This window comes from Dendropsophus ebraccatus, chromosome 3 (assembly GCF_027789765.1).
Source record: "Dendropsophus ebraccatus isolate aDenEbr1 chromosome 3, aDenEbr1.pat, whole genome shotgun sequence".
In the NCBI taxonomy this organism is placed as follows: Eukaryota; Metazoa; Chordata; class Amphibia; order Anura; family Hylidae; genus Dendropsophus; species Dendropsophus ebraccatus.
The window spans coordinates 78,313,360-79,466,792 of record NC_091456.1 but is presented as its reverse complement, the minus strand read 5'-3'; the positions used below and the strand labels follow the sequence as shown (position 1 = coordinate 79,466,792).

At 41.3% G+C, this 1,153,433-nt stretch overlaps 2 protein-coding genes and 1 long non-coding RNA gene across 12 annotated transcripts; 2 read left to right on the top strand and 1 right to left on the bottom strand.

Annotated features, from left to right (window-relative positions):
• Nucleotides 1-283,962: 283,962 nt before the first annotated feature.
• BNC2 (basonuclin zinc finger protein 2) lies at nucleotides 283,963-780,531 on the bottom strand. Of its 5 annotated transcripts, XM_069962073.1 has the most exons (8): nucleotides 779,744-780,531; nucleotides 671,028-671,234; nucleotides 512,203-512,406; nucleotides 386,694-386,796; nucleotides 371,727-371,962; nucleotides 315,980-317,937; nucleotides 296,927-296,994; nucleotides 288,765-288,843 (listed from the first exon to the last, which is right to left on the bottom strand). In XM_069962073.1, exons 1-7 carry the CDS (start codon nucleotides 779,744-779,746, stop codon nucleotides 296,931-296,933), a joined length of 2,775 nt encoding a protein of 924 aa, XP_069818174.1. In that variant the 5' UTR covers nucleotides 779,747-780,531; the 3' UTR covers nucleotides 288,765-288,843; nucleotides 296,927-296,930. The 5 variants fall into 5 exon arrangements, with proteins under 5 accessions (XP_069818170.1, XP_069818171.1, XP_069818173.1 ...); XM_069962069.1 differs by lacking the exon at nucleotides 296,927-296,994 and having other exon boundaries at nucleotides 283,963-288,843; XM_069962070.1 differs by lacking the exons at nucleotides 296,927-296,994; nucleotides 671,028-671,234; nucleotides 779,744-780,531 and adding an exon at nucleotides 512,945-512,983 and having other exon boundaries at nucleotides 283,963-288,843.
• On the top strand, nucleotides 646,065-646,877 carry LOC138787153 (uncharacterized). Its single transcript, XR_011362311.1, has 3 exons — nucleotides 646,065-646,116; nucleotides 646,236-646,311; nucleotides 646,828-646,877. It is a non-coding gene; the product is annotated as an uncharacterized lncRNA (long non-coding RNA).
• Nucleotides 780,532-893,295: 112,764 nt separating the features above from the next.
• CNTLN (centlein) lies at nucleotides 893,296-1,147,773 on the top strand. 6 transcript variants are annotated; one of them, XM_069962065.1, is made up of 27 exons: nucleotides 893,297-893,413; nucleotides 903,597-903,724; nucleotides 910,898-910,986; nucleotides 926,683-926,767; nucleotides 929,767-929,901; nucleotides 930,469-930,648; nucleotides 931,236-931,369; nucleotides 948,453-948,615; nucleotides 953,394-953,570; nucleotides 977,587-977,760; nucleotides 984,574-984,699; nucleotides 998,513-998,634; nucleotides 998,942-999,067; nucleotides 1,016,613-1,016,713; nucleotides 1,037,359-1,037,450; nucleotides 1,049,495-1,050,030; nucleotides 1,054,017-1,054,161; nucleotides 1,056,647-1,056,731; nucleotides 1,060,104-1,060,318; nucleotides 1,100,318-1,100,521; nucleotides 1,110,479-1,110,576; nucleotides 1,117,514-1,117,640; nucleotides 1,118,895-1,119,032; nucleotides 1,121,218-1,121,403; nucleotides 1,128,298-1,128,486; nucleotides 1,130,355-1,130,432; nucleotides 1,147,294-1,147,773. In XM_069962065.1, exons 2-27 carry the CDS (start codon nucleotides 903,638-903,640, stop codon nucleotides 1,147,396-1,147,398), a joined length of 3,897 nt encoding a protein of 1,298 aa, XP_069818166.1. In that variant the 5' UTR covers nucleotides 893,297-893,413; nucleotides 903,597-903,637; the 3' UTR covers nucleotides 1,147,399-1,147,773. The 6 variants fall into 6 exon arrangements, with proteins under 6 accessions (XP_069818169.1, XP_069818166.1, XP_069818163.1 ...); XM_069962062.1 differs by having other exon boundaries at nucleotides 1,100,315-1,100,521; XM_069962064.1 differs by lacking the exon at nucleotides 893,297-893,413 and adding an exon at nucleotides 893,474-893,537 and having other exon boundaries at nucleotides 1,100,315-1,100,521.
• Nucleotides 1,147,774-1,153,433: the final 5,660 nt, after the last annotated feature.

Below are 1,153,433 nucleotides of genomic sequence, written 5' to 3'. Positions count from 1 at the left end.
TGTAGAACCGGGGACCTGCTCGCAACCAGCGAAGGCCTACCGCCTACCCCCGCCCAAGATTAACAGCGTGGGTTCTGACAACCCCTCCTCGTCCGCAGTAACAGCACCCTCATCTGCTAGCTGGAAAGGATGCAGCATTGGTGTGGGGAGACGTCAGCAGGTTGTGCTTAAGCTAATTAGAAGCCAAGCGCCCCAGAGGTGTGGCTTTCGCCGAAGACAGAGATGTGGCTGTCGCCGCTGCAGCTAGGACCAGGCGTGCTCATGTGCGATAATGGCCATAACTTGCTAGTGGCTCTGGAGCTTGCCGAACTCGCACATGTACCATGCCTGGCCCACATTTTTGATTTGTGGTACAACATTTTCTAAAAACGTATCTCAATCTTGCAGATTTACTGGTGAAAGTACGGCGCTTGTGCGCCCACTTTAGGAAGTCATCTGTAGCCGCAGCTAGCCTCCGAAAACTCCAGCAATGCCTCCATGTGCCTGAACACTAGCTGGTCTGCGACATCACCAGGAATTCAATATCGCTGGAATTCAACATATCATATGTTGTCCAGGGTATGTGAGCAGCAGAGAGCATTGATGGAGTACCAGCTTCAAAACCCATGTCTGCCTCCAACTCAGCTCCCTCAGTCCCCCAACCATGAGTGGCCATGGATGGCAGACATATGCGAAGTATTACGCATATTTGAGGAGTCCACCAAGGGGGTCCTCAAAGAATCCCTCTCACCATTAGGGAGAATGAGGTGCACACAAAGGAGGCCGGGATAGGAGGAGACATAGACATAAGACCACACTTGTGTCTGCTTCTCAGCAGCAGTTGCAGGAGGAAGAGTAGGACGAGAACATGGAGGAGGCTGGCGAGGGTAGCACTCAAGTTAGGTGCATCCCTTTGGTTCAGCGCAGATGGGGCAAAGAGGAGGTGGAGGAGGAAGAGGAGAAAATGGAGAGCGACCCTTTTGGTGGTGGCAGCGAAGTCACGTCTATTCAAAGCCTGGCACACATTGCGGACTTTATGTTGTGCTGCTTTTCCCAGGACAAATGTATTGTCCTCATAATGGAGAGCAAATGATACTGGAAGTTTGCTATGCTCGACCTCTGGTATAAAGAGAAGGTGTCCTCTTTTATTCTGGTGGAGGGGAGGAGAGGAGCCATTGATTGCAGGAATACCATAAAAAAATCTTGCAGAACATGATGGAAATATTCCCACCTACCATCGCTGGTGACAAGAGAGTTCCTCCCAAAGCCTGACAACATCCATCAGGTCCACAGCCACCAGGGGAACACTCTCCAAGGTGTGGGACACATTCATGGCACCCCCTTGCGAAACTTCCTTTACTGCATGGCCTGTAGTGAGCAGGAGGGAGACGTATCGGCAAATGTTGTGGGAGTACCTGTCCGACCGCAATCTATCTACCCACCCCCCGATCCCTAAGCACCCTACACTTACTGAGTGTCCAAGTTGGACACGTGGCTGGAACTTTCCCTGTATGCCTTGGAGGTGCTGGCCTGCCCTGCTGCCAGCGTTCTGTCAGAAAGGGTTTTCAGTGCAGCCTGGGCCATCATCACAGATAAGCGCAGCCACCTGTCAACTGACAGTGCTTACCTGCTAACGCTGATAAAAATGAACAGCCACTGGATTGACCCAGACTTTGCTTCTCCACCGTTAGAAAGCAGCCAAAAGTAAAATGCCACGTGTCTGCTCCAGCTCATTTTCTCCGACTCAACCACCGTATAAAAAAATGCATTAAGGCTCACCTGAAGGGCTATGCTCATAATTTTTTCAGGGGCTCTTTCAAGGGCCTCATATAATTTTGAAGAGGGCTATGCTGATAATTTTTTCGGGGGCTCCTTCAAGGGCCTCCATAGAATTTTTTAGAGGGCTCAATTCAAGGGCCATCCATACAATTTTTCTGAGGGCTCACCTCAAGTGTCTAAAGCTATTTTTGGAGGACTCACCTCAAGGGCCTCAACTCCGCTTTTAAAAGACTCAACTCAATGACCTTCTGAGAAGGTACAAGGTGTCATAGTATATGACAGATACGTGTCACCGAGGTGCCTGGCCTTGGTGAAGTGAACCGGTAGCTTTTGTCAGGAACCGTAGGTTACTGCACAGCTGATCCGTGCCAGTCTTTCACTGGAGCAGTCTTAGTGCTGGGTGGGATGACTGATCCCACGATTTACAGGCTGGATTTCCATTGCCTTATGAAATATTTGGTTAAATTGCATATGAAGAGAGACTTTTCTATTGCCATTTAAACTAGTCCCCACACCTCTAACTCCGCTTTTAAAAGGCTCACCTCAAGTGCCCCAAGACAATTTTTAGAGGGCTCATCTTAATGGCCATGCATAGAATAGTGGATTTCAGATTCGTTATCAGATGTTACTTGTAGCTAGAGAGGGAGACAGTGTGTAGCAGAGGGAGTTAGTTTTTAAGTGATTTTAGGCAGGAGAGACCCCCAAAAGCCATTGTTAGGGCAAAAACTTGCATGGGGCAAAAACTTGCCATTTGAACTTTCAATCTTGCTATTTTAGTAGGGTCCTTGTGTTGTCCATCTCAAACCATTTAATTTGTGGATAAAAACTTGCTGGCGGGTTTCCTCTGCCTTCCTTTAATTGTGTAGATGTTGTAAATGCAGAAGCCGGCAGTTTTTTTTTTTTTTTTTTTTTTTATTAAATCGAATTGAATGGGAATGTTGGAGGCCTCAACACAAAATCAATTTTGGAGGACTCACTTCAAGGGCCTGCTAATTTTCTCCTGTAACTCCCATGATTTTTGGAGGGCTCCCCCTCACTGACCGGCCTCAATTTCAGTTTTCACATGGTTTCTATGAGAACCACACCACTTTATATGTAGACCGTGTCTGACCACACCACACACACACAATGACAGTTAGCGGTTGGTGCTGTTTGATTTCCCCCTTGCCTATGCCATCTGTTGTTGATTTAAAGGGGTGCATGAAAATGATTCTTTTGCTTACAATTTGGCTTTCTGACCATGATAATGTAAAGGAAAGAAGGTTTCCTGGTGTTTTTTCAACTTTACATAGAGGTTATATTGTGTTTAGAGTTTATTGTTAAGAGGCTGTGATAGTGGCGTAATGATGAGACTTTGGTGTGTTAGATGCACCCAGGCATGCTTCCCCTGCTGTCCCAGTTTCATTCCAGAGGTGTTGGCATCATTTCCTCATGTGTCATTTTGGACTTTGTGACCTCCAAGTGGTCAAATTTTGATTTTCAAGTGTCGAGCATTTTTCTCCCATAGACTTTTATGGGATTCAATATTCGATCGAATCGGGGTCTACTCGACTCGATATTCAAAAACTAGAATATTTCACTACTTGTTCATCTCTAAAATTTAGGTGTATGGTCTGGTGTCTGATTTAGAAGTCTAGTCTTAAGTTTGGCATCTGGTCTAGAGTCTAACTTTTTTTTTTTTTATTTAGGGGTTTGGTCTAGCATCTATATTTAAAAAGTTTAAGAAGTTTGGTCTGTGGTCTGACTTTATTTAGGAGTCTCATCTGCAGACTGGTAAATTTTTGTTTTCTGAATTAATTCTCACATGAGTGCCAAGAGGTATAACCAAAGCAAAATTTTATAAATACATACATTTACTATTAAAATTATGTTCCTAATAAATAATGAAAAAAAGTGTATCTACTGTGCAGTTAAAATTATATTTATTTGCTATGTATTTTATTTGTTTATTTTTTTAGATTGAAATTTAGCTTAAAGTGTCACTGTCGTTATAACTAGGGATGGTCCGAACCTGCCGAGGTTCGGGTTCGTACGAACCTGAACTCTCGGCAATAATTCCCGGTGTCTGCCAGCTCCGTGGAGAGGGTGGATACAGCGGCAGGACCGCCTGAAAAACTGGGATACAGCCTAAGTAGGCTGCGTTCACACTACGTATATTTCAGTCAGTATATTTCAGTCAGTATTGCAACGAAAACCAGGAGTGGACAAAAAACACAGAAAGAATCTGTTCACACAATGTTGAAATTGAGTGGATGGCTGCCATATAACAGTAAATAACTGCCATTATTTCAATATAACAGCCGTTGTTCTAAAATAACAGCAAATATTTGCCATTAAATGGCAGCCATCCACTCAATTTCAACATTGTGTGAACAGATCCTTTCTGTGTTTTTAATCCACTTCTGGTTTTGGTTGCAATACTGACTGAAATATACTGACTGAAATATACATATACTGACTGAAATATACGTAGTGTGAACGCAGATAGGTTGTATCCCAGTTTTCCAGGCGGTCCTCCCGCTGTTTCCACCCTCTCCACGGAGCGGGCAGACAGCGGGAATCATTGCCGAGAGTTCAGGTTCGGACCATCCCTAGTTATAACTTTCAAAACCTAAACTAAATGTAGATGTGATATAAAGCAAGTTTGCAATTTACATTCTTTTTTTTTCTTTTTTTTTAATCATGGAGAACGCAGCACTTCCTGTTTTCTTGATCTTTTTTTTCTTAAAGAGTCAAAAAACAGGAAGTCCTGTGCATCACAGACCATCTGTGTGCTCACAGAGAAGGCAATGATGATTGATGGACACATTGAGCCATGATTCTCTGTACTGGCTGGAATTCGTGTGTTTTTTCAACCAGCACCAGGAAATCTGCATTGAGGAGACTGGACCTGGATTTCTGGTAAGTTCAACTTTGTTTTACAGCATGATAACAACAACAAAAAAAGTAATGAATGTTTATTGCAAACTTACTTTATATCACATCTACTGTTGATTTAGATTTTGAAAGTTATAACTACAGTGACAATTTTAAAATATTATTAATATGTGTTTAAGTTTCTTCTTTTGTCAATACATTTTAGGTTTCCAACAAATTTACCTAATGTTCTTAGGGCACCAAAATGGCCCTAGTCTCATAGAACCATGACCAATTACCTATATGCTCAGGTTACGTCCAGCCTGTCCATGGTAGGCAGTACTAAATTGGACTGCAATTATTAAAAATACCTACATCTACAAACTTGCCCTATTTTATGTACAGTTAGTATAATTTAGAAACCATTAAGATCATAAACACAAACTATACATGTTCAGATCTTTAATAATGTCAATCAAAGATAAAACCAACATGATAATCAGTGACTTGGAACAATTACACCTAGTCACAATGTCACAAATGTCTGATAATGTTATGCTTAACTGCCTGGAAAGAGGAGACAGGGATAATAGGTAACAGAACTATCATGGGCAGGTCTGACAAGTCTCTTCTCGTAAAAAGGTCAACACATAATTCATATCATTTGGAAATAGCCTTGTAAAGGTAAACCATTTTTATAACTTAAAACTTAGCTGGAAAAAAAAAAACAATTAAAGATTTCATTTAAAGTTAGCTTAAATTATTATAACTTGCAATAATTTTACCTTGACATTCGTAAAAGACAGAAAGGGATATGAAACGTGCTTGCCCCCGTTAGAAATCACAGAAAACAGTCATGTCAATTCTTTGGGCAGACGGTGGATTGCGCTTCAGAATATCATTGAAGCAATGGGACAGACAGAATTTCAAGCAAAATCCAAGAATTTCAAGTGATTTCGCTTTCAAGCGAAAGTGAAATCCACCGTGCGGACTCCGCTTGAAATTTCTGTGCAAATTCTGTAGTGAGCACATACCCTACTGGTATGTGTTCTGGCAGGAAATTATGTAGTAGGCTGCATGCTATCTATATGGATCTTCAAGTCTGCCATATAAGTGTCTGCTAGGATGAAGAATGCAGACCTAGGCCCAGGGGTGGACACAGACTGCAGAGGGCCCCTGTGCAAAAAATGTGTTTGGGCCCCCATAACTTAATCATTTCTCCACCTTTCTGCCTTAAAGGCACACACATATATACGCCTGGGTGTTCGGTACATGTGTCCTGGTTTCTCGGGTGGGCCCTACAGCACAGATGCCAGGGCCCACTAAAGGACTGTACTACAGTCTATGCAGGCCCCAGTGTGGGACTTGGGTACCTGTGGCCAACCAATAGAACTGATCATGAGGGGCATTCAAATAAAGAACCCATCAGAAGCAACCTGCTGACCTGGTCCCATCCTGTACTGATGTGACCCCCGTAATAACAATAACTACAACTCTCAAAATGCCTTACACTTTTTTTTTTTTTTCAAATATGTTTTTATTTGCCAAAGACATGTATAGGAAATACAACAATAAAGCATATCCAGCAGTCAAGAACTTGTCCACATTTTCTCCCTTAACAAACAATCTACCCCTTTCCAAGAGGGAGAGGGGCGGGTACCTGTTCGGGTCATTCCAGCTATGCCAGGTGTCTGACAGAAGCTGTGTTGTGAGCTGTGAAAAAAATTCAGAGTTATTACTATTTGGGCCATAGATATTATATACTACCACCTCCTCTGTTAACAAGAGTATATGTAGCGTACATATCCTGCTCTCGGCATCGTGAGAGGAATCTAGGATTTCCCCTGAGAAAGATCTGCTCACTAGAATCAGGACCTCTGCCTTCTGCTCTACTGCAGGAGAGCCATAGACTTCCTTGACCCAGAATTTCCTCATCCTAAAAAAATCTGTGGAGTTTAAATGGGTCTCCTGCAGCAGGGCCAGATCTGGCTTCATCTTTTTAAGGTGTCGCAGAACTGCTGTTCTCTTATTTGAGGCCCTTTACATTCCATGTTACCAACTGGAACATGGCCGATTAGGGTATGAGTTATACATCCAGAGGAACCCTAATCGGAGGACCCCACTTCGCAGGAATACCCACTCTCTGCAACCCTTTCCAACTAAACCCCCTCCCCACAACATCCCTCCCTTCCCCCTTTCTATTAACAAAATAACCCAACGACTAGTTGCCGGGAGGCCTCCGTCAGCGTCCTGGAACCCTGTGTCCAACTTCACTTTTTTCCACACAAAAAAGAGTGTATATTAACCTCGCAGTCCATCCCTGACTCCGACCTAGCTTACATGTGAAAACAGTAGGTATTTAAAATAATTACTCTAGCAATGTTAAGTTGAAACGCCCAGTGAAGATAATGACCGTAGATAACTTAGTATACAGTGGACCGTGTCCTTTAGAGTCCAGTGACGGTAGCGAGGATCTGTGTTTTCTCTGTTCCCTCGGAGCAAGGGACCATTCACGCTGAAAGCTTGGTCTAGGTGTACGATCTCCTGAGCGCTCTGGTGGTTCGGGGCATCGTCACAGGGAGGCGTTGTCATCAAAATACTCCTGCAGTCCTTCCTTAGCTTCTTCTGGCGTACGGAATGTGGACATAGAGCCATCCAGGTGAAACACTCGTAGAACAGCCAGATGCAACAGAGCAAAGAGTATTTGTTTTTTAAATAGCATAGAGCACAGTGGTGAGAACAGCTTGCGGCGTCTCGTGGTTTCTGCCGAATAGTCGCCGAACACTAGTAGCTTAGCTTCCTGTAGCATCAAATCAGAGTCTTTGTGTCTGAAAGCCCGCAGGATCTGAGTTTTGTCAACATAGTCTAAGTAACAGACGAACTCCTTGCTGTAAGGCAGGGTGGGAGACATCAGGGGCTGCTTCTCTCAAGTCGGGGCCTAAGTGGTGTGCCCGCTCCACTTTGCAGATGTGGTTCAGGCCTAGTAGATTAGGTATGGTTATCTCACATAGAGCCGCCAGGTCTCGTTGTTGCACGGACTCCAGAATCCCAATTATGCGTAAATTGTTCCTTCTGGAACCATCTTCCAGATCCCGAAGTTTGTCCCACAGCCTGCAATTTTCTCCCATAAGATCAGAAAGCTTAGTGCCCACAGAAGACGAGGATTCCTCCAGCGTAAGTATACGCGACTCAGCTTCCTCTATGCGTCGGCCATGATGGGTGACCTCTGCCTGCAGTTGTTGTAGTGAGAAAAATACTGTGGCTGCCAATGTTTCCTGAATGTCCGGTGCTATTCTCTTAGCCACTTCATAGCCTATTTTGTATAGTCCAGTTGTACCGTATAACGCTCCTCATCTGAGTAAGAAAGCGGTCGAGCGGGCAGGAGAACTGGCGCGTGAGTCCGGAGCTGAGGCTGTAGCCGCCATCTTGGTGCCATGCGTTGTCTCATTCCCTGACCTGCCTTGGCCTTTTCCTTGGACTTTCGGGCCCTTGGTTTGGACAAATCGGTCCATCCAACCTCCCAGCGGTGTACGGTGGGTATTGTGCAGCTTTAGAGATCAGTTGTGCCGGTCTGTGACTGAAAAGTCTGCTGCCTCACACAGAGCTCCGGTCTAGCACGTCTTTACTGCATGGCGCCGGAAACGGAAGTTGCCTTACACTTCTGAAGCTCTCAGAGAATGCTGGGAGTTGTAGTTTCAGAGGTACTTATTTGTACTTCAAATCCCAGCACATCCTGAGGGTTGCAATAAATGCTAGGAGCTGTAGTGTATACAGCTGGGTGCATTGTACACTGAATATATAGCTCAGTGTGTGAATGTGACCCCAGAACAGCACAGGTGGGATACATGAACTGTATGTGGCTGCTTAGGGGGCAGATGAATGAAAAAACAACCATGCCGCAGGGAGGAGGTGGGCACAGTTATTGGCAAAGAAAGACATAAACTTACTGCATCGGGGGGGGGGGGGGGGGGGGGGGGGTTCTCTTACACAGTCCACCCTTCATCTTACAACTTCCAGCAGCCTGACAGACACACTGACAATAATCACTCTGAGCCTGAGCGGCTGCTGTTGCTCCTCTTCACAGTCCTGTCCCTGGCAGCCTTAACCCTGCAGGATCCCTCCAGCCCCTGTCATCATATGCTTTCTCTCCTCTCCTCCTTACACAAGGTATGCCAGACAGTGGAGTACAGGAGGGTCTGTCAGAAGCAGCGTGCAGGAGGAGACAGGAGAACCAGCCCCAGCCCAGCACAGCATCCAGGAGCAGAGGGCCCGCACTTCCCGGGTGCTAATGCCTCCTGGGGGGGCCCACTACAGACACATGCCATGATGAGCTGACACTTTAGAGTCTGAGCCTGGCGGGCCCCTCTATTGGCCTGGGCCCCTGTGCAGCTGAACAGGCTGCACAAGTGATATGTCCACCACCTCTGGAGATGGTCACTTCACAACCTTTGTTCTGATATTCAAGGAATTGATAATGCAGAGTGATTTATAAATGGAAAATCAGAGGCTCTGTAAAAACCAAACCACAGTCAGGTAGACCAACAAAATTTAAGCCACAACTGCCAGGAAAATTGTTTGGGATGCAAAGAAAAACCCACAAATAACATCAGCTGTGGCTGTTTCAAGATACAGAATAAGGAGACACTTGAAAAAAAAATGGGCTGCATGATCGGGTCACCAGGAAAAAGCCATTACTGTGCAAATGCCACAAAGTATCTAACCTACAACAATACACCAAACAGCACAGAGACAAGCCTCAAAACTTCTGGAACAAGGTCATTTGGAGTGCTGAGACCAAATCAAACTTTATGGCCAACTTTTTGTCAACAAGGCCTATGACGAAAGCAAGGAACACCATTCTTACTGTAAAGCACAGAGGTTGATTGCTGATGTTTGGGGGGGATGAGCTAAAATGGCACAGAAAACTTGGTCAAAGTTGAAGGAAAGATGAATGCAGCACGTTATGAGCAAATACCGAAGGCAAATTTGCAGTCGTCAGTCCGGAAGCTGCGCATGGGACATACTTGGATGTTACAACAAGAAAACAATCAAAAACACAAGGCCAAGTAGACCTGTAATTGGCTACAGCAGAACAAAGTGAAGGTTCTGGAGTGGCCATCTCAATCTCCTGACCTCAATATCTTTGAGCCACTCTGGGAAAATCTCAAGCGCACAGTTCACGCAAGACAGCCCAGGAATTTACAGAAACTGGAGGCTTTTTGACAAGAAGAATGGGCAGCTTTACAATCTTAGAAAATAAAGATCCTCATCCACAACTACTGGAAAAGACTTCAAGCTGTCATTGATGTTAAAGGGGGCAATATATGGTACTAAGAACTGGGGTATGTAAACATTGTATCAGGGTCAATTGAATGTTTATGCCTTAAAAATAGAAAAAAAACTGTAGTTTGACAATAAATGGCTTCACCCCACATACCATGAGTGGAAAAAAAAGTTTTTGTTATTCATATTCTCTGAAAAAGGACAATGAAAATTTGTGGGCACAAATTTCTTGTGTTCCCTTACAAATCAGTTTCATCAGTTGTTACAATAGTCATAGGCATAAAGTAAGTTCTTACTATGACTGTAAATAAATAAATAAATATGAGTCCTTTATATTATACTGAAGTGTTCCAAGCAGTGACATAGCTACCATAGAGGCAGGGTAGGCGGTTGCTATGGGGCCCGTGCAGTAGGGGGGCCCAGGGGAGTAGGTAAGAGCGTGTGTCCTTCTGCTTAACCCCTTATGTACTGCAGTGTGTAAGTGACCCAATGTTTACTTGCAACACAAAAAGAGGGTTAAGCAGAAGACAAAGAGATCTCTTCTGATAACCTCTGACCTCTGTTTTTCAGCTGAGCAATCAAGTAGGAAAATGTGCAGAGCTCCATGCAGAGGTCCAGGGTTATCAGTGTACCAGCAGTAAATCTCCATGTCTTCTGAACTTTGGGTCACTTACACACTGTAGTACATAAGGGGTTAAGCAGAAAGTAGTCCGCTCCTGCACCTATGTATTTAACCATAAGGGTTCCTAATGGGATGAGCGAACTTTTGAAAAGTTCGGTTAGGTTCGGCGAACTTTTGCGAAGTTCGGGTTCGTACGAACCGAACCTAAAACAAACCTTGCTGTAACAGCTGAATAATTGCAGCTACAATAGTGAGAGTCTGATAGGGTATAGTTTCGTTTAGTTGCAGTTGCTATTACAATGAAAAAAGGGGAAAAAATCAAAGTGCAAAAATAGTGAAAAAAATTTGCCAAGGTGTAAGTGATTACATGTGACATAGGACACAAAGTTCCTTGGACCCAGTAGGGTGGAAGACAGATATTTGACAGTGGAATCAGCAGCAGTAATAGTACTGTATTGGACCCAGTGAGATGGAGAACAGACAATTGACGGAGGAGGAGGAGACAGCAGCACTTGATTGCACCCAGCCCAGTATGGTTGAAACGACACTATTGGAGGAGGCAGCACCACTTGATTGCACCCAGTCCAGCATGATTGAGAACAGACTATTTGAGGAGGAGGCACTACCTGATTGCACCCAGGCCAGTATGATTGAGAACAGACTATTCATGGAGGAGGAGGAGGATGTTCAGCCTTGGAGTGGTGGCCTGGGAATCCTCACTGATGATGTTGTTCACTGCACTTTCAAGAACACGAACGAGTGGGATGATGTCATTGGTGCCTGCTCACAGAATCGCATCCTCTAAAGGGATTAACAACTGGCACCCCATGTTCGAAGAAACCTGTGCACTATGAGGTTTATCACATGTGCCATACAAGGTGCATGACGCAGCCCTCCCTTCTGCACTGCAGAGAAAAGGTTCCTCCCTTTGTGGGCTACAACACTTCCAACCGTTAGTTGACCTTGGGTCAGCCATTCATATATCTCCTTCTCCTCCCTGATGGTCCAGAGGAGCTCCTGCCCACTGTGGCTCCGTTCACCCAGGCTCACAAAATGGAGGACAGCCTGAGAGCGCCGGGCCTGACATCGTTGGTAAGACACCGGGGCAGGTAGGACAGCAGTCAAAGTGGTGGATGGTTGCAAGCTGGTGGAGGCAGAACTTTTGCAGAACTGGCCCCCTTAAAGCACCGGGGAGGTGACAGTGGCAAGAATGGGCTAACTTTCTGGTGGTCTTCTGGGGGAATGTTGACCCAATGGGCAGTAACAGACATGTACTGCCCTTGCCCATAATTAAAGGAGCAGACATCAGAACTGGGGTGCACGGTCTTGGACACCAAGAATCCCAATGAGTCGCCAACATTTTTCTACACAACTGTGCAGTGATGGGACAGCCGACTTTTTTTGTTTCTCGGACAGTGATGGGACTTTTTTTTACTTTTTTTGTTTCTCCGACAGTGATGGGACTTTTTTTGGACTTTTTTTGTTTCTCGGACAGTGATGGGACTCTTTTTGGCTAAAACGGGGTTGTCCTATTTTTGGAACCTGATTGTAAAGATATGAACTGATTTTCCCTCAATAAATTTGATAAGCTTGAACACTGAAGTTGCTTTCATGTGTCTTGGTTAACACTCACAGACAGCTGTCACATTACATTTTTGATTAGGCAGCACCCAGGTATATCTGAGGAGACTAATTTATGGTCTCACCCTAACAGGGGTGACGTCACACATCTTGATATTCACAGAAAACCAGGATACAAGGGATTATAGGAGTAATAATCCCTTGTATCCTGGTCTATTCTGTGAAAAAAGTACAATTTTGTGTCGCCGTTGTTATTTTTACCAAATTCGTAACAAACTTTCTCAAAGTTCGGTTAGATGATGAACCGAAGTTTTTCCAAAGTTCGTAACGAATCTGGTTCATAACGGTTCGGTTCGCTCATCCCTAGTAAAAACAGTGGACTGTCACAGCAGCCATTGGCTCTCTGCTCTGCCAGTGATTTTTGTGGCAGCAGCCAGGAATCCTGCCACTGGCCACAAGAGATTTTACTTTTTGGCCACATCACAGAGCAATATATATATATATATACAGTGCTTTGTGTTGTGCGTAGGAGAGGGAAGGCCCTCAAACTTTATTTTTGCTATAAAGCCCCGTGAATCCTAGCTATGCCTCTGGTTCCAGGTAGGCATTCCATAATCATTTTACCCAGCTTAAATATTTTTTGCTATTTGTGGATGACAATGAACAATAAAATATGAATCTTACAGTTAAAGGACCTCTGTCTACAAGCACAAAATTAAACTGGTCTGACAAAAGCATAGCAAGTCCAACCATGACTGCATTCTAAATTATTGCACCACAAGCCCAAAGAGACAGCTTAATCAAGTTTCTTCTCACAAATCTTAATCTCTCTTAAAGGAAAACCAAATGAGGTAAGTAAGAAAAAATATATATGTGAGCCATCATTATTGCTCTACTGACCCAGCTTGTTAAGAAAAATAAGGAGTCTGGTTAATTAAGCTTGATTATAATCGACCATCAGCAAGTGAAAAAGAATTGATTGCTCAGGTCCTTCCAATTTAAGTGCATTCACTGATTCTTACCGTAATGTCTCACTTTGCTCTGATTAGAGACAATTTTTGTATCTGTAAAACTCATTTAAAGGGGTATTCTGAACTTATAAAGAGATGACATATAGCAAGATTATGTTATCATCACTATATAATTGGTAGGGGTCCAATAATGATAATGCTGGTGTAGCAACACATCCTTCTCACTTTTTAACCCCAGCACAACAGACCCTGGCTACCCAGTTCTGCAGTTTTATTCATAGCCAGATGGGAACACTGTTGTGCAAAGAAGTCAGAAAGAGACACAGTGATCACAAAGTTATGGCATAGCCAATAATTTTTGTGAAATGGTTATCCATGACATAATTTTTGTGCAGGATTACCTAGTTTGAGCTCAATACCTAATGATGTTGTCAGGAGCCAGCGGCAGCTCCAGCGCTGTCCTGAGCCATTAATCACCTTGCCAGTCAGATATGGTTCTGCAGGAGGGGCTGGAGTCCCTGCTCCAATCTCATTCTGGGGACAGGACTTCAGCCCCTATGTAACTAATACCCCCACCCAGGGCCGGCGTTAGGGGCGGGCAAGCAGGGCAAATGCCCAGGGCCCCCATCCCCCAGGGGCCCCCTACCGCAGTTCCAGTAGGAGAGCGTCCTGCAGCGTCTGTGAATGATCCCTGGCTGCTGCTATCAGGGGTCACGCAGAGGCTGCAGGACGCTGCTCGGTGTCTGCTCCATGTGTGTGTGTAGCTCCCACTCCCTCCAGCTCCTCTTACTGCACGTGACTTCCTCCTGGTGTGGAGCTGTCGGGACGATGGAGGAGAGGGCTGCCGGCTTCAGGATGACAGCCTGCTACTGCTGCTGCAAGGAACATGAGGGAGATTCACCTTTACACCCAGCATGCTAGAGGGAGTAAGTATTCTGTACATGTAGTGTGTAATGTGTATGAATGTAGGTGTATAATGGATGAATGTAGTGTGTGTTACATGTGTATCGTGTGTGGACTGGATGGTTTGAATCTGTATAATGTGTTTTCATGGATGTGTGTGTGTGTGTATATATATATATATATATATATATATATATATATATATATATATATAATGGTGTGTGTGTATAAACACTGCTGACTTCAAGTGTTGAGGTGAATAGACTGTACATAGGAGCTGCAGCCATTCTCTGGCCTCATCAGTCCTATGTAATTGCTGCAGGTAACCCCTGAGGCCGCTAATTGGCTGCAGCTCCTATGTATATAAGGCAATACGGTGTATTTTATTGAGAAAAAAAATAAGGTGGTATTCAGTCCTTAGGTGGTGGTCACTGTATGGTTGTAATATTGGACTGTATATAGTGTCATTATGCAGTGGTCACTCTTTGGCATTAATATTGCTCTGTATATAGTGTATATATAGTCATTACTGCCATAGATTGACTACCACATAATGACACTATATACAGACCAATATTACCGCCATACAGTGACCACCACATAATGACTATATACACTATATACAGACCAATAGTACAGCCATAGAGTGACAGCCACATAATATTGGTCTGTATACAGTGTATATAGAGTCATTCATTATACAGTGGAAAGTCTATAGCGGTAATATTGATCTGTATATAGTGTATATAGAGTCATGCGGTGGTCACTCTATGGCAGTAATATTGGTCTGTATATAGTGTATATAGAGTCATTATGGGGCGGTCACTTTATGACGGTAATATTGGTGTGTATATAGTGTATATAGAGTCATGCGGTGGTCACTCTATGGCGGTAATATTGGTCTGTATATAGTGTATATAGAGTCATTATGGGGCGGTCACTTTATGGTGGTAATATTGGCCTATATATAGTGTGTTTTCTTCAATAACGGTATGGAGGTAATATTTGGTCCTGATTATAGTGATTTTTTATTTTATTTTTTTAAAGCAATTCATATAAATAGTTCTTGTGTTTACACCACTAGCGGCAGTCCTGGCATGTAGTGGCAGTCCCAGAATGTAGCGGCAGTCCTGACATGTAGTGGCAGTCCCAGAATGTAGCGGCAGTCCTGGCATGTAGGGGCAGTCCTGACATGTAGTGGCAGTCCCAGAATGTAGCGGCAGTCCCGGCATGTAAGGGCAGTCCCGGCATGTAGGGGCAGTCCCGGCATGTAGCGGAAGTCCCGACATGTAGGGGCAGTCCCGGCATGTAGGGGCAGTCCCGACATGTAGCGGCAGTCCTGACATGTAGCCGCAGTCCCGGCATGTAACCTTCTGAACTGAGTAAGGGCCCTAATACATGGAGCGAAAATAGTCAGAATCAAGACGATATCGCTCTGTGAGGACACTGGGGAACATGATCAGGTAGTATATATCACAGACAAGGCCTGAGGACACCGGGGAACGTGATCAGGTAGTATACAGTATATCTTTATTGTTTACTATATACAGCAAAGATTGCACACACATCACTAATGATATACTGTATATATACACATAGGGGGAGATTTATCAAACATGGTGTAAAGTGAAACTGGCTCAGTTGCCCCTAGCAACCACTCAGATTCCACCTTTCATTACTCAGATTCTAAGTAGGTGGAATCTAATTGGTTGCTAGGGGCAACTGAGCCAATTCTTCTTTACACCAGTTTGATAAATCTCCTCCATAGCTTTTGCTGCATCATAAAAGAGCCATGTAGTAGGCTCTCTAAGCGATCTCCATTCTACCAGATTGGCGCTCACTTCTGCGGAATATCAGGCCTTGTAATACGGCCTTAAAAGTGGCGGTACACTTCCAATAACTGCTGGCTGAACAATCCTTCAGCTGACAATTATCTCTCCCATCCGGTCCCGTCCTCCCCATACACAGAAATTTGGCACATCTGAGTGTTCCTGTCTTCTCTATGAGAGGGGAAAGCCATAGCCATACAGATCTGATGGCGGCTTATCTCTCTGAGAACAAAGAGGTTGGGCGTTGATTTTCCATCAAGCTCGACCCCCTATGTCCACTGATATCATCTGTCAGAGGACTGTCCAGAGAGCCCCATACACCTTACACTGATGGCCGCACCCACCAGGAGCAACAGGTACCACCAACTAAAGAGTCAAATGTATAGGGACCTTAAATTGTTGCTAAAATATTTCAGCATTTGGGGCCCCACCTTCAACTTTGCCCAGGGCCACATCTAGTTTAAAACCGGCCCTGCCCCCACCATGTTCTAGTTGCCTGCTTGGAGTCAGTAACCTAGCTATCTTTTGCTATGTTCTTTGCCTGATACTTTGTTACTAGACCTTGGCTCTAGTTCTCCTGACTATCCCTCTAACCACTGACTTTCGCCCACTGCTGTCTATGGAGAAAACATAGGTATATGCCGCTGATCGACTAACATCCTCTGCTGACCAGGGATAAAACATAATTTTACACCGCTGATCCACCACTTCCACTGCTGTCCTGAGAGAAAGCATCATCACACAACACTCGTCCACCGAGACAGTTAATACCATCTGCTGCTGACAGCTTCAACACTGTAACACTGTGTCAGATATCGTGAAAGTTAAATACCCTGCCAGAGGATTGACATTTTTCACACTATGAAATTTTCACTTTTTTTTCACTGTAATAGCTACTGCTGCCTCACAAACCTTTTCTCTGTAATACTACCACTAATATAGCTACAATAGTACTGCTATTATAATGAGTTCCGTTTAGGTTCAGTTAGAACCTAAATGAACTTTGTTCATGTTTTCTGTTTTCTGATTACAGTCTGTTCCTGACTTTGGCTTCAGAAATCTATCAGATAAATCTGTGAGTGTAATAGAGCCCTTATGGCCCTATTACACCAAACAATTATCAGCTGTATTCATTTGGTGTAATAGCAAAAAGGCAACAATCAGCCAAGCATTGAACAAGGAGCAAGCATGCCTGCTAATGAGCCATTTAGATGCAGCTGTCATGGCTTACAGCTGCATCTAAACTGCTTTTTATCCCCCATCCCTAGTCTCTAGTGGGCAGATCCATTCATCTTGCCTGGCCGGGCCTCAGCATGGGAATGATGCTGATTCCGGCTCGGTATTCTGCTGATCTGGTCTGCTGCAGACCAGACCAACAGAGCACCGAACTAATGGATCGGTGCTCTATTGTATACACAACATTGATCTTAATGGAAGATCAATGCTGTGTATATAGAAGTCTAGCCCCATAGACCGAAGGCTAAAAGCATTATAAGCATGGTCATAAAGCAATGTTAAGGAGCATTTAGATTTTTTAAAAGTTAACATTTTTAAAAAGTTTTAATTTTTTAAGTTACATGTAGTTGTAATCGTACTGAATTGAGGAACAAATATAAATATATAATTTTTTTTTTTTTTCGATTGCTGCATATTTTATGGAAAAATTAAGTCTGTCATTGCAAAGTACAATTAGTAACGCAAAAAATAAGTGTTCGTGTGGGCCTGTAGTTGAAAAGAGGAAGCGCTACAGCCTTTTAAACGCAAGTAGAAAAAAAACGAAAATGCAAAATCGAAAATTTGCACGGTCCTGAAGGAGTTAAAGCTAGACACAATCTCATGATAGCAAAACCTTATCTCTAGACTCAAATATTTTTCTTGGAGCCGTGTCTCCATCCATGGCAGTAAAAGGGTTGCTGATGTAGAAGAATAAATCATATGATGTGTTGTGATATCACACAGAAAAAAAATATTTTCATCATCATATTTATAAAGATTTATATTGTGCCACAAACTGAATAGCACAGTGCTGTACCTTATATAAGTGCAGGACACACTATAGCACCTTTATTTTATGAATGAGGCTGGTGTCCCGGATTAAGTTTGTTACCTTAACTGTGCTGACTTTCCTTAGGTTTCCCGTTAACATGATGACATCAGTGTTCCTGCTCCTTGCATCTTAGCCCCAGGGACAGCTATTTGTTAGTGCTAAATCTAATTGCCTCAGATTGTCAGCCTGCACATTTGGACTTGGTTCAAGCTTTCATTATTTATTGAGAGGAGCTGTGGTATTGATTTTGGATGGCCAGCGGAATGCTGGGGATATTAGCAAGGAGCGCGGAGAACGCAGCACATAAACTTTTATGATATGATGTCAAACTGGATTGTACAGACATAAACGAAGGGAAAGAGGACAATGCGGTTTGCAGCATCTAACAGAACATTCCAATCACTATATATCAGTATCTAAAAAGCAGTTCTTTATGCATTGTCTTCTTCATCAGATGATTTAAATAAATAAGCATAGGCTTCCCCAAGAAAGCTTTTTTTTTTTTTTTAAATAGATTACTTCATTTTACAAGAAAATATCCAAAATGTTTTCAGAAAAACACAATATGGAGTCTCCTTCTAGGCAAGTTCTCAGGGACTTTCCTTTTTTCTTTAAAATATACAAGAAAATACAGAAAGCACCCAATGAATAGACACACATAACATGTCAAGTAAAATTACTGTAATTCGACAGTTGAACTAAAAGGGCCATCCAACTGTTCATGGATATGAACACCTAGTCAATTGGGATGCACTTAAATAGACTGGAAAACCCCACCCACATGTATTATGTGGGGGAGAATGAAAGAGAGAAAAGTCCAGATTTGACAGGGTTTTACATTGATTATATTAAATAAATGAGTGTCAAAGTTTCCAACAACATTAAGTTGGAGAAGATTTTCCCACTGTACTGGTTTTGTGATCAAAAACCTTGCTGAATCAGGCTGTTTCAAAGACATACATACATATTAACACAGGGTTTGTGATTCACAACACTGGGTTAGAGAGACACAACCCATGCATGCATCTCTTGAGGTGCTTAAGCTGTTTCCAGCTTAAATAAACAGGAAAGGGGGATACCCCTGATGGGGTATGGGAGTGACATTCCCACCCTCACTTTGGTGACTCCCCAAAAAAACTAATTCTAATGGTCCATTCACATGTTGCTCTAGGGCTGCTGTGTACCATGTGTGGATCTTTATGCCAGTCAGTACTATGTAGAGTTTGGAAAATACGTAATTTAAGTGTTGAACAAGGTTGTTTCGCACTGAACTTTGTACTATCCATTCACCCCATAGTACTATAAGCTGGCTAAAAAGCATCCACTGAGGGTTTTAGGCAGCAGAAACCAAAAAGCAACCATTTACGGATGAATGCACTGTAAATAAGGCAGGTTACCTGCCTTTCTCCAACAGATAGCTGCTGGTAGTAGCTTTAGAAGTTTCTTAAATCACGTTTAGAGGACACCATCCTCAGTCATATATACCCCCATCAAGAATGCTTCCTATAGTACTCATGATAAATACCTTAACACCTGGGCTCCTTGGATTTACTTCTATAATGGTTTTCTGGCTTCCAACTCCTTTTCTATACCATACACAATGCCATAATCTTATAAATAACTATAATATACAGTAAGCTAACTTAATGTTAGGTCTTAAAACATCCAACACTGAGACACACGGACCATTTAATCCCCATAATCAACAATGTCTTATTTTGGTTTTATTTCTTTCTTTTCATTATGTTGTTGTTGTTGTTGTTAAGTTCACATTTAACCCCTAGACGACCCAGGGCGTATAGTTACGCCATGGAAGTGTGTCCCCAGACGACCTAGGGCGTAACTGTACGCCCTGGGTGTTTCTCCCGCTATGAAGCGTGCTCCGGAGCGGAGCGCGCTTCATAGCAGGTGGGGGCCGGCTGCAATCAGCAGCCGGGACCTCACCGGTAATGACACGCTGCAGCGATTGCGCTGCCGCGTGTCATCAACTCCTTAAACGCCGCGATCGCGGCGCGACCGCGGCGTTTAAGTGTAAGTGACAGGGGGAGTCCCCTGTCACTTACCGATCGGGACCCCTGCAGTGTGACTGCGGGGGTCTCGATCGGTAAAACGGGCCGCCGGAGGTCTCTTACCTGCCTCCGTGCGGTCCGATCGTCGATCTGCTACTCTAAGCCTGCACAGGCAATGAGCAGATCGCCGATAACACTGATCAATGCTATGCCTATGGCATAGCAATCATCAGTATAGAAATCAAACTAATCTATGTAAAAGTCCCCCAAAGGGACTTCAAATGTGTAAAAAAAAAAAAGTTAAAAACACTAACACACTACCCCAAAACCCCTTCCCCAATAAAAGTTGAAATCACCCCCCTTTCCCATTATATAAATAAAACATATAAAAATAGATAAACATGTAATATACCGTAGCGTGCGTAATTGTCCGATCTATTAAAATATAACAAGCGTCATTGCGAACGGTAAACGGCGTACACGAAAAGAGGGAAAAAGTGCGCGGATTACCGATTTTATGTTACATTATATATATAAAAAAATTTATAAAAAGTGATCAAAACATCCGATCTTCACAAATATGGTATTAATAAAAACTAGAGATCATGGCGGAAAAAATGACACCCCATACAGCCCTGTGGGTGAAAAAATAAAACCGTTATAAGCGTCACAATAGGCCCATTTTATTTATAATTAATTGCCAAAAAAAAGGATTTCATTTAAAAAAAATATATAACATTAGAGAATCTGCGTAAACCTGCATATTGTTGTGTTCGTACTGACCTATAGAGTAATGGTATCATGTCGCTTTTACCATATAGTGCATTACGTAGACACAGGAACCCCCCAAACGTTACCATATTGCATTCTTTTTTGCGATTTCACCAATTTATATCTTCATAAATAATATATTTGGAATTCCATCATACATGTTATGGTAAAATGAAAGACGCCATTACACAGTACAACTATTCCTGTAACAAATAAGCCCTTACATGGCCTGTAGATAAAAAACTGAAAGTGCTGGAGCTGTTAGAAGGGGAGGAGGGAAAAACGGAAACACTAAGATCAAAATTTGCGCGGTCCACTGGGTCATTTTGGGCCTGGTCCTCAAAGGGTTACCAAAGTTCCGATCTTACTATGTGCATTAGTTCTTTCTGGCAATAATCTGCACAAAATTATAGTAAAAAATTGTATATGTTACTAAAGAGCGTATTTTATGCATATTTATCTTTACAAGGTCCTGCACGACCTATATGTCTTGATATGCTCTGTACGGTTTTACATAAATCTTTTCGAATAAAAATTTGATTGGGAAAAAAAAAGAATGCTTCCTATAGCTTTAAAACACTCAAGAAACCACAAAAGTCATTAAAACATCACACAACAAGTACCCAATCAGGAACGATTGTGCAAGCTCTAAGTACCCTTGTGATATCTTAAAAATCCCAAGAACAGTTATTGTCCACTTACGATGTGTGTCCTGAAAAATGGGACTTGAATGGTAAGACTCCTTGGCACAAGTGCCAGGGTTGAAACCCCATGGCTATGGTTAGCAAGAAGGGAAATGTCCTCTTTGTCAACGATAGTCATGGGGATGTGTGTCTGGCTAATCCTGTTCTTGGGGCATTAGTTGCAGATTGTACTTTGGCGAGACATTAAGCTGCTATGGATAATATCTGCTATGTTGGAAATGTTTTGGGCTATGTTCACACTACGTAAAACTACGGCCGTAGTTCTCGCTGCAGAACTACGGCCGTAGTTTTGCGGGGTGGGACATAGCTTTAATTTTAATGGGATCCCGGCCGGAGTGTACACACATCATATATGCTCTGGCCGGAATCCTGTGCAGAGCCGGAAAAAACTGACATGTCAGTGCACACAGTGAAGCGAGCGGCTCCGGCCACTTGCTTCACTGTGTGCTATGGGGAGCTTTGATGCGGGCGCGCATTGATGCATCAGAGCTCTGCTGCTGGACGGATCATCCAGGCGATGATCCAGGCACAGACCGGCCATTCCGTGACCTGGCCGGGGTCACGGAATGGCCGGTCTGTTACATAGTGTGAACATAGCCTTGGCCTGTAAGCTAACATGTGCATCCGTTATTGTCTATTTTGGGTATATTGACATTGGCTATCTTTCATGAGAAGATGCAATTTCCAGTTGTTCACTCTCTCTTATTCTATTTGTTCTTTCCTTTATCTCCAGTATTCTTTTCTTGTATGGAATTTGATTGCTTTTAGTTTATTCTTAGAGGAGTAATACACTGTAAGTTTTCTCCAATTTTCTCTTAAGTGTCACACTCTTTAAGATTACTTCCAGAAATCTCATGACTGAGCAATCTGAAATACAGCACATATTTTCCCTTTGCTTCACATAAAGGAACACTGAATAACAGTCAAGTAACCATTCCCTGCATTCATCAGTGCATTCACATCCTAGTAGCTACTGTATGTACAATTTGTGTTTTATGCTCTGTCACCTTGAGCTTGGTCCCCAGATAACACTCCTGCCACAGGCTCGCTTTAAGACACAGAGCCTGCAAGATGCACGTTACGATAACAAAATGTATGTTTTGACATCCTGGTCGAACTTAACAGTGTTCATAGGTGTCAACTGCAATGCAATATATTTTTTTCCTCTGGTAGATTAAATTATCGGGAGACAAGAAGCCTTTTCACATCTATGGTTTGGGTCTTTAGGTCACCTTGTAGTTCTTAACAGATGTGATTAAGTGTAGACTTGTGTGCTAGAAGAGCCTCACCCTGTCACTGAGGATTGTTCTTTGTATGAGTGTTATACAGTCTCTGGTGCATACTTCTTGCTTGTTTTTATTTGCAAGAACAAACTAAATCTACAGACTTGTTTCCCTACAGATCATTGCAGAGTATGTAATGATAGCCCTGAACTATATAAGAAATCCCTTTTATAACTGAAGACATTAAGTGACTACCAGGTAGTGACAGTCTCACTGGTGCCAGTGAAACAAACTAGAAGAATATTTAGAAAAAAAAATAAAAATAAAAAAATAATGGCCACCTATGTTACAATTTATTGGATATTTTTTTTCTGTTAAATATTTTTTTTCAAAAAACTAAAGGGAACAGTAAAACAACACAATGCAACTCCAAATCAATGACACTTTTGTGAAATCAACCTGTCCAGTTATAAAGCAACACTAATTAATAATAATGTTCTTCTGCTTTTGTGCAAATTAAACAGACAACAGGTAGATAGGCAAAAAAAAGAAACCCCTATAAAGGAGTGGTTTCTACAGGTGTTAACCACAGACAATGTTTCTGTTCTAATCCTTTTTGACATCTGTTTTGGTCCCTTATGCATTTTGTCATTGCTCTCCCCTAGAGGTGGCATGAGGGGGTGTCTACAACCCACAGAGGTTGGTCAGGTAGTGCAGCTCATCCATGAGGCTGGGATGAGGGACCGGCATCCATAAGTTTGTGGTTTTCTTACAGCCCTGAAGGGAGATTGGCATTAACAGAGAACACCAACATTGGCAGATTCAACATTAGTGCCCTGTGCTCTTCACAGATTAGAGCAGGTTCACACTGAGCACATATGACAAACGTGACTGTTGGCAGACGCTGTAGAGAACGTTCAGCTGCCTGTAACATCCTTCAGCATGACCGGTTTGGCAGTGGGTCAGTAATGGTGTGGCTGGCATTTCTTTGGAGGGCCGCACAGCCCTCCATGTGCTCACCAGAGGTAGCCTGACTGCCATTAGGTACCAGGATGAGATCCCCAGACCCATTGTGAGACCATATGCAGTTGCAATGAGCTCTGGGTTCCTTTTAATGCATGACAAAGCTAGGTCCCCTGTGACTGAAGTGTGTCAGCAGGTTTCGCATGATGCTATGGACTGGCCTGCCTATTTTTTAGACCTGAATCCAATCAAGCACATCTGGGACATCATGCCTCGTTCCATCCACCAATACCCCGTTGCACGACAGGCTGTTCAAGAGTTGACTGAGACTTTCATCCAGGTCTGGAGGGAGATCCTTAAGACGAACATCTGCATCCTCATCAGGAACAAGTCCAGGCATTGTTGGGAGGTCATACACACTATTAAGCCTCATTTCCTTGTCTTTAGGCATTTCAATGGAAGTTTGATCAGTGTATAGTTTGATCTTCCTTGATATGGAGTATCATTCCAAATCCAGACCTCCATATGTGGTGGTGGCTGCTAGTGTGGTGTTGCAGCTGCGACCGATCACTTGCTAGGTGGTACTGTGTGACTCCACTACTGTGGTGGTTGGTCGATGGAGTATAGCTCAGCCAGGTGGAAGGTTGTTGTGACGCCAGTGCTGACTCAGCACACAGGTATGGAGGCACACCTGCTTTTAGTTTTTGTGGCTGGCTATACCCTTTCCTCAATGGTCGGTGACCTGCCGGGTTGTAATGGGTCCCTTGGACACTTAGCACGGTGGTGCAGAGTGGAGTTATGACCCACCCGGACTGTCAGTACCACCACCCACAGAAAGGGGAGATGACCCAAGGACGGCGTAGCTTGTGTGTCGGTGCTGGTATAATGATCACTAAGTCCCAATAGAATAAATAAACTTTCTTTTAACTTAGAAATCTTCTGTGATACTGGTAAATAATACTTGACTTAGACAGACTTGACTTCTCTAGATCTGTATTTGAAGTCCCAATAGAATAAATAAACTTTCTTTTAACTTAGAAATCTTCTGTGATACTGGTAAATAATACTTGACTTAGACAGACTTGACTTCTCTAGATCTGTATTTGAAGTGCCGCGATCCCGGGTGCCGCGTGTAGCCCGGGACCGCCGCTATTAGCGGGCACGGTCTGTTCGCCGTGCCCGCTAATTAGCTAATCGGAGGCAGCTGTCAAAGTTGACAGCTGCCTCCGATTACCGGAGGCAACGTTTCCCTGGTGTCTAGTGGGGGAGATCGCTCCTCCGGGACCTTGTCCCGGAGGAGCGATCTCCGTTACTGATGCCGGCCGGGGACGCGTCCAAGATGGCGCCGTCCTCGGCTCGGCACTCGTTTACATCCGGCTGCAGCAGCCGAAAGCAAACGAGTGCCGATCTCATGGATCTCTGCAGCATATCTATGCTGCAGAGATCTCAATGAGAGATCACAGTGTATATACTAGAAGTCCCCCATGGGGGCTTCTAGTATATGTGTAAAAAAAAAAAAAAAAGTGTTGTTTATAGTAAAAAGCCCCCTCCCCTAATAAAAGTCTGAATCACCCCCCTTTTCCCAGGTTTTAAATAAAAGTAAACAAATAAATAAATAAATAAACATGTTTGCTATCGCCGCGTGCGTAATCGCCCGAACTATTAATTAATCACATTCCTGATCTCGTACGGTAAACGGCGTCAGCGCAAAAAAATCCCAAAGTGCAAAATTGCGCATTTTTGGTCGCATCAAATCCAGAAAAAATTTAATAAAAAGCGATCAAAAAGACGTATATGGGCAATCAAGGTACCGATAGAAAGATCACATCATGGCGCAAAAAATGACACCTCGCACAGCCCCATAGACCAAAGGATAAAAGCGCTATAAGCCTGGAAATGGAGCGATTTTAAGGAACGTATATTGGTTAACAACGGTTTGAATTTTTTACAGGCCATCAGATACAATATAAGTTATACATGTTATATATCGTTTTAATCGTAACGACTTGAGGAACATGCATAACAAGTCAGTTTTACCCCAGGGTGAATGGCGTAAAAACACATTTCCCCCAAATAAAAGAAATGCGTTTTTTTTTTCAATTTCACCACACTTCGAATTTTTTTCTGGTTTCGCAGTGTACTTTATGCAAAAATTCAGCCTGTAATTGCAAAGTACAATTAGTGACGCAAAAAATAAGGGGTCATGGGGGTTTCTAGGTGGAAAAATGCAAGTGCTATGACCTTTTAAACACAAGGAGGAAAAACCGAAAACGTAAAAACGAAAATGGGCCATGTCCTTAAAGGGTTAAAGCCACAACTTTCTTGTATATTATATAAAATATTATTGTATATTATATTATGCAAATGACAAATACTACATTAAAACCACAAAATCCACAGTTATTTCAAAACAACATGGCCGTTGTTTTAACCCCTTAAGGACCGGGCCTAAAATGGCCTTAAGGACCGAGGCAAATTTTATGAATATGACCTGTGTCACTTTAGTTATTAATAACTTCGGGATGCTTTTACCTATCCGGCTGATTCTGAGATTGTTTTCTCGTGACATATTGTACTTTACTTTTCCTGTAAATTGGAGTCTATACTTATAATGAATCTTTATGAAAAAATCCAAAATAACGTGAAAAATTGAATTTTTCCACTTTTGAAACTTTTCTGCTTATACAGAAAATGGTTATGCCAAATAAATTATATATTAAATAGCATTAGCAACATGTCTATTTTATGGTGGTGGCATTTATTAAACTATAAAAGAGAAAACAGCGTCCCACTCACTTAAAACCGCCTACAACCAGAGTCCACACTCCAAAGTGTACACCAAATGCACCTCAACAACCACAATAAGAGAAAGAAAAACGTGGAGAAGACTACAATGGTTGTAGATACTATGTGGACAGTTTATACACAATTAAAAACATAAGGTAAAAACATCAAAAGGTTTTTCAAGCATACAAAAATACAAAAATACAAAAACAGCAGCATAAATGTCCCAAGATGGATAACTGTGATTGCGAGCTGATGTTTGCAAATGCCAATATTACTCACGCTATCCGGCCGGATAAGCAGCTATAGTTCAAAGAGCCTAGTCCATACGAATGGAACAACCAGATGGTATAATCCTCGGCAGCTGATCTCCCAGGCGTCGTGCCGTGGCCACAGCACGTGATGTCCGCTCGTGGTATAATTGGTTGTTCAAGACGTAGAAGTACTCCCAACAGAGTCGTATTGGAATCACAGTTAAAGTAGATTGAATAGATGTATGATGGGGGTAGTTGTCCACCCAACTGTACTGTGCTAATGAGGACCGGCCAGTTTATTTTGCAGGATGACTCCCCTACAATACCACGCACAGGTAAAAGGGGATAAATTCCTGCATTTATTAAACTATCTTTCATTTTTTTTAGACAATGGAGGCCATGTCGCAAATACAAAGCTCCTGTGCTGCCAGGACAGTAGAAACCCCCCACAAGTGACCCCATTATGGAAACTACACCCCATAAGGAATCTAAAAAGGGGTGTAGTGAGCATATGGACCCCACTGGTGATGGTACATGTGTAGAACATGTGCTGTGAAAATAAAAAATACAATTTTTTTCATTTTCACAGCACAAATGTGCCCATCACCAGGGGGTCCTATCCCCGTTGCCCCCCCTTGTTAGATTCCTTATTGGGTGTAGTTTCCAGAATGGGTCACTTGTGGGGGGTTTCTACTGTCCTGGCAGCACAGAGGCTTTGTAACTGCATCATGGCATCCTCTAATGGGAATGGCGGCCATACATATTTAGCTGGGGAAAAGGGACAATTATTAATTTATTTGGGGGTATTAGGACAATTATTCGTTTATAAGGTTGTAAATGACAGGTGTCCATCAAATTCAACCTGTGTTGATCCAGAGGAAGGCAAAAAAAACCCTCGTGAGGCAGACGACAGTAGCCTCATCACAGGGGAAAAATTCCTTCTCGACTCCATAATGGAAATCAGAATAATCCCTGGATCAACCTGACCCTTGAAATAGGAATAAGGGACAGAATTTAGAAAATGTAGAACTCCAATGACGTGTGGTACACCTTGAAGCGATCCAGTATGCAGAGGCCGGGGTAATCAGGACAGGTGTCACACTGGAAAATGGTGTCCTTCCTGATCCCCCTGTTACGCCACACTCTGCACTTCTTCTGGGGTCTACTGTTTTCCTGTGTTCGCGACATTACCTGGAAAATGTTGTCCTGGTGCGATACGGGGTCCTTCATATCCTGAAGCGCTGGGTCCGCTCCATGGCTGCTAAATATTGGGGCTTTATTACTGCTTCTGATATTTTTGGATCGTGCTGCAAGCTACAGTAGCTCGGGCAGCGAGGGACCGGAAGAGGGGGTGCTGGTATAAAAGCTATCCCCGTACGGTGTGGTAACCTTTATCCAGCTGTGGGAAGATCAGTTCCCGAACGATCTTCCCACTAACTTCGAGGATGGGGCGGGGTTCATCTGGGGGTGGATTTGGGTGTCCCTTCCTTCATACACTGTAATGGTACATGTACACTGCGGAATGGCAAAGGATAACCCTTTGTGCATTCTGCAGCTGGCACCCACCGGCGGACTGATGCAGGCGCGTGTCTCTGTCCGTGTTACACTCCATTCTATGCACAGGCCGTGCATAGGATGGAGTCTATGACACGGGTGGAGACGCACGCATGCATCAGTCTGACGGTGGGTGCCAGCTGCGGAATGCACAAAGGGTTATCCTTCGCCATTCCGCAGTGTGCATGTACCCTGAGGCTATGTTCACACTGCGTATATGTCCGGCTGCATATTTTCGCGGCCGGACATATACGCAGTAAACTCCGGCCGGAGATTTACGCTACTTGCGGCCGGCTACGTACGGACCGCAAACTTATGCCCGAAGTCTACTTACGCTTCCCGAGCGCCCTACGTAGCGATCTGACAGCGGTCTTTTACTTGGAAATCTTCGCCTAGCCCCGGACACCCCACAGAACCTTTTGGATCAGCACAAAAAGCTGCAAAAATGAAGAAATCACCACTACCTACGGGACCGCATGTAACGCTACGGGCGTAAGTTACGGCATTTTCGTCCGCAAACAATGGTCTCGTTCATTTTTTACACCGCCGCGTACGATCCGGGCGTAAGTTCGTACGTAGTGTGAACTAAGCAGCCGTACTTCGTATACTTTCCATTATACGCAAACTACGTAAGTCTCCGTCCACTTATTCATGGAACGCTCTACGGCCGGAAACTTACGTAGTGTGAACATAGCCTACCTGTACCCTGAGGTACTCTCACAGAGTTTGTAGAATTTCACGCCATACTGTCATCTCTTATTGGGTCGGTACTGGCGGGAAAGACGTGTCTGGGGGGGAGTGTACGCTACGCTACCCCCAGACACGTCACTGGATGATGAGGATGATGAGGATGAATGGAGTAAAATGGATCCCCCCATTCATCCTCACTGGCTGTTTCAGTGTCGGAGGCAATAAAAACGTTTGCGTCCGACGCTGAAAACACCCTGGGGGCCATCTTTATATGGAGATTGGTATATGGGGTATGTAAATGTGTAGTGGTGTAGTGCAAAACTTTATTTTGTTTAATGTAGTATTTTTTTTACTTTTTTTAACATTAAGTGTAAAAAAAAAAACCTACGCCAAAAAAGGTGTTGCTGATAAATGCCACACATATGTGCGGTACTTATCAGCAGACCGTGGCGGTAGGATATAGAAAAAAACACCCTACGCCAAAAAGGAGGAGTCGCTGGTTAGCAGAGCACTTATGTGCGATGCTAATCAGCACTCAGCGGCGGTAGGGTGCGGAAAATTAAAAAAAACATTATTTGGGAAATAAAAAACAAAAAACATTTTCTACATGCTGAACATCCCTGTAGCTACTGATAAGTGTATACTATACACTTATCAGCCGCTAGGGGGCAGTATTCCGGAAAAAGCCAGAAAAAGCCAAAGTTAGACAACGAGGGACCCAAAAAAAGCCGAAGGGGACCGCCGGAAATAGCCGAAGAGGACGATGCGAGAAAAGGACGCCACGGACCCGGAAGACGCCAATCGGGACGCCGGAGCCTGTAAGTATGGCCCAAATACCTGCTCTGGACCCCTCAGCTACCTAGCTGAACGGTCCAGAGCAGGTATTTTACACTTTGGGGGCACTTATATCGCTGTGATTGGCCTGTTGGGACCATGGCACTGGGCCACTATTACTTTTATCAGTAATGGCGGTCGGTGCCGTCCTTGGACCGCAGATCGAGCTATTGGCTGATCTGAATTGCCGACAAGCTAGGATGGCCTGCTATACATTATAGCAGGCCATCTTCCCCGATCGCTGTGTGTGTACACACAGCGATCGGGGAAACCGCGGGCGTCCATTTACGTCCATTTGCGTTAAGGCACGGACTTCGGGGCGTAAATGTACGCTCGCGGTCGTTAAGGGGTTAAAATAACGGCAATGTTTTGCCATTAAATTGCAGCCATCCACTCAATTTCAACAGTGTGTGAACATAGCCTCTCTGTGTTTTCAATCCACTCCTGGTTTTGGTTACAAAATACTGCCCAAAATACTGGGCAAAAATAGTGTGTAAACGTGGCCTAAAATGCGCTCCATTGAAATCAATAGTAAATTGTCTGGCAGTGCACACAATGTATAGAATAACATCTTTAATTAATTACGACCCTCAACACAATGAACATTATTTACCACCTGCTTTTACAAAATACAGCCATTTTTTTCATTTGTTCACACATTATTTTATTTGCACTCAAAATTACAGTTGATTTTATTTTACTGTGTATGAACCTAGCCTAAGACTGCTTGATAACCCCCCTTCCATATATTTTAATTAAAGTGATAGATCTCCTAACAGTACCTGTAGTTACATTTGTTAGGAAGCCTGCCAGACACTGATAATACAATAAACTGTTATCTATGTCAGACTAAAATCGAATGTAGATTACATTATGTCTTGAAAAGTCACAGAATGACAAGGTTATAATAAAATAAATTAGATAGTATTAGATAATATTGAATCTTTACAAGGTAACCTATTATTTTAGGATCCTCACCTTATAAATAAGTAGATTTTAGTCAAATCATTAAAAAAGTGTTTTGTAGATTGCATAGCAGAATATCTTCTGCAGTGATTAACTCTTATAGGGAGCTTTGCATTTTCACATGGCTTGTTCGTCTTGAGAGGGTCATAAAATTACTTTTAAAAAGATTCTGGGGAACAGCTCCATCTCTTGTGTTTAACCAGCTTCTGCTCCCGGAAGAGAAATGTAATATTTTTCCTGGAAAGAACCCTAAGTATTTAAGCTGCAAAATAAATTACTTTGGAGAATTAGTCAGCTGCTGTGGAGGATATAAAGGGATCGCCAGGGAATGAGATACTACTATCATTTTATGAAAGGTCAACAATGGGTAATGTGCAAGCGGGGAAAAATGAATATCACTATTTAGATAAGAAAAGTAAAAGCACGTTAATTTATCATTTTTTTCCTCTTTAAATCGTATAACAGGGATTAAAAAGATAACGTGCGCTGATTGCAGGAAACTGCTACTCTCTGCTAATTATTCATGATAAGATAATAATTGGTGGTGATTATGGGATATTATTTTATTTTCCCTGCGTTTAAGTTAAAGAAATTAACACAGTAAAGATAAAGGACAAATGTGCCAGACTCTGTAACTTGCTTAGAACATAGGAAAAAAAGTGCTCATTCTGAGATCAGCATTTTAAAGAAAGTTGTACTGCTTGATATCATTAAATAGTTATGAAATATAAAAGGTGTCAGAAATGGGAAGAAAGGAGAGATGTATTTGTATTGTAATTAGGAATGAGTAAAACTAATGTTTGCATGCCTTACTTTAAAAAATTCATTAAAAAATAAAAAAGATATGTCCACCTGTCCCAGCTCCCCCAGTCTCCTCTTCTGGGTCCCCCTGCCTCCAGTCCAGGCTGGAGTGTGACAGCACACTGAACCAAGCACTGGCTGCAGCACTATCCCATCTCAGTTAGTAAATGGCCAAGTGGGCTGGAGGCACAGGGACTAGGAAAAGGATACCAGGGAAACAAGCACTGGTGAGTTGTGCACCAAAACTACACTTAAATTGCTAAACAATTGTCTAGCTGTTTTTGTGTGGTTTGTTAAGGGTCAGTTTACAAGTACTCCAAAAATTTGTAAAACTGGAAAATCAAATTTTCCAAAACTTTGCTCATCTCTCTACTGACTGGAGTTGTGGATCCACAGTACCACCGCTAGCGATGGCCACACCAGGGAGAGGAGTCTAAGGGGCTGCTGGTCTTCACCAGTGCCCTCCGCAAGGTGGGATTGACTTGCTGCGGCAGACAACCCCTAGGTCACAACCCCTGGTTAGACTTGCTAACGGCGGCAGGCAAGATGGAACTGCAAACACATGAGTAAGCAGGAACACAGCAAGACTGGCGGGTGGAGCCGCAGATGACAGGAACCACAGGAAAAATAACACTGAGGAGGAGGAGGAGCCATCAGGGAGGACAAGTGGCTGCCGGACCGCTCGGAGGGATACGTGATGGGGGATGGATGAACAGCCACAGCCGAAGATCACAGCTCGGGCGCGGCGGAAGATACAAGGTGCGGCCACAGCTGTAATAATCTCTAATTGTAACTAATATAAAAAAGTACTCAGCACTCAATAACAACTTTTTTATTAATGTCAAATACCTGTCTTAAAGAAAATTTGTAGGCACCAACCAGGCATCAACCAGTACAATCTGCAAGCAACATGTAGTTGATTGGAGGATCTGGCTAAATTTATATCTATTATTTGTAAAGAAGGATTCAATCTAAATAATTTTTATCTAACTAAACTTCTGCTCATTCTGAGCTTAGGAATCCATCGGGTGGTCCTACTCAAAGACTGAAGGCTGTCTCTGCACATTTATACAAGGTATAAGGTAAGTCACTAATAAGACCACACACTAGATATGAGAACAGAATAAACAGACGTTAGGAAGAAATAAAATACAAGTTATATGTCAGGAAAAGTATTGCACAGACTTGCTGAACTGTCCAGGTTTGGCAATATTCTCCAAACCCCAACGCTTGGCATTTGACCTCCCATGTCTGGAGAAGTTGAATGCCGCACTAGGCCTGCCAGGAACTCCCTAGGGTGGCATTCAACTTCTTCAGACCCCAGGAACCAAATGCAGAGCGTTGGGGTCTGGAGAACATTCCAAAACCAGAACATTTCAGCCAGTCCCAGCCTGGTAGATCCTTGTCTCTACCTGGGTTTATTTTATTATCTTATATCCACTTGCCGAAAAGCCAAGAAGACAGCCAGCCACATTGTTTTGTGACCCACTATCTAGACTACCTGCCAAATTAACGCATCACATACTGTACCAAAAATAATCATAATTCTAGTATATGCCAGTATGCATGTATAATGTATAAGGCATCTGCACAGTTTTAAAAAAAAATCAGTCCATTAGAAATCTTCAATTTGACAAAGGTAAGTGTTTCCCACACTGATTCTAATGGCCACCATATCACAGTGCTTAATTTGTTTTAAACTGAAATATTGGCAGTAGGTTTTCTGTACAATAGATCTGCTGCAATAACATATACATTGACCGTATGCAGTATTTATCTCACGTATAAAGGCATCTAATAAGTACATTACACATGATCCCAACATAGTGACTTTATACCAGCGTCTGTTGTGTATATATAGCAGGTAATCGTTCTTTTATGTGAATCCAGTGCCACTTAAGGACATACAGTATACTGAATTTCTTATTTGATGAAGTTATGTTTGTACAATAAAATACACACAGCATTAAGTTGCTGAACCTAATGGAAGCAAATAATTCCATCTACATTTCCTGCTTGCAGAGTAATAACTAGAAGGTCTAGTCAACAAGCTCATGTTGTAAGATATTTACAAGCATGCATTACACTATTGAATTTTCCAATTGATAGTGTGATACTTGACATAATGCACAATTATGAGAGTGGTAATGTGATTTTAATGGGACACATGAAATTAACGTTTCAGGACGCAGTCCCTTTTTCATGACATTGATTTCTTCTTTCTTCCCATTAAAATGGCACTTAACAGAAGTCATTACATTATTGCCATTCCCTCTACTTTACTTTGGTATTTTGTGCCACTGTTACTTTCTATCAACAAGTTCCAAACTAATAGTTCTTTCTTCATGACACCAGCTGACCCCAGACTGTATAGAGCACTTTTATAGCAGTTTGATGGTATTGCTGGGCCATTTCTGAATACTTTTATGATGATGATGATTTTTATTATTATTATTATTATTATTATTATTATTATTATTATTATTATTTATAGTAGTGTAAGTAGTTTTTATATTAAATGTCTTATTTTTTTGTAGAATTGCCCAATGCAGTTTATATACAGTTCAAAGGGGGCAACTGTCAGAACTGATTGCTATTATTGCTTAAAGGAGAAGTCCATAGAAATGTAAAAACTAAGTGCCTGCCGGGGGTGGGGGAAACATAGTATAGAAAGTAAACTTACCAGCCCCTATGCATCACCCCTCTGGATATCATTTTTTTACAGATTCTATGTATGTCAAGACCTGGTAGGAAAGGGTGGAATATAGCCCACTCAGTCAAAAAATTACTGCAGCAGTGTCCCACCCCAGTCACTGACTGGCCGAGCAGGGCATCCATTAGCTGATGTTGAAGGAGTGAGCGATGCAGAATGCTGGTGGAGGTTCTAGAGCAGATTGCAGCACTGGGGAACCTTATACATTATAGTTATAGATTGTAAGCCCTCGCTTATAGATTGTAAGCCTCGTGAGCAGGGTCCTCTTCCCCCATGTACCAGTCTGCCATTTGCCTTCATGTAATGTGTTTTGATCTTGTATTGTTCCTGTTCGTTAACCCTATCGCTTGTATAGCACTCTGGAATTAAGGGTGCTTTATAAATAAATAAATAAATAATAATAATAATATTAATGTACAGATGCAAACATTACATTAGCACACTGTTTTAAATTGCAATAATGCTAGCATCGACCTTGTAGTAACCTAGTGTATTCTCCAGGAAAGTCTATATCCACCATCTGGAGTATCTTGTAAAGAACGCATATACACTTAGGCAATGCCCTTAGGGATAGATGGGTATATGACACAGTGGGCTCACATCCACTAATCCTGAAACTGCTGAGATACTCATTCCCCTGCCAGACTTTTTACTCTTCACATGTCGCCATTTAAGATTAATTTCTAAAAATATGCTAGTTAGTCCTTTTGGTGCACTGGGGGCGTTTCCCGACTCCTTAATGCACCATCATGCCCACAGGCACGTATATCCACTTCTATTTATGCACATCCAGAAGAAATAAAGGTGCGGCCACTCACTATAGAAAGTGCAAATTTAGTGTCTACACTGCTGGATCCCCGGCATACAGGACAGATCAATACAGAGCAGGTGCGTTCCACTGAGACACAATTGAATGAACCTGCTTTGTTTTGATCTCTTCTATATGACGGGAATCTGGCAGTATGGACACAACTTTATTTCATCTGGATGTGTTACAATTGTATGGAAGAGCACCAGCAATAACATGCCATAGTGTCAACTTAATTCAAGCAACACTGGGCTCTACCTCATTGTCGTAAGGCTTTGAGAAGCAGTCCCGAGGTTCTTATTGCATATTCTTTGTGAATGTCCCCTTCTGTTTATGCATAATTAGGCATGACTCTCTCTTAGGAGAGAGTAGCTACGGACATACAAGCTCCTAAATGGCACCACAGAAAAGGAGGCTGGCGCTGGAACGAGCACCTCAGCTGCAACAAGTACATATCAGCAAGTTTGTGGTGAAATTAAAAAGAAAAAAGTACAATTGCACAATTTTGTGGGGCATACAGTAAAATGACATCTTGGTTTCATTCTGCAATTAAGGAATTACAACAAAAAAATTGCTATTCTGAACCCTTTTTAGCTTCATTTTAAATTTTATGCTGCATTTAAATTTCCTGTGTGTTATACTCAACTTTTCTGTAAACTCAAGTGTTTAATTTGCACCACCAGGGTCCTATTCAATTTATTATATGTTTATGTATCAGTAAGTAGATAATAGATATTATTTTTTAGAGTTTTCCAACTCTAAGTAGTAGCTGCAGTAGCTGATGGAGTGGCAGCGTGCATGCTCGAGCACCATGCCCTTCATTCTCAAATATATGAACAGCTAGTTTCTATTGTAAGTCGCTAAGATAATGCTCTCTAAATAATGGAATGTGCCATGTAAATTGTGTTTCGTCCAACCATGGAAGTCATGAGGAGGAGGGCACAATTATGATGACGTTCATGATTGGCCGAAACTGGTCGAGGGGCTATGTGGTTGTGATTTTATTTATTAGATCACCTATAGTCATATAACTTAAATTATATAGTCATTAGTCTGCAGCTACATGTGACTTCCTTTTACCCACCTGGGCATATGTGTACCTGTACAGACTATGGTGACTGAGTGATTTTAGTGAGCACCTACTACTATTTTAACTGTAGCCAGTAAAAGTTACGTTTGATTATAGAGACCACACCTGGGTGTGTTTTGGGCTTGTGGCCCTTAGTTTTTGGCTTAGTGTAGAGACTATACAAAAGTCAATCTCTAACCAGTCCTATACAACAAAAAAACCCATAGAGAAACAGCACTGAAATAACATATTGAAAGTAATTGGATTTTTTTTAACAAACCTTTTAGAAGTGGCATGGAAAAAAATGACTAATTTAATTTTCTCATGTGCTAAAATAACATTTTTATTAGCAAAATTATTTTCAATTTTTCAATCATTGTGAGATAAGAAAATATTTTTTTCTACAATGTTTTGAACAGTGCGGAAAATGTGCTTGAATAGTCCTTATATTGTTATTGTGCTGGAGAAATAGCCCAGGAACTGAGGGTGTAAATGTATGCCCTGTCATTAAGGGGTTCATTTGTATAAAAAAAAACTCTTTGAATTAGCCAAACAGCACATAGTTTATAATATTTCCTATCTATATAATACTGTCTTAAAGCTTTTAAATGAGATGTGACGGAAAGGTTTTCCATTTGACTTATTTCACTACATTTAATATGTTATTATAAAGAATGACATCAGTTTTTTTTCCTTTGGTAAACTACAGTATGTATGCTATTTAATATAGGTTCAAAGGAAGAAAACAGAATTACCTTATAATTCCTCTGGCTAGATCTGTGTTTCCTTTAGCGACCTACCATATTTCATTTTAGGGTCATTCATTTTCTTCTTCCTTTTTTTTTAAATTATAATTATTAAAGACATTTTGTACCTTCTTAGCCTTTATGTAACTGTGCTTAAATATTTGCTGGGTGATTGCATGGCTTCAGACCACCCAAGATGGCCCGGGTAAGCTCGTTGAGTTTAATCCCTTTTTTTGAAGCTAGAGGAAAAGCATGCCGAAATAGTCTTTTTTGTCAATATTTGAGAGATCACCAGTCGTGCTGGAGCAAGGCCTCAGCGTCAATGCAACACACACATATAAACATCATCATAAGAGTCCTGCAAAGCAGAAAGCTAGAATTATTAGAGAGAAATATACAAAGGTGAACTATTTTGCTGCTACCTCTTAGAGTATAGAAAACCTTAGAGCATACCCTCTACAGACAATCTTTTTAAGGGGTATGACAATAGTTCTAAGAAGCTTTATACATTTGGAAAATAACCCACATCTCTACCTCTAAATGTGAAGTGCACATTCAGCAACTCATTCAAAACTTTCATTGTCTATTTGGCAACTTAGGTGCTTGCTTTGCATCCCTTGCGACCTGGTTTTCTTAGACCAGCTGTCTCGCCTCTTGGCTGTGCCCCAGCTTATCTCAAGAGGTAGCAACCAGGTGTATCTTCCAGGAAAGTCTATCTCTACCATCAGGAGTATCTTGTGAGGAATGGAGGATACTCTTAGACAATGTCCTTAGGGATAGACAGGAAGGTGACACAACTTATGTCCGCTGATCCTGGCAAGTACACTCATCTCTAAAAGGCACATACCATGCAATATGACGTTACTATTTGATCATAGAGTCTACAAGCTAGAAATATCTCCTGGCTTAAAAGTCTTCTAGCCCAGTGTCCCAGGATAGGTAAACTAAGCAGACCAAAGGATTAAAGTTCTGACATGAAAATGAACATAACTCTCCTATCCTGATCAAATCACCCCAGGTAGTGTGGCACTGAACAGCTGATCAGCATAGGTGCTATAACTATATAGATGTTTTTTTTTTTGTACAATAATACTGTATTTACTTTAATAAAAAGTAATTTACTTTAATAAAAAGTACAAAGCAAGAATGAAACTAAACGCATTCAATATTATGCATAGCTCATATTATAAAAAATCTATATGACCTAAAGCGACTCTGTACCCACAATCTGACCCCCCCAAACCACTTGTACCTTCGGATGGCTGTTTTTAGTCCAAGATCTGTCCTTGTGTTTGGCAGGTGATGCAGTTATTGTCCTAAAAAATAACTTTTAAACTTGCAGCCCATGCCAAACGGGAGTATCTGTGCCCTAACTTTGCCCCACCCCTCCATCCCTCCTCACCACCCTCTTCATCATTATGCCACTGGAACATTTTCTCCATGCTGAACATTGCACAGGTGCTTAACCATTCAGTCCATGTGCCGTGCTACCACAGCTGAGGCATAGTAGGCAATCTGCCTGGAGCATTCCTAACGATGAAGAGGGTGGAAAAGAGGGACGGGGGGGGGGGGTGCAAAGTTAGGGCACAGGCTGCAAGTTTAAGAGTTGTTTTTTAGGACAATAACTGCATCACCTGCCGTACGGACCCCAGGACAGGTCTTGGATTAAAAGCAGCTAACCGAAGGTACAAGCTGTTTGGGGGGGGGGGGGGGGGCAGATTGTGGGTACAGAGTCGCTTTAAGCCAGGACACCAACCCTGGAGTCTATTTTATTAGCACATTAGTACAAAAAATGTTCTAACTATGTACTTCAAATGCCTACATCTGTCTCCATAAAAAAACTATTTCTTCTTTAGAGGTCAATAGAGACATCCATAAAAAAAAAAAAAAATAAAAAAAATATGGCCTCTAGGCTGGACAGCCTCATTAATCAATATTTCAATATTTTAAATATTTTTCTACACCTCTTGTTTCCCATTGAATGACAATAAGGAATTTAGCAGCTACTGTAGCTTTCCCTCAATACAATATTTGCTTTAGGCTGAAGCTCCAATTCCCACCAGCTCAGACAACTTCTGACCTAACTGACAGCATTTCATCTCTTAACAGATAGATCAATAACAGATTCCAATGCCTAGATTTATGTGTAGAACAGAAACCAATCACAGCTCAGTCTTCAGCTCTGGTAAAATGAGAGCTGAGCTGTGACTGGTTTCTATGGGGAGTTTATGCCAGAGTATATTTTATACATTGTGATAAACCTAAGCATATGTTTGCAGGACTTTAAAGTTTAGCTGGCCTTCTTGTCCACTGTATAATACTAGGCCAATGTGGAGTAAGCCTACTTGTCTTGTACTTGCTGCCTGCATCTTTCTTTGCCATATTCTTCTTTCTCCCCCTTGCATGTTTCCTCCATTTCCTTCTCCCTGCTGTGGCCTTTATAAAAATTCACTTTTTTTCTTTTGTTCTCTTTACTCCAGGCTAGAAAAAAGTTAATAAAAAAATAAACATCTCTTGGAAGCCATGGCGCAGAAGCCCCATGGTCTGCACCCACTTTTGCCAGTTAATGATTTTTTTATATACTCTTTGTATACTGATTAATCTATTGAAGGAAAGGGAAGATAAGGGACTAGCAACAAGTTGGGCTACAGTAAAGAGAGACTATATTAAATAGGACACTAAGGGTACTATTACACGGAGCGATTTTTAACGATTAACGACGACCGCAAACGAGATTGTTTATCATTAACGTGAAATCGTTCACCATATTACACAGAACGATAATCGTTAGTTACGATTGTTACTACGATCGTTATTGCGATTGTTACTATGATCATTTAATAAATTTTATCCAAGCAAAACAATAGGAAATGTGCTATTACACTGAACAATTAGTGAAAAAATGAACGAATGTGGAATTACAGGGAACGATTAGCGAACGATTAACAATAATTTTAGGTTCAGATCTAAATCAACGATCAAGGACATACTGTACTAACGATTTTTCTATCATTGCCTTCAATTATACAGAACGATACAGATCGTCCCGTGTAATAGGGCCCTAACACCTTGAATTAGCCTGCTCCAGCCCAAAACCTCTTGGCTTTTTTTACTGTTCAAGAACTGGTTGCTCTTAAGACCGGGTGATCGCTAGATCGTCTGGGCAGCCCAAAGAAGTTATTAGCGGTCTGCTGCCGCTGCTTATATTCCATGGAGGGACAGCAGCAGATTGTTGCTATCTTATGCCCCTATTCCACTGGTCGTCAGAGGAGCAAACGAGCGCTCTCAGTGCTCGTTTGCTCCTCGTTCCCTGCTCGCTGCCGCCGCTATTCAGCGCGGCTGCAGCGAGCGGGTGAGTGGGGGAGGGGCGGCGGGGAGCTGCGGGGGGGGCTGCCCAGGTGATCGCTAGATCGTCCGGCAGCCCATAGGATATAGCAGCATCTGCTGCCGACGCTCCTATTCAACGGAGCGACGGCAGCAGATCGCTGCTATATCAGTCGCTTGTTTTTCAACATGTTGAAAAACAAGCGACTGCAACGATCAGCCGACATGAACGATGTCGGCTGATCGTTGCACTCTATTCCACGGGACGATTATCGTCCGTAGCGGCCGATATCGGCCGAATACGAACGATAATCGTTCCGTGGAATAGGGCCTTTAGTCGTTTGTCTTTCAACATGTTGAAAGACGACAGACAACGATCAGCCAACATCGTTAGTATCAGCTGATTGTTATTACACAAGACGATTATTGTGGATTATTGACGATTATTGTGGTTGCATTAAGGCCCTATTACACAAAACGATTATCGGCCATATATGGCCGATATCGGCCGCTACGGCCGATAATCGTTTTGTGTAATAGGGCCTTAATGCAACCACACTTTTTCTGTACCAGTCTCAAGAGTGTAATAAGCCCTTGTGGTAGCTCTTCAGCCATAACAAGTGAGATACAGACCTAGGCTGATGTAAGGACTACAATTCTCTACCAGCCCACAGGCATCCTATCATCCTCCCTATCATTTTAGCTGGTCTTCCTCTGGGCTGCTGCCCATGGCTTCTCTCAGGCCATGTGGAACAGTTTGCCTAAAGCCAGCTCCAGTCCGTCAATCATATTACTTTTCTGTGTCTACAGAAAAAGGCATAAGTGTAAATTTAAGTGTTCTGCCTGATCACTGAAATTAACAGACTAAGTGGTATTTTCATATTCTCACAGTACCATATGTGTGGATTTATTAAATGTGGCATCATATATTTTCAGTATGAGTTCTGCAGTGATATGCTGGTGCTTCTTTACAACCTCCTCCTTGCCTCTAAATTATCATTCACGCTAAAAAAAAAGTTGTTTATTTCCATCTGGTGTTTATATGACTTAGAAGACAGACTTTCAGCTCACTCTGGGATCATATTAAAAGCTCCCAATACAAATCTATGGAGAGGGGAGAGGTGAGAGATCAGAGTTGACTTGAGGGACCATAAGTTGAATAGAGACAGTTAATAGACTACATGGGAGCTACTATAAGTAAAAAAAAAAAACTCACCCAAGGGCTTGATTTACATATTAGACTCTTTAACCCGTCCTATAGCCTAGAATTGGCATGTGGCTCAAGAATGTCTTACTATTACATAGAGCGATAAATGGCCAAAGCAGGCAGATTCGGACGATTATCACTCCATGTAATAGAGAAAACAATCAGCCGATGAAATTATTTCTTTAGGTCACAATCTAAAATCATTTAGCATCAGGTGGGCATCGCTATGAGTAATAGTGATGCATGGACGACGACTGATAATTGTAGTATAAAATACTAAAATATTAACTCACCTTACCACGTTCCCAGTTGTCCTCGGAGGCGTTCCCTGCTGTCTGCAGCTCTGCCTTCTGTTCCGGTATTTGCACTAGCAGGCCACGGCCACTCAGTCAATCACTGGTCACGGCCTGTCAGTGCAAAGACCAGAACAGAGACAGAGCCGCAGACACCGGGGAAGGCCTCTCAGGATACTTGTGAAATTGGTAAGGTGAGTTAATATCTTATTATTTTACATTAAGGGCAAGGACTGCACGGATATCGCAAAAAATGTGGGTGCAGCCCTTGCTGCCTGATTGTAAGCCTGTGTAATAGCTCAGTAAACGAGTGCTGATCTAACAGATCAGTGCTCATTTACAGTTCATTATCGGGCCATGTAATAGGGCCCTAGGAGTCTGAAACTGTGTTTTGGTATGGTATGTATCTTATATGTACTGCCATAATACTTGTCACATCGCTAAACAGCATTCACCAAGGTATATTTACAGTGCTAGGGTTTATACTGTAGTGTATTGTGTCAACTGAAGAAGTAAAGGTCTGGTCACATGAAGGGGCGGTGACCCAGGGAACACCCCGAGTGCACCAGAGTAATTTACATTTTAGCTTCGGATCAAACTACTGAAAATCAGCACAATGGAGGGAAATGGGCAGCTTTGGTGCTATAGATAAATATCAACAGTGTGCTGACCTGCTAATAGTGCCCTTTAAACATTTTTACATTTTTTTTTTACAATGTTATTGGGTACAGTTTTTAATGATTCCCCCCCCCCCACACACACACACACACAAAAATGCAGCATGCATCCCCCATAGGCTTCAATAGGAAATAAACATCTGATGACATATCACTGGGAAATATATATGTTCATTACTCTGCAATACACTGCAAACATACCATCAATTAGCAGGTATACTCCATTCACACAATGGCCATATACTGCGTGTGCCACTAAGATGCCCACTACATATTGCACACGCTACTAACTTACTCACTACATACGGCATATGTCACTAAGGTATTCACTAAATACCGCATGTGCCACTAGCATACCCACTACATACCGCATGTGCTGCTCAGATAATGTACACATACTATTCATACTGCTCACACACTCCAATAATACATTAGAAACATGGCACACAGCTTACAAGTAGAGATGAGTGAGCATGCTCGTCCGAGCTTGGTACTCGTTCGAGTATTAGGGTACTCGATGGTACTCGTTACTCGGACAAGCATCTTGCGATACTCGAGAAAATCTCATCATCCGTTTCCTGTAAGTTTGGGCGCAAATTCTCAGCCAATAAACATGCAGGAGACTCTTTGGTGCATCCTGCGATCACATGGGACCCATACATGTTAATAGCAGTGATTGGTTGGCCAGATCAGATGACCCTGGCATATAAAAAATCGCGGCCGCCAGTGCTCGCTTCAAACGTTTGCTGGAAGAGATTAGGGACAGAGCTGCTGCTGGTCAGGGAGAGCATTAGGGAGGGAATTAGCGTTCCAGTAGGCACGGAATACTAGCGAAACAACCAAACTGCCCTTGTAAGGGCTTCAAATCGTTTTTTTTTTATTTGTATTACTACAGACTGCTGGCTGGGACTTGCAGTGCAGCTACCACGATTTCAGCAGCACATTGTGGTGATCGGCTGCTGGCAGAAAGGCGGCATTTGGTGTTGCATACAGACCCCTAAGAAGTGCTCAGTACTCTTTTATGATTTTGTGGCTTGTGGTGCTGCTGTAGCACATTGTATTGCTGTGATTTGTAGTACACCTGCATAGAACTTCACTGCTCATTGTACTGTGTAACAGGTGCCATAGACCACAGCCCACCACTTACACACAGACTCTATAGACAGCCTCCAAATACTAGTGTGACACTGACCACCAGAATATTTGCTGATTTCTGTACTTACTACTCAAGGCATATCTAAGCTCAGTAGTGATTGCCCAGTGTAAGGGGGTGTCACACAGTAGTGTATAGCTGCAGCCACCACCAGATTGTATACCACAGCCTCCCATAAACTAGTGGGACCACTAGTATATTTGCTAATTTCTGTATTTACTACTGAAGGCATATCTAAGGTCAGTAGTGATTGCCCAGTGTAAGGGGGTGTCACACAGTAGTGTATAGCTGCAGCCACCACCAGATTGTATACCACAGCCTCCCATAAACTAGTGGGACCACTAGTATTATATTTGCTAATTTCTGTATTTACTACTGAAGGCATATCTAAGCTTAGTAGTGATTGCCCAGTGTATAGATGCAGCCAGCTCAGTAGTGATTGCCCAGTGTAAGGGGGTGTCACACAGTAGTGTATAGCTGCAGCCACCACCAGATTGTATACCACAGCCTCCCATAAACTAGTGGGACCACTAGTATATTTGCTGATTTCTGTATTTACTACTCAAGGCATATCTAAGCTTAGTAGTGATTGCCCAGTGTAAGGGGGTGTCACACAGTAGTGTATAGCTGCAACCAAGACCAGATTGTATACCACAGCCTCCCATAAACTACTGGGACCACTAGTATATTTGCTGATTTCTATATTTACTACTCAAGGCATATCTAAGCTCACTAGTGATTGCCCAGTGAAAGGGGTGTCACACAGTAGTGTATAGCTGCAGCCACCACCAGATTGTATACCACAGCCTCCCATAAACTAGTGGGACCACTTGTATATTTGCTGATTTCTGTCTTTCTTACTCAAGGCATATCTAAGCTCACCACTGATTGCTTTGTGTAAGGGGGTTTTACACAGTGTATAGGTGCAACCACCAACAGATTGTATACCACAAGCTCCAGCTATCTCCGTTGTGACTGTGCAGTGTCCATAAAGTAGTGAACCCCAGGGGTAAGGGTCAAGGACGAGGGCATGGGCGTGGGCTTCCAAGAGATGCAGTGGGCAGAGGCCGTGGTTCAGGGCAGGGTGACACAGCAGTACCGGTTGAGGAGGTAGCAGTGGCACACCGCAGACGTCCACTCCCTAGCATCTTTGCCCAACTTACGGGGTCTCATGGTAGACCGATATTGAAACCGCAGCAGTGTTATCAGGTGATCACGTGGATAGATAATGTGTCCAGTAACTTATCCACCACCCAGTCTTCCAGTCAGCCACGCTACCCAAGGGAGTGGAACCCTTGCTACAGCAGCTCAGCCTCCTTCCCCACAGCCTGGCCCCTCCAGGGAAAGGAGGGATTTAGATTCACCACCACCACCATGCTCCCAGGAACTATTTTCTGGACCCTTCCCTGAGTCTGAGCAACCGGAGCAGTCGATCTGTCCCGATGCCCAAACTATGCAGCTCACGCAGTCAGTGGGTGATGAGAGTGGGGACTTAGTACTTAGTAAAAAAAAAAAATCAACAGTAGCACTGGGTACAAGCAAATAAGTGAGTTGATAGAAGAAATTACTCCCTGATCTCCGACTTCCCTGTGGGTTTGGTCTAGCAACTCATGGTGGTTGAGTCTCTAGTTGGTCAAAAACAGGTCTACTCTCCTCTCTGTCTGGAACTAGACCCAGAGGACAGGTATAGCACGTCCTCCCTGGCCTAAAGCCCAGTACTAACTAAAACAAAGGAAGTGCTTACTATAGAAGGAGAGGGGAGAGCTAAACCTGTGCCTAGCTAAACCTTGACTGCAGCTGTGCTGTGAAGGAGTGTGACACCTAGTGGTTGGAGAAAGATACATCAGCTTACTGTCCTAACTGTCTTACTATAGAGATAACACTTTTACCTAGGCCTAAGAAAGAACAAGATAAACACATAGTGGAACACTACAATAACATTATGGCCTGGAGAGATATAATCTGGCCTAGGTTGTTTTATACCCCCAGCGATATGATATACTCCCTGGGGTATACTGTGGCCTTGGCCCGAGGTGAGAAAACCAGTGAAATTATAAAATTTTGGCCTGGGGGAGGGGATTAGTATGGCCTAGGCTATTTTACACCCCTGGGTTTAGAGTTTATTTCTTGAGGTATACTGTGGCCTGAGCCAGAGTTAAGAAAACCAGTGAAGTGTAACATTATGGCCTGGAGGGATGTAGTCTGGCCTAGGCTGTTTTTCACACCCAGTTATACAGTTTATCTTCTAGGGTATATTCTGATCTTGAGGGGTATAGTTTGACCTACGCTATTATACACTCTGGGGTATATTTTGTCCTAGGCTATTTTACACCCAGGGGTATATTCTGGCCTGGGCCAAACTATAAATGGGTTTAATCTGGGAGGGGTATAATTTGGCCTGCTATACCGGAGTATATAGGGCTACTTGCAATTCTCTAATTCTCTAACAAAAAAAGAAAATAAGAAAATAAAAGCATGACTTCCTGGGCACCCTTGTAACAAGTCTAGTGAAGACACAGTAACAAACAGACACTTAAGGCCCTATTACACCAACCAATTATCTGCCGTAAATTTGGGCGAGTATGCTCTGTTGCAGCCAATAATTGTTTAGCATAATAGCACCTGTTTAAAGGCAATGATCAGCCACAAAGCACGATGTCGGCTGAGCCTTGTCTTTCAAAATGTAAAAAAAAAACTAGAATTGCAACGGTCTGCTGGCTGTCGCTCCATGCAGACTGACACTATCTCCTATGGGCTTCCTAGAGCCCTTGCCACATCTGCCCGTGGCCCCTCTGCTCTTATTTTCTTTCTGTCAGCATGTGTAAAAGCGACAGCAGCGAGCGGGGAACGAGGATCAAGCGAGCGCTGACCTGACAGGTTGATGCCCGCTTGCTCCCCCAGATCAGCCTGGGTAATTGGGAAGACCCAGATGCAACTTTTTTTTAAATTCGTTTTATTGAATATGTGCAGAGATCAATAAACGAACATATTCATGCAAAGAAAATACAAGAATTTCCGTTCAGCCCTCGCAGGGGCTCTGCACACGCTTTTCACCAAAAAGAGAAAACCATACAATCTTCAGCATAAGTCATAGAAGAATCAGCATTATGCAGTAGTAGAATCAAAATATAACACAGTGAACATAACAGCACAATAAACACTTTAACCTGAGAAAGCTGCTAACATGGAGTCAATGCTTGTCCTATAGCTGCGTACCGAGTATTGTGACAATGGGTGTTCGCACCAGGGGCCCCACACCTTATCGTATTTCTTATGGCAACCACGGTTCTTATATACAATTTTGGAGAAGGGGAGGATACCATTAACGATTTTCTTCCATTGAGAGACTGTGGGAGGACGTGAGTCCATCCACCTTAGGGCGGTACCTTTGCGAGCCAAAAATAGTACCTCTTTAATAAAGGTGGGCTCATAGGGGTTCCAGGCCTCCTCATCTAATACTCCAAACAGGCAGATAAGAGGGTCCGTCTGTAAGGGCCTAGTCAGAATCTCTGAAAGTGTTGAAATGACATCTTGCCAGTATGAGGCAAGGTATGGGCAGGCCCATATGAGATGCCAAAAATCTGTGCGAGGCGTATGACATCTATGGCACTCATCTGTGTCTATGCGACCCATGCGGAAAAGCCGCGTGGGCGTGAGATAACTATGATGGATAATATATAATTGGAATGTTTTTGTGGTTGGCTGCCGGGGAAACCGAACGGTGTGAGGCCATCACCTCCTGCCAGTCCTCTGCAGACATGGAAGGAATACACGATCTCCAATAGGTCTCTGCCCTGAGGGGCACGTCAGCTGTCTTATACGTCAGAAGGTGAGTATAAAGAATAGATACAAGACCCTTCGGGCCTTGGGTCCTAAGGACTCCAATCAGGGGGTAGTCAGATACAGGCTTTCTGGGGCTAGGGAACTGACTTGCCATGGCATGGCGGATCTGTAGAAACTTAAAGAATAAGGCTCTAGGCACATTATACTCCGCTTGCAGTTGGTCGAATGATTTAAATATGTTCTGACTAAATAATTGGCCAACCGTCAGTACCCCGTGGGCTTTCCAAAACTCAGGGTCTAATGCCGAAGTCAGGTGAGGCAGTGCTGGGTTTCCCCATAGTGGCAGGTCAGACATGATGTCCTGGAATTTATGGATATGGAGGGCAGCACGCCACACCTGCCTAGCTAGTTTGTGGGCGGGGAGCAATGATGTCGTCGGGCCATAGTTGGATTCCAATAACGGCCGGAGTGCGGACCATCCCAGATAGTGAGCTAAGAAGAATTCACTGAGTGGTAACTCTTCAGTAGATAGCCAGGGCCTTAAATGCTTTAATTGTCCAGCAAGATAGTATATATGCAAATCTGGCAGTGTATAACCCGCCTCGTCTTTAGGGCGCTGAAGGGTAGTGAGTTTCAACTTAGAGCGGGAGAAGCCCCATATAAGGAAGGGAGTAAAGAGGAGACAGATCTGAAGAAAGTCATAGGAACAGGTACCGGGGAATGTTGTAAAGCATATAAACATTTGGGAAGAATAATTAATTTGACCAAATTAATACGCCCAGGTGCATTTAAGGGGAGCGTGCTCCAGATCTTAAATTTGTCTTTAATATACGGGACAAGAGGCAGTATGTTCCCTGCCAAATTCAGTGTATAGTCTCTATATATGTTAACACCCAGATACCGGAACTGGTCTACCACTCCCAAGTTGCAGAAATGCGTTGGCCAAGTGCGCTGTAACAGGGGCATGAAGACTGACTTGCCCCAGTTGATTCTGAGGCCGGAATAATGGCCATAGTTGTCAATTTGTGCTATGTATTGGGGTAATGTGGAGTGCGGATGTGTCATGTATAGTACCAGGTCGTCCGCATACATGCCGAGTCTGGCCTCACGGTCGCCCAGTCTCATTCTCTGAATAGTGGTGTCCTGAAGAAGGAGAAGCGCCAGGGGCTCCACTGCCACCGCGAAAAGTAGGGGCGACAGCGGACACCCCTGTCGCGTCCCCCTACCCAAGCCGAAGAGGTCAGAGCACATGCCATTCACAAATACCTGTGCTTTTGGTGCAGCATACAATATTTGGACCCATTTGATGAATTTTGGCCCAAACCCAAACCTACGGAGGGTCTTTAGTAGAAAGGGCCACTCTATAGAGTCGCTAGACGCGGCCAAGGCCCAATCCCCCCCAAGCACTGTCCCCACTTGCACTGCAGTCTGCACCCTCCTGATATTGTCCGTCGTGGAGCGTCCGGCCATGAAACCAGATTGGTCACCATGTATAATGAACAGTATGACTTGGTCAGGCGATTAGCTAAAAGCTTCGTGAGAACCTTATAGTCCAGATTTAACAAGGAAATAGGGCGATATGACCTTTGGGTCCTTTCCAGGCTTAAGGATGACGACCACCGTGGCCTCATACATAGAAGGAGGAAGTGTGCCTGTCTGAAAGGCCACCTTGTACATATCAGTCAGGGGGGTCGTCAGATTGTCAGAATATTTGGCATAAACCTCCAGAGGGAGGCCATCAGGCCCCGAGGCTTTACCCGTCGCTAGGTCTCCAAGTGCAGTCACCACTTCTTCCGGGGTTATGTCTGCGTCCAGTATTTGTGTCTCCTCCTCAGTCAGCATAGGGAAGACTATATTATCTAGGTAAGCGCCAAGTTGCTGGTCAGTATAGTTCACCTGAGATGCATAAAGGTCCTTATAGAAGGCAGAGAAGTGCTCAACTATCTGGGATGGATCCGTTAGGACGGTACCCTCTGCAGTTCGCATTCTGAGTATGGGGGGGCCGCTTTATTCTGATGCACCAGATGGGCCAGCAATTGACTGGACTGATTTCCGTGCTCAAAATAAAATTGTTTAGAGAAAAACATTTTCCTATTAATTTTGTCATTAAGGTGGTACATATATTCACGCCCCTTACGTAGCCAATTTTGCCTATTACTATCTGAGGGGTCCCCAATATATATGTCCTCCAAGTGTTTACAATCCTGCTCTAGTTCCCTTTCCCTAAGGGACGCGTCTCTCTTAATAAAGGAGATGGAGGACTTGAGGCAACCTCGGAGATAAGACTTCAGGGTATCCCACATTAGAATTACATTTTCACAATCTCGATGGGCTGTCAGGAACTCCCCCAACTGATCTGGAATACGATCCTCCTGGCCTATCAATTTCAGCCAGAACGGATGAATTTTCCATCTACAGGGTTGCAGTTGAACGGCGTGAGAAAGGGTGATCATAACAGGTGAGTGGTCAGATATTGCTCGCACCTGGTAGGACTTGTGTAAAGGGATAAGCAGTGTTATTGCAATAAACCAGATCAATACGGGAAAGAGTCCCCCTGCCCACCGAATAACAGGAATAAATATTTCTAGTAGGATTACGAGTCCTAAACACATCCAGCCATCCAATCTCTCCCATAAATTGTGACAAAGGTGTGTCTGTGGGTGCCTGGGGGGGTTCACTGGTCCCGGGGGGGGCTCGAGCAAGTCTGTCTAAAACCGGGCTCGGGGTCAGGTTAAAGTCTCCAAAGCACAAGCATCTGGCTCCTGGGTATCCCGCTGCAAACGTAGCAGCCAGGTGTAGAACATCTAAGGTGGCCGGTGGGGGATTGTATAAGGCCAATAGAACATAGGGGATATTATGTATATAAGCATGTACAAATATATACCTGCCCTCCGAGTCTATTTTAGTAGTAACTGGTTCCCAGGCCAGCGATCGATGCACTAATAGGGACACGCCCCTAGAGTATGAGGTGTGAGAAGTGTGTGCCTGCCACTGTACCCAGGCTTTGTGGAGCAACTTATACCTTGTAGGGATCAGATGGGTCTCTTGCAGGCACAAAATCATGGGATGATACTGGCGGAGGTGGGTAAATATCAGGGACCTTTTCTTGGGGGAGCCCATCCCTTCACGTGTCGTGTCGACGTCATCGATCCCCAGAGGGTGAGAGCCTCGAAGGACAGAGACTTGCCGGCACCGAATCAGGGTGTGAAGATTATCCGGCGGCTGTCCGAGTACACTGTGGTGACTTATTTTTGTTTTTCTGTTTTGTCGATATGTTTACTGAAGAAATCTTTTTGCATACAATATAAAAGGAATAAGTGTTTTTGCAACTAGAAGTTGTCTTGTCCCTTTATTACTTACTATTGGACTCTATACCAAGTGGGCGGCTTGGTTTGGGACTTGGTCACACAGTGTATTAAGCACCAGGAATATTTATTTTTATATATGGAGCCCATCCCTCTCACATTCCACGACACAATTAAGGGGTTTGCCATCGCAAAACTAGGGAATTATATGTGGGTATATCTGGTGCGGGCCTCACGTATATACTAAGTACCATAGGTACAGTGCTCTGTGATTGACTCCTGATGTGCCTACTCCAGTTTGTCACACTTGGAAACCGCGACACATCACTAAAACATACATCAACAACTCTATGCTCAGAAACTGCATAAACTTATGAACAGCCATAACCATGGTGGCTCTAGATCTGGGGTGGAGCCCGTGAATGCCACCTATCAGCTATATCGTCACAAAGACCTGCCAGAACGCCACGGGGGTTGTCGGGGGCTCTTCACTGGGTGTAAATCGTTGAACCCCAGCGAATATCAGCAGACCGGGGTAGCCGCCCAGCCGCAGTCCAGTCTAGTAGAAGACAGCAATCTGAAATCACAACCGGCTGGAGGCAAGAGACTATAACCTTGAATCAGAAGAATAAAGGAGGGAGAGAGGGGGGGGGGGAGGGAAAAGAGGGGGGGGAAAGAGACTAGGGGGGGGAAGGAACTAGGGGGGGGGAAGAAAACAAGGGGGGGGGGAGAAACAAGGGGGGGGGGGAAAGGGGGGGTCGAAGGAGGAGTGAGTGACAAATCGTGGCACAGCCAGGTCGCTTGCTCGTTCAGGTCTCACTAGTCCCGGGGCAGAGTACATCGTCGCTGTCGCCTCACCCATTCCTCAGCGTCAGCAGGAGTGTTAAAGAAGATCGCCCTGTCTCCATCCGCCACTCGCAGCCTAGCTGGATAGACCATGGAGTAAGCAATGTGTAAATCTCGTAGCTTGGCTTTCACAGCTGTAAATGTGGCTCTCTGCTTCTGCAAGTCAGCCGAGAAATCCGGGAACAGGGAGACTTTGGTGTTGTCAAAGATGATGTCTCCTTTCTGTCTCGCCAGTCGTAGGATCAGATCCCGGTCGTTGCAGTTGAGGATCCGTGCCAATAATGGACGTGGTTGCGCTCCCGGAGGTGGTGGGCGCGCCGGGACTCTGTGCACCCGTTCTACCGTGAACGCCACGGAGAATGCAACTCCAGGGAACAGGTCTCGGAACCACTTTTCGATAAATCTAGCAGGGGCCTGACCTTCCGCTCGCTCGGGCAGTCCGATCACACGGACGTTGTTACGCCTCAGGCGATTTTCTAGGTCATCATTCTTCTGTTTGCATAACTCCAGCTGCGACTCAAGTGCCGATACTGTGTTAGCCATCGGAGTAGTAGAGTCTTCTAAGGAGGAGATCCGGTCCTCAACATGCGCCACACGGCCGCTGAGATTTTGCATATCTGTGCGGAGCAGGCCCACACCTTTACCTCCTCCAATTTGCCCGTTAGTGTTATTTTGCATGATGCTATAGCTTGCAGTACCTGCTCCGTCACTTGTTTCAGTGTGAGTTCGGGTTCATCCTCCGTGTCAGTGTCCGGCTGCCGGCAGACAGTGCTCTGCTGTGCAGGCTCATTCTCTCTGCGCTCAGGCTCGTCGACGCCATCTTGGGAGTCATCTCTGGCAAAGTCTTTCAGGCGACCAAGCCCCTGGCGGTCTTTATTCTTGGTATAATCTTGTTTCCCAATCTTCCCCATGACCGATAGTGGCAGTCCGCGCGGCGGGTGTCAGGATAGCTCGCAGGATAATCGGTGTTTCACGGGCTCAGGTCGGGAGCTACTCCGGCATGCGTCTGGTCTCAGTGCGCGCCAAGCCACGCCCTCCCAGATGCTACTTTATGTAGTAATAATTGTAATTATTAAATTTCCCATGAAATTTGAATTGCTTTCATGTCTTGAATCACTTTCAGACGTTCTTTTTTTAATTTAGGGTATTCGACTTTTAAGCTTCTTCTGTCCAAAGAAATATACTTTACACCAGCACTAATGTTTTGAAATTGTTTTCTGACATGACTGTTGTAGCCAATGACCACTAACATGAGCTGCATTATTAATTCTAATTGACTAGTACAGCTTACTTAAATACATGTTACAGATATTAGGGGAAGCAGAACACTTCAACAGTACTTTAAAGTGACATGTAGTTTTTAAATTAATTTCATGTAATGCATCCATCAAAGGATCTACTATATTTGAATAAGTTATGGAAATTCACTTGCCACATCCTGTTGGAATCATGGTTACGGGAGAAACTAATGTTAAATATATATATATATATATATATATATATATATATATATATATATATATATATTATTTTTTTTTTTTTTTTTTTTTTTTTTTATAGCAGGCTTATAAGAGTTTGTTTTTTAGATGTTTTTTATAAATAATTTTGTAATTCACTGTTTTAAATGTGTCTACATTTGGGTGGAAAAAATACCATTTATTTATAATGATCACGATTAGAGATGAGTCAATCCGTCAACATTTTGATGAGATTAGAGATTATATTCACAAATCTAATGCGAACGAATATCAATGAAACAGCCAAGGTATTGTAGCTACAGCAGAGGGACTATTACAGAGTAATATTTTGTTTAACAGCTATTGTTGTCTCAAAAATTGGAAAATGTCAAATTTAAAAAAATGTCAATCAGAAATCATTCATTTTTTTTTGCCATGGACAGCAGTGGACATTGATGGATCAGTGGCGTAAACTTAATTTTCTCCAAGAACAGCAATGGATATTGGTAAATAAGAGGAGTAAAATGGCACTTTATCCCAGGACAGCAGTGGATATTGGTGAATCAGCGGTGTTTACTACCTTTTCTCCATGGACAGCATTTGATGCCAATGGATCAGCGGTGTAAAATGACACTTTCTCCCAGGGCAGCAGTAGATATTGTGGCAGCACTGTTGGGGCAATATCTTAGACCTAGAAGGCCCTAGAACAGACACCTGGAAATGGCAGCACCAGCAGTGGTACTTCTATAGACCCAGAGAGGCCTAGAACAGACACCTGCAGGTGGTAGCAGCAGCACTCTGTTTTCGACCCTGAGGGGCCTAGAACAGACACCAGTTTTTAGTTTTTTTACATTTTTAAAATTTTTAAGTCCTCTTAGGGGATCTATATAAGCAATCATTAAATTGCTTATACAGTTATATGCTATGCAATTGCATAGCATTGATTAGTGATGTTAACGCTCTGCCTAAGTCAGACTTTTGGACAGCGCGGAGGTAAGCGTAAGCCCTCCATTTCATGCTTACCTCCGCTGTCAGGGAAACCGACCATGTGACCCATGTAGTCACACTGTGGAAGTTCTGTTCTGTCAGTGGTCAGAGCCACAATTGCTAGAAATCACATTATAAAGAAGCTCTGCTTACTCACCTTCTTGCAGGGCTGCCTTACCACTCTCAAACCCCTGCTGGCCTCCTAGCAGGGGTCTGCTCTAGCGACAACACGACCCGGCTTATGGATTGCCCACTCAGCCAGTCAGTGACAAGAGTGGGGAACCACACCAAGTCACTGAACACCAAGTTCTTAAGCCAGGTTAGGTATTTTCTTCCAGGTTGCGACAAAACATGTGCCGGGTCAGTGAGCCTGTAACGTGGCGCTGCAGGGTCATAGCTTCTATATTATGTACTATATAGTCCAGTGTATCTGTCTGTCCTACTTACTCACTGCCACCTGTAGTCTGATTCGATGATGAATAAAAGCTCCTCTTCAGATAGATAAATGGAAAATCTCACAAGAATTACTTTAAGGAAAGATATACAAAATAATTACATTATATAACTGATTATGTTACATAGTTTGTAAAAACAATCCCACTAAAATTCTAAAAACAGATTTAAGTCTGTTTTATTATTTGTAACGTACATTTCATGATGACATATTATTTATACAATATGTTTATCAGGATTTTTTTCAAGTTAAAATGATTTATTACTGCCAATGAAAAAAAGCATTTTTGCAATGAAACATGCTACTTAATTAGCTTCCGAACTAATTAGGTGTGATTTTCATCTGACCTGCGTTGGAGAAGTATTAGTGTTAGTACAAAGCAATGTTTTAGTCTTATATCCATGTTTAAAGGAGAACTCCTGCCAAAATCTTTTTTTAATATGTTATTTCATAAGCAAAGTTAGAAAAAGTCCTAATATGCACTAATTATGGGAAATACATATATAGTCCTATTTCCCTCAATTTACTAGATCAGGCAGATGTCACGACTCCCCCATCTATACCTACAGGGTCCAGCAGGGAGCGCAGTATATGTAGACATTACATGTAAGAGCCATTCCTGTGATTTCTGCTCAAAATTCAGCTACCCCCCCCCCATCTTGCAGCCTGCCTGATCAGGAAATAGCACTATTTGTGTATTTCCCATAATTAGTGTACATTAGGAATTAGTCTAACTTTGCTTATAAAATAACATATTAAAAAAATCATTTTTGGCCGGCGTTCTCCTTTAAATATTCACACTGGGACCACGTATACTGTACTTTCATGCTACTCACATGCTCACCATCAGAGCATGCAATATGGGTGTGACGGTGGGGGGGGTTCTTCTATTTTTGATCTATTTTTAACTCAATTCTACTCATATTTCAGGTTAAGCATAATACACGGCAGCAGAGCCAACACAATGAAATACAAAACTTGCAACTAACACCTAGTGGCTTATGGGCATAGCTCCATTGATGTGAAAGAGGCTTTGCTGTAATTTACTTCAGCCAGTGACCAGAAAGTCCACTGTGCACGGAAAAACTGAGCTGTGGCACCTTCATTCTCAAAATAAGTGAATGAAAATGACTCCATTTGTTTGGATTCTTAGGGTGGGTTCACGCTGAGGAATTCTCGCAGATAAATTCAGCGGAAACCCGCCGGCTGTACGCGTGCACGGCCACGCGCCTTTCCGCTCGTGCCATAGGCACCATTCTATGCACGGGCGGATTCCGCATTCCGCCGAAAGAATTGACACGTCAAATCTTTCGTCGGAATGCGGAATCAGCCGGCCCATAGAATGGTGTCTGGGAGTCAGATGGAGAAGAAAACTGAAAGAGAAGAATAGTAAGTTCATGACCATTATGCAGAGATGTGGGGACAGGGCTGACATATCTAGAGATACATGTCTGATACATGTATATTTTTTATAGAACCTATAGCCCTGGCCACATAATCGTTAAGCAGTCACTGCTGTGACTCCAGTCTTACTGCAGTATCCCTTTCTTAAAGATACACTGCTTTATTACTTAATTAGAGAGAAGACGCATTCCTTTCCTAATTAGCCTTCTATCAATTCATGAAGTTTCCCAGTAGGTGATCAGGAGGTCCTCTTTAAGAAGAAAGTTGCGCTAAATTGAGGCAATCAAAGAAACAGTCAGAAGTTTGTAATTGGTTATGCAACCCTGACATATCTGAAGTATATTGTTCTATTCCCTGTTTTGATACATAAAGAGACAGGTTTTCTTTTCAAGCAGAGGTCACGCAGCACAGGCTGCACATATTTGTCATACATACGCAAGTCATTTATCATCACATCAGTCATTGCTGGCCATTTGTTAGTATAACAGCAGTAGTGTCTGAGAGAGAAAGTCTTTCATGTGCACTGAGGAAAATGTGAACAAAGATGAACAAACCACATCCGAGTTAGAATCTGACTTTGAATTGCAGTGACCTCACTGACATCCTGTTTGGCAAACAAAAATGTCTGTTATAATGGAATCGAAAGTCTCTCGGGGGACTGATGTCAACTTTACCTGTTTCATGCTGGATAATGTAGCCATGGCTACAATATTTGTTCTGCTCTGAGAAGTTTCCAAAATTGAACCAATGAGTTCTATTTCTTTTATTCTTCTTCTTTTAAATGTGATTTTCTTTAACTCATATCATACATGTACACTAGAAATGTGATCTTTTTTTAAACATAGCTTGATATTGCTGCATTTTTATTTTTTTTTTTGTGCAAAGTTTTGGCTTCTCAATGGTTTCATACAACTCCACGAAAAAAATAAATAATTATTCAAACAAAAAACTATGTTCTGCCGTATAAAACAGAAGAAACCACACAATGGGCCGAAAATAGGGAGCGTTGTATTTGTATTTCAGATCTGTAAATGTTGGACCTGTAACATGTATAAGGTCTCGGTAAGGTTAAGGTGAACTTAAAAACTATAACATTATTCAGCAATGAACCCCAGTAATGCTATGTTATATTAAATTTATTCATTTAGCAAATTTTTTGACTTGTCATAGAGACATTTCAAAAATTTTATTTGGTCTGGTTCTGGGTGTTCAGACTCCCACCAATCACTAGAAAGAGCTGAGAGAAGCCTTGCCAAGTTTTTCAAGCCTACTGGCTGGACTTTTTTGGCAAAAGATGATCTATCTCTTATCTACTTACAGTCATATGAAAAAGTTTAAGCACCCCTATTAATCTTAATCATTTTTAGTTATCAAAATTTGTTTTTTTTGCAACAGCCATTTAAGTTTGATATATTTAATAACTGATGGACACAGTAATATTTTAGGATTGAAATGAGGTTTTCTTTACATACAGAAAATGTGCAATATGCATTCAAACAAAATCTGACAGGTGCTAAAGTATGGACACCTCAACAGAAAAGTGACATTAATATTTAGTAGATCCCCTTTTGCAAAAATAACAGCCTCTAGACGCTTCCTGTAGGTTTGAATGAGTTCTTGGATCCTGGATGAAGGTATTTTTGACCATTCCTCTTTACAAAACAATTCCAGTTTAGTTAAATTTGATGGACGCCGAACATGGACAGCCTGTTTCAAATCATCCCACAGATGTTCAATGATATTCAGGTCTGGGGACTGGGACGGCCATTCCAGAACATTGTAATTATTCCTCTACATGACTGCCTGACTAGATTTCGAGCGGTGTTTTGGATCATTGTCTTCCTGAAATATCTATGCCCGGCATAACTTCAACTTTGTCACTGATTCTTGAACATTATTCTCAAGAATCTGTTGATACTGAGTGGAATCTATGCGGCCCTCAACTTTAACAAGATTCCCAATGCCGGCATTGGCTACACAGCCCCAAAGCATGATGGAACCTCCACCAAAATTTACAGTGGGTAACAAGTGTTTTTCTTGGAATGCTGTTTTTTTGCCAACATGCATAACGCCTTTTTGTATGACCAAACGACTCTGTTTGTGGCGTGCTTGCAGAAATGGCTTCACTCTCCCATAAAGCTTCTCCATGTGCAAAATGTGCTGTATTGTTGACCAATGCACAGTGACACAATCTGCAGCAAGATGCTGCGGCAGGTCTTTGGAGGTGGTCTGTGGATTGTCCATGACCATTCTCACCATTCTTGTTCTCTACCTTTCTGATATTTTCCTAGGCCTCTGAGACAACTAAATCTCTGAGACAACTTTTTGTATCCTTCCCCTTAACAACTATGTTGAACAATCTTTGTTTTCAGATCATTTGAGAGTTGTTATGAGGAGCCCATGATGCCACTCTTCAGAGGAGATTCAAATAGGAGAACAACTTGTGAGTGGCCACCTCAAATACCTTTTCTTATAATTGTATACACCTGGCCAGTGGCGTAGCTACCACGGTCGCAGCGGTCACCGCCGCGACCGGGCCGCTACCAAGGGGGGCCCGCGAGGCCCCCCCTTGCCACTGTACTGCTCCCCTCCCACTTCCTCTTGTGACCGCAAGCAATGTTTTGCTTGTGATCACAAGGGGCTGGCTGGGACAGGCCCCGGCTGACTTGCGGGGGTGGGAGCATCACGTAGGCAAAAAAACAGGTCCAGTGAAGCTCCGCCCCCTCCCGGGAAGCCCCACCCCCGACGTGGGAAGCCCGCCAGCGCGTGTGACTAGGAGACTAGAGAAACCATTCAGGTGAGTATAGATTTTTTTGTTTTAAAGGGCATGATGGGGGGTGTAGTGGTATGATGATGGAACAAGAGGATGATGAGGGATGTAGTGGTATGATGATGGAACAAGAGGATGATAAGAGGTGTAGTGGTATGATGAAGGAACAAGAAAATGATGAGGGGTGTAGTGGTATGATAATAAAGGAACAAAAGGATGATGGGGGTGTAGTGGTATGATGATGATGAAACAAGAGTATGATGAGGGGTATAGTGGTATGATGATGGAACAAGAGGATGATGAGAGGTGTAGTGGTATGATGATGGAACAAGAGTATGATGAGGGGTATAGTGGTATGATGAAGGAACAAGAAGATGATGAGGGGTGTTGTGGTATGATAATGAAGAAACAAGAGGATGATGGGGGTGTAATGGTATTAAGATGAAGGAACAAGAGGATGATGAGGGGTGTAGTGGTATGATGATGGAACAAGAGGATGATGGGGGTGTAATGGTATTAAGATGAAGGAACAAGAGGATGATGAGGGGTGTAGTGGTATGATGATAAAACAAGAGGATGATGAGGGGTGTAGTGGTATGATGAAGGAACAAGAGGATGGGGGTGTAGTGGTATGATGAAGGAACAAGAGGAAGATGAGGGGTGGTGTACTGGTATGATGATGAAGGAACAAGAGGAAGATGGGGGGGTGTAGTGGTATGAGGATGAAGGAACAAGAGGGTGATGAGGGGTGGTGTAGTGGTATGAAGATGATGGAACAAGAGGATGATGAGGGGTGGTGTGGTATGATGATGAAGGAACAAGAGGATGATGAGGGGTGTAGTGGTATGATGATGATGGTGATGATGAGGATGATGATGATGATGATGATGGAACAAGAGGATGATGAGGGGTGTAGTATTATGGTGATGGAACAAGAGGATGATGGGGTTATAGTGGTATGATGATGAAGGAACAAGAGGATGATGAGGGGTGTAGTGGTATGATGATGAAGGAACAAGAGGATGATGAGGGGTGGTGTAGTGGTATGATGATGATGGAACAAGAGGATGATGAGGAGTGGTGTAGTGATATGATGATGGAACTAGAGGATGATTGGGATGTAGTGGTATGATGATGAAGGAACAAGAGGATGATGAGGGTTGTAGTGGTATTATGATGAAGGAACAAGAGAATGATGAGGGGTGTAGTGGTATGATGATGGAACAAGAAGATGATGAGGGGTGTAGTGGTATGAAGGAACAAGAAGATGATGAAGGGTGTTGTGGTATGATAATGAAGAAACAAGAGGATGATGGAGTTGTAATGGTATGATGATGAAACAAGAGGATGATGAGGGGTGGTGTGGTATGATGATGAAGAAACAAGAGGATGATGAGGGGTGTAGTGGTATGATGAAGGAACAAGAAGATGATGAGGGGTGTTGTGGTATGATAATGAAGAAACAAGAGGATGATGGAGTTGTAATGGTATGATGATGAAGGAACAAGAGGATGATGAGGGGTGTAGTGGTATGATGATGAAGGAACAAGAGGATGATGAGGATGTAGTTGTATGATGATGATGGAACAAGAGGATGATGAGGGGTGTAGTGGTATGATGATGGAACAAGAGGATGATGAGGGGTGTAGTATGATGATGATGGAACAAGAGGATGATGAGGGGTGTAGTATGATGATGATGGAACAAGAGGATGATGAGGGGTGTAGTGGTATGATGAAGGAACAAGAAAATGATGAGGGGTGTTGTGGTATGATAATGAAGGGACAAGAGGATGATGGGCGTGTAGTGGTATGATGATGATGGAACAAGAGGATGATGGGGATGAAGTGGTATGATGATGGAACAAGAGGATAATGAGGGGTGTAGTGGTATGATAATAAAGAAACAAGAGGATGATGAGGGGTGTAGTGGTATGATAATGGAAAAAAGGATGATGAGGGGTGTAGTGGTATGATGATAGAACAAGAGGATAATGAGCGGTGTAGTGGTATGATAATGAAGAAACAAGAGGATGATGAGGGGTGTAGTGGTATGATGATGATGGAACAAGAGGATGATGAGGGGTGGTGTGGTATGATGATGAAGGAACAAGAGGATGATGGGGGGTGTTTTGGTATGATAATGGAACAAGAGGATGATGAGAGGTGTAGTGGTATGATAATGGAACAAGAGGATGATGAGGGGTGTAGTGGTATGATGATGGAACAAGAGGAGGATGAGGGGTGGTGTAATGGTATGATGATGAAGGAACAAGAGGATGATGAGGGGTGGTGTAATGGTATGATGATGAAGGAACAAGAGGATGATGAGGGTGTAGTGTTATGAGGATGAAGGAACAAGAGGATCATGAGGAGGGGTGTAGTGGAATGATGATGGAAGAAGAGGATGATGAGGGGTGTAGTGGTATGATGATGAAAGAACAAGAGGAGGATGAGGGGTGTAGTGTTATAATGATGAAGGAACAAGAATATGATGAGGGGTGGTGTAGTTGTATGATGATGAAGGAACAAGAGGATGATGAGGGGTGGTGTAGTGGTATGATGATAAAGGAACAAGAGGATGATGAGGGGTGTAGTGGTATGATGATGGAACAAGAGGATGATGAGGGGTGTAGTGGTATGATGATGGAACAAGAGGATGATGAGGGGTGTAGTGGTATGATGATGAGGGGTGTTGTGGTATGATAATGAAGGAACAAGAGGATGATGGGGGTGTAGTGGTATGATGATGAAGGAACAAGAGGATGACGAAGGGTGTAGTGGTAAGATGATGAAAGGGCAGGAGAATGAAGGGGTGGTAGTATTTTGATGGAGGTGTTTGTAGTATGATTATGAAAGGGCAGGAGGATGAAGGGGTAGTAGTATGATGATGGAAGGCAGGAGTATGAAAGGGGTAGTAGTATGGTGATGAAGGGCAGGAGGAGGGGACAACATGGGGGGGCATCTGTAAGGTGGATAAATTGGGGGGCAATCTATTTAGGGGATAAGATGGGGGGCATCTATAAGAGGGACAACACAGGGGGGCCATCTATAAGGGGGAAACATTGGCGGGCCATCTATAAGGTTGACTACATGGGGGGGTGTATACAATAGGGCATGCACAGAGGGGGGCATGTACTGTAAGGGGGGTCACATAGTGTCAGGGCTACCTACTAAATGAGGGTGTAAAGGGGATAATACAGATGTGCAGTGTGTAGAGAGATGAGGATGGTGTCAGTGTGAGGAGCCTAATATGTTTGGCAGATTCTGTGGATTCGTGGCTCAGAGAAGTTCTGATAATGGCCCAGGGCAGATGGAGAAGATGAAAAGGGAAGAACTCTGATCAGAGAAGACGTCCCCTGTGAGTCACTTGATATAACTGCACTGTAATGTATATGGTATATAGAGCCTGTGTACAGTGCGTCCACCTCTATATGACTGTATGAAGAGATATTGGTCTATGTACAGAGGATTATATTCAGTTGCAGCTGTGGTGTTAGTCAGTATGTGGTGGTGTTAGTCAGTATGTGGTGGTATTAGTCAGTATGTGGTGGAATTATTTGTTACTTGTTATCTGGTACTGTGTTTTATTGGATTTAGTATACTGGATTTGGTCAGTAACAATATGGTGGTGATGGTTGTGTTGTGGCTGTAATATTTCCCCTTGTGTACTGGTAATATTGGCAATATTGGTCTCAGTAAACAGGATTTGTTTAGTTACAGTATGGCGGTAATATGTATGGTGATAATATTTCCTGTATACTGGTATTATTGGTAATATCAGTCTAGATATATATATATATATATATATATATATATATATATGTATATATATATACCAATAGCATCGAGAAAGGGGGGGGGGCAAGTTGACCTCTTGCACCAGGGCCCAAGAGACATTAGCTACGCCCCTGCACCTGGCTATGAAGTTCAAAGCTCAGTGAGGTTACCAAACCAATTTAGTGCTTCAGTAAGTCAGTAAACAGTAGATATGAGTATTCAAATCAAGAAAATAATAAGGGTACCCATACTTTTGCACCTGTCAAAGTTTGTTTGAATGCATGTTGCACATTTTCTGTTAGTACAATAAACCTCATTTCAATCTTGAAATATTACTGTGTCCATCAGTTATTAGATATATCAAACTGAAGATTAATAGGGGTGCCCAAACTTTTTCATATGACTGTATCTCAACTGTGAGTAAAAGAGTCTTCTTCTTTCTACACAAAGTCACTACAAATCATCCAGGCAGTGTACTATATTATGAGTGTCTAAAGAGCCTCACCCGAAACAAAAAGTTTTGTTAAATTACGTTATGTTTTATGTTTTAAAGGGGTTGTCTAGGGACCAGAAGATGGCTGAAGCCTTCTGCTCATCTGCACTGACTTCTGAGGCATAAAGGGCATAGGCATCTATCCCAATCATCTTGTGTGAGTGATGTTATCAATGTTGCAGTGTCATCGTGCAGCTATTGGACATCATGTGTGGGTAAAAGTTCCCCCATACGGGAACATCGGTACATCCGTCCCCGCCATGAATGCTTACTTTCTAGATGGGAAATCTGCTTTTTGGTTATATGCTGATCTTTTGGTTGCAATCAGGTTTGTCCTGACCTTGTGCATTCCTTCTTTCCATAAACAATCCATATTAATTGACCTTTAAACCTTAGGGGACACAGACAGGTTTGGTGTTCATGTGAAAGAAGCCCCAAGTTTTTAAAATTTACAAGACTTAAAATAGAAAAAGCCTTTCCCCCTTCTCCCCCCAATATTTGTAAAGCTTCTCTTAAGTACAGAAATCCCAGATTTGTGGACGACCATCAACTGGAGCAAATGCTCCAAGGCATGCCTCGAGGAAGTGCTGGGAAGCGGGAAACTGCTGTTGGCTGAGGCTGTGGAGAGAGTTGTCTCCATGTTCTTGTTTGTATATTAAATATTGAATAAAGATCACGTTTTATATTGAGTGCCTTTGGACATTATATTTCTTTACTTGTGATGTGTGCTATTTGTACAGAAGACTGATACCGGCTCTGATCTCACTTCACCGAGAGATCAGAGCCAGTAACTGGCCTCTCTACCCCCTCCTTTGAGTGACACACTGTGATTAATGGATCTGTTAGATCCTCCAATCACAGTGCAGGAAGGGAGGGACCAGCTTCACATGACTGGTCACATGATGGAAAGTGAAACAGCGTCCACCGATGCCGGCAGCCGTTGTGAGGCCATAGGGTGGGGAGGTGGTGTCAAACGGTCTTCTCCCCGATCCCGGTACTTATGGAAAGTACTGGGACCAGGACTATGGATTGTTTTTCACCAGCAATAATATCCTTGTGTGGCTAAGGGTTAAGATGTTTAAGATTTTTGCTAATTTCTGTATACAATACTTACTACATATACTAAAATAATATTACAATATATACAATATATACAATACTAAAATATTTGTCAGCCACATCTTGTTTTACTAGTTCTTTGGTACAGTCATTGAGTAATCATATGACAAACATGTCTGCTCTGTCTGGCTATGATTTCTTACTTGATAACTGTCCTGTTTTTTTGTTTTTCTTTTCTATACGCCCTCCATGCAGATCCAGACTTTAGAATAAGACTGACTTCACACATATGTTTTTTCCCTTAGTAAATACATATCACCCAACCCTGCCCAAATTGCGCACTGGCACCTTGGTAGTTAATAGCATCACAAGAGCAATGAGGTAAGAAAGTACTGTTTATCCAAATAAACACATTTTGATTATATGATAAAAATTCTTTTATTATGATGTGATGCAGCACATCCAGTTTATTATGGTGTTGAGGGTGACAGATTCGCTTTAACATATTGTGTTATTATATACTAAATTTTGTACAAAATTAAATACTTTTTATTTAATTGGATTGTTATATGTAATTTCCATTCTAAGTTTAAGATATATCTGGCTGAATTTTTTCATTTTATCTTGGGCCAAATGGCAGCTCAAAACTATGCACACATTACATTGTACTTGTGCATGTCATTTTTATTTCTAAATTATGTTCTGCGTGAGTGTATATGGCCAAATACAATAAACTATGACAAGTGAAAAATGTAGGGAAAATATGGTTGTTTCAACTACCAATATATCACTTTCATCTATAGACAGCAAAAGACCAACAGACCTATTGTTTAGCTTAAAAAAACCCAAAACCAAACAATATCAGATTGGTTGGAAATCTCTGAGTACATTTTTAATACTTTTACCATGAAAAAAGTATTTATTGAAAGTTCACATTCTTGTGTGATTTGGCGCCACTATGGACACCACATGAGCAATAAACTGTCAGCGGGGAAAAGAAGGTAAGGTAAGTATTTTGTACTGTTCTATATGTACAGTACTAGGTAAAAGTTTTATATGGGTATATAAGGTGTGCAATCAAACACATTGCCATCCCCCCATCCCCCCAAACACCATACTTGCGTCTTTTGATGTCACAAGCCTGTACACCTGCATTGATCATAACAGGGGACTCAATAATGTTAAAAAAGCCCTAGCGGGATCCACATACTCACCTGAATGCAAGGAGTTCCTCCTCAATCTGCTCGAAATCCTCTTAACATATAATTATTTTCTTTTTGAGGACAGATACTATATCCAACAGAAAGGTACGGCAATGGGGTCCAATATGGCCCCCACATATGCGAACATTGTCATGGCGGACTTGGAGGAGTCTGTCGTCTATGTGTCCCACCACTTCAGCAAGGTGCTGGGGTGGTGGCGATACATAGACGACATTTTCCTCATTTGGCAGGGGACACAGTTGGAATTGGAGGACTTCTTCCACTTCCTTAACCAAGCAGACAGAGATATCAAATTCACTATGGCTAGCTCAGATGTTGGGGTGCAATTCTTGGACACCTGGGTATATATACACGGTGACAGACTGTTGACGGACATCTACCTTAAACCAACTGACAAGAACAACTTACTTAGATTTGAGAGTCTACACCCGAGAAAGATGGTTGAGTCTCTCCCACATAGCTAACTTTTGCGTGTCAGGCGCATTGTTGATGATCCTACTCTGTACGAAAAACGGTTAAATGAGATGGGTGACAAGTTTGTAAACAGAGGATACCCTAGAAAACTAGTAAAACGTAGCATTGAGAGAATCAAACATGAGGGGGATTAGGCTAGCAGCAAAAGAAAAAGGCAGGGTGACCGTTTTCCATTTGTGACCACCTTTTATGACCATAGCCCCATGGTAGCAGCCATAGTTAGGAAGCACTGGAGCATACTGACAAGGTTTTACCCTAATGTACCTCTGCTTAATCTCCCTCCTCTGTTTTCTTATAGAAGAGCCCCTAGCCTCCAAGATAAACTTGTGCATGCTGACTTTTCTCCTACAAAATTGGATCTATCCTCTACTTTAAAACCAGGGAGCTATCCCTGCATGGGCTGTGACAACTGTGGTTCCATGCTGAAGGGGGATAGCTTCATACATCCCGTTACACAAGAAAGATTCAGGATTAGATATCACCTGACATGCAAATCAGACTTTGTGATATATGTACTACAGTGTCCATGCCCTATGATTTATGTTGGCGAAACGACCACTGAATGTAAAACTAGACTCAACAATCACAAATCATCAATAAGAACTGAGAAATGTGAGCTACCAGTGCCACGACACTTTAAAGAATGTACCCACACTGTACATCAGATGAGATTCTGTATAGTGGATCACATACCGGCCCCACGTAGAGGAGGGGATAGACAAAAAATGTTGAAAAAAAGAGAAGCTCAATGGATAGCTAAACTGAATTCATTACATCCGAATGGACTAAACTTGGACTTTTCATTGAGAGCATTTATGTGAGACCATGCCCTATACCACTGTTGATTTCTGCCCCCTTTGTCTGTAGTTTAGGTTTTAGATTCCCTATATTATTTATATATGTAGATAGAGTTTATTCACTGTGGGTCACTTACACTATGGGGACTGTATCCTATGTTATATCTGTTGATTAATTTATATTTTCTCTTTTTTTCAGATTTCGGTTATGGAAGGGGGCTGAACATACTCACCTCTTAGTATATAATTTTGTGATCTTGTTTTAATTGGATGGTCCTGTGAACGTCTGAATAACTATCGCATTGGAACCGCATAGCCCCATGTCCGGACAACCCTATGGAATTGGTACTAGTGGTTGCGAAATTTGAGGCTGGCACGCTATGGTGGAGGTAAATACAGTTGTGGGAGACCCCGCGAATCAGGTGAAGGTCCTTGGACATTTTACTAGACCAGGGTTCAACCAATCCAGCTGTGCCCTGGGAGACACCGGATAGGTGCTGGGCTATACAGCAGGATACACTGTTATACTCCTTTATCCAGACCTGTGACGCTTTTGTAACAGGTGGAACATGTGTGTGACACTTGCGGTAACAGAGCGTCACTTGTGCGGCCTCTATTCTGCTTCCACATTGAGGGCAAACTGTACCCTTTCCCAAGATGGCGTCCACGGGGCTAGGATCAAGTATGCGCATGCGCGGACCTCCGTTGCTGATAGAATCTGATGACGTGATCCGGACCTCCCCAAGGGTATTGCGCTCACTCCACGCATGCGTGGTTCAGAATCTACCAAACACAGACGCCATGAACCTCCTGTGGAGTGAACAGCTGATTGTTAAGTGATGGGGTGAGTGACGGCCTTCTCCAATAACCGAATGCTGATTGGACCATACTATGGACTGATTATATTTACGTTATGGACTTGTTTATACAGATCGGGAGTATCGGTTACCCACATGACACTTTGTACACTCTGTAGATATATGAAATGATGTTCTACACTGTTTGAATACATTATTTACACTGTTATATATATTGTTTACATATGCTAATTAAGATGATGTCACTAATGATGGGATGTGCAATGGGAGGGGCTTCTATGTTAAATACTGAGCATTGCCACTCTGATATTGTTGCTTGAAAAAGATCTCAAAGAGAGATTAAAACGTTGCTTACTAATGGGTGAATAAAAACCACTTTTTTATCACTTATACTAGAGTGCCGCCTCATTCCACTACTTGGAAATTCGGAAGCCTGGGTCTGGCTACCTGAGTTTGTGCACCCACCTGAGCCTCAGAGCCTAAACAGTGCCGTCTAGCAACCTTTGTCAGTCTAAGGTGTGCAATAGGTAGCACACATTTAACTCATTACTATCATGCGTATAAGAGGCGATTTATCACAGTTGCAAAATTTATGGTTATTGGCTTTCGGTCCAAGGATGGCAGTATTTCTGAAACTGTGTGCTCTGTGTACTCTTTGCATATTGCTGCGGGGAAAGTGTATTGTGAGCGGACAAATGGCAACATTGTATATTGATGTGAGAGGATAACATTGGTTACAAAAATGCACAAGGGTACACCAACACATCACAGTGGAGAAGCTCACTGCCAAAATGAATTAGAGAACTATGAGACGCATGTCTGAGTTCGCCATTCTGACAGCCCCCCTGTAAACATATGTTTTTTTTTCTCAGTAGCAATGCACAAATGACATTAGCATTAGCTCCAATCCCACCAACTGCAGCAGGGCATAAGGCAGGTGTAAGCTGCCAGTGACATACAGTAAGTGTACAGTGTAGGGCAGGATTGGTAGGAGAGACCTTCTGCTCTGTAATTATTCTACATAATTAACCCTATGATATATATATATCTTAAAAATGAAAGTCTGTCAAACCGCCTGAACCGTTTGACCCCAAATTTGGCCCACAGATACATTGGGTGCCCAAGAAGGTTAGAGCGAAGGTCCTGTCCCTGCCAGATGTACAGGAGAGGAGGGGGAGGGGGAAGAGCGCCCCATAGAAATGAATGGGAGAATCTCCACACAGCACACACAGGTGATATAATTAGTGCTGCAGCTGCCTAGGAGAAACGGCAGTTGGAAGACTTAGCAACCAATAGGATTACTACTTTCATTTTCACAAGGACCTGAAATCTGATTGGTTGCTAGGGCCAGCTGCCTCACAAAAGATCCACAGAAATAAATACCGTAAGAGTACCTTCACACCTACCGGATCCACAGCAGATTTCCCGCTGCGAAATCCGCTGCGGATCCAGTGTCATTCAACCCTATGACACTAGATACTCGTAGCGAGATTAACAGCCTTCTGCAAGTATGTAAATTAACCCCTTCGGTGGCCGGCACGGCTCTCTCCTCATGGCTCTGGATGGTGCACAATGCACGTTCTCCCCCCAAGCAAGCTGGAACGGTGTGTGCAGCAGGATCGCAGCTGCCTCTCATTACCTCCGGCCCCAGACACACTGATGTGTGTGGGACCGCTCTCACTGCAACGGTCCCGCACACATCAGAAGCCCCTCAGTCAGGAACGTATATATTCCTTTTGTTGGGATATTCCTGTATATTCCTTTTGTTGGGAAACATACACAATTGAAGTACAAGGCTAAGTTCCCTCTACAGGAGCATGCCGTTCTATATCGGGGAAAGAAAGCAGTCTATTAATAATGAAGACCGGTAATAATGATCATTTTTGTGGCTGTCAATATTAGCAGACAGCTGCCAAAACTGCTTCCTCTGCAAGGCTCCATTCTGAAATATTCTGGTAGAAATAAGCAGAAAACAGTGGGATAAATGTATCAATGTAGCAGTATATATAAGTGTAGACTTGAGGCTATGTTCACACACTGTTAACAGCTGTTTTTATTAGATGGCCATTATTTAATGGCAAAAAATGGCCATTAAATTCCGTCTGTCCTATAAAAATGATGGTCGTCATTTTAATATTGTGTTAACATAACCTAAAGCTATGTTCCCACAGTGGAATTTTATTGGGAAAAGGCAGCCGTCTATCAATAATGACAGCTACAAATAATGATTATGTTTCTTATTTGCGCCCTCATTGTCAATAGACGGCTGCCTTTTCTAATCAATGGTGGCACATTTCCATAGTGGGAACATAGCCTCAATTTGGAAAAACATTACAAAATTTGGCATTTCCCCAGGACATCATATATGTGAAGAGCCTGCAGTTCTGTGTCCAACACATAGGCATACTTCCAGAAGAATCAGTTTGCACGTCCTGTTTTTTTTTTTTTTTTTAATATCATATGGTAAAATCACCAACAGGCCATGTGCACAACATGTACTATACAGTATCCAGGCTCTCTCCCCTGCATAGCACATGCTTAATCCTTTTTCCTCCTTCCTGCCCTGTCGTGCTGTCTCTGTTAGTAGGGAAAGATTTCACCTAACAACAGGCAGAGAACAGCAGATTGCAGATAATGTATATGAAGTGCCTGCAGTTCTGTGTCCAACACATATGCATACTTCCAGAAGAATCAAGTTGCACATCCTGGATTTTTTTAATCCATACTGTAAAATCACCAATAAGCCATGTGTGCAACTGGGAGTGGTGGTGGTGGTGGTGCTGGGGAGGAGGTGTTGAATCTGGGAAAGACAATTGCCCTGGTCATGTGACACAGATTTTTTGCAGTATGGCTGCTGCTTTAGTTTATTGAAGAGCACAGGCACACACAGAGCACCGACACAGACACACACAGACACACACACAAAGAGCACCGACACAGCCACAGAGCACAGACACAAACACACACAGAGCACAGACACACCCACAGAGCACAGACACACACAGAGCACAGACACACACACAGAGCACAGACACACTGCACACAGACACACAGAGAGCACAGACAGACACACAGAGAGCACAGACAGACACACAGAGAGCACAGACACACAGCGAGCATAGACACACACACATACACACAGCACACAGACACACACGGAGCACAGACAGACACACAGAGAGCACAGACACACACAGAGCACAGACACACACACAGAGCACAGACACACACACAGAAACACAGCACACAGAGCACAGATAGACACACAGAGCGCACAGACACACAGAGAGCACAGACAGACACACAGAGCACAGACAGACACACAGAGAGCACAGACAGACACACAGCACAGACAGACACACAGAGCACAGACAGACACACAGCACACAGACAGACACACATACAGAGTACAGACACACACACAGAGCACAGACACTCACACACACAGAGCACAGACACACAGGGCACAGACAGACACACACATCACACAGACAGACACACATCACACAGACAGACACACATCACACAGACAGACACACACAGAGCACAGACACACACCACACAGAGCACAGACAGACACACAGCACACAGACACACACAGAGCATAGACACACAGCACACACACACACACACACACACACACCACAGACACTTACTTATTATGAGGAAACTTCACTTTGTCAGCAGCTCCTGGCCTCCCTCCTCCTGGTGCCGGACCATGCTCTCCCACCCCTCCCCCTCCTCCACACGGACAGCAGAGAGGAGAAGGAAACAGGTGATGGAAAGGAATCAGGACCCCACACTGCAGTGTTAGGCTGCCTGCAGGATCACAGTGCACTTCTCCCAAATCGGCTGCCAATATCACAGCTGATTTGGGAGAACAGAGAGGCAGGAAGTGGCAAGGGAGCCCAGCGGGCCCCCTGTAGCTAGGGGCCCGGTCACCATGGAGACCGTGGCGACCCCTATAGTTATACCACTACAAGGATAGAATGTACTCTGGACTTATAAGAGGCTGTTGAGAAAGACCACAAGATGGTCAAAACTTCTCTGCGCACATGATGCAATAAATTGCTGTTTGGACACCTACCTTGCATGCTGCAAGACTCAACTTAATTGAGAATTGGTGCTTAAGTTGTCACCCTTCCTGTGACTCTCCTTTATGTTACAGAGAGTGCACAGAGCTACATTTTTATTGCTGTCCTCAGAGAAACTGCCTCACAGTTGGTTAAAAGATGGCTAGTCAAAAGATGACCACTGGCTCTTACACGTAGCTGCACCCTGTTGCCAAGTTTGCTGCTAATACCAGGCTAAATTGAACCAGGAGAGTTGGATGACTGCCTTTTAAGGCAAGGTTTTTATCCTGCCAAACACAGTTTTTATTAAGCACTAAAGATATCACCTGACTGGGGATTCTAAGGGTTAAATTGAACCCGGACAAAATTACAATATGAGCCTGAGGCTGGGTTCACACTGTGTTTTTGCAGTCTGTTTTCCCCCCCATCTGTTTTATGCAAAAGTAAAAATAAAAAATGAAAAAAAATTATGTATTTGTGTGCATCTATTTTGATCCATTCTTCCATTTACTTCAATTATAAAAAATAAATAAATAAAAAAAAGGATGACACGTGGTCAGCCACGTTTTTGAGTACGCTAAAATAAAACGAACGAGTTTTGATCCATTTTATAATCTGTTTTTTATTATTGAAGTCAATGGAAAAATAGATCAAAATGGATGCGCACAAATACATCAGTTTTTTCATCTGTTTTTGCATAAAACGGAAGAAAAAAACGGACTGCAAAACCATCCAGCCTTATTTCTTTATAAAAACAATGCAAACTATTGTAAGTTAGGGTCCATTTACACAGAAAGATTATCTGACAGATTATCTGCCAAAGATTTGAAGCTAAAGCCAGGAATGGATTTGTAAAGAGGAGAAATCTCAGGCTCTCCTTTATGACCTGATCTCTGTTTATAGTCTGTTTCTGGCTTTGGCTTCAAATCTTTGGCAGATAATTTGTCAGATAATCTTTCTGTGTAAATGGACCCTAACAAACATTAATCAGTATTCAACCAAACCATGTTCAAACAATGGTCTGATCATGACCAGTAAGTGCAAATGGATCTTATCATCTTAAATGTTAAGGCTGGGTTCACACTATGTATATTTCAGTCAGTATATGTATATTTCAGTCAGTATTGCAACCAAAACCAGGAGTGGATTAAAAACACAGAAAGGATCTGTTCACACAATGTTGAAATTGAGTGGATGGCCCCATATTTCAGTAAATAACTGCCATTATTTCAATATAACAGCCGTTGTTCTAAAATAACAGCAAATATTTGCCATTAAATGGCGGCCATCCACTCGATTTCATCATTGTGTGAACAGATCCTTTCTGTGTTTTTAATCCACTCCTGGTTTTGGTTGCAATACTGACTGAAATATACTGACTGAAATATACATATACTGACTGAAATATACGTAGTGTGAACATAGCCTTAATGTGCTTACATCTGCAACACAAATTATTCCTCAAACAAAAGCTAATTTTCAAGAAGGGCAAAAGATTAAAAGCCATTCTTTAATAATTGCAGCAGAATCCTGTCAATACAAAAACAGAATGTCCCTGTATGGGCCTGGAGGGTGAGACTCAGCTGCCCCTATAGATTCAGGTCTGTTTAAGTATTGTATTTATCCCCTAGCAATGAATCTGGCTGGGAGACTGATCTACACTTTGCTTAGTCTTGCAAACTACCCTCTAAGACTAATGTAGTGATTCTCTGTCTATTCACATTGTGCTCTTAGTGAGAAGAGGTTACGGTGAACTGTTGCAATATGACAGCCTGTTAGGATAACAGGACACAAAGGTGCACACATGACATGAATGAGCAATGATCGAAAGAAAAATACAAAGAACATTGGGCAAAACAGTAAGCTACTAAAATAAAGAAATAACTGGATACCGCAGATAATGTCAAAGAATCATGATGCCAGAGAGCAAACTCACCTCTGCTACACTTATATGTTTGATAGGCATTAATAACAAATAATAAGGTTCCTATTGTGTGTGCACCAAATGTATTGCACATGTTATATAACTTTACATTTATATGAATAAAAAACATGTATGTGGCGGGAATCTTGCATGTGAGGTGAGTGAGTAAAAAACCCTAACACACTGGACTACAGTGGACTACAAGTGTTACAGTTCACTCCCGTATTAGGCCATGTTCCCATAATGTTCATGGCTGGTATTTTCAGCCATGAAAAATCAGTCAATTTTAATAGAAAAAAATAATATTGATAAATAATAATAATAATAATAATAATCAGACTAAAAAAGAACATATCTAATAATTGTATATCTGTAAGAAGGAAGTAGTTTGATATTTGTTTTAGATAGATAGAAGATAGATAGTTGATATAAATAGATAAATAAATTAGATAGACACATATGAAAGAGATGACAGAAATGATATAGATAGATAGATAGATAGATAGATAGATAGATAGATAGATAGATAGATAGATAGATAGAAAAAAGCAAAGTCCCGCGGCACTCCTGGTAAATGAAGAAAAATTGGTGCCAGCTGTCTCACCCTGATCCTCGGGTGTACATCCAGATAAACGATAAACGACTGCAGCACTCAGAAGTGTGAATCAAATTGTGAAAAACGTGTTTATTCCAAAAAGCATCTGTGGTTACAAGCGCAACGTTTCAGTCCTTTCCAGCTTGAAAAAAGTCCAAATGGAAAGGACTGAAACGTTGCGCTTGTAACCACAGATGCTTTTTGGAATAAACACGTTTTTCACAATTTGATTCACACTTCTGAGTGCTGCAGTCGTTTATCGTTTATCTAGATAGATAGATAGATAGATAGATAGATAGGAGATAGATAGATGATAGATAGATAGATAGATAGATAGATAGATAGATAGATAGATAGATAGATAGATAGATGTGAGCTGGGTAAATAATTAATAGATACAAGATAGATAGATAAATAAATACTAAATAGATAGATAGATAGAGACAAATATGTGAGAGACAAACAGATATATTAAAGAAGAAAGAGAGACAGAGAAATAATGAACAGATGTGCAATAAATATGAGAGGGGTAGATAGATATGAGAGACACCGAGAGGTACAAATAGCCGATCATCGATATTTATGTTGTGATATGTGTTTTGGAAAATTAAGATGATTAGGACTCTTTACACACTAGCGTCATAAAAGCAATAACATCTCTGCCACATCAGTTTTGAATCAGATACTGTAGTTTGTTGAGTTTATCAGGTTTCACTTGTGATTTGTAGCAATTTTTTATTGCAATAATTGTGCTGCAGACTTTGCTGTGAGAAGATACTAAAAATTCAGGCAGATTGACAAAAATCCAAGACCGATCTAAGTCTTAGCTTCTGGATGAGTTTTGGAATTCATTTTGGGTGTCCAAAAACGGATGAACCCATTATGTGGCAGCTAAAGGATTAAACTGAAAATGGTTTTGTTTAATGCAAAATTTTGTACATCATGACAAGTATGAATGCCCTCATGTGTGCCTGATTTTCTGGTGTTAGAATTTAAATCACGTTTCTAAGCATAATGAAATAATTCTAGCTTTGCAATTTCTGAGCTTCTGATATAACAATTCTTTGTATGTTCTCCATTGTGGCATGAAGGCTACAAGCCATATAGTCAGGAACAAAGGCATTACATTATGTCACAAAAGATCTCAAGTTTTCTTTGAGCTCGTTTTTCATAATCCTTTAGTCCAAGGTAATAAAGTGTGTATTTAGACTGTGTACTTTTACATAGGTAACAAAGAATCTCACACTGTAAACTTTTGTTCATTTTTTTAGCATAACATCTGTATATCCCAGCTATTGTGTAATAAACTGCTTACATATCTCATATCAGTGTTGTGAACTAAAAGGGTTAATTGTAATAACCATAATCATTCTGTGAAATGCATCTGTATCTCTGCAAATAAAATGGTGTAAATAAAATAACTACCTCCTATTTTATGCATATTCTGCCTAAAAATGTACATTGTAATAAACAGAAAGGTCTTACAATTTGTGCCTTCTATCATAATCTCACAGTACAATGCTTCAAGACGCATAAAACAGTCTAGATAAAGCTTGAGCTCCAGCAGAGGGAGCCACAGATCATCATGTCTAACATATTACTGCACAGACCTCTTCAACTACACAACTATAGATACTATAGAAACGATAGATAGATAGATAGATAGATAGATAGATAGATAGATAGATAGATAGATAGATAGATAGATAGATACAGAATTGAAGTATCTGTCATTTTTTATTGTTGGTACACTTCAACTTTATTCAAAATTATTTTAGAAAATTGTATGATTTTTTTTATAATTTTCCATGAAATAATTGTATTTTATTGCATGATATAAGTATTAGTTCACAGACCTGTTAGTTTTTCTTAAGAAGCCCTCCTACTCTGCACCCATTACCCGCATTAATTAAACCTGTTACCTGTATAAAAATACCTGTACATACACTCAATCAATCACACTCCAACCTCTCTACCATGTCTAGGAAGAAAAAGGTGTCTAAGGACACCAGTGACAAAATTGTAGACCTGCACAAGGCTGGGATGGGCTACAGGACAATAAGCCAGCAGATTGGTGCAAAGGCAACAATTTTTGGCTCCATTTTTAGAAAATAGAGGGAACACAAGATGCACAATTTTGCCTTGAGGGGCTGGGATAATTGTGAAAAAGGTCAGGAATTAGTCCAGAACTACACAGAAGGGCCTGGTCAATGCCCTAATTAGATCTGGAATCACAGTTTAAAAAATTACTGTTAGTAACACTCTAGACCAGCACATGTCCAGGCTCACTGTAGTTCGCCAATGACCATCTGAATGATGATCCAGAGGAGGCATAGGAGAAGGCCATGTGGTCAGATGAGAACAAAATAGAAATTTTTGGTATCAACTTCATTAACTGTGTTTGTAGGAAGAAGAAGAAGAAGGAGTACAGCCCCAAGAATATAGACCTATAAAGCATGAGGGTGGAAACATCATATTTTAAGGGTGCTTTTCTGCAAAGGGGGCAGGAGTAATGCACCGTACTGAAGGGAGAATAGATGGGGCCATGTATCGCAAGAGTTTGTCCAGCAACCACTATCCCTTACCGACCCTTAGTAAGACCATTGTAGATGAGTCTTTCAACATGACAATGGCCTGAAACACACAGCCAGGGCAACTAAGCAGTGGCTCCATAAGAAGCATTTCTAGTTTAGATCTCCAGACCTGAACCCACCCATTGCAAACAAATCTTTCTGTACCAAATCACTTCTGTTTTTCTACTGTATCAAATACTTTTTAATGCAATAAATGCAAATTACTATATTTTTTGCTTTATAAGATGCACTTTTTAGTAAGAAAATATCTTGCTAAACATCAATCCGTCTTATATTCCGTAGACCAATGGGCCCTACAGTCAAAAACAGAAGAGTGCAACAGCAATCTGAAATTGGTAAGACATTCCATAGACATAAAATAAAGATTTAGAATGGTAAAACTGCTATAGAGAAGTTTGAAAAAAATTAGGTTCTTACCAAAACAATTGATCAAATAAATAGTACTCCATAAGGTGAAGCTCAGAGAGATGGTCCTACACTGACACTGGCATCTCTTGGGCTAATACTAAGCCTACTCACTGGGCATGCAGGATGCAGGGTGGCCTGCCAGCAGTGGCGTAGCTACCATAGAGGCAGGGAAGGCGCTTGCTATGAGGCCATGGAGGTAGGGGGCACAGGGAAGATAAGAGCCTCCTGTGACCTTTTGCTTAACCCCTTATGTACTGCAGTGTGTAAGAGACCCAGTGTTCTTTTACATGCTGCAACACCAAAAAGGGTTAACAATTAGCTCTCTGCCTCACTACTCTGATAACCTCTGACCTCTGTTCTCTGAGCTCCTGCAGAGGTCAGGGATTATCAGTGCAGGAGTAGTGAAGGAGAGAGCTAATTGTCTTCTGTATTAACCCTTTGTTTGTGTTGCAGCATGTAAGAGAACACTGGGTCACTTACACACTGCAATAAATAAAGGGTTAAGCAAAAGGTAGTCTGCTCCTGCACCTATGTACTGTATATAACCATGAGGCTCCTAATACAGCTGTTATAGTTACATACAGTGCATGAACAGAACAAGCAGACATTAGCTTTCTCCTCTGCCAGTCACTGTTGTGGCTGCACGCAGGATTCTGCCTCTGGCCACAAGAGATTTATTTTTTGCTATGGATGTACATCCCTGCTGCGAGTTTCTCTGCTAATGAAAGTATAGGGCTGGGATCTGCAGCGAGTCTCGCTGCAAAAACGCAGCAGGGAGACTCGCTGCAGATCCGGCAAGTGGGTTTGTACCCTTAAGAGGTTTTGTAGGTAAATTCTGTTTTAACAGTTAAGACTGGAGGCGGTTACACTAGAGGTTTTGCAAAGCCTCTGGTAGTTTTAACCCCTTAACGACATCGGGCGTAAATTTACGCCCCGATGCCGGTAAGGACGTTCAGAGTGGGGCCGCGCGGCGACCCCACTCTGAACCGCGGCGGTCCCGGGTGCCGCTTGTAGCCTGACACCGTAGGGACCGTAGGTATTAGCGGGCACGGTCCGATCGCAAACATGACAGCTGCATCCGATTACCAGATTCAGCCGTTCTCTGGTGTCTAGTGGCGAAGATCGCTCCTCCGGGATAACATCTCCGTTTCTGAAGCCAGCCGGGGACCACTCCAAGATGGCGCCGTCCCCGGCTCGGCACTCGTTTACTTCCGGCTGCAGCAGCCGGAAGTAAACGAGTGCCTATCTCATGGATCTCTGCAGCATATCTATGCTGCAGAGATCTCTATGAGAGATCAAAGCACTTATACTAGAAGTCCCCCAGGGAGGCTTCTAGAATAAGTGTTAAAGTAAAAAAAAAAAGTGTTGTTAATAGTAAAAAGCCCCCTCCCCTAATAAAAGTCTGATTCACCCCCCTTTTCCCAGGTTATAAATAAAAGTAAATAAATAAATAAACATGTTTGCTATCGCCACATGCGTAATCGCCCAAACTATTAATTAATCACATTCCTGATCTCGCACGGTAAACGGCGTCAGCGCCAAAAATCCCAAAGTGCAAAATTTAGCATTTTTGGTCGCATCAAATCCAGAAAAATTGTAATAAAAAGCGATCAAAAAGTCATATATGCGCAATCAAGGTACCGATAGAAAGAACACATCATGGCACAAAAAATGATACCTCACACAGCCCCATAGACCAAAGGATAAAAGCACTATAAGCCTGGGAATGGAGCGATTTTAAGTGACGTATATTTGTTGACAATAGTTTACATTTTTTACAGGCCATCAGATACAATATAAGTTATACATGTTACATATTGTTTTAATCGTAACGACTTGAGGAACATATATAACAAGTCAGTTTTACCCCAAGGCGAATGGCGTAAAAACACATTTCCCCCAAATAAACAAAATGCTTTTTTTTTTTCAATTTCACCACACTTTGAGTTTTTTTCTGGTTTTGCAGTGTACTTTATGCAAAAATTCAGCCTGTCATTGCAAAGTACATTTAGTGATGCAAAAAATAAGGGCTCATGTGGGTTTCTAGGTGGAAAAATGCAAGTGCTATGGCCTTTTAAGCACAAGGAGGAAAAAACTAAAACACAAAAATCGAAATTGGCTCTGTCCTTAAGGGGTTAAAGAAGACTTTTAGTTGAGGTGAGAGGTCAACTGGGAGAGGGGCCTGTCCAATTCCTCATGGCACTCTGTTGGGGGATGCTGACAACCTTGGCTAAAATTGCAATAACAGTGGATAAGAGGAAAAAAATTTACTCACAGCTGTGAAATTTGGTCTAATGCTCAAGTATATCACATAGTGCCAGATCCAGTAGTACAGGCCCCAGGTTTGCATGACCGGGCAGAGCTAACATCCTAACTTAAGCTGAGGAAAATAGGGCAAGAATCAATAGAGTACCTTGGCTAATCACACTTCTCCAATCGCTTTATAAATAGTCCTTGTTCAGATTTGCAAGACCTTGAGATACTTGTCATGTTTTTTTTTATTGCAGAAATCAGTAGTATAAGCTATTTTAAGAAACTCTGTAATAGGTTTTATCAGCCAAAAAAGCCTCCTTCTGTACTCAAGAAGCAATCTCCCAGCCTCCCCCCCTGACTTCTTGTCTGTGCATTATCAGGCAAACACGTCTTCATTACAGAGAAGCCAGTGAAGACGGGCTCTGCTCTCTCCATTGTAAGCCTATGAAGGGGGAGGGGCTGAGGGAGATGAGGGAGCAGGAAGAGGTGACATGAAGGTCAGCTGTTTGTAGACTGTCTGGGCACCTAAAACGCTAAATTCAGGTGTCAGAAAGGTCAGTGCTTATCTATGAACTTACTGAGAGAAGATTGCAGGGTGTTGTGCTTTGCAGGACAGCCCCTCCCCTCTCCATAGCCACATAATGGCCACAGAAATCCTGCTTTATCTGATGTGAGGGGGAGGCTGGGGGATTGCTTTTTCAGTCCAGAAGGAAACTCTTTTAGTACATAAAACCTATTACAGAGTGTCTTAAAATCGCTTGTACTGTTGATATTTAATGTTTTCAGAAAAATGACCCTGAAATGACAGTTACACTTTAAGAATGATTAACAGGTGTGAATCCATTCACCTGTGGCAGCTATCCCTTTAGTAGTTTGGAAGCAAGTCTGGTTTGCAGGAGACAGAAGAAAATAAATCAGCTTAGCAGCCTCTTGGTCACTCAGGCTCATGGCCATAGGGCCAGGCCCTGGAAAGGACTACATCAGGAACTTCTGCTTTATTTAGGTGTGCTCAGGAACCTAACTAGACCTAAACTAAATACATGACTCCCCCCAGCAGCTTTATAATTGAGGTCTGGGACTTGTTTCTCATTGATAGAGAGTAGCCTGAGTTACCTGGGTAGAACTAGAGGAAACTTTTAGAAGGCCTTGTAATAGACCCAGGAGTAGGGAGGCAGCTGGAAAACTTCCTCACATGAATTTACAAGACAATTAGCCTCTAAGCACACCTATGCTTGCTGTAAATAATTTGTTTTATTTCTAGGGCCTTATGGCAAAATGCTCTAATGGCAAAATGCTTTAAATGCTCTCTACAGATAAATTCTCCAATGGTGTAATTGCAAACATGGGGTTACTTTTCAGGGGCAGTGCATATGTGACCTAATACTCAGGGGGGATTCTAGATTTTCTGCTGCTTGAGGCAAAACCTGAAATGTGACACCCCACCCCAACCCCCGTGCCCACATTTTACCATCACCACCTCACCTCCAAAATGATTGAGAATCAGTAGTATCTATGGAATGTTCGCAGAAAATCTGCAGTTTATCATAGTAAGTACATACACAATCCAGCTCCACCATAAATCACTGTGTTCAAGCGCCACCATCCCAAGAAAAAAAAGTTTGTGAAGTCTCCAATTCCACGAGCGTGTCCACCTATTATTTGCGAGTCATGAGATAAATAAAGTCAGTGGTGTGTAGCAGACAGTATAAATCTGCTGCCCCTGCCCCTCATGGCAGTAATAGCCCTCATAATATTCCAGCAAAATCTGCACTAAAAATGGTGCTCCTTCTCTTCTGGGCCCTGCTGTGTGCTCCAACAGCAGTTCATGGTCACATATGTAGTACCTTCATAGACAGCAGAAATTGCAGAGCAAATTTTGGTGTGCTTATACTCCTTGTAAAAATGAATAATTCTAAGTTAAATGTACATATTATTAGAAGAAATGTACATGTGAGTTTTTATGGCCCAATGCTAATGACTTTATTTTAAGACTTATGGGGTCCACACAATCATTTCATCCCTAGATGAATTATTTATGGGGTGTTTCCAAAAGGGGGTTACCTATGGGGGGTATACCACTGTATTAGTACTAGATATGAGTGAATTTACAGTACTAGCGAAGAAAAATGCTAATTCTGTAAAATGGCTCTTCTCTAATTGGTAACACAGGGAGCACTGCAAATGTGCATGGTGTCCAAAAGCAGTTCAAGCTAAATCAGTGCCAAATGCATCATACAAATGAACTTTGCTATGTGCTCAGACAGCAATTTATGAACATATGTGTGGACTCGAAAGAAACGGTATAACGGTATTTTGGAGTGCATATACTCCTGTGTACCTTGTGAAAATGGGCCCACGCCTCCTCCCACCTTGCTAGGCCCCTCTGGCCTAGAGCATCTGTGCCCCAGGTCTGTAACGCCTCTCCTTTCTTCCTCCCCACCCTCCTGATCATTAGGAAAATGGCCAGGCAGGTTTTTACCTATTCATCACTTGTCAAACCGTTAAAGAGGAACTCCGGATAAGAAAAACTTGCTTTCTATTAAAAGTACATTAGCTGGGTTCACACTACGTATATTTCAGTCAGTATTGTGGTCCTCATATTGCAACCAAAACCAGGAGTGGATTGAAAACACAGAAAGGCTCTGTTAACACAATGTTGAAATTGAGTGGATGGCCGCCATTTAATGGCAAATATTTGCTGTTATTTTAAAACAACGGCTGTTGTATTGAAATAATGGCAGTTATTTACTGTTATATGGCGGCCATCCACTCAATTTCAACATTGTGTGATCATAGCCTTTCTGTGTTTTCAATCCACTCCTGGTTTTGGTTGCAATATGAGGACCACAATACTGACTGAAATATACGTAGTGTGAACCCAGCCCATTTAAGTTATATAGATGTGTCTATACAATGTATTACTGTATCTGTACGGTTCTGCCACACTGGTAGCTGATAGAAATCCAGGAAGTGAAAAAATATGGCCTCTGTGTGGATCCACATTTTCTCCTGCTCCCACTGCTCTCCTACCTTAGGAGACAAGTATTCCATGTCTCTGTCTCACATTGTGTGTATTTGCTAGGCACAGGCTGATGATGCAGAGAGGGGGCAGGGCGTGATTCACCATCTCAGACTGGCCAGAAGCAGGTGTTTCAGCTTTGCTGATTGTGCAAAAGTCTATAGAGAAATTAGGGCTGTGTTCACACATGCTGGAGTGTCATTGCAGTACTGCAGCATATGCACAAAATTGATGCAGTAACACAAATAGATAATGCTAACCTGCAGAGAGGATAAGAGCCGACACTGCCAATCCCACCTGCACAAAAAACAAGGCATAAACAGTATATCCCATGTAAGATAATATCGGATAAAGTCCTTTTTGTGGGAATCAACTTCAAAGATAAAAGATGCTTGATCATAATATGTGCATGGAGATGAAAAGAAAAAAAAAATTAATTTAAAAAGTTCTTCGCTTTATTCCAATATCAGCATTATAGGTAGAGAATACAGCGTGTTGTGCGGGTGGGACCACAATGAAATGATAAAGTACTGCAAATAATTCAGTAACACAATGAAACTGCAATGTGTGAACACAGCCTAGATGGTCTGCAACAGCTTTGGGTGGGGAATAAGCAGGGTGGGGGACTGTGATGAAACAGCTGAGGGAAAGCATTGCATTCTGGAACCTATAGTACTGAGTACATCTGCTTAACCAGGAAATACAGAAACACAAAACAGAACAAAACCCCCCAAAACAAATGGATTTTTGGTAGTTTCAAAACTGGGATAGATAGGTAAGTAATGCTTTATGCTTCTGCAGAAGTTTAAATTTTTTTTTACCTCTAGCCGGAGTTCCCCTTTAATTAAGGTTATACTCTCATTAAATGAATAGTACTAGCGGGTTGGTGGGTACAGAGTCACTTTAATAATTAAATTCTCCTTTGACTGAGAATTAACTGGTAAAAAGCTGTTTATTAAATTACTAGGTGAGAAGTGTGGCTGAACCTGAACAAAAAAACAAACAAGATGGAACTAAAAGAAAGGCACACCTTATATGGAACTTATATATTCAAAGTGGTATATAGATGTGCCCAATTCTTGATGACAAAATCAAGATTTATTTTGGTGTGAAGAATCTAATAAGCACAGAGTCAGTTCTGGATCATCACTGCTTAGTTTGTGCCTGTAGTTAAGCACCCTTTTTTTTTTTAACTTGTGTTTAACACAATAGTGTCATTGAGGTAACATCACATTTCTTCCATTATGCATTAAATTTCATTATGAAGAGGTGAGCACATTACCTTATTTCTTTGATGTTTAATATAAAAGGTTCACATGAAGTACAACCTTCTTTTCTTGTTCCCCTTCTGCCTTTTCTTGTATGGAGGAGGTCACCGGAGGGAACAGCAGGAGAGACTTTGTCTCTTTTCCAGAAGTTTCCTTTAGAGAATATATAATACCATAATTCTGAGGATTCACAGATTAAACCCTTAGCATTGTGAATTACAGAAGAATGGTGTTACCATTTTTCTGAGATCACTGCAATACCTGTGTGCATCCCCAGTATAACCAATATTTTTTCCAGATGTTGATGAAAATTTACAGTGCTATGAAATATTTGGCACCATTTGACCAAAATTTGCATGAAGAAGTTTGAAGTGCAACACATTAGCACCATCTGAAAAAACTTAGGCAAACAGAATGTGTCATATCCCATTGTAACATGTATATCACTTACCACCCTTATAACATCTTCTAAAATCAGTTTCCAAATTGCAAGCAGATGATCACACCTAAAAAGTGAAAAATATTTCCGTGCAGTGATCTTAAGAAAGGTATCAGCTTAATGGTTCGTTGAACTTGACCTCCTTCAACAAAAATAGCAATGGGCTGTAATGAAATATGTGACATTCTCTATATTATTATCGTTTTAACATTTATGGACATTCTTATCACAAAGAAAACTGAACCAATCTGCAAGCATAAGCTCTCCAGATAGGAAAAGAACAAAAATATTTAGATATATTTTGGTGTCTTTAAAGTTTAAATATAAGCAGCCCTGAAAATCTGGTGGCGTGGTGCTAGATTCTCCCTCCAATAACAGTCATGTCGTGCCTGGAAACATGAGATTTAGTACCTGAGGGATTGGAGTCTCAAATACCTTACACTTTTTATACACTGCCAAGAATTTAAATTGGGAAAAGCTGGGGACTGACAAAAGTGTTATCCCCAGGATGCTTTTGGCCCTGATCTATCTGACTTTTTTACTTTTTCTTAAAGGGGACACAGGAGGAAATTCAAGAATAGATCTACTCACTACAAAATAACAATGCAGAGAATTTTACTTCTTCTGTACTTCTTCAGGGTAGTAAAAGATCTATATATAGGGTAGAGGGGACTCAGCTACAATAAAGATATTATTATGTGTAAGACAGCAATCATTGTGTGATACTTGGAGCGTGGTTCTGCTTTACAGATTGCAGGCCATCATCTATGGTAGGGTGATTGGCAAGATGAAGAGTGCAATATGGAATGATTAAGACAAGACAATATGATGTTGGTTATGTTTTATTAACAGCTTCTGCATGCATATGTATGTATGTATGGTTACTTTATTAGTTGTCTGAGTATACTTTTAATTTATGGGATTTACTTAATCAGATCCGTATATGGAATCTATCTAATTTTTAATGCGTATGAATAATATATATGTGTTTTCAAGCAGTATTAGAACTATTTTTGTTGTGATCCCCCTCAATGAGGTAATGTTTTCTGTGCCCCCTTAATACACTATGGCCAGTTAAAGGTTTTACTGAAGAATTTGTAGTGTTATACAAATGAGATACGGTTATATATAGACAAATATAGCTTTGCAGATGTTTACAGATAGTGATTAACAATCTTTCCACAGCTTAGGGATCCTTTTAAAAACAATAGTCTGTTGTACCTTCTCTGATATAGCAGACACCGTTGAGACAGTGGTAGATAAGAGCAAAGCAATTTTGACACTTTGCACAGCATAGAAGCTGGAGATATACTGTACTTCTGGGTTGTGTATGCAGACTTTGAAGACAATAGGTTTTTAACCTTGAGAAGAGGAGCTGAAGTGACTTCAGTGTGGGAGTGAATGTGAGATCCTTATCCAGACTACTATGGTTCTTGTATGCATGGGAATGAACATTCACCTAAGCTACCATATGGGCACTGAGTGACACACAATCTGGGATAACGGGCTAACCTAGTCGGTAGAACTAGCTGTTCCTAGTGCTATCCCTTAGGAATCCTAGCAGATTTGCAGTAGAGACTCAGCCTTTACACTGTGCTTAATTACTAACTTGTATAGTACCTCATTTACTTGTGCTTTGCATTCAGAGGTAGAAGAAGATGACATCCCAGTGTGGATAGGATTTCGTCCTAAGGTTTCACAGACCCTCTCTCGCAGTGCTCTAGCTGTACATAAATCAGGAAATAGAAGAAAAATAATAGTCCCACACATGGGCCATAGCCACCTGGCCAGGCCCAAGAAGAAAACTCTCAGCAGGCTCTGTAGTTTCACTTCACATACGGACTACACACCAACAACAACTAACTGACTCATTCACAACCCTACTATATAACTTAGGCCGTATGATTCGGACAAGGTGCAGACAGTGCGGCAGCAGACGCCACGGAGGAGAGGTGACAGGCTGTTTCACTCCCTTACGGCGCTTCTACGGACCATCCTCCGTAGAGGATGGTCCATAGAAGCGCCGTAAGGGCGTGAAATAGCCTGTCACCTCTCCTCCGTGGTGTCTGCTGCCGCACTGTCTGCACCTTGTCCGAAAAATATGGATTTTACCATGATATATGAATAAAGACGAAGATAATTTTAATCGGTGAGTGCAATTTCACCTTCCTTCTTCGTTTACATTACCCATGATGTGTCTGCATATTCATAAACTAGCACTACCGTTTTCTGCTGCTATTCATAGACTGTGAGCTCGAGGATTGTTGAGACTAGTAGTGCCACCAATTTCTTGTTGTTTATATATCATTTAGGCCTTCTGGCTAAAAAGGAACCAGTAGATGGTGGCAAGAAATACACATAATCACAAACAATTAACCCATACATTACTTTTCCTACAGCTGTACCTGGATAGTGTACTAAAGAACAGTGACACTATGTGGGGGGAGTTACATACTGCAGCTATCCATCCCAGTGCATACACATATGGATAGGATACCCAATTATATCTGCTTGAAAAGGAGCAGTGGACACCCGCTCGGGGAAACTGCGCAATGAGGCATAATGTACTGCAACATTGTAAGCCCCATTAATACACTGTGCCACAACCAAAGAAGTATAAGGCACTGAAACCTTCATTATGATATATTGAACTGTGCCACCTGAAAGCACTGCATTCCTCTTCTTTATGGGATTTAATAACCCCACAAAAATATAAGAAAATATCCATACATCTGTATACCTCTATATAATAGTCAAGCAGTTACCAAATAATACCACTATACAAGGAACAAATATTACCATATATATTACCACTCAACCATCATACTGCTACTGAAAAAAGCCCACTATACTAAGATCAATATCATATAAACACCACATAATACTGCCACACAATGACCACATATTATCCCAACATATTAGTTAAATATTTCCCCTAATATTACCACTAAGCAAGGGATACATTCACATGCTGAACATGTTGTTATTGCCTGCGTGACCAAAAAATACCACCAGTGCTGCTACTAAATAAAAGAGATGAGTGAATTTACAGTAAAAAACAGGACTGGAGTGGCACAGACTTCAAAGGCAGCTGACCGATAAGCTGACTGCCAAGCTAACAAAGCAGTTCACAATTATTACTGGAAATTTACTCATCTTCAATAAAAAAAAAAACAGTACAAAGACCAACATTACATCCACACACTAATAAGCCACTTCTGTGCTTCTATAGTGACCAAAGCATGAAGTGTCCCATTTAGGATCCACACAGTAATTCTGTGCTTCCTCCCTGTGTTCTCTGATACTTTAATGAGATCTTTTCTGTGCCTCCACACTATTATAATGCCCCTCAATTGCCCCCAAATTATTATAATCTCCTCCTGTACTCACTAATAGCTAAAATCCTACTCCTATAACCCTAAGTAGCAATAATCTCCCTTCATGTGCTTCTAAGTAACAATAAACTCCCCCTTATTTGCCCCCAAATAGCAATAATCCCACCTCCTATACCCCAAATGAGTAAAAAAAATCCCTCTCCCTGTACCCTAAGTAGCAATACCCCCATTTCTCTGCCCCAAGTAGTAATAGTCCCCTCTTGTGCCCCTCAAGTTTTAATGAACCCCCTCCTGTGCCGCCAAGTACCAATAAGCCTCCCTCCTGTGCCCCAAGTAGTAATAATTCCCCTCCAGTGTCCCCTAGTAGTAATCATTCTCCTTTTGTGCCCTACAAGCAGTGGCAATCTCCCTCCTGTGCCCCCATCTCCTTGATAAGTTTTCTTAGTGTAGTGAAGAAAAACAAACTAGCTACTTACCTCTCCCATACTGCTGTACCCCACCAGACATTGCATGGCGCAGGTTGCATGTGTAGTGTCCCACCATGGGTGTTTTTGTCTCTCCTGTGTACCTCTCAAAAAGCTTATCGCTTTAGTTTAAGTGGTGATGAAGGGTACTTTGAAGTATTTCTTATAAGTCTATGTATTCCTATGTATTGCGCAGCTAAGGAAGGTAATGGGTACTGTTTTCTGTGTACCATGTGTTTTTATTGACCTATGGGAGGTGTTTTCGACTCCTAACCAATCACTTTCTTTCTTTTGCACACACTCATCCCCACCACTCACAGGGTAGATTACTTAGCCCCAGTCGGAAGTTAGTTACTTGGTGGAGGAAGTGCAGTTCAATTCTTATCCAGATTCTCGTGGTAGAAGGACATACAGAAAAAACGTCCCTGCTGTAGCCAAGCCAGGGCCTGGCTTATGCCAGGACCCTTGTTCGGGACCAAGAGTGCATTCTAGTCTGAGACATCACAGTGTTCAGATGCAGCTAGAGACAACCAGTTCTTCCAGTACTTATACTATATCTCCTATGCAGTGCTAAGCACCTTAAGGGAAAGAGTCTAGGAACGTCCTAACGCACGCCAAGAACCAGTCTAAAAAGTGCAGGGCAGTATCCCGAGACACTAGCCTGGATAGGGCAAAGCCACTAAGGAAGGTCTACATATCCTATTTTGCTGTGCAGGTAACTGGAACACCACCGGAAACTTAGCTTCACCCAGATAACCACAGCTGGTGCTTGTATCACCCTATTAGGATGGGTCATTCAACACTGTAGGGCAGAAGGTGGTCAGACACAGTCTAAACACGGGTACAAGTAACTTCTCACTCTACAAAGTATTCTCTACAAGTTCCAGCAGAGTACATTGCTACATTGGGTTAGGACTCCCTCTACAAATTCTTCTCCTTTCCTCTACTCTCAACTCCAAGCACCACTACAACTACCTCTCTGCTACTCAACTTCTCCAGCATCTCCTAAAGCACAAACAAGTTCAAGCACTAATGCCTGTGTGAAGAGTTATCTATTCTGCTAAAGTGTATTGTACTACTGAGAGACTTTGCAGTAAAGTAGTTCTATTTTTTATAACACCGGGACTTTGTCATCGTTCCTTTGCACCAGCACCCATACACACTAACTGCACACCTTGGGGTATTTTCCCCTGAACTGTGGGTGTCGGTATCCATAGTCCGGGTGGGTCAGTTACCACTGAGGACTACCGTGACAAGAGCCCAAATGACCCATCACAACCCGGCAGGTCACCAACCATTGGGGAACATAGCCAGCCACATAAACAAAGCAGGTACCAACATCCCACCTGTATGCTGGACAAGCACTGGCATCACGACAATACCATCTTTGGCTGAGCTGACACAACTACGCCTATACCTGTACCTCACCACACATGCTGATCTGATCAAGTAAACAGTGCCAGGCAGACATCACTAGCTGCTTCAGATCACTTTAAGACCACAGGCCTAATGCAGCCTGTGGTCTAGAAGTGAAAAACACAGTGCAGTGAGCTGATCATTCACTGCTCTGTGCCTCCTGTCATCTGTGTTTGAGTCCTTAATTACTAAAGCCACAGACATGGATGACAGCAATGGCACCCGCTACAGTACTGGAGCAGTAAGTACAGTGTTATTAGACTGGAGTCCCTGTATCCACATCCTGTTGGGCAGCACAATATAAGCATAGTGTGACATGGAATACATGACAGGAGCAGAGACACCTGTCCATTGCTAAACTTTTTGTACTGTAGTGATCAGTCATACATATAATGTATGCACGCTTGCTCACTTAAATGGGAGAAGTGGCTCTTTGGAGCATTTCTGCTTGCACTTTTGCGGCAAGAGACTTCCAAAAAATGCATCAAAACCTGCATCAGAAAGGTTTGGTGAACACAAATAGGGAGCTTTGTCACCATTCCTGTGTTTCTGTGCAGGTGCTCCCAAGCAAGCTATCTACCTAGAGTCAGACCATTCACCAATGCTTTTGGCAGGACCTGAGGAGGATACAGAGTCATAGCAAGTGGTTTACTCATACCCTGTGCCCAGCTATAGGGCGGCTACTGAGTCTGGTTGGGGCGAGGAGCCAGTTCCAGCCGATCCACCAACATTGTACTGGGAAGCAACATAGGGCATGGTTTCTGAGGTAAAAGACGCCCCACTGGAGTGGCATAAATTAATTTACTCACCCGGAGGGTTATTTGTCTGTGACCATTGCAAGGAGCAGAAGCCATCCCTACAGATGCTGAATTCACCTCGCCAGTCCCTCCTACTTCCAAGGGAGTACATAAATAATCAGACACTATACCACTTTCTCTTATAGTGGTAGTCCCCAATTCGGCAGACACCATCTCACTATTGTTGCTGCTTAGTATAAAGAGAGGTTGGCGCTGCAAATAGGAAGAGATAGGTAGGCCAAAAAAACTTTACTTACTGCCCTTTTCAGGGCACAACAGAAGGAGGGTAAAGTTTCCTCAAGTGTATTCAAAAAATAAATTCTATGATGCATGAGCATAACCACCTTTTGGCTAACTTAAAAGGGTCAGAGGCTAGTGACATAGTTTTGTCCAGTGTATATAAAAAAGGGTTCTTGTTTAACCCCTTCGGTTTTGTGTTTTCATTTATTCCTCCTTGTGCTTAGCACTTGCATTTTTACACCTACAGACCCACATAAGCCCTTATTTTTTGCCTCACTAATTGTACTTTGCAATGACAGGCTGAACTTTTGCATAAAATATGCTACGAAACCAGAAAAAAATTATATGCGCTGTAAAGTTTTTACGCCGTGTGTCCTATGGAAAACTGACTATAACTGTTATATATGTTCCTCAAGTCAATACGATTACAATGATATGTAACATGTATAACTTTTCTTGTATCTGATGGCCTAAAAAAATTCAAACTATTGTTAACAAATATATGTTCCTTAAAATCGCTCTATTCCCATGCTTATAGCGCTTTTATCCTTTGGTCTATGGGGCTGTGTCAGGTGTCATTTTTGGCGCCATGATGTGTTCGGTCTATCGGTACCTTGATTGCACATATGTGACTTTTTGATCGCTTTTTATTAAAATTTTTCTGGATTTGATGCGACCAAAAATGCGCAATTTTGCACTTTGGGATATTTTTGCGCTAACACCGTTTACCTTGCGAGATCAGGAATGTGATTAATTAATAGTTGGGGCGATTACGTACGCGGCCATACCAAACATGTTTGTTTATTTATTTATTTGTATTTATATCTGGGAAAAGGGGGGTGATTCAGACTTTTATTAGGGGAGGGGGCTTTTTATTGACAACAACACTTTATTTTTTTTACACTTATACTAGAAGCCCCCCTGGGGGACTTCTAGTATATACACTTTGATCTCTCATTGAGATCTTTGCTGTATAGTTATACGGCAAAGATCAATGAGATCGGCACTCGTTTGCTTTCGGCTGCTGCAGCCGGAAACAAACGAGTGCCAAGCCGGGGTCAGCGCCATCTTGGAGCGGACCCCGGCCGGCATCAGTTACGGAGATCGCTCCTCCGGGACAACGTCCCGGGGGAGTGATCTCCGCCACTATACACCAGGGAAACGCTGGATCCGGTAATCGGATGCAGCTGTCATCTTTGACAGCTGCATCTGATTACCTTATTAGTGGGCACGGCGATCGGACCGTGCCCGCTAATAGCCGCGGCTACATGAGGCACCCAGGACCGTGGCGGTTCAGAGCAGGGTCGCCGCACGGCCCCGCTCTGAACGCCCGCACCCGCACAGATAGCCCACATCATCAGTCCATACTGCAATACACAATGTTCATGAGCTTCTGAGGCCTCTTATGTGAACACTGGTGGGAAGGAATAATGGGGATGTTATCTTCTTCCAATAGCTAGTACCCCTCTTCTTCTCTCACCTCTCTCATAACCCTTTTCCATGATCCATCTCCTATCATGCTATGCCTACCTCAAGAATTCTGGGTCTGGCCCATAACTGGCCAAAAGTCCTCCGGAGCAACAAATTTGGGTGTAGGAGTGTGACTACCCAAGAAATGACAGCGAGCAACAGAATGGCACAGCTACAATAATATGAGCAAGTGATATGACCAGCTCCTACAAAATTCAGACCATCTACTAAAGTTAACACCCCCCCCCCCCCCCACACACACACACACACCACACACACACACACACACACACACACACACACAAACACACACACACAGAAATAGTTCTGGCTGCTGGTAGTTGTAGGCATTTACTATAGGGGTTGATCTATCTAGGACTGATATGACTTCTGTAAAGGCTGATGACACTATGTAACACAATTTTTTGTTTCCGGGTTCTAACTGTTATATTTCAACTGCTCATGTATAAACATAATTTTTTTTTTTTTTTTATTCTAATTGAACTTTGTTTTGTGACAATGGCACACGCTAGTTTTGTATTTATTAAAATGTAGTACAACTTTTTTAACTTATCTATTTTATCATAGAAATTATCAACATTTAATGCAACAGTTGATCAATGTTGCATACAACAGCTCAAAAAATGCAACAAAGCTGTTCCAAGCTGCCTACTGCTTCTTGCAGTGCTTTTTTTTCTTGCAGTGCTCACAAATGAAATGAGGTTCCCATGATATGTTTTGATCCACAAAAGTCATGCCAAAGTATGTTTGTAGGCCTCAAACATCTTCACAGATTCTTTCAGTAATTTTTTTTTTTCTCATCTTTATAAATTGGCTGCAGACGTAAAAAAAAAAAACACAACACTTTAGCTATGAACACTAGTTCACTTATATTCTGTAGAACATTAAATGAATTGGTTTGTTCAATGTAACTGTATTTACACTGCTAGGAGTCCCAGAAAGTTTTAGACACTTCTGGGCAGTCCTAGTTCTAGAAGCTTCTAGACAATTCTGGCCAGTTCTAAAAGCTTCTTCATAGGTCTCACACAGGGGCGTAGCTAGGATTCATGGGGCCCCATAGCAAAAAACTGTATGGGGCCCCATGAATCCTGTACGCCCACCATTTATGGCCAACTCCCAAACACACACAATGACGCACATATACACACAGAGGCACCATTAACATATATACAGATACACCACTGACATACACACATTCACACTAGAATGTGATTACACTAGTGCAGATGTATACACCATGAGTAGACTGTATACAGGGAAATCATCTCAGTGTAATAAGAAATACTGAACTAGAAATAATATCTGCTGTATTTTCTTTTAATGGTGGGTTCTTTTATTAGAGCCCAGCATTAATAGAAGCTGCTGCAGAACATCTTTGGGAGCAAACCTGTCAATCACTTGAGACACAACTGACATACACAAACACACACATATACACCAGTGTTACAGACATTACTTACATATACACACACATACACCAGTGTTACAGACATTACTTACATATACACACATATATACACCACTGTCACAGATACTACTGACATATACACCCCTGTCACAGATACTACTGACATATACACCCCTGTCACAGACACTACTGACATATACACACACATATACACCCCTGTCACAGACACTACTGACATATACACCAGTCACAGACACTACTGACATACTGACATACACACACAAAAATACATAGCTACAGTAGATACACTCATTAAAGGGAACCTGTCACCCCCCGTGCTGGGGTGACAGGCTCCTGACCCCTGTTAGAGCCCCCTATACTCACCTAATCCCGCCGGGTCCCGCTTCTGGAGGTGGTCAGGTGATGAAGATCTCAGCCGCTGCAGCCCGGCACGCCCACTGAGAGATGAGTCCAACACCCATAGAGAATGACGGAGCGCTGGACTCTCCTGTCATTCTCTATGGGTGTTGGACTCATCTCTCAGCGCGCGCGCCGGGCTGCAGCGGCTGAGATCTCCGTCACCCGACCACCTCCAGAAGAGGGACCCGGCGGGATCAGGTGAGTATAGGGGGCTCTAACGGGGGGTCGGGAGCCTGTCACCCCGACACGGGGGTGACAGGTTCCTTTTAACATATACATATTTAGCCACAGATACATGCATACACACACTCACTGATACACTTACATACACAGACTCAGCACTTACAGCTCCCAGGCTTTCCCCTCCTCCTCCTGTAGTCGGCTGATCTTCACACAGAAGTATTGAGGACCTTTGGGTCATGTGACCAGGTCCTTCGTCCTCTCCTTCTGTGCGGTGCACGTCCTCTCCTGATGTGTAGCCCGCTCACCCTGAACTACAGTGAGCGGGCTGAAGAGTACAATGCCGGATCCCTCTTCCTCTCCGGGCCCCTAGGGGATGCGGTAGGCGGCTGTCTTTGGCATGAAGGCAGAGCAGGCTTTCTGGGGCCCCTTTCCTGCAAGGGCCCCATAGCAGTCGCCTTCCCTGCCTTCATGGTAGCTACGCCACTGGTCTCACAGTTGCAGAAGCTTTATGGAATGCTTTACCAAAAGACCTCAAACTTATCTCCAACTTTCACAGTTTCAAGCGTGCCCTGAAGACTTATCCCTTCAGGCGCTCTCATAACATTCCCTAATCTTGTCTTACTCTCTGCTATCCCTTCTACATCCATCCATAACCTCCTTGAAGACATGTACTTTCTACCTGAAACAATGGAGTTTGACTGGCTCGCTTAATCACCTATAGGCACTTTGAGATTATGTACAATGACTGAAACATTGACAAAATAAAGCACTTACTGCCTCTTGTGTCACCTCCAGTCCTCCTAGTCTGTAAGCTCTCGTGAGCAGGTCTCTAACTGTTTGTATCATTTTTATTCTATTTTATTTATTTCTTGTATAATGTATTATAAATATCACTTGTTTTGTACTTATATATTTTTTAAAAAGTGCTGCAGTGTCTGTTGGCGCTATACAAATAAATACATTATAACATACATTTCAAAACATCACTGTGCTGACCACAAAAGTAAAGTTTCTGAGGGATAATAACACTTTTCTATTCATTTTAGGCACAGAAAAACTAGGAAAACATATGTAAAGGGGTGGGGTCATGTAGAAAACTAGGCCTATAGTGATGCACTATGTTATATGAAACATTTTCCAAATTAACATGTATCAATTTGTATTGTTTGAGAGATATAGACTCACTAATCCCCCATGTGCTGCTTAATTTTTATAACCTGTTGACCTGCCAGGCATCCACCTTCTTGGGTAACTCCCAGTCACATGATCTGTCTCATTAGTACTTACTGTTGGTTTTCACTTCACATGTAGCCAGGGGGGTTGTGGGAAAGTATCTGCACTGTTGCTTGGCAACTGCAGGGTTGGAATAAGTCAGATGCATAGAGAAGGAAAAATGGCACAGTGACATAACTTTACTAAAAAAAAAGCATATTCGTTCTCCTTTACACACACACACACACACACACACACACACACACACACACACACACACACACAGTAGCGGATTATAATAGGTCCGTTTTGGGTGGTAGCCCGGGGCCCAGAGCTCCTGGGGGCCCATGGCCACCAAAAAAGACTTATACATTCAGTTGTGTTCTGTCTCCAGGCTTCACTTCTGCCATGATTTGCAAAAAAATTTTTTACCACAATTTTGCACAAATCAAGGCATCATGACATTATCTATCCTCTACTTTGAACACCACACTAGTGCTGACATAATTACAGTGGGGTGGAGGGGGCCCAGCTATGATAAAGTTAATCCGTCTCTGTATACACACCTGGGTTAATAAAAAATTGCAAGGCCTTATATATATATATATTTATTTATTTTTATTTTTTTTAACCCTACTTATATTAGTTCCTAATGTAATCATATTAGGTTTCATTCACACATCAGCTTCTTTTTTTCCCTGTAATATTATTTCAGTAATTTCTAAAGAAAAAGAAAAAAAATTACATGAACACAATCTTGTTATTAGCTCCAGAGTGAGCAATTCCTGGTGGTGCAGCACTTATTTTTGGCCAAGTGATAGCTACAACACATGTTGAACATCCTAGCAAGTGAAGCATTGTTTAATCTATTATGTATATAGCCTAAAAGAAATATACAATAAATAAAATCTTCATATGAAGCAGTATTACTTACTGTTTACAAATAGTTTTGGCCTATAAAGGACAAAAACATTTTTAGGAATATTTACAAGGTTACCATCACTGTATTTTTTCACTCTGTGTGGCCTTTTGTCCTTGATCCATATACTGAATTCCCAGAGAAGTAGTTTACTGTATATTCTGTCAAAAGGACTTGTGATAAAAGAGGGTATGTGTAAATTGAGCAAGCACAGGAGAAAAGACATTATGTATACTGTATATGATATTCTACTTGGTATTGATCAAACCCATTTGGTAGACTGAACATGAACCTAATCATCAGATCCTGCTTAAGCTTGCGCTTCCCCCGGTAATTGACTCTTGCATATTGATTAAGATGTTGATGTGTCCCAGAACTGATCGTCAGTAATGCAGCTGAAAATGGCCCTCTTCTCCCTGTAGTTCTTAGCACTCACTCCGCTGCTGTCACCATGCTCACTCTAATGGATAAAGCTGTCATTCCGCAGCTAGAATATCTTGCAGGCATGCAGACAAAATTAGCAGTTCAATAATTTATAGGACACGGAAAAAACTTTACCCAACAACTCTCATTGATTACTGTAAGTGTTTTGACTGCATCTGCCTAGTTTGCATACAGTGAACGCTTTCAAAGTATTATTTGCCTCAATCAACTTTTCGCTAGGTAATAAAGTATTCAGTGATTTGATACTTGCATCATATGAAATCGAAATTCTATTTTAAACAAATATAAAGCAACTAAGTTAACTAACACATAAGGACAGAAAGTTTACTGATTAAGAGCGCAGGGGCATCCTTAAAAATGCTTATGGCTTCTCAAGACTAGAAAATCATTATAAGCTGTTATCCAGGTGGTATTAAACACCAGAAACACCAGAGGTTTGAGGGTGCAAAGAGTACATAGTACCATATAGTGGACTTGCCCGAGCATAGCTATCTCTTGGTAGAGCGTGACAAATAACATTAAAACTGTTTACTCGTTGCAGGTCACACTCACCCCAGAATCAGTAATACTGGGCCTCTGAACTGAAGAAATCCACCTAAAAAAATTCCTTAATTTCACACCTCATTACGGTCGCAAAACTCCTGGTACCCTAACATTGGCTAAGCCAGACATCCCCAACTGTAAAACAATGGCTTGATAAAGTCAACCAACTGCAATACCGCCCGGATAAACTTCATTTCTATTGAATTGGGATCCGTGTGTGCCCGCATCCCAATAAACCATTGCACTCAATGGAAAGTGTGGCCAGATCAAATGAATAGCGGCAGAACCAAACTAACATGTCAGTTTATATTGCGACCATTTGCAATCTCAGCCAGAGCATATACTACGTGTATACACTCTGACTAGGATTCCATTGTCTGCAGCACAATGTTAATTTTCTATTAATCATGGCCATTGTTGCAAATAGGCAAATGGGATGACATACACGCAGTGGAATTGTCATCCTGCTGCGAGTATCCCATCCCATTGAAGCGGCATAAAATGACACTTTTTTCCAGGACAGTAGCGGACATTGGTGGACCAGCGGCATCAAATCAAGTTTTTTCCTAGGACAGCAATGGACATTGGTGAATCAGCAGTGTATACTTACCTTTTCTGTATGGACATCACTGGACGCCAGTGGATCAGTGGCATAAAATGGCACTTTTTCCCAGGACAACAGTAGACATTCTTAAGCGGCAGCCCCATCAGGGGCAATGTCTTAGTCCTAGAAGACTCTAGAACAGACACCAGGACATGGCCTAGGACTTGAGGGGCCTAGAAAAGACACTGAGAGGTGGCATTGGCAAAACACTGATTCTTAAGCGGCAGCACTGACATTCTTAAGCAATAGCCATCAGGGGCAATATCTTAGTCCCAGGTACATACTTTACTGGGTCCCCGCTCCAGCTTGCTTCGGGGGCTCCCTGCGCTCAGTATGTACCTGGGCCATGGGGGTCAAGGGTGCTGACTATGACATACTCTCAGCAGGATGACAATCTAGTGCTTGAAAAATCAGCTCAGCATTACTGTGCCTGGGGGCAGTGCACCCAGCCCAGGGAATCGATTAACAGGAAGCTAGGAATAAATTAAGAATCTGTAGCTTATTTTCTTTTGCACATTTTCCATGGTGCTCTATCCTAATACTGTAGGATGCTGTCATGAATTGGGTCACCAGCACTGCTGGAGCACGCGGCCTCGCAGAGAATCTGACAATGTCCCTAGCAGTGGGCCTGGTTGCTAGAGGCGCGGCGGCGCTTTCTTTTGATGTGGCCGCATCAAGTGTGCTTGACTTATGCACTAACTGACGGCTAGTTAGAAGTCTGTATCTGGCCTTGGGCTGGAATTCCCCTGTTCCTTGCTTGAAATAGAGCCTACTTTACTTGTGTATCTTGACTTAGCGTTCCTTCCTACTTTGTGTACTTGGTATTCTGACTTATGGCTTTTGGACTTTGACTATTCTCTTGGATCAAGTTTTGTACTGGGCCACCCTCTAGTTGCTGACTTGGACCTCTGACCCTGCTGTGTTGTGTTAAATTTGTCTTGTCTTTGTTCTGTGTTCACACTTAGAAAGGTTTAGGGACCATCGACCAGTCGTCCGCTGCCATTAGGGCTGTTGAGATAGTTAGGCAGAGATAGTGGGGTGGGTGCCAGCTTGAGGGCTGCATTGGTCTTTTGTCTTCCTGGTCCCATATCCTGACAGGCACCTTAGAAACTATGTAAGGGAACACTGACATTTGACAAAGAGTGTCCTGACTCTTTGTAAAGTGCATTACATTGCAGTGGCGTAGCTAGGATTCATACTGTATGGGGCCCCCTCCCCTACACACTATTCAATATATATATGTATATATATATATATATATATATATATATATATATATATAGAGAGAGAGAGAGAGAGAGAGAGGAGAAAGCCAATGTCTGCTTGTTCTGTCTATCCACTGTATTTAACTATAACAGCCTATTAGGAGCCTCATGGTTATATATTAGGTGCAGGAGCACCTGCAGTGTGTAAGTGACCCAGTGTTCTCTTACATGCTGCAACACAAAAAAGGGTTAATAAGCTAAAGACAATTAGATCTCTCCTTCACTACTCCTGCACTGATAACCTCTCACCTCTGTAACTCTGAGCTCCTGCAGAGATCAGGGGTTATCAGAGCAGTGAGGCAGAGAGCTAATTGTCTTTAGCTTATTAACCCTTTTTGTGTTGCAGCATGTAAGAGAATACTAGGTCACTTACACACTGCAGTACATAAGGGGCTAAGCAAAAGGACACGGGAGGCCCTATAGCAACTGCCTTCCCTGCCTCTATGGTAGCTATGCCACTGTTACATTGCTTACCTGGAGAAGAGATGATAACAGGATTTACTACAAGAAGATAATTTTTATCTAATAGTGGGGTCTGTTAAAGTCCATGGAAAAGCAGCTGTTAGAGCACACATTGTACAGTATATAAAAACAGCTTTAATTGCCTTGCTGGTTACTTTAAATATATAATTTATGGCTGTATTTTGTTTAATTTTTTCAGTGTGTGAACCAAGATGTAATGTAATAAAATTAATTAATTAAAAGTGGCAAAAGTGCATGTTTTGCTAACTCAACACAATTGTCAAAGGGGTCAATTGTCTATTAATTAACAAGATAATAGTACATTTTATGGAGTCTCATATTTTTAATTAAAGATATAAAGATCAACTCAATGAGTTCAAAGTTCTGATGAACTATATTGGTCTGACTTCAACAAACTACAGTACATTCAAGGCAGAATGCACCCTCTTCTTTTGAAATGGACGCTTGCTCTTTCAAATTATGAAAAAAATCTACATTTAATACATATTATATTAACACTATATTTTATTTTCTAAATGTAAGTAGTGAGACGGAAATAAAAGTTTCCCCACTCCCAGCATGATATTGATACATCATGTCAGGTGGGTAAATGTTCAATTGCAGGGCTTCCGCATCCGTAGGGCCTGTAATTTACGGATGTGGGAATAAGCCCTAAATCTGAAGACTTAATTGAAGTTTTTATAGCTTTACTGGGTACATTGACAGGCCATCCCTAGATGTAAAATAGACATAATTTAATAGTGTTAACAACATCCCAGCACTGACTTAAAAAAAAAATGAACAAAGCTGGAAATGAATATTATTTGTTTTTCAAGTGAAGGTATAAGACTTTTTTTTTTTGCCACGAGGCCTAAAAATTAAACTTTTTAGACTGATTAATTTTCCAGCTATGTTCCCATGACAGGATTTTAGCATGAAATAATTGCCATCTATTGATAATGATGACCACAAATAATGATCATTAACATCATTTGCAGCCACCATTATTAATAAGCGGCAGTCATTTCACGCTAAAGTCCTGTCATGAAAACATAGGTGAAAGTTTATTTTATATTTTTTATCCTATAATTTTGTTTTCTTGCATAAAGCCTGCGTAGTGACATTTTCACCATAGGCATATAGGCATATACCGTAACTGTTCAGACAACCTTCTGTGACACAGGATTGTTTGCATGGATTTGGGATCATAGGTATTCTATATGTGTGGATATATTATTCTATGGATATGTCATCTCAATACAAATTGCACTAATGTTATTAAAAATGCCATGGTAGATAGGGAAGATGAGATATGGGTTTGTGTTTGATTTTTTTAATATACTAATTCAGAGCTACAGATAATCATATTACCAAGGAGCCATTGGCTCCTAAACTGAAATAATTTGGAGCCAAATTACATTTTTAGTCAATAAATTAAAAAAATTGTAAAACATGTTTAAAGGGACGAATCTAACCTGCTGATATCTCCCTATTGCGCAGGTGACGTCAAGGATGACAGTATGGCTTGTACCACTCTCCAACAGTAAATGAAATGCATTGGCAGACTCTCAACAGTAAAAAAAAAAAATACTTTGCTAACCCCATCCATCACCCTACCCAGTAAATGAAGTGCATTGCCAGATATCCCCACAGTTAAGGCCCTATGACATGACTAATAATCATTTAGTGTAAAAAGTCATGCTGAAAAACAACAATCAGCCAACATGCACAATGTCAGTTGATGATCAGCAGACGTTTTTTATTAGTTGTTCACTCGCAGTTTTTCTTTTTTCACTGTTCTTTCTCCATTTTACAATTAAATTCAAAGGACTTTTCATTTAAGCCACACCCAAAGTCCAATTAGTAACCTAAACTATAATAATGTACCAAAAACCGTCATTGCCGTCATTGGGGAGGCCAGGCTGCTAAATTACTCATAATGATGGACGTAATTTAAAACATTGTGTGAACATAGCCTATTAGTTAATCTGTTCATTTGAGTCCCAAAGTTAAAATGCTAAAAAATATCATCAATATTTTCAAATTCCCTTTAATCTTTCTATGCACCTCTTGGAGACTATGGACCGCCTAACTTTAAAATCTTTACAATGTGTAGGCTTTTTACCATTCCATTAGAAAAAAACATTTTTTTGAAATTCTTGATGTGCTGGAAATTATTTGTGCTTGACAAAGTCTAACAATGACTCCCCAGTTATAGAAATACAAGGGCATTGCTTTTCTACAAAATATTTTTTTAACTATGACTTGTTTTTCAGTAAACATACAAAAACTATTGTAATTATTCATAACTGAACACTATTCTAGCAAACTAACTTCCTTGTTGTCTGCCTTCCTTCTTCTCCTTGTCTTCATTGTCTCTGTCTTCCAGAGGGCATGTAAAGAACAGCTTTAGTCTAACTATAAGCAATAAAATGTTTTCCCAAATGAAATTTTATGGAAAAGAAATGGTACAGTTTTATTTAATATTACACCTAATGCAGTTACTGGGAGCAAATGACTTTCCATCCTCATTTTAAGATCCTAGTTTCCTCTTTATGATTCCTGCTTTCCTGTTGGGATGCCCATCATCTCTTGGTGTCTCCAGGGTATGTGTTATCATATCACACCTTTACATCAAGGCTTACCAGCCTATTAAAGTCTCTAAAGGTGTTAACAATATGTATTTAATCTATCTCATTGAAAATTAAACAGCAATTACGATTTGTGTTGTGTATTACTTCAAACACAGCCAAGCTTAATGAACCACGCACTCCTTAAAATATCTGTATCCTAAATGGTGACACTGACAATTAAGAATATTTTCCATGCTAAAGCAATTGAGTAACCAAGTAAGAAATATTTCACTACCAAAAAACTGTTTTTCTTGTGTCTAAAGCATCTATAACACAGATAAAATATCTCATGTTTTATAGATCCAGATGCTATTTAATGTAACGTCACTGTTCGATGTTCAAGTGCTCTCTATAATTTCAATTTACTTTAGGGCCCGTTGACACTGAGCAAAAGTGGTGGAATTTCAAGCTGAGCCCACGCTGCTCAGTGTGAACAGGCCTTAAGAGTGGTTGACACAGAAATAGAATTTTACATTAATTTCAACCTGATCTAGAACACCCAGATTGCTGCCAACGAACATGCACAAGACTCACAGTAGACCATAGAACCAATTAAGTGACCATATTTTACGTTGCCCCCTGCATCGCGGGGGGAGATCCGGCCACTAGTCACCAGGGAAGGGGCTGAAAAGGATAGTTAGATGCAGCTGTCATGTTTAACAGCTGCATCTAACTGTCCTAATTAGCGGGCATAGCTGATCAGCAGCCGGGATCGCGGTGGTTCAGATCGGGGCTGCGGAGAGGCCCCTCTCTGATCCTCCGCACCACCCGCAGGACATGCCGGTACGTCCTGCGGAGGGAAGGGGTTAATACTCTGTAAATTTTCCTTATGCTGTAATAAGATAAAAAGATTGAGACTGCAGGCAAATATGTGATCTCCTTAAAATGTCATTAACCTGTTTAACCATGCTGATACCCTTGTTGAGCTTGCCGCTATAGCAGATTCAGCTTATACCCTCTACTCTACAACTATCTGCACCCTTCTTACTTACCAACAAAGTCTTTGATAAGGCGCCTTATAGTGATTCAACCCAGGAAGCATTTTTCATCCAGAACAGAAAAGATCTGAATATATTGTATGTCCACAAAAACATTACAGCATTCTCCAAACCCAAACGCTAAGCATTTCACTCTTAGCACCTAGGGAGTCCTGGAAAACATTAATACAGCCATATACAGCTTATATTATCACTATAGAAAATATCAGACTATATTCACTACAGATGGGTTTTCCCTTTGATACTATGTTCCCACAATAGGAAAATAAAAATGACAACTGTCATTATAGCGCCAACAAAAAACAGCCGTCTATTGACGGCCACAAATACGGACATTATTTGTGGTTTTTATTACCAATAGTTGGGCATCTTTTGGCACTAAAATGATGGCTGTCCCAAAAGATAGAGTCACTTTCTCATTGTGAGAACATAGCCATAGGCTTTATTTCATATGCCAAACTAGGCTTCCTTTTCTCTATCACATTAACAGAGGGTAAAGAATTACTATGCCGTCTAGATCTCTGTTGTGTGGACATAGCCTCTAGCCATAAAATCCAGAATGCTTCCCTCATAAATAGACTCTTTGCCCAATCACACATACCCAAGGACGTCCTCCATTTTTTTGTTTTCTATTATACTCAGTAAGAAAATTACCTTCATTATCAACATCCCATGCACTATGGAAACATAGATTATTCTAACATCTCATTCGTTTTCCTTTAACCCCTTTACAGCTGGGTACGTTACCGTACATCCAATTTTGTGGTGAGTTCCTGCTCATGGACATACTGTTACGTTCTTGGATAAAACAGTGCAGAAGCTGATAGTCAGGCCTATAGATTATGCAGTGTGATCGCAGCATCTATAAGGAAAAACAGAGGGCAAAATCAGAGGACAGAGTCCCCATGGTAGCTATGACAACCGTAGGCCTTCCTGAGGCCTTCAGTGTCATAACTACGGAAGCTTATCAGGCTTTGCCCTAAGGCAGAGTCTGATCTGCTATGCCTATTTGATGCAGATCAGTACTGCAATGTATAATGCATTTCAACAGGCAACGAGGCAGTGAAGTGAAAAAGAAAATGTAAAAATAAATAAAGTGAAATATACACATAATTTTTATAGACCGAATGCAAATAATAAATAAAAAGATAAATTAAGTACACATATGTGGTATTACCACATGCTTGAGCACATTAGTAATAACATTATCATTTGATTAAACCCACACAGTGACTGCAGAAAATTCGACTGTAAGAAAAATTTTGCTATTTTTTCATGCAATGGGGCAATTTTTCAAAAGAAAATTGTATGGATAGCGGATAGAATTTACCACTAACCTAAATTACGATATATCATGAAAAAGCAACAATCTCAGAATCCCTAGGATAAGTTAAAGCATCACAGAACCAGAACTTAAAGGAGACCTGTCACCCCCCCGTGCTAGGGTGACAGGCTCCCGACCCCCCATTACAGCCCCCTATACTCACCTGATCCCGCCAGGTCCCGCTTCCTGATCCGGTCGGGTCACGGAGATATGAGCGCCCGAGCACCCGAAGCGCGCGCGCTCACAGGAGAGTCCGATGCCCATAGAGAATGATGGAGCATCGGACTCCCCATTCATTCTCTAAGAGCGTCGGACTCTCTTGTGAGCGCGCGCCAGGCTCCGGGCGCTCATATCTCCGTGACCCGACCGGATCAGGAAGCGGGACCCGGCGGGATCAGGTGAGTATAGGGGGCTGTAACGGGGGGTCGGGAGCCTGTCACCCCGGCACGGGGGGTGACAGGTCCTCTTTAAGACCAAAATTATCTTAGCCCTGGAAGAGTTAAAAATAGCGATGAGAGCAATTCGAACATGCTCATGTCCCAACGTTCGGGATTGGTGGCTAAAGATGGATGCTGGAAACATCCAACTCCTTCTGTGACCAGTATTCTAATGCCGACTCGAGCATGCTTGAGTTAAGCTTATCTCTATTTAAGAATTAGGAAGCTGGAGATCTTTCAATAAAGGAGTCATCCAGGCTTCTGAAAACTTTCTTCCATAAACATCAAAACTTTTGTCTTCAGTTTGGGTGTTCCATTGAAGTGAATGGAGCTAAACTGGAGACAAGAGTGTTTTTCAAAGCCTGCACAACCCTTTTGTGCAGAGTGCTGAGGCTCCATCATAGACTTATCATTTTGTTTGCTTCAACAGTGCTGTGATGCATTTCTCTCTACAAAAGTGTCTGAATTGCACATCCGGTTTCCTTCACTTCTTATAATGGGAGTACCCCTTAACACCCCAAATACTTCTTGTATTAAGAGGTTAAGGAAAAAGAAACTAGAACTGCATTTTAAAGGGACTCCTATTAAATGAAAACATTTGCAACCCTTCACATAAAAAGAGCCTGTGACTTATATGGCATGAGAATCATTACCCTGCTAATTCTTCTGTTGGCAGCAGTAGACTGACAATAATTGTAGCCGCAGCCACACCCACATCACAAGACTGATGGTTAACACATAACGCACAGCAGTGTGCCATAATTAATATGGAAGACGTTTGACTTTTTATGTTCTGGGATCAGTTCATTCATTCAAAATGCCTAGCTAGTGCCAAAAATAACTGCTGCTGCTTGCACATTGTAGTAGAGTACAAGCATATTGCCACAGTGACTAAAATTAACAATCCTGGGAAAACAGTCTGTTTACAATATACAGTGGCAGCTGCAGACAGAAAGGCACATGTTTATAATAAGAAACCAAATTTCTATTACGTTAAGCCGATCTACTATGTTACTGTAAGTATAATTAGGATTTCCCGCATCTGTTCTATAAAATGTTCCACTTCTTAATGGACCAGTTGGAAATGACCTGCCTGGAATTGTATAAGTAAGGGAGGTTTCACACAAAGCAATTTTTGAAAGAAAAACACCACTGCAGTTTTTGATGCAGTTTTATTTTTTTAACCAGAGCCAGACGTAGATTTTCTCTGAAATCCTTTGAATACCCCCAAACCTGTAATCTTGGCAAATAAGTATAAGCATCTTGCCCTCTCTTTTAGGACCTTTTCACATAGACCAACTAGAGGCTGCAAACAATGCAGATCTTTTAGAAGTTTTAAAACCCATTCAGTGGGCTGCATGATTGCTGGATCATATGTGTGGCCCATTCATTAAATCATTAGACGGATATTTCTACTTACATGGAAGATATGCGGCCAACTGGCCAATATTTTAAAGGATGTACAAAAACAACCACCTTGTGCTGTTTCTTATTCTTCATACTTCATTCTTCATCTTACTATTTGTTTCTCTACTCTTTTCTGCTGCTAGTGAACATGCTTTGGCAGAGGTGCAATGGCGTGGCAGTGTGGTACTGGGGCGCTTTGCCATGCTATGCCATGGGGTGGGGAAGCTAGGCTTTGTGACACTGTACTGTGGCAGGGGGTAGAGCTGGGGCCACTCTGACATGCTATGCCGCATGCGGAGGGGGGGGGGGGGAGAGGAGGCCCTGAGACGTTGTTCCCCCCTGGCTACCAGTGTCCCAGCATCATGTAGGAGGGCCACACTTTGCCATCGGGGGCCCGGGTCCCCCTGCCATCCAGGCCCTATAGCAGCTGCGTGGTCTGCCTCCATGGTAGCTACACCATTAAATAGCCATAAATATTATGTATAACACTGTCTAATAACCAAAAAACTTACTTTTCAGGGTTTTTTTTAGGCATAATGTTAAACATGAACGGCTATGAGTAAATTGATGGTACCCAAAGTAACCCTTTTACACAATAGAACTCAACAAATCAATAGACAACCCTGGCACATCGGTCTAGCTTTTCTTGTGTAAAGTCTACACTTAAACTGTATTTTGAAAGAATCAGATGTGTCAAAAATTATTGATCATAGCAGGTCTCACTGCTACAGATCACAGTGCAAATCACATCTACATGACACAATACAATACACATCAAATAATATACAGTACTATTATATTCATTCTTTACATATAGCAATCCTTTCCTAATAAAGTGCTTTATTATCACAAAAAATTTAAACAAAAAAGCATACATATAAAATATTGCCCATGAAAATGTTATATTTTACTAACATTCTAAAAAAAAGGTAAAAAAAAAATACTTACCGAATGATGTTTGTGGTATACTTTGGTTGATACATACCTCTTTATGTTTGTGGTATAATTTGGCTAATACATTCAGTAGTTTTTTGTTAAAAAAGAAACGCATTTGCGCAAAATGTTTCTTCATATTCAAAATTCTCATGTTCTAATAAAAATAGTCATGTCACATAAACTATATATATATATGTGTATATATATATATATATATATATATATATATATATATTTATTTATTACATTACAGCACTTAATCATGTATTATACAGTGTATGAGCCGTCAGCATTACACAACACACCCTCTAGGTGAAAAAATACAAGCGCTATGGTTTTTTAAACACAAGAAGGAAAAAACGAAAGCACAAAACTGAAAGGAAGGTGACTGAGATTGTAAACAAGGCCTGTGAAGCCAATTTGAATTTGAATTTACTCACCTCCTCTAACTGTATGTATTATTATCTGCAGATCATCTTGGATAGCTACAGTCTTAGGGTATGTTCCCACACAGTATTTTTGCTTAGTATTTTACAACCAAAACCAGGAATGGATTGAAAACACACTGTTGAAATTGAGTGGATGGACATCATTTAACAATATGTGAACATAGCCTTTCTGTGTTTGTATCCAGTCCTGGTTTTAGTTGCAAAATACTGAGCAAAAATACTGTGTGGGAACATAGCCATATGGTGGATTTTCAGGTTCCAGTTCCACCATTAATATCCTATTAATTGTGTCCAAATCTCAAAGACAGGTTTTTTATTAAACACAACCCAGAGACAGACAGACTTTTCCCTTATGTACAGAAAACAGAATCCTACCCATTTCTGAGTTGCAATAATTGTAAACGTAAAAACAAGGGCTCGATGTTGCTACAAGCCTAAGTGGAAATTTAAACTTCAAAGAACTGGACTGGGCCAATGGCCTCAGTTCTGATTTTGCAGCAAAACTTCTGGAAATTTTTAAAGCTCTGCACCCCACAGCTAGGAATTGCAGCATATAAAGTTTGTACACCGTGAGTTGGGAATTGCACTAATAGTGACTGCCTGAAAGGGAATTGTGAGCCAAGTAATTCTCCTCCAAAATCTAAGAAACCTAATTACTAAAAGTTAGAGAGAAACCGAGAAACCACATTTCTAAAACAGTCTGTTTGTAACCTTGCTTAAAGATTGTGTGCCTTCATCTTAAAGTAGAAATGCTCAACCATTTGTTCCAGGTCATCATTGTGCCAAGCCAAGAAGTGTGAGTACTGTGGTGACCACAATGATCAGACTTGAGAAACTACGCCCCCTTATCATCTGCCTGTATTCCAGTGGGCAAAAGGCATTACACAATACTGTTGGGTTGCTGCAGTTCAATTTAGCTAGTTAAGCCTTATTTAGTAAAAACTGTTGATTAAAAAAAAAAAAAAAAAAAAAAATATATATATATATATATATATATATATATATACACACACACACATATTGACCTCGCCATAATGGGTTCTCTTTAAAGGTAAAGAATTTTCTATTTCTGAAAATTTAGCAATAAAATTGTAAAAAAAAAAAAATGTCGGCAGTGTGTGCTCAAAGTTTAACAAACTGAATAGATAGAAATTTGCATTATTACTGGTTATGAGGGAGGAGAAGGTCACAGGCAGAACAATGCAGGCGTATGGAGGAGTATTTAACAGTAACTTAGCTGCTAAAAGTGTTATAGATCACAGACATAAAAATATCAGGTACTGCCATAATGCTGCAGACCAGAATTAAGAAAAAAAAATGAAGTCATGCTATTAAATGCATAAAAATCTAAGCAGTCTATTTTCATTTTATCAGCTATTAGTTCTTAAGGAAATAAATTGGATTTCAAATTGAAAAAAAAAAAAAAAAAAAAAAAAAAAAAAGTTCCCAAAACAGAAACACCCCTTTTAACATGTAAAATTATCAATAACGTATATTAACAATTTTTACAAGCGTCTATTGGTTTGTTATTACTTCATGTAGGAGAGATCCACTTAATCGGGAAAATAAAAGATTTTTGAGGAACATAACCTATTTCATGTAGATTCAAGGCAGTGTGCAAATAATGACAGCCACCTTGCTATATTAGTCAGGTTACACTGCTATTATAGGGAGGACATCAGACCTGCAGCAGCAAAATTAGTCATGTATGTAAATTATAATCACTTTAAGATAGTTGTATGTGCTCATTTAGGCATTTTAATAGCATGCAATGTTATCCTCTCAACAGGACTAATAAGCATTAGCTGTAATGAGGTCAGCTAGTCAGTTTGGCATTATCGTGGGATTTAATTGGGACACTGGTCTCTGCTGAAAAGAAAATTAATAACTTTTGTCAATGTTCTGCAGAGATGTTCTGTCTTATTAAACTATGAGGGTCAATTAGAAAGCATTATGTAATAAAGTCTCCGACAGCAGATCTCTAATTGAGTTATTCTATTGTCATTATTCTGGTGCTATTGCATTTAAAAATAGAAACCAACAAGTCCTGTCATGTTTAGAGCATATAGTATGTTTGAAAGTCACAGATAATAAGAAATTAGCCCGTTAGAAATGAATACATTTATGTTTGATTAATGGCAATGCCTGTGCATCTCCATATTATAATAGACAAACTTTTACCCTTTCTTTCAACAATATCACCACTGTTGGTGAATTTAGGTGACACCCTAAGTTTTGAAGCATTAAATATTTTTTATTATAATTTTTTTTATTTGAATTGGTGGATGCATTTTTCAAAGCCAGCATTTTGTACTTTGGTCGTAAGGGAAGGTATGTTTGAACAGATACACCAATTTTATAAGAAATCTCAGTTTTTTAAAAGAAAACTCTCAGCGGATTAGGGTGCCATAACCGACTGAGAGAGAGTAATAGATTATGCTACCTGTAATAAAGCCCTCTGGTGCTCCACTAACAGCTGTCTAACAATGTGTTTGGAATGTGAATTACATCTCACAGGTTCACTTTAAGACTATGTCCCCCCCCCCGCCCCGTATTTTAGCTCAGTTTGGTCAGTTTGGTGGATTGAAAACACAGAAAGGCTATGTTCACACACTGTTGAAATTTAGTGGATGCCCACGGTTTAATGGTAAATAATTTCCACTATTTTAAAACAAGGGTCGTTATTTGCCATTAAATGATGGCCATCCACTAAATTTCAGCAGTGTGTGATCATAGCCTTTCTATGTTTTCAATCCACTCCTGGTTTTGGTTGCAAATTACTGACCAAAACACTGAGCAAAAATACTACATAGGAACATAGCCTGAGGCTATGTCCACAAAACTTACTTTTTATGACAAGAATGGCCGTTCTTTCCATATTGAAATGTGTTGGATTGAAGTCAAAGCAAACAACAGCTGTTGTTCACACAATGTATAAACATGTCAATTATTTCCGGCTATTCTGCATTGATTTCAATGGCCGTTGCTTGACATTCAATACAACAGACGTTCAAAAGTTTGGGGTCACCCAAACAATTTTGTGTTTTCCATGAAAAGTCACACTTCTTCACCACCATACGTTGTGAAATGAATAGAAAATAGAGTCAAGACATTGACAAGGTTAGAAATTATGATTTGTATTTGAAATAACATTGTTTTTACATCAAACTTTGCTTTCGTCAAAGAATCCTCCTTTTGCAGCAATTACAGCATTGCACACCTTTGGCATTCTAGCTGTTAATCTGTTGAGGTAAGCTGGAGAACTTGCACCCCACGCTTCTAGAAGCAGCTCCCACAAGTTGGATTGATTGGATGGGCACTTCTGGCGTACCATACGGTCAAGCTGCTCCCACAACAGCTCAATGGGGTTCAGATCTGGTGAATGCGCTGGCCACTCCATTACCGATAGAATACCAGCTGCCTGCTTCTGCTGTAAATAGTTCTTGCACAATTTGGAGGTGTGTTTAGGGTCTTTGTCCTGTTGTGGGATAAAATTGGCTCCAATCAAGTGCTGTCCACTCGGTATGGCATGGCGTTGCAAAATTGAGTGATAGCCTTCCTTATTCAGAATACCTTTTACCCTGTACAAATCTCTCACCTTACCAGCACCAAAGCAACCCCAGACCATCACATTACCTCCACCATGCTTAACAGATGGCGTCAGGCATTCTTCCACCATCTTTTCATTTGTTCTGCGTCTCACAAACGTTCTTCTTTGTGATCCAAACACCTCAAACTTGGATTCATACGTCCACAACACTTTTTTCCTTTTCTTTTGCCCATCTTAATCTTTTTCTTTTATTGGCCAGTCCCAGATGTGGCTTTTTCTTTGCCACTCTGCCCTGAAGCCCAAAATCCCGCAGCCGCCTCTTCACTGTAGATGTTGACAATGGTGTTTTGCGGGTACTATTTAATGAAGATGCCAGTTGGGGACCTGTGAGGCGTCTGTTTCTCAAACTAGAGACTCTAATGTGCTTATCTTCTTGCTTAGTTGTGCAACGCGGCCTCCCACTTCTTTTTCTACTCTGGTTAGAGCCTGTTTGTGCTGTCCTCTGAAGGGAGTAGTACACACCGTTGTAGGAAATCTTCAATTTCTTAGCAATTTCTTGCATTGAATAGCCTTCATTTCTAAAAACAAGAATAGACTGTCGAGTTTCAGATGAAAGTTCTCTTTTTCTGGCAATTTTGAGCGTTTATTTGACCCCACAAATGTGATGCTCCAGAAACACAATCTGCTCAAAGGAAGGTCAGTTTTGTAGCTTCTGTAACGAGCTAGACTGTTTTCAGATGTGTAAACATGATTGCACAAGGGTTTTCTAATCATCAATTAGCCTTCTGAGCCAATGAGCAAACACATTTTACCATTAGAACACTAAAGTGATAGTTGCTGGAAATGGGCCTCTATACACCTATGTAGATATTGCACCAAAAAACAGACATTTACAGCTAGAATAGTCATTTACCACATTAGCAATGTATAGAGTGTATTTGTTTAATGTTAGGACTAGTTTAAAATTATCTTCATTGAAAACTACAGTGCTTTTCCTTCAAAAATAAGGACATTTCAATGTTACCCCAAACTTTTGAACGGTAGTGTAGCCCAACACAGTATTCTAGATTTTGCATCTCTAGAGCTGCAGTGGCATCAAAATTTTATCACAGTGCAGTGCATCACTATTAGGTTAAAAATGCATTATGCATTTCCACAACCTATTGGGGGCTATAATGGATTAGACGGGATATTCTTCCCGTCTATTCCATTATAGCAGAAAATGAAGTAACTATAGTATAGTAACTTAAAAAGTGTGTTAGATGCCCGTACAGTAGGCATGCTTCCCCTACTGTCCCATTGATGCATTCCAGAGGTGTTTGCGTCATTTTCTGAGGTGTCCTTGACGACTTGATGACCTCCAAGTGGTCGAATTTAGGTTTCCAAAAAACAAGCATGCATCTCCCATTGACTTCAATAGGATTCAATATTCAATCGAATTGTCGAGCATTACGGAGTGTTCAAATTGAATTTCGAGCCTTTGAGTATTTTACTACTCCCATATCTCTAATAACTAGTGTGACTTTGGCAATTCTTTTACAGAGACTTTCAAAGGATGGATAGATGACCCACAGTCTCAGCTTGCTTATAATACCAAGAGGACAGATGTTGGCACCTTAGCAGTTCTGTGTATTTAGGAATGGCACATGAAGGTTTCCTGAATGAGGTGTGCAAGTAAAGATTTTGTCAGTGACTTGAACACCAATAAATTATTCTTGTTCAGCGAGCGCACTATACCTGACAAGATGTATGTTCTTGTGTTAGAAAGTGAGCAAGTAAATTTTGGCATGCATACATCAGAGATTTTGACTTAAAGACTGCAAACAGATACTGCAAAATAGTTACATTTTAATTTTGTACCTTTCATTTTTCTCGTATGTACCAGGAATTGAGCATCATCATCTTGCTATATGTTGGAGAAGGAATTTTCCTAAATCCCTGAAGTAACAATAAGAAAGCTGCCAATTTTAGACCACCAACAGTTATGCTGACCAAGTTACAATGGAAATAAATCAGTAGGCATGTGTATGTGGATTGGAAAAGGGCCAAAACTGGGTTTTCTGGCCTTTTAATGTTCTGATGTCATTTCTGTTAAAGTTTCTATTTCTCGTCCAATAATGTTCATAAGTACCAAAGCTGCTGCAATAATAGAACATTCTGCCGGTGTATATAGTCCAGTTTATGCCTTGCCTCAGGGTCCTTTAACTGAAACATTGCCAGTTACCGGACTAACTTTCTATTTTTGTACTCCTATTTTGTATTCTTGTACAAAATCCTCTGCTATTTAATGTTATGCAATTTGTGGAAACTGAACTTCTTTTAAGGCTGTTTTCACACACATTTCTAACAGCTTTAGCAACCTTTTTGTGCATTTTTTTTCTCAAGTGCAACGTCCAGATGTTAAATGAAACTTCACACACACACACACACACACACACACACTTAGACACACACACACACAGAGCATTTGAGCGATTTTCTTTGTCGTTTATTAGTGGCATATTGGGGGTCAGTGGCATTTTTTAACAAGTTGTTTGGATATTTTTCTATAGCCTTCAAAAACAGTAGAAAGATAATATACAAATTGCAAACATCTAAAGGGAATATGTCAGCTCCCAGGCCCTACCTAATGGTCCTTTTACACGGAGCGATAATTCGCCCAATCGATCGTTTAACGATTTTGAAGTAACTATGTGTTTTTTATAACGATCAGCGTTTAGACAGAACGATAGATCGTTAGATCATTTTAAGATCGCTAAAGCCCATCTTATACATAGGGTAAATCGTTGAAAGACTGTTTACACGAAGCGATCTGCGAATTCTTTGCAAACGACCAACAACGATTTGAAAACTTGTTGAAAGATCAAAATGAACGATTTCTCGCTCGTCGTTTGATCGTTTGCCGTGTTTACATGAGCCAATTATCGCTCAAATGCAATCGTTATCGCGAAAATTCGAACGATAACCATTCCGTGTAAAAGCACCATAAGGTGCTGACAGTGTGCTGTAGTTGGCAGTCCCCTAGTATGCATGGTGCCTTTTGGTAGTTTGTGCAGGGAATTATGCACAATCCTCCTGTATTAAAGTGTCAAAGAGGAATTGTTTGCGCCGCACTCTGGCCGCCTCACCACTCCGTCCTCCTCCCTCTTTTTAATGAATAATCATGGCCTCCTGGTCGCTCAGCCGTCAGCTACTGTATTGTCCCTGATTGCAGATCAGGTTACTGTAGGCAGTTTATGTCAGAAAGAAACACTGTGATATACATGAATCTCTGAGCCCAAATGGGTTGGAGCTGAGGAGGAAGGAGTAGTGAGGCATGCCAGAGTGTGGCACAAACAACTCCTCTTTCACTCTTCGTCACAGTAGGAGACCTGAGATTGCGCATAATGCACTCAACGGACAAATTACAAAGAGGTACCATGCTCACTAGGGGACTGCCAGCTGCAGCCCACTGTCAGCACCTAAGGTAGGGCACTAGTGATTCCCTTTAAGAATGACAGGAAAAATTAAATAATAATAATAATAATAATAATAATAATAATAAATATATATATATATATATATATATATATATATATATATAAAATCATACTTTTTTAAAATGCAACGAAAACTGTAGGAACCGAAAAATTATTTTGTGCTAAACTTCATATAACAGAACAGCAATGGATATTGCATATATACATACCAGCCAAGCTACTGCTTTTAGAGCAGAGTGGTGGTTGTTAATCTAAATAACCAGTAGCGGATTATAACAGGTCCGTTTTGGGCGGTAGCCCGGGGCCCTGAGCTCCTGGGGGGCCCATGGCCACCCAAAAAGACATAAACTTTAGTGGTGTCTCGTCTCCTGACTACAGTTCTGCCATGATTTGCTAAAAAAAATTCTGCTTCTTTACTGCAATTTTGCACACATCATGGCATCATGAGATTTTCTATTCTGTACTATTAACACTACGCTAGTGCTGCCATAGTTACAGGGGGCTGGGGGGCATAAGCTTGGTGAACAGCCCGGGGCCTATGGTAAATTTAATCCGCCCCTGTAAACAATGAGTTGTTGCTGTCAACAAGAGGAGGTAAAAAGGCGAACGGATCAGGAGGAGGAGGAAAGTTTGTTAAATTAATATATATGAGAAAATATTCAACGTGTACTTATGTTGACTGAGATGGGAATACCCCTTTAAGTCACTTATGTAAAAAGAGAATCTGAGAACAGATTTATTTATGACTGATAAATGACGTAACATGCTTATAGCTGCAATACTGTAACTTATGGAGTGTATAATGACTTATGGCTTAGCACAGCATAGAAAACGCTGGCCTATACATAGCAATGTAAAGGCTAACACAGGAAAGGCAGATAATTTTCTCCTTGTGAAGTACTGTATAAGTGTATATACTAACACCTCATCCATTCTTTTTTTCTAAAACATATATGTTTCACTTACCACAAAATGTACATTTTAAGTTAAGACCCAAGCTTAGCACTCACAGACGTGTGATTGTGCATTGTAAAAATAATATGCCCATTTGAAACTCTCTGTAAAAGAGGGAAAACCTCTTAATCCTTTTGATGTCATTCAAAAGACCCTTTTAAAATAAATACCATGGCTTTCTACATCCTTGACACCTTTAAATCCGGCAATCTTTTTTTTCCACTAAACCTTATTAATTCCATAACTTACAAAGTCTGGAAAGTATCATAGGTCACATTTAGAACAATCAGCTTTCTACTTTCCATCATATGGTGTGAGTGAATATGAATACAACTGTCCCTAATGTCATAATTCTACAATGTTTTCTCTCTGTGGATTGTTAGTTAAGGATCCAAAACAATTACAATGGGAAAAACATATGAATCTAACATGTAGGCACAGCTAACACTTAAAGGGACACTTTCTTTCAATTTTTTTTCTGTCAATGCGATTATATATTAAATATATATATTTATTTGGACTGAAGTAGGATTGTGAAAGATGGATGTTTAGAGTCCAGTATAGTAGCCATGATTGTTACAGCATAAAATAATGACTTGATTGTTTTTCCCATAGTATTAAATGGATTTTTCAATGGAGAACATTTCTCAACTCTCTACTGTCAACAACTGTCACGCAGATGGTTACTCAAAGGGAATCACCTACATTTTTTTAATTTGTTGCTTTTTTCTGATTGTAATTTTTTTTATTTCATTTTGTACATTGTTACTGAGGCTGTCATCTTGCCTGAGCTATTTTTAACAGCATTTAGGGATGTGATTTACTGCATGCATCATGGACACACAAGACAATAGACAGGACCTGTCCTATTGAGATGAATGTGAAACATTACCGAGCATGCTCCATGACTAGTGTTGAGCAGATCTGTCAAATGTTTGGATTCTGCAATGTTATCTTAAATGCTCTGCGTTTGATTCCTTGGGGCTGCGGAAGTTGGATGCTGCCCTACAGAGTCCTGGAAAATATTAGGCTATGTTCACACACATTATTTTTGCTCCGTATTTTGGTCCCATATTGCAACCAAAAACAGGAGTGGATTGAAAACACAAATAGGCTATGTTCACACACTGTTTAAATTTAGTGGATAGCCGTAATTTAATGGCAAATAATTGGCATTATTTTAAAACATCGTCCGTTGTTATGAAATAATGGCCATTATTTGTCATAAAATGATGGCCAGCCACTAAAGTTTAACATTGTGTGAACAGAGCCTTACTGTGTTTTCAATCCACTCCTGGTTTTGGTTGCAATATGAAGACAAAAATACTGTGTGTGAACCCAGCCTTAGGGTCCTTTTCCACAGAGCGATAATTGGCCGAATCGACCCGATTCGGCCGATTATCGCTCTGTGGAATAGTGATTGGCTGAGCAGTCTGTTGAGCCAGACAGGCCGCACCAAAGCTGCTGCTGCACTCGGGAATGGAAGGAAGAAGGAGCACAGGAGAAGACCTGCAACATGCTTAGGTAAAGTATGGTGTTTATACACAAGGGCTGCAAGGACATTGGTGACAATGTACCTGCAGCCCTCGCTAAACGATTATCGGGCCGTGTAATAGGCCCAGTTTACATTATTGATGGGGACCCTATCAGCCCATGGAATAGGACCCTTAGGCTATGTTCTCACTACATAAGCTACGTAGTAATGATGGCCGTTGTTGCATACCTGCAACAACAGCCGTGATTGCTACGTTTGCTTATGTAGTGCTGCCTTCTATGGAATTCCGGACGGAGTGTATACACATAGTATACACTCCATCCGTGATCCCTGACATGTCAGTTTTCTGTGTCCGCTATTCATTGTGTGCAGCGGGTAATTCGAATGATCTTATTAGACACCGGCTGTTCCGTGACCTGGCCAGGTCACGAAAAGGCCGGTGTCTTACAGAGTGGGAACATGGCCTTAGGCTGTATCCATGTTTTCCTAGTAGCCCTAAGATAGCCTCCAACTTTTGCACCTGCGGGGAATCAAATGCTTAGGGCCCTTTTACATAGAAAGATTATCTGGCAGATTATCTGCCAAAGATTTGAAGCCAAAGCCAGAACTGGATTTGAAAAGAGGAGAAATCTCAGGCTTTCATGTATGACCTGATCTCTGTTTATAGTCTGTTCCTGGCTTTGGCTTCAAATCTTTGGCAGATAATCTGTCAGATAATCTTTTTGTGTAAAAGGGCCCTTAGTTTACGGGTTCAGATAACGTTGCCAAACCCAAACATTTTGACAGATTGGCTCAGCACTATCCGTGACCTTTATAGAAGTCATAACACTTTGAGCTGCTATCTATCTACTGCATTATATTCATTTACACAGATAAAAACACATCATTCCCAGGAATTGAAGGGTAAGTGCTGGGTTGCTGCATCTGTACACATACGAATAACTGAGAAGTTTTCTAGGGATCCCAGGTAAGATAGGATGTGATGAAATGATAATAACTTGTAACTACTGTAAGTCATTTGGTTAGTATTCACCTTAAGGTTGTGTTTTCACAACCAGATTTTAGCAAGAACAGGTGGCTGCCTATTAATAATGATGGCCACAAATAATGATCATGATCCCGTGGTGGGAACATAGCCATAATATTATACGTATACACTGAATTAAAGGCACTGCAGCAGTAATTCTTTAAGAAGGCTGGATCTGGGTGACTGTTCACTGTGGAGATGTACCTCTTATACAATGATATATGACCAGCAACCAGCAATAGTAGCACACAAAGTTAAGGGCAATCAACTAATCATTCTATATTTATTCCATATAAAAAGTTTAAAATCAGCAGGACATATTCATCTCGGATGAGAACGCCAGACACTCGTCAGTACAGGCGCTATAGTCTATAGTGTCTATAGCTTGTACTGGCGAGTGTCTGGTGTCCTCGCCCGAGATGATTATGTCCTTGAATAAGTCCATAACTTGCAAATACCCGGTGAGTGCCCTAAACTTTGTGTTTTATTATTGTTGGTTGCTGTAAGTGTCGCTAAATGCTGTTAAAAACAGCTCAGGCTACCCACTAGTTTCCTAATGCTTAAAGCATTTACATTTGTGCAAGCTCAGTGGCAGTGATATTTGTAATTTTGTTTGGGTGCCATACGTGGTGTGGAAATATTAACCGCTTAACGATGCATGACAAGTATACTCGTCATGTCACAGGGAAAGCAGAGAATGCTCACTCTCTGCAGCGCATGGTTTCCGTCTGCTATGAGCAGCAAGGGACCATGGGTATTAGCTGGCATGGTTGATCGCCGCTCCCGGCTAATTAGCCAATTAGATGCAGCTGTCAAAGCTTTCAGCTGCATTTAAGTAGCTTGTGTCCCCTAGTCCTGGTGTCTAGTGGGGGAGAAATGCCCCCCATGATGCAAATTCTGAGGGAGGATCCCTTCTTCTTACCAGGCCGGGCCTCCGCATCGTACTGAGGCTGATGCCAACTTGGAAATCTATAGATCTGGACTTCAGCAGCCTAGTGTAATACAGCACTGATCAGTAATACAGCACGGATCAGTGCTGTATAATGTACACTGTACTGATCTCTATGAGGGGACTTCAAATGACTCTATGTGTAAAATTAAAAAAAAAAGTTTTTTTACTACGCAAAATTCCCCTCCCCTAATAAAAGTTTAAATCAACCCCCCTTCCCATTTTATAAATAATAATAAAAAAAATTGGTATCACCATGTGTGTATTCACCCAAATTATTGAATGTTCATATTCCTGATCATGCACAGAAAAAAACGTAAGTGCAAACAAAATGCAAAGTTGCTGATTTTATTGGTCGCATCAAATGCAGAAAAATTATAATAAAAAGTGATCAAAAAGTTGCATATATGCAAGGCAGGTACCAAAAGAAAGTAAACATCATGGCACAAATATAAACGTTATAAGAGCTTTTTTATGTTTTAAAAGCTGTCAAATAAAATTAAAGTTATACAAGTTGCATATCATTGTATTCGTATCAACCTGAGGAACACATGTAACAAGTCACGTTTACCATAGGATAAATGGCATAAACCGCCACCCAATTAAAAAAAATGCATTTTAATTGAATTGCACAAATATTTTTTTGCCGGTTTCTCAGCATATTTCATGGAAAAATTAAGTCTGTCATTGCAATATACAATTAGTGGCGCAAAAAAAATTGTGGCTCATTTGGGTCTGTAGGTGAAAAAATACAGCCTTTTAAACACGAGAAGGAAAAAATGTAAGCCCAAAAATTGGCTCGGTTCTTAAGGGGTTAAAGGAGTTCACTATAGCCAAAGTGATGACCATTCTGGCAGGCCCATCATGCATGATAAGATTTATTTGAATAGCCATGCAATATAATAATTTATTTGAATGGCCAGTATAAAAATGCTGCTTATAAAAGTGGCACTACAGGGGGAATGCATAGACAAAACCATGCCACTGAAGTAATTCTCTGTCAGATTCACCACAAGCATTTTGTGTAAGAAAAAAAAAAGACTTCTTTAGAGGAAAGAACATAAACTCTGCTAATGTGATAAGCTGGGGTTAATACTCAGCAAACACAGTGTCATCTTCACATCTACACCAAGACTCTTGGAGAAACATTTGTGAGTAAAGCAAACATCCAATTTGGATGGAAAAAGACAACTGGTTTGCACAATGTTAAGGGAAAGAGACAAAACATCTGTAGGAAGAGATATTGTTCTTCTGACATCCACAAAAGAGTTGGCAGATGTCACAGCAAAAAGTTGGAAACAGCTAAGGATTGTTTCAGAGATAAAAATTGGGATAATCCAAGATGTCACAATGATAAAGATTTTCTTCCTAACATTACATCGAGCCATGCTGTTCTCTTTGTACTCATTCCATTAACAATGCTTCAAATGCAAACCATATAACAGCCAGCTGGGTAAGCTTTCAGAAGTTGGGTTGAAAGGAAGGCGGTGTAAGCAGACATTTTCGGAAAGATCCGGGACAAAAATCTGGGATTTTACTTTTTACATGTTGTGGATATACTGCAAGAATGTAATGCAAGACTGACCTATAAAATACAAGATATGTCCAGGAAGTATTTATTATTAATATAACAAGTATGATTTGCGTGACATCAATGTAACTTGACATCCAAGAAGAGTGGGGCACTAGATGCTATTGAATCAGCATGTGTATCGTGTTACATTCAAAATGATTAACAACAAATCTGCATCAAGTTGTGCTTCAATATTGCCTTGCAGAAACTCTTCGGATTATTCAAAAAGTTTTCAGGGATGACAATGAGTGCAATGCAAATAGAAGCAGAGCACAAACGTTTCAAAGACAACAATCTCCTGATTTGGTGTCCTGTGACCTCTGGCCTTTCCCAAAACTAAAAGATTTCTAACTATCAATGAGATTCAGAAAAATACAGTGAGATAGCTGATGGAAATTCTAACAAAGGATTTTACAAAGTGTTTTGAAGAGTAGAAAAGACTCTAGGAGAACTGTGTGGTTTCAAGGTGCCTACTTTGAAGAGGACTGAGGAATCAATGTTTCTTGTGTCTTCTTCAATAAATGTCCCTCATATTTCATTGTTTGGTACTTTCCGGGCAGACTTCATATAAAATGCTACAGCTTGTCCATTATATTTTACAGACTATAAAGGTCTAAGTATTTTACCAGCATAATGTTTGTATCACTGTCTAAATCACTGGGGCAAAACGGTTAAGGTTCTCTAAAATATGGCAATATGGAATAACTGGAACTGTAGAATTTGTTGTCTCTTTTCCTTAACCCCTTTACATCCACAATCTGTATTTATATGTTCCAACTGCACATGCCCTCTGCAGTAGGAACATATATATGTTCCTGAAGTGAAGGGGCTAAAGTGGGAGAGTGCGGTTACGGAGCTGCCTGTCATTAATCCCTTAAACGCTGCAATGCATATCTATGGTGACATTTAAGGATTTCGGTGACAGGATAAGCACCTGTCACTGACTAATCGGATACCAATTACTTTCCCTGACAAACAAAGATCTCCTTACCTCCATCTTGTCAGATCAGCCATTTTCTGATAGAGTCTCCCTTAATGTAGGCTCTATGAGAAGATCACCAATAGTACTGATAAATGTTATGCTATGTAACTGTAGAAAAAAGTGTAAAAAAAAAAAAAAAGGTTTTAAAGATATTAAAAAAAAAACTTATAAATAAACACCCAATTAAGGTTTTAAGTACTTCTTTTTTTTTTCATTATAAAAAACATGTAAAAAAAAAAAATAAACATATTATATATTGTAGCATGAGGAATTGTCTGATCTATTAAAATATAACAATATTGTTCCCACACGGTGAACAGCGTAAACGAAAAGAGGAAAAACAAAACACCAGGATTGTTGATTTTTTTAAAGATTTATATTCTGAAAAAAATATCAGAAAAACAAAAAGCAAACTAATTTTTTCTTTTACGCCACTATAATACCAATAAAAACTAGAGATCATGTTGCAAATAATTACACCCCAACCAGCCATGTATGTGGAAAAATAAAAGTGTTATGGCTCTTAGAAAACAAGGAGGAGAAAATTCATTCATTGTGCTTCGATGACTTTTGTTCATGAGGTGGCTAAAAAAGAATGGAAACAATAAATATGTTTTGTCAGGCTCCATTTTGGTTAAACTAAGAGTCCTTTACACTGGATGATTATGGGCAAGGAATGTAGTTAAAAATACTACTTTGGCCATTAATCGGCCTATGTAAAAAGGTCAGCAATCAGCCGAGGAGCGGAAAAACTTGCAGTCCTCGGCTGATCCCATCTTTTGTGCCACGCTAAAATATATTGCTATCGGCCACATATTGTATGTGTGGCCCCATGAAGAAACAGGGATGTTTGTGCGGCCTGGAAGCACGATTGATCGTGCATTGTGAAGACACTGTAAACGATCGGTGATCTTGCTTATTGGTACTCGTTTGTTTCCATAGATTGCCCCATATCGGGCCATCTAAAAGGAGCTTAAGGCATTAAAAATCATCAAATCATCAAACCAAACTATTAAATCTAGCCATAAAGTCTTTTACTAGAACATTTCAGTAATTTACATTGCGCTGCGGAGACTATACAAATAAATATTATTATTATTATTATTATTATTATTAGGGAACATATATTTTTGTAACATCTTGTCCATCTTTGAATTGACCATTCATACGATCATACATAAAAAGCATTTTTTGGTCAAATCCAGCCAAATAAATAGGCACCATACTGGGAACTGGACAGACTCCAGTACATTATTCGGAGTCCATACAACAATCCCCCTGACTTCATTTACTGTAACCTATCAATATATGTTTGGACTGTTGGACTAACCAGAGGAGACCAGATAACACAGGAGAATGCATGGAGACCATGTAAACTTTATGCATATGTACTGTATAGATGGTTCCAGCAGTCCATTCTCATCTATCTCTCCTAAGTCTTAATCATGTATTCTCAGGAATTGGATTTGTTTTTTAAGTCAACTCTCTTGAAAATAATACCCATCCACATATATAATTTAAAGCAGTTCAAAATAGATTGGAAGGTTTGATCATCTGCACTTAATCAAGAAATGATATAACACAGAGATCATGAAATGCAGAATTAAAAAGGAAGACGGAAATATTAAGACTATGAGTTGGATACACAGTTGACATACAAACAAGATTTACAGACTACATTTTTATCTACAGATGTCAAATCAGCGAAGAGCCATTGAAAACAGGCACATCTGTGAGAAATAAGCATAGTGTTTAAGATTTCTATACTTCAGTTTCCAAGTATGGATCCAGACTGTACAGCCATCATTCAGTAATACCAGTCCTCATGTGCTGAGTGGGCTGCACATAAGACATTGAGTGAAATCCTGCAGAAAAACACCTACTCAACATGTTAGTAATGTATACTCTTTACTTAAATATACGGTTTCTTCTTTGAGAAATTGTGAAAAAATAGGTTAATTTATTCTTGCCATGATTGGCACTCACTGCACATGTTTCTTAGGTGCAACAGTAAAAGGGTTAATCAGCTAGAGGACAAATAATGAATGGTTAAAATAAAGAAATAGCTTTAATTAAGACTAGATCTCTATGATCATGATTAAGCGCTAGTTCACACTGAACAAAAACTTAAGAATGCTGCCTCGGAATCCCACCTGCCTCAGTGTCAAATAGTGTCTCTATGGGAGGGCTCGTGCTTCTCTGCTCTCTGCTCAAAGAATTGATATTTCAATTCTGTGAGCAGGGAGCGGAGGAAGCAGAGGTGCGCAAGCCCTTCCATAGAGACACTGTTTGACACTAAGGCAGGTGGGATTCCATGGGGAACAGCTCCGCTGCAGGATTCTGACGGTTTTGCTCAGTGTGAACTGACCCTAATACTCTGGCGCTCCAGTTGGTCACTTGCATGTACGATGGTGTCCAGCGCTCGCTCTTCGGTTGTCTACAAGATTAAGCAGAAGTTTACTACCACTATTTCATAAGGTTTAATATTAAGTTAACAAGAAGTTAAGCTTCTGGCTCTTTTGGTGGGTGTCTATGGCTAACATGCTCTGCTAGAGGGTCCTCCTGGAAATCCAGGACACCTGTGTTGAATTTCTGGGTGAGCTCACCATTCAACTGTGTGGTCATCTTTAAGATGCACGCACTATGGAAAGAGAGAAACTGACAGGCTTCTGGGGATCTCCTGCACAGATGAGGGTAGAGGAACTGCAGGAGAGTGATCTGACAAGAGAGGTTTTATTTACATAATGGAGCCTTATACAGTACTAAGGCTGCACAAAGGGGCTTAATACTATATAGGAGTGGAACAAAGGGAGCTAATACTATATGGGGGCTGCACCTAGGGGTCTTTTGCTATATAGGACAAAAGATAAGGTGGTACACATCACTTGCAGATGCAATTATCTGTGTTAAAATCTGGTCAGATGTACAATGATGAGTGTCGCATCTTTTGTCCTCTTTTAGATTCACTTCTGATATTTGGGAATTGTGTAAGCTGGGAACCTCTGTATCTTGCACAGTCCATGGACTGTAATAGGAGCTGTATAATCACCATAAAAAACTACAATTGGAAAGCTTGTGTTGAACAGTCCATGCAACTTCATCACATAAGAAGTTCTGCTGGTTGAGATGGTGACCCCTATTGGGAGCACAAAAACACATGTAATTTTCTGGTTATCACCATGAGATCATTTTACCCAATTGAGGGAAACAATTCGAGAAATTTTCAGAAAGGAACAACTAAATAGGGTAGTACTTGCTTAAATATAAGGGTATGTGAACATTAAGTAATTTTGATGGAAATTCCGCCTCTGAATTCTCAGCTCGCGGATTGCAGTGGGCGCGGGCGGCTCTGCCCGTGTCATAGACTTCATTTTATGCAAGGGCGGATTCTTTGGACGGCTGAAAGAATCTGCCTGTGCATAGAATGGAGTCTATAACACGGGCGGAGAATCCCACGACAGAGTTTCCGTCAAAATTACTCAGTGTGCACATACCCTGAATATGGGCTCACTGGCTATATAATGAACAAAATAAAAATTAAAAAAACTGGAGTGCTTCTTTAAACCTTATTATGCTTGGGCCTCTCAATGGCCTTGGGGATCTTATTCACTACAAGAATCCCACTAAGGTCTGCCCATGCTTAGAAGCTTATCTATTACAATTTACATGCCTCCACATAACTTTAAGGGGCTATGGCTGTAGCAAGTGTATGAAAACGACTCTGTACCCACAATCTGACCCCCCCAAACCACTTGTACCTTCGGATAGATGCAGTTATTGTCCTAAAACACAACTTTTAAACTTGCAGCCCCGTGCCCAACGGCCGGGGCTTAGAATGTCTATGCATTAGGCTAGCACAACCTCTCTGTCCCTCCTCCCTGCCCTTCTCATTATTAGGAATGCTCCAGGCAGATTGTCTCCTATTCATCAGCTGTGAGCTGTGTGAATACTCAACATGGGCTGGATCGTTAAGGCATCTGTGCAATGTTCAGACAGGAGAAAATGTTCCAGTGGCATTCCTAATGATCATAAGGGTGGGGAGGAGGGACGGAGGGTTGGCGCAAATTTAGGGCACAGATATTCTAAGCACCAGCTTTTGGGCACGGGGCTGCAAGTTTAAATGTTGTTTTTTAGGGCAATAACCCCATCACCTGCCAAACTTACCCCAGGACAGATCTTAGATTAAAAGCAGCTATCCGAAGGTACAGGTGGTTTGGGGGGGTCAGATTGTAGGTACAGAGTCACTTTAAGCCCTGTACTCAGTTAACACATACAGCAGGTCCTTCTGGCAGCTGGTTGGTTACCTACTACCTGTCAACGTAAATCTGTCAGCTACAATTCACATTCCAAACTGTGGACACTGTTAGATAGCTGTTAGGTCATCTATGTTTCCACAACATAGAATTTTTTTTTTTTATTATTATTATTTTTTTTTTGTGTAGAGAAAGGTGTCAGCGAGGCTTTCCCAAGCCCTTGATCTTCTGACGGCTGTAACACCCTCTTCCCTCTTATCCCTGTCTCTGCTTGGAGCTCTGCTTGCAGTTAACTATTAATCAAGCACGTTCAGATATAGGAGGGTTAGTTATGAGGTATTCCAGTTTGCAGCAGATTAGGAGCTCAGGAAAACCTCTCAGACCCTTTTTACTAGATAATTAAAGCAATTTTCTATGTTTTGGAAGCACAGACAGATATATGAAAGTGACTGTGTGTCCTAACAGCTATGTAACAGTGTCAGCAGTTTGAAACATGAATTGCATCTGACAGATTTCCTTTAAAAGACTTTTCACTTAGCTAAACATTAGCTTGCAAACATTGAACTTATAGGGAATTTCTTAAAAACGCTAATCGTTCTTCATGACAGTTTCTGGTTCTAGACAGCAGCCCCTATTGCAATTCTAACCAGAAGGCTCTGCAACAATTTTCAACTTAAATCTCTGTAACAGTTTTTAGTAGCAGGTTCTTTAACAGTTCTAACCTTTAAACTCTAATAATATAGAAAATAATATCCATAATCATAAGGCTAATCTGCATAAAATTGTGTGTTTAAGCATATTACTGTAGCATTTTTTTTTCTTTCAGTAGAATAATCACACATTTGCAGCAGTATCGGCACATTCAGTATGGAAAAAAAGAAAAAGAAAAAAAAATACTTACTTGGTAATTTGTTCCATATTTTTTGTCACTTTTCTCAGTGGAATCAGACAGTATGTCATCCTTTTATGCCATTTTTTACCATTCTCTGCAGGGTGAGCCCTTTGCATGGGAGGAGCAACAGGATTGGCTATAAGAGTGTTGAACCGGTTTCAGAGGACGTACTTCTTGCAAGAATAGTAACTAGTAACATTGTGTTGTGCCCTGATCCTACAGTTCACAGAACACATATATGGGCCCCCAGTGCTTCAGGGTGGACCAGTGCTCCTGAAAAGACCAGTGTCATGCGCAGGAACTGGGAGAGGGTTAAAAAAAAGAACCCTGCGCAGGCGCTGATCCATTAAGGTATAGTGCCCAAAGCAATGTACCTGATGGTATATTCGCTTTAAATAAAAACAGAAGTGGTACACACTCCTAGCTGTCCAAGAATGCAGCTGGGACAAACAAAGACTATATTTACCCAGTCCTTCCCATAATAGGGATGATAGTGCACCCCTAAAATTATTGCAATTTTTCACCAGTGTTTTGAAACATTTAGTAATAATGTATGTGCTATGTTTGATTCATTTGTTAATGAGCTTTTGCACATTAACAATGGCTAGTAGACTCTATGTTACAATTAGACTAGGGCTCATAGTGTGATTTCACACTGTTAAGAGTTCATGCATTGTGTATGATACATCAGCTAATGAGAATATTCACATTGACTTGTTTTTGTGTTACTGTACATATAGGCTCATAGCTGGGAGACTGGAGCTGGGAGCTTTATTTCACATTGTTTGACTTGTTAAAGACAATATATAACCAATGAATGTCTTCTCCCTGTATTGTTGCCTATATGCATCAAGTGTAACTAACAGTCTATGGGGGGAATGTATCATCTGCACAATTTTTTTGATGAGCTGGGCAAAAATTATCATTAGATTAAGTGCCTTGATATTTCTTGCACAATTTTTGCCTAAAACAGCTTGGTGTAAATATTATGCTGGGGTAGTAGTGTGTTATGCTGCTGTGTCATTTTTTGCACCAAAAAAAAGTAATGGATTATTCAGCTCACCACACCCGCAGCAGTTCACCCGCCTGGTGCACGGCAGTACAAGCTCCACCAACAAACCATAGGATAAAAGCCGGCAATCCTGGGATACGTCCAAAAATCTGTCTTTTTTAAATCTTTACATGCAAAATAACAAACTCAGCGATAGAAGCTGAGGCATTTCAGTCTCTTGACCTTACTCATATACCAAGGTACAATCTATATTGAGAGTGAAGGAGATAGTAAGTCAGGGGAACATATGGTCACAATCCAGTGAGATGGCAGCAGGGTTATTGTAGGTTGTAGCCTAGTTTGATGAGATTTTTCTGATGATGGGTGAGAGCAGGATGTGTTGGGGTACATTACATGTAATGAGTTGCAATGTGGAGAGTAGCTTGCTCAGCTTTTCTTCAGTAAAGGTGGAGAGGTGAGTTATTGGGGAACAGTGCTAAACAGCCATGAAGATGAGTTGAGGAGACGATGTACGATGAAGCTGTCTCCGATGTTGTCAATCTTGTGTTTGACGTATGTGGCAAGGTCCTCAGCAAAGACAAAAGATGTTGGGGTGGCAGCAGAGGACAAAGAAAGGAGTAAGGTCACTAAGGTGTTGAAAAAAGTGCTCAGGGTTGTAAGACAGACAAGATGTAAGTGAAGAAATCTTGTTTGCCAAGTTAAGTCCCAACTTGAAAGTAAGGAGTGTTTGCTTGTGAGTCTAGATAGAAGTCTTTTTTGGAGTGTGTTTTCTACCAGTTCTGCTTTGCAGTTCTGGACACTTGCCTCAGCTGCTTGGTTAGATTCATGAGCCAGGACTGCCTGGTAATTTGTATAGTTCTGTTGTTGTTTGAGAGGGGTGAGTCAAGAGCTGAGGTGACTGTAGATTTATAAAAGGTAGCAACTATTTCTGGGTTGTGCAGAAAAGATATGGTGGATAGCGGCAAGAGAGAGCCTGATAGTGTTTGTATGTGGAGGTGTTTAAAGGGATTATCCAGCGCTACAAAAACATCACCACTTTCTTCCACTCTTGTCTTCAGTTCAGGTGTGGTTTGCAATTAAGCTCAGTTCACTTTCACTGGAACTGAGTTACAAAAACCCACCAAACAAAAAAAGAGTGGTGCTATCTGTGGATGAAAGTGACCATGTTTTTGTAGCGCTGAATAACCTCTTTAAGGTTTCAACGAGGGAGGGCAAGGATTTGGAGGGCAACGAGGGAGGTAAAGGATCTAAAAGGTAGAAATTCAATGATAATACTGAACATCAGGGTCTAAAAATAGATGTGGCTTTCTGGAATCCCTGCCTACTCATACTTGCAGTTTCTTAAACCTATAAGATTATAATAATTTTAAGAATGTGAGATTACATTCTTAAATTGCGTTTTTTTGTTTTTATTTAGGTCTGTTCCTGCTTCCCATATGTTAACAGATCTGTTGAGTCATGGCAGTCAAATCCTTATGCTTCAGGTGACATAATGGCTGGTGTCACTGTTTTTACATCAATTTTCAAGGTAAAGTCAGAAGTGGGTGCAAAAAAATGTAAAGTACAAAGACTTATACTTCCCTCTTTTGTATTACAAAATTTTGGCTCAAAAACCTGCATCAAAAACTGCCAAAAAACTGCATGTGTGAGTCTAGCCTTATAAAGTCTGCTGTAAGTGTGCATGGAGGTGCGTGATAACCAAGGCCAAAGCGACTCAGTCACCGTGACTCATGCACATGTCTTTTGATTACATGTCAGGGATATTCGTGCTTCTTTTTTGTAAAATTATTTTTCAATTTGCTTTTATTAGAAACACTTAGAATATATTTTTGGCTTCACGATTTATCACTTTTTGCTTTTGAATTTATGCCTAAAGGATTGCTGGCAAAACTTTGAAAACTAATCAGTCAGCAGCTTGGAGCATTCTTCCCCTCAGCTGCGTTTATGATGCAGCTCACTGCTGATTGGAATTTTTCTCCTTCTTTTGTATTTCCATTCTCTTGGTCCTTGCACTGCCATGCAGCCAGGGCTTTCTGGACAGCAGGACATCTAAGATCCAATAAATCTGAAACCTGTCTAGGTGCTGCTTCATTTATCAAGAGGCCTAATTTACCAAGGCCCTTCAGACTAATTGCAGATTTGCAGGAAAATGCTGAGAGTGTAGAACAGTGCATTGTGAATGTCCCTTGCCATATTTTTTGCTAATGTGTTTCATCTGGAGTGCATAAAGAGACAGGGAAGCTGGTTTTAGACACAGCACTTTGGGGCTAATCCAGTTAAATGATTAGTCCTAAAAATCTGAAATGATGTCATTTTCCCTGCAGTCTTCTGCCAGCTGCCTCATGTGCTTCGCTAGGAAGAGTATTCTGTTCCACAGTGTCTTCCACAGAATTGTATACAAATGGTTGATGACTTGTTTAGTCTTGTGACATAGTATTAAGCGGCTTTTATATGTAATAATGTAGCCTTTACCAAATCAAATAGCAGTGCACAGCTGCACCACATTTCTACTCTGCAGAAAAAGGATGTGTACACGAAAGAAAGTGCTGCATGGATGACTACAGTATGTGTGTATACTATCTACTACAGTGTTTCCTGGAGCTTTTATCTTTACAGTCATACAGTCATATAAGCATACGACATACAGTAACACTGTGATCATTCTGTTTTGCTATTGTTGAATTATTTGATGTTTAGCAATTGCTTGATCATTTCAATGTAATCTAAATACATTCTTAAAGAGTTCTCCCAGTCTACAGGATATGCCTATTTCTCAAATAGATGTCTGCGAATCCGTTAGACGTGGATAGGTAATGTATATCGTTAGTCGCCGCCCGTACACCGCTATTAAACGTAGCAGTGCGCGGTCGCGCCTGACAAAAAAAGGCTCTAACCTATATCAACAATCAGCCGATGATCGTTGTCATTGGCTGATCGTTGCATTTATTACACAGAGCGATAATCGGCCGAATCGGGCCAATTCGGCCAATTATCGTTCCGTGTAATAGTACCCTTAGGCTCCTTAGGTTGTGATGGTGGGTGAAAGAGGGGGTGGGGGGTATTCAACTGCATAGCACATATAGGGTTTACAAATTGAAATCTTAAGGTCAGGTTCCTGAGGTACATAGGTCACCTTTCTAAAGCCAGGTGCTCTGCTGTGTACCACATTGAGGGCTAATATTTCAGTAACAGTGTCAATACCGTAACCACTGCATTTCAGATGTACTGTAAATGCCCAATGAACTTAGAGCACCTCTAAGGTCTTCACACAAACCTGGTATCCCAGCAATTAATTACTTTATTTATATCATTTTATATCATTTATATAAAGTAAAGCTATCTGGAATAGATGAAAGAAAAACAAAAAACCTTGGTGTTTTTGACTTTTAGCTTTCTGAACTTAGATGTTTTAATTATTTCAATGAAAGGTGCATTCAGACAGTAAACAGATATGGTAATAAATTAACTTTTTTAAGTCACATAAAAAAAATTAAAAGGGCTTTGCCACCATGGACACTTGTCCCCTATCAACAGGATAACGGAAAAGTGGGATCCCTAAATTTCTCAAAAACAGGAATCTCAAACTCCCTTTGAATGTTGCAGCAGTGTTCATACTTAACTTTCTCTCTATTAGTTGTTTGTGGGATTGCCAAAGATAGCCAAATATAACTGTTTGCTGTGTCCAGAGAATAAGTTTCCATGGTGGCAAAGAAATACTGATTTGTTTCTGATGTTCCTGTGGCCCTTTGCATACAAAACATGTATTTTTCCCTTTTATTCAAAAAAATTATAGGGGGCATTTATAAAGGCTGTCATAATTGTACGCCTTCTTTTCCCAAGCTCTATTTACTAACAGGCGCACGCCTCTTAGTAAAGGCGGCCGTCCTTGCACCTAGCGCTGTCATTGCGCAACAAATCTACAAATCTACACTTGCTCGGCAGAAGGTGTAAATTTGTATCATGATTTATGACTGTGAGTGGGCAGAAATAATGATAACTCTCGTGCGGGAGGAAGCTACGCCGCCTCCCTGCCTCACCCCCCGCCCACGCATCAAGCAAGTGGGTGATACGCCTGGTGTATGGCCAGGGGAGTGCCTTGATAAATCTCCCCCATGTCCTTTTGCGTCTCAGGGTTTTAGTCACTACAATAATATTTTAGTATATATTGTCATCTTAGCATTCTTACTATTATTATAATTATTATTATGACTGTTATCTTACTGTACTATATACAGTGGTACCTTGGTTTAAGAGTAACTTGGTTTAAGAACGTTTTGGTTTAAGAGCTCACAGTTTTTCAAAATTGTGACTTGGTTTAAGAGCTCCCTGTACTGGTTGGGAGCGCAAGTGGGGTAGGGACATGGTCTGCATAGCGGGGTCTACAGCCCTGTACTCTGACCCAGGAAGTCTCCCTCACCTTCCAAATCATAGCAGATCAACTTCAGGCTGGGGCTTGCATCAGGGGACAGGACTGTGGAGGTAATCTCTTCATAGCTGTAACCCCTCTCTCCCCGGACAGTGAGTGCTGCTATACTGTGCCCACATCTGCCCTGCTCATTCCGTCATGCTCCCTGCAGTCTCTGTCAGTCCTTGTGTGCCCCATCCCCTCCATTACTGTACAATAATTTATAATATCACATATTCTGCTGTTTCTGAATGTTTGTTTCATTTGTTTTACATGTTATTCAGAATAATAAATCATTATTTTTGGGGTGTGGAACCAATTGTTTGCATTTGAATGATTTCTTATGGGAAAATTTGCTTTGGTTTAAGAGTGGATTTGGATTACAAGCACGGTCCCGGAACGAATTATGCTCGTAATCCAAGGCACCACTGTATATATATATATATATATATATATATATATATATATATATATATATATATATATTTTTTTTTTTTTTTTTTTTTTTGCTAACAGATCATTTATATCTTTGCTTTCTATTTATTTTTATCTCACTCAAGATTTTCAATTATTTTGCCAGGAAACATGAAATTGAATCTTTTGTGGTTTCTTTATTTATGCAGGGCCTAAATACCCAGAGGTCTACAATTTAACTGGAAAGTGATTGACTTCCTAAATCTCTGTGCCACTGCATAAACAATAAACATATGCAATAGGGTGTTGATATTTTGGAACACAATAAACTGAATTTTAGCAAAGTAAACAAATACTATAAACAGCGAAGACTTGAAAATGTTTAACTGAGTTGGCAACTGATGCAGAATGAAAACATTTCCATTACAACATCTAGTTAAAGAGAACAGTTGTTAGCATGAGGACAAATTAGTGTATACCCATAATGAAATGTAAGCACACTTTTATGTTACCTAACATAACAGAAATATATGGCTTTTAGTACACAGCAGAGCACTTTCATTCAAGAGCAGAGTTTCTCAAATCTAGTCCCTAAGGTCCCCAATATGTTATGAACTAAGTATATATCTCACAGAGATTGTTTGTGATGTCTGATGCACTATACAGTATTTCTGACCAATAATTATATTCCCTTTGAAATACTAAGGAAGTCCTGAAAACATGACCTGTTGGGAGGCCTTGAGGGTTGCAATTGATAAACCAATTTGTAGAGTATCTGGCTCAGTTTCGGACTGGAGTGCCTGAGGGCCCTATTTCCATGGGACGATTATCGTTCGCATAATCGTTAACGATAAACGATTTCAAACGACCGCTATTGCGAACGGCCTGAAATTGTTCACCTATTTACATGGAACGATAATCGTTACTTATGAACGTTCTTGCAGTCGTCTTGTCATCGCTATTGCGTTCGTTGCTACTGCGAACAAAGTCTTATTCAATGCGAACGATTTGCGAACGAGCAACAATAAAAATAGGTCCACGTCTTATTAAACGATCAACCATTTCTCGTTCGTCATTTAATCGTTAACGGCTATTCAATTGAATGATTATCGTTTAGATCTGGGCGATGTAATGATAATTCAAACGATAATCGTCCCGTGGAATAGGGCCCTTAGTTTTTAGGCCGTGTGTCTTATGGAAAAACTGACATGTTATATATATTCTTCAAGTCGGTACAATTAAAACGATATGCAACACGTATAACTTTTATTTTATTTGATGGCTTGTAAAAAATTCAAACCATTTGTGAACAAATATATGTTCCTTAAAATCGCTCTATTCCCAGGCTAACAGCGCTTTTATCCTTTGGTCTATGGGGCTGTGGGATGTGTACTTTCTATTGGTACCTTGATTGCGCATATGCGTCTTTTTGATCGCTTTTTATTACAATTTTTCTGGATTTGATGCAACCAAGTATGCGCAATTTTGCACTTAGGATTTTTTTGCGCTTACGCCGTTTACTGTGCGAGATCAGGAATGTGATAAAATAATAAATTTCGGCAATTACGCACAAAGCGAAAACAATCATGTTTATTTATTTATTTATTTTTATTTATAAAATGGGAAAAGAGGGGTGATTCAAACTTTAATTAGGTGAGGGGATTATTTATTAATAATACTTTTTTTTTTACACATATACTAGAAATCCCCCTAGGGGTATTCTAGTATAAGCACACTGATCTCTCATAGTTATACAGCACAGATCGATGAGATCAGTGTTCTATTGCTTTTCGCTGCTGCAGCCAAAAGCAATAAAATGTCGAGCTGGGATCAGAGCCATTACGGCGCAGACCCCGGCCGGCACCAGAAGCAGGGATCGCCCCTCCGTGACAACGTCACGGGGGGGGGGGGGGGTCAGGCCCTATTTCACGGAACAATGTCCCCAATTTCCCCTCTTATAGATGCCCCCCCGCCCCGTGTTGTCCCGTCTTATAGATGGCTCTCTTATCTTGTCCCCCTTATAGATGGCCCCTCATTTTTTCCCTTTATAGATGTGCTCCTCTATGTTATCCCCATTGTAGATGGCCCCCTTTATGTTGTCCCCTTATAGATGGCCCCTTATCTTGCAGCCCCCCCCCCCCCCCGCCCCCGGTGTTGTCCCCCTCTGAGCAAAGCAGATAAAAAGAAAAAAGACAAAACACAACTCACCTTACAACACGCTTCCCTGTCGTGGCTTTTTTCCCTGGTGAGTGCACGCACCAGTAATGCACACAAAGTCCCAGCTGCTGGCCCACACTGAGCTTACTGGTGTGTGTGCTCACCGGGGAATCCCCAGGACACCCCCAGGGAGTTGCGAAAACATCAGGATTGGGGCTAGTAGTCCAACACTGCCTCTTGTGACCACAAGCATAACACACTGCTTGCAGTCACAAGAGTGATTGACAGGTCGGGAGGCCAGTGGCTTCTCGGTCTGTCAATCAGAGCACTGCTGCATTTAACTGGAAGCTATTGTTGCGATCACTTGCAGTTAAAAAGGAAGGCACAGCCCCCGGCAGTCTCCAGCCCTATGCCCCTTGATTGGGGGACGGAGCCCTTCCAGATTGGAGCCCATCGGTGATAGTTGATTTCTGAACACAAAAACATCTTCAATGAGGTATAAAAGAATGGAAACAAACCTTTGTGTGTGCTTTTCTTCCAGGTATCAGAATTTGGTTTTAGATTGAGAGGTAAGAGTCAATGGTCAACTTAACCCCTCAAGGTCCAGCTACCTATTCCAATATACAGTATTCATTCAATATCCAATAATTTAACAACCACTCCTGTTTCCCAAAGGTATATACCATATAACAGAGACAAAGATTAAAAAGTATAATGTGCAACAGCAGAACCAACCGTACTCATATAAAGTACATTAAAATGATATAGCAGAGTGACTGCTGGACTCTAGTTCAATAATTTACAGCACACAAAAAAATCTATGTATATATATATATATATATATATATATATATATATATATATATTCAGTTTAGTTGCACATTATAATGACATCTTTTGTAATAATGCAATTGAGTATTGTGCATTTGGACATTGTCTAGTCTGTATTTTTGCAGCATTTTTTGGGATGTTTGGGAAGCTTATATAAAATGAAAATGTGTACATACATATCGGCAGATTTATGATTGCAGAATTCTGGCATTATTTGTGCATCCATGATTTGCGCCACATTTGTCTGTTTTTAGCATTTTTTTTTACACAAGTTTTAATCACTTCCAAAAGTATAAGGGTTTGGTAAAATATATGTGCTAACAATATGCCAGAATTCTAGAACAAGATCTTGGCACAATTTAAGTCAACTACTACTACTTGATCAAAGATTGAAGTGTAACTGTAATTTTTTTTTTATTGCAGAAATCAGTAGTATAAGCGATTTTAAGAAACTCTGTAATAGGTTTTATCAGCCAAAAAAGCCTCCTTCTGTACTCAAGAAGAAATCTCCCAGCCTCCCCCCCCCCTGACTTCTTATCTGTCCATTATCAGGCAAACACGTCTTCATTACAGAGAAGCCAGTGAAGACGGGTTCTGCTCTCTCCATTCTATCCTTATGGAGGGGGGAGGGGCCGAGGGAGATGAGGGAGCAGGAAGAGGTGACATGAAGGTCAGCTGTTTCTAGACTGTCTGGGCACCTAAAACTCTAAATTCAGGTGTCAGAAAGGTCAATGCTTATCTATGAACTTACTGAGAGAAGATTGCAGGGTGTTGTGCTTTGCAGAAATCCTCCGTGCTCAGTCACTCCTAACAGCCCCTCACCTCTCCATAGCCACATAATGGAGACAGAAATCCTGCTTCTTCTGAAGTGAGGGGGGAGGCTGGGAGATTGCTTTTTCAGTCCAGAAGGAAACTCTTTTAGTACATAAAACCTATTACAGAGTTTCTTAAAATCGCTTGTACTGTTGATATTTAATGTTTTAAAAAAAAATGACCCTAAAATGACAGTTACGCTTTAAAATAAAAATTTCACAACGTCAAAAATAGAGAAAAGGCATCCGATTTTGATATTTTAAAAAATGTCCGTTTTGCCGCGATTTAACTGCCTGCAATGGCAATGCATTGAAATCGATAAGAGGACGACGTCCAATGCGCACAATAATGCGCATTGAATAACGGACGTTTTTACAAAATTATCAAAATAATGAACATGATCATTATTTTCGGACGTCTTTTGCAAACAGCGGACGTTTTTTATTAGTTGTTCACACACAGTTTTTCTTTTCTCACCAGTCTTTCTCAATTTTTACTAATAAATTCAATGGACTGCTCAATTAAGCCGCATCCAAAGGCTAATTAGTAATCCAAATTAAAATAATGAGGGGAGGTAAGACAGCTAAATGACGTCCGTTATTTTAGACTCAAAATTTAAACGGAGCTGAAAAAACATTGTGTTAACATAGCCTAACTCTGGGCTTTAGTTTTTTGGGGTTTTGATCAAAATACATTATGTAATATAATATTTTAGAATATAAATATATTAAAGTTATTTTTTTTTAAATGCATTTTTAAAAAAATGATTCATAATAATAAATAAAGGGGACAAAGCCTAGTGCAAAAAATAAATAAAAAAAAGCTGTAAAAAAGGGTTAAAAAGGGACAAATATTAAATAGGAACATAGCCTTAGAGCACATTCATACATACAGGCCCAAATTTATCAATGTGCCTGAGACAAAAATCTGTCCGATAGCAATAGCAACCAATTATAGCACCACTTTTCACGGAACGCGTGTTCGCATTAGAACCTCCCACAGCACACAATGAAGCAAGCGGCCAGAGACGCCCGCTTTATTGTGTGAACTGACAGGCCTTTCACTGAATTGCGGCCGCAGAAAACTGACATGTCAGTTATTTGCGTGTCCGCATAGGATCCCGGCCGGAGCGTATATGATTTGTATACGCTTTGGCTGGGATCCCATAGAAGAACAGGCAGTGTTCACAGGCGTACAAAGTACGGCCGTTGTTGCCGATTGCATGAACATAGCCTAAATGTGATTCCCCCCCCCCCTGCATTGTAAAACATTACCAAAATACTCGAGTAAAGGAAGCCTCAAGAAAGTTAGGAAATATACCCATATTTTCGGGCGTATAAGAAGACCCCCAACTTTTCCAGTTAAAATATTGAGTTTGGGATATACTCACTGAATAAGACTACCCCTATTCCAATGCACACCAAATAAAAATTAATAAAAAAACATGAGACAGCAGTGAGATCTGAGAGGCAGAGAAGGAGGTATAGTAATACCGGTAGGATACAAGGGTGATAAGACGGGTGATAGAGGTGTGTTTTTCTGGGCACAGCGCCACTCTACCATATGTCTTTTTTAACATAGCCCGGATGCCTGCAGCTTGCGCTGCCCTTCATACAGTCGCTGCATACATCAGGGATGCGGCTGTTTTTTAGCTCCACCATATGCAGCAACCGCAGATTCTCCAGTCTGGTTGCAAGATTTCTCAGCACCCGCCTAATAAGACAATACCTGGCGTTACAAGACCACCCCTGACTTTTGTGGTAAATTCACACGGGCGTCTCGCACAAGAAATCCGCAGCTAATCCGCAATACACATATTATTCTTATTATTATTAATATGTGTATTGCGGATTAGCTACGGATTAGCTGCGGATTAGCTGCGTTTTTTTATGCGAGACGCCCGTGTGAATTTACCCTTGAGAGGATTTTCCTGGGTTAAAAAGTAGTTTTACACGCAGGAAAATAGTGTAATTTTTATTCACACTTAGATCCCTCCATAAACCAACAACAATTTAATTGAGGGTTTCGTTTCAAAAATACTACAAACATTTCTTATTAAAAGGGTTGGTGATCTAACATTAAATTGATTAAAAAAAGATCATAACACAAGACTGCGGGCTGGCTGCTCGGCTGCTCGATCCACTAATTAGTTTACACTTTAATTTTTAAAATTTGTTTCCTTATGATTTGCAAGTCTTCTATACAGAGTTTAATTAGTGCCACTTAATGTAAAGTACTGTCAAATGTGCTCATAATGTGTGAGAATGTAAAATCAAGATGTGTAGTGTAATCATCTTTATTTATACCATGGAGCACAGGGGACAGAGCCGAGGATGAGGGGAAGAAATATAGAAGCGTTGACATTTTTCATTCAGCAGTTACCACATCAGCACCCGCTGGGATTTAGGGCTACATCACTTCACTCCATTTACAACTAGCACCAACTGTACTGTGGACGTTACTAATTAGCATTCTATTCTTGTTATTTCTTGTCAACATGAAAATTCTGCTTTCTTACCAATATCATTTATTCAAATTTTCACAGTTTGGAGTTGGTCTATTTGCCAAATATGAAAAAGAAATATTCCTGATGCTATTTCTATTATTTGTCTACACAGAGATATTAAACAATCCCCTCATATTTCATCTAGCACCTTCTATAGAGACTGGTCCAAAAAAATTTATCCACTGTTTAAAGTCCATAACTTGCAAACTAATTGATGGAGCTGTCTCATATTTGGTGAAAGTGTAGCTTAAAGTCCAACTTAAAGATATCACTGTAGGTGTTCAAAATGGTCACCATTCACATCCACATACAAACGATGCCACCGAACTGCAGCATGAACTACTGACTGCAACTTGTTCAGTTCGATATTTGCACATAAATGTACGATGGATTCTCGAAGTTCATCAAATGTGTTTGGCTTTTGTCGATAAACAACGTCCTTAAGTGTTCCCCACAGGTAAAAGTCCAGAGGAGTTAAGTCTGGGAAACGTGGTGGATTCTCCACAGCACCTCTACGGCCTATCCATCTTCCTGGTAGACTTTCGTCGAGATACGCCCTAACAAGATGTTGGTAGTGGGCTGGGGCACATCTTGTTGAAAGAAAAATCTTCCGTCTCCATACAGGTCTCGGATGGCAGGTAAAATAGATGTCTGAAGCTTATGAAGGTACACCTCACCGGTAACTGTGCCGTCAAAGAAGAATGGCCCACTCAAGCCCCGGTACGACAACCCACACCATACATTTACTCCTGGCAAATTCACGGCTTTGTCGACATGGACGTTCGGATTTTCGGCGGCCCAGTAGATGCAATTGTGGCGATTTACTGTACCATTGAGTTTGAACTGTGCCTTAACAGACCACACAATCATCTTTGCAAACTCGTCATCGTTGCGCACCATGTTGTTAAACCACTCGCAGTACTCCATTCTATGATCTAGGTCGTCCTCGTTCATTGCGTGTAGCAATCGTGGGATGTAGCACTTCCACTTTGCTGTCTTCAAAATTCGCTGAACACTTGAGCGACTCACTCCAGTTTCACGGACACACTGTCTCAAAGACTTCTGTGTTGAGCAAGTAAATTGTTGCAACACACGACGGGAGTTAGCTGGACTTGTTACTGTTACAGGTCGTCAAGATCGTTGTTTGTGTACATCTTTAACACAGCCTTCGGCTTCAAATTTGTTTTGAATGCGACGAATCGTTAAACGCGTCGGTGGCTCTGTTTGATACTCATTTCGCCATTGCCGTTGAACCTCATTAATGTTTTCGTACTTAAAATACCACTTCAAAACTGACTTCCCTTCATCGAATGTAAGCCTTGCGCCAGCCATGTTTACTCGAGTAACTAGGTGCAACTAGAAACACAACGCAGACTATCCGGCGACTGTCATCTGACAAAACAATACAACGCTTGTGTGGTGACTGCCGGAACTACAAACTAGTACACTACCAAATATGAGACAATTCCGTCAATTAGTTTGCAAGTTATGGACTTTTAAACAGTGGATACATTTTTTGAACCACTCTGTATAGCTCGCTCTATAACAGGGAAAGAAGTCACTTGTGTGTCACCAAATTTTTCATCAAATTCTTTACATGATGAATATGTCCTTTTCCCTTCCAGCTAAATTTCTTTCTCTATTCACTCAAAGTGCCAAGAAACACATTTTTGACCCCTTTTTACCTTGTTCCTAACTCCCCGATTGATTTTGAATAGAGCAAACCTCGAGTATGCTCAGATTCGTCCGAACCCGAGTGTGCAGCATTTGACTGCCAGTGGCTGAAGAAGTTAGATGCAGTCATATGGAGTCCTAGAAACCATGGATATAGATCATCTTTAATTTTAAACTCCTACAGTGTCTCCAGTCAAAATACCTCCTTACAATCTGGTTGAGGCATAACAATCAGGGTCACAGGGTTGGCAGGAAAGCCTGCAACATTTTGGCATGGCACAGTTTTACCAAGCCAACACCGACGCGTTTCACGCGCATGCGCGCTTAGTCCTGGTATAATGCATGCTGTGTGTAACACATTTTTAAAAGCAAAAGCAGCCTATCACGACAAAGTCATTCAAACCTAGGATACAAGTGTGAGAGCAACTTAGCATAATTGTAACATGAAACCAAAGTGGGCGTAGGAGCAGGTACAAGCAAGGAAAACAACACAAGATGTGCGGTAAATGCCGCATGGAGGAGGAGAGAAAATATGAATAAAGATAAGACCAAATGTGGAAAAATAACAGAAACAAACCAAATAAGAAACTAAAAGAAAACAAAAATAGAGAAAAAATGTATATATATAAGGAATAAGATAAATGTAATGAATGTATGAAAAACAGAAAATGATAAACAAAAATGATAAACAAAAAATAATGATAATAATAAATGAATAACAAACCAAACAAAAAAAATAAGATATGAATAAAGAAAAATATGAAAAATGTGAAAAATTGCTACAAATGTAAAGAATTAATAAGTATAAATATAAATATATATAAATATAGATCTAATATATACAGTATACAGAGCACATATGTGTAACAAAATAATGATATCACCATCACATTTACATATAATGTAATATAATATGAATGGATCACTAGTCTGTATATACTCTAAGAAAGGGTATACTAGTATAATGATTTAATCATTTTTGAAATTTAATCCATTAGGAAAACGAGTGTTGAGTTTAAAAATATACTTAGCTTCCTTGTGTAATAGTGATCGCTGACAGTTCCCCCCTCTCACGGCCGCCTGGACTATCCTGGTGCCGTAAAATGTGAACGAGGACATATTACCCCGGTGTTGTTCAAGAAAGTGTTTGACTGCACCCGATGAGCTCGTGGTGTGGCCTTTTCTAATGTCCGTTACATGTTCACTTATTCTTCTTTTTAATTTGCGTATGGTGCAGCCCACGTATTTCAAGTGACAGGACCTACACTCAATTATGTACACAACATGGTCACTTTCACAGCTGATGTTGTCCTGAATTTTGTAAGTTTGAGTGTTGCCACTGTCAGTATATGTACTAGTAGGGGACATGTACCTACACATATTGCATCTCGGAAGGCCGCACCTATGGCAGCCCAAGATGTTATGTGGTGAGCGAGTGTGGAGTGGTAACAAAGTACTGGGGGAAAGTTGATCTCCCAATGTGCGGCCTCTACGTGCCACACTTCGTACCCCCCTATCAATGATTTCGCTAAGGACTGAATCTTGTCTAAGAATGTTTAAATTTTTATTGAGAATGTTGATGATTTGCGGGTACTCAGTAGAATAGCGGGTAGAGAAGGTAACTGGTGTTTGTTCAGGAGTTTTGAGGTGTACCGTAGCATTGGTTGTATTATTTTTTTCTTTTAACAGTGACACTCGATTTTCGAGAAGTCAATTTTAAGGCCCTGTTGATGTAGTTAAGTTTGTATCCACGGTCAGTCATCCATTGGCATGCTTCAGCACTTTGTGTTCTATATATATCAGGGGAGGAGCAAACCCGTTTGATCCGGGTTAGCTCTCCAACTGGCACTGACCTAACAGTATGTACTGGATGGTTACTAGTAGCATGTAGAAGTGTGTTGCCAGCAGATGGTTTTCTAAACAATGAAGTGTCTACTGACTGTGAGATGGGATTGGCTGACAGCATGATGTCCAAGAAGAAAATGTGCTCAGGATGAGTTTGGTGAGTAAACTGTAAATTACTGTCATTGTTATTAATGTACTGCAAAAAAATAGCAATGTCCTCCCCCCTCCCCTGCCATACGATAAGCACGTCGTCAATGTAACGTCCGTACCAGCGTATGGCAGAGGAGAAGGGATTAGAATGACAAAAAATGTACCGATCCTCCCACCATGCCACGAACAGGCCTGCCAGAGTAGGTGAGAATTTAGCTCCCATAGGAGCACCTTTAATCTGAAGAAAAAATAATTATTAAAAGTAAAATAATTATGTTTTAACAAAAAAGAAGTGCAATCCAAAATGAATTTACTCAACTCAAAGCTATAAGTACTATAGCGATATAGATGGTGTGCGAGTGCTAGGAGGGCTTGTTCGTGGGGGATGGAAGAATACAAGGCAGAAATATCGCAACTAAGCCACAAAAAATTATCTTCCCAACTGAAATTTTCAAAGGCAGGTAACACACTGCTGCTATCTTTGAGATAGCCGGGTACTCGGGTAACAAGGGGTTGAAGTAACCCATCCACCCATGCGCATAATTTTTTGCCCAAAGAACCTACTCCAGATATAATGGGGCGCAGTGGTGGAGGGGAAACCCCTTAATGACTGGTCCTTGCTTGGGCTTTTGACAGTGCAGACAAGCCCTAGAGGCAGCCAAGAGAAGTTCATAGACCTGTGTATACACTGAGCATGGTTTGCAGAACATGCAGGTTTTCATCTCATGAGGCATAGTTGAAAGTAAAGCCTAGTGTATGTCAATGAAGTAGCTGGTAGCGGATAGAAACTAACACAGGGGCATTACAGTCAAGCAGTGGGATGAACATAGCTGGGCTTGTGTATTTAGGGGAAACACCCCCTGGACTTTTGAAGCTAATTTCCATAATTATAATAAGACAGCTATCTCAGTACTGGAGAGCTCAATCTGTATAAGCATGAAATCCCACCTATACGCTTCAATCTGAGGTTAGCTCATAGAAAGATGAGGTGCAAGATGTGAAAAAATTATTTTGCTAAAAAAGCAATATATATTTGGAACAAAATTCCAGCAGATGTGGTAAGAAAATCTACAGTGACTGAATGTAAATATGCATGGTATAAACATGTATCCTAAAATAACAATAAAGAAAATAATATAAGGGCAGACTTGAAGGATCCGGTGGTCTTTTTCTGCTGTCATACTTCTGTATGTTTGTCTACTTTTATCCCCATGACTGTTGTCATAAAGTTCTTACTGTGGGATGCTGACCCTGAGACCTATATTTCCGAAAATTTTCAGATTTTTCTTTAACCCCTTGCCTCTGCAGCCTGTTTTGGCCTTAATGCCCAGGGCCTATTTTTCAAATCTGACCTGTCTCTCTTTTTGTAGTAATAACTCTGAGATTCTTTTAACTTTCGCGGTTATTCTAAGATTGTTTTTTCTGGACATTTTCCTCTTTATGTTTGTGGTATACTGTGGTTGAAAAACATAACACATTTATGCAAACATTTGAAAAAATTACATTTATTTATATTCAAAACTCTCTTTTCCTAAGAAAGATAGTCATGCTATATGAACTAATTATTAATGCAACATGTACAATATGTCTGCTTTATGGTGACGTCATTTTGTCAACGTCCTTTTACTTGTTAGGATATTAGAGGACTTCGAAATTTTGCAGCGATTCAATTCTGATTTTATTAGGGACCAGTTCAGTTCTGAAGTGGATGTGTGGGGCCTGTATGTTAGTTATTCCCATAAATCTCTCCACTGTAAAAACTTACTTAAAATTATCATTTTATTGGCAGATATTCTATTTAGTGATGAGTGAGAATGCGATACTCAAGTAAATCTCATCATCCATTTCCTGTAAGTTTGCGCGCTATTTCTCAGCCAATAAACATGCAGGAGACTCTTTGGTACATCCTGGGATCACGTGGAACCCATACATGTCGATAGCAGCGATCGGTACTGCTGTACTACATTGGATTGCTGGGATTTGTAGTACACCTGTATAGAACATCACTGCTCATTGGAAGAGGGTGTCAGAGTGTGTGTCTAGGTCCAGCCACTACCACATTGTACTGTACAGCCCCCCCCCTAAACTAGTGGGTACTGTATTACTGGGATTTGTAGTACACCTGCATAAAACTTTACTGCTAATTGTAAGGGGGTATCACAGAGTGTGTATCTAGGTCCAGCCACTACCAGATTGTATCATACAGCCCCCCCTAAACTAGTGGGTACTACACTGTATTGCTGGGATTTGTAGTACACCTGCATAAAACTTCACTGCTCATTGTAAGGGGGTATTACAGAGTGTGTATCTAGGTCCAGCTACTTCCACATTGTACCGTACAGCCCCCTTAAACAAGTGGGTACTACACTGTATTGCTGGGATTTGTAGTATACCTGCATAAAACTTCACTGCTCATTGTAAGGGGGTATCACAGAGTGTGTATCTAGGTCCAGCCACTACTACATTGTACCGTACAGCCCCCTAAACTAATGGGTACTACACTGTATTGCTGGGATAGTACACCTGCATAGAACTTCAATAGAATGTTAACCCAACTGCTACAGTCAAATTGAAAATCAAAAGGGTGCAGCGGGTAGAAGGCTACTTGTTGGCTACTGCTGGGCCTTAACTGGCATCCATGTGGGGCGTGGCTTAGCGATGGCGCGGTGAGGTCGCACTTCGGTGGAGCTCCGGGCCGCGCGACACAGACACAGCTGCATAACTCCTTCCTTCACCTCATACCTGATGCCGGTCAGGCGGGGAAAGCCTGCAGGAACCCCGAACCCACCGGTGACGAGATCCACGTCGGGCACCCCCCGCATTGAGAGGTTTCTGCAGCCGTCCTCCTCCTCACGACCCGGCCCGCGGCCCTGCAACATGGCGACGGCCCGTCTGCAGCCACTTCCGCCTAGGGACCGACGCGAGGCCACAGACTCCGCGCAGGGGACAACTTCCACCGCAGATCGGGGTGTTCCTATGTAGGAGCAGGAGCCCACGGACTGGCCCTCCGCACATGGAGCCGCCTCACCGGTGAGCCCGCAGGCGCAAGGTACTGTCCCACAATCGGAGTTCCAGCTCCTCAGGGAACTTATTCAGGCACTCCCAACTAAAAGGGACTTAGATGCTGTGGTGGCCAGGATTGAGGCCGCCCAACAACAAGCTTTGGAGGCGGTCAGGGCGGACGTAGAGGGGCTGGCGGCCCGCACGACAGCTACAGAGGATGCAGCCGCCATTTTGTCCGACAGGGTGGACACGCTAGAGCAAGAGATGGCGCGCTCTCGCGCACACACGCGGAGGCTAACCCTCCTCCTAGATGATCAGGAGAACCGGGGACGCAGGAACAATGTGCGCATTAAAGGCCTGTCCGAGAACCACCCACAGGATGATTTGCTCCGTCGGGTGACTGAAATTTTTAATAGAGCGACAAACAGACCGCTGGACTCGACCTACCACATAGATAAAGTGCACAGGGTGGCGCGGCTCTCCTCCCGTGACAATCCGGCACCGAGAGACATCCTCTGTCGCCTCCACAACTATGTGGACAAGGAAGCCCTGATGCTCGCAGTGCGCAATTCAGAGACGGTTCAGTATGAGGGAGAGACAATCCGTCTGTTCCCTGACGTCTCCATACGCACCTTACATATGAGACGTCTCCTCCGCCCACTTCTGCTTGCCATTAAAGATGCGGGAGCATCATACAGGTGGGGACACCCACTGCATGTGCTGGTCCGGCGGGGTACGGACATCTTCCCCCTGAGAAGATATGAGGACTTGCCGCAACTCTTTAGCTTCCTAGGGATCTCCCCAGTAGAGGTACCCGACTGGCTGTCGGTGGATTTGCCGGACCCGGTCGCACCACCTCGCCGTCGTGGATCGCGAGCACACATCATCTCGGATCGATCCACATCCCCCCCTCGGCCCATGGGAGAAGATCTGTCTGGGAGGTTCCCGATGGAAGCCTGATCTGAGCCCTGCGTACCCATCTCAGCACCTACTCATCTCAGCACATCATCGGAGGGGATGCGGTGGTTTACGCTTTCCCTCAGGACCGTATATTCACACAGGTTTACCTGTACTGTCGCATGTCTCTGGGGACTCTGGGGGGGGGGAGGGGTTGATGGAGCGACGCCTCCAGCTGCAAGTTATGGTTTTCTGACTGACTCCTGTGTTCTGCGGCTGTGGCTGAGGGGCGTCTTGAGGAGACACTTAGCGGTGAAAGGGGAGATCTAAGGCGCTTCATGTGGCCCCCACTACACATGTTTCCCTGATGTGTGCCTGCTGTCTCCAGTGGTGGCCGACTGTGGCACTACCTTAACAGTTGGTTTGCCTGGTGCCGCCCCCCTCTTCCCTCCCTGCTCCCTCCCCTCCTTCCTACTCCCCCTTCCTCTCCCTCCCCCCTTCCCTCTCCCTTCCCCCCTTTCCTCTCCCTTCCCCCTTTCCTCTTCCTCCCTCCCCTTTTCCTCTTCCCTCCCCCTCCCTTCCCCTCCCCCCCTCCCTTTCCCTCCCCCCCCCTTTTTCCCTCCCCCCCCCTTTTTTCCCTCCCCTCCTTTCCTCCCCCCCCCTCCCCTTCTACCCCTGCTCCCCCTCCCCCCCTCCTCCGTTTGCCCTACCCGTGTTGTGCCACATTCACGCTAATCTTACTGTTGGAATTAGGGGTTCCTGTGGCCCCCTCCGTTTTGCAGGTTCCTATTTAAAGTTCTGGAAGGAAAGTTAAAGTTTGTGCCCTGGGATCCTCACTCGCGCTGTGCCCTACTGTGGGGTATGGGGTGGTGAGCTCTCAGTGAATCCTTTAAGCTGTGTTGCCGGCCTGGGGGTCCCCCCGCCCCTGGTTTTCCACGTCTCCATCTTTCTTTGCCCCTCCTCCTGGAGCGGTGTTTCTATTCTAAGCATCTGTGTGCTTTTTCTCTTACTCTATCTGCCTACCCTTCTTCCCCTGACCCCTTCTTCTGGTTGCTAGCCGTCTAGGGTCTTCTTCTCTATTACCTACTAACCTTTCTCTGTCCCCCCCCCCTTCCCCATCTTCCCTCCTCCTCCACCTTTAGTCCCCCCCTGTCCCCTCCCTCCCCACTGTCCTTCCCTTCCCCAGATACCCAGATGGCGGCCCGCTCACAGACATCCCTAAAGGTGGGCTCCCTGAACGTCAAGGGCCTACACGATTGCGGGAAGCGCTCTATCATGTTAAATCTATTTAAGAAACAGGGCCTACATGTTGCTTTTGTACAGGAGACTCACATGCTGACTTCTCACAAATTCACACTGTCTAACTCTTGGTTTCCTCATGTCTATCACAGCTTCTCTCCCATCCCCAAGGCTAAAGGAACGAGCATCTTAATTTCCAGGTCGCTGCCGTGGGAGCTGGTTGACTCACGCTGTGATGAGGAGGGGAGAATGATGTTGGTGAAAGGTAGGATCGCATCTCAGATGTTCACCTTTGCCTCTCTCTACCTCCCCAATGCGGGTCAGGCTTGGGCCCTCGCCTCTTACCTAGACAGGGCAGACGAATTTGCAGAAGGGGTCCTGGTGGTCGGTGGGGACATCAACCTGGCCCTCGACCCCACGGTAGATACCTCCAGAGGCTCCTCCCATATTAATCGTGCAACACTACGGAGAGTAGGCTCTCTACTGCATGACCACCAACTCCTTGACACATGGAGACTGACCCACCCACGAGACAGAGACTACTCTTTCTATTCCCCGGTCCATGACATGTTCTCTAGATTGGACTATCTGTTCCTGAAGCACCGTGACATGACCCTACTGACTGATGCGACTATAGATACCATTACGTTCTCCGACCACGCCTTGATTACGTTATCCATCTCCCTTCCCGAACCATACCCCACACAATGGCAGTGGGTACTGAACTCCACGCTGATTCAGGACGTAGCGGTCCTTGCGGACCTCAAACAGTCCTTAGAGGAATACTTCCACCTGAATCCCCCCGACGAGACTTCTCCCATGACGGTATGGGAGGCGCATAAATGTGTGGCCAGAGGTGTGCTCATAAAACACGGAACACGCCTAAAAAAAGACAAAGCCGCCAAAACTAAACGCCTCCTAGACCAACTTCGGGACATAGAGCTCGTGCACAAATCCTCCCCCTCTGACGTCACCAAAACTCAATTGTTACAGACCAGAGACGCCTTGCGTTCCCATCTCATAGACAGGGCCAAAGCACAACTCACTAAATGCCGTAGGCATTTTTATGAATTCGGGAATAAATGTGGTAGGACTCTGGCAAGGGCACTCCGTTCTCAGCGGTCTAAGACATATGTCCCCCATATCATGACACCCACTCAGACCAGGGAGCACCTCCCGGCGGGCATTGCAAGGACATTCAGGGACTTCTATGCCACCCTGTATAATGCGGACATCTCCAACCCCCTCACCCAATCCCCCTCTTTCCGTACCCGGGTCCGAAACTATATTGCGGATTCGGGCCTTCCCAGTCTCACGGAGGAAATTATAGCCTCCCTAGAAGCCCCGATTTCTGAACAAGAATTCAAAGCTGCCGTCAAGGACTCTAAGACGGGCAAAGCCCCGGGCCCTGATGGCCTCACTCTGCCATACTACAAACAGTTGGAACAGATCCTCACCCCTCACTTCCTCTCGGCCTACAACTCCTTAGCACAGGGATTGTCTCCTCCTAGAGATAGTACTCGGGCCACGGTAGTTGTCATTCCCAAGGAAGGTAAAGACCACTCCCAATGCGCCAGCTACCGCCCGATCTCGCTCCTAAATGTGGATCTGAAGCTCTTTGCAAAAATTTTGGCGACCCGACTGGTGGTGCACTTAGACACTATCATTCACCCGGACCAATCAGGCTTCATGCCCGGCCGTGAGGCCCGCGATAACACCCTGCGCACAGTTGACCTGGTCCATAGAGCTCTAGTCTCCCGCACTCCGTTGATGTTGTTATCCACCGACGCGGAAAAGGCTTTTGACCGGGTCAACTGGGCGTTCATGGAGGAAACATTAAGAGCTCTGGGCCTAGGCTCAAATTTCCTATCCTGGGTCTTGTCATTGTACTCCAACCCTTCAGCCAAGGTCCGGGTGAATGGTATCCTTTCCGAGAGCTTCACGATCCACAACGGGACCAGACAGGGCTGTCCCCTATCCCCATTAATTTTTGTACTCACCCTTGAGCCCCTCATGCGTAACATCCGGGCCAATGGGGATATTGAGGGGATCCGCGTTGGGGGCACCACTCATAAGGTGGCCGCCTACGCGGATGACCTACTCTTTTTTATCTCCTCCCCGAGAATTACATTGCCAGTCTTGATGAGAGAATTGGAGGTTTACTCCTCCTTGTCTAACTTCAAGATCAACTATTCCAAATCGGAGGCACTTAACATCTCCCTCCCAACGGAGGTGGTGTCCTCCATCCAACCCTCCTTTGGCTTTCGCTGGGCCACGAGGTCCATCAAATACTTGGGTATTGTACTATCTGCCTCTCTCCAGGACCTATACACTCTCAACTACCCACCTCTCTTAGCCCAGATCCAATCCTGCTGTTCCGAATGGAGCAAGGGGACGTTCACATGGTTTGGTAGATGCGCCATATTTAAGATGACGCTCCTGCCAAAGTTGCTGTATGTTTTCCAATGCCTGCCAATCGGGGTCCCTAAATCCTTCTTTAAAGCAATGACATCCATTCAGCTGAAATTCATCTGGGGAGCAAAACCTGCCCGCATAAAAAGGACAATCTTGTGTAGACGGAAGGAGTGTGGAGGAGTGTCCTTGCCAGACATCTACATGTACTACCTGGCTTCCCACCTGACCAGAGTGATTGACTGGACTAGGCACGCCAAGACAAAACCCTGGGTCGCCATAGAACAGGCTTCGACGGACATTCCCCTAAGTTGTGTACCATGGCTCCCTAGAGAGGCATGTCAAGCTCTCTACCCGCACCCCACGATCGGCCCGACATTTAAGGCCTGTGGACACCCCACGGTCCGAGACAGGTTCATACCAAGGGGCTCCTTGATGACGCCGGTCCTTGGTAACCCGGATTTTGTGCCGAGCCTTTCAGACCCGGTCTTTCGGAGGTGGATATCCCTAAGGGTCTTTAGGGTGAAACATCTCTCCTCGGGTTCCTCTTGGCTTACTGCGGAGGCTCTGAGGTCCAACTCTGACACCCCGCCCCTGGGAATGTGGAGGACTTTACAGCTTACTCACTATCTTAGGTCCCTCCCGCCGCCGTCCCAATTCTCTACCACAATGACTTACTTCGAGACCCTCTGTGATGGCTCTGACACACTGCGACACTCTCTCTCCCTGATTTACTCCGATTTGGTGTCCCCACCTGACCAGGACCCCCCCCCTTATCTGGTGAGATGGGAGGAGGACCTGAATCTGAACTTGACCTCGACCCAAAGGACCAATATCCTGACGCTCGCACATAAGAGCTCGGTGAGCTCGCGTCTCCAAGAGGCAGGGTACAAGATCCTGACGCGCTGGTACCAGGTTCCGGTAAAATTACACGCGATCTGGCCTGAGTCTGACCCGCTCTGTTGGAGGTGCCGAGACTCTCAGGGTACGTTCCTGCACATCTTCTGGTCCTGCCCCTTACTATCCAATTTCTGGAATCGGGTGATTGAGACCTCGAGACGTGTAACGGGAGCCTCCGTGGAATTCGCCCCTGCTCTCTTCCTCCTACATCACAGCGGGATGGCAATACAGACATACAGGCGATCTCTGCTGCGCTTTCTGGTCATGGCTGCCAGGGCGTGTGTGCCTCTGTTCTGGAAACGCTCGATTCCTCCCCCTGTGTCGCTGTGGGTAACCAAAGTTAATGAATTGATGAGGATGGAGGATCTGACGTCCTCCCTGCACAACTCCAACTCCCGCTTCACGAAGACATGGTTCGCCTGGATGGAGTTTCAGACCACTCCCGAATATGCTACCCTCCTGGCTGGGGACACTGCCCCTTCACCAATGTAGAGGTAGCCGTGGGTTGCTCTGGAAGTTGCCATCTGGGTCCTGACCCCCTCCCCCCCCCCTCCCCCTCCTCTAATACCCCTCGCCCCTCTCACCTGGTCCTCTTTTCTCTCCCTCCTGCATTCTCTCCTACCTAACCCCTTTCTCTGTACTCGATGTCTCGTGGGCGCCTTACCCATGGGACCTCTTTTTCTTCTTTCTCTGGGAAAGCAGCGGAGCCGGGTGTGGGCCCACCCCTGGGATGGCCTTCCCGCTTGCCCTCTCATGTGTACCACCGACTATGATCATAGCTTTGTGCAGCATCCCGTTACACTCCCCGTTGCACCGTGAGTACACGATATACAGCGCTCCCATTGGTACGTACGCCACGTTTGTGGGGTTATCCCTATGCCATCCCTGGGGGATACGGCCCCACTTCTGGCTCTTATCTGCAAGAAAATTGTGTTTTGCTTTCTTTATTGTTGTGTATTTTATTTTATTGTCTTGGTTTGTATTTCTATGGTGTTTGTTTTCTTTTGTTTTTCTCTTCCTTTGTATTAAATAAAGAATTTATAAAAAAAACTGGCATCCATGTTGACTACTGCTGGGCCTTTACTGGCATCCATGTTGACTACTGCTGTGCCTGCCTTTGTTGTTTTTTTTATTTGTATAGCGCACACAGATTCCACAGCGCTTTACCTATATCTACCTATATAGTATGTTTTTGGGTGTGGGAGGAAACCGGAGTACCCGGAGGAAACCCACGCAAATAAGTAGAGAACATACAAGCTTTTTGAAGATGTTGTCCTTGGTCGTATTTGAACCCAGGACTCCAGCGCTGCAAGGCTACAGTTCTAACCACTGAGTCAACCATGTTGACTTCTGTTATGCCTGCCCCTGCCTCCATGTTGGCTACTGCTGGGCCTTTACTGGCATCCATGTTGACTACTGTTATGCCTGCCCTTGCCTCCAGGTTGGCTACTGCTGGGCCTTAACTGGCATCCATGTTGACTACTGGTGTGCCTGCCCTTGCCTCCTTGTTGCTGGGCCTTAACTGGCATCCATGTTGACTACAAGTGTGCCTGCCCTTGCCTCCTTGTTGCTGGGCTTTAACTGGCATCCATGTTGACTACTGGTTTTGGACAACACAGATTACTAGGTGTTCACCCTCCTGGACCCTCGGTACAAACCAAACTTTTCCACTGTCATTCCTGCCAAGGAAGGCAGTATGAGAGTGAATCAATATCAACAGGCCCTGGTTTAGAAGCTGAAAATGTACTTCCCATCTAAAACCACTAGCGCCAGAGGACGTAGTTTTGTGGGCCAAAGAGCGGGGGAGAGGAGCGGTGGAGCAGGCAGCTTGTCAAGGGGCAGGGGTACACTATCCAAGGCCTTTTGACAGTTTCATGGCACCCCAGCAAGACTATGTCAACCGTCCCCAGTCTAGACAGAGTAGGGGAAACCTTCAGGAAGATGGTAAGGGAGTACCTTGCTGACCATACCAACGTCCTTCCCACTCTAACTACAACGACTGGGTTGCAAAGCTGGATATGTGGCCCAAACTGGCGCTTTACGCCTTTGAGGTGCTGGGCTGCCCTGCCGCTAGCATGTTGTCAGAGCGGGTCTTCAGTGCAGCTGTTGCCATCATCACTGATAAGAGCACCCGCCTGTCAACTGACAGCGCTGACAGGCTGACGTTTATAAAAATGAACAAGGCCTGGATTTAACCTGAATTCAACTGTCCACCTGGGGAAAGCAACTCAACATGAAGATTATTGTTATCTCCTCTCCTCCTCCTCCTCTTCCTCCTTTTCCTTCAATTCTCAGCCAACAGCCAAGTCTTCTTCCGCCATGCAGTGTCTGGCCTAATTATTGGGAGGCTCAATTGCTTCCTCACTCACTTCTAATGCTTCTCTGTGTCCTCACTACCATGCTCTGACGTCACACTACGTCTGCGGAGGAGCGGGACGGGTTGCCAGGGGCCCGCCAATCGCGCCCCCGCCAACCAGCCAGCTGTGTTTTTTTTTTTTTGTCTAGCTGTGGTCGGGGCCTCACCACCCCCGGTAGAGAGGCATCAGGTGTACCCTTGATGGTGACTGACAGCTGGCCTAGCCAGATTGTACCGTACAGCCCCCCAAAATTCGTGGGTACTACACTGTATTGCTGGTATTTGTAGTACACCTGCATAGCACTTCACTGCTCATTGTAATGGGGTATCACAGAGTATGTATAGGTCCAGCCACTACCAGATTGTACCGTACAGCCACCCCCCAAAAAAAAACTTGTGGGAGCACAAGTATTTTTCCTGATTTATGTATTGCATACGCAAGGCCTATTTAAGTTCCATACTGTGCAGTGTCCATAAAATGGTGAACCCCAGGGGTAAGGGTCGAGGACGAGGGCATGGGGTTCCAAGTGATGCCATTGCCGGAGGCCGTGGTTCAGGGCAGGGTGACAAAGCAGCACCTGTTGAGGAGGTAACAGTGGCACACCGCAGACGTCCACTCCCTAGCTTCTTTGCCCAACTTACGGGGTCTCAAAGTAGACTGATATTGAAACTGCAGCAGTGTGAACAGGTGATCACGTGGATAGCGGATAATGTGTCCAGTAACTTATCCACCACCCAGTCTTCCACGCAGTCCACCAACGCTACCCAAGGGAGTGGAACCCTTTCTCCATTAGCTCAGCCTCCTTCCCCACAGCCTGGACCCTCCAGGGAAAGAAGAGATTCAGATCCACCACCATGCTCCCAGGAACTCTCTTCTGGACCCTTCCCTGAGTCACAGCAACTGGAGCAGTCGATCTGTCCTGATGCCCAAACTATGCAGCTCACGCAGTCAGTGGGTGATGAGAGTGGGGACTTGCAAGCGAGGTTGGAAGAGGTGTCTGATGATGACGATGAGACCCGGTTGTCAGACAGTGAGGTTGTTGTCATGGATGTAACTCAAAGTGAGGAGGAGACTGAGGAAATGGAGTTGACAAAAATGACGTTTAGGATACACACCGCCACAGTTAATAGTTTGTTAATGCTGTTTGTGCCTTAAAGGGGAGGGTAACTATCACTTCATAGAACGTTTGACGTGACTATAACTTTCATATTGACATGTCAGCCTCCTTACCACCAACAGTTGCCAAAATAGGGCAGAGGTGGTCAGGTCGTCACCTTTTTGTTTCTGTTTGTCTATCCAGGAAGTGATGATCAGGAGGGAACAGATGCTGCACTCTGCTGAGGGCCCTCTGCCCCTTCCTTTAAGCAAGTAGGGTTAGGGTCAGCACTTGGACCCTAACAAGTTTGGTGACATGTCAGAAATTCTAAAATGATGGTTACCCTTCAGTTTAATTTGTTGGGATATATACATATTGTAGGTTTGCACAGTATGAGAGAGAAATCTATCTGACTGTGCTCATGCTTGTTTGTTAGTACTTAAACCAGTTAGCACTTAGAATTGTCCCATTAGTCAACTAGGGAATGGGATGTCAATATTGTTGGGTGACTGTTTTCAGTTCATAGTTCACATTGTAAAAGTTTAAAATTCTGCACTTATCTCACTTTTCATTGGTTGTTGTTGTTGTTGTTGTTGTTTGATTGCACAGTTTGAGTTCACTTTTACCACTTTGATAGTTTAGAAGGATGTGTGTTTTCCCCCAAAACATTTGCACTATGATGTACACACAACCCCTTACTAAGACACCATGTATAGATGTATTGTACTTTTTTCTTAATTACATTTTTTATTAATTTTTCGTAATGGTTCTCTGTGTGCTCACTGCCATGCTCTGTCTGGTATAATTTTTATAAGGCTCACTTGCTTCCTCACTCACTTTTAATGGTTCTCTGTGTGCTCACTGCCATGCTAGGTCTGGTATAATTTTTGGAAGGCTAACTGGCTACCGCTTCTACCTTGTTCACTCTGTCCTCACCGCCATGCTGTGTCAGGCTGAATTTTTGGGTGTTTTATGATATGCTACCTCTGTTTTAATGGTTCACTGTGTTCTCACTGCCATGCTGTGTCAGGCTGAGTTTTTGGGTGGTCCATATGCCTACCTCTGTTTTACCAGGCTGTTGCACAGAATTAGACATAATGGTGCCATTAGGCAGCCTCAGAGGCATGCATACATGCTGCCTCTGCTGTTTCCTGTCCATTTCCGTTGTGTTTCCATCAATTTCTGAGGTGGATAGGTTTTCACACGACCTTCCCTCTACCGAACTTGAGTCTCCCATTGACTTCAAAGGGGTTTGTTACTCAAAACAAGCACTCGAGTATTGGGAGATATTCGTTTCGAGTAACGAGTACCTGAGCATTTTAGTACTCGCTCATCACTAATTCTATTTTAATTTTTTCCCTCTTACACAGCAAATACTAACTGAGAAATACCACTCAGGCCCCCTCCACACGTCCGTGTCAGTTTTTACTGTCAGGAAATCCTGATCAGGAGGCCTCAAATGTCATCAGGAAAGTATCAGGATTTCACCGCCGCACACCTGAGGTCCGGGGGGGGGGTCCGTCAGGTGCCGGGCGGGGCCGCACACCTGAGCTCCGGGGGAGGGCATGGCACTGAGTGTCGCTGGGTGAGGGGGCCGTCAACCTGAGGTCTGGGGGGGGGGGGTCCGCTGAGCGAGGGGGCCGGGCGGGGGCCTCCAACCTGTGCACACCAGGACGCGCGGCACCAGGGAGCAGGAGGACGGGGGAGCCGGGTGCAGGGTGAGTTGTGGGGGAGAGGGGTATAGGCGTTGGGGGGTGCGTAGGCAACCCGGAATCCCGACCACTTTCCTGATGTACATCAGGAAAGTGCCTGTGATTCCGGTGCTCCCATAGACTTCTATGGGGGCGTCCGGGCCGGAATTCTGGACAAAAATAGGACATGTCCTATTTTTTCCAGATCATTTTTCCGGAACGGACACCCTTCCGGAGAAATCCGGAAGGGTGTCCGTGCCTCATTAAAGTGTATGGGTCCGGAAAACTGTCCGGATTTTCTGATAGAAATCCGGGTGGTTTTTCCGGACGTGTGAAGGGGGCCTCACTATTTATTCCCCCTATTCCAATGTTTCTAGAAATCCCCCATATGTGGCCACCTTTTTTATTTCAGTTTTTTTTTTTAGCGATTATACCTTGTTACAGAGGCCTTGTGGTGCCAAAATATTTGTGTAAGATGAGTTGACATTTCCATCTGTACCATTCTGAGGGACATGTGACACCCTAATCATTTTTTATAATTTTTTTATGAGGTTGTATGAATAAAAAACACTATTTAGCAGTTGTTTTTCACAATTTTTTTGTATCCCGTATATTATACTTTACATATGACATGTTATTTTTATTCTTCAGGCTGGTACAATTACAGTGATATCAATTTTATATAGCTTTTGTTATAGTTTATGGAATTTATACTATAAAAACTGTTTGTGTCTTGCATATTGTAAGAGCAGTAATATTTTTTTAGTAATTATTTCACCAGTGGAGTTATGTGAGGGCTTTTTTTTGCGGCATGAGCTGATGTTTTTAGTGGTTCACCTTTTGGGTATATGTGACGTTTTGATTCTATATTTTTAGGGGGTGGGATTAACAAAAAGTCATTTTGGTTATTTTTTTTTTTTTTTTACAGCGGTAATAGGGTGGGATTATTAATGTAACGGATTAATAGACGGTCATTGCAAACACAATACCAAATATATGTCTCATTTATAGGGGATCATTTATAAAGGGGCATGGGGAATGTGTATATTTATTTATTTATTTATATTTATTTAATTTATTTATTTATTTGTGTATTTATGTATGTATGTATGTATGTGTGTGTGTTTTAACTTTTATAGGTGTATATATAATACATTAAAGCACATGATCAGTGTATTATACAAAGAATGAGCTCTCAGAACCTGACAGCTCATTCATACGGAAAAAAAAAAAAAAAATAGGACGCACATCTATGACTCTGTTTACACTGCAGGTTACACGCTGCTTGTGGCTAGAGTACAGACAAAAAAAAGAAGGTGCAACAGCAACCCACAGGTGCAAGGGCGTACCGTGTATACTGCTCCCAGCGTACACACGGTAAACACCTGCTCTGTAGATATTAAAAAGTGAGGATCTTAGCAAACTATTTGATCAAAGAGAGGGTACCATGTCGCCGAATTAAGGTGTCCTTGAGACATGGTCCTTACTCTAGCTCATTCATACGATCAGGTCTCTGTCTCAGTGCAGGGGCCTGATCGTTTTATACCATAGCATCCCAGATGCATTAAGTAGCATCAGGTTGCTATGGTAATCCCCCGTTGTTGGGGACAGCGGGCGGAGGCAGGGAAAGAATGACGTTCCCGAAACATCACTTTGCGGCACGGGGTTAAACATCTTTTTTTTTCCCCTCAGATTCAATGATTTCCTAGACAAGTAGTTACCCGGACTGTGCATTCACTTTACATATTCTCAGCCGATATAGAATATGGGAATAACATTCTTCTTTATTTCTCTGTGTTTAACTTTTCTACCTTTTTTCATGCAGGTACTTTTTTACCATGGTATGGTAGCATATTTTTGCAACAAATAACTCTGATGATCTCACTCTATTCCAGCCACAATAAAATAGCTTGTGTTATTGAACTTTATCTTACACTGTCTAGGCACTCTAGCAACCTGCAGTCCAGTCTGCACTGTTCCTTTATAACTGAAAGTGTCAATCATGTCATTCTTTGCTATGTCTGCCATGTTATTTTCTGAAGTTTGCAAGTTTGCATTTTATTTCTATCTAAAAAAAAGTCTATCTCTCTATCGCTTTTTGAGAAATCACCCAAGGCTGCTCTAAATCTAAAAGCCCTTTCTCAGAGATTACGAGCCAGTGTGAGCTCTGGAAAAAAGAGAGAATTTTCTGCTCAAGGCCAAATAGCTTCAAAGCAAAGAAATCTCCAGAGTCAATGTGAAAGCGCTGAAACTGTCAATGTCAACTTGCAGCTTGCATGGTGAGTGTAAAACTTCAATAATGACATCATGGAGGAGAGGACAAAGGGCAGGGAAAACACAGGGAAGTGCCAGGGATCTTCAAATCTCTGAAACCTTGGAGGATTTATCTGGACTAACACTTCTACGCACAGTCATTGGGGTCTTAGGCTATACTGATTAAGGATTTAGCGTATTCAAAGGCTTTTTGACTGATAGCAGTAAGCGTGACAAAGTTTTCAAAACATCCTTTCGATTGCAGTAGATTCTCCTTTTTTTGTACCTTTTGATCATTTTCCCCCCTTTTCTCAATCTTTCTTGCTGCACTTTTGATCTAAAATGGCCTGTTGACATTATAACCTTTTAAAAAGATTATGGGGGATATTAATCAAGGCTTATGCCTAGCACAGACCGGTGAAAGATTGCATTTTCAGTGCAAAGCTCAGGATTGGGCAAAATTCTGTGACTTTTTACCCAAGTAGGCAAGGCACATGGCTTAGTGCAAATGCAGACCCCACAGGTGTGTGAATGACAGCAAATATTTAAACCTCTTAATGACAGCTAATACGCCTTTTCATGACGTAATTAAAGTTTTACTGTTGCTATAACTTTCAAAATCAAAAACAACAGTAGATGTCATATACGACAAATTTGCAATTTACATTCATTATTTTTTGTTGTTATCATGCTGTAAAACAAAGCTATATTTACCAGAAATCCAGGTCCAGTCTCCTGAAGCCAGATTTTTAGTCTTGTGCTGGTTGAAAAACGGTTGGTGCTATCCAAAAAAAATGTGCTCCAAAGACATTCACTATTTTGTGTAACAGAAAAGTTTAATATAAAAAGCACAAAAACATGACACGTTTCAGGGGCTTGTACCCCCTTCATCAGATATAGACAAGTTGTCGCTATGCCACTGGTCACAGATCAATGCGTCCATCAATCAAATTGCATCTCTCTGTGAGCGCTCAGATGACCAGGTCTTCCTGTGTTTGGTCTCTGTTTTTTTTTTTCCCAAAGAAATTAAACACAGGAAGTCCTGTGTTTCCCATGATAACTAAAAATAATAATAATAATAATAATAATAATGTAAATTGCAAACATGCTTTACATCACATCCTTTAGATCAGGGGTGTCAAACTCAGGCCCTCCAGCTGTTGCAAAACTACAAATCCTATCATGCCTGGGCGGCCAAAGCTTTAGGGTCCTTATTCTAGGCTTCTTATGGCAAACCTAGAATACAGGTTTGCGGGTCTGGCTGCCATAGAGATGTGTTGGACCAAAGACCCCGACATCCGGAACATCTAGATAAGTAAACAGCACTGTACACTCTTTACACAATCTGACCACAACATGTTTCTCCATTCCCGATTGATACAGCCGGGCCTGACTGAGGCAGACTCTATGACCAAACTGCCAATCGGACAGGTAACTATTAGACCTCTTGTTTCCTCAAGAAAGCAATAAACAAATATTGGTGTACTATAGAAAGCGATGAGGTATTGAGGGAGGTTGCAGGACAGAAACCAATATAAAAAGAAAAGGGTACTATAGGAGACAAATTAAAAATTATCAGAGTAGAACAGAAGGACATGAAAATTGGCTGACTAAAGATATGCCAAAAGGAGATAAAAATTTTTTATCAATGTATACAGTGTAAAAAAAATGTTGCTAGCCAATATCTAAAACTAGGAGGGAAAGATTGGAGAGTGAAGCAATTAATTACTTTGTAGTTTATGCAGTTTTCTGCCCTTGCAATAAATATTATATTGGCAAAACAATTAGCTACAAGGCTTAGAAAACACTGTTACTACATTGTCACTGGAAAAGATGCCCCTAGGTCAGGGCTAGGCTGGGACTGAAGTTCAGCCCTGGTATTGGATGGCTTGCCATCTGGTTTATGTAACATATTTAAAGGGGTTTTCCAGCACTTAAAAACTTTTGATTTTGTACTGTTGTTATATAAAATATAATAAGCATGTTATGCATACGTCTCCCCCAGGGTCCTACTGCAGCGTCTCTGATTTCCCTGCTAACCGCTGTCAGCACCACTTCCGAGACAAGCTTGTCTCAGCAATAACAGCCCGCTCAGCCAATCACTGGCTGAGACAGGATAGCACCAGCTGATTGCCTAAGTGGGCTGTCACTGCTGAGACAAGCTTTTCTCAGAAGTGGCACTGGCAGCGACTAACGGGGGAACCAGAGACGCTGCAGGGGGACACTGGAGGAGTGTTAAGATGTAAGTATAAGATGTTTATTATATTTTATATAATGACAGCACAAGTTATTAAGTGCTGGGTAACCTCTTTAATAAAAAAAAAAAAAAAAAAAAAAAAAAATTGGCTGGTGTTTTTCATGCAATTTTTTTTTATTTTTTTTACATTTTACAAAATGCAGCAGGGCTTCAGGGCTCCACACATACAGTCAGTGCTTCTACTCCAACGCAGCAATAGATCTGCTATTTGCAAAACTGAAGCAAATAAAATGTTTCAAAACTCAGCTCTGTATGCAATGAACAAGTGAGACAGAACGTCTGACTTCTCACTCCTGACCTCTCACTCCTGACAAGTGAGAGATCAAATATCACTTCATTTTGTTACCTGAATACTGCAAGCTAGGGCTGCCTAGCAATTGAAGTGAAAGTGAAACTCAAACTGAATAGGGACTTGTAATACCTAACTACTGACATTTCAGAGATCAGAGATGACACATTATTTGATCAGAAGTCAGGTATAAGTAGTCAGGAGTCAAAAGTTAGTTGTCAGGTGTCAATGGTCATAAATCAGTAGTCATAAGTCAGTAGTCAAAGTCAGAAGTCAGTGGGCAAAGTCAGTTATCAGAAGTCAGTTATCAGAAGTTAGTTGTCAATACTCAGAGTATCAGAGTCAAGTGTCACACTTGTGTTAAATTCTTGACTTTGACTTCTGACTATGTCCTGATATGGACACTGTACATATGACATGAAGAGGCAGATCGCGAAAAATGCAAAATGTAAAGTAGCTAATTTGTTTAAGATTTAATTAGGTACCTTCCACAATAGAATTTTATTTCTGATTATCCTCTTGGCGTCCCATGTCGTATGTGGTATGTCATGGCGCTGCTAGGAGGGGTTTAGAGGGGGTTACGCAGGGACCCCGCTCTGAACAGCACCATTATTAAGCGCTGCGGAATCTGTTGGCGCTATACAAATAAATTTATTATATTTATTATATTATTGAAACAAACAAAAGTGTTGGACATGCACAACTCAATGTAAATGGTGGGTGCTAAATGGTAAGCATATAAACCAATATAATTATACCAAAGAAACAGCTATGCCAAATTCATAAACCATAGCACACCAAGTAATGTAATAAATAAAAGTACTTTATTATAACAGGTACAATATTAGATATCAATGATCCCCCAAACTTAAAAACAATTAAAATGTATAGCACACAAGGGGGTACCCGGTATAGTACCACCCACAATGACACCCCAGTCTAGGTGTATCAACCACCCTGTAAGTAAAGTGCACGTGCAATATATTGGTAATCAATTGTAAACCTAATTTACACCAACAATCAACAATACTATTAGAAATAAATGCTGTAAGCAATATCACCCAAGGAATAAAGAAACTGTTTTAAGACACTAAAGTGAAATTCAGATCGGATGATAATAGGTATAAGCACAAAAAGCAATATCACCTAATGAATAGAGGAGCTGCTTTACAAATAGTGAAGTGAAAATCAGATCAAATAATATAATGAGATATCACCATAAGTACAGAAAACAACAGGGTGGTGATGGGGTGTCAAGGGACATAAGATATTGCTTTTTGTGCTTATCTGATGATTGATATCTAATATTGTACCTGTTATAATAAAGTACTTTTATTTATTACATTACTTGGTGTGCTATGGTTTATGAATTGATTATATTATTGGCGCTCCCTGTTGGCTGATTTCTACTGCACCTCACCAATACCAAGGGTGTCCCTGTAATCCTCTCAGGAAACAGTATTAGGGAGTTGACCCCTGGGGAAGCTACAAGATCCATCATTATCACCAACATCTGGGTGCAGCCCTCCTTCAACCTCTGTGGCAGATCTCCTCAGCAAAGTGAGTTATAGGAACCAGCCTGTGACAAGACTTTATTATTGCTTTAATATACTTTCTCCTTATTAGCAGGGTTAGACAGGTAGCTCAGCAAAAACAATTTTCTTTCAAATTAACTAGTGCTAGAAAATGCCAGAGATTTGTAATTTACTTCTATTAAAAATCCACTACCTATCAGCTGCTGTATGTCCTGCAGGGAGTGGTATTCTTTACAGTTTGAAGACTCCAGAAAATGTTTCTGCAAGGACCCTGCAGAGGCGTGGTTCCCTCTTCCCAATGGCGCAGGTGACCAGATACCAGCCACCACAAACTCTGGTATCTGGATCGATTCACCTGCGCCATTGTAAAGAGGAAACCACGTCTCTGAAGGGTCCTTGCAGAAACATTTTTTGGAGTCTTGTTTCCTCACAACAGTTTGATCATGAGGTCCCTCTGATTGACTGCCTTCAGTAGCGTTGTGCCTATTATTTGCACAACTCTAATAGATGAGTGCGTTGAGAAGCCCTGTTGGAGGTTATATTGCTATACCTGCTGGTCTCAGATGCTATTGCACTAGGAAGCGCCCTTTTTCTTTTTCTTTTGTAGTTACAGTTTGGAGAGCGAGAGATGTTTTCTGTAGGGATTGGCTACTGATCTAGACAGTTCCTGTCATTGAAAGAGGTGTCAGAAGAGAGCAGTGTGTCAGACTGGAAAGAATACACCACTTCCTGCAGGACATACAGCAGGTTAAACGTACTGGAGGACTTGATATTTTTTTAATAGAAGTAAATTACAAATATCTGGCCCTTTCTGGCACCAAAGTCCATAACAAATTTTGGTTCGGGAAGTGCGGTTCACTCATCTCTAGTCTTGAGGTATCATACATTTATGTTTGTGCTGCACATACTGTACATACATTCCTCATTTGCTGTTTTCTGTGTCCTCCCAGTGGTGGAAAATCAAGTTTTGTTCCCAGCCTTTCACCCCACATTATTACTAGAGATGAGCGAACCTCGAGCATGCTGGAGTCGATCCGAACCCGAACATTCGGCATTTGATTAGCGGTGGCTGTTGAAGTTGGATAAAGCCCTAAGGCTATGTGGAAAACATAGATATAGTCATTGGCTGTATCCATGTATTCCAGACAACCTTAGAGCTTTATCCAACTTCAGCAGCCTCAGCTAATCCAATACCGAATGTTCGAGTTCGGATCGACTCGAACCCGAACCCGGTTCGCTCATCTCTAGTACCGATAGATAGAAAGAACCGATCATGGTGTAAAAACACCTCACACAGCCCTATAGACCAAAGGATAAAAGGATAAACGCGTTATAAGCATAGACCAATTTTAAGTTTATTTTCTGTAAAAGGTTTAAAAAATTTTTAAAAAACATTAAATAATATAAAAGTTATGGATGTTGCATATAGTTTTAATCGTACTGACTTGAGGAACATATATAACATGTAAGTTTTACCATAGGACGAAGGGCGTAAAAATGATGCCCCCCCCCCCCCCATTTAAAAAATTGCTTTTTTTTCCCCCTCAGTTTCAATTTTCCTCAATAATTTTTTGGGGATTTGCAGCGTGTTTTATGCAAAAATTAAGTCTGCCATTGCAAAGTAAAATTAGTGGCACAAAAAAATAAGGGCTCATGTAGGTCTGTAGGGGAACAAATGCAAGTGCTACGGCCTTTTAAACACAAGGAGGAAGAAACGAAAAGGCAAAAACGAAAATTCGCTCTGTCATTAAGGGGTTAATAAAAAATAGATTATACATAAAGAAAAATATGAAAACATATTTGCTATTAAACTATCACATTCCTGATCTTGCACGGTAAACGTCACAAGCGAGAAAACCCACAAAAGTGCAAAATTGCAGGGTTTTGGTTACATCCAGAAAAAATTGAATAAAAAGTAATCAAAAAGTTGCATATTTGCAAGCAATATACCAATAAAAAGTACAGATTATGGTGCAAAAAAAATCTCTTAAATAACCAGGTTCCAAGCCAGACGAAGCGCCGTAGTAGGCGTGAAACATTTGTTGCTCCTCATGTGAACGCACCCTGCTGTACACCTCCCCTCTCCCCGCTGACCTCGCTCCAATGTGTCTTCAATAAACCCCCTGCAGCTTTTAGTCGGTGAGTGCAAGACTCTGTTTCTGTTTGTATCCATTTACCACTGCCTCATTGTTGTCTTATGCACCGCGACTTTGACGGGTTGGATATTGTCTCGGATACATCTTGCTCCACAGTCCTACGTGTAACCCAGAGCACCGCAAATCAAGTGGTGCTGGTCAGCCCTTCCTTAACCCTGTCATAACTTTTCATATGTTGCTGCCCATGGTGAGACTAACAATTCATTCTATACTTTTCTATACTTGTTATTATCCATTCAGTCTCCTCCCCCTAGTTTTGAACTGCTGTTGTCTGCTGAAGACACAAAAACTGGGTGTGAGCTTTTCTATCTGTCTACTGCTCCTCACCCTCCCTTTCAAGATGTCTGATATAAACAAGTTCCTGGCTGGCATTATCTGCAAATTTGTAGCTTCTTTGTAATGCTGGGAGGGTGTCACGAATGTGTCTGTGCTGAACTCTGTGCACCCCTCGGCTTGTGCTGTGCTGTCGAAACAGTGCTGATATTCAGGGTTTTTGTATGTATTGTGCAGTGTCTCAACACTGACCTGTTTATATCTGGATGTTCAGCCCCACCCATTTGCTGTGTTAATCTGAGGACAAGTTGCTGATGGACTAACTCTGAAGGGAGGGGGAGAAGGAGGGGGAGAAGGAGGGGGAGAAGGAGAGAACAGTTTTTTTGTCTTTAGCAGAAAGCAGCAGCTCATAACTGGGTGAAGGAGACTTAAGTATAATAAGTATGGAATTGTTAGTATCACAAAGAGCAGCAACATAAGAAAAGCTATGTTTGAGCAGAATATCCCATTAAGGGGTCACAGTGTAACTGTCAATTCAGACAAATTTGCAGAAATTAATTGTGATTTTAAGAAACACTGTGATAATTAGTTAAATGAGCTTCCTTTTGTAATTACAAAGCTGTTTTCCAGCCTTCCCACCCACCCTCAATTCTTATCTGTTCATTATTAAGACAAGGTCATCTATATTACAAAGAAGCAAAATGAAGATAGGAGGGTGGGGGTGATCGATCAGAAAGAGGAGATAATCAGCCCTGTTGTTTGGAGACTGTTTGGTCACATAAAATGCTGGATTCACAGGTCAGACTGCTCTGTGCTTGTCTGGAAACTTGGAGAGGTAAGATTACTTGATGTTGTGCTGTACTGTGCTGGACTGGCTCCTATACTGGAAACTGCACTAGCTGGTTCTCTCCTCTCCATGCTCACTCATCCCCCTAGGCCACACCCCCTCTATAGGATTTACTGGACACAGCAAACCCACCTTCACTTTGCTTCTCTATGACAGATAAGAAGTAAGGAGGGGAGGTGGGAAAACAGCCTTGTAAGTACAGAAAGAGGCTATTTTGCCTAGTAAAACCTATTACAGAGTTTCTTATATTTGTTAAATTGATTTCTGCTAAATAGTTTGAAATGATAGTTACACTTTAAGCATCAGGGTACACTGATAATCATGATAAAGAATTTGCCAGGACAGGTAAGGGTACATAAAGGGAACACACATAGATAGGTGAAGCCCTGACACTGTCCCACACCCACTGTCCCTGCCTACTTGTCTCAAGACTAGTAATGAGCAAATAGTATTCGATGGAATAGCTATTCAATCGAATAGTACGCTATTCACACTATTCAACTGCGTTTGAATATTCAAGCAATAACGCAGTAAAAATTTGATTTGCCTTGCAACATGCGCTTTTTTCCAGTAAATAAATATGCAGGGGGGGAGTGGAAGGACAGGCACTAGGAATAGGCAGGACTTAAAAAAAAAAACTCTAACTGTGATTGGCTGGCTAAACTATGTCACCTCCTGAATATAAGAATAGTGGATTTCAGATTCATTTCACTTGCTGGTTGGAGCTAGAGAGGAACAGATTGTACACCAGGGAGAGAAAGCTTTCAGGTGAAGTTAGGTAGGAAGGGACCTCCAAAAGCCCTAAGGGCTAAAAGTATAAAAAACATACAGTAAGAAGCTGTTGTGAGACAGGCAGTGTGTTCAGACATCTACTGATACATGCATCATACTGATACAGCCGTGCATACGGCTGTATACTGTGATTGCAGGATAATACCTGTTATCTTGCTACTACTGATTTGTGCAGTCTGCATCCTGTAAAGGAGTTGAACGGCTCTTTCATTTTATTATTGTAAAAAACAATTATATATCCGGTAAACTGCTGTATACTGCAATTGTAGGATAATACCTGTTATCTTGCTACTACTGATTTGTACAGTCTGTGTTCTGTAAACGAATTGAACGGCTTTCATTTTATTATTGTAAAAACCAATTATATTTCCGGTATACAGCTGTATACTGTGATTGCAGGATAATACCTGTCATCTTGCTAATATTGATTTGTGCAGTCTGCGTCCTGTAAAGGAGTTGAACGGCTCTTTCATTTTATTATTGTAAAAAAAAATTATATATCTGGTATACAGCTGTATACTGTGAGTGTGGGACAATACCTGTTATCTTGCTACTACTGATTTGTAGTTATTGTTAATTTTCATTATTGCGTATTCCACACTGCACCTAACCTAATACGTATGCATGTGCGTACCGCTGCGTACCGAAACGTTTGCTTCTAATTTACGTTCGTAATTTCTTTGTGAATGTTCGGCAAACACGAACACTAACCGATCACAAACATTTTTTTTTGTTTGTTCGGGTTCGGGATCCGAACCAAAAATTGGGATGTTCGCTCATCACCAGTGTTAGATGCATGCAGAGGTGTTGGCATAATTTCCTGAGGTTTCATTGTAAACTTGGTGACCTTCTAGTGGTCGAATATTGATTTCCAGGTCCCAAGTATTTTTCTCCCATAGACTTTAATGGGATTCAATATTCGTTCGAATATACAAATATCGGGAGCTATTCGAATCAAATTTTGAATTGTCGAATATTTCACTATTCGCTCATCTCTACTTAAGAACACCCTAAAGGCCCTATTACATGGAACGACTATCAGGCGTTACGGCCGATAATCAACCATGGAATAGGATGCAACGATCAGCCAACATCGTTCATGTCGGCTGATCATTGAAGTTGTCTGTCTTTCGGCTACGCCGAAACGTGCGTTGGGGTGGGGGCCGCCGGTGGACACATTGATTTCTATCATTTACGGTATGACACTTTGGTATCCTTTTCACTAGTTTAGATCTATGAATTCTAGCACTCTTTTAGCTTGTTTACTATATAATTATTTACTCATAGCTCTTTCTGTACTATACCCAGCACTTTAGTCTACCATCCATTTATCTATTTATTTATTTACTCGTGTCCATCAGTAGCAGCCTCCTCATTGTATGTTTGTCGTTTTTAACATTCTGTCAGCCATGGATCATTGTGTATTTATTTATCATTTTGTTATTGTATTGTAATTTTAACAATAAAATTCATATGTTGTAATATATTAGAGGTTCAGTTGTTCTTTTATTGGTATTTAGTTTGCTACTAGAACCCGCAGTTCGTAATATCAATACCTATCCCCCATACATTAGAGTAGTATTGGTAGCATCTTGTATGGTGGAGTTCTACAGTCTTTATATATGTGTTATTGATCATTGAAGTTGTCTGTCTTTCAACGTGTTGAAAGACAAATAACTTATATAACAGCAATCTGCTTGCTGTGCACCGCCGACCGAGAGCGGCGGCAGCAGACCGCCGCTATATGCCATGGGCTGCCCGGACAATCAGCGATCACCCGGGCAGCCCCCCCGCACCTCCCCCTTGGCAGCAGCGAACGGGGAACACGGAGCAAACATGCGCTAATAGTGCTTGTTTGCTCCTCACTGTCGGCCCGTGGAATAGGGCCTTAAATGATAGTGAACAACTGGAATAAGCTCTGGAATAAGGGCAAACTTAAGACAAAAAGACAAGACAAAACCAACAAAACACAATGGAGGATGGTTGGCAACAAACAGGTCCGAACCAGGAGAATCAAAACACAGACCAAATCGCAGAGCAAAAGTTCAGAAACAAGCTGAGGTCAGGTATAACAGGAACTGAGATTTAGCAGGAATAAGGAGCATGAAATAGGTACAGCAAGTGAAATCCTATAGCAGGCAACAGGCAAAGGATAGAACAAAATTGTCGGTCTCCAGCTTCTTAAAAATTCCAATTCTTTATTTCAAAATCACATTTAAAATCATAGCTTTTAAAATCACGCCGACGCGTTGCAAGGTAAACACCTCTTAGTCATGGCACTGTGTGTGACGATACGCGTTGGGTCTGCACCAGGGCATCTGCTCTCATGTAATTGAATTGGTGTTGTATACATGGTTTGGCTCCCTTTCTATACTAGAGGTTTACATTGGTGTTTACAATGATTAGTGATGAGCGAGCATGCTCGTCCGAGCTTGGTATTTGATCGAGTATTAGGGTACTCGATGGTACTCGTTATTCGGACGAGCATCTCACGATAACTCGAGAAAATCTCATCAGCCATTTCCTGTAAGTTTGGGCGCTATTTCTCAGCCAATAAACATGCAGGAGACTCTTTGGTACATCCTGCAATCACGTGGGACCCATACATGTCGATAGCGGCGATTGGTTGGCCAGATCAGATGACCCTGCCATATTAAACGCGCAGCCGGCAGTACTTGCTTCAGACGCATGCTGTGAGAGATCAGGGACAGAGCTGCTGCTGGTCAGGGAGAGTGTCAGTGTAGGATTTAGCGTTCCAGTAGGCAGGGTATATACTAGCAATACAAACAAACAGCCCTTTTCAGGGCTTAAAAGCATTTTTTAATAGTATTACTACAGACTGCTGGCTGGGAGTTGCAGTGCTGCTACCACGATTTCAGCAGCACACTGGTGATCGGCTGCTAGCAGAAAGGGGACATTAGGTGTTGCAAACAGACCCCTAAGAAGTACTCCTTTTTTATTTTGGGGCTGGTGGTGCTGCTGTACTACATTGGATTGCTGGGATTTGTAGTACACCTGCATAGAACTTCACTGCTCATTATACGGGGGTGTCAGAGAGTGTGTCTAGGTCCAGCCACTACCACATTGTACCGTACAGCCCCCCCTAAACTAGTGGGTACTACACTGTATTGCTGGGATTTGCAGTACACCTTTATAAAACTTCACTGCTCATTGTAAGGGGGTATCACAGCGTGTATCTAGGTCCAGCCACTACCAGATTGTACCGTACAGCCCCCCCCCCCCCCCAAACTAGTGGGTACTACACTGTATTGCTGGGATTTATAGTACACCTTTAAAAAACGTCACTGCTCATTGTAAGGGGGTATCACAGCATGTATCTAGGTTCAGCCACTACCAGATTGTACCGTACAGCCCCCCCTAAACTAGTGGGTACTACACTGTATTGCTGGGATTTGTAGTACACCTTTATAAAACTTCACTGCTCATTAAATGGGGGTATCACAGCGTGTATCTAGGTCCAGCCACTACCAGATTGTACCGTACAACCCCCATCTAAACTAGTGGGTACTACACTGTATTGCTGAGATTTGTAGTACACCTTTATAAAACTTCACAGCTCATTGTAAGGGGGTATCACAGCGTGTGTCTAGGTCCAGCCACAACCAGATTGTACTGTACAGCCCCCCCTAAATTAGTGGGTACTACACTGTATTGCTGTGATTTGTAGTACACCTTTATAAAACTTAACTGCTCATTGGACGGAGGTATCACAGCGTGTATCTAGGTCAAGCCACTACCAGATTGTACCGTACAGTCCCCCCCAAACTAGTGGGTGCTACACTGTATTGCTGGGATTTGTAGAACACCTCTATAAAACTTCACTGCTCATTGTAAGGGGGTATCACAGCATGTATCTAGGTCCAGCCACTACCAGATTGTACCATACAGCCCCCCCTAAACTAGTGGGTACTACACTGTATTGCTGGGATTTGTAGTACACCTTTATTAAAGTTCACTGCTCATTGTAAGGGGGTATCACAGTGTGTATCTAGGTCCAGCCACTACCAGATTGTACCGTACAGCCCCCCCAAAACTTGTGGGAGCACAAGTATTTTTCCTGATTTCTGTATTTCATACGCAAGGCCTATCTAAGTTCCATACTGTGCAGTGTCCATAAAATGGTGAACCCCAGGAGGCCGTGGTTCAGGGCAGGGTGACACAGCAGCATCTGTTGAGGAGGTAGCAGTGGCACACCGCAGACGTCCAGTCCCTAGCTTCTTTGCCCAACTTACGGGGTCTCAAGGTAGACCGATATTGAAACTGCAGCAGTGTGAACAGGTGATCACGTGGATAGCGGATAATGTGTCCAGTAACTTATCCACCACCCAGTCTTCCACGCAGTCCACCCATGCTACCCAAGGGAGTGGAACCCTTGCTCCATTAGCTCAGCTTCCTTCCCCACAGCCTGGATCCTCCAGGGAAAGAAGGGATTCAGATCCACCACCATGCTCCCAGGAACTCTTTTCTGGACCCTTCCCTGAGTCTGAGCAACCGGAGCAGTCGATCTGTCCTGATGCCCAAACTATGCAGCTCACGCAGTCAGTGGGTGATGAGAGTGGGGACTTGCAAGCGGGGTTGGAAGAGGTGTCTAATGATGATGATGAGACCCGGTTGTCAGACAGTGAGGTTGTTGTCATGGATGTAACTCAAAGTGAGGAGGAGAGTGAAAAAATGGAGTTGACAAAAATGACGTTTAGGATACACACGGCCACAGTTAATAGTTTGTTAATGCTGTTTGTGCCTTAAAGGGGAGGGTAACTATCACTTTATAGAACGATTGACGTGACTATAGTGACTATAACTTTTATATTGACATGTCAGCCTCCTTACCCCCAACAGTTGCCAAAATAGAGCAGAGGCGGTCAGGTCGTCACCTTTTTGTTTCTGTTTATCTATCCGGAAAGTGATGATCAGGAAGGAACAGATGTCGCACTCTACTGAGGGCCCTCTGCCCCTTCCTTTAAGCAAGTAAGGTTAGGGTCAGCACTTGGACCCTAACAAGTTTTGAGACATGTCAGAAATTCTGAAATGATGGTTACCCTTCAGTTTATCCCAATTTGTTGGGATATATACATATTGTAAGTTTGCACAGTGTGAGAGAGAAATCTATCTGACTGTGCTAATGCTTGTTTGTTAGCGTTTAAACCAGTTAGCACTTAGAATTGTGACTTGTCACATTAGTCAACTAGGGATGTCACTATTGATGGGTTATTATTTTTCTGTTCATAGTTCACATTGTAAAAGTTTAGAGGACCCTGCCAATTTAAATTTTTGCGTTTTCGTTTTTCCCTCCTTGTGCTTAAAAGGCCATAGCAATTGTATTTTTTCACCTAGAAACCCACATGAGCCCTTATTTTTTGCGTCACAAATGGTACTTTGCAATGACAGGCTGCATTTTTTCCTAAAGTACACTGCGAAACCAGAAAAAAATTCAAAGTGTGGTGAAATTGAAAAAAAAAAAAACACATTTCTTTTATTTGGGGGTATTCGTTTTTACATTATTCGCCCTGGGGTAAAACTGACTTGTCATATATGTTCCTCAAGTCGTTACGATTACAACGATATGTAACATGTATAACTTTTATATTATCTGATGGCCTGTAAAAAATTCAAACCATTGACATATATATGTTCCTAAAAATCGCTCCATTCCCATGCGGAATAGCGCTTTTATCCTTTAGTTTATGGGGCTGTGTGAGGTGTCATTTTTTGCGCCATGATGTGTTCTTTCTATCGGTACCTAGATTGCGCATATGTGACTTTTTGATCGCTTTTTATTACAATTTTTCTGGATTTGATGCGACTAAAAATGCGCAATTATGCACTTTGGGATATTTTTGCGCTTACACCATTTACCGTGCGAGATCAGGAATGTGATTAATTAATAGTTCGGGCAATTACACACGCGGCGATAGCAAACATGTTTATTTATTTATTTGTTTATTTTTATTTATAACATGGGAAAAGGGGGGTGATTCTGACTTTTATTAGAGGAGGGGGCTTTTTACTAATAACATCACTTTTATTTTTACTTTTACACTTATACTAGAAACCCCCCCGGGGGACTTGTAGTATAAGTGCACTAATCTCTCATTTAGATCTGTGCTGCATAGATATGCAGCACAGATCAATGAGATAGGCACATCGATTGCTTCCGGCTGCTGCAGCCGGAAGCAATCGAGTGCCGAGCTGGGATCAACGCCATTATGGCGCTGACCCCGGAAGGGGTAAGATGTGTGGATAGCTCCCCAATAGACACCAGGGAACGGCTGCATTCGGTAATCAGATGCAGCTGTCAACTTTGACAGCTGCATCCGATTACTGTATTAGCGGGCACGGCGATTGGACCGTGCCCCCTTATACCCGCGGTCCCGGGCTACATGCGGCACCTGGGACCGCAGCAGTTCAGAGCGCGGCCCCGCTCTGAGCGAAGTGAGGCGGCCCTGGACGTACGGGTACGTCCAGGGTCGCCTAAGGGTTAAAGTTCTGCACTTATCTCACTTTTCATTGATTGTTGTTTGATTGCACAATTTGTGTTCACTTTTACCACTTTGATAGTTTAGAAGGATGTGTGCTTTCCCCCCCAAACATTTGCACTATTATGTACCACACCACCCCTTACTAAGACACCATGTATAGATATATTGTACTTTTTCTTTATTTAATATTTTTTTAGTTTTTTTGGGGCTTTTTATTTTTTTTTTGCATAAGGTTCGTTTCTTTGGGCACTTAGCTGCACCCCTTTTTTTTACTTGTATTCTAGGTGAGCTCCCTCATATCTTAGATTGGAATTTGTTGGTATCAGCCCACTACACTATCTCCTACAAAAAGGACACTATTGTAATCAATATAAGTAATCTTTATTATCCAATTTCATAAAACATGATTTCACATATTAATAAAAGAAGCCAAATATCCATGCACATTAGGACAAAAATAATAATCCACAGGAAATTAAGAGCAGTATTGCACAAGAATCAGTAAGCAAGATGTATAGCAGTCTATAAGTAATGATTCATTGCACAATCCCCTTGCTGAAAAGTATTACACAGAAGCCCAGTGGCCCAATATTGTAAACATAAGGAGAAACAAGTTTACATATTAATCATACTACCTGTAGTTTAGCAGTGTGTGCACGCTCCACCCCAAAGAGATCTTGCTAGATTTAGACTTTTACATTTTATTAGCTATGGGATTTATATGTTTATCCCGGGCACTAGAAATGGCTTCCTGACTGACTGCTAAGCCGTACTATTACATGGAACAATAATCAGCAGAATCAGCACTATCCGGCCGACTATGGCTCCGTGTAATAAACACACCGATCAGCCGATGACAACGATCATCGCTGGTCGCTGGTATAGGTTCGGACCTATAATTGTTGGGCACCGACCACACACCGATACGTGTAATTGCGGTGTGCGGCCGGCAGCTGATGATATGCAAACAGAATACGTTACCTATCCATGCTGCTGGGCTCCTCTTGCGCTGTGCTTTTCACCAGGTCCCGCGCGCTCCAGATTCAGAGTTGCCAGTCTGAGCTGACAGGCGGCTCAGCCAATCACAGGGCGGGACCGCCGCGGGCAGTGATTGGCTGAGCGGCCTGTCAGCTGAGACAGGCCGATCTGAAGCTGGAGTACGCAGGACACGGGGAGAAGCAGAGCGCAAGAGAAGCCCTGCAGCATGGACAGGAAATGTATACAGTTTAAGCAAGGGCTGCAAGGACATCGCCAACAATGTCCTGGCGGCCCTTGTTAAACCATTATCAGGCCGTGTAATAGGCCCTGCACACGAGTGCCGAACTAGCAGATCGGCGCTCGTTTACAGTTATTATGAGTCACTGGTCAGCCCGTGGAATAATACCCTAAGTGTAGTCATAACTTCAAAACTGCAGGCACTTGTCAGGAGTGCTTGTAGTTAAAGGGACATTTGCAGAACCTTGGAGGCCACTGGGTTCTGCAAATGATTACAGCTCAGGGGGCCCAGTGTATTGCAGGAGCGGGTCATCAGGTCCTTTGATGTGGCAGGCCGCTATGGCTGCTACAGTGGTAGTTACGCCCCTGATTATTGTAGATTTATCAACCACATCTGCTGAAAGCTTATTCCAAGCATCTACTATTCTTCCAGTAAAGTAATATTTTCTCATGTGGTTTCTGATATTTCCCCCAACTAATCTCTCACTGTGTCCTCTTGTTCTTGTTCTCAGGTTTTTTTACTAAAAACATTTCCCTCCTGAACCTTATTTAGTCCTTTAACATACTTAAAGGTTTCAATCATGTCCCCCCTTTCCCTTCTTTCCTCCAGATTATAAAGATTTAAATCCTTAAGTCTTTCCTGATATGGTTTATGCCTCACACCCTCCACCATTTTTGTAGCCCATCTTCGGACCTGTTCTAATTTATCAATGTCCTTTTTTTTAGGTGAGGTCTCCAGGACTGGACACAAAATGTGACACTAGATGTGGTCTCACTAGAGCTCTATACAGCGGGATCACAATCTCCCTCTTCCTACTGGTTATACCTCTAGCTATACAGCCCAGCATACCATTTGCTTTCCCCACTGCCTGGTTGCACTGGTCACTCATTTTAAGGCTGTCATGTGGCACATTTTTGTTAGCCTTGTAAAGGAAAACAGGCGTACATTTTAGCTATATTTTTCACTAATTTCTTCAGTAAATACCAAAAAACGGCAGGAGACTGAAAACTGAGCAAGGAGAGGAACACATGGCAGTGCGTTTGTCTTCCCACTTGTTCTCCTAAACTGTTGGGGTCTGTACACTGTCAAAACTTTTTGACTAATGACAGGTAAACTTTACATTTTCGAAATTTAAAGGATATTAAACTTATTAAGTCTTTACGATTTTTAATTTCCAGATTGTGTGATTTGCCTACAAAGTTGTCACCGTATAGTCATAGCCTAAAAATATAAAAGGAACACAAGATATTACATTTATCACACACTGGAAGCTCCCTTACTTCATTCTGGCTGTAACCTCCTTTTAGAAGCTGGTTACTCAGGTGGAACAACTCCCTACACTGTGAATCCCCAGCCATCCTTAGAGACAAGAGCCCTAGAGGACTCAAAACATACATTTTTTTTGAAAGCCTGCTGCAATTACAATTCAATGGAACACTCTACAGTATCAGAGCTTTGTTCTAAATCGTAAAACATATTTTTTTTTCACGCAAGCCTGCAAGACAAATCTTTTAAGAGCAATCGTATATTTTACCACTAAGATGAAGATACAAACTTGGTGTTTACACGTATATAGCAGACAAGTTTAGTATGTTAACACAACACATATATTAGATGGTGCTTGTATACCAACAATTAGCTACAGAAGAAGCGGAATTTAACACAGCAGATGGTACAGCATAGCTGTTTATTATTTTTCTCTTTTGCAATTGGTTTCCAAAATTAACCCCTCACCTCTTACTTGAATTGTGATAGGATTGTAGTGTTTTTGCAAGCACTTTTCTCTGTGCTTTTGTTCGGAGACATAACTTAAAAGGGGTATTCTAGTATCAGAAAACTCTATTTAAATTTAAAATTTTAAATATTTAAAATGATCATTATAAGAGATATAATTTACTAACATAGTGTTATCACAAATTGCACATGTCTTCAGCATGCTTTTGTATGATTCCTCCCTGACAGAAAGCTTAAAGAGGATGTACCACCAGGTACATCCTCTTAAATTTAACACACCGATAGAGCGACGCCGACATGGGAAAGCCGGTGCAATGGTCCATTTTTTAAACCGCGGCCTGGTTCCCGTGTACGGCACCGTTCTATCCAGCAGTACCGGGCCGAGCTGAAGCACTGGAGGTTGGCCAGCCCGCCGTCAGTGGAAGGGAATTACCTCTCCTCTATGACGCCCCTCTATTAGAATCAATGGAGCCGCGTCATAGAGGGGAGGGAATTCCCTCCTACTGGGGGCGGGCCGGCCGACCTCCAGTGCTTCAGCTCGGCCTGGTACCGCTGGATAGAATGGCTCTGTACATGGAAACCAGGCATGCGGTTCAAAAACGGACCGCTGCACTGGCTTCCCCATGATGGCACCGTTCTATCAGTGTGTTAAAATCAAGAGGATGTACCTGGTGGTACATCCTCTTTAACATAGAAGAATTAAGAAATGTGGTACTGTGTCCAACTCCCTGACTCCTACCTCGCTCCCAAAACAATGCATCATCTTGTGATGTCACAGAAGACTTAGCTGGATTCTGTGTTTGATCTCTACCCCTTTACTTGGGGTGTTGTCACCATCTGTGACCATCTCCTACTGCCTACATCACCATCTCCCTCATATACACAGATACATATACATGTTTATTGGGACACATGTGTTGCCTTGTGATAAATGATGCCACATAAAGAGAAGATAGAAACTACAACAGGTGCTGCAACCTCACTGTTTGAGCAATAATCTGCTGTAAAATGAGATGTTATGCAGCGCTTCTAGGTGGGGAACTGGCTGTGTTGTACTCTATGAGGACTGGGGTATGGGCAAGGTAGGAGAGCTGTCATAAGAGCTAAGGGAAAGCATTGCATTCTGGGAACTGTAGTATTGAGCAACTGCGTAACCCGGAAGTACAGAAGTAAGATCTCCCAAACAAATGGATTTTTGGTGATTATTATTGTTGAGTGAGCACTAAACTGCTCAAGTGCTCGTTAGTCAAGTTATATATTTCATATATTTCAGAGATTGAGTGTGCAACTCAAGTATGGAACCCCATTGAAATCATTGGAAGAATCAAGCATTTAACCAGGTGCCCGCTGCTCGGCAGAGCAGAGGGTGCCTGGTTCACCTTTAAGGGACCTGTAAATAAAATTTACAAAAATTAGAACCAAAAAATGCAATAGGTTACTGCAAGACATATTAGAACTGCAGTGGTATTTCTTATGTGTCTTGAAGTATTGTATTGGGTTTTTATTCAAATTTTTGGCATATTTTGTTTATACATTCCTTCAAGGGACGAAATATAAAAAATTAAAAGGAAGAAATGTAATACTCTATGTGACTGCGGGACACATTTGTTCTAAAGTGTCTTGCAGTAACCCAAACACCACAATGTGCTCAGTGGAGCATAGTGTGTGATGCTTAATCAAGTACTGTGCTCTATAGAGCATGTTCGATCAACGCTAGCAGACATGTAAGCAATGCTATATGCTTTTGCAGCATGTTTCTTTTTACCTGATGTCTGAGTAATCAAAGTACTGAGAGTTCATTTTTATAGGTAGGCTATGTGCCAATCACCACCTTAGGGTATTCTCCCACTACCCATCATCAGGTCTTTTCTAGTAGCCAGTCATATTTCTCAGCCCCCTCACTCCCATTATCTCTCACTGTGCACAGACCTGCGTAATTGAATTTTTTGGCTATAAAATATGAAACATTATATGATAAGTATGACTAGAGATGAGTAAATCAAGTCATCAAGTGAGCGACTCAGAGGTAAGCAATGATATTGTAAGTAGGGATGGTCCGAAACTGCCGAGGTTCGGGTTCGTATGAACCCGAACGCTCGGCATCAGATTCCGCTATCTGCCCACTCCGCGCAGCGGGTGGATATAGCGGGAGGACCGCCTGGAAAACTGGGATACAGCCTTCGGTTATGGCTGTATCCCAGTTTTCCAGGCGGTCCTCCCGCTGTATCCACCCTCTCCACGGAGAGGGCAGACAGCGGGAATCATTTCCAAGAGTTTGGGTTCGTACGAATCCAAACCGAACTCGGTCCGGACCATCCCTAATTGTAAGCACCGCAGCTTCCACTCATTTATTCACCCTGCTATTTAGTGTAATATACAGGAGGAATGTACATACTTTGCATAGGTAATTACAGGGTATTCCATGCATTTCTTAATTTTTATCCAAATCAGAAATGAATCTGACCATCAGATTCACCAAACACAACTTCAGAGGAAACTCAGGGGATTTGCTCAACCAAATGTTTGTCTATCAGTTTAACTTTTTCTTTTCACCATTTGCTTTTTTTCAATTAATCTTATTTTTTTATATGCTATATAAGAAATTTTAGGGTTCTGCCCTCCTTAATGTCTTACCTTCAGTTAAGTAATGAAAACTTGTCAACTTTAAAAGATCAGATTTCCATTTTTTTTTCTTAAGATTTATGTTCAGAATAAGTTTTCATCAAATCTTTAAAAATTAGCTTCAAAATTTAGAATAGTTCCTTTTAAATATGAAACTCCACATAGGGAATATATAGGCAAAAAAAGGTAAACATCATGTTACTTTGGTTGTATTAGTATATTAGTATTGTTCTGACATTACTTCTATATGAAATTATTTATTTTATTGACATTATTATTTATATTTATTATTTGATTAACCCTAGCATTGCTTTTCAAATAAAAATAAAAAAAAAGGTCTAGAGCAAACAGAGCTCTGTCACTAAACACTTGGCAAGTACTGTTAAAAGAATGAGTGATATGTTGGGGCTATTTTTTAACATAATTGTTTAAATGGTGTGTCAACTCTAGCAAGTAATTTGTTACATTTATCTACTATACAGCTGTTGAACACACAGCGCTTGTGATATTTACATGATTTACAAGGTGAGGTATCAGATTCAAGAGCTGATAAATCTGTCTCCAAATGCAATGCGCTGAATCCCCATGAGGGATCAAGCCTGTTTATAGGTGATATCTTTGATTCAGTAGGTGATGATCCTGATTTAGGAGGTGATATACCTGCTAAAAAATAAATGTAACAGTTTTATTCTTCAGTGTGTAGTACTGTAGATTTGTCATCTTATGCGCTCTGTACAAATTGTAAAAACACAAGCCAGTTTAATGGCTTGTCCAGAACAAGAAATGTAAAGGAATACACATAAATAATATTTTTTTTCTCAGCAGTTTTCTAACCTAATCTATAAAAAACACATCATGTTTAATTTTATAAATCATTTCATAATTATAATTTTTTTTTTTTTTTTTTATTTTGCAGTGTGCCTGGATTTTGTACTAATAAGAAGTGTCTGGTTAACTGGGTATTGATTATATGTGTACAATATGATTTATTAGGAAGTTGGCAAGTATGCAAAGTTAGCTGGCTATATTTATCTGAAGATTTTTTTTTTCTATTTTGCTTTAAAAGTTTTCCCCAAGGGCAGTTTTCTTTCCAATCTTTCTTCGGCAGGATGAAAACCTTTAAATGACATTGGAAACACAGTAGAAGTGACACATGGGCTGTCAATAACTCTTCTCCTAACACTTCATTTTAGTCATTGTTACCAGATCCAGGACAACTTGCTGACGCAAATGTAAAAATAAGCATAACATGGAGCACACTATAGCGTGTCATACTCTTCAGACATTATCTGCTGGAATGTTTACCTTACTAAAGAGATGACATTAATATAGGTCTCTGTAGTAGGAGGCTATAGTCATCAATAGAGAATGTAAGATCTAGACACTGCTAAAGGTCAGCGTTTGGGTCACTCTCTTCAGAATGTGTTATAAAATATGAAGAAAGGCATGTCTTCTATAAAGGCTATCTTTCATAGGTCTTCCTGCAGGGCAAAGTTAGGTGCTAGAGGCCAGCAGTGGAATTATGTAGCTAGGATAAAGAATGACTACTGTACTTGTGTGCTGGAAACAAGCAAATTGGATCCAAGTTTCATTTGCAGGATAAAATTATAATAATATGATTCATAATAAGGATGATAACAGGAATAGCCCTACTAAAATCATTTTCTAAAAATATTTTGAGTAATTTTTTTTACCATTTTTATTGTATTGTGGCTTTCTAGTGGCATTATATTTGAAAAAAATAAATTTTTAGGCTGGGTTCACACACAGTATATTTCAGGCAGTATTTGGTCCTCATGTCAGGTCCTCATGGCAACCAAAACCAGGAGTGGATTGAAAACACAGAAAGGCTCTGTTCACACAATGGTGAAATTGAGTGGATGGCCGCCATATAACAGTAAATAACTGCCATTATTTCAATATAACAGCCGTTGTTTTAAAATAACAGCAAATATTTGCCATTAAATGACGGCCATCCACTCAATTACAACATTGTGTGAACAGAGCCTTTCTGTGTTTTCAATCCACTCCTGGTTTTGGTTCCTATGAGGACCTGACATGAGGACCAAATACTGCATGAAATATACTGTGTGTGAACCCAGCCTAAGGCTATGTTCACACTACGTAAGAGACCGGACCTTCCCTGACCCCGGCTGGGTCACGGAACGGCCGGTCTCTGGCCGGATCATCTCAGCTGGTACTTAAGTACCGGCCGGATGATCTTTCGGCCGCGGAACTCTGATGCGGGCGCATCAGCGCGCGCCTGCATCAGAGCTTACCATAGCCCACAGTGAAGCAAGCGGCCGGAGCCGCTGGCTTCACTATGTGAACTGACAGGGCTTTATGTGGCCGGAATTCACTGAATTCTGGCCGCAGAAAACTGACATGTCAGTTGTTTGCGGCGGCGTATGGGATCCCAGCCGGAGGGCACACGATGTGTGTACGCTCCGGCCGGGATCCCATACAACAACAGGCATTGTTCCACCGCGGTAAAAAAACGACCGTTGTTGCCATCAGCAACAACGCCTGTACTTTTACGTAGTGTGAACATAGCCTAAGGCTGGGTTCACACACAGTACATTTCAGTCAGTATTGTGGTCCTAATATTGCAACCAAAACCAAGAGTGGATTAAAAACACAGAAAGGCCTTGTTCACACAATGTTGTAATTGAGTGGATGGCCGTCATTTAACAGCAAATATTTTCTGTTATTTAAAAACAACGGCTGTTGTATTGAAATAACGGAAGTTCTTTAATTTATATGGTGGCCATCCACTTAATTTCAACATTGTGTTAACATAGCCTTTTTGTGTTTTTAATCCACTCATGGTTGAGGTTGCAATATGAGGAGCACAATACTGACTGTAATATACGTAGTGTGAACCCAGCCTAAGCCTGTGTTTCAGTCCAACATATTAAGATGTTTTCATTGTATTTTTTTATTTGGAAACGTCATCATTATTAGCCCTTAGTTAAACAAAGCGACTGTCATTTCTTCTGTGTGTTTTAGTAATTACTTATTCTCCATTAACAACAATTCTGTAAATTTTTTTAGAGTGCTGCATTTGCTGTTTCTTTGTTACTCATCTGACCAATTGACTTTCATGGCAGAGGGTGCAAGGCATTCTCTATGAACTGTGCAGAAGTAATCCTGTCTGTAAAGATAAAGAGGACACTGCTGTCATCTTATTAGGCTTAGTGGTCAGGATAAAAACTGCAATATTTCTGGATGGATTTAAAATAATAGATAGATAATAAAGTATATATTTTTAAATAAAAAAAATACATATATATATATATATATATATATTTATTCCAACGGTGCAGTGTCAATCAGGTAGGGTCTAGAGCATCTGTATCCTAGACCTGCAGTGCCTCTCTTCTCGCCTTTATTCTGCTGTCATGCCCCTGGTCTGGATCTTCATCTTCAGCAGGCCTAGAGCACGGATGCCCATGGCCCCGCCTTATTGACACTGTGCCACAGTGTTGTGTTTAGCTTGACTACAAGCCCCAGGAGACAGACCCCGGGGCCAGGAATGCAGTATTAAAGACAACAGAACAGTACCGGCGGTTTGGGGGCATGCCCAGTGCTAGAAATTCACTTTAATGATTTTGTCGTTTCCACTTCTAGCCATTCCCACAATAATATAGCATTGGTCTATTAAACTGAGATTTGAATAACATCATTGTAACATTGACATACAGTATAATAAATGTGCTTTCCTTTAAATGAAATTATCCATTAAACATAGTCAAACTGAAAGATTTGAACAGTTTAAAGTGCATGTCATGACAGAGCAAAAGAAAACAATATATAAAAATAATGAATTCTTTAGAACCAGTTTAAAAAATAATATTCAACTCTAGTGAAAGATAATTCAATATTACAAACACAAATCTCCTCTTCCCCTCTAGCAGTATTCTGATTACTAGCCCTGCACTTTTGATTGTAAAATAATCTATTCTCTGTGGAAATGTCAGATGTATTTTTGCAGCTGGTTTATGATTCACAGAGAAATGTCATTTGAAGATCACTATTTGATTACAGATTAGTCTGGCACTATAACATATGTTTGTAAGTGTTATATCTCCTCTTGTCGGTGACCTCAAGTGTCTTTACCTGAATAAACTGATACGAAATTGACTCTCAGAAAACCCACCACTGCAGGTACTGTACATGAAGAACGACATGTTATATTATAAAACTAAGTAAAAAAATAAAATAAAAATGAGCGAAAAGATTTCAACATTTACTTTATGTTATTACAACTGGTCACAAGCCCAACACATATAGTATACACATATGATCATATGATAACAATAGGGGTCTAAAACGCATTTGCTGTACTGCATATATATCTACTTTAACATTACTATATATAGTAGATGATATAGCACAAGCTCTTGTATAGTATAGCCCATGTATATAATATGTTATACTCACTATTAATCTGCACATGTTTTATATATATATATATATATATATATATATATATATATATATATATTAGTCAGTCCACAATATTTATGAGCACCAGCTCCCTCAGCCCACCGACCATTGTGTACATGTGTAAAGGTAGGCAGCTGTCAATCAAAAGCTAAAGGGGGAGCGAGTGGCGCAGCAGCTGAAAAGAATGATGCAATACATTGTTTTGTTTAGTGAGGGATGAGCTGCAAAGTGGGCTGTGTAACACCATAAAGGTTGTGCACCATTTTGTAACTTCTCTCTTCCCTCGACTGAACAATACTTCTTAGAAATATATCATAGTTTCGACTGTCAGGTTTGGCCTCAGGCTCAGTAGCTGGATGGGGATTTTACAGACTTCACTTGTTAGTCACTGGATGTCAATATTTATATTGCTACTTTGTTGGATTTGTATGTGGCCTGGTTGAGGTTTGGCCTTGGTACCTTGATAAATGGCTGATCAAAAAGTAGGGATGGTCCGAACCCACCGAGGTTCGGGTTCGGATGAACCCGAACGCTCGGCAACGGATTCCAGCTGTCTACCAGCTCCGTGCAGCGGGGGATCCAGCGGGAGGACCGCCTGGAAAACTGGGATACAGCCTATGGCTATGGCTGTATCCCAGTTTTCCAGGCGGTCCTCCCACTGGATCCGCCCGCTGCACAGAGTGGGCAGACAGCGGGAATCATTACCGAGGGTTCGGGTCCGTACGAACCCGAACCAAACTCGGTTCGTACCATCTCTATCAAAAAGTTGGTCCCACCGTCCCCCAACAGCAACTGGATGAAATCTATAGGAAAACTTGACAGTAAATGTTCACTTCTCCTGTAGTGCTATCACAGGGGTAACAGGGCATTATACAGATCTGATTCAAATGCATGACTAATCTGTGTAATGCAGGACAGGACATGTCCCGCAAGCTATACATACTTTTTGGTCTGACCAGAAGATAAAGATGCTTAAAGAGTCACTGTCGTTATTTATTTATTTATTTATTTATTTATTTTGCAGAAATCAATAGTCCAGGCAATTTTAAGAAACTTTATAATTGGGTTCATTAGGCAAATATGCCATTATCTGCATTTAAAAAGCCTTTTCCCAGGTCCCCCCTTCTCTCCGTTCTGTCATCCACTGCTCAGAATCAGGAAATCACCAGTCGAATCAGTGGTCACTGTCAGAGGAGAGAGCCCATGATGTGAATGTAAATTAACTCTTTGTTGTCCTGTTTTGGTGCCTCTACTTTCTCTCTCAATAGCAGAACCATGAAGACAGGGGGGGGGGGGGGTTCAAACTGCTTTTTTATGATAAAAATTCATTTTTCGGCTTATAAACCCAATTACAAAGTTTCTTAAAATCGCCTGTACTATTGATTTCTTTAAAAAAAAAATGTTAACAACAGTGACACTTTAACAGTAGACCCTTAACAGTAAACTCAGGATTAATTTTTATAGTATAGGTATAGATGGGTTGGCTACTACTGAACACAGTAGTGTATAGTGCTGAATACATGCTTACAATGGTTACATGATCAATGACGTACAGTACTATTAAGGGACAATATCTGGCACAGCATTACTAACCACATAAGGCAATGTTCACACAACGTAAGTTCAGTCTTAATCACGGGCGTTGTTGCTGATTTCAACAACACAGTGATTAATACTGAATTTACATTGTGCTGCAGCTAGAGGGAATCCCAGCCGGAGTGTATGCATATATAGTATACACTCTGACAGCAAGAAGTAGGGGTGCACAACAGGAGACCAAATTGTTGGTGCCCAGTACGGACGGGCTTCCAACCCAACGTTATCCAGAATAAATAATCCGTAGCACTCGTTTTCATATGCAAAAAGTGTTCAAACGTTTATTTACAGCGTGCAGAAAGGTAAAGCCAGCACGCTGTAAATAAACGTTTGAACACTTTTTGCATTGCAATATACCTGACTTTACCTTTCTGCACGCTGTAAATAAACGTTTGAACACTTTTTGCATATGAAAACGAGTGCTACGGATTATTTATTCTATAGTATACACTCTGGCTGGGATCGCTAGTGGCCCCGCAAAAAAACAGACATGTCATTTTTTTGTGGCCGCTTTTCATTGAATAGCGGCCACAGAGAGCCACATAGCCTTAGGGCTTTATCCAAGTTCAGCAGCTACCGCTAATCAAATGCCGAAAGTTCGGGTTCGGATGGACTCGAGCATGCTCGAGGAATGCTCATCTCTATTGGTTAACCCATTCAACATTTAATATATGAATATGTTACATGCAGTTGATTTACAGGGATTCCGGCTATATGTGTGCTCAGTAACATCAATGAGAACGTGAAATAAAACTGTTGAACTTGAGAGGTTGAACTTGCCAAAAGTTCGGGTTTGCACAAACTGATATAATTGGCATTTGATTCCTAATGCCTGGAGAAGGTGGATACAGCCCGATGACAGTCTGGAAGACATGGATACAGGCTGTTTTTATGTCTTCCAGGCAGTCCTCAGGCTGCATCCACCTTTTAGGGTTCTTGCCATCCCGAACATTCGCCAAGTTTGCTCGTCTCTCAATAAAACCTATGTGCTGTTTTTGCATAGTCCCTGTGAACCAGTTGTTAGTTGTACTGTACATTATATAGGGGTACTTTTATACACTAGAGACTGCATATCTTTTAATCTTCCAGTAATTACATTTTTTGCGTCATGTTCTTAATCAGCCTATAACCTATTCACCTATTGTGACTTCTTATTCCAAATCTCCATGATCTGTACCTAACTTTATTATGCAATGTATCTGGATATGCTATGTTGGTCAGTTTGAAAGCTTCAGGACCTGGATTTCTTCCATCTATTAACAAAGACATGAAGACGGGATTCAGCAAGGCATCAGACATATTTCTCCCATCTCTTAGTGACATTTTAGTTTCAGGTGTCCTTCCTAAAAGATTGTGTAATGTTTATCTGGGCTTTTTTTAGGTCACTTTCCCCTAATAATGACATTTTGCACTGTCTTGCTGAATGGATTAAAAGCATATCAGATTTAAGCACTGTCTTTCCCCATGAAACAGATATGACAAATCAATAGGTCACAGTGGCACTATGCACCTCCACATAGATACAACTGCAATGGTAATAAAACATGTATGCTGTAACAAGGGGATTACACAGTAGGAAAAATATGTGTGTGAACTATAGCTTTAAGAATGACTACCCGGATAAAATGTAACAAATGGTTTAGTAGATTATGCATATTTTCTATGTACATTTTTTTTTTTTTTGCAGAAGTTCATAGCCATATACAAGTACCATATTTTCCGGCATAAAAGGCGACTGGGTGTATAAGACAACCATTGACTTTTAAGAAGATTGTCAGGGGTCAGCCTTATACGCCAGAAAATGTCAACCCCTGCCTGACCACAGCCCTGCTGCAGTCAGGCAGGGGTTACCTGCAGCTAAATAAAAAAAAAACAGGTAACTCACTTCACGGCCTCCGCGCGTTTCTGGCTCTTGGTCTCACAGATCTCTGGCAAAGTCAGTGTTCATCACACTGCCTGCAGCGGGAACGGGCCAAGAGACCCGCGGAGGCCATGAACGGGCTCCAGGTGAGTTAATTGCTTAAGTTTTTTATAGCGGTCGCTGCATGCAGTGGGGATGCAGACATTTTTTAGCTCCATCACTGTATGGGGTGACCATACCTGGTGTATAAGACAACCCCGACTTCTAAGAAGATTTTTTGTAGTTAAAAAGTCATCTTATACGCCAGAAAATACAGTATTAGGAATGGATGACTAAGTGGACAACACAGTACTGATAGTACATATGGTGACACAGCAATTCATTCATGTCATTTTCTTGAATGGACAACTTTTTTTTCTTGTTAGGTTATGTTCAAACAATGTTTTTTCCTCTTTGTTTTTGAAAAGAAGAAATGACATCAGTCATTTTGCTGTTTAGCCGCCATCAGTGCAATAACGGCTGTTGGTTCATTGTTCTAGTTTGGATGTGTCTTTAATTGAAAAGTCAATTGAATTAAATAGTAAAGACATCCATCATTTTATACACTGTGTGGATTGGACGTCCGTCATTTCACTGCATTAAATTGCAGCAATAACGGACGTCTTTTTATATAGAAAACATGGACGCCTTTTCCCTATTTTTTGACGTTGTGTGAACATAGCCTTAAAAAGGTTTATCAACAATAAGATGATGTCGGGAACTGAAGGTGAATTTTGTGCCATGATTATTCTAGATAGTATATAGCACATAAATAAATTAGTTGACGTTTAAGTATAGTAACTCACCAAAGATTTATATTTAAACCAAACTATAATCAGTGACATACTGAATTATTGTCATAATGATATTAATTCATAAATCCAGAAAATAAACCCCTCCAACCTTTCTATTGTGACCATTGTATGGGAACTAGTTGAAGAAAAATGGAAGCATGAGGTTTCTTCTTGGTGAAAAGGTTCTCATCCCTCTGCTAATAGTCCTCTTTGATACTGGTTGGCGAAAACTATAGATTATGCAGATATTGGGTAGCAACATGGACGAAGGGTCGTGGAAAGTACTATCTCTTCCAATTTCTCCATATAAACGTGTTATCTTTGGAGAGAGGAGGAGTAAGCTGCTGACAGACAGCTCTATATATAGTTTGGCAGTTGAAATCCAAATTCCCGACCATTCTCTCTCATTATTTGTCAAGGAGAGTTGGGAGGCTGCCATACATTTTAGAGAGTTGGTTGAACCTGCTGACTTCAGAAGTGGTCAGGGTAAAGCGCACAAGATTCGTATCACATGATAACTGCACTTCTCTGACAATCAAAATACACACACAGATTAGTTCTAATAGTTATGCTACTGCATGCATTGCAAATCCTTATTATGTTCATGGCACAAGTACAGTACATGCTGTAAATATCCAGATTTCTGTTCACTGTTGGAGATGATGTTACAAGGATATAACTAAGCAGCAGTTGTCTATTGTGTTGCAGAAGTAAATAAAAACCTATCTGCCATGACCAAACAAAGGAAGTAGAGCAGGATTTGAAAGAAGTCCAAGTTTGCTGGGTGAGAGATTCTTTTTAATGAGTGTAATCTTTCTATTGGGGTTTACATCACAATTTAATCCAAACCCCCAACAGTAAAAAGACATCTGCTGTTTAAGCTGTTCTGTAAATACTTTTAATGGTTAGAAGGCATCTGAAGGGAGTTCTTTAGTAAGGGATGGTAGCTTAACTGAAAATAAAATTGACTCCAGTGCAAATCTATGGATAAATCACTATATTATTCACTAAAATGTAGTCGCTTGAAACAAGTAAGTCCTTTCTTCTAAAATTTACAATGTGGTAAACTTTTTGCAGAGGCTGATTTATAAGTGGAACAATAAAAGCATCAAAAGATGTTCTCTCACACATGACAACAGGGAAGTATATAAGATGGCCCTTTCCTGCTTTTAGCTTCAAGATCTCTACTGTTCTTTAGATTTATACTACATACCGACGTTTAAGTGGTTCATTTATTCTTATTTTACAGCAAAAAAAAGTGAAAATGTTCAAAAGATAAAATGACGTTTTTTTTTTAACAGTGCAATGAATCACAGTGCAGCAAGTATTTGAAAAAGAGCATATGGAATTCAAAGAGTTTTGCCAGTCATATTTTATACATGTATATGTGCCAGTATAACCAACACAGGCATGCATTTGCTCAAGCAACAATCAGTATTAACAAAATAAATCGCTTCTTTATCTCTGCAATCCGGTCATCAGCCTGCTGCTTTTTACCTGGCTTTTGTTCTGTGTCGCTCCTCCCTGGATGCCTGGAAAAGGTAAGTAACTCAAATCAGAGAAAAAGCTCCCTGTGAGTCGCTGGATATAATGCACTATATTCACTTATATGGTGTGTAGAGCCTGTGGCCAAGTGATATCAACCTCTATATGGGTTAGTGTATACTGGGGAAATACTGGTAGAGATAAGAACAGAATTTCCCAAATTTTTAAAAAAGTTTTTAAAAAAGTCTGTCCAAAATGGCAGCCACACGTGTCACAGTACTCTACAGTAAAAGGGCGGGTGCAAGGGATTAACTATAATCCTTTGCAGCCAGCCAATCATCTGCAAGCAATCCCCCTGCAACGTCACACTTTCTCTTTTCATGTATATGCAGGAGTTTGGCAGCAGCCTGACATTAAGTTCCTGATCAGTGAAGTAAGCACACACATTAAGGAAATTTGAGATGGGAAGAGGCAAGGAGAAGCTGGGAGAGTTAAGGTCATAGAAGGTTTATTAGGTATCAGAGAACGACAGAGGAAAGTGTGAGGAAAGTAGCAGTGTAATTTGTTTAGCTAGAAAATTGTTTCATCAATTTGTGTTTCAGTACATTGTGTCCACCTTTGTCAACAGTTCTCCTGGGTGATTTTAACCATTTGAATAACTTGTCAGGTGATTTTTAGTCCTTGACTAAAAAAGTCTCTGGCAGCATAAAGACAGTGTGTCATCATCGACTGCTGATGGTTGAATTTTCATATCGCCATTCCTGATGTTAAGGGAGTACTACGACGATTTACTATTTACGCTTAATTAACACACATTACAAAGTTATATAACTCTGTAGTGTGTGTCAATAAGCTACCTGGCCTCGTTCCCAACACCTCCCCCCCCCTCGGAAGTTAAATAAAGTAACTTTTGGCCCCTATCCTCTTCTCCTGGGCGATGTCATCGATGTCATCAAAACAGGGGACAGGCCTGGTCTTCTTCCTCTTCGCTGTCTTCCACGGCAATGAATGGGAGAGAAAAAGGCTGCTGGTGCACATGCGCACCTGCAGCCTTTTCATTGGCTGGTGCGCATCACATGGCTTCAAGCTTGCTCAGCACTGTTTGGCTGAGCAAGCTGGAAGCCATGTGATGCGCTCCAGCCAATGAAAAGGCTGCCAGTGTGCATGCGCACCAGCAGCCTTTTCTCTCCTATTCACTGCTTAGCAACCCGGAAGTGAGGGAGGTTTTTTTTTTTTTTTTTGTGGGGGGGGGGGGGGGGCGCCGGAGTAGTCCTTTAGTGAGTTATTCACCAGTCACCAATCATGCCCATGAATGTGTCTATTCAAGTAAAATCCAAAGAAAAGTATACACCGTGGTAATAAAAAAAGTCTTTTTTTAAGCTATCAATGTTTCCTTTTCAGACCTCAGTTAATATGATACTCAGGTAAAGATACCTCTAGTCGATTAAGATACATTTGAATAAACTTAACGCCATCATCAAATTTAATGCCATGGTGTGTCCGAATTAAACCATTTTAAGGCCAGGTTCAGACTATGTAACTGTGCGGCTGTATTTGCGGCTGTAATTGTGCGGCGGTATTTTTGGTGGTTCATGCGTACGCTGGAAAGTATAGGATATACGGCTGCACAGTGCACACTATGTATGAATCTACGGCCCGATCGTAAAAGGACCCGTAAAAAATGAACAAGACCATTGTTTGCGGCTGGACATGCGGCCGAGGATTGACAGGCGGTCCGTACGGAGTACTTCAAAAATAGCCGGCAATGATGCCGAATGCCGATGCCTCTAATAGTTAATATATTAAATTAATAAAACACATTTTCTTTGTAATAAAGTCCCTTTCGTTGGTCAATAATTTAATTCTAACGAATCCATCATTTGGCAATTAAATATACTGTTAAAATAAATATATATATAAATAAATGTATATTTATATATATATTTATTTTTTGACAGTATATTTAATTGCACAATGATGGATTCGTTAGAATTAAATTATTGAATAACGAAACTGAATTTATTTCAACGAAAATGTGTTTTATTAATTAAATATTAATTAGTACAGGAAGCTCCATAAGCCGTTAATTCATATGCCGGCAATAGAGCTTTCTGTACTAATCATCACTTTACTTTAATGAAAACATCAAATGTTTCTTCTAATTATGTTATCACAATAGCATTATTAGAGGAAACAATTAGAATTATATGTGCGCTTAGCTGATTGGCTGATCGGCTCAGCGCACGTATAATGAGCCGGTCCGCAGCACAGTGACTTCATTGTGCTGCGGACCAGCGAAGAGGCAACATCGGGGTGAGTATAGAGCTCTCCCCACCCCCTCCCCAGCACTGCACCCCTCCCAGCAAGGAAGGGGGGTCAGTTAACCCCTTCCTTGCTGGGATGGGTGCAGTCTGACATCAGTCTGGCCCCCAAGGGGTTAAGGGGGATGCAATACATCCTCCCTTAACCCCTTGGGGGCCAGACTGTAAGCAGCGATCTGTAAAGATGCTGCATACTGTAAGGTGCACAACACCGCTCACAATGATGGGTGTTGTGCTCCTGTTTGTGTGTTTTTTGTGTTTCTCCCTTTTTGTTTTTCAGATATCGGTATCCTGTGGATTACGTCGGATTCCGTGGACTACGTCGATGACCAGTGTTTTTTTAATGTTTTTTTTTTATAAAATGGTCAATGAGGGGTGTGGGGGTGTTTTTATTTGAATAAAAAAATTTTTTAACTTGTCTCTTGTCTTTATTTCTTTACTTTATAGACTTAGTAGTGGAATCCGTCTAATAGACAGAATCCATTACTAAGTTGGGGCCTAGTGTTAGCCGGTATAAAATGGCTAACACTAACCCCCTATTATTACCCCAGTACCCAATGCCACCAGGGGTACTGGGAAGAGCCGGGTGCCAGTGGTCCCGGAGCGTCAAAATTGGCGCTCCTGGACCGGGCGGCAGCAGGCTGGTAAGATTTAGGCTGGGGAGGGCCTAAACCAATGGCTCTTCCCACCCTGGTGTTACCAGGCTGCTGTCGTTTGGTTTTTAACCCGGCTGGTTATAAAAATAGGGGGGACCCTATGCGGTTTTTTTAAATAAATAATTTAAAAAAAACGCCTAGGGTCCCCCCTATTTTTATAACCAGCCGGGTTAAAAACCAAACGACAGCTGCCTGGTAACACCACGGTGGGAAGAGCCATTGGTTTAGGCACTCCCCAGCCTAAATCTTACCAGCCTGCTGCCGCCCGGTCCAGGAGCGCCAATTTTGACGCTCCGGGACCACTGGCACCCGGCTCTTCCCAGTTCCCCTGGTGGCATTGGGTACTGGGGTAATAATAGGGGGTTAGTGTTAGCCATTTTATACCGGCTAACACTAGGCCCCAACTTAGTAATGGATTCTGTCTATTAGACGGATTCCACTACTAAGTCTATAAAGTAAAGAAATAAAGACAAGAGACAAGTTAAAAAAATTTTTTATTCAAATAAAAACACCCCCACACCCCTCATTGACCATTTTATTAAAAAAAAACATAAAAAAAACGCTGGTCATCGACGTAGTCCACGTAAGCCGACGTAATCCACAGGATACCGATATCTGAAAAACAAAAAAGGAGAAACACACAAAAAACACACAAACAGGAGCACAACACCCATCATTGTGAGCGGTGTTGTGCACCTTACAGTATGCAGCATCTTTACAGATCGCTGCTTACAGTCTGGCCCCCAAGGGGTTAAGGGAGGATGTATTGCATCCCCCTTAACCCCTTGGGGGCCAGACTGATGTCAGACTGCACCCATTTCAGCAAGGAAGGGGTTAACTGACCCCCCCCCTTCCTTGCTGGGAGGGGTGCAGTGCTGGGGAGGGGGTGGGGAGAGCTCTATACTCACCCCGATGTTGCCTCTTCGCTGGTCCGCAGCACAATGAAGTCACTGTGCTGCGGACCGGCTCATTATATGTGCGCTGAGCCGATCAGCCAATCAGCTGAGCGCACATATAATTCTAAATGTTTCTTCTAATAATGCTATTGTGATAACATAATTAGAAGAAACATTTGATGTTTTCATTAAAGTAAAGTGATGATTAGTACAGAAAGCTCTTTTGCCGGCAATATGAATTAACGGCTTATGGAGCTTCCTGTACTAATTAATGTTTAATTAAGAAAACACATTTTCGATGAAATAAATTCAGTTTCGTTGGTCAATAATTTAATTCTAATGAATCCATCATTGTGCAATTAAATATACTGTCAAAAAATAAATATATATATATAAATATACATTTATTTATATATCTATTTATTTTAACAGTATATTTATTTGCAAAATGATGGATTAGTTTAAATTTAATTATTGAACAACGAAAGGCACTTTATTACAACGAAAATGTGTTTTATTATTTTAATATATTAACCATGAGAGACATCGGCATACTGCAGAGGATCGCAAACCCCGGTAATAGCAATTCATGTAAACTGTGTTCCCTGCTTTCCCAGATGCATCCAGAGGTGTTTGCATCACTTTCTTAAGATTTTATTTGTTATTTTTAGTTGAACCAGATTTCCAAGTAAATGACCGTATGTTTTGAGCCGCATGCCTATTTTTTCCCACGGCCGGAGTTTCATCCGCACATTTACAGCCGCATAAAAAATACAGCCGCACAGTTACATAGTGTGAACCTAGCCTTAAACACATGCATATCTGTCCACACCTGCTTAATGGTTGAAAAAGTGTACTGTATGACCCATACCCCAAGAATAGTATTATCCAGAAACAAATTCAAATGACTATGGTCCACAAATGGTTCACAAATTTCCTCTATCATTAACAACAACCGGGGATTCAATCCCTAGTACGTGTGCCAAGGAATAATACTATTAGTGTACTAAATTTCAGAACAAGCACTGTGATTTAACTGGGCCATTACTGTTCTTGGGGTTATTACGATATCACAAGTGTAGTTAAATACTACAATATGCGTCCCGATAGGGTTGTTGTTTGTGAAAATCGTGGGTTAGTGAGTTGAATAAGGCTCTAGGAATGGTTCCTGATATAGGGTATATATCACTGGGGCTGCTGTCCTGTTACCCTGCCATATTTAGAGCGTGTAAGGGAAGCTTGAGTTTTCTGCTGCCAAAAATTCAGAGAGGACAAGCAGTGACAGTGAAGGATTTTTGGGAGTGACCAAAGCAAGAGTGGGAAGGTTGCTCTAATATGCCATCATGGGTTTTCTCCTTCTCGGTTCAAGCCAACTGGAGACAGGGCTAAAACATCACAACACATACATGTATGGCTTGCACACTGCACTTGGTTAGAACATTAACATTAACTTTTAAACCAAGTGCCAGTAAAGGGGCAAATTCTTCTTAAACTTTAAGGAGCAGAAAAATTAGTTCTAGGTGCTGTAGGGGTCCAAGAGAGTGCTGCAGGTGTGGCTACCTTCAACTTTATGTCCTAGGACCTGTGGGGGTAACTGCGGCCAAACCTGTTACAAAGCAAGTAAGGTCTAAATAAATATTGAACCTATCTGTCTTTGGCCCAATGAGTTCAATTGAGAATGTTGTTACTACTAATTACTGCTTCCCGCAGTAATGGTCTTTAAGGATTTGTTCACACCATGGTTTTTCATGCCTTTTCACCTCAGTTTTGCTGCAAAAACACTTAACAATGCCTAAAACAAGTGCAAACACTAATAAGAAGTGACATGTGACTTCATTTTAAGTGCGTCTTTCAAACTTGCTTTTTTGACTTGAAATCAATGGAACATCAAAACTTGTTTTAATTCGTTCCCGCAGATGGATGTACCGGCACGTCCAAATCTCCATACCGTAACGGGAGATGGATGTGCCGTCACGTCACAGGGATGACACGGGCGCAGAAGCTGCGTCCGTGCCATCCTCGCGGGGGCCCGGCCATCAGTGATAGCCCGGCACCTGCCACAACTGCCAAAAAAAGCATTTTTCACCAAAAACTTTTTGCATATCGGCCAAAATTTACCACTAACTTAAAGTACAATATGTCCCAAAAAAAAAACAATCTCTGAGTCAAAAGTTACAGCCGTGATTGGTACACAACTTACATTGTGCTGGAGGCCGCGAAAATTCTGGCCGGAATGTATAAACATGGTATACACTCCGGTCGGGATCCTTAGCGGTGACCTAGAAAACTGACATGTCAGTTTTCTGCTGCTGCTATTCATGGAATAGCGACCGCAGAAAACCCTGTCAGTGCACACAGTGGAGCGAGCGACTCTGGATGCACGCTCCATAGTGTGCTGTGGGGAGTTCTGATGCGGGCACGCACGGATGCGCCTGCATCAAAACTCTAAGGCGCTACTGATCTTTTCTGAGACCGGACGTTCTGTGACCCGGCTGGATCATGGAAAGGCCGGTGTCATACCAAATGTGAACATAGCCTAATTCTTCAAACCTGCCAAATCAAACTTCTAAAAAATTTGCTCATCTCTATACTGGTACTGGCCTCTGTATAGTGGATGTTATTTAGTAATGGTATGGTGGTATTAGTCTGGGTTCACACTGCGTTTTTGCAATCCGTTTTTTTTCATCCGTTTTTTTTTCAAAAACGGATGCATTTGTGTGCATCCGTTTTGATCTGTTTTTCCATTGACTTCCATTATAAAAAAAAAAAAATAACGGATCAAAACGAATCAGTTTTTTTTTACGGACACAAAAAACGTTGCTGACACTATTTTTTTTTTTTGTCCGTTAAAATAAAGGATCCGTTAAAAGGATTGCAAAAGCGCAGTGTGAACCCACCCTTATTCACTATGTGGTGGTGAAGCTGTAGTGATAAGATTTGTATGTTATATGCCGGTATTATTGATGTTGGGTCACTGGGTGCAGTGTCCATCTTAATACCTTACTGGGTAATAATTTACCAACGTCCACTGCTGTCCTAGTAAAAGAAAATGTATATTACGCCACTAATCCACCAACGTTCAATTCTGTCCATGGCAGAAATTAAATTGACAGGCTGATTGACATTTAAAAAAAAATAAAAAAAATCTAATTTTCCAATTTTGACACTGTCACAGCAACAGCTGTTGAAAAAATTGCTACTCTGAAATAGTCCCACTATTGTAGGTACTATAGTTTGCCTGATTTAATAAAAAATTTGTATGCGATTCACGAATTTGCATGAATATATACGATCTTCGAGAAACGAATTTCCAAGTTTTTCGCTCATCTCTAGTAATGACAAATTAGCTTCTTGGATGCAGCAGTTTATACCAACTGTGCCATCTAAGAAGCTTTACAATGGGAGGGTGCTTAGTTTGTCTACACATGTATTGTATAATATTTCTTTCATAGGTAATAATTTATAATTGCTATTCCTCTTGTTGTGCTTTATTTATCTGTTATTTGCTATGTTATATTAATGCATTGTCATTCACATTCTAGATACCTCACCAATGATGGTCTATTGGGACTAAAATGTCAAGATTCTTAGGGTAAATCCAGGAAATTACACTATACCCTTACTACTAATGTTATGGATTTATATCAATGAATCATGAATTATTTGTGCAGTCCTTGGACAATAACGCGTACTGAATAAATTCTTAGCAAAATATATACAAAAGTGTATATTCTGATTACATGTAGTATGCAGTGGTTCATTCTATTCCGTTGTGTCTACTCATGACGTGATTGAGGGGTACTGATAGGAACTGTACCATGGCAGCTGTAACTATGAAAGAAAATAAACTGGGAGACGATATTACATTAAAAAGAAATTATTATTATGACTCATGCCAAAAAATAAACTTATGTGGTTACGTTAACAGAAAAGTTTAAAAAAAAAAAATTGGCAGTAAAATATAGCAAAAATTACTTTTTAAAAAAAAAAAATATTAAAAATATACTTATTTGGTGTAGAGTAAACTTTTTTTAATTAAATGATAAATGCAGAAAACAAATGCAAAGAATATATAAATAAATTAAATCAATTAATAAATGTACCCTATAAAGTTTTTACATTTTTGTCTTTTCGTTTTTCCTCCTTCTTGGTGTTCTTTGAAATGGCGCTTTTTATTCTACCATAACATGTGTGACGGTAACCCTAAAATGTTATTTATAAAAATAAAAATGGGTGAAATTGGAAAAGAAGAATGCAATATTGTAACTTTTGAGGGGTTCCTATGTCTACGTAATTCACTATACCGTAAAAGCAACACAATACCATTATTCTATAGGTCAGTCCGAAGATAACGATATGCAGGCTTAGGCTATGTTCACACAACGTTTTTTGAGTCTAAAATAATGGACGTAATTTAGCAGCCTGGCATCCCCTAAGTGCAATGACGGCTGTTGGTACATTATTGGTAAATTCTATTTTGAGTTACTAATTGGCCTTTGGGTGTGGCTTAATTGAAAAGTCTATTAAATTTAATAGTAAAAACGCATAGCAACGGACGCTGTTAAACAGCCGACCGTCGGGCTGCACTTAGCCTGTTGTGACACTTTTAACGGTTTTAGTTTTTTTCCTACGGGGCTGTATAAGGTGTAATTTTATAAACTAGTTGTGGAGGCGGTGTTGTCCTGTTTTTAAAGCATAACTGCAGGTCTATGTAGTGAACCCTGGGTAGTCTGCAGCTTATCCAGTGATAAATCAGTCATTATATCCACGGTTATGTGGATGGTAGAATACTATCACCTTTATATCTTAGAGCTGTCAGTTTAGTGTTTTTAATTTCGTGCTTTTATATTCATCACTTGATTAAATGTTATGTTTTAATATTATGGGGTTAACCTAGGTTCTAGTGGGCTCAGTGGCCCTATGCGCTTATAAAGTGTTTGTTCTAATAACCTGGTAGCCCTGTATCAGTGAACAACTTTTTGTGTTTGCAGACCATAGTGCTGTACCCCCATAGTAATAATCTCCTCTGTCCTACTGTAATAATCTCCTCTGTCCCTATAGTAATAATGCCCCTTGTGCTCTGTCCCCATAGTAATAATGTTCCCGTGTTTCGCCACCATAGTAAATAATGCCCCCTTTGGTCTGTCCCCATAGTAATAATGCTGCCTGTGGTTTGAGGGCTCAGTGGCCCTATGTGCTTATAAAGTGTGTATTACTATAGGGGCACAGCACAGAGGACATTATTACTATGGAGGACACAGCACAGGGGAACATTATTACTACGGGGGCACAGCAGAGGGAGACATTATTACTATGGAGTACACAGCACAGGGAGCATTATTACTATATGGGGGCACTGCAGGGAGCATTATTACTATATGAAGCACAGCATGAGTCATTATTACTACATGGAGGGCACAGTGGGGGCATTATTACTATATGAAGCAGAGCAGGGCAGGGGGCATTACTACTATATGGGAGCACAGCAGGGCAGGGGGCATTACTACTATATGGGGAACAGCAGGGGGAATTATTACTATATGGGGGCATTATTACTTTATGGGGGCTCAGCAAGGCAGGAAGCATTACTACTATATCTGTGGGCACAGCAGGGCAGGCAACATTATTACTGTATGGGGGCACAGCAGGGGGAATTATTACTATATGGGGGCACAGCAGGGTAGGGGGCATTTTTACCATATGGGGCACAGCGGGGGACATAATACTAAATGGGGGCACAGCAAGGCCGGAAGCATTACTAATATATTTAAGGGCAAAGCAGAGTAGGGGACATTATTATTATATGGGGGAACAGCAGGGGATCCTACATACAGAAGGCAACCCACATACCTACTGACTTTACTGCACATGACACAAAAAAGTGGTAGGAAGTTGCTGGAAAAGTGTGGAGCCTAAGACGTTTGTCTGGCAGGTTCAAATGAGATGAATTGTAGCTGCAAGAAATCATCATGGTGGTCTGTGCCAGATGCAGAGGAAAAGGAAAGTGATGCCTCAGGTCACCTGTGAGTCACTGAATTACTTTTTTTTGCCTAAGGGTACAAACACACACAGCAGATAGGCAGCAGAAACGCAGCAGATTTGATACTGTGTTCAGTTATTTAGATCTAATCTCCTGCGTATCTGCTGCGTATCGCAGCAGTAAATACGCAGCGTATATGCCGTGTGTGTTTGTACCCTTAAGTTTAAAAAGGTTTGGTAAACTGCTCTGTGCCATGATATACACGCTGCGTCTTCCTAACAACAACCTGACCCCCCCCCCCCCCCCCGCACAAGACATCACTCAAGTATTATACAGTCGCTTTACTTCCCCAGGGTTAGTGGCTCCCCGGTATAAGCAGAGGTTGGGGACCACGAGAGCAGGTGGATTTAGAAACTTGGGAAAGCTGGATGACAATCTTTGTAATGGCCCGAGTCTGCTTAGAACCTAACAAATATTATTGTTGCATCTCATGTCCACAAAGCTGAGCTAGAAGTAGATGTTTAATGACGTTAAAACAAATCCATGTCTGAACCCTTGATCCAGCTGACAGCAATATGTGTGACCAGCTCTTCCTATTGCAGATTCTGGACACCTATGAATGTGATATGGATAGAGTGGCAAACTCTAACACAGAGGCTAGAGAACTGGACATATACATAACTAGGCAGACTTGTCATTTAGGAGTCTGGCAGCGATATTGACTGCCACCCAGCTTTCTCCAAAATAGTGATATCCCTTGTGCAAAGCAGGGATAGGAGTCACTGGACAAGCCACACCCACCATGGGTGACACTCAGACCACACCCTCCATATGCCACACCCCTTGTTGTTGAAACCGATGTGTCCCTGGAAAAAAATTCAAATGTTGGCAACTATCAAACATACACACATATGCAAACATAGAAACACACTCACACACACATACATACATACATACATACATACATAAATACATACATTCATACACACCCATACCGTAACCTCATGTATTAGACTTTATGGCCGTAGATATGCAGTGGAGGGAAATCCTAGAGCAGGCTGCAGGGGGGATGCTTTGCTTTAAAACTAATTTGTGAGTGAGTGTGTGTGTGTGTTCGTGGGGGGGCTGCATGGTGAACACTAGAACAATATGTTAGTGCTGCTATAGCTATAGTTGGGGCAGGGGGCGAGTTTTATGAACAGCATGCCAAATTTCTCAGAGTCTTCACTGTGCACTTGATGATCAGCAGTACACATATTAAAGGGGTTTTCCACCCATTGGCCTTTTTTGATATACAGCTGCTAGTGCATATAAAACAATAACAAAGATATCCCTACCTGTCCACGCTCCCTCAGGCCTTATTCACACGTCAGTATGTTTTCCTGGATGAAAATCTAGATCCTCTATTTTTCATCCGAAATCCGCAAAAATCATCCTTTTTGCATCAGTATTGTGTTCCGTATTTTTATCCGTTTTTTGCGGATCCGCAAAAAAAGGTGTAGTGAAGAAGAAAGAAGTCATGGCAAAAATGATGTCAGAAGCTGTCCCAACCCCCCCAAAAAGGTCACCTGGTCATCTGGGGGTCATTCTACAGTCATTTCTATCAGGCAGGATATTTCTGGCAGGAGGAGCTTGGTGATGTCACAAAAAAACGGATCCGTGATCCGGGTAAATGGATGGATTCATACTGACGTGTGAATTAGGCCTCAGTGTCCTCCTCTGGTGTCTCCGATGTCCCCCGCTGACTGCAGAGCCTGCACTTCTGAGGCAAACTTGTCTCAGAAACAACAGCCCGCTCAGCCAATCACAGACTTAGATGGGAAGTGTTTATAGTTTTATATGTACGAGCAGCAGTATATTAAAATAGGCTGACCCCCACCCCAGACAACCCCTTTAAAGACTGCTTTGTGCAGTTTCAAATAATTACCCTCATACTTTTAAAGTTTCACTATTAGAGATGAGCAAGTACTGCTCGATCAAGTAGGTATTCGATAGAATAGTATGCTATTCGAAATATTCGTTTTCGATTGAGTATTCAACCAAAAACGCTGAAAAAATTTGATTCCTCTCCCACCCTCCCTGGCGCTTTTTTAAACCAATTACTATTTAGAGGGGGGGGGGGGGGGACACACAGGCACTAGGAGCGCACAGGCAGTAAAAAAAAAAAAAAAAACATCTACATTCATTGGCTGGTTAAACCATGTGACATTCAAGAATAGTGGTTTTCAGATTTGGTTTTAGATGCTACTTGGAGCTAGACAGGGAGACAGTATATAGCAGGAAGATAGGTGTTAGGTGACTTTAACCAGGAGGGACTCTCAAAAACCCTTGTTAAAATAATAGATAGCAGAGATTGATTACAAATATATACAGCTATTAAACCAGCTAACAGCACATCAGTGTGTTCAGATAGGCAGGAAGCTGGAGTACATTGTAAGGAATAGTCTATGTTCACACAAAGTTTTTTCAGCTCCGTTTAAAATGATGTCCGTTATTTTGAGTCTAAAATAACGGACGTCATTTAGCTCACTGGTGTTTGTACGTTATACTAGTTTGGGGTTACTAATTACCCTTTCGTGTGCCTTAATTGAAAAGTCCATTGAATTTAATAGTTAAAACGGAGAAAGAACAGTGACAAAAGAAAAACTGTGTGAACAACTAATAAAAAATGACCGCTGTTTGCAAAAGACGTCCAAAAATGATGATCATGTTCATTATTTTGCCATCCACGGCAAAGACGTCCGATATTCAATACACTGTGTGTATTGAACGTCCGTCTTCCGATTGACTTCAATGCATTGTCATTGCTGTCAGTTAAATCACGGCAAAAACTGACGTTATTTTAAATATGAAAATCGGCCGCCTTTTTTAATATTTTTGACGTTATGTGAACATAGCCATAGGCTGCAGTGTATCTATTTGGTGAAAACTTCAGATATAAGGTATACAGCTGTATACTGAGAGTGTGCTAAAAAAAAAATAATAATTTGTTACTACTGTTTTGCGTTCTGTGCTTAACATTAATTTGTTATAAGTGATAAAATTTAGATCTGATATTTCATATAACAATAACTTTCCAACAACTGTATCTGACAATGACTATAACAGTCTAACTCTGTGGATCAGACTGATGAACCAAAGTTGCAGATCAACTGGTCGTCGTCATCTGTTATGTCTGTGCATTTCACAAAAAGGCACTAACAGCAGAAACTGGTCTACAAAGGGGGTGCATTCACACATAGGCTATGTTTACAGTAAGTAAAAGAAAAAAAAAAGGAGAGAAAAGGTGTACGCTTTTTATTTTTAAAATGACATCAGTTATTACTGCATTTTAATGGAATGCATTGAAGTCAATATGACAGCCTCCCAATGTACACATGACATGGCCCAGGGCCCTGGATACTGGTGTTGAACCAGACAGTGGGCTCTGGTGTTTTTGGGCAACTTGTCACAGTGTGGTAACACCCACCCCGAACACATGGACACTGGACCTTTGGTAGAACTAGTGTGAGGTTCAGTGTATGGCAACAGAGATGACAGAGTCCCACTTAAACAATACTTACTAAATAATACTAAACAAAACTTAACTTGAAAAATATCTTCAGTGCAATACAAAAAATAAAACCAGTGCTTTGGTACTCAATGCAAAACAACAGCAGATATCTCAGTAGTTAAACCTAAGGTGAAGGTAAAGTAGAACGCACCTGCTCTACCCCTTCCCCCTCCCTAGCCACACCCTTTGGGGTCTGCAATAAACCCGCTGGATTCTACTGATCGGTGAGTGCTGGACTTTGTCTCTCATACTCACATTTAAATATGTCTTTGTTATCTGACCACCTTCTGCCGACACAGTATCGTTAACCGCCTCTCAAGGTAGTATGAGTCCTAGGCCTCAGTCTCTGGGTGAAGCTAACTAGTGAAAGTTTTCCTATGTAGTCAAGCGTAGTCAGTAGAGAGCTTGCATCTGTGCTCTACTGCGGATCAGTCCCACTGCCTCTCTTTCCTTGGGGGTGACTGCCCTGAATTGAAGAATCCATGGCGTAGGCAAGGGTTATTCCTGTATCTCTGGTTACCCCACAGTTAAGTATAGCAGTTCATAACTGCTGTTGTTGTCTCTTCTTTAGCCAAACCACAATTAACTTACTTCCTGACTGGACTAGATTCAGACTAAACCTCCCAAGAAAGTGGCTGTAAGAGAGAGTCTGAGGTGTACAGAGTGTAGACACAAGCTAGCTTTCCCACTCGTACTGCAGCTGTGCACAGGGGGAGTGAGACACCTAGTGGCTGGAGCAGGGTACAGCAGCTAACTAACCTAGCTGTGGCACCTGAGTAAACTAGTTTTACTTGGGTGTGTAAAGACAGAAAACCACCCATAGCGGGATACTACACACAGTGTAATAAATAAAGAACATTGTTAGCGCGGATGTCAAAATGATCATGACAATTAGTCAAGGGCATGTTTTGCAAACAACGGATGTTATTTTTTTGTTGTTCACATATACTGTTACAGATTTCAACCCTGCAGAAGTGCCTCCAAAGTGGAACCATAAAAGGCAATTGTTAAATGCAACTAACCTATCCTGTCCACCGCTCCAAAAAAATTCTTCACACTTCATAACAAAATCCTCTAAAAATACATGATGTGGCAAATAAAAACACGCTGACACATTTAATTTGTCCCGCGTCTCTTGTTTTTATCTGTCAAATTGTGTATTTTTAGAGGATTTTGTAACAAAGCTCGAAGAGTTTTATCAGAGTTGTGGACATTGTCTTCTATGTCCTTGATCTCTAGCTGGAGTATGTCCTGGAAGCCTGATGCCACTCTCTCCATATTGAATTGGGAGTCAACGCTCAGTACGTAATATGCACACGGTGAGCTGAAATTCTCTTTGTGTGTTACCCATCCTGTACCTCAGTAGAACACTGTAAGGCTACACACTGCCAAGTTAGAACCCTCTACCTCAATTATACCATACTCACTGTACTGGGCAAATTGTTGTGGTTGGTAGTCATCACCTTTCAGAAACCAGTCAATAATGCTGTTGGTGAACAAAATATGCAAATGACACCATTAGTTGGAGAAGAGCTGCTGACCTAAAGAACTCTCTTTTTTAATCACTGCCTGCCTGTCTACTTCAGTCATGTAATAGGAATAATGGGCCACATCTATGAACTCCAGTACAAGGGGCTGCATAGCATAAGTCCATCATCTCCACTGTATTATCCCCTTTTACACCTTCAATATATACTAGAGACGAGCGAGTAATAAAATGCTCGGGTGCTCGATACTCGAGATGAATATTTCCTGCTGCTCAGGTGCTGGTTTCGAGTAACGAACCCCATTGAAGTCAATGGGAAACTTGAGCATTTTTGCAGGGGACCAAAGCTCTGCACAGGGAAGGTTGCCTGAAAACCTGTCAACCTCAGAAAATTATGGAAACAACACGGACATGGACAGGAAACAGCAGGGGCAGCATATATGGATGCCTCTGGGTCTGGATAATGGCAACATTACGCCAAATTATGGGCAACAGAGGGGTGGTGACCCTCAATACAATTTTGCTGACCAAGACCAAGATGGGCAAGGCACATGTGCTGGCACATGTTAGGAAAGCACCCAACTAGGTGCAACTGGGAGGACTTTTGGTGTAGTCTATGGAGTCTGTGTGTACTAGTTACCAGGTGCTGCTTGTTTTAAAGCGCCTGTTACACTGCACACTGCACAGCCAGGATATGTGTAGCTGCACTACAAATCCCAGCAAGCCAAGGTACAGCAGCAAAAATGAGTACTAAGAGGACTTTGGGCAGTTTCTTTGGGGTCTATGTGGGCCTTTCTGGCACCAGTCGCTATGCACAGGGTGCAGCCAAGATGGCGGTAGCTGCGCTACAAGTCCCAGCCAGCATCCACGAGGAGGCCCAAAAAAATGTAGTTGTAGCCCTTAGAAGGACTGTTGGGTTTTTTGTTGATGATTCCTGCCTAACAGACACTATTATTCAAACCTTAACACTCTCCCTGACAGACAGCAGCTCTCTCCTTAAGCTCATCCAGCCTGCATCTGAAGCGAGCTTCGTGGGACCTCATTCTTATATGCCCAGGTCATCTGATCTGGCCAGCCAATCACTGCTATCGACATGTAGGGTTCCCACGTGATGCTAGGAGGTCCCAAAGACTCTCCTGCATGATGATTGGCTGAGAAAAAGCTGCCAAACATGCAGAAAGAGAAAGATGCCACTGCCCCGAGTATCGCGGGATGTTCGTCCGAGTAACGAGCACCATCAAGTACCCTAATACTCGAACGAGTACCAAGCATGCTCGATTATCTCTAAAATATGCCGATACTTAAAGTGTCACTGTCTTGTGACCCTGACAGTTTTGGTAGCATGATGAGGTTTAAAACATTGCAACAAACACATCTGGGATTGGAATATGCCCCCTTTCTGCTGACATGAGATAAAGTATCTTTTCAGAGAAGTTGTTCACATTTTATAAAGCAATATTGATCAGGTTAAAGCTAAAATGTACTGTAAATTAATGCCAACTACCAGAAGTACAAGTAGGAGACACACTTAAATGTTCAATATTTATAGCTATCTTGTTTAAAACTAAAATGTACCTTTATATGCTGATCTTTCATGATGTAGTCATTTAATGCAAATGAACCTTTTATTTTCTAGATCGTGAACCTGTGTTTCTTCAATTAACTCTTCTTGGACCATAATGTCTTATTTTAGAAATTCTTCTGTGTTTGTTTAGACTTCACACATACCCAAAACCAAAGAAACACATAAGGAACAATTTAAAAATTCATTTTATTCATACAGAAATTTAAAAAAAAAAGCTAAAAAGACACATATGTATACAGAAATATGTAGAACTAGGAAAAAGGAAGCAGTCCCATTCTTTCTCTCTCTCTCTCTCTCTCTCTCTCTCTCTCTCTCTCTCTCTCTCTCTCATTGTTTACCTATTATGTATATATATATATATATATATATATATATAAAGAAAGTCCATACCTCATCCAGGGAAAGCTGGGTTAGATATGAAGGAATCCAGGAAAGTTAAAGGGGTTGGCCACTTTATAGTAAAATTGCTCAGTGTACAGTATTAGTAAGTGTACTCACTGTATATACAGCAGCTCCCTGTGTACCTCATAGAGCTAATATCAGACTCCTCTCCTCCAGGCTGGGCTGCCCTGCTCTGTGATCCATAAGATTGCTTACATGGAGGAGCATGTGACCAAGCCCCGCCCCCCAGTGTCCACCACTGAGCCTGCATATGTCTATGGAGAACACAGGGGACAGGGCACGGTCACATGCTCCTCCATGTCAGACATTTTATGGACCGAAACAAAACAGAGCAGGGCAGCCCAGCCTGGTGAAGGGGAGTCTGATTTTAGCTCTATGAGGTACACAGGGAGCTGCTGTCAGTATATACAGTGAGTACATGTACTAATATTTGTATTGACCTATTTTACTATAAAGTGGCCAACCCCTTTAAAACCCATAGCAAACTACTAGCTATGGGACTGTTTTGTAGTGGCTGTAAAAGAGGCCTGGATTTTTATGGAATGACAAGCAGGTTGGTTACTCCCTTTCTGGCCAGTCCAGGTTTTTGTATCTGGCACAAGTCAGCCAAGGAGGCCATTGATCACATAAGAGAATGCACAGAGTATACAGAGTGTGGCTGTGCATGAATGTCTCTCCTGGCAGTGGAGAGTGATGTTGCTCTATGTTGGGTGACTGGGAACAAGTCACCTGTATAGCTAGGATTTGCTGTGTTAGTTAGAGCTCAGATGATCAAGATTTATTTTATTTTGTGCCTGTATGTAAGGCTGAATTTCTTTTGGTTTCAATAAGCAAATAGGGGCATTTCTGTTTTATACAAGTTTGTGTCACTGTCTCTGTCTGCCGTTCCTGCTGTCTGCCCTGCTCTACTGAGCTAATCTCCCAATATATATATATATATATATATATATATATATACAGCCATCACACATCCCGAGAGGCAGTACCATATGTGGAATAGATATAGAGATGCAGCTTATAACAAAATGCCAAAGTAATAGAGTTGTTAGGAGGGGACACAGGGAGAGAGAGGAACCCTAGTAAAACTGATGTACATTGTGCCTGTGATGGCGTTTTCTGGGGTTACCATTAGCAGTGTGTGGTTTGTATTAAAGTAGAAGTCTATCAAAAATTTATTAAAGTATTGTATTGCCCCCCAAAAGTTATACAAATTACCAATATACACTTATTACAGGAAATGCACATAAAGGGCTTTTTTTCCTGCACTTACTACTGCTTCAAGGCTTCACTTCCTGGATAAAATGGTGATGTCACGACCCAACTCCGAGAGTTGTGAAAGCTGTGGCTGCTTGAAAGGATGATGGCAGAGGTATGCTAAGTGTCCCTCCAGTGCCCTGTGTCCCTCAGTGTCCCCCTGCCCTCATCCTCTCCAGCAGCCACAGCCCGCACAGCTCTGGGAGTCGGGTTGTGACATCACTATTTTAGAAAGGAAGTGAAGCCTTGATGCAGTAGTAAGTGCAGGGGAAAGCAATTTATAAGCATTTCCCGCAATAAGTGTATATTGGTGATTTGTATAACTTTTGGGTGGCAACACAATACTTTAACAAAAAAAATTGGCAGACTGAAGAGAAAATGCACTGAAAAAAAAACCAAAAACACATGCATTGATCTTGATAAAACACGATTTAGCAACAGTCTTTCTTTATTATAGCAATATCTTAATGATGGCCTTCTTTCTGGATGCGGTTGTTTTAGTGCCAAATAACAGCCCTTATTCCATAAGAATGGCCTTGATTGCAGAGATAATGAGCAATATTCTGAAATAATAACTGTTATTTGTAGTTGATAAACAGCCATCTAATAAAACGGCTGTCATTTTGATGGTATGTGAACATAGCCTCAAAGTTCATGTGTTGAAGCAGAAAAATGTAGCAAGAATTAAGGATCTGGATGACTTTGATAAGGGCCAAATTGTACAGGCCAGACTACTAGGTTGAAGTATCTTGTAGGGTGTTCCTGGTTGCAGTAGGTACAGTACCTACCAAGTGTATCCAAGAAGGGACAACCAATAAACCAGCAAGAGTGTCCAAGACTAAGCTGAAACTAACATATTTAATAATAATAATAATAGTAGTTCAGGGTGTGTTCACACGTACAGGATCCACAGCAGATTTGATGGCGCAAAATTCATACTGCAGATATCAATGTAAGTAAATGACTGAACACAACATCAAATCTGCTGCGGATTTGATGCCGATCCTTTATGTGTGAACACAGCCTTAAAGAGGTTTATTCATTTTGTTTCTTACTTTTAAGTGCTGAAGGGGGATTCCTCATTTGGATCTTTACAGTAGTAATCCAACACGCACAATGAATGTGCTCTTGAAATTACAATGATTTCAAACAGACTGGAGACAACCCGCCAGGTTATAATTAGTGGGAGTCCGTTGATCTCTAACCTCAGTAAATGGCTAAAGTCTATCAAAGCAGATCCTTCAGTATGATAATTTAACACACCCTAGTATAGGATATACAAAGAAGCCCCAAACAAATCAACCAATTTTATACATGACCAGAAAAAAAAAAGAAAAAAAAAAAAGAAGTCTGTCTATATATCCTTTATTGTAAATGTGCTTAGTTTACCATGAAGTCCAGCATTTCTGAATAGCCATATTAGGCTTTCCTAATGAAAATATTTCTCTGAAGTCCATACAGAATTTATCTTGATGGGATTAAAGTAAAAGGTCATATGCCTGTGCGTTTTATTGCCAGGGCAGAAAATTCTACACATTTCAACCCATCAACCCCGATCACCGCTTATGATTTATTTATAAAGCAATAAGAACACTAAAGTGGCTTCTGGTAGTATATATATATATATATATATATATATATATATATATATATCCACAAACTGCAAACCATTCACTAGGCCTAATTTAACAAAGCTATTCCCAGAATGGCCCATTTTACTGTAACCTTTGCAGACCTCAGTATTCAAATTGGCTTGTAGTGCTGCACTCTCTGTGGCTCAAGATCGTAATCTTTTGGCTCCCAATAAATGTTTTTAAATATGCGCTTGTGTTTGGTAAATGAAATTTTATTCAAAATATTTGTGGCCAAAGTAGTATGGGTCAAGACATTCAAAAAGGGTGGTGGTCATATTCTTCCTCGTGTCTATCGGTAGACCTGATGAACAGAGTGTTCAGTGCCTTAAAATGTTAAATCTCATTAAAGGACTTTTGGAATTAATCTTTGTACAAAGCCTCAGTAATTTACTTTAAACAGTTACATAGTTAGTAAATGACATATGTCTATTAAAGGAGACCTGTCACCCCCCGTGCCGGGGTTACAGGCTCCCAACCCCCCTGTTAGAGCCCGCTATACTCACATGATCCCGCCGGGTCCCGCTTCCTGAGCCGGTCGGGTCACGGAGATATCAGAGCCCGAAGCCCGGCGCGCGTGCTGACAGCAGAGTCAGATGCCCATAGAGAATGAATGGGGAGTCAGATTATCCGTCATTCTCTATGGGCATTGGACTCTCCTGTCAGCGCGCGCGCCGGGCTTCGGGCGCTGATATCTCTGTGACCCGACTGGCTCAGAAAGCGGGACCCGGCGGGATCACATGAGTATAGGGGGCTCTAACGGGGGGTCGGGAGCCTGTCACCCCGGCACGGGGGGGGGGGGGGGGGGTGACAGGTCCTCTTTAAGGTTAACCAAGCAGGGGGGGGGGATGGATGAAGGGCAGGGGAAGGATGGGTAAATTCTATACTACTACATATGCCTTTATGTTATTTTGTTCTAAGAACTTGTCTAAGCCTATTTTGAAGCCCTCCACTGTTTTTGCTGTGACCAGATCCTGGGGTAGACTGTTCCACACATTCACTGTTCTCATGGTAAAGAAGGCTTGACGCCTCCAGAGTTTAAACCTTTTTATTTTCCATGTGGAAGTAGTTGCCCCCCCCCCCCCTTTGGGTTTTGCCTGGAATATCTTTCCACCAAATTTCTTGAAGGGGCAATTAATATAGGCAAATAAGTTAATCATATTGTCATGTATTTACCTGTTTGCTCTGCAGAGCTGCAGAGACAGAGGCAAGCTGTCAATTCCATACACACCCAGCCGGCTGATGTTGCAGATAAGCAGCCTATCAGCAGTTGGGGGCATGAGTACAGCTGTGCAGGAGCACAGAGCCAATCACGAGCTGCCAGGCGATCCATGAAAACCAGGGGCGGTGAATTTAAACGAGCAGCTGATGCTCCATAGCTGCTAATGATAGTTTTGCCTTGCCTTACTTCACCAGCATTACTTTGTGTTCTGACTACCTGTGTTCCTAACCTTTGCATTTGTTTCCTGACTTGTTATCTGATTTTGTATCTCACTCCTGACCTGTTTCTGACCTTGGCCTGTTTAAACATTATCCTTTTGTATTTTGCACTATTTGCTAACTTGGGTTTGACTTCTGGCTTGTTTTTTGACTGTGATTTGTGGTTAATACGTACTTGGCTGGTTTGACTTGGACTGCTGACTGTCACCCAGTTGGGGTCTAGGGCAGTACATCCAAGTAGGCAGGGACAGTGGGCTGGGTTCCGTTAGGGATCACTGTTCCCCTACGGACATGACATTATCACTGGCGCTACATTACTGAGTTGCTCACTACCTTCCCATTGGAAGCAATGACTGCAGTACCTGAGCAAATGCAACGTCTCACTTATACAGTGGAGGATCTTGCACAAAGAGTGCAGCAGCGAGAGGATTCCCAGACAAATTATGTTGCTGTAACTCACACATCCCAGAAGAACCCCCAGTTTAGCCTCCTGGTTTAGTGGGGATAGAAAAAGTTTTTTGACCTTTTTAGGACTGTTGTAGATTGTATTTTCATGTCTCCGTCACTAGTCTTCTGGTGATGAGGCCCAGAGAATCGGTATTGTTATTTCACTCCTGCAGGGGCCACCTCAAGAGTGGGCCTTTTGGTTGTCTCCAGATGCTGCTAAATTGGTCCTGTTTGATGCCATTTTTGCAGCTTTGGGCCTACCCCTGACACTCTTGACGAAGCAATGTCTCTGGCTGTTAGTAGAAATGAGCGGACCTTTTGGTCCAATGGCATCGGCACTCTCTCATCATGCCTTTGATCCCAGTCGCATACTTGCGCTCCCGCGAATATGCGGCCAGGATATTTCAGGGAATTCAACAGTGATTGATGGGAGAGTGAACTGCTTTCAGACCAAAAGTCCGAGCAGTTTGCTCATCTCTAACTGTTAGGTTGTACCGACGTTTTAGCGAGAGACATTGTGAGAGGTCTGAGACTCCACTCCCACACACCACTGCTTCTCCGATTCCTGTTGCTCCTAGTTTTACAGCTGAGCAGTCCGGCAACTGGGGGCTTCTGCTACAGATCATGCAAGTAAACGCAGAACTTCCCATCGTATCCAAGGATCTGTTCAATATTTGGTCCATTGCCAAGGTTATGTCCAGAGAAGAGATCATGGGTTGCTGCTCGTTTCATCCATCAAGAAATTCCATAACTCCCATCTGGACAAGCCTAGACCAGGTAAGGGTCCAGTGGCCCCTCATAAAAGAGGGGGTAGTGTCATGTATTTACCTCTTCGCTCTGCAGCGCTGCAGAGACAGAGGCAGACTGACAATACCATACACGCCCAGCCGTTTGATGTTGCATATAAGCAGCCTATCAGCAGTTGGGGGCAGGAGTACAGCTGTGCAGGAGCACAAAAGCCAATCATGATTGCCAGGTGCTTCATGCAAATCAGTGACGGGGGATTTAAATGAGCAGCTGATGCTCCATAGCTGCCACTGATAGTTTTGCCTTGCCTTACTTCCATAGCATTAGGCTATGTTCACTTATTTTATGACACCGGCTGTTCTATAACCCGGGTCATGGAACAGCCGGTGTCAGATAAGATCATCCTGGCCGGTACTGCAGTACCGGCCGGATGATCTTTAGCACCGATGAGTTCTGATGCGAGCGCATCAGTGTGCGCCCACATCAGAATTCCCCACTGCACACAATGGAGTGTGCGACCAGAGCCACGCGATTCATTGTGTACACTGTCAGGTTCTCTGTGGCCGCTATTCAATGAATAACGGGCGCAGAAAACTGACATGTCAGTTTTTTTGCGGTGCCACTAGAGATCCCGTCTGGAGCGTATACTTCTTGCATGAGCTCCGGCAGGGATCCCATAGACTGCAAAGTAATGTACATTTTCGTATTAATCACAGCCGTTGTTGCAATCGGCAACAACGGCTGTACTTTTACGAAAATATACGTTGTGTGAACATAGCCTTACTGTGTTCTGACTACCTGTGTTCCTGACCTTTGCATTTTTTTTCTGATTTTGGCTTGTTATCTGATTTTGTACCTCACTCCTGACAGTGTTTCTGATCTTGGCCTGTTGAAACGGTATTCCTTTGGTATTCTGATTTTGCACTCTTTGCTATCTTGGGTTTTACTTGTTTTCTGACTGTGATTTTGGTTCTGATTTGTGGTTTATGCATACCTGGCTGGTCCGACTTGGACTGCTGACTTTTCTCCTTGTCTTGCCCTACACTTAGCAGCGTAGGGACTGTCGCCCAGTTGGGGTCTGTCACCTAGGGCAGTATGTCCAAGTAGGCAGGGACAGTGGGCTGGGTTCAGTTGGGCCTCACTGTACCCCTATGAACGTGACACATATCTTTTCTTTTATGTCTCTTCTGAAGACCAAATAAATTTTACTCCCTTAACCCCTAGACGACCTAGGACATACGTAAGTGTAAGCGACAGGGGGAGTCCCCTGTCACTTACTGCTTGGGTATCGTTAAAACGTACCGCCGGAGGTCTCTCACCTGCCTCCGTGCAGTCTGATCGGTGATCTGCTCACTGAGCCTGCACAGGCAGACTCAATGAGCAGATCACCTATCACACTGATCAATGCTATGCCTATGGCATAGCAATGATCAGTGTAAAAAAAAAAAAGTTAAAAACACCAATACACTACCCCAAAGCCCCTCCCCCAATAAAAGTTTAAATCACCCCCTTTCCCATTATATAAATAAAACATATAAAAATAAATAAACATATAATATACCGTAGCGTGCGTAATTGTCCGATCTATTAAAATATAACAAGCGTCATTGCAAACGGTGAACGGAAAAGACGAAAAGAGGGAAAAAAGTCTGACAATTACCGATTTTGTTACATTATATTTAAAAAAAATAATAATAAAAAGTGATCAAAACGTCTGATATTCACAAATATGGTATTAATAACAACAAGAGATCATGGCGGAAAAAATGACGCCCCATAGGTGAAAAAATAAAACTGTTATAAGCGTCACAATAGGCCCATTTTAATAATATTTAATTGCCAAAAAAAGCATTTAATTAAAAAATATATATAACATTAGAGAATCTGTGTAAACCTGCATATGGTTGTGTTCGGACTGACCTATAGAATAATGGTATCATGTCACTTTTACCATATAGTGCATTACGTAGACACAGAACCCACCAAAAGTTACCATATTGCATTCTTTTTTACAATTTCTCTTATTTATATCTTCATAAATAATAATTTTGGGGTTCCATCATACATGTTATGGTAGAATGAACGCCATTACAAAGTACAACTATTCCTGTAAAAAACAAGCCCTTACATGGCCCTGTAGATAGAAAACTGAAAGTGCTAGAGCTCTTAGAAGGGAAGGAGGAAAAACAAAAGCGCAAAGATCAAAATTTGTGCGGTCCACTGGGTCATTTTGTGCCTGGTCCTCAAAGGGTTAAAGGGGTGGTCCAACATTTTTTTCTTATTGGAAATTTGAATAATTTGTAATCTGTCCCTTTCCCTTAGTGGTTTTCTCTAACCTTTTTTCGCCTCTGTGCCCCTGTGCCTCCTATGTTGCTGCTTTTTGGACTTGTGTTTGTTTACATAAAGAACTTCCAGGTCACAGGGGTCAGCAGTGACATCACAGCTCTGCAATCCTACAGCTTTGCCCCCTCCTCTCTGAATCTAGCTCCGCCAATTCTACCCATAAGCAGGAAATGTCTGTATTACTACAAGTGCCTTGGGAGCAGCATGGTGGCTCAGTGTCTGCCAGTTACTTATATTATCAAATCAACTAGTTTTTTCACTCTTTTATCTGTTGTAGGACTACAAATCCCAGCACACATGTATATGTTAGGAGTTGTAGTCCTGGATTACATATACACTACAGTAGCCATCCTACAGGTGGGTGGGGTTTCAGTGAGGCAAGATTCTGCTACAAGTTTACCTCAGCAAGAAATAGATAGAATGGTGACTGACATGCGGTACTGCCCTCACACTGTACATCTTTACAGTACAATCAGGGGCGTAATTAGAAATGGCTGGGCACCATAGCAAACTTTTCATTGGGGCCCCCCTCCTTCCCAACTGACCAGTAATCCAATGGAATGCTAGTTTATTAAAATATCCTGGACAACTCTTTTATTCTTTCCTCATAAGATGTTTGCTGTAGACTGTTCATAGGAGACATAATTTAACCTCTTAATGACCACTGATACACCTTTCTAGTACAGCCCAGTGGTCATTGCATATATAGCGCAGGCTCAGGAGCAGAGCCCATACTGTAGGGAGTGGGTTTAAGCTGTAGGTTACAGCTGACACCCAACTGCAATTACTAGGAGTGGACTTCAATCCAATCCCAGAAATGTTACCCTGTGCATGCTGCAATAAATCTAATGATTGCATATTATAGTCCCCTAGGGTTGGCCTAAAAGGTGTTTAAAAAAGTTTTTAAAAGTACAAAAAACACTTCAAGTTTAAATTACCCTGTTCCCCATTTAAAAAAAAAATTACAAAAAAGTTTGATATTGCAGTGTGTGGAATTGTCTAAATTATTAACATAAAACATAGATCCCGCACGGTGATCAGCATACAGGATCTATATACAAAATGGTCAATATGCACATTAAGGCCACGTTCACACAACGCATATTTTGAATTAATCACGGCTGTTGTTGCAATTTGCTCATAGTATACACTCCGGTCGAGATCCCTAGCGGCCGCAAGAAAAACTGACATGTCAGTTTTGTGCGGCCACTATTCATTGAATAGCGGAAGCACAACACTGACAGTTCACACAGTGGAAAGTGCAGCTCCGGCTACACTTTCCATTGTCAACTATGGTGATTTATGATGTGGGGGCACATGGATGCGCCCGCATCCCAATTCAGCACAAGTAAAGTTCATCTGGCCGGTACGGCATTACCGTCCGGGATGATCTTCACTGACACCGGCCTTTCTGTGACCAGACCAGGTCACAGAACAGCCGGTGATTTACAGCATGTGAACCCGGCCTAAATAGGTAGATGTGACATGCTCAGATATGCTAGCATTTATATTATTTATGAGAGGAATTATTTGTGAGAGGATTTGCCCAGCACACACATACAGTAAATGTGGACACACCTCGGCATTGCTTCTGTAGAAAAAAAATAAATGTATATATGTGTCCATGTTTACCATTCTTTAAATGTTCATAGAATGTAGTTACTTTCTCCCCGACAATCTACTACCATCTTATTGCACTCTCAAAATTATAACTTCCGAGAATGGGGGTGGGGTATTCTATTGTGATTATTGTGTAATCGTTAGGTCGGCTGTGGTTTTGTTCACTATTATAGGCAATCTGTGTAGGATTTGGCTAACATGTCTCAATATTGTATATACAGTATATGGCTATGTTCACACAATATCTTTTTTTTGGCCGTTGTGTGGCCGTTTTTTTTTACGGCCATTATTTACATAAACCGGCTGCAAATTGGCAACAAAACGGTGTAAAAAAAACATTGTAGGAACATAGGGGGAGATTTATCAAACTTGTGTAAAGTAGAATTGTCTTAGTTGCCCCTAGCAACCAATCAGATTCCACTGCTCATTTTTCAAAGAATCTTTGAGGTATGAAGAGTGGAATCTGAATGGTTGCTAGGGACAACTGAGCCATTTCTACTTTACACCCGTTTGATAAATCTCCTTCATAGTCTATAAATAAGGATATACATATATATTTTTTTTAGCATCTCAGTGTATGTTCACACTGAGTAAAATGAGCGGAATTCCGCCTTTCTCAGTGTGTCATAGAATCTCTATGGGAGAGGATGTGCTCCTCCGCTGTCACCCCTCTCCCCTCAAAGAAGTGACATGCCACCTCATGAAGCGGAGAGCGGCGGCAGCGGAGGAGAACACACTCCCCCATAGAGATGCTATGACACACTGAGGCAGGTGGAATTCCGCTTATTTTACTCAGTGTGAACATACCCTCAGTTTTCAAACAGTTATAACCTTCTTTTTATCTGACATACAAACATGAGCATTTCTTTGTTGTGGAAATAGTTGTACTAGTTGGTGCCATTTTGGGGTTACATAAAAGAAGAATTATGTTATGCTTAGTCTCCAGGTGATAACTGCTCTATAACTTGTTTTATATAGATGTAGCTCTTATATCATTCTATTTATTTAGAAAGTCGGATGTTTCTCCGCTATTTCAGCATTTGTGACGTGCATAAAACAACGTAATAGAATATCAGAGCCTCCACACTTTACAGAAAGACTCTATTTAATTTTCCTACTGTAAGTTCTGATGTAAAACTAGTGGCTGTCATAGCCTGTAAAGTTCTACCCTATCCATCTTTATACTCTACATGTAACAATTTTTCATTGTATTCAATAATTCCCAATTCAGAAATAAGTTATTAAATGTTCCTGTAACATAATCTATCATTTTATGCCTTCAGTTTCAGAACCAACTGTGTCACACTGCTGTATCTCAGTAACTGCTTAGGATTCATGAGGACATCTGGTGAAAGGAAGGTGTAATGACGTGATTACAGCTCTGTAATGATATTCCAGTGCGGGTGTCAAACACAGCAAGTTGAACAGACGCCTCTAATATCAGATATTAATATAACAATGACCCAGATGGTACTAGAATTGCGATAACTGTCATCTCTCTGACACTTAAAAATATTGGATACACTTATGTTTGTATACATATAATGTATAGCACAAAATGAGCTACAATATGTTATGCGCTGCTGAGAGTTGCTTTTCTATCTATTATGTAAGCATTGGCATCACAATGACAGTACTTTAGCTATCATAGCGGGCTTTGTAAGGAACACAGCAGTAAATATGCTATGTAAATCATTGCCACAGATGTTTAAACATATGTTAATACATGAGCTGTTTTTACTGGATTTGGCTCGTAGTATTTCCCAGCAATTATCGCTATGCAATTTGTATTTTCTATCAAGTATATTTATAAAACGTCATGGTGTTCTTATTACTATTATAGCTATTTGTATTATTTATTCTTTATTATTATTTAATACACACAAGTTCAAAATCCTAACTTAAAATGATATTTTCCACAGGATAGGGGATAACAAGTTGATCAGTGGGGGGGGGGGTCCAAACACTGGGACCACCCAACAATCACAACGACAGTCCTATGAAGTGTTCAGAAGCCCCATAAAAATGAATGGAACACTGGCTGAGCACGCACATTCGGGGACAGTTTAGATCCCCACTTAATAGCTTGTTATCATCTATCCCATGGATAGGGGTTTCCTTTGCAGGCTTGGAATACCCCTTTTAAGCTTCTGAGCCCTAATGCAAATTCTGTAATAGAGCTCTTCACCTACCATGTGACTTAAAATGATAATGGGGGTCTACTTATATGACAGAGAGGGCATTTGAAGTCCCAAAGACACCATGGCCCAAGTGAGACTACTACATTAACAATTCTTAAATCTATGTCCACTCTCTACTAAAGTTATACATGTATCTAGTAATCTAGTAATGAATCTAGTAATAAAAAAAATAGAAAGACTCCCTAAATATTGATGGGGCTCTATTACTGTATACCCTGTTTCCCCTAAAATAAGACATCCTCCAAAAAAAAGGCATAGTGGGGGATTTACAGGATAGCTTAAAATAAGACATCCCCCTGAAAATGAGGCATCCCCGAACTTATGATCCCCACCGCCACCTTCCGCCACTATGCCATGACAACTACTATACACTATATAATACATTTTATTTTCTTTTTTTTTTTCAACAATAGCTGTGAATTCTTAAAAATAAGACATCCCCTGAAAATAAGACATAGTGCATCTTTGGGAGCAAAAAATAATATAAGACACTGTCTTATTTTTGGATAAAAACAGTAGCTGTCGCTGTGTCTTATATATTTTAGAATCCTATGTACTGGTTAATTTATATCACATGATCTATTTATTTCTATACATTTTTTTGTGAATATGTGAGAATAATAAAACACAGTATGCTATATCAAATGCAATATTGTGGTGGTATTCTCCCAAACTAACTTTGCAGAATTCAGCTAAAACTAAACAAAAATCACAAACTTTAATGAAAATATGGCAGATTTATAGTTCTAAGATTTACCTTCTTGTAATATTCTAAAAAAGGACACATACTCTAAATATTTAGGAATAATGTCTTTTATCTTCTTTGGACTGAGTAGTTGTAGGATATCTTCTGGTAAATTAAAAGGCAGTATAATGTAGATTTTACACAGATCGCTCGCCAACTCTCATTTTCAGACTAAGGCCAAAAGGAGTCTTTGTTCCATATCAGTAGATATAAAAAACTGATTGATCTGCTACTACTATTAGACATGACCTAATGTGCTCAAAGTAGCCAGCAAATTCTGATCTACTCTACTCATAAACTGTCATATGCTAATGCCCATATGGTGATGCCAAGGGCTTCTAGGAAGGTCAGCTCAAAGACACAAAGCACTAAGGAGCTCTTAAATTAATATATATATATATATATATATATATATATGATAAAAAGGTGTATTTACTGTAAAAATAGGTAAAAAGGTATGGTGTATTTACTGTAAAAATTGTCAAAAGTACTTTCATGGACACTGTCTTATTATGGGTCCATACAAGTTCTGCCCATATAAATCTAATCTGTCTGTATAACATCACTCATGAGGAGATTAGGGCTCTAGGATGATCTCCCTGAAGACTTCAGAGCACAACTGTCCCCGCACTGAGCACCCGGGCCCCAGAAACAACATGACTGTAGCCACTGCCGTTCATGCAGAATCTAGCTACCGCTCCCACTACTACCATGTCTCCTCCGAGTCCTGGTGTCTCCGGTAACGGCTTCTCACCTTTGCAAAATTTGCTGCAAATTTTGCTTTACATGATTCCCTTTGCTCATCTCTACATACTAGCCATGTGTTTCCAGCACAAGTATGGTCATTTCCCCCAACTTTTATTCCCTTTCCTGCCTCCTCGGAAGTTCTGTAGTTTAAAAATTTTCTACTTGCTTCGTTGCAATACATTTTCCTGTCCATCATTTTGTGCCAATACGTCACAAATTGCGTCATGGCACTGGGCAGTCTTTGCAGTAAGAAAATGCTTTCTTACTGGTTCCCTATCAATTCTCTTTGGTCTGGTAAACTCAATGATCACATATACCTTTCTGTCCATTCACAGGACTCTTCGGGACCTTTATCATATGGTTGCTTAAAGCCAACAGAATTTCTGCAATTGATACTGTTGCCTAATGGGAATGCTGTATACTGGGGAGGGAGAAGTAATGGACCACCTGTATGTGATTTTAGCTTGTAGACTAGTGGATTTTGGTATACAAGGATGTGTGTGCCCCACTGACCTGCAGATATCTACTGTAGCAGAGCTGAGTTCCACTATGGTCCTGCCATGTCCCTGGATGAACCTTACCTGCAGGGACACTGCAGGACCATAGTGGAACTCAATTCTGCTGCATCAGATAAACAGCCGCTCCCTGCAACACTGACCACGGCTCTACCTTTGTCTCTGTAGGCTGTAGAGAAAGTCCGCCACACGCAGAGATTGCCAGTCTAACATTATCCAAACCAGGAAGTAAAGAGAAGATGGGCGAATAGAAAAAGGGTCCACTGTGGCCCCAAAACACAATGGATTGAAAATTGACTTGGGTAAGCTACTATGCCTGTATGTTTTTAAAAACATTTTTGCTAAGAGTTGAACATCTTGAATTAACTTTTTCTTTCTGCTGCACCCACTTCTGGCTTTGGCTTAAAGCTTTACTGTTATTTGTAGTAACATATAATTAGACATCAAAAAATACTGATCACTGACACAGCTAAGTAGTAGTGCACAACATTTTACTTCCTGGCTGGCCAAAGATCTAACTCTTTCACTTCATAAATTGTGACAAAGCAAAGAGTCAGACTTGACTGACAGCTGGGAAAAGACACGTTTGGCACAGTATATTAGTAATGCTATACCTGTCCGCGGTAGGAAAACATTAAGGTTTTTTTGTTTGTTTGTTTTGGGGGGCAGGGGTGTTAAGGTTATAACTAAAAAACAGAGCAAGTTATATCAAAGCTAACAGAGACAACATCATAAACTTTGAAGCTGTACAAGGTTGCATGCATGAATGAATTGGAGCCTTTGCTCAGTGTTTTATTATTACTGCTATTTTAACAATAAAGTTTCCGTGAAATATTTGTGAGACTTTGCAAATTCCCATCTCCGGGGTCTGCTCAGTCTTGCATCCTTCCCAAGCAGACAAATCAATTATAATTTGTAATATCTTTTGTGATGTATTGATTATGTCTGTAACACAAAGTAAGTGTATTCTGATTAACCCATTAATTGCTTTCTCTTATTATTTCTTGACCACTTGTTATATAATGATGCAGTACAAATGTAAGGGCTAGAGTATATTTTTCCTTTGGGATTATATTTTATTGTTATTTCTTTTTAAGTTATTTCTCCAAGAGTATGAGGACATGTACAATGTTTACTCATATGCTGTTTATTAGAGATAAGTAAACCTAATCCAGATTCACTGTGAATCACACTGTCAATTCGCTTTGTTTTCCGTATTCCTCGCGATTCATTAACAAATTCACTAAATAAGATGGTCCTGATGGTGGATGCACATGTTTAGTTACAGGACTGTCCTTTGGCTGGAGCAAGGGATTATCTATAATGCCTAGCACCCGTCCAATCATCTACAGGCTCCACTGTGATGTCAGCACCTCACCCAGTATAAAGTGTGCTTTACTTGCTGAAGGCGGGCAGTCGGCTATGTGTGCAGAGGAAAGAAGGATTGCAGTAGGCATTTGGGGCAAGGCAGGGAGAGAAATAGAGAGAGAAAGGGAGAGAGAGAAGAGGAGAGTCCATTGTGGGTAAGTGCCTGTGGGTGCTGTGGTTGAAATTATCCCTGTGTGTGGGAGAAGTGGTCACAAGTATACAGAAAACAATAAATAAGCTATGCTTACCTCTCCATGCTTCCCCAGTGTCCTTCGACAGGTCTCCAGTGTCTATACTCATCACAGAGATAACAGCCTGCTTAGCCAATCACTGGTTGCAGCATTGAAGCCATTTTAGAAAAAAACTTTGAAGTTCATAGTTCGAAGTCGGGTCCTGGTGTCCAGTCACTGCGATGCTTTTGTATTGGTAAATACTACTTTGCAGGATATTGGGTTCTTTCTTTGGGGTTGTTTGTGCTACTTTATTATGTGATATATTTCTGTTTCACTTCCCTTATATTTGTGGCTACTTAGTGGAGACAGGTTCTGCACCACTTCTATTTGTGTCTACTTTGTTAGTTATTTGTGACTTGCCGCACATATTTATCTACTTGTATATAATTACATTTTTGTTTAAATTTATTTGTCTATATGTGACCATAATCATTGGACTCCCAGACCTCTGTTTTTATGTTTTGAATGATTTTATGTGGACAATTCATCATTAGTAAAGATTCTTGTTTTATATCTACAATTTGTTGTATATATATGTAGGGGGGGGGGGGGTGCTTAAAGAGTACCTGTCGCTAATTGAAAATAAAAAAAAGTTTTGACATTTCAGAGAGAAAGTATTAAGACCCTGATCGATCAGTAGAATAAGACTGGAGACGACTTCATTGCTGCTCTCTATGCTCTGTGTCTTAGACCTTAATGGACCTATAGACTTGCATTTGGAGTCAGTTTAGGTCATGTGACAAAGAGCTGGGAGTAAACACGCTAAGTGAGGCTCCTCCTTGTGATTTTGGTATGTCTTTCTGATGTATCAGACTTTTTTTTTTTTCAAATGAAAGTGCTCATTCAAAGTGGGCCTGTATGCAAATAAACAATGGTAAATAACAAGACCAAAGCTAGATAAGGTCCTATGTCGAAGACTTTTTGATCATTTGTAAAGTCTTATGGCACAAAGCGTATTGAAATACAACAAAGAAGAGGGAGCTCACCTATCAATTTAATATCAATGGGGGTGCAGCTTGGTGTTCAAATAAGTCAAACCAAACCAAAGAAGAAACAAGCTAAACACCATAATAGCGCACACCTCCAAAATAGAGTATATAATCAAATTTTATTTATACAAGATTCCAAAGAAAAACAAGACAAAAAAGAAGCACCATAACAAACATGATTAATAACAATTAAAAAACCATATAGGTATATAAGCAATCCACAAAATGAGAGGATATGATAGTCCTCTCACTACATCAGGACATCACCAGAAAAAACAAATCCTTCCTCATGGTCAGAACTATATATATATATATATATATATATATATATATATATATATATATATACAAAGATTCTATCTTATTGTGCAGTATAGTAAAATACACAGACTGGTGTTATAAATATATAATTAAACCCAAACGTCACAACTGATTCTCTAAATATCCTCTACTAATGTGTCAATGATTATCACAAATGCCTAAGAACAACTTGGTGTAAAAAGTGCTGAATTATAAAGTTCTCAAGTGCTACAAACTATAACATGGTGTAAATGTACAAATATAATAAAACGCCAGTAAGGTAAGCACAAATAACAAGAAAGTTCATCTGATTACCCTATGACCATGAGATCCGGTGTCCTGACTGGCACAAAGTGAGCACATAGGTGGTAAAACGGGAATGGGTTGTATATACTCAAAATTCATACCTTAAGGCTCAATATCTTTCACTAGTCACGCACCTCTCTAGCCCTTTTCTTCTCCACATAGAGGTGAGCACTGAACCAACCCTGTGACCAGATACATTGTAAAGCCAGAGCTTCCTTCTGCTATTCTGATAAATAGTAGGATGCTTATAACTCTGTGGAATAGTACTTGTTATTCTGGGAATAAGATACAATTTGTTGCTGATAATAAAGTTTAATAATTTGGGCATTGGCTTACTCCAGAGTACATTGCAGGCTTATGCCATTATAAGTATATTTTAACATTTGACAGGCTACTTGCTTCTTGATAATCCTGCACAAACCTATTAAAATAGAACTATTTTAATATAAGGGTGGTTATGAAAACCACAAGGAGCTCTGTTCTCCGAAGAATTGTAATGAATAAATGAGGGCATCGTTAATCACTGCTGGACATTGGGAGCCAGTAAAGAAAGACAGAGACGTTCAATTCATCATTATGTAAATCCATATTTTTGTGACAGGTCCTGTCCAGGGATTGTTGCTTATGAACTGAATTTGAGTTTATTACTCAAAGTTGTCATTTTCTTAAATAGGTTACATAGATAATTGCTAATGTGCTAATTTATGGAACTCATAATAATATAAGAGATTATTGCTACCACCACTAACTTTCTGAGGTTTTCTTTATGTATGATGTAGTAACTTTCTACAGATGTATTACCATTTTTTATTTATTATATGTTAACAATTATTATTTACCCCTTAAGGGTGCGTTCACACCTACAGGATCTGCAGCAGATCTGCAGCAGATTTGATGCTGTGTTCAGTTATTTAAATGAAATCTGCTGCAGAAAATCAGCTGCAGATCCTGTAGGTGTGAACGCACCATAAAGGGGTATTCCAACATCAGGCAAAAAATTAACATGCTGCAGAAGCACGTAGCATTGCTTACCTGTCTATCCTAGGTCTGAGACTATGGAAATGCATTTTGGGTATCTGTATTTGTAATTAGTTCTGTATTATCAGGGTTCTATTTCCTAGTTGGGCAGTTGCTCAGTATTACAAGGCCCAGAATGGATTGTTTTCCCTTTACTGTCTGAATCTGTGTTTCACTATTGTTCAGTAAGGTTGGAGCACCTGTAATCACATCTATCTCTCCCAAATGTCCCAATAAAGATATATACATGTATCAGTGAATATGACATGGATATGGTAATGTAGACTGGAGGGGCTGTTCAGAGAGTGATTAGAGATGAGCAAACTTTTCAAAAGTTTGGTTTGGTAAGCTTGCTGAACTTCCTGTAAAGTTCAGGTTTGTCCAAACCAGACTTTAAAAGAACCGCGCTAGAAAAGCTAAACGATGGCAGGCATTAGCTGTTTTAGTGCAGTTCATCCATACTTACCCATCCGCACTTCCCCAGTGTCCTTCTTCTCTGCTAGTCACTGACTGACTGAGATGGCACAGAGACGCAATTAGTGATTGGCTGAATAGGCTGGAGGCAGCTAAAGACACCGGAGACCCAAAAGTCTCTGGAACCAAAAGTTCGGTTTGGTATCAAACAGAATTTTGTAGCAAAGTTTTGAACAAATCTTGGTTATGGAAGTTCAGTTTGTTCATCTGAAATGGTGATACCACTCAGGGGGGTGAGGCTAATGGTCAGAGACAAGATGAAGTCAAGCCTTCTGAGAAATCAGAGGCTGATCTATTAAAGGCAGGGTAGAGCCGGAGAGCTACAGACAATACACACTTTGTAGTTCTTCTTTGGATAGGTAATAATTTGCTGAAGTGAGAATACTTCTTTACATTGAAAAAACTGACTGGTACAGTAATATAAATACCCATCTTATTAACAGCAATTTGTGTTTGTCATGCTATAGAGTTTAGAAACAATCTGCTTTATTACCGAAAATTGAGGTAACAGGTAGATCTCAGGATATGACAATAGTAGGGAGTTTATTGTTAGAAAATGGCATTCAAATGAAGGAGTTAAATAAACTTTTTATATTATACTTATCTAAGTTAACAATAAGGCTTCACATTGTTCAGTGTACAGTGCTGCCTGCAATTGTGGACCGAATGTGCATCAGTAATGCTCCGTAACTCACGAACCACTACATAGTCATCCGAGCCACAAGTGCGGATCCACACTAGGACCTGTCCTTTTTTTTGTGCACTGATCACGTACAAAGGTGTGAACGATGCCATTGAAATTTATTGGTCCTATGTTCTGTTTGCAATTGCGAGTCCAGACAAAACTATGGATGTGTGAACGGGGCCTTTAATGACACTTCATGTTTTTTAAAGATAGCTTTGTTGGTTGTGCTGTGTACTTTATATCAGGGAAGGATCAGCAATCGCTTCATTATCATCGGAGGGCACAATTCAGATTTAACATTTAGAAACTGAAGGCAGAGAACACAGGATCCCACCATCAAAATAGTTGATGGAAGCAACTAAGTACCTCCTTCCCACTTGGACAGTGACATTTTGACATGTCATAGAGAGCACTCCCAGCACTTTCCCATAGAAGTTAAAGGGGATGATGAATCTAACTTGCTAATAGCTCCCTAGTAGGCATGGGGCAAAGAGAATGAAGGTATTCTCGTGCTGTTAGTTGTGGAATCCTCTGCCCAGTGAGCCATTAGGAGCAATGGGGGCAAGGCTGCCACCCCCCTAGCACAAATCTCACCGACCCCCTCCATTGATAATGATGGTGGGGGGGCAGATCGCCATGAGGGGGCGGGGCTAAACACCCCTGGGCCAACCTTCCCCTTCTAATGATTAATAATGGAGAGTGGTGGCAAGGAGGCATGCTGGATAGGTGCTAGGGGGTAGCTCGGCCACCAGTGCTCCTAGTGGCTTACCGTGCAGAGGGTTTCACAACTAACAGCACAGGAACTGCGGCTAGGATGAAGGTAAGAGACATACCTTCGTCCTCATTGCCCCGTGCACACTAACAAGCTATTAGCAGGTAAGATTTGTCTAACCTGCTGATTTCACTTTAATAAGTATCATTCTCTTATGCCCAGGTGCCTTCTCTATGGAAAATCTCTAAAACTGCTGTTAAACTCCATCAAAATGGCTGCTACTATTATCATTATCATAAAAATAATAACAATATGTAAATATCTAATTAAAACATTAAAAACATAATTTTAATAGCAATAGTAAAATGTCAAATGTGATTTTTAATTATAAAAAAAAGGGGGGGGGGGTACATTCGCTTTATGAATGAACTGAACAGTAAGGCTTGCTCCCACAATGACTTTTGCCATCTTTTTGTTCATGCTCATTAATTGTGGCCATCATTATGAAAAGAAGGCCATCTTTAGGCCTTAAATGATTTCAACGTTGTGTGAATCCTTAATCTCACACATTATTTAAAAAACTATTTAATATACACTACCGTTAAAAAGTTTGGGGTCACATTGAAATGTCCTTATTTTTTAAGGAAAAGCACTGTACTTTTCAATGAAGATAACTTTAAACTAGGTGTATAAAGGCCCATTTCCAGTAACTATCACTCCACTGTTCTAATGGTACAATGTGTTTGCTCATTGGCTCAGAAGGCTAATTGATGATTAGAAAACCCTTGTGCAATCATGTTCACACATCTGAAAAAAGTCTAGCTCGTTACAGAAGCTACAAAACTGACCTTCCTTTGAGCAGATTGTGTTTCTGGAGCATCGCATTTGTGGGGTCAATTAAATGCTCAAAATGGCCAGAAAAAGAGAACTTTCATCTGAAACTCGTCTATTCTTGTTCTTAGAAATGAAGGCTATTCCATGCCAGAAATTGCTAAGAAATTGAAGATTTCCTACAACTGTGTGTACTACTCCCTTCAGAGGACAGCACAAACAGGCTCTAACCAGAGTAGAAAAAGAAGTGCGAGGCCGGGTTGCACAACTAAGCAAGAAGATAAGCACATTAGAGTCTCTAGTTTGAGAAACAGACGCCTCACAGGTCCCCAACTGGCATCTTCATTAAATAGTACCCGCAAAACACCAGTGTCAACATCTACAGTGAAGAGGCGGCTGCAGGATTTTGGCCTTCAGGGCAGAGTGGCACAGAAAAAGCCATATCTGAGACTGGCCAATAAAAGAAAAAGATTAAGATTGGCAAAAGAACACAGACATTGGACAGAGGAAGACTGGAAAAAAGTGTTGTGGACAGATGAATCCAAGTTTGAGGTGTTTGGATCACAAAGAAGAACGTTTGTGAGACGCAGAACAAATGAAAAGATGCTGGGAGAATGCCTGACGCCATCTGTTAAGCATGGTGGAGGTAATGTGATGGTCTGGGGTTGTTTTGGTGCTGGTAAGGTGGGAGATTTGTACTGGGTAAAAGGGATTCTGAATAAGGAAGGCTATCACTCAATTTTGCAACGCCATGCCATACCCAGTGGACAGCGCTTGATTGGAGCCAATTTCATCCTACAACAGGACAATGACCCTAAACACACCTCCAAATTGTGCAAGAACTATTTACAGCAGAAGCAGGCAGCTGGTATTCTATCGGTAATGGAGTGGCCAGCGCAGTCACCAGATCTGAACCCCATTGAGCTGTTGTGGGAGCAGCTTGATCGTATGGTACGCCAGAAGTGCCCATCCAACCAATCCAACTTGTGGGAGCTGCTTCTAGAAGCGTGAGGTGCAATTTCTCCAGCTTACCTCAACAGATTAATAGCTAGAATGCCAAAGGCGTGCAATGCTGGAATTGCTGCAAAAGGTGGATTCTTTGACAAAAGCAAAGTTTGATGTAAAAACAATGTTATTTCAAATACAAATCATTATTTCTAACCTTGCCACTGTCTTGACTCTATTTTCTATTCATTTCACAACGTATGATGGTGAATAACTGTGACTTTTCATGGAAAACACAAAATTGTTTGGGTGACCCCAAACTTTTGAACGGTAGTGTACTTATTAAGATAGGTATATTATTTAGTTTAAAAGAAACAGATCTCCTTATTTGTGGCTACCTTATCATTAATCTTTTTTTTTATTAAAAATGAATAAGAACTTTTTAGGTTGGGTTCACAGCTGCAGGAGCGGTGCCTTCTATACGCTTCTCCTACAAAGATGTCCCTTAAGAGTTTTTTTTACTCCTTGATCTCATACCATGAATAAGAGCCAGTCTGGTTCGAAACGCGTCAGTTACTTTTTAAGAATGCTACTTTAAAGTGATGAATTTTAAATTAGCTTAAGGAATCCGTTTTTTATTCTGTATGGGTTCAAACCACGATTTATTTCTCTAAAGCAATATCTCAAAATGGGGTGCCAATCTATCTCTGCTTTTGATAGGCAAGGGCAGCATTTTTCTGTAATGACCCAAATGCAGTCAACTGGTGAATATTTTCTGGTCATTTTCTGAGCGTTCTTGTGAGTTTTGGTTTAAACAGAAAAGCACAGCAACCCTAAGAAAATAACCTGTATTAACTAGCTAACTTCATTTGGGTTATTGAAATGAACTAGGTCCATTGCTATCCGAGCACAGAAACATTGTCTCCCTATTTAGAGTTTTTTCCCGACGTACCCATACCTTAGAGGCACAAACCATGATGAGAACAAGGCCTTATTTTGGTAATACTATCATAGGTGACACACTCATCTAAAACTGGTTGAAGGACTTAAAATAAGACTGACTTGTATTCCTACTTAACCCATTCTACCTCGAATAACTCTTCACTCATTTAATACAGGCTCCCAAGAAACTAAAAACCATTTCAGCTAAAGTCGCCTACAGTATATTGAAAAAATCTTGCCATCATGACACGAGACTTTCACATTTCCTGTTTTTTTTGTCACTGAACTTCTATGATGGCAATGCTCGAACATTATTGTAAAGCTAGATTTACACCTTTGTTGGAGCTCTGTTTTGGGGGACTGTTTAAACAGTGGAACCTGATCAGACAAAAACGGGGATCTAACAGGACTCAGTGTCTGGTGTGCAACAGACCGTCCAGCTTACTATTTAGTCAAATCTGTGACAAAAGCCCTGAACGGTGCCACAGATGTGAACAAAGCCTTAGCTGTTAAACTGTTGACTTTGTCACTCCTATTTCACTTTATGTATCCCCTTTCTAAACAAGAAAAACAAAGGTATGAAATTGTACAGGATAAGAATTAGAGATTTAGGAACTTTTCTGTAACTGATTGGAAAGCATGTTAGCCCTATATATGTCTTGCTGTATCACCACACAAATTGTTGATCACACATGACTTTAAGGTTTAATTTGGTGAATTTCAGACTATTGATACCCAGATAACTATCTGTAAATTGCAGATATTTGGAGTATTAATATGATATATTAATATGTAAGCAGCTTGTGTTACAAAAACGGGTATACCCTTTTTTATTATTTTATTTAGCAGTTTTGTAAATTTTCTGTACATTCTGGAACAGATGGCTTTAGATAGATTGAAATATGTGGAGGAATATCTACATCCAAACTGTCACTTTAACTTTTATCACTTGCTGCTGCAGCAGTGGTTTCCAATTCCCTAACCTGAAGCTCTGATGTGCCAGATCGTTGAAACTAAACATGTTGTAATCCATAATTGTGCAGGATTTATTTAATTTAGTGTTTTATTTATAGTTGGATAGGGAATGTAATGTCTTTCTAGTGCTGTGCACTAAGAACTGTCAATTTTTATTGTGGATTTTCATTGAGTTCTTCTAGCTCAGAAGCAAGATCATTAAGAGGAATGCTTTATATCCAGTCTCACTTGTCAAGGTACGCTGTGAATAGAGATGAACTAAAGAAAATTCTCTCCTCCACAAATTTTATTGTAATTTTACCATTTTATTATTGAGATCTAATTTTGATGTAGAAAACATCATCACAGTCGTGTACATAGTAGTATGATGCACAAAATAATATAATATTCAGATATTAAGTTATATAGTTAAATATGAAAAAAAAAAAAAAAACATTCAAGGAAGCAACCAAAGATTGAAACACTGGACTTCTAATTATAAATTAAATTCTAAAAAAAAAAAAAAAACCCTCCATTTACGCCCCCCCCCCCCCCCCCCCTTACATTTTGGCTTCCTCAGGTGTGATAAATATACTCTAACATACAATCAAAAATAATTTTTCCTAAAACATCTAGAGCCAGTTTCATCAAGGGCGGATTGGTCTTCACTATTTCAGACCATCAGTCCAATCTACCCCTTTTCTTAGTAAATAGTGTGGGTATGTTCACACCCGTTGGAGTTTCACTGCATTAATGCAATGAAGGGCGACTGGCTGGCAATTAAATGATTAATTAACAGCAATGAAGTGAGGCAGTAATTGTCCTTTTACACACACAGATTTATCTGAAAGATTATTGAAGCCAAAGATTTGAAAAGAGGAGAAACCTCACTTTTTCCTTTATGACCTAGTCTGTTCCTGGCTTTAATTCTTCATTCTCATCATTGTAAAACTAATGTGAAAAGAAAAAATTTCAAATTGCATTTAAGTAGGGTAACTTTATAATTGTCTGGGTACACACTGTACAGAAGATGTGTTTATAAAAAAAAGTGATCACTGCATACGACTCTCTTAATTTAAAACACGGTATCATCAGGGCCGTATTAACAGCTGCTGCTGCCCTAGGCACTAAACCTGCAGACGCCCCATCTTCAATCACCAATTATCATTAGGATTTTCTAGTTTCTGAACATCATATTGATAAATGATTAGTCTTAGGCCGGGTTCACACTTCGTAAAAAACACTGCCGTATTTCATAACAACGGCCGTGTTTGCACAAACAACGGCCGTTACTTGCAAAATAACAGCCATCTTTTGTGCAAATACGGCCATTGTTATGAAATATGGCCGTGTTTTTTACGTAGTGTGAACACGGCCTTAGGCCGCGTTCTCACATTTACTGTATGTCTCCACAATCAGCCGAAACCAGACCCTCATGCCGTAACCAATACCTGTATGGCCAATAATCCTGGTAACAGCACATAACTAGAAATGGGAGCATGCTTTCTGCCACATGCATTTCTCTACACATAAAAACATCATATGAGTCGGGTTTTTCGTTGTTTTTAACTGCTTAAAACACTAACAAATCTCTATATTGAATCAATGATTAGAGCAGTCTGCATATCTGCATATTGTCTGAAGGAATTCTCACCACAGGATTGGTAGATTGGTAGGTAATAGCTCCAGGCGTCACACAAGACGTTTACTGCACCACCATACCAAAGCTGACAAATACCACAATATACCACCCCCACCCCCAGTATTTTATTTATTTATTTATTTTGCAGGCGATGATAAGTACAGATTTAGTACAGTCGATTTTAAGAAACATTGTATTTGGGTTTATTAGGCAAATATGTCATTATCTGCATTCAAAAAGCCTTACCCCAGGTCCCCCCCCCCCCCCCTCTCTCTCATTCACTGCTCATTATCAGGAAATCTCAACTCTTTTACCAGTCAGGCCCTGTTTAACTTATGGAGAGGGGAGGGGGGAGAAGGGAGATTAGTCAGCAGCAGAGAACAGAGAACAAAGGATTACACAGAGGAAGATATGTAAAAGCCGGTATTCAGAGGTCAGAGAGGTCAGTGCTGACTTCAGAGGGGATAGCCCGATAATGTTGCTGTAAATTAACTCTTTGCTGTCCTGTTTGGTGCCTCATCTCCCTCAACCCCTCCCTGTGAAGACAGGGGGGAGAGCTCCACACTGTTTTTTCATGATTAAAATGCATTTTTTGGTTAATAAACCCAATTACAAAATTTCTTAAAATGTAACTATAAAATATTTTGACCATTCAGTTTTAGTTAGCTTAGGTCATGATAAGAATTTTTGAAATATACATTAATAACCTAAACTGAACAGTTTTTTAAATACATGAAGCTGAAAGTCCCCATGAAGCTGTGTTTGCCTCTGAGTTATTTCTGCATTCCTGCTGGACACGCCCCTCCCTGGAGATCCGTACAGAGTAGCAGCTAGGTACGGACTCTGACAGGAGGATCAGATAACAGCCCTGACAGAAACATAAACAAAACCTCCTCCCCTCCTCCTAGCAGCACGTTCTCCCCCCTCCCCCACCCACAGAGGTGACTTAGCAGAGCTAAGGGTGTTGTGTGTGAGGAGCAGCGCAGGGGAAGAGCTGGATGGAGGGACAAGTACCCAGTGCTTCACCCAGGAGGGACATGCCAGCCATGACTCCAATGTACTGCATGAGGGAGAGAGGGTGAGTCACTGAGGGGAGGACTACAAGTCCCAGCACAACACAGCTGTAGTCCTTTTTATTTGAGAAATTTCATTCTTTGGCTACTTAAATTATAGTAATGCTTTAAAATCGCCTGTACTATTGATTTCTGAAAAAAAACAAAAAAAAAACAAAACAGTGACACTTTAACCCCTAGACGAACCCTTGACGTACCCGTATGTCCTGGGCTGCCTAGGGGTGTTCAGAGCGGGCCCACGCGGCGCATGTTGCCCGGGACTGCGGCTAATTACGTAATCAGATGCAGCCGTCAAAGTTGACAGCTGTATCTAATTACTATATGCAGACTTATCCCTGGTGTCTAGTAGGGGGATCGCCCCCCCCCCCCCCCCCGCAATCGCGGAGGAGCAATCCCCGTGTCCGGTACCTGCCGGGGTCTGCGCTGTAATGGCAGCCGAAAGCAATCGAGTGCCGATCTCTTTGATCTATGCAGTATAACTATACTGCATTGATCTCAATGAGAGATCAGTGTGCTTATACTAGAAGTCCCCTTCCCTAATAAAAGTTTGAATCACCCCCCTTTCCCCATGTTATAAATGAAAAAAAAAAAAAACATGTTTGGTATCGCCGCGTGTGTAATCGCCCAAAATGTTAATTTATCACATTCCTGATCTCGCACGATAAATGGCGTAAGCGCAAAGAAATCCCAAAGTGCAAAATTGTGCATTTTTGGTCGCATCAAATCCAGAAAAATTGTAATAAAAAAGCGATTAAAAAGTCACATATGCGCAATCGAGGTACCGATAGAAATTACACATCATGGCGCAAAAAATGACACCTCACACAGCCCCATAGACCAAAGGATAAAAGCGCTATAAGCCTGGGAATAGAGCGATTTTAAGCAACATATATTTGTTAACAATGGTTTGAATTTTTTACAGGGCATCAGATACAATGAAAGTTATACATGTTACATAACGTTGTAATTGTAACAACTTGAGGAACATATATAACAAGACTGTTTTACCCCAGGGCGAACGGCGTAAAAACAAAAACACTCTGAATAAAAAAAATGTTTTTTTTTTTTTTTTTTTTCAATTTCACCACACATTTAATTTTTTCCTGCTTTTGCAGTGTTTTTTATGAATAAATCCAGCCTGTCATTGCAAAGTACAATTAGTGGCGCAAAAATTAAGGGCTCATGGGGGTTTCTATGTAAAAAAATGCAAGCACTATGGCCTTTTAAGCACAAGGAGGAAAAAACAAAAAAGCAAAAATTTAAATTGGCCCCGTCCTCTAAGGGTTAAGATTGCCTAATGATCTAATGATGATTTTTTTTTATTTTTTTTTTTATTTTATTTTAGAATCACCAGCTCTTCCATGTCTCCCTGCCAGTACTGTCCCTATGACTCCTGTTTCCTGGTCTGCTCTTTTTCTGACAATGTGCCAACCCTGCAAGAACTGGCCTCTCAGCCATAAGCTGAGGGTCCTGCAAGGTCAGTACCTCCTTGGAAGCAGAAAGAAGTGATGGAGACTGGAGACCAGGTGCCATTTGAATGACACCAACAGGGAATCAGGACAAGTAAGTATGGGTTATTTTCTATTTTATTTTAATTTTGGCAGCATCAATGTAAGTTGAATGTGTCCCACACTTTAAAGCGACTCTATACCCACAATCTGACCCCCCCAAACCGCTTGTACCTTCGGATAGCTGCTTTTAATCCAAGATCTGTCCTGCGGTCCGTTCGGCAGGTGATGCCGTTATTGTCCTAAAAAACAACTTTTAAACTTGCAGCCCGTGTCAAACGGGAGTATCTGTGCCCTAACTTTGCAAAACCCCTCCGTCCCTCCTCCCCACCCTCCTCATCATTAGGAATGCTCCAGGCAGATTGTCTCCTATTCCTCAGCTGTGTCAGCCCGGCACATGGGCTGGATCGTTAAGGACCCGTGCAATGTTCAGCATGGAGAAAATGTTCCAGTGGCATTCCCAATGATGAAGAGGGTGGGAGGAGGGATGGAGGGGTGGTGCAAAGTTAGGGCACAGATACTCCCGTTTTGCTCGGGGCTGCAAGTTTAAAAGTTTAGGACAATAACTGCATCACCTGCCGAACGGACCCCGGGACAGATCTTGGATTAAAAGCAGCTATCTGAAGGTACAAGTGGTTTGGGGGAGGGGGGTCAGATTGTGGGTACAGAGTCGCTTTAATAAAGTCTATGACAAATTGGTATTGGCTGGAGCCAAAGGAATTTAGCATGTACTGGCTCTTTTAGAGGCCGAGATCCAGGATGTTTGTGGGGAGGGGAGCTAGAATCAGAATGCTGGGCACCATGAAAGGTGAGCCTTTGAATTGTTAGAGTATTGCCCCTTTTACACCTCTTCTTATAAGACTTGTGAAGATAAAATATACAGTTGATGGTGAGCCATTAAAGTGACTGTACCACCAGGCCCAGGCAGAAGCACTGGAGGCGGGCTGACCCACCCTTAGTGGGAAGAAACTCCAGCCCCTCCATGACATGACTCCATTAGAATCAATGGAACACTATCATAGAGGGGTGGGGGGTTCCTCCGACTAAGGGTGGGTCGGCCCGCCTCCAGTGCTTCAGCCTGGGTCTGGGTGTACAGTCACTTTAATGTTTTTCATACGTAGGTTACCAGGATTTCTTCTCAGAATAATTAGGACAACACTGATCACATATTGAGTGTCAAGATTAAGTGCATATACTGGACAAGTGCAGCATTCCTAAAGAAACAAGTATTAGGGTTTTAAGAAGATAGACATGAAAGGTGTTAGGTATCTGTAAAGACGTGAATTACGAAATTTGATAAATGTTCTGTTTTAAAAAAAGGTATATTTGAATGGAGCAGTAACAAACATCTTGGACAGATTGGCATTCAGCCAGAGACTGAAATAATTTTTTTTATTACAAATGAACAAAAAATATCAAATATCTATAAGCCTGTCTCCTTAAATGGCATTATGGAAAAACATGATTATTCCTAATAGAATAGAAAAAGAAAGGATCAGAGAATGGGAAATATTTTCTTATAAACAATTGAAATGTGTGCACAAAACCAATTGTCTAAATGATAAAAGTAAAATTAATAGATAGGGGTGTAAAGTATAGATCAGAAAACCTGGTTAATGAGGAGAGTGAAGTGGAGTATAAACAGGAGGGGAGGGGTCTTCGGGTTGTAGCAAAAGAAGTTGAACAGCATGGAAAAGAGGTGCTACTGTTTTTATAAAGTATATGGCTATGATCACACATAGTATTTAGTCAGTGTTTTTTCAATCAAAACCATGAGTGGACTGACAACACAGAAGCTGTGCAGATGTTTCCATTATAATTTTGACATGTCAGTTCCCCTCCTAATTTTGGTTGAAAAAAGACTGACCAAAAGACCAAAATGGAAATACTGTGCGTGACCATAGCCTTTGGGGTACTTTTTACACTTGGAAATATTTAAGAGGTTTCTGTGACCATTTGCATGTCAGTCACACTCATCTTTATTTTTCCTAGGCAGAAAGGTATACAAAGAATTTTGGCATTGTGATTATTTGTTATGCAAAAGAAAAAAATAGACATCTGTTACTCATAACTGTGCAGTATATTAAAAACTTATTATATTAAAAACTATATTTTAAGCAGGAAGCCTAAGAGGGAAGTACAGTATAAGGACAATTGTGGCCAAGATATCGTCTACAGGGTACATGCAACATTTGGCAGCAAAAAAGCCTGCAAAAACAAACCACTACAAATATTTAAAATAGAAAAGAGAGGAGAGGGGGTTATTAATGACATTAATGACATTGTGACTTTAGAAGACACTGTTGCAAAGTCAACGGATTGTCATTACTCAATAAATAGGCTGATATAGCAAAATAGATAGTACTCCTCAAAATTTGGTGATGTACTTACAGGAACTGCACCCATGGAAATAATTTCAACTTTATTACTTATACAAAATGGGTAGAAAGCTCTGTGAGTGTCCCCGACCTTCTGTCTTGTATCATGTTTATGATCTTTGTCTGGCTTTCTAGCTCTTTTATTTCTCATCCTTGCAAAATGACTAGATTCTAGGTATCTTAGTATATGTTTGCTATGTTGTTTTTCTAGACAAACGATATCTGTGAAAACATGACTCTAAGCATAAATTACATTCTCTTTGTGCTTAGTATAAAAGCAAACCCATAATATGAACCAAAAATATGTCAAACACCAAAGCATACCACGATATGAAATCCTTTTAAAGTATAATAAAACAATGCAGATGATCTACAGTATACAGTATATGTGCTAGGCAATTAAATCTAAATATACTGCACAAGGATAATACAATAGATATCATTTCTGGAATTTCAATATAATGTCAAAATGAAGGGTAACAATGAAAACTGTAATATGCTAGGAAGTAGGAATATGAAGCTGAAGAGGGTATACATTAGGCTCAGGGGGTGAATTTGAGGATGTTTGAGTCAGGCTTAAACTCCACCGAGCCTAGCATTTACCACCCTTTATGAAATACTCATTTTTTTTATATTGACCACTTTACCCCTACGGGACCTACAATACGCCTTACATGGTGTTCACTAATGGGCTTTATTCCAACCCATATGCATTTTTGTGGTGAAGTCCGAATAAATTGATGCTGTAACCACCTGGAGCAAATGCTTAACACATTACATGCCACGGTCAAACAAACGACCAGCAGGTATTACCCCTGCTAAGAGATTGTAGGCTGCCAATTGGTATCTTTAGCAGTTCTCTCCAGTGAACAAAGTCAAAATCCATTCGCTATGTAATGTGAGCGCTTAACAGCTGATTGGTGTGATCACACCCCGCCAATCAGTTACTGATGAAGTAGCCTGTGGATAGCTCATCGGTCCACATTGCCCAGAGAACCCCTTTAAATTAAACATAATATATAAAAACAAATGTAGGAAAAGAAAGTAAAGAATTACTATTCTAATGTATTCACTATAAAAAGTTCAAGATCTGTAGTTTTCTAACAATTAAAATGTATTTACATTGTCTCTTTCTTTTTTTCTACTCTTACCATTTTGTCCAACCCTGCTAACAAAATAAGAGGCCATAAATCTTAGTCAAACAATCACAGCTTGGAGCAGCTAAGCGGTCCTGACGTCCCCATTCCTTCTGAGAAAAAAACAAATTCTTAATTTCTTGTAATGTGAGCTCTCTAGGGTATGGCTATGTCAACCTATTAGACTTTTTACTTGGTTGTATTGATTCTGGTCTACACCAATGTGGTCCATAATGCTGCTTAATGTTATTGATGAGACATCAGTCACGTAGGATAGCATGAGGCCCGTAGGGCTCCAGAAACCACAGAAACATTTTGGAAAACAGTAATGAAGAAACAAAAGGAAGAAGCTAACTAAAATGGCTCATTTCAAAGAGTGAAACATTAATGAAAGCTATATGCTAAACTTAAGAATGGACAGAAGCTTTTGAGGTTCTTCTTGATGAAATAATTATGAATTCTGGGCTGTGTCATGTGATGTCAGCAGTATATTCTCAATGAATGAGAACTCCATAGCCTGACCTGAAGACACCTTTGCATTAAAGGATTTACTTACAGTGATTTGTGACTGAGCACTTCACCCGGAAACACCAGCATACCTTCTGCATTATACAATATTCACCGCACTATAAAAATCATTAACTTGTTGCATTGCACTTAATGGATATTTGCCTGAATGCATCAATAAGCAACTTATTTTTCCTCTTCAGAAACTACGGCATAGGTTGCGTCTGCAGAAGAATAAGACTTCAGAAAGACTTTTTATATGAAAACTAGACTGAAGTTATTATATGGGGCATAAAAATATCTTTGTAGCAGAATTCTACTTATCAGAAAGCCTTTATTATTCCAATCTAATATTCTTATCAAAACCATGTACACAGCTAAACTATGGCTTTGTAGCTGCTAAAGTGCCCATATACAGACTCCTTTTTTGCATATTTAAATTTTTATGGGGCATTAATGGAGACTCTTGATTGAATACTTCATTGAACATTTTTCACTGATCTCCCTGAGCTCAGTGATTGCTGTAAAGTGCCCATATACCTTCAATAACTTTTAGTGTATCATTTGTTGGACTATCTATCCTGATCTCCTCTACAGATGATCGAACCTCGGGATTTTGCAGGTTCAATCGAACTCAAAAGTTCTCGAACCTGCAGCATTTGATTCCTGCTGCCTTCCCGTTCTGTGGGGAAGGAGGAGACAGCCCGAGCACCGCCTGGAATTCCGGGATACAACCTATTACCTAGAATGTATGGCCAAATGTTCATATGTTCTTGATAGATAGATGAGGAGTAAGCAGCTGTCAGACAGCTTTTGAGGAAAATTATCTCTCCCAACAAAAGGGTTAGGCAGTTGAAATTCGACATGCCCAACCCTTCTCTCTCCCAACATCATCTGCTGAGGGAGAATAAAGAGGTCAGCATTTTACTAAGTGTATGGGGACCTTTTTACAGCTTGCAAAGACTGTGGGATCCCACTTTACCTCATTATGGTTCTAGCGGTTTATAAGGCTAAATTCTCCCAGTATTCCAATATATCCAGCATTTCATTGCATAAAACGTTTCCTTTATTAAAAGTTATTCAAAAGTATTTGCAGGTCTGCCTATTCCATAAAAAACATACTTTTTGAAAAAGACGCATCTTTTTTTAGCGTCTTATTCAATATGTGAGTTTTTATGGAGTATGAAGACCTGTAAATTCTTTTAAAGGATTTTCGATAAATGAAACATTTTATGCAATGGAGTGCTAGCTGTATTGGGATACTATGGTTATAGACTAGAGGACAAGCCATGCACTTAAATTTCATGCCCAGGTGAGCTGATAAAACCTTTCTCTTTAAAAACCATGCATGTGCCTAAGGAATGCCTACAGCTCTGTAGCATGGAGGAACTTTCTGCGAAGACTCTTGCACACCGCTCTGAGCCTTCAAAAGAAAGGAATGTACCATACCATAAATAGATCTGTAGGCCCCATTAAAAAATATACTGTAAACGTTAGTCTCATTTACAATTGTAAAGTACACCATTCAAAGAGAGGTGATCCATAGATTCTTGTTAACAATCCAGTTTTGACCTTGAAGAGTTTTGGCAAGAAGTTTCTAAGCAAATCAAAGGAGTTTTATCAATTAAAATTTCACAGTGATGAGGCAACATTTTGTTTAACTATTTCATAAGCAACGCAAAATGTGCTGAGTGAGTTAATAGAATACAGATGTTTCCTAAAGAGTTGAAGTCTGGCCATCGTTGTAAGTTTGTTTTAATTAAGCATTTTCTTCTAATTTCCTTAATAACAGCTGTTTATGACTTAACATGATGGTGTTTGTATATATGTGTTAGTGTAATTTGCAACCTTTCCAGAAAAGGATTATAAAAAAGTAAAAATCACAGATATATATTTTGTGAAAAGCACTGGGCCATATCATGTACTATTATAATTTTTTTTTTTTTTACAATAAAATATGTTAAGGTTTATTCCTGTTCTCTAGTAAGTCATTTTGGGCTCTGTTTACACATTGAGACTATGATGAGGATCTAGATGCAGAAACTGTAACTAAATCCTTAGCAAATCCACTAACATCCCCCATTCCAGTAAAGTTGAATGGGGATTTTCAACCTTGTTTATATCCAGCAGAAAGAATCTTGTTGAATTTCTAGTTGAACAGTAGAAATTGGGAAATTCCCCTGTGGGTGACCAGTTACAAACCCGGCAGACCCGGACCACTAGGTGCTTCATGCAGCACATATAGTTGTAAACACATCCTATTGATGTTCTCGCAGTTACATGCAGCACTCAGCTTTGACAGAGCAGCTTTCCTCTTTGTCAATCAATGTCGTGGCAACAGGAAGCATTATGCTTTCCAACAACTGCGCCGGTTTCTGCCAGCTTGCTGCACTGAAGGTGAGCCCAAAGCCCCCCAGTGCACCGCTTCTTTCAGTGACACAGCCTACTTGATTCTGAAGGAGGCGTGTCACCCAGGGGAGAAGATATGGGGGCACTGGAGGGCTCTGGGCATTCCTCCAGTGCAACAAGCAACCCTATTTGCATATAGGGAAACTAATGCAGATGGCATGGAACCAGATGGCAGTTTGAAAAATGAATGGCGCCACTAGGATCTACTCGCCAGGGCCAACCAGGCCATATAAAAATATTTCTTTTTATTACAGGATGTGGTACATTAGCTTTAAGGGTGATGAAAAATAACCAGTGTCAAAATAAGCTATATACAGTTTCTTTTAAAATTTTAATCTGGGCACAGTCATACAAAATCAAAATACTGCAAAAAAGTAGTTTTTATCCTCATTTCCTAGCTGACAAAATTGGGATGTCTTGATGACCAAGTCAGATCTCCAAACATAGTTAGAAGAAAAACTGGTCAACTGATAAAAGGATTATATGGGGTATTCAAGCGTTTTCAAAATTTTGCTGGGGCTGTTGAAAAATAGAAAAAAATATATATTATTACCTTCCCTACAGCTTTTGATCAACTCCTGCACACCTTCCATTCTCTCTATACTCCTGTCTTCTACCTTCTTCAAAGACAAAAGCTCAGAGCAAGACCTAGGTGCTCAGCTAATAACTGACTCTAGCGCTGTCCTGTCTTTCCTGTGTTAGCTGGCGATTGGCTGAGTGGGCAGGTCTTGTTCCAAGCTCTTTTCTTGGAAGCAGGAAGAAAACAGGAGATTAGGAGATCAGAAGGAGATGGGGGGAAGCTGTGGGGAAACTCAAAGGGAAACTCAAAGGGAACAGGGCAGGAGTGTAACTAACACATTAGCAGCCATAGTGGCTGCTACAGGCCTGGTGCATTGGGGGGCCCAGCAGGGCCCCCATCAAAACAGTATCAGAGTGGAATCACAGGGGCCTGACCTGCACTGCTGTCTGTAGCTCGGGCCCCAAACTGTACTCCTGTCTGTCATCCCACTCAAAGCCTCCATACAGTAAGCTAGATAAGTACCTAGCTTACTATATGGAGCCAGGGATTCTGACAAGCAGGAGAGATGAGGTGCAGGGGAAGAGTATTCCTTTGCACAGTTTGGTCTGAGTTGGGGATAAAAAACTTTTCGCATGTGAAGGGCAATTTAGCCCCTTAATTTTACAATATTTCACTCAGTACCTCTGGTTTACAAGTTTTGATGCACATTGCACTTGTATTTATATTTGGGGTATTGGAATCCTATCTATTGGTGTATTTACTGTTTCCCCCTGTGTGAGTAATGATATGGGATCTCGTTTGTATTATAGTAAGTGTCCTTAGTGTATATGTTGTTTTTATGGGATGATTTTGGGATTTATGAACTAATAAAACAATATCAGTTTTTGTCATAATATTGTGGTTATATCCTTCTTTATTTGATTAACTAGGTTTTTTTTTGTTGTTGTTGGTTTTCAATTTGATGAGTAAAGCCCTTGTTGTCCAAAAAAGAAAAAAAGTTAGCTTTTTGTGTTTAAAAAGACGCCCATTATTGCATCATTTTAATATGCTTGACTAAAATGCATTGAAGTCTATGGAATAACGGACGTCTTTTTCACACATTGCATGCGTCCGACTCAAAAGACGTCCGTCATTCTATACAATGTGTGAAAAAGACGTCCGTTATTCCATTGACTTTAATGCATTTCAGTCAAGCCACTTAAAAGGATGCAATAACAGACATCTTTTTAAACACAAAAAGCGGCCGCCTTTTTGCATTTTTTGGACATTGTGTAAACATAGCCTATGGCTGTACTTTTGATCAGAGGTCCTAATTATAGGTTTTGTGTTTAGACCTTTAGGCCAGCCTGTTCCAATGGTTCGGCGAGGGGGTGGGGCCTATGTGCCTATGATGTCATAATAGAAAAAACAAAGGGCGACAGCGCTCCATGGCGAGGATCAGAAGGGCAAGGTGAAAAAGGGATAGGGGTGCACGGCAACCCTCACCTGATGTGGTTGTGCAAAGGGAGGCACAACACTCTGCAGCGTATATATCAAGGACCGCAGCCACTCCCGATATCCAACAGGAAACAATGATGCAAACAACCTCCAACTCCAGACTACACGGATTATGGGGCGCAGGTCCAACTTGATATCGAGGCACAGTGAGTAATAAAAATGTTTTATTGTGAGTCTCCACAATAAAACATTTTTATTACTCACTGTGCCTCGATCTCAAGTTGGACCTGCGCCCCATAATCCGTGTAGTCTGGAGTTGGAGGTTGTTTGCATTATGATGTCATAATGGGGCTGTACCAACGGTGGCACTGTGAGCGGGGCTAAGTGCAGTTGTTGCCGTGAAGCCCCGCCCACTTAGCACAATCTGCAGTTGATAAAAGATCACTTTTTACTTGAACAAGCACCATGACGTATGATATAAAATAAGATATGAAAACTGCTAAATTTACCCTTTACACCTGTGTTGAGAAGTCAGAATGCAAAAAGGGGGTGACAGTATCACTTTAAAAGTTCTTAGCATACTCCTGTTGCCTATGTTCCTGCATTGTTATTATTGGCTTTTCCTGGCTTTTGTTTCATTGACTACTCTATTTGCATCCTGTTTTGGTGCTGCATTGTCTGTTTAGTGAGAATGTATGTAATCCAGCAACGAAGGATGCAGCAAAACATTTCTTTTATTGCAAATCACCTGGACATAAAAACAGCATTAAAAAACAAAACGTTTACATGTTTCGGCTAGGTGCATTCATCACAATGTACCTTTTAACCATTGTCTGTTTAGTTTGACTCCGGCTTGTCCGCCTTTCCGTCTTGTCTCTGTTCTGTGATTTCACCCTAGCCTCTGGTAAGGGACTGTCTCTGTGGTTGTCCACAGTCTCCTAGGCTTGTTTGAGACAAGTAGGCAAGGTCAGCTGGGCGGGACCAGGCTAGGGTTCACCGTCTGTGTCTTTCGCCATCTCTTCTCTGGTGGTACACTACCTTTATTACTAGAACAAGAAAAAGATGTGTACCTGTAAAGAAGGCTGCACTTCACATATGTATAACAATGCACACTCCTGAGGAAGTCACCTAGAGTGACGGAACGTATGGAGTTCGGGGATGCGACTCTGTGGTATTCACCCTTAATGGGGTACCTATTTTTCCTTACTACATCTTATTTTGCTTTGTTTTTGGCTCATATGTATTTCTCAGCACTTTAGAGATGACACTATGCACTTTTCATGTTATTTTTTTTTGTCACTTCATTAATTTATACAGAAAGATTCGTACTATTATATTTTGGTTGTTTATCTTTGGATTAGAGTTTGTGTCCTGGGGAGTTCCTTTGTATTGTAGGTCCTCCCCATGTGGTTTTCTGTGTATAGCTTTAATTGGTTTTAATTTATATGTACCCTGGTATGTTTTTTATTTACATGATAAACTGATAATTGCTATACAGTACATATGTGGAGTGCAGCCTTCTTTATAGGTACACATCTTTTTCTTGTTCTAGTCATATACATGCATAAGTGTGCCTTATAGGGGGTTTTGTGCACCCATTGATCTTTTTCAACATACTGTTTGTTATATGTGGTTTGCCCACTCATTGCTTTTGTTTACTACCTTTATTACTGACATGCTATATAAAAAAATATGTATGTTGTAATTTAATAGATCTAAACATAATTCTATGTTCAGAACTAGCACCCCAAAACAACTCCTCCCACAGAAGAGACATCTGAGCCAAACCACAAATCTTAGAAATAATCAATAAAGTTTATTTTGAACAGTCATTTTGAAAACATAATTTACACACAAAAAGGTTTTTATTTAAAAATATTCTTTGTACAGAGGAGGACAACACAAGACAGACAACACAAAGAAAAGGAGACAACACGGATCATGCATGTGTCATAAAGGGAGTAAAGTGGTTTTAGCCAGCGAATCTCATATATCACAAAGTGCCATGTGCATCATGCAATAAACAAAAAATTAACGGAGGCAAAGCGTGCAAAAAATGTAAACATGATATTATATAAGATGATCGTCAGAGGTGAAAAATAAACAAGGTAAAAATGCAAAGTGCTTAAGTACCAACTACTTATCACCTCGAGGAAAAAAGCATACAATACATCACAGAATTAGACACTGTGCATGCGAGCCGTGCAGCTCCCTTACCCACTGAAACTATGTTCAGAACTAATTTGCGAGGCAGTTAAAGTGGTTTTCAGCATAGACCATCAATATCAGAATGGTGTCATACACTGAAAAACAGAGCCTACACTGTTCACGCAACCCCCATTGATGTCTAACAAAAGTAACCAAAACACAGGCAAGCGATATTTGTGCTGAACTGTAACAAAAAAACTGCATACACAAGATCTGACCTCTTTGACTTGTGTTTGTGCTCTGAAAAGAAACATGTTTCACCATTTCTAGGCTGCATTCACACATTCCGTGAAGTTGTCTGTGTGCACGGATCCGTGCACAGGGACAAATTTATAGCCCATTGCTTTCTATTGGGCTATTTACATGTTTAGTGTTTTCAATTGATTGATATAGTGGTTGATATACACCTTCTTATTCAGCACATAGCACTTTATATGCAATAGAAGGAGGGTCTATGGGTTGTACTGTTTACCGTGTTGCAGGCCCAGGGGATCCTTTTATTGTATGGGTCCCTCATGGTTGTGGATATTTTAAGTGTTTTTAAATAGTGTATAGGGATTCTGTTTTGTTCAGCATTTTTTGTTGGAGTGCTCCTTTATATAACATACCTTTGTTCTTTTCTGTTGAACTATAACTCGGAATGGAAGCACAGATCTGATTCTACATAGAAATCAATGAGATCCGTTTTTTTCACAGATGTACACAGATGTGACATCCGTGTTCGTCCGTGAAAAACACGGATGTGATGTAATCAATGTAATTTAACACAGATGCAAAATGGATGATAAAATGGACTGTTTTGCACGGATCGCGGAGGTAGCTAGCAGACCACAATCACGGACCAGGAAAAACACTGTACGATGCAGCCTAAGGCCATGTTCACACTACGTAAAAGTAAGGCCGTTGTTGCCATCGACATTGCCTCCCCTTCTATTGGATCCCGGCTGGAGCATATACACATTGTATGTGCTCCGCCCGGGATCCCATGCGGCGCCACAAATAACTGACATGTAGAAAGACCTGTCAGTTCACACAAAGAAGCGAGCAGCTCCGGAGGCTTTGATCTTTGCAGAAACCATCCGGGTCAAGGACTGGCCGGTCTCTTACGCTGTATGAACATAGCCTAACATTGATAAGGAGGACTGGTGAAAGACTCTTACTTGATGGTGGAAGACTCTTGTAGTTATGCAGGTATTCAGGGTGTGTGCACACATACAGGATCCGCCCTAGATTTGATGGTGCAGATTTGATGCTGTGTTCAGTTATTTAGTTACATTGATATCTGCAGCATAAAATCAATCTACTGTGGATATGCGCCATCAAATCTGCTGCGGACTAATTTACTCCTGGAGCAGCAGTATTACATCTGTTACACGAAAGAAAGCTTTTTGGTGTAAAGATGAGGTGCTAGAGATCCATTGAGGGGTTGACTGCAAGGACACCACTCATGTTTCGCCCACTTACATGCTGTAAAATAGTCATAGCATTCTAAATAAAATAGAAAAAGAAATCACTATAGATTTGTTTATTTGTTATCTGTTTCTGTAGCCTTTACAAAATGTTCTGCATAAAATAGCCTAAGCTGGGCCTGCTATATTATATATACACATGTGTTTAAAATAATAAGTTATACTATGAGAAACAACCATGAGAGAATTGTTATATTTAAGACTTTGAACTTTACTACAATGTTAACATTTTACTTTTATGTGTTTTTTTACTACTTTGCTACTTTAAGGTATTACATTTGCAAATTGCAAAATGTATCCAGGCAACTGATTTCTTAATTTGTGAGTTGAAAATATGAAGAATGAAGAAGTTCCCCTTCTCTCCCTAACTAGATTATTAGAAAGCCTTTAGTGAGCAGAAACAGTTTACGATGATATCTGTAATAGATGGCTAATATGTAATTATCACAGTTGTATAAAATTAACACAAGCATTTGAATTAATTGCACCAACCTAAGCTGAAAATAACAGATTTGAACCAAAACACAAAAGGTGACAATAGACACTGTAGTCAGCAATTAAGAATCTAAAATCTTTGTAATACATTTTTATAAATTAGTTTAGAGGTCATCTTAGATTGTAGTGTATAGAAAAAAAATTGTATTGCCTGTAAACTGCTGAGCACAAAGGTAAAGCTCCAGTATCAAGGCAATACAATTCATTTATAAGTAGAAAATTGAAAATGTGTCTGTAACAACGGCCAGCTTCCGAATCAGCAGTGGGATCCTCTGTTGATCCGGAAGTTTTGGTCTCCATGGATACAGAGACGCAATGAGACCATAATGAGACCAATGGATCAAATGAGGGTCATGCGCATTATAATCTTATTGTGCCTCCACATCCATGATGATCCATAAGGATCCAGAGAATCCTGAGATTGATCCGAGAGCGCGCTGTCGTGACTATATACTATAAATTAAAGTATACTTGGAATATAGTGTTATTAGGTCAGGAAAAGCTGAAAACCTACAGTAAGTATACTGAAAAAACAAAAGGCTGGCTACACATGTGCATTATTTTACTGTAGGCACTCTACAAAGGGGTCACAGTGTTTTATTTTTGTATTTGCCAATTATATGCCAACCCTTGGTCTTTATCACCAAGGGCATGAAAATATTGCAATGCTATAATTTAATACATGTCAGGTTTAAAGATCTGATAAATTTTTTTATATATATATATATATATATATATATATATATATATATATATATATTTTTTTTTTTTTTTTTTTTTTTTTTTTTTTTCACAAAAATAAATTAAAAAGAAAAATCTTGGCAAAGGGAGCCCATGGTAGACAATGTCAGTACACACTGCCCACATCTGTCTACAGATCTCCTAGGTGAATTTAAGCCTATGAATCACCTTACTATCAGGTTACTTTAGGTTATCTTTTGTCCTGTAGTAAAACTATATCTGTCAGCAAAATAACTGTCATTTTAAGCCATTGATCCACCACTGCTGGGTGAATTTAAGCCTGTGAATTAACTGTTAAATAATAACAATCACAGTACATCAGTGATCGGTTACCTCTTTAGTGCTTTAATAAACAGTTTCTGGACACATAATAGCTGTCATTATACACCAGTGATTCATCACTGTCCACAGCTCTCGAGGTTGAAGTTATTCATGTGAGTAACTGTCAGGTTACATCTTTAGTCCTGTTATAAAATTATGTCTACAAGCAAAATAACTGTCATTGTACATAAGTAATCCACTGCTGTCCACAGGTCTCCTGGGTGAAGTTGAACCTAGGCCCTACTGGGTCCAAGACAATGTTGCTACTGCTTTCACCTTCAACTTTCTGTCCTGTGATGTCACTTACACTGTGGCTAATGCGACCAAAACCTGTTATGAGAAAAGTGAGGTCTAAATAAATCATATACCTGTCTGTTTTTTTGCCCTGTGAGGTCCCTGAGACTGCTGATGCCACTTCTCAGCCTATTATTGGGCTCATCTACTGTGTGTTTGCCCCCTCCGGGGTCACTTAGACTGCTTCTGTCGCTGTTGACAGCTTCAATTCTGTTACATGCATCAGATGTTGTCAAAGTTTATGCCCTGGCTGAGGATTAACATTTTTCACACTGTGATTTTACACTCTTTACAGTAAAACCCACTGCTGCTTCCTGCAGCAATACTCAATTTTTCATTAGTTTTTCAGCGCATTTTGCCACAAAAACTTTTTATAGCCTCAAACAAGCAGCAACTCACCTAAATTTTTCTCATCAAAGTAAATGGGATATTAAAACGTATGTTCCACTATTGTATCTGCAATCGTTTAGCTGTTTTAGTACGGTTTGTCTAAGGTTTGGTTCAAACTAAGTCAAAATTTTGGGCAAAGTTTGGCAGACCTAGCAAACCGAAATTTTTAAAGGTTCACTCACCTTTACTTAGGCCATGTTCATACAATGTAATAGACCGGCCGTCCTGTGACCTGGCTGGGTCACGGAACAGCTGGTCTCAGAAAAGACCATCCTGGCCGGTACTGCAGTACCGGCCGGATGATCTTTAGCGCCCGTGCACGACCGCATCAGAACTCCCCACTGAACACTATGGAGAGTGCTGCCAGAGCCGCTCGCTCCACAGTGTGCACTGACAGGGTTTTCTGTGGTCGCTTTTCAATGAATAGCGGCCACAGAAAACTGAAAAATGTCAGTCGCTAGGGATCCCGGGCCGGAGTGTATAAAAAGTGTATACGATCCAGAAGGGATTTCATAGGCGGCAATGTAACGTATATTTTCGTAATAATCACAGTAACAATCACTGTAGTTTTATAAAAATATACGACGTGTGAACATAGCCTTATACTGTAAGGCCATGTTTACACTCTGTAAGAGACCGGCCTTTCCGTGACCCCGGCCGGGTCACGGAACGGACGGTCTCTGCACAGATCATCCCGGCCGTTACTGCAGTACCGGCCAGATGATCTTTATGGCCGTAGTGTTCTGATGTGGGTGCATCAGCGCAAGCTGGCATCAGAACACTCCACAGCACACAATGAAGCAAGCGGCCGGAGCCGCTCACTTCATTGTGTGAACTGGCAGGTCTTTGCAGGTCTTTGCAGATCCCGGCCGGGGCGTATACGTTATGTATACGCTCCGGACGGGATCCCATAGCAGATAGGGCAGTGTTCACAGGAGCATAAAGTACGGCTATGTGAACATAGCCTCATGGTGCAAAATACTTTCCCTATGGATGTTTTTATGTATACTTCCGAATAAAAAAAAAAAAAAAAGATTATATATTGCAAAGTTCTATGATATATTCATGACCTTGTTTTATAAAAAGGATTAAAGAATATTTATTTTCTCAATTTTAGAAAGAAGTGTCCCTAAACTATGCTTTCTCTCCTCAGAATGGGGTGTTAATCAGCTGTATCCTTAGAATCCAGAGCACTTTGATACATAGTTAACCTGAGGCTCATAATTTGTTTTCTCAGAGTTTGCATATGAACATGTTCATGAGACGAGTTTTATTAAATTCATGGCACTTAATCCAGTGTTGTATTGTCAATTCTAAAAGAAGGAATAAGCAGGCGGCAAGCTTTAGTGTCTCTGTGGGTGTTTTGTTGGCCATTGCCCAGGCAGTTTTCTCACTCTTTGCCAAAAGCTGTCTGTATTGGTGCCTGAGTATATCCCTTTACTGGTTCTGAAAACCTGCGTGTGAAAAAAAAATCTGTTTGAGGGAACTCATGCCAATTAGAGATGTGTTATGACACATGAAAAGATTATAATTATGCCTTGGCTTCCATGCAGAACTGCTTTGACACATCAATGGTACAGGAGAAAAACTGCAATGATTTTTAGAGTCACTTAAAGCTTTTCCTTTTATCTTAGATTTCAGATTCTTCCATCACAGCAATCATGTTTTCTATCATCCCACTACATTTACAAATGTAGTAATTTATAAAGTGGAACAAGGAACTACCTATTTACTGCAAAATCCGATTATGTAATAATTAAACAATGTATATTTATGTAACAGACATCCAGTACTGATATTATTTTCCTATAAACAGCAGATGGGGGTGTAAATGTTATATATACCATTAAGACCACATTTTTATTGTTATTTGTTACCTGTTATTCAACTGGGCTATAGTGAGATTGCATTAAGATTGTTTCATGTTCCTAGTGGCTGTAAGAGAGGCATGGTTTGGGAGCACAGATATCTGCCACTGAAGTGGTTAAACTGTGTCTGGTAAGCCCTGGGTGTGTCTCTGGTAACCAAGGGGTTAACCCAGACACAGGTAAAGCAGGATTGATAGCCTGTTTGTCTGTGTTGGCCATAGCTAACATAGACTGATTGTAAAAATATGTACTGGGACCTGCTTTTTCTGGAGTGAGTGAGGTTGGTAGTGGGACGCTCACTCCACCCGGGCTTCGGTCCTGGGCTTCCATAGCCCACAGCTGGGGGTAATCAGGGCCTTCAAAAGAAGCTCACTGCAGAGCTGAGGTGTGGCCATACCTGGAGAACTGTCTGCTGGAATACTGAAGGTATTGCATGGGCCACACCATACTCTGTTATTTGTACCCGTGGGCTGGATAGCTGGTCCCACGTATAGTCAGGGATTTGTTATGTACTAGTAAGTGCTCAGCCGAGCAGGGTTTTATTTGTGTTAAAGCCTTTCTTAAGGTTTTACTTTGTGCTAAGTGTGAAATAAAAACACTTAAATCGGACGTTATCCTGTCTGTGTCCCTGCTTACTGCACTGCTACCTAGGATCGACCAGAGCTATTCCCCACATATGGTGGCTCGGAGCGGGCATGGTGCAGTGAAGCATACACTTGTTGCATGTCCTGGCTTTCAACAGCGCTGAAGCAAAAAGCCACAACCATGGAGGAGCTGATTAAGCAGCTGGTTCAGTCCAACTTACAGCAGCAAGAAACTAACAGACTGCTAGCACAGCAGATGACAGCACTAGCGGCTGCACAACAAAAGCTGGGTCCAGCGATGCCGGAGCATGACGCCAGGAGGGAAGTCCGGAAAGCCATGACAAAGATGACGTCCGAGGATGACGTAGAGGCATTCCTGATGGGCTTCAAAAGATTGGCCACCCGCGAAAGGCTGCCACAGCAATACTGGGCTGAAGTGTTGGCACCCTTCCTTATCGCAGAGCCACAGCAGGCATACTTTGACCTAAGCGAGCAGGAAGCCCGGGATTATGCCACGGTGAAAGCAGAGATCTTAGCCCGCTTAGGAGTTAATCTACACCTTCGGGCTCAAAGAGTCCATAGCTGGAGGTACCAAGAGGCGTTACCACCCAGGGCCCAGATGCACCACCTCATCCACCTGGTCCGCAAGTGGCTTCAGCCGGAGACATCAACCCCGGCCCAAATGGTGGAGAAGGTTGTCTTGGACCGCTTTCTGAGGGCCTTGCCGGGGGAGATACAGCAGTGGGTGGGGCATGGGGACCCAACTGATGCTAATGCTCTGGTGGGGATGGTGGAGAGGTACTGGGCTACACAAGCTCTGACAAAGAAGGCCTCTCAGTCCCCAGCCAACCCCAAGCCCCGAAGGCCCATGGTATCTGCCAGTTCCCGGGCCAGATCAAATCCCTATGTTCGGGAGATACCCCAGGGGAGGAGGAGGAGGGAGGCTCCCATCTGTTGGTCCTGCCAGGAGCCTGACCATATTGCAACCAATTGCCCCCATGTAACTGAGCCTATGGACTGCAGCTCTGCACGGAGGGTGTCCCTTTATGCAGCCCCGGTTTATACGGCTGCCATTCCAGGCTCTGACGATGAGTGCCACCTATGCCAGGTGACGGTAGCAGGGCGCCAGGTCCTGGCCCTGCTGGACTCTGGAAGTCGGGTGACACTAATTAATGTATCCCATATCGACCCTGGGTCTGTAACGGGCCACACAGTAGGGGTCCTGTGTATTCATGGAGATGTAAAAGTCTATCCCACCGTGGCTATTGCCATCCAGACCTCCTGTGGAGAGAGACAACATGAGGTAGGGGTTGTCATGAACTTGCCCCATGACCTTATTTTGGGACGGGACTTCCCCTTGTTCTGGACTCTGTGGCGGAGAAATCAAAGGTCGGGGAGCCCACCGCCTAGAGTACCCCCCAAACAGAAAGGACAAGACCTAGACCCTGAGCCCAATGACCCAGACTCTGGGGTACCTGCTGTAGGGGTGACCTGTGAAGAAAATAATGTTAATTCTGTATTTCCCCTAGAGGTAATGGCAGGTGAGACTGAGGAGTCAGTGACCGGGCCACAGTTGTCGGATTTGGAGGTATGCCGTGACAACTTTGGCACCGCCCAGCTCCAGGACCCCACACTGGTCCGGGCCAGGGAAAATGTTGTGGTAGTGAATGGGGTGCCACAGCACGCCAATGCTGATCAAATATTTCCCCACTTTATGGTTGACCAAGACCTACTATACCGAGTTGATAAGTTGCGGGGTGAGACCTGTGAGCAATTGCTGGTACCACAGCCTTATCGCCAAACGGTTCTGATGTTGATCTTGCAGCGATTCTATTGGCCAGGGGTATACGGTGAGGTTAAACGTTACTGTGAGTCGTGCCCCGAATGTCAATTGCATGCACCCATGGGACATTTTCGAAATCCGCTGGTACCTCTACCCATCATCGAGGTCCCATTTGAAAGGATCGCCATGGACTTGGTAGGTCCATTGGTTAGGTCTGCTCGGGGGCACCAGCATATACTGGTAGTAATGGACTATGCTACCCTTTATCCTGAGGCCATCCCACTGCGGCACACATCGGCAAAGCTGATAGCCAAGGAGCTATTTGCCATGTTTTGCCGAGTGGGACTACCCAAGGAAATCCTTACGGATCAGGGTACCCCTTTCATGTCCAAAGTCACCAAGGAACTGTGTAAACTCTTCAACATAAAACAGCTACGCACGTCTGTATACCATCCTCAGACAGACGGACTAGTAGAAAGGTTTAATAAAACCTTGAAGAGCATGCTGAAAAAGGTGGTGGACAAGGATGGGAGGGACTGGGATGTAATGTTACCCTATTTAATGTTTGCATTCGGGAGGGACCACAGGCCTCTACTGGGTTTTCTCCCTTTGAGTTGATCTATGGTAGACATCCCAGAGGCCTGTTGGATATTGCAAAGGAGACTTGGGAGCAGGAACCCACCCCCCACAAAAGTATTATAGACCACATTGCTGGTATGCAGGACAGAATGGGGGCCATTATGCCCATTGTTAAGGAGCACATGGAGGCTGCTCAAAGGGCTCAAAGCCGGGTCTACAACAGGTCCGCCACAGTAAGGACCTTTAACCTGGGCGACCGGGTTTTGGTTCTAATTCCCACAGTGGAAAGCAAATTTTTTGCCAAGTGGCAGGGACCCTATGAGATAATCGAGAAGGTGGGGGAAGTTAACTATAGGGTACGTCAGCCTGGTAGGAGGAAGCCTGAGCAGGTGTACCATGTCAATTTGCTGAAAGCTTGGAAGGACAGGGAGAGTCTGCTTACAGAAAGGTCTCCAGCTAATCTCCCTTCTGTACAACCCCCTAAGGCTACAGTTAAGCCTGCAGTGGCCGGTGCAGATGTGACAATTTCTGAAACCCTCACAAAAAGACAACGCCAAGAGGCTAGGGAATTTGTAGCCAGGAATACAGACGTGTTTTCGGAATTACCTGGGCACACGTCTGTAATCAAGCATGACATTGTCACAGAGCCAGGGGTAAAAATCCGTCTAAGACCATACCGAGTCCCTGAGGCACGTCGGCAGGCCATTGCAGAGGAGGTACGGAACATGCTACAGTTAGGCGTCATAGAAGAGTCCAAAAGTGAATGGGCCAGTCCCATTGTTCTGATTCCCAAACCAGATGGGACTCTTCGTTTTTGTAACGATTTTAGAAAGTTAAACGAAGTTTCAAAATTTGACGCCTATCCCATGCCGCGTGTAGACGAGCTTATTGAAAGACTGGGAAGCGCTCGGTATTTCACTACGCTCGATCTCACCAAGGGATACTGGCAAGTACCCCTGACGGAGAGCGCTAAAGAAAAGACAGCCTTCATCACCCCTGAGGGTCTTTTCCACTATGTCGTGTTACCGTTCGGACTTCACGGGGCCCCCTCGACGTTCCAACGCCTAATGGACATAGTGCTGAAGCCTCACAGGAGATACGCATCAGCATATCTGGATGATATTATCATCTTCAGCTATGGCTGGGAGAGTCACTTGGCCAAAGTACAAGCCGTAGTGGACTCTCTAAGGGCAGCTGGCTTCACTGCAAACCCCAAGAAGTGTGCTGTTGGGATGGAGGAGACACGCTACTTGGGGTATGTGATCGGACGAGGTGTAATTAAGCCCCAGGTCAACAAGGTTGATGCTATCCAGGGATGGCCTCAACCTGTGAGCACCAAACAGGTCAGGGCATTCTTGGGCATTGTTGGGTATTACAGGCGGTTTATACCCAACTTCGCCACAGTGTCCGCTCCCCTGACCGACCTTTTGAAAGGAAAAGGGTCAGTCATGGTGCGGTGGAATGCCGAAGCAGAAAGCGCTTTTCAGGCCTTGAAGTTGGCGTTGTGTGGATCCCCCGTCCTCATTACGCCAAGCTTCAAGAAAGAATTTATTGTGCAGACGGATGCGTCAGAGGTAGGGCTGGGAGCTGTTCTGTCACAGGAGGTGAACGGAGAGGAGCATCCCGTTACCTACCTGAGCAGAAAACTCACACCAGCCGAGAAAAATTACAGCATCGTAGAAAGGGAATGTCTGGCGATAAAGTGGGCCTTAGAGGCACTAAGATATTACTTGTTGGGGCGACGGTTCCGTCTGATAACTGACCACTCACCCCTCACTTGGATGAGTAGGTCCAAAGAGAGAAATGCCAGAGTCACAAGGTGGTTCTTGTCTCTGCAAAATTTTAGTTTTTCAGTGGAGCATCGAGCCGGGAGACTGCAAGGCAACGCGGATGCCTTGTCCCGGACCCATTGTTTGATGTCAGGAGTTTGCCCCAGTGGGTCTAAACTGAGGGGGAGGGAATGTAAGAGAGGCATGGTTTGGGAGCACAGATATCTGCCACTGAAGTGGTTAAACTGTGTCTGGTAAGCCATGGGTGTGTCTCTGGTAACCAAGGGGTTAACCCAGACACAGGTAAAGCAGGATTGATAGCCTGTTTGTCTGTGTTGGCCATAGCTAACATAGACTGATTGTAAAAATATGTACTGGGACCTGCTTTTTCTGGAGTGAGTGAGGTTGGCAGTGGGACGCTCACTCCACCCGGGCTTCGGTCCTGGGCTTCCATAGCCCACAGCTGGGGGTAATCAGGGCCTTCAAAAGAAGCTCACTGCAGAGCTGAGGTGTGGCCATACCTGGAGAACTGTCTGCTGGAATACTGAAGGTATTGCATGGGCCACACCATACTCTGTTATTTGTACCCGTGGGCTGGATAGCTGGTCCCACGTATAGTCAGGGATTTGTTATGTACTAGTAAGTGCATAAATAGATATAATAAAAACAAATTTAAAAGGGTTGGCCACTTTATGGTAAAATTATTCAGTGTACAATATTAATATGTGCACTGCACTTGCTGACAGCCGCTCCTTGTGTACCTCACAGACACATGATAAAGTGGCCAACTCACTCAAAGGGGAAAAAAAATCAGCAAGATTGTGCTGATATGGTTCCCAGCTATAGATACAGTATAGATCTACTGTGCAGCTCCCAAAGGCTGTAAAACCCGTCTGTAGTGGTAGCTTCACATTGGGGGGGGGGGAGAGAGTTTAATTCCGGTGGGCGAGGCTGGAAGAGGGCGGAAGCTATTCAACTTGGCGGGGACACACCCGTGACTAGTATTAGCTCTCCACCTGTCAGCGCGCTTTGCAGGGATGATTGACAGGCAGAGAGGCCACTAATGCTGATTAGTTCCCTTCAAGTGTCTATATTACATCATCATGCCCATACCCTTCTAGTTCAACAAAACTGAACTGAGATAACCAATAAGTTCTGATCTAAGTAATCTACGTAAGTCTTGTTTCTGTAGAATTACAGTATAAGGAGTTTTGGTGTTATACACATACAGTTACAAGAAAAAGTAAGTAACCCTTTTAAAAGTTTGGTTTGACAGGCTTTGCCGAACTTTGCCATCTCTGTTTTTCTGCCCCTAGGGAGCTGGGTCTCTGCTCCTGTGTTTCCATCCCTGTATGAAAATGAAAGTAGCCTTCAGGAAAATATGACAAGCAGTGAAACCGTGCCTGGCAGTGATTGTGGTGGCACCCATAGACCATCGGACATTGAGGTCCCCACTGATTGCCCCACATAGTGATAGGCTTAGGATTGGTACTTTGTTTAAGGGAAATTATATTAGATACAATTGCAGCACTTGCACTTTAATTTGTATTCTCCCCTCTGATGCCTGTGTGCTTCCCCTACGATTGTTGTGTCCAGGTGTGATCTGTGGTATACCCATGCCATCTCTGCAGTTCTGCCAGTACATCTAATGAATCTAATCATGTTGTTTTGAAATAATTAAAATAAAGAATTTGTTATTTAATTATTGAGCATTTTTGGTGGTGCCATTTTGTAGGATTTTTATGTGTGGGACTAGAGAAATTTGTTTTGCAAAGTTTGCGAATTTGGGGTCAAACTCATTAAGATTTGCAAATCAAATTTGTTTTTTCTTGTAAAAGTGTCAAAAATTGGAAAATCACAATTTAAAAACAATGTCAATCATCCAATATTACTGATTCATTAGAGAACTAAACGTGCTCCTTACATAATCAGTGGTCACACTCAACTCCTATTGTGTTCTAAAAATTAATTTTCATTAGTAAAATATCATCAAACTGACATAAGAATGTTTAAACTATACAGAATAAAAGGGGTTATTGTCTGAAATGTATTAAAAAATACTCTTCCAAATATAAAACCAATATCTGTTTTACTTCTGGCTAAATAGTTTTTTTTTTCTCCTATCTGGCATTGAGTAGGTTAACTGTGTGATGTCACTAATGGAAATCGCATGTCTGATATTCATACAGTATTTATGTGTACAGCTATGAATGCCAAAACAGTTATATCAGTATGATGCTAAGCTTTCATTCCCCTGGCACTGATATGTTTGTATCACTGGTTTTGCAGTGTACATCACAATGCATTCATGTTTCACTTTTCAGCTACACAAGACACATTATGACATCGGGGATTATAATTCAGCATGCTTCAGTAGATACAACATTGTTCTTTCACATAAAGTGAATAGTAAAATTAGCTATAATAATTACATCAGAAGTGACAGAACTAGATGCACCAAGATGCTTTACTAATTTACTCAGAAGCTAGGATCTAGTATCAGCTTTAGCTATAGCCTTAACGATAATAATATAGCTATATCATTCTTTTCCTATTTTGCGAATGGCATTTTTGACTACTGTACACTGGTCCTACTTTTTTACTATACATAGTGCTGACATCTGCCCTCAATAGAATGGATCAGAGATTATTGCACTAGTGACCTTGGGTGGCGGTCACAAGTGTCATGATCTGAATGCAGCAAAAATCTTCCAGACTAAGGGCCAGTTCACAAGGAGTAAAATCGGCAGAATTCTGCAGTTTTTACTATGTGAACTGGCCCTAAAATCTGGCAGACCCTGTCTAGACATACTTGTAATATTTTGTTTCTGTTATGAACCCCATTGGTTAAGTGCACTTAAGGGGGCCCTCCTCCATTACACACACACACACACACACACACACACACACACCCTCTTCCTGTAGGTTTATAAGCTCTGATCCTCAGGAGTTGGCAACTATGATCTTCTCTCTGGCTCTATGCCTTCTCTATCAATCTAATTGTCCAAAACACCCAAAGTAATTGTTAGAGGAAGATATAAGTAAGCCAAATGATAAGAGGAGGAGAGCAGTATGGGCTGTATTAGATGGCCCAAAGCGCCGATTGGAGCTTGGTTACTGAGCCTATTACATGGCTTCATAATCCTGCGGGCAGGGGTGCACGGACAATGTAGTAATGTTTTGCTTGCTTTAACCCCTTAACAACCAAGGGCGTAAATGTACGAGGGGCGTAAAACATGAAAAAAGGGTAGTAGGCCATATTAAAAAGAGGAGAGGGGACGTAAGATTTATAAAAAGAGATGTAGAGGTGTAAGGCCTATGAAAAGAGGAACAAGAGAATGAGCAATATGATAAGAGGAGGGGGGAATAAAGCCCTTTCAAACAGGCTGATTAGCGGCAAGGAGTGTTACCATAGAAACGCTCCTTAGGTCAAAAGTGTCAGCGATCAGCCGAGGAGCAGGAAAACACTTGCTTCTCAACTGATTGCATCTTTTGTGTGTGTCTTCAAAATGTATTGCTATCGGCTGCACATTTCCCTGTGTAAGAAGAAGATGCACGGCCAATAGCAATATATTTAAAAGGCCACACAAATGACTCAGTGATCGTTAGTGCTGGCCGAACATGTAATAATTATGCCTTCTGTAGTCACTGCAAACGTGTGTTGATCTTGCTGATATCAGGGCCCTAATGTAATAAGAGGAGAATGGGAAGTAAATCAAATAATAAGAGAAGCAGGAAAGCAAGCCATTTGATAAGATGCTGAAATCATATGGAGAGAAGGGGAGGAGTGAAGTCATTTCTTATCAGACCCTAATTATGCTCTCCGCTAAGAGTTTGAGTATAAGGAATCCCCAATAAATGAAATCATTTCATTTTAAAAAATTCCCTAGTATGGTCCAATTGTCAAAAAATGACACAGTTGGTACTTTGCCATACATCTGACTATAGATCATGCTTGTTTAACTGCTTCTAGAAAAAATATAACCCTTATTTACTTGCTTTTCATCACTGTACAGCTATATGAAGACTTGTTTTCTGCATGGTTTTCAGTACTCATTTAGTCATTTGAATTTTCATTAAAAAACAAACAAAAAAAACAACAACCTTTTTTGTGTGTGTTTTAGGGTGCCTTCACATGTACAGGATCCTCAGCAGATCTTCAGCAGATTTTATGGTGCAGATTTGATGCTGTGTTCAGTTACTTAGATCAAATCTGCTGCTGATCCGCAGCAGAAAATCCACTGCGACGCGGTGTGTGTGAAGCTACCCTAAAAAGTGATAAGCTCATCATTCTTGTAATTCTGTAGGAATCTCCACTTAAAAATGAAAGCATGTGAATGTATACAAAAAGGATTCTATTGTAGTGTATAGAAAACACTAATTATATATTAAATGATACAATAGAAATTTGCAGATCTTTAACTTTATGCTGTAATAGGATAAACAATAATGTGGATGAAAAACATCTTACAAACCAATAAAACGGGACCTTGCGTTTTTGTAAAGTAATGTATTGTTTGATGTATGCAACATTTTCTATATTTTGACATCATTCCAGGCACTAACATATAGTTTCATTTATATGTACAATTCTTCACTGCAAGCCAATGAACTGAAATTACCCTATCCAACATATGTATGAAAAGCTAAGCTTGATTTGCTTTAAATCCATGACTATATTGAGCTCCAAGGTCAGTGAACTGTCTGGAAATCGATCATGGCATGGGAAAATTACTTTTTGCCCATATGAGAAGCCACTGCCTGCCTACAGCTGGACAAACTGTATCGTATATGACATAGCAATCTTTTTATGTTGTAGTCGCCATAACAAAAGGGTAATGATATAGCACAGCTGTCCTTTACTTGGAACTGCTCATGGTAACCTATTGACTTTTTATTGGCTCTATGCATTATATGTCTCGGATACAACAAAAGGGCATGTCTTGTGTTTTTTTCTCAAAGAAATCTCTTTTTTACTAGCTCAAACAGGCATGTGTGATGGTGTGGATGTGTTAAACTGTATTCAATTAGTTGCCTTATTTTTTATTTTTTGCTGTATAAATATAATTAAAAAAAAAAACATTCGACGGATTCATACAAAAAACACAATATCACCATCTATATACACAATATGATTGCAACCTACTGAGGAAAAAGTAAATTTGGGGTACTTTAGTTTTTTAAACCAGGGATACTTTAGTTGTTTTAGTATATGTTATTTAACGGCAATAGCTTATTTTATGTGTTGGACCCCCAATGTAGTTATGTCATTGCTATGGTTTTCATTAATGTCTCTCTTGGGTGCCTGATGGTATCCAACAGCCTGGCACCTGAGATTCAGCTTAGTAGGCCAGCTTAATTCCATACCATAAAATTACAATATCTGGACCAGGAGTCTCTATGTATGGCAGGTGTTCCTTAATTTAAGAAACTAAATTATTAAAATGTCTAAGTTAATATTAAATTCTTGTTAAGTCTAAAGTACATAAACACATATAATAAGGAAATGATAAAACTGTCTGGAATTCCCAGAAATGCATGTGCATGGACAGCCACAGTACCATATATTGCAAGAGAAGCTGTGGAAGTCATTACAGTAAATGAGTATACTAGTTATACAGTACACACTAAGCTAATGACATTCTAAGTGTTGCAGTTATATCTTTATATTGATTTCTGCAACAGCTGGATGACTACTGTAGAGCAACAATTGATCTAAGGTTTTTATCAGAATATAGTGATTGAAATCTAAGTGGTAAATCTACTGAAGTATACTTTATAGTCAAAATGAATGGTGCCCCACCTCTTAATCATTGAATTCTGGTGTTTAATTTAGGATTTTGCAGTAACCTGGTGTGAACTGGGTCTGTTTTGCTTTTGTGTGACACACCTGCTTGCTTCTCAGCTTCCTGGCAATGCAGGAGTTAAGCTGAGAAGCTGTGGGACTTGATTTACACAGCTGGGTGGTCTGTTTGATTGACGGGTTCCTCTGCCTGTCTGCAGCCTGGGAGATCAGAGCGCCGGTCCAATGAGGAACTGGACCGGGCTCCTGGTCAGCATAAAACAAAGCTGAGGCAGTATCTCAGAGCAGGCTATTAGATTAATACCCTGATCCCAGCTTCCCCGTGTCTATTCCTGCGATTCCCTTCCTAATTACCTCTGATTGCTCGACTAGTTATCCGACAGTCCACCTGACTTCAGACTATCCGATTTGGTTGCTGATTTTGTACTGCATTGCACGTTTGGTTTTGAATTGGCTTGTTTACTATTCCATATTGTGTTCGTCTGTCTTGTTCTGTGTTCCACATATAAAGCATAGGGAACGCCTTTGTGGTTGTCTGCGGCCGCCTAAGGCCGACTGAGGCAAGTAGGTAGGGACAGTGGGTGGGTTGAGACCTAAGGCCCACTGTCTTGTCTTGTCTGTACCTCCCTGTCCTGACAATAGGGTTGTTTTTCAGAGGTTGGCCTAAGCCCCAGGTTCCAGGGAAGACAAATCTTAATGTTTCTGCATACCAGAACCCTGTGGACAACTGTATATTTCCAACTTTTTAGGAACAGGGCCAAGCCCTTTTGTGTTTCAGCCTTATTGTGCTCCAGTGCGCAAAGCAAGGTCCATAAAGGCATGGCTGGGTGAGTATGGTGTGGAAGAACTTGACTGATCCATGAAAGACTTATTTCTTCAAACACCTTTGGGGTAAACCATTCCCACAGAGACACTTCAAAATCTGGTAGTAAGTCTACTCGGAAGAGTGAAAGCCATTATAACTGCAGAGTAAAAAACAAACTGAATTTTAATGCTTATGGATTTAGAATAGAATGTCCTAAAATGTCATGTAGATGTAATGTGGAGGTATTGTAATACTGTAATTATTTTGTCGTTATAATCTATAAATTGTCCTAGACAATAGTTATAGGAGATACATATACTGTGCAAATTTTAGAAAATATAAGAAAATAACTCTAAGGGCTTTAAAGACCACAAAGTACTTGTATATTGGTATATCTTGTGGTTCTGACATATAGTTTATTTTGGGGGGATAATATGGGCTCAGGAGCTTGCACCATCTGCAATGGGAGACAGCTGTAACATATAGCTGTGAACCTGCAGCAATTACCCGAATTGACGTAACTAATGGTGCGTTTACACAGGCAGATTTATCTGACAGATTTTTGAAGCCAAAGCCAGGAACAGACCATAAACAGGGAAGAGTTAAAAAGGAAAGACTGAGATTTCTCCTTTTTTCAAATCCATTCCTGGTTTCGGCTTCAAAAATCTGTCAGATAAATCTGCCTGTGTAAATGCACCATAAATCTTGGCAGTTAACTTTGTAGATGCCTTAGATGTTATAGGGTCCCTCTGTCACCTTATGGTCCAGATTTATGAAACTGTGTAAAACCAAAACCCACACAACTGTCCATAATAACCAATCACATCTCAGCTTTCAGCTCTGCTAAAATGAAAGCTGACTACTACTTTTAGAGCAGAGTGGTGGTCGGTAATCTAGAGAAGAAGCTGTCAACAATGGGAAGAAATGAGCGAGCATATTAGAGAAGGAAGTACGTCTGCTAAATAAATGTATTTGCAAAACAAAATTGTAAAAAAAAAAAAAAAAAAAAATGAGCCCTAAAAGTTTATTACAATAACCCTTTGATATGCCACAAAATGGTAATTTGTAGAGTAAAGCCAGATGGACGTCTGAAGGTTTTTTCCTTTCTGTTTATCTATGTTTTTGTTTATTTTTTGTTATTTAAAAATGTTGTTCCACATTTTGAGTTCAAAATGATATCTGACATTTCGCATTTTGGACGCCTGTCATTACAGTGACGACTGTTGCTACGTTATTCTAGTGCAGGTGGACTGATTGCTTTTTAGCTGTGTCTTTAATTAAAAAGTTTATTGAATTGAAATAGTGAAGACGGTGAAAGAGCAGTGAAAAAAAAAGAACTGTGTGTGAACAACTAAAAAATAACTTCAGTTGTTTGCAAAAGACATGCGCAAATAATTGCCATGACCATTATTTTGATGTTCGTGCAAACAACATCCATCATTTAAAGTGTACCTGTCACCAAGACAATGCTGTCTAATCTATCTGCATCATGTTATAGAGCAGATTGATATATATCTTTGTGAGGAAAGCTTAAGTGTAACTTGTAACTACTTGACTGAAATCCCTGCTCATTCTATGTTAAGAAGTCCAGTGCCCTTAATATGGAAAAAGCTAAGATTTTATATAATATTTCAATCAAAAAATTACAAGTTATTAGTGATGAGCGAATAGTGAGATATTCGAATATTCGATATTCGTACGAATATCTCACGCATATTCGAATATTCGATCCCATTAAAGTCTAAGGGAACAAGTATTCGATTAGTGAAAAACATCTATTTGACCATTTGGAGGGTGAAACCGGAAGCTGGGGGATCTGAACGCTTATCGAATATTTATCGAATATACGTGGGATATTCGTACGAATTTCGAATATTCGAATATCTATTCGATCGAACAGTATTCGCTCATCACTACAAGTTATAGTAAAAATATTCTCATGAAGATATGAGAAAAAGAGTGTAAATAGTTAAGTGGTAATGCAATAGCATCACCATTTCCCTCATCGGGATATTTAGTAAGTAGCAGCGCATAGAGCAGGCATGAAGACGGTGCATCTCATGTGCTGTTAGTACCACAGGTGGTGTTATAATATGGATGCCAGAGGTTGTTGACTTTTGACCCAATGGGACTTCCTTACTCCTAGATGAAGGTCATGAAATGCACCTTGAGATGGTTGGCGTCCTGGAGGAGTTAGAGTACATACAGTATAGTTACTTTTGCACTAACACATATCAGGATTCCTTTTTTTGATTTGGAATGGCACTTTTTTGTATGTTATAGCACTTTATTTGTATATTGTTTACTTTGGCACACCTGTCATGTATATACAAGGGATTGGGGAGGGGGGATAAGAAGTTCCTGGTTTTACGTCCTTCCAGTTGGAATTGAAAATTTTATTTGGCACCACATGAAAGCTTGATATCTTGTTATTCAACTATTATAACTATTTTTCATATCAGGTAGAACTTGAGATGGCAGAGGCACAAACAAGTGTCATGTCTGTGGAGTTACGGGTCTTCATGAAGTGCTTGTTTCTACAGGAAAAGTCTGCAGGACATTTGTCACAAACACTTGTTTCAAGACTGCACATTTCCCCTAGATGAACCCCACAGCAGGCGGCCCACAACCTTAACAGACCCGGTAACAAGCATGTGCCTCAGACATCTCAAATTCTACCTGAAATTAAAAAATATTGTAAAAATCCCTAACATCTGATATTTGCACAGTTTCATAACAAGATGTCAAGTTTTTATATGGTAGCAAAAACATTTTTTTTAAATTCCAACTGAATGGGGCAAAGCCAGAAACGTCTTGGCCACCCCCCGCCCCATCCTTTCTAACTGTGTGTGTGTGTGTGTGTGTGTTTTAACACAGTTTGATGTAATAAATTGTATTGCATAATAGAGATTATATATTTGCTACATTATGCTCAACTCTTTTGTAGGTATGAAGTTATATAGAGTACCATATAATAATATGACTTATCAGCATCCTCCTAGTAATTTGTGCAGGTTACTTGAAATTGGTATTTAAACCAGTATTACCATCTGAGAATCTAACAACTAATCGACAGAAAATGTCAAATGGCCATATAGAGAATGAACAGAGCCCTAGCCACACACAAGAGGAACACACCAATCATTCCCTAGTGCAATTTCTCCCAAGAGTTTGAGCCCTTGTCTATCACCATGTTATCTCTTATCCTGTGGATAGGGGATAATATGCTCTGATTGAAATACCCCTTTAACTCTGTCTTTACATTCATATAACTAAGATGTTGATTTTGAGTTATTTTTTTATGTATTAAAGGGGTCTCCTTCCTGAGTTCTGACTGTGCCCTCTTCTGCTCAAGACTCACTCTCAGCATTCCTCTCTGTCTGGCCGCTGAATTTCCTCTTCCGCCCTCCCTTTGGGGATGATCACTTGACCAGCGTCAATGACAGCTGTCTCTGCACTCTGTAATGCAGTTACAGTGAGGTTGCTGACAACTTGACCCTAGAGGAAGCCGGCTGACATCACAAAGTACAGAGACAGCCGGCCAAGGGCACTGTTCATGTAAGCATTGCCGAAGGGAGGGGGGAAGAGGGTGTTCAATGGGGGGATGGTAAGGACTGCTGAGACACCGTTTTATGTATCTTAAGAAGAAGGGAGCAAAGTCAGAACTCAGGGAAGGAGACTGATAAGGTAATAAGAACTATTAAAAAGATTGTTACTCTAAGGGAGGAGGAATTATTGAACATCTATTTTACTTAACAAGATAACCCCTTTAAAGTGATGAAATTCTACCACAGTATACACCTACAGATAGAAAGAGTTTTGAAAAATTGGATTACACCTTGCCCAATAGATATCAGTATTTTCTACATACTGATCAATATTTTTACAGAGATCAATAGAGAATACATTAGACTAATAGCCTGCACTTTACAATTAGTAGATGAGACTGTGTCAGACAGAAGAAAGACGAGGTCTGGCAGTGTACAAAGAAAATGTTTAGAAGGTGGATCAGGTTCTGAGATGAAGAGACCAACTCTGATGCAAGGATATACTCTACAAATAAAAATATATTTTTTTAAACTAAACATATTTCGTTTCATAGCGTGTGGAATTGTCTGGTCAATTAAAATAAAGCAATATTGTTCCAACACAGTGGCTGTTTTTTTATTATTATTATATATCAAAAAATAAATAAATAAAAAATGATAAAATTTCCATTTATACTAATATAATACCAATGAAAACTATAGATAATGGTGCAAAAAATAAGTTCCCAACTAGCCCTGTAGGTGGAAAAACTAAGGCTCTTAGAAGGTGAGGAGGAAAGATTATGTAATTTCTTCCTTATCCATTCTCTATGTTTTCTTCCAGATGCCGGGTACTTTTTCTAGTGCAATATATAAATTGTCATTGTTCAATTTCCACCAACAGAGTCTTCTACTGGAAGACTACTGGAGACTGCGGTACCTCAATGTGACCTGCAATCACCATTGCTTTTTTCTACTTATATGCCCTAATTTCAAGTACAGTTATAACTGTATTGTGAACATTTTACGTTTTCCATTAATTTCACCCACAAGACAAATATCCCTCAAATTGTGTGTGTAGTGCTTTTTACAGGTGACCTCCATTGACATAGTTTTTTTATTGCCATGTTCTCTTGTCATTTTCATGTTTAATTCACTTGAACTCCAAAGTGGGCTATTTATCTGTACAGTTAAACAGCTATAGGCTATGTTCACACAAAAAAAGAGAGAGAAAATTGTTAATTTATAATTGAAATCAATGGAATACATTGAAGTCAATGGCATGACGGACGTCCAATACACATAGTTTATTAATAACGACCATAGTTCAGAATAATGTTCATGCCATTTAATCGTGGTTGTTATTACTCAAACAACGGCTGTTATTTTAAGTAGTTCACACACAGTACATTGATTTTACTGTTTTTTTTAATTAAATTTAATGGACTTTTCAATTAAAAACACACCCAAAGGACAATTAGTCCATCTTAACTAGAATAATGTTTCAGTGGCCGTCAATGCAATGACGGCTGTTGAAACATGCTAAACCACGGCCGTTATTTGATACTCAAAACAACGGCCATTGTGTTGACTATTAAGCAAAAGCCAGAAAAAAAGTAATGTGAACATAGCCATACAGTCATGTTCATGTATATATTTTTGTATACTGTAAGAGACCTAAAAGCACTCTATAGCTATGTTGCCACAACAAAATAATGTATGGAGAGATATCACCGGCACACTACTCCTAGCATGTAGTAATGATTATTATGTAGCTGGGCGTATTGTGGACTACTGCCGGTTAGGGACGGGGGTGCTCCTCATGAACGCACTCATACGTCATAATACAGTTCCATATGGAGAAGAAAAGCCAAGGGCACTCACCCGTCAGTAGTGAAGAATCTTTATTTCATGGTGCAATAAAATCTCCAGATTGCACACTGGTCGGAACAGACGCCATCCCAAATTACAGCGTGGTCATGATGGCCATTTCGGATCCGATGAAGCGTGCATGTGCGCGAAATGGCCATCATGACCACGCTGTAACTTGGGATGGCGTCTGATCCGACCAGTGTGCAATCTGGAGATTTTATTGCACCATGAAATAAAGATTCTTCACTACTGACGGGTGAGTGCCCTTGGCTTTGCTTCTCCATATGGATATGTTGCCACAACGTTTTTTCTTGTCCTTTTATAATTTTTTAAATGACGTCCATCATTCTTAGTCTAAAATTACATCCGTTATTTTGAGGATTGGCCGTTTGTCAGTGCAATAACAGCTGCTGGTACATTATTCTAGTTTGTGTTACTAATTGGCCTCTGGGTGTGTATTTCATTGAAAAGTCCATTGAATAGTAAAAACTGAGAAAGAACGGTGGAAAAAGAAAAACTGTGCATGAACAACAACAAAAAAAAATAACGTCTGCTGTTTGCAAAAGACATCCGAAAATAATTCACATGATCATTGCTTTGACGTGTGTGCAGATAACGTCCATAATTTTATACACTTTGTGCACTGACATCAATGTATTGCATTGCAGTGAGTTAAATCGCGGCAATAGCGGGTGTCTTTTTTAAAAAGAAAAAGTGGACGCCTTTTCTCTTTTTAACGTAGTATGAACATAGCCTATAACAATGCTAGATCACTTAGCAGTTTTAACCAAGTGTTTATAAACTGTTTTTTTTTAGGCAAAGTTAATGTCAAAGTTGCAATATGTATGGCCACACACTGTACTAGCAGATTATTTTTAGTTTTTTCTTTTTTAAAACATCATCCCTTTTTGGTGGTTGGTAATTGCAAACTATAATTGCAACCATCAATTATATATATATATATATATATATATATATATATATATATATGTATATATCATAAAAATGAATGAAAGTCTGTCTGACTGTCAGTCTGTCCTCTATAGACTTCCAAACACCTGAACCGTTTGACCCCGAATTTGACACACAGATACATTGAGTTCCTGGGCAGGTTAGAGCGAAGGTCCCGTCCCCGTCAGATGTACAGGAGGGGAGGGGGATTGGGAAGAACGGCGCCCCATAAAAATGAATGGGAAAATCTCCATACTGCACACACAGATGATATAATTAGCTGCAGCTCTTCAACAGAAACGGCAGTTGGGAGCCTAAGCAACTAATAGGATTAGGGATGAGCGAACCGAACCATTATGAACCAGATTAGTTATGAACTTTCAAAAAGTTTGTTACGAAGTTCGTTAAAATTGCAACGGCGTCGCAAAACTGTACTTTAATCAGAGAATAGAACAGGATACAAGGGATTATTACTCCTATAACCCTTTGTATCCTGTTTTTATGTGAATATCAAGGTGTGTGACGTCACTCCAGGAACAGGAAGTGCTTGAGCCTGGCTGCAGTTCCTCATTGTGTTTCCAGACGGCAGAGAGAAAGGAGGTGTACGTTAGGCAGAGAGGGAAAACACATAGATTACATATCCAAACAACTGGATAAGTACAGGGAGAGATAGAGAAGGAGTGTATACTGTTTGTGAGAGAAGCAGGAGAGAGGAAGATAAAAAAAAAAAGCTGTCCATTTTTGCTCTGCTGGTTGCTGTCAAACCTGTTTAGCCACCCGCAACCAAAAAAGTTTAAAAAAAACTTCAAAATTTTTTTTTAAAAAGTTTGTTTGTTTGTGATCAGCTGTTCTAGGTGACGCTAAGTCACCGCCCCACAAAAGCTGTCCATTTGTGCTCTGCTGGTTGGCGTCAACCCCGTCTAGCTGCCCGCAACCAAGAAAGTTTAAAAAAACTTTAAAAAAAAATAAAAAAGTTTGTTTGTTTGTTTGTTTGTTTGTTTGTGATAAGCTGTTCTAGGTGACGCTAAGTCAGCGCCCCACAAAAGCTGTCCGTTTGTGCTCTGCTGGTTGCCGTCAACCCCGTCTAGCTGCCCGCAACCAAAAAAGTTTAAAAAAACTTCAAAAAATTTTTTAAAAAAAGTTTGTTTGTTTGTGATAAGCTGTTCTAGGTGACGCTAATTCAGTGCCCCACAAAAGCTGTCCATTTTTGCTCTGCTGGTTGCCGTCAAACCCGTTTAGCCACCCGCAACCAAAAAAAGTTAAAAAAAAAAATTATAAAAAAAAAAAATGTTTTTTGTGATAACCTGTACATTTCTGCTTTGCTGGGTACCTCCAACCCACAAAGCAATAGTCACTGAAACTTTGTGCCTTCTGGCCAATAGATTATTTCTTTTTCAAAATTTACACCAACCAAAGAACTAGCACTTCCCAGGCAAGGACTGCACCGGCAGGCGGTGAGGGTAGAAGTGGCAGCACCAGGCCGGTGGCAGCCGGGGCAACAGGCGTGGCAGCAGGGTGCAGCTACCCCAGATGCCCACGGGTCATGTAAGAACCACACAGCCAGCGGTTCTAGATTGGCTTACCCAATCCTCCAGTTCCACTGTCCAAAGCTCCCAAACGAGGTTGGCTGGATCATCCGACAGTCCTCTTCCCCATCCCCTGATATTAATATGCCACTCACCTTTGGGGCACCTTCTGCCAGGGAACTCTTGGCAAACCTTGATTTGCCCTTGGAGTCTCTACCACTTTTTAGTGATGATGATGATGATGATGATGAGGAGGAGGAGGTAGTAGTCCCCCAAAGGCAGCAGGTGGAACGTGCAGAGGCTGCAGAGGAGGTGTTGGCTGTAAGCAGTCAACAGAGTCAGGGAGGGGCATCCAGTGCCACACCTGAGATCCTGACCCAGCCTCTGGAGGAAAGTAGCAGTGGTGGTGATGATGATGTCGCTGATCGGACGTGGCAAGCAGCATTATCTTCTGCGTCATCAGGGGAGGAAAGTGAGGTGCTACCGAAGCAGCAACATCCCATTGGTGCAAGGAAGCGAGGCACAAGAGGGAGGGGTAGAAGACAACCTACCAGGCAGACTTCATCAATACCTTTAAGCCTTGGTCCTGAGAGGGGACCCTCAGACAGCGGTGGCAGTGAACAACCAGCAAGACCCCCGTGGCTGGCAGCAAACCACGGTCCTCTGTCGTTTGGAAGTTCTTTCGCCTGGGGATAGATAAGCACATCGCTCTGTGCCTGCTGTGCAATGAGAGGGTCAGTCGTGGCAGGGGTGATAATCTTGGGACAACATCCATGAGGAAGCACATGGAAAGGCAACACCAACAGGCCTGGAAAAACCATGACCCAAATACCACCTCCTGTCAGGATGCACCATACACTGCAGATCCCATCATGCAGCATCCTCTCACTGGAACTCAGGGCTCATCAGCCTCAGTTGCCAGCAGCAGCACAATCTCACTGCCATGTACACCCCTAATGAGGCAGCAATCCCTGACCGAGTCCATGGCCAAACTTCAGGTGTACTGCAGCAGCCATCCCATGGCACAGAAACTGGCCGGACACCTGGTTAAGCTGCTGGTGCTTCAGTCCCTGCCATTTAATCTTGTGGACTCCCAGCCTTTCAGGGATTTTGTGGCGTGTGCTCACCCCAGATGGCTAGTCCCCAGCCGCCACTACTTCTCTAGCAAAGCTGTCGTATCACTGCACAGTTATGTGAAGAGAAAGGTTGGCAACTCATTGGGACTCTCGGTGTCCAAGACAGTGCACCTGAGTGCTGATGTCTGGTCCTCTAATTATGGGCAAGGGCAGTACATGACCGTTACTGCCCATTGGGTGAACATCCTCCCAGGATACCATCAGGAAGTTGGCCCATTCTTGCCACTGTCACCTCCACAGTGCTTTAGGGGGCCAGCAGCGGGTAGCACAAGTTCTGCCTCCACCACCACTGCAGTCAATTCTGACCCAGTGTCTTACCACCGATGTCAGGTCCGCCGCTCTCAGGCTGTCCTCCATTTGGTGAGCCTGGGTCAATGAAGCCACAGTGGGCAGGAGCTCCTCCGGACCATCAGGGAGGAGATAGCTGAATGGCTGACCCCACGTCGACTAACAGTGGGAAGTGTCATAGCGGACAACGGGAGGAACATTGTCTCTGCAGTTCAGCGGGGAGGGCTGACTTATACACCTTGTATGGCACATAAGATCAACCTCATAGTGCAGAGGTTTCTCCGATCATTTCATGCACTACATGACCTTATGAGGATGTCACGTAGAGTGTGCAAACATTTCAGCCACTCCTACGCTGCAAGGAACACCCCGCTCAGAGTCCAGAGACAGCGCGGTATGCCCCAACATCGGCTAATCTGCGACTTGCCAACCCGCTGGAATTCTGCCCTCCATATGCTCTACCGCCTGTACGAGAAAAGGTCAGCCGTAACAGACTACCTCATGGAGCAATCAGGCAGCTTCACGCCACACTGCGACTTCCAAGTAACACACTGGCAGTTATTGCGGGAAGTCTGACAATTGTTGATCCCTTTTGAGGACGCGACTCTCTTTGTGAGCAGGCAGGACTATGGGATCAACAACATCATGCCACTCCTCCATGTTCTGGAAAGTGCGCTGAGCAACATCATCAGCGAGGATTCCCAGGCCACAACTCCAAGGCTGATCATCGCCTTGAGCCCAGAGCTGGATGAAGTTGCAGATGGAGGTTGAGGAGGAGGAAGATGTCTACGCCCAGCCATTCCGCACACCGCCACCTGGCTTCTCTGCCTCTCCATCACAGGAGGAGATGGAGGATGAGGTGGTAGAGGAAGAGGAGGAAGACCCCAGCAGACCCTGGAACTATACCGGGGACAGTGGAGAGGAGAGGCGCTCATTGTCCTTGGTGCAGATGGCAAGGTGTCTGCTGGAGTGTCTGCGGAATGATAGCCGGATTGTGGACATCCGCCAGAGGGACCAATACTAGCTGGCCACACGGTTGGACCCTCGCTTCCGCCGCAAAATGGCAGAATTCTTGTGGCCATCACAGAGGGAGGCTAAACTGGTGTACTACAGGGACATGCTCACCAGTCAGTTGGTCTCAACTTACTTGCAAGACCAGCCAGGTTCCCAGACAACATCCTCTGGGGGCGAACCAGCGCGCTCCACTCTCACCACCAATAGTGGAGGCGTCAGAAGTCGCTACAGCCTGCAAGCCCTCATGAGCGATTTCATGCAGCCAGCTGGTGAAGAAAGGACACAGCACCGGACTCATGGCGTGGACCAGCATGAGCTCAGCCACCAGGTCACTTCCTACCTTGATTCCACCCTGCCTTAAAGTGTCACCAACCCCCTGCAGTACTGGGCAGAAAAACTGGAGATTTGGCCTCAACTGGCAGAGTTTGCCTTGGCTGTCCTGCCCAGCCAGTAGTGTGGCGTCAGAGAGGGTATTTAGTGCGTCGGGTAACATCGTAACACCGCAAAGAACGAGGCTCTCTTGCCACAGTGTGGAGATGCTCACTTTTGTTAAGATGAATCATGCCTGGATTACATCGGATTATACCACCCCCCTGCCTGATGTGAATGACTAAGTCATCAGTCACCCGTCTTGCATGGCAATCCGTGTGTCCAAGAAATTGACCTTAATATCCTAAATATGTGCCCAACGTAAAAATCCGTAATTTAACTTATTAAGTAATGTTCCCCCCTTAGACCCCAAATTTAAAAAAAAAAAAAAATCACCTAAAAAATTCACAACTTAATTGGGATACATTTGAAAAAACAGATCCCCATTTCCAAATTTGATGCCCATGGTGTGTTGGCCATTTAACATCTCCACACCAGATTAATGCCTCACACCAGTGCACCGTCCAACCCATACCCCAAGAACAGTAGCAACCCTAAAATAATCACCACGACTATGCTTCAAAAAGTGTGGATTTCACCTTTTGTGAAATATAGCCGTAGGGTTCTATCCCTGGTACCCATACCAACAAACAGTTGCTGAAAGGCAGGTTAACTTGCCTTATTTACGGGTGCCTTTACAATGGGAGGCTTTTTTGTGGTTCCCTGCTGGCTAAAATCCACAGCGCATCGTTGGCTGATTTTATGCCACCTTCAGTACTATGGGGCTGGGCGCAAATACCCAGTTCAGCGCAGAACTGTGTATGTTCGTCCGGCACCCTAGTACTGAATGCCATTTGGTGAGCGGTATAAAAATGCCCTGTGGTATTTACTCAGCAGACCCGCACAGGGTGGAATCAAGAGCTGCGGAAGCTGCCATCTCAACTTGTCTGTTTTTAACAATACTGGCCTGAGAGCCATCAACTACTGCCTTCTTCTGCTCCTCAACTGGTCTGTTTTTAACAATACTGACATTGAATCAATCAACTGCTGCCTCCTCCATCTCCTCAAGTAGCCTCTCCTCGATAATACTGGCCTGGAATCAATCAATTGCTGCCTCCTCCTGCTCTTCAAGTAGTCTGTTTTTAATTGTACTGGCCTGGAATCAACTGCTGTCTCATCCTCCTCAATTAGCCTCTCCTCCATAATACTGGCCTGGAATCGATTAACTGCTGCCTCCTCCTCCTTAACCCCTTAAGGTCCAAGCCAATTTTCGTTTTTGCGCTTTTGCTTTTTCCATTTTATGTTTAAAAGTCCATAGCACTTGCATTTTTTCACCTAGAGACTTATATGAGTGCTTATTTTTTGCGAAACCAATTGTACTTTGCAATTACAGGCATAATTTTTCCATAAAATATGTTGTGAAACCGGAAAAAAATCATTTGCGCTGTCAAATTGAAAAAAAAACGAATTTGTTTTGATTTCGGGGAGATTTGCATTTACGCCGTTCGCCCTATGGTAAAACTGACTTGTTATGCATGTTCCTCAAGTCGTTACGATTACTATGATATATAACATGTATAACTTATATTGTATCGGATGGCCTGTAAAAAATTCAAACCATTGTTAACAAATATATGTCACTTAAAATCGCTCCATTCCCAGGCTTATAGCGCTTTTATCCTTTGGTCTATGGGGCTGTGTGAGGTGTCAGTTTTTGCGCCATGATGCGTTCTTTCTACCGGTACCTTGATTGCGCATATACGACTTTTTGATCGCTTTTTATTACATTTTTTCTGGATTTGATGCGACCAAAAATGCGCAATTTTGCACTTTGGAATTTTTTTGCGCTTACGCCGTTTACCGTGCGAGATCAGGAATGTGATTAATTAATAGTTCGGGCGATTACGCGCGCGGCGATACTAAATATGTTTATTTATTTATTTATTTATTTATATTTATAAAATGGGAAAAGGGGGGTGATTTGGACTTTTATTAGGGGAGGGGATTTTTTATTAATAAAAACACTTTTTTACTTTTTTTTTTACATGGACTAGAAGCCCCTCTGGGGGGCTTGTATATACACAGCAATGATCTCTCATAGAGATCAATGCTATGTATATACACAGCAAAGATCCATGAGATCGGTCATAGATTGCTATAGCCTGCTGCAGGCCATAGCAATCTATTGCCGCGCCGGGATCAGCGTCATTCCGACGCTGCGGCCCGGCACGGCCAGAAGAACGGATCTCCCCCCCGCGATCGCATCGTGGGGGGGAGATCCGACCCACTAGACACCAGGGATGTGATGTCTGAAGCCCTTCAATGCAGCTGTCAGGTTTGACAGCTGCATTGAAGTGCTTAATTAGCCGGCGCGGCAACGGGACCCGCGCCGGCTAACAGAGGCACTGCCCGGCTGCACGTGTCACCCGGGATCAGCGCCGTTCAGAGCGGGGTCCCGGCGGGACCCCGCTCTGAACACCCCCCGCGGCGCCATGACGTATTAGATACGTCATGGGTCGCTAAGGGGTTAAGTAGCCTCTCTCCGATAATACTGGCCTGGAATCGATCAACTGCTGCCTCCTCCTCAAGTAGCCTCTCCTCAATAATACTGGCCTGGAATCAATCAATTGCTGCCTCCTCCTCCTCCTCCTCAAGTCGAATCTCCTCAATAATACTGGCCTGGAATCGATCAACTGCTGCCTCCTCCTGCTCCTCAAGTAGGCTGTTTTTAATAATACTGGCCTACAATCAATCAACTGCTCTGCTGGCAGAGAAACTGGAGATTTGCCCTCAACTGGCAGAGTTTTCCTTGGCTCTGCTGTCCTGCCCAGCTAGTAGTGTGGCGTCAGAGAGGGTAATCAGTGCAGTGGGTAACATCGTAACACCGCAAAGAACAAGGCTCTCTTGCCACAGTGTTGAGATGCTGACTTTTGTGAAGATGAATCATGCCTGAATTAATAATACTGTCCTGGAATCAATCGACTGCTGCCTCCTCCTCCTCCCCCTCAAGTAGCCTCTCCTCAATAATACTGGCCTGGAATCGATAAACTGCTACCTCCTCCTCCTCCTCCTCCTCAAATAGCCTCTCCTCTATAATACTGGCCTGGAATCGATCAACTGCTGCCTCCTTCTCCTCAAGTAGCCTCTCCTCGATAATACTGGCCTAGAATAGATCAACTGCTGCCTCTTCCTGCTCTTCAAGAAGTCTGTTTTTAATTATACTGGCCTGGAATCGATCAACTGCTGCCTTCTCCTGCTGCTGCTCAAATAGTCTCTTTTTAATTATACTGGCCTGGAATCAATCAACTGCTGCCTCCTTCTCCTCCTCAAGTAGCCTCTCCTTAATAATACTGGCCTGGAATCGATCAACTGCTGCCTCCTCCTTCTCAAGTAGCCTCTCCTCAATAATACTGGCCTGAAATCGATCAACTGCTGCCTCCTCCTGCTTTTCAAGTAGTCTGTTTTTAATTATACTGGCCTGGAATCAATCAACTGCTGCCTCCTCAAGTAGCCTCTCCTCAATAATACTGGCCTGGAATCGATCAACTGCTGCCTCCTCCTCCTCAAGTAGCCTCTCCTCAATAATACTAGCCTGGAATCGATCAACTGCTGCCTCCTTCTCAAGTAGCCTCTCCTCAATAATACTGGACTGGAATCAATCAACTGCTTCCTCCTCCTGCTGATCAACTTGTCTCTTCTCAACAATGCTGGCCTGAGAGGCGAGCAATCTACTGCTGTCTCCTCCTGTTTCTCGACTTGTCTCTTCTGAACAATACTGGCCTAAGAGGCGAGCAATCAACTGCTGCCTCCTCCTGCTGCTCAACTTGTCTCTTCTCAGCAATACTGGCCTGAGAGGCAAGCAATCTACTGCTGCCTTCTCCTGTTCCTCGACTTGTCTCTTCTCAACAATATTGGCCTGAGAGGCGAGCAATCAACTGCTGCCTCCTCCTGCTGCTTAACTTGTCTCTTCTCAACAATATTGGCCTGAGAGGGGAGCAATCAACTGCTGCCTCCTCCAGTTCCTCGACTTGTCTCTTCCCAACAATACTGGCCTGAGAGGCGAGCAATCAACTGCTGCCTCCTCCTGCTGCTCAACTTGTCTCTTCTCAACAATACTGGCCTGAGAGGCAAGCAATCTACTGCTGCCTCCTCCTGTTCCTCGACTTGTCTCTTCTCAACAATACTGGCCTGAGAGGCGAGCAATCAACTGCTGCCTCCTCCTGCTGCTCAACTTGTCTCTTCTCAACAATACTGGCCTGAGAGGCGAGCAATCTACTGCTGCCTCCTCCTGTTCCTCGACTTGTCTCTTCTCAACAATTCTGGCTTGAGAGGCGAGCAATCAACTGCTGCCTCCTCCTGCTGCTTAACTTGTCTCTTCTCAACAATACTGGCCTGAGAGGCGAGCAATCTACTGCTGCCTCCTCCTGCTGCTCAACAATACTGGCCTGGGTGCAATCAAGTGCTGCCGCATCCTCCTTGTACACTTTTTTTTTTCAATATTTTTTGTCACTATTTTGGCACTTTTATTCACTATATTTTATTAATATTATTCCTATTATTATTTTTTTTTTTTCTCATTATTTTTGCACTTTTTCCCCCCACTTTTTTCATTGTAATATCAACTGCAACTAAACGAAACTATACCCTATCACACTCCCACTATTGTAGCTGCAATTAATTAGCTGTTAGAGCATGGCTCATTTTTGGTTCAGTTCGGACCAATCCGAACTTCACGGAACGAACCGAACCGAAAAAAAAAGTTCGCTCATCCCTAAATAGGATTACTACTTTCATTTTCACAGGGAGCTGGAATCTGATTGGTTGCTAGGGAGGCTGACTCACAACAGATCCACAGAAATAACTGGTAGACCCCCCTACTCCATCTATACAGTACATGTATACAGGGCCGCATTACCAGCTGCTGCTGCCCTAAGCACTAAGCCTGAGGACGCCCCATCCTCACTCACCAATTAGCATCTGGATAGGTAGATAATAGCTCCAGACGTCACAGTTAACACCACCACACCAGACGTGACCAATATCGCCATACTATGACTGGATAACACTGCCATATCAGACCTGACCAATACCGCCATACTGTGACTGGATAACACCGTCATTCCACACCTGACCAATACCGCCATACCGTGACTGGATAACACTGTCATACCAGACCTGACCAATATTGCCATACTGTGACTGGATAACACTGTCATACCAGACCTGACCAATACCGCCATACTGTGACTGGATAACACTGTCATACCAGACCTGACCAATACCGCCATACTGTGATTGGATAACACCACCATACCAGACCTGACCAATACCACCACACTGTGACTGGATAACACCGCCATACCAGACCTGACCAATACCGCCAAACTGTGACTGGATAACACCGCTATACCAGACCTGACAAATATCACCACATTGTGACTGGATAACACCGCCATACCAGATCTGACCAATACCGTGATACTGTGACTGGATAACACCACCATACCAGACCTGACCAATACTGACACACTGTGACTGGATAACACCGCCACACCAGACCTGACTGATACCGCCATATTGTGACTGGATAACACTGCCATACCAGACCTGACTGATACCGCCATACTGTGACTGGATAACACTGCCATACCAGACCTGACCAATACGCCATACTGTGACTAGATAACACCGCTATACCAGACCTGGCCAATACCGCCACACTGTGACTGGATAACACCGCTATACTAGACCTGACCAATACCACCACACTGAGACTGGATAACACCGCCATACCAGATCTAACCGATACCGCCATACTGTGACTGGATAACACCGCCATACCAGACCTGACCACTGTGACTGGATAACACTGTGTTTTTGTTAGAAATTAAGCTATGTCTTCTTTCTTTTCATGGGATGTTGTATACAAACAGCTGATGTGACTTTAATAAGAACCTTTAAGTTAAATGGAAAAACATTGATTGTAGAATAGGCTATTGGCCTAATTACAATAAGCAGACACAAGTTTTTAATTGAGTTTTCCATTTGCAAATGACTTTGGTTTCCTGATTTATGTGCACCATTCCTAACTTTTAATCAATATATTGTTTACTCCTTGCAGCTTCCTAGTATAAGTTTAGCCACAAATTTGTATTCGCAGAGTTGTTTATTTTTGTAGCCCTGGGTTATGGCACAATTTTGTCAATTGCAGAATAAGCAGCAATTGCATTAAGGGCAGGGCAATGAGTACAAGTTTAAATGGTAAAGTTGTTTGAACATTGAAAATACCTTTAGGGGCATTTGTGCTACTTACTAGAAATATATGCAAATAAAAAGCTCTTCTGTGTGATTTTTGTTTCTTTCAAGAATGCAATTTACATAGCAGCTGACTGCTTTATCCACTGGGAAGTATGCTAAAGTTAAGCTACAGGAACATTTTATACAGATATTTTCCTAATACTGACATATAACATCCCAGTGTCTACTAAAAACACATAGCATAAGCTCAATTCACACTAGTGTAAGCAGGATCAACTCTGGGTTGTAATCAAAATCAGGAATACATTCTAGCATAGCAAACAAGCGAAAACCTTCAAAACAAAACTTTTTCATAAAGGGAACCTGTCAATGTTTCTGTGGCGTAGTGTCTACCGAGAGCTTAATGTATAAACATATTATGCTAAAATGTATTTCATGTCACATGTCAATGTTTTCTCAACTGTGAAAAACTGAGTTTTGAAATTGTGGGTTTGCCCTATTACAGTAGAATAAAGTTGAATGTAGCCATAAGTTAAAGGGAAAGGGTTATATTAGATTAGGAAAGTGCCCAGACAACCCTCAGCGGACCAGAACATCCAGAGTGCATATACTGCTCCTGAGCTCGCTTCATATACTGGCTCCTATCAGTAGCTGGGCCCTCACCCTCACTGATAATGACAGGCTGCAGCCCACCATTAACCGCTGCAATCATGGCATTTAAGTGTGACAGGAGCAGCATCTGTCACTTACCGATTGGGACCCCAGCAGTGTGATTGCAGGAGTCTTGATCTCTTTCACGGACCGCCGGAGGAGTTCTGCTTACCTCCATGCGGTCCAGCCAGTGTTCTGCTCATAGAGTCTGCCACTGGCAGTGTATGATTAGTGTATGCAACCTAAAGATTGCATGTAAAAGTCCCCCAGGGGGACCCAAAAAGTGTAAAAAAAATAAAAAGTAAAAGTTTTTAAAAATACTCCAAAGCCCCTCCTCCAATAAAAATTTAAATCACCCCTCATCCCATTATACAAAAAGAAATAAATAAACATCTTATATACCGTGCCATGCATAATTGTCTGTTCTATTAAAATATAACAATAGTGATCCCGTACGGTGAAATGGGAAAAAAACACCAAGATTGCAGATTTTTTTGTTACATTATATTTAAAAAAAAAAATAAATAACAAAAAGTGATCAAAAAAATCCAATGTGCACAAATATGATACTAATAAAATCTATAGATCATGGTACAAAAACATCCCATCCCATACAGCCCCATAGGTGAAAAAATAAAACATTATAAGAGTCACAATAGGGCCATTTTACTAATAGTTATTTGCATAAATAAAAAACTTTCATTTAAAAAAAAAATAGAAAATCTGTATAAACGTTCACAGGCTATGTTCACACTTGGTTTAAAAGCATCCGTTGCGTAGCAACGGGTGCTGTTAAACTGCTAACCGCCAGGCTGCATTCAGGACTTTCCTGCAGCTGATACTTCTGTATCGGCTGCAGGAATGTTCTTTTCTTACAGTTGACTTGCGGGCACCATCAGGTGTGCAGGTACCATTGGGTGTGCCTGCAAATCAATTAGCCATTCACTTCAATGTAATGTGCAGCCTCTGCCGCATTTAACACTGTGTGAACAGCTGTTTGGTGGACAGTGTCCAGAAATAAGAGGCACATACATTATTTTATGCCAGTTCTAAAGAACAGTTGTTAACATAACGCTGTTTGAACACAGCAGACGTCATTGCATTGACTTTAATGCAATGCCGCCCCTGCAGTAAAGAACGGCCACTGATTCCATTGCAATCAGCATCCGTTCTTTACATAAAAATTACGTTGTGTGAACATAGCCTACTGTAAAGTGTATTACATAGACACAGGAACCCCCCAAAGGTTACAATATTGCATTTTTTTCCAATTTCACAATTTTACCAATTTGTTTTTTTTTTTTCTCCTGGCTGTCTGAAAGTGGACGTGGCCTCCTCCCTGTCATGTCCCTTGCTGAGTCCCTTCATTCACTCACTGCTGACCAGCACCTCAGCAGATGGTATCACACACATTGGGATTAGATACAGAGGCTCAGCCCACCATACGGTATCACATACAGTGGGATTAGATTCAGTGCCTCAGCACAGCATACAGTATCACATACAGTGGGAATAGATTCAGTGCCTCAGCACAGCATACAGTATCACATACAGTGGGATTAGATTCAGTGCCTCAGCACAGCATACAGTATCACATACAGTGGGATTAGATTCAGTGCCTCAGCACAGCATACAGTATCACATACAGTGGGATTAGATACAGAGGCTCAGCCCACCATACAGTATCACATTCAGTGGGAATAGATTCAGTGCCTCAGCACAGCATACGGTATCACATACAGTGGGATTAGATTCAGTGCCTCAGCACAGCATACAGTATCACATACAGTGGGATTAGATTCAGTGCCTCAGCACAGCATACAGTATCACATACAGTGGGATTAGATTCAGTGCCTCAGCACAGCATACGGTATCACATACAGTGGGATTAGATTCAGTGCCTCAGCACAGCATACGGTATCACATACAGTGGGATTAGATTCAGTGCCTCAGCACAGCATACAGTATCACATACAGTGGGATTAGATTCAGTGCCTCAGCACAGCATACAGTATCACATACAGTGGGATTAGATACAGAGGCTCAGCCCACCATACAGTATCACATACAGTGGGAATAGATTCAGTGCCTCAGCACAGCATACAGTATCACATACAGTGGGATTAGATTCAGTGCCTCAGCACAGCATACGGTATCACATACAGTGGGATTAGATTCAGTGCCTCAGCCCACCATACAGTATCACATACAGTGGGAATAGATTCAGTGCCTCAGCACAGTATACAGTATCACATACAGTGGGATTAGATTCAGTGCCTCAGCACAGCATACGGTATCACATACAGTGGGATTAGATTCAGTGCCTCAGCACAGCATACAGTATCACATACAGTGGGATTAGTTGCAGAGCTCCAGCAGATTATATCACACATATTTGAATTAGATACAGTAAATGCTATAGTCACCTGCTCTAACAGCGCTGTCAGCAATGGAGGGGGGGGGTCACCTGCTGCAGTAGTATGTGCACAGTGAGTGTGTGGTGCTGGGAGTTGTAGTCCTCCACTCAGGTGACATACATGCAGTGACAGTTACCTGCTCTCATAACACTGCAGAATGGGGGGGGGCACCTGCTGCAGACTGATGATGAGTGTTATATGTAATATGGAAGGACTACAGATGTGTTGTGCTGGAAGTTGTAGCCCTCTCTTTAGTGACACACACCCCTGACCTAGCTGCAGAACCTCCTCCTGCTTCCTCCTGGTTGAAGCACTCAGTACACTGCCTGTCAGAAGTCCTGAATCTTTTCCCCCTCCAGCCAGCAGTGACCTGTACCAGTCCAGAACCTCCCCCGCCGCTGCTGCTCACACAACAGTGTGAAGGCTGCCTGTCATCTGGATGCCTGATATGTTTTGCCTGAGAATCTGCCCAGAGCTCAGCCACAGTTCAGAGGGGGGCAGGGCAAACAAAAATTGACAAGTAACAAAGAGGCAGACACAGGGCTGAGGGGACATATTTAGCTACATGTATTAATAAAAAGTTCAATTTAGCTTATTAAAGAAGTCAGGCGAAAACTTTTATTAAAGTATTACTGAGGAGCTTGCAGGTGATTGGATGGGCACAAAGGATTGTGGATAATCCCTTGCTTCTGCTGAGTGACAGTACTGCAAGCTAAAATGTGCGTCCGCCATTTTGGCTGCCATGTGTTAACGAATCAATGTTAATTTGCTTCACAGAACGAAGCAAATTGACTGTGCAATTCACAGCTGTCTGACTTCGTCAGATTCGCTTTGGTCATCTCTAGTTGTAATACAAGATACGGCCAATAAAAAAGAGTGGTGCTGGTAATGAAATTAACATTTCTTGCAATCCCTTGTATCTCCATTATAAATATATTTTAACATGTATTAAAATAGGAAATTGTGCCTCCTTTAAGAAATGTTGTACAATAGACCTCCTACTGTACTATGGTAATAATCTGTGGACATAAAAGCATATAATGTCTCTGTGGTGCAGGTACCCTAGTACTCTCTTAGAGTTCTCCCATGGTGAAGTGCTTTCATGTAACTTTTATGAGTAGAGGGAAATTGGCCCAGTAACATTAAAGGGGTAATATGGCATTTTAAAATTATTTCTGTAGCTAACCCTGGTCCTCTGCAAGTCCCAACACAGCAACTAATTAATATGATTCCAATCATCTACTTTCCTGTCTTCTTTTTGCTTCCTAGATGACATCTCAGAGCAGGAAACTGCCCAATGAACCAGTGTCTGGCCAAGACATGACACTGCTGCAGCCAGTGATTCACTAAGCAGGCAAGTCATTCTCCAAGTTCTCATCTTGGAGGCAGGCACAAAACAGGAACAGCGGAGGACTGGAAGCAGATGAAACAGGAGCTGCAGCAGTACATCCTAAGGGACTAAGGGCAGAGAAAATGATGCTGCCTGAAAAACTAGCATTATAAAATGTCAGCTAATAAACTATGTTTTATACACAAATAGCCAGAATCCTGCTCCACATTGATGAGGGGCAGCACCCCGAAACAGCTGTGTGTAGATGGATACCTGGCCTATGTTTTTCCCTTGTCATTACATTGACTTATAGGGCCACTTAATATGGGTGCTTCCCGGAGGGATATCTGGCTAGTCCTGTGTTTTGAGACTGTTAAATGAGGCTCCACGGCTCTTCTTTTTTGCATATTCATGTTTCCCAGGGGGCAATGCACCTAGGATTTCACTGCATTGAGCGCTTCAACTAGCAGCCGGCAGTGTTATCTTTGGCTGGTCTCCCTGAGATCAGTGATCTGTTTCTCTTATACACAAATAGGGAGAAATCAATAGAGCCGAGTCTGGAAAGGAGATGCCAAGGTGTCTACCTCCCAGGCTTTTACAGAGAAACATTGGCGCTTTTCAAGATTTAGACTTCTCTAGGGGAGTAAAATGCCCAAAAAGTGTCACATCTACATGTTTATTGACTTTTTTCTGGTGTTTTTTCCCCCAAATACTCAACAGAAAACCTGGAATCACCTGGAAAAAAATCATGTAACTTGTAGTGAAAATGCAGAGGATAAAACACCAGTGATAAAACTACCTGAACTAATTTACATTAAAATTAGAAAACACCAGTAAATCTGCCAGAAAAAAAAATGCCAAAAAACAGGAAAAATGGCTGGCAGGGGTTTTTTTTGGGTGCTTTTTGTGGCATTTTTTAGACCACAAAAATCACAGTGCAAAATTTTTGTGTGAGGAAAGCCTGAAGTGTAATTTATTTTTATTTATGCAGAAATCAATAGTACAAGCATATTTAAGAAACTCTGTAATAGGTTTTATTAGGCAAAAAAGCTTCTTTCTGTACTCAAAAGCTGTTTTTCAGTCCCATCTCATCACCCACTTCGTGTCTGCTCATTATCAGGCAAAGCCGTCTCCATTACAGAGTAGAAAAGTGAAAACGGTTTTGCTAAGTCCATTATAACCTATGGAGAGGAGGGGTCAAGGGGGATTAGTGAGCAGGGAGAGCAGAGAAGCAGCTGTACAGTTTGGAGACTGTCTGGACACATAAAATGCTGGATTCAGAGATCAGAAAAGTCAGTGTGTATCTGGGAGCTTAGTGAGAGAAGATTGTAGTGTTTTTCAGGGCTACCTTTTCTCTTCTACATGTTCACTCACCCCCTTGGCCCCTCCCCTCTCCATAGAGCATAATGGACACAGTAATCCTGCTCCTCCTGAAGTGAGGAGGGAGGTAGGAAAACAGATTTTTGAGTACAGAAGGAAACATTTTTGTCTAAAAAACCTATTACAGAGTTTCTTAAAATTGCTATTTATTGATTTCTGAAAAATGACACTTAAATGAGTTATGCTTTAAGAAACACTTTCCCAAGCTTTGGTATCTGCTATAAGACTTCTTTTCAAAGAAAAAAAAACTTCTGTTCAGGTACCAATGACTATTAAAGAGACACAGCCATTTTGCCACCTACTGGGAGTTTTCTAATTTGGTATATGTCTAAGAGCCTTATACAGTATTAAGCTGGGTTCACACACTGTATACTTCAGGCAATATTTGGTCCTCAAGTCAGGTCCTCATAGCAACCAAAACCAGGAGTGGATTGAAAACACAGAAAGGCTCTGTTCACACAATGTTGAAATTGAGTGGATGGCCGCCATATAACGGTAAATAACTGCCATTATTTCAATATAACAGCCGTTGTTTTAAAATAACAGCAAAAATTTGCCATTAAATGACGGCCATCCACTCAATTACAACATTATGTGAACATAGCCTTTCTGTGTTTTCAATCCACTCCTGGTTTTGGTTGCTATACAGCCTCACAAATACAGCCTCAAATATACATAGTGTGAACCCAGCCTAAAATCTTACCAACTATCAAGACATATTTATAACTGTAAGGCGGGGGTGTAACTAAGTAGCATCACAACCTGTGTGGATAAGGTTTAGAAAAAAAAAAGTCACAAGAAAGATTCTGCTGCTAATATAATTTAAAACTTAGCTACAGGATTTGCTCCATTTTAAGCTCCTTTTGTCTTTGTCATGATTTTGTATTATCTGGCCAGATGTCCTAAAAGGATTAAAGAAATGATATATTTAAATTTGCCATTTTGCTCTTTTATTATTAAAACATGTCTGCATTGAACAGTAAAAACTATTTGGATTGAAAGGGTTCGTTATGACTTGAGATGATGATGTTCCCCAGTTTTGTGGATAAAAGGCAGTACAAGAGAATTTCAGCATGACACACATACAAAGGGAGTAAGAAGAGTACACTTTACTTAATCCGGTTGCAATTTAACAAACACATACAGTATACATGAACGGTATAAAAACTAAGCTGAATACTATTCAGTTTAACCGAGAGTAGTACTTAAAACTCAGTGACATTTCCCAAAAAAATGGTCATCAAAAATTCCTCAGCTTTTCTCAGTAAACATTAGTGTTGGACAAATGTAAGTTTAAATAAAAAAAAAAAAAAAGTCTTTTACTCTTTTCACAAGTATATTCAGTCTTTAATCACTTTTTGACCCAGGAAGAATCATAATTGGTCTTTCCTTTGGCCAGTTTCTCCAACAGTTCTTTGATAAGAAATTTTTCAGCAATCAGTGTCATTGTAAATACTGTCTGCTAGAAATGTGTATGTTTGGAATCCAAAAAGAGTGTCATGTACAATAAGACAACAAAAAAGAACGCACAGAATAAATTCCTTTGGCAAACATGAGACATTTGTTGCAAACATAAGAAAGGATAATCATAGATAGCCGATGCTGTAACTTAAACATATGATATTCAGAGCCTTGGAATTCTACATACAGAATGTACATCAATGCATCTCAGATTTCATACTGATAACAGAGGTATAAATTGGAAAACAGAGAAACAGAGGCTTCAATGCAGATAGAAATCTACAATTTTGGCAGAACGCTGAAGACAAGTAAATATCCTTCTTTTAGAAGAGTTTGCAGCAACGTAATGGTGCACTTGCTCAGGCAAGACGTGTAAACCCCGGAAACACACCAAAATTTCAAGAAAAAAGTGCCTTGCGCTTTTTTTTTCTATTATTTTAACTAACTTTCTACATGTATTTTCAGAAATTCCCCATGAAAACAAGGAGCATTTATTTTTCTCTCTTTATTGTTTATTGGAATACAAAATTGTTCCATTTAAGGTCAAGCATGTGATTCTTAGTTTTACATTTTAAGTGCTTCAACTTTTGACCCAATGTGAGGAACCTGTGATAATTGTAGAGTCACAAGGCCTTAGTGACCACCCGAAAGCTAAGAGAAGTATTTGTTGGTTTCCAATCTATATATCTCAGTTCCCAGGACACAGCCAAAAAGCGCAAAAAACCACTAATACTCATGCCTGTTTCTGGTGAAATAAATATCAAGGGATTGACTTTGGCTGAGTCTCATATCAGGCGAGGTTGGGGGAATCATCTGGAACTATTTATTACATACAGGTCCAGCCTTGTAAACTTGGGATGCATTATTAAATTCTTTTACTGGAAGATGACTTGCGACATTAGAATTACCTCTAGAGTGATAAACATCTTGTGTTTGTAAAACTATTTACTAGGGAACAGTTTCATTTACAATAAACGTATTTTACTCTGGTCAGTGAGCACATTTGTTGGTACGGTTTTTATTATACTGAATCATCCCTAAAATGTAGATTTCTATAAAGCCACAATAATTACCATTTCACTTGGACTTTCAAAGCTGCCATAATTCCCTTATTGATCTCCAGGTTCTTTCTACTACATGCAGGGCTGTATTTACCATTAGGCACCCATGGTCCGGTGCCTAGGGCAGCACCTTTCAGGGGGACAGCACCAGGGAGCAGGGGGAAGGTCAGGTCTGGTATGGGGGGTGTTAATCTGGCTGTTACCAGGATTAGTGGCTGTATGCCTATTGGTTACTGCATGAGGGTCTGGCTTCGACTGCATGTGGTGACGTACAGTAAATGTGGGAATGTGGCCTAAGGCTAGGTTCATACAACGTTTTTTCAGCTCTGTTTAAAATTACATCCATCATTTTAAGCCTAAAATAACTGACGTAATTTAGCTGTCTGTCCTCCCCTTAGTGCCATGACTGGTGGTGGTACATTATTGTAGTTTGGGGTTACTAATTGGCCTTTGGATGTGGCTTAATTGAAAAGTCCATTGAATTTAATAGTAAAAACGGAGAAAGAACGGTGACAAAAGAAAAACTGTGTGTGAACAACTAATAAAAAACGTCTGCTGTTTGCAAAAGACATCAGAAAATAATCATCATGTTCATTATTTTGACCGTGGTAAAAAACGTGGTAAAAAACGTCCGATATTCAATACAATGTGTGCATTGGACGTCTGTCTTCCCATTGACGTCAATGCATTGTATTTCAGTGAGTTAAATCGCGGCAATAACGGGCTTTATTTTAAATTTCAGAATCGGACATCATTTCTCTATTTTTGACATTGTGTGAACATAGCCTAAGACTGATCAGATATCAATATGATGTTCAAAAACTAGAAAATCATGATGCTCATTGGTGCGTGAATTGGGGCGTCTTCAGGCTTAGTGCCTAGGGCAGCAGCAGCAGCTGGTAAAACGGCCCTGACTACATGTTGCATTTTTTTTTTTTTTATTTAGGAATAAGTGCTCATTGTTCCCAATTGAGTTGACACTGTTACTAGATGTGAATCTTCAGCCCTGGAGATATTCTTGTTGGTGGGAGATGTGAGATACTTTTGTAGAAGAGAAGACTAACATAATTTAGATTTGTTATAAAATAACACCTTTCCATACTGTATTCAACCAATACCTACCTACAACATTTTTTATAGTGAACGCCACTCACTAACAATGCTTTGCAGTGTATTGTTCTGACCATCCAAGATGAGTGTAGATACAGTTTACAATAACATGAAGGCATTTCCCCATATAGCTTGAAATGGTGATAATTTTGTTATTCCCTGTAATACAGTCGCTTGTGTACAACAAAATAAAAGTGGAAACAAGCACATACATTGCAAGAATGCTACAAATTTACTACTGCGGAAAATATAAAATTAATTGTATATTATCCAATAATCTGACTGGTTTTCTCACCTCTTTGTGTAACAATTACCATATGTAGATGAACTTTGTACGCCCTGGAAAAATATTGATCTATATCACAATATACTGCTTAGACAAACAACCTTATATGCTTCTGCTGTGCTATAGGATCTGCATCTTATAAATAGGAATGGTGGGAACTGGAGTGCCAAAGTATTCTTCTTCTTAATATGATAATGTGACTTCTCTGTAAATTTACAACCTTTTGTACCCTTATTCTATGGCTTAGATTTTAGTAGAATTTTATGCAGTTTAATCATCTGTGCAAAATTGGCAGTTGTAACATTTTGCAGATCTCTATTAATACTTTTTCAGTTTGGCAACCATGCCATTTAACTGACCAGCCCTATATAATGATGTTATTTCACTCACTTCAGCACGGGAAGTGCCAAGATCATACTTCTCTCAGCACTGAAGAGTTAAATAAGAATATCATTATACACCAATGTAGTGTTTGGGTGGGGAAAGTGCATGACTGCTTTTATAAAAAAAAGTACAAAAGACAAAAAGAAAAACAAACAAACAAACAAAAACAATGTATAGATAGTGCTTTAAGCATGCAACACCAGGGTAATACTACATCTAGCAGGTAGTCATAAAATGGTCATGTTTTGGAGCCTGTGTTGCAAAAATGTGCATTAAAGCTAAAATAAAGAAACAGAGCTAGACAGCGGCTTGTTATGCTGCATATAGCTTGATGGAACTGCAACAAGATACCAGGAGTACACAACGATCAATACAACACTGTCCACTTAAAGGGACTCCATATTTACAGGTGAATCTGCCATGTGTAGTCTTCTCCAAATAAATTCATAGGTGTGATTTGTAAATTGAAAAACAAAAAAAGTAATGTTCGTTATTAATATTATTTTTTTTTGCAAGCAATAGTCTCTGGAATATTAAGACACTATCTTTGGAGATAACCATGTACTTCATTCCGTAAACCAAAATATAGAAAATAAAACCAAAGAGGAAAGGTATAAGTGACTGCGTGTTTTTAGTTTTGTCCATTTGTTAGTCCTTTTCAGGGCAGCTTCACCAATAAGTGAAAATAAAAAAGCACCTAGTGTTTTGTAGTTTTCTTTTTCTCTGTTTGATAAAAAAGAATATATATCTAGATTTATATATTTATATATATATAGATATATAACATACATATACAATTTATATATGTATGTATATATATAAATATGGAATAGTTCTTCTGTGAAATCTGAAGTTTATTTGTCCAATTGGAAGCTATTCCACAGCAGAGAATGGAATGTTTTTATGAAGATTAGGGTTTTGACTGTGCCGATTTCGGCTGCGTACAGAGGAGAACATCATGTTACATCCAAAAACTTTGCATTTATGCATCTCCCTCAAATGCACTGTCTTGTAATGAACCCGCAGGGTTCCTTTGTTACTGTACATTTTGTGGCAAATGTTGCACATTATTCCGCCATTGCTCATGGCAAAGTTATTATATAAGGAAGATTCTGTCACATCATTGCCTGGTCCCATGAACGGAGCAGAGACATTAGTCTTCTGAGAGGACTCCTCGCTGTCACTGGCACCATCAATGTCATCAAGGAGAATACCTTCATCACTGCCTATATCAGACTCTCGAGAAGAATGGATACTGCTGCTAGACTGGATGCTGGAGGTTGTACTTAAGTCTAAGACCATGTAGTCATCTGCCAAGCTTCGCCCATATCCATTCATGTGGGAATCTTCTGTTCCAACTGGCGAGGTGGTGTCTTCTCTAACATCCAGGCCCATGGAATGTTGACCGCCGTAGATTTTTGCCAAGAACTCATCTCGGAGGTTGGGCTGAGAGGAGTCCAGCCCCATCTCATCCAGTTCTTTGGTCAACAGTTTGCGGTGAAGGTTTATATTGGCACTGTGTCTGTAATGTAAAAAATGATAGCATTGAAAAGGAATTAATTAAAAAAACATATACCATCAAGAATAAGAATGCTCTAAAAATCTTAATTTTAACTTATTTTGCTATATTATATATTGAAATGTTTAAAATACATAAGACTATTATGCAAATACATGCAATAATGCACATGCAAATAAATCATACTATGAAAAATACAGGGGAAAAAAATCACAAGTAAGTGTATTGTTCTAATTCAATATTATACAATATGCACCACAACAAAGAATCATCAACACACGATCGTAGCATGTATACATAAAGTCTGCTTTGTTATGATGTAATTCATGCACTCATTTACAAATTTCAAAAAAGGTTGTGACATTTTCTGGTTGTATTTTATGAGTGACAAAATGGTATATGTAGCAGTAGTGTAGTAGGTAAAGTACCATTTATACCTATCTGCCCTCATTATATAAGCATGGGATATTAATGATGTTCTGTAAAGGATGTCCTAGTGAAAAACTCTCTTCTAACTTTATCTATTAGCTGTTAAGATGGTTCTTGCTATATCGGTATGCCTACTAATGTTCCGATTATTTGATAGATATAAAGTAGCAAATGCACAATGTTATACTTCTGCCTCCTCTGCCAAACTTGTTTAAACATAACCGCAATGGCATCATGAGCTAAAAGGCATTTATGTACTGAGTTTATAAAATATTTTATATAGGCTATGCTAAAGTCAAGGAGAAAGGGATGGGTAGGTGCAATATTAAAGGGGCATTTTCAGAAACTTATCCTCTGTGCACTGGACTGGGGATAATTAGTAGATAGGTCAAGAGCTGTCAAGAGCAATGGACAAACCTTTAAATCAATGGTGTGGCAGTGCTCAGTCCTACACTTATTAGGGTTTCCAGTGGTTAGACCCTCACCAATCTGCTAGTTATCCCTTTTTATATAAATTATCATGTTTAGAATTCCTTACTGTTAAATGTCTATCAAGGGTTTCTGATTTGGTACATGGCATCTCTTCTCAACACTCAGGACTCTTATCTATTAGCCAGAGTAAAGAAAGAGCATACAGTATGTTGCTTTGGAAAACCCGTCCAATCTATGCAGTACATGGGCAGCTAATTGATTTATCTGCGGAAGGCTTCATATTTGTTGTAATGGTAATGTCGTAATGGTACCGCCTGTGCTATCAGATAATGCATTATCCAAATGTTCATAAGGGAGGTTCCCTTGCAAAATATATTTGATGACATATCTATAACATATCTATAGCATAGGTGATCAATATTGGATCGATGGGGTCCCCACACCCAGCATTCTGCTGATGAGCTGTTTGCCAGAGCTGTGGCCCTGGCATACAGAGTGAAACAAAGTAGGAATCGATAGGTAGATAATAAATAGCTAATTGGCAGGGGTGCTGCGAGTTTGATCCCCACAGATCTGAAATTGATAACCTATTCTGAGGTTAGGTCATCAAATAAATTTTGCCTGGAAATTTCCTTTAATATGGTGTAAAGGTGCCTTTTTATCCAGAAGCAGTCAAAGAAAACAACTTAATTTACATCTTAACCTACTCCCGCCGCTCCAAAGTAAATTGCCGTTGCTGTAGCCTATGCCTGATGCTGCAGCGACGTTAATTTACGATCCAGGATGACGCAGGAGCTACGCCTGTGTCATCCACAGCGGGTCCTGGCAATCAGTGATAGCTGGGGACCCGCTGCAACTCTCAGCACCGGAGCCTCGCTCTGGTGCTGGGAGTTAACCCTATAGATACTGCGGTCAGCACAACCACAGCATCTATAGGGCTCCTGACAGAGAATTCTCACTCTACAGAGGGAGAATTTCCTGTCCGGTGTCCATCGGGGCTCTGCGAAGTGATCGCAGAGCCCCGATGGTAGCCATGGAAACCGGAAGCCTCAGGCTTCTGGTTTCCTGGCTAAGGAGGCCAGCGGTGGGAGGGAGGGAAGGCAGGGCATATGCCTGGGGCATGGCCGTGAGCTCTGCCCCCTCCCCTCTCTCCCTTGCCACTGTCACAATACTGTAACAGCGGCAGGGGACATCAGCTTATGGGATCATTATGTCATAAAAATGATCTGGGCATTGATGCATCAATGACCCCCAGGTCATGAAAGGGTTAAACATCCTACGCCATCACCTTAATCACCATTCCTGATCATCTCCTTTTGGCTGAGAGAACAAAGGAATCTCTCCTTTAGAAAAAGGTGAAAGCTACATCTGTACATGTACATAACATACCAGGATAAACTATATATGATTGGATGTGTATATATATATATATATATATATATATATATATATATATATATATATATATTCTTGATTTAATTAAAATATTAGTTAAAAAAAAGGTTTAAGGCAAGTGGAATAAATTAACACTAGCTAAAAATTTCCCAGATGGATAAGGACTTTTCCAAAGATGGCTTGTGAAAATGCACAGTCTGTAACTGCTGCATTAGGAAAGGGGTATCATCTTCATTCTGTTCTCTTGCAGTAAAATAAAAAAAAAATAAAAAATCTAATTAGAATGTGTAGACAACTTCAATTTCTGTCAGGCCAAACTGAATGCACAAATGTGCAGGAAGATCTGTAGAGCTGTGTCCCTCTCCCTCTGTCAGCACTAACACCGAGCCTGTTAATATAATTACATTGACTTTTATTCAATTAAGTGCCATCTCTTGCTTAAAGGGAAGGAGAATAAGAAAAAAAGGACGACTTTGTCAATTGATTCAGGTGTAACACAATAATAAAGATGAACTCATGGCAGTGCATTAGCTTTGCACCTCATAACTTTGTAACAAGAGTTCATTCATAGACGTCGATTTCCATTATGCCACCTCAGTTGAAAAAGAATTGATTCTTGCAGCTCTTGTCACTCTTTAATCTATTGCACTTTTGTTTAATAACCTAACACCACACTGTATGTGCAAAATAATGACCCGTGAAGCTTCCAACAAACTGACTTGTCTATCTATACTAGCTGCTTCTAGAGAAGTTGCACCCCCTTATGGTCATTTGTACCTGTTTTAGAATATGTTAAAACTTCTATTAAGCTATTGAATAAAAAACAAGGGGCGAGCAGCTAACAACATAAAAATATCTTAACATATTGTTATGTCAGGATCAATAGGAAAGATATTTGGTTTCAAGCACAATATATTACCGTGATTTCATTTTATACGAGTAAATGTTAATCTAATTCCGAGAATATCAATGTTCTATACTAAACATTCCCATAACTGGGTACAAAAATGGACTAACTATTCTTCCTATTCATATTTTTAACACATTATTTTTATCATTGTATAGAGAAAATATTGGCACTTTGGAATTGTGTATGACTGCATTCTGAGGACACCTAGAAAATCATCAGTGGAAATGACTAATAATCAATAATAAATAGTTTATTGGCACTATATGATGTCTCATATTATGCATGTCCCAAATTATGGTATCCTGCTGTCTATCTGCAACTATTTACACTGATCTAGGCGCAGTAATATTGCTCAGCAGCATTTAGTTAGGGACCAGATACCTGTAAGCCCTTTTTCTGGTGGCTATTTAAAGACAGAAAACTCTGCTGTATGTAAAGCTGAAAGCTCAAAGAATAAATTAAAATCAAAACACATCCTTACAAGCAAGGGGGGATAATGTGGGCGGTGTAAGCATCCACCTGGGGCCCAAACCTCCCAGGGGGCCCATTGCTGTCTAAACCACCCACGTCCTCTCTGCAGTGCAGCACCTTCCCGCAACATGTGTAAGCATTTAAGGGGCAGTGACAGGTGTTTAGAACTTCCAGTGCAGGCAGGATCTGTAACACATGCTGCCATGCTGTCTGTGCCGGAAGACAGAAGCAGAGAACGCCTGGAGACCAGCAGCTTTGGGGGAGCATGTGAGAGGTGAGTTTGTTTTATTATTTATTATTTAATAAGTTTGTTGATCTAGTCATGGGGGCCGGCCACAACCACTACATGGGGACTACACACAGGGGGGCATCTACTATAGGGGATGACTGACAGGGGGGAATTTGCTATAGGGGGCAGCAGCACAGGGGGCCATCTTGTATAGTAAACCGGCTGCTCTAAACACAGAGAGGGGGGCAAAAAACAGCAGTTCAGTTCTAATGCAAAAGAAAAGAGATGCCTATTAAGGGTCCATTTATATGTACAGGACCTGCAGCAGATTTAATGCAATGTTTTATCATCTAGTCACATTGGTATCTGCAGCATAAAATCTTCATCTTTAAATCAAAAACTGTACATGTCCTGTACATGGGAATGGACCTTAAAATTATTCTTTCACTGCCAAACTATTTGTCCAGATAACCTCTAGGGATACATAAGAACGTAAAGAGAAGCACATTATTTATTGCAACAAACATATACTGTACGTATCAATTAAAGCTAATTCCCAGTAAATATAAAACCCCAACATTAGTGGCAAAAATATACTGGCAAATACCAAACTATAACATGTATGGGGCAGGAGGGGACCAGGAAAGGATCTGGACCGCCAAGCTTAAAATGTCTGTTTCTCTTACAGCCTGAACACCTTTCATAGAGACCTTTCATAGAGAATTAGCTTTTTTTTGCATGCCCTGAACTTAAATAATTTTTTTCAGGCCGTTGTTACAACCGCCGTGATTACTATGGGACTTACGTAGTGTGAACATAGCCTCCATCTGTAATCTTGAATTTTCCCTGGCCTTGTAGGTAGGGTCTGGCCTCTATGATGGCTCCTATACACTGCACACACAGAGGTCCTGCCCCTCTGTATCTCTATAGCATATGGTCACAAGCAGCAGCTAAACTGATTTAATTGCAGATTCAAGAATTGTAAATGTAAATACTTCTATATATATACTTCCTTATTACCATAGTCTGATGCAATAACTAAATATTCATTGTTAAATAAAAATATAAATGTTGATTAAAGTAACAAGAGAATGTCTCATTGTTGGTAGACAGTCCTACTAAATAACTAAGCGTCTATACCATTAATAATGTCGCAGCAATAGCCTCTCCAATCGGAAGCCTCTTGTCTCTCTGTGGCCACTATCCTAATGAGTACTGCACTTGCATTGTTCTATGCTCACCTAATGGAGCATTAACCTCAGATTCATCAGATGGCTTTCATATTATTCTTGCTATTGTCACATAACCAATATCTATCTGTAAGAAACAATTTAGAAGCAGACAATGTGTCAAACAAGCAATCTGGAACCCATTATTTTACTCTCTGCCTTCAATATTACTTTAACTGTAGAGATTTTTCCCTAACTGTAACTTCCCCCATTCCCTTTATGCAGTCCTACCACTTTAGTGTTAATTTACCTGATTACTCAAGCCAAGAGGGTTTGATAAATCTATAGTAAAAATGTAACTCAAGGCCCCTCTTTATCTACGTATACATGTTACTACCCATAAAAAAGGACGTGGGAAAGCCACACCCCCCCCCCCAACCGCAGCTCCCTGCCCACCCCTGGACTCACCCGCTCGCTGCCACAGCGTGTAGTAGTGCCAGCAGCGAGCGAGGAACGAGGAGCAAACGAGCGCTGACAGAGCTTGTTTGCTCCTCCAGTCGCCCCGTGGAATACGGTCTTAAATTGCTGGCCATGCAAATCGAACATGAACAGTGTAGTTCCTTCCTGGGCACCTTGGTTTATCTAGAAGTCGCTCACATAGGGTCTCTTCACACTGAGTAAAACAGGCAGAATTCCATGCGGAGTCCCCAATGTGGATTCCGCATAGAATACCGCCTGCTTCAGTGTGTTAATGTGATGCCTCTCATGCCTCCGCTCTCCGCTTACAGAATTGACATGTGAATTGACAAGTGACTGCAGCGGTGTATGGACTCAGTCAATGATTGGCTCAGCAGGCAGTTCCTGCAGGGTGTCACAGGAGGATGCAGGAGACCAGTGGTGGACTGGAAGCAGCGGTGCTGCAGCTGTGCAGGCACCAGCCCAGGTAAATATAACTTGTTTTTTTATGGTCTCACCACTTACTGCTAGACCTGTTTTTTGTTTTGCCAAGAGTATCCTTTATTGTGACTAGACCTACAAAAATTATGCATGGGCAATTTTGTGTTTTATCAAATAATTGAAGCAGCTTTTATACATCTCATCCGCTATAAAGAAGCCCGCCAGACCCCCCGGTGGAGCCCATAGAGAATGACTGCTCCAGTCATTCTCTATTGGCGTAGGACTCATCTCTGGTGAGCGCGCGCCCGGCTTCCGACTGGGATTTCTCGGTGGCGGGACGGGGACCCAAGTGGGGGATAAGTATAAGGGGCCCCCCCGGGGGGGTCGGGCGGGCTTCACCCCGGCAGCGGGGGTGACAGGTCCCCTTTAACTGTAGGGATTGTCCCACTAGGTAAAAAATCATAATGCAAAATTAAACACGTGCCCTAATGTGCCTCATTGAGCCATTACATATATACCCAAAATCAGTGTCAAACAACTATGATGTAGCTCTTTCATGCAGTACTGTTTGTTTCTAGGGTGCATAGACCTTGAAGTTGGTTAAAAAATAAATATTTTATGTAGACATGTTATGCATGCAGCATTTTTGTTGTTGTTGTTGTGAACTTGTATTAGCCTAAAAAAAATCTCTGTTAGTCATGTAATACTTGTGTGTAGCATATGGCACATTAATACACTGAAATCTCACTACCGCACAAGCATGGATTCAGCTATAGTATAGAAGTGTCACATTCTGCATAAAAAACTGATTCCCAGAAAACAATCTGTAAATTTCTCTATCTTCTTACAAGTCACAAAGACATGTCAGCAGACAAAAAGGGTTCGGGAACTCTTACTAATCCCTTGGGTATTAGAGGTCTTATGAATAATTTGCCCATTTGTTTTGGACAATGGTGATAGTGAAGCTTGACCACCCCCCCCAACAATATTATACAAAATTCTCATTATGCAACTTGTATAAGTATAAGTTTGATTTTTCCATGAGATTTAAAGGGGTACTCAGAAGACTGTTTAAAAAAATTGCTAATAGATTGCTTTAACAAAATAATATTTCTTTGTGATATAACTTTATTTAAAAAAGTGTATTTTTTATTTCTATATGTATTTATTTCCAGTGCCTGACAGTAATAAGGGGCAACACACACCCACGCTGCCATCATTTGTGCAAGGAACTGCAGGGCTATAATTCATGCAATTTCCGATCTCCTGTTTACTGTATATTCTTATATAGAGTGCACAGGGGGAGGAGCCTGCCCAACATAATCCCGGTGTCCGGCAGCCTCTGCACAGCGAGCGGTGATGGCTATCACCGTTCACTGTGCTGGAAGCTGAGCAAGCAGTGACGGCAATCACCGCTCTCTCTGCAGAGGCAGACACCGCAGTTATGTCAGGCATGTACATAGGGGGCAGTGTTCTGCCCTTATTAGCTCTGTGTTTCAGTGCTAGAACATAGCAAGATATCGGGAATGGCATTGCTTATAGCCTTGCAGTTCCCGACACAAACATTGGTGGCAACAGAGAGGTTGCATCTTCCTTATTGCTGCTAGGCACAAAAGTACATATCAAATAAAAAATGATACATATTTTTTTATAAAGCAATATAACTTTTTTAAAGCTATCTATAGAAAATTGTTGTCTCCGAAGTTCCCCTTTGAAGACAAAAAAGCTGCACATGGTAAAACATAATTATTATTTGTTTACTATTTATCTACTGTGTCAATGGAAGCAACATTCTGGTACTAGGGTCTACAATGGTAACTAAGCTGGTTTGCTAACTATGATCTACTATATCTTAGCTTTGCTATACCTATTGGTAGTGTTTATTTTATTTGGAAACACTTTGGAAAAAAAATACTTTTTCTAATTCACTGATGGACAACCATTACCAGGATCTGTGGATGGTGACGTATGAGAAACAACTGAAAGCTTTGTGTGTATATTATCACATTTAATGGAACAAAATTGTGCTTAAAATGGGAGCACTAATATGGTATATCTAAAATATAGCAAAGCAAGCACTACAATGTAACAAAGAGGAAAAAAAAGCTTCATAAAATAAACTTAGCAATTAATCTTAGAAAAAATAATATTTACCCAGTTACATTTCTAATTTTCCCATTGCCCCAATTGCTCCTTCATCCTCTGGGTGCAATCCGGATGGTCTGCATTAAAAACAAACAGAAACAAACCACACCCATAACTCTGGAGACATATCCTAAGCGTCTTAAAAGAACTGACAAGGGGGGGCAGATTTTGAGGCATAGATGTATTGAAAATCAGTGACGTTTATGAAAAGAGGAGCGTGTTGTATGATACAGAATAAATAGCTTCTATATCAATGTCTGGCACCAACATACAGAGTGCTGCTATTAGTTCACACACTTCAATACAACTAGGCCAGGATTATACTAAGCGACATATGGTAAACCGTTATCATAGTCATGATAATGTGCAAGTCATAACAGATTAAAATCTGCCCCATTATTATACATTCAAATAAATGATTTTATCCAATATATGTCTAAAACCTCATTGGAAGAAAGAAAGAAAGAAAGAAAGAACTCATTTGGAAATGTTATTACGTTATTTACTTACTTACTAATCAGTGACTGTGTAAACCAAAACTGTGACATTGTCCATTTCAATGGGTTTTACCTTTAAGCTATGTCAATATACAGTAAAATAAAAGCAAAATATGACCATAAATTAAGGAACACAAAAGGACATTTTTTTTTTTTGCCTAATGGGCCTTGACCACACATCTTTTTTTGCCCATTTGACAGCTGTCTTTTTAGATGGCCGCCATAGTGAGCTCAAATTACCGCTGTTATTTCGGAAAAAAAAAAAACGGTTGTTATTTTGAAATAACATGTTATTGGGCTTCAAAATGACAGCCTTCCAAAAAGATGGTCGTCAAATGGCCAAAAAAGGTGTGGTGTGGTCATGGTCTCAGCTGTCTGTGCACATATTGTGAAAAAAAAATCACAATGTGTGTGCAGACCAACATTTTTCCATAGATGTTGTATATTTTAAGATAAGATTTTTTCCATATTATTTTCATATTTTGCTTAGATTTTTCTGTGCCTACATAGCCTAAGGGTCCAAGTTACAGATCATGCTACTACACATTCTAATAGGTTGTATAGATTTGTTTTTATGTGTATTATTGGGTAGAATTTTTTTTTTTTTTACATAATATACATACTATATACTGTATTATATATCAAATTAAATGCTATATAATCAAAGTATACAGAGAAAAGGGTATGTCTATACTAACATAGATCTTACAGGGACATCTCAGGGTCACTAAAAACAGAGTGAATCGAAACACCACCATTGTGCACTCAATTGTATTGTGTAACATGTCACAAGGATATATCAAATGGTAGTATCACTTAGGACCTAGATGCTAATACTCCAAATGTTCCCTAAAATAAAGGGGCATGTAATTCTTTAAATGCCCCCTTTGCTCTCCCCAGTTATACTTCATTTCACTGAGGAGAGTTAAACTATTCCATTTTAGTCTATGGACTGACAATTTTCCCCTGAACCAAATTGATGCTGACAAGAGTTAAAGAAGCTCAAAGCTCTCCAAAGCAATGTAGCTTTGTGGATCTAGCAATGATAGGGGCATTCAGCGTCCAGATCCTCATAAAGACTGTGTTCTCACTGCTTATTATGTGTACGTTATGTATAACATACTCGTTCTGCAGGAAGCACATGTGTACATCTGGGCCATTATCTATTGGGAATTGTACGTCCTGATAAAGCTGCACATTAGGATTTTAGCTAATGTGTTTTTTATTTCTTTACAGCATGGCGGTGACATGTTAGACAATAGGATTTTTTTTTCTTTGCGCAAGAGGGCTCCTGTAACACTGGAATATAAATGCTGCCTCAAAACTGCCTCAGAGCTGGGAATTCTGGTTAAGGATAACTTCCTGCTCATCATACTGTATATAGTAGGTGTAATAGGGTTATGAAGGGGGAGATTTATCACACTGGTGTAAAGTAGAATTGTCTTAGTTGCCCCTAGCAACCAATCAGATTCCACCTTTCATTTTCCAAAGAGTCTGTGAGGAATGAAAAGTGGAAACTGATTGGTTGCTAGGGGCAACTGAGCCAGTTTCACTTTACCCCCCTTCATAACCCTATTACACATGCTGTCCACCTACTTTTGGACCACCCTGTATATCCTATATATTTTTGGCTCTTCCTCCTAAACAGGTAGATTCAAGACAAATCTATGAGGGACCAGCATTTATATTACAATATCAGAGCAATAAACATACCTACTGAACGTCTCTGCTACTAAAGCACTGGTATACAGCCATAACATACCATGTCTATTAGCTCCTATATATCATACAGGAAATGCTGTTTTATTTTCAGTCTGGCACACTGCTCTCTGCTGACATCGCCAAGACAGAAACTGTCCAGAGTAGGAGAGGTTTTCTATGGGAATTCAAAGTAAAACCAGAGACAGAGTTCCTGTCTCAGCCAGAGATGTCAGCAGAGAGCAGTGTGTCAGACTGAAAATAAAACATTTCCTGCAGGACATATAGCAGCTCATAAGTATGGGAAGACTTGAGATTTTTTAATAGAAGCAAATTACAAGTCTACATAACTTTCTGATATCAGTTGATTTGAAAGAAAAACATTTTCGGTGGATAACCCCTTTAAATAACCTTGATTGTCTTGATACTATGGTACTAGTGAAAGGGTGGGAAATGATAGACAGCAAGTAAAGAGTCAGTGTAGTGTAAGGTTAGTTTCACACATCCATTTTTTCCAAAAAAAATTGATGAAAAAAGCGGATTGCAAAAACGCAGTGTAAACGCAGCCTAAGTAGCTTTGACAAGTGCAACTTTTTGATGGTCAGATGGGTTAGAGCATCTACAAAATTGCAGGTCTGGAGTATTTACAGTAGTCACCAAAAGCTCAACAACTATGACCATAACTGAACAGTGGATGAATGGAGTAACGTAGTCTGGTCTGATGAACCAGTGTCTTTACACAATGTCGGTGGCCACTGTCTATTGCTTCTTTTTTTTTTCTTTTTTTTAAAAAAAAAAAAACTAATCAGAGACAGATACTAAAACATGCTTATTTTTTGTCATCTCTTTATTATATTTTCTGGTTGTATTTTTTTTTATTTTTTGTACATTTTTAAAGAGGCTGCCATCCTGCCTGAGCTAGTTCAACAGCATTTAGAGATGTTTTCTACAGCAAACCCAATTATTCACAGAATAACACACATTACAAAGTTATACAACTTTGTAATGTATGTTATGTCTGTGAATGGCCCCCTTCCCCGTGTCCCACCACCCCCACCCGTGTACCCGGAAGTGTGGTGCGCTATACATTACCTGTCACGTGCCGACCACGGTCTCCGATCCTCAGCAGTGACGTCTTCTTCGGGAGGCCAACGGATCTTCCCGAGTGCTGGCCGCCCTCTGCAGCGTCATCCGAAGCTCAGCCGCGATTGGCTGAGCATAACTGTGCTCAGCCAATCGCGGCTGAGCAGCTGATGACGTGGCCGCGTCATCAGCCGCTCAGCCGCGATTGGCTGAGCACAGTTATGCTCAGCCAATCGCGGCTGAGCTTCGGATGACGCTGCAGAGAGTGGCCAGCACTCGGGAAGATCCGCCGGACTCACGAAGAAGACGTCACTGCTGACTATCAGAGACCGTGGACGACACGACATGCGGTGAGTATAATGCACCACACTTCCGGGTCTAGCGTGGGTGGGGGGAAACACGGGGAAGGGGGCCATTCACAGACATAACATACATTACAAAGTTGTATAACTTTGTAATGTGTGTTATTCTGTGAATAATTTTTTATCGCCGGACAACCCCTTTAAGCATTTCTGGAAAGTGCAGGACAACAAATCTGATTTATGGGGTCCACATCTTGCAAACTGATAGGACTTAAAGGATCTGCTGCTTACACCTTGGTGCCAGATACAATGCACCATCAGTAAACACCTCAGATGGGTAGGGGATGTGGCACAATGCAAGTGATTTTAATTTTATGGCTGACCGGTGTATATTTTCAGCAATATGGAGGAAAGGAATACTTAAAGCAGTTAAAGTGTACCTGCCGTCTTAACTTTCAAAATCTAAATCAACAGTAGATGTAATATAAGGCAAGTTTGCAATTTACATTCATTATTTTTTTTTTAAGTTATCATAGAAAACACAGGACTCCTGTTTTCTGACTCTTTTTTCCCCCAAAAAAACAGGAAACAGTCAGAAAACAGGCAGTCCTGTGTATCCCAGGCCATCTGAGCTCTCACAGAGAGAAGGCAGTCTTGTGACTGATGGACACATTGAGCCGTGACTCTCTGTACTGTCTGGAATGCCTGTGTTCAACCAGCACAAGTCAAAAAATCTGCCTTAAGGAGACTGGACCAGGATTTCTGGTAAGTTCAGCTTTGTTTTACAGAAGGATTACAAAAAAAAAAAAAAAAAAAAAAAAAAAAATGAATGTGTATTGCAAACTTGCTTTATTTCACATATACTGTTGATTTAGATTTTGAAAGTTATAACAACATTGCCACTTTAGGTACAGTCAGATAGGTATGTTGGTCATATCAACGCACTGGTTCCCTATTTTTAATCGCAAAGAGTTCATTGTTATATTTTCATCTTAACAGTATAGGTGGTTTAGAAGGTTTAAAAATAAACAATAATAAGTCTGTAATATGAGCACAAATATGGTTGAGAGTGCTGGGAGACAGTCACTTAAATCTCTTTTACTATGAAACAAATCACTCAGTCTGGTCACGGAGGCAGCTCCCTCATCACTCAAATTATACACTTGAAGATAAGCTCCCACCAGGCCCTATTGGGGTTTAGCTAATTTACTGCACAGATACTGCATGTCTGTTGTAATAACAGGTAGGATGCATTGGGGTTGGCCATTTATCTGAATTAGACTTCTTTGCTCAATTCACAATGAATTATGCTGCCTACTCTGCTACTCTTTTTTATGAACCTTTTTATCCCTCATGGGAACTCCTAATGTGGCAGGCAAACAAAATTGACAGCCTTGTCTAGTCGACAAGGGGGTATTCTCGGGAGAAGGCATTTAACTTTGTAGAAAAAGCAAAGTATTAATGTGCTAGACCAAGAAATGGTAATTATTGCCTTGCACCCCATGCTGTCATGTGAGCCCAACACCCCCAAAACATCTTCTCTTGCATTCATTTGTAAATTAATTGTACCAGGGAAAGCTACCTTGTAGGACTGGGAACGATTACACAAATGCATACATTAAACATGAATAATGTAATTTATGGAATTATTATCAGTGTCGCTCATTTTACAAGATAACAAGAAGCAAGGATTAAATATGCACAAGTTTACTTTTTGAAATATATACGCCATATCTACTCACTGTCTCCAGTCTTATTTGGAAGTAAGTCACATGCCTAACGTAGAGCTAGCTAAGTTTGTCTAACCTATATTGAGAATTTCATAATAATCTGAGGCGTTATATATTTTTTGTGTAGGCTCCTAAAGTTAATTCATCATAAAATATCAAATAACAGAGGTGACTTAAAGAAATATTACAGGCCAAAATAAAATATGTAGATTTTTCCAATCTTATTTTTATTTTTTGAAGATAGATAAAATATGGTTATAAGGTATAATACCATTTATGATTTTTACAGTTCTTATATTAAAGGTGTTTTCCATCTTTGACCCATTCTCCGTCCCAGCCATGTTTCTGATACTTGTAATGACATGCAGGTAGGCCACGGAAAATTGCTTAAGACTTGGCTACTAACGTATCCTGCTCTCTTCACTAAAGACGGGAGATGGGAGATAGAGAAAGAGCAGAACAAGCTTGCATCACTCCATGAAAAAATGTCAGGAACTCCAGGCGTGCTTCAGGTTTCAGTCATGCAGCTTGGTGTTGGGGGGCACCCCGAATGCAGACTTTTCTTGTTAGATGCACAGAGCTTCCTTTCTCTTAGCTCTGATTGACAGCTCTAGCAGTCTTCTGCCTGAATGCTGTCCATCATCGCTCAGGGGTAAGGCAGGGAAAGCTCTCAATACATAAAGCTCTGTGCACCAAACAAAAAGAGCCAGCAGTTTTGATGGTTCAAAGTTAAGGGCAGACTTCCTTTATCAAAAAGCTATAGGTTTATGGTGAAAAGGGAACAAAATCTACAGTATCTACCATTTGCTTAAAAAAAAAAAAAGATCTTATCAAAGATAATGGCATACTTCAAGTTTCTAGATCCTAGAGTAACCTCTTAGAGAGGTTAACTGCAGTCACACTTTGCTTTTCATGTTTTCAGTGGAAAGACTTTTCTTATACAAAGAAAAAAAGAAAAAAAAAACCACCAGAGCCAATCATTCAATAGAGCTGGTTATTTTACAAATGATCAAATACAGGTGCATATCATAGTGAGTAAAAGATCATAAATTTAGAATAGGGATGACAAAGAATCCTCTTGCCTGTTGCTATAAACCATATATGGTACTGTATGTAAAATCTTGTACTCTTCTAAAACGTGGAGATGGCTCTAAAAATCAAGAGTTGGCTACCGTGATAACGGTTACTCTTATGACATTTATTCACTCTATATAGAATATATATATTCTATATATATGCTATATAGAATACCCTAAGATGCTTTAAGTCAAAAACTGCCTTTCCTGCAAATTGTATGTCCCTCCCCATTTCCTCCAAGAATTTGTTCTGGTTGCATCAGGGCACCAGTGAGCTATAAATAAAACAATAGTTTGTTCAGCCTGTAGACCTTATTAAATCCATGGGCTCAGGTGTGCAAATGTGATGGCACACTTGAGCCTGTGGATTTAGGAAACGATAGCCTAACTGTTAGGGATTAACACGGCCAAGTGGTGTCCTCATCTTCATTTTTTTAAAGGGCCACCTCCTACAAACCATATGCAGTTCAAAAGAACTGGTAAGATCACTCTTTTTTGTATTCCTTTTTTGGATTTGTAACAGTATACGAATAACATAAGCTTTACAATGATGTGTACTGGACATCAGTAATCTGAAATCCTCAATCAAAGACTTTCAGCTAAATGCCACATTTATTCATAAAGCATTTTACATAATTTAATAGTTGGCTTTACAGTACTTTCCAGTGTTTTCCGGTGGTTTCATTTAAAATTAATATAAAAGTATGATATTGTACGCATTTTAATTAAAAATGCAGAAAATGAGAAGAGAATTGTAAGGAAATAATGTCCCAATATTTTGCTAAGATGTACCTAATCCTCAATTTCATGTGATGTCCACTCAGTATCTGTTAGGTCATTCTCCCTAGTCGATATTAAAGTCTTTTAAGCTTCTTCTTGCTAAAATAAGCGAGGGCTGACTGTTAGAGAAAAATAATGTAGGCATTAAGCAATAACAACCAATTACAAAAGTCTGAAAGAATGTTCCATGTATAAGCATATGGTACAACCCAATACTAAATGTCACTGTACCGTCAAAGAGCTAAAAGATCTAGTAAGAAATAAAGGTCTGATCATTTCAAAACAGACCTACTATGGCCTTTGTAAGAAATGAAACACTAAAATGTTAATCTAATTCAACTGTCCAATTAATAGTATTGATAAGGAAGTCACTTTCTTCTTAAAAGTGATGAGCGAACATGTTCGTAAATGTTCGTATGAACATGACGCTAATTGTTTGTGTTCGCTGATCACAAACAATTTTATGATCAGAATAGTTATAACGATAATTTTCAAACATATTCAAATATACAAATGTTTATCTCACGGCCTACGCAACTGCGTAATTTACGCTTCGCCCCTGATAATCTGTACGTATGTACGTAGACCGAGACGTACGCTGGCATGCACTTATTCACCATAAACAACAATGTAAATAGAAAAGGTTTAAAGGCCACAGTCATTGGTAATAATAGAGTATTAAACATTTTCCACTGAGGGATGGAGCTAATTGCTCAAGCTTAATTGGCATCAGGTCTCTGGCCCAATATTAATATGTGATCTGTGATTCATGGTGAGACATGGTGGCAATAGTCTACCAGGGACCTAATAATGGTCAAGAAGAAGCTGCTGAGGACACCTTGGGTCAAATAGAAGTTTTGGCGAGCCTTACATTTTGGGGATTATGATTAATGGCACTAATAATGCTGATGATTACTGATATGTGCATCTCCTGCAGTTTATCATATTGCACTACCTGCCTACATTCCCAATAAACATGCTATCATTTACCTCTTTATTGAAGGCACTGTTCCTCTGAAAGGAATGCTTTCTAATTACTTGGTAATGTTTTATGTCTTAAACATTTTGCAGCTCTGGACCTTGCCAACTGCTCAGTGTCTTTCTGTTGATTAATGGCATTGTGTTTAATCAAAATTTAGAACCAAGCTCAAACGTCTCTCGTGTGCAGACTGCAAACTGCCAAAGCACTTAGTGAAAGAAACGTGGCTGCATACAATTGCAATGGCATATCTGATTCCAAAGCCATGGGGTGCCATTAACCCTTATTTTGGCTGAAATACAGTGAATATAAAATGTGATTAATTGTGTTTTTACAGCTAGAGTAATACTTATTTTATCTACATTAACTGCATAAAAATTTACCCTTTCAGCCAGAGAAGTCTTTTTTTTTTTTAAGCATTAATATGTAACTGTATATAGATGCTCTTTTTATATTATTATTATTAGCAAAAGAGTCCAGATAAAGTGTCATGATAGACAATGTAAAAATGTAAAATGTTAATAAAAGCCTATTTTAATTGTGGGAAAAATAAAATTTGGTGGTAACTACTTAAATAAAAAAAAAAAAAAAAAAAAAAAGAATGTATTAATTTTGTATTTATTCAGACTAGGCCATGCATCAGGAAATTTAGAATTTTGTGCTTAATTGGTTATTTTATTTATAAGGTTTTCAAAATACAAATTAAAATTAAAAGTAATGGCGGCATTTGACAGGAGAAATATATACATTTTTAGAAGTGAGTTTTTATGACCTTGTCACACAACCATTCACTGTTGAAGTTAAGTGGTTTTTTAATACCATTACTGAACTACTGAAAGGGATGCAAATACAGCTTAACGTGCTAATGTTATTGCAATTAAAAAAAAGTCAGACTGCTAAATCAGATAATAATACCAAATAAAAAACAGAGCAGGCATGCCTGATCTGTCTCCGTTTTCATTCTGTGGACTAATTTGTGGACAGATTTTTGAGAACACAATCAGCAACTGTGTAAAACAACCTAAAATATCATTACCAACATAATTTATATCTAAAAATCTAAAATCCACAGAATCCAACTAAATGTAGAAGGAAATAAAGGGGTTGTCCAGTTATTACTGATAGATTACATGCTGTTAGGGCAGCAGGGAACATAACAACATGTACAATTACCCATCCCGCTCCCCCAGCTGAAGCTATGAAGAGGATGGTGGCCTAGAAATGGACAGTGATGGAAGAGCAGGACAGGTAAGTATACAAGTTAGTTACATTTCATTGCAGCCCCAGCCCCAATATAAAATTTTCAATAATGACCTGACAACCCCTTTAAGGTTTATATGGTATTACTTGTCCAAATCAGGACTAATCATAGACTGGTATTATATGTTAAAAAAGAGAAAAAGAGAACTCTGGTTTAAAACATAGTCATACATTAGGTCCAATAATACCCCATTTAGTTTTTTTTTTTTTTTTTTTAATAAGCCAACATAAATTAATATTTGCATTTGGTGCCCCTGATTTCATTTCATTACAGCATCTACTGTCAGCAGTTTTAATCTAATGGCAGGAAATCCAGTTGCCTAAAGCAAGAACATATAAGAAATATTGGAGATATCCCATGTTTATATGTGGTAAAATAGACTTGCATTCTGAAAAAAAGTTTACACAATATAGGGCACTGTGACTCAACTAAATCAGATTTAAACCAGCAGAAAAAATATATATAAAGTTATTCTTAAACAAAAAGTATTCTGCATAGTATTTTAATATAAACTATCAGCTATTGTTTGCAGGTCTAAAATGTTTAGATGAAAATCTTTGTAAAACAAGAATAGTTCAGATTTTGTAGGTCATGCACTATATATTTAGTATCTCTATAATATTAAATAAAATATTTCAAAAAGTTGTAATGATTTAAAATTTAGGGCATCATACTTTATAACAAATTTCAGAAATTGTTCCTTTAAGGCATGTTTCCATGTATTTTTAAAAGGATTGTACAACTACAATTTTTTTTTTAATTAAATAGTTGGAATAGTTGGCTGCAGTGCTGACCCTCCTCAGACAGTTTAGCAGGTTGAGATTGGGCCAGGAAGTGGAAATCAGTGACTCTCATAAGCATCAGATATTGGTACATTATTCTAGTTCTGGCCCTTGTGGGTGTGTTTCTTTTTTGAAGGCCCATTGAATTTAATAGTAAAAATGATGAAAGGACAGTGGAAAAAAAATCTGTGTGAACAACTAAAAACAATGTCTGTTGTTTGGGAAAAAAAAAGTCAGCAAATAATTTTCATGAGAAAATAATTTGCCATTTGCGCAAACAATGCCTTTTATTTAATACACTATGGGGGAGATTTATCAAACATGGTGTAAAGTGAAACTGGCTCAGTTGCCCCTAGCAACCAATCAGATTCCACCTTTCATCTGATTGGTTGCTAGGGGCAACTGAGCCAGTTTCCTTTTACACCATGTTTGATAAATCTCCCCCTATGTGCATTGGGCAGCTGTCATTCCATTGACGTCAGTTAAAATGCGGTATTATCAGACATTAATTTAAAAAAAAAAAAAAAGCAGAAGTCTTTTCTCTTTTATTTACTTAGTGTAAACATAGCCATAGGCTGTATCCATGTTTTTTAGAACTCCCTAGGGCTGTATCCAACTTCTTCAGGCATCGATAATCAAATGCCAAAACCTCAAGGTTCAGACGGACTTGAGCATGCTCGACTTATGCTCATCTCTAACCTTTTCCATTAATGAATTTGAAGCCAATGCCAAGGTTTGCAATACTATAACAAAATCTGAGACATATTTACACTAAGCTTGAATCCTATTCCTGAGGAAATAATAAAATAAGCAGTTATGGTTAATTCCAGGGGAAGTGGCTAAATTAGTGGTTATGGGCTACAAACCGTGCAATGTTTACTAGCATTTCTCCACTAACATTCCAAAACAATGGTCATTGCCAATTGGTCTTCACCACGATTTTTTGTTTTGATTTTAAAATAAAAATTCATGTTAGAGAATGATATAGCATTTTAAATAAAATTAGATTTCCTAATAGTCTTTATCCACTTACATTCATAAGTAGTGATTTTTTTTTGCAGTACAAACACTATGGGCTGTTTTAGAAAGTATTGTGATACTATGTGCAGTATTGTATTTATGAATATATTCTCTAAGCTATAAGAAACGTCAGTTAATTCTCTCCATTGACTGACAGTAAAGATGTTTTACTTTATGAATACATTGTTTTAATAATGAATGAACTAAACCTAAGAAAAGTTATTTGAATTACATCCAAAGCTGGAGAGGCCAATAAGTGCTAACAAGAAGCAGGTAATGTTCTTTTCGCATCATCACCTGTGCTGTTAATGTTATTCAGTGGCTCATCCAAACTACCATGATAATTTATTCCAGCACACCTGTTGTATACAGGAGTCAGGTAATCTGGCACCAGAAGGGTGTTGTGGATGCCACGAATGCACCCTTACGACCCCAGGAGCTATTTATAAGGTGAATACAAATCCTAGGTGCAATCGGCTTGTCTTCCTTTCCATACTTCATTTGTTGTGTTAACAATCACAAAGCAGAAGCTCATTTGGCATTTCTTGTGGACTTATAATTACTTAGGTTTCATTCCAAGACAGATACAAATCTCTTCACTAGTTGCACTATTTGTCTTAATATATAACAGTACAATTTAAAAATACAGTAGAACTAAATTTCATCATTGAGGAGTAGAAATACAAAAACAAAAAAGGATATTCAAAGTAAGCCTGCTATACTAATAAAAAGTCTGTATTATACCCTGTGTCACTAATGTACAATGATTAAACATTACATTAAATATCTTGTCCTATAATATGTACATCCCTCTTGTGTCTTCAAAAACAGCTCTGTATTGTCAAGGCGTGGATTCTAAAACACCACTAAATCTTGTCCAGCAATAACTTTATGACAACTTGTTTTACAGTAGATCCAGATGGGCTAGCCTTCCCTCACCATGTTCATTAATGAGCCATGCTTATCCCTCAAGACAGGGTATTTTAGAGATGCTCTGATACAGTTATCTTTCTTTCCAGATCTGATGCTAATTTGCCCATATATACTGTTTCCAAAATATTACCTTGAGGGTGGGTTCACACATAACGCATCCGCTGCGGATATCTTTACTGTCACTTTCAGTGAGATTACAAGATGACAATTCAGCTGCGGGTATGTAAAAGGCAACCCCCTCCACGCTCCAGCTTGCTTCGGAGGCTCCCAGCATCTGAACGTCCTGCTCAGTCTATCTGTGCATTGCCCTGTGGCAGACACTGGCTGAGCAGGGCATCCAGACGCCGGGAGCCCCCGAAGCAAGTCAGAGTGTGGACCAGCCGCGGGAGGTTTAGGGGACAGCCTTTTACATACTCGCAGCGGGTTTACAATTTTGCTGCGAGTATATAATCTCATTGAAAGTGCCAGTAAAATCTGCTGCGGAGACGTTATGCGCAGGCAGATGTGCCTGCGTTCCAATTAACCATGGCAGACAATGTAAAGTGCAGAAAAAAAATGTACAGTTTTTGATCTAGAAACAGGGATAGACTTCCAATAGCAGCCAAGGGTAAAATGAAGGCTGATCTATGGTTGGTTGCTGTGGTCACTTTAATAAGTCTGAGCCTTTGTTGATTTGCTTTGCTAACAAATATAATAAACCAACAGTAAACTGAAAATGATGTTTTTGGTTTTTATTTTTTACTGTATTTAATGTGTTTTTACATGCACAATGCTAACATGCATTTGTAGGTTCACACAATGTAAATCATTAATTAATCACAACCATTGTTGCAATTTGCAACAACAGCCTTAATTGATTAATAATTTGCATTATGCTTGCACTCCGGCCGGGACTACAAGCGGCTGCAACGAAAACTGACTTGTCAGTTTTCTGCAGCCACGATTCATTGAATAGCGGCCACACAAGCCTGAGAGGTCATAGAATGGAAAGTACAGCTCCTGCTGCACTCAGCATTGTGCTCAATAGTGAATTGGGATGCGGGCGCACACGGATGCGCCCGCATCCCAATTCAGCACAAATGAAGATCATCTGGATAATCTTCACTAACACCGGGCGTTCTGTGACCCGGCCGGGTAACAGAATGGCTGGTGTTTCACGTAGTGTGAGCCCGGCCTTGGGCTACGGCCTTCACACTACATAAAAATACGGCCATTGTTGCCATCGGCAACAACGGCCGTACTTTGTACGGTGTTGAACACTGCCTTATCTGCTATGGGATCCCGGCTGGAGCGTACACACATGGTATACGCTCCGGCCGGGATCCCATACGGCGCCACAAAGAACTGACATGTCAGTTTTCTGCGGCAGCAATTCAGTGAATTGTGGCCGCAGAAACACCTGTCAGTTGACACAATGAAGCGAGCGGCTCCGAGTCGCTGTGTGAACTTCTATTGCGGGCACGCGCTGATGTGCCCGCATAAGGATACTGAGCCGGAAAGATCATCTAGCCGGTACTGCAGTACCAGCCGGGATGATCTTTGCAGAGACCCGTACCGTGACCCAGCCGGGTCACGGAATGACCGGTCCAATACGTAGTGTGAACAAAGCCTTATACTTTATTTAATGTTAAAGGGAAACTCTGGTCTGTGTCAATACAAAGCGCAAGTATAAGCAACAAAAGCAAAGACCACGTAACGCTGTATGTAATAAAGTAATACAAACAGCAAAAAAATGAAGGAGTATATTGTGCTGTGCTTAGGTAAATTACTTATTTAAAGTCATGAGCCTCAGCATCATCGGTACTAGGTTTTCTAGTTACAAATAATACAGAAGCTCACTGAAGCTCCAGGAGGTAAAATTATTGTGATTTTATGACTGATGACTCAAATCCATCATTTCTAATGACCCCATAGGAATTCATTATTAGTTTCTAAGACCTAAAAGGGATCATGTGCAGGAAAGTATGTTTATGTTGGAGCACCAAAAGTCATGCATAGCTTTCAAAAAAAGAAAAAAAGTATCACTATTTCTTCTGGGCCACCTTTTCTGGGTATTGAACTAATGACCTTATAAAGGTAAAAATAATTTGAAAAAAGTACAATAAGCTGAAAACAATGTCAGGACTAGGCTGTGGTCTGTTTCCTTCTATTCTGTCATAATAATGTAAAACAGTTCATTCTGTACATTCACTATTTTTCTATTGTTAAACAGATGGAGGGTTCAATTTACATTTCTCTGGACAGCAGACACAGTTAGAAAGCTGTTAAGGCAAGGAAACAGGTATGATCCCTTTCATATTTTATTCATTGTGTTCATGACTTCAAAATATAATTTTATTCTCTGGCGCAAAGTGCCATTGAGGCTTTCCCAAGCCTCTGACGTGCTGAGGTCTGTAATGCCTCCTCACTCCCCCTCCTATCCCTATGCCTTCTTAAAGCACATCACAGATATTAGATTTCAAGGCAGGGCTTAGCATTGCTGACTTGGAGTTCAGCCCGTAATAGCAATCGTTATGCCAAAATCATCGATTTATGTATAGGATATTGTATATTGGAGTTAGCTTTAAGTTGAGCTCTACTCAATCACTGTAGGATTTAGTAAAAGCCACTTCTGAAGTTGGTCTAAGAAAAAAATAAATAGATATTGCCTAAGGGTGCGTTCACACGTACAGGATCTGCAGCAGATTTGATGGCCCGGAATTGATTTGCTTTGAATCTGCAGCTTCAAATCTGCGCCATCAAATCTGCTGCAGATCTGCTGCAGATCCTGTACGTGTGAACGCACCCTAAAGGTGAGCCGGGAATTTCAAACGGCTCCTCTTCAGCCAATCAGTGCTCCTCTTCAGCACTGATTGGCTGAAGAGGAGCCGTTTGAGTTTGGTTGCAATACTGACTGAAATATACTGACTGAAATATACATATACTGACTGAAATATACGTAGTGTGAACGCAGCCTAATGGTGCGTTCACACCTACAGGATCTGCAGCTGATTTTCTGCAGCAGATTTCATTTAAATAACTGAACACAGCATCAAATCTGCTGCAGATCTGCTGCAGATCTTATACGTGTGAACGCACCCTAAGGCTGGGTTCACACACAGTATATTTGAGGCTGTATTTGGTCCTCATGTCAGGTCCTCATAGCAACCAAAACCAGGAGTGGATAGAAAACACAGAAAGGATCTGTTCACACAATGTTGAAATTGAGTGGATGGCCGCCATATAACAGTAAATAACAGCCATTATTTCAATACCACAGCCGTTGTTTTAAAATAACAGCAAATATTTGCCATTAAATGATGGCCATCCACTCAATTACAACATTATGTGAACAGAGCCTTTCTGTGTTTTCAATCCACTCCTGGTTTTGGTTGCTATACAGCCTCACAAATACAGCCTCAAATATACATAGTGTGAACCCAGCCTTATAAAGGTGAGCCGGGAATTTCAAAGGGCTCCTCTTCAGCCAATCAGTGCTCCTCTTCAGCACTGATTGGCTGAAGAGGAGCCGTTTGAGTTTGGTTGCAATACTGACTGAAATATACTGACTGAAATATACATATACTGATTGAAATATACGTAGTGTGAACGCAGCCTAATGGTGCGTTCACACCTACAGGATCTGCAGCTGATTTTCTGCAGCAGATTTCATTTAAATAACTGAACACAGCATCAAATCTGCTGCAGATCTGCTGCAGATCCTGTAGGTGTGAACGCACCCTTATGCTAAGTTTACACGAGGCGATTATTGGCCCGATCGTACGATTAACGATTTCGAAGTAACAATTTTTTTTTATAACGATCAGCGTTTAGACGGTACAATATATCGTACAGAAAAATCTTTTGCGAACGCTTTGCGATCGCGCGCCCGCAGCCCGGCCCGCCCGCAGCCCGCCCCCCAGCTCAACCGCAGCCCCCTGCGCCGCCCCGATCTCCACCCCCACCGATCTGATCGCCACCCTCGCCGCCGCCGCTCCGATCGCCACCCCGGCCGCTGCCCCTCCGATCGCCACCCCCCCCGCCGCTCCGATCACCCTCGCCGCCGTGGCCAAGAACATACGTTACCTGCTCCGCGTCGCAGGTCTTCTAAATCCCCGGCTCCCCTCTTCAGTGCATTGATTGGCTGAAGAGGTGAGCCGGGAATTTCAAACGGCTCCTCTTCAGCCAATCAGTGCTCCTCTTCAGCACTTATTGGCTGAAGAGGAGCCGTTTGAGTTTCCCGGCTCCCCTCTTCAGCCAATCAATGCACGGCAGCACTGATTGACTGAAGAGGAGCCGTTTGAATTTCCCGGCTCCCCTCTTCAGCCAATCAGTGCTGCCATGCATTGATTCGTACGATAAAATCTTTTGCGATCGCTTAAGCCTATCTCGCACATAGGTTAAATCGGTGAACGACTGTTTACACGGAACAATCTGGGAATTCTTTGCGAACGACCAAAGACGATTTGAGAACATGTTCAAAGATCAAAATGAACGATTTCTCGCTCGTCGCTTGATCGTTCACTGCGTTTACACATACGATTATCGTTCGAATTCGCACAATAATTGTTCCATGTAAACGCAGCATAAGTTTGAGTTCCTTGACATCAGATTGTGATGTTTCCCACATAGTAAATGGGAACATGAATCAGACTAGGTTCAATCTAAATCTATCAACATTTATGTTATGTAACATTTTAGGGTACCTTCATACAGTAAAAAAAAAAAAACATTTGTATAAACCTCATGGAAAAAAAACTCAAAAACAGCTTGCAAATTAGTGTTTTTACACCTGATTTTTAAAGGGGTTATCAAGGAACATATAAAAACATATCTACCTTCTTGCAAAAACAGCACCGCCTCTGACACTGGGCTTTAATGAAGCTTTAGGGTGCCTTCACACATACCGACTCGCAGCAGAAAACTCACTGTGAGTTTCTGCTACGAGCCGAGGTCCTAGAAGGCCCCTATCACTACATACAAGCAGTGGTCTGCAGCCGCCCCCTTAACCCCTTCGGCTCCTGCACCGGTGTCTCCATACATTACCTGGCTCTGGCTGCACGGGGTCCCGAGGTCCTGCTCTGCCGCCCAGCCAATCAGATTAGATCAACCATTAGATCTGTGATACATTGCTTTGGCCTGCTGCAGGCCAGTGCAATGTATTGGCGAGCCGGGATCAGCGTCATTGTGACGCTGAGTCCCGGCCCGGCCAGAAGCACGGATCCATCCCACTAGACACCAGGGACACTGGGAGCTAAGCATCTAAATGCAGCTGTCAGGTTTGACAGCTGCATTTAGATGCTTAATTAGCCGACACGGCAACGGGACCCGTGACGGCTAATAGAGGCGCTCCCCGGCTGTAAATAACAGCTGGGAGCAGCGCCGTTCAGAGCGGGGTCCCGGCGGGACCCCTCTCTGAACTCCCCCCGCTTCACCATGACAGATCAGATACGTCATGGGACACTAAGGGGTTAAAGCTTATATCTAGAGCATTTATATCTAGTGCTAGAGTAACAGATTGGAAAAAAAGTTATTAGTCTTGATTGGGGGTAGGGAGTCCTATTGCACACTTTTTTTTTGTCAGAAAAAGATACTTGCATGTCCGCTTTTATTTCCATATAAATAAAAATGGTTCCAGCAGTAAAATATAATTTGCCAGACAAACCTGGCTCATTCACAAAGGGGCATGGCTATAGTAAATAAATGAGTGTTCAATAAAAGGACTCCTCATTTTTCATTATGCGTAACAGTTTTATCAGCGAGATGTGAAATCATTTAGTTTTCACAGAATATATTTCACACTTTTTTATTTATTCTTCTTATGTGTTAAAATATCTTCATATTATATGTTTTATTGTTAAAAGTATACATCATTTATAAGCCTCAAATAGTATATGTCTATAGTTTGTCTATGTTTAACTGCCTGTAATGACTAAGAAATCCACACACTGGAAGCTCAAAGAAATCTTACTAGATAAATCTACTGTTAACCATACTAAAACACTTCAAAGTGTCTTTTGGAATCAACACTGTTAACAGAAGATTTTGTGGTAGATATGGAGCATATATTAACTGTGCAATTTTTTCCCCAACTTATTCTGTAAAGTAAATTACCACCTTGTGATATCTTGTCATTTGTTGGTCCAGAATGCTGTGCTGATACATTTCAGAATAATCCCCCTCCCCCATTGCTATAAAAACTTATCAATAAGGGTAGCATTTGGATTTACTGCATTCTGTGTAAAGTGAATCTGTCAGCTGCAATTCACTTTTCAAGGAGGTCGAGAAAACACATGGCAAGTGTCATTTTTTCCTCTGTACTGTCCTAAAGAAATAAGCAAGTGATCCTCATCACTTAAGGGGTGCTGGACTATATGTTTTGTACCTCCTTACCCCCTCCTCCCATACCTGAACCTGCTTGGGACTTAGCTTCCAGGTGTCAATCAAGCAGGGGGGAGGGGCGGGGCAGAGAAAACATTCCAGCTTGCAGCTATTTAGGAGCTTAAGAAAGCCCCCTTGACTCTTTGTACTAGAGAATAAAAGCATTTTTCTACATTCTGGAAGTACAGATGGATATACGAAAGGTATTGTGTGTCTCCTTGACCTAACAGCTATTTAACAGCAGTTTTGAACATGAATTAAAGCTGACAGTTTCTCTTTATTCATTCAGTTCAATGCATTCAAAGTGAGCAGTAAGCTCCTAAGCATCTCCTAGTGGTTTTTAGATTAAATCTATGGGGGCGTGGAACTGTATGTTAAAAAAATTAGCTCTGACGACTATAATCACTATAAGAGATGAATCAGCACAGAATGTTAGACATATTAAGAAAAAAAAACTTAGTTTAAGCAACAAAAACAATATTCTTCTACACTGATGTTTGTAGGAAACATTGAAATGCAACATGGAAGAACAAACAACATAATACAATATAAAGTACTAACCTGTCTCTACTCCGACGTGAGGGGAAAGCAGCATTGCAACCAGCTACTGTGCAGACATGCATCTCTTTTAGATGAACATTTCTGTAGTGCAGCTTCACACTGTATGAGCTTTTGAAACTTTTTTTGCACACATAGCAAATTTTAGGGTCTGGGCTTGAGCAAAGGTCCCCCTCTGGAGAGAATTTTTGAGGGCTTCCATAACTCAAGGATGAAGCTAAGCTTTCATGAAGTGCAGCCATGCCAGCACTGCCCCCATTGTAAAGCCCATAGTGGCTCATGTAAAACATATCATACGTAGGGTCTGTAAACTCTTCTTTTACCTTTATGACAGCCTGCTGATGACTGTCAATATGATTTTCATAGGATTTATCATTTTCTGTCCTAATATTGCCATCTTTGTGCATTGGAAGGCTATCATCCTCCATTGGTTCATCACAAAACTTTGGCTCAGAGGTATCTGAATCATTTTCAAAATCTCTCTCGTGTTCCTGGTCTTCAGATGTTATACTGTTTGCTCTGGTGTCTGAACGCATAATACACTTGTTACTGCTCGTTTTTGAATAACTGTTTACTGACAATCCTGGGCTTAGATCACCTTGAGAATGGCTATCGTGGCACATGTCATTTGTGGAAGGTCCATGTTCAAGGCTTTCATCTTCTTCATCAAATTCATCAGCAGTATCAATGACTTCCTTTTCAATTTTAACTGGCATACTAGATTTCCTTGGCTTCTTTTTAGGAGCAAGGTCGGTAGAGTCCTGTGTTGACATGTTAATCACAGTTGATGGCAGGTCTTGAGGCAGAGGAGGAAGAGGCTGTTCTACCCCTAAAGGTGCTGGCAATATTGGACTAGTAGGTAGTGATGATGGAGGACTCACGAGGTCTCCTGAATTAAGTAAACTTCTGTAAAAAGGAGGAACAGGCTGTACAGTTTTTAAAGCTGGAAACACTAGTTGATTGGAAAGTGAATTTTGTAAAAGTGGATCCAAAGGAGGTGTTGAAAAGCCCATTGGAGGTCGGCCAGGGCTAGTTAAATTTAAGCTTGACTTTGTACTTGCTATTACAGGTGTAGCAGCTCCAGATGTTGCACGAATAAGGTCTTTATCTCTATTGTTTCGTAGCATTGGCATGTGAAGTCGAGGATTGGGATTTGCACTATGTCGATTTCTACTTCTAAGAGAGCTGAAAACCATGTTACAACCTTCAATAGTACATCTGTGTTTTATCTTTAGATGCACAGCATTGTAATGGATTTTTAGTGTTCCTTTATCATAAAAGGTTTTGCCACAAGCATTGCAAAATACCCTGCCTTTCCGCGATGAAGCTCCCATCCTCCTCATTCTGTGAATCTTGAAAGAACTTTTGACATGCTCAGACTTACTTATATCATTGACAGGAGTAGAAGCTTGAGTGGGGGAGGCATTGTTTGGCTCTGTTTTTGGCTCTACATTTGTGATGCTACTCAAGGCATTTCTATTGGATGTTTGCTCATTCCTATTATAAGGCATAGGGGAGACTTCTGACTCACTTGTTTCTTCACATTCATTCTGACTCAAATTATTAGGTTCCCGTAACCTCAGTCCAGGATGCTCTAACATGAGCCCATTAGGAGGTAATCCAAGCATAGGAGCAGAGACTGGGTTGATATACTGGAATGGAAGGAGAAATGCAAGGCTATTGGGCATGTTCTCAAAGTGGTGAATGCTAGAAGGGTTACTGTTTTCCAAGTGTGACAGTACACTTGGGCTTCTGGTACGATTGTTGCTTTCAATAAAAGTTCTTATATCTGAATCAGCTTTTGAAGAAGGGACAGCAACTGCCTGTCCTTCCTTTTCTTGAATGGCCATCAGCTCCACAATGGATTTGGTCTCTCCAAATCGTAGAAACTGTTGTAGGGTGATAATCTCTTCTTCTCGAGACATAATTGCCCAACGATCCAGGACCTTGCCAGCAGTATCCTAAAAGAGAAGTATACACATTAGTATATAAATGTATACATATGAATAAATATAAAAATATATATGAATAGGCAAAAACTGTGTATCTAAGTATGCTGATTAGTGTTGAGTGAGCATGCTGCTTGAATAACTGACGGCCCATCTATTCTTCGGCCATCAGTTATAGCTCTGTTTAAAAAAAAAATCTTTATGCTAAACACATACAAATGAGGCAGGAATGTGGGGATTGCCGTAATTGCAAGTATTCCCCGCATTCATACGTAATGTGTTTTGCATAAAGCTATTACTTTTATGTTCTAATTTTTGTATATTTTGTTTAAACATCCCCTGAAGAGACAAAATATACAAAAAAATTTAAATAATAAAATTCCCTATATTAACCATGCACACTCCACTCTCAAGTAGCAGGCAACAAGTCTCCCTATGATTTCAGAGGGGTATGTTACTTGAGGGGAGTATTCGAGCATTGAAAAATGCTTGGCTCGATTAATTAAGAATTGGGTATTTACAATTCACTCAACTCTAATGGTGATATTTTCATTTTGATAAGATTTCAATTAAAAAAAGGCTAAATATAGCCAACAAGGCTATAATAGTCCAACATTATGCTGGGTTTACACGGAACCATTATTTGCCCAATCGAACGATTAACGATTTTGAAGCAACAATTTGTTTTTTATAACGATCAGCGTTTAGACGGAGAAAAATCGTTATTGCGATTGTTTTTAAGATCATTTAAGCCCATCTTTCACATAGGGTGAATCTTTGTAAGAATGTTTACACAAAGCGATCTGCGAATTTTAAGCGAACGACCAACGACGATTTGAGAACATGTTCAAAGATCAAAATGAACGATTTTTCGCTCATCCCTTGATCGTTTGCTGTGTTTACACGGAACGATTATCGCTGAAATGCGATCGTTATAGCGAAAATTCGAACAATAATCGTTCCGTGTTAACGCAGTTTTACACTGGACTATTACACTTCACAACACTGAATTACTTTCCTTACATGTGCTAAGTGAAGGTGGTGTCCACCACCAGCCTGGGAGCTGGATTACATGCAGGTGAGTTGGATTGATTATTTCCAATAGTCAACAGGATAGAAACAAACTGAAGATTTTGCATGCACATTATACCAATCATATTCCCAAAAAGTACTTAAAAGAAAAGTCCCATAAACTAAAAAAAGGCGGGCAGGGGAGTTTGGGAACTTAGTAAACAAAGTATACTTACCAGTCCTTGTGCCTTCGTAGCATGGCTCCCAGGCCCCTCTGGCGGCCGCTGGCTGTCATTTTTGGCTGGAATCTGGGTACATCACATACTTGGCTCTTCCAGGTGCAACATCACAGCCTGGCTGATTGGTCAGCCATCCAGTTACAGGGGTGGTGTTCCGCCGTAGTCACTGATTGGCTGAACAGGCAATCGATCAGCAGGGTATGTGACTTTGCAGTTGGAAGATCTGCAGAAGGCCTGTGGCTGCCATGAGACCTAGGACAGCGCTATGGGGCACTAGGATAGGTAAGTATACTTTGTTTATAATGTTCCCGGACCCCCCTGCCTTTTTACAATTTCATGGGATTTCTCCTTTGAACTACAAAACCTTTTACAATATTTCTTTTTGGAAAAAAAAGTAAGATTGTTAAAAATGTATACTATAATTTTTTTGGTGTTGTTGTTCATAGTACTTTCTATACTTTCCTTGCATTCAAGCTCTTAAATCCCAAATAGCCAATCTATTTTAAGTTTTAAACAACAGCCTCATACCAGCCTAAAGGCCTTATTCCAAGGAACGATTATCGTCCGTATTCGGCCGATAATCGTCCCGTGGAATAAAGTGCAACGATCAGCCGACATTGTTCATGTCGGCTGATCGTTGCAGTCGCTTTTTTTTCAACATGTTGAAAAACAAGCGACTGATATAGCAGTGATCTGCTGTCGGCGCTCCGTTGAATAGGACGCTGCTATATCCTATGGGCTGCCCGGATGATCAGCGATCACCCGGGCAGCCCCCCCCCCCCCGCAGCTCCCCGCCGCCCCCTCCCGCACTCACCCGCTCGCTGCAGCCGCGTTGAATAGCCTCTTAACGACCCATGTAATAGGCCCTTAAAGCTCACTGTGCTATCGTGTTATATGGATGACTCTCACTAAGTCTCTGAGAAAGCTAAAATGAGATATTTAATATGCCATGTACAATATATAGCTTTACATAATTGCCTGTAACCCATTCTGTATGTTCCTGGTTACAATTTACACAGATGTAAATATACTACTATTGATATTCATAAGAATCTAGCCCGATGCCACTGCAATTAATTTATACTGCCAAAACCAGACATGTAAGATTTTGAAACAGGCCAGTGCCAAACAATATCAATGCACATTCACAAGCAGAAATCCAAAAGGTTACTAAGCAACAACACAGTCTGGATAAGAAATTAAAGAGAAATAAAAAATCGAGTATTTTGGAAAGTAAGCCTGTGGTTATTGTAAAAATAAAGCATGTTTCCAGACAGGAATTTTGCTTTAAACTCTTCCAACATTTTGGTAGTCTTTAAAATATTTTTACAGCTTTTAATAATGCTTCTATGAACATGGAACATAAATGCACTGCTTTAATGGGTAAAACTCTGCACTTACAGCATTAGAGCTAAAATTCTATTTGCTCCTCATATGTGCAACTACTTGTATAATTCCATCTGTTTTTGCAACATATCTTCAATATTATCTACTTTCATTGTTTAGCTACATAGTACACATGTTCTGCCCTCCATGATTCAGAACACACAAAACACCGACCAACTTTCCATCCACAAGACAAGACATGGGTTGCTCATTCAAAATTTACTTTCTCTTTGTGAAGCCCTTGAAGCCTCTTTGGATGCATCATGCAATAACTGATGAGATAACTTCCAGAAAAATTCAAAAGCCGAAAGCATTGGTCCTGTCTCAATAAAACATTAAAAAAATTGTTACAGGAGCTAAACAGCACTTGTAATTGCACCACTGTTTTCCTAAACTTTATAGCTATTTAATGTAAGGCTTGTTGATGGTATCTAGCTGTAAAGCACCCTAATATTGCAGTAATATTCAGGCTCCAGTCCCTAAAGGGCTCATAAAACATAGATGCTACATACATGCATTTACAATAGCTTTTCATGTGATTTATACAGTGCTTTACACATATAAAACAAAGTCCTCTCACTATATGAATTAATTCTAGTGGAGATGCTATACCCTTTATTGATCACATACAGCAGAGGCTGCTACCAGTTAAAAGTTTTGCACATCTGAGCAAAAAACATGGCTTGATAGACCTAAGCATCATGATTTCTAATAGTCCTATATATAGTCTCTATAGTCCTATGCAGCATCGGGATGTAAGCCTTTTTAGAATTATGTAAATGAGGTTTAATAGCCATGTGGGCATTCCCCAGCATGGCAAAAGCACAGGAGGCCCAAGCTATGTGCTTATTATCTAGTGGCTATTAAATGGGATAAGGTGGATGCAATGGGCATAGAGGCGGTACATAAGATGACTTGGCTGAAATTACCTGGGATTTTACTAAGCAAGCAATGACCCCTGGGCTTTTGAACACCATTTACACTTACATTTACAGAAAGACTTATACCTAGGTGCTTTAAGGGACTATAGATATTATTTTTTTTTTAAAAAAGGTATGCCTGGAATCATTATGAGAAATCATATTCCTCCAGAGCCAAGCTAATCCAAAAACTAATGGAGCATTGATATTGCACTTTTACTAATTTTAAAAGTGGACTCCTTTTTTACTATGTTTGTACATTTTTTCTTTCATTGAGCAGCAGTATACTTTGTACATCACATTTGTAAGGCAACTGAAAGACTAAATGTTAATATAGTTTTATGGATGTTAAAATATTGGAAAATACAAAATAAACAATTAAAAAAATTATTGGTATATTGTTTTGTGGGAAGCAATTCTGTACAATTTGTAATTATTTCATTTCAATCATTGTTTATTATGGGTTTAGGACACCAGTCATGGGCCAAACATGTGGTCACAATCATTGTTGATCAACTCTTTCAGTGCAAACATTCATTGTTTGCAGGGATCAGTATTATATTACAATCGTATTTATGATCGTATTAACAACTTTTCATAGCGATTTATCTCTTTGTCTAAACGTCTATCATTTAAAAGAATAAATCATTGCTTGTTGTTCGCTAAACGTACACTTAAGCGATTTATCTGTACATGTTAAAGGACCCTTACAGGGAAGGCTGTCATTAATAAGACCACCCACTGGATTCCTAAACCCAGAATAAGCAGATATATAAATTAATAGAATACAAGTTCTAATTAATCTTTTCTCACATAACTATGTATTTACTCCTGTCCTGTTCTATAACATGCTGTCTGTAGCTTAGACTGTTTGTTTACTATAAAAAGATCACCTAAAGTATTCTTGTAATTGATATAGCACAAACTTAAATTAAAAAAACATAATTTGTGTCTGATATAGGCAGCATATAAGTTTGTATTAACAAACACAGTCACATGTATTAACCCTTTAACTGCAGAACATAATGAGGCTTTAGGAACCAAAAGTGTCAGATTAATATTTTCCTTATTTCAAATAAAAAGAAATTAAGAATATGTTCCTCTATAAAATCATGTCATACATTACACCACTGGTTTAATTTTGCTGTATTATTCATGTACTGTACATGCATGTTTGCAATCAATTATAATGGGAGTACTTTTTGTGGCTCTTCAATCCAACTGTGTTACGGAATCGTAAAAGCATCTGCTAGATGACCTCTCCGCTGGACCTATCATCTTGCACAGTTAAAGAGAAAAACATTATGGAGACTATACAATGTACAGGGCTCCACTCCTATGAACTGATGATATGATTGCAGCTGACCTGAAGGCAAGCATAAAATGTGTGAGGATGTGACCCAGACATAAGGACATACTTTGTCCTGACATCTGAGTCACGTCTGTAGCAAGGGATGAGTGCAAGATGATTAGCTTTGAAGATGCAAGCTGTCAGCTTAATATCTTGCACAAGGAGTCAAACATTGAGTTCACTTAAAAACTAAAACAACGTTAAGGAGGGGGGATATATATATATATATATATATATATATATATATATATATATATATCTTCTTTCCCAATTTCCATCTTTTCCCCCCTATAAATGCAGGAATAGATAAAACAAGAAATGTCTTTAAAGTAAAAGCTATACGGTTGCAGTCACTCACTGTGCCTATCTATGACTACTTAGTACTCCATATAGCTTACATACATATGTCTTAGTAACCTGCATAAGGAGTATACATGATACAATAATGCCTTTTGATTCTGCTGTCTAAAGCAAAATGAATATGGGACAATAGCTTCTGACAATGTTTCTCAGTGTTCTAATGTTAATCACTAAACTAAAATGGTTTTATTTTGTAACCACTATATAGCACAGTATAGTAGATGGAATATAATAGTTAGCACCCTGTTCCTAATGCAGATTATACTTCAGTATCTCACAAACTACAAGGTAAAAGGAAATTGGAATACCAGTAGGAAATGCATACATTGTGAGGATGTCATATATGTTCCATGAAGCTGTTGTTCAAAGTGAGAGTTAAACCCCCCCACTAAAAGACAACAGTGATACCCAATTGTACATTATACAAAGGAAGATTACAGTGCTATACATGTAAACATTTGTAAGCTCCATGGAAAAGTTAAAGAGGTTGTCACTCAAATAAAAGCTATCCTCTGTCCTCAGGATAGGGGATAACTAACTAACCCCATAGGGGTCCGACCACTAAGAAAGAAAGAGTGCATACCACAGCTTCACTCATTCATTTACCCAATATACTAACAACTGTCTTGGGTCTTCTCAGTCATCTTGACTTGTGGGTGCTATTTTACCTAAAGAGGGTTATCCACCGCTACAAAAACATGCTCACTTTCTTCTAAAGACAGCCCCACTCCTGTCTCCAGTTTGGACGGGGTTTTGCTGCTCAGTTCCATTGAAGTGAATGGAGCTTAATTGCAAACTGCACCTTAACTGGAGACAAGAGTCATGTTGTCTCTAAAAGAAATTGGCCATGTTTTTTAGCACTGGGTAACCCCTTTAAACTCCTGATATTGGCAAATGCCAGGACTCTGTAAACCAGGCCCAATTCCCTGGAGGCCAGCCTAACATTTTCCAGTGGGAGGACCTTGTTTGTGCAGCACTATACCATTACATTCCAGGCTTTGTGGCTCTTTTAGGACCCCCTAACCTGTAGCAGTTACTTTGGATGTAATGGCAATGGTTGCGCCGGTGATGCAGTTCATTTCTAATTTTACCAATTTCTTTAATGAAACATTCAGACCTGAAAGTGTTAGATAATCCAGTTTTATGGACAGACATTATATAATTAGGCTATATCCTCACAGCTTTTCTATGGCCGCTTTAGAGCTGCCTTTTTGAATGTCCGCCACTTTGGCACAAAAATATGGACATATTATGGCCCCATTTTGCATAATGCAATGTTATGGGTACATAGCCTTAAACTCTAAAGGCAAAAAAATGGCTTACGCATTTCAAACTAAAGGGGCCCTTAGTCATAGCCATGCTAGATGAGGTAGAACATACAGTTTTCTGATCCTTTCCTCCCTAAAAATTATGAAGCAGTTAATTCTGGTCTGAATTAGTAATGGTAATTGGTCAAATGATATTACATAATGATATTCTTAATCTGCTACTTGTAGATTCTGTAGATTTACTCTAATGGCACTGTGTGAGAGAAATGATATCTAACATATCAGTACATGGACAAGAAATACAACAAAGTGCTACATAGACTATGTTACTGCAATCAAACAACATGCAGCTGCAGTGCTCCATACTGTATATTGGACCAAGCAGGGATTGTAAAACAGCTTATCAGATGTATTACGAGCATTCTGTTTAGGTGAAGGAATCTGACAATTTTGCAATTTGATTCCATGGAATAGTTTAACTGTGAGTAAATCCACTGCAGTGATTTGAAGCTGTGAGGTGAATGTCTGGGTCACTGCGAAACCACTTGAAGCCTCTCCAACATATCACAGCTGTGTGACCAGATGACATCTACTGTATAAATTTACTCATCATGGAGTTCAAGGCAATGCATGGACAAGCCAGGTCCACCAGAGTGTGAGTTGATCTGCTCTCTGTTCTGGCACATAAAGGGTCCCAAACAGGGATAAAGTGTTAGGATCCAACCACTTCTCCATGATTTGGTCACACTGGTTGTTAAAATCACATCTGGTTCACTTAACCAATGAGAATTGCCCTGATCCAGCGTTTGATGCTCTTCTTTTGCAGTTCACGATGCATCTGTATCAAAGCCACACGGCCTGATCTCCTGTCTATTAGACTACACCACTGTCTTGTCCCTGGTACTATTCTCATCCTCCTGTTGATGAGTCAGCCTGCTGATTATGTCTTCACTGTCAGCTTCTATAGTACTGTGCACAAGCACTGTGTGGTTCTTAGGGCCAGTCGCTACCCAAACCAGGGCACCACTTCTGGAGTATGAAGCGACCGAATATTCTCTAGCCACAGTACTGTAGCTTCTGCAACCTGGAGCAGGATAAAGGGTGAGTACCTAGAAGACACTTAGACTCCAAACCCTGGCCTGGTCCAAAGTCAAACCAGTTTGGCGGCACAGTGGGTCCACATATGTAGCCGGTAAAGGGTAAACAAGGAAAATACATGGAAATTATAACTATGTTTACTAAATAAAGAATAAAACAGACACAAAACTAATGGTTTTGACTTCACTTAGAGGGGTTGTCCCACCTGCCTGCTCTTTGCTCTGAGAAGAGAAGAACAAAGTCTTTCATCACTATATAATGTGTATTTACAACCAAATACCATCAGTCAAATACCATCAGCACCTGGTTCTCTTCTCTTTCTGGGGCTGGAAAGGTAGTTTTGAGTTGTTGTTCTTCCATATTTGAAAAGAAGATTGCAAATAATGTCTATCCCCTATAATCATACTATATCTTATACTTTTCTCTTCTTCTGACAATCTCCTCAAGCATTGTTTTAGATTTGGAGCTCAAATTTCCTTTGGAAAAGATCCTGTCCTGTAACCATGCCAACTCGGTATGATGTCAGTAGTTAGGGTCCATTACTTAAGCCATCATCAGCATCTGTTCAACCTTTAGACACCTGAAGCAAATCAAGGATGAACGCTCCTCCATTCTTTCTCAGGACACATTACAAATGCTCAATAAATATAATAAAGTTAATATTGCAGTCCTGCAGCGAACAATGTACAGTACTAATAACTATGTCTGTACATATTAATAAGCTTCTCGTCCCAGCAGTCCTGACTTTCCGAGCAGCCCACTTCTCCACATTAACAGCAGTCATTTGGAGAGAAACAAACGTGCCATTAGAAGCACTTTTACAAGTGTATATTCATCCACCAATTAGCTTAATGTGGCCGCTTTCTGCATATTTTCAATACAGGCTTGCACAAATCTCATTAATATTTCCCCCTAGCGCTTTGACAGATTACCTTGTCATTATGCATCCTGGAGCCTTTGAAACAATATGGGTAAACTACTGTTTGCGAGGTTAATGACAATTATCCCCTAATTACGGCATAAGTCACTCAGTCCACTTTATCTCCTAGGCAGGGCTCTGCTCAGTGTATCTGCCATTGTGTCACTGCAAATGAATTTACTACAACTACAGTTAGATCCGCAGCCGTGCCTTGTAAATTGCAATGACAGGAAAATGAACAAATTAATATGTCCTCACTTAAAACTGATCTTGATATCATAGAGCTTGATATCATGAAAAACTACAGAGAAAAGAAAACAGACAGGGCTGTTAACATTTTGAAGATCCTGCTCCTTTACCTTAAGAATTGATCCTATAGGCTAGCTAAACACAACGCCGAAATAACAGCCATTGTTGGATAATGACGGTCGTAAATAATGTTCATGATTCTTATTGACAGAAGTCATTGTAAAATAATGTGTTTTATTTTGCACAAAGAAATAAACTGAAAACTGATCCTGAAAACAAGTGGACTAGTTTTTTTGGGGAAAAAAATCTCAATTAAGACCCAAAACAATTGGTTGAGTCAGTATATTTTAATAAAATATATTGTAATTGGAGATGAGCAAACCTTAAGCACGCTCGGGTACATCCTAACCTGAACGCTTTGCATTTGATTACCAGTGGCTAAAGAAGTTGGATGCAGCCCAAAGGCTGCCCAGAACATATAGCCTTACACTATGATCATGCATTGTTTAACCTCTTAAGGACATAGGACGTACCGGTACGTCCTATGGCCTCACTTGCACTTCAAAGCGGGGCCGCGCGGCGGCCCCGCTTTGAAGTGCCGCGATCCCGGGGGCCGCGTGTAGCCCGGGACCGCCGCTATTAGCGGGCACGGTCTGATCGCCGTGCCCGCTAATTAGCTAATCGGAGGCAGCTGTCAAAGTTGACAGCTGCCTCCGATTACCGGAGGCAACGTTTCCCTGGTGTCTAGTGGGGGAGATCGCTCCTCCGGGACCTTGTCCCGGAGGAGCGATCTCCGTTACTGATGCCGGCCGGGGACGCGTCCAAGATGGCGCCATCCTCGGCTCGGCACTCGTTTACTTCCGGCTGCAGCAGCCGAAAGCAAACGAGTGCCGATCTCATGGATCTCTGCAGCATATCTATGCTGCAGAGATCTCAATGAGAGATCCAAGTGTATATACTAGAAGTCCCCCAGGGGGGCTTCTAGTATATGTGTAAAAAAAAAAAAAAAAGTGTTGTTAATAGTAAAAAGCCCCCTCCCCTAATAAAAGTCTGAATCACCCCCCTTTTCCCAGGTTTTAAATAAAAGTAAACAAATAAATAAATAAATAAACATGTTTGCTATCGCCGCGTGCGTAATCGCCCGAACTATTAATTAATCACATTCCTGATCTCGTACGGTAAACGGCGTCAGCGCAAAAAAATCCCAAAGTGCAAAATTGCGCATTTTTGGTCGCATCAAATCCAGAAAAAATGTAATAAAAAGCGATCAAAAAGACGTATATGGGCAATCAAGGTACCGATAGAAAGATCACATCATGGCGCAAAAAATGACACCTCGCACAGCCCCATAGACCAAAGGATAAAAGCGCTATAAGCCTGGGAATGGAGCGATTTTAAGGAACGTATATTGGTTAACAACGGTTTGAATTTTTTACAGGCCATCAGATACAATATAAGTTATACATGTTATATATCGTTTTAATCGTAACGACTTGAGGAACATGCATAACAAGTCAGTTTTACCCCAGGGTGAATGGCGTAAAAACACATTTCCCCCAAATAAAAGAAATGCGTTTTTTTTTTCAATTTCACCACACTTCGAATTTTTTTCTGGTTTCGCAGTGTACTTTATGCAAAAATTCAGCCTGTAATTGCAAAGTACAATTAGTGACGCAAAAAATAAGGGGTCATGTGGGTTTCTAGGTGGAAAAATGCAAGTGCTATGACCTTTTAAACACAAGGAGGAAAAACCGAAAACGTAAAAAACGAAAATGGGCCATGTCCTTAAAGGGTTAACAGCGTCCGTTGCATAGCAAAGGACACTGGTAAACTGCCGACTGCTGGGCTGCATTCAGGGCGTTCCTGCAGCCTAAACCTCTGAATAAGCTGCAAGAACGTTCTTTTTTTTATAATTGACTTGTGTGCACTGTCAGGTGTGCCCGCAAATAAAATAGCCATTCAATTCAATGTAAAGTGCGGCCGCCCACACACTTTACATTGTGTGACCAGCTATTATTTCAGGATGCTGTTTGGTGGACAGCATCTGTAAATAATAGGCATGTACATTATTTTATTTCCGTTCTAAAGAATGGGTGTTAAAATAACAATGTGTGCATAAAGCAGACAGCATTGCAATGACTTCAATGCATTGCCTCCCCTGCAGTAAAGAACGGACGCTGATTCCATTGCAATTATCATCCGTTCTTTGCTCAAAAAGAACGTAGTGGGAACACAGCCATGGGCTGTAATATTTTCCAGGACTCCCTGGGGCTGCATCCAACTTGTTCTCTATCTCTAATTAAAATATTACGCTCCCTGCTTCACACACACCGTATCGCAGCGGATTTTATGCTGCGGATCCGCAGCAGATTTGATCTAAATAACTGAACACAGCATCAAATCTGCTGCAAATCTGCTGCGGATTCTGTATGCGTGAACGCACCCTAAACTGTACTTTATTTTCAACAAACTTCTGATGTGTCAGAAGTTGCAAATGGTTAAGGTTCAGATGCCGAGACCCCATCCATTGCTAAAATCAAGGTTCAGAAATGCTTTACTGAGTGCTGTGCCCCTCCATTTCTACTTTGCTGAGTGCTCTGCCCCTTCATTTTTGCTTGGCTCTCCTTGGAAAGATGAAAGCACGGTGTAGGAATTTAAATCTCACAGAGCTTCACTGAATCTGTGTACCACGCACTCAACTTTCAAAGGAGAGCCAAATAGAAACTGGACAGAAAATGGGTAAAGTGCTCAATTTTTTTTTTTTTAGCTAAAGCCAGAAGTGAATCCATCAGGAAAAAGTAAAGGTCCTTCCTTTATTTGTCCCACATAATGTTGTATGTTTTTATGTAGATTAGATATTTCATAAATTACAGAGTTATCAGTTATTCAATTAGTTCACTATAGACTGCAATGAGAGAAAAAAATGGGAAAAATTACATTTGTTATCTTTATTTATTTGCATCTGAATGAATGCATCAGCTTGATGCACAATTTTTGCTGCTGTAAATCGAAACTTTGTCACTTCCGTTCATTTGGTATTGATTTCAATTCGACTTCTTTCTTCTCAACTACCTATTTATTCTGTTTATATAAAAAAAAACACATCAAAAGGAAAAAAAATGGTTTTTAAGTCTCTGATCCTCTCGCTGTGTTTCTTTTACCTCAGCAAGCGGCAGCAAGGAAAGTTGTCCCCAGAGCCACAGCAGGAGCATCTTTGTCTGAAATGGAGATTTTGGTGACACTTTCCATTCACAGGAGACTGCACGCTCTGATGAACCAACAAAGCTCCGAAAGTGCAACAGCCCTTGATGTCAGCTACATGCGATTTGTGTACTGACTATGCCAGTGGCTCTGAGCCTCCTTGGGAATACATTGAGGTGCGAGACTGTAAGTGCTTTCAGGATATAACAATGTATTCCGTCTTCTACAGAGTTACTGGAACACAACTGTCTCACATGAGAGATTATAAATATGTACACACACTCGGTGTGCAGAACCGTTCTGCTAGTACAATAGACAGAAATTTAGCTGCTTTGCAAGGCCTTTAAATATGCTCTGTCAGTCAAGACTAAAGAAAACCATGACTCTTACTTGTTGGGAATGGATATCTGGGATATCTGAACAAGTTTGCTCCAACATTAGATAATAATTAGAGATGAGCAAAACTTGAGCAAGGACTCCCAAGGGCTACATCCAACTTCTTCAGCCACCAGGAATGAAATAATGCGTGCTCAGGTTTAGATGAACCCGAGCATGTTTGAGGTTCGTGCATCACTAATAATAATAATGTCTGTAGTTACAAGCAATGCTGAAATAACTTAAAAATATGTCTAACCATCCATTACCAGACTGAATGGAACAGAATATATTTTACTACCTAAAAATCAACAACTTGATGGACCTAGACCAGCCTGGCTTTACTGTGGGCCGATCATGTCTGAATAATCTCATTCATTCTTTTGACTATGCTGCTAAGGTGCTGGATGAAGGTGGCACTGTAGATATCGTCTATCTGGACTTCAGCAATGCTTTTGAGACAGTTCCCCATAAAGAGCTGATAGAGAAGTTAGGGTCCTTTTACATATGAGGCCGGGCAAGAATGCATGCGAGCGCTGAGCAACGAGGTTGGTCCTTGTTTCCAATGCCTTTAGAAAGCACGAATAATTGAACGACCAGGCTGCATGAATGATTGTTGTATCACTTGTGTGGCCATTTGAATATATTGCTATCACCCACACTTGTTATTTACACAGATAGATGTGCGGCCAATAACAATATATTTTACCGCCCACACAAAAGATGCAAGATGTTCTCTGGCTCCTTCGGTCTATAATCTGCCCATGTAAACGCGATTAGCCAAGGAGCGGGAAATGTCCGATCCTCGGCTGGTCGCTTTCACTTTTACATGGGCAGATTACAGGCCGAAGAAGAATTTCTAGCCACACAGGTCTGTTCTAGGTCCTATTCCTTTTAGGCTATGTTCACACTATGTGAACAACTGGCCGTTCCGTGACCCCGGCCAGGTCTTAGCCTGGATCATCCCGGCCAGTACTTAAGTACCGTCCGGGTGATCTTTCCGGCCGCGGAGCTCTGATGCGGGCGCATCAGCATGCACCCGCATCAGAGCTTCCCATAGCACACAGTGAAGCAAGCGGCCGGAGCCGCTTGCTTCACTGTGTGAACTGACAGGGCTTTCTGCAGACAGAATTCACTGAATTCCGGCCGCAGAAAACTGACATGTCAGTTTTTTCCGGCGCCACACGGGATTCCAGCCGGAGCGCATACGATGTGTGTACGCTCCAGACGGGATCCCATTAAAAATAAAGCTATGTCCCACACCGCAAAACTACGGCCGTAGTTCTGTGGTGAGAACTACGGCCCTAGTTTTACGTAGTGTGAACATAGCCTAAATATGTATGTAAGTGACATAGGAGAAGGTTTGGTAGGTATAGTATGTCTGTTTGCTGATGACACAAAAGTGTGCAATAAGGTTGATATTCTTGGAGGTGTCAGTAATATGGAAAATGTTTTAGCTTTACTACATAAGTTGTCAAAACGATGGAAACTGCAGTTTAATGTCTCCAAATGTAAAATAATGCAGTTGGGAGAAGTAACCCTCTATCCCAGTATCACATCGTTGGTTCTCTGTTAACAAAGAGCCAACACTCACTAAACCTGTTCCCGATGGTAGTCTGATTCCATAGACTCACATGTATGGGGAGGGAGGGAGGTGATCATAGCTTCAAAAACTAAATATATATCTATAGTGCTTGTATGTGTCTATTTGATTATTGTGTCATCTTCTATATGGGACTGCATTTGGAAAGAAAAAAAAACATGTCATTAAATAAAAGTTGTTTTGAGGGTGTAAAATGTGTTGCTATGGTGCACAGTACAGAAGAGAATACACTAATGGACTCTCTATCTAATGACATTAGAGCTATTATTGACATTATGCCAGGAAGACACAAAACCATTAGCACAACACTACAGCTTACTTCTGCATCTCCCCAGATTTACCATTTGATTCACAATTTTAATTTTATTCCCCTTCATTTGGGGCCACATTACACAAAATGCATAATTAAAAGCTGCTACGGCTCTGTATACAGCACAAATTAAAAAGATAGGAAACATTTGCAGATCTAATCCACTGGAAATTAATAAATCGAAGACCTTTTTTTAATTTGGTTTCTTCTCTGTCTTTCATGCGGAAGGTTTGGGTGTATTTCAATTGTAGAAATAAAGGTTGATATTTATGTAGTGTGGTTTTGGAGTAGGATAGGTATTTAGCTCCTGGAATCTTTCCATTTGCCCTGAAAAAAGGTCAAAAGAATCTTTTCCTGCTGTTTTTTTTTCCAACCCAAACAAAATGATGTTTGCATTGACAATTAGAAAAATTACATCCGTCACATGAGTTAGGCTATGTTCACACGTCATCCTTTTTAAGTAAAGATTGCAATGGAATCATTCTTTATTATAGGGGAACCCAACGGTGCTCGCAAGTCAATTGTAAAAAAAGAACTTTCCTGCAGACGATACAGAGGTATTGGATGCAGGAACGTGCTGAAAGCAGCCCGGCAGCCGGCAGTTTGCCAGTGTCCGTTGCTATGCAACAGAAGCTGTTAAAGCAAGTGTGAACATAGCCTTATTCAGATTCATTACATTCATCATTTCAATAACATATTTTATTCCATGATGCACTGGCTATTTCTAATAGTAGGTTCTAGGACGTTGTTATTCTCTGGTAGACCCTAATATTGTGTGCATAACTGCAACTGTTTGTCACTTACCTTATTTACAAATGGTGGCAAACAACACTGGGAGGTGGTCACTGTTCTGACAGTATAACTATCCCATTGTCAGTCAAATTAAAGACACATTCACAGGCCAATTAGTGCACCTAAACTAGAATGATGTACCTACCAACAGCCATCATTGCACTGACGGGCGGCCAAACAGAAAAATGACCGACATCACTTTTTCTTTTCAAAAACAGTGAGGAAAAAACTTTGTGGGAACATGGCCCATGCATGTTCACTCAGGGACTGTTATGTAAATTAGGTATTTTGAGTGTTCTGGTAGCATGTTGTAATCTTGTTTTGATTTGGTTTCAGGAGAAATTTGAATCCTTAACTAAAGGAAATGTAAGTCTGGACACATCTGCCATTCTCATTTCATAAGGAAGCATATCTTGTTTTTACCTATATGACTTTATGGATCCAAAGCGAGAAAAACAAGTAGTGTTACATTGTGCAATATCAGACACCTATTCTGTACCTTTTAAGAATAGGGTTTTGTTAGTAAAATGGTAGTTTATCAGCATAATCATGTTGGCAATAACCCCTTCAGAAAGCAACTATTTCAGACCAGTTCTTTTTATGTTTTCCCACATCAGTACAGACTAGTTTACTGGTTGGCCAAGAAGTCTTTTGTATAACTGTGTAAGATGGGAGGTACTGACTAGCACTGTAGAGATCAAGTTGCATATGGCTTTTTACAGACAATTTTACAGGGGATCGCCTGAGTTTGAAACAATACCTATGCAGAACTCTAAATGAAAGCTACACTGGATTCCACTGGAATGTGAACCAGTTCTTTCAAAAAATTTTGGGCCAAATATTGTACTGAGGGAATCTTATACTGACCTTAAAATCATATTTAACTGTTTGAGGCCATGTTCTGAAAAGATCACCCCGGACGGTACTGTAGTACTGTCCGGATGATTTTTATGGCTGTAGAGTTCTGATGCGGGCGCATCAGCGCGCACCCACATCAGAACTTCCCATAGCACACTGTAAAGCAAGTGGCCGCAGCTGTTCGCTCCATAGTGTGCACTGACATGGTTTCCTACGGCCGCTATTCAATAAATAGCGGCCGCAGAAAACTGACATGTCAGTTCTTTGTGGCGCCACTTGCGATCGCGGCCGGAGCATATACAATGTGTATACGCTCCGGCCGGGAACCTATAGAAGAACATGCAGTGTAGCTATGCGTACAAAGTATGGCCGTTGTTGCCGATTGGAACAGCGGCCGTACTTTTACGCTGTGCGAACATAGCCTGAAGATGTATTGTCAATAACTCATAATAAGCATTTTGGGGGACATTTACTAACATGCACCACTGGCGTATGCCACAGAAAAAGGGCAGATTTGCCACTTCTCCCTGGAATACACCTGCGGTGCCCCCCACTCGCCTGATAAGCAGGTGAGGGGGCGGCACAGCAAGGTGTAGAGGAGACTTGGCCTTCTTCAGCACATGATCTATTAGGGTTTATGCCTGGAAACAGGTGCAAACCAGGCTTCTCTGAGCAGGTGTAGGTTTTTGTGCAATGCCTGGACCAGGGGCAGGGCCTGTACTAAGAAGCATATGACTTTAAGAAAATCCGGCCAGGAGAAAGGGGGTGGGGCTTTATTTAACACAGTCTTGATAAATGTCCCTATTAGTAACATGGCTTTACTGGGTTCTCTGCAGTCACAAGTAAATTAATATCACAATGAAATTATGCAAATGACCAATGCAGCTCTGCTGTACAACGTACGTTGTGTAAACTTCAGGGCAATACACCTTACATAAGATGTACATAACATTTATGTAACTGTAACTCCATTGTTTCTTCTTTTACTACTTTAGCAGCTATTTTTTACAAAGTCTGATATATATGTATTTGGTTAAAATTGAAATAATAAAAGCAAATCTAAAATGAAGATTGAAGAACTATTATTATCTAAGAGAGAGACAGAGAGAGAGGGGGCAGATATGCAGAAAAAAAAGCCTCCCCCATCTGCATAGTCCAAACAACAAGGTGTGGTGTTATGATGTAGAAATTTGGAAGGGGTTTCCTTTCATTTTACACAGCAGTGATGAATGGTTTTAAGAACATTTTCCTGTGTTTTCTGGCAGGTTAATGGAAAGAGCAGTCACCCTGTAAAATAAATGAGCTAATTAAGAATAGATGATGATTCTCATTCAGTTTAGGTTGTGCTCTCCACAGCATTTCCTTTGTGACTTTTCCATGTAACACTCCATTGCCATTATAGGAAAATTCATTAAAGAACCTCACTGTGCCATATACTTAAGACTGGTGTTTCCCTGTGTTCAGTGACAATAGGTGGGGGATTCACTTAGGTAGGAGTAGGAGTTGTAGTAAAGGTACAAACATTCTCATCTTATTAATAATAGATGGAATTCACAAGGGGCCACTGTTAGCCATAAGACTTGGAAATGTCGCTAAACTTATATGTCCCTAAATGAACTCATGAAATGTGTTTTAACACGTTGTATAACCTTTGAGTGTGGTTACGGGTATTTACCATGCTGATATAGGGTAATTTACATATTTGTGTCCTTACAAAAGCACTTTCATATGATCTCCTTCTCAAATTTCTGGCACAGAAAGAGGAACCTTCGTGTGACTGTTCATTTCTAACTTCTTACTGAGGTCAGTCAAGGAGAGCAGCTTGGAAGACCTAGGTCGGGTATACTGTAATATATACATATATATATATATATATATATATATATATATATATATATATATATATACATGTATATATATATATATGTATATTCTAAATGAATTTGTCATGATGGCACTCTGAATTGCTCATGGTAGAGGAATTGGCACTGTTATAATATTATTCTGAATGGCTCTAGTATAAATGTACTATAATTGGCTCTATTATAATGCTACTGTTATTGGCTGTTATAATGGTAATGTAATTACTATATTATAATAGTACTTCTGCTGGCTCTATTATAATGGCACTTTAATTTGCACTGTTTTATTGATACAAAGACTGTCTCTGTTATCATGATACCATGGTACTGTTAAAGATACACTATAGCACTGTAATGTTTTTTGGAGGCATACTAAGTATACTGAAGATATCTGTCTTTTAAATTTAGCAGATATGTATTCACATTTACACATGCAGTCCCAAGCATACATCACTTTATTACCGGTGGCTGAAGAAGTTGGATGCAGCCCTAAGGTTGTCTGGAAAACATGGAAACAGCCATGGGCTATGTTCACACAACATATTTTCCTCTCCGTATAAAATTACATTTTGAGGTTGGAATGACGTCCGCCATCTCGCTGTTTGGCCGCCGGTCAGTGCAATGCCCATTAGTTCATTGTATTTAATAGTAAAGATGGTGAAAGTTTGGTGAAAAAAACTGTGTGAACAACTGACGTCCGCTGTTTGCAAAATATGTCCAAAAATAATTGACATAATCATTATTTTGCGCGCCCACGCAGACAACGTCCGTCATTTTATACACTGTGGGCATTGAACATCTGTCATTCTATTGACTTCAATGTATTGCATTGAAGTCAATTGAATTGCGTCAATAACTGACGTCTTTTTAAAGCGACTCTGTACCCACAATCTGACCCCCAAACCACTTGTACCTTCGGATAGCTGCTTTTAATCCAAGATCTGTCCTGAGGTCCGTTGAGCAGGGGATCCAGTTATTGCCATAAAAACAACATTTAATCCTGCAGCGCTGTGTCTAATGGCCGGGGCTTACATTTGTATATGCATTAGGCTGGCACCTCCTCTCTGTCCTTCCTCCCCACCCTCCTCATCATTAGGAATGCTCCAGGCAGATTGCTTCCTATTCCCCACCTGTGTGTATAATGAACATGGGCTGGATCGTTAATACACCTGTGCAAAGCACAAACAGCAGTAAATGTTCCTGGATCATTCCTAATGATGAGGAGGGTGGAAAGGAAGGACAGAGAGGGTGTGCCAGCCTAATGCATATACAAATGTAATCCCTGGCTGTTAGACACAGCACTGTAAGATTAAAAGTTGTTTTTATGACAATAACTGGATCCCCTGCCGAACGGACCCCAGGACAGATCTTGGATTAAAAGCAGCTATCCGAAAGTACAAATGGTTTGGGGGGTCAGATTGTGGGTACAGAGTCGCTTTAAATAGACGAGGCAGATGCCTTTTCCCCTTTTTTTTGACGTTGTGTGAACATATGCTTGGACTGTAACAATTTTTTCCAAGACTTCCTAGGGCTGCATCCAACTTCAGCCACCGGTAATTAAACGCTGCTTACTCGGGTTTGGACAAACCTGATTGTGCTGGAGATTCGCTCATCTCTATGGAATACACATAATACACTGCACTAAGGTTGTGCAGTACAGAAGTTAAGGATCCCAAACATTGTCCACAACTGAAAAGGTTACTGTTACTAATTGTTAACTAAGCACATACTGATAAGCTGATCTGATGTTTCTATGACATGGGCATGAATAATAACATTAAATGCACAATAAAAATTCTTCTCCTAATGTACAAATGTTAGGCAGGTCACTAACACAGCTGCTTTTTATATACTGTAATACCACTGTTACAATGTGGGACTGCTTCTAATGTTACAATTTACGTATTAGCAGACCAAGAAAAGCTCCCGTTATTTCTTTCCTTCTCATGCTCTCTCACCTACGAGAAGATTGCCATGGGGCCTGCCAGCACCACATTAAAATTTTAGACCCGGCACTCTCAGGATAAGCTTGTATGCTCCTATGAGCCAGGAAGCACAAGTAGAGTGATGGAGTCACTGAAGCACAGTGCTGGTTTTTAAGTGAAAAGTCATGCACAGGTACAGGGGCCCTAGGGTCTCTGGTGTAGCAGGTACATATCTGCCTCGCCTATCAGCTCGTTCAAGTGGTATTAAAGGTTGCCCTATATGTCTGAGCAAGCCCATTTGCTCCTTGCAGGTACAAATGGCCATTTGCTGTACATTACGCAATTACACTCTCGCTTCCTCTGCTCCTGTGCTAACAGCATGTAAAACAAAAAAGTGCCATTTTGTATACACAAAGGCACTTATGCTGGGCCCAAGGGCTCTGAATACAAAGCACTCTTAGTGGATTGATGGTGGTGTGGCTGGGACAGAGCAGGAAATGGACAATGCAGTGTTCCTTAGGTTAATGGCATAATGCTTCTGTTTTCCAAACAAAAGTATTGTAAAGCCTCCCCTTCACCGAGCAGCGGCAAGGTATAGCCGAGGAGATACAAAAGACTTGTGAAGATATACAAATACATGTGTAAAAATATGAGATAGATAGATAGATAGATAGATAGATAGATAGATAGATAATAGATATTGATTGATTAAATGGATGGATAGATGGATGAATGGATAGACAGGCAGGCAGAGAGATAAAATATAAATATATGAAGAGAGAGATAGATAGATAGATAGATAGATAGATAGATAGATTATAAAAAGATAGATTGTCTAAAAAGATATTGTGTACATATCATATATAGAGATAATAGATAGATAACTAGATAGATGTAAAAGAGACAGAAAGATAAAAAAGAGACAGAAAGATGGATAGATAGATAGATTTGAGATAGATCAGAAATGAGATACTAGATAGATAGATAGATAGATAGATAGATAGGAGATAGATAGATAGATAGATAGATAGATAGATAGATAGATATCTACTTGACTGCTTGAAAAAGCTCTCAGTGTGGAGAGCGAAATGTCGGGGTTTGGGGAAATAAACACGTTGTGTTGAATTCTATCCCATGAGTGCTGCGGTATTCTTCTGATTTATATTACCTATACCGGGTGGTCGCTGGTATATACCGCCTGGCACCACATCTATCGTTACACGAGTGCTGCAATCATTCTGAATTTCTTAGATAGATAGATAGATAGATAATAGATAGATAGATAATAGATAGATAGCCACATAGATTTGAGATAGAGGCAGAAAGAGAGTAACAGAAAAATCTAGAGATGGATTACAAACGTCAAACTGGATTACAAGTGTCAAACTCACGGCCCTCCAGCTGTTGTAAAACTACAGTTCCCATCATGCATGAATAGATTGAGCTTTAGCTTTAGCTGTCCAGGTTTGATGGGAATTGTAGTATTGCAAAAGCTGGAGTGCCAAGAGATTGGCACAGATAAATAGATGGATAGATAGATAGATAGATAGATAGATAGATAGATAGATAGATAGATAGATAGATAGGAAATAGATAATTAAATACAATTCACTGGGGTCTGGATTACTTTTGTTTTCTGGTGTGCAGTCTAGATTTATTTATGAATCTGAAACAGGGTCTGGATTAATTTAGAGGTCTGGAATTTAGGAAAAATAAAGGTATAAAAATGCACCACTAGAATGGAAAATCTGCCATGGAACCTGCCATCTCTAGTGCATACAGTATGGCACTGTATTTTCCATAGAATGCTCATAATTAGAGATGAGCAAAGCGAATCCAGCCAATCAGCAATAGCTGCAAATCGAGCCAGCAATTTGTTTTGTTCTGAGAAGTGAATTCCCTCCCATTTTTTAAGTCAATTCTCAAAAACAAAATGGTGGCCGCACATGCTGTCTGGAGCATCACTGGGCTGGAGAATGGTATTAACCATAATCCCTAGCGCCCGTCCAATCAGCTATAGGCCCCTCTGTGATGTAAGCACCTCCCCCTCCGCCTCTATATAAGGCGGTTCTTTTCGGGAGGTGGCCAGTCGGCTGTTTGTGGAGAAGAGAGTGGGATCACAGCAGGCAATTAGAGCAGGGAGAGACTAACAGAGCGATTTGGGGACTGAGAGGATGGGATAGGAGGGCTGATTGTGGGTGATTGTTTGATGTAGCTGCCAACCAAGTGTCCAGTTTACTAAGTAACTGGGTGCCTATGCAAAATTGTAGATGCATCTGTGCACCATAATTCAAGATGTAACTGAGAATCAGCACAAGTAATGTACTGAAATTATACATATACTTTACACAATGTTTTATGTTAATACATTACATATGTAAACTGTAGAACTGTGTTGAAAGCTAGACATGTGCTGTTCTTATATGTGGAATGACAGGTAGCACAAATAAACTGTGTCATGGCTGGTACCATATTACACACTCAGCTGTGGCACATACCATACACATAGTTTATTCTACCAGAATGCAGACTAGTTCCATGATGTGCTTTACCACTACATCTTGCTCTTGTGTATTGCATTGTGTACAGTGTATTCAGTTGCCAAGCGCTTAAAAATGCTGGCACCAACTTGTTGCTAATATTCAGTATTCCTCCGGAGCCTTCTGATCATGCTGTGCTGGTACTTTGACTCTGGCCCTGAGTTAAACATGGAAAAAGTCTCCGCTGCCTTTCGCCTTGGAGCGGAGAGGAGGCAAAGCAGCTTGTACACAGATGTGACAGAATGTTTTTACTCTAACTAAAAAGCTCTCTGCTTTTGACACGCTGGAAAATGTACAGCCTGAGAGTGCTCGAGGCAAAGATGCCACCCTAGCCTTACATCTGCCTTCTTTCATTTGTCTACAACTGTGCTTATAGATACAACAGGCCTCCAGATGTCATCGCAAGCAGTGTTCATATGCTGACTTCAGTCAGACGCTATTGTTCCCTGCCAGTGTGACAGAGTTGTTAGCAGTAAAATATTTAAACTCTGTGTTTCCCAACACAACTCCGCTTGTCACATTGCATCTTCTGTTTTTCTCGGGATTAATTAACATATGCTTCAGTGATATAATACGTGTGATGAAGGAGACACTAAATCTTTTCCGGCAGGCCTTTTAATCTTTAAACACCTTCTATACTTTCAGGCTTATGTAGTAAAATCTTCATTTTTAGGTTCAGTAAGTTATCACTTTATTGGATTCCTATGATATTGGAACTCCATAAATGTTAAAGACAAAGGAGCAGATTTACTTCTCTACACGTGCCAGAATTGTGCATTCATTTGCACAGAACCCCCCCACACACACACACACACACACACACACACAAAACTGCTATACATGCCTTGCACCACTATTGTTACACATTGTACTTTATACGCCAACTAAGAGGCATTACATTTATCAAACCTCATGAGCCACTGCCATAAATTTAGTGTATTTTTAGGCTTCATTCACAGCTCATTCTGCTATGAATTACAGGTATATTCATGGTATCTGTGCCGGTGACGGTCCAGGTGTCAAAGACAGACTCCGTCTGTGATGTTTTGGGGACACTATAAACTTCCACCAGCTCTAGAAGAACTGAACCCTTCAAATTTAGCTTGCAGAGCATAAATCTGCTGGAAAATGCTATACAATATAGAATGGCCAGATAAAGGACTGCTCCTCATGTACACCTACAGGGCAACTTAAAAAGTCACCTGAAATAACAGGTACACTGTGTATGTTCACACATATTATTTCAGTCAGTATTTCTGTCAGTATTATTTCATCCACAACCAGGAGTGGTTTATATTATAACTCTTCTCGGTTTCACTCCTGATTTTTGGTACATATACAGACCAAAATACTGACAGAAATACTGACCAAAATGCTATGTGTGAAAGTAGTTTAAAAGGATTTTTCACAATTGGAAAAAAAGTCTGCTTTGTTCTCCAGAAACCGTGTCGCTTTTCTCTACTGTCTGCATATCATATTGGCATGGGAATAAGCTGCAATTCCAGATGCGACCCATAGGAATGAGTAGCACCATTTCTTGATAAAACATAAACCATTTTTTTTATTCCAAACACTTGAAAACTTTAAATACCAATCAACCTGTTTATTACTGCTACATATGGTGTCAGCTTAGAGAATATTGTCTGTAATTAATGGTATAGGATTTTTTTTCTTAATTGTATTAAAACAATTGAATAGCATTGCTTTTAAGAGTAAGGTGGACTCCAGAGCCCCTAGCTTATGACAAAGTCATGTGATTTGAAAAGCACTGAATCAACTGGCACTCCATCAACTACCAGCATAACACCTAACATCTGTGTGCAAACTTTATGCAAACCCCATGTCTAAACAGACCTTTTAAGCCCCCCCCCCTCCCAGATACAAGTAGATGGTATTAGAAGCACTGTCTGCAATCCTAGGGCACTGAGTGTAATTAAAGGGATGCTCTTCTGGAGAATCTCAATCAAAATAAAAATACAACTCTATCTCAGCATGAGTATGAGGAATCAGTCCTGTCAAACTAATCTGATCAGCTTCTAAGAGGAGATAAATTATTTAATGTCATATATTGGAATTTTTTTTTCCCAAACCATTTGATACTGGGCCACCAAAAAGGTTGGTTTGCAAAATGTGAATATGATAGATAAACAGAGAGTGATTATTAAAGTTACAGATTGGCAGGGGGATAAAGTGCTGTAATGGAGGGACATGACATGTCTGTGTGAGCTGTGGGGTATTAGCTCTTAGAGAAAGTGTGGGCTGTGTAAAGCATCAGTGCTGTGAGGAACTGCACAGCAGCTGGGACGTTGTAGATTGTGTGAAACTGGGAGAGAGTAATCCGAAAAAAGGAGAGGAAAAATTATATGTGGCCTTTACAGTGGGCTGTAGACTGAGGAGGAGACATTTTATTTGCAATGGCAATGTTCTGAACCCATATAGAATAAATTGAACACTATGGCTCGAATTAACAGCTGAATAGTGGAAATGCCGCATGTCTGCCCCCAACCGATCTGATGCCCTATCCTGTGGATCCTGTCATTAATAAATTGTGCCCACAAAACCCCTTTAAGTAAATGTCAAATGAAGTCTTAGGGGTTTCCTCTACTTGAAAAGTTTAGTCTCTTTCCCAGATCATTACAGTGTTTTGTTCAGCGGTAGAGACAAACAGAAAGGCAAGGGAGACACCGATTGCCTTTCCCAAACTCAGACTTCTACCGAGTAATGTTTCTTGCAGTGCAAAGCCCATGCCTGGACAAACAGGGAAGGCCTGGCTACACACCCTAAGGACTAGTCTCCATTTGTGGATTCCTTATACACACTATGTAGAAGAACATGCACTATATGGAATGTTGGACAGCTCAACGAGGCAAAAATATGTCTCTCATTTTCTATGAAAATCTGTTCAATGTTTCTGAAAGCATATATATTAAACTCACCTATAATGATTTCCATTTAAGACATCTATTCATGATACATGTGAAGATATTTACAACAGATTTAGAGAATTGGCAACATCTCGTTTTCTATAAACATCTTTACAACTCCGCTCTAATCATAACAGCCTTGGAAGAGCTGATGCATTCTTTCTGCGGTCAGGAAAAGCTGTTGTGCTCGCAGTAAAAGTCACATTGATCCATTTAACAGTTGGAAGAGACTCAATATATGGGTATTGCACCCCAATTGTATTTTATTAGTCATTTGTGTGGCAGATAGCACAAAGTTAGCAGCCAATGAAATACAAAGGTCGAAAAAGTCAGAGAAGAAAAATCATAGCAATGCAACATATGTCCTTTGGATCTGCCTTTTGAACTTGCTAAGGTCCGGCTAAGTAAACCATTTTTGTTTAGCTTATAAATCACAATGATGTAGCTAGTGTTGCTACTCCTTATGTGGGAAAGGGTGAGTTACAGGGAAAAAACACAGTAGTAATGGAGTATGAAAACACAATGTTCACTGTGTCATCACTACCCATGCTTCACGTAATGATGGCTTGGTGCAAATCTATGTTGAAATATTTTAGAGGTTTATTCAATTTTGTACCTTAAAAGATTGTACACGACTAATAAAAAGGTCATTTTTTTTGCTCCAAAAACAGCACCCTTATTGTCCATGGGAGCCTTTCCTTTTAATGCTTATTGATTCAACCAAACCATCCAACCTTACAACAAGAGAGCTGGCTTTTGGTCCCTGACCCACAAATGTTGTATTATACATGGGCTGCAAAGCTTTTTTGGCTGACATTGCTATGGCTGTGGAAGGTGGGAGAAGTCCAGTAGAGCTGGAATAACCTTTTACTCGCATTTTTCTATCCTATATAGTGGGGGAGAACCAAAACTATGGTGCAATTTGTTCTAAAACAAAACTGGCTTAAATAACTTGCACCACATTTGCAAAGTGTTTTTGACATATTTAAGACAAGCTTGTGCCATGCTTAAGAAGGGAGAGTGGCTTACTCATATGTATAAAAGGAGAGGACTTAAAGGGCCATCACCTTAAGGCTCAAAGCATCACACCATTCAAACACTACCAAAATGGTGGCTGTTTTTATTGGACGGTAGTCATTTAAGGGCAGATAACAGCCACCATTTATAACAACGGTCATCCAATAAAAATGGCCATCATTTTGACAGTGTGTGAACATAGCCTAATGCTGTCTAAACCTTGAGACATTGGGCCCGTCCCAGATGGCTTCTGTCTGCCCCACCGACCTTGTTTGATAGATCTCTATACCCAAACAGGTACCGTCCTATTAACACAGGGACTGCCCCCAATGACCCATCATTCAGGCAACATGAAAGTGATGACAGGTTCCCTTTAAGTTTTTAGTGCACAGTTTTGATGCAAGTCAGCCAGAAAAGGAAACTACTAAACTTTGGCTTTATTTTCCTCAATAAGTATAATTTGGATTCTGTTTCTAATGCATGATGCATGCAGTTTTATAGTGTCTATGTGTCATTCCACTAAAAGACATAAAAATATTCTGTAAATTGCTTTAGCATTTAGCTTTATCATGTAAATTGTATTCTCTTAATAATGAATTTTTCAAAAAATTTCCAATTTTAACTCACACACCCCAGTACAAATGAACAGCTTTGAGAAAATCCCCTTATAGTGCCTGCGTGTTTCAATGTGCCATTAACCCATTAACTGCCTTTTGAAAGCAGCTCAGCTAGTGTAGAAGTAAATCAAGATTCTCCTTTCGCAGTCATACTTCTCTACTGTCTCCAGGAATAATTGAATCTTTCCTGAATCTAATCCAGCTACAAATAAATCATTCCCACAAGCACTCAGCATTTCCCCACAGACTTTGACAAGCTTCCTTCTCAGCGCATTTTCACTCTCTTACTGTAAAAGCTAACACGCTTTAGGGGCGCTTATTATATTTCCTGATGCAAATGAGAAGCTACATTAACTGCTGCACGGTTGGTACTATTTAGTGGGAGATAGTGTTACCAATGTCATGTTAGACTCTCATCTATAATATTTCAGGCAAGACTTTACAAGGTTGGGTAAAGCTGGTCTGGGACAAATGTTTTTTTCTTTATACACCTTCATAATGCTTTTTAGTAGTAGCTGTATGTCCATCGTTTCTGTTATTTTTAATATCAATGAAATTACTTTTAAATGTTTTAGAATATTTTTGACAAATCAAATATTGATAATTGTAGCAGATATCATATTTTAGCTGTTTTGTACTTAAAACTGAATTTAACTGCTGTAATGCTGCATTACTTGGGGGTCATTCATGTAAGAAATGGATAACCCAAATCTGCTAGAGTGAGAGTCATTGTTTTTGGGGGTTCTCCATTCTACCTCATGAAGGAGAACCTAAATAAGGGGCACACCTTGTATAATGTCTATATGATATAAGTGAATTTATAAATGTATTATTGGCATATAGTAAATTCTGAATTTGAAGTAGCAGCCAAAGGCTTTTTTTTTTTTTTATCTCAATTTTCACAATTCAAAAAAAATTTGAATGCCTGAAGACAAATTTTCTAATTTCATAGTCCCAAACAGGTAGTTTTTCAAAAGAAATGTTATCTGCTTAAATTATAACTATTCAGAAAAAGCAAAAATTTTGTCAGGCACACTTGAAGGCTTTAAAATAGGCTAGGACTTACCGCATAAGTAGGAATATAGGATTTATCCATCCTTCCATCCCCCCTCCCTTCATCCGTGCGCTACCTTTTTTGAACTTGATGGACTTTTTACAACTGTACTATGTAACTATGTAAGTGATGACTGTACTTCCCCAACTCACCAATTAGTCTCCCTTATATAATATTGTTAACAGATAAAAACTCCAACAATGTTTTTAACTTTTTTTTTTGCATTCTTCTTCTTTTATTTTTGTTTTAATGAGGCTTTTCCTTGGTGTTTTGTCTACTGGATAAATACTACAAGATGACAGGTTGAACTGGATGGAATTTTGTCTTCTTTAGCCTTACAAATTATGCTACGAAACTCCCACAGATGTAGTAGATGTTAAAAGAACCAGCATAGAAGCAGATACATTATAAAAAATAACAGATCATGCGTGATCATTTAACACTCCCTATATATGTACGAGTTATGCTGCGTTTACACGAAACGATAATTGGCCCGATCGTACAATTAACGATGTTGGAGTAACGTTTTTTTTTTAGAACGATCAGCGTTTAGATGGAACAATACATCGTACGGAAAATTCGTTTTGCGATCGTTTTGCGATCGCTTAAGCCTATCTCACACATTGGTTAAATTAGTGAACGACTGTTTACACGGAACGATCTGCAAATTTTTTGCGAACGACGATTTGATAACATGTTGTAAGATCAAAATGAACGATTTCTCGTTCGTCGTTTGATCGTTCGCTGTGTTTACACGTACAATTATCGTTTGAATTCGCACGATAATCATTTTTTTTTCCAAACGCTACAACAAATTGTTCATCTCCGTCCAATTCATTGACAAACGTAGATCTACACCAGCTCTTGAAGAGCTACAGTATTAAAAGCGATTTACTGGTATGGGCCTATTTTAGAGTGAAAATCCTCTTTATTTAGACATAAGGGGAAAATGGATTAATAAACACATAAAAGTCAGTTATAGCATGAACTATAGAGCCCATATTCATGGTTATTATAGCTATTGTAATATTATAAAAAGATTTGCTTTCCTCCTATCTCATCAAGACACAGGGGTATCTCATAATGACATAGAGGTGACCAATGTGTTAATGTCACAGACACAAGGAAAAAAATCTTATGCAGAGCGATATTCTGTTTCAGTGCATTTCTTTTAGTATGTTTAAAGAGTGCGCTGAGCCTGAGCAGTAAATCAATCACAGTATGTCATGTTTACTGCACTTTGATGAACTAGATGATTATCCCTTCATTCTACAATAAAGATGCACAGCAGCTCTCTATAAATGGCTGCAGTCTAGGCAGAGATCAACAGAGGCTGCTATAGGATAACTGTGCTGCACCATGTAGGTGTCTATCAAGTTTATATCATAGCTCCTGAATATATATTTTTTTTTAAAAAAAGCTTTCCCCATGCGTCCATAATGAGCCGTCACGTATCTCCCTTGATCTCAGTTAGCAAAAAAGGCTCTCAAGAAATGATTAGTCATAGATTTGCTGAGTTTTTTCAGTCATTTCATGAAAAAGTGAGATAAAATAAGTAGGACAGTGACAGTACCTAAGACTTCAAAACTTTAGAACTGGGAAATAAATGCATGCCATCTTTAACAAACCTAAACATAAAACAACCCTCCATTAACCCTCCTGTTAACTTATAGATAATGAAAATAAATGATTTTATATATTTAAAGGGGCTGCCCAGGACTTTTCAATAAACTAGCATGACTTTGACTTCTGTAAGTGTTTGATGTTCTACATACACTTTCGCTATTTATTTCTAGCACTTCCTGTGTTCTCAGGCTCAGTCACATGACTGCTCTGCTTGTGATTTGTTTAATTCCTGTGATGTCACATTCAGTCACAGTTTCCTATTCTTGGTATCACAGGTAGAGTGGTTATGTGGCCTGAGAGCACAAGAGGAGCTAGAAATGAACAATGAAAGTGTATATAGAACATTCAAAACTCAGAGGCCAATGCAATACTAGCTTATTGAAAAGTCCCAGACAACCCCTTTAATAGCTACTGATTAGAGGATTTGAGTGACGGTCGCATGAGCTCACCACTAGAGATGAGCGAACCCTGAGCACGCTCGGGATCGTCCGAACCCGAATGCTCAGCATTTGGTTACAGGTGGCTGGTGTCAGAAGTTGGATGTAGCCATAGGGAGACCTGGAAAACATGGATACGACCTATGACCATACCTATATTTTCCAAGAAGCCTTAAAGATGAATCCAACTTCTTCAGTTGCTGGTAATCTAATGCAGAACTTTCTTATATCTACTCACCACCACTGCATTCATTTTCTTTGGGAGTTTCCGTGTATAGTTTTTTTTTTTTTTTTATATCTCTGGCCGACCCCATACAGGATGCTCTGCTTTGTTCTAAAGAGAATCTCTAATCCCCATTTTCATGATAAGGAACACCCCAGCTGTCAAAAATGTATCTCTTATTATTTAGAGAGTCAGATAGTCCATTGTCAGATCCACAGTGACATGGCTATATTCAACCATTTTAGGGTAACTTCACTCGTAGCGGGTCCGGTGCTGCCATGCACTGATTGGCTGATGGGGAGCGCGGGGAGCCAGGAGCCTCACACACAGCTGCAGTACCAAGCAGGTAATGTATGCTCTGGGCCGGGGGCTGCGGGGGCAGGGGGTTAAAGGGGCCAGATTACATATCCGCAGTGGAATGAAAATTCCAGTGCAGATATGTAACCCCATAGACCTTCACACTACCAGGATCCACAGTGGATTTTGCTGCAAACTCACAGCATGAAATCAGCTGGCGATCCGGTACGTATGAAGCTACTCTAAAGCTGCATTCCCCAGAACTGTTTTTAGCAAACCCCTGTTAACTACTCACGCATATATCATGTACATGCGATGGTCAAGGCTGTGCACGCAGGTGTATTACAGAATATATAATAATAAATATAATAAAGCCAGAGCTTTCACTGGTATGCTTAAACAGGAGTTCACAAAGACTAACCTTTTCTTATCAAGTCTCAGATTCAAGCATACGTTTTTATAAAAATGTATGAGGGACCAGAAAGCCAGGGAGAGTAGTAACTCATGGCTGGCTCATTGGGTATCACTTTATGGGCAATTCACAGCAAGCATCATTCTCTAAGCTGAAAGTGGGACATTAAATCTTTATTGTAATCCGCTTAAGCGGAATGGTATTAATAGCTTAATATTATTGTGTGTGACTGATAAAAAATAGCATTTTAAATAAGCACTAAATCTCATCCAAGTATGGTATATGTAACAGAACAGAGGAATAACCCATGAAGCACTGTGTGGAAATGATAGCTTCTCTTTGGAACTGCTAAGCGGAGTATGACTAATCTATATGTTAGCTGAACTTCGGTATTATTGTATTTATGAAGGCTCACCAGATTCCTATGCGCACTTATTCCCTGGTTAAAGGAATAATCACCTGATCCTATAATCATGGAGCTCATAGATGGCTTTTATCATATGAAATTTCAATATCGAAAATCACACTTCTATATTTTGCTGATCTTTTGGGGAAACAAAAGGGTTCAATGATCGAGTGCCCTACAGATACTGTTGGTGAGGAGTCACCTGGTCTCACTGAAACTGTAAAGAAGTTCCCTCACTAGGTCTACTGCATTTTTATTAGTCCTTTTAACTTTAGTGCTATTCCACTTATTACATTATACAGTATGAGGGTATTGGTAGTAAAGCAACACCGCAAAAGTACCTAGAAAGAGTGGATATTATTGGGAGAGGCACTCTAAAAATGCCAGTAATCAGAAATACCCAGCAGATTGGCCCAGACAGTCTGAATTAGTATGGTGTTGTTTATGCAATTGTTACTTACTGAAAAGAGGAAGCATATTTACAGAAACCTGATCCTAATGCCTCCTTCCTACCACATTGGCCAGTCTCCTCCTTTGTAAGGCACCATGTCTAAATTCAACATGTTTCTCTACTTATCTCAGTGCCACATGGACCACGTTGTTGAAATTTTCCCTCTAATCTTTTGTTTATTGCGAAAGTAAATTATCCAAACACAGCGTGTTCCAATAAGCGGTGCTGATGGCTACGTTATGAGAGAGCCTTGTAGCAGCAGTAGAGCTGGCAGCCTATCAAGGAGAAACACAACACACAACCACGGTTGCTCTCGCTTTTGTGCAAATGGCTGAAAGCTTTAACCCCTTTTATGCTGAAAATCTACTCTCACAAATGAGAGTGTTAAAAACAGTTGGGGCTTAGTGTACTGTTCCTGTTGTAGTCTTGGTGTACTGTACACTAAGGGATGCAGCAGTCATAACCACCCCAGGATATCTAGCTTTTCTGGGAATACCAGCATAGAGGGGGTTTATGGTTTTTTTTCTATTCTGGTTACATCTGGTAATGTGACCTCTGCAGCTTTTGAAGACTTTGCTTAACAGAAACATTCCAAATTGCAGCTCTCACCTTAATCCACTTTATCTACAAGGGGCATCACTTAACATTATGTTTGGACCCTTTACTTTGCTGTAGTTTTACCCCACTAATGGGTCTTAGTTGTAATACCAGAAATAGGCATGAATAAGAGGGGTACTATTTTTTGGGGGAAAAAAGCATACCTGTACATTCTTTACAAGTTATCCTATCAAAGCCAACTCCTCAGGGCTACCCCCCAGGGCTGTCAGCTTATTGCATGAGGTCCCACTCTCAGAATCTTTGGCAAACAGCTGATTTTGCTGGCAGAAGCTATGGCCAGATATTTAGCTGAATATGTAATACAAGGACAGCTCATGTCCACAAGAAAAGAAGCTACTTGTTCAGATGGATTCTGTGTTTTTGATTCATCAATGACCATATGATATGGTGGTCCTATAAGCTCTAGGCCTTTCTTTTCAGCTTTAGGCCACGTTCACACAACATATATTTTTAATTAATCTGATTGGCAGTTATCTCCCCATGCTGTGTATAGGCAGTCACCTGTCAATCAGCATCTGGAGGGCGTGGGTGTTGGAGAATGTTGGCAAGAATCCTATTCTCCTGCATATTAGGAGAACGGCTGATCAGATCGGTGTATTACTTACATCATTCTGTTCACTTCATAATTTCCGTCACTAGTTTATGCTGCTCCCAATTAAGGTGGAATAAACCTAGAGACAGTTTTTCTTTAATATTACAGAAGCCTGTATTTTCTCAAGGCGGTGCTGACAGTGACCATTGTAATTTATTGAGTTGTGATGAACTAGGTGTATCCAAAGATATTAATTAAAGCAACGGTATAGCTATCACATTAATTCCTATACATCATTCATTAGTGATATTTAATGAATAGGAAATGTTATACACATATATTAAAAGCATAGAAATACAGCTTCCTGCCAAATGCCCCCCCCCCCATTAGAGCCAGATGTTGCAGTCTTAGATTTGCATTGTCTAACTACCTAATAGAGCTGTAGATCAATGCCAGAGGTATACACCTCTCCAGTGTCGCCAAGCAGCATTAGCTATTACAAATTACAGAGCTTCTTAAACATTTCATGGCATCCATTTATTGTGAAGGCAGAGGTCAATGTTTATAGTTAACTGTTGGACAGCAATTGGAAAACTGACCTCTTAGAATGGAGCTCCTGAAAGGGATGTCACAGAATTGATGAGAAGTGACACCACTGTTTATGACTAATAACAGGAAGGGACAGGGGAAAAGATGGATGACCACCACTGTAATTAGCAAGCCTCCACATTTCACAGTCAAAAGAGAATTCTCTTTCCAGTCAATTGGACAAATAAATCAGAACCCTGTGCAATGTTGCAAAACATCCTTGTAATTCAATCAAGTCACTTCAGCAATTTTAGCAAGACACAGATATTTACAAAGCTCCTCCACCTGCAGGGGTTTTGCATAGAGGCACAGCTTATCATACAGTTCATATCACATTAATGTGGGTAGTACGTTTGTCATGTTATATTACCTAACAGATCATTGTGCGATTTTGTTTATTGCTATGCTATCATACAAAAGTAATAACCAACACTACAAGAGTACCATTATGATTGGTGCTAAACTGGTTCTTGGGACAAACATACCATACTTGCCAGGAGTCTCAATTGTTCTGGGATATTCCTGAGAACTGAACCACTAAAGGATAAGTGCTGTGGGGCGTTCCATGGCTTTATCAGGGGTAGGACCAGAACATTTTGTTTTTTCATCAATGTAAGTTAACAACCATGAAGTGAGGTTTAAATAGTTTGATAACTTTATTATACACATTGGGGGACATTTATCAAGGGCTTTGCACCTATTTTTCAGTAAATCAGTGTTGATTGGTCTAAGTGGTAATTATAACCAGTAAAGTGCAAATAATTATTAGATGCAATCGGTCTGTTTTACGTATTCGCCCAAATATTCGCATAATCTGGGATTTGGGCCTTATTTTTCATTTGCGCAAAAATTTAAAATTTACACCTACTGGTGTAGGCGTACGTCTGGTCTGGACCAGGTGAAAACATTTCACTTGTTCTTTAGACACAAAATGCTGTGTACAATTTTACCAAGCCGTAATTTTATCAGGACGAGATAAATGTTTGATACATTCACCAGGCAAAGGATAAATACAATGGCAAAAGCTAGTTAGAGCTAGAACAGCTATTAGGGCCAGCAAAGTGCTTTATGGTAAGATTCTGTGCCCATGGACCCACAAAAACAAATATATCAGCGTCATAACCAGCCAGTCAGATTATTTGTTAGAATAGGCAAAATCAAATCAATAGCTGCAAAAAAGCAGGCACATTTTGATACACAAATATTTCATAGAATGTATTATCCAAGATTAGAAAAACATAGATGCTTTCTTCCAGAAACAGTGCTACTCTTGTTCTCGCTTTGTGTGTGGTATTGCAGCTCCACTGAAATTAATGGAGTCAAATTGTTAAACCAGACACAACCTCAGGACAGGGGGGTGCTGTTTTTGGAAGAAAGCAGACATGTTTTTCTAATTCCAGACATTCCCTTTAAATATTTCCTACAGTATTAGGCTATGTTCTTACTATGTCTTTTTAGGTAAAATAACAGACAATGTTTTTAAAATGATCGTTATTTTACAATGAAGGCCATCAATAATGATCGTGAACATTATTTATGGCCGTTATTATCAAACAACAGTGGTTATTGTGCCTAAAAAAGGTTAGTTAGTGATTTTGTAAAACTAAAAACAAAATATTATAAAATTATTAAAGTGAAAATACCACTATGCTTAAAGGAATTAAGGGTACAGAATTACAAATTTGCATATTTTGTTAAGATAAGTTGTGTAATTTCCTTGTTATTAGTGAAAAAATAACTGGAAGCGGGGCTGAAAGTCAAGCAGTTGTTCCACCTTATTACATTTTAGAAATTATTAGCCTAATCAATAGATTTTTCAAGAATAACTGGCACTGATGCTAATTATGGTAATTACATTGTGTAATAGAAAGCAAACATCTGGACACCTGCTTTCTGTAGCTGGAAATTCAGAATGACAAGTGTGTGGTTGTTACACTTCTTCTTTTATTAGCATAATTATCTTCTCTTTTATTTCCTACTGCTGTCTCTACATGACTGAAGAAGTCAGAGGGAGAACAGCTGAGGCAAAGAGTTTAAAGATGTTAATAAGAGGATCATTAATTATATGTTGCGCATACTGTACATTAATACATGGAAACTGCACCTTGTCATATGCCTTGTATAATGGGTGCCTTTATACCTTTATTTACATAGCCCCAGCAGAGTATGCAGATGCTTTGCTGCACGGGACCTTGGGGAAACGATGCCTTACAGCTCAATTACAGATACATGTCATTCAGATATGTTAGGCGATGGATTATTAGGGAAAGATGTTTTTATACTGTATGTGTGACATACCTAAAGGGGCATTTTTTTACTGAAACATAACTTTTGATATGTTTGTTGCTACCCATGGTGAGACTAACAATTCATTCCATACTTGTTATTATGTATTCAGTCTCCTTCACCCAGTTCTCAGCTGCTGCTTTCTGCTGAAGACACAAAAATCTGTGTGCAAGCTTTTCTCCTCATTTACCCCTCCCTTCCGAGAGGGCTGGAAGTCCCTATCTGCAACTCTGTAGCAACTTTGTAATGCCAAAAGGGATAATCATAGCAACTTGACCTCCGATTAACCCTCCCAGGATAATAAAGAAGATACAATTTTGCAGCCAAAGCCGACCAGGGACTTGTTTATATCAGCTGACTCGAAAGGGAGGGTGAAGGAGGGGGAGATGAAGTGAAAAGCTCACACACAGATTTTTGTGTCTTCAGCAGAAAGCACCAGCTCAGAACTCTGAAAAGGAGACGGAATAGATAATAACAAGTATGGAATTAATTGTTAGTCTCACCAGGGGAAGCAATATGATATTTGAGTGGAATACCCCTTTTAACTTTACTTTGGGGCATGCACACTAGAGAGGTTCATTTATTTCTTATTGCCAACAAAGTCTGCAATCTTGTTCAGACATGGCCATCATTTACATTAGTGCCTGACTCCAATGGGACTTACAACATATATCAAAGCACACACAAAATAAATGAACCCCTCACCTGAAGAGGGAAAACCCAGGTTTGCTCTCTCCTTTATTTTAATAGTTGATGAATATTTGTATTAGCAATCAAGAATAAAACTGATGAACAACACATGACAGGATGACTCATAAGGACTAGATATTGAGATACTATAACTATCTAAAAGCTATGTAAAACTGTCACTGTCCGATAAAAAGTATGTGTGTAGCACTTAGGAAACTAACACGTTACTTGCAAGTTACTTTAGACAACAGCCTGCTAAAACTGAGCCAAAATTAATTTACTGTGTATATTAATAAAACATGCATTGCTGGTCCTTAGAAGGACACTTACTCTGGATGACAACTTTTATCATAGCAGCATATCCTCCAGAGACCAATGTCATCTGGGTTTTTTTTCCTTATTCCATAAAGCCTATCTCAGGGACAAGTGTTTCATTACAGCCACAGTTAATTTCAAAAATTGGATTTGCTCTTCTCTACTGAGCAGCAGAACAGTGATGAAAGATGTCAACTTGTTTCACTTAAGTACTGCATATTGCCTCTTCTCTATACTGCCAAAGGCATGTTCCAATTCGGTACATGTAAATAGTGCATAAAATAGTGAAGTGCAGCTGGTAAAATCAGCCCCATTTCAGCATAACTTTTAAAAGTGAAGTCAACCTATGACTTTTCAGAAGCTATAGACAGATTAAGGTTATGTTCCCACTACACGATTTTAGTGGCAAAAGGTGGCCATCTATTGATAGTGACAGCCACAAATAATGTTTATGATCATTACTTGCGACCGCCTTTGTGGCTGCTATCTTTTGCTATTAAATGACACCCCGTTCCCCTGGTGGGAACATAGCCTAAAAGTAAACAATTTAATGTATATTTTGAAAGTTAGAAACGTCATGTAAATATTATAAAGTGCAAAAGGTGACTGTAAGGGCCCCTGGGACCTGGATCAAAGACAGGGACAGACAGACAGTGTGAACCATAGCGCTAGGCCCCCTAATACTGTCCCTGCCTACTTATCGGTCTTGCGCTAGGCTGTAAGTGACAACTAGGCCTCACCCCCTTTATTAGGTAAATGAAACACAGAACGAGACAAGACAGATTAACACAATAAAGAATGGTCAGGCAGATACAGGTCAAACCAGACATAGCAGAATAATACAAAAACAGCAGGAAAGAATAGATGTCAGAATTCCAAGTAATCCAATCCAATATAAATGCCAGCTTAAGCTAAAAGAGACTATTATAAGCAAGGTCACAGAGGAGAAGTGAACTTATATGATGTCAGGGTCCCAGTCCAGAGAGTGATTGGACCAACCCTCTGACATCCAGACCACACAGAACAAAGACTAGCAGGGAAGGGAGGTGAGTGGTGAAGGGAACTGTTTAACACCACAGTCTAAACTATCTGCAGCCCAGGCTTAGAGTTAGCAGAAGCAGAAGTGGTGGAGACCTGTCCATCATCACACAGGAAGTATTAGCATTAGACACAGTTCAGACTGGTGCAAAGGAAACATACCATTCATGCACTGAATCATGGCCAAAAGCACCATCTCGCCAGTACTTGACTGGAAAAGGACCATGCTGAGGTCTGAACAGGTGCAGACATGACAGAGGCTGTGTATTGGGCTTCTTCAAGCAGATCCCACAGATGCTCCATAGTATTGAGATGTGGGGAATTTGGAGGAAAACAGTCAGCACCTTGATCTCTTTGTAATGTTCCTGCACTTGTTTTACCCTGGTGTAAACTGCCACTCTCTTAGGGAATACCAATGTCTTGAAAGAGTATACTTACTATAAAATATTATTTAGGTGGGTGAAATCTGTCAAAGTAATATCTAATAAATTCCAGGACCCAACAATTCCCATAGGAACATTGCTGTAAGCATCACACTGCCTCTTCAAGCTTGTTTTCTTCCCATAATGCATCCTGGTGCCATTCTTCCCCAGATAACCACCACATGCACGCAATCCTCCACATAATGTAATAGAATGTGATTCATTAGACCAGTTGACCTGCCTATATTGCTCTATGGACTACTTCTGAAACTCATGTGCCTATTGTGGGTACTTTCAGTGACAGACAGGGGTTAGGATTGCCAGTCTCACTGATCTGTGGTCATGCTGCTGCAAATGCATGGTGTCATTCAAATTTCTAAATAAATGATGGATCAGAGATAAAATAAAGATAATGGATGGATAGATAGAGAGGTAAATAGATAGATCAGGAAAATGCTCCCAGTATGAGATGAAGCTGAAGTCCAGACAATTAAAATCAGACGAAAAAATGGAGAAAATGCATGACTTGTGCGTAGGCAAGAAGAAAAACAAGGATTTGTCCAGTACATGCCACATATTCTGTTACTTTATTAAAGATACAGTACATCAGTCCAAATTAGAACCGATCCACACATACTGTTTAGAACCATTTTTAGGGATCTTTGCTGATCTGAGCAGATGTAACTTCAAAAACATTATGGAATATTATGGATGTGTTGGGCATGAAGATAGATAGGTAGATAGATAGATAGATAGATAGATAGATAGATAGATAGATAGATAGATAGGCTGTTACTGATTTGGCACATGTAAAGTGCAAAGCTCTAGTTATTGAAGATCATAAGTGATGCTTACACACATTAGATGGATACATAGAGAGCTACAGTACATCCAGTAGATAAATATCATGCAGGCCTCTCCGACCAAGATACTTATAGTTATTGAAAGCAGAGTTTATTGATATTGTAAGTGTAGGTGCAGTTGGATAGCCATGTACCTTGTCATAGCCTTCCAGACTCTGTTACTGGAAATTGTGGATATAGATCAAAATGTAAGATGCTGGATCAATAGCATGTGAGGCGAGTAGTTGTATTCCTATCTGGTGAGCCCTACTGCAGGGGCCCGGTACATTAGGAATGGTGACTAATTACACGCAGCTTAGAAAGCACAGCAGCATTTTGTTTGTCAATAAATCACATTTTCACCCAACAAGCCAGTAAAGATAATATCTCCATGCTTGGGTGATAACATTCTCCCAGTCCTGTTATCTATTGAAAGAATTTCATGTCAACAAGACCTGAGAACAAGTGCTAATGTTTCCAGTCAAGTCGTGTCTAGGGGGAATTCTATGTCGTTAGCAGGGAATCCGATAGCAAGGAGAATCTTTTTTTTTTCGTTGGCTAGTTCTATAGTATAGGGCTGTCAGCAGTGTCAAATGGAGCTGCTCAGGAGCTGAATGGCCTGTGACTAGAAAGCTGCACATCTTTGCACTTTGTGAGAGTGGATCAATGACAGCTTATGCTGGGCTCTCAGCTACTCCCTCCCAACTCCGCTAATGAAAGCTCTGCTGAAACACATAAGACTGCTAGGCCTCTAGGCAGCCTGAAGCCCAGCATTAGGAGAGCTTGCGCTAAGCTTGTCTGGAGTATTCAAGCAGCTTCTTTTATTTCTAGTGACACTTTTAGGAGGGGTCACAAAGGATCAGTAGCCTTAGGCTTCATACACACTGAGGGACTAAGTATGCATAGTTTCTATGGTGAACTATTACTTTCTAAGTAGTTTGATGTTTAATCCACAACCAAACAGGGTAATGTGACTATTGATAAACCAAACTATGAGCAATCGTGTGTAGGATACCGTCCACAGAAAATTATGTCATCTCTGCGGCTTTCCCACTGCAGACAAAACAGCTGCTCTACTTTCCTTGGCCACAATAGGAATTATTAGTAAAATTGGCATTACTACTATATGAGGGAGTCCAGGGTATAGTAATACATTATTATTATTATATGGAGGCACAAAGGGCATTATCAGTTTAAGGAGGCACAGGGCTCATTATTACTATAAGCAGGCACAGAGTTCACTATTACTATAAGGAGGAACAAGGGAGGATTATTACTATACAGAGAAGCCCAGGGGCCACTATTACTATATGGGAGCACAGTGGACATTAATAGTAAATTAAACCACAGTGGGCCTTATTGCTATATGGGGTCAGGGGTGGCATTATGACTATATGAGGGGAAATGGGGCATTGTTACTACAGTATATGGATGCACAGGGGAAATTACAACTATATGGAGAAACATGATTATTAGCGATTAGAGAACCTCAAGCATACTGGGGTTTGTCCCAAGCATGCAGCATATGATTACTAGTGGCTGACGAAGTTGGATACAGTCCTGGAAAACATGGATACAGCCTATGGCTGGAATGGAATGCCACACACTTGGGCCACACATTTATTTCTTTATTCTGGTAAACTGAGATAGTTCTTATCCTGGGATCATCTCCAAGACGTCCATAGACCTTAAGTGTACCGATACACCCAATCCCCCATACACATATGTTCTGACTGCTTATATCTCCAAAAACAAAAGGGCTGGGTAGTTAAGTGGTGAAGCTAATTCCTTCTGCCTGTCAGGGGACAGCTGAGAAGCCTTGATACCCATGGTTGACCAGTCCCCCTGAAATGGCAGGTTCAGCTTACTTTTCAGCTGAATTTTCAGCTACCCTTTTTTTGGAATCCTACATCACAGCTTAGTAATAACATGGAAATATCATTAGCTGCAATTGAAGAAACTAAGTAGATTATTTCCTGATGTTATAATACAAATAGTAAAAACTTAAATATGTGAGATAAAGACTAGGAAGAATAATACTTTGAATAAGAATAAAAATGTAATTGCTCATTACAGGGCAGGGAAAGCTGACTTGGGGCTTTTTGCTAGAACCATATAACCTCCCTTAGGCTGTCTGTTTATTGTCACTCTCCAGTGATGGATCCCATTAAAGATCTGCATCTCAGAGAGGACTCTGAGGTGTCTGGAAAACACTCACTCTAATCATAAACACTGCAGCTGGCAGAGATGTGACCCAAAAAAAAAAATCACCTTGATCCAATGCACACACACTCTTTGATGTCTCTGCAGCGAGCGTCTTGGCCAAAGAAAAAGGTGCAGCTTTTTCACAACACAAAAAAAAAAAAGAAAAAAAAATCAGTTCAGCCTGACAATTCTAAATCATAACCATATGGCTGAGCGAAAAAAAAAAAAGACAAAATAAATAAAAAATAAAAATATATAAATAACTCGCGAAACATTTTGTTCCAAGAAATTTGCAGAAGCAACTGACAAATCATAACACAAAAAGGTTTAAAATAATACTGGCTGGTATGAGAAAGTACAATGTTACACATGCATAATATGGCAAAGTAACTTTTAATACATTTATAAAGCTCTGATGCAGTACTAGCCTGGCATATCTGGCACCAAGATTTCTTAAGTAGGGGCTTTCAAGAGCCACCTTCTTTCATTGCTCCATGGCTTAGTTCTGATGCTTACATGTCCATTGTATGAGCTGTTGAGTAGGGATTAGCAGTAACACTCTTACCAATACTTGGTTATTTAATAAGACACAATGATAAAAGATAATATTAAACCGGTTTACCAGTAAAAGAGGTTTTTAGTTAAATAGGTATTCCAGGAAAAATCCACTTTTCCCCTATCCATAGGATAGGGGAAAAGTAGGAGATTGTGGGGGGGTTCGACCTCTGTATCCCCTGCCAATCTCTGTATCCAGCCTCTCCAGCACTGTTATGAATAGACCCGTGGGTATGGCACGCGACCCGCAGCTCTATTGATTCCTATGGAGCCAACGGAAAGAGCCGATTACGCCAGAAGAGCAACTTTATTGTCTCTTACCATCAGCTCTATAGGTATGAATAGAGCCGCGGGTCGCACACCATACACACAGCTGTATTCATAATAATAATAATAATAATAAAAATATGGATAGGGGAAAAGTAATTTTTCTCCTGAAATACCTCTTTAAAAGAAACACATTGCCTGCAGCCATCCTCCCAGTGACCCGCTCTTTGCTATGTTCCACTTCCTGGTGCTGAGTTCGAAACAAGACAGTGCCACTCAGCTAGCCATTGTCCGTAGCAGTGATTGACCCCCGTACCAGGGGTGCCGTGATAACAGAGACTGCAGAGGAGCGAGGGCCAGGTGGATTGCAGCAGACAAACCCCCAGTGCACCAAACTGATTAATTTGCATATGGAATAAAGAAAAAATTTAAGAAAATGATCTTCATCCTCAGTGTCGTGTGCTATATTAACATAACAGGTTAAGCACTTCTAAAACTTTACATATATAGTAAAATCGGTAGGTGGACTTTCAATAATTCCATATTTACAGTACTTTTAAAGATAAAGAGATTCAATAATTTTTAATGGTGAAACAAAAGCTTGGATTCACCCCTTGACTGTGTAAAAACAATGGCTTCCTTCACTAAAGCAAAAAAAAAACCTACTTAGAAAGTTGTAAAATAATAAAAGAGGTAATACTAACCTTAAAGCCCTATTACACCAACAGATCTGACGACAGATTATCTGCCAAAGATTTGAAGCCAAACCCAGGAGTGGATTTGAAAAGAGGAGAAATCCAGTCTTTCCTTTATGACCTGTTCTCTGATTATAGTCTGTTCCTGGGTTTGGCTTCAAATCTTTGGCAGATAATCTGTTGTCAGATCTGTTGGTGGAATAGGGCCATTACTGTTGCCCATTCCGATGTTCCCTGGGTTTACCGCCATTATCTACTTCCTGGTTGCTCGAAACACATTCATTATCACAGGGATTACTTCAGGAACATCTGAGCTATACTAGCTGTTTGATAAATGGGATAAGCGAATGTACTGTCTATGACATACAAAGTTTTAGGCGTTAAATATACTCTATCACTCATGTGCCCTACTGCCTGTATTGGATTAAGATTGTTGGAATTATTGTACTGTTTTGTCTTCGTTTTTGGATATAGATCCATTAGTATAATGTGGGTTAAAAGCCAAGGCTCATTCCATCTCCCCATTCTTTCCACTCACCAAATGATTTGCTTGTGAGAAAACTTTTTTTTCCTGTTATCTCATCTTCTGGCCAAAATTTATCAACTGAAAAAAACATTTATTATGTTTTCACCACAATGCACAACTGTATAGTCCAAGAAAAGAGAATATCTATAGAAGAGAAAAGCTCTTATAGACTTAGGAACAATAAAGGAACAGTTACCACATGTAAAGTCAAATCTACATCTACATATTATTACTGTACTGTGTATTCATCAGTGGCCAGTTACATAGATATTACTGCTCAAAAAAAACGTAAGGGAGAAGTCCGGCGAAAATTTTTATTAAAGTATTGTATTGCCCACCCAAAAGTTATACAAATGACCAATATACACTTAATACGGGAAATGCACATATAGGGGGACATTTATGATTCGCCCCTTCTCCCTGGCGTACGCCTGCCGTATGCCCCGCTCGCCCGATGGATGGGCTTGGCGAGCTTTGGGGGTCAGGACAAGGCGGGGAGGAGGCGTGGCAGGCGTAAATCATTATCCAGATCTACACCTGCTGGAAACAGGTGTAAATTTAGTATGCTGGCCGCACGTTCGGGCACCCGACCGGCCAGATTTACTAAGAGGCGTGTGCCTTTTAGTGAATCCTGCCGGGAAAAAGGGGACGGGGCCTAATATAAGACTGGCATACTTGTATGCTGGTCTTCATAAATCCCCCCCAAAGTGTTTTTTTTCCTGCACTTACTGCTGCAGCAAGGCTTCACTTTTTGGATAACATGGTGATGTCACGACCCGACTCCCAGAGCTGTGCGGGCTGTGGCTGCTGGAGAGGATGATGTCAGAGGGACACTGAGCATCCCTCTGCCATCATCCTCTTCTGCGGCCACAGCACGCACAGCTCTGGGAGTCGGGTCGTGACATCACCATTTTATCCAGGAAGTGAAGCCTTGATGCAGTAGTAAGTGCAGGGAAAAAAAAGCACTTTATGTGCATTTCCCGTAATAAGTGTATATTGGTGATTTGTATAACTTTTTGGGGAAATACAATACTTTAATAAAAATTTTCACCGGACTTCTCCTTTAAGCGTAACTGTCGGTCAGAAGAATAAAAAGGGAGCAGTATGCGGCACCTGGCTGAAGTTCCCTGCTGGTAATGATCTCTGTCCTGGCACCCCATACACGTATAACTAAGATCTCTATCAGCCCTTCTCCCAGTTTGTTCTCCCCAACGTTGTTTTTTGTCCTGTGCTTAGCAAACCCATAAGAAGATGGGCTGATGAGCATCCAAAGTTAATTAATCTTTTATAACATAGCAGCGAAAAGAAAAGGGAAAACCTATCTGTTTTAGGGAGAAATGTAAAAAAATACATCAGTGTTAAGAAATGATTGAAATGGTGGAAATGTAAAGGATTCTGCAGAACCACTGCAAATAATTCTGGGTCTAGTTAAGCTGCCAATATCTGCTAGAAGTGCTCATTTAACCTTTATTATCTAAGTACAAAGGAGAGCAGCATGATATGATCAGACAGTGTTGACAGAGTTATAGTTAGATTTATATGATTTGATATGTATACTGCACACTGGTTTGGATTTCATGTTCAAAGCATTGCTCTCTTGAACAAAACATGCTCCGGCACAGACATATGTTAGATATCTCATTTGGGAAAAAAGGTACAACATATATTTTGAGTTAATGTGGAACAATGCTCATCTCGCTCTGTTTCCCTCTTCCTCTCCTGATGCCAGGAAACCACAAGGGAAGAGCAAAGACTTCATTTGTATCTGAAGGACAATACCTTTCGGAAGATTGCTCCAGTCCAGTAAAGTACTTAACGCACTCTTTTGCCAGAGGCCTACATAAATCAGGCAAGGAAGGGGAGTCAGACTCAAAGTGACTGGTAATGCCTAGTGAATTCCTCAGTGCGGCTCAGTATGATTTGGTGCGCATTGCACGCAGATGTCAGATATTTTAATAAAGAGCTTCATTGTACAAAGGGTCCATTCCTGCTCCATAGGCCTTTTCAGAGAGGGTGGGAAGGAAAAAGGAGGGGGAGAGGATTGCTCCAGCTGGGTTTGGAAACTCTGTCTGAGTCAGGAAAACCGCAGCTCATAAGCAAAGAGGAAGCATAATGTTCTACAAGGACAAAACATTAGCAAAAATGTCACTCAGGCCTAGTTCCACATGTTGGCTGTTCTAGGCCTCTTCCTTCTAGCATGCCCGAGCGATATAAATTCCATCTGCTCGGCAGCCAAGTGACAGAGAAGAAATACCGGCATCTGGTCTCTATTGCTGTCGGCTTTTTTTCTTCTTCTTCTTCTTTTCTGTGTTCCATGTTAGTCCTTAGCTAGAAACATATGAGGAGATGAAGGTGCTGGCAAGCGAGTCAAAAAGCTACACTGGCACAAACAAGGCTTTCTGCTGCTTTTCACACTTCACTATAGATTTTTACAGGGAGAGAGGCGGTGAGGAACTGATAAACTGGCGTCTCAGAGCCAAAGACCTGGAGGTCATTTTTTCCTTGGTTTAAACGTTCTCATCTGCAGACAATGCAGGGAAGACCTTTATTGGGGTAAACACATATGGTCTAATCAATAAGCATAACAGGAAGCAGATATATATTGGTAAACCAATATTGAAATAAGTAGGCCAAACTGTAGACTTGTCCATTGTATGATTTGGGCCTGAAGTTCACCTCCAAAGATTTGCTCATGAGGTATGGGAGCTATTTTGCATGTCCTTTCTACCCTTGCTAAAAACAGCAAACATGCCCTCTTCCTATTATGTAATTTCTCCTCAAAACCATTGTTTACCCACCCAACAAACACCACCTATCTTCTGATCATCAGTTCGAACATGTCCTCCCATCATAGCCCTTTACTGGCAACCACTTTTGATAACAATTTGCCTCTTAAGAAACAAGAAATGATGTAATAATGTTACATCATTCTGAACTTTAATAATGTTTAATTATTTAGTTCTTTCCTCCTTGCAAAAGTTGACAAATGCATACTCCATATCAGGGCCATATTACCAGCTGCTGCTGCCCTAGGCACTAAACTTGAAGACGCCCCATCTTGGGGAGCGTGAGGGACAGTGGTTTTGCCACATGCATTTCTCTACATGGAGAAACATTGTCCGAATCGCATTTTTTCCTGGCTTTTAACGGCTTAAAACATAAATTTCCACATTAAATCACTGATTAGAGCGATCTGCATATTGTCTGAAGGAAATCTCACCACAGGATTAGTAGGTAATAGCTCCAGACCTGAACAATTCCACCATACAACCCCCCTCCCCCCTCGAAAAGACACCAGATTTACTGGCAAGTCTGAATGGGAGGTGGGAGACTAAAAAAGTAAAAACAAAAAAAAAGTTGTTTCCTTCCCCCTGCTCCCTGGTGCTGCCCCCATGCGAAGTGCTGCCCTAGGCACCGGACCACGGGTGCCTAGTGGTAAATACGGCCCTGCTCCATATACCACTACTGACTATTTTGTTTTCAGTTAGATTTCACTAAATACAAAGTGGCAATAAAGATTTTCAATTTTTATTGAAATTATGAAAATGGGTTTTAGAAGCAGACATTTGCTAATGCATTCATATGATTACTTATAATAGCCGTGGGTGAAGTTTTTGTCAGCCAGGCCCCTCTCTAAAGACTTCTGAACACTTAGGTGACAGCATTCCCCTCCGAACATACAGCAAGACACTACAGGAAAATAAGGTCTGTCATCTTTTCTGGATAGCTCAGAAAAAAATTAAATTATTTCTCCAGTTAATGTCATGAGTGAATTGCTTTGGCTATATGCTTGAACTATACTAGTTGGCCTGTGCACCAGTCGGCTGTGAATGACATGCGATGGACTAAACCACTAGGGAGTACAGACTGTGAGTTATTAATGGTGACAGGTATACTACCTGGGAGACAGGTTGCGAGGGGAGGGGAGATTATTTATAAGCGAATGGTTAACAGCTGTAGATACTGCTAAGCATTACATGGATGCCACAAACTGTACAGATCAGAGAGCAAGTTATTCAAGCACGAACGACCTGCCTGTCACTTGATCGAGCCATGCGCTTGCAAATTGAAGACAAGAGGGAGAGGGAATGAGGGGACTCTGAAACAATGCTCTACTCTCAGGCGGCACTGTCATGGAAAAGTGAGGGACGGTGATGTGAAAGAGATAGCCCTGTCATGAAATATGCTTCTCAAATTGCATTGGCATCAATGATGAAGTTAAGAGATTTGTTAAATTTCCTTCAGCTCCCCCCTCCTTGCTCCCTAGCCTTTTTTTTTCTCTCTCTCTCCCCTCCCTGTCCTCCAGGCCTTTTAGCAGAACAGATGTAAAATGTGTCCAGCACAGATGCCAAGACACTGGGAAGAACACACATTTTATATGGAATAAAATTTGTTATGTTATCTCAAAACTTAAGCTCTCAGTGTTTTGAGTGTTGTTACTGATGTGAGTGGGGCTCCTACTACAGTTACACAGACTTTATGGAGTAAAATATCACTAAAGGCACAAAGGTGTATAGTGGGAAAGCATGAAAAGCTTTATCTTCCAGTGTATTGTTCTTCAACTACTTTTATTTTATTTTTTTACAAAAGCTGGACAAAGGTCTAATTCTAGAGCGCCATAAATTGAGATCTGCTGAGGTGTCCGATGCTGCCCTGGAGATTCTGTTCTAATAATCGTGATCAGGAAAACCTCCTACTAGTAACTAGTGGCATAATCAGGGATTGGGGGACCCCTGTGAAGTCAGCACTGAAGACCTAGAAAGGACCCCAGACCTGTCTGTTCATTAAGCCTGCCTGTTAGGACAACAGATAAAGCATTGACCTATTACTAGTGTCATTGTAATACACTTGAGTATGCTAATACATTATTCATTTAAAATAAAGGTACTAAATAGTAATCTTTTAATTGGATTTTTAAAAAATAGAAAAAAAATATAAAAATTATAGAAAAAAAAAATACAAAAAGCCTATTCACAAGCCTATAGACAAACTATAAGCCCACATATCTTGGGAATGGGAGGGCAAATAACAAAAAATTGTAAAATGATGTGTAATCAGGGTGTTCTAAGCTATTGTATGGTGTTAACATTACAGGTCCCCTTTAAGGCCCAAACTGACCTGGTCATTAAATGGAATGTGTCATCAGAAAATGGCATTTTCAATCAAGCTTTTAGGTTCAACATACTTTTTAAGAATTTTTGATTATGCATTTTCTAATTTTCTATTTTACTATCAATATTATACAATAGTATAGCAATTTTGCCATTTTTAATCTTGCCACTAAAACTAAGCTGACAGTTTGCCATGCAGAACACTTTCCAGCAGTGCCTTCCTTATTATCACAGGCAGGAATACAGTAAAGATTGAATACCAGTGTACTTACAGCCTCAATATTACACTGAGTGATGTTGTGATTTTGGCTCTAACTAGTAAGCTACTGTCCATAGATGGTGGCTCTAAATCAGTGTCTAAAGCTTAGAGATCAGTCCCCCTCCCTTGTAGAATGACCTATGCATGGCCTCTGCACAGGTCACACAGCATAGCTAGTAAATTATCCAATTATAATGAATAGGGCCTTTTTGTGCCTTTGCTCATGGCGCTTGCTGTAAACCAAACCTCTAAACGCTGCTGAAAACAGTTACATCAAGATGGCAGCCCCCATCAAATGGTTAAAAATAAATAAATAAAAACTTTGCAATCAGTAGAAACAGATTAGAAAAAAATGTTTCAGTATCAGGCTCTAATTTGTGGGAAAAAAAAGTCTAGGCAATACCTTTGCTTTAACCCTTAGGGGACACAGCCAGTTTTCATTTTTGCGTTTTCGTTTTTCCCTCCTCGTGTATATAAGGCCATAGCGCCTGCATTTTTCCACCTAGAGACCCAAGTGAGCCCTTATTTTTTGCGCAACTAATTGTACTTTGCTATGGCAGATGTAATTTTTGCCTAAAATGTGCCGGGAAACCAGAAAAAAATTCAAAGTGTGGTGAAATTGAAAAAAAAAACGCATTTCTTTTATTTGGGGGAAATGTGTTTTTACGCCATTCGCCCTGGGGTAAAACTGACTTGTTATGCATGTTCCTCAAGTTGTTACGATTAAAACGATATGTAACATGTATAACTTATATTGTATCTGATGGCCTGTAAAAAATTCAAACCGTTGTTAACAAATATACGTCACTTAAAATGGCTCCATTCCCAGGCTTATAGCGCTTTTATCCTTTGGTCTATGGGTCTGTGTGAGGTGTCATTTTTTGCGCCATGATGTGATCTTTCTATCGGTACCTTGATTGCGCATATATGACTTTTTGATCGCTTTTTATTACAATTATTCTGGATTTGATGCGACAGAAATTGCGCAATTTTGCACTTTGGGATTTTTTTGCGCTGACGCCGTTTACCGTGTGAGATCAGGAATGTGATTAATTAATAGTTTGGGCGATTACGTACGCGGCGATAGCAAACATGTTTGTTTATTAATTAATTAATTTATTTTTATTTATAAAATGGGGAAAGGGGGGTGATTCAGACTTTTATTAGGGGAGGGGGTTTTGTGTTATTAAAAATACATTTTTCTTTTACTTTACACATATACTAGAAGCCCCCCTGGGGGACTTCTAGTATATGCACTCTGATCTCTCATAGAGATCCATGCAGTATAGTTATACTGCATGAATCCATGAGATCGGTGTTCTATTACTTTTGGCTGCTGCAGCCAAAAGCAATAGAATGCCGAGCCGGGATCAGCGCCATTACGGAGCAGACCCCGGCCCGGGATGGATGCGGGGATCGCCCCCCCGCAATCGCGCCGCAGGGGGGCGATCCCCCCACTAGACCACCAGGTATGAATAAAAGCAAGTATTTAGAAGCAGCTGTCAACTTTGACAGCTGCTTCTAAGTACTTAATTAGCGGGCACGGCGATCGGACCGTGCCCGCTAATAGCCGCGAGCCCGGGCTACACGCGGCACCCGGGATCGTGGCAGTTCAGAGGGTGGTCGCCGCGCGACCCCCCTCTGAACTCCCATAGCGGCACGAGGACGTTCAATAACGTCCTGGTGCAGCTATGGGTTAAGGGGGTTAAAAAATTATTCTGTCATTGTAACTTTCCAGGTAACGTTAAAGAATGGGCCTGTCCACTGCTTCATCCATTCCACACACTTCAGTACCGTCCAGCAGTAACACTGAACAAACACCTATGAACTTAGTTACCTGGTCAATGCTGTTGGGCAGGATATCCATGGCCAGAAGAATTTTTTGCATAGACAAAGAGTCACTAATGGTATCATTTAGGCAGTAATTAAAAAGTTGCTCACAGGGTAAAAAGCTGAAATGGGAAACCTGACCAGACAGATTCTCCTTTAGTACAATCTAATACACCAACCTAAACTGCAGTATTTCACTATAAAGAAATATAATTGAATATAAGAAGTTATTCCGCATATAATATTTCATACCATGTAATAAACATGTGTAGGTGGTACGAAATGTGGGCACTACACAAGCAATAGGAAATGGCAGGTATGGCAAAATGAAAGTGGCTTAAAGGGGTTTCTAGGGTAAAGGACCATTTTTCATAGGGGTCAGGGTTACTAAAAATAAAAATATAAATATATAAATAAAATAATATAAATATGAAAGAGGATACTCATCTGTCCAATCTTACACTCATTTTAAATGATCAACACTTTTCACTGTTGTAGGGGAACGACATGCCTGACCTGACTCCACTCCACCAAGCACCCCCCCCAACACCCGCTACCCCACCTACCTCACCCGCTCCACCACCTACACACACACATAACTGCTATGATGGGCAGTCAGGGATGTCCCCATACGCATTAGCATATCCCAATGAAATCAGACAGTTAAAATGACTTTAATGTATCAGCCAACAAAAGAGTAAGTGTTCATTCACTGGCTGATCTCATCTTTTATGTGGCCCTAAAGTCAGTGATCAATACAATAATTGGGCCTCGTAAAGGTTCCCTTTAACAAGTGCCAATAGACTCGATCAGCACTCATATCGGGCACTAGCCTGACCTTTTTTAGCACATCATTTTTGTCTTGTGAATAACAATCATACAGGCTAGACAAGAATATCTTAGACTTTTTTCAAGCTTCTTTAATCTAGAATGTGCCAAGTGCCTTTCAGACTTGCAGAGATGTTGCTTCACAGAGCCGTCTGAGGCATGTGTAACAGCACAGTAAACAAAAGCCACAGGATAATTATAAAACATATGGTGCATAACCACCCGTCTGTTTATTTTATGGAAGTTAACATTATTTACAGTGTATTTGTGGTTAAAATTAATAGATGTGTGTTGTCCAAAAAAGAGACTTTTTCTTTCTGTTTTAAACTATTTACACAAAGCCTTCCAGCCCGCATCTGCAGCATGGCTCGCTCTGTAAAGTTCTATGATTGTTTTTGCATGTTCCTAATGATGTCTGAAAAAGATGTAACCCAAAAACAGAAGTTGCCAAGAACATTAACTAGATTGGTACAGTGTGAAAATAAACAAGTTTCTGCCATGCCAAGCCCATAGAAAAACCCAATAGAATAAATTTTTATTCCTCATCAAATATTCTTTACGTGAATGCTAAATGGTAAAAAAAAAAAAAAAGCTTTTTAAAATATGAATTGTCCTGGTCTGCTGGATACTACTCCAATAGAAAAAAAATATTAACTACACTCATTTGTGAAATTTCAGGGTATACATTGCTTTTAACCCTCCAAAGACTTACCAAGAAAGCACTTGTATCAGTCACTATAAAATGTGTGATGTTACCTTACCATAATGGGTCCAAAAATACTGTAGGCAAGTAGGTTCCAATAAGTAACTGAAAAAAAAATCTAATCCATGCATATATGTTAAGGTAAAAATCTGAAGTCTGGAATATATGTCATATATCTTCTCTAGTAATAGATATAAATAGATATAGAAAACAAAATATTGGCCAACACATACAATACTACTATAAAACTATGCATAATATACAAATATTATGCATATATCTTAGTATTTGCAGTGTGCATTTTCATCTGTATTTCAGAAATTGCACTGTGCACCTATGTATATAGTACATTGGTTGGATGTGCTGGCAAACGTGTTTTTCTGCATTGTATTTAGGCAGGGGGAGTGAGTGCCTCCATCTAAGATCATGCACTCCACTAATCACTCATCCCTCACTGGTGATTTAGGCAAGGAAAAGCTTGATTGTACATACTCAAATTTTCTAGGCTCATTTCTAGTTCAGCGGAGGGATATAGTGTAGGGACCACCCCTGTGAGATGGCCTTATAGTGATTGGATGGTCTCTGATATAACAAAATGTCAACCTTGGTAAAATGGCTTCTTTTATTCCCTCGTCACTGGAATGGCCAAAGGTTCAGTAAGGCTTGGAGCCCATTTTGATTTCCTACTAAAATCTATAGCCAGTCCAAGCTTGAATATATAGAGTATATTTTTTCAATAAAAGGTTTCTCAGCTAAAAAAATTGAAGACCATTTATATTGGACATTCTTTACACGAATCCCGAAAAGCATTTTCAGATGTTGGTTGTATGGGGTGTAAAAGGTTGGCAGAGGTTTAGGGCCCGTTCACACAGAGCAAAAATGGCGGAATTGTCCGCCGCGGAATGCTGCCAGCCTCCGTGTCATAATGACACTCTATGGGAGGCTCGCACACTACTTCTCTCGGCGCTGAAGAATGAACATGTTAATTCTTCAGTGCGGAGAGACCCCGAGCGATGCGGCGCGCGCCTCCCATAGAGTGTCATTATGACACGGAGGCTGGCGGCATTCCGCGTCGGACAATTCCGCAGCGGAATCTCACCGTTCTTGTTCTGTGTGAACGGGCCCTTACTTTCTGTAAACTCAGCAGTGTAAAAGCAACAACGTGAGACACAAGTAGGACAACTCTAGCTGTAATAGTTTTAGACTTTCCAAATAAGAGTAAAGCAAAATGACCTGGTTGCTGAGGAAGGAAAAGTTTGGTTGTATAGTAGAGTCATTGCAAGGATTTCCCACAGATGTCCCAGCTTTGGGATAACCTGTGACCAGTTTATAATCAGGTGGGTTGCCCAGTAGACAGTATCTTTAGCATTAACTTATATTAAATTAAATAAATTTACAGGTTCAGCAGGTGTATTCTTTTTAGTCTAATACAGTGCTCTCTGCTGCCACCTCAGTCCATGACAGGAACTGTCCAGAGAAGAAAAGGAATTGCAACTGTTCTGGACAATGCTTGATACGGACAGAGGTGGCAGCAGAAAGAACTGCGTCAGATTGAAAAGAATACACCACTTCCTGCAGGACATACAGCAGCTGATAAGTACTGAAAGACATGAGTTTTTAAATAAAAGTAACTTACAAATCTATACATTTTATACACTATATAACACAGGTATTATAGTAAAATAACATTTACAATACATTAAAAACATCATATTCTTTGATTATTTAATTTCATGTAGGTATCCCATTGATTCTCTCACCTGAAGTATATATCCACGGACATAGTCCCGTAGCGTCCATCCTAGGCCATGCAAGATGTGCAAAACCTCTTCTTGTTTAAGCACACTGAAGAGACGATCCAGCAGAATCTTGAGCCGCACAGGCACGGCCTGTGTACCATACAGCATGAGGCTGCTGATGTCAAACACTACGTTGGATTGTACAATCTCCACTTGTGTAGGGTGGTACAGATGCTGAGTGCTAAGCTTGTCCAAAGCTACATCAATAGGAAAAGGTAAAAAAAAAAAAGACAAAATATCTGCATTAAAAGATCAGCCAATAATGGTGATGACTTGAACGTGGATTTTTTTAAGCAACAATGACTAAGTCAGTCTTCTTTTAACTCAGTTAGGAATGTTCAGGTTGGAGGAATAGCAGTGTCAATAGCAAGAGGGATTTAAGGAGAAAGCTGGCAAGCTTAGAGAATATTCCCCTTAAGGATACTGTATTGTCTAGTGAAGAACAGCATGTGTGTACACAATCAAGGGACTACGGAAATCTCCCAGCTGTATTGCTATAGTATGAAGTCATGCAACAGATACATAACGTTTACTCACACATCCTCCATGCTCTTTGCTTGATAAACAAATACAAATATATATCATGTAAAAGGAGTAATTTAAACTAACTAAATCTAATAAAACTGGATAAAATCTAATAAACTGAAACATTCCAAGAAACATACACTGCATTTTAATTTTAAAAAAAAAGCCATGACACCAAATCAATGGCTAGTGGGCTTTAAAAGGGCCAATGTTGGCCCATGACAAAAACAACCCTCTAGGATTTAAAGAGGTATTCCGGCATCAGGTAAAAAGAATGAAGATGCTGCAGAAAAATATAGTATTGCTTATGTATCTGATCCAATTCTGAAACCACCAAGAAACCATTTGATTTTGGGGCCTTTGTTTTTTTTAATTGATGTTTTTTCTTCCTGGTTGAACAGTTCTACAATTCCCAGAATGCATTACTTCCCCTTTACATCACAGTCCTCCCACCCTACCTACCCCCTTCCAAAGACTACTGCACAGTGAGGTTGCAGCACCCGCTGCATTGCTACATTCACTTTCTTCTGCAGCATCATTTACTATAAGGCAGAATGCTGTAAGCACACTCCACTGTCCCTAAATGTCCCAAATACATACATATATATATATATATATATATATATATATATATATATATATATAGATATATGTCTTTGTATATGACAGTGGTGAAGGACCTGGTCAGAGGTGGTGACATCCCTAGGGGGATAAGTTCCAGCCCTGCCCCCTGTGACATCAGAGGATGATGTGGTGTCTACAGGGAATCCAACAAAACCACCACTGTGACAGGCATATATTGATAAAAGTTAGTGCACCAAAGCTAGGTAGGGGCTATTTCTACCATCAACTGGCTATAATGATGACTAAAGACTGTTGCCTCTATAGTTAGTTGGGCGCTAATAAAAAGTTGCACAACAGGGACAAATACTGTTTCCTAAATTACATTATTGCAAACCTATTTTAATAACTAGGAAAAAGTATATAATTTGTTACATGATCTAGACCAAGTGGTGGTGAAGCACTGGTATGATTCTACCACACTCCCTCCATATTAGCAATTATTATACAGACCACTGTGATTTAGAAGGTCTTCTATGGTTCTATTTATCTAACCAGTTACCACCACAATCTTTATATCTGCCGACTTATAAACTAGAGATGATTACAAGCTGTGTTACCAGTTAAAATGAATGTTTATCTGATAAGCACTCCAGCTGTGAGCATCACTTTTAGCAGCCAAAACTACGTGAGTGCCCCAAGTCTGAATGTGTACAGTCACTGAGCAAGGAGCAATTACATGTCGAGCGAGGGGGACTTAATGAATCTTAAAACCACATACTTTGCAGAGTAAAGAAGCTGACATTTTGGAGGAAATGGACTGAAAAGGGTCCTTGTGTTACACAAGAATGACATACACAGCTGCGGCAAATTCTAAATTTAAAGTGCTTATTTCGTAGTTTTTCAACTGGTGAGTTTGTAAGGTTTGTTTTGGTTGAACGTCAAGAACATATTGGCTTTCTAGTCAGACTGTGAACCAGAGGTTTTTCAGTGGTATTTATGTACATACGGCTGCTTCTGGTTATTCTCTATGGAGACAGGGTGTATTTAAAAAAGATTGGAAAAGAAGGTCTAAGTCACCTCCTAAGGCTAGGTTCACACTTGTGTTTTGGCTTTGTATTTTTGTGAGGGGTGTGGGGGGGGGGTACACTTTTTTTTCCTTCACCAAGCCTTTTTGAAATATTCTCAATTAATTTTCCATCCTTAAAAAAAGTGTGTGTGCCAATGATGTTTTTGTTTCCATTTTTTCATCATTCTGTTAATGATCTACTGTAGGTTGTATTATGTAGCCAGGTTTTATAGGGTGAAGACATCACTGTACACTTAGCATGATTCACCATTTCGCTTATATGTACAGTAATATTAATATCTACAGAAACCCCAGTATTAGGGACACCATTGGAACAATGCCACATCGGCATTTCCCAAAGCTTTGTCCTTGGTATATATTCATTACAGAATTACATTATTAGAAACAAATGTAATGATTTATTTTCACACAAAGTCTTTGGTGATGGAGTTTAGTAGCATCCAATTGAATGTGCTACTTATACTGAATGAATGCAATGTGACCAGGCTTTGGGACTGGTCCAAGGTTTGTACACAAAGGTGGCATGTTTTACTGGTACAAATGGTAGCATACTTCTGTGACCCCAGCAAAAGCGAAACCTCAAATAATAAAGAAAAACAGTCCATAGGGTGGGAGCTTTCAGTAATACTATACTCCATTGTATACTGCCCTTACTATGGACAACTAAATGATATTTTTAGGTAACTCCTTAAAATTGGGGAGTTAATCAGTTTCTACCCAACATCTACAATTTCACATGTAACAGTAATTAGTTGTGGTATTTACGGATCAACTATGTTAAGTCTCTTTAGAATTTTGCCCCATTTAAAGAGATATTGTTTACTTGACCAGTCTAGAGCGGGCACCGCCTATGGCAAAGCTTAAGCGTGACCGAAACTTCTGCAGAAAAACACTCTGTGAGTGTTCAAAATACACTTTTTATATGTTTATTTTTTCTCAGACCGTCCAGCTACAAAATTCTGAGGTTTCAAAGAACTTTAGCACTAGGCTTGGGTCTTCAGGGCTGCCAATTTTTTGTGGGAAAATAAACAGGTTAATTTTGTTAAAGTTATGCTTTTCATAGCTGGAGAAGAAGCATACAAAATCAGTTAGAGAAAAAATGGAGTGAGAGAAAGAAATTGAATATAAATGACTGGGTTTATATGAGCTTGTGTTCAGCTGAGCTGAGAACAGCAGGACTAAGTAAGGTTTGGTTAAAGGAGATGACAAGTGTTTCATTAGGGGCTCTTGTGATCTTGCTGCCTCGAGCATCGAGCAGAACTGAGGGGATTGTAGTTAACACAGCCTTGCATTACAAGACATCTTCAAATCAAGCAAAAGTGTGTTGAACAGATGGTACAGAACACAGACATGTCACAGGTCTTGAGATCAGGTAAAATGGAAGTGGAATACATTTTGAAAAGCACTGCGGGGCTTTAGAGAGAGGAATTTAATGAAAACATCCATGCTTGCTCCGAGGACAAGATACCGTTAACAGGCTTTCCATAGAGAGCCAAGGCCAGTTTTAGAGGGCCATTTGCCCTGGGCCTTAGCTTAATTCAGGGATGTCAAACTCAAAAGACACTAACGGCTAAAGGGAAGTGACTCTATGAAATTCAGATACAGTCTCATAAGAGAGGGGATTACTTCTCTGGAGGTAAAATATAATAATATTTTAAGGTGGCTATTGTCTGTCTTTCTTTTATCTGATAAGTTGTTTTAGATTAAGCTTACTAGTTATTTCATAAGCGAAATTTAAAAAATATATTAAATAGGCTAAAACACTGCATTACTATGTATTCTGAAACTGAAATGAAATATGTCAGTATTTGATTTCTCTGGATAGCATGCTCTGCACTATATAGACTTGTAAGTGTCCCCCATAATAAGGAAGTGCTGAGGAAGGAGGTGAAGCATGCTGTCATGTGGTTCTCCCAATTACATGTAGAAACAAGTCGGAGGTCTCAGCACTGATGTAATACATTTTTTTGTAAACTAGGCTGGGTTCACACTATGTTTTTTGCAAAAAAAAGGATGAAAAACAAATGAAAAATCGGATGCATTTGTGTGCATCCATGTTTCCACTGACCTCCATTAAAAAAAAGTTTTGATCCTTTTTTTTTTTTTTTTAACATACATAAAAACATGGTCAACCACATTTTTGTGTACCGAAAAAAAAATAAAAACGGATGTTTTGATCCGCATTTTACTATGGAAGTTAATTTCAAAATGGACACAAATGCATCTATTTTTTGCAAAGACAGATGACAAAAATGGATTGCAAAAACGTAGTGTGAACCCAGCTTTAGGCTATGTTCCCACTACCACTGGATGCTGGTTGGAATGAAATCAGTGTCCATCCAAAAATATAATGTTACTTCAGCCGATACAGCAGTACTTTATACTGTCATCAGCCACGCATCACATACATGTGCAGCCAGCGCCCGATGATTTTTAGACTTTTTAGACAACAATCAGCCAATGGTTGGCTCTTCGGCTGATTGCTGTCATTGTTACATGGAGATATATCTGACCAAATAGGCATGATTCACCACTTTGTTTAATAGGGCCCTTACTTATCTTAATTAAAGGGGTTAGGTAGTCTATAAAAACTGATGGCCAACCATCGTTATCAGATTGGTGGGAGTCTCTCTGCACCCCACCCCCTTGCCAATGAGCTGTTTGAAGGGTTTTCTACTATGTTTACCTGTGTTTGTCTTTGCATCTCTGTACCTTACTGGAATGGTGATGAAAGGAACTACAGCATTGTCCCATTATACATAAGTCAGTTCCTTGCACCACCATGACAAATAGTATGGCAGTGGAAGATGAAGGTAGGTAAACAATGAAGATGGAAGCTTGGATGAGCACCCTGGACCCTTCAAAACTTATCCGTAGGCATGTCAGGAGTCTGACCAAAAAAAGGACAGGCCATTAAGATTATATCTGTTTTCCTAGGGCTCAGCTCTGGTGAAATATCCAGCCTAAAACCCTTAAACATAGCATATGGCCAGTAGAATGCTTTAAAATATGAATCTGAATGTTGAAATGAACTAAGTTGCAATACCAGGAACAACCCATTGACAAGAGTGGCACTGTAACTGGAAACATTTTTTTCTTCTAATCTCACTTAATTCCTTTAACTAAGCATACATTAAAAATGGCTACTACTATGTACCTCGATCTAAAGGTCCAGTAAGATATAAAACCTCTCCTCTTACAAGGCTGTAATAGAAGTTTTGGAAGATTGATCACAACACTAAAGTGTTGGGGTGAAATGTAAAAAGTAACTCTGATATATGCAATGCATGCCTTTCTTCTTAAACATTAAGGCTAGTTGTGAATTTTTCAGAGTGTTTCCTAAATTCCTTTAAAAAAAACTCTACTAAAAAGTATTACATACAAATTAAATGTAATTAAAATAAAGCGGAAAAAAGGTCTCAATGACATCTTTCATTATTATTTTACAGCTCTGTGATCTGTTTCCAAGCAGTACATTTTAGACGGCTACTCTGTTTATGTAGCCGACAGCAGAACCGCAGTTTGTTCATAGACATGGTTGTCTCATTTTTTTTTTAGACAAAACTTTGAACCCTTTCCAGCTTTGACACACTGCCTCTTCAGTTAATAACGCTTGTGTTTCCCCCTTGTCTACTGTCTACTTTTCTTTGAGGCAACTGCGCACTCAGCACCTCAAGATAATAACGCAAAGCTGCAACATAAAAGTGACAGCATTAATATAATTGTCTGTCTTTCTCGCCTTCACCCAAATTTTTTTTTTTTTTTTTTACTTTTCAGTTTTGACAGCCTATGTGACACCTGTTCCTGTCTCCTCTGATCCTACGACAGCCTTTTGTGCTGACATGGTTCTTGTCTGACAAGGAATCTGCCGGAGACCAAGACACAATATAATCGGATGGAATGCTTGACAGACTTTGCTTGCAGCGATCAGGCGTGCAGAGTATAATGGGTTAATCTCACCCAGCCTGGGGACTCCCTTTTCTTCTGAAGAGAAGCTCCCTCTGTACACATTAGGGATTTCTCACAACCTCAAGAGTCTCGCAGGCGCTTGACTAATTAGTTTGTAGATTATTCAAAGCTGCTAAATGTTCAACATTAGACTTAGTTTTAGAGCGATGGGTCACAGATCTGGGGATGGGGGAATGGAAAACAAAGCGATATTAAACGTGGCTCATGTGTAAATGTAAAAATAGGCCAGCATCATCTTACAGTCAGTCTACCTACAGAAACCTAACCATAGATCTTCATGCCCGGTCCATCAAATGTCCAGACCAATGAAATCTTAGAAATAACAATATGCGATCAAGACTTTTTCTAGAAAATGTCCAGGCCCTTATTGAACATAATGAATATTATTAATCCCATTATTTGATAAAATATGGCAGCCATGCATGTATTATTATTTACTGTTATTGGCACTGGAAACACTTGGCATTTGTATGGTATAAGATTACCAAAAACATTTTCAAAAGTGACAAACACATTGTATACTTATAAGATTAATAAGTGAATATTTGTTCTAAAAAGTGGAACTTTGGTATAAAGGTGAGCATTTATGAAAGTAACCCCCGAGGCATACACCAAGAAGAAGGTGCAGGTTTGCCCCTTCTCCCTGGCATATGGCTGCCGTGTCCCCCACTCGCTTGATGCTCACAGGCATAAATCATAATCCAAATGTACACCTGCTGGAAGCAGGTGTAAATTTGTTGAGTCAGACACAGGATCAGGCGCATGGTCAGCTGGATTAACTAAGAGGCGTGCAGGACCTAATTTAAGACCGGCATACGAGAACGCCATTCTTGATAAATCCCCACCAAAGTGTCTATAAATATATTTAAAACATGGTTCTGTACATTTATTATTCCTTGCTTAGACTTTGGTTCTTACTTGTAACATAATTTAGCACTAGGCTATGAAACCTGCTTTCAACTACCACAACTGCGGATACCTAGAGGCCTTTTGAAGACCTCCATGACGGCTATGATAATTCTGCTAATACTGTATGCCTCGGGGCAGAGCACCGATTAAATTTATCAATGCAAATGATATCATTACATTGATCAATATAAACAATCTAACAATTGCTTAAAAATGTCCCTTAAAGAGACTTAAACAGTGTAAAAAAATTTTGGAAAAAAAAGTTATAAAAAGTATAAATAAAGGTCCATTTCCTACTGAAAGTTTACATCAACCCAATTTTCCGATTTTTTTTAAATAGGAAAATGTAATTGTATGTAGAAATTTGGTATTGCCCCATGTGTCACAACTGTGCATTTATTTAAATTTTGCCCCTTGTGCGCCATATAGTTAAAAAGAGTCAAGGAGGGGACACAGCATTGCAAAATTTATCAATTTTTTTTGGAATAGGGCAAAAACAGGCAAAAAATCTTTGCCAGCTCCGAGATGGTTTAGATCTAAACCAGTGTGCCCCATAATGTTTTTGATTCCGCATGTTAAATGCCATAAAGAAAACATAATAAATGCCAGAACTGCTTAATGGTCATACCAGAAAAAAATATTAAAAAACAAACAAAAGGTTCCATCTACCCCAAAATGGCACCGATAAAAACTACAGATCGTGGTGCAAAAAATAAGTCATCATACTGCTTTGTAGATTTTTTAAAAATTTAAATGTTATAAAGTTACTTTTTGTTTTGATTTTAAGATTAGTTATCACTGTAATCTTATTAACATTTAGAATAAAGATATCTGTTTTACTGCATGAAAATGTAATTTCTTAAACTGATTGGAAAGGTGTATTCAAAGTAAATATAATATTGATAAATATACCTTTATGTACAGAAAAGGTATAAGGATGTTCCAACTTTGGGAACACAGCGGGGAAAAGCAGCAGCCTCATAATATAGATGGACGCTAATATTGACCATGATGATTATTAGCTTTTACCTATATGATGAGATGGCCGCCTTTCCCTGCTATGGGCCCAAAGTGGGAACATAGCCTAGAAGCTAGCACACTTACCTTACCCACTGTTGTCAGACCCGCTGTGGTCCTGTTCTTTCTCCTTCCAATTACGTTTTCCTCCAACATACACTGCATTCTCAGTTCCATGCTGGACTGAATGGGAGCCAACCATCATTGGAAGGAGAAAGAACAAAAGGGCAGTGGGGACCAGAAGATTTGTTGGCGATAAGGAAACAAGGAAGGTAAGTATGCCAGGGAGGCATTTCCACAAATAACTAACAAAGTTGGATGGAGTACTAGGGAGTCCTGGAAGACATAGGGCTGCATCCAATTTCTTCAGCCACTGGCATTCAAATGCCGAGAAATCCAACTCAAGCATGCTCGAATTGCGCACATCTCTAGTTATCAGTGGTGCACTCCTCCTTGAAGTCATTTCTCACAGGGTCATGAGGCACTAAGATGTCATTCATCTTGGTCATATACTGAATACACTGTTTCCCTTATCACTTTTCATATCTGAGGCTATGTTCACACACCGTTGAAATCACAGCCGTTTTTATTCGATGGCCATCATTTAATGGCAAATAACGGCCATTATTTTTATAGTAGCACCCGCTGTATTACAATAGTGGCCGTTATTTGACATTAAATCATGGCTGCCCATTAAAATGGCCATCATTTTGACGTTGCGTGAACAAAGCCTTAAAGTGACAAGCTAGAAAAGGTTGGAAACCTCTGCTCTAAATAGACACTGTTTTTGATGGATTGTCTTGAACAGCTGTGCCTGTCTACTTAGAATGACAACTCTTAATCACATAGAAGGACATCATAAGCCAAACCTTACATACAGTAGGTGCCTTGCCATTTAATCTCACACGTTATGCAAGTCCATATTCTATAAAACCTGTCTCCTCTCTAAAAGTAACTTTTCATCAATACGGTTTAACAGAAATTAATTAATGACAGCGCTAGGAAACTGTGTAATTATTGCAGCAGGGACTTGTTATTTGTATTCAGAGAATCATTCCAAACTGATCTTGCTGAATGAAAGAGGTGCAGAATAGTAATCTGATTCGATTGAGTGCTTTTTAACATTCAGTTGCTATTGTGTTGTGATTTAATAAGCTGACTGTTTTTTTTTTTTAACTTCTTTTTAGAAGTATTTAATAAAAAACAAACGGAGGTCAGGGTCTCAAAGCAGGCATATCGCGGTCCTCAGACACTCATTTAGAAGCGTATCAGTACTGCATGGCAGATGAAATGTTCCCTCGACCTGTCTCACTGAGCCATCAAATGCAAGAATCTGACAGGTATCAGGATGCTGCTAGTAAGCTAGGTGCAGCAAGTCATTAGGAAAAAAAGCATTGTTTAGAAAATCTACATATGGGATGTGTGCATCCCATGTCTCTTTGAGTGACTACCAGAATTTATAAACCGTTTACATACTTCAGGCGTTTTAATTAGCAAGTGGTGGTAGGCGCCTTTCCTAGACCTGCCTGACTGCATTGCCACTGTGAGAGCTGTATAACATTCTATCTATCTATCTATCTATCTATCTATCATCTATCTATCATCTATCTATCTACTCTCTCTATATAATCTATCTATCTATCTATCTATCTATCTATCTATCTATCTATCTATCTATCTATCTATCTATCTATTTATACATCATCCCATATTTATCTAATACAGTATCTATCTATTTATTATCTTTTTATCTATCTATCTATCTATCTATCTATCTATCGGTTATCTACCTATCTATCGATCTAACTATCTATCTTTTTATAATCTATCTATTGAGAAATAAGCTGAACTTCCAAAACTTGAAGATGGTGTTAGCAGAGAAAGTAATTTGGTAAAGGATCCCCAAAATATACAAAAGTCAGCAGCACGCCAACATATGATGAAAAAAAGTAGTTTCATTCCATAAAAGAGCAGAGAAAAAAAAAATATGTTTCAACTCTCTCTCTCAGAGTCATTTTTCAAGACTCTAAGAGAGAGTTAACACATATTTTTGTCTACTTTTTTAATGGAATAAAACTGCCTTTTTTTTCATCGTATGTTGGCGTGCTGCTGACTTTTGCTGTCTATCTGTTATTTATATATTTTATATATCATCCCATATATATCTCATATAGTATCTATCTATTATCTATCTATCTCATATAGTTTATATTATCTATCTATCTATCTATCTATCTCATATAATATCTATCAATCATCTATCTATCTATCTCATATAGTATCTATCTATTATCTATCTCATACTGTATAGTATCTATCTATCTATCTATCTCATATAGTATCTATCTATTATCTATCTCATACTGTATAGTATCTATCTATCTATCTATCTCATATAGTATCTATCTATTATGTATCTATCTATTATATATCAACGTCATATAGTATCTATCTATCTTTTAATCTATCGATTATCTATCTATCTATCATCTATCTATCTATCTATCTATCTCATATAGTATCTATCTATCATCTATCTATCTATCTATCTATCTCATATAGTATCTATCTATCATCTATCTATCTATCTCATAAAGTATCTATCCAACAAAAAATCCGTAGCACTCCAGCTCAGGTGGTAAAAAATGTGAATTTATTTAACCCTTAGAGGACCTGGCCAATTAATTTTTTTTTTTTTGTGTGTTTAAAAGGCCATAGCACTTGCATTTTTTCACCTAGAAACCCACATGAGCCCTTATTTTTTGTGCCACTAATTGTACTTTGCAATGACAGGCTGAATTTTTTTCATAAAGTACACTGCGAAACAACGCAATTTCTTTTATTTATTTATTTATTTTTTTTCATTTTTACACCATTCGCCCTGGGGTAAAACTGACTTGTAATGAATGTTCCTCAAGTCGTTATGATTACAACAATATGTAACATGTATAACTTTAATTGTATCTGATGGCCTGTAAAAAATTCAAACCATTGTTAACAAATATATGTTCCTAAAAATCACTCCATTCCCATGCTTATACCGCTTTTATCCTTTGGTCTATGGGTCTGTGTGAGGTGTCATTTTTTGCGCAATGAAGTGTTCTTTCTATTGGCACTTCACCTAAAATCTTCACCTTTATTGTATATAGACAGTATAGGACATGGACATCACGGAGGAATTCGCTCCCAGTCTACGTACGTTTCCCGCTAGCTATATACAATAAAGGTGAAGATTTTAGGTGAAGTGCCATTCGTGGATCTCTTCTTTCATTACATTCATATGGACTACTTTATGAATTGAGCACCACCTGGATCACCGTGGTGTGAGTATCCATATACTGACCAAAGATCAGCCTGTGACTCGTAGTGTCGGTGAGTTTTTTCTATGTGAACTATTCTTTCTATTGGTACCTTGATTGCACATATGTGACTTTTTGATCGCTTTTTATTACAATTTTTCTTGATTTGTTGCGACCAAAAATGCCCAATTTAGCTTACGCCATTTACTGTGCGAGATCGGTGATGTGATAAATTAACAGTTCGGGTGATTACCGGGCGAATTTGTCGATACCAAACATGTTTATTTATTTATTTTTATTTATAACATGGGAAAAGGGTAGTGATTCTGACTTTTATTAGGGGAGAGGGCTTTTTAATAACAACAACACTTTTATTTTTACTTTTACACTTATACTAGAAGCCCCCCTGGGGGACTTCTAGTATAAGTGCACTGATCTCTCATTGAGATCTATGCTGCATAGATATGCAGCATAGATTGATGATATAGGCACATTGATTGCTTCTGGCTGCTTCCGCCGGAAGCAATCGAGTGCCGAGCCGAGATCAGCGCCATTACCGCCCTGACCCCGGAAGGGGTAAGATGTGTGGATCGCTCCTCCGGTACAACGCCCCGGAGGAGCGATCGTCCCCACTAGACACCAGGGAACGGCTACATCAAGTCATCGGATGCAGCTGTCAATTTTGACAGCTGAATCCGATTACTTTATTAGCGGGCATGGCGATCGGACCATGCCTGCTAATAGCCGCGGTCCCAGTCTTGTGCATAAAACACAAGATGCGACATTTTGGATCCCTCACAGAGCCGTTTTCAAGCATGCCCCATGTCAAGCATGCCTGGAGACTTGTCTCCTGTAGCACCCACCACATACTATTGGATGTGCGGCTTTTCCCTTTGTGTCATATAGTATCTATCTATCTATCTATCTCATATAGTATCTATCTATCTATCTATCTATCTATTTATTATATATTTAAATATCATCCCATTTCAATCTCATACAGTATCTATCTATCTATCTATCTATCTATCTATCTACCAATCTATCTATCTATCTATCATAACATATCTATCTATCTAGTCCAAGATAAGATAATCCTTTAATAGTCCCACCTTGGGGAAATTCAGTGTGTTACAGCAGCATAGATGATACATATACAAAACGCTGAAAGGTAAAGGCATTACAGTGACAGTAGGCATAGGTAAAAAAGGTAAGAAGATAGGTAATAAGAAGACGGGTAGGAGGAAGATAGATAAGAAAGTAAAAAGAAGACAAGAGAATGTGTTGTTTGTATGCCACACTTTTTGATTAAGTAAATTTAACTTGCTTTCACCTGAATATCTTGGAGTGCTGCAGACTATATATTCAGTGTTTAAATTATCTATCATACAGTTTCTAGCTATAATCTAATCTATCTCACACAGTATCTATCTATCTATCTATCTATCTATCTATCTATCATCCATTATCTATCTATCTATCTTTCTTATATATGTGGTAAATAAACCTTTTTACATAAATACAAAGTACTTTGCAGGATAAAATGTTAATTATGATGCAATATGGGCAAGAAAAGAGTGTTACTGTTTGTATTGAATATATAAAAGGGCTGATGCACACAACTTCTTCATACAACCTATAAGCTATGTTCCCACAGTGTTTTTTTCCTGTCCGTATATCAATTTTTAAAATTATATCCGTCATTTTGAGGTCAAAATGATGTCCGTCATTTCACTGTTGTGCAATGATGGCTATTGGTACATTATTCTAGTGTAGGTGGACTAATTGCCCTTTGGGTGTGTCTTAAAGTGAAAAGTCCATTGACTTTAATAGTAAAGACTGTTAAAAGATGGTAAAAAAAAAGAAAACTGTGTGTGAACAACTAAAACATAAAGTCCAATGTTTGAAAAAGACGTCCAAAAATAATTGTCATGATCATTATTTCCTCCACACAGACAGCGTTCATCATTTAATACACTATATGTATTGGACATTCCATTGAGGTCAATTAGGATGGAGCAATAATGGATGTCTTTTTAAACAAAAAAATTGGACGCCTTTTCACTTTTTTTTTTTACTTAGTGTGACCCTAACCCTAACTTCAGGATCCAAAATAAAGTTGCTATAAAAGTCTATAGGGCCCTACTGTGCTCCCCATGTCTACAATTTTATAGGTAACACAGAGTTGTGCACATTTTTTTCACAGTTTTGCTGTGTGCATTGGGCCCAAGCCTTGGCTTACCCAATTACATGTACATGCATAAGTGTTATCCTGATATGATACTATGACACCAGAAAAGAAATTCCATGATATCCTAATAAATTTTGCTTTTGCCCATCATGAGACTTCACTTTCAATTACTGTTTACACACTAGGAAAGCAGTGTCTAGGTCTCAAGTGTTTATGTAGGTTAATAAAAACACTAAATGATGCCATCCAGCACTCCTGGAGGACTAATACTTATAAATCTAACCTTACCCATAGCTTAACGCTTATTTTTTTTTTTACTGTTAGATAATGCAATATGCAAAAAAGGGTCTGTGGAGCCTCGGTTACGAGTTTCAAAAGAAGGGGGAAACATTTTTTGATGATCTCCCTGAGCTCAGTGATTGTTGTGTTTTTTTGGTCTTATATTCATTGCCCCCGTTAGTCAAAATCCTTCTCCACATTGATAAGGGGCAAATACCCTGAAACATCTGCGTCCAAGCCAACAGAAACCTAAAGTGTGTAATTTGTCCTCGGTTAGGGGGAGGACATGGCAGGGTCTGCTAAATGGAAGAGAGTGGACCTCTGTGCTATACCATTGAGCATTGTGTGCTATTTTTAGCATCAAACTCTATATATAATGAAAGCAACCAAGTAGCATTCATCATAGGTTTACCCTGGATGTATATGTTCGTAACTACCCCTGATGTATATATATCCAATAGACACTGCTGACAAGAGTGTGAAATTACCCTTACTTATTAACAACCACAAATGCTGTGTTCTGACATCACTGTTTGCACTTACGGCAATGTAGACCATAGAATCGGTCTTTTAAGAGGTCAAGGCAAGTCATCGTTTGTACTGTCAGATCACAACTAGTGGAACAACCTAAAAGAGATTTCTTTGCTGCATTCTAGAAAAGCAATGTTGAATGTCATCACATTGACTAATATCTATCTGACTCGGATTACCTCCCTATCATTATCATGACCTTGACAGTGTCATATTTGTATAGCAGTCACTGCAGGAGATGGATCAATGGTTTCAATAGAGATATCGAAAACTTCCTCTGTGTATTGAGATTCCCACTGGCACTAGTTGGGATACGATGGGGAATAGATCACACTTTATTTGCGATAAACAAAGTACATAGAGTAACTACTAGATAGATAGATAGATAGATAGATAGATAGACAGATGATAGAGAGGTAGATAAAAGATAGATAGATAGATAGATAGATAGATAGATAGATAGATAGATAGATAGATAGACAAATGATAGAGAGGTAGATAAAAGATAGATAGATAGATAGACAGAAGAGTCAGGAGATAGATGCAATGTTTCTTACCATGTGCCACCCAGCCATGTTTACATTGGTCACAGGTTCTCAGATTAATCTTCCCAGGCTGGAAACATTCACAAGTGCAATTTACAAGTGTACATCGGATGGCCTGCAGAAAAAAAAGAAGAAAGGAAAAGAGTTTCATCGATTGAATTGTCCATTTTACTATTTATGCTCTTACAATATGCATGAGTTGTTGTGGCTTATGGAAAACACAGAGCAACCACAGTGTTTGGAGGGACACAAAAGATGGAAAAAGTTCATTTCCGATGCAACTCCCCTGTACTTTATGGCTTAAAAGACAGAGACACTTAGCTTCTAGTGTCTGTAATACCATTAGATAAAATAAACAGAATAAAAAGGTCACCTAAGAGTATCCCATGCACCGTATCAGTACTTAGTCATTTAGCGTATTGTACAGCACATAACCATATTTTATTTATCTTCTTTAAGAGGGTACAGCAATTCCACTTACAAGTCAACTTGTACAAACATATTTAATAAAAGAAAATGGTTAAATGGAACAATAGGAAACCAAATCTAGATAAATCATCAATATCAGACAGGTGGGGGACTCATTACCCCGCTGGTCAACAGTTTGACTATAGCCTCTCCAATCTTTACTGTTGCCATACTTCTAGTACTTGTGGTGCAAGGAACTGCGGTGTTGTCCTGTTCTCTGTTCAATGCTGCTGTTCCTAGCATTACTACCAAAAGTACAGTGAATTCTGGTAAACTGGGAAAAGGCTGAGGCACTCGCTTAAAGGGGTTGGCCACTTTATAGTATAATTGCTCAGTGTACAGTATTAGTAAGTGTACTCACTGTATATACTGACAGCAGCTCCCTGTGTACCTCATAGAGCTAATATCAGACTCCCCTCCTCCAGGCTGGGCTGCCCTACTCTGTAGTGTTTTGGTCCATAAGATTGCTGACATGGAGGAGCATGTGACCAGGCCCCGCCCCCCAGTGTCCACCACTGAGCCTGTATATGTCTATGGAGGACACAGTGGACAGGGCATGGTCACATGTTCCTCCATGTCGGCCATTTTGTGGACTGAAACAAAACAGAGCAGGGCAGCCCAGCCTGGTGAAGGGGAGTCTGATTTTATCTCTATAAGGTACACAGGGAGCTGCTGTCAGTATATACAGTGATTACACTCACTAATACTTTGTACTGACCTATTTTACAATAAAGTGGCCAACCCCTTTAAGTGTCTCAGCTCCTTAAAATAGTTGAGCGGTGGGGGTACTGGAAGTCTGACTCGCTGCCAATCTAATACTGATGCCCTATGCAGACGATAGGCCTTGAATAATAAACCTTGGAGAATCTATTTAAGGTTCATGTTATTGCAGTAATAGTAATGCTGCCTACAATCCCTTGGTATAATACCTGTTATACTGCAGACTGGAAGTGACGCAGCATGCAGAGTATGTTCCCCATCCTTGTTTGCTTGCTATGTTTATCCAGCCATGCGCTGCTCTAACATCTCTTCCCATTTTATGTATTTTGTGCTAGTGCTTAATACCAGTTGCCAGCATGGAATAAAAGGCAGCGTCATGCTCATACTTCCAGCAACCCCCCTCCATCATGTAAACTCTTCGATCGTTCATTTTCCAAGCTATATAAGTATGTATTCCTGATTAACGGAAATAGTAATATGAAATATATTACCGAGGACATCTGCTGATGAAGCAGGAATAATATATGTGTCTGTAGGTTAACAGTGAGGAAGAAAGGAGATCTTGCTGAAAGGTCCAGTTTCATGTTCAATAGTTTATTGACTTGATGATATATCATGTCTGCACTTGTCAGTAATGGTGTCTTTCTTTAATATGTTCACTAATTAATGAACTCTGTAATTAATTGTGCTGCTGCTCCACCGAACGGCTACAAAGCGACAGGCTGCCGCTGCTTCTTAACCCTTTGTTGGGTCAATCTGTACTTCACTTCTCATTTTTTCATATAAAAATAATCAGTATTCCTCATCTTCCCATTCTTATCTTCCATGTTCTGATTGTTTATGTGTATGGTATCTGTTAATTACAAAGATTTTTTTCATTGTACCCAAATTTTTTTAATGAAGTCAATACATTTCAGAGAGTCAAAGTCCAGCTCAAACCACCCACTCCACTGGGCAGCCACACAGAGCCATGACTAAGGGCCACACAGAGCCATGACTAAGGGCCACAGAGGCCTAAAATGCATTGGAATCAGCCTTCATGTTTCTTGTCTGTTAACTGTGTCCCAACAAACAATTCATTGTTTTATACTAATTGTCTTATGCAACTGTTTATTGTTTTACCAGTCCTGGAGTATTTCTATCACGTAAATGTGTTTAAGGTAAGGTCCATTGCATCAAATCTCTTGTATCTGCTATACATCTGAATAAGACTTGCAGAAAGGCATGCACATGCTGCAGAATCAAACTCATTCAGATGTATTGAGATATAAACCGAGAAGCCATAACACTTAAACCATGTGACAAATTTACTGTAGGTCTCCTTTGTACTATTAAGATAGCTCTGACCCATTTAAACATGAACTCCACAAGATATCTATAAGTGTCCTGTGATGTCTGGTACCAAAAGATTAAATGCAGATTTTTAAGGGGTTGGTACAGGTGTTTCTAGCAAACCCAATAAATTATCCTGACTTTATGTGGCAGATTAGGCAGCAAAACAGGATAAATAAACAAGACCACCAATAGCTATTGCTTTTAAGATGCATTAAAAAGGTTATCCCAAGAGAAAAGTATGTGATTGGTGGACATCCAACCACTGGGACCCCAACAATGAAAGGGGGGGGGGGCTTTTAGTCTCTGAGTAACTAAGGTAGCTGCACACAAGTTCTGCCTTTGACTAGTCATGGCTCTCTGCAGTGTGGGGATGATTGGCAGGCAGAAAGACGTGTCACTGGTCTCTCTTCCTGTCAATCATCCCTGTACAGTACGCTGACAGTCATGGGTGGCTCCCTGCCCAGATGACTAGCTGTCGCCTCTCTACCAGCCTTGCGTGGTGGAATAAAACTTTTTTTCCCAGATGTAAAGCTACCGCTGTAGACGTGGCTGGTAGCCTCAGGAAGGTGCACAGTAGAACCATACTGGGAACCCTGATTGGTTCCCTTTAAAGTGTACCTCCAGAGATGTTCCCCCACCCGATCTGTAAAGTAAGGCATAGAGAGACAGCCCATGCAACCATCTGATGCTTAACCCCTTAGCGACCCATGACGTACCTGGTACGTCATGGAGCCGCAGGGGGTGTTCAGAGCAGCTTCCAGCCGGGACCCCGCTCTGAACGGCACCGATCCCAGCTGCAATCTGCAGCCGGGCAGTGCCTCTATTAGCCGGCGTGGGTCCCGTTGCCGCGCCGGCTAATTAAGCACTTCAATGCAGCTGTCAAACCTGACAGCTGCATTGAAGTGCTTTGTAAACAACATCCCTGTTGTATAGTGGCACGGATCTCCCCGCCGCGATGCGATCGCGGGGGGAGATCCGTTCTTCTGGCCGGGCGGCACTCAGCGTCGCTGATCCCGGCTCGGCAATAGATTGCTATGGCCTGCAGCAGGCCATAGCAATCTACCACCGATTACAATGATCTTTGCTGTGTATATACACAGCATTGATCTCTATGAGAGATCAGTGCTTTGTATATACAAGCCCCCCTAGGGGGACTTCTAGTTTATGTAAAAAAAAAAGTAAAAAAGTGTTTTTATTAATAAAAAATCCCCTCCCCTAATAAAAGTCCAAATCACCCCCCTTTTCCCATTTTATAAATATAAATTATTAAATAAACAAATAAATAAACATATTTGGTATCGCCGCGCACGTAATCGCCCGAACTATTAATTAATCACATTCCTGATCTCGCACGGTAAATGGCGTCAGCGCAAAAAAAATCCAAAGTGCAAAATTGCGCATTTTTGGGCGCATCAAATCCAGAAAAAATTTAATAAAAAGTGATCAAAAAGTCGCATATGCGCAATCAAGGTACCGATAGAAAGAACACAACATGGCGCAAAAAATGACACCTGACACAGACCCATAGACTAAAGGGTAAAAGCGCTGGGAATAGAGCGATTTTAAGGAACAAATATTTGTTAACAATGGTTTGAATTTTTTTAAAAGCCATCAGTTTAGGGTGCCTGAACAAAGATTAAAAAAAGCAAAGCTTGGACTATAAAGCCAAGAAAATGTCATTGCTAACCACACCACCAACACAGCATTGTAGTGTGTTGGACTGTGATATTACGGACTTTAGCAGATAACTTATTAATTAGTCAATATTTTAACTATTATTGTTCATATGTATTTAATGGAAACAGCACCACTTTTGTCTAAAGACTATATCTGGTATTGCAGCTCAGCTCGAAAAAAATAACTGGGTCTGAACTGTAATACCATTCACAGCCCATCAACAAGAGCTATTACTAGAAAAAATCATTTTACCAATATAAAACTAGACTTGCAAACATCTATAGGACAAGTTATAATCTCACACAATAAGATCTTTATTTTGACAGATCAATCAGACCAGATTTTTGTATCTAGTATACTCCAAAAATGGTGTGTATTATAATAACATTGGATTGCATATTGATTCTGTAATGCCCTACAGTCTGCATAAGATATGCATAGCAAAACAGCAAAGCTACACACATTATGAATTATTTACCTCATAAATACATCAACTTCATTCATATTCATTTGTTGAGGCTGTAGGTCCCATACTGAGCACAAACTACCGTAATACGTGATGATACTCGGAGTGACAAAGGTTTGATATCACCAATGTGACTATGACTGCGAATAGCAAAATGACATCTGCTGCATCCGAGCTGCTTTACCAGTACAGTGTCCCAATATATTGTATTAGCAACACATTCCCGGAATGCCATAGAGAAATGTAAGTATATTAGCAGCTTTTCAAATTGTATTAGTGAAGATGAATCCAGATATGAGATACAGAGGTAATACAATAGGGCATTTATAATGGATCACAGCTAGTTTGCTCAAGTGCACCTATTTTCTCAAGTACTTTTCCTTACTGTTATTTAAAGACTAGTATTCTCATATTCTCCTCTGTTACATAATACTGTGTATTACAGCTGGCTATAAGGTTTCCGGTAGTCACATTATTTCTGGTAGTGCATTATTATTATATATTACACCAATCTACCATAGAACAGGTCCAAACTGAAAATGTCAAAAACAACTGTCTCCAAATCCAGGGGGGTTTGTCGTCCTGCTATGAGTCTGAGATGGTAGATACTAATATCAGAAGTGACAGACAACTACTTTACAACTCATAAAGGCTATGTGCATCTTTACAACCAATTTGTTTATTGTGGCAATGAATCAAAAATAAGCAAAAGAGAAAAGCAAAATCTCCTATTGATTTACGTATAAAATTCTTTTGAAAACCTATGAGTTTTTATGGTCCGAGATAGAGATGAGCGAATCGGAAATTCGTTTCGCAAAGTTCACAAATATTCACACAAATTTGCGAATATTCACAAATTGCATACAAACGAATTTGCATACAAACAAGTGAATATGTTCGTATGTACGAACATGCTGCTAATTGTCCATGTTCGTCAATACGAACAATTTGTTGGATAATTTGTTGGAATGGTCATAACAATCATTTTCGAACATGCGAACGTTTATTTTGTGATGTACACAACTGCTTAATGTACGCTACTGCATAAGTATAACCTAACATGTCTGGTTGCTATTGCGTCCGCCATGTTTAGCGAATTTGCGAATCTAATCTGGTGAATTCGCAAATCGCAATGAGGCGAATTAAATGCCTGATTCGCTGCAAATTGGATTTCTTCAGATTCGCTTTGCTCATCTCTATTCCTAGACTACAAACAGCTGCTGCATTGTATGATCCTGGATCACCCATCGCTTTCAATCCTTGCACTCATTGCAAAGTCCCCTGCTAGGACAACCCCTTTAAGTGAGAACACACATAATTTTGCATAAGCACAAAACTGCAGGATATTGTTTGCATTTCTTTAAGATAAAGTAAAGCATTAATGTGTAAGTGTCATTTCAGATGGATTTTAAAGTGTACCTGTCATTAAATTAAAAAACAAAAACAACTTTTGATACGTCCCAAAGACATGAAAAATACTGACAGATCAAAGTCCAGTGTTCAGATCGCAACAGATTAGAAGATCAAGCCGGGAACTGAATGTACTCTAAGTAAAAGTCTACACACAGAGCATGGAGAGGAATGCATGCCAGCACAGTCGTCTCCCTGTTTGTTCTTCTTGTCAATCAGGGTCTGAAGGCTTGATTACACAAAGCGATTATCAGCCGTATTTGGCCGATTATTGGCCATGACGGATGATAATCACTTTGTGTAAAAAATAGCAGCGATCAGCTGACATGCACGATGCCGGCTGAACATTGTCTTTCAACATCTTGAAAGTCTAACAACTTAGATAGCAATGATCTGCTGCCATCGCTCTGCGTAATAGAAGTGGCAGCAGACCACTGCTATCACCTATGAGCTCCCTGGGCGATCTAAAGATCATCCAGGGAGCTCCCCCCACAGTTCCCCCTCTCCGCCATACCCCCACCTCGCACTTATCCGCTAATAGCACCAGCAGCAAGCAGGGTACAAGGAGCAACCGAGTGCTGACCTGACAGGTTGGCGAACGCTTGCTCCTGCTGATTGCCCCGTGTAATAGGGGCTTGAGTGGTTAAAGCAGATCAGATAAAAACTTTTGACAAGTTCCTAGGACATTATTTATGTTATTAGTGACAGGTACGATTAGTGTCAGTTTTTCCTGAGCTTACATAAACAGTGGGTGTAGTCTATATACCATGATGTATCCCATACATAATACAGAAGTAAAGATTTTACTTTACAGAGATTTTACAGTAGCAGTGTTTCTGTGTCTTTGTGCAGCTTCTCCCTGTGTGCCTTCGTGCAATTTCTTCCATACCCTCCATCTACCCTTTACACAAACTTTTATGGGCAGCAGTGAGGGGAGTGAGTGAATTCATTGTTATATATAAGAGATGAGCGTAGGTTTGCCCATCTCTTTTATATATGGTTGGCTTAAAGTGTACCAATCAGTAAAAAAAACAAAAACATACTGACATGTCATAGTGACATGTCATAAGACAACGACCCGTCCCTGACCGATTGCTAAAACAAATGGGCAGCAGAGCTCAGCTGAGAGCTGTGCCCATTCATGCATGTTTGTCACAGCTCAGCTCTGCTTAGGGAGCAGGGGTGTACAGAAGTACAGAAAGCCCAAAATCTATAAGAACTAGAACCTATTTAAAAAACAAAAACAAAAAAACTGTGATAACCGGACCCGCATGCTACTATGACATGCCAGAGGGTTTACCAAAAGGGTTTGTATGGTTTACCAGTGAGTTTGATTTTATCCCACTAAAAGTGAGTGATGATGGCAGGAGGCAGTTGGGATGGATGGAGAGAAATCTGATAAGTAGAAAAAGAGACATTTTTTTTTACAAATGTTTTATAAAATAAATATCAACCATTATACTCATAATGGTCAAAATTATCTTTCTTTATAAAAATGCTTGATTGGAATTTTTAGTTGCAGTTTAGTCCTTGTAGTTTAGTCCTTCCCTTATAGTAAAGCATTACAATATGCCATTTGAATTTTCTTTCTTATAAAATGATATCTGATGTAAGGATTAGATATTCTTCCTAATAACTGCATATATGTTTTCGGACTCTGGGTTCCATAGCTAGTTACATCCCTGTCCTTGTCTGTTTTCTGAGGAATGTACACTATCTAGGTTTTTTCTTGGAATGAAGGACAGCAGTTCCCTTGTACCTCTCAAGGACATTTGACCGCAAAATCCTAGGGACAAAGGCTGTTAAAGGGAATGCGTCATCAGAAAATTACCTATTGTTTAAATCAAGTTTTTGTTAAAGAGTTTCTAAGATTTTTTTTTTTTCTAATTTTCCATTTTATAATCTATATTTTTAAGCAATACTGAAATCTTGCAGTTTACATTCTAACTACTAGGTCTAAACCTAAGCTGAGACTTTTAGTTCTGTACAGATCATTTCCCAGTATTGAACTTTTTATCAACACAGACAGGAGGACAGTGATAGGTGACACCAGTATGTAGATAACACATAGCCGTTGCTCACAATTCAAGGTCCCTCTCCCTGTGTAATGATCTCTATAAAGGTCACTGAGCATGCTCAGAAGCCTTTCTCATTCATCTGAATGGGACAGGCCCTGTCTATTGTGCCTATGGTTCATGGAATTAGTTGTAAAGCAGATCTCTAGATGTTGTTAAAATAGCTCAGGCAAGATGGCAACTTTTATCAGGAAACAGAAACTGATTAGAAAAAAAAACAATATCTGTCACTTATCAGTAAAACAAAAACAAACAAAAAAAAAAAAAAACATTCCCTTTAGAGTGATAACTAGCTATATAGCCAATTATTGAAGAGTTTTAAAACTCTGTGGTCCAGTGCTGATTTTGGGAACAATGGTTACGGAGGAGACAGTGTCTGTTGTGTTATTCACAATTACAGTGCAATACACCTTTCTAAATTCAGTAATATCAGGTGCCTAAGGGCCTTTTACACGGGTTGATTATTGGCCAGGAGCATTGGAAGAAATGCTTCTGTGGCTGATTTATTGGTCTGAAGGCAGACTGATTGTGTATTTTGAGCATGGATATACATATACTGTATCTGTGCTTTAAGTTTACATACTGCTGCTGCAGTGGCCCGGCATCCTATTCTCCGGCTCTCCTGTCCAGCCGGTGTCTTCGGTGACTATAGTATTTGAGCAACCGTAATTACGATTGTAATTGTTATTGTAACTAATGACTATTGTTCAGTGTATTAAGGTGAATTATTTCAAGTTGTGTGCAAAAGCACTTGTTTGCAATTGCTTATAATTAATCAAAGAAAACGAAAAATCGCTTTGTCTAATAGGACCCTACCCCTTACGTACAGCACTGTTTGTGATGGGCCTCATTGGGTACCAGTGGTATTTGTTGTTTAATGGATGCATTATAAGCAGAAACCTCAACACATACCCCAACAAAATATATATATTATCCTTCCAAACTGAATTGTGTTTAAGATGATGTAGAGCTACTTCAACGCACTTTGCCACTGTGATGAAATATCTGCCCTCTGTGAACAATAATTGCTTAAATATTATGATAAGAAAAGAACAGAAATGAGATTTAGATTTTCGCACCAAGAGACACAGGTCTTGGAAAAGACTAGATAGTTGTAACGGGTCCCTAAATAGGAACAGAAATATATTCTTCATTATGTTCTCTAAAGAATGCCTCTTTTACACCTAGATTTATCCTATAATGCTCTCCCTGTTGGGCATAATGCCTTGGTTAAACACAAACACTAGGGCAATGGAAGAAACATTAACACGTTTACAGTGAGCAAAAATTCCCAGTTGTACAGTGAAATTTTAATACATTTCAACTTATCTCTTTTACTAATAGGGAGAGAACAAACCCTGCAGGAATTCGTTTTGCAAAATGGTAATTACAGACGACTTTTTTTTTTTAACAATACATATGTAAAAGCTGGAAAGAGCCATCCCTGCTTTTTACTCTGCCTTTTTGATGCTGGTTACAATAGTAAAGTTAAGGAAAAACATAATGAAAAGTCTACAATAAAGCTTTTCTTTATGTAAAAGCATCTTTGAACTACGTGCAGCTAACATGTTCGGCTTTATCAGTAGACTATACCGTATTTTAATATTTGCATCTGCCCAGCGCTTGCACAAAACACATGAATTATAATAGGAAGCTATGTTACTATATTCTCATGCCATTAGCTTTTTTCTCTCTAATACAGTATATTACAAGATCAATCACTTCTGAATAAATGGGCAATGTCAGTTTAAGAAAAAGAGTGGCATCATAGAGACATTTCAAGTTTAATTGGTCGGGATCTGGATGTTCAGATCTTGAATGATCATTAAAACTAGCTGGAAAAAACTGGGACTCCTAATGCAAATAGGCGGGATCATTGTGGTCGTGCATATAGAAAGAAGGTCGAAAAGCGATCCCCTCTAGTTCTACTGAGCCCTGAGCAATGAAAACTTTTTACATATCTGTACAATATGTAATGGGAACACTTAAAGTGATGAATATACTAATTAACATCAGACACAGGATTAAGCTATCAAAGCATGTAGATCTCAGTGATTCCCACATGATACTGTAATCTCTCCTCAGGAATCCTGGGAATCAAGCAGGTTAAAAAATAAGTCTTCACCTAGGCCCTGATCTTGCACCCCTGGGTTCCACACACGATTTCCACTTATGCTATCCATTTAGTAAGCCAAAGGTCTGTGTGTAAGGTTAGACGTTATTGGATATGTACCATCATTGGTTAGGCAGGGAAGGTATCTGAGTACCATGAGTTGTATTCATTGGTCAGGAATATTCTGTGTAGGGACACTTATGAACAGTTTTAAGGGAGAAAGGTTGGGGGGAGGGGGGGCAGGGTGTCAAGGGAATGAGAGGGTATGTTTGTATTAAAAAAAAAAAAAAGGTATTTTTCTTCTTGGGAAAGCTTCAATAAAAAAAAGAGTTGAATAAAAAAAAAAGTTTACACCCTAGGCCCATCAGTAAATTTTCTATAGACCAGGGTCAATAATTTTGAGGAAGTTCATGGTTCTTCTAATATTTAATTATAGATTTACATATCTGATGCATGCAAAGAAACCTCACTGCTCAACAGAATATTCTATTAAGTTGCACTTGTTCCCTTTTCAGGTGGGCCTATCCAAGTCATATCCAAGGAGTATTGCCTCGCCACGTTGGACACCCCAATGAGCAGCCAGAGTTCCAGGAGGCAGACGTCAGCAATAGTCTGTTTGCCAGGTGGCTGCTTTTAAACATGTGGTTGTCTTGATCAGAACTTATATATGACAATGCAGAGTTACTAAACACACAATATAATATGATGAAACTAAGCTGGTAAACACAGGGCTATAAGCTGGTATTTTTAACTCATATCCCATGTCACAAGCTATTCTTCTGCCTTTGGGGGTCAGTATTATTTGTGCCTTTTGCTCAGCATGTTGGTTTAATTAATATCCGCCACTTGAAGCTGTATCAAAGCTCTCAGCAGGACTCTGCTCATTGTCGCTAACTGGAGACATCATTTACTAAACAGGTTGTGAAATATCCAGCAGAAAGAAGCTGTCAGGCTGACACTTCTATCTCACTTTACTTATTTTTAAACCCGCACTTGTAATTATGGTATCCTGCTTTTCATTCACCAAATGCTTGCAAGGAAAACACGTGTTGTTAACAGACTGAACTTTAGCAAGCTGTTAGCACGCTCCACACACTTGCAGAGACATGATGAGAGCTGGTGTTTAATTATGAGGGTGAGCCAACTCATCGGACTGACGTATTACATTTAAAGGGACCTATGCGGAAAAAAAAAATCTGTTACTATTGTGACCGTTCCCATCTTGGTACCCATCATATTAAAACGGGCATCGACGTAAAGCAGAACTTTCCAAAGCACTGCAACAAAAGTCTTTATGTAAAAAGAAAAACTATGTACACTGACCATGTTTGGCAGTCGATCAGCTTGATCAGGTGACAAAGCGAGGATCTCCAGTGCTGGCTGCTGCAGCAAAGTGGCATCTGTTATATGTGGCTGCCACGCACTGCGTATAGAGTGGAACCCTACCGATCAGAAAATAATTGCACATTCTAGCAATATATCACCACTTCCTGTGATGAGAATACCCCTTTAATGATGACTGTTGATGCAATTTATTTCTTCATTTACCTTTGCTTTCCTGACATTACAACTTGACTTAGAAGACAGTTGCTTACAATAAAGTGGACTCTTGTTATATATCAAACTAAAGACAATGCTGAGTATAGCTGTAACATGAAGAAATATGGACATGAGTAGTAGTGCATCTAAAACATAGAGTAGATCTCTGATACAACACATTCTCAATAAACTGTGTAAAAAAACCTAGTGATTGTTATTTCCCTCGACAGGCACACCCACTTGACAAACTAAGTCAGGATTTGTGACTGTAAGATGAAAAGAGACGCTCATTCATACTTATACCACACTCTCTTCCCAGAGTGGACTAGACAGTCAATGAAACTATTTTAAATAATCAGAGACCAGATTCACTTGTATTTACTATTTTCCTTGCAGACTGCATAATTTAGCTTTGGATACAGATAAAATGTTGTTCTTGGCTTCTCACCGCTCTGTGACTGGTTTACTAACTGTTCTCTACTCTAGTTTTCTTTTGCTCTATTGAATGCAGTAATCCTCTAAATGGAAAGCTACGAGTACAGTGTACCAGCAAGGTAGACCATTACTTCCCTATGTTTTATATTATGGCTATGTTCCCACAACCGGAAAATGATGACCGTTATTCTGGATGGCCATCCTCTCAGCTCCATAAAACGACCATCTATTGGTAATGACGGACGCTGGTGTATTTTCACCCATCCTTACCTATAGATGGCCGTCTTATAGTGCTAAAATGATGGCTGTCCAAAAAGACAGACATCATTTTCCTGTTGAGGGAACATAGCCTATAAATACTATTGTTGACAGTTACAGTATGGTTTCTATATAGCAGCTATTCACAGCTCTTATTTCAATTACATATTTCTCCAACTTTGAAAAACGCTTAAATACAATGCACTACCTATGTGTATGTGTTTTTTTTTTTTACTAATTAAAACCAGATACTGATAAAAACTCTTTATTTCTAAGCTATTTTAATTTTCCATTTGCAGGTTTTTTATTTATTATTTTTAGTGCACTTGTTGGGAGAAGCCATCTTGCCTGAGTTGTTGAACAGCAATTAGACATAGTTTATGTTCCTGTAGTCTGAAGATGACTCATTCATGTCACACATAAGTCACTGTTCAGGGGGGGGGGGGGGAGGTGAGCTGCTACCATCACCTATTGTTAATGACAGATCCTGTGTTACAGGTGTAAATGTGATGACTGTTGTAAAGTGATCTCTACAGCACAGGAAGTGTCAAGTCTATTATAAGGCTTAGTAGTCTGCCAAAACTGAGAAACTTATGGATTTCATCTCTTTTTACAGTGACACTAAATTTTAAAAATAATAGAGTGTAAACATTTGATATACAAATAGTTAATTTTAAATTTTTATGATCAGCCTGGAATTATTTGCATACAATAATTATAAAAAAAAAGAGCCTATGAAGAATCCACATTACAGTGCACACTGTATATTTAGGTCAAGCTTTGAGACATGTCCCTGAACTCTCAAGAAACATCTTAATATGTGCACCTGTGTACAGCATTAGTATAGTTATATGTATAGAGCAACATACAGTGTTGTCTATGGATGTCCATGGGTGCCTATAAACTAGGAATATGGGCAGAGTAAAAGAAGATTACAGGCCTTGATATCTGAAATCTGTTGTATATCAAGAAGGTTTGGCTCTTTTTACATAGGTTTTGTTTATGTATAGAATGCCTATAAAGCCTTGCCAGACTATTGTATAGATGAGGTTTTGTGCCAAAGCTTTAAGAATAGGCATGAGTTCATCTCATCCCAAACTGAACTTTCCTGTCAGATGCTGCGCTGCTAAACATCACATTAATCTCCCCCTCCTCCAGAGACCTCTGTGGCTGTTATTGTACCAGCGTACGCCTGCCACAATTTTCTACTTCTGCTAAAACATTTTCCATAACTTATTACTCCTGATTAAACGGAGAGGTAACCACCTCGGACAGAATCATGTTATTTATAAAATTGCCTCAAGTCTCTTAAGAAAGCAGCAACAATTACCATTATGTTATTTGAAACACAAAACACCTTTTTGACGAGACATCTGATCAATCCGTAAAAGCCCAGGGTGCTTGTTCGGAAGTCGCACTGCACTTGATGCGAAACTCTGGCTAACCATGATACTAGGAAATTACATAGCTGGCAATTCCTTAATACAATGTTGTTATCCTTCCTTTACAAGAAAAGTGATGTAATAGTAACATGCAGAGCTGAGCTGAACTCTTATTCTTTGCCGCGCAGGAACCATCTGTAGAACATATATGCAGATGTAGCAGAGCTGTTATTGAAGCAGCACATATATGGCCTCCATCTGACTTTTATACCAGGAAAAGCTCCCAGCATGGCATCCATCATCCATAGCATGGGTCTCCAAACTGTGGCCCTCCAGCTGTTGCTAAACTACAACTCCCATCATACCTGGGCAGCTAAAGCTTTGAATTTGGCTGTCCAGGCATGATGGGAAATGTAGTTTTGCAACAGCTGGAGGGCCGGGGAGGGGTAGGATAAAAGAAGTATCCTGCTCTCATCTCCCGCTCCAGTGCTAATGCCGGTATCCCACAACCTGCAACCTATAGCTAGTTGTCTGTTGTTAAATCCCTTGCCAGGACGCCTCATACTGCAGCACCAGATCCAAAGGGGAAATGAGCCTACAGAGCAGGAGCCAGGAGTGGAAGAGACAGAGCACAGCGTATAGCTGTGTCATCTATGATTGGCGGGACTGACATCTGGGGGCTCCTTAAACATTATAAAGAGGCTGAGCACTTCCACAGGGATCATGGTCCACATTTATCCAGATGCAGTGGCTCACCCATACTGCAGCTCAGCCACATTCAAGTGAACAATCTAAAAACGAAACAATTTGTATCTATAATATTTAGGAGATGTAACATAAGGCTTGTCTTGTTTAGAGAGTAGAAAGTACAAGCTTTGCATTTGTAAGTCACAGTGAGTAGTGATATACACTTACTTAGAGAGTACTAAACAGGTATTTATCTTAACAGAGTTACACAACAAAACTGAGAAACTGCAATTCTTGAGAAAAGCCATCCTTTATAACAGTCCTTTGGGTCAGAGCAGCCAAATGCTTAATGAAACACTTGGATGTTCTGTGGGATTGCACTACATCTGGAATCCTTGTGTCCCCTCCTGCTCCGCATTAATCAGGTTACTCGTAATGGAATGCACAACATTCTGAGGGTAACACTGCTTTATTGTAGTGGCGGGTGGCTCGTTTAGTCTTTATAGCCCAAATGCTAATGCAGTCTTATACATTGTATAGTGTATGGTTCTAACAGTGAAAATGTATATATGTATATTCCCCAAAAAATATATTTGTGACAGTCAGGCATCATCTACAAAAATGCTAACACAGCAGGGGCACAGAATACAATGAAACAGCATAAAGTGTATTCTGATTTACCCCAATTACAATATTGGGTGCATCTACAGTATGTCATGTATTCCCATCAGCATTTCTTGCTATAAAGTGGGGTTCATATAAAATGTAAATATGGATGGGCACTCAAATGGATATCAACAAGATGGGTTACGCACTTCTTTACTATTAAGCACCCTCCACACTTCCGAACTCCACCAGTCCGGTAAAACAATCCAATGTATACACAGTAAATGTGAAGGAAAATGGTTTTCTCACCAGGTATCTGCAATCTTCGGGTAATGAAACCCAGCGGGAAAACCATTTTCCTTCACATTTACTGTGTATACACTCAAGTGGATATACCCCCATCACAGAGACAGATGAAAGTGCAACGTCCTTTGACGGAAATTTTTTGATTGTGTAAAACACGCCAAGACTGACATTTGATAAATTTTTGTAGTGCACTATATGAACATTGTTAGGTCTTATTTACATGATTTAATTTTTTTTTCTTTCTAAAAACAAGGCAGTGTTGCATCCAGTATATGACAGACACTAATAGTGCCAGACAAACCCTACTGACTGTAACAGAGTCCGTCACGTTTCTTTCACGGAGTCCTTTTTTTTAAAACATGGAATATTATCTAGAATTTTATGAAAAATCTGTAATGGAGGCATAACATCCAATGCAGACATGAACTAGGCGCTAAAGAAGCACTTAAAGAGGTGCTGTCACGAAAAAAACAAAAACCTTTCGAAATGTCACAAGTTTTGATTGCTTGGGGTCTGAGTTCTCAGACCGCGACCAATCGGAAGAGTGAACTGTAAGAAGTCATGCTCAGTGCATTCCTCTGTGTCACATGAGGAGACGACAGCATAATGAAAGTCTAAGCTCGTTCTACTGACCACTCAAGGTCTGAACACTCATATCTTGGTCAATAAAAACTTTTCACATGTCTCTGACTTCTCGAAAAAGTTTTTATTCGTGACAAGTACACTTTGAAGAAAAAAAATGACCTTTGATGGAGAGGTGCACAGTAGGAAGAACACTAAAATGAAAATCTTAAAATCTTAAGAATAGTAATTGGTTCTCACGTCCCCAAAATGTTATCCTAAAACAGAAAGAGTTACTGGAAACTGTAAATTACTTTCAACATATATGAAAGCTGCATGGTTATGGCCTAGTACAGTAGACAGAATGTACCAGAAAACAGACAGAAGCTGCCCTTAGTTGGTGTACAAAGGAGCAGCTCATTCTAGCATTCATATGGAGTAAAGAAACTCTCCTAGACAGCCAATCAGTCCAGAGTCCTGATCCAAACCCAATAGAAAACCTCTGGAAAATCCCTGGCGAAAAAAGTTATGGCCAAGAAACCAACACCAGTCAACAAACTGTGGACGAGACTGGAAAAAGAGAGGGCCAAAATCACACCAGAGCAGTGTGAGAGACCAGTCATGTCCTGTGGCCGCAGATGAGCTGAAGTCATTCAAAGCAAAGGCCTGTACACTTCCTCCTGAGTGGTGACTGGTGTAACCTGCAGAAAAATGTAGTTGTAATCTTTCTCTCATACAGTCATTGCTGTTCTCTAATTATGATCATCGCATTTTTTTTTTTTTTTTTAAACACTGTTCTAGTGGCATGGTGTACCCCTTACAAAAATCCTTCAAATGTTGATCAATGTAGATTACATTATTTCTGAAAAAATAAATTGGTCTCTAATTTTGATAACCTGTGTGTATATATATATATATATATATATATATATATATATATATATATATCAGAACATTAGGGAACAGTTATTCATGCACTTGTACTCGAATGTAATATGTTAGGTTTACTAGAGATGTTCCAATAGTTTATCTTTGACTTAAAAGGTCTTTGCGTAAAGCAAAGCAAGGATGACAAAGCTGCAAATGACTGTGTACAGCAAACAATGACTAGAAGACATTGTGCGGTGCAGACACCAGACAGAGGTTTGTAGAGTATATGTAATTAATGTGTGCTTATTAAACAGATATTAAGACGGCGGTGCCAGGGGAAGTGTTTTCTGAATTATGCGACACTTTCTTCAATGCCTCCCCCGTCTCCTGTCACCGGTCTTAGGCAGCCTCACAGAATGAATTCCTAATGATCTAATACGCCCATGACTCGGCCAGCAGATTAGCACATGATTCGCTCAAGTAAAAGGATTACTGCTGCCTGGGCTTGAAGATATTAACACTTTTTGTCATGTGGAACATTCATAAAAAAAAATGAAAGAGATCTTTGCACAAGATGTTTAAGTAAAAAAGCCAGTGGAATGGAGGTGATCAAGCTCTGTTCTCTGCCTCAGTGCACATTTTAGGATGAACACTTAGCCTTTCCTACCTAGGATGTAAAACAACTTCCATGATATTTTACTGAACTTGATGAAAAATAAAAAAAATAAAAACCTACAAACCAACTCATGCTTTAAACAAGTCGAAGGCACCAACCCCAGGGAGTAAATGGTGCACTCTAACCATAAATATATAGGTTAACCACCCCTTAGAAGATACAAAGTGATAGCAATGCAAGGTCACTTTAGCCAGAAAACTCCTTTGTTGTATTAGAGACCCATATCATTTCTCCACAGGTGGACAGTGATCCCCAAAGTTCCAGTTAATGGCTATGTTCACACTTGGTTTAACAGCGTTAAGGCTGCCAGGCTGCATTTACAAGGTTCCTGCAGTCGATACCTCTGTATCGACTGCTGGAATGTTCTTTCTTTAACATTGACTTGCGGGTGTTAACATAACAATGTGTAATTACAGCGGGTGGCATTGCATCGACTTCAATGCAATGTCGCCTCTACAGTAAAGAACGGATGCTGATTCCATTGCAATCAGCATCCCTTCTTTACTTAAATATTTTGTTGTGTGAACATAGCCATAGATGTACATTTTAGGTCCATTTCTGAAAATATTCCTTGTGATAACAAAAAAAAGATGGCAGTTTACACAACATTTAGCCATGGACAAGTAGAGATGAGCGAACCGGGTTCAGGTTTGAGTCCATCCAACCTGAACGATCGGCATTTAATTAGCGGTGGCTGCTGAACTTGGATAAAGCTCTAAGGTTGTCTGGAAAACATGGATACAGCCAATGACTATATCCATCTTTTCCACATAGCCTTAGGGCTTTATTCAAGCCACCGCTAATCAAATGCTGATCATTCAGGTTTGGATGGACTCGAACCCGAACCCGGTTCGCTCATCTCTATGGGCAAGTTTCGAACAACTTGGAAACTCTCTTGTATACCGTAAAGGGTGTATTCACACTGAATGTATTTGTTGTGAATGCTGTATAAATTAATATAACTAAATAGATGAACGCAGCACCAAATTTGAAGTATATGCTACATGTGAACATACCCTTAGGATTTATATTTCCTAATTTATCATACCTAAATAATTTATCATACCTGATAATGATTATGTCATAAAATGGCAATACTATGCGTTGTGACATATTTTAAAGCGGCCAATCACATGTTCTGCATAGCCAGAAGACAGGCCATCAGAGTCAACACTGGAGCTATTGTGCTTCTATAGCACTACGCACATTGTCATACAGTACATTTATATGGCAGTATAAATGCATTCCGTGACAGAATCTGCATGTAATCTTTGTAAAATGCACACCATTGTTTACAATAGGAGACCCACATTGTGAAAAAAAATGGGTGGTATTCATGCAAGAACCATGAAACAAAATACAAATCACTGCATTACACAGTGTGGCTATAAGATCAGGTGGGTGCACTACCTGATGGAAACCAGACCCTGGTTCCAACTTCACAACAGCAAGGCGGCACTCCAAATTTATGTTATAAAGTGGTTTAGTTTTTTTACCCAACATGTGCAATGTTTCAATCTTCTTAATGAGAAATTTTTTAAGCAACCTGGAAAATACCTTTTTTAAATAACCTGAAAAAATCTCATTGAGAAGACTGAAACGTTGCACATGTTGGGTGAAAAAACTAAACCACTTTATTCACATACATATGGAATGCCGCCTTCCTTATTGCTGCTAAAGCAAGAACCATGTTGGCTATAAATTGGATGCAGAAATCCATAGGTTTGCCTTGGGATTTCTGACGCAAATTCTTTTGCAAATCCATTACATGAAAATGGCCTAAAGAAACATGCATAGATCAGGATCTAATAACATAGATCAAGAACTGTTATGTGCCAAAAGAATACAAATTTTATTGTTGTTTTGTGCAGAAATAATGAAGACCACACCTGTAGTAAATGATTTATAAAGTTCTTACAATACCCGCTATTGAAAAGCTCTGTAAACCATAGCAGGCTAACAATGTGTATATCCATACGTATTTATACAGGTTTCACTGTTATACCTCTGTGACCTATTAAAAACCTTGAACAGTATGGGAACTTAAACATCTTACTTCTTCATCCAAGAAGTTTTGATTCCTCCAGGGTGTACGGATGTGGAAGCATACGGTGCTAACACACAATGAAATCATTTGGGATGCAAAAAGCTGGTCACTGTGCTGCGCTCATTATAGGCTTTCCTACCTGAATCTCATTGTGTTATCGGACACTTTGGGTTCTATATATACCAAGGAGTTACAAAATACATAATGAAAACAATGTTCTCATTTCAGGGAATAAAGTAGATTTTACTATCAGTAAGTCAGCATTAAAGCTCATGCACATGGAGGAACAGCAAGGCACATCGAATTAAAGAAAAATCTGTAGTACCGCTCCAGAACTTGGAGGTTGAAAATAGCCATAATGTTGCACCTTTACTGTCTGATTCCTGGACACTAAGGAAATAATTGATTGCATGCTTCCGTGGTCCCTCGATTTAGTAGGTACCTGGCACACAGGGTGCTTATAGCACTATAACAAGGACCATAGAAACTCTATGTCTCAGTACAGATCCCTCCTGCACATGGCTCCTAACAAACCTTTTAAAAGGCAATAGGGTATACTATTTTACAACTAATATGATGAGCCATTATCCTGCCAAGATTCTTTTGCCTAATACTTAATTATAGTCATTGCACTGTGTATTAAACATACTTTTAACATGACAGTATACATCAGCCATCCCTATCAATGCAAAAGAGGCTATATGACAGTGCAGCTCACAGATGGAACAGCCCCGACATAACAGCATCAGAACACTCCTGTAGCGGCGCTCAGCAAGAGGGTGCCTGGATCTTCTCTGCTCAGCCCTACCAGCCTGCGCTATTAATGGCTATATTTTTGCTGCTGCTGACTAAATAGAGCCTACATTCTTTACTTTTATTGGGAGGCGTCCATGCACTTAGGAATACTATTATAGAGTTTTTGTAGCATGCAGGATGGGACGCTGTGAATGTGCTAAAAAAGGGATAGAGAACCCTCAGGCCGAGGGCCGAAAGGTCCCCGTCCCTGTGCTAGAATATGTATATGCAGTTGTCATATATATATATATATATATATATATATATATATATATATATATATATATACTGTGATGGGGATGAGAGCTGGTGGTAGGACCCCAGTTGGTTTACATTACCATGCCAGTTATCTAGATAGATGTAACCATTATAGAATACATCTACCTTGGTTCCATATAATGGTCATTATTATTTATTAGGACTATAATATCTTGGGTAACACTGACCTAGGGGCCAACATGTATAGTTTTGTGTATAGCCTATAGGAACTTTATACTAAAGGAAAAGAAAGGCTGATAATCAATGTTAGTCCCTTTCAGACTATAGATGTATGCGGATAAAGGCAACTGCTGTATAGTTTAACCATCCATAAGTATGGATGAATACAATGACTTTTTCAAGTCATGTACCTCTACTATCCTTACCTCTTTACTTATAATAGTATTGAGGATGATGATGATATCACTACCTTAAATACACTCAGCATTCACGTTGCACACATTCCCTGCTTTCATTGAGCAGGTAGTTTGACATCCTACACTCAGGTCTCAGAGTTTTTTTTTCTTCTGTAACCACAGAAAACCTTTCAGCATTACACAGGGTGGTCCATGCTGAAATTTAAGTCCTGACATGGTTTGTTTGCCTGGATTATTCCAAACCTGTTTTACTTTAGCTGATTTCCCCCTTCTATTTCATGAAGCTCAATGTGAAGGTATTTGGAGACGTTTAGGACTTTTTTTTAAGGTCAGCAGGCACTTCCTCCACAAAATCCCTTACATCCTCTCTTAGCCTAGTTTATGATAACACTTTTTGTATATTGTACAGTACGACCTTTTAATAAGTGAAGTGCGCTCTACAAGAGATGTGCACACAAATGAGAGTGCATCGATGGCGTCTCTTAGTAGATGGGAAACATTTAACTCATAATGTCAGGAAAACATAAACTGTATAAGGCAGAGTTCTCTCGCAGAAGATTTGTGGCTGCGACCTTCCAATATATCTACATAAGGTTCGTAAAAATCCAGACACATGCTGCAGAAACAGCCCTATTCACATACTGGTTATGGATCTTCAGTCACAGAGATTACTTAAAGAATTCTGCTGCAAGTGGATATACCCTAATACATGTAGAAAATACTCTGTAATCTGGCATTATAACTACCCAAGAGGCCACGAATAATAATATAATAATTTGTAGATTATTAGCTTCTTTTTCTATATACAAGTCTGCCATTTACTTTATTCATGTAGTTTTCTTATGTTACATTCTGCATGTGTATATCCTGTATGTTAACCCCTTATCATTAGTGTAGAACTCTGGAATCAAGGGCACTTAAAAAAAAAAAATAAATAAACAAATAAAAAATAAGATACAGCCATGTACATGTTTATGTGTATAGATAACAGAAGGACAGCGCTGAGCACTTTGTGCCTATGTACAAATATTTTTCATGGAAACATTCCCTAATATACTAAGGCTGGGAGCAGGGGTAAACATAAAATTACCAGCAAAGTATTAGTAAGTGTTTTTCCAGAGTCTTTGTTTTATTGCAGAAAAAAAGGAGTTGTACAGTTTTCATTGTTTCATAGTGAGAATGAAAAAAACGTATGACTGTGGCTTTCTATAATAGCACTACAGTATATGCAAGTCACAGCAGATCCGAGGGACCCTGGAGAATACCAGTTGGAGGTTACGGGTCTATCTTTGTTGTAGTGGAGTCTCCACAACAAATCATGAGGTGATGGTAGAGTTACTGCTTCCAGTTTGAGTATCCTGAGTCCAGTATTGAATCACAACAGCCTGGAAACAGAATACTTTCTAAGCAAGCAGCACACACGTTAACTATACTGCACATGGGATATGCCGAAATCAAACAACTTTCCTTACATCTCTAAATGTGACAAGATGTAACAGGTAGATATGTTGAGTGATCGATCGTAGACAGACAATTGATAGATAAGTAGATTATCTAGCTGATCTTCTATGCACAGACCAAATAAGGGGTTAATGTGTAAGTGTCTGGGTCCTTGTTAGAGCCCAGATACACAAGCTGTCACAGTGAATCAAAGGCCATTTGCATTCCAGGCCGTCATTAGCAAGATTACAGCAGAAATTAGATTTGAACAAGACTCTGTGCTCCTTGCAGTGGCTCTAATTATAAATACATATTGCAGCACTGCCTCGGAGTAGAATTAATGTCGGCTCTCGGTCCACAGACTGGCTGCCCATTGGGAGCTGAAATATGTTTAGTCCTTGCATAACTGTGGTAATTCAATCACTGTGCTCCCCTCCTTTTCATGATGACAAAAGGGAATCTCCCAGTGGGATGAGGCCACCTGCACTGATTAACTCCTCCGTCCACACCCACACCATAGGAAAATGAGCCGCTGATCATTAGCCTTAATTTTTTTCTAACAAATCTCAGCTTCTTCCTTGCCTTATTACCGCTCCCAGGCATCTCCCTGGAGGGGAGAGAAAGGACGGGGGAGTAGGAATTCTGATAAGAAGGAGAGGCCAAAAGAGAGAAAACAGATAAATAGGGTGGAAAAGTTCAGAACAGAAAATGTCAGCACTGGCCATAAAAGCACACATGTATACTTTTATGTGCAAGATGGAGTCATATAAGTTAAGATGTAAATTTACCATATAATTACCAAAACAGAAACCTATTTGTGGCAAGATACATTAAAATTAAAGAGAACTGACTCCACTGTTTCAACTTGTAGTGAAAGACCCTTCCTTTATGTCATTAACCCTTTCACGACCTGGGGCCATTCGTGCATCAATGCCCAGGTCGTTTTAGGATATCAGCTTATGGGATCATAATGATCCCATAAGCTGATGCCCCTGTGTCTGCTCCCTCTCCTCTGTCCCCTGCCGCTGTTACAATCTTGTGACAGCGGCAGGGGAGAGAGGGGAGGGGGCAGAGCTCACAGCCGCGCACCCGGCGTGCGCCCTGCCTAAACCTCTCTCCCTCCGCCGGCCTTCATAGCCAGGAAACCAGAAGCCTGAGGCTTCTGGTTTCCATGGCTACCATGGGGGCTCTGCGATCACTTCGCAGAGCTCCGATGGACACCGGCAGAGAATTCTCCCTCTGTAGGGAGACCGCAGTATCTATAGAGTTAACTCTCAGCGGCACCAGTGCTGAGAGTTGCGGCGGGTCCTTGGCTATTACTGATAGCCGGGACCCACCGCAGGTGACACAGGCGCAGGAGCTCTGCAGCATCAGGCATAGGCTGCAGCGACGTTAACTGTGGAGCGGCAGGAGGAGGTTAAGGAAGGTTTTTGTATGTGTTGCTAGGGCTGCAGGGAACATAACAAAGAGGCATACTTACCTGGCCCGTTCTCCTGCCACTGCTGGTTTCCCAAGTGACTTGCTGTGCAGAGAGGACAAGACTACTTAGCCAACTGCTGTACTAAGTGAGGAGTTCCTGTCAGAACAGCATGTCATAGAAGCCACAAATAAGAGGACTGCTTCAGGGACTAGACATTTGGAAAACCAGCAGTGGCAGGGGAGCAGGCATAGACAACTCCTTTAACTTTTCACAGACAAATCACAAAAAAAACATATTGATTCAAACAATATGTGGCTGATATACCTAAATATGTTTATCCCTCTTTCTGAATGCCAATACTGCTACTAAAGCAAAACACATTCAAAGGGGTATTCCCACATCCACAGACTATGGTCTGGTATATGCAGGTCCCTCCTTGTGCATAATACCAGGTTAGCAGCCCAGAGGTGACCACCACATCTATAAGACATTTATGGCATATCCTATAAATATGAAATAAATGTCCAAGGTGGAATCACCATCTAAGTGCCATAAAATTATGTTAATCTAGTAACAGGATCTTATGTACTTCAAAAATGCACAACATACTTGAAGAGAGTTAAGATACTGTATAGGCACAAAAATCTAAATGCTGGAGGAGTCAAGTAGTCTCAATAAGTAGGAGCCTAAAAACCAAAGGTACTGTGCATGGTACTATCAATTTTTTCTGATAATAACAAATCTGGTTGTTGCACCCCTGTGGTCCCTCATGGTCTTTCTGGCTAAAAAAGGGGGATCCTAGGTGATGGACTCTCTCTATAATGCCCCTATGCACTAATAGGAAATATTGAGTTTACCTAGGAAAGGAAAGGGAACAACCCATTTAAAAATGATCAAACAATGACACTGTGGTTGTATATTCCCGTACTGTACTGGTAAACATTTACAGGTATATACAAACAGCTTTAAAACTAAGTAAAAAATATAGAATGATCATGGATACCGTGAATATGCCATAGGTCTGTAAACAGTTATACAATTTGTACAGTGGTAAATTCCTACTAAAACATTATCAGATCCATGGTAAGCGTGATGTGTGTGTCACAATATAAAAGCATGAGATAAGTGTGTCATCAATCTCAATCACATTGGCTGCACACCATTGAAGTCTCAATGTGTCAGCCCCTAGGAACAGCAGGAAGGCTGTAGAGTTCCACTCTGCTCTCGTAGAAATGTTACATTTACTGAAATTAGGCATCTGGTTTCGATTAGGTTTAGGAATAAGTATACCAAAGTACTGTGCATGCTAAGTAGGTAGCTATGCTATGTATTCCACATCAGCCACCCGACTCACCTGAAAGACCCTACTGCACGTATAATACTTGTAAGCCCAGAGACCTACTAAAAGGACATAATAACAGTCCGGTAACATAAACTTTTATACAATCTGGGAAGTCTCATAACTTCCTTATCTCTGCATAGTCTCCAGCTTCTGGGATTGAAAGGTTGCATATTCATTTGTTGTTTCTTGCACTAACCAAGTGCCAAACGATTAATATTTCTGGACCATTTTGATGCCAGATTTATGGAGCATTGCAGGGTATGTTTATAATGCCTACATTTTTACTAGGCTTAGTTTACAGTAAGTACAACCCCATGCTGACCTGACTCATAGGCCCCACATAATCCTGTTATTGAACACACTATGATTATTAGTTTTTTTTAGAGTAGATGTACACATAATTCAAGAATAAAGACATGAAATATATAAAGTAAAAAAAATTCGTAGTGCCGCCTTTTTTTTCTAGATATGGCCCTACATGAATGGTATGGGTTTGGTAGCTTTTATAAACAATTGGGGCCGCCATACAGACATTACCAGACATGTTAGAAATTAGCAGATAAAAGCTCTTTATGCTGAACATCATGTATTAATGAAAACATGACATGTTAACGGCGTAGTTATTGTTTTTGGACACTTTGCAGATGTTATTCTCCAGCTCTGAACTCCTAACCAATGAGACTGTAGGTCCATGTGGAGGAAACTTTTTTTTAGCAAGCTGGCTGTACTGTTTTGCTTCAACAAAAGTATAAAATGATATTATAAAATGAGCCCCATAACATACATTAAAAAACCCTTTAAATATTGAAAAAATCTCCAGGATTTCAACGCATTTGTTTTGCACAGCTCTAACTGAGAGGGTTGTATTATGATTTATACCAGACAGTGGTGTAAATTATTCCTCCTATATTATACTATATTATACTATATTATGCACCTTTAATATAGTTGGTGGATCCTAAACCAGTGCCCTTTTCATTATGATTGATATAATAAATTCCAACCCTGATAACCTCCCCCCAAAACGGGCGTTTACAAATTAGGAGAACATGCTAATAGACGGCAAAATAAAATATACTAATAGATTTATTAGCCTCCAAAGTGCTCAAAGGGGTTATCCAGCGTTAGAAAAACATGGCCACTTTCTTCCAGAGACCGCATCACTCTTGCCTCCAGTTTGGTGAGGTTTTGCAGCTTAGTTCCATTGAAGTCAATTGAGCTTAATTGCAAACCACACCTGACCTGGAGACAAGAGTGGTGCTGTCTCTGGAAGAAAGTGGCCATGTTTTTCTAATGCTGAATAACTACTTTTAAAATCCAGGAGGTAGACTTTGAGCTCTACTGGAAAATAAAGACATATTACAGCTCTGAGGAATATAATGGTCCTAAGTAGAGATGAGCAAATCTCGAGCATGCTGGGGCTCATCTGAACCCAAATGCTCTGTATTTGATTACTGGTGGATGAAGAAGTTGGATGCAGCCCTAAGGCTGCCAGAAAAATATAAATATAGCCATAAGCTCCCTAAGACTCCTTTGGGCTGCATCAGCTACCAGTAAGCAAATGCAGAGCGTTCGGAATTAGACAAACCCGAGCATGCTCAGGATTCGCTCATCTTTAGTGCTAAGCAATGTGAAATAAATGACTATAACCTTAAAATATACAATAAAAAACATTACAGCTCTAAGCATTTTGGTGATAGCAGTTGTATCTGTTTTGGTACTTCAAGTCAAGTATTCAGAATAGTTAAGAATGAAGATCCTGACCATCCAGGCGCTAGAATCCTAAATTAAGTAAGAAGAGGTTTGTAAATCCCCTTGCGCCCTCAGCCTCATTGCCAGTCAATGCACTTAGAAAAAATGAAGAAAATGACAAGCACACAAGAAACCGCACTGCTCTTTATCATACTGACAAAGGTCAGCAGTACAAGCTGGATGCGAGGAGGTAAAAATTCAGTGCCACAGGTCATTCTAATAGATACAGGAGGGACTTGTTGCGACAGGATTAAGAGTAGTTCCGTCGCTATAAAACTTTTAATGAATACGCTTGCTGTATGGACACAAGCAGCCCTAGTGAATTCGGAGTATCTCATTGTTTACCAAATTACAGGCATGTGGTAGCTGTCAGTTCCAAAGTACATTTCATGCATGTTTTAGGATGCGGCTTCCTGTTTTTTTGTTTTTTTTTACAGACCTATCCCACTGAGCATTCCTAAGGCATATTCCATAATCATATATATACACCTAGTGAAGTTTATACAAAGCGGGCTGGATCTGCTATTGCAATTCCCCCAATGTAAGTCTATGAGGCTACACTTTTGGAATTAGTGGCCAGCGGAGTGGATGACGCTGCTGCCACGCTCTCAGCAGTTCTCAGCAATAAGACTCACTGTGCTCAATGAGTTATTACTGCCATAATCTGCTACTTTGCTGCCCCTCTCCATCACATTAATATACCTTATAGATTATGAATAGAGGTATCCAATTGGTACAATCTCTAGCAAGAGCAGAGAGTGTACTTACTAAGTCCTGTAGGGACTGGAGACCTATCCCTGTTAGCAAAAACTGACATAAGGCATACTTTGTCTACATGTACTACATGTATTGTATCTTTTACAATAAGGAATTCGCGTAAAACTTTGTAAATTAGTCATTTCAGTGGATTTAGCTTGTACTCTAAAGGACAAAAATAGGTCATTTGCTGCATGTGTTAACATGTACGCTTACTTTTTTTTTTCCTTTTTACAGTGTTCAGCATAAGCTAATAAGTGTTTGAGGCCAAAATTTAACAAGTCACATATTTCCATTGTCCCTTCACCCCCTTGCTTATGCTTTTTACCACATCCTAACAAAAACATGACCAGAACTGGTGAAAAACATACGGCCCCATCTAATGAATCACATACTTTCCCGCAAGTATCGTAAGTACTACCAGCTGTGACAGCCCTGCTTTGGCAAGGGAACCCATGCAGACTAAGGCAGACGCATCTGAAACCAGCTGTGTTAAAAAGCCACAAGATACTTAAAGGGGCAGCCCACAACAGCATTGTTTCATATCCCCTAAGAACTTCATTGCAAAATAATGATTCACTGAACTTCGCTAGTGTCAAGGCTGTCTCACACACTGGACACCCATTGTCTCATATAGTTGTTACACTCGTGACACATACTAGAGTTCACTAAATGTCCTTCATCATAAGTGTCATGTAAACGATACATCTGTTAACTGGAAAATGTCACACAAAAAAGGAATTTTCTGAAATTTTCTATTAAACACTACAATATGTGAAATAGTAGGAAAAGGAAATTATATCCAACTGGTTGTTAACTGATTTATTTAGAAAATGTTTTGTAAGTGTCTTTTGGACTCGAATATCAGTAAAGGTCAAGTTCAGAGGTATTTCACCCTGGTGATGGTCCTTTATGCACAGCTAACTTCCCATAAAAATCATGAGTAGTTATGGAAGCCTACAAAGACTTTCTTGAGGTTTCTAACTCGTAAGATCTCCATACACCTTATACTTTTGTTGCACACAGCTACCGCCTGTGGCAGATTTGGCTGTTGGTATAGTGTGTATGGGGCTCATCCAACCATCCTGTCACTGGAGATTGTAGTTAGGCATGATGGAAAATCACCACCCAACCCATCATAACTTACTTTATTATAGATTTCTTGGTGCTTGGTCCAGTGAAAAATGCTTTTTATCATTGGTGGTTTGTGGAATGGGCTGACCTAGAGGGGGTGGGGCCTAGAGACCAATGACGTTACAGAGGGGTGGGGACTACTGTACTGATGTGGACAGGGCTAAGTGGCGCTGCAGGCAAGAAGCCCCGCCCAGGTAGCACAAACCACCAATGATATAAAGCATTTTTTCACTGGACCAAACACAAATAATTTTATTATGAAGTAAGGTATGAAAACTGCAGAATTTGGGCTTTACAGCTGTGTAAAGACATCCTCATACAGAAAGATGGGGACAGTATTGCTTTAAGTTCAATGAATAGTTAAAGACACACACAAAAGTCAATTAGTCCACCTAAACTAGAATATTGTACCCACAGCCTTCATTGCACGGGCGAGCAAACCACAAAATAACGGACGCCATGTTAAATAATTATAAACGGACAAGAAAAAACATTATGCGAATATACCCTGACAGTTGATGATATTCCATATCCTCTGCAAGTAGATTCCCACAACCCTGTTCACATGCACAATAGAGAGAGAGATGCATAGCAGAAATAAACGGCATCTCACTAAATGACAATGGGGCTAATCCTGTACCAATCTGCAAAACAATCACATTCAGCTTGGATTTTTGCCATGGAAGTGGGTATGTGCCTTGCCATGGATTTCTGTGGTGCAAACATACCCTTGTAAACCTTGGCGCAAATAACATGATTAATAGCTCAGCTTATGCAAATGAACGGTGCAAATGATCAGTGATAAAATGATTATAAGGCAACTTACTAAGTAGTCACAATGGAAAATTCTCGCCATTCCATAGAATTAGATGTGTTAATATGTTTGGAGTACACAGACTACAAGATTGGGATTGTTTCCTCTGTCTATACGTGTCCAGCAGATTTGTAGTGCCAGGCACGTGCCTTTAAAATACACATTGCCCCTGTCTAATATATTAATGGCCAAAACTAGACCTTTATACTGTTCAATGAATCACTAACACTGAAGCTGTCTGCTTTGGGGAAACATTTGAGAACCTATAAAGAATACAGTCACATTTACTGTCATTTCCAAATGCATTCCTATTATTTATTACAGTTCTGCTCCTACCTGGCTATACATACAAATACACAATCCACACACCCATCACTCTGAAGCCCACTACCCCCTGACAGATAGGAATAAATCTGCCCCAACATGCACAATCACCTTAGATTTCTCGGCTGATCAGATAGTATTTTGCTGTGATTATCATGTCATCAGTCATTGGAAAAAGATCCCTAGATCCTACACACATGAATAATAAGCACGGCCCACCATATGTTGGAGGCAAGCTATAGTATATTGGAATAACTACATGAATACTTGTCAGTATAACATTCTAGGGCCATTCTAGGGCTGAAGATTGAATAGAGTGAAAACTAAGTGGATAATCTATCCAGTTATTATTTTGGTAGAGGTAGGGAAAAGCCTTTAAGGACAACCTAAGACATTTCATTGTAGGCTCGAAATGTAAAAGACCATACATACAGAGCATTACATTACCATAAAGGTATGCGCATACATTCTATAGGATGCATATACTGTGATTTTAATACTTGTCAATGACCTTTTGGAATTTTCCTAAAATCTAAAGCCAAGCAATGAAGAGTTAACCCTATTGAGCCTGCCTGCAACACACTTGAACAGTCTTTACTATGCTTTTTACTCTAAGCAAAGCACAAATTGTCTTTCTTACAAAAATGTGAAAAACATTACATTCATATTACGGCCAAGCCAGAAAAACTTTACACGACTTTTCACTAGCTCCCGTTCTTCCCTTGTACTTGTAACGTGCATTGCAATTGGTGTAAACCACATGCGGTGGCCAAGAACAGCCCCAACGTGTATGGACACCATGGGGGAGATTTATCAAAGGGTGTAAAATTGCCCACAGCAACCAATTACAGCTCAGTTTCCAGCTCTGGTGAAAGGAAAGAGGAGCTGTGATTGGTTGCTGTGGGCAGTTTGCACCAGTCTAAATTGTACACCCTTTGATAAATCTCCCCCCATGTCTTAATAGGGTGAAAAGAAAAGATAAAAGAAGACAAGTTATTGGATGAAATCAGGAGTATCTCACTTTAGCATTTAAGAAGTTTACAAAGGGCAAGAGCCTGTGCAGACATCAGGCACGCAGAGTTAATTCATTCAGAATGCTTAGGATAACACAAATCAGGCAGTGTTAATGTTGCTTTTCCTGGTTATTTGTTCAGCATGGGGCTACCGTGATTCATAGGAGGTAGTAAAATAAATGAGTACACCACAGATTCCAGCAAAGTAAATCAAGGCTACTTAAATCATCCTTACAGCTGATTATGGCCCATTCTTCTCTGTAAATAGTAATGGAAAACACAGCAATGTATACCGCCACAATACTGCTTATGTTCAGCCAATGAAATCTAAACTATCAAACCAACTGGTATAAAGACGTGTTTCCTTGTTAATACAAATGAGGACCATGGCTGCTGCCTAGAATGAGAACATCTACTATAAATGTGTTCAGTAAATAGAATAGCAGAAATCTTGACATAAAATGTTTTTTATAGATACTCCCAAAATGCATATGTCCTGTGCTCCATCATACACACATTTCAAAAGTACTAAACTGATAATGACACAAGAAAGGTAAAAGTCTTTTAATCCAGTGGAGGAAACCCTAAGGGAGATATGTCAAAAAGTCTTACAGTAAGAATGTCATTTACTGCTCATATCAACCAATCACAGCTCAGCTTTCAAATATTAATGAGCCCTGGAAAAATTAAATCTGAGCTCTTATTGGAGGGTGCACCAATATTTTTTACTCCTACCTTGATATACTAATGAGGGCCTTGCAGTGCACTGGGGGGGTTAGTACAGCACTCTGGGTGCTCCTTGAAGGCCAGTTGTCAATGTAGAACACCAGTAATACGTAGATATAGGTTCCCACTGCACATACCCCCTGTAGTAGGAATGTATATCTACATTCTTGACACTGAAGGGGTTTGATGTGTGTGGGACCGATGCAGTAAGAGCGGTCCCGCACACATCAGTGTCCCAGGAGCCGAGGATAATGAGCGGCAGCTGTGATCCTGCAGCTGCCTCTCATTAACCCCTTAAACGCCGCGATCTATAGAGATCCACTTTCCACGGCCATCTATAGATAGAGTCAGGCATGGATATATGGATCTCAGGCAGGCTCTGTGCATAGATCACAGATAACACTGATCTATGCTATGCTATGGCATAGCATAGATCAGCACATGCAATCTAATGATTGCAGGTTTTAGAGTGAAAAAAATAGTGTTAAAAAAAGTGTAATAAATAAAATAAAATTTGTAAAAGTATAAAAAAAAGTATAATATACCCTTGCCCTTTATAAAACCAAAAATATAATAAATCTATAAATAAATAAACATATATGTCGCATCGCAAAAAATGACACCTAAACCAGCCCTGTAGTTGGAAAAATAAAAGCACTATGGTTCTTGTCCCAAGATGGCGGACGGGGGTCGACACGAACGCGGTAAGTATAATGCACCAACACTTCCGGGTCTAACGTGGGTGGGTGGAAACACAGGGAAGGGGGCCATTCACATACATAACACACATTACAAAGTTGTATAACTTTGTAATGTGTGTTATTTTGTGAATAACTGTTTAGCGCCGCACTACCCCATTAAATTCAGCTGACCTTTCAATTAAAGACACAGCCAAATGGCAATCAGTCCACCTGAACTCGAATAATGTAACAACAGCCGTCATTGCACTGATGGATGGCCAAACCGCGAAATGACGGACCTCTTTTTGACCTTAAAATGACAGGCGTCTTTTTTTTTCTTTTAAATGGGAAAATAACCTGGAGTGGAAAAAGCAACACTAAGTAAAAAGAAGCAATAGTATACTGATTTATGTTTCACAGTTGACTCTCTGCTAACATCTGGATGTAGCCTTTTTGTTAGAAAGAGAACAAAAACAAGTGATGCCCACAGCATTTTTACTGGCCTTTTTTTCTGGAAAACACCTCCTGTGAACCTACCCTATTGTTCTGCATTCCATGAGTTCTAGAGTGCCCCTGCTGTACTTTCCATCCTCTCTGCCTTAGTGTCAGTTCATGAAAGTCAAAGTGCCAACCCTATCTTGACAGCCTGAGAAATTCTAATTAATCCTGTCAGTTCACAGGTCTTAAAGGACACCAAGCAGAATAGACAACAGAATATTTTTTATTTTATATTTTTTTGTAAGAAGTACACAGACTACCTAACACACTGTACAGATACAGCAAAGCTGCATATCTCTTTTTGGCTACATTTTTTATAATGATAACTCAATCAAGTCATACTAGTCCTAGGTAAAAGCATAGATTACATGACATCACAACAGGTGGTTCTGTGGTTACCCAGGGGTGTTAGTTGTTGTTTGCAGGGGCAGATGTTACTTCACCTGCAACAGGGCTTGGGGTGGTCTATGCCCCCCCCCTTTAGCAGGCATACAAGTACTGACTAAAAAGAAACATTGTGTCAATAGAAGAACACCCCTATTATCACATCCATAACTTCAAACTAAATAAATCCTGCTATCTATTTCTTGTGCCGGCTTCTAGTCGACAAACTTGCATGTAAGCCAGCCGCTGCAAAGTTACCAAGAATCATTTATCATTCAGTTGTAACCTACTCATCACTGCCTGGACTTATCATAAGGTTCTATTAGCCAGGATAAACTGTGGCTGGCCTCTTCTCGCTCTGCTTCCACAAGCCCATGCTTGGAGAGCACTGATACCGTATTTTACGTTGAATTAGGCGACTGGGCAAATAAGACGATCCCTGATTGTCAGGGGTTCGCCTTATACGCTGGAAAATGTTAATCCTTGCCTTACCGCAGCCTCGCTGTGGTCAGGCAGGGGTTAACTGCAGCTAAATGGAAAAAAAAAAATTAACTCACCTGGGGATCGTTCCCGGCATCGGCCCGCCTCTCATACCGTTCCCGGCGCAGGCAGCATGATGTATACTGCCTGCGCCTAAGATCCCCGAACCTCTCCCGGGCAGCTGAGCATCGCATCTGAGAGACTAGGAGACGCTCGACTGCTGGGAGAGCTTTGGGAGAATGAGAGGGGCTTCCGTAACCTCCATTGCTTCTCTCATTCTCCCGGCAGCCAAGCGTCTCCGAGCCTCTCCGATGAGACGCTTGGCTGCCCGGGAGAGGTTTGGGAACCTCCATCTCCGGCAATGTATGTCACACTGCCTGCGCCAGGAAAGGTACGGGAGGCGCACTGATCCCGGGAACGAGCTCCAGGTGAGTTAACTGTTTTTTTTATAGTGGTCACCCCATACGGTGGGGATGTGGCCATTTTTTAGCTCCCCCCACCGTATGGGGCGACCATACCCGGCGAATAAGACGACCCCGGACTTCTAAAAAGAATTTTCGGGGTTAAAAAGTCGTCTCATATGCCGGAAAAAAGTCGAGAAGTATTGCCGGAGTATTACCTGGCCCGTAATGCCAATTCTGCAGAACCGCAAATAACTGTGTTGCAGGAAGGAAATCAAACCGTGGATAATTGTAGGGAATCAGATGAGAATAAACATGTAGAGCTCAGCGGACCACAACATAGAAGACAGAAGGCATTTAGGCTGTTGATAATCCATTCAGTGTGCCAAAAACACTGGTAAAAGACCCACTAAAATGCAGGTACTTCTGATTTAGGAGGCCTGTATTATATAACAAATTGTATGATCCAATAATAAACTAGGAAGGTGGAATGTATATGGTAACCTATACACAACGGAGAAGTATTTACACTGACATGCAAGGGCCAGTATCTCTCATCCATACAGTATGCACCACATTTACCAAGGAAGCACGTGTCCTGCCTGAAAATGCCTTGACCTAAGTTTAAAGTAATAGCAGCTTAGAAACATGGCATAAACTGCTAATTGTTCTATCTGTTAAAAAAGGGTCTCTGTATATATAGTACTTGGACTGCATATCACTTTTTATGTATTTACACAAGGAAACTAGCAGAAAAACATTGCAAAATCTCCCCTAAACATCAGCTCCTAAAGTAATTTAAAAAACACTGATGTAAGTTTTCTAAAAATATATTAAACTTAAAATCTTTAAAAGGAACTATCAGAGGCAGAGGCAGGTTAGATAAATCTAACTTGCTGATAGCTCCCTATTGCAGGAGATACCGAGGAGTACGGTATATCTCTTACCTTCATCCTTGGTTCTGTTAGTCGCTTGTCCACGGTCCGGTAAGATCGTTAGGAGGACTGCCCCATCGCCATGGCAACGATCTGTCCCCGGCCGGCCCACCCCTTTCTAATGATGATCAATGGAGCAGGCCAGATCATCAATATTTATAATTATTTACATTTCCAAGGAACTCCAATATAAACACCTTATAGTCAACATTAAGAGAAATTTAAAGTGTTGTCAAATTCGTTCAGATTGTCAGTCTTAATTGAGTACAATACATTGATGGTAAGATACTGGGCTGTTAATGTTTAGGCAATGTACAGTACTGGAAAAGCAAACTTCACCTGTAGGAAATAAAATATTATATCCTTTTTAGTGAAATTGATGTTTGCCACTGGTCTCATACACAATCCCCTGCTCTGGCTAATAGAAAGGAACAAGGGATCCCTATTACCTCAATACAGACACTTACAGTGTGTTGTCTACCCTGGGCGTCCCCTTCCGGTTTCATTTCCAATATTTTTTCATTGCCATAAAAGCCATTTCATCTCTAATGACTTATTTCCAAGTTTTTATTTTTAGAATTTCATTCCTTATTAGCCAAAAATCAAGAAGACCGTCTGTTTAACACAACTGTCATCTAGTGACAACTCATCTGATATAGTGCCAGGGATTACATGAAATTGCATTGGCAACAAAAATTCAACAACTTTAATTTAGCATACCATAATGACATCAATGTAAAGAAATCATAAGTACTCAGTATGTCATTCAGCCCCTTTCCACTAAACATGACTTGGATATATGCAAATTTGGGTAACTAAGCTTGAGACAAGAGAACTACTTTACCCTACAAGCGGGTGCAAATATGGGAGCTTCCTTAGCAACTAAAACTTAATAACTAAAGTTATTGTCTGCAAGACAACCACCCAAGCCATCTGCTGGATTGCTGCCAGTATGGCCACTAAAGCCCTCCTGTGATCAGCTGTGATGAAGGTGAGAGATTTTTTCTTTGGCCCTAAATTTACCCTATAGTCAGTCTTAAGTCTCCCCGTTTTGGCTCTAGTAGGCCTTAGTGTTTCCCTGCTTTGGTTATAGCAGGCCTTACCTATGATCTTTACATTTTGACTCTAGCAGTTCTCCCCATTTTTACTGTAGTAAGCTTTACTAAGTGTTTTTTTCTCATTCTTCCTGTGGCCTTCTGAAGAAGGCTACCTGTAGCATCTCCCTATTTTGGTTCTAGCAGGCCTTACCAATCATCTCTACATTTTGACTCTAGCAGTTCTTACTTAGATTTTCCCTATTTTGACTGTAGTAAGCCTTACTTAGTGTTTCCCCATTCTTCCTGTAGCCTTCCCGAAGAAGCCTTCCCATACCATTTTCCTATTTTGGTTCTAGAAGGCCTTACTTAGCATCTCCCTGTTTTAACTTTAGCAGTCCTTATTTAGTGTCTGCCAATTTTGGGCCTAGAAGCCCTTACTTATATAGCATCTCACTGTTTTATCTCTAGAATGATATACCAATAGGGTCTCAGAACAGAGGTAGGGATGGTCCGAACCTGCCGAGGTTCGGGTTCATACGAACCTGAACTCTCGGCAATGATTCCCGCTGTCTGTCTGCTCCGTGGAGAGGGTGGATACAGCCGAAGGACCGCCTGGAAAACTGGGATACAGCCATAGCCATAGGCTGTATCCCAGTTTTCCAGGCGGTCCTCCGGCTGTATCCACCCTCTCCACGGAGGTGGAAGACAGCGGGAATCATTGCCAAGAGTTTAGGTTCGTACGAACTCGAACCTCGGCAGGTTCGGACTATCCCTAAACAGAGGTCATCCTAATGAGAAGACCCCTTTAAATGTTTACTTTTTGGGTGTGGAAGAGTACAATGACCTGCATTCCATAAATCTAGAATAGGATTTTATTTGTGCCACTCTATAATAATACATTTTTAGGACATTCAGTATTCTAATACTGTGAATAAAATCTAACCAAATACTGTAATGTTAATTCCAGTGGGGTCGAATCAGCAAGAAGAAATACTAATCCTACGTTCAAGCCTCCAGAACTCTTTTTGGCTCATAGGTGCAGTTTTTCTTTTCTTTAGTGAGTCCCAGCTCATAGATCGTTGGTGTTTAATGCACCCTGTAAGGATTGAGTTAAAGCTCTCATATGTTGCTGAGACACAGAAGGCAAAAGCTAACTTTGTGGTCAGATTGCAATGTTTGGCGTTCAGACTTTTTCTCACTTTCATTTCATGTTCTAGCCATTTCTTTTGATCATTCCATTCCTTGGCAAGACTAGGGTTCTGGGTTACAGTACAAGCATAACAAATGTGCGGGAGACACCCTTTTAATAAGGCGTTTTTTATTAAGGGCACTTTGTATGTGTAGGATATTTTACTGTTTGGCAAATTGTGATAGCATGTGCATTGAAATGAGTAGCACCAACCAAGTTCAGGTTATTATTACACGTGTTAAAGAGGAGAAGAGAGGAAATTATTTCCTAAAAGAAAGTATTATATTAAACCAAACTCAATCATTGTAATATGTATTGAATGAATATAAAAGTGAAACGACTGCTATGCTGTATTACAGGATTCATGTAAAAATGGAACCATAAAATATTCCTCATGTTTAGAGTGAATTTTCGATATACTGTACTGTAGCATGCTCATAATATCTGTATACATCCAGGGAAATGTGCTGCATTCTACAATTTGCAGGAACCATCATTATTCAGTCTTTAAAAATGTTCTTACCCCATAAAAGCAGTTTGAAAAAAGTTTTGGAAGACATGTTGGTCATTGCGCAATATATGTATAAAATGTTTTGTGCCTTTTGGAAATATACAAGTATTTTGTCCTAGCAGTCTCATGTGACACATATATTGCGAGACATTCTTAGTAATATGTAATACAACTGAGTCATTTTCTCGGAACAAAAAATTTGACTCCAGGAAGACCTTTTTTTGTCTTTATACATGCCCCCACTATCTGTGTTTCCATATCTTATAACTATAACATCTGGATATATGATGTCTCTGTGATGAAATCAATAGTCATTTATATGAAGGTCACAAAGTGGACGTTCAGAGAAGAAAATCATGTTAATACGTTATTCTCCTAGGCACAGGTCCCTTACAGAGTGACATAATAAGCAAATTGTAGAGGTACACATTGAGTCTCTTTATTTGTTATGCAAAAGGAAGTAGGACATAGGACGTGTATATTAGTCCCTGGCACAGTTAGTACAGAGCAGCAATAAGATAGGAGATCGTCATTTTTTTTTATAATAATCTGATTCATTATCATTACTGACCAACAGATATTTATTATGGTGCATATAGTGAATGGGTTACATATGAGTGAGCAGTGAAGTAGGATGTAGCTATTGTAGCTGAAGTGTGCAGTGCATGCTTGACGATTAAACCATGGAATTATCATGTTCTCTTAGAAACAGATGCCCGCCCCTGACTTCTGCCCAAATGACCCAAACTTATTGAGAAAAAAAATCCTTGAAGTTTACAGAGAGACCCAACTACAAAGGCCAATTATAATCTTTCTTACTAGTTGTGTTGGACATGACTTCAGATTAATGCACACAAGTGGAAATAATGAAAAGAAGCTAATTCTGTTTATGAACTGAGCCCAGAGGCTAAACCAATATAGTTAGGGGGGCTGTGATGGGCTGCCATCTCCCTGGGAAGTAGTAGGATAAATAATTTATGCATCAAAGGCCTGAGCTTGTGGCAACTTATCCTCGATTTTTAACCCCATGTTGCCACTGTGTTCTGCACATCACTGCACTGTAAAAGGTCAGTTACGTACATGGATAGATTTCATCAAAGGGAGACTTGGAAAAGAAATCAGATCCACCGTTCTACTTCACAGATCTACTATCAGCTGCTTGTCTCACGGTGTACTTCATGAACAGCCTGTTCTGTACTGACAGATTTGTCACTGAAGGCAATGTATCCTACAATCAATAGGGTCAGCAAGTTCATGGAATGATGTACTAAGACGTACACTTAGCTGCCATGTATGTGCTTTGCTTCCAGTGTCACCGTTAATGTAATGGAAAAACAAGAGGCACTGCAGAGTGGGGACGCTGCTTTGTCAGCAGTAGATGACAGACATTGTCCCCATCAGGGAGATCTACAATGCTATATCTTGATAAGGAGGACTATATTATCTTGGTCTTCAGGAGGGGTCTGCTAGCTATGTTAAGGTGGAAAATATATAAAGGTGCTAATAGTTTAGTTCTACATAATTTTTGGACATGGTTACAAATATCACAGCTCATTCAGTATCCCTTACAGATAAATATAAAAAGGTTGGGGGAGATTTATCAAACTGGTGTAAAGTGAAACTGGCTCAGTCGCCCCTAGCAACCAGATTCCACTTTTCATTTCTCACAGACTCTTTGGAAAATGAAAGGTGGAATCTGATTGGTTGCTAGGGGTAACTAAGCCAGTTTCACTTTACACCATGTTTGATAAATCTCCCCGTTGTCTTTTAAAGGCAGTATATATGCTGTATTAGGGCATTTGGATATCAGTGATTGTTATGGCAGTCTCGAGCAGTTCACATTAATGTCTGACTGCCTGTAGCTTCAAGCGGCAAAGTCGGCTGTTCTCAACAGCTGATCATTGTTGTGGCTCCAAAATGATAAAAAAAAAAAAAAAATTCTAATGAACCACCCTATTCAAAGCGGTTTTCCAGGAAGAAATATTAATATGCTATCAACCGGATAGTTTATTAATAGTGGTGTTAACATCTGGTGCCCCTGCCAGTGCACTGTTTGGCATCTGCACTGCATTAAGAACGTGGCAAGAAGCAGCTGGCTTATGCTCGGTGAGGTGGCAGCACTGGGTTACTGCAGCTGTAGCTCCTATTTACTCCAATAGGCATCAATAACCTGGCGCCACTACTACACTACTACACCTGGTGCCACCAATCCGCTTTTGGTCCCGTTCTTAGAGTAGTGTGAACACCAAACAGCTAATTGACAAGGGCATTGCTGTTGCTCCCCTGCTGATTAACAATTGATAGAATACACAGTGAACAGGCTATCAATAGTTTTCCCTGGGAAATCTTTTTAAGTCTACATCCCTCACCCAAGCTGTTCACCCCCCAAATTTTAAAACATATTCTCCATGAAGAAAAGTAAAATAAAGTGTATTTAAATATAAATGTTGAAAGGTGGTAGAAAGGGTATTTCAATACATGTTTAATCACCCTACTCCTCTACTGGAGATTAACAATGTTATTATTTTTTCAGCCTCCTTTCCCCAATTCTGAGCCTGCTGTTTTCAATAGAAGACACAAAAAACTGTGTTTAAGCTGGTCTTCCCCCCTACTCCCCTCCCTTCCAAGACAGCTCATATAAACAGCTCCCTAGCCGACTGTTTCTGCACTTTGTAATAAGACAGTTTTCTAAATCTTAAGCAGAAGGCAGCAAGCTCAGAACTAGGGAAAGGAGACTGGAAAAATAATAAGGAATATGGAACGAGTTGTTAATCTCCAGGAGGGGGGTGATTTAACAAGTATTTTACCTGCGTGGAATATCCTTTTAATATACTGCACATGGCAGTTCTCCAGAAAAAGGAAAAAAAAAACAGCTGGCACTCTAATGCTACTTATAAAAGATAGTTTATCTTTAAATTAATGTGCAATCTCTGAAAGAACCCTAAAACATAACTAGGAATTATCTGGTAAGCAAAAATCTTCTGATAAAGGAACAGTACCCATCTATAAACAGGACTGACTGGGGTCTTAGGGGGTATTATACCTTTTTAGGGAGAACTGCATGGTCTATTAGAATTCCTATGCCCCTTTGCCCCATTCTCCCCAAGAAGACATTACCCCATCATAAAGGTCCCACATGCCACATAAAAGGTCTCTATTTCAGCCAACCAGAACCATGCTAACATGGGACAAAAACCCCAAAACAGCTGTCTACAGAACATCACCTCCTTTTGGCAGAAATTCTGATATAGCTGACAATCCATGGTAATGTGTTAAAGTTCTTAAAAGGGTCAAGCATTATTTACAAAGATGTGTCCTCCAATCAATTACAATAGAAAGCCATCTCTTTTCTATCTGGAAAAATACTACTTTGCATATTTTTACTCAATGAACACTGCATGACCTATACAACTCCCTTTACCAGCTTGCCAGTCTTCCTATGGAGGCACATTACCTTGTCAACCTTAATTTAGTTATTAAAACATTTAATAATTCAATCCAACTTCAGACTATTGGTCAAGTTATTCACCGCTCTGCCCGCCCACTCTCCACAACAGCCTAGAGGGAGGAAGACACATTTAAGGCACCATGATGAATAAATATTTTATGTTTGGACAGCATGATGTTCAGCATTGCTAGTGTACAATATAGCCGATTCCCTGTACCCGATCACAGACACTCCATAAGATTATAAAGACTGGTGCCCTTTTAGAAGAACAGCCTAGACCATGCTATACTATGTGATATAGTAAAACACCATCCACAACGATGATAGGGCACACAAGGAAATCATTTCTGATTTTGCTTCTTAAGAAGCAACTATTCTACCAAGTAACTGTAGACTCATCCATGGCAGCATATTTGACAATCTCAGGTTGCATTCTTCTAAATACCATCAAACCACTCAAGTGAAATACATTGCAAAACGGTCAGATTGATTCACAAGACTACAAGGTAAGAATATAACAATTCAAGGGGTTTTCTATGATCTTAGTAAAGAGAAATTATCACAGAATATTTTTTTATGAAAAAACAGTGACTTCATGAAAGGTGTTGATATCTGCCATGGTCTCCATAGTTGTTGTTTTTTTTAAACATCAGTGCATGCAGTAATCCCATGACCTTAGAAATCGATTGGGATGACTGAAATGGAGAATGGGTGACTGAAATGGACTACTTGCTGTGCCTGGAAACACTTATGGCTGAGGACACAGAAAGGTCAGCTTAGGTCTTGGTTACATGGTCCCCTTGGACATCACTGACATATGATCAGTACTTTCCCTCCTGGCCAGCAAGCCATTTTCAATCTGAGATATTAGGGCTAGATAAGCGATAGATACTAACCTTTGCAAATCTGGAAAATTTTCTCCTCTACCTGCCTCCCTTATGTTGCCCTTATCCCTTACCCCTTAGTTCAAAACTGCCCTCCCACTGTTTTTTCTTTTCTCTTTCTAAGCTTTTCTCTTTTTCTATTCTATCTTGGGCTTTGACTGATGCCGTTTAGTGTAGTCCATCACCCATAGGGGCACATTGTAAAAGAAAAACATACTGCAAACACAGCCTTAGCTTTCCTTCTGTTTCCTTCTACACTGCACTCTGGACTCTTACTAGAGTTTCAGGGGACCACCTCACCAACCCTTGCATTTTTTTAAAAGAATTTGGCATAGTGGGAATATTACAATGTTAACCCTTTGGCTGATCCGATCCACAATGATGGACAATGGAGTGTTACTTTATGTTTAGATACAGTAAAATACCTTGAGCATATAGTTATGGGTAACTTATCAATACTAAAAACATATCTCCTTCCTCTTTGTTATTGTTGTTTAACTCATCTGTACTTTTTGTGCTTTTGTGAAAAACATTTGTCCTAATTTTATTTGTATCCCTATGTAAAACTTTATTATAAGAAAAAGGGGGGCTAATATACTGTAACTGAAAAACATTTACAACCTCTAAACACATGAGAGCACATGAAGATCTAGAGCGATGGGAATGGAATTTTTGAAAGTTTTCTTTTAGAAACTTATACGGATAATACTGCATCTCATCAAACATAAAAGTTAAACTAGAAGAATTGTACCTTATAAATAAATAGTTAGGCTGCCTTTATGGTTATGTACATTTCTCCACATCAATTTTGCTATTATACTTAACAAAATAATCAGCAAACACCATGTATGTTCTATTGTGTACTGCCTTGTCAGAGAACAGCATGCTTGTCTCATCTGAATTACAATGTGGAATTAGCATTCCTCCGGAGTCGTTACCTATTATAAAGTACTGAATAATATTAAATATGCTTCTCTTGCTCCTGGGAAAGCACCAGGGCTGCTCTTGCAGTCTGGAGTTTCTCTCCGACATGCACATGAGACGGACATTGGCATGTCTTGCTTGGATGTCTCCTACGGGGGTTCATCTGGTAGGCAGTGAGGGGAATAGATGTCTGAGCCTCAGTGAGGCCAGCCTGCTGGAGCTTGACAGTTTCTGTCTCCGTACAATGAGAAAGAATCAATACTTGTGGACTGCGGCAGTGCCCTCGGTGTAGAACAACAAACACGCAGTACCTGACACGTTTCTAGGTTCTCGGTGGCAGGGGCGCTCGTCTGATCTGTATCTAGGAGCTGCTAGGCTAGCTGTTCTTTGCATTTCTTGTCTTTTCAACCCCCTTCCCTCATCCCTGTGATGTCTCTAATACTTTGCTCAGGTAGAGAGAGGCATGTACTATTGCTTGCAGCAAAATGTCACTCAATAAATCACACCTATCAGAGCTCTATGCACTGCACATAGTGAGCCATGGCTTCTATGGGAAGGATCAGAAGGACAAAGTGCAGACTAGACACTGATAATTATAACCAAACTACTGCATTCAGGCACTGATCGCTCCGCTGAAGAAGGCTCCAAGGCAGTCAAAAGTAGCACAAAGCAAGAAAATTATCATTTCTTTTCTTCTCTTTTATACCTCATAAGCACAAATACGTATTTTCAACTTGTATACTATTATATTGCATGTTCAAGGAACCTGCACCTATCATTTGCTACTGTATCAGATATGAACATGACAGTATTATGTACTTCTTTCATTGATATAGCGCAAACACATTCTGCAGCGCTGTACACAGACTGTATTCGCCTATACTATATTACTATAGCTAAAAAATAATAGAAATAAAGATACATGGCAGAGCTATAATGTCAGAAAAATATTTCAGGAAATATATGGTAGATTTCAGGAAATCTGGGGTAGGGTGTGCAAACAGTGAAGCAATACGTGGTTGTTGTTTAATGATGTTTGAAAAGGTTTTCCAGGAAAAAAACTACTGATCCACTCAACAGGCTATCAGTTGATTAGCAGGGTACTGACATCTGCACTGCCATTATATTGCCGGATGTGGGCACCCTCCCGATCAACTATCAATGGCCTATCCAGTGGCTGATAGATAGATTTTTCCTGGAGAACCTTTTTAAGGATCCATTCACATGTTCTGCATGTTATACTGTATTTGACTCTGTGCCGGAATCCATATCAAACCCTTATGAAGACACATCCAATTCATGTGAATGGGTTTTCACAACCCTCTTCACGTGCACTAGAATATCTCCATACAGATTTATGGTACCGCGACATAAGAAAATCCATGCTAAAAATAAGTAGCACACCATTTATTTTGGTACATTCTGCATATAAAAGCTGAATGACAACAGAGTAATCTCATATGGATCCGTAGCACTGCAAACTGCAAATCCATGGCAGGAAACAAAGGGACAACCTTGGATTTCTATCATGTTAATGCAAATTGGATTTTAAAACAACACGTGAACATACTCTAAGGATAAAGAGGATGCATTTATATATTAAAAAAAAAACATACATAAAAAAGACATGTTGGTAGAAATATTGCTCAAAAGTATTATTTTGGCTTATAAATAACGCAGTATTGGTTGGGGTAAAACAGGTTCAAACATTTAACTAAACTAATCAAAATGTACATTGTAAGGCTATGCTCACACTACATTCAAAAAAGAGAAAAGGTGTTCGCTTTTTCTATTTAAAAAAACGTCCGTTTCTGACGCAATTTAATTGACTTCAGTGCAATGCATTGAAGTCAATGGAATGATGGACGTTCAATTCACATAGTGTATAAAATGACGGACTTTGTCTGCGTGGACATAACAATAATAATTAAGACATTATATTTTAGTTGTTCGCACACTGTTTTTCTTTTTTCACCATCCTTTGACAGTTTTTACTATTAAACTCAATGGACTTTTCAATTAAAGACACACCCAAAGGCCAATTGGTCCACCTAAACTACAATAATGTACCAACAGTTGTCATTGCACTGACGAGCAGCCAAACAGTGAAATGACAGATGTCATTTTGAACTCAAAATGACAGACGTCATTGTCTTTTTTTTTTTTGTAAACAGAGAGTAAAAAACATAGTGTGAATGAACATAGCCTACAGCAAACATGGTAGTCCACAGGCATTCCAGAAACCAAGCTTAAACGTCTCGATTTTGTCTATTTAAATTTTTTATTTGAAGATGTAAGTGTAATCGATGCAAAAAAAGGGGTTATAGCTTGCTATGTCAGTTATATCCTAGGCAAGCAAAAATAGCATTTTAACCCAGTGCTTTAATACTAAAAGAGGCTAAATTTAAATTGGTTATAACTAGTATGGTGGCTATTATGTCCTGGGACTCAATATGCAAAATTTAGAAAGTAGTATGTAACCTAAATGATAGATACAAGATCTTACAACATAAAAGAAATCCCATGTATCTATGTGCAGATGTCAGTAGTGTTGAGTCATATCTGGCAGAAAAAGCTTTATCATCAATGTATTATCAGTGTCTACAAATCATGGTTTATTTGTATATATTTGACCCTGACATTTTTCTTTTGTAACTTTCTTCTTCTAAGTCTGGTAGGAGGTGGGATATGTAAATTTCTCACAATCAGCATTAAGTCATGTTGCTGGTGTAATTATTTCAACAGTTTGGGAGCAGAGTATTTAGGCAGAACGCCTTTGTTTTGTCTGACAGCATCATTTTATAGAAACATCCCTTGCATAAAACCCTTCAGCATATATCATGTGGCTTTATTTGCTTTGGAAATCATTTTGCACTAGGTCTGTTGTTTTCACTAAATTATTTTCCAGAATGTGTGCCATTAGCCAAGTTGGCTTGAAATAAAGCATAGGACAGCTTTTGTCTGCCTCAAATACTTTTGATTCTTCGCTGCCTCCCATCCCCCCTAACACTTTTGTAGTTTAAGCCCAATCAGGCAAAATTTAATTAGGAACCGATTAAATCCTTTGTAAGGCAGATGAGAGAGCAAAGTTATCCGGGCACTGTGACTGGGAGGCATAGAGTGATAAAACACAGGAGATGTCACACGTGTCTAGGGAAAGTGGCCACCAAGGATCAGTTGCTATCACTGGGTGAAGTAGCCATTGACTAAAGTCTCTTTTACACAGCCTGATATTTTTCTATGTACAGTATAGCTGCAAAGAAGTGTTTATCAGCAAAAAGTCACTTGTAGTGACCTTACAAAGAATGATTAATTGAGTGGCCATGCCACACCAACGATCAATGTATCGTTTGAGTGGCCATTTAAATACAATGTTATTTGCCACATATCTCTTGTTTAGAGAGATGTGTGTCTGCTAAGAATAATTTTACTGGTGCACAAAAGGTCAAATCAGCTGGAGCGGGCATTTGCTTGCTTGTTGTCTGATTGCTGGCTCTTTTAAATGGGATTATTATCGGGTAAATAAGTGTCCCTATGAACGCTCATTAATGATAATCAGCTAATGTTAAGGGGCCTTAAGCCCATCGAGTGAAAGACACTGTTCGCAGCATCCCTTTATTTGGCTATTAAAGGGAGAACTTCCCACATAATACTCATATTATTACCATATGTTTATTCAACACGTATCTGGTATTTATTTTAAAAGTTTCAGGCTAGATTAATTTAATTTATATAAAAAAAAGGAATCATTCATCACTTCAATCCCCCACCAGTGCTATTCCAACACTTACTCGATCCCTGCTGATCACCACTTGCTGGTCCCTACTCAGTCGATCACACGCTGAGGTGGGTTGCTGCTGTCATTGGCTGAGCAGGCATTTTCTATGTAGTAATAATAATGATGTTTGTTTTGGAGGTAGCTCTCTGACCTATCAAAAAGAACTCCAAAAATTCCAGTTCAGGTGATACTAGGCTTTTTTTGTACATAATTCGTCCCATTAACCAAATCAACAAATGTATGTCTGTTCTCTAACTTTGCATTATTATTGACAACCAGGTTCATTTGTAATGAACCGTGTCACTAGCACATCAAATGGTACAATCCAAAGGAGCAGGCATTTTGGGAAATGCTCCATTTGTAAACATCACTGAATATTCAATATAAGGTAATGCCTAGAAAATCTCTGGAGAGACATGCAAAGAGATGACTACCCGTACAATGTGACAGTCCATCAATTCGGAAGGTTGTGATGGGAAGAGTCAAGTTGTTTCCTGCTTGTAAAATAAATTCTGATAACATTTATTTCTTGGAATCTCTTCGTACTTTAAAACTGCTTCAATCAAGGGCTTTATCTTAGGCTTGCATTGTATGAATGCCTCGGTCACACGGTCTAGAGCTAAGGAGAGATGATCAACGCTTTTGATATGTGTCTATGACATAACAAAAAAAAATATTTTGTTTTCTTTAATGACAGTGCTCATGTAAGGACCTATTACTAGGTTTCTACAGTATGACAATATAAAACGCTGATGTCTCCATTTAGGACAAGAGGACATAGTGAGAGGTTGGTTGGGGGAAAGATCAGAAGCAACAATGCTTGGAACAAACTTCCAGCAGATCTGGTTGGTAAATCTACAATAACTAAATGTAAATCTGCCTGGGATAAACATATATCTATTCTAAGATAATAAGGGAAACACTAAGACTAGATGAACTAAGTTGTCATTTTCTGTCGACAACCTTATATGTTTTTATATACGGTTAGCTTAGGAATAGGGATGGTCCGAACCTGCCGAGGTTTGGGTTCGTACGAACCTGGACTCTCGGCAATGATTCCCGCTGTCTTAAACCTCCGTGTAGAGGGTTGATACAACGGGAAGACCGCCTGGAAAACTGGGATACAGCCTATGGCTGTGGCTGTATCCCGGTTTTCCAGGTGGTCCTCCTGCTGTATCCACCCTCTGCACGGAGGTTTAAGACATTGAGAATCATTGCCGAGAGTCCGGGTTCATACGAACCCGAACCTCGGCAGGTTCGGACCATCCCTACTTAGGAATTTAGTTGATCAATCCAATCCATAGTCAGGTTGTGCTGTTTGAACATGATGCAGTTGTTGTGCAACTTCACTCAGCATTTAGTTGAATGGGTTAAGGAAGGCAAGATTTGCCCGACTGTCTTGGCATCTTCACTGTCACAAAAATACGATTAGCGTCTCCAATGTGGAATCAAGATGAACTCATGTGTAATGAATTGTATCCCTATAAAAGTGTCACCACAGTCATGCAACTAAAGCCTTCTAGTCTTGGCCTAAAGAGCAAGGGTGCAAAATATTCCTTAAATATTTTATAGTATTCATTTTTAATATTTTTGCACCATACGTTAAACTTTAATACATCTAAAGAGCAGCAAAAATCAAGTCCCCAAATAGTAAAAAAAAAAAGACTAGGAATTGACCGCTAACCTCAATGGCAGTAACTATGTCTGCAGCAGCATAGGGGGCTGCTGAAAGTGTGAAAGCTGTGTTTTCTATGTTGAGGCTTTACGTTTATGCAATTCGTTATACACAAGGCGAAACCCTTGAGGACAAGTATACAGTGACCTGATATCTTAACAAGAGACGGTTTGTTTTGTGCAGGCAAGTGGAATGAAGTAGGAGCGAGTGTTCGTCATCTGGAGTGACCCACTGGAAGGGAAGTCTCTAGCTGCGGAATGTTGAGAGCTCTCCTTGGAGAGACAATTATCACAGCAGGGCAAGACTAAACACATGCATATTTATGGTCTACACACATACTTGTTGTCTAGTATATTGTTCAAGGTATTCAGCGTCCGTTTTCAATTGTGCCTTTTGTAATATAGTTATGTAAATAACACCTTCTGCAGTCAGAAAATTATACAAGAATAGATTACCATGCCTATTATACAATGAGGTATCAGTGACTATTGTTTCTATTACATGCTATAGAAAGTATACCATAAAAATGTATACAACATGCATCTCACAGACCATGTGCTGGTATTATTGTTTTATTATGGGTGATGATAATAACTAGATATATCACAAGGACAAGAATTTACTTCATAAACATGGGTCATGAGCTCCAGCAATATTTCTCTATGGTCTATGTAAATTTGGGGGAGGTTGATACAACTTAATGATGAAATTTAAGGGATCTATGACGTACAGATATAGAACACAATGGCCCAGATTTATTCATCTGTCTGAGACAAAAATCAGACACATTTTGTCTCAGACAGACGGCAAACAATCACAGCCCATTCTGAGAAACATAAGCTGGGCTGTGATTGGTTGCTATCTGTCTGAGACTGATGAATGTGGGACAATTTGTTTTGATAAAACAAGAGAGAAAGAAACAGGGATAGAGAAAGAGACATAGATCAGCTGTAAAGGACAACTCCTACGAAATTTTTTTTTGGCTTATTTAACACACATTACAAAGTTATATAACTTTGTAATGTGGTTAAATACCCGGTCTGGCCCCCTTCCCCCACTTTCGGACCCCGACCCCCCCTCCCCGGAAGTTAAAGAATGTATACATTACCTATTACGATTGTCACGGTCCTCTTCTACCGGGCGGCATCTGGTGATGACGTCAGAGCCGGGGGGCGGTCCGGGTCTTCTTCCTCCTCGGCATCTTTATTGAAAGTGAATGGGATGGAAAATGCTGCTGGTGCACATGCGCACCAGCAGCCTTTTCATTGGCTGGAGCGCATCACATGGCTTCCAGCTTGCTCAGCCCTGATTGGCTGAGCTTGCTGGAAGCTATGTGATGCGCTCCAGCCAATGAAAAGGCTGCCGGTGCGCAAGTGCACTGGCAGCCTTTTCTCTCCCATGGACCCGGAAGTAAGAGACAACGCTGGACGGCGGACGCAGGTGACGGTGAGGCGTATGGCGGGCGAATGGAGTGGCGATCGTCACCGGAGGGATGGTGAGTATGGTGTCTGTGTTTTTTTAGGGGTCCCGCCGGAGTTGTCCTTTAAAGGGGAACTCTAGATAGGGAAAATAATTTTCTATAAAAAAAATACACTGAACATTATATAGCTGTGTCTATATAATGTATTACCATATCTGCGCAGTTGTGCAGCCTCTGTGCCAATCCAGTCTGTTTCCTGCTCCCTATGCCTCCCTTACACACACACACACACACACACACACACACACACACACAGGAGACAAAGATCATGTAACCACTGCCTCACATTCAGGTTGTTTGCTCAGCACAGATTAAGGCTATGTTCACACCGGATATGTCCGGCCGCATATTTTCGCTGCCGGACATATACGCGGTAAACTCCGGCCGGAGATTTGCGCTACTTGCGGCCGGCTATGTACGGACCGCGAACTTACGCCCGTAGTCTACTTACGCTTCCTGAGCGCCCTACATAGTGATCTGACAGTGGTCTTTTACTTGGAAAGCTTCGCCTAGCCCCGGACTCCCCACAGAACCTTTTGGATCGGCACAAAAAGCTGCAAAAATGAAGAAATCACCACTACGTACGGGACCGCATGTAACGCTCCGGCGTAAGTTACGGCATTTTCGTCTGCAAAAAATGGTCTGGTTAATTTTTTACGGCGCCGCGTACGATACGGGCGTAAGTTTGTACGTAGTGTGAACTGTGCAGCTGTACATCGTATACTTTACAAACTACGTAAGTCTCCGGCCCCTTATTCATGGAACGCGCTACGTCCGGAAACTTACGTAATGTGAACATAGCCTAAGGATGCAGAGAGGGGGTGGGAGGGAATGGGCAAGGAGGGCAGGGCTTTGGCGGGAGAATTCAGGAGTGGGTGGGAGAACATGGCATCAGAAGAGTGGGACTACTGTTAAACCACATGAAAAGTTTCTGGGGGGGGGACTTCATTGCTAAGAACTAGGGATGGTCCGAAAGTTGCTCGGACCGGATTCGTACGAACCCGAACCCTTCCGCAATGATTACCGCTGTCTGCCCGCTCCGTGCAGCGGGCGGATGCAGTGGGAGGAACGACTGGAAAACTGGGATACAGCCATAGCCATAGGCTGTATCCCAGTTTTCCAGGCGTTCCTCCCGCTGTATCCGCCCGCTGCACAGAGCGGGCAGACAGCGGGAATCCGATGCCGAGCGTTCGGGAACCTCGGCGGGTTCGGACCATCCCTACTAAGAACCTTGCATTTTTCTGAACTTTTTTTTTTTTAATTATTTCTCTTAACAGACCTGTCTGGATAGAGTCCTCCTTAAACATTAACACAACTAGACTAAAATTCAGTACAATTTTTGCAGTGTGTTAGAAGAGCCAATTGCTATGAAAGGGTAGGCTTGGCCCACAACCATGTTTAGTTAGTAATATTCCCGTGAAAGCCAAAATCCCAACATTCCCAGCAACTGACACACATGCACCTGATCCTCCACAAGATACCATAAGCAACACGGTCCATACGACTGGTCCACCACCTTCCACTCCTCCATAATCCAGTTCTGTTCCTCATAGGTCTAGTTTCAGTTCCAGGAGTGGACAAATGCCAGCATGGGCACTCTAACTGCACCTTTCCATCATAGCCAGCATTAGCATTAGCAATTTGCACTACAGCAGCTCTTTAGTGGGACAAGACAGGTTAACCTCTGCTTTTCAGGTGCATAAACAACCCTTGGGCACCCATGATTTATAACCAGTTCCCCAGTTGTCTTTCCTTGGACCACGTTTGGCAAGTGCATACAAGTAACAACCTGCTTGTCCATTTTTCAAACACAATAACTTAAAAACAGTCTATTTGTTTAGTATACTCCAAAATTGGACAAAAGCCACTGTAACATGATAACTAATGTTATAACAGCACAGGGACAGCACAACACAGATTTCTATGAAAAAATACTGCAGAATTGTTATTCACTAGAAAAGACCTTTCGGGAAAGCTGACAGGTCCTCTTTATCTTAAGTACTCTCTTATGGACCATGAGTATAATTAGACTAAATACAATAAACTATTATAATAAACCTCACTGACTATAGCGTTCTAAATAGCTGCTTATCCATCCTGTATGTTTAATGGACCATCAAAAATTCCTAAATAAAGGTAGCTATGTACTTACGTTATTAATGTTCAACAATATAATCTGTTCTCTTACCAAAAAACAAGAAAAAAATGTAAAAGAGATATTGGAAAAATATTTTAGGGTAAGGAAAAATAGTTTTGTAATGCACAGCATTTATACCTCACAGAGTTACAGGAAATTAACAGAAAAACTGTACAATGAATCCAAAGAACGAGAACAACTTCAGACCAGAAACTGTTATGATTTCAAAAATCTAAACATTGATTTATTACAATAAAACACACACAACGCTTGCCTTCGAGGCTGAACACATAATATAACAAAGCCAACAGAGCAGCAATTACACAAAAAAATGCAATGCATACATGGCAGTGTAACAGCCTGGATGATAATCCCTGCCAGATAGTGTAGCTGTTAAAACAAACAGTGAGTTAAAAGGAATGAAAGAAGCTGGATTGGAACCTCACCCAGCCAGAGAACTAAAGCTACAGCAGATGGGTGTCATAACAAGGTCTGGTATTTGGGAAAGGTTTTGGTTTGAAGATAACCACACTTACAACGTTTTTCAGAACCGCTGTCTGTGCAAAATACCCGTAAACGAGATTCCATTCTACAAGGAAAACGTAACATGTAAAACCAGCCCAGATCCAACAACATATGCTGGTAAGTGGCCGTGGACCCTGCTAAGAGTCGCCTAGAAACCGGATGCTTCTTCCTCTTCTGTTCCTGTCTTCTGCTTGGGATGCACAACAGCATCAGGTTGCTATGAAAGCCAACTCTAAAAGATGGTGCCAGGTCTGGCGGCCTATTAAAACTTAATCAGCCTGACATTCCTTGCCTGCCGAGTGCATTTATCCACACCTGGCTTTGGCCTTCTGATTTTTTTCTGACTACACTCCCCTCTTGTCCTCTGGTCTGTCAGACGATCATCGGCTCTGTTCCTGACTATGCTACTTCATCGCTACTTCAGAAATACCTCCCTGCAGGTGTTAAGCCCAATGGATCCTTTTACTGCTTAGATAACCCATATCTACAGAACATAAACTTAACTGTCATCAGGCAATTCCAGCTGTAAAGTTGCATCTATTTGCCTGTGGTTGTTTGTGAGCTTGCAGAACAAGTAGCCTAGTAAACTCTTAGCGGGAGATTTATCAAACATGGGGTAAAGTGAAACTGGCTTGTTCGCCCCTAGCAACCAATCAGATTCCACCTTTCATTTTGTAAAGAGTCTGTGAGGAATGACAAGTGGAATCTGATTGGTTGCTAGGGGCAACTGAGCCAGTTTCACTTTACTCCATGTTTGATAAATCTCCCCATGTCTTCCAGTCCTTGTCTTATGTTTTAACATTTCAATGTATGAAGGGGATCCTAAACCTTTTAAGAGTTACCTAAAACAGTAATCTGAACAATTTCCTCTGAATTAATCTTTATGGGTTATGTGAAATCCCATGCGGATGTGGACGGACCCTCTTGGAGGGTCTTTGAGGACCTCCATGGTCAATTAATATTCTATCAAGTATTGCATCCTGACTTCAGAGTTAGCACAGAACAATGAAGAGGTGGTGGTAACTCACTTTTAAGGAAGATGTGGCCAGATAAAGGATATGTTGGCAGATTGTAGAGATGAGCAAACCTCGAGCATGCTCGAGTCGATCCGAACCCGAACTTTCGGCATTTGATTAGCGATGGCTGCTGAACTTGGATAAAGCCCTAAGGTTATGTGGAAGTCATGGATAAAGTCATTGGCTGTATCCACATTTTCCAGAAAACCTTAAAGCTTTATCCAAGTTCTGCAGCCCCCGCTAATCAAATACCGAACGATCGGGTTCGGATCGACTCGAACCCGGTTCGCTCATCTCTAGCAGTTTGTGATCTTCCCACAGCCCTTGTCAATCTAATCTCCTTAGCGACTAGGTTAGATTCCTGTTTTCAGGAGTAGTTTCTTGAAGGTAAAATGGTGTCTCATAGAGCTATTGGTCCTGGGTGATACAGATCACTGTGCATATGGCCTTGCCTTGTCTATGGACATTTACTCAATTACGAGGCAATATGTTTGGGACAAGTAGATCTTTTCCCAAGGCAAGATAACCAAGTATGGTGACAGCACTCATTTATTACATAAAATAGAATTCTAATTGACCACACACATAAAAACTTCAATAATACTAAGCTCGGTCACATCCGACAAATCTTATCTGGTACATCTGTATTTGTGATACACTACATAGAGAAATAATTGATGTGCTCCTTCTACTAAATATAATAGCTTTTCCTTACACAAACATAACTTTTAAACAATCTATAGCTCACCGCTGTAGTATCGGCCAGTCCAGTTACATGGCTAACATCCAATGTGCTGGAAATCTATAGCAGACATACAATGGAACAGGTTATATAAAGATAAAAACCAACAGGCAGATGTAAGTGATTTCTATCATGTACAAAAGGACACACCAAACATCTAATGACATCCAGACTCAGCTGGCAAAGAGAAGAAAGGAAAGGGTCATTAAATATTATCTCTGTTAAGAACATTCAGTGAGTGTACAGTAAATAATATACTCAACTTGCTCCAAAGCACCAAGGATATACATTACCTAAGAGTCTACAATAAAATGTCTACTCTAAAAAATATTTCCACACAAGCTATTATCTCATCACCATGGGGAACAGAACTCAATGGACACCAGCCTGTGGGTCACTCCTCTCCAATAGATAGGTTGCAGAGAATAATGTTATGTCCAGGAAGAGGGCATCCAGTAATATGCAGAAAATTGGCAGTGGGTCTCTGTATCCATAGGCCGGGTCATCTGTTCTCTCTCTAGTGATATTCCAATGTTTTCCTTATTATATATTGTAAGTTTATTCACTGAAGAAGATATTTCACACACCACAATTTAAAAGTCTACTGGACTGCCCAATAATCATTATGACAATTATTCATTCAGATTTAGTAACATAGTAAATGTTATTAGTGAAGATGATGTTAGATTTCTACCTGTCCTCCATATGCATTTTTTATTCATTTACTACTATTTATAGATATTTCTATAATTGAAAAGCAAACTGACTGCCTTTTCATATACAAATGTTGTATAATCCCTATTAAAAAAATAAAGGTGAAAAAATGCCTATTGGTAGAGCATATCATGTATCACAATGTTTGCTATAGATTTAACACGTCTTCCATCCTACACAAAGGATAATGTAAAATATGCTTGGCAAATAAACAAAAAAGCTCTGCTACTGACTTTTGACAATAAGTGGCTTTAGATATCATTTAAAGGAGAAGTCCCACAAACACTAAAATCATACAATGAGTGGGTAGATGCAAAGCTCCATACTATACCATACTCCAAAGATTCAACCAGACCTTTTTAGTACATGTAATAGTGTTTTTTCTTTTCCTATTCCACAATTTATGACAAACTTACCCTAATGCTTAAAGTGCACAGAAGCAGTCTTTTTTTTTCCCCAAAACATCATCTGGTTCCCTCGCTCTGTGACATTTTGTTCTTAGAGTTCTACCCATCGCTTCTGAGTGGGATGATATCTCCTCTCCTTGGTAATGTGCCTCCATTAGAATCAATAGGGCCGAGTCACTGAGGGGAGAGGATATTGTCAAGTGTAACAATATCCCCTCGGAGTGCGGGAATTTAAAAAAAGGACCACACCTACAGGATTGCCGCGCCAGTACCGAATGGGAAGAAAAGTAACTTCCATAATGGTACATTCAGTTTAAATCGCAATTGAATCTAGCATGTACAGTGTATCTGTATGTCATGGAAAGCCCCCATGCCTAAATTGTACACACACAGAGAACAAGAAACAGATGTAATATATTAATATATGTACATTGTAATTCAGTGGTGAAGCTATAAAGAGACAACATTAGCACCTGAGGGGGTCAAAATACCATACAAGAGGACAGCAATACTATAAATGGTAAGTGGTAGTTCTGCGGCACTAACAGATTTCCATAGCATTTTCTAACTATGTCTTTGTGATCTTTCTATAATAAGGCAAGCGAAATGTGAAAGTGAAAAGAAATTAAAGGGAGTTGTTCATACACCACACAACTGTGGATCTCCTTGGACAGCAGAGCAGAGTCAATCTGAAGGGAGCAATGGTCAGTGAGCACTTCTGCCCTTCTTTATACAACCGGTGGGGGTTTCAGCACTCTCTCCAATCAAAACTTATGATATGTCACTATAACATGTCAAATATTTATTTAAAGGATGGATAACCTTTAAGGCATTGTGTATCAAGTGGCTTTGTTTCCTATACCAACCAGTCCTCATTTCATTTTTTCCGGTGCAGAGTACAGTTAAAATCTGATTGATGGCTTTAGACAACAAGGTCACTTGCTTGGTGACAAATAATTCCCTTTGGCTTAACAGATCCGTTTGCCTCCTTGTAACCCACACACATACCCCAGCCACTGATATGGTATTAATATTTTTAACAGTTTGATAAAGACAGATATATGGTAGTAATATAGCAACACATATAATGCAAAGCTCATAAAATCAACTCATTATTCTGGCTTATTGCAGTCTGTACGTGTTTGCTTTCATACCTGTCACTTCTGTGTATGACGCTGAAGCTATATTCCGTGCAAAGCAAACTCAGGTGTTAGCTGACATGTATATTTTTAAAACATGAAATAAGCCCCATTCCAACTATTTTAACAATGCTTTTCCCTTTACTGCCGAATGGCAGGGTGCTTTTATTTGTTAACAATCACATCACACTTTTGAGACCACTCTGGAAGTTCTATAAACTGCATCTTACAAAGGTCCCTTTCTATACTACACAAGCAAACATTGTACCACCCCATAGCTGCAGGCAAAGAGGAAATAACATATTTAAAATGTTTTTCCATTTGGTTACATGTCTGACATTCACTCTCTTGTACACGTTAAACTTCACTTTTTTGGATCCTCTACCAATTTGGGAACAAATACCTTTTAACCTCTAAAAGATGCTGGTGATTGTGGCCTAAATAGAATTTTCTGGCCAAATTAAATTGATGGGTGAGGTGAAATACACAGTGAATGGAGCCGGAAGCAGTTTGTCTCCATGCACTGTATAGTGGTGGTGACCTGTAACTGCAGCTCAGCTTCTGTTTACTTGAGACAAAATGCTTCTGGCCCCAGTCACTGTGTAGTAGGACGCCAGATAGCTGATTGGCGTGTGTTCTGGGTGTCGGCACCACACATCAGTTTATTTTTCATGTTCCAGCAATGTTTTCTTTTTTTTTAAATCCTTCCTTGGGCTATGTTCACACTACGTAAGTTTCGTAATAATCTTGCAACAACGGCCATGATTACTACAGAACTTAAATAGTGCTGCCGTCTATGGAATCCCGGCCGGAGTGTATACACATAGTATACACTCTGGCCGGGATCGCTAGTGGCACCGCAAAAAACTGATCCGTCAGTGCACACAATGGAGCTGCGAATTGGGATGCAGACGTCCCAATTCATCAGAAGTGAAGATCATCAAGGGATGATCTCTGACACCAGCCGTAGACATAAAAATGCAAGGACAACTTTCTTTCGGGACAAACTGCATTTTTATTGGCACATTTTTGGGGTCAATATGTGTTGCATAATCACAATGCTTCCAGATTTATATACTATTGATTATACACTAAAAAAATCTGAGGGGAAAAAAAAAAAAATGTTGTTACATAAAAAGACCCATATTTTTTTCTGTTGAATCGGAGCAATACTAAATATCTGTATCTTATTTATGGTTTAGTCATAATACAGCATTGAAAGTATTTTTTATATTATTTTATTTTATTGACCGTTTATAACACCATATAACACCACTATTACTTTTGTACAGTTTTGTCAGTTTTTTCTCTGTTACAGCATGATATAAGTTAAAAGATGGCAGATCTTGGATGGCCTTTATTAAGCAATTAGGAAGACCAGAGGGGTGACTAATGGAACTTCCTCCCTCTACCTGCCTAGATGCCACAGTCCCTGCTGACAATGACATCTAGGGGGTATCTCTGTTACAGCTGATGATACTGCTACTAATGTATCAGCCCAAAGTTACTTTAAAGATTTTGTTGTTTTTTTTTAGCACACATTATATGGCTATGTTCACACTACGTAAAAGTACGTCCGTTGTTGCTGATGGCAACAACGGGCGTACTTTTGGCGCGGTTGAACAATGCCTGTTTCTTTATGGGATCCCGGCCAGAGCAAATACACGGAACGGCCGGTCTCTTACATAGTGTAAACATAGCCTATAACTGCTACTTGTCCTCTGCAAAGTTGAATAGGTACTCCGGAAATGTATTTCTATTACATTGCTTTAACAAAGTGATATAACTTTGTAGTATATAAAACAAATTTTTTATGTACTTCCATTGACTGGCACAAGTAAGGGGCGACACAGCCTCCTCTGCTGCCACCAATGGTGGAGGAGGCTGACCGACATTATCCCTGTGTCCAGCAGCCTCTGCACAGTAAGCGGTGATTGCCATCAATGCTCAATGTGGTAGAAGCAGAGGGAGCGTTGATAGCAATCACAGCCGGATACAGCGATTCTGTCAGACAGCATGCCTTCCAGATAATGTTTAAGAGCATACAGTACATGGGGGAACTAAACCCTGCTTTGCATAGCGCTGTTTGGCAGCACTAGATCAGAGCAGGGGATCAAGAACTGCAGGGCTTAGATAGCCCTGCAGTTGCTGACACAAACAGTGGTGGCAGCAGAGGGGGCCATGTCACGCCTTACTGCTGCCAGTCAATGGAAGTACATACATTTATTAAAAATAAAAAAAAAGTTTTTGATAATAAAGTTATAATTCAAAGCAATGTATAAGCAAAAAAACTTTGTTGTTATGTTTCTGGAGTACCACTTTATAGACAAAGGATATGGTTTCTCTGTAGCCTATGACTTATATTAAATACCTTAATTGTATGCTTAAATAACAGAATACCTTTTTTATAGGGATACCTTTTTCCAAATTTTATATAAAATTATGAAAAAAAAAACTATGTGAAAGAAAAAATGTTACATCCATAATTTCCCACCCCACTCATCAATACTATATATTTCATATGCAAACTGAGTTCTATTAATGTTAATCCTAAAATCTACTACAGTATAACTATTTTGTGCCCAACTTTTCAGAATGAAAAAAAAAACAAAAAACTAAAACCTCTAAAATAAAAATATGTTGATGATTACCTCTAAATGTAAGTAATTACAAGAATAAGCAAGATTTTACCCCTACTCTTCTGTACATATAAACAGCTGGCAGAGCACACTCGTGCAAACCTTTCCACCGGTGCAGAGCACATATCTCTTTTGATGTGTACAGATTTGTGGGCTGCACACAATGTCCATATGTTCTTAATCCCTAAAATATCACATATTTCCACTCCCAAAATGCACCAGAACAAAGGTTTCAATTAACTTTTTAAACAGCAAAGAAGTGTCCAAGCACTACGAGAAGAAAGAAAAAAAAAAAAGAATTCCCGCAAGGCCTTGGTGCTGTGATTTCATTGTTGCTAGGATTGGAAAAAAATACTAATAATGCAAATATTTTATGAGCATCATATAAATTGACTTCTTTACTGCAATAGTAAATCTAATTTTCTATAACAATAAACATGTGGGCCTATTCAATAGAAATAAGGTCCTGCTGCTAGCATGTTGGAATGCTGGTAAAGAACTCGGAAAATGACCATTGCCATGCTTGAATTTTAGGTCTAGAACAAAATGATAACATTTATATTGACACACAGGAGTGAATACAAAATACATGTAGTTCTTACTTTTGTATGTGTTTTTGGCTTTGCTATATCAAAATTATGGCCCAGGATTTATCAATCTGTTTGAGACAAAAACTGATGTGATATGGCCATAACAAACAATCACAGCTTAAACCGTAGGCGACCCTGGACGTACCGGCACGTCCAGGGCTGCCTCCATGTGTTCAGAGCTGGGCCGGGTGCCGCTCGTAGCCCAGGACCGCGGCTATTAGTGGGCACAGTCCAATCGCCGTGCCCGCTAATAAAGTAATCGGGTGCAGCTGTCAAAGTTGACAGCTGCATCCGATTACTTGATGCAGCCGTTCCCTGGTGTCCAGTGGGGTGGATCGCTCCTCCGGGACGTTGTCCCGGAGGAGCGAACCACACATCTTACTCCTTCCGGTGTCAGCGCCGTAATGGCGCTGATCCTGGCTCGGCACTCGATTGCTTCAGGCTGCAACAGCCGGAAGCAATCAATGTGCCTATCTCATCGATCTATGCGGTATATCTATGGGGGCTTCAAGTATAAGTGTAAAAGAAAAAAATAAACTGTAATTATCAATAAAAAGCCCCCTCCCCTAATAAAAGTCAGACCCTTTTCTCATGATATAAATATAAATAAATAATAAAAAAATAATAATAAAAATAATAAAAATGAATAATAATAAATAAAAATAAATAAATAAACATGTTTGGTATCGCTGCATGTGTAATTGCCCAAACTATTAATTAATCAATGTAAAAAGAGAAAAACAAAAGGAGATACAGCTCACCATTAATTAATCACATTCCTGATCTCGCACGGTAAATGGCGTAAGCTCCAAAAAATCCCAAAGTGCAAAATTGCGCATTTTTGGTCGCATCAAATCCAGAAAAATTGTAATAAAAAGTGATCAAAAAGTCGTATATGCGCAATCAAGGTACCGATAGAAAGAACACATCATAGCACAAAAAATGACACCTCACACAGCCATATAGACCAAAGGATAAAAGCGCTATAAGTATGGGACTAGAGCGATTTTAAGGAACATATATTTGTTAACAATGGTTTGAATTTTTTACAGGCCATCAGATACAATGAAAGTTATACATGTTACATATCGTTGTAATCATAACAACTTGTGGAACATATATAACAAGTCTGTTTTACCCCAGGGCAAATGGCGTAAAAATGAAAAAGACGCAAATAAAAGAAATGCATTTTTTTTTTCAACTTCACCACACACTGAATTTTTTTCTGGTTTCGCAGTGTACTTTATGAAAAAATTCAGCCTGTCATTGCAAAGTACAATTAGTGGGGCAAAAAAAAGGGCTTATGTGGGTTTCAAGGTGAAAAAATGCAAGTGCTATGGCCTTTTAAGCATAAGGAGGGAAAACGAAAATGCTAAAATTTAAATTGGCCTGGTCCTCTAAGGGTTAAACGTCACACCATGGCTCATCCAATCTAGTTGTTGTGGGCAAATTAAACTAGTTTTTGTGTCACACAGTTTAATCAATCTGGGCCTATGTGTTAACACAGTCTGAGGCTATGTTCACACTACGTATGAGTCCGGCTGTAGTGCGAACCGCAAATATACGCACGTAGTTTTGAGGTTGATGCGTTCGCTTGAAAGTATACGATATACGGCCGCACAATGCACACTACATATGAGCTTACGGCCGGATCGTATACGGCGCCGTGAAAAATGAACAAAACCATTGTTTGAGGACGGAAATGTTCAAACTCACGGCCGTGGATTTCCATGCGGTCCCATACGAAGTACTTATTTCAGCCAAACTGAATGTGATTTTTAGATCCAAAAGGTTCTGTGTGGTTTATTGGGCTGGGCGAAGATTTCCAAGTAAATGACCTGTTTCAGACCGCTTCGAAACAAGCAAGGGAAGCATAACTCTACTACGGGCGTATGTTCGTGGTTCGCCCGCAATCTGGCCGCATGTCTATTTTTCCCACGGCCGTACTTTCAGCCGCACATGTACGGCTGCATACGAACTACGGCCGGAAAGATACGTAGTGTGAACATAGCCTAAAAGTAAGTAGTGATAAGCAACACAATATGTTCGATGATCTGAATGGTTATAACAATCATTTTCAAACATATTTGAACTTGCGAACATACTCAACAGCGTAATTTGTGCTTTGTACCAGATAATCTGTATGCATATGCGTAACTCTAGACCGAAACGTACGCAATCTGTACACAACTGTGTATGCAATTGCATACGCAACGGTGTAATTTAGGCTTTGCACTTATCTGTACGCATGTGCGTAGACCGAATAGTAGGCTTCTACTGTACGTTTGTTATGTGGTTGTGAATGTTCGACGAACACGAACCGATCACAATCAATTTTTTTTATGTTTGTGTTCGGGATCTGAATTGAACATCAGGATGTTCACTCATCACTAAAAGTAAGTTGTCAAACTGTAGATCACATTTTTTATGATGGCGTAAACACTATTGCATGACATGCTGCCCCTGTGAGCCAAGATAACTTGTTACTTTATTACTCCTATAGGGTGCCTGTCACAATTCTCACCCCAAATTGACCTGCAGAGGCTGCCAATGCTGGAAGATTACATTGCAGTAGATATATCCCACATGGGTGAGTTGCATGCACAAGTGCTATTAAAATGAATAGGGCTACTTGCCTGACATGGGATGCTTCCACAGCAAGCCCATCTTCTGGTGTTAGCTGTGACTGCATGCCAATCTGGCGAAAGAACTGTGACAAGTACCCTTTGGGCTATGATCCCACTGAAATAACGGCCATCCAGAAGGACTTAAATTACATTCTACAGTTCTGGGACTTATGCTGGCTATAGTTACCTGCTACCTTATTTTAACTGACAGCACGGATATCTGTGATCCAGCGTGTTCATGAAAAACGATCTTTATCCAGGGATGACATTTTGTCACAGTCTCAAAGCCTCTGCCCACCCTGCTGTTTAGCCGCAGAAGTATAGTCAGGCTGCCCCCTACTGTCAATCATTCTGGGGGGGGTCTGAGGTTACAGCATCAGCCGGACAGAGACTGTGCAGGGCCGGCACACGTATGTGACACTGTCAAAGATGATTTTTCATGAACATGTCGGATCACACAGCAGTGTGGAAGATATGTATGCATATGTACGTCTCTGCTGTCAGTTTCCCTTTAAGGGTTGGCTCTCTGACTAGTCAAAACAGCATTCGTCTTTACCTTCTGGTTTTCCTTTTAACCTATACACAAACGCAGTGTGAACCCAGTCAAGCATACATTCATGGCGTGTTTTAAAGTTATGTGGAATAATTTCTTATGTGCACAATTTCTTGCCAAAGCCTAATTCAAGACATAGTTGAATAGTGACGATCACAAATCTTTACATTCTTGCAGAGATCTTACTTTGCTCACACTGAGAAAAGGACCAATAGCATGTAGTCATGGGCAACAATAATACCTTTGTTTAGCATTGCTACATATCTTTTCTGGACAAATTTAGCATAAGACATGGTGGCTATGTTCTCACAATGGTTTTTCCTTTCCGTTTAATATGGTTTAAAATTACGTCTGTCATTTCGCAGTCTGGACGCCCGTCAGTGCAATGAGGGCTGTTGGTGCATTATTTTAGTTTAGGTGGACTGATTGCCCTTTGGCTATGTTCACACAAAATAAGATTTCAGTAAAGAACAGACGCTGTTTGCAATGGAATTAGCGTCCGTTCTTAACTACAGCGGGCGGCATTGCATTAAAGTCAATGCAATGCCGCCCGCTGTATCCACACATCGTTATTTTAACGCTGTTCATTAAAATGGGCGTTAAAATATCGTACATGCCTATTATATTGTTCGGTCCGGAAATTATAGTTGTTCACACAATGTTGTCACGGCCGCGGCGGCGTCCCGTGTTCCGGGCCGCCGCCGCGACCTCCTCCTGCCCCATGCAGCCGCCGGGGTCCTTGTGCAGGGACCCGGCGCTGCTGCTAGTTCGGCCCCTGGGGGCGCCTCACCTCTCATCCGCTCCTGTCTCCGTCTGTGCCAGCCGGCGCGCGCGTCCTCGCCTCCTAGGGCGCGCGCGCGCCGGCTGTCTCAGATTTAAAGGGCCAGTCCGCCCTTAATTGGTTAGTTGCACCAATCACTCCCTATAAATCCCAGCATGCCCTGTCCCTTGTGTTGGAGCCTCTACATGCTTCCCATAGCGTTTGGCCCAGCCCCCTGTTGTTCCTGATTCCTTTCCGCTACCTGGTCCCAAGTCCTTGTTCCTGATACCTATCCGCTACCTGGTCCCTAGTCCTTGTTCCTGGTTCCTGCTCCCCTGTCACTCCATTGCTCCTGTGTTCAGCCTGTCACCTGCGGTTACGTCTACAGACCTCTGCCAGCACCATCTCCTGACTACTGCTCCTGCCACGCCTCGCCTGCCGTCGCTAGCAACCAAGCCAGGGGTAGCGACCTGGGGGTCGCCTGCCGCAGCAAGTCCATCCCGCCTTGCGGCAGGCTCTGGTGGAAACCAGCAGCCCCTTAGACTCCGCTCCCTGGTGAGGTTAGTGCCATCGCTGGTGACGGTCCAGTGGATCCACTACTCCAGGCGTTACAAATGTAAAGTCGGCTGGCGGCCGCACATTACTTTGAGGTGAAAGGCTAATGTATTTACGGGCACACCTGACATTGGCCACAATTGTAAAAAAAAAGAACGTTCCTGCAGCCGATACAGAGGTATCGGCTGCAAGAACGTCCTGAATGCAGCCCGGCAGCCGGCTAAAAAATACCGTCATGATCATTATTTTGATGTCTGCGCAGACAACGTCCATTTTACACACTGACTGCATGGGACGTCTGTCCTTCCATTGATTTCAATGCATTGTACTGAGGTCAATTAAAATGTGGTAAAAACGGACGTCTTTTTAAATAGAAAAAGTGGACGCCTTTTCTCTGTTTATTTATTTTTAGTGTGAATAAAGTCATGACATAATTCATGGAAAATTAGAAGGTTGGAGCCTACAGATAAGGATTATGGGGCGCATTTTGGCCTTTTTGATTAAATATATGTATGTTCTCCAATATGTCTTACTATATATTTCTTCTGTATTACAATATCTAGGAATATTTCCTGCCTGGAAACAGAAAATTCTGTTACTGAAATTCTATCCTCCACCACAAACAAATACACATGCCCTCCTGAATAACAAAGTCTTGAGCCTGCAGCATAATCCAGTTGTCCTAGCTGTGAGAGGTTGTTAAAATACAGACACAATTATAGCAATCGGTGATTCCTCCTAAAGCCTTTCTTTCTTTTCAGTGGCTTAGCTGTTCCTTCCTTTGGGACAATGGCTTTTCCACCGCTGGTGGCTACACTGATATTCTAGTTATATAATAGATATTTAATTATATTGTGCTATAATTACAGCCTCAGCACAACTAACATTTTTATGCAGGCCACCATATGCTAAAATTCTTACAATTTCTACTGTATACAATACATATAAAGATATATTTTGTTGTCCAAAATTTGTCTGACATAAAAAAAAGAAAAAAGTATATAAAAATTGAAAAATAAAAACATTTTCCAAAGATTAAGATCACATAATATTATGACATATAATATTTACAATAAATGTAACATTTAGTATATTGTTGATATGTTTTTTGCCAATTAGAAAATATTTTAAGCAACCATAGAAAAGCACTGTGTTTTTGCTGTTCGTTTAATCCATACATTTAAAGGGGGAAATGATGCAAAAATGAATGCTGATGTATGCCATACTGCACACTCCAATTTAAAAAAGTATCAAAATGGATCCGTTATTTTTGATATTCACAAAAATATGGTTGACCCCAATTTTTTTTGTAAAATAAAATTAAACATATTAAAACAGAAACGGTGAAACAGATGGGAAAGCAGGGTGAACCTAGTAAAAAAAAATTTAAATTCCATTTATATGCTACAGAAAAAAATGAAAATTTTAGTGTCTTCAATGCTGTGGATTTGTTGCTGATCACCCCCAGCTTCAACAAGGAATTCCAAATTCGCAAAATGCCATAAATTTTAAGAGTTTTTTTCACTGTTTTTCCCCTTTTCTATTTCTAGACTAGATCGAACAGGATAGAGAGGTATAAGTCCTTTCTTTACATTTTCTATTTTTGACTCATTTTTAAGTTTAAAAAAAAAAAAAAAAAAGAAAGAAAATGGAAAATGACCACAAAAAGCTATGCCCTAATATGTCATGGAAAAAAGGTCATAGGTTACTTAATGGGTATGATGCGAAAACTGGGGCAGGTACCCACATTCTATGGAGCTAATCTGCAGGTAGATACAAAGCAGTTTGCTAATCTGCTTCTGCTTTTCCATATTAAAAAAATAATAGAGATTTTGCTGGGCTAAATAAGACCATAACAATAAGCAGCCTGAATTTTTTTTTTACTGTTTCAGAGACAACTCTGTTACATTGTTACATGGAACTCTGGGAAGCCATCCCTTGTTTGGATTACTATGTTTCCAGTTATATGCCAGCTTTTTTTTTCCTTTTTTTTTAATACTCCAGGCTGGCTGCTAGACACATGTGTGTGCAGAAAATGGAATCTGAACTTAGTTTAACAGCCTCATTTATTCCTGATGGTTTAAATTATTTCATCACAATTAATGACACCCCCTCAGCTTCCTGTGCAGTGCTGCCAGATGTTCGGAGACCACAAAGCCACTGTCTTTTTTGACGGCTTGTGACAAGTTGTCCTCTGAAGGACATTCCCGAGGTGAGCAGGGCCGGATGACACCTTGTGTATAGCCCCCACTCTACCTCCTTTGGTTTCCATGGCGAGGAAGCAGGAAGACAAGAGAAAGTACAGAGGACATCACAAAGAAAGCAAACTCATTTACTCATTACAAGCCCATAATAATGATTGAATACCTTATTCCTCACAAAATGAGATACACAAATAATTATACAAAAAAGGTAATAAATGCTGATCAAAAATGGCAATCGTCCACAAAGGCAGCATGATTTTGTCGTTGTGGAAACATAGCTTAAAAAATTAAACCCCATCTAACTTTTTGTTAATCCAAAGCTGATGCTTTTATAAGTCGGGCGTTGAGAAATTGCTTCAATTTCTACTGCCCTTATCCCAAGACCATCAACATAATTCCTTCAATTTTAATAAGATATTGAAAACTACAGTGAAAACACAAAATCACCATGTTAACCAATCTTGTGTTAATAAGCATGGCAGGCAATAGATATGAGTGAGCCACCTGAACCCAGATTCGTTCTGAACTTTGCAAAAAGTTTGGTTTGCTACCGTAGCAAACTTTCTGGAAAGTTTGGAAGGGTTTGGGAAAATGGCGCCACTCATGTAAAAAATAAAAATAATAAACACATTCTCCCCTCTCCGCAGTCCCGCAGTGCCTCCTGGTGGTTCTCTGGTAAAGGCCCGTTTAGCCAATTACCGGCTAACTAAGATGGGGCAGCACTGCTGCCTGTGATTGGCTGAGCGGGCTGTCACTCTTGTCTCTCTGACAAGCCAATCTCAGACCGTGGTGCTGTCCCTTCACAGTATGTGATTGTCTGAGCAGGTTGTCACTCCTGAGCCAAAAGTGACCATCCACTTAATCACAGGCCACTGTGCTGTCTCGTCCTAATCAGCCTGTGATTGGTTGAGTGAGCCTTCACTGTAGAGGAAGCTGGGAACGGACTGGAGAAGAAGGACCCAGAGGGAGGTTGGACATGTAAGTATAAGGAGCGGCCTTTAGAATCTGCAATAACCCTTAGAGGACCTGGCCAATTAAAAGTTTTGCATTTTAAGTTTTTCCTCCTTGTGCTTAAAAGGCCATAGCACTTGCATTTTTTCACTTAGAAACCCACATGACCCCTTATTTTTTGCGTCACTAATTGTACTTTGCAATGACAGGCTGAATTTTTTCATAAAGTACACTGCGAAACCAGTAAAAAATTCAATGTGTGTTGAAATTGAAAAAAAAAACAAAACATTTCTTTTATTTGGAGGGTATTTTTTTACGCCATTCGCCCTGGGGTAAAACTGACTTGTTACATATGTTCCTCATATAGTGCATATAGCGCTTTTATCCTTTGGTCTATGGGGCAGTGTGAGGTGTCATTTTTTGTGCCATGACAGGGCTCCAGACTAAAAAAATTACCTAGGAGCCATTGGCTCCTAACCTGAAAAATTTAGGCGCCAAATAGAATATTTGGTCGCCAACATTTTAAAACATGTAAAATTAATGTTATGTTAAATGGGACTTACTGTGTGCAGAGGCCACAGCAGCATCCTCCTCCTTTAGATCCTTTCTTTTCTTAGTTTGAAAACGTTCAACATGGAAATTTGCAACTTGACAACCATATACCCCCCTGCTGCCGGTGTGTTCCCTCAGCCAGCTGCCATCTTACCGGCAATGATCTACTATATATATATATATTTATATATATATATATATATATATATATATATATATATATATATAGCCCCCGGCAGCCGATGACATATAGCCCCTGTGGCAATGTATATGGGAAGTGGTACTGTGCAGTGTATATACATACAGACACTGAGGGAAGTGGTACTGTGCAGTGTATATACATACAGACACTGAGGGAAGTGGTTCTGTGCAGTGTATATACATACAGACACTGAGGGAAGTGGTACTGTGCAGTGTATATACATACAGACACTGAGGGAAGTGGTACTGTGCAGTCTATACATACAGACACTGAGGGAAGTGGTACTGTGCAGTCTATACATACAGACACTGAGGGAAGTGGTACTGTGCAGTGTATATACATACAGACACTGAGGGAAGTGGTACTGTGCAGTGTATATACATACAGACACTGAGGGAAGTGGTACTGTGCAGTCTATACATACAGACACTGAGGGAAGTGGTACTGTGCAGTCTATACATACAGACACTGAGGGAAGTGGTACTGTGCAGTCTATATATACAGACACCGTGGGAAGTGGTACTGTGCAGTCTATATATACAGACACTGAGGGAAGTGGTACTGTGCAGTCTATACATACAGACACTGAGGGAAGTGGTACTGTGCAGTCTATACATACAGACACTGAGGGAAGTGGTACTGTGCAGTCTATACATACACACACACTGAGGGAAGTGGTACCGTGCAGTGTATACATACAGACACTGAGGGAAGTGGTACTGTGCAGTCTATACATACAGACACTGAGGGAAGTGGTACTGTGCAGTCTATACATACACACACACTGAGGGAAGTGGTACCGTGCAGTGTATACATACAGACACTGAGGGAAGTGGTACTGTGCAGTCTATACATACAGACACTGAGGGAAGTGGTACTGTGCAGTCTATATATACAGACACTGAGGGAAGTGGTACTGTGCAGTCTATACATACAGACACTGAGGGAAGTGGTACTGTGCAGTGTATACATACAGACACTGAGGGAAGTGGTACTGTGCAGTCTATACATACAGACACTGAGGGAAGTGGTACTGTGCAGTGTATACATACACACACACTGAGGGAAGTGGTACTGTGCAGTCTATACATACAGACACTGAGGGAAGTGGTACTGTGCAGTCTATACATACAGACACTGAGGGAAGTGGTACTGTGCAGTCTATACATACACACTGAGGGAAGTGGTACTGTGCAGTCTATATATACAGACACTGAGGGAAGTGGTACTGTGCAGTCTATACATACACATTGAGGGAAGTGGTACTGTGCAGTCTATATATACAGACACTGAGGGAAGTGGTATTGTGCAGTCTATACATACACACTGAGGGAAGTGGTACTGTGCAGTCTATACATACCCCCCCCCTCGCACCCCACACGCACTGACTACCGCACCTGGCCGCCATCACAACAGACACACTACCAATCCCCCGCCCAGGCCGCGGTCCCCCCACACACATTACTGGCCGGCCGCCACCCCTGCTGTCCCTCCGGTTGTACTCACCCACTATCTAAGCTTGGTGCCGCTGGGGTGAACTTGAAGAACCGCCGGGTGAGGAGAGGCGGGAGAGAGGCGCTGGAGGAGTGTGGAGCCTCTGCGGCCGGCCGTCCAATGAATGACGGACGTGCTGGATGACTTCACTGGAGAAGCGTGTCCCCGCACACGTCATCCAGCACGTCCGTCATTCATTGGACGGACGGCCGCAGAGGCGCCACGTGATGCGGCGCAGTGTGCGGAAGGCGGAAGTCCTTAAAGAGACAGCACACATAAGCACACTGATCTCTCATTGCGATCTATGCTGCATAGTAATACAGCATAGATCAATGAGATAGGCACTCAATTGCTTACGGCGCAGACCCCGGCCGGGTGAAGACACTGGGGGGGGGGCTGTCTATGGTACTAGACACCAGGGAACGGCTGCATCAGGTAATCGGATGCAGCTGTCATCTTTGACAGCTGCATCCGATTATCTAATTAGTGGGCACGACGATCGGACCGTGCCCGCTAATGGCCGCGGTCCCGGGCTACATGCGGCACCCGGGACCGTGGCGGTTCAGAGCGCGGCCGCCACGCGGCCCCGCTCTGAACACCTGTGGGCGGCCTTGGACGTACAGGTACATCCTGCAAGTGTTTAGCTGTTTTAACCCTTAGGCGACCCTGGATGTACTTGTATGTCCAGGGCCGCCCACTGTTAAAGTTTGTTAAAGTTTGGTGCAGTAGGAACTTTCCAACCCTTTGAAAGGCAGGCAATAAAAATTGTCAAGTTTACCAATAACTATAAACAGGAAAAACCAGGTTTCAAATGTTATCAGGTTGAACACAAGTATACCAACCGCGACATGTATGAATCAGACAATATATTGTTAAAGGAATCCTGTCACCAATATAAAACTTTTGACATTTTAAAGTGACACGTCAAATAGACATGTCAGACCACGACCAATTAGTAGAACAAGTACATAGAGATATCCACTGATGTGTGCCTCTTCCCGCTATGTGTCTACAGGAGTGAGACAGCCCCATAGACTTACATTATGCAGCCATTGCAATAGGACTAAATATGGAATAAGCAAATGATATATAGATAAATAGATAGATAGATAGATAGATAGATAGATAATTAGATAGATAAATAAATAGATATTAAAAACAATATTCAGTAGTGTGAGCTAAATAAACATGAGTTTGCAAATATTTTCTATCCAAATAACACCCTTGTGTACAATTATATTACAACGGAAAAACGGGAGAATTGAAAAAATACCTAGTTGAGATTCTGTTGAAAAGAATCAACTCACTTCTTGGTTTAAACAAAAAAAAATAATTCAAAGTGTCAAAAGTTTAAAAGTCAAAGTATCTTGAATATGCAGTTGCAGGATTTGCTGTAGATGTGCTGCAAAATACACAAGATCAGATTTAATTAGTAAATTGACCTTCCCCATTGAAGTAAATGGGGAAAACATGCAATACATCCCCAGGGCCTGTTGACAAGCTGCTGACTTAAAGGGGTTAAGTAGAACTAAAAATTTTTTTTGCTTTCTTCCAAAAACAGCGCCCAACCTGCCCTCAGGTTGTGTGTGGTATTACAGTTGGGGTTTATTCATGCCAGTGGAACTGACCAGCAATACCACACAAGGGTGGTGACAAGAGTGGTGATTTCTGCAGAGAAAAAAATATGTGTATGCTTTTCTAATTCAAGAAAATCCCTTTACAATCTGCACCACAGGTGAGATTTTATAGAAATGCTGTCACAAGCAACCATTCCCTCAATTAGTCAAGTTTTATTGATTTCTGGACAAAAAATGTTTAAAAGCAGTTGCCCAGCATTAGGAAAACGGATCTGCTTTTTTTTTTTTTTTGCAGAATCAGGTCTGTGTGTCATGTGTGGTACTGCCAATACCAGCACTGCCCATGGGTAGGCATGTCGCAGTTCCTGTCAGAAAGCAGACCTTATTTTAGTGGTTGTTCCCTTTATTTATAGGGCATTGCAAAGGGGTCATCAAGAAATGAGGACAAGCTCTTCCCATTAAAATATATGCCCAATGCAAGTTAAAGAGGAGAAAAATGGCTCCAGCATCTGTATGTTTGATTATAACCAGACCAGCTCTTTATACTGTATATGTGATTGGGGGGGACGTCTCTTTTGTTCTTTTATGGGTTTTAAGATATGAAATTAACTGGAACTTGTAAAAATGTATTTCCCTATTTTGCTTGTAGAATACAGTTTCTATAGTGGAAGTGCAGAGGACTGTTTGCAGCTGAAAATAGTAACACCTCTCTGTCATTTATAAATACTAAGACCTAAAATTTACCTCTTTTGGACAGGTTTTTGACACATCTGGAAATCCCTTTGAGGGGTGTACTAATAAATCAAACGTGTTCATACAGTACTTTGCTGAGCACTGCACTTGGTATAAAAGAAAAGTATGGCCAGAGCTAATAGAGTAAACTGGACATACTAATGTAGCAGCAGAGGTGAGTTTGTCATGTGGCACTGCATGTCATTTGATGGGATATTATATGTGATTTATGTACAATTGCAAGTAACTCAAATGAGTATCTTAAACTCTAAGCTATGGACACCTTTCTTATACTTGCTTTGCACTAAAGAATAAGAAACCTTTATTAAAAAATGTATTTTAGCTTCTTTTCTCCAGTCTGATTGTTTTCACATATAGGTAGGCTACACAGTTCTATTCACAGCTATTCACAGCTAAATCTGTCAGTATTGCTTTTTGATGGCCCTTACATCTCCTACCCAAAAAGGCCATCTAAGCTGATGCATGACAATATCAATGGTAAACTTCAATCTGGTCATAAATCAACGTAAAAGAATTTTCCGGATGGTCCCAGTCTCCAGCCTTTTTCTTTCCTATCCTGAAATTTCTTCTAAGCATATTTAGATTGAAGTTTACTTCTGATCTGGTCAGCTTTGATGACCATTTTGGGGAGGAGATAGGTGGATGGCGGAGGGATGGAGACTAGGGCCATCAGGCAGCTGTACTGACAGATTTAGCTGTGAACAGGACAAATTTTGCACCATAAGAACAAAGCAATAATAAAAATACATTCAAAGGTGCCCATAGCTTGTAATTTAGTAAGCAACCAAAGGCTATACCCTGTTTCCCCAAAAATAAAATATCCTCAGAAAATAAGACATATGAAATCTTTGGGAGCAAAAATTAATATAATACACTGTCTTATTTTTGGGAAAATGCGGTAGTTAGTTAACTCCATATTTGGGCTGTATGTCACCAGCATACACTGAAACACAATCAATATGTTATGCCAATGCAGACTATGGCATACCTTTAATAGTCAGTAGTCAATCTCCCGAATGTATACTTTTATAACAGTAATCCATGCTAATCTGAATGTGTGTGATATGCCCTGTCTGGTTATAAAAACATCAAAAAATTATTCCATCTAGTATTGCAGGATCTATCTCATATCATGCCCTTCAAGAAAATTTTCACACATCATACTGTATACAAAATCATATTAATGGACAAGGGACATATTAACGCTTCACACACCATCTTTTTTTGTTGTCATTTTGAGACCAAATAACATCCATTATTTTATATTTAAAAAGAAAGTAGGCGAAAGAGGGCAGGGTACAGTGCCTCATGTGAAACCTTCACAGATTGGGTAAAAATGCCAAAAATAGTTGGACTCTTACCTTTTAGCCCCTTGGACTTTGTGTTTTTGCCCCAAATGAAAGGGTACAAATGTCCAGAGGATCCTGCTGCTGGTCGCTCACACGTCCAGAATACTCCCAAAATTGGATGGGGCCCTTCAGAAAGCAAAGTCAAGGACCTTTCATTGCCCTCTGTGTTATTTATGTGATATATCTGCACCTGGATCTCTGGAATTTTAGTGTTATCCTTAAATCTTTCCAATAGCTATCTACTATTAATACTACTGCTATTATTATCAAAACACTTTTTTGTTTATTATTCCTTTTTTTTCTTTACTGACTTGAAAGTCTATGTACGTTTTTTTCTATGTTGACTTGAAATTCAGTTTATTTTTTTTTTCCTTTGCTGACTTTAAAGTCTGTTTACATTTTGGATCTAAGCCTTGCCCATTTTAGGGGCAGGGCTGGTGCAATTTATTTTTACCTTTCAATGTATAAGCATCCTGTAAAACATGTTACATGTACATATGCTTGGATTTGATGAAGTGACAGCAATCTGTGTGTTTTTGCAGCACCATCCTGAAAGGTCACTACCTAGTGGTGGCTGCAGAAGTTGGATAAAGCTCTAAGGTTGTCTGGAAAACATGGATACAGCCAATGGCTATATCCATGTTTTCCACATAGCCTTAGGGCTTTATTCAACTTCAGCAGCCACCGCTAATCAAATGCCGTACGATCGGGTTCGGATGGACTTGAGCATGCTAGAGGTTCGCTCATCTCTAGTTGCAATACTCCTTGAGTGATGGGGGAACCTACCAGTGTTTCAAGTCACTGTAGATGCTGTAATATATAGTAATATCTTTATGGACCTTATTTACCCAGGCCTTCACAAGAAGCAATGTTTTGCTGTTGTCTACAGGCAAATTTTCCAACCGAACACACTCTGAGTAGTATTAGAACATAATTACAACTGGTAAAGTTGCCTGTAGTAACCAGAACTCAGCTTGCATTTCTTAAACTTACCAGAATAAATTTAAGTTGTAGTGACTGCTTGGGGCAACAAGACCAGTTTTAGAGTTACACAGTTTTGATACATGAGACCCAAAGGGTTAAAAGTTGTTAGAAACCTGGTAATGTAATCTTGCTGTAAAGCCAGAAAGTCTCAATACCATACGACACACAGAAGATGTGGAGAACCAAAATAAACAGCTCGTATTCTTCAAACCACTGAACCGAGTCAGAAGGGCCTCATTCTGCTGATTTGGAACTGCAGCCAGGAATTAACTAGAAAAAATAATGTGAAAGAGAGAGAGCGAGAGATGGAAAGGAGAGCAGAGTAAACTTTAAACTCTCATGTAGGGAAAGTGTTGCCTGTGTGTCCCTGGCAGATGTGGAAAGGAGATGAAATGGGCGAGGGAGAATCGAATATCCCCTCGCTGCAGATTCGCTGAAGGGAAAGGGAGAGAGGTCTGAAAAGATCTCAACATCTGGCAATCATTTGTCAAGAGCTGGGAAGAGAAGCGGCAGGAAACTTTCTGGCTTGTGAGGAAGATGAAAAGACAAAAACCATGTGTCACACACACCAGCACTGCTCCGGTACAATGACTGCTACACCCACAGCTCCACACCCCTCTCTCTGCTCTCTCTTTAACCTATCTTCATAAACTTAAACATACACTCGGCGGTCACACGCAAACGCATTGTGTCACATTTGAAGCAGCTGTGCCACCTATACTATACTGCCTTTTTACTATCAAAAAGTGATTAACGCTTTGTCTTCCAGTATGGCTTATGTCCATCAAAAAGTTGCCCTTTTGTGGTCGACAAAATATCATCATAAGACACTGAGTAAAGACAAATGGAAAACATAGTTTCAGAACTTTTTAAGCCTAAAAAATTCTCTTACATTCCTGTTCATATACCTTGAGATTATGTTAGCAGTATATCATAATATATACTTCTGATGTAAGCTAACGCATAGTCATACAGTGGAATACATTGCTCATTGGGCACAATGTATAAAGAAAGAATTTGTGGTAGCCCACTGTGAAGCCCATTGCTTTCCTATGCAGTCAAAAAGGTATGCTGGCATTTTCTGGCTCCCATTTAGTGGGGCATATATACAGTATATATGTTTGACATAAATGCAGAGAGCTTTTTCTGTGCATATGTTGAGCTTGTTCACATTGTTGTAAAATGCCTGACAAAATAACATTTTCTTAGGGCCATATTAGACGGCCTGACATTTAATGTAAGCGAACGCCAATTCGCTTACCGAGCCTATTACACAGTTCGATGATGGTGAGGCAAGGGCTGCATGGACATCGTTAGCAATGTCTGCACAGACCTTTCTTTAAAAGTGTAAAATTATAAAGTTTACTTACCTCTCTGTGCTCCCTGATGTCCTTAAAGCATCTCCCCCCCGCCTAGCGCAACTGCTGCTGGCAAGTCTAAAACCATCTCTGAAGTCATAGGCCGCTCAGCCAATCATTGGCCACAGGGACAGCGCCACGGCCAGTGAGTGGCCTTTCACTGCAGAGAATGTTTCAGATGTCTAATCTGATTTGGTAGATCATCGCTCTGTGTAATAGGGTCCTTAGTTACAAGAGCCCTACCTTACCAAGGATCGCAAGCTGTAAAAGCTTGCCACTATGATTATTTTATCAGATCTGGCAATATCTCCTGTGCTAATCTCAAAGACTTAAAGAGTTTTTTTTCTATCCCAACTGCTCAAGCATGGACTAATAAGAAAGGACAGAGATTGTCAAAGTTGGACACTGATGTTCCTCCTACAGTCCTACAACTGATCAAAGAGCATGCTGTTTACTGGTGTATATAACTATATTTTAGTATTCGTATTACGGCTGTAATCTGGAAAGAAATAAATGATTCACCCAGTGCCGCTGCTGTGGTGCTGGGAGGGCGTTCACCCTTCAGAACTGCTGCAATGACGTCTCATGCATTGTTCACATGATGCTGCAGCCAATCATTGGCCCAGCATCATGTGCCGTACTTGCGGGAAGCCAAGCAATCACTGCAGCATTCCATGAACAGCATCAGTGATATCCTTATGGCAGTACCAGCAGGCCCGCAGCAGCAATGGTTGAGCAATACCAACCCCCCCCCCCCAAAAAAAAAAAAAAGGTGCTTGACATTCATTTTCTTGAATTCATATTTTACAGATAAACCTTAATGTACATTTAAAGGATTAAAATAGGTAAATGATAATTACCTTATTCTTCTGTATTTAATGATTTGCTGATGACACTATCAGTCTTTTTTGTTACTATCACAATTACGTAATGCAAAATAGCAATGACCAGTAGCAGGGAAGAAATATACAGAGTAGGACCTCTAGTAATCACAGTAGATGACCATAAAAAGGTCCCTACTTTTGGATCCTCTATAGCTAAGAAGACATTTTTCTGCAGTGTATGCATAGAAAGAAAAAGACAAAGCAGCCATGAACACAATGCTACTGGTCTATGGAGACCTCCATCTACTAAGCAGCATCTGTGCTTGAGAGCAAGGTCGTTCCTGTGCTGTTCCAAGAAGACAGGGAGGGGAGAAAGAAAGGGGAGAGTTTTCCATCCAACTTAGCAGAAACAAGGTCTGGGAGTGACACAGTCTTTAACAGTCTTTAACACTTAGTTATAGGCCACAAATGTAACGGTTCCTTCCATTCTCTTAACGCCATTCCATTTTAAATGCCTTTTTTGGCAAAGTACCCATTAGTGTGTGTGGCCTTTTCCAGCAGCTTCTGGTCTCTTAAAATTATAGGTCCTTCTTCTTCCTGCCATAAGTGACGGTATAACTATTGCAGGGAGGAGGGAATGTGGAAACCTGCACAGAGCATAAAGTGAACTTCTAACCTAGAACAGCATTCAGTAGTATAATGGCTTCCTAGCTGCCAGCAACCCACACAATATAGATAAAAATATAATTGTCCTTACATGTGTAGTAAAAGTACAACTATATATTTCAATGGTATCAGAAGTCTTTAAAAGTACAATTTCCCATGTACTTTACATTGCATCATGAGTCCTGGACCCCTACACACACACACACACACACACACTACATGAAATATACTTTTATTCAGATAGATAGATAGATAGATAGATAGATAGATAGATAGATAGATTGGAAAAGGTAAAGTGAATAACATTAGAGAATGATTATCTGTTGACAATGCCCCTGTCATGAGTGAAATAAATAAATAAATAAATAAATAAATAAATAAGCCACCATGTTAAGCCAGTTCTTGAAGTTCATGCATTGGAAGCAGGGGATGAGCAAGTGTAAGGATCTGAGCCACTTTGAGAGGGGACAACAATAACTAGGTGACTTGGTTAAAGCATGTTCAAAATGGTAGGTGTTATAGGATCTTCTCAGTATGCAGTGTCTGAAGGGGTATTCCCTTTTGAGCTTGTTATCCCCTATCCAAAGGAAACGAGATAACAAAGATCATTGCTGGGGTCTGACTGCCAATCTCAAGGGGAATGCAATAGCCCCCACAACAAATGGAGTGCTTACCACACCTGCATGGCCATATTGACTTCCACATTCAGCAGCCCCATACAGAATGAATCGAGCCTTTGTGACAAAATTGATGGAAAATGTTAATCCTGGCAATGATAAAAAGGTGTCAGAACACACCTCTTTGTTGTGTATAGGGGTGCAGACTGGTCAGAGTGTGCATATTACTTAATTTCCACCTCCAATAGTGCCTGCAGTGCACATCAAAACTAAGCAATGAAGCATTGAAAAAATGGTCTGGTGAATCTTGTTTCCATTCGCATAATGTGTATGTTGCTTACCTAGGGAATATTTTTACCAGGGTGAGCTATGGAAAAAAGGCAATTCATTTGGGGGTCTGGTCAGGGAACAGAATTAATTTGGAGGTTTATTTGGGGTTTATAATTATAATTTAAGGGTTTGATCTCAGATTTAAATTTATTTGTGCGGCTATAGATGATAGATTGCCAATGATTTCACAGAAGTAAGCTTGGCAGTTGTCAGGAGCAACTACTATATCTTTATATAGTTAGCTTTTTCTGACCTTTATGCAAAGGCCGTATTACATGGCCCGACCCCGTTAATTAGTCGTCGGCCGGACATCTCTCTTATACAGAGTAATGTGTGGCCAATGGCGGATTATCTTTTCACATGTTTTAAGCGAGTGATCAGCGAGTGAGCATTTGCTCGTCCATTGGCTGATCAGTGGCTCTATTACATGGGGAGATATCCGCCTGATCTGGGAGATTAATTAATTACCAAATACAGGGAGATAGACAAATATATAGAAAAAATGTGCAGTGAGATAACCGTCATCCAGAGGCTCAGAGAAAAGAGAAAGCGTCTATGAGCAATAAGTTAGTGATCACTTCCTACGGTGATAACTGTCACCCAGAAGCTTTGATAACCTTTTGTTTTATTGAGAGCAAAAATGTAACAAACAGGAAACTTCTGTTAAGTTAGGTAGAAAAGGAAAGTCCTCTGTATAAAGACAGCATGAGTAACCAACAGCACAGCAGCCAAAGGTCAGCTCCGAGCTGCCTCTCTGTGACATTTCTCAGGCATTTGTTTAAAAACCACTGTTTTCAGATCCTACCGACCAGCACAGACACCTTTTTAACTCATTCAGACTGCAGAAGTTAAAGAGGAAATAAAGAGGTAGAAAAGTGGATATCATTTAAAGTTCACCACTTAGGCGGTTGGAAAAATGTAACTAGTTATTGTTAAACTAGATGTACATCTAAATATTAGCCAACAGCTTTATTACTGTTTGGCTTTTTAAATGGTCACTGTTGCTTTAAACCAGGGCTTCTCAATCTATACGGCGCACCTCACTGGCATGGAGCAGCTCACAGTCTGGTGAGGTGCAGTGTCCCTGCCTGTGCCCACAAAGCAGAGACTACACTGCATCATCAATGTAGGCTCCATACCAACAGAAGGTTAAGGACCTGCGATGATGAGGGGTGTCTTTGTGCAGTACCATCACCACCACCAACTCACACACTGGCTGGGACTTGGGGTACCATAGACTTTTCATTGCTATAGTGCATTACTGAACATCATTTGTTTATTGAACTATTCATATATTCAAACTATCCACCATAAGGCCTCTATATTGTTACATTGTATCTTATTCATTTGATGTTTTATTGTTGTTATATATATGTGATATATGTTTGATTCTATGTCCTAGCATATTTGTATAAATATTTGTCTTATTTATTTATATATTTATTTATTTATTTATCTACCTTGTCCACTTATATCTGTATAAATACACAATAACACTGCCTAGAGGTCTAGGCCCACTTTTTAACCCTATCTTGCTGATTTTTGGTGACTAGAGTAGTCACTGTCTACTTGGCCTTGGCTTCCTAAGGTTTTAGTGATCTGCTCCTAACCTTGTATTACAGTGTGGTCTTGGGTTATAAAGGTGGAGCAGTATGTATTTGTGCAGTGGAATGTTGGGTTATACAGGTAGAGCAGTGTTTATTCCTTCACAGTAGTGCTGATTTGATGCTGCTCTGGGATATAATGTGCACAACTAGGCGGTATTTGATGGTGCATATTAGTATGTGTTTGTTGTTCAGGCCCCAGCATCAACATGGATAGCCTGGTGAGGCCCTAGAACAAAAAGTTTAAGAAGCCTTGCTTTAAACAACTTTCCTACAAATGATAGCTTATATGACTCCTAATATATTTGCAAAATACTTTGTCTACCAAAAATGACATCTCATGTCTTTGCCACTAGAGGTCTCACGTCTCTGTAATTTGTTGTCCACTGCTTGTTATTAGGTAAAATATGTCTCAAGTGCCAGGTATATCAGGAGAAATTACAGGAAGTGGGCATGGGACATAGTGCTATATGGGTTGTGTACAAGCAAATTGCCTGTTCCACACTGTCCCTAAAAGGAACCATCCATAAAGTTCTGGGCAGCTGTCCAGTGTGCTTACTGCTGTATGTACACAGTGCTACAGTGTAATCTCCACCTCCACTTAGCTTTTTAGCAGCAGCAACAGTTCAGTGCTTAGTGTAACTATTTCCTTACTGTGATGCCGTTTCTTTCATTTTTGCACAAATTGCACTTTATGCCAACCCCATTCTCCCCTTCACATGCTATCTGTGGTACTTTACTATGTAAACCATTACAGTGCAGTTTGATCAATGCACTTTCACCAGCACTATGGTCCTGTCTCCTGAAATGGTGAGAGTAAAAAAAATCTGTGCTGTATGGAGAGAAGGGCTCAATAACAGCAGTAAGAGCATTAAAATCACATTGTTACCACTCTGAAGAGTTACTCTAACAAAGCCAAGCATGATTTTAACTTTCTTTCAAAATGGCAGGTACACTTTAAAAGAATTGTCCACAAGGGTCTCGCATGTCAGCCAGTGATTGGCTGAGATGGTAGGTCCTGCTCTAATGCATCAGATCTGAAGAAGCAAGAAAAGCACCATTGAAGCAAAACAAAAAGCTGCAGCTCCCACTGTGGGGGACCAGGGTAAATAAGTAAGGGCCCATTTACACAGAAAGATTATCTGACAGATTATCTGCCAAAGATTTAAAGCGAAAGCCAGGAACAGACTATAAACAGGGATCAGGTCATAAAGGAAAGCCTGAGATTTCTCCTCTTTTCAAATCTATTACTGGCTTTGGCTTCAAATCTTTGGCAGATAATCTGTCAGATAATCTTTCTGTGTAAATGGACCCTAAGAGTAAGTAATGTAATAGCATTGGGGAATACCTCTAACCCCTTCTGGACCAGGCTAATTTTCGTTTTTGCGTTTTCGTTTTTTCCTCCTTGTGCTTAAAAGGCCATAGCTCTTGCATTTTTACACCTACAGACCCACATGTGACCTTATTTTTTGCGTCACTAATTGTAATGACAGGCTGAATTTTTGCATAAAATATGCTGCGAAACCAGAAAAACATTATATGCGCGGTGAAATAAAAAAAAAAACACAGTTCTTTTTCTTTAGGGGGGCTTAATTTTTACGCCGTGTGTCCTATGGAAAAACTGACATGTTATATATGTTCCTCAAGTTGTTACTATTAAAACGATATGTAACTTGCATTACTTTTATTTTATTTGATGGCTTGTAAAAAATTCAAACCATTGTTAACAATATATGTTCCTTAAAATCGCTCCATTCCCAGGCTTATAGCGCTGTTATCCTTTGGTCTATGGGGCTGTAATTTTTTCATTCATGTCATTTATGATCTGTACTTTCTATCGGTACCTTGATTGCACATATACGACTTTTTGATCGCTTTTTATTACAATTTTTCTGGATTTGATGCAACCAAAAATGCACAATTTTGCACTTTGGGATTTTTTTGCACTTACGCCGTTTACCGTGCGAGATCAGGAATGTGATCATTTATTATTTTGGGCAATGTTTTTTTATTTTTTATTTTTATTTATAAAATGGGAAAAGGGGGGTGATTCAAACTTTTATTAGGGATGGGGATTATTTATGAATAATACAGCTTTTTTTTTTACACATATACTAGAAGCCCCCTTGGGGGACGTCTAGTATTTAAACGCTGATCTCTCATAGAGATCTATGCTGTATAGTTATACGGCATAGATCGATGAGATCAGAGTTCTATTGCTTTTGGCTGCTGCAGCCAAAAGCAATAGAATGCTGAGCCGGGATCAGCGCCATTACGGCACAGACCCCGTCCAGCACCAGAAGCAGGGATTTCACCTCCGTGACAGTGTCACAGGGGGGCGATCTCCCCACTAGACACAAGGGATGAGGCTGCAGTAAGTCTTCAGATGCAGCTGTCAACTTTGACAGCTGCATCTGAAGACTTAATTAGCGCGCACGGCGATCGGACCGTGCCCACTAATAGCCTTGGTCCACACCTGGGACTGTACCGCACCTGGGACTGCGGTGGTTCAAAGCGGGGTCGCAGCGCGGCCTGAACTCCCCCACCCGCGCGAGGACGTACAGTTACGCTCTCATGCGGGAAGGGGTTAACATATAGATTGTAAACCCTCGCGGGCAGGATCCCCTTCCCCCATGTACCAGTCTGTCATTTGCCTTCATGTAATGTGTTTTGATCTTGTATTGTTCCTGTTTGTTACCCCTATCGCTTGTGTAGCTCTCTGGAATTAAGGGCGCTTTAAAATAAATAAATAATGATAATAATAATAATAATAATAATAATAATAATAATAATAATAATAATAACATGCAGCATTTGCTGCAGAAATGTCTGCAACTGAAACCCAGTTCCATTCTTCTGTATAGTGTTGTTTTGGTGGCAAGAAGAAAGATTTCTACCTGGTAATTTGGGTGGATTCACAAACTACAGATTGTTGTAGAAATGAAGGTGTCTGTCCCATTCATCTGAATGACTCTTGCAGAAATCCAAATGAATTCATTTAGATGTAATGTAGCTGATTGCAGCTATAGAGATTTCACCTGTAGACTAAATATGCATAAATCTTATTAAAAAATACAAGACAAATCATGTATTATTACTAGAGATGAGCGAACCAGGTTCGGGTTTGAGTCCATCCGAACCCGAACGATCGGCATTTGATTAGCAGTGGCTGCTGAACTTGGATAAAGCTCTAAGGTTGTCTGGAAAACATGGATACAGCCAATGACTATATCCATAATTTCCACATAGCCTTAGGGCTTTATCCAACTTCAGCAGCCACCGCTAATCAAATGCCGAAAGTTCGGCTACGGATGGACTCGAGCATGCTCCAGGTTCGCTCATCTCTAAATATTACACATAATCTGCAGCCACTCAATTGTGTGATCTTTTTTTTTCCAAAATGTTTATTGGGTTTTCCAATAAAAAAGTGAAAATTTACATATATAAACAGAACATGGCGTTTACAAGTGTCCACAGCAAAAAGAGAGCATAGCAAGAATAAATACAACATTCGAACCTAGTGAACGCTGAGAGTAAATAATGCACGTTAAGTAACAAGTTCAATAACCAAAAATTAAGAGCTTAGCAAAGAACTCATGGATGATATTCTTCAGACCTCCCTCAAGATTCACTATTAAAAACTGTGTCCACATGTACATTCAGTTCTCTGTCTCTTATCGCCTCAGTACAATACCACTTGGTCAACTGGAATGGGCGTACAATGTCACATATTTCCTGAGGGGTATAATGGGTGAGAATAAATGGTTTCCACTTTTGGAAAAAGCGGTTCATGCCAGAGTCCTTGTGTAGCTCCGTGTCAAGCTTGTCCACTCCTAAGAACAGCTTCATTTGTGTAACAACCATCTCCACATCTGGTACATTGGGGAGCAACCAGTTGGTAAATAGACATCTCAATGCAACTAGTAGCGTGATATGAACCAACTGGGGCACGGTCTTGGGTCTGTCTGTTCCTTCTGGGGGCCTCAACTGATGGAATAGCAATTCTTCGGGGCGAAGAGACAACTGGATTTTATAGCGATCACTGATGTACGATATAATGGTGGTCCAATAAGAGACTGTGAATTCACATGTCCACACTCCATGCCACAAATTGGTCAATGGAGTGTGGCACTTCGGACAGTCAGTGATTCTATCGGGGAATGTCGGGGAAGGGAGGATGTTAAAACCGTAAATTGCCGAGTGAGCCAATTTGAAATACGTCTCCCTCCACCTCTCATTGACCACACACTTCCTTATCATCACCCATCTGTCTAGAATCACCTCTGTAATGTCAGTCACCCCCATTAAGGGACCCCACTTGTCCAATATATTCTTCGGATTCAATTTTAGAAAATTGTTGCGTAAGGCATTATATAGGGTTGATATCGAGGCTTTATTAGAAGAGTTTCCTATGATGCCGTGTAGTGTGTGATGCTGGGATTGCCTTTTTACGTCTCTGAGTCTACTTACGCAGAATCCATGTCCTTGATTGATGTATAAGTTGTGAGACTGGGGGAGATTACATTTCTGCTGTATCTCTGCAGGTGTAAGCCATTTTTGCGATTGGGTGTCCATCAGATCCCCCACGGACTCAAAGCCCCTGGATTGCCACACTTGAAGCCATTCCTTTCTTTGATCTTTACGGAACTCCGGGTGGCAATCCAAGGGCATATACTTAAAAACCAGAAAGGGGAGCTGCAGGAGTTTCCGTATTTCTTTCCATGTAACTATAGTGTCCCTTAACAGAAGGGAATGCTTTACTTCTAGGGGTAGTTTAGCATATGCTGTGTGTAGCAGACTCCGCAAGTTCCACGGGTGGGCTAGGGCTTGCTCAAGTTTTATGTTAGAAAAGTGGGAGGAATTGTGGAGCCAATCCATTATATGTCGGAAAAGACTAACTAAATTATACCCTCTTACATTGGGGAAGTTCACTCCACCCTCCGCCTTACATAACATTAGTTTAGCCAGCGAGATTCTCGGGCATTTTTCGCTCCAAATGAAATTAGTGAATGCCGACTGTAGTGTTTTGATGTCTGTGTGTCGTAATAGAAGGGGTAGAGTTTGTAGCGGGTATAGCAATCTAGCGAAGCTGATCATTTTAATTAAATTACAGTGTCCCATAAGGGAAAGAGGGAGATGGTGCCAAGCTTTAAGTTCAGTAATAATCTTACGTAATAATGGAGTATAATTAATGGAATACAGCGAGTCAGGAGATTTTCCTATTTTTATCCCTAGGTATGTCAAGGAAAAAGAAGCTATGGTCACCACCAGCGAGTCAGCTGCTGAACGTAGGGACTGTGATACCTTCCCCAAGGGCAGGAGTTCACACTTGGAAATATTCACTTTGTAGCCTGAGAACTTTCCATACCAGTCTAAAAAAGTGAATAGGCGGGGCAAGGCACACTCAGGATTAGACATAAAAAGTAAAACATCATCCGTAAACATGGCCAGTTTAACCTGTTGGTTGCGAATACGGACGCCATCAAAGATGTCATTGGTAAGCAGGTGTTGTGCCAATGGTTCTATGGCCAGGTCAAAGAGGAGTGGGGAGAGGGGGCAACCCTGACGAGTACCCCTACCCATTTGAAAAGATTTTGACAATACCCCCGGGGTGTGAATACGGGCAGTAAGGTCTTGATAAAGCCCCGCCAAAAACACTCTAAAGTTACCCCTTATTCCAAATTTATCGAGCACCGACTCCAGCCAGTCCCAGCGTACATTATCGAAAGCCTTTTCGGCATCTAGTGTAAGCAGAACTGGCTGGTTCCCTGGCTGGAGTCGATGTCGAGCATGATCTAAGACTGCGAGCACCTTTCTAACATTCATTACCGATGATCTGCCCAGGACAAACCCCACTTGGTGTTGCCCCACCAGGTTCGGCAGTAAGGATGCCAATGTGTTGGCCAGGAGCTTAGTTAATATCTTTAAGTCTTGGTTGATCAATGAGATTGGTCTATATGACCCAGGCTCCATAGGGCACTTGCCTGGTTTGGGCAACACCTTGATGTAGGCCTGTTTCGCTGCCGAGGAAATATGACCTGTCCGCAGAATATGGTTAAAGTAATCAGTCAATATCGGGGTTATTTGTTCCGTTAGGGCCTTATAAAACTCGCTAGAGTAGCCATCCGGCCCTGGTGCCTTCCCATTGTGTAAGGACCTGATGGTGGCCACTACCTCCTCCCCAGTGACATCTGCGCTCAGAAAATCACTTTCTTCCGCCTGCAGGGAAGGTTGTTGTAAGAAAGATGTGCCTTCCGAGTGATGGGGTGGGGGAGGGGAATATAAGTTAGAATAGTAAGTCGCTAAAATGTTGTTGATCTCGTGCGGATGTTTAGTGACATGTCCCTTCCTGTCTCTAAGGGCTATTATATGGGATGGAGATTGTCTGCCCTTCGCTAAGCGTACCAGTAGACGCCCTGCCTTGTTCCCCTGTCTAAAGAGATTAGATTCCATGTCGGATTGGTACATCCGTTCCCGCCGGTCAAGCCATAATTCATAGACTTCTCTCGTTTCCTGCCATTTAGCTTTGGAAAGGGGGGTTGGGTGTAGAAGAAACTGGGTGTAAGCCCCCTGTAAAGCTGAGCTAGCTGAGTGATATTGGGCAGCAATCTTTTTATTTAGGGAACTATGATATGCCATTAGTTTACCCCTCACCACTATTTTGGCTGTCTCCCAATATAGGGTCTCGTCCTGTCTATGTTCTCTATTGTCAATTGTGTGATCTTAATCATGCCACTAAAATCTGTCCTTATAACTTCAGCTTCACTCACACTGTACCTACATCTACTTCAGCTACTGTCATACTCTTTTCTGTGTGCACTGTTATAAATCCTTAGAATCACTATGGTCGCAAACTTCAGTGGAGTTTATTGTTCAGAATATTTCCTTTAAAAGTAATTTTTCTTGTTCTTCCCAATAGATTCCACTCCTTGTATCTTGAAAGCGCAGCCCACCCCCTACTCCTCTTCTCTGCTCCTCACTCCTGCATACTCAGACATACACGCAAAGGTTTGATGTCACACACTGTCACATTCCAGTAACCCAAGTAAGACACAGCAGTCACAAAGAATACTGGTCTGTAGTCACAGAAAGGGTTAAGCCACAACCTTATTAAGTGCACATAACTTAAGGTTATCATTTTTTCTATGAAATCTGCAACTCAGGCACATAAGTATCTGCAAGGGAGTTGTTTGCTGCCACTGTCCCATTCATCTGAATGGTGTCTGCAAAATTCTATGTACTTACTGCCAAAACAACCCTATTCAGAGGAATGGAACTGGTTTTCAGTCACAAACATTTTTGCAACAAATCTGCTGCATGTGAACAGACCCTTACAATAAGATAGAGGGGAAATAAAAGATATAAATACAATATAAAGATGGCAGTTTGTCCAATGCTGTTCATTGCGTCATGCTAAGTGCATAAGAGATAAGGTTTACCTGCAGACCTATGGATACCATACGGTAAGACATATTGATAGCATCTATACTACTGTACATCTACTCAGATCACTTAAATGACCACTGTCACTAGAAGAAAAAAAACTTTAATATGTCACAGAGACATATCAAGTTTTATTGGCCAGGTTCTGACTGATAAGACCACAATCGATCAAAAGAATGAGCTGGGAGAAGTCAGCGCCTAAAGCATGCCACATGACCAATATGGATGCATATAATAATTAGAGATGAGCGAACCTCGAGCATGCTCGAGTCTATTCGAACCCGAGCATTCGGCATGACAGGGGCTGCTGAACTTGGATAAACCCTAAGGCTATGTGGAAAACATATCCATGTATTACTGTTTTCCAGACAGCTTAAGAGCTTTATCCAACTTCAGCAGCCCCCGCTATGCCGAATGTTCGCGTTTGGATAGTCTCAAGCATGCTCGAGGTTCGCTCATCTCTAATAATAATATATAATATACTGTAAGTCTCTAACACATTAAAACAGAGCACAGAGAGATGTGCTGCGGCTCCTCACTCTCCCTGCTCTTTCTCCTCAGCAGCCATGGTCTAAACACTGACACCCTGAGCCTGAACTTTTCACATGTCTCTGTGCACCTTTTTGCTGACCTAAGTAAAGAGAGTGTACAATTAGGCTCCTTACCCTGAATCAGAAGATAATATTTCAGTTTTTACTCCAGAGCTGACGTTTTAAAAGTTTCATACAATTTAGAAGATAAAGCCCATAGGGCGCTCCCTGAGCTGCAAAAGTCTAGCAACGTTCAGACCCTTCTCTTCTACCTATCACCCCTATGCCTGCTTGTAAACAGCCACAGGCCAAACATTGCTGGGCTTTTGCCTCCTAGAGGAATGCCCCATGGGCTTTATTTTCAGATTTTTATAAAACATCTGGTTTTTATAGATATGGAGAGATTGAAATAAGAGTTACATCTCCTGCTTCAGGGTAGACAACTCTATTGTATATTGCCTTTACTATAGTCAGTAAAAAGCTGCTGACAGGTGATTTACATACAAACATCTAAATGATAAAACTATTGAATAATATTTTGCTATGTTATTTCTGCATTTTTTTTTCACAAAAGCCTCGATGCATAGATGCACACCACCTGAAATAGATTTTGAGGGAATAGTTTATGACTTGATGATGATAAGACATCCAGCTTTTTTCCTTCTACCATAATAGAAGCATAGGCAGCCTCCATAAAGCAGCCTCTCGTCTATTCATTAATCAGGCAGGGCCGGATGCCTGAGGAAGCCATCCAGGCAATTACCTGCAGCTCTGCAAATGAACAAATTTTTTTAATACATGAATGCCACAGATGAAAAGGGCGAAGGACAGCTGGTGGTGATTTGGGGGTTCCATTGAGTATACAGGTCATGTTTCTGCAATCTTCTACTAACCTTAAAGTTGCTATAACCTAGGAATTAACCAGAAACTCTGGTCATTTTTTTTTTGTTATGGTAGCAAAGTGCTTTACAGGGAATCTGCAGGCAGCACGAAACACTGACAAACTCCCTCTGTACAATAATGATCCACATTTCAATGTTTCAATGAAATCATAGTTATAAAGCCAACTGGAAACTGGCTCCGAGTCACTGTGGCAGCCCTTGGCAGCTTCTTCCCACCCCATCAGACATGACTGATCAATCCGTTATATAACCAAATAAGGAGAGATCTATCAATCAGGTCGGCGGGACAGGCGGGACGCCCTAGTGTTCCCAACTGGTTGATTCCTCTGACATGCTGCAGCTTTTCACCAGAGTGAATCATACATTCCTGTAAAGAAGGAGCCTGTTAGTGTTTCATGCTGCCTGTGGTTCAAGCAGCACAAATCTGATGATGTTTCCCCTTCATTTATTTAGTAATTAGAACAAAGTGAAGTTTTTTAACATGTAGTTTATCTTGATTCTGCCTGTCCTCAGAAGTAATGTAGATGCAACAAAACATGTGCTTCTTGGAAAAGTCAACCAGCATATGCCCTCTTTCATCCGCAGCAACTCTACCTCCTTCTCAGCGCATACAATAAGAAAGCTTTCCCTTATTCTAATTGCTGCTTATAAGGTTAAAATCTTTAAAGCTTTTCTTTTTTTTTAATCTTGATGTCCAGTCTACACAATTGTTAGTAACATGCCCAGTCCACACAACTGTCCTCTTTGTAGCTTCAGCACAATATGTCACACTGAAGCAAAATTCTGATCTGCTGCTGACATCTGGAATTTGTACGCCCAATCTATTGATAATAAAAGCTTTATCACAGGATAATATTAGTGTGATAAAAGTCAAAAGAAAAGGAATCTTCAAAACTGCAAAATATGAAGAAATTGTGTCTTTAAAGTGTCCCCTTAAGAGACTCCAAGGTTCAGAGCACAGCTATAAATCTCAGAGGAATCAAAGCAGTGTGCGAAAATGCTATTTACTACTTGCTTTGTGTAAATTCAGCAGAAACAAGTGATGTTACTGTCTTATTACTAAACCTTGTAGCTCCTTAAAGCTGCAGCCTCCTTTCACAAGGTGAAAGAACAGTTTAATTATTTGACATATTTCCCTGTATTATTGCAAATGTGTCATCTCTTACAATTCAATTGTTATACCATTGGCATTATCTAGAACAGATATTCAGATCTGAATTTTATGATGAATTGGGGATAGGAGGCCTTACGAGAATGGAGTAAAGTCGAGTAAAGGGGTTCTCTGAGATAAAACAGTAATTGCTTATAAATGTATGGTTGCCGAGGGGTTAATAATTAGGGCCTTAGCCATTCAGTATAATGAGATTCAAAGTTATGTATACCTGGCCAAACAGTCAGCCTGACCACTGGAGTCTCCCACCAATCCTTAGGATGGAGGTCAAGTTGTTGGCCTTCAAAAAAAGGAAGAGCAGCACACAGGGATGGCCAGTGCTCAATTCATTTTTTGTAGGGCTTCCAAGCATTACTGAGTTCAGTTCTCACCAATACTCAAAAGTCCTATAAAGAATATATAGAGCAGGGGCCACACAAGTGTGCTGCCATTCCATTCATTCAGGGGACAGTTGACCTTTGTTCTCGGGACCATTTGGGTATCTGCCGTCAGACCATCACCAGTCAACTAGTGGTTATAGGGGTAACTTTGCACCTTGGGATAACCTTTATATACCCTTAAATTTAAAAACCATTGACAGTGTGTCAAACACAACTTTTCACACACATTTACATTAGTTTGCAGTAAAGACCAGAGAGCAGCTTGTGTAGTATTGTACATGGGTTAACTGCTCTAACACTGAAGATGTCTGTTATACAAGTGATCCTAGGATGTTAAATTATATGGGCTCAATTATATCCCCCCTTCTTTGCCCAATCCACCCGTTAAAAAGATAAAACCGGTTTGTCCTTTGAAAATCAGTGATGATGCTAATGAATGTCTCCGGATTGTGCGCTGCTAGAACTTGCCATAAATCACCATTTTGCAGCTTGAGCTGATAGCTCATTCAGTTTACAGCTTCCATAAACCCTGTCAATATAACTGTGGGGAAAAGCAAACCGTCATAAACAGGGCACTAATCAGACTGTTATATTCATCCGACAAAACCATCTTCTTTTTATAGTTATAAATAAATTAGTCATCATTTCACTGACAGCATTCTACCTAATTCCATGAAGAGCCACTGTCAGCCCCTCTATACTGCGGTGGAGGAAAGGTATTAAGAACCTTATCGTGTGGCACTCAAGCTTTCCCTACCATACACAACATAAAAAAGTTCCCAATATAGAATCATCACATGGGATTGTTTTACATGTAGGAGCATTTTCAGCTTTACTATTGGATGGCACCTTTGGCAGGGTAGAAATCCCAATAAAAAAATGTTATATTAATGAAGAGAAACATTAGAATGAGGGATGGTCCGAAACTGCCGAGGTTCGGGTTCGTATGAACCCGAACGCTCGGCATCAGATTCCCCTGTCTTCCCGCTCCATGCAGCGGCTGGATACAGCAGGAGGACCGCCTGGAAAACTGGGATACAGCCTATGGCTATATCACAGTTTTCCAGGCGGTCCTCCCGCTGTATCCACCCTCCACAGAGAGGGCAGACAGCGGGAATCATTGCCGAGAGTTCGGGTTCGGACCATCCCTAATTAGAATAAGGCCTCATTCACATGTCCGTACTTCTGTCTGCAATTGCGGCCAGAACCTAGAACCAATACAATTCAATGGCCCTGTTCACATGTCCGTCTGGCCTGCAATTTTCTATGCAGTGGTCCATGAATTGCAGAGCGCTACAGATGCATTTTCATAGTCTGGTCCACAATTGCAGGTCTGCACTATGTGCAGGTGAATTAGGCCTAAGAAGATTGCATTTTCACACTGTATTAATAATAACCAGCAATACTGAGACATTAGGTAACTGTTAGTTATGCAGTTTCCATGTGGATCCACTGACCTACACTTACATTTAGCTGCATCCCTTCTGCTGAAAGATATTTCCTAAGACTAATATACGTTACAGGCTTTATTTCTTTGTTCTAGTCTGCAACTTTCTAGCTGCACAACTGTCTATAATATAATAGTATTTTTATGTATTTTCTGATGTTATTGATTATAATGTTGTACAAGGTATATTGTACTGTATACACAGCTCTATTGTTTCCTCTTCATCAGAATCACTATACTATCAATGGTTTGCAACCTGTACAGAGGTACTTTTGTCTGTACAGACAAGGAATTTGAAAAGTCAGTTTGAGGGTAAGGGGTAGTAACTACAGACTCGATACGGACACCATACACTGATGATTTTAAATCATTTTGCCACTCTACTGGTTTTAGTATAAATTACTCCAAAATGAGAAGCATCCACCTTTATTCAGGAGACATTAAAAGGAAAAAGTAGGGAAGGAAGGAGTTAGACAGTAAAAGAGATTTTTTAAAAAAAGGTTAGGAAAACAAGGGAAAAGGTTAGGAGGGAAAACAAGGTTAGAAAAAGAAGGGAAGGGAAGCAAGGAGCTAGACCATAAAAGACATAAAAACAAAGGAGGGGAAAAGAGAGGAGAAGGAAGGAAGGAAATACAATCAAATTGAGACTGTATAAATAATTCAGGAAAAGTAAAAAAATAAAAAAAAGTTGAAGAAAAAAATGAGAGAGAGAAAAGAAAGAGAGAAAGAAAGAAAAAAGAAAGAAAGGGAACAAAAAAGAGAAAGAAAGAAGAGAAAGAAAGAAAAAGAAATAGAGAGAGAGAAAAAGAGAGAAAGAAAGAAAGAAAGAAAGAAAGAAAGAAAGAAAGAAAGAAAGAAAGAAAGAAAGAAAGAAAGAAAGAAAGAAAAAGAAAGGAGAATTATTACTTAGTCAAACTTTATAAAGAGAGAAAGAATAATAATGGATGATGAATTATCTAGCTTCAGTGTTACCCTCATGCCCCTATATCAGTCATTTCAAGGTGTGCACCAGGTAACCCTATACAAGTACACTGTACATTCACACTTATTAGAGTATTAATAACCCTTAGGAGTCCTTGTTCTGCAGGTAACGGTCCCTACTGTTCACCCAGTTTGTCTTTGTTTTTAAAAAAGACCTTTTTGTCCTGAGAAATGACACGAGCTTGCTGCATTGCTCCACAAAGTGTCTGTCTGATAAGCTGAATCATCTGGCACCAGATTTCATATAATATAATGATTATTATGAAATTTCCAAAACCTTTGGTGTTACAGTGTTGATGGAAAAGTAAAGCATATAGATATGCATGAAAACAAATAGATCTTTCAAACAGCAAATCATATGTTTTCCTCTTTGACTATCCAAAAAGTGAAGAGGTATGAAGTATTTACAGTGAGAATACCAGGAGAGCATCCAACAAGGGCTTTGTGCCAGTTATAGCATGTCAGTTCCTCCCAGCAGACAGTCTGCAGCACATTACTCCAACAGCCTTCCCTCCTTCATTTCTTTTGTTACAAGACTTTATTCTAATGATCACACAACTATTCCAGGCAAGACTAATGTTCCTCCAATATACTGGACAGGCAGGCTTACCTTTGCTCCATAACATTAGGGAATGACATACTTTGATATATTCTAGTATACAGTCTTATTAAATATATTCTCTACTCATTCAGGCTGTATTCTTCTAATACTAAACTATCAAAGTCCCAGTGAATTTACTTTCTCCACCAATGCCCTGTAAATCCGTCAGCAAAATGGAGCTTGCATCTATTGATGGGCTGACACTGAAGCTGCAGGGACTCTGAGTTCCCGCTGTTTTCCTTCTATACTATTGGATGGTTTCCCTTGTAAAATGAATAGTTCTATGAGTATTTCTGTATTATGGAAATACTAGTTAAGCCATTAACCAAACAAGGGAAGCTTTTCCTTTAAAGAATACAATCTTCAACTTTAAACAGATTTTTTTTTTTTTTTTAAATAGATGCAAAGAAAAAAAGTAAAGATTTTTGCTCCAATGTGATCAAGAAACCCTCTAACCCTAGGAACAAAGAAAACAGGGTCAGCATTATAATATAGATGATCTTTTTGCATAGACTTGGAAAAGCCTTTCCTATCTGTTATGGCAAAATGCTACTCATTATACGGGTAAAACATGATCTCCTCTAAGTCATAAGAGAATTGCACAGTGCCCGACAGGAAAAGGTTAAATCGAAGTCACCGCTAACACACACTTCCCCAGCAGTTTACAGACATCAGATGGACTAGAATTTAATTCTGCAAACAGCATCTGCGTTGGAAAGTTTAACACCTTCCATGCCGAGGCGCTGCCCGGGGTACCACACCATTTTCATTAGCGCACCCTCGTAAAATTCTTCAAAGCTGTCGGAACATCTGGAAATGGAGTGGTTAACCCTTTACGCCACAGCAAAATCAGTAATGCCAATGAAGTAGAAAGATGGTTAAGGAAATTGTTAAAGAGACCAGTCAGTGCCTTCCCCCTTCATGCCATAGCCCGCCCCCTCCCATAAAATTAATAGAATATGCAAGAAGGTATGAAGGGAGTATTAGTGGTAACATACAGTACCATGAGCTGCTCTGGCCTCTCAGTCAGTGTGGAACAGTTAACAGATCTCACTTCTGGCCTTCGTGCACAGTGCAACAAAATAATAAATATATTAAGGAGGAGGGAGAGGGACACCAAAAAAAAAGGCTTTGGCAGTTTAAGCAAGGAGGCAACCTCAGCTTTCTCTGCTCTGGTGCATTCCTTTCCCTGTATCTCCCAACCTCTTTTGCGTGTGTCCTGTCATATTCTCTTCAGCTGTTAATGGTCTGGGCTTGCGAGCAAACAGTCAAAGTTTAAGGGAAGAAAAAAAACATAAAAGGAAAAAAAAATGCTTGTAAGTGACTGTCACAGCGGATCAGACTCACGTTGGATGGTCATTTTTTCCAAGGGAAGTGTTCCTCTCATAGTTCCTGAGTGTCTCAGTCATCTCTCCCTCCCTCCTCGCTGCCCTAAACCCTCCCTTCCCTCAATGTGCTCACCCCTCCTCCATCATGTGCATATACACATAGAGCCACTGATACACACTCCTCACCTCCCTCCTCCCGTAAAGACCATGATCTACTAGTGGCAATAAAAGATTCATGTGACTTGGAATAATAGCACAATAGCATATCCCCAGTTTAACTTGAAAAGAATGTTTGCTTCATACTTCATCATCTTCCACTGCGCTGCATAGTGTCCCTTCAATGCTGAGCTGGAGCATACGGACAACACGGCTTTAGGGGAAATACAAACTATTTCAAAGTGAAACCTTTATGCAGAAATATTGGTGCTCTTTAGGTCAACCTCTAACCTGCCCTAACAGTGTGACAGCCTTGTGACTGCCTGTGTGTCACTACATTGCTCACAGTTTGTGCAGTCCTCAGGGCAGGCAGGGAGAAGAATCAGTCACTTCCCACTCAGCTGATGGGGAACCTTAACCCCACATGAGACCTTCCTTGCAGATGGTTTACTAAGGCCATGGAGCTGAACAAACACAGTCCTGACACACAACAACACCTCCTTTGTTAGCTCCAATCACTTGCTTTCCTTCTCTAAATTGGAGTAAAAGTTGTTGCCATACAGTGAATTGTGGTAGGTGAAAGTTAATGGTAAAGGTCGATGGATTGCACACTACACCTATATGGGACCAATGTTAATTATGTCACTTGTCATTTAATAAGTTATACACTTTTTTATGTTAAAACTTCTATTAGTTAGTTGTATCAGAATCTGTAAAAGCTGAGTGACAACCAATCTGGCCACCATAAGACCTTTTTGTTTCCCAGCTTTCCCTGATTCCTGAAAGCAAATCTAAGTTATTACGCCATATAGTATATTCTCCTTTGCTTTATTACTATATATGTCATCAGAATCCACCCAAAGAGAGACTGCAGCTAACAGTAGATGTGTGAATATCCTGTTTTTATTCTATAAGATACCTTAATGGTGCATCTTACATATATTGGAAGCCAAAGCCAGGAATGGATTTGAAAACAGCAGAAATCTCAGTCTTTCCATTATGACCTGGTCCGTCTTTAAAGTCTGTTCCTGGCTTTGGCTTCAAAAATCTGTCAGATAACTCTCTCTGTGTAAACGCACCATAAAGGGAACCAATTAGCTCAATCGGGCTGATATGGTTCCCTGAACCGCTGTATACAGCTCCTACGGCAGTTGTGGGACGTACTGGCCGTGGCTGCAGCAGTAGCTGTATACTCAAAATAAATCAGTTTAATTCCTCGGGTTCATGACAGGCAGCGGCGGAGAAGTGGTCATCTGTGCGGCTCCCCGCCCCAGGGGCAAATTAACTTTACCATAGGCCCCAGGCTGTTCACCAAACCTGGGCCGCCCCAACCCCACTGTAACTATAGCAGCACTAGCGTGGTGTTCATAGTACAGGATAGATAATATAGTGATGCCCTGAATTTTGCAAAATTGATGTAAAAAAGCAGTGATTCTTTGCTAATCATGGTAGAACTATAGCCAGTAGACATTAAACCACTAAAAGTATGTCTTTTTGGGTGGCCATGAGCCCCCCAGGAGCTTGGAGCTACCGCCCAAAACTGCCAAAGACTTTACTAAACGTTCATGTTTACTCCTATTATTGCAATGCCAACCTCTACAGGGGCAAAGCAATAATAAATAAGGGCAGTAACCAAGATAAATTCTTTACTATTCCTCTGAATGACCATAGCTGTATACAGAAAATCAAATACATATATACCACTCATAGCGGAAACAAATCTACCTAGCATTGCCCAGTATGTACAACTCATGTTATAGAAAGACAATGAAGTTGACCATACACCTAATATTTTTAGAAGATCTAGCCAATTTTGATTGGATCTGCCAAATACGTAATTTCTATAGCCCACCATAAATGTAAAAGTGACCATGACTGTCACTTTTAGTAGAAACCTATTGCTCCTGTTAGGTCATTTAAAGAGTTCGGAACAGCATGTACCATGTATTGTTAAGTGCTTATCACTACTAGTAAAGCTTACTATAACTTCAATAACAACCATTCATGGGGCAAGTTTTCCGGCATTGCTGAAACTGAACAATACTAACATATCTTGTAATACAGTAGATAAGTATTTGAAAATTTATAGCAGAAATTCTCTATATGAAACTATGTTATTGGTTGTGCATTATCTTTGGCCTCAGCTCAGTGATGTAGCCAGGTTTTCAGCTCACCAACCAAGCTTTGTATGTAAATTACACTGGACTGGGATTATTACAGACCTTCAACTTAAACTCAATACCCAGGATACATGCCCCTTATGCCTTTCTTACACAGTATACCTTCCCAGTTTTTTTAGTTGTCTGCCTTTACATGCTTACTGTACTACAGATGTGTCCCTTGTAACTTTTCTCTAAACTCAATGAGGGGAAATTTACTGAGACCAGCATCTTGCTAGCCCCTTTATCAATTAGACCCTGCCCCAAGCAACGTGCTTTGTGCTATGCAAGCTCTGCTCCAGCCCACCCACTTTTTTTTTTTCCAACTCTAGCGGATGCCATTAAAGGGCAAAATGTTGCAACTTTTTGAACAAACCAAGGGCTTGTGCACAAAAATTGTTTTTTTTTAAATGTATGATGGATGAGTACAAAACATTCACAACCCAAATTCATGAGAGTCTGCCCCTTATTGTATATACTGTGTTAGTACTTCCTGTGACTGTTATATAAATGAAGCCTTTTGAGTTTTCTAATAGCATGTCATAGTATTAAATGGTTTCTTGAGATACTGGAATCCTTTACTAAACTAAAGAGAATCTTAAGGGTCATATGACTGTATAGGCTATGTTCACACTAGGCAAAAGTATGGCCGTTAATGACATCGGCACCGACGGCTGTACTTTGTACACCTGTGAACACTGCCTACATTTCTATGGGATCCTGGCCGGAGCGTATACACATCGTATACGCTCCGGCCGAAATCCCATGCGGACCTGCAAATAACTGACATGTCAGTTTTCTGTGGCCGCAATTCAGTGAATTGCGGCCGCAGAAACCCATTTCAGTTCACACAATGAAGCGAGTGGCTCCGGCCGCTTGCTTCATTGTGTGCTGTGGGAGCAGAACACTGCTGACGGAAAGATCAGCCGGCCGATACTGCAGTATCGGCTGAAATGATCTTGGCAGAGACCGGCCGGGTCACAGAACGGCCAGTCGCTCAAGTAGTGTGAACATAGCCATATGGTGCGAGAACTGATCCCCGTACTCTTCTATGTGTCCTGTTTTTGAGGACCAGGACCTTGATGCCTCAGTGCCCATCCTTTGGTATCTCTAAATGTTCTTTCAAGTGATTTTTACAGAACCCAGAAGAAGCTGATTATCTCCTCCATCACTAGCATTGCTGATGCTCAACATTACTGATTCAAGCATTGCCACATTGCAGGCTCTCATCTGCCTGGGGCATACTTCACGTTTCCATATTGCATTGCTCTATGGTAACAAAATTCTGAATCTAGCTTTGGACATGAATAGAGAAGAAAAAAAAATCCTCAAACTCAAAAGTTTGTATGTCTTTTCACTGTGCAATTCTGGTTAAGTGCTCAAACATATTTTTTTTTCTGTTCAGACTTAACAACGCAGCTCTATGAGTTGTGGGTATGTTAAGTGTTATAGACATATGGTAGTTGTCAGCCAAAAGATCTGCAGCTGATAATTAGACTATGTTGCCTACCACCTCTACAAAGAGCGAGCAGCCGCCAGGCACCTTCACTGCTGTTTACAGTACTTTGAAATTAGGCTTAAATCAGAATATGTCACTTTGCTTAAGTTAAGTTGGTATGTTAAACATATTTAAAAATAATGTTTGTTCTTTTATTTTTCATTTAAATACTTAGGCTATGTTCACACAACGCATTTTTCGTATTAAAGTGACTCTGTACCCACAATATGACCCCCCCCCCCTTCCCCAAACCACTTGTACCTTCAGATAGCTGCTTTTAATCCAAGATCTGTCCTGGGGTCCATTCGGCAGGTAAACTTGCAGCCCGTGCCCAATGGGAGTATCTGTGCCCTAACTTTGCACTACCCCTCTGTCCCTCCTCCTCACCCTCTTCATCATTAGGAATGCCACTGGAACATTTTCTCCATGCTGAACACTGCACAGCTGCTTAACGATCCAGCCCATGTGCCGGGCTGCCACAGGTGGGGAATAGGAGGCAATTTGCCAGGAGCATTCCTAATGATGAAGAGGGTGGGGAGGAGGGACAGAGAGGTTGTACAAAGTTAGGGCACAGATACTCCCGTTTGGCACGGGCTGCAAGTTTAAAAGTTGTTTTTTAGGACCCCAGGACAGATGTTGGATTAAAAGCAGCTATCTGAAGGTACAAGCTGTTTGGGGGGTCAGATTGTGGGTACAGAGTCGCTTTAATCACGGCTGTTGTTGCAGTTTGATTAATACAAAAGATATGTTGCATAGAAGTCAGAGGGAATCCCGGCTTGTAGTGTATACACATATTTTTTTCCGTTTCAGTTATGTCCTGTATACGTATGTTTGTGCAATTCATTATTTATTTTCTGTTATATACTAAATTAGGCATACAGGTTATGTTTTATCTTTTAGACATTGTCTAAACCAAATGTTTAATATTGTCATACTTGCTAAGTACGACTATTCCAGGTGAGCGTGCACTGCTATATGCGTTCTCACTTTCTTCACCAGGTTTAATTTGCTTCTTTTCCTCATACTGTATACTCTAAACTTTTTCAGGTTGTTTCTGGTTGGTATTTTTGAATCCTGGTATTTGTATTTGAAGTTGCAAATGTTTACCTTAGTTTGTCTAGTTTATGTTTTTTAGTTGCTTGCTTAGGCTGGGTTCACACTATGTTTTTGAAATCCATTTTTTCATCAGCTTTTTGCAAAAAACGAATGAAAAACGGATGGAAAAAACTGATGCATGTGTGTGCATCCATTTTGATCCGTTTTTCTATTGAATTCCAATATAAAAAAGAAACGGATCCGTTTCGACTACGTACACAAAAACGTAGTCGACCTAATTTTTGTGTCCGTTAAAAAAACGGATCTATTTTGATCAGTTTTTTTAATAATGGAATTTAATGGAAAAAATGGATCAAAACGCATGCTCATGCATGCATCCGTTTTTTTCCATCTGGTTTTCATTCGGTTTTTTTGCGAAAAAAGCGGTTTGCAAAAAGGTAGTGTAAACCCAGCCTTAGCCTTTTGTCTCTGAGTTCTAGTCCTTTCTTGTTTTTTTTCTGCAATGTAGGGTTTAAGATTTACATAGGGACAGTGCAGGGACAGTAAGGTTATTTTGCCTGTTAAGGGATGTTTAGGGACATAAAGGGATGTATAAGGGACAGCTGACTAGGCTAATTTCTTTCTATTTGTTCCTGCTTAGCCTTCTTTTGCTTCATTCTAAGCTGCCATCCTTATCATTAGCCATTAATTCTATCATCCCTAATTCCAGTCTTCTCTTGGAGAAATGCTATTATTTTTTTCTTTGTCTGCCATTATTAATATGTGCTATGAATATTTTTCTTGTGAATGCCTGCTTTTGATATTATTGGGCTCTAAGTCCTGGGGGTACTGACAGAAACAGGACCCTGTGACAGTTCCTATAGGTGAAAAACAGTATTGCAATTTAAAGGGGTTGTCCACTTTATAGTAAAATAGGTCAGTACAAAGTATTAGTAAGTGTGCTCACTGTATATACTGACAGCAGCTCCCTGTGTACCTCATAGAGCTAATATCAGACTCCTCTCCTCCAGGCTGGGCTGCCCTGCTCTGTGTTGAGTCTGTCCATAAGATTGCAGACATGGAGGAGCATGTGACCATGCTCCTCCCCCAGTGTCTTCTATAGGCCTATACAGGTACAGGGGTGGACACTGGACTATTTTACTATAAAGTGGCCAACCCCTTTATTGACGAGCCAGCATTGTTACAGATGTAGGAGATAAGGCAAGATTCCACCATTGACCATTCCACCAAGTGATGGCCAGAGCTCATATCCCCCCTCTCCCCACAAAGCATAACCAGCCCACTCTCCCATAAATGTTCATAGGTCATTTTCTTGCCTGGTATCCACAGTCAAAAAAAATGTCAGAAAAAACAGATGAAAATCATGTGAACCACCAATAGGGGGTCAAATATCTAAAGCCGAACTCCTATAGTTAGTAAACTACTGTCAATAGTTATTAGCTTGTTTTACTATTATTGTACCAGCTGAATATAAAGGCCTAAACTTGGTATATGTATGTCAGCCACACAGATTAGATAGGATTTGGCTGAAAACCTTTTGGTTGTCAATGAAAAAGTCCCTCATTAAGATGCTTGGCCAAACAGGCATGTTAATTCTCTCAATGAGAAGAAGATGAGCTGCTGCCAAACACCTCCAGCATCAATTATCATGAGGACAACAATAAAACTGGACAGGAACAATCCAGCCTCTCCTATTCATCCTTGCCTAATGCAGCCATTAGGCAAGGATCTGTCAGCCTGAACACACATTAGATTGGGATCTGCCAAAAAGTAAATCTCGTGTCTATGGGCTTTAGGCTATGTTCACACTGCTTAAAACTACGGCCGTAGTTCTCGCCGCAGAACTACGGCCGTAGTTTTGCGGGGTGGGACATAGCTTCATTTTGAATGGGATCTGTGCGGCCCCGCAAACAACTGACAGGTCAGTTCACACAGTGAAGCGAGCGGCTCCGGCAGCTCGCTTCACTGTGTGCTAAGGGAAGCTCTGATGCGGGCGCGTGCTGATGCGCCCGCATCAGAGCTCCGTGGCCGGAAAGATCACCCGGCCGGTACTTAAGTACCGGCCGAGATGATCCGGCCAGAGACCGGCCGTTCTGGTCTCATACGTAATGTGAACATAGCCTTACAGTGGTTGGCTCCATTACTGTTAAAGTGAATGTGGTAATTAGATTTTTTGTAGTGTTTTTTTTAACAGCCTTTAGAGATATGGTTTGCAATTCAACAAGCCCAATGGACACAGCAGTTCTTAATCATCAGAACTGGAGTTTTCCTAGTCATGCTCTGTGCCCTGAGCAGAGGTTGTTCTGAAGTAAGAGGGGGGCTGATCTCTAAGCATCAGCAATTGTAAACAGGCGGACACTTCTGGAAGGTAATCTGTACAGAACAGAAAGTTTCAGCTTAGCTTTAGGCTTAGTGGTAAATGAAAATTGCTAAATTTTTTAGAATATTTTATGATTGTATTAGTTAAATGGAAAATTAGAAAAACAAATCAAGAGCCGACTATTTTTGCGCCACATTTATTTTAAATTTTCCCGGGTTTGCGCTGCTGGATTTATCAAGGGCTACATGCCTCTTGATATGCAGCATAGCTTAAGCTGCAGCGCAATAGACTAAAAAATCCACACAAACTTGGAGCTGACAGATTTTTAGCCTGTTCTCCGGCTATTCTGGGAAAAATATTGATAAATTTTGGACACATGGAGGACACGCCTCCATGAGTGCAACGCTGTGTCCCCTTACCGCCGCCTCTCCGCCCATATGGCACATGGGGTGCAAACTGGCAAAAAGTTCCATAATCTTCCCGGTTTGCGCTAGGTGTCTCGCTTGATAAATGTGCCCGAAAATTCTTACAAAATGTTAAACATAAAAAATGTGATTTAAACAAATGGTCATTTTCTGTTGACTCATTCACTGTAAATCTAACCAATACTAAGGTATTTGAGCCAGCACTGAGTGTATGTAACTGGTCTTGTCACACATGGTACATTAGCCACCCCTGCTGAAGAGGGCACCACAGCATTTTGACCACCATTTGTTATTTGAACATTAACAAGCTGTTGGATTACTTTACTGTATCTGTGGAGATGATATTTGGTCACTGTATGTAGGTATTAGTTAAGCACTATATGATAGTACTGTATCAGTACTTAGGCATTATATGCTACTTCACTATAGTAGTTTCTTTTGCAGTGGATGACTGTGGGACTGTATAGCCCCTTTTTAGATGCCAGTATGATGCCAGCTTATAATTCGGCATTGTATGATAAGGTTAGTTTTACAAAGTAAGACAATGCACTATATTGGTTCCAACTGCTATAGGACAGGGCATCATCTAAGGTAGCATGGTCCTTGAATAAAAGTAAACCTATATTTTAAGGGTTAAAATATAAAATTCTGTATCCCTTTGTAAATATTTGTACTCTATTCCTTATTGGACAGAAGAACATCAAAGATCAATAGTCTTGACCTGCCTTATGGCCAGAGCATGAGCCAGAAATACCATAAGAATATGTAGATGTGGTCCTCTTTGGTCTTCTTCTTACCTGTACAACATAAACAGGGTTAAAGATAAATAATGTATTGTGGTAAAAAGCGAAGCTAAGCAAGATACGTTGCTGCGTGTGTGGCCAAGGCAGCAGGAAGTAAAACTAGTGAGGGAAAAAAGACAGTTCTCTATAACGCAGCCCTGGAACAGGCAGCTGGTCTGACATGCTAATTCAGCGCTTTAACAAATCAATGCCACTCGGAAAAAAAAAAGTACAATACGAGCCCTCACTAGGGTGGATGTCAAGGGACCAGGAAAATGCATCTTCAAGTATTTCACATTAGGAGCGAATAATGTGTTAATTTATAACTCCTCACCCTATACACTCAGATTATCCATCTGTGTCAGCTGTCTGACTCCTTAAATTTATCAACAAATAAATAAACAAGGTGAAGCCGCTGGGGTGGGGTTTCCTGGGGTACGGGGGGGGCAATGAACAATGAGGCAGTGGCCCTATGTTAGTTAATACTACCCTGGTGATAATGGACTCTTGTGACATTTATGGTTTTAATCAGAATTAAGTTTTAGCTTTAGCATTTCACTCAGCAGCTCCTGAAAAGACTTGCTGAGGTGGTGTGGCTGATTGCATTGGGAACCATCCGTCAAAGGTGACAGAAAAAAAGTTGAATCAGCAAGAGCTGCTGTCACTGAAATTTACATTGGGTGCCTTAACAAAGTCCCAGTGAAAACATACAAGATGTGAATAGGCGTTAACCCTCGCTACGTTCAGTTTGACCACAGACGCTGAAGACATTTGTAATTTCCCTTGAGCCTCACTGTTGTGTAACCAGCCTAGCTTATTGGAATCTCACTTGATAGAAGCTTTTGCCAAGATATCAGATGTCACCCCATATGTACAAATGAACAAGGTAACAAATAGCCGCAGAACCTTAAAGCCTGAACTGGTTCACAATAAATACTGTAAAGAAAAGATAGATAGATAGATAGATAGATAGATAGATAGATAGATAGATAGATAGATAATACATAGAAGATAGATAGATAGATAGATAGATAGATAGATAGATAGATAGATAGACAGATAGATAATACATAGAAGATAGATAGATAGATAGATAGATAGATAGATAATACATAGAAGATAGATAGATAGATAGACAGATAGATAATACATAGAAGATAGATAGATAGATAGATAGATAGATAGATAGATAGATAGATAGATAGATAATACATAGAAGATAGATAGATAGATAGATAGATAATACATAGAAGATAGATAGATAGACAGATAGATAAGAGATAGATAGGAGATAGATAGATAGATAGATAGATAGATAGATAGATAGAAGATAAATAAATAAATAAATAGATCTCATAAATCATATCTCTCTATAGTATGCATGTATGTATTTATCCTGCTGTGTCTATCTATCTATCTATCTATCTATCTATCTATCTATCTGTCTATCTAGCAGTGCCCTGTGCTTGTGAACTTGTATATTTACTGTATCTGTCCGTCATATCTTTCGGTCCCTTGTACAGTATGTATCTATTTTGCTATCTATATTCTCTATCAATCTTTCTATCTTATATCTTTTAAAAAAGAACAACTGAGCCGCCCAAATACTGTATGTCAAAGAAAATAGAAAGTGTTTACACTGTATAACAATGCATTTAAGAGATAACAGACACAACATAACACATTTATTGGGTTCAGCTCAAACAGGATACAAGCACAGCCATCCTGAGCTCAGTCAATGAAGCCATAAACTTCTCCTCTACTTATCACTGAGTTACCATAGGACCTACAGAACTAAAAGAGCTTTGCCGTTTGCTGTATCAGAGCTGAATGTGTCATATTCCAGAACTCTGCCCAAACAATGCACCCCCCAAATGAATTGGTAAATTTAGCTCTTCTTTATTTCACCTCTCAGTTTGCCCTGAGTGAGTGCACACGCACAATGTGTGAACATGAGGGAAGACGAGATGGAAGAGAATAAGCTTGTTATATGGGTGGTAAGGCCCATCATTTAACTTCTATTATCTTTTACACTATAATTAAAAACATTTTTGAGCTAACACTCCTCATACCTTAAAACCTGTTTCAGATGATGCTGGAGTATCAATATTCAAACAATATCAGTTATACTGTAAAATTGCATAGATTTGTAGGACAGACATCAGTCAGTTTCAAATATAAACCTCAGAATGTAGAAAGCGGGTATCCTGAAATCCCAGCTCCTCCTGAAAGCCTCCATTAGTCCAGCAGTGAAGTGTCTCCTGTACTTACTCCTTCTTGCAGTTGTAAATCGCTGCTTATCATTATGGTACAGTTAATCCTTTCCCCTTTCCCTTCTGAGCTCACCTAATGGGTTAAAAGGCTAGACTACATTTGTGACTTGCCAGTGACATATAATACTCAGGTCCTTCACGCAATCAACTTTTACTTGACATGTATTTGCTCATCACAGGACCCACATTACCGCTGGGAAAATGAAGAAAAACCTAAATTAACACTTGACATTCAATATGGTCAAGTCCTTAATTGGCTGGGCTTCCTGAGAAAGCAATTTTCTATTCCCCAAACCGTTCGTGTGTCATGTGTAGAGCTGTGCTCTTGGACATAACTGCTGTCCCTAGCTCACTCTAATGAGAGCAGATGAATTAGGGCTACGTGACACGATTTTAGTAGGGCGCTCTCTCTGTCCCTCTGCCTCCCCAGCCCTATCTTTTATATGCTCCCACTGCTAGTGACAGCTGTGTGGCAGAGGGCTGATGAGGGGGAGGACATAGGCCAGTAAATACTGGGGCCTGGACCGGTGACAAAAGAGCGATTTTAGGAACAGAATAGTTATAAAAAAATAAAAAAAGACGTTCATATGAAGAGTCTTATATAAGCATGCATGTACTGTATACCATGTGCAGCAGACTATCGATAAATACACTATAAGGAACCTGGAAAACAAAGATACAACTGGTCTACTTAGCAGGTCTTAGTGTAACTGATCACTAACTGACAGGTCTCTGGGCCCCCAGGGAAAGGACTCATATTGTCAGCCAACGGTGCTGTGATGTTTGTTAAAGGGATATTCCCATCTCAACTAACAGAGGTAAACTTGTAGGACTTGTCAAGTGTAATGTTTTCCCAAACACATTCATTTACCAAACTTGTCTCCTTCTTCTGATGTGCTGATCTTTTCATCCCATGGTTGACAATTTGGCATGTAGGTTACTGACTACCACTCAGCAGTGGTCTGGTATATATATATATATATATATATATATATATATATATATATATATATATATATATATATAAATATATATATATACACACATATGCTATATATATTCACATAGCTAAATTTTGAGGTCAAAAACACAGATATCATTTTTGCAGTTTTTATTCTGGACACTAAACCTAATAATAAGTTGGCACTTCCTGTTCTGTATAGATGGCTTTTGAATAGTGTCCTCATTATCATTACATGTAGGATTAGGCTATGTTCACATTTACAATTTAAAGACAAAAATGCGTCTCAAAAAAGTTGTGACAAGCTCTTGACTACCTTTGTGTAGTACAGGCCAGTTCAGCCTCAGGACTTTCTTCTTGGAAACCATGGTGTTGTGATAGCTGCAGTATGTGCTTTAGCATTGTATGCAAGGCCTTCCCTGAAGAGATGTGTCTGGATGGGAAAATATTCCATTCAAAAACCTTTTTATATTGTTCACATTAATGGTGCCTTTCCAGATGTGCAAGCTGTTCACATAATAGGCACCAATGTCACCCCATACTATCAGAGATGCAGGCTTTTGAACATTGAACTTTAAGTGTACCTGTCATTTAAACAAACTTATGACATGTTATAGCCACATAGTCAGAAGTTTTCTTTGGTGGGGGTCTGGGCGCTGAGACCCTCCATTGCTGGAACAAAGGTGCAGAAAAGCTTAGCAAACCCCGCTCTGCCCCTCTTCTCCGCTCTCACTGCTAAATCGCATCTACCGGAAGTTCCATAGGCTGCCATTATAATTCCTTCCACTTCTACAGTGGTGTTTCTGGATTGTGTTGACATATCGCTTCTTCTTTGTGTGATACAATTTTAGGCTATGTTCACACAACATTTTTTTTTGGCTGTATTTCTGCTTCAAAATGACAGTCGTATGGAAATAAAAGGGACAAAAAAAGAAGCTGTGTGAACATACTCCTAACCTGCATTTATAGATTGCATGTACAGCAACAATGATTTATGGAAGTGTTCCTCAAACACATGCAGTGATTTCCATTACAGAATCATGTTTTTTTTCTTTGCAGAATCATGTTTGCAGAGCCACCTAAGGGCACATAGATCATGAGCATCCAATATTGACCAACAACCTTATCCCTTGCGCACATAGATTTAGCAAGATTATCAGAATATTTTGATAGTATTATGTACTATAGATAGTGGCATACCCAAAGCCCTTACAATTTTATGGTGAGGAACATTTTTCTGAAATTGTATTACAGTTTACAGAAAGTTTTTTTTGCAAATTGGCGAACCTCTGTACAGATGGGCTGCATGAACAATGCTTGTAACGCTTCTGAAGCCCTGGACTCTGATCCTTGCGGCGGCTGTATCTTCAGGCCACCCCCTCCTCCGGAATGACTGACAGCCATAGGAAGCGGCGGCCTGAAGATACAGCTGATGGGCCTAAGCATACCACAAGAAATGGAAAGCCAGGTACCAGATCACAAGCAGCGTGGCTGGTATGTATAGACTGCTGCTTGTGATCTGGAAACCTGGAAATATCTGTGCTCTTAGTTTCTCTTCATCTTTCCCGGCTGTATAAACCCCTTTTTACATACGGAGGTGAGCGACCGAGAAAGATAGATTTTTGAGCAGGCACAAAAGATGCGATTAGCTGATAATTTGCCTGGTCTACGGCTGATTGCTGCCTCTTTTACACAGGATGATGCCCATTTTATATACTCTGCCCACAACCCACACTTTGAGCTGCTATGTACAACCTCTTCTTTCTCCAGAAAAGATATATTTTTCTTACCTCTGAGACAGCCAGATTAATGACTAAAGGCCCTCTTACATGGACCATTATGGTGCTGTGTATGGACACGAACGAGAGACTCAGCAAGGTCGGTGCTTGTTTGGAAGTTCTTTACATGGCACATTTAATCGAACGGTCATTAATATTTGTCAGGAGATGTGCAGCCGATAACAATAAATTTTACCACTGCACAAAAGATGCGATCAGCCGAGTAGTGGGCGTTTTCTCGCTTAACTGATCGCTGACACTTTTACACAGGCCGATTATTGGCCAAATGAGCACTTCTTGGAACACTCATTGCCGATAATCAGCCTGCATAAAAGGGCTCTAAAACTCCACAGTAGCAAAATGACATTCCTTTGATAGCTTTTTCTTAGATAATCTTGAAAAAACACTTATAAAGTATGTGTTCCAACATTCTGAATAAAAACCAATTAACCGAACGTATGTGTTCCAAAAGGGACCTGCATTCTAGTGTCTAATTGGCCGAGGGTAGTAAATATATAATACCCACTATCTTTTAGGGACATCGTGAGAATTGTTCTAGCTTGTAAAGGAAAGGATTTTTATGAAAAATTATTTATAATACCAATTCCCCCAAAAATATTTAAAGTAGCTTCAAACTTAATATCCATATAACTGACCTATTTATGTGTATATAAATGTTAAATATATATTATTCATAACTTGAAAAAGGTTTCTCATTTCATGCACACATTAACGGAATTGTGTAGGAAAATAAAATATAGAAAAAAAAATACAAAAAGTCAAAAACATTTTAGAAAGGTTAAATATCCTGTTTATACTGATACCTTCAGTTTTGTGTGTCCGTTCAACTACGACATCTACTTGCTTCCACATACTTTAGCCCTTACCCTTTCTATTGGGACTAAGTGCATAGAAATTACAGTTTTGTTATTTGTTAGAAGTGCTCCTTGTCTGTGGATACATTTTTGTCTGTCTGCCAACATGTTTTAAGTAAAAATGACATTTGGTGTAACTCATTTTTAGGGGTGGGTGGGGAAGAGAGTATGTTTTTAGTAGTGTCCAAGGTTGACATTTTCCTTTGCTGGTGCAGGTATTTGAATTTCACATAGACCCGTAATGAGAACTTTACTGAAGTTATGAAAAAATACAGAATACCTATAAAATCAACTGAAATGCAGTGCTAAAGTCTTATTTTCTATATTCCTGAATGATGTGTTTGATGGACAGATGTCATTTAGTACTTAAAGGGATATTCCACCTGATACCACTTTTTTTTGGCAATGCCTGAGTGGTGGTGGGTGAAAACAATTACATCCACTCACCTTCCTGGCTCTAGCGCGGCTGTCCACATTCCGCTGCTCTAGTCCCCCAATGTACATCCGCTTCCTGGTCTGGAGACGTGACTTTGCAGACCTGTTCAGTCATTCAGTGGCAGAGGTGGGGAATTTCTACAACTTCTAAATGGCTGAGCAGGCCTGTGACATCACGCCTTAACAACTATAAGTGAAGGCACACCGGGGACCAAAGCAGCCGAAGGTGGGCGACAGCTCAAGAGGTAAGTGGATGTAATTATTTTCACCCACTCCTTCCTTGGGCATTGTCGAAAAAGAAAACTGGGCCAGAATAAGCCTTTCAGTAGTATTTGGCATTCAAGAACAGTGCAGCACTTTTCCTCAGGTTGTGTGCGGCATTATTACTTGGTTCCATCTATTTTAATTAAACTGGGCCGCAACACCCAACAGAAACTGTTGAGAAGAGAAGCAATGTTTTTGGAAGAAACCAGCTATGTTTTTATCAAAATTATAGATAACTTCTTTAAGAGGTTTATCAGAGATAGCCCATTACCAAGAACCAAGAGTACTGCAACTTATGGCTATTAGCTAAACTAATCAGCAAACTAGAGCCCAAACTCTCACTGAAACCGAGACGGTCCGCTAGCAGTGTGGAGCAGAAGGAAAGCATGTAAATAAACTGAGCAGTGAAGCGCATATATATATATATATATATATATATATATATATATATAAAGGAATCCTTAGTTCATGTACCTTTCTTCAATACCAATTCCAAGAAAATTTACAAGGTGAAAAACTACAGGAAGCCTAACTAAAAGGGGTCTGTCTTTTAACATAATCTCTCACTAAAACAATCTAAAAAATCTATTTCTTACAACAGTGCTATAGTCAGTCATTTCATACACAACACTGCTTAGGGCAGTCATGGTACACCATGTGATATGTGCCTCAATCTCAAGTTAGCATTTGACTCTTCCTTTGTTTTTGCACTCTATCTTACTCTACTTACACCAACCTGGATCTCTATATGACATAGCAATGAGCAAGAGCACCTAAAGATTCCCTCAAAATGCTATCTATTGGTGCCGGAACTTCATATATGGCTTGTCTGTTTGTTAGTTTTAATATCTAGGCTCCAGGTCCATCTCTATCAGTATTGATGAAGATCCAGGAAAACTGGCTATTACTTTAGTGTTCCATGCCACAGTTGCCCTTAATCATAGTTATTCCAAGAAAGCTGACATTTCTGGATTTGTAGGCGGGTGGGTACGCGTTGACTTTCTAAATCTATGTAACCAACGACCAAGTAAGCATTTATATGACATGGCTTCATGTTTGGCCATATGTGTATGAGCTAAACTTTGTTCTTGTTTAGGCCATTTACATACCACTGCTTTGTTGTATCAGCTTATTCTTATGATATTAAGTGCAGTTTCACTTGGCGGCTATTCAAATGTTACAGGTTGAGACCCCAAGCCAATGTTTATCTGCCCCAATAGTGCATATAGAGGGGGCTGTTAATATGTAATAATTTCAAGGAGTTGTTATTTTAGCATTTTTCTAAGCATTTTCCGAAAATGAGATCCAAATGTGAAGGTACTACATTATTAAAGACAACCTGTAACCAGTTAAAAAAAATAAATAGAGTTTGTAGCCTCTGGTGCTCAGATTACAGTGGTGGTTTTATTCTGTTTCTACAGAGGAGGTAACTACTTGGTTACCAATGTATATACTGTATTTCCCCCAATAGTTAGAAGGGGTTGTGAATCTCAGGCTTAGCGGATATATATCTGAGGGTGAAGGAAAGGTCACATTAGTGAGCCTAAAAGTCCCACTCTCATCTGAAAGAAAGTTATTGCCCATGTGACTACTGGGGCAAACATGAAGATCTGCAGCCATTCTCTATGTCCCGGGAACTGTACCCTGTAGAATCAAAATAAAAACACTGTTGTATTCTGGACATCAGAGGCTACAAACTGATACAACTATTGGAAAGAGATGTAACAGAAAGATTTAATATCCTCTTCAAATAAAGACCTATATAGTTGGATGAGTAGTCTGAAAGGTTCCCTATGAGTTTCCAAGTTTTGCCAAATGATGCAGAAATTTTTAGGCATGAAATGGCTCTAGGATGGCAGTATGCTCAGATATACAGTGACTATCTACCGGGTATGTGAATTCAGCACATATTATATTTCATATCATATGTCATATACATACAGAAAAGAACAGATACAACACAATAATTTAACCGCTGCTGCACAGTAGCAATATGAAACTAAATAGCATTTCCTATAATAATGAGCTGTTATACATTGTTTGCAGGCCAGATAAGTCTTTCTTATTTCTAAAGGTAAATCACAACCCATGCAAACAAATGTTACTTCATAGTCCACTCTCATCCTGTTTAATCTGTACTGCGAAACTTACTTAAAGGATCTATACATCATTTAAGTTTTTTTTAAATAGCACTGTCTGGTACGACATGTTTTCTCGCTAAAATAACATCCTTCATATTCCTTTGATGCTAGGCTGCTGTTTGATAATTCTCCAATTGAAAATAGCAATTGACACTAGATAAGGTAACAGTGTACTCCACTTTCTAGCAGCGCTGTGCCAATAAAAGGAATAGGAATGGTTTCATGAATGCATTCATTGTACACTGTCTCTTCATATCCCAGCTTCCAAATGACAGTCATATGCCACCAGCTGCAGGAGGCATTCCAACTATGTCAATCGCTCTAATGTAGCATAGGAGAGCAGGGGAACTTAGAATTAACTAGCTTCCTGCTGGATTACATGCTAATGCTCTGTGCTAGAATGTATACCTTGATCACAGTATAAAGCTCTTTTTATTTAGTTCTTTGAAGTTTAAATCAAAGTTAAAAAAAAATAGAGATTTTATGTTATTTTTTTATGCTTTTCTCTTATCCCAGTTTATATTATTTGATTGACATACAATACAGTATCCTGTCTTATAAACATTAATATTTGTTCACACTTATAACCGATGGGTGAGCAGGGAGAAAGTATTGCTGCTAGTGTCAGGTAATTTATTCAGCCCGTGTACATAAATACGGTGTCCTAAAATATATGTGAGCCGCACTGTGTGACAGTATCTTTACGATATCTGCCATTCTTTTCTACATGGGCAATTTAGACCTTACATTCTTTAGTAAATATGAGAATTATAAAAAAAACTACGTACTATGGATATACCTTTAATGACCTTGTGCCCCAATGTGTTTTGTGCTGTTTCTTATAGCATTTTATTCAGTGCATTTGTACATATTTAGAGTACTAAGTGGCATAACTCCGTACCATATTCCGCAATCAGCATGCCATGTATTGGGAAAATAGCATACTATTTTACAATTCCATAGACTGGTACTGCTCGGTGGTACCCAAGTATAAGTAAATGCATCCTTAAATGTGTTAAACCTCTTGCAAAAGTTAGCCAAGGCTGTATAATACAAAGGGCAAAGGATTTGCAAACTGCAGGCCATGGTGTTAGGTTACTCCCTATTGCTTCTCACAATAATATTATATTGGGGGATTACTAGTCATGCATTTCACTAATATATTTAACCCCTTAAAATACAGCTTATTTGGATACTTAAAGAAGCAGTGATTATCTTTGTTTTTTTCTATCATCTCTGCTTTTAGAAAGCCATAACCTTTTACTTTTTTGTCAACATACCTATAGGTTTCTCAGAATTAATTTAGTTTTCCAGTGCTTCCATTCTGGGACACATATGTATCATATCATCAAGCAGGGTGAACAAAAAAGGAGAACGGTGTACATAATGCAGGATTCATAATACATTTCTTTTATCGTACAGATCATTGAGGATGTGGCAATACCAATTATGTTTTTACTTAATAAAGGATGCCAATTTTTTAAAACTTTTTCTTATAGTTCTATTTATGACCTGATTTAGTCCCATCAGGAGATCTGACCAAGCTATTGCTAGATCCCTTCTGTAATGCAGTGTATTACGCCTTTTAGTGTTAAACTAATAGGCACACAATACAGGCAAACCTGAGGGTCTTTATCAGGCCACTGGCTGCTATAGGCAGCCAGTGGTATCTACAATCATGTCACAGTGAGGTCAATGGGCTGTCAGAGGGATTCCCCTCTTTTTGTCAATCTACAGTCACAATTAGGTCTCGTCCTTGCGATGGTTGTCAGCCATCACCAGTTGCCGAGCCCACACCATCACTGTGCTGTAATACTACATCGGCTTGTGGAAACTTCATATTTCCTGTGACGTACTAATACTGCTCAAGGGTTAATGTGGTTCCAATTAAAAAAAAATGACTTTAAGCTCATAAAGGAAATAGCACAGCTATCAGATGACCACCCACAGCAGTCATGTCTAATGCAACATTACTTATTTTGCTACAGAGAACTTAAAGCACAGATTTAACATTGTACACCATTTTACAGTTCCATTTTTACATATAATCTTCATCAAGAAAATTTGCAGATACATGTCATTACTTATCATGCGCTGACCTGTCCTGACCCTCAGTCACAGAATGCCTTTTAACCCATTATCATAACTGCATTCATGCTGTAATTACAAATGTGCATTGTGGGAACTTAAAGGCGATGTCCACCATCCTAATCAAATTTTTATTACTTTTTCAACCCATTAAAATAAATAAAAATGTCACAGCTTTGCAAATAGCCTTGAGTACAATTTTCTACAATTTGGTGGCTACAGCTCTTATGCAGCCCTATGCACCTCCATGGTTATCGTATAGAAACAAGCCCTATGTAATCTGATCATGCCATCATATTCTCTCCTACTTTTTGCTAACATAAAATAAGTAGGTTAAGGCTGTGCTTTCACCACCATACCCTTTTGCATTGTTCTTCTTCAACTAAAAAAATGGTATTGCCAGATTTCCTACTCAATGTACTGCTCAACATACTACATTCTTTTTTAATGGGGTCCATTGGGTTTTTTCAACTTGGGGCTGCATTTCAAAAAGTCCTGCATGCTATGCCATTATGTTCAGGATTTTGACAATATTGACGACAGGGGCTCCTAAAGGCAAGTAGAGAACAGATGGAAGAGCGTATGATGACAGGATCTGACTACATAGGGTCATTGGTTTAAAACTGATGGAGAGAGACACTACTGGAGAGACGGGCTAGGCTTGTTGATCCGACATTTATTGGACAAGAATCTGCAACAGGTGCTGACCCACCCTGTCCATTGCCGCATACACCATCAGTTACTGTATATACATGTATTATTTGTGGAGTTAAGTTTTAGGAGTGGACAGGTCGCTTACTCACACAATGAGAGTATTTTCCGCTATTGTCATGAGAAGTTAAAGGCTGTATATGATAAAGTGCTTAGATGCGAGGAATATCTTAACTATCAATTATGTAGACACTAATGTTGGTTCAAAGGGAATAGTCTCTGAGGGAACTGCAAGTACATTTTGATTATTATTAATATTATTATTTTTTTTAATGAACAGTTTAGTAGTACATATAATCCAGTCAATGTGTCAGAAAGCCCTTTTAAATATTATTAGTTCTATCAGGTTAAAGCAATTGACAATATCTGTACTTTATTGTATTCAATGGGGTGGCAACATAATAACATATTAATGGTATCTTTCTAAAGTCATTAACAGTATTTCTCCGTTTTAACTGTCAAATAAATAGGGTGTGTGTGTTATAAAGGAGGCAAAAGAAATTCCCTATAACATGTCTGGCATCTGGAGTAGCCTTCAACACATTTCCAGCCACATGATTTGTGATACTTTGAAGGTGCAAAAGCAGCACAGATGCACAGCAGCGTCTGAGATCATTAAAGAACAGGCATCTACTCTAATGGTGCTGTCTATAGTTCTGTGAAAGACTTTTCCAATTTTTACACCCACCATATGTAGTATAACATCCACTGGAGCAAAAAAAAAAAAAGTCACAGTGGTATCAGTATGTTCCCTCTTTTACTTGAATTGAAAATGATCTCAGAAAGCAAAAGGTTAAACGACAGAAGTTAATGAAAGGCAATGGAATAGTCAAAAAATTAAATAAGCTCAAATGAGCATGATAAAAGCACATGGGAAGTTGAACATTGTGGTCACATGATGTATAGCATTCTGTCTGAGGACTGTTCATAGCTCATTAACACGACAAGCCTGCTAAGGCTTCAGAGTGTATGAAGGTGTCAGATGTGGAAGCACCGGGAAATATCAGCATGGGAAGGAATCAGTATTGCCAGCAAACTCTCATTCATTAGAGCACTTGGCACTCACATCCTCACTAGTGCAGGCTGCCTGCTTGTGACAGTATGCTGTGTGATGTATTCCCTTGTTGCAGGATTCTGAGTCTCTCCCATATGTGACAGACAAAAAGAGCATGTTAGCAACTCAAATATATAACAGTTAAAAAGAGCAACTTGTGCTGATACGGAGATCAGAGTATGAGCAACTCGCACACAAAACACTCCATTATGTCATACTTATTATGGTGACATTCATTGCTGCTGACACTAATATGTTATTTAGGGGAAATTATTATTATTTCTCATTTGCTGGGAGGTATTCTGACATTTCATTATAAGGGAGTATGAAATCAGACTGTAGGTCCGTCGTACAGTTGGAGCAGGGTTTGTTGTTACTTGTCGCCTTCATCAAATCATGGGTTGTCTGCAGAATATCTGCTTTTGTGTGACATATCTAATTAATTAGTATATCCATTATTTATCTATATTTCTATCTCTCTCACTTCTATCCTCCTATTAATCCTTCATTATCAATAAAATTGTCTATTGAAAATAATGAGCTCATTTTGCAAGCAACCCCATCCTATCTGCCCACAGTGGATAGCTGCTATATTCTCCAGCATACTTGCTTCTAAATAATGCAGATCACTTTAGTGTCCTAAGAATAATGGCCATTAAACACTGTTGTTTTTTCACCATAATTCATTAGGGGGAAAAAATTAACTATTTGCAGACAATGCAGGCAGCCAGGACACAGAGAGTTCAGAAACATGCTTTATTATCTTAAATTAAATGAAGACATAGGACAGGCTAACATGGAGTTTGAGATTGCTTGGGTTGCAGTTGACGCCAGGATTATATCATGTCGGACAAGCTGTTCTCCTATAATCAGCCACATAGTGTCACAGTGACCTGGCAAACAGAAAAAGCTTTTGCTGGCGCTTGGGGTTTGGCAGTCTATTTCTTTCCTATGGTCCTCAAAAGTTCAACCCGTAAACTACTAAGAGATTCCCCTGCCGGCATGTTATCAGCTATACAGGGTTCTCCTTGGCACATATGCAAATAGACTAGACCAAGGTGATAAAGGAAATTATGTGCTGGATAGACATGCACCAGCCATGATTAGGTCCGGGCATCCCCCTTCATCTACTTCAAAATATCCTTAAATAGCAGGGATAAAATGTGTCATCTCACACTTCTTGTTCGCTATGACACCAAATCTAGGTAGGCAGATACATGATCGGATCATAATGAGTTGTGCAAAACTAAATCTTTTTGTGTGTATGTATATTACAATGAGAACACATTATCATTTGCAGATATTGAGATATTTTTAAGCATTGCAACCTTGTCACGCATTTTACAACACTCCTTTCGCTTGACTTTACAGGTCTCTGTCTATATTATATTATTCTGTATATATTATCTAGCTGTCTGGGACATTTAACAATGAAATAGCACAGTTATTGCAAAGAGAGTTCATTCCACTGAATGACATACTGTACTTATCACTGTAAAGCTTACAAGTAGCATATAATATGCCATCCTGTTGGCTCTATAGAATGATCTCATGACATGGACTGAGCTTCTAAATTGCAAACTGTCAAAGAAATTTGGGAAGAACATGACTACAACTACTCTGAGAATCTGACACAGTGTTGCTTAAAGGCGGTCTTCACCTTACTACTGTCTTATAGGTCAGGGGGGAAAAAATGACAAGATATTAGTAAAGATTAAGCAAGTTGAAGATAGTTAAGTAAACTTAACGTCTGGACCCCACCAATGCACAGATTTAGCTGGCGGAACCCTTTTACATGTTTTGCATTTCAGTAGGCTAAGCTAACAAAATATCCTGCCAGCCAGACAATCGTGAACTTTTACTTCCAACGTTTTGGCCACCAGCCCCTGTATCTGCTATACTTTTTAAGAACTCCTGGTGTAATATAGTGCCTAGGAAATTCAATTATTTCATAAACACGGATAACCCTAGATTTGTAGACACATCAGATTACTTAAACTTCCTGTCAAAAGCTAGAAAGTCATAAAAAGCCCAAAAGAAAACAAACAGCACGTGCACACTGGTTTAATTGAGTGGTGGAGATAGTTTGTTTAGTTTGAAAGGAAGTTGAGGTAATATAATGCCTTTATGACAACTTCTTGTAAAACCTACACAGGGGCATGGTGTTGAACTTAACTCTTCTGTTGATAGAAATGGGCAAAATGAACAACCACACTGGTAGGACTGCAGATTCGGATGTTTATACCCTCTTTATAAAAATATACAAATTCCCTATTACCATTGCTCAAGAGTGGAAAATGATATTCCTCACAGACTCATCTCTCCAGTCAAGCAGCTTGTTAGATAAAGCCTTGGTACACAAGAGGTTAAATCATATAATTCCCATATTAGACAACACCAGAATGTGCCGCTCCTTTTAGTCTAATTTCCATACGTTTATATAGATTTTATTAGATATATTAATGCTGATTTGCAGCCCCAAAGGAATTTCCTTTTGACACTAGAACATATTCTATGGTTCACTGAGAAATCACTATGTCTCTCCCTGCACCAGAACATTTGTGAAGGCATAGCACTGTGTAGCCGTGCCAGAACAGCAACTTTACTAAATAAAGTCACGGCAGTGGAAACATGCGAATGTTATGTATTAAGATCATGAGCTACAGTATGTTGTGTCTTTCCAATTCTGATCTAGTATTTGACACTGACATGGGGTCATACTGGCACAATTGTACTTGGCCCCAAATCAGTATGGACCTATTATCCATTTCTGGCTTTATCTCATTCTCAATATATATACTGTATCTGTAGACAATAAATGCTTCCACATCACATGGTCACAACTCCATAAACAAGATCATAGGACATGGCTGCTAGGATGACAAGTCTAATTTCTTACATATGGATTTCACAGGATGAATAAAATCAAGCTACTATGAAATGAATGGAGGCCTTGCTATGAGTACAGACATATATGCAAAAACAGTATGTGTGATAGAAAGAAGCAGATAGACCATATGATGTATGAGTACATGAAAAGCCACAATGCAATAAGTAGGCCCTTGATAACATGCTTTTATATAGCTCCTTTTTTGTAATGGTTTACATAATAAGCATAAAAACAATACATTCCAACTCATATATAAAGAGAGATATATGGAAGCAGTCACTAATACACATATCTACAACATGTTAGATAGATAAATGCAAACTTTAATGAAAAGAAATGTCATGTGAACGGAGACCCATAAACAAAACCTCACCTCAACAATATTCTTAGTGCTATGCAGAATCTTCAAGTTTCTTTGCGTGGGAACTACCTTAAATTACAGCCAATCTTACACATATTGATAAGAATATAATGACAAATATATTATTCTGCACTACTACAATTTGCACAGCAACTCCTAAGCCTTCTCTTCATAGCAGTCAATCCGAAGCCAATCATTGACTGATGTGTGTGACCATAGGTAGACATACCACGACACAGGAATACACAAGACCCATACTCACCTCTACTACATATAATAAGGGCAACCATGTGTTGTAAAACTGAGCAGTGAGGTCATGGATCATCTATGTTCTAAGGACAGTAAACAACCAGACTACTCAACCAGATGTCTACAGCTTTCTGTCTTATCAGTGGCCATCACCAGCCTCTAAGCCTCCCAAAAAACACTTTAAGTAGGGATATCTGGTAACTGTATGACAAGGGATTAAGTAGACACATTGTATCTTCTTGACTTATGATGGAAACAAACAGAACGCAGAGAATATATGATGTTCAACTGGCCAACATGCAAGAGCAACACTGTCTGTGTTCTATCATATGATAAAAGAGCCAGATAAGAAAACAGGAGCAAATGATATAGTAGGATAACACATGACATGATAAGGAAAGCAATAAAAGTATAGAATTAGACAAATGAAGGCATTCTGAATATGAGTGAATGCTCATCATAGCAAATGATACTGATCAAAATAATTGTGTATGGTAGGCTCCTTCTTAATGTTACCCTGCTATCCATGCTCAAAGGTACCACATTATTGACTATATCTGGACTTCATTGCAGAAAAAAGGCAAAGGTAATTAATGGTTCCATAGATCTAGGCAAACTACAATATATCATCATAATGACCGGTGTCTATACTTGCTACATAAGGCATGCAGGTGGCTTCTGAACATTCTGCTAAGATATGGAAGGCACTTTTGAATCAGAAGGCATTCAGTAATACACACTCAATAGGCACTGGCAGATACTGGACCATACTTCATTGTGAGGTAAAAACTATCCTTCTGTGACATTGTGTGTACGAGTGGTGTTAAACTGCAATATGTGTACAGTGCTATGGAATATATTGGTGCTCTATAATTAATGAAAGTAAATGAACAAATCATATGTTGCATCAGAAAAATACACCTAGTTCAGCTTATAATAGCTTATAAAAGTCTAAGAAATACAGTGAACAAAAACAAATTTTGTAATGTTTTAACCCTCCTAAGATGCCATAGACTGTACAGCTGAAAAAGCTTTACATCATGGGTGTAGAGTTGACAGAAAAAGAACGAGTACAGAATGCCAGACTGTTGTAAATGTCTAGTAAAAGAAGAAAAAAAAAATGAAATATGTAAAGATGAAATCAGAAGGTAATCTATTATATAGCAGCAAATTTGCATATGAGTCTTAGCAGCACGCTAACTATATGTCAGATCACTGTCTCATGTTAACGTTTTTGTCAGTCAGGGCATCCTGAAACGTTACGACTTGTGGCAGCACAGTAATTCAATGACAATATAAAAATTGAATGTAATATATAAAATCTGTCACCATAAGACTTTATCTTTTTATGGAAGTATGATGGGGATAGGGACACCATAAACATATACTTGTAATATTCTCAAAGGAGACTTTAACCAAACAACAGTGGATGCTGTAACATCTGTCGTAATGGAGCTCATATTGTGCCTAATTTTTACCTTCTGTGTAACTGGAGGCATCAGCATTAATGGTTACGGTGTTCTACCTGCACATAAAGTCACTGAAACATATGCTCAGTAGGTTGCTATTTACCTGTTATCATTTATATCTATGGGAAAATACAGAATTTTGGCCACGGCAGTGGTACAAATACTAAAGAATTGGACAGTAAAAATACAATAGGTCAATTCGAAATAATAGCTGTGGAAATATAAAAAATGATTAGGTGTGCTGGGAGGAAATCCATACAACGGGTCCTAAAATGATCATTTTGGGTGTGTTATTAATACAGGGGAAATATGGAAAAAATTAAATGAAGAGAAATGAAATTTATGTGGAAATATTTAAGATTAAGTTTGCCGGAAAAGAAAAGAATCAGCATGATCTTCAAGCCCAGTGGGTAAAGTTGACAGAGATGTAATGACATGCATGTCCTGTGATTAGATGGTGTGATAAAAGACATGAAGACAAGAGAAGTAATGCCTATTTAAAATGTCTTAAAAAATGACTTCGCTGTCTAAGTGTCAGAACCGAGCCTGAAAGATGAACAGCGTCACCTAAATCCATAAACATACTTCATGGCTATATAATGTTCAGTAGGTAACTTCCCAGCCTCTAGTGATAGCTAGTAGTGAAATAAGTGTCATTTATAATCATATTAGCCTGATGTTGCCTAACAATTTATAGTTGTAGCTCTTTTTCATGTGGTTGCTGTCGCTATTCTAATGCAGTACAGCATGTTTTTAATGTATACTGGCCAGAGGGAGGTTTCCTCAATTTTAACCTTCTCTTCGCTGAATGCACCTGTATCACAGAGCATAGTGTTTCTGGCCATGGACGGATTTACTGTGTAAGTATTCGGCACGCGTGGAAAGTAGGCCAAGGAATGCCTTACACTAGGTTGCAATTCAATACAGCAGGTAAAGGGTTAGTGCATTAGATCATTGTTAATAACGTGTATTGAAATTTATGGGGTTACCAGTTTAGGTTCCATTTCTGAAAGGCATTACACTAATGTAACCACATATGCTAAAGTTTAATGCTACATACCGGACAGATTATGCTCTTCTTTTTCAGCAATAGACAGATAGATAGTCAGATAAATTGACAGACAAATAGATAGACAGATTGATAGATAAATAGATAGATAGATAGATAGATAGATAGATAGATAGGATAGAGGTCATACGTACAAAATGTTTTATATACTGTCTCTCTCTTCATTTTTATCTCGATCTGTATAATCTATCTACCTGTCACTTTTTTATCTATGTATCTTTTTACTTATAAATTTAATTTATTTGTTCTAAAATAATTTTTCCTTTTCTAGGACAAATACGTGATCAACATTACAGCAAACTGTAAGACTGCTTCAAATAGAGAAATATCAGCTTTAAATGGTTGTTCCCTATGTTTTACCTGTTCCCTATCCTTATTCCCATCCTCCACTAATAACATATGATTGATCACTTTTGTTAAAATGAAACAAATTCCTTTAGAAAACCAGATTTCTGTATTTTTTTGTTTCATTATGAAATGTGTTCATGCAAAAAAAGTACATTTAAATAAATACAGAAAAAAGAGTATTTTTTGTGTAAAGAAATATATTCACGTAATTTAAAGATTTTTTTATTTCACTTCTAATCTATCACATCCCAGGTCTAGTTCATGCATCTCTCAGTCTCCCTTCTGCTATTTGGCCTGTATATTGGTGCCAGATGAAGGAAAGAAAGGTTGGGGGGACCAGGCATAAGTCAAGGATGGACATGCAGGCAGTTTCTGGTTATTCTCTACTTGTCATCGATCAAAGTGACCCCATGCAATCCAACACAGTTCACAAAATGCCCTTTTAGGCTATCAGTTATTTTGGTGCTGAAAAATGTGTCTGCATTGAATAAGATGATGTTGGAATACTTTAAAGATGTTTTGTGGACTTGTCCATGGAAAAGAGAACAAGAGGCCCAAAAGATTCTGCTCTCGGTTTATATTTTACACTGTAACAATAAACACATTAGACGTCAATGTTATGAGAAGAATTTAACTGTTAAAAGAGTTTAGGGTATACTATCAATAGAGAGAGAAAATGGTTAAAAATATAAGCTAAATAAATGTTAATTTTGTGGCTCTATTACAAATGTTTTATGATGATTTATTTTTATTTTTTTACTTGAGAATTTTTTCCTATTATTACATCAGTGAGGTTAATACTAAATTTTGCACAATTTGAAGACTGATAAAAAATAATTCACAAAAAAATGTTGCCCTAAACAAGCACCTGTGGTATACCTGCTAGTTTTCACTGCATTTTTTTTTTGGTATTGCCAAATGGAAGCTTTGAATTATGAATGATATTTATTTCCTTGACAATGAATCAAGTTAATCTGTAAATTCCTTTGCAGCCAATTCATTTGCTCTGGCTGACATGTGAATTCTGGAGGATACACCTGATGGAATGCAGATAAGTATTTAAGGTTCCATAAGTCCGCTTTATTCAAACAGGTTGATAACACTTACAAAAATGTCCATTTATTTTAGTAGCTAAAACAAAAAAAATCACAACTTTTTAACTAGATAAATAAAAACAAATAAATGTGTATATTTATATATTTTCTAAAAGGGCTTAATTGGAAATTGACTTAACAATCATTAGATCTGTGTCTGGTTTATAAAGATTAGTTTTGTTAATGAAAAACAAAAAAGAAAAAAATTAGACATGTGTCTAGCATTACTTCACATAATCCTAATACACTTCCAAAATACAAGGAACAAACTCTTAAACCTCTAATAAAAGTTGTCCCAGTTCTCTCAGCTTTTTAATCAAGAACGGAACAAATTCAGGAAGACTTCTCAACCTCTCATCCCACCACAATACTTAATTTATCTATTTTTTGCCCTGACATTTTTTAGCATTGCTCATATTGTTTCTTTTTCTTTATAATGTGTTCTTGTTTTCTATTTTATATTAATTCCAACCAGACAATTGTACACACTGGCCACTGATTCAATAGTCATTTATTGTCTATTGATCAGTATATGGATTCAATTAATTAACTGCTTTTTAGACATGCTATCACTCCTTGGAAGACCCCTATATAACCCTGCGTAACCTAGAATACGGATGACAGGTCTTTATGTTATGGTGTACAGAACTACCTTCCTTTATTGATAAATTGATAAAACATTTTCTTACAGAAAAATGACCCATGCCACATACATACCTGATGATTTGTAAGATCAAAAATACACAAAAACAGTAATCCAAGTATAATACCTTCATACTCAGTGCATAATTCTGTTAATGCATGTCTATATGTGTGCAGTGAAATTTGAGCAGATACAGGTATAGCTCCTCTCATATGGGTTTGTTCAGCATCACTATGATTACCTTGAAGTTTTGTGGACATACTTAAGAATTGCTTTCTCTGTCCAGGTTGATGTTCGTTACAGATTCCTATCAGCTTACTGTATTATCAGTAGTAATCAGGGTCCCTCTACAGGAGATACCAAAATATGCCTTGTTAAAATATGTGCATTAGACAGCTATTGACTCTTTAGGACCTACATTTTTTAAAGGGTTAATGTTCTTGCCCTCTGTGAAGTTTATCCTATTTACTGTATTAAAAAAAAATCTGATCTCTTCCTTTTTTACGTTATAAGGATATCACTGATATAGTTCAATTTGTGAATGATTTGATAACTCCAAATTTGAAAAAGTTTTTTTTTTACGTAACATAAAAATGTGTGAACAATTGTAGTTATGTAGCAAGAAAAGCAATGTAAATAAGCGAATATTTGTCTACATGGGAGTATACTTCTTGTAGGTGTCGTAAAGTTAATACAAACTTTTTATATTTGAGCTCACTCTTAGATTAGAAATAAAAGATGCAGCCGGCAGCCTGCGTATCACCATGTGCATGGTACAGAGACACCGGCTTGTGTGATTAATTATCAGTTGTTACTGGCCTCGCAATAACATTTCAGCTTTCCCGTCAATAGCAGCATACCAAGATGCCTTTAAGGCGGCCCCCAGTGCAGGAAAGGCTCTGGGGAGGACGCCAAGACACGGCCTTGCAGTGTGTGAGAGAGAAGCAGGGGGAGAAAATAAGTGATTATGTATAAGTGCTGAAGAATGCAGAAGACGTTGGCTTGACAGGGGTTAAAGGCAAAAGTAAATGGGAACAATAAGATGAACTGAAGATGTAAAGGAAGAAAGGAATGATGGAGAAATGAAAGAAGAATCAAAAACGAAGAGAGCAGCTGAACTGCCTGAGCTATCAACCATCCGCTCTGAGCCTTGAACAGTTTAAACAACACAGCAGTTCAGCTCATCTGAGTACTGGGGGAAGCTGTGCTCAACCACATGAAGTCAATTAAGATCCTAGGAGAGGGGCCCCTGAAATTTCTATCACTGTGAAATCAGTGAAAGGAAGAAGGAAGGACTGGATGTGGTTTTAATTCCACTTTTGATTACTTTCGCAGAAAGGATGCTATGGGCTAATTGTTTTGCATTGCATCTAAATTTCACTTGGCTTTTCGCTTCCCCCTTTCTCTACGAGTCTGTAAAGGCACAACTAGTAAGTAAGTGATTTTTTAGGTAGCACTTCATTCATAAGTTAGCTCTGTGTTTGTCCTAATAGAAAGAATGCATGAACATGAGACACAGGTAGAATAGTAAAAGAAACACCAATGTCCCACATCATGTCATAAATGAAAAATAAAGGAAGGGACTAAATATGAATGCAAAAGATTAAGAAATCACAAGTACCTGGTAAACTTCAATTCTAAAATCCCATTTAGCAAGCAAGAAGGAAAGAAAGGATGCACTCACCTGTTGGGACATTCTGAAGAGAAGATTGGCATCACAGTTCTGCCATGCCCCCATGTACCCAGGCTCGCTTGCCGGTGTCCTCGTTCCGAACTGCATGGAGTTGTCAGGGCAAGAGTCTCTGAATGCCCGGTCTCTCGCCCTCCTGTCTCGCTGTCTGTCTCTCTGTATGTCTCTTTCTCTCACATCCACTTCTGCTTCTTCTGACTGAAAAGTGAAGGTGAATTTTTGAGCCTCTTGGCATTCAGTAGCACAAGTGTGGAGTAGTTACAGTGCTGCATGTAGGCTGCATTTCATTTAGGGAAAGAGAGTAAAAAAGGGTAGGAGAGGATGAGGAAGGGGGTGGGTGGGAGGTGAAGTAGCAAGGAGGGATGTGCTGCTGATGGTGGGGGGGTGAGAGATGCAAAGCTTATTTTGCACCTTCCTCACAGATACCCCTATCATTTATGCATGGATTGTGACTCCCCAAGGCTCCTCTTTGCTCAGTCTAACAGCTGCTTGTCAGGTGTGCATGTAGCACTAAAAGAGAAAAAATTGCCTGAGAGCAAGGAACAGCTTTAAGGATGTCACTGGTTAGAGGAGCACAGAGTCAACTGCACTGTTCCACTGTCAGGCACCAAATGACATCCTGCACTAACCTCTCTCAGCCTACAGATAGCCATATACACACAGACACACGCGCACGCACTCACTGATCACAGGCAGCTGGGAGGGAAAGGGCTCTGGCCCTTTCTTGCAGCCTTACTTGTTTTATCTCCTGCTTTTCTTCAATAATCTGTCAAGTTAAGAATGCCACATTTGACACTTGTCAGTGCCACACTACTCTTTGTACTTCACAATTTTCTTTTATTATTCCTTTCATTCCCTGCTGCAAAAAAATGAAATTGATGGAAAATAAATAGCTTGCATCTTGCCAAAAAACAATAGGGAAAATATTCCACTGATTTAGCGAACGCCAAGTTGTTAATACAAAAGATTTCTATGCAGACTAAATAATAAACAATAAAAGGAACGTTGGATTTTTTTTGGTAGAATCGAATGCGTTCAATTAAATATCACACTTCAATGACAAGAAAAGACTCAAAAACCTAATATAAAGAATACAAATTACAAAGCGGTGATAATCCATTTCACAATACCAACAAAGCCAAAGTAAAATAAAACAACATAAACAGGAGACTAAAAGAAGATGAACTGTATCCAGTGGGAGTATCGCCAGCACTGAGGGAGTTAAACTCTGACCCCGGTGATACCTTTGGCCTGTCAGTGCCCCAGACATCACAGTGTTAACAAACAGCCATGGAGAAGTGTGGACATCTCCTCTAAAACTTCCCTCAAAAAAGAGAGTCAAAGTAGATTTGTCTCCTAATAAAACACAAAGACAGACAGTAGGAGAAATGGACAGAAAAGCAGCACTTTCCCCCCATCTTGGACATAACAATAAAGCTAGCATCTACAGTCTGTAAAACAAACAAAGACAGCGGCAAAGAGCTTGTGTGACTGCTCAGTGTCATTAGTACACAATGAGGAGAGATGAGGCTAGCTACACTGTGTTGACACAAATGTGCCTCACTCTCCCCATCCCACAGCTCTTGAAAGCTTTTCTGTTAAACTTTCCTTCAGTTCACCACCATTAGGCGCACACACATTCACACACACACACACACACACACACACACACACACACACACACACACACACATACACAGGAACACTTGGCACTATACAACTATGGGCACAATCCAATCCAAACATGATATGGTAATGATACAGAAATATAGGATCAAAACAGTAATACAAACATGCCTTCATTACAAAGCTATATGTATATATATATATATATATATATATATATATATATATATATATGAGAAAGGGAAAAGACTGTAAGTCAATTGTGCCAACAGTGGCTGTGCTTTCACAGCCAGATATTAGCCATTTAAACTCCCTCTAAAATTTGCTAGCCTCTTGATTTCTGAAGTGGCACTCAATGCTTCAGTCAAGCTGCCTGCTCAGCTCCTGACCTTCCCACTAATGGCTGTTATTTGAGGGAGGCTTAAGGACACTGTCAATAGCAGGCTTCCTCCTATCTGCTCTCCTCTGCATCACTCCCCCTCCTTCTCTCTGTCCCTGTCTCTTTTCCATCTATCTCCTACACCTCCCCTCACTCCTCGCCTTTACTGTTCCGTATCATGCAGTACTAGTCTGTGAATGACTATAAGTATACACACACACACATATATGTATACAGTATATTATATATGCACAGAAGTATACTGCGGAGAGGAGCACCTGCTGCAGTAATAGACTGTTTTATTAAAACTGTTATTCTGCAAGACTTGAGATTCCCAGAGGACTGGGCCATGTCAAAGCCGATATAATTAACTAGAGGCTCAGCAACGGATCAATTACCAGACAAGCAAGTGATAGTGAAATCAATGAAAGATCATCAGGCACATTATCAGTGTTGCAACTCATTAGGGTAAAACTGAGAAGTGTGCTCAAAGCGAGCCCAGGCAAGGTGGCATTACAAAACAAAGGGCTAATTTGGAGACCCTGCTGTGAACAATCTGTAACAGAATTAGCCTCTCTCCCCACACCTCCACAGCCGCCGAAACGGCATAGTACTGTAACTAAATGTGACAGACTGAGAGGAGCGCTTTATTAAGACACCAACTTCAAGTTTATTTAGTTCATAAACTCCCTCTCAGAAAATCAATATGGTCTGTGCAAGGGTTATTAGTCAGGCTGGCTTAATACATCCAAATGTGATTTCCTGAGACAGGGGTCATTGGTAGGAAAGGGGCTGAACCTTGAGACTTCTTGGCAAAACTAAAAGTACTTTATAGTTTTGTTTAATGCGGAAAGCAAAGAACCTTTTTGTCTGGCCCAATACCTCTTATTGTGAAGCTTACAGAATGAGAGTGTCAGAGATCAGGACATATAGTTGTCCATCATCATTGCCTGTCTTCTACAGACTTCATTCAAAAAATTAAGCAAACAGGAGATCAATGAGAATGGATCTTTGTACATTGTATGGCCTGACAGGGTGTCTCGAGCTGTGACGAGCTGGCTTCACAATCGCTTCGTACATACGGTACACAATAAGTTGGGGAAATCAGAAAGAGCGTGATGGTAGAAGAAACATGGAAAACAAAAGAAAGGAAACACTTGATATGCACATATAATATAACCTACATTATTATGATAATTGTCTTTTCATACATGAAGGACACATTTTACTTACTAATTAGTTTATCTCATTTGAATACCAGACAGTAACATGGTTACAAAGCAGTAAAGCTGAAAAAAAGACACCTATCCATCAAGTTCATCCCACTATCCCACAAGGTTGAATTAATGGAGGGCAAAAAACCCCATGAGTCATAAGGGTCATTCACACGTCTGTAGAATTACGTCTGTACACGGACGTTGTTCTGCGGACTGGACCTGGGAGCTCCCAGCATTATGGTAAATTATTAAGTCGGGAGCTCCTAAACAGTTTAAAAGTTTATGCTAGTGTACTAAACTGTTTGGGAGCTCCCAACATAATCATTAATCAGGTCCAGTCCGCAGAACAATGTCCGTGTTCGGATGAAATTCTACAGATGTATAAATGACGGCTTACAATAAGAATAACTTCCTGGATCAACATCCCTCCTCCAGAATCTACTGACTATACTCTGTAATATTATTACTCTCACTGGGTTTCAGTCAGTATTGTGGTCCTCATATTGCAACCAAAACCAGGAGTGGATTTAAAACACAGAAAGGATCTGTTCACACGATGTTGAAATTGAGTGGATAGCCGCCATTTAATGGCAAATATTTGCTGTTATTTTAAAACAACGGCTGTTGTATTGAAATAGTGGCCGTTATTTACTGTTATATGACGGCCATCCACTCAATTTCAACATTGTGTGAACAGATCCTTTCTGTGTTTTTAATCCACTCCTGGTTTTGGTTGCAATATGAGGATCACAATACTGACTGAAATATACGTAGTGTGAACGCAGCAAATGCAACTAGGCCCATTTGAAGGTTTTTGTAGTGAGGTCACCATTCCTCTGGCATAGAGTTCTATAATCTCACTGCTCTTACAGCAAAGAATCCTTTCTAAGTTTTCTGTCTATAAATAGAAGGTATATTTAAAGCTATAAAGAATATTCTTTAATGGATCTAGTGTATAATGTAAACGTTCTTTCCATGGAGTCTGCTGATGAGTGGTGCATGAAGTGCATTTCCTAGATCATGTACCAAAAGTCAGTTCCACAAATCATGTCCAAGAGGCTTTCAAATAAAAGTGTCACTGGTGTGTTTATAGGACATGCATCGCCTAAATTGTCTTTTGCTGATTAGAGAGCGATATTGAAACGTGTTCTTTTTCAAATCTGTTTCTTTTTTTGTGATTACAATTTTGTTTTCGATTTTAGTACATTGTTATGGGAGCTGAGCTGTTTTTAACAGCCTATACGGATATGCCTTACAGCAAGCCCCATGGACATAGATAACAATAGACAGGCTCTGTCCCATTGAGATGAATGTGACACATTACTGAGCAGACTCTGTGACCATTGAAAGAGGTAATTTCTCAGGGAGCTGCTATAGTCTATTGTACAGATCACTTTGCAGCAGCCTCCTATTACCACAGACACAACAGTAAGGGCCCTATTACAGGTTAGATCGTTTGGATTTGAGCAATAATCATTAAGTGTAATAGCAGGCAACGATTAAATAACCAACAAGAAATCATTGATTGTTTGAAAGAATTTGGACCTATTTTTATTTCTGATCGTTTGCATGGAATAAGAGGCCATTCGGTGGTTTGCAGTAGTGACAAACGCAGTAGCGACAAGATGACCGCAAGAATGATCATAAGTAACAATCACTGTTCCGTGTAATTGTGTGAACGATTTCAGGTTGTTCGCCATAGCGGTCGTTTGAGAGAGTTTATTGTTAATAGTCGAAAAATCGCTTTGTGAAATAGTACCTTAAGTCTCAGCTTAGTTTTTGTCCTAGTGGTGGGAATGAAAACTGCAAGATTCAAGAACTATTTTATAATATAGATAGTAAAAAAAAATCTTAAACTCTTAAAAAAAAATAAGAAAACTCGAATTAAATAAGAGCTTATTTTCTGATGACAAATTTAAAGGGGTTATCCACCTAAGAGCTAAAATATAAAATGCTAGCTGGTCTTACTCACCAAGTGCCCCTGAGTATTTTGAGCCGTCTCCTGTCTTTCTAGCTGCCGCTGTTCCTGAAATACAGGTTTTTCTAGAAGCCGATCTCTATCCAAGATGGCGCCAGCCAGGAAACTGCATTTCCCATTAGTGCATCTCCCTGATTGGTCCATTTGTGTACTCTCCCCCTTAGATTTCTTTCCTACCCACTGCAGTCATTATTATTGCACAGTAAACACAGGACTGGGTTTTTTCACTGATTTTACATCACATCACCCCAGTGTGTATTCCATACTAGCTGATGATGTAGCAGAGCTGACGCATGCATGGCGTAGCTATAAGCTGCATAACAGTCATCTGTATACTGGGGGTGAAAATGAAAACATTCTAGTTCCATCCAGACTCTAAGAACATAACACTTACAATATACAGAGCTGTGACACAAAGACAGCTACATGTGCCTTCATTCACTGACAGCAAGCAGAGATAAACCTATAACTTTTCATATTCCAGAAACCTAGGCTCAGGGACACATGTAAGTCTATACAAGCAGTGCTTTCACTAGCAGTGAACAGGTGCAGATGATGCCTCCTGGGGGCCGGGTTACCATGTCAAGATACAGCTAACTCAGACCCCAAACAGAGAGTGGACTCAGTGGAGAAGATGATTTTAGACATCCAGAGCAGGTAAATACGAGAAAAAAACAGGGAAAGGGTGCAAGATACACCCTTAGTTTAGGGCACTGGCCCTATTAGATAAGGGGGGGGGGGTCAGGCAGATGTTGTCCAAGGCTGTGTGTGTGCTATGGCTGCAGAAGGCTGTGTGTGTGTTATGGTTGCAGCAGGCTGTGTGTGTTATGGCTGCAGCATTCTGTGTGTGCTATGGCTGTAGCAGGCTGTGTGTGTGTGTGTGTGTGTGTGTGTGTGTGTGTGTGTGTGTGCGTGCTATGGCTGCAGCAGGCTGTGTGCTGTGGCTGCAGCAGGCTGTGTGTGTGTTTTGGTTGCAGCAGGCTGTGTGTGTTATGGCTGCAGCGTTCTGTGTGTGCTATGGCTTTAGCAGGCTGTGTGTGTGTGTGCTATGGTTGCAGCAGGCTGTGTGTGTGTGTGTGTGCGCGCTATGGCTGTAGCAGGCTGTGTGTGTGCTATGGCTGCAGCAGGCTGAGTGTGTGTATGTGCTATGGCTGCAGGAGGCTGTGGGTGTGCTATGGCTGTAGCAGGCTGTGTATGTGTGTATGCACTATGGCTGCAGGAGGCTGTGTGTGTATTATGGCTGCAGCAGGCTATGTGTGTGCTATGGCTGCAGCAGGGTGTGTGTTATGGTTGCAGCAGGCTGTGTGTGTGTGTGTGCGCTATGGCTGTAGCAGGCTGTGTGTGTGCTATGGCTGCAGCAGGCTGAGTGTGTGTGTATGTGCTATGGCTGCAGGAGGCTGTGTGTGTGCTATGGCTGTAGCAGGCTGTGTATGTGTGTATGCACTATGGCTGCAGGAGGCTGTGTGTGTACTATAGCTGCAGCAGGCTGTGTGTGTGTGCTATGGCTGCAGCAGACTGTGTGTATGCTATGGCTGCAGCAGGCTGTGTGATGTTAAAGAGAGGCAAAAGTTAAAGGGGTATTCTGGGCAACAGTGAAAAATCCAGGGGGGGGGGCAGGGGTGGTGGGATCATAATGAAGAAGTCCTATTTACCTGCCCCCGTAGTGCAGCATCATGGATCATGGTCCCAGGCAGGCTTCCAATCCTATGATGTCAGGGTGTGGTGGGATCCTGGTCCCATGGTCCCAGGGGGGCTTCCGATCCTATGATGGCAGGGGGTGGTGGGATCATAATGAAGAAGTCCTATTTACCTGCCCCCGTAGTTCAGCATCATGGATCATGGTCCCAGACGGACTTCCGATCCTATGATGTCACGGCCCCACTCAGAAGTGCCCATTCAGCCAATCAGTAAGTGAGGTGGGGCACAGCTGCAGTCACTGACTGGCTGAGCGGTTCCTGTGGGGCCACAATGATTCAGGAGCACGGACACTGACAGAGAGCTGATAAATCTGGGCCTATGTCTGACTCCTATATGACTATGTCTGACCCCTCTATATCACTACGGCTGACCCCTCTATATCACTATGGGTGACCCCTCTATATCACTATGACTGACCCCTCTATATCACTATGGCTGACCCCTCTATATCACTATGGCTGACCCCTTTATATTACAGGGATCTGGCATTGTTAGCAGTTTTTCTTTGTGTATGGTGAATATTTAGTTAGAAACATAGAACATTGTCAGCAGAAAAGACCACCTGCTCCATCTAGTCTAGATCTGAGTTGTTCAGGACATAGTGGCTGGAGACACACACACACACACGAGAATCTGCTTTATATCTTTGCCTTTTTCACTCAGAAGTCACCCCGGGATCATGTAGGACATTAGGTAGAAGCTGCTGAGTCAGATTTACTGTACCCCAGTGTGATAAATAACTCCCCTGGTGTCTGTCTGGCAATTTATGAAGGAGCTGGACTAGGAGTCATGAGTCCGAGTCGGTCCCTGATAAAATCAGGAGTTGGATTCGGAGTTGGAGCTGCGGCTTAGCCACTCCACAGCCCTGATAGTATGGAGTCTATGCTGACCGTCCATTTCTGGTCCGTGAACTTGCTGCTGCAGTGGAGCAGGAGAGATGAGTATGGCGCACTAGCAGCCCCGGCAGTATTGCAGATTAGGAGTTTATCCCAGACAACCCCTTTAAATGAACACCCCTAGATTTGCCCTCAAGAAATTAAGTTAAGGTCTGAACATTTTCAGACGAACAGAAACATTTACAAAATCAAAAAGAATGAAAAAGCTTTGGGGGCCATCTTGAAGTGTTGGGTTATACCTGGTATACAATAAGAAACATTAGCACACATGAAGAATTGATGCAGCTCTACTTCCCTTTCTTCATAAATAAACCTTAATGTATAATCTGTGATCAGAAGTGAACTAGGGTTATCGGCTTATTGCTATAAGAGGCCATTAATTCTACTCCAAAAGGACAACCCCATTCTAAGGATCTATACAAATGTGACATCCCTGTAATATCTGCTCTGTTCATCATTCCCCCGTCTACACTTTGTTATCTGCCACTAGAGAGAAAACAAACATAATATTCATTGCATTTTTGACATATTTATTGCTCTGCTTTTTATAATACTGCTTTTGTGAGCGAATATGCCAGATGTATCAAATGGATATTAAATCACAAGGCAAGTATTAGAATAAAATATAAACTGAGAAAAGTCCATGTCTGTCGGTCATGATCACATTGTTCCTAAAACTTTACAGAAGCCAAGAACTTGTTCAGCAACTATAATTCATATAGACAAGTCAACATCAGATATGTTAATACAGGGGACAATCATTTATCCTTTTAAAAAAAATATAAAAAAAATGTCTACAAAACCTTGTTTCCATTCATAAACCTGACCCTATAGTATTCAGCCTAGACTGCTTCTAATTTACATGTGCACTAATGCTGTTGTTTGTTTAATGGGACAACCAGGGGACTTCATCTAAATTTTGGATGGACCAAAAGCCATGCATTTCTTGTTCCACAATATGCTTAAAGGGGTTGTCCAGCGAAAAAATAAAATTATTTCAAATAAACCGGTGTCTGAAAGTTATTTAGATTTGTAATTAATTTCTATTTAAAAATCTTAAGTCTTCCCATACTTATCAGCTACTATATGTCCTGCAGGAAATGGTGTTTTATTTGCATTCAGAAACAGTGCTCTCTGCTGACATCTCTGTCCATGTCAGGAACTGTCCAGAGCAGCAGCAAATCCCCATAGAAAACCATTCCTGCTCAGGACAGGTCCTGTCTTGACCAGAGATGTCAGCAGAGAGGACTGTGTCTGAATGTAAATAAAACAACATTTCCTGTAGGACATCCAGCAGCTTATAAGTATTGGAAAGGCAGTTGAGAAAGGCGGTAACGCCGAAACGAGTCCTGACTTTGTGTATGTTTGTGCACCTCCGATTATGAATAAATCACTTTGCAATTGAAGTGCTGATAGAGTGCCGGGAATCTGTTTGTGTGGTATAAGTATTGGAAGACTTGAGATTTAATAATAGAAGTAAATTACAAATCTATATAACTTTCTGATATCAATTGATTTCAAAGAAAAAATTTTTTGCTGGACAACACCTTTAAACATTCTCCATTCTAACTTTTCTTTATTTCTGGAGCTCTTCTAAGGGCATATGGTAGCTTTCGATGCAGTGTGAACAAAGCCTGCAACATATGCCATTAAAAGGTGGACGTGGATACCATGATGCATTCCTGATGACTTTCTTGGCACTAATCCAATACAATTACCAAATTCTTTATACAGGTTTATACAAAAACAAGATTTTCCATGCTGAATCTTCTTAGTGTAAAAAAAAAATTTTTTTTGAAGAAACTATTAAATCGGTTTCCTTTTCTTAGAATGCTTGTTAACAAGTATATTATTTGGTGCGCTGGAACATTGCCACTACTTATTCTGCTTTAGCATAAATCTGAATTAGGTGGGAGAAATTTGCAATTCTGTATGAGAAAGCTAACAAGGCTGTAGTGTTAATTCTAACAAGAAATGGAGTTGTGTTTTCTCTTCTGTAAGTTACTCGCTTTAAAGCTGATGATCTAAAGGTGCTACCGGGCGTTACATCATTTTTCCATTTATTGTTATTTTGCTGTGTCCTTGCCAACATCTTCTCTGTATCTTACAAATGTTTATCCACATCTTCCTTTATGTTTTATGCATGAAGCCAGGAAATGACATTTGTATGTGCTCTAGGGACAGTACTGGGTAATGGACGTCGAGTGTCTTGATGGCATGATACACTGAGTGACATGACATTGCTGACTATCACATATTCAAATAATACAGAACATTTTTTTTTTTTTTAAATCTTCTCAGCTAGTGGATTCCCAAATGTAAACTTGTTTGTAGTTCATGGTCTGTGATCCTGAGATCCTCAAAAGCACAAATAGCTATAGTACAGTTCGGGCAGAGTGCACAACAGAGAGCAATGTGCCCTGGCTAAGGTTTAAGTGGGCAACTGCAAAAAATGTACAAACGAGTTATGAAAATAAATTCATGAGCTGAGAATTATTGATTAAGATCAATACAATCAATGGGTTTTTTCTCTTTAATAATCAATACACAATATAATCATCATATGAAAATAATTATGTGACTGTAACATCCATAGTCTTGGACATATGGATACGGTATTTGGTCACAGGATGTGGCATCGAATAAGCAGCCTTTTAACAAAACTATGGCCATGTAGTTGCTACAATAATTCTGGGGCAAGAACACTGGACTTAATTTATTATTTTAAAAAAAGCTAATTACTGGCTATTTATTTCAACTCTATAGACCTTAGAAAATGTCAGACTGGAGAAAAGGGGGAAATGTTTTACCAATCTGTTACACTAATTTTTTCTTGATTTATTGTTTCCTGAATGTAAAATGAAAATGTGCCAACACTTTCAAAAGAATTTTAAATACCTGTGTATTTGTTTTAGGTTAGCAACTCAGAGTCCAGATTTCTGGACTCTAGTGGTTGTTATTGAACCCCTTTGAGTCCCCTCCATGGTATTTTCATTTGCTCCATTTCCATGGAGGGACCAGAGCTTGACTGTTTCCACCAGTACTCACACATGGACCTCTTCTCCCTTACTGCTCTGGCCAATGATAGGACAGCACCTAGTCACAAGCTCTCTTCCTCTGTATAATGCCTGTGTGGCTTCAACAGAGAAGAGAGATAAGTCAAATTATTAGCGCTAGAGAAAAGTGCAGACTGATACTCTTTAGGGGGTTGATTTACAGAACAGTACTATAGATGCCATGTGTATAGGAGAAGAGGATTTTGGTGTACTGGGTTTAAAACATGTTATATTAACAGAAAGGAAACATAATAGTAGAGAGTCAGGAGGATTACACCAAGAAAGGGGTTACATTACAAAAGAAGCCCTGGTTAGTGATGAGTGAACTTGCCAAATGTTCGGGTCTGGCAACGTTTTATCGAACACAAACACGAACACTCAACATCTGACTCCGCAACCTGCAGATGATCTGAAGCCAAACTATAAACCTAAACATAATAACTACTAAAATAGAACATGGTCCAGTCCACAGTGTCACTGAAAGAATTATTATTTTTTTTTCCATAGCACATGCCTATGTATACACAGTCTGGGTTTGCTGCAACAGATAGACCAAGAGTGAGTGAGACATAGAATTAAATAAAGAGGATAGGTAAGAAATCGTGAGGGGGGGGGCAGTTCAATATTCGTGTGGGGTGAGACCCCAATGATGATGATGTTGTAGAAGTGATGTAGTAGAAAAGTGCTATGGGGAATAGACATATCTATGCATCGCTGCATGGGCTCCCATAAGCTTCACTAATAAACAGTTAAGTAGGCTTAGTTAACCCGTTCAGAACCATGGTGCTTTCCCATTCAAGGATGTACAGTTGCATGTGTGGATGATACGCATGTCATCTGTGGTGGGGCCTGGCAGTTAAACCTATAGATGTTACAGTCAGTGCAATCACAGCATCTACAGGGAGAACAGAGGAAAACGTCTTCCTCTGTTTACCATCTGGGCTGTGCAAAGCAATCTCAGAGTCCCGAAAGAAGCTATAACAACCGGCCATAGCTACGGAAGTTGATGATCAACTATGCTTATGACAGGCATAATACACAGCAATGCAGATCAGCACTGCAGTGTATTATGTGTGTCATCCGGCAATCAGATAGTGAAGTCCCATAGGTGGGACAGTAAAATAACATGTAAGTGTAAAAAAAAAAAACAAAAAACCATACACGCCAAAATATATAAATAAAAAGAAAAACACACATAATCCCCATATCCCCTAATGCAAGTAGTAAATGTAAAAGAAAAAAGGTTTTGCATTTTTTTATGAAATTGGCATTTTTCAAAAGAAAATTGTATGAATATTCAGGGCTGTGGAGTCGGTAAGTTGCAGCTCCAACTCCTGAATTTTATCAGGACCGACTCAGACTCCTGAATTTTATCAGGACCGACTCCAACTCCTGCTCCTTCATAAATGGCCGGTCATATACCAGGGGAGTTATTTATCACACTGGCTCAGCAGCTTCTCCCAAATGTCCTACATGATCCTGGGGCGACTTCTGAGTGAATAAAGGAATACTGTATATAAAGCAGCTTCTCCTGTGTCTGCAGTGGAGGCAGCCAGTCTCCAGCCTCCATGTCCTGAACTACTCATAACTAGACTAGATGGAGCAGGTGATCTTTTCCTGCTGACAGTCTTCTATGTTTCTAACTAAATATTCGCCATACACACAGAAACACTGCTAACACTGCCAGATACCTGTAATATAGAGGTCAGCCATAGTGATATAGAGGGGGTCACACATAGTGATATAGAGAGGGGTCACACATAGCGATATAGAGAGGGGTCACACATAGTGATATAGAGAGGGGTCACACATAGTGATATAGAGAGGGGTCACACATAGTGATATAGAGGTCACACATAGCAATATAGAAGGTCACTGTGGGGGCACGCAATAGCACACACACACACAGCCTGCTGCAGCCATAGCATACACACACATCCACACAGCCTGCTGCAGCTATAGCACACACATACAGCCTGCTGCAGAGATAGCATACACACACAGCCTGCTGAAGCCATAGCGCACACCATACATGCACACACACACGGCTTGCTGCGGCCATAGCACACATACACACAGCCTGCTGTGGTCATATCACACACACAGCCTACTGCAGCCATAGCACGTGCAGAAACACACAGCTGCAGCCATAGAACACTGAAGAAAAACACACACTCTTCTCCCAGAGAGAAAACACCACACTGAGGACAGAGGTTACTGCTACACTACTTATGTCTCCTCCTCCTCCTCTATATTACACAGGATATCTTCAAATGACACTGCTACCCATATACAATCATCCAGCATCCAGGACGAAAACAGCACAGATCTCCCCCCACACAATGGACTCTTCCAGCTCAGAAACAAACTGCCAAATAGTGACCAACAACTTTTCCCCGACCCCCCTTATCTAATAGAGCCAGTGTCCTATTAGAATGTTGCTCATAATATATATTCATGAGCAAAACTTATAAAATTCATATCAAAATTCAATTCTAAATTTTTTAAAGATTTTTTTTAACCCCTTAAGGACCAGGGCAATTTTGATTTTTGAGTTTTCGTTTTTTCCTCCTTGTGCATAAAAGGCCATAGCAGTTGCATTTTTTCACCTAGAAACCCACATGAGCCCTTTTTTGCGCCACTAATTGTACTCTGCAATGACAGGCTGAATTTTTGCTGAATAAAGTACACTGCAAAAGCAGGAAAAAATTCAATGTGTGGTGAAATTGTGTATTTAGTGGATATGTGTTTTTACGCCACTGGCGTAGCTACCATGGGGGCAGGGTACGCCGTCGCTATGGGGCCCGGGGGGGGCGGGGGCCCGGGCCCCCACGGTAAAACATGTGCACAGTGCCCTACTTCCATGGTGAGTGCTAACAGTGCGATCTGCCAGGCCCCCTGTGACAGCGTGATTCGCCCCCCCCCCCCTCCAACCCCCCCTGCGGGTGAGACAGCCTGCCATACACCTTGCAGTGTGACACTGGGATCACACGTGCAGCTGTCCCTCCTGCGCGTCACACGTCACTTCACCCGGCTAGCTGCTTTTCTCCATGACAGCCTGCCTTCAGCCCGTCCCCCTACGGACCAGAGCTGCTTCCACAAGCTCCTCCTCCTAGACAGGGACATTCAGGCTGAGGAGTGCAGCTTCAAGCAAGCTGTCTGGCACATGGTCTGCTGTTTTCACCTTACTGGCTACATTATCAAGAGAGGAGCAGCTGCAGGTACTGTACAGTGTACACCATCAAGTTCTACACTTTCCCTGTGGCCTGATGTATTTATCTGTTGTGTAACCCAGGGTAGCTGTGGGGCCCTATACAAAGATATACATATGGGAGAGATTTATGCATATATGAGGGTATTATATACACATTAGAGGGGAATAATATACCCTCGTATATGCCACTCTCATATGTATATATATATATATATATATATATATATATATATATATATATATATATATATATATATATATATACCTCTCCCATGTGTATATACAGTAATAGCCTCCTATATTATTATTATATGCAGTATATATGAGGATAGTAATGTATATACATAGGGGAGAGGTATTTGTGATGGTATTATATGCATATATGAGGGTATAATATACATATGAGAGGGGTAAATATATTATACCTCTCTAATGTGTATAGTATACCCTCATATATGCATATAATACCATCACAAATACCTCTCCCCTATGTATATACATTACTATCCTCATATATACTGCATATAATAATAATAATAATAATAATATAGGAGGCTATTACTGTATATACACATGGGAGAGGTATATATATATATATATATATATATATATATATATATATATACATATATATATATATACATATGAGAGTGGTATATATAAGGATATATTATACCCCTCTAATGTGTATATAATACCCTCATATATGCATATAATACAATCATATATACCTCCCCCATATGTATATACAGTAATATCCTCATACATACTGTATATAATATATAAGGCTATTACTGTATATACACATGGGAGAGGTATACATATATACATATGAGAGTGGTATATATGAGGATATATTATACCCCACTAATGTGTATATACTACCCTCATATATGCATATAATACCATCCTATATACCTCTCCTATGTGTAATATCCTCAGTAATAGTACAGTATTATCTTCATATACAATATACAGTATATAAAGATTTATAAACCTTTGAGAGGGGTAAATATTAGGGTAGTATATACATACTAGAGGGGTAATATGTACCCTAAAGATATGTACCCTAAAGATATATATATAATTGAGAATATATGAAGGTATTAGATACATATTAGAGGGGTATATATGAGAGTAATATATATATATATATGAGAGGGGTATATATACGGGTATTATATACATATTAAAGGGGTATATATATGGGTATTATACAGCTCTCCTGGCATCATACGCATTGGAAGGGCCCATACAGTTTTTTTTGCTATGGGGCCCCATAAATGCTAGCTACGCCCCTGTTTTATGCCGTTCGCCCTGGGGTAAAACTGACTTGTTATATATGCTCCACAAGTAGTTACGATTAAAACGATATATATTATGTATAACTTTTATATTATGTGATGGCCTGTAAAAAATTAAAACCATTGTTTAGCGCATTTATCCTTTGGTCTATGGGGCTGTGTGAGGTGTCATTTTTTGCGCCATGATGTGTTCTTTCTATCGGTACCTTGATTGCGCATATACGACTTTTTGATCGCTTTTTATAAACATTTTTCTGGATTTGATGTGACCAAAAATGCGCAATTTTGCACTTTGGGATTTTTTTTGCGCTGACGCCATTTACCATACGAGATCAGGAATGTGATTAATTAATAGTTTGGGCGATTACGCACGTGGCGATAGTTAACATGTTTGTTTATTTATTTACTTTTATTAATAACCTGGGAAAAGGGGGGTGATTCAGACTTTTATTAGGGGAGGGGGCTTTTTACTATTAACAACACTTTTTTTTTTTACTTTTACACTCATACTAGAAGCCCCCCTGGGGGACTTCTAGTATAAGTGCACTGATCTCTCATAGAGATCTGAGATCCATGAGATAGGCACTTGTTTACTTCCGGCTGCTGCAGCCGGAAGTAAACGAGTGCCGAGTCGGGGACGGCGCCATCTTGGAGTGGTCCCTGGCCGGCTTCAGTAACGGAGAACGCTCCTCCGGGACGTTGTCTCCCCACTAGACACCAGGGACGTTGTCTCCCCACTAGACACCAGGGATGACGCTGCAAACGGTAATCGGATGCAGCTGTCAACTTTGACAGCTGCATCCGATTACTGTATTAGCGGGCACGGCGATCGGACCATGCCCGCTAATACCTGCGGTCCCGGGCTACAAGCGGCACCCGGGACCGCCGCCGTTCAGAGCGCGGCCGCCGTGCGGCCCTGCTCTGAACGTCCTTAATGACCACAGGGCGTAAATATACGCCCGCGGTCGTTAAGGGGTTAAAGCTGGAGTCTGAACATTTTTTTCCGACTCCGATTCCAGCCAAAACTAGCTCCGACTCCACAACTCCGACTCCAACTCCACAGCCCTGTGAATAAGGACCAATATTTACCACTAACCTAAAGAAAAATATGTCACGAAAAAAATTACATAATCGCATTGATAAGTTACAGTGCTATAACCACATAAAGTGAGATGCACAATTTAAGTATAAGTGATAGGAGCAGCTCCTATCACTTACCGATATGGCCCCCTGCAGTGATTGTGGGGGTCCTGATCATTTTACCTAACTTCTGAAGGCGTTTGTATATGCAAGTTCCATGTAATAGTCCCCTAGGGACTGAGGGGGAGATATAAAGGGTGTAAAATTTAGTCTGGTGTAAACTGCCCACAATAACCAATCACAGGTTTCTTTCCTTTAACCCTTTGAGGACCAGGCCCAAAATGACCCAGTGGACCGCGCAAATTTTGATCTTAGTGTTTCCGTTTTTCCCTCCTCCCCTTCTAAGAGCTCTAGCACTTTCAGTTTTTTATCTACAAGGCCATGTAATGGCTTATTTGTTACAGGAATAGTTGTACTGTGTAATGGCGTCATTCATTTTACCATAACATGTATGATGGAATCCCAAATATATTATTTATAAAGATATAAATAGGTGAAATCGCAAAAAAGAATGAATATGGTAACGTTTGGGGGGTTCCTGTGTCTACGTAATGCACTATATGGTAACAGCGACATGATACAATTATTCTATAGATCAGCCCGAACACAACCATATGCAGGTTACACAGATTCTCTAATGTTATATATATTTTTTTTAAATGAAATCCTTTTTTTTGGCAATTAATTATAAATAAAATGGGCCTATTGTGACGCTTATAACGGTTTTATTTTTTCACCTACAGGGCTGTATGGGGTGTCATTTTTTCCGCCATGATCTCTAGTTTTTATTAATACCATATGTGTGAACATCGGACTTTTTGATCACTTTTTATTAATTTTTTTTTATATATAATGTAACATAAAATCGGTAATCCGCGCACTTTTTTCCCTCTTTTCGTGTACGCCGTTTACCGTTCGCAATGACGCTTGTTATATTTTCATAGATCGGACAATTACGCACGCTATGGTATATTATATGTTTATTTGTTTATTTATTTTTATATGTTTTATTTATATAATGGGAAAGGGGGGTGATTTCAACTTTTATTGGGGGAGGGGTTTTGGGGTAGTGTGTTAGTGTTTATAACTTTTTTTTTTTTACACATTTGAAGTCCCTTTGGGGGACTTGTACATAGATTAGTTTGATTTTTACACTGATGAATGCTATGCCATAGGCATAGCATTGATCAGTGTTATCGGCGATCTGCTCATTGAGCCTGCCTGTGCAGGCTCAGTGTAGCAGATCGCCGATCGGACCGCACGGAGGCAGGTGAGAGACCTCCGACGGCCCGTTTTACCGATCGGGACCCCCGCAGTCACACTGCGGGGGTCCCGATCGGTAAGTGACAGGGGACTCCCCCTGTCACTTACACTTAAACGCCGCGGTCGAGCGTTTAAGGAGTTAATGACACGCGGCAGCGCGATCGCTGCAGCGTGTCATTGCAGCCGGCCCCCACCTGCTATGAAGCGCGCTCCGCTCCGGAGCACGCTTCATAGCGGGAGAAACACCCAGGGCGTACAGTTACGCCCTAGGTCGTCTGGGGACAGACTTCCATGGCGTAACTATACGCCCTGGGTCGTCTAGGGGTTAACCAAAGCTGAAAGCTAAGCTGTGATTGGTTGCTGTTGGCAGTTTGCCCCAATCTGAATTTTACACCCTTTTATAAATCTCCCCCTAAATGTTTAAAAATATGCAAAAGCCCCTCCTACTATAACAGTTTAAACCCACCCCTTTTACCATTACACAAATAAAACATTACATTACATTACAAAAATTACTAAATAAATAAACATATTATACAACGTAGCATGCATTGTCGGATCTATTAAAACATAGAACGGTATAAACAATAAGAGTGAAAAAACTGCTGTTATTTGTTACATTTGATTTAATAAAGAATGTACACCCTGGCGTCACATGGTGAGTTCAGAGCGACCCCACCCTGAACCGTGGTGATCACGACAGCTATCTGCAGCCTGGGACCGTGGCAATTAGTGGGCACTGTTCAATCGCCATGCCTGCTAATTAGCCATTGAAATGCAAGTGTCATAGCTGACAGCTGCATTTAAATAACTTCTTTTCCTCATACCTGGTGGTCTAGTGGGGGGTCCCTCCATCTTATCCAGCCGGGGGTCTGTGACGTAATGGCGCTGATCCCGGCTCGGCGATCTATTGTTCTTGGCTGCCGAAGACCACAGCAATAGATCGATGATCTCATTGATCTATGCAGTATGTATGTACTGCATAGATTTCAGTGAGAGATCAGTGTAGTTATACTAGTCCCAGGGGAACTGGGACTAGTTAGTGTGTAAAAAAAAAAATGTTAAAAAATCACCTCCCCTAATAAAAATCTGAATTAACCCCCTTTTCCAATTTTACAAATAAAAATAAATTAATAAACAAACATATTTGGTATTGCTGCTTGCGTACTCACCCAATCTATTAAATTATCACAAAAAAAATAAAAAAAATTAAAAGCCATCAATTAAAATAAAAGTTACATCAGTTACATATCGTTGTAATCGTACCGACTTGAAGAACCTGGAAAACATATCAGTTTTACCATAGGGTGAACGGCGAAAACACAAAACCCCCAAACTAAAAGAAATGTGTTTTATTTTTAATTTTACCACATATATAATTTTGTTCTGGTTTCACAGCATATTTTATGGAAAAATAAAGTCTGTCATTGCAAAGTACAATTAGTGGCACAAAAAATAAGGGCTCATGTGGGTCTCTAGGTGAAAAAATGCAAGCGCTGCGGCCTTTTAAGCACAAGGAAGAAAAAACGAAAGCGCAAAAATGAAAATTAGCTCTCTCTTTAAAGGGTTAAAAAAATGATCAGAACATTTGATCTACACAAATGTGATACTAATAAAAATTAGAGATGACAGCTCATCCCATACAGCCTTGTAGGTGAAAAAATAAAACCGCATAATTTGCCATAATATTTTGGGAGGTTCTGTCATACATTTTATGATGATTCAACAGCTATTACAAAGTACACTTGTTCCTGAAAAAAACAAGCCCTTACATGGCCCTGTAGTCAAGGAAATAAAGGTGCTATAGCTCTTAGAAGGAGAGGAGGGAAAAACGAAAGTGCTAAATTTTAAACTGGTCTGGTCATTTAGGCCTTTTTGGGCTTGGTTATGAAGGGGTTAAAGGGTAATACAGCACAAATATTTTTCTTCCAAATTAACTGGTGTCAAAAAGTTACATAGATTTGTAATTGACTTTTATTTAAAAATCTCAAGTCGTACAGTACTTATCAGCTGATGTTTGTCATGTAGGACTTGGTGTATTCTTTCCAGTCTGACACAGTGCTCTCTGCTGCCACCTCTGTCTATGTCAGGAACTGTCCAAAGCAGTAAAGATTTTCTATGGGGATTTGCTACTGCTCTACACAGTTCCTTACAGGAGGTGTCAGCAGGGAGCACTGTGTTAGACTGTAAAGAATACACCACTTCCAGCAGGACTTTCAGCAGCTGATAAGTACTGGAAGATGAGATTTTTAAATATATAACTTTCTGACACCAGCTGATCTGAAAGGGAAAATAAATTGCCAGAGTACCCCTTTAAGATCATTTTTGGTCCGATCTTGAAAGGTACAGGGTTTGTTGGTACTTAGTCGCCATAGCAAATGGAGAAAAGGGAGAAGTTTTTGCTGGTGAGTGTCTTTACTCTAGCGACAAAACAGAAAAGGGAAAGACTAAACAGAAACATGATGGGATATTTTCTATTTGTAATTTTGGGCACAACAGGTCATGAAAGAGAGCAGTTTATGATGTAAAAAATATGTAAATATATCTAATTCTACATGCTAAATAAACCTAAAAAAAATGACAATCCCCTTTCATATCCTGTATCAGAACATACTGTATGTTATAAAGGGTGAGTTCTCCCTCCATTAGCCAGAAGTGAGGAAAAGGCATGTCTGTTCTGAGGGCTTTATTATAAACGGCACCTTGTAAATAAATTATTTCTGTTATATTACACCTATGTCCACTTGCTGTTTTCCTTTGTATAGTATCACATTTATATTCTAATAGTTGTATCATCACAGCATATTCATTTATTGATTTCAAACCTCAAGAAATTTCGGAAAATTCCTAATAAATATTTCAACCAGTAGAAAAGATTTCCATTACTTTAAACCAGTGACAAATCCGATAACAACAGCTATCATCCAAAACTGCCAGAGAGAATCAAACACACAGCAACCAATCTGGCTGATTCGGCAGATCATCAATCTGTGTAATTAAGATGACAGTACTGAACTAAAATCATCGGCCGCCAGGCGAACATCGATACGTGTAATAGCAATGCACAGTTGACCACTGACGATTGTTAAAAAAGTAATGATAAAGTTCATACATACCTGACCACGCTCCCCAGTGTCTCTGCTTGCTCCCCGATACCTTCCTGTCTTCTGGCAGTTGTGGACAGCAGACAGTGGAACTTCAGACAGGCCACTCAGCCAATCACTGGTGTGATTTTCCAGTGATTGGCTGAGCGTTGACAGGTATGTATGAATTATATTATTTTACACTAGGCAAGGGCTGCACGGGCACCATTAACAATGTCCATGCACAATGGTTGAGCCGTGTAACAGGCTCTGTAAACATTTACATTATTGGTTGGGCCATGTAATACGGCCCTTAGACCTTATGGACCCTATAACATTACAGTGCCACAGTGATTCAAAGAGTTTTCCTGCTTCATACATCATGCCGTCTGGGGAAACAGGCCAGGACTCAATGTCCGTATCGCCCGTGTTTCAGGGAAAGAACATGAGACGCGTGAATGCAGCCTTAGGCTATGTTCCCACACAACATTTCTGTCAGTCTTTTTTAAAGCAAAACCAGGAGTAGATTGAAAACACGGAAGCTGTGTAGATCTTTCCATTATATATGTATTGAATGACGTTCGTTTCTGAGGCGGACGTCATTGAATACACTGTGAGAAAAAGACGTCTGTTATTCCATAGATTTCAATGCAATTTATTGAAGTCACTTAAAATGATGCAAAAACGGATGTCTTTTTTTAAAACAAAAAAGCGGATGCCTTTTTCCTTTTTTGGACTTAATGTGAACATAGCCTTAGACTAAAAATTCCATTGAAATTAACAGTAAAGATGGTGAAAGGACGGTGAAAAAGAAAAACTGTCTGTGAACAACTAAAAAATAATGTCTGCTGTTTGCAAAAGGCATTCCAAAATAATTGTCATGAACATTTGATGGTTGATTCAAAAGATGTCCGTCACTCAATACACTGTGTGCAAATGACGTCCGTTATTCCATAGACTTTTATGCATTCCACTGAAGTCAATTAAAGAGCTGTAATAATGGAGGTTTAAAAAAAAAAAAAAAAAAAAAAAAAAAAGACAAACACCTTTTCACACACACATATATACAGTATATCTACAGTAATTTCCTGCTTATAAGACTACTTTTTAACTAAGGAAAATTTTCTGAAATGTCAGGGGTCGTCTTATATGCCGGGTGTCGTCTTATAGGGCAGGTATACTGTGGAACTGGACTTGAGAAACTGCGGTCGCCGCATACCATGGGGGGATCTAATACGACCACATTCCTGCCATATGCGGCGACTGTATGAAGGGCAGAGCAAGCTGCAGGCGTCCGGTATGGAAAAAAAAAGAGGTACGGTAGAGTGGTCGCTGTGCCCAGAAAAACAGACCTCTTTCACCCGTCTGGCCGCCATTGTATCCTACCGGTATTACTGTACCTTCTTCTCTGCCTCTCTGATCTCGCTGCTGTCTGATCTTTTTTATTAATTTTTATTTGGTGTGCTTTGAAAGAGGGGTAGTCTTATACGGTGAGTATATTCCAAACTCTATATATTACCTGGAAAAGTTGGGGGTCCTCTTATACGCCCAGTCGCCTTATACAGGCATGCCGCAAAATACGGTGTATATATAATGTCAAGTAGAAATGCACAGACGTTTATATATGGGTGATCCCTATCTATATATAACAGCCAGAAGTAAGTACCATGCAATGATGCTGAAAAGTGCAAGAGAACTTCTCACAATATAATGACTGTCATAAACACCTATAACATCAGCAGCATACAAATATTTGGTGATGACGAATAGAGATTTAAAGGGAGCAGTTCAATTTTGCAGAGAAAAGTAGATCATTTTTACAAACCCGCACATTCAATCACCTTCCTTAAACAAATATGTTAAGGAAAACAGGTTTGTTTTTCTTTCCAGTAAAGACGCTTAAACAAGCTGCCACTGGGAATGTATTCACCATGTGCTAAAAGCCCTTCTGATCGCATGTAGGTCATTGGTTCTCTGTCTAGTGAGCTGTCAAGACAAAAGTTTCCCTGTTACTGAGAAACTCTTCATTTCTCTTGGTTTATATTAATATACAGGGCATCAGTAATAGGGCTTCAAGGGGAACTCTTTGGGAATGTGCTACATAAAAATGGAAGGTTCCAGCTGACAATAATCAGAAGTCCTCACCTTCTCCTATTATTTGCGGTTAGGACCTGTTCTTAGAAGCCTTTGCTATGTAATATTCTGTGATCAACAGTCTAAGCATTTATCCTCAGGAATGCTGCCCTTGGTAGAAAGAATGATGCTGCTGGTTCATGTAAGGTGATCCCAATGCTATGAGAAAATCTATGAAATAGTACACCTGGTGAAAAATAGAAAATTCTTCCTAAAATACATTCTTTTAAAATGGTGCAGAAATGCAACTGACTTATATTAGATTGACCCTAAAGTAAGACCCCATGGCTGTCATGTAACCAAAATGAAGGCTCAGCCACTTGCTACAAGCAAAGAGAGGTTAGATGCTGTCTCTAAGAAGGTACCAGTCCAAATCCTATCCCTTGGTATTACTGGCAGACATGACCGAGAAAAATATTCCTTAAAGCGTACCTGTCACAAATAGAGATGAACATCTGAGACATCGGCTGTTGTTTGACATGTCAAACACTGGCCGTGTCAAACCAAAGCCGATGTTCATGCCATGTGTGAACATGGCCCAAATGTGAGTACAGAACCCTTTGAAGAGGCCCAGTAAAGCAGCACTAGCATTTAGGGTGTTGTAAAAGATCACACGCCCAAGTCCTAGGCCTAGGACATCATTTGTCTTGAGTCTTGTGCATGTGTAGTATAGAGCGCAGAGCTGAGTGAGGACCGACTGGGGGCACAGCCTAAGGGGAGTCCCTCATGACAGGGATTTGAAAGGACAGGAGAGGGTAGGCAGTAGGCAAGGAGTTAATATGGTACAAGGGTTTACAGTAAGGGGATGGGGTGAAGAATAAAGGGGTTAGTCCTGGGGGGGGAAACAGTGGGGGTTATTGGCCGACGGGGGGGGGATAGGTTATATAGGTCAGCTACACAGGGGGTCGGCAACCAGTTTAGGTGAGCAGTTGGAAAAATCTCCCACCCGCCCGCCCTTCCTTTGTTTACGGTTTGGGGGACAGCGGCAGTTCGGGGGAGTTGTTATTGGTGGTATGGTCCAGCAGCTGTGGGTAGTGGGGTGTAGTACGGGTTGATACTTGTCACGGCAGCGGCGTGTGGTGGTGGGGGTTGGAGTCGGTGGAATGAAAAATTGGCTGGGAGGGGACAGTGGAGTGGTTCCGGACTCCCTGGGGCCATGGAAATCGTTATGGCTGGGCGGCTGTGGTAAATAGCCACGGGTGTAAGTGGGATACGACCTTAATAAGAGGAGGTTACCTTGGGCCTGCACTACGGGTGTTAGTCTGGTGTCTCTAGGTTAGGTGCTTATCGGCCAGAGGCAAATCCCGGGTGTGGGTGAGGGTTGGTCAGAAGCCGCCTGGGGGTTTTTGGGCTCCGAGGACCGCCCCGTCGAATATATATATATATATATATATATATATATATATATATATATATATAAAATCAGAAGTCCAGGTTGTTTTACAATTGTTTATAATGGTTTTTATAAGTGGTAATGCTATAAACAGGATGGTTTAGAATAAACGGCTGCTGTGGCCATTAAAATCCAAAATGATGTCTGTCTTTCTTTTGAGAGGGGAGGGGGTGGGGAGAGGGAAACAAAAGGTGTGGGGTAACGTATGACCTTGTCAATACCCTGGTCATGTATATGTGTGTGTGTATAGGATACAACTCACGGCCACTTTTGCATCAGTGTGTAGCATACAGGGCAAAGCTCGGTGTGTGCATGTAGTATACAGGGCCATGCCAGTGTGTAGCAGACAGTGTGCTGTACAGGTGTTGCATAGCATACATTGTAAAGCAGTGTGTGTCATACAATGTACAGTGCATGGGTATGTAACATACAATTGTGCAAGGTGTATGAATGTGTGTGGCATAAAAATAGTTTCCAACATTTGAACATTTTTGCCAGGAATACTTGGGCTGTGATGCGGGGTGTGCCTTTTTGTGGGTGTGGTTTGCAGGGGTGTGGCTTGCCACAGGGTGAGACTTTGCAGAATATTCCCTCATTGTATGCAATGTGACCTCTTTAAGTCTTCCCCTCACAGGGTAACTCCCAGTCACATGGCTATGTAGAGAACTGCAGCTGGCCCCATTAACATGAATGATACAGTATGAGATTTCACTGCACAGTCAATTTACTGAGTGCTACAGGGGAAAATGGAGAAAAACAACAGAATACACCTACACAAATTAAGGCTTCCATGCACATTACTAAAGTGACATTTAATCCCACAGATTTCTGCAGAACCAGCTGGCCTCCTAATGTGTATAATGGCCTCCTAGTGTATATGATGGCCTCCTAATGTGTTTAATGGCCTCCTAGTGTATATGATGGCCTCCTAATGTGTATAATGGCCTCCTAGTGTATATGATGGCCTCCTAGTGTATATGATGGCCTCCTAATTCGTATAATGGCCTCCTAGTGTGTATAATGGCCTCCTAGTGTATATGATGGCCTCCTAATGTGTATCATGGCCTGCTAGTGTATATGATGGCCTCCTAGTGTATATGATGGCCTCCTAGTGTGTATCATGGCCTCCTAGTGTGTATCATGGCCTCCTAGCGTGTATGACGGCCTCCTAGTTAGGGATGGACCGAACCTGGTTCGGACGGGGTTCGGACGAACCCGAACCCTCCGCAATGATTCCCGCTGTCTGCCCGCTCTGTGCAGCGGGCGGATCCAGTGGGAGGAATGCCTGGAAAACTGGGACACAGCCATAGCCATAGGCTGTATCCCAGTTTTCCAGGCGGTCCTCCCGCCGTATCCGCCCACTGCACGGAGCAGGCAGACAGCAGGAATCCAATGCCGAGCGTTCGGGTTTAGCCGAACCTGAACCTCGGCGGGTGCGGACCATCCCTACTCCTAGTGTGTATGACGGCCTCCTAGTGTGTATGATGGACTTCTGACTCTCACAGACATTTGACATTGACTGACCTTTTGGGAGCTGCCACCGGGACTTCTCTACTTCTTCAGAGCATATGACCACTGCCTAAGCTAAACATTTAATTGTATGGGTGAATGGTGAAGATAGCTCTTGGTCGATTGAATGATCACCTGAAGACTACTGAAGGCATTTGGGCACCTTAAAATATCTGTGTACTGTACAACTAATGCCTCCATACTGTACATACACAGAGAGACATATAGGGGGAAATATATCAAACATGAAACTGGCTCAGTTGCCCCTAGCAACCAGTCAGATTCCACCTTTTATTTTCCAAAAAGTCTGTGAGGAATGAAAAGTGGAATCTTATTGGTTGCTAGGGGCAACTGAGTCAGTTTCACTTTACACCATGTTTGATAAATCTCCCCCATAATGTAAATCTATGATGCCTATTAAAAAAAACCCTTTCATGACCAAGGCCAAAAAGGGGTAAATCACTGTGCCAATTTTCATTTTTGCATTTTCGTTTTTTCCTTCCCACTCGTTCTCCTGATCGGTACAGGTGTGAACACTCAGACCCGGACGAATCAAAACTTTTGACGTCTCTATGACATGTCAAAAGTTATATAGATATATATATATATATATATATATACACTCGCACACGTACTTATACATACTGTACATACATATATGCTCGGACTCATTCACTCCTATATGCATATACACATGTATGTACTTATACATGTATACTGTACATGTTACATATACACCTATACATAACCCCACACACTGTATATATATGAATGGATATATTTACCTACCATGCAGGCTTCCTCTCCTGATGCTATTGCACTCCCCATCCTAGGACAGCAGATTGTAGTCAGCACCATTAACCCGTTATAACAAAGCAACTGCAGAAATCATGGGAGGGCAGGGCACAGACAGGGCTTCACAGAGAGTCTAGTTTTCTTCAAAAGGGTTATCCAGCGCCTACAAAAACATGGCCACTTCCTTCCAGAGACAGCACCGCTCTTGTCTCCAACCTGGGTGGAGTTTTGCTGATCAGTTCCATTGAAGTGACTCGAGCTTAACTGCAAACCGCACCTGAACTGGAGACAAGAGTCATTGTGCTGTGCACCATTCCTCCTCCTGACCCGACTGCTGCAGGTGTGACACAGCAGGAGGAAGAGGAGGAGAGATGCACTAACCTCACCCTTCAGGCTCTATAGTGCACCACTCCCCCTCTGCTGCCATCATGATACATACTCACAGACCATCTCCTCACAACCCTGGTTGAGTTCTTGTGACCTAAGTGCACTGCAGCCTTCACTTGTTTTCTCTCCATGCCCTGGAGAAGTCACACATGAGAACAGCCACTTACTGTGAGACTGAATGCAATCACTGTCAATGAACATCCCTGGTGAAGGACCCAGAAAGGCACAGCCACAGTGCTGCCTGTCAGGGCCCTGAGTCTACAGCTGACCCAGCAGTGCAGAGACCTCCTGCTGCTCTTATAAGAGCTTCTAATGGGAGGCTATAATTACAATTTAAATATAAATTCTCATAGTAGTGCTTATAGTTAAAGGCATAGGGGGGCCTGACTCCCCCACACTTGTGACCAGTCACATGGTGGTAAAATTATAGAGGGCCTTCAGCACTAGACAAGTAGCACTGCCTCATGACAGAGCTGCCCTCTCCTGACTGCTTCCTTCATGAAACATGGCTACACATGAAGCATGGTGCACACAAAGAGAGGAGCACATACAGAGAAGAAGTCAGGAGAAGCAGGTTCTATTATGCCAAGGAGTAGCAGTACCATTTGTAGTGAGGGGTTCTGTGGACCTCCTGGCATAGCACCTATAGTTACAATTCCCATGCAGGGTTTCTTGAGGCCTCTGAATCCACTCAGGAACAGCTGTCAGTTCATAGTGGAGATAATATCATGGATATAACCAGCTCAAAAATGCTTGGCAGCCACCAAACTATTCAGAATACACAATTATAGAATTAGTTACCCACAGGAGGTGCAGAACTTTTTTTTTTTATCAGGGGTTCCTACATGTAAGTAAGCTTAGGAATCACTGCTCCAAATGGTTAAAGGAGTCCTGTCATTTGCTGCAAGTTATTCTTTCAAAACCCCTGCCAGGTTCTCAGTCTGCTCCTAAAGTGAGTGGTGTACTGACCTGCCAGAGGTGCCAGAGCCTTGAATTCTAAGTGTATTACAGTGCAAGTCTATGATGCTTTAATGCACATTTGATAACAACATAAAGAACAGATCATCCCGCAAAAAAAATCCCTCATACAACTCTGTATCAGACAAAAACAACTAAACTCACCAATTTGGCTGTTCAATGTTTTTTTTTAATTTGAGATCACATTCAGGAAGAAGAGAAGTGAGACAGCAGGCCCTGGCACTTAGCAGACTAAAAGGCCATCGCCAGAGACGCGTCTGATGTGTAACTGTTTCTCCCTGCTTGTGATCCCGAATTAACCCATAGCCGCACCAGGAAGTTATAGTACGTCCTGGCAGGAGGTTACTATCCGCACCAGGACGTACTATAACTTCCCGGCTCCCGGTGCTCACTGTTTACATAAACAGTGACCGGGAGCCGCAACTAAACTGTCAGCTGATAGCTGACAGTTTAGTGTTGCTGCTGCTGGACCCCCTGAAGGGGTCCAGCACAGGCGATCACCGGCATCAGTGGATCGGTAACGATCCACTGATGCCGGTGAAGCAAGCAGTAAACCCCCGATCCCGGTCTCTGCCGAGTTCCGGGATCCGGGGGAAGCTGCTGCCACACAATCCCTGGCCCCCGCTGTCCCCCGATCTTCATGTGCTGTTACTTACCACAGCACAGCGGCGGCGATCCGGCGGCAGCGGCGATCCGGCGGCAGCGGCGAACGGGGTGGGGGGGGTCGGTGGCGGGGGTGGGGGGATTGCTTCCTCCTGGAGGCAGAGAGAGCCCGGCATCAGGGGGGGGGGAGAGAGAGAGGTCCATGCTGCAGCAGGAGGGGGGTCACGTCAGAGATCGCTCCTTCCCCCACCTCCTTGCAGCACTGGCTCCCCGGTCCCAGAGCTCAATGAGTTCTGGGACCGGAGAGCTGCAAGGAGGAGGGGGAAGGAGCGATCTCTGACATGACCCCCCTCCTGCTGCAGCATGGACCTCTCTCTCTCCCCCCCCTGATGCCGGGCTCTCTCTGCCTCCAGGAGGAAGAAATCCCCCCACCCCCGGATCGCCCCCGGATCACCGGAGGGTCACAGCAGATGTCTCTCCTTCCCCCTCCTCCTGGCAGCACTGGCTCCCCGTATCCCGGAGCTCAGAGTTCCGGGACCCGGGAGCTAGTGCTGCGAGGAGGAGGGGGAAGGAGAGACATCTGTTGTGACCCCCTCCTGCTGCAGCAGCATGTACCAGCGTCTGTGTAATGACACTGGTACATGCTGCTATATACTGTGAGTGACAGCTCTGTGATCAGAGCTGTCAATCACAGTATCTGATCATGGATGCAGGCTCTGATCCCTCACTTTGTGAGGAGATCAGAGCCTGCATCCATATACTGTAAAACACACACACAAACACACACACATATAATAAAAAATGCCCCCTCCCAGTAATAAGGGAGATCTTAGTGTCTGTCAGTCAGCGTCAGTTAGTAAGCGTCAGTCAGTGTCCGTTAGTAAGCGTCAGTCAGCATCTGTTAGTAAGCGTCAGTCAGCGTCCGTTAGTAAGCGTCAGTCAGCGTCCGTTAGTAAGCGTCAGTCAGCGTCCGTTAGTAAGCGTCAGTCAGCATCTGTTAGTAAGCGTCAGTCAGCGTCCGTTAGTAAGCGTCAGTCAGCGTCCGTTAGTAAGCGTCAGTCAGCATCTGTTAGTAAGCGTCAGTCAGCGTCCGTTAGTAAGCGTCAGTCAGCGTCCGTTAGTAAGCGTCAGTCAGCATCTGTTAGTAAGCGTCAGTCAGCGTCCGTTAGTAAGCGTCAGTCAGTGTCCGTTAGTAAGCGTCAGTCAGCATCTGTTAGTAAGCGTCAGTCAGCGTCCGTTAGTAAGCGTCAGTCAGCGTCCGTTAGTAAGAGTGAGTAAGCATCAGTCAGTGTCCATTAGTAAGTGTCAGTAAACGTCTGTGCACACACAGACATAGGTGCTCCTTCTCTTCTGAGCCCTGTTGCGCGCCCATACAATACTTTATGTTCACAAATGGGGTATTTCTGTGCTCAGGAGAAATTGCTTTACAAATATTGGGGGGCTTTTACTCCTCCAAGCTTTTGGAAATTTGAAAAATTTGAGATTTTGCCAATGTATAAGTGTGAAAAATGCAATTTTTCATTTTCATGGCCCACTTTTGCAAAAAACTGTGAAAAACCCGTAGGGTCCAAATGCCCACTGTACCCCTTGTTACATTCCTTATGGGGTGTAGTTTTCAAAATGGAGTCACTAGTGGGGGGTTTCACTGTCTCGGCACTAGGGGGGCTGTGTAACTGTAACATGGTCTCCTACATTTATTCCAACCAAATCCATACTCCAAAATTTAAAGGGTGCTCCTTCTCTTCTGAGCCGTGCTGTGTGCCCACACAACACTTTACATCCACAAATGGGGTATTTGTAAAAACTGCAGATTCAGAGGAATAAATATTTTATTGCATTTCACTTTTTTTTAACTGTGCGGTATGAAAGAAATAGAATTGAATTGAAATGTCTACAAAGAAAATGGAAATTTTTACTTTTCACACTTATTTTGCAGTTATTCCTGTGAAATGCCTAAAGGGTTAAAAACAGTTTTAAATGTCAATTTAAATACTTTAAAGGGTGAAGAGTTCAAAATGGGGTGAATTATGGGGGTTTCTAATATATGGGCCTCTAGAATATGCTCCAAAACTGAACTGGTCCCTAAAGAATTCTGAGTTTTAAATTTTTACAAAAATGTAGAAAATTGCTACTAAACAATCATGGCCTCTAAAATCCTAAAACAGTTCAGGCATGTTCACCAAATGCTGCCAATATAAAGTAGACATGTTCTAGATATGAATTATTCAATAATTTATATGGTATAACTATCTTTCTTATTGGCAGAGACTTTCAAATTTAGAGAAATGCAATTTTTTTCAATTTTTCACAACATTTTGGAGTTTTTTACAAAAAAAACTTAAAGGTAGTGGCCCAAATGTACCACTAACATAAAGTGGAACATGTCACGAAAAAACAATCTTGGAACCACAAGGATCGGTAAAAGCATTCCTGAGTTATTAATATATAAAGTGAAACATGTCATATTTGAAAAATTTGGCCGTGTCATAAACACCAAAACTGGCTGTGTCCCCTAAGGGTTAAACAACATCACTGGGGTATGCTGCATGAGACCCTGAGCTCACTGATTGCCTGTTGCACTGAAGGAGCTAACCTGATGATATGTTTCTATAGGTTATAGATTTCTTACCTTCATCTTTGGCGCAGTTTCTATGCTAATAGGAGTTTAACCCCTATGTTAACTAGACATTTTGGTGCACTGGGGGCTCTTTAGATACCATGTTTTATGGTGTTCAGCAGGGGCATACATCAGGGACATCGCCAACATATACCTCTGCTATATTTGTGGCATCTGTCATACAATTGCTTTCATGTAATAGAAAAACGTGTAGCCCACATGGAGCATTATGGGAAGAATATACTAAGACAAGTGTTTCACATGCGGCTTTTAGTAAAATCCCACAGCCATAGGATTCAGCACATGCTGCCCCATTCTCTGCACTTTGAAATCCATGCAAGCTCTGAACTAATGTAGATTTCAGCTACAATACATGCAAGTTCTCTAGCATCTATTGTAGTCAATTCTGAGAGTGATGAGGCCAAAAACACTAACTAGACCAGTGTAAAAGGGCAGAAAGTTACACATTTTTTAGTAAACCAGGGCCTCGTGCAGAAATGTGTGACTTTTTTGTGCATGATAAACTGGCTTCATAAATTCTCCCCTGAGTTTTTAGAATTAAAGAAGGAAAATATAATAAGTGAAATCAATGACAAATATATGACTTGAGGATGTGTTTTGTTATAGAGAATAAGCAGAAATAAAGATAAGGCAGCAAACTATATTAGAGGATAAATCGATCAAAGGGCGGACAAGGTGAACATAAAAGAAGTAGAATATGGTTTCACATACTTTAGATCTATCAACTGTGTTTGGTCATCTTAAGGCTCTGTTTACATTTGCCAGTCTGTCAGGAATTCTGGTCAATTTGACAGCAAGAAGAGTGTAGTTTGCAGAGCTATCCACACCTTAAAGAATATCAGAACCCATGCTGATACCTGACAGCCCTCATCACAAGTCAGTAGAGACCATTAAGATTATTTATTATCAGTTTACACACTGATCCAACTTAGTTCTTGTGGATCTACTATAAACAGAAGTTAGTATGCGGCTATGTTCCCACTTCTGGAACGTATCGGGTAAAGGCATATGTCTTTATAATTACCAGCCATCTATTTAACAAGAAGGCCGCCTTTACTTGATATGTTCCCGAAGTGGGAACATAGCCTACTCCGGCTATGTTCACACAATGTAAAATAAAGGTAAAATATGGACGTAATTTCAGGTAAAAATACGCTCATATTTTCAGGTTATGTTCACAATCAGTAAAATAATAACGAAATACAGCTGTTATTTTGAGGTAAAAAATTATGGGCTCTATTGAAGTCAATGGGAAATTGGACGGCAGTGTGCACACTTTATAGAACAATGTCTGTAATTTATTATGACCATCCACAAAATGAACATGCTTATTAAGTTTGGCCTTTTTTTCCAAAGTACAGACGTTTTTTGTTTTTTTTTCATCTGTTCACACATTTTAATTTCACTCAAAATGTCCAATTTATTTAGTTTTTAGATTATTATGTGTGAGCATAGCCTGTAATTTTGAGTAAACATAAACAGTTTGTGAACTGGCAGGGTCATAGCAGGTCATAAATGATGAGCATGTTAATTATTTCGATGGTTGTACTCAATTACAGCTGATTTTCTACACTGCTGTCCAATTTTCTGTTGGCTTTAATGTAGCCCATTATTACATTAACAATACATCCGTATTCTCACCTCACAATTACGCCCATATTTTGGTATTATTTTACTGTGCCTGAAAATAACCTGAGGGTATAGATGAGCGAATCTACAGTAGGAAAGAAGCGAATGGCTTTGTTCCTATCTGCATTCTACTCAACTGGCTTTGAAGTTTGATCGGCCCCTCCCCAGGTGCTGGTAAAAAATGGGTCCAGTCCTGGAAATTTTGCTTCGTTACTACTGTAGATTCGCTCATCTCTACCTGAGGGTATGTCCACACCACAGTTTTTAAGGCAAAAATATGGCTGTATTTTGATAATTATAGCCAAAAATAACTATTATGATAATTACTTACAGCCTTTATTATCAAAAAATTGTTGCCTAAAAAAACATTGTGTGAACATAGCCTAATGCTATATTCACACAAAGGGGGGCATTTGTGAAGTCCGGCATTTTTTACACCAGGCTTACACATGTCCCCGCAGCTCCGGAGCTCAGGGGATTTATGTAGAGCTGGTGTAGGTTTTAGTATCATTTTTCCACCAGAAAAATGATAAATGTGGCGCACGCAGAGGCTGCATCCCCTCTGCATGCTGCTACACCCCCCGTAACGCTCCCTCTCCGCCCCACTAGCGAAGGTGGAGCAGATGGGGCAGATGCAAAAAAAAAATTTTTTGCTGAAATTCCATTTGCAAATATTTTTACGCCCATCAGCCCCATCTGCGCCTAAAAAAAGGAATTTACGCCTTTTCATACATGTCCCCCATAGTATTTCCATCAGTCTTTTGGTCAGTTTTTTTCAACCAAATTCATGAGGGAAATTGACGGGGCAAAATTATAATGGAAAGATTTTCACAGTTTGGCTATGTTCACACTACGTTTTCACAGCTCCATTTAAAATGACGCCCGTCAATTTGTGTCTAAAATGAAGGACATTATTTCGCTGTCTGGCCTCTGGTGAACAATTTAAAAATAACGTCCGCTGTTGGCAAAAGACATCCAAAAATAATAGTCATGATCATTATTTTGACATCCGCGCACACAACGTCCGTTATTTAATACCGGACACTATTTATTGAAAGTCTGAAATAGCATTGTCTTCCATGGAACAACGACCTCAGTGTATACACTGCGGCTCCACAGAAATCTCCACATTGCATACAATGTAAGTATGGCTCAAGGCTGTACTTTAGGGTACAAACACACACCGTATATGCAGCTTATTTACTGCTGCGATACGCAGCGGATACGCAGCAGATTAGATCTAAATAACTGAACACAGCATCAAATCTGAACCACCAAGTCTGCTGCAGATCTGCTGCGTATTTGCTGCGTATACGGTGTGTGTGTTTGTACCCTTACATTGTTTGCTATGGTTGATTGGAATCCGAATGTATCCGCATTGCAATTAACATGAAGTGATGTTCCAGCTGGTTGAACATCATACACAGCGGCCATTCTATGACAAGTCTGTGTTGCCTAACTGCCGCTGTTTTTACAGCGTGTGAACTTGGCCTTAATGTGTAAATATGCAAAATATTTTTTCGTTTGTATATAATAAAGTAAAGAGTAGTTCTGGTAAAGAAAAATAAGGATACTGTACATAATAGAAAAATAAAATTGTGAAGGAACTCTTAAATATATATATATATATATATTAGACTTTCACAAAAGCTACAGCTGTCATGTGTTTCCTTTTTTGGTTCATGCAATGAAATTAGTGAAATGTAAATTGTGGCATTGTAATTTTGTTGTGATGCAACATACAATAGTTTTAACACCTTAGGTATAGTTTTCAGTATGTAAATGAGATAAAGCAGTATGAACAAAAACGAACAGCAGCCCCTCCCCCCTCCCCGCCACCACCACCACCACATGCCTCCATGTGTATGCTAAATAGTAAAGCACCATTAGCACTTTTATGAGCACCTGCCATATCTCAGCACAGTAAAGTACCAGCATCACAGATGGCTTCTATAGGCTGCCAGATAGCATGCCTATGGACTAGAAGACAGTTGCATGATGAGGTTCTGTTACCTTTTGTGAACACAGCATCAAAGAGTCCCTGATCATCCAGCAAGGAATCACATTATCACATAATGTACACCAGTCACTGCTGAGGTGTTCAACCATGCACTCTGTCTAGTGTCTTTCTCCCAGAGATTTACCTACTCTCTTTATCGTGCAACATCTGTTATACTGCATGTAACCCCAACAGATGTCCCTGCTGTCGGCACAGATCAAATGCAGAAAAGCCTGTTACCGTGTGATCAGATACAAGATTTTACAGAAAAAGAATTTATTATGTGTAATATAATAGATACGGGTTTTTCTCTATACTACGTTTTTTTTTTGTTTTTTTTTGCTAATTCACTCACAATTTATTAGTAATCCTTCTGACAGGCAGACATGCAATGTGTTCTCTCTATGAAAATGTATAGTTACAAAACGACATAAAGGCAGGGTAGGGACCGAATTATCCTCGTCGGCAGTGACTGGGAAATGAAGCACAGCCTTCTCTCACTTCAGTGCTGAAAAAAATGTGGGTGACAATTGCAACATGACTTGTTAGCTTGGCATGTATAGTAGCTATGGTATGCTGTGACTTGTAGTGCCACACCAGCTGGAGGGGCCCAGTTGTATGGCCACATTTTTCATTTTTTTTTTCCAGAAAAAAATTGTACTTTGTAATGGCACCTTTAAATATACCATGATGAAACCCCAAACATATTATTTATGGGGTGAAATGGGGGGGGGGGGGTGCAACTTTTCAAATTTTGGGAGGTTTTCATGTCCTTAATGCACTTTACTGTATAACTGACATGATATGTTTATTCTATAGGTTAATCTGAATACACCAACTTGCATGCTGACATAGTTTTTCTAATGGTTAACTATTTTTTTTTTCAACAGTGAAAGATTTTTTAAAGTAAAATTATTATTAATTGTCCTAATATTAATATTATTATTGTCCTATTGTGACTCTAAGTGTTTCATTTTTTCATCTACGAAGCTGTCTGGGGCGTCATTTTTTGCACCACGATCTCTAATTTTTATTAGTATTTGTCTAGATCATTTTGATCACTTTTTATTATTTTTCTCTCATTTCATTTACATTGTTGACTGTGTAGATCGGACGCTACGATATATAAGTTTATGTATTTAATAATTTTTACATGTACTATTTTTATAGTGGCAAAAGCAGGTGACTTAAACGTTTATTGAGGGAGGGGCTTTGACATTTTTAAAAAATAATATATATTTTTTTCCTACACTTTTTAAGTCTCCTGGGGGACTATTACATGCAATCACTGGATTGCATATTGATCAGTATTATTGGGGCTTGGATCGAGCAGACTGTACAGAGGTAAGTATTCTCCTCTGATGTCACCAATGTCCCTCACTGACTGCAGAGCCTCCACTTCTGAGACAAACTCATCTTTGGTAACAGCCTGCTTAGCCAATCACTGACTGAGACTGGACAGCCCCGCGGGCAGTTAGTCTCAGAAGTGGAGGCTCTGCAGTTAGCGGGGTACACCGGCAGCACAAGAGGAAGATACCGTGGAAGTAGGAAAAGGTAAGGTTTATTGTTTCATATGCACCGGCAGCAATACATTAAAAAAGGCAGACCACCAGACAGCCCCTTTAACTAATTTATGAGTTAAACTTAAACTTGTTAAAAAAATACCCTTAATAGGGTACTCTGATCCTTTAATTTTTTATATATTGCTAAACTTGAATAGAAAATAATAGCAGACCCTATTCTTACCTCGCCACGCTCCCTCTGGGTCCTACTGCAGCATTTTCGGGTTACCCCGCTGAATGATCCCACCACCACTTTTGAGATGGACTCCTTTTTTCCTCCCCTCACTCCTCATCTTTAAGAATGCCCCCAGGCAGGTTTACACTTCATTGCTCGTCCAAACTGAACCTGTGTTGCTATGGCACATGTGCACTGTTTAGACAGGTGATGAATAGGAGAAATCCTGCCTTGGGGTGTTCCTAATAATGAGGAGGGCATTGAAGAAGAAAGATGAGGTGTTGCAGACCTGGGGCACAGATGCTCAGTCTAGACTACACCAGTTGGACTGCTATTGATTAAGGCTTTGTTCACACACAGTATTTTGGTCAGTATTTTTTAACCAAAACAGAAGTGGATTGAAAACACAGAGAGGCTCTGTTCACACACTGTTGAAATGTAGTGGATGGCCGCCATATAACGGGAAATTACTGCCATTATTTCAAAACAACAGCTGTTAGCAGTTGTGATGAGTGTTCACAGTTAATTGCTGCAGGGCTCTCCTATTGGCTTCCCGCCCTGCCAGTCTATCTTGTGGCCGGAGGCAAATTTGCACTTTGAGCCACAAGAAGGGCCTCCCCAATACACGTACTCAGCTGGCTCGGCAGAGTACCCAGCGTTCATTCTTCCAGCTCCCCAGCGCACAAGTGATGCCAAGTAATGCACCCGGAGCTGGGGAAATGAAGGAACACTGGGAGACAGCATGGGGCCAGGTAAATGTGTGAGGGGTATACAGGATTCATGTGGCCCCATACAGTTTTTTGCTATAGGGCCATGAATTCTAGCTGCGCCCCTGCCTTTAATATTATCTTATCTTATGTTATTGATTGCAATGTTTATGATGTAATGTACATTGTCACTGTGGTGGCATCTTAAGGTGTGTTTACACAGATTAATCTGACAGATTATTGAAGCCAAAGCCAGGAACAGCCTATAAACAGAGAACAGTTCATTAGAAAAGACAGTTTTCCGTGCTTTTCAAACCCATTCCTGGCCTTGGCTTCAATAATCTGTCAGATAAATCTCTCTGTGTAAAAGCACCATTAGACATCTCCAGCATTTAAAAAAAGTGATATATTTGGCTACATTTTGTCTGTTTGTAAGTATTATATTGAAAAATTATACTTAAAAAGAAGTTACTAAGAAGGCATAGTAGCTAAAATGAATTCACTTTCTGCCGCCCATTCATCTCTTTGGCTATATATTCCCTAAACTATAATAGTCATTATCATTCAAGTGAATGGCTATTATTAAGCTACAATGGCTGTAACATTTAATATACGATGACTAGATGGTTATAATGCTCAATATACCTCAAAGGCCCCAAAGTACCCAAACCACTGAGGCGCATCTAAAGCTCTTGACATTTGTGGAAATCACAATTCCTTTTATAGGAACAGACTGAAGCTTTGTCAAGGTTAAAAAACCGTCACAGTTATTAAAATAAAGCAAATGACATCACTACTGATCCTTCAGCCGGTGTAAACGACCAGAAATGTATTACTACTAGCTAGAGATCTATCACTGATTTCATCACAAGAGGGCTGCTTGCCAGCTTAAGGAGTGACTGTGCAGCCTGTTATGTTTACTGAAGCAATCATAAAGTATATGTATGAAGAAGAACAGCCATCCTATTCTTAGAGGGGGTAAGGAACACAGGATGAAACAATGAAGGGAATGATAACATGTAGGACAATGATGTATTAAATGTATGTCAGCTTTTCTCCATAAATGTTCCTATATCATGCTGGCAGCAAATGCCTGAAGTAATATGGCAATGTGACTTGATGCCAAGTGGATACACTGGACAACATGAGAGGTTGGAGTTCAATCATATAGTTGTTAGTAAAATATCTAAACAATCACTTAAATAAGGGACTACCACAGCAAATTTTCTATAATACATAGAAGTTCTTTGAGGGTATATGCACACGGAGTAATTGTGTCGGAAAACTCTACGTCAATTCTTTAAACGGACAGCGGAATCCCTTGGAGCATATAATGGAGCCTATGGAGTCGGCGGAGAGGGAACCAGGAGCGCGCGGGAACCAGCGGCAGATTCTTTACTGAATATATCCTTAGAATGTCAGATTGAGGAGTTGTCCAGTTAGGACAAAGCCATCTCACACTAGAATCCCTGTATCAGGTAGAAGCAGGTGTCTTTATGATCAATCATCATGTCTTCTCTACATACAGTCTATTGTTTACATCTGTTCTCCAAAGTTTTAATAAAAGTCAGTTGTCCTTCCTTGAACATTTTTGGACACCAGGAGGGGGATAGGTTCGGATATAACCTTTTTGCCCACAGTGGAGTAAGTCTGAGGATATATCATCGTTGTTTTAGCGGATATTTGGTCTCTGAGCGCTACTATTTTATTGTCTTGCATATGGTCAAGTGGAAGAAGCCTTGGAAGAAGGCTTTCAAGCCAATACGGGCTTTGCAATATAGAGGGAGAAATTCTTGCATGCCTGTGTTTTCTGCCCAAAGAACTGATACGCAGAGGCAGGCGAGAAATTCCATTGAAACAATGTGAAGCGCGGGCTCCGCTTGAAATTCCGCCACTTTTGGTCAGTGTGAATGGGCTCTTAGCCTTCTTATAGCACAGACCTTTACTGCATTCACTAGTGTTGTTCTTTTGTACTATTAGGCTATGTTCACACGGCGTATCAGACCGGCCGTTCCGTGACGCCAGCCGGGTCACGGAACGGCCGGTCTCTGCCCGGATCATCGCGGCCAGTACTTAAGTACCGGCCGGATGATTCGTCCGGCCGCGGAGCTCTGATGCGGGCGCATCAGCGCTTCCCATAGCCCACAGTGAAGCAAGCGGCCGGAGCCGCTCACTTCACTGTGTGCACTGACAGGTCTTTCTGCGGCCGGAATTCACTGAATTCCGGCCGCAGAAAACTGACCCGTCAGTTTTGTTCCGGCGCCGCATGGGCTCCCGGCCGGAGCATGTACGATGTGTGTACGCTCCGGCCGGGATCCCATTCAACATAAAGCTATGTCACACACCGCAAAACTACGGCCGTAGTTCTGCGGCGAGAACTACGGCCGTAGTTTTATGTAGTGTGAACATAGCCTTATACTGTTTGGCATGCCTGATATGTGCAAATATACTTTTTGTGCATTTTTGGCTTCTGTTGCTCCAAAAACATAAATTCATTATTAATTGTCAGAAATCACCATGTCTAATGAAATGTTATTCCTATTTTCATCTAGGCATGACATGTATTGATCAATAAGCATATTGATAAATCAAGAGTGTATCCATCCACTTGTTTCTACACATTTATAGTTTAGAGACTACAAGTGTCTGGTTCCAAAACATCAAGGTCAAAAAATCTAACATATATATATATATATATATATATAGATAGATAGATAGATAGATAGATAGATAGATAGATAGATATGAAACATTTTTCCTTACATATTGTCTTGTTTCTAAACTTAGCTAATGAATCTTTGCCAAATCCCTTCACATCTTGTTCCTGTTGAGGGAGGTGACTGCTCAGGCATTTGCACATAATTAAATTACAGTCATATCTCAATGTGATGGATCGGAGAAAAGGTTTGGAGGTGGGCTCAGATAAAAGGGATGGAGAGCTGTGATTCTTTTATGAGGTGTACTGGGTGAGAACAGGTCCCTGTCTTCTCACGTTCCTTTGTGGAATTCACGGAGGTACTCGTTAATATCCTGCCATCCAATTAGTGCACTTGTAAGCAGCCCACTCCTCAATACCCACAGCAATTATACAAGTCACAGGGCTTCTGAAATCATTATCTGATCATTGCTGGTGACACACACTGACTTCTTCAGCTAATATATTCATTTAGGCCTTTTGGTGAGAAAAATTCTGTCACTGTCTCATTGAGATGCATATCTAAATTAGAAACAACACTATTAAAAATACAAATATCGAAAAGCTAAAGGGTCACACAAGAAAGCAGAATGTGTACGCTTAATATAGAAATAGATACATTTTATCAAGATGACTGCTCCCAAGGAACCCTTGCTTTAAAGGGGTATTCAGGCCCTAAAGATTAATATCCTGCGTCAGAGACCAGCACTTGGAAGCAGGACCTGCCGGCCAAGGCACTGGCCAAGATGGGACAGCGCTGGCTGAGTGAGCAGGTCCTGTCTTGAGTGCTCTTAAGAGAAAGAAGATTGGAGGCAATAGACAGAGACAAACAGGAGCTTCAGGGACCTGTATTTCTGGGGTGAGAGGTATTTTTTAGCTAATGTCTTCTATTGCAGTGGGGGGGGGGGGGGGGGGGGAAGCAACTAGACCAGCCTGCCTCACTCTCTCAGCATTGTCACTGCAATGCCACTCTTGGGGCGTGCCAACTGCTTTTTCCACTGCCAATCACTGGGCCTAACAGGCAGCTTCTACCCAAACAAAATCTCGAAGGACTCAGGCAGTAGTAGAGAGCAGCAGGGACTGGGTGGCATCAAAGAAGGCAGGTGAGTATAGCGGCATTAACTACACAGGGGGCATTAACTAAAAATACCAACCAAGAAAACCCCTTTAATAAAGCATGTTGTCCCCCCTTTTTTATGACTTTACCCTACCTGTAAATAGGGCATAAGATTTGTGCTGTTTCTTTAAATGTTTATGATTATCGAGATAAAATCTTTTATACTGAATATCAGAAAAACAATATTATTTTATTATAATACTTTTAACACAAACCCTATGACCAGCACTAATTAGCGAATTTCAAGAATCCTCAAGCTTGCCTGTACCCAGAAATGCATTTGATTATCATTGGATGCAGCCATGTTTTCCAGGACTCCCAAGGGCTGTATCTAACTTCCAGCCACTGGTAATCAAATGTTGAGGCTTCTGGGTTCAGACAAAGGGTGTCTCAGATCCTTGCCTCTAACTGTGGATTGGTCCCAATCCTTTATTGTGTCTTATTCTTGTCTTCTGTCCCTAAACATTTCTGTGTATTACAGCAGTTTTTTTAGGGAATCTAAACTTATGGATCATAGCAGAAGGATATATACAGTACAGACCAAAAGTTTGGACACACCTTCTCATTCAAAGAGTTTTCTGTATTTTCAAGACTATGAAAATTGTAGCTTCACACTGAAAGCATCAAAACTATGAATTAACACATGTGGAATTATATACTTAACATAAAAGTTTGAAACAACTGAAAATATGTGCTATATTCTTGGTTCTTCAAAGTAGCCACTTTTTGCTTTGATTCCTGCTTTGCACTCTTGGCATTCTCTTGATGAGCTTCAAGCGGTAGTCACCTGAAATGGTTTTTCAACAGTCTTGAAGGAGTTCCCAGAGATGCTTTGCACTTGTTGGCCCTTTTGCCTTCACTCTGCGGTCCAGCTCACCCCAAACCATCTCGTAGCACCTAATCACTCTCCTTCTTGGTCAAACAGCACTTACACAGCCTGGAGGTGTGTTTGGGGTCATTATCCTGTTGAAAAATAAATGATGGTCCAACTAAATGCAAACCGGATGGAATAGCATGCTGCTGCAAGATGCTGTGGTAGCCATGCTTGTTCAGTATGCCTTCAATTTTGAATAAATCCCCAACAATGTCACAATCAAAGCACCCCCACACCATTACACCTCCTCCTCTATGCTTCACGGTGGCAACCAGGCATGTAGAGTCCATCCGTTTACCTTTTCTGCATCGTACAATGACATGGTGGTTGGAACTAAAGATCTCAAATTTGGACTAATCAGACCAAAGCGCAGATTTCCAATGGTCAAATGTCCATTCCTTGTGTTCTTTAGCCCAGACAAGTCTCTTCTGCTTGCTGCCTGTCCTTAGCAGTGGTTTCCTAGCAGCTATTTTATCATGATGGCCTGCTGCACACAGTCTCCTCTTACCTGTTGTTGTAGAGATGTGTCTGCTGCTAGAACTCTGTGTGTCATTGATCTGGTCTCTAATCTGAGCTGCTGGTAACGATTTCTGAGGCTGGTGACTCGGATGAACTTCTCCTCCGCAGCAGAGGTGACTCTTGGTCTTCCTTTCCTGGGGCGGTCCTTCTTTGTAGCGCTTGATGGTTTTTACAACTGCACCTGGGGACACGTTCAAAGTTTTCGGTCTGAGTAACTGTCACGGCCGCGGCGGCGGCCCGTGTTCCGGGCCGCCGCCGCGACCTCCTCCTGCCCCATGCAGCCGCCGGGGTCCTTGTGCAGGGACCCGGCGCTGCTGCTAGTTTGGCCCCTGGGGGCGCCTCACCTCTCCTCCGCTCCTGTCTCCGTCTGTGCCGGCTGGCGCGCGTGTCCCCGCCTCCTAGGGCGCGCGCGCGCCGGCTGTCTCAGATTTAAAGGGCCAGTCCGCCCTTAATTGGTTAGTTGCACCAATAACTCCCTATAAATCCCAGCATGCCCTGTCCCTTGTGTTGGAGCCTCTACATGCTTCCCATAGCGTTTGGCCCAGCCCCCTGTTGTTCCTGTTTCCTATCCGCTACCTGGTCCCAAGTCCTTGTTCCTGATTCCTATCCGCTACATGGTCCCTAGTCCTTGTTCCTGGTTCCTGCTCCCCTGTCACTTCATTGCTCCTGTGTTCAGCCTGTCACCTGCGGTTACGCCTACAGACCTCTGCCAGCACCATCTCCTGCCTACTGCTCCTGCCACGCCTCGCCTGCCGTCACTAGCAACCAAGCCAGGGGTAGCGACCTGGGGGTCGCCTGCCGCAGCAAGTCCATCCCGCCTTGCGGCGGGCTCTGGTGAAAACCAGCGGCCCCTTAGACTCCGCTCCCTGGTGAGGTTAGTGCCATCGCTGGTGACGGTCCAGTGGATCCACTACTCCAGGCGTTACAGTAGGCTCCAACCATGGATCCCGGCGAGGTGCCTGATATCCGCGAAGTAGCCTGAGTGGTCGCCCTACAGGCGCAACAAATCCAGAAACAGTCGCAGCAGATCCAGCAACTCACTGCCGCCTTACAGCAGCATACTACAGCCCAGCGCACACCACCTCCTGCTGCTTTTTCTACACTCCAACTGGCTCTCCCAAGCAAATACTCTGGTGACTCCAAGTTGTGCAGAGGATTCCTGACTCACCATGGGCACCATGCATATTGGACTTTTAAGTAGTCAGTTTCCCACCGAGCGCTCTAAAGTGGCTTTCATCATCAGCCTATTGGAGGGTAGAGCTCTGGCCTGGGCCACGCCGCTGTGGGACCGAGATGATCCTGTTGCTGGCAATCTCCGAACCTTCCTAGTCGAGTTTCGCTCCGTCTTTGAGGAACCTGCCCGTGCCTCTTCAGCTGAAACTGCTCTCCTCAACCTCACTCAAGGGAGCTCCTCTGTTGGTGACTACGCCATCCAGTTCCGCACCCTGGCGGCAGAATTAGACTGGAATGAGGCCGCTCTAATAGCCACCTTCAAGAGGGGCCTGTCCAGTCGGGTGAGAGACGTGCTTTCCGCCCGAGACCTACCTACCTCCCTGAACGAACTCATCCTACTGGCCACCAGGGTCGATACTCGTTTTTCTGAGAGAGAGGAGGAGGTCTGGCATGAACGGCGACTAGGCCTGTCCCGTCGCCATCACCAGCTGGCGACGGTCTTCCAGAATCCTGACGTTCCGGAGTCCCAGTCGACTCCTGAGATTCCTATGCAGGTGGAACGGGCTCACCTGACGCCTGATGAAAGACTTCGTCGTCTGGAGCTGAATCTCTGCCTCTACTGCGGTGGTTCGGATCACTTTCGGCTGAGATGTCCCCAACGTCCTCAAGTGTCCGGGAAACTCCAGCACCTAGGTCCGGTGGGAGAGGTCTCCCTGAGTGTGAATGCCACCTCTCCAAGTTTGTCTGTGCCAGTTTCCATCCAGACACCCTCAGGACAAACTCACCAGACTACTGCCTTTCTCGATTCTGGGTCAGCAGGCAATTTTATTGCAGCTACATTGGTCCAGAGATGGCGGCTACCCGTGACCCCACTAGCCAGACCCCTGACTATCTCCTCGGTCACGGGCGAGATTCTTACCGACCATGTGCACTACCAGACCGCACCTCTAGTCCTCCAGGTGGGCACTTCACATCTGGAAAAGATCTCCTTCTACGTCCTGCCCCATTCTTCTTCCACAGTCCTCCTGGGACTCCCTTGGCTGCAATTACATGCCCCTAAACTGGACTGGAGAACCGGGAAGATTCTCAGTTGGGGTCAGAACTGTTCCAACCAGTGTCTGAGGTCACCTCAGCCCAAGCACTCTATGTTGTCACCCGAGCCCGCCAAGCCTTTGTCCGGCCTTCCGGCGGAATACCAAGATTTGCCTGATGCCTCCTTCTGCAGGCAAGAAAGAGGGGGAGGCCAAAGGGGGGGGTACTGTCACGGCCGCGGCGGCGTCCCGTGTTCCGGGCCACTGCCGCGACCTCCTCCTGCCCCATGCAGCCGCCGGGGTCCTTGTGCAGGGACCCGGCGCTGCTGCTAGTTCGGCCCCTGGGGGCGCCTCACCTCTCCTCCGCTCCTGTCTCCGTCTGTGCCGGCCGGCGCGCGCGTCCCCGCCTCCTAGGGCGCGCGCGCGCCGGCTGTCTCAGATTTAAAGGGCCAGACCGCCCTTAATTGGTTAGTTGCACCAATCACTCCCTATAAATCCCAGCATGCCCTGTCCCTTGTGTTGGAGCCTCTACATGCTTCCCATAGCGTTTGGCCCAGCCCCCTGTTGTTCCTGTTTCCTATCCGCTACCTGGTCCCAAGTCCTTGTTCCTGATTCCTATCCGCTACCTGGTCCCTAGTCCTTGTTCCTGGTTCCTGCTCCCCTGTCACTTCATTGCTCCTGTGTTCAGCCTGTCACCTGCGGTTACGCCTACAGACCTCTGCCAGCACCATCTCCTGCCTACTGCTCCTGCCACGCCTCGCCTGCCATCACTAGCAACCAAGCCAGGGGTAGCGACCTGGGGGTCGCCTGCCGCAGCAAGTCCATCCCGCCTTGCGGCGGGCTCTGGTGAAAACCAGTGGCCCCTTAGACTCCGCTCCCTGGTGAGGTTAGTGCCATCGCTGGTGACGGTCCAGTGGATCCACTACTCCAGGCGTTACAGTAACCTTTATTTCTTAAAGTAATGCTGGCCACTCGTTTATCTTTACGTAGCTCCTTTTTTTTGCCATAATACAAAATCTAATAGTCTATTCAGTAGGACTATCAGCTGTGTATCCACCTGACTTCTGCACAACACAACTGATGGTCCAAACCCCATTTATATGGCACGACAGGGCATACCTGTGAAGTGAAAAACATTTCAGGTGACTACATCTTGAAGCTCATCAAGAGAATGCCAAGAGTGTGCAAAGCAGTAATCAAAGCAAAAAGTGGCTACTTTGAAGAACCTAGAATATAAGGCATTTCAGTTATTTCACACTTTTTTGTTAAGTATATAATTCCACATGTGTTAATTCATAGTTTTGATGCCTTCAGTGTGAATCTACAATTTTCATAGTCATGAAAATACAAAAAACTCATTGAATGAGAAGGTGTGTCCAAAATTTTGGTCTGTACTGTATATATATATATATATATATATATATATATATATACATATATATATATTGTGGACATGTCACTGGTAAAGTGCTCGAGGGGATGTACATCTCACCCAGGTTGATACATAGTGTGAGATGGTGAGTCCAGGAGGCATCTGTGCTCAGCAGTGTTATGCTGCTGAGCTATTATTTATTATTGCCGGGCCTGGACTTACATGGAATGGCAGGTAGGTTTTGGTAGTGGGACTTGCCATTCCCTCCCCCTCGATCCAGTGTGGGTTTTGGGATCAGGTGAGCTCTGATCCCAATCAGCCTGAGAAGGCAAAAGGTGTGCTCAGTGTACAGGTCTCTCTCTCTCTCTCTCAGACAGGAGTGAACAGCCTGCATGCTGTTTGGTGAGAGCTGGGAAGACAGCCACTGCTGGGGCCTGTTCACACCCCGCAATACTGCCGACTGAAGTGCCAGAGAGGTAACCTGCGTTGTTAGTTAGCGCCCAGACGGGCAAGACCTTTTTGTTTTGTTCTTAAAGCACAGTGTTGCTATATTTCTGTTATGGACTGTTTATGCTGCAAATAAACGCCAAGCTGTTATTTTACAAGTCCAAGTCTGCTGTGAACTGTGTCCAAACACTCCATCCCCCGGGAAGATCCCTACAATTGGTGCTGCGGAGCGGGCAAAACAGTTGCTAGGGGCAACGGTGTGCATCAACTTGGCTACAGCTGTTTATGTCCTGGGTGAAGGCTGCTGCTTCACTCCAAAAACAGACAAGCAACATGGAGGAGATGATGAAGCAGTTAATGCAAGTGAGTCTGCAACAGCAACAAGCTCTGACAGACGCTAACCTGCGCCATGAGCAGGCATTGGCCGCACACCAGCAGGCTAATAGGCAGCAACAACAGGCTCTGACAGACGCCAATCTGCGCCATGAGCAGGATAATCGGCAGCAACAACAGGCTCTGGCAGATGCGAATCTGCGCCACGAACAAGCGATGGCTCAACAACAGAGACTTATTGAGCACCTGATAGCAAAGCAAGAGGCGTCTGCAGGTGCTAATCCCCAGCTGGTGGCAGCAGCCGCGCCAGAGACTTTGTCTGTGAGAAGAGCTGTGCAGCGTGCGATGCAAAAGATGACTGCTGATGACGATGTTGAGGCCTACTTAACTGTCTTTGAGCGTGTGGCTGAGCGAGAAAAGTTACCCTCCACTGAGTGGGCAGAGGTCATTGCTCCCTATTTAACAGGCGAACCTCAAAAGGCCTACTATGACCTCAGTGAGCAAGAGGTCAAGGACTATCCTCGGCTAAGAGCAGAGATACTCGCCCGACTAGGAGTTACTGCTGCTGTCCGTGCCCGGAGAGTCCGCAACTGGAGCTACAGTCTGGACAAGTCAGCGAGGTCCCAGATGTACGACCTGATTCATTTGGCAAGAAAGTGGTTGGAGCCAGACACCTCTACTCCTGCACAGATCCTAGAGAGGGTCGTGATGGATCGCTACCTCCGCGCACTTCCTGCTGATCTGCAACGCTTGGTGGGACAAGGCGACCCTAAGAGTGCCGACGAACTTGTCAGCCTTGTGGAGAGGTTCCAGGCGACCGAGGACTACCTCCGTGATGTTCCTGCAGCATCATCACCTCCCCGGAGTGCCAGACCTGTGCCGTCAGCTGGTAAGAGACTTCCATCTATTGGGGGAGTGTGGAGGGGTGCTGATAGAGGGAAGAGCGCTCAGGAGGCGTCTCAGGGGCAAAAGACTGGTGGTGGTCCCCGGTGGCTAAGTGGCCCTAAAAAGGACTCCCTGCAAAGGAGACCAGGCCCTATCCAGTGCTGGAGATGCCATGAGACGGGACATATGTCTGCCCATTGCCCTCTTACCACTGAGCCCATGGAGTGTGACGCTAGCCGGCGTCAGTCTCTATTTGCGTAGAGGTGTCTTTAGTTGCAGTCACTGGACTAGAGACTGAACCACAAGTCTGCAACATTACTGTAAATGACTTTCCTGTTAAGGCGTTGCTGGACTCAGGAAGCCTTGTCACCTTGGTGCATGCCAGCCTGGTGACTGGGGACTTTGTGCCAAAAAGACATATGAGCGTGGTATGCATACATGGTGATACAAAGGTTTACCCTATAGTACGGGCTAATGTCGGGACTGAACTAGGCGCTGTACAATATGAAGTGGGTGTGGTTAAAAATCTTATGCATAATGTGATATTGGGGCGTGATTTTCCTTTGTTCTGGGCTCTATGGGGAAAACAACAATCCCCTGAAAGGAGTGAGGAGACCCCTAAGTCTATTGCATTACCCACGGTAAATGATAAAAATGTACAGGATGAAAATGATGCTTTTCCTTTGCAGGTCCTGGCTGGTGAGGAAGAGGCTCCTCCCACTGCGCAAAATGTTCCGGACTTAGAGGTGTCTAGGGATAATTTTGGTACTGCCCAATTACAGGACCCCACTCTCAAAAAATGCGAGAGAGCAGGTCACTGTTCTGAATGGGGTACCTCAGGAACCGGAAGCTGAGAAAAAATTTCCACATTTTTCTATGACTAATGATCTCTTCTATAGAGTCACTAAGATTAATGATGAGGTGGTGGAACAGCTTCTGGTGCCTAAGTCGTACCGGCGTCAGGTACTCGACATGGCCCATAATCATGTCCTTGGGGGCCACTTGGGGACAGATAAAACACAGGAGAGAGTCCTCCAGAGGTTTTATTGGCCTGCGATTTATGCTGACATAAAAAAATACTGTGAGTCGTGCCCCACATGTCAGCTTAGCGCTCCAGTGTCGCATTTTCGCAGTCCTTTGGTCCCACTCCCCATCATAGAGGTACCTTTTGACCGGATCGCAATGGACTTGGTGGGTCCATTGTAAAGTCGGCTAGGGGACACCAGTACATTCTAGTGGTGTTGGACTACGCGACCCGCTATCCTGAGGCTGTACCCCTAAGAAACACTACCTCTAAAACAATTGCACGGGAATTGTTTTATATGTTTTCCAGGGTGGGGATCCCCAAGGAAATCTTGACTGACCAAGGTACCCCATTTGTGTCAAAGGTAATGAAAGAGCTATGCAAACTGTTTAAAATCTCACACCTACGTACCTCTGTATATCACCCACAGACAGACGGGTTAGTGGAGAGGTTTAATAAAACCCTGAAACATATGTTAAAAAAAGTGGTGGAAAAGGATGGTCGTGATTGGGATCACTTACTACCTTACCTGATGTTTTCTATTAGGGAAGTACCCCAAGCGTCCACAGGGTTCTCTCCCTTCGAATTAGTCTATGGTCGTCACCCTAGGGGTTTGTTGGATATAGCGAAAGAGACATGGGAAAGTGAGTCCACCCCATACAAGAGTGTTATAGAGCATGTAGCACAAATGCAGGACCGTATAGCCACTGTAATGCCCCTAGTAAGGGAACACCTCCAGAGGGCGCAAGAGGGCCAAAGCAGAATTTACAATCGTTCTGCAAGAATCAGGACATTTGGCCCAGGTGACCGGGTACTCATACTTGTTCCCACGGTAGAAAGCAAATTCTTAGCAAAGTGGCAGGGTCCCTATGAAATTGTAGAGAAGATCAGTGAGGTCAACTACAAGGTACACCAACCCGGTAGAAGGAAGCCTTTCCAAGTTTATCACATAAACTTGATCAAGCCCTGGAAAGACAGGGAATCCTTGGTGGCGACAAAGCCTGTTGGTCATCTGTCACCACCAATCCCTCCGGTCAGGATTGGTGACACCCTATCAGTATCCCAGAAGCAGGAAGCTAAGGAGTTCCTGCAGAGAAATAAAGACAAGTTTTCTGACCTACCAGGGCGTACGCATCTCATTAGTCATCATATTGAAACTGAGCCTAGAAGCAGAGTAAACCTGAAGCCCTATAGGATACCAGAAGCACGGAGGGAGGCGGTATCATCCGAGGTAAAACGTATGCTTGACCTAGGAGTCATTGAGGTGTCCCAGAGCGAGTGGTCCAGCCCGATTGTGTTAATCCCAAAGCCCAATGGAACTTGGAGGTTCTGTAATGACTTTAGAAAGTTAAATGAGATCTCCAAGTTCGATGCCTACCCCATGCCCAGGGTAGATGAGTTGATAGAAAGGATGGGTAATGCCAGGTACATAACTACCCTCAATCTCACTAAGGGCTACTGGCAGATCCCACTCACTCCTAAGGCTAGAGAGAAGACTGCATTCTCCACCCCTGATGGGCTCTTCCAATACGTAGTGATGCCATTCGGGTTACATGGAGCCCCTGCCACTTTTCAGAGGTTGATGGACTTGATTCTGCGACCACATCGTGATTACTCTGCTGCCTACCTCGATGATGTGGTCATTTTTAGCCCGGATTGGGAAAGTCACCTCTGTAAGGTCCAGGCGGTGTTAGATGCCATAAGTGATGCGGGGTTAACCATCAATGCAGAGAAGTGTGCACTAGCCTTAGAGGAGGCCAAATACTTGGGCTACATTATTGGGAGGGGGTTAGTGAAACCACAACTAAATAAAATTGAGGCAATACAGAATTGGCCTCAACCCCTTACAAAGAAACAGGTCAGAGCTTTCCTGGGTATTACGGGCTATTACCGAAGGTTTGTGCCGAATTTTGCTTCAGTTGCAGCCCCACTAACTGACCTGACAAAGGGTGCGAAGTCCGCAATGGTGACATGGACTCCAGAGGCCGAGAAGGCTTTTCAAAGCCTTAAGTCTGCCCTGTGCCAACAGCCTGTGCTAGTTACCCCTGACTTTAGGCGAGAGTTTCTAGTACAGACAGATGCCTCTAACACAGGGTTAGGTGCCGTCCTCTCACAGGTCGTGAATGGCGAGGAGCACCCGGTGATGTACTTAAGCAGGAAACTATCCCCGGCCGAGAAAAACTACGCCATAGTTGAGTGAGAATGTCTGGCAGTGAAGTGGGCCCTAGAATCCCTGTAGTACTACTTACTAGGCAGGAGGTTTAAGTTAGTGACAGACCATGCCCCCCTAACATGGATGAAATTAAACAAGGAGAAAAATGCAAGGGTGACTAGGTGGTTTCTTTCCCTCCAAAACTTTAATTTCATGGTGGAACACTGGCCAGGGAAATTACAGGCAAATGCTGACGCCCTATCTAGGGTACACTGTCTGTGGGGACAAAATGCTCAGCCCTCCGGTCTGAAGAAGAGGGGGGGGATATGTGGACATGTCACTGGTAAAGTGCTCGAGGGGATGTACATCTCACCCAGGTTGATACATAGTGTGAGATGGTGAGTCCAGGAGGCATCTGTGCTCAGCAGTGTTATGCTGCTGAGCTATTATTTATTATTGCCGGGCCTGGACTTACATGGAATGGCAGGTAGGTTTTGGTAGTGGGACTTGCCATTCCCTCCCCCTCGATCCAGTGTGGGTTTTGGGATCAGGTGAGCTCTGATCCCAATCAGCCTGAGAAGGCAAAAGGTGTGCTCAGTGTACAGGTCTCTCTCTCTCTCTCAGCCAGGAGTGAACAGCCTGCATGCTGTTTGGTGAGAGCTGGGAAGACAGCCACTGCTGGGGCCTGTTCACACCCCGCAATACTGCCGACTGAAGTGCCAGAGAGGTAACCTGCGTTGTTAGTTAGCGCCCAGACGGGCAAGACCTTTTTGTTTTGTTCTTAAAGCACAGTGTTGCTATATTTCTGTTATGGACTGTTTATGCTGCAAATAAACGCCAAGCTGTTATTTTACAAGTCCAAGTCTGCTGTGAACTGTGTCCAAACACACCATCCCCCGGGAAGATCCCTACAATATATATATAAAAAAAGTCCTGTGATAGCATCTTGCGGTAGGAGATGATAGTCTTTCTTGCCGCCCACAGCACTGACTATCTCAACCAGTATGGAGTAGGTACTAAACATTATCACATGAACAATCTCAGATTTTTTAATTTATATGAGTAAAGAAAAATAAAAGTCATGATTAAGCTGTGTTTTTGTCAGTGATACAGTATGTCAGTTATATATGCAATACTTGAAGGGGGAATCAACTCAAATTCTGACTTTCCAAAGGGTTTCCTTGGTGATATTTGTGATGTCTCACAATTTCCAAAACTATTTGTGTTATTTCTTGGCTGGATTTCTTTAAAAAATCTGAAAATCCACCTAGGTTAACACTTTGTAAAAATTACAGCTTTCTTTCATAACGGTTGTCATTGGTCAAATAACGGCCATTAAAAAAAATAATAATATACATTATTTGCACAATGACAGCTGTTTTTATAAAAGACAGCCGTCCGTTTTAGGCTATGTTAACACAACGTTTTTTTCAGCTCCGTTTAAAATTACGTCCGTTATTTTGAGTTTAAAATAACGGACGTTTTTCGAAGCCTGGCATCCCCTTAGTGCAATGACGGGTGTTTGCACATTATCTTAGTTTGAGGTTACTAATTGCCCTTTGGTTGTGGCTTAATTGAAAAATCCATTGAATTTAATAGTAAAAACGGAGAAAGAACGGTGACAATAGAAGAACTGTGTGTGAACAACTAATACAAAACGTCCGCTATTTGCAAAAAACGTTCGAAAATAATGTTCATGTCCGTTTTCCAATGCATTGTGTGCATAGGACGTCTGTCTTCCCATTGACTTCAATGCAATTGCATTGAAGTCAGTTAAATTGTTGCAAAAACGGACGTTTTTTTAAATAGCGAAATCTGATGTTTTTTCTCCATTTTTGACGTTGTGTGAACATAGCCTTACATAGCATGAACCTAGCCTATACTGTATGTAAGGAGTACAAATCCCTTTACATTCAAAATTCTTAGTACTAACTTAAAAGAGAAATCTATAGTACAGTACAATGTAGAATAACAAAATACGTTTTTTCTGAACACGATAATTTGTAAAATCTGTTTTAGTGTGATTTCTCCTTAACAATACCTATTGTACTATGTATAATGGTAAGATAAGGGGCTTCACTAGGAATCTGCTTTAAATTTACTGTACATTGGATACAACGGTCAATGGTCAGACATGAAGAATTTCTTTGTGTTGTTACCTACTAATGAGTGGTCACAGTGATTCATGTGCAACACTTGCCAAACTAACTTAAAAGGGTCATTTTAATCAACCAGTCCTATTGCAATATTTTTTAGAATTCTGGCACAAGAACCACCATTAAAGGGTTGCTGCCAAAGTGATATTTATCCCAGCGCTTTGCAATATCTTCTTCGATACCATTGGCCAAAATGAGATTGATCTTTGAGCTTTGTGGTCTCATGTTGTCAACGGTGCATAAAAAAACAGCGCTAAACACTTTATATAAGAGGTCTTTCTGCAATGCACTAGAACAATAGTTCATACATAATTTTTAGATGGCCACATGCTTGTTACATAATTGATAATGTGCTCAGGAGCCAAATACAGAAGAAAACATTATATTATATATATAGATTTATACCAAAAAAATTTAAGAAAAAAAGAGAACACATAACCTTAAGTTGTTTTAGCATCATGGTAGCAAGTGTTATTTTTGTTATATTTTATTAAGAAAGACGATGTTTATTATTATAACAGTGTTGTGCTTGCGTGGAATATGTTTAATATGTGGCTCCTTATACGTTTGTCATAACGTTGTCATAACTTAAAACCTTGGGTCTCTGGACTGGCTTGTTTACAGCAATTTTTAGAGCAAACAGAATAGGTTTTTTGAGTTGGTACATGTTTTGAAATATAAAAAGAAAGAAAAAGAAAAACTATGGAGTACAGGCTGAACACTCAAATGTGCTGAAAAGAAAATAGGCACTGTTACTCTGGAGGTCCATTAGTAAAAAATCTCCCACATTGACATTATCTGTTTTAGGCTGGAAACACACACACACACACACACACACACACACACACACACACACACACACACACACACACACACTGCAGTTTTTGTGCCAAAAGCAGAAGAGGATCCAACAGGAAAGAGAAGTATAAGTCCTCCCTTTATATTTTCAATCCCATTTAAATCCACTTCTGGTTTTGGCACTGCAGTGGCAGTTTTCCAAAAAGCTGTAGTGTGTGTTTCCAGCCTCGGGGGTTATTCAGGATTGTAAAAAAAAAAAAAAGCACAGCTACTTCCTTGAAAACAGCACCACCTCTGCCCCAGGCTGTGTGTGATATTGCAATAAAGCTCTATTCATTTTAAAGAAACTAAGCTTCAAACACCACACTCAGACTGAATACAAACGTGGGGATGTTTCTGGAAGAAAGCAGCAATGCTTTTCTGAACCTGGGTAACCCAATTTCTCAACAGCTCATATTGCACTTGATGTTGCTGAACATGTCAGCATCATAGGTCTAGTTTTACTTTGAGCCAGAATAAGTATATTCTTCAAATTTCATCTATGCTTTAAAGGGGAACTATCAGCAGGCTTCATCCTCAGCGCTGTTTAATGCAGTTAGTCTTTTACTCCTCAGCTCGATAAGACCAAAGCACCGATCTGGCCCGCCCCAGGCTTGTTTGCTATGGGGGCAGGGCAGTGCTCCTAACAGTGCCCCAGTGCTCAAAACGGTCTTACTGGACCGAGGAATAAAAGACTAAATGCATGGGAACAACGCCGAGGATGAAGCTAAGATAATTACCTTCTGTGTCTCCTGCACAATAGGGACATATATGCAGGTTCATCCAAACTGCTGATAGTTTACCTTTAAAGAGTTTCTATATAAAAAAAAAAAATTGTGTGCCTTAAGGATCTGTTCTGCATCTTGTTCTTTTTAATGTGTGTAAGTGACATAGGAGGAGATTTAGTGGGTAAGGTATTTTCTGATTGCCGATAACACAAAATTGTGCAATAGGGTTAAAAATTCCTGAAGGTGTCAGTAATATAGAAAATTATTTGGTTTTACTATATAAGTGGTGCAAACAATGTAAACTGCAGTTTAATGTTTCCAAAAGAAATACAATGCACTTGGGGAGAAGGAATCCTCTATCTGAGTATAATATCAGCAGTTATGTGTTGGTAAAGACTTTAGAAGAGAGGGACTTATGGGTAGTGATTTCTAACAACCTTAAAATAAGTCACTAGTTAAACCAGATGGTAGGAAAAGCTAACTGTATGCCAGACTGTATAGCTAGAGGTACAATCAGTAGGAAGAGGGAGATAGTGATCCCATTGTATAGGGCTCTAGTAAGACTACATCTGGAATACTGTCGCTGATGCCATGTGTTGTGGGTGTGTCCTTCAAAACCTGCCACAACTGACAGATTTATTGAGCAAACTAATTTTTTGACATTTTTTTTTAGTCTAAAAACTAACCACCTCTAGTGTGGTTGGCTGGTTGGGCTTTAACTTTGCCCTGTGAAAAACCTTCCAGATTTAGGCTATTTAGGCCACAACATTTTTTAATGTCAGTTTAAAATTTTTAAAATGATGTCTTTCATTTTGAGTCCAAAAAGACGTCCGTTATTTCGAGGATTGGCTGCCCATCAGTGCAATAACAGCTGCTGGTACATTATTCTAGTTTGGGGTTCATAATTGCCCTTGTGTCTTTAATTGAAAAGTCCATTGAATTTAATAGTAAAAACGGAGAAAGGACGGTGAAAAAAAGAAAAACTATGTGTGAACAACTAAAAAATAACATCCGCTGTTTGCAAAAGACGTCCAAAAATAATTGACAATCATATACATAGTGTGCATTGCAGTCAGTAAAATTGCGGCCATAACAGACGTCTTTTTAAATAGAAAAAGCTTATTATTCACCAATTAAACTACAGAAAATGGGCATAAGGGATGAAGCAGTTTGTGTTTGATGTGGCTCAGAGGATGCAGATTTAGGCTGCGTTCACACTACGTATATTTCAGTCAGTATATGTATATTTCAGTCAGTATATTTCAGTCAGTATTGCAACCAAATATTGCAATATTGCAAATATTTGCTGTTATTTTAAAACAACGGCTGTTATATTGAAATAATGGCAGTTATTTACCGTTATATGGCGGCCATCCACTCAATTTCAACATTGTGTGAACAGATCCTTTCTGTGTTTTTAATCCACTCCTGGTTTTGGTTGCAATACTGACTGAAATATACTGACTGAAATATACGTAGTGTGAACATAGCCTTAATACATTTGTTTTGGTCCCGCCCACAAATACAAACATACTGGGAGGAAGTTTTCGATGAGATTGACGGGAAACTTAGTAGTGAAATCCAGAGAAACACCCTGGTTGCAGTATTAGGGGACTCAACTGGCTTGATGGGTTAAATGGGTTAATTATTAAAGTTTTATTCTACAGTATGCCATGTTGAGGATCCTCAATAACTGTTTTTCCGCTCAGTCCCCAACGAAAATAGAATGGCTTAAAGGACAACTCCGGCCAAAATGTATTTTTTAATATGTTATTACTTATGGAAAGTTAGACAAATTCCTAATATGAATTAATTATGGAAGATGCACATAAAGTGCTATTTTCCTCAATTCAGTAGATCAGGGAGGCTTCAATTTCTGTGAAAAAAGCTTGACGTCACGAATCAGGTGTAATTCCTATGGAGTGTCCAGCAGGGGGCCCACTATATGTAGAAGTCAATGTGTAATGTAGTTTCTATGTAGTGTAGTCTAGGTAGCCAAGCCTGCATGTATACACCATAGGATGAGGGGTGTAAGATGTACACAGAATCCGACAGATCTCAAGGAAATGCAGCTCTCCCACTCTTGTAGAACTACAACAGCTGATCTGCCTGCACAGCAATGGGCAGCAGGGGAAAGAGATATGCATTTAACTACCTTCCCCCTTTCCCTCCCCGTGCTGCCCTGTGCGGGCTGAGCAGCAGCCAGGAGCGCCTGCTGAGAGTTGTAGTTCTACAAGAGTGAGAGAGCGGCATCAGATGCCCCCACACTGCCCCATACAGACCCCAGACATAGGATGGCTCCCTCCTACCAGTAATTCAGTGAATTGCGGCCGTAGGAAACCATGTCAGTTCACACAGTGAAGTGAGCGGCTCCGGCCACTCACTTCACTGTGTGCTATGGGAGGTTCTTACGCGGGCGCGTGCTGATGTGCCTGCATCAGGACCCTAAGGCTAAAAGATCATGCAGTATCGGCCGGGATGACCCGGGCAGAGACCGGCCTTTCCGTGACCTGGCCGGGTCACGGAACGGCCGTTCTCTATACGTTGTGTGAACATAGCCTTAAATTCAATGGACTTTTCAATTAAGTCACACCCCATGGCCAAATAGTAACCCCAAACTAAAATAATGTATCAACAGGCCAGGCTGCTCGTTATTTTAAACTCAATGACGGATGTAAATTTAAACAGAGCTGAAAAAACATTGTGTGAACATAGCCATGTGTGAACATAGCCTGTGGGACTGTCCACATATTAGCCCTCTCTGGTTGGTGGCTTATGATGTGATACAAAAAATATTACCAGCATAACAGAGCCTTTTACAACACAACTAGCTCTACTAATGTTGGGCATGAATAATATCAAAATCCACTCGAGAACCATAATACTCCACATTTTACATGTTTTCAGGCTAGTTATAACTAGACATTGGAAGGAGGCCTCCACAACGCATATCAATGAAGTTATTACCTTGATAAATACTGTTTGTTCTTGTAAAAAGATTTATACAAACCTTCACCACTCTCTACAATGGTCCTCTTGGATTAACCCCTTAAGGACCAAGGCAATTTTCATTTTTGCACATTTGCTTTTTCCTATTCGTTTTTTAAAGGCTATAGCGCTTGCATTTTGTCACCTACAGAACCACATGGGCCCTTATTTTTTGCGACACCAATTGTACTTTGCAACAGACTTTATTTTTCCCTATAATATGCTGCAAAACCAGAAAAAATGTTTGCACAGGGGAATAAAAAGCAAAAACAAAACACAATTCTTTTTAAAAAAATGGGGGGGGGGGGGCGTTCCGTGTTTACATTCTTCGTCCTATGGTAAAACTGATATGTTATCTATGTTCCTCAAGTCAGTACGATTACAATGATAGGCAACTTGTATAACTTTTATTTTATCTGACATCTTTTAAAAAAAATTAAAACCTTTAAAAAAAACTAAATGTTTCTAAAATTGCTCTACTACCATTCTTATAACACGTTTATTTTTTGGTCTATAGCACTATTTAAGGTGTCATTTTTTGCATAATCTGTATTTTCTATCGGTAGCTTGCTTGCATGTATGCAGCTTTTTGATCCCTTTTTATTACAATTTTTCTGGATTTGATTGTAGCAATGGTAGCAATATGATTTATGGTTAATATTTTAAGAACGATCATCTGTCCGTAAAGATAAAAAGATACTTGTACCGATTAGATTTGGGTTGTGCCACTTTAGAGCTGTTTTGTGAATACACATCCAACGTTTGTTTGTTTTTTACCGTACCCGGCACACTAAGCTTGCTGTGTGAAAGGTTGGCTCTCCTGCATTGGCTGCTAAGCCAATCACCAACTAAGGAGGTGTTTCACTTCAGCTGCAGATTGGCATAGCAGACACTGCAGGAGACAGAGCCCGGAAGACATCAAGCTCAGTGTATAAGGTCCAGTGAAGAAAGAAGACGTTGGATGGTGAGTATGACCCACCCACCCCCGCCCTGCACCTGCCCCAGCAAGGAAAGGGGGTTACTTAATCCTCTTGCTTGCTGGCATGGCTACAGTGCAAGATCAGCCTAGCCTCCAGGGGTTTAAGTGGGGATACCATGCATCCTCACTTAACCCCCTGGAGGTAAAACAGTTCTGCCCAGCCCCCCAGCGGGTTAAGTGGGGACCTGGGGTCCAGATTGTTCTCTTCTTGCTGTGCCGAGCACACTGCACCCACCCTAGCAAGTAAGGGGTTAAGTGACCTAACTCCTTCTTTGCAGGGTCAAGGGGCAGTGTGCTCAGCACAGCAGATGAAGCACAGTCTGGCCCTCCATGGGTTAAGTGGGGTACATAGAATAGCTGGGTGTTTTGCTCCTGCCTTTTTTCCCCCTCTATCTGTATCCTAAGGATGATGTGAAACTACAATGATGACCAGAAGATTTTTTATTTTTATTTTAAACAAAATGGTCAATGAGGGGTGTGTGGGTATTTTTATTATTTAAAAATGTACTTAGACTAGGGGGTAGCAGGCTGGTTTTATTAGGCTGGGGAGGGCCAAAATAAACAGTACTTTTCACCCTTGTATTACTAGGCTGATTAGTTTTTTACCTGTCTGGTTATAAAAAAAAAATGAGGGGGAACCCAATATGCTTTGCAATAAGCGTGTAAGGCAGCATTTCCCAACCGGGGTGCCGGGAGAACCCGCCAGGGGTGGCGCGGGATCCCGGTGGGAAATGTGCGCTGTCACTTTAAGCATCCCGAGAAGCTGCGGCCGCGCAGCTTCTCGGGATGCACAGATCACTTTGATGTTCCGCCCGCAAAGTGAGCTGGCGGAACATTAAAGTGAGCCTAATGTAGGAGCAGGAAGTGTCAGCATCCTGCTCCTACATTAACTCCCATAGGCTGGGGAGTTCATGCCAGCAACCTATGGGAGGCCGGGACGTGACCTCTTCGGCAGGCGTGATGATGTGACATCATCACGCCTGTCGGAGGTCCCGTCCCTGAGGCTTGCAAGATGGAGCCAGAAGAGGAGGAGGAGAGCTTCTGCCTGCAGCCACAGTGCGGATTAGGTGAGTAGGATGTTTGTTTTTTTTAGGGGCAGAGCAGGGGGCATTATTAGTTCATGGGGGCACCTCTGGGGGCATTATTAGTTCATGGGGGCCACCTCTGGGGGCATTATTAGTTCATAGGGGGCACCTCTGGGGCATTATTTGTTCATGGGGGCACCTCTGGGGGCATTATTAGCTCATGGGGGCACCTCTGGGGGCATTATTAGTATATGGGGGCACCTCTGGGGGCATTATTAGTTCATGGGGGGCACCTCTGGGGGCATTATTAGTTCATTGGGGCACCTCTGAGGACATTATTAGTTCATGGGGGAACCTCTGGGGGCATTATTAGTTCATGGGGGCACCTCTGGGGGTATTATTAGCTCATGGGGGCACAGCAGGGGATCCTACATACAGGGGGCATCCCACACTCCTACTCGCTTTACTGCACATAACACCAAACAGCGCAGTTACTTTGGGAGCCTACAGGAGGGAGAAAGGAAAGGAAGTTGCTAGAAATGAGCCTAAATTGTTTGTCTCGCAGGTTCTGAGGGGATGAAACGTATCTGGAAGAAATCATCATGGAGGACTGGACTGGATGGAGAGGAAAAGGGAAAGTGACGCCTCAGATCAAAGAAGACATCACCTGTGAGTCACTGTATGACGGTTTTCTTATTTTGTAGAACATTATTTAGTAGGGGTGCCCCGAGGTAATTTTTTTCCCCAAGGGGTGCCCCGAGGTGGAAAAGGTTGGGAAGCACTGGTGTAAGGTATCCCTCTTTTTCATAACCAGCCTGACCCAGCAAGAAAGGGCTTAAGTACCTTAACCTCTTCCTTGCTGGGGTGGGAGCAGTGTGCTCAGCATAGCAAGTAAAGAAAAGTCTGGCCCCCAGGGGGTTAGGTGAGGATGCATAGTAACTCCACTTCACCACTGACTGAGCTCTGTTGGGGGAACAGGTAGCATACTCACCTTCTGCACTGCTTCTGTTCTCACGTCCTGCTCTCTGGCTCTCCCGTCATCTAGCTGCTGACCCCACTATCTCCAGGAGGAGGGGCGACGTCAGAGCAGGACGGGAGAGCCGGGGGCAGATACCAAATAACAAACAGTGCTGTCTGGCCGCTCGATTTGTCATGCTGTGTAAAGGCACAGCAAACGAGAACCAATCTCGCTGATTGCCCAACAACTTTAATGGAGCAAGACCTGTTCAGCCTTTTAAACAAGTTGTGGTTTTGAGTTCTGGGAGCTGAAGAGCTAAGAAAAACAATACAATATGGCTGTCTACGATAATTATTGACAACCCAACCTGTCAATGCTTACCCACTTGCTTGAAGGTACCAAAACAGCCTCATGCTCATGAATATAGGTTAAGCTAACAAAATGACATTCTCCAAAGTATGCTATTAATCTGCTAAACCTTTTACATTGTAAGGATACATTTCATCAAAATTTGTGTAATTTTGAAATGCAATACTTAATACATGAATAGTATATTTATTTACCATGAATATACTAGAAAGCTTGCTAGAAAATCTTTATATGACAGGTCATCCTGGGGCCATACAGGTATGTACTATTTAGAAATCCCTCGTCTTACACATTTGTCTGAATGGACCTAGAAGCATGAGAATATTTAGAAACGCATTGCTGGGGGCAACACATTGATCCACTGACCACACTAGGAAACACAATGCAGCTTCTATTGATCCTTATGCTGATATATAAATCCCCTAACCAGAAGGATTTTACATGTAAAAAAGGCATCAAAATGTTTGTCTCTATTCTTCCACGGAAATATTCTTCTTACCATAGCAATCATCAGAGAGACTAGAGGGATTGTTCAACTGCATATTATGTATCCTTGGGTCTTAAATTTCTTAATAACTGCACATAATTTAGCCGAGGTTTTAGGCCTGCGTGACCTATGGTATCCTTGGCAAATAGAGATAAAAAAAATATACAATAATATTTTCTTCTTCTTTTTTTTTTTTTTTTTTAATATAAAAGAGTAACATTAGGTTTATAGATAAGCATATAGATAGGATTGTCATTGGTATATCCATGTTAAAAGGCTTCAATTTGTCCTATTACACCACAAGTGCTATAATGTAGTAGTGTAAAATATATTCAAGTAAAAAAATCTATATATACACTGATATTACATTAAGGTGACTCTGTACCCACAATCTAACCCCTCCAAACCACATGTACCTTCAGATAGCTGCTTTTAATCCAAGATCTGTCCTGGGATCCGTTCGGCAGGTGATGCAGTTATTGTCCTAAAAAACAACTTTTAAACTTGCGAACCCCTGTGCCCAAAGGGAGTATCTGTGCCCTAACTTTGCACCACCCCTCCGTCCCTCCTCCTCACCCATCATTAGGAATGCCACTGGAACATTTTCTTCATGCTGAACATTGCACAGGTGGCCTAACCATCCAGCCCATGTGCCGGGCTGACACAGATGGGGAAAGGGAGACAATCTGCCTGGAGCATTCCTAACGATAAGGAGGGCAGGGAGGAGGGACAGAGAGGTTGTGCCAGCCTAATGCATGCACAATCTAGGCCACGCCCGTTGGGCACTGGGCTGCCAGTTTAAAAGTAGTTTTTTAGGACAATAACTGCATCACCTGCCGAATGGACCGCAGGACAGATCTTGGATTAAAAGCAGCTATCTGAAGGTACAAGTGGTTTGGGGGGTCAGATTGTGGGTACAGAGCCACTTTAAGGTGGGTCTTTCATCAGACTATCCTGTTTTCTGTAAGGGTAGGATAGTATGGTTATAGGTCCACTCTTCTAGTAGCCAAAACAGCACATTAAAGGGGTATTCACAGTTACTGAAGCATCAGCTTTACACGGCTTCATCCCCTCTCACTTCCTTCTTTTGCGGGAGGGAGGGGGGAGGAATAAGAATAAGCTCTGCATCTTTTTGTCTCCCACTGAGGTTACACATGCCTTTAGGGAAAATCCACAAGCGCTGCAGACGTCTGTGACATTGGAGTGATACATAGAAGAGGAAAAAGTATTCTTAAAGCTCCTCAAGGTACCGGTCACCCACTTTTAAGCCCAGTTCTGCTGTTCATGTGCTGGTTTTAGACTCTTAGGGTGGTATTACACGGGCCGAGCAGGGCCCGATAATACCTGTAAACGAGCAGCGATCTGCTAGATCGTTGCTCGTTTACTGTGCCTATTACACAGCCCGATAATCGCTTAACAAGAGCTGCAAGGACATCGTTACCGATGTCCTTGCAGCCCTTGCTAAACTGGCATACATTACCCATCCACGTTCCGGGGCTGCTCCTGCCGTCCGCTTCTCCTGCCGTCCGCTTCTCCCGGGGTCCCGTGCGCGCTCTAGCTTCACAGCGGCCTGTCAGCTGGTAGGCCGCTCAGCCAATCACAGGCTGGGACCGCCGCAGCCTGTAATTGGCTGAGCGGCCTATCAGCTGACAGGCCTCTGTGAAGCTAGAGCGCGCGCGGGACCCCGGGAGAAGCGGACTGCAGGAGCAGCCCTGGAACGTGGTTGGGTAATGTATATCGTTAGTCACCGGCCACGCACCGCTATTACACGCAGCGGTGCGCGGTCGGCGCCCGACGGAAATAGGGTCTAACCTATATCAACGATCAGCCAATGATCTTTGTCAACGGCTGATCATTGCATTTATTACACGGAGCGATAATCGGCCGAATCGGGCCAATTCGGCCGATTATCGTTCCGTGTAATAGTACCCTTAGCGGAGGACAGGAGTCAGTGTGTGCACTAGTCAGTCAACGTTTACTCAATGCCATACACAGCAATATATGCACTGTACCTTTCTATCATTTAAAAAAAAAAAAAAAACATTTTCATTTTCACAGTTTGTGTAGCAATAGCTCTTTTGCAGAATAGGACCAGGCAGGCTAGCCTTTGTTCCTACACACATCAGTGATCCTTGAGCAGCCGGGTTTAGTGTCCTTCTTTGAATCACTTTTGGTAGGTACAGGTAGGTATCACTGCATACTGGGATTAATCCATAGACTCTGCTGCTTTGAAAATGCACTAAACAATTTAGTCACCACAATTTGGCACTTTTTCGTTCAGATCTTTATGCCCAGATTTCCTGATTTGTACACACGGGGTGATTTATCAAAGGGTGTAAAATATATACTGGTGCAAACTGCCCACAGCAACCAATCACAGTTCAGCTTTCATTTTACCAGAGCTTATAGCTGAGCTGTGATTGGTTTCTGCGGGCAGTTTGCACCAGTTTAAACTTTCCACCCTTTGATTAATCTGGGCCATCAACTTTAGGAACTGACTTTTCACTTTCTTCCTTAAATATCCCACACCATGCTTTGTCACTAAATAGTCAATGTTCTTCACTCATCACTGGTTTTAACTTTATGGCTAATCATTATAGTAAAGAAAGATTCTAATATCATTCTATTCATGCATTTAGTGTCAGTAAGCAATTACTAATGTGCATTATGCCTAAACATCATGGCCATTTTTTAATTATTATAATATTTTTGTAATTATTATACTTTTTTGTAGTTATAACATTAAAACCTATTACATTTACTACAAAATATTTTAAGTTTAACACTAAAATGTTAATAATGATGGAATCTCCAGTGAGATGAGTATTTTTTTTTTATTATTCCACATTATTATTTTGACCCCTTAGTTAACACCTATGTATTCTGTATCACATTCACCATGGTAGACACACACACTGTAAAATCTCACATTTGAAAAGCAACGAGACAATGTGAATAATAACTCGGTAGAGCATATAAATCCATATTTGTTCAATACTCTCTGTAATACAACTAATAGCATGCAATCCTAGTAAGATTGTAAGCATTATGGGATTGGGGGATGTGTCAAAAAACTCGAGTCCAAATAATTAACAGCCCAAACTGCACACTGAGTACCACTTTGAGCCGCTTTGGATGTGAAAGTATTTTCTAAAGCACAAATCCACAGCAGTAAATCCAAGTAACTTAATGAATAGTTCCAGTCATACAGGTGTCGTAACAAGAGAACTCCACAGGATTATGGTTTATGTCACACTAACCTTGAAAAATTATAGTTTAGAAGGGGGAAAAAATCATAAATTCCTATCATTTTTTTTTTCTGGATGAAATGCTTAGGCTAACAAGGTTTCAATGTCAGACTTTCATGTTCTTCACATGATCCCCTTCCAGAAAGATCAAAAAGTACCTCTTTTTTTCCAATAAGAAGGAGCAGTTTTCCAAGTCGCTTTATTACTGCTGTTACTTCAACTAACAACAGCTCCCAGACCGCCGGAGGTGTGGACTGTTGTACAGGGAGCGGTGTGGGTGACTTTATGGTTTCCCATGCAGCCACATTAATCTCTGCCAGCTGCAATTCCACAGCTGTAGGTACGGCAGATCCTCAGCACCCACCACGTCTGCACCAATGCAAGTTGTTTTTCTAAAACCACAATGCCTTGCCTTTACAGCCTGTGCTCATGACAAGCACGGCATTTGTATTTTTTACCAGTCACTTGGGTGGGAGGAAGCTCGCAGGGAAGGTGCTTTCAGTGCAAAAGTTCAGCCTTGAAGAATAAGCTAAATGTTTTCCTACACACGGAGATTAACATAAGGCTGGGGAAAATGAACTGATTTGACAAATGAGTCTTTTGGGGTCATAAAAAAAAACTTTACCCCAAAAAAAGTGAAAACTAAGCGGGAATAAGTATTTATTTTAGGAGCTGCAAAAGAATTATATTTGTGAGAAGAAATGGTGTTTTAGGAGGTGCCTAATAGCAGAGGTGCTAGTCTTAAAGGTGAGGGAGTCCTGCCAGGGATTATTACCTTAAACATACATATTTTATCTTTCTGCCAAACTAAATGTTAGACTTCAGTGTCTGGATTCTTTGGACCTGGTGTGTAGGGCATGTAATGTCGCCTAGGAAGATTTTCAATACACTCAATATTGTTGATATGTAGTAAAAGGTGGGTAACATATGGAATAAAAAAGAACCTTCCATAATCAAGGCTGAATTTCTATTTCTATCACCATTGCTATAGGTTAGAGGGTTTTACATTTATTTGTGGAAATTACCTTAATTTATCTTTGGACAGCAGTATGTTAAAGCGAATGTACCACATGAATAAACGTATTAATTTTTTCATACAACCTTATCAGCGATGCAGCGTTGATTCTGTCTGTCTGGTTCTTTTTTTTTTATTCCGCGACCCATTTCCTGATATTTCTGCAATTTTATACATATGATAATGTAGTCTTCTGGTGCACTGGAGGCGGGGCCAGAGCCTTCTGTGTTCCCACAGTTCCAGCTTCTGTGTCAGTTCCGACCTGAAGCTGCCTCAGAGCTCCGTCATCAGAGCGAGCCGCGGCCAGAGATGACACAGAAACCAGGGCTGGGGAAACACAGAAGGCGCGTGTTCAGAGCATAGCTGTGCACTGAAGGTTCTGGGCCCGCCTCCACTGCACCAGAAGACGCCATTATCATAGTTATAGGATGACAAAAATATTGGAAAGCGGAACACAGATTAAAAAAAAAAGACCAGACAGGCCTTTTTACATAAAAAGATATTTGGTCGAGTACGGCCACAACAGTGAGTAAGTCAGTGAGATCGGCACTCGATTGCATGCCTTTTCAAGGTACGATAATTTGGGCAGCCAGGATGCACGAATGACCGATGTATCATTCATGCAGCCATTCTAATACATTGCTATTGCCGTTTGCTAGCTCATCAGCTAATCTGTGGCACTTCTACAAGGGCTGATTTACTCTCACAATAAGTCAATTGTATAGCGTGAAGGTGTTGGGATCTCCCACATATCTGCTACTGGTAAATCTTTATTTCCCCTGCACTGATATGAGGTATGTCTGGCCACTAAGGGATGTCTGACAGATTATCTGACAGATCTTTTCAGCCAAAGCCAGGAATGGATTTGAAAAAAGGAGAAATCTAAGTCTTTCCTTTATCACCTGTTCTCTGCTTATAGTCTGTTCCTGACTTTGGCTGAAAAAAATCTCTTAGACATCTGTTGGTGTAATAGGGCCTTAAGCCCCAGAGATGTGTTACAAATACACTTGCCTGCAGCTCCCTCTTATCTGTGGCCTGGCCCGACTGATATTTTCCTCTTTAGCATCCAGTGACCATTTAGGATCACTAGAAATCTTATGGGGTTTTCTCTGCAGCACTCTAGCAACCACTACATGGTCACTAAAGACAAAAGAGGAGAACATCAGTCTAGGCATGGCTACGTCAAAAGAGGAAAACGTCAGCTTGGGTATGGCTAGAGCAAAAGAGGAAAACGTCAGTTGGGGTATGGCTACGGCAAAAGAGGAAAACGTCAGTCTGGGTACGGCTACGGCAAAAGAGAAAAACGTCAGCCTGGGTATGGCTACGGCAAGAGAGGAAAACGTCAGCCTGGGTATGGCTAGAGCAAAAGAGGAAAACGTCGGTCTGGGTATGGCTACGGCAAAAGAGGAAAACGTCAGTCTGGGTACGGCTACGGCAAAAGAGAAAACCGTCAGCCTGGGTATGGCTACGGCAAGAGAGAAAAACGTAAGTCTGGGTATGGCTACGGCAAAAGAGGAAAACGTCAGTCTGGGTATGGCTATGGCAAAAGAGGAAAACGCCAGTCTGGGTATGGCTACGGCAAGAGAGGAAAACGTCAGTCTGGGTATGTCTACGGCAAAAGAGGAAACCGTCAGTCTGGGTATAGATACAGCAAAAGAGGAAAACGTCAGTCTAGGTATAGATACAGCAAAAGAGGAATAGGTCAGTATGGGTATGGCTACAGCAAAAGAGGAGAATGTCAGTCTGGGTATGGCTACGGCAAAAGAGGAAAACGTCAGTCTGTATATGGCTACAGCAAAAGAGGAAAACGTCAGTCTGGGTATGGCTACGGCAAAAGAGGAAAACATCAGTCTGGGTATGGCTACAGCAAAAGAATAAAACGTCAGTCTGGGTATGGCTACAGCAAAAGAGGAAAACGTCAGTCTGGGTATGGCTATAGCAAAAGAGGAAAACATCAGTCTGGGTATTGCTACGCCAAAGAGGAGAACGTCAGTCTGGGCATGACTACAGACAGTAGCAGGGAGCATTTTTACAACACCATGCAGTGGAACATAAACTCCTATAATTCTGATAGAAGCCAATGCGGTTCTACAGCAAGAGGTGATGTGTTATGCATTGTTGCTTTCTGTTTTACAAGGAATTAAGTGGCAAAGTTATGTATATTAGATACATACTATAAAGTACAGTATAGGCTTCCTGTCTTTACATCAATTGCAATGTAGCATGAGGTGCCACAGAAAGTATGTACAGTCGAAAGCAGGGACACCTGTCATTTTTGCAGTCCCTGCTCCTAAACAGGGAACGGGGAATTATTATGCCCAAGGTTCACTAATTTTTACATCTATCTGTATGTAGACATCAAGTTATAGGCAAGTTACTTGCATGCATCATATAGTTATAGTTAAAAATCCTTATGGCATGGCATATCTGCCTAATAGCAAACATTAGCTTGGAAAAGTGATAGCCAAATCTAACAAAGCATTTTTACAGCACTTAGTAAATTTGACTAAATTTGACTTCTTTTTTGTTTAACGCTCAAAGGGGCAAAGCAAATTTATAAGGTGCCAACCACCTGTGTACTTGCAGTTTACGGTGTAATCACACAGTATTTACTTCTGTTTGCGATTTTGCAACCTGCCAGAGCTTATATATTCACCTGGCATTAATGAAACTGTTCTGTGAATACATTCTATGGGCTATTCAAAATGCCTACGAATATGTAATTAAACATTATGTTAATTCTAGTGAAACATGCTTTACTAATGCACACACAATAGATACCATCTGTGACTGCTATGGACATAAGAACCTTCTGCTTAAAATAACATTGTTGAGTCCCTTGTGCCAATCCAACAGTCCGCTCAGGAATCTCATTACAAAGAGATACGAGAGATCAGTGCATCCAGAATCAGAGAAGGGGCAAACAAATGGATTCGTTCTCCGCAGACATGAAACCGCTGCTTTATCGTCAGATCAAGCAGTCGTTTAACAAATAATTATTATGAACTGATAAGAAGTGATGCTGAATTTAAAGGGTATGTAAACATTTCTGTAAACTTCAACGCCTCTTGCTACAAACAAAAGCTGTGAAATGCTCATCAATGAATGAGTTTTAAAGCTCTTGACAATGAGAGTATTTGTATTTTGGCCATCAGCCATGCCAGTGATTTTTGCCAAATTGCTAGCTTAAAAAAAAAAAAAAAAAAAAACCTCAGCAAAAGCCAGTGTTTCTTGTTGTTCTGAAACCTGCCAATTTGGACACAGGCAGTCGAGCACTCTGAGTCTGAGTAATGGGTGTATTTAGGGTCTTAAATAACCATGTGAGAGAACATTATCTCGGCAGATAATGTACTAACTTAAGAGTTTCCTTTAAATTTTACTGAAAATGTTATTTGTACAATTATAGTCTCTAAGAATAATTTTCCCCATAATTGATCTGGATAACTGTCTAAAGCCTTGTTAGAAAATAAAGAAATTATCAAGGACAAAAAGTGAAACATTAACCCCTTAAGGTCAAAGCCAATTTTCATTTTTGCGCTTTTGCTTTTTCCAATTTATGTTTAAAAGGCCATATCACTTGCATTTTTTCACCTAGAGACCCTTATGAGCCCTTATTTAAAAATCATTTGCGCTGTCAAATTGAAAAAAAAAGGAATTTGTTTTCATTTTAGTGTTTCGTGTTCACGCTGTGTTTTTGCCCTATGGTAAAACTGCCATGTTATCTATGTTCCTTACATCAGTACGATTACAACGATATGTAACTTGCACAACTTTTATTTTAATTTAATTAAAACCTTTAAAAAAAAACTAAATGTGTCTAAAATTGTTCTATTTCCATCCATTTTACTTTTTTGTCTATGGGGCTGTCTGTGGTGTAATTTTTTGTACCATGATCTGTACTTTCTATCGGTACCTTGTTTGTGTATATGTGACTTTTTGATCACTTTTTTTATTTCTCTGAACTCCCCTTGCGCCACCATGAGGTACGTTATGGCACGCTAAGGGGTTAAAGATCATTATGATGGCACTAGTAGCATCAAAAATGGACAGGGAATTATTCAAGGCTTTTATGTCCATTTTCTTGCGATCCACCAATTATTTTTTTTTTTTGTGTTAACTTGTTGGCAACAATCTAGCAGTGTAAGGGTGCGTTCACACCTACAGGATCTGCAGCAGATCTGCAGCAGATTTGATGCTGTGTTCAATTATTTAAATCAAATCTGCTGCAGAAAATCAGCTGCAGATCCTGTAGGTGTGAACGCGCCATAATGGTTTCTATCCCAGCTCAGTTGCAGTTAATGTATACCATGAAGCCCCGTCCAGGTGGCACAATCCACCAAGATAAAAAGCATTTTACACTGGACCAAACACCAATAAATCTATTATAAAGTAAGGTATGAAAACTGCAGAACTTAGCACTTCAGTAGGACATTTCCTTTTACCTAATTGTAAAAAAGTACATAGTGATACTAAACCAGCAAACTAGTCTATTTACAACAGCTTCACTAAAATGTTACAACAATGGTAATAGTTCCAAAAGGCATACATTTTACCCGAATGGGACTTATAGAATCATTGCCCAATGCATCCATTTATACAGTGAGTACAGTTTAATAGGAAGCTTTTAGAGGATACCTACTATATGACTGGGCAGTGCAGCAACTTAATACATGTTTCATGCTATTCTCAAAAACGTTATAAATTAGAATCCGTTCCTCTTTCTCACTCGTATAATATTTAAACTACTATAAACATAAGGGTATGCCAATGGAACAAAAACATTTTTTTTTTCAAAAAAATCTGCTGCCATAGTGCAAAACTGTCAATTGTAAATTTTCTCAGAATTAAATGAAGAAATACAAATATGTAAAGAACGATAAACCCTTGAATCTTGTATAAACCATACATGATCATGCAAGGTGGAATATAAGTGTCTACCTCTGACATCTCTTACCTCTCGACTAAACAAAAGGCTAACATTAGAAACAGCCATCTTATAAGTTTCTTGTTTCTTTATAGGCCTAACATACTATATATATATATATATATATATATATATATATATATATATATATATATATATACACATAGTGGTACCTTGGTTTAAGAGTAACTTGGTTTAGGAGCGTTTTGGTTAAAGTGCTCAGTTTTTCATAATTGTGACTTGGTTTAAGAGCATTGCTTTGGTTTAAGAGCTCCCTGTACTGGGTGGGAGGGCGAGTGGAGGAGGGACATGGTCTGCATAGCGGGGTCTACAGCACTCTACTCTGACCCAGTAAGTCTCCCTCACCTTCCAAATCATAGCAGATCCACTTCAGGCTGGGGCTTGCATCAGGGGACAGGACTGTGGAGGTAATCTCTTCATAGCTGTTACCACTCTCTCCCCGGACAGAGAGTGCTACATGTATGTGCCCACATATGTCCTGCTCATTCCTTTATGCTCCCTGCAGTCTCTGTCAGCCCTTGTGTTTCCCATCCTCTCCATTACTGTACAGTAACTTATAATATCACATATTCTGCTGTTTATAAATGTTTGTTTCATTTGTTTTCCATGTTATTCAGAATAGTAAAACATTATTTTTGGGGTGTGGAACCAATTGTGCGCATTTCTATAATTTCTTAGGGCAAAATTTGCCTTGGTTTAAGAGTGGATTTGGATTACAAGCACGGTCCCGGAACGAATTATGCTCATAATCCAAGGCACCACTGTATATATATATATATATATATATATATATATATATATATATATATATATATATATATATATATCTGTGAATCTAATAGAGATGACTATGCTGATATTTATTAGGGACACATTCTAACACTCACATTAATGATATGTTTGATAACACTTGTACTATAAAGTACTATAATAGTCAAAATGAAAGCATGAAATATTTAAATAGAACACTCACAGTGCTAAATAGACTTAGTATACACTGCAATTAGATTATAGGTGGCTAGCTAAAAGAAGGTATTTTTAAACAATTTTCCCCATATATAGGTTGAACGTATATAAATTCCATGTAGTCATTATTACATTTATTGTGATTTTGTCTAATTAAATACAGATGACTTTTAAATAAATTGCTCTAATGTTTAAATATAAATGTAATCTTCATGGCAAGAGTATAGAAACAATGCATTGTATGAAAACATTTACTCGGGGAAACATTTTACATAATTAAATAAAATATTAATGCAAAATGGGAATAATAGGCCTATAAATAGTTTTATGGAAACAATGAAAGTATATGTTAATGGAACCCAGGCCTTAACTTGGCTGTAGAAAAGTCTTGCCTTATGTGCATTAGCTTTTTCATTTCTAAAATTCTCATACACCATGGTGACAGTAAAGATCCAAACAAGAATTCTTGTACTATACAGTATGTAGAGATCATTTTTAAGGAGTTGTCTCAAGACTATTACTTTTTTTCACACTATGGCTATGTTAACACGTTTTTTCAGCACTGTTTTAAATGACCTCCATCATTTTAAATCTGAAATAACGGACGTCATTTAGCTGTCTGGCCTGGCTGACGGCTGTTGGTACATTATTCTAGTTTGGTTACAAATTGGCCTTTGGGTGTGGCTTAATTAAAAAGTTTATTAAACATAATAGTAAAAACGGAGAAAGAACAGTGAAAAAAGAAAAACTGTGTGTGAACAACTAATAAAAACCATCCGCTGTTTGCAAAAGACGTCCGAAAATAATTGTCATGATCATTATTTTGACGTCTGCGTCTGACGTCTGACGTCCGTTATTTAATGCATTGTGTGTATTGGACATCCGTCATCCCATTAATGTCAGAAATGCATTACATTAAAGTCAATCAAATCACAGCAAAAACTAACGTTTTTTTCAAATAAAAAAAAGCGTCCACCTTTTTTTTATTTTTGCCGTTGTGTGAACATAGCCCAATAGCGCATATGTCATAGACAGGGGCCCCCTATTTATTATAAATGGCTTTCTCTCACAGACCCGTCGGTCTAAACATTATAAGGTTATCCATTTATTTGAATGGCTGGCCATATAATGCTACTGCTGGGGAAATGTATGGTCAACCACTTCTTCCACTGATGTTAATAGCTGCTGATTATCAGGGGTTAGAGCAGTCAGACCCGTAGCTATAAACCGAGCTGGACCTCTGTCTATTTCTGACACAATGGCTTTCCATAATGCTTATTTGTAAAATTATTATGACAACATGGCTTTTGGGAATTATGGTACATACACGGCAGCCAGCCATCAACCACTATGAGAGGAGCTTGGTAGAGAGTACCTATGAATATACATGAATATTTTTTCATTACTTCTATTAGGCTGGGTTCACACTGCGTTTTTGTAATCCTTATTAACGTGTATGTTTTATGGAAAAAAACGGATGCAATTGTGTGTCATCCGTTTGGATCCATTTTTCCATTGACTTCCATTATAAAAAAAAAAGGATTGAAACAGATGTTTTTACTTTTTAACGGACACATAATTAACGTTGACTACATTTTTCTGTCCATTAAAAGTAACCAATTAAAAACGTATACGTTGTTTGTAAAAACGCAGTGTGAACCCAGCCTTACTCAAACTGCACATAATTTTGTTTGTGCTCATTTGAATGTAATACACTGCCCTTACTAGAGCGTGCAAGTCCCTGTAATATAATGCACCTACATAATACAGCAATACAACAAAACTGATCCTAGATGTACCTAACTTTCCATGGATCTTTCCCTGAACTTTAACCTAACACTAATATCAATGCCTCACTGTCCCTGCAAATATCCCTGTAGAAACTTCAGACTAACTTTCCTTAGCATAAGCAGCAGGCAGACTCAAGGGCCCAGAGAGAAAAGCAAGATTGATGAAAACTAGTACAATAAATCAGAAAACACAGAACTCTGGAATCAACCCCAAAAAGATTTCAACTGTTCAAGGTAAACTTTTTTTGGTGTTTAACTCACAATGATATACCACCTACATCATGACGCAAGTAAGGCGGTATAGAGACGTAACCCCTCTCTATACAGAGCTGATAGCAGACAGGTGCCGCCACTGATTGCACCTGCTATTTAATCATTTAAATGCCGCTGTCAAAACTGATAGCAGCATTTAAATGGCTCAGTCAAGCGTCATTGGTGGCGCAGTGGTAAAAGCAGCTTGTAGCAATCGAGTCCAGAATGATGAATTGATGCAGTATATGTACTGCATTGATCCCTTTGAGCCAGCAGTGTATTGTTCATACAAGTCCCCTAGGAGGACTATAAAAATGTATTTAAAAAAAAAGTTTTTTAATATATAAAAAATCCATACCATACTAAAAGTTTGAAATCACACACACCCTTTCTTTTTTTAAATACATAAAAAAATAAAATAAACTGATTGGCATAAGCATAATATTCCTGATTTTTGGTCACATCACATCCCTGAAAAAAAAAAAAAAGAATAAAAAGTCCCACGCTCGCGCGCACGCTCCATTGGCTGAACTGACATGTCTCTGTGGCCGCTATTCAATTTTGTAAAAATCACGGCCATTGTTGCAAATTGCATGGCCTAAAGTATACATTGACATTAGTGAAACATAGACATGTAGATATGTGTCAGTATTTTAACACTTTATATCGCAATACCTTTTTGCTGTATCATCTTCATTTTCATTATTTTTTAATGGGATGTGTCTAGCTGTATAACATATACAATGTGTTTAATGTATACATTATAAAAATAACTATAATTCTATTTTACTTCTAATATTTAGACAAACAATATCCAATAACATCAATCTGCTATAACATTTTCCAACAGTATCTGGTTTTCAATATATTATTCCTATACTTTCTAAACCCTAGTTATTTTTCAGATGACAAAAGCAGCTGTCATGACAAGTTGGGCTTGGATCCTGTCTGTGATTTTGGATAGATTGACTATCCGGAGGCCTGAGCAATTGCATGCAAAACATCAAAGGTTACAAGCTTATCACCCACGCTATTTGAAAGATAAGGGAATGATTTGTTCCATTTCAAGGATGACATGACATGGCGATTTACCTGGGGACCTAAGCACAAGAGATTTAAGGGAAGTCTCTAAATCAGGGCAACTGAATAATAATGCTTAACCAATTAGTGACCTTTTATAAAATAGCAGTCTTGATGCCCTTTTTCTCCCATGCTGTTTCCAGTTCTAATCCTGAATGTAAAGGTAGCACTTTTAAAGTTAAAGTTCACATGCCCTTTTTTGACTAGTAAGGAATCTAATAATTTTGAAATATTTTTGAGCAATAAGCATGATTAACTATTTGTGGGCTGTAACAATCGATCACAAAATTAATGTTTGCGTGCTGTAAGAATTGATCACATCATTTATGTACTGAAATGACAGAATTTGTCAAATTATACTGCATGAGCTGGCGCTACCCAAATAATTGTCACAAGAGTGCCAATGGACACAGCTCCAACCTGAATATATTGTGAAAGAGACAGAAAAGCTGGAAGAAATGGTCTGCACCTGTCAATCTCAATGGGGAAGATTTATGAAAGGATGTAAATATGCACCTGGTGTAAACTACCCACAGCAACCAATCACAGCTCCTTTTATATTTTACCAGAGCTGAAAGGTGAGCTGTGATTGGCTGCTGTGGGCAGTTTACAAGTTTACACCAGGTGTATATTTATACCCTTTTATAAATCTCCCCAAATATGTATAAACAAATACCCTTTATTACATACATCTAGACAGGACAGCTTTTAAACCACTCAAATACAAACGTTTACTGGTCATGGTAGACACAAGTAAAGTCAAATACATCCAAGCAGTAGCGGATTATAATAGGTCCATTTCGGGTGGTAGCCCGGGGCCCTGAGTTCCTGAGGGGTTCATGGACACCCAAAAAGACTTATATTTTTAGTGGTGTTATGTGTCCTGCTACAATTCTGCCATGATTTGCAAAAAATCACTGCTTTTTTTCTGCAATTTTGCACAAATCAGGGCATTATGACATTATCTATCCTGTATTTTGAACACTAGGCTAGTGCTGCCATAGTTACAGTCGGTTGAGGGGGGCCCAGGCTTGGTGAACAGCCCGGGGCATACTGTAAAGTTAATCCGCCCCTGCATCCAGGTACAATGGATAGAGAATTCCAGTGGTGCCAAAAATTCATGAACAAAAATAAATACATATAAATACATAGTAGTGCAGTACCAATATGCAATGTGTCAACACAAGGTGGTCTCTCAGACCTCCTGCTGCAGCTCCTATTTTTGCTCCTTCCAGTCCTCTTCTGCCTGCTGCTCAGACAAGAGGTCAGAGCTGCCTGCTCAGCCAATTACTGGCTGACACAGGGCATGACCAACAGGTCATGCTCCAACATGTCATCTGGAGTAGGCAGAAGAGACAAGTAGGCAGCAAGGAACCAAACAAGCCTCGAAAGGAGCTGCAGCAGGAATTGTGGGGGATCAGAGTCAAGTTAGTTTTTTTTTCTTTCCTCTACAGCCCCAGTGTTATATTAAGTTTTGGAGGACACATGAATGCCCTTTACACTATGGGGGAGATTTATCAAACATGGTGTAAAGTAGAACTGGCTCACTTGCCCCTAGCAACCAATCAGATTCCATCTTTCATTTTCCAAAGAGTCTATGAGAAATGAAAGGTGAAATCTGATTGGTTCCAAGGGGCAACTGAGCTGGTTTCACTTTACACCATGTTTGATAAATCTCCCCCTATATATTGAAATATAAAAAGTCTACATATAAGGCACTAAGGTTGAGATTTATCAAACTGGTGTAAAGTAGAATTGTCTTAGTTGCCCCTAGCAACCAACCAGATTTGACCTTTCATTTTTCAACGAATCTGTGAGGAATGAAAAGTGGAATCTGATTGGTTGCTAGGGGCACTTGCTACTTTACACCAGTGTGATAAATCTCCCTCTAAGTTTTTGTGGCTAGTGGAATTTCCAGCAAAATGCAGCATGTGTTCATTTTCTAACCATCTCTAAAGGCTTTTTTATAGAACTTTATAAACAGTAGAAAAAAATACCAGCAAGTATGGTAAAAATTAGAGATAAGTGCAACTCGAGCATGCTTAAGTCCGATCATTTGCCATTCGAATATTGGTGGCTGAAGAAGTTGGATGCAGCCCTAGGGAAAACATGGAGTTGCGTTCATCTCTAGTAGAAATACTTGGCTCTTTTACATAATAAAACAGTCTATGGGAATGAGGCCTAGATGCATATACACATGGCTGAACACTGTTCACATAGCATGAAAAGATTTTTAAGGGAAAATACCTATGGATAGAACATGCCACAATTCATTTTTGTGTCAGATAAATGGAGAATAGAAATGGGCGAATCTTTTCAGCCACCGGTATCAAATGCAGAGCATTCAGGTCCGGACAAACTTGAGCATGTTTGAGATTGACTCATTTCAACATAAAAAGAGAAAATAAATTCAGGTTAAGCATTGCAGTATGATTGTGATGCATGACCCTGCCCTTGAATCTGATTTGATTTAAACATGGTTTTCCTGCCCCATAGTCTGTAACTTTGTCTTATGTCTAAGCACAGCATATCCTTTTTTCAATATCCTTCATAAAAATTGGACCCAACTTAAACAGTCCTGGAACAGACAACATTAAGGCACATGCACTAAAAGGCATTTTTTATAATGTTCTGCTTCAGCTATAAAACTTGCAATCGGCACTAAAAATATGACTGAAATCTGGTTGCCAATAAAAAAGAGAAAGTTAACCTTGCTTTTAACCCACCCACGCAAAAGTAATTTTGTATAAAACCTTCATTTCTTGGCCCAGACCCATCTCGGGGCGTGTAATACACACACGGTGCCAGTAATTACTTCCATACAATGCAAATGTTTATAAAAAAAAAAAAAAAAAGGTTTGCATACTTTTGTGATTCTGTACATCTTCTACTGAACATAGTAGCTTGACCAGCCAATGTGTACTGTACCACTACAGGCTGCTAACATAATACACCGTGAACCCAGAACATGCAATTTCATTAAGACACTGATGTTTTTCTGACAACTCATCCATTTCCAATTATCTGTCTATAGATCCATCTATTTACTAATGCTATACTAACGAACCATACAGTTCAATACGATGAGTCATGAAAAATTAACTATACTGTGGTTGTTAAAAGGGCTATCTAACTCTTGTCTATATTGTTTATTAGGGTATATACAGGGGGTGTCTGCTTGAAACCCCCTTGATATTTCAGAAAGGACAGTTATTCTAAGCAAGTAGTTGGTCTCATGGTTAACATCGAACCATTAGGAGGAATTGCCATGTTTCCCCGAAAATAAGACGCCCTCCAAAAATAAGACACCCTAGCTACTCTACCCTCTAGTCTAAAGTAAGGACCGCCCCCCCCCAAATATATATTTGGGGAACAAAATATTTGGCACCAGATTATTTTCAGGGAAACACTGTAACATGGAATCATGAACATTAGTATTAGGGAAATAAGGGAAGTAGGGAATTTACCTTCTTCCTTGAGCCATTTGATTGGCTAGAACATTTAGCCAGTGGTTTGTCTCTTGGGGGCTGGGGCTGTTGCCCAGCAACAAGGTAGGGAGAGAGTGCATTCCGAGGAAGATAAGTTACAAGAGACCAGGGCTCCATTCTCTCCATTCTCTCTTAAGTTTTCTTGAGTGTATATAATACAAATGTTAGATGTTTATTCATCAAACCTGTTTGTAAGGGGGTAAGCCACTCTAGGTAGAACAGGCAGTTGTATTACTGTAAGGTTAGGCTTGAGCCTATATGTTTTTCTATATTTATGTTTTTCAATAAAAGATGTCTTATAGTTGCAAAAAGAAGCTGTGGGCTTCACTACATCAGGGCTCTCAGGCAGCTGGGCGAGAATGAGGGCAGCTCTGGCTGGGAAGGGTGGGGAGAGTTAAGGCCCTATTCCACCAACAGATCTGACGAAAGATTATCTGCCAAAGATTTGAAGCCAAACCCAGAAACAGACTATAATCAGAGATCAGGTCATAAAGGAAAGACTGGATTTCTCCTCTTTTCAAATCCACTCCTGGGTTTGGCTTCAAATCTTTAGCAGATAATCTGCCGTCAGATCTATTGGTGGAATAGGGCCTTTAGACCTGCTAGTAAACCATCCTTGAAATTCCAAGTGACATTGAGACCTGCATGGTAAGTGGTCATTTTCCACCCACACCTGGTTTATTGAGTAAGGATCTGGTGGCCCCTCATAAATGGAGGGGGGGGGGGTACTGTTATGACTGTTCTTGTTAGGACCTTTTGTATACGAGACTGCACTTAAATTGATATTTGTACATTTGTACTCACTTCAATGGAACTAAGTTTTAAAACCCCACCCAAACTGACCATGCATTTCTAAGCCTGGACAACACTTTTAAGGTGATGGGAAAGTTTTAAAAATAAATAAATAGATAAAGCACCCTGAAAACATAAAAAATGCTACCAACCATGATTAAGCGCCATGGCGCGAAACGCGTTGGTTTTAGAGCACCATTTTAACTGAATGAATTAAAAGTCATGTTTTAGCAACTAACCTCTCTACACGTTTTGGAGTGCTGGACCGCATACTTCACTTCTTTGCATCCACTTGAGAGCCCACGCCCGGCCGCGTCAGGGATCCGTGCACCCACCCATCCCCCTCCAGCAATCAGGGAACCAGCTGTCCACTACCTCCAGGTGAGCTGATCCAACCCCATACTCCTCCACAGTATTGAACTTTTGAAAAGTTCGGTTCGGTTTGATCCGGCGAACTTTCGCGAAGTTCGGATTCATACGAACCGAACCTAAAATGAACCTTGCAATACCGGCTGAATAATTGCAGCTACAATAGTGAGAGTCTGATAGGGTATAGTTTCGTTTAGTTGCAGTTGCTATTACAATGAAAAAAGTGGAAAAAATCTAAGTGCAAAAATAGTGAAAAAAAAATTGCCAAGGTGTAAGTGATTACACGGGACATAGGACACAAAGTTCCTTGGACCCAGTAGGGTGGAAAACAGACATTTGACAGTGGAATCAGCAGCAGTAATAGTACTGTATTGGACTCAGTATGGTGGAGAACAGACAATTGACGGAGGAGGAGGCAGTAGCACTTGATTGCACCCAGCCCAGTATGATTGAGAACAGGCTATTTAAGGAGGAGGAGGCAGTACCTGATTGCACCCAGGCCAGTATGATTGAGAACAGACTATTCATGGAGGAGGAGCCTTGGGGTGGTGGGCTGGGAATCCTCACTGATTATGTTGTTCAGCGCACTTTCCAGAACTCGGTTGAGTGGGATGATGTCGTTGATGCCTGCTCACAGAGTTGTGTCCTCAAAAGGGATCAACAATCGTTAGGACATGTTCGAAGAAACCTGTGCATTATGACGCAGCCCTCCCTGCTGCACTGCAGAGAAAAGGTTCCTCCCTTTGTGGGCTACAACACTTCCTACCGTTAGTTGACCTTGGGTCAGCCATTCATATATCTCCTCCCTGATGGTCCGGAGGAGCTCCTGCCCACTGTGGCTCCGTTCACCCAGGCTCACAAAATGGAGGACAGCCTGAGAGCGCTGGGCCTGACATTGTTGGTAAGACACCGGGGCAGGTTGGACTGCAGTCAAAGCGGTGGATGGTTGCAAGCTGGTGGAGGCAGAACTTTTGCAGAACTGGCCCCCTAAAGCACTGGGGAGTTGAAAGTGGCAAGAATGGGCTAACTTTCTGGTGGTATTCTTGGGGAATGTTGATCCAATGGGCACTAACAGACATGTACTGCCCTTGCCCATAATTAAAGGACCAGACATGAGCACTGGGGTGCACGGTCTTGGACACCAAGAATCCAAATGAGTCGCCAACATTTTTCTACACAACTGTGCAGTGATGGGACAGCTGATGGGAATTTTTTTTCTCGGACAGTGATGGGACTTTTTTGGGAATTTTTTTTTCTCAGACAGTGATGGGACTTTTTTTGGACTTTTTTCTTTTTTTAAACTTTTTGTTGTTGCGGCTAAACGGAGTTCTCCTATTTTTTGAACCTTATTGTAAAGATATGAACTGATTTTCCCTTAATAAATTCGATAAGCTTGAATACTGAAGTTGCTTTCATGTGTCTTGGTTAATAATCACAGACAGCTGTCACATTACATTTTTGATTAGGCAGCACCCAGGTATATCTGAGGAGACTAATTTAAGGTCTCACCCTAACAGGGGTGACGTCACACATCTTGATATTCACAGAAAACCAGGATACAAGGGATTATAGGAGTAATAATCCCTTGTATCCTGGTCTACTCTGTGAAAAAAGTACAATTTTGCGTCGCTGTTGTTATTTTTACCAGATTCGTAACAAACTTTTTGCAAAGTTTGTAACGAATCTGGTTCATTACGGTTCGCTTCGCTCATCCCTAGCGTCAAAGTCTAACTCGGTACTACATTGGATTTTTTCACTGATCTCCCTGAGATCAGTAATTGCTGTGTTTTGTTGGTCTACTTTTTATTGCCCCCATTAGCCAGAATCCTGCTCCCCACTGATGAGGGGAAAATACCCATTACAGCTGTCTGTGGGTGGATGCATTGCTTTGGTAAACCCTTGTCATCCTTGCAATACTCTCAACTGAGTTAGACTTTGACGCAAAAGGCGCCACCCTGGTATTTCCCTATTTGTGTCCCAAGCTTCGCAATCGAGTGGAACTTAAGAGGCTATTTATCAGGGTGGTTTGGTGATCTCCCCACTGGGTGGCACCCCTTGGCAACAGGCTTTACTTCCCTGGAGGGATATCTGGCTATTCCCATGTTTTGACACTCGCAACTGAGGCTCCACAGACCCCTTTTTTTTTGCATATTTAAATTTATAGGTGTGCAATGTATCAATGGAGACTCTTGAGTGAGTACTTTATTGTACTTTATTGGATTTCCCTGAGCTCAGTGATTGCTGTGTTTTGTTGACTTATGGGTTTACTGAACTTACACTTGTATTGCATTCTTTTGAAACTGGTTTGAGGATTAACCTATTCTTCTGATGTAACATATAAAAATAAATAGAAAAAAATGTAGTTATATTTATACTACTGTCTTTATGGAACATCTGGTTGTGGATTTTCACAAGAAAAAAATTCTGTAACAAAAAATGTTATGTAAAAGTTGCCAAAATGTAGATTTTTCCCCTTTAAAGTGCTATGTTTGAATCCACTCTTAGGCTATGTTCACATTACGTGAACACCTGGCCGTTCCGTGACCCCAGCCGGGTCACGGAACAGCCGGTCTTAGCCCGGATCATCCCGGCCGGTACTTAAGTACCGGCTGGTTGATCCTTCCGGCCGCGGAGCTCTGATGCGCCAGCATCAGAGCTTCCCATAGCCCACAGTAAAGCGAGCGGCCAGAGGTGCAGATTCATCCCTTCTCCCTGGCGTACACCTGCCGTATGCCCAGCTTGCCCGATGGACAGACAGGCGGGGCTTGGAAGGGCGCAGCAAAGGAGTGAGGAGGCGTGGCCTCCTCCCGCACCTCATTTACCATGATTTATGCCTGCTCGCAGGCATAAATCATGATCCAAATCATGATCCAAATAATAAGCATGCCTATTATTTTTGAACATGCCTATTATGTCCGAACAGCGGAAATAATAGCTGTCTACACAATGTAAAATACGGCCGATCGCCGTACTTTACATTGGGGTCAATGGTTAATTGTTTTCCAGCTAGACAACTGTAAAAATAATAATGTTCCTGCAGCCAATACAGCAGTCACAGCAGCAGGAACATGCCAAACACCACCTGGCGGCCAGCTATGCCATGAACGGTGTTAGATGCCATGTGAACTTAGCCTATCTTTCACAATATAAATCAGCAGGGGATGTTATATAAAGAAAGTGTGCAATTTACATTCATTTTTGTTGTCATGCTGTAAAACAAAGCTATACTACCAGAAATCCAGGTCCAGTCTCTGAAGGCAGATTTTTAGAGACTTAACACATGAAGTCCCAGCCAGTACAAAGTGCCATGGCTCAATGTGTCGCTTAAGCAAATGACTGCCTTCTCTGTGAGTGCACAGATGACCTGGGAAACGTGGGACTTCCTGTGTTTAGATTGTGTTTAGAACAAAAAGAGTCTAAAGACAGGAAGTGCTGTGTTCTTCATTAAAACTATAAATAAATAATGAATGTAAATTGCATTCACATCTACCTTTCATTTAGATCTTGAAAGTTATGATGACAGTGACACTTTAACTCTTAATTACATTTCCCTGGATGCAATCCCCTGAGAGTAGTTTGCTAGGTTCGGTCAATGATTTGGTTCCAACTACGTATAGTCAGATCCTGTACAGACTGCTTCTATATTATACCTATAAAACCATACTCCTAAATTGGAAGCCCCTTAAGCATCTCACTCTATCTGACTGGATAACACTAGTTGATGAGGATCTGGAAATGCACAACATCACTTACTCTGTCTGAAGTACCCCAACACTTTTCTATGACAGCCAAAACAACTTTGCTCAACTGAGGGATGAGGCGCTATTCCTAAGCAATAAGTAAATGTGGTGAGTGACTTTATTCAGTTTTTTTATTTTTTGTACTATTGGATGGAATTGTGTTGTCCATATTATGGATAACTTACACAATTTCTATCTTATGCACATTTGTATTGTGAATTCTGCAGTTTTGTCTGTTTTGTACACCTTATTTATCAAATGTATTATTGAAAAGCATTAATGTCACTCATGGAAGTGAATGCTTGGTATTTTGTATTTCATTGTTTTTACAGTAATAGATAAAACTTTTTAAAAAAAATGTAAAAAAAAAAAAGTCCCTCACCAAATAAAATGTCAAATCACTTCCTTTTTCCCAATTGCATAAAAAAGGTATAAAAAAAAACATTTGGTATTGCCATGTGTGGAATTGTCTGAACTATTAAAATATAATGTTATTCATTCATGTATAGTTAAATAATAGTATAGGTAAATTATACTTAACAACAGAATAGTTTATTTTTGGTCATACCATAGGCTATGTTCACACAACGTCAAAATTAATGAAAAGGCGGCTGATTTTCATATTTAACCCTTTAAGGACGGAGCCAGTTTTCATTTTTGTGCTTTCGTTTTTCCCTCCTCATGTTTAAAAGGCGACTGCGCTTGCATAATTCCCCCTACATACCCACAGGAGCCCTTATTTTTTGCGACACCAATTATACATTGCAAATACAGAGTTAATTTTTCTATAAAATATGCTGAAAAAACAGAAAAAAATTATATGTGCAGTGAAATTTGAAAAAAAGGTGCAATTCCTTTAATTTCGAGGGGTTTCATATTTACGGCGTTTGCCCTATGGTAACACTGACATGTTATCTATGTTCCTCAAGTCGGTATGATTACAACGATATGTAACTTGTATAACTTTTATATTATTTTATGGCTTTTAAAAAATTTAAACCTTTAAACGAAAAGCAAAATTGCTCTATTCCCATCCTTATAACGCTTTTATTGTTTTGTCTATGGGGCTGTGTTAGGTGTCATTTTTTTTGTGCCGCGATCTGTCCTTTTGCTACCTTGTTTGCGTATATGCAACTTTTTGATCACATTTTATTAAATTTTTTCTGGATTTAATGTAAACAAAGATGCACAATTTTGCACTTTAGCGGGTTTTTGCGCTGACGCTGTTTACCGTGCGAGATCAGGAATGTAATCATTTAATAGTTCGGGCGATTATGCACGCGGCGATACCAAATATGTCTATTTTTTTTTTTTTTTTTTTTTTTTTATAAAATGGGAAAAGGGGGGTGAACTTTTATTAGGGGAGGGTTTTTTTTTAATTAATAAAAACACATTTTTTCCCCACTAACAGTAATTAGAAGCCCCCTGGGGGGACTTCTGTATACACAGCACTGATCTCCCATTGAGATTAATGCTGTGTATATAACAGAGCACCGATCCATCAGATCGGTGCTGTATTATAATGGTCTGCTGCAGACTATCTGAATGGATTGCTGGGCTGGGATCAGCGTCATTCCGACACTGAGCCCCGGACGGCTCATTACAATGGATCTCCCCTCCGCGATCACATTGCGGGGGGGAGATCCCCCACTAGACACCAGGGACAGGGGGCACATATACTATTCAAATGCAGCTGTCAGCTTTGACAGCTGTATTTGAATAGTTAATTAACCATCTGCGGTGATCAGCCACGGCGGTTAATACCTGTGGTCCCTGAGTGCACATAGCAACTTGGGGACTGTGGGCTGCAGAGAGGGCTCACATCGGGAGCCCTCTCTGATCACCCTTAATGTCTGCATGATGGGTATACCCGTCATACGTCGTTAAGGGGTTAAAAAAATGGCCGTAAAAAATGGCAGTTTTTGCCGCGATTTAACTGACTGCAATGGCAATGCATTGAAGTCAATGGGAAGATGGATGTCCAATAACAGCCGTTTTTACCCCAGACGTCAAAATAAGACGCCAGACGTTTTTTATTAGTTGTTCACACAGTTTTTCTTTTTCTACCTTTCTTTCTCAGTTTTTACTATTAAATTCAATGGTCTTTTCATTTAAGCAACACCCAAAGAGCAATTAATAATCCCAAACTTAAATAACGTACAAACACCAGTCATTGTACTAAGGGGAGGCCAGACAACTAAATGACGTCCGTAATTTTAGACTCAAAATAACGGACATAGTTTTAAACAGAGCTGAAAAAAACGTTGTGTGAACATAGCCATACATCGGAAAATGCAAAAAAATCCACTGCTTCATGGACACAATTAAGGAAACATTTTTCAGAGGTCACACAACTTCTTTTTTGGCCTTTTGACTGACTTTTAGGACAGATTTCATATTTAGGTTAAACAACAGTTTGCTTTTATAATGAAGGCCATTATTTGTACAATCACAGCCCTCTTTATAAATTAACAGCCGCTTTGTGGTGACAAAATCAGAGTTGTCCTGTAGGACAGCTGTAAAAGGGCCAGAAAAGACAGTGTGTGAATATAAACTAAAATGAGTAAAAGATACCAAAAAGTTAAATAAAATGTAAAGCACTGTAATCATACTGACCTACAGAATAAAGATAACATATCAATTTTACTGCAAATTGAGTGGTATAAAAACAAGATCCCTCAAGTTGTAGAACGGCAGACTTTTTCCGATTTCAGCCCACAAATTTTTGTTTTTTATTTTATGGTAAAGTGATGGGACTATTAGGTCTTATTACAGTTATGGACAAATTTAAAGGGATTGTCCAGCGAAAATCTTTTTCTTTCACATCAACTGATATCAGAAAGTTATAAAGATTTGTAATTTGTTTCTATAAAAAAATTCCTGTATTTATTAGCTACTATATGTCCTGCAGGAAATGTTATTTTATTTTTATTCTGACACAGTGCTCTCTGCTGCAATCTCTGGCCGAGACAGGAACTCTGTCTTAATTTTATATGAATCCCCATAGAAAACCTCTCCTGCTCTGGACAGTTCCTGTCTCGGCCAGAAATGTCAGCAGAGAGCACTGTGTTAGACTGAAAATAAAACATTTCCTGCAGGACATTTAGTAGCTGATAAGTATGGGAAGAATTGAGATTTTTTAATAAAAGTAAATTACAAATCTATATAACTTACTGACACCAGTTTATTTAAAAAAAAAACATTTTGCTGGATAATCCCTTTAAGGCCCATTGAATTCTTTTAGGTTATTTACATTATCCGTAGTTTTAGGGATCTGCAATCCATTCTGCAAGAAAATAGGACATGAGCTAGTATGGACCGTAATTGCAATTGCAAAAATATGACTATTGATGTATTGTGTATTGTGCACAAAAAGTATGTTTGTGCGAAATTGGCCTAAGAATAAGAATAAATGATAATCCAATAAAACCAGGGCTATGTTCCCACTTCAGTAACATGCCGTCATTTAGCGAGGAAATATGGTTGATATAAATACCGCCATAATTAATAGATGTCTGTTTTTTCTCACTTAATGACACCACTTTCCTGTAGTGGGAACATTCTGTGTTTCCCTGAAAATAAGACAGTGTCTTATATTATTTTTTGCTCCCAAAGATGCACCATGTCTTATTTTTAGGGGATGCCTTATTTTTCCATGAAGAATTCACCAAAAAAAGAACAAAAAAGGGACATTTATTATATACTGTACAGTAGCTGTCATCACAAACCAGCATAACCAGACATAACTAGAGATGAGCAAACTGCTCAGACTTTTGGTCTGAAATCAGTTCGCTCTCTCATCATGCCCTTGATCCCGGCCACATACAGTACTTGCGCTCACGGGAATATGCGGCCAGGATATTCCAGGGAATCCCTATTGAATTCCCTGGAATATCCTGGCCACATATTCGCGGGAACGCAAATATGCGGCCGGGATCAAAGGCATGATGCCTTCGGACCAAAAGTCTGACGGTCCGCTTATCTCTAGACATAACCCTGGGGGGGGCGGGGGCCTCATTTTCCGGGGATGCCTTATTTTAAGCTATCCTGTAAATCCTCCACTATGCCTTATTTTCTTAGCAAGTCACAGGGTAGCATATAAATGGAAGGAGGCCATTGGGGGGATTAATAACACAAAAAGAGTATACTGTACATGTCTCTTTTACATTAGTGACGTAAGAATTTTTGAACATTGAATTATATTCTTATGAACACTTTAGTAGTTTCAAAATAATCCTATGAAATGTTTGTTTTTGTAAAATTTGGATATGATAGATCTGCCATTTCTGAGCATGAAATAGCGATCTTCAGATCTTCTCCAGAATGATCTACTTTAGGGTTTTAGGATTTTCCCCAAACATCTAAATATTGTTTTTATAAGAAGTTATAAAAAAAAAACATGTAAGAGCTATACAGTTTTTTTAAATTAAAATGTTCATTCTTTGTTATGAATGTTTATGTGAATAAATACGTCTTAGTATAGCAATATTTTTGTAAAGAAAGGGATAATTTTGAGATGTGGTAAAATATATTAAAATAAATTACCATATTTGCTTTCTATAAATGTAATTAACCCATATTGTTTTAACTTTCGCTTTATTGAATGTACCAGATATTTTCACACACATATTTTTCTTAACGGAACAAAAATGTTTGTACCATGAACTATTATGAACTTCACATGAATAACACAGTTGTGCTATATTGTAACATGTTGCCATAAGCAGCAGTTTCCTTTAATATAACCAAAGACTGCAGCCTAAATCCAATTTATATTTTCCCCCGAGAATATATTTTACACTCCCTCATTTTTTTTTTCATGAAGTTCCAGCCTGTATAGGCCTAACGTGCTGTGAAAGTATTAAAAAGTTGTAAAAACAAATTAACTTTAATCATGGGTTTTAGAGGGGACTCCGATGGGACCAAAGCGGGAAATTAAGTTTTTTCAAAAGCATAAAAGGTGTTTGCTCAATGGGGAATACAGCAAGGAAACAAAGACCTGGATGCATAGGGGAGAGTAAGACTCATGCTGCTTCTTAACAATTGTGTTATCCTGTATCAACTAGATACAGGATAGATTTTTTCAATATCCATACATATCAACATATACCTGTACAGTACTGATTTCACATTCCCAATGTTTATTTTTTTTTCTATATCATATATACATATATATATATATATAAGGCTTGTCCTTTTTTTTTTTTTTTTTTTGGGGGGGGGGTGGATATATTTATATGTTAATAAAAAAAATTGAAACCCTAAAGAGTTACATTTTGACTTAGTGTGCATATGAGTAAGTTTTTACTTTTTATTAACCAAAACAGGTAAAGATCATAACGGGAGAAAAAGTATAAAGCAAGGTTTAGTCTTTTTGTATTCAATGCCTATTCTGGCTATAAAGAAAATGACATACAAATTGTAGACCTCCCAACTGTATGCCAAGCAGATACATACCATTGACTTTGATGGTGAAAACAAATTATACTGCTTTATGTTTAGACCCAGTAATGGATTTTGGTTGTGTGCATGCAGCCAATTTTCAACTTTTTTTGCGTTTTTAAATTTTTCCTCTATTACTCTTTTATTTTTCAACTTATAGGGCTATGTAATGACTTATTTTATTCAGGAATTAGTGTAGTTTGTCATGACTCCTTTTAATGTAAGACAAAACTTTTATGTAAATCAAAATATTATTATGTTATGATAAATATTGTGACAAAAAAAAATCCTGGCTTTTCCTCCCTCTTTTAGTCTATACTGTTCACTGTGCAGGAACAATATTGTTATATCTTAAGCGCATGATATGATACCAAATGAATTAATTAATTAATTTATTTATTTATTTATTTATTTATTTATTTTTACATGTTATATTTGTAAAATGGGGAAGGGGGATTAGAACTTTTATTACGGAGAGGCTTTGCCATATTTTTGGTCAGTGTCATCGGTGCTCTGAATGTAGAGTCTGTCTGAGGCAGACTCTACATCCAGAACACTGATTGGACTATTTTACCTCCAGCAATTAGGGAAAATGATCGAGACCCCTGCAGTCACACTGTGAGGGTCTTGATCAGACAGTGACAGGAGTTGCTCCTGTCACTGACACAAGACGGCAGCTGAGTCCTTTAGGGATGAAATGCCCTGTTCCCATGTATTAAAATGTATTTTTTTTAAATATAAATATACCCTAAGACTCAGAATGTAGTGATACTAAGTATCAGTGGTTCTGCTGTCAGACTTGGTTTCTTTTGCATGATGGCTACATAAGAAATGTACTGTGTAGCAGGCTATCAATCTATATAATAGCAGCATGGTTATCAGATAATGTAAAAAAAAGGGTTGGAGTTCACATAGGGCATATTGCATTGATTCTACCATATAATTTATTTTGAATGGGAATGTATAAATCACTATATATGCACTATATTATTTATTGCAGCAGCATCAATCTAGGTCAGTGCTTCTCAAACTTTTTCTACTGGAGCCTCATCTAAAAGACCAAGGCAATGCCTGGGCCACACCAGACTGACCAAGAGGGTGCCTGGGCCTCACTATCTGTGGTGAAAGTCCATTTAAAAGCTGAAAATAATGCTAGGGCTACCTTTCACCTATCTCCCAAGCTCTAGATACTAATAAAGCAAGTACAAAATAAATTAATGATGTTGCTAAAATTTAGATTTTTGCAAACAGCAAAAGGACTGTGCAGTTTTGTGAAAACTAACTCCCCAGCTGGGTCTCACCAACAACTAGGGGGCTCCTCACTGGTGAGGCCCGCCTCACAGTTTGAGAAGCACTGATCTAGGTGATATTTTCTTCATCGATGACTTCAACACGCAAAATTGAAACTACCATGTGATACAGTATTTTGGTGTAGATCTGCTCTTAGGTGTGTCGTAAGAGGTTTTGGTTGCTGCACATGTCTCACTATTGCAGCCAACACCTGGAGTTGCTGCTTCAAGCATGTGTAAGTGCAGCCTAATTTTAGTGCTATTAATTATAGATATAGCCTTTTTTATACTTATTTCTACCCTCGATGGCCCAGATTTATCAACCTGTCTGGGACAAAAACTGAAGTGAATTATTCATAGCAACCAATCACAGCTCAGCTTTCATTTTACTGGAGTTATAGCTGTGAGCTGTGATTGGTTGCTATGAGCAAATAAGACACATTTATGTCCCAGACAGATTGACACCATTATTTGGTGATGATTAATTGGAATATTGAGACATCTATAGGGTATATTCGCATGTATCAGATTTGATGCAGGAAGTTTTTTGTAACTCAGACAGGAACTTGCAGACACCCATTTGCTTATTGCCCAAACAACAATTCAGATGGATGAAAATAATTTTAGTAGCCTCATCCCTTGCAACAAATCTGCTGCGCATGAATTCCAACTAATATTACCACTTAGGCCCTAGTGTAATCAAGACTCAAAGAATTAACCAAATATTTGAAAATTATACTGGATTTAAGCTGGAACAAGAAAAATTGTATTTTTATGAGTAGAGGTTTTTAATATAATAGAAACATATTGCCTTGGTATTAACCACCCAACCATATCATGTTAGCTGATTAGACAGTAACTCCAACATGAGCAAGTTTAAAGGATAAGGAGGCCTACTCTAACAGCCTGTGTTCACTCACAAAATCTAAATCAAAGGAACACATTCCCTTGAGCTCCTAGGGAGGTTTTCAAGGCAGTAAAATAGTTTGGAGGGAAGGTTAGTAAGGCTCATTAAAATGCCTCTACTTCACTTTCAGCAGACACACTTTTGGCAGACCGTGAATCTGCAAATGTTTCCTTCTTAAACAACCATGCACATGACTTGCGTTTCATTGCTGTAAAGTGGTAAATGGGTAAATGTTTCTTTAAACTGTTTGAATTATGAGGTCTTCTTTGTATGGAATAATCTGACAAAATATGATCATAATTTTTTATTGTCCTCATTCATGTGACATATCTTTTTAAAATGAACTACAAGTTTTGGAACTGATTCTCCAGGTTCATGCTTCTTGATTTGTAAAGGAGGTAGTCTGTCCCTTGGAAGAACTGCATCCAAGCAGTTGTCTGTTGTATGTTAGAGGTTTAACCTAAGGCTGTTGGGTTACGTTTCTCCTTGAGGAAAGTGTCATAATGGCTGGAGAACTACAGGCCATTCTTGGGTCACTGGGAATTCTGTGAATAAATGGTATGCAATGCAGCTCTCGCACTACCTTTTCAAGGTAGCTTCCACTTAAAATCAGTGTCTCACTCCAATTAGAAGTATTAAAACATGACTAGGAATGTTTGTCAAGACAGAAATGTCTCCAAAAAGAAGCAGAGCAATGTGCTGAAAAGCCTCTTGTGCATCAATGCAAAATGTATCACAGCAATTTTTTGCAGATCAGCAAAATAAAGTGGACTTGGACACATGTCATGCATAAATATTATGGACGCTCCCATATACTTCTGTGACACAATTACTGTCTTTAATAGAACTTAACCAAAAGGGAAGTCTCCGCCGGGACCAGGCTGGAAACGGGGTGTCCTCTTAGAAGGGGGCGCAGGTGATCAGTGGCAGAATGCCGTATTCAAACCACTCGAGGTAGCGGTATCGGTCCTTACGAACCAATTACGGGTTCCACAGTCCATAAGGAGCAAGTTTAAATTTGTGACGTCACTTCCATGCACACTCACAAGTTCTAGTGCGGCGCACAACATGGACATGATGACCTTTGCACAGATGAAATATGGTATGTAGTATATACTTTTGGATGACCTCTTAATGTAGATATGTTGTTTAATGTGGTTTGTTAAATTAGTGATGTACTGTATGCGGCCGATAGGTGACCGGAGATTACCTGGAAGTATACTGTTTAGCTACTATTATGTTTTAGCTATATAAGGATCTGTCAGTTACATGTTTGTTAGAGCTTGAGAAAGGCCCTCCTGTATTAAAAGGGCAGAAATGCATTGCCACAATAAATTTAAACTTGCAACTTATGGACTGTTGAACCCGTAATTGGTTCATAAGGACCGCTACCGATTTCTCAAGCGGTTTGAACACGGCATTCTGCCACTGATCACCTGCACCCCCTTAGGAGAGGACATCCCGTTTCCACCCTGGTCCCGGCAGAGACTTCCCTCTTGGTTATATCTATTCAACAATTCATTGTTGAAGTCTCTCTAGCGTGCTGCGGTGGTACCACTGATGCGTTCATTAGCGTTGTGCCTACTTGCACAACCCTAGTAGGTGAGTGTGCGATTAACCCATTCTGGGTTCTCATACTTCTCACTCTTATGAGTCTGGAAATATTGCACTATATTGTTTTTGTACTATAACTTGTCAGTAAATTTTGTGGATGCAATTTTTGCGGTTTGCTGATGCTCTAGTTATCCAGAGTGAGGAGCTGTGAAAGAGGCTCTACTATAACTTCTATAATAATCTTCTATAATAATAGCTATTTCATTCAATGCATTTGCAAAGTCCTCAGACTGTTATTTTGCACCCTTAGAAATATTTTCTAATTTAGCAAAAACTAAAATATTGCATTGACATAAGTATTTAGACTCAGTTGAAGCACCTTTGGCAGTGATTACAGCCTCCGATCTTCTTGGGTATGATGCCGCAAGGTTTGGACACTTGGATTTGGGGATGTTCTGTCTTTCTTGTCTGCTGATCCTCTCAATTTCTGTCAGGTTGAATGGAGACCATCAGTGGACCACCATTTCCAGGTCTCTAAAGAGAGTTCTAGTCAGGGCTCTGGCTGGGCCACTCAAGGTCATACACAGAGTAGCCCCTAAATACTGTGCTTAGGGTCATTGTCTTGTTGGAAAGGGATCCTTCGGCTTAGTTTGAGGTACAGAGCACTCTGGGTCAGGTTTCCATTAGGAATATCCCTGTACCTTGCCCCAATCAGCTCAACCCAGACCAGTATTCCTGCCCCATGAGCTAAAAAATACCTCCTGCCCCCAGCATGATGCTGCCACCACCATGCTTTACTATAGGGATGGTATTGGGCAGGTGACATGACACTAAGTGTCAAAGGGTCAAGAGTCAAAAGTGTCAAAACTAATGTCCATGCTAATTTTTTCCTTTTTAATAAAATTGCAAATATTTCTCATTATGGGGTATTGAGTGCAAATTGATTTTAAAAAATTCTAACTGTACTGTATTAACTGAGGTTTTCCTAATGTACAGTATAGAATTACAAATTTAACATGGCAAAGTGACTAAATTTAAACATCTCTGGGATAATTATGTAGTAGTGCCTTGGATTATGAGCATTATTCGTTCTGGGACTGCGCTTGTAATCCAAATCCACTCTTAAACCAAAGCAAATTTTCCCATAAGAAATCACTGATATGCAGACAATTGCTTCCACACCCCAAATATAATGATATTTTATTCCAAATAACAGATGAAACAAACAATTAGAAACAGCTGAATATGTGATATTATAAGTTACTGTATAATATAGCAATCAGCATGTGGAGTATAATGTATAGTAAGTGCATAAACCTGAAAAAACTGCAGCAGTTTGTAGGTAAAGGATGGAACTGCCGATCCCCATAATGCAGTAGCGTAGTTCAACAAGCTAGCATAAAGAAGCAGGGTTGCTGTAAGAGGTCTGTGTGGTCACATGACAGCAATGGGGAAGGGGTGTGTGTTCAGCATGGACCAATCAGGAAGTGAGAATCACAGAGCTGTGCAGGAGGACAGAGACAGAAACTTTATCTACAGCAGTTTGAATTACTGAGTGTAAGTGCAAGCAGATTATAACAGCAGTGTCTATAGCTTGAGTGTGATTGTAGGCAGATTATAGCAGCAGTGTGTATAGCTGAGTGTAAGTGCAGGCACATTATAGCAGGAGTGGATGGGAAACACAAGGGCTGACAGAGACTGCGGGGAGCATGAAGGAATGAGCAGGACATTTGTGGGCACAGTATAGCAGCACTGTGAGCTGTTCTTGCAAAATGCTCTTAATCCAAGTTACTCTTAAACTAAGGTACCACTGTATATGTATCCTAAGTAGAGATGAGCGAACCTCGAGCATGCTCGAGTCGATCCGAACCCGAACTTTCGGCATTCGATTAGCAGTGGCTGCTGAACTTGGATAAAGCCCTAAGGCTATGTGGAAATCATGGATATAGTCATTGGCTGTATCCATGTTTTCCAGAAAACCTTAGAGCTTTATCCAAGTTCAGCAGCCCCAGCTAATCAAATACCCAACGTTCGGGTTCGGATCGACTCAAACCCGAACCCGGTCCGCTCATCTCTAATCCTAAGATAAAAATGAACACAATAGAAGAAGAACTCACACTGACCAGGTGGTATTTTTCTTCTGACAATTGTCTATGTTTCTAAGGTTCTTGTATAATGGGACAATTCCTTTAAATTTCCTGTGGCTTACTTGGTAGTAGCTTAAAGGCTACAATCTATTTTATTATGTCTGTTTCACCTACCCTCAAAACATTATCAGTCTGTAGTCTGCTGACAGATCTGCAAAGGCAATTATGTTATTATCACAAAGAGTCCACCTAGTTCATAACAAGGAGGCCCCATAAATGTAATTATTCTTACAGTAAAATGCCCCCTGCACTGTCTGCTTATCAGCTCAGAACTCCAGATCAGCAAGAACCACAGCATAAGCCTTTTCAAAAATTCAGACTTTTCCGTCCACCTTCAATACGATTTCTAGAAGATTTTGTAAATGTCATGATACGAAGCATGCAGTATTTAATGAAAGGTTTCAAGAGCTGATTTCCCTTCAGGTTACTTACTATATCTTTTCTGTCTCGTAGCCGGCACATACAATTCACAAATGGGAATTGTGCTATACATAAAGAAAATCTGATAATCGTCTGCAAGGAATCACAGCTCAAAGCCTGGTCCTGCAGGGCCAGCAGGATTATTAGATTTGTGTCACATGGGTTTTTTAGTTTTATTTTTAATATGCCATTTTCCCAACTTCCTTAAAATTGATTTTTTTTCCCATATTGAATCCTTATATATCTCACATGGTTTTTGGCCTGTTTTCACTACAATAGTTAACAGAATTTGTCACCATCCTCTCACAGATTCAATAATACTATCTATTTTTGGTTTGTACAGAGTCATTTGAGAACATACAATATATGTTCATGCCATTTTCTTTGTATATTTATACAGCAAAGATACATGCAGGGATATCAAACTTAGAGAGCAGGATGGTGTTGTACCAACATTAGAGGAATCCCATTGAAAAATATTGGAACTGTTTTTCTGAAGATATGATGACTTAGGCTATGTTTACTCAGTTTACTAGTATTTTTGTCAGTCTTTTGGTCAGTATTCTGTCAACCAAAACCAGGAGTAGGTTGAAAACACAAAAACTGCAAATCTTTTCATAGTAATTTTGCCCTGTAAGTTCCACTCCTGGTTTTGGTTAAAAATTCTGATCAAAAGACTGAAGTAAATGTGTGATAATAGTCAGAAACTCCAATAAAGACACAAAGCTGACAATAAGAATATGTTCACACTGGTATAATTCACACTTATCTGGAAGCAAAATGCACTTCAGCTAAACATCCAAATTAGCATGTTACTGCATAAAAATCCCTCTCTCATTGCCTTCACTGAATGTCTACACAATACTTAACCCTTTAATCTATTTTGACATCAATCTACGTCATATAGGTTAACCCCTTAACGACCGTGGGCATACATTTACGCCCCCACTGTCTGTGCCTTAACGTCTTACGCCCTGCCAGGGTCCCCGGCTATGGTGCTGGCTCACAAGCTTAGCACGCTCCATAGCTGGTGAGGACCGGCTGCTATCTGCAGCCAGGCCCTAACCCCCTATGGCGCCCGCCCGCCATTAACCACTTTAATGCCGCGATTGTGGCATCTCCGGTCACAATCGGGATCCACGCAGCATGTCTGCGGTGGTCCCAATCGCACTGTCTGTCTGATCTTCTGGTAGAGTCTGAGATCAGTGTTAGCAATCTAATGTAATAATGTAAAAGTGCCCTAAGGGGACTTAAAAAGTGTAAAAAAAAAATAAATATATAAACGTTTTAAAAAGTGCCCCAAAGTCCCCCCCCAATAAAAGCGAAAATTACATACCCCCTTCCCATTTTATACATAAAATACAAAAATAATAAAGTTGATTAACATATAATATACTTTAGCGTGTGTAATCGTCCCATCTATTAAAATAAAACAATATTATTCCTGCACGGTGAATGGCGTGAACAAAAAGCGGTAAAAAAACGTAAAGATTGCTTTTTTTAATGACATTGTATTTATAAAAAAATTTATAAAAAGTGATCAATACGTTTGATCTAGAAAAAATGTAACAAATAAAAACTAGAGATCATGACGCAAAAAATAACACCCCATACGACCCCGTAGGTGAAAAAGTAAAAGCGCTATAAGAGTCACAATAGGGCCATTTTAAATATACCTGTTTGCAAAAAAAAAGTTTTTCTGCTAATAAAAATAGTAAAACGTTAGAAAACCTAGTAACCATGCATATTGCTGTGTTCAGACTGACCTATAAAATAAAGAAAAAATGCCAGTTTTACGGTAAAGTGCATTACGTAAACACTGAAGCCCCAGAAAATTTGCGTAATCACATTTTTTGACCCAAGTTCACCACATAAATGATATTTTGGCGGTTCTGTCATTCATTGTATGGCAGAAAGATGCCATTACAAAGTACACCTCCTGAAAAAAACAAGCTCTCACATGGCCCAGGAGGTGGAAAAATGAAAGAGTTATGGGTCTTAGAAGGCGAGGAGGAAAAAACAAAAACGGTGGGATATTTTCCCACTGTACTGTATTTTCTTTAAAAAAAAAAATATGGAGGAAAACATGTGTTCAAAAACCTTGCTGAATCTGAGCCTCTGGCTTTTCCTAAGACATGCATACATATCAAGACACAACCCATGCATGCATCTCTTGGGGTGTTTAACCCCTTAATGACATCGGGCGTAAATTTACGCCCCCGCGCCCTGGTACTTCGCGCAAATGGACGTAAATTTACGCCCGATGTTTCCCCGATCGCTGTGTGTTCACACACAGCGATCGGGGAAGATGGCCTGCTATAATGTATAGCAGGCCATCTCTGCTCGTCGGCACGGCGCGTCCTCTTCTTCTTGTCGGCGCGACTTCCGGGTTCGGTCGGGTCCAGCGTCGGAAATCTTCGGTAATACTCGTGTCTTCGGGTTCGGCGGGCCTCGGCAATCTCCGCCAGCTTCGCTCTACTGCCCCCTAGCGGCTGATCAGTGAATATTATTCACTGATAAGTTGCTTCGGGTTAAAAAGATTTTTTTTTTTTACCAATTTCTTTTTGTTCCTTTTTATGCGCCCTAACGCCGCTGAGTGCTGATCAGCATCGCACGGAAGTGCGCCGCTGATCAGCAACTCCTCCTTTTTGGCGTAGGGGCGTTTTTTCCTCCTATATCCTACCGCTACAGTCTGCTGATAAGTGCGGCATTTATCAGCAGCTCCTTTCTTGGCGTAGGTATATTTTTTCTTACTGTAAAAAAAAAAAACATAAACATTACACTACACAAAATAAAGTTTTACACTACACTACACATTTACATACCCCATATACCAATCCCCGTATAAAGATGGCCCCCAGGGTGTTTTCGGCGTCGGACGCATACGTTATTATTGCGTCCGACACCGAAACAGCCAGTGAGGATGAATGGGGGGATCCTTTTTCCCTCCATTCATCCTCATCATCCTCATCATCCAGTGACGTGTCTGGGGGTAGCGTAGCGTACGCTGCCCCCAGACACGTCTTTTCCGCCAGTACAGTCCCAATAAGAGATGATGGTATGGCGTGAAATTCTCCAAACTTTGTGAGAGTACCCCAGGGTAAACTTACAGATTTAGGGTACGTGCACACTGCGGAATGGCGAAGGATAACCCTTTGTGCATTCCGCAGCTGCCACCCGCCAGCGGACTGATGCAGGTGTGTGTCTCCAACCGTGTCATAGACTCCATTCTATGCATGGGCGGATTCCGTTGTCCGTCCAAAGAATGAACACGTTCATTCTTTGGACAGAGGGCTGAATCCGCCCGTGCATAGAATGAAGTTTGACACGAGCGGAGACGCGCGCCTCCATCAGTCCGCCGGTGGGTGCCAGCTGTGGAATGCACAAAGGGTTATCCTTCTCCATTCTGCAGTGTGCACATACCCTTACAGTGTATGAAGAAAGAGAACCCGAATCCAGCCCCCAGATGCCCCCCCCCCATCCTCCGAGTTAGTGGGAAGATCGTTTGGGAACTGATCTTCCCACTGCTGGATAAAGGTTACCACCTGTACGGGGATAACTTTTATACCAGCACCCCCTCTTCCGGTCTCTCGCTGCCCGAGCTACTGTAGCTTGCGGCACGATCCGAAAATATCAGAAGTAGTAATAAAACCCTAATATTTAGCAGCTATGGAGCGGACCCAGCGCTTCTGGATATGAAGGACCCTGTATCGCACCAGGGCAACATTTTCCAGGTGATGTCCCCCACACTGGAAAACAGGAGACCCCAGAAGAAGTGCAGAGTGAGGCGTTACAGGGGGATCAGAAAGGACACCATTTTCCAGTGTGACACTTGTCCTGATTGCCCCGGCCTCTGCATACTTCAAGGCGTACCACACGTCATTGGAGTTCTACATTATCAAAATTCTCTCCCTTATTCCTATTTCCGGGGTCAAGTTGATCCAGGGATTATCCTGATTGCCATTATGGAGTCAGGAAGGAATTTTTTCCCAGTGATGAAGCTACTGTCATCTGCCTCACAGAGGGTTTTTTTTGCCTTCCCCTGGATCAACACAGGTTGAACTTGATGGACACCTGTCATTTTCAACCTTATAAACTAATAATTGGCCTAATTCCCCCAAATAAATTAAAAATTGTCCCTTTTCCCTAGCTATAGGTATGACCACCATTCCCATTAGAGGATGCCATGTTACAATTACAAAGCCTCTGTGTGGCCAGGACAGTGGGAACCCCCCACAAGTGACCCCATTCTGGAAACTACACCCCATAATCTAACAAGGGGGGCAGCGGGGATATGGCCCCCTGGTGACGGGCACATTTGTGCCATGAAAATGAAAAAAATTGTATTTTTTATTTTCACGGCACATGTTCTACATATGTGCCCACCACCATTGGGGTCCATCTGCTCACTGCATCCCTTGTTAGATTCCTTATGGGGTGTAATTTCCAGAATGGGGTCACTTGTGGGGGGTTCTACTGTCCTGGCAGCACAGGAGCTTTGTAATTGCGACATGGCCTTCATCCTCCATTCCAGCCCCTAAATGGCGCTCTGTCCCTTTGGTGGCTTGCCCTGTGCCCATATGGCACATTATGTCCACATGTGGGGTATTTTTGTACTCGGGGAATATTACCCTACACGTTTTGTGTTCATTTTCTTTTTTAACCGCTTGTGGAAATGGAAAAAAAATTAACATTTAGTGCAAAAAATGTTTAATTTTTACACTAAATCATTGATCTTGTCTTAATTTTTTCATTTTCACAAGGGGTTAAAAGATAAAAAAAAACACAATATGTAGAGTAATTTCCCCTGAGTACAAAAATACCCCACATGTGGACATAAAGTGCCAGGCGGGTGCAGGGTAAGCCTCCAAAGGGAAGGAGCGCCAGGGAATGGATTTTGAGGGCCATGTTGCGTTTAAAAGGCCTCTGTGTTGCCAAGACAGTTGAACCCCCCCACAAGTGACCCCATTATGGAAAATACACCCCTCTGGGAATGTAACAAGGGTGTAGTGAGCATATGGACCCCACTGGTGACGGGCACAAATGTGGAACAATGTGACGTGAAAATGACATATTACTGTCAGGATGGTATCTCTGCAGAGCATTATGCGCCCCTCGGCTCGTGCTGTTTGGCCGAGAAGGCACTGATTTTCTTGTATCCTGTTTCTGTGTTTTGTTTGCAGTGTGTGAACACTGGTTTATATGCTCATCTTTGTTGGGAGACACACCCGACTTCACCTGCTGAATTCTGTCTGGCCATGTCATGGTTAATCTGTGTTTGGGTTCTGCTGTGACTGACAGGTCATCCTGCCAGTGGATCTGTCTTGTTCTCAGGTGTCTGTGCTTGGAGATCAGGGGGATGGTCCAATTACATTCTGGACCAGAATCCTGGCCTCCTATATAACTAACCCAGTCTGTGCTCTCATTGCCGGATATTGAGCTTGTCTCTGCCTGGTTCTGTGTTTCTATTCTTGCTCTGTTGATTCTGACCCTGCTTTGCCTTTCTGACCATTCTTGTTTGCTGCCTGCCCCTGACCATACTGCCTGTATATTGACTTTGCCTTCGGATTGTGATTTTGTACTTTTGCTGCCCGTTTGTTGTGACCCGGACTGTTGACCATTCGTTATTGTGTTTTGTCTGTCTGTCTTGTCCTTGTGTCCCACCTAGCCAGCGCAGGGACTGTCGCCCAGTTGCTCGCCGCCATTTTAGGGCGGATTGTGGCAAATAGGTAGAGGACAGTGGGCGGGGCTGAGCTTAGGGCTCACTGTTTGTCTTGTCCTGCTGTCCGGTTTCTAACAGAATATCCGGCCTTACTTTTTTTTTTTCTTTCTCTTCTCTCTCTCCACCTTGCTATGGACCCCATGAAAGCTCTGGTTGAGCAAATGCAAAGTCTCAACCAGCTTGTTCTGGACCTTACGCAACGGGTGCAGCAGGTAGAGTCTTTCCTGGGCCAAAATGCCATGCTATCTGCTGCTGTTCCCCCAGAACCTCCAGTGCAGCTTCCTGATAGGTTCAAGGGCGAGAGAAGGGCCTTTCGGATCTTCAGAGAGGGATGTAAGTTTTTCAGACTTTGTCCCCGGTCCTCTGGGGATGAGAGCCAGAGAGTGGGCATAGTTATGTCACTCTTACAAGGACCTCCGCAGGAGTGGGCCTTTTCTTTGCCTCCAGATGCCACTGAATTGTCTTCTGTGGATCAGTTTTTCTCCGCATTGGAATTACTGTATGATGACCCTGACAGGGCAGCAGCAGCTGAGAGGCAGTTGACAGTTTTGAGACAGGGCAAGCGACCAGTGGAGGAGTATTGTGCCGAGTTCCGCCAGTGGTGCGTTTCATCCGGATGGAACGATCCTGCGCTTAGATGCAAATTTAAGCAGGGGTTGTCTGATGGCATTAAGGATGCCTGGACAGGACACCCAGATCCTTCCACCCTAAAGCAGGCCATGAATTTGGCTATTCGCATAGACCGTAGGCTCCGTGACAGACATAGGGAGAAAGTAGGCTCTGACCCTTCTAAGACCTCTGTCCCCTGCTCTGTCAAACACTCTGTTGTTATCCCTGATATACATGAGGACGAGCCCATGCAGCTGGGACAATTGGACGCCAGGACCAGGCGAGAACATCGTAGACACAACGGTCTGTGTTATTACTGTGGTGACAGTAGCCACTTCATCAGTTTCTGCCACAAGCGTCCCAAGCGGCAAGAAAACCTGCACCCAGATCATCGGCGTCCAGGTGACTCCCAGGAAGGTCACTTGGGCGCACAGGTACCCTCCGGCGAAATAAACATTGCTAGTTCTACTGTAACTGATTTGCCTGTATCTGATGCCAATTTATCATGTTCTTCTGCTCGTCCTGTCAGTAAGCCTGTTCTCCATGCCATGGACTCTTCTTCTGATGAATGGGAGTCAGATGGCAATCTTCTAAGTGAAGTTGAGTCCTGTGAGGGTCCTGAGGCCCCTCGTAAAAGGGGGGGGTACTGTCAGGATGGTATCTCTGCAGAGCATTATGCGCCCCTCGGCTCGTGCTGTTCGGACGAGAAGGCACTGATTTTCTTGTATCCTGTTTCTGTGTTTTGTTTGCAGTGTGTGAACACTGGTTTATATGCTCACCTTTGTTGGGAGACACACCCGACTTCACCTGCTGAATTCTGTCTGGCCATGTCATGGTTAATCTGTGTTTGGGTTCTGCTGTGACTGACAGGTCATCCTGCCAGTGGATCTGTCTTGTTCTCAGGTGTCTGTGCTTGGAGATCAGGGGGATGGTCCAATTACATTCTGGACCAGAATCCTGGCCTCCTATATAACTAACCCAGTCTGTGCTCTCATTGCCGGATATTGAGCTTGTCTCTGCCTGGTTCTGTGTTTCTATTCTTGCTCTGTTGATTCTGACCCTGCTTTGCCTTTCTGACCATTCTTGTTTGCTGCCTGCCCCTGACCATACTGCCTGTATATTGACTTTGCCTTCGGATTGTGATTTAGTACTTTTGCTGCCCGTTTGTTGTGACCCGGAGTGTTGACCATTCGTTATTGTGTTTTGTCTGTCTGTCTTGTCCTTGTGTCCCACCTAGCCAGCGCAGGGACTGTCGCCCAGTTGCTCGCCGCCATTTTAGGGCGGATTGTGGCAAATAGGTAGAGGACAGTGGGCGGGGCTGAGCTTAGGGCTCACTGTTTGTCTTGTCCTGCTGTCCGGTTCCTAACAATTACATTTTTTACACTATAATGTTGGTTTAGCCTTAAATTTTTCCATTTTCACAAGGAGTTAAATGGAAAAAAAAACACAATGTGTAGAGTAATTTCCCCCGAGTCTGCAAATACCCCACATGTGAACATAAATCACCATGTGGGCGCAGGGCAAGCCTCCGAAAGGAAGGAGCGCTATTTGGATTTTGGAGGCTGGATTTGGCCAGAATGGATGATGAACGCCATGTCGCATTTACAAAGCCCTCGTGCTGCCAAAACACTGGAAAACCCCCACAAGTGACCCCATTATGGAAACTACACCCCTCAAGGAACCTAACAAGGGGTGCAGTGAGGATATGGACCCCTTGATGATTGGCACATTTACTTTAAAATCTGGTTCAACTAAAAATAACAAATAAAATCTTAAGAAAGTGATGCAAACACCTCTGGATGCATCTGGGAAAGCAGGGAGCACAGTTTACATGAATTGCTATTACCGGGGTTTGCGATCCTCTGCACTAATGCCGATGTCTCTCATGGTTAGTCTATTAAAATAATAAAACACATTTTTGTTGTAATAAAGTGCCTTTCGTTGTTCAATAATTAAATTTAAACTAATCCATCATTTTGCAATTAAATATACTGTTAAAATAAATAGATATATAAATAAATGTATATTTATATATATATTTATTTTTTGACAGTATATTTAATTGCACAATGATGGATTCGTTAGAATTAAATTATTGACCAACGAAACTGAATTTATTTCAACGAAATTGTGTTTTATTAATTAAATATTAATTAGTACAGGAAGCTCCATAAGCCGTTAATTCATATGCCGGCAATAGAGCTTTCTGTACTAATCATCACTTTACTTTAATGAAAACCTCAAATGTTTCTTCTAATTATGTTATCACAATAGCATTATTAGAAGAAACATTTAGAATTATATGTGCGCTCAGCTGATTGGCTGATCGGCTCAGCGCACATATAATGAGCCGGTCCGCAGCACAGTGACTTCATTGTGCTGCGGACCAGCAAAGAGGACACATCGGGGTGAGTTTAGAGCTCTCCCCACCCCCTCCCCAGCACTGCACCCCTCCCAGCAAGGAAGGGGGGGTCAGTTAACCCCTTCCTTGCTGGGATGGGTGCAGTCTGACATCAGTCTGGACCCCAAAGGGGTTAAGGGGGATGCAATACATCCTCCCTTAACCCCTTGGGGGCCAGACTGTAAGCAGCGATCTGCAAAGATGCTGCATACTGTAAGGTGCACAACACCGCTCACAATGATGGGTGTTGTTCTCCTGTTTGTGTGTTTTTTGTGTGTTTCTCCCTTTTTGTTTTTCAGATATCGGTATCCTGTGGATTACGTCGGATTCCGTGGACTACGTCGATGATCATCGTTTTTTTTTTTTTTTTATAAAATGGTCAATGAGGGGTGTGGGGGTGTTTTTATTTGAATAAAAAAATTTTTTAACTTGTGTCTTGTCTTTATTTCTTTACTTTATAGACTTAGTAGTGGAAGCCGTCTAATAGACGGAATCCATTACTAAGTCGGGGCCTAGTGTTAGCCAGTATAAAATGGCTAACACTAACCCCCTATTATTACCCCAGTACCCAATGCCACCAGGGGTACTGGGAAGAGCCGGGTGCCAGTGGTCCCGGATCGTCAAAATTGGCGCTCCTGGATCGGGCGGCAGCACGCTGTTAAGATTTAGGCTGGTGAGGGCCTAAAACAATGGCTCTTCCCACCCTGGTGTTACCAGGCTGCTGTCGTTTGGTTTTTAACCCGGCTGGTTATAAAAATAGGGGGGACCCTATGCGTTTCTTTTTAAATAAATAAATAATTTTAAAAAAAACGCATAGGGTCCCCCCTATTTTTATAACCAGCCGGGTTAAAAACCAAACGACAGCAGCCTGGTAACACCAGGGTGGGAAGAGCCATTGTTTTAGGCCCTCCCCAGCCTAAATCTTACCAGCCTGCTGCCGCCCGATCCAGGAGCGCCAATTTTGACACTCCGGGACCACTGGCACCCGGCTCTTCCCAGTACCCCTGGTGGCATTGGGTACTGGGGTAATAGGGGGTTAGTGTTAGCCATTTTATACCGGCTAATACTAGGCCCCGACTTAGTAATGGATTCCGTCTATTAGACGGCTTCCACTACTAAGTCTATAAAGTAAAGAAATAAAGACAAGACACAAGTTAAAAAAATTTTTTATTCAAATAAAAACACCCCCACACCCCTCATTGACCATTTTATATAAAAAAAAAAACATTAAAAAAACGCTGGTAATCGACGTAGTCCACGGAATCCGACGTAATCCACAGGATAACGATATCTGAAAAACAAAAAGGGAGAAACACACAAAAAAACACACAAACAGGAGCACAACACCCATCATTGTGAGCGGTGTTGTGCTCCTTACAGTATGCAGCATCTTTACAGATCGCTTACAGTCTGGCCCCCAAGGGGTTAAGGGAGGATGTATTGCATCCCCCTTAACCCCTTTGGGGTCCAGACTGATGTCAGACTGCACCCATCCCAGCAAGGAAGGGGTTAAGTGACCCCCCCTTCCTTGCTGGGAGGGGTGCAGTGCTGGGGAGGGGGTGGGGAGAGCTCTATACTCACCCCGATGTGTCTTTTTCGCTGGTCCGCAGCACAATGAAGTCACTGTACTGCAGACCGGCTCATTATATGTGCGCTGAGCCGATCAGCCAATCAGCTGAGCGCACATATAATTCTAAATGTTTCTTCTAATAATGCTATTGTGATAACATAATTAGAAGAAACATTTGATGTTTTCATTAAAGTAAAGTGATGATTAGTACAGAAAGCTCTATTGCCGGCAATATGAATTAACGGCTTATGGAGCTTCCTGTACTAATTAATATTTAATTAATAAAACACATTTTCGTTGAAATAAATTCAGTTTCGTTGGTCAATAATTTTATTCTAACGAATCCATCATTGTGCAATTAAATATACTGTAAAAAAATAAATATATATATATAAATATACATTTATTTATATATCTATTTATTTTAACAGTATATTTAATTGCAAAATGATGGATTCGTTAGAATTAAATTATTGACCAACGAAAGGGACTTTATTACAAAGAAAATGTGTTTTATTAATTTAATATATTAACTATTAGAGGCATCGGCATTCGGCATCATTGCCGGCTGTTTTTGAAGTACTCCGTACGGACCGCCTGTCAATCCTCGGCCGCATGTCCAGCCGCAAACAATGGTCTTGTTCATTTTTTACGGGTCCGTTTACGATCGGGCCGTAGATTCATACATAGTGTGCACTGTGCAGCCGTATATCCTATACTTTCCAGCGTACGCATGAACCACCAAAAATACCGCCGCACAATTACAGCCGCCAATACAGCCACACAGTTACATAGTCTGAACCTGGCCTAAACCTGAACAGGTCCCTAAAATTATCTGATTTTAAAATTTTACTGAAAATTTGGAAATTTGCTGCTAATGTTTTAAGCTTTCCATTGTCTAAAAAAATGAAATATAGTTTAATAAATGCTGCCAACATAAAGTAGACATGTTGCTAATGCTATTTAATATATAACCATTTTCTGTATAAGCAGAAAAGTTTCAAATTTGGAAAAATGCATTTTTTCACAATTTTTCATGTTATTTTGGATTTTTTCATAAAGATTTGTTATAATTTTCGACTCCAATTTACCAGAAATGTAAAGTACCATATGTTACGAGAAAACAATCTCAGAATCAGCCGGATAGGTAAAAGCATCCCGAAGTTATTAATGAATAAAGTGACACAGGTCATATTCATAAAATTTGTCTCTGTCCTTAAGGTTATCCCCGGACGAAGGACACGAAACGCGCGTCGGGGTGGTGGCGTCCTGGAGAGCGAGTGGACTTTGTGATTCCCTGGTAATACGAGCGGTTCTTATATGGGGTGGGAAGGGTGTTTTCATAAGATATAGGGGTTTGTTCCCCATGTAATAAGTTTTTGCACTCAGCACTTTAGACCCGGTCCCAGTGTTGTTTCTCATGAATTGCTCCTATATATTTATGTAATATGTAATATCTCTCCAGGATTGCCACCCTGTTTTTTTGGGTTATACCATTCAGTACTATGTAGACTTTGGGAAATATGTAGTTTACAGTAAGTATTGAACTAGGTAGTTCCATACTGAACTTTGAATTATCTGCCCTTCCTATAGTACTGAAAGGAGGCTGAAAAACAGCTGCACATATGCTGAGGGTTTTTAGCAGCAGAAACCAAAAGGCAACCATTCACGGATGAATGAATAAATAAGGCTAGGTAACCTGCCTTTCAGCAACAGATAGCTTCTGATAGTAGTTTTAGAAGTTTCTTATATCACGTTTAGAGGACATCAGCCTCTGTGATATATACCCTGTCAAGAACCTATCCTATAGCTTGAAACCACTCAAGAAACAACAAGAGCCATTAAAACATCACACAACAAGTACCCAATCAGGGATAGTTGTGCAAGCTCTAAGTACCCTTGTGATATCCTAAAAACCCTAATATGGATAATGGATAATATATGCTATGTTGGAAATGTTTTGGCATGTGCACTTAATTTTAAGATGGGGGAGATTTATCAAAGGGGTATAAAGTAAAACTGTCTCAATTTCCCCTAGCAACCAATCAGATTACACTTTTCATTCTTCACAGATTCCTTGGAAAATAAAAGGTGGGATCTGGTTGTTAAGGGCAACTGAAACAATCGTACTTTACACCAGTTTGATAAATCTCCCCCTATATGTCTGAATTGACTATAGAAATTTGCTACAAGATTATCCTATTAATTCTTGGCGTAAAGGGTAAAATTACTTTGTATGTTAAAAAAAAAAAGGATTGGTTAAGGTGGAGTATTTTACTTAGGGCTTTACTTCTCTGGAGACCTTCCACTCAGTGGGGTGGTGCCACTCCATATGCTGAGGCATAGAAGTAGTGCCTTGGTTTTGACTCACTTTATAGTCACAAGTGTACCCACTGAGTGCTTTTGGCTGATGCACTACGCCAAACCCTCCTGGGTCCCTCCTGACCCTGAATCTTTGGATAGGACCTGGCACTGGCTCAGTGGCAACGACTCAGCTTCATCCTCTGATGATGATGCAGAGGATGTAATTTGTGGATGTGGATTCCACGCGGGGTCTGCAATGGCATCATCTCTGTAATTAATTTGAGGGACAGATAAAATATCAGTTTTATTACAGCAATTACAGCAATAGATAAAATATCAGTTTTATTATTGCAAAAAGACAATTTTTTTTCAGTTTCACTGCACAAATAATTCTTTTCAGTTTTGCAGAATGTTTTATGGAATTTAATTACAAATTAAGTCTGTTGCAAAGTACATTTGATGTCACAAAAAATTATGGCTCATGTGGGTCTTTAGGTAAAAAAAACAACCTTTTAAACTCGAGGAGGACAAAACAAAAGTGCAAAAATGAAAAGTGGCTGAAGAGGGAAAGGGTTAAAATCTATGCAGGAGAACTTAAATGTATTGTCATGTGCATTGCTGCAATGAATTGTTAGGGATGCCTCCCACTGTAAAATTCACATGTAAATCACATGACAAGAACACGGATTCAGACTGGGATTTCAGTGCAGATTCGGAGGCAGAATATATATACTGTGTGAACAAGCACTTACACTGTCATGAAGTATACAAAGAAAAGTAACATACATTGTCAAAATGATAGTACCATACTATTCCATAGTACTGCAATACAAAGATTAAATACTGCACAGATTATTATTTTCTGTATTTAAAGGGGTAGTGCGGCGCTAAAAAAATTATTCACAGAATAACACACATTACAAAGTTATACAACTTTGTAATGTATGTTATGTCTGTGAATCGCCCCCTTCCCCGTGTCCCACCACCCCCACCCGTGTACCCGGAAGTGTGTGGTGCATTATACATTACCTGATCCGTGTCGAGCCCGTCCGCCATCTTTTGCCAAACCTTATCTTCGGACGGACGAATCGCTGCGGCCGTCTCCCCTCCGCCGCGTCATAACTGTGCTCAGCCGCAATTGGCTGAGCACAGTTATGCTCAACCAATCGCGGCTGAGCAGCTGATGACGCGGCCGCGTCTGTGAAAAAATTTTTAGCTCTACCCCTTTAAATATACCCTATGCACCAGCACCACAAACGAGATATGTAAAATTATTCAAGGGGTTCAAGCTGTTCCAGTTCATTAAAAAAATAAACAGCTGTCCACTAGGGCTGTAAAATAATAAACTTCACTCCAGAACCAGCACTGGTGTCCATCCCGACCCCTCTTTTTTATTTACCCTGATAACACACTGCCCTGGCTCTCCTGATTGCACAACATTGCATTCGAATGTCATGAGGAGAGATGGGACAGCACATCATCAGGATAAGTAAAAATAGGGGCCAGGCAGACTGGAATGCCAGTGATGGAGTGGAGTTTAGTACAGTGGTACCTTGGTTTAAGAGTAACTTGGTTTAAGAGCGTTTTGCAAGAAGAGCTCACAGTTTTTCAAAATTGTGACTTGGTTTAAGAGCATTGCTGTGGTTTAAGAGCTCCTGGTATTGGGTGGGAGCGTGAGTGGGGGAGGGGCATGGCCTGCATAGCGGGGTCTGCAGCACAGTACTCTGACCCAGGAAGTTTCTCTCACCTTCCAATTTATAGCAGATCCACTTCAGGCTGGGGCTTGCATCAGGGGACAGGACTGTGGCGGTAATCTCTTTATAGCTTTAACCCCTCTCTCCTTGGACAGAAAGTGCTGCTATACTGTGTCCACATCTGCCCTGCTCATTCCTTCATGCTCCCTGCAGTCTCTATCAGTCCTTGTGTTTCCCATCCTCTCCATTACTGCTATAATGTGCTTGCACTCACACTCAGCTATACACACTGCTGCTATAATGTGCTTGCACTCACACTCAGCTATACACACTGCTGCTATAATGTGATTGCACTCACACTTGGCTATACACACTGCTGCTATAATGATTATAAAATGATTTTTGAGGTGTGGAACCAATTGTCTACATTTCAATGATTTCTTATGGGAAAATTTGCTTTGGTATAAGAGTGGATTTGGATTACAAGCACAGTCCCGGAACGAATTATGCTCGTAATCCAAGGCACCACTGTATTTTACAGGCCTAGCAAGTAGCTGTTTGTGGTTCCTCTAAAGCATTGAATGTGGAGTTAAGAATGGTCAGAGATTAGTACAATGTGGACTGAATAGAAACTATTTATTCTTCATGTATCAAAATCATTTTCAAGTACTGCTGTAAGCAACCAAAAGCGATTTTTACAATGCAGTTTAGAAAAGAAAACCCACTATCCCAAATTTCATCATCAAAATAAAGCCTGGATTAACTAACCAGAGTTCAGCTTTTGTAAATCAAGTAAGTGTTCACTTAATTATTGACAAAATTCGCTAAACCTATTTTCTTACATTACAGTGAGTGGGCGGGTGCAAGGGATCATCCATAAACCCTTGCAGCCATCCAATCCACTGAAACCATGCCCCAGCTGTAACCCCCCCCCCCACACACACACACACACACACACACACAGTTCATACGCTGACTGCTTCCTGGAGACGAGCAGTCAACGTGTGATTGTGGAGGAGAGAAGAGGATCACTGCAGCACAGGCTAATACATTTAGGGAAAGTAAAGGGGTAGGGGAGAGGAAAGGAAAGAGCTAGAGGAGCTAGAGGAAATGAGAGATAGAGGTAGGGGAGAGGTGGAGGTTCTTGTGGTAAAGACAGAGAGAGAGAAAGGTAGAGAGGTAGAGGAGAATCTGTAGAAGAGTCGGGTAGAGGAGAGTTCTTGTGGTCCAGTTTGTGTGGCATTGTATGCTGTGCACTGCTGGTGAATACAGTGAAATGCTATGTTCACACAACGTTTTTTCAGCTCTGTTTAAAATGACATCTGTTATTTTGAGTCTAAAATAACGGACGTCATTTAGCTGTCTGGCCAGTGCAATGACTGGTTTTTGTACATTATTTTAGTTTGGGATTACTAATTGGCCTTTGGGTGTGGCTTAATTGAAAAGTCCAAAAGACGTCCGAAAATAATTATCATGTTCATTATTTTGACGTCCGCGGTAAAAACGTCCGTTATTCAATGCATTGTGTGCATTAGACGTCTGTCTTCCCATTGACTTCAAAGCATTGCCATTGCAGTCAGTTAAATCGCGGCAAAAACTGACGTTTTTTTAAATACCAAAATCATCCGCCTTTTCTTTATTTTTGACATTGTGTGAACATAGCCTAATTCACCATTTGAAAATCAATACACAATCTGTTAAAATCCCCATACAACCCGTTTCAAACACCGCCAGGAAAGCTACGGCATCGTACCACATGCCACTGGACAAACATAGCCTTGCCTGTAACAACCAATGGCTGCAGCTACTACCGATCTATGCAAATCAGGGGGCAGTAGCCTCAGATGAAAAAAGTAGGTCAATAATATCTTGCTCTGCCTCCTCCGCTAGGATGGTGGGCAAACACCACCACTGCTGAGGCAACAGTCGCTGTTTGAAGCCATCACATAAAGACAGCACTATGCCAACACCCATCCTACAGCATAGATGCTAAAGGGAACACCTGGATGACTTGATTGCTATGCAGTTGCTCCCATTCCAGGTCATACAGTCCAAGCTATTTAGGATGCTGATCGCTTGTGCCCAACCAAGAGGGAGAGTCCCAAGTCATCTTTTTTTTTTTTTTTAACCCAACAAAGCAATTCCAGCTCTGCATAGCTACCTGGAGAAGAAGGTTAGCAACTCCTTGTATCTCTCTGTCTCCATTCGGGTGTACCTCAGTGCAGACGTGTGAAGTTATAACTATGGCCAAAGGTAGTATATGTCCATCACTGTATAAATAGCGTTTTGGGAGAGGCAACAGCAACAACAAATGGAGGTCACACCACTCTAAGCTACTAGGTTCCTTAAGGGGCATTATTCAGACACCTCATCCTCTGGCTCCAATACCTCATCCTCTCATCATGCTGGAACAAACCCTGTCCCTATGGCGTACCAACACTGCAAAGCAGCACTATCAGCCTGTCTTGCACTTGCACAGCCTGGTGAATGCAGCCACAATGGGCAGGAACTGCTTCGGCCTATGAAGGACGAGATATCAAAGTGGTTTACCCCTCAACATCTGCAGGTGGCCACCATAGTGACAGATGATGGGAGGAACATTGTGTTGGCTTAGCAACGAGGAGGGTTGACACACATTCCGTGCATGGCTCACATGCTAAACCTCATTGTGCAAAAGTTGAAAGAGCTGCTTACTTTAAACACTGCTATGTGGCACAGAATGCCCTCTACCAAATCCAATGCCATTGTGGACTTTAGGAACATTAGCTGATCTGCGATGTGCCAACAAGGCAGAACACCCCACACATGTTGGACTAGCTGTAGGAACAGAAATGGGCAGTCTCCGACTTCCTTGTAACGCATTCTTGCAGTTTCATGCAGAACTGCAATTTTTAGGTCAACCACTGGCAGATGATGCGCGATTGCTGATACTGTAGGAGGAAGCCACTCTGTTGGTCAGCTGCAACAACTACAGTGTCATTGACGTCACCCCCCTCCTTCACATCATGGAGACCTCACTGAGGAACATCATCACCGCAGGGATGAGCAGTGCAATGGTCTACCCTGTGAACCTGAGTCCAGAGATGAACAAACTGGTGGTGGAAGAGGAGTAGGAGTTATATGGCCAGGCGTTCTAACACTGATGGGTAACATCTCTGGCCTGAAACCACCAGAGGAGATAGAGGAAGACCTCATGAAAGAAGATGACTCCAGAACAACAATATACTCAGGGGGATGTGGTTCCTGCTTATTGGATGTGGTAAGTAACACTAGCTATGTTTGGGAGTAATTCATTTTTAGCTCTTTGGTGGAATACCGTTTTAAGGACCAGAGCCCATTTTTAAAATCTGACCTGTCTCACTTTATGCGGTTATAGCTACGTGATGCTATAAGGTATTCATGTAATTCTGAGTTTGTTTTATCATGACTTTATGTTACTTTATGTGAGTGGTAAATTTAGACGATATCTATACAATTTTCTTGTGAAACATTGGCACATTTGATGAAAAAAATTACAAAATTAGCACTTTTCTAATTTTAAATTTCCTGCGGTCATTTCTAAGGGACTTTGCGTCAGTCATTGCCAACAGACATCAAAAAGATCTTCGATATGTGTTAATGATGGTTGTCTATAATGATCATGATTGTTATAGATGGCCATTATTAGGAAATATCAGACATCTCTTTGACGGCAATCGGCAATGATGGCCACAAAATCCCATAGAGTGAACTTAGTGTGAGCCTATAGCTAACAGTTGTTTCGAGTATAAACTGCTGCACAATTCCCACATATGGCGCAGGTCTATTACCAAGCAGCAACTGGGCACGAAGCACTGGAAGCAGGCGCGCCGGCCCCCAGTGTGAAGATCTCCCATCCTCTGTGATGTGGTTCCATTGATTTCAACGGAGATGCATCACAAAGGGCATGGGGGGCATGGGGCTTTGTCACACTGGGGACCAGTGGTCCCGCCTCCAGTGCTTCATGCTCATCTGTTGCTTAAAAATATATTGGCACTCTGCACGGGAAATGGGCAGCAGTTCAAAAAAAGGACCACACCGCCAGCACCAGTCTGTTCATGTGGAAAACCCAAAGTAATGTACCTAATGTTAAATTTAGTGTAAAGATTATAGTCAGCCTAAATGCTAATAATTAGCCATTTTTAGCCAACTGTTATCCTATGTATGACTAGCCTTAAAAGAAGACGTTGACTACCCTTACTGTATTGAGTGACCAACAGACTACTAAACCCTGAAGAGACATATTATACTCTTACTTTTAAATAGAACCAAGGCTGTAAAGATGCAATATATTTCCTTTTTACTGTACCCTAATCTTGCACTTACATACAGTGCTAATAATCAATTTCCTGTATAAATATTTTTTTTAAGTGAGCATTATCTTTTTTAGTGTTCAGCCGGCTACGTCCAAATCAGTCTGCATTAAGAAGGTCAATACAATGTCATATGCAATACGAGGCAAAAGGGTTAACCATAACACAAAACAGGAGTTTCATATGTTTAGCCTATAAAGAGTTAGGGTATAAACCCACACACCGTATATGCAGCGTATTTACTGCTGCGATACGCAGCAAACTCGCAGCAAAATCGCAGCAAAATCGCAGCAGATTAGATCTAAATAACTGAACACAGCATCAAATCTGTACCAACAAATCTGCTGCGTTTTTGTTGCGTATCTGCTGTGTATACGGTGTGTGGGTTTATACCCTTAAAGCATAAATTCCACAAAGACTGCAATAGGTGGCATCAGTTTTCTACCAACAGTTCACTATAAGGATCGCCTCTCTAGGATTCCTTATAAAACCTTAGCATCCACTAATCGCTTTTTCAGAAATAGCTATTCTATTTACATGTGTCCTTTAGTCGCTGTATTAATCCACCACATGTTCTCACTCTGAAACTAAATACAAGCACAGGGCATGGTAAGAAATAACTGTATAATCTATAAAGACCAATCCAATTTTTATCTGCAAAAAAATAAAACTGCAAACACCAGCACAAGGGAAATCTTATACGGACAACATAAGAGAAGTGTCAAGCAATAATATAGAGAAAAGGGGGAAGACAAAAGCTACTTTCATTACTGTGATGTTATGTGCCTGAGTGTCTTTTTTTAATGAACCCGTCTCAATAAGACTCAAGGTGCATAGAGGCTATTTAGAGAGTCTATAGTGTGTCCATAGTGAGCCTCCGAATATCTTCCCACCATTAGACATGCTGCATTGACCATTTCCATCCTGATTGCTGCCTCCTTTAGTGCCGGGGGACACCATCCAGACAGACGGATGGATCAGGCAGGGCAGCTCATGAAATGTTTACAGTGTACACATAAGGAACATACTGGAAAAAGACAATGCAGCCCTGTGCCAGATCACAAGCAGCAAAAGGTTGGATGTGGCAGTGTCATCTGGAGTCTTATGATTTCCAAAAATCAATGAGGGGATTTAGGTTCAACTTTTGCTAGCTCTGCCAGTATGCCATTTTCTGACAAAAGCCTTTTTCTCTCCAAGCACATATGCTGGGAATGCTGTGTGCACGAGGGATAAGGCATGTTTAAGGCAAATGATTCCTGTGACCAGGCTCTCTTTGGTTATGTGCGTACCCTTGGAAGCAATGACAAAGTGACAATACGCTGTTCATGTGATTATCGAACAGCGACTGTACGTGACAAGCTAAGAGTTCTGCTATGCCACTTATACCAGCAAGTTAACTATAGTTCCAACTCATAAAAATGTTGCATGCTTGCAATAGTAGTGGCCAACTTTTTTTTTTTTTTTTTTTGCTTTTAATTTATGCCGTTCACTGTGCAGGAACAATCTTGTTATTTTTTAATAGATTGGACAATTCTTTTATACTTTTATTTGTATAATCGGGGTAATATAAGTCTTTATTGGGGCATTTTTGGTAGGGATTTAAAAAAAAATGTTTTAAAACGTTTTTTTTTTCCCCTTACATTCTCTATTGCATCCCTTAGAATGTTCTGATTGCATAAACGGATCAGTGCTATGCCATAGCATAGCATTCAGCAGTGGTATTGTTAATCTGTGCATAGAGTCTACCTGAGAGCAGACTCTATGCACAGGTCGAAGATCTGACAGGATGGAGCCATGCTGCGGTGTTCCCAATCAGTGATAGGTCCTGAAAAGTTGTCATCAAATCAACTGGTGTCAAAGAGTTATACAGATTTATAAATTACTTCTACATAAAAGTCTCAAATCTTCCAGTACTTATCACCTAATGTATGTCCTGCAGGAAGTGGTGTATTCTTTCCAGTCCTGGGATTTGTTACTCTGGACAGTTCCTGATACAAACAGAGGTGGCGTCACAAAGTCCTGTGTCAGACTTGAAAGAATACACCACTTCCTGCAACACATACAGCAACTTATAAGTATAGGAAGACCATTTAGTTGGACCCTCTTTTGCATCATACAGCCAAGGGGAACCTTGAAGAGGCTGCTGGACTTGCACAAACGATATGCCCTCTTCAAACAGTTGATCAGCAGTGGTGCTGTGAGTTGGACCCTACTAATTTAATATTGACAGGTTATCCTGAAGATTATTATTAGGTCATTGGGGTGCTGACTTGTTACACCCCTGCCAACCAACTATTGTGTTGCAGTGTTGTTCGGGGCACTAAAGCAATACACACACTGAAAAAAGTAGGGTGTTTGTAAGTACCAACTATATGTAGTTTGTACTTGCAAACACTGTTCAGCAAGGGGTGTCGGGAGGTGGACCACCCTGATCTAATATAGGTGGCGTATCCTGAAGAACAAAAAAATGTATAGGATGGATAACCCCTTTTAAGTGTAGGCTTAGCCGAACAGACCCCTACCAGAAAGCGGGGGGGGGCACTGAATTGTCCTGTTGAGACTGCTGGCTTAAATAATAAAAACTAAAGAAAACATGTTTTCTCTGTACTGAACCTCATCTGCAATGCTATATCTGCAATTGCATGTTCCACTTGGATTTGAACGTAAATTGCAGTGTGTATTCTTTTGAGTAGGTATTTCAATATGCCAGAAAAAGTGACATGCCACTCAACATTAGCCCAATTGAATTTGACTAATTTGCATGCGTGACAGCTAGTAAAATATGGTATATATCTATACAGTATATATATACAGTGATCCAAGGGTACCCTCAGAGTGTGCGTTTTGACCAGTGTATTTTTCTCTTTAGGAAGAATTCACTCTGTAAACCTGCCCTATGGGTATTTACATAAAGATCAGCAAGATCACTATATAGCATACTATAGTACAAAAGAATGCAAAACAATAAAACTCAGATAGGAACAAACACTTGATCATAGCCTCTAATACACTTTGAAATGTTCTCATGACAGTCATAAAATGACTTGACCCCGACCAAATAGCAATGAGGTAACTACCTGGTCAGCATTTTGTGATAGCGTTACTAAGGATTTTTATACTGACAGAAATATACAGCTGTAAAACAGTTTCTTGGCAGCAATATAATTGAGAAAATGTGGTATAAAGATGAACGCATGCAATTAAAATCAATTTGCGACAGTACATTTTCCCATATAACCCAGTAACATAAAGATTAATGGTGGCAGCCATATGAAACGACGCTTAATCAATATACCAGCGGTGACAACTATATAGTAGGAGGTTGCATTGTTGAAAGCAGCTGGTTACATGGCCCGCAGAACGAGGAGCATAGAAAAGGGACAATTTAATTAGTACGCTGTTCTGCCATATTTTTTGCATTCCTTGGTCCTAGAAAATGAAAATCAGATGTTTCCCACAACTCACATCTCCGGCATAGTGTAAATAAAATGTTGTGTGTATGGCTCTCCATAAAACGTAACCATAAATTAACATACACATTTAATCCAAACACAAAACATATCCCCGAAACCTCATCATTTCCCACTAAGTAGTCAAACAAGCAAACCAATCAAAGCGCCTGCGGCACAACTTCTGCAATAACTGCTTACTGTTACCAGAGACTTGTGCATTTCTGAAGAATAAATAAACTGGGTAAGGCGGGCAGTGATTGTTATATTTTATTGCTGGTGGTGTTTAATCCCTCTCAGCAAGAAACTCTGGAATGCTATGCTATAGTGAAAGTGCTCAGCTTTCTGGTGAAATATGGTTTAGAATATAAGGCATGATTAAAAGCTTTTTAATCGCAGTCCTAAAAACAAAGCAATGAATAAAAGAACCACAAATATCCTGGAATTCTCTATTCACAAACTGGACGCAGAAACAAAATCTCATTCGACTTCACAATGATTGTGTCTGAGTTATAAAACAGCTTTTCATTCATTTCAATGTACTTTTAGAAGCTTGAGGACAATGATCGATAGCGATGAGGTGTTTTATATTTTAGTGTAGCTTTCTGCGGTTATTGTTTGGGAAGCTCTAGAAGATTGTTAATATTGATTCATTTAGGACAAACATTTAAAAGTTGTAAGACAATTTCTTTAAAATAAGGAGGAGGGTTTCCCAATGTATATCTTTAATGTATATTTTTGATAGATGCCACAGTTTAGGCTGCATTCACACGTCTGCAAATTTTGCAGACCTATGGACAGTGAATGCCTGTCCTGGGTGGTTTTCCTACCCGGCATGATGTATCAACATTATGCCATCAGCAGGGAAAATATTTGAATCTCTGCGGCACTGTAATGATACAGCCACGCGGCTCTTTCATTACAGTGGGCGGGGAAACATCCCCCTTCCCTGTATCCATCCCCTCCTTGTATACCCCCCCTTCCCTGCATCCATTCCCTCCTTGGTTGAACTTGATGGACATGTGTGTTTCTTCAACCGTATTAACTATGTAACTATTAAACAATACAGGACAGACTGTACTATGTTGTTTCAGTTGTAGTAGTTGTCTGCAATGCATTTCCTCTACATATAGTGATCAGATAGTCATCCGTGTCCTTACTAGGATCTGCCTGTTTGTTTTTTACAGCACAAATCATGGCCCCGTGTGTCTGTGATTTTATTTTCATAAAAAAAAACAACACTTTAGTTTGGCAGCACAGTACAGTGAGGCGTAGTGGTGCTAGAACCACTACGCCTACCACCAGGGAACAATAGGCTCCTCCTCTTTGACACTATTCACATAAAAAATAAGGATTTTATTATGAACATAACACACGCACAGGCAACAAAGGTATTTTTTTAAACCTTTCGTGGATATCTATCAAGAGATGACACCAGCTTGGTATACAGAGGGTGACAGATTAAATTTAAGTAATGTTTACAAAATAGTATAGTATACTATAACAATAGCATTATTGTCAGTTTTGACAGCTGCATTTAAATGTCTAATTAGCAGGTGAGGCGATTGGACGGTGCCTGCTAATAGCCGGAGTCCCCGGCTGCTGATAGCAGCCGGGAACTGAACGGTTCAGAGCAGGGTTAAGGTGTGACCCTCTCTAAACTCCTCTAGCCAATGTACGGGTATGCCCTGGATTGTCAATGGGTGAAAGACACACCCAATAGGGCCATTTTTGACTTTGAACTAGAATAATTTTCCAACAGCCATTACTGCAATGACGGCCGTTGAAACATGCTAAACCACAGCTGTTGTATTGGTATTTAAACAGCCTGATATTATTTTATGCCTTCTCATTAGACTCTTCAGAGTGATATATAGTATCTTGCTGGATATTTAAATATTTAACAGTTTAAGATGTAACATTGTTGCCTGATAAAATGCAAAACAAAGTAATAAACTGATAAATCAGTGAATTTATTCATAATGTGTATGTAGAAAAATCTAACCCACTGATATGTCCCTATTTTGCACAGGGAACTTTATGGTTATGTTCCCACAACGTTTTTCCCTCTCCGTTTTTGAAAAGAAAAAATAACTAACGTCAACTGTTTGCAAAAGACGTCCAAAATTGTCATGATAATTATTTTGACGTCCGTGCAAACAATGTACGTTATTTAATACACTATATGCATTGGATGTTCGTTATTCCATTGGCTTCAATGCATTACACTGAAATCAATTAAATCGTGATAAAACAGATGTCTTTTTAAATAGAAAAAGCGGACACCTTTTCTGCTTTTTAAATGTAGTGTGAACATAGCCTATCTGTGCTATTAGGGGTTTAGTCCCTATACATTTTGGTGCACAGGGGACGGGATCACTGCCCCCAGTGCACTGATCCACCCACGACCAGCCCACCATTTCTAATATATATCAGCAGATTGGTCTGCCCCAGTGGATGATGCAGCTGGGGTGCGAATTGATACACTGGAAGCAGTAGTCTCGCCCCCAAATAGCACAAAAACGACACCAAGGATGAAGTTAAGAAACTGAAACTAGTACAATGAGTCAAAAGGAACATAACTCAGTAATAGATAACGTATACCTATGGTAGAGCCTCTATTAGTATTAGGCTATGTTCACATGTAGTATTTCTATCAGTCTTTTGGTCAGTCTTTTTTTCAACCAAAACCAGAAGTGGGTTGAAAACATAGAAAGTGCACATATATTTCAATTATATTTTTGCCCTGCCAGTTCCACTATTGACTTGCATATGTGTTTGTACATAAGGGGGAGCAGTATTTGACCATTATATAACTTGAATATGGAATTTTTCAGCTATGTTCCCACTTTGGGCAAACTTGTTATATAGACGGCTGCTAATAATAATGATAATCTTTATTAGCTGCGGTCTCTATTACCAGACAGATGCCTTCCACAGCTATTTTCCCCAACATAGCCAGCACCAGATTTTGGGTCTGCAAGCTTTCTTTCTAATTTTTGGTTATCCCTGAGCTGGAAGATAGAAGCTAGCTGCCATGATGCTTTCCATTTCCAGCTCCCTTTTATCTCTACCACACACCCTCAAAAGCAGCAGTAGTTTATTGTTATAACCCTCAGAAGGAGCACAGATCTAAGGGCAGCTGTAACCTGATACTTCAATGAACATGCCATCCCTCAAGATTAACATTAATAGTTTTGATGAGTGAAAAAGGGCCAAAAGAAACGTTATCTGATAAGTGGTGAATGATATTTTGAATTTAAAGTGTACCTGTCATTAAGATATCTTTCCCAATCATTCATGTCACTGGAAGTTTGGGTAGTCATGGATATGACCACGTCAGATCGGTTCTGCGCAAGAAATCTGGCCCAGCTGTCAAAGGCGTATGAATGCTGATCTGAGTAATAACCCAGCACCCCTTAATTTGTTGTAAATACTTTTAGGGTATGTTTACACAACATTTTTAGGTGAAAATACGGCAGTTTTAAAGGGGTTATCCAGCAAAAAAAAAAATTTCTTTAAAATCAAATGGTTTCAGAAAGTTAGACAGATTTGTAAATTACTTATATTCAAAAATCTCAATCATTCCAGTACTTATCAGCTGCTGTGTATTCTGCAGGAAGTGGTGTATTCTTTCCAGTCTGACACAGTGCTCTCTGCTGCCGCCTCTATGTGTAGGAGCAGTTTTCTATGGGGATATGCTACTGCTCTGGACAGTTTCTGACATAAACAGAGGTGGCAGCAGAGAGCACTTTGTCAGGATAGCTTAAAATAAGGCATCTCCCTGAAAATAAGTCATCCCCCGAACGTAAGACCCCTGCTGCCTGCTGCCTTCTACTATATAATATATAATAAATATTCATTTTCTTTCTTCAACAATAAATGTGAATTCAAAATAGAAAAATAAGACATGCCCTGAAAATAAGACATAGCACATCTTTGGGAGCAAGACACTGTTTTATTATCAGGGAAACATGGTATATGAAAAAATGTAAGCCACCTGTACTTACACACTTGAAAGATATACTGCAGTTTGGCAACCATGGCTAGATTACGCAACCACCCCATCCCTACTATCAATGTTCTATCTAGCTTCCTAGAAATGGAACCTTCTGTACTCATACACGAGCTGAACCCTCCCCCCCCTCACCACCACCACCACCACCACCACCAAGCGACTTGATTGCCCTTTTTGTTCACATCTTGTAGGCTGTTAAAGGAGCATGCGTGTTAGTGTTGTTTGTTTGTTTTTTGTTTTTTCTTTAGTTTTCAGTTTTTTTCCATTCCCGGCAGCACTATTTTGTTATAGGCTATGTTTACACAATGTTTTTTTCAGCTCTGTTTAAAATGACGTCCGTTACTTTGAGTCTAAAATAACGGACGTTTTTCAAAGCCTGGCGTCCCCTTAGAAGAACAATAGAACAATAGAAGAACTGTGTGTGAACAACTAATAAAAAACGTCCGCTATTTGCAAAAAACGTCCGAAAATAATGTTCATGTTCATTATTTTGACGTCCGCGGCAAAAACGTCTGTTTTTCAATGCATTGTGTGCATAGGACGTCCTTCTTCCCATTGACTTTAATGCAATTGCATTGAAGTCAGTTAAATTGCTGAAAAAACTGACATTTTTTTAAATAGCGAAATCGGATGTTTTTTCTCAATTTTTGACGTTGTGTGAACATAGCCTTACTCTGGTTTTTCATTTGTTTATTATATATTTTGTGTACTTCATCCCCTGTGTGGGGATATTTAGTATTGATGCTGTTTATTGTAGGCATTGAAACCTCTCTATGTACTAATAATATTTGTTTGTAAACTTCAAATAGAAAGAACTTCTAGAGCCAATAATGAAGCCTAGGGCAACTACTAATACTGCAGGATGAGAAGGACACCCATTGATATCATTTGATTTTAATGAGGTTTTTGTTGAAATACAAGCAAAAACATATTGTAGGAATTGTTCTAATGTAACATGATGATTAGGGGAGAATGAATCCCACTTGATCAGCTTCTGATCCTTCTCTCAAGTGAAATATCAAAATGAATTAAAAACAGGCCTAGTTTTGCATGAAAAAAAATTCTATTTTATGTACTATTCATATGCTGCCAAATGTGATCTGGTTGCCAGGAAAGGATCACAAAGCGTGTACGTAGATGTTAGCAGAGATTCTCAGAGCTAGTAGTAGTAAAACAAAGCAGTTACCATATGAAGAACATCTTTTTTTTTTATTCTAGGCTTTTAATAATGTTTTTATTTGTACATTGCCAACTGATTCCACAGCACTTTACATAGTTTGGTCCCTGTCCCTGACCTGTATGTTTTGGGGGTGGGAGGAAACCCACGCAAACATGGAGAGAACATTTGTAGGTGTTGCCCTTAATGGGATTTGAGCCCTGGACCACAGCATTGCAAAGCTATAGTGCTAACCACTGTGAGCCACTGTGCTAAACCATTCTTTATAGTGGACTGGCTCTTGGACTGAAGATCAACCCCATTTACCTGACTTACACTAAACTCAATTATAACCAACCTAAGGGCCTGTTCACATCATGTTTGGCTCTCTGTGCTGTACATGTAAGACCCACAAGCAGTGGGGCAGTATGCTGTGAGTACATGAGATTCGCTTGGGTCATACCAAGTAAATATCTGCTGGATTGCAGCCTTTAAATACTTCACTGACTTGATACATTGGTGTCCAGTGGTAAATCAGCATCTCCACAATGCGATCTTAGGGTCCCAATCGGTTACTATGGCAGCCAGAGTCTTTTTACTAGGCCTCTGTACCAGCCATAGCGACTAGGTCTGTCTAAGGCAGACTGTATTTGCATTGCACCAAAACCCATATAAAAATTTAAACCATCCCCCTTTTCCTTTTTTTCAAATAAAAAATAAACAAAAATAAATATGAGCATATTTGGTATCATCATGTTTGAATCCATTTTTGTTTTCTTTTTAAAATGTACATAATAATTGTACCCTAGGCAGGATGTACTAGGAAATCTTAGAGTATCCTAGGATGAATAACAAAGTCTGAAAAAAAGGTCAATAGAAAATGTTTAAAAATATAAAAGACCTCCCAATAAAAATTTCCCCAAGTAAAATTTAAATAAATAGTATTTTGGAAATGTTGGACCTATTTAATATATTGTGTTGTTCATCCTGCACAGTAAATGCTGTAAAAAAAAATAGCAATTTTTGTGGTCACCTCACATGCTAAAAAATATAGAATAAAAAATGTTTGAAAAGTTCCACCAATAAAACAAAGGTATAGGGGTTAGAATATGACAATGTAAAGCTTTTGTTTTGTTTTTGTTTTGTTTTTTTTCCCCATCAGTATATCATTGTTATAAACAGAGCCACAGAATAAAATTTAAAGGCTTGTCCAGTATTATACATAGCAGTTTTTCCCCCCAAAAGCAGTTCCACATCTGTCCTCAGGTTATATGTGGTATTACAACTTGTCTCCTTTCATTTCAAAGGACCTGAGCTACAACACCACACACAAACTGAGGACAATTGTGGCACTGTTTCCTGAATGGTGTGTGGGGGTTCTTATCCTCTTTTAGGCTATGTTCACACTCAGTATTTTTGCTCAGTATTTTAGTCAGTATTTTACAACCCAAACCAGAAAGGCTATGCTCACACATTGTTGAAATTGAGTGGATGACTGCCATTTAATGGCAAATAGAGGCCATTATTTCAAAACAGTCTGTTATTTACCATTAAATAGCAGACACCACTTAATTTCAACAGTGTGTGAATATAGCCTTTCTGTGTTTTCAATCCACTCCTGGTTTTGGTTGCAAAATACTGACCAAACTACTGAGCAAAAATACTGTGTGAGAACAGAGCCTTACATATCGTTTTAATGCACGAAATAAAAAAAACAATACCCCAGAAAAATTAAGCAATCTAAGACTATGTTCACACCTAGTATTTTGGTCAGTATTTCTGTCAGTATTTTGGTTAGTATATGTTGCCAAAATCAGAACTGGAACTGACAGAGAAAAACTATAATGGGAAGATTTACACAGCTTAGCTATGTTTCCACTATGTTTCATTTTTCAGATGTCTTTACTTAATTACGGCCACAAATAATGAACATGGGCATTATTTGTGGCCATCATTATAAATACACGGATGGTATTTCCTGTTTTCTTGTTAAAAAAAAAAATACCTATTTTAATACTGTGTGTTAACATAGCCAACAAATGTGTATTTTTTTTCTCACAGTACATTTTATAATAAAATAAAGAGTGCCATTAAAGAGTGACGGACAAGTATTCTGTGTAGTTTGTGTTCTTAAAAGAAACTAAAAAGTAGTACTCCTCACTAAGTTAAAAAAGAAAAAAAAAGTTAACGCATGGTTTCAGGTAGCAAAAAGAAAAAAAAAAAAGCCTTATTTTCAGTACAGTGTACAACATTAAATTCACGGCAGAATTGGGGACTTAACAGGTTACAAAGACCTTCTGTGCTTACTTAATGCAAGCGTTCCTCTTTGGAATTTGATCCCAAAGGATTCTAGGGTGAAATTGCTTCTGTGACTGTTATTTCTAACTCATTCCTTCCCAGGTCAAAGCTGTGTGTCGCCACTGAAATGGCTTGCAGTTATCTACAGGTCAGCATAAAATACTTGACAAGTCATTTCTTAAATTATTATTATTACTCCATGAATTTTGCACCATCTTAATATTTTACCAGAGGACTTAATCTGCTAAATTTCAGGACATTTTGTTTCCAAATGCGTTTCTTAAAGAGTTGGTGCCTTTAAATAGAGTCAGGCAAACTTCCTAGCTTATGACAGGCTAAAACATTAAACCTAAAAATGTATCTCTCAAAGACCTGGAATTCCAGTCCCCGCAGCCCTGAGCTTTCAGTGCCCTGTGTGACCCCACACTAGTACAGCCAATATCAACATCTGGCAATACCTGGCAGTCATGAGAATGCATTCTTAAATGTTAACGCCCCTCCCCACCCTGAGTTCATTATCATCATGTGCTTTAAATATGTTTTTACTACATGATTCTTTCAGATTTTTTTCACCATATTCAGTGAATGGAGGGACCATGGTAAAGGTAAAAATGCAGCTGTGTTACATTTAAAAATGTTTAAAAAAATAATATACATTTTTTCAGTAATGCTAAACATTTCCCCTCAGTTTTCACATGATTTTTTTTCTTGCCAGATAAAATAAAAAGTTTTTGCATATGTGTCTCTTCTTACTTTTACTCTCACAAGATACTATTGAAGATAAACTAATGACTTAATGGGTACTGATCAAGTCAGAACTGTAAACCTATATTCATACAAAGGCTATGTTTCCACAATGTAAAATAAGGTTAAATAATAAGTATTATTGATCATGATTATTAACCTCTTCCAAACCACGGACGTAACTGTACATCCCTTTTTGCAGCACCTTGCTGCTCAGGGACGTACAGTTAAACCGCACAGAGACCCCAGAAAATTTAAAATGAGAAAAATACTCATTGGCAACATTGCCAAACATTGTCATTTTTCACAAAAAAAAATTTGTATGGATATCGGCCAAAATTTACCTCTAACCTAAAGTACAATATATCACGAGAAAACAATCTCAGAATTACATAGCTAAGTTATAGCATCACAGAGCTGTAAAACCATAAAGTGAAACAGGTCAGAATTAAAACATGAAAAAAATATGGCCATATTTTAAAAAAGCAGGGAGTAAATAATGAGCAGGTTCATTATTCAAAATATATATTAAAATCAATAACAGTTGCTATTGTTTACGGTGTGCGACCGCTTCCTGGTCTTCAGATGTGACCTCACAGGCCTGCTCGGCCTCTCAGTGGCAGAGGCAGGACACTAATACAGTCACAGAATGGCTAAGCCGACCTGCGATGTCACGTCTCAAAACCAGGAGGTGGACCCACACCAGAGGAGCAGAGCAGCACTGGATCAAGGAATCTAAGCGAATGTAATTGTTTTCACCCACCCCCTCCACGGGCTGTGCCGTAAAAGGGGTCCCTGCCCAAATACCCTTTTAAGATAAACTTGATGCTAGTTTGTTGAACAAAAGAACGAATAGTTGGCGTTTCATCTGATGGACAAACCTACTAAGTAGTATTGAAGATTCTCCGACCTTCCAGGATAGCAAGCAGTACCATTGTTACCTAGATCGTGCAAGGGCAAAGGCAAAAATGCCTAATGTAAATGTTACCAAGTGTGTCACCATGCAGGACATGCAATGTGCCACTGCCAATGACAGGATCCAATCCTCTTAAATAAGGGAAAATCTCTCCAATAGTTACTTTCATAGGAAAGGATCTCATCTGGTCATCTGCAATAAATATGTGATATATATATATATATATATATATATATGTCCATGAACTCTATTCTAACTTCTTGGATGAGCTAAAGAAGGATAGCCATCTAAAATAACTACATCTGTAATGAAAGGCAAATAGATTAAAACCACAGTCTGGATGTCACAAAATAAATGGCATCAATGTTTTCCTAATAGAGCAATGATTAACAGCTCAGTAAAAGATGCTTTAAAATCATTTTTGCATATTTTAACTTGCAAATGTCTGCCAGCTATTAGTTGGTTGTTTGTTTTCCTAATTGTAAACATCACAAATCACTTTATTACAAATGTTACCATTTTTATAGCTGCATTGCTGGAGTATGACACTTAATTGGATACATTTTGTTTTACAGCTAGTCATATTTCATGTTCCCTAGTTTGCAAACAAATGGGCAGCGCAAAGATAAAAGCTACAATTCTAAGTCTGGCATAAAAGCCAAGGACAAAATTATGCTTTCCTGAATGTACTTGCAGAATTCATGGGGGTCCACATACATGGCAGCATACAGCACATTAAATAGAAGTTCTTTTTCCCCTGTTCATATTGGGGTATAAATGTAACCTCAAATTCCTGCTATAGCACAATATGGTACAGTACTTGCTGATCAGTTAAAGTCCAAATACAGAGACTAGTGATGAGCAAATTTACAGTAGGAACGAAGTGAAATGCTTTGTTCCTACCAGCATTCTTCTCATCAGTCTGCGGGGCTTTGAAGTCTGCTCTGCTTCCTGCCGGTCCTCGCCATGTGCTGGAAAAGAATGGATCCAGTCCTGGAAACCTTCTCCCACTAACAGGGGCCCTCACAATGAGGTATCCTTAAAATGGTGTTGCAAACTAGGGGTATCAGTCAGTCAAGCTAAGGACGGGGAAGACACAGACAGTGGACCCTGCACTTGTCCCCGCCCACTGTTCCTGCTCACTTGCCACAATCAGCCCTATTCGGCTGCTGACAACCTGGCGGCGATCCCTGACTTAAGTACATAGAACACTAAACACAGAAAAGACAAATAAGCACAATAAGAATAGGCAGAAAGCCAAGGTCAAAAGCAGAGGAAAGTCAAGGTATGGGTGCGGAGATCAGATAAGCCAGAGAATGAGCAAAGGGAAATCACAGGGAACGCAGAGTTTGCTAGATGAACTTGACTTAAAGGGAATCAATCAGCACGTTTATGCTGATTGGGCTCCCAGAACAGATGCACACACCTGAAGCCAGGTCCCCAATGGTGTTGAGGGTTCCGGACTTTATAGTCTTCATGTTTGGTAAAATATTTTTTTTAATCCCGTGCACGAGACACGGGGAGAGCTGTGAACTAGTCATCTGGGCTATGACCAGTCACAGCTCTTTTGCTACTAATTTAATGGACTTTCAAATAAGGACCACGCCCAAAAGGTTATGACTTTGGCAATGACTAAGGGACCTTGTGCTGAAACGCATCACCGTGTTTTTTAATGTTGTTTCTATGGATTTTAAGAGGAATTTTTGAATAAAGACTATTTACTTTTACTGGAGCTGTGGACATCTACTCTTTGTACACCCAAAAGGACCTGAACTAGAATAATGAACCAACGGCCATCATTGTAATAGCAGCTGCTAGAGTATGTTAAACAATGGACCTTGTTTGATACTCAAAACAACAGACGTCATTTTCAGTATTTTACTATGAAATAACGTCCAAGAAAAAACATAGTGGGAATATAGCCATTGAGGATTTATATATGTATATATTTTTTTTATTATTATTATTATTATTTTACTTTTTACATTTTTTTTAGTATAACATAAACCTCTGCACTGCAAACCTCTATGCAAAGTATGTGGTGATGAGTAGTGTTTGATGACATCAAATTGTCAGTCCATTTGTGCCCATTTTAATAGACCCATACCATCCCATACCGTCAATGTGGCCCCCATGGGGATAAGTGAGGATGTCATGCAACCTCACTCAACCCCCTGTAGGCCACATTCTTTGGTCTGGCACACAAAGGGTTAAGTGTGGATGCCATGCATCCTTACTTAACTCCTTGTGTGGAACACTGTAAGCAGCACCTGCAAAGATGCTTCATACTGTAAGGTGATAGGTTTCCTTTAAAACCAATTGTGATTTATCAAATTTATTAATATTATTATAATTTTTTTGCAGGCTTTTCTTTATGGGTCTATGGCATTTTTATTTTATCAAAAGGCAGAATGCTCTGGGTGCTGCGTTTTTCTTCAGAAGTTTCCCCATAGACTTCTCTATTAGACTATGTTCACACACTGTAAAATAAAAGCAAAATAGTGCTATGATCACACATCATATTTTTCTTGCCATTTTGCTGCAGTTTTTTTTTTTTAACTGCCATCATTTATGGAAATACAGCCATAATTTGCATAAAATCGCTGCATTCTAGGCCAAAATGATGGCCTTCCAAAAAAAAAAAAACACCCCTCGGACAAGAAAAGACTCCATGTGAACATGGTCCCAGAGAGTAAAACAGTTATAAAACACATTTATATTTTTAACTTGCAATATGCTACATTACAGTTTATGGAAAATTGTCACTCTCAGCACACACTGTAAAAAAAGTTATACTGTATATTTTTTACTGTATGTGCACAGACAGCTTAATGTAGCACGCTATTAGCTTCAAAATACAAGCATATTTAATACTTTTTTTTGTCGTTTCTTTTTTGCTTTTATTTCACAGTGTGCACAAAGCCATAAAATTGTTTAAATTAAAAAAAAAAAAAAACCATCCAAAAAACAGATGAACATCATGGCAATTTATACAAGGGGAAAAAAAGCCACCATAGAATATGCAGAGGGTCACAGTGTATGAGAAAACTAGAAATATATTACTATGATTTCTCAGCTATACTTCCTTAAGAAATGAAAAATAAAAGAAAAAACTCTGGACCCAGGAGCTGTTAGAGTGCAAATATATTAGCTACGACTTCAGCAAGTGCCTGTCATGTTGAATAGCATGTGAAAGAGAGATAGTAATTATTGCCGAGAACCCATTAGAGGGCTCCTTAGTAAAACAAGCTGCCGGAGCAAACTAATGGACTAACAGGCCGCGGACAACGCTCTCCCTGTTCCATTTAGCTGCATGTCACTCCTATCAAGGCATCTGACACTTGCAAGGCAGGCACGTTGTCTACAATTAGTATCGTCTGTTCATCCCCGCACTTATTTCTGCTGGGACTCTGCTCAGATCCGTAGTTGTTCTTAGAACTAAAACAAGATATTTGACACAACTGTGCAAAATAGTGCATTTCGTTGTCTAGTGTTATGGCACCGGAGAAGGGGGGCAGTGTTTGTTTACAAATGATGGTCTATATACATAGGATATATCTATAGAGCTCTATGTCCCAATTCTCAGCATCTCCAGACTCAAATAGAAATCCTTTGAATAAAAAATATCTAAGGAAAGAAAGGGATTGTTTATTTAGACATATAGATTTGTAGGGTTTTGGATGTAGTAAGGACTTGACTAAGACAGGTTTCACATGTTAGTATTTGGCTCAGTATTTTGCATCAGTATTTGTAAGACAAAACCAGGAGAGGAACCTGCAGAGAAAAAAAAACGTAATGCAAAGATTTGTACTTTTTCTGTGTTTTGGTCCCACTCCTGTTTTTTTCCCCTCATACAAAACTGATTCAAAATACTGAGCCAAATAGTGCAGTTGATAGCCTCCCCCACAGTGGGAATATTGATCCCTTTTCATATGAACAACGGAGAATCAGAATACAAGAGGTTTACAATGTTGAGAATGAAGAGGAAAACAATGACATGCAAACTTTATTTAGAAAATTAGAAAAGTTGTCTACTGCTGAGATACGCACCTGGTGGGATGCTAACTCCCTAAAACAATATTTGGAAAAGAGCATGATTCCGAGAGGGCTTAGAATTTACAAAAAACCCACTTTCATATTTGATGAGATTTTTTTGAATAGATGGGAGGAAGCAATGACGGAATGCTCCAACAAAATAATCAACCTTATTGTAGAGTATGAGGGTAAAAGACTAATTAACCTAAAAGCAGAATTAGATGAAGTGCAGAAAGATCTTTCCCCTTTCACAGCCCTACAAGGTTATGAGGATCTCAACAAGAGAATGCGAGAGTCTTTAAAGAGACTCGAGGATTCTATTGTTGCCCTCAAAAAAACCAAGTTTTCCAGAGACCAGGATGATTACAAACATAACAAAGTATATAGCTGGAGAGAGATGGGTAACTCCAATACCCCCAGGTCAATCATGAGGAACAAAAAAAGATCATCGCACAATAAACGTAGGAGAGATCAACAAAAAGTAACTTTTTCCACGACTGAAGCTGAGTCCTCGGACTCTGACTTCAGATCCCCGGCTAGAGTCGAGAATAGGACGAGAGGAAACCAGTCCACCTCTCAGGGACCTCCTAATCAACCACAACCGACAAAAAACGCACAAGGCGGGCGGGACGTAAACACAGACGTCAGAAAGAGAGGACGCCCACCCAAAGCCAAGTAATTAATTTGTCCTGTGCAAATACCTCTCCTACTATTTCCTAACCCATTCCATCCTCACTTGTTAGTTTCAACACAACATCATGTAATACAGATAATGTTGTAAATCTATCCTCACATGTGTTATCTTTTGAGCAACTTGATATTTTGTCTAAAGGATTAAATTTTGTTCCTACCAAACATTTTAATGTTTTTGAAACCTTACTAGATGTCAATCGCATGATCAGGACCTTGGTGGTCAAAAAACATTTTGGTGTACTAGAAGTTGGGTGTGATATAAACAGGAGCACCACAACTGATTCAGTTGTATCTAATGAATTCGTGGATCTTAATTTTACCGAACAATGCACACTTCTTTCCTTAACGAATTTACATTTAGAAACTACTAAAGTGGATAAATCCATTAGTTCGGTAAAGGTTAACATCAAGAATCCTAATTTTTATCCTGTAGAAGCCAGATCTAAATGTGTAGATGTCTTTCAGAACATTATAGAGAGAGAGCTCGTCAAACTACATGAGGCCACAAAAACTGATCATAAAGGTTTCAATCTCACTAGCAAACAAAATGGTGCCATTAAACAGCTCATGGAATGTAAGGATCTGGTTATCAAGAATGCAGACAAGGGGGGTAAAGTGGTCGTCATGGACAGCACTTTGTACAAAGAATGTGTGCTTGCTGTCCTTGGCGACCGAGATACCTATAGAGTCCTCAATATTGACCCCACCAAAGAATGCAGCAAAGCACTTACTTCCCTGGTCAATCATGGTGTCAACGAGGGCTTCTTTTCAGACAAAGAGGCCAAGTTTCTGATACCAAATAATCCCATTATACCCATTTTTCATGGACTTCCTAAAGTCCATAAGGGAGTGTCACCCCCCCCCCCCCCCCGCTTAGGCCTATCATTGCAGGAATTGGCTCCTTAAATGAGAACCTATGTACATGGGTCGACTCTCTCCTACAACCTTTAGTAGTCAGAGTTCCGGGATACATACGCAATAGCAAAGAGGTCCTCCGTGTTTTTGACACATTTGAATGGCATGGCAATTATACTTGGCTAACGTGTGATGTCACGGCCCTGTATTCTTCGATACCGCACAACATTGCCCTAACAGCAGTGGCACACCATCTGTACAAATACAGTCCATATACGGCAGACCTCTGTGAGTTCATTCTGGAAGTAATTGAATATTTACTTTCCCATAACTTTTTTTCCTTTGATGATATCTTTTACCTACAGCTTGTAGGCGCACCGATGGGTGCTAAATTTTCACCTTCTCTAGCAAATCTGGTAATGGCTTGGTGGGAGGAAGAGTTTGTTTATTCTGATCAGAATCTGTTTGGAGCCGACATTGGGTGGTATGGGCGATACATCGACGACATACTCATTGTGTGGTCGGGCGATGTGTCGTCCATACCATCATTTGTTGCGATGCTCAATCAAAATGAGTTTAATTTACGTTTCACACACGCAACCTCACACAAAAGAATATCATTTTTAGATATCGAACTTACAGGCGATCCTATAACTGGCAAAGTAAACACCGCTATGTATAGGAAACCAACGGCAGGCAATACGGTTTTGCATGCTACTAGCCAACACCCCCGGCACACGATACAATCCATACCAGTAGGTGAATACATTAGATCAATCAGAGCATGCTCTACTCCAGAAGCTACACAACGCCAACTTGACAACACTGAACAGAGACTGAGGGACAGAGGTTACTCGCCACTCACTCTTAATAGAGCCAGAGGCATAGCAATGAACAAATCCAGAGATGATCTACTCAAAGATAGCAAAAGAAGCCATAACAACAGATTCAGTAAAGGAGTTTATTTCTGCACCCCCTATAGCAAGGAATTTACTAAGGTTAAAAACATCGTCCAGAAACATCTGGGCATTTTACGGCAAGATGAGGGCCTAGCAAGGGTCTTAGACGAAGGTTGCCATTTTGTCTCACGTAGAGGACCTTCGCTTGGTAGTTTACTCTCTCCGAGTTTATTCACAAGCACCAAGCATACTAAAAATCTTAGACCCAGCAAAAAGGTAGGCTTCACTCCATGTGGCAAACCACGGTGTGGTATGTGTAAATATACGGGAGTACACAAAACCTTTCACTCCAGTGACATGACCAAATCCTTCAATATTAACCATCACTTAAACTGTGAGTCGGATCATATTATTTACGTCATTCAGTGCACAGAATGCAACCTACAGTATGTAGGTTGCTCGATTACAAAACTTAAGGTCAGAATCGCAGAACATGTACAAAGTATCAAAAGTGCGGGTTTACAACTTTCTGGAGCTGCCAGGCATTTCTGTACCACTCATAATGGTAGCTTAAATTTTTTCAGTTGCTTTGCTATTGACAGAGTTCTGGAGCCCAAAAGAGGTGGCGATTGGAGAAGAGGGGTATTAAAAAGGGAGGCTGAATGGATTTTTAGACTAGGGACACGATCACCTTTTGGTCTCAACATCAGAAGTGATCTAATGTTTCTTTATTAATTTTCCATCCATTCCTTACCCATCTAATAATGTAGGGCGCTTTAATACACTGTTTGCGTTTTTTGACATGTGATATGCCCACTTTATTTATTTATTCATTCATTTATTCATTCATATAAGTCCATTCATTTACTTGCAGATTCTTCTTCTCCCCCCGGATTTTGATTCAGAACTCGGTTTCATTTCAGAACTCGGTTTATACTGCAGGCCTATATCCGCCAGCAATGCGTTCCAAGCTGGAACGCATCGCATTACATGGACTTAGTGTATAGTCCATTCATCTAGATCTCTGTCCTTGAGTGACACGCATGCTGCGTTTCACCTACCGGATGTGACGCACTACTGTTGATCCCCTCCAGATGCGTCCGCTGGTGACACGCATTATGCGTTCCATTAACCGGAAGTGACGCTTGTCGTTACTTCCGGTCCTGCCGTGTATTTACTAGGACTCATACCGATTTGCCACACACGCTGCAGCGTCTTGCAGCGCTATCTGTGCTTCCCCTGTTGTCCGGACCCTACGGGTGAGTGGCACCATATATATTTTCCTTTACACAAGTGGTCTTATGTAGAGTCTTTACTCCTCATATGTATTGTGTTATCATAGATGAACTTATGTCTGTATTGCATTTGTCTATTACAGAGACCTCTTGTCTCTTGGAGAATTTCCTACTATGGGAGTGATTATCTTCCTCTCCCTGTGATTATACAGACAAAAGGTACTATTCTATACAAGCAGCATATGGGGGTCTGCCTTACAATATGTGCCAATCTCTCCCCATACTACATATATACGGCTGTTTTTGTTTTTGTTTTTGTTTTCATACACATATAGCCATTGAGCCCATATTACACTTAGCATTTTGGTTACGATGTGAGTGTTTCATACATAGCCTAACATATGTGTTCCACTTATCATGGCTCAAGCATGTGGCTCACATACACAGTAGCATGTCTCTGATACTAATTCCTTTATTACTAATTTTATGTTTCATACATAGTTGCTTTGCATACACACATATATGGAGCCTAGGCTATACCTCATAAGTTGGTTGAGACGTGATTGTTTTCCATGTAGACAGGACATACTATGGCTCAAGCATGTGACTTGCATACTCAGCAGCACTTTTCTGTGACTAAGCCTATTGTTATTAATCTCCTGTTATGTATAGTTTTTAACCACCCTGTATGTACATACACTAATACCATGTTTGTCTTGTAACATTACTGTTTAGATGCCATGATTAAGGACCAGGTTAGGTCCGAAACGCGTCGGCTACTGTTTTAATGAATTTGGAAATAAAAAGAAATAATTTTTAACGTGAGCTGAAGGAATCTGGCTTGTTCTTCTTTACTACTTTTTCTGTGTTTTGGTCCCACTCCTGTTTTTTTCCCCTCATACAAAACTGATTCAAAATACTGAGCCAAATAGTGCAGTATGAAAGCAGCCTACCTATGTGTTTTTCCATCAGTTCTGCTATCTGTACTACATTAATCTTATAATAAAATTTTATATTAGGACATGGTTAGAGATGAGCGAACCTCAAACATGCTGGAGTCCATCCGAACCCGAACGATCGGCATTTGATTAGCTGGGGCTGCTTAAGTTAGATAAAGCTCTAAGGTTGTCTGGAAAACATGGATACAGCCAATGACTATATCCATGTTTTCCACATAGTCTTAGGGCTTTATCCAACTTCAGCAGCCACCGCTAATCAAATGCCGAAAGTTGGGGTTCGGATGGACTTGAGCATGCTCGAGGTTCGCTCATCTCTAGTAATGGTAGAAAAAAAAAATCTGGTAACCTGCATCTTGCATTTCAGCAACTTTTAGCCCACTGTGCAATACTTGTAATTACTTCAGAGACAAGCCATCACAGCACGGCCTGCCTGCTCAGCCAATCACTTGCTGCAGTGCTGTCATTCAGTCATTCATTGGCTAAGCAGACAGGTTCTTCTAAGATGGTTTATCCCTAAAGATACAAGTGGTGACCAGAAGGAGACTATAATTCCCTGTAATGCAAACTGCAGGGAAATCGGGTAGGAAAGTATGACACTCAGCATTTCAGTCATGCAACCCACATATTCCCTTCTACCACTACAGTAAGTACACAGGAGGCAGGCACTTAAAGTATAATACCCAGAGCCAGGGCATGACTGGTGCTAAAAAGCCTCACTAGCCCACAAATATACGCTATACCAAATCTCACTAGCCCACACACGCTATACCATGCAAAATAGAAGTGTATATTATGTGCAATGAATTTTGCCAATTAACAAAAAAGAAGAAAGAAAATAAAATAAAACTGAAACTTAAAACAACTATTCAAACAGGTACATCAGTAGCGGATTATAATGTAGGCAGTTCAGACGGCTGCCTGGGGCCAGGGGTTCCTGGAGGGCCCACAACTATCATACTGTAAGTGGCCACATCTAATATCACTGCAGCTGCACATTGCTCGGGGGCCCAACGGTGGGCCCCCAAGTGATGCGCTATGGGGGATACTATATGTGGGGGGGGGGGATATTAGGGGAGATTACTACAATGGGAGGCACTATCTACTGGGGGGGTAGTAGGGGAGATGGCTACTATAGAGGACACTATCTACTGATGTGGGAAACACTAGGGTAGATGCCTCTACTGCAGGGAGGGCTAGATAACAGGGGGATTACCTACAGTGGGATACCTATAACTTTGGGCGATACTGCATACTAGGAGCGTGCTAACTACCAAGGGGCGGGGAGTTACCTACAGGGGGATGACTGACAGGAGGAAAGGTGTTAGTGCTAACTAACAGGGGAATGCCTACATGGGGAATACTACATACTGAAGGGGAGTTACTTATAGCAAGTTAGGGAGAATACTTGGGGGGGGGGTAATACCTACTGAGGCCTACCTATACAGAGAGGCATAACTATAATACAGATGCAAAGAGAGAGACCTAGCTACTGTATGGGGGCAATAAAGATGTGAAAGATGATGGTGCATCAGTGAGGAGCCTAAAATGTTTGTCTGGCAGATTCTACAGGGACAACTTGTGGCTGGGAGAAGTTCTGGTCTAGGCAGATGAGAGAAGAAACCCCTTGGAATTCACTCAGAAAAGTAATAACTTACATGGTCTGCAGAGCCTTTGTAAAGCTGAATCTACAGTGGATCTTATTTAGTAGTGGTGGTGGTATTAGTCAGTATGTGGTGGCATTATTAATTATGTGGTGGTAATATTTGTCCCTTCTGGTGCAATACCTTTAAAACATAACATCTGTCTCCTCAAAAAAAAAAAAAACACACATGCACACACACTCACCTTTTTAAAGTTGTGCAAGCACATAGGCACAACTTCATAGTGGGCTTTGTATACTATTGAAAAGTGCATTGACCATGACTCTGTTATGTTTGAAAAAGGCTTTGTAGCATGTCCGAGCCTAAACGCATTGCTATTATTACCATTTCTTTCTTTACTAGATCTGCTTGAGCTCCAATGTGGTTAGTTGTCGCTGCAGTGCGGGAATGTTTTTGTGTACACACCATTTTTTCACCTGTGCTTGCCAACCCTAGAGGTTGTCACTTGTAAACTGGAACTATTTGTATTATTGGTACGGGTTTGGTCACTAACAGTATGGTAGTAATATTAGTGGTTATTGTGTGGCGGTAATAGGTGCCTCTTGTATACTGATATTATTGGTAATATCGGTCTCAGTATACAGGATTTGGTCGGTAACAGTGTGACATTAATATGTATGGTGATAATATTTGCTCTTTATATAATGGTGTTATTTGATATCTGTATTACTGTACTGTATTATTGTATCACAATTGTATCATGCATGAAAAATTGTCTTATCTAGGTGCATATCCTCCAGTAGTGGAGGGGGGAGAGGGATCTATCAAAAGTTTGCTATGGGGCCCACCCATTTCTAGTTACACCTCTGCTGCAGAGTAATATCACATTGCAGACTATGAGAGAATCCAGTACTGAATCTGGGCGGTGCAGTGTCACTGTGCAATGTGTTGAGGTGCCGGTCTGCACACAGCATGAGGTCCCCTATCCTGCTGCTCACACATGGTGCTTTTTTGCTGGACAGCTGTAATTAAACATATGGAGGACAGCTCACTGGCCAGAGTGCTGTGTGTTGAGAGCTCCTCTCAGTTATCAAGCTCTAGTGGTCTAGAACTGTCACAGCTGAGAGGAGGGGCCAGGGAACCAATGGCACTGTTTCTGGAAGAAAGCGGCTAGTTTTCTAATGCCGGATAACCATTTAAAACTGCTCTCACGATCTTTCATATAGGGTTGACAGAAGTTTTGAGGGCTTTTATAATATTAACATAAATAGGGGGACATTTATCAAGAGTCCTGCCCCCTTTTCCCCGGCTGGATTTACTAAGACCTGCTCTGAAGACCGGTTTATGCCTGTTTCCTGCTGTAGACCTTAATAAATCAAGAGCGGGAGGATGCTACACCTTCTCCTCACATTGTCACGCCCTTCCTGCCCACACGTCAAGCCAGGGGCAAGTGGGGAATATGGCTGATGTACACTATGGAAAAGGGGCAAATCTGTGATTCATGGTAAATCTTCCGCCCCACCCTCATATTTAAAAAAAACAAACAAAAAAAACACCTATTTTTTCTACCTCTTGGAAACTATATTTTTAGTGGGCGGAGTGCAATGTAAATGAGCATGACCATATTGGTCCATAAGATTTGCTATAATTGAAACCATTGAACTGACATAAATTGCATTGGCAATCTACACAAGCTCAGAGTTGGTGTAGATTTCATTGTGCGGCACATACCTACCATTGCACAGTGTCAGATTTATTAAGAGGCCGCAGCTCTTAATAAATCTGCTAAAACGAATGGCAGTGGGGAGTTTACTTAAGACTGGTGTGTGAAAAATTTCTCCTATTGATTTTTTTTTAAAATGTGTCAACTAAAAGAATAAGCATTTCTGATAACAAAACTGAAGGCATATTACCTATAAGGCCCAAATAAACAGAACAACAAAAATTAAGTGAATAATGAGGTGTGCATTTTACTATGTCCTGAACAGGGCACTATAACATTGTGCTCTCATTAGCTGTGTAGTAATGATTGCCCTGATAATAAATACCTATTCATCTATGGTTTTTATAGGACCAGAGATGGTAAATTATGCTACAGAATGAATTTGATGGACATGACATTTTTCAACCTCATCTACTCTGTAAGTATATAACCCTAACAGTAATGGATACAGTTCCCAACTGACTAGCAACACTTTTTAGCATAATGCACAAGTGAGATCTGTACGTGACGCACAGATAATAAACCTGTCTGGGAGGCATACACTCATTGGTTTGGTCCCATTGCCAGAAGCACACGTTGCAGCTTGTTAGAGACGGGATGTGATAATGGGAGGAAAAAAATACAATATCCTAGAAGTCAGTCATTCTTTTATGCTGCCAGCTCCTTTTGATTTTGCTAAAGGCACCTAGAATCACAGAACATATAAGATACATGAAAAATAATAAAATACGTTTCAGAAGTATATTTTAAAGCATTCTTACATTAGCATTTGTTTTTTTCTTTAGATTGAGTTGTAGCTGCCATAATTCTAGTACATGTGCTCCAGTTGAAGTGGTTATCAGGCTTGGAAAAACATGGAGGCTTCCAGAAACAGCACCACTGTTGCCCTCAGTTTAAGTGTGGTTTTCCAGCTTAGCCCCATTGAAGTGAATACCATACATGACCTGAGGACAGGTGTTTTTGCAAGAAAATAGCTGTGTTTTTACTAATCCTGCATAATAACCCTTTATAGCTCCTAATGCAGAAGATAGTGAATCTGTCAGCTACATTTTATGTTTCAAACTGATGACACTGTTAGAAGAAGGAGACCCATGGTACCTTTCATATATTCATCTATGCTTCCTACTTTATTGTCAGTTAGTTGACAAAAAATGTATACCTGATCCAGGTGACGTCAGGAAGACCCAACAGCGTCCCTGGTAACCAGCGGTGCAACAGGCTCATGTCACTGGCCGGGAGATACAGGACTCAGGAGCTGCATTTCTGTGGGGTTGACTAGCAGGTGTTCCTACCAGTCGTCCCCAGGCTCAACATGTGTATATAATTGGGATTCAGGAGGCTGGTCCAATTAGGTGCTCGACTGGGCTCCTGACCTACTATAAGTTATCCCCAGTGTGAGCAGCAGACACTGGCTATTGAGTAATGCTCTGTCTGCTAGTTCCTGTTCCCTGCTGTTTTTCTGTCTCCTGTGACCTTTGGCTTTTGTTCCCTGACTTCCCTGACCTTTCCACCTGACTACCCCTTACAATTCAGATTTTGTACCTTTGCTGCCCACCATTGCCGACTCAGGTTCAACCTAGGGAAACCCTACTGCGTTAATCCAGGGGAAGGCTAAAACCCCCATGAGGCAGACAACAATCGCCCCACCACAGGGAGAAAACTCCCTCCCGACTCCAGTGGTAACCAGAATAATCCCTGGATCAACGTATCACCGGAAATCTAATGCCCATAACTTTTAATGTTATATTTTTTTTCAAGAAAAGCATCTAGGTCTCCCTTAAACTTATTTAATGAATCGGCTATGACAACATCATGTGGCAGAGAGTTCTACAGTCTTACCGCTCGTACAGTAAAGAACCTGCGTCAATGCTGTTGGTGAAATCTTCTTTCCTTTAGACGTAGAGGATGCCCCCTTGTCATGGTTACAGACCTAGGAGTAAAAAGACCCCTACAAAGACCTCTGTACTGTCCATTCATATATTTGTACATTGTGATCAGATCGCCCCTAAGACTTCTTTTTTCTAGCGTAAATAACCCCAAGCTTAATAACCTGTCCTGGTACTGTAACCCACCCATTCCCTTAATGACCTTTGTTGCGCTCTCTCTGCACCCGCTCCCCAGCTCAGCCGTGTTCTTCTTATAAACCGGTGCCCAAACTGTACACAGTATTCCATATGTGGTCTGACCAGTGATTTATAAAGAGGCAAAACTATGTTCTCATCCTTAGCATCTATACCTCTTTTGATGCATCCCATTATTTTATTAGCCTTGGCAGCTGCTGCCTGGCATTGATCACTAAAATTGAGTTTACTGTCCACTAATACCCCCAGGTCCTTTTCGGAAGTAGTTTTACCCAGTGCTTTATTATTTAGCACATAACTGAACTTATTATTTCTACGGCCCAAATGCATAACCTTACATTTATCCACATTAAACTTAATTTGCCATTTTACTGCCCAAGCCTCTAGCTTCTCAAAATCCCTCTGTAATATATTATCCTCCTCTGTGCTGATTACTCTACCCAGTTTAGTATTATCTGCAAAAATGGAGATTCTACTCTGTAGCCTCTCTATAAGATTATTAATAAAAATATTAAAAAGAATTGGACCCAACACTGCCCCCTGTGGTACCCCACTAGTAACAAAAACCCAATCTGAATATGTTTCATTAATGACCACCCTCTGTTTTCTGTCACACAACCAGTTACTTACCCATTTGCATACATTTTCCTAGAGTCCCAGCGTCCTCATTTTGTAGATTAACCTTTCAAGTGGCACAGTATCAAATCCCTTTGAAAAGTCCAGATACACAACATTCACAGCCTCCCCCAGGTCAAGGCTATAACTTACCTCTTCATAGAAGCCGATCAGATTAGTCTGGCAGGATTGATCCCTCATAATTCCATGCTGATGCTGCGTCATAAGATTATTTTCATTAAGATACTCCAGTATAGCATCTCTTACAAACCCCTCAAATACTTTACCTACTATAGATGTTAGACTTACGGGCCTGTAGTTTCCAGCATCACTCTTTGACCACTTCTTGAATATTGGTACCACATTAGCTATGCGCCAGTCCTGTGGAACAATCCCTGTCGTTATAGAATCTTTAAATATTAGGAATATTGGTGTGTCTTACACAGTACTTAAAAACTCTAGGATGGATACCTTCTGGGCCCGGTGACTTATGGATTTTAATGTTTTAAGGCGTCTCCAAAAACCCTCTTCCCTTCCTGGAGCTGCAGGTTTCTGCGTCCCAGTTTATATTTGGGCAGTTAAAGTCCCCCATAATAATGACTTCCCCCTGCTTCACTGCCGCATCTATTTGTCTTATAAGGAGATTTTCTGATTCTTCCACTATACTTGGAGCTTTATAACTCACTCTTTTTTTTTTATTCTTTGTCCCTCCCCTTATTTCTACCCAAAGTGACTCCACATTATCATCACTTATATCCTCCCGCAGAATGGGCATAAGGCAGGATTTAACATATATGCAGACCCCTTCCCCTTTCTCATTTTTACGGTCATTTCTGAATAGACTATAACCCTGGATTTTAACGGCCCAGTCATAGCTCTCATCCAGCCATGTCTCGCTTATCCCTACTATTTCATATTTTTCTTCAACCACTATGAGCTCTAATTCCTCAGCTTTGTTAGTGAGGCTTTGAGCATTTGTATACATGCATTTAATATGTTTGTCCATATTCCCTCTCTTTGTGTTTGTTTGTATGTGTTTTGTGTGACACCTTTTACCAGTGTAGAGACCGTCTTCGTGGTTGTCTTCAGCCGCCTAGAGCTGTCAGTAGCAAGTAGGCAGGGACAGTGGTGGGAACAGCTTAGGGCTCACTGTCTCTCCCGTCTCTCCTGTCTATTTCACCTGTGCTATTGACCGTAGTTAACGTATTAATTATAAACCATGAAGACATCAAGGCATTAAATGGACACTGTCATTTCATGCATCTTCCCTTCATATATTTCAATCTGCTTTCCACTGTCAGTTGTCATGGGATTCTGTAACAGAAGGACCCAGGACAAATCACAGGAAGGGGGTCAGGGTTTACCATGTGCTATGGGCAGGAGAGAGGGAGAGAATTCAGGAAAACCTGAGCTGTGTACCTGCAAGCTGACCCACCCTTGGAGATATTATACAAAGGTACATTAAGGCATCCCTCTCATGACCGACCGCCTATAATACCCACTGGTGCATTACACCTCTTCACTGCTGCTGCTTCATGCATTTTTGCACAAACAGCACTTGCAAATGTATTGCATCAGTAACCCCCTCACCCCTTCACATACCATTTATAGTACTGTACTGTTTAAATCACCCCCAGCAGAGTCAGCTTTAGTGCACTATTTCATGGCATAGCAGTAAAGACTGAGGGATGTGTTGCGCTGTGCTATGACTGGCTAGGCAACTAAGAAGGGAGGAAGTGCCTGTGTGTGCTACTGGCAAACTGCCCAATTCTGGTCCTTCCCTTTGAAATATAGAGAATAAATAATAGCTGTGCACTATGGAGGGGTTCTCAGGGGCTTATTAACAGCAGTGGGGCCAATTGAAACCCCCTGTGACCACTGTAAAGGGTCAATCCAACAAAATCAGGGTCCCCCAGACGCAGCTTTTTTTGTGGCGTTTTTCTGGCCTCCAAAAAAGGGCAGAAAAATTGCTAAAGATTATCTTGGCGTATTTTCTGGCGTTTTTGTATTCAGATGTGATTGGCTTTTTTGTGCCTTTGATGTCTTTGACACAAATAGTAGAACTTCAATCGAAACTCTATGGGAGAAAAACACCACAGTTTGCAGAAAAAAATGCCTTACTCTCAGTATGCTGCGTTTTAGAAAAACTACCACAGAGCCAAAAATGCCACACAAAAACGCCAAGTAAATATGACATTTTATAAAATTCTGTTGTGTCATAGATAACATATTGCTGCTTAGTTTACGCAAAAAAAAAAAAAAAAACTCCATGGTGTTTTTTTTTTTTTTTGCCTTTTGGAAACCAGCCTCAAGCAGGTTTGAAAAAATCTTTTGAAATGACAGCTATACTTTAATTAAAACTGTGAATGTGAAGCTACAAGATTAACTGCAGCACTATCCTAAGAGATGCATTGTTTCCATATGATTTTAAAAAAGGGCTGCTTACTCTCTGGAACACAAGGTGTTAACACAAAAATGTGTATTTTTGGAAGACAACTTTCCTTTAAATGATGAGACACTGCTGGTTACGGTAATAGGGAATTTGCAATGAAGGCAAGGACAAGCAATTATACTCTGGCTGGGCCCCACTGGACAAAAAGTGATTTACTTGAAAGCTGTCTTTGCACTGGGTAAATGCTCCTGTTATAGGCTGCTCAGTCTGTGACAGCTTTCCAGATGTCAATCAAATTATCATCTATTTACAGTTGATTTGGTGGTGTCATTTGCAATATTCCCTTCGTTTCTGATGAAATTGGAAGGGTGGATTTTGCTGCAGTTTGCCCTGGCACTCCAGTGGGCAAACTGCTCTTTGCAAATGTCATGTGTCCGCTTATCAGCAGTCCAAGGGGAGTGCTCTTCCATCCGGCTGACTGAATCACTACCAGATGTAAATCTCTCAACTGTCAGGGGAGGAGTATGGCAAATTTTAATGTAGTTCAAGATACTCAGTTTACATCAGTGCTCAAGGTGCGACTTTACCCAGGCTAGCAATTTTTGTATAGCAATGAGTGCTTATTAAACACTGTGAGAAGCAAAGGCTAGTTAAACGTTATTTTAAATGGTCCGACCACTTACAAAAAAAAAATCTGATTACATTTTTGCTAATTTAATGTTATGCTACCATAAAATTACAAGCTTTTTTATTTGCCTGTGCATTACAATGAAATGTCAAAGCCCAAATGCCTTACAAAAATGATCTTAACAACAACTTCAATGAATTGTATGGCATAAGTCTACAAATCAGACTGCTTCCAAAATCCTGCTGCATTTATTCAACACTAAAGAAAGTCATCTCTGAAAATGACATTGTATTTTTTCAAGGTACAATCTAGACATTATATTGAAAACTGGTTTTAGATATACAACATACTTGACTGGTTAAAACAATGCCGAGCATTATCTATAGCAACAATAATGGTCTGCATCCACTATGTTATTTGTGATAATCATGTCTATGAGAGACTTGTATTGCTCATACTGATCATCCTGATCCATGAACACATCATCAGAAAAACTGAATTACCGGAACAATGGTGTCCATACTGTCTCCACACTGTTCCTTAAAGGTAAATCAAAGCAGCAGAAGCAGTGCAGTACTTAGTGTGACTTCTTTGTTGTGCTGCCGTTGATTCTTCTTTATCTGCTCATGTTGTACCTTGCATCAGTTCTCCCTCCCACATGCCATAGATAGTGTCTCCCATTAGTGCCAGCATGATCAGTCCAGTGTACTTTCACCAGCACTAATCATACATAGTAGTGAGGAGCAGGTGCTGAACAGTGATTGACCAGACATCTAAAGGAAAGGAAGTACCTAAGTTTGTTTTTATGGCAAACAACCCATTTCTGGTCCCAACCCCTGAAATGGAGAGAATGAGAAATAGCTGTGCACCCTAAAAGAGTATGTCAGGGGATCAATAATAACTGTAAGAATCCAAAATCACCTTGTCAACACTTTGAAGGGTCAATCTAACAAAAACTGATTTTTACAATTGTTTGAAACAATGGGTATGGTTTGAAGTGATTATCCAAGTTTTAATCCCATTAAAAGGACAGCCATCAATATTATTGTAAAATAAAATAAAGGTGTCAACTGTTCCAGGTGTTGCTTTGAAATACTAGTGGTCCCTATTGCTGCCTCTCACTTACTATGGTGATGATTCCAGTATATACATGCAGTGTTGGACTGGACTAACATTAAAACACTTTAGATGTGCCTCGAAAGAGAACCACTAAAGGTGGACTATACCAACAGCGCACCCAAAAAGGGCCAGAAGACCCAAAACACACCTAAGTGTTTCCCATTTTCTAAAATATAACTTTTAATCAGCTTCCACTAATAAAATTTGTAATAGTATATTTTTGCTCACTTAAAAACACACCCCTACTGTCCTTTAGAAAATAATATGTACATCCCTATTGGCTATAGTGTCATTCAGATAGCTGCAGACTCCTGACTCACTTCAAATAATATATATATAATATATTTTTTAGGACAGTTAAGAGGATATTATCAAAATAGTAACTGCATACCCCCTCAACTAGTTTCACCCACTCATGGGCATCATCAGGAGCCCTCCTCCTGAGCTGCAGTTATTACTGGGTAGTACTAGCTTTTTATCCAATGTTTTCAGAGATTCTAGACAATCAAAAATTAGTAGTTGTTTAGTAGTTTAATTTAGCATTGATCCTGTGAAATTAGTAACATTATACTTTGTATTTTAGAATTTTAAATTATTGCATTGTGGGAACATAGATGGTGTCGGCAATATTGACCACAACATTTTGGAAATCAGTGGTTATTCCAAAGCCGGTCACTGACAGGTGTTAGGCTCGATTCCCACATGTGGTAGGGCCCTGTTAAGCCGCATCATAGAGGGCAGGGGTTTCCTCCCACTGGTGGGGGGGCAGGCTGGCCCACCTCCAGTGCTTCAGGCTGGGCCTGCGCAAGGGAATCGGGAAAAAAAGGATTGCGGTATCTGCATCCCAGTGCCAACGGCGCTGGTCTATTCATGGTGAAAACAGAAAAACAATGTAACATTTGGTACATTTGCTTTACATTCAAATCAATGAAAGGTGACAACTACGTGGAGTTCATATATGTCTTTATGTTTACATTTTATCCCCCGTTACTCAGGTACTTATGCTTACTGGTTAAAAATCCAGGGCAAGGGGGGGGGATGGGGACATAATAAAAAAATTATACTTATCCATCCCCATGCACCTGCAGCCACAGGGCCACCACCATCCAGCCACTGGTTTCCAGTTTTCCACCATTCCCTGCATTGTCACAATCTGCCACCTGCAGGCAGAAAACATCCTCTCAGCCAGTCAGTGACTGCAGTGGTGACCCGCCCCATTCACTGAGTGGCATTTCTCAGGCAAGTTGTAATGTTGCACTGCGGTGGCACAGGGGTGGTGAGTATAGTTCTTTATTATGTTCTCCTTTCAACCCCCTGCCTGCTTAGGATTTTTAATTTTCTGCTGGAGTTGTGAGCCCCCTGGCTATCAAACTGATGTGACTGATGGCAATACATGCCACTGGAAATACTTTTTTATTTCACCAACCTAACGACGCTTATTGTGCACAGTGAAAAAAAACCTCATCCCTGATAACAATAGCAATAACATGAAATAATTTTAGCTCATGGCAAAAATGGTAGCCTGATCCTACACATAAAGAGTCCTACAGAATGGTTTTAAAATATTTTTCTACAGAATGGTTTTTAAATATTAAAAAATAGAGAGCAACAACAAAATAAAATACATATGAGCAATCTTGCCCATAGCTTTGGCAAACAAGACCCCTCAGCAACCACTAATTGTAAAGAGGGACCAAGTTCCGACTCGTTCTCGCTGACTGCTTTTCCTAACAGTTCCAGAAAATGGCTTTGTAAATCCCTCTGGGATATTTGCATGTGGTTTGGAAGTGGTATATATACTGTGTGGTGCACAACAATGAAGGATCAATACTATAGCAGTTTCTGACCTTAAAAAGTACATTACTAAATAATATATGGGCTTATCCAGGCTTGGCTACATTTACAAATGCCACCTATTCTTATATTAAAAGACCATTTTCATTCAGAAGTAACTTAACCCTTAAACAACAGACACACTTTAAAAATGAAAAAAATAAAATAAAATAATTAATGGTAAACTGCAAGTTATTATTTAGAACATAGTGAGCAAACCCATTAACCTCTTAAGGACGGAGCCAACTTTCGTTTTTTCCTCCTTGTGTTTAAAAGGCCATAGCACTTGCATTTTTTCACCTAGAAACCCACGAGCCCTTTTTTTGTGTTACTAATTGTAGTTTGCAATGGAAGACTTAATTTTTGCATAAAATATGCGAAACCAGAAAAAAAATTATATGCGCGGTAAAATAAAAAATAAAAAAATCACAATTCTTTTTCTTCTTTTTTTTTTGTTTTTACGCCATTCATCCTATGGAAAAACTGACATGTTATTCATGTCTATCAAGTCGGTATGATTAAAATGATATACAACTTGCATAATTTTTATATTATTTGATGGCTTTTAAAAAAATAAAACCTTCTACAGAAAAAAAAGTTCTTTAAAATTGCTCTATTATCATGCTTATAACGCTTTTATCCTTTGGTTTATGGGGCTGATTAAGGTGTCATTTTTTGCGCCGTGATGTCTGCTTTCTATTGGTACCTTGATTGCGTATATGCGACTTTTTGATTGATTTTCATTATAATTTTTCGGGATTTGATGCAACAAAAAATGCGCAATTTTTGCACTTTGGCGGGTCTTTGCGCTTATGCTGTTTACCGTGCAAGATTAGGAATCAGGAATGGGATAAATTAATAGTTCACGTACTTGTATTACGTGTACTTCTGTACTTGTATTACACTGTATTACACGATCCATGAGATCGGTGTTCTATTGCTTTCGCCTGCTGCAGACCATTGCAATAGAATACCGAGCCAGGATCAGCTTTATTTCGACACTGAGGCCTGGCCCGGTAAGATGAAGGGTTCCCCCCCCTCCGCGATTGCATTGCTGGGGGGGGGGGGATCCCGCCACTAGACCCCTGAAAAGGCTCCATAGAAGGCAGTTAGATGCAGCTTTCATGTTTGACAGCTGCATCTAACTGTCTTAATTAGCAGGAGCGGCGATAGCCTGTGGTCCTGTGCTGTAGATAGCAGTCAGGATTGCGGCGGTTCAGAGCGGGATCGGGGCTCAGCCCCCCTCTGAACTCCTCTTGTAGATGTATGCCGTAAAGGGAATCTGTCTCCATTTGTCATAGAGAGCTGCAGACACCTCTCCTTAACCCCTTCGTGCTGCAGCTAGTTTGGGCCTTAATGACCAGGCTAATTTTTCAAAATCTGACCTGTCTCACTTTATGCTCTTATAGCTCAGTGATGCTTTAACGTATGCTAGCGATTCTGAGATTGTTTTTTCGTGACATATGGCACTTTATGTTAGTGGCAAAATTTGGTCACTATTTTGTGTGTTTTTTGTGAAAAACATCAAAATATCATGGTATCCTAAAAACCCCCATAAGTGACCCCATTTTGGAAACTACACACCTTAAAGAATTAATCTAGGGGTATAATGAGCATTTTAACCCTACAGGGGCTGGAGGAAAGTATTCACAATTAGGCAGTAAAAAAATTGAAAATTTTAATTTTCCAATAATATATACGTTTAGATTAAAGTTTCTCATTTTCAAAAGGAATATGAGACAAAAAGCACGCCAAAATTTGTAATGCAGGTTCTCTTGAGTACAACGGTACCCCATATGTGGGCGTAAACCACTGTATGGGCTCACAGCAGGGCTCAGAAGGAAGGGAGAGCCAATTAGCTTTTCCAATGCAAATTTTGCTGAAGACGTTTCTGAGCGCCAGGTGCGTTTGCAGTGCCCCTGTAGTGTCAGCAGAGAGAAAACCCCCCATAAGTCACCCCATTTTGGAAAGTACACCCCTCAAAGAATTCATCTTGGTGTGTGGTGACCATTTTGACCCCACAGGTATTACAGGAAAGTATTCAAAAGAAGACAGTAAAAATGAAAAACTCGAATTCTTCCAATAATATGTTCGTTTAGTTTGAAATTTCTCAATTTCACGAGGAACAAGAGGAAAAAAGTACCCCAAAATTTGTAACGCAGGTTCTCCTGAGTACAATGGTACCCGATATGTGGGCATAAACCACTGTATGGGCACACAGGAGGGCTCAGAAGGGAAGGAGCGCCAATTAGCTTTTTCAATGCAGATTTTGCTGCAGAAGTTTCCGAGCGACAGGTGCATTTGCAGTGCCCCTGTAGTGTCAGCGGAGTAAAATCTCGCCATAAGTCACTCCATTTTGGAAAGTGCACCCCTCAAAGTATTCATCTTGGTGTGTGGTGACCATTTTGACCCCACAGGTATTAGAGGAATGTATTCAAAAGTAGACAGTAAAAATTAAAAACTCAAATTTTTCCAATATTATGTTCTTTTAGTTTGAAATTTCTCAATTTTATGAGGAACAAGAGGAAAAAAAGTACCCCAAAATTTGTAACGCAGGTTCTCCTAAGTGAAAAGGTACCTCATATGTGGGCATAAACCACTGCATGGGCACACAGGAGGGCTCAGAAGGAAAGGAGAGCCAATTAGCTTTTTCAATGAAGATTTTGCTGAAGAAGTTTCTGAGCGCCAGGTGCGTTTGCAGAGCCCCTGTAGTGTCCGCAGAGTAAAATCTCCCAATAAGTCACCCCATTTTAGAAAGTGCACCCCTCAAAGAATTTATTTTGGGGTGTGGTGACCATTTTGACCCCACAGGTGTTTGAGGAAAGTATTCAAAAGTATTCAAAAAATTTTTTCCAATAATATGTTACTTTAGTTTGAAATTTCTCAATTTCTAGAGGAACAGGAGAAAAATGTCACCCCAATATATGTAAAGCAGGTTCTCCTGAGTAGAACGGTACCCCATATGTGGGCATAAACCACTGCATGGGCACACAGCAGGGCTCAGAAGGGAAGGAGCGCCAATTAGCATTTTCAGTGCAGATTTTTCTGAAGAAGTTTCTGAGCGCCAGGTGCATTTGCAGAGCCCCTGTAGTGTCAGCAGAATAGATTCCCCCCAAAAGTCACCCCATTTTGGAAAGTGCACCCCTCAAAGAATTCATCTTGGGGTGTGGTGACCATTTTTACCCCACAGGTATTAGAGGAAAGTATTCAAAATTGGCCAGTAAAAATGAAAAACTCTAATTTTTCCAATAATATGTTGGTTTAGTTTGAAATTTCTCAATTTGACGAGGAACAGGAGAGAAAACGTACCCCAAAATCTGTAACGCAGGTTCTCCTGAGTACAACGGTACCCCATATGTGGGCATAAACCACTGTATGGGCACACAGCAGGGCTCAGAAGGGAAGGATTTTACAGGAGCAAAATTGCAGCTAGTAATGGTTATTAGAATAGTGCAGTTACTAAAATAGAATAAAAAAAATGAGATTACAGGTAATGTGGGGTGGTTACGGGCAACCAGGGGTGGTTATGGGCAACCTGAGGTGGTTACAGGTAATCTGGGGTGGTTACGGACAACATGGGGTGGTCACGGGCAACCTGCTGTGGTTACGGCAACCTGGGGTGGTTACAGGCAACGTGGGGTGGTTACGGGCAACGAGGGGTGGTTATGGGCAACGTGTGGTGGTCACGGGCAACCTGCTGTGTTTACGGCAACGTGGGGTGGTTACAGGCAAGGTGGGCTGGTTACAGGCAACGTGGGCTGGTTACAGGCAACGTGGGCTGGTTACGGGCAATCTGCTGTGCTTACAGACAATCTGGGATGGTTACAGGCAACGTGGGGTGGTTACGGGCAACCTGCAGTGCTTACAGACAATCTGGGATGGTTACAGGCAACGTGGGGTGGTTACGGGCAACCTGCAGTGCTTACAGACAATCTGGGGTGGTTACGGGCAACGTGGGGTGGTTACGGGCAACCTGCAGTGCTTACAGACAATCTGGGGTGGTTACGGGCAACGTGGGGTGGTTACGGGCAACCTGCAGTGCTTACTGACAATCTGGGGTGCTTACGGGCAACGTGGGGTGGTTACGGGCAATGTGGGGTGGTTACGGATAAACTGAAGTTCTTATAGGCAATCTGGGGTGGATACCTGTTATCTGGCATGGGCACCGCAATCTGGAGGGGGTCATTGGCAATTTGGCGTGGTCAGAGGCGACGTGTGGTGGTCAGAGGCAACGTGCGGTGGTCAGAGGCGACGTGCGGTGGTCAGAGGCGACGTGCGGTGGTCAGAGGCGACGTGCGGTGGTCAGAGGCGACGTGCGGTGGTCAGAGGCATCGTGGCGTGGTCAGAGGCAACGCGCGGTGGTTACGTGCAATCTGGGGGGGGTTACATGTAATCTGGCATGATTACGGGGAACCTGGGGGGTTATGTGCAACCTGGAAGGGTTACAGACAATCTGGGATTGTTACTGATAAACTGAAGTGCTTATAGGTAATCTGGGGTGGGTACATGTAATTTGGGGTGGTTACGGGCAATCGGGAGGGGGTCACTGGCAATTTGTGGTGGTTACGGGCAACGTGTGGTGGTTACGGGCAACGTGCGGTGGTTACGGGCAACGTGTGGTGGTTACGGGCAACGTGCGGTGGTTACGGGCAACGTGCGGAGGTTACGGGCAACGTGCGGTGGTTACGGGCAACGTGCGGTGGTTACGGGTAATCTGGGGAGGGGTTAGGGGTAATTTGGGAGTAAACTGCAATTCTTACTATAATAAAAAGTGTGTGTTTTATTTTTTTGTATGTTTGTCACTTTTTGTACTTTACACATTCATTTTCACTGTATTACTATGATTACTGTGATATTTTCTATCACAGTAATCATAGTTCAGTGACAGAGACCAAATTGGTCTCTGTCACTTTAAATTTTCAGAGTTGGCTGGTTGTGAAGCGCATGCGCACTTCATAACCAGCCAGGACGTCGAGGAGGAAGGAGCTCCGTGGATCCGGTGAGTATATGGGGAAGGGGGGGTGACTGGGGGACGGGGGTGACAGGGGGGGTGGGGGGCGACTTGGGGGGTGGGGGGACATCACTTTTTATCCCCTGTCACCAATCATTCATGGTGACAGGGGATAAAAAGTGCCGGGAGCACATGGCACAAGCGATCAGCGGTATATAGTATATACCGATGATCGCTTGTACCGGGAACAAACAGGGGGGTCCCCGATGACTGCCCCATGCTCTCCGCTACCTCCGGTGGCGGAGAGCATGGGGCTTTCATTCATTTTAACTTTTACATCGCTGTGAACCGACATTAGTCTTGGAAATGATGGCCGCCGGGGGAGGGGGGTTAGTTATTGGGGCACTAGGGGGGCTGATCTGAGGTCTGGGGGACAGTTATTTCATCTCCCCCCACCGTAGATTCACGGCGGGGGGAGATGAAAGGCGGCGGCGGCACCGGTAATCTCCTTTACCGACGGTCGCCGCTATAACGTTAATAGCGGCGATCGTCGGTAAGGGGGGGGGCCGGGACGGACCTCACACACTGCCCCAACCCCTCAGCTACCTCCGGTAGCCGGGGGGATGGGGTGGGGGCCGTCCCGGCCCCGCAGCCTTATTCTCTGCCATCGCCGTAAAAAGCTGATGGCAGCAGAATAAAGACCATTAGTGACCGCCTTAGAAAGCCGTATCGGCGGTCACTAAGGGGTTAACTTATACGGAGCTAAAACTAGTCATACCTTTCTTTAATGTGACAGACAAATATTGAGCTATAAAAGCTAACTTTTACTATACAGTCGGAGAGGCAACAGCTTTACTTCTTTCCATTTTGTTTTATAAACAAAAGGATGTTTGTAGATACACATGAAAGGGCTCCTTACATTAGCTTTATGTGCGAAAATGAACTGAACACACAGATATAGTGTGTAGTAGGCACACCTTTTGGTTTTCAAAAGTAAAGAAATCATTTTGCATGCACAACTGCTGTGCGCTTCCTCTGGGCCAAGAGCAAGCACGCCAAGGGTGTCCATGCAAAACGATTGTTGCCTGCTAGTCCGCATCCCATCACCAGTCATGCAAAAAAGGGGTCTTTGGAGCCTAGGTTGCGAGTCTCAAAACACGGGAATAGCCAGATATCCCTCCAGGGAAGGAAAACCTGTTGCTAAGGGGTGCCTCCAAGTCGGCATATCACCAAACTACCCTGATACGTAGCCCTTTAAGTCCCACTCCGTTGTGAGTATTGAAACATAAATAGAGAAATACCAGGGTGGCCCCTTTTGCATCAAAGTCAAACTCAGTGGCGAGTATTGCAACATGACAAGGGTTTACCAAAGCCAGGCATCCATCCACAGACAGCTATGTCGGGGTATTTGCCCTTTGTCGGTGTGGAACAGGATTCTGGCTAATGGGGACCATGAAAAGTAGACCAACAAAACACAGCAATCCCTGAATCAGCTGAAAAAATCCAATTAAGTACTCGCTCAAGAGTCTCCATTGATACATTGCCCCCTATAAATTTAAATATGCAAAAAAAGGGGTCAGTTGAGCCTCTGTTGCAACCACCCGTCATGGAATAAAATTTCTTTACTTTTGCAAATGGATGGTGAGTGCCACATTTCTTCTACTATACAAGTGTTTGCTGTTAATTTTAATTTTTTCCTCCCACTGTATTTTGCAATACATCCATAAATGTACATTCAGTTGGTACTGGTAGCCTGCAAAACTGGGTATATGCAACGACCCACTAAGTTCAGGCATGCTCAGTGTTTATCTGGACAAGCACTCTTTTGCTCTTATGGCCCGGAATTAACACCCTAATTACCACGGGCATATATTTACACCCTAAGGTCGTTAAGGGAGTTCAGAGGGAGGCCGCGCGGCGACCCTGCTCTGAACTGCCGTGATCCCAGGTGCTTTAGGCAGCCTGCGTCTGCGGCTATTGGGGGGGGGGTATCGCCCCACCCCGTGATATGGTCGCGGAGGGGTGGTCCCCGCATCTGAAGCCGGACGGAGTCTGCTCCATAATGGCGCTGATCCCAGTTCGGCACTCTATTGTTTTCAGCTGCAGCAGCCAAAAGCAATATAATGCCTATCTCATTGATCTATGCAGTATTACTATACTGCATAGATCTCTATGACAGATCAGTGTGGCTATACTAGAAGTCCCCCAGGGGGGCTTCTAGTATGTGTGTAAAAAAAAAGAAGAAACTTTTATTATTAATAAATAATCCCTTTCCCTAATAAAAGCTTGAATCAACGCCCTTTTCCCATTTTATAAATAAAAATAAATAAATAAATAAACATGTTCTGTATCACCGCATGTGTAATCGCCCGAACTATTAATATATCACATTCCTAATCTCGCACGGTAAACGGCGTAAGGGCAAAACTATTTGCAAAATTACGCATTTTTGGTCACATCAAATCCAGAAAAATTGTAATTAAAAGCGATTAAAAAGTCGCATATGCGCAATCAAGGTACCGATAGAAAGTACAGATCATAGCGCAAAAAATGACAGAGCGATTTTAAGGAACATATATTTTTTAAAAAAAAGGTTTTAATTTTTTAAAAGCCATCAAATAAAAGTAATACAAGTTACATATCGATGTACTTGTACAGACTTGAGGAATGTACATAACAAGACAGTTTTACCCCAGGGAGAATGGCGTAAAAACAAAAAAAATTAAAATAAAAATGAAAAAAATGCGTTGTTTTTTTTTCAATTTCACCACACATTTAATTTTTTTCTGGTTTCGCAGTGTCCTTTATGCAAAAATTCAGCCTGTTGTTGCAAAGTACAATTAGTGGCGCAAAAAAAATAAGGGCTCAGCGAAAGAATGTACACAATGGGGGGCATTTATTAAGTTCAGCGTTTTGTACGCTGGGCATAAAAATGTCTCCGCAGCTCCGAAGCCCAGGGGATTTATGTAAAGGCGCATTGCCTCAACATAAATCCCGATTTCACAGAGCCTCTCCATGTGAAAATTGTGAAACCTTTGCCAACGCAGAGCTGTTGTAGGTTTCAGTATCATTTTTCGTCGCGAAAAATGATAAATGCAGTGGACCCAGAGTCCACTCCCCCTGTCCCGCCCCCTCCACACACCCTCCCTGCCGCACTGACGAAGGTGGGGTAAAATGGCCAGATGCAAATATTTTATTCGCAAAACGTCCATTTGCGAATAAATTAAATCGCATCTGGCCATTTTACACCAACAAATACAACTTTTTTGCTCGATAACTTTACCCCAATGTACTGTATATAGACATTTAATGGAGACTACAGAACCAACTCAAAACATGCACAAAATATATACTGTTCAGGGAAGAAAAAGAGTGCTGCACCTCACACCTATGGCTGATACTAGTACCTCTCAGCTGCATAAAAAACATCAGAATTCTGTATGTGAATTGATCAAGCCACACTGCCCCATGTACCGCGTGCAGGTTTCTGATACACATGGGTCCCTACACTAAGTCCACACTGTGCCAGTCAGCGACCACCACCCCCGCAGGCGTGCACAGTCAGGGAAGGGAGGCCATGGAACGGCCCTGCAACCCCCATGCCACAGGACCAGACCCAAAACCCAGCCAGCATCACCGGTGGAGGAAGCTGCCCCCAAACAGCACAAGTCTGGATAGTGTATTGCACTCACCATCGCTATCAAAGATAGAATGGGACAGACAGGAGGGATTAAAACCATGAGCACTCAGGTGTCTCCTGCTAATTGCGGTCATGTGGGTCTCACCAGGAGGAGTGCAAAACACGGAGAAAAGAGAGAAACAAAATACGGTTCAGGGAAGAAAAAGAGTGCTGCACCTCACACCTATGGCTGATACTAGTACCTCTCGGCTGCATAAAAAACATCAGAATTCTGTATGTGAATTGATCAAGCCACACTGCCACCTCATCCAGACTTGTGCTGTTTGGGGGCGACCTTCTCCGCCGGCAGTGCTGGCCGGGTTCTGGTGTGGTGTTTTTGGGTCTGGTCCTGTGGCATGGGGGTCGCAGGGCCGTCCCATGGCCCCCGTTCCCTGACTGTGCGCGCCTGCGGGGTTGGTGGCCACTGACTGGCACGGTGTGGACTTAGTGTAGGGACCCATGTGTATCAGATACCGGCACGAGGTACATGGGGCAGTATGGCTTGATCAATTCATACACAAAATTCTGATGTGTTTTTTATTTAGCCTAGGGGCACTAGTATCAGCCATAGGTGTGAGGTGCAGCGCTCTTTTTCTTCCCTGAACCACAAAATATATACTACTTCTGACCTTAAGCAGTGTGCTACCTTCTTCACAGGGTATGTGCTTCTTATGCCTAATGGAAAATATGGGCCTGGGTGTGCAAACTATGATTTTGACACATACTCTCAAAGAATTTAAGATATTCTAGGTAGCTTTTAATTTTTCCATATACTAGGTTAGTGTTCTCCAACTTGTAGTGTTGCAAAACTACAATTCCCAATGTCCTGGCAAAAAAACACTGTCCAGACATGCTGACATTTGTAGTGTTGTAACAGCTGGAGAGCCACAAGTCAGGAATCACTGTACTAGATTTAGTACTCCATTGAGTATAACATTGGCACAAGAGGAGCAGAAGCTACTGTATGGGAGTTTTATTAAATTCATATCCTAATAGTTTGTAGACTTGTAATGATTTACTTAATAAGTCCCACAAAAACAAATAAGAGTTCCTGTAGTATCCTGGATTATGTAGTTGTCCGTCTAGTCAGTCAGCATCAAAGAAGTAATGAGGATCTTGATGGTTTTGCCCCCTTTGAACATGAGTGTGTATGACATATTGAGAAAGTCAAAGTATTTGGAAACTGTTGAAAATAATGGGAAACATAGCCTTCTGGTCACACACAATGAATTCCTTAAGCAAGCAGTGTTAGATCTGACAGCTGCACAGAAGATTTTCTTAACATTGTCAGTACTGAAATTTCCTATGCATGCATTATAGGATTCACCATCTACTATACACCATCTATTTTTGGTCGTTTGTCGTCCATTATTTAGGACGGTTGTCATTTTGTTAGCGTACACAAAAGTGTGCAAACCGCACCTGAACTAGAGACAAGAGTGTTGCTGTCCGTGAAAGAAAGTGGCCATGTTTTTTTAACGTTCGATAACCCCTTTAACTTTAGCAAATACAAATCAAAAACAGCGGAATGAAAAATTGTAGTGGCAGTTTTCCACACAAACTGCTATATGTAGCAGCAGCAAAAAGGGCTATTACCATCTCAACTGATATGGGTAAACTTGTATGGCTTATCAAGTATTACCTTTTGTGCAAATACATTTACCAAACTTTTCTCCTTCTCCTGATATGCTGCTCTTTATATCCTATTGTTGATAGCTCATTGACTAGCTTACCAAAAACCACTCTGCTCTAAAAGCTTTGGTCTGGCTGGTATATACATAGCTATAGTATACATATCTCTACAGTATATTATACTATATACACACTATTGGGCACATTTATCATTCTCTGTGTGCCATTATTTTGGCCAACTTGGTGTTCTTGTCACAACACATTTGTACTATTTTTTAGTAATTTACGGCTGCACCTTTTTTTCCGCTCAGTTGCGGCGTGGTTTCATGTAAACTCCTTTATTAACCAGATTTTTGCAGCAGTAAAATTGTGCAGCAGTACTTCACTTCCTCCCCTTGTATTGAAAAACATAGCTAATGGTAGTTTTTCAATAAAATAAAAGTAGTATGTAAATGTTCTTTCATGTTTTCACCAGTGTAACCTGACTGAGAGCCACTGGTAGCAGTGTATCTCATGTATGACCTACTGAGTGGCGTCACAACCAAAAAACTCTCTTGTCTAATAGAAGAGTGTGTGGATAAGGGTTGTTCAAAGCTGCCTATTAATACATAGGAAAGAATAAATGAAAAGTCTGGTTAAGTCTGTTTGTGTACTTTTCTGTTCCCAGCAGCTTGATATTTCAAAGTGTTGCAGGCTGTCATTTATGTAGTGCCTGGTAAACATTTTCTCTGCCAAATATCTCTTTTCCAGCAGTTTCAATATACTTGTATGTAACTATCGCACCAAAAATGCAGGTGTATAATAGACCTGATGGAAAGGCTTCACCTAAACAAGCTGGGCCCTAGCAGAGATAAGAGGGCCACATAGGGTGTCCAACGTTTTATCTGTGTCCTCAGGAGCCAAGGACATAAGAATTTTTTATTCCTTCGATCTATTGCTTGAGTCAATTTATCTGAGGAAGCATGAAAGACATGTTCAGTGAACACAGAGAGGGGCCTGACCCACCCTCCTCGCTCCCCCCATCACTGCCTGTGCTATTACAGACAGCAAGCGGGGGGGGGGGGGGGTATGCCCGGATGACCCTTAAGGCCCTATTCCACGTAACAATTATCGTCCGTATTCGGCCGCTACGGATGATAATCGTCCCGTGGAATAGAGTGCAATGATCAGCCGACATCGTTCAACATGTTGAAAAACAAGCGACTGATATAGCAGCGATCTGCTGCCGTCGCTCCGTTGAACAGGAGCGTTGGGCTATGGTATGCTATGGGCTGCCCGGATGATCAGCGACCCTGCCATTGACATGATTATAAAATGTATTGGGGCCTTAACTGTATTGTTTATGTAAGGGGTAATTACTTTCTAATCATGGCATAGTATTGTTACCACTGTGTTTATTATGGTATACAGTTATATTGACTACTTTACATAAATTATCCACAATGATTTAAGCTCAACAATCTGCAACCAATACATACACCCATTATTCAAGCATTATAACCATAAGTCAGCTGTTTCTTATGTGAGCACATAAAAAGAAAAGAGCTAGGCAAATTAGCCATTTGTTAACCCTACAATGATCTTCTGAAGTCATTACTAACCACATTACTTAGCAACTATAATTGAAAGGTAAAGGATGTCACATCCAGTACATCATAGTGCCTTCAGAGCATGTATTAATGGCAGTGCATATGCACTTAAGACAATGATAGTAATACTTACAGATTTTCCTGATTTTACTTTCGGGTCTGCTTGCCAGGCTCCAGACCAGTAGGAGGGTGTAATGTCATCAATCATTGTACTGGATGGCCATTGTACATCCCAGGTTGGAGCTGCAGCTGGTAAGCCATGACTTTCTTGAGAAGTAGGTGCGTCTTCACTGCTGATCTTTGTACGGTTCATTTTTGGGGGACAGTCCCCATTGCAATCCTGTTGAGAACAAGCAATTTTAAGTTATCTAGATGAACATTTGCTTAAAGGGATTGTCCAAGTTAGCTAGGGAAAAATTGCCAGTGCTTGAGAAAGTGATTTTAAATAATGATGATGTTTAGTTACTCACCATGTCCATCATCTAACAGCGTCAAAAATGATGGCTGTATAATAATACACTGTATGTATGAACAAACAGCCATTATATTATTTGATTCAATAGAATTCAACAGTTAAAAAGACAGATTTGTGCACATTTTTGGAGCTCTAAAATTGCTGTTTTATGGGCATATAGGCTAAAAAAAATTGCTTAAAAATTAGGTGTGGACATCGTGTAAGAAAACTTTGATGCCTAATTTTAAATCAATAAAAAAGATACTCAGCAATATACCAAATAGGCAAATAATTAACTTAAATATTAACTATATAATGTCAGCTATTACAAAGAGTTCCAAATATATAATAGGAATATAGTGGAATAAAAGGAATAATTACAGTTTTTTAGAAGTGTAAATTGAATGGGTTACTACCGAGTGCAAAGTTTGTACTTCTTGTTTGACAGTGGTTTTTATTTTGATGTGTACTCTGCTAAACAACAAAAACAATAGACTACGTCAAGATAAAAAAGAATACCAAAAAAGAATGTATTATACATAAAAAAGGCAATGTTTCACAAGTTATGACCTACAACAAGGTCTGTTTGCACATCAAATGTAATAACAAAAGCACTGAGTGTGCACATATTTTTTGTCATTATAAATACCCTGCAGAACAACATGCATTTTTTTTAATTAAACAGGTGTCATTTGTATAGCACACTAAGCCAACAGACGTATTAGTATATTTTTGAAATGGGTGGAATAACCTACCTAGTCACAGGGGTGGATTAACTTTACCATAGGCCCTGGGCTGTTCACCAAGCTTTGGCCCCCCACCCCTCTAACTATAGTGTTCCTAGTACAGGATAGAATATCAGGAAGCATTGTACTCACTTTTGATTTTCCATTTTGAATTAGGTGCCTAAATACCTTAACAGAGGCACCATTGTCTCTGCTCCCTGCTGCTTGTATCTGTGAATTAGGAGGTGGGGGGTGGGGGCTTCCTGTTCCATCTCCATCATGAGCCCCAGTGTAATGTTATTCTATGGCACAAGATAGGTGTTATCTAGGGGTTAAAGTATAAAATATTGTACTACTCACTCCCTCACAATTCAATTCTCAACATTATTACAAACCTCAACCAGACCCCTAAATAGACACTGGACCCCAAAATATTTTTTTTTCCGCAAATCTTGGCAGAACTGTACTCACTGCGGGGAGACTATACACCACTAAAGTATATATCTGTTTGGGCACCCATGGACCCCCCTAGGGGCTCAGGGCCACGGCCTTCCACCCAAAACGGACCTATTCTAATCTACTACTGCCTAGTCAACACATGTTACAGAGACTTTAATGTAGGAGAGGTAAACTAACTATATAGCCAACATCTTTGCAAACTAATCATAGAACTACATTACCCTTAGACTATGTTCACACAACATCTTTTTTTGGCCGTATTTTAGCTGCATTTTTGGATGGCCGTCATTTTGAGAAAAAACTATGGCATCATTATGCAAATTACAGCTGTAATTTGCACATTGCTGCCATATTTTTGTCCCAAAATGACTGCCATTTAAAAAATAAAGGCTGTAAAATGGCCAAAAAAGAGTTGTATGAACATAAACTTATATTGCTATTTAAATTTGTATACCTCAAGTGCAAGTACAACCTTTAGGCTATGTTCCCACAACAGGAAAATGACGGCCATTTTTCTGGACAGTTGTCATTTTAGCGCTAAAAGACGGCAATCTGCTGATAATGATGGCTGCTAATAATGTTCATCCAGAAAGAATTAATAGGCATACCAAGCAGAGCTAATCAGGTACAATGCGGACTGCAGGCAAAATAAATAAAGAGCTTGATTCTTGATTCTGGCTATGCACTGTATTTGGTATTTTTACTTCTTTTTAACCCTTTGAAGACCAGGCCAAATTTTGTTTTTGTGCTCTCGTTTTTCTAGTTTTTTAGCTACAGACCCACATGAGCCCTTTTTGCGACACCAATTGTACTTTGCAATGACAGACTTAAGTTTTGCATAAAATATGCTACGAAACCGGGAAAAAATTATTTGCATGGTAAAATTTAAATAAATCGCCTTTTTTCTGGGGGATTTCGTATTTAAGCCGTTTGCCCTTTGGTCAGTACAATTACAATGATATGTAACTGATATAACTTTCATTTTATTTGACAGCTTTTAAAAAATTCTAACTTTTAAAAAAAAAATGAAATGTTCTTAAAATTGCTCTATTCCCATTCTTATAATGCTTTTATCCTTTGATCTATGGGGCTGTGTGAGGTGTCATTTTTTGCACCATGATCTGTACTTTCTATACTGTACTTGCGTATATGCGACTTTTTCATTGCTTTTTGGTACAATTTTTCTGGATTTGATGTGACTAAAAATCTGCAATTTTGCATTCTGATATTTTTTTGTGCTGACACCGTTTACCGTGCATGATCAGGAATGCAATAATTTACTAGTTAGTTGCTTATGCACGAGTAATTACCAAACATGTTGATTTATTTATTTTTATTTATAAAATAGGAAAAGGGGGTGATTCAAACTTTTATTAGGGAAGAAGTTTTTTTTATTAACAAAAAAAACTTTTTTTTTTTTACACACTAAAGGTCCCTCTGGGGGACTTCTATTATAACTACATTAATCTCTTATTGAGATTTATCCAGTTCATATCTACTGCATAGATCAATGACATCGGTGACTATTGCTCTGGTTTGCTGCAGCCTAGAACAATAGATCGCCGAGCCAGGGTCAGCGCTGTTAAGGCGCAGAGCCCCGGCCCAGCAAGAAGCAATGACTACTCCTCTAAAATCTCAGGGAGGCGGTCCCGCCACTAGACCACCACAGATGAGGGAAAACAGCCATTTAAATGCAGCTGTCAGCTTTGACAGCTGTATTTAAATGGCTAATTAGCAGACACAGTGATCAGACCATGCCCACTAACTGCCACGGGAGTGCGATGGGAGCACAGCGGTTCAGAGCGGGGTGGCAACATGACCCCCTCTGAACTCCATAAATACATATATGCCATAGGTCGTCAAGGGTTTTTAAGGAGCTATCAATCTTTTTAAAAAATTTTAATAAAGCCTACATTGTATAAAATCAAGCAAAGAAGCTCAGGTCAGCTACCAGTATTTATTTGTGGCTAAATGTGACTGCTTCAGACCCAGGGGTCACATACACATTACTGGAATCACAACTTAATGATGAGAGCCATGATGCCATACTATGGCAATAACAGCTGAGGTTGCTGATGAGGCTCTGACATTACTAAAAATGCAGATCATTATAATTTTCATAATTTGTGCCTCTTTGATAGCTGTACACTGCACTCAAGCCAGGAGCACAGACGCAGTGGAGAAGGCACAGTGACATGCACCCTGCTCTACAACGCAGCTATGCATGGATTGAGAAGCCGTCCCTATATGAGTAAACTACACATTTTTAGGAAACATCAGGACAAATAGATTTTGGCTGACAAATCTTGGCAGTGTATGGATACCTGTAGTGGCAATAATATTTTGAAAATACTGATTTGAGGATTTTATTAAGGTAATCTACAATTATCTGATATTGTCCAAATTTTAGCACTTTTTTTTCTGTCCGTGACAGGAACTGTCCAAGGCAGTAGAGGTTTTCTATGGAGATTTGCTACCGCTCTGGACAGTTCCTATCATCCTGTCACAGACAGAGGTGGCAGCAGAGGGCACCATGTCAAACTGGAAATAATACATACAGCAGTTGATAAGTACTGGAAGGCTGAAAATTTGTAAATAGAAGCACACCAGTTGACACCAGTTGATTTGAACATTGCTACAATATATCATTAAGAGTTAAATAAAGCCTGCAGAACTTTGACCTGTCTGAAAAAAAGAGCTTGTATTTAAAATTGGACTCAAGCCTAATAAATTATTTCAGCCATTGTACTTACTAACTTAAGCAGAACGCATTTATAAGGCTTAACAATGGCAATATACTAACGCTAACTATTATTTTACAAGTTGCTGATTTTAATGAACTGTTTTGGTAGATGTTGTCCTTGGTTAGGGTGCTTGGGTTGCTGAAAGATTAATTTCCTCCCACACATGTGGCATAACAGCACAATGGCTGCCACGTCAGTCTCTCCTTGTTAGGGAAGAACAAGTGTAAAATAAAACATTTCCTTAGTAATCGGTAATCACATTTTTTATTTCATAAAATTTATTCGGAATAATAACATACAGACAGAGGGATTTTAAAACGTATCATTTTGCAGAATTTCATATTAGTTATATCACATTAGACAAGAGAGTTTATACATTAGGCAGAGACATACTGTAGTTTCAGGTTCTGGGCCCTAGTGCAAAATCTCTGAAAGGCCCTCATTGACCATGTGCTCTTTATAATACTGGTTTCTTTTGTGGTAGAGGGTCTTTGGGCTCCATAGACACCATAACACAGATGCATATACTACCTCTGCAGTCCCTAAAGCTGTTAGTCTTTAGATGTCTAGATGTGATGTCCCACTATAATTGTTATTTGCACCTGTCAAAAGCTTTCTCTCAGGTTAAGTGGTGAATGAGGTATTCTAGAGTTTCACCATTAGGAGTCAGTGTTTTATATATTTGTATGTTATATGCGCAGCTTAGGAAGGTCATGGGTTAATGTTTGTTGTACCATGTGTTTCATGCTGACCAATAGGAGGTGCTCTCTTTCCCTCAACCTGTCCTGACTTTCTACACACACTCACCCCTGTAGGAGTTAGTTAGCTCCGTGTGGGAGGAAGTGGGACAGTCTGTTGAGTCTAGTCACTGAAGTGAACAGATGCAGCTAGATTTAAACAGTTCTTAGTACTATAGTACTACCGCTATATCTACAATGCATTGCTAAGCACACTCAAGGGAGAGTAGTAACCAAGGAACAACCTTACCCATGCCAGAAACATGTCTACAAAGAGCATAGTAGGATCCTGAACAAGTAAGGGACCAGTCTCGATAAAACAAAGCAGCCAGTACAGAAGGCCCACGTATCCTATCCGCAGTGCAGGTAACTGGGAGACTTAGGACACCTAGCTACACCCAGATAACCACGGCTGGGGCTTGTACTACCCTACTGGGATAGGTTTTTCAATACCAGGGGGCAGAACGTGGTTAGACACAGTCTAAACACAAGTACAAGTAACATTTGACTATTGAGGAGATATTTACAAAAGATTCTGAGAACATAGCTACACTGGGTTAGGGCTTCTCTGGCAAACTCCACTCCTCTGCTCTAATTTCTACTCTACAAGCACTGCTACCACTATCTCTCTTGTTTCTCTCAAGCACCTCCTCCAAGCACAAGGATCAAACACTCCAGTGTGTCAAGATTACTTTCTGTAAACATGTACAGTTATATTGAAAATCCTTACAGTAAAGCTGTAATAAACCTGCACTTATACTCACAACCGCACACCGTGGGTTATTTTTCCCCTTTTATTTGGGTGGTGGTACCGACAGCCTGGGTGGGTCAGTTGCCACTCAGGACTGCAGTGACAAGAGCCCAAGGGACCCGCAACAACCTGGCAGGTTACCGATCATTTAGGGAACACAGCCAGCCATACAACAAACAGGTATCGACATCACACATGTGTGCTGGACTAGCACTGGCGTCACAACACTAACAGCTCCGGCTGACCTGTCATAAACCAGTACTAACATCACCAGGTGGCACACACATAGAAAGGCTAAGCATAGAAGATCATCCACTAATCTCATTCATATACAAGGGGGGGGGGATTTATCAAGACTGGTGTACCTGTATGCCAGCCCCATGCCCCACCCTGGATTGACTCTCTTAGTAAATCCGGTGGCCCTGGCTCTGGCGCACAAGAGGCGCCAAAGTCTACACCTGATACGGAGCAGACAGATTTCTACCATGATTTACATCTTGCCGTGCCCCCTTGTCTGCCCCTCAGATGAGCAGGTGTTTTGATAAATTCCTCCCAAAGATGCTGAGAGCAGATCAGGAAGCTTACAGGATGCTCTCAAGCCTTTGCACGTCCTTCCTCTCCTACGGATGTTTCTTCTACCTTACAGGAAGGGGCAGGGTGCTACATCAGTTACGCAACTCCAGGTAAAGCAATTGAGAATTACAAATATGTGTAAACCAGCCTTCTTGTATATTTTTGGCTTTGTGACCGCCTCTGGCAGCCGCAACCAGGCCATTGAGGTTGGGAAGCTATTGCCAATATATGTACCGAGTTGTGTAAACGTTTTGTAACACCAGACCACCAGACAACTTTAAGTGTGACTTGTATCAAAGTTTGCAAATTTTGTATACTGATGTACATAGTTAATAGGTTCCTCTCGTAACATTAGGCTAAAGGACATGTATATTTATAAATGAAAGAATGTGAAATTTGTCCAGTTTTTATTGCCACTTTATCTTCTGAAATACTCCAGAGCAAAATTATACAATGAAAATATCATAGAAGGTTGTGATAGTTCATACAAAATGAAAGTTATACCAAAGCAGCCAAAGATCAATTTTTTCTCTATATATGGGACAGATTTTAAATCCTCTTGAAGCCATTATAAAGTCAACCTGCTGTCAATAAGATTTTTTGCCTTTGGCTTTAGAGCATATAAAATATGCCCCATAGCATAAATTGATTCTTTAGAAAACTCAAGGCATTCTTAATTTAAAAATGTTCCTTGAATGTGTATTGTGGTAATAATATTATGTAATAATACATTAAATAATATAAAAAGAGAAATTTCTACATGTATGAATATTCACAAACCCTTTTAGCTCTTCATGAGAATTGCCATAGGTAGCAGATATACTTCCTGCGATACTATGGTTTTGCCTTTTGTTTTAAGCAATTTTTGAACATACATTGGGACATAGATACCCTCTGAGATAAATATGTTTAAGGAATTCTTTATAGCTAAGGTTCCTTTTAAACAGGTAGACAGCTGCCTAATAATGATGATGATGATGATGATGATGATAATACTACTACTACTACTACTACTAATAATAATAATAATAATAATAATAATAATAACACCAACACTACTTAACTATGTAGAAATGCATTGGCACTTGTTAAAAGGTTCATTCAGATACCCTTATTACCAGTAACCAACTGTCACTCGAACAAAGATTATTCCTATGGCCATTCACTTTCATTGTTGTTGGCATTATATTGCCTAATTCCCTGATCAGACTAAATGAAAGAAGCTTATTTATGTAGCCAATATTTTCCTGTGTAAGGGTATGTGCACACAGAGAAATCTGCTCGAAATTAATATTAATATTAATTAATATGTACATTTCTATTTTCTATTGTGTATAATAGGCTTTCCGCTCATTTGTGCACACAGCGGAATTTCCATCAGTAAAATTGCATCCACACTTTTGTGTGGCCGCTATTCATTGAATAGCGGCCTCGCAACCATGACAGCTCACACAATGGAGAGTGCGGCAGTAGCCACGCCTCAGTGCTCCTCATGGCCTTAGCGAACCAAGGATTTCAGAAAAAGCAGCATGGGAACAGTGCTGAGGATAAAGGTAAGACACTTATCTTCATCCTCAGCTCCCCATGCCCACTAGGGAGCTATCAGCAGGTTAGATTTGGCTTCAATAATCAGATAAATCTGCTTGTGTAAACACACCATTAGAGTCTACTGGCATTCTACTGTGTTGTTGCTTGTTGCACAACTGCTTATGGGAGAACTCTATCGAAAATCATAATTTCCCAGGAGGCAGGGGTAGGGTGGAACATGATAAACAGGTGCTACTTACCTCTCCCAATGATTCCGCAATGCCACATCACAGACTATGGTACCACCATATGAACTTACTTCCTTCCGAGTTTTGACAAAATTATAACTAGGGGGAAAATACTCAACCCAGCTGATAGATTGCCCTTTCAGCCAATCAGTGACTGCAGCGGTGTTGGGTCCCTGTTACTGACTAGCTGAGCAGCAATCCATCAGCCGAATCATGATTTCCCTACAGAAGGAGATCCAGGAGCCCGGTGGGAGTCCCAGAGTGGTAAGTACAGCTTGTTTATGTTTCTCTCTGCACCTGCCTCCTGGAAAAATTGTATTTTCTACAGACTTTTCCTTTAAGGTAAACATGTTTCTTATTGGACAACTGTATTAGAAATAATGTAAAAGACTTGCACCCTGTTTTTTTGTTTTTCTTTTTACAAGCATCTTACTGAAGATTCAGAACAGTGCAGAGAGGCATTGAAGCCATGAGACATCCAGTTGCATGGCTTTCATGTTGAATGTACCAGAGCAGAATAGTAGAACTTTATACAGTATTACTTATCTTCACTGCAAAATATTTATACAAAATACATTTTGCATTTGAATATCATTAATTTTTTTTTACATTGGTCAGTAGTTAAAAATACTTGAAACTGTTTAAAATTTGTTCTGAAATATACAGTTTATGGGGAGAGCAGCATGCTTATCTGACAGCAGCATGTCTGTTCATATACAGTATGTCCTCAGTCACCAAATATCAGTAATAATACAGTAAAAAGAAGACAGGGTGAAAGGGTTGCAGGCAGCTGCAGTTTCTAACCCTTCCTCTCCCAATCTCTATCATTCGAGATTAATAGAAGCGTCAGAATAAGACATATCAGAAGCAGCCTTTACTGACCTCTCCTGCCCACAGCTCTGTGGTGTCTCAGGATTGCCCATAGGAAAATCCATCTATGCTTAATGTTTACATCTTCTTCTTTCCTACAAGTACTGAACGCAGGTAACATCCACATGTATGTTGGATAAATAAACTCCATTCAACATGTGCAAATTTTGAAACCATGAACTGTATTTCTGCAGGGCTAAGTCACTAAGCCTTCTATGATATCCAATTGATAAGGACCAAAGTTTCTTTACAGTTAATACACTATGCAACATCAAATTACCATATGATGTCATCTATACAAATTAAAGTCCAGTGTAGTAATTCAGACAAGTACATGTGAAATCTTTACATTTTATGTATCATTTTAATACTGCTGTCTTACAGGTACATCATTGTAGAATACAGAAGACCCACCTTCTGGATATTAACCCTATCGAAAGAATTTAAACAGTAATACTTCTTATAAGGAGACATGAAACTATAGCAAACAGCTTGGGATACAATAAAGTCAAGGAAAGATTTAGAAGTGTAAATATAAAAATCCGTATTTTTTTTTATAACAAATCCCATTATTTTAGTATTAGGAGGCCATCAAACACAGGTCTCTACTTACTGTAATCCACCACTTGTGATTCTATTACATAATATTGTAACCAGTTGTACAACACATTTGCATTCCCGTCATGTAAACTCTGTATCCTTTATGACATATTAAATCTGACAACAAGTGTCATCAGTTCTGGGATTAGGCTGCCTGTGATACTGTATTTAATTTTATTTCTGGCAAGCAATTGTTTAATGCCATGTTTATCTACATCTATAAAATGCCCTTAAACCCTTAAAAACAGAGCCAATTTCGATTTTTGCGTTTTCGTTTTTTCCTCCTCGTGCTTAAAAGGCCATAGCACTTGCATTTTTCCACCTAGAAACCCACATGAGCCCTTATTTTTTGCATCACTAATTGTACTTTGCAATGACAGGATGAATTTTTTCATAATGTACACTGTGAAACCAGAAAAAAATTCAATGTGTGGTGAAATTGAAAAAAAAATTTTGTTTATTTGGGGGAAATGTGTTTTTACGCCATTCGCCCTGGGGTAAAACGGACTTGTTATGTATGTTCCTCAAGTCGTTACGATTACAATGATGTAACATGTATAACTTATATTTTATCTGATGGCCTGTAAAAAATTCAAACCATTGTCAACAAATATATGTCACTTAAAATCGCTCTATTCCCAGGCTTATAGCGCTTTTATCCTTTGGTCTATGGGGCTGTGTGAGGTGTCATTTTTTGCGCCATGATGTGTTCTTTCCATCGGTACCTTGATTGCGCATATACGACTTTTTGATCGCTTTTTATTACAATTTTTCTGGATTTGATGAGACCAAAAATGCGCAATTTTGCACTTTGGGATTTTTTTGCGCTGACGCCGTTTACCGTGCGAGATCGGGAATGTGATTAATTAATAGTTCGGGCGATTACGCACGCGGCGATACCAAACATGTTTATTTATTTACTTTTATTTATAACCTTGGAAAAGGGGGGTGATTCTGACTTTTATTAGGGGAGGGGGCTTTTTATTGGCAACACTTTTTCTTTTACATTTACACTTATACTAGAAGCCCCCCTGGGGGACTTCTAGTATAAGTGCTTTGATCTCTCATAGAGATCTCTGCAGCATAGATCCATGAGATAGGCACTCGTTTACTTCCAGCTGCTGCAGCCGGAAGTAAACGAGTGCTGAGCCGGGGACGGCGCCATCTTGGAGAGGTCCCCGGCCGGCTTCAGACAAGGAGATCGCTCCTCCGGGATAACGTCCCGGGGGAGCGATCTCCGCCACTAGACACCAGGGATAAGCTTAATCCGGTAATCGGATGCAGCTGTCATGTTTGACAGCTGCATCTGATTACTGTATTAGCGGGCACGGCGATCGGACCGTGCCTGCTAATACCTGCGGTCCCGGGTTACAAGCGGCACCTGGGACCGCCGTGGTTCAGAGCGGGGTCGCCGCGCGGCCCCGCTCTGAACGCCCTTACCGGCAATAGGGCGTAAATATACACCCTTTGTCGTTAAGGCGTTAATATTGAGAAGACTGAATAATCTAGTGATGTCATGATACAAATTTTATTAAATTTCATGGGCTAAAGGGCAGGAGTAGAGTGATGTACTCTTATCCTTTCAAAAGTTTTTAGTATGTTAAATGCTGGAGCATAAAGTATGTACATTTAAAAACTAGAACAGCTGTTGGCTATCATTAGTGGATTCATTCTCTTAAAATGCAATTGGCATACATTAAAGTGTGGAAATATGGAAGCATGCATGTGTTAAAGCTAACATGACATTACTGTGTCCATACCAACAGTTTAGATTTTCACTTTTTGTTGTAAATGAGACATGAATGGTGACTTTAGTTGGTTATTATAGTTTTCATACATGAGGCAAGTGGTCTCTACAATAGTGCTAGTGAAATTTTCAAACAGAATTTTTTTTTTTTTTTTTATAATTTGTAACAGTTTTCCACTCCGCCTTTATAAAGCCATAGATGCACATGAATTCAAAAGTAATGAGAAATATTGAAGAAACATTTGTACTTCTTTATGCAGGATCCATTTGTAGGTTTGGCACCAAAATTTGCTCAAGAGGAGTGAGAGCTATTTTGCATATCCTTTTTTCCCAGAATTCTTAGTGGAGCAGCAATGGTCTGCAAGTCTCCACACGTCTTTATGACGAGCTCTTCTTAAGGAGAGTCACTACCCCTTTGACCCATGTCGATAGACCTCTCACTAGCCAGCCAACACCCTGCTTTGCACTGATGAGGGGCAAAAATCAGTGTAAAGACCATCAGTGAATAGCAGTGCATCTTGCACCACTACTTACTGTAAAGGATGGGGGAATTCCTGTTCCTTTACAGTGTGTTCCCCACAGCCAAGGCAGAGAGAGAGGCAGAAGCAAGCAGCTATTTGAACTTGCCGTGCCGCCCTTCTCCCCGCTGTGGGGAAAAGCTCCTGAAGCCCCACCACCCACCCTCCTCAAGCCCCAGCTGCTGCTTCTCCATAGACTCACTTCCACCGGCCTGCTAGACCTCCTGGGACCCATCACTAGGCCACTACAATCCCCCTCCAATGCCCACTGGGTGGTGCCAATTCAAGCAAGTAGCCGGCACGGAGTTTAAACAGCCGCTACTTCAGCCCCTCTCTCTGCCTTGGTTGCGGGGAAGACCCTTTTAGAGAAGCAAGGGTGGCGCAAGTTCAAATAGCCACCCGCTCCTGCCTCTCTCTCTGCCTTTCTGCGGGGAATACTGGTTTACATTGGTGTTTCCAAACACCTCAATAGCTGTGAGCTGAACAATAGTTTCGCTGATTTTGTTCGGATGCCAAACAATGTTCGAGTAGTGAACAAAACTTCAAGGGGAAATTTAATTTGAATACCAAAGTGTTCGAACACAGAGGCAGTCGGGAACATGGCTCCCACTCATGGCTCTCCCTTTCTCATATAAGTACTGCTTGTGGCTCCTTTCTTAGACTCCTTATCACCAATTTTTCTCCATGTCTTCCTCACCCTTTCTGACAGACTCTCTATAATTTCCTCATCATTATTCCTTCCTTCTCATGCTCAGTTGTAACTTAAGGAGCTTTAATAACATCATCTCAGATTCTTAACCCCTTAAAGACCGGGCTAATTTTCATTTTTGCGTTTTCGTTTTTTACTCCTTGTGTATATAAGGCCACAGCAGTTGCATTTTTACACCTATGGACCCACATGAGCCCTTTTTTTTTGCCTCACTAATTGTACTTTTCAATGACAGGCTGAGTTTTTGCATAAAATATGCTGCGAAACCAGAAAAAAATTATATACGCTGTGAAATTAAAGAAAAAACGCAATTCTTTTTCTTTGGGGGGGGCTTCGTTTTTATGCCGTGTGTCCTATGGAAAAACTGCCATGTTATATATGTTCCTCAAGTCAGTATGATTAAAATGGTATGCAACTTGTATAACTTTTATATTAATTAATGGCTCGTAAAAAAATTAAAACTTTTACCGAAAATACACGTTCCTTAAAATCGCTCTATTCCCATGCTTATAGCACTTTTATCGTTTGGTCTATGGGGCTGTATGAGGTGTCATTTTTGACGCCATGATCTGTAATTTCTATCGATACCTTGATTGCGCATATGCGACTTTTTGATCGCTTTTTATTACAATTTTTCTGGATTTGATGCAACCAAAAATGCACAATTTTGCACTTACGCCATTTACCGTGCGAGATAAGGAATTAAAAAAATTAATATTTCGGGCGATTACACACCTGGTGATACCAAATATGTTTATTTATTTATATTTATAAAATGGGAAAAGGGGGGTCATTTGGACTTGTATTAGGGGAGGGGGTAATTTCTTAAAACACTTTATTCTTTTTTCACTCACAGTAATTAGAAGCCCCCTGGGGGACTTCAATATACACAGCACTGATCTCCCATTGAGATCAGTGCTTTGTATATAATAGAGCAATGATCCATCAGATCGGTTCTCTATTATAATGGTCTGCTGCAGACCACATACATGGATTGCGGAGCCGAAATCAGGATCATTCCGACGCTGAACCCCCAGCTCATTAGAACGGATCTCCCCTCCGCGATCCCATCGGGGGGGGGGGGTGAGATCCCTCACTAGACACCAGGGACAGGGGGCACATATACTTCAAATGCTGCTGTCAGCTTTGACAGCTGCATTTGAATAGTTAAAGGACAACTCCCGCGGGACCCCCCCCCCCCCAAAAAAAAAAAAAAAAAAACACAGACACTCACAGACACCATACTCACCATCCCTCCGGTGACAATCGCCACTCGATTCCCCCGCCGTCCGCCTCTCCGTCACCGCCGTTCACCGTCCAGCAATGTCTCTCACTTCCGGGTCCAGGGGATGGCTGGAGCGCATTGGCTGGAGCGCATCACATGGCTTCCAGCAAGCTCAGCCAATCAGGGCTGAGCAAGCTGGAAGCCATGTTATACGCTCCAGCCAATGAAAAGGCTGCTGGTGCGCATGTGCACCAGCAGCCTTTTCTCTCCCATTCACTATTCATGAAGACGCTGAGGAGGAAGAAGACCCGGACCGCCCCCTCGCTCTGACGTCGTCGTCTCAAGATGGCGCCCAGGAGAAGAGGACGGTGACGACCGTAATAGGTAATGTATAATTTCTACAACTTCCGATGGGGGGGGGGGGGGGGGCGGGGTGGGAGCGGGGCACCGAAAGTCAGGAAAGGGGGCCAGACCGGGTATTTAACCACATTACAAAGTTATATAACTTTGTAATGTGTGTTAATTAAGCACAAAAACTTTTTCGTGGGAGTTGTCCTTTAATTAGCCAGCCGCGGCGGCTAAGACCTACAGTCCCTGGCTGCACATAGCAACCAGGGACCGCGGGCTGCAGAGAAGGCTCACGCCAGGAGCCCTCTCTGATCCCCCTTAACGGCCGCATGGCGGGAATACCCGTCATGCGTCGTTTAGGGGCTAAGTTTCTAAATGCTGATTGGCCCTTTAGTGCTTTAGCTGGAGCTCAATGAACAGATCCACTGCTTTTTTTGTTGTTTTGCTGCTGTATTGGAGCAGAACAACTGAAATAATCATGTTTGGGGGGAAAAAAAGTCTAAGTGAGCTGGGCCTACAGTCTTGAAGCAGAATGGAAATCCGCTGCAATGCGGTATGTGTGGAACTGACCTAAGGGCCTTTTAGATGAGCCAAGTGACTGTAGGAAATAAGTGCCAGTGTTGGTGATCAGCGCTCATTTCCAGTGTCTTCACTGGGTCGCACAAATGATCACTGTCCCATTAAGTTCATTATTATCAGCAGCGTCTCCCCTGTTTACATGGGCAATGTATAGCCAATAACAATGATTTATTGGCTGTATGAATGATGCCTTCATTATCTTACCGCTGGCTCTTTTACTCAGGCCGATTATCGTAAACAAGCATTTAGAGGAACACTCGTTCATTCGATAATTGGCACATGTAAAAAACACCTTAAAAAAGTAAGGCTTACACAGCATTGTCACTGTGTGTCTCCATACACCGAAAAACAACAGCGTGCCCTTTACTAGACCACATTCAGTCACCAGCTGACCAGACACACTGCTGTGTGTCATAGTGTATGTCAACATCACTTTTCTTGATAGAATCCAATGTATAGCTGGAACACACAGCAATAACAATGTGTAAACTCAGTCTAACATGGTTATGCAATGTAAATTGTAGGGAAGACTACAACTCCCAGCAGCTCCTGAAAGTCGCCTATGGCTGGCAGGACATGCTGGGAGTTGTAAACAAATGGAAGGTATCAACAGTTTACAGTTAGCTTATATAATCCTGGAGGGGTGCAGACTGCACAATACTACATTTTTAAACCTCTTCTACCTTCTCCTCTGCTGTATGCTGTCTGTTATTTGTAGTTCTGAAGCTGCCTAGTCTGCCTGTTGAGTCCCTCAGCATTATTTTTTATCACTTGGGCAGTCCTGACCCATATAGAGCATGCACGGCACTGCACAGCCTTCTAAAAACAGAAGCAGGCTGTAACATATAGAAAGGGTGATGTACAGGCAAATAGCCAGGCCAGGAGGCAGAAACGACCAGCCTATAGAGGGTAACGTCTCATCTGGCATTTGCCAGGAAATGCTAGACAGCCAGGTGACATCTTCTCTGATCGCAGTCTTTATTTTTCTGTGTTCTTCATCTGACTAGGACAGCCAAAATGACTTCTTCTAACTTCTGTTATTTGTGTCTCCATATAGTAATATGCCCCCTGTGCCCCCATTCAGTAATAATTTACCCCTTGTGCCTCCCTGTAGTAATATTGAACTCTGTTAAGCCCTATAGTAGTTGCCACTGTACTAACAGTTTCCCACTGTAGACAAACAGAAATAAAATGAGATATTTAAATACCTAATATTTATCTAGTCTGGGCAGACACATGGAGCTGTTCTTTCTTCAATGCTTCTGCCTGTGAGCCACAGGAATCCCTGAGCAGGCACGATGATGTCATATCATTCCACCAGCCAGAGAGAGAAGAGCCTTCAGCCTATAAGTGGAGTGTGGGGAGATGACATCTCCAGCTCCACCATTCTACTTCACTGCATGGGCGTCCTTCGACATAGGTGCAATTCAGCAGGTGGTAGCCCAGAGATCAGGGGCACTGGCTAAAAATCTGGGACTTGTGCCCTGGATGCCCGATGATAGTGTCGCCCCATTTGCATGTTTTAAAATTCTTACATACAGTACAGGTTAACTTTCAATTATTTTGTGTAGAGTAATACAATTTACAGTATCTCTCTGTAATCTATTTCTGTCTATGAAAAACCTATATAAGACCTAATATAGAAACCTATAAAAGATCTATAACCTTATATACACTGAATATTCAGTATATTTGTAGCAGTGAAATTAGATATATAAATCAATATTATTTGCCATTTTATGTGTATGCCGTTCTGGATAAACATATTCAAGTGATATAGCAGATGGGGTCCCACACTGGGATAATTGTCAGGTATAAAACAGCACATTTATTCATTATTTTTCCATTAATACCACTCTAAGTAGGAGTGATGATGGAACAGATGTCTGCAGGCAGATGAAAACCAAATGTCATGTTGAACCTATCTGTTATGACAAGACTGAGCGGCTGCAGAGCCACCACACCTCTCTTGGGCATGCAGCACCTCGTCCTTGGAAGGCGGGCTTTTCTACGGCTAACTTGTATGCACGCAAACTCTATAAAAAGTCTGTGACATTTTCTGTTGTAAGGAACTTTTGATATGTAATGCAGTCAATATATACATTTTTTGCTAAACACTTTGGAACTGGTACTAGTGCAAAAAGAAATGTTTATGGTCAGATGTTATATTACATGTTCTGCCTACAACTCCAAATTGATCACTGGAAACCGTTTTCTATGGGCAAACTCATAGCCTTATGGGTGTTCATACTACTATTATTCCTTTCTGTTTTTCCTATGCCCTCCTGCTGACTAGCTCACAAATGTATAGGACAAATGGAGACTGCATAGTCAATGTATTTGGGTTTATAAGTTCAGTATTAATATGGTATTTATAAGTTGTAATAAATGTGAAAGTGTTATATTTATTAGCTGTGTTAAAGTGAGCCTGTCATCATCTTAATGCTACCTGAAGAACAAGTATTTGGGGTATCCCCCTACCCTACCATCTTAGATTGATAAATCACTACCTGTTTGGGTATAGGAAGAGAATTATCAATTATCACCAGCCACAAGGGACCACCCCAATGACCTGTGGTTCAGGCAGCATGAAAGTGATGACAAGGTTCCTTTAAAATAAACATATTCAAAACACACATTTCCTTTGAGTTGAATATTATATTTGTAAACCTGAATATTTGCAACTTTCTAGTATAATAAATTGTAAGGATAAGTTGACAGTACAATTCTGATTTTCCTTCTACACAGGAAATCACCTAACTCTTCCTCTCTTCTTGTTGCCATACATGTGTCACTAATCTGTCCCATGATCCTATTTACTAGCTTGGATCCATGTATAAAGTCTGGCAACATCAATGTATGTTCCAGTTTGTTTCTGTAGACAATCGTTGCAGGTTCAGGTTTCAATGAGTTATCATTTTGACGTCTGCATCCGCATATGTTACTAATTTCTCCTGGATTAAGAAGGTTAGCAATTGTCAAACAAGATTGCTTATTCTGTAATTTAGTTACTAGATAAGAACGCTCATAATACAAACTCCCTTAACATCCTCAAGAGTTTCAGCGGAACGCCTAGGATTTACATATGTGTTGGGGGAGGGCAGGGAACTAAGGAACAGATGACATTTATTGTCATCAATTTTAATAAACAATTTCCTTACTTAATGCCATGAACTTCAATATTGCTTAATAATAGGACAAAAATCAGGACAACATAAAGATACATGTATAGCTGAAAATGCATGATATACAAGAAAACTATTTCCATACCAATTTATAAAATAAACCTGGGCATACACATTAAAGTGAGCTTAACCAACCAATATTGGCAGAATTTGCTGACCACCTTATATAAGGGGTGTCTACCAATGGCAGAAGTTAGGGAAGAAAACAGTTTCAACATGTTCAATCCTTTTGTTCTCAGGGAGATAATCTGCTACCAGAGGTGTCTGACAGGCATGCTTTGCTGACTATGTCCCTGATCCTGATTTATACCGCTGTCTGTGTTTTGACCTCAGCTCTGTTTACTGGTATTGTCTATGTTAGTGCTTATGTTTTTGGTATTGCTCTCCTGGTTTTCACCCCTAGCAATTTATTGGTCTTTCCTTGATTTTTTTTTATATTGGCAACATAAAGTCTTTCATGTGTTTGATTGGCCAAAAAGTTCTCAGAAACACCCAGCAGTTTATCTGTAAAAAACTTGTATAGTGACATTTTCCAATTTAGCTTACACATGTGGAACCAACCAACGGCAGATTAAATCAAACAAGTAAAATGAGGTTCCTTCAGGCTGCAAGGTGGGGGTGTGACTACAACTTCTATGGACCAGGCAATTATGCAACATTAGTTACAGTACTTTGGACAAGCCCTTACTGTATGCCCCTTGGATTCTTATTTCTTTGGCAAAATATGGACATTAAAAAAACTCCACTTTTTTATTTCTTTTTCCTATGACAGCTGTATTTTACGGTCCTAGTTTGCAGATGGACACAACCTTAGAGTAGATAGACAAGAATTGTTTAAAATAGAAATCTCCTTTAAAAAATTTCTGCCAAAATAAACTTCACTGTTCAGATGTTCAGCATCCACACAATACCGTGAAGGGTCTGGAAGCAGTTGGCTCTGTTTATGGTGTAGTGGGTGGATATAGTTATGGCAGCTCAGCTGCAATCCACTTGCACAGGAGCTGAGCTGCAATCACGCATCTTCACCACTACACAGTGGACGGAGCCAACTGCTTCCAGCCCAATTCACCGTGTAGTGCAGGTGCTGAAAAGTGTGGGCTGCCTCGAAAACCCCTTTAAAGTGATTTACTTTTTAGTAACTTTGTTATGCAGTTTGGAATCACACTGGAAAACACCACCAAAGCTAATATATTTCTGTATACAGTAATGCAGTGCATTAATCTGGATGCTGTATACATTAGACAGAATTGGAGCCAGAAATCACACAAAACACATGACAATCGCATTCAGTCGGCACAGATCCAGGCTGTGTAAATGTACTGTAAACATTTCCATTTATCTTTGCCGTCAGCAGGCAAGAATTTTAGCAAGTAATTGCAATGATATACAATATTTCATTTACAAAGAATGTTATTAAAAAAAAAGCTATTGTATATTATTCTACGGAACCAAGGTTTGAAACTGTAAATAAAGTAAATATTAATGTCCTTAATTCATCTATAAAATATGTATGGCACAAGTCTAAATATATCTATCACAAGATCATAGGGGGAACACAATTATGTAGAACTAACTGCAATGGTACAGGCAAGCTATGGTAGCAGGACACATTCCTGTCCGCCTTTTTAATGGGTTGTAAATTGAGGAAATGTTTTCAAAGGTTTCCATGTTCTGTATGATATTAACGTTGCTTTCTCTATTAATGTTTATTAGTGGCAATCTTCTCACACCGCAGGAGGGGTGGGTGCTGCTTGTGTAGCGCTATCATTTGCACCTCATTACTCTGGGGCCGAAGCTTTCAGAAAGCTGATATCCTCTTTACATTTTTACAGATGCTTCTAGTTTACCAGTTCATGACTGCTGTACGAAGAAGGACTTCCTGCCACTAAACTGCTTGCTGGCATGGGAGCTGAATTTCAAAAGCCCAGCAGAAAGTAAACCTTTGTGGCATGCTTTTGCCTTCTTTCTGAGGGTTGAAAAAAAATCAAAATACACACACCTAAAACTAACAGTCTGTATACTGAAGTTTGACTAGTGTGGCCAAGACTAAATGACATAGTAACAGTTCATAGGAAACATGAAGTATGAAGCTTCAATATGCAGAATTGCCAGTTCTAGCTGAAAAGTTATGATTTAAAAAAAATATGCTGTACACTAATGTAGTGTTCCCCAACCTGCAGCTATACAGCTGTTGCAGAACTACAACTCCCATCGGCAAGGTGAATTAACGGAAGAGAAACGTAAAGCAAATCAATGGCTGGGGTGATCACACTTTGCCTTAAAAACAACATTAGTTCCTGTAGGTACACTTGCACAAAGCTTGTTCCACATCTTGGAGAACTGACCACAGATCCTGTGTGGATGTAGACTTGCTCATATCCTTCTGTCATTGCATGTAAGACAGACTTATAACATTGATATCAGGGCTCCTTCAGGACTCCTTTTTCCTCTTTTCTGAAAATAGTTCTTGGTGAACACTGGCTGTATGTTTCTGTTGATTGTCCTTTTGCAGAATAAATATGGAGCCAAAAAGACGCCTCTCTGATAATATTGTATGATGGATACATATCTGCCTGCATTTCTCAGTATTAAAAGGGTTGTCCAGCGAAAAGCTTTTTTTTTAAAACAACTGGTGTCAGAAAGTTATATAGATTTGTAATTTACTTGTATTAAAAAATCTCCAGTCTTCCAATACTTATTAGCTGCTGTATGTCATGCAGGAAATGTTTTATTTTCAGTCTGACACAGTGCTCTCTGCTGACATCTCTGGCTGAGACAGGAACTGTCCAGAGCAGGAGAGGTCTTCTATGGGGATTAATAGAAAACCAACACAGAGTTCCTGTCTCGGCCAGAGATGTCAGCAGAGAGTCAGACTGAAAATAAAACAAAATTTCCTGCAGGACATACAGTAACTAATAAGTATGGGAAAACTTGAGATTTTTTAATAGAAGTAAATTACAAATCTATATAACTTTCTGACACCAGTTGATTTGAAAGAAAAATATTTTCGCTGGATAACCCCTTTAAGGACACAATTAATTCTGACCAAATCCCCAACTCCTTTTTCTGAAACACAGTCCCAAACTTGTGGAAAACCATGCTTCAACCATGTTGAATGTGGACACTCATAAGGGTATAAACCCACACACCGTATAAGCAGCGTATTTGCTGCTGCGATACGCAGCAAATACGCAGCAAACACGCAGCAAATACGCAGCAGATTAGATCTAAATAACTGAACACAGCATCAAATCTGTACCAACAAATCTGCTGCGTATTTGCTGCGTATTTGTTGCGTATCTGCTGTGTATACGGTGTGTGGGTTTGTACCCTTATTGTATCCCTTTAGCAAAATACAAAAATACAGAACGCAAACTAATACAAATGTTCCTGCTCCATAGACTTCAATGGACATATTCCATCTTGTGAAAGTAGTGTAAGTAGTTATTTTAGAATATTTGCATATTTTATTCGCCCATGTGAAAGGCCCCATAGATAAGCTCTGCATTACAGTCTGAAATAAATGGATATAGAATGGATTATAAATGCGCTCATATGCAAGCAAATTCTAAAGCATATTCTGCATTGGTAAGGGTTCCCCCACACACAGTTTTTTAGTGGCCACCAGTGGTTTTGTGGGTTTTTTAATGTGTTTACTTTATATATGAAAAGTGTTTGTGGTAACTATGACGTTTGTGACTGTTTGTACCCGAACGCGGACTTCATTGCTGAAGTCCGTGTTTGTATTCAAATGCCAACTTGAATGCACCCATGCCTGAACAGAAGTGGTTCAGTACCTCTTCCTTGCTGGCACACAGAGTTTGGGGTGGCAAAGGAGGGTGGCGGGGGTATGTCAGGGGTATAAAAAGTAACAGTCTGTTCCCAGGGGTGTTAAGTTAACACCATGGGGGCCAGATTATGCTCTGTAGGGGGGTAGGGGGAAGCAAGGGTTAAGTTAACTCCCTGTGGGCCAGACTGTGCACCATTAGGGGGAGACAGGGGGAGGGTTAAACTTACTCAAAGCCCAGTGTGCCAGACTCTGATGAAGAAAGAAGCTTTGACAGCTGCATCTGAATACTTAATTAGTGAGCACGGCGATTGGACCGTGCCCGCTAATAGCCGCTGCTACAAGCAGAACCTGGGACCGCGGCAGTTCAGAGCGGGGCCACCGCGTGGCCCCGCTCTAAGGTCCCCTAGATGACCCAGGACGTACAGGTAAGCCCAGGGTCGTCTAGGGGTTAAAGAAAAAAAAATCTGCTCATCATCGGCGTAGTCCACATTATTTAACGTAATCGTCTGTGCATACCTGAAATATCTGAAAAACAAAAAGGAGAGACATGGAAAAAAAGACAGGAGCAGAACACCGATCATTGACAGGTATTCTGCTCTTTACAATATGCAGCATCTTTACAGATAAGTAAAGGGGTTAATTTAATCCCTTGAGGACCAGACTGTCACCCTTGCCCCCTTCCCCTCCAGTGGAGCACAGTCTTACCCACAGGGCAATAACTTATCTCCTGGGAATCAGTGACTTTTCAGGCCCAAAAATAACCACTAAAAATGATGTAACCATAAGCTATGGCATTGTTAAGTGCAGCAGGAGACTTCTATTGAAGTTTATTGGAGAAAAACGCCACATTTGCCCAAATAACACCATACCCTCAGCATGCTGCATTTTGGAAAAACTGCCACACAGCCTCAAAAACGCCAGAGAGGAAGGAAAAATGCCACACCAAAATATCATAAACTTCTATTGACTTCCAGCTAACATCAAAGCCATGGCATTTTGGTGGCATTTTTCAAGATTTTAGTCAGTGTGAAACCAGCCAAATTGTGTTAAACCCTGTGCAACACATGTTGTTTTATTTTCTATGAGAATATATACCATAGATCTTAATATGAGCTGTAGTTCAAATTTTTTCCACTGAAAAACAGCCAGGATGCAATGTAGCCCCATAAGCCCCTATCTTCCAGAGCGGATCCAAAGATATTTTCAAATAACATATGTACACATACCCTAAGATCAAGCACTCTGGGTTGGACTAATTATTTATGAGTAACAGTGCCATTGATTTCTTAGGATTTATGCCATATTTTACCTAATAAGGGTGCGTTTACAGAGAGATTTATCTGACAGATTTTTAAAGCCAAAACCAGGAAGAAAGACTAAGATTTATCTTCTTCTCAAATCCATTCCTGGCTTTTGCTTCAAAGGTCTGTCAGATAAATCTGTCTGTGTAAAGGCACCGTAAAACTGAACACTAATGAGAAAAGCCCCCACCACTACCACCATCACCAGTACCCATACCAGGAGAGGTGACATTCAGCCATACAGATGATAAAAAAAAGTCATGCAATTTTTAAGTCAAGTTAAATCTACTTAAATCGATTTATTGCCAGGAGATATTTTGGGGTTATAAAGAGTTAATGGGAAGGGGAGAGAAATCCTCTGCTAGAAGAGAATACATTCCAAACTTCCTCGACCCACTCAAAGTCCTAATCCCCCGCAGCTGGAGCGAGCTCACCACCAGGGTGCTGCTGATACATTTTTTTAAGGCTAGTCACTGGTCACACATATAAAGTGGACCAGTTCATTCTAAGCCCACTATCAGTTCTTTAAAGAGCTAAAACTTCTTTTTGCAGAATCAAAGCTTTTCTGTCTGTCAAATAAACAAAAATATTGAGAAAAAAAAAGCTCTAAAATGCTTTACTTCCCAGATATAAGCCACACTCTTTAAGGAAAAATAAACACAAGCGTCTATCAGCTGACTTAATGCTGCCATTTTGAAATGGTATTTATTTAGACAAAACACACGGACATCTGCACAGCAAGATCTAGTACTTGATGGTGTTAAGATGGCTCTGTCTCTGCACTGTCATAATAAATAAGGCTGAAGCATAGAAAAGAAATGTGTACAGTATTCCTCATGGCGTAGAAAACATCTTGGAGAGAGCTATAAAGTCCCGAACACTAATTCAGACTAAGCAAACGAGTGCATATTTTGCTGTTTTTCTTTCCAGTTTGTTTTATTTCAAATTCACCAAGCTAAAAAGGTTTGATTATCAAAAAATAAATACACAAAAAGAAAAGTGCGATCCAACTGGCAGACAGCAAGCGGCCTGAAACTACAGTTCACCCCCGCCACAGATATATTTCCTTTACTAGCGTCAATGTGAAATGAATGTGGGTAATGTGCTCTAATTTCATTGTTTGTGACGCTGTGAGTAAAATTCCTGTATGGCTTTGAAAATAATGTCTTATAATAAACAAAAGCTAATTACTCAATTATAACATAAAGGCCTTGTTCACACATCACAGTTTTGTATACCTTTTTTTTTAGAAGACAAACTGGGATGGTAGCCAAGAAGTGGAAAAGTATAAGAATATGTTTACTTACACCCTTTATTTTGCTTTCTGGTTACTATAGTAATGCACCACAATGGCCAGATGTTACTGCATAATGAATGGGAATTTTAAAAGTCCTGTTCACATGCTGCAGTAAGACATATTCATAGTCTTCTGGATAGTCTTGGCATGGCATGGATCTGCCGTAGTTGATTATAACAGTACTGTATTAAAGGAATGGACCTGTGTGCTCCAGATTAAGTCAGCTGCTGCATTATGGTTGCTGACTATAATCAAGCCCAGGTTGTCTGATCCGGAAGGCAATCCTTTTCCCCAGGCAATGATTCAGTTTGCTTTCCTAGCTTTCCTAATCTGATCTAAATACCCTGGGCAAAGCAGAGTGACTTGTGGATCCCCCCTGGCACTCAGTACCTGGCACTTATGCCCCACTCGTCTCTCCTAGCTATGCCCTTCTGTATTACCCCCTTGCACTGCTAAAGCATCTGTGAGATATCACAGTTGTACCTTCTCCCAGGATTCACAGTTTACAGAAGGGAGATTAAAAAAGAGCACAGATTCCCAGGGAAAACTTCTGAGCTTGCAAGTCCATAAACAGAGAATGCAGGTCTTCAAAATAAAAAAGCAATGCAGAAATGTGTCAAAGCTCTGTAATTTTTTTTATTTAAAGTGGTTCTCTAATTTCAATAACAAACAAATTAGGGTCTGCTAGGGTGTAAAAAATAATATACACTTATCTCCCAATCACCAGAAAGACAGTCTTAATTTTGGGATGATGCCCCGGGATGGCTCCCATATGTCCCGCTATTCCCCCACCATGGTGCCACTGGGTGCTAACAGGGGCCCTTTCATAGTGAGCACACCTATTGAGTAGAGATGAGCGAACTGGCCGAGGTTCGGGTTTGTATGAACCTGATTCCCGCTGTCTGCAGGCTCTGTGGAGAGGGTGGATACAGCCTGAGGACCACCTGGAAAACTGGGATACAGCCTATGGCTATGGCTGTATCCCAGTTTTCCAGGCGGTCTTCAAGGTTGTATCCACCCTCTCCACAGAGCGTACAGACAGCATGAATCAGAAGCCGATAGTTCAGGTTCATACGAACCCGAACCTTGGCCGGTTCGCTCATCCCTACTATGGAGCGCTCACAGTGACACTGAGCTATAGGCTTCCTGCTCTGCCAGTACTCTTATGGCGAAGGCATCATTATGCCTGCTGCCAAAAGAGGTCTCTTCCTCCCGTTATACTGTAGCTCCATTGCATGAGTGATGTCACTCCGAGCAGGGAGTGGAGAAAGAAGCTTAGAGGACAGCAGAGCTCAGATGGAGCCAGGTGAGTATATGGATTTTTTTTATATTAAATAGGGAACAATGTCTACATGGGAGGGAGAGGAGCTTACTACCAGTGTAAAATGCCTATATATGTGTGTGTGTGTGTGTGTGTGTGTGTGTGAGGGGTTCTAACAGGGTGACATTGCCTATATGTGGGGAAAGAGGGTCTTTCTAACAGGGGGGAAATGCTTATATGTGGGGGGAGAGGAGCTTACAACCAGGGAACAATACCAATATTTGAGGGGTGTGGCTTAGTACTAGGAGACAATATTTGCATGTGGGAGGAGACGGGCTTAGTCCTAGGGGACAATACCTATATGTGAGGGGGAGAGGGGTTTAACCACAATATGGGGGGCAGAGAGGCCTAACTACTATATGGGGAAGATAGAGGGGTCTAACTACTATATGGAGGCACAGAGGTGGCTTATCTACTATATGAGGGGATAGAGGGTTCTGAGTACTATTTGAGGGTTCACATTGGGCCTAAACACTACATTGGTGCACATAGTAAGCACTGTTACAGTATGAATCAATACAGATGTGAACTTTGTATAGATGGTTAGGATATGGCAAAAGCAAAAAGCCTAAAATGTTTTTTTTCTGATTTTTCAGAGATAAGGCACTGCCAGGAGTGGTCTTCATGATGGCCAGACCAGATGGAAAAGAAAAGGAAAATTCAATCAGGAAAGACGCCTCCCTGTGAGTCACTGGATGTAGCGGCACTCTTTTCACTTATAAGGTGTGCAGAGCCTGTGTACCATTTGCATCTGGGTCCATATAGTTTAGTGTATCTTTAGATACTGGTCTTTGTATAGTGGATGTTATGTATTTATGGTATGGGGTGGTTACTATGCAGTGAAGATGTGGTGATAATATTTGTTTCTTATATAATGGTAATAAGTGGTGTGGATAAAGGGGTGTGGCTATAGGGTTCATTGCCATGAAAGTCCCTCTTTCCTCCCAACAAAAATTGAGAGGTATGTACACAGCACACTCACCCTGCCAAGTCATGTGCCAGTGGTCCAGTCCACCCGTTGTGTCTGCTTTCCCCATTTGTTGGAAAACTTTCCCTGTTCCCTCTTTGCTGAACACACTACAGACTCAGTGATTGGCTGCGGTGGGCTTTGAACATCATCAGGAGAATAGAGAGAGCTTGTCAGCGTGGAAAGTAAAGAGAGACGATGGGTGGACCAATGTGCAAGCACTGAGCTTAGCAAGATGAGTACTGATCTATTGTATGTTTTATATCATTTTACCCCCCTAGTAGGCCCTAATTGTGTGGGTGGGCACAGCTGGTGACATTGATCACCCACGAGTGTCTCCCTGCCTGCATTTTGAAGAATAACAGGGAAATTCCCGCCCATCGGTGCTTAATATAACGACTGACTGTTCAGTCATCGGCGTATGTAATACAGAAAGTGCATTCAATAATCACTTCTTTATTACCAATATTACTAGGACATTAATAGAACCTTGTATATATGACCCCAGTATAAAACAAAACCAGTAGTTGAGTTAAAAGATCATTATGCTTAATGAAAAAGACACATCTGGACGGAGATATAGTTATAATGGCACTTCAACATTCATGCTGAGTTTACTACAGTACATGCTCATAACAGGATTTGCATTACATATAATGATGATGCAGACATCTGTAACAACTTCTAAACACCACTTAATATACAATTTAGAAGACTGAATCTATATTAGAAGCTGTGGCTTTTTATAGTTTGGCATTATGATGTAAGTAAAGTCACATTCAAAAATGAGTACAATTTGTCTTTGAGTCCTAGTATGGCTATGTTCCCACGACATTATTTTTGAGTAAAGAACGGACACGGATTGCAATGGAATCAGCATCCGTTCTTTGCTGCAGGGGCAGCAATGCATTGAAGTCAATGCAATGCCGCACACTGTGTTCTCTTTAGAACAGGCGTTAAAACAATGTACCTGCCTATTATTTCCGTATGCTTTTCAGTGAACAGCACAAGGAAATAATAGCTGTTCGCACAATGTAATGTGCGACGTCGACTGCACTTTACATTGAAATAGAGGACTAATTGATTTGTGGGTACACCCGACGGTATCTGCAAGTCAATGTTGAAAATAGAACTTTCCTGCAGCCGATACAGAGGTATAGGCCCTGTCCCTGCGGCCTGAAGTTTAACAGCATCCTTTGCTCTGCAAAGGACACTGTTAAACCAAGTGTGAACATAGCCTTACTCTGACGTGTCTTCATGATGGTGGTCATGATTGTCAAACATTTTAGATTTGTTATTACAGAAAGTTAAAAAACATAAAAGAAATATGTGTTAAAGAGCTACTAACTAGCCAGTTATCACAATCTCAGGCCACCTTCACACATTTAGTAGTTTTTCAGGACCGTATATGATGTCTGCAATCGCCCATATCCTTTTTCCGCAATCCACAAAAATGAATGTATAATCCATGTATTGTATCCATAATTGTACATCAGCAAAAAAAAGGGGAAGGTTATATAGTTAAATAACTGGGAATGGTTTTAAATCCATATTTTTTGCAGATGTTACAGATGTTTCATCCATAAAAATTACAGATCTACAAAAACAAACGCTCCCATAGACTTGCCAAAATTACAGTCCATACTAGAGCTTGTCAGTAATTTTTTAAGATTGCGGATCCATAAATATACAGGCCATGTGAACAGCTCAATTGAAATCATTAGGCCGTATCTGCGAATCCATCGAAGTACGGACAAGACTACGGAATGTTTTAAAGTAGCTTAACCTGCTGCAATTTTTCCATAGAGTTTTGGATGCTGACAGAGAAAGTAGTTTTTTTACCTTCATCCTTAGTTTTCTTGAAGTCCCAAATTTTTATAATTATATTAATTAGGGGGGTTAGTGCACTGGGAGTGGGACTACAGCCCTTGGTTTACCAGTCTTCCCTTCTATCTTCAGGATTATTCTTTCAGCACTCTGCAGTGACGTCACCTTACCCGCTCACCATTGCAGAGCGCCAGATGAATGTTCATGAAGAGGGATATGCCCTAGATCAGTGCATATCTGTAGCCCCCCCCCCCACACACACACAGTGAACTGAACTCCCAAGTAACATATTAAAGGGGTAATCCAGGCACTTACTTCCTGTGAAACCGCAGGCATATGTACTGATCATCGAGTGATGTCCAATAGCTGCATGATGTCACCCCTAGACATCTCACAAGACTTACTTTGGAGTGACCACCGGGGAACAGAAAGCTTCAGCTACCTTCTGCTCCATGGACAACCCTTTTAATAAAATTGAGGATTGCCGGAAAGCAGCAAGAAAGAGGTGAAAAAAACTACCTTCTTCCTTTGTGTCTCCTCCCCTATGGGAACGTAACAGCAGGTTAAACTCTTCTGACTTGCTGCTAGTTTTCCTTTAAGGATAAACCAATGACCACATTTTATCAATGTTATTAACCCCTTAAGGATTCAGCCTGAAATGGCTTCAAGCACCGAGCCAATTATCACTTTTGCGTTTTTTCCTCCTCGCCTTCTAAGACCCATAACTTACTTTTCCACCTACAGGGCCATGTGAGGTCTTTTTTTTTTCAGGAGCAGGCGTACTTTGTAATGCCATCTTTCAGTCTGCCATAAAATGAATTACGGAACCCCCAAAATATCATTTATGCAGTGAATTTGGGTCAAAAAATGTGATTCCGCAAATTTAGGGGGGGTCCATGTTTACGTAATGCCCTTTACGATAAAACTGACATTTTTTTTTTATTCTATAGGTTGGTCTGAACACAGCGATATGCATGTTTACTAGGCTTTCTAACATTATTCTATTTTTATTAGCAGTAAAACTTTTTTTTTTGCAAATAGGTGTATTTAAAATGGCCCTATTGTGACTCTTATAGTGCTTTTATTTTTTTCACCTACGGGGTCGTATGGGGTGTCATTTTTTTGCGCCATGATCTCTAGTTGGCACAGGATGTTCAATAGCTGCCCAATGTTACTGATTTTGCGACATCATTGGGCAGCTATTGGACATTTTTGACAATGGTCATGGTTTTGGTATGGAGTTGGGTCCAGCAGGACTAGACAGTCCCTTGAGTAGCACGGTGTAGGATGCACACTGGGGCCCACTATCTCAGTAAGTGGGTGTGAATACAGGAAAGAAACGAATCCAACAGCATCCAATCTTGAAAGAAGTCTTCAAATCAATGGCCATGGTTTTGTCCACACACAATGCCTGTAATATGCAACTGCTTCCCTCTTGCCTCAAAAGTATACTTCCAAGCCAGAGGGAGGAAGTGGAACACCGGGAAGCATCACAGGTAGGACCTCTTTTGCTCCCTCCATAACCCTTTAACCCCTTAGTCCCGCCCCCCCCCCCCCCCCTTACCGACAATCATACCGGATTCACGGCGGGGGGAGATGAAAGGCGGCGGCACCGGTAATCCCCTTTACTGACGGCCGCCGCAATAACGTTAATAGCGGCGGCCGTCAGTAAAGGGGATTACCGGTGCCGCCGCCTTTCATCTCTTCCCGCCGTGAATCCGGGGGTGATAAAATAAGTGTCCATCAGACCCCAGATCAGACCCCCCTAGTGCCCCGATAACTAACCCCCCTCCCAGACTAATGTCTGTTCACAGCGATGGAAAAGTTAAAATGAATGAAAGCCCCATGCTCTCCGCCACCGGAGGAAGCGAAGAGCATGGGGCAGTGATCGGGGACCCCCCTGTGGGGTCCCGGTACAAGCGATCAGCGGTATATACTATATACCGCTGATCGCTTGTGCCACGTGCATCCCGGCACTTTTTATCCCGTCACCATGAATGATTGGTGACAGGGGATAAAAAGTGATGTGTCCTGTCCCCCAGTCACCCCCCCTTCCCCATATACGTTACCTGATCCTGGAGCTCCTTCCTCCTCGACGTCCTGGCTGGTTATGAAGTGCGCATGCGCTCCACAACCAGCCAACTCTGAAAATTTAAAGTGACAGAGACCAATTTGGTCGCTGTCACTGAACTATGATTACTGTGATAGAAAATATCACAGTAATCATAGTAGTACAGTGAAAATGAATGTATAAAGTACAAAAAGTGACAAACATACAAAAAAATAAAACACACACTTTTTATTATAGTAATAATTGCAGTTTACTCCCAAATTACCCCTAACCCCCCCCAGATTACCTGTAACCACTGCACATTGCCCGTAACCACCGCACGTTGGCCGTAACCACCGCATGTTGCCCGTAACCACCGCACGTTGGCCGTAACCACCGCACGTTGCCCGTAACCACCGCACGTTGCCCGTAACCACCCCAAATTGCCAGTGACCCCCTCCAGATTGCCTGTAACCACCCGAAATTACATGTACCCACCCCAGATTACCTTTAAGCACTTCAGTTTATCAGTAACAATCCCAGATTGTCTGTAACCCTTCCAGGTTGCACATAACCCCCCCAGGTTCCCCGTAATCACGCCAGATTACATGTAACCCCCCAGATTGCACGTAACCACCGCACGTTGCCTCTGACCACGCCACGATGCCTCTGACCACCACACGTCGCCTCTGACCACGCCACGTCGCCTCTGACCACCACACGTCGCCTCTGACCACGCCACGTCGCATCTGACCACCACACGTCGCCTCTGACCACCACACGTCGCCTCTGACCACCGCACGTTGCCTCTGACCACGCCACGTTGCCTCTGACCACCCCAAATTGCCAATGACACCCTCCAGATTGCGGTGCCCATGCCAGATTACAGGTACCCACCCCAGATTGCCTATAAGAACTTCAGTTTATCCGTAACCACCCCACATTGCCCGTAACCACCCCACGTTGCCCGTAACCACCCCAGATTGTCTGTAAGCACTGCAGGTTGCCCGTAACCACCCCACGTTGCCCGTATCCACCCCAGATTGTCTGTAAGCACTGCAGGTTGCCGTAACCACCCCACGTTGCCCGTAACCACCCCAGATTTTCTGTAAGCACTGCAGGTTGCCCGTAACCACCCAACGTTGCCCGTATCCACCCCAGATTGTCTGTAAACACTGCAGATTGCCCGTAACCACCCCACGTTTCCCGTAACCACCCCAGATTGTCTGTAAGCACAGTAGGTTGCCCGTAACCACCCCACGTTGCCTGTAACCACCCCAGGTTGCCATAACCACAGCAGGTTGCCCGTGACCACCGCACGTCGCCTCTGACAACGCCACGTCGCCTCTGACCATGCCACGTCGCCTCTGACCACCGCAGGTTGCCTCTGACCACCACACGTTGCCTCTGACCAACCCAAATTGCCAATGACCCCCTCCAGATTGCGGTAACCATGCCAGATTACAGGTACCCACCTGAGATTACCTATAAGCACTTCAGTTTATCGGTAACCACCCCACATTGCCCGTAACCACCCCACGTTGCCCGTAACCACCCCAGATTGTCTGTAAGCACTGCAGGTTGCCCGTGACCACCACACATTGCCCATAACCACCACACGTTGCCCATAACCACCCCACGTTGCCTGTAACCACCCCAGGTTGCCGTAACCACAGCAGGTTGCCTGTGACCACCCCATGTTGTCCGTAACCACCCCAGATTACCTGTAACTACCTCAGGTTGCCCATAACCACCCCAGACTGTCCGTAACCACCCCACATTACTTGAAATCTCATTTTTTTTTATTTTATTTTAGTAACTGTGCTATTCTAATAACCATTACTAGCTGTGGTTTTGCTCCAGTGACTTGGCGAAATTTCAAACTAAACCAACATATTATTGGAAAAATTCGAGTTTTTCATTTTTACTGGCCAATTTTGAATACTTTCCTCTAATACCTGTGGGGTCAAAATGGTCACCACACCCCAAGATGAATTCTTTGAGAGGTGCACTTTCCAAAATGGGGTGACTTTTGGGGGGAATCTATTCTGCTGACACTACAGAGGCTCTGCAAACGCACCTGGCGCTCAGAAACTTCTTCAGAAAATTCTGCACTGAAAATGCTAATTGGCGCTCCTTCCCTTCTGAGCCCTGCTGTGTGCCCATGCAGTGGTTTATGCCCACATGTGGGGTACCGTTCTACTCAGGAGAACCTGCGTTACATATATTGGGGTGACATTTCTCTCCTGTTCCTCGTGAAATTGAGAAATTTCAAACTAAAGTAACATATTATTGGAAAAATTTGAGTTTTTCATTTTTACTGTCTAATTTTGAATACTTTCCTCTAATACCTGTGGGGTCAAAATGCTCACCACACCCCAAAATGAATTCTTTGAGGGGTGTACTTTCCAAATGGAGTGACTTATTGGGAGATTTTACTCTGCGGACACTACAGGGGCACTGCAAACGCACCTGGCGCTTGGAAACTTCTGCAGCAAAATCTGCATTGAAAATGCTAATTGGCGCTCTTTCCCTTCTGAGCCCGGCTGTGTCCCATGCAGTGGTTTATGCCCACATATGGGGTACCATTCTACTCAGGAGAACCTGCGTTACATATATTGGGGTGACATTTCTCTCCTGTTCCTCGTGAAATTGAGAAATTTCAAACTAAAGTAACATATTATTGGAAAAATGGGAGTTTTTCATTTTTACTGTCTAATTTTGAATACTTTCCTTTAATACTTGTGGGGTCAAAATGGTCGCCACACACCAAAATGAATTCTTTGAGGGGTGCACTTTCCAAAATGGGGTGACTTATGGCGAGATTTTACTCTGAATGCACTACAGGGGCACTGCAAACGCAACTGGCGCTCGGAAACTTCTGCAGCAAAATCTGCATTGAAAAAGCTAATTGGCGCCCCTTCCCTTCTGAGCCCTTCTGTGTGCCCATACAGTGGTTTAAGCCCACATATGGGTTACCATTATACTCAGGAGAACCTGCGTTACAAATTTTGGGGTACTTTTTTCCTCTTATTCCTCGTGAAATTGAGAAATTTCAAACTAAACAAACATATTTTTGGAAGAATTCGAGTTTTTCATTTTTACTGTCTTCTTTTGAATACTTTCCTGTAATACCTGTGGGGTCAAAATGGTCACCACACACCAAGATGAATTTTTTGAGGGGTGCACTTTCCAAAATGGGGTGACTTATGGGGGTTTTCTCTCTGCTGACACTACAGGGGCACTGCAAACGCACCTGGCGCTCAGAAACTTCTTCAGCAAAATCTGCATTGGAAAAGTAATTGGCGCTCCCTTCCTTCTGAGCCCGGCTGTGTGCCTATACAGTGGTTTACGCCCACATATGGGGTACCGTTGTACTCAAGAGAACCTGCGTTACAAATTTTTGGGTGCTTTTTCTCTCATGTTCCTTTTGAAAATGAGAAACTTTAATCTAAACGTATATATTATTGGAAAATTAAAATTTTCCATTTTTTTTACTGCCTAATTGTGAATACTTTCCTCCAGCCCCTGTAGGGTTAAAATGCTCATTATACCCCTAGATTAATTCTTTAAGGTGTGTAGTTTCCAAAATGGGGCCACTTATGGGGGTTTTCAGGATACCAGACTTCTAAATCCATTTAAAAAAAAAAACTGGTCCCTAAAAAAACAGTTTTGGAAACTTTCACAAAAATGTGATAATTTGCTGATAAATTTCTAAGCCCCATAACACCCTAAAAAAGTAAAATATGTTTACCAAATTATGTCAGAATAAAGAAGACATATTGGTAATGTGACTTAGTAACTAATTTATGTGCTACGGAGTTCTTTTTTTAGAAGCAGAGAATTTCAAAGTTCATAAAATGCAATTTTTTTTATTTTTCATGATATTTTGATGTTTTTCACAAAAAACACACAAAGTAGTGACCAAATTTTGCCACTAACATAAAGTGCCATATGTGACGAAAAATCAGTCTCAGAATCGCTAGCATACGTTAAAGCATCACTGAGCTATAAGAGCATAAAGTGAGACAGGTCAGATTTTGAAAAATTAGCCTGGTCATTAAGGCCCAAACTAGCTGCAGCACGAAGGGGTTAAATAGAACAGACACTACCCTTCCTTGCTCCTTTTCCATTGCTAGTTGTTGTTTTTTTGTTTGTTTGTTTTACAGGGCTCAAGTCCATGCTGTACAATGCTTCTTGATTTGGGGAAGTCCAGCATGTGACAAGTAAAATTTAAATTTTTGCATTTTTTGATTTGTACTCCATGTGTTTAAAGACTTATAACTGTTTTATTTTTCTATCTAAAGAGTTATATGAGAGCTTGTTTTTTTGAGGACCAATTGTATTGTACATTGACACCCTTTATTTTACCATAAAATACACAGTGAAACTGTTCAAAAAATCATTTGTGGGATGAAATTTAAACAAAAAACATAAATTTTTCAAACTGCAGACACATGGGTTTTCCTTATAACCTTGTTTGACCGCAGAAAGAGAAGAATCACCAGAATGAGACCATAAAATAGACAACTACTTGACAGCAAATACAAAGGGAATCAAATTTCATACCAACAACAATGTCAAATACGTCTGAATCTTACTTCCAAGTGGTTAACACACCACCAGTCAGGGTGTACACTGGGCTTTATTTCTATTTTATGTTTGTGGTTTTTACCATCAGCCAACTTTTATGTGTTGCAAATCAACTGTGTTGTATATGAACTAGTAGGACATCAAGAGATCATCAAAGTGATAGTGTTGGTTGGAAGCAACAAGGCCTTAACTAGGCTGACACTTTAGTTTCTAAAATGTTAAAAGGCAAACCAGGTCAAATCCAGGTCACAATATTCAAAGGTCACAAAGCAAAGCACAGGGATAAAAGGAGCAATATAAACTCTATGCTATCTGAGGCATCCTAAATTACCAACAGAAGTGTACTATATTCTTTTAACTACTCAAGTTGAATCCAAACTATGAAGATTAGTAGAGGCCATTTAGCCTTGTGGACATTATCAAAAAGAAAGCAAGGTTTTTCCCTTCATTTTGCTTTTATACATGATTGAAATGCTGCAAATTGAATGCGGATTTACCCAAATAACTTCAATAGGGAAGTCAAAATCCTGTAAAAAGGACCAAAATGATAATAATTTTCCTTGAGGAGAGCATCTGAAAGATATATGGAGACTTACACCCCACTCATGCTCCACTGGGGATTTTGAGAAGCAACAAGAGAAAATATTACTTTAATAAAAGAGTAGTAGATGCTTGGACCAAACTCCCAGCAGATGTGGTAGGTAAATCTACAATAGCAGAATTCAAACATGTCTGGGATAAATATATCTATCCTAAGATAATAAGAAGGGAGCTACTAAAAGGGCAGACTAGATGGACCAAGTGGTCTTTTTCTGCTGCAACTATCTTCTATGTTTCTATGTTTAAATGATTAATTACTGCAATAGAAAGATCAATTACTGCAATTAAACGGTGCATTCAAATTGCATTTTCATTACATTACTGCATGTGTGAACACAGCCTAATACTTAACCTTTCATTATTTCTTACAAAGGAAGTATTCCAGAATGCCTTGGAGACTAAGAGTTCACACACACAAACGGTATTGGTGACAATAAGAGGGGGGGAGTTATAGATTTACTAAAGCTAAAATATTGTTTTTGTAGTGAATTATTGAGTTGTCTTTGTAGTGAAACTAATAAAAGAATGGTAAAAAATTGTAACAACTGGCTACTATGTATGATTTGCATTGAAAAGACCATAAATATTTACATCTGCATTGGAGGACCTGGTAGGAGCCTATGTGACAGATGCTATCATAGTGCTACTTTTTCTGGAAAGATAATGAACACTTGAGCCAAGCCCAACACATCCCATTATAAGTAAAAAAGATCTATGAAGTTCCACTGGCGTTCATTGTGCAGTGGATCCTACTCTCCATTTTAAAAAAAAAATCATGATGTAGCTATGAACAGAACCATCTATGACAGAAACTTATATATTATTTTAATATATGGCTTCCAATAATAAAAGGGTAACTGTCTTTTAAGGGATATTTTTCAGAAAACAATAAATATCAATAGTTCAAGCTATTTAGAGAAACTCTGTAATAGGTTTTATTAAGCAAAAGAGTTTCCTTCTATACTCAAAAAGCAGTTGGAGAGGGGTCAAGAGGAGGGAGTTGTGCATGGAGGACTGAGAACATAGTTTACATCCTTTCTGCTTATCTCCCCAAGCTGCTAGATAAGAACTGGCCTTTCTGACCTGGGACTCCAGCGTTTTATGTGCCCAGACAGTCTACAAACAGCTGGTATGTTTGTCTCCTTTTCATGCTCACTCCTCTGCCTCGACCCCTCCCCCCTCCATAGGTTATAATGGACTCAGCAGAATCCGTCTTCACTCTGAAGTCAGATTTGCCCCACAATAATCACAGTAGTTCTTAGGTTTTCTTCATTTGTGTCGTGACTTCTGTTTATAACAAACGTTTTTCTGAATCAGTAGCCCACTGGTTATGAATGACACCTGATGCACTAAATTGGTTCACAGTGAGGTGCCTCTGGGAGCTATTGCAGAGTCCAATGACTTAACAGGAAGAATAGAGATGTAACTCTATTTCTATTGTCAAATTCTGATGGGATTTGTGACAGAAGGTCTAACAGAGCTTTCAGTGCGGACAGGAACAGAGCCTAGCATTACCATCAATATGTCAATAATATTAAGATGACACAGTTACACCCATTCTTGGCTGGCTGTACCCCTGCAAGTTTCCAATTTCATTAGGCCATGAACCTGAAACAGCAACACAATGTAGATGTAAACCTGCACTTGATACAAGTTTTAGATCTATCTGCAATATATAGCATTACTCCATACAGTTATTTTATTTTTATTTATTTATTTTTTACTTTAATGCACACCTGCCCTAATCCCAACTTGCTAATTCCTCTGCTTATGAGCTCAGTGGGCAGATTTTCTCTGTGATTAGCAGCTTTCGCTATATGCTTGCTCACAGAAGGAATGGTGTCAGTCACTGACACCATTCACACAGAAAGGATAGGCATTTAAAGAAATAAAATACCAGTTATACTGAATGGCCACGACCGCACGTCTTTTTGGCAGTTTGACAGCCGTTTTTTGGATTGCCATCATTTTGGCACCATAACAACGATAATTTCCATAAAACGGCCAGGTATTGGTGCCAAAATGACGTCTGTCTAAAAAAAAAACAGCCGTCAAACGGATAAGAAATGATGCTGTGTGGTCATGGCCAATAACTTACAACACACTATACGCCAGTCTCCTCATCTCTTCCGCTGTATCATACTCACAAATACATCAGGTACAACATAATAAGTTTCCTTTAATTAGTCACATGATAAAAAATGCTACGAAAATTTTACCTTTGATCCGAACATTATAGGTTTATTGTAACAATAACAACAACAACACTCATCTAATAAACATTAGTTTTTCTTTTGATGAGAATAAGCTCAACCTATGCTGTTCCTTAATACAGGGGAAAGAGACGCAGCAATAGGGTAGTAGAACACATGAGTACAGTATGAGCAAGCGCAGCTTGTGTCTGCTATACCACAGATAGGGTCAGCCTGCATAAACAGCACTGAGTACTCGGCTGATGGATTTACAGGTCAACAGGTAATGCGTCTGATAACAGAAGTGTAAGGGAATTGACATGTCTGCAGTTATCTTATATATACATGTATCAGGTCACCTCTGGTTCACCAAACCAAACCTGCTCTAAATCTTACTGACTACTTAGAAGCGCTTAAAAGCTACTTCATCTATTAAATGAATATGGTCTTTGCTACGGAATATATTACACTTTATTTATCAGAAGAATGCTGATCATAGGCTGTACTGTATATGCCGAGGAAGATATACTGTACAGTATGAAGCATAAAATACACTAATATAATATACGTTAGCATTGGGTATATTATATTTATTATATTTCATTGTGTATCACATCTAAACACTAAAGCCCGTATTACACATAGTGATTATTGTTCAAGGATTCACTATAACGATCGATCGCTACCAATAACTTTGTAGCGAATTATTCTGGTTATTACATTCACGATCCTTTTTAGGGTATATTCACACGAACGGGCTCGCAGCAAGATTCTCGCTGCGAGCCCGGCAGGTCCTGGCAGTTCCCACACACTACATACTTGCTGCGGTCTAAACGACCGCAGTGAGTATGTAATTCTGCCGCCCTTAACCCCTTCTGCTCCCGCCCAGCTCCCCCGCTGTAAGCATACTTTACCTGTCCTTGCTGCACGGGTCCAGCGTCCTGCTCTCCCGCCCGGCCAATCAGTGGCTGCAGCTGGGCAACACAATAATTGGCCGGACGGGAGAGCAGGACGCCGGACCCGTGCAGCAAGGACAGGTAATGTATGCTTACAGCGAGGGAGCCAGCCGGGAGCAGAAGGGGTTAAGGGCGGCAGAATTACATACTCGCTGCGGTCGTTTAGAATGCAGCAAGTATGTAGTGTATGGGAACTGCCAGGACCTGCCGGGCTCGCAGCGAGAATCTCGCTGCGAGCCCGTTCGTGTGAACATACCCTTACGTTGTTATACGGTCACTAATCTTTCCTCAGGACAACTAAGACAAAATTTTTTCGGCGAATGGCTTAATACACGAACAGATATGCAAACGATCGTCAAACTACCAATTTTTCAACATGTTGAAAATCAAAAATGAACAATTTTTCATTTTTTGTTTGATCCCGGGGTGTTATTGCACGGATAAATAATCTATATTTTCGTTTGGTTTAGCAAATTGTTAAACAATAATCGTTCCGTGTAATAGGGCCTTAAGGGGAAGAGGTATCAAAGAGTATAAAATTTACACTGGTGTAAACTGCCCACAACAACCAATCACAGCTCAGCTTCCAGCTCTGGTATAATTAAAGCTGAGCTGTGATTGGTTGCGGTGGGCAGTTTGCAGCAGTGTAGATTTTACACCCTTTCATAAATCCCCCCCCCCTCCCCTAAATATTTTACAGTTGGAAAAGCAAAATCACATTGTCATCTATTTTAGATGGGAGAAATCAAAGCAAAATATCAGGAAGATGGGAAGAGGCCGATCAGGAAGTAACCTACAGTAATGTATTTCTCCTTTCATTTTCTCAGCATTTCTGCACTACAGTGTGAAGATTAACATATATATAATGTAGACGAAGAGTAATCCTGTGGTAAATAAGAACATGTGAATATATATATGTATATATATATATATATATATATATATATATATGTATATTTATATTTATATAGTTAGCTGTATAGGTACATAGGGTATTCAGATTGCCTTGCTGTATACTAATCCTTTATTAACTAGTCCCCTTCCCTGTTTGTACCCCTTTCCCCACTGAGATCTAAGTTAGATTTTTGTCACGCAACTTGAAAACCACTGGAGGGAATAGGATCGCCATAACAACTTCTGGAATGATCTTGTGGAATGTGTCTAGTGGCACTAGAATAACCTGAATATGTGCTCCAGATGTGTCCGCTGTCACGGAATAAGTAAACATGTCTGATGGACAATGTATGACTGGATGGCCTCATGGGTGACTCCTGAGAATTGGGAGAGTGGAGACGAGAAGGACTAGGGAGGAGGGAGGAGGGATGGGAGGGTGGATGAGGATCTGGAAGAAAAAGAATATAAGAGGATGGGAAGTAGTCAGGAATGTCCCGGGCTATGCTGGAGTCACCCTGTGGACCTGTGCAGCCTGGCAGACTGAAGCGGGAGCTGGAGGTGATAACTGGGCTTGATTGTTAATTGTGTGTCCCTCCTACATGTGGCCTCTCAGGGACTTCTACAGGCCTCTGCGAAGTTTCATCTGCCACAGTCCTGAGAGTTCCAGGGAAAAGGCACAAATACATGAACTTGTACAGTCAGGAAAAAAAAGGAAGCAGGAAAATAATGAAGACCTGAACGCTGCTGTGCTGCTGCTGATAGGATGTATGTGCCGTGCAGTATTTCATATGACATGTCTTCTAATCTGTAGACATCTGTGTTCATTTACTTAAAAAAAAAATGTTCACTAGTTTAACAAGTGCCAGGATAGAGTCTCACAATGCAGTCACTACATGTGCACAAAGTCATGCCCATGCCACAGCCATGTGGGTAAGGCTCAGGCCTCAGTTGCTACTGCTGCCCTCTTCTGTAACTTTTGTGTTCCTCTAGGAAATGCTTTCTGAATCCCAGCCCCACAAGAAGGAAAGTGGACACTGCTAAATAGACAAAGACATATATATATATGGCTGTATTTACCACTAGGCACCTGTGGTCCAATGCCTAGGGCAGCACCTTACAGAAGGCTAGCACCAGGGTGCCAGGGTCCCTTTCCAACTTTCCAGTAAATCTGGTGTCTTTTTTTTTTTTTTTTTGGGGGGGGGGGGGGGGGGTTGGGGTTGATGGGGTAATGAGGGAGACTAGTATGATGGTATTATTCAGTCACAGTATGGCGGTTTTAACCAGTCACTATTTGGCGATGTTATCCAGTCACAGTGTGGCGGTATTAACCAGTCACTATTTGGCGGTGTTATCCAGTCACAGTTTTGCGGTATTAACCAGTCACTTTATGGCGGTGTTATCCAGTCACAGTATAGCAGTGTTGCTCAGGTCTGGTATGGCAGTGGTAAGTGTGACGCCTGGAGCTATTACCTACCAAGCTACCAATCCTGTTGTAAGAATTCCGTCAGACAATATGCAGAAGGCTCTAATCATTCATTCAATGTGGAAATTTATGTTTTAATCAGTTAAAAACCATGAAAAACGTGATTCAGACAATGTTTCTACATGAAGAGAAATGCATGTGGCCGAAACCACTCTTCTGACCCAATTTGCTTCTGGACCACATTCATCTGTCTCTTACTTCTACCACATTTACCACTATGAGGGAACTCCACCTGCCATATCCTTCTGTTCAGTCTACAACTGTGAATGAAACATACCTGTTATGGATGAAAACCTGAGAATCCATTTGACTATGTTCCTATGTTCCTATTTGACTATGTTTACTCCATGTCTCTCTGACATGTCAAAAGGGGTGTTGTAATCCAGGAGACACAAGCTACTACTTAAAGCGTAACTGTCATGTTTTTTTTTTATTGCAGAAATCAGTAGTATAAGCGATTTTAAGAAACTCTGTAATAGGTTTCATCAGCCAAAAAAGCCTCTTTCTGTACTCAAGTAGCAATCTCCCAGCCTCACCCCCTGACTTCTTATCTGTGCATTATCAGGCAAACACGTCTTCATTACAGAGAAGCCAGTGAAGACGGGTTCTGCTCTCTCCATTGTAAGCCTATGAAGGGGGGAGGGGCTGAGGGAGATGAGGGAGCAGGAAGAGGTGACATGAAGGTCAGCTGTTTGTAGACTCTCTGGGCAGCTAAACCGCAGGATTCTGGGGTCAGAAAGGTCAGTGCTTATCTATGAACTTACTGAGGCCCCATTCACACGTCCGTGTCAGTTTTTACTGTCAGGAAATCCTGATCAGGAGACCTCAAATGTCATCAGGAAAGTATCAGGATTTCCTGACAGTAATCCGTTTTTACCATCAGGAAACCATCAGGAAAAACCTTCAGGATTTCCTGATGAGATAATATGGTCTAGTATGCCAACATAAATCACAGGTCCCCAAACAGCCCCTAGTGTACCTGGATGGCCACAGGCTGCAGAACTACAACTCCCATCATGGCCTGTCAGCAAGGCATGATGGGAGTTGTACTTCTGCAACCTGTATGGCCACAGGCTGCAGAACTACAACTCCCATCATGGCCTGTCAGCAGAACATGGTCGGAGTAGTAGTCCTAAGGGGTAATCTCACCTGTCCTGGATCCTGCTCTGTCGGGGCAGCGAGGTTGAGGTCCGGGTCCGGGACAGCCCTGTGGTGAAGTCCGGGCAGAGTGCAGTGCAGAGGTCCAGGCGGCGGCGGTGGTCGGAGGTGCGGAGCATGCGGCGGGCGGCCTGGTTGGTGAGTTCCGGGGGGGGGGGGGAGGGGGGGTTGATGCGGGGCGGCAGAGGGTCCGATGATGGAGAGAAGGCGGGGGCCGGTAGTGAGTTCCAGGGGGGGGGTAGGCGGCTGCACCGCACTCTGGCCGGCCAGCCCTGTAGTACCGGGCACAGTGTGCGGTGCAGCGGCGGGGGGGGGGAGGTTGCGGGTGATCGGCCGGCGCCCAGTCCCCTGGTAAGGTCCGGGCTCCGGCCAGAGTGCAGGTACGGGTCCGGGGCTGGCTCTATATCCGGATTCGCGTGCACTTTCCTGATATACATCAGGAAAATGCCCGTGATTCCGGCGCTCCCATAGACTTCTATGGGGACGTCCGTGCCGGATTTCCGGACGAAAATAGGACAGGATCTAAAAAATCCGGTCCTATTTTCCGGAACGGACACCCTTCCGGAAAAATGCGGAAGGGTGTCCGTGTCTAATGTTAGCCTATGAGTCCGGAAATCCGTCCGGATTTCCTGATAGGAAATCCGGACAGATTTTCCGGACGTGTGAAGGGGGCCTGAGAGAAGATTGCAGGGTGTTGTGCTGTGCAGAAATCCTCCGTGCTCAGTCACTCCTAACAGCCACTCCCCTCTCCATAGCCACATAATGGAGACAGAAATCCTGCTTCATTTGATGTGAGGGGGGAGGCTGGGAGATTGCTTTTTCACTACAGAAGGAAACTCTTTTAGTACATAAAACATATTACAGAGTTTTTTAAAATCGCTTGTACTGTTGATATTTAATGTTTTCAGAAAAATGACCCTGAAATGACAGTTACGCTTTAAATAACCCAGTCATGAATTCCCTTTAAAGCTAACCATACAAGTTAGGGTAGGACCACAACTATGTTTTTGCAGTCCATTTAACATCTGTTTAATGTGGGGGAAAAACAGATGCAAAAATCGATGCAATTGTGTATAGTTAAGATACGTTTTTCCATGGATCTCCATTATAAAAAAAAAAGGATCAAAATGGATTTATTTTTTTTTTACCATTTTTTGTGTACATTATAAGTAACAATTTAAGAATGGATCCATTAAAAACGCAATGTGAACCTTGGAGATGTCCAACACTTGGAGATGCCCTTGGGATATAGTGGACCTTTTCCTTTTAAAACAATATCTAAAAATTTATTATAAACTGATAATATCACAGATCTACTGGCTATCCCCAATATTTCTAAAAAGTTTGTAAGGCCAGGATAAAAGAACAATTCCTGTAATGTCCTGCTGATAACGTATGGATATTATATTTTTTTTTTGTAGTACAGTAGGCAATTTTACTGCACTCATACCATATACTACATATTTAGATGAAGCAAACATTATGTATCTTGGTCTCATATGTTCAAGTAAAAATGAATGCTTACTTACTGAAAATAACTGAATCATGTCCAAATTTTGCAGATAAATAATAACTATTAAGTTAGGACAAGGGCATTATTAGTTTAAATATTGGCACAAAACCCCGCTTTATTTAAATTATATATTTTTTTATGTCTTTGTAATTGATTTACTTGTGCGGCTATGCTCATTATCACTATAAATGAGAGTCATAAAATAGTTTTTCACATTTCATGTCATTTTACATAACCAATACTGGGCAATAATGACAAAAAGCCCCAAATCATTACAGTAACAAATAGAAGTACTGTAGTTCACATACTATAGGTTAGATAGTGAATCTATTTATTGATGCTGTACATAGAGTACATATACTCTTTTCCACTAGTTCATTGGGACACAGATACTGACACTATCTTTTAGTGGAACAAATTCACCTTCTAACAATTTGCATTATGTATACCAGTTACATTTAAGAGCTAAAAGAGTATTCCCATCTGGACAAGTTATACCCTATCCATAGTATCTACAGGATAGGAAATAACTAAGAGACTGTAGGGGTTATTTTAAAGGCCATTAAAGTGACACTGTCACCCCTATTTGCATTTTGACTTCTCTCCACAGGTGTAAAGGGTTAATGTTACAGCTTTCATTACTTATTTTATCACCTGTGGATTGGTATATGTGGGCGGGGCCTTGAGGCCTTTGTGCCACATCCCTCCGCCCCTAGTGCCACTTAGCCCCGCCCCATAAGCGACGTCATTGCCGCATAGGCCCCACCCCCTCAGCAGCCGCCCCGCCCACATATATCAATCTACAGGTGATAAAAACGACTTTTTACCAGAACAAGCACCACGAGTTGTGATATAAAATAAGTAATTACACCTTTACACCTGTGGAAAGCAGTAAAAATGCAAAAAATAGAATAGAGACTTGCCTTGCAAAATGAGACATAGCAAAAGTTCTGGTTTGTCAGGATCCAAGTGTTCACCCCTCAACTGATCACTAGAATAAGGCAGGAGAAGTGTGTCCATAGTGTATTCTCACCTGGCTCTGTATCACATGACTAAGACAGCCTCACAATATATATATCTATTGGACCATTTTACTCCCATCGACACAGAGCAAGGAGAAAAGCACATGATGTCACTTCTCTCTCTGCTTATTCTAGTGATCAGTGACTGATAAAAACTTTTGATATGTCCCTAGGATACTGTATGTCAAAGTTTTTTCTTCTCACAGACACTTTAAATTATAGGTTTAAAAAAAAAAGTTAAAAGAATGTCCGTAAAACTGTGAAAATCAGCCTAAAAACCAATAAGTATTTTTTTTATTTTACAAAAAAAGACAATTTTTTTTACAGCTACAAAAATTGCTTAGCATAGCCTCAGAGTTTACAGTAGAGAGGGGCAAATCCACAGAATCCTCCCTGGGTGCTGGGAAAATATGGATCGAGTCCTTGGAAAATTCTCCTAGTTTCCCAGCACAGGATCCACCTTTTCCCAGCACCTTGGAAGAATCGTCAGGGAGCGGGGCAGACTTCAAAACCTGCAGCTTGATGAGCAGAATGCAGATAGGAACGAACCGCCGCGATTCATTCTTACTGTAGCTTCGCTTATCTCTAGTTGGCAGCATCAGTAAAAAGACATTCAGAAAGTTTCTTTAACCTTAAAATAAATCCTTATTATAGTAAAAAAAGTAAATGCAGTTTAATGGGTGCTATCTCTCATGTCTACCACTGGCTTTATTATTAATTTTCATTTCTATTATGATTTTTATTGAAGTCTATGGAAACAATGGCTGTTAGTTCACACAATGCATAGATAACAGCTGTTGTTTACAGGGACCGGCAAATTAATGTTTAGGACATTTATAGACGGACGTTATTTAGCAAACAACAGCCGTTAGTTTAAGTTGTTCACACATAGATTTTTCTTTATGACCCTCCTTTCGTCTTTTCAACAAAATTCAATGGATCTTTAAAAATAGCCCAATCCAAAAGGGTGTTGAAAGTGGCTATCATTCAACCTCAACTTAAATAATGTACCAACAGTCATTGCAATGACGGCTGCCATAGTATGTAAAATTAAAAAAAAAAGTTAAATTGAAAAGTTAAAGTAAAAAAAAAAGTCAAATTGAAAATCATTGAACATAGCCTAAAAAGGGTAAGGAGCACTATTTCCCTGGAAATTAGCCAGTATGGTTGGTTTGCCAGTTACCTGTAAAACAATTCAAGGCTATATTACCACAGCTTAATTTTTCACCGTTTTGCAGCCGCAAAACGGGCAAATATAAAGGTGTCAATGCAACTTAGCCCAATAGTGTAAACAAGAAAACTAGCAAAACTAAGGAAAAGGTTCTAAATAATAATTGGCCAATGTGCATTCCAAATTGTACAGTTAAGTAATTACATTCCTGTTAGTTCACTCCATGGTCGATGATCACATTCCTTTACACTTGACTAGTCCAGTTATAGATTCTGGACAGTAGAAAAGAAACTTGTGAACTGTATCCTGTATAACAGTACCACTGCCAAACTGGCAAGTAATTATAGCGACTCTACACCCACAATCTGAACCCCCCAACCACTTGTACCTTCAGATAGTTGCTTTTAATCCAAGATCTGTCCTGGGGTCCGTTCGGCAGGTGATGCAGCTATTGTCCTAAAAAGCAACTTTTAAACTGGCAGCCCCATGCCCAACGGCCAGGGCTTAGATTGTGTATGTATTAGGCTGGCACAACCTCTCTGTCCCTCCTCCCTGCCCTCCTCATCATTAGGAATGCTCCAGGAAGATTGTCTCCTATTCATCAGCTGTGTGAATACTGAACATGGGCTGGATCAGGACAGGAGAAAATGTTCCAGTAGCATTCCTAATGATGAAGAGGGTGGGGAGGAGGGACGGAGGGGTGGTGCAAGGATTCTCTGAGCCCCTGCCGTTGGGCACAGGGCTGCAAGTTTAAAAGTTGTTTTTAACTGCATCACCTGCCGAACAGACCCCAGAACAGATATTGGATTAAAAGCCACTATCCGAAGGTACAAGTGGTTGGGGGGGGGGGGTCAGATTGTGGGTACAGAGTCGCATTAAAGCTTTTTTTCAGTTATGGGCCACACTGCCTTTCCACCTTATCCCTTCCAACATCTAGGGATGAGAATGAGTTATCAAAGCATACTGGGAAAAAATACCATTGTATAGCAATGATATTCTTTTCTTAAAAATAATCATTAATTTCACATTTAATTAGAGCTAATTATACTTAGAAATGTGCTTAATCGCATGCCATTAAGGATGATTGTCATCTTAACAAGTAAATTATGCAACAAAACTGCCTAAACTATCATTAATATAGAAGGAACTTATTAATATCTGCTCCTAGGAGATGGTAGGATGATTAGAAAGATAACTAGACATTTGTACAGGGCACTGGATAAATTGAGTTTATGCACCTGGGTAAAGCAATCTTGTAGAGGCATATTTGTGAAGGATGTCGACAAGATGCAATTTGATGCAACTAGTTCATTTTTTTCAGTGGCTGATACAGTTTCAATTCCAGGCTATGGTTATTCACCATATTTGCCCATTATTTTGAGATGCAACAAAAAAGTACTGATTTTCATGCAAACAATCGAAAATAATTTATGAATTTTTTAATGGCTGGAATTACTGGGCGCAAAAAGCACAATAAATGACATCACCTTTTTTACCAGCTTTTCTTATAACAGCTGATATTTTACATCATGTTGTCACTAAAATCCAATTTTTCATTGACTACAAAGGAACACATTGGTATAAAGAAATTACCCAATTTTTGTCAGTTTTTTTAACTGTGAAAAACAGATATCTTATGCTTATCTCTACATGCTATTCCGATGTGCTTCTGTAGTGTCTCCAAGTCCCCTGCTGATCGCAGCCTTCGTGACTTCGAATGGCGACAAACTTATTTTGAGAGTAACTGCCCGCTCAGCCAATCACTGACTGAGATGGGACAGCACTACAGCCAGTGAAACAAGCACTGGAACAAGGTGGGCAGAGGAGAATCAGCGACAGAGAAGCTCCGCCACGGTGATACTCTGGACCTGGTGGAACCCATTTTTTACCAAAAAAAGCTTTGAACCTGTCTAAGGGTCTATTCATACGCACAGACTCGCTGCGTAAAACTCGCACAGAACTCGCATCAAACTCGCACAAAAGTAGCTGCGTTTTTTGTGGTGTTGAACTTGCCTGTGAAAATAAAAACTCGCATGTAAAAACCGAACCAAACATGCAGCGAGAATACACATACATTGACTTGATAGCAATCAGTATCACTGTGAATTTATGTGCGAGAAACTATCAGCGATAAATACGCAGTGAGTCTGTACGTGTGAACAGACCCTAAAAGGTATATCTGCAATCTGCGGCAGTCATTGTTGCAGTTTAAGCTTTAAAGGTCACCTGTGTGATCACAGGTGACAATATCACTTTAAGATGTGGTAGCTACACAAGCACTCATATCAGATTATACATTCTGCCTTTCTACTCATGCTTTGCTTTGTCAGTCTATAGTCTGTGTGCCTTGTCCAATAACGTTCTGGACAAGGTCCCTGACCTCCTATAAAGTGTCTGTTTGCCCTATACTCTATGCTAGTTTTTAGTCTCACCTGAGTGAGCTAACTGTAACCTTTGTTGCATATCTCAATGTCTCTTTATCTGGTTACTCTGATCTCAGCTCTTGTATTTCTGAGTTATCCTTTTGGATTCTGATTCAGTACCGCATAGTCCCTTAGGTTTGACCCAGGTCCATGTGACCATCCCTCATTGTTTTGACTGTCTTGTCTTTGTTTTGTGTTCTACTCCTCACACTCTGGTAAAAGATTTTCATCCAGTTGCCCACTGCCGCCTAGGGCTGTCTTGAAGCAAGTAGGCAGGGACAGCTGGCCAGGGCAAGTCCAGGGCTCACTGTCTGTGTTCTTCCCATACTCTTCCTGGTTGTCTAGTGGCAGCCTAGCTTACACTGAAGAATAAAGTCCACTGAACGTTGGTGAGTGCCACCTTTAATTTCTTACTTGTCTGATGTTCTTGTCACTAGTTATTATGTGAGAGTGAGCAATCCTTTTCGTTAGAAATATCCACACAGCAACCCTACGCATCACACCCATCCAGTACAAACCTGTAGTGCCACCTGCTCTGCCTTGTAAAAGGTAGAAGTCTCCTGGTTGGACACTAGAGCAAATGTTGAGAGCTGAGCACTATAAAGAAGCCTCTACCTTCTGGACACTTGTGATCAGTCCAGCAAATGTTCATGTTTGTGTTTTTGCTTCTTAACTCTTTGCCTTCTAAGAGCTTTGGCTGTATGAGGGCTTAGCTTTAGTTTGTAATAGCACCTTTGGTTTTACCATAAAATGTACTGTTAAACAAAAAATATATTATTTGTGGGTCAGTATGATTACAGATCAACCCAATTTCTATAGGTTTTTGTTTTATTTTACTGCTTAAAAACTAAATAAATAAATAAATAAAATGCATTAAACTATCCCTGTCACTTAAAAACAAACAAACAAACAATCATTCCATGTCATACGGGTATGTCAAAAGTTTCGCTTCATCTGGATGCTCAGATTCACAATGATCAGTAGAGCTGAAATGTATGCATGTATGCATAATGCAGGAGATGGGCTCTATGTTAAGTCTATGGATATTTTAGTGGTTCTGATTTTTTTACACACGACAATATTAAATCAGTTTCTTTTTTTGGAATTTGACTTTGAATTTTATTTGAAAAACAGTGTGTGTGTGTGTGTGTGTGTGTGTGTGTGTGTGTGTGTGTGTGTGTGTGTACTGCAGTATGCAAAGTGCATTCCATCCAGGAAGGTGCAAAATTAAATTTTATACAAAGAACCTGTTATCTTAGAAATGATTTGCATAAGTGCATTGTGTTATAAAGCAAATGTATATATACAGTACAGTTTTGTGGGGAAAATAGTCTTTATAATATTTATATGTAGCATAATTTTTATTGTCGAAGGGGTGCTCCGGCGATGAAAAACTTTTAATATATTGCTTCTCTTCCGTACATCATAATTAACATGATATTAATTATATTAAGAGGCAGACACAGGCTACATAGGGCCCCTGTGCAAAAATTTGCCTGGGCCCCCCCCCCCCCCCCCATAGGCAAACAATGCCAAAACATTCCTGGCTGCCCCCCATCCCCACACACAATACCCCACCTAACCCTTCAGGGGTACTTCAGGTCATCAGGATGCCCGATGCTGCGTTCACCAATGTACGACCACCAGGTGACATCACTGGTGCGCCATCCCGAGGCAGAGCAGGAGAGTGGTGCCGCTGTGGCCGGACATGGCTCACATATCCAATGCGGTATATGGGCCGGCCGCAGGTGGCAGGACATCTGATCAGGTGCCTGGTGCATGGGTGGATGGACAATATCACCTATATGGTGGGGCCAGGGACAGTGTAGGGGTTTGCTAGGCTGAGGCTCAGAGTCTGAGCCTGAAGGGGCCCTCTGTTTGCTTGAGCCCCTGTGCACCTGAACCGGCTGCTCAAGTGATATGTCCACCACTGATGCTAGTCTTACCTCACCACACTCTCCCCATGTCCTCCTTCAGTGTCTTCAGGTCTCCTGCAATTTATTTTGCCAGTGACAGGCAGCCCAGCCAATCTCTGACTGAGACAGGACAAAGCCAAAGCCAGTGATTGGCTGAGCAGGCTGTCACTGCCGAGCCAAGTCCGTAAGGACTTAAGGATCCAGCTGTTCTGCAGAGCCATGGCTCTGGCATATATATAGTGAACAGCAATCAATAGAATTGCTGAATATGAAGGCTGGATACAACTGTAGAATAAAATTGTGAAATGTATTTACAAAAACACACACACACACACATATATTTATAAACAAAAATGCAGTTGGCTGTTGTTTTAAGAAGGTATGATTTACTTTGAGAAAGTTAAGGTATTTTACAAGCAGGAACTTTTTAATGAGAAAACCTCTTCATACAGCAGCCAGTAGCGTACAGTATATAAGAACCACTGCAACTGTATCTCAACAACTTGCTTTTCTTCAAAGCTCACTCCAAGGAAATGATACGTAGAACACATACATTTTAGTGCTCAGTCACCAGTCAGAAGCTAGAGGGGACTGCATATTAGTAAATAAACACCCAACTGGTGACAGGTGCTTACACTCTATCACATTATAAATATGACTGCTGCATATCCCATAGAGAGGAAGAAAGGCCTTGTGAATTAGTAGGCTATGCCCTGCTCGTGTTTATCTAAGCTTACCCAACCGCTTTCCCAGTCCGTGCGTTGACAGCAATATGAAAAGCAGAGCTCATGTTAATACTGGGGAATAGGTGTTTGCAGGAAATGTCTTTTTTAAAATAAATTGGGTTAAATCATTCTTTTTGTTCTATAATAAAACAAGGGAAAACAGTTACACCCAATACCACCTTCATAATTTTATCATCTGCCAAGTAATCAAGCATTGGCATGTTCTCCAAAGGCTTTGGCTGTCACTGCACAGTACAGGTATTAATAGAATACCTCAACCTAAGAATCAGTCATAAAGACGATATATGTAGTGAGTACTGTAAATTGAATAGGATAATATTCTGCAGAAATATGTTTTCATTCTCGATATCTAGCATTTAATATTATTTTGTACATAGATTGTTCTTTATAGTGTGTGGTTTCTTTTTTAGGCTATGTTCACACAACCAGTGGCGGATTAAATGTACTCTGGGCCCCGGGCTGTCCACCCAACCTGCCCCCCCCCCAATCCGCCCAAACCATCCAAATTATAATCAGCCCCCCCCCCATGCTGTCCCTAATAAACACTGCCTGCCTGCCCTCTCTGCTGGCCCCAATAAACATAATGTTTGGTCCCTTGCTGCTACCCCCAGTAAACATTGTCCACCCCAACTCCACTGCCCCCAATAAACATATTGCCACAGTGCTGTCAAACTTGCATTTCTTGAAAATTTAGGTCACTATGATTATGATATGATATTAATTTGTGCAGGGTTTTTTTATATGATGCACTAGTTTTAACAATTAAAACTTTTCTTAAAAATTTTTTATTGTACTCCGGTCTTAAAGCCCCGCCCTCAATTATCCTTCTTAGTACACCTCTTAGTACATGTGACAGGTCCTGTGCCTGTCTCAGGGCTTGTGCGGAAATCTATACCTGCTTTGGAGCATGGTTTTACCTGATTCCAAATATAAACCATGATAAATTAGGCGTGAAAATGCCACGCCTCCTCCCTATCTTGCCCCACTTCTTTCCAACCCATCATGTGGCCTTTTACCACACAAGTAAATACTTAAATTTTGCATGAAATAACAAATCAGGAACACCTTTTCCTAAAGCAGTGCATTGTGCCATTCCTATGTTAGTCCTCCTGAAAATGTATGAATAAATTGTAAACACTGTGGCAAGATATTAGCTGAGAGTCAATAGGGTCATACCCATGTGAAGTTTTTACATTTGGTGTATTTTCAGTGTAGTTTCTGCTCTGTTTTGCAAAATCACAGTAGGCTAAGTGCCCTATTACACGGGACGATTTTCGTGCGAAAAATCGTTATATCGTTCGAATTTAAACTATAATCGTTCTGTGTAATTGCAGGCAACCATCGAAAAATCTTTGTATGTGGTTGATCGTTGATTTAGATCTAAACCTAAAATTATCGTTAATCATTCGCTAATCGTTTGCTGCAATTCCACATTTGTTCGCTCAAGTTCCGCATTTGTTCACTAATCATTCAAAGATTTGCATATTGCCCCAGTGTAATTGCACATTGTTCATTGTTTTGCTGGGATCAGAAGGAAAAAGCGATCATAGTAACGATCTCAATATCGATCGAAACTAACGACCATCATTTTGTGTAATATGGTGAAGGATTTCCGGTTAACGATAAACAATCTCATTTGCGATTGTTTATTGTTAGTCGTTAATCGTTAAAAATCACTCCCTGTAATAGGACCCTAAGTATTTAGTATTCTTTTTCTTGCCCTAGATTTCTATAGTGGATAAACAAATGCCATATCTACAGTATATGCATACTGACTTTTTTTAAGCATTTTTTCCCAATTCTTTAATAGAAATTATATAATTACATAATAAAAGAATCACATGACTGGTAATGGAAAAGAAAAAAAACAGGAGATAAAAACGCTGATACTAGTTTACACTAAAGTGAAAAAATGCCAGAAAAAATGCCAAAAAAGGAGTGTGTCATCAGAAAATAAAAAAGTTATGTTTTTATGTTAAATATATTAAATTGCTGGTGATATTTTTTCTCATTTTCCATTTTTCTATCTATATGATAAAATAATCCTTAGATCTTGCAGTTTTCATTTTCACCACTGGTGCTAAAACTAAGTTAAGACTTCCTGTTGTCAGGGATTTTTTGTGTCCTGTAGTCTATGGTGATAAGAGAAGGCTGCTGTAAAGTGATCTGTACAGCAGTACAGTGTCAGGTGACACCAGTCGATAGATATCATCAATACAAGACAGTAGCAGCTTCCTGTGAAATGACCTCTTCGAGGGTCACAGAACCCACTCAGTAATGTTTCACAAGGGGACAGGCTCTGTATATTGCTGTCTATGTCCATAAGTCTTGCTGTAAGGTATGTCACTAAAAGCTGTAAAAAAAAACATCTCAGGCAACATGGCAGCCCCCACAACAGCGAACAAAAAGTGAAAAAAAAAAGTTTTTGTATCTGACTCTAATTAAAAAAAGAATTTAGGTGACATGCTACTTTTTAATACATGTTAGACTACAATACCCATCTCATCCTTGGTACTGAGCGGACAACCCAGCTTGCTGACTATGTATTATTGGCCTTTTTCCCGGTGTTTAGCATCAACTATATCTGGTTCTTGGGAACCAGCTGCTGCTCACACCAGGCCCACTTGTGAAGCGACCTGGTGCCCTCTAGCCTCAGAAGTCCAGTTACCGCATGCTGAAGCAGGATAAGGGGTGAAGACCCTGAAAGCACTTAGACTCTGCTCCCTGATTTAGTAGCGCAGCACGTCTACACTCACTGTTTGTTAGATAGATAGATAGATAGATAGATAGATAGATAGATAGATATAAACCCCATTACCAAACGAAGGCCAAAAAAAGGGTCAGCTTGGCCATCATTTTGGTGTTTCCATGATTAGATTGCCACAATGTATTTTTATGTATTCCATAATGACAACCGATATTTGTACAATAATGGACAGCCAAAAAAAATAAAGATATTGTGGGAACATAGCCCATGAGTGTTTGTTTGTTTGTTTGTTTGCTAGATAGAACACTAAAGACTGTCCTATGCTACTAAAAAAAGTATCCTTTTTTTGTTTGTTTTTATATAGTAGCCTGTGTATGTATGCCTGCGTATAAAGCATACCTGTCATACTGCCAGGGTTGTAACTTCCGCGTGCAGCTGAAGTTGTTGCCAGAAGTTTGCGTTCCCATGGAAATGTCCTGCAGCAAATTCCATGCATGAGTTCTATTCTACCTTAATAAGAGCTTGTGCACGTAACCAACAAGGGTGTGCGACATTTCCATGCTAATCCAAACATTTGGTGTCAACTTCACCTGCTCGTGGAAGATACAAGCGGCAATCCTCATAGCTAGATGCAGCATGAACACTGCCTCATTCAATGGCCCAATGCCATTACACCATATGCATTTTATGCCTTTACCATGGTTTATGGCTGAAGAATTCTATAGATCAGGTTGGTCTCCTTGGTCAACCCTGCATAATGCAAAGAAAATCAAATTCTTGACTCTGCTGAGTTGCAGGCAGCCCATAATGCGTATCGTCCTTATTCAAGCTTTACTTAAAGTGACAGTTTTCCATACTTTTCTCTTTCTCCATATAATTACCCCGTCAATTACTCAGGCAGACATCCTGGTGAAAGTAGCCTGCTTACAGGGACATTTGTTCACAGTGATTTATTTAGTCACTATAGATGAGATTAAGGGGGAAATAACATTGCTTTCAGTGTAGCTCCTACTTACATAAATAATGTGGTACCATGAAACTTCCTTAAAGAGCCTTTTATAAATCAAAGAGGCAGAGTCAAGCTATAATTCCCAGTAAAACTTTCAGTACAAAGTTCCATATGCAAATAATTTAGACCCTAAAGAAATTAGGGTTATTAGTCATCAACTTAAAAGCAAAGAAGTAAGAATTAAGGATGAGACTACACGTAGTATTTGTGGTGTGATTTTTATCCATAGGAATTTTACAAGAAAATATCTTAAACACTTGCACAAAAAAAATTGAGCCAAAACTAATTAAAGAAAACGGAAATTTGGCATTAAGAGATTGTTGTGGATTCTGTTTGCCACCAAACATCACTCATACATTTCCTTTATTATTATCTTAGGCTAGATATATGTTTATTCCAGGCATGTTTAAATACAGTTACTGCAAATACATCATCAGCAAGTTTGTTCCAGGCAACTACTACTCTTTTAGTAAAACATTTTCTCATGTTGCTTCTGATTTTACCTTTAATTTAGATTGCATCCCCTTGTTCTTAAGTTTAGTTTTTTATTACAAACCCCCTCCGCTCCTGAACCTGTTAATCCATTAACATAGGTAAAGGTTTTAATAATTTACCCTCTTTCAATTCTTTGCTACAGTCCATACAAATTTAATTTCTAAAGTCTTTCCTGACTTATGCCTGACACCCTTCACCATTTTTGTAGCCCTTCTTTGGACCCGTTCTATTTTATCAATATATTTTTGTAGATGAGGCCTCCAAAACTAGACACAATATTGCAGATGTGGGGTCTAATATTACAGAGGAGAGCCATATACTAAATAGGGGGTACAGAGGGGCCTAACATTACTGAGGGGGGCCTAATACTATATATAGGAAACAGATGGTCTTTATATTACAGAGTAGGCTGACTACTATACAGGAGCAGAGTGGATATACAGGGAGTACAGAGGGGGCCTAATACTATACAGGGCATAGTGGGGGCCTAATACTATACAGGAGCACAGATGGGGCCTACTACTATATAAGGGACAGAATAGGGGGGCAAATACCATACAGTTGGCATAGAGTTGCCCAAATACTATACAGGAGGAGCACAGGGGACTAATACTATACAACGGTAGAGAGGGGGCCTAAAACTAAAGTCTATAGTCTAGTTAACTTTAAGATGGCTTTTTAAATACTGTGCACATAGTGTTCACATAGTTTAATCCCACCCTTTTATTTGAATATTGAATACACCCTTATTCTACAGTATATTTTGCTTTCTTTGTAGGATAGCTCACAACTAGAGATGAGCGAACCTGAAGCATGCTCGAGTCAATCCGAACCCGAACGTTCGGCATTTGATTAGCGGTGGCTGCTGAAGTTGGATAAAGCCCTAAGGCTATGTGGAAAACATGGATATAGTCATTGGCTGTATCTATGTTTTCCAGACAACCTTAGAGCTTTATCCAAGTTCAGCAGCCCCAGCTAATCAAATACCAAACGTTTGGGTTCGGATCGACCGGAACCCGGTTCGCTCATCTCTACTCACAACCAGTTTGTGGAACCAAAAACATTGTTGGTCCCTGAAACCTAAATTTTCTACTACTTTAATGTCAGTAACCTAATCCACATTAGTAAATACTAAATCTAGAATATTCTCTTCTCTGGTTGGTAACCTCACAAGCTGATTTAGAGTTGTTTCTGAAAGGGCCTCTAATACAGGGGTGTCAAACTCAAATACACAGTCGGCCGAAATAAAAAAATTGGACAAAGTCGCGGGCCAACCTTGATAATTATTGAAGCGCAAATGCGGCATTCCTGGCACTGTCAGTGGTGTGCGTCTCCCAGCGCTGTGCACTATGATAAATGACATGATAAATTGCTATGATATGATTAAACCCCAACCCATGTAATAGCCAACCCCCCCAATATTACCCCATGTAGTAGCCAACCGAAACAAAATTGCCCCACATATTAGCCAGCCCTCCCAATAGTGCCCAAATAGCAGCCAGCCCACCCGTGTCCCATATAGTAGCCAGCCCTCCCCAATAGTCTCATATAATAGCCAGCCCTCCCCAATAGTATTATATAGTAGCCAGCCCTCCTCCATAGTCTCTTATATAAGTATATAGTAGCCAGCCCTCCCCAACAGTCTCATATAGTAGCCAGCCCTTCCCCATAGTCTTAAATAGTAGCCAGTCATCCCCAATAGTCTCATATAGTAGCCAGCCCTGCCCAATAATCTCATATAGTAGCCAGCCCTCACCAATAATCTCATATAGTAGCCAGCCCTTCCCCATAGTCTCATATTGAAGCCAGCCCTCCCCAATAGTCTCATATAGTAGCCAGCCCTCCCAAATAGTCTCATATAGTAGCCAGCCCTCCCCCATAGAGTCTCTTATCATCATCAACATCATCCGATGATGAGCATTATTGTAATCAGCGGCCTGGTCAGTGTGAGAGGAGGCGGGGGACGGGAGCGGACGGCACAGCTGCGACCTATGCTTCTCACAGCACAGGGAGCAGGACAGAGCCGACGGGGAGAACATTGGCACGTAATTCGCCCGCATGCCCCCCCCCCTTGGCGCTGATCATCTTTACCTCATCCGAGGCTCCGGGTACAGTGATGAGCGTTATTGTCATCAGCCCCCATGTCAGTGTGAGAGGAGGTGGGGGACGGGAGAGGGAGGGAAAGGGAGGCACGGGATGAGGTAAAGCAGATGAGCGCCACGGGGGGGGGGGGGGGGAGGGCGTTGGCATGTGGGCGAGTTAGGTGGCAATGTTCTCCCTGTTGGCTTTGTCCTGCTCCACGGCTCCGGTGGCAGAAGGGGAGGGGGGTTACCTACTGTCTTACTGTCTCCCCCCTCATGCACATTGGGCGATCTCCGGGGGTCTGTGAGGAGGGAGACATACTTGTGCTGGACTCCTGACGGCCACAACCCGGGAATGATAAGGGAGGCGGGCTCAGTTCAGGACATGCTCCAATGGCAGCACAGGATCTTTTCTTCATTCTGAATGGGCCAATAATTTACTTTAGCGGGGCAACTGCATGGTAATCAGAGATTTCTTAGGCGGGCCAAAGATTTGGCCCTCAGGCCAGAGTTTGCCAATTCTGCTCTAATACATTCTTGCTTTTGCATGTAAATGCACAAGAGATACTCCAGTTAATATCTGGCACATTAAAGCCACTTTTTGGATCCTATAGCAGCTTTGACTTTTGAGAGTATAACAGTGATACATTGTAAATGTAAAATCTAAACTCAGATATCTCGTTCTAAGCAGGCACAGACAATGATCACACATTTCTGCACATGTTGGTACATATACAGTATGTCATTGTTTGCTGCTCCCTTTATTCAAGCATGGGGACAAGCCAAGATATGTCTCCTAAAGCTTGCATTGCCGCAGGGGACAAAAAATGCACTGCACTGTAAAGTGAATGCCTAGTTCACCAACCAAATATTAGTATTCTAAGACTTGGTTATTATCTTCCCACCACAGTTTTATTATTGTTAATGTAGGTAATGTGGTTCACCTGTTACAGGTCCTTTAAAGGGATCCTATAAGCATGTTTGGCCCCACAACAAGGAGGCTTTAAGGAGGCTTCTAAGACACATGCAGCCAGGACATAAAATCCTCTTTGCCTGTCAATCACACCCGCAGAGCAGGGAGCCGTGACTAGTTATGGCTTGGTCTGTACCCCAATGCCTACTTATACCTCCTAAGCATAACCCAGGTGCTACATTAAAAGTCTGATTTTGGCAGCTTAGACTTTCCATAACAACCATATGGTAAGAAAGATATCTGTAACACTGTGCCCTTTGTGTTATATGGTTTAATATGCTGACAGGTTCTCTTTAAAGAGTGTGTATCATTTGTATGTGACTATTGTAGTTCTTTATTCTTGCCAAGTCTCTGAAAAGTAACTTTATATCCTATCTAAAAGGTATATATCTATGAAAAATGAAAAACAGAAAAGAGCACCCTATAGGGCTGGACTGTCCATCTGGCATTTCTGGAAAATTCAAGATGGACCAGTCCCTCTGTGGGCTGCTCTCCTGTCTCTTCCCTTGCAAAATGTTGAGCATGCACTTCACAGCCTGCTACAGTCAAACCTGAGTAGTACAGTGAGTCTGCTGTGCTGGGGAAGGGCCTGTGCAAAATGTGGAATTGAGAAAGATTAATCAACATATGGGTGCAATGGGTGCTCCTGGTGAAAATTACATGACATTAGGGGTGGGGCTATTTAATGGATGCAGTGGGGCCTCACAGATTGCACTGCTGGATAGAGCTGCAGTGTACAGGGAGGAGAAATGGTAAGTGTGTACTGGTGGAGTAGGAAGCAGTATAATGGAGGAGACTTATAGGAGGGTAAGTGAAATTATTTACATCGCCCGTTTCTTGCTCTTCTCCAAGGAGACCTGACAGGTAGTTTTTGGTCTGCGGTCTAGAAGTTACTAATAGTGGCAGAGAATGTCGGGTCCCAGCACAGGAAGCCTAGTGACATCAGTGGACTAAGGGGACTGGATATTGTCAGTAACCATATAGAGATACTATGTATGGAGGAGGAGGAGGAAGAATCCACATTACCAGGTATTATCTTCATTTATATACTTTGCATCTTTTGACAGCCAGGAAGTTGGACATCATCCATCGTATGTAATGATCCATTGTATGTATACTAAAGAGTATTATACTGATGACTAGGGACAGATGTTATCCATTGGAGGCGTTTGTATTAATTAATTGTAAGGTTGCACTTTGCACCTTATACTTACCCTTGAGTTGCTGCTATTTATCTTTTATACAATACTTTCCTTGTGGCTTTATACCCACTGTGATACTGGTGGCTACTGTGGTCTACCAATGTACCTCTGTCACATCTGTACCTCTGTCACATCTGTCCTATCTAATGAATTGTGATTTTTAAAGGAATATTTTGTCTTTGAATAAAATGCATTTTTCATTAATAAATTGTTGTATATAGCCTCTCTAAGGCTATGTTCACACAATGGCCAAAAAAGGAAAAAGGTGTCCGCTTTTTGTAGTTTAAAAGACGTCCGTTATTGCATCATTTTAAGTGACTTAAATAAAATCCATTGAAGTCTATGGAATAACGGACGTCTTTTTCACACATTGAATGAATTGAATGTATTGAATGACGGACATCTTTTGACGTGAAAAACACGTCTGTTATTCCGTAGACTTCAATGCATTTTATTTAGTTCACTTATAATGATGCAATAACGGATGTCTTTTTAAACACAAAAAGCGGACGCATTTTTCCTTTTTTGGATGTTGTGTGAACATAGCCTAAAGCTAATCTTTTTGTAACACACACACACACACTTATATATATATATATATATATATATATATATATATATATATATACATAAGGCAGCCATATAAGTTTTTAAGTGATGTTTGTAGGAGTATTATGTATTGGTGTTTGGGACAATACTTGTTCCTTGTATATCATTATTTAGTAATAGCCTGGCTATAGGGGTATACAGTACTCTATTTTGACAGTACTCTTATACATTGGGATTTTCAGCATTAAAACCTCTTTCTGCAGCTCAGGGTCCATGGTACAGTTAATCCACCACTGCAACTTAGCATCATTCATTTCAATGTAAGTAAGCTGCAATACTTACAGACTGAGAAAAGGGGGGGGGCACTGTTTAAGGGGAAAAAACAGCCATGTTTTCTGAATCCTGGATTACCCCTTTAAAAGGAACCTGTCAGCCCCATAACAGGTACACAGCTGAAAATCACGGCAAACAGGTGTTGGGGAGATATAAGTGACTGGACCTCTAGCTGCTGTTTGTACACAAATCGTTCTTTATATAACTAGCACAGGTGTTACAGTGACAAGAGCACCACCCTGTATGTCAATCAGTCAGTGCAGGAAGAGGAGGGGCAGAAGTAGGTGGCTTGACTCCGCCTCTGTGACTTTGAGCTGGAAATGACAATTTTAAAATATTACAAATGGTGATCAGCATTACTAAAGGTCCTGTCACTTATATCTCCCCTGCACCTATCTGCTGGGATCTATAGCTTCATACCTGGTACACAGATGACAGATTCTCTTTAAGGGTACAGTCTATCTGGGTTCACACTACGTATATTTCAGTCAGTATTGTGGTCCTCATATTGCAACCAAAACCAGGAGTGGATTGAAAACACAAAAAGGCTCTGTTCACACACTGTTGAAATTGAGTGGATGGCCGCCATTTAATGGCAAATATTTGCTGTTATTTTAAAACAACGGCTGTTGTATTGAAATAATGGCCGTTATTTACTGTTATATGGCGGCCATCCACTCAATTTCACCATTGTGTGATCAGAGCCTTTCTGTGTTTTTAATCCACTCCTGGTTTTGGTTGCAATATGAGGACCACAATACTGACTGAAATATACGTAGTGTGAACCCAGCCTAATCACACTATGTATATTTGAGGCTGTATTTGTGAGGCTGTATAGCAACCAAAACAAGGAGTGGATTGAAAACACAGAAAGGCTCTGTTCACATAATGTTGTAATTGAGTGGATGGCCGTCATTTAATGGCAAATTTTTGCTGTTATTTTAAAACAACGGCTGTTATATTGAAATAATGGCAGTTATTTACCGTTATATGACGGCCATCCACTCAATTTCAACATTGTGTGAACAGAGCCTTTCTGTGTTTTCAATCCACTCCTGGTTTTGGTTGCTATGAGGACCTGACTTGAGGACCAAATACTGCCTGAAATATACGTAGTGTGAACCCAGCCTAATAAGGGCTGTATCCATGCTTTTCAGGACTCTCTAGGGCAGCATCCAACTTCTTCAGCCATTGGGAGTCAAATGCTTAATGTTTGACTTCGGAGAACATTGCTGACACTGGAAGTATGGAAAGTATGCTCAATACTAACTGCTGAATTTATGCCCCAGCATGGTATTCTTACTGCTTTTACTTACTGCAGTTAACCTTTGCAGTGCAGAAATTGATAGCTGGTGAGATTACATAAGGTACTCCCATAATCCCTGGCACCCGTCCAATCACCTGCAAACCCTGCTGTAATGTTAGCAACTCCCCCCCTTACCCTCTATATAAAGGTGATTGGCTTCCTGGAGGCGGCCAGTCAGCTGTGTATAATGGAGAGCAGGTTGCAGCAGGCAGTTAGAGCAGGGAGAGAAATACAGAGAAATAGGGACAGAGAGGAGAGGAGGGTGGATTGTGGGTGCTTTTCTGTGGGAGCAGTAAAGCCATTGTCCAGTATAGCAAGTAACTGGGTGACTGTTGTTCATTATACCAAGCTACTGGGAGCTGGGCGAGCATTATATGAAGTCACAGTGAACACAGTGTCCATCTTAATAACTTATTGGGTGCTCATTTACCATTGCTGTCCTGGGAGAAAATGGATATTATGCCACTGATCCAACAACATCCACTACTGTCCATGGAGCAAATTGAATGATTGACAGGCTGATTGACATTTTCCAATTTTTTACACTGTCACAGCAACAGCTGTAGAAAAAAAACGCTACTCTGTAATAGTCCCACTGTTGTTTATACTATAGATTTATTTGTATGCAATTCACAAATATTCATGAAGTTCCAAGTGATTTGCTCATCTCTTTATATATATATATATATATATATATATATACATACTGTATATACAATTTTTATTTTATTTTTATTTATTTTTTTCATTTTTGGGGGTGGGGGAGGGGTAGAACATGCCTCATGCCCTCGATCTTTTTAGATCCTACCTCTGTAGATTATTTTATAATAGAGGCAGATTAGCATTCCATGAACTAGTGGATTAGGACGAAATTTAGCAGCAAGTACAGACTATCTGTTTTCAATACACACTGACATAACACCTCAGCATCTGCTTTGTGGTCAATGGGATGCTGCACAACTTGTAATTTTGGTAAACACAAGCAGCCTGCCTAAGCCAACTAAAACAGTGCGTATTGTGCATCCTGCTGCTGGATGCTGTGAATGAGGCTGCTGCAGATTCTACTTACCTATAAAGTAGCGGTTTCCCATCTTATTTATGAAGGTTGCCTTATTCAGAAACAACATCATATAATGCTGGCATGTCAACCATGTATGTTTGGCTACACAGACAGTGCCAAGCACACACTTACTTTTATAACCCTGCTTTGTTTGGATGTATCAGACACCTACCAGGTTTAAAACAGAAAAAAAGTGCAGTCTAAGGATCAGATTGCATCCAATGTAGCGTTGTTTATTTGTCCTAACTGTGATCCAATATTATAGTTGGCAATTCTACATTCAAGCCACATACGACCTGCTGCAGGTATGGCTGGGTTCACATGCTGTGTATTCAGGCTCTACATTGCCCATTTTTATCAGGATACTGACAGAAAGCTATGCCAACATACTGTATACTGTGGGATACCTACAGTGAGCTCATTGACTTTAATGGTTAAAACATAGTCTAATAATGACTACATTTAAGAGGTTGTCTGGCCAGCACTCTATTAACAGGGAAGGGATGAGGGAAAATAATAACATACACTTACCTCCCTGTCTTCTGCGCTGCCGCTTGTACCACAGCCATCCAGTCCTCATTGTGCACCTGCTTCTGGGCTCAGAGAAGTGACGTCGCTAAAAGGGTCAGTGGGTCTGCTACGTCACATCCCCAAACCCAGAGGCGGACACAAAAACCGGGGAGCAGAGTGGTTTAGTACAGATGGCAGTGCAGGAGCCAGGGTGATAAGTGTATGTTAGTGTTTCCCCTTAGCCCTTCCCTGGCCATAGAGCTTGAAAGAGCCCAGGATGGAAAACCTCTTTAGGCATTTTTCCAAACAGTATATATTATTTTAATTGTAGGAGTCAAAAGCATGGACGTTTTTATAACCAAATAGGATCCCCAATGAAAGGCCTCTGAGCATCAACTACAGACTATAGTTTTGGGGGTAACTCCATAATAATTTAACAGTCAGAGTTCGACAGAGAAACAGATGTCAGACAAATTTGTGAAAGAAGAAAATCAAATAGTCATAACCACCCCAGGCCAGCAACTTCATAACACGTAAAAATTAAAGAATATATATTATTTTTTTTTACATTTGCATGTTATATAGTATCATCACTACAATTATATTTATCAGGAAATCATTAAGACATGATAGGGAAAAGGGAAAAAACTTTACTTTATGTTCCAGATCTGCTGACATGGATGACCTTTTAATATGAATTATTATTATTATTTTATTTATAAAGCACCCTTAATTCCAGAGCACTATACAATAGATAGGAGATAACAAACAGGAACACGATCAAAAACACATTACATGAAGGCAAATGGCAGACTGGTACATTGGGGAAGAGGACCCTACCTGCAAGGGCTTACAATCTATGAGGTACCTTTAGATGTGTGTACACCATGAGGCTATGTTCACACTACGTATATGTAAGGCCGTAGTGCGAGCCGCGAATATTCGCCCGTAGTTTTGAGGTTGATGCGTACGCTGGAAAGTATACGATATACGGCTGCACAGTGCACAATACGTATGAGCCTACGGCCCGATCGTAAACGGACCCGTAAAAAATGAACAAGACCATTGTTTGCGGCCGGAACTGTGCAAATTCACGCCCGTGGATTTACAGGCGGCCCCGTACGGAGTACTTTAAAAATAGTCGGCAATAATGCAGAATGCCGATGCCTCTAATAGTTAATATATTAAATTAATAAAACACATTTTCTTTGTAATAAAGTCCCTTTCGTTGTTCAATAATTTAATTCTAATGAATCCATCATTGTGCAATTAAATATACTGTTAAAATAAATATATATATCAATAAATGTATATTTCTTTATATATTTATTTTTTGACAGTATATTTAATTGCACAAGTATGGATTCGTTTAAATTAAATTATTGAACAACAAAACTGATTTTATTACAACAAAAAGGTGTAAGGTGCACAACACCGCTCACAATGATGGGTGTTGTGCTCCTGTTTGTGTGTTTTTTGTGTGTTTCTCCCTTTTTGTCTTTCAGATATCGGTATCCAGTGGATTACATCAGATTCCATGGGCTACGTCGATGACCAGCGGTTGTTTTTTTTTTTTTTTTTTTTTTATAAAATGGTCAATGAGGGGTGTGGGGGTGTTTTTATTTGAATAAAAAAAAAATTTCACTTGTGTCTTGTCTTTATTTCTTTACTTTATAGACTTAGTAGTGGAAGCCGTCTAATAGACAGAATCCATTACTAAGTTGGGGCCTAGTGTTAGCCGGTATAAAAATAGGGGGGACCCTATGCGTTTTTTTAATTATTTATTTGTTTAAAAAAAAAAAAAAAAGACACAAGTGAAAAAAATTTTTTTTATTCAAATAAAAACACCCCCACACCCCTCATTGGCCATTTTATAAAAAAAAAAAAAACAACCGCTGGTCATCGTCGTAGTCCATCGAATCCGTCGTAATCCACAGGATACCGATATCTGAAAAACAAAAAAGGAGAAACACACAAACAGGAGCACAACACCCATCATTGTGAGCGGTGTTGTGCACCTTACAGTATGCAGCATCTTTACAGATCGCTGCTTACAGTCTGGCCCCCAAGGGGTTAAGGGAGGATGTATTGCATCCCCTTTAACCCCTTGGGGGCCAGACTGATGTCAGACTGCACCCATACCAGCAAGGAAGGGGTTAAGTGACCCCCCTTCCTTGCTGGGATGGGTGCAGTGCTGGGGAGGGGGTGGGGAGAGCTTTATACTCACTGTCCGATGTCTTGCTCTTCTCTCTTCTCTCTTCCATCTTGTCTCTTCGCCGTCCGCCGGCACAATAAAGTCACTGTGCTGCGGACGGCTCTTTTATATGTGTGATCAGCTGATCAGCTGATCGCACATATGATTCAAAATGTTTCTTCTAATAATGCTATTGTGATAACATAATTAGAAGAAACATTTGATGTTTTAATTAAAGTAATGTATTGATTAGTACAGAATGCTCTATTTACCGGGAATATGAATTAACGGCTTAATGGAGCTTCCTGTACTAATTAATATTTAATTAATAAAACACATTTTTGTTGTAATAAAATCAGTTTCATTGTTCAATAATTTAATTTAAACGAATCCATACTTGTGCAATTAAATATACTGTCAAAAAATAAATATATATATTGAAAAATACATTTATTTATATATATATTTATTTTAACAGTATATTTAATTGCACAATGATGGATTTGTTAGAATTAAATTATTGAACAACAAAAGTGACTTTATTAAAACGAAAATATGTTTTATTAATTTAATATATTAACCATTAGAGGCATCGGCATTGCAGAGGATCGCTAACCCCGTAATGCCGATTCCTGTAATACTGTTGCTCTGCTTTCCCAGATGCATTCAAGAGGTGTTTGCCTCACTTTCTAAAGATTTGAACGCATGTCTAATTCGTCCGCATGTCTATTTTCACACGGCCGTAGTTTCAGCCGCACATGTTCGGCCGCGTAAAAACTACGGCCGGACATATACGTAGTGTGAACATAGCCTTAACATGTACACACATAGAGGATCTATACTATACTGGGGCTAAGAGGGGTCCTTTACTATATGAATGCACTGCACCTATACTATAAGGTCTGTACAACTTGTGTTAATATAGGATCTACATTTATATGATCGCTGCTTAGAGACAAATTTTGTCTTTACAGCATATAGTAGATTTCATTAACAGTGTAATGGTATTATCCATTCACTGTATGGTGATAATGGTAGTGTTCATGGTGTGACAGTATTATTTGTCCAATGGATGCTGGTTTTATTGGTAATGTTGGTCTTTATATAGTAGATTTTATTTAGTAAAAGTATAGTGGTATTAACCACTATGTGGTTGTAATGGTAGTTGTCATGGCATGTAGGTATTATTTGTTACTTGTATTATTTCCAATATCAGTCTCAATAGATTGGGTTTAATTAGTAAAAGTATGGTGGTAATAATATTTACTTCAATCAAATTTAAAGGGAACCAATCACTGGAAAAAAGCATATAGAGCTTTTGAAATGTGCTGTTAGAGCCCACAGCACACTTGCCACACGTGTTTCCATAGCCTCCGTGCCTTCCCCGTGTAAGCCGCAAAGTAACTTTATAAAACTGGCGCCCTGTATGCTAATTACCTGAGGTAGTCACCTGGGCGGTGTTCGGCTAGCAGGTAGTCACGGTCCCCTGGGCGTTCTTCCGCTGTAATCACGCCCCTCTGGGCGTGATTCAAATGGCAGAGTGGCTGTGGGGTCACTCGCCTGTGCAGAATAGCCTCGAACTCCGGCTAACAGGCTATTCGAGGCTATTCTGCACAGGTGCAGTACCGCCGGAATGGAAGCGGCTGCACTGCGCATGTGCGGCGGCGTCCGGCATCAGAATCTCACAGCTACTCGGCCATTTGAATCACGCCCAGAGGGGCGTGATTACAGCGGAAGAACGCCCAGGGGACCGTGACTACTTGCTAGCCGAACACCGCCCAGGTGACTACCTCAGGTAATTAGCATACAGGGCGCCAGTTTTATAAAGTTACTTTGCGGCTTACACGGGGAAGGCACGGAGGCTATGGAAACACGTGTGGCAAGTGTGCTGTGTGCTCTAACAGCACATTTCAAAAGCTCTATATGCGTTTTTCCGGTGATTGGTTCCCTTTAAAGCTGCAGTTGCATCCAGCTCCTTCAGTCCTGTGTTCAGCACCATGAACAACACATTAAATGTATCAAATAGCTGTGCGTCACAGAGAACATTTCCGGTTGTTATTGCAATTTCAGTGCTGACAACTTTTGAACAGCAAAAATATTACAAATGTAATTATATGATACAATTATGGTCTTCTCTGATATTGTTAGAGTAGGGAACTGGACAACAGTCCCTAACTTGACAAGACTGACAATAAACACAATAAAGCAGGGTCAGAGGTCCGGGTCAAACCCACACAGGGAATGCAGTAAAAAAAAAACTAATCAAAAAAATAAGTCAGAAGTCAAAAGCCAGAAAGTCAAAATGCCAGGGAATAAATGCAGGAACAAACGCTAGGTCAAGAGGGAACTCAGGGTCTGAGACTCTATCCCAGATAAGGAATAGGGGCAAGTGGAGGATACTTATGAGACATGGAGTCCCAGCCCAGATCACATCAGACAGCTGACTGGTGGCGGTACCGGCCATCAGTCAGCTGATTACAAATGTCAAACACCTATTGCCGATCGTTCGGGCTTGGTGAAGCCCCAGCTGCAGCTTCATCAAAAAGAAGTCGCAAGGCCGAAGGGCCAGTTGCCAGGGATGCTGTCGGCGCGCTCCCCTCAGCTGGCCAGGCCGGTTGCCAGGGACGCCATCTGCAATGGTCCAATATGCTACATTACTTTCAAGATAGCGGCCATGTTCCAGATGTAGCTAAAAAGATGGGCCCCCACACCCATTACATTACCCATTCAGATATGTCAAATTCCCCTTCATTTCTGAAATAAAAGGGGAGAGACTTTTGACTGACCCTGTATATATGTTGTGTGTGGGGTACTTGTTATAGTTCACTTTGGGCAGCAGAGATGCTACATTCACTCCTGGCTGTGTCAATATCTTTAAGAAAGTTGGAGTGTACCGACGAAACTAGTTAGGAAATAGTCAATGGTTTTTAATTTAGTTGTTGCTTAAAGTAACGTGCGATGTATTGATACAAAAGATGTAGCAGGGACAGCGGGATATTACACTACCTGTACTATTTGATAGCTCAATTGTAGCATTCTACCGCAGCTGCTCTATCCAGGATGAGTCCCACGGGACTAGCAATGTTCAGCAGTACGGTTCTGGCACAATTACGGCATTCAAGCTCACTGTATAGCAATAGAGTGTGACAAATCGGGACTGCGGTGCACCGCAGATTACACGTAGCTGCTGCTATACTTTAATCTAAATAACAGACCGCACTATCCCTGAGTCTGTTAAGAAAGCACTTGGAGGTGGCATAACCCCTATAGTGCATAACCGCTTTAGTGTGTGATATCTCGAACACGCGGTTTCCCGCCGAGAACACACAACTACCTATAATAATAATATATCTACCAGACTGTACACCAGCGTTTCCCACAGGGGTGCCGCGGGATCCCGGTGGGAAATTTGCACTGCCTCTTTAAGCATCCCGAGAAGCTGCGGCCGCGCAGCTTCTCGGAATGCACAGATCGCTTTGATGTTCCGCCCGCACAGTGAGCAGGCGGAACATTAAAGCGAGCAGAATGCAGGCGCAGGACCTGTCAGCATCCTGCTCCTACATTCACTCTCATAGGCTGCCGACACTTCATACCAGAAGCCTATGGGACGCCGGGACGTGACCTCTCCGGCATGCTTAATAATCACGCCTCCCGGAGGTCCCGTCCCTGCGGCTCACAAGATGGAGCCTGAAGAGGAGGAGAGCTGCTGCCTGCAGCCACACAGAGTGGATTAGGTGAGTAGGATGTTTGTTTTTTTATGGGCACCTCTGGGGGCATTATTAGCTCATGGGGCACCTCTGGGGACATTATTAGCTCATGGAGGCACCTCTGGGGGCATTATTAGTTCATAGGGGGCACCTCTGGGGGCATGATTAGTTCATGGAAGGCACCTCTGGGAGCATTATTAGTTCATGGGGCACCTCTGGGGGCATTATTAGTTCATGGGGGGCACCTCTGGGGGCATTATTAGTTCATATGGGAGCCTCTGGGGGCAGTAAGTTCATGGGGGCACCTCTGGGGGCATTATTAGTTCATGGGGGAACCTCTGGGGGAATAATTAGTTCATGGGGGCACCTCTGGGGGCATTATTAGTTCATGGGGGGCACCTCTGGGGGCATTATTAGTTCATGGCAGGCACCTCTGGGGGCATTATTAGTTCATGGGGGAACCTCTGGGGGCATTATTAGTTCATGGGGGCACCTCTGGGGGCATTATTAGTTCATGGGGGCACCTCTGGGGGCATTATTAGCTCATGGGGGCACCTCTGGGGCATTATTAATTCATGGGGGCACCTCTGGGGGCATTATTAGTTCATGGGGGCACCTCTAGGGGCATTATTAGCTCATGGGGGCACCTCTGGGGGCATTATTAGTTCATGGGGGCACCTCTAGGGGCATTATTAGCTCATGGGGGAACCTCTGGGGGCATTATTAGTTCATGGGGGCACCTCTGGGGGCATTATTAGTATATGGGGGAACCTCTGAGGGCATTGTTAGTTCATGGGGGCACCTCTGGGGGCATTGTTAGTTCATGGGGGCACCTCTGGGGGCATTATTAGCTCATGGGGGCACCTTTGGGGGCATTATTAGCTTATGGGGGCACAGCAGGGGATCCTACATACAGGGGGCATCCCACATTCCTACTCGCTTTACTGCACATAACACCAAAAAGCGCAGTTACTTTGGGAGCCTACAGGAGGGAGAAAGGAAAGGAAGTTGCTAGAAATGTGCGGAGCCTAAGATGTTTGTTTCGCAGGTTCTTAAGAGAGATGAAACTAAGCTGGAAGAAATCATCATGGTGGACTGGACTGGATGGAGAGGAAAAGGGAAAGTGACACCTCAGATCGAAGAAGACATCACCTGTGAGTCACTGTATGACGGTTTTCTTATTTTGTAGAACATTATTTAGTAGGGGCGCCCCGAGGTAATTTTTTTTTTCCAAGGGGTGCCCCGAGGTGAAAAAGGTTGGGAAGCACTGCTGTACACACTCAGCAGTCTGTGTAGATTTAGGACTTGAAGGTGGTGCAACACCAAACATTGTAAGATATATGTGAGCAGTCGTTATTATTGAATACCTTGCTACTGTATATCACCGCAGCTACAATTCCTGAGTGAACCCACAATAAAGACCTACAAGCACACTGTATATACACCAATCCCAAATAAAACTTTTTAAGTAATGAAATAAAAGTTAAGTTTTACCTTGGGGCAAGTAAGGTATGAGCCTTCGGGCACTACCAGTGATGTAAATAATATCTCCCACAAGGTTGGGATCCACATTCCCATCGAAATATATAACTACTCGCTCATCTCTAGAAATCAGTATGGCTAATTATAACAACTTTACTTATTCAAGATATTCTAAAATTCTGCACAGGAAGCCAACTGAGGTGAGGTTTACTGGCAATGTCCATGAAGAAATTATTGGAGTATTTTTCTTCCCTTTTTTAACTATGCCTCAAACAGTGTGTCCCAAAGAAAAGATTTAACACGTCCCAAAGTAATAATAAAGTCACACATTTTGTATTATTACACGCAGCTGCATTGCCATAAAAATAACTGTTTTTCTAGAAATTGCAATTCTAAATGTTTGTATTTAACCCAGTCAGTCATGGAAGCACTGGTGACTAGGAAAATAGAGAAATTCCCAATGTTATCGGAACATTTACTATCATTGCACACTTTCCTCAAAAGCAATGGATACAAATCTGTGTCTTATGAATTGGCTCTATCCATTTATAAGCATATGTCTAATAAGCTTCAGTGTATGACGGGAGAGCTCACAGGGTCTCCTGATTTGTCAGCAGGAAATAATGATTGCATTGAGTCCTATTCTCTTAATTAGCAGCATGACATCTTATCATTCCATATAATCTGTGTTAAACTAATGATGACTTATCACTTTACAGCCATGCACTGATATTCACTGTAGCTTTATACCATTATAAGATTCAGCAACATAAACAGATACACTGTACATCTAAAATATCGTATTATATCTTGTGGGTGAATACAATACCACTATATAAAATATAATCTGACGCTATACATTTATATATTTGTCGGCCACAGCAAATTGATGACCTATTTTCCGGCTAGATCATCAATATTAGATCAGTGAAGGTCAAGCCCCGCAGATCAGCTGTCTGAGCTGTGGCTCTAGTGTATATAAAGTGAATGGAGCCAGAAAGACGTGCAGTGTCCCACCACTGGTGTTACCAGTTTACACACCCCTCGCAAAAGCCTGTACTCTAAGTAAAAGTGGTAATGAAGTAGTACCTAAGTTTTGCCACTAGATGTTGCTAGTGTGTATGTCTTGTATGTAAGTATTGCACAGCTGTAGTACTCAAGGGGTTATTGTTCTTTGTGCACCATTGAGAGCTCTTTTCTCCACCTATCTCTGTTCTCTTTCTTCTTTCTCTCTTTTCACTCACTCACAGCAGGTATAACATACCCTGTAGGAAGTTGTCACATGGGGAGAGGAAGTGTAGTCACACACTTAGTCAGTGTTAGTTTGGTTCCTGTACAGAGAGGATACAAGCCAGAATGGTCCCTACAGCAGTCAAGTTGGGCCTTGGCTTATGCCAGGTCCCCTGTTAGAGGACAGGTCCAGTGTAGTCTAGTCTGGAGTGTGATAGTGGACAGACACACATGGGAAGCACGGACACTCTTTTCTTGAAAGCAGCACTTCTACTTACTATGCAGTACAGAGGGGACAATGTCAGAGATAATCCCAGCCCACACCGCGAACATATCTAAAGGTGCAGGACAGTATCCTGAAGCAAGAGGAACTCTCTTGGGACTCTTGCGATATCCTCCTCTCTACTTCTCTGAACTTAAGGCTCTATTACACGGGCCAACAGTGAGGAGCCAACAAGCACTGTGAGCGCTCGTTTGCTCCTCGCTCCCCGCTCACTGCTGCCGCTATTATCACCGAGTGGGTGAGTCCGGGAGGGCCGGGGGGAGCTGCGGGGGGGGGGGGGCTGCCCGGGTAATCGCTGATCGTCCGGGTAGCCCATAGGATATAGCGGTAGTCTGTAAGCAGCAGATCGTTGCTATATAAGTCGTTTGTCTTTCAACATGTTGAAAAACAAACAACATTAACGATCAGCCGACATGAACGATGTCGGCTGATCCTTGCCTCCTGTTCTATGGGATGATTATCGTCCGTAACGGCCAATATCGGCCGAATACGGCTGATAACAGTTCTGTGGAATAGGGCATTTACTTTACTTCTCAGCACGCAACCAAGCCAGCACGGCTATCCTACCTTTCAAGCTTTCGGCACAAGTCTTGTGAAGTCCAAAGTATATTGTCACAAGTCTACTGTATATTACTGTATCACGTATTCCTAAAGTAAAGAAGAGTTTATTTATGGTAACAGGTATCAGGTAACCAACACAATAATCGCACCTTCCTTGGGTCATCTCCCCTTTCTGTGGGTGGCGGTACCAATAGTCCGGGTGGGTCTCAACTCCACTTCGGACCACCGTAAAAAGTAACCAAGGGACCCTCTCACAGCCCGGCAGGTCACCGACCACAGGGGAGAGGGTATAGCTCCCCACCTGTGTGCTCACCTGGCACTTGCTTCACAACCGTATACCATCTGGCTGAGCTATATTTCGACCAACCACCACATTAGTGGCGTCACACAGTACCATCTGGCAAGTGACCGGTCGAGCCTCACAGGAGTGCACCACAGAAACAGCTCCACTAATTGTGTAGTGGTGGTACTAAGTTACTGCAGCTCAGCTTTCACTGAAGTGAATAGGTGACCTGCAGTCAAGTACAGTAGCATGGCACGTACACAGAGAATAGAATAGTGCTTCCAATTCCATATCTCTATGTATGCCTGAGCCGTATCTAAGGCCCAGAGCTGATGCAGCAATCAAGATCAAGTGGCACTTTCTTTTAGTTTTTATTATTATAATATTTGTGTAGATAGGCAGTATTTATTTGATTATTTTTACATGTTTTAACTGTTTAATAGTAAAGGGGGGTGATTTAGACTTTTGTTGGGGGAGGGGCTTTGTCATATTTTTAAAAACATTTTGATTTTTTACACTTTTTAAATCCCCCTGGGGGAATATTATATCATTCGATTGCATATACTCATCAATGCTATGCCTGCACTTTCTCCAGACCTGAATTCTGTAGAAAACCTATGGGATGAGCTGATTCGCCAAAAAGCGGCTCCTAACTCTGTACCCCAGAACCTGAATGACCTGAAGGCTGCCCTTCAGCAATAGTGGGACACCATGCCTCAGCAGATGATAAGTTGACTTTTAAACATTATAAGACGTTGTTAAGCTGTAATTGGTTCTCAAGGGCACATGACAAGGGTTTGAGACAGTGACATGTTCTGTTAGGGTATACCCACCACTGTTGTTGGCTTTTGTTTTAATGAATAGTTTGAGATGAGAAATCACCATTGCATGCTTCTACTTAAATCCCTTACTTTCATTACATAATATCACTGTAGAATAAACGTATTATGTTTTTCATGAATTCCACTCATAAGCCATATGGGGAGAGGTAACACTTGTTTATTTATGATCCCCTTGCCCCGGCCTGCTGGAGATGTTTTTAATCTGCTGCTCTTCAACTTTAAATTAGGTAAATATTAAAGAAATATATGTCATTTTAGATCTGCAGATTATAACCTAATGAACAAACCATGTTGTCTGTCCTATTTTAGATTTCACAAAAAAGTATCCAGCAACGCATTTTGCTTTGTTATGTATAAATCCATAATGTATGGCATGTTTTGTTGGGGTATAACCACCACTGTTGTTGGCTTTTGTTTCAATAAATTATTTAAGATGAGAAATCACCATTGTATGTTTTTACCAAAATCCATTACTTTTATGATATATCACTATAGCAAGAACTTATTATGTTTTTCAGAAATTCCAATCACAAGCCAAATATTCCTAACTTTTTGTGAGTAGTGTATTTGAATATTATTATTCAAAATTTAAATATAAAGTATCAACAATAAAGCTTTATGGGTCATATGCCAAATTGCTTTCAGAATGTAGTAAATACTGAACTGCTAAACTTTCCTAATACATGTGTGTTAACAATAAACCACTCTAAAAATCCATAGCCTTTTCATATAATCAACATACAGTATTGGACTAGTTAACATTGTTTCCTTTTGTATAAACTCCAACATATTGTGAGCAGATGGGGATAAATCTAAGTGTATCAAGTATGTGTAGAAAAGCTTATAGGACCCCTAATAGCACTGTGATCTTTTTTATATGGAAGAGATCATTACATATCCTCATTACAAGAGCATTGCATGCACTATTATCTTCAAATATTCCCTTAAAGGAGAAATCCGTCGATATTCAAACATTTCTAGCAGACAGGGGCTGGGAGGAACATAATAAACAGGCTTAACTTACCACTCCCTGTGCCTCCAAAGAGCTGCCTTGCTGCTCCGGGACCCCTGCTCCCTGGCTCCAGCAACGTCAAGACTCATCAGAACTCGGAAGAAAATTAGTTCTATCTGGGATCCTGGAGCCTGTGAGGTGGCACATCGGTGTGTGTGGAGAGATGTTATACTTGTTTATTAATAATAATTATTATGTTTCCCTTGCCCCGGCCTGAGGTAAATGAGGTAATCATTAGAGAAATATATGTCATTTTAGGGCTGGAGATTATAACCTAATGAACAACCCAGGTTGTCTGTCCTATTGTAGAAGATATCAAGCATCAAGTTCTGGGAAAAAACAATTGCTTAAATAACTTTGATGATTGTCCGAGATTTCTGACACAAAAAAGTATGAGTGGCCTTTTCTGGGGAATTTAGTAAAATGTGCGCCTAGATGTTATTCCTTCTATACCAAGTTGTCACAGTACAGGATCATGTGCAGCACATACACATAGCATGCAGGTATTGCTATTATCCAGCAATGCACTGTGCTTTCTTTATTAATCAAAGCCACAACAAAGATAGGGCAACAGAGCCTAAGCCTTCAAGGTGGGTAAGCTGCACCATCTAACAGTGCTAATAAAGCCAGGTAAAGCCAGGATTATAATGTGGGCGGCGTGGCATGGGCCCCCCCGCAGCCTCAGGCCCCGGGCGGCCGCCCAAAGCGCCCACATTATAATCCGCCACTGAAAGCTAGCCACCATACATGTACATAAAACACTGTGATCTTCTGTCATCGGAAAAGTAACAGCACTACATTGTGCCTAAGTCCATATTACACTTGTCTATACAGGTTTTTTCAATATAGATGCATGCCACAGAGTGACATTACAACATGCTACCATATATAACCCAATATTGTACTGTATAATTGCTCTCATTAGGATACAGCCCATATGTTGGTTGTATTAAAGGACAACTCCGGCGAAAACATTTTTTGCCTTATTTAACACACATTACAAAGTTATATAACTTTGTAATGTGGTTAAATACCCGGTCTGGCCCCCTTCCCCCACTTTCCGACCCCCGACCCCCCACCCCGGAAGTTAAAGAATATATACATTACCTATTACGGTCGTCACGGTCCTCTTCTCTGGTGTCGGGTGATGTCAGAGCTGGGGGCGGTCCGGGTCTTCTTCCTCCTCGGCATCTTCATTGAGAGTGAATGGGAGAGAAAAGGCTGCTGGTGCACATGCGCACCAGCAGCCTTTTCATTGGCTGGAGCGCATCACATGGCTTCCAGCTTGCTCAGCCCTGATTGGCTGAGCTTGCTGGAAGCCATGTGATGCGCTCCAGCCAATGAAAAGGCTGCCGGTGCGCAAGCGCGCTGGCAGCCTTTTCTCTCTCATGGACCCGGAAGAAGGAGACATCGCTGGACGGCGGAGGCAGGTGACGGTGAGGCGGACGGCGGGCGAATGGAGTGGCGATCGTCACCGGAGGGATGGTGAGTATGGTGTCTGTGTGTGTCTGTGTTTTTTTTTTGGGGGGGGGTCCCGCCGGAGTTGTCCTTTAAAGATCACAAGACCCCATATCAGAATAGACATACAGTGGTGCCTTGGATTACAAGCATAATTAGTTCCAGGACTGTGCTTGCAATCCAAATCCACTCTTAAAGCGACTCTGTACCCACAATCTGTCCCTCCCAAACCACTTGTACCTTTAGATAGCTGCTTTTAATCTAAGATCTGTCCTGGGGTACATTCGGCAGCTAATGAAGTTACTGTCCTAAAAAACTACTTTTTAACTTGCAGCCCTGAGTCAAACGGCCATGGCTTACAGTATGTGCCCTAACTTTGCACCGCCCCTCTGTCCCTCCTCCCCACCCTCTTCATCATTAGGAATGCCCCTAGAACATTTTCTTTTGTCTGAACATTGCACAGGTGCCTTAACGATCCAGCCCATGTGCGGTGCTGACACAAATAAGGAATAGGAGACAATCTGCCTGGGGCATTCCTAATGATGAGGAGGGTGGGGAGGAGGGACACAGAGGTTGTGCCAGCCTAATGCATACACAATTTAGGCCATGGCTGTTTGGCCCAGGGCTGCCAGTTTAAAAGTTGTTTTTTAGGACAATAACTGCATCACCTGCTGAACGGACCCCAGGACAGATCTTGGATTAAAAGCTGCTATCTAAGGCTGGGATCACACTACGTATATTTCAGTCAGTATTGTGGTCCTCCTATTGCAACCAAAACCAGGAGTGGATTAAAAACACAGAAAGGATCTGGTCACACAATGGTGAAATTGAGTGGATGGCCGCCATATAACGGTAAATAACGGCCATTATTTCAATATAACAGCCGTTGTTCTAAAATAACAGCAAATATTTGCCATTATATGGTGGCCATCTACTCAATTTCAACATTGTGTGAACAGAGCCTTTCTGTGTTTTCAATCCACTCCTGGTTTTGGTTACAATATGAGGACCACAATACTGACTGACATATACTGTGTGTGAACCCAGCCTAAAGGTACAAGTGGTTTGGGAGGGACAGATTGTGGGTACAGAGTTGCTTTAAGAGTGGTATTGGATTACAAGCACGGTCCTGGAACTAATTACGGTACAAGTGTGTGTGTGTGTGTGGGGGGGGGGGTCAGATTGTGGGTACAAAGTCGCTTTAAACCAAAGCAAATTTTCCCATAAGAAATCATTGAAACAATTTTTAATTCTGATTAACATGTAAAACAAATAAGGGAAACATTTATAAACAGCTGAATGTGTCATATTATTGTCATATTATTGTACAGTATAGCAATCAGCATGTGGTGTATAATGTATAGTAAGTGCATAAACCTGAAAAGACAGCAGCAGTTTTTAGATCCCTATAATGCAGTAGCGTAGTACAACAGGCTAGAACAGAGAAGCAGGGCTGCTGTCAGAGGTCTGTGTGGTCACATGACAGCAATGGGGAAGGGTGTGTGTTCAGCATGCACCAATCAGGAAGTAGGAATGACAGAGCTGTGCAGGAGAACAGTTTATAGCTGAGTGTAAGTGCAAGCACATGATAGCAGCAGTGTGAATGGCTGAGTGTGAGTGCAGGCATATTATAGCAGGAATTGGGAGGATAGGAAACACAAGGGCTGACAGAGACTGCAGGGACCATGAGGGAATTAGCAGGGCAGATGTGGGCACGTACATGCAGCACTCTCTGGACAGGGAGAGAGGGGTTACAGCTATGAAGGGATTACCTCCACAGTCCTGTCTTTTGATGCAAGCCCCAGCCTGAAATGGATGTGCTAGGGTGAGGGAAATTTCCTGGGTCAAAGTAAAGGGATGTAGACCCCGCTATGAAGACCATGCCCCTCCCCTACTCGACCTCCGACCCAGTACAGAGAGCTCTTAAACCAAAGCAATGCTCTAACCAAGCACCAAGTTACAATTTTGATAAACTGTGAGCGCTTCTTGCAAAGCGCTCTCAATCCAAGTTACTCTTAAACCAAGGTACCACTGTATACCTCTTCAACACCACGTTATTCCTTAATTCATGTATGCATAAAGTGGGTCCCATACAACACATACAGCACATAGAGCACTCAGCTTACTATCCCTGATTCTGCACCTATAACCTGATCTCCATAACATAACCTGGTAGCTGTCAATCATACTACTGACAAGTAGACATTGGAGTCATAGACTGCATATATGTATGGTCTGGCAAACCTGGACAATACCTGTATATATAGAAAACTCTAGTTATAGACTCTCACAGACACAAACTTATGTGTAGACTTCTGTGTAGAAGCCAGAACAAGAACAGCCTCATAGCCTGATTCTAATTGTAATGACTGTTCAAAACTGCTTTAAAAGATACAAAAAAATATAATTTCCACATACTTAATATCTATATAAAATAATCCACTTTTTTTATCTTCTAACATCTCCCTGGAAATGTTATCTGTCTTTGTGATATTGTGCTATTGCTGGTCACTAAACCTCACTGTTGCATAGGAACTATTGTATTTTTACATCATGATGGCCTATACTGTACTCAAAGTGACAGAACATGTGGTCTTTGAGACAAAGTTCTATTTGTTGCCTTAGAATCTTTCTTGTGAGGGTAACAAAGTGTTCTGAGCTGTGTAACCAGTGGAACTGTCTGCTGACGCAGACAGAGCATCTGACATCTTCAACGTCTATGGCTTGTGGCAGCCTTAAATAATGGGCTCTCTTTTAGAATTGATCACATTTCCAGTTGACATTGACCTCTTAATATACGACCTCTCAAAACTTAAAAATACTTTTCCATGTATTCTTTTCTCTACCAACAATAGATAATATAAAAACATGGAAATGCTGTAGCATCTTTGGATGGCACTATAGTTGTGTCCGATGTCCCATCTGGGATATATGCATGAGGACACATAGAACAGTAGAACACAATGAGATTTGGCCTGCCTGGGGGGTGGGGGGGTGCTGTAGAAAGTTTTTCTGGGCTCCTTATAGTACAGGATAAAAGAACGGATAAGTGAGTGTGAACCACTATGTGGGATCCTCGTAGCCTTTACTGCCGAAGTGACTGACTACCAAGATGATGTGTTGAGTGACAAAACAGTGACTGGCAGGATGCTGGTGAATAGTCAGCACAAGAACAGTAGAGCATTGAAAAGACCAGTACTACTTTTTTAGTTTTATTTTAAGATGTAATCAGCAGTTGATTTTATATATTTTACGGGGTACGGAGTGTTCCTTTGAGACCTCCACTCATGTCCAACATGGCCATTTTCATGTTGGGTGTGTGGCCCTCAGCAAGCCTTGTATGAGCGGCATTACCCAATAAAACATGAGGCTTTTTAGCTGCAAATATATATATGTACATTCTATAAGGGAAAAAGTGAGAAGAAGCAAAAAGAAATGATCACTTTTTAATTCCCTCGATTAATATTCAAGGAATGAAGTTTGTCACGAAATGCAATGAAATGTAGAGTGTGAAAGTCGGCACTAAATAAATCTAACATGGATAAAGTATACTCTGAAAAAAGTACATTTATGAATGAAACTACCAGGTGTGAAGTGATAGGATTCCATAAATACACACGTGCAACATGTGCAGCAACAACATATGACAAATAGAGACAGATTGTTCTTACCGGAACACTCCAACACTTTTTTTTTTTTAAAAAGCTATTTCATTACTGTTGTCAGCTCCAAGCCACTTTATGATGTCTACAATGGATCTAAGCTTAGGTTTAAGCCATGTCTGGTCAGAAAACCTGACAAATATATTCTGTCATAAAAGTCTGCAGTCTTAACCATTTGACAGATCCATTTTTTGATATCCATTTGACACATACATTCATTACATGGTATTTGGATTTTCTTTCTTTAGGCTATGTTTACACTGCGTATGACTCCATCCATAGATCGTACGCCGCCGTAAATGTGCGGCTGGATGCGTACGAACCGCGAACATATTCTTCATATGCTTCCCTAGCTTGTTTCGAAGCGATCTGAGGCACGTCATTTACTTGGAAATCTTCGCCCAGCCCCTAAACCACACAGAACCTTTTGGATCGAAAAATCAAGTTCAATTTGGCTGAAATAAGTACTTCATACGGGACCGTATGGAAATCCACGGCCGTGAGTTTCAACATTCCCGTCCGCAAACAATGGTCTTGTTCATTTTTCACGGCGCCGTATACAATCCGGCTGTAAGCTCATACTTAGTGTGCACTGTGCGGGCGTATATCGTGCACTTTCCATAACACTGAGGAGTGGGATGATGCCATTGATCACATAGTCATGCCTACTCACAAACAGAGTCGTGTCCTCAAAAGGAATCAACAATTGTCAGGAAATGTTCGAGGAAATCTGTGCACTATGAGGTTTATCACATGTGCCATACAAGTTGTATGACTTAGCCCTCCCTGCTGCACTGCAGAGAAAAGGTTCCTCCCTTTGTTGGCTACAACACTTCCCACTGTTAGTTGACGTGGGGTAAGCCATTCATATATCTCCTCCCTGATGGTGCAGAGGAGCTCCTGCCCACTGTGGTTTCGTTCACCCAGGCTCACAAAATGGAGGACAGCCTGATAGCGCCGTTGGTAAGACACCGGGGCAGGTTGGACTGCAGTCAAAGAAGCGGATGGTTGCAAGCTGGTGGAGGCAAAACTTTTGCAGAACTGGCCCCCTAAAGCACCGGGAGGTGACAGTGGCAAGAATGGGCTAACTTTCTGGTGGTCTTCTGAGGGAATGTTGGCCCAATGGGCAGTAACAGACATGTACTGCCCTTGCCCATAATTAAAGAACCAGACATCAGCACTGGGGTGCACGGTCTTGGACCCCAAGAATCCAAATGAGTCGCCAACATTTTTCTACACAACTGTGCAGTGATGGGACAGCTGATGGGACTTTTTTTTCTGGGACAGTGATGGGACTTTTTTTTTTTTTTTTTAACTTTTTTTGTTGCGGCTAAACGGGGTTCTCATATTATTTTTTGAAGCTTTATTGTAAAGATATGAACTGAGATTTTCACTTAATAATGTAGATCAGCTTGAACACTGAAGTTGCTTTCATGTGTCTTGGTTAATACTCACAGACAGCTGCCACATTACATTTTTGAATAGGCAGCACCCAGGTATATCTGATGAGACTAAAGGTCTCATCCTAACAGGGGTGATGTCACACATCTTGATATTCACAGAAAATCAGGATACAAGGGATTATAGGAGTAATAATCCCTTGTATCCTGGTTTATTCTGTGATTTTATTTATTATTGTTATTTTAACTAGATTCGTTACGAACTTTCTCAAAGTTCGGTTCGGTGACTAACCGAAATTTTTGCAATGTTCGTAACGAATCTGGCTCGTTACGGTTCGCTCATCACTAATTTTTATTATTAAAAAAAGTCTATATTATTGTTATGTATAAGCTTATAGAAACAGATATACAATAAAAAAACATCCAAATATAAATCTGCCAGACATGCTTTAACCCCTTAAGGACAGAGCCAATTTCTATTTTTGCGTTTTAGTTTTTTCCTCCTTGTGCTTAAAAGGCCATAGCAGTTGCATTTTTCCACCTAGAAACCCACATGAGCCTTTATTTTTTGCGTCACTAATTGTACTTTGCAATGACAGGCTGAATTTTTGCATAAAGTACACTGCGAAACCAGAAAAAAATTTAAAGTGTGGTGAAATTGAAAAAAAAAAAGCATTTTGTTTATTTGGGGGAAATGTGTTTTTACGCCATTCGCCCTGGGGTAAAACTGACTTGTTATGCATGTTCCACAAGTCGTTCCGATTAAAACGATATGTAACATGTATAACTTATATTGTATCTGATGGCCTGTAAAAAATTTAAACCATTGTCAACAAATATACGTCACTTAAAATCGCTCCATTCCCAGGCTTATAGCGCTTTTATCCTTTGGTCTATGGGGCTGTGTCAGGTGTCATTTCTTGCGCCATGATGTGTTCTTTCTATCAGTACCTTGATTGCGCATATACGACTTTTTGATCGCTTTTTATTACAATTTTTCTGGGTTTGATGCGACCAAAAATGCGCAATTTTGCACTTTGGGATTTTTTTGCGCTAACGCCGTTTACCGTGCGAGATCAGGAATGTGATTAATTAATAGTTTGGGCGATTACGCACGCGGCGATAGCAAACATGTTTGTTTATTTATTTATTTACTTTTATTTATAACCTGGGAAAAGGGGGGTGATTCAGACTTTTATTAGGGGAGGGGGCTTTTTACTATTAACAACACTTGTTTTTTTACTTTAACACTTATACTAGAAGCCCCCCTGGGGGACTTCTAGTATAAGTGCTTTGATCTCTCATTGAGATCTCTGCAGCATAGATATGCTGCAGAGATCCATGAGATAGGCACTCGTTTACTTCCGGCTGCTGCAGCCAGAAGTAAACGAGTGCCGAGCCGGGGACGGCGCCATCTTGGAACGGTCCCCGGCCGGCTTCAGAAACGGAGATCGCTCCTCCGGGATAACATCCCGGGGGAGCGATCTCCGCCACTAGACACCAGGGAACGGCTGAATCCGGTAATCGGATGCAGCTGTCATGTTTGACAGCTGCATCTGATTACTGTATTAGCGGGCACGGCGATCGGACCGTGCCCGCTAATACCTACGGTCCCGGGCTACAAGCGGCACCCGGGAGCGCGGCGGTTCAGAGCGGGGTCGCCGCGCGGCCCCGCTCTGAACGTCCTTACCGGCATCAGGGCGTAAATTTACGCCCGATGTCGTTAAGGGGTTAAGTAGGCATTTTTGGTATGTGTCTGCCTAACAGAAGTCTATACTACAAAGTATATGTCCAGGTAAAGAACATGGTGCGCCACAAAAAACCCTAAAAACCGTCACACCTGTCATTTTGTGCTTTAAACCAAAAAAACGGGGCTTGTCCCATTAATACCCATCATAGTCAACATGTTTATAACGCAAACCATATATTTTTTTACAGGTTTCTAAGTATCAGCCATTTATAGTGTGGCAGGATGGTTGGGTTTTAGTTTCGTCGTGTGAAAAAAAAAAGCCAGATTTACTAAAGGCAATGGGACACATTAATAAATCCGTCAGTTGGGAAATTAAAACCCTGAGGTGTAGGTTTCTTAAAAAAAAAAACTGACAATCTTAGTAAATCAAGGCCTTTGTGTAAATTAAAGGGGTTGTCACAAGTTATCCTTTACTACTAGGATCTTGAGAACATAGACCCAAGTCTCCTCTTAGAACACAATGGTGGTCACACATGTGTCTTCCTGCTCTATTAATTCCTCATAGGAACCACCAAAGATGTGCTCTACTCTACAATCTCTGGGAGTTCCTATAGAAAAGAAATGTATCAGTGGTATGCTTGTGTGACCGCTGAACTGTTATCACGCAGTGGTATAAATTTGGGATAGGGGATAACGTGTAATTTTGGGTTAACCCCGTAAAAAATACCAGAAAAAAACTTCTTATTCATTACTAATAAGAGAAGATAGATAAATAAATAAACAGATAGATAGATAGATAGATAGATAAAGGGTTCACAGCTGTAGGCTTGTGCTGGCTTTGTACATGTATGTTTGCATTGTGCAAAAATCGTAGTCTAAGGGGCCGCTGGTCTTCACCAGTGCCCACCGCAAGGTGGGCCGGACTTGCTGCGGCAGGCGACCCCCAGGTCACTACCCCTGGCTTGGCTTGCTTGTAGCAGTGGGCAAGAGGCAGCTGAAGACACGTAGGCAGGCAGTAACACAGCAGGACTCACGGCTAAAACCAGGACAGACACCTCAGCAGGAACCACAATCAACTGGAACCACAGGCAGGAATCACAGGAGAGCTGGGACCACATGCTAGGAAGCAAGCAGAGGCTCCAACACTAGGGTCAGGGCAGGGCAGAACTTATACGGAGGTGTTTAGTGCCCTAGGAGGCACACGCACCGGTGAGCGGGGGAGCAAGCAGCAGCACAGAGAGGTAAGGTGCCCTGCATGACTGAATGGGGAGACGGCACCTGGCCTAAGCGTGTGGGCTCAGGAACAGCGAGGGAGCCCAAGGAGCGGGTGCAGCTGCCCAGAGCACAGGACGCCGCCACAGTCGTAACATATTCTATACACATATTAACAAGATTCCTTAAGCCAACATGTTAGATGACCAGATTGCAGCCTAGAGTTTGAAGGTAGTGGATAAAATAAATGAATCTCCTAATCTTGAACTCTAATAAAATGATGCAATTTTATTTTTCAGATAACCTTAACACTAAAGCTGGCCATACAAGTTAATGTCAGCCAACAGCAGTGTTTTCGGCAGGACCAGATGCCAATCTACTGTGTATAGTGGCCTCAACAACAGATGGGGGGGGGGGTGAGGATCGGACAATTGGATTATTGGCAGGAGTTTCTGGCAGCAGCTTACTCCCCATGTACTGGACTGAGCCAAAATGATGCAATGTTAGCATTCAGATAACCCTAACACTTACCCAAATTAATCTGTGCACATTTTTTTTTTTACCCCAATAAAAAAAGACTAACTAAATGATGCAATGTTCGCTTTCAGGCAACACTAACACTAGCCCTAATGTCCAAACTGCAGTCTATAACTTGAAGACAATGTACAATGAATCATTTTTGGTTTTTACCAAAAAGGGGCATTGCTAGAGAGATTTTTTCCCAATTAATTTTTAATTTAGTAATGAAAAAGGCTCATTTATGGCTTAATTTTGGGTGTACGCTACAAAAAAAAACCTGTGATGTAAATAACTGCATTTTGCATCTTAACATGAAATTACAAACCAATGTGCACCAAAATAGTAAAAGACACAAAAATGCACCTTGCACAGTGCAGTCTGCTTATCAATCAGCAAACAACAACAAAAAAAAACCCTTCATTCTCTATGGGAGCAACTAGAGATAGCTGACTATAGCATTTACGGTATTTTCAAAAGACAAGCAGCACTACTACTGGTGGTGTCCGGGTGCCAGTAGATAGGCCTTGACCATAAACTATGTTAAATACAGTTCAATCAATACTCCACAGCACCTCCAGTAAAGTTCAAACGTGTAATATATTTATTCCATAAGATGATGAAACAAAACGCATAGCAAACATGGTGGCAATGCAACCTTTCTACAGTCTCTTTATCAAGAATGACTATAGCATTTAGTTATGTCCTTTAGCTCCCATGGATAATGAAAGACTCAGCATTCCTTTGTTTAGATCATGGGAGGTCCCAGCAGTCGGACGCCCATGATCAGACAATTCTCTCCTATTCTGTGGATAGGGAATAAGTCTTATAGGCTGGAATAAGTGCAGTCACATCCAAATTGATGGTAGATACCATAAAATCATTTTGATGACACTAAGGTAAGGTTTTAGTAGACAAGATAAAGGAAACACTTAGTAATTTTATTTTATGTAAAATACATATAGAGCTGAGATAAAGCAGACCATGAAAAGAAGCTTCTTGGGAATTGTATCCATCCAAACATTTTACTTTTACACAACATAAAATTCAATAGTTGACTACTTGACAATTCTGCCTCCAGAATCAACACTGTAAAATGTATTTGTATTAAGCTGACTTCAGCGAGACTAAAAATCTAAAGGGAAGTTTACTGAAAACTGTTCCTATTTTAACTGTGACATATTTCTTCTTCCCTTCTGTATACTCAATATTTAATGCCACCTACCTTTCCCTGCCAGCACAGAATCTAGAGAAGTGACTACATCCCAGTGTTACTGACATTAAAACTACATTTTCCAGAACTGCTGACATGCCCGCCATTTTATTCAATAAATATGCAGTTTGAGGAGACGTGTATCATGTCAGAAGATAACAGCAAGTGAACCTTAACATCAGTTCCTTGCACATAAAAAATATCTTATTGTGTTAGTGTTCTGGCTTTGACTATATAGATTATGTCTACAAGCGGATGAAAGTGATACTTCATGTATATGTATTGTCCAAGTTTTTATCTTCGTTGTTTTAAAAGGGTGCAAAACCAACTTTGGTTTTATGATACAGAGACCAGTCTTTTTGTTAGTATTTAACATGGAGAGAGTGTAGTATAATAAGAGCTACATGATTTTACATAGGACTATGTGCAAAATAACGTCATTACTAGAGATGAGCGAACCGGGTTCGGGTTCGAGTCCATCCGAACCCGAACGTTCGGCATTTGATTAGCAGGGGCTGCTGAACTTGAATAAAGCTCTAAGGTTGTCTGGAAAACATGGATACAGCCAATGACTATATCCATGTTCAGCAGCCACCGCTAATCAAATGCCGAAAGTTCGGGTTCGACTACGTAGACTACATTCACACAGGACAGGCCCTGAGAAATAGCAGCAGCAAGGAGGAGGCAATATAGACCAGCAGTGAACAGTCTAAACAGCCCTGGCTAAGATCTGTTGCTTCGCTCATCTCTGTTACAGGCCTCACCTCTTCCCTCTCCATTGACATATATTGGTAGTTTGTAATATCAGCTCACCCTGAGCAGCAGGTCTGTCTTGTCTTGTGCTGCCTTTTCAGAGTGAATGGAAGCACAAGGACAGAAGCAGCCGTATATGTAATACCCCTCACTTTGTGGAAAACTGACCCTTGCTGGGTTCCATGATCCTAGGATCCCCACAGACCACTAAGTCTCTTTGTGCTGTTGACCTGTCTGTAATCTGGAGTCCGGGTTTATGGGGATATCTGCAGAAGCAGGGGGCTAAGGATGTCTTGGTAGTTAGCTCTACAATTATCAAGAGAAGTTGTATATTGATCTAAGCAAAATGGAGCAAAACATAAAAAACAATGCCTACAATCGGACACCTGTGAGTCAATGGGTTTGAAGTAAATGTGGTGTCTGGATTTTATTCACTGAAACAAGTTAAGAAAAAATAGTATAATATTAGTAAAGGAACAACCATTTTGCTTGAGCTGTATTTAAAGGGTTACTCCAACATTAGATTGAAAAAAAACATGCCACAGAAGCATTACTTACCTGTCTGCCCATGTTCTGAAAACATCAAAAATCTATTTGTTTTGGGGTGTCATTTGCTCAGTACATTCCCAGTACATTCCCGCAGTTGTTTTACATTCCCGGTCCTTCCATCCAACCTTCTCCCCTCCTCCTGCACTCCTGCCAGTTCTCTGCCCAAAGCTGTCAAAGAACATCTCATAACTCAAATCTCACAAATCTCTTAACTGTAGACTGTTGCACAGTGGGGTTGCAGCACCTGCTTCTTGCTTGATGTAATCACGCCTCAATCTCCCTAGATGCCCCAAAAAACATATAAATGTATATGTGTACATGACATGGAGATTATGTAGGCTGGAAGATACTGCAAGATTTTAGGATTATTTTAAAATATAGATAGTAAAATAAAATAAAAATTAAAAATTAAAAAAAGAAAAAACCTTCAAAATTCAAAAACACTTATTTTTTTTTAACTGATTGTATATTTTGTGCAGCCATTTAAATCAGGAGTGGGGAACCTCCGGCCCACAGGCTGCATCCAGCCCCCAAGAACTTCTGATGCAGCCCGTGACCCTCCTGCTTGGGAGGAGAGGTGAACTACAATACCAAGGGCATCAATGGGGGTTAACTACAGTTTAGTTGCTAGCCCCGTCTCAGTTTCCAGGTCCAGAACTTATTCTAACTACTGCGGCTCAGACACTATAGCCCTAGAATTTGAAGAAAACTCTTAATTTAAGGTATCAAAAACAAATATTTGAACAAATAACATCTATATACTGTAGATATCATGAAAACAGAAACTGTAGTACAGCTCTGCTGACATGAAAATGCCAAAAAAATGCTGGAAAGAAGCTTCTACACACAGTATAAATCTAGTACAATTGTTGATTTTAACCCCTTCAGGACCAGGCTCATTTTCGTTTTCGTTTTTTTCCTCCTTGTGCTTAAAAGGCCATAGCAAATGCATTTTTACACCTACAGACCCACATGAGCCCTACTTTTTTGCATCACTAATTGTACTTTGCAATGACAGGCTGAATTTTTGCTTAAAATATGCAGCAAAAGCAGAAAAAAAATATATGCACGATGAAATTGAAAAAAAAAAACACAATTCTTTTTCTTTGGGGGGGGCTTTGTTTTTACGCCGTGTGTCCTATGTCCTAAAAACTGACATGTTATATATGTTCTTCAAGTCGTTACGATTACAACGATATGTAACATGTATAGCTTTTATCGTATCTGATGGCCTGTAAAAAATTCGAACCATTGTTAACAAATATATGTTCCTTAAAATCGCTCTATTCCCAGGCTTATAGTGCTTTTATCCTTTGGTCTATGGGTCTGTGTGAGGTGTCATTTGTTGCGCCATGATGTGTTATTTTTATCGGTACCTTGATTGCGCATATGCGACTTTTTGATCGCTTTTTATTACAATTTTTCTGGATTTGATGCGACCAAAAATGCGCAATTTTGCACTTTGGGATTATTTTGCGCTTACGCCACTTACCGTACGAGATCAGGAATGTGACTAATTAATATTTTTGGCGATTACACACGCAACAATAGCAAACATGTTTGTTTACATTTTTTTTTTCTATAAAATGGAAAAAGGGGGGTGATTCACACTTTTATTAGGGGAGGGGGCTTTTTAATAATAATGACACTTTATTTTAACTTTTACACTTTTACTAGAAGCCCCCTCTGAGCTCTCATACAGATCTATGCTGCATAGATATGCAGCACAGATCGATGAGATAGGCACTCGATTGCTTCCGGCTGCTGCAGCCGGAAGCAACCGAATCCTGAGCCGGGATCAGCGACATTAAGGCGCAGACCCCGGCCTGCACCAGTCACGGAGATCGCTCCTACGTGTTAACTTAACAGGGGAGCGATCTCCCCACTAGACACCAGGGAAAAGCTGCTCTGAAGTCTTCAGATGCAGTTGTCAACTTTGACAGCTTCATCTGAAGACTTAATTAGTGGGCACGGCGATCGGACCATGCCCACTAATAGCCGCGGCCCCAGGCTACATGCGGCACCCGGGGCCGCGGCAGTTCAGAGCGGGGTCGCCGCGCGGCCCCGCTCTGAAGGCCCCCACCCCCGCGAGGATGTTCAGTTACATCCTCGTGCGGGAAAGGGTTAAAGCAATGACACACAGTTTGTTTACTAACAGCTTGGTTTCATCTATGATTAGTTCATCCATATTTGGTCATTTGATTGCTTATCATCCTCATATAAAACATAGTTACCCTTTAGAAGTGTAAGGAGCGCTCCAGTCATGTCCTTGCATGGAGGTGTACAGAGATATACACACTCATAGCTAAGCTTTCATTCCTCAAATTGCTTTAGTAAAATGAAGGCCGGAACTGTGGCTGGTTGTACTCGTAGCTATGGACAGGACTACAGATGTGCATCCATAACCATCCGCATTTGCACAGGCCCATTTATTTAAATAGGTGATCTTTGCTGCAACTAGGGGCTCCAACCAGCCCCGCTCACCACTGCCAGCCACCAGCTCAGCAGCACAACACTTTGCCCCCTAAATTTAAAGTGAGTGGCAATGCGTACCAAGTACGCATCGCCACTCACTACATAACAGACCTGCAAGACTACAGGAGGATGAGGCTGGCCAGTGTTGGAACAGAGGACAGGTGTGTGGGATTTTTCTTTTCTTTAACTTGGACTTTGCACAGACAAAGGGCATTAGTTTGTGGACCAATGGGTGGGGCATCCAAAGGGGAGGGGGGGACTTATACTAGGGGCATTCACGGGGGGAAGTTATACTAGTGGCATTCAAGGGGGAGGGGGGAGTTATACTGGGGGCATCCAAGGGGGAGTTATACTGGGGGCATCCAAGAATGAGAAGAGGAAATATACTGGGGGCATCCAAGAGTGAGAGGTTGAGTTATACTGGCGGCATCCAAGGGGGAGGGGGGAGTTATACTGGGGGCATCCAAGGGGGAGGGGGAGTTATACTGGGGGCATCCAAGAGTGAGAAGAGGAGTTATACTGGGGGCATCCAAGAGTGAGAGGGGGAGTTATACTGGGGGCATCCTGGGGTAGGGGTTAACTATAATACTAGGGGCATGCTGGAGTGAGGGTTAATTACAATACTAGAGGCATCCTGGAGGGGCAGAGGTTTACTATTACTAGGGGCATCCTGGCAGTGAAGAAATTAGCAATAACACTAAGGGCATCCTGGAGGGGCCTTAAAACTAAATAGGGGTACAGATGGGCTTAACTACTATATGTGCTGGAGCGAGGAACCTGAAATGTTTCTCTCACAGATTCTGAAGCGAGGAATTGTGGCCAGGAGAAGTCTTCAAGACGGCCCGGCCTGGTTAGAAAGGAAAAATGAACGACTGATCAAAGAAAATACCCCACATGAGTCACTGGATGTAACTGCACTGATCTGATGCTGTGTAAACCAATATAACAAAATTTCTAACTATTGCATCAAATCTGTAACGATTTACATGTAAAGGTACACTAACTGTTCCACTAGAGCTAATTTGCTATCTTACATTAGACTAAGGTTCCTAGGTTTTTGGTTTGTCCAACTTTGCTTGAATATTGCTCAGCTCACTTGCCATTCCGCCGTTGACTCCAACACAGAGTCATCTACAGATGTGTGTATGGGGCCATAGCAATCAATAGGTACACAAATGCGGACAGATGTGTAAAAGAAATGAGCAGATGTGTAAAAGAGCCTAATTTTACATTATACAGTGAATAAAGTTTTGTTTTTTTTACATAAAACATAGATGCGATCCTGGCACAGTTAGTCTCATACGACACTCATTATAACTATATTCATAAGGCCAAATGTTGTGGTTTAGTCAGTGCAACTCTTACATTGTGACCTAATCTTTTAAGTCTGTTGTGTAGCCCTAGCTTAAGTAAGTTGTGCTTTTATCACATAGTTATACTATGTTTTGCAGACTTTGACTACAGCTGTTGTGCATTATTTTTATACACTGAGACAATATTCTGCTCTGTTGTACAAACCTTTCAGTGCAGAAATGTTAAAAGTGAATAAACATACCTTATTTCATCAAGTAAATGCTTAAGAAGGCAAACAAGGAGTTATACTGGTGAGTGCTCTCAGTTTATTGCATGTCCTCTACAACTTGTTAAGCTGCACTGATGCTTTATGGTCATAATAAAGGGAACATTTAGGCGGTAATGCTAGCAGTGCATTGTAGATAAAAAACACAATGGTAAAATGACAAGCAAGCCAATAATGGTTTTGGGACAGCTGTATAAATGATAAATGCTACATATATTTGGAGCAATGATTTTTAAAGAAGAAAATGCTTTTGGTTTTATCTTCACAGCTTTACTTTCAAATGGCTCAGCTGAGGGTAGGCCTCAAATTCCTCACTTCTATATAACCTTAAAGAAAAGATGCACTTCCTATCATATTAAGCCAGAGCTCAAGTATTATAGCATGTGCCTTGTAATAAACAGTGTTATAAACATCAGTAATGGTCAATAGCACAAAAAGGATGGAAACAAATACCTATTTACCATACATTAATATGTTTAGTATCAATATGCTCCATAGTGCTGTGTACCCATAAACATGTGTTTTTGATTGATTGGTTGATTGATTGACTGATTTATGTTAATTGTCATTGGAAAGGTGAATACAATGCTGTAATGCTGCGTTTACACGAAACGATAATTGGCCCGATCGTACGATTAACGATGTCGGAGTAACAATTTTTTTTTCATAACGATCAGCGTTTAGACGGTACAATATATTGTACGGAAAAATCGTTTTGTGATCGCGCGCCCGCAGCCTGGCCCCCCCGCTCGCAGCCCGGCCCTCCACTCATCCGCAGCCTGGCCCAACGGTCAACCCGATCGCCACCCCCGCCGCCGCTTTGATCGCCACCCCCGCGATCGCCACCCGAATGACGAACGACGATTTGATAACATGTTGAAAGATCAAAATGAACGATTTCTCGTTCGTCGTTCGATCGTTCGCTGCATTTATACGTACGATTATCGTTCGAATTCGATCGTTATCGCGCAAATTCGCATCATAATCGTTACGTGTAAACGCAGCATTAGGGTCCATTTACACAGAAAGATTATCTGACATTATCTGTCAAAGATTTGAAGCCAAAGCCAGGAATGGATTTGAAAAGAGGAGAAATCTCAGGCTTTCCAATATGACCTGATCTCTGCTTATAGTCTGCACCTGGTTTTGGCTTCAAATCTTTGGCAGATAATCTGTCAGATAATCTTTCTGTATAAATGGACCCTGATGGTGCGTTTACACAGAGAGATTTATCTGACAGATTTCTGAAGCCAAAGCCAGGAACAGACTATAAACAGGGTGCAGGTCATAAAGGAAAGACTGAGATTCCCTGTCTTTTCAAGTCCATTCCTGACTTTGGCTTCCAAAATTGGTCAGATAAATCTGCTCATGTAAATGCACCATTATGCTAAGTTTACACGAGGCGATTATTGGCCCGATCGTACGATTAACAATTTCGAAGTAACGATTTTTTTTTATAACGATCAGTGCTTAGACGGTACGATATATCGTAAGGAAAAATCGTTTTGCGATCGTTTAGCGATCGCGTGCCCGCAGCCCGCCCCCCCCGCTCAACCGCAGCCCCCTGTGGTGCTCCGATCCCCACCCCCGCTGCTCCGATCGCCCCCGCCGCCCCTGCCACGAGCACACGTTACCTGCTCCGCGTAGCAGGTCTTCAAATCCCCGGCTCCCCTCTTCAGCGCATTTATCTCTTCAGCCAATCAATGCGCTGAAGAGGGGAGTCGCGGATCTCGAAGACCTGCTATGCGGAGCAGGTAACGTATGCTCATGGCCGGGGCAGCGGGGGCGATCGGAGCGACGGCGGCGGGGGGGCGACGGTGGCGGTTGGGGGGGCAGTCGGAGCGGTGGCGCCGGGTGGGGGTGGCGATCGGGGCGGCGGTGGGGGTGGCGATCGGAGTGGCGGCGGGGGGCGATTGGAGCGGCGGCGGGACAATCGGAGCGGCGGGGGTGGCGATCGGAGTGGCGGGGGTGGCGATCGGAGCGGCAGAGGTGGCGATCGGGGCGGCGATCGAGCCGGCGCAGGGGGCTGCGGATGAGCGGGGGGGCCGAGCTGCGAGCGTGGGGCTGGGCGGCGGGCGGCCGGACTATCGCGCGACGGCTGTTTACACGGAACGATCGGCGAATTTTTTGCAAACTACGAACGACGATTTATGAACATGTTAAAAGATTAAAATGAACGATTTTTTGATCGTTCGCCGCGTTTACACGTACGATTATCGTTCCAATTCGACAGAAAGATTACCTGACAGATTATCTGCCAAAGATTTGAAGCCAAAGCCAGGAATGGATTTGGAAAGAGGAGAAATCTCAGGCTTGCCTTTACGACCAGTTCTCTGTCTATAATCTGTTTCTGGCTTTGGCTTTAAATCTTTGGTAGATAATCTGTTAGATATGCTTTCTGGGTAAATGGACCCTTAGAGCACTTAATAAAGGGTCAGACATGTAAAAATCCAACATGATTAATTCATGCTTTTCATTATGTAACCTTTGAACGACACATTAATATACATTAAGTTTTTATAAACCTAGGTTGCAGGGGCTTGTCATTGCTCAGAAGACAGAACCTTAGCTAAGAGACAGGATGCAGCCAAACCTCCTGAGACAGCACAGTATGATGTTTCAGGAGGCAGATTCTGGGGAGCTGTTAAAACAACACCGCACTGTAAAATAAAGGACTACACTGTGGTAACGCAGGGGTGCTAGCAATCTGTGGCCTTGTCCTGTGGTCTAGGATTCTGTGGTCCTGGATTGGCTGGCATAATCTTACTCGCTGCTGTCATTTTTGTTAGGTTTAACCTAACAATAATGACAGCAGCCAGGCCCTGCTCCACAGCCGCTTACCTCTGTCCACGCTGTCCCGCTGCCCACGCTCACCACTGTCATCACGTCCTGCTGGGCTCGATCCTTGACATCACCTGCCGTGCCCCTACTCTGTGCATTGGTGAGTCATGCCGGGGGAAGGGGTTATTATGAACTGGGGGGGCTTAGTGATGATCAGGTGGGCAGTTAGCTAGTCGCAGGGGGGTAGGCCTAGATTTCACAATGGAGCGCCCGTCTGAGGTTTGCCTCAGGCAGCAGAAACCTTAGAATTGGCCCTGGGTGCTATGTGTCAACTGTGAGGTACCTTTGACAGGGATTGGTGAGCTAGCCAATTATTGCCTGGTGGCAAACTTAAGAAAAACATGAGTTTGGTCAATACACAGTTAACTCTTAACATTCAGACCTTGAGCTTTATCATAGCAGACAATACAGTCGGACACCAAGTGGTGGGAGTACAGATGACACCTTACTATTCACAGAACACTAGCCCACTAGCCACATAGAGACAAAACAGCAACAACACATTGGTTGTGGGACCATCATGGGTATTTTAAATAAAAACATGCTAAAGCCAATACAATTTGTGACAATACTATATTAGTAAGGTATATGTTCTTTAAATTGAGGATGATGATGAAAATAAGAATGCAAAATACTCTATTCCATACAGAATACTGTATTCCACAGTATTTCATGTAACAAAAAAATGAGGACACTAAAAATGTTTGTTTCATAGAATATTAGAAAACTGATGTTTAAGGTATTATTTAAGTGTATTGCAGTGTGCGAGTATCTAAGCAACAAAGAGAAACAACATCAACGGCCTTAATTACGGAGCTTTGTAATGTAACCAGATTCATAGATTGATACTTACAAGCGCCCACAGACAAGAGTGTTTCTTTGAAAGTACTAAATTCAATTAGAGCTGAATTTAACATAGGTTCCAATGTCTAACAAGCAGAGACTGTTACTAGCTAGGTACATAATAACTACTATTGTACAGCGGGGAAAGGGGAAATCCGCTAAGTTATTTAGTTCAATTTTGTGACTTCCCCACCAGCCAGTTTATTTTTAATAAAATGAAGTAAGCCCTTTTCTTTTTCCATTTAGAACAACTTCATTGATTAAAGCCTCACCTTGGACTGTGCCAGATACTGTTCAGTTTTTCATAGGTCACTTTGGTTATACTACTATGCCATCATTTGTTTGGCATGAGGAAAGGTTCACTTTTCACTTTTCTGACATACATCTATGAATATATACAGAGTCTTTTTATGAAAAATTTACTTTTCTTTGGCTATACAGGTTGGAAAAAAATGCTGATGTGTAGGTGTAACCTTGATGCCCAGGGTAAATTGCTGTTGAAAGATGTGAAGGTGGTGAACAACTATCTACTTGATAATAGAGTGTAAAAACTGATCCTTTTATTAGTGGCAATATACTGATAATGTAAAGATTTCATACTCAAGAGAGTTATTCTACAAAGGACTATAGTAGCCAGAAGCTCCCCATTGCTCCCTGCACCTTATTATGCAGAGATTCTTAATAGAGTGAGGCCATGTTCAGACATCGTATGACACTGGCCGTTCTGTGACCTGGCCGGGTGTTCGTGAAAATCAACTGCAGTACCGGCCGGATGATCTTTCTCTGTGCTGAACCGTGTGCGTCCGCATCCCACTTCACCATAGCCGACAATGGAGCGTGCAGCTCATTGTGTGACTTGTCAGGCCTGTGTGGCTGCTATTCAATGAATACTATGTGTATATTCTCCGGCCAGGATTCCCCCAGCCTGCAGTGCACGTAACTTTTGAATAAATCACAGCCGTTGTTGTGAATCGGCAACAACAGTCGTGATTAATTCAAAACTTACGTTGTGTGAACATGGCCTAAATCTAACTAAATAATTTTGTTCCATGTTATTAAATATGTAGTACATAGTCAGCACTTCTGGGAAGGGTCCAAAATATTCTTTATTCAAAACAGATAAACAGGAAGGCCACACAGCATGACTGTCGCGTTTCAATCAGGTGATCCCAAGCAATCTAAACTTTTTACATGTCTGGACAAAAGTTTTAACAAATGGAGCCCAATATGTGTTCAGCATGTTGTGGAGCTGGTAGAGCTGAGCAGTGGAAACAAATTGTGATATTATATTTTTCAAGAAAGTCATCCCTTGAACTTATTTAATGAATTATCCATGACAACATCATGTGGCAGAGAGTTCCATAGTCTTACCACTCGTACAGTAAAGGATCCCTGCCTGTGACTATGGTGAAACCTTTCTACTAGATGTACAGGATGCCCCCTTAATATGGTTAGGGGCCTAGGTATAAAAAAAAAATCACTAGAAAGATCTCTGTACTATCCATTCATATATTTATACAATCGCCCCTAAGAAGACCTTTTTTAAAAATACATTTTGCAGAACATTTATCAGAGGGTGTAAAGTTTAGACTGGTGTAAACTGCCCACAGCAACCAATGACAGCTCAGCTTCCAGCTCTGGTAAAATAAAAGCTGAGTTGTGATTGGCTGCTGTGGGCAGTTTACACTAGTCTATATTTTAGTCGCTTTGATAAATCTTCCCCTTTTCTTCTCTGTGCTGATTACTTTAACCAGTGTCAAATATTGAAATTATACTCTGTAACCACTCTACCATTAATAAGCATAAAGAAAAGAAATAAATCCATTACAGACTGCATCTGTACCTCACCTCTAAGGCCACAATCACACACTTCACACTATGTAGCCATTCCTTTAAATGTTCTCATTCACACATTCTGTACGTATTATGGGGTCGTGATCCGTGATGAGAAAACATCATGCAGGTCCTAGTAAAGATTTGCAATTGTAGCACAGATCACTAGTGTCTATAGGGTGGGTCCATGCATTATGGTCACCCTACAGAGGCATTACCAATGCAATTCCTTGTACAGCCAAGTGGACGTGTCAATGAGGCCTGAGTATGTTGTATGAACTGTCAAATATATGCATCATGGGACATATTATAAATGGAAGTGATTGTAGCCTTACTGGGCTGTTAGGCCTGATCATCTGTAAGACACAATGGCTCTAACAAGAGTATTGACAATTGAAGCATTGGTAAGATTATAAAATTACTCCAGGATCCAACATGGCATATGGCAAAAGATGCTGGTTGTTTCAAGTCAACTATGTATCAAATATATTGCAAGTATAAACAAAATGAGGTTTTAAAATGAGCACAGATAGACCAATGAAGTGCCATGATAGAAAACTCAAAACAATATGCTTTGAAAAGAGAAAATGCTCAACAAAACAAATGAATACACAAGCTGTGTAAAAGGAGTCAGACTTATACTAATAATACTTTTATTTGTATAGCGCCAACTAATTCCGCAGCACTTTACATAAAGTAGTTTGTCAATTTTGGTCTCTGTCCCCATTAGGGCTCACAATCTAAATTTTCGGTGTGAAAGAAACCTGAGTACCCACACGCAAACACAGAGAGAACATACAAACTCTTTGCAGATGTTACCCCCGATGGGATTTGAACCCAGGAGTCCAGTTCTGCAAAGCTACAGTGTTAACCACCGGCTTTGTGACACAACTGCACGCATTGGGCTAAATTAAAAAAAATTTACATAAGGTCATCTTTATACCCTATGAGACAAGCTTCCTGCTTGATCCTCCATAGATCTCATCTCCAGTCTCTCTGTAATGTCATTGTAATTCTATGTAATTCATTGTAATGTAAGTCTAATGCACTTAGTTTCACACTGGAGATAGGAGCTATGGACATTCAGCGACGCTTCGTGTCATAAAGTACAGTTAGACGTGGGGACCTGGGACTCAGCTCCATCCACCCTTCTGAGAGCAACATCATGTGATATACCTCCAGTTTCCCACTTTTTCACTTTCATATTCTTTCTAAAGTTTTCCTGTGTTTATCAATGGTAATCTTCTTATACTTTATTGCTGGCAGTGGATGCTGTATATGGCATATGCACTTTATGACATTTTTTGGTGGCACTTAAGTGCCTTATATATGTATTTATACTGCATTTGTTTATTGTGACCAACCTTGATTTATTTATTTATTTGTTGCGGTCGCTTTACATCTTGATGAGGTCGATTGGTGTGCATTGAGCCCTACAAGGCATGGGTATCTCATGGTTTTAAGTGTTTTTAAATGCCCTGTCATTTTTGATTGTGTATGGTAAAAGATTTGGATAATTTTGTATATTATTTGGAGGTGCAGTCCATTATTATTAAGCTCCCCTTTCTGTTTTGCATGTTATGTATTTTTGGGCTTAGGGACTAGCACAGTTTTCAGGATATTTGTAGAGCTCGCAAGGTTCTTATATAGTTAAGTTAGACATAGGGGGCATCAGGCACTTGGAAGCCTATTCTAGCACCAAAACGAAAATATTAGAACAAACAGTGCTGCTTGTGTTTATTTTTTATATTGTTGAGAATACAACAGATGTAATATAACTGGACGCCAAGGGCAAAATATCTTTTTAAAATATTTTAAAGGAAAACTACACAAAATTCACAAACATACACTACCGTTCAAAAGTTTGGGGTCACCCAAACAATTTTGTGTTTTCCATGAAAAGTCACACGCTTCTAGAAGCAGCTCCCACAAGTTGGATTGGTTGGATGGGCACTTCTGGCGTACCATACGGTCAAGCTGCTCCCACAACAGCTCAATGGGGTTCAGATCTGGTGACTGCGCTGGCCACTCCATTACCGATAGAATACCAGCTGCCTGCTTCTGCTGTAAATAGTTCTTGCACAATTTGGAGGTGTGTTTAGGGTCATTGTCCTGTTGTAGGATGAAATTGGCTCCAATCAAGCGCTGTCCACTGGGTATGGTTTGGCGTTGCAAAATTGAGTGATAGCCTTCCTTATTCAGAATCCCTTTTACCCTGTACAAATCTCCCACCTTACCAGCACCAAAGCAACCCCAGGCCACCACATTACCTCCACCATGCTTAACAGATGGCGTCAGGCATTCTTCCAGCATCTTTTCATTTCTGCGTTCTGCGTCTCACAAACGTTCTTCTTTGTGATCCAAACACCTCAAACTTGGATTCATCCGTCCACAACACTTTTTTCCAGTCTTCCTCTGTCCAATGTCTGTGTTCTTTTGCCCATCTTAATCTTTTTCTTTTATTGGCCAGTCTCAGATATGGCTTTTTCTTTGCCACTCTGCCCTGAAGGCCAAAATCCCGCAGCCGCCTCTTCACTGTAGATGTTGACACTGGTGTTTTGCGGGTACTATTTAATGAAGATGCCAGTTGGGGACCTGTGAGGCCTTTCTCAAACTAGAGACTCTAATGTGCTTATCTTCTTGCTTAGTTGTGCTCTGGTTAGAGCCTGTTTGTGCTGTCCTCTGAAGGGAGTAGTTCACACCGTTGTAGGAAATCTTCAATTTCTTAGCAATTTCTCGCATGGAATAGCCTTCATTTCTAAGAACAAGAATAGACTGTCGAGTTTCAGATGAAAGTTCTCTTTTTCTGACCATTTTGAGCGTTTAATTGACCCCACAAATGTGATGCTCCAGAAAAACAATCTGCTCAAAGGAAGGTCAGTTTTGTAGCTTCTGTAACGAGCTAGACTGTTTTCAGATGTGTGAACATGATTGCACAAGGGTTTTCTAATCATCAATTAGCCTTCTGAGCCAATGAGCAAACACATTGTACCATTAGAACACTGGAGTGATAGTTGCTGGAAATGGGCCTCTATTTACCTATGTAGATATTGCACCAAAAACCAGACATTTGCAGCTAGAATAGTCATTTACCACATTAGCAATGTATAGAGTGTATTTGTTTAAAGTTAGGACTAGTTTAAAGTTATCTTCATTGAAAAGTACAGTGTTTTTCCTTCAAAAATAAGGACATTTCAATGTGACCCCAAACTTTTGAACGGTAGTGTACATACCTGGAATTGTCTTTTCCAGACAACCCATGGCAATATTATCATTATTACTATAACACTACAAAACTCTAGTCACATCAAAACCCAACCAAAAGGGAAGTATACTAAAACATGAATTCATCCAATATCACCTTTAGGACCAGTCACCCCGGCTGCCGGGGCAGAGCCTGCCTGACCCCCAGGTGGAGCCCCGCATACTTTATCTTTCCTCGAAGTCCTGCTCCTGGACCAGGTCCTGGGGCGGAGAAATCGCCACCTGAAGCTGTGCATGCACTTTATGCAAATCAATAGAGATGAGTCTGACGTCCATAGAAAATTTCTGCTCCCGTCATTGTCTATGGATGTCAAACTCATCTCTATTGATTTGCATATAGTGCGCGCACAGCTTCGGGCAGCGTTTTCTCCAGGAGCAGGACTTCCAGGAAGGATAAAGTATGCAGGGCTCCACCTGGGGGTCGGGCGGGCTCTGCCCCGACAGCCAGAATGACGGGTTCCTTTTAACTTGAAACATCCATTCTGTGATATTCAGTGAATGTGTGATTTATCTGTGATACCCCAACTTCTTGCTAATATTGACTAGTTAGCGAACTAAACAGCACCATGTATAGGATAAAAAACAGTGGAATAAGAAGCATATAAATGAATAATTATTTATTTTTTATTCTTTTGTTTCATAAAAAAAAGTCAAAACTGTGTATAAGCATTAAAAGCAAATAAGGTCGCTACAAGGCTACCATTAAGAAAGAACTAAGATACATAGGATCAGTCAATAATACACTTAGGGTGGTTGCACACTACGGAATTCCCGCGCATAACCCGCGGCGTTTTTCGTCGCTCGCACCCGCACGCAGCGGCATGCATCTCTGCCTGTGCAATAGACACTATTTTATGCATGGGCGGATTACGCATTCAGCCGAAAGAATTGACATGTCACTTCTTTCGGCGGAATGCGTAATCCGCCCGTGCATAGAATAGTGTCTATGGCACGGGCAGAAATGTGCGCCGCCTCCTGCGGGTGCGAGCGACGGAATACGCTGCGGGTTATAAGCGGCAATTCCGTAGTGTGCAACCACGCTAATACAGCAGGAAAGAAAGAAATAGAACAGGGTAGAGCAGAATTCGATCTATAAATGAGATAACAGGCAAAAACATAAAACGTGTCAGTATATTTGAGACCAGATAATGCAGTAAAGGAAAGGATATCCTACTAAGGAGTGTAAAAAAAAATGTATAATTTTAGGCTTTTTTCACTCATAAAGTTGTCATTAGTTTATAAGCCAAATTGCTAATGTAAGTAGGATTACTTTTTTCCAATGTGCTTGTCTAATTTGTGAAATTTATAGGGATCCCACTCTCAAGACACACTTAAGGAAGGAGTAAGATCCTAAAATATTGGTTATTATAGAATAGTCAAATAAAATAAAAACATTGATAATTTCCTCTAAAATCATGATAATTGTAAATACAGAGAGGATAAAAAGGAGAAAATCAAAAGCTGCCAGCTATGCTTCTATAATATTATGTAGGAGAAGCTATTATCAGTAGGTCAAGGCCATGGTAAATTCATGCACTCAGTTTCGCTCTCTCTATTGCTGGCCTCATCTAAACTGTGCAGGTGGAGAAAACATAACGTCATATATAAGAGAATAGTAACTCGGATACCCAGGCTTTTTTAGTCATTATTGTTATCAATTGATAAACAAAGACCCTAGACCAGAACTTGCTGGGTGGATCTTAATTCTGTGCCCATATCTTCCCACATAGCAGAATTGAGGAATGTTTTAGCACTAGCCTCTTGAAGAGTGAAGTAAAGTATGATTCTTAAGGTTTCATTTCGTTTAAAAAAAAAGGCGGAATGCAATTTGTCATTCAGAAGCCGTACTCTTCCTCGCAGTTCTTAAAACTCTTGAGGACCTGTGAGTGATAAACAAAAAGCCTTGTATTGGGCTCTTGGAAATACGACAGCGGAATTATTTGCTGTCTCTGCATCTGGTTGAAAGAATTTGTACAATTCATTCAATTTGTATCGCAAAAACATTCTCCCGTTGCCAGACTGGCCTTGACTCTGCAAAAGCAATCTGTTTTCATAATGAACAGCAACTAAATTGCCATCATACATATGTTTAACCCCTTTGCCAAGTGCAGGGAAGGTTATTGTGAGCAGCAAATAAGCAATGTAATAAGATGACACAAATATGGTATACACACAGACATATGGAAAACGCTTTACAATATAGTACGGATGTCACTCTTTGCCTATGTTCACAGACCGTAAAATAAAGGTGAAATACGTAATATAATGCGCTCCATTGAAGTCTATGGGAAATTGGTCGACATGGGCAGACTACATAGAATAACGGCCGTAATTAATTATGTCCGTCCAAGCAATGAACATGCTGATTATTTACAACCTGCTGTTGCAAAATACAGTTTTTTTTTCCCATCTGTTCACACATGGTTTTATTTTCAGTCACAATTAGGGTCGTATTTAGCTTTATGCTCCAATTCTGCAAATTTGGCAAAAGTAGCTAATTGTTATGAAAAAGCATAAATGTTTCGAACATTTAGGGTATTTTCACATGCCATTTTTTCAGCCGTATTTTGATAATTACGGCCATAAATAAAGAGCATGATCATTATTATTAAGGTTGTATTTCCTGCTCAAAACAACGGCTGTTGTTAAATAGATGGCTTGTTAAACGGGCGTATGTTCGCGGTTCGTACGCATCCGGCCACATGTCTATTTTTCCCACGCCCGTAGTTTCAGCCGCACATGTATGGCGGTGTACGGTCTACTGACGGATTCATACGCAGTGTGAACATAGCCTAACTGTGTTTTTGACAGACTCCTAGTTTTGGCTAAAGAAATACTGACCGAAATACTATGTTTGAACATAGCTTAAAGCTTTTTCTAGACACAAATTTTGCATGAGGATTTTGGGTACTAAAAAAGAAAAATAAATAACACAAAAACTGCCAATAGTTTTTACTTCTTTTTTGTCAGTTTTTTTTTGTCAGTTTTTTACTTTCATATACAATTGTATAGGTATTTTCTTATTCGGTGTTTCACTTTATTTCATTATTTTATTTTTTATTAGTAGTATTTATTACAAGTCATGTGATTCTTTTATCGCGTGATTAAAGGATTTTTGATGAAGAATTGGGTGAAAAAAATGCCATAGACATGGGGTGAGATTTAACAAATATGGTGTAAAGTGAAACTGGCTCAGTTGCCCCTAGCAACCAATTAGATTCCACTTTCCATTCCTCACAGACTCTTTGGAAAATGAAAGGTGGAATCTGATTGGTTGCTAGGGGCAACTGAGCCAGTTTCACTTTACACCATGTTTGATAAATCTCCCCCATGGCGTTTTTTGAGGCTTTTCCCCACCATTATATTTACTCTCCACTAACATCTGGCTGCAGTATTTTTGAGCCAAAGATAAACCATGCACCATGGCAGCTTTATTAGGGTTTTTTTTTTTTGCAAAAATGTCTAGTGGGATTCAACTATTCCCCTCCCACTTTAGGAACATAGCGGGGAAAAGCAGATGTCTCATTTTAATAACGAGAATATTCATCATGATCATTATTCACGCCCATGATTGTAACGAAATAGTCAAAAGTGGGAACATGGCCTAAGGGATAAAAATCTATCCAGCTGTTTCTCAACTGTACTTTCAGAATAAGTGACAGCAAACATGGCAACTTTTACACAGAGGTTTATAACCAGCATTTAGAGCTCAGAAAGGGACGTTCCATATATTGCAAAAGTAGGTCATAATAATAAGCATCATGCTGATTATTCTATACGGGGTGTGCACTGCCATCCTATTTTCCACTGTCTTCAATGCTCCGCATTATTATATTGAAGATATGTCCGTGTTAAATCCCATTAAAGTGAATCTATCAGCTGCCATTCACATTCCAAACTTGTGACACTGTTAGAGAGCTGCTAGGGCAAGGAGACACACGCTGCCTTTCATATAGTTGTAGTTTCTCTGGTGTAAAATGGCAAAGAGACATTCCCAAGCCCTGAAGTACTGAGTGCTTTTACAGCTCATCTCTCCTCCTCCCATATGTGATCATAATGACTGTAAATCAAGCAGGAATAGATAGACGGTATTCCAGCTTTCAGCAGTTTGGTAGCTTTGACACAAGCAAAAGGAAATACAAGTATTTTTCTATGTTCTGGAAGCACAGTTAGATTTATGAATGGTACTATGTGTCCTCTTGACCTAACAGCAAGCTAACAGTGACAGAAGGAGCCTCTTCCAATGATTTACCACCTGGATGTAGTTGCTATTGATCATGGAATCTAAGGTGTTACATGGTGGAGTCAGGGCTATCTCTGAGGTATTGGCTATTATTCATCAGGAGTACCACATAGTACCATAAGATGTAACAATATTAGTATATTATTTTGGGAATCATTGCCTTTTGTGAAAGCTGAAATTCAGATATAAATAAATATATTACAGCCTAGCTAATAACTGAATTCCATAACTCAGTGGTTAGCATTGTTGCCTCGCAGCTCTGGTGTAATGGGTTCAAATACAACCAGGGCAACATCTGTATGGAGTTTGTATGTTCTCCCTGTGTTTGCGTGGGTTTCCTCTGGGTACTCAGATTTCCTTCCCAATCCCACTCCATAAACATACTGTGGTGAGCCCCACACAGGGACTGATGTGATAATCTCTGTGGAGCGCTGTAGAATAGGTCAGTGCTATTTAAATAAATAAATAAATAAATAAATAAATAAATAAAAATAAACTTCTAATATAAAATATTCAGTGAGACACTTAATATGTAATTATTATTCTACAAGGAGGAGTTAAAAAAGCACCCACCGTATTAAAGGTGCCGCTCAGTATTACATCAAAGGTTCTGCTTTTTTCCTGCAGAATATAGTGACGCTCTTGTCTACAAACTAGGTCTTGTATTACACTCTAGTCCTATGGAATGATATTTAGAAAAGTATCCGTACGTCTAAAAAACATACAGTAGCTCAACTACTAGTATCTGTATCTATTGAGCACAATATATGAGACACCACTCTATAAGATGGATGAACAAACTATACAACATTGACAGAAGTATAGTAAGCTATTATGGAAACACATTGCAGAATATTATTGGTTCTAGATGATATGGGTAATACGGCTTTTATTCCTTACTTACCTTAATACAAATGACTAAATATTATATGTTATCCGTAACCCAGTACAAGACACAGCATGCAGCTGGTACTGAACACGTCACCTCATCTCCACAAAAGCCTCATTGTTGACAAAACAGTGACTGTAGAAGGGTGCACACCTCTACCCTTCTGCACATAATGTGCCTTTAACCCTTATCCTAATGCACAGTCACTAATATGCCAGGCAAAAACACATACTCTATGCTTCATTATATTAGAGATACCAAGTTGCTTTGGTCATTGATGTCTCCTGAGGACTAATGTAAAAAAGAAAAAGATCAATTCACTAAGAAAGATCAAATAAGAAAACTGCAGGGACAGCACAGGTCAGAGAGCAAGGAACTCTGCAGACCTGCTCTTCTTTAACAAGTCTCTCTGGGGATGTTACATTGTACCTGTCCATAGGCTTATCGAGCAGTATAACCCTCCTGTGTTCTATTTCTCTAGGCCCAAGTGAATCACATTCCTCTGACAAGTTTGAGAGGGACTAAGGCAGCAACATGAAAGAACTTTTTCTTTCTTGCTTTAAACAAACATTTTTTTTTTCTTTCTTGAAAAGAGGACACAGTATTGACACGTGACATGGCAAGATGAAATGAGAGGACCAGGATGGACTTGGAGCGGAGCAGATAAAAGTAATCAAATGACACTCCTGGAATGCAAATTGGCATTCTTCACTACAGCAATTGCACAACCATGAAACATCTCTGACAGCAAGCAGGATTAGGACAGAATGTTATGTAAAGCACAGAGAAAAGAATCTAGCACACTCCGAAACAGGCTTGAAAAGTTACATCTTACCACTTTATGCTGCTACAACTTTTACAGCTTAGGTGAAGTTTCCAAAATACACAAAAATTACAAAAAATCAGGGAAGTCATCTGGTCTATGGAATAAAACACTACTGATGTGCGGCAGGAGACAGTTTGTAGAACACTTAGTATTTTTTTAATTTTTCTTATAGCTACCTTCCTGTTATGTTTTTACACGCCACAGTTGGTCATTCAAATTATATTTAAAGCTTAAAATTCTGTTTAACCAAGTCTGTGCATGGCAGACGGGAATCCAGAGTCAGTTCTTCCTGAACTCTATACAGCCCTTAATGATACCAAAGACTAATATACTTGACCTTGCTTAAGGGAGCATTTCTGTATTTTTACATTGATTTCTGAATTAGGATATGTTCTCACAACCTCAAAAAAAGTATCCGCTTTTTGTTTTTTAAAAAAAAAAAGACGTCCGTTATTGCATCATTTTAAGTGGCTTCAATAAAATGCATTAAAGTCTATGGAATAACAGACGTCTTTTTCACACAGTGAACTGAATTACTTCCGCTTAATGCATTTTAGTGAAGACATTTAAAATGATGCAATAACAGACGTCTTTTTTCAAACAAAAAGTGGGCACCTTTTTCCTTTTTTGACGTTGTGTGAACATTTATTTTATATATATATATATATATATATATATATATATATATATATAATAATTTAAAATTTTGCTTCAATTTTGGATGCTTAGAAAACATATATCTATATTTAGTACAATGTTTCCTGTTCACTTCATTAACCCAGAGCTCCATTTCTTGCAGTGGATGTTGCTGCTTCCCTGGCTCATGTTTTCTACATAAATTAAACATCCATCTCTGATATAACATTCCTCAACTAAATAAAGACTGGACCCTGGCATAACAGACTTGCTGAGCTATGTAAACTGTGAAAAAGACTAGCAACGGCCTCTAACAGAATGTGTGACAGTCTGTCTTCCTAAGGACATGGATATGCGTAGAATCTATAGGCAGGATGGGGACAGGGAGTTGTAGGTGGTCGTGTAGGTAAGCTCCGAGTCTGTTTCCCAGAGTTCACCACTGTTAATACCTAGAACCGGGACAATATGGTGGTCTCCTTAGTGATTATTTCTCCATACAAATTAATACATTTATAAGCCCAAATGTATACTACAATGTGTCAACAACAACAAAAAAATCTGTAAATAGTGTTTATGCATATAAAAATAATGTATATGTGTTTTGTACAGCACTGCAGACTATGTTGGTGCTTTGTATTAAACACAATACAAATAGAATTTACTCACTGTACAGAGTGTATAAAGCAAAGAGCAGTGTCTATAATGTAAGCGTTAGACTGTACCCTGTGCGGTAACTGCATTCTGTCTATTTGTGAAGGAATACCATTTTGAGCATTTTGCACATTTTGTTGTCACTTTATGCACTGGCGCGTTTCATTATTTTATGACACCTATTGTCCATCAAGTTTACAACAGCTTAACTCTGGGGTTAAATGAAATCCATCATAAATCAGAAGCTGTTTTCAAATCCGCTTTTATCCCTGTCTGCATTGCTGTGTATGGGCATCTCACAGTCCTTTCTTTCATTTATGTTTTGTTGCTTACATTTTTGACAGGCCTATCTCCCACACTCCACCCGGCCCTTTGATCACTGGAACAAGACATGTCACATTAGGAGAGCAGAGAGGCACACACACATACACACAAAAAAGAATCCAAGCCAATATAGCGTTAGCCTCTTAGAAGAAGTGTAAGAGTAACCCATCCTCCATCTCAGCCTTATGCTGTATTCTGCATATAGAAGTAAAGATAGGGGGGGGGGGGGGGTTATACTGTATTTGGTCGACTGTATATACAAGGCACCAAAATCTAGACACCGGCAGTAAGAACCACAATGGCAAACTTTAATTCAAAACTGCAAACAGGCAAGAAGTAAGAAATTCTCAGCATTTAACATCATCCCCATGATTCTATCACATTGAATTAAAAAATTCCCAGGAAAGGGCAATAGAAAATGAATTATAATAAAAAAATTCTTTAGATAGTGGTAATAAGTCTTGTGCAAGTGCGTTATTGAATGAATACGCAAATCTGAAATAAATAGTCTGGGAAATCTATAGTGTACTTCTATGATAGACCCTGATAAACACTCAAATGATCAGCACTGACAGGACACTTTGTAAACTGTGCTGCCACTTGCCGGCTTGTTTATGAAACTTTAGAAGCCAGAAAGTGAAGCAAAGTATACTTATTAGCCTAAAATGTAGGCAGAGAAAGAACAGGCTATGCCTACTATATAAATATACTTTCAATATTCTAGATATCTCAAAACTATTAAAACTTCTGTATTTATCTAAATCTATCTTTTAGACAAATACATACTCCATACTACATTGCTGCTGTGTAACAATACCCTGAGGCTAACATTAACTAAACCAGTGATCCAGGGAGTACACTTTTCACATACTGATAAGCACACAGAATAGTTGTTATAACTGTAGACAAGTAATGCATTGCCTATGGTATCATGATGAGGCAGTAGTAGCTTACCATGACTGCATGCTCCTGTGACTTTCTCTGAACTTCTGTGTGACTGCTTCCCAGTAGCTGAGGCAGGAACAGTTTGTCAGTGTCTGTCCCAACTTTTCTCCTGTCAATAAACTCTCAGATCCTGTCTTGCTTTCCAGGCAAACTTGTCACTAATCTTCAGGTATGTGGTTATTCAGTATTCTAAGGGTTATGCAGGCAGGCAGGGGTTACATCTGCCCAGAAGAAAGTTGAAGAAAAGCTTAAGACATCCAACTGCAGAGGGTGAGGGAGAGGGCAGTATGTAGGAGATGGGCGGAAAGCAAAGCAATTCCCTCTGCCTGTGGATTTACTCTCTACCTAGTGTGACTTAAAAAGGATCTGCAGCACATCAGCTCTGGACACTTCCCTGCAGTGGAGGAAGAGTTTATGTTGTACACTCATATACTGTACTACTGTGATTCAGTATAGGAATGAATAAGAGAGTTATACATTAGGGGGAGGGGGCTGCTGATATAAGGGGACAATAGTGGGATATTGAGGTCTTCAGTCTGTCTCCATGCTGATCAGTCATACAGACACTTTGCTGAGTCTGTATCCTCCTTATCAGCACAGTTAGTCCAGACACTGCTCCTTACACAACAGGAGGGAGGGATAGAAGCTGAGGAACATTGACAGTACAAAGAAAGAAATCTTAGTTGCCTCCAACTTGGCTACTCTGGAAGAAGTCTTGGTCCTTCTGCTTGTGGCTTCTCATCAGCTCCTGTGTCTCCTTGTGTAAATGTGGGTTTTGAGGAATTTGTTTCTTTCTTTTTTTTTTATTTCATGCTTTTCCTTTCCTCCTCCTCAGCCGTCACGGTGTAAGTTTGCAGGGTAAAGAGTCACATCTGTGTGTGACACTGAGCCAACCAAACTAACCCTGCCCTGGAGACACAAGAAAAATAGAGGAGTCTGCATCACAATCTCTTGTAACATGTACATGTATTAGCAATGTGCACACACACCCTAAGCAGTAAAGAAAGGAGCAATTATAGCTAATGATAACAATGACATAATACTGAACTCACTCCTCACTGCAACAAGCTTACAGACTGTCATATAAACACAAATACTGTTCACTACAATATAAATTACTCTCATACACATGACCATTCATCATGGCCAGTCTCAGTTTGCAATAGGGTTGATGCTCCAGAAGGTGTCTATAATATGGAGAATGGTGAGTTTACTGGATAAGTGCTCAAAACAATGGAAACTGCAGTTCAATAATTGTAAAAGTAAAATAATACACTAGGGGAGAAGGAATCCTCTATCTGAGTATCACTTCAGCAGTTCAGTGTAAGCAAAGACTTCAGAATAGAAGGCTTTAGGGCAAGTGTTTTCTGACAGACCCAAAATAACATTGAACGTTGATGCAGGTGGTAAAAAAATATAATCGTATGCTGGGCAGTATAGCTAGCTAGTATAACTAGTAAGAAGAGGGAGATCTTGCTGAATAGAGCTCTAATGAGACCACATCTGGAATACTGTGTCCAGTTATGGAGACCTCACCTACAAAAAGATATTGATAAAATAGAACAGGTCCAAAGACAAGCTACAAAAATGGTGCAGGGTGTGAGACATAAAACATGTAAAGACTTAAGGATCTAAATCTGTATAGCCTGTAGGAAAGAAGGGAAAGGTGGGGACATGAATGAAACCTTTACACACAAAAAATTAGGGACATTTGACTTGTGAGTGAAATTTATGGAAAACAAAAAGTTCAAGCTACAGTGATATTATATTGTGAAAGTAGGACATTAACTAGACACACCTGCCAACACTGTAACACCACCACCATCACCAAAGGCAACATACTGATGCATAGTGCTCTTTTTTATGTCTATAACATTGTTGGTGGCCATTATTTCTGCTCAATATGAATCAATTTTCATCAGTGAACAGCTCTGAGGCACACTGGTCCCTCAACTGGCATGGAAGAAGATCACAGTGGATGCACATCAAATGGTGGTAATAGGATGGAGTAAGGTGCCAGATGGAGAAAAAATTAACAATGTTTAATGGTTTTATTGCAGTGTCCCAGAATCCACGTGTCACCACGTGTCTTGTAGTACTGCACTTTGGTCACCCTGTATTTTTTATTCTCTGTAAAATCACAGCTGAAGGTACAAATGTAAAGGGTAAATGATGTACATACCTAGGCACATGTCTGCCACCAGCTGAGAGTTGGCTTGCTGTCCAATTCCTGCAAAGGTCACCAAAACTAATACTTTCTCTGTCTCCCCATGTTCTCTCCACCAATCAGTAACTTCCAGGAAATCTATAAGTAGAGGTGGAGTAGGCCATGTGTTAAATTTAGCTAGCTTGAGCAGTAGAGTTTATGCTGTTCCTGGCAGTCATTCAGTCAAACTCCAGGGATCCCGGTCAGACAGACAGGAGCGCGACATTGAATGGGTTAATGGCGGGCGACCACACAATCTCGTCAGCCCATCATTAACAGTGAGAACCCAGCTGCTATTAGCCCCCTTTGCTGTATGAAGGGAGTTCAGCTGGCATACCAGGATGTCATGGGTCATTAAGTGACAGGTTCCCATGACATACTGGTACATCATGGGTCCTTAAGGGTTTAAGAGTACAAAAAAAAACCTCCCTAACAAAAGTTTAAATCACCCCCATTTTTCCCATTTTCCAATTAAAATTGTAAACAAAAAAAAACACACTGAAACATATTTGGTATCTCCATGTATGGAATTGTTTGAATTATTTAAAAAAAAAAAAAAAAACATTATTGATCCACCACGATGATTGGCGTAAAAAAAATAATATCAAATGCCGGAAATGCTGATTTTTAATCATATTATATATCAAATAAAATATAAAGCATACAAAATGTCCAATCTATTCCTGGTACCTAAAGATTACAATACAAAAAAATAAGTTTCTTGAAAAGGTTATAGAGGTCACAATAGGACATCTCAAAACAAAGGTTTTTTTCCAAAAAGTTTAACATTTTTTAAGTTAGTAAAACAGAGCAAAAAATATATAACTTGGGTATTGCTGTAATTATACTGACCTATGGAATAAAGATAACAATTTCACCCTTGTAGTAATATTTTTTCTGTCCTGCAGTATGTTTTATAATAAAATAAATCATGTCTTTAAAAAGAACTATTGGTCCCGGAAAAAATAAGCCCTCATATGACTTGTTTTATGGAAAAATATAAGAGTTTTGGGTCTCTGAATGTAAGGAGTCACAAATGTGCCAAAAAATTCCTACAGAAAAGTGGTTAAAGGAGTACTCCGGCACCCCCCCCAAAAAAAAAAACAACACAGATACACACAGCATTTATACTTACCATCCCTCCAGTGATGATCGCCGTTCGTATCTCCCATGGGCCGTTTCCCTGCCATCTTTGTCCGCCGTCCTCACTTCCAGGTTGCGGAGCAGTGAATAGGAGAGAAAAGGCTGCTGATGCGCAAGCGCACCTGCAGCCTTTTCATTGGCTGGAGCGCATCACATGGCTTCCAGCTTGCTCAGCCACGGTGTTGGGCTTTGAGCACAACTCCCATCTGGGTACGTCGGGCCCTCATAGTATCCTCATGGAGTCTGTTTCTGACAGTTTAAGCAGACACATGCACATTTGTGGCCTGCTGGAGGTCATTTTTTAGGGCTCTGGCAGTGCTCCTCCTGTTCCTCCTCGTACAAAGGCAGAGGTAGCAGTCTAGCGGTCCTGCTGCTGGGTTGTTTCCCTACTACGGCCTCCTCCACACCTCCGGGTGTACTGGCCTGTCTCCTGGTAGCGCCTCCAGCCTCTGGACACTGTGCTGACAGACACAGCAAATTTTTTTGCCACAGCTCACAGTGATGTGCCATCCTGGATGAGTTGCACTACCTGAGCCACTTCTGTGGGTTGTAGACACCACCTCATGCTACCTCTAGGCCTGAGAGTAATGACAACATTCAAAAGTGACCAAAACCACAGCCAGAAAGTATTAAAACAGAGAAATGGTGTGAGGTCACCACCTGCAGAATCTTTCCTTTATGGAGGTGTTTCTTGCTTATTTGCCCAATATTTCTACCTGTTAATTGTTCCATTTGCACAATAGGAGAAATTCATTCACAATCAGTGTTGCTTCATAACTGGACAGGTTGATTTAGCATCAGTGTGAATGATTTGGAGTTACACTCTATTGTTCCCTTTATATATTCACTGCTCAAATAAAATAAAGTCCTGATTCTGACACAGTTACACATCACTCGTGCTGCAGCATGCAGTGCTAGTAATACTGAGACTCCCCTCATGTCCATTCTAATGCATTACATGAGCACTGCAGACACAGCTGTTGGTAGCAGAAAGACCGGGCATAGCTGTCATATAAAAATAAGCAAGAGAAAAGCTGGACACTATAGTAAAGCGCACACCACTATATCCAAACCAAATGCAAAGTTTATTGGGACAAACAAAAAACACACCACAACAAACAGCAATAAAATCAATTAAAAAAACCACATAGGTATGTAGAAAACTAAGCTGTTTGTTGTGGTGTGTTTTTTTGTTTGTCCCAATAAACTTTGCATTTGGTTTGGATATAGTGGTGTGCGCTTTACTATAGTGTCCAGCTTTTCTCTTACTTATTTTTATAAGGTTGTTTCTTTGGACACTTAGCTACACCCCTTGTTTTTCCTGTATTTTTGGCGAGCTCCCCCATATCTTAGATTGGGCGGGGATAGCTGTCAATCACCAATTGGTCTACTACAGATTTAGTTATGCAAATCCAGCAGCAGTTCTGAGCTGGCGTAGGTTTCACAATTTTCACATGGATAGGCTCTGTGCGATCGGGATTTATCTAGAGGCAATGCGCCTCTACATAAATCCCCTGAGCTGCGGAGCTGCGGGGACATTTGTACGGCCGGCGTAAAAAACGCCGGACTTCATAAATGTCCCCCAAGGTTTTTAAAATGTTAGGACCATCTTCCAGTTTTCTGTTATGGAGGATGAGGTTCTAATCATGTCACTTGGCTTATTTATATGTATTGTATGTTTACAGAACTTTCCCAGTAACCAACCAGAGTATAAGCCAGCATGATACCTTGACATGTATGGCACTGTTTAGTGCAACTTCATGCTTGGACTCAGTCCAAATGAGCTCAACATTAGAACTTTGAACATAGAACATTTCAGTCTTCTTGCCCCTTTTATTTATTTTCATAAGTGAAAACAACTTTTCCTGGCTCTGATACACATGGATACCAGCTAGTATATATGAGCTGGTACACGCAAAGAAGCTAGGTAATGACATCCAGGTGTACAAAGAAATTATCACACTGGTTTAATAAAATAAAAACATATTGAACGCTTTCATAGGCATCATTTTATGCTAACTTACTTAGTGCTGTCTAGTATCCTATCCTATTAAATACAGAACTAATACAGGGAAAACTTTTATTTTAAAGTTATGCATTCATGATGCATTCAGCATGCATCTTATACAAAGCAGGAGGGAGATGCCTTAGATACCATGAATGTACATGAATGGTCCTTAATTTTAGGTTTAAGAGAGAAACAGCCCATGTATAGGAGCCAGCACAACACAACATCCTGCAATCTCACCTCACCAAGTTCCCAGAGCACTGAGCAGCCAGACCTGTTAATCCAGTGTTTTTTGTGCCCAAATGGTCTCTAAACTGCACAGGCTGCTTCTCTCCTCTTCCTGTTCACTCATCCCCCTTGCCCCCCCCCCCCCATAGGTTATAATGTACACAGCAAACACGTCTTTCCTTTGCTCCTCTGTAATGTAGATGACTTTGCATTAATAAGGCAGATAACAAGTGAGGGGGGAGGCTAAAAAACATTACAGAAAGATGCCTTTTTTGACTAATAAAACCTATAACAGAGTTTCTTAAAATTGTTTGTACTATTGAATTTTAATGGCAGTTATTCATTGAAAAAATACATTTTGTGAACTTAGCCTAAGAATAGGATTTTTCTTATGTTCTATGCAAGGGTAGCAGTATATTTAAAAAAAATGGCCAGAGTACACCTTTACCAATACTACTGTTTTTCTATTTAGTGTTTTGTATATTCCTGGTGAAATTTATGTTGACCCTTACTATGCATTATTGGCTCTGATATTTACCCACACACTTTCTGATGTTCCTGTCAAATTCCTATGTTGGCCCTAGGTTCCTGCTTCAAGCGGATCCTGCTGTTCGTTCATCAGGTATCTCACTGAGTCTTGTGGTGTTGACCTGAAAGGAGATTGCCATTTTGACTTTGTATTTGTATTCTATACCTATTATTGTTATTGACATAGAGTTTTCCTTTGAATACAGTGCTGTACAGTACAGTATAGTGCTTTAGGTGAATAACACAAACTGCCATGTTATAGGGCCCAACCTTTTCTACCTTGAGAGCCACATTTAGTTGTGAAAGATATGTCAGGGATGGGAGAAGACTAAAAATAAAGAAAATTAGTAAGATTGAAAAAATTTATATTGAAGCATACCGCTGCCACCTACAAAATAACAGTGCTGAATATAAACTGCCATAAGGAGTCCTAATTACAGTGCAATAATCTTTACGTATTACTACAAAGTGCAGTTTACAAATAACAGTACAACTGAGTGACTTACATGCATGGCATGCCCAATTTACTCTATAGCGATAGTGCCCATATGACCCAAGCATTTATAACTATTATAACAGATAAAAATACATGCCCTACAGTGCCCACATAAACAGAACATATTTTAAAGAACAACTCTGTTGGGTTTATTTCCCTCTTAATACACATTACAAAGTTATTTAACTTTGTAATGTGTGTTAATATGCTGCCTGGAGCTGTTCTACCTGTCCGTCCGTCCACCCCAACTTCTCCAGAAGTGAAATAAAGACCTAGAAATAAAGACATACCAATATACCGCCGACCACATCTTCTTCTACTGGTGCCATTTTGTGTTGATGTTGTCACTAACCTAGGGGCGGGCCTGGTCTTCCTCCTCTTCAGCATCTTCGGTTTGAATGAATGGGAAAGAAAAGGCTACTGGCTGAACCACATGTCTTCCAGCTTGCCCGCCCTCATCGGCTGCGCGAGCTGCTAGCCAAGTGATGCGATCCAGTCAAAGAAAGGGTTGCCTGTGCGCAGGCCAAAGCAAGGGCCGAAGCTGACGGGGAATTCAAACAGCGAGTCAGAAGTGATGGTGAGTATCAAATGTATGTGTTGCTGTCTTTTATTTTTCTTCGGCGCCAGAGTTGTCCTTTCAGTGTTCAGCTACAATACAAAGTCCAAATTACACAGATGTAAATCTCTGAAGTGCTGTATAGGCCCAACTAACACTGTACATAGTGCCCAATTGTATCGTTCCAAAAAGGGTTCAAACAGTATCTGCTCTGTTTCCTCTTAGAATCACTGATCCTGGAGAAAAACTTATGTGTAGATGAGGACTAACTGTACATGGTAGCACTTAATTTTTGCTTCTTATTAGATTTCTAATCATTACTACATTATTTTCCAGGGGTGGTTTTTATGGCAATGCCTAGTACACAACTTATTAAACAGTTTTAGAAGGATAACAACTGAAACGCTCAGTACTGGGGTATTTTAAACGACTATGTGTTAGCATTTTCAAAAATGACATAATAAATATTTGAAGTAAAATATTTAGATTTTACTAATATTATCATTATGAATTCCAGAAAAAGCACTGCCGAGACAAATAAGGATGGTTCCAGAAACCTCATTTGGAATAGTAATATGCTTTACTGAAGCTTCCCATGATATGTACTTGGCAAAAATATATTGAAAAATTACTATCTGATTTGTTTTGTTTTAGGGTGCCTTCACACGTACCGTATCGCTGTGTATTTACCACTGCGAGTTTCTCGCACATAATTCCACAGTGATACTGATTGCTATCAAGCCAATGTATGTGTATTCTCACTGCATGTTTGGTGCGATTTTTACATGGGAGTTTTGATTTTCATATGATTTTCACAGGCGAGTTCAACACCACAAAAAAACACAGCAACTTTAACGCGAGTTTGATGCGAGAAATAAGCAGCGATACGATACGTGTGAAGGCACCCTAAAAAGAATGCTAAAGGAATGTCTTCTAGGTAAGGTAATACATAAGTGGAAGTCCGGAGACCCACTCCTTTGTTTCTAAGCTTGTAGAGCTTTGTTTGATAAAATTTCCTTACTAGGTTGTTTTATGTAAAGTACATTATATCCTTCTTTAAATGACCCAATGGGAAAAAGTGCTGGAATGCTACTGCAGGTGGACAATATGGCTGTAGTTCATTTATTGGACCACTGCTAGAACTAAAAGGTGACTACACAGGGGGCCATGGACTAAAGGGGTCACTACGCAGGTAGCCATGGACTAAAGGGGGAATACACAGAGAGACATATACTAAAAGGGACTACACAGAGGGCTATCTACTATTGGGGAAACTACAAAGGAGTCATCTACTATAGGGGAACTACACATCTACTATAACGGGATGCACTGAGTAAGCACTGATGCGAACAAGATTGTCACTCAAGGGTCCCGCATCAGTGGTCATGTGCACTGGGGGGCAGGGGGTTATATTAAGGTGGGCTGAAAACCCAGTACAAGGGTACATTTAATCCACCCCTGCTCCAGGCTATACTGATTTACTTTCTTGAAGCGGATGTACCATCAGGTACATTTATTTAAGTTTTCTACATGAATGGATCAGTGTTTTTTTTGAACCAGCGCCTGGTTCCCACACACGGCAGCAGTCTATTCCCGGGCAACGGTCCAGTATGAAGTACTGGGGGCAGACCCACCGGCCCCCCAGTGTGATGATCTCCCCTGTGACGCAGCTCCATTAGAATAATCAGGAGCCATGTCACAGAGGGGAGGGCGCTTTGTCACACTAGTTGCTGGTGTTCCCGCTTCCAGTGCCTTATGTGGGGCTGGTGTCCAGGAATAGACTGGCGCCGTGTGTGGGAACCAGGTGCCAGTTCAAAAAAAGCACCGCCTGCGCTGATCCATTCATGTAAAACAGTTAAAGCGATGTACCTGATGGTACATTTGCTTTTAAGTGCAACTATCATTGTAAGGCTGGGTTCACACTACATATATTTCAGTCAGTATTGTGGTTCTCATATTGCAACCAAAACCAGGAGTGGATTAAAAACACAGAAAGAATCTGTTCACACAATGTTGAAATTGAGTGGATGGCCGCCATATAACAGTAAATAACTGCCATTATTTTAATACAACAGCCGTTGTTTTAAAATAACAGCAAATATTTGCCATTAAATGGCAGCCATCCACTCAATTTCAACATTGTGTGAACAGAGCCTTTCTGTGTTTTTAATCCACTCCTGGTTTTGGTTGCAATATGAGGACCACAATACTGACTGAAATATATGTAGTGTGAACCCAGCCTAACACATTTCTGACATGCCAAAGCAACATATCAGAGATTTGTATCAGTGGGCATCTGGGTGCTGCTGATTATTAGATTGAAGGGGTAGAAGCACTCAGCAGCATGCGCTGTGTGCCTTCATCTCTTCTCTGCTCAGCTATAATGAACAGTCTATGGAATTATGTCTATGAGAATTCTGGTTTGCGTAAATGCTGGAAGTCCCATAGACTCTCACAAAAGCTCTACACAGCACCTTTAGCTATGTAGTACAGCATTCTATTAGCTTTCCCTACTGCCTGAGTGCTTTGCTGACTCATTTGAGACAGTCAGAAGTCACAATTCCTAAAGCCTTCTTTTTTTAAGTCTTCACTAACAATGAAATGCCAATATGATACTTGGATAAAAGATTCCTTTGCCCTAACTACAGTTTCCATTGTTTTGATTACTTATCTAGTCCAGCTAAATCACTATCCATATTACAAACACTCCTAGGAATATCAGTCATATTGCACACATTTGTGTCAAACAGACAAAACTTACCTACCAAACTCTCTCTTTTTTGCTCAAAATACACTCCATTAACAACAACCCTCTATCCTTCATCACAATCACAAATACTCTGAAATATCCAGGGATTAAGTCCAGTTTTCAATGACTTCTTTATCAGCTGCTTTTTTTTTATTATTTACTATAAATGCCATACAAAAATATCACCTTATATTGCTCGATCAGCTGTTTATGGTGAACTGTATCAAAGGCTTTTCTGATGTCAAGATAGGCAATATCCATTGCACCACCTTCATTTTTTGAAAGTTTTCACAATATTTTCTACTACAGATGTCAAGCTTACTGGCCTGTAGTTACCAGCCTTTTCCATTCTACCCTTCTTGTGGATGGGTATAACACTGGCCATTCTCCAGTCATCAGAAACATCTCCTGTTAGCAGTGATTGGTTATACAGATCCATCAGGGAGACAACAAGCACAGATGAGAGTTCTCTAAAAACACTGAAGCCGAATGCTTACAACAATGGCAATGCTATGTCCAGCCATATTGTGATTTTGAAAGCAAAAACAGCAATTCAAATGGTAAACAAGTTTGCCACGAAAAACAGCCATATCAAAGTTCTAGTAAAAGAAAAAATAAAGAAAATGTGGATCTTGAAATTGGGCAACACAACTATTTAAATTTTTTTACATTTAGAAAAAGTGTTTGTATTGTGCCTATGTGTGTGTATTGTATTGTAAAGTGTGCTTCTGCCAGCTGATGTTGTCAAAACGCTGACAGTGGTGCAAAGCAGGCGGCCTAATAACCAGCAACTATAGTGGTGAAGGACAGGTAAGTATACATTACTGTCAAGTCGCCCACAGCCACAGCAGAATGGCTAATTGATCATTTATCTTTCACAACCCCTTTAAGGCATAACTCTAGCTAAACATTGCCCTCTGCTGTTAGGGGAAATAGCCCTAAGACAGCTGTTTACAGGTGAGTGTTTCATGATAGATGGGATGAAAACAAAATGAAATAGATAAAAACATTAGTATGCACACAGTGAAAAAATTATATAAACACTTTGATCTCAAAAGTAACTTCTGGCATCTGAGATCTATACAAAAATAAACTTGGCCATGGATATTTCTATGCAGTATTTCATCTCTTCATTGTCTTCTGATATATAGGCACATATTGGGCTTTCAGTACAAATTATGATCCAAAAGTGCAGCATGTTTGCTTATTCCCTTTTAAAAGATACATGAAACTATTATATAGATTTTATTGAATAATATATAACAAGGTAAAGTAAAACATAGCATATATAACAACAGGTTAAAACTGAACATATAATTCATTTATTACCACAAGAGGGGGACCTTCTTTTACCTAGTCATTGCTAAATTTCTATGCAGTTTTCTTTTAGACTAGTATGTGTTCTCATTTGGTTTTTAATATGTACACTGAAAAAAAGAGTCCTATGTGAATAACAAAGAACAGTACATGGCTCATTATATCCAAGAGACTTGCTGATTATTATTGTCAGAAACCAGAAGCCCAGCACATGGCTTCCTACCTGACTTGTGAAAAAGAAAATGTTATAAGATACTGTTTTATGTTGTGTGAAATATGTACCCCACACATTAGTATTTCTTATAAAAGGTACAGCTGGCATACTCTCTGCGCTAAATAAAATAGCACCATCTAGAGGTAATAGTATTGTATAAAATGTGTGTATATTAACTGAGCCATAATTTGCACCATTACTATATATTTGTAAAGGTATAATGACAGAATTATATATACATGAATAAGAATGGACGTTTTTAACATTTTCTACACATAGCATACCTGTGAAAAAAGCACAGCAATCTGTTATTGAAGTATACATTTAGTTCCAAAAGATTATGGAAATTCTGCAGGTTTTGTACGATTAAGCCTTGAGGCTAGTGACAAGCTAGAGCTCTGATTGTTCTGACAGCTATTTTTCATTTTCTCTATTATAGTGTGCAGGACCAGAGCTGGACTGTATATGAGTAGTTAACCCACAGGGCTTTCTGTTCCTTAGTTGTCTGGCCAATCACAGCACAACACCTCTTCCTTACATCCATAATACAGGTGAAAGTGCACTGAATTGAAGGGACTGAAACTGTGCTGGTGAATGATATACAGTAAATAACTATAGATGATATGTGGAGGGAGAAGGGTTACTGGTGCACTGGCTTTGCAAAATGTTATGCAAGCAAAAAGCAAGCAAAGGCTTACACTAAGCACTGAACTACCACTGAGAGTAAAGTATTTACCTTTCAGGAACAGTGTGGGTCCTCTGGAGGATGGAGAGAGGCTGATAGATTGCAGATACACGACACAGAAGATCTTTCTTTTTTTTACCTGTACCATCAGCCATCACCAGAGCTGTACGGAGGAAGAGTCCCTAAGAATATGTGAGTCCTACCCTATGGCCCCTGAAGATGTGTGGTACAAGAAACGCGTTGGGCTGTGACGACTGAGTCTGAAGAGTGTCCAAGTGAAACAAGGGAAGTAATCTCTTCAGTTATTCTAAATAAAACGCACTAATGTAAATACTCACATAATAAATATGAATGGACAATGAATAATACATTGGGACAAACTACTTGGAATTGACTATGCACACTGGGAAAAGTAAAATTATATGAAGGTGTTGAGAATATAATAGGAAATATAGAGTGCTTTTGGATTTTTGATATTTTTGCACTTTTTGTACAAGCTGAAAAAAGGTGATGGCTGTGTAAGTAATAATTTATTAGACGTGTGGCTTTGGATACATTTTTTAGAGGCTATTTTAATAAAAGTTAATTTTTAAAAAATGTTCCTGATACCTCAGTGCAAGATAGATAGATAGAATGGATGGGGCTTAGGGAAAAGCTGTGTGGCCTCCCTTGCCCTCCATATTTGGTATAACTTACTGCAAACAGGCATAATTTGTAGCTAAAGTCTATACCAAGACTTTAGTTATGTAGAAGGAAGACATTCCAGAAGGTGGTGGTGCTGGTGGTGGAGAGTTCCAGCAATATAAAGATAAAGGTACCCAGCACTCACCAATCAGTTCAGTGATTTATTCAGTGCAGAAATTCATCAATATTTACAGTAGTACGCGTTCTGGCCAAGCATGGCCTTCATCAGCTAAGTTCTTAGCTGATAAAGGCCATGCTTGGCCGAAACACGTACAACTGTAAATATTGATGCATTTCTGCACTGAATAAATCACTCAACTGATACGTAAGTGCTGGGTACCTTTATCTTCATATACCAAGACTTTAGTCAGAGACACATAGGGGCGGCCATGGTGATGTGCCAAATGCATTAAGAGGTGTGCACTTGTTAATACATCTGGCAAATCTAACACCAGCTAGATTTTACTTAGAAAGGGCATTAGGACCCCCAATGCTCTACCCAGATATAAAATGTAACTTTTGTGATCAATGGAAGTTGTCTTTACAAGCACCTGCAATTAAGAAGGCATTTTTTCATGCTTTTCCTAAATAACAGCTTTTACATATATTGTCTTTTCCCTTTGTGTACTCATCTCATCCATGCCAAGTTGTTAAAATGTCAGGTAGTCCTTTTGTAACTGCATTAACACGCTATACTATAAGGAAATTACTATTCTACAGGACGTACACTGGAGGTTCTCTTTTGCCACAATAATATATTCTTGTATCATGCTGCCAATTGTACAGAGTGTCAGAAGCCATGTGCTTTCTAGTTGTCATATACTGTGTGAGAAATGGCAGCAAATTCCTGAAGGCAATATGACTAACACCTGAGGAGCAAAATGGGGCTGGGCAATGTGATGACACTGTTAAGGGAGCAAGGTTGAAGTCATTGCTATTACTGACATTGATGAGGGCAATTTGATTGGCATTTATACAGATTAGGGATGAGCAAACCAAACCGTAATGAACCAGATTTGTTACGAACTTTGCAAAAAGTTCGTAACGAATCTGGTTAAAATAACAATAACAAATAAAATCACAGAATAGACCAGGATACAAGGGATTATTACTCCTATAATCCCTTGTATCCTGTTTTTCTGTGAATATCAAGATTTGCGATTTCCCCCTTGTTAGGGTGAGACCTTAAGTTAGTCTCCTCAGATATACCTGGGTGCTGCCTAATCAAAAATGTAATGTGACAGCTGTCTGTGAGTATCAACCAAGACACATAAAAGCAACTTCAGTGTTCAATCTGATCTACTTTATAAAAGCTTCAAAAAATAAAATAGGAGAACCCCATTTAGCCGCAACAAAAAAAAGTAAAAAAAAAAAACACAGTAAAAAAAAGTCCCATCACTGTCCCAGCCAAAAAAAAGTCCCATCAGCTGTTCCATCACTGCACATTTGTGAAGAAAAATGTTGGCGACTTATTGGGATTCTTAGTGTCCAAGACCGTGCACCCCAGTGCTGATGTCTGGTCCTTTTATTATGGGCAAGGGCAGTATAAGTCTGTTACTGCCCATTGGGTCAACATCCTCCCAGAAGACCATCAGGAAGTTGGCCCATTCTTGCCACTGTCACCTCCCCGGTGCTTTAGGGGGCCAGCTCTGCACAAGTTCTTCCTCCACCAGCTTGCAACCATCCGCCGCTTTGACTGCAGTCCAACCTGCCCCGTTGTCTTTGCAACGATGTCAGGCCCGGCGCTCTCAGGCTGTCCTCCATTTGGTGAGCCTGGGTGAATCGAGCCACAGTGGGCAGGAGCTCCTCCGGACTATCAGGGAGGAGATATACTGTATGAATGGCTGACCCCACATCAACTAACTGTGGGAAGTGTTGTAGCCGACAATGGGAGGAACATTGTCTCTGCAGTGTAGCAGTGCTGAGTCATACACCTTGTGTGGCACATGTGATAAACCTCATAGTGCACAGGTTTCTTCGAACATTTCCTGCCAATTGTTGATCCCTTTTGAGGACGCGACTCTGTTTGTGAGCCAGCATGACTATGGGATCAACGACATCATCCCACTCGTCCGTGTTCTGGAAAGTGCGCTGAACAACATCATCAGAGAGGATTACCAGGCCACCACTCCAAGACTGAACATCCTCCTCCTCCGTCAATTGTGTGTTCTCAACCATACTGGCCTGGGTGCAATCAGGTACTGCCTCCTCCTCCTCCTCCTCAAATAGTCTGTTCTCAACCATACTGGCCTGGGTGCAATCAAGTGCTGCTGCCTCCTCCTTCTCCGTCAATTGTCTGTTCTCCACCACACTGAGTCCAATACAGTACTATTACTGCTGCTGGTTCCACTGTCAAATGCCTGTTTTCCACCCTACTGGGTCCTATGTCCCGTGTAATCACTTACACCTTGGCTATTTTTTTTTCACTGTTTTTGCACTTTGATTTTTTCCACTTTTTTCATATAAGACTCCTACTATTGTAGCTGCAATTATACAGTAGTTATAGCAAGGTTCGTTTTAGGTTCGGTTCGTACGAATCCGAACTTCACAAAAGTTCACAAATGAAAAAATGTTCCAGCAAAAAAAGTCCTTAAAAACACTTACTTTATTGTAGAAAAAACTTCCATAAAATACAGCATGTGAACAGGTACATGTAAGCTGGACGCGTTTCGGCTGTAACCAGCCTTTATCACAGCTGTTTTTTCTACAATAAAGTAAGTGTTTTAAGGACTTTTTTTGCTGGAAAATTTTTTCATTTGTGGATTTGTTGCTGCGGACTGTTCCCCGCTAAGTTCCTTTTGCAATTTTTGTCCCAACACGATAAATATGGACAAGGTAGAGTGTCTTTCAAACCACCATTATATTTCAGCATAATTATGGTGTATGCGTTTTTTTCTCACTTTGTTTTCACGAAAGTTCGCCGGATTAAACCGAACCAAACTTTTCAAAAGTACGCTCATCCCTAATACAGATACAAAAAAGAGTGACACATTCGTATCCACAATGGCGTGAATTTTTTTTCTGTTACTTTCAGACAGGTATGGTATGGCTGAAATGGAATGGAATTTAGAAAAAAAAATACCTACCTATTAAATCTTCCACCTCTCCATCAATGTTGCTTCAGTCTTCCCCCATGTGTGACCACTGCAGCCATCCACTTGGTTGATTGTAGCGATGCTGATATGTCATGTGTTCAAACCAGTATGAAGAGACAGGCAGGAGTTCACTAAATCATCAATGTTATAGTGTTTAGTGTGGGAATGATTTTGTACTCTTGGAAAGCATAAATCATAAACTGCTAAAATAAAATGTAATTTTCCAGTGGGGCTGCTTACTCCCGTGATAACTACTATGTTAATGTATACTGTATAAATGAATTTCTAATATTGTACAAAAGGTATAGGAAAATATATACTGTATATATATATATATATATATATATATATATATATATATATATATTTATATTTAATATTATCTTAGTTAGTATGATTATTTTAAAAACTGCAAACCCATGGAAAAGTGAAATTTACCAAGTGAATTAAGGCATAATGGTTTAAAGGCATATTTCTGGGCTCATTGTCTATGGAGGTCATGTTGTTCTAGCATATCATTAATATAACTAGGTCCATACCCACGACAGCTGTAGCTATCACAGTCCCCAGGTACTGAGCAAATGTTGATTTGAAATATTAGGAGCTAAGGGAGGAAAGTCGCTAAGCCCTGAAGGAGAGTTTATTATAATAAAAACCATCTACCTCTCCCGCAGGAGCTTGAAGGGGAAATTTAAGCACATAAAAGTGTCACAGATGGAGAAGAAGGGCTGTGTATGCCATGTGTATGGTAGTAGCCTTAATGAGCAAACTGGACATTCATGAGCTAAGGCCTAAAGGGAAAGAATGAAAGTAATAATCTAGGAACCAAAAGAGGGGAATCATCAACTAGGACATGATACTGGGTGGAAAGTCCCTGAACATGGTGAAGTGAGACTGTAGTAAATTAACCTTAGAATGTTTTTTTAGTCTACCTCTTAGGAATATGTAGAAATACAATACAAAATAACATAGGCTTGTTTTTTTTATTATAAATAAATAATATATAAATAAATAATAATAATAATAATAATAGGCTTGGATCACACTTCCATTGGGGCTCTGGTCTCCAAAATAAACTGTACTGAAGTCAATGGGAACTCTTGGGTGTTTATCTGCATCAATTAGTGTTCATTTTTGGCCAACCCATCTACCTTTGTTCTGTGATGCTGAACCCCGAACAGAGCTCCAACAGAAGTTTGAACCGAACCTCTAACACTGTCAACTCGCTGTTTATAAATCTACAGCATATTTATACCATGAGATTTATCAATTATGTAGAGGTTAATATTAGCTTCATATATAGACAATTTAAAAGCCACCTGAGAACTACATTTACCCCAGCAGAGATCCCCGCCTTTTGTACCCCAAGTTTCCCAGCTATGGAGAAGAGCAAAACTTGTTTAACTACTTATTCCCTCTGCATGGACGATTGTCGACAAAACAGCCTGACATCATCCTGTGTAAAAGGGCCCATGATCAGTCAACAACTAAGTAAACACTTGTTGATCACCTAAATGCATAAACAATCTAGCTGTCATTTGTGCAAGCCTTCCCCACACAATGCTCGAATGCCAATCTATGACATTGGTGCTCATTTGTTGAAAGCATCAAGCTGTCTAATGAAGCCCTGCAGTACCGGCCAGATGAACATCACTTCTTTCAAATCTGAATGTGGGCACAATTAGGTGTGTCGGCACCCTAATTACCATAGGAGACAATGAAAAGTACGTCCGGAGTCGCACTTTACATTGTCTGCACAGTCAATTTTGTGCTGCCGCTATTCAATGAATAGCGGCTACACAAAACTGACATGTCGGAGTGTATACATATACATGAAATCTGCAACAACGGTCATTGTTTATTGAAAAAAAACATTGTGGAACAAGGCCTCTAAGTTTATTGTAGTCAGTTACAGTATATACATCATTTACATATTACCTTTTAGTTAGACCACATCTGAACATTAATTTAGCCCCAAGTCCTATCTCTGAATTATTTCAGAAGTCAGACTACACATAAATAAATCAGATCTCAAAATTATTAGCATTTCGACCAGACCAAACCCAGATCTAAGTTCCAAGACAGAAAAAAGCATATGCACACAAGAGCTGCACATCCAAACAATATTTTATTAGGTCAAAGTATACTAAATTAATAAGAGAAGCAGACAAAAGGAGATAAGCCTCCTCACAAGACCTTGACAGGGTTAAAGACACTTAAAATGCATGAATCCATACCCCTCTTGACCGGATACACTAACAACTGACCCCTAAACACAACATGGATAAAAAATAGCAATTGTGTCAGGAGTGTCATCACTCCCGATGATGCCATGTTGACGGCGAAAGGAGTGGAGTGTTCCTCCTACCTCACCCTCTTTACCCTTCACACATTGTGACTTTTTTTTTTTTTTTTTTTTTTGGGAGGGGGGTGTTTTTAACCCAGTCATGGTCTTGTGAGGGGAGTTTGTCTCCTTTTCCCTGATTCTCTTACTAATTTTGTACTTTTCTTTGTAATTTTATACTTTTACCTATTAAAATATTGTTTGGATAAGCAGCTATTGTGTGCATATGCTTTTATCTGTCTTTGAATTGAGTAGGTTATATGCATAGCTGCACTCTGTTATATAGTGTAGTACCCACCTTCTTGCGTGTTTCAAACCCAGATCTAGGCTTTTGCCTAAGTGGAATGCTCCAATTGACTGTATCCCTGCTGTCACGACAGTGATGTGAAAAATAAATGGTCTGCTGGGTGAGTGTCACTATGTTTTTTTGTTTTTTTTTTTTTTTTGCTATCATTGCACAAATGTGTATATACCTAACTACTATAACTAAATCTGTATTGCTCACATGAATAGTACATAAGGTGTATTAGTTGCCATCAGGCTTAAAAATTAGTGACTCCTAGATCCATAAGAGAGTCCTAAGAGAAATCCCTGCAGTGACTATCCACACTAACAAGCTATTGCTAATAGCAAAAAAAAATGGACACAAGATTGTTTTGTTGGGTTATGATAAAATAAGTAAGGTTGCTTCAGAAATATTGATTTTTAGGTTGGTTGTGATATGTCTGTATTATTTCATTGCTGCTGGAAATTAAAATAGATCCTATCACATATGGGAGAATATTGTGGAAGAAGTTGCTGGAAGCTTTTGTGCCCATCTGCTCATTGGGACAGTCTTACCTATAGCAAAAACAATATTTTGTCTAATGAGTATAGTTTATGAAGGTGAATACAGGTAGACCAACACATAACAATGATGTGGCAGCAGCTCTATGCTGTCAGCCAGAGCATGCTTATCCGTATTTACACATCCATGTTGTTTTTAGTAATTTTTATATAACAAAACATCATGTTATAACATTAGTAATAAAGTAAAAAACATACTTAATATAAAAAAAATTCCACTTCAATCCACCAGTCACCTAATGTAAATGGTAATATCTGATGGTATCCCCAATCAGTTTAATACTGTTAAATTGAATATATATGAAATACCAATATGAGAATTAGCATTCCACCTTATATAGTTAACCCCTTCAAGACCGAGCCCATTGATGCACGGATGAAGGGGTCAAGTTAAAGAGGAAGCCAGGTAGAGGTTAAAAAAAATGAAATTTCTGCAGAAGCATATAGCATTACTTACATGTTACTTACATATTAGGCTACATCCCCACATCAGTATTTTTCATCCGTTTTCCCGTACCAGGAAATACTGAATCCATTACAACCCGTTATTTTCAATGGTGCTATTCATACATCCAGTTTTTTTAAGGATCCGCGATCTGTGAAAAAAAAAAAAAAAAAAACTGACATGTTGTAATACAGTCCGTAATTACGGAACAGACATCCAAATAGAGGTCTACGGAGAGCACAAAATTTGCGGAGAGTACATTGCAATCCGCAAAACCATCCATATCACGGATCCATTTTTTTATGACATCACCAAGCTCCTCCTGCCAAAAATATCATGCCTGATAGAAATGACAATAAAATGGCCGCCAGACAACCATGTGACCTTTTTTTTTGGGGGGGGGGGGGCAGCTAGTGACATCATTGTTGCCATCCCCTCTTTTTTCTTCACTACACCTTTTTTTGCGGACCCGCAAAAAAACTATAAAAATACAGAACACAATTCGGATGCAAAACGGATGATTTTTTGTGGATTGCGGATGAAAAATAGAGGATCCAGATTTTCATCCAGGAAAACATACTGAATGTATCCTTACACTTTTTTTTAAACACTTTTATTCACTTTTAAACATGTAATCATTAGATTGCATATACTGATCTATGCTATGCCATAGCATAACATAGATCCGTGCAGACTCTATACATAGAACGCTGATCCGACAGGACAGAGGTAAGTGACTTAGCCCCGCCCATTGGTACAAGGGAGTCCCGGGGGTCCTGGTCAGTCAGTGACAGGAGATTGTTCTATCATTGATCACCTTAAATGCAGCGATTGCTATAGATTGCAGCGTTTAAGGGGTTAATGACAAGCGCTTGCTCCTCTTTCCCCGCTCGCGGCTGGCACTATTACACACGTCGGCAGTGAGTGGGTAAGAGCAGGGGGGCTGCAGGGACCTGCAAGGGGGCTGCTCGGTTAATTACTAGATCATCCGGGCAGCTTATAAAAGATAGCAGCGGTCTGCTGTCGTTGCTCCTATTCCATAGAGCGACAGCAGCAGATTGTTGCTATCTTAGTCATTTGTCTTTCAACATGTTGAAAAGCAACGACAGACAAAGATCAGCCGACATCGCTCATGCCTTCCATTACACGAGACAATTATCGGCCGTAACAGCCGATATCAGCTGAACATGGCCGATAATTGTTTCTTTTAATAGGGCCTTAAGAGTCTCTGTCTATCTATCAACTTAGAACATAAGTAAATTAGACCTAATGTGTATAATAACAACTATTAATACAAAGATGATACTGCAGGGTTTTTTTTTTAACCAAAACTAGAAATAGATTTCTAAAGACATTTTATGCAAAACATATATATATATATATATATATATATATATATATATATATATATACATATAACCCCTGTAGGGGAAAGAAGACAGGCTAAATAAGTTTATTACTTCTTCATTACAAGTATGAAGATGCAAGAGTGTAGATCTTGAGAGAACTACTTCTCAGGTAAAGCCATTATGTGATGTCACATGAATTTCTTATGACAAATTGCGTGGAAATAACGGTTCAGCATCTGAATTAGAATAATAAATTTAAAACCTATTGGTAATATATACAGGGGCTACTGTGACTTCTAGTCCTATCACAAGGTCCCTGTCACCTGCTTTTATATCTTACTTCAGATGACTTAAAGCGACTCTGTACCCACAATCTCACCCCCAAACCACTTGTACCTTCAGATAGCTGCTTTTAATCCAAGATCTGTCCTGTGGTCCCTTCGGCAGGTGATGCAGTTATTGTCCTAAAAAACTATTTTTAAATTGGCAGCCCAGTGCCCAATGGGCGTGGCCTAGATTGTGTATGCATCAGACTGGCACAACCTCTTTGTCCCTCCTTCCCACCTTCATCATTAGGAATGCTCCAGGCAGATTTTCTCCTATTCCTTACCTGTGTCAGCCCGGCACATGGGCAGGAGAAAATGTTTCAGTGGCATTCCTAATGATGAAGAGGGTGGGGAGGAGGGACGGAGGGGTGCAGGGCCGCTTTAACCAGAGGGTAAAAGGTGCATGTGCACCGGGCCCACTGGTTAAAGGGCCCCCAGTCGCACAGAGTCGCGGTCGCACAGAGCTACGGCCACCAGCCTGTCAGGTGGGAGCGCCATGGAGGGGTCATCTACTTACCCATCCATGGTGCCCCCTGCAGGGCCCCCCCTCCCACCACTGCCCCCTGCTCACTGCTATGCTTCAGCAGCAGCGGCACTGACAGAGAGAAAGCTATTGGCTCCCTCCCTGTCAGTCACTCTTGTGGCCACACTTCCTGCGGTCAAAAGAGGCCGCACTCTCCCTCTGTTGTCAGTGACCGACGTCACTGGAGCGCCGGCGCCATGGTAAGGCGAGTGCGGCCTCTTGTGACCGCTGCAGTGCGTATATGTGAGGGGGAGCACACGGGGGGGCTATATACTATTGGGGGAGTACACAGCAGGGGGGCTATATATCATTGGGGAGAGCACAGGGGTCTATATACTATTGGGGGAGAGCAAAGGGGTTCTATATACTATTGGAGGAGAGCACAAGGGGGCTACATACTATTGGGGAGTGCTCAGGGGGGCTATATACTTCTGGGGGAGCACACAGGGGGGCTATATACTGTTGAGGGAGAGCACAAGGGTCTATATACTATTTGGGGAGAGCACAGGGAGCTATATATTGGGGGAGAGCACAGGGGGATATATACCATTGGGGGAGAGCACAGGGGGGTTATATACTTCTGGGGGAGAGTACAGGGGGGCTATATACTATTGGGGGAGAGCGCACAGGGGTGCTACATACTTCTGGGGGGGAGCACAGGGGGGGCTATATACTTCTGGGGGAGAGCACAGGGGGTCTATATACTATTGGGGAGAGCGCACAGGGGGGCTATATACTTCTGGGGGAGCACACAGGGGGCTATATATTAATGGGGGAGTGCACAAGGGGGCTATATACTACTGGGTAGAGCGCACAGGGGGGCTATATACTTTTGGGGAGGGCGCATAGGAGTTTTTTATACTTCTGGGGCAGCGCACAGAGAGGCTTTATACTACTGAGGAGCGCACAGGGGGGCTATATACTACTGGGGAGTGCACAGGGGGGCTATATACTACTTGGGAGCACACAGGGGGCTATATACTACTAGGAAGCGCACAGGGGGGCTATATACTACTGGGAATAGTGCACAGGGGGGCTATATACTACTGGGGTAGCACATAAGGGGTATATATACTACTGGGGAGAGCGTGTCATGATGTGGTGGTATTATGTAATGGTATCATTGGTGATTTTTTTGTTTTGTTCATGCAGTTTTCATGTTATATGTAATATATAATCACTGTATGGTGGAAATGGTGTTATAAGGTAACTACTGTATGTATTGGGGCTCTTTCATTACATTATACCATGTGTGGAGCTCCAATTCTGGGGGGGGGGGGACACTCTTGAGGGCTGTGCACCGGGCCCACCAATGTATTAAAACGGCCCTGGAGGGGTGGTGCAAAGTTAGGGCACAGATATTCGAAGCCACGCCCGTTGGGCACGGGGCTGCAAGTTTAAAAGTAGTTTTTTAGGACAATAGCTGCATCACCTGCCAAATGGACCCCAGGACAGATCTTGGATTAAAAGCAGCTGAAGGTACAAGCGGTTTGGGGGGTCAGATTGTGGGTACAGGGAATGTATTATTTAGATTTGTTTTTACTAATTGGATCCAGATACTGTAACATGTTGCTTTTTCTGTTACTATTTTCTGTTGTTTTTTTTTTTTCTTTTTTCTCTTTTCTCTTATTCGTAGTACATTATTATGGGGGCTGCCATCTTGCCTAAGCTGTTTTAACAGCATTAAGCTTTACAGCAAGCCCCATGGACACAATGACTATCACTAAACCCTAAACTTTGTATGGGACACATTTGTGAGCATGTTCAATGCCCTTTATAGGGATCATTCTACAGGGTAGGGGATGCTGAGTTGTGTGTAAAGATCCCCACACACCTAATACTTTTTGGGGTGGGTTTGGATGTCAATATATGACCACAGACAACAGTGGATGGAAAATCACTGTCTGACTCCTTGGTTTTGGGAGAGATAAGCCACAGCTCCCCATATGGAACACAGGAACGCTCAGCCATGCCGAAAGTTTCTGTGTAGGGGGTGGACACGGGCTGGACTGAACATATAACTAACTTCTGAAGATTCTCCATTCCTGGTAGATACAGCAGGGGCATGGCTGTCAAACTGACAGCTGAGCTCCAGCGATCCCCTTGCAATTTCTTCTTCTAGGGCCATTGTGAAAAGGTGGAGGCCTAGAATAAGAATAATGACTGCTGTAAAAAAAAGGCATATAGGTGGTCATTTAAAGTTTAAACTTCTGCCTTCTCACACATCAGACTGCCAACCTGGTCACTGGTCACTCTACGACACGCATAAGGATTAATGTTTGTTGAGTGTAGATGAGGAAAAGTTTTTATAGTTGATAAGCTACTGCCAGAAATGCTTACCAAAGAGACATTTACTTTGTGAGAGTTATGTTGTTTTTGCCTATAATAATGCATACTAATAAATGCTACACATGCTCTGAAAAGATGTGTCAGGTACAGATGCCCCTCATAACAGCATTAGTCAAAGTATTCTCCATACTAGCCTGTTTAAAGGAGAAGGACAATTTTACTGAAGTATGGTTTTGTTGGGACGTCTTCAGCGATTCTGGACTGGGGTTTCGCAACATTGGAGATAAGGCATTTTTGCTTCTTTTTTTTTTTTGTATCGGGGACATAGGGCACCTGCTCTTCCCTTTTCCTTCTTTTTTTTTTTCTCTACATTTTGCTTCTGTCTCTTCTTCTACCTCTGTTTCTCTCTGCTTTAAATTTTAGTGTGGGACATTGTTGAGTTTCTACTCATTATATAGATCTTGTGTGTTGGGATTATAGAAGTATTTCTAATTACATCACGCTTTCTGTTTATCAGATCGTGTTCATTGAAGCACTTGTTACGAATGGGTCAGGGTTTTCCAGGGATACTGATACAGCAATATTATATTTTGATTGTTTATGTCCCACTTGTTTATTTGTATTGTTTCAACTTGTGCAACAAAAGTTTTATTTACAAAAAATAAAATAAAAAAACTGCTTAAGAGATCGTACAGGATCTGCAGCAGATTTGATGGCCTAGATTTAAAACTGCAGATTTGCCTTGAATCTGCAACTTCAAGGCTATGTTCACACATGCAACACTGAAGAGAAAATGTTCCACAGTCCAGCACTTGGCAAAGAAGTTTTGTTTTTATTCAGTTTCGTTGCAATGCACAGCAGAACACCAACATGCAGTGACCCCACAGATTAGACGCGTTTCGAGCGCATGCGCACTCTTGTTCACCGCTCGAAACGCGTCTAATCTGTGGGGTCACTGCATGTTGGTGTTCTGCTGTGCATTGCAACGAAACTGAATAAAAACAAAACTTCTTTGCCAAGTGCTGGACTGTGGAACATTTTCTCTTCAGTGTTGCATAAATACGCATCGAGCCATATGTGAGTCCGGGCACCAGAGAAGTTGGAATCGGTGAGCTGACACTCATTTCCATATATGTTCACACATGCGCCTGTGAACACTGCCCTATCTGCTATAGGATCCCGGCCTGGATCCCATGCGGACATACAAATACTGTAACTGACATGTCATTTTTCTGCGGCCGCAATTCAGTGAATTGCAGCCGCAGAGAGCTCTGTCAGTTCACACAATGAAGTGAGCGGCTCTGGCATTGTGTGCTGTGGAGTCTTGTGATGCGGGCGCGCACTGATGCGCCCGCATGAGAACACTACGGCCATAAAGATCATCCGGCCGGTACTGCAGTACCGGACGGGATGATCTGTGCAGAGACCGACCGGGGTCACAAAATGGCCAGTCTCTTACAGAGTGTGAACATAGCCCAAATCTGCACCATCACATCTGCTGCAGATCTGCTGTGGATCCTGTACGTGTGAACACACCCTAAGGGTAGCTTCACACATACCGGATTTGCAGCAGATTTCATGCTGCGAGTTTGCAGCAAAATCCGTTGCGAATCCTTGTACTGTTTAGTTCAATGGAGTTACATACCCGCAGCTGAATTTTCATTTCGCTGCCAGAATGTAACCCTCCCCTTAACCCCCCCCCCCCCCTCACCGGCTGCCGCCCGCAGCATAAATTACTTCCTTGGCACCACGGCTGCATGTGAGGTTCCCGAGGATCCAGTACGTTTGATGCTACCCTAAGACTATATTTTTTACAACAATAATTTAGTGCTGCGTAGATTAATACTAAATGTGACTCTGAAAAAATAATTTAACATGGGTGTTTCACAAGTAAGTCATTCCTTCCTGATCCTAATTGAAAAAGCATGTAGATATCTAGATTGAAACCATGTTTACATTTCGGCCTTAAAGTTCAACCCCAGGCTGATTATTGATATGCTTTTTTCTTTATGTTTGTCCGATTATTTCCAGATGTAAATCTGCTTTGTCCAGTTGTTATTGTCTAGCACTTTAATGCTCTAACAGGATGCAAGATTATTATAGAAGAGGCCATTGTATATTGGAGTTACAGATGCAGCATTGCTTTTTTTTCTGGTAAAATAATGCAATTTACTGTATGAATTACAGTACAATTTTTTTTATCTGTTTCTCTCACAATTTCATGCATCATAACACACGATTTGGTTAAAAGCAGGAATCTGATTTGTTGCTTTACAACTGTAACATAGATCTGATTATGATTCTGTAAAAAGCTGTGCACATCCTCAAGAAACAACTCCATTCACATGTAGGTAACAGATTTTTAGTTGCAGAAATTTATGTAAAAAAGCTGCCACATGTGAACATAAACCTAACAGTAAAAATTGTCTTTGTTTTTGTTTGTCTTCCATGAGCTCATACTTCCAATTAGTACAAAGAAAGGGTGAACAGGTGACCTACGGTAGGGTTCATACATGTCAAGGACACCACAGCATATAAAAATAAAATACTCGGTCAGCTTGCTGACGCTTCCACTCATGAGCTACTAGCTTGGAATCCACTACCTAACATTAAAGTTAAAATTTTTGATGCTTTGGCTGAACCCATTTCTAGAGGCACTGTAAATGGCAAGATGGTCAAATATCTCAAAGAGGAATCTCCTGTGACACCTCCCATTTATGTACTATCAAAGGTAAACAAAACACTTATCAATCCACCAGGGAGACCTATTGTTGCCTACACAGACTCAGTACTTAGCACTCTATCCATCACACTAGAAAAAGCATTAATGCCCCTGACAAGAGGTACTCCTTCCTACGCCTTAACACTTCACACTTCCTGAATACTATTAGATAACAGACATAACACCAGAGACTTGCACAGTGATCATAGACGGTAGCCAGTTTGTACAGGTCAATTGAAGATGAAAAAGGTGTGAATTCTCTTAAATGACTGCTGACTGGGAGTAAAGCCCCTATTACACGGGACGACAGAGGAGCGAAGAAACATTGTCAGCGCTCGCTTGCTACTTGGTGCTGCCCGTTGGCAGCGTGCGGGTGAGTCAAGGGGGGGCCACAGGGAGCTGCAGGGGGGGGGCTGCTCGGGTGATTGCTTGATTGTCTGGGCAGCCCATTGCATATAGCAGCGGTCTGCTGCTGCAGCTCCTATTCCACAGAGCGACGGCATGATTTCGCTGCTATATTAGTCGTTTGTCTTTCAACAAGTTAAAAGACAAAAAACTGCAATGATCAGCCGCCATCGTTCATGTTGGCGGATAGTTGTCTTCTACTACACAAGACGATTATCGTAACAGCCGATATTAGTCGAATAGGGCCGATAATCGTTTTGTGTGATAGGGCCTTAAGTTTTCCACTGCCCGACAAGAATTTTTCCTTGATTTACTTTAAGGGGTTGTCCGGGATATTTTAATAAACTAGCATTGCATTGACCTCTATGGGTGTTGCATATTCTACATACACTTTTATTTTTTATTCAGAGCGCTTACTGTGTTCTCAGACTTAGTCACATGACCACTTTGACTGTGTTTTCTCTACTTCCTGTGATGTCCTGTTCCCTTTCTGTTTCCTGTTCCTGCCAGTGAGTGAGTCATCAGGTGGGCGGGGTTATGCATCCACATTTCTTTAGCCACACCCCTAACATCTAACTGACATCTGAGCCCAGAAGAAACTGCAGCAGTAAGGACAGCATGACAGACTACAATCTCTGTACAGCACTGCAGCATAGGTTGGAGCTATAAACAGTCAATAATGGATGATTTATCAAAACTTGTGCAGAGGAACAGGGAAGCAGTTGCCCATAGCAACCAGTCAGAATCTAGGTTTTTATTTTTCAAGGCCTTTTTAAAAATGAAAGAAGCAATCTGATTGGTTGTTATGGGTAACTGCTCCCCTGCACAGGCTTTGCTAAATGTCCCCCATATTGTTACTATTGTACTGTAAGGATGTATAGTGTTAGGTCAGTGCTGCTGCTGTGTGTAATATGGAGAGGAGAGATGATACGTCACCTCATGTCACTCACCATCTATATCAGGGGTGTCAAACTCAAATACACAGTGGGCCAAATTGAAAAAATTTGACAAAGTTGCGGGCCAACCTTGATAATTATTGAAGCGCGAATGCCGCTGTGCTGGCACTGTCAAGAGCAGTGTACGTTGTTGCTGGCACTGTCAGCGGTCAGCGTCTCCCAGCCCCGTGCACTATGATAAATGACATGAAAAATTGCTATGACATGATTATACCCCAACCCATACAATAGCCAACCCCCCCAAAATTGCCCCACATATTAGCCAGCCCTTCCAATAGTGCCCAAATAGTAGCCAGCCCCCTCCCAATAGTCTCATATAGTAGCCAGCCCTCCCCCATAGTCTCTTTTATAGTAGCCAGCCCTCCCCATAGTCTCCTTTATAGTAGCTAGCCCTCCCCATAGTCTCTTTTATAGTAGCTAGCCCTTCCCATAGTCTCTTCTATAGTAGCCACAGCTCCCCCATAGTCTCATATAGTAGCCAGCCCTCCTCATAGTCTCATATAGTAGCCAGCCCTCCCCTGTAGTCTCATATAGTAGCCAGCCCTCCTTACAGTCTCATATAGTAGCCAGCCCTTCCCCATAGTCTCATATAATAGCCAACCCTGCCCATAGTCTCTTATATAGTAGCCAGCCCTCCCCAATAGTTTCTTATATAGTAGCCAGCCCTCCCCGTAGTCTCTTATACAGTAGCCAGCCCTCCCCATAGTCTTATATAGTAGCCAGCCCTCCCCATAGTCTCTTATATAGTAACCAGCCCTCCCTAATAGTTTCTTATATAGTAGCCATCCCTCCTAATAGTCTCTTATATAGTAGCCAGCCCTCCCCATAGTCTCTTATATAGTAGCCAGCCCTCCCCATAGTCTCATAAAGTAACCAGTCCTCCGCATAGTCTCATATAGTAGCCAGCCCTCCCCATAGTCTCTTATATAGTAGCCAGCCCTCCCCAATAGTTTCTTATATAGTAGCCAGCCCTCCTCATAGTCTCTTATACAGTAGCCAGCCCTCCCCATAGTCTTATATAGTAGCCAGCCCTCCCCATAGTCTCTTATATAGTAGCCAGCCCTCCCCATAGTCTCTCATACAGTAGCCAGCCCTCCCCATAGTCTCTTATATAGTAGCCAGCCCTCCCCATAGTCTCTTATATAGTAGCCAGCCCTCCCCATAGTCTTTTATATAGTAGCCAGCCCTCCCCATAGTCTCATATAGTAACCAGCCCTCCCCATAGTCTCATATAGTAGCCAGCCCTCCCCATAGTCTCATACAGTAGCCAGCCCTCCCCCATAGTCTCTTACATAGTAGCCATGGCGGGCAAGATGTAATTAAAACTGTAAATTTCCTTGCGGGACAAAAATAATGGCACCACGGGCCAGATTTGGCCTGCGGGCCAGAGTTTGACATGGCTGATCTATATCATAAAAATGAAAGTTTGTCTGTCTGTCCCGTATAGACTTCCAAACGGCTGAACCGTTCGACCCCTAATTTGGCACACAGATACATTAGGTGCCTGGGCAGGTTAGAGCGCAGGTCCCATCCCCGCCAGATGTACAGGAGGGGAGGGGGAAGGGGAAGAGCGCCCCATAGAGATGAATGGAAAAATCTCCACACTGCACACACAGGTGATATAATTAGCTGCAGCAGCTTGCCAGCAGAAACGGCAGTTGGGAGCCTTAGCAACCAATAGGATTACTAATTTCATTTTCACAGGGAGCTGTGGTTGCTAGGGCAGCTGCCTCACAACATCCACAGTAATAACTGGTAGACCCCCTTTTAACACCACCATATCAGACCTGACCAATACCGCCACACTGTGACTGGATAACACCGCCATACCAGACCTGACTTATACCGCTATACTGTGACTGGATAACACCTCCATACCAGACCTGACCAATACCGCCATACTGTGACTGGATAACACCGCCATACCAGACCTGACCAATACCGCCACACTGTGACTGGATAACACTGCCATACCAGACCTGACCAGTACTGCCCCACTGTGACTGGATAACACCGCCATACCAGACCTTACCAATACCGCCACACTGTCACTGGATAACACTGCCATACCAGACCTGACCAATACCACCATACTGTGACTGGATAACACTGCCATACAAGACCTGACCAATACCGCCATACTGTGACTGGATAACACCGCCATACCAGACCTGACCAATACCGACACACTGTGACTGGATAACACTGCCATACCAGACCTGACTAATACCGACACACTGTGACTGGATAACACCGCCATACCAGACCTGACCAATACCGCCATACTGTGACTGGATGACACTGCCATACCAGACCTGACCAATACCGCCATACTGTGACTGGATGACACTGCCATACCAGACCTGACCAATACTACCATACCCCCCTTCGAAAAGACACTAGATTTTCTGGAAAGTCTGAGCAGGAGGTTGAAGACTAGAAAAATAAAAAAAATTAAAAAGTTGTTTCCTTCCCCCTGCTCCTTGGTGCTGCTCCCATGCAAGGTGCTGCCCTAGGCAGACCACAAGTGCCTAATGGTAAATACAACCCTGCAGGTATACAGGACACTACAGGTATACAGGACCCCAAAACTATACACTACAGGTGCACGGGACCTCCACCACCTATATACTACAAGTATACAGGACCCCAAACTATACACTACAGGTATACAGGACCTCCACCAACTATATACTACAGGTATACAGGACCCCAAAACTATACACTACAGGTATACAGGACCTCCACCAACTATACACTACAGGTTCACAGGACCCCAAAAGTACACACTACAGGTATACAGGAACCCAAAACTATACACTACAGGTATACAGCACCCCCACCAACTGTATACTACAGGTATACAGGATCCCAAACTATACACTACAGGTATACAGGACCCCCGAACTATATACTACAGGTACACAAGATCTCCACCAACTCTATATTACAGGTATACAGCACCTCCGCCAACTCTATACTACAGGTATACAGGACCCCAAACTATACACTACAAGTATACAGGACCTCCACAAACTATATACTACAGGTATACAGCACCTCTACCAACTTTATACTACAGCTATACAGGACCCCCAAACTTTACACTACAGGTGTACAAGACCTCTACCAACTATAAACTACAGGTACACAGGACCCCCAAACTATACACTACAGGTATACAGGCCCCCAGAACTATATACTGCAGGTATACAAGACCTCCACCAACTATACACTACAGGTATCCAGGACCCTCAAACTATAAACTACAGGTATAGAAGTCCTCCACCAACTATACATTACACAAATACAGCACCTTCATCAACTATTTCTTACAGGTATACAGGACCCCCAACTATACAGTACAGGTATACAGGACCTCTACCAGCTATACACTGCAGATATACAGTACTTCCCAAACTATACAGTACAGGTATACAGCCCCCCCCAATTAGTCACTACTGGTATACAGGACCTTCCTCAACTATACACTACAGGTATACAGCCCCCCCAACTACACACTACAGGTATACAGGACCCCCTCAACTATACGCTACAGGTATACAGTCCCCCCACCACCACCCCAACTATACACTACAAGTATACGGGACGGATGTTTGAAGTTTTTAGTTTATTTCTAATGTGCATAAGCTACAATTTACATAAACAGTGCAGAACTGTCGGGTACATAGGGGCATATAGGGCTACTGGCATAGACATAGATTGGCCTCCTGGGCACCTCAGAATAAATCTAATTAGCACATTGACGCCGGGTACATTTCCTAGTTCTATCTATTTCTTGCTGAGGTAAACCTGCAGCAGATTCCTGGCTCATTGAACCCCCCCCCCACACACACACACACACACACACACACACACACCTGTAGGATGGCTAATGTAGTGTATATGTAATCCAGGACTACAACTCCTAACATGTACATGTGTGCTGGGGTTTGTAGTCCTACAACAGATAAAAGTGTGAAAAAACTTGTTGATTTGATAGTATAAGTTTTCGGCAGACACTGAGCCACCATGCTGCTCAACAGGCAATTGTAGGAAGACAGACATTTCTCTGCCTATAGGTAGAGTAGGAGGAGCTAGATTCAGAGAGGAGGAGGTGGAGCTACAGGCTTGCAGAGCTGTGATGTCACTGCTGACCCCTGTGACCTGGAAGTCCTTTATGTAAACAAACACAAATTCAAAAAACAGCAACAGAGGAGGAGGCTCAGGGACACAGAGGAGAAAAAAGATGAGAGAAAACCACCAAGAGAAAGGGACAGATTACATATTATTCACATTTCCAATAAGAAGAAAATGTTGGACAACCTCTTTAAAATCATGCTCTACAAAAATGACTACATGTTTCAGGGAACTACTATCTCCAGAAATGGGGCTCAGCCATGACAACTGATCTGACAGAAAGGAACAGTCTGCTGCACTTTAGTGCACACCCTCTAAGCATGAGAAAAGCCATCTGGTTAAAGTACAGTGCAAAATGGAGATGAGCCTCCCGGTCAGCGTGTCCAATCTACAACCAAGAGCGGCACCTTCCCCTGTCTACATTGTAATAATGTCTTAAAAGGCAGTTAGTCCTTCCATCTTTGTACAGGTAAAGCCTAGAACATCAAAGGCTATTATACTTGTAACAATAAAAATGTAGTTTGCTGCATAAAATGCCAATGTGGACTCCTGTATACAGGAGACACGATGCAAGCTGTCCATGGCCACATAAGTAAACCCAAGTCCACAGTTTGGTGTGAGAATTTAATACTTCCACTTCCACATCATTTCTAAGAGAAATCTCACTCCATTGCACACATTCCAAATACTGAAACAGGTCAAGTTGAGAAACTTAGACGTGAGGTTTACTGGATCCAAAGCCAGTCACCTTTTGGAATATAAGATCATAGTGTTAATGCTGTGATATTACTTACCTTTCTTCTTTTTACATTATGTCAAGACAAACCAAGTAACAGAATTTACTACATAGCATTAAACAGTTTAATAAATCCCCAACATCTATGGATATTAGACAACATTCAGTGTAATGTCTCAAATAAGACAACAATCTGGGTCATTCTTAGTAAATCTGGCACTATGTGACACTTTTTGGGCATGTTCAAAAAGCACAAGAAAAATAGGTGCATAAGTACAATAAACCACATTTAAAAATGAATATGCCTGAGAAATGTAAATCTATGCACAATGATAGACAGTCGGTCTAAAGAAACACAATTTTAGTAAATCTCCTGCAGTGAGTTCAACACATAAATTTATTTGGCTCCGTTCTTCTTTACAGGTCATGTGACTTTTTGATCATGTGATTCAAGAATTCGAAGACAGTGGAAAAAATACCCCAAAAAACATAACACACATTAAGGCTATGTTCACACTACGTATGAGTCCGGCCTAAGTTCGTATGCAGCCGTACATGTGCGGCTGAAAGTACGGCCGTGGGAAAAATAGACATGTGGCCGGATTGCGAACATGCCGGCGAACCGCAAACATACGCCCGTAGTAGAGTTATGCTTCCCTAGCTTGTTTCGAAGCGATCTGAAACAGGTCATTTACTTGGAAATCTTCGCCCAGACCAATAAAACTCACAGAACCTTTTGGATCTAAAAATCAAGTTCATTTTGGCTGAAATAAGTACTCCGTACGGGACCGCATGGTAATCCACGTCCATGAGTTGGAACATTTCCGTCCTCAAACAATGGTCTTGTTCATTTTTCACGGCGCCGTATACGATCCGGCCGTAAGCTCATACGTAGTGTGCATTGTGTGGCCGTATATCGTATACTTTCAAGCGAATGCATCAACCTCAAAACTACGGGCGTATATTTGCGGTTCGCACTATGGCCGGAAAGATACGTAGTGTGAACATAGCCTAAATATGCAGCAGAAAAGAAACAAAGGAGTTGTATGTAAAAAAGGCCACAAACTGACAAAAAAAAAGAGACAATGCCATGCCTGGAACACAGAAAAATGCACCCCATGTGAGGAAAAACACCAATAAAAGGCATTGTAGGTATTTTCCTATTGACTTTCAGCTAACATCTGGCCACAATGTTTTTTTTAAAGGTAAGAACACCACTTTTCTAAAAATAGCAGATATGGAACCACCCATACCTGCTTTTAGTTACTTACAGAGGTTTATAGATGTTTTAGATCTTTTACCCAGAGTCAGTAAGAAAAAGTGCCTTTCACTTTGAAAGACTAAGGGTCCAGATAGGGGGCCATGTATGGATGCAAATGAACTTAAATCAGTGAGATTAGAGCTTGCTTGCAATAACTTTACAAGGCACAATGAATTGCGCAGCCAAGTCACAACAGGCATTGTTATTGGGTGTACATCTTCTGTTTACACAAAGAGCTGTGTGGCCGATAACGATAGATTTTATGGCCGTACAGAAAATCAAAGCTAAACAGAAGGTGTGTTTTTTCAGCATTGTCTTTTAACAATAGGAGGTACAGGTCCCCAGTCTAGAGCCAAACCTTTTTCCATGACTGCTTGAGATTGGGACAAGCTGTCACATACAGCTCTTGTTTTTAAACGCTCTATTACACCAAGCATTTATCGGCCATAACAGTGTAATAGCTGCTGGTAATGGCTACTGTTAAAAGGCAATGATCTGCCGACATGCACAATGTTGGCTCATTGTTGTCTTTCTACATGTTGAATTTTTTTTTAACGATAACAAGTCTGCTGGCCGTCACTCCATGCAACAAGAGCAATGGCAGTGGACCAACACTATCTCCTATGGGCTCCCTGGATGATCTTTAGATTCCCACGACCCCCCTGCTCTTACCCACTCACTGTTGGAGTGTGTAATATGGCTGGCAGTGAGCAGGGAACAAGAAGCAATCGAGCGTTGATCAGACAGATAGTCGCTCACTTGTTCCTCCTCATTGGCCCCTGTAATAGGGGTTTAACATTGGTGTAACAATTATTGCACCATTGATCACAACTTTTAACAGTGACCACAGTATGATTAAAAGAGACTCTCACCTTTAACTGGGTCATCAAGAATCCAGTGCAGTCAATGCTGTTGGTTCATTACTGCCTGCTTCCTACTTACCTCCACAGAAGATTCCACTTTTTGTCCCACTCGATGCTGCTTGCCACACCCGCCATACTTCTGCTTGTTCCTGAACATGCCCCAAAACCAAATCATTTAGCAGTACAGTGGTTCCAACCCATTACCCCTTATTGACCTACAAAGGACCCCACAGCTGTCTGTACAATAAGACAGCTTTTAGTACAAAAGTACTCTAATACACTGTAATTAAAACATAAAAAAATGTAGTAATCTCAAAATGGGATAACACATTTCAATGAAAAAAAAGTACAAAAAAGTTATTAATTAGCATAAAATACTTCTAATGGGGCTGCCAAAGCCCTTCTGCTAACACACAACACAAATGTTAAGGAGCTGCAGGGAGAATGTGTTGAACTAATATGAACCACATAACTTCCTGTTGTGTTTAAAAATCCACAAGAGTACATCAAAACTGTGATTTTATTTTTTTTTAGGGCACCTATTGCTTAAACATAATTTTTCATGTTTTGGAATACCCCTTAAAGGAAACTGAACTCAATTTCTCCTTGTACATTTTACTTTAATTTCGCCATCTATTTCATCCATTAACCACAGAAGATTCCAGTCAATTTGGACTTTTTCTTTAATTACAGGAGCTGTTCAAGGCTTGTGTAAATGGAAACTCTTATATCTAATCAAATACCTTTTCCAAAGTAATTATCTGCATTCTTCCTTCAGTATAACTGGGTATGAGGCATGTAATGTTCTTCTTTCTTAACAGAGATCAATAAATTCCCCAGACCCTCCAAACTATATTAAATTCAGTGAGGGCCTTATAGAATATTGTGCCAATGGCAAAAGGAAAAATAATCCCCAAATGAGACGCCTTTAAATGCAACTTAACTATTTTGGCTCCAAGAGACGCAATCAAATAGTGCAATTGCCTACATCACACCAAATATTTGTAAAGTATAGTAAGCTTTCAGGTTGTCCTTCCAAGGCAAAAAGGGAGTCTTTTTTGGCACTGGATTTCCCAAGTACATTTTAGTGTCAAAGTTCCTTTTTCTTTTTAAATCTTGAGAGCTGGTGTAAAATATCGCAGTGCAAGCAAATCATCATCACAGGGCCGGGGAGATACCAGACATTTTTGAAATAGCAGTGGAATAAAGCCAAGACTGTTCTTTTGTGAATGGAAGTTTAAAGACTGCGTCCTGAGTTCTGTTACACTTGGCATTTACCTGCCTTGGCACAAGTATGACACAAACTGTAAATTATCGCCTCACCTTGGGGAGCTCGGAGGATCACAACAGCAAATCTGTTTGCATTATTTAAAGAACAAAACAGAAGAAGCAGAACTTTTATTAACTATACAACAGGGAGAAAGTTATGTAGTCAGTTGATAAAGGTAAAGCCATATCAGTTACATAGATAGAGATCAGAGGAACAGCTGGAGCTGTTTTCACTTGTTTTTTATGTGGCTGAAAAAAAGAGAAGTTTACTTGAAGGAAAAAGTAAATTTTTTAATTGGTGAAGTTTACCGTTGCCATGGTGTATTTAGCTTTCTACTAGTGGGGTTTTAGATGTGGATTAGACCAATTCATGGCTACGATACACATTTTCCAAATAGAGAAAGTAACATGACACATACAATGTCTCACTGTGTGTAAGAAAGACAGACAGCGGGAGCTCTAGCCCTAGGCCACCCACGACTGTCACTGCCTACTTGCCAGCCCGAACATGAGGGGTCGGCAACAACTGGGCGACGTTCCCTTCACTAGGTAAGTGAAACACAGTCAAAACAGACAAACACAAGTCAGATACAGAACAAACACATCAACAGAAATGGAGGTAAAAAGGACAGTCAAATCCAAAGCAATTTAAAACGGTAACTCAAGCTACAAGAGACTATCACAAGTAAGGTCCCAAAGCGCAAGTGGCCAGATGTCTGATTCCCAGTCCAGATGGTGATTGGACCAGCCCTCTGTCATCCATACCACACAGAACACAGAACACAACACAGACCGATCTGCATCCTCACAGCAAAAAACAAGACCAGTCAGTTGCTATGGCTGCCGGAGGGCTATACTTTCATGGCAGCTATAGTGTCTCTGCTGATTGAGTCTGCCTCAGCAGAAGCATAGCATTGATCAGTATAAGCAATCAATGACTGCTTATTATATTCCCTTATGAGGACTTAAGAAGTCCTTTTTTTAAGATACCGATCCTATCATAATAACCAATTCTAACCTTATTACCCAACCATCCCCTCCACCCCCCCACCCCCACCCCTAGTTGCCCTTGGTGAGAAGAGAGAACCAATAAAACAAACAAAAACTTACACAAGGAAAAATACCCCTAGGTGCCTATGTTGCTCCAATATTGTACCCACATCTGATTATACTCCCTCAGCCTGGCGTAGTATTTTTTATCCTTTTTTTTCCTTTCCTCACATCCCATTATATTTCTGACCACTTCTTTTGACTTCTATAGACGGAGCTTTTGGGGATATCCAATTCCTAATACCCACCAATCGTGCAGAAAATTTTTTTTATATTCCACCCCCCGTTTGCAGTCTTGTTAACTGCAACCCTTCCATCCCACCTAATAGTGCACACATGTACTGTTACTCCATATATTATATCCATGATGGCAAAAACCCTAATCCAAAAGTCCTGAAGTACCTTACAGTCCCACCAATAATGCTCCAAATCTGCTCCTTATGCTAAACACCTCCCACATTTCCCTTTCTCTTTATTGCCCCATTTAAAAAAAGTCTTTTGGACAATAATATAACCTGTGAAAAATAAAAAAAACAGTATAATTTTCTGCTTTTTATCTGTGGGACATTCATTACTAAATGTGTATAACTCCTCCCAATATATGTGGTTCTTTACTACTATCACCTGTCCCCACTTAACTTGTGATCTAATTACTAGATTTTCCTGTTTCATCTGTACTAAAATTCTATAAAGTTTCCCTATTTTGCCTTTCACATGTCCTTTAATCTCCAACAGCTGCGTGATCGAACAAGAACATTCAACCACCAATCCCCTGTATGGCCATTTTGATCTGTTGGTATCTCAATCGACAAATGTCACTGTCTACTAACTCCTTTATTTCTCCGTACTCTTTTATCCTACCTTCCCTACAAAACTGGGACACTTTCACCAACCTCCTTGAAGTCCAGTACCCCAAATCCTGAACTTTTCGTACTTCTGGGAAATCACTATTCCGTAGCAGTGGAGTGTGTTCCAATGCCCCTGTAATCTTTGCTAAATTTCTCGCCTCCTTCCATACTCTCACTACTAACCCTCTCAAGCTGTTTTTTGAGTATGCAGTATTTAATTCCCCCTCTAATACCTCAAAAATATCCTCTGTCACTCCCCTCTTTTCTGTGACCCAGTTTTGCAGGGAATCCACCGTCTTCCACCTTTTTAACCACGCCAAGTATAAAGCTAGGTAGTAACCAAACAAATAAGGTACCTCCAACCCACCACCTTTCTCAGAAAGGGTCAGTATATCTAATTTTAACCTCACTCTTTTTTCCAATTCCAGATAAGCACGTTTAATACTCGATCAATTTTTTTAAATATGTTCTTATTAATCTAAACTGGAGAGTTGGAGAAGACATACAACAATTGGGGAAGCCAAATCATTTTAACTAACCCTATTTTATCTGACCTTGATAGCGGCATCCTATTCCATACCCGCGCTTAATCTTTCATTTTATTTAATTTAGAAATTATATTTAATTTGGCATATTTTTGGGGATTTGAAGATATCTGTATACCTAAATACCTGAGTGCTGTTCCTTCACTTATCACCTGTACTTCTGTACTGATCTCCAGACAGGGATCTAATTTCATCAAAGCTGATTTCTGCCAATTAATACACAATCCAGAGAAAGCTCCAAATCTCTGTATCTCCCCCATTACCTCATTCAATCCAGTCTCTGTATGTGCCAAAAACAAAAACAAGTCGTCAGCATACAGAGCAATTTTGTCACCTCTCCCCCGCTCCCCGAACCCTACAATTCTATCATTTGCTCTGATTTTCCTAGCCAAGGGTTCGATTGCCAAAGCAAAAAGAAGAGGGGAGAGGGGATAACCCTGTCTAGAGCCTCGTTCCAGTCTAAAATAGTTTCCATTTACACTGATACATGCCCTCGGCTTCAAATAAATTATTCTCAACCACTTTAAAAAAACTATTTTTCTAAGAGGGCCCACAAGTACCACCACTCCACACTATCGAACGCTTTTACCCCATCCAATAACAGTATGGAGTGGCAGGACTCCCCCCGGGCGACCTGGATATTAGCATGAAATCCTTCCAGGAATAAACCCACTCTGGTCTCTATCAATTAGGAAATCTATTACTTTACTTAACCTATTTGCAAAGACCCTTGACAAGATCTTTATGTCAGTGTTGAGCTTTAATGAGACAATGCACTGTGTCCCCCTTAATGAGATATAATGCACTGTTCCCCTCGTAAAATATAGTATTATGTACTGTGCCCCTTTAAGATATATTGAACTATGTAAGGTGCACTGGTGCTTGACTCCTTGCACATAGAACCTCTCTCAGCAGCTTTATAAAGTGACAGAGGCACAGTGTTTGTGGGTCACAGCCAGTCAGTGCTTTATATACATAGCATCTCCGTCAGAATAAGGGTATGTTCACGCTGAGAAAATCAGGTGGAATTCTTCGGCAGAACTCTCCGAGAATCCCGCCTGCCTTATTGTGCCGTAGCCTGTCTATGGGAGAGCTTGCGTGCCTCCGCTGTCAACGATATGACATGTCACTTCTTTGAGTGGAGAGCAGCGGCACTGGAGTCGTGCAAGCTCTCCCATCAAATCTCCCTGATTTACTCAATGTGAACATACCCTAAAGCTTCTGAAGGAGATGCTGGTTACAACCAGCACCCCCCAGCCTTGTTTCTGGGGCCTTCCTGGTCCCCATTCCCTATGCCCTTGCTTATCAACACATATTTTCAATCTGCAGTAGAAAATATGCACCATAGTCTACAGTTCGAAAACATTGGGGTGTGTATTACCAGGGCCACTGCTGGTGGTCTCCACTGTGAATTCTAGGGCACTTGCCACAAATCCCTTCATAAATTAATGACATTTTATAATGAATGCCATTTTGTACATTTAAAGAATGCCCTTAAAAGTTGAAAGCTGTGATGGGGGAAAGAGTCTGGTCACACAGGCCATAGGCTGCTTATATTATGCAGCCAACTCTGCATATATCCATTAGCGTCACAGGACTTCAGGTGGCATAATGATGTCACTTCATTGCACAGCATACACCCAAAGCTACTGCGTAACAGGCCTAGCTGTCAATTTGTCTTTCCTACCACCAGGTTATATATAGCCTCTCAGTGGAGAAAGACATCAGTAGTATCACGTTAACGTGTAGTAATTAGGCCTGACACGCTTGACCACTTTGATAAGACGTGGCAGGTCTGGATTTCTTCCTTCTAAACTCCAGACTTGCATACAGTAAGTTCCTCTAGAATGACTGCTGCCTGTCTACATGACCAGGCTGATGTCTGAACCCCCTACCAATTTTTTACTACTACCAATATCCAGCCTCCTAATTCACAGGTAGAAGCAGCAGGGAGAGGAGACAATGGCGTCTCTGTGAAGGTATTTAGGCACCAAATTCAAAATGGAAGTCATTTAGAAAATGAAAAGGGAGCACAGTGCTGCCTGATAATATTTTTCATAAAACTTTACAGGTACATGGTAAATATGACATTATTTATCCTGTACTATGAACACCAGGCTTGTGCTGCAATAGTTACAGTGGAGTGGGGGGACCAAGCTTGGTGAGCAGCCCAGGGCCTATGGTAAAGTTGATCTACCCCTGTAGGGACCTTTAGGGAATAGCTCAAGTGTTAGTTTATGGGGTGTTATTCAAGGGAACCAACCATTAGGATTTAGGGTGCTGAGTTAGAATAATGATATTATAAAGCATGCTGCTGCGTTCCCTACCATATAAACTGCTTGTTTGCCATTGCCTCCATCTCCCTAATAATGTAGTTTTATTCCTCCCCACGCTGTAGGTAAATCAGCACTAACTAGTCATGTGGGTGGCGTCTCTCCCTCAACTAGACACACCTCCTCGGGCTGTAATAACTCCCCTCCGCACTGTAACCCCACCTCACTGGGCATGATTCCAGGCCTGAAGGCTGCTATATCATTCAGAAGCCAGTCAGCCACATTGACTTTGAGTAAAACCACAGTAGGTATATGCTCAAGTACTGCCCAAGTTAAAGTGACTCTGTACCCACAATCTGACCGCCCCAAAACCACTTGTACCTTCAGATAGCTGCTTTTAATCCAAGATCTGTCCTGCGGTCCGTTCGGCAGGTGATGCAGTTATTGTCCTAAAAAACAAATTTTAAACTTGCAGCCCTGTGCCAAACTGGAGTATCTGTGCCTTAACTTTGCACCACTCCTCCGTCCCTCCTCCCCACCCTCTTCATCATTAGGAATGCCACTGAAACATTTTCTCCATACTGAACATTGCACAGCTGCTTAACGATCCAGCCCATTTGCTGGACTGACACAAGTGAGGAAGAGGAGACAATCTGCCTGGAGCATTCCTAATGATGAAGAGGGTGGGGAGGAGGGACGGATGGGTGGTGCAAATGGACCTGCCGAATGGACCCCAGGACAGATCTTGGATTAAAAGCAGCTATCTGAAGGTACAAGTGGTTTGGGGGGTCAGATTGTGGGTACAGAGTCGCTTTAAGCTGTTTCTCATTACGGGAGGTGCAATGAGAAAGAATGGGGGTTTGGATGCCCTACTTTAGTGAATAATGGGGCCTGTGGTTTCCCAGTGATTAGACAATTATCATCTATCTACAGGATAGTAGATGAATGTGTACTGTAGGGAAACATGTCTGATATACATAATATAGATAAATGTATTTGTTTATTCACAATGGGTATGGATTTGTTTTATATGGATGTTTCAATTGAGGTATTGTTATGCTAAGTAGACAACCTTCAGGTGGGCCTGCCTAGCATGACAACATACAGTATGCAGCTTGCCGTAATCAACATACAGTACTCAGCATGATAATAGATATAACACCCGCAGCAGACTGCAGTCATGCTGAGCAGTCGCACCTGATCAACATGACCGTATACAGCACTCAGCAGGTGCAGCTACCAGCTACTCACTGCAGCAGGAAGACTGCAATTGATAATGACATGGGGCTCTGGGTCAGGATACCTAAAGGGGGGGGGGGGCTCAGATTTCCTCTTCCTCTACCCTTATCCCTCTCCCTTCTACAATGAAAGTATCATCACCTGGGTGGTACCTACAGTATACAGGGTCCTTCTATCCCCATATCACCTATCAGTCTAAGAGATGCTCCTCCTGCACGGCTACAGTGGTACAGGGGGGAGGGGGATCTTGGGCAACTATTGCTGAAGATATTTATTCCCCTGAAAAAGAAGAACTACAGCATGGTTAACATCAGTGTCCCTTTGTACATGCAGAAAAAAGACTGGCTCTTTTAATGTGTTATTACACATACAATAGGAATATAAGTTGTTAAATGATTAGGTATTTTTTAGTGACACTTTGTAGTTGTGCTTCAATATGTTTTACATCATTTTATTTTATTGGTAAAGATAATATTTCCAGTTACACATATTCATTATCTAATACATGTATATGTGATACAGGATAGTTAGAATACATAGAACATGGAATCTAAATCTGAGAAATATCTAACACAAGCTATAAAGAATGGCTATTTCAGCTCTTCTAGGTAAAGATATTGTTCTAAAAGTGCATTACTGCAGCGCTCTGTTACATCTCTCAGGGAGCTACAGTTGTTTGTCAGCTCTATCCTTGTTTAACCCAGCAATTTATGACCTGTGGCCAGAGTCACCTTTGTTAATTGATTGCTGGGACCTGCAATCGGGGTGGTTGGGGTCATGTGAGGGGAGGGTTTAAAAATACAGAAATAACCTAGGGAATAAAGTGAAAAAACATTCAAACTGGTATAAATATGTATCTGAAGGCGTATCTTTATATTGTGTGTAGCTTATATTATTACTATTATATTTTATTATATTTATATATTATTGTAATTTATTATATTTTATTATATTTATATATTATATTGTAATTTATTTATATTATATATGTGTGTACAGCAAATTTTTCTGTGAATTTAACCAAAATATTGATAATGTTCAATTGAATTATTGGCAAGTCATGTGTATACTGTGTATTATAAGTTACCCCTAACATCCTATGTATATTTCAAATATTAATTTTATCTAAACCCCTTATTTTATGTTGCCCCCTCTATTTGTTCTTTCTGACAGAACCGTGTGTGTGTTTGGGGGGGGGGGATGGTAACATAAACAAAATCTAACTCACCTCCCCTGTGGATGATCTACAGAGACAGGAGAAGGACTGTACATAACACCCTCACCTGTCAACTGTCTATCCTCTGAATGTGGCCACAGGTGATTAATAACTGTCAAGCAAACAATTGTCCCTATACGCATGAAGTTCTGCATTACCAAGTAAAATTCCGTCATGCCCAACCCCTATCTCTATTGATAAATCAACTCACACATAAAGTATATGAAGAGCTTTACTCTTCCCAGATTAACGCCAATATACCAGCAGTTCCCGCACACAGTGCTGGTCTACTCCCAGTCACTGGCCCGGCCTGAAGCACCCCCCTCCCCCCCGGCCCCCAGTGGGACAAAACCCATCCCCTCTGTGATGCGGTTCCATTGATTCTAATGGAGTCGCTTCACAGAGGGGAGGACAGAATATCCCTCTGGGGAGGGTGAGCCCACCTCCAGTGCTTCAAGCTGGGCCAGTGACCAGGAATAGACTGGTGCTGTGCAAGGAAACCGGGCAGCGGTTCAAAAAAAGAAGAGCAGCACTGGCGCCAGTCTATTGATGTAAACATCTTAAGGCGATGTACCTGCTGGTTCATTCGCTTTAAAGTGTAACTGCACTATTAGGCTATGTTTACACAACCATGGTTTATTGCCGTTATCTGATAAGTTTAGCATGTTCCACTGCACTACTGGCCATTGGAACATTATTCTAGTTCAATGTCAAAGATGGCCCTTTTGGATGTGTCCTTAAAGTGTCACTGTCGTTATAACTTTTAAAATATAAATCAACAGTAGATGTGATATAAAGCAAGTTTGCAATTTAAATTAATTTCTTTTGTACTCCTTTTTTTTGAAGAGTCTAAACACATGAAGCCCTGTGTTTCTCTATACAGGTCAGACTTCATATGTTTAGTCTCTTTTTTCCAACCAGGACAGGACTAGAAGTCTTCCTTCAGGAGACTGGACCTGGATTTCTGGTAAGTATATATTTTTCTTATAGCATGATAACTAAAAAGAAATCATAAATGTAAATGACAAACCTGCTTCATTTCACATCTACTGTTGATTAGTTTTTGAAATTTATAATGACTGTGACACTTTAAAAGGTCCATTGAGTTTAATACAAAAGATGGTAAAAGGATGGTGAACAAAAAAAATGTGTAAACAACTTAAAATAACAGCTGTTGTTGGCACAATAACAGACATAAATTAACGACATAAACATTACAAACACCGGCCGTTATTTTATACAGTTTGTGAACCAACGGCTGTTGTTTCTGTAGACTTCACTTAACCCTTTGAGGACCAGGCCCAAAATGACCCAGTGGACCGCGCAAATTTTGATCTTAGTGCTTTCGTTTTTCCCTCCTCCCCTTCTAAGAGCTCTAGCACTCTCAGTTTTCTATCTACAAGCCATGTAAGTGCTTGTTTTTTACAGGAATAGTTGTACTTTGTAATGGCGTCATTCATTTTACCATAACATGTATGATGGAATTCCAAATATATTATTTATGAAGATATAAATAGGTGAAATCGTAAGAAAGAATGCAATATGGTAACATTTGGGGGGTTCCTGTGTCTACGTAATGCACTATATGGTAACAGCGACATGACACTATTATTCTATAGGTCAGTCCGAACACAACCATATGCAGGTTACACAGATTCTCTAATGTTATATATATTTTTTTTTATGAAATCCTTTTTTTTGGCAATTAAATATTAATAAAATTGGCCTATTGTGACGCTTATAACGGTTTTATTTTTTCACCTACGGGGCTCTATGGGGTGTCATCTTTTCCGCCATGATCTCTAGTTTTTATTAATACCATATTTGTGAAGATCGGACGTTTTGATCACTTTTTATTGATTTTTTTTTAATACATAATGTAACATAAAATCGGTAATCTGCGCACTTTTCCCCTCTTTTCGTGTACGCCGTTTACCGGTCGCAATGACGCTTGTTATATTTTAATAGATCGGACAATTACGCACGCTACGGTATATTATATTTTTATCTATTTATTCATTTTTATATGTTTTATTTATATAATGGGAAAGGGGGGTGATTTAGACTTTTATTGGGGGAGGGGTTTTGGGGTAGTGTGTTAGTGTTTTGAACTTTTTTTTTTTACACTTTTGAAGTCCCTTTGGGGGACTTCTACATACATTACTTTGATTTCTACACTGATGAATGCTATGCCATAGGCATAGCATTGATCAGTGTTATCGGCGATCTGCTCATTGAGCCTGCCTGTGCAGGCTCAGTGTAGCAGATCGCTGATCGGACCGCACGGAGGCAGCTAAGAGACCTCCGGCAGTCCGTTTCAACGATCGGGACTCCCGCAGTCACACTGCGGGGGTCCCGATCGGTAAGTGACAGGGGACTCCCCCTGTCACTTATACTTAAACGCCGCGGTCGTGCCGCGATCGCGGCGTTTAAGGGGTTAATGACACGCGGCAGCGCGATCGCTGCAGCGTGTCATTACCGGTGAGGTCCCGGCTGCTGATTGCAGCCGGCCCCCACCTGCTATGAAGCGCGCTCCGCTCCGGAGCGCGCTTCATAGCGGGAAAAACACCCAGGACGTAAGGTTACGTCATGGGTCGCCTGGGGACAGACTTCCATGACGTAACCCTACGTCCAGGGTCGTCTAGGGGTTAAAGAAGGAAAACAACAGGCATTATTCTAAATTCAAATGGCGGCCATTATTTTACAATGCCTGAACATGGCCTTTTGCAGTTTAGATGCTCTGTTAGGCAGGGAACTGGCAGGAATGGGAGGGCTGTGATGGAGAACTAAGGGAAACCATTGCATTCTGGAGTTGTAGTACTGAGCAAGTGGTAGGCCAGGAAGAATAACCATAAAATACTGAATTAGGACTTCCAAAACAAATGGATCTTTGGTGGGTTCAAAACTGGGACAGACAGGTAAGGAATGTTTAATGCTTCTGCATACCTCCATACAGGTTAATTTTTTAACCTTATGTTGGAGTACCCCTTTAGGCCATGTTCACACGGCATATGAGAACGGCCGTTCTGTGACCCGGCCGTGTCACAGAACGGCCGTTTTCAGAGAAGGTCATCCCTGCCGATACAGCAGTGATCTTCATTTCTGTTGAATTGGGATGTGAGCGCATCTGTGTGCTCCCGCATCCCAATTCACCATAGCACAGAATGGAGAGTGTGGCTTGAGCCGTACTTTCCATTGTGTGAACTGACAGGTCTATGCGGCCGCTATTCAATGAATAGCGCCGCACAAAGCTGACATGTCAGTTTTCTGTGCGGCCGGTTGGAGTTCATTCCATTCATTCACATGCAGATAGCGTAACCAACTGGTTACAGGACCAGAGTCAGGACCCCATTCAACCTGAATAAGCGCAGAAGTACTGTGGCATATGCACAGCGGTATAAGTCGGCTTCATATACTCACGAACAGTGTATTCCAACCGCGGAGGATATAGTGAAACAAAATACTTTTATTGCAACGTGTTTCGGCCTTGACATATGTAATAAAGGCCTTTCTCAAGCATGAAAAAGTAGGTAACATGTGTACATTATATAGGAATATCCTGATAAAATGGTTGGAAAAAAGTACCGGGTCAATGACCCAAGGGGGGGTTGATTGATTGATGACTGAACCCCCCCTTGGGTCATTGACCCGGTACTTTTTTCCAACCATTTTATCAGGATATTCCTATATAATGTACACATGTTGCCTACTTTTTCATGCTTGAGAAAGGCCTTTATTACATATGTCAAGGCCGAAACGTGTTGCAATAAAAGTATTTTGTTTCACTATATCCTCCGCGGTTGGAATACACTGTTCGTGAGTATATGAAGCATGAAGTACCGCCGTGCATATGCCACAGTACTTCTGCGCTTATTCAAGTTGTACGGGGTCCTGACTCTGGTCCTGTAACCAGTTGGTTACGCTATCTGCATACCTCCTTCCCACCTTTGGTGGTGATGCCCCGGAATAGCTGCGGAGTACCTCCATCTACGCCATTAATAGAGTTGTGCCTAATCTTGCACAACTTTTCCAGGTGAGTGGTTTCTTATAGCTATCTACTACCACACACCTGGTCCCCTCCTACTACACAAGGAAGCACCCCTTTTTCTCCCCTTTTCTCTCATTCATTCACATAGAACATATCTTTTGCATTAATCACGGCCTTTGTTGCAAATTGCAACAACGGCCGTGATTTATGTAAAAGATACGTTGTGTGAACATGGCTTTAAGAAGCAAGGAAGTGCCTCATATGTCCTTGGCACTCACAGTGCCTGCAACTAAAAGGTGGTTTAAAGGTGGATAAGGTGGATTATATTTGATATCTCATACATATGAAACATTTTTTTAGCCTGTCTATTTAAATTTAAATTTGTTCTGTTAACCAATTGGGCAGATTTTTTTTAGTAAATCTGCCTTAAAGTGTTTGTGATATATATAAACTTTTAATGGTTTGATTTTTATTATTTTGTATATTCTAGATTATTCCTTGATTCAAAACTTCTCAATGTATAAATTCTATGAAAGTGATATTTGGTTTAGTTATTCTTTTATATAAATTAAGCTTCAGTAACTTTTAGGTTACAGCTGAATATGGAAAAGTATTCTCTTGTCTGCAAATTTTCAGCAGCGCTGAACAGAGAACAAAATAAAATTAATGCATTATATGACCAAATGATTTCATATCTTGAATTTCCAGCCATAAAATGAAGCTGCACACTGTCAGGTTTGTTACTATACTCCTAGAAATGTAGATGTGTATTTCATACATAGATAGATAGCAGCAGGAGGGTTAAAAGAGAAGAGAATAGTTCATAAATATAATGTCCATACAACTAACTTGAAGAAATAAGAAACATGGGCCTTGTAGAACAGTGGATCATTCTTAGCGGGTTAGATTAGGGGAAAATGATGGTTATGTTCCAAATTCCTCATGTCCAGATCAGGATTCAGATTTCCAGCTAATTTAATACAGCAGCCATTTCTACAGTTACCAACAGAGGCACACAAAATGCTCAAGACAAATATCCAAGTTGAGATAATTATGACGGGGGGGAAAGAGCTGGTCACAGAGCTGCACACGAGAAGCAGGCTGCATGCCACCAAGAGGAAAAGTAATACGTAGTAACTGACCTAGCCATCCATCATCACTGGGATAAAATACAGCCTGGCATCAGATATCCACACTAGAGCCTACTGTTCTCCAGCGCGGTTTCTCAGCTTCTGGCAGTGGGTTAGCAATCACAGATGTGACATCTGACTGTTCTCAGGTTCATCATTCCAGTGGAGAAGAATTGTCTCCCTAAACATGGCTTCCTCCTCAGTAATAAACAGCTTGTTCACACTTACATTTTCTGACAAATACAGTTTAATCAAGAGGTCATGGATGGTACTGGACAGTGGAATTCCCCGATTTTATATATTGCCTAATCCATGTCTAGTGTGCTAATCTTAAGGCTTGCAAGAAATAAATAATGGACAAAATAAATGTAGACCAGCATTTACTTGAAAGGTTCAGGAAAAGCACATAAAACTTCAAATCAACAGCATTTCCAAACCCATCTGGCCTCCTATAACCCTATCCATCACACAATTTGAAATTTTTATTGGTAGGCCATACATGAGCACAGTAAGAGGGGGCCTATTAAGCCTTGTGTGCCATGCCTCTGACTAAGGTGCAAAGTCTTCTTTTCCAAGAGGTCCTTCTACAGTACCCCCCCCCCTCCCACCACACACTTACCTGCTTGCTGTCAGCATGTGTAATAGTGCCAAAAGCGAGTGGGAATGAGGAGCAAGTGAGCAGTGACCTGACATAGAAGATTGTTGGTAGAAGACCACTTGGTCCATCTAGTCTGCCCTTTTAGTATTTCCTTACTTATTATCTTAGGATATATATTTGTGTATTCCAGGCAGGTTTACATTCTGTTATTGTAAATTTACCTACCACATCTGCTGGAAATTTGTTCCAAACATCTACTACTCTTTCAGTAAAGTAAAATTTTCTCAAGTTGCTTCTTATCTTTCCCCCAACTAACCTTTCACTGTGTCCTCTTGTTCTTGAGTTCATTTTTTTTTTCTAAAAACACTTCCCTCCTGAAGCTTGAAATTGCTGTACATAACCTCCCCTCTGTATCTGTCTGTGGTCACCTTTGCTTATCTTTATTTTGGGACAAGAGACATTTGCAAAAGTGTATAGTTAGGTGGCAGAGAAATGTTGCCCCCAGACAAGAGACCACACTGGACGAATCTTCCTTGAACATACAGTACTGTTTGTCTGACTTTGGGTATACAGATGTAGCCAGGGTTAACATGATTACTGACGCATGATTGCCTGGTCATGCTACCCCCTTCATTCACAGCTTTAGCACAGCTTTCTGGTGACCAAGTGCAGTAAAGAGGTTAATTTTAAAATCCCATTTAGTCTAGAACAGCGAAAGATTTCACGTCAATGTCCCTGGTGGATTACTAAATGGGTTAAAGGATAAGTCTGGCCAAAACTATTTATTAATATGTTATTACTTACGGAAAGTTAGACAACTTTCTAATGTACATTAATTATGGGAAATGCACATATAGGGCTATTTCCCTTAATTTAGTAGATCATGGAGACTTCAAATTCTCTGAAATACCGTGACGTCACGAACCGGGAGTGTAATTACAATGGAGTGTCCAGCAGGGGCACACTACATATAGAAGTCAATGAGTACCATTGACTTCTACATATAGTGCGCCCCTGCTGGACACTCCATTGGAATTACAATGGATGTGTGTGTAAATGGAATATCTCATCACTCATCATCACTCATCATCTGCTCATCACTGTGCAGCTATCATCCCCCTCTGCTCCCCCCTCCTGCTTCTTCTTCCTGAATCTGGCCAATCTTTACACTATGTGATGGCTGACTCCCCACCTGGCCGCCGCTCTCCCCACAAAATATACACTCCTAACTCTGTTGTCTAATATAATTTCCATTTTCCCATTTAAAAAACACATTTAAATGTGCCTAATTGGTTCCAGCATCCACCAATAGTTACCGTAATTACTACTTGTAGCACCAGGCAATGATGCAGGGGGAACAGGACAAATGAAGACCATCACAGGATAGCAGGAGATCACCCCAAAATTGAGAATGCCTTTCTGTATCTGGAATGGTTGGGAGGTATGGTGGCAAGTAAACACATCATGTACAGGTGTGACAAGTTCAGGCAAATTTTAGGCAAATTAGGCAATAACAACAGTGGAAAGTAAATACGTCAAGTACATACTAACAACTATGGCAAGTAAATATGTGAGTTAGGCAGTGACAACTGTGGCACATGAGTATGTAATTTATACGCTAACAACTGTGGCTAGTAAATAAGTAATTTACTGACAAGTGTGGCAAGTAAATATGCAACCTCCAACAGGATGCAGAGGTAGAAGGAGAGGAGGTAGAAGAAGAGGTATCCAAAACTTCCACTGAGCCCTCACTGTCAGATGGGAAGTATGCCAGTAGTGCAGTCTACTAGCATTTGCTTGTGTTAACTTCTCTTCTAGAGATGGTCCGAACCGAGTTATTAAGCTATGTTCTCTTCTAGGGATGGTCCGAACCGAGTTCGGTTCGGGTTCGTATGAACCCGAACCCTCGGTAATGATTCCCGCTGTCTGCCCGCTCCGTGGAGCGGGCGGATCCAGTGGGAGGACCGCCTGGAAAACTGGGATACAGCCATAGTCATAGGCTGTATCCCAGTTTTCAGGGCGTTACTCCCGCTGGATCTGCCCGCTCCACGGAGCGGGCAGACAGTGGGAATCTGCTGCTTAGCGTTCGGGTTCATACGAACCCGAACCTCGGCAGGTTTGGACCATCCCTATTCTCTTCCAATCACGCTCCACTGACAGAAGTAAGGTATCAGGACTAGAACCCAGAATCTCCAGTGTTCCAGGCAGTAGCTCTACTCGCTGAGCTACAGTGCCTTTTCTGAATCTGTTGGACAGTTTCTTATTCCTTGAAAACCTTGCCTTGATGGCCTAATTAGCTTCATGGTTGGACTTCCTATTTAAGTCAAGCCTTGTGTTAGGATTGGGACAGGGAGACACAAGAACAGGTGAGCCCTGAAGCTGGCACCCACCCCGCTGTCCCTACCTTCTTGGCTCAGATGCTCTAAAATAGCAAACGGACAACTGGACGGCAGTCCCTAGGCTGGCTGAGTGAAACACAGAACAATACAAGACAGACAAAACACAATAAGGAGAAGTCAGAAGTCCAAGTCAAATACCAAACGGGCAGCACAGTACAAACTCGTGTCCAAAGGGGTAGTCAAAGGGTTAATAGCAGAAGTCAGGTAACCAGGAATCAAATACAGACTAAAGGCTAGGTCAAGTAACTCTAGGGTGAACCAGGTACTATCTCAGGCGAGGAATGAGAGCTCAGGGCTGATACTTATGGAGCCTGGAGTCCCAGCCCCAGACTTGATTGGGGCTGAGGCTCCAGGTCCTGCCCAGATACAGACATCTAACTGGTGAGTCAGCTGTCAGTCAATAATTAGTGAACACACACAACACCTAAGCTGATCAGCCAGGGGAGTGAAACCCTGGCCTCTGCTACAACACAGAACAGCAGAGCAGAGTTAGTGAAAAACATATGGCTGCTATGGACGCCGAGCCGAACGCCCGGCCCGAGTCCTAACACCTTGCCCCTTCCTTCTTGCCAGATTATTGTGCTTCACAGCCTGTAGTCCAGCATTTTCTCCTGAGCTCCCTACTTACTGCTATTCTTTTGTGAACTGAACTTGGACTGTTATTTTACTACGCCTTTGCCTAAACGTACAACTTCTGCTGTTCTTCTGTGTACCGAACTTGGACTGTTTTACCAAGCTTGCTGCTTGGATTGTCAGCCACTGGACTCTCACCTTGCCTTCCAGACTTTGACGATTCCACCATACTAGGTGAGCAATCATATTAATACCATTACATAAGGACAGAATGTTGTCCTTTTAGCAGGGATCCATTAGGGTGGATACCTAGAAATCAGCACTGGTCAAAGGGTGGGCCCCAGGCCAGTCATTGTGCCGATATTACAGCATGTAGTCATCATGTCATCCAGTTTGCCCAGAGGCAAGGACAAGCTTTCTTTGGTGGGAAGCGTTTCTTCTGGGTTATCTGCATCGTCGTCAGCCACACTCCAGTGACGCATTTGTGTTCAAGTGATGTCCACACTGTGACTCACCTATGTGTTCTGCAGATGAAACTCCACTATCTCCTGCTGCCAGCACACTACCTGCAGCATATGTAATGTGGCATTGAAACTTGTGGTTAAGTCACATATAAGTGGATGGGAAGGCCAAATGTCTCATGAAGCTTTGCACCACCAGGTCCATCATATGCGCCAGCCAGGTTTGCATTTTGGATCTGTCACTTGTGGCAGATCTGTCCTGCAGTGGTCCGCTGTCCATCTGCGCTAGCACATCCTTATCCTCCGAAATAAGTGGCTGGGCATCATTGCATTCAAAGCCTTAAACTGGGGCAGGGGCCACTGCAATGACCGCTAGGTGAGTCACCAAACAGCACTAGTGACTGCTTCATGACTTGGGGCTCATACTGCTTGGCTGATTTTCAAGGGAGTGAGGTGTAGGACGATGTGCTTTTAGCAGCAGAGGAGTGGGTGGAAGACAAACCTTTGGCCCTGGAGGCACTCTGTGTCATAAAATCTATTGATGGCTCAACTTGGTCTTACCTTACCATTTAGGGAGTGGTATTGAGGCCTAGTAATAGCAGCAGAGGAAGGGGTTAAATTTGGGATTCAAAGCAGGCAAAGGTATGCCAAGTCTAGGCGCTTCCCTGCAGCAGCAGCTTAATCGCCACCACCAGCCTAAGGGTCCATTTACACAGAAAGATTATCTGACAGATTATCTGCTAAATATTTGAAGCCAAAGCCAGAAACAGACTATAAACAGAGAACAGGTCATAAAGGAAAGCCTGAGATTTTTCCTATTTTAAAATCCATTCCTGGCTTTGGCTTCAAATCTTTGGCAGATAATCTGACAGATAATCTTTCTGTGTAAATGGACCCTAACTGTGTCAACACTTGTATTATTAGCCACACTGATTGCCTAACTATCTCAACACCTGGATTATTAGCCACAGCACTGATAGCCTAACAGTGTCAACACCTGACAACTGTGTCAACACCTGTATATATTAGCCACAGCACTCACTTGCCTAACTGTGTTAACACCTGGATTATTAGCCGCAACACTCACTTTCTAACTCTGCAAACACTTGGAATATTTGGCGACATCACTGTATGCATAACTCTGGGAACACTCAGGGAATTATTGTAAACACCAGTAAGCTTAACACTATCTTGTAGCTGCTAAGGCCCTGAAAAGGGCAATTAGTGAACTTCTGTCCCAGTGCCCAGTACTTTCCCTACCCTATTTTTTTCAAGGCAATTGTCATGTTGTTACTCCCATTTCGCTTCCTTTTGGGCCTAAAAATTTGGGCCTTTATTGACTTCTAAAGGGTTCTGGTTTGCGTCCAGTTTCGAGTCTGGGTCTTAGAACTTTATTCTCTACAAAAAACCTGTTGAACCCTGAATTTCCACGGGTCCACTCATCACTACTTTTCAGTAAATTTAGTCAGGAAACCACCTTTAAATGCTACTGTCAACTGTTAAAATAGTCATCTACAGAGATGGATTCATGCTACCAGCTACCAGCCACCAGGTATCAATCTCACTCCATACATTACTGACCTTACCATGATGAGTATGCTCATCCTGTGTCATCAACTGGTTAAAAACAAATTATACACAACTTTTTTTCTCTTGACAGAGCATTAGAGCACACTTTTACATGAAAATAACAAAAATGTTGCAGATATATACTAGAGATATGTTCAACCTACTGTATAACAAAATGTCTGTCTTTATTTTCATCACTGCATATATACCCTTAAGAAATCAGCAAGAATTAATGACATGTAAAAAGGTCAGCTCTCCATTTATTAGGCAGATGTTGTTATCTTCAATACATTTCCACTTAAATACAGAAAAAAAGGATTTTTTTTATTACAGCAATTGATTGCAAATCTGTAACTAAATCTAGAAAAATATTTGAACACATAAAATGTAATTGTTTTTAAAAATTTATTCTTCTGTAGAGGCTGGAGGTGTCATGCTCATTAAGGATACAAACTCTATAGTAATTTGTGCTATATTGATAAATGTAGTTGTATTGTATGAACTTTATGTCTTCTGTTGTGTTATAATCTTAAGCAAATACCCCATTCAACTTTCTCACTGGGTGAATTCTCTCCTTTCTTTCTTCAAAGTCTGTGGTGTAAATTCCTTTTAGGGTGGGTTCACACGTAACAGATCTGCAGCGGATCCCTGCCCTGTACACTTATGGGCAGACAAACCTGAAGCAGGATGGACATCCGGCTGTGAGTTTGTCATCAGTCCGTCCCATTAAACCCCCGCTGCCGGAGCATATACATCACCTGGTCCCCGATCCGGCTTGCTTCGGGGGTTCCCGACACCTCCCATCAGTGCTCTGCCCCGCCGCAATGCACTGATTGGCTGAGCGGGACGTGAAGACACCGGTAGCCCCGAAGCAAGCTGGAGCGGGGACCAGGTGAAGTATAGGCTCCGGCAGCGGGGGGTTAACGGGGCGGGCTGATGACAACCTCACAGAAAGATGTCTGCCCATAAGTGTACAGGGCAGGGAACCGCAGCGGATCCGGTACATGTGAACCCACTCTTAATAATAACTTTGTTAATATTGTTTGTATAAGCATCCCATTCCGATGCCATATTATACAGAGATGATCAGCATAACATAGCACTGCTTATCTCTCCCTGCAGAAACAGTCACAGATAGCTTTTATAGGAGTTTCCCTCTACTGTGCAGGCCACTTATTTAAGAAATTTACAAAAGAGGTTCTCCAGCAGCTGCAATTTTTGTCATCTAGTGATATGAGTAGCTACTGCAGAACATCTTTCACAAGAGGACAAGTGCTTCATATATATAAATATACTTCTTTTGTGATAATGAACACAGAGACCTCCAGTCCTTACAACCATTCTTTTTCCAAGCAGTGTGCCTCTTTCTCCTTAGAGCAGAGGTCGTACCAAATGGGGGCACTATAAAATATAAGATAATTAAAAGAGGAGCTGTGTGGCTAAACTACTGTCAGTTTGCTCTTATCTGTTATTTTCTTTCTTAAGCCTCTTTTCTATTGTGCCATATTCCCCTAAGCACTCTTCTTCTGGTATTCCTATAAACTTTCTTCTTCATCTCTTTGGACAGGAACTTTTTATTGGTCATGAGGCTTGTCAAAGGGAGTGAGCTAATTAATTGGGAAACATTAATTAAAATGACGCTATGGTGGCCTGATAGCTTGTGTACATAAGCCTGGGCTGATAAACAAAAGTAGTCACATTGTTCAAAGAAATTAGAAGCTAGCATCTAGCAGTGCGCACACACACACACACACATGCATATACATAAATCCAAAGCATTTGAAGCTTTCAACATTTTAAATAATATTATATAACATATTTAAATACAATTTCCTTCTAAAATATTTATAGCGTTATACATACTTTAACCCTTTGAAAACCAGGCCCATTTTCTTTTTTGGTGCATTCGTTTTTACATCCTCATTCTTAAAAGGTCATAGCGTTTGCGCTTTTTTACCTACAGACCCACATAAGCCTTTATTTTTTGTACCTCTAATTGTACTTGCTGTGGGTGACACCAAACTATTTCTAGTATTACAAGCAGGGGCGTAACTAGAAATAGCTGGGCCCCATAGCAAACTTTTGATTGCCCCCCCCCCCCCCGACTGACCACTGAACGGTCAAGTGAAGTCATAACTACATAACTGCTAGCTCTGGTCAGGAGTAGGGCCACCCAGCGCTGCAAATAATGATGGCTCAGGGGGCCCAGTGTATTGCAGGAGCAGGCCATGGGGCCCCCTGATGCGGTGGGCCCCATAGCAGCTGCTATGGCTGCTATAGTGGTAGTTACGCCCCTGATTACAAGTTATCACCTACCTTGGACCCTGTACACACATGACTGCCACTCATGACTACTCATTATTTATGGAAGCCACCAGAGATAGCAAATATAGTGGCTGTGCGTAAGGCTGTACTTGCCACTAGGCACCTATGGTCCGGTGCCTAGGGCAGCACCCTCAGAGGAGTATATGTATATATATATATATATATATATATATATATATATATATAAAGTACATACAAATCGCAGTACAATCCAGGTGGGTGCCAGCAAAAGTACCAGGATCCTATTTGTTATATACATATATATATACATATATATATATAATATATATATATATATTATATATATATATATAATATTTATTTATTTTTTATTTTTTTTTACGCCTATGAAGTCTCCAGCCTGTATACAGGCAAACCTTTTATGTTTCCATTTTATAGGGAAGTTTTTGTATCTACAGTTATTCCCTTACTTATAATTGCTTATTGCAGTTCATGGGCGTGGCTATAAGCTCAGTTGAACAAGCCGTCACATCCATGAAATACAACATAATTACATTTCTGCACTTCCACCAGGCTACCAATGTTTGAGTCACTTGTTATAGGGCAGTGATAGGTATCCTTGATCCGTGCTCCAGATTTACAGGCTTGCAAAAGTGCGGGTCTGCAAGTGTCTGCTTTTAGTTCATCGGGCCATGTTTACTAGAGTTACGTGTGGTCTGCTGCAGGCTTGGCTATAAAACTCAGGACATTTTAACTTAATCTTTGTTTTTAAAAGATCACCACCCGTTCTTCTTGTTTGACAGAGATTTTATGTTTAATTTAAACAGTTGATGTTGTGCTGTACAATAGAAGGGAATTTCAGTCACCCGCAAGAGTCATCAAATGTCTTCATAAAAGCCCAGCATTATGAGCTATGTGCCTGTTGATTGACTTATACTACAGCACATTGCAGATTTTATATGTTGTTTCATGTAACTCTCACTGTAAGACATTTCAGGGGGACTAAGCATAAAAGTCAATGAAGAGGCCATACATGATAACTTTTTATTACACCATGATCAATTTTACAGCTTGTCAAAAAAATATTCTTTTGCAGGTAATAATTTGTAAGCCGCTAAGGCTTGCTGCTTACAATTGCGATCCCACAGTCAGTCCAAACTATGTGTAAAAAATCATAGTGATTAGATATGGCTTTGTATGTAGAAAAAGAAAATGTTATATAAGTCAATGAGGACTAAAATAGTCAACGAACAACATTACTTAAAATGCTTTGGTGTATATATGTTTGTGATGTGTGTTTAGGAGACAAGTGTCTCATCTTCTCATGTTTGAATGTTTGTGCATCAATAATAATAATAATAATAAAAAAAACATGGCTTACTAAAAAAAACTAGAGGTCACAACAAACCTACTGATTATAAGACCACCATGTAAATCAAGTGTAAATGAATGCAATCAGAATTTCTGAGCTCAACTACTAAATTCTGTTCTATACATTGTGATATATTTTCTGTCAGTAGATGGCGTTCAGTGAATTAATATCCATTTGACCTTTAGTGCCTGATATTTTGGCTTCTGCCACTGACATATTTAGCGAAAATATTTCTGTTCTGTATGATACATAAACTACTCACTCAGTGTAAACATCACAAACAACTGTCAGCTTTGACTTGTTTTTCTATTGAACTGGAATTTGTTTGTTGACTTTCAGCACAGAGGTGTATCTCCATTCTCAATTCATACTAGATGCAGAAATCAGAAAGGAAAAGATCTGAATATCTATAAATGATAATAGTAAACGTTTTTATTATTTTTATTTTATTTATTTATTTATTGCAAACGAATGAATTACAAGAAATACAGAGTAAGTACAATTTCCAAATTAAGGCCCTGTTCAAACACTGGTATTTTTTGAAAGTCTGAAATAACATTGTTTTCTATGGAACAACTGTTGTTTTTTTTATGGAACAACGCTGTTTTGTGCTACCGCATAGAAAACTGAAGAATAGCAGCCGCACAAAATAAGGAGTGAACACAATGTAAGTGCAGCTCATGGCTGTACTTTGTTTGCTATGGTTAATTAGAGTGCAGGCACACCCGAATGTGCACGCATTCCAATTAATATGAAGTGATGTTCCTCACAGACAACGGCCGTTCTGTGACATGGACGTTTTCACAGTGTGTGAACTCGGCCTAAAAGATATTACAGTGGTACCTTGGTTTTAGAGTAACTTGGATTAAGAGCGTTTTGGTTTAAGAGCTCACACTTTTTCAAAATTGTAACTTGGTTTAAGAGCATTGCTTTGGTTTAAGAGCTCCCTGTACTGGGTGGGAGCGAGAGTGGGGAAGGGGCATGGTCTGCATAGCGTGGTCTACAGCACTGTACTCAGGAAGTCTCCCTCACCTTCCAAATCATGGCAAATCTACTTCAGCCTGGGGCTTACATCAGGGGACAGGACTGTGAAGGTAATCTCTTCATAGCTCCCCAGGCAGAGTGCTGCTATACTGTGATCACTCTAACCGCTGCTCATTCCTTCATGCTCCCTGCAGTCTCTATCAGTCCTTGTGTTTCCAATCCTCACAATTATGGGGATCTGCAGTTCCATTCTGTATCTACAAACTGCGGCTGTTTTTCAGGTTTATGCAGTTACTATACATTATACTCCACATGCTGATTGTTATACTGTACAGTAACGTATAATGTCACATATTCAGCTGTTTCTAAATGTTTGTTTCATTTGTTTTACATGTTATTCAGAATTTAAAAAAAAACAACATTATTTTTGGGGTAAGGAACCAATTGTCCGCATTTCAGTGATTTGTTATGGGAAGTTTTGCTTTGGTTTAAGAGTGATTTGGATTACAAGCACGGTCCTGGAACAAATTATGCTCGAAATCCAAGGCACCACTGTATTTGTTTCTATGTATTTTGCATAGAGGGCTTAATCCTAAAGCAACATTTACAAAGCATTTTACATAATTTTTGAATCATTGCCATGCAATGCAAATCATTTTACTGGACAACAGATATATAAACCCCCCCCCCCCCCCCCCCCCCCACACACACACACACACACACACACTGGGCATATAAACCCAAACATACAATTGGGTGCATTTTCACCCCTCTGTTGGCCCCATTTTCAGCTATCCTATAATTTCCCTTTGGTGGTATGTTGTGTCATATGCTGAGGGGTTGTGTTGCTGGGTGGTGTAGTGCAGCCTTAGGGCTCACCTTCTGAAACCTTCCTGTCACGGTGGGCTCCGAGGGTGCTGGGGCCCTTGTCTTCTTCAGCATAAACACAGGGACATATAATTTTTTATAAAAGTCTTCACACAATAGTGGTGAAAGTATATTAAGACTTTACTTGAAGGATAACTATGTACAATCCAATACAGGGGGGTCTGATGACGGCTGTTGGCTTGATCAGAGTCCTTAGCTTCAGGGGGAGGGTTACCTTGGGTACTATAGCCTAGACTTGGTGGATAAATAAGGTTTTTTAAGTAGACAGACCTGTTCCAGGGACTTTGCGGTTTTCCAGCCTTTATAAGGTACGTGTGAATAGGTACTTTAAGTTACTGAAGAGACTTGACGCTGTCAACGCTCGCTATCATGTAGGAGGAAGACGCATGGACACACTGACTTGGAAGCCAGGAGGATGTGGACAGTGAATGGGAGACCCTCTATCACTTGACCAATCCGACAGCAGGCACTAATAAATACAGAGGATGTCCTGCTGAGACTTTGAAGACACGTATAAGTCCTTATGGCTGACTGGAAACAGGTTAGGGGGCTGAGGATGGAGTCTGACAGGATTACTGAGGTGACGTAGGGAGGTAAGATGTGACTCTGGCAATGCCAGACTACCAACTGACAACTGACAAGACCGCACAGCCCTTCTGGGTAGAAGGTGGGCGGAGCTAGCTTTCCCCTGGCCAAAGTGTGATAGGTTGCAGGGGGAGGAGCACTGATCAAGCTCAACACTTGTATCATTAGAGAATAATACATAACAACATGTTGAATACATATATGAAAGAAAACACTATGGGGGAGATTTATCAAGCATGGTGCAAAGTGACACTGGCTCAGTTGCCCCTAGAAACCAATCAGATTCCACCTTTCATTTTCCAAAGAGTCTGTGGGGAATGAAAGGTGGAATCTGATTGGTTGCTAGGGGCAACAGAGCCAGTTTTACTTTACACCATGTTTGATAAATCTCCCCCTATCTCCATAAGAGTGTTAGGAAAAAGCAGCAAATACATAGGTCCCAATACAGACTGTTTAAGGTTGCCAATAGCAACAATACATCTCCAGACATCAGACAATAAATACCTTTCTGGGCCATTACAATCCCCTAACTAGTGGGTGGAGACTAGCTGCAGTGATGTCTCCTGTACACAGCACACACAGAAGAGGAGCTCCTTCTTCCCTATATCTCTCCTGCATGCCCTAGGAAACAGCAGAATGTAGGACATTTAAAAGAAGTATTAGGCTTTATAAGCTGGGCTTTCTGATCTGTCCCTGTGTTGCTCTTTACATGTGTCATATGAGGACCTTTGCTATTTGTACATTTCAAAATTTGGAACATGCTCAATATGTGCGCATTTGTACAGTAAGTCAAACGCCCGCCCTGCTCCATCTATTTCTCTGGATCAAGAGACATCATCTGTAGAAGAAGACTGGTGGGTACTAACTCCTTTGGGTCCTGCACCTCTGGAAAAAAACAACTGCAGTGTTGTACAAGTTAAGAAGCTTTTAACAGTTGTTTCCAGGAGACCATCACCCTATTTATGAGACTGATTCTTTTCCCTAATTTATGCACATTGCTATAGGGGATGTCATCTTGCCTAAGTTGTTTTAGTGATATGTTTTACAGCAAAAATCATGGACATAGACAACAATAGACAGAGTCTGTCCCCCTGAGATTAATGTGACACATCATTGAGTAGACTCTGTGACATTTGAAGAGGTCATTTCAAAGGGAGCTGCTATTGTCTCCTCTATCTACTGGTGTCACATGTTGCTGAATAGATTACTTTACAGCAGCCTCCTCTTATCACCACAGACACAACAGGAAGTCTTAGCTTAGTTTTAACCCCAGTGGTGAGTATGAGAACTGCAAGATATCAGGATTTATAGTATAGATAGTAAAATGGCAAATAAAGAACATTTTTAAACACTATGTGTAACATAAAAATACTTATTTAAACAAAAGGCTATTTTATAATGACACATTTCCTTTAAAAAAAAAAATTTGCCTGGTCACTGACACCTGAAGAAGATCTTGCACCACTTACAGGGGAACTGATGTGTTTTATAGAGAAAGCAGGTAAAACTAAGGCCTTATTCACACGTCAGTATTTTTCATCCATTTTCCTGGACCAGGAAATACAGAATCCATTACAACCCATTATTTTCAATGGTGCTATTCATACATCCAGTTTTTTTGCGGATCCGCAATCCATGACAAAAAAATGGACATGTTGTAATACGGTCCATAATTACGGAACGGACACCCCAATAGAAGTCAAAATTTGCAGAGAGTAAAGTGCAATCAGCAAACCATCCGTATCTCGGATCCGTTTTTTTGGGACATCACCAAGCTCCTCCTGACAGAAATATCCTGCCTGATAGAAATGACTGTAAAATGGACCCCAGACCACCATGTGACCTTTTTTAGGGGGGAGGGGGAGAAGCAAATGACATCATTTTTGCCATCCCCTCTTTTCTCTTTACTACACCTTTTTTTGCAGATCCACAAGAAACAGATTAAAAAATGGAACACAATACGGATGATTTTTTGCGGATTGTGGATGAAAAATAGAGTATCCAGATTTTCATCCAGGAAAATATACTGACACGTGAATGTGGCCTAAGGTGTAAAAAAGTGAGATAGCAGAAAAAAGGGATGTCAGAGAGGGACAGTAGGGGTACTTAGAGAGACAGAAAGAGACCTCAAGTGTCAGATGGAGAAAGCAGGGTAGTTGAAATGTTAGACAAGAGATGTGCAGATTTGTGGGAGAGGCAGCAGGCATAGTGTACACCTATCTGTTCCGGTTCACCATAACCAGGACGCTGCAGCACACCAGTATCAAAACATTAAACTTTCCGTGACCTGCATCTGTATTCTTAAACCTATGATGAGACACTGTGGACATGGAGTGTAACACTGAGGACACGGAAGTTATACTAAATACAGGACAATTTAACCTAATACCCTCCCATAGAGCTCTCATTATTCATCTGGGCTATAAACAGAAGTTCACCACAATATCTACCAGTTTGGGTTAACTAATACCTATAGAATATAGGAGGTCATTGTATCCTTGTATCCTATAGTGACTGCGAGCAACACAATATCATCTTTTCACCCTTGACTTGCAGGACTGGGATTAATCCCACAGCAATGACAATGACGATTTTTGACTGGTCTATTCCCTGAAGAACCCTTGTCTTATCAGCTGGGGGAAATGTGTGGGTAGACGAGAATCTACACATTGTAATCTATATTACAACAAACCTGCACCAACTACATCATCCAAACAGGCTATTTAAAGTAAGCTTCACCTGGAGAAAAGGGGACGCCCACACCAGGCGGTCTGCAGATGGACAGGCAGGCGTAACTATAGGGCCTACTGGTCTTATGCAACACATTGACTGTGAGATAGGTCATCTGGATCTTTTTGTTACCTATTGGACTTTTGCACCATTGTTTTCATGATAACCAATGATTAAAAGTTAAGTTTTACCAATAGTTACTTGTCAAACCACAGTCGTCATTTCTTCTTACCTCTTTGCCTGTAAAAGACACTGTGGTGACGTTTAGTTTCCACCGTACCTACCATGGTCTCTGATGACACTTACGTTTTTACGACCTTCCAGGCATAAAAGGGTTATTTAATTTTGGGTGCTGCACAAAAGCAAATGTAATTTTAGTTTTAAATGCTGTAATACAAGTTAAAGTAGCCATAGTAGATATGCGATCTTTCGGACGCATGCATGGAATTTTAACCATATTACCAAATAAGCACTTTAATATTTTGATTGTTAAAATAACACTTGCTATTACAAGTAAGATCCATTTATTCTTTTATGTTTGACATATAGGACACACTGGCGTGTGCATGTGCTTGAAATAGGAAAAGACGATTAGTAAACAATAAATCATTGGTCTAAATTGTAACCACATATATGTCTTCCTCATGATTAATTCATAGTTGATAAAAAAATAATACTTGCGGTGGCAATTAGTGAATGAACATCCCCATAAAGAGAGGCAAAAGGAACTTTGTGCCTTGATGGAAATGATAAAGATGTACAAAATCTTTTTATGAAATTTGCTTGCAGGCCAGCTATTTTCTGAAAGTCATAAAAATATGTTGTGCTGGAGGCAAGATTCAGCACAAGCGCAAATGTTTAGATGATGATTCTTGAAGGTTTCATGGGAGACTTTTTATTCATGTATTGATTGGAATGCCGCAGATTGGGACTGCAATCAAGTGGAGGTGTTCAATATGTTTTCTACAATTTTGAGATACCTTGAAAAATCCTCAGAGAGCTGATTTATAAAGGTTGGTGAAAAAATTGCCTGAGCATGGGGAAAATTTGCTGTAGGGCAAAAAGTAAGGATTTATCATTGTTGTTGCATCACATTTTATATCAGAGCAATCCCCTGATGCTCTGCAAGTTTATCCATATTACCATTAGCAGTAAGTATATGACCATAATCTAGTCTAGTCTGCACCCTGCCTCATTAGAGCTGATAAAGGAAAGTGTCTTACAATTGTGACATCAGCTCAATCTTAGTCTTTTATTATAACTATACATTTCTGTCGTTCTACACTAAGACTAGTTACGTGAAACTATGAAATGAAATATAATCTCATCTGTTCTCATTTTTTTCTATAATCATCATGAAATTGTTTAACGATCCCTTTTGTATATAGTTACAAAAATATTATACTTATGCAATTACTGGGGGGGGGGGGGGGGGGAGGACTCCGAGAGAAGTTCCAGCCAAGCATTTTAAGACAGCAGAAGATGACAGCATTCTGTTGCATAACATAAAAGCAAAAAAGTATGAAAAGAAAGAAACATTGGGGGGGGGGGGGGGGGATTTATGAAGACCAGCGTACGACTATATTAGGCATATATTATTTTGTCGTATGTTAGGCCCAACCTCCTTTTCCCAGGCCGAATTCACTAAGAGACGCATGCCTCTTAGTTAATCCGGCCGGGCGCCCGAACCTGCACCTAGCACACCAAATCTACACCTGCTTAATTTATCAACAATAAAAACAATATCATGCCACAATGCCCACCGCGGTCCACGCTGCGATGACCAGAGGAGGATTGTGGCTCGGATCCCTCAATAGAAGTGCAGCCCCCCCACTGCCCGGCAGCAGAGAAGACAGGAATGCAGAAGACAACTACTCAAATTTTCACCAACACGGGGAGTAGGCGAGTAGTTGTCCTCTGTGCTCCTGTCATCTCTGCTGCCAGGTGGTGGTGGGGATCCGTGCCGCAATCGGCAGTACAGATTGCAGTGGGAGTAGCGTCACAAATCATGTGAATAGCTGCATTAATTTGAATGGTTCCTAAAATTGTCTATGGTCGTGGATCCGCAACTATGGAAATTTTACAGGACGTGTGAATGGAGCCTAAGGTACAGCAACAGAGAGAGAGGGTGAGATGAGAAGGTACTCTGTGAATAGGAGACAATAAGCAGCTGCGCAGCTGTCATTACAATCCCTGCTCCCGGCAGAATATTGATACATGATGCCGGGCAGTGAGTCATCGCTTACCCGTCCGTAGTTCCCTGTTTCACAGACACATATGAATAAGCCCTTACACTGTGCTCTTGTTGTTTTGTTATTTGAGATTGCAGGAATCCTTCATTTTGCTATGGATATATACTGCCTTAATACACCCTGCAAGGTGTCTTGTAAACTTTGTACTTATTTGTGTTTTTAAAAACGTTATTAAAAATCTGATAAAAAAAAGAGGGAACACTTGTATGATATTTAACTTTATTACACTGCTATTAACTTTTTTATGTTTCACTTATGAAGCAGAAGTAGCTCAAATTTGTAGCTTCACTTTAAATTGCATCTTTACAATGTGCAATGCATCATGTAGCGTTACTGTGTTACAATTACAGAGATTAACAGCAGAAAGGTATTTTGTGAGAAGCAACCAAGGTGTATGCTGATTCCCATGGTTTCACTTGATTAAATTTCAGTCTATAACATTTATCAGGCACTGTCACTGTGAATTAATTTGCAAGAGATAAGTCACCTGTAAGCACAAGCAGAGTGATAGCATAATGATCAAAGCTTTGAAGAGACCTATGTAAACATTTACAACATCTGCTGAGTGAGTGGCAACAAAATGCCATGTTAAATGGAAACTCTCAGGGCTGTATTACCATTATGTTTGTTGTTCTGACACTCTCCAAGCTGCAGAAGTGCTGTGATTTTGCAGCATTCAATTTCACATTATTTAAAGAAGTGACTGAAAATGGTGCTCTGTTATTCAGGTATCTCACATCTGTTCTACAAACTCTTTTCACACAATAAACAGAACAGCATCATGAGCCTATGTTCCCACAACGTTTTTTTCATGTCCGTTTATAATTTTTAAAATGACGTCCGTCATTTTGAGTCCAAAATGACATCCGCTATTTTAAAGGATTGGCTGCCCGTCACTGCAATGACGGCTGCTGGTACATTATTCTAGTTTAGGTGGACTAATAGGCCTTTGGGTGCATCCATTGAATCTAATAGTAAAAACGGAGAAAGGATAATGAAAAAAGAAAAACTGGGTGAACGACTAAAAAATAACATCCGCAAAATTAGCAAATTGACATGATCATTATTTTGACCTCTCCACAGATAACGTTCGTCATTTTATACACTGTGTGCATTGGACGTCCATCATTCCATTAACTGCAATACATTGCAGTTAAATCGCGGCAATAACGAACGTCTTTTTAAATAGAAAAAGAGGACGCCTTTTTCTTTTTTGGACATTGTGTGAACATAGCCTAACTCTTTATGCTGCCATTATGAATAAGTTTTTTTTTGTTTTTTTTTCATGTTTGGCATACTGTATTACATCCCTCCTTGAGACTGCAATAGTAATTTTTTTTCTTTTAAAGGGGTAATCATAATTAGCAAAGTTATCCCCAATCAACACAATAAGCAATTACAAGCTAATTTGTGTGTGTCTGAGAAATTTAACCTCCACATGTGAAATAAAGAGGGACATTCATTCAGTATGGGGCATCTGAACATTGCCAAAAAGGAAAGGAGGTAACTTTGTAAGGTAGAATTATTCCTTTAATACCCATTTAGATACCTTGCTGCCCTGTCTATACAGGCAATAAACAACAGGTGTCTCTAATATGGTGACCCAAGAAAGTTTTTTTATTTTTTTCTTTTGTAATAATTAAATAAATGTGATTACTGTATACTTACAACTAAAACCTGTGATTACTGTATACTTATAACTAAAACCTGAACACTATAATTAACTACATAAGGCATTATCTTGCATTACACCTCTAAGGGTATGTTTACACTGGTCCCATGCAAAGAGCTTCCACATGGCTTTTTTTTCCTGTCCTTACCTGCCCCTGGACAATTTTGTCAAAGGGGTAGAAAAAAAACACTTTAAGGTATCATGGGAGTAAGTAGTAAAATTTCTTTATAATTAGGTGGGCACACACCTTCCCTTAAACCCCAAAGAAGGTTTGCTGAGATATCCCATAATGTTTGGAATGCCTGGATTTGGTAGGATGCTGTCTTTAAAGTGGACCTGTCCGCAGGTTTTTTGTACATAAACTATGGCCTGGATCTATGGCCATGGGACTAGAAGGATCCATGCATACCTTGATTATCATAATTAAATCCCCCCACTGCCAAAGTATCATGTTTTTAATTGATATGCAAATTAGTCTTTACCCCTTAAGGCTATGTTCACATGTTGTAAGACACCGGCCGTTCCATGACCCGGCCAGGTCATGGAACGGCAGTTGTTAGACAAGATCATTTCGGCAGATACCGCAGTACCGGCTGGATGATCTTAACTGCCGCTGAATTTGGATGCGGCCACATCATTGTGCGCCCGCATCCTAATTCCCTTCTGCTTACAATGGAGTGTGCAGATTGTGTGAACTGACAGGGTTTTCTGCGGCAGCTATTCAGTGAATAGCGGCAGCAGAAAACTGACATGTCAGTTTTTTGTGGTGCTGCTAGGGATCCCCACCAGAGTGTATACTATGTGTATACACTACGGCTTTGATTCCCTCAAATGCAGCACTGCGTAAGTACCGTAGTAATCACGGCCTTTGTTTCAACTCGGCAACAGCGGCTGTGATTACTTTGATACTTACATAGTGTGAACATATCCTAACACTGTGTGCTGCACATGCATTGGGTAGGAGGGGTGGAGAGGAATAATTTGGCTCAGGAGCTGAGCTTGCCTCATGCCTGGTGAGGTCCATCACAGCTGACACTCACCACCAATGACAAGCATCAGCGATCACACTAATATCAGTCATTTGGCTATGTAGATGCCATGATCAATTGTCATCACAGCATTTAAATGCGTCACTGACCTGTCATCTTGAGGCTGTTTTTTTTTATTCATATTTTTAGATACTTTATTTTTTACAGAGCTAGTTAAAAAAAAGTAAAATGTATAGTGTAATGTAAATGACTTATACTGGGTTTATGTGAATGGAGCAGAATCACTGGATAATCTGCTATACATCAACAATGTTTTTATTTACAGACAGAAAAACAGATTGTGCAGGTTTGAAACACAAAGCAAGAAAAGTACAAAAGACTGGTATATGCTGGTCTATTGTTAAAGTAGTTTGCAGTTAATTGCGACAAACTTCTTCAAATCATATATTGTCTTTATTATTATTTACCTTTTCAGGACCGGTCCAGATAGCACTTTGAGGACTGGAGCCCATTTTGAAATCTGACCAGTCTCACTATGTGGTTGTACCTCTGTGATATTATATTTTATCCTAGCAATTCTGAGATTGTTTCCTCGCGACATATTGTACTTTAGGTTAGTGGTAAAATTTGGCCGATATCCGTACAATTTTCATATGAAAAAAGTACAAAAAAAGACATTTTTTTGTTTAAGATTTATTATTTCATTAGGGGCTATGGGCATTTTATGTGTTGTGTACTTTATTTATTTATTTGTGTGTTTTTTATACTGATAGGGTGCCTTCACACCTACTGGATCTCACTTCTGCGGATTCACAGCGAAATCAGCTGCGGATCCAGTATCATTCACCCCTATGATAGCACATACTCGCAGCGGGATTGACATCCCGCTGTGAATATGTGCTTTAACTCCTCGCTGGCCGCAGCCCCACCGCCGCGTCCCCCATCTCCGGCCGCATCCTGCAGCCCGCCGCCGAGAGCATACAGGCGCGGCTGCAGTGAGGCTCCTGAATCCGGTCCCGCTCAGCTGATCTGAGCGGGACCGGAGCCGGCAGCCTTACTGCAGCCGCGCCTCCGAGCAGGTACTGTATGCTCTCGGCGGCGGGCTGCAGGATGCGGCCGGGGATGGGGGGATGCGGGCTGCTGGATGCGGCCAGGGATGGGCTGATGCGGCCGGGGATGGGGGATGTGGCGGCGGGGCTGCGGACAGCTGGGATGTCAATCCCGCTGTGAGTATGTGCTATCATAGGGGTGAATGATACTGGATCCGCAGCTGATCTCGCTGCGAATCTGCAGAAGTGAGATCCGCTGCGGATCCGGTAGGTGTGAAGGCACCCTTATACTTTTATTTTGCTGTCCCACCATGGGGATATCACTGTTTAAATGCCTGATTACAGGAACATTGCATTTCAATGCAGATCTGCATTGCATTGTAAAGTGCCTGTAAAACAGACAAAACCAAACAGGCTCAGCCTTAGGCTAAGCCTGGTCAGCCACTGTATTTATGACACAGGAGGCTTCAGGGAAGCCTACTGGTGTCATAGCAACCATCTGGGCTGTGCGATCGCTTCTGCACAGCCCCGATGGGAATAGAGGGAAGTTTCTCCCTCTATTCTACACTATGGGGGAGATTTATGAAAGGGTGTAAATATACACCTGGTGTAAACTGCCCACAGCAGCCAATCACAGCTCCTCTTATATTCTACCAGAGCTGAAAGCTGAGCTGTGATTGGTTGCTGTGGGCAGTTTACTCCAGGTATATATTTACACCCTTTCATAAATCTCCCCCTATAGGTTCTGCGATCGGCCTGATCACAGCACCTATCACTGACAGCTGGGACCTGCTGCGGGATGGCAGGTCCCAGGACGTAACTGTACATCCTTGAGCGGTAACTTACAGCAAAAAAGGATGTACAATTACGTCCTTCGTCCTGAAGTGGTTAAAGTTTATTTGTATAGCGCCCTTGGTTCCAAGGAACTCTACATATGATAGGGGATGAAAATACATATCATAACACAAACACAAGTACAATGAACATCAAGCAGTAGATGATGGACTGGTAAAGAGAAAGACAGGGCCCTGCGCACAATGGCTTGGGGTGCATTTACACAGAGAGATTTATCTGACAGATTTTTTTAGGCCAAAGTAATCTCAGTCTTTTCTTTATGACCTGTTCCCTGTTTATAGTCTGTTCCTGGCTTTGGCTTCAAAAATCTGTCAGATAAATCTCTCTGTGTAAAGGGAGGGATAGATGGGAGAGACAGCCAGTCATCTGTAAGCAGTTAAAGTGCTATTGTCATTAAGAAAACTGATACATTATTTGAAATTAAACATATTTCAGATGTAAACATTTCTGAAAATTTACAGTTTGAGTGATGTAGATTTACTAATCCCCCATTTGTCTGCCTTGTTTTGATAAGCTGTTGCCCTTGGTAACAACCCATTAAGGTAGGACAGACATGCTTAGTTCCACTGCAATCTCCAGGAAGTACTGACAGTTGGTCTCCACTGAGCCTAAAAGAAGGGGGGGGGGTTATGGGAAAGAGTGTGCTATGTTGCATTGCAAAGCAGGATCGTAGTTCAGAGAAGTAACCACATTTGTACTCCCTTATATCCATGTATGTGGTACTCATTCGATTTTACCAACTTTGCTTCATGGCACAACTCCTTAAGGTCCATAGCCCTTCATACTTTGACTACCTTCACTTAAATTCAGGGTCCTGGGTCCTGTTTTAATAGATATGTTACATCTTTGGAAGCTCATGTGCCGGAAAGTGTAATGTATGTCAATTGGCATAGATTTCTGCTACACATGCCAATTTCTGATATAAATTATTGTAAACCCATTCAGATTCAAAGATCATCCCCCCACACCAACCCATCCTTTAAAAAAGGTGATGTAAGTGAAGTTAAAAAGTCACTTTTTTTTTTTTTTTTTTTAAACAACATTTTATGCAAAAATATGTCACTTTTGTACACCAAAAAAACCTGGGGTACATGTTGTGGCAGATTCTTCAATGTATTTTATACAGTTACAGACTGTTTAATTATACACTTATGCATCATTTCTGTAAAGCTATAGAGAATATATGATAAATTTGATCATAGCAAAGGAAAACTTAAATATTGAATAAATAAAATGAAAGGGCAGGCAGCTTTATGAATAGTAGAATGTTAACACTGTGCCAAGAACAAGCCTTGTAAATAAACAATTTTTCTTTATGGTCTATAATTACTTAGTAAGATAGAGTTTATATAATACAACAGAATAATCTGGAGTCAAAGCTTGTCTTTGGTATATGTCTCGTGTTCCATTAGCAATGCACAACAGGCCATGTCAAAGGAGATTAATATTGTATTTATTCTTACCCTTCTCACTTAGTTTCAGCAGTGTATCAGGTATTTGAGTTCAATATTAAAGGAATGGTGGGATAAAGGTCTTGGCTTTTGGAGATTCTAATAATAGGGAAGTCACTTACTTTGTGTAACAGTAATAATTAATAGCAAAATGAGCAGCAGTCCCTTTTAAACTATGAAAAGAAGAAAAAAATCACATTTCTCTTAGGTCAATTGTTGGTTTAGCTCACTCTTCGAGGGATAAATTGGATAGTAATTGTTTGCTTTATTATAACATAATTGCTTAATTACGGTGAGTGATTTTGTTTTAGACGTACACTTCATTTCATATGGCTTCTGTTTATCACGTTATTAAAGAGAAAGTTATTAAGCAAATGGCATTCAGGCCTCAGACAACAGAGGAATAAGTTTTGCTCCACAGCTGTGTTTCTCCCTGTTGACACCATAAGATTGTGACAAATACAATGAAGCTTATTGTAGCCCCCTGGGAAATCATCGCAAAATATAAATAATAAATATCTTACAAAGAATAGGGGAATTAGTAAGCGAACATTACATTTGTGTGCCACTTTTGTGTTACTTTTACTTGTGAGTGTTAATAAAGTTAATAAAGTAGAATATAGGAAACATAGATACAATTTCTCATTATGATTATTTGTAATTTTATAATAATTTTTATAAATTTCTGCATTTTAGTATCTGTGTTTTAGTGACAAATTTTCTGTGGCATTTTTCTCACAATAAATCATGTTATTCATCCTCTTTGAATCACCTAATTTATCATTCAAAATTAATGTCAATACATATATATATATATATATATATATATTTGGAAATAAAGTTATTTTCAGCTGATTTTTTTTTTCATTTGCCCTCATAGCAGGATTGCCAACTTAAAGTGAAGGTAGCATCAGGTACATCGCTTTTTTTTTTTTTTTGACACGCCTCCATTAGAATTGCAGCGGGGAGAAGTTTTCCAGGACTGGATCCAGCTTTTTCCAGCACTCGTGGAGGAGCAGCACGGAGCAGCAGTCAGTTAAAAAGCAGCCAGCTGATGAGCGAATTGCATAGATAACAAAGCTCTTCATTATTACTATACATTCACCATGCCCAGAATTGTCTGAATTATTAAAGGATAATGTTACTGATCCCACAAGGTAATCGATATGAATAAAAAAAAAGAGCTTCATTGCTGATTTTCACATCACATACTACAAAAAAATGTAGAAACAAAAATGTAAGTACAAACAATCAAAAAGTCATATTTATGCTTAGATGGTACAGATAAAAACTAAAGATCATGGTACAAAAAACTAGAACACACACAGCTCTGCAGGCGGAAAAAAAAGTTATAGGGTTTAGAACTTGGTGATACACATAGGACCTTTCATCAGGGTGCTAGGTTGTAATGTGAACCAACCCCAGTGTATACCAGCTTCAGAGCCCTGAAATGACTGGGGCGTTACATGTTGGTGATTGTTGATCTCTTTTACCTCTGCTGCAAGCCTCCTAGTACTTGTGAGCAGTGTACTATTTGTAGCGGAGGTGCAAGATGTTGGAATATGAACAATAGCTACAGACCTAGTAGATGCTGCAGGTGGCATACTGAACTGTCAGCAGATGGAGCAGTGTTAATTGTTACTGATATCTACAGGATTGCTCGGTTGTCTATGGTTAGGACATCATTCCACTTCTCTGTAATCCTTCATCTTTGATCTGGCCTGTTATACGTCATGTTTTACACATGTCCTAAATAAATAAAGGATTATTCTGCCACAATGTCTAAGGCCCCATTCACACGTCCGTGTCAGTTTTTACTGTCAGGACCTCAAATGTCATCAGGAAAGTATCAGGATTTCCTGACAGTAATCCGTTTTTACCATCAGGAAAAACCTTCAGGATTTCCTGATGAGATGGTCTAGTATGCCAACATAAATCACAGGTACCCACACAGCCCCTAGTGTAACTGGATGGCCACAGGCTGCAGAACTACAACTCCCATCATGGCCTGTCAGCAGAGCCATGATGGAAGTTGTACTTCTGCAACCTGAATGGCCACAGGCTGCAGAACTACAACTCCCATCATGGCCTGTCAGCAGAGCATGGTGGGAGTAGTAGTCCTAAAGGGGTAATCTCACCAGTCCTGGATCCTGCTCTGTCGGGGCAGCGAGGTTGAGGTCCGGGCAGAGTGCAGTGCAGAGATCCGGGCGGCGGCAGCGGTCGGAGGTGCGGAGCATGTGGCGGGCCGGTGGTGAGTTTCCGGGGGGGGGGGGGGGGGGGGGGATGGAGAGGGGCGGACGGGCGAGCGGAGCTGGCGGGCGAGTGGAGCTGGCGGGCGTAGCGGGTGGGCGAGCGGAGCTGGCGGGCGGAGCGGGTGGGCTGCACCGCACTCTGGCCGGCCAGCCCTGTAGTACCGGGCACAGTGTGCGGTGCGGGTGGTCGGCCCCGGTGATCAGCCCCGTGGTGAGGTCCTGGCTCTCTACCATTCCGGAATCACGGGCACTTTCCTGATATACATCAGGAAAATGCCCGTGATTCCGGCGCTCCCATAGACTTCTATGGGGGCGTCCGTGCCGGATTTCCGGACGAAAATAGGACAGGATCTAAAAAATCTGGTCCTACTTTCCGGAACGGACACCCTTCCGGAAAAATCCGGAAGGGTGTCCGTGTCTAATGTTAGCCTATGAGTCCGGAAATCCGTCCGGATTTCCTGATAGGAAATCCGGACATATTTTCCGGACGTGTGAAGGGGGCCTCAATCATCTGCTGCAACCTGAACATGTCTGCAACACAAGGTACTGCAGCCTGTCTCATTCCCTTGAATAGGACAACAGTACACTGCACCACTGCTACAAATAGAATGGCATTTACAAGTACTGTAGCAAACGTACAGCCAAAGTTAACATTGAGGAGGCTGATAAATTGCATGACTGCCAGGGCCTCTACAAACAGCTGATCTGCAGGAGTTTCGGGAATCGGACTCCTGCCAATCTAATGTAAATGGCCTAGTCTAAGTATAGGCTAGCATTTATTAAAGGACAACTCTGGCAAAAAAATTTTTTGGCTTATTTAACACACATTACAAAGTTATATAACTTTGTAATGTGGTTAAATACCTGGTCTGGCCCCCTTCCCCCACTTTCTGACCCCCAACCCCCCACCCCGGAAGTTAAAGAATGTATACATTACCTATTACGGTCGTCACGGTCCTCTTCTCTGGTGTCGGGTGACGTCAGAGCTGGGGGGCGGTCCCGGTCTTCTTCCTCTTCGGCGTCTTCATTGAGAGTGAATGGGAGAGAAAAGGCTGCTGGTGCACATGCGCACCAGCAGCCTTTTCATTGGCTGGAGCGCATCACATGGCTTCCAGCTTGCTCAGCCCTGATTGGCTGAGCTTGCTGGAAGCCATGTGATGCGCTCCAGCAAATGAAAAGGCTGCCGGTGCGCAAGCGCACTGGCAGCCTTTTCTCTCTCATGGACCCGGAAGCAAGAGACATCGCTGGACGGCGGAGGCAGGTGACGGTGAGGCGGACGGCGGGCGAATGGAGTGGCGATCGTCACCGGAGGGATGGTGAGTATGGTGTCTGTGTGTGTCTGTTTTTTTTGGGGGGGGGGGGTCCCGCCGGAGTTGTCCTTTAAAGGCTGGATAACCATTTAGGACTACATTCACATATACTCTATCCACAGTGGATTTCACACTGCGAGTTCGCAGAGAAATCCACTGTGGATACCTTCCCTGTCACTTTCAATGAGATTACATAGACGCGGCGGGATTGTCATCCCACTGCGAATATGTAAATTCTGGCCCCCATAACCCCCCGCCGCCCGGAATATACTTTACCTGGTCCATGCTCCAGATGCACCTGAGGCTCCCGGAGGTCCTGCCCAGCCAATCAGTGACTGCGCTGGGGCCGTGCACTGATTGGCTGAGCGGGACCTATGATGACTGGGAGCCTCAGATGCAGCGTGGATCAGTTAACTTATGCTCCGAACGGTGGGGGGTTAAGAGGGCCAGAATTTACATACTCGCAGCGGGATGACAATGACAGGGAATCCACTGCGGATAAGGTATGTGTGAATCTAGCCTAATGGACAGTTTCATTCTCTCTTATAAATTCAGTCAAGAATGGTCATCCAGGACATGGGGATTGGAGTGCGAGTACAATGCAGCCAGGGACAGACGTCCTGTTTCCTTCTACAGCCCATAACCACTATTTACCCCTGGGTCAGACTAGCTGGAGTCTCCTACATCTTCTCTGAAAGTAAATGCTCTGTCAGGGGAGGGGCTGGATTTGTGCAGCGTATCTCACTGTATGACTAGACAGCAAGATACATTCTCCTATAATCAGTCAGCAGAAAGGGTTGGCTTTTATCATAGTTGTTTTTGAGAACTGGCAGCGTTGACTTTGGGTGCATTTCCTATTTCAAGACAAAATCTATGTGTAGGTTATCTGTATATCTATCTATATAGTTCTCTATTTATGTATAGTTTAACAGAATTTATAGTCTGAAGCTTAAGCAACCAGGGAAAATACTCAGAATATAAGCTTGGAATTTGTTAAAGGAACGCATGTTATTTTGTGAAGCTAGACTATAATATAGATGGCTCCATATACCAGTGTTTTGCTTGGACTGTTACATTTGATGTATGTGTGGTGCCTCACTGGGAATAAATAATTCTTATATAATACACCAGTACAGACCGCTGGCACTTAACAGAGTTAGAAGACAATGTGGACCAGTTATACCAGAGCCATATGTCTATATTATTAGCATCATAAGAATAGGATGTACGGGTACTTTATTTTTATTACTTTAATAAAGTGAATCTGTCACAAGAGAACAACTATTCTTTCTATAGAAATCTCTTTTCATGTTTCCTTTAGATTCAGAACTGGATCAGCTTTGGTAGAGGCCACAAACCCCTGTGGTAGTTACTGACCAGCCATGGGCAATTGTATATACACTCACCGGCCACTTTATTAGGTACACCATGCTAGTAACTGGTTGGACCTCCTTTTGCCTTCAGAACTGCCTCAATTCTTCGTGGCATAGATACAACAAGATGCTGGAAGCATTCCTCAGAGATTTTGGTCCATATTGACATGATGGCATCACACAGTTGTCGCAGATTTGTCGGCTGCACATCCATGATGCGAATCTCCCGTTCCACCACATCCCAAAGATGCTCTATTGGATTGAGACCTGGTGACTGTGGAGGCCATTTGAGTACAGTGAACTCATTGTCATGTTCAAAAAACCAGTCTGAGATGATTCTAGCTTTATGACATGGCGCATTATCCTGCTGAAAGTAGCCATCAGATGTTGGGTACATTGTGGTCATAAAGGGATGGACATGGTCAACAACAATACTCAGGTAGGCTGTGGCGTTGCAACGATGCTCAATTGGTACCAAGGGGCCCAAAGAGTGCCAAGAAAATATTCCCCACACCATGACACCACCACCACCAGCCTGAACCGTTGATACAAGGCCGGATGGATCCATGCTTTCATGTTGTTTACGCCAAATTCTGACCCTACCATCCGAATGTCGCAGCAGAAATCGAGACTCATCAGACCAGGCAACGTTTTTCTAATCTTCTACTGTCCAATTTCAAAGAGCTTGTGCAAATTGTAGCCTCAGTTTCCTGTTCTTAGCTGAAAGGAGTGGCACCCGGTGTGGTCTTCTGCTGCTGTAGCCCATCTGCCTCAAAGTTGGACGTACTGTGCGTTCAGAGATGCTCTTCTGCCTACCTTGGTTGTAACGGTTGGCTATTTGAGTCACTGTTGCCTTTCTATCAGCTCGAACCAGTCTGCCCATTCTCCTCTGACCTCTGGCATCAACATGGCATTTCCGCCCACAGAACTGCCGCTCACTGGATGTTTTTTCTTTTTCGGACCATTCTCTGTAAACCCTAGAGATGGTTGTGCGTGAAAATCCCAGTAGATCAGCAGTTTCTGAAATACTCAGACCAGCCCTTCTGGCACCAACAACCATGCCATGTTCAAAGGCACTCAAATCACCTTTCTTCCCCATACTGATGCTCGGTTTGAACTGCAGGAGATTGTCTTGACCATGTCTACATGCCTAAATGCATCAGTGATTGGCTGATTAGAAATTAAGTGGTAACGTGCAGTTGGACAGGTGTACCTAATAAAGTGGCCGGTGAGTGTAGATTGGTCATATGTTTGGTGATTTGGGTTTGGCAACACTTTTAGGCTTTTAAGCAACAACGGCCGTACTTTATGCAGTGTTGAACATTGCCTATTCCTCTATGGGATACCGGACGGAGCGTACACTCATCGTATACACTCCGGCCAGGATCCCGTGCGGACCTGCAAATAACTGACATGTCAGTTTTCTGCAGCCGCAATTCAAGGAATTCAAGGAATTGCGGCCGTAGGAAACCCTGTCAGTTCACACAATTAGGTGAGCAGCTCCGGCCGCTTGCTTTATTGTGTGCTGTGGGAGGTTCTGACGCGGGTGCGCACTAATGCGCCCGCATCAGAACCTTGTGGCCTGAAAGATCATCGGAACGGCCGCTCTAATACGACATGTGAACTGACCTTAGGGGGGAACAAGTGTATGGTGCTCTAATACAAGCACATGGAGCAGTATTTTGTAGTAAGAATTACACATTATCTGCTAAGCGGATGGACACTTTAGTACATGTGGCTATATGTATCCTGTAGCCACTGAAATCTAGGAAATGTTTAAAAAGTCTCTTATATTGTTCTGCATTGCCTTGAAGCAAGCAGTTTCAGTTCTTTTAAAGTATTACAGTACAGTATCAGTAGATCTCTAGCTTTTAATTGTTCAGGACAAGTATGCCAGTCACAAACCCTTATGCATACAGATATAACAGATCAATAGGGCTACACATTGGATGTGTCATCTTTATACTAAATGTGCTGGTGAAAAAATATGCACTGTCCATAGGGAAATTACAGAAACCACCTGTTACATTATCCAGCTCTGAAACAAGACAAATGAATACATTATGTATATTTTATCTGCTACTCAATGTTGGTGATATTGACACCCACAGCAAGCTTTGGTTCTACAAGAAATTCGACTGAAGTACGACTCAAATGTGCATTGCATAGTGAAGTAGCAGATAAATGTTACTATAATCATAATATGCACTGTTCTTATGTTGTGGTCTAGTTTTTTTTTTTTTTTAAAGACTGGTCAGTAACTAGAATACATTCCTAAACAGCATAAACCACTGGTGACCCAGCCCTTCGCATGCAGACCATAAAACATCCTTTGTGAATATATATGTATACATCATCTATAAATGATTGCGCATTGTATGGTACTGCTACATGTCATGTTTAAAATTCATGCACAGTACTCCTCAAATCAATGCATGGCTATGTTCACACAACATTCTTTCCTCTCCGTTTAAAAAAAAAAAAAAAAAATTACATCTTTTATTTTAAGTTTAAATTGACATCTGTCATTTCACTGTTTGGCTTTGTTTACACAATGTCACAAAGACGTCTGTTGTTGCCTGTCATGCAATTCACTGAAGTCAATGGAATGACGAATGCCCAATGCACACAGTGTATAAAATGACGAACATTGTCTGCACAGTCGGCAAAATATTGATCATGTATGTGCACACTTTGTATAACACCCTCCGTTGCTACTCCATGTGGTGCTTGGCACATTCCTGCAGCCAATACTGCTGTATCGGCTGCAGGAACATTATGTATCTCTACCTCCATTCAATTAACCATTGACTACAATGTAAAGTATGGCCACAGGGCATACTTTACATTGTGTGAACAGCTATTGTTTCCAGACGCATGCTAAAATAACGATGTCTGAAAACAGTGGGTGGCATTGCATTGAATTCAATGTAATGCCACCTCTGCAGAAAATAACGGACACTGAAAAAAAAACAACATATAGTAGTGGGCCACTTTATTTTTTAGTTGTCCACATAGTTTTTCATCATCCTTTCACTCTTTTTACTATCGAATTTAATGGCTTTCCAAATAAAGACACATCCCCTTTTCCTATTTTTTAAAGCCAATGGACCATCGGGTACATTTGCTTTAATATGACCCATAGATATAACGGCACCGACGCAGGGAAGCCCGTGCCGCAGTCCGTTTTTTGAACCGCTGCCCAGTTCCAGTGTATGCCGCCGTTCTATCCACGGGTATCGGGCCGGGGCTGAAGCACTGGAGAATCAATGGAGCTGCATCATATGGGGGCGGGGGTTTCCTTCCACTGGGGGCGGATCGGCATGCCCCCAGTGCTTTAGCTCCAGCCCGGTAATCGTGGATAGAATGGCGCCATACACGGGAACCAGGCCGCAGTTCAAAAAATGGACCGTGGCACCGGCTTTCACGCACCAGCGTCATTTTATCCATGGCTCATATTAACGCAAATCTACCTGATGGTACATTTGTATTTAAAATTTGTGTTTTATATTTCTGTTTAAAATTTTTTATTGTTTAAAATGTTTAATTGTATAAAATTTCACCCAAAACATTTTTTTTTTGTTTCACAGGATATTTTATGGAAAAAGTAAGTATGTCATTGCAAAGCACAACTGGTGTAAGAACTAATAAAAGCTAATTTGGGTCTGTAGGTGAATAAATTCAAGAGCTATGGCTATTTAAGGACAAAGCCTAAAGTGGCCTCAAGTACAAAGCCAAATCTTTCAAATATGACATGCATTACTTTATCTATTAAGGCTATGTTCAATCAGACAGCTAAAAGGTGTCACTCCTGTCACTGATCCTCTTAAATGCAGCAATAGCTATTGATTGAGGTATTTTAACCCCTTCAAGACCAAGCCTATTTGCACCTAAAAGACCAGGCTCATTTTTCAAAATCTGACCTGTCTCACTTTATGCGCTTATAGCTCAGTGATGCTTTAACGTATGCTAGCGATTCTGAGATCGTTTTTTCGTCACATATGGCACTTTATATTAGTGGCAAAATTTGGTCACTACTTTGTGTGTTTTTTGTGAAAAACATCAAAATATCATGAAAAATTAAAAAAAATTGCATTTTATGAACTTTGAAATTCTCTGCTTCTAAAAAAAGAAAGTTGTATTACATAAATTAGTTACTAAGTCACATTACCAATATGTCCTATTTATTCTGGCTTCATTTCATAAACATATTTTACTTTTTAGGGTGTTACGGGGGTTAGAAATGTATCAGCAAATTACCACATTTTCGTGAAAGTTTCCAAAACTGATTTTTTTAGGGACCAGTTCTTATTTTAAGTTGATTTAGGAGGTTTGTATACTGGAAACCCCCATAAGTGACCCCATTTTGGAAACTAGACACCTTAATGAATTAATCTAGGGGTATAATGAGCATTTTAACCCTACAGGGGCTGGAGGAAAGTATTCACCATTAGGCCGTAAAAAAATGAAAAATTAAAATTTTCCAATAATATATACATTTAGATTAAAGTTTCTCATTTTCAAAAGGAACATGAGAGAAAAAGCACCCCAAAATTTGTAACACATGTTCTCTTGAGTACTACGGTACCCCATATGTGGGCGTAAACCACTGCATGGGCACACAGCGGGGCTCAGAAGGGAAGGAGCGCCAATTAGCTTTTCCATTGCAGATTTTGCTGAAGAAGTTTCCGAGCGCCAGGTGCATTTGCAGTGCCCCTGTAGTGTCAGCAGAGAGAAAAAAAAACATAAGTCACCCCATTTTGGAAAGTACACCCCTCAAAGAATTCATCTTGGGGTAGGATGAGCAATTTGACCCCACAGGTGTTAGAGGAAAGTATTCAAAATTAGACAGTAAAAATGAAAAACTCAAATTTTTTCCAATAATATGTTCCTTTAGTTTGAAATTTTTCAATTTCACGAGGAACAAGAGAAAAAAAGTACCCCAAAATTTGTAACGCAGGTTCTCATGAGTACAACGGTACCTCATATGTGAGCATAAACCACTGCATGGGCACACAGCGGGGCTCAGAAGGGAAGGAGCGCCAATTAGCTTTTTCAATGCAGATTTTGCTGAAGAAGTTTCTGAGCGCCAGGTGGGTTTGCAGAGCCCCTGTAGTGCCAGCGGAGTAAAATCTCGCCATAAGTCACCCCATTTTGGAAAGTGCACCCCTCAAAGAATTCATCTTGGTGTGTGGTGAGCATTTTGACCCCACAGGTATTAGAGGAAAGTATTCAAAAGTAGACAGTAAAAATGAAAAACTCGAATTTTTCCAATAATATGTTCCTTTAGTTTGAAATTTCTCGATTTCACGAGGAACAGGAGAGAAAATTCACCCCAAAATCTGTAACGCAGGGTCTCCTGAGTAGAACGGTACCCCATATGTGGGCATAAACCACTGTATGGGCACACAGCCGGGCTCAGAAGGGAAGGAGCGCCAATTAGCAATTTCTCTGCAGATTTTTCTGAAGAAGTTTGAGCACCAGGTGCGTTTGCAGAGCCCCTGTAATGTCTACAGAATAGAATCCCCCCAAAAGTGACCCCATTTCGGAAAGTACACCCCTCAAAGAATTCATCTTGGGGTAGGATGAGCATTTTGGCCCCACAGGTATTAGAGGAAAGTATTCAAAATTGGCCAGTAAAAATGAAAAACTTGAATTTTTCCAATAATATGTTGGTTTAGTTTGAAATTTATAAATTTCACAAGGAACAGGAGAAAAAATGTACCCCAAAATCTTTAACGCAGGTTCTCCTGAGTACAACGGTACCACATATGTGGGCATAAACCACTGTATGGGCACACAGCAGGGCTCAGAAGGGAAGGAGCACCAATTTGCTGGAGCAAAGCCGCAGCTAGTAACAGTTATTAGAATAGCGCAGTTACTAAAATACAATAAAAAAAATTAGATTACAGGTAATGTGGGGTGGTTACGGGTAATCTGGGGTGGTTTCGGGTAATCTAGAGGTGGTTACGGGCAGTCTGGGGTGGTTCCGGGTAATCTAGAGGTGGTTACGGACAGTCTGGGGTGGTTACGGGCAGTCTGGGGTGGTTACGGGCAGTCTGGGGTGGTTACGGATAATCTGGGGTGGATACGGTCAACATGGGGTGGTCACAGGCAACCTGCTGTGGTTACGGCAACCTGGGGTGGTTACAGGCAACCTGGTGTGGTTAGAGGCAACCTGGTGTGGTTAGAGGCAACCTGGGGTGAATACGGACAACCTGCTGTGGTTACAGACAATCTGGTATGGTTACAGGCAACCTGCTGTGGTTACGGACAATCTGGGGTGGTTGCGGACAATCTGGGGTGGTTGCGGACAATCTAGGGTGGTTACAGGCAACCTGCTGTGGTTACGGGCAACGTGGGGTGGTTACGGGCAACGTGGGGTGGTTACGGACAATCTGGGGTGGTTACAAACAATCTGGGGTGGTTACGGACAATCTGCTGTGGTTACGGATAAACTGAAGTGCTAATAGGTAATCTGAGGTGGGTACCTGTAATCTGGCGTGGTTACGGGCAATCTGGAGGGGGTCACTGGCAATTTGGGGTGGTTAGAGGCAAGGTGCAGTGTTCAGAGGCAAGGTGCGGTGGGCAGATGCAAGGTGTGGTGGTCATAGGCGATGTGCGGTGGTCATAGGCAAGGTGCGGTGGTCAGAGGTGACGTACGGTGGTCAGAGGCGACGTGGAGTGGTCAGAGGCGACGTGCGGTGGTCAGAGGCGACGTGCGGTGGTCAGAGGCGACGTGCGGTGGTCAGAGGCAAGGTGCGGTGGTCAGAGGCAACCTGCGGTGGTTGCGTGCAATCTGGGGGGTTACATGTAATCTGGCATGATTACGGGCAATCTGGGGTGGTTATGCCCAACCTGCAGTGGTTACGGGCAACCTGGAGGGGTTACAGACAATCTAGAATTGTTACGGATAGAGTTAAGTGCTTATAGCTAATCTGGGGTGGTTACATGTAATTTGGGGTGGTTACAGGCAATCTGGGGTGATTACGGACAATCTGGAGGGGGTCACTGGCAACGTGTGGTGGTTACGGGCAACGTGCGGTGGTTAGGGGCAACGTGCGGTGGTTAGGGGCAACGTGCGGTGGTTACGGGTAATCTGCAGGGTTACGTGCAATCTGACGTGATTACGGACAACCTGGGGTGGTTATGGGCAACGTGCGGTGGTTACGGGCAACGTGCGGTGGTTACGGGCAACCTGCGGTGGTTACGGGTAATCTGGGGGGGGGTTAGGGGTAATTTGGGAGTAAACTGCAATTATTACTATAATAAAAAGTGTGTGTTTTATTTTTTTGTATGTTTGTCACTTTTTGTACTTTATACATTCATTTTCACTGTATTACTATAATTACTGTGATATTTTCTATCACAGTAATCATAGTTCAGTGACAGAGACCAAATTGGTCTCTGTCACTTTAAATTTTCAGAGCTTGGCTGGTTGTGGAGCGCATGCGCACTTCATAACCAGCCAGGACACGGAAGAGGACGGAGCTCCAGGAGCAGGTGAGTATATGGGGAAGGGGGGGGGGACTGGGGGACGGGGGGACATCACTTTTTATCCCCTGTCACCAATCATTCATGGTGACAGGGGATAAAAATTGCCGGCGGCACATGGCACAAGCGATCAGCGGTATATAGTATATACCGCTGATCGCTTGTACCGGGATCCCACAGGGGGGGTCCCGATGACTGCCCCATGCTCTCCGCTACCTCCGGTGGCGGAGAGCATGGGGCTTTCATTCATTTTTCTTTTTTGATCACTGTGAACAGACATTAGTCTGTTCACAGTGATCGCGGCGGCCATCTTGGATCCGATGGCCGCCGCGGGAGGGGGGGTTAGTGACTGGGGCACTAGGGGCTGATCTGGGGTCTGATTTTTACTTATTTCATCTCCCCCCACCGTGGATTCACGGTGGGGGGAGATGAAATACAGCGGCGGCACCGGCCCATTAGTGACCGCCGTTTCGGCGGTCACTAAGGGGTTAATGGGGGTCAGCTGCGGAATCGCAGCTGATCCTCATTATCTCCGGTGCTGTACACAGATGAGAGCGGGATCGCTGTCCCTGCAGCGATCCCGTTCTCATCACAAAGCCCCCTCAAGTCAGGAACGTATATGTACATTCCTACTGCACGGGGCATGTGCAATAGGAACGTATATATACAGATGGCTGACGTGAAGGGGTTAAGGAGTTAAAAGCTGACATTTGTGTTTACTGATGTCCGCCATTAACAGGTATGGCAAGCATCCTTAAAGCCGATTTGGCCATGGTGTACATGTACAGCATATGTCAGGTTAAAGAGGATATGTCATTTAAATATGTAAACCTATTATCCAAAATGGCATAAAACATTATATACATTATGAAGTGTAAGAATACATGACATTTTCTGTAGAACTTCTGGGTCCTTTTATGGTGAAACAGCTGAACTGTACCACCAGGATTTACAGGATTCAAATAATAAATAAATGGACTCAGTCAATGTCACATAGCTTCCATGTGCACTACAGTAGACCTCTCCTGCTGTCATCTGAAAACAGCCACTGCGGAAACTCACTGGAGTTCAAAGATAGGCCTCAAAGATTCAGCCAAAAAACACTGATCTTTCCATATGCTCTTCAACAAGCCCTGCTGTGATGATAGAGATCCAGCCCTGGGCAACAACTGAACATGAACTAACCATGTGCTGTAATGTAGAATTTATTCCTGTGAATGTAGCAGTTATGCACTGTAGGGTTTTTTTCAAGCCACTTCTGAAATACTGGTCAATGCCACTACTTGTTACAGAAATACAGATCACAGGTATCTATGTACTATGTGTTCTCTCCATTGTGAAAACCCTTTAGAATTATAAAATTGGTGTTACTATGAAATAGATATATATCCGGTATACAGTGAGTTTTCGGGATTAATATACACCTTTGATGCTATAAACTACTGACAACATTTCCCAAATTCCAGATGAAGGTATTCTATTTTAGAGCATCCCTTTTTTTTTTTAGAAAATGACAGTTACAGTAACACTGTGCTCCCCTATAGGGTGGAATGGCATCCTGTTGCTTACCCTGGGCTGTGTATAAGATACACCATCTGGATGCTTCAGCATAATTCCTGAGTTGGACATCTTAGAGACCCATAAGTTTCCCACTTTTTCTGTTTGTGTTGTGGAACTCTACAACACTTCAACCACCCATATTTTGGCGCCAAAATGGCGGCAGTCTAAAAAACGTGTCCATAAAATAGCCATAAACTGTGAGAACATAGCCTAGAAGTGTTTTATAAAGATTTAAAGGCTGTGTTCACATCATGCATTTTTACCCCATTTTGGATGAATTTTTAAATCACTTTGGCTGTTTTTTTTCCCAAAATCACAGTAGAGCTATGTTCAGACTACTTTTCACAGCTCCGTTTAAAATAACGTCCATCACTGTATCTAAAATTACGGACATCATTTAGCTGTCTGGCCTCCAATGGCTGTTGGTACACTAGTTTGGGTTACTAATTGGACTTTGGATGTGGCTTAATTGAAAAGTCCATTAAATTTAATAGTAAAAACGGTGAAAGAACAGTGACAAAAGAAAAACTGTGTTTGAACAACTAAAAAAATAACGTCCGCTGTTTGCAAAAGACGTTAAAAAATGATTGACATTATCATTATTTTGATATCTGCGCAGACAACGTCCATTATTTAATACATTGTGTGCATTGGACGTCCGTCATCCCATTGACTTCAATGCATTGCATTGAAGTCAATTAAATCGCAGCAAAAACTGACGTCTTTTTAAATAGCAAAAGCGGACACCTTTTCTCGATTTTTTAACTTACTTATTTAAGTGTTTTATAGCTGCAGAAAAGTAATACTGTGAGGTAATTTTTTTTTTTACAATGCAGGTCACTACAGATCTATATTGGGGAACCCTTTTAAACTCTTCCACCAATGGAAGCAAAAAAGAAGCGATGTACCAAGCCTTTGTTAGTTATCATAATGTAGCACATGCTTTGCCTCAAGCTGCTTCCAAGTTTAGCATTGTGTACAATTTCCCAGGCCCAATTATGACACAATGTCTAACCACAGGAGGTATTTCTTTAAAGTCAGGGTGATGTTAATATAAACATTGCACTTGGGACAATTTCTTTAGCAAAAATATATCATCAACGCTAGAAGTAGCCACGCTGCTTAATAATTTAACCGCATTGTATATTCATGCAATCCGCTGAGGTTTGAAAGATATGTAGTGTGACATTGATGTCTCTAATACTGGGGACTTTGAGTAGCATAAATTGCAAAGAAAAGGGGAAAATTTGACACGTAAATGTTCCATATTTTACAAACATATTGAAAGAAACGCTAATCATTAACTGACAAACCAAGACCTGAAACTGTCTCCCTGCGCTTTCTTCATGTCCATGTACTTCCTAACAAATAAGATTGAATATGGATTTATATCCTGATAACTAGTGAAATTACTAGAGATGTCATAGGAGGTTAGGGTCAAAAGTGTAATGGACTTGGTAAACTGAGAACAGAAAATGTATTCATATATATATGCATATTTTACTCAGATACAAACATGTATACTGTATGTGAATTACAAAAAAAAGACTCAAGCGGGAGGGGGGGGGGACAGAAAGACAGTCGCCCATTCTGAACAATCTGTTTGGGATAAGCTGATCAAAGGGTGCCCGACTGTTGGCATCCCTAGCAATCAGATGAATTATGTGCTACTGCAGCCGAGGGGAAGCATTATGCATTGCCACCTGAAATCAGCTTTCATTCATGAGGCTCAATAAGGCATCAATTGCCTGGTGCAAAGAATACATAGAATTTGTGACTAATACCATCATTAAGCAAAACAACACATTCAGCCCAGTAAACAATAGTGATGATCGAACAGTAAAATGTTCGAGTCGAACCTTGAACGGTTGTCATCTCTGAGTACGCAATGGCAGAGAGAGCATGGCATTATTCCAGTCTTGTCTGCTAAGTTTCACAATCACTCACCTTTCCTTTTTATCACACATTTACCTGCACATCCAGATGCCACCATACATGTTTGCTGTGTTTTGTACATGGTTTGTGGCAAATAGCAAACAGTACGTCTTATCGATTGCTTTTAAAAATGGCCACTCTTCCACAAAGGCCTGATTTGTAAAATATACGACTAAGGTCTCATTCACACAGCCGTATGTTTTTGTGTCCACAATTTTTTGTCCACAATAAAACTTCCATAATGCACATCCATATTGTCTGTTCTTTTGCAAATCTGCAAAATTTGTTAAGAGCTAGTCGATGTAACAATTTGCGGATTTGCAAATTGTGGGAAATACACATCTGCAATCTGCAAAAAATGGATCCAATTGACTTGTGTCTGTGCAACAATTGCGGTCTGTTCTGGGATATGTCCGTGCCACAAATGGATCCAAAATTTGTCCGCAGTTATGGAAATTTTGCAGATGTGTGAATGAGCTGTGGATCTCTGCAGCTCCTCCAGAATGACCATGGGCCTCTTGGCTGCTTCTCTCATTACTGGTCTCCTTACCTGGACTGTCGGTGTAGGTGGATGGCCATGTCTTGGTAGGTTTGCAGTTGTTCCATACTTCTTCCATTTTTGGATGATGGACTGAATAATGCTCAATGAGATGTTTAGAGCTTGGGATACTGAAGAAATGAATCTATTTAATAATAAGGTGACTTCTGAAGGGGATTGGTAACTCTGTATTATATTTAGGGTGATTAGAGTACAGGGGGCTAAATACAAATGCACACCACACACTACCTGATTTTTACTTTAACCCCTTAAGGTCAAAGCCTATTTTCGTTTTTGCGCTTTTGCTTATTCCATTTTAAGTTTAAAAGTCCATACCGCTTGCATTTTTTCACCTAGAGACGTATATGAGCGCTTATTTTTTGCGAAACCAATTGTACTTTGCAATGACAGGCATTATTTTTCCATAACATATGCTGCGAAACCGGAAAAAAATCATTTGCGCTGTCAAATTGAAAAAAAAAACGAATTTGTTTTGATTTCGGGGAGTTTTGCATTTACGCCGTCCGTCCTATGGTAAAACTGACTTATTATGCATGTTCCTCAAGTCGTTACGATTACTATGATATATAACATGTATAACTTATATTGTATCGGATGGCCTGTAAAAAATTCAAACCATTGTTAACAAATATACGTTCCTTAAAATCGCTCCATTCCCAGGCTTATAGCGCTTTTATCCTTTGGTCTATGGGGTTGTGTGAGGTGTCAGTTTTTGCGCCATGATGTGTTCTTTCTATCGGTACCTTGATTGCGCATATACGACTTTTTGATCGTTTTTTATTACATTTTTTCTGGATTTGATGCGACCAAAAATGCGCAATTTCGCACTTTGGAATTTTTTTGCGCTGACGCCGTTTACCGTGCGAGATCAGGAATGTGATTAATTAATAGTTTGGGCGATTACGCGCGCGGCGATACTAAATATGTTTATTTATTTATTTATTAATTTATATTTATAAAATGGGAAAAGGGGGGTGATTTGGACTTTTATTAGGAGAGGGGATTTTTTATTAATAAAAACACTTTTTTACTTTTGTTTTTACTGTAACTAGAAGCCCCCCTGGGGGACTTGTATATAGACAGCACTGATCTCTCATAGAGATCAATGCTGTGTATATACACAGCAAAGATCGATTAGATCGGTCATAGATTACTATGGCCTGCTGCAGGCCATAGCAATCTATTGCCGAGCCGGGATCAGCGTCATTCCGACGCTAAGGCCCGGCACGGGCAGAAGAACGGATCTCCCACTAGATCCGACCCACTAGACACCAGGGATGTGTTTACCTGAGCCTCTAAGTGCAGCTGTCAGGTTTGACAGCTGCACTTAGAGGCTTAATTAGCCGGCGTGGCAACGGGACCCGCGCCGGCTAATAGAGGCACTGCCCGGCTGCACGTGTCAGCCGGGATCAGCGCCGTTCAGAGCGGGGTCCCGGCGGGACCCCGCTCTGAACACCCCGAGCGGCACCATGACGTATCAGATACGTCATGGGTCGCTAAGGGGTTAAAGAAGTCCAACTACTGTATTATAAAAAATGGTCAGCCAGCAGGGGCATGGGGAACATAATATACAATCAATGCTTACCTCTTCTTGTGCCTGGGATGCGTGACAGGCTCTGGAACGCCGGCTGGAAGGCAAGTTACGATGGTGTCACGACTTGAGGGAAAACGCATCAACTTGCTGATGGATTAACTGCTCAGCTAATCAGTGACTGCAGCGATGTCCCACCCCAGTCGCTGAGTGGTCGGTCTATTAAACGGGTCGTGATGCCGGCTCTGCAGGAGATCCCCAACCCCGTAGGAATCCAGGAGCGGCCATCCAGCACTAAAGAGACACGAGGAGAGTTGAGTAATGATTGTTTATTATGTTCCCTCCTGTGTCCTGCCATTTGAAATTTTATTTACATCACTGGAAAAATAACTTTTGACAAGTCATAAGACAAACAAAGAAAACAAACAAACAAACAAAAAAAAAAAACAGGAAAGTGCAACAGCAAGTGCCAGGACTTACCGCACATACTTCCTCCAGCAAGTCCAACAAGGTCAACCTACAGAAACCCTACTGCATCGACCTAGAGGAAGGCAAAAACCCTTATAAGGGGACAAACACTTGCCGGATCCGCAGCGAGTTGATCATGTGGCCGGGGCTGCGGGCGGGCACTGGAGCGTGCACATACTGTACCTGATCTCGGCTTGCTGAAGACTCCGGGAACCGCTGAAGCAAGCCGGAGCCGGGATCAGGTAAAGTATATGCTCCGGCGGCCGGGGGGTTAACAGGGCGGGCTCTCTTGGGCTCACATTAACCCAACAAACTGGGCATGAAGGATCCAACTAATCTCTGTTTAGGTGGAGTGCAAGCCAACAGGAGGGAGCCACCCCCACAAAAAAAAGAAAAAATGTGAGAACTTAAACACCTCAGTTCCCACTATTCAGTCTTAAGAGAAACAGATTGCTGATCTCAGGGAGACCCGCCAAATGATAACAGCTCAATGCAATGAAATCCTAGGTGCATTGCTCCCTGGGAGACATGAATATGCAAAAGAAGAGCCAGTGGAGCCTCATTTAAGAGTCTCGCAATACAGGACTAGCCAGATATCCCTCTGGGCAGGACGCAGCCAGGGGGTGGCTCCTGTAGGTTAACCACAAAAATCACCATATTAAGTGGCCTTATTGTTACACTTTATGTGGATACTTTGTGGAAGCCTGTGGCTGGTAGGGGTGTACACAGCAGATAACAGTCACAGTAAGTATATGCAGACTCACGTTTTGTTGCAGCAGCGCTGGATGATGTCCAGCAGGTGAGCAGAGTGTGGTTCAGCAGAGCTGGAGGTGGTAAGCGGCTGTTCCACTAACGGATCTGTGGGAAGATAGCACACAGCAGGAGCGGGTCCTGGGTAGGTGAGCGGCAGCGCCGCTGACAGACAGCAGGCAGGATGTGTAGCACTAGGTAAACCTTGCTGAGGAGTTTAAACAGCAGAGTGATCCCGTGTGCAGCAGTAGTATAATCAGGAGGTCTAGTAGCAGGACTCTGAAATAAGAGGACCGCAGAAATATACAAACAGGAGAGTCTATAAGCTTGAGGCAGACAGAAGCTAAGTTCTAACTGATACTCAGGCAGGGAGGGGCACAGGTGCACACATATTATAGCCTCAGAGAGCAGGTAAGATGGCCACTGAAGCTGCAGTGGCCATCTTGCAAAGAGGCAGAAATGCCCACAAACACAGCAAACATAAAACCAGGACCGGATCCTGACACTTATAAGTCACTGTAGGGAAAAACCAAGGCCAGGTATCCATCCACAGACAGCTGTTTCGGAGTGTTGCCCCTCATCAGTGTGGAACAGGATTCTGGCTAGGTGGGAGCAATGCCTAGTAAAGCCATAAGAGAAACAGATCGCTGATCTCAGGGAGACCAGCCAAACAATAACACTGCTGGCTGCCAGTCAAAGCGCTCAATGCAGTGAAATCATAGGGTACATTGCTCCCTGGGAAACATCAATATGCAAAAGAAGAGCCCGTGAAGCCTCATTTAAGAGTCTTGGAACACAGGACTAGCCAGATATTCCTCCAGGAGGCTCCATGGGCTCTTCTTTTGCACTATGCAGTTTGGCATATTGTGAACTGAGGTGGTGGAGTGCTGGCTATTTTTATTTTTTTTCTATGTCATTAGACATGTCAAAAGTTATACCCCGCACTGATCAAGAGATACAGGCAGCCAAAGACCGCAGCATCTGGCACATTCGCTCACCAGTGGAATCTCTGAAACTGCCCTGACTGCAAGTGGAAGTCTGTAAGACGATTTGAACAGTCAGAGCAGGCAGTATAGCCTCCCCGGCTATATCTCCTGATTACAGTGGGTCTCAGCAGTGTGACCCGGCAGGATCAATAGCTTTTGACATGTCTGATGACATTTTCATTGCACTTCACAATTATATGAAAGCATGAAAAAATTTGGAAAAATTCAAGGGGTATGAATACTTTTCAAGGCACTGTATCATATGATTTTTCAGAATATCAGCTCTCAGAACTAAACTGCTGGAAAGTGAGCGGTCATAGCAGTGTCAAACTGGAGTACCTTGGGCCCTTAAGAGGGACTCATTCATGGAGTCCACCTTTCAGCCATCACACTTATTTATGTTAACATAGATAAGACAATTTTCCATTTTGTAACCATACATATTACTCCCATACTGTTACTGACCAAATCCACTGTAGCAAAACCAATATTACCATTAATACCAGTATACAAGCGGCAAATATTATCACCAAACATATTACCATCATACTGTTACTGACCAAATCCAGCATACCAAGACCAATATTACCAATAATACCAGTATACAAGCAGCAAATATTATCATCATACATATTACCATCATACTATTACTGACCAAATCCACTGTACCAAAAACAATATTACCATTGATACCAGTATACAAGCAGCAAATATTATCATCATACATATTACCATCATACTATTACTGACCAAATCCACTACCCAAAACCAATATTACCAATAATACCAGTATACAAGGGGTAAATATTACTGCCATACCATGACCACTACTATGACCAACATACTGTTACTGACCCAATCTAATATACCAAGACCAACAGTTTAAATTTACAAGGGACACATATTACTTTTACATGATTATCAATACCACTATACACTGACTAATGCCACCACTCTGGTACTGAATTAAATCCACTGTGCAAACACCAATATCACTTTATACACTGACCATTTGGGAGGTAGATACCAGCCCTACAAGGCCCTGCAGGCCATATAAATGATTACAGTGCAGTTACATTCAATAAATCATAGGGTGCATCATCTTTGATCAGTCGCTCACTTTTCCTTTTCTTCTTCATCTGGTCTGGGCCATCAGAAGGACTTCTCCCAGCCATGACTCCACAGACTGGTCTAGACAAACATTTTAGGCTCCTCATTCTCACATCATTCTCATCTTCTCATTTTTATCATACTGTATGAAAGGGGTACTTCAGCAGAAAATATTTTCTTTAAAATCAACTAGTGCCAGAGATGTGTAGTTTAATTTGATTTAAAGGGGTAGTGCAGCGTTTAACATTTATTCACTTAATAACACACATTACAAAGTTATACAACTTTGTAATGTGTGTTATTTAAGTGAATGGCCCCCTTCCCCGTGTTCCCCCCACCCCGAAAGTGTGGTGCATTATACTCACGGACCACGATTGGCTGAGCATAACTGTGCTCAGCCAATCGCTGCTGAGCAGCTGATGACGCAGCAGAGGGGGGACGGCATGAGGGACAGCTGGAGCGCTCCGGCCGGCCTCCCGAAGATGACATCATCGACCCAGGATGGCGACCAGGGTCGACAGCAATTATGTAAGTATAATGCACCACACTTCTGGAGTGGGGGGAACATGGGAAAGGGGGCCATTCACTTAAATAACACACATTAAAAAGTTGTATAACTTTGTAATGTGTGTTATTTAGTGAATAAATGTTAAATGCTGCACTACCCCTTTAAAAATCTTCCATCTTAATTACTTATCAGCTGCTGTATGTCCTACCAGAAGTGGTGTGTTATTTTCAGTTTGACACAATGCTCTCTGCTGCCACCTCTGTTCATAACAGGAACTGTTCAGAGCAGCAGCAAATTCCTATAAAAAACTTCTCCTGCTCTCAATACTGGAAAGAATACACCACTTCCTGCAGGACATACAGCAGCTGATAAGTACTGGAAGACTGGAGATTTTTTTTTATTTAATAGTAGTAAATAACAAATCTTTGGCACTTTGTGTCCCTCTGTGCAACCCCCATATAGTATTAGGCCCATCTTTGCAGCTACCCTATAGTTTTATGCTCCTTATTGCAGCTTCCATACAATATCAGGTCTTTCTGTGCAGTCCCCATACAAGAGATAGCCCCCTCTGCAGTACTCATATAGTAGTGACCACCCCTCTGTGCTCTCCCTATATAGTAAATGGCCCTCTCTCTGAAGTCCCCATACAGTAAATGGCCCCTCTATGCAGTCTCCATACAGTAGATGTTACCCATGTGCAGCCCCCATACAGTAGATGGCCCTCATGTTTACCCCTGATATAACAGATGGTCCCATGTGGATAGGCAGTGTGTTAGATATGTTGCCTGTGTTGGCAGACTCAGACGCCTGTTAGTGTTCAGAACAGGTCTCCTGGATTCATGAAGCCCAGTAGCAGAGCTGCCGCTCGCCTTGGAGAGAGTGCTGTGAAGAACAAAAAATCTACATTTATTATAGTGCTTGAAAAAGCCCTATATTGTACTCCCTTTTCTTTGTTCTTATTCTTCCCCCATTTTCTGCAATAAATACAGCCAGAACCACTGTGCATACAGACTCTGTACAAACTGCATTTCGAAGCCCTCTGCAGTGACAGGTGACTGAAAATTCCCCCATAAAAATGAATGTTGGATTGTTCAGAAATTCAAATATCACACAGCACCGCACTAACCATCCAATCACAGCAAACACACAGCAAACAAAAAAATAGCTGGAATGTCGCAGCCAATAGAAACTCGCAGGTTCTTCACTCAATGCCTGACAACACCCACAGATAACATGTCACATGTCCCCTATTGGACAAGATGGCAGGTCCTTACTATTTTGACTCACTAATATAAAGATTTCCACAAGTTTATCATGGTAACCGATCAACTTTCTTTACTATTATAAGGTCACTGTGAATGTCAGTGTTAAAGGGCTAGTATAAAAGTTGCTGTTAGAGAAGAACTCCAGCCCCCCACCCCCTTTAACCCCTAGATGACCTAGGGTTTACAGATACGCCCTGACCGTCATTAGACAACCCAGAACGTACCCATATGCCCTGGGTGTCTAATGTGCTATGAAGCACGCTCAGGAGCAGAGTGTGCTTCATAGCAGGTGGGGGGCGGTTGCTATCAGCAGTCGGGCTCTCACCGTTAATGACAGGCTGCACCGATCACGCTGCAGCCTCTCATTAACCCCTTAAACGCTGCCATTGCAGCATTAGGCCATGTTCCCACAGCGTTTGACATCGGCCATTCCGTGACCCGACCCAGCCGTGACCCGGCCAAGATTATCATAGCCGGTACTGCAGCCGGAGCCGCACACTCCATTGTGTGCACTGACAGGTTCTCTGCGGCCGCTATTCAATGAATAGCGGCCACAGAAAACTGATATGTACGTTTTTTGCGGCGCCGCTGGGGATCCTGGCCAGAGTGTATACTATGTGTATTCACTCTGGCCGGGATTCTATCAGCTGCAGCACAATGTCAGTTCCGTAGTAACCACGGCCGTTGTTGCCGATTTTCAACAATGGTATGACTACTATGGAACACTGTGTGAACATAGCTTCAAGGTGTAAGTGACAGGAGCAGCTCCTGTCACTTACCGATTGCGACTCCCGCAGTGTGATTGCAGGGGTCCTGATCACTTTCATGAACCGCCGGCAGTCTCTTACCTTTCTCCATGTGGTCCGGCCGGCGTTCTGCTTATAAAGTTTCCACAGGCAGACTTTATGTGCAGAACGCCGATAACACTGATCAGTGAACGGCGTTAACGAAATGAATGGAAAAAGCGCCAGAGTTGCAGATTTTTTGTTACATTATATTTAAAAAATTTATAAAAAGTGATTAAAACACCCGATCTACACAAATATGGTATTAATAAAAACGAGATCATGGGGCAAAAAATGACACCCCATACAGCCCCGTAGATGACAAAGTAAAACTGTTATAAGAGTCACAATAGGGCTATTTTGCTAATACTTAATTGCAAAAAAAAAATTATTTCATAAAAAATAAAAATAAAACATTAGAAAATCTGTGTAAACCTGAATATTGTTGTGTTCGGACTGACCTATAGAATAACAGTGTCATGTAACTTTTACCACATAGTGCATTATGTGCGGAAACCCCCCTAAAGGTTACAATATTGCATTTGTTTTCTAATTTCACCAATTTATATTTTCATAAATAATATTTTAGGGTTCCATCATACATGTTATGGTAGAATGAAAGACGCCATTACAAAGTACACTTGTTCCTGAAAAAAATGGCCCTGTAGATAGAAAAATGAAAGTGATAGAGGGAGGAGGAAAAAAACAAAACACAAAATTAAAAATTGGCTCAGTCATATGGGTCATTTTGGGCCTGGTCATGAAGGGGTTAATCAACACTCATTACAAAGTTATATAATATTGTAATGTGTGTTAATTAGCTATCTAGCTATCTAGCTATCTGGACGTTCCAGCATGATGATCCAAAACACAAGGCCAAGTTGACCTCTCATTGGCTACAGCAGAACAAAGTGAAGGTTCTGGAGTGGTCATCTCAGTCTCCTGACCTCAATGTTGTTAAGCCACTCTGGGAAGATCTCAAGCGCACAGTTCATGCAAGACAGCCCAGAAATTTACAGGAACTGGATGCTTTTTGCCAAGAAGAATGGGCATCTTTACCATCTGAGAAAATAAAGAGCCTCATCCACAACTACCAAAAAAGACTTCAAGCCCTCATTGATGTTAGAGGGGGCAAAACATGGTATTAAGAATTGGGGTATGTAAACTTTTGATCAGGATCACTGGGATGTTTGTGGTTGTCATTATGATTTAAAAAAAGGAAACAAGGTAGTTTGACAATAAATGGCTTCACCCAACCACTAACCATGAATGGAAAAAAGGATATCATTCATGTTCTCTGAAAATAGGAGAAGAAAGCAGAAATTCTGCCAGGGTATGTAAACTTTTGAGCTCAACTGTATATGAAGTTGAGTAGTGAGCAGACTGCAGTAAATGCTGCAATAAAGGATCAATGCAGTACATTAAGCTCTATGAGCAATCAAGTTAACACTCATAGAAGTCCCTTAGGGGCACTACAAATGTGTGTAAAAAATAAATAAAAAGTGTTGTGTATGTGTGTATATATATATATATATATATATATATATATATATATATATAATGCCATTCCTTCATAAAAGTGTAAATCCCCCCCTTTCATATATAAAAATAAATAAAATGTTATAAAAAATTTTATAATGTTAAAAATGTTATAAAAAAATTATAATAAAAATCAAAAAGTCACATTTATGCAAGTTTGGTACCTACAAAAACCACAATTTATGGTGCAAAAAAGAGCCCTAATACAGCCCTATAGACGAAAAAGTAAAAAAGATTATATGGGTTAGAATAGAGAAATTTTAAAGACTATATATATATATTTTTTTTTAATGTGTACATTTTTTATAGTAAAATAAAATTATATAAATTGGGTATCTTTATAATCGTACTGACCTGAGAATTATAGATAAGATGTCAGTTTTACCACATTGGAAATGGTGGAAACATTATGCTGCCCAAATATGTGTCTGTACGTGGAAAAATGGAAGAGTTATGGCTTTTCAAAGGTAACAAGGAGGTAACTAAAACCCCCAAAAAGTTGGAGTTAAAGGGAAACTATCACCATTAGGCTATGTTCACACTACATAAATTCTTTCAGCTGAGAGTGGCGGGAGCAGAGGCGTGCAACCATCCTTTGGAGACACTGTGTCATACCTTCCAGCTTTTTGGATCGCCAAAGAGGGACACTTGTGGTCCACTCTAGAAAAATTTTACAGACATTTCTATATTTTTTAATTAACGTATCCAGGAACAGCCACAAATTGATGCATGCAATTAGTTACATTAATATCTGCAAATCTGCAGCAGATTCTTCCTTCGGCACCATTCGCAAATCAGTAACTGTCCGCATTTGCAGGGACTCTCTATCAGATAAGTGACACCGATACACAATGGCTTAATCGTTTTTTTGCGTCACGGAACATGGCCCCAAAACAGATCTGTAATACCTAGATGTGTGTATAGGGCTGTATGAACTGCATGTGTGAAAGGGGCCACAATGTCACAAAAAGACAAAAATCAGACACTTTCTAGAGCAACATGGAGAGTTTATTAATGCAAATCTAATTCCTAGGTCAGAGGGACATGTAAGGGACAAAGAGGGACATAGGGACTTTGGTCAAAAGTAGGAACTGTTCCTCCAAAAGAGGGACACTTGGGAGGTATGACTGTGTGACACTGAGGCAGGTGGGATTCTGCAGCAGGGAGCTCCACCGCCTGTTTTGCATGTCAATTATTTCGGCGGACTGCAGAATCAGCCAGCCCATAGAATGGTGTCTATGGAGCCGGCAGAAAGGCGCGCATCCGTTAGCGTGTACAGCCAGTGGAATTCCGCTGAGTTTATCCGCGAGAATTCCGAGAATTGGTTTCTTATTCGTCCAGTTTCTTATTCGGGGCTGAAGTTGGTTTCTTATTCAGCAGTTTCTTATTCAGAGGATTTTTGTTATTCCTGTTTTAGCCATTATTCTATGATAATATTCATATCCTACCGTAAGTGAGGTGCCCTGAGGAGATTGGTGATAAAAATGGCCAAAAGGACCCCACGGTTGGCATAAAAATGGGCATCAAAGTAAAAACACAAAATTATGATTTAAAAATAAAATTGACTTTGGGCGACTGATCTCACACTGTCTACACACAGAGAGGGATGCCCAGCATTACATCCGAGAGTCCAGCCTGGCCCAAAGTGGTTCTGGGTATAAAAACTGCATTCAAAGTGGGCATACTGGCATTTTTCATGATTTGAATAAGTAACAGGTGTTTTCAAAGGGTTAAATGAGTTTGGGCCACTGACCACACTGATAATACATAGAGAGGGATGCCCCCGCATCACACTGATAATACACAGAGAGTAGCTCCAGTGCTCCTAATGGTCCTTATGTACAGTGTAGCAAATGCCAAACTGCACCACAATAGCAGCGAGGATGAAAATAAGAGACATCCCTTCATCCATGGCGTCTCCGTTGCAAAAGGGACATATCAGCAGGTTAGATTACTCTCACCTCCAGTTCCCCTTTAAGGCCAGTTCACACAGAGTAAAATCGGTGGAATTCTGCATCGGAACTCTCCGCTGCCGAATCCCGCCTGCCTCAGTGACATACAGTCTGTCTATGGGAGGGATCACGCGCCTCCGTTCTCCACGTCTCTCCGACCGAGGCGCGGAGAACGGAGGCGCATGATCCCTCCCATAGACAGACTGTATGTCACTGAGGCAGGTGGGATTCGGCAGCGGAGAATTCCGACGCAGAATTCCACTGACAGGACGGCAGGACTCAGAGCACAGGCACTGCACAGCACCTACAAGGGGGAGCTTGCGCCGTGCACAGACCAGGGACAAGGAAAATGTCACGTCGGCCGGGGGGGGGGGGGGGGGGAGCGGCTGACGGCAGCACAGGCACAATACCTACAAGGGAGCTTGCTTGGGGACCGGGGACAGGGAATATGTCACAGCGGCAGTGTCGGACTGGGGTACCTGGGGCCCACCAGAGGAAATTATCCTTGGGGCCCACCAACATTGAACCAGTGAGACACGACATGCTGACCCCGCTCCTTCCCTGGATTCATCTGTATCTGTGACAAATCCCTTGGGAACAACATTTTTAGTCGAACTAAAACTCTTAGAACCCCCTACATTTATAAAGCTCTCAGGGTATGCTGGGAGTTGTAGTTTCTGAGGGCACAACATTTTAAGAAATCAGTGTGTGCAGAGTCTCCTGGTGGCTGCAATCTGTGGGTGACAACCATCAGCCCTGAAGGTCCAGCAATACATCTGTCTACACTGTACTACAACTCCCAGCATATCCTGAGGGCTGCAGACTGTCAATTTGGCCCTCCCCTTCCTCGACCAAGCGCATGCTATTGGTATATATATGGTATTACCAATAATACCAGTATACAAAGGGGAAATATTACAGCCACACCACAACCATCACCACCATATTGTTACTGACTAAATCCTGTATACTAAATCCAATAAAACACAGTGCCAGATAACAAGCAACAAATATTACCACCACATACTGACTAATACCCCACTGCTACTGACTAATCCACTGTACACCTATCACTATCACCTCATCCAGTCATATAGAGGTACCCAGCTCTACACAGGTTCTGTACACCAAATACATTACAGTGCAGATACATCAAGTGACTCACAGGGGACGTCTTCTCTGATCGGAGTTCTTCCCTTTTCATCTTCTTCTCCATTTGCCCTGGGCCGTTATGAGAACTTCTCCGAGCCACAAATCCACAGAATCTGCCAGACAGACATATTAGGCTCCTCACTCTGTCACATCCTCATCTCTCTACAAACTGCACATCTGTATTGGCCCCTTATAGATAGCTCCCCCTGTATTACCCCCTTATAGATGTCTCCCCCCTTTATTACCTCCCTTATAGATGGCTCCCCCTGTATTACCCGCTTATAGATGGCTCCCCCCTGCACAGTAGATAAAAAACAAACAAACACACAACTCACCTAACAAGCGCTCCCTTGTTGTTGCTTCTTCTCCTCTTCTGTCCCCGGCTGATGCGTCGCTCTCTGGGGGATTCACAGGGAGCGCACACATCCGGAAGCTCAGTGTGCACCCGGGCCGGGACCTCCGTTACAGGAAGTCCCAGCGACGCACATTGAGGTTCCTGATGCGTGCGCTCCCTGGGAATCCCCCAGGGATCGAGGCATCCGTCAGGGGCCGGATTTCCTCTTGCGACCGCAAGCAAGAAAGTGCTTGCTGTCGCAAGAGAGAGAGAAGGGGAAAGGGGGGCGCGCAGGGCCGTCTTACCCATTGGGTATGGTAGGCGGCTGCCCGGGGACCCTTGCGTCCTAGGGGGCCCCTGCCGGCTGTTACAGCGGGCAGGGGCCCCCTAGGACGCCAAGGCCCTCGGGCAGCCGCCTACCAGGAGACATGGTGAGGAGCATGTGACCACTATGTTATTGATACACAGCAAAGCCGCCACATGTATCATATGCATCGCACGTCGTGTGTCCGTTTCTCCTACAGATTGTCCCGGGCTGAAAGGGTTAAGGAGCCCTGTAACAACGGTTGAGACTAGAATGGAGGGGCCAGAAGGAGGTTCCTCCTTCTGGACACCGTAATCTAGCTTATTCTGTGCAGAGCAGGCTAGAATGGAGTGGCCAGAAGGTGGTTCCTCCTTCTGGACACAGTAGTCTAGCCTATTCTGTGTAGAGCAGGATAGAATGGAGTGGCCAGGATGAAGTCTCCCTCTGGACCACGTAATCTCCTTCTGAACACCGTAATCTAGCCCATTCTGTGTAGAGCAGGCTAGAATGGAGTGGCCAGAAGGAGGTCCCTCCTTCTGGACACCGTAATGTAGTCTATTCTGTGTAGAGCAGGCTAGAATGGAGTGGCCAGGAGGAGGTCTCCCTCTGGACACCGTAACATAGTCTATTCTGTGTAGAGCAGGCTAGAATGGAGTGGCCAGGAGGAGGTCTCCCTCTGGACACCGTAACGTAGTCTATTCTGTGTAGAGCAGGCTAGAATGGAGAGGCCAGGAAGAGGTCTCCCTCTGGAAACTGTAATCTTCTTCTGGACACCGTAACATAGTCTATTCTGTGTAGAGCAGGCTAAAATGGAGTGGCCAGGAGGAGGTCCCTCCTTCTGGACACCGTAATATAGTCTATTCTGTGTAGAGCGGGCTAGAATGGAGTGGCCAGGAGGAGGTCTACCTCTGGAAACCGTAATCACCTTCTGGACACCGTAATGTAGTCTATTCTGTGTAGAGCAGGCTAGAATGGAGTGGCCAGAAGGAGGTCTCCCTCTGGACCACGTAATCTCCTTCTGAACACCGTAATCTAGCCCATTCTGTGTAGAGCAGGCTAGAATGAAGTGGCCAGAAGGAGGTCTCCCTCTGGACACCGTAACATAGTCTATTCTGTGTAGAGCAGGCTAGAATGGAGTGGCCAGAAGGAGGTCTCCCTCTGGACACCGTAACATAGTCTATTCTGTGTAGAGCAGGCTAGAATGAAGTGGCCAGAAGGAGGTCTCCCTCTGGACACCGTAACATAGTCTATTCTGTGTAGAGCAGGCTAGAATGGAGTGGCCAGAAGGAGGTCTCTTTCTGGACACCATAATGTAGCCTATTCTGTACTGACAAGGCTAGAATGTAGTTGCTAGAGGTTTCTTCCCCTACCAAACCCCCTCTCGCCGCCCCTTTATCCCTCACACATGGTTGCCCAGAATTTGGCGTAATGGTGCGATTAGGCAGCCTCAGAGGCATCCATACATGCTGCCCCTGCTGTTTCCTGTCCATTTCCGTGGTGTTTCCATCATTTTCTGAGGTTGACAGGTTTTCACGCAACCTTCCCTGGGCCGAGCTTGGGTCCCTTGCAAAAATGCTCGAGTTTGCCATTGACTTCGTCTCGAGTACTGAGCACTTTAGTACTCACTCATCACTAATGGTGACTTTTTTTTTTAGTTTTTCAAGTCGATATTAGCGCATTATTTTCAAACATTGTTCTTATTTTTTCATTACTTGTGTTTAGGGGTCAGTTGTTAGTATATCCCGTCTTGGATGGGGTATTGATAAATGTATTTAACGTGTTTTTACCTCTGTTATGGTCTTTTAAGGAGGCTTGTCTCCCTCTTATACTAATTTTGTATACTTTGACTAGCTTTTGCGTGCATACGTTTTTTTCTGTCCGAGTTGCCAGAGGTAGGTCATAACCCTGGAGTTTATAGTTGTAGTTCTATTGAATTCCTTTAAAAGTCCCTAGGGGAACTATCAGACGAATCTAACCAGATAGCCCCCTATTGCGCAGAGGAGGATGGTATGTGTCTCTTACCTTCCTCTTTGTTGCAGTTCCTGTGATGTTAGCCGTGTAATCCTCGGTCATGAGCACTGTTAGAAGTGCTGCCCCAGAACGCCATTATCACTCTGGGGGCGGGGCAGTGCTCTGGATCAAGGCTTACACTGCTAACAGCACGGGAATGGGGCAGAGGAGGAAGGTAAAACATATCTTCTTCCTTAGTGCCCTATGTGCAATAGGGGGTTATCAGCAGGTTAGATTCGCCTAACCTGCTGATAGTTCCCCTTTAAAGCACATCTGTCACATCAATATGATCCAAGCTGCACACATAACTAGATTGTTTATGAAGGGACATAGGTAAACAGACCCGTTTTAACCCCTTAAGGACCGTGCTAACTTTCGTTTTCCTCCATGTGCTTAAAAGCCCATAGCACTTGCACTTTTACACCTACAGACCCACATGAGCCCTTATTTTTTGCGTCACTAATTGTACTTCGCAATGACAGGCTGAATTTTTCCATAAAATATGCTGCGAAACCAGAAAAAAATTATATGCGCAGTGAAATTGAAAAAAACACAATTATTTTTCTTTGGGGGGGCTTCATTTTTACGCCGTGTGTCCTATGGAAAAACTTAGTTGTTATATATGTTCCTCAAGTCATTACGATTAAAACAATATGTAACATGTATAACTTATATTGTATCTGATGGCCTGTAAAAAATGAAAACCATTGTTAACAAATATACGTTCCTTAAAATCGCTCTAATCCCAGGCTTATAGCGCTTTTATCCTTTGGTCTATGGGGCTGCGTGAGGTGTCATTTTTTGCGCCATGATGTGATCTTTCTATCGGTACCTTGATTGCGCATATGCGACTTTTTGATCGCTTTTTATTACAATTTTTCTGGATTTGATGCGACCAAAAATGCGCAATTTTGCACTTTGGGATTTTTTTGCGCTTACACCGTTTACCGTGTGCGATCAGGAATGTGATTAATTAATAGCTCGGGCGATTACGCACGCGGTGATAAAAAACATGTTTATTTTTTTTTATTTGTAAAATGGGAAAAGGGGGGTGATTCAGACTTTTATTAGGGGAGGGGATTTTTTATTAATAAAAGCACTTTTTTAACTTTCACTTACAGTAATATGAAGCCCCCTGGGGGACTTCTATATACACAGTACTAATCTCCCATTGAGATCAATCCTGTGTATATAATAGAGCAATGATCCATCAGATCGGTGCTCTATTATAATGGTCTGCAGACCATCTGAATAGATTGCCGAGCCGGGATCAGCGTCATTCCGACGCTGAGCCCCGGCCGGCTCATTAGAACGGATCTCCCCTCCGCAATCGTATCGCGGGGGGGAGATCCCCCACTAGACACCAGGGAGAGGGGGCACAGCTGCTATTCAAATGCAGCTGTCAGCTTTGACAGCAGCATTTGAAGTTAATTAGCCGGCCGCGGCGGCTAATACACGCGGTCCCTGGCTGCACATAGCAACCGGGGACCGCGCGCTGCAGAGAGGGCTCACGCCGGGAGCCCTCTCTGTTTACTCTTAACGGCCGCATGACGGGTATACCGGTCATGCGTCGTTAAGAGGTTAAGCCAGTGGTTGTTTGTTAAATTTTTAAAAACTAGTTTCCCCCCCCCCCCACCATCTAGGAGGCAGGCTCTTGGGACACAGGTCATGCAGGAGGCGAGCTCTTGGGACATAGGGCATGCAGGAGGGGGGCTCTTGGGACACAGGGTATGCAGGAGGGGGGGCTCGTAGGACACAGGTTACCCATGAGGCAGGCTCTTAGGACACAGGTCACTCAGGGGGTGGGCTCTTAAGACACAGGTCACAAAGAGGGCAGGCTCTTAGGACACAAGTCACACATCATCGTACTGAATTGAAAGAAAACATTTTTAATGGTACAAACAGACATGACTGATCCGCAGCAAATTTCTCACTGCAGATCACTACCCTGTAATCTATGTGCCGACATACTCGTAGCAGGATTGACATCCTGCTGCGAGTATGTCAGTACTCTGCGATCCGGCTTGCTTTGGGGTTTCCCTGCTACACATCCCGCTCAGCCAGTGTGCTGCCCTGGAGCAGCACACTGATTGGCTGAGTAGGATGTGTAGCCGGGAACACCAGAAGCAAGCCGGATTGCGGAGTAGGTAATGTATATGCTCCGGGCGGCGTGGGGGGTTTGGCGGAGGTTAACGGGGCGGTCTCCCGACATACTCACAGCAGGATGTCAATCTGCTTCGAGTATGTCTGCCCATAGAGATTACAAGGCAGTGATCCACAGCGAGAAGTCCGCTGCGGATCAGTCGTGTGTATTTGTACCCTAAAGCTTAGAAAGTGGCAATCAAAACAGGGGCGGGTGATTAGCTGTCTCTTCATCTAGCTACGTGTACAGCTCAGAACAATTCACTGTAAAGTTTAAAAATAAAAAATAGCTTACAAGTGGAATTGTTGGGATTTTTACCATATCCCTAACCCTGTCAACGAAAAGTGCAGGGCAACACATCTGCCCTGAGCAGGGGGGAACCCCATTAATCTTTTTTTTTTTGTACTTATTCGAAAAACATGTAGGGTTCTTCCTAATTCCATCACCAGCCAGGTTAAAAAACCAAACAGCAGCAGCCTAGTAGTACCAGGGTGGGAAGAACCCTCTATGTGTGCCCTCCCCAGCATAATAATAATAATACCAGCCTGACACTGCCCAGTCCAGGGGCGCCAAATTTGACGCTCAGGGACTACTGGTACTCGGCTCTTCCCAGTACCCCTTGGTACTGGGGTAATAATGGGTGGTGGGGGGTTAGTGTTAGCCATTTCATACCAGCTAACTCTAAACCAGTAATGGATGGCGTCTATCAGGCAGCTTCCACTACTAAGCCTGTAAAGTAAATAAAAGATAAAAACAAAACAAATAAAAAAAATAACACTGCCACAACCCTTGTTGACAATTTATTTATTTATTTTAAAAAGCTTGTCATAAGAGATGAGCAAATGTACAGTAGGAACAAAGAGCTTTGTTCCTATCTAGATTCTGCTCATCAGGCTGCGGAGCTTTGAAGTCTGCCCCACTCACTGCTGGAAAAAGATTGATCCAGTCCTTGGAAAGTGGAGAAGTTTCCCAGGACTGGATCCATCTTTTCCCAGCACCTTGGAAGGAACAGCAGTGAGCGGGGCAGACTTTAAAGCTGTGCAGCCTGATGAGCAGAATTCCGATAGGAACAAAGCTCTTTGCTCCTACTGTACACTCACTCATCTCTACTGGTCATCAATGAAGTCCAAAGAATCCTCTGGATACTGATATCTGAAAAACAAAAGGAAAGACACAAAAAACAGGCAGGAGCAGAACGCCTATGATTTTGACAGGTATGCTGCACCTTACAAGTATCCAGATGCTGTGTACAATCTGACGCACAAGGTGTTAAGTGACGATGCATTGAATGTGGATTCAATGCATCGTCACTTAACACCTTGTGCGTCAGATTGTACACAGCATCTGGATACTTGTAAGGTGCAGCATACCTGTCAAAATCATAGGGGTACCACTGGGGTACGGACTGATCTCACACTACACCCATACCAGAAAGGAAGTGGAATTTGTGCCCCATTCCTTGCTGGGATAGGTGCAGCGCAGGAGAAGGGGAAAGGTCCATACTCACCTCCGACGTTTTCCTTATTCATCACAGCCCGACACACTGAGCTTAAAGTGTTTCGGGCTCTGGCTCTTCAAATCTGCCATCAGCCAATCAGTGGCTGAGGCGGGACTCTGATACAGCCACTGACTGGTTGAGCAGAGATTTGTGCCACGTCAGCTCTGCCAGGCAGCGGCTGTAGCAGTGTCCCATCTAACTCTTGGCCAATCCCCCTTAAACGGAGAACAATAATGCCCACAGGGGTTAAAGGGGTAGTGCACGAACTGGAGAGAATGGAACGGCTGCACATCCCAACTATGGCTTATACTAATGCCGCTAGGCCTATATTAAAAATCAACACCAGAGTGTCTGTATATGAATTGATCAAGCCATATTGCCCCGTGTACCACCGCGCAGGTCCTCTGGTCCACACGGGTCCCTACGTTAACTCCACACCGTGTCGGTCAGCGACCGCCAACCCCGCAAAGCGTGCACATAAAGGGAAGGGAGGCCATGGAACGGTCCTGCAACCCCAATGTCACAGGACCAGACCCAAAAAGCCCCACCAAAACCAGCCAGCACCACCGGCGGGGAAGGCTGCCCCCAAACGACACAAGTATGGATATGGTATTGCACTTACCATTGCTGCTCTCACAGAATGGGGAAGACATAAGGTCCAGACATGTGAGCACAGGCATCTCCTGCTAATTTTGGTCATGTTGGTCTTATAAAGGAGTGCGAGCTGTTCAGAGAGGGAGAACTGTAAAACACGAACTGGAGAGAATGGAACGGCTGCACATCCCATCTATGGCTGATACTAATGCCGCTAGGCCTATATTAAAAATCAACACCAGAGTGTTAAAGGGGTAGTGCGGCGCTAAAAAATTATTCACAGAATAACACACATTACAAAGTTATACAACTTTGTAATGTATGTTATGTCTGTGAATCGCCCCCCTTCCCCGTGTCCCACCACCCCCGCCCAAGTACCCAGAAGTGTGTGGTGCATTATACATTACGTCCGAAGATGACGTTTGGCACAAGATGGCGGACGGCCTCGACACGGATCAGGTAATGTATAATGCACCACACACTTCCGGGTACACGGGCGGGGGTGGTGGTACACGGGGAAAGGGGCGATTCACAGACATAACATACATTACAAAGATGTATAACTTTGTAATGTGTGTTATTTTGCACTACCCCTTTAAATTACCCCCCTGGGGACCAGACTGTGGCTTTTTCTCCCTAGAAAAGGGTCACTAAAAATGCCATACATATAAGCTTCGACTTTTTTTTTCTAGTAGATCCTGTCCTATTTTCTTCTGGAATTCTGGACACTTTCCTGAGCACATCAGGAAAGCCTCCAGACTTCCGGTGACAGGCTGGGGCAGGAGGCTGCACGGAGCGTCGGGTGCAATGCCCCCCGCCCCTTTGGGGAGAGTTTCAGTGCAGCGGACGTCATACTACAGCTGGGAGCAGACCACAGGCGACCAGACCCTGGAAGCAAGCAGACCGAAGGCCCAGCAGTGGTCCTCCCCATCCCCCCCCCTGACCACGACAAAGTGATAAGGTCCCCCAGGATGCAACAGCGATGTATGCAGCCCCACCACCCCCCAACCGGAGACCTCTGCCGTGATGTCTACAGTATCTTTTCTCCACCCCCACATGGTTTTGTTTTGGTTGGGGTGGTCACCCAGCTTGCCCAGTATTCTGTTCTCAGTATGATGTGGTCACTCAGCTTTTCCAGGATCTTGTAGTAGGTATGTTGGAGGTGCTGGTATGTATCAGGAAATCCTGAAGGCATTGCCTGATGGTTTCCTGGAAGTAAAAATGGATCAGGCCCCTTCACACGTCAAGAAAATGTGCCCAAATTTCTTATCAGGACCAGACCCATAGGGCTACATTATTGGCCAACACCCTTCAGGACTTATCTTGAGAAGTGTCTGTTCCGGAAAAGTGGTCATGATTTTTTTCGATCCAGCCTATTTACATCCAAAATTTCGGCACAGATGCCCCCATAGAACTCTATGGGAACGCCAGAATTCCTGACACTTTCCTGATACACATGAGTAAAGTGTCCGGAATTCATGATTGGTTGAAAGCGCCTCTAACCTCGTCCTCAGCAGTGCTGCCCACCACTGCACACCCCCAGCCAGACCTCAGCAACAGTGGTTAAGCAGCACGCACATCGCACGGGATCTCAGCAGCGCTGGCAGGTCCCCTGAAAGACCCCCTGGTCCTTGCAAGCGATGACTGAAGAGGGAGAAGAGGCAATACAGGGCTGAACAGAAGAGCAGCCAAAGGAGGGTCCAGGACACCGCCTAGAACTACAACTCCCATCGTGTCCTGCCAACAGTTCACAATGGAAGTTGAAGTTTTGCAGCCTGTTGCCATCCAACTCCAACACCCCCCCCCATCATGTCATATTGGTATTTTTTAATGGTTGTAGTTCTGCAACAGATTAGAAGATGAAACAGTATATTAGGGGGAAGCAGAGGCAGAGTAGAACAACATCTGCCAGCATGGTGTGTGGGGTAATATGCAGGACTACATCACCTAATGGAAGGAGATGATGGGGAGACAGTGGCACAGTACACAAGGGTACATGTGATGTATGTGCAATGTATGTTGGCCTACTAGACCATATTGAAAATCTTGAAGACGATTCCTGACCAGGGGGAAATATGGTCTTAGTATGCCAACATACATTGCACATACATCAGGGCTCCAGATGGCGACCAAAATGGTCGCCAATGCGACTGACATTTTGCAAATGGCGCCCACATTTACTAATCTGGGCGCCATTTGCGACTAGCCCCGGCGGCCGTGCGCTGTCTCTTTAAGTCCGGGCCCCCGGCTGATGCGCGGTTGCCCGGGGTGTCCCGTCCTATCCCCGGCAGCGCGGCGCATCAGTGAGCTGCCTGGGGCCCTGACTTCCAGCACAGGAAGCGCACGTCAGAGACGCTTCCTGTGTCAGAAGTCACAGCCCCGGCGTACAGGGAGCTCACTGATGCGCCGCGCTGCCGGGGATAGGACGGGACACCCCCGGTAGCCGCGCATCAGCCGGGGACAGCGCCTGAAGAAGAAGAGGATCGCCGGGGGAGAGGGTTGTCAGGTGAGTTTGTGTGTTTGTTTTTTTAAATACTGCTTAGCATAGAGGAAAGGGGGGGGGCATCTATAATGGGGGGAAGAGAAGGGGGGGGCATCTATAATGGGGGGAGAAGAGGGACCATCTATAAGGGGAGGGGGTATCTATAAGAGGGGGCATCTATAATGGGGGGGGGGAGAGGGGGCATCTATAATGGGGGGGAGGAGGGGGCATCTATAATGGGGGGGAGGAGGGGGCATCTATAATGGGGGGGAGGAGGGGGCATCTATAATGGGGGGGAGGAGGGGGCATCTATAATGGGGGGGAGGAGGGGGCATCTATAAAAGGAGGGGGTCATCTATAAGGGGAGGGCAAACTGGCTGCAGACACTGGGAGATAGATATATGCACAATTATTATTATCAGGGCCCCTCAGGTGTCTGTATTGTAGGGGGTCACTTGCATTAGTCACTAGGTGAGAGATATATCTATTTATATACACATCTTGTGGGGGGTCACTATGGCTGCAGTCATAAGTCTAGCTTAGTATGTATAGACTGTTGCAAGCTTTTAAAGGGAACCTGTCACCCCCGGTGACAGGGTGACAGGCTCCCAACCCCCCGTTAGAACCCCCTATACTCACCTCATTGCGCCGGGTCCCGCTTCTGAAGATGGTCGGGTCACGGAGATCTCAGCCGCTGCAGCCCGGCGCGCACACTGAGAGATGAGTCCAACGCTCATAGAGAATGACGGAGCACTGAACTCTCCCGTCATTCTCTATGAGCGTTGGACTCATCTCTCAGCGCACGCCGGGCTGCAGCGGCTGAGATCTCCGTGACCCGACCATCTTCGGAAGCGGGACCCGGCGCGATGAGGTGAGTATAGGGGGCTCTAACGGGGGGTTGGGAGCTTGTCACCCCGGCACGGGGGTCGACAGGTTCCCTTTAAGTTCAAGTTCAGAAGAGTAAGCCTCATTAAAAGGCTAGCCAAGTGAAGCTGAAGTACTGAGTCAGACTGTATATGGTTGTCAAGTTGCAAGTTTCCATGTTGAACGTTTTCAAACTAAGAAAAGAAAGGATCTAAAGGAGGAGGATGCTAACATAACATTAATTTTACATGGTTTAAAATGTTGGCGACCAAATATTCTATTTGGCGCCTAAATTTTTCAGGTTAGGAGCCAATGGCTCCCAGGTAAATTTTTTAGTCTGGAGCCCTGTACATCACATGTGCCCTACATGGCCCCTCATGTACCGTGCCACTGTCTCCTGCTCATGTACCGTCATCCTCTAATCTGTGGCAGAACTAAAACTCCCATTATGTGATGTAGTCCTGCATATTACTTCACACACCATGCTGGGAGATGTAGTCCTGCATATTACTCCACACACCATGCTGGGAGATGTAGTCCTGCATATTACTTCACACACCATGCTGGGAGATGTAGTCCTGCATATTACTCCACACACCATGCTAGGGATTGTAGTTCTACGAGTGTATTCTCACCTGTCCTGGTTCCTGCTCTGGCCTCCTGGAGATCACTGCTGCCCACCTTCTGGGGAACACTGTTACTAATGCTGAGGTCTGAGGGGGGGGGGGGGGGGGGGGCCCTTGTTGGTTGCTGCGGGAAGGGCACCACTGCTGCTCAGTTCCAGGTGGGAGTTGTAGTGTGGCAGGCACCACACTGTTGAGGTCTGGAGGTGGGGTGGATTGGGGGAGGGGCCTAGGAAAGCGTCCGGATTACTGGCGCTCCCATAGGTGTTGGGTGTTCGTGCCAGAATTCCAGGCGAAAATGGGACAGGATCTATAAAATTTTCCGGAACGGACGCCCTTCAAGAAAAATCCTGATGAGTGTCTGTCACTAATGCACCCCTATGGGGCTGGAAATCAGTCCGGATTTCCTGGATGTGTGAGGGGGAGGGGGGCTTACTGTCAGGAAAGCCTGAGGGTTTGCTGAAGGCTGATTAGAATTTCCTGACAGTAACAACCAACATGGCCGTATGAAGGGACCTGAGCCTTACAAGTGCCAAGTCTAGTAGATATTCAAAGCCGCCCTAGGAGCCGACTGGATGTTCTTCTCTGCTGCAAGAGTTCAGCAATGTTCTGCCCCTTTACTTACTAGCAGCACCACCTGTCCCATTGGAGGACCCAGTGAGCTCCCACGGCTAATTGTAATATCTACTAAAACAGTCAGATCCTGGCACTTGTAAGGGTACGTTCACATGTACCGGATCCGCAGCGGATTTCTGGATGCAAATTCGCAGGGAGACCCGCTGCGGATCCCTGCCCAGTAAACTCTATGGGCAGACATACTCGCAGCATGATGCACATCCCGCTGCGCGTTTGTCCACAGCCCGCCCCGGTAACCTCCTCGCCCAAGCCGGAGCCTATACGTCACCTGCTCCCCACTCCGTCTTGCTTCGGGGCTCCCGGTGTCTTCACGTCCCGCTCAGCCCATCAGTGCTCTGCAGCAGGGCAACGCACTGATTGGCTGAGCGTGACCTGCTGGGAACCCCCGAAGCAAGACGAGCGGGGACCAGGTGAAGTATAGGCTACGGCGGCGGGAGGTTAACGGGGCAGGCTGTGGACAAACTCGCAGCAGGATGTGCATCATGCTGCAAATTTGTCTGCCCATAGTTTACTGGGCAGGGATCCGCAGAGGGTCTCAATGCGAATTTGCAGCAAGAAATTCGCTGCGGATCCGGTGCGTGCAAACGTACCCTAAAGCTTCCACCGATACTTACTGTCACCAGACTCCCCCTCTCTCTGTACAGATGGTACGGCCCTTCTCCTCGGCCTCTGCTCCAGAAATTACACCTATGGGGAAGAATAACAAACATGAGACCCCAATAATTACTAGAAGGATTGTGCAGCCCCACGTGACGTCAGACCAAGCTCGGGCAGCTAACGTCACCACACTTCCCTGACCCTGCAGACCATCACATAACAGTGCACCCACACACCCCTGACCCTGCAGACCATTGCATAACAGTGCACCCACACACCCCTGACCCTGCAGACCATTGCATAACAGTGCACCCACACACCCCTGACCCTGCAGACCATTGCATAACAGTGCACCCACACACCCCTGACCCTGCAGACCATTGCATAACAGTGCACCCACACACCCCTGACCCTGCAGACCATTGCATAACAGTGCACCCACACACCCCTGACCCTGCAGACCATTGCATAACAGTGCACCCACACACCCCTGACCCTGCAGACCATTGCATAACAGTGCACCCACACACCCCTGACCCTGCAGACCATTGCATAACAGTGCACCCACACACCCCTGACCCTGCAGACCATTGCATAACAGTGCACCCACACACCCCTAACCCTGCAGACCATTGCATAACAGTGCACCCACACACCCCTGACCCTGCAGACCATTGCATAACAGTGCACCCACACACCCGACCCTGCAGACCATTGCATAACAGTGCACCCACACACCCCTGACCCTGCAGACCATCGCATAACAGTGCACCCACACACCCCTGACCCTGCAGACCATCGCATAACAGTGCCCCCACACACCCCTGACCCTGCAGACCATTACATAACAGTGCACCCACACACCCCTGACCCTGCAGACCATTACATAACAGTGCACCCACACACAATGACCCCACAGACCATCACATGACAGTGCCCCCCCCCACACTGACCCTGCAGACCATCACATAACAGTGCTCCCCTCACACTGACCCTGCAGACCATCACATAACAGTGCCCCCCCCCCCCCCACACTGACCCTGCAGACCATCACATGACAGTGCCCCCCCCCACACTGACCCTGCAGACCATCACATAACAGTGCTCCCCTCACACTGACCCTGCAGACCATCACATAACAGTGCTCCCCCCACACTGACCCTGCAGACCATCACATGACAGTGCCCACACACCCCTGACCGCACAGAACATCTCACCCACACACTCCTGCCCCTGCAGAGCAGTGCCCTCAATGTGGCTTACCTCCTGCTGATCGCATACACTGCACAAAAAGCCCGGGAAATCAGCTGCCTCATAGAAAGCCTAGGAGAGGAAGATAGCTCCTCCCACACATGAGACTGGTCACATGGGCATGACGTCATCAAAGGTCCTTTAACCTCCTTCTGGACACTGCATTCTAGTTTCCACCCTGTAACAACCACCGTGTATCCATAAACACTGCGCACTCCGCCAATCAGCGCTCTAGTCTCTCACTGACTAGAAATGAGAGCTGAGCTGTGATTGGCGAGGATAACAAGTTCTGGCTGCTTATTGGCTGCACAGAGGCGGGCCGGACGAGCGGGGAACTGCACAGTGCTGAATGGAGCAGCCGCTTCCGGCTTGTAGTGTGATTACTGTTCCCTGTGCTCTCCTGTCACGGCGCCGCTGCTGCTCGGATAGGTAAACGGCTGTGCGCTTCACCCCTGCCTTGTGCGCTACAACGTTATTAGAGTGCTGCTCTCAGTGATGTGTAGTCTGCCTTCTCCTCCTGTAACTGCTCTATAGGCTACACGGGCACGGCACGGTACAGCAGCTTCTAGTGCGTTAGCTGAAGGACTCCATAGACTTGTACACACCTGCCAGCCTGTGATGGGAGGCCCTGGGCCTCCCCACTAGTGTGCTCCTATGGATGCTGGCTGCCCTCCTGGCTCTGCACTCTGCATATGTTGGGAGAGTTTCCTGGCACACGCGCTGCATGTAGTTGTAATGTGAACAGGGTCTTCTGATTCCTGTGTCACCCTTGCAATCTACTATACCCATCGCAGTAAGTCCTTTATAATAAACATTTGTGCATTAGGGTGGTATTACACGGAACGATTATCGTTCGAAAAATTGTTAAATCGTTCGGATTTGAACGATAATCATTTCGAGTAATAGCAGGCAACGATTAAACGACCAACGAGAAATTGTTGATCGTTTAATAGGATCCAAACCTATTTTTATCGTTTGATCGTTCGCACATCGGTGGAATAAAAATTCACCGCTGAAACGTACGCAATAGCGACGACTAAACAACCGCAAGAACGATCATAAATAACGATCATCGTTTTGTGTACTTGGGCGAACGATTTCGGGTCGTTTGCCTTAGCGGTCGTTTAAGATCATTTATCGTTAATCGTTAGTCGTCGGAAAATTGCTTGGTGTAATAGTATCCTAAGGCAAACGACCCGAAATCGTTCGCCCAAGTACACAAAACGATGATCGTTATTTATGATCGTTCTTGCGGTCGTTTAGTCGCCGCTATTGCGTATGTTTCAGCTGTGAATTTTTATTCCACCGAACGATGAGCGAACGATCAAACGATAAAAATAGGTTCGGATCCTATTAAACGACCAACGATTTCTCGTTGGTTGTTTAATCGTTGCCTGCTATTACACAAAATGATTATCGTTCAAATCCGAATGATTTAATGATTTTTGGAACGATAATCGTTCCGTGTAATACCACCCTTACACTCACATGATTGGTCTGGGGCACCCGCGGCACCCAGCATGTACTCTTGTTCACACTGAGCAATATAAGCATAGTACAGTACAGAGGTCAAAATGAAAGCTGAGCTATGCGTTTCACATGACTGCGCGTAATCAGGTCTGACCATGATTAAGCGCAGTCGTGTGAAACGGGTAGATCAGCTCTTGGATACTATGTTTTAATGAATATTTATTAAAAGTTACGGTTTTTTTATTTGCTTGTCTGGAGTGTCGGGATCCACCTTTCCATTTTCATTTTGACCTCTGTGACCGGTACCTGGCCAGCATGGGATACCTGTGCACCCTCCACCCTATGTGTTTGGGCCAGCTCACTGCTGTAAGTGAATGAGAGGGCGTGCGCTCGTCCGCTCCCTCTCCTCTCCACTCAAAGAACGAACACGTTAGTTTCTCGAGCGGAGAGCGGTGGCAGCAGACGAGCGCACGCCCTCTCATTCACTTACAGCAGCACACTGAGCACAGCGGGATTCCGTGGCGGAATTCCAACGATCTTGCTCAGTGTGAACTGGCCCTTACTGCACAAAAAGGAAAACGCCTAGGTGAGCATTCAGCTCACCTAGGCGGTTTCCTTTTTTCCTTCTACTTCTATATATTGATGAGCACACCGCCTCTAGCTCACTTTGATTTCCATGCACAACTGGATGTTCACTGATTTTAATCGGATTTCAGCGACAATGTTTACATGTAGTAAGCCAGGGTTCACACCATGATTTGTGTCTCCTAGGCAGGGATGTTTATGTAGCTGACAAGGCTTGGGCCATTGAAATAAATAGGGTCTGTGTCTGTGAGCAAGGATACATCTTTTTGACAGTTTCCTGACGTATCTGTGGGCTGGAGGCACAAATCATGGTGTGAATGAGCCCGATTTCCATGTGTACATTTAAGATGGTCATGTTAAGGCTATGTTCCAACGCAGTATTTTTGCTCATTATTTTGCAACCAAAACAAGTTGAGGATTGAGAATACAGAAAGGCTATGTTCACACACTGTTGAAATTGAGTGGATGATTGCCATTTATTGGCAAATATCGACCGTTATTTCCAAACAACGGCCATTGTTTTAAAATAACGGCAATTATCCTTCATTACAGCGTGGTGAAAGTGGCCTTAAACCGCCTTGCAGGTCCTGATACAAGCGTTCGTGGCAGCAGAGGGGGCCATATTGCCCCTTACTGCTGCCACTTGGCGTAAATTGATTGGTAGGTGAAAAAAATGTGTACATTGGTTTCAATTAAGTTATGTTACAAACAGGGCTGTGGAGTCGGTAAGCTGCAATTCCGACTCCCGACCCTTCATAAATGGCCGGTCATATATCAGGGGAGTTATTTATCAAACTGGCTCAGCAGCTTCTCCCTAATGTCCTACATGATCCTGGGCCGACTTCTGAGGGAATAAGTAAACATATAAAGCAGCTTCTCCTGCGTGTGCAGTGGATGCAGCCAGTCTCCAGCCTCCATGTCCTGAACAACTCAGAACTAGACTAGAATAAGCAGGTGGTCTTTTCCTTCTGACAATCTTCTATGTTTCGAACTAATATTCACCATACACACAGAAACACTGCTAACAGTACCAGATACCTGTAATATAGAGGTCAGCCATAGGGATATACAAGGGGTCACTGTATGCTGCAGCCATAGCACGCACACACACACACAGCCTGCTGCAGCCATAGCACAAATACACACACAGCCTGCTGCAGCCATAGCACACACATTCACATACACAACCTGCTGCAGCCATAGCGCACACGCGCACACACGCACACACACACGCACACACACACACGCACACACACACACACCTGAAGCCATAGAACACTGAAGAAAAAAACACAAACTTCTCCCAGAGAGAAAACACCACACTGAGGACAGAGGTTACAGCTACAGTACTTATGTCTTCTTCTCCTCCTCCTCTATATTACACAGGATATCTTCATATTACCCTGCTGCTCATATACAGTCATCCAGCATCCAGAAAGAGAACAGCACAGATCTCCCCCCACACAATGGACTCTTCCAGCTCAGAAACAAACTGCCAAATAGTGACCGACAACTTTTCCCCTTATGTAATAGAGCCAGTGTCCTATTAGAATGTAGCTCATAAAATATGTTGATGAGCAAAACTTCTAAATTCATGTCGAAACTCAATTCTAAATTTATTAAAGATTTTTTTAAGGCTGGAGTCGGAGTCGGTACATTTTTCCGACTCCAGCCCAAACTAGCTCCAACTCCACGACTCCGACTCCACAGCCCTGGGTACAAAACAATCTAACTATTAAAGCAATGTATAAACAAACAAAAATGACCAACCATTTAGGAACTAATTCTACATCCCTTCTGCATCATTTCAGCATCAAGCAGAAAAGGGATTTCTGAAAAAGATTTTGAGCAGGAAGCTTCAAAAGGGCTGTCTAGGGCTGCATTCACACGTTCCATGTTCCACATGGAACACGGACGTGGGATGCCTGTAACGGACTCTCCCCTCGCCCAGCCAGCATCTGTGATAAGATGCTGGGAGCAGAAAACTGTACAGATATGCACCGCACGGCTGATTCATTACAGCAGGGCGCATATCTGTTCCAGTTTCCTTCTTCCAGCGTCTTATCAGTGATAAGATGCTGCCCGGGAGGGGGGGAGAAGTCCGTTAAGGGCATTCCACATACGTGTTCCATACGGAGCACAGAATGTGTGAATGCAGCCTAAGTCCTGCAGTTCCAGATCCCCTGAGTACACGAGAAGAAAAAGGGAACGGCAAAGCTTATACAGCCCTTCAGTTACCGACACAAATGTTGGCGGCAGCAGAGGCGACATTGCCTCCCCTTACTGCTGCCAGTAAATGGAAGAAAAAATCGGAATAAAAAAAACTGTACTTTACTACTATAAAACTATAGTTTATTACAGCAATGTATAAAACATTTTTTGTCTCCGGAGTATGCCTTGCATCATACCCTTTAGGTTTTCTGATCACTGTTTGCTGTTGCATAGCATTGGTCATTTAGATTGGAGCCCTGCAGAATGTATCAGCAGAGTTACTATAGCTGGCACAGAGGCCTTATATCGGTCATTAGTAGTGAGTGACGGCTGCTGGTAGCAGCCGGTACTCACAGCGTGTGATGCCAGCTCATGGTGTGAGCTCTCTTTATACAGCCCTATTGCTTGTGCACCGTACATTTACAGTCCAGAGCATTAGGAGGGTAATATTAGGTGATCTGTACTTTTCATTGAGTTGTCAGAACACAGGCCATCATAGGCATGCCAAATGTGTTAAAGCGACTCTGTACCCACAATCTGACACCCCCCCAAACCGCTTGTACCTTCGGATAGCTGCTTTTAATCCAAGATCTGTCCTGGGGTCCTTTCAGCAGGGGATGCAGTTATTGTCCTAAAAAAATACTTTTAAACGTGAAGCCCGTGCCAAACGGGAGTATCTGTGCCCTAACTTTGCATCACCCCTCCGTCCCTCCTCCCCACCCTCTTCAGCATTAGGAATGCTTACATTTTATTTTCATCAGCAAATTGGACTTTGACACACAGCACTGGTATAGTAGTATATTGGGAGTAGTAGAAGTATGACTGACACATAGCACGGGTATAGTATGGTACGGGAATCCTGGCAGTATTAGATGCTTGGTGTAAGTGTATGGAGGCAGTTGCTCCCTGTTATCAGCCATTGCAGTGCTCACTGTAGGTGTCTCATGAGCACCATGTAATCTCCCTTCATGCTGGAGCTGTGTAGCTGGAGGTGACAGGGGGGCAGCACCTTCCGCAGGTATTGGAGGTGACAGGCGGTGACAGCGCAGCAGGATGACCCTGCGCTGGTGGTGTGGTGCTGTTTTTCTGGTAGTGAGGTGAGGCCCCCTTTAATCTGCCTCTCCCGATAGCAGCCTGGTAAGGGGTGGCAACAGACATTGAGTGCGGGGGAGCTGGGACTTGCGAGCGGTGGCACTATTTAGAATTCCCCGTGGCCGCGTAGCCAATACAGCAGGCACGTCAGTTTTGTACCGGAGGAAGCAGTGGGTGCCCCCACAGGACTCTGTGTGTGAGAGTGCTGCGCAACTGTCATGTTCTCTGCACTATACTCTTAAAGAGGATGTACCACCAGGTACGTCCTCTTTAACCTGACACAGGGATAGAACTGTGCTGTGACGGGGAAGCTGGTGCCTCGGTCTGTTTTTCAAACCGCGGCCCGGTTCCCCCATACGGCACCGTTCTTTCCACGGTTAGCAGCCGGTGCTCAAGCACTGGAGGTAGGCTGGCCGGCCCCCGGTGGGAGGGAATTCCCTCCCCTCTATGACGCGGCCCCGTTAGAATCAAAGGAGCCGCGTCATAGAGGGGAGGGAATTCCCTCCCACCGGGGGCGAGCCGGCCTACCTTCACTGCTTGAGCACCGCCCGGTAACCGTGGAAAGAACGGCGCCGTACGGGGGAACCGGGCCGTGGTTCGAAAAACGGACCGCGGCACTGGCTTGCCCGTCACAGCGCTGTTCTATCCCTGTGTCACGTTAAAGAGGACGTACCTGGTGGTACATCCTCTTTAAGTTAAAGGGGTTATCCAGTGCTAAAACATGGCCACTTTCTTTCAGAGGCAACACAACTCTTGTCTCCAGTTCAGGTGCAGTTTGCAATTAAGCTCCATTCACTTCTATTAAACTGAGCAGCAAAACCCTACCAAAAGAGACAAGAGTGGGGCTGTCTCTGGAAGAAAGGGGTCATGTTTTTGTAGCGCTGGGTAACCCCTTTAAGGTGCGTTATTATGCAGCTTAACATAAAGTATCGGTACCAGAAAAACCTAGTACCGAACAGTTTTTTTACCCGAAATATCCATAGTAGTATCGATATTTCTGGGCATTGTGCATCCCTAGTCCATATAATACCTTGCTTTGATCATGGTGCAGTCTGAAGAAGCAGTGGTATGTTCTCTGTGGGTGTGTAAACCACTGTGGTTTTTCTCATTGAGGTTATGTTTCAACAGTAAATTAAAAGCTAAATGTGACAGCAAAATAGCTAGTAAATATTTTGACTCTAATAAGGCGCTACATTAAAGTGTATGGGATACCAGCCGTCTGTGCACACTTTAAAAAAAAAAAATATATATATATATATATTTTTTTTTTACATGTGCACGCAGAGTGACATTTTTCCACAGTCACTAAGTTACCATGTTATTAGATTTAAAATATGGCTTTGTTTTAAACCTGTTTTATGGTTGTCTTCTGCTTTTATTTTACTGTGTGTGATCATAGCCTTTAAGAGGTGCTCTGGTGAAAAAAAAATGTTTTAAGATCAACTGTTGTCAGAAAGTAAAGTGTTGTCACAATTTCTAATTTAAAATCTAAAGCCTTCCAGTGCTTATCAGCTGCTGTATGTCCTGCAGGAAGTGGTCTATTCTTTCCAGTCTAAAGGGTGGGTTCATACTGAGGAATGCTCGCGATAATGTCCGTGGAATTCCACTGTCTGTCCGCGGACATGTCACTTTCGACGGATAGTGGAATACGCCGGCCCATAGAATGGTCTCTATGGAGCCGGCGGAAAGGCGTGCAGCTGCGCGTGCGGACAGACAGCGGAATTCCGCGGACATTATCCGCGAGAATTCCTCAGTATGAACCCACCCTAAGGGTGGGTTCAGACTACAGAATTTTCGCGGATAAATTCTGTGGAATTCCGTCGCCTGTACGCGCTCACAGCCGCGCGCCTTTCCGCGGGCTCCATAGACACCATTCTATGGGACGGCTGATTCTGCATTCTGACGAAAGAATTGTCACATCAATTCTTTCGGCGGAATCAGCCGTCCCATAGAATGGTGTCTATGGAGCCGGTGGAATGGCGCGCGGCCGTAGGCGCGTATAGGCGATGGAATTCCGCAGAATTTATCCGCGTGAATTCCATAGTCTGAACCCGCCCTGACACAGTGTTCTCGGCTGCCACCTCTGTCTATGTCAGGACCTGTCCAGAACACGAGCAAATCCCCATAGAAAAACTCTCTCCTAGGCAATTTCGGCCTTCCTAGACTCTATAAACCTACCCAAGGTCTCTGCCCAGCAAGCTACAGACTGAGTTGCCCCGGTCACAGATAAGGAAGCCCGCTTAATCCTCTCCTTTATTCCTAACGGGAAAGCACCTGGCCCAGATTGGCTTCCGATTATGTATTATAAGAAATTTCAACAGATTCTTCTCCCACACTTTACCCACCTTTGCAATTCCTTGCTTAGCAGCCAGCACCTACCCCACTATTATTATAGTATTGCCCAAGGAGAGTAAATCACCTCCTTTATGTGGGAGCTACTGCCCCATATCGCTGTTAAATGCGGATGTTAAATGGTGGGCTAAGGTGTTGGCCACTAGGATCAACAAATTGCTCCCTGACCTTATAGGACCCGAACAAGTGGGGTTTGTGCCTTCTCGAGAGGGTAAGCACAATACCGCTTGAGTGATAAATGCGATCTGCCACGCAAAATCCACTAACACATTGATGGTCCTTCTTGGCACAGATGCCGAGAAGGCCTTCGACCGTGTAAATTGGGCCTTCGTGTCTGCTGCACTCCACAAATTTAATTTCCCATCCACCTTCATAGATATTGACTCTATATACTTGTCCCCACGCCAGAATTAGGGTCAACTGCATACTTTCCCCAATACCTAGTATTAGCAACGGCACGAGGCAGGGGTGCCCCTTATCTCCCTCCCTCTTCATCCTTACCTTAGAAGCCATAATACAAAAGGTTAGACAGGACAATCACATCACTGGCATCACGGTCGGCAACAAAGAACATAAAATCAGCACTTTTGCAGATGATCTGCTCTTCCTCCTCACAAACCCAACACGTTCATTGCCAACCCTGATACCGGTGTTTGTCGCCTTCAGTTTTGTTTCAGATTTTCTGAGGCTCTCAATATTTCAGCCCCCGCAGGAACAATCAAGGGCCTCCGCACTAAGCTACCATTCACATGGGCCATAAGTTCTATAAAATACTTGGGCCTTCATATTACACCTTATACTCGGCTAATTACTCCCCCTTATTAACTAAAATTAAAACCACACTCGCCTCCCTACGTATACCCTTTGTCTCGTGGATAGGAAGAAAGAATTATATCAAGACCTACATCTTACCTCAACTGCTTTATTTATTCCAGGCACTACCCATCCCCATTCCAGCACCGTTTTTTAAAACATCACAACACCTACTTTCCTCCTTCTTGTGGGCAGGCAAAAGACCTAGGCTAGCCCACCGACACCTAATTTTGAAACGCTTAAATGGCGGTTTCAGTCTACCCGATCTCCGGGCCTATTACAGAGCGGCTCTACTGAGCAGATTGTGCGGCCTTGCCTCCTTTGGATCCATATGGAACTATGTATCCTGACCACCCCGAGGCTCATTTGTCTCTGATCAGGGACCGTCACACCTCCAGCTCTGATACGTAAATACCCGATTCTTGATGCCACTCTCATAACTGCCCAGATTATATGGATGTCGGACATCACCTTACATCCCCCTCCCCCATGATGCCATTGACCCTACTCCCAGCCTTTCTATTAGGTAAAGAAATATCCCCCCCTCTATGGAATAATTTCAAACACAAAAGACTGAAAGATTATACAACAGCGGATTTTACAAACTTAGTCTCCTGTTTACCCCCTAGCTCAGCTCCGACTGTTCGTAATACTTTAGCAGAAGCAGACATGTTGCGTCTTGGACCAAAATTTGCATCCACAAATCTGCCCCTCCGAGCTAATTCATGGCTGGAAAAACTCATTTCAGCTAAACCCTTACTTAGAAAATTGATGTCTAAAATATACGCAAGCCTGACAGACTCGGCCCCAAACTATAAACCTGGGTACCTCATCGCATGGGAACAGGAATTAAGCACCACTTTTTCCCCACATGACCTAAACTTGATACTAAACAGTTCCCATGGGTTCTCATGCTGTGTAAAAACCCAAGAGAACTCGTACAAATTATGTACAAGGTGGTACAGGACCCCTGTGTTCCTGCGTAAAGCAGGCTTTACATCCTCTGACTTGTGCTGGAGGTGCCTGGGTGCCCCCCGGTACATATAAACACTTGTGGTGGGACAGAACACTCATTAAACCCTTCTGGGATATGGTTTAATCCTCACTGAGTAAGATTACTACAAAAAAAGTAGAGCTGGATGAGAAGTTGTTACTCTTACGGTTGCCCACTACCACCTTTCTCCCTAAGAAAAACGACCTTCTCACACACCTCTTACCTGCAGCCAAACTGTTAATCCCACTCCACTGGAACAATACCTCGGCTCTCTCACATTCCGAATGGGAACTTAAATGTGACCAGCTAGCCAGATTAGAGGAACTGGTGAGTTGGGAAAGGGGAACACATGACCAGTTTCTACACACCTGGCAGCCTTGGCTAGCCCACAGAAAAAGCCTATCTCAGATCGCCCACGTGAGCCCACCCCCCCACTAGATCAGGTAGTTAACATGCTCACGTACCCAGGTAGTCTCCTTTTCTCCTACTTTTTTGCACCAAGATTCAGCACTAGACCGACCGTTAATGCTATTTACTGTTTATTGTTGTTTACGACAGCCCTTTGAGCTCTCTGTGCGAGGCCATTTCATTGGGACAGAATACTGTGTTGTGAAATTCTGCAATTTACTGCTCTGTTACCCTATTGGCTTCAGTATGTTGCTCTAATTTGTTCCAAGCTTATATTGTCGGGCTGACGAGCTCTTTATTCCACCTGATAAAATTTCTGAAAATCAATAAAATTGTTTTTGAAAAAAAAAAAAAATCTCTACTGCTCTGGGCAGTTCCTGTCACAGACAGAGGTGGCAGCAGAGAGCACTGTGTCAGACTGGAAAGAAAACACCACTTCCTGCAGGACATACAGCAGCTGACAAGTGCAGTATTGGAAAATTTTTAAATAGAGGTAATTTAAAAATCTGTGTAACTTTCTGGTGCCAGTTGATTTTAAAACTTTTTTTTTTTTTTTTTTTTTTACCAGCGGAGGACTCAGAAGTAAAATATAAACTCAGGTTACATAAATAATTTATTTGTTAAGTAATATTTGGGTCAGATGTTTACACAGTGTTTTAATACTTTTTTTTCACCTATTTGTTGTAGGCCTTTACATCTATGCAGGTACAAATCTAAATGGTAGAAGAATGGCTGCCAAGCTGAATACTCAGGAACACATCCTACAACTTGAAGAAGAAGTAAGCAACCTGAGAGAAGAACTGACCCAGTGCCAGGTAAGAAGTACAAAATACTGGTTAACTCAAATTAATATTGAAGAGAACTTCCTCCATTGATTTATATATTGTACCCCTTATAGTTGAGTTCATTAAAGAGGACCTGTCACCCCCCGCGCCGGGGTGACGGGCTCCCGACCCCCAGATAGATCCCCTTATAGTTACCGCATGTCGCCGAGTCCCGCTGCCGGAGCCGGTCCCGGGACGGAGATATCCCCGTGAGAAGCCGACGCGCGCGCTGTGGAGATGGGTCCGGCGTCCATAGAGAATGAATGGAGCCGGACTCATCTCTGCTGCGCGCACACGGCTCCATTCATTCTCTATGGACGCCGGACCCATCTCCACAGCGTGCGCGCCGGCTTCTCACCGGGATATCTCTGTCCCGGGATCGGCTCCGGCAGCGGGACTCGGCGACATGCGGTAACTATAAGGGGATCTATCTGGGGGTCGGGAGCCTGTCACCCCGGTGCGGGGGGTTACAGGTCTCCTTTAAGTGACATTGAAATGTTGTGATGATTGTCCGTATAAGGTTATGCACTATTAGAACAGCAGTAGTAGTGGTTCTGGTTGCTCATTGATTGACTTTTTTTTATTTATTTTTTTCTAATATTTTTTTTTTTTTTTTTTTAAATTAAACAATAAGCCGTGTCATCCCCCCCCCCTTGCTTTTTTACACGTTTATATTGTATAGAAGTCTATGCAAGGTGCTCCGTATGGTTAGGGAACAATTCCTGCTCTTCACTAGATATATTTTGAGCAGCTCCAGTACTTTTGTACTGCATGCGTGAGTACTGTTTAACCTGCCATACTTTGCAGTGCAACAAAGGAACAATGACTATTCTTTTGGCAATGTCCTATATTTTTTTTTTATTTTGCGTATATCTGCTTTCTTAACCCGAACCATTGAGTAAACAGGTAGCTGCCATAAATGATTACAAAGAACGCCTTTTATTCTTCTATAATCAGAATGTGCACGAAGACGTCTGTGATCTCAATCTTCCAAACTTTCTTTAAACTGCCAGAGTCTGAATAACAATCCAGTCTCAGTGGTACGGCTGCGTGCCTAAGCGTCCCTCTTTTGTCAGTTTCCATTCCACAGTAACTCCTTCTTTAGCTGCATCCATTATTAATAGGAACAACACAAAGGGAAATTCTTTAAATGGAAATGATGAAAGGAAATGTTCTCTCATTTATTATAATTCAATATGATGATGCGCCTGGTGGATGAACTGCTGGAGCCGCTGCTGGTAGCGGGTGACATATTCACAGCTGCTGCTCTAGTTTATCTAATAGAGTGAGTTTTATCTGCAAACTGTCTTGTGTTTATTTTTCTATGCTGATAAGACATATTCTTCTGCAAATAATGTCATTCAGGAAAGGACTCGGTTTAGTATAGCGTATAGCAAAAAGACCAGTGGAAAATGAAATTCTTTGAAAGAAAAATTAACCTTGAGTAATCATAATTTTTTTTCCCGCCATTTACAGAAATTTTATTCTAAAATAGGCATTATGATAATGTATTTACCCCAAATCCCTGTATGTTGAGTAAAGTATACATATAGTACTGTGTAATTGACTGTAAAGTATGCGCATGGTGTTACAGAAGGTTATGTTTACATGTACTCTTACAGGTCATTCCTTATGTGCCAGCTTAAAGGGAACCAGTCATGCCAATTTTGTCTAACAAAGTAAAAATACAGCATAATAATGCTTAATGCAATGTCTCCTTACATATATCTTAAAGGAGAGTTCTGGCAAATTTATTTAAATTTTTTATTATTATAATTTATTATTTTTTATTTTTAAGTATTGTATTGGCCCCAAAAGTTATACAAATCCCCAATATACACTTATTACGGGAAATGCACATAAAGTGCTTTTTTCCCACCACTTACTACTGCATCAAGGCTTCACTTCCTGGATAACATGGTGATGTCACGCCCTGACTCCCAGAGCTGTGCGGGCTGTGGCTGCTGGAGAGGATGATGGCAGGGGGACACTCAGGGACACAGGGCACTGGAGGGACACTGAGCATCCCTCTGCCATCATCCTCTCCAGCAGCCACAGCCCGCACAGCTCTGGGAGTCGGGTTGTGACATCACCTTTTTATCCAGGAAGTGAAGCCTTGATGATGGATTTGTATAACTTTTGGGTGGCAATACAAAACTTTAATAAAAAAATTTCTCCTTTAAGTGTTTCATATGCCATGCTTGTGCCCGAAAACATACTTTAATAATTTTCTGTGCCATATGTTAATTGCCCATCAAGTCATGACCAATGACCAATTTATCTGACAGATTTTTTTAAGCCAAAGACAGGAATTGAATTGAAAAGAGGATAGATCCCAGTCTTTCTTTTATGACCTCTTCTCTATTTATAGCCTGCTCCTGGCTTTGGCTTTAAAAATCTGTCAGATAAATCGGCCAGACATCTGTCGGTCTATTAGGGCCCTAAGTTGCCCTCCCATATCTTCCTCTGTGACGCTACAGGCTCCTGCATTAGTAATTATACGCAGAGAGGCGTGATTATAGATGACCTCCCACCAGCCGTGACCAATTTGGATGGAACATCACCCTGTTGCCTACTTGATGGGTAATAAGCATACGCTTTAGTGCGTGCCCTAATTGTTATTATTATCTTTCAGGAAGATGTTCTTCTATTTTTTCTTGATCACAATAAAAATTTGTTTTGAAAAAAAAAAAAATGTTTCAAGCAGATTAATCTGGGACTTAATGTTTTGAGTCTCCTTCACGGTACACTGCCAATTCTTCATTCAGGTGGTGAGACCAGGGCTAGTCTGTTTACTAGCAGTACTGACGTCTAATTTTTTTTTCCCCTTATTACTTTGGCCAGTGACGAGAGCAACTACCCACAAACTCTTCTCCTCTCTGCCCTGCCTGTATGGTTTAGACCAGGTGTGGGGAACCTTTTCTATGCCGAGGGCCAGTCAGGCATTAATAAAATCATTCGAGGGCCGCATACTGTGCGCGGCAGTAAGTAGTGTGGGTTTGCAGCACCCGGGCAAGGCAAAGTATTGTTCCCCTGGTGTCCCTGCTATTGTAGTTAACCCCCAGTGATGCCCCTTGTAGTCTAATTAACCCCCAAGTCATGCCCCTTGTAGCCTAGTTAACCCCCCCAGTGATGCCTCTGGTAGCCTAGTTAACCCCCCCCCAGTGATGCCTCTGGTAGCCTAGTTAACCCCCCCCCCCCCCAGTGATGCCCCTGGTAGCCTAGTTAACCCCCCCCCCCCCCGTGATGCCTCTGGTAGGCCAAGTTAAACCCCCAGTCATGTCCCTGGTAGCCTAGTTAACCTCCCCAGTCATGTCCCTGGTAGCCTAGTTAAACCCCTCAGTGCCTGTCCCAAATAAAAAAAAAAAAATAAACATCCCACTCACCTTTCCTCCGCTCCCATGCTGCCCAGCTCCTCTCCCCTCTAGCCCGTGCCCGTCTTGTACTGCAGGCGGCGCAAGATGAAATGACGTAATCACGCGCGTCCCGCAGGAGAAGGAAGACTTGCCCCCCCACTGGTGGGGAAGGGGCTGGCACTTACAGCATCCTCCTGTGTCGCAACCTACAAGTTAACCCCCAGTGATGGCCCTTGTAGTCTAGTTAACCCCCAAGTCATGACCCTTGTAGCCTAGTTAACCCCCCCCCCCAGTCATGTCCTTGGTAGCCTAGTTAACCCCCCCCCCAGTCATGTCCTTGGTAGCCTAGTTAACCCCCCCCCCCCCCAGTCATGTCCCTTGTGGTCTAGGCTAATTAACCTCCCAAGTCATGTCCCTGGTAGCCTAGTTAACTTCCCCAGTCATGTCCCTGGTAGTCTAGTTAACCTCCCCAGTCATGTCCCTGGTAGCCTAGTTAACCCCCTCCCAGTCATGTCCCTGGTAGCCTAGTTAAACCCCCCCAGTCATGTCCCTGGTAGCCTAGTTCAAGGGGTATTCCCCCCAAAATGATTTTTGCATTAATATGTTGCCCACCCCTAGCTTCCCATCTTTCCAATATCAATGTATTAAGGATTCTGCACAGTTTTGCTGTTATCCAGCTGTATTCACCCCCACAGATGGCGTAGAATCATCAGACCTCAGTCCAACCCTGACACGCTCCCTGCTCCTTGCCCCGACCCTCCGAGACTGCATCACGTGTCCTCAGTCCCAGCACAGCGAAGTGACTGAGAACACTGATAGGGTGGCTGCTGTGGCTGTCCCCCCATCACCCGTGGCATCCCTCACTCACCCACGGCAACCCCCCCCCTGGCAAGCTCCGCCCCTGGAATTGCCCGCGGCAATCTACGCCCCCCCCCCCCCCGCAATCGCCTGAGGAAAGCTCCGCCCCTCACAATCGCCCCCGGCAAGCTCCGCCCCCCTATCACCAGCGCCACCCGACCCCGCGATCACCGCCCAACCTCTCCACTGCACGATCACCAAGTGGCACCCCCCCTTCGTGATCAGCCATGGGGCACCACCTTCATCCGCAACACTCACCATCTCAGCTCTGCTACACCGTCCCCCCCAACTCAGCTCTGCTACACCGTCCCCCCCAACTCAGCTCTGCTACACCGTCCCCCCCAACTCAGCTCTGCTACACCGTCCCCCCCAACTCAGCTCTGCTACACCGTCCTCCCCCAACTCAGCTCTGCTACACCGTCCTCCCCCAACTCAGCTCTGCTACACCGTCCTCCCCCAACTCAGCTCTGCTACACCGTCCTCCCCAACTCAGCTCTGCTACACCGTCCTCCCCCAACTCAGCTCTGCTACACCGTCCTCCCCCAACTCAGCTCTGCTACACCGTCCTCCCCCAACTCAGCTCTGCTACACCGTCCTCCCCCAACTCAGCTCTGCTACACCGTCCTCCCCCAACTCAGCTCTGCTACACCGTCCTCCCCCAACTCAGCTCTGCTACACCGTCCTCCCCCAACTCAGCTCTGCTACACCGTCACCGCCAACTCAGCTCTGCTACACCGTGCAGGCTAGCACTGTGTTTGGGTTTAACCTAAATTATAATACTATAGGTTTTGTGGTTATTGATGTACTGTTTGCATCATATAATATGAGCTGAAGGAAAAGAAACACTAGCTGAGTCACGAGGATCACTGCAGGGATGATTACATTACCAAAGCAGCCCTTACATCACCAAATAGCTGAGATGGAAGACTTGATTTACCTTTCAGGCGCAGTATGACCCTCTGGAAGAGACTGCCGGGAGAAGATTTTAGGCACACAGGGCAGAATTTATCAACGTACCCGTACAATGGTCTTAAATAAAGCCCCACACCCCAACCACTGGATTTACTTAGAGGTGCACTAAGCAGGTGTAGAATTTTACCAGGCAGAAAGCATAATGTATCTGGGATGGAAGGAGGCCACACCTCGCCCCCACCCTCTGCACTTTTTTCCCTGGCATACACCAGGGTGCACAATAATAACTTCCCTCCACAGTTTTTAGCACAGCAATTTTTTTATTTGAACCCTTTTAAATAAAAAGAAAGAAAATAATTTTTCAAATACCCTGTGTAAATATGTTTTGTACATATGTGTTGTAGCTCCTAAGTCAAACGTTTTGATGTGTGGAGATCTGGGTGCTGAGAACCCAATTGGTTGTTGATTTATGTACTACGGCTAAGCTTGTTTAGCACTTTGTAAGTTTAGTGATGCCTTATAAATTATAGTAATAAAATGTATATAACACCATCAGACTGAACTGCTTACTGTCCCTCATTATACGGTCACAATTGATCTTTTTTCCCCCTCTGTATAGCATGTTCTATTAAATAGCAGAATCCGTTTGTGATGTTATTTATGCTCTTTGGTCAGCACAGCAGGCACAGCAAATGTTTTCCTTCTAATATGCTGCTGATAAACCTCTACTATGCAGACCTGTGCTCTGATCAGCAGGCGTGAAACAAGTATGCTCGACAATCCTTAGGTAGGCTGCAGATTGATTCCTCGCAGGCCTGGACAGCTGGAAAACCTGCTTCCTGTGCCAATTTCAGACGGGATATGGAGCTTTCTTTCAAGAGATGTTGTTTGGCTCTTGTAACCATTCAGGGAGCAATTTTAGCGTCTCTATTAATTGTGCCAAGATGTTTGAAAAGCTGTTTAATAATTAAGCGAAATAAATACTTGCATGCCAGAGCTACTAAAGATGCCCATTCACAGCCAGCTTAGTGTATTGACTTGTAAAAAAGCATTTAACTTACTTTTGATTAAGATTGCTAAAATTGCCTCATTTACAGAGGGAGTACATACGTGAAGATGACTGGCTGAATGAATGTAACAATGGACTGCAAGACACACAGTCCACATATTGTTGTTTTATCACAATGTTTAGCATAGTCTATTTGCAAATACTTATTAGCATATTTTTTTATTTCCTTCTTTCAGTCATGTTTTTGAAGTTTCATATGGTACTATCTGTCATCTAAATTTCTTTATAAATCAGAACTGCCATGACTTATGGTGGGATAGGCATATACAGAATGAGTATAATTTTACTATAATTTTAGTATTTATTATAATTTTTGTATTTATCTATGGTAATAACTAGGGATGAGTGACCTTGCTAAACATTCAGATTCCTCTGAACCTGAATGCTTGACATTTGAATACCGTTGGCTGAAGGCGTTGGATGCCCCCCTTAGGGAGTCCAGGGAAACGTGGATAAATTATCCATGTTTTCCCACACTCCCTAGGGCTGCATCCAACTTTAGCCGCTGGGAGTCCAGTGTTGAGCGTTCAGGTTCAGACGAACCCCAACATTTGGCAATTTTGCTCACCACTAGTATTAACCCCATGTAGGGATTGTAGTAATAATTATTACTGGGTCATAGTAACAAAAAGATTGTTATATTTCGTTTTTTTCTTCCATTAATATCTTGAAAGTTGAACAATGATGTTAGCTCCCCTTCAGCCCTCATTCACACATCTGTATGTTTTTGCAACTATATTTTGAGTCCGCAATCTGCAAAAAAAAAAAAAAAAAAAAAACATCCATTGTGCACATCCATGTCTATTTTTTGTGGCTATGCAATTGCGGACAAACACATTGGTTTCTATGGTCTTATTCACATGTCCAAAATATTTGCAGATTTAGATATAGATGTAGCTATAAATGCAGATAAGATACAGATTTTTTTTTTAAATTGTTTTCTTAAAATTCCTTTTTTGCTTTTTAAAGGCTGACAAAGAATTTGTATGGTCGCTATGGAAGCGTCTTCAAGTATCCAATCCAGATATAACACAAGCCATTGCCTTAGTAGTTGACAGGTAAGTTTGCAACATTTACAAAATCTGTTTTCACTTTTAGCAGAAATATGTCTTCCTCATTTTTGATAGAAGAAAACCCTGAAAAAGCAGTCCGAGTCTGATCCCCTAGGGGAGAGTTGATTGGACAGTCCTACTCATTGACAGCTATCTCTGTAAAGAAAAAGGGGATTCCACCTAGTGACTTCTAAAAGTCCCCATACACCTTAGACTTTAGATAGCAAATTTGGCTGGCATTTCAAGGTGTATCTGGCTGTCTTGAACAACCACCAACAGACTGTGTTGGGGGTGGTGATAGGGGTTAGGCCGTGATTGAAATTCATGTCCGGACCCCTTTGTTCAAAGAGAAGCAAACTGCAACAAGAGCACCATCACTGCATCCCTCCCCTCCCCATAGGGAATACAGGAATACTCAGCTGTATTGAACGTTCCTGTGTATGGGGAGAACGGGCAGGAGACATATCTGATGGCTGGACTATCGTTCGTCCGTTAGTTTTTGAAGGTGTATGGCCACCTAAAAGGGGATATACTGGATTAGAAAACACACAGCTGCTTTCTTGAAAAAACTGAGCCGACTCTGTCCTCAGGTTGTGTGTGGTATTACAATTCAGCTCCATTCACATTAATAGAACTGAACTGCAAAACCACATCCAAACTTGGGACAAAAGTTGTTCTGTTTGGGGAATTAGAGCGAGTGGGTATGCTTTATTTATTTTGGCAGCATCCAGGGCCCTGAACAATGCCTTCGTCCGTTAGTTTTTGAAGGTGTATGGCCACCTAAAAGGGGATATACTGGATTAGAAAACACACAGCTGCTTTCTTGAAAAAACGGAGCCGACTCTGTCCTCAGGTTGTGTGTGGTATTACAATTCAGCTCCATTCACATTAATAGAACTGAACTGCAAAACCACATCCAAACTTAGGACAAAAGTTGTTCTGTTTGGGGAATTAGAGCGAGTGGGTATGCTTTATTTATTTTGGCAGCATCCAGGGCCCTGAACAATGCCTTTAAAGTGGTTTTCCTGACATATAGAATTTTAAATATTTTTGATTGGACTGCTATTTAAAAAAACAAACAAAAAAACAACAAAAAAAACCTGTATATACAGTATTTGCCTACTTGTTTTCCCCTCCGCTCCTGGTGTAACGTCATCTGTTTCCTCACCTGTTGCTCTTTATTCTACTTCAAGGCGGACTTGTGTCAGCATTGACAGCCAGCTCAGCCAATCCTTGGCTGCATTGGTGACCCATCTCAGTCATTGATTAGCTTAGCAGGCAATTATTACGAGACCGTCTTGGAAACAAGAATCAGAACAGTGAATGGAGAACTCGATAACCCTGTCCAAGCAAAATATCATTAATTTTATATTCCCAGACTCCTGCTTTAATATCTCAGTAAAGTCTGTTGTCGCCAAGAGAATTCACATCTGGTTACACAGTGGCCCAGATTTATCTGCCTTGGACAAAAATGTGTCCGATTTTTGTCTTTGACAGATTGGTAAATCTGGGCCAGTAAGTTCCTTTGACCACTTGCGTTGGGTCATTTAGGGTTGAAGCCTTATTCTTGGGTAGCTTTCAGTAAAGGACAATAAGCAACATCTTACGGTTTTGAACTTGCATTCATTTCAGTATTTAGCACAAGGTGAAACCTGCTCAGTATATTGTTCCTGTGAGTAGTTAAAGAATTTTCAGAAATAAACAGCAAAACAAGGAACGTCTTTGCTGTGCAAATGAGCAGAAGCCTTGGGGACACATGAAAACCTCCAGGTATTTCTATCAAGCCATTGTAACAGTCTATAATGTACTTTCCAACTACTTGAAATACTATTGATCTTTGCAATATGCAAACAGGGTCACTTGTTTTCTTTGTTGCTTTGTGATTGTATCATAGAAATAGGTAGAGGGAAGAGCTAGAGTAAATCCACCTGGACTGATCTTCTACACAAGAGGCTTTTATAGACATACTCAGCTCAGCCCTATTCATTTTTTCCTCCTAATTTGAGAAATCTATGACAGTGTGAAATCTGCATTCATTTAGAGTCATATGCATACTCCTGTCTTGGAAGAAAAACTTCTGCATACTTGTTGAGTTATATAATTTACATTTTAACAGTTCTTTATTAAACTTTATAATAAAGGATCAAAACCTGTTTCTTTTATAAACTATTCTGAAAGGGGTATTCTCCTCTAAGCTTATTAGCCCCTATGCATAGGATGGGGATAACAAGCTGATTGCTCAAGGTCCGACCACCGGAACCTCCACTGATCAGTTATTCCTGCTCCATTCATTCTTCATGGGGCTGCTGGGCACAGACTGTGGTGACAGCACAGGTGCTGTGAGCACTCTATTCATTACATTACAATTGCCTGTTTTGGTATCAGTGGGGTCCTGGTGGCTGAAATGTGAATACCTCTTTAACCCCTTAAAGGACAACTCCCACAAAAAATTTTTTTTGCTCATTTAACACACATTACAAAGTTATATAACTTTGTAATGTGGTTAAATACCCGGCCTGGCCCCCTTCCCCCACTTTCGGACCCCCGACCCCCCACCCCGGAAGTTAAGGAATGTATACATTACCTATTACGATCGTCACGGTCCTCTTCTCCGGGGCGGCATCTGGTGACGACGACGTCAGAGCCGAGGGGCGGTCCAGGTCTTCTTCCTCCTCGGCGTCTTCATGCAAAGTGAATGGGGATGAAAAGGCTGCTGGTGCACATGCGCACCAGCAGCCTTTTCATTGGCTGGAGCGCATCACATGGCTTCCAGCTTGCTCAGCCCTGATTGGCTGAGCTTGCTGGAAGCCATGTGATGCGCTCCAGCCAATGAAAAGGCTGCCGGTGCGCAAGCGCACTGGCAGCCTTTTCCATCCCCTGGACCCGGAAGTTGGAGACATCGCTGGATGGCGGAAGGCGGCGACGGAGAGGCGGACGGCGGGCGAATCGAGTGGCGATCGTCACCGGAGAGATGGTGAGTATGGTGTCTGTGTGTGTCTGTGTTTTTTTTTTTTTTGGGGGTCCCGCGGGAGTTGTCCTTTAAGGTCAAAGCCAATTTTCGTTTTTGCGCTTTTGCTTATTCCATTTTAAGTTTAAAAGTCAACAGCGCTTGCATTTTTTCACCTAGAGACGTATATGAGCGCTTATTTTTTGCGAAACCAATTGTACTTTGTAATGACAGGCATTATTTTTCCATAACATATGCTGCGAAACCGGAAAAAAATCATTTGCGCTGTCAAATTGAAAAAAAAACTAATTTGTTTTGATTTCGGGGAGTTTTGCATTTACGCCGTTCGTCCCATGGTAAAACTGACTTGTTATGCATGTTCCTCAAGTCGTTACGATAACTATGATATATAACATGTATAACTTATATTGTATCGGATGACCTGTAAAAAATTCAAACCGTTGTTAACAAATATACGTTCCTTAAAATCGCTCCATTCCCAGGCTTTTAGCGCTTTTATCCTTTGGTCTATGGGGCTGTGTGAGGTGTCATTTTTTGCGCCATGATGCGTTCTTTCTATCGGTACCTTGATTGCGCATATATGACTTTTTGATCACTTTTTATTACATTTTTTCTGGATTTGATGCGACCAAAAATGCGCAATTTTGCACTTTGGAATTTTTTTGCGCTGATGCCGTTTACCGTGCGAGATCAGGAATGTGATTAATTAATAGTTCGGGCGATTACGTGTGCGGCGATACTAAATATGTTTATTTATTTGTTTATTTATTAATTTATATTTATAAAATGGGAAAAGGGGGGTGATTTGGACTTTTATTAGGGGAGGGGATTTTTTATTAATAAAAACACTTTTTTACTTTTTTTTTTTACATGAACTAGAAGCCCCCCTGGGGGGCTTGTATATAGACAGCACTGATCTCTCATAGAGATCAATGCTGTGTATATACACAGCAAAGATCCATGAGATCGGTCATAGATTACTATGGCCTGCTGCAGGCCATAGCAATCTATTGCCGAGCCGGGATCAGCGTCATTCCGACACTGAGGCCCGGCACGGGCAGAAGAACGGATCTCCCCCCCGCGATCGCATTGCGGGGGGGAGATCCGACCCACTAGACACCAGGGATGTTGTGCATAAAGCACTTCAATGCAGCTGTCAGGTTTGACAGCTGCATTGAAGTGCTTAATTAGCCGGCGCACATGTGCCCGGCTGCACATGTCAGCCGGGATCAGCGCCGTTCAGAGCGGGGTCCCGGCGGGCACCATGACGTATCAGATACGTCATGGGTCGCTAAGGGGTTAAAAGGGTTGTCCCATGATTAAATATTCATTTACTCTGTTACACCAGTCAAAGCATAGCAAATTTTTAATCTGCATAATTTAATAAAATGTTGTTTTATTTTAATGTTGCAGTTACTGTGTCCTCTGCTGTTCTTTTAGGATGCCACCTAATTTGTCCAGTCCAGGTGGTGACACATGCCCAGTAGCTCACCAGCATCTACGTAGTAGAAAAGTGTTGTTCTCACAGTACCGTATTTTGTAAGATACAGAGGCAAAGCACTTGCTGCTAAGTGCTTTTGTTCTAGTGATTGGTGGTGGTCTCAGAACCTGAACCCCATCAATAAAAACCTCTGACATGTCGCTATGACATTTAAATGATAGGTACACTTTAAGACTTTGTTCCCACTACGTACTGATAAGTGCAAACAATGAGCATTGTTGTGAACATTGTCCGGATTTAATGTTCATGGTCATTTTTCCCAGACGTTGTTTTACAAGGGCCGTGGTTTAACGTTAAACGACGGCTCTTCACTAAAGAATGGCCGTTGTTTCTACGTAGTGGAAACATAACCTAAAGGGGTATTCCCAATTCAGTTCCCAATTCACTTATCCACAGAACAATGATTAGTAATTAGCATTTTTTTAATGTAGTGCCAACATATTTCCCTGTACTTTCCAATTCTGGGCGTGCATGCATTAGGCATTGCAATCCATAGAACTGGTGCAGCTCGTTTAAAGTCCTGAAGACCGGAGTGAGAGGTGCGTATTATGGGGGATGTTAGTGGTAAGTCATTAGCGGAGCGTAAAGCACGGGTTGGATGGTAGACATTAGGGAGGAGATGTAGGGAGGTGCAGCACAGTGGAGAGTTGTGTGAGTGCACAAGATATAATATTGTACTCTATGCTGAAAAGGCAGCCAGTGTAGTGACTGGTACAGGGGGAGGCATTGGTGTAGCGTATGGACAGGGAGATGAGCATTAATAATGAACTGGAGAGGAGAGAGCTTAGAGAAGGGAAGGCCGGTTAGTAAGAAATTGCAGCAGTCAAGACTGGAATGAATCAGAGTGACAATGAGAGTTTTATCCGTTTTAACAGTAAGAAAGGGACGGATTTTAGAGTTTTTTATTTTTATCATTATATTATAACCCCAAAGACTGAATTCTTACTGTCTTGGAGTTATGGTTGCACCACAGAAAAGGGAATGTTAGGTGGAGGTTGGTTAGCAACGGGAGGAGATACAAGAAGTTAAGTTCATGTTGAAGATTCAAGTTCAAGATTGAGCTTTACAAATAGGAGAGACATAATGTTAGAGATGACAGACCTACAAAGCACCCATCACTGATGTCAAGGGAGGAGATGTGTAGCTAGATGATGTCATCGGCATAAAGAAAGCCAAACTTTCTGATAGTTTGTCTAATGGGGGAAGTGTAGAGTGAGAAAAGGAGGGGACCCAGGGTTGACCCCAAAGGAACTCCAACAAGGGGAGGAGAAGAGGTAGAGCTACTGAATGATATTCCAGAGGAGCAGTCAGAGAAATAGGAGGGAAATCGGGAAAAAGCAGAGTCCTTAAAGCTTGTAGAAGCGTATGGCTGGAGTGGAGCACATTGAGGAGAACATGATGGTGTTAAATGCTGCAGATAGTGGGTTAGACGAGAATATACCAGATGTTCCAAGAGTTTAGAGATGAAGGGAAGTTTAGACAGGTCGATATTTGGCTGCAAAGGATGAAGGATGGGTCCAGAGATGTGTGTTTTTTTTCCAGAAATGGGGTATTAATGTAATGTTTACAACGGCACAGTAGTGTAGAAAGTCTGCAGATTTTCTGTAGACATTCAGCATGCCTAGAGCACCATTGAACAAAGAGATCGTCATGTGAGTTCTGAGGGGCCGTTCACACTACGGAATCGGCGTGGAGATTCCTCTCAGAACCCCTGCTCACGGACTCTGCGCTGAATTCCACCTGCTATGTCTTTCAATAGGAGGTCTCACCCCCAACCCAGCCCCCGCTCTGCTCAAAGAATTGAAATGTCAATTCTTTGAGTTGAAAGTGGAGGCGCGCAAGACCTCCCATTAAAAAACACAGCAGGCAGGATTTGGAACAAAGTTTCCTGGCAGGGGTTCAAAGCAGAATCTCCACCCTGATTCTGTAGTGTGAACGGGCCATTAGGGGTGAAAATTTGTGATTGAGTAGGAGAGGCTAAGGTTAGGAACTTGGCAAAGTCTATAGAAGGTCAGATCTGAGCTATTCCTACCCTTGTTTGTTAGTCTGAAAGCTGAGATAGGCCAGGGGAAGAGGTTAGGGCTTAATCCCACGCTCAGTAATCCACGGAGGTTATGGATCGTGGACTCGCAGCTTTCCCAGTGTTCGGTATCTATATAATGCCTGGAGAGCTGTAAGTGTTTCAATCTTCTCAATAATGTACTGATATGTAATGAGAGAGATGTACTGTATCGTTCACTGAGAAGCAGGTTGGAATCTCCCTATTTGTATAGTTTTGACAGCTCAATGCCCCTTATTTTTATATTATTTTCAAAAGGGGCTTTAAATTAAATATGTGGACTGTGCACAGTACAATGTAATTCCTTACTGCCGAGGTAAGACTGGTTAAGAGTTAATCAGACCATGACTAAATACTAATGTATTAGTACACATGTTATGTGGGAACTTTTGATATACTATACTGCTCAGTTTTGTTTTCTTTTGCAGACTAAATCAGTTTTTTTTCATTGATTCTTTCATATTTTTTTCCTTACTGTAAAGACTTTCGCTTCGGGAATGTGGTAACAAAGGATATAAAGAGATAGACACTATAGCAGCAATTGTCTATATCCTATGAAATGTTAATATCTCATTTCATTAAAAATTCCCCTAGCATCAAGCACAAGTCAACATTCCATGGAGAAGAGAAGCATTATGCAGCCCGCATGTGTGCATATCTGCATATTGGAGCACAAAATATTGACATGATAATTGCAGTCAAGCCTGAGTGAGCAGTGGCCACTGGGATTTCAGCTGGTGTTGTACCAACTGGATGGCTGCTCAGGACACAGTTTGAAATTCAAGGTGCAAGTTAGCACTTTATTCAGCACAGGAAGGCATCATTTAAAATTCCTTAGGGGATGCCCTGGTGAAGCGCAGATGTTAAAGCAGTCTGTTCACAAATGCTGAATTTTTTTCTGATTTATTTATTTATTTTTCAAAAACTCTTTAAAAGGATTATAATCTTGTATTTAAAAAAAATGCTCATAGTCCACAGTGACAACCTGATATTTCTATTATATGATGATCAGAGGGCACACTGTTTTGCCACAATATTGCGCAGACACTGGTCAGTACGTGTGGACACAGTTTACTCTGCATTCAGTACCTGCGACATTAGGACCTTTAAACCCAAACCCTGGTTATGATCTTTGCAACATATGTATAACGTATGCATCAATGCATACATAACTATAAAGTATCATAATACCATCATAACCACAGGAGCTAAATCTGAATCCAAAGGACACAATACATCATAAGGATCCTTTTGGAGACATCAATCTTTGGCCATCCACGCCAGCAAACAAGCACTGATCAGCAAGATAGGCGCTCACTTGCCATGCCTCCACACAACTCAACTAATTAAGCGGTCGATGTATTGTTCATGTTGTACTGCCCGCACAAAAGATGCAGTCAGTTGTTATGTGGTCGTTTTCCTGCTTCTCGACTGATCACTGACACTTACACGGGGCGCTTCTAGCAACGCTCATTGCAGATAGTGTAATCTGCCCATGTAAAAGGGCCTTTAAAAAAGCTAATATATAACAGAACAAAGAACAAATGTCAAAACAGTGACATAAAGAGGCAGAGGGTGTCAAATCAAGCAAATAAAGCATCCGGTACACATCATGCATATAAATGTAATCTAAGTGGGTGATAAAAGCCATGGTATTTCTCAACCTTTTCTGCCTCAGGGCATTCCTTGGGAAAACAATGTTACCTTGGGACACCCCTACCAAATAATGTTCTACAAAATATGAAAAACTGAATTCAGTGACTTTTTCTTTGATGTGAGGCGTTCACTTTCCCTTTTTCTCTCTTCGTCTTCATCTCCGAACCGGCCAAACATTTTAGGCTCTGGACTTTTCCAGCCATTTACTTCCCTTATGCCTACCTATAGGGTTCCAGCTACCACAGTAGTAATTCTGCTGTTTGTTGTCATGCATTGGCCCCCGTATGTAATGGTGTCCGCCCTGCTGTACCCCCATATATTAATGATTCTCCCTGCTAGCCCCCTGATGTTTAGTAGTAATGCCCCCCCCCCCCCCCAGGTCTTGTTCCCCTCGTTGTACCGGCAACTTGTGAGCCCCAGGGATGGATCTTCTGGCGGGCGAGATGATGCAATATAATTGCTGAGTTCCATAGGCTGCAGGCATGAAGTTCTCGCAGCTTAGCTTATGGGAATGAATGGAGGCAGTAAACACTGACAGATCCCGCTGCTCCATTCTGTTCACTCTAATGTTTGCCCATGTTAAAGGGGTTGGCCACTTTATAGTAAAATTGCTCAGTGTACAGTATTAGTAAGTGTACTTACTGTATATACTGACAGCAGCTCCCTGTGTACCTCAGAGAGCTAATATCAGACTCCCCTCCTCCAGGCTGGTCTGTCCTGCTCTGTGATCCATAAGATTGCTTACATGGAGGAGCATGTGACCATGCCCTGTCCCCTGTGTCCACCACTGAGCCTGTATATGTCTATGGAGAACACAGTGGACAGGGCATGGTCACATGCTCCTCCATGTCGGCCATTTTATGGACTGAAACAAAACAGAGCAGGGCACCACAGCCTGGTGAAGGGGAGGCTGATTTTATCTCTATAAGGTACACAGGGAGCTGCTGTCAGTATATACAGTGAGTACACTTACTAATACTTTGTACTGACCTATTTTACTATAACCCCTTTAAGTAACAGTGAGCGATCAAGTGAGCAGTGCATACCCAAAAGAGGTGTAGCCCCAGTTTCGAGGGATGCTTAAAGTGACAGTGTCATCATTCCCACCAGAATACCACGGCACCCTGGTTGGGAAACGCTGAGAGGATCGACACCATGGATTAGTGTCATTCCTCTAAGAGCCTCTCTCAGATGCTATACACACACAGGAAATTTCCTAGGGCACCTCCAGTATATATAAATTAGTTTCTTATAGGTAGTAATGGTATTGACCAGGAAAATCCAACTATTACATTTTGGGGGTCCAACAACATAATAAAGACTCGATACTCCTCTGCCCCCGTGTCCCTGCAATCCTGCACGTCTGGTCTCCTGAATTTACTGGGTTCCTGTGTTGTCACAACCTGGCAGGAACTACCTGCACAGAGGCTTAGAGGTCTCCCACCTCACATATTGATTAGCTGAGCTGGCATTTCTGAGCAGGGTCGTGACATCACGGGACTGGGACATCCAGGAGACCAGCAGGTGACCATGAATGGTGGCGCTGCACTGCTGAGGCACTGGGATGGGTAAGTATCGCTTCATTATTATGCCCTCTGCCCTCCTTGGGTTTTTAACTTTGTCCGGAGTTTTCCTTTAAGTCATATCATAGTGAGAAAATATGAAGTTTCTATTTTCATTGGCTGATAGAATGGGTGGCCTTAGCTATGAAAGGGTGGGAATAGAGCATAGATATCAAACCTCTGGGGCCCTATTATATAATTACAAAAGTTATGGGACATTCACTTAGTTCCTGCGTTTTGGATGTTTTCTGTGATTTGTAAGGACACAAATGGTACAACTGCCTGTTCTCCAGACAAACATAGTCTAACTTATTAGTAACTTTTATTAGGAATCAGAAATCCATGTAATTCTAAAAGGCTCACTTTTTTTCACAAGCGAAAAACATTTTAGTGTGCTTTCAGTTCCTGTTATTACTAGAAAAGGAGAGACTCCTTAGATCTTAGTGGTAGGGACCTCAAACAAATTGAAATTTTAGGACTTGGGAGTTACAGGTTAGGCTACACGTTCCATAGTTTTGAACCTGAATTATGGTCAGATTTAAGGCCCATTGATTTCAATTGGGCTGTTTACACTGTCAATATATTTTACAGATCCGCAGTAACTGACAAGTACGGACCGTAATTGCTAACTATCCCCTTTTCCTTTTTTGCTGATCTGCAAAAAAATACGGATTACACATGCAAAATACGGATGTAATATGGATGATTTTTTTTTTTTTTGTACATTTTGGACGAATATTACGAATGACTGCAGACATTATATACTGTCCTAAAAAACTACTTTAGTGTGAATGTAGCCTAAGGCTGTATTTATCCAGTATGTCACAGCTATCTGTCAGCATCCCACCAAGAAAGAATTGCTGACAAATACTGTCGGAACTGTAGCAGGTTCTATTTATTTTAGTGGACCAAACGTAGTTAGCTAGTGACTACGTGTATGCTGTTTTCCCTCTGCAAATTCAGGATACAGTAGTATGTTAACTGTAAATTGGCGTATAGTAGCAGGATGTGGCCTGTTACGAACTGCCCACATTTAGGCCATTGAAATGAATGAGGCCTGCCTCAGGCACCACAATTTATAAACACATATATGCACCCTTACTTAGCTAGATGCCAATAACTGTGATGTACTGCACAAATGCAGTGTGAACCCAGCTTAACTCCACGCAAAGCTGCCAAAATGACCATCATTCTTAGATAGCTAGGCTAGGTATTTCCCTATTTATGTTCCAATACTCGCAACCGAGTGGGACTTAAAGGGCTAGGTACCAGGATGGTTTGGTGATCTCCCCACTGGGAGGCACCCCCTTGGCAATAGGCTTCCCTCCCCTGGAGGGATATCTGGCTATTCCTGTGTTTTGAGACTCGTAACTGAGACTCCACGGACCCTTCTTTTGCATCATTCTTAGATGCACGAACCTGTGTGTCATAACATGCAATTGCTTTATGTGTCATCTTTCCTGGATTAGAAATGGTTAACTAGCAATTAAAAAAGTAAGCTAACAAACTATCTAGAGAAAATGGTATCGATTAGTCTTCAGTGGTCACATGTTCAACATATTTATCTCTTTTGAAACATTTTCAAGCCATAAGCAATATGTTAATGCTGTGTATTGATATTGTCTGATGACAGGGTTTGTTGTCTTCAGGCCAAAAGCTTAATTAGCTTCTATTCCACTACAGTTGGGCCATATGATCCCTGGAGAGATGAGGGACTTGGTAATTTAGGTAGCAGTATAGAGATAAAATCAATAGTAAAGAACATCATGATTATAGAAGGATATTCATCTTCTTACATTAGTGCTAAAAAGCCTATTGTTTTGCACCCAAAAAATAAAATGTATCTTATGGATGTATTTCTGGCATTGGTAAATTTATGTGCAGTTCATTGGTCTGTCCCTTACCCTCTACTATAGATTAGGAGAACTGACAACCAAAAGCATGCAGTGCACATGTGGTGCAGCCAGGGGAGAGTCATTGCTGCCACTGCCACCTGTCTATCTAGAATTCACAGTTTTTTGCTCCTATCACTGTGCATAGAGAAAAATCTGTCAGTCATCAGTGGAGACAGCAGTTGCAGTGACACCTTTCTGTCAGCACCGGCTATGTTTTGAGTATTTCCCTATTTAGGTTCTCCTAATATGTCATTGTTGTGTGCACTGCTACAATTAAAGAGAATGTACCATTGTTCAAGTCAAGTATCTATGTTAAACATATATTACTATACTTAAAGTGACACTTTCACCCCCTTTTTGCATTCTGACTTCTCTACACAGGTGTAAAGGGTAAATTTAGCAGTTTTCATACCTTATTTTATATCATACGTCATGGTGCAGTTGCAGTGAAGCCCCGCCCCCTTAGCACAAACTGCAGTTCATAAAAGATCACTTTTTACTTGAACAAGCACAATGACGTGTGATATAAAATAAGGTATGGAAACTACTAAATTTACCTTTTACACCTGTGTAGAGAAGTCAGAATGCACAAAGGGGGTGACAGTGTCACTTTAAGCATTTAAATTGCCACCGCTCACAGTCACCTGCGACCTCCTGTAGCTCCAGGTGCTGTTACATCACGACCCAGTTCAGAAATTTCCTCTTGGCATAACGCAACACCTGTAGTCACTGACTGGCTGAGTGGGTAGTTTCTGCCGAGTTGTGATGACAGAGAGAAAACAGGAGACCAAAGGCCGAAGAGTGAGCTAGTGGCACTGCAGGTAAGTAATACTTTTTTTTTCCTTCTAATTATGTTAGGCCAGGCTCTCACATAATTTATAATGTGCAGCAATTTCCTCATATACAGTATGTTGTCTGGCTCCTCAATTCCTCCTGGAATTGTTGAAATAATAACCATTTTTTAATACAGTATATAGACACTACTCAACAAGGAATTAGGGATATTTGGCTTGTGGATAAAATTTTAGAATGAACCAAAAATGTACTCTAACCTTTGAATGTGAACCTAATGTGGCCTTCTGTAAACTTTTGAAAAAATATTCAATGTTTCAGTACTTTTTGCACAACTTGCTGTTCTTGCAAGGAGCTTGTTAGGTGGGGCTTTATAGTAATGTTACAGTGTGGACAGGTGTGTCTAGTCTATACACATCTTCCCTGCTCATACTACTTTAATAACCTAGTAATCATTGATCCAGCCATTTTGCACTACATGAACAACACAGGCAACGTTCATCTTCTTGGATTACAATGCTCCAGCTCATGGAGGTTGTATCATTAGGGAAATGCTGCTGGAGACTGTAGCCCAGAACCTCATTGACCTGAAGGCTGCCCTTCAGGATGAGTGAGGTGCCATGCCTCAGCAGACAATAAGTCGACTTGTGAACAGCATGAGACATCATCGTCAAGCTGTAATTAATGCCCAAGGACTGCATGCTTGTACGTAAATGCCCTACCTGCAAGCCAAATATCCCTTTTTGTGAGAGATGTATATAAAGGTAAAAATGGAAGTACATTATGTCGAAATGACACTTCATAAATAACATTCTTTTATACACCTTGTTCATGTTTTTGTCAACATCCCAACCCATCTTCAGTCGTCATTCACAAATAATGATTATTCTATGTCTATAATATTTCATCTTTGGGCACCTCATTAAAAATGGGCCAAGACCCAGAAAAACCTGATGCGATCTTATCCGTGAACTTCTTGCGTGTGCTAAAACACTTAGAAAAATAGTCTGTTAATGATGTGGAATAAATTGTCAGATTTGGGGAGATGATGAAAACTAAATATGGATAATTCTTGTGGCTCTGTGCAGCTCAGTTAAATGTTTAAAATGTTAGCCTCAAGGGAAAGTGATTGGTGCTTAAAAGTTTTACAAATTGACAGCATCTCCTTACTCCATTTTTCATCCTAAAGAAGTCTGCAAATATCCGTAGCTCAAGTCATTATGGTACATCAGTGATTCTAATTAGCTAAACAGGAGTTTGTTTCAGTCATTGATCTTCATAAACCTCTTGACAGAGCCTAATTTCTTGGTGTTTTCCCCCCTAATCTCTTGGCCTTTTTAGTAGGACATGTAGGATATTACTTTGAAGCACAAAATGCAATACAATAGACAATGTAATTTGGTTCCATTGCAATTCATTGTCTGTATTTTATGAAAATTAAATCATGTTGTTTTTTTTCTTTTGACATTTAGTTAGTGTTAATTATATAGCATGTGTTACTTTTCATTTGTGAATTAGGAAAAGCAATAGGTTTATAAGTTTCACAGAATTATTTGCACGTAAAACAAGACCAGTCGCATTTGAAAAATATGTCTTTGTCCATAATGCCAAAAGTGGCTGTGGAGTGAACAGGTTAAGGAGACTGGGCATTTCCCCTGCAGTATAAGTGTCTACAGTTATCTACATAGAAACATGGAAGCACAGTCCTTTTAAAGAAATTACCTGTTGGGTTGTGAGGAAGTTTAGGAGACCAGAGGGTGACAAGAGCTGGTGGCACTGCGAGGGGACCGTTAAAGGGGTATTTTCCCCCAAGAGGTAAAAAAATTACCAGAACCTATCTGATCTTACTCACCAAGTCTCCACGAGTATTCTAAGCCGTCTCCTCTGTTTCTAGCTGCCAACTTTCCTGAGTTACAAGTCTTTCTAAAAGGTGGTCTATATCCATGATGGGAAACCACATTTTCCATCATGCAGTACTTCTGCCTATTTGGTCCATGATGTAGCTGAGCTGATATCTACATGATACAGCAAAGTTGAGGTAGTACAGGCGGCATAGTGAAGTAGCAGAGGTGAGGCAAGGGGGTTAGTTGGGGAAGTGCTGATGATGTCCCGGGGGGACACAGGGATGCTGCGGGGGAATGGTGTCCGGGTTGGCCGGGTTGCTGCGGGCAGGGGAAGAGGACAGTGGGTGGTGGGGGATGATGTCGCGGGGGAGGGTCCGGATTCCTGCTGGAGGTGAGGATGATGTCTGGCAGCAGTCAAGGGAAGTTGCGAAGGATCATGTCTGGGGTGGCAGCAGTCAGGGCATGCAGAAGGGGATGATGTCTGGGGGGCAGGGGGATGATGGGTTATTCCTGCGGTGGCCTGTGGCTAAGGAGACGCAGGGGTGATGTGAGCTACATGCCCAGGGTTACAACAGGTCCTGCTCTTGTGTGTGTGCAAGCAGGGGGTGCACACTGTAACTGGAACAGGCACACTGATTGGTCAGGCGTCCTCCCTCTCCTCAGTAGGCAGGGTTATAATCGCTAACCCGGCCCATTGAAGAGGCGGAGGACACATTATCCTGACACGGAGGGTGAAGGACAGCATCTTTTTTGCAGTAAAAGGGAGTGAGAAAGCAGAAAAAGCACCCAAACCACACAAAACACATAATAACTTGCTTTGACCAATATGTAAAGCTATGGGTGGGCTATTACCTTGTGCAAAAAATATTTTTTGGGGGGAATACCCCTTTAAAGCTTAAATCTGTGCCAGCTCTGTGCCGGTATAGATTCCACTGTGCAACGTATGGCCAGCTGCTGCAGTGGCAGATTCTTTTTTTAAAGGGCTTAGTGCCCCTTAAAAATTCTGCCCAAACGAAACACAACAAAAAAACTTACAGAGGAGCTGTAAAAACATAACTGTAATTTTTGTTATCTAATCTTTAATGCTAAAGGGGTTGTCCAGAGAACAGAACACAGTTGAAGTCTTCTGCTCCCCGGCACTCACAGTGATTCCATATTTAGGATATGTGGAGGGCTCAAGTGAATATCCCAGTCTCATTGTGTGCAGATGAATCCACGCCTACACATGATGTTCAATAGCTGCATGATGTTGCTTCAACATTGATGACTGTATGGTTCCAAAGCCTGGCTACATAGAGAAATATAAAGTTGTTACAAAGTGATTTGCTGCTACTTAACATAGACATGGACATTTATTCCGTGGTCAAGGTTTAACAACTTTACAAAATAAATTAAAAATGTATAATTTTCTTTGCTTTTCATCAGGGAAAAAAGTAAAACAGAGACCAAAGACAGAAAAGTTCTGGAAATCTTGCAAACAAAGGACAGCAAAATACAGGAGTTGGAACAGGTTTGTATTGTCTACAACTTCACGTTTATAGAGAATGGCACATGGAGCTTAGATGATTTGTTTAACACTAGTGACTCAAAAGTTTAAAGACTTTTCCTATAAAGGGGGTCCTCACTTATTTTCAGGGGACAGTAACATACAGTATATGATTGCTACTTTTGGGAGCCTTCAGATTTCATTATGTAGGCTTCCTCGTGGGAGGTACAGAGGATACACCCCCCTGCCCCTATCTTATATTATTAGGGATCTTTATAGTCCCAGGGGTCCAACATTTACCACACTCTTTTTTTTTTTTTTTTTTTTTTTTTTTTAAATCTTCATGATTACATCTTTATTTTCACAATATCTGGCTTGGCTACTTGGCTCTTTTTTGTTAGCTGAAAAATTTTTCTCTTGTTTTGGTGCTATTAGTGTTTTATGCAGGTGGGCTGTGATATACAATGATTATCCACATAAATAATGAATTAGCAGTCATAAATATATCCAGTGGATCATCCTTAATAGGAGTTGTCGTAGGGGAGGTCTCTGAAATGGATCTATTTATGCATGGCTATCAATAAATAATTTGCTTTACTGGATGTGGTGTGCACAGACTAATTATACCTGCTTTTAATTGCTGGTAGAAGCAGCATGAGTCATTGTAAGCAGTTTCTGCATTATTCTCACTGTTCTGGAAAAAAAACACATTCAAGTATATTATATTTTCCTGTATTACATGTGTGTTATTTTTTTTCTTTTTAATTATTTTAAATGCACTTGTACTTCGTTTTTACTCCTGTTGGATGTATGTGTATACATGAACAATCTAATATATCGACTCTTCTTTGTGTGTGCTATAGTTTAGCTCATGTGGACACCTTTTTTAAGGTTTGCGTCATTTGTAATGTAAATTCGCCTCTTCTTAAAACTAAGCTGAGACTTTGTAATCTGTCTGTGGTGATGAGTGAATTCATACGGCATTACAGTAACAGGTGACACCGGTAGATTACACCCAAGAAGCTAGGCCTCCCTTTCCCTGCATAGGTCATGCTTAAAAATGTGTCCCATACAAAGAAAATTACAGTAAAAAAATATAAGCCGATTAGAAGAAAAAGAACAGAATCTGGCTCTAAGGGAAAAAAAAATAGGGGATACATTTACACAGGCCAATTATCTGCTTAATTAAGTTTGATAAGAATGCTTGTTCCAGATAATTTGTCCATGTGGCCAGCTATTAGTTGACAAGAAAACACTTGTTTGTTGTCTGATCAGATATTTTGTGCAGGCATTTAAAGTGATACTGCCAACCCCCACCCCTTACTCTATGTGTGGTTCTTTGCATCATCCATAAGCTTAGATGCTGTTTATTTAATATATACCTGCATAACACTTGTCTGTGTATTCTTCTTGCTCTAAAATCGAGAGCCAAATTGCTGTAAAGCCCCACCTAGGTGACACTTTCCAGCGATGAAATGAAGTGTGAGTAAAGAAGGTAACAGTACATATGTAAGTGGGGGATGTGTGACTTGCAATAATTAAATTTAAAGCGACTCTGTAAACACCCCCCCCCCCCAAACCTGTGGTACCCTCTGTGTGATGACAGTAAATCCTTACTGGTCGTGTCTTTTGAAATGTGCCTGATTCCTTGGTTAAAACAAAAAATAATCTTTTAATCTGTAGCAAGCAAGTCAAACTGGTATGTCTTAGAGTGTCTGTGCCCCAGGTCTGTGATGCCTCTCCTTTCTTCTCCACCCTCCTTATCATTAGGAACACCCCCAGACAGGACTTTTCCTATTCATCACTTGTGTAAACTGCACCTGTGCCGTAATGACACAAGTGCAGTTTATACGAGCAATGAATAGAAATCCTGCCTGAGGGTGTTCCTATGATAAGGAGGGTGGGGTGGAAGAAAGGAGAGGCGTCTCAGACCTTGGGCACAGATGTTATAGGCCACACAAGTTTGACAGCCTGCTACAGATTAAAAGACATTTTTTTTGCTCTAACCAAGGCATCTAGTGCATTTTAAAAGACTCAACCAATAAGGATTTACTCTCATCAAACAGATGCTGCTAGTGGTTTAGTGGTAGGTTAGTGAATACAGAGTCTCTTTAAGAATGGCCCGGTCAGTAACAATTATTTATGTGGCCTTCGCTGCAACTTATTAAAGGAGAAGTCCGTCAAATTTTTTATTGAAGTATTGTATTGCCCCCCAAAAGTTATACAAATGACCGATATACACTTATTACGGGAAATACTTATAAAGTGCTTTTTTTCCCAGCACTTACTACTGCATCAAGGCTTCACTTCCTGGATAACGTGGTGATGTCACCACCCGACTCCCAGAGCTGTGCGGGCTGTGGCTGCTGGAGAGGATGATGGCAGAGGGATGCTCAGTGTCCCCCTGCCAGGGAGTCAGGTCGTGACATCACCATGTTATCCAGGAAGTGAAGCCTTGATGCAGTAGTAAGTGCAGGGAACCAAAGCACTTTATAAGCATTTCCCGTAATAAGTGTATTCTGGTGATTTGTATAACTTTTGGGGGGCAATACAATATTTTAATAAAAATGTTCACCTGACTTCTCCTTTAAGCTCTGTGAAAGCTTATTAAAGGAATGATGATATTGAGCAGTGTCCATGATTGTGCAGCCCCTTGCCTGTGTAAAAGGACCCTTCCTGTAAGTAATCCCCTTACCATAATTTTACTAGTCTGTCTGGGTACTTTTACTTTTTGTGAATCTTATGAACATATTTATTTACTCGCACTCCAAAGCGGAATGTGCTGCGCTTTTGTGACTTTCCTGTAGTCTAAAAGTGTTGCCTAACAGATGCTTTCACTGCAGTCACAATACAGAACATCTGTGTGTAGTCCCTGCCTAATGAAGTTGCTATTATCTTTCCACAGCTAAGTTTTCTTCTTGTAACTGCTTCTAAAAGTTAAGGTTTTTTGTGGTTAAGAAGAACACATGAAATGGAAAATCACTAAAGTACTGCAGGGGCACTATCTGTATTCTCTTTTCTAGAGAGCATCAGGACAGCAGCAGGAGATAAACAACCTTGTACAGAGAAAGATTGCTGTAGACGAAGAAAATGCTTTACTCAAAAAGGAACTAGATGACCTCCAACAAAAATTAAAAGATAAAAGTCTGGAGCTTAAGGTACCTTGTCTTGTACATATTTTCCAGTTGTCTTGCTGTGAAGCTCTGTGTTTCATGCTGTGTCATCGAGTGTGACATAGAAAGGGACATATGCTGCAGAAGAATTGCCTGAGGCCTCGCTCAGCTTTGCAGTTATTCCTCATACAGCTAACTCATAGCGCTCCTTTAAAGTCGAAAATCTAAGGCTTATAACTTTCAAATAAATACTTAATGATGGATATGGAGCTAGTGAAAGTAGTGTGAATATGTGGCTTCTTTTTAATTACATTCTGATGGGACTGGTATTATTAATTGATAAACCCGAGGTCTGGAATGATATGTCTGCGTGGGTCTCAAAAATAGCTGGGGACATCATCAAAGGCATCTTGATCAATTAAAGGATTCCTTGCATATGTGTGCTCATCAGAGCTGTCAAGTGGTTAAAGAAATAAGTCCCTTCCACCTGCATGACTAAAATAAAATGGTAAGAGCTGAATCTTCAGACGTACTCAGACGCCTTGGCTAGGGTCACTCAATTAGGAATCGGCGCTTGATATTTTGTGATGATGTCTTGGCTTTGTCAAACAGAACACTGTGGAGAGATCACAGAATGAAGAGGAACAGAGGGCAGCCATTTTTAAAAATTTGGAGCATGAGAAGGAGAATTTAAGTGAGAAATGTGCTGACCTGCTTGCTGACCTGGAAAAAGCACGGAAGCAGGAGGCACAGTGGAGAGGAGAGAAATTTGGCATCGATGCCAAAATTAAGGTATGCTGCAGAGCGGCTGGATTCCCTCACATGATTTTTCAAACTACATTGTGGCGTGCACTTATGCTACGTGTTATTTGCTGTGATAACAACTTATGTATTCAAACATGCCAGTTGGGACCTGCATTCATTTAAATTCCTACACTTAAAACCCACAGCTCTTTAAAAATTGATGCAGCAAAGCAGGAAGCTGACATCAAATAGCCATTCTAAAGTCTAATCATTAAACAGTACAACAGACTTCATTCTCACATAAAACTTAAAGAATACATATGTTGTGAATGCAAATTTTCACTTTTTATTTTAATTTTACTCTGGTGCAATTCATCAATTGTGTTTCGACACAGACGGATTACTTTGGTTAAGAAGTAAAAAGAATTGATAGATTTTGTGGTTTATGGCAAACTTCTGGAAAGTGGAATAGTTTGTTGTGTATGAAATATAAAACACACAGATCCTAGATCTAGAATGTCACATATAAGCCAGTAATTGACATGCTGGCTACAATTGTTTTTCAGACAAACCAAAATTGCAGTGTTCCATTTGTCTTTTTTTTTTTTTTTTTTTTACCGATTGCTTTCATATAGGCTTTAGAATTGAATTTAAAAGAAGCTGGTAACCAGATGGAGGCCATGCATAGTAAAATAAATGGCCTGTCATCACAGGTCGCTGTCAAACAGACCGAGCTGGCACAGAAGGAGCTGGATGTGGCTAGACTAAGGTGAGTACTTGCATGGTATGGACTTTCAAATTTTTTATTTTATACAAATACACCCATTTATACACCTGTAGATTAGTAGATTATCTGTTTCAGTTAAAGGGGTTCACCACTTTATAGTAAAATAGGTCAGTATACAGTATTAGTAACTGTACTCAATATATATAGAGCATAAATCCGACTCCCCTCCTTAAGGCTGGGCTGCCCTACTCTGTGGTGTTTCTGTCCATAAAATGGCTGACATGGAGGAGCATGTGTCCTCCATAGTCATATACAGGCTCAGTGGTGGACACACTGAGGGTCGGGTTTTGGTCACATGCTCCTTCATGTCGGCCATTTTATGGACAGGAACACCACAGAGCAGGGCTGCACAGCCTGGATGACGGGAGTCAGATTTTTAGCTCTATGAGGCACACAGGAAGCTGCTGTCAGTACGGGCAGTGAGTACACTTATTAATACTGTACCTTAAACAGTTTTATACTATAAAGTGGTCAACCCCTTTAAGTATTATACAATAAACTATTTATTAAGGTGAAGTCCGGCAGACAACTTGCATGTTATTTCTTTTATCTTATCCAACCCGGACGTCTCCTTTATAATAAAGTGCACATAAGGTATATCAACAATTTTGGCTCTTGTTAGTTGCTAGTTCCGTATTTCCATAGGATATTATGGATTGGTATTTGCAATCAAAGTACTATTTGCAGTAAGTTTAATTCCAGAGTCACTGATGCTAAAGAACCTGATTGTCACATTTTATTTTTGTGCTGCTTTTAAAGGGAACCTGTCACCCCCCGTGCGGGGTGACAGGCCCCCGACCCCCCTGTTACAGCCCCCTATACTCACCTGATCCGCTTGGGTCACAGAGATCTCAGCCGCTGCAGCCCGAGTCCAACGCTCATAGAGAATGACGGAGCGCTGGACTCTGTCATTCTCTATAAGCGTTGGACTCATCTCTCAGCGCGCGCGCCGGGCTGCAGTGGCTGAGATCTCCGTGACCCAACCGGATCCAGAAGCGGGACCCGGCGGGATCAGGTGAGTATAGGGGGCTGTAGCGGGGGGTCGGGAGCCTGTCACCCCGGCACGGGAGTGACAGGTTCCCTTTAAGTATACAATATGTAATGCGTTAATAAATAAGAGGAAGCTAAGAAGGCAAAATAAATTATCAAAAATAAATTCTTGCTACTTACACAATGAGGAGCCTAGTTACACATTCAGTCATGCCTATACTCCTTAGTTTATTTGACCAATGCTGCATTTTCATATTCTGGTCCTGATATCCATATCCTTAAAAAAAAAATGGAAACTGCATATGAGGCTTAAAGGGATCAGTTAGAAAAAGAAGTCTGTATTCCCAGTATCCTAAAATGGTCAGTGTGAATTTCCCTGAACTCGATGCAAACTATGCAGGGAGGTGTAGGGAAAGATTATGGTTTCAGGTTTATAATCTCTTACATTTTAATATTCTATGCAGTTTTAATGTTAAGCTCCTTGCTATGTTAAGTATTCCCAACTTATTGTATTCTTATCATTCTTTTCAAGATACTTTGAACCAATAGAAAGTGTGTATGTGTATAAAGTTTGTGCTTTAAAAAGAATTATGTTTTTTTTTCATTCTAAATTATATGCTCAGCATTTTAAAGGGTATGCTAAACAATAGACTGTATGGGCTTCAAAACGTTTATGTGCACCCATTTTATTGTGTTGTGTAAGATTCTATAGTGTTACTTGTTCAGGATATGGCTCTGTAAGGTTAAATTAGTGTTTAAATGCACTACAAAGACCTGAAAGTGACAAACAGACAGGAAAATACTCTTTACTTGCATCCCTTGCATCTCTTCTGTTGGATCTCCTGGTCTCAGCTGTGCTTCCATTCTGCCATCTTTTGATGTCCCACTCCCCAAAAAATAATGAATGGAATGTTAACCCTTCATGACTAAGCCCAAAATGACCCAGTGGACCGCGCCAATTTTCATTTTTGCGTTTTCATTTTCCTCCTCCCCTTCTAAGAGCTCTAGCACTTTAATCTTTTGTCTATAGAACTATGCAAGGGCTTGTTTTTTAAGAAATAGGTGTACTTTGTAATGGCATCTTTCATTCTACCATAACATGTATGATGGAACCCCAAAAATATTATTTATAAAAATAAATTGGTGAAATCGTAAAAAAGAATGTAATATGGTAACTTTTGGGGGATTCCTGTGTCTACGCAATGCACTATAAGGTAAAAGCGACATAATAACTTTATACTTGTATAGGCACAGCATTGATCAGTGTTATAGGCGTTCTGCTGATTAAGCCTGCCTGAGGCAGACTCAATCAGCAGAGTGCTGATCAGACCGTACGGAGGAAGGTAAGAGAGGTAATCCCGATCGGTAAGTGACAGGAGATGCTTACACTTAAACGCTGCGCCGTTTAAGGGGTTAATGGCAGGCTGCAGTGCGATCAGTGCAGCCTTTAAGGGTACATGCACACTGCGGAATGGCGACGGATAACCCATTACACATTCCTCAGCTCGCACCCGTCGGCAGCCTGTGTCATAGACTCCATTCTATGCACGGGCGGATTCCGCCCTCAGTCCAAAGTATAATGGACTATTTTATGCAATAAGGCGAAAAAGTCATTTTAAAAGTCAAACAACAATTATTTACTTGCATTTTTTTCAAGTATGACATACTTATTTTCCCCACTGTACATGTCGTGTTTTAGCTTTAGATAGTTGGCATATAAATTAGTTATTCCTTAGGCTAGGTTCACACTGCGTTTTCAGCATCCGTTTAACGCATCCGTTTTTTTGCAAAAAACGTATGAAAAACGGATTGCAAAAAACGGATTCATTTGTGTGCATCCGTTTTTCCATTGACTTCCATTATAAAAAAAACTGATCCGTTTTTTTTTGGCGGACCAAAACGGACCAAAAAACTTTGCTGACCCTATTTTTCTGGACGTTAAAAAAAACGGATCCGTTAAACGGATGCTGAAAACGCAGTGTGAACCTAGCCTTATCCAAGCTTTTCTCTAAGAACATGCAGTGGCTAAGGATTGAGTAGGCAGAGGGCCAATGAATTTCTTTTTTTTTTTTTTTTTTTTTTTTAACCATTTGCTTAAAGGGGTTGGCCACTTTATAGTAAAATAGGTCAGTACAAATATTAGTACATGTACTCACTGTATATACTGACAGCAGCTCCCTGTGTACCTCATAGAGCTAATATCAGACTCCCCTTCTCCAGGCTGGGCTGCCCTGCTCTGTTTTGTTTCAGTCCATAAAATGGCCGACATGGAGGAGCATGTGACCGTGCCCTGTCCACTGTGTCCTCCATAGACATATACAGGCTCAGTGGTGGACACTGGGGGGCGGGGCCTGGTCACATGCTCCTCCATGTAAGCAATCTTATGGACCAAAACACCACAAAGCAGGGCAGCCCAACCTGGAGGAGGGGAGTCTGATATTAGCTCTATGAGGTACACAGGGAGCTGCTGTCAGTATATACAGTGAGTAAACCTACTAATACTGTACACTGAGCAATTTTACTATAAAGTGGCCAACCCCTTTAAATGTTGCTTCCCTGAGTTCACCAAAGGTGTAATCCAGACAGGGCAATAGTTACATTATTATTATTATTATTATTATTATTATTATTATTTATAAAGCACCCTTAATTCCAGAGTGCTATACAAGAGATAGGCGGTAACAAGCAGGAACAATACAAGGTCAGAACACATTACATGAAGGCAAAAGTCAGACTGGTACATGGGGGAAGAGGACCCTGCCCGCGAGGGCTTACAATCTATAATCTATACTTGATTCTGATCTAGAGAATTAAAAATATTGAAACACTTGTTGAAATGGTGGTTGTTTATATCCCTGACCATTTTGAACATGGCTGTATACAGTTTATTACTTTTTGTTCCTGATGAAACCACTTTTAACATAAATGTCAGAGTTTTTTTGAGAAAAGGTGATTCGCACAGGATTGCCTTGCTAATACAGCCCCTTTTACATTTGCCTAAGTAGGACATGTGCATGTTAATGGGTAATCTCCTGTTTATGTATGACACTGGCAGCCGTTCTAGGTGCCATATATTACTACCTTATCCGTGCAGTGACCCCCGCCGAGGAATTGTACAGTCTTTTGACAACTCTCTAGCAGACAGACCAATGTGCTTAGCTGTGTAAACTGAAACAGACTGTATAGCGTAACCTAAGCATCACTATGTAAAGCCAATGATATGGACTTGAGTTGCAATTAACCCTAAGTTTGGAATAAATCGGAGCCAGTTATGGTAAATGCTTACAAGAATAGAGGCACTGTTCATGTCTTTATCTAATCATTCCCAATAGTGATATAAAGTAACCTCACTATTTCAGGTTGAAACTAGATCTAACGTAGTGTAAAGCTTTTTTTCAAATGCCTTTTGTACAAAGTTCCATTAAAGCTGGTATGATTTGACAGGTTTCCTCCGATTAGATACAGTGTCCTGCTGTTTGGCCGCTCTTCTGCTTTGTAGAATGTAATGACTGCTCTCTGAGAAAGTTCACCCTATACAGAGAGGCCTTGACTTGAGCAGCAGTACGGATGGCCTGTAGAAGCTCAATATTATAAAGTGTACATCTGAAAATCTTTTATGGCCACATTTCCACAGCATAAGATCTTTTCATGAGATGAAATTCGAGTGGAATAAAGATATTTTTCCTGCTCTAAAGTCTTAAGTCTGTTTTACCTTTGCTAGCTGAAAATGTCTGCTCTGTACAACATGTATATCTTGGAAATGAAATAGGTTGTATCAATACTTGAAGCTGCTTTAATACTTTTGAGGCATGGAGTGTTGGTGTGAGCATGTGTGAAGAATGTGCTGTCATGTGTGGAATTCTGTTTGAGGGTTCTTATTCACCTGATATACAAAATATAGTAAAGTCCTGTTTTTCAGAGCGTCCAGTCATGACAGCACCACCTGGAGATTGATCCCCATTAGTCCTAATAGGAATAGGAAGCACAAGAGGTTAAAAAGAGCCCCTCCCCACTTCACCCTCAGTGTTTTCCTGTTCCTATTCAGGGAGGAAGCACACAGAGGTTCTTACCTCTCCTGGTCCGGGGGGCTGGCTACTGGATCAGTGTGGTGGATGCCAGTCGAGCGGGGTCGGCCGAATCTGTCTTCTCCCCTCCTCGTCTGCTCGCATCGGGTCGCGCGGATGATGGATGCCTGCGCCTCCTGGTCCCATGATGGCCCGCTGCTGCGCTCTGGGAGTTTATGCGGCGGGTAGGTAAGTTTGCCGGGCCTCGGGTGCACGCGTGTGTCTCCACTGGCTCCTTCCGGTTTCGGGCCGTGCCGGCGTGCGTGACGCAAGACGTCACGCCGTTTGCGTCGCGCGCGGCATGCCGGGACCGGAAGTCCCGCCCCCAAGATGGCGCCGCGCACCGGCCAGCCAGTGACTGGGGATGCCGGGGGGCGTGGAAACGCCTGTGTTTGGCGCCAGGTTCAAGCTGGTCTGAGGCTGATAGACTACTTAAGGTAAGAGAGAGCACTCCTGCATCCTCTTTGTCTGTCCTGACTGCTATGATGGACGCCTCCCGCCCTCAATCTGTGGTGTGGGCCTCTTCTGCATGCCCAGTGAGTAACTGACCCTTGGGTTCACTTACTTTATTTTTGATGTAGCATGTACTAATGTACTCCTTCTCTCCCATAGGGAGACAAGGAGCCACCTGTAAGAAGCTGTGGTATATGTAAGGAGAGTCTGCCGGAAGGTTACAACAAACCCCTTTGTAAGGCATGCACATCTAATATCCTGAGACAGGAGTCACCATCATTGGTGAACGAACTCCGGGAGATGATCAATAAGGAGGTTAAAGCCACGGTTTCTGCGGCCCTGGCGAAAGATAGGTCTCAGTCCCCTGAGCCTCCCCCTAAAAAATCTAGACGCATTATAATATCTGATTCTGATTCCGAGGAACAAATATTATCTGCAGAAGACAAATCTGATCATGAGGAGATAGAAATAGTCCAAGAAACCTACCAAGAGCCTAAAAGGTTTTATTTTTCTGCTGAGGATACTGATATTCTTCTGACTGCTATAAGGAATACCATGGATATCAAAGATGTGCAGGTCCCTAAAAATAAACGAGACTAGATGTTTGCGGGGCTCAGGCCCATGAAAAAACGTGTTTTTCCTGTCCATGAGAGCATAAAGAATCTTGTGTTAGATGAGTGGCATGACCCAGAAAAAAGGCTGCAAATTCCTAAAGAATTTAGAGCAAGATTCCCTTTTGATGAAAGTGATGTGAAACTATGGACTGAGACTCCAAATATTGATGTCCAGGTAGCCAAGGTAGTTAAAAAGATCTCTCTTCCTTTTGAGGATGCCTCTCAGCTTAGAGACACCATGGACAGGAAGATGGACGGTTTACTGCGTAGGGCCTGGGATTCCTCTGCGGCAGCCCTTAACCCTAATATAGCTGCCACTAGTGCAGCTAGGTCCCTTTTTGTATGGTTGGAGGAGTTGGAAGGCCAGTTGCAAAACAAAATACCTAGAGAAGAAATTCTCATAGCAGTTCCCATGTTAAAGCTTGCTACAGCTTTCCTAGTGGATGTGTCAGCAGAATCCATTAGGTTCGCAGCTAAAGCAGCCGCTTTAACCAATGCTGCTAGGAGAGCACTTTGGTTAAAGAGCTGGCAAGGAGACAATATTTCTAAAACCAAACTTTGTGCTGTTCCATTTGAAGGTTCGTTTGTGTTTGGTCCCGCCCTTGACTCCATCCTAGAGAAGGCCGCTGACAAGAAAAAGGATTTCCCGAACGAGAAGAAGCCGAAAGGTAAACAAAATTTTTGTTCCTTCAGACAAAACACATACCAAAGCTTCAAAGGTAAAGGCAAGACAGGAAGGTGGAGCTATCCCAAAGGAGGTAAGGGGAGAGAGTCTTCTCACAACCCCAAACCTTCAGATAAAAAGCAATGACACGTTTCCTGTAGGGGGGAGGCTATCCCATTTTTACCATCAATGGGAAAAGATAACATCAAACCCCTTCATATTGTCAACACTAGAAAGGGGCTACAAAATAGAATTTTCAGACCTCCCTCCTCCCTCTCGGATCAGACTTGTTAAACGAGCGTCTGTGGCAAGGGGTGTCAGAGCTTCTATCCCTGAATGCCATTGTCCAAGTTCCCGAGGCTCAATTGAAAATGGGCCATTATTCTCGCTTATTTCTAGTACAAAAGCCAAATGGAGCTTTCAGGACAATCATAAACCTCAAACCTCTCAACAAAGTTATTACTTACAAGAGGTTCAAGATGGAGACTCTGAAATCAGCTATTCCCCTGATAACCAAAGGAGCCTGGTTAGCCACAATAGATCTCAAAGATGCGTATTTCCACATTCCCATTTACGAAAACCACCAAAAATATCTAAGGTTTGCTGTTGTTCACAAAGGAGTCACTCACGATTATCAATTCAAGGCGCTACCCTTCGGGATAGCCTCGGCTCCTCGTATTTTTACGAAGATAATGGTGGAGGCCGTAGCTCACCTCAGACTTCAGGGGGTGACAATAATCCCTTACCTCAACGACCTGCTCCTTGTGGCACAGTCCAAAGATCAGTTAAATGTTCACATCTCGCTCACCATCTCTTGTCTCCAGGATTTAGGGTGGATTGTGAATCTACAGAAATCAGATCTGGACCCTTCCCACCTGAAGAAGTTTCTCGGAATGTTGTTGGATACAAATCAACAGATGACCTTTCTCCCTCGGGAAAAAGTAGTGTCACTCCTACACAAGTTCAGGAAATTCTCCAGAAAGAAAACAACAACAATCAGAGAAGCAATGTCTGTACTGGGGTCCATGACATCTTGCATACCGGCGGTGCCCTGGTGTCAGAGCCATTCAAGGGTCCTCCAAGCGCAGATCCTGAAATCCTGGAATCGACAACAATCATCCCTATATTCAAAGATGTCGGTGTCAATACAGGTGAAAGCGTCGATAACCTGGTGGTTAAAAGAAAAAAACCTAACAAAAGGTCTTCTATGGTTTCCTCCGCAGTTAGTGACACTCACCACAGACGCCAGTCAGTGGGGAGCCCACGTACAAGACCTTTATCTTCAAGGGCAGTGGTCGGAAAAAACGAGATGCTCCTCCTCAAACTTGAGAGAACTAAAAGCCGTCTTCAAAGCGTTGAAACAGGCAGAACATCTCCTTCATCAAAAAAACGTAAAAGTTTACTCCGACAACGCGACAACAGTAGCCTTCATAAACCACCAGGGCGGAACACGCCACTCTCTCCTACAGAAGATGTCTCAAAAGATCTTCAACTGGGCGGAACTCCATCTTCAGTCCATCTCAGCGGTCCATCTGAAAGGCTCAGACGACGTGAAGGCAGATTATCTCAGTTGGAAGAGGGTCCTTCCAGGAGAGTGGAGCCTAAATCAGGAGGTGTTTCTAAACCTTACAGAAAGGTGGGGAGTTCCAGAAGTGGACCTCTTTGCAACACAAAAGAACAAGAAAGCAGACCGTTTCTTCTCCCTAAATCCAGAGGAAAGACCAGAGGCAGTGGATGCTCTAATACAACCATGGTCGTTCCATCTGGCATACGCATTCCCTCCGTTTCCCCTGCTAGGGAAGGCCCTTCAAAAGATCCTGATAAGCCGAACACAAGTAATCTTTGTCGCTCCAGTCTGGCCAAAAAGGAGCTGGTTTTGCCTGTTAAAAAAACTAGCAGTAGAAGGTCCCATCAGACTGCCACAAAGGACAGATCTCCTCGTCCAGGGCCCTCTAAATCACCAAGGGATACAACAACTCCATCTTGCAGCATGGCTATTGAAAAGTCCTTCCTGACCCGTAAAGGCCTTTCCTCGAAGGTAATTGATACCATGTTAAAGAGTAAAAAAGAAGTCACCTCTTCGATTTACCTTAAATATTGGAGGAGATTTTGCTCATGGTGTAAAGAAGCAACTCCCGATCCTCTCAAGCCAAATATACCCCAGATCTTGGATTTTCTCCAAGAAGGTCTTGACAAAGGACTTTCACTAAGTACGCTTAAGGTACAAGTATCAGCGTTAGGATGTTTTTTTGACTCCCCTATTGCAGACCATAGGTGGGTCAAGAGGTTCTTTCGGCCGTATCGAGGCTAAAACCCAAGATTTCCAACCTTACTCCTCCTTGGGACCTCAACCTGGTACTTCAAGCTTTGACTCAACAACCTTTCGAACCTCTTAGTGAATTGTCTACAAAATTTTTGACTATAAAAACTGTATTTCTAATTGCAATTACATCTGCAAGGAGAGTCTGTGAACTACAAGCACTCTCTATAGAGCAACCATACCTAACTATCTTAGAGGATAGGGTAATCCTCAAACTAAACCCTTCCTTTTTACCCAAAGTTGTCACAGATTTCCACCGATCACAGGATATAGTTCTCCCTTCATTCTGCGATCCGCCTAAGAACGCTAAAGAAGCTCGCCTCCACACTCTGGATGTTCGCAGAGCAGTAATTGCCTATCTTCAAGCTACTGAAGACTGGAGAAAAGACTCTAATCTACTCCTGCAGTTCCAGGGTCCGAATAGAGGTAAAAAGGCTTCTAAAGCATCCATAGCCAGATGGATGAAATCCGCCATATCAGAAGCCTATAAATCTTCTGGTAAAGAAGTTCCTGACAAACTTAAAGCTCACTCCACCAGAGCAGTATCGGTCTCCTGGGCAGAAAAAGCTGCAGCCTCACTTGAGCAGATCTGCAGGGCGGCAACATGGTCGTCACCACATACCTTTTATCGTCACTACAAACTAAATGTGGCCTCGTCTCAAGATCTATCCTTCGGACGAAAAGTGCTGCATGCTGTAGTCCCTCCCTAAATGGATTATCTGGTATGTCTCCAGGTGGTGCTGTCATGACTGGACGCTCTGAAAAGCCAGAATTATTTACTCACCGATAATTCGTTTTTCATGAGTCCATCATGACAGCACCCATTTATTACCCTCCCTTATTGTTATATTGGTGTTGGTGCTATGTAAATAGTAATTGATAAACACTGAGGGTGAAGTGGGGAGGGGCTCCTTTTAACCTCTTGTGCTTCCTGTTCCTATTAGGACTAATGGGGATCAATCTCCAGGTGGTGCTGTCATGATGGACTCATGAAAAACGAATTATCGGTGAGTAAATAATTCTGGCTATCTTCTTTGTGTAATCTCTTGTCAGCATTGGTATTGACCATACAATAACCCTAGGCACGGCATAATTTACTACACACCATTGAGAGATTCCACAATATGAGGACACTGTGATTATTATTCTGTAACCGATTCCATTGCAAAAACTGTTCACACTTGTACTATAGTTTTTGTTTCTATAAGTTTAGGTATAAAGATGTAACAGATCTATGGGTATACAGGTATAATCCTAGGCTAATATTCTCCTATGCATTTTTAAGTCTATATAAATTTTTTTTTTCATTGAATTTTTCACTCTAGTTTTGTAGCTATTTCGGAGCTGCATAGAAGTAATGTTTAACTGGGACTTTGAGGTCAATTTATATGTTTTTATAACAATTCTTTAAGCTAAAGCATCATCTAACTGAGCAAGCACATAATGTAAGTATTTAGTTTGTATGAACTGTGCTTAATAGTCTTCATCCGAATGGTAATTTTAAAAATTATTCAGTATTTTAAGCAACAGAAGGGGTCGAATACAAGAAGTGTACCTTTTTATTTTTCTAAGAATAAAAGTAATCATTATCAAAATCAAACCTTGCCTTTCATAGTACAGCAAAATCTTGATATAGAAAGGTGACCGGAATTTTTTTAAATGTTTTTGGCACTTCCTTTACATTTTATTGAATTAAAGGGGAATTTCTTTTTTATCACACACAACACGTTTTCATTTTGAATCTGATTGCCACAGGTCTGACACTTCACATACTGAAAGTTGGCCAATGGCCCTTTCCACCCTGGTGTTACTAGGCTGCTGTTGCTTGGTTTTTAACTCTGCTGGTTATGGAAAGGGGGGTATCCTATGCGGGGTTTTTTAAATTATTTATTTATAAAAAAAAAAAAAAAAACTGCATAGGATCCCCCCCTTTCCAAAACCAGCCGGGTTAAAAACCAAGCAACAGCAGCCTAGTAACACCAGGGTGGAAAGGGCCATTGGTTTTTGACCCTCCCTAGCCTAATATTACCAGCCTGCTGCCGCCCAGTCCAGGAGCGCCAATTTTGACACTCCGGGACCACTGGCACCCGGCTCTTCCCAGTACCCCTGGTGGCATTGGGTACTGGGATAATAATGGGGGGGTTAGTGTTAGCCATTTTATACCGGCTAACACTAGGCCCTGACTTAGTAATGGATTCGTCTATCTGACAGCTTCCACTACTAAGTCTGTAAAGTAATGAAAGAAAAAACAAATATACCTAGATACACCCCCACACCCCTCGTTGACCATTTTATTGCACATTAAAGTCCGACGGTCATCGACGTAGTACAAACAAATCCGATGTAATCCTCTGCATGCCGGTATCTGAAAATGAAAGGGAGAAGAAAATACTCATTACCTAGGAGACAAACCAGGGCCAATGAGACTATTAAGAGACAATTCTGAGCCAAACAAATCAGCACCACAGAAAATAGACCAGGCTTATCTCTGATAGTAAATTGCACTTTAAATAGACCAGTCTATTCTTGCCAAAGCAGAAATAGACCACATCTAGAAAAATCCCTTGTTGATAAATCTACCCCCAAATTCTTATACTGTTAAATAGCTGTTAATATGTACACACATGGTACCTTGCTTATATTCATCTGTGCTTCCATAACAGAATGTTTTTATTCTTTGGTGGAAAAAGTCAGAATCGCTCCCTAGCCCCTGAGGTGCAGAGGACTGTAACAGCTCTTCACTTCCCTCCCGTCCCTATCCCTTCTTGATTGCCAACTAGCTGGAAGCTGTATCCTCCTTCCAAATCTCACACCTATGCACAATGCAGGAATGAAATTTAGGACACATGGCACAGTCTTCAGTTTACTGTCAGTAAAGGATAGGTTGGGAGAGCAAAGAGGTGTTTTGGCATTTCAGGAGCTTAGGGATGCCTTATTTCAAGACTTGGGGAAGCCTGTTAGATTTTTATTTTTCTAGACGAAAGAATAAAATTTTTCTGGAGTCATAGACTGATATATGAAAGGTACCCTGTGTCTCCTTGACTTAACAGATATCGAACGGTGTCAGTAGTTTGGAATGTGAATTGCCGCTGACAGTTTCCCAACCCCCTAACAACACATGACGTACATCTACATCATGGTGTCGGTAAGAAGGGTATAGAGAGTGCTCAAGACTATACAACACCGGCTGTCAGGAATAGAGATGAGGGAACCAGCCGAGGTTCGGGTTCATATGAACCTGAACTCTCGGCGTCTGCAGGTTCGCTCATCTCTAGTCAGGAACTGTCCAACACAGGCAAAGATATCCTACTGCTTTGGACAGGTCCTGTTACAGACAGAGGTGGCAGCAGAGAGCACTGTGTCAGACTGGAAAGAATACACCACTTCCTTTAAGACATAGAGCAGCTGATAGTACTGAAAGACTAGAGATTTTTAAGTAGAAATAAATTAAAAATCTGTAAAACTTTCTGACAGTTGATTTGAAAGAAAAAAAAAAAAAAAAAACCGCTGGAGTAACCCTTTAATACACATTGGTAATGCTGGGTAATCCTCCAAAAAACCAAAAACATTGAAGAGGTTATTGAGGATTGGAAAAATGAGTAAATACAGCCATACTATAATACTAAACACAACCTGAGGGAAGATGGGGAAAAATATAGAATTGTTTTTTTTTCCTGCTTTGTTTTTCTATTCTAATTCTATTATTATACTTAAAGGGGAACTATCAGGAGGCTAGACAAATCTAAACAGCTGATAGCCCCCTGTAGCGCCGGGGACTCTGAGAAGGAAGGTATGTGTCCTACATTCCTCCTCAGCGATGTTGAGCTCCGTTCACACAGAGCAAAACTGGCCTCCCTGTCATAATTACAGTCTATGGGAGACTTGCGCGCCTCCTCTCTCTGCGCTGAAGAATGAACATGTCCATTTTTTAGCGCGGAGAGAAGAGTTTACCCCAACTAATAGTGTGGGACTGGAACTGAGGAGGAAGGTAAGACACATACCTTTCTCCTTAGTGTCCCTGAGGCTACAGGGGGCTATCAGCAGGTTAGATTGGTTTAACCTGCTGATAGTTCCTCTTTAAAGGACTTCTTAGATGATAAAGCCTATATTTAACAGTCTAATATCTTGGTAAAGTTATTTTACTACCTTTCTACTACTACTTTAAAGAGTCTGTCAGTAGTTTTATGCTGACATATCTAAGGGTATCATAAACTTGTGACAAAGAAGTTGAGAAGAATGATGTATCACTTAGATTGTTCTGTGCAGCTGATTTAGAGAGATCCTCCTGAATAACATGGACAATAATTATTCCTCTTCATTATGTCAGTAGTCCAGGATATTCATGAGCAGTAGCACACTGGCAGCAGTCTATATAGTTAAGAGTTAGACAGCTGTCAATCAGCAGACGGTGGTGGGGTTTTTGGTGCGGCCTTGAGACCTACCTTCTGCATATCCGGAGAACAATTGAAGAGAATAATGTCACTAATACATCTATTTGTTCTGCATTTCGGTCACTAGTTTATACTACCTTCATTTAAGGTAGTATAAATCTATTGACAGATTCCTTTTAAAAGATTTATAATAGACGTGGCCAGTTTCTTATGTTTTACAATAGATTTAGATAGTGTCAAGATAACGTTTCAGAGAAATAGGAGATGAGTGTTCTTGCAAAACTTGCCTAATGCTGAAATTGATATTAGTATATAATTGACAAATGATCTTTTATCTGAGCACTGCCCACTCTTCATTTTACCTAAATTTATACAATACGGATAGTTTTAGCCTTTAAATTGCAACAAGCCTGACTTTAAGTAGTGTACCTAAAAGTGTCAAGTTTTTTTTTTGTTTTTTTTTCAATTTAACAAAACCAATAGTTTTTATTTTTCCTTCACTTCTCACTTTAAAGCATTTATCAGCTTTAACGGTACTAGGGCTCAGGACATATCCATTTGTCTCTAATGGTATTTAATGATTTCACGGATACAGTTTCCCCACTGAGTATTGACGTTTGGTGACATTTTTTGCAGGTCAATGGACCTGGAAAAAGAAGAGTGGAAATCAAGCTTTAAATGTAACGTGTCAAATGCCTTACTTTACTAACCTTTATTGAGAGTTGTCTCTTAAGTAAATGCACTCTTGGTGACATCATAGAGTAGGTTTTGAAAGTGCAGTTTAGTATATATACTAATTGACTCATGGCCCGTTAAGTAACTCTTATTAAAAATTACTGTATGCATATGTATATTTATAAATAAAATGGTTAGCCCGTCCTATAGAATATAACTATACAGTTGCAAGGTGCTGTAGCTGAAATAGAGGCACAAACGCAAAAAAGGGGTAGCACGCCATTACGCAGCCCACATGCAAGTTCAATGGTAGAAGTCCAGTTTAGCTTTATCATAGAAAAGTGAGATGTATAGTGTTTGTTTTTTTAAATATGTGCTTCAGTATTTGCACTCAATATCATCTGTGTTGAAAGTATGATTGTGGTGTAGGACTGAAAACTGGCTGACCGGTATGGGGACATACCACAGCTTACCTGAACCGTATCCACTGAACCGGTCCAAAAGGGGGTATATTCAGCTCATTTTAAAGTGTAAACAAATGCAGAGGAGCCATATACAAAACTGGGAAAGGGAGCAGTAAATGCCAAATACAGTTGTCTCTAAAAGACATTGGTTGCAAATATATTCACAGCCTCATATTAGAAAAAGCTGGCATAGAGCATAGCCTCCTGCTCTATCAATCAGTCTGCTGAGCAGAATATTCTTTTTTACTGGTTAGTGTTGAATTCTTTGCAGTATTGTGGACCAAAAACAGCTGATGAAAATGGGCCAAAAGCAAAAAAAACTGCTCAAAAACTGTGTAGGTACTTTGCCCCATGCAAAATAAAAGATGCAAATATGTAAAGAAAACTGAAAAGAAACATCATTTTAAAGAGGTTGTTCAGAATTAGGGCAAGATTGGTGCTGTTTCTGGAAGAAAGCAGTTATGGTTTTCTAATCCTGGATAATATCTTAACACCTGGATAACTAGAAAGCCTGTAGACGTGACAAAAGTGACAAAGGCAATGGCATTCATTAAGAAAAAACTGAAAGAAACCATATGATTTTTTTTACTCTGCCAGTGATATGGTTTACCACAGATCTTGGTGTTCTCTAGTGGCAGTATTTCTTGAGCTGTTGTGTGAATCTACAGTTCTCCTAACAGGTAGATATCACCTGACTAATAAGCGCTGAGAAACCCGCTGCCATATGTTTCAATACCAGAATGTGACGTAAATTCCTGCTATTGGCAATACTTAAATAGCAGCAGCACCTTTCTGCTCAACTATAGCCTTTCCCAAGCTTAAAGGAGTTCTCTTAATTTAAGCCTTCAGTAGTGTTGTGCCTATTACTTGTGCAACCTAATCAGGTGAGTGTGTGTGTGTGTGTGTGTGTGTGTGTGTGTACACTGAATTTGCCCAGACTCTGGGGACACCAGAAGACGTCCTTTGCTTTTCTCTTTTTCCTAAACTACAGTTCCCAGAATACCCTGGCAGCGAAAGGGTTAAAGGCTATTTGTTACATCTGGGCTCTTCCCTAACATGTGACCTGGGTCTGACTGGAAAGGGGCAAATGCTGTCAACATGGCAGACAGAATGTGCCATGTGTTCCAAACATATTGCAAAAAAAATAAATATATAATTACACACACACACACGGTGCAATGTTTTGGCCGATGCAAGCATTTTTTTCAAGCTTTTTCAGATTTGAAAGATGGTTGCAAGCTTGAAGAGGATGTACCACCAGGTACATCCTCTTTAATCTGACCCCCCTGATCGAACGGCGCTAGCATGGGGAAGCCGGTGCCGCGGTCTGTTTTTCGAACCGCGGCCCAGTTCCTGTGCATGGCGCTGTTCTATGCATCAGAACCGTCCGGTGCTCAAGCAAGGAATTCCCTCCCACTGGGGGCGGGCAAGGTGAGCATGTGTAAGGTATATGCCCAGGAAACAAGGTGTCCAAGAAATTCTTTTTTGGGAGGCACATCTGTGTCGGGGGTGGTGCTCGTAGTAGGAAAAAATTCCTATAGCATCATAAAAGTTCAAATCTCAGCACTCACCGTTTTCATGCTTCCAGAAATCTTTTATTATAGAAAATTCATCAGATTTTTTGACAGCGGTAAAAAACAGGACGTTTCGGCATCAAGCCTTCCTCAACTGTCTAATCAGTGCCGAGATTTGAACTTTTATCAGGAGACAATATGTGTGAAGTCTTAGCATTTGATTACCAGGGGCTGAAGAAGTTGGATGCTGCCCTAGGGACTCCTAGATGGCTCATTGTTTTCCAGGTAGCCCTAGGGCTTCATCCAAATTCTTCATCCACTGGCAATCAAATGCCAAGACTTCCAGATTTAAATGGACTTGAGCATGCTTGAGTTGCACTCCTCTCTAGAGCAGAGTGGTGATCGGTAACCTAGACAATGAGCTGTCAGCAGGGACAGGCAAGTTTGCTGAATGAATGTATGTGGAAAAATATTCAACATGACATGCTCTACAAGGTTAACTTTGTTAGTTCAGATAGGAATACCCCTGTGATTCCTTTAAGTTAAATTGCAGGACCTTTCTTGGGAAAGATGCTATCGCATAAATACGAATGGTTTATGGTCTGTGTAGACCTGCATCCCTCCAGTTGCTTCAGTACATTAATGAAAATATATTCATTTTTTTTTTTTTTTTGTTATTTGATGTCATTATCCACTTAATGTCAAGGGATATGATATATCAGCTGTAAACCATTTAAGTTGTATTTTAAATTTTATGGCTGAGACTAGTCTACACTCTTCACACTAGTCTACACTCTTCACACTAGTCTACGACTGTTCACACTTATCACTGCCTTTTTTATGCTTAGAAATTCGTATACTGCTGTAAACTTACTTATTTTTGTTTGATTCCATGGTTCTATTCATCTGGTAACAGAAAGGAGTTACAAGAACTTCAGAATCTTTACAAACAAAGCAATGAGCATGCTGCACAGCAGGCCGAACTTATACAACAGCTACAGACGCTTAATATGGACACGCAGAAAGTGCTGAGAAGTCAGGAAGATGCCCACTTCACTGAGACGGTCTCGTATCAAAAAGTATGTTTTATTTTGTTAATTTTACAAGAATGTCTAATACTTAAAATGTACCTGTCGTTTTGCAAAACTTTTGACATGTCATAGAGACGTGTCAAAAGTTTTGATCAGTCTAGGTGGGAGTGTTCAGACCTGTACCGATTGGGAGATAGAGCCGGGAGAAGACCGCGCTAAGCGAATGGTACGGGTCTCAGCAATCAGACCTGGACCGATCAAAACTTTTGACATGTCTCTATGACATGGCAAAAGTTTAGCAAAATTATACTTTAAACATGTAAGTTGTAAGAAGTAATGTGATTTAGGCTTGGTTTACACTGTTTTTCTGTTTACAATGTTTACAATATTTTGTTGCTCCACTAAGCTCTACCATAGCCCTGACCAGTCTCCCTGCCTCAGCCACTAAAAGACACTGTCAAAGCATGATACTAATATTTCCTTTTGTATAGCACCAACTGATTCTGCAGCACTTCACATAGGTTTGTCAGTTTTGGTTCCTGTGACCAATCTAAATTCACCTATCTGTATATGATGTTGCCACCGTCATATAGGAGAATCCTACTCCTATAACATCTCTGGTGTTTGCTTACTCTTGCATTATTAGCTGTATGACCTTATGTAGACAGGGATGTATCTTTCATGTCCAAGCAACTGAATTTACCACAGGCGACTTCAATCAAGGTGTAAAAATATCTAAAAGATGATTAAGAGAAATAGGAGGAGAAAAATTTTGAGTGTCATAGCACAGGGTATGAATACCTATGTATAAAATATATACATAAAAATGAAAATATTTCTATATTTCTGTTTTTAAGTTTTGATTATGGGGTACTGAGTGCAGATTAGAATAGTCAGCAGAAAAAGACCACTTGATCTAGTCTGCCCTTTTATTATTTCCTTACAGATTATCTTTGCTCATATTATCTATTCAGTTACTTCAAATTAGTTCCAAGCATCTACTGCTCCATTCAGTAATGCTTAATGATGGTCCGAACCTGGTGCAGGTTGGGTTCGTAGGAACCCGAACCCTCGGCAATGATTCCCGCTGTCTGCTCTCTCCATGGAGAGGGTGGATACAGCGGGAGGACTGCCTGGAAAACTGGGATACAGCCATAACCATAGGTCCTCCCGCTGTATCCACCCTCTCCACGGAGAGGGCAGACAGCGGGAATCTGATGGCGAGCGTTTGGTTTCATACGAACCCGAACTTCAGCAGGTTCGGACCATCCCTAGTAATGCTCCTTATCTTTTTCACATCGAAACTCAGGTTGTGCCCCCTGGTTCTTGTATTCACTTTCTTATTAAAAACACTTCCCTCCTGAACCTTATTTAGTCCTTATACATATTTAAGGGTTTTAATTGTGTTTACCTTTTACCTCAGACTATACAGTTTTAGATCCTTAAAGAGGTTGGCCACTTTTAGGGTAGCTTCACGCGTACTGGATCCGCAGTTAATTTTACGCTGCGAGTTTGCAGCAAATTTTCATTCCACCGCGGATGTGTAAGCCAGCCCCTTCAACCCCCGGCCCGGAGCTCCCCGGCTCCCCTCGCTCATCGTCAGCCAATCAGTGCACGGCAGCACTGATTGGCTGATGGGGAGCAAAGGGGGCTGGGAGACTCACACACAACCGTAGCACCAAGCAGGTAATGTATGCTCCGGGCCGGGGACTGTGGGCGGCAGGGGCTTAAAGGGGCCGGCTTACACATCCACAGTGGAATGAAAATTACGCTGCACGGATTTCGCTGCAAACTCGCAGTGTGAAATCTGCTGCGGATCCGGTACATGTGAAGCTACCCATATAGTTAAATTGTTCAGTGGACAGTATCAGTAAATGATACAGCTCCTTGTGTGCCTCACAGCACTAATATCGGGCACCCCTCCTCCAGCCTTTGCCATCCTTTTCTGTATGCAGAATAGTTATTCTTTCCATAAGATGGCCAGCATGGAAGAGCATGTAACCATGCCCCACCCTTGGGGTCCTTCTCTGGGCCTGTATATGTCTTTTGGAGGACACTGGGCATGAACACATGCTTCTTGGCCATGTTATGGACAGAATCACCATTCATCATACAGAATTGGATGACACAGCCTGATGGAGGTTCATGTGATTGTAGCTCTATGAGGTACACAGGAAGCTGCTGTCATAAGTGCGGTTAGTACATTTACTAATACTGTACACTGAACAGTGTTACTATAAAGTGGCAAATGCCTTTAAAGGGTTATTCTCAGCTGCCAAACTTACCCCACTTCATACTCCTGGCCTTCTTTCACTTCCTGCTTTGGTAGGAGGATTGACATCTCCACAGTCATTGGGTGTTCTGGCCAGCAGCACTGTGCTCCTCTGCTCTGCATTCTGCTGTACTGTGTTGGACTTTGCTGTGCCAGGTCCTACGACCTGACAGCTTCTCTGGGCTGGGAGCTGTCAGTGTGATGATGAATTACTGCAGATAAGGTGGCCAGGCAGTGGAGCCAGTACACACCTCTTTACTGATATATGGTCTGAGATACAGACCATCCCCTCCCTTCAGAGCAGTGAGGGTGTGACATCACCAGTTCGGCAACCGTGCCAATCACAGAGAGATGGACAGAAACATAGACAATGAGCTGTAAACTTGACAGACACAACAGAGATCCTAGCAATTAGACCAAAATAAAAAGGTAAATCGAACCAGTTACAAATTTTCTTAACTTTTTATTGAAGATACCCCTTAAAAGGGGTTATCAGGTATAAGAAAATTATATTTGAATAAAACTCACCACAAAATATGGAGTATAATTTACTAATATAATGTTTCACTTATCACTTTTTTTTCTTAATTTAATTAATTTGTTAATGCATTAACATAATGTAAAAAAATCAGGATCTGAAGGCTTTCTTCATGCATTGTTAATGGCACGAACCGCTTTATACCCTTATTGAAACTAGTTCTAAGGTACATATTCCAGTTCCTCCATACTGTGGCTGACCCACCAGTATAAGCCACAATGGCAAAAAGTGCCAGCCACAGCCACCAAGCTGCAATAATTATAAACAAAATAAAAGTGATAGGTGGTCTTTATGAAAGCAGAACAAATAATTTATTTATTACTGATAGACCATGCTTACAGTACTTTTTCGGGCTACAACCGCAGTATATGTCGGCAACCTGTCAAGAATGATTACTGGCTTATACTGTAGCATGCTTCTGACAGGCCCAAAGGTCTGTCAGAATGGACCAACAGTCAATTAGTGACTATGTTCGGTCCATTTTCTGAAAGTATACATTAATTTTGCCGGTCTGCTGTGCTGTTGAGTCCCTTGGAATTACGCAAAAGTTAGTAAAATAGACAGTACAAGGTCACTAATTGACTCCTTCAGTTCACAAAATTCTGTAGCCTGTCGGGAACAGACTGCAGTATACATTGGCAACCTTTTTTGACATACTGCGGGTGTAGCCTAACAATATCATGTTAACGTAACTATATATGGTAATTTAAATGGGTGTGCATTATAATTGGATTAGATTTTTATTTTATTTTTTTATTTTATATGAATGGTATTTTTTCATCATTTAATTATTTAGTAGGTCTTTTGTGTGAGTTTATATTTTTAGGATATTTACCTTAAGTACAAATACAGTAATATGGAATTATAAGAGGAGCTGCACTTCAGGGATAAAAAGAGGGATTACAGATTCATAATTTATTCACATACATATAATCCATCTAGCAGTTACTGTAAACTGTTTCTCCGTTACAGAAATCTTTAACCTTTTTTGTTTATCACCAACATTAATATATGGCAGGTGGACTTGAACCACGCTGAGTTTTTCTAAAAATGTATGTATTTTGTGTGTGTGTTTACCCTCCCCCCAAGGCCAGGTTCACACAATGTAGGACAACGGCCGTTCTGTGACACGACCGTGTCACAGAACGGCCGCTGTCTGAGAAGTTCATCCCATCCGGTACTGTAGTACAGGTTGGATGAACATAACTTTATCTTAATTGGAATAAGGGCACATTCGGGTATTCGGCACTCCAGTTAAGCATAGCACACAATGGGAAGTGCGGCCATGAGCCACACTTCACACTGTGTGCACAGTCTATTCTGTTCGCCTGCTATTCAATGAATGTCAATGAATCAATGTCAGTTTTCTGTGTGGCCACACAGAACCATGGCTGCACTGTATACAGAGTGTATACAGTGCAGCCACGGTTCAATAGAAAACAATGCAGATGGCCGTGGCGGAAGCTACAATCTGCAACAACGGCCGTTGTTTTACGTTGTGGCCTAAAATATGACAGTGATATGTCTCATACTGATGGATAGGAGGTGAGCAAATCATCCTGTCGGCGTAACCTTAAACATCCAATTATATTACTGATTGGAGTGCCATAATATATATAAAAATACGTAATAATACCTGTAGCTACTAACAGGTAGAGAGCCACATGTATGGGCTGAATGTAAATGTGAAATTGTGACTACCATAGTAGATTTTGTAATAGTAAAAGAAAAGTAGAATAATGATACGATATGGTTTATTATTAAAAAGCAGACATGGATGTAAAATGGACCCTTTATTTGTTGTCATTCCTGAAAGCATAATTTAAATGGTATGTGTTTAATGAAAATTCGGGATACAGCTGGAGTATTTTTCAGTGTCTCCTCAAAGCATCCATTAGTCAATGTAATAAGTGCTCTTCTACAGTCTGGCTTGTAAAATTGTGTCTTTTTTTTCCCCCTCCTCTGAAACACTTCCTACCTATGTGTACTAATCATTACGGTTTTTCCCACTGTCAGCTTTATAATGACTTGAATGCATGTTATGAAACGGCAAAGTCCAGTGAGACTCAACTGCGGCAAAGTAATATTGCTCTTACTGAGCAGCTACATCAAAAGGAACAGCATATTAGTCAACTGCAAGTGAAACTGCAAGGGGCCCTCAATGCATTACCCAAGTCACCTCAAGAACCTCAGGTACAGCATTAGGAACTGTAATGTGTTTATATTTTATGAGTGGTTCACCAGACCAGCGATATTACAAGATCTGTGTTCAGTCTTTCCAATAGTGAGTATTGACTTTTTCTTTTAACCTCTTGACTGTGCAAGCAGCACACACGTTACAGAATAGTCTGTATATAGTGACTGTAAAGTCCATTAGCTGCTGTTTCCTAATGGCTGTCACATTGTTCTGGATGGCATTTTATGTCTTCCTTACTTCACAGTATTTATCTTCAGGTCCCCTAAGGGTTGAACTGAAGGACATATTGTAGAATAAAATGAGACATGTTTAGCATCTTGGACAAAAAAGGGAAAAAAATTAAGCCACCATACATTTTAGAGCTATTGCTCATTAGCCTTTTTGCTACACAGATTGTAGAAAAATGTCTGCCTGCCTCAGACAGTACATCCAAAAAATACCATTAAAGAAAACCTGTCACATTGAAGAAGCATTCTGATATTCTAACATAATGTTATTGAGCAAGAGCAGATGAGCAAATTGATAAAAAAAACTTTGTGGAAAATGAGTCCATAGCCCTTGCAATTTGTTTCTTGAGATCTGGGCTTATTCTAGTACTAGGAGTCCAGTGGGTGGTTATTCAGTGATTGACAGCTGTCTTGGTAAATATAAAGGGAACTCTTCATGCATACATCCTGAACAGTCAGGGATTTTAATTAAAATGTTACAAGTTATACAGTCATGTTACCCAAAATTATATTCTGATCTCCTGGGCATTTCCACTCTGTAATGCGATGCTTGGTGATTGGGAGCATTTTATGGTGACACAGTTCCCCCTTTAAAAAGGTACCTATCTTTTAAACAAACTCCTGACATGTCATAGCGACGTGTCACAGGTTTGTATCCGTTAGGGTCTGGGTGCTGAGAACCCCGCTGATCGTTAGAATGAAGGGGGAGACGCATGCTAGGATATATAATTATTATATAATTTTTATGTGTTTTATGGATAAAATAGCAAAGGGGGTCATTTAAACATTTATTTGGGAGGGGCCATGTCATTTTTTTTTTTTTTTAAGTTTTTTTTTTTTTTTCTTTTTCTTATACACTTTTTGAATCCCCCTAGGAGGACTATTCCATGCAATCACTAGATTTCATACACTGGTCAATGCTATGCCATTGCATAGCATTGACCAGTGTTATCTGCAATCTTCAATCTTAGTACGGTGTGTCGGCAGACTGTTCTAAGGGATCACAAACTGCCTTTAAATGGCTCTTTTCCCCCATCTCTGGTGTCTAGTTGGACAGATTGACCCCCCCCAATGATGCGATTGCGGAGGGACGATCTGTTTTCTGCACCTGGAATGGGCCTCAGCGTCTCAAGCATTGATCTCGTTGGTTGCATCCAATTCAGGAAATTCTTTATAAAAAGCGATCAAAAAGTTGCATATACGCAAGCAAGGTACCAATAGAAAGTACAGATCATGGCGTAAAAAATTACACCTCACACAGCCCCATAGACCAAAGGATGAAAGCATTATAAGGATGATAATAGAGCAATTTTAAAAACATAACTTTTTTTTTTTTACAAAAAAAAAAGTTTTACATTTTTAAAAGCAGTCAAATAAAATAAGTTATATAAGTTGCCTATTGTTGTAATTGTACTGGTTTGAGGAACATATATAGGAACATATATAACATGTCACTTCTACCATAGGGCAAATGACATAAACACAAACAACACACACACCCCAAGAAAAAAAAATGTGTTTTTTTTCTATTTCACAGTGCAAATGATTTTTTCCCCGGTTTCGCTGCATGTTTTATGGAAAAATTAGGTCTCTCATTGCAAAGTATAATTGGCATAGCGAAAAATAAGGGCTCGTGGGTCTGTGGGTGAAAAACACAAAGGATCTGACATTTTTAAACACAAGGAGGTAAAAACAAAAGCGCAAAAAAAAAGTTATTAACATTTTAATATTTCACTCAATTCCTTTAGCAACAATACTGAATGTTAAAAAAAAGTTTACCTATTTATTTTTTATATGGGAAAGGTGAAAAAAAAACTTTGACAATGCAGGAAATTTAGGTAGACCAAAGCCCAGACTGCCTGTAGTTGCCTGTAAGAACCAAATTAAACTAATTGCTGGCCTCAGCATCAGAGACCAGCGGCCGGGGAGTGACAACAGATACACAAGTTGCATATATAGAGCCTCTCAGCGTAAACTGAGGCAGCTAGTTTTTTTTTTACAGGTAAATTGCCTGGCATTTGCCATACAGACTATAAAAGCCAATCAAAAAGCATCAATTCATAATCAGCCAATTAATGTTAGTGTATCAAAAATAGAAATAATGGGGGAGATTAATCAAACATGGTGTAAAGTGAATCTGGCTCAGTTCCTCTAGCAGCCAATCAGTTTCCACCTTTCATTTTCCAAAGAGTCTGTGAGGAATGAAAGGAATCTGATTGGTTGCTAGGGGCAACCGAGCTAGCTTCACTTTACACCATGTTTGATAAATCTCCCCCAGTGATCTCATGTAGATTTAAACCTACAATGAGTACCCCCCCCCCCCCCCCCCCAGGTATATTTCTCCTTTCCAGTATCAAAGCTTGCACAATTACTGCGGTGCCAAGTTCTCAAACAGTATTTTCAAGAAAAATTTACTTTTGGTTCTCAAACACTTTTCGGGCTCCCAGTCTTGAAGTGCAGTAACACCACAGTATTTGAAAGAAAATTTACCTGAAAGTAGTGTCCAGAAATCAAACTTTGCTCAGTATCTGAATGTTTTTGCAAACAAGGATGGTGGGTTGTACCTGGTGAGTTAAGCACTGGTGAGGCTTCACATACAGTACAGTACTGTATAAGATTGCTGGAGTGTATATACAGTACAGTAGTATACTCAGTGCACCATAATCCCCCATATTTACAGTGTGTGGGGGGGGGGGCACTATACAGTAAAGGAAGAGTGGGATGTTTCTTGTTGAAAATGTACTGCACAGTATAGTGCTGTTCTATAATGTACTGCACAGTATAGTGCTGTTCTATAATGTACTGCACAGTAAAGTGCTGTTCTGTACTCTTGTGTAGGGCATTTAACTGGCCACTTTTCAATGTAATAAATGAGTATTGTAGGTAATTATTGGTGGGTGCTGGGACAAATTAAACACATTTACATTATTTCCTATGGGAAGACGCTGTCTGTTCTCAATCTGCCTTCTGGAACCAATTAAGTTTGAGAACCAAGGTACCACTGCACTGTTGTTTAAGCATCTGTTTGTAACAGTTATAATTCTTACAAAAAGCTTTTTTGTATATAGTGTATATATATCATCTTTTAAGATAGTATATGCCATGATGTGTGGTTCATTACCCTTTCACTTCATGCACACCTGAGACTACTAAGATGACCATGACATAAGCACATTCTCTTTGGTTGTCTTACCTAGGGTCACCAACACAGATACAGCATTGTGTTTCAGTAATACAGTTTGTCCATAAGATGTCCATACAGAGTCCACTCCAGGCCCAGGCTTAGGGAGACCTTTGGGCTTTACAGTAGTGAAATCCATACTGCTCTAATATCTCATGGGAATAGTAGAATTGCTTTCATAGCACTTTAGTAAGCACAGAGGCAAGAGAGAGAAGTAAAGAGAAGTAACCAATTGATGCCCTGCAGTCATGTTGTGGATGTGCCAATTAGACACCAGACACCTGTCATTTGGGCATTTAGGTGGTTTAATGGCTGACATCAGCAGAGTCATTGATGTCAGTCATTGGCAGATGGTGTCTGCTGCAAATAGCACTAGCCAATTAATTAATGTAGAGCAGTTATGAAAGGGTTAACACTAGTCTGTTAAATTGATATATACTGTACCGTGATTTTAGTTGTAGATTGATAAAACAAAAAAATTCAATTTAAAATGACGTTAAAGCGACTCTGTACCCGCAATCTGACCCCCCAAACCACTTGTACCTTCAGATAGCTGCTTTTAATCCACGATCTGTCCTGGGGTCTTTTTCGGCAGGTGATGCAGTTATTATCCTAGAAAACAACTTTTAAACTTGAAGCCCTGTGCCCAACGGGAGTATCTGTGCCCTAACTTTGCACCACCCCTCCCTCCTCCCCACCCTCTTTATCATTAGGAATGCCACTGGAACATTTTCTCCTTTCTGAACACTGCACAGGTGCCTTAACGATCTAGCCCATGTACTGGTCTGACACAGGTGGGGAATAGAAGACAATCTGCCTGGGGCATTCCTTATGATGAGGAGGCTGGGGAGGAGGGACAGAGAGGCTCTGCCAACCTAATGCATAAACAATCTAATCCCCGGCCGTTGGGCACAGGACTGACAGTTTAAAAGTTGTTTTTTAGGACAATAGCTGCATCACCTGCCCAATGGACCCCAGGACAGATCTTGGATTAAAAGGAGTTATTCGACGGTACAAGCGGTTTGGGGGGTCAGATTGTGGGTACAGAGTCGCTTTAAAGGAAGAGTCTAATAAAGTGCTTTTTTCCCTGCACTTACTACTGCATCAAAGCTTCACTTCCTGGATAAAACGGTGATGTCACGACCCGACTCCCAGAGCTTTGCGGGCTGTGGCTGCTGGAGAGGATGATGGCAGAGGGACACTGAGGGACACAGGGCACTGAAGGGGCACTGAGCATCCCTCTGCCATCATTCACTCCAGCAGCCACACCCCGCACAGCTCTGGGAGTCGGGTCGTGACATCACCATTTTATCCAGGAAGTGAAGCCTTGATGTAGTAGTAAGTGCAGAGAAAAAAACACTTTATAAACATTCCCCATAATAAGTGTATATTGGTGATTTGTATAACTTTTAGGGGGTAATACGATACTTTAATAAAAAAATTTCCCGGACTTCTCCTTTAAATTTTTATTAAAGTATTGTATTACCCCCCCAAAAGTTATACAAATTACCAATATTCTTTTATTACGGGGAATGCTTATAAAGTGCTTTTTTCCCTGCACTTACTACTGCATCAAGGCTTCACTTCCTGGATAAATCGGTAATGTCATGACCCGACTCCCAGAGATGTGCAGGCTGTGGCTGCTGGAAAGGATGATGGCAGGGGGACACAGGGCACTGGGGGGGACACTGAGCATCCCTCTGCCATCATCCTCTCCAGCAGCCACAGCCCGCACAGCTCTGGGAGTCAGGTCGTGACATCACCGTTTTATCTAGGAAGTGAAGCCTTGATGCAGTAGTAAGTGCAGGGGAAAAAAAGCACTTTATAAGACTTTTCCTTTAAAGCGACTCCATACCCACAATCTGACCCCCCCCCAAGTAACTTGTACCTTTGGATAGCTGCTTTTAATCCAAGATCTGTCCTGGGCTCCGTTCGGCAGGTGATGTAAAATACTTGAAGCCCGTGCCAAACTGGAGTATTTGTGCCCTAACTTTGCGCAACCTCTCTGTCCCTCCTCCCCACCCTCTTCATCATTAGGAATGCTCCAGGTAGATTGCCTTCTATTCCCCACCTTTGGCAGCCCGGCACATGGGCTGGATCCTTAAGGACCTGTGTGGTTTTGGGGGGGTCAGATTGTGGGTAAAGAGTCGCTTTAAGTATTTCTATAGATGGGTATTTGTCTGAGATGCAGTACATCAACGGTTCATGCAGTTCATTCTGTTGGGAAAGTTTACAATTGTTTGCCTTAGTTCCGTTTTAGAGGCTACTGCATTTAAGTGAATGGCATCGGTGTTGGGTGGTAATGACATCAATAAAATCAGAACTGCTATTTCCTTTCTAGCTTCCTGATATCATTGTGTAATGGCCACCTGTTAAAATAGAATTTAGTGTAAAGTCACCGAACGGGAATTACTTAACCACGTGAGGATTTATTTTATGTGTTTGTTTTGTCTGTTTTCTTCTGACATTGCTTGTGAACGACTATTTGGATATCTTTTACAATGGCAGTGCCAGAGTAAACCGCTGATTTGGGATTAGAGTGAGACTTTCTTTATAATGTACAAATACAGCTGTACTCCAACTTTGCTTCTGCAAATCACAGAACCCAAGAGCTCTACAAAGAATGTCAGCAAGGATTACCTCGCTGTCTCCAAGTACTCTGTATTACAAGATGTTATTAGGAGATTTAGCGGTTTATTGTTGTAGACAAATCACGTGCATGTAAGGACTTGCTTACACATTTTCAACCTTTGTTTTCTGTTTTAAAGTTCTAAGTTACATGGCCTGAGGAAATGCAGAACATTACATTAATAACTCTTAATATCTAACCATCTCCTTTTATATGGACTTATTTAGCTGCAATCTAATAACCTAATGGTGTGTTTACACAGAAAGATTTATCTGACAGATTTTGGAAGCTAAAGACAGGAATGGAATTGAAAGAGGATAGATCCCAGTCTTTCCTTTATGACCTGATCCCTGTTTATAGTCTGCTCCTGGTTTTGGCTTCAAAGATCTGTCAGATAAATCTGTCCGTGTAAACGCACCATAAGAGGACCTAATTTACCTAATCTGGCAAAATGACCTAGATTGTCTACCTGGCTTGAAACAGATTAGCACAAGGCGGATAGTTATTTGGTTTGTATCAAGCTAAAGCTGAGTTCACACATGCATTGGTTTTCTGATGTGGTAACGGACCCAAGTTTGTTCGTTTTTTTTTGTTTGTTTTTTTAATACGTGTCTGATGTCAGCACTCTAATAATAATTATAATAATTTTGTCTATGTAGGACCAACATAAACTGTAGCACTTCTAGCAATTCAGGTGGTACATAACGAAACAAGACCAGACATTACATAGAAACTATGTCCTCATGGGATATAGTTTGTATTTTATACTATAGGCCTCAAACAAGCGGCCCGTGGGTCTCTGAGGTGATCATTTGCTGCTAGCAAAATCTCTTGGATCCTCTGGTGACTTTCTCCCTTTACTGCATCTGACTCTTATGTGCTCCCTGCTCCTTCATCTACTCATGGGCTGCAGGCACTTCACTTAGTATGTAGCCCCCTCACTGGCTGGTGATCCTGCCATTGTGGCTGTCAAGCTGCAAGACTGAAGAGAGAAGCCACGGTCCTTGGAATCAGGGTATTATTATCAATCCCCCCCCAATGGTGGGGAGAGGGGGTTATGGTATGGTTACTGAATGGTAGAATGAAGGGCATTGATACTAAATTGAGGTCCTGGGGCAATATTGCTATATGCAAGCATGCAGGGGCACTATTACTATATATAGAGGCTATTAGCTTTAGTGGTTTGGTCATGTAACCTTTGTTACCATTGCTGTGTTGTCCCAGCCTTATTCTCATTGACAGATTGGTAAGGGATTTTATTTTCTCCTGAGGTGAGGAAAATTGGCTTACACCTCTGAGTTTTTTTTCTTTTTACCTTTATCTTCATTGCATTGTTCCCCATCCCCCATTTACCAGTTAAAACACAGCTGTGTGCTGTATTTTTCTGACCATCAAAGCGCAAGTAAAATGCAAGAGTAAATAACTCTTGTAACTTTCAACATCTAAATCAACAATAAATGTGAAATAAAGCAAGTTTGCAATTTATATTCATATTTTTTTTTTTTCATGCTGTAGAACGAAGCTGAACTTACCAGAAATCCAGGTCAAGGCTCCAGAAGGCAGATTTTCTGACTGGTTGAAAAAAACAAACTAAAAAAATTCCGGCTAGTACAGAGAGTCATGGCGCAGTGTGTCTGTCAATCACATGACTGTCTTCTCTCTGTGAGCGCTCAGCCTGAAAACACTGGACTTCCTGTTTTCTGACTTTTTTTTTTCCACAAAAAGAGTCTGAAAACAGGAAGTGCTTTGTTTTCCATGATAACTTAAAAAAAAGTTTAAATTGCAACCTTGCTTTATATATCTAATCTACTTTTGATTTAGATTTTGAAAGTTATGATGACAGTGACACTTAAAGTGTGGAGCGTACACATAAGGAAAAAATGTTTTTATTTTTCCTAATTACACAGAATATATGTAATAGCAGTTGAACATCATTAGATTCTAAGTAATTTTAACTGTTTTTGTCAATAGTAATGCTATAACTACTTTTATGTCTAGTCAACAGAGGGCGAACTTGCAATGTATTGAAACCATGAACTCACAAGTTTTACAGTTTCCCGTCTCTTTAATTTAGGTAGTTATCATTCAGTTGTGAAGCTTTAATTTGAGAATGAATTCTCTTTTGAATATAAATTTTACCTGTGTGATTAATAAATATTTAATTGTGTTTACTGAACAAATGCAGTCAGTGTCTAGCTGTCTTGTATCTTAAGTTTCTACATGTACCTGCTGACATCAAAGACTGGTTTAGTAGCCCAGGCATCCAAGGAAGCACTGTAATTAACTTGAAGTGAATATTTTTATTTGTAATGGAAGATCTGACAGGTATATGCTTTCTGCTGATATAGAATTCTGTTGCATCTGTTAAAACATCCTTTTAAACTCTCTCCTGTTATTTAGGAGTTGGTTATTTGCAGGAATTGGCCTTAGTGTGAAATTGATATTGAAATGTTCAAAGAGAGGATCATTTGGAAGGGCGACAAGTTGCAGCTTGCACCCTGAACAATGCTGGTGTTTGTATATATTGTGTATAAAAGTGTGTGTGTGTAGTCTTTTTTTATTCTAAGTATTCTGTAGTATGCTGGTTCCTAAGTTTCTCCTTATTCTTTATGGGACACACTAATGCAGAAGTAAAATTGAATATTGGTATAGGCATTTTCAGCTGTCTTTTGCTTCAGACCCCCATTTCGTTGCTTATGTATTGCTGAACATATTTTTTTAACTTCATTTACCAAACATAACTGACTACTTTTGTGATCCTAGGGGTAAAAAAAATCCCCTTTAAAGGCTTCACCACTATTTGTATCACACTAACTAGCTGTTGTTAGGCTCAGTCCATATCTACTGACAGAGAAACCTGAATGGAATGCACAAAGTGGAAGTGGGGCTTAGCTACTGCTGTGTGTAGGAGAGAGAATTAAAGTTTGTATCAATAAAAATGAACCTTTTTCAAGAACCCGAGAGCCTATATAGTAATAATTTTATTGCATAACTTAAAAGGGTTATCCAGCGTTGGAAAAACATGGCCGCTTTCTTCCAGAAACAGCACGACTGTTGTCTCCAGTTCAGGTTCGGTTTGTAATTAAAGGGACAAGTCTGGCAAAAAATTTTATTGAAGTATTGTATTGCCCCCCAAAGTTATACAAATCACCAATATACACTTATTACGGGAAATGCACATAAAGTGCTTTTTTCACTGCCCTTACTACTGCATCAAGGCTTCACTTCCTGGATAAAATGGTGATGTCACGACCCGACTCCCAGAGCTGTGCGGGCTGTGGCTGCTGGGGAGGATGATGGCAGGGGGACACTGAGCATCCCACTGAGCCTTGATGCAGTAGTAATTGCAGGGAAAAAGCACTTTATGTGCATTTCCCGCAATAAGTGTATATTGGTATTTCCCGCAATAAGTGTATATTGGTATTTTGGGTAATACAATACTTTAATTTAAAATTTTGCATGACTTCTACTTTAAGCTCCAGTCACTTTAATGGAACTGAGTTGCAAAACCTACACCCAAACTGGAGACAAGAGAGGTGCTGTCACTGGAAGAAAGTGGCCATATTTTCTAACACTGGATAACCCCTTTTAATGTTTATAAAAATATAATTCAATTTTTCCCCCACAAGCCTGGGTCTTAGTCTGAATGTATCAAATAGTTTTGTGTGGTTTTATAATATGGCGCACAGCAATGGTATGCTCAAGCTGGTAAGCGGCAGCTTTGTAACCTATGCATGTGAGCTGGTATCACACAACAGGGTGATTATATGGAAGTTTCCTCAGCCTACTTTGGAGAGGTTCTGCTTTGTTTCGCTAATGAAATTCAGAGCATTTTTGTATGCAATTATTCAAATTGTTATTACCCATACTGAACACTCAATGACTTAAGGTGGATTAATTAAACTGTAGCTGGTTTGCCATCTGGGTGCAACATATTTAGCTGCTTTTCTATAAGGAAGATTTTTCATTGAATAAAGTATTTTTGAGAAGGTAGTTGCCAGGTTGTGTTCTCTAAAAGATAAATGTTAGACCTAGCTTCAATTAATGCCATAATAACAGCAATAAAAGGCGTCTGCTTGTGGATGTTTTTTCACCTGCCCGCGGTTTGCACAAAAAGGGCTAATATATTATTTGGAAGATGATGTTATGGCTTTATTGCAGAAGCAAAGACAAGTACATTTAAGTTCAGTACACTCATTTTACACAACGGCGGAGGGGGGGGAGCGATGACAGGCATAAACCTAATCTGATTTTTATGGCTCAAGCGGATTCATTAAATTAGAGCTCTTGGTGTTCATGTTCATTAATGAACCGGTGCCATATGCTTTAACTACCCTGGTCAATAGCTGATAAAGAAGAGCTCTTGTTCCGAAAGACAGAATTAAAAATAAAAAAAAGTGAGAAACAGCTGGATAAAAATATCCTTGTTTTGGACTTGTATCAGAGGAGTTGCTTTGATTTCAGTAAACTACAACCGAGGCAATATGGCTCACAATTTGTGACCCAAAGGTAGTCATACATTACTGGAATACAGCCTACTGCGCCTCACATTACACAGATGTGAAGGCCTGATTATAGCTGCTTCATAATTAACAGTGATCCGATTTGTTTTGTGGCATAAATGGTGCATGTGTAGAACATTAGCCATGGCACTCTCATTCAAATTCAACTCAAGGGCTCAGCGGCAGGCGGGTCACGAGCTTCAGGGAGTTGAAGCACAAGCTCCTCCATATGTTCTTGCTGCATCTTACTATGGCTACGAGTGCAAGTTAAGTTCCCTAAAGAACCTAATCGTGTTCTGTAATTACAGCGCGGCTTTCTGCTGGCTAGAAATGAGGGAAAAGCTAAAACACTCCCTCATCAGATAATTTGTAAATTACTTTACATGGCGGATGCCTAACTCAGTTGGTTTTCAACTGCTGAAATTATAAATAATTGTAACAGATGTGGCAATATGGCTGGTCTCCAATAAACGAGGCCCTTGGTAATTTGGCCGACCCTTTGACAGGCCAATTTAATAAAATGTGAACAAAATCTTCTTGCTAATAATTTATCATCCTTTTTCCCCACTGAATAAACTTAATTACCCTAGCAGTTAACAAGGTCACACCCAGATGCCAAACTCTGCTACAGTTTTGATAATGCAATCAGGAATTGAGAGGTGATGACAGTGTTGTTGTTTTTTCATTACCTGGCTCCATATAAACACAGGTGGCGTAGCTTCCTTGTCAGTTTTTAATAATTACAGGCTATTATGGAATGCATAGTTAGCAGATTGAAAACCACACTTTAGTGAATTTGTTTGAGTATGATTGAGATTTTACTGTATAGAGATGATAATATCTGGAAAATCTTCCCAGCACTTAGTGCCCTAACAGACAGCCCAGTGGTAGCTCGTAAGTGACATCAGGAATATTGTTTAACTTTTTCAGTTTGCATGGTTTCAAGAAATCCCCACTTTATGATGACCCTGTGCAATGTAACCTTTGTTGTTTAACACTTATATAATGGCTTAATTGGCTCGAAAAGTGACATGCTTGAAGGCACAGAATGGACTCTTTAAGATTAGAGGTTGAGGTCTTCTAACAGGGGTGACTTACATTCTCTATTACTTTGTAATATAGGGATGGCCATGAACTTATCTATATGCATTGCATTTTTTAAGACTTTTTATTCCTCTTGATTTACTTCTATTTTTATCAAATAACATAAGTGCGTTTGTCTAAAGGCATGTAAGGTAGAAATAAGAGATCAAACAAGAAAGTTATTTCATTTTTTTTATTGTAGCTTTCGCTTAATTGCTTCGGTTAAAATGTGCTTCTCCTTTTTAATGACACTTTAATTTTTTTATTTTTTTTGTATTAAAGAAGCAGTTCACTTTTTATTTTTTTGGCCCCCCCCCCCGGGTAGCCGCTGTCAAGTATACTTACAGAAGATGATCGGTGTCCCGTTCCCATCGGTCAGTTCCGTCCCGCGGTGCCGTTCACATCGGGCGCGCGCTCACTTCCGCCGGCTGCTGCGAGTCCTCTTCTCTGCCCAGTGATTATACGCCGGAAGTCACTCGCTTCCATGCATTCTCTATGGAAGCGTGTGACTTCCGGCGTTCAAATGACAAGGGAGAGAAGAGGAGTCACAGCGCCGGCGGAAGTGAGCGCGCGCCCGAAGTGAACGGCACCGTGGGACGGAACTGACCGACGGGAACGGGACACCGATCATCTTCTGTAAGTATACTTGACAGCGGCTACCTGGGGGGGCGAAAAAAAATAAAAAGTGAACTGCTTCTTTAATGGATATGCCACAATTTTTACCTACAAAGTTACTCAGAACGAGTGTGTTAAAGGAACAATATAGAAACTAAAGGTTGGAGCACATGTTGTTGCTACGGTTGTTCTGTATTGTGTGGCTGTACTTCTTGGTTGAACAGTTTTATACAGTACTACAGGTTCCATAGTGCAATGCTTTCCCTCAGCTGTTCATCACAGTCCCCCACCCTGCCCATTCCCCAGCCAAATCTGTTGCAGAACATCTAGGCTGTGTTCACACATTGCAGTTTCATTGTGTTACTGAATTGTTTGCAGCACTTTATTATTTCCTTGTACTCCCACCCACACAGCACACTGTATTCTCTACCTTTTTTAACTCAGTTTTATTATTTTATTGTATGACTTACAGACATCATAAACAGTATGGCATGTCTAGTAACAGAAGCAAATACAATATCCACAGTGTGAAACCGAAACACAAAACCACACATCATCACAATCAGTAACTAACTTGGGGAAGAATCATGATACAAGAAAGAAATATCATTTAAAGGGGTAGTTCACCCAAAAATTTTTTCTTTCAAATCAACTGCTGCCATGAAGTGCCAGAGATTTGTAATTTACTTCTATTAAAAAATCTCAAGCCTTCCAGTACTTATCAGCTGCTGTATGCCCAACAGGAAGTTGTATTATTTCTAGTCTGGAGAGCAGGAGAGGTTTTATTATGGGGATTTGCTACTGCTCTGGACAGTTCCTGACATGGACAAAGGAGGCAACAGAGAGCACTTTGTCAGACAGGAAAGAAAACACCACTTCCTGCTGGACACACAGCAGCTGATAAGTACTGGAAGACTTAAGATTTTTTAATAGAAGTGAATTACAAATCTCTGGCACTTCATGGCACCAGTTGATTTGAAATAATTTTTTTTTTGGTGGACTACCCCTTTAAGGCATTCAAGACATTGCTGGTAATCATATAATAGAGAGATAAGGCACAAAGGTGAGGAGGTGATTTGCCAAGAGACACAGACTTGTTTTAGGTGAGGCTAGGGATATCATGAACGATATCAACGTCCAAGGTGAGCGGCACCTCGCGTCCCAAATTTTTCCCAATTTGGCAGGGCATTTTCTATATTTATAAATAATGTGTTCATATGATATTGTGGTATTAACGAGGTCCACAGAGCAACAGTGGGAGGTCGCTTGTCGATCCATCGGAGGGTTATAGCCTTTCGGGCCATGAAGAGGGCTTCTTTCAGAAAGGTTGAAGTGTAATGGGTCCACACCTCCTCACATATAACTCCAAACAAACAGAATGTGGGATTTAGAGGTACCTGCAGAGAGCACATCTTGGTGAGTACTGTCACCACTTCTTGCCAGTAGGCTTGCAGACAAGGACAATCCCATATCATGTGCCAAAACCCATTTGGGACACGAAGGGGAGGGAATCCTGCCCATCCTACAGAGACGGACTGGGGTCAGGTAACTCTGGTGTATTATGATTATTGTATAATTATTATGATTATTATTATTGTTGTTGTTGTTGTTGTTTATTACAATTGAGTAAGGCGATTGTTAACTGAAGGGGATACTAGAGTGTGAGAACATGGTTTCGGAATATATTCTCTCCACTTTTCCACAATTGGTAGTGGGGTGTTGCATGCCTTGAGGCGAATAAGATGTGAATATAATAACATCAGTCTTCTGGGGCCTTGAGACTGTATCAGTCCAAAGATTGGATATGAGGAAATTATTGCCACACCATTCCCAAACCGAATATGTAGGAGGTAGCACAAAACAGAAAAGACACTAATAGGTGCACCCACAAATAATCAACAATCTGTATAATTTTTATTAAACATAAATTCATCCTATACAAAAAGCTAGACAACAATTAAAAACACTTAAAAAACACCCACATGGGTGAATTGTATGAAGAAGTAAACATAAGTTAAACTTCTACACTAGAACGCTACCTACAAAACATCATGGGATCCACAACCATAAATATGAAAATATACCTAATCCCTTGCTGCTGGGAATGAATGCCACTTCCTATCTTCTCTTAACCCTTAAGCGACCCTGGACGTACCCGTACGTCCAGGGACGCCTCCCCGAGATCAGAGCTCTGAACCGCCACAATCCCAGGTGCCGCATGTAGCCCGGGATCGCGGCTATTAGCAAGCACTGTCCGATCGCCGTGCCCGCTAATCAGGTAATCGGAGGCAGCTGTCAAAGATGACAGCTGCCTCCGATTACTGGCTGCAGCACTTCCTGGTGTCTAGTGGGTGAGATCGCTCCTCCGGGACAACGTCCACTGGGATCCTGGGTGATATCTGTTTGATACTATGTGATATTTTCATGCTGCTGTTTGGATGGATGATACCTATTTCCTTGTATTCTAGGGGGATTTAATATTTATTTGATTCCTATCATTGGTGTTTATTTGTTGTTTTTGGAGGTTTATTAGTATTTTTAACACTGTAATTCTTTATTTATGACATATTTATTGCTATTTCTGCACAAAGCACTTAAGAGGAAATAGGAAGTGGCAGCAAGGGACTAGGTATATTTTCATATTTATGGTGGTGGATCCCATGATATTTTGTAGGTGACGTTCTAGTGTAGTTTAACTTATCATGTTTACTACTTTGTACAACACCCATGTGGGTGTTTTTTAAGAGTTTTTGTCTAGCTTTTTGTATAGGATGAATTTAAGTTTAATAAAAATTATACAGATTGTTGATTATTTGTGGGTGCACCTATTAGTGTCTTTTCTGTTTTGTGCTATGTATATTGGTTAAAAACACTGGTAGCATCCCATATTTTGATAAGAATTGGTTAGCTCCCTGTTTTAAAAATACTAGAATATGTAGGAGGTGTCTCAACTGCAAGTATTTGTAAAAATGGGAATTAGTAATATCACGCATCAATTTCAGAGCATCAAAAATGAGTATAAGACAGTCTTTGAAAACATCTTTCAGATAGCAAACCCCCTTAACTCTCCAATAACGCGCATCAGGGAAGGCCAGGAAGGAAGAGAGCTCACTATTATCCCAAAGTGCTGTCTCCTCTGAGGTACCCTCAAAAGTAGATATATTCTTAGCGGCTGTCCAGACCTGCCTAGCCACTTTTACAATTGTCAGGAGTTGGCGGTGAGGAACAGTGAACATGTGCAACACTGACCATAGAAAGGGTAGGCCAGTATAATCTAAGATATGCCTCTCTGATGTGCGGGGTGTATCCGCCGACATCCAGGAGGGCATATTCTTTAGTTGCCCAGACAGGTAGTATAAGTATTGGTCCGGTAATGCCGCCCCTGCCAGGTCCTTAGGCCTTTGCAATTTAGCCAGCTGTAGCTTAGATCTAGATGCCACCCAGATAAAACTAATAATAGCTGAATCTAGGATTTTAAAGAATATTTTAGGAATAGGGACAAACACATGTTACAGCAAATAGGAGCACTTTGGGGGGACCACCACTTTGATAAGGTTGATCTGTCCAGCCACTGACAGGGGGAGGGCACTCCACACTTTAAACTTGTCTCCAAAATGGCCTATCAGAGGATCTATGTTCTGGGTTAATATTTCAGATGGATGTTAAGCAATCTGGATTCCCAAATATTTAAACATGTCAGTAACCACTAAGCCCTCCACCCAAGAACCCAGCAGAGGCGAGCGCGAAGGGCTAAGATATAGTAAGAAGTACTTAGTCCAATTCATAAAGAGACCGGAATACGATTCAAGTGTGTCTGAGGTGTATCACCCTGGGGAATGACGTGTCAGGATGGGAAAGGAACAGAAGCAAATTGTCAGTATAGAGTCTGACTTAATTCTCTCCCTCTGAGTATGGTATTCCAGAGTAGGTCCTGTCTGCCCTTATTAGTGCTGCCAATGGTTCCATAGCCAGTATAAACAGGAGTGGGAATAATGGGCATCCCTGTCGCTTGCCCCACTCCAGGGGGAAGGAAGGAGACACCAACCCATTCAAACTGATGGAAGTGGTGGTATGTTTGTACAGGAGGGAGATCCATGAAATAAAGTTAGGACCAAATTTAAACTTATGTAACACGGCTAGGAGAAAGGGCCATTCTATAGAATCCTCCCCTTGTACGTTTCCCCTTTTAACTGCAATCTGCGCTCTTCTTATGTTGTCAGACGTGCTACGTCCTGGTACAAAGCCGGACTGGTTGGGATGTATAAGAGACGTAATGACTTTGTTAAGACGATAAGCTAATACTTTGGTCAAGAGTTTATAATCAGAATTAAGTAGCGAGATAGGTCTGTAGGAACCGCATTCAGTTGGGGTCTTACCAGGCGTCAGGAGCAGAACAATGGCAGCTGCATAAAAGGAGTCAGGCAGGACATGCTTATAAAAGGAGGACTTCAAGACTGGTAACAGAGGGGAGAAAAGGATGTCCTTGTATTGTATATACTGATCCAAAGGAAGCCAATCAGGCCCGGAGACCTTACCTTTGGCAGAGTCATGTATAGCGTCTCCTAATTCCTCCAATGTCAAGGGCGCTTCCAGTATGGATCTCCGTCCCTCAGTGAGGGTTGGGAGTGAGATGTCATCTAGGTAACTGGCTATGTCTTCTTCCGACCGTTGGGGCCTGGTCTTATACAAGTCAGAATAAAAGTCAGTGAAGCGATGTAGGATATCTCAACCAGAGGTCAGTATGCTTCCATCGGCGGACTCTATGCGGAGGACCGCTGGGGATGTGGTGTTTTGGTGAATAAGGTGAGCTAAACGGTGACTACCCATTACCACATCTCAAAGTTCTTCTGTGGGCTAAAAAATAGTTTCTGGTTATTTTTTTCATGTAGACAATGTAAGTATTGTCTGCCAGCCTGCAGCCATTCACATCTATTCTGTGCTGTGTGGTCCGAAGTATAAGAGGCCTCCAGTTGTCTACAAGCGTCAGCCAGCTCATCCTCCCATCACGCCAACTCACGTTTGGTATAAGAGATAGAAGATTGTATACATTCTCTCCAGTAGGCCTTAAGGGCGTCTCAAAACATTCTATGTGAATCACAGGGAATATTATGGTGGAGGAATACCCGGAGCTGATCTGGAATACGCTCGTGTTCCTTAAAAAGCGTTAGCCAGAACGGGTGGATTTTACGGATTCCACGGCTAACTTGTAGGGGTTGTAAATAAACGTCAGCCACAACAGAAGAATGAACCGACACCGCCAGCAGCAAGTGGGTCACAAAGGAAAGTAGTGCGCCGGCCTTTGCATTACCAAACACATAATCTATTCATGAGTGGTGGGCACGGGTGTAGCTGGTGAATTCTAATAATTGGGGGTGTAGGTGCCACCATAAGTCTACCCATCCCAGTTCCTCCATTAACAAGCTAAATGCTGACTGTTTGGTGGGAGGTACCCAACTCCCTGAAATTGGTCTAGCAAAGGATTCATGATCAAATTAAAATCCTTAGCACATATAAGGGCTGCTTGTGGAAGCATAGCAGGGAACCTCGCTGCCTCGTGCACTACGGACAATGATGCTGGAGGCGGGGAGATAAAGGGCAATTATAAAAACTGGGACATTATCTATCCAGGCTTGAACAAATACTCTCCGTCCTTCAGGCTCCCTGTGTGTTTGTTCCACTTCACAACTCTGTGAACGAAGCACTAACAGGGAAACGCCCCTAGAGTAAGAAGTGTGAGTAGAATGGAGTAACCATTGTATCCATGGCCTTTTTAGGTATTTCAGGGTAGAGTTTTGCATATGTGTCTCCTGCAGACACATAATTTGGGGATGGTGCTTCTGTATTCTCTTCCTTTAACAACGATATTGGAATAAAGTAAAGAACTTTTTAATTTTTTTTTTTTCTTTTCATCTCCATGCTCATATTATAATCAAGCATCTTTTATCTTTGAAGTTGAGCTCCACAATAAGGACTTTATCCAATATTATCTTACATGGGATTTTTGTGCAGATGCTGCAGTACTGCAATAAAACTCCAACATGTGTGAACATAGCCCTAATTTCACTGCAGAGTTTTGCACGATCATTGAAGTGGCAGCACCTACCTCTGGCTGGTCAGAGATGGTGAATCACTCAGGGGATTGGGGGATCCAGCCAAGCCTCTTGTGACATCTCGCCCTGCCCCCTGTCTGCATCATCAGCCTAATCTCAGCAAACACAATGTGAGACAGAGACATGGAATTTTTGTCTCCTAAGGTGGGAGAGCAGAGGGAGCAGGAGACAATGTGGATTGGCACAGAGGCCATTTTTCTTCACTTCCTGGATTTCTATCAGCTACCAGTGTGGCAGAACCGTACAGATACGCTAATACATTGTATAGACACATCTATATAACTTTTAATGTACTTTTAATAGAAAACAAGTTTTCCTTATATGGAGTTCCCCTTTAATTCAGTAAACTAGCAAACACTGTTCCCTCTACATAGTTTACCTAAATATTACTGTAACTTCTCACAGGCAGTAAGTAAGCAGCACTTCACTGCTATTACTATGCCTTGGAAGGCAGATCTTCCTTTCTAACTGCAGTTTTGTTAAGAAGAGATTGAGAACATAATCCATGTTGCCTTATCAGACCGCTAATCACTTTGAAAACTTTAAAAAAACTGTATTATCATATATGCATTCATTCTGCCGGTTTTCATTTGTACTTAATGTCTGATGCATTCCGCATTAGTTTCCAGCAATAGTCAGCTAGCATTGATGGTTTCCAGTAGCTTTGATCATGCCATGTATTAGAACATGTTAAGTCACCCTTTAAGTGCTGGCCGGTATTACAGAGTGTAGATTCAGACTGCCAGGGATGCTGGTCATGTGAGCATCTATTTTACGTAACTGGAAAACCCTTAAAGAAGGAAAGTTAGTCTGTTATAAATTGGCCGTCAAGGTGTCCTAATCTTAATCCAATGGAAAATCTTTGGGAGAGGACTGTAGTGGAAGAAACTGCTAGTAGACCTGTCTATTAAACATATGGATTGGTACTAAATGCTTGCCATTGTTGCCATTGTTTTTCCTCCTTGTGTTTAAAATGCCATAGCGCTTGCATGAGACCCAAATGAGCCCTTATTTTTTGCAACACCAATTGTACTTTGCAAAGACGCACTTTTTGAAAGTTGAAAAAGGTGCACATTTTTTTTCATTTCATTTGTTTACACCGTTTGCCAATGGTAAAACTGACATTTATCTCTTCTGTTCTTCAAGTTAGTACGATTACAACGATAGGCAACTTTTTATTTTGTTTGACTGCTCTTTTTAAAATCCCTCCATTACCATCCTTAAAGGAGAAGTCCGGCCAAAATTAATTTTTGATATGTTGTTACTTATGAAAAGTTATACAAATTTCTAATGTACATTAATTATGGGAAATGCACATATACTGCTATTTCCCTTAATTTAGTAGATCAGGAAGTGTTAGAAATATCTCAAGAAGTGACGTCACGACCCAGGGTGTAATTCCTATGGAGTGTCCAGCAGGGGGCGCTCTCTATATAGAAGTCTATGGGACTTTATTGTTTCTATGGGTTTCTATGTAATGTAATGTAATGTAATGTAGTGTACAGTGCTTTATTGAATGAATACATCTATGGAATACTTTGGGGAGCAAGTGTCCTTGCTCCCCAAAGTATTGCATAAATGTATTCATTCAATACATTCAATACACAGTAAGCCCGCCGATCCGCCGCATTTCCGCCGAATTTCCGCCGCATTCCCACCGATCCGCCACACGCTGATCCGCCGCATTCCCGCCGATCCGGACCATATGCATTGAACTACAGCTCCCATCATCTGCTTCTAGTATGAACAGGTGATGGGAGCTGTAGTTGGGTAAGGGATATCACATGCCGCCGGGCGCAGGGGGGAGCCGCTCAGTACACAGGAGCGCTCCCCCCTCCTCCTCCTCCTTCCGGGATAACTTCCGCCTATAGCACTGCTGAGTCCCTGCCTGGCCGCCGCTCTCCGCTCTCCCCCCCATACATACCGGCTCCCGATGCATCCTGGTGTCCGCGCTGATGCCGGGAGCCGGTATATGTGAGCGGAGAGCGGCGGCCAGGCAGGGAGTCAGCATTGGTATAGGCGGAAGTTATCCCGGAAGGAGGAGGAGGAGGGGGGAGCGCTCCTGTGTACTGAGCGGCTCCCCCCTGCGCCCGGCGGCATGTCATATCCCTTACCCAACTACAGCTCCCATCACCTGTTCATACTAGAAGCAGATGATGGGAGCTGTAGTTCAATGTATATGGTCTGGATCGGCGGGAATGCGGCGGATCAGCGTGTGGCGGATCGGCGGGAATGCGGCGGAAATGCGGCGGATCGGCGGGCTTACTATGTATTGAATGAATACATTTATGCAATACTTTGGGGAGCAAGGACACTTGCTCCCCAAAGTATTCCATAGATGTATTCATTCAATAAAGCACTGTACACTACATTACATTACATTACATTACATTACATAGAAACCCATAGAAACAATAAAGTCCCATAGACTTCTATATAGAGAGCGCCCCCTGCTGGACACTCCATAGGAATTACACCCTGGGTCGTGACGTCACTTCTTCAGAGATATTTCTAACACTTCCTGATCTACTAAATTAAGGGAAATAGCTCTATATGTGCATTTCCCATAATTAATGTACATTAGAAATTTGTATAACTTTTCATAAGTAACAACATATCAAAAATTAATTTTGGCCGGACTTCTCCTTTAACGCTTTTATTTTTTGATCTATGGGGATATTTGAGGTGTAATTTTTTTGTGTGCCATGATCTGTACTTTCTATAGGTAACTTGTTTATGTATATGCAAGTTTTTGATCACTTTTTGTTCTAGTTTTTGTTGATTTGATGTGACCAAAAGTTAGCATCTTTGCATTTTGTTTTTGTTTTTTTTTTGCTTATGCCGTTTATCGTTTGAGATTAGGAATGTGATTATTATATAGTTTGGATGATTACGCATGCAGCAATAGCAAAAGGGTGAGATTTAAAGTTTTATTTTGGGAAGAGTTTTCTTTTATTTATAACCCCCCTCCCCCTTTCCACCCTCTTTAATATGAAGTCCCATTAGGGGACTTTTGAGCAGAACACTAATTGCTCATAGAAATCAATGCAGTACATATGTACTACAATGAGCTCTGCAATTGGTGCTCGATTTATTTAGGGCTGCTGATGGCCATAGTAAAGGATTGCTTAGCCAGAATCAGTGTAGTAATGTTGCTGAGGCCTGGGCCTGCACTTATGACAGATTTCCCTTCACAATCACTTAGTCAAGGGCAAGCCCGCCACTAGACCACCATGGATGTTGTTTTAACAGCATTTAAATGCAGCTCTCAGTTTTGACAGCGACATTCAAATCGTTAATTAACTGGCATGGCCTGATCATCGTGCTGGCTAATTAACCATTTAAATACTACAGCCATGAACGGTGCAGAAATGAGTGTGATCATGACGTGACTCCTCTCTGTACAGAGGGTACAGCATAGAGCACTGCGCAAAATAAGAGAGAGAGAGAAAGAGAGGACATGCACAGCTCACAATAATAAAGGAGTGGGTGCACAGTGCCAGTACATGGGAGAGCTACGCATAGAGAATACAAGAGACCTGTACTATAATGGCAACACCGACACACCAAATATTCAATATATAAAGGTATTTTATTTCATCAGGTACAAAAATGCAAATAGAAAGGTCCCAGTTAAAACAGTTTAAAAACCCCAAAACTCCAGGGAAAGCACAAGGTCTAATGCAATCCAGGACAAACAACCCCATAAACAATGTATATAGTATCCCTGTCATATAAGCAAATGTAATAGAAAGATGTTTTTGCTTCCTCATCATTATCTACTTTCAGTGCACACTTGTTGTCTATATTGCCTGCATTTCTGTGTTATGGTGGCCTGTTTCAAAGTTACATCTACATCTTTCTATTACATTTGCTTATATGACAGGGATACTATATATATTGTATATGGGGTTGATGGATTGCATTAGACCTTATGCTTTCCCTGGAGTTTGGGGGATTTTTAAATGGTTTTAACTGGGACCTTTCTATTTGCATTTTTGTTCCTGATGAAATAAAGTACCTTTATATATTTAATATTTGTGTCTGTGTTGTCTTTATAGTACACGTCTCTTTTATTCTCTAAGCAGAGAGCACTGCGTCACACTGGAAAGAATAAACCACTTCCTGCAGGACATACAGCAGCTGATAAGTACTGGAAGACTTGATTTTTTTTTTTTAAAGTAGAAATAATTTACAAATCTGTGTAAATTTAGGACACCTGTTCATTAAATTGTTTTTCCCTCCGAAGTGCCCCTTTTACTCCTTAAGGACCCATGATAGACAGGTTACATCATGGGAGCCTGTCACTTAAGAACCCATGACGTATCTGTACACCAGTGGGTCCGGCAGAGCTATGAGGTGAGCTCAAGAGCTGAGCTCACTTCATAGCGTGTGGGGACCGGCTGCTATCAACAGCCAGGTTCTTACTGTTGATAGGCCGCTGCAATCAGGTGGTGGCCCGCCATCAACCCCTGTAGTGCCATGATCGTCAGTGCCTCACTTACATCAGTGACAGGAGCTACAGCTCTTGTCACTGTCCAATCGGGACCCCCGCAGTCCCAGCCGTCAGAGTCGGCCACAGGCAAGCTCTATACAATGATCGCAGATTACACTGATCTATGCTATGGCATGCTATCCAATGGTAAAATGTTAAAGTCCCCTAAGGGGACATAAAAAGTTTAAGTTTTTAAAAACACTATAGCCCCTCCCCCAATAAAATTAATCACCCCCTTTCCCATTTTAAACAAAACACGTAAAAATAAAGAAATATTTAAAGATATTATATGTCGTAACATGCGTAATCGTCCAATTTATTAAAATAAAACAATATTGTTCTCGCTCGGTAAACAGTGTAAACAAAACGTAGTTAAAAAAAAAAGCCAAGATTGATGATTTTTATAAAAAAAAAATTTAAATGATAAAAAATGATCTATACGTCTCATCTACACAAATATGGTACTAATAAGAACTAGAGATCATGGCGCAAATATGACACCCCATACAGCCCCATAGGTGAAAAAAATAAAAGCGCTATAAGAGTCACAAGAGGGCTATTGTAATTACACCTATTTGCAAAAAAAAGTTTTGCTGTTAATAGAAATAGTAAAACCCTTTATAGAAATTAGAGAACCCTTTATAAACTGCATATCACTGTATTCAGACTGACAATAAATATATCATGTCACTTTTACTGTCTTGCGTGTAATTACGGAAACACAAACACACAAATTTTACCCCATAAATTATGTTTTTGCGATTCCATCATACATGATATGGTAGATTGAATAACTCCATTACAAAGTACACCTGTTCCTGGAAAAAACAAGCCTTACATGGCCCAGTAGATGGAAAAGAAAAAGGCGAGGAGGAAAAAACAAAAAACTTTTCTTTTTTTACAGTTTGTTGTGACACTGACATTATAACAGTATCTACCAGAAATTCAGTTAACTCAATTCCTGAAGATTTGTATCATTAATAATTCTTATACCTTATGAGCAGCACTTCTGTAAATGTAGATCAAAGTTTTTGAGCCAAACAAACAGCTGCGGAGCCCATGCTTGTAACAAACAGTAGTTTGGAAATAATAGACCTTTACAGAAATGTGTGGGATCTATTAATTGTGTAATATAATTTCCTCTTTAATTTCCTCTTTTAATTACTACAGGACTTGGAACATCCATCCCTTGTGGAACTGGAACTCATAATAGCTTCACAGAAATCAGAAATAAAATTTCTACAGGACAAACTTAAAGCAGCGGATCTCAAGTTAACACAAGTAAATAATTGTAGAAGGGATGCACTTGAGAGCAGCATCCTGAGGGCTGGGAGAACACACGAGGTAAGAAGTCTTTTATTGTCTGGTGCATTTGTGTCAATTCGAGGTTATTCGAATGAAAAAGCTTTTCCCACAAGGTTTTCAGGAACTAACTTTTTAATAAGTCTACCTTCTAATTTTTGCAACTGCTTGGAAGAATGAATAAACCATTTGCCAAGGGCTTGTTTTATTTTGTTACCTGCCATGATTATAACATTTACAGTGAACATTCTCTGAAGCTGCTGCTTCCAAACTGCTCACCCTAATGTTAATGTTTTCATTTTTTTCCTATGCTGTACTTTGTTTATTTCCGGAAGTTTTTCCGAATTAAAATTATTGGTATAGTTGTGAATGGACTAATCAACTGGTGTCAACTTGTGAACTTCCTAAAACCTTTAGCCATGTCCTGTGGTATCTGACACTAAAACAGATCATTTAAATCCTGTAAGTAATGAGGTGAGGTCTCCATAGATCAGACTTGCTGCTGCGTTTTTTTTTTTTTTTTTTGTAAACTTATTCTACAAATGCTAACGTAGATTGAGATCTGTGAATTTGGGGATCAAGTCGACTCTTTGAACTTGTAGCATAAGTGTAGCACACCAATAGAACGGCACTGGCGTGAGGAAGCCGGTGCTGCGATCCCTTTTTTGAACCATGGCCTGGTTCCTGCACACAGCACTGGTCTATTACCAGGCGCCTCCAGTGCTTAAGCCGATACCCCCCCCCCCCCCCCCCCCCCGCACGCTGGCGTTGTTCGACTGATATGCTACACTTAAAGCAAATGTACCTGATGGAACAATCACTTTAAGACGACTGCCACTGTTTCATGAAGTAAGTAGCTATGTTATTGTAATCCTTGGTAACGCCTAGTGACCTTCTTATTAAGTTTATCTACCCAGGTCATACTTATGTACACAATAAGCCTACCATGGTGTAATCACCTGCTAGTAAGGTTTTTTAGAAATCCATGTAAAACAATGCATGTACTAGCAATGGATGCTCAATGTTTTAGGCCCAATGTTTTTTATCGGGCCCAGAGTGTATGCATTTCATTATAACATAGGTTCCAACACATGTCTAGGTGTGTTCTGCTTCCTAAACTATCTACTTTAGGTAAATGTGAGCCCATTAGGTACTCACCGAAAAGTCTTCATTTGCATTTGTCTAATAACTTAATATTGTTTAATAAACCTTATTAACCCCTTTGCGTCAGTAACATGTAAATATACGTTCCTACTGCACATACCCCGTGCAGTAGGAATGTATGTATACGTTACTGTAACTGGCAGGGATAGCGATCCTGCTCTCATCTGTGTCCAGGGCCGCAGGTAATGAGAGGCAGCTGCGATCCCGCAGCTGACTCTCATTAACCCCTTAAACGCCGCGATCTACCTCGATCATGGCTTTAAGGTACTCAGTGGCAGATCAAGTATCTGTCACTAAGTGATCGGGTCCCCCGCAGCCGTGCTGCAGGGGTCCCGATCGCATGTGCCGACAGGCGGGGTAAGCTCCTTACTTCCGTCCTGTCGGATCCGCAATCTATGTATAGAGTCTGCTCTCAGGCAGGCACTATACATAGATTGTCGATAACACTGATCTGTGCTATGCTATATGCATACCATAGATCAGTATATGCAATCTAATGATTGCATCTTTTACAATGTTAAAAGTGTTTGTAAAAAAAAGTGTAATAAAGTTTTTAAAAGTATTAAACCCATTATAAACCACCTTCCAATAAAAGTTTAAAGTACCCCCTTGCCTATTATAAAAATATAAATAAATAAACATTACATCGATACATATATCGTAGCGTGAGGAATTGTCCGATCTATTAAAATATAACATAATTGTTCCCTCACGGTGAACGGCGTAAACGGAAACAAAAAAAAAAACGCACCAGGATTGCTGATTTTATTAAATTATATATCACCAAAAAATTTATAAAGGGCAATTAAAATTTTTCTGAACTAGAAATCATGGTGCAACAAATGACACCCCAACCAGCCCTGTTACAAAATATTTGTTACAAGTGTGTTTCCATCTCACAAAGTGATAGTGCTGTGTTGCAGTTCCTTGCACAATCGGTGGCTGGGAGTGCTGCTGTTCTTGGGGGAGGGGGGGAGATAAATTCTGTCTCATTCCAATTCATTCTATGCAGCCCTACTTATCAGCATGTGATGACCTATACTAGCAATATGCCATTAGTTTCTAAAATAGAGTAAAAAAAAATAAAAAAAGTAATGTTTTATGTCTGGTGCAACGTTGTTGTTAATGTGGCTACCGATCTACACTATTTTCAGCACACCATGGAATATCATGGCTTTGTATAAATATTCTTAGATTGGCAAAAACATTTTTTTTTGCTAGTTTTTAGGCGGTTAAACTTCAATTTCGCTACCATTGTTTATCTTGCACCCAGTTGTTATACTGTGCAGAGGCCAAATATTTCTAGTCAGACACCTAATTGGTGCCCATTGCTAAAATGAATTGTAAGCCAAAGGTGACCGTTTGGCTTGGAACGCCATTGGCAGGCCAGGTTTCAGCAGTTCATCTGCATGCATTCTTCTATAATGAGTTTAGCTGTAATGAGGGCAATTTGCATTTGTAAATCCCAATCTGTTTGTGACACTGCCGTTCCAAGGCCATTTACCATTACCGAAAACAAGCTTTTGTTTTTCTTTGCTTTATTTTGCTTTTAAATGGTTTATTTTATTATAATTTTTTTATTATACAATAAGATGGATATTTTTTTCCATATTATAAGTGTAGTTTTAAACTTTTTTTTCATATTATATTTTAAACTTTAGTTTTGATAAGTAAGAGAGGTTTAACTTAATACATCCTATATTCATTATATATTCATGCTGGAATTTTTTCACACTCTCTAGATGGTAGATTTTTTGAGGAATGGAGCTGTTTTCGAGGGAAGCACATGAATTAATTCAAACAACATTCAGATGAATCACACAAAATGTTATCAGACTAGGCATTCAAAAAAACAAACAAACAAAAAAAATCCAACCTGGTAAAGATGCCACAATTGCTGCATTGTTTCTTCTGGCTCAAAAATGATGCGGCCAGATGTTAGCTGAGGGTTAGTGGGGAAATATGAAATGCATACCCACATAACATTTTTGAGTTTTATTTTTTCCAGGGTGGAATGGTGTCTTTTTGATCTTTTTTTTCCTATACAAATTAATGCTAAAATGAAAAAATTCCAAAAAGTAAGAAAAACTGCTGGTTGTTTTTTAGTCATTTTTTTTTGTGGCCATTAAAGCCAAAAAATAAGTGTTGCAAAATTGGAAGCCTAAGTCACCAGATCTTCATAGAATAGAGCACCTTCTGATGCTCCGACTCAATGGAGGTTATGGAGCATGAAGCTGTGTAGAGGATTAGCAGCTCTTCCAGTGCCATGTGTCAGTACAGTCCTGCGAAAATTTAAACACATAAAGCTCTCCCATCATCATATTGACGCGTCATAATTGACGCCGGGAGAGCTGTAAGTCCAATGCGCAGCTTCATGCTCCGTAACCTCCATTGATTCGGAGCATCAGAATAAGCCCTAAAGGTGCTCTATTGTATGGAGATCTGGTGACTTTGAAGGCAATTCGAGCTCACCGAACTCTTTGAAATGTTTATAAAACCAGCTTTAGATAACATATGCTTTGTCACTTGGCACTTTACCTTCTGTTGGCTGCTACCAGTAAAATGTAAAGAGAGAATCCCAGGTGAGCAGCAATTTCTGGGATACTTATTAAACGTATTCTACAGTGAAACCTTCTCATACAAGATCTTCCCCATCATAGTGTTTTAGAATAAACACCATGAAAGCTGTAATGATTAAACCTCAAAACTACGTCAGAATGATATTCTAGAATCCTTCTTTATATTGTCATTTTGATAAATTAGTAATTATCGGCTTCTAGAAATTATAATGGCTGGTTCTTTGGGCCCTGTTACAATTAAGAGCGCAACTTACGACTATTGTACCCTGTATTAAAGTAAATGATTTCAGGTGGAATCAGTGGAAACAAAAAACTGCTTCATCTAATAGGTTGTTGTACTAGGCAAAGTTTTCATATTGCTACATGATTGGCTGATTATATTTGTTTTTAGATTTGTTTTGTCAATACATGCATGCCATTTTATATCTGTGTGTTTGTGCTGTGTTCACAACATGTTCAGTGTGTACGTCTCTAGTATATATACCAGGAAAATCTCCTAATATGGAGAACAAGCATGTTTTTTAATGCTACCCTTTTTTTTGGGGGGGGGGGGAGATAACAAGTTAAAATATAATTTAAAGGAATACTATGATTCCAAACCTGTATTTTTATTTTTTATTTTTTCATCTGTAGGACATGACTATGTGCCAAATCTTTAGGTGGCTGCGGGCCACAGCCTGATGTACAGTTATGTTGTTTTTCGAAAAAAAAAAAATTCATGCTCTTACATGTAACTGCACTATAAATATTGTCTTCATCCCGTTGAAGTTACCCATAATTACAATCACGCTCTTATTTGGCAATTGGGGTACTGTATTTGTTAGACTTTAAGGCACACCCTTTTGGACAGCTTAAAACAGTTATCACATTACCTTTAGCAATCCAACTTGTTCCCCCTACATGCAGATGAGAGCAAACAATGACTGTTGTTGTTGTTTAACCGCAGACTGCATTTATTTTCATGATCATTAATTATGGACGTAGTCTTACAACAACATCTGTGGTTCAGCTTTAAACAACGTACGTTCACTAAACAACAGCCGTTGTTAGTATGTAGTGGGAACATGTATGTTCACACAACGTAAGAGACCGGCCGTTCCGTGACTGGGTCACGGAATGGCCGGTCTCTGCCCGGATCATCCCGGCCGGTACTTAAGTACCGGCCGGATGATCTTTCCGGCTGCAGGGTCGGAGCCGCTCACTTCATTGTGTGAACTGACAAGTCTTTCTGCGGACGCAATTCACTGAATTGCGGCCTCAGAAAACTGACATGTCAGTTATTTGCGGGTCCGCATGGGATCCTGGCCGTAGCGTATAAGATGTGTATACGCTCCGTCCGGGATCCTACAGCAGATATGGCAGTGTTCCACTCCGCATAAAGTACGGCCGCTGTTGCCGATGCCAACTTTTACGTAGTGTGAACATAGCCTTAGACAGGATTCTCATAAGAATAATATTAGGGCATTTCTTAGTCTGTGTTACCACCTAAGATCCCTATCTTGTCTGTGGCTCTAATAACCCAAACTTAGAGCCGTAATCGTGACAGAAATATGCCAGTATTACGCTTGGGAGAAACTAGCCCTACAATGTCATTTTAAAGGAAAGTTGTCATCTAGATACTGTCCCAAACTGCCTATACTGTGTAAGCAATGAGCCTATCAATACCTTTTATTTTAATTGTTTGAGACTGCAATTGCCTAAACTAAAAAAAACTTTATTGCTGCTTTGAGGTTTCAGAGGAGTGATCAGGGTACTAAAGTGCACACACAGCCTAGCTACATGTAGACACCTCTGCTAAACAGTCAGATACACATATCTACTAAACACATTCACACACTCACACATTAATTTTAATAAAAAGCAGTTCCTGCCACATTTACCCAGTAGCTGGGAGTCTGTAACTTCTTTCTTAGCAAGCAAATAATCACATTATGATGACATGGCAAGTCTAAGTCGGGTATTCAGAGCCTGAGTATTTAGGCTGGGTATTATTCCTGGTGCACCTTCTGTTACAAGAAGCTGGATGTGATGTGCCCATTGTATTCAGCTTTTTATGAAAAATGCGCCGCTGGCGTACGCCATTGGAGAACTTGCAGATTCTTACCTATTAGTGCTATGAATTACTGTTTATTTCAGTCCATTTTTTTTTTTTTTTTTCATTTTTGACTTAAATGGCCAGTCCTCCTTCCCTTTTTACTGTCTTTCCTGTACAGCGTGTATGTAGGTATAGCTATTTTCCAATTATTACAATCTTTACACCATGCCTCTATTTTTACTACCCGACCTAAACTATCCCGAGATACAGTAGCCATAAGCTTGGAGAGTTGCTGAATAAGCTGCATTATTACACATTATATAGAGAACATTACTATTACATTTTATCCTTAATGACAGACAGAACTTCATATATCATACCTACAGGCACATTTTTTAGAATTACCCACACTTTGTTATTCAATGGATTCTGTATAAGGACAGGGTGTAAAAGGTAATATATAGTACAAGAAGCCATTGTAGTTTAATAGCCTTACTTTTTATATATCAGTTACCAGATTGTTAGACAAAGCTGTATGTAATGGATACACATACTCACGTCTCTAGTTAGCTACATTATAGTTAATGACCATATGGTCATTACACTATAAGATGCTCTGTCTGTTGTATTTATATTCCTCAAGCATATTGTTCCTTCTTCTTCACAGTATGTTAAACTATTTCAAAGGGAAAAAAAATCCTTTCCCTCTTGTTTCCGGTTGTCCTATCAAGTGTAACCTTGGACCCTTATAGAGCAATTAGACCATCCTCTATCCCCTCCTTTGTAATGAGGTTTCTTACATTTCTGAGTCTATAACCCTTTAGTCTTCCCTAATGGGACATCATTATTCTGAAAGAAACAATGTAAATGTAAATGAATATTCTCATTAACGAGTCACAGAGAAACCTTTAGCGGTAGCACTGTGGTAATTCTGCTTGTTATTTCTCCACTATTCCAGGCAGGATTTTTTTTTTATAATTCATTATTAGTATTCTCAATTACTTGTTCTTTAATTTTGCATGTCTTTCATAATCCAATGTTCAACTCCTTCAACCATGTCCTTGTTTTATTCTCCAGGTGCAACCTGTGAAACGTTCAAGGTCTTTGTCCCCAAAGGGCTCTTCCAGAGAATCGGAAGAGTTAAAGAAGCTTAAGATAGCAGAAAAGCGGGCTGAACATCTAGAGAAGACATTGAAGATTAAGGTGAATACTATAAAGCCATATAAACCTCAGCCTACCTGCCTAAAACCTGCAATTCCACAGTTAGTCAAAAATAGTTCTCTAATTGAGCTTTGGGCATTTCATTAGAATAAATAGTAGACTAAGGCTCTTGCTATACTTTTTAATGTTGATCCAAATGCATTTTTTTTTATTTGAATATAAAGATTGAATTCTGGTTTCTCTTCAGTTGTTGGAACACACACAAACACACACACACATAATTTTTAAGTAAACATAGAAAACATGAAAGAACAATTCTAGAACATCTTTTCTTTTAACTTTGCATTTTGCCATTTCTCTGTTACCATGTATAAATAAATAAATGGATGTTATTGTTCGCCGTTTCAAAAATAGTACTTATCTGTAGTCTAGCACTGGCAGTGCTGATTGGACGGTGTGTGTAGTCATAAATTGTTAGTAGGAATTAGGGTATGATCACACTGAGGAATTAGCACGGAATTTCAAGCAGAGCCTGTGCTGCGGTCTCCGCTTGAAGTTCCGCCTTTCCCATTGATTTAATAGATGTCTCGCATGCACTCTGCCATCCGGCCAAAGAATTGACATGTCAGTTCTTTGAATGGATGGTGGAGTGCGTGCAAGACATCCCATTGAATAAATGGGACAGGTGGAACTTCAAGCAAATTCCTATGTTAATTTTTGCTCTCAAAGATGTGCTAGGTCTTATTTTCAGTGGATGTCTTCTTTTTCATGAAGAAGAATTCACACCAGGGGGAGATCACTCTTGTACAGCACAGCAGGGACAGCGTACAGTATGGCGGCAGGCGACGAGATAATTACAGACTGTGTGTAGCTCTACATCTGAAAGTAAGGGACAACAGGGATGGCAGTAGGTGATGGGCCTCTTAATGCCTTGCCTGCACATATACAGGTGACGGCTGTGGAAGGGAACGGAGGGGTTGGTGGCAGGTGATGGTCTTCACGTCCTGCATGCAGCTGCTCTGCATGGTGAAGGTTGGGGACAATTGCAGCAAGCTAAAAAGAATCACAGCTGCATGCCCTGGTGTTATGTACGGCAGGCATGCTTCCAAACAAAAACTTTGCTATGTCTTAATTTTGGGGGAGGCCTAATATTTAGCAATTCAGCAAAGGCTGTACTAGGTCTTATTTTTAAGGGCTGTCTTATTTTCGGGGAAGGGTAGTTATGCACCATAAAGTCATAAAAAGACTCATGCCCTTCTATGGCCCATACTGCAGTATCATGTATTCAGTTTTGTACATTTAAGGCGACTCTGTACCCACAATCTGATCCCCCCCCCCAAACCGCTTGTACCTTTTGGATAGCTGCTTTTAATCCAAGATCTGTCCTGGGGTCCGTTCGGCAGGTGATGCAGTTATTGTTTTGAAAAAAAACAGCTTTTAAACTTGCAGGCCTGTGTCAAATTGGCGCGGCCTAGAGTGTGTGTTCCCTAGGATTTCAACGCCTCTCCCCTCCCTCCGCATCATTAGGAATGCCCCCGGGCTGGATTTTTCCTATTCTTCACCTGTCTGAACACTGCACAGGTACCTTAACGATCAAGTACATGTGCAGTGTTTACACAGGTGATAAATAGGAGAAATTGTTCTAGGCATTGCTAATGGGGAAGAGGGACGGAGGGGTGTCGCAATCCTAGGGCACGGGTACTCTAGGCCATGCCAATTTGACACAGGGCTGCAAGTTTACCCCTTCACGTCAGCAATATGTAGATATACGTTCCTGCTGCACATACCAAATGCAGCAATGTATATGCACGTTCCTGACACTGAAGGGGTTTGATGTGTGCGGGACCGCTGCAGTGAGAGCGGTCCCGCACACATCAGTGTCTGGGCAGCTGAGGGTAATAAGAGGCTGCTGCGATCCCGCAGTTGCGTCTCATTAACCCCTTAAACGCTGTGATCTATAGCGATCAGGGCGTTTAAGGTATTCAGTACTCAGTGACAGAACAAGGATCTGTCATTGAGTGATCGGGACCCCGATCGCATGTACCGATGGGCAAAGGTAAGCCTCTTACCTCCGTCCTGTCGGTGTGGCGTTCTATGCATAGTCTGCTCTCAGGCTGGCTCTATGCATAGATCACCGATAACTGTTCTATGCTATGCTATGGCACAATATAGATCAGTATATGCAATGTAATAATTGCATGTTTTACTGTTAAAAAAGTGTAGTAAAAAAAAAGAAAAGGTTTTACCCCCATCCCTAATAAAAGTTTAATATACATCCTTGGCCATTATAAAAAGAAAAATATAAAAAAAATTTAAATAAATAAACATATTATATATCGTAGCGTGCAGAATTGTCCGAACTATTAAGATATTACATTATTCTTCCCGCACTGTGAACGGCATAAACAAAAAATAAATAAACACACCAGGATTGCTAATTTTTTAACCCCTTAAGGACCGCGGGCATACACTTACGCCCCCGATACCTGGGCTTTAAGGGAACAGAGCGTAAATGTACGCCCACGGTTTACCCGACCGCTGTGTGAACTCACACAGCGATCGGGTAGAGATGGCTGCTACAACGCATAGCAGGCCATCCCGGCATGTCGCCCAGGGGGGGGGGATTCCTCCCCCCGCGGCGACGATCGCTGCCATTGGCTGATCAATTCTGATCAGCCAATGACCGCTGATGAGGAACTTTCCGGGGCACGAATCACCTTTCAGACCAAGGACCCCATGGCCATGGTACCACCCTCCCCGATCACTGTCATTGGCCAGTTAGTACTAACTGACCAATGACAATGAAAAGGGGCACTATAAACTAACGGATCCTGTCCCTGCACACCTCTGTCAGGAAGACGAGGTGTGCAGAACAGGTGTGTGCCACAGCTGCTGCATACTCACCTGATCTGAGGTGTCCAGGGCCAGGATCCGTCCAGGAGAGGAGCTGCTTCATCTTCTGTCCTCCTCGACTGCTTCTTCTGCTGTTTTTTTTTTTTTTTCTTTTTTAACTTCCTACCCCCGTCGAGTGCTGATCAGCGGCGACACTTCACCACTGAACAGCAACTCATTTTTTGGCGTAGGTTTTCCCCCCTTACAGTTAAATCACACACAATGTAAAAAACAATACACTGCACTACATAACACAATTTAAAATAAAGTTTCCTACATTACATCTACATAGTCCTACATACAAACCCCCATATAAAAATGTCCCAGAGTGTTTTCGGTGGAGAAGGCATATGCTTTAATTGCCTCAGACACTGAAGCCATCATCATCATCATCATCATCATCATCATCATCCAGTGATGATGAATATCCACCAGAACGCCATCCCATCCCACCCCCTGCTCCCCAGACAGGGGACCCCATCCTTCCCCCTGTCCCCCAGACAGGTGACTCCATCCTTACATTCTGGGGGTTGGATTCGGGTGTCCCTACCCTCATATACTCTAAATCTGTACGTGTACACTGAGGTACTCTCAAAGAGTTTGTATAGTTTCACACCATACCATGATCTCTTACTGGGAAGGTACTGGCAGAAAAGAAGCCTCCCTTTGAAGCTCAGAAGGGACTCATGTACTGAGATTTATATCTCTGGGATATACATCTCAGTAAATTTGGCTGAGAAGTGCTCTATGACCGTCCATACTTTGTACAGTCGGTCATATGAGGGATCATCTCTCAGGGGGCAACTTGCATTGCCGTTATAATGCAAGAATTTTCGAATGGCTTCGAATCGAAACCACGCCATAGCTATAATGTAAAGTGGGGTATTATACACTACCGTTTAAAAGTTTGGGGTCAATCTAACAAAGGGTGCAGTGAGCATATGGACCCCTTGATGACGTGCACATTTGTACCGTGAAAGTGAAAAAAATAAAAATTTTCACTTTCACGTCACATTGTTCCACGTTTGTGCCCATCACCAGTGGGGTCCAAATGCTCACTGCACCCCTTGTTAGATTCCTTGAGGGGTGTAGTTTCCAAAATGGGGTCACTTGTGGGGGGTTTCCAGTGTCTTGGCAGCACGAGAGCTTTGTGAATGCGACATGAACCTTTAAATCCATTCCAGTGAAATTCAGCTTCCAAAGGCCAATTGGCACTCCTTCCCTTTGGAGGTTTGTCCTGCGCCCGCTTGGCACTTTATGTCCACATGTAGGATGTTTCCGTACTAGGGAGAAACTGTGCTACACGTTTTGTGTTTTTTTTTTCCCTTTGTGAAAATGAAAAATTGAAGGCTTTGAAGAACGTTTCAGTGTAAAAAAATATTTTTTTCTTTTTTCACACCACATTGTTCTGAAAATCTGTGAAACACCTGTGGGGTCCAAATGCTCACCGCACACCTAGTTACATTCCACGAGGGGTGTAGTTTTTTAAATCGTGTCCCTTTAGAGGTGTTTTTTAGGTTTTGGCACTCCAGAGCCTCTGCCAACCTGAAGTGGTACAGTCAAAAATGACCAAATATAACGGAGGCGGTGAAATTCACTCCTTTTATATCTGAGGCTTGTGGTTGCGTCAAATAGTGCAATAGGGCCACATATGGGGTATTTCTATAAATTGCAGAAACGCGGCAACAAATATTTGGGTGCATTTCTCTGGTAATAGGTTTACAATTATGAAAGATATTGGATTACAATAAAATCTCTGTACAGAAAATTTAAATTTTCAAATTTCTTACACACTTAGCTTTTATTTCTGTGACTCCCCTAAAGGGTTAAAAAACTTTCTGGATGTGCTTTTGCAGAGTTTGGGGGGGTGCAGTTTCTGAAATGGGGTGCTTTCTAACATACAGTCCCCTTAATTACACTTTAAAGGGGTTATCCAGCGTGGGGGCACTTTTTGTGGGGGAGCGGGGAGGAGGTGGCTGAAATAAAAGACGTCCACTCACCTCCCCGGTTCCAGCGGCGGGTCACTCATCACGGCGCTCCGGTCCCCGCTTCCTTTTGCTTGACGCCGCCCGAGACGCTACGTCTCAGGGCCGCTCAGCCACTCAGTGAAGGAGGCGGGATCCGTTTGAAGTCCGCTCGGATCCCGCCTCCTTTACTGAGTGGCTGAGCGGCCCTGAGACGTAGCGTCTCGGGCGGCGTCAGACACCAGGAAGCGGCTGGGAACCGGGGATCAGAGCGCCGCGATGTGTGACCTGCCGCTGGAACCGGGGAGGTGAGTGGACGTCTTTTATTTCAGCCACCTCCTCCCCGGTCCCCCCCAAAAAGTGCCCCCACGCTGGATAACCCCTTTAAACCTGAACAGGTCCCTAAAAAAATCTGATTTTGAAATTTTACTGAAAATTTGGAAATTTGCTGCTAATGTTTTAAGCTTTCTATTGTTTAAAAAAATGAAAGAAAGTTTAATAAATGCTGCCAACATATTGCTAATGCTATTTAATATATAATTTATGTGGGATAACCATTTTCTGTATAAGCAGAAAAGTCCCAAAGTTGGAAAAATTTATTTTTTTTTCACAATTTTTCACGTTATTTTGTTTGTTTGTTTTTCAAAAAGATTTGTTATAAGTATCGACTCCATTTTACCAGAAATGTAAAGTACAATATGTCACAAGAAAACAATCTCAGAATCAGCCGGATAGGTAAAAACATTCCCAAGTTATTAATGAATAAAATGACACAGGTCATATTCATAAAATTTGCCTTGGTCCTTAAGGCCATTTCAGGCCCGGTCCTTAAGGGGTTAAAATCATATATCTGAAAAAAATTAATAAAAAGCGATTAAAATTTTTCTGTTATACCAATATGATATTAATAAAAACTAGAGTTTGTGCCGCAAAAAATGAGACCTCAACCAGCCCTGTAGATGGAAAAATAAAAGTGCTATGGCAGGTGGGAAGGAACATTGCATAAATTTGACCCAGACCTTTTGCGCATCAAAGGGCTCTGTCTTGAAGGGATTAAAAGTTGTTTTTTTAGGAGAATAACTGCATCACCTGCCAAACGGACCCCAGTATAGATCTTGGATTAAAAGCAGCTATCTGACTGTACAAATGGTTTGGGGGGGGGGGGGGGGCGCAGATTGTGGGTACAGAGTAACTTTAAGGTGCGGATTTTATGAGGCTGTCCACATTGCATATTCTAGCTTTGTCATATGCTGAACAGTAATGTAGTCAGTTGCTGGATCCAAGTTGTGACAGTGCTATGTCTTATATAGTGATGCACGATGCACCAAAATATCGATACTACTATCGATATTTCGGGCAGAAAAAAGGTTTGGTACCAGGATTTCCTGGTATCGATACTTTATGTCAAACTGCCTAATAACGCAGCTTAACATAAAGTATGGTGCAGAGAACACGGCCGGCGGCTACCTGAGCGCCAGCCATGTTCTCTGTGTGCTGCCCCCTGACCCCTGGTGTCCCCTCCTCCGCCCACGCGCTCTTCGCTCCCAGCGGCGCCAAATTTAAATAGCCGGCACATAGCGATCGCTAGTGCCGGCTATTTTACAGGGTAGATGCCGCTGTCACACCTGACAGCGGCATTAACACCTCCTGAGCCGCTCCATATGCAGCAGGAGTCTGCTGCATATGGAGCGGCCCCCACTGCTAATGACTGCGGCCTGCGACCTCGCGGGCGGCAGTCATTTAACTATTCCCCCCCCCACTCAGGACCCACTGCTGCAGCCGGGTCCCCCGTACCCACCAGTTCCCGCTGCTGCAGCCGGGTCCCCCGCGCCGCACCACCCCCAGGACCTGCCGGTGCAATGCGGTCCCTCGCACCCTCCGGTGTCCACAATCCTGCCCCCCCCTTCCCTCGGGGTCCTCCGGTACAGTGGCACAGCAACTCCCAGCATACCTTCTTGTGGGGAGTTGTTGTGCACAAGGAGGTATGCTGGGAGTTGTTGTGTCAGGAGGCTGCTAATGCACTACAACTCCCAGCAGCACACCACCTTGTTCACTACAACTCTCAGCATACCTAATTGGGCACAAAGGTATGCTGGGGGTTGTAGTGCACAAGGAGGTATGCTGCTGGGAGTTGTGGTGCATTAGCAGCCTCCTGACACAACAACTCCCAGCATACCTCTGTGTCCACTACAACTCCCAGCATTCCTTCTTGTGGGGAGTTGCAGTGCACAAGCAGGTATGCTGGGAGTTGTAGTGCACAAAGAGGTATGCTGCTGGGAGTTGTGTTAGGAGGCTGCTAATGCACTACAACTCCCAGCAGCATACCTCCTTGTGCACTACAACCCCCAGCATACCTCATTGTGCACTACAACCCCCAGCATCCCTCTTTGTGCACAATGAGGTATGCTGGGGGTTGTAGTGCACAAGAAGTTGTGCTGCTGGAAGTTGTCAGGAGGTTGCTGCTGCACAACTGCAACTCCCAGCATACATCCTTGTGCACTACAACTCCCAGCATACCTTCTTGTGCACTACAACTCCCAGCAAACCTTCTTGTGGGGAGTTGCACACAAGGAGGAAATCTGGGGATTTGTAGTGCACAAGGAGGTATGCTGAGGGTTGTAGTGCACAAGCAGGTATGCTGGGAGTTGTAGTGCACAAGCAGGTATGCTGGGAGTTGTAGTGCACAAGGAGGTATGCTGGGAGTTGCAGTTGTGCAGCAGCAGCCTCCCGACAAAACATCCCAGCATACCTCCTTGTGTACTACAACTCCCAGCATACCTCCTTGTGTACTACAACTCCCAGCATACCTTCTTATGCACCACAACTCCCAGCATACCCACTTGTGCACTACAAATCATCACAAGAAGGTATGCTGGGAGTTGTAGTGCATAAGAAGGTATACTGGGAGTTGTGCACAGGGAGGTATGCTGCGGGGTAGAGAGGAATTAAAAAGTGTTTAAAAAAAGTTTAAATTAAAAAAACAATAATCATAATAAAGGTTCTAATAATCCCTGTTCCCTTTTTTTCAAAAAAAAATATATTATATTTGTATTTTTAAGTATTTTTTTTCCAAACTTTATTTAGTATCGAATTAGTATCGAGTATCGAAATAAGAAAGCTGGTATTGGTATTGAACTCAAAATTCTGGTATCGTGACATCCCTAGTCTTATAAGCCTGTGTGCTCTGAGTGGTCTTCCTGGAGAATGAAGCAAGCATTCTGAAGACTAAAGGAGTGCATGACCAAGTCATTGTCCATCCAGACATATTAAAAGCTACAGAAGTTTATTTTAACATCTTAAAAACAAGGGAATTGCTCAGGTTAAAATGTAATAACATAAAATTGCACCTTGACACATTTCAAAACCATAAGGGTTAGTTACAATAAAGACCATTCTCAGCTAACAGACTTATATACACTTATGACACACTTCTTCGACCTATGAGACAGCTCCTTTTAATTGTGGTTATAATCAACTTGGTATTGCGGTATTCATATTCACTTTTATAAATACATTCGACATTAGTGAATCTTGGGTGCGATTGGTTTCACATACTGGTGGCTGCAGAAGTTGGATGCAGCCCTAGGGAGTCCTAAAAAACATGGATACAGCCTATGGCTGTATCCATGTCTTTTAGGTAGCCTTAGGCCTTATTCCCACAGTCCGTATATATGGATAGTGTGCAACAGAACAAATTATCAGAACTTCCAGGCCTTGTGTGTTATGATGTTGGGATCTCCAAAACAGTTTCCCGCCCCCCAGTACTTCGGCCCTAGCCCAGTACCCATGGATAGAACTGCACCTCACATGTGAACCGGGCCACGGTTCAAAAAATGCTGGCGTTGATCTATCCGTGGGTCATGTTGAATCGAATGTACCTGATGGTACATTCGCTTTAAAACTGTTTCAGAGCTCACAACATCATCATAATACATGATGCCACGAGTTCTGATAATCCGTATGATGCCCACCGTCCATATATACAGACTGTGCACAGAACACGGGAATAAGGCCTTAGGGCTGCATCCAACTTCTGCAGCCACCAGTAATCAAATGCTGCAAGCTCGTGTTTGGAAGAACCAGAGTGTGCTTGAAATTCACTCATCTCTTAAATACATTCTATTTATTACATTGGTCTGATCTTAGATTAATGGTAGAGATGAGCGAGTAGTGAAATATTCGACTTTTGAGAATTCGAATAGAATAGGCACCGATATTCGACTATGCGAACAAATATTCGATCCCATTATAGTCTATGGGAAAAAAAATTTAGACACTTGGAAATCCAAATTTGACCACTTGGAGGTCACCAAGTCCCCCATGAAACCTCCCTAAATGATGCCAACACCTCTGGAATGACACTGTGACATCAGGGGGAGCATGCCTGGGTGCACCCAACACCCCAAAATCGCAGTATAATGCCACTCTCCGCAGTTGCAAAGAAAAAATATTTGCGAACGCTTTACGAATGTTTACGGCAATGTTCACACGTTTCCTTTGTATTTCGTGCGCAACATACATGGTTCCAATGTGTGTCTGTTGAGCGTTTCGTTATTCGCACGTATCACGCATTACACTGTACGAACGCTATGCCGCAGCAGAGATTAGGCAACTGGCACTATAGGTATCACGTGCCTTTTACTGGGCAACTGGCACAATGGGTATCACTTGCCTTTTACTGAGCAACTGGCACAATAGGTATCACTTGCCTTTTACTGGGCAACTGGCACAATAGGTATCACTTGCCTTTTACTGGGCAACTGGCACAATAGGTATCACTTACCTTTTACTGGGCAACTGGCACAATACGTATAACGTTTACGTGCCCTTAGTGGGCTTAACCAGGGACACTATAAGTCACTTGTACACACAGGGTACTGAAATATATACAGCTGCTGATGCTGTTGTATCATCTATGTCTTAGCACTGAGAAGTGCTTTGGATTCAGAGATCACTTTTTTGCTGGATCTTAGCCCTGAAAAGGACTTTTGGGTTCAGTAGTAATCCTGCCTAACCAAAACGCTACTAAAACCTCTCACTGCTCGAAGATCTCTCCCGGACTAGGTTGAAAGCGCATCTGCGGTCGAGAGGCGGAAGTCAATTATTAAATATTAGAGGTCTTGTGGTTCAGCCATCCAATGAGGGTAGACGCCGTTTTCACGCTGCGTGCGTACTCCAAGGGTCCCTCACGGCCTCCCTGCATGGTGATTGGATTAAAAAAATCGCCAAGTGTGATGCGAGGGCTTTCGAATGTTTCCTGCGTATTCGTCACACTACTTGATTGAATTAGAATCTTTTGAATGCCGCAATATTCGATCGAATACCATCTTGATCGAATCATATTCGCTCATCTCTAACTAATGGGGAACACTAGAGATCCCATAAAAAATAAAATGCGCAAAAAGCATATTGATGCCCCAGCAATTGTTTGACACCTTTTCCACTCGTCTACACTGCTCCTAAATCCAGATTTCAACTTTTACAAATGATCCAATTTTTACATCATGACAACCAGCTGGGAAAATAGCTTTCCCAGCATACATTGCAGACTGTTGTTTCCTTGGCACCTGATCACTGTGTGATGTCAGTGGTGGGCAGGGTTACAGATGAGATGTTACAGCTTTCTAGGCAGCAAAAGAGACAGAGATCATGTGACCTCGGTCTCAGAAGGGAGGGGGAGAACAGAGGAGTGAGACAGAGTGGACCAGAAAGTGAGGAATTTTATCAGCTTCAGTGTGGCAGTCAGGATGTGCTGCAGACAAACTGACTAATTCATTTAATGGAAACCTTTTACAAACAAGCTTAGAATATTGTTGGAGAATAAACAGGGTTGAATCTTAACTTGTGTTCCCCTTTATCAATCCCTTTGACTAGCCTAGCAATGTAATATAATATAAAAGGAAAACTCTTGGGACTGTGATGCCTGCAAAGTAGCTGCACCAAACCTTGCAAGCAAGTTGAATGTATCTGATTGGTGGTGAGCTTTTTGCCCCCTTATCATGGGATTTTTTTCTTGTGTTATTAAAAATAGACAGTGTTTGTAATTCTCTTTAGTGTTTTTATATGCTGCATCTTTCTTTTTGTTTGCTTTTACAGCAGGTTTGACCCTGCCCACTTGTTTCTTTTAGTTTGGAGGTGCTGAAACAAACACATTTTCTGTAATGTAGTGCAGACAGCAAAGTTTACATTGCACAGTGTCTGAATTAGTTCACATTCACTGTCACTGTTTTCTTTGCCTTTCTCAAGTCTTGTCACATCCACTAATTGACACTTATTTTGCTAATATACACACCGTGTGATCCCCTTGTGTGTTCTTTTCAATTCATCTATTCTTAACACTTGCAGGAACAATATATGGAGGGGGGGGGGGGGGGGGGTCATGTACAGCTGTAAACTGCTGTTATTCAAACAAAGTTGTATATTGGGATAGTGGCATGGAATGTTTTTTTCTGGGTTTTCTGCATACTTGTCAAAGCATGCACACACTCACATGTCAATGAACAAATGTGTTCAAGTAGAATACATTTAAACTAATACCTGGTTAAATAGAGGCTCTATGGGGTATTGTTAATGGGGTCATCCAGCACTAGAAAAACATGGCCACTTTTCCCCCTACTGTTGTCTCCAGTTCAGGTGCGGTTTGCAATTAAGCTCCATTTACTTCAATGGAAGTGAGTTTCAAAACCCCACCCAAACTGGAGACAACAGTAGGGGGAAAGTGGCCATGTTTTTGTAGCTCTGCATAACACCTTTAAGAGAAATGGCCCTATTCCACAGGAACGATAATCGTCCGAATCTGCCCCATTCGGCCCGATTCGGCCGATTATCGTTCGGTGGAATAGAGAGAACGATCAGCCGATGATCGTGTCATCGGCTGATCGTTCATTTAGGGCCAGACCTAAAATCATCTTTCCCCCCCCCACCGCGCATCGCTATGGTGGAATAGCGGTGCGCGGCGGGTGACCAACGATTTGAGAAGCACAATACATTACCTGCAGGGCTTCTCCTCCGCTCTGTCTTCCTCCCAGGGTCCTGCGCGCTCTAGCTTCAGAGTGGCCTGTCAGCTGACGGAGTGCTCAGCCAATCGCAGGCCGGGACCACCGCGGCCTGTGATTTGCTGAGTGGCCTGTCAGCTGACAGGCCATTCTGAAGCTAGAGCACGCGGGACCCGGGGAGGAAGACAGAGCGGAGGAGAAAACCTGACAGGTAATGTATGCTGCAAGGGCTAACGATGTCCTCGCTCATCGATCATCGGGCCATGGAAAAGGCCCAGTAAACGAGCGCCAATCTAGCAGATCAACGCTTGTTTACATCGTTGATCTGGCCCTGCTCGGCCCGTGGAATAGGGCCCAAAGATGAGACACCAGATCCAACAATGCATACAAGCTGAAGGCTGCTAGTAAAGCAACCTGGGCTTCAATAACACCTCTGCAGTGCCACAGGCTGATCACCTCCATGCCATGCAGCATTAATGCAATCATTCATGCAAAAGGAGCTCCGACCAAATATCGAGTGCATTTACTGTTCAGACTTTCCATTTGGCCAACATTTCTTTGTTAACATTTTTTTTTACAGTTGGTCTAATATATTAAAATTTTCTGGAGATAATGAATTTTGGGTTTTCTTTGGCTGTAAGCCATAATCATGAACATTAACAGAAATATAAACTAGAGCACGTTTACTGTGTTTGTAGTGGCTGTATATAATATAGGTGTTTCACTTTTTGAAATTGAATTACTGGACAAAAAAACTTTTTGATATTCTTATTTATTGCGCTTGTATACCTTGGATAGGGGTTTAAGAGGAGATCAGAAGGGACCTATGCCTGTTCTTTTTAATCCAGTGATTTTCGTCATTCTTAGCCCACAGACTCAAACATTTCTAAACTGCTGACATTTACTAGTGTTTCCCCCCAAAAAAGGCCGTCTTAAAAAAAATAATAATAAATTATTATTATTATTATTATTATTATTATTGCTGCTGCACCAGCAGATTCGGCAGCATGGAAGTAAAATTTATGTTACATTTTTCTCTCAAAGATGCAGTAGGTCTTATTTTTACCAGATCTCTTATTCCTCCATGTGGAAGAATTAATATGTTCCATGCACAGCAGGGGCAGAGCGTACGGTATGGCAGCTTCCAGTAACCATGGGGGGCTCACAACAGCACACTCGTACACCAAAGCAGGGACAGCGTACGGTATGGCAGGAGGTGTCGAGTTAACGACAGACTGTGTACAGCTCTACATCTGGGATTAGGGGACAACTGGGATGGTGGCAGGCAAAGAGCCTCTTGATGCCTTGCCTGCACATTTACAAGTGATGGCTGCAAAAGGGAACATCAGGGTTGGGGGCAGGTGATGGTCTTCATGCCCTGCATGCAGCTTCTCTTCAACGGACGTCGGCGGGCTTCTGTTCAGAGGGCATGCTTCCAAACAAAAATTTTGCTTGGTCTTTTAAGGGAGGCCTCATATTTAGCAATTCAGCAAAACCTCTCCAAGGTCTTATTTTCAAGGGATGTCTTATTTTTGGGAAAACACGTATGTAAGGGCCCCTTTACGCAGCAATGGCACAAATGAGCACTAATCATTGCTTGTTTGCAAAGCCTTTACGTGGGTAGGTCAGTCACGTGGCCATGCTGCATGAACACTCACTGGATTGTTCCTGTGGCCTGTTAACCTTATTGTAGTTGGACACACATTCCCATTTACACAAGAAGATTTTGATGTCAACCCCCTGTCAGAAAAGTGGGTATATCTGGCATATTGACACTGGCCTCCTTCAGTTTAATGAACCTTGTCAACATTGTAAACACAATGTGAACCCGGCCTGTTACTACTTGAGTGAAATAATAAAACTACTTTTATTTGACAAACTTATTTGTTGATATTACCTGTTTGACTTGAGGTATACCCCTTTCAATTCTGATAATAGCATTTGCCATTTTACATTGCAATTCCCATTAGTGCATTAATATCTATTAAACTATTATTCCCCAAGGTTCTGGAGAATGTAGAACTACGGAAAGCACATGGGCAGCGTAAGCAGCGGTTGTTGACATTGCAGGCTGCTTACAGGACACTCAGAGATCAAATGAAACAGATGGAAGAGGAAGGACTTGGGTGAGTTATGTGTTTTTACAATACATTCTTGTAATGTCTTTTATAAAGGGTATACTTAGAGGGAATCCCTGACTGATGCCTCTACCGCACAGCTATAATACTTATCACTTAGTGTATGATAAATGCCACTTAGACATTGCAAATTTGCTTTATATCACAACCCCTTGTTGATTTAGATTTTGAAAATTATAACGACAGGTACACTTTAATGTGTGAACACACTATTATATAGACTTGTCCAACAAATCCATGTCACTTTACACAGGCAACTAATCTGTTGTAAATTTTAATTGTGCAAACTGTATAGGAAGAAGTACCAAAAGAATCGGCCTACTCGTGCAGATCCTTCCCAACTTAGACAAGAAGACTCTGATGCAGTTTGGAATGAACTTGCCCACTTTAAGAGGGAAAGCAAAAAGTTACTGGTTGAAAAGTAGGTGCTACTTTATTACATTTTGTAGTTTTACATTTTTACAAGTTAGCAAAACTTTTTTTGTTTTAAATAAATATGCAGTGGTGCCTTGGATTACGAGCATAATTCGTTCCAGGACCGTGCTTGTAATCCAAATCCACTCTTAAACCAAAGCAAATTTTCCCATAAGAAATCATAGAAATGCAGACTATTGGTTCCACACCCCAAAAATAATGATTTATTATTCTGAATAACATGTAAAACACATGAAACAAATATTCAGAAACAGCAGAATATGTGATATTATAAGTTACTGTACAGTAATTTAGAGGATGGGAAACACAAGGACTGACAGAGGCTGCAGGGAGCATGAAGGAATGAGCAGGACAGATGTGGGCACAGAATTAGCAGCACTGTCTGTCCAGGGAGAGAGGGGTTACAGCTATGAAGAGATTACCTCACCAGTCCAATGATGCAAGCCCCAGCCTGAAGTGGATCTGCCATGATTTGGAAGGTGAGGGAGGCTTCCTGGGTCAGAGTACAGGGCTGTAGACCCCGCTATGCAGATCATGCCCCTCCTCCACTCGCTCCCATCCAGTACAGGGCGCTCTTAAACCAAAGCAATGCTTTTCAACCAAGTCACAATTTTGAAAACCTGTGAGCTCTTAAATCAAAACGCTTTTAAACCAAGTTACTCTAAAACCAAGGTAGCACTGTATGTATATATTCATCCATTTGGCTTTAAAAGCTGCATAAAAAAACTTGAATGTGAAAACATACCTTTAGAGTTTCTATTCATACCATCACCACATTGGCGCTTGTCACATATGGCTTTGATTATGTCATCTTCATTCACTAATTAAAGGGGTGTTCCCATCCTGAAGTTTATGAAGTTCCACAAGATATGCTATAGATATCTAGAAGTTGTGGGTTCCATCTATGGGACCAGCATCTATCTTGAAATATAGGGGCCCCATCTGTCTCAAACCCACTTATGGATGGAAAGCCAAAAACATTTGAAGCACTATCTGTATAACTTCCTTATATGTTAATTGAAAATTCAGCACTGGCAGCAGTGGACACAGCTTTTGGCAATTTTTTCTCTTATGTTTATTTGCTATAGGTCCCTATTTTTAGAGCATCCCCATAGTACCCTAGCTAGCTCCTTGCAGTCCCTCCCAGAATATCCAGGGGGACATTCCATCAATCGGAGAACCCCCCTTGGAGAATCAATCTTCACCTGGGCCTAGTGTACCCCAATTCCCAGGAAAGATACACATAAAGCCCAAGGAGCTAAAGGTGAGCATTAGATTTGTTTACCTACCATAATTTAAAACATCAATGGTATCACACAGGGCACACCCCCCCCCCTCCCCCTCTCTAAATTGCCTTTTTCCCTCTCCTCATATTTTGCTTCTCCAATATTGATTCTAATACTAATATGTGTTAGAAGAGACATCAGGGAAGTATTAGTAAAAAAAAAAATTATACAGTACTTAGGGGTTAAAGAACCTATGAGACCATGATCATGACTTCATTGCAAGAACCTACCCAGTTATGCAGGACTGGCATTATTATTACGTTATGTCAGGCACAGACAGGGACCTAGTGCTTCACCTATCTGTAAACTGTGCCTCACAGAAGATATATGCTGCTTTAGAGATATAGGGGAGCAGGGTCTCTTCTATTCTTTGTTTTGGGTATGGGATTCATTATAGCAGCTAGTCTCTGCTGACTATTAGCGGAGATATCACAAACCTAACAGACAGACAGCCTGCATAGGGAAAAACAGCTGATAAAAATATGATACATTTCTCATGTATACACATTATAAGAGCCATTTCACACTGAGGGATCAGCGCAGAATTTTCACTGAAAATTCTGCCTGAAATTATAGTGCAGAGCCAAATTTCATTGTGCTCAATGGAATTTGAGCTCTGACATTCACACAGCGGCATTTCGCAAGGAATTTTCCATGGCTGATCCACTTTCGGACAGAACAATTTATTTGTCAATTCTTCTGGTGGACTCCGCTGGCGTAAGCCCATTGAAATGAATTCAACAGTGAGTTTCTGCTCTGAAATTTTTCAGCACGGATTCCGTGCGGAATGTTCGTGGAAATTTAGGGCAAAATTGGAAAAAAAAGAATGAATTTGACTAAATGTAAAATGAATTTGTGCCGAATTCTGCCTGAGGTGGTTCCAGGTGGAACACTTTCCTCGTGAATTCCGTGCGGAATTCCATGAGAACACTTTCCGTCCAGAACACTTTCCTTGCTGATTCAGCGCTGATTCCTCAGTGTGAACTGGCCTTAACATAGGAAATATTTTCTACAGTACAGTGACACTTACGCTTTAAGTCTCCATTCAGACACCAAAACTTGTTTCCTGCGTCAAGCATTATAGTAATGAACAATGTTAAAGAGAAATAATAGAATAAATAGAAACTAAACTAACAAAGTATTTTGGTTTTGGTTGCTTTTGGTTTTAAATGATTTTTGTAGATTTAGAAAACTTTTCTGGATATTATGAAATACCATATGCAATACATATGGACAGTTGTAAAATATTGTTCTATTCTTTGGTGGCTTTCTCTCAGTTGGAGTGATTACAGCTCAGTAGTATCAGCTTACATTTTTCCATGTGCCTCTATATAATGGTTATAAATGATAGAAACTTACTTATACCTTACTAAAAGACTGGCCCTGGACAATGTGTCTAAAATCAGAGGCTCTTCACTCTGGTTAATTATTCTATACTAGGCTGGGTTCACACTATGTTTTTGCAATCAATTTTTTTCATCCGCTTTTTGCAAAAAACTGATGCCTTTTGTGTGCGTCCGTTTTGATCAGTTTTTCCATTGACTTCCATTGTAAAAAAAAAAAAAAAAAAAAAAAAGGATTAAAATGGATCCATTTTTTTTTTTTAACGGGCACAAAAACATAGCTGACACTAATTTTGTGTCCGTTAAGAAAAACGGATCCTTTTTTTTTTACAATGCAAGTCAATGGAAAAACGGATGCACACAAATGCATCCGTTTTTTTCATCCTTTTTTTTTTTTGCAAAAAACGGATTGCAAAAACCGTAGTGTGAACCCAGCCTTACTACAAACACACACATTTTCTATCTGCTTCCTTTGTATGAAGTCTTATATTGTTATTTTGTCCTTATACTGTTTTGGGAGCAGAGAAACTCCACTCGACACATTGTCCACTATATGATACTGCAGGCAATACAGAAATACAGCAGGGCCCCTAGACATCTGTGGGTGACATATTATTGCTCCTCACTACTTGAAGCCCATATCAAGCTATAATCTGACCATATGAAACTTGTGGCTGGAGCTGAAGTAATGTTTTGGATGAGTGTTGAATGTGGCTTCTGAAGTTTGGTGGCAGCCATGTGAACCCCCCTAAATATGTGCTTCAGACTATGTGATTTGTGCAGCGTAATGTGGGTGCAACTCGCTGCCATGGTCAAGTCATATGAAACTGGAAATTCACCATAATCTAAAAGACAATGTGCACTCTCCTGCCATGCAGCATGCACAGCAACACTGCTGGTTTCTGTTCATACTTTGAAGTCATTGAACAGGGTGGGTGTTTAAAGTTAATGAAGATATCGAGTCTGTTTAAAATATCTAAGTTGTCTGAAATATGTAAAAAAAAAAAAAAAAAATGCAGTAGGTGCCAACCTGCATACCGGGATACGACCTGTACAACAATATAGCTCTATAATTACAGAAGCACTACAAGAAACCCAAAGATCGTGTGCGTTTATTTACAACTAAGTTGTGTGAAAGCTATCTATCCTATTATAATTGCTTAGGAATATCAACTATTTTTTCTTATTGCAACAGTATGGAATAAATTGATTTTATTTAAACCTTTAGCTTTCTCCTCCCCATCCTATGTCTGTTACCTCAAACATCTTAGCAGGTTCAACAGGTTATCTGTTGTTGGAGTACAAAATAGGCACATTGTTAGTTTACAATCTCTGTTTTAAGTAAGGTGCATTCATGTCATCATCTGACCATTGATAGTAAAATTTTCTCAAATCCCCCCCACCACCACCTTGTTTTCTTTTTTTTCCCCCCTGAATTCAGTGACACATATGTCAAATCGGCGGCCGAAACAATGCTGCACTATTGAGGGATTGTGTTAATTAATGTGGCTCTCATCTGTTGGAGGTGTCGCTCTTCATTAGTCTATATTTTACACATTGCCTTGCTTCATTTCGGGAAGGAGGTGGTGAGGGGATAACCTAGGCAGCCATGCTCGTTTGATCTCCATGATACATACGCAATGCAGAATGCCTCCGCTCTCTTGGTTCCCTGCCCTGTCCTGCTAATCCCAGCTGAGCTCATTATGATGTTGCCTTGCTGCTACTCTCCGAGCCAGATCTGTCCAAGCTAATTACTGCTACCAGCAGAGCTGCCTGTTAAGGGTCTGGTGTGGATCTGCTAACATGGTCCATGCTAGTGACCTGCAAAAAGCACGAGGGAGTTTGCTTTCTTTCTTGCCGTGCACCGCCTGTCCTTTGGGCTTAGCGCTTATCCCCCTCATTCAGATATCTTAGCTGCAGTCAGATGAAAAGTTGGGGAAGAAAACTCATGTGAAAACATGACACTCACTGCTTTGATCTCTCGTAAATCGGACAGTTTTAAGCGCATTCTGGAAATAGAGAATTTTTTTTTTTTTAAAGACTTTCAATGGAACACATTTTTCCCCTAGCTGTTAGTTTATTTGCTTGACTTCCTTTATAATTGATACTGTGTGGAAATAGGAATAGGATAATTAAAAAGTTTTTGATTAAATGGGCTATAAGATACAGTTTTATGAGTTATAATAGTACAAATGAAAGTCTCGGTGACAGCCTGTTTAATCTGTGTAATGCAAAGTCACCCTCTTCACCACTCGCTTATTTTTCTCTTCATTCTGTTATATTGCATTCATACCAGGTGTCACTTTTCTAACTTCAGTTAAGGCTAGGTTCACACTGCGTTTTCAGCGTCCGTTTAACGCATCAGTGTTTTGCAAAAAACGCATGAAAAGCGGATTGCAAAAAACGGATTCATTTGTGTGCATCCGTTTTTCCATTGACTTCCATTATAAAAAAAAAGATCCATTTTTTTTGACGGACCAAAACGGACAAAAAAACGTTGCTGACCCTATTTTTCTGGACGTTAAAAAAAACGGATCCGTTAAACGGATGCTGAAAACAGTGTTAACCTAGCCTAATTTATAGAACGCTTGTAAAAATGGGAAGGTTTTGGCAGACAACCCTACAAATTTTCTGACAACAAATTGTATACAGTTTATCATAATAATAATTGTCCAGTGTTGGTTTGAAATATACAAAGCTATATTCTCTGAAAACCACTAGTACCCTTGCTGCATTGTTCAGTATTGTGTTCTTGCATGTTCTTCACCCCCGTATTGAAGTTCTGCAACTTGGGTATTCCATATGATGGATGCAGGACCTTATCACCTGTATTTTTGTTTGTCATAATCCCAGGTTTAGGTGCTATTGAACTACACAATCACACATAGAGCATGGTAGACAGTTTTTAAGCTTCAAGTAGGTTTTTAATTAACATGTACATAGCCCTGATGCTTCACAGCATACATTTTTTATTTTGACATTCTGCGCTGTCAGTTCTAATATTGCAATGGTTGTTTCCTAAGCAGTGAACAAAATGTATGTATATGCTTGTATTGATCTGATAGAAGAAATGATCGATAACTTGATAGGTCACCAATCGTTATTTATACCTTTAAAATCTGTCATTTTCTTAATGAAATAGGCTTCAAAGTCAACTGAACAGAGAACTAACAACTAAGATGGAGTTTGGTGTTAAACTTTGAGATCTGTGCCTGCTAAGATTACATTTGATCTAAGGGAAGGTTCACACCACAGGTTTTTCAATTAGAACATTGTGGAATCCGTGGGAAGAAATTGGCATATTTAATTTTTGCTGCATATTTGCCAGACATTTTTGACACAGGTTATCTATTTTACGGGGTACTAACTCCCAACCAGACTACCTGATGGCAAATCTGCACAGATTCCATGTCAGACTTTCTTGTCTGTGGCTCAGACAAGGAGTATGCCAAAACATTAAATTAATGATTAGACAATCACATTACTACCCTCACTACTACTCTCCTACTCTCATCAGTGCTTTTTCTGTCCCTGTAGGGCAGGCACGAGAGTGGTGGGGATTCATTGTGGATGAGAAGTACTCTGTCTGTAATAGATGTTACCTCCCTTGCAGTAGGATCGATCGGGACTAGAGATGAGCGAACCTCGAGCATGCTCAAGTTCATCGTTCGGCATGAAAAACATGGATACAGCCAATGACTATATCCATGTTTTCCAGACAACCTTAGAGCTTTATCCAACTTCAGCAGCCACCGCTAATCAAATGCTGAACGATCGGGTTCGGATAAACTCGAGCATGCTTCCTTCCTTTCTTCCTTCCTAGGGAGCGACTGGAGGACATTGCGGTGTCCAGAAGAAGGAGATGGAAGGAGAATCTTCTAGGTGTGACAGGGGCCACGCATACTGGGGCTTCTGAAGCATCTCCTCTGCTGCGGCTCCAGCTCCATAGGGTTTGCCAAGATCGCAGTCCCATCTGAGGCATACTTCCAGTCTCTGCCTGCTGACTGTATGTTTTCGCAATGTATCGGGAAGTAACGCTCTCTATAGAGGGACATGCTGACGGCACATGCCAGAGCTGAGAGCTTCAGAGTTTGTTTTAAGAGGTAAGAGTCTGCTTCGGATTGCCTGCTTCTAAATTCTGATCTCTAGAGGAATGGAGTCCACTTCAGCAGATAAACCCCCTCAGCTGCAGCTGTTGGTAAGTGTTCCTACTTTGTATGCTACACTAGGGAGGTCACCTAGGAGGAAAAGGGATTATGTGAGACATGTGTTTCTGCTACCTCTCTCGGCTATTGCTACTGGTGGGGGATTCCCTCTGCTTCATCTGTCCTCCTTTAGCTGCTGATTGCTCTTCGCTAGCTTATATGTTGTCTTGTAGAACAAGGATGCCCCCAGAAGGAGAAAGCTAGGCTTTTTTACTCATGTAGGGAGGAATATACAGTATGTCCCTCCTGTAAAGTGGATATCATAAAGGAGGATAGATCTTCCTTTTTGTCAGAAAAATGTTGAGGGCTGAGGTTGCTGCCTCTATGACTACTGCCCCTTTTCCAGTCATTCTCCCGGCTCCGGCCACAGTCAGTACTCTGGTTACCATCCCTGCTCCGGTTACTGGGCCAGTTACTGCTCCAGCTTTGGGTTCTGCTCCTACTCCTACCCTGCCTGCTGCTTGTAATCCAGCTGCTCCTCGATTATTACCTTCAGGTCCAAGTGTGAGACTGTGAGATTTAAAAGACACAGAACAACATCCTTTGATTCACGGTATGAATCGGACAAGTCTCTAATTCTCTTGTCATCAGTTCGGATGAATCTGATTCACAGGCGGACGCTAGGAAATATTTCTTCCCTATGGATCATACATGTCCCTTACATAAAACGATTAGGAATAGCTTGGGTATGGAGGATGTGCATGAAGAACTGTCTGTGAAGGATGAGTTATTTGCAGGGTTAAAGGCAAGAAGCTAGTGTTTCCAATTCATGAAACTCCTCAGTCCCTTATTTTGGATGAATGGGAAGAGCCAAAAAAAGACTAGTGGTCCCAGCTGACATAAAGACGTCTGCCCTTTAAGGAGGAAGACGTTGAGAAGTGGGGTGAGGTTCCAAACATTGACTCCCAAGGGGCTAAGACTACCAAGAAGACCACATTACTCTTTGAGGACTACTTACTACTGAAGGACCCTATGGAGTGGAAGGCAGAAAGCCTTCTTAAAATGACCTGGGAGACAGTCTGTCTGTCACTCAAGAATAATATTGCTGCAACCTGTGTGACTCGTCCATACATGTTGGGGTAAATCAATTGGAAGATCATTTAAGGAAGAAGAGATCTAGGGAACAGATAATCGACTCTCTTCCTCTCCTCATAGATGCTGCTGCTTATGAGGCTGATTCCCCTGCTGAAACGGTCAGGGTGGTGGCTAAGGATGGCGCCCTTACTAACACAGCCCGCCGAGCTTTGTGGCTTAAGAACTGGTCAGTTGACAACATTTCTAAGCCTAAGCTATGTGGAATACCTTTGGAAGGCAGATATGTCTTTGGCTCTGCCCTGGTTAAGATCTAGGAGAGGACTTCGAATAAGAAGAAATCACTCCCCATGGGACCTTAATACAGTATTAGAAGATCTTAATTGTGCTCCATTTGGACCCATTGCAGAATCAAGCATCAAAATAAATTCTCTTGGAAGATTGCCTTTCTTGTGGCCATTGTGTTGGCTCGGCGAGTAAGTGAAATTTAAGCTCTCACTATTTAAAAACCTTACTTCATTGTGTGGTCAGACAGTATTGTATTGAAGACCGATCCAAACTTTCTTCTTAAAGTTGTGAAAAATCGTTTTGTGAAGATCCCAAGAATATTCAAGATTAAAAAATTCTATTCTTTGGATGTCAAGAGAGCAGTTCTTTAATACCAGGAAGCCTACAGCTCTTGGAGACAAGATCAGAGCATATTTATTCTGTTCCAGGGGAAGAATAAGGGGGGGAAAAGCCTCTAAAAGTGTCATTGCTTGCTTGATCAAGAATGCCTTTATGGAAGCATACAAAATAATGGACTTACCTTCACCATGACCTATAAAAACCCATTCTACTAAAGCAGTGTCCACTTCATGGGCGTAGAGAGAGTCTGCGCTTCTATTGTACAAATCTGTTGAGCTGCAACCTGGTCAACACCTCACGTTCACCAGACACTACAGACTTCAATTGCAGTAGAACGAGAACCTGGTCTTTGGCAGGAAAGTCCTGCAAGCTATGGTCTCGCCATAAGGTAAATGGTTGGTGTTCTGTGGTGCTCTCGTGAAGGTAAGGAGAGAAAACTGTATTAGTCTTTATGGTAAGACTTTCTCCAAAACGCTTACAACGGCACCAGCATCCCCCCTATATGATATTCCTTAATATGTTACTGACATAGTGTTAGTGTGGTTATAACTCACTTGTGAGAGTGGCAAGGGGAGGGGCTTTTAACCTCTCGCACTGTGCTTTTTCTGTTTCTTAGGGCATGAGTTAACTCCTGTGGTACTGTTGTGAAACAGTCTTACCAATGCTTCAGTATGCCCCAGTATTAAGGATTCTCCTGCGCGGCCTCTGTCTCACCTAGAAGATCCTCCTTCCATCTCCTTCTCCCAGACACCACAATGTTCTCCAGTCACCCCCAAGGAAGGAAGGGCACTTTGGTCCCGATCGTTCCTACTGCAAGGGAGGTGACATCTATTACAGGCAGGGAACTCATCCACGATGAATCCCCACCACTCTCTTGCCTGCCCTACAGGGACAGAAAAAGCACTGGTGAGGGTAGCAAGGGGAGGGGCTTTAACCTCTCGTGCTGTGCTGCTGTGGGGCTGTTGTGAAGGTTTTTGGAGTCTTAATATAATTAAGACTAATACCGCTATATTCAACTTTCTGTCAGGGGTGAATCATGCAGAAGAACACTGAAGTCAGTACTATAAGTGAGATCATAAACAAAAAATAGAGGTGGGGAGCACTACAGGTGCATGAATACCGTACAAGAAAATGTAATCAATTCACAGTCTGCTGTAGGCATCGACTGGTGAGAACTCCCCCAAAAACGGCATACAGTCCTTTGTAAATAAGATTCAAAGAAGAACAGAATGGAGTGCACTCACCAAAGTAGTCTTCATAGCTTTATTACTTCATATCATAAAGATTGGACACCGTGCAGACACAGACAAGGTATAAGTTAGATCTCTATATTCGTAAGTTATAAAACAAATATTTGACTTGGTAATAGTTTTAGTCAAATATAATTTTCTGATACAGGAATATGTCTTTAACAAAGTTTTTGGGTGTTGCCTTTATGAGAAAAAACGGCTGCTGTCTGTGAAGATCATTAAGGCCGGTACTGCAGTATCAGCCAGATGATGCGGGCGCATTCCAATTCACTATAGCACACAATGCAGAGTGCAATCGGAGCCGCACTTTCATTGTGTGAACTGACAGGCTTGTGCGGCTGCTATTCAATGAATAGCAGCCGCATAAAACCGACATGTATACACTCCGGCTGGGATTCCTCTGACTTTTATGCAATGAAACTTTTGTATTAATCACGGCTGTTGTTGCAAATCGTGATTAATACAAAAGATACGTTGTGTGAACATATCCTGAATGTGACTTACATATATCCACAGAATGAGGAAGTACTATGTAATAGTAAGAAGGGGGTTTACCACTGGGACCCCTATGATTTCGAGAACAGGTGTCCCACGTCTCCCATCAGAATAAAATGGCCTGACCCATTGGGAGGGTCCCGACTGTCAGACCTTCAGTGTTAAACCGTTAGCTCCCACCAATCCTGTGCATCGGGAATAACTGTTGGTTGGCCAACCCTTTTATTAGTAAAATACATTTACTACATATGGCTTAGTGTGGACAGTGTATGTTACATCTTCAATATTAGTTTTTAATGTGTTTCCCAAAATTAAAAGATCGCTTCTCTCTTTAGAAAAAGCAGTTTAAGATCCTGCAAAGCTTCTCCATTATTAATACATATAAGCAGAGCTAATATATATGCTGCAGCCAAATGTTTGCTTGCCAGCTAATAGTGCACTCACCGGACACTTTATTAGGTACACCATGCTAGTAATGGGTTGGACCCCCTTTTGCCTTCAGAACTGCCTCAATTCTTTGTGGCATAGATTCAACAAGGTGCTGGAAGCATTCCTCAGAGATTTTGGTCCATATTGACATGATGGCATCACACAGTTTTGTCGGCTGCACATCCATGATGCGAATCTCCCGTTCCACCACATCCAAAAGATGCTCTATTGGATTGAGATCTGGTGACTGTGGAGGCCATTTGAGTACAGTGAACTCATTGTCATGTTCAAGAAACCAGTCTGAGATGATTCTAGCTTTATGACATGGCGCATTATCCTGCTAAAAGTAGCCATCAGATGTTGGGTACATTGTGGTCATAAAGGGATGGACATGGTCAGCAACAATACTCAGGTAGGCTGTGGCGTTGCAACGATGCTCAATTGGTACCAAGGGGCCCAAAGAGTGCCAAGAAAATATTCCCCACACCATGACACCACCACCACCAGCCTGAACCGTTGATACAAGGCAGGATGGATCCATGCTTTCATGATGATGACGCCAAATTCTGACCCTACCATCCGAATGTCGCAGCAGAATCGAGACTCATCAGACCAGGCAACGTTTTTCCAATCTTCTACTATCCAATTTCGATGAGCTTGTGCAAATTGTAGCCTCAGTTTCCTGTTCTTAGCTGAAAGGAGTGGCACTCGGTGTGGTCTTCTGCTGCTGTAGCCCATCTTCCTCAAAGTTGGACGTACTGTGCGTTCAGAGATGCTCTTCTGCCTACCTTGGTTGTAACGGTTGGCTATTTGAGTCACTGTTGCCTTTCTATCAGCTCGAACCAGTCTGCCCATTCTCCTCTGACCTCTGGCATCAACAAGGCATTTCCGCCCACAGAACTGCCACTCATTGGATGCTTTTTCTTTTTCGGACCATTCTCTGTAAACCCTAGAGATGGTTGTGCGTGAAAATCCCAGTAGATCAGCAGTTTCTGAAATACTCAGACCAGCCCTTCTGGCACCAACAACCATGCCACGTTCAAAGGCACTCAAATCACCTTTCTTCCCCATACTGATGCTCGGTTTGAACTGCAGGAGATTGTCTTGACCATGTCTACATGCCTAAATGCACTGTGTTGCCGCCATGTGATTGGCTGATTAGAAATTAAGTGGTAACGTGCAGTTGGACAGGTGTACCTAATAAAGTGGCCGGTGAGTGTATATTCTTGTACATCCTGCACATCTATATTACTGTATGTGTAATACATAATTTCAAAGGTGGATCTTTACTTCCAGAAAAATTGACCTTTTAAGTAAGTGCTAATTAACCTTACAGTTATTGGCACATTAATAAACTCAATCTAAATTGTAAATCCCACAGGTAGCTACTGCTTTAGTGAGAAATAAGCTTAACATTGTAACTCACTGATTACCAAGCCGAGCAAAAGTCTAAAACCTCCTCATAAACTAGAGGTTCCCAACCCTTTTTACTTTTTTGAGTCTCTTACCACTGTGTGTGATAGTTGTGAGCCATAGATGGCTAAGAAAGTAGTGTGCATCCAAGTCCCCTGTTATCACAGCAGCCTCATAAAACAAATTATTAGCCTGCAGGAACTCTTCTGGAATGAAGTTAAAGGGAACTACAAAGCCCACTTGCAGCATGGTGAGAACTCCAGATCTTCTTTTAAGACTCTGTGGATTTCTGTACTTATTCACAAGAGTGAGGATTGCGTAAAGACCCTTGGATGAATTGTGGGGGTGGTGGAGAGATACTACCGCAATAATTAAGGGCCTGACCTAGTGCTGCAATCAAGCGCTAATTAGCGAGATCAGTACTCATTTGCAGAGCTTTTACAAGGCTTAATAAATCGTCTTGCCTATTAAATTTGTCATAGTCCGCTACACATTCATGCATTTTATGGTACTGATGGGTGACAGAGAAAGCAACCTTTCTCTGTCAAACACTTAAGGTGCCATGGTCACTACTGGCTTCAGCATTTAAGGGGTTTCACCCTCTAAGACAGATAATGTTGGTTTCCGTTCATGTAACTGCTTAGATGCTGCGGTCAACTGTGGATTAGTGCCTTATTTTACAGCAACCCCCTTGCTTTTTCCTCTTTTTTTCAATTTTACTGAACTTCTCCTTGTGGTTACGTCACATATGAGTGGTTGGTGGGAAGGCCAAAGTAACTGCAGTGTACCAGACAAGGTGTGTCAAACCAGCTCAGAGCTGCTGCGAAATTTCCACCGTTATTACACACTTAGGGCTTAGCGTCAGCAGCCACTGGTCTATCTGCTATTCTGTCTGCAGCGCCGCTGAGGTGTGTGAATTGTCCCTCAGACAGACGAGTTTGAGAACAGCCTGCTGTGCTTTCCGCCTGGCTGTGCTGAAGTTAGTGGTGCTGGTGCTACCCTGACTGTGTGAGGATGTGGCGGATTAGGAGGCAAGATATTGCTTCTACAGTGATTTTGAATCAAGGGTGCTTTAAAAATAATATTAGCAGGAGGCAGTGATTGATGTCCAGCAATCTTGGGTGGTTGTAGGACATGCACTAAACACTTCCCGCCTCAGGCCCAGCTGCCACTACATTTAACCCAGTGGACACTTGGTAGACCTTGTCCATGCCTACTGCTCAGCGTTTTGGGGGTTACGTGAACCTTGCCAGTGATGGCGTAACACAGCACTCAGCTTATTATTTCCACAACCTCTTTGTGCAGGGCAGGGATGGCCCGCGTAGAGATGTAGTTACGGCTGGGAATCTTGTCGAATTCTGAGGTGCTTTAGAACTATTAGTGACATGCAATTTTTTTAAGCGGTCCATTCTCAACAGCTTAAATTGAGAGCATTTCAAAGGTCAGCGACCTTTAAAATATTCCCTTGCCTTGTCGTTCAAGAGGGAGAGGCTTAGAAAGCAGAGGGAATTAAGGAAACACAAAGCGCTTAGTAGCATTCAAAAGCCCTGGTGCCAAACAATGGCTTTCCTGTTGACGCAGATTTCACCCGGGCCATGGATCCCTGTCGGCCCACATGTATCCAATAGGGAGAGAGAGCAGATGACAGCGTCCAATGTAGATAAAACTTGAGGAATAAAGATACATTTAAAAACAATGCAGTGCCATTTCGAGAGAAAGAGTCGAAACATCACTACATTGTTTTAATGGAGGAATAAAGATACAAGTTTTATCTACCTTGGCTGCTGTCATCCGTTCTTTCTGGATGAGAAAGCAGAATGGGGCCTAACTCTGCCATTTCATGGAATATTTGGCCACAGGTCTGTGTTCGTAACTCTGGCAACGCCCAGGAAATTATTGTAAACAGCAGTGAGCTAAACACTATTTTGTAGCTAACTGCTAGTGTCTGGAAACGGGCAATTAGTGAACTTATTCAGCCCACAGGATTTGTGTGTCCCAGTGCCCAGTATTTTCCCTACCCCATTTTTTGCAGAACAGTTGACCTGTTTCCCCCCATTTTGCTTCATTTTACAGCCCTCTTCCCCTCTCACTGCCATTTTTGGGTCCGTCATTGACTTCAATGGGGTTTGTTTATCAAAACTTTTTTCCCAAGTTCGGCTGAACCTGTCTTACCTTAATTTCCACTGGTCCAATCATAGCAAATTATATGTTCTAGTTATAAGGTAGGCGCTATACCTTACTCAATGAACAAAGGACAAACTGTTGCACTCAGAATAAGAAAGACATTCTCGGTCGGTCCTGATATGGTATTACTTCTTGGGAGGCATTTTTTCTGTTAGCCCTAATCTTATGTCTATAGTGTTGCAGAATTGAGGTTTTTTTTTCTTTTTTTCCCCTGCAACAAGATCTATTGCAGTCAGGAATCAAAATATACATTAATCCGCTATCAATAAGAAAAATCATTGCTCATCTTGAAAAACGGTGCCCTGCTGAGTGTGACCACTACAGACATGATTTCAGACTTTGGATTTAATGAAGTGTAATACATTTTTATATGCTCATTTCCAATTCATCTAGACTGCTAATAGGTATTAGAAGTTATAAATCTCTGTTGCTAAAGTCCATAGTGAATATTTTGACTTTGCATAATTCTTGAAACCATACTGTTAACGTCAGTCACTTTAGGGTTTCATGAAGATAAAGTTGAAAGGAATGAAAGACCTCTCTATATGTTTCATACATAATAAATTATATGTATGGAATTATCTATATATACATAGATATTTTTTTGCATGTTTAGATAACTCTATAGATTTACCTGCAGTTATGAAAAATGTAGGAAAAAAGCTGCACACAAGCACATTTCTAACAGAAATTCTTATGAAGCAATAAATAAAGCCAGAATCACAGTTTTGGATAAAGTAGCAACTCTTATTTCACAAAAGTTAGGAGTCAGTGCATCATTTGACTTTTCTGTAGTTATTTTGCTTTAGAAATGTTACAGGTATTCCAGTATCATTAAATTTTATTTAACCCCATGCCTCCGCAGCGACTTTTAGCAGTAAGGACTGGGCTGTTTTTTTCAAATGTGTTTGTTTTTCTCTTGACAAAGGTACTTTGTTAATAAATTTTGGTCGATGCATTAACTCTTTCTTTGTGGAAAAAAACGTAAAATGTCCTTAAAAAAATTTACATTTCTCTATGATTGAAATTCTCAGCATGTAACAAACAGTCACACAGTGACACAAATGATATAATAATTTACATTTACAATATTTCTGCTGCATTTGCATCATTTGGTAAAGGTCCTTTCACTTTTTAGGATTTTAGGGCTTAGTGTGGCAGAAAATTGTTCAGATTTCAAGACCGTAACAATGGCAACAACCTGGTTCAGTAATATGATGATTACTGTAACAGTGGTGACAAAAGAAAGCAAAGATTATGTATAGCAACAGGGCTGAATGTTAGCTACAGTAATGGAGTACAATGGAGATTGGGATAACTGTTGGGTAAAGCGACAAGGGTGACCTTTAGATACAGCAACAGGGCAGCGGTGATCAGGACAGAAAGGGGTTAATTTGTGTGTGTGTGTGTGTGTGTTTGCCTAATGTTAATGTGCTGGTGGTGCTGTTCCCTCCCGACTCTCACACAATGGAGAAGATCAAGGCCAGAAGAACTGTCAGAAACTGTCACTTCCTGTCATCCTCACTGCAGTTGTTCCTGTAAAGAAGGACCAATCTCATTGATCGCCGGCCAGGACGAGTGATCCAGGGTGTAACTACCACCATAGCAGACATAGAGGCTGCTATGGGGCCCACCGCATCAGGGGGCCTAGTGGCCAGTTCCTGCAATACACTGGCCCCCCGATCCTTCATCATTTGCAGCACCTGGTAACCAAGCTGGCCAGCTTCACTTTTGGTTCACTTTATCTGCAAGTACTACTGACAAGCACTTGCATTTAAATGTGGTGCTGTGATGATAGAGTTATGAGCTTTTGGCTCCCCGCTCTGCGAGTCACTGTTGTGGCTGCAGGTAACACTGTGCCTCTGACCACAAGAGGCCATTTCCACCCTTAGGCCAGGTTCACAAACTCGGCCGTATTTCATAACAACGGCCGTAGTTGCGCAAACAACGGCCATTATTTTGCAAATACGGCTGTGTTTTTTACGTAGTGTGAACATAGCCTTACTCAGTACTCCGGTGATCTGAGTGACCTGGTGGGAAGAGGGCCTGATGAAAGGTCCGCGATGGGGCCCATGCATTCCTAGTTACGCCCTTGCCAGAGATGATAGGTCCCTGGCTGGATGCCGAGACCTGTCATCACTTGCTGACATCACTCTAACTTAATTAGTAGCTGTTTGATTTCAAGATCTCTGGACCATTAGGGGATCTTTGAATGGAGCTGTGGATTGTTGCGAGACCCACGGCTCCATTTATTCTCTATAAATCTCCCGGAGATATTAGGGTGCTCTACTTGGCTACATGGAGCATGAATGGAGTGGTGAGTCACGAGCTGACCCACGGCTCCATTCAAAACAAAGGGGTTTGGTGGTGGTCTAAAGATCTTTGGTCCCTGAGGTTGAACTTCCCCGTGATCTTATACTTGGCCTACCTGTGGATAAGGGATCAAGTAAAATTAACTTGCAAATACCTTTTGACATCAGTTTTTGTCTTCAGTACAGTTCACTTCCTAATTTTCTCAGACATACAAATCAGGAGCATTTTAGTTTTTTTTTTTTTTTTCCCAGTAGGGCAGGTTGTGGGAAAAAATAGAGTACCCTGGTGGAAAAGGGGAGAGCATACAAACTTCATGCACATGTTATCCTTGATCGGAGTCAAGTCAAAGATCCCAATGCTGCAACATATGGTGCTAACCCTACTGTCCAGCATCCATCTCAGTTTCCACATAGACCACATAAACCCCCCCCCCCCCCCCATATAAGTAGGTTCTGGAAACAACTTGTTAGCCAGACTGGACTTCTGTGAATAGACTGTTGAACGTCAAGCAATATTGCATAGAATGTGAGATGAGGTTTTGAGATACCAGTGAAATGACTGTTAGTAGGGTATGCTAGTGTAAAATCATAATGGTGGCAAGGGTATCTTTCGTCATTTATGTTTATAAGTAACAAATATTTTATAACCTTGGAAAGGACGAGTGATATGCAGTTAATTCTATTAATCAAATCCATGGATATATTATTTCCTTTGGAATCTGATCTTTTTGTCAAAACATTCATTTATATAGAAACTTTTGAATTCTATTGTATAGATAGCCTTTTTATCTTGAAGATTGAAGATGGAAAAAATGTCTTTTATCATGTGAAATAATCTGCAATATATCTTACGCTAAGTAAAGAACATAACGGTTTCATATTCTACATGTTCTGCGCTTAAAATTTTATTGCCACTTTGCAGTGATTTAATGACCATTATGTGAACCTCTTACAGATTGAACTTGGAAGAAGAAATAGATCAGCTGAAAGTGCAGTCTTCAGTAGACAAAGCCACAATACAAGAATTAAATGTTTGTCTTCAGCAAGAACGAGAAGGTACAGTTTTTGTATTTGTATACAGAAATGTTCTTGTAGTTCTAACATGCGAGTCTGGACATGTGATCTCACTCTCTCTGCCAAACAATGAACAAGAATACTTGCAGCCCACTGCAAGATATATACTCACTCACATAGGAATAGCCCTTAAAGCAGGGGTGGGGAACCTTTGCATGTCGAGGGCCGGTTTTCCACCTACAGGGCTGGTTGGTGTCATTTTGCGCTATGATCTCCTGTTTTTATTAGCATCATATTGGTGTGTAAGAGATTTTTTAATAGCTTTTTTTTTTCTTTTTTTCTAAATTTAAAAATGATAAAAAAAATAAAAATCAGCAATCCATGTTTTTGTTTTGTTTTTTTCTTTGCCCGTTTACACCATTTACCATGCAGGTACAATAATGTTATATTTTAATAGATCGGACAGACTACCATATGTAATGTGTTTATGTATTTATTTACAAGATTTTAAGTTTTTTTTTAAACTTTAACCCCTTCCAGTCAGTAATACGTATATATACATTCCTACTGGACATACCCCGTGCAGTGCTGAGTGGCCTACTGATGTGTGCGGGACTGCTGCAGTGAGAGCGGTCCCGCACACATCGGTGTGTCCGGGGCCGGAAGTAATGAGAGGCAATTTCCGACTGCGGAATTGCCGAAATTGTTAAATTATGTAATTGTTGATCTCACATGTTAAACAATGTAATATGCTGTTGCATATATGTTATCAAGCTATTAACAAAAACAGTACAGATTTCTATGGGAATTAGAAAGCTTCTCCTTCTCTGGACAGTTCCTGTCTCAGCCAGAGATGTCAGCAGAGAGCACTGTGTCAGACTAAAAAAATAAAACAACTCTTCCTGCATGACATACAGCAGCTAATAAGTATGGGAAGACTTGAGATTTTTTAATAGAAGTAAATTACAAATCTATATAATTTTCTAACACCGGTTGATTTGAAAGTAGATGATTCAAACCAGTCTGACACAGTGCTCTCTGCTTACACCTCTGTCCATGTCAGGAATTGTCCAGAACAGTAGCAAATCCCTATAGAAAACCTCCCCTGCTCTCCAGACTGGAAAGAATCCACTTCCTGCAGGACACACAACAACTGATAGGTACTGGAAGACTGGAAATTTTTGAATAGAAGTAAATTACATTTCTCTGTCACTTTCTGGCACCAGTTTATTTAAAAGATTTTCTTTTGTGACCAACCCCTTTAATTATTAATAAATTGAAGATTTGTTTTAAGATAACGCCAGGTTTGTAACACCTAGCTTCCTTGTTGTCTCCATTACGAATAACATTCTTTTTCAAAGTTTTCAGACAGTGAACTTAAAACAAACAGAAAGACTTGAAAATTAACAGCTAAAATGAATTTACATTGAGTGTGTTGTGCTTTAAGTGAGATGTAAATGTATTCAGCTGTGTTTAGCTGTGGGACTTGGCTGAGAATTCCAGTACCTTGGAGATAAACAAAGGCTATTAATGTGATGGTACCTATTGTAGCCTGGTGTGTGTCTTGTGTTTTACCTGTGTAGATGGTAACATCTTTTGATTAATGCTTCATTTACTTTACACACATACATTTTAATTGGCCTTGACACAGTCCCGAGACAAAAGAAATCTTTAATTCAGTCTAACAAACACAGTCCCTGTTTATACTCAGAGGACAGCAAATCTTTGGAACAAAGTGATACTTTCTTCTGTCGTGTCTCTAAAACCTCATGGAAATAGACCGCATGAATGTGGGAATTTTGACTCAAATTATTCTTTGAAGGTAAATTCACAGAGGAATAAGGTTTTATTTGTAACTAAGCAAGTGATAGGGCTTGTCTTATTAGACTCGACATTCTACAGCAAACGTGTTACAGTGCCTAAGCATTAATTGTTTGTTTGTAGGGTTGAAATCATCAGGTTTAAACCAAGGAATAAGAATCCCATTATACAGTTATCCAAGTGTGTAAAATAGAAACTGGTGTAAACTGCCATAGCAACCAATCACAGCTCAGCTTTCTGCTCCAGTAAAATAAAAGCTGGGCTGTAATTGGTTGCTGTAGAAATCTTACACCAGTTTCTGTTTTAAACACTTGGTTCAACAGGGTCATAGCCTTCAGGCCAGTGAAGTAGTAATGCATACAGTGGACTCCAAGCTTGGCTTCCTGTTATGAAAGGTAATGATTTCCCTGCAGTAGACAAAGCAGTAGTTTTATGGTACCACCTTTGTGGACATTCTAATTTATTATCATCCTCATCTGTTAAAGAGGTTAAAGATAGCATGACGTGTAATGGAGGACCAGACACATCAGACCATTCATTTCACTGGTTGCTGTGCTACAGAGAAATGTAAAGGGCTAGTGTAGGTTTAAATTTCTGCTTGCTGACTGTCAATAAAACCATTCCAGTTCCATCCTGACTCTAAGAACATCCAAAACACTTATAATATACAGAGCTGTGACACAAAGACAGGTACGTATGCCTGCATTTGCTGCCCGCAAGCAGAGCTAGAACTTTAACTTTTTATATTACAGAAACCTAGGCTCAGAGACACATGTAAGTTTATGGAAGCAGCACACGTGCATGAAGATGTCTCTTGGGGGTCGGGTTACCAAGTGAATAGACAGCTAACCCGGCTCCCACATCACATGTCCTATGACTACAAAGAGAGGGGGCGAAGAGGGAGCGGAGTGTGGTCAGAGTGGACCCAGAATAGATGATTTTACATGTTCAGAGCGGATATAAGAATAAGAAAAAAAAACAGGTAAAGGGTACAAGATAGGTTATACATATATGTTAGACGTAGGGTGGCATTGGAAAGGGGGATTGTTTAGAATATTTTTGTTACCCGGATAACCCCTTTAATGTAAAAAAGGATCAAAACGAATGCACACAAATGGCTCTGTTTTTTCCATTAAACTGACAGCAAAAACACAATGTGAACTCAGCCTAACTTGTAGGGCTCATCAAGTTAAATATTTTTGCAGATACATTCATTAGCAAAGTTGCCTCCTCCTCCTGGTATGTCCACTCTTACCCTTCCATTGTTTACAGCTCATTGTCTAGGTCAGTGCTTCTCAAACTGTGAGGCGGGCCCCCTAGTTGTTGGTGAGGCCCAGCTGGGGAGCTAGGTTTAACAAAGTAACTATGATCTGCACAGCCATTTTGCTTTTTGCAGAAATCTCTATTTTAGCAACATTATTAATTTATTTTGTACTTAATTTATCAGTATCTAGAGCTTAGGAGACAGGTGAAAGGTAGCTCTAGCATTATTCTCAGCTTATAAGTAGACCTCACCACAGATAGTGAGGCCCGGCACCCTCTTGGTCAGTCTGGTGAGGCCCAAGCATTGCCTTGGTCTGTTGGGTGAGGCTCCAGTAGAAAAAGTTTGAGAAGCACTGGTTTAGGTTACTGACCACCTAGTAATAAAAATATTTATTTATATAGCACCAACATATTCTGCAGGACTTCACAATTCTGGATGTACACACATAGACAAAAATCAGACATTACAGAAATACACATGGAATTATCAAGACATACATGAGGAATGAGGGCCCTGCTCACAAGAGCTTACAGTCTAAGAGGAAACAAAAGGCAGAGGGGTTAAAGTGCTTCATTTTTACAATGATTGAGCAATAATAGGGGCATGCTTGAAACTCTCAGTGTTGAGAATGAGTCTAATGTCTTGGTAAAGCATTCCAGAAAACTGGTGCTGCACCAGTGAAGTCGTGGAGGCAGAAGTGCGAGATTCTTATTAGTGGTGTAGGTGACAGGAGCCTGCAAGAGATTGAATATAGGGAGTAACAGATAGATCTGAGTCTGGCAATAGCCCCCAGACATCGAGCTTGATGCACAGGAGTTATGCTAGTACCACAAACTGAGATGTCAGGTTTAGGTTGGTTAGAGTGAGGGAGAACAATAAGTTCCATTCTGGGAAGATTGAGTTTGAAAAATAGAGAGATCATAATATTAAAGAGATCTTTTATAACTAGGAACTAGAAAGGTAGAGGTCTAGGGACAGCACGACTGCACTGTATTGAAGGGAGGATGATAGGAACCATGTATCGTGAGATTTTGGCCAACAGCCTTCCCTCTGTAAGAGCATTAAAGATGGGTCGTGTCTGAGTCTTCCAGCATTGCAATGACCTAATACACGCAGCCAGGGCAACTAAGGAGTGTTACCGTAAGCATCATTTAAAGGTCCTAGAGGGGCCTAGCCAGTCTCCAGACCTAAACTCAATAGAATATCTTTGGAGGGAGCTCAAACTCTCTTAAATCAACTGATGCCAGAAAGTGCCAGAGATTTGTACTTTACTTACAGCAGTTGAAAAGCTGATTGTTTTAAGTCCTGCAGTAAGTGCTATTCTTTCCAGTCTGCACAGCAGGACAGGTTTTGTATCTGGATTTGGTACTGCTCTGGAGAGTTCCTGACATGGACATAGGTGGCATCAGAGAGCACTGTGTCAGACTGGAAAGAAAACTCCACTTAATGCAGGAGATTTTTTAATAGATGTAAATTGCATATCTTTCGCACTTGCTGGGACCAGTTGATTTGAAAGAAAACATTTTGGCAAACTACCCCTACTACCTTTTCATAGTAACCTGGTCTGAAAGAATAAAATATTTTACTTCTCCCCACATAGGTTAAGATATTTTGCATTCTCTTTCTTATTTCCCTTATGGTACATGTGTATAAGTAGTCAGTAAAAGTACCCTCGCTCGAAAGACTAGACCTATATTAAAAACCACCAAGACAATCACAAATTTCTATAATGGAAGATGCAATGTGCAGTGATTTAAAAACAACCATGTCTGGGGATCATATTTGTTATAGCTAAGATAGATCATCAATTGGCATCAGTCCTATTCCATTAATGGATGTGTAGTTACTGGTATAACATCTATGAATTCCTGCAAAATTCATTTAAACCTATTTTATCATAACAGAGCACACTTAAGAAAAAGGGGGAAAATGGGAAAGCGAAAATTGTATAACTTGAAATTCCAGGCCAGATGTCTTCTAATATGCAACCTGTATAGAAACATGTAAATGAGACCTGCCTAACATTCATAACATCCATAAAAAGAACATCATCTATGACCAACATTAGGTATAAGGCCATGTTCAAATCAGCTTTGTAAGTTTTATTTCAAGTGTAAAAAAAAACAAAAAACTTTATACTCACCTGCCACAATCCTCCTCACAACTGCTATTCTGACACTTCTGGTGCCCACTGCTCCTGGATGCTTCCTAGGTCTTTGCATGAGCCCCCTGCTCAAAAAGCCAGTGTCACTGTGTGAACCTTATATAGACGGTTTCTTTACCAGTCCTTTACAATTAATGTGTGCTCTACAGTTTTGTGGTTTACACTTACCACTAAATCACATGGACTAAAATGTCTATCTGAAGCATGTAATTATCTATATACCATAGCATAAACCTACGATGGACTCTGGGTTCTATTGTCTTCATGCTTTGTTTATTGATTATGCATTCGCAACATCAGGATGACTAATAGGGCTTTCATGGTGTGTGTTCACTGGAGTTGGCGTTACTCCATCTGACGTTTCAAGGGCAGAAACCCCCTTGCTCATGCATGCTGACAGGGTGGATGCTGCTCCTTTTTGTCTATGTTGGCTCGGCCCTACAGTTTGACATCACAAATGACATCACACATGATGACCATTACATATATTATTCAACTTTATACTTGAATATTCACACTTTTTACTCTTTTTTTAACCCCTTAACGACATCGGGCGTACCCATACGCCCCCGTTGCCTGGGCTTTAACGCAAACGGGCGTATGGGTACGCCCGATGTTTCCCCGATCGCTGCGTGTTCACACACAGCGGTCGGGGAAGATGGCCTGCTATAAATCATAGCAGGCCATCATAGCTTCACGGCACGGGGGGTGGTTAACACCCCCCGTGCTTACGATCGCTGCTATAGGCTGATCAATTCAGATCAGCCAATAGCGGCGATCGGAACCTTTCCGGGTCATCGGTGACCCGATGACCCGGAAAAAAATGGCGGTCGGTGCTGTCCGAGGACGGCACCGACCGCCATTACTGTAAAAAGTAATGGTGATCGCCGTGCCACCGGCCCGATCGCCGTGCACGGCGATCGGGCCGGTGGCACGGCGATCAGAGTCCCACAATATAGTAAATACCTGCCCTGGACCCCTCAGCTAGGTAGCCGAGGGGTCCAGAGCAGGTATTTGTACATTACTCACCTGTCCCGGGCTCCTGATCGGCGTCTTCCGGGTTCGCGGCGTCCTCCGTCATTCCGTTCGGTCTTCGGGTCTTTCCGGCGGTCCCCGTCGTCTTCTTTCGGCTATTTTCGGCTCCAGCCTCGTCATTTTCCGGATTTTGCGCTCTGCTGCCCCCTAGCTGCTGATAAGTGTATTACACATATCAGCCGCTACAGGGATATTCAGAATGTAGAAAAAGGGGGGGTTTTTTTTCCAAATTTTTTTTTTTCTATTTTCCGCACCCTATCGCCGCTGAGTGTTGATCAGCATCGCACGAAAGTGCGCTGCTAATCAGCAACTCCTCCTTTTTGGCGTAGGGTGTTTTTTTTCTATATCCTACTGCCACGGTCTGCTTATAAGTGCCGCACATAAGTGCGCCATTTATCAGCAACTCCTTTGTTGGCGTAGGTTTTTTTTTTATACTTACTGTAAAAAATCACGTAAAAAACACTACATTACACCACACTACATTGAATAAAGTTTGACACTACACCACTACATACCCATATACCAATCCCCGTATAAAGATGGCCCCCAGGGTGTTTTCGGCGTCAGAGGGATACGTTATTATTACCTCCGACACCGAAACAGCCAGTGAGGATGAATGGGGGGGATCCTTCTTTCCTCCATTCATCCTCATCATCCAGTGACGTGTCTGGGAGTAGCGTAGCGTACGCTGCCCCCCAGACACGTCTTTTCCGCCAGTACCGTCCCAATAAGAGATCACAGTATGGTGTGAAATTCTACAAACTCTGTGAGCGTACCTCTGGGTACACTTACAGATTTCGGGTACGTGCACACTGCGGAATGGCGAAGGATAACCCTTCGTGCATTCCGCAGCTGGCACCCGCCGGCGGACTAATGCGGGCGCATGTCTCTACCCGTGTCATAGACTCCAATCTATGCACGGGCGGAATCCGTCGTCCATCCAAAGAATGAACACGTTGGACGGAGAGCGGAATCCGCCCGTGCATAGAATGGAGTCTATGACACGGACGGAGACGTGCGCCTGCATCAGTCCGCCGGCGGGTGCCAGCTGTGGAATGCACGAAGGGTTATCTGTCGCGATTCCGCAGTGTGCATGTACCCTTAGAGTGTATGTAGGAAGGGACACCCGAATCCAGCCCCCAGATGCCCCCTCCCCCCCCCCCCCATCCTCGGAGTTAGTGGGAAGATCGTCCGGGAACTGATCTTCCTACTGCTGGATAAAGGTCACCACCTGTACGGGGATAACTTTTATACCAGCACCCCCTCTTCCGGTCCCTCGCTGCCCTGTAGCTTGCGGCACGATCCGAACATATCAGAAATAGTAATAGCGCCCTAATATTTAGCAGCCATGGAGCGGACCCAGCGCTTCTGGATATGAAGGACCCCGTATCGCACCAGGACAACATTTTCCAGGTGACGTCCCCCACACTGGAGAACAGGAGACCCCAGAAGAAGTGCAGAGTGTGGCGTAACAGGGGGATCAGGAAGGACACCATTTTCCAGTGTGACACCTGTCCTGATCACCCCGGCCTCTGCATACTGGATCGCTCCAAGGCGCACCACACGTCACTGGGGTTCTACATTATCTAAATTCTGTCCCTTATTCCTATTTCAGGGGTCACGTTGATCCAGGGATTATTCTGATCGCCAATATGGAGTCGGGAAGGAATTTTTCCCCTGTGATGAGGCTACTGTCGTCTGCCTCACGAGGATTTTTTGCCTTCCTCTGGATCAACACAGGTTGAGTTTGATGGACTCCTGTCATTTCCAACCTTATAAACTAATAATTGCCCTAATACCCCCAAATAAATTAGAATTGTCCCTTTTCCCCAGCTAAGTAGGTATGGCCGCCATTCCCATTAGAGGATGCCATGATGCAATTACAAAGCCTCTGTGCGGCCAGGACAGTAGAAACCCCCCACAAGTGACCCCATTCTGGAAACTACACCCCATAAGGAATCTAAGAAGGGGGGCAGCGGGGATATGGCCCCCTGGTGACGGCCACATTTGGGACGTGAAAGTGAAAAAAATTGTATTTTTTATTTTCTCGGCACATGTTCTACGTAAGTGCCCGTCACCAGGGGGGTCCATATGCTCACTGCACCCCTTGTTAGATTCCTTATGGGGTGTAGTTTCCAGAATGGGGTCACTTGTCGGGGGTTTCTACTGTCCTGGCAGCACAGGAGCTTTGTAATTGCGACATGGCCTCCATCCTCCATTCCAGCCTCTAAATGGCGCTCTGTCCCTTTGGTGACTTGCCCTGTGCCCATATGGCACATTATGCCCACATGTGGGGTATTTTCGTACTCAGGGGACACTACCCTACACGTTTTGTGTTCATTTTCTTTTTTAACCCCTTGTGGAAATGGAAAAAAATCAAGGCTAGACCAACATTTAGTGTAATTTTTGTAAAATTTTTACTCTAAATTATTAATCTTGTCATGTTTTTTCATTTTCACAAGGGGTTAAAAGATAAAAAAAAAAACATTTAATGTGTAGAGCAATTTCCCCTGAGTACGGAAATACCCCACATGTGGACATAAAGCGCCATGCGGGTGCAGGGTAAGCCTCCGAAGGGAAGAAGCGCCATTTGGTTTTTGAAGGCTGGATTTGGATGGAATGGATTTCGAGGGGCCATGGTGCATTCAAAAGGCCCCTGTGTTGCCAAGACAGTTGAAACCCCCCACAAGTGACCCCATTATGGAAACTGCACCCCTCAAGGAATGTAACAAGGGGTGTAGTGAGCATATGGACCCCACTGGTGACGGACACAAATGTGGAACAATGTGGCGTGAAAATGAAATATTACATTTTTTACACTATAATGTTGGTTTAGCCTTGAATATATCATTTTCACAAGGGGTTAAAAGAGGAGAAAAAAAAACAAAATGTGTAGCGCAATTTCCCCCGAGTCCGTAAATACCCCACTTGTGTACATAAAGCGCCATTCGGGTGCAGGGTAAGCCTCCGAAGGGAAGGAGCACCATTTCGTTTTTGAAGGCTGGATTTGGATGGAATGGATTTTGAGGGGCCATGTTGCATTCAAAAGGCCTCTGTGTTGCCAAGACAGTTGAAACCCCCCACAAGTGACCCCATTATGGAAACTACACCCCTCAAGGAATGTAACAAGGGGTGTAGTGAGCATATGGACCCCACTGGTGACGGGCACAAATGTGGAACAATGTGGCGTGAAAATGAAATATTACATTTTTTACACTATAATGTTGGTCTAGCCTTGAATTTATCATTTTCACAAGGGGTTAAAAGAGAAAAAAACACACAATATGTGTAGAGCAATTTCCCCCGAGTCCGTAAATACCCCACATGTGGACATAAAGCGCCATGTGGGCGCAGGGCAAGCCTCCGAAGGGAAGGAGCGCCATTTGGATTTTGGAGGCTGGATTTGGCCAGAATGAATGATGAACGCCATGTCGCATTTACAGAGCCCTCCTGCTGCCAAAACACTGGAAACCCCCCACAAGTGACCCCATTCTGGAAACTGCACCCCTCAAGGAATCTAACAGGGGGGGAAAAGAGGATATGGACCCCTTGATGACGGGCACATTTGTGCCATGAAAGTGAAAAAATGAAATTTTTCCCTTTCACGTCACATTGTTCCACATTTGTGCCCGTCACCAGTGGGGTCCATATGCTCACTGCCCCCCTTGTTAGATTCCTTGAGGGGTGTAGTTTCCAGAATGGAATCACTTGTGGGGGGTTTCCAGTGTCTTGGCAGCACGAGGGCTCTGTAAATGCGACATGGCCCTTGAAATCCTTTTCAGTGAAATTCAGCTTCCAAAAGCCAATTGGCGCTCCTTCCCTTTGGAGGCTCGTCCTGCGCCCCCTTGGCACTTTATCGCCACATGTGGGGTATTTCTGTACTCGGGAGAAACTGCGCTACACATTTTTTGTCTTTTTTTGCCTCTTATCCCTTTAAGAAAATGAAAAATTGAAGGCTAGAACAACGTTTTAGTGTAAAAAATAAATTTTTCTTTTTTCACGCCATATTGTTCGGAAAATCTGTGAAGCACCTGTGGGGTCCAGATGCTCACCGCACCCCTTGTTACATTCCTTGAGGGGTGTAGTTTTCTGAATGGTGTCCCTTTAGGGGTGTTTTTTAGGTTTTGACACCCCAGAGCCTCTGCCAACCTGAAGTGGTACAGTCAAAAATGACCAAATATAACGGAGGCGTTGAAATTCACTAGGCGCTCCCTTATATCTGAGGCTTGTGGTTGCGTCAAATAGCGCAATAGGGTCACATATGGGGTATTTCTATAAACTGCAGAAACGGGGCAATAATTATTGGGGTGCATTTCTCTGGTAATAGGTTTATAATTATGAAAAATATTGGATTACAATAAAATTTCTGCACAGAAAATTAAAATTTTCAAATTCCTTACACACTTAGCTTTTATTTCTGTGACTCCCCTAAAGGGGTAAAACACTTTCTGGATGTGCTTTTGCAGAGTTTGGGGGGTGCAGTTTCTGAAATGGGGTGCTTTGTGGGGCTTTCTAACATACAGGCCCCTCAAATACACTTTAAACCTGAACAGGTCCCTAAAAATATCTGATTTTGAAATTTTACTGAAAATTTGGAAATTTGCTGCTAATGTTTTAAGCTCCCTATTGTGTAAAAAAAATGAAAAATAGTTTAATAAATGCCGCCAACATAAAGTAGACATGTTGCTAATGCTATTTAATATATAATTTATGTGGTATAACCACTTTCTGTATACGCAAAAAAGTTTCAAAGTTGGAAAAATGCATTTTTTCACATTTTTTCACATTATTTGGGTTTTTTTCATAAAGATTTGTTATGATTATCGACTCCAATTTACCAGAAATGTAAAGTACAATATGTCACGAGAAAACAATCTCAGAATCAGCCGGATAGGTAAAAGCATCCCGAAGGTATTAATGACTAAAGTGACACTGGTCATATTCATAAAATTTGTCTCTGTCATTAAGGCCATTTCAGGCTCTGTCCTTAAGGGGTTAAATGCAGCATTGTTATCAAACCTGTAGTGTAAAGGGGTATTCTGGCTGACATCCTAACCATTTACAAAAAATTATCTAAAGCTACATATCTCGTCGAGTCCTTTAAACTCTAATCTTTTAATCCAAAAGCACTCTTTTTGCCACAGTTTCTTCCTGGCATCAGTCTGCATGTCATTGGCTTCTATTTTCTCTTAACACTTGCCATTTCAGCTTGTGTACATGGGGTCCCCTTTCTTTGTATTATTTCCAGTCTGACACAGTGCTCTGTCCATGTCAGGAACTGTCCAGAGTAGTAGCAAATCCCCAAAGAAAACCCTCCTGCTCTCAAAACTGTAAAGAATATCACTTCATGCAGGACATACAGCAGCTGATAAGTACTGGAAGATAACAAAACAATTAAAGCCGGCACATTTACTCTTGTTCACACTATGCAGTTTGCACGCGGCCATGGCGAACAATAAATAAAAAACAGAAAATGCTGCAGCAAAGAGCAAGTGCCATATAACATTTTATTTTATTTTTTGTTTTTTTATTAAAAAAACCTAATGTTATATGGCACTTGTTCTTTGCTGCAACATTTTCTGTTTTTAAGTACTGTAAGATGTGACATTTTGGAATAGTAAGCTAAAAATATCTGGCACTTTCTGGCACCAATTGATTTGAAAGAAATGTTTTATTTTTCCCCTTAACTACCCCTTTATGTGCATGTACAGTATGTCTTACTGTCCTTTTACGTGCTAGGACACGAGTGAATGCCTCTCAACGCTCGTCTACAGTGCCTTAAGAAGGCGCAATTAATTGCATGTCCAAGCCTCACAAACAATCACTGTTTCATTCATGCAGCCATTTAACCCCTTAAGGACCCATGACATACTGGTACATCATGTAATCCTGTCACTTAGGGACCCATTATGTACCTGTATGCCAGTGGGTCCGCCAGCGCTGAGCTTACTTCATATCGCATGGGGACCAGCGCGATATGAAAAAAAATTAGCAGAATTGTATTTTTTCCACAATTTCAAGCCATAAATAATATTTAGGGGGTTCCGTCATACATGGTATTACAAGACGCCATTACAAAGTACACCTGTTCCTGAAAAAAACAAGCCCCCACATGGCCCTGTTGATGGAAAAAAGAGTTATATCTCTTAGAAGGGGAGGAGGAAAAAAACTAAAACGCAAAACTTAAAATTTGCCCTGTCCTTACAGCCATTTTGGGCTCTGTCCTTAAAGAGTTAAATACATTGGTGTTGGGGGCTCATACACAGGGAAATGTGCAGCATATAACAAATAATTTTTAAGCCACGCCAAAGATGCGATCAACCAATGAGCTTGTGTCTTCCTGCTCCTTGCCTGATCACTAACACTTTTACACAGGGCGATTATCGTCTGAAGGAGCATTTCTGGCAGCACTCCTTGCCTATAATCAGCCCATGTTAGGGTAGCTTCACACACACCGTATCATGGCCGATTTTTTGCTGCGGATCCGCAGCAGATTTGATCAAAATAACTGAACACAGCATCAAACCTGCACCATCAAATCTGCTGCAGATGCTGTACGTGTGAACGCACCCTAAAGGGGGCTTTACAAATATATCTAGAAAAACATTCAAGCGTGTTCTCTTCGACATTTTATTCATGTAGTTGCTCCAATAAATATTATCCACGTCCCTATATCTGCTGAATTAAACTGTGAATGACACACCTCCAGCTTAGTTCTATTCATCTGAATAGGACTCAGCTGGTGTGAGCTGCAGTGTGTTAGATGTGTTCTGCTGAAGTGCTTTATTCCCTTTCTTTTTCAAACCCCCCACCAATTATTTATTAATGGCTAATCCTGACAAGAGGCAATCGTTATATTCCCTGGAGACCCAGTTTGATTGGACTTGGGTCTATAGTCATGCCTGCCTGAGTTAAGGGACGATTCCTGACTGAATCGAGATCTGAGGAATTTGGAGACCACTTGAACTCGGTCATGTTCCTCCAACCATTCCTAAACAATTTTTGCAGTGTGCTGGGGAGCGTTATCCTGTAAGGTAGTGGTTACTGCCGTTAGGGGAATACTGTTGCTGTGAAGGGCGTGCAACACTATTTAGTGGTTGGTACATGTCAGAGTAATAACCCAAATGCCAGTACCCAAAAGCATTGCTGCTCACCTGTGCTGTGCAGCACCTCTGGTGATTGAGTGGCATTATATAGTTCAGTGTGTTTCATTGCTCACTTCACATTTACGGGCCTGGTGTTCTCACCTAAGTAAGGTCTGCAGCTGTGGGCCAACTGCTATGGACAGCACTATGGATGTGCATCTGTAGCCCTCTGCATTAGCTCGGACCCATTTATTCCCATCCCATCCTCACATACACATAAACATTCGGCATTGCCAAACATTAGTGTGTTTCCTATGGGGAGCAGAGGGGTTAGCTGCTACTAGTTTGCTCTGGTGCTTGATTATCTCAGAGTAAAATGGACACAGGTAGAGAAAATACATCACATCCAACTCCTATCTCTACCAACAGACTGTCGGTGGAGACTCCGGAGATCACCATATACCTCATACGTAGGGCTGCCCCCACTACCAGTGAGGGATTCAGATGGCTTTAGTGTAAAGTGTTTGGGGACCGCAAATGGGTATTTTGCTGAAAATAATATCCTGCCTTCACTTTCAAGACGGACTCATCTTGGCAGTGACAGCCCGCTCAACCAGTCACGTCCAGTGATTGAGACAGAAACAAAAGGACACAGCGCTCCATGGCGAGGATCAGTGTGTACTGGGTGAGAGAAAAACAAGTGCAGGTAACTCTCACCTGTGTGAGTTGTGCATGCAACAGAGGCAAACTCTCGTATAGGCGGTAACAGACCCTCCCGATATCCACAGGGGATAGAAACAATAGAAACAAACACTCCCTACACCTCCAAACGGGTATAACTGGGCACACGTTCAAGGAATTAAATAGATTATGAGATAAGAACGTGTTTATTGCGACCCAACGCATTTCCAAACCGTACTGGTTTCTTTTTCGAAAGTCATATAACAACATTAAAGCAAACACTAACATATACTAGAGACAATGTGTGAGGTCACCATGTAGGGTGGAGACCACAAAAACATTAACCCTTACCGGATCACTAAGTACAAAAGTTAAAGAACAATTACAAAAAAAATGCACAAATAATGACATATAAAATCATAATATGTATTCATAAACCGATAGAGTAAATAATAATTAAAAAAAAAAAAGTATAAAAATATTTCCCACTAAAAATCTGTCACACTTACTAATCTTCCTTATTTTTATTATCTACCAAAGGTACATAAGTGTGAAAAAAAATCCACCTGGTAGACCTATAATTTCAGGTGTGGGATCTTTAAAGCGTAACTATAAAATATTTTAACCTTTCAGTTTTAGTTAGCTTAGGGCATGATAAGAATTTTTGCAATATACATTAATAACCTAAAATGAACAGTTTTTTAAATACATAAGGCTGATTGTCCCCTTAAAGCTCTCTCTGGCTCTGAGTTATTTCTGCATTCCTACTGGACACGCCCCCTCCCTGGAGATCCATACCTAGTGTACGAACTCTGACAGCAGCATCAGATAACAGCCCTGACACAAACATAAACAAAACCTCCTCCCCCCCCTCCTAGCAGCACGTTCTCCTCCTCCCCTCACAGAGATCACATAGCAGAGCTGAGGGTGTTGTGTGTGAGGAGCAGCGCAGGGGAAGAGCTGGATGGAGGCACAAGTGTATCCAGTGCTACCATCACTCCAATGTACTGCATGAGGCAGAGTGGGTGGGTCACTGAGGGGGACTACAAGTCCCAGCACAACACAGCTGTAGTCCTTCCATAGTACATATAACATTCACTATCAGATGTCTGCAGCAGGTGCCCCCACCTCCATGGCTGACATTATCCTACAGTGTTATGAGAGCAGATGACTGTATCTAATCCCACTGTGTGTGATACCATCTGCTGGGACTCTGTATCTAATCTTACATTGTGATACTGTATGCTGTGGCTGTATCTAATCCTGCTATGTGTGATACCATCTGCTAAGGTGATGGTCAGTGAATGGAGGGACGCAGCCAGGGAGATGAGGGATAGGCCACGCCCATTTTCTCAGCCAGAAGAAAAAAATCATTTATTCTTCTGAACCAAACAACTCAGCGAGCGTACACGCTATTAACACAGTTTAGGGCTCTTTTTTAAAGGGTAACACACAGACTTTTTATTTGAGGAATTTCATTTTTTGGCTACTGAAATTATAGTTACGCTTTAACCTGTAACCTTTCTCACTATATGGATTTATATCTTCAAAAATGTGTTTGGCAATTACCTTTTTTTTCTTAAAGATTCTTCTTAACCTATTTCTTAACTACAGGCTCTTAATTTTCCTTCCACTTTTTCTTTTCTATCTCTTGATGTTAGTGCACTTTATTTAAACATCGATATTGAGTATTTTTATTATTTAGCACAAGATGGCGGGTATGCGTTTTATTTTGGAACACAACATGTTTTCTTTTGAAGACTGAATTTATCGCCAAACTAGGGGCTGTGCGACGGGCTTTTGCTAATCTTTTTATGGGAGGTTTTGAGGCGGAGCTCACTGCACAGTCCCTAGCTTCTGATTTTTTAAGTAAATATGTATTTTCTTTTTTTAGTGCAGATAGATATATAGATCATTTGTTTATAGTGTGGACTGGGACCAAAGAATAGGTGGTTTTATTTGGTGATCAACTCAACCTGAATCAATGGGGCATTAAATTCACCTTAAATTGTAGTGAAAACAGTATAGAATTCCTGGACTTAATAATTGGAAAAAATCAGGATTCTTCTTCTATTGTTACTTTGAACTTTATTTTTTAAAAAAAAGTTCGATGTTAATAGTTTTTTGGATTACTCCAGTTGTCACCTCGCGAATTGGCTGAAAAACGTACCATTTGGCCAATACCAAAGAGTCTGTACACTTTATTCTGATTTTAAAAATTTATCTCAAATTTTATTTAATCGTTTTAAGGGTACCCCAAACAGATTTTGACAAGTGCCTACAATAAGAATAAAATTATTACACAGAAGAATATTTTAGAAAAAAATGCAAGACAAACAGCACATACTATATCAAAAGATCAAGAGAAAGCCAATAATGGTAAATATGGATTATCACTTATAAAATAATATAATTGTGGAGTTCAAGAAATTAAAAATGTTTTAAAAAAAAACATTGGAGCATAATATGTAGTGGTCCCATTAAAAAAAAAATAGCTTACCAAGATCCCCCTTGGTTATTTTTCGCAAAACCAGCACCTTTCAGAGTCAGCTGGCTCCCAGTTAACTTTGCAGGGTCAATAACACAAAGCAAACGATATCTTCTAGCTTAGCCCCCATGGGTACTGTCCTTTGCAACATTGGGAGATACTTGTGCTGCAATTAAATCCCTGAAGTTCCTATGTCCCAGTTCTCATCTACTGAGAGGTATTTCCTATTCACGGGAAATATGTCGTTTACTTGAGCGTCCTTGCAAACTAAAATATGTAGGCCGTACCGTTTAGACAGTGCGGTCCAGCATGAACAAACATCGGGCCAACATCAAAAATTCCTTTTTGTTACATAGTGTTTCTAAGCACTATTTTCTCAAACATCAATCCGACCCTAGCAGTCTCAAACTCATGATAATAGAACATATTAGGGAGGATGCACCAAATAGATTCAAACAGCTTATCAACAGGGAATCTTACTGGATATTCCAACTCTCTACTCTATCACCAGGTGGTCTGAACAAGATCATAGAAAATACAAGGATATGATTATTTATCTATTCTTAATTTTTTTTTACCATTTTACTTCTCATACATATCTTACTAAGGAAACGATAAAAAGAAAGGGAAAAAAAAAATTGTAGGGAAAAAATATTTTTTAAGGAATTTTTATTCTTTTTTTCAATTATATATTTTTTTCTATGTTCTTTATTGGTTAATGGATATATGTTATGATTTTATGTCTTTATTTGTGCAATGTTTTTCGTAATTGTTTAACTTTGTACTATGTTATCCAGTAAGGGTTAATTTTTTTGTGGTCTTCATCCTACATGGTGACCTTACACATTGTCTCTAGTATATGTTAGTGTTTGCTTCAGTGTTGTTACATGACTGTTGAAAAAATACCCAGTACGGTTTGGAAACGTATTGGGTCGCAATAAACACGTTCTTATTTCATCACCTATTTAATTCTTTGGACCTGCGCCCGGTTATATCCGTTTGGAGGTGTAGCAAGGTTTTTTTTTTTTTAACGTCCAGTGATTGGCTGAGTGGGCTGTCACTGCCAAGATGATTCCATCTTAGAAGTGGAGACAGGATCGTTCAGCCGGGACCCCAAGATTATGCAGCAGGACATCGGGGGAGCACAGAAAGGTAAGAATAGGCTGTTGTGTTCCTCACCAGGGCTGCAACATATTAAAGTTTAATTTCAGCTTAATACTGCTTTAAGGTCAGTGATAAGAGAGAGCAGCACTGCTCCCCACATAGCATGCTACAGTCCTGTGTTAACTTGAGGTAGCACCACCAATTAATGTTGGATGTTTTAACATCTGTTAAAATGTTTTAACATCTGTTAAAAAAAATTATACATAAAATAATTTTCTTAAAGAGGTATTCCCATCTCAGGTCTTTATCCTCTATATTAGCTGATCCTTGGGGTTCTTATTTACATGGAGCGATGGGCAGAAGACCATCACTATCGTGATAGTTTTGATTCAACATGTGTAAAAACAAGCCAGCATTTATGAGCAATCTATGCAATATTAACAAGTTCTAGAACTTATAGGTCATGTGCTGCCTAATATATCCCACTCCTTGACAGGAGTCATTGTCATGAGATGATTAGTGTTATGCACCCCCTCTGCAGCTGTGCTGTGCAGCTTTAATCTAATAATGTGCTAAATTAAAGTCTATGGAAAAATAGCTGTTTGTGCACACATTGTAAAATTGTAACATTTTTGTTTCTAATATTTTTCCATCAAAACACAGCAATCGCTGAACTCAGGGAGACCAGCGACAAAAAAAATCAGATGGAGTACTCACTAAAGAGTCTCCACTGATGCATTGCCCCCTATAAATTTAAATATGCAAAAGAAGGGTCCGTGGAGTCTCAGTTACGAGTCTCAAAACACGGGAATAGCCAGATATCCCTCCAGGGGAGGGAAGCCTATTGCCAAGGGGGTGCCTCCCAGTGGGGAGATCACCAAACCACCCTGATACGTAGCCCCTTAAGTCCCACTCGGTTGCGAGTATTGGAACATAAATAGGGAAATACCAGGGTGGCCCCTTATACGTCAAAGTCTAACTCTGTGGCGAGTATTGCGACATGACAAGGGTTTACCAAGGCAGGCATCCATCCACAGACGATCGTTTCGGGGTAGTTGCCCCTCGTCAGTGTGGAGTAGGATTCTGGCTAACAGGGGCAATGAAAAATAGACCAACAAAACACAGCAATCGTATAAGGGGCCACCCTGGTATTTCCCTATTTATGTTCCAATACTCGCAACCGAGTGGGACTTAAGGGGCTACGTATCAGGGTGGTTTGGTGATCTCCCCACTGGGAGGCACCCCCTTGGCAATAGGCTTCCCTCCCCTGGCTATTCCCGTGTTTTGAGACTCGTAACTGAGACTCCACGGACCCTTCTTTTGCATATTTAAATTTATAGGGGGCAATGCATCGGTGGAGACTCTTTAGTGAGTACTCCATCTGATTTTTTTTGTCGCTGGTCTCCCTGAGTTCAGCGATTGCTGTGTTTTGTTGGTCTATTTTTCATTGCCCCTGTTAGCCAGAATCCTACTCCACACTGACGAGGGGCAACTACCCCGAAACGATCGTCTGTGGATGGATGCCTGCCTTGGTAAACCCTTGTCATGTCGCAATACTCGCCACAGAGTTAGACTTTGACGTATAAGGAGCCACCCTGGTATTTCCCTATTTATGTTCCAATACTCGCAACAGAGTGGGACTTAAGGGGCTACGTATCAGGGTGGTTTGGTGATCTCCCCACTGGGAGGCACCCCCTTGGCAATAGGCTTCCCTCCCCTGGAGGGATATCTGGCTATTCCCGTGTTTTGAGACTCGTAACGGAGACTCCACGGACCCTTCTTTTGCATAATATTTTTCCATGGATTTAATGTTAAATAATAAAAAAAAAGTTATTCCAAGTCCTGGCGCCCACGTGACATCTTCTTTGACTGTCCACAATTTCATATGCTTTTGAAGAGCTCGACGTCACTGTCTTATATTTTCTCTATGAGAGCACTCTCATAAATGTGACTTCTAGCCTCTGTGAACTCCTAACAGCCAGATAAGAAGTGGCGTGGGTGCCGGCAGGATCTGTAGAAACACAATCTGTCCATGTAAGTATATGGGCAAGCTTGCGGTCAGTGGTGAAATAATAATAAAAAAGTGGACTACCTAACTAGTGAAAAGCCGATTTCTAAAATGAGTAAAGCCTATTATAGGGCTGCAAATATTTATGCAATAATAAGCACAATGATTTGATGTGTGTGTACAAATGGATCCAATTTTGCCCAGAATTTTATACCTGTCAAGACTTTTTATTCCTTTCTTTCTTTTTGGCTCTTCTGCATTTTTTGATTAGGACCGCTAAATGAAGAACTTCAGTTTTCTCAATTTGTATCTAGCAGGTGTAAATTCATAGTTGATAGCAGTAGCACTAGTTTTTCAACTTTCTATTTTTCTGTTCATATTGAGATGCATTCACTTTGCACCCACAATAATAATCTGACCGATTATTGAGATTTGGCCTATGCACTGGTATATCATAATTAGTGTGCTTTCCCACGAAACAATGACTTATCCTGCAAAGTGAAAAATATTTTAAGTGAACATGGGAGAAAAAAAATAAGTTTAAAGTTTCACTCCATCCTAATTCTGTTACTATTTGCTTTGTTCAACAATCACTCTGATCCTCCTAGCAGGGGGACAAGACCTATAGAATAAAACTGGCCAAGACTATAGATAAAAAGGCAATGATTTTTGCTTTCAAGGCAAAAGACGGTACAGTCTATAAAAGAATGAAAACAGGAATAAAAGTACAGTATCTTTAACCTGCAAACGCATTGTACCTTTGTAAAGTTCGTACTGTATAACAAAAAGAGGAAATCACTGTGATGTTCCAAAGGCTTTGTAATTGTATGGCACTAGACTTTAAAAAAAGGTCAGTGCTTAAAGACTGTCCAAAAACTTGACAAGAAAATAGATCAATTTATTCAGAATAGGTAAAGTAGAGTGTGCACTGTTTGCTCATGACATGACAAATCTGTCATTGCTGGGTCATTGTGAGGTGTCTCTTTGTCATATGTTTTTTTATGGTTTTTTAATTATTATTTTTTTTTTTTATACAGAATTATTGTTTCGGCTTGGCAAAGAGGAAGATATCATGAGCAGTACACCAAGGAAGTTTAAAGGAGACAATGAACAGCATATGTCGATGAAGGTAATTTGTGTTGATGTAAAAACCTATAAGGGTCTACCTAGATGCATTTACGATTTTTAATAATTTTTTTTGTATTTTGTTTATGGTTTTGGAGTGTAAATTATGAATAAAATCAATGATAAAATTGTCGTGTACTGCACCGTTTTAACTAGTTTAACCCCTTAGCGACCCATAACGTATCTGATATGTCATGGTGCAGCGGGGGGTGCTCTGAACGGCGCTGATCCCGGCTGACATGTGCAGCCGGGCAGTGCTTCTATAAGCCGGCGTGGGTCCCGTTGCCGCGCCGGCTAATTAAGCCTTTAAGTGCCCTTGCCGGCCCTCAGCGTCGGAGTGACGCTGATCCCGGCTCGGCAATAGATTGCTATGGCCTGCAGCAGGCCATAGCAATCTATGACCGATCTCATCGATCTTTGCTGTGTATATACACAGCATTGATCTCTATGAGAGATCAGTGCTGTCTATATACAAGTCCCCCAGGGGGGCTTCTAGTTACAGTTAAAATAAAAGTAAAAATGTTTTTTTTATTAATAAAAAATCCCCTCCCCTATTAAAAGTCCAAATCACCCCCCTTTTCCCATTTTATAAATATAAATAAATAAACAAACAAACTTGTTTGGTATCGCCGCACGTAATCGCCCGAACTATTAATTAATCACATTCCTGATCTCGCACGGTAAACGGCGTCAGCGCAAAAAAATTCCAAAGTGCAAAATTGAGCATTTTTGGTCACATCAAATCCAAAAAAAATTTAATAAAAAGTGATCAAAAAGTCGTTTCCCTTACGTCCTCAGCAGCAGCACAAATGGGGGAAGATCCTATCTTCCTGCAATGGTAGGACAGATGGTACTAATAAAAGATTGATTAGGAGCCCTATAAGAAGGCCATACAGACCCCTCCTCCTTGTGTTTTTTTCTGTCCTCCTGTGGGACAGGTGGTAGGAGAGGGAAGCAGGCTCAGGCCTATGTTTGTGTCTGACTTTCCTTTCCAAAGATTCTTCCTTTCCACATGGTCGTGTGGAGAGGGGAAATTTATAGAAATGTTGTTTTTCCTGCTCTGCTGTATCAGAGAGGAGATTATTTACTTTTTAGTAGAGTTATCACTCAGCTTCTCTGCTGTATTGAGCCGCTGTGTGAGGGAAGCCATGAAGCTGCTGCAGTAAGTATCATGGTGCTGCCAGATCTGTGTCCTCACCTGGGCGGCTGCTGCAGTAAGTATAATGGTGCTGCCAGATCTGTGTCCTCACCTGGGCGGCTGCTAATGTTTCTTGATACTTCAGCAAGGTAAGATATGCTGTTTTTTCTTTTAAGCTGGAAGCCTGGCATGTGTGTCAGGAGGATCATTGGATATATATATATATATGTTGTATGAGGCTTTTATGCCTCAAATGTTTCGTTTCAATGTCTTTCACCTTTTTTAACATTGGTTGTGCAAGTCCTGTTAGACTGCTTCACTATATGAGTGACCTATGTAAACTATAGTGTGTATACATGAACACAGCTTTAAAGCTGCTAGTTGGGTATTTAGTACACCTGCTGTCTCATTATTTTCTCCAGTACTGCTACAATGAAGCTGTGAAACTGTGTATATGTGTGAACACAGCCCTAGAGCTGCTAATTGTGTACACCTGTTGCCTCATTACTTTCTATAGTACTGCCATCAGATGATGCAGTGAAGCTATAAAACTGTGTGTGTGCACACAACCCTAGAGCTGTTAGTTGTGCAGTGTGCACACCTACTGCCTGATTACTTTCTATAGTACTGCTACCAGATGATGCAGTGAAGCTCTGAAAGTGTATGTGAACACAGCCCTAGAGCTGCTAATTGTGCACACCTACTGCCTGATTACTTTCTATAGCACTGCTACCAGATGATGCAGTGAAGCTATAAAACTGTGTGCACACAACCCTAGAGCTGCTAGTTGTGCAGTGTGCACACCTGCTGCCTGATTACTTGCTATAGTACTGCTACCAGATGATGCAGTGAAGCTCTGAAACTGTATGTGAACACAGCCCTAGAGCTGCTAATTGTGTACACCTGTTGCCTCATTACTTTCTATAGTACTGCCATCGGATGATGCAGTGAAGCTATAAAACTGTGTGTTTGTGTGTGCACACAACCCTAGAGCTGCTATTTGTGCATTGTGAACACCTGCTGCCTAATTACTTTCTATAGTACTGCTACCAGATGATGCAGTGAAATTGTGTGTGTGAACACAGCCTTAGAATTGTAGTTGTGTATACCTGCGGTCTGATTACTTTTCCAGTATTTCTATCAGATGATACAATGAAGCTATAAAACTGTGTATGAACACGGCCTTAGAGTTATTGTGTAGTGGTAGATACACCTCCTGTCTAATAACTTTCACTAATACTGCTAACAGATGACGCAGTCACCCTATGGAGCGTCTGTGTGCTACTCCAGTGCTGCCATTTAAGAATGCAGTGAAGCTACTGTGTGTGAACACGGCCTTAGAATTGTTAGTTGTATACTATACACCTGCTGTCTATTTACTTTCACTATACTGCTATCAGATGATACAGTGATCATGTGGACCTTCTGTGTGCTGACATTTAAGAATGCAGTGAAGCTACTGTGTGTGAACACTGCCTTAGAATTTAGTCGTGTACTATGTACACCTGCTGTTTAATTACCTTCACTAATACTGCTATCAGATGATGGTTATCATGTGGACCTTCTGTGTGCTGCTATTTAAGGGTATGTGCACACTGAGGAAAAGGCGAGGAATTCAGCTTGAAATTCAGCTTGAAATTCAGCTTGAAATTCCTCCCGTAAAATATGTACAGAGCAAAGTCCCATTGTGTTCAATGGGTTTTCTGCTCTGTTGTTCACACTGCAGAATTTCCGAGCAGAATTTTCTGCTGTAGATCTGCTAGAGGAATCCTATAGAAGTCAATGGGGGGCTTAAATTCTGCTTGAATTCTGCCTGAAAACTTTCAGCTACAATTCCTCGAGAATTGCTCAGTGTGCAAGGGCCCTAAGAATGCAGTGAAGTTATGAAGCCACCGTGTGTGAACATTGCCTTAGAATTGTAGTGTACTGTGTAACACCTGCTGTCTGATTTCTTTCACTATACTGCTATCAGATGATGCAGTGCCCTATGAAGCTACTGTGTGTGAACACAGCCTTAGAGTTGCTAGTTGTGTACTGGATACATCTATCTAATTACTTTCCCTAATACTGCTATCAGATTATATAGTGACCATATGGAGCTATGTGTGTGAGCACATGCTTAGAGCTGCTGGATGTGTAATGGATACACCTGCTATCTGATTACTTTCCCTAATACTGCCATCAGATGATGCAGTGATTCTATGGAGCTTTTTTGCGCTGCTCCAGTGCTGCTATTTAAGAATGCAGTAAAGCTACTGTGTGTGAACATGGCCTTAGGATTGTAGATGTGTACTATCTGATTAGTACTGTTATCAGATAATGCAGTGACCTATGAAGCTACATCCTTAGAGATGCTGGATGTGTACTGTGTATACCTACAGTCTAATTACTCTGTAATACTGTGTACACCTGCTGTCTAGTTACACTCTGTAATACTGATATCAGATGATGCAGTGACCCTATGGAGCTTCTGTGTACTGAAGGATGCAGTAAAGCTATGAAGCTGCTATGTGTGAACACCGCCTTAGGATTGCTGGTTGCATATTCAGTGCACCTGTGTGTCTGATTCCAGGCACTCTGCACTAGTCTGTTAGTCGGCCGGTCAGTCTGGCACAACTTCCATCCTTGGATGTAGCCGGATTCTAGTAACAGAACTTCTGGGGGAAAAGCTTTCTTGGCGTACAGATCCTGCAAGATTCCACTTTCAGGTGGCAGGGAATTCATTTGTGGATTGCAACTTTTTCTCAGAAGAGACAATGACTGCTTAAGATTTTACATCTGAATGATAATCTACAGGCTGAACTGGATGGAGTCCGAGGTCATGGCTCCTTCAGACGCACAAAGACCTTGTTTAAATAAAAAAAAAAAAAAAAAAAAATCTTAGTAATTTTCAAAATAAATAAATAAAATAAATAAATAAATAAATAAATAATAATAAAAATAAATAAATAAATAAATAAAAAAAATGTCTATATTACTATAGCTGAGCAGTATACTTGGCTGCCCGATCCCCACAGTTTGGAGACTGGTCCTTCGTTGTAAGTGGGCAGATGTTCACTCCAATATAAAGATAGTTGGATCTGTATTGGACATTCTCATGAAAGTCCTTTTTTTCTTATGATCAGGTCCATTATCTGCCCCAGTCTAATAAGAGAAGGAACTTCTACTTTTGTTCCACATTCCGTAGGAATTCTAGTATGGAAGGTAAAGGAAAGAATCCTGCACAAGAAGGACCAGACGTCTCTGAGGCCTTGGGGATGGGGACAAGAACTTGTGACTACGTCTTTTCTGACAATTTATTTCCATAATGAGAGAGGTCTGTACCAGTGTTATATGATAGGAAAGGCTACCATATTGAATTTTGATCTGTGGGTCCCTCCTAGAGGGATGTTATCTGACCGTGTATACCTGTATACAGCCTCCTCTGAGAAAGGTGCTGTATGTGGGATCTATGATCTGTAGGTCCCTCCTAGAAGAAGGATGTTATCTGACCAGGTATACCTGCATGTACCTGTATACAGCCTCCTCTGAGAAAGCAGTTGTATGGAGGATTTATGCTCTGTAGTTCCCTCCTAGAAGAAGGACGTTATCTGGCCATGTATACCCGCATGTACCTGTCTACAGACAAAAGCTGCATATTCCTTTACATCAAGACCTTTTGTACAAGGCAATTGGCATTCTTTTCAATTTACAGTCCTTCTGTCTGGAATCATCTTGGCTCCATCTACAGTCACCAAGCTGATGTCTATTGTACTTTGACTGTTTGAGAAAATTGAAGCTCATCATTGTTTCTGGCATGGAACAATTCCTAGGGAGGAGAATAGATCCCCAGTCTGTGACTTACTTCCTCCAGAGATAATACAGAAGTTGACACAAGTCGGGGTTCTCTGCACTCCCCAGGTGCTGTCACTTCATCTGATACCCTTGGGTCTTATGTCTACACTGGAAATAACACCCAGAGACAAGGATAGCTTTTTCCTGCTCAATGGCAACAGTCTCCCAATGAAGTGGGTAGAGAAAACCATTGATATATCAAGCAGTGGGGCGCTTGTATGAGCAACAGGCAAAGGAGCCTTAATCCCCATCAGAGATGTTGCTGGCATCCAACATATGAAGGGAATACTAGTCCACTTCAGCACACCAATCTATGGTAAGCTATCAGTATAAGATCAAAACCGCATCTAGGATGGCGCATATCGATCTTTATAGGGGCACTAACTCTGTGGTATTACTACTGGAGGCAGAGGCATTTTGTCTGCTGGCAATCTATGCTGTGATGTAACCCTGTCGGAGGAACGGTCTCTGGACCAGAAGCTTTCTGGAAAATCGCATGGAGGATAGACCTATTCCTATTCAAGGTTCAAATTGGAAAACCCTTTTTTCCTCACTCCTAAAAAGCCCAGAGTCTTGCAGAATCTGAGACAAGGTTGGGCCTTGGTCAGCCTCATTTGCCCCTATTGACCCAAGAGAGCATGGTTCACAATGGTGAGCCCCCTGCCTAAGAATCTTCTGGGAACTCTCCCAGTCTCCCCAGCTACTGACACAGAGTAGCAGAGATTACTCCCAGCGTCCCTGCCAGGTGTGGGCAGAGTCTAAAAATCTTGCAAGTAGCAAGTCTCTGGTTTCATGATGGCCTCTTATTATCTAAAAGCATGGCGCTAATTCCATAGGAATATTCTGGAGGCTTCTGTATACCCTCAGTTAATAACTCAAGAGGGCAGGCTTGTCCGAAGCTTGACTGCCGTCAACAAGGTGGGAATTGATATGCTGTCAAAGTGGTGACCACTCTTCTGTAGTCCAGAGCCACAACTGCCTACAGAACCTACCTGAAGGTAAAGAAGATGTTTGAAGCCTGGTGGGTGAAAGTCTCTTCCACATCTCCATTGTTACAATCCATTACTCCTGCCAACACGGGAGAGAAGGAGCTTCATCCCTTAGATGTGGGAAGGGCTTGGAGCATGTATATTGAACGGGCAAACTCCTTCAGGAAATCTAACCACTTGTTTTTATCCTTTGCAGGGAAAAACAAAGGATGCAAGTCATCCAAAGCTTCTCTGTCCAGATGGATAAGGGAAGTCATCTCCATATGCTACCAAGAAGCTGGATTACAGGTACCTGGTGCAATCAAGGCACATTCAATGAGGGCAATATCATCCACATGGGCTGAAAAAGATCTGTACCCTTGGAACAAATATGCAGGACTGCTTCATGGTCGTCCGTCAATGCCTTTGTCAAGCACTATAGACTAGATATTCACGAGTCAACCAGTTTTTGGCTCAGCCATTCTGTCTTCTGTAATGTAATGGCCCTCCCTAGTCTGTTTTCATAGCTTGCTATATCCCCATTTGTGCTGCTGCTGAGGATGTAAGGGAAAGGATAATTTTTTACTCACCGTAAATTTTCTTTCCTGTAGTCCGAAGCAGCAGCACAGACTTCCCGCCCTGATTTAAACAAACTATTATTTATGCAGCATACCTTGATTGTTTTAATGCCTTATTAACTAAGTTTTATTATGAATTTTAAATTTTTTTGTCGTTAGAATTGACACAAGGAGGAGGGGTCTGTATGGCCTTCTTATAGGGCTCCTAATCAATCTTTTATTAGTACCATCTGTCCTACCATTGCAGGAAGATAGGATCTTCCTCCATTTGTGCTGCTGCTTCGGACTACAGGAAAGAAAATTTACGGTGAGTAAAAAATTATCCTATATGCGCAATCAAGGTATCGATAGAAAGTACATGTCATGGCGCAAAAAATGACACTTCAAACAGCCCCATAGACCAAAGCATAAAAGCGCTGTAAGCCTGGGAATAGAGCGATTTTAAGGAACATATATCTGTTAACAATGGTTTGAATTTTTTACAAGCCATCAGATAATATAAAAGTTATACATGTTATATATCGTTGTAATTGTAACGACTTGAGGAACATGCATAACCAGTCAGTTTTACCATAGGGCGAACGGCGTAAATGCAAAACTCCCCGAAATCAAAACAAATTTGTGTTTTTTTTTTCAATTTGACAGCGCCAACAATTTTTTTTTCCAGTTTCGCAGCATATGTTATGGAAAAATAATGCCTGTCATTGCAAAGTACATTTGGTTTCGCAAAAAATAAGCGCTCATATATGTCTCTAGGGGAAAAAAATGCAAGGCCTTTTAAACATAAAGTGGAAAAAGCAAAAGCGAAAATTGACTTTGACCTTAAGGGGTTAATCTAATATGCAAACACCATTGTTAAATGGTACTTCTGAATGAAGTTCCAAATAATTGATAATATCTAGTCAGTAGACTAAATTTTCTCATTTCTTTTTTTTTTTTTTTATGACATTTTATTTTTACAATCTTCCATCCAGTCTGACAAATGTAAGTAGAGATGCACATTGGACACATGACCAATGCGTCAAGTTGTTATATAGCTACCTCTGTACACCCAGCCTGCATTTGCAGCTCACCAAACCTAATGTCACATTATGTAGGAGGTCATGGATTGCTTTTAGCGTCAGATACTTTACGAAAGAAAATGTATCATCTGCTGGAAAAAAAAGTGTGTGGATGTGAAACATCACTCAGTCTGTAAAATGAGGTATAACCATCATACATAAATAAGTCATTAAAAGTCTTTAGCTACCCTTTTTTATTTTTTAGGCGTTTTTGAATGTTTTCAATAGAGCTGAATCCCCCCCCCCCCCCCTCCCCTTGGTTTAACTCCTTAAGGAAACATGTTTCCGCTTCCGGGATTCAAAAAGGGGTTGCGGCGTGACCCCACTCTGAATCCCGCCGCCACTGGCTGCTATGTAAAGCTGGGGACCACGGCTATTCGCGGGCGTGGGTGATCGCTGCGCCCGCTAGTTGAGACAGTTGATCGCAGCTGTCACAACTGACAGCTACATTTGCCACTTATTACGGAGTGGAGATTCCTTTTTTTGAGCCAGCCAGGCCTTGGAATCAGACAAATGCTGATCCCAGCTCAGCAATATATAGATCTGGTCTGCAGCAGACCAGAGCAGTACATCACTGATTTAATGGATCAGTGCAGTATTACCATATGTATAATACACTGATCTATATGATAGATCAGTGTACAGTGGTGCCTTGGATTACGAGCATAATTCGTTCCGGGTCCGTGCTTGTAATCCAAATCCACTCTTAAACCAAAGCAAATTTTCCTATAAGAAATCATAGAAATGCAGACAATTGGTTTCACACCCAAAAAATAATGATTTATTATTCTGAATAACATGTAAAACAGATGAAACAAACATTCAGAAACAGCTGAATATGTCATATTATAAGTTACTGTACAGGAATGGAGAGGATGGGAAACACAAGGACTGAGAGAGACTGCAGGGAGCATGAAGGAATGAGCAGGGCAGATGTGGGCACATACAGGCAGCGCTCTCTGTCCGGGGAGAGAGGGGTTACTGCTATGAAGAGATTAACCCCACAGTCCTGTCCCCTGATGCAAGCCCCAGCCTGAAGTGGATCTGCAATGATTTGGAGGGTGAAGGAGACTTCCTGGGTCGGATTACAGCACTGTAGACCCTGCTATGCAGACCATGCCTCTCCTCCACTCGCGCTCCCACCCAGTACAGGGAGCTCTTAAACCAAAACAATGCTCTTAAACCAAGTCACAATTTTGAAAAACTGTGAGCTCTTAAACCAAAACGCTCTTAAACCAAGTTACTCTTAAACCAAGGTACCACTGTAGTTGTATTAGAAGTTTTATCAATAAAAAAATTCCCTTCCCCTAATAAAAATTTGAATCACCCCCCCCCTTCTCCCATTTTATAAATATATATAAAAAAATAAACATGCTTGACTATTTGCCCAAACTATTAAATTATCACATTCCTGATCTCGCCCGGTAAACAATGCAAGTACTAAAAAATTCCAAAGTGCAAAATTGCGCGTTATTGGTCGCATCAAATCCAGAAAAATTGTAATAAAAAGCAATCAGAAAGTTGCTAATACACAAGCAAGGTACTGATAGAAAGACCAGATCGTGGTGCAAAAAATTACACCTCACACAGCCCCATAGGAAAAATAAAAGCGTTATAAGCCTGGTCATAGAGCAATTAAAAAAAATTTAAAAAATTAAATATATATAGTTTTTAAAAGGTCTTAATTTTTTAAAAGCTGTCAAATAAAATAATGCAAAATGCAAGTTACATATCAATGTAATCGTACAGACTTAGATAACAAGTAATTTTTACCATAGGGCGAATGGAGTAACACCCCAAATAAAAAAAAAAGTTTTTTTGGTTTTTATTTAAGTTTTTTCAATTTTACTGTGCCAATAATTTTTTCCCGATTTCGCAGCATATTTAATGCAAAAATGCAAATCTGCGATTGCAAAGCACAATTCATGGCGGAAAAAATAAGGGCTCATGGGCCTATAAGTGAAAAAATGCAAGCACTGTGGCATTTTTAAACACTGGGAGGAAAAAAAGGTCACAACTGATCTTTTACTTCAGGGCTGAGAATCAATGGTGCACTTTGGCGCATCCACAGCAACTTCCAGCCACCCCTTTGCAGTTCCGTAGGTTTCAATGTCAATGTTTTCTGTGGACTTGCTTGTATAGATAATCGTGCTGGCCTAGGGAACACACAGTAGCTCTGTAAAGCAGTCACTCTCCTGCAGCTCCATGTCTCACTTGTGCATGCCTGGAATGGTCCCATCCTGTATCTAATACTTTCATATACAAGATTTAGCTCAAATCTGTGCTATCAGTTTCCCTTTAAAATATAACTAATGCCCCCTCCCCCTAAAAAAAAAAGTAAACTAAGTGTTATGATATCTATGCAGTAAATCCTGCAAAACAAGTGACCAGTTGTATTGTATGCCTAAGTGCACATAGGCATTTAATATGTACGTAAGCATACAATAAAGGGAAAAACGTTCAGTGCTTAGCACAGAAGTGTACTTACATAGCTAAAGATCCATGCAGCGTCTGCATTTATGTATGAGTTATCTTGTGGAAGAAATGCAGTAATTTAGAGCAAATGATTTTATTGCTTGTACTGCTAACAAATGCCATATGGTCAGGTAATGAATGCTGTCATCTTGTTATTATGGCGTGACAAACATCATGTTAAAATAATAACCCAGCAAACAGGAAGTGCTCACATTCATTTAGGTGAAGGTGCAGTGAGTAATTGGAATCATTTGAGCGCTGTAGTTTGGAATGTCACCCAGTTTAGTGTAAGTTATTGTCTTTATATCCCATCACTAATTTTATTTGCCAGATATAAATTTTCATCTCTGCAGATGCAAAGTGCTACATTGCTAGGATAGGGTCTAAGCCCAGAAGGCATGTTCTATTTCCTTTTAATCATCTTGACTGACTTGCAGTGTATAACATTATGCAGATAGAAAACATTGAAACGAATTTAAAATACCAATAGCTTAAGGGGACAGCATTGTGTGTTAACGATTCTTCTAGGTTTGAAGGATGCGCTGCCACAATTCCAAGGGATCTTATATTCCAAGTTTTCTTTCAAGAGTGCTGTGTTCTTTTTTAAATATTGCAATTCTTATTCTCGGTCAATATAACTAATAAATCCTAGACAGAAAGACTGTAAGGTGTCTTCTATGTAAGACTTACATTTTCATAAAGGGGCTAACTTAATTAGCTTTGCGATCATCTTTTTCTATATACAGTTATATAACTAAATAGCTGAGAAATAAAACAGTTTTCATTCACATCATAATTAGTTGTGAGATCTGGAAGATGTAGATTTAGGGTACAAACACACGTACCGGATCTGCAGCAGATTTCTCACTGCGGATCCCTTGCCTGTTAGTTTTTATGAGAATACATACTCGCAACAGGATTGACATTCTGCTGCGAGTATGTAAGTGACAGCCCCGCATTGACTGGGTAAGCAAGATGTCCGGTCAGGAACCCCGAAGCAAGCCGGAGCGTGGAGCAGGTAATGTAGGCTCCAACCGGCGGGGGGTTAACTAAAGGACAGATATAGGGATTTAGGTTCTGACAAGTGGCAAAAACATTGGCCAAGTCTCAGCTTTTAGAGGGGTTGACTGGACATTAGGTATATTTAAAAATTACGCAGAGGCTGCATTGAAAATAAGAAAGCTGTATACTTACCTGGCTTGTTCCCGCCACATGCTGCTTTTTCAACCTTCTGGTTTTCATAAAAAAGCACCTTATGCCCACACAACCCCTTTAATTTCTTCATATTCTCAGTATGTTGACTGTCTCTGGATGAACATTTTTTACTTTTCTCCAGTTTGATCTTCTGAAGTTTCACATACTATTTGTTCAAATTAATTTTTACTTGATCTGCAGCTTAATATTTTTTTTTTCCCCTTTCAATTTAGTAGTATTTGAACCTTGTGGAGCTATGATATAACCGTAAACCAAATAATAAAGTATGAAGTGTAGCCACCTTACAATAAGGGCTTATTCACACTATAACATCAGGTTTTCCCTATACTAGCATATGTCCGCCGCCTGTGCGGCACAATCTCCGTGGACCATTAAAGGGTTTTTCTATTTTTACTAAATTGTACAGAAGCAGAGAATGAGATGCAAAAGAAGTGCTTGTGACTATTGATTCTATTGACTCTGATTGTATGGGGACGTCATCAGAGCACATCTGCTGGTGGCTCTGGAGTGGTGCTGACCTGAAGGGTGAATTAAATTGTTCATTAATTTTATTATTATTTTTTTTAACCTATTTCTTGCAGCTATTAATGGATAAAAACACTCCTTAATTAGGGACAGCAGGATTGTACAGTGGTATATGTCAGCATTATCTTTTTCGCCAGATGCTGATTTATACTGGCAAAGTGTAGACAAAAACTTGATGTGAAATAATAATAATAATTATAATTTAATAAACTGCTGATCAGGATATATCATCGAATCCCTATGATTTGTTATAGGTAAGCTGCTTGGAAAAAAGACTGATCGAATTAGAGGTTGTGGCTAAGAAACTGAAGAAGGCTAATGAAGAGTTAACAGAACAGAACACCTTCCTGAAGACGTCTGTTAATTGCCTTCAAAAAGATGCAGATTTAAAAGAGCAAAGGATGCAGGAAATGAGCTGGGAAGTTTTGGAAGTAAACCAAGCCAGAGACTCTCTAGAGAAAAGGAAAGATGACCTAAGTCGGGAAGTCGCATCCCTAAAGAAACTTTTGGCAGGCAGCAACAAGCTGAGAGCTGAAAACCGGGGACTGCAAAAGCAAGTTCAATTCCTACAGCACACACTAGACAAGGCCATAGCATCCGCCCCTGCTGTCCCTAAAGAGGTGAATAGGCAAGGCCGAAGGAAAGAATTGGGAACCAAGGTTAAACAAAATGAAGCCAGGAAGATCTCCCTGAGACGTCACCAGGCTTTTCTTAATCAATCTATCAAGGTTATGAGCGGCGTGTTTGAGAACTTTAGCAAAGACGGCTGGGAGGATGTGAGTGAAGACAGGTACGGCTCTCATTAACTCTGCTCTGTGGAGGGGACATTGTGCATATGCAAAGTACAGGCAAATGGAGATTGAATTTCAACTACTGTCGATTTGGTATTCAGAAAAAAACGCTGTCAGATCCTTTGAAATATCTTGGGAGGTCTTGTTCTGAGCTTATTGACTGAAATTTGCATGCAAAATTAGCCACAACTGTATGAGCAGTTGAATAGGTGCCAGGAAGCCCAAAAGAAGGCAATGCTTGATTTCTTCCAGTGATGCTATTTTCATGCAGTCATGAGGCTTGAAATTGACAGTTTGGCAGGTTGATTTAATTTGCTGGCCCTTTGCATATTCACCACTGACAGCTAAGGATTCCCAGGCAAGCCTAGTAAGTCCATTTAGTTATCTTGTGACATGTCGATCCTGGAGGAAATGCCGCCTCTTCCCTTAATTTAGTTAGATAAATTTTAAATGACCCATTTCAGCTTGCTACCAGATGTCTACAAGCTGTTTAACATCTCTTAAATTAAGACCCATCCACACTAATTATTTCATGTATGTTTTATGCACAGTCATTGTACTAACCTTAATTGAACATTTTATATAAAAAAAAGAGTGCTGTATATCAGTTAGGGCTGTTGCTTGGTTGAGTAAACACCTAAATACATTCTTTCTTGCGGCATGGCTATTATAATTTTTTTTAACATGTTTTAAAATTATTTTTATGATCTAACATAAGTATAAAGGTCATAGTGACTAGCTTTAGATAGACTTACACTACTACTCATCATAAGCTGTGCCCATAGCTCGTAAGGTGAGAAAACTTGTTTATTACATTCATAGGATTAGTATACAACTAGATCTTCGGGGGGAAAAAAAGGAAAAACTTCCTCATGTATATCTTATCTGCAAATTATAGTTTTACGCTTGATGTTAAGTGTTAACATATCCAGCAATAGTTACCACAAATTCTTGGAGATGTAGGACAGCATAGATTTCTTAACCCCTACATGCGCAGCCAGGTTTATTTTTTTTTTCCCCTCATCTTTTAAGCCATTTATGTCAGCCATATAGCTATATATGTTCCAACTGCTCATACCATGTGTAATTGGACTTAAAAGAGTGCAGCTTCATTGTGAGAACAGCACCACGCACATTAAACTGTCGTTTTGAAAAACTTTTGACATGTCATAGAGACATGTCAAAAGTTTTGATCGGTCCGGGTCTGAGTGTCCAGACCCATACCGGTCGTGAGAACAAGCTCTGCTTCAGTGAAAGAGTCGGGCTCCAATAACTTTAGGAGCCTGATTTATCATGAGTAAGAAAAAGAATACAAAATCCAATAATCCAATGGGAGGAGTAGTCTTCAAGAGAACTTTATTGCATGTTCTAGACAAGTAGCAGCAATGTTTCCACCATCAGTTGATCTTTGTCAAGTATGCCTGACAACTAATGGTTGAAATGCTGTTACTTGCCTGGAATATGCAATAAAGTTCTCTTTAAAACTCTTAGCAGACAGTATCACCTTGGCACCTGCCCAGTCCACCGGCACACTGTTCAAATGGGCTTGTACACTTGACAACTCGGAGGATTAAGTCCCCTCACCTGGGCTCATTCGGATGGTTCTCTGCTAGGCTTCCAGTCACAGACAGTATATGTTCACAGAAGAGTAGAAGAAATGCCGCGGCACTCATCCAGTTTGGAATAAATCATCTTTTATTCTTACATGCTCGTATCTGCAAACAAAAAACAACAGGCCATGATCTTTTTACGCCTTAGGGCCCTATTCCACCGGACGATTATCATTCAGATTATCGTTAAATCGTTGGAATCTAAACAAGAATCGTTCGGTTGAAATGCAGTTAACAATTAACGACCGAACGAGAAATAGTTGATCGCTTTATAAGACCTGGACCTATTTTTATTGTTGCTCGTTCGCAAATCGTTCGCAGTGAATAAGACATTGTTCGGTCGTTCGCAATAGATACGAACGCAATAGCGAATAAATAGCGAAGAAAAACGATCGCAATTACGATCATAAGTAATTATTATCGTTCCATGGAAATGAGTGACCGTTTTCAGGTCTTTCGCAATAGCGGTCGTATGATATTGTTAATCGTTAACGATTATGCAAAGGATAATCGTCCGGTGGAATAGGGCCCTTAGTCTGGCGCTTCCCCTCGGCCCCTATGTGATTCACGGCACCCACCCCCTAAAGTACGTGAGTGCTGTTAAAGAGACAGTACACTAATTCATATCAAAAGAACGTACAAAAAGGTTAAAAACAATGAAATTATGCAACAAGAAACGGGTACAATTACTTCTTATAATCACATTATTGGTTGGCAGAAAGGGAGTACAGTTCATTAGTATTCTTAAATCATACTATCGCTTACAAGTCTGACCGGTCGTTTAGACCTAGCATCCACATGCGTCAGTGCAGAGGATACAATCCATCTCTTTCTTTAACAGTAATTTATGTCTGTCTCCTCCTGATCTCAGGTTATTAATACGTACTAGTCCCATGAATCGCAAGCATGATACGTCACCACCGTGTATTTCACGTATGTGTCTAAGGGGGTCTAAACGTTTTTATCAATATAAAATGAACCACAATCATATATTACTAAGTATACCACATATGATGTCCTACAGGTAATGAAGTCTTTTATAATAAATTCCTGTCCCCCCATACGTATCCACTGGACATTATTAAAGTAGGTACAGTAGTTACAGCTACCACATTTATGGTTTCCCTTAGGTAAGTCTCTATTCAACCAATTCTTTTCACCTGACGCTGGTAACCGACCATGTACCAATTCATCTCTAATATTTTTGCATCTCTTAAAGGCTATAATCGGGCGGTCTCTGATGATTTTAGGTCTGGCCCTAAATGAACGATCAGCCGATGACACGATCATCGGCTGATCGTTCTCTCTATTTCACCAAACGATAATCGGCCGAATCGGGCCAAATGGGGCCGATCCGGCTGATTATCGTTACTGTGGAATAGGGCCCTAAGATGTGAAACGATCGTAGCCTGTTGTTTTTTGTTTGAAGATACGAGCATGTAATTTATTTCAAACTGGATGAGTGCCACAGCATTTCTTCTACTCTTCTTTGAACATATAGGGGGAGATTTATCAAAGGGTGTAAAATTTAGACTGGTAAAAACTGACCCCAGCAACCAATCACAGCTCCTCTTTCCTTTCACCAGAGCTGGAAGCTGAGCTGTAAATGGTTGCTGTGGCCAGTTTGCACCAGTCTAAATTTTACACCCTTTGATAAATCTCGGCCATAGTCTCTTTAAAACTACTACGCCTATTTGATGCTCATGGATCCTCTGCATTTTCATGTTACCTTGCTAGGAAAAGCACTAGCTTTTCAGAGTGCATTCTCCTCTCTCCTTGTTGGCAAATGGACAATGCTCCGGACAAGTCCGATTGTTCGGCATTTGAATACCAGTGGCTGAAGAAATTGTATGCAGGCCTAGGGAGTCCGGGAAAACAGTCTATGGCTGTATCCATGTTTGAGCATGCTCAAATTGCACTCCTCTCTAGTGGACAGGCTTCTTTCTGGCCTCTCTACCATAAAGCCCAGATTAGTGGAAAGCTGCAGTGATTGTTCCCCTTGGGGATATTTCCTCCATCTGTACACAGGAACTTCACAGCTCAGCCAGCATGACTATCGGGTTCTTTATCAAGGCCCTTCTCTGCCAGTTACTTAGTTCAGTGGGGTGGCCAACTCTGTGGCAAAGTGTGTGTATGTATGAGTCTGTATATACACACACAGCATTTATATTACTTTGTAATATAATAATAATAATAAAGCTATATAACTTTATTGAAGCAATGTATTTAAAAATAAATTAAGTGTGTATTGTGTGTATATAATTCACCTCTACACTAATGTTTGACAATCATGTAGACTTTTGTTGTCAGAAACTGTATGTCTGATTGGGAATGCGTTAAAAATGAAATACTTACACAATTCTGTATTGTTTTAGTGATGTTGAAAGTAAATCAACTGAGAGTATGGAACAAGTTATAGTGAATCCAGAACTGCAAACTCTGAGCTCCTCCGCAGAGGATAGTAGTACTGTGCAAGAAAGAAATGGTGAGGAACTCACACAGGATGCTTGGAAAATGAAGGTAAGAAGTGAACATAAGGAAGTGTGTATTTTTGTAAATTGTAATAGGCCCAGAAATAGATACTAGAACCCTCCAAATTATAACATAAACTCAATGATTCGCTGATCTTCTCAGTTTGCCAGTCCCAAATGTAAACTTAAGACATGTGATTTTCAGTTGGTTCAGTGTATCCAATAAAATTAGTTTGCACATGATAAAGTAATGTGCGTTATATTTAATCAGTGTCTAAGTTGCTTTTTCATTGTTACTGTTTTTGTTGTGAAAACGCAAAAGCTAAAGTTCTTCCGCTATTTTGCAAAAAAATGTAATCGACTACACCATGTAAATTAAAGCACATCACGGTACACAGTATGTATTTCATATTACTGATGTATAAATGCCCACAGATGCCATTTTAAATTCTTGTTTGTTTACGAGGTCACATAGCTAGTGTTCTTGAAATGCTCATTATTGATGCATGCAGTAATACATATTCGTTTTCTAATTACACAGAAGCTTCTAAATTAAATGAGATGGCCTTGTGATGATAAACTCAATAGCTACATTCATAGTCCGATTATGGTTAGGTTATCTCTAACTGGATCTGCATTACTGGATTGGTTGTGGAAAATATATCTAATTCAGACCTTTTGCAGTCCTCAACCACATGTTCTGGTCATGGCAAGCAAAGTAAGATTTAAAGTATACTATTCTTAAACTATATTAAAGGAGAAGTCCAGGCAGAAATCTCTTTTTCACAGGTGCCAGGGAGCGGGAAGATAAAATAAATAACAGGTGGTCACCTCCCCGGCTCCACCGATGATGGCCGCATACCGCTGATGGCTGTCACGGACGAGGTGACCACATGTTATTTCTTTTGTCCTGCCCAGACTTCTCCTTTAAAGGGACAAAAATAGAAAATTACTGATCGGCAGCAATGATTGGCTGATGGGCAGCGAGGGGAGTCGGGAGCTTCGCTGTAGCCTCTGCGCTGAGCAGGCGATGTATGCTTCGGGCCAGGTTGCGGGCGGCAGGGGTTAAAGGGTCCGGCTTACAAATCTGCAGTGGAATGAAAATTCCTCTACGGATATATAACTCATACCTTCACACTACATGAATCGGCAGCGTGAAATCCGCTGCGGATCCACTACGTGTGAAGGCACCCTAAAACAAACAAAAAAACAAACAGTAAAATTCTATATGGCACTTGCAGTTTGCTGCAGCAATTTTCTATTTTTGTCTCTTTGTTAGCCATGGCTGCATGCAAACTGCATAGTGTGAACAAATGTAAGGCTGCATTCACACGTTCAGTGTTTTTCCCGGTCTGTGATTGTGGTCCGGCAGCAACCTCCGTGATCCGTGCAAAACAGTCCGTTTTTCATCCGTTTTGTATCAGTGTCCGTTTTTTTCATGGATCTGTGTTAAAGCATTTTAAATTACATTGATTACATTACATCCGTGTTTTTCACGGATGAACACGGATGTCACATCTGTGTTCCTCCGAGAAAAACACGGATCTCATTGATTTCTATGGGGAATCCTTTCCGTGCATCCATTCCGAGTAATGGCATGTCCTATTTTTTAACGGAACGGATCACGGATCCGTGAAATCACGGAACATCTGAATAGCCCAATAGAAAGCAATGGGCTGTAAAATTGTCCGTGTGCACGGATCCGTGAGCATGGACAACTTCCCGGAACGTGTGAATGCAGCCTTAGTGTGGTAGGCTTTTGGATTGCTTTTTCCTTTTAAAAGCATTTTCCACGATACTAATATTTATTTGTCCATTCTTAAGGGAATTAGTATCCGATTGGAACCCCCATGAATCAGTTGATTAAATGGACTGCAGCCCTCCAACTAGCGCCTTGTCTCCTTTATTGTTTACAAGAACAGCTCTGTACATTTGATACTTAACATGACTTAACTGCAATAACGGTACCCCTACATATGGAGCTGTGCCTGGTAAACCATGAAGGTGATATAGGTCATTCTTGGGACCCCAGGGATCACTTCAGTTGCCTGGTTGTGTGGGTACTGAGAATCGGATCCCAAACAATCTCTTATCCGTGGCCTATGAGCAGAAGAGGCCATCAGTTTGAACACTTCAGATAACTTTTTAAACTGTTAGAAGCAATATCTCTATTCTAGGATAAATTAACAATGTTCTATCAACATTTGCAGTGGTTACATCTAGATCAATTTAACATCCCTATCTAACTTTTCATGTATATTCCTATTTTCTTGGGTCTCTTGCTGACAGGGAACCTGTCAGCTGCATTTCATGTTCAATACTGATGACTGTTAGATAGCTGTTGGGTCATAGGTCAAGAAGACACATGGTACCTTTCTAATACCTGTCTGTGCTTCTGGAACATAGAAAAATGACACTTTGCACTGGGGAACAAAAGCAACAAAAAATAACCAGTTCTGTAGCTCTGTTCTTACCCTAAAACAATACTTTAAAGCATCATGTTTGTTTTTCAATGTTTGTTACTTTTTCCGAAGGACATCGTATCATGCAGAGGATCAAGGAAGACAAGCCAAAAAAGGTGCAGTTTCAGACTGAAGTGTCATCCTGCAACCGTGCGAGGCATGTATAATTCTCTTAAGTCTTAATATAATTTAACATGAATGGGAAGGAAAATATTTATGGAAAGTGAGGGAGCAATTGTTATGAGCCATTTAGTAATGGTTGTATGATTATACCACACAAAGTATAGTAGATAAATGTGGCAGAGTCTATTAGAACATTAATAATTTATTCCAAATGAACAAACCTTCCTTGAAAGATAATGAACTGTTGACCATAAACCCTGTACGTTTTCTCTGTGATTTACTTGTTAACCATTATTTCCTGCTCCTATACACTACACTAAAAGCCTTCTTTGAGCTATCTTTTTTTATTATTTTGAGTTATTACAGAGTGAACTTTTTCTAGTGTTAATGTTGATGATTATGGCTTACAGCTAAGGAAAACCCAAAATTCATAATCTCCAAAAAACTAGATTATATAAGACCGTCTGTAAAAAAAAAAAAAAAAAAAAAAAAAAAACAACCTCAAGCAGCCTGGTTTGTGTGACTCTCCAATCTTCCTCTGGACTCTGGGACCAAAGGCCCAGTTCCACTGATTCCACCATGCTCAGTATCCTGCAGTGAATGAATGAGAGGGCGCGTGTCTCCTTCTTTCCCTATCCGCTCAAAGAAGTGACATGTCAATTCTTTGAGAGGACATCGGCGAGAGTGGACGCGCGTGCGCCCCTCACATTCACTTACTGCAGGAGACTAAGTGTGGCGTAAAGCTCCGCCACGGAATTCTGCTGTTTTTGCTCAGTGTGAACTGGGCCTTTGGTCCCAGAGTCCGGAGGAAGAGTGGAGAGTCACACAACCCAGGCTGCTTGAGGTTGTTGTTTTTTTTTTTTTTTGTTTGTTTTTTACAGTCTGTCTTTCCAAATGAAATGCAATGTTTACTTTCATCTTAAAACAACACCTTTGACCACTGAGCAACAGTCCAGTTCTTTTTCTCCTTTGCCCAGGTAAACGCTTGTCTATTGGTCAGGAGTGGCTTGGCACGTGGAATGCGACAATTGTAGCCTATGTCCTGGATACATCTGTGTGTGGTGGCTATTGAAGCACTGACCCCAGCAACAGTCCACTCCTTGTGAATCTCCCCAAAATTTTTGAATGACCTTTTCTTAACAATCCTATCAAGGCTGGGGTTATTCCGGTTGCGTGTGCATCGTTTTCTACCACACTTTTCCCTTTTCCCACACGTCTCCCTTCCACTCTTCTTTCCGTAAATATGTGTTCATGTAGCACTGTGTGAACAGCCGACTTCTTTAGCAATGACCTTTTAAGGCTTACTCTCCTTGTGGAATGTGTCACTGGCTGCCTTCTGGACATCCCCATGATTGTGTCACCACTGAATCAGACTAAGGGACCCTTTTAAACACTTAGGAAGCTTTTGCAGGGTTGTGGGTTAATTATTCTAATTTTCTGAGATAATGAATTTTGGGTTTTTCCTTGGCTGTAATGATAATCATCAACACTAACCGAAATAAACACTAAAAAAAGTTCCCTCTGTTTGTAATAACTGTATTATATAGGGTCTAAAATTGCAAACACGCATATGCCATGGAGAGGCCAAAGTACAGTGTATGTCTGTCCCTGCATGAGGCCACCTTATCGTGGTTGGGATGTTTTACACTATTTGTAAATGGTAACCAAGAGCCTCATTATTTGTATGGAGATTTTTTTTTAGCAGTTAGTGGGCTGTTTTTACCGATTTTCAGTATTTTGCGATTAGCGGTGAGCTGTTGCAGTTTTTGTGTTTCACTTTTTGAATTAAATTACTAGAAAAAAAATAACTTTTTGATGACATTCCAATTTGTTGAGATGTACTTGTAAATCCAAATATCTTTTTAATCTCATGCTAACTCTGATGATTTGTCTCACTAAAAGCTCATTTACCCAGTGTTAGGATATAGATGGTCCCCAGGGGTCTGTTTACATTTGTCATCCTTACCATTTTATTGCAGTTCCTGTAATTTTTATGGTAAGCTTACTGGAATCTATTCTTGATGTAACAAATAGGAGATCTTTTTGAACGGCTCCAACTCAGTTGTTGTGGATCTGCTATAATTTGAAACCATGGTACTAATCTGAACTGATTCCAGTATGTGCAAGAGTTAGTTATTTTAAAGTGTCTCTGTACCCACAATCTGCCCACCCCAAACCACTTGTACCTTTAGATAGCTGCTTTTAATCCAAGATCTGTCTTGGGGTCTGTTTGGCAGGTGATGCAGTTATTGTCCTAAAAAACAACTTTTAAACTTGCAGTCCTGTGTCAAACTGGCGTGGCCTAGAGTACCTGTGCCCTAACCTTACACCGTCCCTCCTCCCTACCCTCTTCATCATTAGAAATGTGCAGTGTTCTCACAGCTGATGAATAGGAGACAATCTGCCTGGAGCATTCCTAATGATGAGGAGGGCGGGGAGGAGGGACAGAGAGGGTGTGCCAGCCTAATGCATACACAATCTAAGCCACGGCCGTTGGGCACAGGTCTGTAAGTTTTAAAAGTTGTTTTTAGGACAATAACTGCATCACCTGCCGAACAGATCCCAGGACAGATCTTGGATTAAAAGCTGCTATCTAAAGGTACAAGCGATTTAGGGTGGGCAGATTGTGGGTACAGAGTCGCTTTAAGGCATAAATAAGATCCTTCATGTCCAATCTAATCTTTCCAAATATTGAAAATCCTTTGATTTGAACAAAGCAAGGCAAACTCTGAGTTATAAGGTATTAGAAACTAAAATTTATTGTTGTCCTCCGCTGCCTTATATTTTCCAGAATCTCATCAATATTCTGAAATCTCTTCCCTTTCAATAAGGGATTTTAATTGGGAAATGCCTGAAGTCGCTGGGTGCCAAATATAGGTGACTGAGGGTCCATTTACACAGAAAGATTATCTGACAGATTATCTGCCAAAGATTTATAGCCAAAGCCAGAAACAGACTCTAAACAGAGATCAGGTGATAAAGGAAAGCCTGAGATTTCTCCTCTTTTCAAATCCATTTCTGGCTTTGTCTTCAAATCTTTGGCAGATAATCTGTCAGATAATATTTCTGTGTAAATGGACCCTGATTCTTTCCCATCTTTAAAGCATTTGTGTCCTAATTGTTTACGCTGCACTCATTGCATCTCCTTGAAAGCCCTCTGCATTACCTGACTCCAAGCTTCTGACTCCCCGCTGACCAGAACAGTGAAGTCATTGGTCGCTCATGTCATTTCAGTCCACCTTACTTGGGTGCCAGAAATATTTGATGCTGCACAAATCATTCTCATTATAGTAACAATGCCTGGCTACATTTCAGACACCATTATAAACCACTACACCACAATAACGGAAAAAAACTGTGTTTAAATGTGCATGCAATAGTCATATTGTTTGATTTCGTGTTTTAGTACGAAAAGAAAAGAGGCACAAAAGTTGCTTTGGCCCATCGCTGACATCATTGCTGGGAAGAGTTGCATCTTTACAACACCAAGTATCAGTATTACAGAAAGGGAAACAGGCAGCAATCGCTTCTATGAATGAGTTGAAAAAAGATAAAATAAAACTAGCGTCTGATCTGCAGCTGGCACACCAAAGACTTCAAATCAGCAAGCAGATGGCAAAGGTAAGGAATGTACTTTGCTTAGCATGTAACAGGAAGATTATTACTGAAATAATTACTGTGCTTAAATAAGACACCAAGCACATCAATATTGTGTGTTTTATGTTCGGTTCTGGATTTCTATGCCTCTGGCAGGCTGAAGAATATTAATGTAACATGCACTTTATTCCTGTCAAACAAACGAGTAGATTATTGACCCCAGTGCTTTAATGTAATACTGTATGCTGTAATAGCGCCTTATGTATTACTATGAACAATCTTTTTTAAGAATCTTTCTGTGAGTTTCCATCTGGCCACAGACACTCGTCTCCCCTGTTGTAGTCAGGAGAATGGATTTTCTCCGGAGGCAAATGCTATTTGGTGGGCAGCTGTTGTTTCTGTTGATGGTGCGCTGAGTCTGCACTTTGATAAGTAACAGTAGCACTACCGATTACTCACTATGGTGCAATGTCTTCTATTACGGTAGATGCCAAATCAGCATGTATTACAGTGGCAAGAAGCAAATGCAGAATAGAAATGTTAAAGGAATAAAATATTGGGGGAAGGGGGTGTCGGCAACTGACCCAGAAGGCTTCCAGGTCCAGTAAGATATAAGGAATAATTTCCTCTGGATTTTTAGTATTTCTGCCATTAGTTTTTTTTTTTATGCCTACTCTCAAATTTGTCTTTATGTATGTTCTTGGGCAGCAGGGGTGGGGGTTATGCACTAAGGCTCCCATTGGCTTCAAAGACTTGACATGTTACTACTGTTCAACCCATAAACTGCAGTTTTGGGCAGCTGCTGTTTTGGATGCAGAAGTTAGCATGTTTTCCGTATCGAAAACAAACAGCATGTCTTCTGCCCATGTGAACAAAATGCCCAAAATGTCTAGAAATTTGTTGCTGGGACAAAGTTATTCCTTATGAACATTTAAATGAATAAAAACTGATTTTTAAACTAACCTTAAAAAAATTATATTATGTTTTCAAAGCAAACAGGTATTTTTTTGATTTAGGTGGAAATGTTTTTTAAAGTGAATCTGCAACCAGGCAGACTGCTTTAATAAAATTTTTTTGTTACTCATTGCACTGTGCCCCAAATTTTCACATAGGGTGCCATACAGAAGCATACACCATGCACAAATTGCATTGCTTTCTGACATACGCACCATGGGGCAGATTTATCAAACATGGTGTAAAGTGAAACTGGCTCAGTTGCCCCTAGCAACCAATTAGATTCCACTTTCCATTCCTCACAGACTCTTTGGAAAATGACAGGTGGAATCTGATTGGTTGCTAGGGGCAACTGAGACAGTTTTACTTTACACCATCTTTGATAAATCTCCCCCCATTTTATGCATTTTAACCATAATGATTTGGGTATGCATTTTACCCATGAGATACATAAAAAAATCCATAAACTTCCTGGACATCACCATTAGTATTGATGATAACTTCACCGTTCAGACAGACATATTCCGCAAACCCACAGCAACAAATAACTTACTACATTGGACAAGCTGGCACCCCACTCCATTAAAGAGTGGCATACGATCAGGCCAATATTTCCGTGCAAAACGGAATTGTTCCAATGAACAGGACTTTCAGAGAGAATGTCAGAACTAATATACACATTTTACCACCCAGAGTTATCCCAAGAAGTCCCTTAAAAAAGCTTACCATAGAGCCTGTTCAAGTGACCGGACGGTCCTGCTGGCAAACACAACAGGGAGGCAAGAGACCAGCAAGGTTATAAGATGCATCGGCACGTACGATGCTGATGCTTTGGAGGTCAAAAGAATCCTCCAGAGACATTGGAGGATCTTAACATTGTATGAAGATATTAAAGAAGTAGTGGGTCAGAGGCCTAATATTACTTACCGTAGAGGCAAAAATCTCAGGGATCTGCTAGTTCATAGTCACCTGTCAATTGAACGCATCGGTAACAATCCCGCATTGGTAGGCTCCTTTGCCTGTGGGCATTGCGTGTTTTGCCAATACATGTCTAAGACTAATGATTTTGTAAACCCAGTGGATGGTACGATTTATACTATCAGGCAGTTTATTAACTGCAGCTCCAAAGGAGTAATATATGCCATAAAATGTGGCTGTAATAAACTTTACATTGGCAAGATCATCCAGGAACTACGAAGACGGTTGTCTAAACATTTGAGTTCCATTAGGACATCTCAGGATACACCTTTGTCAAGACATGTACTGTATATGCTTTTCATAATGGTAATTTTAGTCACCTAAGAGTCTGGGGCATCTGTCAGCTAAAATTAGGACCCCGTAAAGGTGATTTGGACATGCAATTACTTCGTGAGGAAGCGAGATGGATCTTTCGCCTGTCAAGTCTTGGCCCTAATGGTCTTAATGAGGGTTTTTCTTATGCCGCTTTTTTGTAGATTATCATTTGTGTTATTTGTGTCAGCATTAAGTATTCTTCACTATATATATATATATATATATATATATATATATATATATATATATATATATAATTATTATTAGTAATGTGAGTGTCTATTTTTCCTGGATTTGTTTTGGAGTTTTGAATATTGCAAAGAGGTATGCCACCTCTTACACAGGCCAATGAGCATTGAGGTTAGATAAGGCTGCACTTAAAAAGGAAGCAACCCTGCAGACTGGCTGCAGATGACAAAAGATACTGGTCACACTAGTTTTTGGAGGTTGTCGTTTAGTCTGTGTGTAAGTGGTGCGTTATGTATGCCACCTCACACAGGACAATGAAAAGTGAGAGTCTATGCAGCTTTACTACAAATCAAAGCAATACAATGTACAACAACAACAGCAGCAGCACCAGCCACAAAAAAAAAAAAAATAGTACTGACTTAATAGTAATAGGGCTTCTTTGGGGTGTGTATGCACCACCTGCTGTCCCCTTTTTGCCATTGGTTGATTGCCACAGTGTGCAGCTAAGATCTTGGTAGCTGTACTGCAAGTCCCAGCCAGCAGTCTGGAGTCCTCAAAAAAAAAATAAAGATTTTAAGCCCTTACAAGGGCTGTTGGGTTCTTTCTCTAGTATGCCTGCCTACAGGAACGCTAATTCCCTCCCTAACGCTCTACCTGAAAATCGGCAGCTCTGTCCCTAATCGCTTCCAGCATGCATGTGAGGCGAGCACCGCTGGCCCCGATTCTTATATGCCCGGGTCCTCTGATCTGGCCAACCAATTGCTGTTTTCGACATGTATGGGTCCCACGTCATCGCACGATGTACCAAAGAGTCTCCTGCATGTTGATTGGCTGAGAAATTGCGCCCAAACTTACAGGAAAAGGATGATGCCATTTTCTCGAGTATCGCAAGAAGCTTGTCCGAGCGTCGAGTACTTTCGAGTACCTTAATACTCGAACGTGTACCAAGCTTGGACGAGCATGCTCGCTCATCAGTGTAAGTAAACCATTTAAATGGTCACTATTGTTTCAATAAACCTTGTATGATTTAGTAATATAAGCACGAAACCTAATAGTGTATCGTAAAATAAATAAAGCCTCTTGCCACTTATCAGGCTTCTTTCCTTTTCCCCTTAATTTATCTTCCACTCTGAAAAGATGCTAAAACTTCATTTTGAGACAGATCAGTTCACTGAAGATCAAGGTTACATGCTGCCCATAGTCTTCTAGGGCAGTGATTTTCAACCTTTTTTGAGCCGCGGCACACTTTTTATACTTAAAAAATCCCAGGGCACACCACCAACCAAAATGGCACAAAATGACACTAAAACAGTACATATTATACATATAGTTAATAATATAGATTCTAAATGTATTTATACTCACTCTGTTTTCTTCTCCCCCCTGTGCTTCTCTCCTGTGCTTCTCTCCACCATACTTCTCCCCCCTACTTCTCTCCTGTGCTTCTCTCCACCATACTTCTCCCCCCTGCTTCTCTCCTGTGCTTCTCTCCACCATACTTCTCCCCCCTACTTCTCTCCTGTGCTTCTCTCCACCATACTTCTCCCCCCTGCTTCTCTCCTGTGCTTCTCTCCCCCATGCTTCTCCCCCCTGCTTCTCTCCACCATACTTCTCCCCCATGCTTTTCTCCCCCATGCTTCTCTCCACCATACTTCTCCCCCCTGCTTCTCTCCTGTGCTTCTCTCCCCCATGCTTCTCTCCACCATACTTCTCTCCCCCCTGCTTCTCTCCACCAAACTTCTCTCCTTCCTGCTTCTCTCCGCTATTTCTCTCCCCCATCCCCATGTTTCTCTCCCCCCTGCTTCTCTCCCCTGTTTCTCCCCCATCCCCAGGTTTCTCTCTCCCATTGTTTTCTCCTGTTTCACAGGGGCACCATAGTTTGGGGAACTTTCCCCGCGGCACACCCGACCATGTGTCGCGGCACACTGGTTGAAAATCACTGTTCTAGGGAATAGTAGTTTGCTGCAGAGAAGCACACACATACACTGCTGAAAGCTCTCGTTCCTCATTCACAGCATTATAGCAGTTCGTCTTCACCCACCAGCTCAGGGACAACTGATTATATCACAGATGAAAATATAAAAATAAAATATTAAACATGGAAGTTATATAATAACGTTAAGGACCCAATTGGAGCTTCTCTGTATGAAAATTAGACTTAAAGTGTAACTGTCATTTCAGGGTCATTTTCTTTTAAAACATTAAATATCTATAGTACAAGCTATTTTAAGAAACTCTGTAATAGGTTTTATTTACTAAAAGAGTTTCCCTCTGTACTGAAAAAGCAATCTCCCAGCCTCCCCCCTCACATCAAATGAAGCAGGATTTCTGTCTACATTATCTGGCTATGGAGAGGGGAGGGGCTGTTAGGAGTGACTGAGCACGGAGCAGTCCTGCACAGCACAACACCCTGCAATCTTCTCTCAGTGAGTTCATAGATAAGCACTGACCTTTCTGACCCCAGAATCCTGCGTTTTAGGTGCCCAGACAGTCTACAAACAGCTGACCTTCATGTCACCTCTTCCTGCTCCCTCATTTCCCTCGGCCCCTCCCCCCTCCATAAGGATAGAATGGGAAAGCAGAGCCCGTCTTCACTGGCTTCTCTGAGTTCAGTGATTACTGTGTTTTGTTGGTTGATTTTTCATTGCCCCAACTAGCCAGAATCCTACCCCACACTGGCGAGGGGCAAATACCCCAAAACGGCTGTCTGTGGGTGGAGGCCTGCCTTTGCAAGCCCTTGTCATGATCACAATACTCGCACCTTGAGTTAGACATTGACAAAAGGGGCCACCCTGTTGTTTCCCTGTCTATGTTCCAATACTCGCAACCGAGTGGGACTTAAGGGGTTATTTATCAGGGTGGTGTGGTGCTCTCCCCATCATGGAGGCACCCCGTTGGCAACAGGCTAGAAATATCTGGTTATCCCGTGTTTTGAGAATCGTAACTGAGGCTCCACGGACTCTTGTCCTCCAGCAGGTTGCCGTGTATATCCCCTCCCGATTTCTCTCCTGCCGGGCACTGATCTCACTGATCAGTACCGACAGGAGAAGGGAGAGGACTGCAGCCTTCCGGACCATGAGGGAAGGTGTCAGGGTGGTCTGACTGTGTCGGGCTGCCCTGTCTCCTGTATATAAGACGCAGGCACTTTTTAGCAAGATATTTTTTTGCTAAAAAGTGTGTCTTGTAAAGCGAAAAATACGGTAATTTTCTCGTGCAATTCCCATTTTAAAACATATGGATTTCACATATGGCTTATCCCTCTCATGACCTTCCTTTATGAGCCGGTGCATAAAGGGTAACAGCAACTTACGCTGTGGCTGAACTAGCCAATTCATGTAATACATTTGAATGACCATGTATAATATACCACGTATACACATTTGCCCAGCAATAACAGCTAATCTGATTGACTAATGATTGGAATGCCAAGTTATGTAAGAAGCTAACAAAAAGTGAATGTGAAAAAAAAAATCCTCCTTTTCCAGTTAAGTCCTATATTAGTCCAGAAAAAGTGTGTGTGTGTGTGTAGGGGTGGGGGGGTAGAACTACAATGTTATTTATCCCACAGTAAATGACATTTAAGAAATGAAAAAAAAAAAAAAAATGCCGTAATACCTTTTTTTTTTATTACCTTGCCTCCAAAAAAAAGCAGAACAGCAGTGATCAAAAGCAAGGGTGGTACCGATAAAAACTACTGCAAAAAAACAAGCAAAAAATGGCAAAAAATTTAAAGCGGTTATGGCTGTCAAAATATGGCACCACAAAAAAGTGACCACTGATATGACTTGGGGATGACAAGACAAAAACACAGTTTTTACATGTTTTTGTCCAAGATAACAATTTCCAAGATATTGAGGGGCGCCTTATGTCACCCTGCATGCTCCTCCATGTCCGCATCCCCTTCAGTCCTCCCGGGATTCTGGGCCGTTGTCCAGGTTTGCCTATGCTGGTCTCCTCAATTGCATGACACGTGACACTCGGTGAAGATGGGACTATGGGGAAGATTTATCAAACATGGTGTAAAGTAGAATTGTCTTAGTTGCCCCTAGCTACCAATCAGATTCCACCTTTGATTTTTCAAAGAATCTCCCTCTGTGGATACCAGATTAGGCTCACAACAACGTACGAGGATTGTACGAGATCATGCCGCCATAACTTGTTATGCTATCTGCTTTTATAAGGAACGTTGGCATGGAGTCACTGGAGTCACTGTTAGTGAACTTTCTTAACAATTAAGAATCCAAATCCTGATGATCTACAATATGAACAGTAGGAGCACTATCCGAAACTCGAGCAGCTTAAAAATGTTTTGGGCACTTATGATCCACAAATATTGCAGCCCCTGGTCTTGAAGTGCCTCTAGAGTGACTGTCACCTTGGAACCCAGAGACTAACCTGTATAACTTTCTGATACTAGTTGATTTAAAAACATTTTTTTTTCTCCAAAGTACCCCTTTAACTGGTTTATGTGTCATGACTTTCTTTCTTACAAACAAAAAAATTAAAGTTTAGAAAAATGCACATTTGTTCAATTTTTATCAAAATTGGGTTTTCCTCAATCAAATGCTCAATATAATCGATCAAAATTTACCACTAACAAGGTACAATATTTCAGAAAGAAAAAGTCAATGGGATAAGTTCAAGCATAAATTGCCATATAAATTGAGAGAGGTCAAATTTGAAAAATTGGTTTTACAGACCTACTCAGCTTTGTCATTAAGGGGTTAAAGGTATTTCCCACTCTGTTTTAAAAAATGTTACAAAGGCAAATGGGGGAGGTAGCCATACTTACATTCTTACTTCCTGCCACATCACACTTCCTCCATGGTTAAGAGTCTATTGCAATTTAGACTTCACATAATAGAGTCTATACATACATCCCAAAAGAGATAAATTGCAAGCCCCAGAACAGTGCGGGTATCTACTGTACTCTGCCGCTACCTATGATAAGGTGAATTGGATATTTGTGAGTGCTTTGGGATGCACATAAAGCTTTTATATATTTAAGGGTTAAACCATGCAAAAAAATGCAAAACATTCCAGGAACTTCGTAAAGGAATTGTCATGGGTTTGATTATTTACCTGTCTAGCTAAACACCACGTGATGTATGAAATCATTTGCAATGTAGTGTTTTTCCTAAAATAAGTTAATTATACTAATGAAGTGTGATTGGACTCTAGTCTTTAAGGGCGATCCATGAGCAGTCTGAAGTCAACCCCTGGGTTGTCCATGCCGCCCTAGGAAAGTTTTCTTATAAATAAACTGAGCTTTCTGGAACTACTTAGAGAGAGACTCCATATAACACAAATTTGCGTGTCTGTGTTTCTCCCTCCCCAGCACTGGCCCCTCCACCAAGGGGAACTCTTATTTGGTTCTCACAGGCATCTAAGTCTAGGCTTATGGTCAAGAAGCCTACCTAAAAATTGTGTCAACAGTCCGCATAAGACATGCCGTAAACCAATCGGCGACTGAGACAGGACACTGCTGCAGCTGCTGATTGGCTGACAGGCACATCTTGCACTTACCACCAACCAGGTAGTGCAGTGAAGAAGGTATGTATGGTTTCCCCAACCCCTCTTCAACTGCCTTAGTGACATTTTTAAACTGACACACAGTGTGGAAAGTTCTATTCAGAGCTTAGAGGGGCATATATCTATACCTATACCTATCTTTACCATTTGTCATTGACCAAATATTTCTTTTACTTCTAGTAACATTTTTATCATTTGCATTTGTATGTACTTTATTTGTTTTCTCAATAATCTATGGCACATGGTGCACTTTAACTTCAGTTTTTTTTTGTATCAACATATGCATCTTTCATATCCACATCTCTGAATGATCCCCAAAAGATTGTATTGTTGGCAGAAGCTAGAATACTATAGACAGAGACAGATGTTTTTCTAGTTTGTTCTTTTTAATCCTATAAAAATCCCATAGGATAGTATCACATGTAGATGGTACATTTATAAATATTCTACAAGTTTTAACATAGATTTTGTAGTTTACTCAACCTGGTACCCAATCTATTATAGGTATTAACAAAGCAAATTATTCTGTTTTTACACAAGGCATCAGGTTATAAAGTCCAACTAATAATTATTTTAATTTTGAGATCTATGCAACAACAGTAAACCTCTGAAATGGGGAACAACATGCACAATCCATATTTTAGTGCCAATAATATATTTTATATTTGTTTACATTTTTTATATTGAACTATAAGTTTGTTAATCTGTTTAGCAACTACATTAAAGTATAAAATGAGGTTGTTTTGCTGTGTATTAGACTCCTCTGTGGAGAAGATATTAATACTAGCTGAAGTAACTGGCACACAGTTATTTAGCTTGTCACTTAAATAAATCCTTATACTGAAGAAGGTGACAAGAACACAGTATTTTCTTACACAGAGCAGCTGATGATTCTTTTGTTTTAGATTTTAGAATATTCCTCTCAATTGATGTATCTGAAGGGAGCTGACTGTTTAAGAAGGATGGTGATACAAACTGCAGTTTTTTATGCTTGGACAGCAATGGCTCAGCAGTTGCGTCTGTCTATAATACTAGTTTTATGTCCAAAAATCAAAGGTCTGTATAGATGATATAACTGTTGCAAAAAAAGGAAGAAAAACAACAAGATTGCTTCTGCAGCTTTTTGTTTAAAATGTATATCCGGAAAAAAAAAAAAAAGTAATCAAAGAAATCTGCCCCCAACCAGCTACATAGGTGAAAAAATAAAAGCATCATGGCTTTTACAAAGTGAGGAGTTGACCTAGATGTCCATGTATTATAAACTTATGGTCGTGAAGGCGTTAAAGGCAGTATATTATCCATATTTTTATGGAATTAAAACATAAAAGCATTCCTCTTTAAACTATTTATTTTCTGATTTAAAACTTGCCTGAATTGCTGTTAACAGCGTTTATGCAGATGATTTACAGCAGTGACATATACCACAGAAAACAGCAGTCTGGAACTGACTCGTTGACTTGTATGAGAGTGTTTTCTTGGCAAGCTCTGTGACATGCGCTTAGGTTACTCAGCAGAGAGGAGGAGTGGTTGATCTGTGGTCATCACCTCCTATAAACTATAACTCCTATCACACTGCATTTTTTGTTGAAAAATTGGATGGAAAAACAAATGCATTTGTGTGCACCTGAGATATATATATATATATATATATATATATATATATATATATATATATATATATATATATATATATATATATATATATATATCTGTCTTTGTACTTGTAGTGATGAGGAGGGGAATGTACAGTAGCTGTAGCGAGCCACACATGATTTTTGAATTGAGCAGAATTGCAGTAAACCTTTTGAGATGACCACTCAAAATTGCATGGGAAAGTTGTTGTGACCAGTATAAATAATACATAGTGGAACTGAAATTTGTCACAGGAAGTGTGGACTTCTCAAATATGGGGTCTTTTGACGTTCTCAAAAAAGACTCTTACATGTGATAGTCTGAGTCATGGGAGTTCTTTTTTGCCTTCCTCTGGATCAACACATTAGGGCTATACTGTAGGTTAAACTTGATGAAGGCCAACCTTCTTAACTATGTAACTCTGTAAAATCACTGTGGCTCAAAATCACTTTTCAGCACTTGGGTGCATGGATTTTCTATTTACTAAGTAAAGATGTGGTTATGTAGTTGGGCTCTCTAGAATGTGATGTTTTGCTTGCAAAATGTGTCCCTCTGTCTATCCTGTTTTACCTGTTTGTATATATTTTGATACCTGGTAAAATATGATGCATGTTTTAATATGCTTTCAGTTTCCAGGAATGGTTAACAGCTATGTGGGAAACTTTTTATAGACTATCTGCAAATCAACCTAATGATGCGTTTGGTAAGGTGTAAGAATTCAGAACAGGCTTCACTTGATCAGCTCTATCCCCTGGCTTTCTTTACCACTTAATCTCTTGCTTTACTCTGCCTGCCATACTTTGTCTTGGATTTCTGTTGGTGTAATTGGTCTACTCAAGAACGTTGAACCGTATGACTTTGAGAGGAGCCAAAAGATTTAACATGCAAAGTGCTGAATTTAAATAAAATGGAAATAGACTTGCCTCTGCAGATATTATATTCTACAGAATGTCTAGAATATTTTTGAAACCTTTCTTCCCCAAATTAAAAAAAAAAGTATAATTATGTAAATAAATGTCCTTTTTGAGCCCTCATCCAGAAGCTTTGATAACTATTGAAATTTTTGAAATAAATTAAAAAGAAAAACTTTAAAGGGTTATCTGACCAGTGATTGCTTGCTTAGCCTATCACTAACTGAAGTGGGGCAGCGCAGAGGACAGTGATTAGCTGAGCAGAATTAAATGACAGGAACACTTTAAGACAACCCTAAGGGCTCTGTAAACTCTCTTTATGGGACAAAAATTAAAGAACTCCGGTCACAACTGAAAATCGGATACAGGCAGGGGGGAACTAAAGAATGTATACTTAAACGTCCCCCCACGGCCCTGGGTCACTACCTTTCTGACACCCGCCGGACTCTGATTTCTCCAAGCTACCTGCTACATCACAATCGGAGGGAAAATACCCACTCAGCCAGTCAGTGACTGCAGTGGTGTCCCGCAGGCAATCCTGAGCCGGGGTCATGATGTTACAGGAGTGGGGACTAGAGAAGGCCAGTGGTGATACGGGGGCAGTAAGTATACATTCTTTATTGTGTTCTACTTTAAAGGTGTTACCCAGTGTTAGACATCTTGCTGCTTTTATGTAGAAAACAATAAAGAGCCTATACTTACCTGTCCACGTTTCTCCAGTGTACACTTGTGGTGTTGCTCGTGTCCCCCGCTGACTGCAGCGCCTCCACATCTGAGACAAACTCATCTCGGGAGTGAAAACCAACTCAGCCGTTATTCAGTCACAGTGTGTTGGTATTTGGTCAGGTCTGGTATGGTGGTGTTATCCAGTCACAGTATGGCAGTATTGGTCAGGTCTGGTATGGCGGTGTTCTCCAGTCACAGTGTGGCGGTATTGGTCAGGCCTGGTATAGTGGTGTTATCCAGTCACAGTATGGCGGTATTGGTCAGGTCTGGTATGGCAGTGTTACCTAGTCACAGTATGGCGGTATCGGTCAGGTCTGGTATGGCAGTGTTATTCATTCAGAGTGTGTCGGTATTGGTCAGATCTGGTATGGCAGTGTTATTCAGTCACAGTGTGTCGGTATTGGTCAGGTCTGGTATGGCAGTGTTATTCAGTCACAGTGTGTCGGTATTGGTCAGGTCTGGTATGGCGGTGTTATCCAGTCACAGTATGGCAGTATTGGTCAGGTCTGGCAGTGTTATCCAGTCACAGTATGGCGGTATTGATCAAGTCTGGTATGACAATGTTATCCAGTCACAGTATGGCGGTATTGGTCAGGTGTGGTATGACAGTGTTATCCAGTCACAGTAAGGCGGTATTGGTCAGGCCTGGTGTGGCGGTGTTATCCAGTCACAGTATGGCAGAATTGGTCAGGTCTGGTATGGCGGTGTTCTCCAGTCACTGTGTGGCGGTATTGGTCAGGTCTGGTATGGCGGTGTTATCCAGTCACGGTATGGCGGTATTGGTCAAGTCTGGTATGGCAGTGTTTTCCAGTCACAGTATGTTGGTATTGGTCAGGTGTGTTATGACAGTGTTATCCAGTCACAGTGTGGTGGTATTGGTCAGGTCTGGTATGGTGGTGTTATCCAGTCACAGTATGGTGGTATTGGTCAGGTGTGTTATGACAGTGTTATCCAGTCACAGTAAGGCGGTGTTAAATGTGACGTGTGGAGCTGTTACCTATCAATCCTGATGCTTATTGGTGAGTGAGGATGGGGCGTCTTCAGGTTTAGTGCTTAGGGCAGCAGGAGCTGGTAATACTGCTCTGTATACATGGACTGTATAGATGGATTAGGGGGTCCTGTATACATGTACTGTATAGATGGAATAGGGGGTCCTGTATATACATGTACTGTATAGATGGAGTAGGGGGTCCTGTATATACATGTACTGTATAGATGGAGTAGGGGGTCCTGTATACATGTACTGTATAGATGGAGTAGGGGGCCCTGTATACATGTACTGTATAGATGGAGTAGGAGGCCCTGTATACATGTACTGTATAGATGGAGTAGGGGGCCCTGTATACATGTACTGTATAGAGGGATTAGGGGGTCCTGTATACATGTACTGTATAGATGGAGTAGGGGGTCCTGTATACATGTACTGTATAGAGGGAGTAGGGGGCCCTGTATACATGTACTGTATAGATGGAGTAGGGGGTCCTGTATACATGTACTGTATAGATGGAGTAGGGGGTCCTTTATACGTGTACTGTATAGGTGGAGTGGGGGTCCTGTATACCTGTAGTGCCCTGTATATACATGTACTGTATAGTTGGAGTAGGGGGTCTACCAGTTATTACTGTGGATGTTGTGAGGCAGCTTCCCTAGCAACCATTCAGTTTCCAGCTCCCTGTGAAAGCAGTAATCCTATTTGTTGCTAAGGCCCCAACTGCCGTGTCTGCTGCAGCTAATTATATCACCTGTGTGTGCAGTGAGAAGATTTTCCCATTCATTTCTATGGGGCGCTCTTTCCCCTCCCCCTCCCCCTCCCCTCCTGAACATCTGGCGAAGACGGGACCTTCGCTCTAACCTGCCCGGGCACCCAATGTATCTGTGTGCCAAATTTGGGGTCAAACGGTTCAGGCGTTTAGAAGTCTATTAAGGACAGACAGACAGACAGACTTTGATTTTTACGATATAGATAATTTTGTTATAACAAATCTAACAATCTTCATTATTATTTGAGTATTTGTTTTTATTGGTATCTGTTAGATTTAATCACTATACCGTCTTTATAACATTCCCACTCTGTTCACAGCTGTATGTATAATACTGGTGTGTGTAAGTGAGAAGTGAAACTGCTACTAAACAATGTTTAAAAAAAATAGAAGTGTTAATAGTTTATTTTACTAATGAACAAAATGCAAAGTGGATAAACAGAATAGAAATCTACATCCAATCAATATTTGGTGTGATCACCCTTTGTCTACAAAACAGCATTGGTTTTTCTATGTAAACTTGCACCGCTTGTAAAGGAACTTGGCAAGGACATTTTCCCAAACATCCTAGAAAAGTAACCACAGCTTGTCTGTGGGTGTAGGCTTGCTCACATCCGTCTGTCTCTTCATGCACCCTCACAGGCTTGATAATGTTGAGATCAGGGCTCTGTGGGGGCCATATTATGACTTCCATGACTCCTACTGTAAAATTATTTTTAAAGCCAGATCAGATCCCTTTCAGATGGTACATGATGGATCTGCCTGTAGTTTGCATTTAGGACACCATTAAGCGCTGCACTCACATTTCCACCGCTTAAAGAGAATGTACCATCAGGTACATCCTCTTTAATATGACCCACGGATACAACGGCGCAGTCATGGGGAAGCCGGTGCCGCAGTCCATTTTTTGAACCACGGCCCAATTCCCGTGTACGGCGCCGTTCTATCCATGGGTACCGAGCCTGGGCTAAGGCACTGAAGGCGGGCCAACCCCCCCCCCAGCCTGGGAGGGAATTCCCTCCCCTTTATGACGTTATTCATAAGCACCGCGCTGTAATGAATCAGCCGAGCGGTGCTGTTACTACAGCGCGGCACATATGAATACAGTCTCCCCCACTCCCAGCATCTATTTACAAATGCTGTCCGGCCGCGGGGGGACTCCGGTACATGCATTCCACGTCCGTGATCCGTCAGGATCACAGAACGCGGGAATGCAGCCTTACTTTCCTTGTTTCCAGGTCAAGAGTATGGCTTTTTGGGCACAAACCCCTTTTGGCTTGTTTGGTGTACCTGGGTGGCACTGCTGGACATCTGATTTGAAAATGATGTAAGAATGCTGTGTCCTTGATCTAGTTCACCAAGTTTCCTTGGCTAACAGCCCTCAGCATTGCACATTTATTTGTCCCTCTTTCAGGGCCGTATCAACAGCTGCTGCTGCCGTAGGCGCTAAACTTGAAGGCGCCCTATCTTGACGAGGGTGGTTTCGGCCACATGCATTTCTCTACATGTAGAAACATTGACTGAATCGTGTTTTTCATGATTTTTAACTACTTAAAACATAAACTGTCACTGGGTAACACTGCTATACCAGACCTGACCAATACTCCCCCCCCCCCCCCCCTCTCGAAAAGACACCAGACTTACTGGCAAGTCAGAACAGGAGGTATGAGACTAAAACAATAAAAACAAAAAAAAAATATTTCCTAGGCACCTAGGACCATGGCACCGGACCATGGGTGCCTAGTGGTCAATACAACCCTGCCCTCTTTAAAAGAGTTTGTATAGCATATCCTATAACCCCAGTCTGCTTCGAGACGTTTTCTTTGGAGAGACCTGCATTTCCCACACCTGTCCCAGACTTTTGCACAGTACTGTATATGAAACAGAAGATGGCAGCATTCCAAAAATGATTTCAGAAAGGAAAAACAGAAACTTTATTCATCCATATACTGATTAGTCATAACTAGAGATGAGCGAATCTCAAGGACGCTCAAGAAGTTGGATGCTGCCCGAAGGAGTCCTGGAAAACATGGATACAGATATGGCTACCTAGCGCTGCATCCAACTTCTGCAGCCACTGGTAATCAAATGCTGCATGCTTGGATTTGCATGAACCCGAGCATGCTCAAGATTCGCTTGTCTTTTGTCATAACATTAAAACTAACTGCCTTATGTTGTGTAGTTTCCACCATATGACCAAAATTTCACTAACTCATCAAGATTAGGCTATTAAGGGGGTCAACCCTGGTTTGTCTTTTTTTCTTTTTTTTTGGAGGGGGGGGGGACTGGCAAGTGCAGCCTAAAGGGGTGTGTTCAAAATTAAAACAATTTATCCTCTGTTTAAAGCATAGGGCATAAGTGTCAGATTGCAGGGGACCAACTACTGGGACCAGCACCCCCCACAATTTTTATTCATTGTCTAAGGACTGGTGGCTGTTCTTAAGATAATGAAGGGGTCTTAACAGCAGACCTGTGGATAGGGGATACATTATTTTAACTCATTGTCTAAGGACTGTGTGTGGCAGTTAGTAGCGTGGGTTTGCAGCACCCGGGGCAAGGCAAAGTATTGTTCCCCTAGTGCCCCTGATATTGTAGTTAACCCCCAGTGATGCCCCTTGTAGTCTAGTTAACCCCCAAGTCATGCCCCTTGTAGTCTAGTTATCCCCCCAAGTGATGCCTTTGGTAGGCCTAGATAGCTACCACAGTCATGTCCCTGGTAGTCTAGTTAACCCCTCCCCCCTAGTGATGTCCCTAGTAGCCTAGTTAACCCCCTCCAGTCATGTCCCTGGTAGCCTAGTTAACCCCCCCCAGTGATGTCCCTGGTAGCCTAGTTACCACCTCTCAACCCCCCCGCACGGCCCGCAGGAGAAGGAAGACGTGCGCCGCTCTGGGGGGAAGGGGACGGCAGCCGATACAGGAAGATGCTGCGTATGCCGGCTCCTGCCCCACCAGAGCGGCCCAGGTCACAGGGGAGCCACGGGCCACATCGGGAGGTCTCAGGGGCCGGTTCCCCACCGCTGGTTTAGAGAATTATAATAAAAACATAAAGATATATCATTATATGTACAAAACAAATATAGAATAAAAAAAGACTGTGCATAGATACTATAGAACCTCAGTACAAATCCTACTATTCAGTTTTCTGTATAAAAGGTATGGGCACTGGACTTATTATGGACATTTTTTTTCTTTTTCTGTAAAAGTGTTATTGAAGTTAGCTGTGTACATTTTGGGGATTTATATTATGATTTATTGTATAAATCGTGTAAATATTGGTAAGAATCTTAGGCCATTATCCAGCAGCTTATGATTTTTCAGCACAGCTATGTGCACTAGACATATTTTATAGGTCATTTCATTTATATATGTCAAATTCTCTAGGGTCATGGCTTTTGCCAGACTGTGTACTCCTTGTATATTGAAGCTGATAAAACACAGTGCTATTATTGATCTGTACATGACACAGCCTTCCTTTGCTGGTTGAGTGTAGCAACATTTATCCAGGAATTTGTGAAATGTCACTCGGATCATGTTCACAGGGTAAACTGTGCACGAAACAGGTTGTGAGCGTTGTATCCACGTGGAGTAGGACGTGACTGCCCTAATCCAGCATCCTATCAACTTGCCAAGACAAGGTTATTTGTTAATGGAATGTCAATGCTTTCTGCTGGATCCAGGGAGAAAAGCATCATAAGCACTCAGACTGTCATGTTATGTCAGGGCTCTTGACTCACATCTATAACCTGCTTCTCTATAGCTACAGAGAGACAATCTTAGGACTTCTTAATGCATACGTTTTTTAAGGTGTAACAAAATCAGTGTTCATGGCTTTTGAACATTTCTTTTATGTACTTTGACTAAAGTATTTTTTCTTGTTTTTCAACTTTAAAATTTTGTTGAATTGTAAATGACATTTCTTGTAAATATACATAATTTATATATACTTTATTTTAAATCATTTTCATGCACGTTTTTGGCTTAAAATGTATAATGCTCCATTTAAAAAATAATAATTTTGCAATATTCTTGCAAATTACTACAAAACTTTGCTATGGTTACAATATATAAAAGCGAATTTACAGTAATAATGAAGCAAAGCACTTTGCTATCCCTGCAATCCATTCATCAGCTGGCTGCCTTTTAACTTCACTGCTACTCCTCTCCCGATGTTGGGAAAAACTAGGTTCAATCCTGAGATTCCCAGGACTGGATCTAGCTTTTCCTAGCACCCAGGGAGAAGTGGCACAGAGCAGCACTGAGTTATGCTGGGTTTACACGGAACGATTATTGTGCGAATTTGCACGATAACTATTGAATTCGAACGATAATCGTATGTGTAAACGCAGCGAACGATCGAACGACGAGCAAAAAATCGTTCATTTTGATCTTTTAACTTGTTCTTAAATCGTCGTTCGTCGTTCGCAAAAAAATTCGCTGATCGTTCCGTGTAAACAGTCGTTCACTGATTTTACCTATGTGTGAAATAGACTTAAGCGATCTCAAAACGATCGGAAAACAAATTTTCTGTACGATATATCGTTCCATCTAAATGCTGATCGTTATAAAAGAAAAATCGTAACTTAGAAATCGTTAATTGTACGATTGGGTGAATTGGGTGTAAACCCAGCATTAGAAGGCAGCTGGCTGATGAGCAGATGTTCCAGGTGTTTACTTTTTAGGCAAATACATAGATATACATTACTAATAAAGTTAGGGACATTTGGCTTAAGAGGGAAATTTCAGGATGAACCTAAAATACATGCTTACCTTTTACTGGTGAACTCAAAGGGAACCAATCAGCCCAATTGGAGGCTTTATTATCATGGCGCAGAGCAGGCAGAGGCGGGGAGGTAGTCATCTGAGCCCCCGTCCGTGTCTAGTCACCGCTCTTGACCTATCAGCATGCTCCACAGGATGATTGACTGGGAGAGAGGCCAACTGCGACTTTTTTAAATGGTAAAAAAAAAACATACTTCCATAATAATATCAAAGGTATGTCAATTGTGTGCAACGGCACATCTCCGCAGTTGCGCCATGGCACCATTTGTGCCATTTAAATATAGAAACAAATACATTTAGAACGACTTTGATTACATTTTCACAGTAACGGTCTAAGGTGCAGCTCACCTGTATCTGATTTGGCTCAGGTTAACTGGGAAACACCATCCAATGTACACAGTGACTTCAATTTCTAAACATACAAGTCCTCAAAGCAAAATCTGATAATATATCTCAATTTATTGTAATGAAATGTAATGAAAGATAATCTTTAACCTGAGGTGTCTTTCTGACCTTTCCAGGGTAAAATACTGATGAGCACATTAAAAGCATAAAACATACAAATGCATAAGCCCCGGGGTCCTTATAGTGCAATAGATCAACAAAGAGGTACAAAAGCATATAAAAACAATAAAGAAATCATAAAGGTGTATAAAACAACTAGATAATCATAAAAAAATAGCCTTATAGTCATTATACTGAAATGCTTTAAGTGTGTGGTCAGCATGAATGTGGTAGAACTGGTCTTTTGGTTCAGACCAATAGGGATTCCCATCATCCTCTTACTGACTTGCAATAATATCACACAGTGAAAGCAGGCATATGAGGGTAGTAGTCCTGGTCACTGAACTGATTTAATTTAGTTGTTAACATTTAAAAGCCAGTATGTTTGTAGATTGAGTTATAAGGTGAATGATCTCCTTATGTGGAGCGTATGGTTATTAGACCAGTATGACAGATACCATTGATCCCCGGCGTTCTGTCTGAGATGTACTGCAAGCACTGGATCTCTCTGGCTCTATCACTGCCTGTTGTCACAGGGGAGGATCTATACACAGATAGTTTGGTGCATGTGCACTGCTCACCCATACAGGATCTGTGTCTTCTCTGGGGTCATAGGCGTCCTGGTCTGCTCACGGTGAGTACAGTGACGTTGCCAGCCTTGTTCCTGGTCTGTGCCAAAGCATTGCCTTGCTGCCAGTAGTCCAGTAGGCAAAGTGACTGTTGAGCCAGCTCCTCCCAGACTTAGAGAGATGAGGAATGGATACAGGGGTATGCTCAGGTGACTGTTGAAGGGTGTAGGCAAATGTAGGGTGGTTTTTCAGATGCGTTTCGAAGCTGCTCGTTTCTTCCTCAGTGGCTGGGAAATGGTGTGAGGTTACCTCTGTGTTGATCTGTTGCACTATAAGGACCCCGGGGCTTATGCATTTGTATGCTTTATGTTTTAATGTGTTTATGAGTATTTTAACCCCTTAACGACATCGGGCGTACGTATACGCCCCCGCAGGGTGGGCTTTAACGCAAACGGGCGTATACATACGCCCGATGTTTCCCTGATCGCTGTGTGTTCACACACAGCGGTCGGGGAAGATGGCCTGCTATAATGTATAGCAGGCCATCTCTGCTCGTCGGCACGGGGGGTGATTAACCCCTCCCGTGCCGACGATCGCTGCTATATGCTGATCAATACAGATCAGCATATAGCAGCTGAAAACAGCTTTCCGGGTCATCGGTGACCCGGTGGCCCGGAAAGCAATGGCGATTGGTGCTGTCCAAGATAGCACCAATCGCCATTAGTGTCCCCAACAAAGATGGCGCCGATGCCACCCCCACGATCGCCGTGATCACGGCGATCATACTGTAAAAAAAACAGTATTGCCGAGTTCTGCACCCCTCAGCTAGGTAGCTGAGAGGTGCAGAACAGGTGTGTGTGGTGCAGGTGTACCATACTCACCTGATCTGGCCGTCCGGAGCGAAGATCTGCGGTCCGCGCCGTCCTCGCGTCTCCTTCGCGTCGCTTCCGGGATCGTTCGTCCAGCGTCGGAAATCTTCGGAAACACTTGGGTCTTCGGGTTCGGCAATCTCCGGCAATCTTCTCTCTACTGCCCCCTAGAGATCAGTTGCTTTGGGTTAAAAAGTTTTTTTGTTTTTTTTTTTGTTTTTTTTTTCAATTTTTTTTTTTTTCTTTTTTTGCGCCCTAACGCCGCTGAGTACTGATCAGCATCACACGTTAGTGCGCCGCTGATCAGCAACACCTCCTTTTTGGCGTAGAAGCGTTTTTTCCCCCCTATATCCTACCGCCACATAAGTGCGGCATTTATCAGCAGCTCCTTTCTTGGCGTAGGGATATTATTTTCTTACTGTTAAAAAAACTTAAAAAACACTACATTACACTACACTACATGAAATAAAGTTTTACAATAAACATTTACATACCCCATATACTAGTCCCCGTATAAAGATGGCCCCCAGGGTGTTTTCGGCGTCGGACGCCTATGTTATTATTGCCTCCGACACCGAAACAGCCAGTGAGGATAAATGGGGGGGTTCGTTCTTTCCTCCATTCATCCTCATCATCCAGTGACGTGTCTGGGGGGTAGCGTAGCGTACGCTGCCCCCCAGACACGTCTTTTCCGCAGTACCGTCCCATCAAGAGATGACGGTATGGCGTGAAATTCTACAAACTCTGTGACAGTACCTTAGGGTACTCTTACAGATTTAGGGTAGGTGCATACTGCGGAATGGCGAAGGATAACCCTTTGTGCATTCTGCAGCTGGCACCCGCCGGCGGACTGATGCAGGCGTGCGTCTCCGCCCGTGTCATAGACTCCATTCTATGCACGGGCAGATTCCGTTGTCCATCCAAAGTATGAACACGTTCATTCTTTGGACAGAGGGCGGAATCCGCCTGTGCATAGAATGGCGTGTGACACGAGCGGAGACACGCGCCTCCATCAGTCCGCCGGCGGGTGCCAGCTGCGGAATGCACAAAGGGTTATCCTTCGCCATTCCGCAGTGTGCAGGTTCCATTACAGTGTATGAAGGAAGGGACACCCGAATCCAGCCCCAGATGCCCCCAGATGAACCCACTCCCCCCCTCCCGTCCTCAGAGTTAGTGGGAAGATCGTCCGGGAACTGATCTTCCCACTGCTGGATAAAGGTTACCACCTGTACGGGGATAACTTTTATACCAGCACCCCCTCTTCCGGTCCCTCGCTGCCCGAGCTACGGTAGCTTGCGGCACAATTCGAAAATATCAGAAGTAATAATAGAGCCCTAATATTTAGCAGCCATGGAGCGGACCCAGCGCTTCTGGATATGAAGGACCCCATATCACACCAGGGCAACATTTTCCAGGTGACGTCCCCCACACTGGAAAACAGGAGACCCCAGAAGAAGTGCAGAGTGTGGCATAACAAGGGGATCAGGAAGGACACCATTTTCCCGTGTGACACCAGTCATGATCTCCCCGGCCTTTGCATACTGGATCGCTCCAAGGCGTACCACACGTCATTGGGGTTCCACATTTTCTAAATTCTGTCCCTTATTCCTAATTCAGGGGTCACATTGATCCGGGGATTATTCTGATCGCCATTATGGAGTCGGGAAGGAATTTTTCCCCTGTGATGAGGCTACTGTCGTCTGCCTCACAAGGATTTTTTGCCTTCCTCTAGATCAACACAGGTTGAATTTGATGGACACCTGTCATTTTCAACCTTATAAACTAATAATTGGCCTAATACCCCCAAATAAATTAGAATTGTCCCTTTTCCCCAGCTAAATTGGCATGGCCGCCATTCCCATTAGAGGATGCCATGATGCAATTACAGAGCCTCTGTGCTGCCGGGACAGAAAAAAAAAACCACAAGTGACCCCATTATGGAAACTACACCCCATAAGGAATCTAACAAGGGGGGCAGCAGGGATATGGCCCCCTGGTGACGGGCACATTTGTGGCGTGAAAATGAAAAAATGGTATTTTATATTTTCTCGGCACATGTTCTACATAAGTGCCCGTCACCAGTGGGGTCCATATGCTCACTGTACCCCTTGTTGGATTCCTTATGGGGTGTAGTTTCCAGAATGGGGTCACTTGTGGGGGGTTTCTACTGTCTTGGCAGCACAGGAGCTTTGTAATTGCGACATGGCCTCCATCCTCCATTCCAGCCTCTAAATGGCGCTCTGTCCCTTTGGTGGCTTGCCCTGTGCCCATATGGCACATTATGCCCACATGTGGGGTATTTTCGTACTCAGGGGAAATTACCCTACACGTTTTGTGTTCACTTTCTTTTTTAACCCCTTGTGGAAAAGGAAAAAAATCAAGGCTAGGCCAACATTCATCATCAATCATTGATCTTGTCTTGATTTTTTTTCATTTTCACAAGGAGTTAAAAGATAAAAAAAAAACACTAAATGTGTAGCGCAATTTCCCCTGAGTACGGAAATACCCCACATTTGGACATAAAGCGCCATGCGGGTGCAGGGTAAGCCTCCAAAGGGAAGGAGCGCCATTTGGTTTTTGGAGGCTGGAATGGATTTCGAGGGCCTTGTTGCATTTAAAAGGCCCCTGTGTTGCCAAGACAGTTGACCGCCCCCACAAGTGACCCCATTATGGAAACTACACCCCTCATGGAATGTAACAAGGGGTGTAGTGAGCATATGGACCCCACTGGTGACGGGCACAAATGTGGAACAATATGGCGTGAAAATGAAATATTACATTTTTTACACTATAATGTTGGTTTAGCCTTAAATTTTTCATTTTCACAAGGGGTTAAAAGAGAAAAAAACACACAAAATGTGTAGAACAATTTCCCCCCGAGTCTGTTAATACCCCACATGTGGACATAAAGCGCCATGTGGGCGCAGGGCAAGCCTCCGAAGGGAAGGAGCGCCATTTGGATTTTGGAGGTTGGATTTGGCCAGAATGGATGATGAACGCCATGTCGCATTTACAGAGCCCTCGTGCTGCCAAGACACTGGAAACCCCCCACAAGTGACCCCATTCTGGAAACTGCACCCCTCAGGGAATCTAACAAGGGGTGCAGTGAGGATATGGACTCCTTGATGACGGGCACATTTGTGCCGAGAAAGTGAAAAAATGAAAATTTTCCCTTTCACGTCACATTGTTCCACATTTGTGCCCGTCACCAGTGGGGTCCATATGCTCACTGCACCCCTTGTTAGATTCCTTGAGGGGTGTATTTTCCAGAATGGGGTCACTTGTGGGGGGTTTCCAGTGTCTTGGTAGCACGAGGGCTCTGTAAATGCGACATGGCCCTTGAAATCCATTCCCGTAAAATCCAGCTTGCAAAAGCCAATTGGCGCTCCTTCCCTTTGGAGGCTTGTCCTGCGCCCGCTTGGCACTTTATGTCCACATGTGGGGTATTTACGTACTCGGGAGAAACTGCGCGAAACGTTTGGTGTTTTTTTTTTTTTTCTTTTATCCTCTTGTAAAAATGAAAATTGAAGGCTAGAACAACATTATAGTGTAAAAAATAGAATTTTTCCTTTTTTACACCACATTGTTCTGAAAATCTGTGAAGCACCTGTGGGGTCCAGATGCTCACCGCACCCCTTGTTACATTCCTTGAGGGGTCTAGTTTTCTAAATGGTGTCCCTTTAGGGGTATTTTTTAGGTTTTGGCACCCCAAAGCCTCTGCAACCTGAAGTGGTATGGTCAAAAATGACCAAATAAAACAGAGGCATTGAAATTCACTAGGCGCTCCCTTATATCTGAGGCTTGTGGTTGCGTCAAATAGCACAATAGAGCCACATATGGGGTATTTCTATAAACTGCAGAAACGGGGCGATCAATATTGGGGTGCATTTCTCTGCTAATAGGTTTATCATTATGAAAAATATTGGATTACAATAAAATCTCTGCACAGAAAATAAAAATTTTCAAATTTCTTACACACTTAGCTTTTATTTCTGTGACTCCCCTAAAGGGTTAAAACACTTTCTGGATGTGCTTTTGCAGAGTTTGGGGGGTGCAGTTTCTGAAATGGGGTGCCTTGTGGGGCTTTCTAACATACAGGCCCCTCAAATACACTTTAAACCTGAACAGGTCCCTGAAAATATCTGATTTTGAAATTTTACTGAAAATTTGGTAATTTGCTGCTTATGTTTTACGCTTTCTATTGTCTAAAAAAAATGAAATATAGTTTAATAAATGCCGCCAACATAAAGTAGACATGTTGCTAATGCTATTTAATATATAATTTATGTGGCATAACCATTTTCTGTATAAGCAGGAAGGTTTCAAAGTTGGAAAAATGCATTTTTTCTAAATTTTTCACGTTATTTTGGTGTTTTTCATAAAGATTCGTTATGAGTATCGACTCCATTTTACCAGAAATGTGAAGTACAATATGTCACGAGAAAACAATCTCAGAATCAGCCGGATAGGTAAAAGCATCCCGAAGTTATTAATGACTAAAGTGACACAGGTCATATTCATAAAATTTGTCTCTGTCCTCAAGGCCATTTCAGGCTCTGTCCTTAAGGGGTTAAAGACACCTCAGGTTTAAGATTATCTTTCAATTAAATTTTCTACAATAAATTGACATATATTATCAGATTTTGCTGTAAGGACTGGTATGTTTAGAAATTGATTACATTTTTCCCCATTGTCTTGTTGAAAGGTAAACATCTACCCAGTTTGAGGTCCTTAGCACTCTAGGTCAGAATTTCATTATGAGAAACCCCCCCACAGCATGATACTGCCACCACCACACTTCAATGTAGGAATGTTATTGGGTAAGTGACAAGCAGTGCCCGGTTTCCTCCAGGCATGATGATTAGAAAAGAGGCCCAAAAGACCAAAAAATCTTTGTTTGCCACACTTAGAGACCTTTAGGTACATTTTTGCAAAGTCCAGGCCGGCTCTCATCTATATTTTACGAAGGCCCTACAACCCAGTTTGTAGAATGATGCAGTAATAGTTGACCTTCTAGGAGTGAAGGGGGGTCTTCTATCTGCACACAGGATCAGATCTGTGCCTGCACACAGTCCTATCTCTGAGCTCTACAGGCAGTTCTTTCAAACTCCATGGCTCGGTTTTTGCTCTGATATAGAGCTGTGTTGCTCTTATATAGAAAGGGCTGTATCTTCCCAAATAACGTCCAGTCAACTGAATTTATCAGGCAAGGTGTAGAAACATCTCAGATGATGAAGAGAAATGGGTGTTATAGCAAAGATTCTGTCCATTTGAAATTTTAGTTTTTCTTTTTTAATAAATTTGTAAAAATGATCTGTTTTTCACATCCTGATTGTAAGTTATTGAGTGTAGAATGACAGGGATATTTTATTTTAGCATAAGACCGTAACATAACAAAATGTGAAAACATTGAACGGCTCTGAAGACTTTCTGAACGCACTGTATCTAAAAGAGCCTCTTTTAATTGCCTCTCATACTTAAGGTGACCCCGTAATAGTGCTGTCCATTTCAATTGTCTTGTCTATCCTGAGCAAAAGCTCACAAAGGTGCTCATCTATACTAGACAACTGCATTTCAGATGTTAAAATATATATATATTTGATATGAGATTAGCAGTAATTAGGAAGAATCACATCAATAAGTTGTCAACGTCAGATTGTTTAAGATAAATGTTCAATGCCCGTAGTTAAAGATTTTTTTTACTGGTTTGACACTTAAATATGTCATGAAATGCTAATTTAACTTTTTATTTCTTCTTATTATGCATGCTCAGTATTATTGTGTCATTCATATGCTGTACTGACAGAGTGCAAAGGGTGTTAAAATAGTGCTGTTAAGTATAAAGAGAATTAATCTACCAATGTCCAATTAGTCAAAGGGTTCTTAATGGTCTCTGTAGAGTGCTCAACTCTAACAAGCAGTTATCTCCATCGCTGAAACTTTTTTTTTTTTTTGTTATCTCCATTTGCTTAACATTTTGGTGGATGTGACTGCAGGATACTAATATATTGATTTAACTGACTTAACATGAGGAGTAGCTTTTTATAGATCCTGTAGACTTGCATGTATGACTCCAGTGTACCTGTGGTTGTTGGATTACGTTTTCTTAAGTACCAGTTTGTAAGAAATGTAGTTAGCCATGAAATCATCAAGTTTAATAACAATCCTCTTGGGAAATCCCAAAAAATACATTTTTATTTTTATATCTGAGATTTTTCCTAGTGCAATTCACTAAGGCTCCAATCACATTTTTATTATTTTCCATAAGGTTTATGTAACATTTTGAAACTAGTATCTGAGTAACAGGAATAGAGGCAAGACAATCATTTCTAATGCAGCATAAAGCTTGAGCTTCACCTTCCAAAACTACTTTTGATAAATGACCTTCAAGTTTACCAAACAAAAAGTATTTAACTGTACTGCGGCTGTAGTTTGATTATGACAGCACTACAAAATGTGGCTATGAATCCTGTTGGAGTATAGACTTTGGTTGTGTGGCCAAACCCTCACCCTCTACTATTAAACAATAATGTTTCTATTTGTCTATAAGGCAATGAATATGACTAGTGCAGGCAACTAAACAAAGACGCCCAAGGGTATTCGTGCAGCACATGATGAGAAATCAGGCCGCACTAGGGAGCAGAGTCTAAGGGGCCGCTGATCTTCACCAGTGCCCACCACAAGGCAGGAAGGACTTGCTGCGGCAGGTGACCCCCAGGTCGCTACCCCTGACTTGCCTTGCTGCTGGCGGTGGCGGGCAAGGTGCAGCTGGAGACAGGGTAGGCAAGCAGGTTTGAACACAGCAGGACTCATGGCTGGAACCAGGAAAGGCAGGAATCTCGAGAGAGCTGGAACCACACGCTAGGAAGCATGCAGAGGCTCCAACAAGGAATATCAGCACAGGTGTACATTTATAGGGAAGGTGATTGGTGCACTAACCAATTAGGCTAGATGCACTGTCACTTTTGAATCTGTGACAGCCAATGCGCGCACGCAGGCCAGTACCATGGGAGCGGTAAGGGGGCACTGGCATGGACACGTGGAGCCCTGGCGTCCGCTTGAGGAGAGGGGCAGGAAGAGCGACTGTGGGACACCGCCACAGCCCAAACATTGCACTTTTTTTCTTAAATATTGTGCTTATTTATAGTTTTTGCTGCATAATTATATGTGTATATTACTTCCTTGCACATCTTATTATTGCTTGATTTCTTAATTTGTTCTGTCTGGATGCCTTTTTTTTGGGAGGGGGGGGGAGTTGTCTGTTTGTATAGTTGTATTTTGTAATTTTAACCTTGAACTGTGGAAGTACATGCAGAAAAATTTTATAAACATTAGTTATGCCGAACAGTGTTACTTTTGCTTCCATCTCTTAAAGATCTCTGAAATTATAGCCCATAGTCGAAAAAAGGTATTCTCCCCGGCAGTGGGGAAACTCTTTGAATAGCCGCAGCACTGTAGTGACAGAGCCACAGTGATTTAAAGAGTTTCCCCTCTACTGGCATGATATTACTACATCATGCCGAACGGGGAAACATTCCATGTCAGGGCTTCTCTGTCCATAGGGCCTGTAATTTATGAAATGTGTAAATGCAGCCTAAGTGTTTCCCAGACCAAGGAAGCCAGATCCAGTGCCCTCATAGACATCCTACAACCAATCACAACTGACATTGGCAGAGGGAGAAAGAAATATGTTGCATAAGAAAGAGTACCATATGTATCCCATAGACCTTTGGCTAAACACCCCTCTCTTAATAAGTAGAGTGTCTCATCATCCACTTTTTATAATATGAAAATAATTAAAAATTTCTATATCGGTTACAAGTGTTTTTTTCTCTAATGTATATGGATTCTTCAGCATAATTATATGGTGACATATCCCTTTCAGCAGTCAACACAGTAATTAGATGTTTGTAGCCATTTTCATTACACATCTAATAAAAGTAGTCCCCAAACACTGCATTTGTGCAAATGAATCTGAAGCACTTTGGCTGCTATGTAAGTTGGTAAGTCCCACTCAGTGGAGATAAACAACCAGCATCTGTTATTGTATCCCTTTCCAGCTTGGCTTTTACCTTTTAAGCACATCAATCCCCAGTCAAGGTTATATAGAGTGAGGTTCACTGGCCATGATGTGTACACAGGAGATAAAACACAAAACACATTGGAAGATCATCCAACAAAATATTACCCACAACAGCTGCCATTTTATTCCTCCTCTACAAGACCTACAGAATAAAGCTTTAAAACACTATTTATTATTAATAGATTCCAGGAATGTAGATATGTATGTAATTTAATGCTTAAAACCTATATTTATAGTGGTGCCTTGGATTATGAGCATAATTCGTTTTAGGACCATGCTTGTAATCCAAATCCACTCTTAAATCAAAGCAAAACTTCCTGTAAGAAATCATTGAAATGCAGACAATTGGTTCCCCATCCCAAAAATAATGATTTATTATTCTGAATAACATGTAAAACAAATGAAACAAACATTTAGAAACAGCTGAATATGTTATATTAGTTATAAGTATATATAATATAAGTAATATATAAGTTACTTTACAGTATAGCAGTCAGCATGTGGAGTATAATGTATAGTAAGTGCATAAACCTGAAAAGAACACAGCAGCAATTTGTAGATACAAAATAGAGCTGCAGATCCCTATAATGGTGAGGATATGAAACACAAGGACTGACAGAGACTGCAGGGAGCATGAAGGAATGAGCAGGACATATGTGGGCACAGTATAGCAGCACTCTTTGTTTGGGTAAAGAGGGGTCACAGCTATAGAGAGATTACCTCCACAGTCCTGTCCCCTGATGCAAGCCCCAGCCTGCTATGATTTGGAAGGTGAGGGAGACTTCCTGGGTCAGAGTACAGGGCCGTAGACCACCCTGTGCAGGCCATGACCCTCGCTCACTCCACCTCCCACACAGTACAGGGAGCTCTTAAACCAAAGCAATGCTCTTAAACAAAGTTACAATTTTGAAAAACTGTGAGCTCTTAAACCAAAAAGCTGTGTATGTGTGTATTTATATATATATATATATATATATATATATATATATATATATATATATATATAAATATTTATTTATTTATTTACTTAGCTCGAACTTTGACCACAGTGCTATTTGTTATGCAGGGAGTAAAAGAGGTCTGTGGGGGTGGGCTTTCACACCATCTTAACTGAGAAGTGTAGAGGTGCCAGCATCATGTTTGGGGGCTTTGCTGTAGGAGGGATTGGTGCACTTCACAAAATAGATTCTATAATGAGAAAAGAAAAGTTTGGATATACTAGAAATTGAAGGAGCATCTGAAGATATCAGCAAAGAAGTTAACCCCTTAATGACACAGCCTATTTTGACCTTGTGTACACAATCAATTGAAATGTTTGCTTACCCATGTTTACTTAGCTTTTATACAATATTAGTACTTTAAAATTATAATTAATAATAATTTATTCTGACCCCTATAACTTTTCAATTTTTTCATTGATACGGCTGCATGATTGCTCTTTGTTTGTACAGTGACCTGTAGTTTCAAATGTTAACGTAGTGTAGATAGAACTTCTTGATAATTTTTTATATTTTTTTTTTCTAATCTATGATATGACCGAATCAGCAATTCAGAGGTTTTTAATTAAAGTTTTCCACTTACACCATTTGTTCACCATGCAAAATAAGTAACATTACTTTCATACTCTGTAAGGGCCCTATTACACGGGACGATTATCGTGTGAAAAATTGTTAAATTGTTCGAATTTAAACAATAATCGTTCTGTGTAAATGCAGGCCACGATCTGAACCTAAAATTATTGTTAATCGTTCGCTGTAATTCCACATTCGTTAGCTCAAGTTCTGCATCTGTTCACTAATCGTTCAGTGTAATTGCACATTGTCCATTGTTTTGCTTTGATCAGAAGAAGGATTGCAATAACAATCGTAGTAACGATCGTAACTAACGACCATCGTTCTATGAATATGGTGAACGATTTCAGGTTAAGGGCTCGTTCACACAGAGCAAAAGCAGCTGAATTTCTGCGCTGAATCAGCGCTGAAATTTCAGCCGTTAAAATAGGTGCAGAGCTAATTTCATTATGTTGAATGGAAATTCTGCGCTGCAGTCCACACGGTGGAATTTCCGCACTGAACTAATCCGCTTTCCGACAGAAGAATGAACATGTTCATTCTTCCGCTAGCGGAAGCCTATACAAATCAATGTGGCTCTGATTTTCTGTTTCAGCGCGGAATACAAGCGGAAATTATGTGCTGAATCAGTGCGGAAATGGGAAAAAAAGGGGGGGAGGATTCTAGTATATATTCTGGTATAGTCTAGTTTACTCGCCAAATACTCGCTGAATTTCAGCGCTTAATGCATGCCGATTCAGCGCGGATTCCTCGAGTATTCCGCGCTCAATTTGTCAAGAGCTGATTTCGAGCTGAACACTTTCCTAGCGGAATACGCAGGGATTCTGCTTACATTCTGCTTATATTCTGCTCGGAATTCAGCGTCAGTTGATTTCAGGCGGAAATATTTCCTCGCGTAATCCTCTCCTTTTGCTCTGTGTGAACTTAGCCTTACGATAAACAATCTAGTTTGCGATCCATTATCAACATTGTTTATCGTTAAATTGTTTATCATTAGATCGTTTATCGTTACAGTTACATTAACTATGTAACGATAAATAATCTTGTTTGCGATCCTTTATCGTTAATCGTTAAAAATTGCTCCATGTAATAGGACCCTAAATCCCTCTAGGACTTGAACAAGCAACCATCTAATTGCTTATACTCAATTATATTATATTGCTTATACTCAATTGTGTGCTATTGCATAGCATTGATCAGTAATATCAGTGCTTTGTATAAGAAGCAGCTACCGGCACTACCACCTCCATGCGGTTTGGTTCATATGTGGGAAGATAGGAGTTGTGCTGATGGTAATCCTACAGCTCTGGTGGTGCTCACTATGCTAGTTGCAGTGTAGCATATAAACAGTCATCAGAAGAACTAGTATGCCAGGGCACTCACCAGTAACGTGCTGTAATCTTTATTGTATGAAATTAATCTTCATTACAGGCATAAAAGCAGGTAGCGGGTTGGACGCTAAGCGCCCTCAGCAGGACAGCTTTTTCGCGTTTCCACGCTTCGTCAGTCTACGCCTCTTCCTGCTCGTCATAGGTATATACACCAATTTACATGACGTGTAGGAAAAAGGCGTTACATTGATAAAAACAATGTATTTAAAAAACAGGGACAAATTCATCTTATCACTTCACAATGGTTTTCAAAGAAACATGCTTAGATCTATGCGATCATTGAAGCCTATATTGCCTTGTGCGCCAGTGATCATAATTAAATGTGCCTCTTTTCGTAGCTCGTATTGCAAAGGAACGAGAAAGAGTACGAGATAGTGACCAATGATTTGGTCAAGTCCCAATCTGAACATCGCAAAAGAGTTAAGGATGTGTTTTTCCATGATTTTAAATGCAAACTAAGAGAAAAATTAAACAAGTTACAAGAAGAAATTAAAGGCCAGAAAAAAGACAAATTTCTGTGAGATAAGATCGATTATATATCTGGAAAAGCTTTTGAAAAACCAGAAAAACAACGGAAAAATAAAAACAAAAAATGGCCACCAAAAAAAACCAAGTGATTTCTGGACCACAGAGTCAGAGACCTCGTCTGAGGAGGAACATCTTAAAAAGTCAGCACAAAGTAAAGCAATAAAACCTTACCGTAATCCGAACAAGCTGTTGATCCAACCTGCACAAAAGGAAAAAGAAAAAAAGACATCAGCCAGACATCCCTTTAGGTCTAAGACCAGACGAGGACGAGGAAAAAAGAGGAAAAATAGAAGGAGCCAAACGCAAGAGTGTCACTTGGCGCCAATAGAGGACCCAAATGACTTACATGACCCACCCCTAGTAGTAAATCTCACCACTCTAGAACTCAGTGAGCCGGTGTTATTTAGCTGGGGTGGAGGACGAACAAGAAAAGGAATGTCTGAGTGCAATGGTTGATTTGTTGGGTGATAAACAAAGGGATGTATCCTATGCTAACCCTACATTTTTTTCAGGAGGTTTAGAATCTGACTTCTCCCCTCCGATCTGCCAAGGTAGCAATTTAGATTTGTTCTACAAAAAAGTGGTTGAACAGATCAAAGCACTGATCTATCCCTCTGATGTAGTTAATTTAACGCAGGATAAAAAAGGAGGCTCCCAAAAGAGCATGATGGTTAAAAGAGCATGATGAAATTATATGCAAAAAGACAGATAAGGGGGGGGGGGGAAACCTTGTTGTGATGTGGACTAAGGACTATATAGCAGAAGCTATAAGACAACTAGGTGACACAAGAACATTTAAAAAATTGTCAGAAAACCCTACCAAGAAAGCACACAATAAGTTACAGACATTACTGAGAACTCATATAGAGAAAGGCACCCTGTCACAGAAACAAGCAGAAAAATTATTACCACCATCACCAAAAGACCCATGCTGGTATCATACTCCAAAAATACATAAAACATTGGTTCCCTTACGGAGCCATTGTCGAGATATTTGGAGTGGCTATTAAAACCATTACTAAATGGTATACCTTCCTTAGTTAAGGACACAAATGATTTTTTTAAATATTATTTTAGAGGAAGAGTGGGTTGATGGAGCTATCCTGGGGACAATAGATGTGGAGAGCCTCTACACTAGAATTCCACATGACAACGGTGTGTACGCTATAAAAACATTATTACAACAAACTGGAAAGAGTGACAGGTTCCATTGATTTTATTTGTGATTCTCTGTACTTGTTTTTACAAAACAATAACTTTAAATTTGGTAGAGACTGGTATGTACAGTGCGAGGGTACAGCGATGGGTACGTCGCTTGTACCCTCGCAAATCTGTACTTGCCCCTCCCAGAAAAATAAATGATTTTTTTCTGCACAAAATCCATATCTTCCACAGCTACGATGCTATCGTCGTTATGTGGACGACGTGTTTATCATTTGGCTAGGTAGTCCAGAAGAATTTAGGGGGTTCGTAGAGTACCTCAACACCAATGAATTAAACATGAGTTCCACCCATAATTACAACCGCACAAAAATAGAATTTTTAGACATCTTAATAGAAATAAAGAACAACCAAATTACTACAACCAGCTACAGGAAGCCCACGGCATCAAAAACCTATTTGCATTATAACAGCTTTCACCCTTCTTACGTTAAAAAATAAATAGCAAAGATTCTACTTACCTGAAACAAGCAGATGAGCTCACGACTAGGTTGGTAGAGCGTGGGTACGGCAGGTCACAGCTGGAGAGCTCCAAAAATAGAGCGATGAGGCTGAAAAACACCAACAAAAAGAAAAAAATTCAGATTATCCACCATCACGTTTTTCTTTTTCTTTCAAATATAGCCCCATAGCAGATCTAATAAAAAAGACAATCAGTGAGAACTGGTATCTCATACAACACGACCTCTTCTTTTCAAATATATATACAGAGACACCAATGGTCTTTTTTAGAAGAGCTAAGAATATTAAAGATCACTTTATTCGCAGTAAACTAGATGATAACAAAGAAAATAAAAATAAAAAAAAACTTGTTAGCAAAAAATCCTCTACAAGGCAATTATAAATGTGGCAATTGCAACTGGTGTAACTATTTTTCTGAGACCCACTTGGTAACGTTAGGAGGTTATACACACTGCATCACAGATTTTATTTTTTGCAAGACTAAGCAGGTAACCTACGCAATAACGTGTCCTTGAGGACATTTTTATTTAGGAAAAACTATGCGGGCCTTGAATAGGCGCACGGAACAGGTTGCAACAAGGTTAATACAACACGTGAATGAGGTACATAAAGGTGATACTACAGTCCTGAAATTTATGGGTCTGGAGCGAATGTTTGGTGCAAGAAATATGATTGCATAGATCTAAGCATGTTTCTTTGAAAACAATTGTGAAGTGATAAGATGATTTTGTCCCTGTTTTTTAAATACATTGTTTTTATCACTGTAACGCCTTTTTCCTACACGTCATGGAAATAGGTGTATATACCTGTGACGAGCAGGAAGAGGCGTAGACTAACGAAGCGTGGAAACGCGAAACAGCTGTCCTGCTGAGGGCGCTTAGCGTCCAACCCGCTACCTGCTTTTATACCTGTAATGTAGATAAATTTCATACAATAAAGATTACAGCACGTTGCTGGTGAGTGCCCTGGCATACTTCTTCTTCTGATGATAATATCAGTGCTTTGCTACTAGAGTCTGCCTGAGGCAAACTGACTCTGAGCTTGCTTCATAGACCTTCTGTACTCTATGGCATACTGGGATATCAAGAAATGTTTAAGGAGAACTCTGGTGAAATGTTTTTCTTTTAAATCAACTGATGTCAAAAAGTTTATATAGATTAATAATTTACTTATAAGCTGCTTTATGTCCTACAGGAAGTGGTGTTTTCTTTCCATTCCGACAGAATGCTCTTTGTTGCCACCTCTGTCTGTGACAGGAATTGTCCAGAGCAGTAGCAAATCCCCATAGGAATCCTTTATTTTTATTTTTTTTGCTTTGGGCAGTTTCTGTCAATGACAGAGGTGGCAGCAAAGAGCACGGTGTCAGACTGGATAGACTACACCACTTCCTGTAAGGCAGGATCCAAAATCGCATAAATGTACGCCCGTAGTTGCAGTACTTAAACGCAACCTCACTTACAGTTTAAATTTGAGTGATGTTAGTGAGTTGTGACAGGCCTCAGCAACCAGCCAGAGACCCATCATCTCTCGTCTCAGCTGGGGATGGCTAAGATTGGTCCATCTTGACAGACACGCTAAACGCAGTGAGAATGACAGAAGGGACCTGCTTCTTACAGCTCTCCCAGCCCTAATTTACCTTGAGAAAACAGCAATGCCCACCACATTACATTGTGTATAAAACACACAATCATTAACCCCTCTCTACCCTGATCATCCCATTAATTATTACTGCATCTAATGGTTGCCTCTGACCCCAGTTGCTGTACCTAATTGTTCCCCCTTACCTCTCTTGCTATACCTAGTAATGTCTTCTCTCCCCTATCGTTATACTTAAAGGGGTATTTTTAAGCTATGGCCGGGAAGGGGTTGGTTATGGACGGCGAAGGTCACTTACCTCCCCGGTTCCAGCGCCGGGTCCTGGATCGCGCCGTCCGGTACACCCGCCCTGTGGCCGCTTCCTGGTGTGAGCTGCCGCATGAGACATGATGTCTCAATGCCGCTCAGCCATTTAGCGGCTGTAGCGGAGTTCCGTCTCGGCAGCTGAATGGCTGAGCTGCCCTGAGACGTTACGTCTCATGCGGCAGCTCACACCAGGAAGCAGCCACGCAAGACGGGTGCACAGGGCGGCGCGATCCGGGACCCGGCACTGGAACCGATGAGGTAAGTGGCCTCCGTCGTCCACAACCACCCCTCCCTGGACATAGCTTAAAAATACCCCTGGGCCTGTAAGTCTCCATTATCTTCTATTACTGTACCTATAGTCACCTCTGTTTCTGTACCTGATATTCACCTGTCCCCTGCTGCTGTGCCTGATCTTTGCTCCTGTTAGTGTAACTGATTGCTGCCACTGTTAGCATATGTAATCATCATTTCTGTTACTGTACAGCTGTACCTGCAGCTGTTACTGTGTGTGAATAAAAAGAAAAAAAAAAATTCTAAGCCCTGTAGCATCCTAAAATGTCAAAGAATCCTGACATACAGTAGACTTATAATAAATGTGAATTATCCCATTTCTGTTGTGGGACTATCTTTTACATGCATAGAATTTCAAACCTATTAGTACATAAAATGAGACAGGTCAGATTTGATAATTACCTGTTCCCAGGTACAGTGGTACCTTGGTTAAAGAGTTCACAGTTTTTCAAAATTGTGACTTGGTTTAAGAGCATTGCTTTGGTTTAAAAGCTCCCTGTACTGGATGGAAGCGGGAGTGAGGGAAAGGCATGGTCTCCATAGCAGGATCTACAGCACTGTACTCTGACCATGGAAGTCTTCCTCACCTTCCAAATCATAGCAAATCCACTTCAGGCTGGGGCTTACATCAGGGGACAGGACTTTGGAGGTAATTTCTTTAAAGCTGTAACCTCTCTCCTCAGACAGAGTGTGCTGCTATACAGTGCCCACATATGTCCTGCGCATTCCTCATGCTCCCTGCAGTCTGTCAGCTCTACTGTTTCCCATCCTCTCCATTACTGTACAGTAACTTATAATATCACATATTCTGCTGTTTCTGAATGTTTGTTTCATTAGTTTTACATGTTATTCAGAATAATAAATATTTATTTTTGGGGTGTGGAACCAATTGTCTGCATTTCTATGATTTCTTAGGGGAAAATTTGCTTTGGTTTAAGAGTGGATTTGGATTACAAGCATGGTCCTGGAACAAATTATGCTCGTAATCCAAGGCACCACTGTATTGTGTGGTATTACAACTTAACTCCATTCAATTCTGTCCTCGGTTTCTTTGTCCACTGAACAGTATCACAATTGTATAGGTTGAGTATTAAATGACCTATACAAGTAGATGCTTTCCGACTCCAAGTCATTAAAATCGTTTCTTTACTATAGCATAATAAAATCTGTACAAGAGTATATCATGAAAGCACTATATGCCATTATTAAGGAAGCTCTTTCTGAAATGCGTTGGCGTTCATGATATACTCTTGTACAAATTTTAATATGCTATAGTAAAGAAACGATTTTACTGACTTGGAGCCGGACAGCATCTATTTGTATTTGACACACACATCAGGAGTCGACCCGACTAGAGTCTCCGTGCTTCATGTTGGTTGGTGCCTGATACCTTTGGACAATGGGTGAGCTGATATAACCCTCTCTGCTATACATATTAAATGACCTACATCACACTACCAGCAGCTTCACGAAACCAGGTTGTCTTTAACCCCTAGGTGACCCTGGACGTAACCGTAGGTCCAGGGCCACCTCCACGCGTCCAGAGCGGGGCCGCGGTTCTGGGTGCCACTCGTAGCCTGGGACCGCGGCTATTAGCGGGCACGGTCCGATCGTCGTGCCCGCTAATAGAGTAATCAGATGCTGCTGTCAAAGTTGACAGCTGCATCCGATTACTTGATGCAGCCGTTCCCAGGTGTCTAGTGGGGAGGATCGCTCCTCCGAGACGTTGTCCCGGAGGAGAGATCCACGCATCTTACCCCGTCCGGGGTCAGCACCGTAATGGCGCTGATCCCGGCTCGGCACTCGATTGCTTCCGGCTGCAGCAGCCGGAAGCAATCGATGTGCCTATCTCATGGATCTGTGCTGCATATCTATGCAGCACAGATCTCAATGAGAGATCAGTGCACTTATACTAGAAGTCCCCCAGGGGGGCTTCTAGTATAAGTATAAAGGTACAAATAAAAGTGTTATTATTAATAAAAAGCCCCCTCCCCCAATAAAAGTCAGAATCACCCCCCTTTTCCCATGTTATAAATAAAAATAAACAAACATGTTTGGTATCGCCGCCCGAACTATTAATTTATTCCATTTCCGATCTCGCACCGTAAATGGCGTAAGCGCAAAAAATTCCCAAAGTGCAAAATTGCCCATTTTTGGTCGCATCAAATCCACAAAAATTGTAATAAAAAGCGAACAAAAAGTTGCATATGCGCAACCAAGTTACCGATAGAAAGAACACATCATGGCGCAAAAAATGACACCTCACACAGCCCCATAGACCAAAGGATAACAGCGCTATAAGCCTGGGAATGGAGCGATTTTTAGGAACATATATTTGTTAACAATGGTTTGAATTTTTTACAGGCCATCAGATACAATGAAAGTTATACATGTTACATATCGTTGTGGAACATGCATAATAAGTCATTTTTACCCCAGGGCGAATGGCGTGAAAACAAATACCCCCCAAATAAACAAAATGCGTTTTTTTTTTTCAACTTCACCACACATTGAATTTTTTGCTGGTTTCACTGTGTACTTTATGAAAAAATTCAGCCTGTCATTGCAAAGTACAATTAGTGGCGCAAAAAATAAGGGCTCATGTGGGTTTCTAGGTGGAAAAATGCAAGTGCTATGGCCTTTTAAACACAAGGAGGGAAAAACGAAAACGCAAAACTTGAAATTGGCCGGGTCCTCTAAGGGTTAAACATGTTCATTCTTCAGCGCGTACAGAGCAGGAGCGCGCGCCTCCCATAGACTCCCATTATGAGCGGGAGGCTAACTGCATTCTGCGGCGGACAATTCCGTCGCGGAATTCCGCTACCTTTCCTCAGTGGGAACGGGGCCTAATGTTGAGCAGAATGGCTTAAAGGGAATTCTTTTTTCACCTGTAATTCACATTCCAAACTGCTGACACTGTAGATAGCGGTTAGGTCAAGGAGACACATGATACCTTTCATATATTCTTCTGCTCTTCCACAGTATAGAAAATGCTTTTATTTTATAGTAAAATTAGTCAAATAGGCTTTCCTGAGCTCTGGCAATGCACCAAGCTTAACACATCCTTACTCCTCCTCCCATACCTGACCCTGCTTGAGACTCTTTTAGGTGTCAATTAAGCAGGGAAGGGAAGAGAAAAAGCATTCCAGCTTGCAGCTATTCAGGAGCTTGGAAAAGCCTTTGACTCTTTGCACCAGATAATAAAAGCATTTTCTACAGGTCTCCTTGACCTAACAGCTATTTAACGCAGTCAGTAAGTGGAATGTGAGTTGCAGCTGATTTGCTATTGGTAGCACCGCCTTTAAGGGGAACCTAACACTTGTATTTCAATTCCTAAGTTACCTGGAATTTAATTAAGTTATTAAAATTGAAATAAATAATTTTTGGTAGTATTAATGTGGAAATATAGTAATAATCCTAACTGACGTAAGAGAGGGAAAGTCTACTAGCATTAAATGTCGGGAATTGTGGAGTTGAGTTTTAACCCCATCCTGACCAATGATGTACATGTATGGCATGAGTTGGTCGAGGAAGTAGGATATGGGCTCAGGAGCCAGACCTGCTTTATACCTGGCAGCTGCCAACTGCAAAAATCAGCAAACTCAACATTTAAAGAGTTTATACCTGCTTCATGGCTGTATTTGTGTTTTACTGGGCTCCCTAGGGCTGCATACAACTTCTTCAGCCATTGGTATTCAGATTCAAATGATCTGACTCGAACATTCTTGAGTTGTGATAAGCTCTAATATACAGTGATACCTTGGTTTAAGAGTAACTTGTGTTTTTCAAGATGAGCTCATAGTGTTTCAAAAGTGTAACTTGGTTTAACAGCTCCACGTACTGGGTGTGACAGGGGGTGGGGGAGGGGCATGGCCTGCACAAGGTGGTCTACAGCCCTGTACTCTGACCCAGGAAGTCTCCCTTGCCTTCCAAATCTTAGCAGATTCCCTCCAGGCTGGCGCTTGTATCAGGGGACAGGACTGTGGAGGTAATCTCTTCATAGCTGTAACCCCTCTCTCCCCGGATAGAGTGAAGCATTTGTGTCCCGATATGCCATTATCATTCCTTTATACTTCCTGCAGTGTCTGTCCGTCCTTGTGTTTCCCATCCTGCTATAATGTGCCTGCACTCACACCCAGCTATACACAGTGCTGCTATAATGTGCCTGCACTTACACTCAGCCATTCACACTGCTGCCATAATATGCCTGTACTCACACTCAGCTATACACACTGCTGCTATAATGTGCCTGCACTCACACTCAGCCACACACCGCTGTATAGAAACGTTTCTGCCACTATCCTCCTGCACAGCTCTGTGATTCTCACCTGATTGGTCCATGCTGAACACACACCCCTTCCCCATTGCTGTCATGTGACCACACAGACCTCTGACAGCAGCCCTGCTTCTCTATTCTAGCCTGTTGTACTACACTACTGCATAATGGAGGTCTGCAATTCCATCCTGTATCTACAAACTGCTGCTGTTTTTCAGGTTTATGCGCTTACTATACATTACATTCCACATGCTGATTGCTATACTGTACAGTAACTTATAATATCACAGATTCAGCAGTTTCTCTGTGTGTTTCATTTGTTTTACAAAAATCATATTTTTGGGGTTTTGGCTATGGATATGAACACGTCAAGACCATAACCCTTATTCTGATCCAATGGGGTCGTGTGCATTTCAATCTCGCTGTGTCTATATCTGTGGATACCTGAACTTCTGGCTGCTAATAGGAATTCACCGCCAGTCAGCTCAGTGGATTTTGTGACGGTACACTTTACATGAAAAACTACTGAAATGATATGTCATGTTTAAAGACTCAAAATACTTTCTCTTTGAACCAGCAGAAGTCATTTGCAGATTTAGCTGATGTTCAGCGCAACAAAGAAGATTTGGAACAAACAGTAGAGCAGATGAACGAACAGCTGGCCCAAGCCAAAAGGTCACTGGAAAGGGTGAACCCTGTGGTCTCGGATCTACCTCTAGTGACTCCCGTAACACCCTCCAAAACCACAGATGTGGAAATGAAGCAACTTCAGGCCAAGCTAAAGGTATAAATCCGGATTATATTACAAAGTGTCCAGTACCATAATTGTATGACAGTAAGTCCTCCTCTGTCGCTGCACTGCGCTATCACTTGTTATTGGTATCTCCATCCATAATGTTTTCTGACAGACTTCACATTAACTCCCATTGCCTTACGCATGTCCATTACTTCTTTCCCAGTTAACCGGATTTTGTTCTGAAAGAAAATTGTATTTGTAGATGAAGTTCACAAGAGAAAGTCAAGGAGGCTACTTTCCAAAAGACTGAATGAACTCCTGCCTTTAAGAAGCAGTTCATGATCAGAAGGCCGAGACCATAGTAGCAAGTAGGCATATCAGGCTTAGGGGGAGGATTTTTTGGTTTAAGTACTGATGGAGCTCTGGCTACCATGTGATCTATGATCTTGAGTCATGCCAGCTTCTTAAAGAGCTCCATACTGACACTGCTAACCAGAAGTAAAGGCTTTGCAGGACAGCTGAGAACAATGGAAAAGACAGCTGATGTGAAGGGAGAAATTGGACAGCAGCTCATACATGTGTTGGGGTCATTAGTAAGGGTGAAGTTTTGATCTAGTATTTTCTTCTTCTTTTCTTTCTGCAAAAGCTTTCAGGTTTCAGATTCTTTCATGTCTAGTTTTGATCTTGAGTTAGCTCATTGATTGTTCCAACACACATGATCCCTGTTACTTTTGTCCCTTTAAACATCTGTTCTCGTTCTTATTAAAGCATCCCCAGTCTTTTACGTCTGTCTATGAATAGTGCCGGAATGCCCCATCAGTATAGACGGAGTACATGTCAGACTGCTGCACATCATTTATTCATGTAATTATCATAGCTGTTTTAAAAGTCATGGTCAAATGGCAACCTGCTTGTCACTGCTGTGGCACAGTGTTTTATCTTTTTTTATAAATTGAATATGCCAAGAGCTCAGTATAAATGAAATATTTGAACCGCAGGACTTGAAGTTTTCATGTTTTTTCTTTTTTTTATATTCTCTAAAAAGAATAATTTAAAAAAGGACAGACACAAAGATGGTATGTTATAACCTGGGATGCCGCTACAGCCTTGTCATAATTAAATAACACTATTATTTATAAAACATTCCATATTATGGCAGTCATGCTGGATAGTGAGTATATTATATAAAAATTTACATCAATCATCCATAACATAAAAACCACTGACTAGTTACAATATTAACCTTTATTAGCTTTTGACAAGGAGACTTATCACAGGGTGGCGTGTATTAGGCAGTAAGTGTACAAACAATTTGTAAAGTTGATGTCTTTATGGCCATGTTCACACAGTATGAGAACGTCAGCCGTTTTTTTGACACGGCCGATACTGCATTATCAGCTGGATGAACATTTGATTTTAATTGGAATGTGGGCACATTTGGGTGTGCTCGCACTCCATTTTACCATAGGCCACAATGTTAAGTACGTCCGGGAGCTGCTTTTTACACTGTGAGTACAGGCTATCTTGGACAAAATAGACCCGTCAATTATTTTGTGTGGCTGCAGAGAAGAACGTTTGTAGTGTATACAGGGTATATACACTACAGACTTAGTCACTGTTTTTTTGGGGTTTTTTTTTTATTTTATTTTTTTGCAGAAATCAATAGTCCAGACGATTTTAAGAAACTTTGTAATTGGGTTTATTACCCAAATATGCCATTATCTGCATTTAAAAAGCCTTTTCCCAGGTCCCCCCCTCCCTCCTCTTTTCCATCCACTGCAAAAAATCTGAAAATTGTGACTTGTTGCATGAGTCACACTCTGTCTGTTCCTATAGAGAGGGGAGGAGGGAGCAGGAGGTTAGCAGACAGCAGAAAGCAGATAACAGAGGATTACAGGCACAGAGCTGGGTGACAGCTGTAATCAGAGCTCAGAGAAGTCAGTGGTGACTGTCAAAGAAGATAGAGGGTGAGGTATTTGTAGATTAACTCTTTGTTGTCCTGTTTTGGTCTTTTAGTTAGCTCTCTCCATAGGAGAACAATGAAGACAGGAGGGAGAGCTTCAAACTGCTTTTTCATGATAAAAATGCATTTTTCGACTAATAAACCCAATTACAATTTTTTTTTTTAAATCGCCTGGACTATTGATTTCTGCAAAAAAAAAATCACGACAGTGACACTAAAGGGAACACAAGAAGACAGGTGGCTCAACCAAATACTACATGAAACTACGGGGGTGCCACTCAATGTCTAGATAACAATCATATTAAACCATAAAGAAACAAAGAGCTAGACATAAGTCAAAGAGTGCACTCCACCATATAATTTATGAAAAAATAGAAAAAATAAATTTTATTGAATATACTCACATAGAACACTACACAATACAATTAAAAACACTTAAAAAAGTTCCAGTCAGGAACATACGAGTCTACGGTCTACCCACACAATCAGTATTGGTATCAGACCTACGGGGGGTAGCAAACAAATACTATTGTTAACATGACCCAAATATAATATATTTAAGATGTCAAAAAATAAAGAAGTCAAATCCCTAGGCACCGCGTACAAAAAACCAGTGTTGCCTAGAGAAACAGTGTTAAACAAAATAAAGCCTTAATCAAGTCAGAAAATATAATCAAAAACCTGTCACCCCCCATGCCGGGTCAGAGCCCGGCCGTCCCCCGCTAGAGCCCCTTATACTCACCTTGTTCCTGAAGTTCCTGGAGCCGGAGATATCACCGTATGAAGCCCGGCGTGCGTGTGTGTTGCTGAACTCATCTCAGCAGCGTCGGACTCACTTCAGCAGCGTGCGCGCTGGGCTTCCCACAATGATTTCTCCGTCCCGGGACCGGCTGAAGAAGCGGGACTTCGGGAACGAGGTGAGTATAAGGGGCTCTAGCGGGGCATCGGCCGGGCTCTGACAGGTCCTCTTTAATGGAATGACACACTGTTAATAAACAATGGCCTTTGTTGCAGGTTGCAACAACTGCCATTGTTTATTACAAAAATACAGTGTGTGAATCTGACCCAAAACTGAAAAATGGGAAGGTGTAAAGATCTGAGCAGCTTTGACAGGGGCCAAATTATGTCTAGGTAAATAGGTGTTTGCAGGTATTAAAAAAAAAAAAAAAAAAAGGGCACGTCTTAAGGGATGGTGCCTAGTATGCTGTGCTTAGTACCTACAAAAATTTGTCTGGGGCAGTGGCTGACCTTGTCTGGTGAAATCCCTACATAAGAGCTTCTGCGCTGCATATTAATGAAAAATTAATTCTGGCTATGATAAAAAGCCGTCAACATACAGTGCATCACAGCTGCATAGATGCAAACTGGTCATTGTGCCCATGCTGACACCTGTCCACCTCTGTATGTGCCTACAGTGGGCCACAGAGCATTAAAAGTGAACCATGGAGCAATAGAAGAAGGTGCTTCAGTCTGAATTCCTGTGTTGTTTTTTTTCTTCTGCATCAAATGGTCCACTAAGTTTGTGTGTGTGTGTGTGTGTTACTTACCCAGAGAAACAGCACCAAGTAGGCCAGCTGGCCCCAGAATTATTGTGCATGTTACTTTGACATGTGCTACCTACCTGAATATTGTGGCGGATCAAGTATAATATACTCTACCACAGTGCAAAAGTATTTGGGTATGGTTTGAGGAACATTTCAAAGGGAATAAGTCACTGTTCATATTTTTCACATCCAAATCCATTTTATTCACAATTTTTTTTAAACTTTCTAAGATCAGTTTTTTTTTCTTTCTTTACATTTATAGCTATACTTTACATTGGTAGCAGTAAGGGGCGACACAACCCCTCTGCTTCCACAAACGGCTATGTCAGGGACTGCAGATGCTCTGGCCCTACACAGTTACATTTCCCTAGCGCTAACAATACTGACCCTTTCCTGATGTCTATTCTAAGGCCGGGTTCACACTTACCATACCAGCAGCTGACTTCACACTACGAGTTCACAGCGAAATCTGCTTTGGATACCTTCCCATTCACTTTAATGAAATAACATACTCGCAGTGGGATTGTCATCCTGCAGGCGTTTTTTTGTTTTTTTAAGTACAGAAGATTTTAAGAAACTTTGTAATTGGGTTTATTAGGCAAACATGCTTTATCTGCCTTCAAAAATGCTTTCCCCAGGCCCCCCCCCCCTCTCATTCACTGCTCATTTCTGGAAATTGCTTCTTGTTTACATCAGACGTGCCTTTTTCTAACCCATGGAGAGGGGAGGAAGGAGATTAGTCGGCAGCAGAGAGCAGAGAATAAAAGATTACAGTGAGAGCTAGGGCTGGGCGATATGACCAAAAAATTTAATCTCAATATTTTTATTTATTTATTTATTTATTTTTAATTCTGGAACGATTATTGATTTAAATCTCGATTTTTTTTTTTTTTTTATTTTTTTTTTTTTAATTTTTGCTTAATAAACAGAACATTTTTCTCCTTGCAGCATAAGATACTATTTTAATGACGTTTGAGACAACAACTGTATTGCTTCCCAAAGTATCAGTGCTCCCCCTTTGCCCCCATGTAGTAGACAAGCCCCCTCTGTGCCACTCTGTGCCCCCATATAGTATAGGCGCTCTTTTATGTGCCTCAATCTAGGTAGGGTGTAGTAGTGGAGGTATAGTGGATAAGTGGTGTAGTAGTACAGGTAAAGATAAGGGGTTCGGTAGAAGTAGTAATAGTAGTACAGGTAAAGATGAGGGGTGCGGTAGTACAGGTAAAGATGAGGGGTGTAGTAGTACAAATCAATGGGATTAGTAGTAGTAGTAGTAAAGGTATAGATGAGGGGATGAGTAGTAGTACAGATAAGGGGGATTAGTAGTAGTACAGGTATAGATAAGGGGTGCGGTAGTACAGGTATAGATGAGGGGTGTATTAGTAGTACAAATGAGGGGGATTAGTAGTAGTTGTAGTACAGGTATAGATGGGGGTGACTGGGGCAGCTGAGGGTTACTAAGAGTGACTGGGGCAAACGGGTTGACTGAAGAGGGACTGGGGCAGCTGGCGGTGACTAAGGGGAACTGGGGCAGTTGGGGGTGACTGAGGGTGACTGGAACAGCTGGGGGTGACTGAGGGGGACTGGGGCATTTGGGGGTGATTGAGGGGGCTTGGGATGACTAAAGAGGGACTGGGGCAGCTGGGGGTGACTGAAGGGGCAGGAGTGCACATAGCCCTCCCCCTTCCCCCCCCCCCCCCGGCACACAAGTTCCCCTTCCAGCCGCACATGCAGGTCCCCGGTCACTGGAGTAGGCTGCAGGGACCGTAGTGGTGATAGTGTTGCTGCCATTACTGGAGCTGTACAGCAGAATCAGGGGATGCAGATCCCACTGTACAGCTCCAGGATCCACAGCGACGCTATCACCACTACAGTCCCTGCAGCCTCCTCCACAGACCGGGGAGCCAGGAGTGGAACAGGACTTTAGTAAGAAGCAGGGGGGCAGGTCAGTCGCGGCTCTGTTAAGCGGACTGCCCGACCGACCTGCACCTCACCTCCAGCCTGACACCTCACCTCCCACTCGTCCTGCACCTCACCTTCCGCCTGATGCGCCGCCCGCCCTGCACCTCACCTCCGGCCCGCGATGATTTTTTGTGAAAATCGAATTTACGATTTTCACAAAAAATCTAATCAGTTCTAACCTTCGGGGCGAATTAATCAAATTTGATTAATCACCCAGCCCTAGTGGGAGCTGTGTGAAAGCCGGTATTCAGAGGTCAGAGAGGTCAGTGCTAATGTCAGAGAAGATACCCCAGTGATGTAGCTTTAAATTAACTATTTTTACATTTTGGTGCCTCATCTCCCTCCGCCCCTCCCCTCTCCACAGGTAACCTTGAAGACAGGGAGGAGAGCTTCAAACTGCTTTTTCAGGATAAAAATGCATTTTTCGGCTAATAAACCCAAATATAAAATTTCTTACAATTGCCTATTTTCTGCAAAATAAAAATTCATAACTGACAGCTGCATTTAAATGCCTCCGATTGCCCATCCATGGTGGTTTAATGGTGGGATCCTCCCCCACGTGATACGATCACGGAGGGGGCAAATACCTTCTTCTGAGCCGGCTGGGCCTCAGCACCGGACTTATCCCGGCTTAGCAATTGATGCATCTAGTCTGCAGCAGACCAGAGTAATACAGCAGTGATCTACTGGATCAGTGCTGTATTATGTATACTACACTGATCTATATGGTAGATCAGTGTAGTTGTATTAGATCAGATAGATCAGTTTAGTTGTATTAGATCAGATAGATCAGTTTAATTGTATTAATGTACTGTAAGTGTAAAAACAATGTTTTTATCAATAAAAAAAAAATCACCTCCCCTACTAAAAATTTGAATTACCACCCCCCTTTCCCATTCCTGATCATGCATGGTAAGCGGCGCAAGCCCATAAAAATTCCAGGATGCTAAATTCTGCATTTTTGGTCACATCAAATCCAGAAATATTGTAATAAAAAACAATCAAAAATGTTGCATATACGCAAGCAAGGTACCGATAAAAAAAATTCAGATCTTGACGCAAAAAATAACATCTAACACAGCCCCATAGACCAAAAAAAAAAAAAAAAAAAAGAGCGTTATAAGCATGGTCATAGAGCAATAGCATAGGTCATAGGATTTGATTTTTAAAAGTTATCAAATAAAATAAAAGCTTTGCAAGTTGCATATTGACTTGAGAAACATAGATAAAAAGTAATTTTTACTATAGGGGGCGAATGGTGGAAACACAAAACCCTGCCAATTTTTAGAAATTTCACCACACACATAATTTTTTTCCGGTTTTGCTGCATATTTTATGGGAAAATTAAGTCTTTCATTGCAAAGTACAATTAGTGGCGCAGAAAATAAGGGCTCATGTGGGTCTGTAGGTGAAAAAATGCAAGTGCTATGGCTTTTTAAACACGAGGAGGAAAAAACTGAAGTGCAAAAGCGAAAATTGGCTCAGTCATTAAAGGGTTGAAAATAAACCCTTTATAATATAACCCCCACTTAACGTTTTCATTACCCCATTTTCCTTCATAAAAATATGTAAATAAAAAACAAACATATTATATATATATATATATATATATATATATATATATATTGTTACCGCATGATGAACGGCATAAATTAAAAAAAGGGGAAAAAAAACAGGATTGCTTGTTGTGGTTTTTAGAAGTCAAGGAAGAAAGTGCCGCTTCATTGTGACGAGGACATCTGTGCATCGATGACCTTCGGTCATGAAGGGGTTAAGTGTTCTAAATAAATAAGAATTATTATTATGATGAGCGAACTTGCTGATTACTTTTAAATCCTGGCGGATGCAGTCCTAAAGGAGCCCTGGAAAACCTAGCTACAGCCTTAGGCCATGATCATATGCTGTAAGAGACCGGCCGTTCTGTGACCCAGCCGGCTCATGGAACGGCCGGTCTCAGGAAAGATCATCCCGGCTGGTATTGCAGTCCCGGCTGGATGACATTAGGGCCGCAGAGTTCTGATGCGTGCGCTTCCGTGCGCGCCCGCATTAGAACTCCCCACTGCACACTATGGAGCGTGCGGCCGGAGCTGCTCACTTCATAGTGTGCACTGACAGGTGAGTTTTCTACGGCGCCGCTAGGGATCCCGGACGGAGTGTATACACTTCGGCTGGGATTACCTCGGCCTACAGCACAGCGTTAGTTTCATACCAATCACGGCCGTTCCAACAATGACCGTGATTAGTACGGAACTTAAATTGTGCGAACATGGCCTTCGGCTGTATCCATGTTTTCCTGGCAGCTCTAGGGCTGCATCCAACTTCTCCAGCCGCCGGGAGCTTTTGAGTTTGTTTAAACCCGATCGTTGAGCAAGTTCACTCCTCACTAGTGCCCAGCATACATAGTCAATGCTGCATCCAATCAGCACCATATACCGCTAAGGCTAGTGCAGCAGTGATGTGGGTATATGGGCACATCCTCATTGCAGCCATGTAAACAAATCCAGGTGGGAGGTATGGCGCTGGAAAAGGTGCAAATTCAGCAGGTGAAAATTAGCTTTTTATTTATTTTACCTCAATCTCGAGCACTGGGCATCCTTTTCAAGGGAACCTGTCATCTTGCTGTCCAGTCTGCAGGCAGCAATTAATAAAGCAGAAAGATATGTGTTCAGAAAAACATTTATTTTGCTATTTTATTCTTTTTATTCTCTGCTTATGTTGGCTTTAGGGATCCTACTCTTTGCATGCAACGATGTCACTTACTCATTAGGCCAGAATGATCAGGGATTTACATGAATAACATACTGAATCTTTTCCCACAAAACTATCATTTTGCTCAAGTCTTATTGTTGTAAGCTGCACTATTTATGTGAAAGGTTTACTTTAAGGTGACTACTACCTACCGACAGGCACTAATAATCCAAAATGCTACAAACATAATTTTGCTAATTAATTTCCACATTATTCTGTGTGCTATTGGTTATAGTCTAAAATCCAAAGGGATCTGAGGTCAGTTCCAGAATAAAATGTCCACTAGTACTAACTATGTAAGCCATCATAACAAACCTAACAGTTGTCACACCTTACCATGGCCTTTCCTTGACCAATGTAAAGTAAGGATTGGCCTTGTTTGACATTTCCCTCAGAAGCAACAAACACCAGCTTTGTAAGTGATCAGGGAAGTCTGCATACAGTATGTGAGATCCTATTTCCATGTGCTTGTTTTGTCTTTTTCTTCCCCACATTTACAGTATATATATTTTCCTTTTTTGGTAAATATTTTAAGGAGCTGGAATAAATGAGCATTCCCTGTCCTGTTGTAGTCTCATCTAAGTATAATCTCTACATTGGTGACCCCAAAACATGTTTAAAAGAAATTCACGTACATGTTCTGCAGTTATTTTCGGGTAAAACTAATTTACAGCATGCCATAGTGTTTAAGGCACTTGTGTTAGGAACATTGACTGGTGTTGATATGTTCTAGACCTAAACTATTAACTTTTAACTAAAATATACACCAACAATTCCATAGAACTTAGAACATAGGGGGAAAAAACATAGGGGCTTGAAAAAAGTCCATATTGTTTGGACAGAAACGTCGCTATTTTTCTATGAGCAAATAAACACTTGATTCACTTCATCTACGGACGTGCTGCTTCAATTTTTGGACTGTATATATATATATGTATATGTGTGTGTGTGTATATATTTTTTTTTTGTCATCAGCAGAATAGGTTATAGAAACACTAGTGTCGTGTGTAGAATGTTCTATTTAATGCTTCCTTATAGATGATTCATGTATTGTATTTTTTCACTATTGTTCATTATGGCTTTCAAGTGGCTCAGGACTTTAGAGAGTGAGGGTATGAGGTGCACTGTTCCCTATGTATGGAAAGTTTTGGATTACCCTATAGTTTTATAATAAATCCCCAAGGTGATCTGGCCATTCAGTATTTGTGCTGATTCTACAAAGCAGAACTGTCAGTGGACTATAATAATGGACTCCCTCATAGGGAAAGAGGCATATGGACAGGAGATGCTGTAATGAGCATATTCCTGGCATAACACCTACCAGAACCTGGAAAACACCAAGTAGATATACACCTATTTACGTTGATTTTTTTTTTTATACTGCTATGTATAATGGCACTCCTGGCATGTGTGTATGTATATATGTGCAAGTAATGGCTGTGGATTGGATTTGGTTAATATATTAGAAAACGTTCTGTAAACCACATACTAGTTATACTGGAAAGCTCTTTTTTAATGATTAATAACATTATATTCTTTGCAGACTCTGAAAATGTGAATGGAGTTTTTTCTTCCTCAGCCAGATGTAATGGGAGTGCTGTACAAAACACTCTTGTTATTGTTTGTAACTTTATACCTTCTTTCCATGTATTTCTACCTCTTTTTATGAAGTGATTGTATATTTAAACCTTCTAGCACTGGGAGGCAACTACTACATGGTAAAGACCTCCCAGATAGATTAAACCAAGCTCACAAGTGTTCATACTTTATTTTTTATCTCTGCCATAGAATATGACTGTTGAAATGGCCAAACAGTCCACGACAATTAAAGCCATGAAAAATGAAGTACAGGAAAAGGAAGAACGAGTTCGGGAACTGCAAGAGAGGTACTGTATCATTTCTTTTTTTATTAAAAGGTATGGTGTGATGCAATGAGTTTGTCGCCACCTTGTGGTGATAGCCAACCTCTTTTCCTCTTTTTTCTTAATTCTTGAATGTTCTCACAGACTTTTAACGCTTATGGAATTTTGGGTCAGGGGAGGTAGAGAGTTTGAGGTGTTAATTCTCTACATTTGTTTTTCGTTTCTCTGTTTTAAGTTTAATATCACAGATGGATTTTTCGCTTTCACAATAAAGCTGGGAAGTGCAGCTGAAGGTCACAAATTGTGTGAACTCATAAATGATTTGATGGAGTAACCAAAGTTAGATTGAGACCCCAGAGTGGACTTAATCACCCTTGATGTAAATTCAGATCAGTGCCGAGAGGAGAGCAATCTCTCAGATACAGTAATTCTTTGCCTGGGGGCTGAGAGACGTGTCAAGGTTTAGCTGCTTAAACTGGATTAAGCACCAAAGCTTATATGTATAACAAGTGCAAAAGGACAGTTTTGTTTGTTTAGATTTGGATTAATTTGGGCCTTTTAAAAAGAGAAGAATTGAAGAGTACTGTAATAGTTTACAAATTATAGCTGCTTGGGCTTTTTTTTTTCTCCTTTTGGGTTGTGGGACTTTGATGTAAATTGTTCTTGCGGTGTCTTTCTTCTATATAAAAGGGTTCTTTGCTTCCCATTGCCTTAATTAGATATTACTAATTACATTTTTATCCGGTGTATGGCTATGGCAAATTAATCCGAGATGAGGTCACTAGCAAAATGGCCACAGACTTCAAGTTGAAAAGATCGTCTTTCGCTTAATTTAGATTTTCGTTCTTGTGTTCCCAGCGTTTAATTTCTGCTTGATTAATGAAGAAGCCATGTACTTCTGTAATCGAGCTCCAGGAAGGTTGTATATCTAAGCTTAGTAATATTTCCTATTGATCTAGACACCTTCTGTTAACACCACATTTTATTAATAACAGCATTTGCATCGGTTGTATTGTGTACCATTGTCACCTCTTGCTTCCCTGCAGAGAGTTAAGTGGAAAATGGTATCCAAACGCTTAGTAGGTATAGTATGTGGGAGCGAGCAAAGTTAATGACTCTGTAGACCTATAATAACTAAATATATGCTTATAATGATTAATTACCAACATGAAAAGACCTCTGCAGTCTCCAAAGGTTATGCATAAAAGTGTCTGTAAATACTGTTCCTGAAAAAAGTAAAGCAGTCTGCAGCTGCGGCAGAACAGGATTACATGGATGCTTAAACATGAAAAACAAGTAAAAACAAAAAAAAACCAGATATGTCAGTGTCTCCTGTGATTCTTTTTTTAATGATATCAGCCCACATAGCCAATAATACATGTCCTAATTTACATCTTAAATTGCCACATTTATGGTGTAATGTGTATGTTTATTTCATTGTTCATCTCAGCCTCCAGTATATTCAGAATATTACGGGAGATTTGTAAAGGAGTTTTTATAGGAATTTACTTTATTTTGTTTCATGATCCCCCTAAAATGAAGCTCCCCAACTGAACAGTCTTGAAATGTGAAATATATTAAGAGTGTTTAAACAGTTGTGGTGTTTACCCATGCATAACTTATACATTGTGATAGCTGCTGTGCTGTTTCTAAGCTTAGTAAGGGAATATTCACACGGGCGGGCTCGCAGCAAGAATCTCGGCAGGTCCTGGCAGTTCCCATACACTACATACTTGCTGCGGTCTAAACGACCGCAGCGAGTATGTAATTATACCGCCCTTAACCCCTTCTGCTCCCGCCCGGCTCCCCCGCTGTAAGCATACTTTACCTGTCCTTGCTGCATGGGTCCGGCGTCCTGTTCTCCCGCCCGCCCAATCAGTGGCTGCGGCTGGGCAACACACTAATTGGCCGGGCGGGAGAGCAGGACGCCGGACCCGTGCAGCAAGGACAGGTAAAGTATGGTTACAGCGGGGGAGCCGGCCGGGAGCAGAAGGGGTTAAGGGCGGTATAATTACATACTCGCTGCGGTCGTTTAGACCGCAGCAAGTATGTAGTGTATGGGAGCTGCCAGGACCTGCCGGGCTCGCAGCGAGAATCTCGCTGCGAGCCCGCCCGTGTGAATATACCCTAATGATAGGATTTAAGAGAAGCATATACAGTTACATCTATATATATTTGGACACTGATGATCTACTGGCCAATATCCAAGCTGACTGTGGGAGGTGTCGAAAGGCTTATTTACAGGATTCAGACGATGTGAGTTCTACAAGATGAACATCATAGCAACTCCCAGAGCTGTGCGGGCTGTGGCTGCTGGAGAGGATGATGGCAGGGGGACACTAAGGGACACAGGACACTGGAGGGACACTGAGCATCCCTCTGCCATCATCCTCTGCAGCAGCCACAGCAGGGCTCCAGACTAAAAAATTTACCTGGGAGCCATTGGCTCCTAACCTGAAAAATTTAGGCGCCAAATAGAATATTTGGTCGCCAACATTTTAAACCATGTAAAATTAATGTTATGTTACATGGGACTTACTGTGTGCAGAGGCCACGGCAGCATCCTCCTCCTTTAGATCCTTTCTTTTCTTAGTTTGAAAATGTTCAACATGGAAACTTGCAACTTGACAACCATATCCAGTCTGACTCAGTACTTCAGCTTCACTTGGCTAGCCTTTTAATGAGGCTTACTCTTCTGAACTTGAACTTAAAGGGAACCTGTCACCCCCGTGACGGGGTGACAGGCTCCCAACCCCCCGTTAGAACCCCCTATACTCACCTCATCGCACCGGGTCCCGCTTCTGAAGATGGTCGGGTCACGGAGATCTCAGCCACTGCAGCCCGGCGTGCGCTGAGAGATGAGTCCAACGCTCATAGAGAATGACGGGAGAGTCCAGCGCTCCGTCATTCTCTATGAGCGTTGGACTCATCTTTCAGTGTGCGCTGTAGCGGCTTAGATCTCCGTGACCCGACCATCTTCAGAAGCGGGACCCGGCGCGATGAGGTGAGTATAGGGGGTTCTAACGGGGGGTTGGGAGCCTGTCACCCCGTCACCGGGGGTGACAGGTTCCCTTTAAAAGCTTGCAACAGTCTATACATACTGAGCTAGACTTATGACTGCAGGCATAGTGACCCCCCACAAGATGTGTATATAGATAGATATATCTCTCACCTAGTGACTAATGCAAGTGACCCCCTACAATACAGACACCTGAGGGGCCCTGATAATAATAATTGTGCATATATCTATCTCCCAGTGTCTGCAGCCAGTTTGCCCTACACTTATAGATGGCCCCCTCCCCTTATAGATGACCCCCACCTTTTATAGATGACCCCCTCTACCCCCATTATAGATGCCCCCTCCTCCTCCCCATTATAGATGCCCCCTCTCCCCCCCATTATAGATGCCCCCTCTTCTCCCCCCTTATAGATGACCCCCTCTAGCCCCATTATAGATGCCCCCTCCTCCCCCCCATTATAGATGCCCCCTCCTCCCCCCCATTATAGATGCCCCCTCCTCCTCCCCATTATAGATGCCCCCTCCTCCCCCCATTATAGATGCCCCCTCCTCCTCCCCATTATAGATGCCCCCTCCTCCCCCCCATTATAGATGCCCCCTCCTCCTCCCCATTATAGATGCCCCCTCCTCCCCCCCATTATAGATGCCCCCTCCTCCTCCCCATTATAGATGCCCCCTCTTCTCCCCCCCTTATAGATACCCCCTCCCCTTATAGCTAGCCCCCTCTCCCCCCCTTGAAGATGGCCCCTCTTCTACCCCCATTATAGATGCCTCCCCTTCTCTTCCCCCCATTATAGATGGCACCCTCTTCTCCCCCCATTATAGATGCCCCCCCTTCTCTTCCCCCCATTATAGATGCCCCCCTTCTCTTCCCCCCCCCCCCCATTATAGATGCCCTCCCCCCTTTCCTCTATGCTAAGCAGTATTTAAAAAAAACAAACACACAAACTCACCTGACAACCCGCTCCCCCGGCGATCCTCTTCTTCTTCGGACGCTGTCCCCGGCTGATGCGCGGCTGCCGGGGGTATCCCATCCTATCCCCGGCAGCGCGGCGCATCAGTGAGCTCCCTGTACGCCGGGGCTGTGACTTCTGACACAGGAAGCGTCTCTGACGCGCGCTTCCTGTGCCGGAAGTCAGGGCCCCAGGCAGCTCACTGATGCGCCGCGCTGCCGGGGATAGGATGGGATACCCCCGGCAGCCGCGCATCAGCCGGGGACCCGGACTTAAAGAGACAGCACGCCGCCCCCGGGGCCAGTCGCAAATGGCGCCCAGATTAATAAATCTGGGCGCCATTTGCAAAATATCAGTCGCATTGGCGACCATTTTGGTCGCCATCTGGAGCCCTGCACAGCCTGCAAAGCTCTGGGAGTCGGGTTGTGACATCACCATGTTAAACAGGAAGTGAAGCCTTGATGCAGTAGTAAGTGCAGGGAAAAAGCACTTTATAAGCATTTCCTGTAATAAGTGTATATTGGTGATTTGTATAACTTTTGGGGGGCAATACAATACTTTAATAAAAATTTTCACTGGACTTTTCCTTTAACTGTTTAACTGTTTACTGGAAGCACATTCAAGAAGTTAAGGAGTTTCAGCTCCTTAACATGTCCCCCCCTGTTTTTTAGACAATTGACTCATAGGTTGCTTTATGGGCAGATGTGGGCAATTCCGTCATTATGTATTTGTCAAGTAAGCAAATAAAAGGTCTGAAGTTGATTTGAGGTGTGGTGTTCTCATTTGGAAGATTTTGCAGTGAAGAAATAATGTGGTCAAAAGAGCCCTCCATGCAGGTGAAACAAGCAATGCTTAGGCTGCGTTCACACTACGTATATTTCAGTTAGTATATGTATATTTCAGTTAGTGGAGGAGTTTTTAATCCAGGAGTGGATGAAAAACACAGAAAGGATCTGTTCACTCAATGTTGAAATTGAGTGGATGGCCGCCATTTAATGGCAAATATTTGCTGTTATTTTAAAACAACGGCTGTTATATTGAAATAATGGCCGTTATTTACTGTTATATGGCGGTCATCCACTCAATTTCAACATTGTGTGAACAGAGCCTTTCTGTGTTTTTAATCCACTCTTGGTTTTGGTTGCAATACTGACTGAAATATACTGACTGAAATATACGTAGTGTGAACCCAGCCTTAAAGTGTAACTTTTATTTAAATTTAATTTTTCAGAGATCTAATTTAAGAAACTCGGTAATAGGTTTTATTAAGCAAAAGAGTTTTCTTCTGTAGTCAAAAAGCTGTTTTCCTACCCCCTTTGACACACACACGCACACACAGAAGAAGCAGGATGTCTGTGTCCATTATGGTCTATGGAGGGGGAAGCACAGAGAAGAGAAAAGGCTGCCCTGTAAAACACCACATCCTGCAGTTTTATCTCACTAAGCTTCCAGATAAGCACTGACCTGTGAATCCAGTGTTTTATGTGCCCAATATCCAAACAGCTGCTTATAGTATTGATTTCGGCAAAAAAAAACAAAAAACCTTAAATGACAGTTACACTTTAAGCTGTAAAACAAGGAAAAAACATCCAAGAAATTGCTGCAATATTAGGAGTGGCAAAATCTACAGTTTGGTACATCTCGAGAAAGAAGGAAAGCACTGGTGAACTCATCAATCCAACAGTAGTGAATGATTGCAGAATTATTTCCATGGTGATGCGAACACATTCACAGCCAACCAAGTGACCAACACTCTCCAGGATGTTGGCATTTTAATATCCAAATCTACCATGAAGAAAAGACAGCATGAAAGTAAATACAGAGGGTTTACTGCTGGGTGCAAACCACTCATAAGCCTCAAGAATGAGAAGGCAAGATTGGACTTTCCTAAAAACAAAACAAACAAAAAAACATATAAAAAATCTGTGCAGTTTTGAAAGGACATTTTTTGGATAGATGAAACAAAGATCAAACTCTACCAGAATGATGGGAAGAAAAAAGTATGGTGAAGGCGTAATCCAAAGCTTACCACATCATTTATAAAACACAGCAGAGGCAGTTTTTTAAAAGGTTTTAATTTTTAAAAAGCCAGAAAATAAAAGTTACACAAGTTACTTATGTGCGGTTTTACACTAGTTTGAACAATTTATAAGTCTGTGTCTAGTAGTGTCCTGCCGCCAGAAGATCAGGTTACCATGGAAACGTTCACAATGGGCAAGTTCCATGCACAAACCCTATTTAATCAGAATAGGGCTCTTGCTCGGAATTAACCCAGCATGGACGTATCCCTGGCCACAGAAACGACTGTATATTGATCTGGATAAGTTACCAAACCTTGTTACTCAGGGAAGGTGTAGCGCACCAATGAATGTGATGCATTGTGCTCCAGTCAGGTTTAAACAAGACACGAACAGAACAAGGACAATACAAAAATCCCCACCTACTTAATTCTATTAAACTTTTAAACTTTCCCGATCACTTTAAGATTTCGGGGGGGGGGGGGGGGGGGGGGGGGGGGGGGGGGGGGGGGGGGAGAGCATGTCACTAGGCTTCAACAATAAATTTGTAGGGTTTTGAGGAAAACCTGAGCGCATTCACTATTGGGGTAAAAATGCCGTTTGTGGGGTTGTCCAAGTTTTGTCTTGTAAAGCGTCAGAAATGTGCAAAAAAATTGTGTTCCAAAATCCAACACTTAACTTTGGGGATGGGAATAGTAAATCATTGTATTAGGTAATTGATCACTTCTCTTTTTTTAATAAAACCTGCACATATGTTAGGACAGTGCATACCCTAGTAAGGCGTGGGTGTTATCAGGCCTGTCGATGATACTGCCTACTGTCTCACTGTTGTACTATGTAAGTCATTCATATAATAGAGTGTACCCAGTTTTAGATGTCTTAAATGTGTAAAACAACTTGCCGCATCTGCTTCTTTGAGTGAACATATAAATCTGAATTGTATAGTAGTAATGTGGGCCTTCTCTCTCCAGGGTGGCTCGGATGGAAAGGGATGTCAACATGAAAAGGCATTTGATAGAGGATCTGAAAACACGTCTGAAAACCTACCAGGAAAACGAGAGACCAAGCAAAGAAATGTTGGAAAGTCTTGAAAGGAAGGTAATTCACTCTGTATATTTATTCCCTGAGCCCATTATTCACAAAATCACCTTGGAATGTGGTGCAGCGCATCGCATCTGCAGCATAATAATACCCTGGAGACTGAATAACATCTTCCCACGACAGCCGTTCACTTGATAGAAAAATAACATGTAATAAGGATCATAAAAGATCATAAAATGTTGCTTTAAGTACAATCCGCTCGGAAACAGAAGGGTAAAGTGTGTTTGTTGTCGCACCTTGACATGCTGAGTGGTGTTTTCTGACACAGAACTAGTAATTCACTTATTTACAAGTAGTCAGGTACTTTATGTTAAATTTCTTTTTTCTCTTCTATATTTGGCTAAACAGTTAAAACCTGCATCACACTATACAAGACAGCTGCCTAGCCATCACGGCTGTTCTGTGGAGATGCTATTATATAAACTTAGCAGAGCTGAATGTGTCATGTTACCTGTGTCTCTTGTATACTGTGGTGGCTCTCTCAGTCAGGCTGCTTTTACATGTGTGTAATTCAGGGGGGTGGGTATGCCTTCCAGTGGGGGTCCCGAAGCCTGCAGACTTCTCCTTCAAGGTAATACCTTAGGTCTATCTGTAGTTGTATGAAAACTTCTGGTAATATCATCATATAGATACAGATAAGTGTTCAAAATAACAATGACACATATTTTACTCTGCTGCATCAATTAACTTGTTTCCTTCTGGTTGATAGGCTACAGATTGTATGCTAATAAATGTTGCTCAATGTGCTGTATAACCCATGGGTGACATTTAATAATCAGAAGCTTGTATGTTCCCCATACCTCTGGGCTTAGGGTCGTGTGTGTGTGTATGTATATATAATTTTTTTTTATTATTAACATTTGGTCTTTAACATGTTGTTAAACATTAATAAAACATTAAGATCCTATAATTTGCCAGGGGAGCAGACCTGAGGTGATTTATGAGTGATGTCAGGAGCCTCTGCCCAGTTTGCACTTTTATTGTCTGCACATTTATAATATAGCACCTGTAATTAGAATCCACATCCTTCTACGTGGAGATATGTACCGATGTTATGAAAATATTGCCAGCCATGCCTTGTATTCTTTATTATATTGCTATGATGTTGTTCTTGACAGAAGTTAAATTTACATCCACTGCTACAGTGCATCAGTTTATGATTTCTTTATCATGAAATATGGTAAAGATCAATTGAACCCCCTCACTTCATCCCCTAGTCCAGGTAACTTCTCTTCTCTCATTATTTCCCAGCTAAAGACAATGACAGAAGAATGTTCTCACAAGAAGACATCAATTGACTCCTTAAAACAGAGGCTCGGTGTCATCAGCAAGGAAAAGATACAATATGAGCAAATGTACTATAAAATAAAGGAGGACTTGGACAAAAAGGTATGTGACACACCTTCATTCTTATATGTGGGGGGGCTCAACATAAATTCATAATTTTGATTCACCAGAGTGTGATGTGTGTTGTGCAGATATACATTTCCTGTAAAATGAGGTTGTTTCTCTAACACCATTGGCATATTGCTCGGGATCCGAGTGTTTATACTTGAGACAGCTTGGTCAGCCATTGACTGTTTTGGGCCAACTGTGCTGCCACTTCATTCTAGCAATCACCAGGTGTCGGAGAGGAATTGTTTCATGCGGACCATTTAGATGGATGACTGTCTATATAGTACAAGGACAGATTGAGTCCAACAGAACAGGGCCCACTCCTACTCCCTCAGTGATGTCCATCTGCCCTATTAGGGCACATGGACAGGTGTTGAGACAATACCTTTTAAAGTGATATTGTCACCCCCTTTCCATATAACGAGTTTGCAGCACTACTCTTAAACTTATATTCTGGACATTTTGTATCTTACTATGTAAAGGATTTATTTCCTCAAAAAAGCATGTTATTGTTGATGGTCAGTACCATAAGGGCAGGGCTGAAAGGCCATTGTTCCCCTATATGTCCAACCACATTGGTGCTGTAGGCCCCACCCACAGCATGGCATCTAGGTCGGTCCATTCCAATGGCTGCAAAGGGGGCAGGCCTAGACGCCAATACTGTCACAGAGGAGGTGGGGCCTAGGGAACCGATGTGGGCAGATATATGGGCCACCACAGCCAATAAGCCCCGTCCCTACAGCACTGTCCACCGACAATAACATGCATTTTTGAGGGGAGAGACCACCAAGAAATCTTTTAAACAGTAATATATGAAATGTCCAGAATATAAGCTTAAAGAAACTCTGTGAGCAGGTTTATGGTGTCCTATCTAAGGATAGCATAAACTAGTGAACATAATGATGTATCACTTACATTGTACTTTAAATATATTCAGATGTTGATCTCACACAGTGAATGGTGTAAACTAAAACAAAAATACAAAACGCCAGAGCTGTGGAAGTTTGGCCACATCACATATCAGAAAAAATTGACAAAAAAATGATAGTACCGTCTTCTGCAAAATGGTACCGATAGAAAATGACACCCATGAGCAAAATATGAGCACCCATGCAGTGGATGGCGCTGTTAATGTACTCACCTGTAGAATAACATTTACACGTCCGTTTTACTCTAGGATGAAACCCCCATAAATCTATGCACATTGTGTTTTTTTGTGGGTATGAGTGTTTTTTGTTTTCTTAATTTCACCCTACATATATATTTTTTTCCTCTGACTTTTAGGCTGGGAATAACTTATGTGTATATTAGAGCCTGTTAAGAAGTAAAATTATAGGGATAGTGGTAACAGCTGTGAAAAATATCCCTTATGAACAAGCCAGGATATAAGTTGTTCTGCTAGTATTATATAACCCCTGTTCTTTCCTCTGTACCACATTCACCCACCAGCCTTCATACCTTTCTACATAGAGCATCAGACTTTGTAGTATGCAGAGAAACACGGACATTTGATCCAGACACCCTAACACAATAATTGTATAAGAAAGTGCTACCCTGCTGTGAGCAACACAAAGCACATACTGTGCGATCAATAATATGATACGATTATATATTATTAATAGATTTATTCCCTTCTAGAGCCTTACATTGACTGCAGAAATTATAGTATACATTGTAAATATTTGCCAGCAGTGGTTATTGTATTTCCCAGGAATCAGTGGGTGTAGTGGACGCCTGCATTGTGCTTGTACACTGGTTAAAGTAGAACACTTTTTCCTATGTTGTTTCTAATAGAAGGGTGTGTGGACCCGGCATTTTAGGTTTAGTTTTAAGCTAATGTATCAGATAAGATTAATGTCATAATAAACTCTGTGACTATGCTGGGAAGTTGGAGCTCTAGGTATGAAAAATCTTGTGCATGTAAAAACACGATGATTAAAGCCTAGTTCACGCAATGTAAAAATAAGGTCAAAATACATCCGTATTTGGATAAATACGGCCTGAAATGAAGAACATGATCCTTATTTCAGGCTGTTTTTATCCAAATACGGACGTACAGTATTTTGCCCTTATTTTTATGTTGTGTGAACGAGGCCTGAAGGTGGACATGCTCTGAGGTCAACATTGTCTGATCTTTCTCTCTAATTTTAAGTTATTAAGATCAGCATTTTTCCTGCAGAATGCAAGAGTTTGTGACTTAGAAAGTAAAGTGACTGAAGCTGAACGTACAATGTCTGAACTGGAAAAGGCAGCTACACAACAACTGCACAACTTGGCAATGCAGAGTGAGCAAGCCTTGGAGGTGTTACAGAGCAAACTCTTGCATGGCAATAAAAGGATTGATGAGTTTGTCACGTTTGTGAAGGTACAGTATGTTGTTTATGTGTCTTAACTCACTTCTGCACTGCTTGCTGTTTAATTAGTCACACAAATAAGCTGAAATAGGTTTTTAGACATAATTGTTTTTTATCCATACAATATACAGTGGTGCCTTGGATTACGAGCATAATTCATTCTGGGACTGTGCTTGTAATCCAAATCCACTCTTAAACCAAAGCAAAACTTCCCATAAAAAATCACTGAAATGCAAACAATTGGTTCCACACCCCAAAAATATTGATTTTTTTAATTCTAAATAAGATGCAGAACAAATGAAACAAAGATTTAGAAACCACTGAATATGTAATAAGTTACCGTACAGCATAGCAAGCAGCAGCATGTGGTATATAATGTATTCTATGTGCATAAACCTGGAAAAACTGCAGAACCCCATAATGGCGAGGATTGGAAACCCAAGGACTGACAGACACTGCAGTGAGTATTAAGGAATGAGCAGGGCAGATGTGGGCACAGTAAAGCCTCCCATCCAGTACAGGGTGCTCTTAAACCAAGTTACAATTTTGCAAAACTGTGAGCTCTTAAACAAAAACGCTCTTAATCCAAGTTACTTATAAATCAAGGTACCATATATATGTATGTGTATATATATATATATATATATATATATATATATATATATATATATATATATATATATATATATATATATAAATATATACACACACACAGAGTATATGAAAACTGTACTTACCCTCCTGATCTCCGGTCACTGCGGCCGACATTGCCCAGTCCCTGCTGTTCCCCAGTGTATACTCAGCCCTTGTTTGCCTGAGTGGGCTTTTCCTTGTGTAAATACAGAACAGGAACGGGGGGTAGTGGTGAACGAACACCACTGGATCAGGGATCAGGCAGGTGAGCACACTTTCTTTTTTAAATCCCAGAACCACATTTTATCCTGCTTTTTAAAAAAGTAAGTAGAAATGCCAGACAACTTTTACTATAAAAAGGTGTTTGGTGGTCTGTTAAAGGAGGCCTCGGTATAGCACCACTGACAATCTGGTCAAGCTGCATAAAAGCTAGGAGGTAGCCCCAGATACCAGGCCCTAAACCTTTCTGTGGCACAATCAAACCTGATGGCAGCTCTGCACAGGGGCAAAAACACTTTTAAACAAGTTAGTACCAGCCACAGTGACACAATTGCTGGAGAAGTCCCTAAAGCCTGTTTCTATGCACAGGCAAAATACACGAGCATCTATAAATATGTCAATACAGTGGTACCTTGCTTTAAGAGTAACTTGGTTTAAGAGCTCACAGTTTTTCAAAATTGTGACTTGGTTTAAGAGCATTGCTTTGGTGTAAGAGCTCCTAGTACTGGGTAGGAGGGGGAGTGGGGGAGGGGCATAGTCTGCATAGCGGGGTCTAGAGCACTCTACTCTGACCCAGGACGTCTCCCTCACCTTCCAAATCATAGCAAATCCACTTCAGGCTAAGGCTTACATCAGGGGACAGGACTGTGGAGGTAATCTCCTCATAGCTGTAACCCCTTTCTCCTCAGACAGAGAGTGCTGTATGCAGGTGCCCACATCTACCCTTCATGCTCCCTGCAGTCTCTGTCAGCCCTTGTGTTTCCCATCCTCTCCATTACTGTACAGTAACTTATAATATCACATATTCTGCTGTTTCTGAATGTTTGTTTCATTAGTTTTACATGTGATTCAGAATAATTAATCATTATTTTTGGGGTGTGGAAGCAATTGTCTGCATGTCTATGATATCTTATGGGGAAATTTGCTTTGGTTTAAGAGTGGATTTGGATTACGAGTGCGGTCCCGTAACGAATTATGCTTGTAATCCAAGGCACCACTGTGTGTGTATATATATATATATATATATATATATATATATATATATATATATATATATATATATATATTATATATATATCCCTCCTAGCTAACCTTCGAAGAAGAAGAATAATGTTGTACTCCTGTACAACAACCACATCATGTATTACAGTAAGGGGAACAACTGACCTCTTCAAGCTGTGGCTGGCTGACTCTCCAGAATTAGCACTGGTCAGACAAAAATGTCTACCTTTTGGGGGGGAAAAAACAAAACATGCCCATCTGTCTTAAGATAAAATACAAAGCTAAAATAAATGGTAGTGTCTAAAGATTTATCAGCCAGCTCTGCACATCACCCTTGCCTGGTTATATCAGTGCAGCTGAGGCATTCAGTGAGAGTAGCAGCAGCAGCAGGATAACCTTGTCATTCTAATGACATGGCCTTTATTCATTGCCTGGAATGTTGATGCACACACTGAATGATCTCTCCAGTTCATGTGGGGGTGTCCGCACTGAGCATTGGCTTGCTGGGAGTCTCTATCTGGGTATGATTGACTGCTTCACTCCTTGCTTCCTTCTACAACTCTTGCCATCCCACTCTTTAGTTAGGTAGAGCTTAGGTCTTTCATCTTTATTAATGGCAGTGTTTTATTTGGATAGATCACTGACATATTACAACAAGGTTAATCGAGAGGGCTAGACAGGATTATTAGCAAAGAAAATATTAGATGCAGAAATGCAGACTGGCCCAGTAATCACTATGTGCCCTTGAGTGTTTAGTGTCGGCACTCGGCATAAGAAATACTACAGCAAACACTTATTTACAAGACGGCAACCAACCCAGCCACTCTACTGTGGAACATAAGCTCGGTAACTTTTTGGGGGGAGTTGACTTTAATAGGGGATGTTATTTGCAAATAGTTCCGTGGGCCACAATGGAATTTAGATATCTGATATCGGTTCACTGTGCTTTGATGAATTTTAGACACTTTTTCTGTAATAAAACGAACATTTGTGTAATTTATAGGAGATAAGGGGATGTCTCCTTCTGTCATATAAAATATTTTATCTTGCTTTGTTAGACATGACAGAGCCACTCATCTATGCTGTATTATCACCAGTATTATTCAACATGACATCTCCTGGGCTCCGGAGACGGCTCACATTTTACTTTATCAGTAAGCTGTGACTATCCACCCCGCTGCCCTGAAACAAGCAAAGTCTTGAGTGCTCCGTTTTGGATTATACTCAGAAGACACTGTTTGCATTTTACATGCATCTGGTTCATTGGTATTATAGGCTACTGTGCACAAACACACTTACATGGATTTTTCTACAAATCTACAGTTGTTTGTTTTTTGTTTTTTTTATTAACCCCTTGATGTCCAAGAATTTTTCTTGTTTTTAAGAAATTGTTGCCTTCTAAATGCCATATATATTTTTTTTCAACATACATAGACAAGAGCTTGTTTCTGTTTGCAGGACAAGTTTTACTTTTTGTTGTCTACATTTTGGGTTGCACATGATGTTATTAAATGCTTTCTTTTTTTTTTTCAGGCAAACAAACAAAATATGACACATCTGACAATTTGCAATCATCATATGCATAAATAATGAGATAATTATATAGTCCAGGATGTTACTGATTGACAATTCAAAATATGTGTCTTTTTGTTGTTGTTTTTTTTTTGTTGTTTTTTATTGAATGTCTTACATCTAAATCATATATTACTGTTAGAGCAGGGACCCTGCTGTCATGTAACAGCTGAGCTCCTGTGATATTCTGCACAGAAGACCAATGTCTGACTGCCCTGCCAACAAAAGACGTATTGCGGTCATCAAGGGGTTAAATCATGTGATAGATACTTTTTGTCATACATAGTCTGGTTTTGCAAATTTGCTATGTAAAATGTTTAACAAGCTTGTTATTACCCCACTTCTGCATGTGGTTCTTTTTAGGCACAGCTTTTTAATATATAGTTTAGTCCTCTTGACCATGAGGGCTCCAACCCCCCCCCCCCCCCCCTTCAAATGACAAAGCTGCCTTTTTGCACTGTGCTGGGTGGACATACAATGTATTTAATGCTGGTTTTCACAGTTTTATATTATGGTATGCAAATACAGTAGAAATTACAGATTAACTATATTTTGTGGGCAAGTACAGTTTCAGCAATACCAAATTTGTGTTTATTGGAGACAAGAATGTAAGTGGTTACAATGTCTTGTATGGCACTGGGTAATAAAATACTGGCCAAATAGAAGAAAAGGGAAATAAATAATGGCTACATTGAACTAAGGATTTTACAGTTATGATTTTTTTCTTATCTTTCAGGAATTTTTGGTCATTTTTATGTTTATTTGTGGAAATCGCTTAATCCCGGTCTACCATCTATTTCAGAGAGGCTAGCTGGAACCTTATGTAAAAAATAAGTGCACTTCCAATTGTCACTTGCTAACTTTTGTTCAATCTAACTAATATTTCACAAAATACAGGCAGTTTTCTTTCTTTGACATGGTTTGCCTTTAGGTACAATATTTTACCTTGAGATTCTCTTGATCCTGTGCTGAGATTATCACCTGTTGTTTTTAGTACTATGTTTGGTCTATTAAAGCCTATAGCAATGCCGTGGTATATGTTTGATACATTTTTGATGGTATTCCAATGTATTCCCATGGAGGAGACTGTAAACGTGAATAGGGCTTTAAAGGTTTTTTTGCTTTTTTTTTTTATTTACTTTTTTAAAATTCCGTAATAAAATAAATACAAGTAGTCACTTACTAATTGTCTATAGCTGTGCCTGATACAGTCCTGTAACCAAGTTACGTATAGGAAGGTCACATATCACGTCAGCTCCCTGACTTTCCCATCTACCTCCTTGTCTCAGAATGGATTGTGTTTTACATGCTGGGCATCAGTTCTGTGTCCAGTATCAGCTGTTTTGCTTATAAAGAAAGTGAGAAGATATAGAGGCAAGACAAAATCTGTAGATTGAGGAAATGTATGTGGGGAAACGTGAGCTTTAGGTTTTTTACATGATGATGATGATGCTTACAACAACCCCAGAAACTTTAAAACAGAAGGGCAGTATAAAGCAAGGCACAATAATAAAAATGGAACAAGTCTGATAAAAGAAGGAATGAGTATTAACGCATGAGGCAGAGGAATAGATATAGAACAAAAAGAAAAGAGTGGCACAAAAGACGGGATGTGATTATGTCTTAGTCTGTCTGTTTGTAACTTTATAATTTGTTCAGTAATAAAATAGAAGAAACTAATATATGGGCTGAGCTGGTCTAGGGGCATTGGTTGGAGCCTCACTGACACTATGCAGGCTTGAAGCTCTAATGGGAACTTTAAGCTAGAACATCATCACATTATACTTGTCCTTATTGTAAAAGCCAAATGAGTGTGTCACCTTTTGTGCGGCAGAGACAAGACCTTTATTACAGATGATACTTCACAATAGATATTGGTGATAAATTAACTTAATCTCCATCAGGATTACTCTGCAGCTGGGATTTAGGCAAATTGAATCAGAAGCCTGAACAATGACAGTGAATATCTATTAGACTGTAAACAGAATAACACACTCTGTGGATTTTAATGAATGAAGCCAGTAGCTGAACGCTTGCGGTTCACGTTTGGCATATGGTTACTGATGCGTGCACCAGGAACAGCACATAATATACAGTGAATGTCTTAATGGATGGAAGCCTCATTATTAATCCTCTTCAGTCAAGGTGGTCTGTCCCTCGTGCAGGACTGCTGATTTACCTAAAGAATCTCTTTCTTTAGGGGAATTGGATTTTAGAGCTTTATTAGTAGTATTTTAGGACTAAGAATAAAGATAATCTTACCATAGGTTCAGGACAAGACTTTTGCTGCATTGTTGTGACAATGTTTTTTTTTTATTATTTGTATAGCGCACACAGATTCCCCAGCAGTTTACATAGTTAGGCCAATTATTGCTTCCTGTCCCCATGAGGGCTCACAATCTAAATTCACCTATCAGTATGTTTTGGGTGTGAGAGGAAACCCACCAAACACTGAGGAAACATACAAACTCTTTGCAGCTCTTGCCCTTGGTGGGATTTGAACCCAGGACCCCAGCGCTGCAAGGCTACAGTGCTAACCTCTGAGCCACCGTGCTTGTTTTGTTATGGCATTGAGAGATAAAGTCACTGATACTTAAAGCCGATGTACCAGCACAAGCAATAAACAAATATTTTTATACCACCTGGTTGGCGATACCTAATGAAGTAGTGTTAGGCATTGATATCTCCTCTCCTGGATGATGCGCGCCTTCTGAATAAAGTCTGATCCAGCCTGGCTCTTCCTCAGCACGTCACTCAGGGGAGGAGATATTAATGTGCTGGGCCAACCTCCAGTGCACCAACCTACTTCATTAGCGTATATATATATATATATATATATATATATATATGGACCAGATCTCGGGCAGTGGGCATTTTGAAAAATGGATGGCACCATTAGAATCTGAATGGCGCCACTGACCAGGTTGTATAAAAATATTTGTTTATTGCTTCTATTGGTACATTAGGTATTTTGCATAGAACGCTTTTAGCAGCTCCTAAAAGAGCCCCTAAAGCTTTCCCTTACCATAGTATCTGTGCCATCTTCCGTTCTTCGCAAGAAAATTTTCCTTTATTTTGGCACGCAGTGCAGGGAGAGAGACCTAACTAGTTATCTGGGCGGTGTCCTGGCCATGACTAGTCACACCTCTCTGCCTGTCAGCGTGCTCTGCAGCGATGATTGACAGGTAAAAAAGCTTCTAACAGGCCTCTTTGCCTATCAATCATTCCTGCATAGTGTGAAATAAAGAAGAAGAGCAGAGCACTTAAAGGAAATGTGTAATCAGAAAATAACCTATTTTTTAAATTATGGTCCATTGCTTAATACATTGCTTAATTGCTTTAAAAAAAAAAGGGATAAATTATAATTTGACTGGAAGGACAATTACTGTAAAGGAGAAGCCATGGAAGGGTGAAAAGATGAGTTAAAAGGATCTTGTCTTCACCAGCTAAAACTATGTTTTTTCCTCTCCTTCAAAAAGAACTTGGCAAAAGAACTTCAAGTGGATGTGTGCGAAATGAGAAATTACATCAGGAAAGCCAAGCTATTGGATGAGTCTGTAAGTGGTCCATCCAAAAAGTCTGTCCACAGAGCCCAGTCACTAGCAGCCAGTATCCTCAACATCTCCCACTCTGACCTCAGTGATATATTAGAGGCACCAGATGAAGAGGTGAGTACATAAACAGTACATCTGTACCTTTTTGTTATCTACTGTGTGTGCTGTCTGGCCCTAATTCGGGGCCGTCACAAGATTGCAACATTTTATGCTGTATTTTGTAGTTGCCTTTTTCTTGGTCTTGTACAGTATACTGTATAAAGGTATGGCAAATTTATACAACTAGATTTTCCGACAGCTTTGACATAAGAAACAAGTGTAATACTAATCCTGAAACACCATTGTTGCTATTTCTATGTAGATTTTAGTTGGTTTAGATTAAAACCTACAGTCATAACTATCAGGAAGAGCAGGTTAAGCATAGCCCCATGTAATCTCCATACCCAATCATTGTTTCTACAGTGAGTCCTACTTAATAGTTCGCTTGCTTTCAGTGTAGCCCAGTCACTGGGTGCCATGAAACAAGACCATTGCACAGCAGCAGCAAAGGTTCTTCTACAAACCACTAGGGTATAGAAATGCATTGGACAAGACTTCCAAGTCTTCCTGGAGCTTTTTATAGTATAAAAATCATAGCCAAGCAGCCACAGAGAGGCTTCAGCTTACCATGTGCATTGCCACGGTTTAGCCCTACTCTGGGGAATTGAAATCCTGATGTATAGAGAAGTCGCAGCTCGCCATCTGGCAGTCTGACAGCTAAGTTTGGCAGATGCCAAGAGATCTCTTCCTGAATGTGTAGTGCCAACTGGAATGTTTTGTAGGCGAAGGTTGATATTTATGCTTAGCCTGGCCTAGATGAAATGAAAGGAAATGTAAATCAATGCTATATAAAACCATTGTCAGCATTTGGGTAGGGATTATGTTATATCACCATGAAAATAACCAATTTCACAAATTGGGTGTGAGAGTACAGAGCTCCCAACGCCACTGAACTCCATGATCTGGAAAACCAACTGCAATCCAGACATTATATTTCAACATTAGGTGCCCGAAATCTCTAATACTCTTGTGAGTTAATAGATGCAAATTCCCAGAGCCATCTTCCAAAAGCTTATATAGAAAGTCCTCCAAGAAGAATGGAGACTGTGTTAGTATTAAAGGGGGGACACCTTTCTCCATGTGGTTTTGGAATGAGAGTGAAAATGAGCTCAAAGAGCTAGCATGGTTGCAGGGCAGTTTCTCGGTAATTTTGGAGGGGTGGGGGGGGGGGTTGGATGCGGGCAGAGGCGGTGCGGGCAGTGGCCAGAGCAGGTCATTAGGTCCAGTGTGGGGGAAAGGATGCGAGCGGCGGCCAGAGCAGGGGATTGGCGCTCATCGGCCTGGCCAGGCGATGGTCCAGGGGTGGGGGGCATGTGGCATGCTATTTAACCCCACTGGGTGAGGAACCAGAGGGTGCCACCAGCATCCCTTAGCTGTTGGCGCCCTGTGCCATCACCCAGCGCAAGAAACTGCCCTGTATGGATGTAATGTTCTGATATCCAAATACTTCTGTCTATGTTTGATGCATCCTATAATGGAGACACCCCAAGTGCTAATCCACTCCAAATTCACATACCGTCATATTCCTTCCCATAAACTCACACATAGAATTCTACTGTAGCACATTGTTTTCACTTGTGGTGTGTAATTAATGTAATGGAAAGCCAGATGGCTCAGCATTTTAAGGAACATGCCTCACAACCTTTATGTAGACTGTGTAAAACTGGACCTGCTCCATGTAACCATTCCACGCTTTTATGGAAGATACAGGGATATTGATTATTCCTTGTTATTAGCAAAATAAGGATGTGTAATGTATCCATGGAGCACTCTGGTCACTTTTGATGCTAGGTGTTTTAAATGCAATGTGCTTTTTTTATTCTAAGTCCATAATGCTTTCACAAACCTGTCATAAATTATTGTGTCTCCTTTCCTCCCATTAGGAGATAGCAAATGTGAAGCGGTCAGTAGAGTATGATAAAGAATGGATGAACCACATAATGAAGCTTCTTGAAGGACAGGTATTGGAAATGCTCCTTAGTGGGTTTTAGTTATTTGTTTCCAAGACGTTTACACAATAATTTGTGCTAAATCTATTTTCCTTAGTATATAATTTTATATGTATAATATACAGTACTTAAAGTGAAATTCAGCATCCACGATAAAGAAATATAATAATTTGACATATGTTTGAAACACCAAACCATAAAATCAGAAGCAGAAGACTGAGCAGAAAGAACCAACTAGGAAATAATACCGAATATGCTATCTCTTGCTGTCTTTATAATTGTTATGTACCCTTAAAAGCATTATTTTTTTTTTAAATAGAGTTATTTGGAAAAAAAAAAAAAAAAAAAAAACTGTTTGAAATGTCACACTGAGACCACCACCAATCTCTAGATATCGCTAGGTGAAGTACACAGTTGTATGGTTCACTCCTTCTCTCAGAGCTCAGTCCATCTCATTGCAAAAGACAGACTCCCATTATAAGTGTCCTGCAATGAGGCAGATACAGCCCCTAACCAGGAAGTGAAGTGCACAGCCATGTGCTTCTCCCAGTTATATCTAGTAATCAGTGGGGGTCCCAGCACAAAGACCCTGACCAGTGGAAACTTTTCACATAGAAATCTGTCAGCTACCAGACCGGAACCGCTTCATTATCTCTGCAATCTGCTTATCAGCCTGCTGCCTTTTAAGTCGGGTGCTGGGAAAAGCTGGAAGAGGCTTCCCAGGACTGGATCCAGCTTTGCCCAGCACCCAAGGAGGAGTCAAAAGACAGCAGGCTGATGAGCAGATTACATTGAGATAATGAAGTGATTTGCTTTGTTATTACTGTATATTCAATCATCTCTAAAGACAACGATCTGCCACGATGTCGGCTGATCAGGGCCAGCTCCAGGGTTTTGTGGGCCCTTGGGCAACAAAGCCTCAGTGGGCCCCTTTGTACATCACTCATGTAGCAACCGTAAAACAGTTGGTCCCCCTCTGTGTAGCCCCTTATAGATGCCCCCCCCCCCCCCCCTCTGCCACACAAACATCTTAGGCACTTCAACACCTTCCTCTATACAAGCTCCCAACAGTAACGGGACCCTCCTTGTGCCTTTAAAGTTATTTCCTTTCTTTATGCCTTATTCTATGGTTAGGATCCCATTTGTAGTTGTGCCCCCTCTTTTTACCCCTATCTGTAGCTGTGCCCCCTCTTAGTGCTCCTCATCTGTCAGTGAGCCCCTTTAGGCTTCAATCTGTAGTAAGGCCTCTCTTTGTGCAAAAAAGAACTTTGACCTTATAAACTGTGCCACTGCTCCCCACACAATAAACTCTCACTGCCTCCCAATAAACTGTGCCACTGCCCGCCCATCTCCCCCACCCCAGATAAATTATGCCATTGTCCCCATAAATCAGTGCTTCCCAATCAGTGGCTCCAGTTGTTGCCAAACTACAACTCCCATCATGTCCTGGTAGTAGTGGATGATTGAAGTTGTAGTTTTGCAGCAACTGGAGAGTCACCTGTTTATGAACACTGGAGTAAATAAACTCTCCTACTAGATCTTTGATTCCCAATCAGTGGCTTCTCAGCTGTTGCCAAACTACGACTCCCATTATGCCCTGCCAGCAGTTCATGGTGGGGGTTGTAGTTTTTCAGCAACTGGAAAATCACATGTTTGAGAACACTGCACTAATAAACTGTCCCACAAGTCACTGTTTCCCAACAAGTCACTCTTTAGTTGTTGTCAAACTACAACTCCCATCATGTCCTGCTAGCAGTGCACGATTGGAGTTGGAGATTTGCAGCAATTGGAGAGTTACATGGTCTCTAAACATCCCACAAAACACTAATCCCCCCACCCCCTTTTATACACTTACCCATTACCTGGCTCGGGAGCTGAGCTGTGCTGCTGCTCTGGCCTCCTCTAATCAGGTCTGGGCCAGGGCAGAAAGATGCAGAGAGTGCAGATCAGGCTGATCTACAGGACGGAGGAGACACTGGCTGGCCGAGTGGGGAGGTGTATGTTCCCAACCTCCAGCCAGTCTCAATAATGAAAGAAAGCAGCCCTGGCGGGACTGGGCCCCTAGGGATGCTGTGGGCCCCGACACTTGCCCAGGTAAGCCGGTGCTGACACTAGCCCTGCAGCTAATCGTGGTCTTTTAACATGCTGAAAGAGGACGAGAGACAACTGCTGACGGATCCGTTAAACGTATGCTGAAAACGCAGTGTGAACCCAGCCTATTATAGCAACTACCACTGCTATCTGCTATTGGCTTCCCATACGATCTAGCGATCACCTGGGCAGGCCCGCCGCCGCTCCCCGCGGCCCCCTCTGTACTCACCCGCTCGCTGCTGATGCGTGTAAATGGGGCTTAACTCTTACCTGATATGTCCAGGAAAAGATGGTTCTGGTATGTTGGAATTCAGCATGGCCAATTCTTTGTTCCCACAATACAAAGCAGAGAGAGTAGCAGTGGTGTATCCCCCTCTACCCATTGAGACCACATACATATTCAGCCAAGATGTGCATGATTGTATATGGGGGAAGTCTGAAGAATAGCTGTCAACCAATGGCTATGCAGCTAGCCTTAGAATAGAGAGGGGGAAATAACTATGCCTACATAAAGTAGCACGTCCATTGTCTGAAGACTCATCTGATTTAATAGTAAATCCTCCTCCTCTTTATCTGCTAATGACTTTGTCAAGGCAAGGCAGCTCCCACACTTCTAATTTCCAAGGGTCACCAGAACATCTGTGAACAACATCAAGTAGCTCTCCTTGTGTCAAATATTTTTGTGCAAATGAAGTAACTATACCAATTATGGTGTATTAATGCATTTATTAGTGTCTGTGAGCCTATGAATGAAACCCTTTTAGACCAATGAAGAAGCATTAATAGGCTCAGGAGTGCATCATTAAGATGTTAGCACTTTAATAATATTAATAATAATAATTTTTATTTATATAGCGCCAACAGATTCCGCAGCACTTTCCAATTCTGGAGGTACATACATAGACAAAAATAGACTTTACAGAGATCTACATATAATTATCCATACATGAGGAGTGAGGGCCCTGCTCCCATGCATGAGCTTACAGACTATTATTCATCCCAAATATCCAGTCTGGTTTCACATTTTCTGGGTATGTTGTTCTTTTGCATATATATATATATATATATATATATATATATATATATATATATTTATTGCACTCTCAGCCAAGGTGAGCATGAATGTATATGGGGGTAGTCGGAAGAAAAACTGACAACCATTGAAGGTGTATGGGTAGTTGTGCAGCCAACCTTAGGTGGGGGAAATAACTGTTCTCCTGGGACACATATAGAAGATTTATATACCGCATTTCTTAGTTTGAAACAGAATAAGATCAAAGAAAATGAGGATAATCTTGGAGGAATTGCAGGGATCTTTGTTGTGTATTTACTATTTAGTTTTCCTTTTGTGAGAGAAAAGTAGTAAACCCACCTTTTTTTATTAAACAGTTGTAGAAAATATTTCTTTAAAAAAAACTTACCATATTTAAAATCTGGGATTTGCAGTTATTAGTGGGTTTTTTATTTTATTTAATTTTTTGTGAATGTTATAAAAAAAAAAAAAACCTGCAACGTAAACACAAAGCCAAATGCATGGTGTAGTTTAAAGAAATAAAAAACAGCAGACAAATAAACTACAGCATACCCTAATATTTTTTGGGCTGCACTGTGTGAATTTCTCAGAATCTCTATTCTCTACAATGCAACATCTGCTTGCTGTGCTAAATCCCCTTGAGTGAAGCACAAAGTGTGATAACTGTGCCTTGGCAAAGACCAGGCAGGCTGTAGAGGTTCACTACATCAGCAATGGCAATGCTCGCTACTCGGTCCCATGCTGTCAGCAGCCAGCCACTCCAGCATTCGTGTCCATATCTATATTTGATTACGGATTTAACCTTGTCTGCCTAATGCTGTTGACAAGTGTCTACAGCGCGGAGGGGAAATCTGTGTGTATTTTAGACAAGCCAAGCTTCAGAAAAGGCATAAAACACTGGAGTGCAGCAGGCTTCTCAGGAGTATGAAGGAAACAGTCATACCTCAGGCTAAAGTAAACTAATAGCAATATCTTTTTTCATATAGAATAACAGAAGTATGCTGAATTAAATGGAAGACTTATAAAAAAGAAAGTTTCTTGCAAAAGTTACTTTTTTTAGAGCTTCATTACCTATAAACTATGTAGGTTTATGCCAGCTATTGTGAGAATAAAACAGAAAGTAAACATGTACACTTGTAGCAGTCCCATAGTATGTTTATATGCTCTAGATAATAACACTTACAGGAATGGTGGTGGAGTCGAAAAGCCAAATTTCCAGGCCCTCCTGTTTTTAATTTTTTTGCCATACTCTGACTCTGCACTACTTGTACAATTGTACAATATTAGTTTTAATTATATATATATATATATATATATATATATATATATATATATATATATATATATATAATTTATTTATTTATTTTTTTTGAAGCTGTAATTCTTATATTTCTACTGGCTTCACCCAAATCTGACTCCTCCTGCTAACAGCAGTACCTGCAGTCCTATGTAAAACACACATCTCATATAGGGTAGCTTTACAAGTTTCGTATCACAGTAGATTTTATGCTGTGAAATCCTCTGCAATACTTTGTAGTGTCATTCCCTATGGCTCTACATTCTTGCAGCGGATTTTCATTCTGCTGTTTGAATGTAGCCCCTGCCCACTTAACCCACCACCTGCTGCACTAATACATATAATATGATTATATAATATATTACATTCACTGTCCAGCTGCAGCCATTAATTGACTGAGCCAGGACGCCGGAGAACCAGGTGGGAGTGTGGGCAGGTTATGTATTAGTGAAGCAGGTGGTGGGTTAAGTGGGCAGGAGCTACATTCTCACAGCGCAATGAAAACCCACTGTAAGAATGTAGAGTGTCATTCCATAGGGAATGACACTACAGAGTATTGCAGCGGAACTTGCAGTGTGAAATCCGCTGCATTACGGTACGTGTGACACTACATATCGTGCGTGCAGATCACCGGGCGGGATCGGCTTCTAAAGCGGGACTTGCAGGACAGGGTAAGTATCCGGGACCCTACCGGGGATTGGACAGGCTCTGCCCCGTGTGCTAGGGTGAAAGGTTTCCTTTAATCACCATGCAGACAAAAAGACAAACTATTAGAGTCAGGTGATCTTATCTGTCCAAGCATGGCATTTTACTGTGTTTCATGTAGATTTTACTGCAGATAGTACCCCTTACATTGAAGCATGTTCTAAAATCTAGAATTGTGGTTGTATACAACTACAAATGAATAGGGTTTTGCAGTGCAGTTTGATACAGTTTTTTGGTGTAGATTCTACAACAGACCTGCTTATTCGCTATATTCTGATTAAATCATTCCTTTTATGATTTTTTTTGGAACAACATATACTGTGGCCCACTTTTCACTTTTAGTATTTGTTGTATGTATATATTAGCTGAGGCCTGGGAAAGACAATGGATAAAACTGTGAACTAGAGATGAGCGAACCTCAAGCATGCTCGAGTCCATCCGAACCCGAACTTTCGGCATTTGATTAGTGGTGGCTGCTGAAGTTGGATAAAGCCCTAAGGCTGTGTGGAAAACATGGATATATTCATTGGCTGTATCCAAGTTTTCCAGACAACCTTAGAGCTTTATCCAACTTCAGCAGCCACCGCTAACCAAATGCCGATCGTTCGGGTTCGAATAGACTCGAACCCGAACCCGGTTTGCTCATCTCTAATTATCACCCAAAAACTGGCTTATATTACTTGCACTACTTAACTGATGTATTTCAGATGCTTTTGCGGACATGGTTATCCAAAACGGGTTGTCTTGCAGAATTGGGGACATGGTTTAGCATTTTGGCACACCTTCTCACTAAGAGGAAATATGCGTTTTTCAGATTTTCTGATGGGTGCTTGTAATTGAACACAGCACTGGTACTAGAACGCCTCCTTTATGCCTTTTCCTAATGGAAGCAGCTGATACAGTGTGGTTTAAGAACAAACTCAATGAGAACAGTGACAGAACCATGATCATTGCTCATGTATCCCCAAACGGTGTGCCTTGGTAGGAAACATCTGAGGGATCAATATACAACAAAGAGAAATTCTGATTAATGACACATTATTTCCTGTATGTAATCTCTATCTCATCGCAGCTGTAAGGGTTGTGACTATCACTGTGTCATTGTGCTGTCCTGCAATGAGTTAACAATATAGAATAGAGGAAAAGGCAAGAAGAATCTTAGCAAATTGATTAATTTAATTATCTGCCTGGCGTACATGCTGCAATCTATCCCCCCTCCTTCTCCAGAGCAGATTCTTTTTTAAAGTCAGTAGTTGATAGGGACACCTGAAGAGTTCATGGGTTTCAGTGACCTTTTACTATGGACCTGCTTCCAGTCAATTCATGTTTTCCTCACAGTCAGACAGCTGTTTATTACTGTGTCTTCCCGCACTCTCTGCAATATTTTCTACTGAGACCTCGAGCAGCTTGTTAGTGGGAACTAAATATTGATTTGGCATCCTGTCGATGCAGAAAGAATGAAAAAATTTCCACCAGAGGCCCCTCAAACATTTTCCTATCGACATTTTCTGGGCAGAGTGGAAAGCTGCATAGAGGATGACAAGGCCGAGACTAGTTGAAATCCCGGAGGGTTCAGCTGAGACTGCTGCTGTGACCTGTGTGATACTTTTTCTTCCCTTTCAAGTATCTCTTTTTCTCCACACATCTAGTCAGCTGGGAGGATCCCCTCTTGCAAGTGATCAAGGGCAGTTTATTGGCAGGTGAGAGCCCTGCTTCTCAAGCCATAGATTTGCTTTTGTTTTGACATCATTTACAAGAATTCTCGAAACTTTTCTTCTGTTTCATGTAAGTTTTCTCTCTCTGTGAAATAATCCCACATAGTGTGAAATCTATTGAAATATTTGATATGTATCCATGATACATACGGCTGTTTAGAAAGGAAAATTAGTTAGCAGATGTCATGTAGCTGACTGGTAATCATTAGTGCTACACGGTGAGGACGAACTACACTCCCGTACACTCGTACATTGCCTGCCGCTGCTTACTTTACATTTTTCTTCTATTGTGTACAATTGAATGTTTCATTATAGAATCCTGTGACTGTGCGCCTTGCAGTTAAATACCGCTATTGAGCAAAGCAGAACTATGTCAATGAAGTAACATGTCTTACAGTATGACCAGCATGTGACAGCGGAATTTCACAGCTCCGTTTGTCCACAATTCATCTTCTCAGCATTTGTCATGGTATCATTGACTATTTCTTGTAGGTGTGCTCTTAGACTGGGCTAATACTTTAGTCATGATATAGAAATAAATAATAAACCATATCAACTATCACAAACAACTGTAATTTTACAATCTCCCCTATGGCTTTATGCCATATGTACTGGAATTAATTTTTGACATATTTATTGGGCTCTATTAAAATAATATTAGCTTGATGCCAGGATTCTGAACCTATAATCTCGGTATGAAATCCTCCTATTTTGACGTCTCCACGGTGCAGATAATAACCCCCCTTCTGTTTTCAATGTTATTGACTTAAATTGCACTGGTGATATTAGCTGTTATTTGCCTCTTGGCATCGAGATGCGTTCTCTTACGTCGGATTTCCAGACCCGTGCTAATGAGAAGCGTGAGAATGTTGGTTGTTGCACTCGAGCATTTAATGCAGTGAGGTAAAATATAGCGTCTTTGCGAGCGAGCTCTATGGAACGTAATTGTCCAGTAGTATTGATTTAATTGCCTGCGTTTATTTGTGGACTCCTAATTATTGACTGGAGGTAAATTTAATAGAGCAGTCTTTATGAACACTAGGAAACCACTGCCGTTGCTGTTTAACATAATGAACTGCATCATATCCCTTTAGATCATTTTCAAGCTCATTTTATTCCTTGGTGACAGAACAATAATGTTTTAAAGACTTTTAATTTTTTTTTTCTTTTACTACAGCTCAGTCTTATGGTTTAGGGTGAAATAAAAAATGGGGAGTGGGAAGTTACCATTTACTAATCAGTAATTGCTCTTTACAGTTTAACTGCAGGGAGTCTGCAACCTTCAGTGAACCATTAGTTCATTTATTGTTACCTTCCATTAAGATTTATTTTGGGGGGGATCACATAGTACTTGAAATGTGAACTCTTTAATTGAAGAGGTTTATTTCTCCTTTAATTAGAATTTTTTTCTACATTTGTTTTATGTGTTGAGCGTTCCGGATCCAACCATTAATATTCAATATGTGCACTCCAGAATGCGGCTAGATGGAAACACTAGCAAGCAGTTATCAGAGTGGTACAGCAGGGAAAGCCTCTCTTCTTCCTGTACTCCTAGATTAACTATTGCCTGGATCATGATTTCTGGGAGATATTGTGCAGTTTTCCCTACTGTCTACCAGAGTGGGCAGAAAATCGTCACTGACAGATTAAAGTGGCACGGATGAAATTTTAAAAAGTTCATTTATATTATGTGCATTATAATCAACAGAGTTATTAGTTACAGGTATTTTTACACGCACATCTCACCACCATTGTACGGAAATGAATAAAAATGTTTTAAATGACACATTTTTAAATAATGAAAGTTTCCTTGTGCAATCTGAACCTACAAAACTTCAAGCTCTATAGCAGTTATTGATTCTGCGAATACACATTGCTGCAATAAAAGCCTTTTGGGGGGTGTCCCGTGCCTCAGTTTGTACAAAAGAAAAATAAAGTATAGCTGATGAAGACTTTCATTGTTTCTACTTACACTTTTGCACAAACAGCAATTTCCTATGATTATCATTAGCAGAATTATTTTCATTGTAAGAACCAGAAATAGAATAGGACTACTGGGGGCATTTGAGATTCCCAGCAGCTTTACATCCGGCCTCCCAGCCTCCCCTTCATCTCATGAACAGCAGTCTATAATCCGCATATGCGAAGCAGGAGGCCAGGCAGGGATTTCGATTGTTCTCCTGTGTGCCCTGCTCCACTTTTTAAGCAAGGCAGCCAGTTGTGTTAATAACATTCTATAAGGGATCTGCTGTCTAGGGACTCAAATCCTTATATTTTCAGTGGAGTGCCGCCACACCAGAGGGTTTCTTTATATGTGCCACTTTTGATTCTAATTTTATGTAAAATTTTTGCTAAAGCTTTTGCTTTGGCCAGAATAAAGCCTTGAAATTTCTGCAATTTTATAAGTACTTTTTCTCAGGTCAATGAGTTGATCCACTATCTAATAATATATATGGCAGCAAAACCAAACTTGTGCTTATCCTTATCAAAGAGAATAGAGATTTCGGTAAACCTAATAGCCCAGAAATAAATAGAAATAAAAATAGATTGTAAGCTCCTGTGAGCAGCACCCTCACTCCTCTTGTTTGAATTGAATTACCATTATAATAATTGTACAAAATAAAATACATGACCTTTTTGAGGCTGTTTTCGATCAAATACTTAAAATTTCATGGAAAGAACAATATTTTGACGTAAACCATGGCACAATGAAATGTATTGGGGTAATATTACAAGGTGTGTCAGTATGAATCTTAAGTGTAGAGAGCAATGTATTCAACACACTCTATACCAATCAAGAAACCTACGCACACATACTACTATACCCAGTTACATCTGCTGCAGCTTATCTCTTTGTAGACCTGTGCAGAAAAGTGATAACATTCTTTAGGAAATAAGGCACACCTTTTTACAGACGCCTACACTAAATTTTGTGTACATAAAAACATGAGAGGGGACTTAATAAGTATGGTATCCTATGTTAATACTGGTCTATTTAATGCAGTTATACTAGAAAACATATTGGCATAGGTAACTATGTATCAGCATGTCCTAAGTCACAGCTTACTGGGTGGAATTTGTACACTTTTTTTGTTTACCCCATCTATTGTCTATAAGTCTATATACAGTATAAATCTATAATAATCAGGATATTCTATAAACATAAACGACCTAGACATTTTAAAATAGTATTTTATGCCGTGTACAGTGTACCCAGACATAGCTAAAGTTTCATAGTGTGTTTTTTAAATTATCCACTACCACCACCTTCTGGTGAACTGAGATCATAGCATTTTAAAGGATCATTAATATCTTGCTTACTGTGTTGGAAGAGAAATCCTTTAATTTGTCACTCAACTGTAGAAATTCTGATAATCTGGCATCTCCTCAGAAACAAAGACTTAGTATTTTGATTCTCTGCTGTCTGCTTGAAGCGTTTCTTCCTCTTACAGATATAGTCTTCCATCAGATAGTCTAGAATGTTCACAGTATGTCTAGTAAGTTACCTTTGCAGGATTAATCGGCACTATCACTTCAAAAAATATTTGACATGTCGTAGAGCATTTTGAGTAATCAGAGTCTCTCAGACGCTTCCATCAATCACTAGATAAAGCCATTAAAAGTGTATGCTAACAGATTTCTCTCCTTGTTCTGTCCATGCAACCCTGGTGGACTTCTATTGAAAGCCTTGATGCAGTAGTAAGTGCAGGAAAAAAAGCATTTTATAAGCATTTCCCGTAATAAGTGTATATTGGGGATTTGTATAACTTTTGGGGGGGCAATACAATTCTATAATAAAAAAATTTATCCGGACTTCTCCTTTAATCCCTTCCCCTCGATGACGTGCCACCTTTCTAATAAAGTCTGGCTGCGTCACTGAGGGAAGGGGATATAGGTGTACAGGGGGTACTGGGCCTGCCTCCAGTGCATACAGTGGCATAATTTGCATATGAAGAAACCAGCGCAGATCGCGGGAACCAGACTGCGATTTGAAAAAATGGACCAGGATCTCCATGATATTAAATAAATATATATATCTCTATTCTTAGTGGTACATTTGCTTTAAAGAAAGAAAAACAGTCACTGAAATAACATAAAACCGACATAAGCAATAATACATTTTAATTGCATGAAAATCAAATGCTTTTGAATTGTCTAGACAAAAATGGGGGATCCCCTAGAGAGCCTTGAAAGTTTTTTTTTAACCATAAGGACATTTTACAGTAAAGGCTGTATTAGATGGCCTGATGTGCAGGGTAAGTATTTGGGTGTTAAATTGACCTCCCCTTTAAGGGATTTATATAAAGTTAATTACGTTCCCCTTTTAGCAACACTGAAAGCAGAGATGGATACTATATTCTAATTTGATTTATCTTGGATAGAACGCATTCATTCTTTGTTTCTCTGTTCCTCAGAGTTTTCATAACAAAGCCTATATTATGGGATGTAAGAAACTCAGAGTAGCATACCGATTACTGATTAAAGATGGGGGGGGGGGGGGGGGGGGGGTTGAGCCTTCTGGATATTTCCCTATATCATAAATCAACAGTGTTGAATCAGGCATATGCATGGTGGGATTCATCCATTCATCCTCTAAAGCAGTGCTTCTCAATTCCAGTCCTCATGGCCCACCAACAGGTCATGTTTTGAGGATATCCCATACAAAGGACACCTGTGCTAATACCTGATGCACTGAGTATAATTATATCACCTGTCAAATACTAAGGAAGGAACCCGTGGATTTTATGGGTCTTGAGTTCCCACAGTCCTAAGCTTCTAAACAGAATCAAAACAGTAGTGGGACTGTGGTTGAAGCGCTATAATACATCTTATAGCGTATATTTATTCACAATTACATATACGTGTATACATTAAACACAAACAAATATGTACAAACTAGGTGATTATGATCATAATCACCTAGTTTGTACATATTTGTTTTCCAAACCTGGATGAAGGTTCTGCAAATAACTCCTTTGCCAGAGGAATCGCTGATGGCCTTTAAATGGTCATTTAAGTCTTTCAATGCGTGTTCGACGTTGAAGCTATTATTAAGACTAGGTTATATTGGTATTTTACTCCAGAAAAGCTGCAAGATGTATCTTGTGACATCTGCATTTTGTGTTCCATATTTTGTAAGGTTGTCACTTGGCAGTTCAGTATCGGACTAAGATTTCCAAACTAGTAGATAGTGTTCCCCCTAAGAATCAAGTTTTCTCCCCAACGAGCCCTTCTTTTGGTGGGCATACAGAAGTTACCCCCAATATGATAATTTTGTTATGTAAAATACTGGTGGTAGCCAAATTAGTCCTCAATAGATAGTGGAAGGTGCACGCTGTCCCGACACTATCAAAGGTTACTCAGGTGATTAACACATTGTTTAAATGTGAGGAGACCTTAGCGTTTGGAAATGGCAGTATAAGTACCTTCACCAGAATATTGTTGCAATGTTGCCAAGTCCTTACTTTTCTACATGTTACTTTTTGTCATGTTCCCACTGTGTAAGACACCGGCTGGGTCACGGAACGGCCGGTATCAGAAAACTTTGACATGTCAGTTTTTTGCAGCGCCGGTAGGGATCCTGGCCGGAGTGTATACAGCACAATGTAGGTAAAGGATTAATCACGGCCATGTTGCAAATCTGCAACAACGGCCGTGATTAATGATTTACTTACGTTGTGTAAACATAGCCTAATACTGTATGTTTTTCTGAATTATATGATTTATGTGCTACTCAAGGTGCAATATTGGGATGAAGATTGCTGTAATGTATTGATGTTTGTTATGTTGCAATGGTGTGTTTGCGATTATGTTCTTATTCTTGTTCTGCTTTCTAGACGCAGATTGTATATTGCTTATACTTTGTATACTGTTATGGCTCAGTGTCCAGTACCCAGTCAGTTCACCGATTAAAAAAAGCACTGCACTGCTGCTAAGCGGTCATGTCTTATCTGCTTCTCCACTGCTGATCTCTGACCTAACCTCTGCACAGTGCAGGAACCAATAAAAGTAAAAAGTTATAGTTGTGTCATGTCTGAATAGTCCTCTGATCTGTATACAACTACAGAAAAGTCTCTCCCCTGTCCTAGAGTGAAGGTTGATGGGCCTGACCTGCACTGTTAGGGCATGTTCACACATTGTAAAACACCGGCCGTTCTTTGACCCAGCTGGGTCACAAAAAGGCCGGTGTTACTGAAGATCATCCTGGCCGGTACTGAAGCTGGAGCCGCATGCTCCATTGTGTGAACTGACATGTTCTGTTTTGTCAGTTTTTCGTGTGGCCAGTTAGAATCCCGGCCGGAGCTTATGCTATGTATATACGCTCCGTCCGGGATTCCACTCATGCACATACAACGTATGTTTTGTATAAATCATGGCTATTGTTGCAAATTGCAACAACGGCCATAATTTATACAAAACATACGTTGTGTGAACATGGCCTTACATTGTAATCACTGAGAAGGATTTGGGCAGGGCATATTGTAATGGTCTTTCACCTATTACAGTATGTGCATATTTTGTCTAATTAGTAGTAGTATCCACACAAGATATCAGAGAGTTTTAAATGGTTAGGACATGCAAGCACATCCATAATAAACTCCCCTTTGTGCATATGATTGTGCCGACACATCCGCAGATGAAGAGGGCATAGGAGCTCTGATCTTGGCAGTTAACCCTGTAGAAGCTGCATTCAGTGCGAATGTAGCATCTTTGGGGAGAACAGTGGGAGAATGCTCCCGCTGTTTACCATTGGGGCTCTGTGAAATGAAAACAGTATGGTATCTATGACAACTAGAGGCCTCACTGATAAACATATAATTTGCATTTCCCACAATGCAGATAATGAATGTAGAAAAAAAAGTAAATCACAGAATCGCTTGGATAAGTTAAAGCATCACGAAGCTACAACCACATAAACTGGTTTAGAGACAGTTCAGATTTGAAAAATGAGCTCTGGTCCTTAAAGAGGATGTACCACCTGGTACATCCTCTTTAACCTGAACATACAGATCGAACGGCGCCGGCACGGGGAAGCCGGTGCCGCAGTCTGTTTTTCGGACTGAGGCCCGGTTCTCGTGTGGGAGGGAATTCCCTCCCCTGTATGACGCGGCTCCATTAGAATGAACGGAGCCGCGTCATACAGGGGAGGGAATTCCCTCCCACTGGGGGCTGGCGGGCCTACCTCCAGTGCTTGAGTACCGGCCGGTTCCGCTGCATAGAACGGCGCTGTGCGCGGTATCGGGCCTCAGTCCGAAAAACGGACCCTGGCATCGGCTTCCCCGTGCCGACGCCGTTCGATCAGTGGGTTCAGGTTAAAGAGGATGTACCAGGTGGTACATCCTCTTTAAGGCCAAAATATAGTCCTGAAAGGGTAAAAGAAATATTCATATTTTTGTGGTTGTCCTTAGCATTACAGACAGGGTTACAAAGCAATTGACACCAAGCAGGGCAGAATCATCCCATTTACAATTGGTGATAGTATACCTATAAAGCCACAAGATGCAACGCTTTTGTGCCACATTTATTTTTAATTTCCTTGGTTTTGTGTTGCTGAATTTATCAGTAGATGTGCGCCTCATGATAAATGCCGCGCAGCTCAGACCTGGTACCACATTGAGATCATTGTGTGCTAGCAAAAAACAGACACACACAATGGCCAATAGCTGCACAGTGTTATGGAGACTTAAACATTCATTATAGGGGAGGGAAGTCGTACAGTACTCGGTAAATGTACTGAGGGCAGAAGTGGATACAGCAGTTATAGGTGAGGAAGGGACCACAATCTATTTGTGTCAGGGAGCTTAGAATATCTATAGGCTGTCATGACTGTCTGTATCACATTAGCTCCTCCTAGTGGCAGTTTTGTGTCACAGAGATGTCTTTGTAGGAAATGTCACCTACTTCATACTGTTCTCTGCGAGAATGCAAGAGTCGCAGGAATGCTGGTTTCAACTGTATCTTTTATGTGGGAATATGCCGTAGTGTGGGTAAACGTAGCTTTTATTAGATGCAGTGTGCAGTACAGGCTGTGACTATACCTAAGCCGCATGCTCCCATCACAATGACAAAGGACTGTATGTTTATCCAAACAATACCATAGTCACACATAAGACACACCATTGACACCAGCATTCTATGTTACAAGGATTGGTTGTGACCTGACTGCTTACAGTTTTCGCGCAATAGGTCATGTTTTGAGGATTTCTTAGTATTCCACAGGTGACATAATTATACTCAGGGCATCATGTATTACCACATGTGCTCTTTGTATGGGATATCCTTAAATCATGACCTGTTTCGGGTACTTAACCCTTTGAGGACCAGTCCCAAAACTACCCAGTGGACCGCGCAAATTTTGATCTTTGCGCTTTAGTTTTTCCCTCCTCCCCTTCTAAGAGCTCTAGCACTTTCATTTTTCTATCTACAGGGCCATGTAAGGGCTTATTTGTTACAGGAATAGTTGTACTTTGTAATGGCGTCTTTCATTTTACCATAACATGTATGATGGAATCCCAAATATATTATTTATCAAGATATAAATGGGTGAAATAGTAAAAAAGAATGCAATATGGTAACGTTTGGGGGTTCCTGTGTCTACGTAATGCACTATATGGTAACAGCGACATATTATTACTCTATAGGTCAGTCCGAACACAACCATATGCAGGTTACACAGATTCTCTATTGTTATATATATTTTCTTAATGAAATCCTTTTTTTTGGCAATTAAATATTAATAAAATGGGCCTATTGTGACACTTATAACAGTTTTATTTTTTCACCTACGGGGCTGTATGGGGCGTCATTTTTTCCGCCATGATCTCTAGTTTTTATTAATACCATATTTGTGAAGATTGGACGTTTTGATCACTTTTTATAAATTTTTTTAAATATATAATGTAACATAAAATCGGTAATCCGCGCACTTTTTTCCCTCTTTTCGTGTACGCCGTTCACCGTTCCCAATGACGCTTGTTATATTTTAATAGATCGGACAAATACGCACGCTATGGTATATTATATGTTTATCTTTTTATTTATTTTTACATGTTTTATTTATATAATGGGAAATGGGGGTGATGTAGACTTTTATTGGGGGAGGGGCTTTGGGGTAGTGTGTTAGTGATTTTAATTTTTTTTTTAAATGCATTTTAAGTCCCTTTGGGGACTTGTACATACATTACTTTTATTATTCACACTGATCATTGCTATGCCATAGGCATAGCATTGATCAGTGTTATCGGCGATCTGCTCATTAAGCCTGGCTGTGCAGGCTCAGTGACCAGAGCGCCGATAGGACAACACGGAGGCAGGTGAGAGACCTCCGGCGGTCTGTTTTAACGATCGGGACTGCGGGGGTCGCGATCGGTAAGTGACAGGGGACTCCCCCTGTCACTTACACTTAAACGCCGCGGCCGCGTTTAAGGAGTTAATGTCACGCTGCAGCGCGATCGCTGCAGTGTGTCATCAACGCTGAGAGCCCGGCTGCTGATTGCAGCCGGTCCCCACCTGCTATGAAGCGCGCTTCATAGCTCAGGACGTACCGGTACGTCCAGGGTCGTCTGGGGGTTAAGGAGTAGATCTGAGAAATACTGATCCAGATTAGAATTATTGGATGGTTTGCCTACCCTTACACCAGTTTCTTATGCATCGTAGGTGTGGTTCCCTATCCATTGTTTGCATACTGTTAGTAGCTAACACTGTGACTGACCTGCAGATGACTGTAACTTCATATTGATCATCAGAGATGTATGTCTGCCCTGCTTGGATTGCAAATTGCATCATTGAAATAATCACTAAACCATGACTTCTTCAATAGCATGTTTGTGTTAATTCATTTCACTCCTGCAGGTTTATCATCTTTAAGATAAAGCAAACTATCCTGTACAGTAACCATGTGATGTATGCAAAACTGATGGAGAAAATAGGGCCAATAGTTTCTAGAACAAACAGGGATTTGATAGTGAAGTCAACTGTGTCTAAGCTGAAGCAAAGGGCGGACTGAATAGTTACTTTTCTGTTGTGTTGCAGATTCCCTTTGCATCTTTCCTAATGGAGGCAATAAGAACTAAACTCTGTGAGAAAAAGAGCCTGACAGAAGAATTCACTGCATTAAAGGTGAAGGATTCCAGGTGAAAAACATGTAATGGATATAGAAGAAGAGGACTGCAGTGATGTGGTATTACCGTGTCTGATACCACTGTATACGTCTATTGTTTCCCTCTTGGGCACCTGTGATCCACACTATTGCTGCATAAAGAACACAGGTACCCAACCACTGTGTTCCCTTATAGCTACCATAAGGGCTGAAAAGAAAAAAAAGAGAAACACTAAGAAAAAAAACAGAAACAAAAGCTGTGTTTTAAACATTTCAAATGTTACATCTGATTCTTGTGTGTGTTTTTTTGATTACATTCATATTTCGGAATACACTGCATTTAAAGCTATATTTTATACGCTATTTAAATTTGTATTTATTTTAACTTTTTTTCTCTTGATGTGCAATAAAAACAGGAGCATATTGCTTGTTGCTTACTTGTATTCTTTTTCTTGCGCTGCAAGCTGACACAAGATAGAGCCAGCAGAGGGCCCTGAGCAAGAACAGTGTGTAACCCTTTACTTTCCAGCAGCTGATTTTCTCAGAGCCGGGTGGTTGTCGTCAAACTCAGGGTGCATTCACGCATTTAGGTTTTTAATTGCAATTATTATTTACAAAACCAGAAATGTGTACGGCTATATTCATCAGAACTGGACTGCTATAACATATTTAGTCCCTGCATTTTCCATTGTCACGCTATCCTTAGAAAATACATGTGTGATTGATAAAGGTTAGACCCCAAGATTAGCAGGAGTTGTGACTCCTTCCGCATTGGTTTAGATACAGTTGCACTAGTGCTCAGACCTATGGGTGTATCTATATCCATAGCAGCATTTATGGTGCTTAGAGGCCATTGGGGGCCCACAGAGGTACATGAACTGTGGCCCAGATTTACTGTTACAAATTCTCCAGAATTCTAGTGCAAATTGTGCAAAGAAAAAACCCTTTTCCCACCAAGTCTAACAAAAAGTGTATCACCTCAGTTAAAAGGGCATGTGAAGAAATATGGTAACTGCACCAACCATCATTGTTTAAAGTAAGCCAGATTTATCCATGAGCCAAGAACACTTTTAGAAATCTGCCTTTGAAGAATTTCTAACTCTACTCTAAACAGTAGCTATTAGCCATTAACTTAGCAGTAGAACCTTTTCTAGGTGCTTAGCAGAAGGAAATGTGGCACACATTACATGACCTGCTGTTGGTAACCAGACATAGTCACCTTTCTTTGCAGTGTTGTTAAAAATGAGAAAACTGGACTGCTAAGCCTGGAACCAGATTATCTTTAGCGATAAATCCAAGTTCTTTTTGGAATCAAATGACATTCTGGTTTGAGTATTGAGGCCTTGTTGGGAGCACTTTAACCTCTTAAGGAAGGAGCCAATTTTCGTTTTTTCGATTTTTCCTCCTTGTGTTTAAAAGGCCATAGCACTTGCATTTTTTCACCTAGAAACCCACATGAGCCCTTATTTTTTGCGTACTAATTGTACTTTGCAAAGGAAGACTTAATTTTTGCATAAAATATGCTGGGAAACCAGAAAAAAATTATGTGCGCGGTGAAATTGAAAAATAAACGAGTTTGCGCGATTACGCAGGCGACGATACCAAACATATTTATTTATTTCTTTTTATTAATAAAATAGGAAAATGGGGGTGATTCAAACTTTTATTAGGGGAGGGGCTTTTTTATTAATGGAAACACTTTTTTTTTTCACTTTGACTTTAATTTGAAGTCCCCCTGGGGGACTTCAAATACAGCTACACTGATCTCTCATAGAGATCCATGAGATCGGTGCTCTATGGCTTTGGCCTGCTGCAGGCCAATACAATATAATACCGAGCCGGGATCAGCCTCATTACGTCTCTGAGGCCCGTTAAGATGAAGGGATCCCCCCTCCGCGATTGCATTGCGCGCGGGGGGGGGGGGGGGTCCGCCACTAGACACCAGGGATGGGCTGCATTTAACACTGTTAGATGCAGCTGTCATGTTTGACAGCTGCATCCAATGGTGTTAATTAGCGGGAGCAGCAATCGGACCGCTCCCGCTAATAGCCGCGGTCCCGTGGCGCGGCCCCGCTCTGAACTCCTCTTGCAGACATATGACGTACGGGTACGGCATATGTCCCTAAGAGGTTAATCTTGCCTTTGCTGTGGTGTGACAATTGCCCCAACTGCTGATCTGATCATCTGTGAAGCTATTGTATATGTCTTTCGCCTCTAGTAGTGATACCAGGGTCACAAACAGCTAAGCATATGTAAAAAATGTTCATCCTGCTGCAAGTATGTAAACGCCATCCCCCTTAACCAAGCCGGAGCAAGGAACGGTTAAGTATTCGCCGGGCAAACGCAGGTTAAGGGGCATGGCATTTACATACTCGCAGTGGGATGAAAATTCCGCTCCCAATATGTAAACCTATTCAAACCGATGCAACGGGAATTGTACTATCTGTTTTAAAATAATTATGAAATCTTGCAATTGTTCCTACAACGAATCCTAAAACTGAGCTATCTGTGACTGTTCTATCTGTGATTATAAGGAGGAGGCTGCTGAAAAGTGATTTATACAGCATTACAGCAAAGGACCAAGAAGATAAAAGATGATGCTATCAGCTTAACCACCCCCGTCGTGTAGAATGACCTCTTTAAGGCTATGTTTACACACTGACTGACGTTTTTGTTGGACAGACGCCATTTTACAGCAAATAACGGCCATTATTCATATTATAACTTGTTTTACGATAACACTCTGTATTTGCTGTTAAATGACGGCCGTCCAACAAAAACGACAATAATTTTGACAGTGTAAACATAGCCTAAAGATTTCAGAGCACATCCAGACTTTTCCTCTTCGTGTCATTGGTCGACTCCTGTTAACTGTTGTCTTATGTCCATGGGGCTTTCTGGAAAACATATATGACAAATTTAAATCTAAATCAGTCATTGTCTATGCTCTAGTAAAACTGGTAATGGTGGTTAATATTAATATTGCAAAAGTTAATGACCAGGTAAGCAAAGTATGCTCTTTTTTTACTATAAGTGTACTAGATAGTGACTAAACATGAACAGCCATCTTTCTGTCAGGACAGGTGGCTGAATTTCTCTGGATTGTCCTCTCTCAGCATTCAGACTGCAACTGATCAGAAATTTATGCCCAATCCTACTCATATAAACAGAATGTGCATGGTGCAAATATTTTTTATAGCCTATTCTAGTGTGGATGTAGCCTGTAGCCAAAATGTCATTTCACTGTTATACACGTTATCCCTTTTTTAAACCCTTCAAGACAGAGCCCATTAATGCATGAATGTTCGGGTCAAATTAATACAATGTTCCTCCCCGCCTTCTAAAAGCCATAGTGCTTTTATTTTTCCACCTTAAGGGCTGGATGGGTTGTCATTTTTTTCCACCATGATCTCTAGTGTTTATCATATTGGTGTAACAGAAAAATTTTCATTTCACGCTTCATATTAATTTTTTTCTGATATCTAATTTTTAAATATCAGCAATCTTGGTGTTTTTTTTTGGGTGGTGGGTTACACTGTTCACAGTGCGGGAACAAAAATATTATATTTTACTAGATCAGACAACTCCGCACGCTACGATATACAATATGTTTATTAAAAAAAAAAATTAAAAATTTTTTTTTATAATTGGCAAGGTGGTATTTTAAACCTTTATTGGAAGGCAGGTTTATAAGTTTTTTTTGTTTTTTTTTATACTTTTTAAAAACTTTTTTTTTACACTTTTATTTTACAGTAAAACATACAATCATTAGATTTGATGTACTGATCTATGCTATGCCATAGCATAGATCAGTGTTACCGGCGTTGCATAGAGCTTGCTTAAGAGTAGATTCTATGCATAGATCGCCCATCTGACTGGACAGAGGTAAGTGACTTACCCCCGCCTGTCGGTACAAGCAATCGGGTGCAGGGGTCCCAATCACTTAGTGACAGGAGCTTGTCCTGTCACTGAGTACCTTAAATGCTGCAATCGCTATAGATTGCAGCATTTAAGGAGATAATGAGAGGCAGCTGCCTCTCATTATCCTCAGCCCCAGACACACTGATGTTTGCGGGAGCCCTCTTACTGCAGCGGTCTCACACACATCAGTCAGCCCCTGAAGTCAGGAACGTATATATACATTCCTACTGCACAGGGTATATACAGATTACTGATGTGAAGGGGTTAACTGGGCAAACTCTGCAAATAAATTCACAAAATCAAAACACTATACAAGTGGTACCTTGGTTTAAGAGTAACTTGGATTAAGGGTAGCTTCACACCTACCGGATCCGCAGCGGATTTCACGCTGCGAGTTTGCAGCGAAATCCAGTGCGGATCCTGGTAGTGTAAAGGAATTTTCATTACACTGTGGATATGTAACCAGGCTCCTTTAATCCCCCCGCCGCCCCCGGCCCGGAGCATACTTTACCTGCTCGGTGCCGCGCCTGTGTGTGAGGCTCCCGACTCCCGTCGGTCCCCATCAGCCAATCACTGCTGCCAAGCACTGATTGGCTGATGGGGAGCTGGGAGACTTACACACAGCTGTGAGTTTGCAGCGAAATCTGCTGCGGATCCGGTACGTGTAAAGCTACCCTTAGAGCGTTTTGCAAGAAGAGCTCACAGTTTTTCAAAATTGTAACTTAGTTTAAAAGCATTGCTTTGGTTTAAGAGCTCCCTGAACTGGGTGGGAGGGGGAGTGGGGAGCGGCATGGTCTGCATAGCGTGGTCTACAGCACAATACCCTGACCCGGGAAGTCTCTTTCACCTTCCACATCAAAGCAGATCCACTTCAGACTGGGACTTGTATCAGGGGACAGGACTGTGGAGGTAATCTCCTCACAGCTGTAACCCCTCTCTCCCTGGACAGAGAGTGCTGCTATGCTGTGCCCACATATGCCCTGATCATTCCTTTATGCTCTCTGCAGTCTCTGTCAGCCCTTTGTTTCCCATCCTCTCCATTGCCGCCATAATGTGTCTGCACTCACACTCAGCTATACACACTGCTGCTATAATGTGCCTGCACTTACACTCATTCACAGCCATTCACACTGCTGTTTAGAAAGGTTTCTGTCACTTTCCTCCTGCACAGCTCTGTGATTCTCACTTCCTGATTGGTCTATGCTGAACACATGCTCCTCCATTGGTGTCATGTGACTACACAGACCTCTAGCAGCAGCCCTGCTTCTCTATTCTAGCCTGTTGTACTACGCTACTGCATTATGTGGATCTGCAGTTCCATCCTGTATCTACAAACTGCTGCAGTTTTTTTTTTGTAGGTTAATGCACTTACTATACTCCACATGCTGATTGCTATACTCTACAGTAACTTATAATATAACATATATTGTTTGTTTCATTTGTTCTACATGTTATCCAGAATTTAAAAAAAAACATTATTTTTGGGGTGTGGAACCAATTGTCTACGTTTCAGTGATTTATTATTAGAAAATTTGCTTTGGTTTAAGAGTGGATTTGGATTACAAACATGGCCCCGGAACGAATTATGCTCGTAATCCAAGGCACCACTGTATTAGAGAATCGAATAACTTCTGTTCTTACAGTTGCATAATTACTCTTCAAACACTACCCAGCATGCTGTTATTAATACACTAAGACCTCCTTGAGCTGACAACCCAAATTTGCAAAAATATAGTCTTTTATGGGGGTGCTTCTCTAAAAAAAAAATATAAAAGCCATCAGAATGCTGGTTACAGTGTCTAATAAAGTCAGCAAAGATACAGACCACAAGTAAGCACAAATAGCGATGAAAGAGCCTCCCAAAAGAGCAAAATCCAGCCCGTCTCACTATCTCACAGCATGGCTCTCCATCTTATTTGTAGTCCATAGCCACCCTCTCCTCATCTCATTCCTGCTCCACAGCATAGTTCCCGCTCTCATTCAAAGTCTCATGGCCCCTCATCTTATTCAGGTTTCCCAGCATGACTCCTCATCTCAGTCCTAGTCAACAATAAAACTTGCTATCTCAATTCTGCTCCTTATATGGCTCTGCTATTAACCCTGGTCCTCGGCATGGCTGCTTATGTCATTCTTAGTCCCCAGCATGGCCCCA

What these genes read in the sequence shown, in the direction of transcription:
- CNTLN (XM_069962062.1), top strand. Translation starts at nt 903,638, where the DNA reads ATGGCTGCCAAGCTGAATACTCAGGAACACATCCTACAACTTGAAGAA. An exon ending in ATTGCCTTAGTAGTTGACAG is followed by an intron (nt 910,987 to 926,682) that starts GTAAGTTTGCAA and finishes GCTTTTCATCAG; the next exon opens with GGAAAAAAGTAAAACAGAGA. An exon ending in TCAGCAAGCAGATGGCAAAG is followed by an intron (nt 1,060,319 to 1,100,314) that starts GTAAGGAATGTA and finishes TCTTTGAACCAG; the next exon opens with CAGAAGTCATTTGCAGATTT.
- BNC2 (XM_069962069.1), bottom strand. An exon ending in TCCGTGGATATATACTTCAG is followed by an intron (nt 317,938 to 371,726) that starts GTGAGAGAATCA and finishes CTTCTCTTTTAG; the next exon opens with GATACTGCTGGCAAGGTCCT. An exon ending in TCACGTCGGAGTAGAGACAG is followed by an intron (nt 288,844 to 315,979) that starts GTTAGTACTTTA and finishes TTTACATTACAG; the next exon opens with ACACAGTGCCAATATAAACC.